Source organism: Cydia splendana, chromosome 3, assembly GCF_910591565.1.
Source record: "Cydia splendana chromosome 3, ilCydSple1.2, whole genome shotgun sequence".
In the NCBI taxonomy this organism is placed as follows: domain Eukaryota; kingdom Metazoa; phylum Arthropoda; class Insecta; order Lepidoptera; family Tortricidae; genus Cydia; species Cydia splendana.
The window spans coordinates 1,187,195-2,340,627 of NC_085962.1; the positions used below are offsets into that span (position 1 = coordinate 1,187,195).

At 38.7% G+C, this 1,153,433-nt stretch overlaps 24 protein-coding genes, 4 long non-coding RNA genes, 2 other non-coding genes and 2 pseudogenes across 39 annotated transcripts; 17 read left to right on the forward strand and 15 right to left on the reverse strand.

Annotated features, from left to right (window-relative positions):
* Positions 1-50,427: 50,427 nt before the first annotated feature.
* Positions 50,428-609,290, reverse strand: LOC134806464 (uncharacterized). The gene is made up of 3 exons (XR_010146529.1): positions 609,240-609,290; positions 57,338-57,624; positions 50,428-50,472 (listed from the first exon to the last, which is right to left on the reverse strand). It is a non-coding gene; the product is annotated as an uncharacterized LOC134806464 (long non-coding RNA).
* Positions 105,150-108,672, forward strand: LOC134806632 (juvenile hormone esterase-like). The gene is made up of 3 exons (XM_063779959.1): positions 105,150-105,288; positions 105,818-107,076; positions 108,479-108,672. The coding sequence occupies exons 1-3, from the start codon at positions 105,154-105,156 to the stop codon at positions 108,666-108,668; spliced, it is 1,584 nt and encodes a 527-aa protein (XP_063636029.1). The 5' UTR covers positions 105,150-105,153; the 3' UTR covers positions 108,669-108,672.
* LOC134806633 (juvenile hormone esterase-like) lies at positions 112,065-118,087 on the forward strand. Its single transcript, XM_063779961.1, has 4 exons — positions 112,065-112,140; positions 113,569-113,711; positions 115,418-116,676; positions 117,991-118,087. Exons 1-4 carry the CDS (start codon positions 112,065-112,067, stop codon positions 118,085-118,087), a joined length of 1,575 nt encoding a protein of 524 aa, XP_063636031.1.
* Positions 127,531-135,794, forward strand: LOC134806634 (acetylcholinesterase-like). Its single transcript, XM_063779962.1, has 4 exons — positions 127,531-127,606; positions 130,010-130,152; positions 131,852-133,110; positions 135,567-135,794. Exons 1-4 carry the CDS (start codon positions 127,531-127,533, stop codon positions 135,754-135,756), a joined length of 1,668 nt encoding a protein of 555 aa, XP_063636032.1. The 3' UTR covers positions 135,757-135,794.
* LOC134806635 (esterase B1-like) lies at positions 139,716-157,907 on the forward strand. The gene is made up of 6 exons (XM_063779963.1): positions 139,716-139,808; positions 140,227-140,436; positions 150,401-150,413; positions 150,805-151,013; positions 151,370-152,628; positions 157,701-157,907. Exons 1-6 carry the CDS (start codon positions 139,716-139,718, stop codon positions 157,888-157,890), a joined length of 1,974 nt encoding a protein of 657 aa, XP_063636033.1. The 3' UTR covers positions 157,891-157,907.
* LOC134806396 (juvenile hormone esterase-like) lies at positions 164,362-306,908 on the reverse strand. 4 transcript variants are annotated; one of them, XM_063779654.1, is made up of 5 exons: positions 180,624-180,718; positions 180,169-180,268; positions 179,076-179,218; positions 165,024-166,285; positions 164,362-164,573 (listed from the first exon to the last, which is right to left on the reverse strand). In XM_063779654.1, the coding sequence occupies exons 2-5, from the start codon at positions 180,251-180,253 to the stop codon at positions 164,378-164,380; spliced, it is 1,686 nt and encodes a 561-aa protein (XP_063635724.1). In that variant the 5' UTR covers positions 180,254-180,268; positions 180,624-180,718; the 3' UTR covers positions 164,362-164,377. The 4 variants fall into 4 exon arrangements, with proteins under 4 accessions (XP_063635724.1, XP_063635725.1, XP_063635726.1 ...); XM_063779655.1 differs by lacking the exon at positions 165,024-166,285 and adding an exon at positions 168,447-169,699; XM_063779652.1 differs by lacking the exons at positions 164,362-164,573; positions 165,024-166,285 and adding exons at positions 167,691-168,098; positions 168,447-169,699.
* LOC134806636 (juvenile hormone esterase-like) lies at positions 186,518-189,362 on the forward strand (annotated as a pseudogene).
* On the forward strand, positions 229,319-229,422 carry LOC134789424 (U6 spliceosomal RNA). Its single transcript, XR_010144063.1, has one exon. It is a non-coding gene; the product is annotated as a U6 spliceosomal RNA (small nuclear RNA).
* Positions 314,107-316,872, forward strand: LOC134806637 (juvenile hormone esterase-like). The gene is made up of 4 exons (XM_063779964.1): positions 314,107-314,191; positions 314,359-314,519; positions 314,968-316,220; positions 316,668-316,872. Exons 1-4 carry the CDS (start codon positions 314,107-314,109, stop codon positions 316,870-316,872), a joined length of 1,704 nt encoding a protein of 567 aa, XP_063636034.1.
* LOC134806638 (juvenile hormone esterase-like) lies at positions 317,834-330,993 on the forward strand. The gene is made up of 7 exons (XM_063779965.1): positions 317,834-317,853; positions 318,298-318,415; positions 318,961-318,989; positions 322,790-323,473; positions 326,290-326,534; positions 328,319-328,448; positions 330,876-330,993. Exons 1-7 carry the CDS (start codon positions 317,834-317,836, stop codon positions 330,991-330,993), a joined length of 1,344 nt encoding a protein of 447 aa, XP_063636035.1.
* LOC134806639 (bile salt-activated lipase-like) lies at positions 334,850-338,024 on the reverse strand. The gene is made up of 3 exons (XM_063779966.1): positions 337,885-338,024; positions 335,886-337,147; positions 334,850-335,039 (listed from the first exon to the last, which is right to left on the reverse strand). The coding sequence occupies exons 1-3, from the start codon at positions 338,017-338,019 to the stop codon at positions 334,850-334,852; spliced, it is 1,587 nt and encodes a 528-aa protein (XP_063636036.1). The 5' UTR covers positions 338,020-338,024.
* Positions 348,124-354,218, reverse strand: LOC134806640 (juvenile hormone esterase-like; annotated as a pseudogene).
* Positions 354,461-367,393, reverse strand: LOC134806641 (juvenile hormone esterase-like). The gene is made up of 2 exons (XM_063779968.1): positions 366,278-367,393; positions 354,461-354,661 (listed from the first exon to the last, which is right to left on the reverse strand). The coding sequence occupies exons 1-2, from the start codon at positions 367,381-367,383 to the stop codon at positions 354,472-354,474; spliced, it is 1,296 nt and encodes a 431-aa protein (XP_063636038.1). The 5' UTR covers positions 367,384-367,393; the 3' UTR covers positions 354,461-354,471.
* On the reverse strand, positions 500,722-504,050 carry LOC134806642 (uncharacterized). The gene has a single exon (XM_063779969.1). It carries the CDS (start codon positions 502,747-502,749, stop codon positions 501,367-501,369), a length of 1,383 nt encoding a protein of 460 aa, XP_063636039.1. The 5' UTR covers positions 502,750-504,050; the 3' UTR covers positions 500,722-501,366.
* A 4,419-nt stretch (positions 609,291-613,709) lies between the features above and the next one.
* On the forward strand, positions 613,710-614,970 carry LOC134806238 (uncharacterized). The gene is made up of 2 exons (XR_010146486.1): positions 613,710-614,057; positions 614,233-614,970. It is a non-coding gene; the product is annotated as an uncharacterized LOC134806238 (long non-coding RNA).
* Positions 614,971-698,819: 83,849 nt separating this feature from the next.
* Positions 698,820-755,512, forward strand: LOC134806444 (fat-like cadherin-related tumor suppressor homolog). Its single transcript, XM_063779724.1, has 51 exons — positions 698,820-698,891; positions 701,600-701,769; positions 704,406-704,628; positions 705,258-707,924; positions 708,248-708,524; positions 708,751-708,857; positions 709,302-709,512; positions 709,847-710,058; positions 710,534-710,797; positions 712,825-713,029; positions 713,485-713,624; positions 714,262-714,521; positions 714,646-714,884; positions 715,170-715,362; positions 715,666-715,885; positions 717,870-718,190; positions 719,166-719,382; positions 719,702-720,009; positions 720,214-720,307; positions 720,730-720,911; positions 721,431-721,598; positions 722,154-722,358; positions 723,683-723,706; positions 725,326-725,480; positions 725,983-726,064; positions 726,517-726,763; positions 727,407-727,764; positions 728,250-728,396; positions 729,011-729,314; positions 730,106-730,347; positions 731,424-731,658; positions 731,960-732,183; positions 732,687-732,987; positions 734,342-734,520; positions 735,839-736,060; positions 737,071-737,296; positions 737,700-739,150; positions 743,083-743,336; positions 743,559-743,650; positions 744,839-745,017; positions 745,339-745,473; positions 745,793-745,915; positions 746,584-746,843; positions 749,919-750,147; positions 750,966-751,119; positions 752,053-752,391; positions 752,774-752,905; positions 753,308-753,465; positions 753,843-754,035; positions 754,743-754,886; positions 755,130-755,512. Exons 2-51 carry the CDS (start codon positions 701,618-701,620, stop codon positions 755,246-755,248), a joined length of 13,773 nt encoding a protein of 4,590 aa, XP_063635794.1. The 5' UTR covers positions 698,820-698,891; positions 701,600-701,617; the 3' UTR covers positions 755,249-755,512.
* A 5,611-nt stretch (positions 755,513-761,123) lies between these two features.
* LOC134806435 (probable U3 small nucleolar RNA-associated protein 11) lies at positions 761,124-764,652 on the forward strand. The gene is made up of 4 exons (XM_063779714.1): positions 761,124-761,441; positions 762,177-762,302; positions 763,386-763,577; positions 764,428-764,652. The coding sequence occupies exons 1-4, from the start codon at positions 761,211-761,213 to the stop codon at positions 764,635-764,637; spliced, it is 759 nt and encodes a 252-aa protein (XP_063635784.1). The 5' UTR covers positions 761,124-761,210; the 3' UTR covers positions 764,638-764,652.
* A 1,085-nt stretch (positions 764,653-765,737) lies between these two features.
* On the reverse strand, positions 765,738-833,761 carry LOC134806391 (neprilysin-4-like). Of its 3 annotated transcripts, none has more exons than XM_063779643.1 (18): positions 833,530-833,761; positions 812,595-812,647; positions 784,660-784,802; positions 778,627-778,756; positions 777,974-778,089; positions 776,607-776,813; positions 773,967-774,139; positions 773,149-773,256; positions 772,632-772,776; positions 771,523-771,737; positions 771,081-771,257; positions 770,580-770,683; positions 770,012-770,070; positions 769,495-769,543; positions 769,308-769,375; positions 768,640-768,773; positions 767,972-768,142; positions 765,738-766,939 (listed from the first exon to the last, which is right to left on the reverse strand). In XM_063779643.1, exons 1-18 carry the CDS (start codon positions 833,539-833,541, stop codon positions 766,763-766,765), a joined length of 2,241 nt encoding a protein of 746 aa, XP_063635713.1. In that variant the 5' UTR covers positions 833,542-833,761; the 3' UTR covers positions 765,738-766,762. The 3 variants fall into 3 exon arrangements, with proteins under 3 accessions (XP_063635713.1, XP_063635712.1, XP_063635714.1); XM_063779642.1 differs by having other exon boundaries at positions 765,739-766,939; positions 773,967-774,143; positions 776,611-776,813; positions 833,530-833,760; XM_063779644.1 differs by lacking the exons at positions 784,660-784,802; positions 812,595-812,647; positions 833,530-833,761 and adding an exon at positions 784,513-784,622 and having other exon boundaries at positions 765,739-766,939; positions 773,967-774,143; positions 776,611-776,813.
* Positions 833,762-840,329: 6,568 nt separating this feature from the next.
* On the reverse strand, positions 840,330-844,860 carry LOC134806239 (uncharacterized). Its single transcript, XR_010146487.1, has 4 exons — positions 844,722-844,860; positions 844,318-844,394; positions 840,878-840,987; positions 840,330-840,474 (listed from the first exon to the last, which is right to left on the reverse strand). It is a non-coding gene; the product is annotated as an uncharacterized LOC134806239 (long non-coding RNA).
* Positions 844,861-845,542: 682 nt separating this feature from the next.
* LOC134806643 (uncharacterized) lies at positions 845,543-876,084 on the forward strand. The gene is made up of 27 exons (XM_063779970.1): positions 845,543-845,702; positions 846,607-846,781; positions 847,282-847,464; positions 847,905-848,150; positions 849,026-849,149; positions 850,006-850,173; positions 854,491-854,613; positions 854,647-854,767; positions 854,803-854,909; positions 854,959-855,079; positions 856,668-856,804; positions 857,480-857,647; positions 859,553-859,662; positions 860,706-860,844; positions 862,503-862,676; positions 862,816-862,825; positions 864,166-864,247; positions 864,392-864,499; positions 864,644-864,751; positions 864,896-865,003; positions 865,148-865,255; positions 865,400-865,507; positions 865,652-865,759; positions 865,898-866,011; positions 867,476-867,636; positions 869,588-869,690; positions 876,002-876,084. Exons 1-27 carry the CDS (start codon positions 845,677-845,679, stop codon positions 876,038-876,040), a joined length of 3,279 nt encoding a protein of 1,092 aa, XP_063636040.1. The 5' UTR covers positions 845,543-845,676; the 3' UTR covers positions 876,041-876,084.
* Positions 876,069-905,255, reverse strand: LOC134806453 (exocyst complex component 7). Its single transcript, XM_063779734.1, has 16 exons — positions 905,053-905,255; positions 904,452-904,617; positions 903,547-903,674; positions 901,481-901,555; positions 901,022-901,139; positions 900,396-900,622; positions 900,002-900,066; positions 899,048-899,148; positions 895,145-895,335; positions 894,417-894,584; positions 889,080-889,218; positions 884,474-884,676; positions 883,044-883,150; positions 877,918-878,011; positions 876,577-876,901; positions 876,069-876,188 (listed from the first exon to the last, which is right to left on the reverse strand). Exons 1-15 carry the CDS (start codon positions 905,098-905,100, stop codon positions 876,683-876,685), a joined length of 2,049 nt encoding a protein of 682 aa, XP_063635804.1. The 5' UTR covers positions 905,101-905,255; the 3' UTR covers positions 876,069-876,188; positions 876,577-876,682.
* A 5,628-nt stretch (positions 905,256-910,883) lies between these two features.
* On the forward strand, positions 910,884-913,184 carry LOC134806443 (protein transport protein Sec61 subunit gamma). Its single transcript, XM_063779723.1, has 3 exons — positions 910,884-911,039; positions 911,125-911,221; positions 912,565-913,184. The coding sequence occupies exons 2-3, from the start codon at positions 911,128-911,130 to the stop codon at positions 912,675-912,677; spliced, it is 207 nt and encodes a 68-aa protein (XP_063635793.1). The 5' UTR covers positions 910,884-911,039; positions 911,125-911,127; the 3' UTR covers positions 912,678-913,184.
* Positions 913,185-914,212: 1,028 nt separating this feature from the next.
* LOC134806240 (glycine N-methyltransferase) lies at positions 914,213-923,203 on the reverse strand. The gene is made up of 6 exons (XM_063779471.1): positions 923,096-923,203; positions 922,076-922,290; positions 918,375-918,502; positions 917,197-917,456; positions 916,110-916,219; positions 914,213-915,443 (listed from the first exon to the last, which is right to left on the reverse strand). The coding sequence occupies exons 2-6, from the start codon at positions 922,279-922,281 to the stop codon at positions 915,278-915,280; spliced, it is 870 nt and encodes a 289-aa protein (XP_063635541.1). The 5' UTR covers positions 922,282-922,290; positions 923,096-923,203; the 3' UTR covers positions 914,213-915,277.
* A 2,225-nt stretch (positions 923,204-925,428) lies between these two features.
* LOC134806644 (serine/arginine repetitive matrix protein 1) lies at positions 925,429-952,904 on the reverse strand. The gene is made up of 15 exons (XM_063779971.1): positions 952,433-952,904; positions 945,457-945,643; positions 942,658-942,851; positions 942,389-942,522; positions 940,540-940,668; positions 938,356-938,459; positions 937,951-938,069; positions 936,944-937,112; positions 935,800-935,988; positions 935,549-935,708; positions 934,024-934,187; positions 931,400-931,536; positions 929,577-929,773; positions 928,840-928,903; positions 925,429-928,056 (listed from the first exon to the last, which is right to left on the reverse strand). The coding sequence occupies exons 1-15, from the start codon at positions 952,748-952,750 to the stop codon at positions 927,478-927,480; spliced, it is 2,844 nt and encodes a 947-aa protein (XP_063636041.1). The 5' UTR covers positions 952,751-952,904; the 3' UTR covers positions 925,429-927,477.
* Positions 952,905-962,436: 9,532 nt separating this feature from the next.
* Positions 962,437-991,172, reverse strand: LOC134806386 (uncharacterized). 2 transcript variants are annotated; one of them, XM_063779635.1, is made up of 18 exons: positions 990,930-991,172; positions 990,362-990,509; positions 989,949-990,054; positions 984,964-985,022; positions 982,450-982,661; positions 981,601-981,699; positions 980,790-980,894; positions 980,615-980,693; positions 980,219-980,436; positions 979,413-979,647; positions 978,912-979,013; positions 978,561-978,704; positions 977,692-977,822; positions 977,217-977,370; positions 976,553-976,666; positions 976,247-976,402; positions 964,744-964,931; positions 962,437-963,175 (listed from the first exon to the last, which is right to left on the reverse strand). In XM_063779635.1, the coding sequence occupies exons 1-18, from the start codon at positions 990,968-990,970 to the stop codon at positions 962,971-962,973; spliced, it is 2,496 nt and encodes an 831-aa protein (XP_063635705.1). In that variant the 5' UTR covers positions 990,971-991,172; the 3' UTR covers positions 962,437-962,970. The 2 variants fall into 2 exon arrangements, with proteins under 2 accessions (XP_063635705.1, XP_063635706.1); XM_063779636.1 differs by having other exon boundaries at positions 963,046-963,175; positions 964,734-964,931.
* Trnad-auc (transfer RNA aspartic acid (anticodon AUC)) lies at positions 963,943-964,015 on the forward strand. Its single transcript has one exon. It is a non-coding gene; the product is annotated as a tRNA-Asp (tRNA).
* A 6,048-nt stretch (positions 991,173-997,220) lies between the features above and the next one.
* Positions 997,221-997,466, reverse strand: LOC134806645 (uncharacterized). The gene has a single exon (XM_063779972.1). The coding sequence runs from the start codon at positions 997,464-997,466 to the stop codon at positions 997,221-997,223; it is 246 nt and encodes an 81-aa protein (XP_063636042.1).
* Positions 997,467-1,004,182: 6,716 nt separating this feature from the next.
* On the forward strand, positions 1,004,183-1,009,794 carry LOC134806426 (uncharacterized). Of its 3 annotated transcripts, XM_063779701.1 has the most exons (4): positions 1,004,183-1,004,604; positions 1,005,515-1,005,650; positions 1,007,328-1,007,969; positions 1,009,351-1,009,794. In XM_063779701.1, the coding sequence occupies exons 1-4, from the start codon at positions 1,004,456-1,004,458 to the stop codon at positions 1,009,414-1,009,416; spliced, it is 993 nt and encodes a 330-aa protein (XP_063635771.1). In that variant the 5' UTR covers positions 1,004,183-1,004,455; the 3' UTR covers positions 1,009,417-1,009,794. The 3 variants fall into 3 exon arrangements, with proteins under 3 accessions (XP_063635771.1, XP_063635770.1, XP_063635772.1); XM_063779700.1 differs by lacking the exon at positions 1,009,351-1,009,794 and having other exon boundaries at positions 1,007,328-1,008,106; XM_063779702.1 differs by lacking the exon at positions 1,009,351-1,009,794 and having other exon boundaries at positions 1,004,463-1,004,596; positions 1,007,328-1,008,105.
* A 671-nt stretch (positions 1,009,795-1,010,465) lies between these two features.
* LOC134806345 (ubiquitin-protein ligase E3A) lies at positions 1,010,466-1,027,581 on the reverse strand. The gene is made up of 17 exons (XM_063779554.1): positions 1,027,373-1,027,581; positions 1,026,919-1,027,129; positions 1,024,082-1,024,209; positions 1,023,337-1,023,467; positions 1,021,428-1,021,517; positions 1,020,821-1,020,910; positions 1,020,430-1,020,548; positions 1,019,694-1,019,910; positions 1,018,199-1,018,368; positions 1,017,307-1,017,472; positions 1,016,021-1,016,155; positions 1,015,076-1,015,278; positions 1,013,683-1,013,864; positions 1,012,556-1,012,724; positions 1,011,968-1,012,135; positions 1,011,270-1,011,425; positions 1,010,466-1,010,851 (listed from the first exon to the last, which is right to left on the reverse strand). Exons 1-17 carry the CDS (start codon positions 1,027,405-1,027,407, stop codon positions 1,010,513-1,010,515), a joined length of 2,709 nt encoding a protein of 902 aa, XP_063635624.1. The 5' UTR covers positions 1,027,408-1,027,581; the 3' UTR covers positions 1,010,466-1,010,512.
* A 1,178-nt stretch (positions 1,027,582-1,028,759) lies between these two features.
* LOC134806439 (retinal rod rhodopsin-sensitive cGMP 3',5'-cyclic phosphodiesterase subunit delta) lies at positions 1,028,760-1,039,432 on the forward strand. The gene is made up of 5 exons (XM_063779718.1): positions 1,028,760-1,028,954; positions 1,031,869-1,031,900; positions 1,034,115-1,034,266; positions 1,037,222-1,037,358; positions 1,039,281-1,039,432. The coding sequence occupies exons 1-5, from the start codon at positions 1,028,884-1,028,886 to the stop codon at positions 1,039,360-1,039,362; spliced, it is 474 nt and encodes a 157-aa protein (XP_063635788.1). The 5' UTR covers positions 1,028,760-1,028,883; the 3' UTR covers positions 1,039,363-1,039,432.
* An 11,680-nt stretch (positions 1,039,433-1,051,112) lies between these two features.
* LOC134806241 (uncharacterized) lies at positions 1,051,113-1,052,424 on the forward strand. Its single transcript, XR_010146488.1, has 2 exons — positions 1,051,113-1,051,485; positions 1,052,194-1,052,424. It is a non-coding gene; the product is annotated as an uncharacterized LOC134806241 (long non-coding RNA).
* Positions 1,052,425-1,118,257: 65,833 nt separating this feature from the next.
* Positions 1,118,258-1,131,820, reverse strand: LOC134806346 (protein sprouty). 2 transcript variants are annotated; one of them, XM_063779555.1, is made up of 2 exons: positions 1,131,605-1,131,820; positions 1,118,258-1,119,333 (listed from the first exon to the last, which is right to left on the reverse strand). In XM_063779555.1, exon 2 carries the CDS (start codon positions 1,119,274-1,119,276, stop codon positions 1,118,653-1,118,655), a length of 624 nt encoding a protein of 207 aa, XP_063635625.1. In that variant the 5' UTR covers positions 1,119,277-1,119,333; positions 1,131,605-1,131,820; the 3' UTR covers positions 1,118,258-1,118,652. The 2 variants fall into 2 exon arrangements, with proteins under 2 accessions (XP_063635625.1, XP_063635626.1); XM_063779556.1 differs by lacking the exon at positions 1,131,605-1,131,820 and adding an exon at positions 1,131,298-1,131,598.
* Positions 1,131,821-1,153,433: the final 21,613 nt, after the last annotated feature.

Genomic DNA, 1,153,433 nt, shown 5'->3' on the forward strand with positions numbered 1-1,153,433 from the left:
TAGTATTTTTACGTGCTCCTTTCAAACTCAAACTTTCCTCAAGTTCCCCAAACTTTCCATACGCGTATAATCGAAGGAAGTTGGAGATAGTTGGCAACTCAAACAAGCCAAAGATTCCCAAACTGCCTATTTGGAATGCCGCGCCGACCTTTGAGGGGAAACCACGTCTTTTGAAATCGAGGAAAACTTTTTATACTATCTATGGTTTAACTTCCGCCCTTGTTAACTTTGGCTCCGATTTCAGCACGGCTACCATGAGTAGTGATGTGCCGAGAGTAAAATACCATTACCGGTATTTTACCATTTGGGAATATTACCAGTAAATTACCATTCTTCCCGGTAATATTCCCAAAAGCGGGTAATATACTCGTACTTTTGACGCTTACGGTATAAATGAATTAATTTAATTTAAAATATGTAGAAATGGCTTAATTATGTCACTAAATAAAAATAAAATAAATAAAATAAATAAAATAAATAAAATAAATAAAATAAATAAAATAAATAAAATAAATAAAATAAATAAAATAAATAAAATAAATAAAATAAATAAAATAAATAAAATAAATAAAATAAATAAAATAAATAAAATAAATAAAATAAATAAAATAAATAAAATAAATAAAATAAATAAAATAAATAAAATAAATAAAATAAATAAAATAAATAAAATAAATAAAATAAATAAAATAAATAAAATAAATAAAATAAATAAAATAAATAAAATAAATAAAATAAATAAAATAAATAAAATAAATAAAATAAATAAAATAAATAAAATAAATAAAATAAATAAAATAAATAAAATAAATAAAATAAATAAAATAAATAAAATAAATATAATAAATAAAATAAATAAAATAAATAAAATAAATAAAATAAATAAAATAAATAAAATAAATAAAATAAATAAAATAAATAAAATAAATAAAATAAATAAAATAAATAAAATAAATAAAATAAATAAAATAAATAAAATAAATAAAATAAATAAAATAAATAAAATAAATAAAATAAATAAAATAAATAAAATAAATAAAATAAATAAAATAAATAAAATAAATAAAATAAATAAAATAAATAAAATAAATAAAATAAATAAAATAAATAAAATAAATAAAATAAATAAAATAAATAAAATAAATAAAATAAATAAAATAAATAAAATAAATAAAATAAATAAAATAAATAAAATAAATAAAATAAATAAAATAAATAAAATAAATAAAATAAATATAAAAAAAAAAAACAAATATACACGCTCAAAATAAGAATATAATTATATCAATTAAGCTATAAAAAATTACCACTTAACGTATAAAAACAATGTCATTGTACTAAACACTACCTACCTACTCATAAAAATGTGATGATTATTATTAAATCAATGATTTTTGCATTTTCGTTTTAGTTTTACTAAAATTCTAGTATTATTCATTGAGTGGTTTAGACTGGAACTGGTTTTGACTATGCCCACTTGCCCAGACAAGGGGAATACTTCCTAGTAATATTGGTAAAATACCGAGTAACATTGGGAAAATTACCAGTAGTTTTGGGAATTTACTAGAAAAGTAAACCTATGTTGATTTTTTGTACTCCGTATGATGCATTTGTTGACAAGGAATGATTTAATGTAAAACAACTTATGTTGACATTTACTTAATTTGAATATTACCGTAAATTACTGATTCTGGGTAATCTTACCGGTAACATTACTGGGTATTTTACCACCTTGGGTATTTTACCGGTAACGGCACATCACTAACCATGAGTTTGCACTTGATATTTATATACGTTTGTCATCTAGACTATTATAGGCCCCCAAAACTCCTAAGGACATATGCGCTGCGTTATTAAGAAGCACTTTTCTCTCTTAACTGCCTTGTCGTACTTATAGCAAGGTACAGTCGCCATCAGATATAATCGGAGCAGGTGCTCAAACATATCTGAACACGCAGTCACGCACTAACAACTCGACAATAGAGGCGTGTTCAGTTATTTGTGAGTCCCTTGGCCGCTCCGATATATCTGATAATGACTGTACGTTCAATTTGAACCTGAATATGAATATGCTGACCAGCAACCTCCTGAGCCTAAATTGTGACAAAACGAAATATGTGTGCTTCTTTAAAACCAGCGCATCGAGTCCACCAAGTAATACTAGTTTAGTACTACACACCCAGGCCCCAATTTCACCACGGTTACAGGTGCGACAATTGTAAAATCACTGTTGCTGACGTCACAGGCATCCATGGGCTACGGTTACCACTTACCATCGGGCGGGCCGTATTCCTGTTTGCCACCATCATTGTATTATTTAAAAAAACTTTATTATATCGGAAAAAAACAGATATTTCTTTTGCGAAGTTTCTGACAATTGTCAAGATTTAGAAGAATTGTAGGTAATTCTTGACAGGTAATGAGTTATATGTCGGAATTTCGTGACAATTGTAGTGTTTCTTGTGACAATTGTCATAAACTTAGCAAGAGAAATATCTGTTTTTTTCCGATATAATAAAGTTTTTTTTAATAAAACAATGATGGTGACAAACAGGAATACGGCCCGCCCGATGGTAAGCGGTAACCGTAGCCCATGGATGCCTGTGACGTCAGCAACAGTGATGTTTTACAATTGTCGCACCTGTCACCGTGGTGAAATTGGAGCCTGCAGTGATCCTGCCGCTGTTGCCCTTTGTTCCGATTGTACCAACTGTCACTCTATTTCACGTGTAGAATCCTTAAAATATTTAGGCGTAATAATTGACGAAAAACTATGTTTCAAGCAACATATTCTCGCGACCTCAAAAAGAGTACGGAAGCTCATATACACGATGAAATTACTGAGAGATGTTGCCGATAGAGAAACCTTAAAACTAGTGTATTTTGCGCTTTGTCAGTCGGTTCTAACATATTGTATCTTGGCGTGGGGGGGCTCAGCATCCTCTTCATTGATAAGTTTAGAGCGCGCTCAGCGGTCAGTCCTTAAACTTATGCTCAAAAAGTCGCCACTTTTTTCAACGGACAGTCTTTTCAGGGAGGCCGGCGTAGTTAGTGTTAGAAAACTCTTTCTGGTAAAAATTGTCACCAGGGCCCACCGTGAGGCCCCGCACTCAGCAGGGCCGGCTGAGTGCGGGATAATTTAAATTATTGAACCTAACTTTAACTTTTCCTTTTATACTAATTCTTAGTTATTTAAATGCCGGTAATATTTTCTTTAAAATTTTCTAATGTCAATTGCATTCTAGGAGCCCAAGTCACAGGCATAGCCTAGTTTGGGATCCACCTGTGTCCATGTGTCTGTAAGATCGTTTTCTTTTGTCAATAAAAATATTCCATTCTATTCTATTCTAAAAATTCTAATACCTGCCCTTAAGCTGCGACCACACCGCTGCTTAAAAAACTGTGACGTTACGGAATCGCAATGACGCATCGTAAGCGTACCGTTTTTTTTGCGTGCCATCCGCACCGCTTATAATACGCTGACGGTGCGGAATCGCAGTGACTTGCCGTAAACTTTACTATTTTACTAGGACATGTAATAAAATCGTGACATTTACATTTACTGCGATTCTGCACCGTCGCGTCGGCGTGTTTTAAGGCTCGGCCACGATATTACGCGACTGGCGACGGTGGCAGCGACAACCATAGATGGAAACGACCGGTCCGATCGCTGTGTTTCGCTCCAACCTAATGGTTATCGCTGCCGCCGTCGCAAGTTTGCTCAATGTCGTGGCCGAGCCCTTAAGCAGCCGTATGAAGAGCATGCGATAAAAACGGTACGCTCACGTCACTGTGCGATTCCTTACCGTCACCGTTTTTAAGCGCACATCATCGGAGGAAGGGTCGGGCCGAAAAGCTATTAAGGCACGGGATGGTCCCTTATCCTGAAACGGCCTTTATCATGTATGGATCCTAGTTCTTCTAACTAGCATTTTTATCCCGGCCTTTGCCAGGGTCCACTTTCGTACTTGCTTTCCTCCACTTTGCGCGATCTTGGGCGTCGTCTCGCGTGAGCCCGTCCATGCGCTCATATCTGCTTTCACGACATCGAGCCAACGCTTTTTTGGTCTGCCTTGGGGTCGAAGGCCGTCAAGGATCCTAGTTATCTGAAATAAATGTATTGTTTAAGCAGCGGCAGCGGTGTGGTCGCACCTTTATCCTGTCATGTCTTACCCGCGTCGGTACGTACATCGTAAAAATAAAGTAGGCATCGTTTAAAAGCGTCGTAAACGCGGCCTTGTATACACCGTCAATCTATTTTGTGACGATCAAATGTCTATATGAGCCCAATTACATTACAGCAATATAAAAGTAAAAAACCGGTCAAGTGCGAGTTCGTTTAATTCACGCATCGGATCCTTACAAACTTTCAATCACTTCATGCAACTATAAACACAAAAGATTTTTGACCAGAAGTATACCAACCTACCTGTGTATAGCTCCATCTATCGGCCAACTAATTTGCGCGACCTAATCTGTATGTACCTATGTAGTTTTTTCAGGGATAAATATCTCGGAGACCGAGCTTTGACCTAGCTAGATCGATTTTTCGCCCCCAACAACCCCTATATAGCAAATTTCATCGTTTGTGTCACTGGCACGTAGGTATAATTACATTAATGGACCTCATAAAAGATCGCCCCTTTAACCCGAAATATCCTTTATACAGAGACAATTGAATAATATAGATCGCTAGAAAATAATACCTAATTAGTTCATCGCTTTTCCCCAACCGCCTTGTCCCAACATTTTAGGGCCACCCCACACTAGCAGCATCTCTCGAGCGTCTAGTAAACTCTACCAGCCCGGCCACGACATTGCACGACCGGCGACGGCGGCGGCGACAACCATAGGTTGGAGCGAGACAGCGATGGGACCTTTCGTTCCCACTTATGGTTGCCGCCGCCGCCGTCGCCGGACGCGCAATGTCGTGGCCGAGCCGTGAGGCTGCTGCTCGACGCAAACCGAACGTTGGCGCAACTGCGCAGCGTCGTTACTTCTTACGTACTAAATTCCTTGCGCTTAACGTCCTTACTTTAGCGGCACTTTCAAAATATCGACAGTCTATCTTTCTACTTGTCTGTGCTATAAGCAAATTCGATACATACATTTAGCCAGATCGTACACATGTAATTGTGAACGCGTATTTTATGACCTAAAACGTATACTTGTAAATATAAAAGAAGCGTCGGGCATTTGAAATCTTATTTATAGCTCGAATTGCTGATACGCTGTAGGAAAGAATAGGGAGTAATATTCTTGCATTGTTCTGCCGCCAGAGTGCAGCACTAGCACAAACCATAAACTATAAACTATGCCGTAAACAATTTTTGCCAAGTTTTCACAGATTATTTGTTACGAATAAATATGACATTGTTGCAACAAGGTGGTTTGTTAATTGGTTATGTAAGTGGCGCCCCCTATGCAAAGTTTATATCAGGTCTAGGTCGTGTCAAAACCATTCGTAAACAATAACAAATTGTTAAAATAGCATCGGCACCCAGGAAACTATAGTATGCCACGCGTTAGTTACTATTAAATAAAACATAAAAGTCTCTAGAGTCTGTACGGAAAGAGAAAAGTAGTGGAATTCAAAGCATTGCGCCCCATACATTCCACGACTCCTCTTTTTCCGCTCTAACTCTATAGGTATGAAGCCGGCGAGGTGTTCAAAATTACCTTGACTCGCTCTTATTTTCTTAATAATAAAGTCGCGTCAAGATCATTTTGGACACCTCGCCCGCTTAGCAACTGACTGACTGTACTCGTTGAACAATTAAACTGTGACAGATACTTCTGAACGCAAACTGTAGAGATATCTCTATTTGGAAAAGTAATCAAAATATTAGCGCGTTCTTTTATACAGATGTAATGCATAATTTTATTATTTTTTATCGTATTTACGGAAACCTACGAACGTGTCTTGCTGATTCAGTCAGTCTCGGTACAAAAAGTACTGAGGTTGACAGAAGTAGCATGCCAAATACGAACGTTTCCGAGAAAATCCGATGGAAAACAATTATGAACTACATCTGTACGCTACTATTGATGCGGACTGTCTATGGTCAAACAAAAGCTAGAATTAAACCTCATCTATATGCGAGAAATTCGGGCAAGACTCCCAATAGGGACAAAGAGAAACTTACTTAATAGAAGCCCCGTGTGAAACTATAAGACCAAGTAAATCTCCAATCAGAGTGTGACCCTGAATTTCGTAGGAGCTTATCACCTAATTTGGGAGAAAATGTTTTTTCTAAATGTAATCGTGCCGGTGAGCAAAATAAATTATCAGTGCGTGACGATAACTAGACAGGAGTTAAAATTCAAGAGCCGAAGTTACAAAACGAAACTAAATCGAGTTTTTTAAAGACAGGCCCGAGAATTTTAAGAACTTATTATGTACCGTTGCACACAAGACAACAGCAGAAGATTTAAGTACCTACATTTTTTAGGCTCGGGTTGTCTAATATTATGTTCTCACTTATGAGGTGAAAATTTGTATGTACAACACGAGATTAACTTTTGAGTTCCTTCCTAGGCTCAAGATTCTAAATTACTCGCTACGCTCGTGAATCTATTATAAAATCTTTCGCTTGCACGGGACTCGAAATAAGCACTCGAAGAAATATCAAACTTTGATCTCTTGTTGTACAAAAAACTACGACTTAGGTAACTATAACTTTAGTTAAATTGCATCCCAACAAGAAATGCTCCGATTTTTTTGTCTCGTACAAAATTGATACAGTTAAGCCATTACACACCTTATTTCCAATCAATAGCGTCTAGAGCTTACGTACCTGTCGGCTTCAATATCTAGCGCCCGTAAGGATCAGGCCATTTTGTACTCTATCACGAGGGAATAGAGTCTAAAGCTTCATCTGTCAGTTTCGGCGTCCTGTCCAGTCGACATACAAGTCACGCGCGTAATGCCATGCTAGGCACGTAGGCGCGTACTGGTCACAGTTGGAAGAACAGCTATAGCAGGGATTTTTTAACAAAGTGTCGTGTTCAGTACGGACCAAAGTAGGCCAAAAAGTCCTGGTACTTCTCCACTGTGATAACAATGACCTGATGATGACAATTCGCCAAAAGTAGGCCAAAAAGACCGGAAAGAAATTATCGATTAGGTATGTGTTCTTACTGAACCGTGCTGGTTTAAAAACGTTTAAGAAAATAACGTTTTATCTGTGGATGTTGCAGAAGTTGACGATTTGGATACATTTTCTAATACTTTTACCATACAAATTAAAAAGTAGAAGGTTTTTACATGCGTAGGTATATGGATAAAGTACGAAAATTTTGGCTTTGAATTCCTTTATTTTATGCTGTCCACAGGACAGTTACATAACCTTATCTCAAAGTTACTACAAAAGTTTTTGACCCTGCTACACCTACCCTTGGTACTATGGTACCTTTGTCACTAGATTATTTCAAAAAACAATCATTACTTAAATAAACAATTAGGAAAAATATTTATTTATTTTTAAATTTGATTCAGACAAAAAGGCTCGTATTACATATACCTTACCTTATGGACTGACATACATTAGCAAGTGCTTCGAGGTAGGGTTAAACATTAGACTACTGTCATTCTGGTTCCCAAGGAATGTTCTATCTGACAGCCAATACGCGTACCGCCAAGGCCGGTCCACTACCGATCTCGTGCGGGAGGTAATCAATTGTGCACTGCGCGCACGCGAGGCAGGCCGTCACGTAGCCATTGTCTGCTGCGACCTCTCACGCGCCTTCGACACCGCCGACCACGCGCTCGTAGCAGACAAACTCGACTACTACGGTGTTCGAGGCCCAGCTCTAAAACTGTTGCTCTCGTTTATGAGCGGGAGGGCACAAGTGGTAGTTGGAGAACGCGGCAGCGTGACATCCTCGGAGCGCCACAACCTAATGGGGGTGCCCCAGGGATCCTGCCTTTCAAACACTCTCTTCAGCATACTACTTAACGACTTACCAGCTACAATTACTGGCGCCGATATTTACATGTACGCCGACGACGTCACTGCGGTAGTGAGTACGCCCACGAAAAATGAGCTTGAAACGGCCCTAAATAACGTTGTTCGGCAGTTAAATGAGTGGTTCAAGGCCAACGGACTGGCGCTTAACAAAAATAAGACCTGTTTTATGACAGTAAAACTCAACGGCCATCCCAGTGAGAACCTACAAGTGTGTGCGGACGATGCCCCTATACAGCACGTGTCCTGCACACGCTTGCTCGGGTTCCACCTCGACAGTGCGCTCACTTGGGAGAGGCACATAGACGAGGTGTGTAATCGACTAGGCCGCGCCTGTTTCGCACTGCGCCGCCTGGCGCGCACCGCCGGGAGGACCACGGTGCGAGAATGCTACTTCGCGACGGTCCACTCCGTGTTGACGTATGGTGTGGAGCTTTGGGCCAGAGCCGCGGACTGGTATCGCGTTTTCTCAATGCAAAAGCGAGCACTCCGCGGTATGGCAGGTAAACCGAACGACGCTCCAGCCCGGGAGCTATTTCTCGAGTTCCAAATTCTACTTCTACCCTGTATACTAATACAGCAAGTAGCAGTGTTTACACACACTAATCGAGATCGGTTCAAACGCAGGGGTACGAACTCTAGATATCCACTGCGTAGTAACAAGCACGGAGACCGGCTAGTAGCAGAGCGACACAAATTAGCAAAGTCGGCTAAGTCGGTTTATTGCTTCGGCCCTTCAGTCTATAATCGATTACCCGATTCCATTAGAAATGCAACTTCCATTGAAGGATTTAAATCTAAACTAAAAAAGTGGCTTCTTGAGAAGATGTTTTACGATTATAGTGAGTTTTTTGACATTCCACTAGTAATTTGATAACTAATACCTACAGGTGTGACATTTGTATATTACTATATAGACTACATTTCTCATTGTTTGAAAATAATTTAGACACCTATATTGCTAATTATAACAATTAATTATATTTATATTTATATAATTTGGATTGTGTTTACAGGTATATGCACATTAATATACTAGACAAATACTAGCACTTATATGATAAAAAATGACATGTAACAATTGTTATCAAGAAATTTTTCATTTTCATTTTCATTTTCATTTCATTTTCATTTTCATTTTCATTTTCATAATTATAAATTTTATAAACTTAAAAACTAAACACTATTTTGGCGACAGAACGGCGTGGCTCCGTTGAATCGGCTGCTCTTGTGTCGGATTCGGCAGTTTGCCCCGGAACCTCCGAAACGACACCTTTCGGCCAGAAGTCGGCGCACTCGATGGTCCCCTGCAGCGGTCGCGTCACGCGCACCACAAAAGAGTTGAAATATGCTACTTTGGCGTTTTCCATCAAAGATTTTCATCTTGACTAGGCCCATGTAATAAAGCTGTCCTAACTAGTCTGTGATAGCCTACCGCCCGAAGCCCTGATTATGATAAGTACTCTAACAAGCCATTATGATGATTTCAGCATGATTTACAATTTAACCTGATATTGAGGCCCGATTATATTCCGACTGCTTCTGCCTGAGGCTGAAAAAAGTGCTGGTAGCCTAGCGGTATGGGCATATGCGACTTGCAATCCGGAGGTCGCGGGTTCAAACCCCGGCTCGTACCAATGAATTTTTCGGAACTTATGTACGAAATATCATTTGATATTTACCAGTCGCTTTTCGGTGAAGGAAAACATCGTGAGGAAACCGGACTAATCCCAATACCTAAGGCCTAGTTTACCCTCTGGGTTGGAAGGTCAGATGGCATAAAACTAGTGTCTATGCCAATTCTTGGGATTAGTTGTCAAGCGGGCCCCAGGCTCCCATGAGCTGTGGCAAAATGCCGGGATAACGCGAGGAAGAAGAAGATTGAGGCCCGATTATATTCCGACTGCTTCTGCCTGTGGCTCTCTCCGCGTTGTTACAGATGCAGTGAGTTAAAGTAGGTAGACTAGGTAGGTACTTCTCCGAACGCAGCTCGCTGACCACTGTGTGGACTGCCGAGGCGTCCGACATGTCATTTTCTACGGGGTAAGTAATATAATATATACCAATTTTTAATATAAAATTCACAAGATATACGCTCACTTTGTATAATTTTGAATAATATAAGGTTTGCATTGTATAAAACCCGAATCGTATAATGTCAAAATAACTAATTTGTTTTTGAATAACATTCAATGTAGATAATTTCATGTTGTATAAAACTTTAATTTCATAAGAATTTTATAGTCGAACGATCAAAAACTACTAAATCTAAGAACATAAATGAATAATAAATTCCGTTGTTATTAAACCATGGACCAATTTCGTTCTGGCGCTTCGCCGGCCGCTGCCGCGGCACCCTCGCTTCGCTCGCTCGGCTCGCGCACTCTTTGTTCGCAGTTCAACCTAACACTCCTCCTCGCTTCGCTCGTCGTCGTACCTAACGGAGACCTGCTTTAGTAAAAAACAACCGGCAGAAGATACTAATTACTTTGTTACACGTATGATCATATACTTTTGAAGGTATTTCTCTCATGTAATTATTATGTTATAATATATATAAGATTGTATTTCAAATATCTTTATTTGTAATAATTCCTATAAGTTATGAATGTTATATAAAAAATAATTAGCCAATACAAACTTTATAATATGTATCAATATATACGAAGTATATTAGAGAATTTGTACCATATATGTTATACCTAAACATATATTTTTTGTTGGTAGCCTTAACGTGTGTTATATGTTGTGAATGATATTAAAATTAAATTATATCAAATGTTGGTATATATTATACGACGGACCCTTTTCTACGAGTATGACGGCTGATCGGTGATCACGTGGTGCTTTCCATAGAAAACGAAGCACCGGAAGCTTCGGCCCCGGCCCCGCCCCGGCGCGGCCCCGGCCCGATCTAGCGTGAATCATCCTTAAACTACCCAGTTTGTCTTTAAGTGCTCCTTTCTAAAGCAATTAACTGCTAATTTATTTTATTCCCGAGCTAATTTGACTCACTTTAAGACTAATCATCAAAATATCCAAACATTTACCTAACCTACTAAGTCCCTGTGTACAATTTTTCGTACATATTCCAAAATCTATTTTAAACTTTTATTGTGTAAGGGTTCCAATACAAAACAATTGCTTCTGGGTATCAGGAGGATAAGGTAACAGTTTTCATATAATAATATAAACCCGGATAACCTGGATTATGATAATTCAACAAGCATTTACGATTTACGGAGATTTCAGCGCATAATTTAGCCTGATATTTAGCCGGAATATATTCGAATAATCATTCGGTACCATTCGATTTGGGCTTACATTCTCAAAACGATGAAATGGAAAGGGTTATTCCACGACAACAACCAGATACGCATCTTTATAGCATCTTCCTGTCACGCACAGCTAAACTGCGAAATGAACTCGGACCGGACCGATACGACCTTAAACGTTCAATAAAGAGCGTGCTCCCATCTTGAAAGCTGACAACGCACGAGTTGTATGTGCTCTGACCTGACTGACTGGACCGAGAAAAGTGGCGCTGTCTTGTGTCGGAGGCCAAGTCTCATTTTGGGTCGCTGAGCTAACGGAGTAAGTAAGTATACCCCATATTCTAGGTTTTTCGATATTTTAAATACGTATAAAATTCGTTTTTTGCTCCAAACTCTTTTATTAGGTAACAATCAAAAAGTCTAAAAAAGTCAAACAAAGCGGCTTAGCAGAGAGGAAAATGGAGAGTTGTACCTATTCATTACTATATTTTGGTGTTACTGATGGTTACACATTATAAGTATACTGTGTGTTACTGACCATGGGGCTTTAAATCCGGGGCTCGATTCTACTCGCTAAACTGAGCTACTTTTACTATGGCACCAACCCCAAAATCCCGAAAAAAATTTTTACTTTTTCATACATTTTGGCTGATCAGATGTCGACGTTTTCTATGGAAAAGCCAAAAAAAATTCCCCGATTTTAGGGTTGGTCCCATAGTAAAAGTAGCTCACTTTAGCGAGTAAAATCAAGCCCTGGATTTAAAGCCCCATGGTCAGACACACCATGTATTATATCATGAATAGGTTTGTTTTGTTATAGCAGAATACTTTTTGTTTGGATTAGTGTAAGATTACAAGAAGGTTATGTTACAGCGAGATATTGTTACGAAAACGTTCATAACGATCTCGTCTATAAATACCAATAGTGCTGTAAACGTTATATCTCGAAAGCCGAGAATCCTGACCAGAACCCCTAGAGCGTTATGTCTATTTTTATATGGGATTTTTAACAGCGCGCCAAGCGGGACGTTTTGAAACCCAAAATCCTATACAAAATTGCAGCCTGAAACCAAACGGTATCTTTATAGTTCAACCGCCATGAAATTCATAGTAGATACAGTGAAAAACGAGTGTAGTAAACTAGTTTTGCGCCAGGTGAGACGAGAGCTATGTTGGTTGCGCTTATCGCACGGAAATTGACGGGTTCTGCGGATATTGTCGACGCGGTGCACCGGCGACGGAACTGCTATCAAGTCTGTACTCTGACGTACGTTACGTGGCAGGTTAGGTTTTAGACAACAAAAGGCGATTCAGGGCGCCGATTTTTGAATTTCGAGCGTTCGATTTCGTCACTCGAAACTTGATGAAAACCAGCGAAATGCTAATTTTTGAAATACGAGCGATAGAAATTGGGAATCGAGTGGTATTGACCACTCGTTTTCAATTCTATTAGTAGAATTTAAATGCCGGGTACTGGAGATATTATTAAACGAAATACACGGAATCGAGCGGTCGAAACGAAATTCAAAAATCGACCCCCTGTTTTGACGACCGGTCTGGCGTAGTGGGTAGTGACCCTGCCTATGAAGCCGATGGTCCCGGGTTCGAATCCTGGTAAGGGCATTTATTTGTATGATGAATTGATGATACAGATATTTGTTCCTGAGTCATGGTTGTTTTCTATGTATTTAAGTATTTATATATTATATATATCGTTGTCTGAGTACCCACAACACAAGCCTTCTTGAGCTTACCGTGGGGCTTAGTCAATTTGTGTAAGAATGTCCCTATAATATTTATTTATTATTTATTATTAATATTAACTATAATATATGTTACGGTTATGACCTTTATTTGATATGACCTTGATGATCGCTCACACTGTTTGGTGCATGCGAAATGAAGTGAAAGCACAGAATAAGTAATAGTACAGAAAGGACACTTCCTACAAAACCGAAGTTTGACAGCGATTCAGGGTCGAATCATGATACCCCTTTCTAACTTGTAGCACTATCCCTTTCGACTACATTTTCGTTTCGTTACACGGTGCGTGTAACGAAACGTTACACTATCAACCTTCATACTATTTCTGGCACCATACAAATTCTAAATTCCCTTTTCAAATTCAAATCCTATTCCAAATTCCATTCAATGATTTTTATTTTCAGTTCAATCACATACTCTGATCGATGAACATCATTTTAATCTAACAGACTGTACTTCCCAAGTTTTCTAAACACGACCGTTTAAGTGTGATTTTTATTAGTGAAACGTAAACGTAATAATTCATAAGTGCGTGCAGTTCAGTATAGTGCTCGTTTTGTAGCCCTGCACACCTTCCAGATATATATCTACATCATCACCAAGGCACATATTGTAAGTTATTTAATTTCTAACCTTCTAAGTGAATTACGAACGTGTTTTTATACATACCTATCTGTTAACACGTAACCTGTATTGTTACAGGTGCCTTTTTATTTAAATAATAAATACCCCTCATCGCTCTGGATCCTGCCTTTTCATTCCCATCATCCCCGTGAGGCTCCTCCATCTGCCCCCTCACATTTAGGGCTGTCAAAATTCAAGTCATTATCTTATCTGTGGTCGTGCAAGCAAAGGAACGTCAAGTTGTGCCAACCCTAAAAATTGCTCGGAGCAATGCTGAGCCGAACGGAGCCGAGTTTGCACGAAGTCGGGAGTGTCTCCCCACTGGTGAAAGTCGTGCGTGAGATGCGCGTCAATCACCAAGAAGGTCGTCAAGGTCGTATCAAAACCAGTAGCAGTGGGGAGACACTCCTGACTTCGGGCAAACTCGGTTCCGTTCGGCTCAGCATTGCTCCGAATAATTAGGGTCGACACAACTTGACGTTCCTTTGCGTGCACGACCACAGATAAGATAATTACTTGAATTTTGACAGCCCTAAATAGCCGAAAGCGATTGTGCCATAAGTTAGAAAGGAACAGCATGATTCGGCCCTGAATCGCTGTCAAACTTCGGTTTTGTAAGAAGTGTCCTTTCTGTACGGTAGTATATAGTACTATACTTATTCTGTGCCAGTAGTAATGCGGCGGCGATGGTCGTTTATTTTATCAAGCAAATTGACAGATGTAGCATATCCGCTTCAAGGCAATAGCAGTAATGTCGCAACAGTAATGCAGCTGCAGTTGTCATCCGAACGTCACCTCTAGACTCTCAATGAATAACTTCATTTTATACAATCTATGAATTTTGAGCTAAAAAGTAACAATGTAAGGAAACTAAATTGTCTCCTTTTAAAAGTAAGTATCCATAAAATGAAAAGGATATTCCTTAATTTTAAATTTAGAACTTAAAACTTTTCCGCGCGGTTACGAAGGTTCCGATGAAAAAGTTCCGGAACTGGAAGTTCCATTATTTTAATAAACAATAAGCGAACTCTAGTAAAAAGTTACAATGTCCGATCGTTCATACAACAGCTGGCCAGGGATTGCGCTCTTTTAGAGTTGTAAAGAGATTTTAACTTCACCTTAGTTGGTACATACTTGGTACTTGTAGGTACCAAAACAGAGTTAAATAATATATAATTTCATATTAAAACATTACACCAATATTACATTAATTATAAAATACATCACATAATTACATTACATTTACACAAGTTACATAACACCAAAAAGAAACACAAGTCAAAAACAAAGCAGTACTGACTGACTGACTACTGAGTCAGTCAAATATCCCACCCCGCGTCATCCCCGGCGCAAAGGTGCCCAAAACGCTCGCCGCATTACCGCGCTGAATCGTGATGGACAACCTCTGCACCAGGAATGACCCGGAGCGGGGATCCAGGCCTCTATCTCGCAAACGGTTCCCAACCTCCTTAAAAAACTCTCTAGCCTCTGAGCACCAACAACCAGCCGTTTCGACCGCCAGAGGCACAAACAAATAGCCGTCCAATTCCGCGTACTTCTCCCGTTTTCTCAGCGCCGCCACCTCAGCAGCTGCCCCTGCTGCCCTCACGGTGCGGCCAATGTGCGATGCAGCAAAAGTGCTGACGCATGTAGCGTCCCAAAGCAAGCACTTTCCTCTCTGCCAAGGCACCAGCGTCAAACCGTCAGGCCTCTTACCATCCGACCGGCTAAGGCCTGGGGGCTCAAGCATGCATGGAACATTCGCGGAAACAAGCGCCCTCCGGACCAGATCGTTAAGAGCGTGATGGCGTGGGAATCTCCCTGCACATCGACCACAACTCAAAGCGTGGTGGCCGTTGCTCTCCACCATAGTACCGCAGATGCATAGGTGAGGAACACACACATCGCAGCCCAGGCGAAGAGCCACCGCCACCCGCATCGAATCGTTGTCAAGGAGGGTGCCCAAATGCGGAGATGGAAGCGCTTGCAACCACGCCCCCGATTCTGGTGCGGACCCCGCCAAAACAAAACTCATTAATATGTCGGGAATTGTGGGCGTATCATACTATCGGCAGCACATCAGAACCTTCAATCGTGGATGACGAGGGCCTTCAATGAAATACGATGTTCAACTCACAATCTTTACTGCACAAGACTCATTACAAATCACAGCACGCGATACGTTTCTTATCTTAAGCAAACCAGTGGATTAGACCCAGGAGCCGCCACAGACGTCATCTCCCCCCGCGTTCGTTCTCATCGTGCTCCTTCTGAAGATTGATTGACAGCATAACTTCAATTGTTCTGGACTTCAATTGTTTTAAGAGCGCACTCTATGACGTCTTGGCGGAACTGCGTCGAACGCCACTCAAGTGTACGTAACACCCTAGTTTGCTCTATTTGTCAAGGTTTGCATGACAAAACGCCTCTTGAAGGCGACAGATAGCACATTTCAGCCATTCTCCGTCAAACAAGTGTTATATAAACTGAATATAAAATTAAAATTACAATTAAAAGCTAAGATAAAAATACCTACTTATCTAAATATTGCGCCCTTGGTAGGGTGCCCATCACGCTGGCAGCCTCCTGCGCTGGATTGCTATGACCAATCTTTGCGCGAGAAATTTTCTCATACACTTTTCGTCGGGTAGTTGCACAAATCTCTGTTTTGACATTTTGCTGGGACATCAGTTAGCCGCGACCACGACCAGTGAAACCTGTGTCGAAACGTCGGTAAATAAATGTACTTAATAAAATAAATTCGCGATAGACCCGTCTAAGTATAAATGTGTGAGTTAAACGAAAATTACCTACCAAGAATGTTTAGAAACAATGAATCATGAATTTGTATTTTAAGTTAATATTCGTAATATTTAAAGGCTTATTATTAACCGGGCAACTAAAATATTAAACAGGCAAATTATATTATTTTATGCCCTGTGTAAGTTACAGGGCATAAAATAATATAATTTGGCTGTGCATTAATATTTTAGCACCAATAAATTTATATTGGCATCAAATTTAAGCATCATATTATTAAAAAACTGGCAGCAAAATCAAGCCACCCAAAAAATTGATAGGGAACTTTAATTGATAGGTTGGCGTCTAAAATAATAAGTTGGCAACTAATATTGTAAAGCGATCATAAAATTTGGTTGTTTATATATTTTGTACATAAACAGAATACCTAAGATAACTATATACATAAGCTTTAAATACTCCATTTTTAAATAATTTTAATTTATACATATGCATACCTAAATAGTACTTTAAATTGTCAAATTTCCTTATCCACAAAACACCACAAATTTATTTACGTATAATACCCTACTATACGTACTAATACCAAAGACATATGTAACTTCGTATAAGACGAATAAAGTCTAAGGAAAACACGTGCCTCGGAATTCAAGTAAAAGTCATTCTCGAATAGATGCCGCACACACCTTTAGCCTATCCTCGGCTAGATGGCGCGACGACACCGTTTCATATTTAACAATTTTAACACATAGATATCAGTGAATGAACATGGATTTATTAATGAAACCTTGCGCATTCAATTAATTGAAACACTTGTTCTGTCCAAACTAAACTACATGGATTTGGTGTATGGCCCACGTCTCCTATCAAAAACAAAACGACTCATACAGAGGGTGCAAAATGCTTGTGCTCGGTACTGCTTCAATATCCCGCCACGAGCCCATGTTACTCCATATTTAAATAAACGGGCGTTTTCAGAAATAAATATTGAAAACCTGATTCTTTCACATCTGGACGTTCTTGGGATCATTCTACTCAGAATCGACAGCATTCTCCATCCCACCATTAAAAAAAGATGTCCCAAAATGTCCATTCCATTACGTCACGTTTTAGTATGAAATAATTTTTCACTTGTATGTGCGTGACGTAGTGGAATGTACAATTTTCATACAAATTTTTGGGACATTTTATTTTATCATCAGAATTGAATATGCTAGTGATTCTGAGTTGAAAGAACCCAAAAACACCGGGATCTGTGAGAATCGGGTTTTCGATATTTATTTCTGAAAACGTCCAAACACAATATTCTTAAAATGCTGCACCGACGCAAGCTTCATCTGGCAGGTCTCCTTTTTGGCGTAGTAAAATACAAATCCCCATCATATCTCTTCGAGAAGTTGTCATGGATGTCCACTCGCAGGTCACTTGGGGCTCGTAATTGCAGTGTACAATTGATGACACCTCGTCATGCGTCGGCGGCTTTCCGTGGGAGCTTTAGGTATGTCGCAACCAAGTGCTGGAACATTATTCCCCCCCCTCTCAGGAACCTAAAAAGTGTAACAAGTTTCAAAACCAAACTCAAAATACTTATACTTCAACACCAGCAGTCACAGGAGGCATTACGGCATGATACGAGTTGCTTTTAATATAATTTTATTTTTTTATTTTTTTTGTTGTTTAGCCGAAAATGTTACATGTTTTACAAACAAATAGTCAACTCAATAATAATGTATACCTGCTTTTTCTGTCCTTTCCTCACGATCACACAATGCGTCTGTACTTGATCTGTACTCTGTATGTATATAGTGCTTGTTGTAATTTATTTCTTCGCTTCGTCCCACATTACAATTGCGCGTGTGGTTATCTTTTTTGTCTTTATGTAGCTATCTTATGTTATTTAATTTAATTCCCTTAGTGTACAGTATAAACTTTCAATTGTGTAAACTTGGCATGATCTCCATGGTCAACTGAGGAACTTTCACATTGACAAAATAAACTTCACCTCTTTAGTTATGTTGTATCAAAGTTGTATTTGAATTTATCACTTTTGCTGTATATATGTTGTCACCGGATATATGTAGTTATAAAAGTTATTTTCATATGAATGAAAGGTAAAAAATATATATATATATATTTATCGCGTTGTACGGCATGGCCATTTTTGTTATTGTCTTGTCAATGTCAAATGTCATTTTCAGCTACTGCCATAGACAGTAGTCAAGATGGCGCCGGTCGCTGCTGCAAAGGCTGCGTTCAGCTTATGATAGGGCCGTGTCGTACGGCTGCGTTCGTGGCCCACAAATGGTCTCGCCGGAAGATCAGCGCTGGCTCTCGGGTCAGTATTATGCTGAGGCGAGCCCATTTCGTGGTAAACTTTAACGCTTTCCAACTTTATTAATATTTGTAGTTTTTAGTTATACTCTTGTATGTAATCTTAGTTTTAAGTTTATCACGAATAAAATGCTTGATTCTGATTCTGATTCTGATTCTGATCAAAATGATATAAGAATAATAAAATCATTTATCCATATATACACATTTTTTGATAACTTTATACGTTTTAATTTTGAGTTTTAGTCGTGTGTCGATAGATGGCAGTAAATTTACAGTGACTACAAAATTTACAATGACAGGACCCCTCTATACTATCTATTATTTTTGCTAATACTTATAGTCGAAATTCCTAATCATGAAACACCTAATTGCCATTATACCATTAGGTCTTTAAATTTTTAATTACTAATTTCAATAGTTACCACTGTGTTCTGCCAGAGTCAAAAGATAGGTGCGACGACAAGCGAAGCGAGGAGGAGCGTGTTAGGTTGACCGTGTAGTGACCAAACAACGTATTTAAAAAGAACTTCATTTTTAAATTAATAGATAGCCGTTTTCTTTTTAAAAATTGTTTCATAAATAGTCTCCAATATAATAATTCAGTTGCCAAATATATATTTGGTACCTGCCTAAAAATAAACAAAAGCTGTAACGGCATTAAAATACAACTCATATTGATATATTTTAAGGCTCCGTTTTAGTTGCCAAACTATTAATTTTAGTACCCATTTCTATTATTTTAAACTACCCAAATTCGATTAATTAGTTGACCTGTTAAATAGTGCCATATTTAAATGATCCAACATTTCTTAGTTATAAAATTCATAATTATTTAAATTTAGAAACGCAGACTTTACTCGTTAGAATTGACAATAGTTCGTTTTTTCAATAATTTCACTAATTAGATAAAATTTTAAACGAATTTTACCTGAAATATAAATTACTAGTAATAAGTTATTTTTAAGTGGAATATATTCAAACCTTTCTACTTTACCTAGAGCGTTTATCAAAGTAGGTACTTTAACAGTTCTTTTTTGTAATTTGTATCATTTTCGTGGTAAAAAAACTTTTGTAAAATAATGTTTACCTCACATTGACGATAATAACGAATGCAAATAAAATTGTCACATAAATAAAACGGAATATCCTGACAAAAGTCCTCCCAGTCCTGTCAAAAAATCAAAAATAATGATATGTCAAAGGATAATCCTGACGTATGACAAATTACATCATTTAGATGTCAAAGTGTAGGTACATGTAGTGTGTAACATATATGATACGCACACTGTCTCACATGTATCCTATCGTATACCCTAGCATAGGCATCATATATCAGAAAAACCTGTACTCCAGACATAAGTGTTTATCTTTACGTCCTACACCACATGGCGACCCTGCCGGCATCGAATTGGCCTCCTTCTTCTTCCTCGCGTTATCCCGGCATTTTGCCACGGCTCATGGGAGCCTGGGGTCCGCTTGACAACTAATCCCATGATTTGACGTAGGCACTAGCTTTTTCGAATTGGCCTCCTATAAAGGAAAAAAGGCGAACAGATATTATAAAAGCATTGTGGCCCTATCTGAAATGGAGACTTCGCGTTTTCCATAAAGATAATAACATGCCTGAATGTCACGGTTCCATTTCCTGATAAATTCACTCCGAAGCCGTCCAAAGCGATCCCGGATTTCAAAAATTCCCATTCAACACAAAACCCCATTAAATCTGAAAGAAAACTTTGAATAAGTCTAAATGAAATTCGAATAATCTCTTTCAATGTCTTCCGGTAAAATAGAATTAGGATTTTTCAATAGGCATTCGAATAGGTATTCTTATGCTTTTCAATATTTCATGTGAGATAAATGGGTATTTACACGATGAAATACACGAAGCGCTGGTGGCCTAGCGGTAAGAGCGTGCGACTTTCAATCCGGAGGTCACGGGTTCAAACCCCGGCTCGTACCAATAAGTTTTTCGGAACTTATGTACGAAATATCATTTGATATTCACCAGTCGCTTTTCGGTGAAGGAAAACATCGTGAGGAAACCGGACTAATCCCAATAAGGTCTAGTTTACCCGCTGGGTTGGAAGGTCAGATGGCAGTCGCCTCCGTAAAAACTAGTGCCTACGCCAATTCTCGGGATTAGTTGCCAAGCGGACCCCAGGCTCCCATGAGCCGTGGCAGAATGCCGGGATAACGCGAGGAAAATGATGATGATGACACGATGCAATACAGGATGTTCGATTAACGTTAAAAAAAACACACATACAGGGTGGAAAGGTGAAGGGTACAAAGTCCCCGGAGAGGGGATTCAATAACGCTATCTGAGCGAAGATCCGGGTTGGTGGGGCCATGAAGTTAGCGGGAGTCCAACTGGAATATAGTTCCGTTGTTGGTAGTGGTAATAAATAAAATAAAAAATAAAAAAGCCTTTATTGCCATGTAACTACATAGTTAATACATAATTAAAGACATGAAATAAATACAATTTAAACAATTAAACAGTTATAATAAGAATTAAATAGTTATAGTTTTTGTGAGTGAGTGTCACATGGCCCCAGTTAGGGTAAAGGCCTCCTCCATCAGTTTCCATTGTTTCCTGTATTGCGCTTTCAAGATCCAGTCTCTACCAGCTTTCTTTTGAATTTCGTCTATCCAGCGTTCTTTTGGCTTCCCTCTGCTTCTCTTACCAGTGGGGCCTATCCACTCGGTTACCCGTTTTGTCCATCTTTGGTCTGTGATTCGCGCTACGTGTCCCGCCCATCGCCATTTTAATTGTAGTGCGTGTTGTCCGGCGTCTATCAGTTTAGTTTTTCTGCGGATAGTTGGTAGTGGTACCTAGTATAATATATTCATCATCATCATCATTTTAGCCTCCTGTCGCCCATTGCTGAGTATAGGCTTCTCTTCGTGGGCTAGTATCATCAATAGTATCATCACTTGTTTCATCTGAAAGTGGCAAACAATCCGTTAATGCCGGCTGTACACACGCGTCGAAATACTCCGAGACAGCCCGAGAACGAGTGTGTACATGCTGCTCCCTTTTCGTCTCGCTCTTCCTTGTCTGGTCTCGCGCTTTTTCGAGTGGATCCGAGCGGTGCCGAGACTCTCGGTGAGAGGATCTCGACGATTGTGTACAGCTGACATAAGATTTTGATCAGTAAAAAATATTCATGATAAGCGCACAAATAAATGCGCGTCTGTAAAAACTGACCTATTTAAATTTCCATTGCGTATAAAAAAGTAACTCCTGGACAGCTTATAATTATGTAAAAGTCAGTTCCCTAAGTCTGGAAACGTACATTCTTCCATTATTTCCTTTTATATAAAGATTTGTTGCTTATATCTTTAAAAAAATCTAAATCAGGCATATCTCATGGCCCTCGCTTGACTTTTATCTCCACATTTCCACTCTTTTGACAACAATAGTGTCTGTCCGACACGTTCATTACATTTAGATGCTATCTCTTTCCAGTGGGGACAACTTCTGACTTCGGGCAAACTCGGCTCCGTTCGGCTCAGCATTGCTCCGATCAATTATTAGGGTTAGCATCACTTGACGTCCTTTTGCGTGCACTACCACAGATAAGATAATCACTTGAATTTTCACAACCCTAAATAGCCGAAAGGGATAGTGCGATACATTACAAAGGGATAGCATGATTCGTCCCTGGATCGCTGTCAAACTTCGGTTTTGTAGGACGTGTCATGTCTGTACTATTATTTATTATGTGCTCTTTCTTACCTCGTTTGACATAACGAGTGGTCAAAGTGACACCATCAGTACACCATACCGTCAAGTTAGTGAGATAACTGGGGACAGATGGGATACAATGTTCCCCAACACGTCACGCTATCGAATAAAATGTACACTAGGGTTACAGGAGAATTTATCAATTTTTAGTGTCAAGTTTTCAACTAGCTAGATTAGAGCCTAGTCGAGAAAACATCATCTGTGAGGAGCTCTTTAAATTTACCAAATTTTATCATATCCTGACGAAAAAAAATCGAAAACCAAATTTAAATCTACCTATTTTGTAGTCGAATTATTTTTCGTTGGTTTTGAATAAAATTTAATAGTAAGATATTACATAGACTGTCACTCTGCTCAGTTTGTTCCTCTGTGACCCAGAGCAAGGGCTACCACAAATGTTTACGACGGCATCGCTACAAAAGATGCAATTAACAGTTTATCGCAACTTGACTCCTTCGCACCCTAAAACCGTTTTTATATAAATTCCAAGCTCTACCTACCGACACTGAGGTCCTTCTACCTACCCTAGACGTTACACTTTGGACGTGATATTTTTAATCCTTAACTACCTACATCCTATTTTTATCACACAACTACTTTCTAATATTTGAAACTATAACTGAAAATCTGATAGTTTTAAAGTGAAAATTATCGTTCAACCTCGCATATTATGCCAAAATGTTTGTAAATTACCTCATAAGTCATACCTACATCCATTTCACAGTAAAATATGAAACCGAATGTTACTCTGCTCCGTTCATTCCTCTGTGTCAAGGGCTGCCACAAATGTTTACGACAGTATCGCTACAAAAGATGCAATTAACGGTTTATCGCCACTCCCTAGCGCCGTGAAACCGTTTTTATATAAATTCCTGGCCCTGAAGGGCTTTCGGTAATATGCAGGAATTTTTGTTGCAAGGGTTTCTTTATAAGCTGTTTTCCACGATTACCACGTTAAAAATGTGAAAACGATAATTTAAGTCACAAAATAATGATTTTCTTAATATTTTCAATACGATTCAAATATCGGTTTGATGTCCGGTGCACATCCGAATTGGGCTGCAAATGACGTCAAAAGAGCTTTAAAACAGCTCCTCGAGAAAGAAATAAAACATCCGTAAGGAATTGTCGAAATACTTTTACTGGAGTTTATTCCACAATTGTACAATTTTACTACATTCCTGCTCAAGTATTTCTTACTTCGTTCCAATCGCGCTCGGAAATTTAATATATAAAAGAGGGACAAGTTAATAATTTAGACTGTCAAACTAAACATCAGAAAATTTAAACCTGGAAATTGAATATCTGGTGTTCGAGCCGAACATCATTGGAGAAACGAAAGCCGCCATACTTCGATGGCTCAGACACGCAGTACGGATGGGTAACGATTGTGCAGTCTGGAAACTTACTCTAGAGTACCAAATGGACGGGAACCGTCGGGACGTTGTGGGTACCGCTGGAGGGAAGAAGTGCGAAAATAAATTATCGAACTCTGCGCATTCGATTGGTCAGAAACGGCTTTGGACAGAAAAGAATGGCGGTATTTGGTGTTCGACGACAAGTTCCATTTTGGGTCATCGTGTCGTAGTCAGTGAACAAATTTTAAATATTTATTTTAACATACATAGGTACTTACTCAATAATACTCATAGACTTGAAACCAGTCACTTGCAGGAACCAGTACGGATATGATGGTCGTTTTTGTCTACGTGACAGCGTGATATAACGTTGTCAGTCACTTTCTATCCCGCGGTGTTAAAAAGTGACAGTTATTTTATCACGTCGATAAAACCATCCATAATACCTACGCCGGCAGAAGATTACAACAAACATCGAAAATCTAAACTTTGTGCTAGAACGATAGATTTGATTTTTAAAGCACTAAAGATTTGATTTATCAAGGAGGCGGCCCTGGATAGAGTCAAATGGAGAGAGCTACGCCGACAAGAGTGAACTCTTAAATTTACGACGACGATAGATTTGTAGTACTAGACTTTTTTTCCTGAAATTAAAGTGAATTGACTAGTCTTTATATTATTCACCACTCTGGTAAGATAAACTCCAGACTGAAGCGACAACGATCGTCGCAACTTTACAGCTCTTGAGGGATTACTATCTGTTCCTTTTTGTGCTAGAAATATTCTATAGAAAAAATCGTAAAATTCTATGAGACATTACATTATCGCGATCATTATTTAGTGTACGATTTTTTTACTGGTATAATTAGACAACAAAGAGTAGAAAAATCAATTGCGCACTTGTGAATTCGTACGTAAGTGTGACAGGGAGGCAACATGTCAAACGTGGTTCGCGGTAGGCCCTTAGTTCATTTTTTTATCCCTTCAAGTGGCGCCACCGAAAACGCGAAAAGTAGTCAAGTGGCGGGGCCCCGGTGGGTGGTCAGCTCAGATTAAGAAAATATTACAAAATAGTCGATTTAAGCTTTTCTATGTTTGAAAGTATATTAAATCACATATTGTTAGAATCAGCGTTATATAGGCTATTTGAATATAGCAATTAGATTATTCTAATGTTTATACATTTGGCCAGACGTGATCAAACTCCGGAAGAATGACAATTTTTCAGCTTCCTTGTTAAAAATGACTACCACCGTAAATCTAATTGATTATTCGAGGTAGGTAATTGCTATTTAATTATCAAAGGAATACTTTTATCTTTAAGATTAAATCAATAAAAAAGACCTAAGATAAAATTTCTTTTACAAAACAACCTCTTAAAAAACGAGACTGACCTCGGACTAGGCGGTCGCTCCCGAATCAATGGTCCTCACCAACAAATTTTATACCAAGTGTTTTTATGTTTCTTATGGTATGCTATCCTTCTCTAACTCGCTACCTAATTTTGGGCGCTAGAAGAGCGTAACTATACTTAAATGCGTTCAATTTCACCTCTAAATACGTCAACACCTCATTAACCACTCACTGGTAGATGACAGTTATTGGTTTTCGCATCAACCATTCACGGGTTGACCGCCACTTGAAGGGATATGGAGTAGCTGTCACGTAAAATGTTTCTCGACATTTTTGTTATAAAAGCTAAGTAATGTAGGTATACGTTTGAACGTCGACGTCGAATATATGTGTACACTTTTACACCTTACTCCTTCGTAATAAACGTGGAAAATGAAACATATTTAAGGCGAATTGTACAATAAAATGAACAAAGGATATCTTGATACTGCATATTTTACAAGCTTGTCAGTATTTTATACCAGTTTTCGTTTGTTTTGGAACAAAGCGATACGTTCATGTTGATATTTCATGCTTTTGTTTGATACGAGTATGACCAATATTTTATGTGTGGTAACACCGACTACATACAGACACAATATAGGCGCAATGTAGTGAGGCCACACAGCTGACCACAGCTGATCAGCTGACAAATAGATAAATTATAATTCTTTTTCACGCTTCAATAATAATTGGCATTCCAATGTAACTCGAGACGACACAATAAAATACAATTAATATTATTATGATTCATTGCGATTTTCCACATGATTGAACTCAAACAAAGGATGTAACTACAGTGAAACCTGGTTAATTGGCACCTGGATAAATGGAAAACCTCAATAATTGCAACCAAAGGTCCGGTCCCGGTCCCTTGAGACCAAAAGGCCTCTATAATTGAAATTTTGGAACCTCTATAATTGCAATTTAGATTTTAGTGCTTTTCGTAATTTTGCCTCTGTAATTGACCACATCGCAACTAAGACCTCTATAATTGACACTGTGCTAAAAAAATCCGTTATTTTTGCTCTTCTTTTTACCTCTATTATTGAAACGAGTCTTACTTATTACCTCTGTAATTGAAATAATGTAGTTGTAGACAGCAGAAACAACATTTTAATAGCAATGATCATTTTATTTATATCTGCACCCAGAATTCAATTTATTTATTGGGTATCTATCACAGCCTGTAGTAGGTGAAATAGTTTTGATTGAATCAAAAACAAAGTATGCTTTTTATATTCTAATAAAACTTTCTTCTTTCTTCAAGGGAATTTTTTAAAACCCAAATGATAAGAAAATAAAGTAGTAATTATTAATTAATGTAGTGTAAAAGTGCAAGTATAGGCAGAAGCAATATTTAGACCAGAAACCCAGAACGTAAGCGTGTAAATCTACTTTTAATGGTTATTTGCACCTCCATAAAAGAAATTTGTCAGAACGAAACCTCTATTAATGAAAACCTCTATAATTGACACAACGATTTTTTGAACCTCGTTAATTGACACGACCTGCTTAAATGAAAAACCTGGTTAATTGACAAAAAATGGCCGGTCCCTTGAGATTGCAATTATCCAGGTTCCACTGTAGTATATAAGGCCAACAGTTTTCTATTAAAGCAATCATTATTTACTTTCTACCCTTCCGCATCATATTTCATGGCGACCCTGCCAGTCGGGCTGCTCGAGGCAGCCCCAGTTTAGACGCCACCCAGTAGCCCAGCCAGCCAACCAGCCCCGCCAACACCGCCTGTGCCCAACAGCAAACACCAGCCAGCAACAGTTTGACGTGTAAAATGCTGTGATTTTACGAGTACTACTATTATTACCTGTATCATTCTAGGTATACTTACCTCCAAAGTTTAGTTTTTGTAATAACCTCCGTTTATTGACCGTTACAAATATATTGATACTTGTTAATTTGTTAAATTTTACAATAACATTTCTAAACACAAAGGTAAGGTACTCATCCTTTAGCATTTAACTCACAAATTTTAGAAAACAAAGTTCCAATACCTCTGTTTTGTTTGATGTTACGTTGTGTTAGAACTTTGCCATGTTCCAGTTTCTATAACAACAACATCTCTGTGTAAAGATCTAAAGTTTTATTTGTTATGACTATTTTTAACCGATGGCGTTGGGAAACTACTTATATTAAAAATACAACACAATACATTTTAAAAACCTAGCGAAGGCCTAATTAGTAGACTTACCAAGCCAAGTTGGCAGCGAATTTGACTAACGCCCCGATTCGAACTTTAAGCTACGTCAAATTATTACGTCTAAATACGATATGGATTAGATATGTCAGTGTCAAAAGTGACGTTTATTAAAAACAACTTCGTCAGAGGGGAAATAGTACGAATGCCGTATCCCTTCCCGGTGTTGCTCGAAGCCTCGAGCAAAGAGAATAGAGTGTATAGAGTCGAATTGTCAAAGTAAATTTATCCAGCCACTGTAAATTTACTGCCATCTTTCGACAGAACATAAAACTGTTAGAAGGCCATTTGGCTTTGATCCTTATTCTTTCATTGATATGTGTTAACTTGGTAAATATTAATATTAACGTCATCTACTCGAGGCCAAAGGCCAAAGGTATGGTGCTATCTTTTCGAGCGATGGCGCCATAACCTTTGACCTAGAGTCGAGTAGATGGCGTTTATTTCAATATTTAACAAGTTAAAACATATCAGTGAAAGAATAAGGATCAAAATCAAATGGCGTTCTAACAGTTTTATGTTCTGGTTAAAGATGGCAGTAAATTTACTGTGGCTACATATTTTACTTTGGCAATCCACCTCTATACACTCTATTCTCTTTGCCTCAAGTAATCAAAGAGGAATTTCTAATGCAGGCTTCAGCTGTCGCAGCAATCACCGTTAATATTCAGATTTAAGTCACGATACTCACAAATGGTTTTAATGATTAATTGGGAGCAATTACTTGGGGACGTATTCGACTTGTTTATATGGGAGATCGTGACATGATTCATTACAGTTACTGTTTTTGAGGTTTGTTAACAGAAACTTGTTGGGTTATTCAATCTGGACAAGAATAAAACTCTGTCACGTTTGAGTTTTTGCTGTCATGCCACCGTGACTGGTACACCTAGTAGTAAAATTCATTCGAGAGCGTGACGAGCGTTTGCGTTTGCGTACACTAGGGGTTCAGCCAGTTCATACAGTTATTTTGTCTAAGAATAGCAATGTCATCAATGTAAAAAGGAGAACGTTGAATTAGGCTCCTGTTAAAACATAACATTACCTTACAACCAAAACCCCCTAAGTCAAATTTCATTCGCGGTCAAAAACCTACTTTCAGTCGTTACAATAAGTCTCAAAATTAAAAGATCACTAGGTCCGACTTGATCTTCTTTTGTTTTGCCATCTTAAATATATATGACAAATGACGATCGTTTATTGCCACCTTATTTATTGTTTTCGCAATTATTTCTTATTCTTATTAATATCTTTGGGGACACCGACAGTTTTGGAATAATAAATCTAATTAAATGCGATTCGTTAAGATTTTAATGACTTTGTCCATCAAACGTTGAGGTTTTTGTGTGTTATAATAACACAATACAAAATTTTTTACTATTTTTTATTTCTAAAATGTAATTGGGCGGGACATGTTGCTAGGCAGAGTGATGGCAGTTGGACTAAAATGTTAACGGAATGGTGACCGCTTTCGGATGAAAAAAGCCCCTGGCACTTTGCAGTCTACGAAAGCGACTACGATCTACGAACGGCGAAATCGTAGCGCTACTCTGCGCTGCTACGGAGTAGCGCTACGCACCGCTCGTGCTGATTGGTGCTCCTAGCCAAGAATACAATTATTTTCGCAAGAATATAATGTATGTGTCCGCGGCCGATCGTAAAATCCGCCCGATCGTAAAGTTCGTACGTAATGTTTTGACTGTAGTCACATTATACCAATAGATACGTTACGTTGCTTCAGATGCCCGAAGCCCCGCATAGCGGGACTTCGTCGATTTAAGGAACGAGACAAGGATTTTCACGTATCTCGATATGTCTGAGGAATTTCATGATCTGGCGGATATTACGATCGGCCGACGACATAATGGAAATAGTCACGTGATTTCTCGTAGCATCTGTCATCATGTTTGTTTTTGTCATTTAGCTGACATTCGTGCAGGCGTCTCGCTCGCACTAATACTTGTGCGGACAAATCTGTATCATTAGGTATCTCGCTCGCACTTATTGATGCGTCGTTCATTGTAATATAAAAAACTAACTAATTGTAAAATCAGATGCAGATTGTATTAGCCGAGTTTTACTGAAACACAAAAAACATAAGTCAATTCCTCTTCCTCGCGTTATCCCGGCATTTTGCCACGGCTCATGGGAGCCTGGGGTCCGCTTGACAACTAATCCCATGATTTGACGAAGGCACTAGTTTTTACGAAAGCGACGGCCATCTGACCTTCCAACCCAGAGGGGAAACTAGGCCTTATCGAGATTAGTCCCGTTTCCTCACGATGTTTTCCTTCACCGAAAAGCAACTGGTAAATATCAAATGATATTTCGTACTTAAGTTCCGAAAAACTCATTGGTACGAGCCGGGGTTTGAACCCGCGATTTCTGGATTGAAAGTCGCACGCTTTTACCGCTAGGCCACCAGCGCTCCTAAAAAACATAAGTCAATTATACTCATTAAACCCTTTTAAATGTCGCAATTGTGACCAAAAAACCTTAAAGATGAAAAAATATGTAAAACAGTTCATTTACCATCATTAACATGTTTAATTGATTTAGGACCTCCATAACTTTGGTAAATGTAAATTAATGGCCTCCGTTCACAGATCACTTACATTAGATGGTGCATGGACGACTCGCTGTCACTAAATAATTAAGTAATAATTCCCATACCACCCCGTTTTGTTACGTCCACGTTTAAGGCTGCGATTCCACTAGAGATGTGCGAGAATGCGTAGCGAGGGATGTGTTTGTTAAGAACCAATTTCTATTGGTTCACGTTAAGCGAGGATACGTAAATAAAGTGATTCAATTGATTCTTACCAAACACATCCCTCGCTACGCAATCACCCATATCTCTGTTGGAAACGCTGCCTAAAGCCTGTGCACAGCGGATGCGTGTGCCCATAAGTGCACGCGCACACGTGAGTTGTATTTGGATATTTGCTGATTACATTATTGTAATACATTATTAACTTTTTAGTTAAAGAGTCACATGAACCTGTCGTCAATATTCCGCTGCCATATAATAAAATTAAGCTCTCATTAAATTTTAAAATCAACATAATTAAATAAATAAATATTATTAGGACATTCTTACACAAATTGACTAAGTCCCACGTTAAGCTCAAGAAGGCTTGTGTTGTGGGTACTCAGATAACGATATAATTATATAATACACATGCCTAAATTGCTTGCTCGATTGTATGGCGACGGCTAGGTTCGATTAACGATTGACTATTATGATCTGGGCAGCAGAGTAAATATTAGTAAAAAATTAGTCCCTGCGTTAACAAAAAGAAGCTGTTATAAAATTAAGAAAAACTAACGGAAAATGATTTTATTGTGTACCGGGGGTATGTGGCGACCCCAAAAGTTTCAAAATGCGCCGTCTATTAGAGGTGATCTACGCCTTCGTTTAACAAAATGAGCCATTTAAGCTTAGTCGGCGGTTTCTTTGAGGCGGTTTTAATATTTATCGCTTCTGGATTTTCAGTGAGCGATGGGGTCAAAGGTTTATTTTAGCTTCATTATATTATACAGTCCGGGGTTAATAGCAATAGGGTAGACCGAGGAAAATTGGTTCATACTAAAAATGTGTTCATATTTAAAATATTTAACCGAGTTTTTAAGGAGCTGATACGTCTGCGAGCGATACTAAGCATTTTATTTCAAGCACGTTTTGACATATGAAGTTGCGCGTGACAAGGTAAGTCGTGTTAGACGTACTGAAAAACACTTCTCACAAATTATCGTGTCATTTCATTTCAAGCACGTTTTGACATATGAAGTCGCGCGTGACAAGGCAAATCGTGTTAGACGTACTGAACAACACTTCTGACAAATGGTTAAATTACAGTCAGCAGAATTTTTCATCGCGTCATGACAGTTATACAGCAAACGCACATCTAATGCTAATGCAACCCTTTATGAAAAACGCCGCGCGTGCCGACACGCCACGTGCTCGAAGCGTTAATATCTCCGCTTACTAGGGTCTCCCCAGATAATTATATCGACGTGGAATCGGCAAAAGCTGATAGGGACAAACTTTATGTCCGCACAATAAGAGCGAAAAAGCCGTCGAAGCGTCGGCAGGCGCCGGCCGATGCGACCCCAGCCGAACGACGACTTACAGGCCTATTCGGATTTCGAGATAATCACAAGATCTTGAAACGATTTAGAGATCAACTAGATCTACATTAGATATCGACTAGATGTTACTTGGATATCTAAGTCATAACTTGTCGAAATCGTTCAAGAGGACCTCCAGAATCGCGGAAACGTCAAATTTGACATATCTATCTTACAAATATCTTTAAATTATCCGTATCGTAACTTGTTGAAGTCTAGTAGAAATCTAATTAATTTTCCGAATCGAGCCGTTATTCGCTAGTATTGCGCAGACATAAAGCTTTTTCCTTTCGGATTTTGCCGATTCCGCGTCGACATATGTAGGGGAACCTTTACGGCCCGATTGGAACTTTAAGATAAGTCAATTATTTGGTCTAGATAGATACGGTATGGATCGGATATGTCAGTGTCAAAAGTGACATTTTGGTTTGAAGAAACGTCACTTTTAACATTGACATATCCGATCTATCCCGTATCTTTAGCAAATTTTTGACGTACCTAGGTATCTTAAAGTTCGAATATAAGTCTTAGGTCCTATGCTAACCACTGTTAATATTCGCCCGTGTTGAATTTACACACTGTATAGTTATGTGCTCTACACATGTAATACTCTCTAGTTGCTAAGCGGGCGAGGTGTTCAAAATGATCTTTACGCGACTTTATTGTTAAGAGAATAAGAGCGTGTCAAGGTAATTTTGAACACCTCACCCGCTTAGCAACTTCTGCTGCTGACTGTACAATTAACAATAGTACACACAAAACCGCGGTATGACCCAGTTTAATTAATTTGTATCAAAGATCCCTGAGGTAAAGGTGCCAATGCCAGATTAACTATTCGGTTTCCAGGTACAGGGCACGATCAAAGTGTCAGCGCTCAAACGGAAGCATAATTACAGAGGTCTATGGAGTTATTCCGATGGGACACAGTGAATCAGGCGTATAAACCAGCCTGCTTATGCCTGACTACCCGTCATTTTCGAACTGTATTAATTAAAGAGTCACTACGGGTAATTTATCTCGCAGGCGAGATACTGTCGCGCCAATCATGTGCTAGCCCGGCTGGTGGTCACAGCAAGGGTTGATTAGTCAGGGTCACTACCTAGGACTAGGTTAGAAGGCTGTCAAACTTTAATATGTCGAATAAGGCTCCTGTCAATTTTCCTGTAGCTGCCCGTACCATCAGTCACTGACAGTGTCAAAAGTGAAATACACGCTAACGTCTAAATCTCGCTCGCACTAGTATGTGAGTGCGAGTGAGATTAAAAAGAATCGGAACACATTGTTCATCGGAAGATCAGCGCTGGAAGTCGCCAGCAACATGCTGAGGTGAGACCATTTCGTGGCACCTTCTCTTTTTTATGTTTCTCGGTTCTGTATAATATTTTATTTTGTATTTGTGCTCACGAATAAATTATTTCTATTATATTCTATGAATAGAAAGTAAGTTACGTTCTTGATGGTGATGTCAGTGTCAGATGTCAGTGCCAAACTGGTGGTAGCCACACTGAACACGGTAAGTGTTTGGAACAGGATGCCAGGCGGTCCCAGCGAGTAGAGGGTTGATTGCTCGAGCCTATGTTTGAATTGATTGTACATTCATGTTATGGGGTCGTTAACCAATGGGTATTACATATAGCTGAATAGTAAATTGTTAGACCATTCAAAGGGTTAAGCTAGATGTATTAGAAATATGTTTGTTACAATACTAATTAACTTACATGCAGAAGCACCACTTAACTACACCACGCAACTTACCACCACGCAACTTACCACTACTTACGTAACTTATCAGAAGTACAAAGCAAAAACTACTTGAATAATAGCCGACTATTTCCGATACGACCTTCAAACAACGCAACGCAAGCTCCTAATGACACTCCTCGGTACGGAGTGAAACATGTCGAGCGTTTTTCGACTTAAAATTCGTGAGTGACCCATTCTTAATATATTTAATACGACTTTCAAACCTTCAAGAAAAAAAGCGTACTTACTCCCATCTTAAATGTCGACAACGCACTTGCAAGCCCTCTGGTGTTGTAGGTGTCCATGAGCGACGGTAATTGCTTAACATCAGGCGATTCGTATACTCGTTTGCTTCCTATATCAGAATAAAGTGAAAAAAACTCGCAGTGCATTTAGGTTGAGCAATCTTATCATCACTATTAAAATCATAACATATTTCAAGATCTGTCCGCTCCTGGTGCATTTAATTATTTTTAATTTTTTGTCAAGTGGTTACATAATTGCGTTCTGTACCGACACTTAGAGCACGAAAATTGGCAGAGAAATATATAGAGCACACCGGAAAACAAAGGCAAAGACCAAGGAAGGTAAGCATTCGGGCAAACTGCCAGCTTAGAACGCCATAAAGACACCTGGGAAAAGGTATATTCACAGGACATAGCCGGATTCAAAAGCATAAAATGCCGCAGTACTTAAATTAAAATGTTCAACGAATTTTTCGGCCATCCAGTAGTAGTAGTACCCCTAGCGTAAGTTACACTGAGAGAAAAGGATAACAAAAACACACTTAGAATTACAAAAATAAACTTAATCCGGGGACAAGGAGAGTCAACTAATAGGAACAAATTGACTTTTGCAATTTCTATTAGTTCTTGCAATTTCTATTATCTGTTTGTTGAAATTAGATTTAGGATTACTGAGCTGTTTGTAGAAATAAATAAACTTTACAGAAATAGTGAAACGTCCATAATTATTACTAAACTTCATTTTTTGCCCCAGTACAGAACTGTTTTTTAATTCCTGGTGATGATTTTTCTCTCAGTGTACATTCGATAGCGCGACGTGACGTAACGTACGCGTTTGCGTTAAGTGTCATTCGGGCAAACTGCCAGCTTAGAATGCCATAAAGACACCTGGGATAAGCTAGACTATATTCACAAGACATAGCCGGATTCAAAAGCATAAAATGCCGCAGTACGTAAATTAAAATGTTCAACGAATTTTTCGGCCATCCAGTAGTAGTAGTACCCCTAGCGTAAGTTACATTCGATAGCGCGACGTGAAGTAACGTACGCGTTTGCGTTAAGTGTCATTCGGGCAAACTGCCAGCTTAGAATGCCATAAAGACACCTGGGATAAGCTAGACTATATTCACAAGACATAGCCGGATTCAAAAGCAAAAAATGCCGCAGTACGTAAATTAAAATGTTCAACGAATTTTTCGGCCATCCAGTAGTAGTAGTACCCCTAGCGTAAGTTACATTCGATAGCGCGACGTGAAGTAACGTACGCGTTTGCGTTAAGTGTCATTCGGGCAAACTGCCAGCTTAGAATGCCATAAATACCTGGGATAAGCTAGACTATATTCACAAGACATAGCCGGATTCAAAAGCAAAAAATGCCGCAGTACGTAAATTAAAATGTTCAACGAATTTTTCGGCCATCCAGTAGTAGTAGTACCCCTAGCGGCTTAGCACGGTCGCGTTTTTATCCCTTGTCACCATGCCTGTCACGTTCTAACAAGTATGTAAGTGCGAAAGGGACGCGCATAGTGATAGTCGATAAAAATGGAACCGTGCTGAGCCCGCTAGTGTATTTCATTTGATAGCGCGACGTGACGTAACGTACGCGTTTGCGTTAAGTGTCATTTTATATGGGACTAGCAACCCGCCCCGGCTTCGCACGGGTTAACAAATTATACAACAGAACCTTCCTCAAGAATCACTCTATCGACAGGTGAAAACGGCATGAAAATCCGTTCAGTAGTTTTTGAGTTTATCGCGAACAAACATACAAACAGACAGACGCGGTGGGGGACTTTGTTTTATAAGGTGATGTGATTTTGAGTTTCCGCAACGTCCCGCTTGGTGCGCTGTTCAAAATCCCGTACAAAAATAGACATAACGTAAACGCGAACGCTCGTCACGTTGTCGAATGAAATTTAAGGGTTCTGTATATAACAGGACCTTAACATTCAATTTACGTTGTCTTTTGCCCAGGTAATCCCTACCGTAGAATCATTACTTGGGGAATTAGAGAAAATGCGACTCTCCATATTACGGAAGCCTGTGTAGATAATGTGTTTACAGCTTAAGGCTGGGCGCATATTGGATACGATTCAGGGAGTAGGGTGACTGCTATATTTATTGGCCACTCTTAATAAATTTGAAAGGAACAAGCCAATTGAAGAGTTATTGTTAAGAGTGGCCAATAACTATAGCAGTCATCCTACACAAACTTAAAATATTAATAAGTTTTTTGACAAAAAATTTGATACTAACTTTTATCCCTGACTGTATTTTCTTCACAGGCAACTAATAAACTTCGAGATATTTCTAATAAACCCAAACACAAATTTAATAACTAGTTTATCACTGAGTTATTTTGGCTAATATGTACATACAATACAATTAAATACATAGAAAACATCAGTAACATCTGAAAAAAATGTTTGTGATAATTATTGCCCTTACCAGGATTCGAACCCGGGACCTCCTGCTGCGTAGGCAGGGCACTACGGACTAGGCTGATGTTCTTACGAGTAAAAGCTTTATCAGACTTAGGTACCGGACCGCCACCTTGGTGCGGTGTAAATTGATTTTTAGTGTGTAAGGTGGTCCGCCGTACATCGCAGCTATAAGTGAGAGCGAGAAAGAGATATTATGACCGGACCAAGGTCACGGTCTGGTACGCCCGTCTGTAACGGCTTTAAACTCGTACGAAAACGTGTTCAATGTGTGACTGGCCTAAGCTCGGTCGCTTATCTGCGACGTTCGAGCGCTTTTTTCATATTTCCCGTAGGAATCCTGTTTTGAATTGTTTCTTTTGTTAGCAGAAATAATGGATGTAATGTTGTTTAAATTCAAGCAGATAACATAATATAAGATTAGAAAGATATACGATAAGATAACCGTTTATTCTATAAAGTTCATAATATGAGTAACAATATTAGTAAATACAAGTTATTACAATATACGTAGTAACAAAAGTTACTATCACAGTCAAGAAGTAAGTACGACATATTTATGTACTTATTTTGATATTTCGGAGTCAGGTACAATCCGTCAATGCTTACTTATAATAGTAGTTTATGTGACTGCTACATAATGAAAGGCATTAAAATACGAGTGTGGGTTTATGAAACGAATGAAATGAGTTTCATAAAAGGATCACACGAGTATTTTAACACGTTCGCGGACGCGGATTGCATAGCATCCGTTTTTGTACTCCTCCTGGTGACGCGCCTGCTATTGCATCCGTTATTCTTTTTAAATTTCTTCGTTGAAATGCTTATCAATCCGCTTAACCACAGTATAATATTATTCACCAACTTTTCCTCTACCAGTCACCAGAGTCAAGTAATGCGTACTGCCATATTACATAGTTTTATCGAAGTTAAAAAATATGCTGTGACGTCTCCAAATTGGCCCCCCTTTCTGTGACGCAGATGCTAAAGCATTCGTCTTTGTATGGCAGCTCCCTTAGTAGCCCAGCAGGTGAGTCTGGGAGTGGACACATGTAATTTGGATGAATTTCGTGCGCGAGAGCGATTTTGACGTATTTTTATAAAATCGCAATTAATGTTTTTCTTACAATTTCTTTAAGTTTTTCATTGTGTTTTAATAAACAAACGTGTTTACTTGCTGTTAATTACACTACAATAAAATTTTGATAACGGTTAATGTGAAAAAGTGAGGCATGAATGTGTATACCTATTATTGAAATAATTACGTTACTAGTCATAGTTTTGGTCATATAATTGTGAATTATAGCCTGTTGGCGCTCGATTATCACCTCCCTTAAGGTAAGCACCTTATGACACGCATTTGTGGTATCATTCTGTGTATATTTCACGCCTTGTATTTGGTACAGATGCATCCGAAAAAGAATATAAAGTTGGGTGAATCATCGCTTGGCAGGAAAAGCGGTGGACGCTTTACGTCTAGAACTTAACGCGGCGGTGCGTTACAGGGAACTTAAAAAGTGTAATGCGGTACATATTGACACTTTTGAGAAGTAGTGTTGGCCTAAAATGCTGCGTATACCTTGGACAGCTAGAAGAACAAACCTCTAATTTTAATAGAGCTCAACATTGCCACTCGGCTCTCTACAACATACTATGAGACCCATGACTGGGCCTTTAGATTAGAGCCGGTCTCCAACGCATAATTTGTAGGTAGTATCACATAATTTGAGGTCTAATGAACAGCGAAAGTGCTTGGGATGGGGCATGTATGAGATCGACTCAATATTACAATGATAAGCAAAGAGGGAACAAAACAGAAGAAGAAAATTGTTTGAAGAGGTCAGCAAATGAGTCTTTAGAGTAAAAATCGCGTCTTTAGGAAGTCAGAAGTCTCAGCCATCAAGTCCATCGAGCACGATGTATGAATGCTATAACATCCGATGTCATATAAGATCCCATCTTGACTACGTCATGTGACAGACATGCTTATGCATCCGAATTGTATAGCATTTGTTGTCACATAGCGTATAAAAAATATACTTCATATTGACGCGGATTGCATAGCATTCGCCTTGCATAGCATTACGCGTCATATACAAATCTAAAAGATATATTTGTAGTGACAGGAATGCTATAACAGTCCCAATATTTCCATACAAAATTTAGGTGTCCAACTGGTGTGACTGAGCGTCCGCGAACGTGTTAATGCCTAATTATGTACAGTTACATACACTGCTTTATCTACACACATATTATAAACTTTCTATGATATATTCACTAACCTCATACTACAGCCGACATTGGGGCACTTTGTTCTCTGGCGGAATTCGCGGATATGAGGTGGCATCTCCTAAATATCTTTAATGCACATTTTACACGAAACTTTTGTTATAGTTACTTTAAAAACAACAAAACACAATTTGTTTACTTACAAAGTAATTAAAATATAAACTGTAGGTACGTTAAATGGCGGCAAATGAAAACTTTTTCACACACGTCACGCATCCGTAGTTTTTTTTTAAACCAGAGACAAACTAGAGACAGGGTCAATTGACATATCGTTCGATATCAACTAGAGTCGGACCAAGAATAGTCTGCAGCGGATTTGATAGCCCACGCAGTGCTAATGTCATTTATACGTCATCATTTCATAGAAGTTTGACATTTAAAATAACACTTCCACTGCGTGGGCTATCAAATCCGCTGCAGACTATTCTTGGTCTGACTCTAACATGCGAGATTTGTCAATATTGTATGCAATTGTCATTTTATTTCGAATAAAACGTCATCTGGACTGATATTAGAATAGGGGTCAAATCAATTGCTTTTTTTTTCAGAGATGTTCGAAATTTGAAATGCATTACCAAATCGATTTTGATATAGTAATGAAGCTATTACCACATTTTCACAGATAAGAAATTTGCTGTAACAAAACAGTTTATCGTAATGTGGGCCATTATTTACGGATTTTGAAGGCGTCATAGAGAGTTTATGATATGAGTGTAGATAAATAATATTATAAGCTAATGTAATGCAACATTATCATTAATAGTTATTTGTTTTACAAGGGGGCAAAGTTGTTGTTTAACCGCTCGTGCTAATATTGATACCCGAGCAAGCGAAAGATTCCAAAATTGAACCACGAGCGTAGCGAGTGGTTCGAAAAATCGAATCTTAAGCGTTGCGAGGGTTTCAAAGCACGAGGGTTAAACAAGATTTGCCCCCGAGTGAAACACAAAATTTTTCACCACACCAATCCGAAGCAAATATTAAATGTAAAATATCAAATAAAATCAAATCCAAATGAATGTTATTAAATATTTATCATCCAAAATTGTCATTTAAAACTCAATTCTACAAGCAAACATAAGAAATCGACTCAAAATTTGCATTTGATTACTTTGCCTCACATGTGAATAAAATGCAACTTTGCTATCAGTTTTTGAAGTGCAAAGTAAGCCTTTCCGAGTTGGTGTGGTGTAAAGTAATATTTGATACCTACATAAACTTTATCACATTCTGCAAAACACTCCAATTCCGCCCTTAAAAGGACTACATACTGACCCAATTAAAACCAGACATAACGTTATACATTTCGCAAATAGACAAAACAAACTCCATATTTACTCACACAACTCCCTTTGCCAAAATACCGATCCTTATTACTACGGAATACGGTAGTAATTTGCGTGTTTTTAAGGATATAAGAGTTTACCAACAGCATTAATTTCTTTTGCTTATTCGGGACGAATTTTGAATTTCGAATTCGACCGTTAATTTATGCGTAATAACCGCGAGTTTCTATTATAACTGTACTTTGTTTGAAATACTAATAAAGATTTATATTTGGAACTCGAATGTTGCCATTTAAATTTTCACCGCGTTTTGTTTTTCAATTATCGTATTGTTTGGATTACGTTTGAAAGACGGGTCGGGTCGGGATTATATGGGTATTTTTAAGTATGGACGGTAGAGGAAGGACAATCTCTTATGGCAGAACTGTTGCAAAAGTGCCCAGCTGTCCGCTATAAAATAATAGTTTCAAATCTCTTCAGAGTAGCGCTAGAGTAGCTAAGAACGTAGGCGTTATTGACGGAGTTTTATCAAATATTCTAAGTATTGTGGCGACGTGGTGGTGCCTATTTAAGGTGATAAGGTTATTCCTTACCTTTACCTTCCATAATTTCAAAGGGATTGTCGATACAGGGGCATGGCACACTGCATCCGATTCGCAGGTCGCGTACCGCTCAAACTTCAGAGCGACGTGCGAATCGGACGTAGTGTGCCATGCCCCATAGGGCTTGGGGCCACTTATATTGCCATTATTTGGGGCCGTTTGCTGCGTCCTGCAACACCGTCGACGCTGCTGTATGTGTCCCGTCTACATTACCTTACGAAGGTCGATGACATCGTAAAGTATGTGAAAACGAAGACCGGATTCATCCTGAGGGTCGCGAAGTTGGAATCTCGACACAATGCGAATTTTTATTCGTTTGTGGTGAGCGTTCCGACTGACCATCTAGCGACCTTCACCAAGGAGGAGTTTTGGTCGAAGGGTGTCAAGTTTCGGCGGTTCCGCGGCCGGCTCCCTGACACTGCGGGGTTGCGTAATGCATCGCAGCCATAATGTGATATGTAGTGTTTAGTTTTTTAAAGTTTAGTTATAAAATATATTTTTATATAATATGTATGCTAGTTTTAAGGTATTTATGTATGGGCCATTAGTTGCCTGAAATAAAGATTTTCATTCATTCATTCATTCATATTATAGATATATGTTACGTCAATGCTCATGCTAACCCAAGTAACACACAAGCAGGATAATAGAGTAAAATTATCATCTTATTCAAATTATGATTGCATAAATTTTGTGTATAAGCGGTGGAAATTACTAAATTCGGAATAAAGAAATATGTGGGCCTAGTGGGGCCTATATACCAATTAATGCTGAATAAATTTTGCATAGTATCGGTTTTGCATTAAAACTGAATATTACTTATTTCTTACACAGTTAGTCGGACATTATTCAGCTTAAAGCATTTGTGGTTACTAAAAGCTGCATAATAGCGGCATTAGCAGCAATTAGCTGTATATATTCTGTGTTGTGAGATATTAAGCAGACAATATTAAGAAAAATGTGATAGTGGCTACTAAATGCTGAAAAGAAGCGTCGGTGGAGACTTTCAACTGTATAAAAGCGGTTGCAGTTTCTGTTTTAATGCTAGTTTTTGAATAAAGGTGGACGCTATCACTGGAAGCTGTAAAGAAATCCAAATCTTATTTGTTATTCAGTAGCTGCATATATGGGTTAATTATCTTCTTCTTCTTCTCGTGTCGATGGTTTCTTTCATATTAAGCGGGACCAGAAGGTAGCGACGCTTAACGCCCTGTCTGTTGCGTCCCGTAGATCTTGCTCGGAACATGTGTGCGGGTTCGCTGGGCAGGACAGCATGTGTATCATCGTTTGGGGAGCCGTGCCACACACGCATAGAGTATCCGAGCCATTCAGGCCGCCCCACCTTACTAAGTTCTCTTTGCTGCGGCCAACTTGGGAACGCAGTCTATTTAAGGCTTTCCAGATGGTTCTTTATGCCCAGCCGGAAGCGTTTCGGCGGGACGGACGTAGTCATCGGGAGGGGCGCGAGTACTTTGCCACTGTGCCAGCCGCTTTTCGGGTGGCGAGACACTGATAGCGGTAGGGTTAATTATGGCTTTTATAGACATAACGTCTGAATAATAAATACTAAAACAACACTTATACTTAAGTTATAGCGATTTTAGTACACATGTACTATCCTTTCTTGCTAAAAGCTGCAAAATGAACGCAATGACAAACGCTATTCAAACTACTGCTTAGTATCAACAAGTGCGCGGTGGAGAGGGTTCCGTAGCTTTATACACGGTCAACGGTGCTACTTGAGCCTGATTGCCTTGAGCTTGTTTTTATTTTATTTTGAACGCATCTTGCGTATTTATTCTTTAATCCAATAATTAAAAAAAAAATCGAGGATTAGTTTTCTTAACAATTCTTTTCGATTGGGGCTATTCATAAATTACGTCATTTCAAATTAGGGGGGGGGGGGGGGTCTGGACATCGGATGATGGTAGCATGACGTAGGAGGAAACGGGGTGATTTGAAGCATGCTTTTTGGATGATGGGTCTAAAATCGTAAAAAATCGATGACGTAATTTATGGACAGCCCCATTGGTTATTTTACGTAAACAATTACTAGCTTCCATCGTAAACACTGTTAACGAACCATTTGCATACCTTACTGCAACGAGATAAGGTTTACCAATGGCCATTTAAGGTTGTTGCTAGTTGGCAAACAAGGTGTCAAATGCTAGTTATTGATATTGTTGCATTAAAAACTTGTAGACTGGACTGGGTATGTGAAAAATAAAATAATCACCTACATTAAAATATAGCGAAATCGGTTCTCCTGTCGATTTTGAACGGACTGTTTTTAGGTTTCAAGTGGGTCTACTCATACCCATCCCACACTATACTCGTACTCATACCTAAACAATACTGCCCATACCAAACTATACTTGTACTCATACCCGTGATATCCGCTACTAATATACCCGCACCTTCGCACCTGTACCATATTCATATTCATACCATACTCGTAACCATACCATACTCATACTATATACATCTTCGTACTCACGTCGTACATCTTTGCGTGTACCTTTACCTACTACATATTTGTCGGAACTGATAACGGAAAAAATAACTGTGTAATCTGCCGTGCCCCCAGATTTATCATATAACTTAAATATTATATCGCGTTTATAATATTAGTAGGAAGTAGTATTGAATATTGCCCGTGTTACATACCTATAATGTTTCTCATCAAACTAGTGAGGATCTATGTGGTTTTTACCATTTGTGTATAGAACCCTAATAGGCTTTAAGGTTGAGAAAACAATTACAATTATACTGATGTTATTCAAAACTTGTTGTTCTAAAACTATTATTATCTAACATGTAGCTTAGTAACGCGAATAATGTGAATGCCTATTCAGAAATTTAGCACATAATAGCTGTAGCAGTAGCTTATATTCAGCACAGTCGGACGCCATTACGGTTGCTCATATTCTAACATCTACAATTAAATAGGAATTTAAAATGAACTGAAAACCCATTTATATTCATTTATAAAACTAGTTTTATCGTAGCATAACTTGTTAAAGTACATTTTTTATCACTAAAACATCTAAACACCGCAAAAAAATTACAAATTTCAAAGTGGAGTACTAAATTTTCTATATTTACTTTCTAAACAGTGCATTATTTACGCGGCGCTTTAAAATTTTAAATAAAATGTATATATATATTTACAGTAAAGTCGCATGCGCAATGAAATTGATGTTATGTAAACATCAAATCAATATAATTATGGAATAGTGAATAGAATCAGGCGTTACTTTGCGGAAATCCATACTAATTAAAACCAAAATATTACTTTGCTAATCCGCGAAAAGATAACGTGCTAGTCAATCAGCGCTAACCCGTTATACTTACTTGCGTATTTTTACAAGCAATTAATATTCCCACCCTCCCACCGCAAAAATAAATACGCAAATAAATATAACAAACCACCACCAAAAGAATAAACCTCGACACGTGTTTCGCCTCTCTACGAGGCATCCTCAGGAGTTGTTGACGGTCTGACGCCCGGCAACGGAATTTCTTGAACGGAATTTTTTGATTCCGTTGCCGGGCGTCAGACCGTCAACAACTCCTGAGGATGCCTCGTAGAGAGGCGAAACACGTGTCGAGGTTTATTCTTTTGGTGGTGGTTTGTTATATTTATTTGCGTATTTATTTTTGCGGTGGGAGGGTGGGAATATTAATTGCATGTAAAAATACGCAAGTAAGTATAACGGGTTAGCGCTGATTGACTAGCACGTTATCTTTTCGCGGATTAGCAAAGTAATATTTTGGTTTTAATTAATATAATTATGGGTAATGTCCTCCTTATTTTGTATTCACTTCAGAAACTACACTTTGACACGAGTTCACAAATTAAAATGGAAGACAAAATCATACACAAATAGCTGAATATATTTTCTGTAACAATGCACTTTTGAACCAAAAGCTGCATAACGTGTGACTAACTGAGTCATTCTATACAAAGCTGGATAACTTTGGTTTAAAAGCGGTATAGAAGCTTTTGACAGCCTCTATACAAGTGTTATTCAGCGATCCAATGTGTGGGCACACACTTATACAGCTATTACATTACTGTTATTCAGTTTTAAGCGGCGTGGGCATGCCCACTTTGCGACCAAACCTTCTGTATAACGTCTGTATTAGCGCTTATACAGAAGATATACAGCTACCTTATTCAGCATTCAGTACGGCATGCTCTATTATTCAAACAATATTCAGCTACTTTTGTGTTACTTGGGAAGTTTCATGTAATTTAAGCATGTCGTTTGAAAGTGAGAGCGTCACATCGATTGTATGGGAGCGGCGTTTTGGGAACGGGTTCGTGTAATACTTAAATACTAAAATCTACGAATACCTCAATTATAATATGAACGACATGAACGTCTTATGTTCTACTAATTCTCAAGCACCACACTGCCCGATTCGAATTTTAAGATAGATCTAGAAACAATATGGATTAGATGTGTCAGTGCCAAAAGTGACGTTTTTGTTTGAAGAAACGTCACATTTGACACTGTCATATCTAATCCATATCGTTTCTAGATTTATTAACCGACGTATCTTAAAGTTCGAATCGGGCCGACACTATTAATTTTCAATACATTATGGTACCTACGCGTATTATATATTGTCGTGTACTATCACAATAGACATGATTGAACTAACATTATACAGGATAATTGCTTTCTGTAAACAGACCCAGACATAATTGATGTGATTGTCTAGAAACAAATACAGGGATTACAATTATTACATACTACCAAAGAGAATAGATAGTATAGAGGGGTCCTGTCATAGTAAATTTCGTAGTAACAGTAAATTTACTGCCATCTATCGACACATGACTAAAACTCAAAATGAAAACGTATAATACTATAGAAAAAATTGATATACATATATGGATAAATGATTTTATTATTTTTATATCATTTTGACCCATGTTCATTTACTGATACCTATGTGTTAAAATTGTTAAATATGAAACGGTGTCGTCACCGCCATCTAGCCGACCATAGGCCAAAGGTGTATGCGCCATCTATCCGAGAATTACTTTTTCTTGATTTCCGAGGCACGTTTTTTTCTTAGACTTTATTCATCTTATACGGAGACATATGTCTTTGATACTACATATACCTGTATTGTATAATGTTGTATTGAAGCGCTGGTGGCCTAGCGGTAAGAGCGTGCGACTTTCAATTCGCAGGTCGTGGGTCCCCGGCTCGTACCAATGAGTTTTTCGGAACTTATACGAAATATCATTTGATATACCAGATGCTTTTCGGTGAACGAAACATCGTGAGGAAACTGGACTAATCCCATTAAGGCCTAGTTTCCCCTCTGGGTTGGAAGGTCAGATGTCGCTTTCGTAAAAACTAGTGGCTACGTCAATTCTTAGGATTAGTTGTCAGGCGGACCCCACACTCCCAAGAGCCGTGGGAATATGCCGAGATAGCGGGAGGAAGAAGAAGATACCTGTATTGTAATACATCTTATTAAAGTTATTACACGCTTAAGAAGTTTGGTCAAATCAATGGTAAAATGTTACATAATATAAATACATAAAGTATTCCTTGAAATTTGCTACAAATCTGCATAAAAATGATACACTTTGTATTTTGGTACTTAGAGTTCTTTAGTAATTTGGGTCCTGAAACTGGAAAAGTTGATATTTTTTTCCAATAGTTTTAGCTTCCTCTATGGCAACTCCTGTTTCTGATATAGACTCGATTTTCAAATTTTGAGTGCCTAATTTGTCCTTATACCAAAATTTTTTTTTGAGGCCTCCGAAGTTCCAACGGTTGCAAGTTCAAGTCTTGCTGGAGGTGTATTTTAACTTTCCTTTACTATAAAAAATTGTTAAGTAGGTTAATGCTCTTTTAAAAATTATAGGTACGTACATACCTACAATATTTAACACTCCCTCTTTTTCGCTACTCTTTTGACCTAAAAAACATGTAAAATATCATACACAATATTTGTAAAAGAAAAACATATTTCCCGCACAATCCCTGATTGCAACACAAAGGATATTGTCACACAAACACAGAATATTGTTTTGAATATTTAAAAATTCAAGTGAATATCCTGCTGTGTATCGTACAAAGGCGGGGCGATTCGGATTTTCAAGTCTCTTATACTGATTTGATATTTATGCCTCAGCAAGATAATAATATTATCAGCGCGTGATGATAACTAGACAGAAATTCGCTGATAAATTTCAGAGGAAAGGCGCGACGCCTTTTCCATACAAACACAGATTTTCATCTCTGGATAACATTAGAGAAAGTATGATTAAGTACACAATTTAATGTATACCTATTGACCATAGCAATACCCCATCGTTAGATTTTTTGATTATTATAAGAGTTATCCATACAAAACATAAAATGCACCTAACCCTTATAATAATAAAAAAACAAAACATCAAACGAAGGCATAGCTGTTGTTGATATACCTCAAATTATGTGTCAGAGAGGAAAAAGGAGACTACGTTGGTAAACGCTATCCCTAAAATACAAAAGTACCTACTTTTTAACATGCATAAATGCATTATGTGAATGCTTTAATTAAAGAATAAAGAAATTGAATTGAATTTAATGCATAGGCATTAAATTATCTATCAGATAATTCAATATCAAATCAAGAACAGATTTTTAAACCTGAACGCCGCTCTTCTGCACCAAATATCACAGCTTTGTCAAATTGTCATTGTTGGCCGCATCCTCAAATTATGGAGCAAGAATAAAGAGTGACCAGAAAGAGGGAGATTGTATACAACTTTTCCATTTGCGTTTATGTGAATGCTCACTTTGATATTTTATTTTGTATTAATATGTAGGTATTTCATTTTTGAAGTGAAAACTTCTTTAGCGGCGCTGAGCACTTTTTGTGATGGGGAAAAAATGTTAAACTCGCGAGAGCGTAAGACGTAACGTCACGTGTGACGGACACTGTTACAATGTCATTGAGTTTTTCTTTTTTGATTTAAATGCCACCTAGTAGGTTTCCCTCAAACTGGTACTAATATAACTCTAGTACTCACAGTGATGTGCTTAGGGGTTTCAAGTAATGCGACGAAATAACGCTAGATGGCGTTAACCTCAATTATACATAGTGCTGCAGACATTTTGCACTAGATGGCGCTGTTATTAATATTTTGAGTTACAATGTCATTGAGTTTTCACTTCTGCCGGCACTCCTGGAGTGCAACCCGTTGTTTTTTTTTTTTGGGACGTACCACATAATAATAATTCAGCCTATATACGTCCCACTGCTGGGCACAGGCCTCCTCTCCACCACATTATTAAAATCTATATATAAATTGTATATTGTAGATGTCAATTACAATGAAAAATCAACCAATTGGAAACGCAATGGACCGGCAATCCAAAGATGTGGGTTCGAGTCCCACGTTGGCCAGAGTTGATCATCGTTGTTTTTTTTATTGTGATTGACATCAGCATATACAATTTGACCGAAGACCTCGCGGCTACCTCGCACAACGTATCAGCATTGCGATACAGCGAGGAAATGCCGCCAGCATCCTTGGTACAATGCCTCAGGGGCCTATTTTAGATTTAAGCTAGTTATTAATTTCGTTTAGTAGTACCACTGTATATATATATTGTATGTAAATAAATGATTTTTAAATTTATAGATTAAGTATATTATTTTGGTATCATATTGGAGTACTTTTTTAACCAAGCAGGTACGTCTGCAAGCGATACTACTTTTTTTTAATTACAGGGAACATGAAAATATTAACCAATTCGGCCAAAACAAAACCATTTTTTTAACATAGAGTGTATTTTTCAATTTATTTTTATTTTAAAAATTGGTTAGAGTCAGACCAAGAAAGGTCTGCAGTGGATTTGATAGGCCACGCAGTGCTAGTGTCATTTATACGTCATAATTTCATAGAAGTTTGACGTTATAAATAACACGTGCACTGCGTGGGCTATCAAATCCGCTGCAGACTTTTGATGGACTGACTTTATTAGAGTTCTGTAGTCAGAAAAAAGTAAGCTTTGCCAATCTAGGTTAGAGATTCCATTCCCTTGCTGTACACCCTACTGCTCGTATTACTTAGGCAGGGCAGGGTCAAGGCGGGAACAGTGCCTCAATGAAAACAGTGGCTCTTTCGCCCAAATATCTCTATACACTGTAGCATCCTTACGTGCAGAATAACCATTGCTCGTTAAATTGAATTTGTTCGATTACTGATTGCTTCTGATGTATTAGCTTAGCAGGGAAGCGAATCATATTGGAATAAGGTTGAGTGAGTCACTGTACCCGGCTATTTTTTCCGAGCCACTGTTGCCTACCTTACCCTGTTTACTTCTAAAAGATAAACATCCCATAAAAACAATAACTGTCCTAAAAACGAACCTATTTCCATTTGTCACCGAAACCTTTTTTTAGAAAAATCTATTTCCCCCTCATTCGTTTCAATCGGACCTAATGACTCAGAATAATAGTCCTTTGTGTCAACCAGATTAGGGGAGGTTGGGCCAAACAGCTTTTTAGGGAAAGGTGGATCTTAAGTAATTACGCTTTGAGGAAGCTCTTCCATTATCGGCGCTCGATATTGGGCAAAGATATGTACGTGGTGAGACTACCCTTGTCATAAAGGCGCTGTTCATCAGATCTGTAGGATGCCAATTCGTACCTTTTTGACAAACGATACCTTTTCAGAAAGGTCTTACAAAGATCTATCCTACTTTACTACGTTTCAGCAGTAGGTAAATATTATCTAAAAAAAAGCGAATGTTATTTCTAACGAAAACCTAAGTCAATTAAAAAATATACCTACATTAGGGTCAATTTTTGAAAAGGGTGTTTTTTTCGACATTTGTATGGTAATTTTTTATTTTTGAAAAATCTGATTTATAATCATCGTTTTAGGAAGGGTTCTTAACAACAAAAAATATACTGTACGAGGCACCTCTGTACTTTTTATAGTTAGCTAGATATGGACGTTTAAAGATCGACATTTGTATGGCAGTTTTTCGACATAGTATGGCAGTATCAACATGTATATGCCACTATTTATTATTTTTGATGCATTTATAAGACTCTGACGATATTTGTATGGCACCTTCTCGACATCTGTATGACACTATGTCGACATTTGTATGCCACAATCGACATTTTTACGGTCAAAATAGCCGTATAAATGTCGCCATACAAATGTCGCGACATGTCGCCAATAATATTTTTTAGCGATATTTCCTACACAATACAACCGATTCATTTATTTATTTAACTATATATTTTAGCATTATATTTGCAACTATTATTATAAAATAAACATTTTTATTTCAACTATGTACCAACGTATTAAGCGTCCATACAAATGTCATTGTAGTCGTACCAAAATATATCGAAAGAGATTCTTACCTGTTTTTAAATAAATTAGACTGTTTCCGCGTCCACATTCGATGTCAATCGATGCCCAACGAACCGCACTATTGCGTCGTAAATTTAATCTAGCCGTTATTCAATAGACAAAGAAGACTATAGGGGGTATATTTAAGTCATAACAAAACAGGTGCCGCGCGGGACAGCGTTAAAAAGGCTTCCCTTTTCCCTTGTGTTATTAAATAACGCATTAATTTATCAATATGATTAAATAAATTCTCTAGAAAATGCTCTTTATAAAAAAACAAAGTTCTTTATAATACGTTGCCTACATCCAAAGTTATGATTTTTTTTATTGCGCTATGCCGCCACTGGGACACGCGAAAAAGCGGCAAATTTCGCCGTTTTTGGAACTTCAAATGCGATTTTGTCAGAAACAAATAATATTTTAGGTACAGTTGTGCATGATTTTTAAAGCTTATAATACATTGAATGAAAATATATACATACCCAGCCTTTTATTCCTATGGACTTCGAGTTTTAGCCGTGGGACAGCGGAAAATGCCTATTTGAAAATTGACCCATTAACTGTTTCAACACTTTCAACACAGACGTTAATCGATCGATCAATCAATTTTAACATAATAAAGAGCGTTTGTGTCTATTTATTGTATCCTATAGCTGCTATAGGATACAATAAGGGTACTTATAGCTAATAGGCACTATGACTGACATCATGTAGACATCGGTTTAATGTCAGCTGGATGTCCAAAATAAGTCATATTTAACAATATTAAAATTTACTATAAGAACATTAGTAAAATGCAGTTTCTAGCGCCAAACAAGCAACGCCTTAAATCCAGATATCCTCTAAAATCATAAATCACTCGTATGGGTTTGATCAAAAAAAAAGAGTTTCATTTCTAAGTATGGGGAACCCCCAAAAGTTATTGTTTTTTTTTTCTATTTTTGTGTGTAAATCTTAATGCGGTTCACAGAATACATCTACTTACCAAGTTTCAACAGTATAGTTCTTATAGTTTCGGAAAAAAGTGGCTGTGACATACACGGACAGACAGACGGACAGACATGACAAATACATAAGGGTTCCGTTTTTTGCCATTTGACTACGGAACCCTAAAAATGAATTGTTAAAAATCTTGGGGTTTAACAATGGCGGGAAAACTAATGATGTTGGCGTATGAATAATGATGTCTATTAAAATATGCGTCCGTGACATTGGGTATATCGATCCCATTGAGTAATGAGTTATTTATATAACTTACGAAAAAGATCGAGGAAATTATTTGATGGCTTTATTGAGATTTGTTTGTGAATAGATGAAAACAAAGTTGCCTTTCCTGTTTACAATATTTGTTTTCTATTGTTTTCTTCTTATATATATATTGTTTTCTTGCATATTTGCGTCCACTGCTGAACATATGCCTCTTTAATGGATTTCCATGTTGTTCTGTATGCGGCGGTTCTATGCCAGGTCGGCCCTGCCGTCTTTCTAATGTCGTCCGACCATCTGGCTCGTGGTTTTCCGTCCCTCCGGCTTCCCAGTCGAGGTCTCCAGAACAGTACTCGCTGGCCCCATCGGTCGTCAACAACAAAAAAATTGTTTTCTTATTAAGTACAAACTGGTACCTACGAAGACAAGTGTCCAATTAAAGTTATAATTTGAAAGTAGTGTTTTTACATTACAAAAAATGTAATCTGTTCTGTAGGTGCTAGGTGCCTCTTGCGAAGAATGAGTTTTTTTACACGACTGCCAAAAAAAGGAGTTGTTTATTGTTTATTCGCAAAAGTTTTCCTTTCGGTATCGTCTTGGGTCGTCCCATTCGTTTTTCGTCAAGTTCTTAAATTAGTCCTATTCTGCTTTCGTCACTCATTCTACATTCGTCACAATCGTCGGTGGCTTTCAATGTAGAATGAGTGACGAAAGCAGAATAGGACTAATTTAAGAACTTGACGAAAAACGAATGGGACGACCCAAGACGATACCTTCCTTTCGTGTTTAAAAAAAAATTGCAAATTTTGAAAAAAAAAAACCTATCGACCTAGTCTTTATTGCCGCTAAAAATTATGGAGAATGGAAAATATTTAGAAATGGATAAACATACTTAACTCTTTTGGTATGGACGAGTAACTATACGTAGTATTCTTCCCTCTTAAAAACACAAATTAAAATGTCTAATAATAAAATAGTTTGTTTTAAACTCTAGTTGTATATGGTGGAATATTTATTATGTATATTTAATTTGTGGCGGACTTGTTGATTTTCGATTCCAATATATCTAATTAAATTTGGAAGCAACTGATGCAATTAGTGAGGGCAAGATTGGAAAAATATTCTCGAATTCAGACAATAATTATTTAAATTTACATTAAGTCACATAATCCATACCCACCGCCAAAAAGCTGATACCATACAATCGAAATTACGCTCTCCTTTTAAAATGGCATACTTACGGCCCGATCGAATTTTAAGATATTATACGTCAAACATTACGTCTAGATACGATATGGATCAGATATATTATGTCAGTGTCAAAAGTGTATTATGAAAAAGTGTTGGGTAGACGTCAGTAATAGCACAGTATTAGGTCATTACCTATGAAATTGGCGTTTTGTACGGAGAATTTCAACGAAACACGAATTTCCATACAATTAATTTTGCGGATATTTTTTTGATGGCTAATTCAAACCAAACAAAATTTTTCCAGTAATTTTTGACACCTTTAAGGTATGTTTTCAATATCTCCATTTCTTGAAAATTGGTACCATTAGAAAAATATAAGTAATTTTAATACTCGAACCGACAGCACATGAAAATACCTATTTTCAAGGCTTAATTCTGAACACTTAACAATAAAAATAACAATTAATTGTATGTAAAATCGTTGTTTATTGAGTGCACTGTAGTTTTATTGTAATTGTGTATGTACTTTTGTAAAAAAAAAAAACTAGGATCAGACTTATATCTATGAACAAAAACGCCAATTTCATAGGTAAGGACCTAATATAATAAAGAGTACTAACGTACAGTATGGACACTCCCTGCCTCCCGTTGAAAGTGCCGCCCACCCGCTCTCGGTTACCTCACAGTTATCGGCTGGCAAGGACGCGACGACGCGGTGCGCAGAGCGGAGGCCACGTAAAATATTCAAATATTTACAAAACCTATCAGATCACACTGAAAACAACACAATATCTATATGAACAAAAAATCATGTTTTCAACTTACGTTATATTTTGGTGGCCTGAATTTCCTTACAAAAATTTTGTTACTTACTTCGTTTATACTGATTCAAAATAGGAAACTATTGTATAAATCGAGCTTAGATACCCACCTTACAACATAATACGATTCTTATTTCTTCCTAATTCGCGCAATGAGTTTTGAGTCATTGAGGTCATCGAACTTGGCAACAAAATGGCGGAAACCCTAGCACGTCTTATCTCACTCACACAAGCATGGTACGCGTTCACCTACACGAGATTAGACTGTGTGCGTAGGAACGCGTTTGTTTCATACATTTGATCGCCAGTGTCCGAGGTGTGGTAATAGTTAGCCGCGACCACGACCAGTGAAACCTGTCGAAACGTCCGTAAATAAAGGTAATAAAATAAATTCACGATAGACCCATCTATAAATGTGAGTTAATAGTGTTCAATACGCGAAAGTAATAAATATATTATTATACCTATAATTTTATGGAATAACTTACCTACTGAGGTTTTCCTTTGCGCTAAGACATGAGGCTCTTCAAGAAGGGGCTATTAAAGGATCGGCAACAATAGGTGTCTCCTCTGATATTGCTTATGTACATGGGCAACAATGACCGCTTCATAACAGGCGGTTCTGCTCGTTTGTTGACTATCACAAAAACCGGGCAAGTGCGAGTCGGGCTCGCGCACGAAGGGGTCCGTACCATAATGCAAAAAACGGCAAAAAAAACGGTCACCCATCCAAGTATTGACCCCGCCCGACGGTGCTTAACTTCGGTCAAAAATCACGTTTGTTGTATGCGAGCCCCACTTAAATATTTATTTTATTCTGTTTTTAGTATTTGTTGTTATAGCGGCAACATAAATACATCATCTGTGAAAATTTCAACTGTCTAGCTATCACGGTTCGTGAGATACAGCCTGGTGACAGACGGACGGACGAACGGACAGCGGAGTCTTAGTAATAGGGTCCCGTTTTACCCTTTGGGTACGGAACCCTAAAAAATACATTGCTCACTGTGGGCATTGAACTAAGTATTATTAATTATGTATAGAACCGCCACAGAGAACCAGTATTTTGCGCCACGAGTTGTTATTTTGACAACAAACCATAGAAGCGGAGCGTAAATCTCGCGACCTAAACGCGTAAGTGCCATGAGTTTTAAGTTACGATTGCAACAATTTCATTGTTTTGTATGGCTTCTCTCAAGGATTGTGGGACTATCGATCGCCATTGCACGGCACAATACTAACAAACAAACATGGTAAACAACACGATTGAACTGAAATCAAACCACATTGCTCGATAATCAAATTGATATCGTTTGTATAAACAAGTTAGAAGTTAGAAATACATCATCATACTTTGGTCAATAAATTATTAATATGTGAAACGTTGAAAAAAATTATACAGATCACCCTACTAGGCGAAGCTTGTACTATGGGTACCTACTTTTTTTTGACAATCCATAACTCCCGCGGGAACAATATGGGCCTTTGTCCTTCAGAACACCTGTGTGACATAAGGTCTTTTTCGGGCAAGTGTGATGAAAAGTTTTTTGAATAAGGGGTAGATCATTTCATCTAAGTAGCCAAATACTTAGATGAAAATGATCTACCCCCGATCTTCCGACGCATTCAACAACTTGATCACCATTCAAGAACCTTTCCACCCCAGCAGCTATCGCTAATCGAAATTGCTTCACAAACAAAAGCGTACGGATACAGAGATATGTCTTTAATAAAGACATCCAATCATTCAAGGTCGCGATCCTCGTTACTGTTATAAATGGCGTCAATTTGTGCGGTATATTAATGTTGAATATAACTTTGATTGAGTTAACAACAACGCTATTAGGTATAAGTGAACTAAGTTTCTGTCTGTGATATTTATTATACGTCAAGATATTTATTATTAAATCAACGATTATAGATAACATATTAAATATAAAATAACTTATTAAAATAAACTAAAACTACAAACAAATTAAAATTAATACTAAAATAAATAAACTTACCTATAAAATAAAAACCTAATTATAAAAAGAATACCCCCTCCAGCAGGTCCGCCTGTGGCATGGTGCCCATTACGCTGGCGTTTCCTCGCTGAACCGCCAGGGCGATTCGTTGTGATATTTAGCTTCGTTATGAATAACGGCCCGATTCGGATTTTGAAATAGACATCTATTAGATATCTTTTAGACATCACCAAGATACGATAACGATATGTTTAAGATCTAACCTGTCAAATTTGACATTTGCGCGATTCTGCCGATACTCTTGAACGATTTCCACAGGATATGACTTAGAGATCCAATTCACATCTAAAAGATATCTTATTCTATCTGACGTAAAAGTGACATTGGTTGCCCGAATTGCGCTGCAAAAGATAACTAGTTGATCTAAACTAAACTATAACGTATCTAGAATGGATCTAGTACGTATCGTCTCTTGTGAATATCTTGAAGTTCGAATACGGCAGTAAGATTACAAGCCAAATACACGCGCGAATGATATTTAATTGACATCATTTAAATATCATTTTAATGACAAAACTTCCGTGAGTTTTAATATATTTAATTTACTGTCTTAACGTACGAATTGGCCTCATACTCTTGAGTAGACGCCAGCACGCCCTGCTTTGTTCAATATCCTTTAATTTTTCTGCATGCGAACGACGCACGCGTAGATATTTCATAATTAGTCTCTATTATTTCCTCGTCTCTGACCAATACAAACAAGAAACAATACATACAGATAAGAATCTATACAGAAGCCAATAAAGTTTAATTAAAGATTGATAAAGTACGGTACGGCCCCTTCTTGAAGGAAATATATTGTTTCTTCGGCTGTTTTCATTTTATAATGAGTTTTAAGAGAAAAAAGCGTTAGCAACCTTGCGATTTTAGACCGGGCCGTGGCCGGGCCGGAGCTTCCGGAGCTTCGTTTTCTTTGGACCGCACCACGTGATCACCGATCAGCCGTCATAGAAAATGACATGTCGGACATCACGGCCGGGCACAGCCCTCCTTAAAACTCCGGTTAAAAGTTTTTAGGAACTTCTTTTTCTTTGTCGGTCCATTCATTACTCAGGATCGTGAATACTTGGGTTTGCAGCTCCTATGATTTGTCTCCATCGGTCTTGATCTCACGATTGCTGGATGGAGTTTGCCTGAGGTGGCCTTCTTAACTTGATCGGATCATCTAGTTGGTGGTGGGCCCTGCGGGCTTTCGTCTTCCGAGCACGATAATTTTCTTTAAACATTCATCACCTCTACGCATATTCTTTAGTGCTAAATTGAGCTTCCAAACTGGCTGAGAGTCAATCCATCAACTGATCATCATCATCATCATCATCATCATCATCATCATCATCATCTCAGCCATAAGACGTCCACTACTGAACATAGGCCTCCCCCTTGGACCTCCATACGTGCTGGTTGGAAGCGACCCGCATCCAGCGTCTTCCGGCGACCTTAACAAGATCGTCTGTCCATCTTGTGGGTGGACGTCCTACGCTGCGCTTGCTAGTCCGTGGTCTCCACTCGAGCACTTTTCGATCAACTGATAAAACCTTCCAATCCAAACAAAACCGATTAAAAGTCTCGTATGACAAAACGATCGGCCTACAAAAAGTTTATATAATACAGTTTCCGGAACTCATGTACGAAATATCATTTGATATTTACCAGTTGCTTTTCGGTGAAGGAAAACATCGTGAGGAAACCGGACTAATCCTAATAAGGCCTAGTTTCCCCTCTGGGTTGGAAGGTCACATGGCAGTTGCTTTCGTAAAAACTAGTGCCTACGTCAATTCTTGGGATTATTTGTCAAGCGGACCCCAAGCTCCCATGAGCCGTGACAAAATACCGGGATAACGCGAGGAAGATGAAGAGACATTTTTGATCTCGATTAGTTACCGGTATAAAAAAAAATCAGTGCGGATATGATGATCGTTCTTGTCTACGTGACAGCGTGATAAAACGGTGTCCGTCACTTTTTATCCCACAGTGTTAAAAGTAACAGTTATTTTATATTTTATGTGCCGTTTTATCACGTTATATTAATAAAGGGGACGGCCGTTTCTCCATACAAACGTAGTCCCCATTTTCCTCTCTGGATATTGACATTGTGGAAAATATTTTTACCTAATTGGATGTATATTAACCATAACTATGCCCCTACGTTTGTCATTTTCCGATTTTTTGATTATGGTAAAAATTAGGAGCAAAACACAGATGTCATTCAATTTTTTAAATGCTCGTAGCTCTTTTAATAATTAAAAATTCGAAATAAATCAAACGTAGAGACATAGCTGTGGTTAATATGCAACAAATTGCGTCAAAATATTTTCAATTAATATTAATATCCAGAGAGGAAAATGAGGACTATGTACGTATGTATGAAAAGGCGATTTCGCGCGGGTCCTCCACTTTCGTCTTAATATTTAATGATATTTTGTTAAAAATGTATTAAAAATGCGGCCAAGTGCTAGTCGGAGTCGCCCATGAAGGGTTCCGTAGCAGCAAGTAACATAATAAAATTGCGGTTTACGATTTATGACGTATTAAAAAAAAACTACTTACTAGGTCTCGTTCAAACAAATTTTCGGTGGAAGTTTGCATGGTAATGTACATCATATATTTTTTTTAGTTTTATCATTCTCTTATTTTAGAAGTTACAAAGGGGGTTGGGGGGAAACACATTTTACCACTTTGGAAGTGTCTCTCGCGCAAACTATTCAGTTTAGAAAAAAATGATATTAGAAACCTCAATATCATTTTTCAAGACCTATCCATAGATACCCCACACGTATGGGTTTGATAAAAAAAAGTTCAGTTCTAATTATGGGGCAACCCCCAAAATGTATTGTTTTTTTTTTCTATTTTTGTGTGAAAATCTTAATGCGGTTCACAGAATACATCTACTTACCAATTTCAACAGTATAGTTCTTATAGTTTCGGAAAAAAGTGGCTGTGTCATACGGACGTACAGACAGACATGACGAATCTATAAGGGTTCCGTTTTTTGCCATTTGGCTACGGAACCCTAAAAATATCCCTCAAAATTATTCACCAACGTATTTTAGGTCGACTTTATACAAGAGATTTTATACAAACCTACACGTTTTTTTTTGTTTTTTTTTTATCAGATTATCGATGTGAAAAATGACAATGAGATGTCATAGTTTTCAATCTAATTTAATTTCTTTTATTCACAATCAAACAAAAACATAATGCGCCACATCATGCTGGCCTCGTCATTGCACACAAATGTAGTCCACACAAACATCCACATGAACTTATTATAGACTAGCGACCCGCTCCGGCTTCGTACGGGTTAACAAATTGTACACAAACCTTTTCGAAGAATCACTCTATCGATAGGTGAAAACCGCATGAAGATCCGCTAAGTAGTTTTTGAGTTTATCGCGAACAAACATACAAACACACAAACGGACAGACGCGGCGGGGGACTTTGTTTTATAAAGTGTAGTGATAGCTATACAGGATGATTCATGAGACGTGAGCAGGACTAATCCTGCACACTCAGTAACTGATAATTGATCGATCACCGTCATATTTAGGAGAAACAACCACACTTTTTCCTATTTTTTAACTTTTTGGTGAGAGCAAATTTAATTCTCAACAATCATGGACACCCTACAGGACCTAATTAATAAACATATAACCTCTTTAACCGCAATGGCATTTTGATTACGAAGAAAATAAACTGTCAAACTTGAGTGAGATACGAGTTTTCAAAAGTAACCAGACCGTGATGACAGTGATGACATTCAATTTGACACAGAATATCGGTAGTTTAGTATTCTAATTTTAGGGTGACCATTGCATGTCGTAAAAAAAATAATAACTTTTTTTTTTCAACACCACTAGAAAATTAACGTTAACCTCACTAATACTGATACGAAACAGTTGCTTATAATTAACGATATGCGCAGTGTTAGTCCTGCTCACGTCTCCTGAATCACTCTGTATATAACACACGCTTACGTTCACACAATAACTTGTACCTATTCCAAATCCCTGACCTATCTAGATTATTATGTTGACCGCTAGCTGAACTGACCTTCCGACTAGTCGGACCAACAAGTCGGGAACAAAGTTCTCCGACTAATGAGGCCATTATGTTGACCGCTAGCTGAACTGACCTTCCGACTAGTCGGACCAACAACTCGGGAACAAAGTTCTCCGACTAATGAGGCCATTCTTTAGACACTGGCTTGGATAATGGCGTCAAAAGTTTTTTGTCGCAAAACTTTTGGCATGACTTCTGGGAGTAACATCATCAACATCATCAGTAATTAAATTAATTATTCACATCGAAATAGGTATTTTTCTTCCCTGCGAAGTGCCAATTTTCTGTTTTCTATTTGCATATTTTTTATTCACGAAAATGAAAATGAACATGATTTCCTGGTGATGTGAAAAGCAGTATCTGTCACATGGCAGCAAAATTATTTGCACCTTGGGCATTAACACTTGAATACCTACCTCACTACGCTCGAGATTAGTACCACTACCACCAGTTTTGACATTGACATATTCACTCACGTCTAGGTAACTTACTTCTATGCATCTCGCTCGTACTCGCATATTAGTGCAAGCGAGACGTATAGAAAAGTAATTTACGGAGACGCGAGCTAATATGTCAATGTCAAAACTGGTGGTAGCTGTAGGTACTGGTCTTTCAGGTCTTAATATAATAGTACATTACTACAGAGGCCGGGACGAAAGGGGTTGCCGGCCGAAGACATATAGACGGCCGAGCGAAGCGAGGCCGGATAGGTCTGAGCGCGGGCAACCCCATTTCCCGCCGAGGTATGTATAGTGCTTTTCTCAAACATGCAATGAAATAAATAAAATAAAAAATCCACGAAACCCAAGTTTTATTTATAGAAAAAACTAAAAGTAAACTACACCCAAAATATAACCAACACGTACCTATATCATTATCACGCGTATGTTTTACACGAGTCGTGTATTTTTACTACCCGTACATTTTCATGTATCTTTGATTTTTTCGCCTTGTATCCGTCTGACTGTCGTTTTCGTCACATAAGTTTAGGTACATAGTCTTTCACGTTGATATCATGTTTCACATACATCGTTGCTTTATGCATTGAGATGGCTTCATAGCTATTTATCAGACCGTCACCAAATAACTAGGGTTCAATATACATCTTCGACCGATAATTCTAAGTTAACTGTCGACTCTGCTTCACGTATGAACCACAGTGGAGTACCGCAGGGCAGCATATTAGGGCCACTCCTATTCTTGCTCTATATAAACGATTTTCCTACCTGTATTAAACACCGCTGCTTTTTGTTTGCAGATGATACAACGATAGTTATTAGAGGTAAAAACGACAATGACCTGAAAGAGAACATAAATTCTACTCTGATTGATGTAGGTGATTGGTTAAATCGGAATGGTCTATGTATGAATGCTTCAAAAACTAAACTAGTTCGATTTGCTACAAGAAATAGTAAAATGATGCCATTAAATATAAAAATGGGCACTGAGCAAATCGAAGAAGTAGCACATACAATTTTCCTAGGCATTGATGTAGACCAGTATTTAAATTGGAAACAACAAATCGACGTAGTTTCCACTAAAATTAATAAATTTATTTATGCCATAAAAAAACTGAAGCGAATGACTTCAGACAAAACTGCGCTACTCGTTTATCATAGCTATGTTGCTTCTGCACTTCGTTATGGAATAGTATTATGGGGTAATGGCACAAATGTAAACCAAGCTTTCATAGCACAAAAAAAATGTGTTAGGGCTATAGCGGGGGTCAAGTGGTCAGAGTCATGTAGGCCGTTGTTTAAACAGTATGGAATCCTGACAGTTCCGAGCTTATACATCTTAGAGATATGTAAATTCGTTAAATGCAATTTAGAATTATTTGATCAGAAATGTAACATTGGAAAGCGCACAGTCACACATAAAGCTTTAGTAGTCCCAAAATGTAAATTAGAAGTGAGTAAGAAAAATTGCTACTACATGGCTGTTCGTATTTATAATGCACTTCCTATGTCATGGACAGAGTTGCCAAACAACAAATTTTTCTCCAAGTTAAGATCCTTTCTCCTAACTGAATGTTTTTACAATATCAATGATTTTTTTCTCAAGATAGAACAATTCTAACGCTTGACATGTGAATGATACCTATCTTATGAATATTGACCTTAATAACAATGTAAATTATAATAATATTTAATTGACATAGTAATTAATAATATAGCTAGTAGGTAATAAACAATAATGTTGCTTTATAATATTATGATTGTAGGGTTGAATAGCTTTTTTTTTTTTTATATTATATGTATTTTGTACCTTAGACATTTTTTAGTTTAATCTTAAGGTTATTTGAACTGTACTATATGTATTTTAGGAATAAGGACATTGTATACCGTAAACCGGTTGATTGTGACACTCTCTAATCAAATAATATTGTAACATCTGTATACTGACATTGCACAATCTGACAATAAATGATTACTTACTTACTTACTTACTTACTTACATGGAGTAAATAAGTATAATTTCTAGTGTTGACGAATTTGTAGTTACATTCATTTAAAATATGCCACAAAACTGTTTCTAATAAACTGTAAGCCATTTTTCTTAGTTTCTCAAATAATAAAATTGCCATAAGCAACCATATACATACTTCGTCTTTGACTTGGCGGCAGAGGCAGCAAGTTATTAAAATCAATTCTGCTTACGCTGCCAATTCCAACACCTACTTACGATTAAAATTAATATTAATTTCATTATTTCGTCGGAACTCATATTAAAGTCAAAAAATCAACAACAATCAAATCATCAATCAATAAATCCAATAAAACAGAATGAATATTTTTCAACTTTACGTCCATAACAATTTAAAAAATATTACTACGCGTGTTTGAGTAGACCTTTTTACCGCTAAAGTTTAGATGAAATATTTTAAATGTTTTTATTTGTGTAGTTAAATTTATAATTTAAAATTATAAAATTATAGAATGTATTATTTATTAAGTTCATGTTAATTTTATACAAATAAAACTGCAAATTATAGCAAACATTGTTTTTTGTTTTTTTTGTTAGTGGCAGAGTGTCATTACGAACCATAAAGCAAATACTGCCTCTAATTTTTTTTTAATGGATGAATGCCACGATGCTGTGTCACAAATATCTGTGAAATGAAAATTAAAAAAGAGGACTTTGCCGGCCTAGGCCTGCAAGATGTGTATGAAATTCCATTAACGACCTTTTGTCCTAGCCGCACCTGAAACGTCATACTTCGCAGCCTATTATAAGGAACATAACATCAATATTTCATTGCATGTTTGAGAAAAGTCAATTAACGCTTCAAAATACCATTGCCGTAATGATTCCATTACACGCCCAATCGCGTTCGAAAATTCCAATCATTGTTACTATGTAGGTAATTCCAATCATTGTTACTGTGTAGGTAATTTCAATCATTGTTACTATGTAGGTAATTTCAATCATTGTTACCTGTGATAAACAAGTGTTATTTGTATTGCATGAAAACACGAGTTTAATTTCGATTACTGTTTCAGCTCCTGGTAGATACCGCATTATAGAGCAATTGATACGGGATAAAAAAATTAAAACTTTCGCGATTTGAACACATATTAAATCATATTTATAACCGGGTCATCATTCGCTTGCCCTTATCCCATTCATTTGGGGTCGGCGCAGCGTCTCTTTTTCTTCCATACCTACCTCTCTCTCGCCCGGAAAAATATCCCGGCCGCGCCGCCGCGTGTTATATTCGCCGGGGAATTTATAACCGGGTCTATCGTGATTTTATTTAACTAGTAAGTAGTTCTTCCCGAACTGAGAACTCGCGGTTCGCCAAAAAGAACAATTGAATGCAGTGCTACGTAGTCGTAGTCGTCAAACTTCGAGCAACACGGAAGGGAGGCGGCATTCGCACTATTTCCCCTCTGCCGAGGTACAAGATTAGCGCGTCAATCTAATCTAGCGCGGGTAATAAAACTAGTTGCACTTGGATTTTTCACTAGACCGAGTCCAGACGCGCGCGTGAACACTGCTGCACAAAAATGCCTGTTTGCTCGGTTTTTTGTTATAAAAAGAGGTCGGGGACATCAAATTTACAAAAAGAAAGTGTTAATTTCACATGTAATATTTTTTTTTACATATCATACGTTTAATTACATTCAAACACAATTATTATATTTTAGTCTCATGTAATTGTTGGATTTATCGATTTTGCTCGCTCAGTACAAATTGCGGATCGGTCGAGCGACAAATCCGACTTCTCATCTCTCAGAATACAATAACATACTTCAACGAAAATGTGTTAGTGTGCGTGTTGTGACACTTGTCACTCGTCCGTACACAAAAAGAGTTCGAGGTTTGCAAGATTTGTCTTTGACGTGTGTCATTTTCTATGTATTTGTGTCGTCATTACAGATTGGATTTTGTATGTACGTGTGTGAGAAGTGCGACTGTGTGCACCTTTCCCCCCGCGAAAAATGGCAGAAAGATTTGTACGGTGAGATATCGCTTGGGCCCCTCCCTTCCGATGTGTCGGAAGCCGGTGTTGCTCGAAGTCGTCAAAGGATCGAAAATCGCGTGCGATTTATTGCAAGATCTGTGTAGCCATTAATTGATAAATTTAAGTCACCATAGAGATTAAAATAAACTGTATCAGTGGTTAGCCGTAATCTTTCTTGTCATTCTTCTTGTTATTTTTTTTTATTTCGTTTTAATCTTGCTAATTTTTTTTAAATCTTAAATTTAAAAACAATATTATAAATGCACTTTAATTTGATACCAAACTCGACCATACTTTCTTGCAATTAAAATGACCAGAATAGTAAGACCCCTCACAAATAGCTTTTTAGCATTTTAAGCTCTTCTGGCTTAATAACCTCTTGATCGAGCCTGCTCAAAATTTAATGACTAAAATATAATGCCCTCAACTATACGTTCACCCAATTTAATTTAAATTAGAACGAATTTACTTAAGTTATTGTGTATCAAACTAAGTATTATCTGATAGTTCAGCTTAAACACATCGAAATGCCGGGACGTGCCCCTAGCCAGCCGTGTGTTCCAAGTTGAATGTAAGAACTTCACTTCGCTTCGCTCGCTCGTTCGATTATATTACTTTTATTTCCGACGTTTCGACACTGATTTAGCTAACCACCACTGGCTCGACCTACGTAAAATAAGATTGGTAATTACCTACGTGTCGAACTTGTTGACCATAGTTGTAAGGACTATAGTTGAGTAGAATATAATATAATAGAAATATTTTTATTCGTGAGCCCAAACACAAAAAAGAAAATTATACAAGCAGAGAAAGATAAAAAAGAAAAGTGCCACGAAATGGTCTCACCTCCTGGACCATCCGGTGAAACAATCACGACGGGTAACATGAATATAAGTTGGATGGTTATAATACGGTAGGTAGGTACATAATGCACCATCTAGTGGACGTAAGCTGTGATGATTATTCCAACAGTAAACACCGCTCTTGCGGTTTATATTGACCACTGCACACTAGATAAAAAGCTCGATTCAAATTGAACAACTTGTTATGACTTTGAATTCATTTTGAGACACCTTGGTGATTCGTGCATGTCACGCACGACTTTCAATACATTTCGCATGCACCGATCAGCATGAGCGATCTTCAAGGTCGTATCAAAATAAGATCACAAACCGTAACAAGTTTTGAAGTCTGAATCAAGCTGTAGTTTATATTGACCGCTGCACACTAGATAAAATCTGGCACACCGCAATATACTGACTATTAAATTATTTAAAATCAGAGCAAACAGAATTTACATTTTTAATTTAATGCGGCCAGGCCCTAGTAGCATTTTCGTTGGGGCCCACGGTGCCAACGGTAGGGAAAACGTTGGGATGAGGTTCGTTCCGTAGCCAACATTAAAATTTGTATTGGCCCACCATCGCATTTACCAACATTCGCTGTGGCACACATGCCCAACAATGGCCCTTTGTGTATTTTGGTACCGTTGGCTAAACAACGATAATATTCGTTGGCCCAATGATGACATATATCGCATTTACCAACATTGGCAGTGGCAGTGATGCCCAACAATGGGCCTTTGTGTATTTTGCTACCGTTCGCTAAACAACGATAACATTCGTTGGCCCAATGACGACAAATATCGCATTTACCAACATTGGCTGTAGCATTGATGCCCAACAATGGGCCTTTGTGTATTTTGGTAACGTTGGCTAATCAACGAAATCATCCGATGGTCCAACGGTGACAAATATCGCATTTACCAACATTTGCTGTGGCACTGATGCCCAACAACGGGCCTTTGTTTATTTTGGTAACGTTGGCTAATCAACGATATCATCCGATGGCCCAATGACGACAAATATCGCATTTACCATCATTGGCTGTAGCATTGATGCCCAACAATGGGCCTTTGTGTATTTTAGTAACGTTGGCTAATCAACGATATCATCCGATGGCCCAATGATGACAGATATCGCATTTGCCAACATTGGCTGTGGCACTGATGCCCAACAATGGGCCTTTGTTTATTTTGGTAACGTTGGCTAATCAACGATATCATCCGATGGCCCAATGACGACAAATAATGCATTTACCAACATTGGCTGTAGCATTGATGCCCAACAATGGGCCTTTGTGTATTTTGGTAACGTTGGCTAATCAACGATATCATCCGATGGTCCAATGATGACAAATATCGCATTTACCAACATTGGCTGTGGCACTGATGCCCAACAATGGGCCTTTGTTTATTTTGGTAACGTTCGCTAATCAACGATATCATCCGATGGCCCAATGACGACAAATATCGCATTTACCAACATTGGCTGTAGCATCGATGCCCAACAATGGGCCTTTGTTTATTTTGATAACGTTGGCTAATCAACGATATCATCCGATGGCCCAATGACAACAAATATCGCATTTACCAACATTGGCTGTAGCATTGTTGCCCAACAATGGGCCTTTGTGTATTTTGGTAACGTTGGCTAATCAACGATATCATCCGATGGCCCAATGATGACAAATATCGCATTTACCAACATTGGCTGTGGTACTGATGCCCAACAATGGGCCTGTGTGTATTTTGGTACCGGTGGCTAAACAACGATAACATTCGTTGGCCCAATGGTGACAAATACCCCATTTACCAACATTGGCTGTGGCACGGATGCCCAACAATGGGCCTTTTTGTATTTTAGTAACGTTGGCTAATCAACGATATCATCCGATGGCCCAATGATGACATATATCGCATTTACCAACATTGGCAGTGGCACTGAAGCCCAACAATGGGCCTTTGTGTATTTTGGTAACGTTGGCTAATCAACGATATCATTCGATGGCCCAGTGAGGACAAATATCGCATTTATAACTATAGCCGGTCAAGCAAGTTTGTCAGTAGAAAAAGTCGCGGAATTCAAATTTTCTATGGGACGATAACCCTTCACGCCTACATTTTTTAAATATGTCGCTCTTTTCTAATGACGGAAATGGCTTGACAGAGTATAACACCATAAACAAATAAATAAATATCACACGAGCATTTTAACAGAGGCCAGGGGCTGCGTGACGTCATCAAAATAGCTACCAGTTGAGTTTGCTTGTGGCGTCACTAGATGGCGTTAGTGTCTCCAAACATCGAAGTTATAGTTATTTTCTCGATTATTCCGGATATAATCATAATATTTTTTTAAAGTAACTTATAAATCTAATAGCTATAACAATAAAATTTATACATTTATTTAAAAAATTGTATTTTATTAACATTTTCTCCATTTAAATCTCAAAAAACATAAATCTCGCTTACGAAGTTTCGAAGTGCGGTTAGTATATATACAAATTAGAGTGTATAGTAAGTGTACTTGCTTCGGCAGTACAAATACTAAAATTGGAACGATACAGAGAAGATAAACAACAACTGCTGCCTACGTCCTTCATGTGAGTATACAACCAATGCCTACCGTAGTGTAATCGGTAATATTTATCAGCAAAGGCCCAACGTCGTATTACACAACCACTTACCTAACGTAGGGTAACTGTAGGACTCGTAAACAAAAGCCCATTACATAATTAGACTGTAGGCCCACTATAATTACACAACTATTAACCTACGGTAGTATTGTAAGAATCCTACACAAGGCCCAACGTTAAAGTTACAATGTTGGCCCTTTGTGGGACAAGCTGTGTTGGGCCTTCAACCTGGTGCACGACTACCTACCGACCTACCTGACTTGCCGTTGGGTAATTGTTGAATTTGCAAACAGAAGCACAACGAAAAAATTGCCCTTTTTTATTTTTATGCAGTTGGCCCTACAGCAAGCCATACGGCCAAATGTAACAATTAACCAACCATCAAACAAATGTGTATAGGCCCAACCACGGCCCAACCAAAACCATCACCGTTGAATAATTGTATGATTTATTTAAATAGGCCCAACGAAAAAAATTACTCTAATGGCCCTCTGTTGGGAATCTTCGGGGGGGCCTTTGTCGAGGGCCCTCCAGCAAATCGTACGGCCAAATGTAACAATTAACCAACCATCAAACAAATGTGTATAGGCCCAACCACGGCCCAACCAATACCACCACCGTTGAATAATTGTATGATTTATTTAAATAGGCCCAACGAAAAAATTACTCTTATGGCCCACTGTTGGGAATCTTCGGGAGGGCCTTTGTCGAGGGCCCTCCAGCAAATCGTACGGCCAAATATAACGGTTGCCCAACTAATACGTAAACAAAGGCCCAACCAAATCCCTACAAGAAAATGCTATTAGGGGGCTGCGTCCCGTTGATAATTGGCTAGGTGACTTTTAATAATTTAAATGGAGATTTATACTATAGGAACATACTACTTTAGGAACATACCTACATACCTTCTCCTTTCCTAGTATTTTTGACTTCGCGGCAGCGATGCAGTAACGCTGGTGCAGCCTAAACGTCATCTTTACAATTAGAATTAAGAAAGTCTACATTTCTTGCATAAATGTTACTTACTGGCGTTGAACAACTTGATTGCTTTACGTTTATCACTATATTGTTACAAGATTTCTCGCAAAATCTTACAAGAAATCGCACCATGTCAATACACCTTAAGACAAATAAGAAAACATCTCAGCACCATGTCCAAAACTACGTGTCCCTAACTCATAATTGCAAGGATCATTACAGCCATTGAAATTCAAACCTTATTGTTGGTGCGTAGGGTTGATTTTGGCTAGACCATGATCGAGAGACACTATGGCCATTAGGCCCATTGAAATTTGAACTGTATTGCAAAAGGAATGAAGTTTATTTTGAGTTGAAGATACGTTGGCTAGTATGAGGGATGGTATGGACGTGTTAATGGTGGCATTAGGCCGAAATCTCGCTTGTTCTTTTGCAGTACATGTCCGTGTAACATTTCTAGTGACATAGTAAAATAATGACAGTACCTACCTATGGGCTTAGGATAAATTTAAAAGTGGAAAGATTACTGTCTAATTTATTCTAAGCTTAATAAGTAGCATTGTACGCAGACGTTTCTGCTTGTTAAAAAATTAAATTAGTACCTATGGGCACAGAATAAATAATAGTACTAGGTAGGTACAGAAGATTCACTCTCTAACAAAACGCGTCTGTTACGATTAGGACAGATATGACCGCTTGGTGGCGCAAGCGCCACGCGCGGCCTATGGCTAGCCACCAAAATTGGTGTGGGACGGATGTACTTGTAGCTACTTGTTGCGACGCGACGAAATCGCGAAGTGAGCCACGCTTGCTATCGGGCCGATTTTTATTCTGTGCTAATTTTTTTCGTCTGAACTTCATAAAAATGATGGATAATAATATATAGAGTTTTCTATTTTGTAGGTACACAAGTTGAGCAATAACATAGTTAAACTTTGCCTTAAAAAATCTACCACACAGTTACGAAAATACCTCTTATATGGTATTTTTGCAACTAGGTAACAGAAAATTCATAATTATTATGTTATTAACTATTGGAAACAGAATTTTTATTTTGCTGTCGGTTTTTTATTTGTCAGATCTAAAACGTTTGAGATAGATAGAGTTGGGTGTGTAATGATCCGTATAACAATTTTTGATATATTTTCAAAAGATATAACAACTTTTGATATAATTTCATGCTGTATAATCACTTAAGCGGTATAATGAACTTTTGATATAACAACAAAATAACTATTTTCATGGGGTATAATGTTTAATCGATATAAAAGCTATTCGATATAACGTTTACTGAATATAAAGAATATTTGTTATAAGTATTCATGGTATAATGTATAAAAATAAGTTGAGGTTATAATAAAAAAAGTCGGTTCTGGCGCTTCGCCGGCCGCTACCGCGGCACGCTCGCTTCGCTCGCTCGGCTCGCGCGCTGTAGGGTCGCAGTTCTACCTAACACTCCTCCTTGCTTCGCTCGTCGTCGTACCTAACTGAGACCTGCCTTAAGTTCGAATACGTAGGTTGTTATAATAGTAGTAAATATTACAAATTATACCAGTACTACATTATGCCAACTGAGCGTCATATCGAACATAATTATATCACATATACGTTATACGCTGTTAATGTTAGATTAGACTTTGTTATATTACAAGTTCATTATACTTGACGATAGTTAGACTCTCTAAGAATATACCATGTATTGTTATAGCAAAAGTGCAATATGTCCCTCAATCGGTATATCGACTAAAAATATATCAAAAGTTGTTATATGGACCGTTACGCACCCAGATAGAGTTCCCTATTTCGTACATAATTAGCGCAATTTCACCGTTTGCCCTAAAAAATATTCCACTGAGCTACGAAAACCTACCTACCTACGGTACCTACCGTATTTTCTTAACATAACGGAAAATTACTTTTTTTTTGGTATTTCGTATTTATTACACTCAGAATGAGGAGCTCTTCAAATCTTCAAACCTAGTCTGACGAAAAAAAAAATCGACAAAAAAATATCCATACAGAGCATTTTACGTTTACCTACTGTTTAAGTGGTGACTTTGGTCGTGACGTGCTTTTTCCTCCACTGAGTCAGCTCGGGACTGGAATCTTGTTCCAAATTAAAATATCCATTTCGCTCGACTGTAACAGTTAAGGATGATTCACGCTAAACCGGGCCGTGCCCGGGCCGAGGCATCCGGCATGTCATTTTCTATGACGGCTGATCGGTGATCACGTGGTGCTTTACATTGAAAATGAAGCGCCGGAAGCTCCAGCCCGGCCCTGGCCCGGTCTAGCGTGAATCATCCGTTAAGAGTCACACGATCCTAGCAATGTGCTAAGAGAAGCATCAAAATAGCAAAGTTCCCATGAAATAATCTCGGTACTTTTTTGAACGTTCATGACTTTCTTACAGTTTCGATTTCTGTTACGCTATTGACGCTTGAAATAGACGCCAATGAGTGAAGTAACTGTCAAATGAAACAGTCGTCAACAGTTAAGAACATTGAGCAATAATCCTTGAACTGTACGGCTACCACCAGTTTTGACATTGACATATTAGGTTCGCCTCTACGTAGATTACTTTCTATAGTTCTCGCTTGCACTCATATGCGAGTACGAGCGAGATGCATAGAAAGTAAATTACTTAGACGTAAGTGAATATGTCAATGTCAAAACTGGTGGTAGTGGTACCTACTATACGGGAATTTTCACGTGGAAACTTGCATGAGAATTTGGGAAATAAGGTCCACTAATGTACAGTTGGGAGTGTTGCTGTGTGTACTAGGTACTGTAGGTACATTTCGGTTACTAATGTTTCAAATATTAAGGTAAAATCCTATGTTAAAATCGGCCTCTAGCCAACGGAAACGCTCTGCAAGTTTCTTATGCAAACAGCTTTGTTGCAAACGCAATAACCGCGACACAACACGTAACACTCAAACGTCGTAAACGACATTTGCCTATACGTCGCTTACGCCCTTTAAGTATAAATATAAGTTCTTAGTGACAAACTTAACAGGATGGTGGACGACCGATTCTCCATACAAACGTAGGCCGCATTTTCCTCCCTGGATATAGTGGATATTGATATTATGGTAAATATTTTTACATAATTTACTGTAAGTAGGTACAAAAGTCAGACCTTTGCCCGAAAAATTAACCGAAGGGCGACTCCGATGGTCTGGACATGTCATGCGCCGAGAATCCGAACACATGACACGTAAGGTGCTAGATATGTTCCCCACGCAATCACGACGAGGAAGACCCCGACTGACATGGCTGGCAACAGTGAAGAGGGATATGGAAGAAGCCCAAATCACACCTGAGACGACCCAGGACCGTGAAGCTTGGCGAAATATAACTAGGAGAGCCGATCCCAAATAATGGGAAAAGGACAAGGAGAAGAAGCAGACTGTACGTAGGTACAGTCGAAAATTTAATTTATGACCCATTTTCTACCTTGTCACAGTTACGCTACGTCTTACGTAGGCGAACAACGCGCGAACGCGGCGCGGCGCGGCGCGGCGCGGCTAAATCAATCCTTTGATGCCCATAGAAGTGTCCTACGTAAGCGATCTCGTTGCGAACGCGGCGCGGCGCGATTTGCACGCGAATGTCGGGCGGCGAGGCGCGGCGCGGCGCGGCGAGACGCGGCACGGAAAAAACAAACCGTTGTTGCATATGGAAGTGTCCTAGGTGAGCGATTTTGACGCGATGGCGAAGCGGCGCGGCGGCGGCGCGGCGCGGCGCGGAACGGGCGCGATCAATCCATTTGATTTTTAGACGCGAATATGACGCGGCTAGAGGCGTATATAGAATTACCGGCTATGATTTGATTAGTCGACTCCCGTTTGATTTCTTTATAGGTTTTCCTGTAATCTATAGGCACAAAACTAAAAAATATTCAAATTCGCGGAAATTAGCATAAAAGACTTACCTCCAGTAGCGTCTATGGCACTTACGACTATTCTGAGTTCGCTGTAATAAACATTCGGCAAAGTAATTAATGTAATTATTTTAATTTTTTTAAGCTAATTGCGAAGTCTAGGTCACATAAATGAGCAACTACTTTCGTTTTTAACCGCCTTAAAAAAAAGGAGGTTCTCAGTTTGACCGGTATGTATTTATGTACGTATGTTTGTCTGTGATTTTGATGCGGTTTTCAGTGGGATTGAGAGTGCGAGTGCGAGTGGGAGAGGGAGTGGGTCCCTGTATTACGTGCGCGGAGCAAGATCAATCGATCGTCATAATGAGACAAAAATAAATAAAACGAAATAAAAAAGTAAAAATATAAATTAATTAATTAAAAAACCGGCCAAGTGCGAGTCAGACTCGCGTTTCTAGGGTTCCGTACATAATTCCGACTCACGCTTGACTTCACATTTCTAATAGGTTTTCCTGTCATCTATAGGTAAAGAACTATTTTGTATATTTTTTTTTTCAAAATTTTAGACCCTGTAGTTTTGGAGATAAATGGTCATTTTTTGGCTATTTTCTTAAATAACTTCGAACCTATGTACTTTAAAATTATAAAAATAACATGTCCATCTTTAGGTCACTAATGTACATATGTGTACCAAATTTCAACTTAATTGGTCCAGTAGTTTCCGAGAAAATAGGCTGTGACAGACGGACAGACAGACAGACGCACGAGTGATCCTATAAGGAGTATAAGGGTTCCGTTGTTTCCTTTTGAGGTCCTTTCAAAAACCCAACCCACTGAAAAGCACAAAATATTTTTTATATACCCAGACCCCACCCCTATCCTTGTCCAGTCCCTATCCCGTCGTAAAGCCAATTTCTGCCAAAACGTAATTAATCTATACTATCCATACTATATATATATTTTTTTTAGTTTATTTATTCACTTTAAATTTTAATACAATTTTTACATGCATGCCACTATTGGAAACCTCTAGGGTTTATGTAATAGTTGGCGAGATCGCGCGGTCCAATCCGCGTTTGCTTAATACTATTATTAATTAATACTTAATACTATTATATTTTTATTACATGCTTAGTTGTGTTTCGGTAAACTTAAATTAATCTATTTGATTACACAAACGGGTCTACCGCGATATAATTTCATTGTTTTTACCTTTAATTCCGACGTTTCAGCTGAGTTGCACCAGCTGTGGTCACGGAAAGACCACAGCTGTCTTTCCGTGACCACAGCTGGTGCAACTCAGCTGAAACGTCGGAATTAAAGGTAAAAACAATGAAATTATATCGCGGTAGACCCGTTTGTGTAATTAAATATGTGTACAAAACGCGAGAGTTTAAAGTGTTAAATTAATCTATGAATATCAAAATCTCTGCTTCTATTTTATACATTAGTCTAGACTTAGGTAGTATTTTTTTAGGATTGGCATACATTTGCCGTGATTTTCAACAATGTTAATGAGATCATACTGTAAATTCTTAGGTAAGGTGTTTAATATATATGGGAGTAGAAATTCAATTACTCTTTTACCGTATACATTGTTACTTTTTGGTGTTGTATATGAGGGTAGATAGTCTAAGGTACGTAAATTACTGGGGCGATTTTTTTTATCTAATGATGGTATGATTTCACACTCCTCTGTTACTAAGGACAAACAAAACCTATCAAAGACGTTAATAACTTTGCAATGTTTAAATAGGCCCTTTTGATCATTTTTATACTTTTCTCTAATTTTATTCAGTTGTTTTCAGAAGTGCCGTTTGTAGATTTGTTCCAAGTAGGTTTTGTATGTCCGCCCGTAGCTTGTGATACCATAGCATATAATTGAGTCGGCGAGTGATAGGTAAAGCATACGTAGTGTATTGTATGGGAGTTTGTATTTGAGCAATGTCAAGTTAGCCATGATGGATCTAAGTTTTGAACATAATGCGATCTATGTGCGGTCCCCAATTGAAGTTATTATCTATAATTAGGCCTAAATAGGTGTGGTGGTTGACAAGTTCGAGCGTTTCGCATTTACAGTTATTGTTAGGGTTATGTAAGCAATAATGTGTGTGTGCTATGATGTTAGGGGCCCGTATTTCTTTAGTGTATGGCGATTTATTTGTGGATAATTTTAGTTTTTTTGCGTTTATTGTGAGACCTACGTCATGAGCCCATGTGCATAGCAAGTCGAAGTTATGTTGCATGATTTTTTGAGCTTCGAGTAAATCATGATGGGATTGATGGGCAGTAAGTAGGCACGTGTCGTCAGCAAATTGGTATACGGAACCCTCGCTAAATATGTTGCACATGTCGTTAACGTAAATCAAGTATTCGGTGGGACTTATGGAGCCCTGCGCCTTATTATATATTTATAATATCAATACTAATATTATAAATATATAATATTATAAAGGCGAAAGTGTGTCTGTCTGTCTGTCTGTCTGTTACCTCTTCACGCTTAAGCCGCTGAACCGATTTAGTTGAAATTTGGTATAGGGATAGTTTGAGTCCCGGGGAAGGACATAGGATAGTTTTTATGTCGGAAATCATCCCTGAAGAGAGTGCAAAGGGGGGTGGAATTGAAAGAGTTAATGAATTGCCTAATAATTGAAGCAAGCAATGCGCGAATTGAATCATTGCTATTAGAATTATCCAGGCGCCATACCTACTTTAGCTGCTGTCACTAATTCCACGCAGACGAAGTCGCGGGCAAAAGCTAGTATAATATTAGAAATGCGAAAGTGTGTCCGTCTGTCTGTCTGTCTGTCTGTCTGTCTGTTACCTCTTCACGCTTAAACCGCTGAACCGATTTTCATGAAATTTGGTATAGAGATAGTTTGAGTCCCGGGGAAGGACATAGGGTAGTTTTTATCCCAGAAATCCCTCTTAAAGGGGGTGAAAAAGGGGGTGGAAGTTTGAATGGGGAATCAACAATTCTTCAACTTCTACTTCTCTAACTTCAACTTCTCCAACTCGAACTTTTCCAACCTTTTCAACGTCGTCAACTTCAACTTCTTCAACTTCTTCAACCTTTTCAACTTCAACTTTAACTTCTCCTACTTCAACTTCTCCTACTTCTTTAACTTCTTCAACTTCATCAACTTCTCTAACTTCAACTTCTCCTACTTCTTCAACTTCTTCAACCTTTTCAACGTCTTCAACTTTAACTTCTACTTATATAACTTCTTCTACCTTTTCAACTTCAACTTCTCCTACTTCTTCAACTTTTTCAACCTTTTCAACTTCTTCAACTTCAACTTCTCCTACTTCAACTTCAACTTCTCCAACTTCCTCAAATTCAACTTCAAGTTCTCCAACTTCCTCAAACTTCGACAACTTCGACAACTCCAACCTTTTCAACTTCAACTTCTCCAACTTCCTCAAATTCAACTTCAACTTCTCCAACTTTTTTTCACCTCACTCACTCACTCACTCTCACTTCTTCTTCTTCTTCTCACTTTTGCACCTTCTTCAACTTCTCCAACTTTTTTTAACTTCTCCAACTTTTTCAACTTCCTCAATTTCTCCAACTTATTTATCTTCCTACTTCATCAATTCATCCAACTTCTTCAAATTCTCCAACTTTTTCAACTTCAACTTCGACTTCTCCAACTTCTTTACCTTCAACTTCTCCAACTTCTTCAACTTCAACTTCTCCCACTTCTTCAACTTCAACATCTCCTACTTCTTCAACTTCAACTTCTCCAACCTTTTCAACTTCTTCAAATTCAACTTCAACTTCTCCAACTCGAACTTAGTCAACTTTTTCAACTTCTTCAACTTCTCCAACTTTAAATTGTCCAACTTCAACTTCTCAAACTTCAACTTCAACTTCTCCAACCTTTTTCAATTTCTTCAACTTCTCTAACTGCAACTTCTCCTACTTCTTCAACTTCAACTTCTTCAACTTCGACTTCTCCAACTTCTTTAACTTCAACTTCTTCAACTTCAACTTCTCCCACTTCTTCAACTTCAACATCTACTTCTTCAACTTCAACTTCCCCAACCTTTCAACTTCTTCAATTTCTCCAACCTTTTCAACTTCTTCAACTTCAACTTCTTCAAATTCAACTTCAACTTCTCCAACTTCAACTTCTCCAACCTATTCAATTTCTTCAACTTCTCTAACTTCAACTTCTCCAACTCGAACTTAGTCAACTTTTTCAACTTCTCAAACTTCTTCAACTTCTCCAACTTTAAATTGTCCAACTTCATTTTCTCAAACTTCAACTTCAACTTCTCCAACCTTTTCAATTTCTTCAACGTCTCTAACTTCAACTTCTCCTACTTCTTCAACTTCAACTTCTTCAACTTCGACTTCTCCAACTTCTTTAACTTCAACTTCTCCCACTTCTTCAACTTCAACATCTCCTACTTCTTCAACTTCAACTTCCCCAACCTTTCAACTTCTTCAATTTCTCCAACCTTTTCAACTTCTTCAACTTCAACTTCTTCAAATTCAACTTCAACTTCTCCAACTTCTCCAACTTCAACTTCTCCAACCTTTTCAATTTCTTCAACTTCTCTAACTTCAACTTCTCCAACTCGAACTTAGTCAACTTTTTCAACTTCTCAAACTTCTTCAACTTCTCCAACTTTAAATTGTCCAACTTCAACTTCTCAAACTTTAAGTTCAACTTCTCAAACTTCAACTTCAACTTCTCCATCCTTTTCAATTTCTTCAACTTCTCTAACTTCAACTTCTCCTACTTCTTCAACTTCAACTTCTTCAACTTCGACTTCTCCAACTTGTTTAACTTCAACTTCTTCAACTTCAACTTCTCCCACTTCTTCAACTTCAACTTCCCCAACCTTTCAACTTCTTCAAGTTCTCCAACCTTTTCAACTTCTTCAACTTCAACTTCTTCAAATTCAACTTCAACTTCTCCAACTTCAACTTCAACTTCTCCAACCTTTTCAATTTCTTCAACTTCTCTAACTTCAACTTCTCCTACTTCTTCAACTTCAATTTCGACTTCTCCAACTTCTTCTACTTCAACTTCAACTTCTCCAAACTTTTCAATATCTTCAACTTCTCTAACTTCAACTTCTACTTCTTCAACATCAACTTCTTCAACTTCTTTAACTTCAACTTCTTCAACTTCAACTTCTCCCACTTCTTCAACTTCAACATCTCCTACTTCTTCAACTTCAACTTCCCCAACCTTTCAACTTCTTCAAGTTCTCCAACCTTTTCAACTTCTTCAACTTCAACTTCTTCAACTTCAACTTCTTCAACTTCAACTTCTTCAAATTCAACTTCAACTTCTCCAACTTCTTCAACTTCTCCATCTTCAACTTCAACTTCTCCCACCTTTTCAACTTCTTCAACTTAAACTTTTCCAACTTCTTCAAATTCGACTACTCCAACCTTTTCAACTTCTTCAACTACAACTTCAACTTCTCCAACTTCTTCAAATTCAACTTCAACTTCTCCAACTCTAACTTTTTCAACTTTTGCACATTCTTCAACTTCTCCAACTTTTTTAACTTCTCCAACTTTTTCAACTTCTTCAACTTCTCCAACTTCTCCAACCTTTTCAACTTCTTCAACTTCAACTTCTCCAACTTCTTCAAATTCAAATTCAACTTTTCCAACTCGAACTTCTTCAACTTTTTCAAATTCTCCAACTTCTCTAACTTTAAATTGTCCAACTTCAACTTCTCCAACTTATTCAACTTTATCAACTTCTCCAACTTCTACAGCTTCTCCAACTTCTTCAACTTCTCGAACCTCCAAGTTGGAGTGGAGGTGGAAGTGATGTTAAGATAGAAAAATATGGTTGTCTGTAAAGTCGGTATACGGACGATAATTTTGCGTGATAACGTCTTATAAGAAAACATTACCATTACATTACGTAACGTTACCATGGAGATCTGTCCACAACGTTACCATGGAGATTTGTCCACAACGTGACACTTTTTCGTGCATGCTACCGGTGTTCATCGATTTATAAGACGTTATCACGTCAAAATTAATAAATAAATAAATAAAAGAAAATAATATCTTAATTTCGTTACAAATAAAGAAAGTTCGCATTTTTGACTAATTGTAATTAGTCATCCATTTTGGGGGCGAAAAGAAGGATGTAATAAAAAGCAGATTTGTTTAAAAATTATGGTACCCAAATTAGGTACTAATTCCACGCAGACGAAGTCGCGGGCAAAAGCTAGTACCTAATAAGCAAATTAATAACCACCCGGGTAATTGTGTACTTAGTTTTTGAAGGCGGTGCCAAATCAAAATCCCAGTAAACCAAAATTTTAGACAACGAAGAACGCTTACTTGCATAACCACATAAAGACATAGTTTACTCATAATTTAAATACGAATTTACTAATAAACCGTGTCTGCGTGCGGCCATGGCGATCGTGGAGTGTCTCCCTAGTCGGACAAGGCCGCCGCGCCGCGCCGCGCCTTCGCCGCGTTCATGTGCGAGTAGGACACACCTATACGTATCAACGTTTTGTTTCTTCCTCGCCGCGCCGCGTGTTCGCCGCGCGTTCGCCGCGCCGCGCCGCGCCGCGCCGCTTCGCGTCTAAATGGCTCATGTGTGAGTAGGACACACCTATACGTATCAACGTTTTGTTTCTTCCTCGCCGCGCCGCGCCGCCGTCGCGAGTTGTTCGCTTACGTAAGACGTAGCGTGAGTATAAGGTCTCTAGCGACTTTCATATTGATTGTCACTGTGACAAGATACGAATTTGGTCATAAATTAAAACTTTTATGCTACGTTTGGCTTATTTCGACGTATTGATTAGGTATTATAATATGGATCGATAACCATATCCACACACATCCTTAAAAGCTCGGAACACAATAAAAATAAAAATTTATCTAAAAAATCAAACAAAGGGTATATATAGATAGATGCGATTAAAATACATGAAAATTGCGTAAAAACATTTTACATAATTTTATTATCCAGGGAGGAAAATTGAGACTATGCTTGTATGGAGCGCGTTAAAAGTGACTTCGTCCCCTTTCGTCTTAAGCGAAAATAAAACGTCGTAAATAACATGAGTAGTCGTGGCGCTTACGCCGTTTTTGCCTGCCGTTACACTCGTAAGTTGCAACTTTTTCAATAAGACGCAAAGTCGGGAAGTTCTTCACTCGCAAATGTTCTTCACTAGTTTTCAAGTATAGCTGAAAACTTTAGAAATCTGCAGCTACATTGATATATGTGGCTTTCCAAGAAAGAAGGGTCCTTATGTAATAAAAATCTGTAATAAAAACGTTATCAGAATTTCTGTTGGAATTTCAGATGGAAACGTCCCTATTACACTTGAAGCATACCTACTTAAGGACCCTTCTGTGACGGAAAGCCACATATTTATGATTGTTTGTCTTTTACCGCCGTGGATGAAATATTCGCATTTTATAGTTTCCCTTAAATCAATTATATTTTAGTGATTATCTTAGCAAGTTTGTATTTTAATTTTAATTTTTTATGTCATTTTTAATTCAAGTGGATATTTAAATTATAATATTTGCAACGGCAAACCTTGAAAGGTTAAAGTTGACTCGATAGAAAAACATGAATTAACCATATTAGTCGAATAGACCCTGTACCTACTGTACTAAGTTGTTAATAAAAATTCAATTCAGATGAACGCTTCTTTTTTTAAAAGTCTGTTACAAATAATATTTTGCTTGTAACAAGCAAACATTAAATTTGTGCTACATCGGGCTTTAAGCGAAAAATTAATTAATCCAACTCAAACGCCATTGTTTTTACAAACAACTCCTTTATACCAAAGACATTTATACAATTTTCAGCTTTATTACAAGTAATTAGAGTCTAAACTTTAAATATTTACGCTTGTTTTTCGCCAACGGATCAGTACGTTGTAAAGGGCTTATACATTTTTAGGCTTAAACGCAAAATTTAGAAAACGTTACCCTTACGTTACTTCGAGTATTGCGTGAAGTGTCGACTCACTAATCGTCTTGAGGTAAGTAAGGAGTGTAAGGACGCATATTGAGGGACCAGCGGACGCTAAGAAGCGGCTAAACAACATATTTTTCAGATCGATAACAGTTGTAAATGTCTCAATATTGACCTTTTTAGGGTTCCGTACCCAAAGGGTAAAACGGTACCCTATTACTAAGACTCCGCTGTCCGTCAGTCCGTCAGTCCGTCAGTCCGTCCGTCCGTCCGTCCGTCCGTCTGTCACCAGGCTGTATCTCACGAACCGTCTGTTAACTAGACAGTTGAAATTTTCACAGATGATGTATTTCTGTTGCCGCTATAACAACAAATACTAAAAACAGAATAAAATAAAGATTTAAGTGGGGCTCCCATACAACAAACGTGATTTTTGACCGAAGTTAAGCAACGTCGGGCGGGGTCAAGTACTTGGATGGGTGACCGTTTTTTGCATTATGTTGCTCCTCTTGGTATGGTACGGAACCCTTCGTGCGCGAGTCCTACTCGCACTTGCCCGGTTTTTTTTTCAAACTACTTGTGTTTTTACACACTTATTTTGCTTCACTGCGTACATACCGATATCTCTTTGTATATGTGGTGCTTCAAATCTTGTAACTTAAATTTGAACCACTTACGGGTGTCTGATTGAGCTGAAATTTCGCATAGGTACTTCCATATTTCCGATGACAATGCAATAATATTCTAACATGGAGCTGATCTGATAATGCAGTCGGAAGGTAGCCAAAGGAACTCTTCGATGGTAAAACATAAACACATTGAGTTTAGGCTCATTTGAAAGGTCTCGAGAAGTACTTGATAGACATGGAAAGGAGAAAAAGTACAATCGGCAATAAAAATGTGTATCAAAAAATATTTTGACGGTTGCTTGTAACTCATCTCGCTCCCCTACCATTTTTTTATTTTTTTATTAGCCTATGTGTGTGTCCCACTGCTGGGCAAACGCCTCCCCTCTCCCTTTCCAGTCCTCCCTGTGCTGAGCAAGATCCCGCCAATCCCGCTGGAATGCATCTAGGTCGTCCCGCCATCTCTTTCTCGGTCTGCCTCTGCCTCGACTACCCTAGGGATGCCAGCTAGTGGCTATTTTGGCCCATCTGTCATCATGCATCCGGCAGACATGTCCAGCCCAGTCCCACTTTAGCCTGGCGGTCTTCACCCCAACATAAACGACTCGGGTTTTGGAGCGAAGCTCTGTGTTCCTCACTCTGTCAGATCTTCGGACACCCAGGATACTTCGCTCCATTGCCCTTTGGCAAACCTTGGGCCGGGATTTCTGCGCCTCAGTTAGTGACCAGGTTTGGGCACCATAAGGTGAGGATGGGCAAGATGCACATGTCGACGAGCTTGCGCTTCAGTGCAATTGGGAGTTTACCCTTCATGAGTTCCTTCATGCCCCCCTACCAATTAAAAAAGATAGAACGTTAAAACACGGCGACGACTCACCGGACCGTGAAATCGCGTGAAGATCTCAGCTCAGTGAGCGCGGTGATTGTGACGCGATCGCATCAAAGGATTACGCTATATCGCGGCACGGCAACTAATTGAATTTTGTTCTCTTGATGAGTTATTATTGATAATCCGTTTATGGGTCCCAGCGCGCAAAAGTTGTTCGCAGAAATCGCGAAGCGTCTGATTGACGTACATAACTGGTGACCGAAGAGCTGGCGGCTACCTCGCACAACGTAGGTATCAGCATTTTCTATCGGTTGCGATACAGCGAGGAAATGCCGCCAGCACCCTTGGTACAATGCCTCAAGGGTCTAGTATAGATTAAAGTTAGTTATTAATTTCTTTTAGTAATACTTACCACTGTATAATCCGTTTGGATAGATAGATCATATTGGTAATTATAGTCGAATGATAAACTTATCTATAATTTTTCTTGGTGCAGTATTGAGCGATTTAAATCCGTTATGACTTTCATATAATTGCTCGCACTTATTGATGCTCGCAAGATGCACTAGCCACTTGCAATCGCCTTGGTCACTGAGTTTTTTTTTTGTATCTGACATCTCACACATTATTTATATTTTCATATTATTAAAAACATTAATTTATATAGACACAACACCAAAGAGTTAATAAGAAGTGATCGAAAAATATAGGGAAGGAAAGTTCCTTCTCCATTTATCATTTAGGTACCTACTACGATATTGTTTTATAACCTGATTATGCATAATAAAGTATAAATCTGTGGCCCTAGTGAAAAAGGGTACAAGTCTCGCGGAGCTTATGTGTAAAAGGGCATAAGTGTTACGTGCAACTTACACCCTTTTACACCAACGCTGTCCACACCATGTGCCCTTTATCACTAAGGCCACAGAAATATAGGGGAGCTTACTCAGAGCGGAGCAGCTACACGTAAAAGCCTTAATTTTACTACCTACTCAATATAAACTTAAGTTCTGCCATATAACAGCGATCTCTCATAATAGCCTCTGTTTAATGGCCCTTAAACCGTAGAGTATTTAACTGCTTACCTCGGTAGTTGCGATCCCGTAATAATCACTACACCCACAGGCCAATTCGGACGTACACTGACGTCAGAATGATATCAGAATCATGTCATTTAGTTACTGTGCGACTCGCCAAATGTACAGAGAAGGGGCCCTTTTTTTCAGACAATATTAGGCTAATATTATTAGTGTGTTGTCATGGTAACCCATACGATATTGACAGTTTGTGGAGTAATAATATTAGCCTAATACCGTTCGAGAAATGGGCCCAAGTACGAGCGGCATAGGATATCATCAGCATAACAAAATCACACAGTGCCCATCCATCTCTGACCTCCTATTATGAATACGCGTTACCCTCAATTTGTTTGCCAATTTTATTTTTTAATAACTCAGGCGGTCACAAAGGGTCCATTATATAAACGTTCTATTTCATAAAAGCGTATGTCCTTATGAGAACTTCTGTAGATAAGCCATTTTTAATTTAGCGGGCTTATAATGAAAAGGGCGTAAGTCGATATGAGTTTAGTAGAGGATAAGACTTTTACTTCTGAAGTAAGGAGATAGTGATGTAACGTGAAAATAAACCCAAACTCGGGAATGTCTCATAAATTTAATATGAGATTATTAAATTCAGTAACAAAGATTTATATAAAACCGACGAAAAGTCGGACTAAAACTAGCGAGGACATTTGCGAAAATATAAACTTTTAGTAACATGAACTGAACTGAACGAACTGTCGCCCGCGGTATTTCAGGACCTAATACGACCTTCAAGCCTTCATGAAAATAGCGTAGATACTCTCATCTAAAGACCGGTAACGCACTTTGCAGGTGTAGCAGGTGCCCATAGGCAACGGACATTGCTTAGCATCGGACGATTCGTCAGCTAGTTTGCTTCTTATGTCATTAGACATGGTTGTAATATGGAAAGGTTGTGAATGAGGTATTCTTCTTCAAGTTCTTTAATGGTCTGCAACATGCATATAAAACCTGCCTACATAACCCACGTTGACATAAGTATTTTTACAAGGAAAAGTTCCTCGAACAATGAATATTCTCGTGTATATTACTGGGAATATTCCTGAAAACAGGACATCACTAGCCAACAAGGGCCGAGGGCTGTTTTCGGCCCATTGTCGGCTAATTGAACCCCGCATTCACAAAAAGAATTTTATCGACAGGCCTCATTGTTGCCAGATCATCCTGAGATAAGGAACCTTCGATTACCTGGTTAGGGAAAAATAAAATGTTACCTTTAGATTTTCCCTTTCTATGAACTTGAAGGCATTATCACAAAACGTTTGACAAAATTGGGTCAAAAAATTTAATTTTCATATCAAAATACTTTAACTGAAGCTTTTGATTCCACGACAAAAATCTCATTTAGGGCCTCCTTTAGGCTCATATATGGTGGAAATATTCGCTATATTGGGTAAGGCCTTGGTAGATCATATGGAAGAGAGCACCAGGCTCGCGATCCGGTGGTCGTGGGTTCAAGTCCCATCTAAGACAGTGTATTTTTCCACTTTTAATTTGAATTACATTCTGCTATCGTGTCCCTCCTGTGGAAGAAAACTTCCAAAACCAATCGTAGCTCTTACAGAATATGTAACTTTCCCAAACATGGATGAGAAAATATCACACTCGGATCTCAAAGTTTTCGATTTCTTTCATTTTCTTTATCGCCAGCAATACGAAAGCTTTGAATAAATGATTGGCAACAATAACATTGTTGGCCTACAACCTTGAAATGGAGAAAAGTGGCGAAACTTGGAGACGTGCCAGGGCCCGAGTTTATTTTACAATAAAAGGGTGATATTCTCGTCGATAACCGAATCTCGTTTAGGTAACGTAATATTATTTCGTGACTGGCTTCGAGCAGCCGAAGATTTTTTGAATACCGCGATAAGTTTTTGATCTTCGCCAGAACTTAACTTCGCTTTTTCGTTTTTGTTTTTGAAGTTGTGATTTGATCTTCGCCATATTACGGATTTTCAGTGATGATATATTACTGGTAATAAGACTTCGACAACAGACATTGAAAGTCATCGTATGCCATCGGTGTAAAAATGAAGAATATATTTTTTTATTATAAACAATTTTACCACATACATAAATGCTAAAAAATATACTCAAAAAAGTGAAAATATATTTTCAGCAGTACGCAAATGTTAATTTCATTCGATAGCGTTTGCGTTAAGTCTCATTTTGTATGGAATTTTGATTTCAAAAAGTCCCGCTTTGCGCGTTGTTCAAAAAGTCCCGCTTCGCGCGTTGTTCAATAAGTCCCGCTTCGCACGTTGTTCAAAAATCCCGCTTCGCGCGTTGTTCAAAATTCCATACAAGATGACACTTAACGCAAACGCGTACGTCACGCCACGCTATCGAATTAGATTTACACTACGGGTACTTTACCTACTTATACTGTACGGCTACCACCAGTTTTGACATTGACAGATACGCTCGCGTCTACGTAAATTACTTTCTATACATCTCGCTTGCACTAATATGCGAGTACGAGCGAGATGCATAGAAAGTATGTTACTTAGACGCGAGCGTATCTGTCAATGTCAAAACTGGTGGTAGTGGTTCGGAATCGCCTGCATTCGCTAAGTCAAATATAATAACAGGCAGGTTGTAAACTTCGGATGTAAATATTGATACTGAGCGCTTCAATAAAGTGTTTGATTGTGGCAACAATAACAATAATATTGACAGTTTGGGGCGGTTTCTTTTGAAACGCCAATTTATTGAAGCTTTTTAGATGAAATGTTTATCACGCTGTAATATTGCCTGCATTGATTATTGATTGCCTTTGCCTGCGCTGTACTTACTGTAACGTTGGTATCTAAGTGTCCACTGAAGCGGGGCGGAGGGGAGATGTGGGTCAACCAATGCTATTGCTCCGCTCCGCTCCGCCTCAGTGGACACTATACTGATAAAACATAATAGATAATAGTGAAATCAAATAAAGAAATAAATATTATAGGACATTATTATACAGATTGACTAAGCCGCACGCGGTAAGCTCCTAAGCTCCTAAGAGTTGAGGTTGATAAAAAAATCATGATGGACTTTAAGATCAGAATTTATTCAGAATCATATTAGTCAAATAATTCATAATATTTAGGTATTCAGCACAAAATGTAGACATCAAAAACAGAACTAAAGTCTGTGATGAACCATTAATCATCGTCGACTATTTAGAATAATCCTAACTAACTAACTAGCTAACTATTTTAAATAATATTAAGTACGGGTAACACCAGTTTGGCACTGGCATAAAAGCCAGCGTGAACGTGCCTAACTTTCTATGCATCTCCCTCGTACTGACTTGTTAGTTCGAGCGAGATGTATAGAGAGTAAATTACATAGACGTTAGCGTATAATAAATATGTCAGTTTTGACACTGTCAGTGACTCATGGTACGGGTACCTACTGGTCGTATCAAAATAACGTCAAAGATCAAAACTATCGGCCCGATTCTAACTTTAAGATACGTCAAAAATTTGCGAAAGATACGATATGGATGAGATATGTCAGTGTCAAACGTGACGTTTTTGTTTGAAGAAACGTCACTTTTGACACTGACATATCCGATCAGTGTCGTAGGTATCTTTAGAAAATTATTGACGTATCTTAAAGTTTGAATCAGGCCGTAAAACATTCAAATCAAAATTCAGCTAGAGTTAGTCCAGGAAAAGTCTGCAGCGGTTTTGATAGCCCACGCAGTGCAAGTTTTATTTATACGTCATAATTTCATTGACGTTAAAAATAACACTTGTACTGCGTGGGCTATTAAAATCGCTGCAGCCTTTTCTTGGTAACTCTACATACTTTGGTCAAAGAGAATTAAGTAGTAGGTATTGTCTTTGCTTTGGTGGGCCTAACACACGCATGACCGAGTTTTTCGAGACTTCGAGACCTAATAGGTTTCCCGGTGATGGACGACCTATACAAAAACGGACAAATGGACTGTCAGTTTAGCCTCTAGTTATTTATTGTACAGACAAGCAGACGGGCGTTGGCCGCGGTGTATGAAATGGTTTATACTTATAGAGAGAATGTTGTAGGTACGTGTTATCGTACAGCAACTAAGTCGCTTGAAAGTACGGGGTTCGTTTGCGTCAAATCCGGGTTCTGATTGTTTGCAGACTTGTTCATGATGTTACCCAATCAATGCGGATTTGACGCAAACGCTAAATGTTTAAAATTACTCTATCTTTGAGCTCTTGTCAAACTTCTATTGTATTATTATTCTAATTCGTTAGAAAGAAACATAAATTGACCATGATTTTCAATGCTCAAGGCTGGAGGCCATCTCACGTTCTAATGAATACCTAATACAGCCTACCTAATCCAATTTAAATTAATCATTACCCCATTTCCAACTTTTCAATCAAATCTAATTTTCCACAACCCGATCTAATCCACACGCGGCCCAAGCCTGTCTCTAATTAATTTTAATGTTCCCTCACACGCCTAATGTGCAAATAAAGGGACCCTTACGGTTAGTACTCGAAGTGCGTGTAGTATTTATTGCCAATTTGGTGAAGCATGGTTGTGGGTATATATTGTACCAATTCCTGGTGAAATATAATTCTTTGGTAAGTTTCAATTATGTATGGTTGACTTTCTAGTTTGATAGCATGTCTTTGAAACTATAGTTAAAATAAACGTTCACACAAACTTATTTTCTTGAGTACACATTGTATAGAGTCCATATACCAACATTACAATAAAGTGTTAGTTTAGTCTAGCAAGGCAATAAAATAACTTTGATATAATATGAAAATTATTGCATTTTTACTTTTGGCAATTATGCTTTTTTATCTTAATTGTACTTTCCATCTTGCCTACCATGTTGCTTGTCTACCGCTGCATTGCTTATGCACTTTTGTATAATGTAGTCAGTAAGGCAAAATGTGTTATTTTTAGGGTTCCGTACTCAAAGGGTAAAAAAGGAATCTTATTACTAAGACTCCACTGTCTGTCTGTCTGTCATCAGGCTGTATCTCATGACACGTGATAGCTAGCCAGTTAAAATTTTCACAAATGATGTATTTCTGTTACCGCTATAACAACAAATACTAAAAAGTACGGAATTCTCGGTTGGCGAGTCAGACTCGCACTTGTCCGGTTTTTTTTATAATATTTTTTTACATTTATTTTTCAAAGGCACATACATAATCAATTTTAAAGTTACTCGCCAAACTGCTTAAAATGCAGTTTATTGGCGAGACAGCGCTCATTTTTACAATTTTATGCACCTACTTAAGTTTCTATCATTCTATGCTTAGAGTTAGACAAGTTAGGCAAGAAAAGTCTGCAGCGATTCTGATAGCCCACGCAGTGCAAGTGTTATTTACACGTCATAATTTCATAGAAATGTGACGTTTAAAATGCCACTTGCACTGCGTGGGCTATCAAAATCGGTGCAGACTTTTCTCGGTCTGGCTCTACCCTAAATTTAACATTAGGTATTCTCAGAAAAATAGACAGTAAACTTTCCTTTTACAAAAATATATACTGTGCCAAAACAACAAATCTAATATTATAAGGTGCGTAGGTATATTGACCATCGACTTGTCGATGATTGAGCAGTGTTTACCTATTTTTGGAAAAATCCTAAGACAACACCACCTTATACGAACGGTTCGCCTCTAACCAGTCTAACCCTCGACGAAATGATAGAAAAACAAGAAATATTCCTTCTCAAAATACGAACACTTATTCAAATACGTTTGATGTACGAATGTTTTCTTAGCGACATTGCCGGCGCCTAACCAAACATGACAGACACACACTACATACGTACATAGACACCGCTTATACCCTCGTCCTGTAGGGCTAAGATGGTCGCCTTTTTATCATCTGTCACCATGCCTGTCACGTTCTAACAAGTATGAAAGTGCGAAAGTGACGCATGACATGACTGGTGATAAAAATGCGGCCATGATATCCGTGCTGCCCACCATACTCAGTTAAAGCCATTGAAATTTAAACCAAATTATTTGGAAAGTAGAGTTGATTTTCCTTTGTTTCACGTTTTAAGTATTTTTTTTTTGTGTAACTTCAACCTATCCAAGCTTTTCATTCATTACTTGTTAAAAATGGAATATGTCCTTTAGGAATCACATTGGGTAGGACGAGGATAGAACGTGAAATTACTTACGACACGATTCAAATAATGTTTATAAAATGTCACAGCGATACGATACTGATCTGTTACGTGTGTCAAAGGTACCTAATACTTTTGGTTGGAAAATGTCACTTTTGACAGTGACAGATCTTTTTTATACCACGTCGGTGGCATACTCGCCTGATGGTAAGCAATCACCGTAGCCTATGGACGCAACTCCAGAGGTGTTACATGCGCGGTGCCGACCCTTACTTATTACGTATGTGAAGTTTCAACTCAACCTAATAATCGGGAAATAAGTCTAATGTATTAGCTTGTAAGATTTGACCCATACATGGCTTGCAAGATAGATAAAAACCGGCCAAGTGCGAGTCGGACTCGCGCACTAAGGGTTCCGTACCATTACGCAAAAAACGGCAAAAAAATCACGTTTGTTGTATGGGAGCACCACTTAAATATTTATTATATTTTGATTTTAGTATTTGTTGTTATAGCGGCAACAGAAATACATCATCTGTGAAAATTTCAACTGTCTAGCTATCACGGTTCTTGACATACTGCCTGGTGACAGACAGACGGACAGACAGACGGACAGACGGACAGACGGACAGACGGACAGACGGACAGACGGACAGACGGACAGACGGACAGACGGACAGACGGACAGACGGACAGACGGACAGACGGACAGACGGACAGACGGACAGACGGACAGACGGACAGACGGACAGACGGACAGACGGACAGACGGACATTGTCATTGTCATTCTTAAAACGTGTTTTCCAAATTATTATACTGGCGTGAGGGCCCGCCGTTCAGCTTTTTGCGTTTTAATATTAAGGCACGAAATAACCCTCCAATATGTGTACACGCACTAGGTTAGTTTGTTCCTTGTATTATAAAATACGATACCTATTTTTTTATGCCCAAAAGTTTAAACAAGTTTTAAGGCTAATTCCAGAAAAGGAAAGCCACTAAATTATATATTCTTTGTAAAACTTCAGACAGAACAAACTGAAAGTATTTTAGTTTGAAGACACTCAAAGGAAAATTGAACAGAATTCCAAGGTTATTTAGCTAACTAAAGTTTTAGGCTAGACATAAGAAACACAATTTGAAGCAAAGCTCAGTGGGCAACCATCTGCCATCTAAACTTCGTAATTAATAATCTTTGAAATGTATTACTGAATATAGTTCAATGCCTATCAGAATCAAACCACTGGCGTTATGGTAGTCATAGAATAAATGTAAAAGTGGAATAATTACTGTCTTGGGCGAGACTTGAACTCACGGCCTCTGGATCGATACTCCAGCGCTCTGCCATCTGAGCCACCAAGACCTCATCCATAGCCAGCAAATCTTCCCACCATATGGGTCAAGGGGACCCTAACATGGTAGGCATGTTTGTTTTTGTTAAATTATTTTTTTATTGGTTTGATTTTCATGGATCACCAACAGTTATAACTATGATAATAACGGCATAAATCAAATAAATAGTGATACATTGCCAATTATAGGACCTCACATATAACAACATTAATATTTAACATTAAGGCCTGTGCACACCGGCTTGCGTGTGCGTGGCGTGCACGTGCGCGTGCGCTAAAAAGTGGAAGCCGCACACGCACACGTCACGCAAGCGGTGTGCCGTCTCTCATAAGGATCTGTATACTACAACGCCACACGCGCACGTGCACGTCACGCACACGCAGCCTATGTGCACAGAAAATTGTGAACAAACATATTGTGTTCTTTTTTACTCAATAAAGATATTTGTAAGTATTAAGGTAAATAACACGCACAATTTTGGCAGAAAGTGACCTGTTTGCATTGGTCTTGAGTGCATTTACATCATAATATTCATAATACATGGTTTTAAAACACGGGCAAGGTTTTTCGCCGCATATTATTAGCACGTCAATTTTCACACATGTTTGAGAAAAGGTATTTTTAAACCGCAACCGCCCGATTCTAACTTTAAGATATGTCAATTAATAGATCTAGAAACGATATGGATTAGATGTGTCAGTGTCAAAAGTGACGCATTTGTTTGAAGAAACGTCATATTTGACACTGACATATCTAATTCATATCGTTTCTAGATCTATTAATTGACGTATCTTAAAGTTCGAATTGGGCCGTTAGTGTGAATTTCATTTAGCGTGACGAGCTTTCGCGTTTTCGAACGAGCGAGCGAAGCGAAGTGAAGTTCTTACATTCGACTTTGAACACACGGCTGGCTAGGGGCACGTCCCGGCATTTCGATGTTTTTAAGCTGAACTATCAGAGGATAGTTTGATACTCAATAACTTAATTAAATGTGTTCTAATTTAAATGAAATTGGGTGAACGTATAGTTGAGGACATTATATTTTAGTCATTAAATTTTGAGCAGGCTCGAACAAGAGGTTATTGAGCTAGAAGAGCTTAAAATGCTAAAAAGCCATTTGTGAGGGGTCTTGCTATTCTGGTCATTTTAATTGCAAGAAAGTATGGTCGAGTTTGTTATCAAATGAAAGTGCTCGGTTTGTTACACATTTATAATATTGTTTTTTTTTTTTTTTTTAAGAATTGTTTCAAAAATGAAGACAATTTTGGAATCCAAGATGGCGGCCATGCACTATGTCATAAAATTCGTCATGGATGTCGTTTTATAGGTTTTGGGGGCGCAGATTACAAAAATGATTTCCATTTTGGATTCCGAAATGGCGGCCATGCACTATGTCATTAAAGTCGTCATGGGTGTCGTTTTATAGGTTTTAGGGGGCGCAGATTTCGAAAATGAAAACCATTTTGTATTCCAAAATGGCGGCCATGCACTATGTCATTAAAGTCGTCATGGGTGTCGTTTTATAGGTTTTAGGAGGCGCAGATTTCGAAAATGATGATTATTTTGGAATCCAAGATGGCGGCCGTGCAGTATGTCATAAAAGTCGTTATGGATGTCGTTTTATAGGTTTTAGGGGGCGCAGATTTCGAATATGATGACCATTGTGGAATCCAAGATGGCGGCCACGCATAATGTCATAAAAGTCGTCATGGGTGTCGTTTTTTAGGTTTTGGGGGGCGCAGATTTCGAATATGATGACCAGTTTGGATTCCAAAATGGCGGCCATGCACTATGTCATAAAAGTCGTTATGGATGTCGTTTTACAGGTTTTAGGGGGCGCAGATTTCGAATATGATAACCATTTTGGAATCCAAGATGGCGGCCAAGCATAATGTCATAAAAGTCGTCATGGATGTCGTTTTATAGGTTTTAGGGGGCGCAGATTTCGAAAATGATGACCATTTTGGATTCCAAAATGGCGGCCATGCACTATGTCATATAAGTCGTCATGGATGTCGTTTTATAGGTTTTAGGGGGCGCAGATTTCGAAAATGATGACTATTTTGGAATCCAAAATGGCAGCCATGCAGTATGTCATAAAAGTCGTCATGGACATCCATGATTATGTTTAAAACGACATCGTTTTATTGGTCATGGTCATCATTTTCGAAATCTTCACACCTGTTTCAAGTAAGGTATAGGTAGATGCATCCTAGTAAGTCAACAACATCTACATTTACAATCGAAATGTACTTGTGATAGTAGTAGTACGAAATGTAATCTGAAAGCAATCAAGTAATATATTCCTGTAATGAGGAATCGACATTGATTCCAATTACTAGTAATTGTAAATTCGTAAACTTGATTCCTGATTCCTCAAATGGAATTGTACTTAGTAATTCGGTATTGTTAGATTACAAAGTAATCTGGGAATTGGTAATCAAATTACAAAGTAATTTCAAGTAATCGTGGAATCAGGAATCAATTACGAAATGCCCATCTCTGACTAAGTAGCACTGCATTCGATTGATCTTTTTGGCAAACCGCGAGTTCACAGTTCGGGGCGAACTACTAGTCGTTATGTCTATTTTTGTATGGGACTTTGCACAGCGCGGCAAGCGGGACGTTTTAGAAACTCAAATTCCCATACAAGATGACACTTAGAAACGCAAACTGTCACGTCATGCTGTCAAATGAAATGTACACTACGGGTACAGAAAAGCAGACGGCTAACCAATACGTAGTTCAACAAATCCAATAAAACATATTATATGACACCTAACAACACAAACACGCGGTGTGTCATCCCATATGTTCCGGGACAAATCGAAAAGAAAACTCTTGAGAGAATCTCATTTATTTGACACGGAGCCGCTTTTGAAAGGAAGTGTAAATTTGTGTTCCGTATTACAAAAACTTTGGTTATATTTTAGGGTTAAGTAGCATTATTCACATTGTTAGATATTTTTTCATTTTTTACCTTGAGTAAGTATTCATATAAACTTTACAGTACTTATATGGTGCTACTTTACCGCACTAGTGCGATAATAAGCTCATTATGGAATTATTTAAAAAAGGGTCATGCACTGTAAATTGTACGATACATGTGCGAAAAGGTAATTCGCAACTCGTGTCCATTTAAAACACTCCCTTTGATCGTTTTCTAATTTATTGCGAACCAATTGCGAATTTTCTTTTATCGCACTTGTATCATACTGTACTATTTTCTACTCCTCTACTGATATTTATAGGTAAATTCATTCATAATAAGTTTGAAGAAAAGTCTATATTGTCTATTTCTCATTACAGCACTTGTGCTTTAAAATCGCTAAAACGATACTGCGATTAACGACTATCAACTACCAACCTAACAAAATTAATTCGGTTTTCAAACTAAGTGCATTGCTGCCAACTTATAAACACTACTTTTTTAATGTCTTTATCGTAACTGTTTAGTATGGAGGGTAGGCGTAAAGAGAAAAATCTCCTCGTATCAAAAAGTGTCCATTATAAAACCTTAAATAGAATATTTGATGAAAAAATTCAAATCATTGACAGCGCGCTTCACTCCGTCAATAACGGCTTCGTTCTTAGCTACTCTAGCGCTACTCTGGAGAGATTTGGAACTATTTTATAGCTGACAGCTGGACACTTTTGCAAATGTTCTTCCATATGAGTTTTCTCCGTACAGACAGCACCAGAAGTTGCTAAGCGGGCCAGGTGTTCACAATGATCTTGACGAGACTTTATTGTTAAGAGAATAAGAGCGTGTCAAGGTAATTTTGAACACCTAGCCCGCTTAGCAACTTCTGCTGCTGACTGTACATCTACCCTCCATACTATTTAGTTTGAAACTGTAATTTCGGAGTAGATGGTTAACCGCAGTTGTATGTGAATATTAATGTACTTAATTACGAATAGTTTTGAGTTGCGAATTATATTTTGGTGTTCGTTGTTATATTACATTTACAACCAAAAACTTGAGTTTCAATGAGTGAAACTTGTTGTATGAGGTAAACCGGAAAGCCTAACTTTCTAACGAAACTCAGAATTAATTATTATTAAAGTAATTTTACGGTTTAAACTCATGTTTTCAGTCACTAGCGCGACATGTTTCGGAGAACCTGTTAGTGTTTACTTGTTTAGTAGGTTAATTATATTATTGTTTCGTTTCATAATTGTTTACTAATTAAATATATGATAGTGGTTGCCCGAAGCGCTGAATATGTCCATTATTTGGTTGAAAATAATAATTTGATTCTTCCCTTAACATATAAACATTCTTACGACAGATGTGCGCCCCCCTAATGATTGTAAGCAAAAGGAAGGTATAAAGAAAACATACTTTCAATAAGTTTTGGGGCTTGTGCACAAATCACGCGAGGTACGATAGCGGGTCACGAAAAAATCACGATAGATCACGTTGGGGAAGGGGGGTGTAAGGAGACCTCACGTAAAATACACGTCTACAGTGAGTGAAACTAAGAAAAAGTACCACATGAGTAGATACTTTTTCTCGGTTTCGTTAAATATAAAATCTTCACTCCGCACTTCAAAATAGCGAGTCTGTTTTACGAAATACTACTTATCTTAAAATTAGGTCGACTAAAAAAAAAACAAAAATACACGTGAGGTTACGAGTATGTTGGGGAGGGGGGGAGTAGCCAAAAACCTCACCAAATATCGCCAAGGGGAGGGGGGATCAAAAAGTAGCCGAAAACACCTCGCGTGATTTGTGCACAGCCCTTTGGTAGCTCAGTTGGTTTAAAGCGATAGGACCGATTTTCCAAATAGCAAGTTCGAGTCAAGTCGATATTTTTTCATTTTTTATTTCGCTCGCTAATTACCTACTGTCTGGATATTCTAGATAAGTGGCGTTTTCTGATTGGGTAGGTACTGTAACTGGGGCAAACGGTTTAATTTCAGTTTTTCTCAACGGGCTTAATGAATATTGAGTCTACGCCACCCTCATTCTATTGGTTTGCGTCAGCCTGGCAGGGCTTGGAACTTTTATAGACTAAGTATATAATATTTAAAACTTTCGCGTTTTGAACACATACTAACTCACATTTATAGAGGGGTTTATCGCGATCATTTTATTACCTTTATTTACCGACGTTTCGACACAGGTTTCACTGGTAGTGGTCGCGGCTAAACTGATGTCCCAGCAAAATTTCAAAACAGATTTGTGCAACTACCCGACGAAAAGTGTATGAAAAAGTTTGGGGTAGACATCACATAGACTATACCTCTCTCGTCATAACATGAGTCATGACAGTTTATCATATTAATAACACGGTAAAAATATATTACTTCAATATTTTATTTTAATTAAGACCAAAAGAGACTTGAAGGATCTGTCATAGGGCCCAACATTCGACGCAAGGGGTATTGAAGTATTGATTCTAAGTTAACTGCCGAAACAGAAACAAAAACTTTGACCTGACACTACCGAAAATACAGTTTTGACACGACCGAAGGATTCAGCAGTTTTTTGGCCGAAACATGAATTTTATGCCGAAACACAAAATTGTTTGGACACAATTATTGTGTCCAAACAATAATTTTTTGCTGTTTGACCGTAAAAAGCAAAACAGATACCTCTTGGCGACCGCCAGCGGGAAAATCTCGTATTACATTATATATTTTATGTTCAATGCTTCCTTATTTATTTTGGGTGTTTGTTTATTTCTGGGACTTATATAACGATTAATTCTGGTGTTTATCCTTCAGAAATAAAAGCCTTAAAATAGATACAGTACCCAACCAATGTTTGGGTTATGACTCGATTCCTAATTATATTCGGTGACATTATTTGTTAAATTATATACGAGTAAGTAGCAAAAAAATTACCCATATTAAATGTATAAACATAGAGACTCTAAGCTCTCTTAGCTTACAGTGTAGCAGTTGAAATAGATCAATAGCATTTTTACAATATAATGCGTTTATTAATGTTGTCACTAAGTAGGTAATCTAAGTATATTATACTACTGTAAATGTAGTAGGTATTGTCTAGTGAAAGACCTTTCAGGTCTACTTACAGATATTATTTATTTAATCTTGAAGTTGCCAGATTTACTACCCTTTTCTAAGGCATGAGGGTGTCAGAGATTAAGCAAAATTGAACCCTATCACTTTGAAATAAAGTTCATAATCAGGTGTGAAATATATTCACTCTGCCTTATAGGCTTAACTTTGATAGAGTCTGGCTAGACTAACGCAAACACGGCTTGGATCAATTAGTGCTATCGACTTATTATGATAATAGCCCTCGAGGGGCTTAAGGATAGAAACACGACAATTGATTAGAGTTTATATAGAATAAGTACTGAGGATATGATATTTGACGACCAGTCTGGCCTAGTGGGTAGTGACCCTGCCTGCGAAGCCGATGGTCCTGGGTTCGAATCCCAGTAAGGGCATTTATTTGTGTGATGAGAACACTTATATTTGTTCCTGAGTCATGGGTGTTTTCTATGTATATAAGTATGTATTTATCTATATAAGTATGTATATCGTCGCCTAGAACCCATAGTACAAGCTTTGCTTAGTTTGGGGCTAGGTTGATCTGTGTAAGATGTCCCCAATATTAATTATTTATTTATTTATTTTATTTTATATACAGGCATTTTCACTTAAAAGTGTGTTTAGGATTGTCGCCTTAAAATAATTTCGCTAGGCAACATTATCGTTAAAAACTTTAAAATAAACTGTACTTCCTCTTCCCCTTCTCGTATCGCGAATGTAACATGTCGAAGCGCATCTCTCTGCGCTAATTATTATTTTCGAATATTATCGTCTCGGTTCATCTAGAAGATTCAATTTCATCTGTAAATTGTGTGTAATACTTGTGGACGGCTGATCAGTTGAGGGTCAAACCGTCAACATATTCGGCATCACATATTTTGGAGCCGCCGAGGTGCTCAAAAATGTCTGAACACACACTCCAGCGCCTTGACAGTAGCACAGAATAAATAATAGTACTACCGTACAGAAAGGAAACTTCCTACAAAACCGAAGTTTGATAGCGGTTCAGGGTCGAATCATCCTGTCCCTTTCCAATATATGGCACTATCCCTTTCGGCTATTTAGGGTTGTCAAAATCCAAGCCATTATTTTATCTGTGGTCGTGCACGCAAAGCTACTTCAAGTTGTGTCAACCCTAATAATTGCTCGGAGCAATGCTGAGCCGAACGGAGCCGAGTTTACCCGAAGGGAGGAGTTTCGCACCCCTGACAATTGAGGCGTGTTCAGATATTTGTGAGCGCCTTGGCCGCTCCGATAGATCTGATGGCGTCTGTATTAAATATGTATGCAATATCCAACCTTATTACCATACGTTAAGCACCACAAACAGGTATAATAAGTCTGTTCAAGTAATACCATCTTGAAACTTCCTCTGTCAGCGAAAAAACTTGTCCAATTACTTAGTCTTACCGACATTCACAAGTGTCCTTCTCGCTCTAACACACGCGTAGCCTAATGAACAAGACAGGGAAGGGAGATAAAAGTTCGGCTTTGTGTGCGGCGACAATGCTCCGTCTTAATCTACTAAAAGTCTTCGCTAATGAAAATCCTGATTTGAGAGAAACTGAGAGAGCACAAGTTTTACCCAACTATGTCTGTATCTTTAGGTATTTAAATAAAAGTAAACAAACAATAATATATGTATATTTTCGGGTAGTTATAACATTTATTGGTTAACCAACCAAATACAAAACCGCCTGGATCAGTCACTGAACGACCTGACTTTACCCTACATTATTTGATCGTGTAATGTTTTCATCTACCTTCAACTGGTTTAACGAGCCATTTGAGGGTAGATTTTGTTTACTTTTATTTAAATACCTAAAGATACAGAGTATAGTGGCAGGAATTGTGATTTAAACAGTCTGGCGAGTCCGGTCTGGCCCAGACGGTAGTAACCCTGCCTGTGAACCCGACGGTCTTGGGTTCGAATCTCGATAAGGGCATTTACATGTTTGCGCGATAAACATTTTATTTATTTATTTAAGTACCCAAGTTGCCATACTAATTGTATAGAAATGTGGATACTTACTTATGTCAAGGAACCCACTGTACAAGCTTTGATTAGTTTGGTGCTACGTTGATCTGTGGAAGATGTCTGATATTTATTTATATTTATTTCTAGACTACAGATTGAACCGACTTTGAAAGAGGAGGTTTGTTCGCCACACTCTTTCGTGGAGTAAAGGATGACTCACGTTAGACCGGGCCGTGTACGGGCCGGAGCTACCGCATCGTTTTCTATGGAAAGCATCACGTGATCGCCTGTCATGTCATAGAAAATTAAACGTTGAAGCTCCGGTCCTGACACGGTCCGGTCTAACGTGAGTCATCCTTAAAGGTGTGACGGCCAACCCTTTCCTAAACTTACCAGTGTTTTATAAAAATAAAGACCAAAAACAAACTACAGAGCATTAAGATACTAGAATAAAACAGAAGTTGATAATTCAAGAACTAAATAAGAGCTATGACAATGCACCAAAACTCCAAGTTTCTACAAGTTAATGTACCTACTTAGACATAAATCTGGAAAGAGCCTTGATCATTTATTAATTATTATATTGTTTGGCATGACCAATTAGTAGGTAGGTCTAGGTGGTAGGTTCGTGGTAAAGTTGATGAAATATAAAGTGAGCCTATCTTGTTCGAGATGTACAGAGTACAATTACAGCAACATCGAAAAATAATACTCTCTCAAGCTCGCTCTCCGTTCATCGTCGCCATTTTGCAGTTATTCAGTCATATTCCAAAGCTGGTGCATTCGCTTCATTACACGCATGGAACAGCTCATCTCAACGCGTTGCGAAGTCCGAAGGCCAGGAGCTTCCGACAGTTGTGGACTTCCTGCAACAATGATTGTATTGTTTAAGAATAAAATAAATGAATGAAATGAAATGAAATGAACTTCCATAAGTGTAAACTGCGAAGGCCACAGGCCGAGCTCCTTGTAGGGCCGAAGGCCCGGGGCGACCGACAGATGCGGGCTTACCGCAGCTTTCCCATGTATCAAATTGCGAAGGCCGAGTTGAGCTTTGCGTAGATGTGAAGGCCGGAAGCGTACGAGAGAGCTGCGCCTCCACGGGAGGCCGAAGGCGGAGCTGCGTGAGGTTACTGCTCAAACACAGTACTACAAAATAGACACTTGTTCGGTGTTTGAGCACTAATTTCCTGCAGCCCGGCCTTCGGCCTCGATTGGCGGCTCTCCAGAACGCTTTGAGCCTTCGCCCTTTGCAATTAACAAACTTACTTTAGGATCACTCGTACATCTGTGTGTCTGTCTGTCCGTCGGTCACAGCCTACTTTTTACTAAACCAAACGAGCAATAAACAGATTGCATTACCTGTAACATTACCCACTGTTCTTAACCACAATACCTATATAATTATATCAAGCGTAGTGCACCCATGCCTAACACTGCAATGTGACTATATTACTTCCGTATACCATTACATAAACTATGACCCGACCACAATAAACGTTGCGCCTAGGACTGAATAATGAGCCTTATTTCGTACGCAACAAGCTTTATTTTAGTAACATTTAATGGGTTTGTCTAAAACACAACGTATTCACATCCAGAACTGAGACATGTGCATTAATCTACTCTCAATGAGCTTGGGATACGTCACAGTTAAAGTATCGCCCGGATTCAGACTACACCAAGTATTAGGGTAACATTCCATTTCTGACCGCAGCTACACTACTAGTACGAACGCGTCGGTGTTATTGTCAATTTCCATAGTAAAATGAAAGGTAGTGCTGCTATCGTTGGAAATGGACCTGAATGTCACCTTTAGTACTACTGTAATGCGGCATCGCCATGGCATGACATCGCAGCATGCATTTCTGCTGCGATGACAAAACCACTTTTTTGCTCTTATCTGGATTGAGAGAAATTAGCTATATCGTAATCTCGCAAGAGGGGTATAGGAGGTGCAAGCACGTAAGTACTACTCGTCCTTAGAGTTGGTGAAAGTTTTTCTAAGGTGGCATAATATTTGATAAATTGGGACGGATTACACCATAACGCACCGCACCTCCCGCCAAAGGAGCAAAGTTCGTTGTCCGTCCGCGAGTTCTGAACACACTGTGGTTTGCCACCGTCTAGCCAGACAACTCAGACGGACCCACACACCAAGGACAGACCAAGGTCGGGCGGTTGGTAGGCTTGTCGGCTGCCGTGTAGCAGGGGCTTAAATATGTAAATTGTAAAGTCCATGTTTGCAGTAGGTATTTTAGTGTGAAATTTATTATTGGCATTTTTTGTCGCTGTGAAATATTGTTAATATAAAACTATTATTTATTGAATTTTTCTGATGTCTACATTGTATGTACTTTGATTTTTAATTTATAATTAATGAATTATGATTGACATATGTATTTTTGACGTGTAATTAATTATCTTTATCAATAAAAATATGAATATGAATGAATATGTTCATCCCCACTTCTTAGACACCAAGAATAAGCGGGCATCTCGCTCGTTGCCATTCCCAGAACGTGCAGAATGTGGAATGACTGAGGTATTTCCTTTGCGCTACGACATGGGATATTTCAAGAAGCGGGTATTTAGGGTTCTCAAGGGTCGGCAACGCTTAAGTGGCTCCTGTGATGTTGCTTATGTCCATGGGCGACGATGACCGCTTCCCATCAGACGGCTCGGCTGCTCGTTTGCTGACTATCACATAAAAAAAACGGTGTGGCCTAGCGGTCCATGGCGTCAGCCGCGATAGCTGAAGACGCCCGTTTGAATCCGACCGCCGCCACTGAACTTCGTCACATTTTCTTTATTAAGTACCTACATCAATTTCAGTTATAATTTCTAGGTATACATTAGTGTGGATACTCAGATAAAAAAAAAAAACAAAATATTTGATAAAATAATGATGTATTCTTGATGAAAATGCCGAGAACTTTGCAATTTATGAAAATTCTCTTTACTCATTGCTATTCATACAGTTGAAATACTGTTCCGTTAAAAAAAATATAACTGTGGCCTACGTGTCCAATATTAATTGCTCTGTAATTTGCAGTTGTCTCCGCTCAATATGGTGTCCATTTTGAATGATGTGATATTGCTTTGTGGGAAATCTGAATCAAGATGTCCGGACATGTCTGTACCTAGCCGCCGCCATACAATCAAAGTGACGTTTCTTCAAACAAAAACGTCACTTTTGACAGTGACATATCCGATCCATATCTTTAGCTAACTAAATAATGTTGTATAGAATTTAATGTTCTGAAATAAAGATATTTTATTTTATTTAGGCCCATTGCACCATCCCACTAACCCGGGGTTAAGCGGTTAAACCGTTAACCTAGTGTCAAATTGTACTGGTGACCCTGGCAACTCCAGGTTTAACCGGTTAACCCCGGATTAGTGGAATGGTGCAAGTGGCCCTTATTTATTTAGCAAATTTTTGACGTATCTCTAAGTTCCAATCAGGCCGCTTGTCTTACTTTGTTGCTAAAATATGTGTAAAATAATGTAAAACAATGACGTAAATATTTTATAGTTTCTAAAGATAAAACACGAGCGTTGAAAATTGAAACAAAAGATATAAGACTTTATAACACTTAAAGTGGGGAAAGTGGCACTTTCTTGGGGGCTTATTCTGAATTTAACAACAGGTGAATTTGATCAGCAGCCCGTTTTTAACTGATTTCGATACGATCTTGATCGCCTTGGTGATTTGCGCGAATCTCACGCGCGACTTTCACTTCATTTCGTATGTACCAGGGGACCGTTTCTCGAAAGCTTGTAACCTGTAATACAAACGGATGTCACTTTTTGACAGCTTTTGTTAGAAAGGGACTTCCGCTTGTATTACAAGTTACAAGCTTTTGAGAAACGGTCCCCTGGTACATACGAAATACGAAATACGAAAAAACGGGCCCCAGAGATAATATAAGAGTAAGCGATCTTCAAGGTCGTATAGAAACCAGTTCAAAGCCATGACAAATTGTTAAATTTGAATCGAGTTTTCTTTTTGTTTCAGACATTATCTGTCAGCTATGAACAGAGAAATTCCTGGATAAAGAAAATAAATCCAGATCAAATTTATAAACTGTTATTACGATTAGAATAAGCCTCCCGGCGAGAGCAAGTGGAAAAGATTAGTTATTGTTTACTTTACAATAGGTTTAGGTTTAGGTCTGGTATCTGGTACCATCAAAGAAGTATATAACTTTACTATGAAAAGAATTAATTGATTACATTGAGTTATTATTACTATAGTATATATAGTCCTCCTCATCGTTTTCGATGACGGCGACCCTAAATAAACATCATGGACGTTGTCTAGCGTGAGCCCTTATGTGGCTGGTCAGGCCGAACTTGGTCTTAAATATTCTTTTGCACGTGTGACAATAAAGTTGCCCAGCTTCGTTGAGTTCGTGTACGCGTAGGAGGGCTTAGGTCTCTCTTTCCGTAATTGGCGTTTTGTGTCTAAGCTTGTGAGGCGGTTATCCTCAAACATTTTGACACCGTTAAGTATGGTAGAACGCCAAGATGACCTTCTTCCAGCAAGCTCCTCCCAATGCTCAGTGTCGATGACGCAAGCGCTCAGATGCCGTTTGAGCACGTCCTTGGTGCTGACCACCGTGCTTCTGCTTGTTATTACCTACTATAGAGAAGCCATTGCAAAACAACGCAATCACAACGCCGCCAACACGTCGTAAGCGCCGTATAGTTCATGGCGCTTACGCGTTTAGGTCGCGAGACTCATGCTCCGCTTCTATGGTTTATTGTCTAAACATCAACTCATGGCGCAAAATACTGGTTCTCTGCGCCGGTTCTATATGTAGTAATAATAGTTCAATGTATTTTGACATTTTGTCTAGAGAACCCTTAATTTATGTTTAAATCGTGATTACAATTAATAATCCTCGAGTCGTGATTTTGTTTCGCGGTTTAATATGCAATTATTTATCAATATCTTATGATGCAAGCAAGTGAAACCACGAACTAGAACTAGACTAAGAGCTAGCTTCGGAAAATGGTACCTAGGTACATGTTAATGAGAGCTGCGAAACTACTGTAGTTAGATTACTACACTGTGACTGTCCTGATTAAAGGAGTCTAACGTAAAATAGTACTTTTATATTGAATTGTTAAACGTTTTTACAAATCAAATAACATACCGAAATTCACACGGATACTACACTATAGTTGTAAGGACAGACAAACCAAAACTTTACTAGGTTAAAGTTGGCTTATATAACACTTTAAACTCTCGCGTTTTGTACACATATTTAATTACACAACTCAGCTGGAACGTCGGAATTGAAGGTAAAAACAATGAAATTATATCGCGGTAGACCCGTTTGTGTAATTAAAGTTGGCTTGATAGAAAATAGAAATAAAAATACAAAAATATGTCTATTTGCATGTTTTATTTGTTTTCAGTTGTATAACCGTTACCTCATATCATAGCAGTATAATATAGCTCTAGAGATATAGCCGAGGACCCTGTGAGCAAACTTTTAAACATAAGTATTTTCAGAGTTATTGAAATAAAAAGCATTAACCCGCGCGACGTCATCTTCCGTCGCAAGTTTCGTGCGGTGTGCCATATTATTTGTTCCTTTCTAATTTCCTGGCTTTACGCAAACTGTCAAGTTTAGTTCATCTGCCATTTTCCGGGTCCAGCTCTCTGTGTGTTGGAGGAACTAGAACTAGTAAGCAAATAACTAGTTTGAGACGCCCGAAGCGAGTACGAGAGAATGAGTTACCAAGAACGCTCAGTTGAAGCAGTAATTGCATTTACTCAGTTATGAAATAAAGTGGAATATCAAAATTAGTTTGGTTAAGCAGAAAATGTCAACAAACGTTATAATGCCTAGAATTAAAGGGAAAAGAAATGCTTGGTGAAAATATTCGCTGGCATTAGAGCGGCGGGCTGGTATCCCGAAGTCGCAAGTTCCAGACAGGGCGTTTATAAAGGGTCCCCAATGTCAGAATACTAATCGTCTACCGTGATGTGCGTTACCCATGCATAATATTACGCGGGTCAGGCGCAAATTTCGTAAGCACCACCGACTTCCAACACCTCGGAACGGAAGAACCCAAGCGTTATATTACCATACAAATCCAGTCTGTAATGACGACACAAATACATAGAAAATGACACACGTCAAAGACAAATCTTGCACACCTCGATCTCTTTTTGTGTGCGGATGAGTCACAACCAAAGAGTAGTTATTATTGAGAGCCTGTTGTGTCCCACTGCTGGGCAAAGGCCTCCCCCCGTTTTTTCCATTCTTCCCGGTTTTGAGCAGTCTTCGGCCATTCTTTTAAAAAGGAGTCTAGCTCGTCTCGCCATCGCCGACGAGGTCTACCAAATCCCCGTTTTGAGCTGGGCTGCCACTCTGTGGTAATCTTGGCCCAAATCTCACTCGGCATACGACAGACATGGCCAGCCCAGTCCCACTTCAGCTTAGCCGCTTTCCGAGTTACATCGATGACTTGTGACAAAGAGTAGTATAATAATAAAATGTCACAACACGCACCGCGCTAGTTAGGGCGAATCACTTTTCGGTGTTGCTCGAAGCATCCGTAAATAACAACTCTCAATTTGTGGAGTTTTTATCTTAAATTTTATAATTTATTATATAATTGTTTGTAAGGAATAAAGTCCAGTCGTCGTGCGTCGGAGCTGACACACATATTTTTTTACTTGTTTATGTAGCTGCCGTTCCTCAACCGACCAACGGAGCGACAACTGACAGCCACAAGTATTCATTACATCTCCATTAAACACTTTACGAGCTATTCCCGGGATGCTATTGGTGATGGAAATCTGTTCATGGCTCACGGGCTATAAGTAGGTACTGACTACATCGTGACGGTCACGGTGAAGATAAAAACCAGCCAAGAGCCAGCAACGAACTCATTTTAACAATTCTCAACAGCAAGGAAGGAATTTGACAGTGGCGGCACCCGTGTCAACATCACAAAAGTACCTAATGCTTTAACAGAAATCCAGTTGACCATGAGAAGCAATACTATCTATTTATACTATTTTCTCAGAAATCACCTGTCAATGTTTATTGAACTTTCGGTTATTAATCCGGTATTTTTATACTATCTACTACAATTATCCCAGGCCGCAATTTCAGGTAAAAAATAAATCTGTCCCACATGTATTTTAAGATCAATTGCGCCATAGTAAATCTATGGCGAACTTGATCTTAGAATAACTGCAGTAAGTGACACTGGAAAACTAATTCAACTGTTTGCCGTATTGTCGTGCAACAAATTTTAAATTCAGACTTAATTTCCCATACGACAGTTACAGCAGAGCTGTTAGTTATCTAACCTACTCACAAAATTTAACGAAGATCGGTTGAGAAAGGCGACCTGTTGAGGCGAACAGCCGGCCAGACATTAAATAATTATTGCCCAAGTTGATACGAGGTTTCAAGCTCATACGGTCAATGATTTAATTAAAGACATACTAATAGCATATCTGCCCTGTGAGTAAACATTGTGTTTTTACAGAACTTACGATGGACCTTAAGTTGCCCAGACCCATAGTGCATACTCCAGTAGGGAGCTATCGGGGGCTTCGGGCCCAGGACGGGAATTACTCTATGTTCCTCGGTATCCCGTATGCGAGAGTTGACCCGGACAACGTTTTTGGTGTGAGTACTGAGAGTTTTAAATTTTTGAATATTCAGTTTCGTTTGGGTGCATATTGTCTCCGGTATTTTTTTCTTAGTACATAATATATTCTTATCTTTCTGGTACGAAACTACTTTCATATTTTCATTTATTGTAACCTAACTTCTTATCAATATATTCCTTTAAACGTAACATAAAAATACTATTTTGGTGTGCAAGTATATGAATAAACACTCCAGAAATCAAAGAGGCAACTCCTTATGAGATATTTGACAATACACCCAAAAGATATTTTATTCATTATTTAGTTATTAATGTAACTTTAGTTTTTTTTCTTTTTCTTGTACCTAATTAATTGACCTGTGTGTAGTTTAGGTTTCAATATTTTTAGATGTGTGTGTTAAACGAATTGAAATTGAAACATAAAGCTATCGTGATTTCACGTAACATTGATTGTTTTTTCTAGTTTTATTTTCAATGTCCAATAACCTCTGCCAATAATAATAATATAATAAGAACGATTACCAAAAAGATATGATAAAATTTTAGCCTCCTATTCCACACAAATTTGAAGGGATATATGAAGCAGTCGACGATACTTCAAGGTGTCCTCAATGTGAAGAATTTTATAACACAATTACTGGGACTCTGGACTGTCTTCACGTCAACATTCACGTACCGAACAGCGCTACTATTGATAATCCCTTGCCTGTTATGATCTACATATTTGGGGGGAAATTCAATTTTGGATTTGCAGACAGATTTATTTATGGACCACGCTTCTTAGTTAGACATGACATCATTTTTATTACTTTCAACTATCGTCTTGGCCCATACGGATTTTTTTGTCTAAACACTTCTAAAGTACCAGGGAATCAAGGTTTAAAAGATCAAGTGCAAGCGCTACGCTGGATAAAAAAAAATATACGATATTTTGGTGGAGACGACTCCAAGATCACTTTAGAGGGAAACAGTGCAGGTTCAGCGTCTGTGGATATACATCTGCACTTTCTACAAGAACCACTTTATAATAGAGTGATTTTACAAAGCGGCGTTACAATACATAGAGTACTTTCAGATCCTGATTTAGATGCTCCTTTGAAATTAGCAAAGCATTTGAATTATACAACGAATGATGTTAACGATGCCTTATCATTTCTAAACAAAATAGACCCACTTAAACTTATTGCTGCAACAAGGGATTCGAGTGTAATTGTTGGACCGTGTATTGAAAAGCATTTTGAGGGTGCTGATAACTATATAACGAAACATCCAGCTTCTTTGAACACAGTTACTCGTAAAGATGTCGATGTTTTAATTGGTATTAATAACGACGAAGCCTATGCGAAAATGACAATAATAGAAAAAGATGAATATGAAAAAACGGACTTCGTGTCTGAGATATTAGGATATTTTTTTGAATTCCAAAATAAAATTAAGCTTTTAGATGAAATGAAAGAGATTGTCCGATTGTTTTATTATGGTGACGATGTTCAACGCGCAGATAATAAGAGACCGGCAATGAATTTATATGCTGATTTTAATTTTTATAGTCCGATATTCAGAACTGTTAGAAAATATTTGGACAGTGATGTAGAAAACATGTATTTCTACATGTTTTCATATTCTGGTGAAAGGGCTTTTGACAAGGACCTACATAAAATATCATATACAAAAGGTGGTGCTGCCCACGCTGATGAGTTGGGATATTTATTTGACATTTCTTACATGAAAAACCGGACGCGTGATGAAGATATGCTTATTGTAGAAAGGATGACCGAACTTTGGACTAATTTTGCTAAATATGGGTGGGTACATTTATTGCTTTCTAGAGTTATTTTTTTTTATTTAAATTTAAACACTTCATTCGAGTAGAATGTTTTATAATTAATATCATTGTACAAAAAAAATGGAGTGTTGGGCTTCTAACGATATGAGAAAACGGGAGACCAGGCCTTGGTGATTTTTTTCTTTTGTATTTAACTAATTTTTAATCAGCAAGCAAAGAATAATAAAACAGCCAAAATCATTTAAAAATTGAACACGGCAAAATTGAGGCACACAAAATTACAAATAAAAAGAAATTAAAGGTGTACTGTAAAATGGGGTGAGTAGGTGCAAAACTGACATTCAAACCTCGATAACATTTTATTTTTACATATGCAAACTGAATGGTGTATATAATAAGTGTTCCGGACGTTTGTATTTTAGTTTTTATTTTATTTTTTTATTTTATTTTGGGTAGTTCCATTTCATAACTTTGACGATAAACAGGAAATCCCTCCTCACCCCGTAGTCCCTCGTATTTGGGTTGAGTTGGGTTTTCATACAAAGGTGATTTTGGAAGATTGTTGGATCGTTTTTTTTTATTATGAGTATTACTACAGCTCCATTTTAAATTTTGTTGTAATTTAGAATACATTCTTTTTGTAGCAGTAGCCTTAAAAGAATAATGTTTAATAATTAAAACAGAGATTAAATAACAAAATAAATAAATTATAAATCTAGCCCTAAATTAGCCTGAGGCATTGTCCCAGGACGCTGGACGCGTTCCCCCTCTGAAATGCCCCCCCCCCCCCCCCCCCCCAATAACCCAACTCTCTCCGCGAACCCTACTCACCCCATTTTACGGTACTGTAACGAAATACATATTGAACATAGTTGCAAAATTTATATTTTATCATACTAATAAACTGGACTTTCATTTCATTTATATATGGCCTGCATACTAGCCCCAAAATGGACAGATTTATTTCAGTAATTCGAACCGCTTCGTATGATATCGATTTTTTTCAAAATCCAAGTAAGAATCATCCAAATAAACCGTATAAGGTTTTTATTCGTACATAGTATTGTACATAACACTGCAAAGTTATTAATATATTTACCTATACAATTTAACGTCCCTCAAAAATCTTGATCAATTTTGATAAAATTATTCAAATGCGGTTATTTAAGAATGGCGAAAATGGGTTGAAGGAATATTTCTTATCAGTATCCATCAGGTATTTAGAAGGGCCAAATAGTAGTTACCGAAGTTGTCGCGGGCCGCACTTTGTTAATATTTATGACTTTATGAGACATTGTCATTTGTCAATATTACATACAAAATAGCCAGGGAGGCTCACGGGCCGCAAGTGAGAGGTTCGCGGGCCGCCTGTTGCCAACCGCTGATTTAGAAGAACACAATTCATCATATCTTTATTTTAGAAATCCAACACCGAAACCTTCTAAGTTGATTCCTCTTCAATGGCCACGCGTAACCCAGGACAAACTGCCATATCTGGAGATAAACACTGAACTACGCTTAGGTTCAAGACCGATGCACGAGCGGATGAGCTTTATAGACCTTCTGTACAAGCACATTGGACATTACCGAAGGTGGATAAGTAAGGACTGAACAATAAAACCGTGTATTCGCAACGAGAAAATATAAAAATAAAACAATAGTTTACTTAGTTTTATTTGAAAGTATCTAATGAAATAAATAAATAAATAATAAATAAATATTATAGGACATTTTTTACACAAATCGACTAAGCCCCACGGTAAGCTCAAGAAGGCTTGTGTTGTGGGTACTCAGACAACGATATATATAATATATAAATACTTAAATACATAGAAAACAACCATGACTCAGGAACAAATATCTGTATCATCATACAAATCCTAATCTAATGAAATCCTTAAAGAGATTGATTTGCAAATGGCTGATAATTTTATAGGTACTTAATTATTTATTAATATCCGAATGACGCAAGCAGTTGTTGAAACGAAACCACGATATAGAACTAGTTATAGCTAGCTTCTGAAAATGGAACATAAAAATAAGAGCTAGTTTTATTGCTTCTCGTTAGATTTTTATAATATCCTTATTAATAGATCCAGCCATCATGCAGATGTTCACTATGAGAAGTCAGAACAACAGTAAGAAAAGTGTCATTCTATGGAACTTGCTAACTATACTTGGTCAAGCAGATCCTGTCAGTAGAAAAAGGCGGCAAATTTGAAAAATGTAGGCGCGAAGGGATATCGTCCCATAGAAAATTTGAATTTCGCGCCTTTTTTTACTGACAAGATTTGCTTGACCGTCTATATGTAAACAAAACTCACTAGTAAATTCATCATTCAGAGACAATTTCAATATGGCGGTTTGTTAGCAACATAGATATAATATACTTAAAGATTACGTCTAAGCGAGCTGTCACTGTAACCACTTTTGTTTAGTGTACGATTAACAATGTGGGACCACCTTGCTGTAGCCATGTCGATAAAGTCATATCGATAAACTATCGGCATTTCTTGCAATTTTAATTTAATTCAAAAGTTTAATGATACCTAAAATGAACAAAAACGCTTTTATTCTTTGTTGTGGTTTATTTATTTATTAAGCTTTGTGTCCCGTGTTTTCTTTTCTTTTGTTTCTTTTCTTTTCCGTTGTTTTATTTAATTACACGGTCCCTTTTTGGGTAAAAGCCTCCTCCATCTTTAGCCATCTACTTCTATCCATGGCGACGCTCATCCATTCTTTTCCTGCCGCCTGTATTATATCGTCTGCCCATCTTTTTCTTTGCCTGCCAACGCTCCTTTTTCCTAGCGGTCCCTGCCATTTGGTTAGGTACTTGTTTGGTCCACCTTTTGTCCTTGTATCTTGCCACATGTCCTGGCCATTTCCATTTTTGTCTCAGGGTGTAATGTAGGGCATCCGTCAGCTTAGTTTTCTTACGAATATCTATTATATTTCTTATTTTCTGTATTCTCCTCAGCTTCAGGATACTTCTCTCCATGGCGTGTTGGCATGATAGGATTTTGTTTTTTACTTTTTCGGTGAACACCCATGTTTGGCTTGCATAGGCTAAGCTAAGGAGTATGCAGGAGTCCATAATGATCTTCTTCATGTTGAGACTGTAGTTTCCTTTACGAATTTCCTTTTGTGCCCAGTATTTTTTCCAACTTATGTTTATTCTTCTGTCTATTTATTTTATGTTACTGTTTGCATCAAAGCAGATTAATTTGCCTAGGTACACATATTCGCTCACATGTTCCAACGGTTTTCCATCAACTGTTATTGTTTTGAGGTTTGTGGAGCTGTTTGTCATGATTTTTGTTTTGGAAGCATTTATGTGCAGACCGACTTTTTTGCTTTCTATCTCTACATTTTTAATAATTTCTTCTAAGCCTGTTGCTGATTCACTGAAAAGTGCTATATCATCTGCAAATCTTAAATGTGTCAGCCTCCTATTCAATATCCATACGCCTTTGTTTTTCCAATCAATGTTTTTGAAGGTATTCTCAAGAACGGCTATGAACAGCTTTGGAGAGAAAGGGTCTCCCTGTCTTACTCCTCTTCCTATAGTGAACTCCTTTCCTTGCATTTCAAGTTTTACTCTACTCGTGCTTTTTAAATAGATATTTTTATAATATATTATTATATTATATATCGATATTTTTCATTTATGTTGTTTTTTTTTTCAGAGCATTCCATATTGATAAGTGTGTTATGCTATCAAATACTTTCGAGTAATCCACAAAAGCTATGAATAGTTGTTTGTTATGTTCATTGAATTTCTCTATTAGCTGTTCTATGATAGTTATGTGATCGGTTGTAGAGTAGTGTGGGCGAAATCCTGCTTGTTCTATTGGCTGGTTTTTATCCATCTCCGGTGATATTCTGCTCAAAATAATAGATGAAAATAGTTTGTAGATTGTAGATAATAGGCTAATGGGCCTGTAATTGCTTATATCTAGCGGATTTCCTTTTTTATAGAGTAGGATTAAGTTTGATTTGCACCACTGTATTGGGACTACCTCTTTTTCCAATACCATGTTAAACAGTTTTTCTAAAAATGTTACTAGAATAGGTACTCCCACTTTTAACGCTTCGTTTGGAAGGTTATCTGGACCAGGGCTCTTTTCCGGTTTTGGCTTCTTGATATGACTCAGTATCTCGGTTTCAGTTATTGGGCTCAATGTATTTGCTGCCATCACATCCTTGCCTGTGGTACACGGTTCCATTTTCTTACATTATTATATCATTATCCATTAGCATTTCAATTATGTTTATGTTTATCGAAGATATTGAAGCTTCAATTAATCGCTATTTCGTTCCGCTGTGTAGCGTTTAACATCATTAAAATCGACTTTTCACATCCCTAAAAGAGCACACATATACGTTTTTACGCACACATACACAAATTGGTTTGCACCTAAAACGGTTACACCTTGATTTGAAGTCCATCTTGTCAACAGTATGGTTCTTTTTTGACAAACGGCATTTTTAAAAGAGCGAGGAGAGAGAAATGATACTAGTTGCTGCGCCGTCAAAGAGAACAGACAACGTTGGGGCCTTGGTTAGCAAGTTCCATAGAATGACACTAAGTAAAATATAATAAAGTAATGCCTGAAATATGTAAAAAGTGCCAACTCAAAGAAAATACTCTCTCTCTCTTCCCGGCCGATTTCGGCCACAGCGACTGCATTATATTATGCCTAGGAGCGGGAACTGAGCTGGTCCGCTCGCTCGTGCACCCTCATGTGACTGCAGTACCCAATCTTCGTCTGCAGTGCTCGTCCACACCGAGGGCATGTCAGGACTCCGTCAACGTAGTGATAGGTGAAGGCTGTAGGTGGTCGGGCCTTTAGAGCATCTCGTTTATTATCAAGGCCTACCCTCCTCCGCTCTTCAAAATCATCATCCTTTAAATGCACCATCCGTCTCGCCTGGCTTCCGCTTGCCGTCCCACAGCTCAGAGTAGAAAATGCGCTTCGCTACCCGACTCTCAGACATCCTCGAAACATGGCCACACCACCGCAGCTGCCGTCGCATAAGATAAACTTCAACTCCAGCAACTTTAGCACGCCGAAGCACTTCAGTATTCCTCACACGATCTGACCAATGGATGCTCATAATGTTGCGGAGACACTTTAAGTGGAAGCGATCTAGTAGGCGTATATGTCTGCGATACAATACCCACGTCTCCGAAGAGTACAATAAATTCGGGAGCACTATGGCCATATACACCGAAACCTTCGTTGCCAGGCTGATGTCATGGGTACGAAAGATTTTGGGCACTAATTTGCCAAATGCTGCAGAGGCTGCACAAAGCGTATTGCTTATCTCCGCGTCAAGATCAATACTCGGAGTCCATTGAACATAAGCAGTCAATTACGCAGGAGATACTATAGTGCAAGGACAGTTGCGCAGCTGCAATTGCACTCCCTCGTCCTTCCTTGTTCTAGTCCAATGGAACGGGAACTGCTACGATCGGGAACAAGTTCAGATGCAGTATCTGGCCGGCAATCGCTCATGACCCCTATTTGCCGCCCTAAGCCATCAACATTGCTTACCAGCCAATATAAGGAAACAACTCAAAATATGCATTTGATTACTTCGCCCCACACGTGAATAAAATGAAAATTTCTCATCAGTTTTTGAACAATCAAGAGCATGGATGTAAGTAAAAAGAGGTAGATATGGTACCAGGCGCACGATCGTGAGCCATCAAATATAGGTTCCGGAACCTATATTTAGTTAGTCGTATGGGTGACGCCAACCTGTCAAGTTGTCAAAATCGTTGGATCAAATTTTAGTTTTGTCAACTATGAACGTCACACGTCTACATAAATAAAAGGTCATTGATCAAGAGAGCCTTTACCAACTACATACAAACAACAAAAAATATTTTTTAACGTTACTGTTAATCTACATCTTTTTTTTTATCGTCTGTCGTGATGTGCGTGATCCATGCATTCACATAAGTACTAGTTAAAACTTAACGGTCATGATCATGATAAGAACCGGCTAAAAGCTAGCAACGAACTCATTCCACAAATAATTTTGACAGTGACAGCACCCGTGCTAACGCCGCCACAGCAACAGAAGCGGATGCACTTGACCATGACAAACAATATTATCTATTTATACTCTATTTTCAGAATATACAAGCTTATTATGTTCTCAGAGACTCCGGTTTTTAGTCTGGTAATTATGTGCTATGTAATAATAATTGCACGGCAGATATCACAATCTTCGGCACCAGGTAAAATATTGTTTTACCTCGCTTATTATTTAAAATCTGACGTGAAAGTAGCATTATAAATAACTAAATAATAATCCTCATATTTCCTGTTGGAATTGACTCTCATGTGATATTAAATAACGTTCATTGGATTTGTAATATTTTACAGTTAATTTATAAGAGTTCGGTCAATGATTTGGCTATATACATTATAGAATTATTTGATTGAAGAAATACCTTGAAGCGTGTCGACGCTGTAAGTAAACTTTGTGTATTTTGCAGAAAATCCATTGGATCCTGAGTTAGCCAGACCAATTGTGCATACTCCAGTAGGCAGCTACCGGGGGCTTTGGGCTCGAGACGGGAATTACTCTATGTTTCTGGGTATCCCGTATGCGAGAGTTGATCCGGATAATGTTTTTGGCGTGAGTATTGAAATTTCTCAATTTATGAATAAACAGATAAATCTAATTTCGGTGCGGGGTCAGGGTGGGGGTTCGGGGTTGGGGTTCAGCGTTTCGTTTCCACAATTTTATTCTTGATGCAATTTTTTTTTAACTTAAATTCTTATCGATCGTTCTAATTAGTTTCCTTTGATACAAATGTCTAATTTTGGTTTCATCGGATGATCAGGACTGGAAGGCGCCAGCATCACATGCTAAAACCATATCGAGACACTTTCTGGATCCTATGTTTTCTTATTCGTATAATATTCTCTTTTTTGTTTGTGCTTACGAATAAATGATTACGATTTCAATTAATTATGGTATGCACTATGCAAGTATAATACCAAGCAGGGCTGTCCCAAACCAAAACCTAGTAAGGGACAAATTTCTCAAAATGACCCACCTAGTAAGTCCTCACCCGATTACAAAGACACCGGCTCAAAAATCGGCTTAAATGACAGAGATTTGGACACCTCCAAACCTAGTAAGTAGCATGTCTAGTGGCGGTTTACCATTGTAACCCAGCAAGTCACATATCCCATTACAAAACCTAGTATGGGACTGAGACATACTAGGTTTTAGTGTGGTATAAGCGCCTTACTAGGTTTTTGAACTGGGAATCATTATGCGGGGGCCGCGCTCGGGGCACCTAGTACCGTCGTGATGTCCTGTCCTGATAGCATAAGAAGCCCTAGGGGTATTACGAATGAAAAGAATAATGGTATACTAACCTTAATCAACCTTATGCCAGAGTCAAGAAGATCATTCTGGAACGATCTTCCAGTAAATAACTCATGGATTGATTTAGTTCATGGTGGTCAGGGTGAGGCCGATTGATTAATAAATAAATTGATTTAGGTAGTTCATAGACAGTGATCAGGGGGTGAAGCCGAATGATTGATAAATAAATAACATTGTCAAAAATTATGCTTGTACGGCATATACGAGTAACATCCATAAAAATGTATGTTTGGTTATTTTAAGTACCATAAAACTAGGGTTTTAAGAGTGACCCAGGAGAGCGTACTATGGCAACGAGTGACAAAAAAAGTTGATTCACCCCACAGCAGCAGCTACGCTTACGCGTTGATTCAGAAATAGATTATTGCGCTAGTTTTCGCCCAGTTCTAGTTTTGGTACGAAATTTGAATATAAACCTACATTGCTGCACAAATTTGGACTTATTTCAATTCTTAATGTCTAAACTAAACAACATGAATCCGTCAAGTGGACGGAAACTAGCGCAATTATCCTATCTATTAAGCAGTTAACACCTATTAAGAGCACTTACTAGGTTTTTGAGCTGGATTATGTAAGACACTTCTATCGGTACTTATATTTTCAAACCTAGTAAGGAGCATAAAACGTGCAAAATATGTAATATATATTGATATATGGATGTTAATACATGCAATGGTTGATAATGTACCTATTTATATTCAAAAAATTACATAAAATTAAGATTTTTTTTGAGGCTGACACTTTTTATGTTTTTACGCTCTCCTGTAAAATTTGGTCTGAAGCAGTTACTAGGTTTTGGTATGGGACAGCCGAATTTAAATATGAATTGTACGTTACGGTGTCGTACGATTCATATTCTTTTCCTGGTTTTGCAACCTCTGAAAATAAATTAATACCTACATATTATAAAGAATGATTACCCAAAAGACATGTTAAAATTTCAGCCTCCTATTCCACACAAATTTGAAGGGATATATGAAGCAGTCGACGATACTTCAAGGTGTCCTCAAATTGAAGAATTTAAAAACACAATTACTGGGACTCTGGACTGTCTTCACGTCAACATTTACGTACCGAACAGCGCTACTATTGATAATCCCTTGCCTGCTATGATCTACATTTTTGGGGGGAAATTTAATTTTGGATTTGCAGGCAGATACATTTATGGACCACGCTTCTTAGTTAGACATGACATCATTTTTATTACTTGCAACTATCGTCTTGGCCCGTACGGATTTCTTTGTTTAAACACTTCTAAAGTGCCAGGGAATCAAGGTTTAAAAGATCAAGTGCAAGCGCTGCGCTGGATAAAAAAAAATATACGATATTTTGGCGGAGACGACTCCAAGATCACTTTAGAGGGAAACAGTGCAGGTTCAACGTCTGTGGATATGCATCAGCATTTTCTACAAGAACCACTTTATAATAGAGTGATTTTACAAAGTGGCGTTTCATTAAATGGAGTAACTGAAGATCCTGATTCAGATGCTCCTTTGAAATTAGCAAAGCAATTGAATTATACAACGAATGATATTAACGATGCCTTATCATTTCTGAACAAAGTAGAGCCACATGAACTTATTGCTGCAACAAGGAATTCGGGTGTAATTGTTGGACCGTGTGCTGAAAAGCATTTTGAGGGTGCTGATAACTATATAACGAAATATCCAGCTTCTGTGAACACAGTTACTCGTAAAGATGTCGATGTTTTAATTGGTATTAATAACGACGAAGGCTATTCGAAAATCACAATAACAGAAAAATATGAATATGAAAAAACGGACTTCGTGTCTGAGATATTAAGACATTATTTTGAATTCAAAAATGAAATTAAGCTTTCAGATGAAATGAAAAACATTGTCCAATTGTTTTATCATGGTGATGATGTTCAACGTGTAGATAATAAGAGACCGGTAATGAATTTATATGCTGATTTTGTTTTTTATAGTCCGATATTCAGAACTGTTAGAAAATATTTGGACAGTGATGTAGAAAACATGTATTTCTACATGTTTTCATATTCTGGTGAAAGGTCTTATAACAAGGACCTATGTAATATATCATATACTAAAGGTGGTGCTTCCCACGCTGATGAGCTGGGATATTTATTTGACATTTCGTACATGAAAGAACGGAAGCGTGATGAAGATATGCTTATTGTAGAAAGGATGACCGAACTTTGGACTAATTTTGCTAAATATGGGTGGGTACATTTATTGCTTTATAGAGTTTTTTTTTTAACTAAAGTTTAAAAACTTAATTCGAGTAGAAAGTTTTATAATTAATTTCATTGTACAAAACAATGAAATCGGAGTGATGGGCTTCTAACGACTAGAAAGAACATTATGCTAAAGTGGATGCTTTATAAATAGCGAATTTTGTGTTGTAATGACACACGTAGACAGAAACACATACAGACAGAAGACATAACTCGAATTTCGAAATTTCGAGTACGTTACCTTGTGCATTCTCCAGTCCAAGTTTCTATGGTCTGTATCTTTACTTTAGGTATTTAAATAAAAGTAAACAAACAATTTGTAAATTTTTGGGCAGTTATAACATTTATTGGTTAACCAACCAAATACAATACCGCTTGGATCTGAAAGACCTGACTTTAACCTACATTATTTGGTCATGTAATATTTTCATCTACCCTCAACTCCACTGGTGTAAGGAGCGATTTGAGTGTAGATTTTATTTACATTTATTTAAATACCTAAAGATATAGAGTACAGTTGTTATGCTCCATTAAATAGTTGTTTGGACAGCGAGTACAGTGTATGGTAGGTATATGGCGTGTGCCACGGACACAGAACACTCTATACCAATCTAAGTCCTGATAACTGTACGGTTACCATCAGTTTGTCACTGACATAAACGCCGTAGAGAACGTAATTTACTTTCTATACATCCCGTTTGCACTAATATGCGAGTGCGAGCGAGATGTATAGAAAGTAAATTACGTTCTCGACGGCGTTTATGTCAGTGACAAACTGATGGTAACCGTACTGGAGTCCACCTTGGTGATTTTTTCTTTTGTATTTAACTATTTTTAATTAGCAAGCAAAGAATAATAAGACAGCCAAAATAATTTAAATATAGCGTACCTACTAGCCCCAGTTCATTTAAGATGATCATTATTTTTACTCCAACTCATTCTTTCTTTTCCTAATCTTAATGATCACCTAATGGTGATTGAAAGATTTATTTTAGTAATTCGAACCGCTTCGTATGATTTTCGGAATTTTTCAAAAATTCAAGTAAGAATATTTAGTAACCACTTTATTTCGACGTAAACATTTGGACATGGAGGAGACAGTAAAAGTTCTAATAAATATTATATAATGTATATAGTTTGAAGGATCTTCGGTATAATTTTCAGTTTTCAGTACAAGATTCCTTCTCCGTCTTCGCATTCGAACGCCTTGATATGTCGTATTGTGCCTCTGACTCTTGATTGACGCTGAATTGACGGCTCTTATTAAAGAGATTTTGACTTTAAGGTTCCGTCACACAGGCGCGTTTTCCGGGCGGAGCGTGAGCTCGGCGTGAGCGTTTTATATGTAAAGGGGTGCGCCTCGCTCACGCGCCGCCCGCAAAACGCGCCTGTATGACGGAGCCTTTAACTTTCAGCTAGAAAATTATTTGTGAATATGCCTTTCCCCGGGGTACCTTTGTTAGGCATAAAGTTTTAAGTCATAATGTATTGTTTATTATATTATCATTAGTCCTAAAGCTGAAACCGTTAACTTTTCAGGATTTTCGTAAGGTTATCCTATGTATAGTTTAGATTAGGTTTGTTTTATGGCAATCTTGAAAAGTTACGCGACTTAGAGCGGTTTCGCACTACGTCCGATCCGAATCCGATCCGAACCCGTGAAAATATGGTCCGTAGTAGCCGTAGAACTATTTCTATGGTAAGTTACGCACTAGATCCCATCTCCGTCATCCGATTTCTTTCCGTCATTCAACGTGTGCGTTGCGTAACTTACCATAGAAATAGTTCTACGGCTACTACGGACCACATATTCACGGGTTCGGATCGGATTCAGATCGGACGTACTGCGAAATCGCTCTTACGCGTTTCTAAACCAAACAAATTATGACCAATGAAAATGTGGACAAACAATACATTATGACTTAAAACTTTTTGGGAAACAATAGCGACCCGCCTTTTCCCATTTATCAATTAATTTTGATGCTGTTTCCTTTAAGAAACTATTAAATTCAGTCCCTAGGGCTACATCGCACACTGGAACCCGCCCATACATTGCTGTGCTCAAAACTACAATAAGTAAAATTAAGCAAAAAAAATACTATTCTACATTCGTAATGTCAAGTAGTGCTTATAATAATAATTATTTACATTATATTTATATTAAAAAATAAAATATTCCTATGATGACGTTACATATTCACCGATAAACATGTTGACAGCTTCCGGGTGAAATATTTTTGAATTAATAATTGGCAGAGGTCGTGTGCAGGTGATGATGGGATCAGAAGAAACCAAGAGCCTATTAAAAACATCTGTCATGTTGTCGAATCTACAAGTTTTACGACTAAATCTCTCTCGATAGTTTTTAAAATCCTTATTCCTCGCTTCCTGGGCCTCTTCACTTAAATTGCCTATTGGGATCAGGTGCTCAGATATTATTGCGACTCCTTGAATAAGGATTTTATGAACAGTAGGTGTCATGCGACACCACCGGTACAGTTTTACATATAACTTTGCTGTCTCTAGACAGTATTTTTTGAATTTACACGTATCGATCTTGTAGCCACTGGAAATTGTTTGTAAAATTATGTAAAAGCGACGTATGAGTTCTTCATCTATTTTAGTAATTTCGGCTGATATTTCGTAGTTTTGGAAAAATTTTCGAGCCACATTACCGTTATTAATATTGCCAAAACCTGGTTTTGGTTGATCTATTATTAAGGAAGTTATTAAGTTATTATTAAGTAAAATTGTATCACTTTTTTCATCTGAAACAGTCGAAATGCATAGAAATAACCTTAAGGTAAAATATTACGCACTAAAACATTGTTTTAGTGAGAAAAAGTTATATTTTCGCTAAAGTAAAAACGCCTGATCAAATAGTCGGAGCAAAAAATTTGGCCCATTTCGAAAACTGGACAACATCTTTTACTTTCGAATAAAGAATCTTAATAACGACAACTTTTTTAGCTATCATGCCTAAAAATTATCAAAAGATGTTGTCCATTATCGGAAATATGACCATTTTTATTAAATTACAATATATGTTACTATTTGTCGGAATACCACAAACCCAAAATTGTTTTAGAACATAAAATACGTAAAACATAATCTACATACCTTGCTCAAGATAAGTCATTGCGGATTTTGAGTTATTCATACCAACTACAATTACTTGAAATAACTATTTTGTTAATCAATACAAATTACCACTGAGATGTGACATATAAAATCCTAGACCTTTGACATAATGCAACTATGTAATGACAACTGATAATGAAGGTATTTTTCTGCAGTGAGGTGCAATATCTCCCTGTTTATGCATATATTTCAATTTGAGTACAAAATACCCACAATTGCAAAGTTGAGTTTTGAGCACTGCAATGTATGGGCGGGTTCCAGTGTGCATCGCATGAAATTACTAGTGGTGTAAAGAATGCTCTAGGTGCTCTGTTGGTCTGTCGTATTAAAGCAGTTGCTGATTAAATTCAAGTTAGATTCATCCGAATAAACCGTATAAATATTTTTTTACATGTCAATTTTACACAGATCGACCTAGTCCCACAGTAAGCTCAATAAGGCTTGTTTTTACTCGTACATAGTATTGTACATAACACAGCAAAGTTATTAATATGTTGTTTACCTACACAATTTGACGTCCCTTAAAAATTCTGATCAATTTTGATAAAATTATTCAAACGCGATTATTTAAGAAAGGCGAAAATGGGTTGTGTACATAATTAGAAGAATAGAATTCGTCATACCTTTGTTCCAGAAATCCAACACCGAAACCGTCAAAATTGATTCCTCTTCAATGGCCACGCGTAACCCAGGATAAACTGCCATATCTGGAGATAAACACTGAACTACGCTTAGGTTCAAGACCGATGCACGAGCGGATGAGCTTTATAGACCTTCTGTACAAGCACATTGGACATTACCGAAGGTGGATAAGTAAGGACTGAACAATAAAACCGTGTATTCGCAACGAGAAAATATACAAATAAAACAATGGTTTACTTAGTTTTATTTGAAAGTATTCTAATGAAATCCTTAAAGAGATTGATTTGCAAGTGGCTGATAATTTTATAGGTACTTAATTATTTAATTTTATTAATATCCGAATGACGCAAGCAGTTGTTGAAACGAAACCACGATATAGAACTAGTTATAGCTAGCTTCTGAAAATTGAACATAAAAATAAGAGCTAGTTTTATTGCTTCTAGTTAGATTTTTATAATATCCTTATTAATAGATCCAGCCATCATGCAGACGTTCACTATGGGAAGTCAGAATAACAGTAAGAAAAGTATCATTCTATGGAACTTGCTAACTATGTAAACAAAACTCACTAGTAAATTCATCATTCAGAGACAATTTCAATATGGCGGTTTGTTAGCAACACTATTTATTCAGAGACCAAACTTTTATATCCGCAACGCAGGCTTCGTCAGGTAAACACAAATTTACAATCAGCTACAGGCATCGTCACAAAAAACTACAGCGATAAAATCCGCAACAGGCTTCGTCAACTCAACTACTCTAAAAATACACATTAATAAGAAAAAAAAAAAAAAAAAAAAAAAAAACCTACAAATAAAATACACCCTCCAACTCACCGCCAGCAGGCAGTGTACCCAACAAGCTGGCCGCATTTCCCCGTTGAATAGCGATGCTAATTCTCTGGGCAAAATACTGGCCAGCCCTTTGGTCACCCGAGGCGTCGACCAAACGCGAGGCCAAATCCTTATATAAGCGCCGGGCGCTGGGCCCCCACGACCCTAACGTCTCCACCCCAAAAGGCTCAAATATGTAGCCACTGCCGAGCATGCTGTACTTGCGCCGTTTGCCATCCTCAGCCGTCGTGGCCGCATGACCAGCACCAGAGCTAGTGCCCGGTAAGTGGGACACGGCAAAAGTGTCTACACACGTTGCGTCCCAAACCAGAGGCCGCCCCATACTCCAGGGCACCAGCGTCATACCGTCGGGCCTCTTGCCGTCATCCCTCGCTAAACCAACAGGCTCCAGAATAGCAGGCACCTTTACGCTGACAAGAGCCCTTCGGATGACATCGTTCAAGCTGGCGTGACGAGGAATCCGACCAGCACTCCTGCTACAAGAGAGGCCATGATGACCCAAGCTGTCTACCATGGAGCCACATTGACAGCGATGCGGGACATTAGTCACCGCCCCCACTCGCAAGCTAGCAGCCAGACGAAAAGTGACGTTATCAAGGAGTGTTCCTATCGACGGAGAAGGTAAGGCTAGTAACCACTGACCAGACTCCCATTCCGCAGCAGCAAGTAACATAGCAACATAGATATAATATACTTAAAGATTACGTCTAAGCGAGCTGTCACTGTAACCACTTTTGTTTAGTGTACGATTAACAATGTGGGACCACCTTGCTGTAGCCATGTCGATAAAGTCATATCGATAAACTATCGACATTTCTTGCAATTTTAATTTTACTTCAAAAGTTTAATGATACCTAAAATGAACAAAAACGCTTTTATTCTTTGTTGTGGTTTATTTATTTATTAAGCTTTGTGTCCCGTGTTTTCTTTTCTTTTGTTTCTTTTCTTTTCCGTTGTTTTATTTAATTACACGGTCCCTTTTTGGGTAAAAGCCTCCTCCATCTTTAGCCATCTACTTCTATCCATGGCGACGCTCATCCATTCTTTTCCTGCCGCCTGTATTATATCGTCTGCCCATCTTTTTCTTTGCCTGCCAACGCTCCTTTTTCCTAGCGGTCCCTGCCATTTGGTTAGGTACTTGTTTGGTCCACCTTTTGTCCTTGTATCTTGCCACATGTCCTGGCCATTTCCATTTTTGTCTCAGGGTGTAATGTAGGGCATCCGTCAGCTTAGTTTTCTTACGAATATCTATTATATTTCTTATTTTCTGTATTCTCCTCAGCTTCAGGATACTTCTCTCCATGGCTTGTTGGCATGATCGGATTTTGTTTTTTACTTTTTCGGTGAACACCCATGTTTGGCTTGCATAGGCTAGGCTAGGGAGTATGCAGGAGTCCATAATGATCTTCTTCATGTTGAGACTAGGGCTTGCAAATATTCGAAACTTTCAGGTATTCGAATATTCGACTTTTTCTGACGACATATTCGAATATTCGAATAATTATTCGAATATTATAAAAAATAAGAAAAAGAACGAGAAATCGGTTTATTATCGTTTTATTCAAAAGCTTATTTCACATATTGCTAAAACTAATGATATTTTGCAGAAATCCACTTAATTGACTAGATTTTATCATCCTACTATGAGATGTCCACATTTATAAAAACAAGTAAAACGCCAAAATAAGACGTATTCAATATTTCTAGATAAAACTTTTATTATAAATGCGCCGTTGAGTGAAATAATATAACTTTAATCATCTAAACCAAACCTAGGTATGTAAGATATTTTTTTTAGTAGGTAATTATTTTCTGATTTAAATTAACTTTGTAGTCACTCAGAGGCCTTAATTAATGGTCGGCTTAATTATATAATATTGGAATATTTAAGGGAAAAAGTTAGTTGACTACTGGATTATTCGTCAGCTAAAGGTGCATAGTTAGATTACCTAGTTGGGCAGGTTTGGTATGATCAAATTTGAGAATTGCGATAAGTGCGGGCAAGGTTTAGTCTTAATAAACAGAATGACCCTTTAACTTAAAACTTATGCACCGTAAAAATAACATACTATTTGATTTCGTTTCCTTTCAAATTGAGTTAGGTTTCACTGTATTCACGAAGTCTATCGAGAGGAATACAGTAAAAATATTATTTTCTTCGTATTTGGGTACCTACCATTACTCATTCACTGTAAATACCCGGAAAACACACAGAAACTGTAACTGCAGCGGATTAAATAGATTTTTATAGTAATAAAAAATATTCGAATATTCGAAACCTGAGCGGCCGAATATTCGAATATCAAAACAGGCCGAATATTCGACAAATTCGAATATTCGAATATTCGAATTGCAAGCCCTAGTTGAGACTGTAGTGTCCTTTACGAATTTCCTTTTGTGCCCAGTATTTTTTCCAACTTATGTTTATTCTTCTGTCTATTTATTTTATGTTACTGTTTGCATCAAAGGAGATTAATTTGCCTAGGTACACATATTCGCTCACATGTTCCAACGGTTTTCCATCAACTGTTATTGTTTTGAGGTTTGTGGAGCTGTTTGTCATGATTTTTGTTTTGGAAGCATTTATGTGCAGACCGACTTTTTTGCTTTCTATCTCTAAATTTTTAATAATTTCTTCTAAGCCTGTTGCTGATTCACTGAAAAGTGCTATATCTACTGCAAATCTTAAATGTGTCAGCCTCCTATTCAATATCCAGACGCCTTTGTTTTTCCAATCAATGTTCTTGAAGGTATTCTCAAGAACGGCTATGAACAGCTTTGGAGAGAAAGGGTCTCCCTGTCTTACTCCTCTTCCTATAGTGAACTCCTTTCCTTACATTTCAAGTTTTACTCTACTCGTGCTTTTTAAATAGATATTTTTATAATATATTATATATTATATATCGATATTCTTCATTTATGTTGTTTTCTTTCAGAGCATTCCAATGGAATGATTCCATATTGATAAGTGTGTTATGCTATCAAATACTTTCGAGTAATCCACAAAAGCTATGAATAGTTGTTTGTTATGTTCTTTGAATTTCTCTATTAGCTGTTCTATGACAGTTATGTGATCGGTTGTAGAGTAGTGTGGGCGAAATCCTGCTTGTTCTATTGGCTGGTTTTTATCAATTTCCGGTGATATTCTGCTCAAAATAATAGATGAAAATAGTTTGTAGATTGTAGATAATAGGCTAATGGGCCTGTAATTGCTTATATCTAGCGGATTTCCTTTTTTATAGAGTAGGATTAAGTTTGATTTGCACCACTGTATTGGGACTACCTCTTTTTCCAATACCATGTTAAACAGTTTTTCTAATAATGTTACTAGAATAGGTGCTCCCACTTTTAACACTTCGTTTGGAAGGTTATCTGGACCAGGGCTCTTTTCCGGTTTTGGCTTCTTGATATGACTCAGTATCTCGCTTTCAGTTATTAGGCTCAATGTATTTGCTGCCATCACATCTTTGCCTGTGGTACACGGTTCCATTTTCTTACATTATTATATCATTATCCATTAGCATTTCAATTATGTTTATGTTTATCGAAGATATTGAAGCTTCAATTAATCGCTATTTCGTTCCGCTGTGTAGCGTTTAACATCATTAAAATCGACTTTTCACATCCCTAAAAGAGCACACATATACATTTTTACGCACACATACACAAATTGGTTCCACCTACAACCGTTAAACCTTGATTTGAAGTCCATCTTGTCAACAGTATGGTTCTTTTTTGACAAACGGCATTTTTAAAAGAACGAGGAGAGAGAAATGATACTAGTTGCTGCGCCGTTAAAGAGAACAGACAACGTTGGGGCCTTGGTTAGCAAGTTCCATAGAATGACACTAAGTAAAATATAATAAAGTAATGCCTGAAATATGTAAAAAGTGCCAACTCAAAGAAAATACTCTCTCTCTCTTCCCGGCCGATTTCGGCCACAGCGACTGCATTATATTATGCCTAGGAGCGGGAACTGAGCTGGTCCGCTCGCTCGTGCACCCTCATGTGACTGCAGTACCCAATCTTCGTCTGCAGTGCTCGTCCACACCGAGGGCATGTCAGGACTCCGTCAACGTAGTGATAGGTGAAGGCTGTAGGTGGTCGGGCCTTTAGAGCATCTCGTCGCTGTGCGTGCAAAAGTCGCCATGTGTTTTTAGCCTACTTTACAGGAGACACAAAAAACTGTTTATTTCGATAATTATTTAACATATACAAATCAATATTTTTATGACAAAAGTATTTGCACTTTTACATATATTACGGAATTATCTGAAATAATAGTTTAGTTTCAATAGAGTGAAAAAATTTTTTTTTCAAAAATATGTTACATAGCGATTTTTGTTTGAGTCGTAAAAACCTCTAAGTGTCTTAACCCGTACATGGCTAGATTTAATTATTAAGGACCTTATACAATTTGTGTGCTTTATCGTCACATGGTTATTTAATAAAATGATGTGGGTGTTCAATAAAACAGAAAAAAAATATTTAAGACGATATAATGGAAATTTTATCACGAATGAATAGTTTACGTATTTTTTTTTATTATAACTACTTATTACTACATATTAATATTTCCTTGCTTGTAGGCAACACAAGTGTCACTGTGGTATTTACGTGGCTTGTAAATTGAAATTTTGTTGTCTTCTAATATTTCTTTAAACTTCTTTCTCCCAACAGCATACAGATAAAGGATTCAAACGACTCTTCTACATATATTCTGGTACTATTTATTATCTGGTACTAGTTATTTATAATTTTCATTTGAAAATACATTAATAATATAATAATGTATTGGTCTGATGTTTACTACTTTTTTTTCATATATTATCTATAAATTTACAATATTAAACACGACACGATATTGCCTAACTGAGTTTTAGCCGAGTTGAAAATAAACAATTGTCTTTAAGATAGCGACCTTGCCTGTGAAGCCGATGGACCTGGGTTCGAACCCCAGTAAGGGCATTTATTTGTGTGTGATGACACAGATATTTTGTTCCTGAGTCATGGCTTGGTCATGGTTGTTTTCTATGTATTTAAGTATTTATATATTATATATATCGTTGTCTGAGTACCAACAACACAAGCCTTCTTGAGCTTACTGTTGGACTTAGTCAATCTGTGTAAGAATGTCCTATAATAGAATATAAAAAAATGTCTTTAAGTAATGCATAAACGCACTACAAGTTCATGTTATAAAGTACATTGCGCTAACTTTATACATTTTTTTTATTAGATATAAATCACATAATATTAATAAAATATAAATACACAATAAAAAATAAATTACCGATATAAATTACATAATATTTTGATCCAAAAGCATCGTTAAACCAGAATGGTTTGTCTCGATACTCCATTACGCAGTACTTAAATAATTAAATATACAATAGGCAACACATATTTATATCTTTTATGTAATTTTCCATTCACTTATACCTTTAAAACTGCCAACAACTTGTAACGAAAACTCACAAAACTCAATTATTTGTACACACACGTAATTTATTTTGCTTGGTGACTTTTCAGTGCCAAATCAAAAATGATACACTTTAAAATGAACATGTTAACGTGTTTAGTATACAACTTGAGGGTAAATAAAAGTACCTATAACATACGGTAGACTGGATACTGGATTGTTATAAGAAAATTCGTAAAACACACGGTCTGGAAACATAGCATCGACTCCAACTAGTACAAAAATTATCGCTATGTGCGAGAAACTACATATCGGGCGCAAGCGCATCTAATAATTTTTCAATAAACTTGTAGAAAATATCGCTATGTGTCAAGAATGACATAGCGTGCGCACGTCTGTAATTGCTGTTCAAATAAGCTAATGTAGTTATGTGATTTATTCCAGTTAGCGATTATAGGAAGAGCATTCATTGTATGGGCATCACATACCTACATTTGTTAAATCCTTAAATATTGAAGTAAGCTCAACGCTGTTTTTGGAGCATATGCGTATAGAAATAAGGTTCAAAATGGCATTAAAACCTAAAAATCGTCAAAAATCACATAGCGACTTTTGTAGGCACAGCGACGATCTCGTTTATTATCAAGGCCTACCCTCCTCCGCTCTTCAAAATCATCAACCTTTAAATGCACGATCCGTCTCGCCTGGCTTCCGCTTGCCGTCCCACAGCTCAGAGTAGAAAATGCGCTTCGCTACCCGACTCTCAGACATCCTCGAAACATGGCCACACCACCCCAGCTGCCGTCGCATAAGATAAACCTCAACTCCAGCAACTTTAGCACGCCGAAGCACTTCAGTATTCCTCACACGATCTGACCAATGGATGCTCATAATGTTGCGGAGACACTTTAAGTGGAAGCGATCTAGTAGGCGTATATGTCTGCGATACAATACCCACGTCTCCGAAGAGTACAATAAATTCGGGAGCACTATGGCCATATACACCGAAATCTTCGTTGTCAGGCTGATGTCATGGGTACGAAAGATTTTGGGCACTAATTTGCCAAATGCTGCAGAGGCTGCACAAAGCCTATTGCTTATCTCCGCGTCAAGATCAATACTCGGAGTCCATTGAACATAAGCAGTCAATTACGCAGGAGATACTATAGTGGAAGGACAGTTGCGCAGCTGCAATTGCACTCCCTCGTCCTTCCTTGTTCTAGTCCAATGGAACGGGAACTGCTACGATCGGGAACAAGTTCAGATGCAGTATCTGGCCGGCAATCGCTCATGACCCCTATTTGCCGCCCTAAGCCATCAACATTGCTTACCAGCCAATATAAGGAAACAACTCAAAATATGCATTTGATTACTTCGCCCCACACGTGGATAAAATGAAAATTTCTCATCAGTTTTTGAACAATCAAGAGAGCCTTTACCAACTACATACAAACAACAAAAAATATTTTTTAACGTTACTGTTAATCCACATCTTTTTTTTATCGTCTGTCGTGATTAGGGCTTGCAATTCGAATATTCGAATATTCGAATTTGTCGAATATTCGGCCTGTTTTGATATTCGAATATTCGGCCGCTCAGGTTTCGAATATTCGAATATTTTTTATTACTATAAAAATCTATTTAATCCGCTGCAGTTACAGTTTCTGTGTGTTTTCCGGGTATTTACAGTGAATGAGTAATGGTAGGTACCCAAATACGAAGAAAATAATATTTTTACTGTATTCCTCTCGATAGACTTCGTGAATACAGTGAAACCTAACTCAATTTGAAAGGAAACGAAATCAAATAGTATGTTATTTTTACGGTGCATAAGTTTTAAGTTAAAGGGTCATTCTGTTTATTAAGACTAAACCTTGCCCGCACTTATCGCAATTCTCAAATTTGATCATACCAAACCTGCCCAACTAGGTAATCTAACTATGCACCTTTAGCTGACGAATAATCCAGTAGTCAACTAACTTTTTCCCTTAAATATTCCAATATTATATAATTAAGCCGACCATTAATTAAGGCCTCTGAGTGACTACAAAGTTAATTTAAATCAGAAAATAATTACCTACTAAAAAAAATATCTTACATACCTAGGTTTGGTTTAGATGATTAAAGTTATATTATTTCACTCAACGGCGCATTTATAATAAAAGTTTTATCTAGAAATATTGAATACGTCTTATTTTGGCGTTTTACTTGTTTTTATAAATGTGGACATCTCATAGTAGGATGATAAAATCTAGTCAATTAAGTGGATTTCTGCAAAATATCATTAGTTTTAGCAATATGTGAAATAAGCTTTTGAATAAAACGATAATAAACCGATTTCTCGTTCTTTTTCTTATTTTTTATAATATTCATCATCAAGAGATATTAAGAGATACTCGTACTAAGTTATTACCGTATTTTGTTTTGACATGAATGGATAAATTGTTGACATAAGATTAATTATTGCAAGACATTTTTTAATTTGTATGTATTAAATAATATTATGTAAATATGAATGACGATCATAATATAAATTCGTGTAGATTAGTCTAGCATAATTTATAATGTAATTTAATATTATGAGAATAAATATCTAAATCTAAATCTAAATCTATTCGAATAATTATTCGAATATTCGAATATGTCGTCAGAAAAAGTCGAATATTCGAATACCTGAAAGTTTCGAATATTTGCAAGCCCTAGTCGTGATGTGCGTGATCCATGCATTCACATAAGTACTAGTTAAAACGTAACGGTCATGATCATGATAAGAACCGGCTAAAAGCTAGCAACGAACTCATTCCACAAATAATTTTGACAGTGACAGCACCCGTGCTAATTGCAGATGCACTTGACCATGACAAACAATATTATCTATTTATACTCTATTTTCAGAATACACAAGCTCATTATGTTCTCAGAGACTCCGGTTTTTAGTCCGGTAATTATGTGCTATGTAATAATAATTGCACGGCAGACATCACAATCTTCGGTACCAGGTAAAATATTGTTTTACCTCGCTTATTATTTAAAATCTGACGTGAAAGTAGCATTATAATAACTAAATAATAATCCTCATATTTCCTGGTGGAATTGACTCTCATGTGATATTAAATAACGTTCATTTGATTTGTAATATTTTACAGTTAGTTTATAAGAGTTCGGTCAATGATTTGGCTAAATACATTATAGAATTATTTGATTGAAGAAATACCTTGAAGCGTGTCGACGCTGTGAGTAAACTTTGTGTATTTTGCAGAAAATCCATTGGATCCTGAGTTAGCCAGACCAATTGTGCATACTCCAGTAGGCAGCTATCGGGGGCTTTGGGCTCGAGACGGGAATTACTCTATGTTTCTGGGTATCCCGTATGCGAGAGTTGATCCGGATAATGTTTTTGGCGTGAGTATTAAAATTTCTCAATTTATGAATAAACAGATAAATCTAATTTCGGTGCGGGGTCAGGGTGGGGGTTCGGGGTTGGGGTTCAGCGTTTCGTTTCCACAATTTTATTCTTGATGCAATTTTTTTTTAACTTAAATTCTTATCGATCGTTCTAATTAGTTTCCTTTGATACAAATGTCTAATTTTGGTTTCATCGGATGATCAGGACTGGAAGGCGCCAGCATCACATGCTAAAACCATATCGAGACACTTTCTGGATCCTATGTTTTCTTATTCGTATAATATTCTCTTTTTTGTTTGTGCTTACGAATAAATGATTACGATTTCAATTAATTATGGTATGCAAGTATAATATCAAGCAGGGCTGTCCCAAACCAAAACCTAGTAAGGGACAAATTTCTCAAAATGACCCACCTAGTAAGTCCTCACCCGATTACAAAGACACCGGCTCAAAAATCGGCTTAAATGACAGAGATTTGGACACCTCCAAACCTAGTAAGTAGCATGTCTAGTGGCGGTTTACCATTGTAACCCAGCAAGTCACATATCCCATTACAAAACCTAGTATGGGACTGAGACATACTAGGTATAAGTGTGGTATAAGCGCCTTACTAGGTTTTTGAACTGGGAATCATTGCGCGGGGGCCGCGCGCGGGGCACCTAGTACCGTCGTGATGTCCTGTCCTGATAGCATAAGAAGCCCTAGAGGTATTACGAATGAAAAGAATAATGGTATACTAACCTTAATCAACCTTATGCCAGAGTCAAGAAGATCATTCTGGAACGATCTTCCAGTAAATAACTCATGGATTGATTTAGTTCATGGTGGTCAGGGTGAGGCCGATTGATTAATAAATAAATTGATTTAGGTAGTTCATAGACGGTGATCAGGGGGTGAAGCTGAATGATTGATAAATAAATAACATTGTCAAAAATTATGCTTGTACGGCATATACGAGTAACATCCATAAAAATGTATGTTTGGTTATTTTAAGTACCATAAAACTAGGGTTTTAAGAGTGACCCAGGAGAACGTACTATGGCAACGAGTGACAAAAAAGTTGATTCACCCCACAGCAGCAGCTACGCTTACGCGTTGATTCAGAAATAGATTATTACGCTAGTTTTCGCCCAACTCTAGTTTTGGTACGAACTTTGAATATAAACCTACATTGCTGTACAAATTTGGACTTATTTCAATTCTTAATGTCTAAACTAAACAACATTAATCCGTCAAGTGGACGGAAACTAGCGCAATTATCCTATCTATTAAGCAGTTAACACCTACTAAGAGCACTTACTAGGTTTTTGAGCTGGATTATGTAAGACACTTCTATCGGTACTTATATTTTCAAACCTAGTAAGGAGCATAAAACGTGCAAAATATGTAATATATATTGATATATGGATGTTAATACATGCAATGGTTGATAATGTACCTATTTACATTCAAAAAATTACATAAAATTAAGATTTTTTTTTGAGGCTGACACTTTTTATGTTTTTACGCTCTCCTGTAAAATTTGGTCTGAAGCAGATACTAGGTTTTGGTATGGGACAGCCGAATTTAAATATGAATCGTACGTCACGGTGTCGTACGATTCATATTTTTTTCCTGGTTTTGCAACCTCTGAAAATAAATTAATACCTACATATTATAAAGAATGATTACCCAAAAGACATGTTAAAATTTCAGCCTCCTATTCCACACAAATTTGAAGGGATATATGAAGCAGTCGACGATACTTCAAGGTGTCCTCAAATTGAAGAAGTTAAAAACACAATTACTGGGACTCTGGACTGCCTTCACATCAACATTTACGTACCGAACAGCGCTACTATTGATAATCCCTTGCCTGCTATGATCTACATTTTTGGGGGGAAATTTAATTTTGGATTTGCAGGCAGATACATTTATGGACCACGCTTCTTAGTTAGACATGACATCATTTTTATTACTTGCAACTATCGTCTTGGCCCGTACGGATTTTTTTGTTTAAACACTTCTAAAGTGCCAGGGAATCAAGGTTTAAAAGATCAAGTGCAAGCGCTGCGCTGGATAAAAAAAAATATACGATATTTTGGCGGAGACGACTCCAAGATCACTTTAGAGGGAAACAGTGCAGGTTCAACGTCTGTGGATATGCATCAGCATTTTCTACAAGAACCACTTTATAATAGAGTGATTTTACAAAGTGGCGTTTCATTAAATGGAGTAACTGAAGATCCTGATTCAGATGCTCCTTTGAAATTAGCAAAGCAATTGAATTATACAACGAATGATATTAACGATGCCTTATCATTTCTGAACAAAGTAGAGCCACATGAACTTATTGCTGCAACAAGGAATTCGGGCGTAATTGTTGGACCGTGTGCTGAAAAGCATTTTGAGGGTGCTGATAACTATATAACGAAATATCCAGCTTCTGTGAACACAGTTACTCGTAAAGATGTCGATGTTTTAATTGGTATTAATAACGACGAAGGCTATTCGAAAATCACAATAACAGAAAAATATGAATATGAAAAAACGGACTTCGTGTCTGAGATATTAAGACATTATTTTGATTTCAAAAATGAAATTAAGCTTTCAGATGAAATGAAAAACATTGTCCAATTGTTTTATCATGGTGATGATTTTCAACGTGCTGATAATAAGAGACCGGTAATGAATTTATATGCTGATTTTAATTTTTATAGTCCGATATTCAGAACTGTTAGAAAATATTTGGACAGTGATGTAGAAAACATGTATTTCTACATGTTTTCATATTCTGGTGAAAGGGCTTTCGACAAGGACCTACATAATATATCATATACTAAAGGTGGTGCTTCCCACGCTGATGAGCTGGGATATTTATTTGACATTTCGTACATGAAAGAACGGAAGCGTGATGAAGATATGCTTATTGTAGAAAGGATGACCGAACTTTGGACTAATTTTGCTAAATATGGGTGGGTACATTTATTGCTTTATAGAGTTTTTTTTTTAACTAAAGTTTAAACACTTCATTCGAGTAGAAAGTTTTATAATTAATTTAATTGTACCAAAACAATGAAATCGGAGTGATGGGCTTCTAACGACTAGAAAGAACATTATGCTAAAGTGGATGCTTTATAAATAGCGAATTTTGTGTTGTAATGACACACGTAGACAGAAACACATACAGACAGAAGACATAACTCGAATTTCGAAATTTCGAGTACGTTACCTTGTGCATTCTCCAGGCCAAGTTTCTATGGTCTGTATCTTTACTTTAGGTATTTAAATAAAAGTAAACAAACAATTTGTAAATTTTTGGGCAGTTATAACATTTATTGGTTAACCAACCAAATACAAAACCGCTTGGATCTGAAAGACCTGACTTTAACCTACATTATTTGGTCATGTAATATTTTCATCTACCCTCAACTCCACTGGTGTAAGGAGCGATTTGAGTGTAGATTTTATTTACATTTATTTAAATACCTAAAGATACACAGTACAGTTGTTATGCTCCATTAAATAGTTGTTTGCATAGTCTAATAAAACATGGTCTTCCATTCCCAGAGTGACACGGGCCTACGTCACAACAACATGGCCGCTATATATAGCGCTATCGCATATTATCATATAGCGCTGTCGCATGATGACGTAGGCCCGTGTCAGTTAGGTGACCTAGAAAAGACGGGAATGGAGTACCAGGCGGAGTATATTATTATACCATGGTTGTTTGGACAGCGAGTACAGTGTATGGTAGGTATATGGCGTGTGCCACGGACACAGAACACTCTATACCAATCTAAGTCCTGATAACTGGAGTCCACCTTGGTGATTTTTTCTTTTGTATTTAACTATTTTTAATTTGCAAGCAAAGAATAATAAGACAGCCAAAATAATTTAAATATAGCGTACCTACTAGCCCCAGTTCATTTAAGATGATCCTTATTTTTACTCCAACTCATTCTTTCTTTTCCTAATCTTCGTATGTGGCCACCCGCAAAATGGTGATTGAAAGATTTATTTTAGTAATTCGAACCGCTTCGTATGATTTTCGGAATTTTTCAAAAATTCAAGTAAGAATATTTAGTAACCACTTTATTTCGACGTAAACAATTGGACATGGAGGAGACAGCAAAAGTTCTAAAAAATATTATATAATGTATATATTTTAAAGGATCTTCGGTATAATTTTCAGTTTTCAGTACAAGATTCCTTCTCCGTCTTCGCATTAGAACGCCTTGATATGTCGTATTGTGCCTCTGACTCTTGATTGACGCTGAATTGACGGCTCTTATTAAAGAGATTTTGACTTTAAGGTTCCGTCACACAGGCGCGTTTTCCGGGCGGAGCGTGAGCTCGGCGTGAGCGTTTTATATGTAAAGGGGTGCGCCTCGCTCACGCGCCGCCCGCAAAACGCGCCTGTATGACGGAGCCTTTAACTTTCAGCTAGAAAATTATTTGTGAATATGCCTTTCCCCGGGGTACCTTTGTTAGGCATAAAGTTTTAAGTCATAATGTATTGTTTATCATATTATCATTAGTCTTAAAGCTGAAACCGTTAACTTTTCAGGATTTTCGTAAGGTTAGGTTATCCTATGTATAGGTTAGATTAGGTTTGTTTTATGGCAATCTTGAAAAGTTACGCGACTTAGAGCGGTTTCGCACTACGTCCGATCCGAATCCGATCCGAACCCGTGAAAATATGGTCCGTAGTAGCCGTAGAACTATTTCTATGGTAAGTTACGCACTAGATCCCATCTCCGTCATCCGATTTCTTTCCGTCATTCAACGTGTGCGTTGCGTAACTTACCATAGAAATAGTTCTACGGCTACTACGGACCACATATTCACGGGTTCGGATCGGATTCAGATCGGACGTAGTGCGAAACCGCTCTTACGCGTTTCTAAACCAAACAAATTATGACCAATGAAAATGTGGACAAACAATACATTATGACTTAAAACTTTTTGGGAAACAATAGAGACCCGCCTTTTCCCATTTATCAATTAATTTTGATGCTGTTTCCTTTAAGAAACTATTAAATTCAGTCCCTAGGGCTCCATCGCATGAAATTACTAGTGGTGTAAAGAAGGCTCTAGGTCCTCTGTTGGTCTGTCGTATTAAAGCAGTTGCTGATGAAATTCAAGTTAGATTCATCCGAATAAACCGTATAAAGATTTTTTTTACATGACAATTTTACACAGATCGTCCTAGTCCCACGGTAAGTTCAATAAGGCTTGTTTTTACTCGTACATAGTATTGTACATAACACAGCAAAGTTATTAATATGTTTACCTACACAATTTGACGTCCCTCAAAAATTCTGATCAATTTTGATAAAATTATTCAAACGCGGTTATTTAAGAATGGCGAAAATGGGTTGTGCACATAATTAGAAGAATACAATTCGTCATACCTTTGTTCCAGAAATCCAACACCGAAACCGTCAAAATTGATTCCTCTTCAATGGCCACGCGTAACCCAGGACAAACTGCCATATTTGGAGATAAACACTGAACTACGCTTAGGTTCAAGACCGATGCACGAGCGGATGAGTTTTCTAGATCTTCTGTACAAGCACATTGGACATTACCAAAGGTGGATAAGTAAGGACTGAACAATAAAACAGTGAATTAGCAACGAGAAAATATACAAATAAAACAATGTTTTACTTAGTTTTCTTTGAAAGTAATGAAATCCTAAAAGACTTTGATTTGCAATTGGCTGGTAGTTTTATAGGTAGTTAATTATTTATTAATATCCGAATGACGCATGCAGTTGAAACCATGATAAAGCACTATTTAGTTATAGGTTATAGCTAGCTTCTGAAAATGGAACATAAAATGAGAGCTAGTTTCGTTGCTTCTAGTTAGATTGTTATAATATCATTATTAATAGATCCAGCCATCATGCAGATGTTCATGGGAGGTCAGAAAACAGTTAGTAAGTAAAAAGTAATAAAGTAGGTAATGCCTGAAATATGTTAAAAGTGCCAACACAAGGAAAATACTAACTGTAAAATACTCGTATCAAACAAAAACAAAGCAAATCAATTCATATTAAATGGTATTGATCATTCATTATTCAAAAGTAAATTTTACCAGCCAACATAAGGAGACAACTCAAAATTTGCAACTGATTACTTTGCCCCACATGTGGATAAAATGCAACTTTCTCATCAGATTTTGAACAATCAAGAGAGCCTTTACCAACTAACTGTTGTGGTGAAATCAGTAACTTAAATAATCATTAACACAGTAAAAACATTTTTCAATAAGCCACATTTTTGTGTTTGACTTGAATAGTTTGGGATCCATATCTTTGAAACGATCAGGTAACCTATTATAAATTGTGATACACATAATAATATAGGCGTTTTTTGCAGTGAGTGGCTAGTTTACATAATATGGCTTAGGCAATCTGTGTTTGTAAATATTTAGGTCTAGTTACGCGGGAACCCACTGAGTATCCGTGAATAGGTATTTATATTTGTGCATGGACGAAAACAGAAACTTCGTAAATATAGAAAATTGGAAAAATAAGAATGTAATGTTTTATAATTATAAAATATGGACGGCATGAATCTCTAGAATGAACTGAAAATATGGCTCTAATGCAGCGCTTTTGGAAAACAAACACATTATGTTTATCAGTGCAGTATCCCCAGATTGTTATGCCATACCTTAAAATTGAATGTACATATCCGTGATATGCTATTATCGCTGCTGAATTGAAACAGTTTGACTCACTCTTCTCAGAGCAAATACAAACCTATTTACTTTGGAACATAATGTATCTACGTGATCTCTCCAGCTAATGATTGTCAATATGATGTTGATGTGCATGCTGTACTTCTTTGGTAGAAATATCGTCATATTAATGTATGAGTAACTGTAGTGAGTTGCCTTTATTAGTATGGAATTGAATGTAGTTAGTTTTGTCTAGGTTTATTTTTAAGTTATTTCTTTCTAACCTTTTAATTGTTAGAGCTAGAGTTTAGTTTAGGTCGATCTATTAATTATTTAGAGATTTAGTTACCGGACAGTATCTGAGTCTCTACACATTGGGTTCTATTAATAATATACATTTTTATCCATTCTAGAGCTGGACCACGTATGCCGTTTTTGTACAATTTTACCAACAAACGCTTATGACATACGTAATGAAAAGCTTTTTTATAAAGTTCAATAGTTGGAAATCGGTACGGTTTTGGGTTCATAGCTTTTGACGCACATTTGTCAACATTTTGCATGAAGAATTATTGTTTAATATACAATATGTGAAGTCAGTATAACCCAATCTGCGACGCCACAATGAATACACGTGGTTTTAATGCTCTGCCGAGTTTTAAGTTGTTCATGCATTTGCGCTTAAGATACTTAAGTGCTTGCTATAAAGTGCTCGTCACGACTGACTATAAAAACCGTCCAAGAGCATTTCAGGCCATGCTCAGTCTAGTAACGTAGTTGCCAGTCCGTCACCAAAGGGAGACTTATACGACAATATGAACATAGCAAGGAATATATTCCCTGACGTTCCGGTTAACGGGACAATATTTTTATACTATCTACTAATAACACAATAATTATCCAAGGCTTCAGTGACAGGTATTTTTCTTCTGTCCAATAATGTCACATCATGTGTTACAGCAGTAACACTAAGGCAAATAGTTCGCTCAAAACTAGTTCAACAGTTTGCTTTATTCTTGCGAAAAAAAAATCTAAATTCAGACTAATTTTTCAATGGCTGTCCCAGCTATAGTTATAAAGGAGAATAGCTGTATAGACATCTCATTTCAATTATATCAAGCAAAAACCATGGTTATAAATCATGGTTACGGTCATGGTTAAAGCAGTTTTGCCCAAGCAGATACGAGCATTCGCAGTCGTACGGTTAATTGATTGAAGACATACTTATACAGCGTTTCTGCCATGTGACTAAACTTTGTGATATTTACAGAACTTACAATGGTCCCTGAGTTACCCAGACCCATATTGCATACTCCAGTAGACAGTTTTCAATGTCTCCAGGCCCAGGACGGGAATTACTCTATGTTCTTGTTTGTTATAGATAGCTTCTGAAAATGGGACATAAAAACCAGAGCTAATGTCGTTGCTTTTAGTTAGATTGTTATAATATCCTTATTAACACATTCAGTGCCAGCGACTCCCTAGGGGAGTTCACTGTTCGTAGGCGCTTTTCGCTACATACGATTTTTCCCGTGTTATCGGCTACGCTCGTAGCGCGTAGCTCGGGCTGGCACTGAATGTGTTAATAGATCCAGCCATCATGCAGATGTTCATTATAGGAGGTCAGAATAACAGTTAGTAAGTAAAAAGTAATGCCTGAAATATGTAAAAAGTGCTAACACAAGGAAAATTCTAACTGTAAAATATCAAACATAAAATTAATTAATTAAAAAATTAAAAACAAGACTGCTGAATTTCAAAGCGAACTGAAAAGCTAAAAATAATGTTGATAATTATATTAGTTACCTACATAACTTTATGAATCTAAATTGGAATGTATTTGTACACTCACGGCCATTCACAGTAAATACAAGGGGTTATGCACATTTATGACCGTGACTGCAGGGTACGTGTGCATTTAATTTCAATTACAGTCGGGGGACCTTGATGTACCTACTGCATTCTCTCATTCAAAAGGTAGTAAGGTATAACTAACATATCAACATTATTTTTAGCTTTTCAGTTCGCTTTAAAATTCAGAAGTCGTATTTTGAATTTTTTAATTATTTTATTTTATTTTACACATTTTAGTGACAAAACGAACTAAAACTATCATTTATAAAGATTACCCGGACATTTGTTTTTCCACAAAGTTCTCTTTATGTGGACTCCTGGGACAGGGACCTTTTTAATTAAGCTCACCGTTCCGGAATACGCCCGGCATCTTTTCCGTGGATAATATGTGGATGTGTTCACGATATGGGACATTTGACATTTTTACATATAGCTTCTTAATAATAATATAATAATAATAATTCAGCCTATATACGTCCCACTGCTGGGCACAGGCCTCCTCTCATGCGCGAAAGGGCTCGGGCTATAGTCCCCACGCTAGCCCAATGCGGATTGGGGACTTCACATACACCTTTGAATTTCTTCGCAGATGTATGCAGGTTTCCTCACGATGTTTTCCTTCACCGAAAAGCTAGTGGTAAATATCAAATTATATTTCGTACATAAGTTCCGAAAAACTCCTTGGTACGAGCCAGGATTTGAGCCCGCGACCTCCGGATTGAAAGTCGGGCGTCATATCCACTCGGCCACCACCGCTTATAGCTTCTTAAAAAGAAGTAGAAGTTTTTAACATGTCCATGAGGGTTTGAAGGTACACAATAAAGACTTCATAACTTTAACTCTCTTTAAAAAAGTTATTGACCCAATGAGTTACCTTCAAATCCTTCGATGCGACTTTATCACGATGCACATGGCCTCCGGCAAAATAGCACGTTGCTGGCAACATATCCAACAACAATCATATGCGTCAGATTGCATTTCACCGTCTACTTACAAATGATGAACTGGCGAATATAGGTACCCGACAGACTAGATGGCCGAGGGCCGAGCTCTGCGTAGGGCCGAACGCCCAAAACGTTCAAGAGAAGCGCGCGTCTACGCGAGGCTAAAGGCCATGCTGCGGGACGTTAGTGATGAAACACAGAACCATTGTACATGTGTCAAAATACGTAGGCTGAAGACCGAGCTCCGCGTAAGGCCGAAGGGCCAGGGCGCGGGGGTCCAGCAATTCCTGCAATTTCTTTAAATGTCTGACCGAGTTCCACGAGTACTAACCTCCCGCAGCTCAGTCTTCAGCCTCGCGTGGAATCGCGCCTTCCCAATTGAGATACTAAGGGATATTGTAGAAAGCGCGTAAGTACCTGACGGACGCTCCGGGGAGCTACGCGGAGTTCGGTCTACGGGCTTCGTATTTAGACACTTGTAACATTGCATTGTTCTGTGTTTAAATACTAAAGGTACTCCTGTCTCGGACGCTTCGGGCTTTCAGCCCTACGCGAAGTTCGGCCTTCATGTTTAGATACTTGTATTATTGTCTATGTCAGGGCTCTCCAAACCCCGGCCCGCGGGCCAAATCCGGCCCGCGAAGAGTTCCAACCCGGCCCGCCGACAGCGGTCCAATCCGGCCCGCGGGAGCCAGGCTCCAAGTGTTCAGCCCTAACAGCAGCAACCAGATACACCCCCCTCCCCCCTGGGGCCGAAATGCTGTGTGCCGTGGCCCGCGCGAAAATTCTGAGGCGCAATATGGCCCTCAGGTAAAAAAGTTTGGAGACCCGGTCTATGTTATGTTATGTTGTTGTTTGAATACTAAAGACGCGCCTTTCTCGGACAATTCGGGCCATTGGCTTTTTTTGCATGGCAAAACTAGGGGAAATTGCAGTAAGCCACCTGTCAAACGATCCAGGCCTTCGACCCTATCCCAGCTCGGATAGGGTCGAAGGCCTGGATCGTTTGACAGGTGGCTTACTGCAATTTCCCCTAGTTTTGCCATGCAAAAAAAGCCAATGGCCCGAATTGTCCGAGAAAGGCGCGTCTTTAGTATTGGGCTGTGCATTTAGACACTTGTTCTATTGTTCTGTGTTTGAACACAACACTCTTGCAGCTCGGGCTTTGGCCTTCACAATTATTAAAATATTACTTATATTACTTAGACCCTCCGCGGAGCTCACATTTCGGCTTTTGAATTTAGTCAAATGTCTACTACTACTAGTTAGGCTAGGAATTAATAAAGGAAGGTTCGAAGGATTCGAGAGAGGCTCGCCTTTAATGTGGTGTTCAGACACAGAAACAATACACTTGTATACAGTCGACCTAAGTTACATGTTAAACATACAGGAGAGAATTTATAACAGCCTGAGCCGTGAAATAAAAGAGGCGGCTTCTTATGAGCTATTTGTTAAAAAGTTGAAAGATTTTTTGATTGACCAGGCTTTTTTCACGGTAAAAGAATTTTATTGTAAATTTAATGTAAAATGAGTCTAGTAATATTTTTTGACATTTGTATTTTTTAATTTTTTGTTAGTTTTATTGACATTTGTATATACCACTATTTTTGACATTGTATATATTATGTACTCTGACATTTGTATATATTCCTTTTTAATTTGTGTGGATTATGTATTTTTAATTTTATTGTGTACCTATTGTATATTTTGACATGTGTTTTTTGACATTAAAGATATTGAATTGAATTGAATTGAATTGAATTGACATAATATGTATAAACATTGTCACATAGATACTTCTAACAATAGGAAATACGGGAAACTCTGCGTAGGGGGCGCCACTACTACAATCCATCACAATCTGGGGGTCTACCTCGAAACAAGAAAATCGAAATTTCGTTAACTAACTTCTCTATCACTCTTGCATATTCGGCAGAACATTGCAGTAATACCCCCTATAAAGGATGACTCACGTTAGACACCGGGCCGTGTCCGGGCCGGAGCTTACGGCGCTTACTTTTCTATGACGTGACAGGTGATCACGTTATGCTTTCCATAGAAAACGATGCGCCGGAAGCTCCGGCCCGGACACGGTCCGGTCTAAGGTGAGTCATCCTTATTAACCTTAATAGGGGGTATTACTGCAATGTTCATTATGAAAATTACTTTAGTACCTACTAAAGTTAAGATGAAATGATCGAAGTTGATAGGTAGGTTTTTTTGCAGGCGGGTTAAGACGAAACGGGAGCTGAGCTAAAAGTCAATTTTGAGATTTCAAGCTGAATATACCCGTCGCTCTGACGGGGCGTGAGAGACTGTATTTGTGTGTGTAATGCACGCACACAGATGCGTACGCTTGCACCCGCGCGCGCCTCATTGCCGACAATTTGCAATGTTATTTTTCGTGCGTTACTGCCACGAGGCGTTCACTTATTACTTACTGTGTTGCGATTGAATTTTTTGACCCGGCTTACGTTTACGGAACTCGATAATCTTTCTACTACTGTGACTTGGCTTTGTTTACTTGACTTTGCTGATCAGCTTATTGTTTTGGACTCCGTGAGTTGTGGTTACCTATTGGACCGCACGCAATTCATCTACCTTTATTCAAGTAAAATAAATAAATAAATAAAAATAAATAAATAAATATTAGGGGACATCTTACACAGATCAAACCTAGCCCCAAACTAAGCAAAGCTTGTACTATGGGTACTAGGCGACGATATACATACTTGTATAGATAAATACATACTTATATACATAGAAAACAACCATGACTCAGCAAGCAAGTAATTAAGCGTAATTAGCCGAAACCTTTATAAGAGTGTAATTCATAAGAAGTACATAAGATATAATTTATGTACTGGTTTGCTGTTAGCTTTTAATTGTATCACTTTACATATATGTTACTCAAATAACTAACACGGTTACACTGTTGTAAGAACATTATTTTTCAGGTAGGCCTTATTATACCTACTATAGGCCTTATTACCTCCTAGTACCTTAGTAGTAGTAGTACTACTACGGAAATTGATTCAAAGAGTCAAGACTGACTTAAGTGGCAGTAGGGTGTAGGGTTTTTTCTAGGCTTAATGAGTTCGCTGAAGCTTATTTTTTATACTTAGCGCACAGAACCACTAGTTTAACAGTATCAGCTCTAACCACATGTCACCATTTTGTCCTTTACGTAACAAACTCAGGGGCCCAGAATATCCGATGTACCTATCAAATCAAGGTTCTGTACCAAATAAGGCCCGGTTATTATAGTTCGTTATTTTTTAGCATTAGAAAGAAGGTAAACAATCATGACGTGTCTTTTTATTAATAATTATTGAAAAACGCTTTCAAAAATTAGTTTATATTACTTATGAAAGCAAAAGAATATAAAAAAGTATATGATTAATACATACATACATACATACATACAATCACGCCTATTTCCCGGAGGGGTAGGCAGAGACCACGGATTTCCACTTGCTACGATCCTGACATACCACTTTCGCTTCCTTCACATTCATAACATTCCTCATACACGCTCGCCGGTTTAGGGTGCTCTTGCTCATTAATATGATTAATACGATTTATAATTCTAACATATTTGCTATGACTTATTTTTCAATGGTAATTTTTAATAAGACATGTCAAAATCTGTTACCTTAATGCAAAAAAAACGAACTTTAAGCGTGCTAACTTTCAAAATTTCATTTTTTATAAGATAGTATAAGTAGATGGGCAAAAATTTTGCGTCCATGTCCACCAGTGAGTAAGTGATTGAGATACCTAAACATTTAACTTTATAATGTAAAATGATATAATTTACTAACCTACTCGTTTAATTTCAGGTAGGTTGAATAAGGAACCAAGTAACCATGGGGAGGAGCAGTATTTACTAACATTTTCTTTTTGGGTCTTCAGAGTGTATCGTTTCCTTTTTTTTGCACATATTACACTTAAATATATATTCTCTGTGTAAACCCTTACGTCTTTCAATGACAAAGGCAAGATCAGCAAATGTACAATTTGTATGATCGTGCCTCATATTTGAGATCACAGAAAATAAATATTTTAAATCCACTATTCTGCGACCTTCTAAAATTTTGTTTTATCATGATTCATGATCAAAAAGCTCGGATTCAATAGTCATATCAAACGTCGATTATGCAGTTGATGATGAGCTTGCATTTTCTACCATTGGTGCTGCAAATGCATCAACCGGTGGCGATAAACTTTGCCCTCTTGTAAAACAAATTACTATTGTGATTGTGTCCAGCAAAAGGCCAAAATTCGGTTTACTTTCCTGTTTAAAATATTACTAATTTATTCAAATTTCAGATTAGGTACATAGGTAACTGTCTGAATATTACAATGCCAGCTGGCAAATTCTATCACATTTGTTTGTTTGGTAGTCATGGTAACATTCACTTACATTGATATCCTTATTAAGATCTGTATCTTATTATCCAGACCTTAAAATATTGCCACCGTTGCCCTTTAAAAAAATACTGTTTAAATAATTGGCTACTCAAACAATGCTTCTATAGTATAAATAATGACTACACAAAAATGGGTAATATTGTATATAATGCACGAAATAAGGCCCGATTCTTAAGCGGGTTTAAATTTTGAGGCCATGTCCGCTAATACTATAGACAAAATATCAAGTTTAATAAACACAAAAAAAAAAACATTGATGGGCCTTATTTTATAATTTAGGCCTTACTTTGTAATTTAAAGTAGAGTTAGGCCAAGAAAAATCTATAGCGATTTTGATAGAACACGCAGTGCAAGTATTATTTCAAACGTCGCTTCTATGAAATTATGACATATAAATAACACTTGCACTGCGTGTGCTATCAAAATTGCTGTAGACTTTTCTTGGTCTGACTCTAAAATATTCTTTATTACACCACAAACATAAAAACAAATTAAAAAAAAACCGGCGAAGTGCAAGTCGGACTCGCACACGAAGGGTTCCGTACCATTATTTATAAAAACGGTCACCCATCCAAGTACTGACCCCGCCCGACGTTGCTTAACTTCGGTCAAAAATCACGTTTATTGTTGTATGGGAGGCCCCACTAAAATTTTTATTTTATCCTGTTTTTAGTATTTGTTGTTATAGCGGCAACAGAAATAAATCATCTGTGAAAATTTCAACTGTCTAGCTATCACGGGTCGTGAGATACAGCCTGGTGACAGACGGACGGACGGACAGCGGAATCTTAGTAATAGGGTCCCGTGTTTTACCCTTTGGGTACGGAACCCTAAAACCGATTTACAATGTAGATAAAGGTAGCAACAGGCGGTCTTATCGCTGTTAGTTCTTATTCTTCGTTTGTTTAGCATTAGAGTGAAGGTGACGTGTCTTTTTTAAGCATGCAATCGTATAATTATTTAGCTTTTTTTGTAATAGTTATGTACTTAGTGGTTAATATTAGTATTTACTATTTTTTTTTTCAATAATGCTTAAAAACGAAGTATAGACATGACAACCAAATATTAACGCCATTGTAGGGCAGGATATACAGAACATGAATCATTTGTACTGTCACGCTCCGTGATTGTTGAGCCATTTAGGGTTCTAGCTAAATTGGACATTCCATAGAGCACGAGTAAGTATGGATGGAACAACCAATTCAGCTAGGACCCTAAATTGCTCGACAATTACGAAGCGTGCCTGTAGGTACCTAAAAATTTTGTTAACCCATTTTAACCATGCAATAAAATATTTTTGATTTTGATTTCTAATTTGAAATATTAGAATCAAAAAGTTCATAATAGATTGTATATCATAACTACAAAAATGTGTTCCCTACTCTCAACCCAAAACCCCTTGTATCTTAGGATCTAGATATTTTCACACAAGACGGTTTATCGATAACTTCTTACATCACTAGATTATCGACATTAAATGTCGACTATTGCCCATTACTTTTCTGGCTGTGTACGTATTTAGAAACTTGACTCCGCCCCTAAAATTAGTGCGATAGGGACAACTGCAGCTGAGGCGAAAAATCCTGCGTAAAAATGACAAAAATCGAGGTTTCGTAGTCCTCTTTTTCCTCCCCCAAAACTTAACCAATCGTAACCAAATTTGGAAATCTAAATGATTATGAAATTATCTGTGTCGGACCGTTTTGCTTTTTTGGCTAATTGATATCAGTTTTGAATACCACGCCTCTCATTGCGGCATAGTCTATTAGGCCATTTTGGTCGTTTTTGAAGGGCTCTAGCGCCTTAAAAAACAAAAATATCAAAAAAAGCAAAACGGTCCGACACAGATATTGACAATATTAATCTGTGTTGAAAAAATCATTGCTCTAGCTTCAAAAACCACGGAGGAAAACGAGGACTACGTTTGTATGGAGGAATGACCACTCCTGTTGGCTCTTAAGTAGGTTTAGTAGGCAAGGATAATTTTATTACAAAAAAATATATAAGAATCCAATAAGCCAGAAATTATTCGAACCCCATCGCTTAAATAGAAGTTCACACGTTTAGATTTCAATAGCGCGATTTAGAACATGTTTGTATTTAGTTCCTATATTTACCTTATACCATGTGATTTGTATATTATATTTTTATGATCAGCGGTAAAAACCCTTTCATTTGATAGCGCACTAAATAAGACAGAAGGATTTATTTTTCTTAGCACATTTTGTGAATCCTTATTCTATCAAAATAAGACTTAAACGCGTATGTTGCATATATATATTTTAAATCGCCTTTCAAAGCTCTTCATTTTGAGGCCCCACTCGATAGGTTTGCAAGATTTTTTTTTCTAAACATCACGCAATATAATTCGCTCCTTGAGAAACACAGTGTCATTAAGCGAAAAACGTGTTTTTTGGGTACAGAGCTTTAAAATTTTCGAAATCTTCAAACGTCTAAAACTGCCGTACTAGAGATAAAAGAAAGAGTTTTTTGCTATATTTTGTTAGATTTTAAACTAATCTTGTGAGTCATTTGAGTAAACTGTGTTTTTTTTGTTTAATTTCTAAGATAATTCAATTAAAAGAAAATTGTAATGTCACTATTCCGTTTAGTTTTGCTTAATGTCACATGACGACTTCGCAATATTGATTCAATTTATGGAACAGTGACACTATATCCAGTTATTTGATATAACTTAACGTTTATTTCAAAGAAAATCATTTTACATGGATGTTAATTAATATTTACTAAAGTAAGCGACTTTCAGTCTTAAAAAATTAGCAAATAAGACTAGTTTTTCTTTAAAACTAGAGTATTCTTAGCTTGTTTTGTTTGGCTATATTTTTACGATCAAAAATTACCAAAGTAAATAAACAAAGGGGAGGATAATAATTGGGGGATGCGATGTAAGGGGCCCGAATGTCATGTAACGGACCCCAGACCAGCCTCTCCTGCACGTGGTCACCCTGTGGAATACCAAACAAGCCTCTGGCGATCCACCAACCCGCACTGAACCAGCATGGTGGGCTTATGGCCCAATCTAATTTGACATGTACGACTCCTCGTTACGGCGCTAAGTACCCTGTAAAAGTGGTGCTAAGAATCCCCGGGCGGAAGATACCCACGTCATCATCATCCTGCTAGGCCTTGTTCTCATTTATTTGGGGTCGGCCTTCCCTGTTCTTTTCCTCCATTCTGCACGATTGAGTGCAACGTCGGCGTCTATATTGAGGTCTTTCAGGTTTCGCTGAACCGTCGTCAGCCAGGTAGCAGGTGGTCTTCGACGTCCTCGCTTCGTCGTTGAAATATCGAGCGCTACCTTAACCATGTAGTCTACAGGACGCCTCTGTACATGACCGTACCACCTCAGACGTTTTTCCGTTAGCTTTTCTGTTATTGGCGCTACTTTGAAACTACCCGGCGGAAGATACCCACACGCTTTGTCGTCAAAAAGAAGTGGCAGGACAACATTGTCGGATTATCAAATTACCCCGGCAAGGTGGCTGTGTTGACGTTAAGCATATCCCAAATCCCAAAGCTATATACCTACCTTAACCGCAATCAAAGCCTACGCATCAACATCTACACATTGCGATGATAAGATTGAAGAGTATTACGAGATTATGACCCTCTAAATAAATCTACTGATGAAAAGCAGGAAACATGGACGATTGTCCTTGGTGAAGTCAGATCAAGCACACATACATAGTCGGACCACATAATATGGCCTTGGCAGCAGAAACGACCGTAGTTCTAGGTCTATTCCATTTGCCTTTGGTCGAAACATGAACGTAGATAAGTAATTCCTTCTTTCTCAAAAAAACTTCAAAGTCGCTGGACCTGGATTTCGCCTGGCGGAATATCACACACGAAATTGACTACTTATATAATAATATTTTCATGTGACAAAAGTTTAATTAGATATTTATTTATGTAGGTATTAGGTACATCAATAGGTTTAAATTTAGTTCCGATCACAGACCCGTGAGAGCAAAAATAAAGTTTAAGACTTAAATCCACCGTAAGCAATTAATTCATAAATAGGCAAAACACCTAAACAGAAACACACTCTTATTTGTAACCACGATCAGCTTAACTTAGAATTACGAAGTAATTTTGACACCTTACAAGAAGAGATACCACAAATACACATTCAGAAGTTCAAATTCAAAATAACAACATTATAAATACTTACTTTAGAAACAGCCAGTAGCAAAATTAAACCAACCCGGAAAAACAACAAAAAACTCACAAGCGACACATTACGTTATTAGAACTAGCTCTTCTGAAGGAGGTACGAATTCTTCATCATCATAAGTATTATCTTTATTAACAGTTTCAACTAAAACAGTAGTATTAACTTTATTAAAATAGCTTTAAACTTTTTTGTCATTTAAGACACATTGAGACATTTTCTACTGTAAGAGAACAATAGTTTTATGGGTAATTAATAGGTAAGTACCTACCTAGTGATAATAATAATTAATGTGTGTTTTGTGTCACCTTGTCAGAAATAAAATTGGAACATAACAGACATCACAAAAATAACTTGCAAATTTTGATGAATGAAAAAGTATCACACAACACATAAATAATATTATATTATAATTAATAAATATGGGAATCTTACACATACCAACCTAGTTCCACAGTTAGATCAATAGGGCTCGTAATGTGGCTATATCTATCTAATTATAAATAGTCGTCTAGTAGGTACACATAATACAACTCTATTATGAACCTTATAGAAAAAATACCACACAGTGACATTAAACAACGAGTGACATTCATTAACCACACCGTTATAAGCGTTCTGTACCAGTTGTAGTGGCTTTAAGCTTAAAACGACATTTTTCACTTAAGCATGCCAACTGTCGCTATGGTAAACTAAGCTAGCATATTGACACTACACAGATAATGACGATCGACCTGCTAAAACTTCTGTCAACTTCTTAAAATCACAATGTCACTTAAAGTAAAAGAACAGTACGTTTTTATTTTTAGTCAGCATTATGGCTTTAAGTTTTAAGCAAAACCGTCATTATAGGTATAATGTCACTTTACTTATTTCAAAACGTTATTCTATTCTATTAAATTCAAAAGTACAAGTGTCCTTAAAGGGAAAAGTACGATATTGCTTTAAATTGAGTTTTGATTTTGATACCATATTATAAGTTTAAAGTGACATAGTACGTATAGATACACTATTTCTTATGTAAATTGACGTACTTACAATTGAATCTCATAGAAAACCGTCACTAAGCAAAAAAATACAATTTACTTCCCTTTAATGACATTGTTCCTATGAGACGGGCACCTATTCCCTCTATTCGCCATAACGACATTAGCGCCCTCTGGCGGTTCTAATAGAGGTAGGGCGATAGGTGTCTTCGTATTGCGTGCGTTACGATCATACGAGCTAGATGGCGTTATTAACTCAAAAACCCCATTTTTTGGATAATGACGTTATGTTTCTCAAGGAGCGAATTATGTTATTATGTATTATGTCCGCCATATTGATTTTATTATGACGTCACATAGCCTATGTTACTCGGGATGACGTAAGTATTCTAATGATATATCATTCATCTAAATCGGTTGAGGCATTCAGAAGTTATGGTGGAATAAAGAAACTCACATACAAGAAACATGAACACTGAAAACAATACTACTCTTTTTTTAGGGCAGTGGTGTAAAAAACAAATCTACTCTTTTTTTTTTGGGCAGTCGTGTAAAAATCAAAGCAAATCAATTGGTAAGCAAACGCATAACATACTGAATGCTATAGGACATTTATCATTCAAAATCATCAATTAAAAGTATAATTATTTTACCAGCCAACATAAGGAGACAAATGAAAATTTTCATTTGATTACTTTTCTCCACATGTGAAAAAATACAACTTTCTCATCACTTTTTGAACAATTATGAGAGCCTTTACCAACTGGTTAAATAAAATTTTTGAATGTTACTGATAATCCACATATTTTTTATTGCCTGCCGTGATGTGTGTGATCTATGCATTAACATACGTAAGTAAAAGTTAGAACTCAACAGTCACGATGATGATAAGAACCGGCCAAAAGCTAACGCCGAACTCATTGCATTAAGGAATTTGACAGTGACAGCACCCGTGCCAACGCCGCAACAGAATTTAGAAATTATTAATGCTAAATTCTTTTCGGCAATAGTAAAGGAGATGCAGTTGACCATGACAAACAACATTCTCTATTTATATTTTATATTTAGAATTCACAAGCTCATTATGGTATCTGAGATTTCGTGTTTTAGTCCGGTATTTGTGTGCTATCTACTAATAATTCCACATCAGTCATTTCAGACTTCGGTACCAGGTAAAATATTTCCTTTATTTATTTTTGATCTTAAAGGAAATAAAGATTATTATTGTATGTATGTATAAGATAAGATAAGATAAACACAAAACAGAAATTTATGGCACAGGAATTGAATTTATTGTTTTACCTCACCAGCTCTTATGCTTCAAAACTGACGAGAAAGTTGCATTATAATTAGCTAAATAATAATCCTTATATTTTCTTATGGAATTAACTATTAAGTGATGATTTCGAATGATTAATATTAAATAACATTCATTTGGATTTTATTTGTAATGTTTTACAGTTAATTTAGAAGAACTCGCCCTCATTTGGTCAATTATTTGACTGAATATATTATTGAATTATTTGATTGAAGACATACCTTAAAGCGTGTCGACGCTGTAAGTAAACTTTGTGTATTTTGCAGAAAATCCATTGGATTTCGAGTTAACCAGACCAATTGTGCATACTCCAGTAGGCAGCTATCGGGGGCTTTGGGCCCAAGACGGGAATTACTCTATGTTTCTGGGTATCCCGTATGCGAAAGTTGACCCGGACAATGTTTTTGGTGTGAGTTTTGAAATTTCTCAATTTATGAATAGTCATAATCGTTTCGTTTTCGCTATTTTCTTCTTATTGCAATTTTTTTCATTTTATTTTCTTTGCTGTAACTTAAATTTCTTATCCTTTGATAAAAATGTCTAATTTCGGTTACATCGGATGATCATTAGATAGACCATTTCTAGGTACTTTTTCCTTCCTGTGTTTTCTGATTTGTATAATATTCTCTTTATTGTTTACGCTTACGAATAAATTATTACGATTTCAATTAATTATGGTATGCAAGTTACCAAGCTGTCGTACGATTCATATGTTTTTTCTGGTTATGCAACCTCTGAAAATATTATTAATTAATACACAATATAAATAATTAAAATTGAGCTAAATTTTAATAATAATTAAAATTTCAGCCTCCTATTCCACACAAATTTGAAGGGATATATGAAACAGTCGACGATACTTCAAGGTGTCCTCAATATGAAGAATTTAAAAACATAATTACTGGGTCATTGAACTGTCTTCACGTCAACATTTACGTACCGAACATCGCTACTATCGATAATCCCTTGCCTGTTATGATCTACATATTTGGTGGGAAATTCGAACACGGATATGCAGGCAGATTCTTATATGGACCACGCTTCTTAGTTAGGCATGACATCATTCTCATTACGTTCAACTATCGCCTTGGCCCATATGGATTTTTTTGTCTAAATACTTCTAAAGTACCAGGAAATCAGGGTTTGAAAGATCAAATACAAGCACTGCGGTGGATTAAAGATAATATACGATATTTTGGCGGAGATGACTCCAAAATCACTGTAGCGGGGCACAGTTCTGGTTCAATGTTGTTGGATTATCATCAGTACTTTCTACAGGAACAGCTTTATAATAGAGTGATTTTGCAAAGTGGCGTTGCATTATCTCACCATTCTGATCCTGATCGAGATGCCCCTATAAAATTAGCAAAACAATTAAATTATTCAACACATGATATTGATGATGCCTTATCGTTTCTAAACAAAGTGGAGCCACATGAACTTATTGCTGCAACCAGGGATTCTGGTGTAATTGTGGGACCGTGTGTTGAAAAGCAATTCGAGAATGCTAATAACTATATAAAGAAATACCCAGCTGATTTGAACACAGTTTCTCGAAGAGATGTCGATGTCTTGATTGGTATTACTAACGACGAAAGCTATGCGTTTGTAACAATGAACATAAAAAATGGTAAATTAGAATGTGAAGACTTCGTCTCTTTAATTTTAGAAGCACATTTTGAATTTAAAAATGAAAGTAAACTTTCAAACGAAATGAATAAGATTGTCCGGTTATTTTATTATGGCGATGATGTTCAGTGTGCAGAAAACAAGAGACCAGAAATTAATGTCCATGCAGATTTTATATTTTACAGTCCGATACTAAGAACTGTTAGAAAATATTTGGAGAGTGGCGTGGACAATACCTACTTCTATATGTTTTCATTTTCTGGTGAAAGGAATTATTGCAAGGATTCCGTTAATGTACCATTTACAATAGGTGGTGCTTTTCACGCAGATGAGCTGGGATATTTATTTGACATATCTTACATGAAAGAGCGTTTGCGTGATGAAGATATGCTAATTGTAGACAGGATGACCGAACTTTGGACTAATTTTGTAAAATATGGGTACGTGTTTTAATTTTTTTTTATGTATGAAAACATCTCAAGTCAATTTTTCTATGATAATTATGCTTCTTTAAATAGTTGTTTAGAAAGCATTTTATACGCAGAATGGAACGTAGACAGCGTAAGTGGAACGTGTCTAGCAAGCGAATGTCGCCTTTGTACAAACACCATGTTTCCGAAGCATACAAAAGAATCGGAAGAACCATGGCTGTGTACACCGACAACTTCGTCTGCAGCTTTAGATCATGCGATCCCCAACACGATGCGTTAACCGACCGAAAGTGGACGCAGCCTTAGCAATCCTAGATGGGATCTCGGAGGCTAGTCTATTATCCTTTCTGATCTGGCTCCCAAGATACTTGAAAGAGGACACTTCGGTTAGGGGTTTCCCTTCTATAGTTAGGTTGGAAGTGTCCGCTTCGCAATTACGGGCTGATTGTTTTAGCACTTGAGTCTTGGATATGCTTATTACTAAACCAAATCTAAGACACGACCTTTGCAGAGCAACCTTGTAGGACTGAAGCGCTTCCATGCTATCGGCCACCATCGGTTTTCGTTTTAGACTTAAATCGAGACAGGTCGAATACACTTCCGTCAGAACGAACGCTAAGTTGTATTTGTCCAGAGCACGCAAGAAGTGAGTCCTCAAGCACTGTGGAGAAATACAACGCAAAAAGAGTTGGAGCCATCACACAACCCTGTTTGACTCCGCTGGTGACTGGAAAATGTGCCGAAAACTCGTTTTCATGCCGAACTGTAGCCATCATCTATTATTTTCATGAAACTGTTTGACTAAGTTAACGAACTTTTCGGGACACCCAGTTTTTTGCAAAACAAGCCAGATATCGCGTTCCCAACACTGAAGTACTTCGTCGTTGCATGATGCCTGGCATGGAGGCGCTCTTGACGAAGGGTCAGCTAAGGTGGTGTGGGCATGTTTGGCGTATGAGTCATTGCAGATTACCGAAAGCCGTTTTCTACTCCCAGCTATCAGCTGGTAAACGGAAGCAAGGTGGGCAGCACCTACGTTACAAGGACGTGCTTAAGCGCCACCTAACTGCATGTGGTACACCACCTTACAAATGGTAGGAGTTTGCTTCTCAGCGGCCAGAATGGCGTTCTCGCGTTAAGATGAGCGTAAAGAACTTTGAAGACGGTCGTCTCATTGACCTTGATGCGAAACGTCAGATACGTAAATCCCGGCCGAAACCCTCCTATAATTATACTTACAATAATTCTGGCCAACTTCTTGCCCCACCTGCGATAGAGTTTTTAAGAGTAAGTTCGGCTTTGCCAGCCATATCAGAGCTCTCGCTTGTAATTAGCTGGGGTCGCCGTTGCCGATTACGGCATGGATAAATATAGAACTCATAATAAATGAATGAAAATGAAAAAGTATCTACTCATGTGGCAGGTATTTTTTCTTAGTTTCGTTCACTGTAGAAAAATACACGTGAGGTCTTCTTGTACCCCTCCTCCCCCAACGTGATCTGTCGTGATTTTTTCGTGACTACAACCCCCTCCCCCCTATCGAACCTCGCGTGATTTGTGCACAAGCCCTTAACAATTAAAAAAAAACATATAAACACATTATAAAAAAACCTAATCTAAGGTCGCCTGCAGAATCTCGCGAACTAAATTGACATGAGTTTGACAAATAAAATGATACCAGGAATAGCAAAGAAAAAATAGTCACTATTAGTATATGTCGATAAAATGATATCGATAATTAAGATATTGCACTTACTACCCATGTGATAATTGTTTAGGGGTCACAAACGATTTCGATTTATATGAGTGTGACGAGAAAAGTGGTTGATTCGATTGTAAGATTGTGACGTTACCGATCAAATCAGGAGGTGCGGATGCGAAATTGACAAATTTCCATAGAAGGTAGGATCCTATAGAAGTGGTATACGCGGGCCTCCGTGAGGGACAAAACATACGCAATGCAACATTATGATTGGTCGAATTTATTTGTTGCCCACCATAATACATACTAAATTTACGGTGGGGGATAAAATAAATGTGAGACTGTGACAAGGACAAACAATAATTTAGCTCTTTCGCTGCTACTCCTACTGAATGATACATAAGAATATCCCGTTCGGTCATTTCCCCCCACCCCTCATGCCAGATCCAGTTATATACTAGATTCATGCAAATTTCAATGTTAGTATGCAGGTTTGGGGGCAAGTTGTTTATGAGAGAGCTCGGTTGTCGCCATAAATCTAAAATTAGTGATTTCATTTTGTACATGTGGCCGGTAGATGAGATTGATCCATAATTATTTAAATCTGACCTAATTGTCAACTTCAATGTCCACTTTAGCGACTGGTCTTTACAATCGAAGCAATAGGGATCACCGAGGCGATTAAATTTTTGCGTCCACACCACACAAATTAAATGAGAAATTAATCACATTATACGAAATATCTCCCCGTCTGGGCTGGACTTATTTGTATTTTGAGCCAAAATCACTGTTTCTATGTTATCTCACCTAACTTGTTACTCTTAAGTTTTCCTAACAAATAAAACAAAATACCTAAATAAAATAAAATTATTATTTAATTACAATATCTTTATCCCAATATCCTTGTCTCTATTACTATAAAATTACAAATACCAAATAACATTTGAAAAATTACTTAAGGATACATTTTAACTGACCGCGCAACAGTAGCGCCCTTAGCGGTGAATTCTCGCGATATTCTCTAATTCACAGTACAGTCTTGGTATTGTTGGATTTCTCCAGGGCGTTCGACTGTATAAATGTTCCACTTTTGCTTTCAAAATTACGATACTATGGTTTTGACGAGAAAACCATACGGTGGTTCCATAGTTATTTTAATGGCCGAAAGCAAAAGTAGTCAAATTGACAAAAAAATATGGTTCTTGCTTGGTGTCTGATCCTATTCTTGTGAAGAGGGGGAGTGCCTCAAGGTTCAATATTGGGGCCTCTTTTATTCATTTTGTACAGCAGCGATATCATCAACTGCATAAAATTCTGTAAATACCATCTTTACGCGGATGATCTGCAGGTTTTTCTATCGTTTGATCCTGGAGAGTTCGCTACCGCTGTTGTAAAGCTAAATGAGGATCTGAAACGACTCTCAGAGTAGTCCTCTGCGAATTGCCTGGTCCTTAATCCTATTAAGTCTAAATATATGGTGCTTGGATCATTAAATCAGACTAATGCCATCATTGCAAAGCAACCAAACATTAGGATTGATGACGTCAAAGTGGATCGCGTCGACGCAGCAAAAAATCTTGGTCTCTTGCTGGATACAAATTTGCGTTTCGAAAAACATGTGGTGGACATTGTTCGAAATTGCTTTTATCGTTTAAAAGTCCTATATATTCAAAATTTTCTTACTATAGCCCTGCGAGTGAGACTATGTGAAGCTCTTGTTTTATCAAAACTTAATTATTGTCTTGCATCTTACGGTTCTTGCCTTCACGCACGGTCATGGCGTCTTATTCAAAGGGTACAGAATGCTTGTGCCAGATTTTGTTTTAAAATACCCCCTCGTACTCATGTCACACCTTTCTTGAACAATGCAGGTATGTTAAAAATGGCTGCTCGCCAAGAGCTTATGTTCGCTTGCCTGCTGTTCGACACAATTCAAACCAAGCAGCCGTCTTATCTCTATAAGAAACTCCTATGGTTTTGAAAAAGTAGTATTCATCACCAAATGAGAGCCTCACGAGCGATAGTGATACAGGTTCCTCAGCACCGGTCTGCCGCTTTTAAAGGGAGTTTTCGGTACCGCGCAACCAAATGTTGGAATAACATACCACCACCAATTCGTCAATTAAAGAGCAAAGCGACTTTCAAAATAAAATATCGACTACAATTTTAAATATCATATGCCTTAAACTCACTCCTGCTCCCTTCTTTTTCTTCTTAAACTACTTTTTACTTTGCCAACCGCACTACTCGGATAGTATGTACCTAATAATTACGAAATTTTTAATACTATAACGTTACAAATGTCCAAAAATACACACACACACACACACACACACACACACACACACACACACACACACACACACACACACACACACACACACACACACACAGATACACTCACACAATAATGTACACGCCACTCACAAATTGCACAGTACTTTTTCTTTTTTTCTTATATTTCTCGTACCAACTGTTTATTAAATAAGCGTTGCATATTTGTATGTAAGGTACTGGCAGAATACCAGCGATGTGGCTTGCCGCATCACAATGCTGAGCCAGCGCCTTTTCTGTGCCATGACACATGGCTTCATAAATTTTTGAATGTACCTAATATTTAGTTAATAGTTTTTAGTAATTAAGTTGTTTTGCATGTTCTTATCTTGTACTTTTTCAATGCCGTGTATGTTGTGGGTATGAATAGAGAAATTATCTATCTATCTATCTATCTAATTCAAACTTTTTTGAAAATATCGATATGAACAGCACTGGCCAAACTGTGGTATCATTTGTGCACATTGACCTGTCAATTTAGTTCGCGAGATTCTGGAGGCAACTTGTAGGGTGCAGCTAGCAGCGGGGCAAGGCCCAAGCCGGTGCCCCGGTGGTCAGGGCCGCAGAGTGAGGAACCGACGTACTATACGCGCCGTGTTCAAAATTACCGCCTTCTGCATCTGACCCTTGATCCAACCACCCAGCGAGAGTCTCTCAAGATGTTGGTCGAGTATCTCCAGACCGTTCACTGAAACGACTCTCGGGACAATGATCGTCGAATCATCATCCCACATGGCGGTTATCTCGTGATTAAGTCTAGGTACTCGTACTTACTGGACTTGACCTTCTCAGCTTTTCCTTCCTTTATTCATATTATTAATAATTATGTTAAAAAGTTGTGAGTTGCGATCTGTATTATTTAATGACCAAAAAATTACGCCTTTATATACGTTAACCAACTTCTCTTAAAATTCTAAGAAATAGTACGCAAATATTATCTAAATTGGCGAAAATCGGTGGATACAGAATACTGTGCTTGTATAGGCAATAGCCTGTCCGTGTTCATAATTTATTTATAAGAAACCAATTCATATTCTCATTTCAGAAATCCAACACCGAAACCGTCAAAGTTGATACCTCTTCAATGGCCACGCGTAACCAAGGACAAACTGCCATATTTGGAGATAAACACTGAACTACGCATAGGATCAAGACCGATGCACGAACGGATGAGCTTTCTGGACCTTCTATACAAACACATTGGAGGTTATCAAAGGTGGATGAGCAAGGACTGAACAATAAAACAAAGAATGAGCAAAAATATGAAGAGGGAAATTTATAAACTATACATAAGAAATTATCCCTGTTTTTTATTTGAATGTACCTAATTAAATCCTGAGATCGTGAGTTTGATTGGCAAATGGCCCGTTTTATAGGTAGTTATTTGTTTATCAATCCGACTGACTCATAAACGGAAAAGTAGAATAAGCGAAGAGGCTAAGCCAACACGAAGAGCCCCTTTTGACACTTAAATAAATGTAAGGGGTACTCCGAGCGGATTGCTGCCCTTGGCCGTGTCATAGGACACACGCACAGGCTTATTGAGAGTTGATGGAATCTCAAATAATCTAGGCTACCTATTGGGTGAAAGTAATGGGCTAAATACTAGGTCATGGAATGTAGAACCGGACGCCTGCCTATAGTTCGTTTTTTTAGCATTAGAAATAAGGTAAACAATCTTGATGTGTATTTTAATTGAAAAACACGTTTTAAAAATAAGTCACAGCAAATAAGTAGCAATTATGAATCTAATATGTAGAGTCAGACCAAGAAAAGTCTGCAGCGGATTTGATAGCCCACGCAGTAAAAGTGTTTTCTCCAATATGCTCGGAAATGTTCACCTTATTGTAGCAAAAATAGTACGCGAAGTTCTTCGTTATTGTCAAACTCTAATTAAAAAAAAATCAAACTATCGCTGTCCTGCTCTAGCGGACGGAAAGTAAAAAAACACTACAGTAATAACTTATAACTGTAGTGATTTTTACTTTTTAAAAATAAAAAATGCAAACAGCCAATTATTATAACCGCGAGCCGCGTCTACACGACCCGATCAGCTATCATTTCCAGCTATAGGATAGAGTGAGATAGTAAGATAAACGACCTTACTTGTCTCGTTCTTACAAGACCGTTGTGCTCGTGTATGATCGTGCGAATACTGCTTAATAAAATCAAAGATTATTTTTTTAAGGATGTCATCGGTGTACAAGATTATATAGTTTGTCAAAGGACTTTCTCATTTCAAACATAGACAGAGAGAATCATACTATCTTTGTCTTACCCTAGTACTAGCACCCAAAAGAAAAGGATGGGTATAGTTTTCCTAGTTCTTAGTGACTGACAAATTAGTTTGATCAACTATTATATTGCACAATTATATTGAATGAACGAATATTGAATGGTACTGAATGGCAGAATAAGTTTGTGCCTTTAACTTTTAAAATTTATTAAAGAGCGAAATAGTTTTTGACATTTTGATGTGAAGGTTCGATTTGAGTGATGATTAAATAATTATTTTACCTTATTTCCTCGCATTGGAGAAAAGCACTATATATGCCTCGACAGGAATAGCAATTCGTGGATTCGTCTTCTTTGTCGGACTCCGCTTCGCGTCGTCCGACAAAATCTAAACTCATCCACGAATTGCCCTTTCCCGGCCTCTGCAATAATTAGGTACTTAATGGCGCAGCGACCCAAAATGAGTCTTGGCCTCCGACACGAGTAGTCGCCCCAGCGATACCTGGGATGTCCGATCGGCCTCCGCCACAATGCAATAATGTACTATATTTTAAATGTAAAACTTCTATGAAATTATGACGTAGTAATAACATTTGCACTGCGTGGGCTATCAAATCGGCTGCAGACTTTTCTTGGTCCGACTCTACGATCATTTATATTCTTCTACTAATTTCTAAAAAGCGTTTGCTAATTAAAAGACAAATGTCAAGATCGCTTACCTTCTTTCTAATGCTCAGAAAACGAACTATAATAATACGTTTTTGGCAAAAAAATCATTTTTGGTACAAGGTTTTATCGCCGACTGTACTTTTTTTTCTATAGGCAACTAATACTCTTCGAGACAATTCTAAAAACCCCAAACACAATTAGGTTTCTTTATTTTATCACAGAGTTCCTATGGCCACCTCCGGTCTCCATCATCAGATCAGCTCGATGACACCATAATATTGCATTGTCACCCGACTTACGTATGTATGCAAAATTTCAGCTCAATCGGAAACCGGGAAGTGGATCAAATTTAACTTGCAAGATTTGATTACACACAGACAGACAGACAGACAGACAACGGTCAGGTGAAACTAAAGAAAAGCTTGTAAAATGGTACACAATTTTTTATCCGGCAGACGGTGATTCGACTCACGCCCACAAGATGGGCCCCCACAGAAAGCGACACCTAGGATGGCTTAAGGGCAACATCAGTGTGAGGGCTGAATGCAGAGAAGTGTCACTGGACTTTAAACATTGATATAGCCAAGTCGCCAAATTAACCGTTTATTACCTATTATTTAAACATTTTATTCTCCCGTGATTAATGTAAACAAACTACTGTCACTGTCAAAGTGACACTTGCAGGCAAGTCAGGGGTTCTCATAGTAAGAGCCTGCGCGCACTGAGATTTAAATTTTTGCGACACGATTTTAAAATGGGGCTGTAATACATATTTTTTTGTCGCATGTGCGCGCACCGACATATAAACACATACGTTGCATTTCTGCGACAAAGTTATCGCACGACAAAAAATCGTAGTGCGCGCTTGGCCTAAAGGCTCACAGAAAAACTTAAAATCAAATGAAAGTAGGTACTTAAGAAATGAATTAACTCAAAACTATTCATTAATGACACGCTATTACATATTTGTAATATTCACGATCGTTTTCGGGACGTTTTAAGATTTACCTCCGACGTTTCGAGGACGGCGTTGTCCCCGTGGTCTCGGAGAAGACTGGCTCAAGTTGACATCAACATCTCCTAGCCGCGCGAGTACGCGCTTTAATATGCGATTAAGTCCCGTTGTGCAGTTTGATAATATAAAAAGATTTGTAATTAATATAGAAAATATGGACAGTGTAAATACCTTGAATGCTGCAATAGTTATTTGTACAACAAGAGATCAAAGTTTGATATTTCTTCGAGTGCTTATTTTGAGTCCCGTGCAAGCGATAGATTCTATAATAGATTCACGAGCGTAGCGAGTGAATCTAATTTAGAATCTTGAGCGTAGTAAGGGATTCAAAAGCGCACGAGATGTAAATAACTTTGATCTCGTGTAGTACACAAAATTTTTCACCCTAAGCAGTGAGAACATACCTAGAGGGACAGAGATAATAGAACCCAAGTATATCGAACTTGTATTATACCCCGCATGTCGAAATGACATTTGACTATAAAGGTCACTTGAATGTCATTTTGTCTCACTCAGTGAGCAAAATTACATTTTGCTCACTTTCATTTTGCTGAATGACTCAGAGAGCAAAATCGCATTTTGCTCACTGTTTTTAAGAAGCAATGTACCCTTGTTCGAGCTGCTGAGGTGAAAAAGTTATTTGTCACCGGCCACACCTTTGTATACATTAATTCCGGGAGAAGAACATTTCAGTTATAGGTAATGGTATTATACAACTGAGCAAATTCTAATGTGTATTGTCTTTTGGAAAACAAAGACCTTCTTCAAATGGTACAGGGACAGCAGTGTTCTTTCGCCAACGGAATACAAGTTGTATTTTATATGCAATTTATGCAGTTTTTACAACCTTTTATTTAACTTGCAATGTTTGGAGGACAATGCAATACTATGGTACCATCGAGCTGAACTGATGATGGACACAGGAGGTGGTCATATGAATGATAGCAACTGTGATAAAACAACGCAACCTTATCGTATATGGGTTTGTTAGATTTGTTTCGTATTAGTGGTCGGTTGAAAGAAAAATTTAATAAAATACATAAATAGTCTGCGATGAAAGTTTGTAGGTATCAAAAATTAAATGTATGTCAAAAAACTTATCAGGATGTAGGTAGGTAAAATAAATAAATAAGTAGGTAGGTACATATAAGCATACATTGAGTTGATTTAAGATTTTATACAGTTCAAAAGTTGGAAATGGGTACGGTTTTGGTTTCATAGCTTTTGACGCACATTTGTCAATATTTTGCATGAAGAATTCTTGTTAAGTATACAAAATGTGAAGTCAATAAACGCATTCTGCGACGCCACAATCAATACACCTGGTTTAAGTCATCTGCCGTGTTTTGCGTCAATCATTCATTTGCGTTTAAGATACCTTAAGTGCTTGCTATAAAATGCTCGTCACGACTGACTATAAAAACTGTCCAAGAACTAGACGTGTGACGTTCATAGTTGACAAAACTAAAATTTGGTCCAACGATTTTGACAACTTGACATGTTGCCGTCACCCATACGACTAACTAAATATTGGTTCCGGAACCTATATTTGATGGCTCACGATCGTGCGCCTGGTACCATATCTACTTCTCTTTTTACTTACATCCATGCCAAGAACATTTCGGACCATGCTCAATCTCAAACCGTAGTTGTGAGTCTGTCACCTAAGGGAGACTTAAAAGACAATATGAATATAATTATAAGTTCGTTTTTTTTAGCATTAGAAATAAGGTAAACAATCTTGACGTGAATTTTAATTGAAATACACATTTTAAAAATAAGTTACGGCAAATATGTAACAATTATGAATCTAATACGATCATTTATATTCTTCTGCTTTCATAAGTAATAGTTACTGATCTTGAAATTGAATTGAATTGTTAATTGAAATACACATTTTAAAAATAAGTTACGGCAAATATGTAACAATTATAAATCTAATACGATCATTTATATTCTTCTGCTTTCATAAGTAATAGTTACTGATCTTTAAAAAGCGTTTTTCAATTAACAGACATTTCAAAATCGCTTACCTTCTTTCAAGTTCTTTCTAATGCTAAAAAAAATGAACTAGGAATATATTCCCTGGCGTTCCATATTTTTATACTATCTACTAATTACACAGCAATCGTCCCAGGCTTCAGTAACAGGTATTTTTCTTCTGTCCAATCACGTGTTACAACATTGACACTAAGGCAAACAGTTCGCTCATAACTAGTTCAACTGTTTGCCTTATTTTTGCGCAAAAAATTCTACATTCAGACTAATTTTTCTATGGCTGTTCCAGCTATAAGTATAATTATCAAAAAGGAGAATAGCTGTATAGACATCTCATTTCAATTAAAGTAAACGAACTAGTGCTCGACATGCTAATGCCCAATAGGTGGCACCTTGCTGTCACCTCTATAGACAATGACTTAAGTTTCAAGATGACATGTACTGGGACCGCGTCGAGCACCAGTACGTTTACCTTATATCAAGCAAAAACCATGGTTATAAGTTATAAATCATAGCTATGGTCATGGTTAAAGCATTTTTGCCTAAGCTGATACGAGCATTTGCAGTCGTACGGTTAATTGATTGAAGACATACTTATACAGCACTAGCTTTTGCCGTCCGTCTTCGTCAGCGTGGAATTATTAATTTAGGTAGGTCTATTATTTTATTCAATCTGTGTTTTGTTGATTCACCAGCACCAGATTGCACCAGCGCCGGTGCTACACCGCGCGGGCGGGACAGTTCCTATTGACAAAGTTTGTTGTGCAGTTGTTGTTAAGTCCTCATACAAAATTCCACCCCTTTAAGGGATGATTTCTGGGATAAAAACTATCCTATGTCCTTCCTCGGGACTCAAACAATCTATATACCATATTTCATCTAAATCGGTTCAGCGGTTTAAGCGTGTAGAGGTAACAGACAGACAGACAGACTTCCTTTTATAATATTAAAAGTATGGATGGATATGGATTTCGGCCCTGTGACTAAACTTTGTGATTTTTGGTTTGACTTTGTTTGATTTATTTTACATTTAATATTTGCTTCGGGTTGGTGTGGTGAAAATTATTTTATGAAATCAATTTGATGCGCCCTCCACCACTTTTTCTTTGGTATATGACATATATGTATTGCTGAACTGATTGTAACTTCTCAATTCTGTGTTTATGTACAGATGTAGTGCATAATTGTTTTCCTTCGTATTTTCACGGAAACGTACGAACGTGTCTTGCTATTTCAGTCAGTCTCGGTACAAAAAGTAATGACGTTGACTGAAGTAGCATGACAAATACAAACGTTTCCGAGAAAATACGAAGGAAAACAATTATGCACTACATCTGTATTTTATTTAATTTTATTTATTAGGAGAACAACAGAGTAAAATGTACATAAGATTCTATTAAAAACTAACTTACATACTAAAACATGCATTTTCCTCCCCAGCAGTTCTCACCGAGATACACAGTTAAATTCAGTTTACAATTATTAATAGATATTTTCTATTGGCACGTACCATTAGTAAAAAACAATCAATTTGTAGTATCTTATATATTAAGGCTATACTTACTTATACCATTAAGGCATTAACTAACAGTCTTCTTTGATTATTCCAAGGATTTGCTATTTAAATTGAATTTTGCTAGTGTTGAAGATATAACACTTTCTTTTGTTGAAGATGTCGACCGAGATGAGACTTTTATTGTATTGTAAGTGTAGGTACATAATTATTATGTTCTTAAAGTACTTATTGCAAAGCTTGGGTACAGTGACAGCTGTCATCTGCATACAATTTTTAATATTTTATTTGTTCATTCCTTGCTTATAGCGCTAGCCCTTAGATAATGTCCAATGTCCCTGTACAGAAGGTCCAGAAAGCTTATCCGCTCGTGCATCGGTCTTGAACATAGGCGTAGTTCAGTGTTTATCTCCAAATATGGCAGTTTGTCCTGGGTTACGCGTGGCCATTGAAGAGGAATCAACTTGGAAGGTTTCGGTGTTGGATTTCTGAAATAAAGATATGAAATTGTTTTATTTTAAATACACTATGGACAAAGAAAAAGTAATTTAAAAAAATCTGTCAATGCAACCAAGACTACTTTTTCCAAAGTTATTTGGGATTTTAAAGGACGTCAACTGGGTAAACAAAAACATATTCACTTTGCAATGTTATTGTAGATATGTTACAAATCATGTATTTATATGTATACGTACTCGTCATCATTCTCTTGTCTTTGTCCCATTCACTTGGGGTCGGCGCAGCATGTCTTTCTCTTCCACACCTCTCTGTCGCCCGTCATGTTATTATTTACTTACGTTCGTTTCACACACAGTTCACTTTTTCCTCTATTCATTCGTAATACCTTTCTCGTCACATGACTTTCATCCCTCCGCATCACATACCCGTACCACGCTAGGGGATTTGCCCTTACTTTTTCTGTATGAAATCATACGTACCCATATTTAGCGAAATTAGTCCAAAGTTCGGTCATCCTGTCCACAATAAGCATATCTTCTTCACGCAACCGCTCCTTCATGAAAGAAACATCAAATAAATATCCCAGCTCGTCTGCGTGAACGGCACCGCCTTCAGTATATGGCACATTCCATAAATCCTTATAGTAATTCCTTTCACCACAAAATGAAAACATATAGAAGTACGTGTTGTTTACGCCACTTTCCAAATATTTTCTAACAGTTCTGAATATCGGACTGTGAAAAAGAAAATCGGCAAATACATTCATTTCCGGTCTCCTATTATCTGCACGTTGAACATCGTCACCATAATAAAACAACCGGACAATCTTTTTTATTTCATTTGAGAGCTTACTTTTATTTCTGAAATCAAAATCATTTTCTAACGTCTTAGACACGTAGTCCTGACTTTCAAATTTATCTTTTTTTATCAAACTTATCATCGCATAGCCTTCGTCGTTAGTAATACCAATTAAAACATCGACATCTCTACGAGTAATTGTGTTCAAATCAGCTGGGTATTTCGTTATATAGTTATTAACATTTTCGAATTGCTTTTCAACACACGGTCCAACAAATACACCAGAATCCCTTGTTGCAGCAATAAGTGTATGTGGCTCCACTTTGTTAAGAAATGATAAAGCATCGTCAATATTATTCGTTGTATATTTCAACTGATTTGCTAATTTTATAGGAGCATATGGATCAGGATCACTGTGAAGTGGACGACTCAATGCAACGCCACTTTGCAAAATAACTCTATTATAAAGTGGTTCCTGCAGAAAGTACTGATGCAAATCCACAGATTGTGCACCTGCACTGTTTCCCGCTATAGTTATTTTGGAGTTGTCTCCGCCAAAATATCGTATACTTTCTTTAATCCAGCGTAATGCTAGTACTTGATCTTTCAAACCCTGATTCCCTGGCAGTTTAGACGTTTTTAGACACATAAATCCGTAAGGGCCAACGCGATAGTTGAAAGTTATAAAAATAACGTCATGTCTGACCAAGAAGCGTGGTCCGTAGACGTATCTGCCTGCAAATCCAAATTTGTAAGCGCCCCCAAATATATGAATCATAACGGGCAAGGGATTATGAATACTGGCGCTGTTCGGTACGTAAATGTTAACGTGGAGGCAGTCCAGTGTCCCAGTTATTGTCTGGTTAAATTCTTCAATTTGAGGACATCTTGAGGTATCATCGACTGCTTCAAATATCCCTTCGAATTTGTGTGGCATAGGAGGCTGAAATGTTAACATGTCCTTTTGGTAATCGCTCTTTATATTTTATATTATATAATTCGAAGAGTTACAATACAGAAAAAGATGAAAGGAGTTTCGTTACAGGAGAAAGGGAGGGGAGCTAGTACCTATTAAAAAGAAAATACCGTTGACAAAATGTGCCCAAACGACGTTCTCTGATTATTTTGAGAAATTTCAGTACTCACACCAAAAACGTTTTTCGGATCAACGCTCGCATACGGCATACCAAGGAACATAGAGTAATTGCCGTCCTGAGCACGAACGCCTCGAAAACTGCCTACTGAAGTATGTACTATAGGTCTGGGCAACTCAGTGTCTATTGGAGGTACTGTAAAAATCACAGTTTAGTATTTAGTAGGTACTCAATCAAATCATTGACCGCATACGAGCAAAGCCTTGTATCAGCTTGGTCAGAAATGATTTCGTATTATATGGTTTATGCTTGAAAATAAAATGAAATCTCTGTCCAGCTGTTCTCCTCTACGGGTCGCATTTCTCAGCCGTTTTTGAGTAGGTTTGATAATTATACTTACAGCCGGAACAGCAATTGGAAAATTAGTCCGATTTTAAATATAGTTGCACGAGAATTACAGTTGAACGAGTTCCAATGTCTGTTACTGTTGCACGTGGTTAAGCAGAAATAAATACCTGTAACTGAGGCCTGGGATAATAGCTGTGCAATTAGTAGGTAATAAAAAAATACCGAACTAGGGACCTCAGGGTACATATTCCTTGCTATGTTCATATTGTCCCTTATACGTCTTCCTATGGTGACGGACTGTCCACTACGGTACTAGACTGAGCATGGTCTAGCTGTATGCTCTTGGACGGTTTTTATTGTCAGTCGTGACCATCAGGCACTTAAGTATCTATTGAATGCACGATAACACTATAAAAAGCACGTGGATTCATTGTGGCGTCGCAGATTGCGTTTTCATATTGACTTCATACTTAGATCATACTTAAAGTTCCTATAATCTCAAAAACTCAAATAACATATGGTTTTATAATTCCTTTCTTAACTGTCTTTGCCAATACCTACCCACCTACAATTTTTTCTTCACGATAGGATCATGCAGCGCCTCGTTTTTCCTCGGGCACTTTTAGTACTTAAGTAATTAGGTATATGAAAATTAGAGCCCTGAGTGATTTTGTACCTAAGTATATGGCGTTTTTGGGGCAACTATTTACATTAATGTTTTCTGGCGTAGGTATACGTGTACATGTAGGATTTTTCTACATGACTCGTATGGATACCTAAGGTTGTCTGAATTTGCTACCTAATATTTATGCGACTTTTATGCTATTAAAAAAAAATACGAAGCAGTATTTTTAATGTATTATCAATATTATCATCATTTAAAAGTCACATCTCTAATTAATTAATGTGCTTTACTTCCAAAAAATGTCTACATAAATTTTACTTCACAGCTACTCGATATAATACATAATGTAAAACTGAACTGTCATAGGGACCATCATACGCCGCGAGAGGTATAGGCAGTTAGTAAGAGCTTAGGCATCATGGTCCCAAAGTTCCAACTGTGATAATTACGTCGAATTTTAACATTGCAATAAAACCAAGATATACATTTTTACAAATTCATTGCAGATTTTATATCGGCCAACGATAACGTCTAATTCTCTGTACAAGAGGTCTAGAAAGCTCATCCGTTGATGCATAGGGCTTGAACCTAGACGTAATTCAGTGCTTATTTCCAAATACGGCAGTTTGTCTTGGGTTACGCACGGCCAGTGGAGAGGAATCAGCTTTGAAGGTTTAGGGCTTGGATTTCTATAACAAAGCAAAAAAAAAAGAATAAGTCCCAAAGAAAAATCAATTTCAGACAAATACAATCGAGTAATTATAAAGGAAAATGTAACGATCGCGAAGAAGCGGTCCCCAGGTTGCCTTTGACATACACATATAAAGTTTATTCTGATAATTTTGGATAGTACCGAATTTAACTCATAATTCTTTTGTAAGAGTCCTATTTCCGAATCACCCGACTTTCGAAAGTATTCCAAAATTACTCGAATGTACATTAAATTACCGATTTACTTGGAGTGCGGCTTTGAACTAAATGCTCTGATGAGATGGCTTTTGCAAATTATATTTACGTTAATGAAGCAAAATACTTACCCATATTTAACAAAATTAGTCCAAAGTTCCGTCATCCTGTCAACAATTAGCATGTCTTCATCACGCAACCGCTCCTTCATGTAAGAAATGTCAAATAAATATCCCAGCTCATCTGCGTGGGCAGCTCCACCTTCTGTATATGATACATTATCTTTATCTTTGGCAAAACTCCTTTCACCGGAATATGAAAATATATATAAATACATATTGTCTACACCACTGTCCAAATATTTTCTAACAGTCCTCAATATCGGACTGTAAAAAGTAAAATCAGCATATAAATTCATATTGGGTCTCCTATTACCTGCGTGTTGAACGTCATTATCGTAATAAAAGTTCCTGATAATCTTTTTTATTTCATCTAGCTTACTTTCATTTTCGAATTCAAAGTCTTTATCCAATAATAAAGACACGAAGTCCTCACTTTCAAATTCCTCTTTTTCCATCGTAGTGACTCCCACGTAACTTTCATCGTTATTAAAACCAATTAAAACATCGACATCTCTTACAATGTTAATATTATTTGGATGTTTTGTTATAAAGTTATCAGCATTATCATATTGCTTTTCAACGCACGGTTCAAAAACTACACCAGAATCTCTGTTTGCAGCTATAAGCTTTTGTGGCTCTATTTTGTTCAGAAACGATAAAGCATCATTAATGTCCTTCGTTGTATAATTCAATTGTTTTGCCAACTTTAAAGGAGCATCTGGATCAGGATCTTTGGATAGTTTTATAGTTAATATAACGCCGCTTTGCAAAATCACTCTATTATATAATGGTTCTTGTAGATATTGCACATGGAAATCCACAGATATTGAGCCTGCACTGTTACCCGCTATAGTAATTTTGGAGTCGTCTCCGCCAAAATATCGTATATTTTTTTTTATCCAACGCAGTGCTAGTACTTGGTCTTTCAATCCCTGATTCCCTGGTACTTTATAAGTGTTCAAACACATAAAACCGTAAGGACCAAGGCGATAGTTGAACGTAATGAAAATAACGTCATGTCTGACTAAGAAGCGTGGTCCGTAAAGGTATCTGCCTGCAAATCCGAATTGGAATTTTCCTCCAAATATTTGAATCATCACAGGTAAGGGGTTATCAATACTGGCGCTGTTTGGTACGTAAATGTTGACGTGAAGGCAATCCAGTGTCCCAGTAATTGTGTGGTTAAACTCTTCAATTTGTGGACACCTTGAAGTATCGTCGACTGCATCAAATATCCCTTTAAATCTGTGCGGAATAGGAGGCTGAAATTGAAACATGTCTATGTAGTAATTTGTTCTTAAGAGCCAACGGGAGTGGTCATTTCTCCATACAAACGTACTCCTCGTTTTCCTCCGTGGTTTTTGAAGCTAGAGCAATGATTTTTTCAACACAGATTAATATTGTCAATATCTGTGTCGGACCGTTTTGCTTTTTTTGATATTTTTGTTTTTTTAAGGCGCTAGAGCCCTTCAAAAATGGCCAACATGGCCTAATTGACTATGCCGCAATGAGAGGCGTGGCATTCAAAACTGATATCAATTAGCCAAAAAAGCAAAACGGTTCGACACAGATAATTTCATAATCATTTAGATTTCCACATTTGGCTACGATTGGTTAAGTTTTGGAGGAGGAAACAGAGGAGTACGAAACCTCGATTTTTGATATTTTTACGCAGGATTTTTCGCCTTGTCCTTATCGCACTACTTTTAGGTGCCGCTTCCGTTAGCAAGACGGGTATATTTACCTAAAATATTTTAAACTCAGCTCCTGTTTAGTCTTAAAATGATATAAGTTTAGGACAAACATAGTAGTAGTGTATAATGGTCTAAGATCCCACATACCTGTATGTGATTGGAAATTCGCCGTATTCCTTCAAAGGGGTTATTCTATGGGTAATTTGCAATGATTTAAGTCCAGTCAACCAGGGGTCAAAACTCATTGGTTTTCAAGTTATTCGAGTTTTTATATTCAAAAGAAGAATTATATATTCGAGAAAATATATAATTTTTCAGTAGTTTATTGGCTATTAGATGAATGCTTTTTTTAATTCCAAATTTGAGTAGTTTTTTCACAATTACCACTTTTTACTCGAAAGGTGGGTTTTTTAAACAAAAAACTAAAAACTCAAATATCTTGAAAACCAATGAGTTTTGACCCCTGGTTGACTGGACTTAAATCATTGCAAATGATCCATAGAATAACCCCTTTGAAGTAATACGGCGAATTTCCAATCACCCTGTATATGGTCGACCTTCACCAAGACGTCTGACCGATGAAACTTATATTTTATAAAAGAAAATATGTTCCAGAACATAAATAAATAGGGTTGCCTAAAGAAATATGGTCAAGGCTATTTTTAATAAATTTTTGTCAAAAATTATTTTTTGTCAGATTTCACCGATTTGTCTGACGAACGAAATAAGTTTCAATGGTAAGGATACAACTTGTACAACATAAATCAACTAGATTGCCTATCTTTTTCCGGTCACTATTATGTGGTTGCCGTTTTTGAAGAGGTGATTTTATATCGATAATTGCACTCATCTGTCTGACGCTTGAATTATACATCAAAATGATGGTAATTTTATTGCAAATACAATGGTATAGGGTTGCCTGCAAAAATCCGGTCACAAATAAGGGTTGCCAGGCTTTTAAATAAAATAAGAAGGGAAGACTTTTAGCGATAACTCATAAAGGGTTTAACTGATCAAGTTTTTTAGGCACTATTTTCATGACATTTTTCATATTTTTTGAACCAATGGTTCAAAAGTTAGAAGGTAAAACCTTTTTTTTTTCTTTCTAAACGATAATTTCCGAAATGATTCACTTTATCAAAAAATGTTGTTTATGGAAGACCCCTCTTTATTTTGAATAACCCCACACTATAAGGTTGAAACGATAAAAAAATGGCTTATTATTAACCGGGCAACTAAAATATTAAACAGGAACTTTCACTGGGCATATAATAATACTAGCTGTGCCCGCGGCTCCGCCCGCGTGGAATTCGGTCTGTGTCAGTAAGCGGCTAATTTCTAATCCTAATTTCTCTGCCTCTCCCCTGGAGGCGGAACTTGAAGTAAAGTTGACAGATGGATATGCTAGAGGACTGTAGTCCAGATAAAATATTTTACAGTTAGGTACCACTAAATAAAACTACACTCCAAAATCAATAGTTTTTTTCGCCCTCATTAAAATTTTACACGTGATTTTAACGACAGAGTAGTAGGTGTATATCGGACGATATAGTAAGGTACACGCGCGCGAGCGAAAGCGAAGCGGCCTGCCTGGCTAGAGCACCACTCACCGTGGTCTTCTTCAGACTCCTGAGGAAGACCGCGTGCCGTTTGTAACATCAATGCGTTGCGAGACTTTCGCGAATGATTCGATTTTTTTCGGGAAGGCATGGAAATGCGTATAAAATGCGAGTCCCAAATCGTTTGACTCCGCAAACGACCAGTGCCAGATTAAGACTGTGCTGCAGCAGTAACGTAGCAACAGAGTAATGCTGCTGCAGTCGCCACCCGAATGCCACCTTTGTCACATCTTAGAAAGTAATTGAAAACGCGAGCGCGAAAATTTTTCGATATAAAAAACGCAATTTGATAGACAGTTGTACATTTTTACTTTTAGTATGGAAATCAGTCACATAATTTTATCACGAAAATTGACAGTGCTGCAGCAGTAACGTAGCAACAAAGTAATGCTGCTGCAGTCGCCACCCGAATGTCACCTTTGTCATATCTTAGAAAGTAATTGAAAACGCGAGCGAAGAGAGCGCGAAAATTTTTCCATATAAAAAACACAATTTGATAGACTATATACTCGTATATATAGTAAAAAAAAAAAAAAAATGATCGTATTAGATTCATAATTGTTACATATTTGCCGTAACTTATTTGATAGACAGTTTTACATTTTTACTTTTAGTCCCAACCAGGCGCGAATCCAGAATTTCATACAGAGAAGGGATGGGACAGTTTTTTATCAGCGTAGCTTCGCATATGGCTCGATATTTAAGAGTCTCAGCGAGGTTGTTTGATGCAAGAGAGGTGAAAAGATGCGAGACAGCAGAGCTTGGAATTGACCAAGTGAATTGAATTGGCGAAGTGTGAGCAAGGCAGAAGGCCCAGCTGCGAAAGAGGAAAGCTTGGATTTGGATCCACGCCCAAGTGTAATTAAGGCAGAAGATCAACTTTGCCGTAAGGCAGAAGGCCTCGCATAAGACCTAACGCCGAACTTCAAAAGAGTGGCTTGAAATCGAATCTATGCATGTAATCACGTCTCTTCTACTGCTCGCTCTTGGGCTTCACTCGAAAGAGCTACTTGATAGGATACTTTTAGTTTTCGGCTTTCACGGGGTCCTTTATAACACTTTGACAGTTAAGTCTCAGGATCGCGGCCAAGGAGCAACTCGGCTTGCCCGACAAATCTGGCGTGCAAGAGAGTAAAATTCGCTTTAAAATCGGTAACCTATGTCGAAAAATCGGCTGGCCGCAAGCCCGAAAGCAAGATTTTTTTCCATGACTTTAAGGGCCTCCGCGTAAGGTCAAATCGAAAGCCTACGTCGGAGATGTTCTTACGTACCCTCACTCTCTTACTTGATCCCTACGACCCTTCGTTATTAGATGGGTAGGTACTTGTATACACGTATAATAGTTTCATGTAGGTACCTATTCCACGACGACTGCAATGCTGATGCAGCCTGCGCGTTTTTTTGCCTACGGTTTTGGTGCCCCCTAGACGTGGTGCCTAAGCAAGTGCTTATTTTGCTTAAAAGGGTTAATCCGGCACTGCAAATGACAGAGGTCAATGTTTTTTTGTCAAAGTACCCACCTTCATGGCCATTATGAAGTGCTGTAGGTATACGTATGAATACGGATTTTATATGGATGCGATATAATTACGATTAGGTATAATTCATGACCGAGAAAATTAATAATTTTAAATAAATATACAATTATACGCGTGTGATATGTGTGTTTATTTTACCACTATGTAACTATGTAAACTCATTTATACTTTTATTGGTTACTTAATGTTTACTCTGTTCCCCAAAAGATGGCACTGTGCAATGAGGGGCAATTAATTTACTGTCGTTTAATTTTGTTGTATTATTAAATCAACATAATTATTCAATTAAATTTGTTGATATCCGTACCCTCTCTTCTAAACTTAGAGTTAATTTGGCAAAATCCTTCCTCGGTGGCTTATTCATGTCAACACGTATTAAATTCAGCGCCATCTGTTAGTTTACCAGGGTACTGTATAGTGGTAGCACATATTTGAAAAAAGTTTGCCCCTCCTTCCTAAGTAGCGCCATAAGATTCAGGGGCAAACTTAAGTCAATCGAGTGTTGTGGCAACCCCCCCCCCCTTTTAGGGGTTGAATTTTTATAGCCTATAACCTGGCCTGGGATGTTCTCGACAGATTAGTAAAGTTTTCATCAAAATCCGTTCAGCCGTTTTCACGTGATGCGCGTTCAAATAAACAGACAAACAGATAAACATATAAACAGACAAAAATTCTAAAAACTGTTGGAACGTGTTCTGTTATCGATTCTAAGTATCCCCAGCCAACTTTTTTTCAAATATCTTCCATGTACAGACTTTCGACCCTCTTCAGCTTTATTATATGTATAAATTATTTAAGACACCTCAACGCACTGCACGCCATAAGAAACTATTTGCTATCCCTTTCTCTCGTACAAAATATTGCTCAAATTCTTATTTCAACCGTTGTCTCAATTATTATAATATAAATGTATCCCACATTGATCTATTTTCGTATAAAACCTGTGAAAGTTTTAAAAAACAAATTATTACTCACTTTAAATTGAAATTATAAACAATAACAAACTGTATATTTAAGTAGGTAACGATAATTAAGGATAAAATAGGTATAATTGAAAATAACTTATGTATATTAGTTAGTATAATTTTATGCACTCATTGATAACTTCCGCTTACTGCTCCTACACTTAGATTAAAAATTGTTTTATTAAGGTAGGGCACTCAAGGTCTATTAACACATATAATATTATTATATAAGTTTTTGTACAAGACTGTTTGTTGCCTAAATAAATGAAAAGAAAAAAAAGAAAAGAAAAGAAATTATGGGCCAAGTTACGAAATGAAACAAGTGTACCTAGGGAAGTGATAGCTCTGTTTAAATATTGGTATTTACATCAAAATAATTTTGTAAGATGGGGTAACACAGTCTCGAGTAACTATAATTTGATGTGTGGGGTGAGACAGGGTGGGCTGTCTTCCCCAAAACTGTTTAATTTGTATGTCAACCAACTCATCGAGGAGCTGAGCAGTACCTATGCCGGATGTCACATTGACGGAGTCGCCGCCAACAATTATAGTTACGCTGATGACATGGTGCTGCTCGGCCCTTCAATCGACTCGATGAGAAGGTTGATAAAAATATGCGAGTCCTATGCTGTGGCCCATGGACTCAGGTATAATGTCAAAAAGAGCGATGTGATGATTTTTAAAGCCGGTAAAAAAAGTTATCCGACGGTACCGCTAGTGGCACTCTACGATGTCCCTTTAAACTTTGTCACTAAGTTCAAGTACCTGGGTCACTGGGTCACTGACGACCTGAGTGATGACATAGATATTGAGCGAGAGCGTAGGTCGTTGGCTGTCCGATGTAACATGTTGGCCCGCAGGTTCGCGAAATGTACTGTACAAGTAAAGACTACACTTTTCAAAGCGTACTGTCAGTCATTCTACACATGCAGCCTGTGGACCAACTATACGCAGAAGGCATACAACGGCCTACGTGTGCAATATAATAACGCGTTCCGGGTGTTGATGGGGTTGCCGCGATTTTGTAGTGCCTCTGGTATGTTTGCCGAGGCACAAATTGACAGCTTTGCGGCGATAATACGCAAGAGGTGCGCTTCACTGATGCGTCGCCTGCGCGGCAGCCCCAACAGCATTCTGAGCGTGTTTATGGAGCGCGAAAACGGCCCCATGCTCAGCCGTTGGCAGAGACTGCATGCAGTTATTGTTTAGTTTTTAGTTTTACTTTAGTCTATTTTTATGTTATACTTACACAAGTAATAAGGTTTTAATGTTCATTAACAATGTATCGACCTTTAGTCTGTAATAAATGATTTTTATTTTTATTTTATTTTTTATTTATTAATATTTTAGCACCAATAAATTTATATTAGCCTCAAATTTAAGCATCATATTATTAAAAAACGGGCAGCAAAATCAAGCCACCCAAAAAAATTATAGGGAACTTGAATTGATAGGTTGGCGTCTAAAATAATAAGTTGGCAACTAATATTGTAAAGCGATCATAAAATTTGGTTGTTTATATATTTTGTACATATACAGAATACCTAAGATACAATAATATATATAAGCTATAAATACTCCATTTTTAAATAATTTAAATTTAAACTAGGTAGGTAGGTATACTTTAAATTGACAAATTTCCTAATCCACAAATTTATTTCCCAATAATACCCTACTATACTTACTATACTTATAGTCGAAATTCCTAATCATGAAACACCTAATGGCCATTATACCGTTAGGTCTTTAAAATTTTAATTACTAATTTCAATAGTTATCACGGTGAGCAAGAGTCAAAAGATAGGTGCGACGACGAGCGAAGCGAGGAGGAGCTTGTTAGGTTGACCGTGTAGTGACCAAACAAAATATTTTAAAAGAACTTCATTTTTAAATTAATAGATAGCCGTAGGCATATATTATGTTCAGCAGTGGACGTCCTCTGGCTGATATGATATGATGAGATAGCCGTTTTCTTTTTAAAATGTGCTTCATAAATAGTCTCCAATATAATAATTCAGTTGCCAAATAAATATTTGGGTCTGCCTAAAAATAAACAAAAGCTAACGGCATTAAAATACAACTACAACGACATCCCATACCATAAGGTTGAAACGAAAAAAAAATCCTTACATACATTTTGTTTCTTTCGAAGCGATTATTTCCTAAAATATTCACAAAATTTTTGTAAAAGCCGACCAACTATACGCAGAAGGCATACAACGGCCTACGTGTGCAATATAATAACGCGTTCCGGGTGTTGATGGGGTTGCCGCGATTTTGTAGTGCCTCTGGTATGTTTGCCGAGGCACAAATTGACAGCTTTGCGGCGATAATACGCAAGAGGTGCGCTTCACTGATGCGTCGCCTGCGCGGCAGCCCCAACAGCATTCTGAGCGTGTTTATGGAGCGCGAAAACGGCCCCATGCTCAGCCGTTGGCAGAGACTGCATGCAGTTATTGTTTAGTTTTTAGTTTTACTTTAGTCTATTTTTATGTTATACTTACACAAGTAATAAGGTTTTAATGTTCATTAACAATGTATCGACCTTTAGTCTGTAATAAATGATTTTTATTTTTATTTTATTTTTTATTTATTAATATTTTAGCACCAATAAATTTATATTAGCCTCAAATTTAAGCATCATATTATTAAAAAACGGGCAGCAAAATCAAGCCACCCAAAAAAATTATAGGGAACTTGAATTGATAGGTTGGCGTCTAAAATAATAAGTTGGCAACTAATATTGTAAAGCGATCATAAAATTTGGTTGTTTATATATTTTGTACATATACAGAATACCTAAGATACAATAATATATATAAGCTATAAATACTCCATTTTTAAATAATTTAAATTTAAACTAGGTAGGTAGGTATACTTTAAATTGACAAATTTCCTAATCCACAAATTTATTTCCCAATAATACCCTACTATACTTACTATACTTATAGTCGAAATTCCTAATCATGAAACACCTAATGGCCATTATACCGTTAGGTCTTTAAAATTTTAATTACTAATTTCAATAGTTATCACGGTGAGCAAGAGTCAAAAGATAGGTGCGACGACGAGCGAAGCGAGGAGGAGCTTGTTAGGTTGACCGTGTAGTGACCAAACAAAATATTTTAAAAGAACTTCATTTTTAAATTAATAGATAGCCGTAGGCATATATTATGTTCAGCAGTGGACGTCCTCTGGCTGATATGATATGATGAGATAGCCGTTTTCTTTTTAAAATGTGCTTCATAAATAGTCTCCAATATAATAATTCAGTTGCCAAATAAATATTTGGGTCTGCCTAAAAATAAACAAAAGCTAACGGCATTAAAATACAACTACAACGACATCCCATACCATAAGGTTGAAACGAAAAAAAAATCCTTACATACATTTTGTTTCTTTCGAAGCGATTATTTCCTAAAATAATCACTTTATCAAAAAAAATTTTTTTAAGAACCTTATTCATTTTAAAACTCATATCAAATGACATCTCTTTAATCCCATAGTGTGACATGTCGTTGGATAGGTCTTTTGAAATAAATACGGCTTTTACAAAAATTTTGTGAATATTTTAGGAAATAATCGCCTCGAAAGAAACAAACTGTATGTAAGGTTTTTTTTTTCCATGTCAACCCTATAATGTTGGATGTCCTTAGATAGGTCTTTTAAAATGAATAGGGGTTTTAGAAGAACATTTATTTGATAAAGTAAATATTTTCGGAAATAATTGCTTCGAAAGAAACAAAATGTGAGTTACAATTTTTTTATCATTTTAACCTTATAGTGTGGGGTGTCGTTGGATAGGCCATTCAAAATAAGTAGGGGTCATTACACAACATTTTTTAATAAAGTGAATCATTTCGGAAATAATCGTTTAGAAAGAAAAGAAAAAGGTTTTTCCTTCTAACTTTTGAACCATTGGTCCAAAAAACATGAAAAAAATCACGAAAATAGTGCCTAAGAAACTCATTCAAATAAAATTGATCAGTTAAGCCGCTTATGAGTTATCGCTAAAAGTCTTCCCTTCTTATTTTATTTAAAAGCCTGGCAACCCTTTTTTGTGACCGGGTTTTCGCAGGCAACTCGATACCATTGTATTTGCAATATAATTACCATCATTTTGATGTATAATTCAAGCGTCAGACAGGTAAGTGCAATTATCGATATAAAATCACCTCTTTAAACACGGCAACCACATAATAGTGACCGGCAAAAGATAGGCAACCTAGTTTATTTATGTTGTACAAGTTGTATACTTTCCATTGAAACTTACTTCGTTCGTCAGACAAATCGGTGAAATCTGACGAAAATTTTTTTTTCTCAAAAATTTATTAATTTAGCCTTGACCATATTTCTTTAGGCAACCCTATTTATTTATGTTCTGGAACATATTTTCTTTCATATTTCCATAGTTTCATCCGTCAGACAGATTGGTGAAGGTCGACTATGTGGGATCTCCTACTATAAATTGTCTAGCTAGATGTTTAAATGGTTGCTATTCTATATCGGAAATTATTGTGTAAGGGGACGAAATCGGGTTATAAGTTAGTGCCCATGTACAAAAAGGGTTAAAGGGAGTGGGGGTAAGGAAAGTGAGCGAGAGATAGGGAATTTATTTCTTTGTGGCCGAAGTCACTGGCAGAGGATTTCATACATTAAAAAAGAAAATCAGTAGAAAATAATTAATATACTTAAAACAATATTATACAGAAAGAAAGGAAAAATTATTATGTTTCAATACAGGAAAATATTAACATTTATTTTCATAACAGGGGATGACGAAACTTAAAAATTTTATAAATGGATAAATTTCAGTACTCACACCAAAAACGTTATCCGGATCAACTCTCGCATACGGGATACCCAGGAACATAGAGTAATTCCCGTCCGGAGCAACAAGGCCTCGAAAACAGCCTAATGGAGTATTCACTATGGGTCTTGACGACTCAAGGCCCAGTAGAGTTTCTGCAAAATATATGTTTTAGTTACAGTGTATACACGGTCGGTTTACCAATGGTGTTTGCACTCAAAATATTTTATTGTATATAGGTCAAGAGTTTTTGAAAATCCAGCGTCTTTTCTGTGGCCATTACAAAAGTTAACAATTTGCATACAGTTTTCTAAGACTCATTGTACACATTTTAATTAAGGATGTAAAACGAAAAAAGTACTAAAATTTTTTTAGTCCATATCGGTGCGCCACCACAAGTTTTTTACAGGTCATGAATTCTAATCATTTACTGATATTATAGCATAGTCGGGCATCGCTCAATACACCAATACAACGTTTGAACGTTCCGTCATTGCGTTGCCAATGGAACCGGCCAACCATCAGTCAGTCTTCAGTCAATCTCGGTGAGGAACATTCTAGGATTGTGCGAGCAGCCCCCTATTTCACCTCGGTGACAGGTGCGACAATTGTCGACATCACTGTTACTGACGTCACAGGCCTCCGGTATATAGACTACGGTAACCGCTTACCATCGGACAGGCGGTGTGCTTGTTTGCCACCAACATATTAATTAAAAAAAAACTGCATTATATCGCCAATAAATAACTACTTATTTTGCGAAGCTAATTACAATTGTCACAAGAAACACGACGATTGTCACGAAATTCCGACACAGAACTCATTTCCTGTCAATAATTACCGAAAATTCTATTACCTACATCGTGTGACAATTGTCATCATCACCATCATCATCATAAACTTCGCAAGTGAAATACTTGTTTTTTGCCGATATAATAAAGTTTTTTTAAGTAATACAATAATGGTGGCAAACAGGAATACGGCCCGCCCGATGGAAGTGGTAACCGTAGCCCATGGATGCCTGTGACGTCAGCAACAGTGACATTTGTCGAATTGTCGCACCTGTCGCCGTGGTGAAATAGGGACCAGAAGTGACAATATTTACCTGATACAGAAGACTGGGTTGACTGCTCTGCAATAGTTAGCAGAAGGAATAAATATACCTGGCTGGCCCTGTCCTCAGAGAACATCGTGATATCTAGCTTCTGAAAAGAGAGAGACATAATAAATCTTGACTTCTTTGCATACTTTATTTACAATATACTTACAACTAAGTGTGGTATTCATATAAACAATTGATGATACCTTGAAACTTGAATGCTAATCATACACAAGATAATCAAGATTTAAACTTCTAATAGGCACCATTATTTAGAAGAAAACTAAACTTTCTTTAGTTTAGAAGTTTGTAGTCTATATTGTCTTTTTTAATTAATTGCTTATTTATTTCTTAGTTTTAAGGTATTTATTAATGGTTGTATTGATTTTGACATTTTAATTTCTGTATTTTTACTTGTGTAATAAATTACTTGATTTCGCTATTGACATCTAAATACTTACACTTAGCACTTGATAACATGTTTTTATTTATAAGTTTACTCTAGTTATAAACTGCTTACTTCAACGAGTACCTAAACTAAAATGAAGAAATCTCGGTATTTAAAAAAGGTGACTTTTAATTACTAACCATAACTGAAAACCACAATCAGTCAAGGTAAATACTTAATGAGAAGAAATTATTACAAATATATTTTGTCACTGTTACGCTACGCTTAATTTATTTTGAGAAAAAATTAGCATAATATTACATTGTTGTATACTTATTTAGATTCTTAGTTCATTATTATCTATTTAAAGCTTTAATAATACCTATTGTGATAGTATTCAATCACATATAAGTAATTCTGAATTCAGTACTTTTAATGACAATCAAATATCATTCCCACTTTAATCATACTTTTGTTTTTTGCCAGGCAATCTTGGGACATTCTAAATTCTTGCAATTCAATCAGGCCTGTGGGTAAAACTTACCAAAAACGATATATCTACTTAATCTACTTAAAATCGTCTATCAAGTTCCAGAGAACCATAAACCAAAACAAAACAGGGAATGTAATAAAGGTAACACGATCAGATTAGATACAGCGGCACGACATCGCCAGTGAAATAAATATCGCACCCGACATCAAAAACTAAATTTCAGAACATGGAAAACTAGTTTAACGAGAACTAGAGTCCGACAAAAATGGACCATATGACATACTACATAAGAAAACATAAATAAGTCTGTCGATATTTGAACAGTATTATGCAAGTTTGGACAGGAAATTTGATGAAGTGACTTCGCTGGTATATATTGAGGAATGCCCCAAAGCAGGCCGCGGTAGCGCTGAAGGTCGAGAAATAAGCAGAGTAGTGTCATTGAGACTGATGTTAGCGGTTAGATTTTTATGGAAAGTTTGCACTTACTATCAATGGTAGGGTGAAGAGAATGTCTTAGATAATTTATTACATGTTTACACCGTATAGTAATTTACATTTTCGGTGGTTAAATATTGACGGCTTAAATCGATCGGGTCCGGACTCGAACCTGACATCAGGCGGATAGAACGTCGTAAAAACTTACGAGCGACTTGCAAAACGAATAACTGATCAAAGACCTTTTATGTGACCTAATCTAGCTTTAGCTTTAGTGTTCAGACAAATCCTCCTTTAGAATTTTAGCTTAACGTTAAAACGGTATCTTATAAAAATCGAGGAAACTGAGAGTTAAAGATCTAAGATCATTTTGGGACCAGGGGGCCTCTTAACACATTCACTGCCCCCGACGCACATGTGCGTTCACCGCCATACAAGTTTGTTCCCAGGCCACGCCCCCTGGCAGTGAATGCGTTAAGCATGAAACTAAAGACGCGTATAATGTCTTATACCTACACAATAACCTAAAGTAAGAAAGAAGTATACTTATTAATGCGCGTGCGATAGAGATAATAAATCGCGGGTTTATATACAATAATATTACAGAAAGTACAAAGGAAAACTTATTTATACACCGTGTTTTTTTTATTTCCGTTAATTTCAAGGGTGCATTCCTGAGCTTGAATCAACTAACTTTCTCAAAGATACCGGTATTCTAATTAACTCCGTTTCAGAGATAATCAATTTTTTTCCTTATAAGGCCACTACGAGTACACCACTTGCCTTAGGGCCTGTTTACATACCTGTTGATTACTTACTATTCATAAACGTTTACTAAAGTTGACAAGCCGATAATAATCGTTTGTCCCTTTCCGACGTATTGGTATGATGGAAAGGGACAAACGATTATTATCGGCTTCTCAACTTTAGTAAACGTTTATGAATAAGGGGGTTAGTGTTTAGTATGAGTTCATACATTTGCTACTAAACATACTTATGGTAACATTCCATTTCTAACCGCAGCTGCACTACCGGTACTGAACGCGTCACTGTCATTGTCAATTTCCATAGTCAAATTGACAGTAGTGCAGCTGTCGTTGGAAATGGAATGTTACCCTTAAGTACTATCTCGGACGATCGATGTTAGAAATGACATTGGTCACAGTTTTCAATTGTTTGGTTGAGTTAAATGTAATGCAAGTGTTACAACAACGCTATACCTATGCAACATTTAATTACCTTTATTAAAAAAAAGCCCCGAAGTAACCGGAATTTAATAAAGAGACTAGGTACCTAACCTACAAAGGATGTCTTTTGTCCCATGCCCTTTCCTACATAAGCTGACTTGTTTCATCGATCAACGTGAATGACACGTGACAAAATATAATATTGTGAGCGTGTGAAGGGTTAAGATTGATCACCAAATTTGGCAGCCACTTGTAATGCAATGTCTTATAAAATTTAGATTCAAACTTCACAGGCGCAGCCTTACTGCTGCGGTATGCGGCGCTACATTGATGATGTAGTATGAATTCGAACGGTTCCTTTAGTAATTTTATTATCCTTCTTCTTTCTTGTTTTTGTCTTCTTTTTTTGAGTCATCCTTTATGCAGACCTTGGCCTTCGGCCTCGCTTACACTAAGCAACAATTTCACCATGGTGACAGGTGCGACAATTGTAAAACATCACTGTTGCTGACGTCACAGGCATCCATGGGCTACGGTTACCGCTTACCATCGGGCGGGCCATATTCCTGTTTGCCACCATCATTGTATTATTAAAAAAAACTTTATTATATCGGAAAAAAAACAGATATTTCTCTTGCTAAGTTTATGACAATTGTCACAAGAAACACTACAATTGTCACGAAATTCCGACATATAACTCATTACCTGTCAAGAATTACCTACCTACAATTCTTCTAAATCTTGACAATTGTCAGAAACTTCGCAAAAGAAATACAGTGGAAACTGGATAAGTGGAATCGCAAGGGACCGGCTGTTTAGTTCCGCTTATCCAGGTTTTCCATTTATCCAGTTTTCCACTAAACCAGGTTCAAATAAAACGTTTTCTCACTTACAGAGGCTCTCGCTAACAGAGGTTGTGGATGCTAGTAATGTCGCTTATAGAGGTCACGTATGATCAAGACTTAAATAATCATCTTTTATTAAATATGTATGTAGATATGTATGTACTACCTGACTTTTAAAAAAGCAATACTGCAAATAATCCACAGTACCTACTCATATACAATTTTCAAAATTACAAAAACAAAATCACTCCTAATACTTATTAATGCAAGAGAAACCAGTATGGTTAAATAAATCAATGTACCGATTGTACTTTAATGCAAAAAAAACTGAGCGAAGTGTGATCTCATAAAAAATACGTAGTGAAAACACGAACCATAATGTTAACGAAACAAACTACCCTCCTTGTGACGGTTTATTAATAATACAAATTTTATAACGCCGAGCTATTCCACTCATAGAGGTTTCGGAGACGGCTGCTTCCAGTTACAGAGGTAAAATTAAGAAATTTTCGAAAAAATATTTCTTATAGAGGTAATTCGTTGCCAAGGTACTGGAACCGAGAACTTGGGTCCACTTAAAGAGGTTTTCCACTAACCCAGGTTCCACTTATCCAGTTTCCACTGTATCTGTTTTTTTTTAGATATAATAAAGATTTTTTAAATAATACAATGATGGTGGCAAACAGGAATACGGCCCGCCCGATGGTAAGTGGTAATCGTAGCCCATGGATGCCTGTGACGTCAGCAACAGTGATTTTACAATTGTCGCACCTGTCACCGATGTGAAATTGGGGCCAGAAGTCAACTTCACTAAGCAATTCAACCGGAATTTCCTCCCGCGGACGCTCCGGCTGTGGAATGAGCTCCCCTGCCGAGGTTTTCCTGAGAACACAGTAAGGGGTTCTTCAAAAATGAGGTGTAGGTATTCAAAAGGTCGGCAATGCGCATGTAACACCTCTTTAGTTGCAGGCGTCCATAGGATACGATACGACTGCTTAGTGCTTAACATCAGGCAGGCCGTATGCTTGTTTGCCAACGATTTAGTATAAAAAACATAATAAATAACGTGCGTTAAAGTTATGCTAATTTTACTTAAATCACGTTATTCGGCAAAACAGTAACAAATTCGTCTTTATAATGCATAATTGGGTAATTCTTATTCTTATGCATTTTTTGTGTAACACGTAAGAATAGCATGTATTTTTGTGAAAATAAGTAAACTCTATATCAATATACTTAGCAATTTACCTCTAGGTTTAGTAGTGCTAGTCAACCTAAATGTATTGTCCTGAGCGTATTAGAAACATGTAAAAAAAAAATTACAAGTGCGAAATGTCACGGACCGTGTAGTGTGACTTCCCCAGATTTTGTGATATTTGATTTTTTTTTTTTAAATATGAAGTGATTTTGCAATAATTTATATCAAATATAAAACACTAATCCTTGTTCTACAACACTGTTTAAAAATTGTATGGATTTATAACGATTTTATATAATTTTAAACAACATACATTTTGTGATTCGTTTTCGCGTCACCACCGCGCGTGGTAATATAAACATGCGGTACTCGGTAGAAAATTATCTTTACTACTGGCAGCCTTATTAAAGTTTTTTTAGAACAGCAACACTGTATTGTTGTCAGGTTTACAAATGGCTGAAGGGAGAAGTTTTGTCGAAAATTATTTATTTGTGTTCATTTGAAAAAACGGTCAACCTTAACGCGTCAACGCCGTGTTAGAGTTTTTAAAGTAAGTTGCAGTTTCATGTTATTGCTTGTAAAATAAGATATACCTCATACATTGCAGATTAAGCTAATTATTTAACATTTGCAAAATCAAAGGAAATGTGCATGTAATATCGAACATGTTCCAAATTATCACGACCGTGGCCTCAAAAACCACGGACTTTTGAGTCCACGTTCGTGACATATAGAAACGTGGTCGTGTCATTCTTAATTCGTTTGATTAATTTAGAGGCACATGCACTTTTCAGAAATACATTTTTATTAGCTACAGATCATTTGCTATTATTGCCCGACTGCCAAAGCAAAAAAATGTTTTTCGCTTGTATGTATGTATGATGTGTATCGAATTCTTCGTCACGATCTACAGCCTTTATAGTTTGACCGATTTCAACGTCTGAGCTGTCATTAGGTTTGTCGTAGTCATAGGAGTAACTTAGGCTATGTTAAAATAACTATATAAATCTAAATAGCCGATTTGGCCACCAAAATGCCGAAATGTCACGACTGAGGGACACTTTGTCACAACCGTGTTTATGTACTCATTTTATTTATCTTTCCTGAGGGTATTAAGCTTGACCATATGAATCAAAAAATTGCTTTTTGTATGTACTTTTGATATATGTAAATAATATGTGAAAAATAAAAACGTTTATGAAAAAAAAACAATTTTGGACACAATTTAAGAATCACCCAATTATTTTCTATACTTACCTTGTCCAATGATAATATTGTTATACATATTTAGTCATGGTAAATAATTGAGTATATATATTTTAATACTTACGTCAATTTCTTAATTTTAGTGTAGTTTGAGACCTCGCCAACAAAGGGATTGTTTGTTGTCAAAATTTTGTAGTAAAAAAAATAATAAAATTAAAAAATGTGAATAATTATTTAACTGCCGTAATAAAGTATAATTCAACGAAAAATTAATTCTAACTATCACCTATTATTTCACTCAACTTTTAATATTTTAAAGTATTGGTAAACTGCTTTTGGTCTGTATATTTCAGATGGAGATTAAAATTCATAGATATACGAAATTTTATTTGAAGTAGTGATCGATATAAATTTAACAGTAATCATAAAGCAGGCCACTGACGAGCCTTCCAATTGGATGCCGTTACAATGGATTCATCCAAATGGACGGCATCCTAATATTAAACATTGTACGTTTTTGACATTCACGGACCGATTTTGGATTGCAGCCACGCTATTTGGACTGTTGGAAGGCTCGTCAGTGGCCACCTTAAGGTCACGATGTTCAATGGAGTCTATGCCACCAAACAGGTGCTATTCTACCTTCTATTAATAAGTGCACAGCAATTATCCCGGGCTTTTGTACCAGGTAATTTATTTTTCTTTTCAGCTATAACAGATATTAGAATAGTAGTTTGTGTTACAAGGGATCAAAATGATATATTTCCGTCAAGGGCGTACATTGAATCCTGAATGAAGCGATGGATTCTTCAATAGAATCCCGAACGTAGTGAGGGATTCTAAAGTAGAATCCTGAGCGTAATGAGGGATTCACGTGTTCACTCCCAAGACGAAATAATTTTGATACCGTGTGACACATACTGCTTTTCACATCAATAATGAGGAAAATAAAAAAATAAATAAATGAGGAAATTATCATGTATCAAAACACTATTTAAGCTAAAAACAATATGTAAAAATGAATAACAATGTGTCCTATAACAGAAAAGTACAACTTTGATCCCTCCTAGCAGGGAAGAAAAGTGCCACTTTGATCCCTCTTAGCGGGGAAGAAAAGTGCCACTTTGATCCCTCCTAGCGGGGAAGAAAAAGCCCTTTTTTCGAATAGGTAATGTGAAAAAAATCTTTGTGAAAAATAGGGCGTCAGGCCGAATACGAAAATTGTTGTGAAAGATGCCACGAGCATTTTTTGACATAAGGATGACGCACGCTAGACCGGGCCGAGGCGTCCGACGTGGCATTTTTTTTATGACTGCTTTATCTTTCAGAAATATTGGGCCCTGAGTGGGCTAGACACATAGTGCATACTCCAGTAGGCAGTTTTCGAGGTCTCCAGGCCCAAGACGGGAATTACTCTATGTTCCTGGGTATCCCGTATGCGAAAGTTGATCCGGACAACGTTTTTGGTGTGAGTACTAAAAAAACTAGATATCTCTTGTCAGTGCTGTGCAGTTTTCTCTTCTCTTATTTCCTTAGTGTAAGAATATTTTTCTATTCCTGGTACGATACTATATCTATATATTCCTTCATTGCACAAAATTAACTTATTATGATCGATTCATCATTTCCTTTTTCTCTCATTTTACATTCCATTAATTTTTTTTCTGGTGGTTTGGCAGTAAAATGGTACTTATATATACTTATATTAAAAAAAATCACATGCAATTTATTATTTTTTACTTGTTTCCTATTTTATGTCCAATATTAAAGATAGACTCGTTACTTTGTATTTAAGATACTTACCTACTAATTTACCATCATATTTCATTCAACCTCTTACGCCTACTTGCACCATTTCACTAGCCCAGGGTTAACCGATTAAACCTTGAGTTACCATGGTTACCAGTACAATTTGACATTAGGTTAAACGTTTAACCACTTAACCCCAGATTAGTGGGATGGTGCAAGTGGGTCTTAGAGAATGAATTCCAGAATAAAGTAACAATAATTTAAACAAACACACTCTGCGGCCCTGACCACCAACCACTGACCGGCGGCAACCTAGGTTAGGTTTGTGTTTATATGTATTTTTTATTGTTTTTTATGTGCTTTTGTATTTTACTTTTATATTCATGTTATAAACAACCTAACTTAAGATGAAAAATATATAAAGAAATTTAATCATACAAAATTTCATGATTATAATATTAAGTTTTAGGTATTATTGAAACAAAATCGTGTTAACATTTCAGACTCCTATATCGGTTAGGTTTGAAGGCATATTTGAAGCAGTCGACGACACCGCAATATGTCCTCAAGAAGAAGAATTTAACAAAACAATTACTGGGAAACTTGAGTTCACATCAACATTTATATACCGAACAGCGCTAGTATTGATAGTCCCTTACCTGTGATGATCCAAATATTTGGAGGTAAATTCCAATTCGGATTTGCAGGCAGATACCTTTGGACCACGCTTCTTAGTCAGACATGACGTTATTTTCATTACTTTCAACTATCGCCTTGGCTCGTATGGATTTTTTTGTCTAAGCAATTCTAAAGTACCAGGGAATCAGGGTTTAAAAGATCAAGTTCAAGCGCTACGCTGGATTAAAGAAAATATACGATATTTTGGCGGAGACAAATCCAAGATCACTTTAGAGGGAAACAGTGCAGGTTCAATGTCTGTGGATTTACATCAGAACTTTCTAAAAGAACCACTTTATAACAGAGTGATTTTACAAAGCGGCATTTCATTAACTTATGGAGTAATTACACGCCCTGATCTGGATGCTCCTTTAAAGTTGGCAAAGCAATTGAATTATACAACAAATGATATTACTGTCGCTTTATCATTTTTGAACAAAGTCATATCATATCATTTTTGAGCCACATGAACTTATTGCTGCAACAAGAGATTCTGGTATGTTTGTTGGACCGTGTGTTGAAAAGAAATTTAAGAATGTTGATAACTATATAACGAAGCATCCAGTTAATATACACAGTGTTAAAGATGTCGATGTTTTAATTGGTTTTACTAATGACGAAGGCTACGTCGGAGTCGTTGTGATGGAAAAAGAGGAATACGAAAGTAAAGACTTCGTGTCTGAGCTTTTAGAAGCTTATTATGATTATAAAAATGAAAGTGTACTTTCAGATGAAATAAAACCAATCGTCCGGCTGTTTTATTATGGCAGTAATTTTAATAATAAGAGACCGGGAGTAAATATATTTTCCGATTTTATAATGTACAATCCGATATTGAGAACTATTAGAAAATATTTGGACAGTGGTATCGAAAGCATGTATTTATATATGTTTTCGTATTCTGGTGAAAGGTCTTTTGATAAGGATAATGAAAAATGTATCATATACAGAAGTTGGTGCTGCCCACGCTGACGAGCTGGGATATTTATTTTACAAAACGCTAAAGGAAAAATTTTAAATACTAATTACATCTTTAATTTTTAGAAACCCAACACCGAAACCTTCAAATTTGATTCCTCTGCAGTGGCCACGCGTATCCCAGGACAAACTGCCATATTTGGAGATAAACACTGAACTACGCCTAGGTTCAAGACCGATGCACGACCGGATGAACTTTCTGGACCTTCTGTACATGCATATAGGACGTTATCATAAGGAGCATTTATGGACTGAGCAATAAGAATTTTTGAAAAGAAAAATATATCGTTATATTTCACATCTTTTTATTTGTAAATAAAGTTTTTTTACTGTTTACAGTCTTACATATCTTTAAGTAATTTAATTTGAATATCTGTATTTATTTAGTGCCCATAAAAATAAAATGTTTTATTTACGAGCGTCATGTCAAAGAAAAATCATTTGTATAGTTTCGAAAACTGTCTGGTTAGTGAGGCCCACTTTATATAAAGGGAATACTTACGGCATACTGAAAATTCCTTACCTGGACTGGCCACTTAGAAAACATAAGTCGTCTCATATATCAGAATCCAGAAACTTTCAGTATATGTACTGGGTGATTTTGGGGTCCTGATCCCGAATATCAATGTATTAAGATGGTCGTACTGAACAAGTGATGTCCTCCCAGACGTATCCGTCGACGGCGACATCCTGACAAATCAAAAAGGGTCTTAACACTCTTAACTATTACGTGCGTGGGCGCGAGCGTGGCTCGCAAATCCAAATTTGGTCTTGAAAGTGCGGCAACACAAAACACAGTAAAGCTGCCCAGACGCGTTGTATGTGTAATTGTAGGAGGGCTTGGGCCGAGTTTTTCGGAGCTGGCGTTTGGCGTCAAGATCTTCAAGTCGGGTGTGTTCGAAGTTATCAAGTCCCGTATTGACAGCAGTTCGCCAGTCCGATCTCCGAGATGCAAGCTCCTCCCACGACTCGCATGATATGCCGGTGGCCAAAATGTGGCGTTTTAAGACATCCCTGTAGCGCAGGTACTGCCCACCAGCCTTGCGTTTACCTGAGGCTAGCTCAGAGTAAAGTACAAGGTGTGCACACCAACGCAATTGGCCTTTTATGAGCAGACATTCCATACCCGGCATGCCCGTCCGGCGAAGAACCTCCGAGTTCGGAACACGATCCTGCCACTTCAACCGCAGTAATGTATTAAATATACCCCTGGGTCCATACGTTTCGTCTACTCCGGGCCTTCAATCCATTAGTTCTTTTTCGCGAATTTGTGGTTGGTCTCATAGGGAAAGTTTAGTCGTCCGTAACAAATATTTGACATTCAGACGGCGCCAAAATAACTCAGTATACATGTACCTATTGTTCTTACACACCCCCTCCCTTCCCCTGCTTTGTTAACGTCTTCATGAATTTAAATGAATTCAGAACATCACTCTGCATATTTAACTTGTCTCGTCTTCAAGGTGACGACAGAGTTCATGTTTACAAAGATTTAACTAGAAATAGTCTATTTGGAATTTCTAGATATAATTATCTAGAAATTCCAAATAGCTTATTATTATTATAGTAGTACCTATTAGTAAATAGTGTAAATTTCATTCGATAGCGTAATGTGACGTACGGTCGTACGCGTTTGCGTTAAGTGTCATTTTGTATGGGATTTTGTTTCCAAAACATCCCGCTTGGCGCGCTGTTCAAAATCCCATACAAAAATAGACAACGCAAACGCGAAGCTCGTCACGCTGTCGAATGAAATATACACTAGGGGTTCTGTAGATACCTATAAAAAGAGTAAACTTGTAAGCCTTCTGGAATGTTCTCGCTGAGAACTTCCCAGATCACGATCGAAACATTCAACGACATCCGATACAGAGGGCCTAACGCGAACCACGTTCGATGTGTTGCCTCCCTGTCACACTTACGTACGAATTTACAAGTGTGACAGGAAGGCATCACGTCGAACGTGGTTCGCGGTAGGCCCTCTGAAAACTAGAGAATTCTAACAATTCGGGGAAGGAGCCCGCCTCTCAAATATGCAGGATAATTGAGCGTTTACCCTTTTTAATACCAAAAGGTCGTATCTTCATAGAACCTCTTTGTAAGTTAAGATATTTTCGAAATAACTGACGCGGTGTTCATTGAATACCAAAAGGTCGTATATCCATAGAATTTATTTGTAACTTAAGACTTTTACGTCATGATGGACGCAGCGTTCAGAGCTAAAATGGCGTATGTCTGTATGAATCTCATTGTATCTTAATAAAAGTGAGCGCTGTATAGCGAAAGCTAGTATTAATGTAGAAGTTTAAAATAATTTGTGCTTGTTCGATTCTGATTATGCCAAATGTGAACTGGAATTTGACGTTTTCAATCGGATTTAAAGTTTGTTTTCTGATAAGTAATGATTATTTGCGACAGTTTTATTTTTAGCGCTTCTTCTATACAAACGTAGTCTCCATTTTCCTCTCTGTTACCTAAATAATAACTGCCGTCGATTCCATAGTGGTTCTTTAAAATGTCGCTCGATCAATGACATTGGAATTCTATGCCATTAGCTGTACCACTACCACCAGTTTTGACATTGACATATTCACTCACGTCTAAGTAATTTACTTTCTATGCATCTCACTCGTACTCGCATATTAGTGCAAGCGAAATGTATAGAAAGTAATTTACGTAGACGCGAGATAATATGTCACCCCATTGGTAGCCGTACTGAAGCACTACCACCAGTTTTAACATTGACATATTCACTCACGTTTAAGTAACTTACTTTCTATGCATCTCGCTCGTACTCGCATATTAGTGCAAGCGAGATGTATAGAAAGTAATTTACGTAGACGCGAGTTAATCTGTCAATGTCAAAACTGGTGGTAGCCGTACTGATCAACTGAGTCGCGCCATCTGGCAAATTCGAAAATATCTTAAAAAAAAACTAGTTTTTAAAGAATACAGAGAGCCTTTACGAAATGTAGGTAGTTAAAAAGTATTTGTATTTTTGGTAAAGTTGAATATAATTAGGATAATCCTAGTTAGAAAGCTGTTTCTAAATACGTAATCACTTGGTTTTGTCAGCGCCCTGGGCGAAGAAATTAGTAAACATTTCATGTTCTACAAAACAAAGCTGAAGAGAAAACAATGTGAACACGAAATGTTTTCCAGCTTCCCATTTATATAGTAAAGATGGGTGCATTACATTTGTTATAATTACTTTTCATATATTATAGTTTGATATATCGTTATTTAGAATAACGTAATAAATGGCATACTACCGTAATACCTAATTAACGGTATACATAATGTTAATGTTGGTATAATGGTCATAAGGTATATTTACTCTTCGTTTAATATACATTGCCATAATTATTACAAAATCTAAAGCATATAATTTGCTATAACAAGAGATATCACATAATTATTTATGTGGCATAATAGTTGCATGACATAAATGGGTTAGGTTAGGTTGGAACTGCGACTCCGCATAAACGAATAACTACCTAACAAAAGGAGGGTTAGGTTAGGTTAGAACTTTGACCCTCCGTAGAATAAAATACTCTAGGAAAAATAGTAGTTTAGGTTAGGTTTGAACTGCGGCCCCGCAGAACGAAAACCGTGTAAAAATTGGTTAGGTTAGGTTAGAACTGCGACCTCCTTAGAATAAAATAGCTAGCAAAAGCAGTAGGGCTGCGTACTAGTTATAAAAAGTATGTAAAACTTTACGTTATCAGTAAATGAAATATGCCAAATATGTTATACAATATATGTATTTATACTTGATAAAATTGTATGAAGTATTACGTTATACAAAAATATAATATAACAAATGTCATTATAAAATATGTATATATACTATTTGCAAATTATATTACATTAGGCATTATATCAATGACAGTTTAGATGAAATCACAATATAATAAAGGAAACGTATAATAAAAATTACATTATAACATACAATAATATATCAAGTGGCGTTATAACAAATGTATGATAGTTTTTTTATAATTATATTAAGCATTACACACCCAGTAAAGATATAATATATATTTCTATTTAACTGGAATTTTAGTTTTGGCTAGGTTTTTGAAGTGAAAACTTCTTTAGCGGCGCTGTGCACTTTTTGTGATGGGGAAAAAATGTTAAACTCGCGACAGGTCACGTGTCTGTAAGACGTAAGATTCGTAAGACGGACACGTGACCAGTACGGTTACCATCCTTTTGTCACTGACATAAACGCCGTCGAGAACGTAATTTACTTTCTATACATCCCGTTTGCACTAATATGCGAGTGCGAGCGAGATGTATAGAAAGTAAATTACGTTCTCGACGGCGTTTATGTCAGTGACAAACTGATGGTAACCGTACTGATCGAAAAACTATTACAATGTCATTGAGTTTTCACTTCTGCTGGCACTCCCGGAGTGCAACCCGTTTTTTATCTTTAATTTTTATACAGGTGACCCAATAAATAGTAAGTTGACGAAAAAATGTTACTGCAGTATCCCCAGTCACACATTTATTCAACACAAAACCATCCCAGTTAAAGCCATGGCCGAATGTTAAAACTGCGAATACTACGAACTAACCAGCGATACTGTCCGGAAATCCGGATTAAACCCGGATAAACCGGATCACGGTTTTCGAGCTTGTTTTTTAGCGTCAATTTCACGGTCGGTGGCGCTACAGAACGGAGGCGGAGTATATGGCACTAAGCGCATTTGAAAATTCATTCGATTCTGTGACTTGTACATTGGGAATAAAGTTTGAAATTGAGTGTGTTTATAAATGGATTTAAGGATATGTCAAGTATATCAGTATTTAGCAGCCATTTTGCATATAATGAGTTTAATGTGGCTTAGGAAGGAAATAAGGAGAAATTGTTTATACTATTGACGTGTAGGTAGGTACCTACCTACAAAGAAAATTAGAATAATTGTTTTAAAACATTTTAAACTCTGTTCGTAGCATTAGTAAAACGAATAGCAAATTTAAGTATATCGGGAAATTTTTGCGAAGTAATAAGATAATCTCAACAACAACGATTAGTACCTACATGACTGGGACACTTTCTTTCTTCTATAAAGATTGATAAAGCTCTGAAATGAAATAACAAAAAAGTTTAAAAGTTAGATGTAAGACTTTAAATAAAATCGTCTATTTCTTAAATATAATTTTCCCTTTACATCTTCATTGGTCAGCTACCTAAGCAGAATATTAACTACAAGCAAAAAATAAGCAATTTCTAGACCCAGACACTTGAAAAGGGTCAAAGAAGCTTCAAAGTTATTTCGAAATAAGATTGAATAGACGAACAGAATACTAATATATCTTTTGAAATATTTGTTTGTAAAAATAAAGGGTTTATCTATTTATGAGCATACTTTTGAAAACATTAATATTATTTTATTTTGTCCAATGGGCCGGAATAAAGCTCTTATAATAAATAATCATTTCGATGGTTCAAAGAGATGGATAAACAGGCTGATTCAAATTTTAAAAATATGAATTTTGTTTGATATTAATCTTTTTCTTAGAATACATATAAATGAAATTTTTGCGAAGTGGCAAAACATCCCTATAACATTATTATACTACTAGCTTTTGCCCGCGACTTCGACTGCGTGGAATTAGTAACAGCAGCTAAAGTAGATTATAGCGCCTGGATAATGCTAATAGCAATCATTCAATTCGCGCATTGCTTACTTCAATTATTAGGCAATTCATTAACTCTTTGAATTCCACCCCCCCCCCCCCCCTGTGCACTCTCTTGAGGGATGATTTCCGACATAAAAACTATTCTATGTCCTTCCCCGGGACTCAAACTATCTCTATACCAAATTTCAACTAAATTGGTTCAGCGGCTTAAGCGTGAAGAGGTAACAGACAGACAGACAGACACACTTTCGCCTTTATAATATTACTAGCTTTTGCCCGCGACTTCGTCTGCGTGGAATAAGTACCAGCAGCTAGAGTAAGTACAGCGCCTGAATAAAATCTAATAGCAATTCGAGCATAATATGTTTAATTGTTTACACCAATTAACAGGCACATCATTAATTTTCTCATTTCCACCCCCCTTTTCACCCTCTTTAGAGATGACTTCTGACATAAACACTATCCTATGTCCTTCCCCAGGACTTAAACTATCTCTTTGCCAAATTTAAACTTAATCCGTTCAGCGGTTTAAGCGTGAAGAGGTAACAGACAGACAGACACACTTTCGCCTTTATAATATTATATATTTATAATAATATTATATATATAGGTATGGACTTGGAATTGGTTGTGCAAGGCTATAGAAAAATGTTTGGCAATGAATTGAGGTTTGAATGTGCATTTGCGGCAGCAATTTAGTCAGCAGTAATATCGCACCGGATTACTACATCAATAATGCTGGTGTAACTAGTCAAACTCCGAACATTACCTTAATGCACTGCGATTAAATCAATATCATATTTTGATAATCTGAACGTTCCTCCTGAAAATAATGTATTAAATTAATTACAAAAATTAGTAATGTTCTCGAAAGCTGGCTTTAAATATTTATATTTCAGTATCAGAGCAATGGTTAGGTGTGCATTAATTTGAAATTAAGAATTAGAATAAGAAATGTTTATTAGCACAAATAATAATTAATAACACAAAATAAAATAACACAAAACTAAAATTCAATTACATTAATATTTGTGCCAAAAAGTCCTCACTCAGCTTCTTGTCACGTTGTGTATCCTAGGACACAACGTGACGCTGATTTTCAGTGAGGCCTGGTAAAAGACTAGCAGCCGTATTCGAACAATGAGATACGTCAAATACTAGATATTGAAACGATATGGATTGGATATGTCAGTGTCAAACAAGTGTCAAACGTGACGTTTTTGTGAACAATGAATAAATAATAATTATAAGGCTATTAAGATGCGCAATTATTTAATGCATTTAATTGAAGTATCACTACACCTTATTGAACAAAGTCCCCCCCCGCGTCTGTTTGTGTGTATTAGCGATAAACTCAAAAACTACTGAACGGATTTTCATGCGGTTTACACCTATCAATAGAGTGATGTTGGTTTAGTTGTATAATTTGTTAAGATTTTGGGTCGCTAGTTTACTATGAGGGTAAATATGTCAATTTTAACCACCATTCAAGAAACATCGAAGGGTTAATTTTGAAAATTGAAAATGTCTGCAAAACCCGAACCCAGACTCGTAGTTTGTTTTTTTAGCATTAGAAATAAGGTAAACAATCTTGATGAGTCTTTTAATTGAAAAACACATTTTAAAAATAAGTAACGGCAAATATGTAACAATTATGAATCTAATACGATCTTTTATAGTATTTTGCTTTCAAGTAATAGTTATTGATTTTTAAAAAGCGTTTTTCAATTAAAAGACATGTCAAGATCGCTTACCTTCTTACAAGTTCTTTCTAATGCTAAAAAAAACGAACTATAGTGTAAATTTCATTCGATAGGGTGACGATGGTTCGCGTTTGCGTTATGTCATATGTCTATTTAAGTAAGTATGGGATTTTGAACAGCGCGCCAAGCGGGACGTTATGGAAACTCAAAATCCCATACATAATGACACTTAACGCAAACGCGTACCTACCTCGTACCTCGTACCACGTCACGCATCTTCTAATTAGGTCACAGTATAGAATTTTATCGAAAAGTCTACATAAATAATGTTCAAAACCACATGTTTGTTATGTACCTAAGTCCTATACTTATACTCCCATAACACAAACTTAAACTTTTATGTCGATTCCCCAAAAAAATATTTACCCACATTGGAATCGTTTGTTTAGGTAAGTTTTTGTAAGAAAACGTTAAGTAGGTAAACATTAGAGCCATCACAAACAGCGACTCTTCACACTTCAGACTTTCGCGAACGTTTTTATGTTATCATTGTTATCAACTTCAATGTACGATTGAATAATTTTACGGTTTAGACTCACTTGATTTTAGGGTTCCGTAACCAAAGTGTAAAAATGGGACCCTAGTAGGTACTAGACTCCGCTGTCCGTCTGTCTGTCTGTCACCACGCTGTATCTCATGAACCGTGATAGCTAAGCAGTTGAAATTTTCACAGATGATGTATTTCTGTTGCCGCTATAACAACAAACACTAAAAACAGATTATAATCAATATTTAAGTGGGGCTCCCATACAACAGTGATTTTTTGCCGTTTTTTGCGTAATGGTACGGAACCCTTCGTGCGCGAGTCCGACTCGCACTTGACCGTTTCGTAGTCACTCGCGCGACATGTTCAACATAATTGCATTTGCGTTATGTCTATTTTTGTATGGGATTTTGAACAGCGCGCCAAGCGGGACGTTGTGGAAACTCAAAATGACACTTAACGCAAACACGTACGTCACGCCACGCCACCGAATGTTTACAATCAAGGAATCAATTTTGGATTACTTAAAGTGAGTACCTACCTATGAATTTGTTATTTATTACATTTTTGAGGGTTTTAAATCAATTTGTTTTTAATTATACCAGCAATAGAACACGTTTCAATATCGTGCCACGGGACTATTAGCCGGAGCCCCAATAAGGCCGATATTCGATACAAAACGCTGTACTCTGCATAATACAGAGTACCTGGTACATAATTACTGATGTATTCCCAAACGGCAGAGTGAGCGCGGCGCACTGGTTCAAAAATAGTTGCTGTTTGTACTAGGGCATGGTATAATAATATACTCCGCCTGGTACTCTCTTCCGACCACGTGACTGACACAAGCCTACGTCATCATGCGACAGCGCTATATAATAGTTTGCAATAGCGCTATACAAAGTGGCAATGTTATTGTGTAGGCTTGTGTCACTCTGAATGGAATGTCGTTCGGCACCCTGTTGAAGGGGTGCGAGTGGCCTCTTCCGCCTTCCGGCTGCGGAGGCTGTCTCGGGTCGCGCCCCACCTTGTGGGGCGGTCGGTCGCTCGTCTTTTTGGGGACGGTTGTGTATCCAGATATGTCACTCTGGGAAGAGAAGACCATGTTTTATTAGACTATGTACTAGGACACCCCGGAGGTGGCCTCCACAAGATGCCTTTCTGTCTTGAGCAACCGTCTTGGTCTCGTTCCAGCTCAGTCTCACGTCTCGCAGTTCGTTCTCTGCGCTCCGTCTCCCGTTCATAATAAGATAAACTGCAAGATAATATAAGATAAGGTATAATAAGATAGACGTGTAAATGAGAACAAGTACAGTCAGCGATAAAAGTATGTCATAATTTTTTTGACAGTAACTTGTTTATTTATTTTTGAATTTTTGTAAGGCGGAAAGCGAGCCCGCAAACGGCCCGTACAGTACACCATGGAGCATAGACATCGGTTACACGCTAATTCTCGCGTTAGTCACCGTCCTTGCAACAATGGAATGATGGACTGAACTGACGCCAGATTTAGCGTGTAACCGATTTATATTGTCGTAATTTTATCAGTCTGTTGTCAGTCTGGACTTTTCGTCTAACCGTGTCCATTTTCCATCGTTCTGGCATCAGTCAAAACTCGAATGGACTGATGGACTGAACTGACGCCTGAATTAGCGTGTAACCGATGTCATACATCGCGGTTTTTGGTGCGGGAATGATTTCGTGTATAACTTTGTTTTTTGTTAAATAATTACCAAACTATGCATTTAAAATAGGTAGTAAGATTCAGATGTCCTTAGAAATGTTAAAATACTATCGTTTTTTGACAGTTTTTACCTATTTTTTGGCTAGTGTAAAACATTCCCGCACCAAAAACCCCGCATGTATGCTCCAGGTGTACTGTACAGGGGCCCACTGATTAACAGTCCGCCGGACGGTATCGGCCTGTCAGTTAGAACAAAAATTAGAAAGTTCCGAACAACTGACAGGCCGATACCGTCCGGCAGACTGTTCATCAGTGGGCTCCTTACGGGTCGTTTGCGGGCTCGCTTTCCGCCTTACAAAAAATTAAAAATAACTAATCAAGTTACTGCCAAAAAAATTATGACATATTTTTATCGCTGACAGTACTTGTTCTCATTTACACGTCTATCTTATTTTCGAGACCTTTCTAATGAGTTTAAACTGGTCGATGTGTTTGTGTTATCCTTTACCTTCCGGCGTACTAATAAGATCAGCTCCAAGTTAGCATATTATTGCATCTGAATTACTGAAGTGCAAACTCAAATGAATCAGATACTAGGAACTGGTTCTAAATAGCAAGATTTCAAGCACACATATAGAGTTAGACTAAGATAAGTCTGCAACGATTTTGATAGAACACGCAAGTGTTACTTAAAAACGCAACCTTCTATGAAATTATGACGTATTAAATAACACTTGTGTTATATTTGTACTTTTATGGATGTAATTAATTAATACACCATTTAATGAAAAACACAAGACCGTTTATTTCACAAAACATAAACTGACAACTCAAACACTGACAGCACTGTCCAAATGGCCATAGACGAGCTATAGCTTTATGTAAACAAGAAGTATTTATTGTTGCCACACTCTTCCCCACTTAGTAAAAATCTATTCTAAAAGCTGACTACATTTTAGTAGCTGATTAGTATGCCGTTTCCAACTTTGCCTCTCCACTTCGACCTCATAAGTTACAACAGGTACAATAACATGGGTAATAACCTTAAACCCATAACCTTCTCCCCCTTCTCCCCGGACAGAAAATTTTTCACTAACATTACTATTTTTCAATGACTGTTGTAAGTATCCTTTATCAATTAAGCCACCTACTAGGTGAGGCCTAAGCAGTGAGAAACGGCACCTCAGCTCCCTGCCAAACATTATACATTGTAGACAAACCTTACAATTTTTAGATATCTCATTAATGTCCTTATCGAAATCTAACCACCAAAAGTAGGAGCGCGCTATCTCCTTCATTCTAGTGACACCTAGATGGGAGGCATGCATCTCTAACATTATTTCATCAGTAAGCGAACAAGGTATAATGACTTGATAACCCCACAACACACAGTCCTGGTCCAAGGTAATTTGGTTTTTTCTAGAATAATAAGAATCATATTCTATTCCTAAATTATTGCTATCAGGCCATGCAACTCTACAGAATTGAATGATGTTACACAATATAATATAGTAAAGACAAAGTTTAAGTACAGAGAGCCATTTTTTTCTAATAATTCTTGGTAATCCATCTTTTACAATATAAAATATTTGTTTTTCTACATTAACAGTTTCATACGGCAAACTTAAGTCTTCCAAAGCACTCAATGGCGTTGAGGTTGATTGGTCAAATTTTGTAGAAATTACATTCTGTTGCTTTATTTCTAAATTTGGAAAATATTGCTCCTTATTAGAACAGGTAATGGTACTTACATCTGGTCCGGTATCAACCTCAAACTCCAACAAATTGCCACTTACTTGGATACTTAACTTTGCTGATGGAATCTTCTCTTGCTCACTAATACAAAACATATCACAGAGCTCTGGTCCCGGAATGTAATTTTTCTGCTCACACTTTTCCTCATTAACAGTTGATTTGTAAGTCGTTACCTCATCAGCCATATCTAAGGTTTTCATCCTCCAATTACCTTTAGTTCGGTAACACATTTTGAAAATGTGACCCTTCATACCACATTCGCTACAGAATTTCCCTCGCAAAGTGCATTCAGCTCTCATGTGCCCCTGTTTTCCGCAACAAAAACAAACTCCAGTGCTTTCTCTTGCCTGTGGTTTGAATTTGGTCTCCTCATGTCGCGGACCATAGCCTTCGTTCCTTTCTACCTTGAACATTTGTGGTTGGGTCTCTTTTTCTTGACTCTTGTAGGTTAAATTATATGCGGTCTCCACAGTTTTTCCAATTTCCAATAATTTTTCCAATGGTAGGTCTGCCTGTTTAAGCAATTCAAACTTCACTGCTTCATACAAAGTGCCATTTAAAAGCCGTTCTTTGAGTTCTTCATTGAGATTTTTAAAATTACAATTTTTAGACAACTTCTTTAGTTCAAGTATGTATTTATCTAAATTTTCGTCTTTTTTCTGGTTTCTCTTTCTGAATTCAGCTTGTTCCAGTGCATAATTTTTAACAGGATGGTAATGTTTCTCTAATTTTTCACAAATTTGCTCATATGTGAGAGCCACTGGTGAGTCTGGAGTGCATATAATTGTAAGAAGTTCGTAGACACTCGCTCCAAGCTTTGTGATAAGAAGTGGTACTTTCTTACTGGCATCAATGTCATTTAAAATGAAGAAACACTCCAGTTGTTCTTTGTATGCATTCCAGTTGCCTCCGGTAAAAACTTCCATGTTCGAAATCAAGTACATCTTATAATTTGCGTGTTTTTCTGTAGTCCAATATCGATATTCCTCTTTCTTTTTTGTTTGGATCCAGGCTTTTTTTCCGGATTTTATAAATCGCCTATTACCGTTTGTCGTTTGTTTTTTTCATAACCTCAAAACTACACACTCGAAATTTAACATTCACTTTTAACTATTTTTTTATGTTATCACACGTTGTTCGTAGTCGCCTCGTCGCCAGATTGTTATATTTGTACTTTTATGGATGTAATTAATTAATACACCATTTAATGAAAAACACAAGACCGTTTATTTCACAAAACATAAACTGACAACTCAAACACTGACAGCACTGTCCAAATGGCCATAGACGAGCTATAGCTTTATGTAAACAAGAAGTATTTATTGTTGCCACAACTTGCACTGCGTGTGTTATCAAAATCTTTGCAGACTTATCTTGGCCTAACTCTATGTATACAAATATTTGAAGTGAAGGTAAATAAAAGAGAGTAGGTAAATACATTTGTCGTTGCATTGGAATCTGGTTTTAACTAATCAAATACCTCTTGTTCCGCGATTGGAATATCGCCACCATCGCGTGCTCACGCCATCTTGGTTCACAATTAGGCCAGCCATAAAACAAGGAAAACACTTTTCAGGTCCCGAAAATGGCTTGCATTTTAAAGCGAAGTAGCCTTTGAAAAGGAGCAAAGTGGACGACTGAGGGCCAAGCATCAACCACATTTAGCGCACCGATCAACGTGATACCTATCATCAACTAAAGAGCTTTGCTCTTGTCGGTGCAGTAATCGCCACTCATTTCTTTCTTATGCCAGTCTTTTAATTTCCTCATAGGACGCATTATTTTTTATTTGGCTGAGACAAGGTAATTTTAGGTCCCCCACCTTCTCTTGTTTTTTCAATCCTGCCTTGCAGGATACCTATATCTGATGTGAATGTTCTCCTAATGAATGCGGCTGCCCGCACGTGGCAGAACTTTACTCACTGTTATACTATACTTACTCTTGTAGCACAGATTACTGCACTTAGACAGAGTAACGGCTTTATACATCGACCGACCAATCGACAAACCAACAGACCGACCGATCGACAGATTGACAGACATACCGACCGACCGATTCACCGAGCGACGAATCGACTGACCGTCTGAGCTGCAATTTTATTATATAATGCATTCACCGTCCAAACGAACTGACACTAATATACCAGAGTTTCCAACTGGTACAACGGGTGTTTGATATTCATATTTACTAAGTACTTGAGTTGCTAACCGCATGCAGAATCTTTGCTTTTGCGCACTAGACGGAGTATAGTAACCGGTCACCATGTACACAGGCACAGAATAAATAATAGTACTAGGTACCAGTAGCGGCGGCTTCATACAACCCGATTCCCACCGGCTTGCCTAAAATTTATTGCTACATATATATCCATAACGAAAACACTACGTATTACTTTGTAATCGATAACACGATTTACTAAAGCTTCACTATTGATTAAATTTCAACTAATCATAGCGGGCGCGCGGGCGACTAAGTTTAAGCTTGAGTATTCATTCATGAGCCACCACACACATACGAAAACTCACGCACACGCTCATAAAGTTCGCTAAAGAAAGTCCGCGTATTTACGCATCAAAATAACACGGTTTTGTATCGAGTTATTCATTTAAATAAAAACCTTAAACGTAACATGATAAGGTTTATATTGGAAAAATGCACGCACACAGTCAAAGTCCGCGAGTGGCGTAAGTGCAGCACCACAAGTACCACAACGGTGTGCTGCTTCATTTGAATTTAAACCTTAAATACAAATAGGTAAGATTTATATTGGAGTGTAATGTTTCACAATTTTGAATCGAGTCGCGTTTGCCGCTCGTGTGGTTAATGTTGCCGTACCAAAACATTGAATTGAATTAATGGGTAATTTTTTTTTGTATTTTGCTATCATTAATACCAAATTTTCAAAAAACTTTAAAAAAAAGAAATTTTATTACAAAATCTAAGAATATTATGGAGTCGCAAGTTTAGTTAAGGTAATTTGATAACGAGGGTTTCTTCAAAGAAAGTACTGTTTATAAATTTGTAGTAATAGGTTTTGGAAGTCCGTAGGTCGTGGGTGAAAATGGAATAATATTATGACAACACTTCCGTTCCGGTTATTGCCAAGATTTGTTGTTATTGTTGTTTTTATTAGAGTTTTATAGGTTTTAATGAGATTTTACTTAGTTGTGTGCATATATTTATATATAAAGACTAAATCAGTGAATTTTTGAGTGTTATTAGTGTTGCGTATTGTTCGTGCAGGTGTTTCAAGGTCAGTCCTTGTTTTTATTAGGTCGATCTGTATGTAACTAATGTAATGGAATCTAAGGTAACTAATTTAAACACCTTCCAAGGATCGTAGCGTCATGAAAATTGGCAGCTGTATGTAGTTCTGCTGACAATACAATAATATCATACTGTCGAACTGATCTGATGATGGAGACAGGAGGTCGCCATAAGAACTCTGTGATGGAACAACGCAACCTAATTGTGTTAGGGGTTTTTAGAATTGTCTCGATGAGTATTAGTTGTCTGTCGTAAGAAAAGTATAGTCAGCGATAAAAGCTTGTACCAAAAATGAAATTTTTGCAAAAAACTTATTAGTTAGGATTGTTAGGAATTTAGGAGTAGGAATCCGCTTTTGTCATACACGACATACACTGTTTATGTGACGTCAGTGATGACAAGTATGGCAAAGGTGGTTATACACTAACTGCAAAAGAACGAACTCAAGGACACACCTAGCGCTTTACTTTACCTTCGCTTATCATGAAAAAATAAGTACATAATGTAGGTGTTTCATTTAGGTGCTTTTTTTTGCTCCGAGTTGTCTAGAGAAAAATTCCACGCGCCGCCACTGCTAGGTACAGAAGGTTCACTCTCTAAAAAAATTCACAGATTTCGTGCCTCACACGACTATCGAGCACATTGGAAATGAATCTACGGAATTCGAAAAAATATTGTCGCTGAGCGACGAGAAAGTCTGGATAAGGAAAAAGTTACAAAATAAAACTACAACGTTGAATGATAATTATTTTATTCTTAGACTAACACAAGTATCCTGGACATAACGCATGTGAATAAACAAATTGCAAAATTTCCACACGCGTATCCAAGTTTGAATAATTGTCGCCGTGGCGCATAAGTATAGGTACATATTTAATTTTTCGATGAATAAGCAGGATATATTAATGTTCAAAGTACAAGAAAATTATTACACGGCAAATCCGTAGTCAACTCGAGAAGTGGTGATCGGCAGCGGCCCATTTGCTGCAAGATATGAAATTTTCTTGACAGCAGTTTGACGCGACGAGAGATGACCATAACAGCGTTTGTGTATGTTGCACCAAACCTGAGTTCCAATAGGTACTACCAGGGTTCAGCATCAGCTATCTTGGGTAATGCTCATCATGACGAATCGGGTGTCCAAAACAGCGTGTGCCTATGTTGCACCAAACCCGAGCTCCACTAGGTACTGCCAGGGTTCAGCATCAGCTATCTGCTAGCAGCCGCCAGCAACATGCTGAAGTGAGACCATTTTTTCTTTTTTATGTTTCTCTGTATAAGACCCTCTCACTCTCCCTCTCCCTCTCCCTCTCCCTCTCCCTCTCCCTCTCCCTCTCCCTCTCCCTCTCCCTCTCCCTCTCCCTCTCCCTCTCCCTCTCCCTCTCCCTCTCCCTCTCCCTCTCCCTCTCCCTCTCCCTCTCCCTCTCCCTCTCCCTCTCCCTCTCCCTCTCCCTCTCCCTCTCCCTCTCCCTCTCCCTCTCCCTCTCCCTCTCCCTCTCCCTCTCCCTCTCCCTCTCCCTCTCCCTCTCCCTCTCCCTCTCCCTCTCCCTCTCCCTCTCCCTCTCCCTCTCCCTCTCCCTCTCCCTCTCCCTCTCCCTCTCCCTCTCCCTCTCCCTCTCCCTCTCCCTCTCCCTCTCCCTCTCCCTCTCCCTCTCCCTCTCCCTCTCCCTCTCCCTCTCCCTCTCCCTCTCCCTCTCCCTCTCCCTCTCCCTCTCCCTCTCCCTCTCCCTCTCCCTCTCCCTCTCCCTCTCCCTCTCCCTCTCCCTCTCCCTCTCCCTCTCCCTCTCCCTCTCCCTCTCCCTCTCCCTCTCCCTCTCCCTCTCCCTCTCCCTCTCCCTCTCCCTCTCCCTCTCCCTCTCCCTCTCCCTCTCCCTCTCCCTCTCCCTCTCCCTCTCCCTCTCCCTCTCCCTCTCCCTCTCCCTCTCCCTCTCCCTCTCCCTCTCCCTCTCCCTCTCCCTCTCCCTCTCCCTCTCCCTCTCCCTCTCCCTCTCCCTCTCCCTCTCCCTCTCCCTCTCCCTCTCCCTCTCCCTCTCCCTCTCCCTCTCCCTCTCCCTCTCCCTCTTGGAAAAAATTGAATTTTATTTTCACTATTTCGACCATAACTTTTTTTGTTTTTGACTTTCTCGAATAATTATTTTTGCACCTTACAGCTCTCGTGATTATGCGTCTTTTGAGCCTATTTTTTAATATCATATCTTCACAACTTTCCGAGATATAAGGGGATCGCACTTTTTCGTGAAATCGGACCGTATACTGGAGCGAACGAAAAGACATTTCCAATGTCAAAACGCGTCTATTGCGACAGACACGACCGCAAGGTGGCGCAAGCGCGAGCAGGCGTCCGTTCCGTAGCGGTGCGCGGCAACTACTACTGCTTGACACTAAAATTGGTGTGGGCCGCATGTACTTGTAGCGACGCGACGAAATCGCAGAGTGAGCCACGCCTGACAAAGGTCGGTATGTAGATTAGTATGACGTCGTCTACTTTCTTACGTTCGCAAGCTCGTTTGTTTCTACATTCATTCATTTATTCGTTCGTTCGCTCACACAAACACGCACATTCTGTTTCTCTCTCTCTTTTGCTCTATTTCTTTCTTTCATTATGTAATTTGGGATTAAATATGTTGTCATGAATAGGCAGCGTGCATGAACTGTAAGAGGCGGAACAGGAGCCGTCAGATTTTTGGCGAGGCGTAAATGTGAAGTTTATGCTTTCAGTAAAGCCCACAAGATGGCAAAACCTACTATGCACAAGAAAACGTACGAGAACTGTAGAGAGCATCACCTGCTTAAGCGTGATGTGTCAATGTACCTGTTTTTGTTTCCGATTCAGGCCACAAGATGGCAGACCCTCCAACGCGCACGGCCCCTATATGTTACTCTGTTTAGTTCACTCCTACGTATGCACCGTTCTAACGAACTGACAGACACTAATATGCCAGAGTTTCCAACTAATATGGCGGGTGTTTGATATTCATGTTTACTTAAGTACTTGTTGCTCGCCGTACTTGCTCGCTTTAGTACTTGTTGCTCGCCGTACTTGCTCGCTTTGCTTTGAGCGTGGATCACTCACACAAGATGTAGCATAAATCTGGCAACCACACTTTAGTAATATGTACATCGCTTTCGTTTTTTCGACACGCATTATCACAAAATAAAACCGGCCAAGTGCGAGTCGGACTCGCATTTCTAGGGTTCCGTACATAAGTCCGACTCACGCTTGACTGCACATTTCTAATAGGTTTTCCTGTCATCTATAGGTAAAGAACTATTTTGTGTATTTTTTTCAAAATTTTAGACCCAGTAGTTTGGGAGAAAAAGGGGGGGGGGGCGGAATTGTAATTTTTTGGATATTTTCTTAATTAACTTCGAACCTATGTATTTTAAAATTATAAAAAAAAACAAGTCCATCTTTGGGTCACTAATTTACATATTATGTGTATTGTGTACCAATTTTCAACTTAATTGGTCCAGTAGTTTCCGAGAAAATAGGCTGTGACAGACGGACAGACAGACGCACGAGTGATCCTATAAGGGTTCCGTTTTTTCCTTTTGAGGTACGGAACCCTAATAATTCAGCCACATCACCTGTGACTTTGAGTAGAAACAGCCCTTTATCACACTTTAAAACAGCCATGTCACCGTGACTTTCTCGAGTCAAATCGGCCCCGACTGAATCAGCAGTTTTCTCGACCAGCGCGCTTGGCCGCCTAATAGCGCGGAGCCAATTAAATTTCTGCTGCAATTGAATTGCGCAATGAAAATGATTGAATTGTCCTATTCGTACGACAGGACATACAGTCATCTGCAAAAATATGTTAATTATGGCTCCTCTACACGTTGGCCCAACCTATTGGTCCAATATGTTGGGACAACGTGTAGAGGGGGTATTGGTGTCGGTTGGCTTATTGCTATCTCATTCTACCGCATGGCTGTGTCCCTTGGATTGGCCGGCGTTGGCCCATCGTGTAGAGGAGCCATTACACAACGAAGGCCGCAAAAATATCTGAGCCGATCTTAATTGGAGACCTATAAGAGCATGTCACATATTTTTGCGGCCTTGGAAGAGTAACATATTAATGCAGGTGACTGTACTTGGCTAGACATGAGTTGGTTGTAAATTATACAGGGTAATTTTATTACGTCTGTCCATACTCTGAGGAGTGAATATGTAGGTCATCATAACTATGATAAATAATGCATAACTATCTACATATTATATACCTAAGATGTTAACAAAACATAACTTACCCTTCTTCAGTCGGCTACAATGGCGAGTTATCGCATTATAAGCATACCTTCTCAGAAAACCACGTAGTCAAAATAAACTAAAAATGTTCAAGCTAAGTACAATTCAAACAAGCTTATCCTTTAAGAATGCATTTCTTAACTGCAGTTCCAAAATGACACAAGCGCCTTTAAAATTCAATGCACATATTTCATTTTGCGCGCTACGGAACTCTGTTATATCCAAAACGGCGTAAGTTGCGTATAAATTGTATTATAGTTGTGACGTTTTGAAAGTAACACCGCTTCGCCGAGCAAAATCACATACGTTTGCGTTTTATGGGTCAGTGTGCCAAAAATCACTCTTGAAACAATTGAGAACATACTTTAAAGTCAAAGGTTAAGGTTGATTTTTGATTGTATGTTATAATTTGACGGAGTTTCAAAAAAGATTGCAGAAACAATGAAATTTGAACTTTAAAAGGGACGTGGTAAGGTATATTTTTATTTGTTTGGTGAGAATGTACGTTGAAGTTTAGAGGGAGGTTTCTTGAAAGTTGAAAAAGGGACGTTTGTGTATTCTGGACGCATCACAATGATCAGAAAACTTTCTATATTTTTTTTTGTACAGCCGCCATCAGATATATCAGAGCGGTCAAGGCGCCCACAAATATCTGAACACGCCTCTATTGTCAAGGCGTTAGAGTGCGTGTTTAGATTTTGTGAACACCTTGGCCGCTCCGATAATAATGTATCCGACGGCGACTGTAGGACAAATTATTCATGAAGAGGACGTTGTTGTGTTTATTATTATTCAATGTGTATTTCAAGTTTTATGATATATTTTTATTTAGATAGAGTTAAAAAAAGGGTAAGTTAACCCAAATCGGTACCTACCACGATTTGAAAGTTGGTAAATATTTATTGGCTTTTAGTGGTGGTGAGCTGTAGACCTCGCCAACCCCCATGGCTCCTTTGATAAATTTCCTAAAATTGTATCGGCAAAAAAAACTGTATAATTAGGTATCTAAACTACTCAACAAACATCACGAGAATCGGTTGAAAAAAAATGCGACCTGTAATCGAGAACATCCGGACAATACGAAATCATTTTCGCCCAAGCGGAAACGAAGACCTTCGCTAATGCTCGGTCAATAATAGTGTTTATCTTATCTTATCTCAGTGTCAGAACCCCCGAATTTATGCATTTTTGTATAAGCAGGAAATGCCATTTTATGTTCAAACCAAAGAATTATGGATTCTAGAAGAGGTGTAGTTTAAAAATCATGATCTTGTGACGACCTAACTAGATGGCAGTATATTGATGCCTTAAGGGGCCCACTGATTAACAGTCCGCCGGACGGTATCGGCCTGTCAGTTAGAACAAAATTTTGTGAGTTCCGAACAACTGACAGGCCGATACCGGCCGGCGGACTGTTAATCAGTGGGCCCCTTTATGTTTTGTGGTAGGCAACCATAGAAGGTAGGATGCTATAGAAGTGCTGTACGCGTGCCTCCGTGACGGACAAGATACGCAATGCGACGCTATGATTGGTCGAATTTATGTGTTGCCCACCATAATACATATTAAATTTACGACGGGGAATAAAAAAAATGTGAGACTGTGACCAGGACAAACAATAATAGCGCTTTCGCTGCTACTCCTACTGAAAGATACATAAGACTATCTCGTTCGGTCATTTCCTCGATCCAGTTATATACTAGATTCATGTAGACAACTGAACAATCAAACGTCAGCTTTTGACAACTTTAGAAAGCTGCACAGCGCCATCTATAAGCCGACAAATTCAAAGCACCGTTTAGTTTAAATCTCTATTTTTTATAGTATATTTTTGTTTTTTTTTGTATACACGTGCGCCCGTTAAGGACAGAATATGCAAGCAATGCGACAAAATTAAAAACAAGTTTTAACATTCCTGACAATGTTGACCAGAAGCAACCTATGTACAGTCGCCATCAGATATATCGGAGCGGCCAAGGTGCTCACAAATATTGGAACACGCCTCTATTGTCAGGGCGTTAGAGCGCGTGTTCAGATATTGTGAACACCTTGGCCGCTCCTATATATCTGATGGCGACTGTACAACCTACTAAATTAACGGCGGGAAATAAAAAAAATGTGAGACTGTGACAAGGACAAACAATAATAATGCTTTCTCTGCTACTCCTACTGAAAGTTCCATAAGAGCATCTCGTTCGGTCATCTCCCGGCTCCACCATTTCATATTTTATACTATTGTATAATAGACCGGGAGATAGTGACACATTTTACTGGGTCATTTGTACCAGTATGGCGGTTCGTCAGGGGTCTAAGCATGTAATGAAGGAAAGAAAATGCTATGACCATAGCGCTGGTACCGGCGGCCCAATCGCGTGGGCGTTAGTCGAACGTGTCGGATAAAATACGAGTGTCGAACGATTTGTACCACAAAAATCCTCGTATTATTCGATAGTCCATAAAAAAGAAGTAGGCGGTAGCGTAATGCCATACTTCCCCGGTGTGACTTACAGCCCGCCATACTGAGGCGAACACGTTAATTAAAAAAAAACAATTCAACCATTTGTACCAAGCTAATTTTTGCACAGGTGATCATCGTCGAGCAGCCATTCATGGACATCACCATGCCATACTTTTCGGATGGTTCCAAATGCCCGCCATACCGCCGCAAGGAAGTTAATTTTTTTTTTTTTGCTAAACGATTTGTACCAGTATTGCATTTAAATTTTTGGAGAGTATTTGATAAAATGTGACCGTTATTATAATTGCCATACTTATAGTAGGGGGAAAAAGTGCTGCCATACTTGAAAAACTTATTTAATCGACACGTTTCAAAAATACGACTATACAATACGTAAAATAATTTTTTACAGCATGACATCATCATATTCTGTTTGATTGGATACAATTATACCTAAAAATAAATTATTCCGGATTATAACTACGGGGCGGACTACTGTGAGACTTAAGCCAAGACTTAAAAAATAAAAAAAAAATTGACGATTTGTACCAGTATGGCATTTGGATTTTTGGAAATTATATGATGCAATGTGACCATTATTATATTTGCCATACTTCTAATAGGGGGAGAAAGGGGCACCATACTTGAAATAAAAAAAAAATATTGTACACATTTGCCACCTCCTACAGGTATGGCATTATGAAATTTCCATTTATGATCACACAGAAAGTCTTGGAAAAAAAATTACAAGGTGGTACAAATCGTTTAGCAATAAAAAAAAAATTAACTCCTTTGCGGCGGTATGGCGGCCATTTGGAACCATCCGAAAAGTATGGCATGGTGATGTCCATGAATGGCTGCTCGACGATGATCACCTGTGCAAAAATTAGCTTGGTACAAATGGTTGAATTGTTTTTTTTTAATTAACGTGTTCGCCTCAGTATGGCGGGCTGTAAGTCACACCGGAGAAGTATGGCATTACGCTACCGCCTACTTCTTTTTTATGGACTATCGAATAATACGAGGATTTTTGTGGTACAAATCGTTCGACACTCGTATTTTATCCGACACGTTCGACTAACGCCCACGCGATTGGGCCGCCGGTACCAGCGCTATGGTCATAGCATTTTCTTTCCTTCATTACATGCTTAGACCCCTGACGAACCGCCATACTGGTACAAATGACCCAGTAAAATGTGTCACTATCTCCCGGTCTATAAGTACATCTATGTTTCAAACATAGTAGCAGTGACGTCACAGAACTCACAGACAATATCCACGTCATATGGCATGTCGTGTCAAATAGAGGCTGCCTCTAAGCTCGTCCTATCAAATAAACAATCAATTTCCTAGCTGAACTGACTGTTACCACCGAATGCCAAAACCTTCTATCTTGACTTCGTTCGTTTTTGAGCGTTAGAAAATATTCCGCAGAAGCATGAGGATATTTGAATAGGTGAGCGTGTTAGGCATCTTTGCGCCTGGGATGACGCGCATGGTCCTAACCTAAGCAAAACAGCAATGAATTAGGGTCTTTTTCCACGCACATTAATACAAAGTAGAAAATGAATCAGTTGGGTCACTTTAATATATTTTTGAGAGTAGGTACCTACCTAGAAACTATTTGTGGCCCTCCAGCAGAGAAGGGTCCTTATAAAGACTTATGCACATGAAGCATAAGGGCGTCCGCTAGATGGCGCGGTTGTACGGAGCGCGTGAGCGGGTTAACGAAAAATAGTATGAGCAACGTTGGTGGCCTAGCGGTAAGAGCATGCGACTTTCAATCCGGAGGTCGCAGGTTCAAACCCCGGCTTGTACCAATGAGTTTTTCGGAACTTATGTACGAAATATCATTTTGTTATTTGCCAGTCGCTTTTGGTGAAGAAAAACATGGAAACCGGACTAATCCCAATAAGGCCTAGTTTCCCGTCTGAGTTGGAAGGTCAGATGGTAGTCGCTTTCGTAAAAACTAATGCTTACGTCAAATCATGGGATTAGTTGTCAAGCGGACCCCAGGCGGGAGATGACAGGCTCATGGGAATGAGCCGTGGTGAAATGCCGGGATAACTCGAGGAAGAAGAAGAAGAAGAAGAAGAAGAAGAAGTATGAGCAACGCTAAGGTAAAGGCACCTATTACCGTGGTAGTTAAGGAACTTTTCAAAAGAGATCCAAAAATTAAGGGTATCAATGCTGTCTAACAGCCAGGAATATTTTTTTTTCATCAGAGCATTTAATGAACTTTCCGTTTCACACGTTTTTGGATTCATTTTCGGTTATTATATGTATTAAAATATTTTTTGAAGCCAAAATTACCAAATCTTCTATTACCGTGGCAAGGGACAGGCTGTGATTCTATTATCGCGAATTGAGCTTTCATTACCGAGGGTACAATTGGCATGATTTTTCTGCACTCGTTAATAGAAACCAAACTCAAAATTCGAAACCTAATACCGAGGGTTAAAACAATAATAACGACGTGGGTTCTGCATATTCTTTTTGTGTCATTAAGTTTAATAATGATACAAAAATAAAAAATAAAACTATAGGAGTATGTTTAAAAATACCAAAAATACAATACCAAACAGTCACTTGGTAATAGATAACTCTTTAAGAGCCTATTACCGACCCATTCGATATTTCTCTGGGTCGGTAATAGATTTCTATACATTCTATCACCGAGGGTAATCTGATCATACCATCGGTAATAGGCTTAATTTGGAGTTTGATTAAACCTAATTCCGACCCATAAAAAGAATAAAACACAGATGGTTTTTCAAATCAAATCAAACACGTATATTACAAGCTTCTTGTAAAGACAAAATCACATAACCGGCAAGTAAATTTTAGGTTTTATCTCAAAATAAAAAAAAGTTGACAGATTAAGGGTTCCCATAGAAACAAGGAAAACGGTGCTGAAGTTTTTCTTAAAAATTAAGGGTTAGTTGAATACTTTCCATACCACGGAAATAGCTCTTTAATAGCGTGAATAGATCAAGATTGGAAGAAATAAAAGAAATTATAAAACTGATAATTTGTACCAAAACTAAAGAGTAAATAACAAAACTACCACTTTTTCTATTACCGTGGCATACCACGGAATTACTTACCACAGTAGTAATTGGCGCCTATCACCGCTGTATTTTATTTTCCATTTTAAACGTATTTACCGGTTATAAACTAAGTTAAAAGTAATTCAAAATCGTGTAGAAAACAATACACAACCTCTTAAAAGGCATTGCACTAGTTTATTTGCCATAACTATTACGTAAAACACTAAGTAAGATTGGAGTGCACTTACCTGTGGCGTCACGCGTCTGTATGGAATAATCGGTTCTTGCGCCGCCGTCGCACAAACTGACGAATCGCGAGTTTTTTGTTACACTTACACAAATTCACACTATTGGGCACGATAGACCAATGAATGAGCTTGTTTTGTGTATGCTTTATTTCTTAGGGAATAGATCTGTTTGCTTGCAAAATGCGTATTTGTAAACACCGCGGTGTTAGACGTCGATTTTGATACCCGCGTTAATAGCCGCCGTTACCTTAACTGGTGCGTGGCGTGCAACGGATTTTACCAGCAGCACCCGCGCACCCGCGCTGATCCAGGTAACGGACGCCCTAAGGGCCCTTTTCTGATGAAAAGCCACATTTACTTAAAAATTTAAGATACATATTCACCTACCTACTTGACTCTCACTCACTGATTTTTTGTTGACGTGATCTGGTCCTGGCAGAATATCAGTGCCTCTCCCATAGGGTGAAGCGTAATACTGAGCCAGAACCCTTTTGTTTTGCTGCGACACACACAGCTTTTCTATTTGTTTGAAACAGTATTTATATGTACTTTTTCTATTTTTGTAAAAATCTGTGTGATTCTTATTTGTGTTTGTATTTATTTTTCTGTTTTTTTCTATTGATTGTTTTTTGTCTATGCCATTTTTATATTTGAATATCCTGTGTGTATTGTCGCAAACAAATAAACAGATTATCTATCTATCTATCTACTTTAAAATTTTACCGCAAAAAACGACGCGCCAATGTCATCAGTATCAGTACCTATTCCTTATCTATTTGTATTTCACTTCTCTATAGTATACCTTCTTCTTACTTTGAAAATAATTCGATCTAAGTATACATTTGAACGCATTTTTCTCGTTTTCAAACTTATAGCCTTTTGCCGTTCGTCGGCAGATTGGACCGAGCAAATATTTGCGATGGACCAGTATTCCATAACAAACCAATCGAGCTAACAATCCTATTCTACGAAGCAACTTCAGTCCTATCTAGCCCAGGCATCTACTTGCCAAGCCAAACGCAACTTTAATTTGTCATGTTTAAGATTCAAATTAGAATGGAGTGGGAGACCTTTTTATTGGCCTATGGGCGGCTAGATGTTGTAACTGACGACAGATGTGAACTAAAAGTTTATGTGATCTTTTTCATACATTGCGTGACTATTTAAGGGGATAGTGAACGAGAACGACCTCTGAAGAGAAATATAGTAAGAATAGATTAAGCCATAGAGAAATATAATAAGAATAGAGTGCTCACTCCAGCATCGAGTGTGGCAACTCACGAAAATTGTATTCAACAACAATTTACAACTAATATTCTCACACAGAGCCACTCATCATCATCATTTATTTAAGAGTTAGACTCTTGTCGTTGGAGCGATTTCCATGCATGTCGGTCCTCTGCCTTCTCCTTGACAGCCTAGTAATAGTTTTCATAGGTAATATTAAATTATGTTAAGATTTTGAAAGCCCCAATACTTCTCCAGTCGAGACACAAATCCTTTGAATAAGGTATCAGGTATGCCTCGGAAATCCCCGGCGACTTCAGCTTAATCTTCGAGCGAAGAAAAATACTGATGCCAAAGTCAGTTCAGAAACTTACAACGTGCAGGTGTAAACTAAGCCTTGCATTATTTGCGACTTTCTCAATCAAAAGGTACCACATTGTCGCTTGCCATGAGGACGCTGTGACAGGTTATTCGTATAAATTAAATTAAATTACATTTATTTAAGACGAACAAAGGATCAATTTCGTTAGTGATATTTTAATCTTACAACTAATGTTAGTAGGTATACACACAAAACTTATTAACTAACTATCTAACTACATATTTACATATTTATTTATTTATTTAAGCACATGTGGAGTGCACCACAGTCGTTCAGGTAGGCCCCATCAAACCTATCTGCAAAAACAAGAAAAAAAAAAAGAATTGTATAAAGATACAAGCAAGTTTCATCTTTATGGTAAGCGACAAAGTCAAAGTGGTACCTTATTCATGAGAACGTCAATATTGATTAAAGTTAGTTAAGGCGACATTCGGATTCAGACTGCAACAGAATCTTGCAATTTCGGAAACTTCTCGTATTTTGGTAAGGGAATCGAAATTATAAAAGTAAGACGTAAGTTTTCCTCGTTTCCTGTGAAATGTCTTGAATTTTTCTAAATTTCTAAAAAAAAAATCGCAACTTGCCTGTATTACGAATGGCTTACATGCTAACATATATTATGGAATGTAACTAGATAGGTACCAGTAGCGGCGGCTTCATACAACCCGATTCCCACCGGCTTGCCTAAAATTTATTGCTACATATATATCCATAACGAAAACACTACGTATTACCTTGTAATCGATAACACGATTTACTAAAGCTTCACTATTGATTAAATTTCAACTAATCATAGCGGGCGCGCGGGCGACTAAGTTTAAGCTTGAGTATTCATTCATGAGCCACCACACACATACGAAAACTCACGCACACGCTCATAAAGTTCGCTAAAGAAAGTCCGCGTATTTACGCATCAAAATAACACGGTTTTGTATCGAGTTATTCATTTAAATAAAAACCTTAAACGTAACACGATAAGGTTTATATTGGAAAAATGCACGCACACAGTCAAAGTCCGCGAGTGGCGTAAGTGCAGCACCACAAGTACCACAACGGTGTGCTGCTTCATTTGAATTTAATCATTCATGGGTAATTGTGTAAGATTTTATAATAAACTTCCAAACCATATTACTGAATTATCTATTAATAAATTTAAGAATTATGTAAAGCGTAAACTTATTTCTAAAGCTTATTATACCACACAAGACTACATGAATGATATTACAACGTGGGATTAATTGTTATTCGAAATGATTATTTATTTATTAGGTACATTTGATTATTGATGAGGAAATGGATATTCCGATGTAATACTATCTACTTCTTTTGTTACTTATGCTTTTTTTTTTGACATTTAGATTTTATTCTAGAAATTCTAGACTAGTATTTTTTTATACAATCTTTTTAATGTTTGACGATCCTTTTGTGAAATTCTTAGTGTTAAATTTGATATGTATAATAATCCAATTTTATTATGGAATAATATTAACATCAATAAATTGCTCTGATAATTAGATTAAGATTAATTACGATTCATAAGAGCTTGTTGCTAGGCCTACATGAATAAAGTATATTTTTGATTTGATTTTTGATTTGATTTAAACCTTAAATACAAATAGGTAAGATTTATATTGGAGTGTAATGTTTCACAATTTTGAATCGAGTCGCGTTTGCCGCTCGTGTGGTTAATGTTGCCGTACCAAAACATTGAATTGAATTAATGGGTATTTTTTTTTTGTATTTTGCTATCATTAATACCAAATTTTCAAAAAACTTTTAAAAAAAGAAATTTTATTACAAAATCTAAGAATATTATGGAGTCGCAAGTTTAGTTAAGGTAATTTGATAACGAGGGTTTCTTCAAAGAAAGTACTGTTTATAAATTTGTAGTAATAGGTTTTGGAAGTCCGTAGGTCGTGGGTGAAAATGGAATAATATTATGACAACACTTCCGTTCCGGTTATTGCCAAGATTTGTTGTTATTGTTGTTTTTATTAGAGTTTTATAGGTTTTAATGAGATTTTACTTAGTTGTGTGCATATATTTATATATAAAAACTAAATCAGTGAATTTTTGAGTGTTATTAGTGTTGCGTATTGTTCGTGCAGGTGTTTCAAGGTCAGTCCTTGTTTTTATTAGGTCGATCTGTATGTAACTAATGTAATGGAATCTAAGGTAACTAATTTAAACACCTTCCAAGGATCGTAGCGTCATGAAAATTGGCAGCTGTATGTAGTTCTGCTGACAATACAATAATATCATACTGTCGAACTGATCTGATGATGGAGACAGGAGGTCGCCATAAGAACTCTGTGATGGAACAACGCAACCTAATTGTGTTAGGGGTTTTTAGAATTGCCTCGATGAGTATTAGTTGTCTGTCGTAAGAAAAGTATAGTCAGCGATAAAAGCTTGTACCAAAAATGAAATTTTTGCAAAAAACTTATTAGTTAGGATTGTTAGGAATTTAGGAGTAGGAATCCGCTTTTGTCATACACGACATACACTGTTTATGTGACGTCAGTGATGACAAGTATGGCAAAGGTGGTTATACACTAACTGCAAAAGAACGAACTCAAGGACACACCTAGCGCTTTACTTTACCTTCGCTTATCATGAAAAAATAAGTACATAATGTAGGTGTTTCATTTAGGTGTTTTTTTTTTGCTCCGAGTTGTCTAGAGAAAGATTCCACGCGCCGCCACTGATAGGTACAGATCAATTTCATTAAACACAATAAGGATGTTTCCTGTAAGTATTTAAAATAAATTATTTCACACCATGTACGAAATAAAGCACCAGTAAAATGTTAGAAATACCTTTTTTTTTTACACATATTTAATTACACAAACGGGTCTACCGCGATATAATTTCATTGTTTTTACCTTTAATTCCGACGTTTCAGCTGAGTTGCACCAGCTGTGGTCTCAGCTGAAACGTCGGAATTAAAGGTAAAAACAATGAAAGTGTTATATTGCAAACCTTTTTTTTTATTGGGAGGAAAATCCGTTATGGATACCTCCGCACCGCAGGGACAGCGCGGAGGTTATGTCGGACTTCCACCAACTAAAAACCTCCCAGCTGTCCTCCTCGGCGCATTTCGGACGGCTCTGGGATCTCCAATGAACGCGCCAGTGCCGTCCTAGCGCTAAGCCCCTTTGTGGGTCCCCTCTTTTTTCAGTCGCAGTCCCTAGCTGCGACCATTTCCGACCTCGAGAACCCCTTTTAGTCGCCTTTTACGACAGGCAGGAGATACTGTAGCCGTATTCTTACGCCCGGGCTACAGGGCGCATGTTAGAAACACCTAGACCGCAGTTATTTTTAAACACAATTTCTATTTAATCAATCCGAAAGAACTATAAAGAGTAGTAAGCGTTCTTAACTGTGACGTCATTGTTCTGTATTTCATAGAGATTCCATGGTGGCTAATCGTTTTGACAGTTCGAAAAAAGAAACTGATTTGACTAAGCAGTCAACAACCCTTTAAGTTAAGTATGCAACTAATAGGTACAAGCAAATGCAAAATCTGGCTACTGATATTACACCCAGGTTGGCGGCTATCGGAATAACAGTACATATAATTACCATTATTATTTATACATACACCATAAACGTCACGACATATTTTTTGTCCCATTTAGGAGTAAATTTGGCACGCATGCTAATAATGGCTGGCATGCCATCAATCTGACTGTTGTATAATATTACAAGCACCTTCAAGAACATACTAAAATCAACTCTGTTAAATTAAGAATAAAGTCGTAAATCATTTGTTGAAAACGTAACGCTCAGCGGCATAAGTGACTGCAATCATGCAAGACTCACTTCTGCAAATTAACTAATTCGAAATTCGACTTAGTCTGGTTGGAAATAAAGTTCAGATTCAAATGGCAGGAAGTGGTCAGGAACGGCAAAGTTGATATGGGCAGTGGGTGATATATCATTTAAGGGACGAGATACATAATACGGCGTCAACGGATCACCTGAATAATATACATTAGTGATATATGTGGTTGTGGGGATTTGTTGATAATGTTACAGATATTGTATAGATTAGGTAATTAGACGTTCTAGCCTAGTCACCTTGCCTACGAAGCAGGAGGTCCCGGCTTCAAATTCAAAATAATATATTCGTATTACGGTGATAAAGAAGCACGCTTCTCGTCTGATGGTAAGCGGTCCCCCTAGCTTATGGACACCTACAACTCCAACGGTATTACAACAACCTGTACCTATACACTCTTTTCTTGAAGATCCATAGACTAGTCGGGAAAACCGGTTTTTCGTTAATGGTCGCAATGAATAATAAATAATTATGGACCGAAATGAAAGTCAAAACCTCTGACATTTTTCTTAGTTCATAGGATATTTTTGGGCCTAAGATGGCCCATCGTTCTTTTTATTATTCTTATTTTAATATCAACTTGCAATTTGGTCTAAGATGGTACTTGTTAACATATAATGAAAATGTGAACCCATTCACACATATAAAAGAATAACATTTTGAAACAAGACAAGCTTAAGAACCGGGCCATCTTAGGCGTACAGATATCGCCGTGTGCCTGCTATACGGCCACAATTCAAAATTTTTAATTTTCTGGATTTAAGGGGTCATCCATTAATTACGTCACACGTTTAGGGGGAGGGAGGGGGTCAAGAAAATGTGACATATTGTGACATGGGGGAGGGGGGAGACACAAACTTTGTGACGTCACTTTAACTTCATCAGTAACCGAAATTTTTTTTTTAATTATTTTATTCGCTGTACATTTAAATAACAAGTTTTTAAAACGATAATCGTTTTTATTCTTTTAATTTTGTTTCCTAAGCAGTTTTGGGTTATAAAATTACTAATATTTATATCGTCAAAAATATTTTGATAAAATATTAATAATACTTAGGTACTAACTTAATTCGATTTGGCGATTTCGTAGAAAAAATGTGACGTCACACTAGGGGGGAGGGGTTTGCCAAATGTGACCAAATGTGACAAGGGGGGGGGGGGGGAGGGGTCAAAAAACGTAGAAATTCGTGTGACGTAATTAATGGATGACCCCTTATTGCAGATTCGTATTCAAAATTGTTCAATTTACGACCTTATTTCGAGAGCCATAGCATAAAAGGTCTTTAAGAGCCTTTTTCTCATAAGTGGCCTTATGGATTTGACCATAAATTGTCAGACGATTCCCTGCAATACAGCCACTTGCCAGTCTGCCGCCTGCTCCCGCGGCGTTCGCACGTGAACCTGACGGCCCTTTTGAGTTGTGGCTATATAGCACACGTTTTAAATGAAGCTTTTGAGTTGCGTCCTAGAAAATAATAATTAGATAATGTTGCTGATTATAAGCTAGTTACACATATTATCGCGTACAGTGATCTTGTTCCTATCAAAGTTGATAAAATAAAGGGATTTTAACTATTTTGATGTTTTTATTTATATTTGCATGGTAACCTTTATCCAATAATTTTGTGTTTAAATTTGGCCGCATCCCAAAATCTTTAAAAAATGTGTCTGCAATACGGCCACAACTCTAAATACCTGTCTTTCGGGCCTTGTGTCTTAAAAAATATACATTTCTTTTAAAAAGTGGCGTGGTCATAAGGAGGGTTATATCATTCCGAGTAAAAAAACCTAATTTTTTAATTCATGGACCTAAAACTAAAGGAGTAAGATCCTATTAAACACCCTGAACTATACTCTCACAACTTTGAGACGCGATTTCTCGAAAAAACGGTTTTTTGAGATGTGGCAGTGTAGCAGGCACACGGCGATATATGCATAATTATTTTCCATCGTAAATTTCACGGAAACGTACGAACGTGTCCTGCCATTTCAGTCAGCCACGCTACAAATAGTACTGAGGTTGACTGAAGTAGCATGCATGACAAATACGAACGTTTCCGAGAAAATACGATGGAAACAGTTATGCCCTACATCTGTAAGTAGGTATTAGTAGGTGTACTAGTAAGTACAGTCGCCATCAGATATATCGGAGCGGCCAAGGTGCTCACAAATATCGGAACACGCCTCTATTGTCAGGGCGTTAGAGCGCGTGTTCAGATATTGTGAACACCTTGGCCGCTCCTATATATCTGATGGCGACTGTACCTTATTAAAAACATATACGTGACGTCACTATACTGTTAGCTCTACACCTTAATGAAGACTTTACAAAAGACAGACGCAAAAGCAAATATAATATCCGTTGTAAAACATTTGGCGCTAAAGAGCGTCCCAGTTACGAGCAGCTGAGATAGCGTCTCGGGTGATATTCTCAAGTAAACCAGCTTTTTGCCTCTTGCGAGTTTGATATATTTTTAAATCGTAAAAAAAAACAAATGGGCATCGTTGGCTGTATAAAATAAAACAACCGCGCGGCTGTATAAAACAATAGTGGCGTATGTACGTAGGTACAGGGGCCTTACCATGATGTCCTTGCAATAACGACATCATGGCAATGCCCCAGGACAAAACAGTGAGATTTACGGCAAATGATAGTGATGGAATTTCCTTCTGGCCCTTCACAGTTGATCCTGACTCACAAATTGATTTAGAACTATTTTTGATGCAAAATTTTGACGGGAGGTAAGGGGGTCAACCCAAAAATTTGTAAAATCAATCTAAGAATCAAAAGGAGCGACTATGCGAAAAGAAATTCCATCATCATCATTTACCGTATAATTGAGTGTAAACCATGGATCACATACCTATATTTTTGCTTTTTACTTCAAGTCGGTAAGTTATAGGAACAGTCCAAGACTCGGCGCGATTTCTACACCTACAGAATACGTAGGTACTCGTGTAACCGTACAGAGTGATTCTTCCGATAGGGCCGAAAAGAGGAGTAGGTAAATCTACCGTTGGATAGTACCTAAGTAGACTTACACTAATTTATTCTATGACTAGTGCTTATATATATTTATTATACATTAGTGATATATATGGTGTATCTAATCTATGGCGATACAACATTTTATCTTAAGTAAAAAACCGGACAAGTGCGAGTCGGACTCGCCCACCGAGGGTTCCGTACTTTTTAGTATTTGTTGTTATAGCGGCAACAGAAATACATCATCTGTGAAAATTTCAACTGTCTAGCTATCACGGTTCGTGAGATACAGCCTGGTGACAGACGGACGGACGGACAGCGGAGTCTTAGTAATAGGGTCCCGTTTTACCCTTTGGGTACGGAACCCTAAAAATTAAATGACCAAAAAATCTGCGTTTTGTAATCATGATGAAATATAGAATCATAGGTAATCAAAAGATTACTAATCATTCAATTTTATAGTATCATACTTATATGCACACTGCACACGTCCTGACATGCTATAAAGTTTTTTTTTATACATTTACTATAAACACTATCTAATTTTTTTCAAATTTTAATAAGTAAGTAATGAAAAGTTTTAGACTATTTACTTCTTCTTCTTCTTTCCCCTAGACCGGTAGTCCCATTTACTTGGGGTCGGCCCTCCTCGTCCGCATCCTCCACTGAACACGATTCCGTGCGGCGTTGGTGTCGATTTGAGCTTCTTTGAGGTCTTTCTCGACCGTCGTCAGCCAAGTGGAGGGTTAGACTATTTACCTTTAACTAAATCAGTGCGTGTGCTAATTCCTGTTTAGTTAAGATCGTCACGCTCTGAAAATATTTTGCTGACCAGGCACATTCCTTTAAATTTCTGATCATGTATACCCTAATAAAGATAAAATGCTAAGATATAACGCGACAAAAACACGTCTCCTAAGATTAATCTAGGCGACGAAGATTTCGCCCCACGTGCTTTGCACGAAAATGAGACTTAAGAAGTCCGGGTCCGGTCCGAGTTGAGTTCTCATCGAACCAAGACCGAATTCCGAAACGCCACCGAGTCCTTGCCAATTCGTCCAAATTCCGAGCCACAAAAGCTCCATTACATAAAAGTCAACTACAGTCGAGCTTCCGAGCAAACTGTCTTTAAAAATTTCACCCTGTATAAGACACAATGGCAAGATATAACGCGACAAAAACGCGCCTTGTAAGATTAATGTGGCCGACTGGAAGATTTCGCCCCGGCGTGCTTTGTACGAAAATGAGAGTTACCGGGGCTTAATTTGGGGTAAAAATGGTGATAAAAGGATGATAAAGTGATAAATCATATATTACACCTGTTAGTACGCGTATGATGGTCGTACAATCGAAAGTTTTAATTTAGCGTCGGTGCGAATAAAAAAATCGTTATGTGTTTTTTTATTTTGGCATATTTTAATTTAACGGGGGATTTTGGGCGGTACTCTGAACTCAGGGTAAGAAGAACATGTTCTCGGAAATATTGAGTTTCAAAGTTATAGGTAGTATACCATTAGGCTTTTTTATACGTAGCTATTTTGAGCACTAGACATATTGACTTTCGAAGTATTGTCATTAGGCTTTTTGAACGTACCTAGTTATTTTATGCACTAGACAAGACATATTGACTTTCAAAGTATTGTTCTTAGGCATTTTGTAAAAAGGAATATTGATTTTCGAAAATGAGATCGTTCGATTAAAAGTGTATTAGGACATGCATCTTTAGGAATTTCGTACATTAGACATTTTGATTTTCGATGTTCTGTCTTTAGGAATTTCGTACTTAGGAAATTAGATTTTAGAAATTATGCTACATGACCTATGTAGGTACATACCACTCATGCAAATCAGTAAACATAAACATGAATACATTATATAACAGTTATATAATATCCATTTCCCAGCATTTACGTAATTCTCTAACCATTAGGTAAAGCACGTAGGTAATTTAAATGTTTTTATCAGCACGTGAATCTGCAGTCTTGGTGAATTAAGCTAATTCCGTTTTAATTTGTAAGCTCATGTATATTTATTATTTTAGATAAGCTGGAATGTTATTCGAATGTACGTTGTGAAATGCTAAAGTAAAATTGTGTTTTATTTTTAAGAAATTTGTCTTATGTTACATGTTGTATAAAAAGCGAATCAAATTAGATACAAAAAAAGCATTTTGAGGAATTAATTCCTAGTAAGCTGGAAATCATTTTAATCCTTTCAATGGTACTTTCTGCGTGTAATCCGAGTTTGCGCAATCCCAGGAGGTGTGCATAAATTCATGCTCTTTTTCAGTTTTTGCTTGTAGCTCGAAAACGGTACGTTATTTGATTCCCATTATTCGATTGGCCCCTTGTAAAACAAATAGGTAACTATTATGTCGTACAAATTATGTCATGTTCCTTTTCATATTGGAGACAATCACATAAAAAAATAATGCATCGTATGAGGAAATTAAAAGACTGGCACAAGAACGAATTGGTTGTCGATTACTCCACCGACAAGAGCAAAGCTCTTAAGTTATGATGATGATGATGATGATACAAATTATGCACATAACTAAATGGTAGACAACAGACTTTCAGACAACCTTACAATGTTTGTATAAGATAGATATGCATATTTATCTTATACAAACATCTCATACAAAAAAAATATCGATTACATGAAATATAAGGTTTCGCAAGCCAAGTAATACGAAATAGATTACTTATCCTTCGCGATTCTCTAGATCAATTTTGCGAGATTAATAAATTTTAGGGCCGATATTAAAATATCTTGCCTACATTACGGTATAAGAGCTAGTGTCCGAATAAAAACTCCCTAAGCAAGAAATAATAAAAACAAACCTTAAAAAAACGGACAAGTGCGAGTTGAACTTACCACCGAGGGTTCCGTACAACTTATTATTATTATTTTTTTAGAAATTGTAATGTAAGAAGATATTACTTGCCAACTTTCATTGTTCTAGGTCAACGGGAAGTACCTTATGAATTTTGGATCCCTTGAGAGTGTCAAAATAATCAAAATATATCTTTTTGTGGCATAAACGGCTGTATATTTTTTTTACGTAAACTTAGAAGGTTGATTTTTACACAGCTTCAAGGAACTGTAGACCTGGGTAATCTGAGTATATGGTTTTAATTTCAACTCGATACCTTCACGCGTCCCCGATATAAAGGGCCTCGACAGACCGACGTCTGTCACGGGCGGACGGACGGACGGACAACAAAGTGATGCAGCATGCGGCCCGCGAACCTCTCGCTTGCGGCGCGCGAGCCCCCCTGGATATTCTGTATCTAGTATTGTCAAACGACAATGTCTGACAATGTCACACATATTAACAAAGTGCGGCCCGCATCAACTTCGTTAACTACAATGTGGCTTTGCTGCTTGGCCTTGGCTGCTAAAAGGTTGCCGACCGCTGCTATAAGGCTTCCGCTTTTTCCTTTTTATTTCATAATGTCCTTTAAAAATGACAGCGTAACTTCGTTCGTATAGCGGCAACTAGATTATCAAATATAGTAAGAAACTAAAAACAAATCTTAATATTCAGTATTATTTTTTCAAATCACCCAAAATGTGGTAAATCTTGTGGATCTAACTCTTTGTGTATGATATTAGTAGGCGTTCCCAAATATGCTGAGCGCGAGGGCGAGATGAGACAAGAGTATACCCGGGTTTTAGCAACCTGCTCAAAATGTTTTTTTTTGGTGTTCCGTACCTGAAAAGGAAAAAACAGAACCCTTATATTATCACTTTGTTGTCCTAATATAAGGGTTCCATTATTTCGTTGGAAAGTATAACGCCCTAGAACAGAAACGTATAACTTTCAGCCCGCTTCACAGATAAACAATGAGCGACTTTCAGAGCATAAGAAACGAAAAATACTAAATGGAACATCTGGTAAATGAATGTACCATGTATAAAGCTAAAGCCTCGTTCACACGATTTATAGACGTGTAAAGTCCGTGCTACACGCACACATGGAGTGCGAACAAAGGTCGCAATTATCTTCTACGCCTCTGTGAGCCGATGGGTAAGAGTTAAAATAAGTAGGTTAGTTTATCTCTAACAAAGGTGTCTTTCCCGGGCCGACACTTTTTTATTTCTTTTCTTTTCACCACACAGGATACCTTGTGTGAGTCTATGTGTTGCGTGCAGCTTATAAAGCGTCATATTAAAGCCTCGTTTACACAATATATTTATAAACGTACAGTAAAAAAAATCCTACACATTTTGTCCTTTGTCACAGTGACAATATTATGAGGTCTCTAGCGACTGTGACAAGGTGCGAAATGGGTCGGAAATTAAATTCTTTGACTATAGGTACAGTCAAGGGCCGTGTTACACACACATAATGAAGTAACATTCATGCATAGAAATTACCTGATTTACTGGGATCCTTACTAAACTGTTTTAATTACATTAAATTGTTTTAAAAAGTCCCCTACAGGTACAAAAATCATGTAGGTATCTAGAGATTCTTTTACGTTGTAGTTAACTGCCTGGGTAGATTTTTTCATTGGTAACATCTTGCTGAAATTTAACCTCCTGAGTCCCCCTTGTCATTATTGCAGTTTTGAATTTGGAACCTTCTATATATTCCATTTTAATTCAAAATTCCATTAAATCCTTTATAAAGGCCTCAGGGACTCAGGACGTTAAAACAAGGTAGGTACCTACTACTTTTTTACCTTCACTCTGTCAATATTGTATATCGAGTTCGTACCATTTCAACCATAATAATATCTCGTTCTAAAGGGCCATTTTCCGTTTGCTAACGGATATGAAATACTATTCTTGCGAAATTATGAAATGGGTTTCGAAAAACCGGGCAAGTGCGAGTCGGACTCGCGCACGAAGGGTTCCGTACCATAATGCAAAAAAAAAGAAAACAAAAAAAAAAGCAAAAAAAAACGGTCACCCATCCAAATACTGACCACTCCCGACGTTGCTTAACTTTGGTCAAAAATCACGTTTGTTGTATGGGAGCCCCATTTAAATCTTTATTTTATTCTGTTTTTAGTATTTGTTGTTATAGCGGCAACAGAAATACATCATCTGTGAAAATTTCAACTGTCTAGCTATCACGGTTCGTGAGATACAGCCTGGTGACAGACGGACGGACGGACGGACGGACGGACAGCGAAGTCTTAGTAATAGGGTCCCGTTTTACCCTTTGGGTACGGAACCCTAAAAACGATTAAGGTACTTATAGTCTGCATCTTTAGGTATTTAAATAAAAGTAAACAAAATCTACCCTCAAATGGCTCCATAAGCCAGTTGAGGGTAGATGAAAATATTACACGATCAAATAATGTAGGTAGGTTAAAGTCAGGTTGTTTAGTGACAGATACATGCGGTTTAGTATTTGGTTGGTTAACCAATAAATATTATAACTACCCGAAAATGTACAAATTATTTGTTTACTATTATTGAAATACCTAAACATACAGAGTATAGTGTGGGATGTGGATCCGGTGTGTACAGGGCTTTTATCCAACCTCTGTATGTATTTTCTAGTTTTATTTGTAGTTAATCAGTTGTCGAATTACCCGATAGATGTCGCTGCGTGGAAAATCCTACTTCGCGCTGTTAAGATTTTTCCGGGAAACATGACCACTGGACGATACTTTATGTATTGTAGACATGCGCAAAATGTATCACTGAAAAGAAAAGATTGATATGCATCTTTCGTACGCCGTGAAGTACTTCACTCTTTTATTTAGTTCACTAGTTCAGTTTAGTTCAGTAGCTCAACAGATCCATCTATATCAAAAGTATTTGTTTCATTTCTCTCATTCATGGATATATTGAGTTGAACGAAGAATTTGATAGATAATTTCATTCAATATGAATCACTCAAGTAAATTAATTTATCTACACACATATCATAAACTCTCTATGATGCCTTCAAAATCCGTAAATAATGGCCCACATTACGATAAACTGTTTTGTTACAGCAAATTTCTTATCTGTGAAAATGTGGTAATAGCTTCATTAAACAACTGTACCGATATTCGAAACCTAAGAATAATATTGAGAATGGCAACATTGTGTTGTCGGTCGTATTGTCCTTTTCTAGCATATACGTCCCTCTCTCTCTCTCACATTCCCACCACAGAGCAGTTGGTTTTGACAGGTGTTTGACAGTTACCGCCAAAACAAATTTCCAAGTCATTGGCTTGCTGTTTTTCCATCTGGAAGGTCGTGAAGCTAAACTGCTGGTGAGTTTTTGAATTTGTACCCCAGTTTAGCTGACTATATTGAAAAACAGTTTCTAACGGCTTTTGCCGTTCGAAATAAATATTTAAATTTAGTTGTCCGTTAAACTATCTAGCAAATAAAAACGATCCGGAATAGTGATGTGCAAGTGTTTTCAAAGGCTGCCTGCGCGCACCGTGCCTATGCCAATGAAAATACTAAAACACATGTTAGAAAACACATCGAAACTGACGTCAAGGCTGGTAAAGCGTGCACGTGTCACCATTATAATTTAATTTTATACCTACATTAAGTCTCTTCAGAGTCTTGTTAGTTTAAATCTTTGTGTGTGTGTATAATAACGGTTGAAATTATAATACTTAAATGGTGATCTGTGGAGGCATACCCTTCAATTTTCAAGTGATTTATGTTTTCGAATACGAAAGGATCGGATAGTTAATACGTGTTACGTAGAACCTACGTATGAAGGTAGAAGCTTATAGACGTGTAGGTTTTATCTGCCCAAGTATCTATCAGCAATTTGTCTTTTTATCCCGTTCCGGGTAAATATAATATTTATTGCAAAATTTATTTTTTGGTAATAAACTTGCTGATAAATAATGTGTACCCGCTTAGGAGTCGACGAAGCCCCGCTTCGCGGGGCTTCTATTTCCGCTCTGAGGGACACAAGGTAACGAACAAACCTACATCGCAAACATTGCATTTATTTTTGTGAAAAAAGTGAGTACTTCGGCAGTACATAAACTTAAATCTGACTAGACATAGAGAGAGATTAGCATGGCTCTGCGCAAGAATGACATGCGAAATCGTGAAGTATTTCACTCTTTATCTACCAACTTATATCTCTCCAACTAGATCTTTGATTTAAATTGGTTAAAATGTAGGTAGGTACCTACTTAAATAAGTAACTTAGCAGGTACTTATTACAGCCTAAAAAGGTTAAGGAAAGAACTCTTGCATGTAGTTGCTATATGTGCTTGTGTTATCTTGGATTTAAATAATTTGATTATTAATTCGATACGTAACTACATACAAGAGGGTCAATTCTTAAGCCTACCTACCTACCTACATAAATAGTACACTTGTAAACGTTTCAAATAAAATCGGAAGCCTGTGATTTGGAAGGGCATTAACGATACGGGAATCTTTAGATTGATTCATTGACGAAGACGCATGGTTTGGTTCATATTGTCAAATTATATTAGTTAACTGTAGAGTTAAAGTTTAGTTTTGGCAAATCTGCGCGTCACCGTGAATGACACTCTCTAAAAGTGCCTGTTAAAGCCTGCTTAAAGCCTTTCACCTTGTCGAGCAAGGAACCCGCAACTAAGGGAATATTACCCACAGGGTATTTGATTTGAATGATATTCTTAAACCTACGTCTGTTATGGTTCCACCTGCGTGAGGTGTGCCTAAGAGAATCTTTTATTCGTTCACAAACTAACGTCATGTTATTTGTGATAAAACCAATATATTATGTACCTATCTAAGCCTGCGCAAGGCTGCCATGTTTTCACCTGCGTAAGGTGTGCCAAAGAATCTTTGATTCGTTCACAAACTGACGTCAAGTTATTGATGATGATATTATAACCTATGTAAGCCTGCGCAAGGCATGTCAGACATATTCACAGAAATATAAATGATATGGTTATAACACAAGCGAGCGAGTAGGCCACAATCAAAAAAAAATAATAAAAAAAAATATATATATATATATATATATATTACAAAGATGAATTTGTAAATATCTCCTCTTAGAGAAAGTAAAAAGGGTTTAAAATAATGTTTTGGGTAAAAATCAGTCGAAATAGGCAAGGCTTCGTTATTAGAGTTTTCATTTCTGTTTACCAATCTATTCTAACGGTCCCGAACACCCTGTTGGCTAAACCCAAAATTGGGCTAATTAACTATGGTAAAAGTGAAAACTACTTACTATTTACAATAACATTTCTAAAATCATAAAAGGTAAAAAATAACCTAAGATTCCAGGCCTATCTCGACTCATTTTTATTTTAAAGATGATAAAATCTTTGCAACCTAATATATAAATAAAATTGTGGTCTGGAGACGCTAAGCCTCATAACTTGGGCGGCATAGATAATACTAAGAAATTTAGTCGCTGAATTTCGACTATAAGCCCAGGCAGAATATTGATAATTAGAATAAGGAGTGCTCAATCCTCCAAGGTCCAGATAATCTGTGGACTCTAATTAAATCAGGCTCGGTAAGCTCACGACACGACAGAGCTTACGATTCCATTCTGAAATAAGCTATGTTTACAATATATATTACTCATAGTGTGAAACAAACAGCCTGCTCAAGGTGTACAAAAGGTCCGTTTAACGGCCCTATGAATATCTAAAAACCTTTGAAGTCTAGGCCTGCTAAGGCAGACTAGAAATAAATATGATCCCAACGTAAGAGCAGCTCACAGTTGCATAAATTATATTTGCCTCGAGAGCACTAGTCTTTCAGTTAACATGTTTACGAGTACCTACTTATGTACACGATATGACCAAGGTTACCTACCTATTTAATTATTATATCCCTGACTGCCATGGTATGGGAAATTATTATGTGCTGACTGCTGGCGGTGCTGCACAAGCATGTTTGAAATAAAATATACAAAACTGGCCTACCGGGCGTTTATGAATTATGTATTTTACACCCTTATGTCTGTATTGTGACCCTGGAAGTTTTAAACCACCTGTATCGTAAGTGCTCCCATGCACGGATTAAGTTTATTATAAACTACCCATGCCCTAACCTCAAGGGCAAGTGCTTCTATGCACGGACCAGATACTGTTACCACTTAATTCACTTATCATGACTTGTCATAGTTTGAAACTACACGTTTAACAAATTTAAGAACGTGGAACGTACCCACTACAAAAGGTTTTTTTTTTTTAAAAACAGTGACTGAATGGTTTGCACGAAAGGTTCTAGCACAACTTCTGGGCGGTCACGCCTAGGGCATGACCCTCTAGTTCTCAATTTATACAAAATTATAGCATTGTGATACTGTTCGCTTGCACAATAAAATAGAGAAACAGGAGCACGCCTTGCGAAAAGGCGAAGCTATTTTGAAACGCCAAACTTTCAAAAATGGATAGAAATATATAAATATGTCTTTGGTGTGGAACATGTACACCCAAACAAATGCAGTCATTTATTATATGTTGGCAAAACTCTGCCAAAGTGTTAGTCTGTCTGTACAGCGTAACCTGAAGGCATCAATGCACATGAATCTCTTGAAACATGGTGGATTAATTAATTTACACCCCGCCTGTGTCTTGCTCTTACCAAATCCACAAGTTAAGGACCTCAACCTATCTAGGTAGTTTCTTGCTCGAGACCTGAAAAAATGTTCACTATAATCTCATGCAGTCAAGTGTCGGAAAACTAGGTCCACACACTTAGCGCTACTGTGAATATATATCTAAAAAGTCTGTGGACTGCCTTCCAGGAAGCGGGATGCTAATAGACTAGCCTATATAGTAGGCCAGAGATATAGTATTCAAAAGCACACTGGTCCAAATCCAGTAATATTATATGTATTTCAAAATATAAAATAATTGACAATTCGGCGTATATTTGATATCAAAAAGTTACAATTATCCTTAGTTCATAAGGAGGATAAGTATACATAAATATCAAATAGATTCGACAAAGTGTTGACTCTAGCATTGGATGGAATAGGTCCCTCTTAAAGGGCCTCTGCGCTGTTGGCTTTGGGCCCACGGGTGCCCGGCAAAAGGTCGGGGACCCCATGGTCCGCACAGTTATTGCAAATAATGTATGATCACTAAATAAACACACAAATTTGCATTTTGGTTAAAAACACATATGCGATGAGCTAAGGTTTCGAATTAAGTACCTTATTCTTAATAATTTACTCACTGGAAAGAGGAAACTGAATATTCAGAATTAAGCAATGCTATGAATGGTTTACATAAATTAAACCACTTTAGCGTTCAGAACCAATCAAGCTTATGCCTACTAGTAGGCACCAGATAAGGTAAACTACTCTTACTGCATATATAGAAATTAATAAGTACACAAATTAGTAAGTAATAATAAGGTCACTTGATGATAGCTAAACATGAATATAAGCAGAATGAGCCTGCACCTTTACAAATATAATTGATAAGGTTCTGTGGCATTTCTATATTAACCATTTGAACGCCAAGAGCACCAAAAAGCGTCATAACTAGGCGTGCCCACATGAGTGTTAGGTATGTTATGGCTTAAGCTCTCAAAGTAACCTTCACAATTTTAAGTAAGGTTTGTTTAGGTACATCAGGTCGCGTTCGCGTTAGTAAAGCGTACAAAGGATTAAATGCATTTTATAGCTATAACCAAGTATATAGCTCACACTGACTCACAGTCATTAAAGGAATTCAGTAATTCCCTATGACATTTTAGTAAGTAGGTACCCAATATTAACTTTGTGGGTAGTGATAGTAAATTATAACGAATATTTATAATATTCGTCTACTTAATCCCGAGGGATTCTGGAAATAAGAAAGGTCTTGTCCTTATAATATTCCTGCAACTGCTTACTATACTAGATAATTATTATCAAATTTGTTAATAATTGGGAGTTATAAATAAAAACTACTCGAGTACTTTATGATTTTATTCTTTTCATACTTGAATTACATCACTCCTTATCACAGATGTTGTATGCTCCTTGAAGAGTAGACTGACTTATCTCATCTTCTTTTACCTAGTTTTCACATACATATAATTAAGTACAGCACCATTGTGGTGACTCATTTTTTCTCTTTGAACATTTATAAGTACATTAAGTACGTATATGAAATGTAAAGTTAGTAACATAATATAATGGTATATCAAATTGTATGCTTTACATAATACCTCTCTCCTCACAGGTGTTAAAATAAAGGGTGTACTACATAATTAATTAAACACTCGTAATATAATAATATTACATATACATAATAAGTACATGTATAATCACATTGGCTTGGCGTCTTCCCACCACCAGGCGATAACAAACACGTCTCAATATTATTCTTAGGTTTCGAATATCGGTACAGTTGTTTAATGACAGCGTTTTACACAAAAATAAAACGCTAATTAAATAACTTACCATATTCGAAACCTAAAGTTTTAATCCTGCCTGGTGTAAATATGTATAATTTTGAGACAATGACTTGGAAATTTGTTTTGGCGGTAACTGTCAAACACCTGTCAAAACCAACTGCTCTGTGGTGGGAATGTGAGAGAGAGAGAGGGACGTATATGCTAGAAAAGGACAATACGACCGACAACACAATGTTGCCATTCTCAATATTATTCTTAGGTTTCGAATATGGTAAGTTATTTAATTAGCGTTTTATTTTTGTGTAAAACGCTGTCATTACTATATCAAAATCGATTTAGTAATGAAATTCAAATTTCGAACCTCTCTGAAAAAAAAAGCAATTTGATTTGACCCCTATTCTAATATCAGTCGAGATGACGTTTTATTCGAAATCAAATGTCAATTGCATACAATATTGACAAATCTCGCTTGTAAGTTGGTATCGGACGATATGGTAATCGACCCCGACTCTAGTTTGTCTCTGAATTAAAAAAAAACTACGGATGCGTGACATGCGTGAAAAAAGTTTTCATTTGCCGCCATTTGACGTACAGTTTATCTTTTAATTAGTTTGTAGTAAAAAATAATTTGTTTTGTTGTTTTTAAAGTAACTATAACAAAAGTTTCGTGTAAAATGTGCGATAAAGATATTTCGGAGACGCCATCTCATATCCGCGAGTTCCGCCAGAGAGGAAAGTGCCCCAATGTCGGTTGTAATATGAGGTTAGTGAATATATCATAGAAAGTTTATAATATGTGTGTAGATAAAGCAGTGTATGTAACTGTACATAATGAGGCATTAAAACACTCGTGTGATACTATTATGAAACTCATTTCATTCGTTTCATAAACCCACACTCGTATTTTAATGCCTTTCATTATGTAGCAGTCACATAAACTACTATTATGAATCGAAGGTTTAGCATGGCGTCCTTGTCACTCTTTAAGCGAATGATCAAGTAAATGAACAGGTTTTTAAACTGAACTGCTAAAGTAAAGAACTAAGTGAATCCGCGCTGAACTAGTGAATGAAAGAGTGACATCAAGTGAAGTACTTCATTTGAATCTTTCATTCGCGAACTACTCATGTCTAATGTATTGCTGTTATAGTAGGTAGCAGTGGCGGCGACTCCATACAACCCGATTCCCACCGGCTTGCCTAACATTTCTTGCTACATATACCAAACTTATTATTCATAACGAAAACACTACGTAGTAGGTACTAAAAGATTAGTAATAGATTTTTCAACCAATCATAGCGGGCGCGCGAAGTGAGCTTCTCGAGTCTAAACTTCACTATTCATTGATGAGCCACCACCACAGATACGAAAATTCACGCACACACGCATAAACTCCGCTATGGTAGTCCGCGTATAAGAGCTCAAAAATAACTCGGTCCTGCGTCGAGTTATTTATTTGAATAGAAACCTTAAATGTAAGGTAATAAGGTTTATATTGGAGTGTGTAGTGTTTTCCACAATTTTTTCTTGCTTCATTTTAAATAAAAACCTTAATTCAAGTGAATAAGGTTTATATTGGAGTGTGTAATTTTCCACAATTTTGTGGAAATTGCTTCATTTGAAAATATAACCCATAATTCAAGGCAATAAGGTTAAAATTGGAGTGTGTAATGTTTTCCACAATTCTTTAATGTTGCCATATAAAACATTAATTGAATGTTAATGTGCAAAATGTTATCGTATTTCGCTGCTATTAATATCATATTTTGTGGAAACCTTGAAAATACAGATAACTTTTATTACTGAGCCCAAGAATCTTATGTAGTTTCAAATTGAGTTATTTATTAACGGAGGTTTCTTCAAATAAAGTCCTATTTCTAGATCTAGCTTTCCCGGTATTCATACGCCATTCCCGGTGTTTTACAAACACTTGTTATTGGAAAATTATATGTGATTTAGTTACTTTTGTGCATAAATTGATATTTAAAACTTACTTAACCAGTGAAATTTAGTTTTGCTAGTATTTTGTGTGTAAGTAAGTGTTGTGTATTGTTCGCAGTGCAGGTGTATTTAAGGTCAGTTCGTGTTTTTTAAGAATAGGTATTTTTACGTAGCCCATTTTGATTGTTGTGTTGTAAATTGATTGCTAAATGAGTCAACACGTTTACCACGCTATCTTTTGAGATTAATTAGTGATGACAAGTACGGCAAAGGTTATATTATATACTACTAGGGGCTACACTAACTAACTGCAACGGTTCGCGTCCAAGGTCACATCTAGCGCAGAAGAAGTAAGTACCTAATGTTAGGTTAGGTAGGTGATTTTTTTTTTGCTACGGGTTACCTAGCAAAAATTCTCACGCGCCGCTACTGGTAGGTAGGTAGTGAGGGTGCTTAAATATTTGGCCCTTTTTTAGGGTTTTCACCCTATGGGTAAGTACGGACCCATAGGGTAAAAACGGGACCCTAAAAACAGTAATTGTATAGAAATATTTAAAGATTTTCTTCCTCAAGATGAAAGTCAAGCCTGTCAAAGTGAACAAAGTCGGGAATAAAGGCATGAGTTATTTCTTTCCATTGTAATGTTGGGAGTTTTTCCTCGTATTACGTTTTTGAATGAAATCATATTCTGGTATTTACATGCATAATAAAAAAGATGTACAAGCGAGCAAATATATCTGACGGAATTTTCTTTGAAGGAAACGGGACAAATTTACACGAAAAATAATTTAATAATATACCTATTTTATATTAAATAGGTATATTAAATGTTCATGGCAAGATGTGCATACAAAATTTAAGCGTATCATTTTAAAATGAGAGCGTCATATTGATTGTATCCTCCTAAGGCCCAGCCATATAAATGAAAAGTCCAGAATTTGCCACTGAAATTTTAACCTTTTGTGCAGGGAATAGAGTTGATTTTGGTTTCGTTTTAAAATTGAACGAAACAAAACAAATGCGACTCTGTTTCAATTGAATATGATTTAAATTTCATCGAACTGAATAAGTTCTATAGATAGGACCTTGGGCCTTAGGAGGGTATGGCAGCGGCTTTTTTGCGGCGGATTCATGTAACTTATAAGTAGCCAATTCCGCCAAAGTTATAAATGGCTGTCTAACTGCGTCCCTTCATATAATGGGCAGGCATTGACACCTTTAATAAAAAACACCTGTCCTTTATTGATAGTGGTCATTTAGTCTAATGGCGGCTATCTATTGACGCCTGTTGATATTTCCAAGTGGACACTGTATATGTGGGAGCGAGACAGCGCTGTGCACGTATGCCGATGTCGCACTCGCATAATGGAGTAGCGCATTAAAGTTGGCTCTACACAGTCGTTTTGATAATATACCTCACAGTAATCTTTGTCTGGAAGATTGGGATTGGGAGACAAAATTAATGTTATAATTTTTAATTTATAATGTATGTTTTGACGATCATGATGAGAAGATAAACATAATTTTGAAGAATGTAGCAAACTTATAGTGTAATTTTCATCTTGAAATAAAGTAATCGAAATCTAAATCTATCGGTTATTAGTACAATCTATTAACTACCTCTAGAATTTTGTACCGTATTTTTAATACGTATCCAAATATTCAAAGACATCGTCTTAAAAAGTTAAATTAAATCATTGGACCAAAATTATTTTCGTTGTCTTGATTTTTTTCCCCAAAAGATGTGACGGAGTGGAGCTTTTTGTATGGGGTGAAATTTAGTTTTTAATTTATCTCAAGAGAATTATAATCTACAGCTAAATAGACATGCAATGGCACACAACTTTTTTTATTGATTTATAAATGACAAAAATCGCACACCGCACGATTGCCCTGTCTCAGGGGCCCACTGGTTAACAGACCGCCGGAAGGTATCGGCCTGTCAGTTGTTCGGAACTGTCAAAATTTTGTTCTGACAGGCTCACAGGCCGATACCGTCCGGCGGACTGTTAATCGGTGGGCCCCTTAGACGGCCTCGTCGAATGAATGATGTTTTATAGACTGTGCCCTACCCTCTGAAGAGTAGATAGTTGTTGCCATACATCTTCACTAAATGGACACTTTCACACTTTAAACACTTTTAAAGCGACTCTCAACTTTTCTCATTTGCCCTGACACTTTAAAAGTGTAAAATAAATAAAGAATGAAAGTTTAGAAGAGGACTTATCACGTAGGGGCCTATTCGGAGTCTAAATATCGCAACTCGATTTGTTATTGACATACGAGTGCATGACACACATTTGAATTACACTATAATTAAAACGACTTGTTAATACATTTAGAATTTAAAAAAATTAAAACTAAAAAAAACAAGGTTATTCCGAAAATGCTTTACATAATTTTGGAAAGAGAGCTGATACTGTTCAAACACACAGACAGACATTGGCGTCAAACATATTTTATAACACCCCTCTTTTTGCGTTGGAAGTTCAAAATAATATAATATATCGGGTGGAACAGAACGAAGGACTTTTACGCAAACGGGGAATTGTTTAGGCTACGTACTTTATTTTTCACTTATTAATCACGTTAATATTTCTAACCGTTTTAGAGTTTTTTTTTTTTTTTTTAGCCTATAGGAGTGTCCCACTGCTGGGCAAAGGCCTCCCCTCTTTCCCGCCATTTGGTCCTATCCGATGCACACTCCCACCACTCTTTACAAAATGTGTCAAGGTCGTCCCGCGTGGTGGGCTTACGGTCCAAACCCCCTCATGAAAATGCACAACTCCCCGTTTTAGAGATACAGTTTGTTAAACATTAGTGCAAAAATCTGTATGTTTCAACCCTAGCAAGTAGATCCTATTGTATGACATGACATGTGTCAATTTAAAATGTAAATATCTTTGTAGGGTTGTCACTGATATAAAAATATTTCATTTTAGTGATTTTGTTTTACTTGTTACTTCAGCTTTACGATTATAATAACTCGATTGTAGATCACTTAGATAACATTATCCTTTCAGCTCAGTCTCTAGAAATGTTCCACCCTGTATATGTAGATATAAGCGGAAATTTTTTAAAGACAATTTTATAAAGATCGATCTAGTCCCATAGTAAGATCTATCAAGCTCCCTCTAATTTGCGGCCGCAATGCAGTCGGCAGTAATGTCGCTCTGTAATACTGCTGCAGTAATGGTGGTGCAGTCTGAATCCGGACGGTACCTTTATCTTGAATATAACATAATAGGCGGTCAAACAAGTCTGTCAGTAGAAAAAGGCGTGAAATTCAAATTTTTTATGGGACGATAACCCCTACAAATCGCCTACATTTTTTTTAATTTGCCGCTCTTTTCTACTGACGGAAATTGCTTGACAGAATAGATATATAACACAGACAAAACATCCTCCAGACTTAGTATAGTCGCGCTACCCCCTCTGCCACGCATACGGTAATTTTACTCCATGTTCGAGTCGAAAATGTCTTTGTGTGACGTCCGTGTCTTTGAACGGACCAATCACGGCACGGTATTTCGCTCACCTCGTCCTGCGCACCCCCGCGTTTTTGGCATCATCGGTTGCATGAAATAATTGCTCTAAACTCGGTCTAGAAGATTCCTAGACAGTCTAGTCTATATAAGTAGTGCTTTTAGCTTGCTTTTCAGTTGCTCTTCGAGGTTGTCATATCCGTTGAATCATCAAATCAAGTTAAGATTTCAAATTTCGAATATACCTCAAGGTGAGTAATAAATAACGGAGACTTACCTCTAATCTTATCTACAAAAGGACGTAAGCGCTTTGATTTTCTAACCAAGTTACTGATTTTTGTTGTAGGTAGATGGTGTTTAAAGATATACTTCCTTTTTGCTTGATGTTTTCCAGGTACCTTGACTTTTCAAGCGTGGTTTTTGTTAGATTTATTTGAGTGGGGTTTTCAAGTCAAGCACAAAATGTAGGCGTAAAACATGTAGATTTACCTACCTACTTAAGTGAGTAATAGTAAAACTAAAAGGCACGAATGGAAAACATCGCGCGGTTGTAGTAGGCTTTTAAAGCTCAGTAGGTTAGAGAGATCGGACCGGTGTTCCGAAAGATCACGAGATCTATTAAATATATACAAATACAAATAATTTATTGAGAAAAGTATAGTACAGTGGTTATTCTTAAAGACTAAGAATTTATATAGAGATATTACAAATGCCTGAACTAGGATTCCCTGTGTTTCAGGCAGCGAAGGACAATATTAATTAATGTTAAATTATTCACTTAATTATGTACCGAGGAGTGTCATCAGGAGCTTGCGTTGACGGTGACGGACCAAAATACATGAGTGACCCGTTCTTAATATATTTAATATGTCTGTGATAGTGACCCGTTCTAAATATTAACGTGATTAATAAGTGAAAAATAAAGTACGTAGCCTAAACAATTCCCCGTTTGCGTAAAAGTCCTTCGTTCTGTTCCACCCGATATATTATATTATTTTGAACTTCCAACGCAAAAAGAGGGGTGTTATAAAATATGTTTGACGCCAATGTCTGTCTGTGTGTTTGAACAGTATCAGCTCTCTTTCCAAAATTATGTAAAGCATTTTCGGAATAACCTTGTTTTTTTTAAATGATGGTGAATTTCCTATTTCTCCTTTGATAAATTTGTATTTACTCATAATTCATATAAAGAATGTCAGTTGATATATATAAAATGTCAAAAGCTATACATGTTCATAATTTTCATAACAAAACCTCCGTGAGACACAGACATATTAAATATATTAAGAACGGGTCATCGGGTGCAGAGGGCTGCGGCCCGCAGTTTGCGCCGGCCCGTCACCGTAAACGCAAGCTCCTGATGATACTCCTCGGTACGGAGTGAAACATGTCGAGCGTTTTTCGACTTAAAATAGGTGAGTGACCCGTTCTTAATATATTGAATATGTTCATTATTCATAAAATGAATGTAAACGGTACGGTACGGTATAATTATGAGATTCTCCGCAGTATTCCACTTTATAGCCCGAACTGTAAATCCCAATACGTTAACTCCGTTTAACCGGACCACGAGTCCGTAAATAAGTTAGCGACTGTTTCGGACGTCTGTCGGCAGTCACATGAGACACTAATCCGATGTCGCACTACATTACTAAACGTTCCTAGGGTACAATTACACATTGTGTTCGAAGACCCCGTTAACTAAGTATTTTGTAATTACAAATGACATGCAGACTTAGCTTAGTCCGACACTAGTTTTATTAAAGCCATGTGCGCGACATGTCTCAGCCTAATCTCTCCATTTTGCAATAAAATACTCACATCCTTAGTAGCTTCACACATTTCTGTTGGAATATCGACCTTACGCTACACAACTCAAGGTACAGGAAAGTCCACAGGCTTGTCTGCGCTGGATCGTAAGCTGTAATCCCCTGTTTAACTTTAGTGAACAAATTAATTTGTCAGTTGAAGCGCGGAACATGGATTATAAGGGAAGTTTCAATTGGACAACAAGCTTACTCTACACGTGTACACTTTACCATATGAAAATATTCACATAAGCGCATATGAAAATACGTTACGTTGAAATCATGTAGAAATAGCAATACATTTGACGCCCCCGCCCCCGCAAATTACGGCAGACTGTTTTGTATAGAAAATGACAGCCATGACGTCTCCAGTTACTAAATGCTAAAAGTACTGAATATGTGTACGAAACACGTGTTTAATTTGAATTAGTATGACGCTTGAAATCACTAAATCAGTCCTGGGTATGTATGATAATAAAAGGTCCTGTTTTTATGTCTATAATAAGGTGTAGCTATATAAGCCAAACAGCGGCCGTACCGAGCAATCTTATGCCAGCTCCATAAGCTCAGCATTTCTTCTAAATTAAGGTTGAAAGTAGGAGCCCCGCACCTTTAAAAAGTCCCCGCCCCACGTTGGGCGCCAAACATTTTTTAGTGTCTACAGGACAGACATTAGTTTTCTGGAACGTTTGAAATTCTTTGCCGTTGATTCTTTTAAGGTTATATTCATGCAGGGCCGAGGCAGGGCCCTCACCTTGAAAAAACCACTGCCCCACGTTGGGCGCCAAACCTTGTTTAGTGTACACAGGAATGACATCAGTTTTCTGAAACGTTTGTCATTCTTTAACGTTGATTCTTTTAAGATTATAATTTATGCAGGGCCGTGGCAGGACCCGCACCTTGAAATAGGCCCTGCCCCATGTTGGGCGCCAAACTTTTTATACTGCCCACAGGAAAGACTTCAGTTTTTTTTATAGGTAACAATTTTATCCAATTCTTGACATTGATTATTTTTAAGATTATAATTAAGTATGAATGAATGAATGAATGAATGAATATTTATTTATTACGTGTAACACATGGACACAATTTTTATTAGTAATGCTTACAAAGTAAGGGGTTAGTAGGTACAGGGTTTTTTAAAACAAAACAACACTGATGGGCGAATGCAATCCCTCACAGTGTAACAAGTAGGGACAGTCAACCCTATCCGCTATCATGCGAAGGATGCTGTTGGGACTGCCACGCACACGGCGCACCAGGGATGCTGCGCGTGCACGCATGGTAGTATAGAAACAATCCACGCGCGCCGCCGCGAACATCCCTGATGCGCTACAGAAACGAGGCAGTCCCATCAACACCCGGAACGCATTATTGTACTGGACCCTAAGGGCCCCATATGCCCGTTGCGTATACGCCGCCCACAGATTGCAGGTGTAGAGGGAAGTGCAAAACGCCTGAAACAAAGTGACCTTCACCTCTTTAGAGCACCTTGCAAATCTGCGGGCGATCATATTCGCCCTGACCGACAGGGCCCTTCGTTCCCTTTCCATGTCCAGGTCGTCTTTGAGGTCGGTCGCGATCACATTATACTCATGCAGAGGCGAGACAGGCCCCGCATCTTGTAAAACCCCTGCCCCACGTTGGGCGTCAAAACCTTTTTAGTGTCCAAAGGAACAACGCTAGTTTTTGTAAACGTTTTTACCCAAATTCTTGAAAATGTTTCTTTTTAAGGTTATTTTCGAGTAGGTCGCCTGTATCGGTCCACTTCATAGAATTCAAATTATTGTGGACCAAAACTTGAAAACGTTGGACAAAATGTGTAAGCGGCTGGTTTGAATGGCGACGCATGGCTCAAATGGAATGGCCAAGTCAGTCAAATATGATTAAAACATTGTGGCCATATTAGCGCAGTGATAACCGTAGCTGAAAGTCGAGTGCATATCGCAGTAAAGGCTAAATGCACTGAATGACTGCGTAATTACTTAATGCTTAAAACCGTCAAGAATATAACTTATGAATTCTGCGAGTGTGTTTAGAAAGAACTTCAACAGTCTGCAGTAAGTTTTAAATTTCAGACTGAGGTTATTTCCTTTTTTACATAGTAAAAAAATGTTTTGAACCTTGGAATAATATTTATTTTAAGATCTTTTCGCATTTTGACATAAGGAAACTCGAAAATGTCTTCGCCCAAGAAATGAAATAATCCAAAACCTACTTGTATCTAATAACAAATTATCAAAAAAAAGGTCAGTTTATACGCAATATGTACCTATATCTAAATAATAACAACCAGTTAAATTTACAATATCTTAGATAAGATAATATATCAGCTGAGACATTTCTGGTTCCTCTTTCATAGCCGTGCACAATTTCATTCATTTCTAATGTAGAATCTGTAGATACTGTAGTTATGCGGTAAGGCCGGTAAGTTACCCGTTATCGCGAACCGGAAAATCCGGCAGGTCAGCACGCGATGCAGGTAAATAACCTATCGGTTAAGGTTACCGCACACAGGTAATGGAATAAGGGCGGGTTGCACCAACCACACTTGACAGACTGATCAACATCACTCAGCATAGAACTATGAAAATTCCCGAAAATATAGCGAACACTTTAACGGTGACAGACGGTTTGGTGCAACCCACCCTTATAATTTATTAGGTCAAACAGATTTTACAAGGAACAAACAACATGATATTCCAAAAGATTTAATGCAGCTGCATTTTCCATCCGAATGTAACAAAAAGACTAAAAAGGTATACTAAAGAAAGAGAAAGTTAAACTTTCTGTAAAGTTATTTAATATTATCAAACTGCACAACGGGACTTAATCGCGTATTTAAGTTTTAAGATTTACCTCCGACGTTTCGAGGACGGCGTTGTCCCCGTGGTCTCGGAGCAGACTGGCTCAAGTTGACATCAACATCTTCTAGCCGCGCGAGTTTTTCGAACTACCCGCACTAATTGTAAGCCCCGCACTGTGTGTAAGTTATTTAATCATTTTAAAACGAGTGTAAAGAAAAACATCGTCTTTTCAGCACCTTGAAAGGAGAGTGCGCTAATTATGACTTGCTTTTCTTTTTAATGTCCAACGGGGCAATGTAGAGCGGAAAATAAAACGGAAAAATTAGTCGTGATGGCAAACTAATTAAGGTTTAACTTGGCTGCAATGGTTATTTAAAAAGAACACCAACTTTTTACTTATTGCGCTTTATTGTAAGCCAAATTTTATCGAAATTCCTTCGTTCAGCCGTTTTAAAATTAAATTAAATATGAGGATAGGAGGTTAGGTATGATCAACTAAGAAGGCCATACGCATATTTCTTCTATTGTAATCCATCCATTTTTTTAAGTTCTTAAATTAAGAAAATATTTCAATATTGGATAGATATGTAAAATTCAAACAAATGCATTATTTTCGCATACCAACGACGTAGTGCCAACATATTTAAACTCCAAAATATAATGCTATAGCGTATTACTGTTTGAACACAACCGTAGTAAACAGTAATTGAAGTTTTTATAATAACTTAATCATTATTATCTTAATCGCACAAGTAATAAAGCAGATCATACAATTAATGAAAACTGGTGTTTTTATATGAACATTAATACATAAAGTGATCCCTATTAATGTTCTGGAGTGTATTAACATAGCTACCAATGTATTTAATATAAACACAGTGCCTTGTATGTATAGTACGAAGGCTTCTGCCTTGGAAGTTATCATTGCATCAACGATAAATACATGCAAATTTGCTTCCAGACCACAGATTACACGCTAGATGGAGCACATAATAACTTCCAACTTGCTCCGTGTTCCTCTCTGCACGCATTATGTATATGTTAAGGTAGTAAATAGTGAATAGTTATAAGTGTTTTTATGTAAGTACTAACATGGGATGTAATTTTTTTTTTAATAATAAGGTCACGCTCGATTCACTTCTTAAAATTCTGTACTTACATCCAAAATTACAATGAATATATACTTACTGCTGTTTTTGAGTCACAAAATTCTGTTCGATGTGGGGCAGTATAAAAAAATATATGAACTAAAGTAGGTAGGTATGGGGGATAGTAAAATAATTAGATCTGAACCCATGAATAAATGTAATTAAGTATAGGTAGGTAATCCAATAAACCAATAAAAACTAAACTTAGGTACCGTACCTATAGAATACAAATGTATGCCAGTTCGATTTCAAAAATGGCTTGAATTATTTGGATGATAAATGTGATAAGAAATTGGTCTTACTAAGTATTTTTAATAGGTACCTGTAAAAAAAAGAAACGTTCAATTTCGCACGTTCAAAAAGCAAAAGCCCTATATTTTTTATCACTGCGACTAAATTAGCTTCCATTTTAATTTACAGGACGGACGACGCTCATCCAGATATTTAAAAGAAAACTACAAAAAGGCATCTATTACTGGTAATCTATACTCCAGGGTCAGCACAGAGCGCAGTAACTTCCGCACACAAAAACCAAACAGCCTCAATTCACCGTCATTCTTCACGCTATTCCAATACTTATATTTACAGTAACAAGGGTGGTAATCGCGTGGGGAGATACGTCGTTTTGATAGTAAATAACATACCACTAAAACGTGATAACTCCACTTCATTTCCCACGCAGTTATCACCTTTATTCCAATAAGAAGAAGTATTAGTATAGCGTGAAGCAGTAAAGGTTGAGGGCCTACCGCGTTCGCAGTTCGCAAATTGCGGGCATCTTTCCCTTTTACTCCAATTAAGGCGTAATTAGAGTGACAGAGAAAGACGCTTGGGAACTTCGGTGTTCGCGGTAGGCCCTGAGTTTAGCATAATGACGTTAGCGTTAATCCAGTCTTTGACATGTAAATCGGGAATGAAGTGACGTCACGGCTGTTGCAGGAGCGTAAGGCTACTTGGATAACACAGGGGTAAAGGTAAACTGGTAATTTAACCTCACTCTGGGAAGGGTTATGGTCATAACCCGGATTTGTAGATGTTTTTTCATTTTCATTTACTGTAAGGATCTCCTGATTCGAAGTAAATAAATAATTAAATTGAGTAGTACGAATTTCAACGGTACCTGTGCTTTATCACTATTATCTCTACACCTTATAAAACAAAGTCCCCCGCCACGTCTGTCTGTTTGTATGTATGTTCGCGATAAACTGAAAAACTACTGAACGGATTTTCATACGGTTTTCACCTATCAAGAGAATGAGTCTTGAGAAAGGTTTAGACGTAGAAAATGTTAAGGTTTTGTGTAGCCCATGCGAAGCCGGGGCGGGTCGCTAGTATTTCATAGTTCAATAGCTTGTATTTGAGCTCGAATCGTATTCAAGTGGAGAACGAAACAGTGGCGTGCGATGTAACGATGTTTTCCGCCTCGGGCCGTGTTCAGACTTAGCGACATGTCAAGCACAATTATTAATAGTAGAAGGAGGAATGATGTCTTAAGGCAAAGATATATGTAACTCCGTATAAGATAAATAAAGTCTAAGAAAAAAACGTGCCTCTGAAATCAATAAAAAATCTTTCTCGAATAGATGGCGCCATACCTTTGGCCTATTCTCGGCTAGATGGCGTTGACGACACCCGTTTGATATTTAACAATTTTAACACATATCAGTGAAAGAACATCAATTATCCACAAATCATTTATCCGTAAACATATTTTGATTAATTTATACATTTTCAATTTTATTTTAAGTTCTAATCGTGTGTCGATAGATGGCAGTAAATGTACCGTGACTACAAAATTTACTTTGGCAATAGCCCTCTATACTATCTATTCTCTTTGCTTAAGGTACGGTTTGGATTCGGACTGCACCAGCGTTCCTGCTACGGTATTAGCGCGACATTACTGCTGACTGAATTGTTGCCGTAAATGTCAAAATCGAGGTTGCTGCCTGGATTGTTTCAGTAAAAGAGATGTTCAGACGTGTAAGACTGACCGTTCCACTGATGTTGACATGAGCGTAGATATGAGCCGTGCGGGAATCAACCAATAGCATTCGTTGTAATCCAGCCGAGCGGAGAAGAGATGTAGATTACAACTTATGTTATTGGTTAATTACCCTACGTTTCCTCTCTAATCCGCTCATCTCCGCTCAATGCAAAGGCAGCATTAGGATGGTGTTAAACTGTGCATTTAACAGCGCCATCTATCTGACCCTGATACAATATATCGAACCTAAGATGGCTTATCGATAATCGATACGCATCCAATAAAGATACATAGTTCGCTATACAGTCCATAGGTCGCGCTGTAATCAAAGGTAATAATAGATTTAGGCTAGTTAATTTAGATGTACATGTCTGACTTTCCCAATATACGACGTACGAAGCACACGCTTTGACTTCAACTCTCTCAAGATCCTCTGACCTCCTCCCACGTGACATCAGATGGTTTGCACAGCATCGTGTCCCTCAATGAGGACGAGTGGTGTAATCAGTGGAATTTTTGCACTGTTTTCCGCTGACCCAGTTCTGCCTAAATTTTGCATCTAAAACTAGGTACGCTAGTGTTTCCACTGAATAATCATTACAAAAGCCGTGTTCAGTTTGAGATTAGTTGCGAGTTGCGAACATGGATGTTGTTTCAGAGCTACATTGTAACTGGGAAACAAATCTAAATATTTTATGAACATACATCTACAATATCTACATACATCTTTTGTTATCACCGACCAAACTCTGTGGGGTGAATATATAGGTCATACTGAACAATTTTTACTATGGATTAAAACCAAAATATTACTTTGCTAATCCGCGAAAAGATAACGTGCTAGTCAATCAGGGGAAGTAGATGAATTGATAGATCTAACAGCGATTTGTATGAAACAAAATTATTTCAGATTTGGGGGACAGTATTATTTGCAAAGTGATGGTTTGGCTATGGGTTCACCACTAAGTCCTTTGATGGCTGATATTTTTATGGACCATTTTGAGAACCAGCATATTGTGGGCAACAATAATATATTATACTATTTTAGATACGTGGATGATTTGATTATTTGTTGGACGGGTAGTATGGGCTTGCTGGATGCATTTATTGCTGAAATTAATGGTAAGCATCCAAAAATTAAGTTTAAAAAGGAACTAGAGCAAGACAACTCATTGAATTTTCTAGATTTAACAATCACTAAAGTAAACAACAGGCATCAGTTCAAAATTTACCGTAAGCCTACACATACCGATACAGTTATCCCGGCTTCTTCCACGCATCCGTGGCAGCATAAGTTGGCTGCTTTTCATTGTTATGTGCATAGAATGTTGACTGTGCCTCTTTCTGATGAACACTATCAGATTGAATTAAATAATATTTATCACTTAGCAGTTTCGAATGGTTACGATAAGTCTGTTGTGGATGGTATCATCAGGAAAAAGCGGAATAGTATGGTCAACACTATGTTGTATGCGGCACGATCCTCTGAACCGATTAAGAAATATAAAGCGAGCATAACTTATGTTGGCAAGTTGTCTGATGCAATTTACAAAATTTTGAAGTCTAACGACATTCCTGTGGCCTTTAAGACAAATAATACTTTGCACTCGAAGCTTTGCAATGGCAAAGATAAGATCGAGAATGGGAAAAAGTCTGGAGTTTATAAGCTTACCTGTGACGATTGCAATAAAGTGTATGTGGGGCAAACGGGCCGTAGTTTCACTACTAGGTATAAAGAGCATGTTGCGTCATATAGACATAACCATCCAGAGAAGTCCAATTTTGCAAAGCACTTATTAGATACAGGTCACACTTTATCTGAGAATCATTCTTTTGATATTTTACATGTTTGCGAAAAGGGATTGCGTTTGGGTGTTCTGGAACAACTGGAAATAATTAGGTACAACAATAGGGGCATGATTCTTAACGAACAATTGAATGTTGCGTCATCGCCGTTATTACGAATTTTTCCATCTCACTCACACTTGCACGGTAGGGGGAGTGGTCAAGGTATAAATATGGCCGACCATTCTAGACAGGTCATTCCGTTGCCGGGCGTCAGACCGTCAACAACTCCTGAGGATGCCTCGTAGAGAGGCGAAACACGTGTCGAGGTTTATTCTTTTGGTGGTGGTTTGTTATATTTATTTGCGTATTTATTTTTGCGGTGGGAGGGTGGGAATATTAATTGCATGTAAAAATACGCAAGTAAGTATAACGGGTTAGCACTGATTGACTAGCACGTTATCTTTTCGCGGATTAGCAAAGTAATATTTTGGTTTTAATTAGTATGGATTTCCGCAAAGTAACGCCTGATTCTATTCACTATTTTACTATGGAGCCAACCCTGAAAAGCTAAAAAAAATTTTTTTTAGTGACTTAATGGTTTTTATAGAACAGCAGATTTTTTGGATTGACTGTTACGGGCTAAGAAGTGTATACTTGGGAAATTGTTTAAACGTGATCGTATTAAGCGAGTTCTAATGTATTTTGTTTTAGTCAAATCTATCTCAAGTCTTGATTTTTTATACCACGTCGGTGGCAATCAAGCGTACGGCCCGCCTGACGGTAAGCAGTCACCGTAGCCTATGGACGCCTGCAACTCCAGAGGTGTTACATGCGCGTTACCGACACCTTTGAAGGTTTGAAGAACCCCATACTGACCCTCGGGAAGACCTCGGAAGGGAGCTCATTCCACAGCAATATTACTGGAATTGTAATTTAATTTCTAGACACTTCATTGAGATCACCGGCACCGTAGAATAGAACACCACTGAATAAAAGATGACCCTAGGGAATCCTGTTGGATCCAACTTTGTAGTGCAATCACCAAGAGACCGAGCTGGTAATTCATCTACAAGAATCACTCCGTAAATATTGCACTACTAAAGAAAGAAATTTCACACATTCTACACAAGGAATTTCGTACGTTGACCCACCTACTATTACTATTACTATTATTAATACAAGAAATAACCTTACGATCTAATTCAGTTCCCTGCAAAACTGTTTACACAGTTTGTCTGCAGGTTCCCATCTTTATCGGAAGAGCGTAATTATATTTCCTACTGTCCCGCTCGCACGGTGTCATTAGCCGCCGCGGGCCGCGGTATCATGAATAATGATATTCATCATAATAGTCCATAAAACAATAAAACATGGTCTTCTCTTCCCAGAGTGACACAAGCCAACGTCACAATAACATTGCCACTTTTAAAGCGCTATCGCATATTTTATCATATAGCGCTGTCGCATGATGACGTAGGCTTGTGTCAGTCACCTGACCACGAAAAGACGAGAAGAGAGTACCAGGCGGAGTATATTAATATACCATGATATTCATGATACGAAATTCCTTGTAGGGTATTAGGGTAACCGAACCCTAAAAACGCGAGTAACTCGTTAAAACATAACATACTTATTTAACGTTTCACTAAACACCAAGCAGTACAGAGAATTTACGCCCAAAACACTGTTTAACACCATGTCGGTATTCAAACGCTATTTGTGTCCAAATAAGCAAAACACATTACCTTTCAATTGATTGCCAACATGCCAGCATATTGCATTTGTGCCGGCCGCGTGCACTACAACTCGCATAACAGCGGTAACTGCAATTGGAAAACTCGTTCAATTATTTGGTGAATCGTCTGCTCTTGTGTCGGATTCAGCAGTTTGCCCCGGAACCTCCGAAACACGATGCACTCGATGGTCCCCTGTAGTTACCACGGCACGCGCACCACATAAGAGTAAATTATGCTGATAACGCAATAATGTCTACCCACATCTAGGGCATGCTCCCGGGAATTCCCGGTTCTCATATTCCCGGGAATTTTATAGTGTCAAAAGAACCGGTACTGAAGACCCGGTACTTCCCGGTTCTCATCATATGACTATTTATTCCCATGTCAATAGTAGTAATGTTTTAGTACTTTTAGCTCGGGATATTATATAACATTTAATAATGGTGCTATGAAACGGGGGACTCAAATAACCCGACAAACTAACCTAGTAAAGTAGACATTCGTGCAGGCAGGCCGTGCCGTCATAGTGCTGAGTGCATCGACTACGCTACGGCCAGGCCGTGTGGCTCGGCCCAGGCGGAGGCAGTGTGCCAGTTAATTTGGTAAAATAGGTTGGAACGCCAATGAAGTGTTTGTTTACAATAAAATAAGTCATTTATTAATTCTTATGCAATTATTTATATGAAAATAAGTCATAACGCTAACACAAACAATTTCTTAAAAGTAATCAAAAGATGCCTTGAGAACCGGGAAGAACCGGGTCTCCCGGTTCCGGTCATGCCCAGAACCGGGAAATGAAATTCTTGGTACCGGGACCGGTACTGCATGCCCTACTCACATCCATTTTGCAATAAGATGTCAACTCAGAAAATTGACGCTTTTAAAGGTAACATTTTATTGAAAAATGTATGTGGGCACATTTTTGCTAAACGCCATCCAGTTGAAGTGCAAGTAGTGGCGCGATCGAAGCTGGTTACCCTCAATGTGTAACCGGTTTTCTGGTGATTAATCAGTTTTATCACTTAGAATGATGCTAGCGAAATCATAAAGTCACAGTATATCCCTGTCTATCAATGTGTGACAAATCACTACACCTTATAAAATAACAAAGTCCCCCGCCGCGCCTGTCTGTTTGTATGTTCGCGACAAACTCTAAAACTACGGAACTGCAGTTTTCACCTATCAATAGAGTGATTCTTGAGGAAGTTTAAGGTGTATAATTTGTTAACCAGTGCGAAAACGGGGCGGGCCGCTAGTTAACAACTAAAAAATACTCGGTTCTCGACAATCGACAAGCCTTAGGTATCTTTACATCAACTCGACTGGCTTCATATTTACAATATACAAAAATTGGAAGTCCATACCTACCCTTAATAATAACTTGAACTTAATAAATATTTCATGTTAACATATTAATTATGTATTTCCATGAAAATGTTTACAAATAACCCTGGTCTTATGTGTGTTGCCATATGAATACAAATTAAATGTATCGGGTCACGAATGTGGCAAGTAACTCGATTCGACTTCTTTAACATACCTAATAATATGTATGTATATTACATTTGTACGGGACGTGGTGAGCATATTAAATGTATTAAGGATGACTCACGTTAGACCGGGCCGTGTCCGGGCCGGAGCTTCCGGCGCATCGTTTTCTATGGAAAGCATCACGTGATCGCCTGTCATGTCATAGAAAAGTCCTGATTTTTTTTAAGTTCATGGCTTGTGACTCTCTCTTCCTTCCTTGCCGTATCCGGCAATGGCGACCCCATCAACAATTCTTATCCGGATTATGAAATGCCCTTATGTGGCTCGCAAAACCAAACTTTGTCTTGAAGATGCGGTCACACGATGCGCAATGGAGTTGTCCAGCCAAGTTGCGGGTGTATGTGTAGGAGGTTGCCTACTCTTCGGCCGAATAACGAATATCTGTTGTACCTTCCGAAAAAGAAAATTTACACAAAAAAATAACCAAAAACTTAGGTATATTTAATATTTAAAATGTATTCTTGGAAAGTAGCTAAATACGAAGGCACGTTTTTGAGCATTTGTTGATTACAAAATATTTTATTTTTATCATGGGTCTGATTTGATTGACTCTATTAATAACTACATTCATTAATTCTGTTCCACATAAACATATAAATCTTAGCAAACGTTGTGCTTTGTTGGCGAACTATTTTCATAATAATTGTGACTCAAAATGTTCGGTCGCCGAATATTCGGTATTCGATCGAGCGCGGGCCGAATATTCGGTATTCAGTATTCGGCCAAATTCACTATTCGGGACATCTCTACTTGTGACACTCTGATGTCACACGTGAAGAGGATACATCACAGCGACACGAAATATCGGGTTACCCGCTTTCGCTGTAATCGCCCGAGTAGGGACGTCTGGGGTCAGTTGGTTCATGGAGCAATTGTACTCTCAAATTATTAGAAAATGGGTCACTTACGTGGGTCAAACAGATCACTGTGTTATGTCTTTCCTGTAGACATACACAAGAGTTAAGGGCTATAAAGGTTAATTTTCTTATTTAACCCTTATCCACGTGAAAAGGTCCTCCTTTTATTTAGAGAACTATGATAAAATCATTGCTTACATGCCCACAAGCTGTTAACTATTGCCCACAGGAGAGAAAAATGTACTGTTCGCGATAACACACTAGTTTTCTCTCCTGTGGGCAATAGTTAACAGCTTGTGGGCATGTAAGTAATGATTTTATCATAGTTCTCTAAATAAAAGGAGGACCTTTTCACGTGGATAAGGGTTAAATAAGAAAATTAACCTTTATAGCCCTTAACTCTTGTGTATGTCTACAGAAAAGACATAACACAGCGATCTGTTTGGCCTACGTAATTCGAGTCGTATTAGAACTCGACACTAAGAATGTATTTGAGAGTTCAGTAATTTAAAAACAGAACCCATATTTTTTTCTTAATAAGTTTAAGTCTCATGTCATGAGATTGTATATTACCTACCTAGTTAAAGTTTGACTATCATACATGTTTTCGTTGGAGAAAATAGGGTGAATTCTTGCTTTTACATGGTGAAATATAAATTATTGGATTTATATTACTTGACAGCCAAACAGTTCAAAGAAATTAATAAATAGATACACTTCATTTAATGCATTATTCTTACTTGCCGCCACTTAGGAATTGTACTTTTTTAATATCATAAAATTTCATCTTTATGATAAAACCAAATAAAAACCATTTCCAAAAATTTTTCGCGTTAAACCTCCAAATACCTTACAGGGCAATTACCTATATCAAAAGTGGTACAATTATCCCCAATCTACCCTACGCATTAGCGGTATTGATTTACCACCGTTACCATTGAAGCCCTCCCCGGGTACATTTACCCTGATAAAAGGGGTCAGATAAGTTGGTTATTTATTCCAAAAGAGATGGATTTCATGAATAATAACTTTGCTGTCGATTTGCTTTGGATAACGATTTTAATGCTTGCGTGCTTCAAATATCATTCAGTACCCCTAGTAAAGGATGAACACTTTATACCGGGCCGTGGCCGGGCCGGAGCTTTCGGAGCTTCGTTTACTATGGAAAGTACCACGTGATCACCGATCAGCCTTCATAGAAAATGACATGTCGGACGCCCCGGCCCAGGCACGGCCCGGCCACTGCCCGGTCTAGCATGAGTCATCCTTAATTCATGGCGCTTACACGTTTAGATCGCGAGATTCACGCTCCGGTTCTATGGTTTGTTGTCAAAACAACAACAACTCATGGCGCAAACTACTGGTTTTCTGTGCCGGTTCTATAATTCAATGTGTACAGGACGGGACGATGATTCCCGTGGAGTCATTTTTAGGGTTCCGTACCCAAAGGGTAAAACGGGACCCTATTAGGGTTCCATACTCAAAGGGTAAAACGGGACCCTATTACTAAGACTCCGCTGTCCGTCCGTCCGTCCGTCTGTCACCAGGCTGTATCTCACGAACCGTGATAGCTAGTCAGTTGAAATTTTCACAGATGATGTATTTCTGTTGCCGCTATAACAACAAATACTAAAAAGTACGGAACCCTCGGTGGGCGAGTCCGACTCGCACTTGTCCGAATTTTTACTAAGACTCCGCTGTCCGTCCGTCCGTCCGTCCGTCCGTGTGTCACCAGGCTGTATCTCACGAACCGTAATAGCTAGTCAGTTGAAATTTTCACAGATGATGTATTTCTGTTGCCGCTATAACAACAAATACTAAAAACAGAATAAAATAAAGATTTAAGTGGGGCTCCCATACAACAAACGTGATTTTTGACCGAAGTTAAGCAACGTCGGGCGGGGTCAGTACTTGGATGGGTGACCGTTTTTATAGATAATGGTACGGAACCCTTCGTGTGCGAGTCTGACTCGCACTTGCCCGGTTTTTACTGTACACTCGTGTGCTGACACGATTAACTAGCTAGTTACTAGTCTTTAGCTGAATCGAAATCCACATACTACATATATAATATATATATATATATATATATATATTATAAAGGCGAAAGTGTGTCTGTCTGTCTGTCTGTTACCTCTTCACGCTTAAACCGCTGAACCGATTTAGTTGAAATTTGGTATAGAGATAGTTTGAGTCCCGGGGAAGGACATAGGAAAGTTTTTATGTCGGAAATCGTCCCTGAAGAAGTGCAAGGGGGGGTGGAATTGAAAGAGTTAATGAATTGCCTAATAATTGAAGTAAGCAATGCGCGAATTGAATGATTGCTATTAGCATTATCCAGGCGCTATACCTACTTTAGCTGCTCTCACTAATTCCATGCAGATGAAGTCGCGGGCAAAAGCTAGTAGATAATAACAATAAACAGGCCAAAGTAAATAATTCCGTAAACGCCCGGATTAAACTCTAAATATCCCGCTGCAGTGTTAAGTAAATAAATAATGATTATAGCCGGTTTTGTTCGTGGCTGGGCGGGACTTTATGGTACAGTCAGAAGTACGGTCAGCATTAGCACAGATTAAATAATAGGACTTGGTACACAAGGTTCACTCTCTACCAAAATGCGTCTACATATTACGTCAGATATGACCGCAAGGTGGCTCAAGGGCGAGCAGGCGTCCTGTCCAACTGCTACTACCTGTTAGACACCAAAACTGGTGTGGCCGCATGTACTTGTAGCCACGCAACGAAATCGCGGAGTGAGCCACGCCTGGCATTAGTAACTGGACATCTAGAGACCTTCACCAAGGAGGAATTTTGGCCGAAGGGTGTCAAATTCCGGCGGTTCCGCGGCCGGCTCCCTGACACTGCGGGGTTGCGAACTGCATCGCTGCCATAATTGTGTGTTTTTAGTTCATTAAGTAACGCTACTGTGATACTGATTATGTAATAGCTACATTATGTAAAACAATAAGTGTAAAAATACTTTGATAGCGACATATGCTTGTTTGAAATGTATTAATAGTGATTACTCGCGTAATTTAAATTTAAAGTTACCGTTAAGGTACCTAATCCCAAATTAAGAATACACAGCATTGCAGCGCGACGTTACTGCCGACTGCTTTGCTGCCGAAATTTTCAGAAATCGGGGCAGCATTTGAGCCTGAGTAGAAAATAACATAAAAAAATCCAAAATTTGAAAAAGAGTGACGGGTACAGTCATCATCATCTCAGCCATAAGACGTCCACTGCTGAACATAGGCCTCCCCCTCGGACCTCCACACGTACCGGTTGGAAGCGACCCGCATCCAGCGTATTCCGGCGACCTTAACAAGGTCGTCTGGTCGTCGTCGCATAGAAGGGTACAGTAATATATAAAAATATTTAGTTATCCAGATAACAGACCTCCCTGCAAACAATTTTCTACGCAAGGGGGGTCAGATATCTCTGCCGAGCTGTACAACTTTAAATAAAATTGCTCACCTAGTTGTTTGAAAAACCGGGCAAGTGCGAGTCGGACTCGCGCACGAAGGGTTCCGTACAATAATGCAAAAAAAAAAAACAAAAAAAAGCAAGAAAAAAACGGTCACCCATCCAAATACTGACCACTCCCGACGTTGCTTAACTTTGGTCAAAAATCACGTTTGTTGTATGGGAGCCCCATTTAAATCTTTATTTTATTCTGTTTTTAGTATTTGTTGTTATAGCGGCAATAGAAATACATCATCTGTGAAAATTTCAACTGTCTAGCTATCACGGTTCGTGAGATACAGCCTGGTGACAGACGGACGGACGGACGGACGGACGGACGGACGGACGGACGGACGGACGGACGGACGGACGGACGGACGGACAGCGAAGTCTTAGTAATAGGGTCCCGTTTTACCCTTTGGGTACGGAACCCTAAAAATTGTATGATGCTATCGCACTTCCTATTAATACTATGGAAATGACCTTGGAGAGTGACCCCCTCACCAGTTATTTGATTTCCATCTATCCATAACTTCATTTATTTCTTTGAGACATATTATTGTGCGTGACAGTTGGAATAATTACAAAGTATTTTCTTTGGTAAGTGGCAGTGGGCGGGGATCATTCGTAAACTAACGATGGGATGTTCGACCCCAGTCTGTCATAAATATTTAATATCTGAGTGACCGAGCTTTGCTCGGAAAACATAAAAAGATCAAAAATGCGCGTTTTCTCAGGGATAAGACCTAGCTAGATCGATTTTTCGCCCCCGAAAACCCCCATATAGCAAATTTCATCGAAATCGTTAGAGCCGTTTCCGAGATTCCCGAAATATATATAGAAACATTTAAATAAATAAACAACAATTGCTCGTTTAAAGGCCTGTGCACACCGGCTTGCGTGTGCGTGACGTGCACGTGCACGTGCGCGTGCGCTAAAATGTTGGAGCCGCACACGCACACGTCACGCAAGCGATGTGCCGTCTCTCATAAGGATCTGTACGGTTACCATCAGTTTGTCACTGACATAAACGCCGTCGAGAACGTAATTTACTTTCTATACATCTCGCTCGCACTCGCATATTAGTGCAAACGGGATGTATAGAAAGTAAATTACGTTCTCGACGGCGTTTATGTCAGTGACAAACTGATGGTAACCGTACTGTATTACTACAACGCCGCACGCGCACGTTCACGTCACGCACACGCAGCCGGTGTGCACAGGGGTCATCCATTAATTACGTCACACGAATTTCAAGGTTATTTTACCCCTCCCCCCCTCCTTGTCACACTTGGTCACATTTGGCAAACCCCTCCCCCCCTGAGTGTGACGTCACATTTTTTCAACGAAATCGCCAAATCGAATTAAGTATTATTATTTTTTTGTCAAAATATTAGTAAATTTATAACCCAAAACTGATTATGAAAAAAAAAAACTAATAAAAACGATTACCGTTCCAAAAACTTGTTTTTGAACTGTACAGTAAATACAATGATTAAAATAAAATTTTGGTTACTGATGAAGTTAAAGTGACTTCACAAAGTTTGTGACTCCCCTCTCCCCCTTGTCACAACATGTCACATTTTCTGGACCCCCTCCCCCCCCTAAACGTGTGATGTAATTAATGGATGACCCCACAGGCCTTAAAGGTATCCGATTACAATTCCTAATTAATTAATTATGTATGTTTGTAAATTTACCCCTCATCAATTTAGAATTGCTTGCGCGAAAACTTTAACTGCCCGTTTCGAACTTTAAGATATAGATGGATTAGATGTGTCAGTATCAAAAGGGACATTTTTGTTTGAAGAAACGTCACATTTGACACTGACATATCTAATCCATATCGTTGCTAGATATATTAATTGACGTATCTTAAAGTTCGAATCGGACCGTATTAAGTATTTTATTAGTGGGGCTTGTTATACCTATGTTTTGGAAGTTCCATAAAGACCCCGAATATATTATTCGATAGGCCTTGTTTTTCGATCACAGATTTATTGGAAAACAGCTATATTCAACGGCTACAAAACTTTTTAAGATTCTCTTAAAAATCCCTCCATTATCATACAGATATTCATGTATTTGTTATGTTATGTCTAGGGAATGCAAATCGGTTATTTTTTGTATGGAAATAACCGCGGTTTCAGTTAATAACCGATAATTTCCATACAAAAAATAACCGAAAATAACCGATTTGCATTCCCTAGTTATGTCTAACATAGACTTATTGGACAAATAGAACTGGCAAATTCTCTATTTTGTTAGTTTCATCTGATTTCTTATATATACTTGGTCAAGCAGATCTTGTCAGTAGAAAAAGGCGCGAAATTCAAATTTTCTATGAGACGATAACCCTTCGCGCTTACATTTTTCAAATTTGCCGCCTTTTTCTACTGACAAGATCTGCTTGACCAAGTATATATATACGTGTATGTATTTATGTATTTTTATATGTTATACACCGTGTTTTTTTTGATTTCCGTTAATTTCAAGGGTGCAAACCTGAGCTTAAATCAAGTAACTTTCCCAAAGACACCGATATTCTAATTAACTCCATTTCGAAGATAATCAATATTTTATTTTTTTCCTATAAGGCCTCTACAAGCTTGTACACTTGCCTTATTTTAAGGCCGGTTTACATATTGATTAGTGTTTAGAATGAGTTCATACATTTGCTACTAAACTTAAGTAAAATCTCGGTCGAATGATGTTCGAATTGACATTGATATGTCACAGATTTCAATTGTTTGGTTTAGTTAAATGTAATGCCCGTGTTACAACAACGCTATATGCTACATTTAATTACTTTTTAATATTATTAATAATAATAATATTATATAATAATAATATTTAGGTTAGGTTTTTTATAATGTGTTTATATATTTTTGTTATGTTTTGTAAGTGTTTTTATATTTTACTTTTATACTCACATTGTAAAACCCTAACCTAAGACCCTAATTGAATAAAGAAAAATAATAATAATATTTTTATAGCAATGTTTGTAATTTGAAAAATAGACATATGTTATATAGACACACGTACACTCACACACAAACAATATATGTATACAGTCGCACACACCTTGCAACCTTGGGTATTGTAAACCCTTGGATATATTCTTAGTTTAGCCGTAGTGAAACAGACCGACTGGAAAGAAAATATGTATATATATATATATATATATATGCTCTGCGTATATCTATATATATATAAAGGGACCAGGCTGAAAATCAGCGCTGGATATATGTATATCACATATCTAGCACAGGCTGAGACTGGTACCCATTGCCTATAACAATGTGAAATTTAAATTAATGTTAATACCTACCTACTATGTTTATTTACGTCGTACTAATTGTAACTTTTCTAGTTGTAAGAATGTAAGATTTCTAGTTGTGGCAATAAACTTTTTTTTATCTTTTATCTTTTATCTTATCTATTTTTTCTGAAAAAAAAAGCAAAAAAAAAATATTATTTTTTTAATTAACTATGCCATTTAGTTTTCTTAAACGTACTTAACCATACCCCGAAGTTAACGGAATTCAATAAAAACACGGTGTATATGTACTCATATATGTAGGTATGTGTTAGTTATATGAGTTGTGTAAAAGTACCTACTTTGTAATTACAACTTGTTGCACCGCCTCCAAGTTATCTGCCTTGCCCGAAGGTTGCCTGGTAGAGAATGCCTTGCAGCATTAAGCCCGCCTTTTGTACGTTTGTATTTTCCTTGTGCAATAAATATTAAATAAATAAATAATAAATTTTATATTGTTATATCAAAAATAACTTATTAAATAGACCAAGTTAGAAGGATCAAAATAGTACTCTTACAATACAATACAACAACACATACAAGAAATTTACTATTTTTTTTTTTTTCAAAAAGTGACCAAGGCCTGCAGTGCCCCAGGCTGGAACCGACGCGTCCTCTGCTATCGCGGCAGGTGTGGTGGTTAAAATGTTTTCTGAAAATAATTTAATTTGTTCTAATACTTCTAATAGTATGTACCTACTACGTAGGTATGTTGAGAATTCACAAACTCCAGTCCAGAATTCCAGTCTTTGTTAAACTAAGTATTACTTTAGAAAGCTTAAGGTCTTGAAACTTAAATAAACAGTTAAAGTCTATTAAATTGAATTGTTTGTCTTAAGTACTATACCTAGTACTTAAAAGACCCTAGAATGGCTTTTGATCTAAGTTTTGAGATTTTGGACTAAGAGCATTTTAATGCTTATTTGAGTAACAGTTGCTAGTTTGACATTGAGTTTGAGTTTTCGCATTGTAAATTTTAAAGGATAGGTTACGATACGGTTAGTTATTACTAAACATATTAGATAAGATAAGAAATATTTATTAGCACAAAAATTAGTTAAAATAGAATTAATGTTTCAGCTACCTTTAATTATTACTTATTAGTAGGTAAGTATTACATATGTGGCTAATGTGGCAATAAGATAAAAAAATAGCAATTTCCTAAATATACCTATGTTATTACTATTTTATTAAAAATTGCACATTTTCCTACAGGTTTTTGTCACTATTTTCTATTAAACGTGACATTTGGATGGCAACTGTAGCTGCATTACTGTTGCGGCATTGCTGTTGCGGCGTTGACGCCGCCGCTGTATCCATCAATTTCCTTGATAAAAACGAGTGACGGATTGAACGTCATAATGGCGGCAGTTAAGCAGGCCACTGACGAGCCTTCCAAATGGATGCTGTTACAATGGATTCATCCAAATGGACGGCATCCTAATATTAAACATTGTACGTTTTTGACATTCACGGACCGATTTTGGATTGCAGCCACGCTATTTGGACTGTTGGAAGGCTCGTCAGTGGCCACCTTAATGCGGAGGGGAATTTCCCTCATTTTATCAAACAAATTTACGGATACAGCGCCAGCCCCAAGGCCGCAGCAGTAATGTCGCAACAGTAAGGCAGCTGCAGTTGCCATCCGAACTTCACCTTGTGGGTCAAACACATTTTAGAAAAAGGTCACTTCTGCGGACAATACAATCAAAGTTAACGACTCTGGTACGTCATAGATATCCCGTTTTTCTTATTTGAGTCTCAAGTACTGAAAAAATGTATCCCGCCTGTAAAGGTGCCGCTTTATGTACCCTTAAATTTGCGATGTCTACAAGGAAAAACGCAAACCAGTTTGCTAAAAGATGTGCATAACCCTTGTTGGAGTTTAGAGTATTATATGAATACGTTTACTCGCCGCCTGCACCATTTTGCCTGTCTCGTCTCTAATCAACCTGATAAAACTTATCTCATGATCTCAGTAAACGCTCTCAAGATTGTCGCGTCGCTGACACGGCTTTTAGCGATATAACGCGATATTGCGCAGCTAACGGCCTGGCCACGACATTGGTCTAAGGCGACCGGCGGCGGCGACCGGCGGTAAGTCGCAAAAACAATAACCCGGCGACGCATAATGCATGCCACGAGCCTTGTCGCCGAGCGGCAACGCGCGCGGCGTGCACCGGGCGACCGGCGGCGGCGGCGAGCGGGGCGGCGCGCGACTCGAACATTTGTATCGGGCAGCGTGGGCGATGCCACGACTTTCGAGCGGCGCGATAGGCCTAAGCGGCGAGACGGATCGCGCGGTGCGATGCGGAACAAAACATTTTGTTTTTTTCTTCGAGCGACATGGACACGGAAGCGTTTATTATTGAAAATTTAAATCTACTTTCGCGTATTTAAGTATGTTGTAACGTCTCCACACTCATTCTCGTGTACTCGTTTTTTTTTGTGGGTGATTTCTATACACAATATATAAAATACTAAACTAGATGTAAATAAATTTGTCGTCCTATATTTAGCCCATGCACCCCTTCTCTTCTGTACAAGATGCTATTGACAAACAATTAAATATATTCTAGGCACTGAAGTGCCACTTTTGAAAATTTTAAATACGTCTACGTCGCAGCCGCTCCTAGTCGCTGCCGCCGCTACTGAAAGTACGTGGCATGCCTGGCGGTCGCTCGCGTTTGCCGCGCCGCCGGCCGCCCCGCCAGTCGCCTTAGACCAATGTCGTGGCCAGGCCGTACTTGGACAAACTTAAACTGCAGCGCGATATAATTCCCGCGCTGTAGGGATGTCACAGATGCGGATGGTCAAAAGTGATATTATAGTGTCATTTACATTAAGAATCTCACGAACCTAGCCGCCGCCATACAATCGTAGTTTTCGTTGCTAAAAATGGTAAAAGAAAGAAATAAGAGCGAGTTTTACACTCAAAACTTCTTCTCACTCTATTTTCTTTGTATAACAATTTTAGCAATATAACACTTTAAACTCTCGCGTTTTGTACACATATTTAATTACACAAACGGGTCTACCGCGATATAATTTCATTGTTTTTACCTTTAATTCCGACGTTTCAGCTGAGTTGCACCAGCTGTGGTCACGGAAAGACTGACGTCCCGACAAATGTCAACAGAGATATTATGTTATTATTATTAGTGGTGTTTTATTAATATCTCTGTTGACATTTGTTGGGACGTCAGTCTTTCCGTGACCACAGCTGGTGCAACTCAGCTGAAACGTCGGAATTAAAGGTAAAAACAATGAAATTATATCGCGGTAGACCCGTTTGTGTAATTAAATTTTAGCAATCATCGATTCATTCTTATCGAGACCTGAGTATTTTGTAAATACTTGAGTCCTTTAAAGAGAATTGAAATTATCTACAAAAGTTTTTTTAAACGCATTGTCTCATTTGTCTCCACATGAAATTCATCATTCAATAACGCTTATTTTTTTTTAGTCTTTATTTAGATTTAAACCTAAGAAAAAATTGACGAAGTTTGACGACCGGTCTGGTCTAGTGGATAGTGACCCTGTCTGCTAAGCCGATGGTCCTGGGTTCGAATCCCAGTAAGGGCATTTATTTGTGTGATGAACACTAATATTTGTTCCTGAGTCATGGTTGTTTTCTATGTATATAAGTATGTATTTATCTATACAAGTATGTATATCGTCGCCTAGTACCCATAGTACAAGCTTTGCTTAGTTTGGGGCTAGGTTTGATCTGTGTAAGATGTCCCCTAATATTTATTTATTTATTTTTATCCGTTGCACTTAAAAGACTTAACCCTTAAACAGGATGTGTATCTATAAGTACCACATAGCAAATGATTTTTTTTGGCGAGCTGAGTAAATACAACGACCGCAAAATGTTATTGCCGTAAAGTCTATTAAGTGGGTGATATCGGAACGTAAAAAAATGACAGGTGTCAAAACAAATTTCTTTGAAAATTTTGTTGTCAAGTTCAAATCGACAACAAATGGCAGTTTTTGTACGTTTTTCCCGCTGTATAAGTTCGCTACGCCCAAAAAAAGTACTGTAAGTAGTTTGTTTTGTATTTTTATGGTAGATTATTAGATTATGTATGTGTAGTAAGTCATAACTTACCTTAGTTATTGTTTTCTGATAAAATTTTCGATCTAAAAGTTTGTGGTTCGTATGAAACCTCTGCCCGTCTGGGGCACGTTCGAGCGGTTTATAAGTGGCCTCTGCCCTGCAGGGAGTTTATATGATATTTAAGGGTAAGATTCATTACTATGAATGAACCCTCATAGTACAAAAGTAATATATTTTCCTTTGGTTTTTAAATTAAATATTTATTCAACGGTCAATCTTACGAGCCACGACATCCATGCGAGCCAAGAAAGTGCTGGCAGTTAGTGCAATTTGTGACGCAAGTGTAAATGTGATGTGCACATGACTTGCCCTTAAAACTACTCTGTATGGCTAACAAGGCAGTGGTCATATAAGGACCACGTAGCACCATTGGTCACGAGCAGTGGGCATATAAAAACCACCGGGTTTTTTTTTATTGAATTAGGGGTAATAAAAAAAATCAAGAAATTACTTTTCTTTTTAAGCTATTACCTACCCGAATCAGTAATCAAAAGTAAAAAATGCGTCAGGCCTGTTTAAGGGCTTAACCCTCAAAGACTCAACTCAGGACTTACACAGGCCTATTCGGATTTCGAGATAATCACAAGATCTTGAGACGATTTAGAGATCAACTAGATCTACATTAGATATCGACTAGATGTGACTTGGATATCTAAGTCATAACTTGTCGAAATCGTTCAAGAGGACCTCCAGAATCGCGGAAACGTCAAATTTGACATATCTATCTTACAAATATCTTTAAATTATCGGTATCGTAACTTGTTGAAGTCTAGTAGAAACCTAATTCATTTTCCGAATCGAGCCGTTAACCGTTGAAAGTTTATTAGCGCAGAGTCTCGTATTAACGGGCCCAGTCTTTCAAATTGAAACTCAAAAGACTCTAGTTTCTATCAACATTATTTCCAACATCCCTAATAATACCCCGCGCGGATGCTCCCGCGAACATCCACCAACACGAGATTATATTTCATTTTGCCGTCAAAGCAAATGGAATTAAATTTTAAACCACAATCACGGTTCCGTGTTCTGAGATAAAACAGTTTTGGGGATAAAATGTGTAGTAATAAATGATTTAAGTACTTAGGAACTTCTTCGTGTAAAAACCTAATATAAATAAGTGTTTAACTTCAAATATATATATATATATATATATATATATATATATATATATATTTATATTTATTTATTTATCAAGCAACATAGCTCTTAAAACCAGTTGCGTTTAAACCCGTGTAGCGCCCTAATATAACACGTGTGATACTAATTCCATACTACTGTCACACTGGGGCGCTCCAGGGGTTAAAACAGTCGCGGTCTACACTAAACGCCCTAGTGTAAATTTCATTCGATAGCGTGACGAGAATTCGCGTTATGTCTATTTATACCTATTATGGGATTTTGAACAGCGCGCCAAGCAGGCGTTATGGAAACTCAAAATCCCATACAAATTGACACTTAACGCAAACACGTCAGAAGTAGACCAAGATAAGTCTGCAGCGATTTTGATAGCACACGCAGTGCAAGTGTTATTTTAATTTAGGGCGCTCCACGGGTTAAACGTCAAAATTTGATGAAATTATGAATGACGTATAAATTTAATAACATTTGTACTGCGTCGAACTTATCTTCGTCTAATTCTAATAAGCACGTGGTTAATAGGAATGATCTAGTTAACACGTCGAATGCCCATCATACAACATATTGTTGCAAAGGAGATATTGATATTTAGTACCTAACACACGTTTGGTACTGAGTCGCTACGACACAAATTGAGTTAGTACGAGTATCACACGTGTGATACTAAGGTGATCCACGACGTGTTCATTCATAACATAACGAACCTAAAAAATAAAGTACTTTCTCTTTCCCTGAATAATCCTTTAATTAATTCAATTTAAACTCAAACATCTATACGTATGTAACTTCAAAGACAATTAACTCATCAAAGACATTGTTGTCACAAGTCAACATCTAATTACGGTAAAGTGAGTCATTACCGTCGTTATAAAACAAATGGCGGCTTCAGAAAACAACAGCTTTCCGAATGCGGCCGGGAAACGGAGACTTGCCGGCTTGAACGCTCGCTTACGATCAATTATTCTGTGGATCGGGAATTCACGAAGATAGGAACAGTGTATTTACATATTGTAGCACCGTATTTGAGATTTTCAAGTACTATTGTGTTCTAGGCTCTGGGTCGCATTCGCAATCCATACTTAGGTATAAATGTACTGTATTTACCACAGTAATTCGTACGATATAATGTATTTCCAACGGCTCGCCAACACAAACATCACGACTGCTCTGCTCGCGGTCTGACATTGACTGACTCCTAACTGTCAGTGACGTCACTATGACATAAGCGCTCGAGACGCTAAAGGTGACAGTCCATTTCCAACCGCAGCTGCACTACTGTTCATTTTACTATGGAAATTGACAGTAACAGCGACGCGTTCAGTACCAGTAGTGCAGCTGCGGTCAGAAATGGAATGTTACCCTAATACACTATAGGTATTTCAAGTACATATTATTGTTTCAAAGTCTTTTGTGGTGACTCGCGAATTTTTAACATCTATACATATAGGTATATAAATATCAATAAGTACCTATTTTACTTGGTCACGTCACGACATCACGCATGAACGGGTCGTCCAATTTCGCTAATTATTATTTTCTTGTGTTTGTTATTGTCAGAAGAAGGTTATGATGAAAGAAAAAAATTATAGATATACTAGGACTATAGGTGAAACGAGTAGGTTATAATGAAAGAAAAAAAATCATAGATAGAGGTGAAACCCGTGAAACGAAGTTCACCGGGTCATCTAGTTGTATATTATATGAATATCGTTGTCTGAGTAGAGTTAGACCAAGAAAAGTCTGCAGCGGTTTTGATAGCCCACGCAGTGCAAGTGTTATTTATACGTCATAATTTCATAGAAGTTTAACCAAAACTTGAGGTTACTACATTGATATAGGTACAATATTATATTTCCTATTGCAATTGGTATGATACCTTTACAAGAAGCTGCATCCACCGATTCGCTACAAAAATAAGCTGCATTCGAAGATTTTCAAAAAAACCGGAAGTCAATCGGTCACGTGTTTCCGGATGTTGGTTTATTGCGGAAATTTATAGTGTTGGCTGAAAATAATTGCTGAAACTGCTGAAAGAACTGTATCAAAAGAAAATGTATTTCGTTATTTTATTTACTCAAAGGCAGAAGCTAGAAAACTCTGTAGAGTAAAACAGTGTTCGCATTGAGCAAATATGAAATACCTACACACACAAACACCACATAATACACACAATGTATTTAATACTAACGTCTCCACCACCGAAAACAATTTCACCCCCTAAAAGGATGATTTCCGGGATAAAAACCAATACATATATCTATCTCCGGGACTCAAACCATCCCTATACTAAAAATAATAAATAAAATAAAAAATAATTTCAGCCTATAGACGTCCCACTGCTGGGCACAGGCCTCCTCTCATGCGCGAGAGGGCTTGGGCTATAGTCCCCACGCTAGCCCAATGCGGATTGGGGGCTTCACATACACCTTTGAATTTCTTCGCAGATGTATGCAGGTTTCCTCACGATGTTTTCCTTCACCGAAGAGCTAGTGGTAAATATCAAATGATATTTCGTACATAAGTTCCGAAAAAACTCATTGGTACGAGCCAGGATTTGAACCCGTGACCTCCGGATCGAAAGTCAAACGTCATGTCCACTCGGCCACCACCGCTTACCCTATACTAAATTTCATCTAGATTGATTTAGCTTTCCATACCATTTGCTCTTGAAAAGTATTAAGTAACAAATTACATTACAATTGTGTTACGACTATCGGCGATCGCAGTTAGTTGGCGAGTTTCACCCTGTATAGTTTTTAAAATTATTCCTATTTTATTTACAAGCTTTTATTTACTTTCCCCTGACCGTTGTCTGTTTGTCGGTCTGTAATCAAATCTTGCAAGTTGAATTTGATCCACTTCCCGGTTTCCGATTGAGCTGAAATTTTGCATGCATGTATAAATCGCATGACAATGCAATATTATGGTACCATCGGGCTGATCTGATGATGGAGACAGGAGGTGGCCATAGGAACTCTGTGATGAAACAACGCAACCTAATTGTGTTAGGGCTTTTTAGAATCGTCTCGATGAGTAGGTATTAGTTGTCTGTCGTAAGAAAAGTACAGTCAGCGATAAAAGCTTGTACCAAAAATGAAATTTTTGCCAATAACTTATTATTATTTCATATAAACGTATCTACACGATGATTTTTAATCGGTGATCATGAGTAGAAAAATATTAATATCGTAACCCAAACAAGGTAAAAAAAAAATATTGCATTTTTGGAATCTCCAAATTTTTCTGCGTCGATAGGTCTAATCCACGGGCCAATACGATGAAAAATGGAGAAAATAGGAACACAAATGTTTCTCGTTTTTCTTGAAATTTACTCAGCAAACACGCAGTAAATAGCAAAAAAACTCAATAATTTAAATCGTTGTATTTACAGTACTTTGAATTCCATACATTTTCTAGTTTTGTCATTTACAACCTCCGTTGTTCTGACGCAAATGTAGGTTACTACGTGTTTGCCGCTCATGAATGTGAATGTCTTGCAGTTACGCTATTTGGCGGGAAATAATGTTTAGTTGAGTAGTGGTTTAACACAAATTCACATACTATTCAAATTTGAGAGACATGTCTTTAACTACGTTTACAAGGATCAAGTAAAACTACCACTTAATAATTACTTCACTGTTGTAGGGCGTAAGGTTTAAACTCCTGTGCCTTATTTCGTTTTAATGCGGCTATCGCGGCCATTACTTGAACGTTTGCGCCGACGCTCAGTGCGCTTCGGGGGGTGAAAGTAAGTCGACGTGTTTGTAATTAAATAAAATATTACGGGGATTTTGGATAAAGTGATTGTTTTTATTTAAGAAAAGTAAGTTTTTTTTTCAATTGTAAGCATGTCCTCCTCCTCGCGTCGGTTTCCTCAATGCTGAGGGTCGTGACCATCTCGTCGAAATAGTTTTGTGCGGACCACTCGGCGCCATACACTTCTATCTGCTGCCTCGTGGAGAGCGTCGTGTACGGTGGTGTCGAGGGTGGTGCGGACCTGGTCAGTCCAACGTATCGGGCTTCTGCCCCTAGGTCTGTTTCCTTCCACTTTGCCAGTGACCACTAATTTTTCGAGATTATCGCTGCTATAAGCATGTAAAATTGCTATATTTACGGTATGTGTATCGATTTTATGGTTTTATGGTACTTAAACAAAATTTCTGGTGAAAGTTTGTTTTGTCTAAAGTCGACTTTTATTTTATAAGAGAATGTAGAAATCACTTTTTTTAATCAAACGACGTTGTTATACTTCGGTAAGATTTTGATCTCCCATTACTTTGTCTTTTCCAAAGTGGACTTCTTATTTTTTAGTTGGTTTTACAATAACATTATAATATTTAATTATGTTCTTGGATATTAAACAAAGGTTATGGGTTTTATTTGGGCTTAAGAATGCTCATATTGATTTTAATAGTTCAAATCATCATAACAAATGTTTTATTTTCGTTTATGAATCCCGGAAACATCTTCACATTTGATAAGTATACATTTGTAATGTCGTGCAATTTACTTTAAGATGCCATTAAAGTAATTTTTAAGGGTGTGGTAAATTTTTTGGCAATACATTTAATGCATTATAAATTGCTTACAAAAAGAAAACAAATACTGTTACAGCATTTTGTTCACCTAAAATGTCTAAACCACAACGTTTAAGACTTTATTACGGATATCTTTTGTCACATTCAGGTGGGTAACTGCATGTTTGCTGTCCATACAAAATTTAAGGAAATGCTATCCCATACATTTGGTACTGGCGTTTACCACGAGTTTGCCCACTGTGTAAAAAATATCAAAACGTAGTAACCCACAAAATCTGAACTTGTAACAACTTGCGGTTAAAATTATTTAAATCAATATTGCATCCAATTTTGAGTAAGTTATGTTCATAAACAAGATAGTTATGATTTTTTTTTCAAAACTCGAAAAGTTTTTCGTCTCTGGTGAACAATTTGGTTTTTGTGGGTTACTATGTGTTTGCTTTCAGGCGTCGCTATATAGTGTTAACGCTCAGTAGCCTATAAAATACCTGCATGTATCTGTCGCAGTCGGATCGTATAATCTGCCGTATTACATTACGGCTAGCCGTTTTCAAAAACAGGGGCGTTTTGAAATGCGGCGGTTCAAAGATTAGCCGGATTGAATGCGGCTGAATGAGAATCCGCCGGAATGTATTCGGCGCCATACGTTCTTCAACACGGCTAGCCGTAATGTATTACAGCGAGTCATTAGCCGCCGCTTTGACAGTTTTTAGTTCCTATTTTTAACACTCGTGGCGCTGCCTGACATAACAACAACAAACTATGAAAAACGCTGGGGTGTCCATCAAATCTGGAGTTCGTCGGACTGTTTCTTTTCAAAAAACATTTCCCTAACAACTTAACTAGACGGAGCCCCGCTTCGCTATTTCTGAGCGGTTTGCCCTTCGGGAATCTGAAGCTATGTACCTAACGAACCTAACCTACCTACCTATTGATTTAGTGAGACGTCCGTGAAAACATTACACTTTGGGGAAAAAAGCGTAGGTAGGTAAGTAGGTTAGGTTCGTTAGGTAGCTTCAGATGCCCGAAGGGCAAACTGCCCAGAAATAGGAGCCCCGCAAAGCGGGGCTCCGTCTATTTAAGTTGTGAAGGAAATGTTTTGGAAAAGAAACACATGTAGTGCGGTGGGACCATGGTAAAAATAAATTAAATTGCAAACATTGTCAAACTCCGGTTACGTAGGCGACCGAAAGAACTGGTCACTCTACAATCTAAATAGTAGTACGATGCGGCTAAACGTTAGGCCGCCTTATTGAAGAACGTATCGCAATGACAATCCGGCTAACCGTCGAACCGCTGCATTTCAAAACGCCCCTGTTTTTGAAAACGGCTAGCCGTAATGAAATACGGCGGATTATACGATCTGACTACGACATACTTATCGACTTATCTCAATAAGTGAAATGTAATATTTCTTTTGAGACAAATGAAATATCTTTAACCCGAAATAGGTACCTAACTTAAGAAGAAAAATAATTATATAAATAATATTATATTAATTTATAATATTTATAGTATTACTTTTATGTATTTTTAAAAAGGGTTATTTATTAAAACAGAGATTAAACAAATGATCATAAGTCTATTTACAATTAGCTACTTGTATTATATTTTATACTTACACTGAGAGCACATAAATGCGATGACCAGAAATAAGCGAAGCATTTTCATTGGACAACCAGTAAACATACAACAATAAAGCTATTGTGATGATTAAATTCAGAATTGAATTATAAATCTAATAACTCAATCAACTTTAACGGAATAATGTTCACTACCAGAAAATGATTTATGAGATAATTATAATTAAATGTGGCACGTGGAAACCTTGTGCTTACATTCTTGTTTGACTTATCACCAAAGACTTGTCACTTAACTGACAATCTTAGCTTCATATAAATAAGGCTCAATCTCATAACTGTTCAAAGAATGGCGCTTAACCCTTAAATCGACAAGGGAAAAAAATCTGAAAACAACTGCGTTGTATCGTTTTTTTGTGTTATTATTGGTTGTTTAGTCTAGAAAAATCATTAAAAAAACCGGACAAGTGCGAGTCGGACTCGCCCATCGAGGGTTCGGTACTTTTTAGAAAAAAAATATTTTACAATAGGAGGTCGAATTGTTTTTCCCCGGCTCGTATGCACGCTTGGCACCGTCTTGTAAAACTTCAAGTTAATTTCCTTAAATTAATTTCGGATATGTTTCGTGCTGCCTCGAACATACGCCGCTGTAGTTCCTCTTGGGACCTTATTGGCTTGGAGTAAAGTTTATCTTTTAAGCATTTTAAGCATTACCAATGAAAAAAAATTAATTGGTTTAGGACCGGGGAACGCGGCGTCCATGCCACTGGTTCCAATCGGCTGATCCATCTGAGAATTTCTGTGTTAGGTGGTCGCGGACATCGCGACCGTAGTGTTCTGGGCAGCCATCTTGCTGTGGTTCCAGCTCCAAGATGGATCGGCCGACTGGAACCAGTGGCATGGTATGGCCTAACGTTCCCCGGACCTAAACCCATATTTTTTTTTATTGAGGATAAATTTAAATTTTAGTCCAAGCCAATAGCGTCCCAAGAGGAACTACGACGGCATGTTCGAGGCAGCACGAAACATATCCGAAATTTATTTCAGAAAATTAACTTGAAGTTTTACAATCCGGTGCCAAGCGTGCATACGAGCCGGGGAAAAACAATTCGAGCTCCTATTATAAAATAAAATTATTTTAATAAATTGATTAAACTTGCAGTGTTTTATTTTCTTTGAACCTTTATCACCTCAATGATATCCTTAAAAAGGGAGATAACCATTTTGCATCTTTCTTTTAGGCATTCGGCAAATACTGAATAGGCGTTTTTTTATTTATGTATCCAGAGTTACATAAATCTTAACATAAATCGTTACTTTTACTAGGTAGCAACGGATTGCAGATTTCCTAGTTTTAACTTATTTTTTATGAGGCTTTCGAAAGATGATAATAATTCCTATTTTATTGCAGGAAGGTAGATGTGTCATACCATTTTTGAATCTACATAACATGCTTAATAGCTTGACATTAATACTAGTATTTTTTTTTTACGACAGATGGTCAAATTCGAAATTAATGTTTCGCTGTGAATTTAATTCAAGATTAAACCAGTACTTTGTTGCATTTTACATTGTTTATCGATAAAATACCTATTCTGTTATCTTAATTAACTATTCGTGATGCCGTACACATAAAAAAACTAACTTTGAGACCTTTCCGAGTGCACACTGGCACTAACATTGTTAAAAACGGTCAAAATTCATGAAAAACCTTAATTTGGCAATAACTCGAAAACCGTGCCACGTTTACAGGGGTCATGTTAAGTTGGTTTGGGTCCTCTTGGCCTGGTCTACCTCCAGTGTCACTATGACGTGTCACTTATGGGACACCCTGTATAAATATCCAAAAAAAAACCGGCCAAGTGCTAATCTGACTCGCGTTTCTAGGGTTCCGTACATAATTCCGACTTACGCTTGACTGCACATTTCTAATAGATTTTCCTGTCATCTGTAGGTAAAGAACTATTTTGTGTATTTTTTTCAAAATTTTAGACCTAGTAGTTTCGGAGATACAGGGGGAATAATAATTTTTTGGCTATTTGTATTTTCTTAAACAACTTCGAACCTATGTATTTTAAAATTATAAAAAAAATATGTCCATCTTTGGGCTACTAATTTACATATGTGTACCAAATTTCCACTTAATTGGTCCAGTAGTTTCCGAGAAAATAGGCTGTGACAAACCGACAGACAGACGCACGAGTGATCCTATAAGGGTTCCCTTTTTTCCTTTTGAGGTACGGAGCCCTAAAAACACCTAAGTTAGGTATTTATACGTAAAAATACAAATCTGTTTATATATTTAACCGAGTAATTCCTCCGTCCAAATTTTTTTTACCAAATAAGTTATTGGCACTTCTTCTGGGATATTTTTTTTGATAATTCATATATTGTTGCAATACGTTACACGAATATGTCCGGTGAAGACGAAAGTTTGAACGGAGCATTTTTCCGTAAAAAAATATTAACGATTTAAGACTTTAGGTATTTACTTAAATACTATTATTATTATTCTTTGGATATATTTTTTTTATAGGGACATTCTTACACAAATGAACTAAGTCTCTAAAGCTTGTGTTGTGGGTACTCAGACAACGATATATATAATATATAAATACTTAAATACATAGAAAACATGACTCAGGAACAAATATCTGTATTATCATACAAATAAATGCCCTTACCAGGATTCGAACCCGGGACCATCGGCTTCATAGGCAGGGTCAGTACCCACTAGGCCAGACCGGTCGTCATTTATACAATACTTTCTATTTATTGTTATAGAGGAATTACTGCGGGATCCACTACCTTTATTTCCTACACTATAGGGCCGGTAGCCGGGGCCGACTGCACGCCAACTGCAACGTCGGCTTGAGTTTCCAAGACATCCCGCTTGGCGCGCTGTTCAAAATCCCATACAAAAATAGACATAACGCAAACGAGAACGCACGTCACGCTATCGAATGAAATTTACACTAGGGGTACTCTGTCTCTTTCTTTAATGCGATGTACCTAAGTATATTCGTCATAGGCCTACACATCGGTAACTCGTGGCATTTAGGTAGCACTTAAAAGATTAGTTTAATTAATTCCTTTTTTTAGTGGTTTCTTTTTCTCTACTCGTATAGGTAGAACATTGTCACATCACTAGTCTGTTAGAAACTGTCAAGTGCCACGAGTTACCGATGTGTGTTCATCACTAATCTTTTAAGTGCTACCTAAATGCCACGAGTTACCGATGTGTAGCTCATAGCCAACCATGCCCATTCGCTTTTTTTAAAGATCTTAAACTTGTAAGAGTCAAAAAGCTCGTTTGCTCGAGAATATCACCCGAGACGCTATCTCAGCGTCTGCTCGTAACTGGGACGCTCTTTAGCGCCAAATGTTTTACAACGGATATTATATTTGCTTTTGCGTCTGTCTTTTGTAAAGTCATGATTAAAGTGTAGAGCTAACAGTATAGTGTCGTCATGTCATGTGTGTGTGTGTCATGTATGTGTATGTCGTCATGTAATATATCTTATACCTATCTTTAAACGAGCAATTCTTGTTTATATGTATAGTTATATATTCCGGGGATCTCGAAAACGGCTCTAACGATTTCGATGAAATTCTGATAAAAATGAAATATGAAAGATCGATCTAGCTAGGTCTTATCCCTGGAAAAACGCGTATTTTTGAGTTTTTTTATTTTTATATATTTTTCGAGCAAACTACCTAATCTATATCAGGAGCAAACTACAAACACATATATCACTAACGTATATTATTCAGGTGATCCGTTGACGTCGTATTATGTATCTCGTCCCTTAAACGATATATCACCCACTGCCCATATCAACTTTGCCGTCCCTGACCACTTCTTGCCATTTGAATCTGAATTTTATTACCAACGGGACAAAGTCGAATTTCGAAGTGGTTAATTTGCAGAATTGAGTCTTGCATGATTGCAGTCACTTATGACCCTGAGCGTTGCGTTTTCAACAAATGATTTACGACTTTATTCTTAATGTAACAGAGTTGATTTTAGCATGTTCTTGAAGGTGCTTGTAATATTATACAACAGTCAGATTGATGGCATGCCAGCCATTATTAGCATGCGTGCCAAATTGAGTCCTAAACGGGACAAATAATATTCCGTGACTTTTATGGTGTGTAATAATGGTAAATATCTGGGAGACCGAGCTTTGCTCGGAGAACATATAGAAACTAATAAATGCGACTAATAGATAAGACCTAGCTAGATCGATTTTTCGCCCCCGAAATCCCCCATATAGCAAATTTCATCGAAATCGTTAGAGCCGTTTCCGAGTTCCCCGAAATATATATGGGTGGAACTGGAACAGCACGAAGGGACTTTTATGCAAACGGGGAATTGTTTAGGCTACATACTTTATTTATCACTTATAAATCACTCTAATATTTCTAACCGTTTTTGAGATACAGTTTGTTATACATTAGTACAAGAATCTGTGTGTTTCAAGATAATGACATGTGTCAATTTAAAATGTAAATAACGTTGTAGGGTTGTCACTGATATAAAAATATTTCTTTTTAATGAATTCGTTTTACTTTTTAATCTAGCTTTACGATTATAATAAGTCGATTGTAGATCACTTAGATATACTATCCCATCAGCTCGGTCCCTAGAAATGTTCCATCCTGTATAAATAAATAAATATAATATATACAAGAATTGCTCGATTAAAGGTATAAAAATATCTGTTTCTCGTTTGTGTTGCGATACCTGCTAATCTGAGTGTCAAAACTGTCAAATCAGTGTCATGAACTCATGATAAAAAGAAATTATTTACTGGTATCAGGTTCATGAGTTATAGCCTGGTGACAGACGGACGGACGGACAGACGGACAGCGGAGTCTTAGTAATAGGGTCCCGATTTACCCTTTGGGTACGGAACCCTAAAAATTAACCAAGTCAAGATAGAAGGTTTTGGCATTCGGTGGTAACAGTCAGTTCAGCTAGGAAATTGATTGTTTATTTGATAGGATGAGCTTAGAGGCAGCCTCTATTTGACACGACATGCCATATGACGTGGATATTGTCTGTGACGTCTCTGCTACTATGTTTGAACCATATATGTACTCTCTAGACTGAGCATAGTCGCGCTACCCCCTCTGCCACGCATACGGTAAATTTACTCCATGTTCGAGTCGAAAGTGTCTTTGTGTGACGTCCGTGAACTCGTTCGTCGTTTGAACGGACCAATCACGGCACGGGATCTCGCTAACCTCGTCCCGCGCACCCCCGCATTTTTGCCAGCATCGGTTGCATGAAATAATTGCACTAAACTCCGTCTAGAGGATTCCTAGTCTATGATGTACTCATACAAATTTTGGGTGTCAGTTTGTAACGGTCCATACAAAATGTATGTGAAAATGCGTTACTAAAATGTAATTTTTTTGGGGACATATTTTTGTTCTTTTTAAATCGATAGTTCTCCTGATTCTGAGTAAATTAACCGAAAAGTTGATGGATTTTCGAAAATGCTCTACGGTGCGATTCGGGAAATGATTTAGAGGTTCACTAGATATGAAATAGTAAAGATATGTGACGTTCCACGGCAAAAGGTACCTTATGGCGGCTGGCGCTTACGCTATTATTAACGCCGCTCCAATATTCAGCCGGGGCAATGCTACCTTTTTCCGTGGAACGTCACATATCTTTACTATTTCATATCTAATGGTATACACCCACTTGCCAGAATTTCATTTGCCATAATAGTCAACAGCCATTATATTGTTTCCCATAATTACATATGCAATACTTATTGTTTACTATATTAGTCACGTGCCAGAAATTTTGTTTCCCATAAAATCAACTTCAATAATATCATTTGTCATCATCATTGTAAGCCATAATTATCACTAGCCATAATATAATTTTTTTACAGAAACCAAATGCTAGCTACTAGAAAAATGGGTTAGGTTAGGTTTGAACTGCGACCCTTACAGAAAAGTAATGCTACTGGAAAAGTGGGTTAGGTTAGGTTTGAACTGCGACCCTTACAGAAAAGAAATGCTACTGGAAAAGTGGGTTAGGTTAGGTTTGAACTGCGACCCATACAGAAAATAAATGCTACTAGAAAAGTAGGTTAGGTTAGGTTTGAACTGTGACCCTTACAGAAAAGAAATGCTATCAGAAAAGTGGGTTAGGTTAGGTTTGAATTGCGACCCTTACAGAAACCAAATGCTACTAGAAAAATGGGTTAGGTTAGGTTTGAACTGCGACCCTTACAGAAAAGAAATACTACTGGAAAAGTGGGTTAGGTGAGGTTAAATATTCTATTAAATAATATTATTACAATTAATAATATGGACAACAACACGTATGGCACTCGTACGTTCTGGAATCTAATAATCGGGTAAACAAAGAGTATGTCACATAATTTTTATGGTAAACAAACAATTCGGGCAAATAAAATTCGGGCAAATGAGTATTATTTTATATAATTTTCGGACAAACAATAGACAACCATATCTAATTCATTTCCCGAATCGCGCCGCTATTACACTGAGATAAGATAAGACAAAACTATTATTGACCAAGCCTTGGCGAAGGTCTCCGGTTCCGCTTGGGCAGAAGGCAGAAATGATTTCGTATGTCCGGATATTCTCGTCTACGGGTCGCATTTTCAACCGATTCTCGTGAAGTTTGGTGGATGTTTTATGGCGATACAGTTTTTGGAAATTTCTCAAAATTGCTGAGTCGTGGGGGTTGGCGAGGTCTACAGCTCACAGAGCCACTAAATGTTTACCAACTTCCAAATTGTGGTAGGTACCGATTTGGGTTAACCTCCCCTATTTTTTCAGAACTACTAAATACAAATATATATCAAAAAACGTATATAAAACTTGAAATACACATTTAATACTAATAAACACAACAACGTCCGCGTCATAGATTCTACAATTACCATCAGATATATCTGAGCGGCCAAGGTGTTCACAAAATCTAAACACGCACTCTAACGCCTTGACAATAGAGGCGTGTTCAGATATTTGTGAGCGCCTTGACCGCTCTGATATATCTGATGGCGACTGTACAACGAAAATATGGAAAGTTTTCTGATCATTGTGATGCGTCCAGAATACACAAACGTCCCTTTTTCAACTTTCAAGAAACCATCCCTCTAAACTTTAACGTACGTTTTCACTAAACAAATAAAAATATACCTTACTACTTACCTTTTAAAGTCCAGATTTCATTGTTTCTACAATCTTTTTTGAGACTCCGTCGAATAATAACATACAATCAAATATCAACCTTAATCTTTCAGCTTAAAGTATATTCTCACTTGTTTCAAGCGTGATTTTTGGCACACTGACCCATAAAACGCGCACGTATGTGATTTTGCTCGGCGACGCGGTTACTTTCAAAACGTCACAACTATAATACAATTTAAACGCAACTTACGCCGTTTTTGAAATAACAGAGTTCCGTAGCGCGCAAAATGAAATATATGTGCATTGAATTTTAAAGTCGCTTGTGTCATTTTGGAGCTGGAGTTAAGAAATGCATTCTTAAAGGATAAGGCTCTGTTTGAATTCTACTTAGCTTGAAAATTTTCAGTTTATTTTGACTACGTGGTTTTCTGAGAAAGTATGCTTATCAAGTTATCGCCTTTGTAGCCGACTGAAAAAGGGTAAGTTATGTTTTGTTAACATCTTATTAAGTTAGGTCTTTGAGTATTTAATAACTGGACACGCCATGGCTGTCATTTAGTATAATACTTATTATTTATCATAGTTATGATGACCTACCATATTCACCCCTCAGAGTATGATCAGACATATCAAAATCAGCTTGTATAAATATTTTACAAGCAACACGTGCTTAGCCGAGTACGTGCAGTCACCTGCAATAATATGTTACTCTTTAAAGGCCGCAAAAATGTGACACGCTCTTATAGCTCTACAAATAAGATCGTGTCAGATATTTTTCCGGCCTTTGTTGTGTAACATATTTTTGCAGGTGACTGTACGTCCTGCCGTACGAATAGGCATTGCGCAATTCAATTGCAGCAGAAATTCAATTGGGCTCCGCGCTATTAAGCGGCCAAGCGCGCTGGTCGAGAAAACTGCTGATTCAGTCGGGGCCGATTTGACTCGAGAAAGTCACAGTGACATGGCTGTGTGGCATTTTAAAGTGTGATAAGAAGCTGATTTGAAACAAAGACACAAGTAATATGGCTGAATTATTTTTTGTGATAATGCGTCAAATTTTAACGTTTCCTGCAGTAATGACAGTAGTGACATTCGACACCATAAAAAAGAAACAAAGAGAGAGAGAGAGAGAAAGAAACAAGAAAGCGATTTATTACTACAGTGTGGTGGCCAGATTTAGGGTCTCCCCAGATATATCGACGCGCATTCGGCAAAAGCCGATAGGAAAAAGCTTTATGTCCACGCAATAAGAGCGAAGAAGTCGTCGTTCTTTTGCCGAATGCGCGTCGATATATCTGGGTAGACCCTTATGCTACATCTTGTGTGAATTTTCTTAAGACCTACTTAAATGGTAGAATACAAAGGGTCGATGTCAATGGACAGCGATCACCTGGGTCATTGGTCTCTATGGGTCTACCACAGGGGTCAATATTGGGGCCTTTCCTGTTCCTTATCTACATAAATGACTTGCCATTCCTTGTTAAGACCCACCATGATATAGTATTGTTTGCAGACGACACCTCACTTATTTTCAAAGTCAAACGACACCAACAAGCTTACAATGATGTAAACAATGCTATTTCAAAAGTAGTAAATTGGTTCAATGTTAATAATTTAATGTTAAATGAGAAAAAGACTAAATGTATTAAGTTTGTCACTAGTAGTAACGTAAGGCATGGGCAAACAAGTGTCATTGTGAAGGATGAGGAATTGGAATTAGTTGATAGTACAGTTTTTCTTGATATAACTTTAGATTCTAAACTCCAGTGGGCTCCCCATATTGCTACTCTTTCGAATAGACTGAGCTCTGCAGCTTTTGTAGTGAGCAAAATCCGTCAGTTAACTGATTTGAAAACAGCTCGATTAGTATATTTTAGTTACTTCCATAGCATTATGGCATACGGTATTTTACTGTGGGGCGGTGCCTCAGAGATAAATACCATTTTTGTTCTGCAGAAGAGGGCTATTCGAGCAATACTCTCGTATAGTCAACTTCCGTCCTTTCGCTCTTAAAACTTACCGAACTAACCTTGGATCTCACGGCACCATACCCAGAATATGTAGGGAACACAACAAGTTATTCAAAGCCTCCCAAGTCGACATCCATCAGTCAAAGTAGTTTTAAGAATTTCTTGTATAAACACGCTATAGTGTAGTATAGTATAATAACGCTAGCTACATGTATGCTTATAAGATCTAATTTAACTATAAGCATGTTATATTACTTTATACTTTAGGTCTTAATTAATTAGATATGTACTAAGAATTAACGCATGTCGTGTTTACCTATAATTGGATAGACACTTATTCATGTACTTATGGCTTTTATCTGTAATTTCTGTAGTGTTGTATCTGTTGGTAAACCTTAAATAAATAAAAAAAAATATATATATACAAAATGAACCATAGAGACTCACTTAGAGATAAATTTAAGGAAATTGACATAATGACAGTGCACTGTCAATACATTTATGAGAATATTCTGTATGTACATAAAAATATTGTAAATTTTAGGAAATATTGTGAAATTCATAATATTAACTAGAAATAAACATAAGCTCGCAGTACCCTTCACTCGGCTCCATAAAATTAAAAAATCATTCACGGGTAACTGTGTAAGATTTTATAATAAACTTCCAAACCATATTACTGAATTATCTATTAATAAATTTAAGAATTATGTAAAGCGTAAACTTATTTCTAAAGCTTATTATACCACACAAGACTACATGAATGATAATACAACGTGGAATTAATAGTTATTCGAAATGATTATTTATTTATTAGGTATATTTGATTATTGATGAGGAAATGGATATTCCGATGTAATACTATCTACTTCTTTTGTTACTTATGCTTTTTTTTTGTCATTTAGATTTTATTCTAGGAATTCTAGACTAGTATTTTTTTATACATTTTTTTTAATGTTTGACGATCCTTTTGTGAAATTCTTAGTGTTAAATTTGATATGTATAATAATCCAATTTTATTATGGAATAATATTAACATCAATAAATTGCTCTGATAATTAGATTAAGATTAATTACGATTCATGAGAGCTTGTTGCTAGGCCTACATGAATAAAGTATATATTGATTTTGTTTTTTTTTTTATTTAAACTTTAAAAACCTCCATCAAAAATTAGGACTACGTTCGTATGGAGAAAATCGTCCAGTTTCCTCTTTCAAAGGTATTATTTCCTCTATAAGGTACGCATTCACTTTAAAACGTAAGCCATTTTCGGTACCAGAAAAGTGTTTTCCTTGTTTTTCCATGTTTGTCTGGCCTAATTGTGAACCGAGATGGAGTGAGCACGCGATGGCGGCATTCCGATCGCGGAACAAGTGGTTGATTACCGGTTTAAAGTTAAAACCAGATTTCAATTCAACGCCATTGACTCACTTTTATTTAGCTTCACTTGAAATATTTGTATACATAGAGTTAGATCAAGATAAGTCTGTGTGTCTGTGTTAAGGTGGATCATTACTAACCTAACGTTAAGACCTGTAACTAACCCTTTTTCTGCAAATAAATATGAATATGAATATATGACTATAAGTCTGAAAGACTTTGATAGCACACACAGTCATAATCATAGATGGTTGAGGTTTTAAATAACACTTGCACTGCGTGTTCAATCACAGTCGTTGCAGACTTATCTTAGTCTAACTCTCTACCCTATATGTGTGCTTGAAATCTTGCTATTTAGAACCGGTTCTTAGTATTACATTCACTGCCGTATTCGAACTTCAAGATATTCACAAGAGACGACACGTACTAGATCCATTCTAGATACGTTATAGTTTAGATTTCAACTAGTTCTCTTTTGCAGCTCAATTCGGGCAACCAGTGTCACTTTTACGTCAGATAGTGTTAGATATCTATTAGATGTGAATTGGATCTCTAAGTCATATCTTGTGGAAATCGTGCAAGAGGACCTCCAGAATCGCGGAAACGTCAAATTTGATATATCTATCTTACAAATATCTTTATATTATCCGTATCGTAACTTGTTGAAGTCTAGTAGAAATCTAATTCATTTTCCGAATCGAGCCGTCAGTTAAGTTTGGAGCACTTCCGTATTTCCGATGGCAATGCAATAATATGCTAACGTGGAGCCGATCCTATAATACGACTGTATAAATTATAGGACCAGCTCCAAGTTAGTAAGGAAACTAAAGAAACTCCTCGATGGAAAAAATAAAAAACACTTCGCGGAGTTTAAACTCATTAATAATAAGTAAGATAGAATAAAAACAAAAGTACAGTCAGCGATTAAAGTGTGTCATAAAAAATTTTTGACTAGTAACTTTTTGTAAATTTTGAATTTTTGTAATGTGGAAAGCGAGGCCGCAAACGGCCCGTACAGTAGGTACATCTGGAGCATACATCGGGGATTTTGGTGCGGGAATCTTTTACACTAGCCAAAAAATAGGTAAAAATTGACAAACAAAACAACGGGTTGCTCTCCGGGAGTGCCGGCAGAAGTGAAACCTCAACGACATTGTAACTCAAAATATTAATAACAGCGCCATCTAGTGCAAAATGTCTGCAGCACTATGTATAATTGAGGTTAACGCCATCTAGCGTTATTTCGTCGCATTACTTGAAACCCCTAAGCACATCACTGAGTAATAGAGTTATATTAATACCAGTTTGAGGGAAACTCACTAGATAGCATTTAAATCAAAAAAGAAAAACACAATGACACTAACAGTGTCCGTCACACGTGACGTCACGCAAGCGCCCTGCACCGCCTAAACGAAACAGCAGGCTCAGGCATACATTTTCGCCGCGCGGTAGAAAGAGAGGGTTACCTCTTACGTCTTACGGTCACGTGACACCTGTTACGAGTTTAACATTTTTTCCGCATCACAAAAAGTGCTCAGCGCCGCTAAAGAAGTTTTCACTTCAAAAAACGATAGTATTTTAACATTTATAAGCAGATCTGAATCTTAATAGATACCTATTTTAAAAAACAAAGTTATACACGAAATCATTCCCGCACTAAAAACCCCGATGTATGACCTGGAGACGGATCGTAGAAAACGAGCTGCGAGCCAGAAGACTGAGCTGGAACGAGACGAAGACGGTTGCTCAAGGCAGAAAGGCGTAGATCTTGTGGAGGCCACCTCCGGGGTGCCCTAGGACAGGCGTGGCTCACTCCGCGATTTCGTCGCTTTGCTACAGGTACATTCGTTCCGATTTTGGTGGCTAGCCATAAGCCGCGCGTGGCGCTGTCGCCACCTAGCGGCCATATCTGTCCTGATCGTAACAGACCCGTTTTGTTAGAGAGTGAGTCTTCTGTACCTAGTACTATATATTTATTCTGTGCCTAGGACAAACAACAACAATTTTTGAACCAGTGCGCCGCGCTCGCTCTGCCGTTTGGGAATACATCAGTAATTATGTACCAGGTACTCTGTATTATGCAGAGTACAGCATTTTGTATCGAATATCGGGCTTATTGGGGCTCCGGCTAATAGTTCCTTGGGACGATATTGAAACGTGTTCTATTGCTGGTATAATTATCAACAAAATTAATTAAAAACCCGTAAAAATCATAAAAATTACATATGTTCATAGGATTGATTGATAGTTGAGATTATTTTTGATAATACACGTACAACATTGATGTTGATAACATAAAAACGTTCGCAGAAAGTCGCCATTTTATTTCTGCCACTTGCGACTACTCCAATGTTTACTTAACGTTTTCTTATAAAAACTTACCTAAATAAACGATTCCAATGGATAGGACAGTCGGTAAATATTTTTCTGGGAATGGACAAAAAAGTTGAAGTTTGTGTTGTGAGAGTAAGTAGGACGTACATAACAAACATGTGGTTTTGGAACCCTTATTATGTAGGCTATCACTCTGGATGGGTGAACTGGGTGTCATTTTGAATGGGATTTGGAGTTTCCAAAAAGTCCCGCTTGGCGTGTGTTCAAAATCCCATACAAAAATAGACATACCGCAAACGCGAACGCTCGTCACGGTATCGAATGAAATTTACACCAGGGGTTCTGGTTTTGTAGACATTATCAAATTCCAAAATTAACCCGCTTTCGGCGTTTCTCGAATTGGTGCATCTTATGTAGTTGAAGTGGATATATTTACCCTCATAGTAAACTAGCGACCCGCCCCGGCTTCGCACGCGTTACACAAAACCTTAACAAATTATACAGCTAAACCTTCCTCAAGAATCACACTATTGATAGGTGGAAAACGCATGAAAATCTAGTATTTGAGTTTATCGCGAACATGCATACATACAAACATACAAACGCGGCGGGGTACTTTGTTTAATAAGATGATATGGCCCCTCTACACGATGGGCCAACGCCGACCAATCCAAGGGACGTATTTATGCGTTAGAGGGAGCAAGTGATATTGCTATCTCATTCTACCGCATGGCTGCGTCCCTTGGATTGGCCGGCGTTGGCCCATCGTGTAGAGGAGCCGCTAGTGATGCTTCAATTAAATGCATCAAATAATTGCACATCTTAATCTCAAATTAATGCACAATGCACATACAATTGCATTGCTCTGATACTGAAATATAAATATTTAAAGCCAGCTATCGAAAACAGTACCGTAATTAATTTGTACATTATTTTCAGGAGCAGGATTCCGATTAAAAAAATATAATATTGATTTAATCGCAGTGCATAAAGGTACCATTCGGATTTTGACTAAAGCCCCTGCTACACGGTCGCCGACAAGCCTTCAGACCGCGTGGCCTTGGTCCGTCCCGGACCGTGTCAGACAGTTGTTTCCAACAAAATTTGACCAAAACTGACCAAGGACAGACCAAGGTCAGACGGTTAGAAGGCTTGTCGGCGACCGTGTAGCAAGGGCTTCAGGTACAAATAGCAACACTCTTTACTGTCCATCGGTGGACTTTATGCCTTTTGTAATAAGGTTTCCGAACTGTCAGTTAACAGTGTGGGCGAAGGTACACCAGCATTATGTAGTAATCCGGTGTGAAATTACTGCTGACTAAATTGCTGCCGTTAATGTCAAAATCGATGTTGCCGCTCGGATTTTCAACATAATATATGTGGCAGCAATGCAGTCTGCAATTCCAAATATTATTCTAATGTTACTCACGGATGTATTGCCACTTCGCAAAAATTGCTTTGATAGGTGTGATAAGAAAAAGATTGAAATTAATATCAAACCAAATTCATATTTTTTTAATTTTAACCAGCATGTTTATCCATCTCTTTGAACCATCGAAATGATAATTTATTATTATAAGAGCTTCTTTCCGACCCATTCGACAAAATAAAAAATATTAATGTTTTCAAAAGTATGTTTAAAAAAAGATAAACCCGTTATTTTTACAAAAAAAAATTCATAAGATTTATTAGTATTCTGTTCGTCTATTTAATCTTATTTCGGAATAACTTTGAAGCTATATTGAAGCTGTGGGAACACTCGATTGACATCATGTGTTTTAACAGAAACACAGAATTGTTCTGATAAGAACAGTTGCGATCGACTGACACTCTGCGATTAAACAGAGAAACAGGACGTGCCCTGACAAGGGCAGTTTTATGTTGCTCTGAGAAGAACATTTTACGTCGCCCTGATAAGGGCAGTTTGCGTGCTCTGAGAAGAGCAGTTTTATATTGTCCTGAGAAGGACAGTTTAATATCCGGAGCCTGCAGCATCCTCGTCGATCTCGTCGTGTCTTCCAATCAGCGAGCGCGTAGCAGCGAAGCGAGGCACGGCGATCCGACGACGCGATGTTTACTCCACGGCAGCCGGCGAGCGAAAGGACTGTCGCCGGCGATCAACTTAGTTTTTTTATTCCAGCGCGGCACGCGCCGCGCCTGCGCAGTGGCACGCGCGCGCTCTCGCTCTGGCACGCGCCCGCGCACCGTATATCTCCATCTCACTCTATTGTAAATACGTCTCTTTCTTGCTTTTCTCAAATTGTGTATAAATACCGTGAGTTTTGTAAATAAATTATCATTCTTGTACATACCAACAAGTGTTTCACTTCTACTACTACAAACCTTCTGATACACCAATAGCCATAGCTTGCTATAGTGGTGACCACCGACACTGGACAAGAAGGATCACAATCAAGAAGATGCATCCCGACGATGAAAAAAAAAAGCGATGCCCCGGAAGAAGTCACCGTCAGCGAAGCATTCAAAATTAAAACGACGTTAGAGGACCTCGCGCTGCTCGCCGACAAAATGTTGGAGCACACGCCAACATCAGCGTCGCACCAAATCGCCGCAGTTTCTACTCCCGCAGTCTTACCACCTTCGCTACCAACACCTCCACCGTCTACGTCAGCTCTCGACGCACAGTACCTCATCGGCAAGATTAGAAGGCTATCGCTCGAAGTCGCCGAGCTACGTTCGAGACCGCGCGAAAACTATAATCAACGCTACAGCCGCTCGCACCGCCGTTTCCCATCGCGCCCACGAAACCAATCGCAAGACCGAAGCCCACGCAGCCGCAGAAGCTCGCCGATGCCGTATTGCCATTACCACCGCCGTTTCGGGATGGACGCTCAGAAATGCGCACAGCCGTGCAGCTTCAAACCGATACCGGCAACACCATCAACAGCGGAAAACTAGACGTAACGCTGGATGCGGCGGAAACCAGCGTTACAACAAGATCTCACCGCCTCTTCGTACGTGACCGAACCAGCAAGCTCGTTTTCTTGGTTGACACGGGAGCCAACATCTCCGTCCTGCCAAGAACACCCGGCACGAAGGCGCAACCCCTACCCTTTCAACTGTACGCCGCCAATAATACAGTTATTCCCACCTACGGCGAGAAGACGCTGGAGCTCGATCTCAACCTACGCAGACCATTCCGGTGGAAGTTCATCATCGCTGCAGTATCGAAGCCAATCATCGGTGCAGACTTCCTGGACTACCACCACATCATAGTCGACATCACCAGGAGACGACTGATCGACGGCAAAACCCTACTATATACGAACGCACAACTCTGTACCGCAAACGTACCTACCGTGCGCAGTATAGACGTGCAACAGTCGTACCACAACATACTTGCCGACTACCCTGGTACAACTCGTCTCACCTCCATGAAGCTCAGCCCGAAACACAACGTCGAGCATTTCATCGAAACAACCGGACCACCACTTCACTGCAGACCACGTCCGATTGCACCGCACCGCTACGAACTCGTGAAGAAAGAATTTGCCAACATGATGGAACAGGGCCTATGCAGACCAAGCAAAAGCCCTTGGGCATCACCTCTTCACGTCGTACCGAAGAAAAATGGCGAATTACGTGTGTGTGGCGGTTACCGACGGCTTAACGCAATTACTAAGCCCGACCGCTACCCAATCCCACGCATACGTGATTTTACCTACCAACTCGCCGGCAAGCAAATATTCTCCACCTTGGACCTCAACCGCGCCTACCAACAACTACCAATAGCAGAGCAAGACGTCGAGAAGAGCGCCATCATAACTCCATTCGGCTTATTCGAGTTTCCAAGAATGTGCCCCGGCCTAAAAAACTGCGGACAGACATTCCAACGCTTCATACATGAAGTACTGCGCGACCTCGACTTCGTGTTCCCGTTCGTTGACGACCTACTTATCGCGTCAGCCGACAAAGCTACGCACGAGAAGCACCTACGCGCCGTACTAAGCAGACTCGAAGACTACGGTATAACTATCAACCCGTCGAAATGCGTATTCGGACAGCCATCGGTCAAGTTCCTGGGCTACGAAGTCAGCAAAGACGGCATACGACCACCTACCGAGAAAGTGCAAGCAATCATCGACTACCCTAAGCCGAAAAACATCGATGAGCTGCGAAGATTCCTCGGCATGCTGAATTTTTACCGCGAAAATATAAAAAACGCCGCGCAAATTCAAGCATCACTCTGCAAATACCTACACAATGCGAAGAAGCGCGACAAGACCGAAATCAGCTGGGACGGCGAAGCTGACGAAGCTTTCGACGCGTGCAAAGCGAGCATCCAAAACGCCGCTTTGCTCGCGCACCCCTCCCACCACGCCCCGCTAGCAATATTTAGCGATGCGAGCGACAGAGCCGCGGGAGCATCGCTAAACCAATTCGTGAACGAAGCTTGGCAACCACTTGGCTACTTTTCTAAAAAGTTCTCCGATGCCCAGACCCGCTACAGCACATTCGACCGTGAACTACTAGCAATATACCTCAGTACGAAGCACTTCCCGAAGATGTTCGAAGGACGTGAACTTATAATTTTCACCGACCACAAGCCGCTCACCTACGCATTCACCAAAACAAGCAATAACAACGAATCACCGCGCCGCACCCGTCAGCTGTTGTATATCAGTGAATTCACTACTGATATACGACACATACCCGGAACGCAAAACGCCGCTGCAGACGCCCTATCTCGCATCGAAGCCATCGCATGTCCATCTCCTATCGACTACGAACAACTAGCAAGAGCGCAAGAGCGAGATAGCGACACCATCCGATCACTCGCACAGCAAGACAACCTATCGATGAAACAAGTCACAATTCCCGGAACTACAGTCAAACTCTACTGCGAAACATCGACGCCGCACTTACGACCTTACGTACCCGAAGAGCATCGCCGTGCCGCTTTCAACGCAGTACACAACATAAGTCATCCTGGAATTAGAACGTCACGCAAACTCGTCGCTCAACGCTACTTTTGGCCCGGATTAAATGCCGATGTAGGCAAATGGGCAAAAGTCTGCGTTCACTGCCAACGTGCGAAAATCCAGCGACACACTGCAAGCCCTATTTCAAGTTTCCCGCCAACTACAAGGTTCGAGCATATACACGTCGACCTTGTAGGACCGCTACCTACTGCCGCCAGCGGACACAGATACCTACTCACTATGATTGACCGCGCAACCAGATGGCCCGAAGCGATACCTTTATGCGAGATCACCGCCGAAGACGTCGCTAAAGCTCTATACGAAGGCTGGATCTCCCGCTTCGGCTGCCCCGCTACCATCACGACCGACCAAGGACGGCAATTCGAGAGTCGAGTATTTGCGTCACTCACCCGCTTACTCGGCATCGAAAGAACCCGAACTACGCCGTACCATGCCCAAGCGAACGGTATGATTGAAAGGTTCCACAGAAGTCTCAAGGCCGCACTCAAGGCCAGGCTACAGAACGACAAGTCATGGATCGACACAATACCTAGCGTTCTACTTGGACTACGAGCCGCACTACGCACAGACACCGGTGTAAGCCCAGCCCTACTCACTTACGGCTGCAGTGTACGACTACCCGGCGAACTGTTACTACCTACGCGCGATGACGTCACCATGGACTCCGACTTCGTGGAAAAACTACGAGCGACCATACACAGCCTAACACCGACAGCAATGATCCCGCATGGCAACAAGAAACCTATCTTCGTGCATCGTGACCTTCAAACCTGCGAACAAGTATTCGTACGAGTTGACGCCGTAAAGAAGCCGCTACAAGCACCTTACGACGGACCCTACCGAGTACTAAAACGCAACGACAAAATATTCACTCTGCAGCTACCTAATCGCCAGATGAATATTTCGATCGACCGCTTAAAACCCGCATTCATCATCGCAGACACCGAGCAAGAAACACCTACGAGTACAACGGACATACCTACAACCTTAACGACCGCAACAAATATACCTACAGCTACGAGTTCAACGAAAACGCCTAACATACCTACAACGACGAGTACAACGATCGCAACGAAAATGCCTACAGCTACAACATCGAACAAAACTTCGCAACCGACTGTACCACCGAGTTTACCGATATCACAACAAAACAACAACAACCAACAACAGAAAAAAGGCATCCTGAAACGAAGAGATGAACCAGACACAACCACGACCACGCAAGTACCTACAAGCACGAGCACAACACGCCGAGGCCGCACTATTCGCCTGCCGGTACGCTTCGCTTGAGGGGGAACCCTGTGGGAACACTCGATTGACATCATGTGTTTTAACAGAAACACAGAATTGTTCTGATAAGAACAGTTGCGATCGACTGACACTCTGCGATTAAACAGAGAAACAGGACGTGCCCTGACAAGGGCAGTTTTATGTTGCTCTGAGAAGAACATTTTACGTCGCCCTGATAAGGGCAGTTTGCGTGCTCTGAGAAGAGCAGTTTTATATTGTCCTGAGAAGGACAGTTTAATATCCGGAGCCTGCAGCATCCTCGTCGATCTCGTCGTGTCTTCTAATCAGCGAGCGCGTAGCAGCGAAGCGAGGCACGGCGATCCGACGACGCGATGTTTACTCCACGGCAGCCGGCGAGCGAAAGGACTGTCTCGTTTGCTCCTTCGGGAGGCATGAGATGCCTTTCCATCCCTTTTGGGGATTTTTGGCGGTCTCTAATCGCCACCCGTAACTACGGGTGGGTCTATTTTGTGCCCTTTTTCTAAGGGCGGGGGCTTCGTGGCCGTAACTAGCCATTTGGCCTGTCATGGCTTTTTTTTTTTTTTTTTTTTTTTCATTTTCTCTGTCTGTCTGTGGCTACTTGGACTGCGGGATCCTTAGCCACTGTCTGGCGTGTCTACTTCTCTCGCCAGTGCTCTAGGGAGCTGGCGTGATCGGCGGCGGTTATCCGGCGGGCGTGTGTGCAGCGGCGCGATGCCCTGTAGGTGTTGGTGTCTGGAGTGGTCGGCGCGCTCGAACATTCTCGACGATAGGTGGCTCACGAAGGCGTCCAGGCTCTGCCATTTCAGGCCTCGCTGAATATCTACGTTTCGCACGTAGCGGGGGGCATTGACTATGGTGCGCAGCGCCGCATTCTCCTGCGCACGCAGTCTTTTCTTGTGTGTTTCAGCCACCAGGGCGTACCATGCGGGAGCTGCGTACGTCAGGCGGGACCGTATATAGGTCTTGTATACCCCCAGCTTCGTGCGACGGGGGAGGCTGCTGCAGAGCACTGGACGGAGCTGGACTCGAGCGCATTTCACGCGCCGGATCACGTCGTCCACGTGGGGCTTCATGGTTAGCCGCCGGTCGAGTGTTACGCCCAGGTACTTGACCTGCGGTAACCATTCGATTTGTTCGCCGTGCAGGCGAAGCGGCGGTGGCAGCTGTTTGGTGTGGCTGGAGATCAGCGCCTGCGTTTTGCCAACGTTCACTGACAACCTCCACCTGGAGAGCCAGTCGGGGAGTGCGTCAAGGGACCTCTGGAGTTTCTTGGCAGCGTGCTTGAGATTGATGGACGCGGCGAAGAGTGCCGCGTCGTCCGCATAGAGGCCCAGCTTGACGTCTCCAACGACCGGGAGGTCGTCAGTGTAGAGGGCGTAACAGGCCGGCGAGAGGACGCTGCCCTGGGGGACGCCCGCGTGGATCGGGTGTTCTTCCGAGACGGCGTTCTCTACTGCTACTCTGAAGCGGCGGTCAGTCAAGAAGGAGGCCACCACCTTGACTATCCGCCTGGGTGCTTCGGTCTTCGACAGTTTGTAGATGAGTCCCTCGTGCCACACTCTGTCGAAGGCCTTCTCCATGTCGAGGCAGACGGTTGCTGTGTACTCCTTCCTGTTCATGGCCGCCGTCATGAAGTGAAGTACTCTTGTGAGCTGCAGGGTCGTTGAGTGGCCATCTCGAAAGCCGAACTGCTCTGGCCTTGGCTCGATGAAGGGCTGGAGCTTGCCCAGCAGGAGCCGCTCGAACACCTTGGAGAGGGTGCTGAGCAGGGTTATTGGTCGGTAGCTCTCCGGTCTTCCTCTGTCCTTTCCGGGTTTCGGCAGCATTATCACCCGACCAAGTTTCCACGGGGTCGGGTAGTGCCCCGAGCGCATGATCCCATTGAACAGGCGCGTCACCGCCACGACGGAACGCAGTGGCAGGTGACTTAGTGCCGCGTTCGGGATCTGGTCGGGGCCCGGGGCTTTCTTGTGTTTGCAGCGACGGAGAGTTCGCTGCACTTGGCCGGGCGTGAAGAAGACCGGGTCGTCTTCTTGTCCCAGTGGCTGCTCGTAGAACCTCTCCAAGTGTTCAGAGACTTCGCGGTGGTGTGCGTGGTCCTGGACTGGGTTGGGCTGGAACTGTCTGCTCAGACACTCGGCGAAGATCTCCGCCCTGTCCTCCGCCTTGTATCTGGGCAGTCCGTTGGCGTCCTTGAGTGGGCGAATCGAGTCTCGCGTCGTGCCGAGTTGACGGCATAGACGGTGGATGGAGGGAACATCACCGTCTATGGACGCGATGTGACTCTCCCAACTCATGGCTGCGTGGTTGCTGAGCTCCTTTTGCACCTTCTTCACGAGCGCGTTGAGCTCCGCTCGAAGGGTAGGGCATCTTGTTGTTTGCCATCTTCTCCTCAGGACGTGCTTGCGCTTAATGAGATCCAGGATCCTTTGTGGCAGGAGAGGGCGTCTCCCGTCACTCCGGATGGTGTGCGCTGCTGTGTTCAGCGCGTCCTGGATGTCGGAGGTGATGGCGGCGGCTGCACTCTCCACTTCCTCTGCTGAAGAGACCGCCAGGGTCTGGGGTTTCCCCTCCATGGCTTCGACGTAAGTCTCCCAGCAGATACGGCGTCTGGGTCTGGTTGTGATGGCTCTCACGGGTAGGTCGTCTAAGGTCAGGAGTACTGGGCGGTGATCCGATGGTAAGTCGGGTAGGGTCTCCTGGCCGATGGCTGCGTTGATGTTTTTATGTACCGCGAAGTCGATCGTGTCTGGCCCGTGCACGACGTCGTAGTGCGTCGGCTCTTCGGGTCCGGACACCCCGAAGTCGTGGTCCACGGCGGCTTGATATATCACGCGGCCCGCTGCGCTCTGCCTCGACGCGTGCCACGCTTGGTGCTTCGCGTTCCAGTCCCCGGCCATGATGATCGGCAAGGGGGGACTGAGAAGCTTCAGCAGGTCTCTCTGCAGTGTGCCGGGTGCTCCTCCCGGCCTGTAGATTGCGTAGAGCCGGAGGTCGTGGCCCGAGACTCTGATGTCGACTCCCAGAGCATAGAGGGAGTCGAGGGGCTGGTATTCCACCGGCTGGTGGACGATGGACCTCCGGACTAGGACTGCGAGGCCCCGGTAAGCTGAGCCATCCTGCCGAAGCTCCTCCTTCCTATATATGACGTAGCCGGGGATCTTTAGTGCGGTTTCGGCGCGCAGGAACGTTTCGGACACCAGCATCACGTCCACGTTCTGCACTGCGACGAAGTTGCGCAGGAGTCCGATCTTCGACCGTAGCCCCTGCGCGTTCCAGTATACAACACGCAGACTATTGAATTTTAGTCCGCGTGTTGAGGGCAGCTGTGAGCGCCTGGGCCACTGTCGCGAGCTGCGCCACGAGGGCGGCGAGGTCGTGAGTGGCGGTGGGCGTGATGTCGGTGTCTGGTGCTGGATCTCTTTGCGGTGGTGGGGCAGTGGAGGTGGAGGATTGGGCTGGCACTGCTGGCGTGGGGGCAGCCTTCTTCTTCTTCTTTTTTGGCTTCTTCTTCTGGGGTCCGGGCTCCTTCGCCTGCTGCGGTCTGTTCATCCCCCTTTGGGTGGGGGGGTTCGCCGACGCCATCAGTGTAGCTGGCGCCGACTCTTCCACCGTGGGCTTGGGGACCGTAGCGTTGGTTGTGGGGCCCGGGCGTGCCGGAGCCGAGAGGGCAGATCTCCCGGCCTTCCACAGGCGGTAGGCTATTTTGTAGGAGGGGCAGTTCCTGTGATTGCCTGGATGGGGCCCCCTGCAGTTTTTACAGGTGGCCTGCTGGTCGCGGGGTCTCGTACACTGGCTGGCCCAGTGCGGTTCAGCGCAGCGTACGCAGGCAAGCTCCCGATGACAGCCGTGTGAAGAGTGGCCGAAGCCCTGGCAACGGTGGCATTGCGGGGGCCCCTTCTTCCCTCGCCACGCCTCCACTCTTATTTTCTTCATGTGGAGAAGCTCCGACACCCCATAGATGCCCGCGTGGTCCCGAGCAGGCCCCGCGAGCTGCACGAAGTATATGCAGCCCGGGCGTCCCGCTCTCGCGTTGATTTGCTTCGCATATTCTACGGGGTGTCCTTGCTTCTCCAGGGCGTTCATTAAATCCAGAATTGGAGTCTTCTCGGGGAGGCCCCTGACGGCCACTTTCATCCGCTTCTCGTCATCCAGCCCGTAAATGTTGAAAAGTGGCTTGATGACGTCTGTGGCCTCCCCTTTTTTCTTGGCTTCTTCAATGGCTGCTGCTGCCGTGTCCTCCAGCTTGGTCAGGTGACGTATCACGAGGCGGTATTCCTCCTCGGTACGGGGCTCAAAGAGCACGCCCTCTCCCTTCGGCGTGGTGAAAGGCGACTCTCCGAGCTCCTCGGCGATATCCTCCAAAACCTTCGGCCAATTTGGTAGAATGTCTGCGACGATGGCGGGGTATTTGGGTTTTTTATTTTTTTTTCTACCCTCGTCATCGACGTCATCGTCGCTGCAAGGCTGCGTACTACTATCGCTCTTTTTAGTAGTGTTGTTATTATTTTTTTGGTTGCTGTTTTTTTTGAGAGTCTCATTTTTTTTTGCAGCCTTGCTGCCGTTGGTTTTGGAGCTCGCTGTTGCTGCGCCCGAGGGGAGGGCGGTGGCGGTTGCGTAGCTGGTACCGGGGGCCGCGGGTCGTTGCGCGGGGGCTCGGGGGGCTGCTGTTGAGGGTCCCGGTGTGGGGGCCATGAAGGGGGCTGAGTCGCTGGTGGCTGGGGCCTCGGTTGGGGGTCGCTCAGGTTGCGGTGGGGCTACGGGTCTGGGCCGAAGTCTCGGGTCCGTGGGCGGCGAGATATTATGGCAGATCCTCTTCGTGTCCTGCCTGGTGGGGGGGCTGCACTCCGGCTTCCTCTTGACCGCCGATAGTTGGAGTAAAGCCGGGTGCTCCCCGAGGAAGCGCAGGAGGGCGACGTCATCTGGGGACAGCTCTACCTCCTCTCCCAGGGCGTGCTCCCGCAGCCTGATGCAGGCCGCGGTCCATGTCTCCATCGCGGGAGACATGTAACCGACTTGCCCCAGGCGGGCTACCAGGATACGGTCATGATCCAGTAGCTCGCGAGGAGAAAGTCGGTCTATCTCTTCCTGCGGGATCGGTGAGAAGGTGCGTCCAGGGGCTGCATCTTCTGACTGCCACGGCTGTGGTGAGCCGTCACGGTCCGTTGTGAGGGCATCCGTGAATTCGGCGAGTTCTTCGTCGGTTTCGGCGGCTGGTGTGGGCTCTGGCATCGGTGGTGTTGGTGCGGGTAGTTGTGGAAACCCGCTTTCCTGACTACCCACATGCCCCGCGGTGGCGGGGGGGTTGGTGTCTGACGGCGGGTTTCGTGTGGGTACTTCGTGAAACTCACGTTTGGAACTACCCACCCTAACCGAGGGGTCGGGGGGGGCCGTGAGTTTCAGCGGTGGGGCTGCGGGTGGTTTTAGAAAACCGTGTTGACGACTACCCACCCGCCCCGGAGGGTTGGGGGGGTGCTTCGGCTTCTCGTCCATGACGCTCGGGCTCAGTCGGTCTTAGTGGGCGGTGCCTGCGCGACGCATTACTGCCGGCCGTAGTCCCAGACAGGGGTCCCTTTTCCAGGTTAGGCCGTTTTAGCGGCGCCTGGAGTAGTTTCCACTGTCTAGGGCGACCAGTAGCGGGTGCAGTGGGCAGCTGGCGTTCCCCTCCGGCGAGGCCGGGTGCGATCCGGCGAAGATTTCTTCGAAGTCCTTGCAGGATGAGCTGGTGCTGGCTTTGGAGGTGCGTCCGAGTGAGGTACCAGGGGCTCTCCGAAAGGACTGTCGCCGGCGATCAACTTAGTTTTATTCCAGCGCGGCACGCGCCGCGCCTGCGCAGTGGCACGCGCGCGCTCTCGCTCTGGCACGCGCCCGCGCACCGTATATCTCCATCTCACTCTATTGTAAATACGTCTCTTTCTTGCTTTTCTCAAATTGTGTATAAATACCGTGAGTTTTGTAAATAAATTATCATTCTTGTACATACCAACAAGTGTTTCACTTCTACTACTACAAACCTTCTGATACACCAATAGCCATAGCTTGCTATAAAGCCTTTTCAAGTGTCTGGGTCTAGAAATTGCTTATATTTTGTTTGTAGTTAATAATTATTCTGTTTAGGTAGCCGACCAATGAAGCTTGATGTAAAGGCAAAATTATATTTAAGAAGTAGGTATCTAGGCGATTTTATTTACAGGCTTACTTCTTACGTTTTTTTTCTTTTTTTAATGTTATTTCTCCTCAGAGCCCTTTCAATCTTCAACGCAGAAAAGTTCTCGAGATTATATTTTATGATTAAGTACCTATATCGTATAAATTATCCAATATAAATCGGCATCCGTTTTTCTAATGCTACAAGGAAGTACCTATAAAATGTCTCAACACAATTATTCTAATTTCCTATGTAGGTACCTACACGTTAATAGTAGAAACAATTTCTCCTTATTTCCTTCCTAAGCCACATTAAACTCATTATACCCAAAATGGCTGCTAAATACTGACATACTTGACATATCCTTAAATCCATTCATAAACACACTCAATTTCAAACTTTATTCTCAATATTGTAAGTCACAGATTCGAATGAATTTTCAAATACGCTTAGCGCCATATACTCCGCCTTCGTTCTGTAGCGCCACCGACCGTGAAATTGACGCCAAAAAACAAGCTCGAAAACCGTGCTCCGGTTTATTCCGGTTTAATCCGGATTTCCGGACAGTATTGCTGGTTAGTTGGTAGTATTCGCAGTTTTAACATTCGGCCATGGGTTTACCTGGGACGGATTTGTGTTGAATAAATGTTGTGTGACTGGTACGCGGTAACTTTTTTCATGAAGTTATTAGATCATTCTGTAACAAAATTAAAGAAACAAAAACCTAAACTAAAACTAAAGTCACAACTCTAAACAATAATACCTTTTTAATATATAAGGTGCTACTTTATTGGTTGCAGATATTTTAACAGATGATACTTTACTTTAAAACAATTAACTTTAAATAGAAATTAAGAATATTTAATGATTTTTTTTTTGTTTTAATTTACAGAAAAAAAATATAAGTAAGGAAAACTGCAAAAGGTTATTAGGATAAAGTGGCCAGACAGTTAGGTGTTAGGTAAAATAGGTAGTAGAATCTGCTCAATGAGATCATATTTAAGGGCATTTTCACTTAATGAACACCTTTAACGGCAGGTTAGCAATCGTTACAAAACTGACGGTCAATGTCAAATACCATACATTTTGCCAGGAATGTTAACGGTTAGACGTTATTGAAACACGACTTAAGAGCCAACGGGAGTGGTCATTTCTCCATACAAACGTACTCCTCGTTTTCCTCCGTGGTTTTTGAAGCTAGAGCAATGATTTTTTCAACACAGACTAATATTGTCAATATCTGTGTCGGACCGTTTTGCTTTTTTTGATTTTTTTGTTTTTTAAGGCGCTAGAGCCCTTCAAAAATGGCCAAAATGGCCTAATTGACTATGCCGCAATGAGAGGCGTGGCATTCAAAACTGATATCAATTAGCCAAAAAAGCAAAACGGTCCGACACAGATAATTTCATAATCATTTAGATTTCCAAATTTGGTTACGATTGATTAAGTTTTGGAGGAGGAAACAGAGGAGTACGAAACCTCGATTTTTGAGATTTTTACGCAGGATTTTTCGCCTTGTCCTTATCGCACTACTTTTAGGTGCCGCTTCCGTTAGCAAGACGGGTATATTTACCTAAAATATTTAAAACTCAGCTCCTGTTTCGTCTTAAGTCGCGCTTTAAAGTACAAGTTAAATGAAAATGCCCTTAATACTCACATTAACAGGGTGTTTTTACGTAGTAAATTAGTTTTTCAGTTTTCTCCAAAAAAAAACTTCTTAAAATCTATAATGTTTCATATTTAAATATGCTCCAGGAACCGAGTACTATCAGCTGTATAAATATCTGCAACTAATAAAGTAGCACCTTATATAAATGGGAAACTGGAAAACATTTTGAGTTCACATTGTTCTCCCTGAAGCGTTGTATTGTAAAACATTAAATGTTTACTAATTTCTTCGCCCACGGCGCTGACAAAACCAAGTGATTGCAAACAAAACAACTAGGATTATCCTTATGAAATTCAAATATAGCAACAATTACAAATACTTTTTAACTACATTTCATAAAGGCTCTCTGTATTCTTTCAAAAATAGTTTTTGACGTGATAACGTCTTATAAATCGATGAACACCTGTAGCATACACGAAAAAGTGTCACGTTGTGGACTGATCTCCGTGGTAACGTTGTGGACAGATCTCCATGGTAACGTTGCTAAGTATGCAATTTTTCATCAATGTTTTCTTAGTTATGACGTTATCACGCAAAATTATCGTCCGTAAACCGACTTTACAGACAACCATATTTTTTTAGAACTTTTCGAATTTGACAGGTAAACGAGATGGCGCTGTACAGCTTCATACACTTTGCGGTAACTCTGATTGTCAAAAGTTGACGTTTGACAACTCAGTGACCGCAAAACATATAGCACAGTAAAGCGCCATCTGTTTTGGACGTCAAACTAAGCGGCACGTTTTTTTCTTAGACTTCGATAATTATATCTAGAAATTCCAAACAGACTCTTTCTAGTTTAATCTTTGTAAACATGAACTCTGTCGTCACCTTGAAGACGAGACAAGGTAAATATGCAGAGTAATGTTCTGAATTCATTTAAATTCATGAAGACGTTAACAAAGCAATTAGGTTGACGTCTGGGGGGTGTGAAGGGGAAAGAGGGAGGGGGTGTGTAAGAACAATAGGTAAGTACATACACTGAGTTATTTTGGCGCCGTCTGAATGTCAAAAAACCGGCCAGGTGCGAGTCGGACTCGCGTTTCAATGGTTCATTATACATTAAGCCCGACTCACGCTTGACTGCACATTTCTAATAGATTTTCCTGTCATCTATAGGCAAAGAACTATTTACTTAGTGTTTTTTTTTTTTCAAAATTTTAGACTCAAAATTTTAGATAGAGATAAAAGTGATGGAACGGTCATTATTTGGCTATTTTCTTAAATAACTTCTAACGTATTTATTTAAAAATAAAAAACAAATACATATAAAATTCACAAAATGAGCTCTTTCATTTGATATATAACACGATATAGTTTGAAAAACTTTATATTTTAACATTCCCATTTACCCCCCCCCCCCCCCCCATAAGTGGCTCCCATGTTTAAAATTCATTTGTTTACATTACATGTCCGTCGTTGGGGCACTAATTTACATGTGTGTACCAAATTTTAACTTAATTGGTCCAGTAGTCTTCGAGAAAATAGGCTGTGACAGACGGACAGACAGACAGACGCACGAGTGGTCCTATAAGGGTTCAATTTTTTCCCTTTTGAGGTACGGAACGCTAAAAATGTGTTACGGCGAACTAAACTTTCCCCAATCATGAGATTAACCACAAAATCGCGAAAAACTAATTCAATGGATAGTTATGTATCGATACCTTGAAGGTCCGAAGTAGAAGAAACGTCCCTGGGTACTATATTTTTTCAAGATATTCATTTAGGTTCCATTGAAAACCTTGTTCAGTATGACCATCTTAATACCATTTTGATATTGGAATCAGGACCCCAAAATCACCCAGGACAGGGTTTCGCGTTCAGTACGAAACAAACGATGGCTAAATGATACTCGTACAGGCCTGTGGTAAGAATAGAATAGAATAAAATAAAAAATATGTATTTGCTTGAATACGTAACAATCAGATCTTAATAATAAAATAGTTGGACTTACAGTATTCAGTCAACTAAACATCAACTAAATTAATTGAAAGCAAAATTAGCGACGGCGATCTTAAAGGTGCCGCTCGTCTTCTTTTCACAAACGACGTGCTATCGCCAGATACTCCCGATACCCTCTCGGCCTTACGATCTAAACATCCCCCGGCTCCTTCAGTACCACACTCGTTTGCCCCACCTACAGCTGACCAGGCCTGCCTCCAAATCGAAGGCAAAGACGTTATTGACGCCATATTTTCTTTCAAAGCCGGTTCGGCGGCCGGCCTGGATGGGATCTCGCCCCAACATTTGAAAGATCTTATTTCTCATTCCGTGGGCGACGCAGGTGAGCAGCTTGTCTGTTCCCTTACTAAATTAATAAATTTTATGTTTTCAGGCAAAATTAACACTAATATCGTCCCGATTCTATACGGGGCAAACCTGATCGCCCTAACCAAAAAGGACGGAGGGGTGAGACCCATTGCGGTGGGGTCAACTTTACGACGTCTGGCTTCAAAAATTGCGGTTAGACACATTAGATCAAAATTACAATCCCTTTTTGAACCAATACAGCTAGGTTTCGGCACGAAAGGTGGGTGCGAGGCAGCCGTCCATGCCCTAAGGACCTACCTTTCACTCGATGATTGCGAAATTGTTGTCAAAATTGACGTTAAAAATGCTTTTAATTCGGTTAGTAGAGACACCTTGCTGACAGAAGTTAAGGACAAAATTCCGGAACTATACAATTACCTTTTCTTTTGCTATTCAGACTCATCTAAATTAATGTACAAGTCACATGAATTATCTTCCGAGGTTGGCTGTCAGCAGGGTGACCCTCTCGGGCCAGCAATTTTTAGTTTGGCTATAAATCCAATTATCAAAAATTTTAAATCAAAATTCAATGTGTGGTACTTAGATGACGGAACCCTAGGAGGTGACGTGAATACTGTACTCTCTGATTTGTCTATTATTAAGAGTAGTTTCGAAAATATTGGTTTAGAACTGAATTTCAGTAAATGCGAACTCTTTATTCAAAAATCTTCTTGTACTTTGACCAACTTACAACCCAAATTTGACGATCTGACTCCCAATATCAAATCAGTAGACAAGTATTCTCTTTGCCTCCTGGGTTCTCCTATATTCGAAGAATCTTTTCCCGATTATATTTCTAACTCCATAACTAAATTCAAAAGTCACACGGATCGCTTACTCGAAATTAGCCCTCATTATGCTCTTGTGATTCTTAAATTCTGCCTTTTTGTCCCTAAATTTACGTATGTGCTCCGCTGTTGTCCTTTCTGGAAACATCAAAATTTATTGTCGCCCATAGATGATTTGATCAAAATTAGTTTAGAGACGATTCTAAACATTCAGCTAAGTGAGCCTTCCTGGTCTCAAGCGTCCCTCCCCATTCGGTTTGGAGGTTTAGGAATTCGCAAAATTTCCAGTGTGGCTTCCCCAGCCTTTTTGGCGTCCACTCATAGCACGTCTGGTCTCATAGGAAATATCTTAAGGGCTTTGCCCACAAACTGTGAGATTGCGGGCTTTGAGGACGCCAAAAATGCTTTTAAAATTGCTTGCCCAGGCAAACAATTTCCAGACAACCCAAATTCACAAAGGAGTTGGGATAATGTTTACTGTGATTTAACTTACAATACTCTCCTAAACAACTGTACAGGTCCAGACCGCGCGAGGCTTTTGGCGGTCGGAGCCCGGGAAGCCGGTTACTGGCTACATGCCCATCCTTCGCCCAATACTGGTACTTTCTTGGATCCGGCCTCCCTTAGACTGGCGACTGGTCTGCGACTCGGGGTTTCGGTGTGTACGCCACACATATGCTCTTGTGGCACGGACGTGGACCGACTGGGACACCACGGATTATCTTGTCAAAAAAGTGCAGGCCGTTTTTCGAGACATGCGTCGCTTAATGACATAGTCCGTCGGTCTCTTGCCACCATCAATGTGCCTGCTCTTCTTGAGCCGACTGGCATTATCAGAGATGATGGCAAGAGGCCCGATGGGGTGTCCTTAGTTCCTTGGAGCTTGGGACGGATGTTGGTGTGGGATGCTACCTGCGTAGACACACTGGCACCGTCCCACCTCCAACGGACTGCTGTAAAAGCGGGCGGAGCGGCGGAAAGCGCCGAAATTCTAAAACGTAACAAATATAAGAGCCTCGGTAGAGAGTACCATTTTGTACCATTTGGTGTTGAAACTCTAGGTCCATGGGGTCCCAGCGCGCATAAGTTGTTTGCAGAAATCGCGAAGCGTCTGGTTGACGTAACTGGTGACCGAAGAGCTGGCGGCTACCTCGCACAACGTATCAGCATTGCGATACAGCGAGGAAATGCCGCCAGCATCCTTGGTACAATGCCTCAAGGGCCTATTTTAGATTTAAGCTAGTTATTAATTTCGTTTAGTAGTACCACTGTATATATATTGTATGTAAATAAATGTTCTGTCAACATCAACATGCAAAATATTTACAAAATCGTACATTAAGGTACCTACTAATTTACTAATTATTAAGTCATGCAATCATTAAAACAATATAGTAATAAAACAATGTCGATGATATTAAAATTTAAAAATAAGAGTAGGTATTATGATAGATTTAGTCAAAAAGTTAATTACATATATCAAATACAAATCAGCAATAGTCATTTTAAACATTACGTTTTAAATTTTAAATCATACTTAACACTATAAAAACAATGTTTATGTAGCCATTCAATCAATTCTACTTTAAATATATTCCCATTCAACATTCTCAGATCTTTAGGGAGGTTATTGAATATTACAAGTTACAACACACAGTACCACTTGCACCATCCAACTAACTCGGGGTTTTGTGATTAAACCGTTAACCCAGTGTCAAATTGCACTGGTAACCATGGTAACTCCAGGTTGAACCGGTTAACCCCGGGTTAGTGAATTGGTGCTAGTGGCGCTAAGTAGAGAGAGCTCCGGGGGAGAGAGTACTCTCTCCAGGCGGGTGTTGTGCCTGACCGAGGTCCACTGAGAAATCTTCAGGAGTTGTATGTATAGTATAGTAACTGACATTCGGAACTAAGCGCCACTTGCACCATTCCACTAATTCGGGGTTAACCGATTAAACCGTCAACCCAGTGTCAAATTGCACTGGTAACCATGGTAACCCCAGGTTTAACCGGTGAACCCCGGGTTAATGGAATGGTGCAACTGGTGCGAGTGGCCCTAAGTATTTTAGATTATTTCTATACAATTATTCATTTTTCCAACAGAGGCATCGTGAAAAATCAGTATGAACTTGAAATGTATTGCCCGTAAAAATGTGGTAAACAATATAAAGAGTATTCGAATGTCACCCTGATTCAAATTTAATAATTTGTTACGGTCTTGAATACCACCGGTCTACGAGTATTATTCCTTTTATATGAAGTGGGCCTCACTAACCAGACAGTTCTCGAAACTAGAAAAATGACTTTTCTTTAGGGGGCATTACGCTCGTCAGTTCATAAAATATTTTATTTATATGGGCACTAAATAAAGGATGATCGACTCAGTCAATAAAAATATGTCGTTATATTTCACGTATCTTTATTTCAAAATAAACTTTAATTTGAATATCTGGATTTAAGGATAACTCACGTTAGACCGGGCCGTGTCCGAGCCGGCGCTTCCAGCGCATCGTTTTCTATGAAAAGCATCACGTGACCGCCTGTCATGTCATAGAAAAGTAAGCTCCGGAAGCTCCGGCCCGGACACGGCCCGGTCTAATGTGTGTCATCCTCAAATCCAGATATTCAAATTAAATTACTTAAAGATTTCTAAGACTAAGCAGTAAACAAAAGTTTATTTTGAAATAAAGACACGTGAAATATAACGACATATTTTTATTTTCTAAAATTCTTATTGCTCAGTCCATAAATGCTCCTTATGATAACGTCCTATATGCATGTACAGAAGGTCTAGAAAGCTCATCCGCTCGTGCATCGGTCTTGAACCTAGGCGTAGTTCAGTGTTTATCTCCAAATATGGCAGTTGGTCCTGGGTTACGCGTGGCCATTGAAGAGGAATCAACTTAGAAGGTTTCGGTGTTGGGTTTCTGGAAAATAGAAGTGTAATTGGTTTTTTAAACTTTTAAAGTAAAATAAAAATATCGTTAAAGGCCTACACGAAGGCTACATACACGATGGGCCTGCCGGGCCCACTAAGATGGTCCAGCGTGTAGAGAGGGTAATGGTGTCGGATGGCTTATAAATGGCCACGGTGTCGGTTTTTCGTCCGCACCTCAAAGGTATTGGGCCAGCGATGGCGAGTATAGGTATTCCATATTGCGTGTTCTCTACCATCGCATGGCCATCTCGCTGGTCCAGCGCTGCGCCATCGTGTAGAGGAGCCATAAGGATGTAGTAAAAAAAGTAGTATAACGCGCTACAGCATTGCATTCGAAAAACTCCATTATTAACAAATATGTAATAACTAAAATACAAGAGTTTACTAGAAAATGACAAAAGGTGACATGGCTGTTGTGTATTAAGTACATAAAATGGACTGGAAAGTGTTACGACAAGTGGTATATATTGACAGACTAAGCGCTACTTGCACTACCCTACTAACCCGGGGTTAACCCGTTAAACCGTTAAACCAGTGTCAAATTGTACTGGTAACCATGGTAAATCCAGGTTTAACCAGTTAACCCTGCGTTAGGGGATGATGCAAGTGACGCTTAATGGCTAAATTTTGTGACATGTCTCTTTTAGTGTTTGTATTGTAATATCACTACAATCCAAAAGTAGGCTTAAGGTAGGTTTTTAGTTTTATACCTTAATATGGGTATAGGTATAGGTAGGTACCCATACCCTACCTTTCTGCTACATTTGCAAATAACATAAAACCCTACTAAACAATTTAATTGTTTTGTACAAAAGAACTGGTTCATAACCAAGATTAACTAAACAAGTCCTCTAATTGAACAGGTATGAGTTTTGCAAGTTATATTTAATGAAATACGCACCCATGTTTAGCAAAATTAGTCCAAAGTTCAGTCATCCTGTCTATAATTAGCATATCTTCATCACGCGTCCGTTCTTTCATGTAAGAAATGTCAAATAAATATCCCAGCTCATCTGCGTGGGCAGCACCACCTTCTGTATATGATATAATGTGTTTATCCTTGACAAAAGACCTTTCACCAGAATACGAAAACATATATACATACATGTTTTCTATACCACTGAACAAATATTTTCTAATAGTTCTTAATATCGGATTGTACATTATAAAATCGGAAGATATATTTACTCCCGGTCTCTTATTACCTGGACGATGAAAATTACGTCCATAATAAAACAGCCGGACGATTCGTTTTATTTTATCTGAAAGTATACTTTCATTTTTAAAATCATAATAAGCTTCTAAAAGCTCAGACACGAAGTCTTTACTTTCGAATTCCTCTTTTTCCATCACAATGACTCGGACGTAGCATTCGTCATTAGTAAAACCAATTAAAACATCGACATCTCTAACACTGTTTATATTAGCTGGATGTTTCGTTATGTAGTTATCAACATTTTTAAATTTCTTTTCAACACACGGCCCAACAATCACACCAGAATCCCTTGTTGCAGCAATAAGTTCATGTGGCTCAACTTTGTTCAAAAACGATAAAGCGTCAGTGATATCATTTGTTGAATAATTCAATTGCTTTGCTAATTTCAAAGGAGCAACTGGATCAGGGCGTGTAATCACTCCATTAGTTAATGAAACGCCGCTTTGTAAAATCACTCTGTTAAAAAATGGTTCATTTAGAAAATTCTGATGCAAATCCACAGACATTGAACCTGCACTATTTCCCATTATAGTTATTTTGAAGTCGTCTCCGCCAAAATATCGTATATTTTCTTTAATCCAGCGTAGCGCTTGCATTTGATCTTTTAAACCCTGATTCCCTGGTACTTTAGAATTGTTTAGACAAAAAAATCCATACGGGCCAAGGCGATAGTTGAAAGTAATGAAAATAACGTCATGTCTGACTAAGAAGCGTGGTCCGTAAAGGTATCTGCCTGCAAATCCGAATTGGAATTTACCTCCAAATATTTGGATCATCACAGGTAAGGGATTATCAATACTAGCGCTGTTCGGTATATAAATGTTGATATGAAGGCAGTCAAGTTTCCCAGTAATTGTTTTGTTAAATTCTTCTTCTTGAGGACATATTGCGGTGTCATCGATTGCTTGAAATATGCCTTCAAATCTAACCGGTATAGGAGTCTGAAATATTGACACGATTTTGCTGCTATAAAACCTACTTAATGTTATAATCGTGAAATTTTGTATGTTTAGATCGGCAGTCGGCAACCTGCGGCCCACGGGCCGCATGCGGCTCGTGAAACTGTCACTTGCGGCCTGCGAGTCTCTCTGGCTATGTAATATTGAGAAACGACAATGTCTGATAAAGTCATAAATATTAACGAAGTGCGGCCCGCGTCAACTTAGTCATCGTTAACTACGCTACTAAAACTACGCAAAAAAAGGTTGCCGACCGCTGGTTTAGATAATTGAAATGATTGTTACTTTATTCTGGAATTCATTCTCTAAGGGGTTGAATGAAATATGATGGTAAATTAGTAGATACCGTTAATACAAAGTAACGAGTCTATCTTTAATATTGGACGTGAAAATGAAAACTAGTAAATTACATGTGAAATTATAAAAGTTTTTTCAAATATTCATATGCCTTTTTTACCAACAAACCACCAGAAAAAAATAATTATGGAATGGTAAATCAGAGAAAAGGGAAATAAAGAATCGATAAAGAAGAATCTGACCCTATTCACGCAAATAAATAATTTATGATAATAATAAGTTAATTTCGTCCAATAGGTAAAGGAAAATACGAGTATACAGATAGTATCGTACCAGGTATAGAAAACTATTCTTACACTAAGGAAATAAGAGAAGAGAAAACTGCACAGCACGGACAAGGGAATATCTAGTTTTTTAGTACTTACACCAAAAACGTTGTCCGGGTCAACTCTCGCATACGGGATACCGAGGAACATAGAATAGTTCCCATCTTGGGCCCGCAGCCCTCGAAAACTGCCTAATGGAGTGTGCACTATGGGTCTAGGCCACTCAGGACCCAATAGCGTTTCTGAAAAATACACGAGGATCAATACAATTTTGTATCCATTTCTTGATTTCTTTCACTCATAAGGGCCCATATAGACGGACTGCAACCCGACTGTATTTTTTATGGAATTCCTTTTAAATTCGATGTCTACGGCAGTCAAAGTGGTGACTGAAAATTGTTACTTTCTTTAAAAGTAGGTACCAGTCGTAGGAAAAGTATTCTATACAACGTTGTATTAAGGATGAGTCACGGTAGAATGATCCGGGTCTGGGCCAAAATGTTAGGTAAAGGATCACTCACTCTAGACCGAGCAGAAGCTTCCGGCGCTTCGTTTTATATGAAAGCACCATGTGACCACCGATCAGCCGTCATAGAAAATGACATGTCGGACGCCTCGGCCCGGGCACGGCCCGGTCTAACGGGAGTCATCCTTAAGTCAAAAAATTATCGTGGCATCTTTCATAACATTTTTCGCATTCGGCCTGACGCCGCTCGCCTCTTTCGACTTATTTTTCACAAAGATTTTCCCAATATCTGTTATATACAGAAAAGAACAATAAATTTACCTGGTACAAAAGCCCGGGATAATTGCTGTGCACTTATTAATAGAAGGTAGAATAGCACCTGTTTGGTGGCATACACTCCATTGAACATCGTGACCACAAGGTCAGTCACAAGATTTCTGTTAAAAATACAGATTATATTTTTTATTTAATGTATTTTTTATATTTAATTATGAATTTTATTTCTGTCTTTTTTATTATTTTCTTTGTATTTCTGTACCCTGATAGCGAACTTATGTCTGAAAAAAAATTATTATTATTTATTTTATTATAGGTAAAACAAGAAAACTTTTAATTCATAGAAAACGCTTTAATATACTTGCCTAAGTATCGCTTGTTTATATTTTGCTTAAAAAAGACTAAGAATTAATAATAACAATTAATGAACCACATACCAATACAACAGCAAAACTGTATGCCAGCAAACTTAATTCGAAATTGAGTGAAATAATATGTGCTAGATTTCTTTTTTATTACACGACTGCCCAAACAAAAAGAGTGTATTGTTTTTTAATTAGAATTTATTACGGCAGTTAGATATGACACTTTGACTTAATTCTTAGTCATATTTTTTTATTTTATAAAATTGTTTACAATAAAATTTTGACAATACAATTCCTATTTTGTCGAGGTCTCAAACTACACTAAAATGAATAAGAAGGTAAGGATTCAAAATAGACATTTAATTATTTACCATGACTAAATATAACAATATTATCATTAGACAAGGTATAGAAAGAATGATGGATTTTAAAGACGAATTTGTTACTGTTTTGCCGAAAAACGTGATTTGAGTAAAATTTGCATAACTTTAACGCACGTTATCGAACGAGCGAGCGAAGCGAACGAAGTTCTTACATTTAACTTTGAACACGCGGCTGACTAGCGGCACATCCCGGCATTTCGATGTTTTTAAGCTGAACTGTCAGAAGATAGTTTGATACTCAATAACTAAAGTAAATTTGTTCTAATTTAAATGAAATTGGGTAAACATGTAGTCGAGGGCATTATATTTTAGTCATTAAATTATGAGCAGGCTCGATCAAGAGGTTATTGAGCTAGAAGAGCTTAGAAGGCCAAAAAACTGTTTGTGAGGGGGCTTGCTATTCTGGTCATTTTATTTGTATCAAATAAAAGTGCTCGGCTTACACTTTTATAATATCGTTTTTAAATTTACCATTTTGAAATAATTAACAAGATAAAAATAAACATAATACTTATAGGTATTTGACATTTGACAGGAAATATTTCGGCTTACCACAGATACAGTTTATTTTAATCTATATGGTGACTTAAATCTATCAGTTAAGGGCTCCACAGACCTTGCAATAAATCCACGCGACAATCTTTTTCTACTATTTTATGTCGCACTATAAGAGTAAGTAGGTGCAACAAAATCGCTCTATATATTTTTTGCCAAACGCGAGTTCTCAGTTCGGGGCGAACTACTAGTTTATTAAGTTTGTTTATACCACGTCGGTGGAAAACAAGCATACGGCCTGCCTGATGTTAAGCAGTCATATCGTAGCCTATGAACGCATGCAACTAAAGAGGTGTTACATGCGCATGATAAAAAAACGTCTGCGAACTAGCTATTAAGCTTAATAGAAACTAATAAAAAGCGGAAAAAGCGATCCGGTGGTCGTGGGTTCAAGTCCCACCCAAAAAAAAAATTTTCTCTTTTTTAATCCTGGAAAAGTATGGACGTTAAGTACGAAGAACCCGCGATTTCTTATCTGACTTATCTCTATCGCACGCGCATATTAATAATATTTTCACCACACCAGCTCGGAAAGGCTTACTTTGCACTTCAAAAACTGATAGCAAAGTTGCATTTTATTCACATGTGAGGCAAAGTAATGAAATGCAAATTTCAGTTGTTTTCTTCTATTAGCCAGTAGAATTGACTTTTAAGTGATGATTATGGATGATAAATATTTAATAACAATCATTTGGATTTAATTTGGTTTTTATTTTGTTTCATATTTTACATTTAATATTTGCTTCGGGTTGGTGTGGTGAAAAATTTTGTGTTTCACTCGGGGGCAAATTTTGTTTAACCCTCGTGCTTTGAAACCTCGCAACGCTCAAGATTCCATTTTTCGAACCCCTTGCTACGCTCGTGGTTCAATTTTGAAATCTTTCGCTTGCCCGGGTATCAATTAGCACAAGCGGTTAAACAACAACTTTGCCCCCATGTAAAACAAGTAACTATTCTTACTTTAGGTTATTGTAGGTATTATACGCGTATTGTGTAGGTATACCTATACAAGATGACTTTGTATTCGTCCTTAGTTTCATACATAATGGTCCCAATGATCTTCGATCTGTAACTCTCAGTTTCCCCGATTTTTATGGCTTATCGTTTTAACATTAAGGGTCCCCAGCAAGCTCGTTTCTCCATAAAGTGTCATTCTATGGAACTTGCTAACTATGTAAACAAACCGCCATATTGAATTTGTCAAAGAATGACAATTTACTATAGACCGACCGCTTAACTGAGTCCTAACTAGGCTTAACTAAGGGTGGGGGGGAAGGTGCGGGCGGCAGTACGGCCTACGCCTGCCGCCCGCACCTTCCCCGCCACCCTTAGGGTAACATTCCATTTCCAACGACAGCTGCACTACTGTCAATTTTACTATGAAATTGACAATGACAGCGACGCGTTCAGTACCGGTAGTGCAGCTGCGGTTAGAAATGGAATGTTACCATTAGTCGTCCCGCCCCGTCGCCCCCGTACCGCGCAGGCGAGGACTGAGTTAAGCGATCGGTCTATAGTGACGTTGTTTACATAGTTAGCAAGTTCCACAGAATAACACTTTACAACCGCAGTTACGCTCTCATTTTAAAACGACTAGCTAGATTGCGCTTAAATTTTGTAATTATAATATGATACGTTGATAAGGAATATCTTGATCTGTTAATAAGTCTATGTAGCTTCAAATACCATAGTTAAAAAATACAGCGAATTTAAGTTTTTCATACAAAACTTGTTCTTGCTCTATTTCTTTTGTTTTATAAACTGGATCTAAATAAACTAATTACGGAACTAGATATATTTACCTCATGGCGTTGTATGTGCAAAGTTTCATTACAATCCAACATGTAGTTTTAAAAAGAGAATGAATCTCCGTTTGTATGGGAAGGTGAAATTCGAGATTCTTAAGCTAAAATTCTAAAGGAGGATAGATGGGATGGGATTTGTATGAACACTATAACTAAAGTTAGATTAGGTCACATAAAAAGTTATTTGATCCATTATTCCTTTTGCAAGTCGCTCGTAAGGTTTTACGACGTTCCATCCGCCGAGTGTCCGGTTCGAGTCCGGACCCGATCGATTTAAGCCGTTAATATTTAAGTATAGTCAAGTTCATAAATATGTATTCTTCACCATAATCCATTGTGTAATAATAAGGTGAAAAAATGTATACTTATGAACTAGACTGTAGGTACGTAGCGTGTAAATTAATATACGGAGTAAATATATAATTATAAATTATCTAAGACATTCCTGTCACCCTACCATTGATAGTAGGAGCAAAGTCTCCATAAAAAACCAACCGCTAACATCAGTCTGAATCTACTCTGCTTACTTCTCGACCTTCAGCGCTAACGCGGCCGGCTTTGGGGTATTCCTAAATATACCAGCGAAGTCACTTCATCAAATTTCCTGTCCGAACTTGCATAATACCTACTGTTCAAATATCGATAGACTTATTTACGTTTTCTTATGTACTATGTTGTATGGTCCATTTTTGTCTGACTCTAGTTCTGCTTAAACTAGTTCTCCATGTCCTGAAATTTGGTTTTTGATATTTATTTCACTGGCGATATCGTGCCGCTGTATCTAATCTGATCGTGTTAACTTTATTACATTTCCAGTTTTGTTTTGTTTTTGTTTATGGCTTTTTAAAACTTGATAGAGGATTTTAAGTTGATTAGATATAGTTTTTGGTAAGTTTTACACACAGATCTGATTGATATGCAAAAAATTAGAATGTACAAGAATTCCGGTCAAACTTCAAAAGCATGACCAAAATTGGAATGATACTACTTCAATGTCATTGAAAGTATTGAATTCTGAATTCATATTAGGGCTCGCGGTCGTGTCCGGGTTTCGTGTACACGTGTTCGGTACCCGTTTCCGAACTACACGTACACGGTTTTCTGACCCGTTCTACACGTGTAGTCGGGTACATGTGTAATTAAGATCCGTGTATCCGGGTACCCGTGTACCCGTGTACACGGCGAAACGGACCTTAAATACACGCGGGCCTAACCCGTCCTTGGCGTGTAGCGGAGATTGAAGTAATGTATAAAGTTTTAAATAAAACAAAGGTTCAGGTTCAGGAGTTGTTGTTCATTGTTTAGCAGTTTTATTTTATCGGATGTTCAATGTGATTGATATGTGTTGTACCCATTTAATTGTTTTTTCACCTCAGCAGCTCGAACAAGGGTACTTTGCTACTTAAAAACAGTGAGCAAAATGCGATTTTGCTAAAGGAAAATATAACATATTCCGTTCGTGATAGTTTCAGTAAGCATAACTATGTACTTTTGTATTAGATAATCATTTAGGTTTACTTTAATTATCAAAAAACTACATCAATTAAGAAAATGAAATACCTATCAATGAAGTCAACGGTTATTAAGATATTGTTAATTTTAATATTATGATTATTAGACAAAGTGTACTTACCTACCTATTATTGACATTACCAATCAATCCAGTAAAACTGCAAAGTAGGTAATTGAATCTTCCTAACCTCCCACATATTCAATCGTATGTCTTCATAGCACGAATCTCCGCTACACGAGAGTGATGGGTCGAACCGGCGGGTAAATAAGATCCGTTCTTTCGGGTATCCGTGTACCCGTGTACACGGGTACCCGTGTAAACGTTTCCGAATCCGGGCGGGTTCGTGTAGTTCGGGTTCTTAAGCCCGGCGGGCTTAAGAACACGGGTACCCGTGTCAGCGTGTAACACGTGTATCGGGAGCTCTAATTCATATGTGATTGCATACTATTACATTAGGTATTATTCAAGTTTTAAATAGATAACAATCAACTAAGAAACTTAATACGTATGGAAGTATGAAATATTATGCAAATTTTTGCTCAAAATAAGTTAACGTAGCGTAACAGTGACAAAATATCTTTGTAAAGTAATAATTTCTTCTCATTAAGTATTTACCTTGACTGATTGTTGTTTTCAGTTATGGTTAATAATGAAATGTCACCTTTTTTAATAACGAGGTTTCTTCAGTTTAGTTTAGCTACTCGTCGAAGTAAGCAGTTTATCATTTTAGAGTAAAATTATAAATAAAAACATGTGATCAAGTGCTAAGTGTAGAGATGGGTCGCGGGTATTTACCCAATTTACCCACCCAGGTAAATACCCGGTAAATACCCATCTACCCGGTATTTACCCGTATCTACCCAAATGGACGGGTAGATTCATTTCTTGTTGCACATGTCGATTTGTGTTAAAGTGGAGATATAAACCGAGTTAATGGTTGTAATTATTATGTGTCATTTAATATGAAATGGTTTAGTGAACCCTGCAGTTGTAACTAAGGAATTTTTAGTACAATTTTAATAAATATTAAAAAAAGGCCGTCTTAAAAGTATTTTATTTAGATTTGAATAAATTATCGTACTTATACGTTGATAATACACATTCGAACTTCGGTCGGCGGGGGGTGTAGTTGGGGGGAGGGGGGAAAAAGTGAACTTTTTCATATTTCTTAGAATCTGTCATTAATATCGAAAAGTGCTGTATGTACAAACTAAAGTAGACAGAATTTCCTACAAAAAAGGTTATATACATTTTTGTCCTAAAACTAACTGTATTTGACTTATGAGCTTCCCAAGTTGTGATAATGCACATTTTTTTTTATTATCATTCATAAGTAGTCTTTATTTTCATCTTTCTCATGTATATTAAAAGCGTTTTAAAACATTTCCGAAAGCCACGGAATGATTTTACACGATATTCATAATTGGACTGATATGTTAAAATCGAACTTCACCTCAGAGCAGCTTTCCCGTAAATAGTTTGAACATACATTTTATGTAACATTATAAAAAATTACTTAAATGAATCTTATTTATACTCACATACCATTAAACACATCAAATTTAGAAGAAAAACGAAAATATCCGCGTATTTACCCGCGGGTAGGTAAATATCGGGTATTTACCGGGTAAATACCCGCTCTCGGGTATTTACCCGGGTAGTTACCCATCTCTAGCTAAGTGTAAGTATTTAGATGTCAATAACGAATCAAGTATGTAATTTATTACACTAGTCAAAAATACAGAAATAAAAATGTTAAAATCAATACAACCATTAATAAATACCTTAAAACTAAGAAATAAATAAGTAATTAATACATAAACAATTAAGTACAAACTAAAAACATCTAAATTATCAATAAAGATGTCAATTAGAAGTGTCTAGATTATCTATACTTGTGTATGATTCGCAATGCATTTTGCGTCAAGTTTGAAGGTATCATAAATTTTTCGTATGAATATCACACTTAATTGTAGGTGTAAATAAAGTATGCAAAAAAAGTCACGATTTATTAAAAATCTCTGTATTATTTTCAGAAGCTAGAAGATCACGATGTTCTCTGAGAATCGGGCCAGTCAGGTGTTTTTGTTCCTTCTACTAACTAGTGCAGAGCAGTCAACACAGTCTTCTGTATCAGGTAAAACTTAGAAAACTGTATGCAAATTGGTACCTTTTGTAATGTCCACAGAAAAGACGCTAGATTTTCACAAACTTTTGACCTATATACAATAAAATATGTTGAGTGCAAACACCATAGGTAAACCGACCGTGTATAAACTGTAACTGAAACATAATTACCTATAGCTATTATATATTTTGCAGAAACTCTACTGGGTCTTGAGTCGTCCAGACCCATAGTGCACACTCCAGTAGGCTGTTTTCGAGGGCTGCGGGCCCAGGACGGGAATTACTTCATGTTCCTGGGTATCCCGTATGCGAGAGTTGATCCGGACAACGTTTTTGGTGTGAGTAGGTGATATTTCTCCTTTTAAGAAATTCTGAAAATTTCTTGTCGATGCAGTTCTTTCTAGACTTTTTTGCGAGTTTCTTCATGAAGTTTATGAAAATAATTGTTCATATTTTCCTGTATTGAAACATAATAATTTTTCTTTTCTTTCTGTAACTTCAAATGAAATAAAATGTATAATAAATATTGTTTTATATTAATATTTTTCCACTGATTTTCTTTTTTAATGTATGATATCCTCTGCTAGTGACTTCGGCCACAAAGAAATAAATTCCCTGGACAATAACTTATAACCCGATTTCGTCCCCTTATACAATAATTTCCGGTAAAGAATAGCAACCATCCAAATACCTAATAGACAATACATTTATACACTACTACTATGTTGGTACTTCACTTTTATAATTTTAAGAACAAATTACTACATAGACATGTTACAATTTCAGCCTTCTACTCCGTACAGATTTAAAAGCATATTTGATGCAGTCGACGATACTTCAAGGTGTCCACAAATTGAAGAGTTTAACCACACAATTACTGGGACACTGGACTGCCTTCATGTCAACATTTACGTACCGACTAGCGCCAGTATTGATAACCCCTTACCTGTGATGGTTCAAATATTTGGAGGAAAATTCCAATTCGGATTTGCAGGCAGATACCTTTACGGACCACGCTTCTTAGTCAGATATGACGTAATTTTCATTACGTTCAACTATCGCCTTGGCCCTTACGGTTTTATGTGTCTGAACACTTATAAAGTACCAGGAAATCAGGGATTAAAAGACCAAGTACTAGCACTACGTTGGATTAAAGAAAATATACGATATTTTGGCGGAGACGACTCAAAAATAACTATAGCGGGTAACAGTGCTGGCTCAATATCTGTGGATTTCCATGTGCACTTTCTACAAGAACCATTGTATAATAGAGTGATTTTGCAAAGCGGCGTTATATTAACTAAAAAACGATTCAAAGATCCTGATCCAGATGCTCCTTTAAAGTTGGCAAAGCAATTGAATTATACAACGAAGGACATTAATGATGCTTTATCGTTTCTGAACAAAATAGAGCCGCAAGAACTTATAGCTGCAAACAGAGATTCTGGTGTAGTCGTTGAACCGTGTGTTGAAAAGCAATATGATAATGCTTATAACTTTATAACAAAAAATCCAAATAATATAAATATTGTAAGAGATATCGATGTTTTAATTGGGTTTAATAACGATGAGAGTTACGTGCGAATCACTACGATGGGAAAAAAGGAATTTGAAAGTGAGGACTTCGTGTCTTTGTTTTTGTATAAAGACTTTGAATTCGAAAATGAAAGAAAGCTAGATCAAATAAAAAAGATTATCAGGAACTTTTATTACGGTGATGACGTTCAACACGCAGGTAATAGCAGACCCAATATGAATTTATCTGCTGATTTTACTTTTTACAGTCCGATATTGAGGACTGTTAGAAAATATTTGGATAGTGGTGTAGACAATATGTATTTATATATGTTTTCATATTCCGGTGAAAGGTGTTTTGCCAAAGATAAAGATAATGTATCACATACAGAAGGTGGCGCTGCCCACGCAGATGAGCTGGGATATTTATTTGACATTTCTTACATGAAGGAGCGGTTGCGTGATGAAGACATGCTAATTGTTGACAGGATGACGGAACTTTGGACTAATTTTGTTAAATACGGGTAAGTATTTTGGTATAAACACTTTAAACTCTCGCGTTTTGTTTTGTACAATTATATCGCGGTAGACCCGTTTGTGTAATTAAATAAGTGTTTTGCTTCATTAACGTAAATATAACTTGCAAATGTCATCTCATCAGAGCATTTAGTTCAAAGCCGCACTCCAAGCAAATCGGTAATTTAATGTACGTTCGAGTAATTTTGGAATACGTTCGAAAGTCGGGTGATTCGGAAATAGAACTCTTACAAAAGAATTTTGAGTTAAATTCGGTATTATTCAAAATTATCAGAATAAACTTCACATGTATTTAGAAGAAAACAATATCAAAGGCTACCGGGACCGCTTCTTCGCGATCCCTACATTTTCCTTTATACTCGTAATTACTCAATTGTGTTGGTCTGAAATTGATTTTTCTTTAAGACTTATTCTTTTTTTTTGCTTTGTTATAGAAATCCAACCCCTAAACATTCAAAGCTGATTCCTCTTCATTGGCCGCGCGTAACCCAGGACAAACTGCCATATTTGGAAATAAACACTGAATTACGTCTAGGTTCAAGCCCTATGCATCAACGGATGAGCTTTCTAGACCTTCTGTACAGAAAATTAGACGTTACCTGCATTGGTCTATACAATGATACAGGGAATGTGCAATGAATGTATAAAAATGTATATCTTGGTTTTATTTCAATGTTGAATTGTCACGGTTGGAACTTTGGGACCATGATACCTTCTTCATCCCCTGTAGCTCTCACTAACTTCCTACTCTCGCGGCGAATGATGGTCCCCCTGACAGTTCAGTTTTACATATTATATGGAGTAGCTGTGAAGTAAAATTTTTGTAGACATTTTTTGGAAGTGAATCACAATATTAATTATTTTATTATCCTAAGGACATGTTTTTGTACGCCAATAGGCAAAACATAGTGATACCAAATTTATAATTTTTGACACCACTGTAACAGTTTTACCTATGTTTTACAAATAAACCCTTTGACTTTGACTTTGACTTTTAGAGATGTGACTTTTAAGTGATGAAAATACGGCAAAAATAATTATTTGTATTTTTTTTAAATAGCAAAAAAATCGCATAAATATTAGCAGATTCAGACTAACTTAGGTATCCAAATTAGTCATGTAAAAAAATTCAACGCCACACGTATACGCCAGAAAACATTGATCAAAATAAATATCCCAAAAACGTCATATAGGTACAAAATCAAATTTTCTACTTTCTACCTAAAAAGTGTCCGAGGAAAAAAGAGGCGTGTAGGTACTTTTCAGGATGATCATATGGTAGAGGAGAATAAATTGTAGGTACATAGGTAGGTATTGACAAAAAGAGTTAAGAAAGGAATTATAAAAGCAAATGTTATAAGAGTTTTGATTGAAGAGTTGAGATTATAGGAACTTTCAGTATGAAGTCAATATGAAAACTGCGACGCCACAATGAATCCACGTGCTTTTTATAGTCTTATCGTTATCGTGTATCCGATAGATACTTAAGCGCCTGATGGTCACGACTGACAATAAAAACCGTCCAAAAGCATTCAGACCATGCCCAGTCTAGTACCGTAGTGGACAGTCCGTCACCATAGGAAGACGTATAAGGGACAATATGAACATAGCAAGGAATATGTACCCTGAGGTCCCTAGTTCGGTATTTTTATATTATCTACTAATTGTACAGCAATTAACCCAGGCCTCAGTTACAGGTATGTTTTTTTTGCTTAACCACGTGCAACAGCAGTGACAGACATTGTAATGCTTGTTCAACTGTTTGCCGTATTCTCGCGCAACAATATTTAAAACTCGGACTAATTTTCCACTTGCTGTTCCTGCTGTAAATATAATTATCCAACCTACGCACAAACGGTTGAGAAATGCGACCTGTAGAGAAGAACAGCTGGACAGACATTCCATTTCATTCATATCAAGGAAAAACCCAATACGAAATCATTTTTGCCCAACCTGATAGAAGGCTTTGCTCGTGTGCGGTCAATGATTTGATTGAGTATTAAATATGTATTAAACTTTGTGATTTTTACAGAACCTCCAATAGGCAGATAGGCACTGACCCAGACCTATAATAGTACATACTCCAGTAAGCAGTTTTCGAGGCGTTCGTGCTCAGGACGGCAATTACTCTATGTTCCTTGGTATCCCGTACGCGAGAATTGATCCGAAAAACGTTTTTGGTGTGAGTACTGAAATTTCTCAAAATAATCAGAGAACGTCGTTTGGGCACATTTTGTCAACGGTATTTTCGTTTTTATAGGTACAAGCTCCCCTCCGTTCCTTTTGTTACGAAACTCCTTTCATCTTTTTCTTTATTTTAAATTAACTTGTTATTGGTATTTTCCTTTACTCGTAACTTGAAAGGACTGCCTTAAAACTACCTAACTACCTATTATAGTCTAAAATCTCTCAACTATGGTCCTTAACTAACTTGAGAATATCCTGGTCTAGTTTCAGTTTATGTAACCATTAGTTTACATAAATTGAAACTAGACCAGGATACTCTCAAGTTAGTTAAGGACCACAATTACCCACTGGAGACCAAAATAGGCACATTATACGGTACGTTTGATGTTCATGTAGGTATATAAATATAAAGATATGATGATTGAACGTGTACAGTTGATTATTTTCCTCTAGTCTTGTTTTAAATGTACGATAAACTCTTCGAATTACATTACATAAAATATAAAGAGCGATTACCAAAAGGACATGTTAACATTTCAGTCTCCTATACCACACAAATTCGAAGGGATATTTTTTTTTTTTTTTTATTATTGAAAATTTAACAGAAAAAATACAATATTTAGTACCTTAATCTAATGTTTCGCCAAACTGTGAGACAGTTTGTTGGCGGTGCGCTCTAAACTAATCTTAAGCTAAATAGGTACACGAATTATTAAGTGACAAGTTAAGTTATCATTAAGAACATATAAATTTACCTATATGTATGTATCCTAAATCTATCTTGCGATAATCTAACATAGTACTAATAGTGACATTTCATAACACGAACATAACAGGAAGAATTCTTATAATATTATAAAAATATATCCTGAAGGACGGTACGGTCGACATTTGTCGGGCATGCCGCCGTCCCGGAGAGTCACTCAGGCATATCATTTCTGGTTGTTCTCATCTTGCTAACGGCGAGTACTTGCACAGACATAATCTCGTAGCCAGGATTATTCACCAGCAACTTGCTCTTCTATACGGCCTTGTGGACCGCGAAGTACCGTACTACAAGTACTTACCTGCGCCTGTTCTCGAGAATGGTCGTGCCACGCTCTATTGGGATCGATCTATCATCACTGACAGAACTATTGTAGCCAATAAGCCTGACATCGTGATAATAGATCGATCGCAACGTCGGGCCGTGCTCGTTGACATCACCATCCCCCATGATGAGAATCTCGTGAAAGCCGAGAAGGACAAGTCCAGTAAGTACCTAGACTTGGCTCACGAGATAACCGCCATGTGGGATGTTGATTCGACGATCATTGTCCCGATAGTCGTTTCAGTGAACGGTCTAATAGCGAAGAGTCTCGACCAACATCTTGAGAGACTCTCGCTAGGTGGTTGGATCAAGGGTCAGATGCAGAAGGCGGTGATCTTGGACACGGCGCGGATAGTCCGCCGGTTCCTCTCTCTGCGGCCCTGACCACCGGTAGCTTGGGCCCTGCCCCGCTGCTGGCGGCACCCTAGGTTAGGTTTTTTATAATGTGTTTATATTAATTTTTATTGTTTTGTAAGTGTTTTTATATTTTACTTTTATATTCATATTATAAATAACCTGACTTAAGATGAGAAATGAATAAAGAAAATAATAATAAAATCATTTATTTCAGGCAAAGCCCATAAAAATGTTAGTATCTGTACAAAGCAAAACTTAAGACTATTGTTAATAAAATACAGAGTCACAAAACACAGACACAACCGGATGAGCATAAATTCATTAAAACAGTCAATAAAATAAATGTAAAAATAAAATTAAATAATTGAATTGTGAATTACAGAAATAAATTAAATTAAAAACATTAAAATAATAACAATAAATGTAAAAAATCGATCGACAATAATAAATAAAAAAATATTAAATAGCAATTATAATAAAAACATGTCATCAATTAAAATTTAAAAATTACCAATTATAATTTACGAATGTCGAATGAAGGCCGATCCATCTTTTAAGCATGGGTGAATCCCACCTGTCGGCAAACACCCTTAGAAGGCTGCTAGGGCTCCCCCGCATCCTTTCTAACAATGAAGCGCAGCGCTTCCTCATGATCGCATGAAAGCCGTCAATCCCCGCCTCCGTAAACATGCCCGAAGCACTGCACCTCCGATGAAGCCCCAGCAACGCCCTAAATGCATTATTATATTGCACCCGGAGTGCGCTGTACGTCCTCTGCGCATAATTGACCCAGAGATTGCAAGAGTAAAAGCACTGGCAGTATGCCCTAAATAGCGTTAGTTTTACTTTTCTAGTACAGCTTGCAAATCTCCGAGCCAACATATTGCAGCGAACAGACAGCGCCCTCCGCTCTCTCTCTATGTCCATATTGTCAGAGAGGTCTTCAGTGACCCAGTGGCCCAGATACTTAAAATGCTTAACCCGGTTTAAATGGGTGCCACACAGAGCAATTGGTGGCACAATCTCGTACGTCTTAGCACCAGCCTTGAAGATTAGGAATTCACTCTTCTTAGCATTGTATCTGAGCCCATGGTCCACTGCATACCTCTCACAGACACCGAGCAAGTTTTGCAATGCGCCGAGAGATGGCGTGAGCAGCACCATGTCGTCTGCATAGCTGATGTTGTTAATACAAACTCCATCAACCGAACAACCGACGTTGGTGCTGCTCAACTCCTCTATCAAACCGTTGATGTACAGGTTGAAAAGCCGGGGAGACGTAAGCCCCCCCTGTCTCACCCCGCACTCCAACCTGTACTCCTCCGAAAGAACACCCTCCCATCTCACACAGTTTCTCTGGTTATGGTACCAATATTTAAGAAGAGAGGTTACCTCTGTCGGCATCCCTGCTACTTCCTCAATCTTGCTCCATAGGACCTTATACGAGACGAGGTCGAAGGCCTTAGATAAGTCCAGGAAACATGCAAAGACTGGCGTTTTTCTAGACGTATAATACTGGACGGTCCGCTTGAGACAGAGGATAGCACTCTCAGTTGAGAGGCCAGGCCTGAAGCCGAATTGGGCATCATGTAGACTTAGGTGCTTGTCCAACTACTGATCAAGCAGAGCGTCCAGTATTTTAGCAATAATGTTAGCCAGGGAGATGGGTCTGTAATTATTAACGTCAGATGGATCTCCGGTTTTGTTTTTGACTATCGGGACAACTACTGTGTACATTAACTCATCCGGTAGGTAACTATGGCTAATACACAGACTATAGAACACAGCCAACACCCTCGGCAGGTGACTTCCCGCATGCTTAAGGTGCTCTACACTTAAGCCGTCACAACCAGGGGATTTTCCTCTTACCATATTTCTAATCACAGAGGACACTTCATTGGCAGAGAATTTAACGGAAATCCCCTCGTTTTGACTTCTCGTTAAGAACACAGGGGTAGTAGGCCCAAGAGGCGACTCCACTTTAAAATTATGTTTGAAGGCGTTGGCTATGTCATACGGGTCATGAATATTATAGCGGCACAAACGCTTTGTTAACACAAGAAAGTAGGTAGCTAGGTTAAATTTTCATATTTGTGTAGTAAAATCTGTTTAAATTTCGACTTCAATCTACCTATGTTCAATTTAGGTGTTTCAAGTAAAAGAGGGTACTCGTTATAAATTTTGGGGATCAAGTATTCTTTTGTTCTTCGACCATAATAGTTTTTTGCTGACGGTTGTGTCAATCTTATTCTCTTAGCAGACCTAGTGTCACGCTTACTTATTCTTGGTATTTTACAATCATCAGTGTAGTAACTATGTAACACATTTAAATATACAACCTTACAATGCACAGGAAGTATCTTACAAGTTGAGAAAAGTGTATCATAATTATGTCTGTGCTTTTTCCTAGTTTTATAACCGACCAAATATTTAATTAATCTTATCTGGAGTAGCTTTATTTTATCTAAATAAGTTTTAAAGGTAAGTCCGTAACAGCTGAGTCCATAGCTTAATAATGCGTCAGCAAGTGCATGGTAAACAATGTGCAAGGTGCGTTTATTAACAATTCGATTTAGGTGGTAAAATTGACCCAAAATAGACCTAAGCCTATTGCATATTTGATTTATGTGAAGTTTGAAATTGAAATGTTTATCTATTAGTAATCCCAGATACTTAAATTCCTCAACTACTTCTAATTTATTACAAGTGCAATTATTTTTATTTTTATGTAAACATTCATATGAATGTCCTACGACATTAATTTCACATGCCTTTACATTTTTGGCTATCTTGTTGTACGGAGAAAATATATGCATACATTTAGTTTTATTTAAATTCAAAATTATTCCATTGTCATGGGCCCATTTAGTAACATTCTCAAAATCCACCTGCACCTTACTCACCATGTCTGCGACGTCCTTGATTTGAAGCAGTCGATGATACCTCAAGATGTCCTCAAATTGAAGAATATAACCAGACAATAACTGGGACACTGGACTGCCTACACGTCAACATTTACGTACCGAACAGCGCCAGTATTCATAATCCCTTGCCCGTTAAGATCCATATATTTGGGGGCACTTACATATTTGGATTTGCAAGCAGATACGTCTACGGACCACGCTTCTTGGTCAGACATGACGTTATTTTCATTACTTTGAACTATCGTCTTGGCCCGTACGGATTTATGTGTCTAAACACTTATATAGTGCCAGGGAATCAGGGTTTGAAAGATCAAGTACAGGCACTACGCTGGATTAAAGAAAATATACGATATTTTGCCGGAGATGACTCCAAAATAACTATAGCGGGAAACAGTGCAGGTGGACAATCTGTGGATTTGCATCAGTACTTTCTGCAGGAACCACTTTATAATAGAGTTATTTTGCAAAGTGGCGTTGCATTGAATCGTCCACTTCATATTAGGGATCCTGAACCATATGCTCCTATAAAATTAGCAAATCTGTTGAATTATACAACAAATAATATTAACGATGCTTTATCATTTCTTAACAAAGTGGAGCCACATGAACTTATTGCTGCAACAAGAGATTCTGGTGTATTTCTTGGACCGTGTGTTGAAAAGCGATTCGAAAATGTTAATAACTAAGGTAAGTACCCCTATTAACGACCCCATTAAAATTGGCATTGATTACCGTGGTATGTACAAAATAGCGTTTAATAAGAAATCTTATTAACTTTCTTTGAATCTAAGAACACAGAAATAAAGCCTTATCTTTTGACTGTCGAATAAGTATAACACTACTACGAAAACATCACGCAAAAAAGTCGAAAATCGTAAACTAGCGCATCAGGAGCGCAAAATTTGGTTGCTCCATACTAACACGCAACACCTCAAGTAAGTAAACGCGTATTCTATTTAGTGATTAGCGTAATAATGGTAAATATTATGAAAAGACTAAGACTTGAAATTGATTCTTAGTTATTATCTTTATGATTCCCAAATACTTTATTTGCGATATTTGCTCGCCAATAGGAAAAAAAATGGAAATTAAAAACCTCGGTGTTAGGTTCCATTTTCTTAGTGTGACACCTAATTTCGAGGTATACCTCGGTAATAACGGAAACGATATTTTAGATTCGAGCGATCTTATATTCATATATAAATGCACATTTCCTTGACTTTTGATGTTATTGAAATATTTAACCACCTATAAAGCTAAAGAGCTATTAACGTGGTATGAAATCCATGCAAGAACTCTTAATTTTGATTACAATTTTAGACACCTTCTCAGACGTTTTCTTAGAAACCCTTATATGAGAAACTCGTTCAAGTATTGATATAAAAACAGAAGTATGGTTATAAAGTTTATTTTAACCATTGTTTTGTAACATTTGGAATCATCCATATTGATCGTTTAAAAAAATACAAGAAAATTATTTATTTTTATTACTCGTAAATGAGTTTTAGAATTATTTGAATTGAACTGATTAACGATGGTTAGAAAAGACATCACTCGGTAATAAGCTGTATGAGAACCTAATACAGACCTTCATGGCTTCGATATTAATAGGTTCTTAAAATACCTAATTAATAATACTTTTGATAGTCTTTTGTATACCAGGTACATAATAAGGGTTCTTAAAATTCAAGGACCGAAGACAGGCTCGAGAATTTTCAGACTTAATTATGTACCTACCGTTGCACACAATATTTTTTCTAAGGCAGCAAACATAAAATGATATACCGGGTGTGGCCTGTAACACGAGCAAATAATTAAAACATAGATTGTACTCCTCAAACGGTGACATTTTTGTTTAACAACTTTTAAAAATTATGAAGTATTTAGAGTCCCTATTTTACATACAAAATAAATATTATCTTCAAAGGACGCCATCGCCACGTCATATCATTGTGATTGACGTTGCTTGTCACGCCTTAAACATAACAAAATTCGCAATACATTGCGTCTTAGAATAAACTTTAAAGTGTATTAAAAATCAAACCACAAGTTATTTTTAAAAGTTGCTGATCAAATGTTGGTCAATATGAGGGATACAGCCTACAGTTTAATTTTTTGCTCGTATTACAGACCACAGGCTATATAAAGTCAAAGTAAATATTGGTTTTTAGATCTTTGCCTAGAAGATAGCATTTTTTTTAATACAACACTTGGCTATTGTGATATTTGTTTTCATATAGACAAAGGACACGGCCCCCTACGCACCGCGCATCAAATGTAGTTGGTTTAGATATCACGCAACTGGCAGTCATTAAATCGACAAATAGAAGTGTTGGAGTAGAAAAATATATTTTATGTTATTTTAATAATAAAAGAGACATACAAACATACAATATTAACATTAACTTACACAGATCTTGTATATTGGGTAGAATATAATTCTGATAGCTTTCTGAACGTTTTGGCGCAACTTGCCCTCCACGTCCGGTTAAAATAATTAAGTACCTATTTATTTAAGGTAGATAATAAATTAAACAAGAATTTCGACGCTCGTAAAGGGTAAGCCACGATGTTTTTAGCGTTAAAGGAACCAACTAATTTATTTAAAATTCATTAATAGTAGTCGTAGGTATTGAATATACCATTTTTATCCATTATTGTCAAATAAATAAGATTTATCATGATTATGGAACTAAAAATGCGACGGGATATCCACCCTCGTAAAAAGGAACCCACATCCGCGGTATTTGGGTAACAGTGGTCCATTACCACGGTAATAGGCGATTTCGACATTTTGGTTTTGATAATTATTTTTTCCTTTATATTTTTCCAAAAAAAGGCCAGAAACTAAAATAATATAAACTTTAATTAACAAACTAACATAAAAAAATATGTCTTGGTCCATACACCGCCGGTTTATGCTTAATTTTTGGCTCTTTTTGGAAAACTTGCTTAACCCCCTCGTTAATAGGGGTACTTACCTTATATAACGAAATACCCAGCTGATTTGAACACTATTACTCGAAGAGATGTCGATGTTTTAATTGGTATTACTAATGACGAATGCTATATGATGATAACTTTGACAAAAAAAGATAAATTTGAAAGTGAGGACTACGTGTCTCAGACGTTAGAAACTTATTTTGATTTCAAATAAGGTTTGGCAAAAATTTCATTTTTGGTACAAGCTTTTATCGCTGACTGTACTTTTCTTACGACAGACAACTAACTCATCGAGACAATTCTAAAAACCTCTAACACAATTAGGTTGCGTTGTTTCATCACAGAGTTCCTATGGCCACCTCCTGTCTCCATCATCAGATCAGCTCGATGGTACCATAATATTGCATTGTCATCCGATTTATACATGCATGCAAAATTTCAGCTCAATCGGAAACCGGGAAGAGGATCAAATTTTACTTGCAAGATTTGATTACAGACCGACAGACAGACAGACAACGGTCAGGTGAAACTAAATAAAAGCTTGTAAAATAAAAGTAAGTTCTCAAATGAAACAAAAATGATTGTCCGGTTGTTTTATTATGGTGACGATGTTCAACGTGAAGATAATAGGAGACAGGAAATTAATGTAGGTGCCGATTTTGTTTTTCACAGGCCGATATTTAGAACTGTTAGAAAATATTTGGAAAGTGGCCTAAACAACACGTACTTCTATATGTTTTCATTTTGTAGTGAAAAGAATTACTATAACCCTTATAGTGTAGTAAATGAAGCAAGTTGTTGTATGGAGACCCATGCATTAATTTCTCAGTCGATGAAATTTTGCTTCGTTATTGTATAGTATGAGCCGAAACTAACATATAAATATCCAAAAAACAAAACACTCTTAAGTTAGGTATTTATACGTAAAAATACAAATCTGTTTATATATTGAACTGAGTAATTCCTCCGTCCAAATTTATTTTAACAAATAAGTTATTTGTATCAGTATGTAATACTAGAAAAAAATCTAAAACTTTTGTCAAACATGAGAATATTTTTTTATGATAATTCCTTTTTTTGTCGCTTATTTTCATCGGAAAATTGCTCTGTCATTTTTTTCTTCTTATATGATCTTAGAATATAATTTGGCGTAGTGGGTAAGAAAATAAAAAAAAAAATGCATACCCAAATTTATGTATTTTAGAACTATTAAAAACTGAGAGTGGAAAATTTCTCAGCCTGATTTCTTTTTAAATATGTACTAAGTAGTCACGTATGCACTTAAATCCAAAATATCCAAAAGAAATATCATACCTTGTACACCCCGCTCCCTACACACTGCTTCCGATATGTTTAGTTTTTAATACGCTCGTTAATTTTTGGATGTTTTTATAGTTGAATAGATAGACTACTGTGAACTTAATTCAGTAAATAAAATGGATAGAGAAATTTTCCACAGCGAGTAAAAAGGCAATTTCTGAAAATAGTACAGTTACATGGTAATTTTTTTAGATTTTCATTTTTTATTGCTGTGCTCACGTCTGTGGGACACCCGCAGCTCATATCTCCCGATGCATGCACCACATGGCCACTCGGGCATCACTGTCCGATGCCGCGAGTCGTTTGAGGAAGGTAATGAGCGAGACAGAACTATATCGCGCTTTACGTACGCCGACATAGCAACAAAAAAAATATTTGGCGGTGTCTGATAGACCGCACATCAGTCGCAGAGGGTTAAGGTAACTTGGGTGCGTAGATTACGAAAAAATATATAAAAAGAATTTAAGTGGGGGGAAAGGGGGGTTTTGCAGTGGGAAATAATTTCCCGTTATCCGTTACGGAATAGCAAATTTTGAATGAAGTGGGAAATAGTTTCCCATTGTCCGATACGTTTACGAACATTTTACTAGTTAGTAGCTCCCCTCGGCTTTGCTTGGAATTCAAGTATAATTTTTTAACGTTATCTTCATAAATCAAAGAAATAAATAAAAGAAATAAATAAACAAAAAGAAGGCACAGATTTTTTTGTGTAACAGACAAACGGGCATATATTTTTATATATGGAAACAAATTAAAATTTAGGTAGAGAACAAACACTGGGAAATAATTTCCCACTTGATAAAACCTACCATTTTTTTTGTAAATCATAAGTTCAGGAACAAACAATGGGAATTTCCCACTTACTAAAACCTTAAAATCTTGGCTAAATCATATCGTTATCACAATTCTTTTCAAACAAAACACAGGGAAAATAAGTCTAGTTTATGATAGTATTCAGTGTATGCACTTACAAGATTTTTTTTCGCACTTAACCTCAAAACTCTAAAAAAATGTTGTTATTGCAAAAAAAATCACGACAACTGACATTGACTTTGACGTATGGTCACAAATGGCTGCCATTAGAAAAATGTTGCCATTTTTCAAATTCAAAATGCTACTAAGTTTTTAAATCTGTATGGTTGGTATCGCTGAGTGCTGCCATTAAAAAGATAAAAAATATTTCGTAAATTAGAATGAAATGGGAAATAATTTCCCGTTATTTGATTAAGGGATAAGTATATATGGAATATGCCATATTCTGAAGGTGGTGCCGTTCACGCTGATGAACTGGGATATTTATTCGATTGTTCTTTCATGAAAGAACGATTGCGTGATGAAGATATGCTTATTGGGGACAGGATGACCGAACTTTGGTCTAATTTCGCTAAATATGGGTACGTATTTATATGTCGGGAATTGTGGGCGTATCATACTATCGGCAGCACATCAGAACCTTCAATCGTGGATGACGAGGGCCTTCAATGAAATACAATGTTCAACTCACAATCTTTACTGCACAAGACTCATTATAAATCACAGCACGCGATACGTTTCTTATCTTAAGCAAACCAGTGGATTTGACCCAGGAACGGCCACCGACGTCATCCTCTCCCGTTCGTTGTCATCGTGCTCCTTCTGAAGATTGATTGACAGCATAACTTCAATTGTTCTGGACTTCAATTGTTTTAACAGCGCACTCTATGACGTCTTGGCGGAACTGCGTCGAACGCCACTCAGGTGTACGTAACACCCTAGTTTGCTCTATTTGTCAAGGTTTGCATGATAAAACGCCTCTTGAAGGCGACAGATGGCACATTTCAGCCATTCTCCGACATATATATAAACATGATTTGTAACGTATTATGTAAATGTAGGTATAGTAATATAAGTATCAAGCTGAGGGACAGGGGGTGCGAGTGCGACCCTCGGTCCGGATCATACCTTGGCCAACAGATCTCATTGGCCATTCAGCGCGGTAACGCTGCCAGCGTAAAGGTTGACTCACGCTAGACCAGACCGTGCACGGGCCGAGGCGCCCGACATGTCATTTTCTATGACGGCTGATCGGTGATCACGTGGTGCTTTCCTTAGAAAACGAAGCTCCGAAAGCTCCGGCTCGGCCACGGCTCGGTCTAACGTGAGTCATCCTTAATGTGGACATTTGAGCAAGGTACGATTCATGACGGTTATTTTGCTGAACTTAGATTATATGAAATGACGAAGCCTGTTGCGGATATCGTCCTTGGTATGTTTGGGACGATTTCATTGCATTTGTAGCCACTGGACGAAGCCTTCGTTGCGGATTTCTTACATTTAACTGGAGTATTTTTAGGGTTCCGTACCCAAAGGGTAAAACGGGACCCTATAACTAAGACTCGGCTGTCCGTCCGTCCGTCCGTCCGTCCGTCCGTCTGTCACCAGGCTGTATCTCACGAACCGTGATAGCTAGACAGTTGAAATTTTCACAGATGATGTATTTCTGTTGCCGCTATGACAACAAATACTAAAAACAGAATAAAACAAAGATTTAAGTGGGGCTCCCATACAACAAACGTGATTTTTGACCGAAGTTAAGCAACGTCGGGCGGGGTCAGTACTTGGATGGGTGACCGTTTTTTTTTGCCGTTTTTTGCATTATGGTACGGAACCCTTCGTGCGCGAGTCCGACTCGCACTTGCCCGGATTTTTACATTCAAATTATTTAAAATATATGGAATTATTTAACAAAAAGGAAGTATTATTAAATACAAGTTTAAAAACTTATTTTTTGTTCGATAAACTCAATAAAGCTATCAAAATTATGCTCGATAAGCCATCGTTTCAGATCGTCTAGCATGGGTTGCTTTCTCGTGCGCGAGTCCATACTTCAAGTCGCGCAAGATGTATGGAGTCGCGCGAGAGTGCGCAACTCATGCTAGCAGGTCAGGTGCGTTTTTAAAATTAAATAATGACGGCACATTCGTTACATGACCCGGCAGTCGGTTGTTTGTACATGGTCAGCCCCATCACGTGGGTTGGTTCAGGGCATTCCGAAACTTAACGTACTACCGTAGATGTCAGCTGCTCTCACGTATTCATTAAGATGGCATCGCACATGGACAGCTATTTGGTATCAATCGCCCCAGAGGCAGCGTGAGTATCCTGAGATTCTTAAAGTGCGGTTTTGCAGACGTACCCGTCCTATCAGCACAATGACTCGGACGGCTCTGTTTTGCATACGGAAGATATGCTCTTATTCGGCAGCGCGACCCCACAGCTCTGCGCTGTATGGGAGGATCGAGTGCACAATAGCATAATAGCATAATCACTTGCCAGGCGTCGAAGTGCTACGCAGGCACCCGCCAGTTTGTTAAGAACTTTGTACTTACTGTACCACCGGAGGCACTTAAGTGATTCAGAATTATTTTAATGAACCTCCTTGTTAAGGATGACTCACGCTAAACCGGGCCGGGCCCGAGCCGAGTTGTCCGACATGGCATTTTTTATGACGGCTGATCGGTGATCATGTGGTACTTTCCATAGAAAACGAAGCGCCGGAAGCTCCGGCCTGGCCCCGGCCCGGTCTAGCGTGAGTCAACTTTTATTCGGTTTTAATTGGTGTTTGTGCAGAATACTTACTATATTCTTTGATGGCAGAGTACAATAGCATTGCAAAGTTAATATGTTTATGTTTACCCAGCTGACAGACGTCGATTAAAATCCCGAACAACTTTATCGCAATATGCTGAGAATGGGTTGACACAGATTTTTTTAATTAGTTTAATTCGTTTTTATTTGTCTATAGTGTATTTAATAGAAAACAATTTATATCTTTATTTCAGAAATCCAACACCAAAACCATCTAAGTTGATTCCTCTTCAATGGCCTCGCGTAACCCAGGACAAACCGCAAAAATTGTATGCAGGTGACAGCTGTCACTCTACCCAAGATTTGCAATAAATACTTTAAGAACATATTAAAGGTTCAGATGTACATATGTTCGTGCAAAATTGTTTTCCTTCGTATTTCCTCGGAAACGTTCGTATTTGTCCTGCTACTTCAATCACCCTCAGTACTTTTTGTACCGAGACTGAATGAAATAGGAAGACACGTTCGTACGTTTCCATAAAAATACGAAGGAAAACAATTATGTACTACATCTGTACCTAAAGACAGAATTGAGAATTCACAATGAGTTCAGCAGTAGATGTCATATATACCAAATGTGGTGGGGGGCGCATCAAATTGATTTCATAAAATGATTTGATGTTGATGTTCTTAGAGTTTTTAACTTTACAGTTAAGTATACAAATCTCGGACAAATAAAATCCGAGAATCTGGCAGGGGTTCATCAGTGTAGGTCAGAGTACTAATCCAGCAAAAAGGTTGTAGAATCACTGAAAACAAACAATTTAATGAGTTTTAAGCTTGGCGACGTTGCTTTTATCGAATACAATTTGAATATATCTAACAATGCCAGGCGTTTTAATAAAGGAATGTAGGGCCAGGGTTACGTTAAACGTATTTACACGGTGTAAAACGTAACACTGGCCGACGCCTGTGATATCTGCATAGATGCCGACACCGCACAAGAACACAGTAGGGTTGTCACAGACTTTTACACAACTGCCCCAGACTTACACTTGACTTACTATAAGACACGCTAGCCCTGTAAGTAGTACCGAGCTACTGACAATAGCGATGTATGCAGCTCGGGTGCGCGCGATCAGTGTTCCTGAATTCGCGGACACCTTAAGAAATCGAATTAAGGTAAAGGTCCTACCTACTGCTAGGTTGCTCATACCATCTATTGTAATGAATTCTCGGGGGAGCCTCACCCCTAGATTTAAAAATAAAAGGCAAGGTCTATAAAACCGTAGTAAGACCTGTTGTGGTCTATGGCGCGGAATGCTGGCCGACTACCAAGCTACAGCTGAGCAGAGTGCATGTGGCGGAAATGCAGATGCTCAGGTGGGCCGCAGGAGTGACCAGAGTTGGGCAAAAATTAACTTGAATAAGAATAAGAATAAAAACAGAAATTTTATTCTTATTCAAATCGATTTGAATTAGAATAATTCTTGCACTAGTTATTTTAGAATATAATTAAGGTGAATAAATCATGTGACTTTTATTTTAAATGCGGAATAAAAAACAGAATAATTATTCTAGAAGTGAGGCTATTCTAACTAAGGTTTTATTCAATTAAAATGTTATTTAGAATTAAGTTAATTTTTGTAGTACAATAGGTTATAATTTGTAAGTTCATTTTCACCCTTCTAATTTAAAGTCACATTGAAGAGTTCCGCTATACGCTATCTAGTTCTATCATCCGATCAGGGTGCTTAGCCAACATGCCAAACTTTGACGCTCCGTAGAGTTGCGCATAATCTCTCTCTATCACTCTTACATATTAGTGCGATACAGAGACAGATAGCGTTTCGTTGTCGTAGCACTCGTAGCGCAAACGATTGGGTGCCTAGCTAAGATGCCAATTTTTGTTTTTAATTTAATAACCAAATCATTAGGTACAATTTAGCTGTTTTTAGCGCTTTCTGTTCTGTCTCTATCACTCTTACATATTAGTGCAATAGAGAGACAGAGATAGGGTTTCGTTGTCGTAGCGCAAACGATTGGCATGTTGGCTACGCACCCAAGGTGCTTAGCAAAGATGAAAATTTTGTTTTTAATTTCATAACCAAATCATTAAGTAAATTTAGCTTTTCTGGGGGCCTAGCCAACATGCCAATCGCTTGTGCTCCGACAACGAAGCACTTTCTGTCTCTATCACTCTTACATATTAGTGCAATAGAGAGACAGAGATAGCGTTTCGTTGTCGTAGCGCAAACGATTGGCATGTTGGCTACGCACCCAAGGTGCTTAGCAAAGATGTCAATTTTGTTTTTAATTTCATAACCAAATTACGTAAATTTAGCTGTTCTGGGGGCCTAGCCAACATGCCAATCTCTTGCGCTCCAACAACGAAGCGCTTTCTGTCTCTATCACTCTTAGGTATATATTAGTGCGATAGAGAGACAGAGAGAGCGCTTCGTTGTCGGAGTGCGAACGATTGGCATAATGGGTAGGGCCCCAGAACACCTAAATTGTATCCAAAGATTTGGTTATTAAATTAAAAACAAAAATTGTCATCTTGGCTAGGCACCTTGGGTTCGTAGTCAATATGCCAATCGTTTGCGCTACGACAACTAAACGCTATCTCTGTCTCTCTATCGCACTAATATGTAAGAGTGATAGACAGAAAGCGCTTCGTTGTTGGAGCGCAAGCGATTGGCATGTTGACTAGGCCCCCAGAACGTTTAAATTTACCTGATTATTTGATTATTAATATAAAAACAAAAATTGACATCTTGGCTAGGCACATTGGGAGCGTAGTCAACGTGCCAAACGTTTGCGCTACGACAACGAAACGCTATCTTTGTCGCTCTAATATGTAAGAGTGATAGAGACAGAAAGCGCTTCGTTGTTGGAGCGCAAGTGATTGGCATGTTGGCTAGGTCTCCAGAACAGCTAAATTTACCTAATGATTTGGTTAATTAATTAAAAACAAAAATTGTCATCTTGGCTAGGTACCTTGGGTTCGTAGCCAATATGCCAATCGTTTGCGCTACGACAACGAAACTCTATCTCTGTCTCTCTATCGCACTAATATGTAAGAGTGATAGAGACAGAAAGCGCTTTGTTGTTGGAGCGCAAGCGATTGGCATGTTGACTAGGCCCCCAGAACGGTTAAATTTACCTGATGATTTGATTATTAAATTAAAAACAAAAATTGGCATCTTGGCTAGGCCCCTAGACCAGCTAAATAGAACCTAATGATTTGGTTAGTAAATTAAAAATAATACGGTTACTGAAACTATGCGTTATGCGACAGTCAATTTGTAGGATTTTATTCCATAAAATAGGTATAAATTAGACAAGAGACTAACTACTATTACATCTACCTAACTATACTTAATTAGTACCTATACGGTACCCGAACTACATTTTTATTCGTGGAATATTATTTCAATTAAAAATCATGATTATATTTATTTGATTAAGAATAAGTTATTCTCATTCAGTTTTTTCTCATACGAATTATTCCCGACCAAAATTATTTGAATATTTTTGACGGGAATAAAATCGAGATGATTTTATTCCTACGAATTCTTATTCAAATAATGATTTTATTCTTGAATGCCCAACACTGGGAGTGACCATGCTCGATAAAGTGCCTAATGTCTACATCCGCGGAAGCTACAAGATCAGGCCACTACAAGACAAAGTCACAGAATCGCGCTTGCGCTGGTACGGCCATGTCATGAGAAGACCAGATGATCACATGACAAAAAGTGCGTTAAGCCTCATATCGGGATCATATCCTCGTGGCAGTGGCAATATCTCAAATAACAATTTAGATCCAGCGACGACCTAGAAACGATATCTCTGGAGAAGGAGGATTAGAAGAGCCGACCCCAATTAGAAACGGGACAAGGCCGGAAGAAGAAGAAGAAGACCATCTATTGTAATGAATTATGTCTAAAAAATTTAAAAGATGACACATGTGTACTGAGACAGTGACGAGCATTCATATTGAGAGAGAACATACCTATTGAGGACAATCTTACACAGATCGACCTAGCCCCAAAGTAAGCAAAGCTTTATATATATATTAATAAAGATATTTTATGATGATGATTATGTGTGTTTCATTGCATGAACCAGTCATCTTCTTCCATTACTTTCAAATAAAACAAAGTAAAAAATTGTATTTGTCTTAAACATATATTTTCTAATTTCTCATTCTCTGTTTCATTGATCACTCCTTACTTATGACTCTTTCGTAATGTCCTATATGCCTGTACAGAAGGTCTAGAAAGCTCATCCGCTCGTGCATCGGTCTTGAACCTAGGCGAAGTTCAGTGTTTATCTCCAAATATGGCAGTTTGTCCTGGGTTACGCGTGGCCATTGAAGAGGAATCAACTTTGATGGTTTCGGTGTTGGATTTCTGGAATAAATAAATACATTATCTGAGGTATTCATTAAATACTTTCTCGAAGCGCTTCGTCCTTTTTTGTGAACCCTCATTACTTGGATTTGGATAATACTAGACAAATAAAATTCTTGAGATATAATATGATGTCAATAGTGGACTTATTAAGCATAACATTTTTCTAATGGTGTGAAAAGAGGGGTGAAATTTTGTATGGAGAATCAATAACCGCTGAACCGATTTAGTTGAAATATTATGGTACCTATGTAAATAGTTTTTGTTATGGGAAAGCTATACCCATAGCTATAGCCCAAAATCACCCCGTAAGGATGAAAAAGGGGTGAAAAAGGGCGTTAGGCGGCAAAAGGAGGTTAAAGATTGTATAGGGAATCAGTAAATAGCAGATTCTATAAAAGATGCCCCCAGATACGTTTTTCAGGATATTTAACGGTAAATCACCACCAACCCCTTAATTTAGCGGATAGAATTGTCATAAGCAACTTACAAACAGAAGTGAAATCCCACCAATAACATTTTTATGTAAAATGTTGCCAAGACGAAATCCTAAGGCTCACACTGTCAAAAAGTTATCAGATCGCTTGTAGAGTCAAGCTTCTAACTCTACAAGCCCTAACGTCACAAACCCTACACCTAAGTCAAAATATGTGACTTTGTCGTTTCGTTACTACAAGAACTATTGTATAATATTGAAAAATGAATGAAAACTGAATGAATATTTCGCCTTACGCCCAAGTGAAGGTAGCGATATCAAGAGTACATTTACAACCAATATTTACTTACTCGAAAGAAGTGCTAACACAGTCTTAAATTATTAAAAAAATTTCGAACCAAAATACGTACCCATATTTAGCGAAATTAGTCCAAAGTTCGGTCATCCTGTCTACAATAAGCATATCTTCATCACGCAACCGTTCTTTCATGTAAGACACATCAAATAAATATCCCAGCTCATCTGCGTGAGCGGCACCACCTTCAGTATATGGCACATTATTTAAATCCTTACGGTAATTCCTTTCACCAACAAATGAAAACGTATAGAAGTACGTGTTGTTTACACCACTTTCCAAATATTTTCTAACAGTTCTGAATATTGGACTGTGAAAAACCAAATCGGCACATACATTCATTTCTGGTCTCCTATTATCTGCACGTTGTAAATCATCACCATAATAAAACAAACGGACAATATTTTGAATTTCATCTGAAAGCTTAATTTCATTTCTAAAATCAAAATAAGTTTCTAAGAGCTCAGACACGTAGTCGGTACTTTCAAATTCATCTTTTTCTATTATGGTTATTATCACATAGGCTTCGTCGTTATTAATACCAATTAAGACATCGGCATCTCTACGAGTAATTGTGTTCAAATCAGCTGGATATTTCGTTATATAGTTATCAGCATTCTCGAATTGCTTTTCAACACACGGTCCAAAAAATACACCAGAATCCCTTGTTGCAGCAATAAGTTCACGTGGCCTTAGTTTATTCAGAAATGATAAAGCTTCGTTAATATCATTCGTTGTATAATTCAATTGCTTTGCTAATTTTATAGGAGCATATGGATCAGAATCTTCGATAAGTGTACGAGATAACGAAACGCCACTTTGCATAATCACTCTATTATAAAGTGGTTCCTGTAGAAAATATTGATGCAAATCCACAGATTCTCCACCTGAACTGTTTCCCGCTATAGTTATTTTGGAGTCGTCTCCGCCAAAATATCGTATATTTTCTTTTATCCAGCGTAATGCTAGTACTTGATCTTTCAAACCCTGATTCCCTGGCAATTTAGACGTTTTAAGACACATGAATCCATAAGGGCCAACGCGATAGTTGAAAGTAATGAAAATAACGTCATGTCTGACCAAGAATCGTGGTCCGTAGACGTATCTGCCTGCAAACCCATATTCGAATATGCCCCCAAATATGTAGATCATAACAGGCAAGGGATTATCAATACTAGCGCTGTACGGTACGTGAATGTTGACGTGAAGACAGTCTAATGTCCCAGTGATTGTGTTGTTGAATTCTTCAACTTGTGGACACCTTGAGGTATCGTCGACGGCTTCAAATATCCCTTCAAATTTGTGTGGAATAGGAGGCTGAAATTTTGAACATTTCATTTTGGTAATGGTCCTTTATATATGAAGTACTTACTTATTACTTATATTATTGGCTAAGGTTGTTCAGTTGTACACTGACAATAAAACTAGGAAAAAACAATGTATTTTTCACCACACCAGCTCGGAAAGGCTTACTTTGCACTTCAAAAAGTGATAGCAAAGTTGCATTTTATTCACATGTGAGGCAATGTAATCAAATGCAAATTTTGAGTTGTTTTCTTATGTTTGCTTTTAGAATTGACTTTTAAATGATGATTTTGGATGATAAATATTTAATAACATTCATTTGGATTTGATTTGGTTTGATATTTTACATTTCATATTTGCTTCGGGTTGGTGTGGTGAAAAATTTTGTGTTTCACTCGGGGGCAAATTTTGTTTAACCCTCGTGCTTTGAAACCCTCGCCACGCTCAAGATTCCATTTTTCGAACCACTCGCTACGCTCGTGGTTTAATTTTGGGATCTTTCGCTTGCTCGGGTATCAATATTAGCTCGAGCGGTTAAACAACAACTTTGCCCCCTTGTAAAACAAATAACGATTACCTACGTGAAATGACGATAGCTTTATATTGATACACTTGCATACCTACTAAAAGTATCGTAAAACAACCTTTTCCTATACTGTAACCTATGGTCGACAAATTAATATCGGAGAAAAAATGCACACCAGCAAGATTTTTCGAATATTTATCAATTGAGATATTTCCATACTCACACCAAAAACATTGTCAGGATCAACTCTTGCATACGGGATACCCAAGAACATGGAGTAATTCCCATCCTGGGCCTGGAGACCTCGAAAACTGCCTACTGGAGTATGCACTATGGGTCTGGGCAACTCAGGGACCATTGTAAGTTCTGTAAAAATCACAAAGTTTAGTCACATGGCAGAATCGCTGTATAAGTATGTCTTCAATCAAATCATTAACCGTACGACTGCGAATGCTCGTATCAGCTTGGGCAAAATTGTTTCGTATATGTAACCACGGATTTTCCTTATATAAATAAAATGAGATGTCTATACAGCTATTCTACTTTACATTTTGGGTTTGATAAGTATACTTATAGCTGGAACAGCAATTGAAAATTTAGTCTGAATTTAGAATTAGTTGCGCAAGAATAAGGCAAACAGTTGAACTAGTTTTCCAATGCCTGTTACTGCTGTTACACGTGATTGAACAGAAGAAAAATACCTGTTACTGAAGCCTGCTGTGCAATTACTAGATAGTATAAAAATAACGGAACGTCAGGGAACATATTCCTTGCTACGTTCATATTGTCGTATAAGTCCGACTATGGTGACGGACTCGCAACTACGGTACGCGATAAGCATGGCCTGAAATGCTCTTGGACGGTTTTTATAGTCAGTCGTGACGAACATTTTATAGCAAGCAAGTATCTTAAGCGCAAATGCATGAATGACGCAAAACACGGCAGACAATTAAATCCACGTGTATTCATTGTGGCGTCGCAGAATGTGTTTACTAACTTCACAATCGCTGAACCGTGTTTCAACACGTAGGTATTTATTATGAGTGCTAATAACAGCCCGTTTCGCAGATGTTCCAACATTCAGCGTTCCCCGCCATCAACACCATTGCCACCGAATACCGGAAAAGAAAAGGCACAACCAACGAGCGTAAAAGACCAGACCAGTCTTGACCCGGTACCAACATCAGAGATTCAGAACTGGATGAGCACCTTAGTGAAATCTGCAGCATTGACGGAAGGCAAATTGAACTCCGACCAAAAACTCAGGATCCACAATCTTTGCCGAAATGTTTCCCACGGTTCCGCAAACATGGCAGTTCTTTACTAAGGCCTTAAAGCAAAGGCATTTGTTATCGACGTATAGATCGGTAATGTTTTTCATACTTAAGTATTTAATGTTCGTATAGAACTATTTTAAGGTAAAGTAATAACAACGTAATAATATAAAAACTTTTTACAAAAAAAAGCAAACCGACTTCAAAAAGGATGAAATAAAATATTATCCTTTTTGAAGTCTATGCGTTACCAACTGATATGTTTGAAGTCGGTGCCAAGCCAAATTTTGAAGCATACCATGATTTTGGTGCGATTCGATAAGGATGTACCTACGTTGGATTGCCTTACACGTTACACGACGACAATGAACGTACTTTCTGTAGGTACAGTCGACGTTAAAAATATGTTTTCACTTTTCGCCTTATTACAAAGGAGTAAGGTGCAAAAGTGTAAATATATCTTTGACGTCGATTGTATCTAAAGCCCCCTCCAGACTATGCGCGTGAATCGCGGGCGAAGCCGCGAACGCGAGTGTGGAGTCGATTTCGCAGGTCTGCGTTCAGGACTCCACACTCGCGTTCGCGGCTTTGCGCCGCGATTCGCGCACGAGTGTGGAGGAGGCTTAAGAACACACCTCAGAACACACGATCAAACCTTCTTGGCGCAGTCTGTACCATGTTTGTCGGCACATTTAGTGGAAATCCAATGCATTTTTTCGTCGTATTTTTTAAAGAGCATTTCTTACTAATGCTCGAACAGTCTATAGCACGCAAGTGTGAGATTGGGACTGAGTAATTTCCCGTCCTTTATCCAGAGGACTACATTTCAAAATATAAAACAATTTAAGAAATTTACCTTCTTGCCAAATTTCACCTAAAGCGGTTCAGTTGTTTAGCCTTGAAAAGGCGACAAAGAGGCAGACAAAATTACTTACACATTTGTAATAGTTATTAGTGCAGTTCTAATGGGATTTATAGCCATAAAGCTGATTATTTTGACTGGTATTGTTACTACTTGGCTTGGCACCGACTTCAAACATATCAGTTGGTAACGCATAGACTTCAAAAAGGATAATATTTTATTTCATCCTTTTTGAAGTCGGTTTGCTTTTTTTTGTAAAAAGTTTTTATTTTTCCATTTTTAGTTTTAACGCATTGTTAAGAGCGCGACGCATGAATGAAAAACAAGATCATGTCTAAATTCGTGTACCTATTACTTTAATAAATATGTATGTAATCAGGAATTTTCTCGAGTCCGTCTGGGAAATTATAATTCCTGTCACTACTACACTAAATCCATCCTCCGCCCCGCCACTGGCCCAATCCCTCAACGCCCCGCGATCACTCAACCTCACAGCGCATCAACCCCTGATCCAGGAACCCCTCGACCCTGAACCAGGAATTTTCTCGAGTCCGTCTGGGAAATTATAATTCCTGTCAACTAAATCCATCCGCCCGCCCCGCCACTGACCCAATCTCTCAGCCCCCCGATCACTCAACCTCACAGCACATCAACCCCTGATCCAGGAACCCCTCGATCCTGAACCAGCAACCCTTCAACCGCCATTCCCCGACCCGTTAATCTCTGACCCCTTAACTCCTAACCCTAACCCCCGATCAGTAGCCTTACCAGCTTACCACGAGTTTGACATTGATATATTCGCTAGCATGTGTGTAACTTACTTCCTATGCATCTCGCTCGTACTAACCTTAGTGTGAGCGAGATGCATAAAAAGTTACATTTAGATGCATAAGACGTTAGCAAATATGTCAATGTCAAACTCGTGGTAAGGCTACAGTTGCAGTACATCAAATTGGTGGTTTTCGGAAGCAAATGCTCGAGTTACTTTAGAAAACCCCGAAATCACTTAACACGTGCCTTTAAAAATTGAGGAGTTCCCTCAATTCCTCATGGATTCCATTATCAGACCAGAACCAAAAATAATACGGAAACACCTTGGAGGTAACTTCTTCCAAACAAAAAAAGAATTACTCAAATCGGATCACAGGTAATCGGTGAACATACTTACATTTAAAGAAATCATCATCATTATCATCAAAATAATCATCATCATCAGGTCTACTTCATCAAATTAGTGGTTTTCGGGAGAAAATGCTCGAGTTGCTTAAGAAAACGCCCAAAACACCATGCATGTGCCTTTAAAAATTGAGGAGTTCCCTCAATTCCTCATGGATCCCATCATCAGAACAGAACCAAATTAAAATGGGACCAACTCGGAGGTAGCTCCTTTCAAACAAAAAAAGAATTACTCAAATCGGACTACGGATGTCGGAGTAATCGGTGAACGTACATAGAAAAAAAAAAAAAAAAATAGCCACAACCGAATACAGAACCTCCTCCTTCTATGAAATTGAAGTCGGTTAAAAATAAAAACGATCGATCTACTTTGTAGACATTATAGACACTGACACAGCACTACTTGGTTACTAAGTGTAAGATAATTCAATACCGTAAAATGGAGTGAGTTAAGTTAAGTAGGGAGAAAAGTGACATTCAAACCTCGATAACATTTTATTTTTAACCGACTTCAATTTCATAGAAGGAGGAGGTTCTGTATTCGGTTGTGGCTATTTTTTTTTTTTTTCTATGTACGTTCACCGATTACTCCGACATCCGTAGTCCGATTTGAGTAATTCTTTTTTTGTTTGAAAGGAGCTACCTCCGAGTTGGTCCCATTTTAATTTGGTTCTGTTCTGATGATGGGATCCATGAGGAATTGAGGGAACTCCTCAATTTTTAAAGGCACATGCATGGTGTTTTGGGCGTTTTCTTAAGCAACTCGAGCACTTTCTCCCGAAAACCACTAATTTGATGAAGTAGACCTGATGATGATGATTATTTTGATGATAATGATGATGATTTCTTTAAATGTAAGTATGTTCACCGATTACTCCGGCACCTGTGATCCGATTTGAGTAATTCTTTTTTTGTTTGGAAGAAGTTACCTCCACGGTATTTCCGTATTATTTTTGGTTCTGGTCTGATGATGGAATCCACGAGGAATTGAGGGAACTCCTCAATTTTTAAAGGCACGTGTTAAGTGATTTCGGGGTTTTCTAAAGTAACTCGAGCATTTGCTTCCGAAAGCCACCAATTTGATGTACTGCAACTGTAGCCTTACCACGAGTTTGACATTGACATATTCGCTAACGTCTTATGCATCTAAATGTAACTTTTTATGCATCTCGCTCACACTAAGGTTCACAGTACGAGCGAGATGCATAGGAAGTAAGTTACACACATGCTAGCGAATATATCAATGTCAAACTCGTGGTAAGCTGGTAAGGCTATTACTGATCGGGGGTTAGGGTTAGGAGTTAAGGGGTCAGGGATTAACGGGTCGGGGAATGGCGGTTGAAGGGTTGCTGGTTCAGGATCGAGGGGTTCCTGGATCAGGGGTTGATGTGCTGTGAGGTTGAGTGATCGGGGGGCTGAGGGATTGGGTCAGTGGCGGGGCGGGCGGATGGATTTAGTTGACAGGAATTATAATTTCCCAGACGGACTCGAGAAAATTCCTGGTTCAGGGTCGAGGGGTTCCTGGATCAGGGGTTGATGCGCTGTGAGGTTGAGTGATCGGGGCGTTGAGGGATTGGGCCAGTGGCGGGGCGGAGGATGGATTTAATGTAGTAGTGACAGGAATTATAATTTCCCACACGGACTCGAGAAAATTCCTGATTACATACATATTTATTAAAGTAATAGGTACACGAATTTAGTGTTAAACATGATCTTGTTTTTCATTCATGCGTCGCGCTCTTAACAATAGCGTTAAAACTAAAAATGGAAAAATAAAAACTTTTTACAAAAAAAAGCAAACCGACTTCAAAAAGGATGAAATAAAATTTTATCCTTTTTGAAGTCTATGCGTTACCAACTGATATGTTTGAAGTCGGTGCCAAGCCAAGTAGTAACAATACCAGTCAAAATAATCAGCTTTATGGCTATAAATCCCATTAGAACTGCACTAATAACTATTACAAATGTGTAAGTAATTTTGTCTGCCTCTTTGTCGCCTTTTCAAGGCTAAACAACTGAACCGCTTTAGGTGAAATTTGGCAAGAAGGTAAATTTCTTAAATTGTTTTATATTTTGAAATGTAGTCCTCTGGATAAGGGACGGGAAATTACTCAGTCCCAATCTCACACTTGCGTGCTGTAGACTGTTCGAGCATTAGTAAGAAAAAATACGACGAAAAAAAATGCATTGGATTTCCACTAATGTGCCGACAAACATGGTACAGACTGCGCCAAGAAGGTTTGATCGTGTGTTCTGAGGTGTGTTCTTAAGCCTCCTCCACACTCGTGCGCGAATCGCGGCGCAAAGCCGCGAACGCGAGTGTGGAGTCCTGAACGCAGACCTGCGAAATCGACTCCACACTCGCGTTCGCGGCTTCGCCCGCGATTCACGCGCATAGTCTGGAGGGGGCTTTAGATACAATCGACGTCAAAGATATATTTACACTTTTGCACCTTACTCCTTTGTAATAAGACGAAAAGTGTAAACATATTTTTAACGTCGACTGTACCTACAGAAAGTACGTTCATTGTCGTCGTGTAAGGCAATCCAACGTAGGTACATCCTTATCGAATCGCACCAAAATCATGGTATGCTTCAAAATTTGGCTTGGCACCGACTTCAAACATATCAGTTGGTAACGCATAGACTTCAAAAAGGATAAAATTTTATTTCATCCTTTTTGAAGTCGGTTTGCTTTTTTTTGTAAAAAGTTTTTATTACATATGTAAACTGAATGGTGTATTTATAATAAATGTCCCGGACATTTGCATTTTAGTTTTTTTTTATGATTTTGGGTAGTTCCATTTCATAACTTTACCGATAAACACAAAATCCCTCCTCACCCCGTAGTACCTCGTAGTTGGGGTGAGATGGGATTTCATACAAAGGTGATTTTGGAACATTGTTGGATCGATTTTTTTTTCTTATGAATATCACTATAGCTCCATTTGTAATACGAATACATTATTTGGGTAGAAGTACCCTTTAAAAACCATCTCACCCCCCCCTGGCATACCTTCTCTCCCCATTTATAACCAAACTCTCTACGCAATACCTACTCACCCCATTTTACGGTACCTATTTATGTCTCTTTGTTCATGATTTTAATTTGTTTTATTGTTCTTTAAATTATCTAGTACATAAATTATCTCTTTGCCTGAGATACAGGATTATATTTCTAGTTCAGGCGCACGTAATGTACGTAAAAATGTAAAAGTTCACGCATAATGTAATATTAGCAATATTTTTTTCTCAATAAATTATTCTTATATTCTTATAGTCTTAATCAAAGAGAATTAAATGACTACGTTTTAAGAGTCGGCACTCTCGAACAAGCCTTGAATCGAATTATGAACGTACATTAATTGTGCCAACACACCAAGTACTGGCTTAAATAACTCGCATCCAGGCCATAATTGTTAAAAAAAAAACCACACCAAATACAGTCATGTCAATACTACCAACACAAAAAAAAACAACGCTAGGGCTCGACACTTCCAGTACCTACTGTTTATCGATATCGATAAATGTGCGATACGTGCTGCTGTATTTACTGTACTACTGTAACAGTACATTATGAGAATCACGTGGATTAATAATAAAAAAAAAACATTATATAAACAATTTTATTTTACATGATAAAAATTAAGTACATAGTTTATTATTCAAGTAGGCATATTACAATAATTATGCTGAATTCACGCGCATTCTTTTTTAATCTGGTCCCTTTTTATTGAAGGCACTGAATGGAGAATGATTTCCACAAATGAACTTGTTTCCATTCGGCTTTTGAATAGGTAAATAAATACGCCAAATCCTCATTTCCTGTTAGCTTTGCCCATAATCGACATCTGAAATAAAGAGATTATCGATAAATTGGTCGTACACTATTCGTGTCTTAGCTTACTTAGTTTTTTACTTAAAAAGACTTCATTCACAAAATATTTTCGTTTTAATCATGGATTGTACACGACTAAAACTAATTCGAACTAATCAAATTAGTAACTGTTAACGACTCAAAGTAAAAAATTAAAATATTGCATACAAACATCAGTTTACCGGCCTGTTCGGATCAAGTGGAAATTTGGCCAAAAATACGTCAGTAGTTAGTCTTCTTACACGCCCACCACAAACTTCACATTCCCTTAAAGATTTGGCCCCCATTTAAATAACAGCTAAAGTTATTTTACCAAAATTACAATAAAAAATAACCACGTATTTCCACTTTCACGACAATTTAAAATGACGTTATTGACGTTTTACTACCGATCATACCAACCTAAAGAAAAGTAAGTATAATACGTCTATGTTAAAAGCAAGTATGGTATGTGCTACCAAAATGCAACAGCAGTCATTTTAAATTCGATAAGATTATTTCTATGCCTCAATGTTGGTAACAAGTACGTTCCTAATTTATCATAATGGGCTGGTCTTAATGATAATGATGGTTATGAAACCTGTGAATTAAATTTACAAGTTATTAAGCCATTATTGAATTTTGAATAAACTTGCCTAGGTACCTAATACCGCCAGCATCCTTGGTACAATGCCTCAAGGGCCTATTTTAGATTTAAGCTAGTTATTAATTTCGTTTAGTAGTACCACTGTATATATATTGTATGTAAATAAATGTTTGTTAAAATTAAATATCTCAATACCCCCTAATAAAATTGATTTTGGGCAAAATTATTTATTACGTAAATAAACAGTTATGTAAATGTAAATAAACATATTGTACACTAAACAAAAATTCTTCATGCAAAATGTTGACAAATGTGCGTCAAAAGCTGTAACGATTTTCAACTTTTGAACTTTATAAAATCTTCAATCAACTCAATGTAAGATTTACCTATGAGGTGTCCTACCTCCAGTGTTAGGTTGACGTGCTATTTATGGATCACCATGTATATCTTTTTTGTAGGAAATGTTATATACAGTTTATTTACGTATCAGATGATAAAAAAGGGACATTTAGCTTTACTCCCATGCACCCTGCGGTACATTTAGTATGTTATATAACACTTTAAACTCTCGCGTTTTGTATCGTGAGGACGGGTACAAATTATCGTCTACTTGGGGACCAGTGATTCAAATGTTGAAACCAGCGGATATATCTTCGGACCAGTGTACGGATACTGTGAGTGTTGCGTGTCGTGCCGTGGACAATAAACATTAAACTTTAACGGGTAGCTGCAATTTCTTTGTCTACCCCGAACATTTTTATAAACTAATTTCGGGTAGTTTAGTGGTGTTTTATTAATATCTCCGTTGACATTTGTTGGGACGTCAGTCTTTCCGTGACCACAGCTGGTGCAACTCAGCTGAAACGTCGGAATTAAAGGTAAAAACAATGAAATTATATCGCGGTAGACCCGTTTGTGTAATTAAATATTTAGTATGTTGTTTAATACACCATTCTCTACAACTAGGTATGCCAATATAATATTCTAACTTTCGCGTTTTGAACACATATTAACTCACAAAATCCACACAAAATTCGCGTTAGACCCGTCTATAAATGTGAGTTAATAGGTATGCCAAAATACGCTTATACACATTATCCTATTTTTCCTTCGTATAGTGGACTAATTTTTTCATAACTTTTCACATCACCTAATCAGAAAATGGATTTTTCTTCCCTGCTAGGAGGGATCAAAGTGGCACTTTTCTGTTCAACGACATTTCATTGCCAGTATAAAATATTAATATAATTAACTATGAACATCGTATGTACAGCCTGGCAATAAAGAGTAGAAATTAAAAAGTGGCAACATTGTAGTGTCAACACTAAGATTTTTTATTTTCCTCATAGTTGATGTGAAAAGCAGTATGTGTCACAGGGTATCAAAATTATTTCGTTTTGGGCGTTAACACTTGAATCCCTCATTACGCTCAGGATTCTACAATAGAATCCCTCACAACGTTCGGGATTCTATTGTAGAATCCATCGCTTCATTCAGGATTCAATGTACGCCCTTGACGGAAATATATCATTTTGATCCCTTGTAACACAAACTACTATTCTTACAGTTAGAGTTAGACCAGGCTCCAATTTCACCACGGTGACAGGTGCGACAATTGTAAAACATCACTGTTGCTGACGTCACAGGCATCCATGGGCTACGGTTACCGCTTACCATCGGGCGGGCCGTATTCCTGTTTGCCACCATCATTGTTTTATTAAAAGAAACTTTATAATATCTGAAAAAAACAGATATTTCTCTTGCTAAGTTTATGACAATTGTCACAAGAAACACTACAATTGTCACGAAATTCCGACATATAACTCATTACCTGTCAAGAATTACCTACAATTCTTCTAAATCTTGACAATTGTCAGAAACTTCGCAAAAGAAATATCTGTTTTTTTCCGATATAATAAAGTTTTTTTAAATAATACAATGATGGTGGCAAACAGGAATACGGCCCGCCCGATGGTAGGTGGTAACCGTAGCCCATGGATGCCTGTGACGTCGGCAACAGTGATTTTACAATTGTCGCACCTGTCACCGTGGTGAAATTGGGGCCTGGTGTTCCAAGGTTTAAGTGGTTCCTGATAGATAGAAAAAGAAAACAAGCACCGCCAAAATTGAGATAGGAAGATGAAATTGTAAAATTCGCAGGGACGAGATGGGTAGGGGTGAGAAAATAAATACTGAGTATTTACTCGATATTTACTTACAAAAATATGAATAACAAACTTAGAGCATTTAGTAACTGGAGACGTGGTGTCTGTCATTTTCTGTACGAATCAGTCTGCCGATTTTTGCGGGGGAGGGGACGTCAAATGTATTGCTATTTCTACATGATTTGTAGCGTAACGCTCAAATAGCCATGTCAGTCCATACAAAAGTTTGCACAATTGTACAAGTTTTTCGGCAGAGGGGTAAGTTCTTAAAGGCGACTCCGGTTATTAAATGCTCTAAGATAATACATTATTATTATTACCTACTCAGCCCCTGCTTAACCTCTTCGCTTATTCTACTTTTCCAGTTCGTAGTTTTACTGCTTGAGTCAGTCGGATATTGATAAACAATTGACTACCTATAAAACCGGCCATTTGCGAATCGAACTCACGATCTCAGGATTTATTTACATTCAAATAAAACAAAGTAAAAATATCTTATTGTTTTTATACTTTGTTCAAGATCTACTTGCTTATTCCCTGTTTGATTGTAGAGTCTTTGCTGATCCACCTTTGGTAATGTCCAATGTGCTTATACAGAAGGTCTAAAAAGCTCATCCGCTCATGCATCGGTCTTGAACCTAGGCGTAGTTCAGTGTTTATCTCCAAATATGGCAGTTTGTCCTTGGTTACGCGTGGCCATTGAAGAGGGATCAACTTAGATGGTTTCGGTGTTGGATTTCTGAAATAAGGATATGAATTTTAATAAAGGTTTTTAATAATATATTATGAACACGGACAGGCTATTGCCTATACAAGGAAAGTATTCTATGTCTACCTATTTTCGCTAATTTAGATAATAGTTGAGCACTATTTTTTAGAATTTTAAAGGACGTTGGTTGACATAGATAAAGACGTAAGTACCTAATTTATTGGTCATGAAATGTTGCAGATCGCAACTCACAACTGTTTAACATATTAATAATATGAATCATAATATATTTAATTACACAAACGGGTCTACCGCGATATAATTTCATTGTTTTTACCTTTAATTCCGACGTTTCAGCTGAGTTTCTGTAATTAAATATGTGTACAAAACGCGAGAGTTTAAAGTGTTACATGAATCATAATATTCAATTACCTATTGCATTTCTTTATAATCCATAAATTCGTAAGAACTTAAAAAAATTCTATTAGCCATTTTTATTTTTGTTTAAAGCTTGGAAGGCTTATTACAGTCTCTATTATAAATTTTCTATTATAAACTATGTAGTGTTAAGTATATTATACAATGGCTGCTATTTAACTGATCACCAGATTTAGTAAAATTTAATACCAAAAAAATCTATTTTACCACCCTAAAATAATGAATGATCACCAAAATTATAACACCATTTTAATGTGAAATGATTACCAATTTTATTACATTTTACTATCCTTTTAAAGGAAATGACACCAAACTAATCATTATTAACCCAAAAATAGTAAATGATTACCAAATTTCAAACCCCATTTTAATGTGAAATGATAACCAAATTTTTACATCTTGCTATCCTATTAAAGAAAATGACACCAAAATAATCATTGTAAACCCAAAAATAGTAAATGACCACCAAACTTAGAACTCCATTTTAATGTAAAATTATAACCAAATTTTTAAATCTTAATATTATATAAAAGCATATGACTCCAAAATAATAATTGTAAACCCAAAATAGTAAATGACCACCAAAATTGTAACCACATTTTAACTAAAAATGTCCAAATATTTAATATAATTATCGTTATCCTATTAAATTAATTAATCCACTTCGTCACCTTTTTCTAGTAGCTTTTTATTTCTGTAACAGTCGCAGTTCTAATCTAACCTAACCCACTTTTCTAGTAGCATTTCGTTTCTGTAAGGGTCGCAGTTCAAACCTAACCTAACCTAACCCACTTTTCTAGTAGCATTTCTTTTCTGCAAGGGTCGCAGTTCAAACCTAACCTAACCTACTTTTCTAGTAGCATTTCTTTTCTGCAAGGTTCGCAGTTCAAACCTAACCTAACCCACTTTTCTAGTAGCATTTCTTTTCTGTAAGGGTCGCAGTTCAAACCTAACCTAACCCACTTTTCTGATAGCAGTTTGGTTCTGTATGGGGCGCAGTTCAAACCTAACCTAACCCACTTTTCTAGTAGCATTTCGTTTCTAGAAGAATGATTATTTTGGAGTCATTTGCTTTAATAGGATTGCAAACCTAACCCACTTTTCTCGTAGCATTTCGTTTCTGTATGGGTCGCAGTTCAAACCTAACCTAACCCATTTTTCTAGTAGCATTTCGTATCTGTGGGTAGCAGTTGAAACTTAACCTAGCCCACTTTTTTAGTAGCATTTCGGTTCTGTGAGGATCGCAGTTCTAACCTAACCTAACCCACTTTTATAGTAGCATTTCGTTTCTGTAAAGGTCGCAGTTCAAACCTAACCTAACCTACTTTTCTAGTACCATTTCGTTTCTGTAAGGGTCGCAGTGCTAACCTAACCCACTTAACTGATAGCAGTTTGACTTACTTTTCTAGTAGCATAACGAAATGCTACTAGAAAAGTAGATTAGGTAAGGTAGGTATGCGGTGCGGGGTACGGGGGGGTTGAGCGGGAGGGGCTAGTAATTTTGGCATCAGTTTACTTTATTTGGTAATATGTATACATTTTTTGGTAATCATAGTGGTTTATTTAGGTGAAAATATCGCATTAATTTGGTCTTCAAGATTTGGTGATCATTAATGATTTTTGGTGATCATTCAATATATTTGGTATTTGAATACAATTTGAAGTGCAGTCGTAATTAAAATGGTGGTACTTTTGTATTTTTTGGCCTTATTTTTTTGGTGTTCAGTAATTTTTTTTGGTAAGCATGATTTTTTTATTTAGGGTACCAAAGTATTTTTTGGTGGTCATTATATTTGTAGCTTTATACAATGCTATAAGTATAGCAAATAAAACCTTACTTGCTTCCTAGACAATTATTTAAAGAAGCATTATCCTAGAAAAATAGACTTGAAATGTTTCCATTACTTAAAAAAATCTTAAGACGTACCCATATTTTACAAAATTAGTCCAAAGTTCGGTCATCCTGTCTACAATTAGCATATCTTCATCACGGAAACGCTCTTTCATGTAAGATATGTCAAATAAATATCCCAGCTCATCTCCGTGAAAAGCACCATCTATTGTAAATGGAATATTCTGGAGATCCTTGATATAATTCCTTTCACCAGCAAATGAAAACATATAGAAGTAGGTATTGTCCATGCCACTCTCCAAATATTTTCTAACAGTTCTTAGTATCGGACTGTGAAATATAAAATCAGCATGGACATTCATTTCCGTTCTCTTGTTTTCTGCACACTGAACATCATCACCATAATAAAATAACCGAACAATCTTATTCATTTCCTTTGAAAGTTTACTTTCGTTTTTAAATTCAAAATAAGTTTCTAAAATCAAAGACACGAAGTCTTCACATTCATACTTACCATTATCTATGTCCATAGTTACTAACGGATAGCTTTCGTCGTTAGTAATACCAATTAAGACATCGACATCTCTACGAGAAACTGTGTTCAAATCAGCAGGGTATTTTGTTATATAGTTATAAGCATTCTCGAATTGCTTTTCAACACACGGTCTAAAAATAACACCAGACTCCCTTGTTGCAGCAATTAGTTCATGCGGCTCCAATTTGTTTAGAAACGATAAAGCATCATCAATATGATGTGTTGAATAATTCAATTGTTTTGCTAATTTTATAGGAGCATCTCGATCAGGATCAGACTCTTCATTAATATCATGAGATAATGCAACTCCACTTTGCAAAATCACTCTATTATAAAGCTGTTCCTGTAGAAAGTACTGATGATAATCCAACGTCACTGAACCAGAACTGTGTCCCGCTACAGTGATTTTGGAGTCTTCTCCGCCAAAATATCGTATATTTTCTTTAATCCACCGCAGTGCTTGTACTTGATCTTTCAAACCCTGATTTCCTGGTACTTTAGAAGTATTAAGACAAAAAAATCCATATGGGCCAAGGCGATAGTTGAACGTAAGTAATGAGAATAATGTCATGCCTAACTAAGAAGCGTGGTCCATATACGTCTGCCTGCATATCCTAATTCGAATTTCCCCCCAAATATGTGGATCATAACAGGCAAGGGATTATCAATACTAGCGCTGTTTGGCACATAAATGTTGACGTGAAGACAGTCCAATGTCCCAGTGATTGTGTTGTTAAATTATTCAACTTGTGGACACTTTGAAGTATCGTCAACTGCTTCATATATCCCTTCAAATTTGTGTGGAATAGGAGGCTGAAATTTTAATATGTCGTTTTGGTATATAATTATTCTTTATATTATGTATTAATTTATTTTCAGAGGTTGCAAAACCAGAAAAAAATATGAATAGTACGACAGCTTTGTTATTATACTTGCATACCAAAATTAATTGAAATAGAAATAATTTATTCGTAAGCACAAACATATAATAGAATATTAATACAAATCAGAAAACATAGGAAGGAGATAGTGCCTCGAAATGGTCTTAGCATAGGATTCTGGGTACTTCCAGTCCTGATAATCCCCAAAATTAGACGTTTATATCAAAGGAAACTTATTAGAACGATCAAAAAGAAAATTAAGTAACAATAAAGAAAAAAGAAAAAAAAATGCATCAAGAAGAAAATAGCGAAAACGAAACGCCGAACACCCACTCCGATTCTGACTTTTCATAAATTGAGAAATTGCTAATCTCACACCAAAAACATTGTCCGGATCAACTCTCGCATACGGAATACCCAGAAACATAGAGTAATTCCCGTCTTGGGCCCAAAGCCCCCGATAGCTGCCTACTGGAGTATGCACAATTGGTCTGGTGAACTCGGGATACAATTGATTTTCTGCAAAATAAACAAAGTTTACTCACAGCGTGGACACGCTTTAAGGTATGGCTTCGATCAAACAATTCAAATAATTGACCGAATGAGGGCGAGTTCTTGTAAATTAACTATAAAACATTACAAACCAAATTAACGTTATATAATATTTATCATTGAAAATCATCACTTAAGAGTCAATTACACCAGCAATTATGAGGATTATTATTTAGCTAATTATAATGATGTTTTCTCGTCAGTTTTTTGGAGAATAAAAGCCTTTACGAGCTGGTGAGGTAACAATATTTTACCTGGTACCGAAGTCTGAGATGACTGCTGTCAGTTATTAGTAGATAGCACATAAATACCGGACTAAAACACGAAATCTCTGAGACCATAATGAGCTTGTGAAATCTAAAAATAAAGTATAAATGGATAATATTGTTTGTCATGGTCAACTGCATCTGCTTTACTATTGCCAAAGAGAATTTAGTATTAATAAATATTAAATTATGTTGCGGCGTTGGCATGGTTGCTGTCACTGTTAGATTCCTTAGTGCAATGAGTTCGGCGTTAGCTTTTGGCCGGTTCTTATCATCATCGTGACTGTTGAGTTCTAACTAGTACTTACATATGTGAATGCATGGATCACGCACATCACGGCAGACGATAAAAAAATATGTGGATTATCAGTAACATTCAAAAATTTAATTTCAAGACACCAGTTGGTTAAGGCTCTCTTGATTGTTCAAAAACTGATGAGAAAGTTGCATTGTATCCACATGTGGGGCAAAGTAATCAAATGCAAATTTGAGTTGTCTCATTATGTTGGCTGTTAAAATTTACTTTTAAATTCATTCAATTCAATTCAATTCATTCAATTTCTTTAATGTCAAAATAACACATGTCAAACAAAATCACAATAGAACTACAAAATATACAACTAACACTAAACACTTAACTACAAAACACTAACACTAAATTAAAAACACATAACCAGATCAAGCAAAGAAAAAGAAAATAGCAATATTAAATAAAAATGTAAAAAAAATGTCATTAAAACTTATACATCACAAATGTCATTATTTACGAAATTATTTAATGTTAAATTTACTGTAGAATTCCTTAACCGTAAAATATGCCTTATCAATTAAATATGCTTTCAACTTCTCAACAAACAGGTCATAAGAAGCCGCCTCTTTAATCTCACGGCTCAGGCTGTTAAAGATTTTAATTCCAACTACCCCCAACGAGTTGGATGTTTTCGCAAGCCTGACAAAGACAGACTTAATGTCCCTATCAGTTCTCCTTTGTTCAGGTCGACGCATAACACATTCACTTTTGTGTTTATACATGTACTTCGATGTATGATGATTTTGAATGATAAATATCCTACAGCGTTCAGTATGCATTGATTTGCTTTGATTTTGTTTGATACTTTACAGTTAGTATTTCCTTGTGTTAGCACTTTTTAATTTTTTTTTGTTAGCCTAGTTTAGTGTCCCACTGCTGGGCAAAGGGCTCCCCTCCTTTCCTCCACTCAACCCTATCGTTTGTACGTTCCCGCCAATCCGGATTAAATGCGTCCAAGTCGTCCCGCCATCTACTTTTTGGTCTGTCTGCATTACTTTTTACATATTTCAGGTATACTTTATTACTTTTTACTTACTAACTGTTATTCTGACCTCCCATAATGAACATCTGCATGATGGCTGGATCGATTAATAAGGATATTATAACAAGCAACGAAACTAGCTCTCATTTTTATGTTCGGTTTTCAGAAGTTAGCTATAACAAGTTCTATATCGTGGTTTCAAGTGCTTGCGTCATTCGAATATTAATAAATAATTTACTAGGTACCTACAACACTACCAGCCATTTGCATTTCAAATAAAACGAAGTAAAACATTGTTTTAATTTATATATTTTCTTGTTGCTAATTAATTCCCTGTTTCATTGTTCAGTCCTTGCTCATCCACCTTTGGTAATGTCCAATGTGCTTATACAGAAGGTCTAAAAAGCTCATCCGCTCGTGCATCGGTCTTGAACCTAGGCGTAGTTCAGTGTTTATCTCCAAATATGGCAGTTTGTCCTTGGTTACGCGTGGCCATTGAAGAGGGATCAACTTAGATGGTTTCGGTGTTGGATTTCTGAAATAAGCATATGAATTGATTGTTCATAAATATATTATGAACACGGACAGGCTAATGACTATACAAGCAAAGTATTCTATGTCTACCCATTTTCGCTAGGTTCCCCTATCTTTGGCATAATTTTTTTTGTAATAATTCTATTGTGCATAATACCTTTAAGCATAATATACTGTTAGCATAAACTCACTTGGTACTGGATTGTTGCGCATACATACTCTACGCATAATTTTTATTGATCGAAGTATCTTTTGGCATAAATTTAATGTCCGAATCGAGACCTGGTATCTGTTTCATTTCGCATAATTTTATTTGTAATAATTTGTTTTTGCATAATTCGCCATTAAGCATAAAGTACTACAAGCATAAAATCTTATGGCATAGAAATGTTTTGCATACTTGCAAGAATCATATATGTTGTAGGCCGAATATTTTTTGGCGGAAATTAATTCGCCAAATTTTTCCCAATTCGCATCTATTATTTTCTCATAATTTCATTTCTGGCAACAGTTTGTTTTCGTGGGGTCGCAGTTCTAACCTAACCTAACCCACTTTTCTGGCAACAGTTTGTTTTCGTGGGGTCGCAGTTCTAACCTAACCTAACCCACTTTTCAGGCAACAGTTTGTTTTCGTGGGGTTCCAGTTCTAACCTAACCTAACCCACTTTTCAGGCAACAGTTTGTTTTCGTGGGGTCGCAGTTCTAACCTAACCTAACCCACTTTTCAGGCAACAGTTCGTTTTCGTGGGGTTCCAGTTCTAACCTAACCTAACCCACTTTTCAGGCAACAGTTTGTTTTCGTGGGGTCGCAGTTCTAACCTAACCTAACCCACTTTTCTGGCAACAGTTCGTTTTCTTGGGGGTCGCAGTTCTATTCTAACCTAACCCACTTTTCAGACAACAGTTCGATTTCTTGGGGGACGCAGTTTTAACCTAACCTAACCCACTTTTCTGGCAACAGTTTGTTTTCGTGGGGTCGCAGTTCTAACCTAACCTAACCCACTTTTCAGGCAACAGTTTGTTTTCGTGGGGTCGCAGTTCTAACCTAACCTAACCCACTTTTCAGGCAACAGTTTGTTTTCGTGGGGTCGCAGTTCTAACCTAACCTAACCCACTTTTCTGGCAACAGTTCGTTTTCTTGGGGGTCGCAGTTCTATTCTAACCTAACCCACTTTTCAGACAACAGTTCGATTTCTTGGGGGACGCAGTTTTAACCTAACCTAACCCACTTTTCTGGCAACAGTTTGTTTTCGTGGGGTCGCAGTTCTAACCTAACCTAACCCACTTTTCAGGCAACAGTTTGTTTTCGTGGGGTCGCAGTTCTAACCTAACCTAACCCACTTTTCAGGCAACAGTTTGTTTTCGTGGGGTCGCAGTTCTAACCTAACCTAACCCACTTTTCAGGCAACAGTTTGTTTTCGTGGGGTCGCAGTTCTAACCTAACCTAACCCACTTTTCAGGCAACAGTTTGTTTTCGTGGGGTCGCAGTTCTAACCTAGCCTAACCCACTTTTCTGGCAACAGTTTGTTTTCGTGGGGTCGCAGTTCTCACCTAACCTAACCCACTTTTCTGGCAACAGTTTGTTTTCGTGGGGTCGTAGTTCTAACCTAACCTAACCCACTTTTCAGGCAACAGTTTGTTTTCGTGGGGTCGCAGTTCTAACCTAACCTAACCCACTTTTCAGGCAACAGTTTGTTTTCGTGGGGTTCCAGTTCTAACCTAACCTAACCCACTTTTCAGGCAACAGTTTGTTTTCGTGGGGTCGCCGTTGTAACCTAACCTAACCCACTTTTCAGGCAACAGTTCGTTTTCGTGGGGTCGCAGTTCTAACCTAACCTAACCCACTTATCTGGCAACAGTTTGTTTTCGTTTGTTTTGTGAGCTAAAAATATGTATACATCCAAAATGCCAATAATATGTTCCCACCCAAAGTTACAATACAATACAAAAATATATTTTTTTTTTACGAATTATAACCGTAGGCAGAGCTTTTAGTTACGGCTCTGCGTTAATGAGTCAGTCAGCTACATATTTAGGTGTTTTATGCATTGTTAAATATAAATTAGACTTGGATTTTATACAATCTGACGCTTTCTTTAATTTTAACATTCGTCGAAAAACATTCTGCCAAATGTAGCTTATGACAGATGGGTTTTAGGTCATACAAGTTATACCAAATAGAAAGAATCTAAATACGTTTTCTTCGATGTAAATATTCGCCTAAATCCTATTATGCTAAACAGATTATGAAAATCACATTTCGGACATTTAAACAAATGCAAAATAAAATTATTCGTATCAAAATTCGGCCATGATAGTAGTAGTCTATTTAAGATTCGGACTTGGAAACATTCGGGCTATTGCATATTATACAAACTGAAGCTTTCTGCAAATTTAACATTCGTCGAAAAATATTTCTGCCAAATAGGTTATGCCAGATGCGTTTCGGGTCACGGAAGTTATGCCAAATAGACGGAACCCTTTTCGCTAATTTAGATAATAGTTGCGCACTATTTTTTTAGAATTTTAAGGAACGTTGGTTGACATAGACAAAAACGTACCTAATTTTATCGGTCATGAAATATTACAGATCACAACTCCCAACTGTTTAACATATTAATAATATGAATAATATTCCATTACCTATTGCATTTCTTTAAAATCATCAATATGTTACGGGTAAAGTTAGAAGGTTGATAAAACTTAAGTTTACCCGGGTATAACTAGTATTAAGGATGACTCACGCTAGACCGGGCCGTGGCCGGGCCGGAGCTTCCGGAGCTTCGTTTTCTATGGAGAGCATCACGTGATCACCGGGGCCCGGACGTGGCACGGTGCGGGCCCGGCCCGGTCATAGCCCTGACGTCCCGGAGGCCCGTGACAACCCGGAGACTCAATTTTTCTCTTCGGGTGGTATTCTACTTGTTTAAGATTTTTCTCCAATATGCATTGCGTCTCACTCTCTCATTAAGCAAAATGTGAGCCGCAAATACACATTGGACCGAGATTGGACAGATGGAATACCACCCTTCACAATATACATGCCCGGCTGTGTCGGAATATATTTGCCAAAATAAGAAGGTTGCAAAACGTCATAAATTTGTTTGTTAAATATGATGGTATAGCTAATTCGTTACTTGGTCGGTTTATATTAGGTACTTGGCGTCATAGCCCTGACGTCACGGAGGCTCCTGACAGCACGGAGACTCAATTTTTCTCTTCGGGTGGTATTCTACTTGTTTAAGATCTTTGTCCAATACGCATTGCGTCTCACTCTCTCATTAAGCAAAATGTTAGACGCAAATACACATTGGACCAAGATTGGACAGATGGAATACGACCCATCACAATATACATGCCCGGCTGTGTTGGAATATATTTGCCAAAATAAGAAGGTTGCAAAACGTCATAAATTTGTTTGTTAAATATGATGGTATAGCTAATTCGTTACTTTGTCGGTTTATATTAGGTACAGGCGTTTTTGATATAATATACGTCAAGATTATATAGGTTGGATAATGTCTTGATTTATTTTGTGAAATATGGAGGTGTTGCTGAAATGTAATTTAGTCGGATTATATTAAATGAGACACCTATTGATGTTACTGCTTGTAAAAATGATACAATAATGAGCATGTAGGTGTATAATGAATATTAAGATACTAGTTTTTTCTCACATTCCCACTTATTACTTAGATACTTTTTATTTCGTACGAAGTTCATAGAAATATATACATATGTCAATAACGTATCTATAGTTAGTCAAACCAAATTTGTCAGTAAATAAGAACAAAAAAAACTATACTCATCCTTTTCTTTTGGGTGCTAGTACTAGTGTAAGACAAAGATAGTATGATTCTCTCTATGTTTGAAATGAGACAGCCCTTTGACAAACTATAAAAACCATTTTTATTCATTCATTTAGAGTTCAACTGATCTTCTATAAATCTGCCTGCACAGAGTACAAACATATATCATATTTCAGTTGAGACCGGCTCCAATTTCACCACGGTGACAGGTGCGACAATTGTAAAACATCACTGTTGCTGACGTCACAGGCATCCATGGGCTACGGTTACCGCTTACCATCGGGCGGGCCGTATTCCTGTTTGCCACCATCATTGTTTTATTAAAAAAAACTTTATTATATCGGAAAAAAACAGATATTTCTCTTGCTAAGTTTATGACAATTGTCACAAGAAACACTACAAACACGAATTTCCGACATATAACTCATTACCTGTCAAGAATTACCTACAATTCTTCTAAATCTTGACAATTGTCAGAAACTACGCAAAAGAAATATCTGTTTTATTCCGATATAATAAAGTTTTTTTTAAATAATACAATGATGGTGGCAAACAGGAATACGGCCCGGCCGATGGTAAGTGGTAACCGTAGCCCATGGATGCCTGTGACGTCAGCAACAGTGATTTTACAATTGTCGCGCCTGTCACCGTGGTGAAATTGGAGCCAGAACTTGGTTATTGTATGTATAGGCTATGTTTAGGCTTTGTGTTTAGTTGTGGTGGTTAGTTTAAGTGTTGCCAGAATGCAGCACTAGCATGTATTGTAAACCATAGAGTAACTTATGGCTTTGCGCCGCGGTTCCCACACGAGTGTGGAGCGGGCTAAACAGGTTTTTGTCAACTTTTCACTATGACATTGATGCATCAAGGTGATTTGTTTACTAACGGCCTGCCGCGAAACGCGATAATCGAATGTTCGTTATCTGCCTCTCCGTCGATATGCAGAGAGGCAGATATCGAGTGATAGAGAGGCAGAAATCGAAATTATTATTTTCGTGTTTCGCAGTAGGTCCTGGGGTTAGTGCTAGTAACGCCCCCTACGCAGAATTTTGCGTAATATTCCCTATTTCCTGCCTAAAATTACCCAAAGGCACTAACTACTGAAATAATACAATAAAACTCTTCGTATATTTTATTCTTCTTAAGTATTTTAATGACTATGGGTGGTATTCCACCATCCTGTCCAATTTCTTTGTCCAATGTCATTGCGTCTCACTCTCTCATTAAGCTTAATATGAGCCTCAATACACATTGGGCAAAGAAATTGAATATAGATGGAATACCATCCTAAGACGTGGAACGCGTCAGTGGGACCGCTAAATATCCCAAATAAAAAAATCATCTATGAGCCTCTCTTTCGCACAAATATATATAAGAGTGATAGAGAGGCAAATAGATTAACTAATGAAGTGGTTCGCGGTTATAGCCCTGACTGTATTGAAGTATCAAACCAGGGCATACTGCATGTGTACCTAACAATATTAAATTACAATTCTGCTAGGTACGGCCATTCCCACCAGTTCCAGAAAATTCCCAGTAGTTCAGTCCTGGGAATTTCCTTACCAAAAGTCTTACTGATAGTAAGATTTCGCGGCTGATACATACATAGAAAACAGCCATGACTCAGGAACAAATATCTGTGTTCATCACACAAATAAATCCCCTTACCGGGATTCGAACCCGGGAGCATCGGCTTCACTAAGGCTTCGGCAGGGTCACTAAGGCCAGACTGGTCGTCAAATGATGATGATGTAGCGAGAGGGGACTCATGCCATTCGAAAGTACATACTCATCAACCTGTTAATAAAAAAACATTGGCTTCCTGCCAGTTATAATATTCCCTTATTATAGTATTCCGTGTTTCCTGTCGTCACCCTGGAACACTCCAAATGCAGCCACTTTTTATGTTCGAACTTTTATGAACATAAAGGTATGGCATGAACAGCATTCATCACGCTACCTAAAAATGTCTATCAAGGACTATTGGGAGTTTTGTTTTACTGGTAAGTCTACTGGGTACAAAGTTCCCAATGGTCTTACTAGTAATTCATGATAGCATAGCATAGCATCTAAACTATCACAAAGTATCAAGCGGGAGGCGATGACTGACGATATTTGCTCCTGGCCCGCGGTCTATAAGGTGGTTCTTCTGTGGAGTATGACACGAATTCCATAGCCTGATCCCTAGGCAGTCTAGGGGTCCTGGTTGCTGCTGCGGACTCTGGAGGTGTTATAAGTTTGGTGTATTTGCCTTGTATTTATTAGAAAACCTAATTTCCCCAATGAGAGTGCAATTGGACGGTCGACACAGTCTTAACAACATTTTGCCATCTTATTGACGTGCATTATTTTTACATATCAAACAGCAAAAAATAAACTATTATTGAATAGGTATTCATAATCTCCTTAGATGTGGCTGCTATAGTCATGATTTGCTGAGTGATCAACTGATCATCTGATCATCGCATTCCGGTTGCAACTTGGTGCCATCGAGGAATGTCCATGGTACATACATGAAAAAAAAATTGTTTATAATACCATTAATTGTATCACAATACCTATTTTAAGTATTTAAAAAAAAAATACTACTTTACATAGCGCTGTTTTTTGGAAATGCTGTAGGTACATACATACATAATATTACAATTTGATTTATTTTCAAAGGATCGTAGACCTAAGTATATAAAACGTTTAAATTTCAACTCGATCCTCCACTCGTTCCCGAGATAAAGGGTCTCGACAGACAGACGGCCCGACGGACGGACGGACGGACGGACGGGCGGACGGACGGACGGACGGACGGACGGACGGACGGGCTGACGGATAGACGGACAGACGGACGGACGGACGGACGGGCAGACGGACAGACAGACGGACGGATCCTTTAAAGGTTCCGTGTTTTCCTTTTGAGGTATGGAACCCTAAAAAATAACTTTTGCTTATATCATAGCGCTCTTTCTTTGGACATACTGTGTATTTATAGTAATATTAAATTTATTTTACTCCTCTTCTTATTTCTCACGTAGTATGCAAGTAGGTACGTACTACTTGCATACGTGAAAGACATCACTATTAAGGTTATACTACTATTATTTCTAGAACCAAAAATTATACTTACATACAGACAAACCTACGTACCTATATACCTATACTTACTAATACCTATTTTAAAAACATGATCCTCCTACTCAAAAGCTGCTCTTTTATAAATGCAATACATGCAAACAAAACTGCTCCAATTAATCGTGTTTTGCTTCAATGTCATGGGTTCATGGGTCCAATATAGATATTTGATCCTTTACAAAAAACTTATCTTCTAGCCTAGCCTATTGGCAGTATTTTCTCGAGTTTTACGCAGTTGATTCAGGAAGTTGCCATACAAGACACAAGACAAAATTTAAGCATTTCGAAAGCGACGTTTCATGGAACACCCCATCTATCTATAGTTAATGCAAATGCTGTATTTGTCAAAGAAAATAAAATCTCTTCACACGATCAGGGTTTCACCCTTAAAAACATGGAAATAATTTGCGTTCGTTTGACTGTTTTGGATACCTAGCTAATGAAATCCTAAAATACAGACAGACAAATACCCTGTGGGAGAAAACAGGATCAATGTATACTAATATGTAGGTATTACAAAGGCGAAAGCAGCAGCAGAAGTAGCTCTGTCGATCTGGTTCCTATGCTGATACAAACGGCGCTATACCATATCATACCAATTAACCAATACCTTGACACGCGGGGTAACACGATACATATACCTGCATTCAACGTGTTCTGGCGTATAAATTCAAATACATTTAGTATCTTTCTACAAATTTAATATCACTATTTTTTCTCTCTTGACATGTTTATGATACTATTCGAAAAACATGACAGCGTCAAATATTTAAAAGTCGTAAAATGTATATAAGTAAAAAGGCATTAAGAAAAGAGTCCACAACATATTATTTATTAGATCTAAGTATTAGAATCTTAGTAATTACAGGCTAAGCCTAAAGTGCCATTGCAATGCAAGCTTACGAATAAATATAAACTAGCGAGGGTTACACAAAACCTTAAAAAATTATACACCGAAACCTTCATACATACACACAAGCAGACAGACGCGGCGGGGGACTTTGTTTTATAAGGTGTAGTGAAATGGAAACGGCTGCATACATACTTATAAGTCACAGGAAATCTGGAATTTACATATTTAAAGTATTATATTGTTATCTTCATCTGCACGGCTTTTTTGTATGAGGGCGTTGAAAGCGCTGGAGTGTTACTTGCGTCCTGGGCGCCCCCGCACTTTTAGTTACATGTAAGGAGCAAAGAGAATATAGTCACTGGTACGGAGTGCCTAAAAAAATATTAAATTATTATACATTTGAACTTCTAAACTAAGTAGTGGCTTACAAACTTACTTTCCAAATTCGTTATCTTATACTTTTTGAGTAAAATAGCTGTGACATATGGACAGACAGACAGACGGACATAATAATATCAATATCCAGTGAGGAAAACGGGAAATATGTTTGTATGGAGAACCGGTCATTCCCTTTCCTCTTAATAGCTTAATATGCTTCGGCACATGATTATACATATTTATTTGTAGGTAAGTACATGCCTATCTTACCTTAAGCAGAGAACCAGACGGTGACTGCTGGATATTGGTTTCTGAAATCTTGTTTTCGTTTTACCAAACGTTGTTTAATTCTGTCGTGAACGGCTTCGAAAAAGTCTTGGGTCGTATGTAAATAAAGCTCTTTACATCATGTTGTGTATTCTCATTTTTCCGAACGTGTCGACCAAAGTGGATGTACGCCCCATTACCTAGAGTATGCAGTAGCCTCTTCATTAGTCATTAAGGCAGCCAGGGCCAATATTTTGATTTTATTATTTCCTTCCATATCCGCTTACTTCCGATCGAACCATTTTTTTCAATCTGATTGACAGTTATTATGACATTTGTCATGAACAGTCAGCCCGGACGTCCCGGTCGGCTCGGATAGTGTTGGGTAGGACTCGAGTCCTTTCAGTCCTCTGCTTGAAGACTACTCAGTTTTTCAGACTCTTATAATTAAGTTAAAACTCGAGTTCTTTTCAACTAGAGAGAGACCCAAGTCTCTCGTAGAGACTTGAGTACTTTTCAGAGGACTCTCGTTTTTTTTACTAAAAATTTCGAAATGCATTGTCTTCATGTATAACTTCTAGATTAGATACATACATAAATCATACACAAACCCTTAATTTCTTTACTGTTATACAGGAAAAACCTATAAAATTGTTCACGGAGTCTTTATTTGGAGGCTCGAGTTCTTTTGAGTTGCTCTTAAAAAAGACTACAATGGACTCGACTCGGGAGAAGTTTTTTAAGCGCAGTCTTGTGAAAACGAGCTGTTCTTGAAATTCAGACTCAAAGGACTCGAGTTTCTACAAACACTAGAGGCTCGGACATTGCTCGGACAGCACTATTGTTAATGTAATAAACTAGTGTCGGGTGGCCCTGACGCCCCGGTCCCGGAACGGCCCGGTCACGGTGGCGCTCCTGACAGCCCCTGTGTCGGCTCGCTCCGGCCCGCCCCGGTCCGGGCACGGCCCGGTCTAGCGTGAGTCATCCTTTACCCAAGCCTTTTGGGTAAGGTCCGAAAATTAACAATATTAATCTGTGTTCGGGGTTTACCCGCACACATCTAGATCTATCCTACACTGGCTGGGTAATGGTGTAAACTTGATTTAATTTTCGGAGTTTACCCAAAAGACTTGGGTAATAGTAGGTATACCCAGGTAAACTTAAGTTTACTTAAATTAAGTATACCCTTATTACGGGTAATGCGAGAATATTGAGTAAACTTAGGTTTACACGGGGTTACTTAGTATTACCCGGTATCGTCTTGGGTCGTCCCATTAGTTTTTTGTCAAGTTCTTTAATTAGTCCTATTCTGCTTTCGCCACGCATTCTAAATTCGTCAAGTTCATCTGTGGTCTTTTTCATATTTGGTTATATTTGGTTGTTTGCCTTTTTCTTATGTCGGCTTATTCCGGTATTCGTCATCATCTTCTTTGGGCATATTAGATGTTAGTCAATTTATTTTTTTGTCTCATTCGTTATTCGTCCTATCGTCTTTGATTATATTGTAATTTCGTATTTTTCTAGTTTAGGCTCTTTTGAAATTTGGACAGATTCTTTATTTGTCCCGTTCAATATTGGTCCCGTTCGATATTGGTCCCATTCGATATTCGTCCCATTCACTCTTCGTCTTGTTTTTTTGTTTTGTTTCCATAAACAATGATCTTTTACTTAAAATAGTAATTGAAAGTACCCTAAACAATACACATGTAGGGGAGATTAGTCCAAAACGGAGACACGGAGCTTACTCCATCGTGCCGTGCCTGGTCATAGACCAGGGCAAGGCAGTATGGCTACTTAGATAGATAGGTTCAGACTGATAAAAGATTTGGTAACTGCTGTCAACCTTCTTGGTAAGTTTGCAACTAAAGTAAAAATGTCTAAAGTAAAACTGTAAAAAATTGGCCCATGAAGGCTGTACTGGTTGGGAACCTGAAGAACTTGGAGCATTTCATTGGTATTACTAAGGGGAAAATCGCGTATAGGATTTGGTATACGCTGTACTCTACCGAATCCTATACGCGATTTTTTCCCGTATACCGTACACCCGTCTTTAGACTAGGCATGGGATAAAACCCTACAAAATAAAGATGTTATTTAACATTTCCCTTAAGTCTCGATTTTACCACATCTTCCCCTATTTGTATTTCCCTATAATCGAAATGAAAAGTAGAGGGGTTTAATTTTGGTGTACCTTTTTAAAGCACTAAAGTGCATGCACATGTGTAATTTTTTAATAAAAATAAGAATAATTAAAAATACAATTGCGATTTCGATTTCGACTTCGATTTCGATTTCGATTTCTATTTCGATTTCGATTTCGATTTCAATTTCAATTTCAATTTATTTTGCCATGTAGATACAGGATACACTTATGTCCGTCAATTATTGCACATTTTTTCCTTAAAACTATTACATACATACTTGATACTAATACAATTATCCCATACATCCTTTTCAACCAATTAATCTGACACTTTATAGTACGATTGTTCTATTAATTTATGTTTGTCAATTTTCTTAAATTTATAATGTGGCAAATTTATTATATGATTAGGATTTTTTTTGTAGAAATGTACTCAACAATCAACAAATATGGCCAAAGATGACAAAGACTACCAGCGAAAGTGACGAATGAAGAATATGATAGAATACAGAATAAGACTAATTAAGAACTTGTCAATAACCGAACGAGACCGACAACGAACGTGGCGAAAAAAAATTGACGAATAATGAATGAGACTGAAAACGAGATAGACTAAGATCGAACATGGCCTAAGAAGATAATGACGAATACCGTAATGAACCGGAATAAGAAAACGGCAAACAACAAATATGACCAAAGATGAGAAAGACCACCGACGATAGTGACGAATGTAGAATGGGTGATGAAAGCAGAATAGGACTAATTTAAGAACTTGGCGAAAAACGAATGGGATGACCCAAGACGATACCAATTACTCAAGCTTTTTGGGTAAAGTCCGAATATGAAATAAAATATAATATGTGTTCGGCGTTTACCCGTATCTACACACCTAGGTCTACCCAACGCTGACTGCTAAGTATGCCATATGCTATAAGTACACTAAAGTAAACCTTATTTGCTTTCTAAACAAATATTTAAAGAATCATACCCTAGAAAAATAGGCTTGAGATGTTTTCATTACTTAAAAAAAATCAATACACGTACCCATATTTTACAAAATTAGTCCAAAGTTCGGTCATCCTGTCTACAATTAGCATATCTTCATCACGGAAACGCTCTTTCATGTAAGATATGTCAAATAAATATCCCAGCTCATCTGCGTGAAAAGCGCCATCTATTGTAAATGGTACATTCAGGCGATCCTTGAAATAATTCCTTTCACCAGCAAATGAAAACATATAGAAGTAGGTATTGTCCACGCCACTCTCCAAATATTTTCTAACAGTTCGTAGTATCGGACTGTGAAATACAAAATCAGCATGGACATTAATTTCCGGTCTCTTGTTTTCTGCACACTGAACATCATCACCATAATAAAATAACCGGACAATGTTATTCATTGCGTTTGAAACTTTACTTTCATTTTTAAAATCAAAATGAGTTTCTAAAATCAAAGACACGAAGTCTTCACATTCAATATTACCATTTTCTATGTCCATAATTACGTACGGATAGCTTTCGTCGTTAGTAATACCAATCAAGACATCGACATCTCTACGAGAAACTGTGTTCAAATCAGCTGGGTATTTTGTTATATAGTTATTAGCATTCGCGAATTGCTTTTCAACACATGGTCTAACAATCAAACTAGAATCCCTTGTTGCAGCAATAAGTTCATGTGGCTCCACTTTGTTTAGAAACGATAAGGCATCATCAATATCATGTGTTGAATAATTCAATTGTTTTGCTAATTTTATAGAAGCATCTCGATCAGGATCAGAATCTTCATAAAGATCATGAGATAATGCAACGCCACTTTGCAAAATCACTCTATTATAAAGCTGTTCCTGTAGAAAGTACTGATGATAATCCAACAACATTGAACCAGAACTGTGTCCCGCTACAGTGATTTTGGAGTCTTCTCCTCCGAAATATCGAATATTATCTTTAATCCACCGAAGTGCTTGTATTTGATCTTTCAAACCCTGATTTCCTGGTACTTTAAAAGTATTTAGACAAAAAAATCCGTATGGGCCAAGGCGATAGTTGAACGTAATGAGAATGATGTCATGCCTAACTAAGAAGCGTGGTCCATATAAGTATCTGCCTGCATATCCGTATTCGAATTTCCCCCCAAATATGTAGATCATAACAGGCAAGGGATTATCGATAGTAGCGCTGTTCGGTACGTATATGTTGACGTGAAGACAGTTCAGTGTCCCAGTAATTATAAAATCTTCACTTTGAGGACACCTTGACGTATCGTCGACTGCATCAAATATTCCTTCAAATTTGTGTGGAATAGGAGGCTGAAATTTTAATATGTCAGTTTGGTAATCATTCTTTATAATAATATTATGTATTAATTTATTTTCAGAGGTTGCAAAACCAGGAAACCGATGTAACTAAAATTAGACATTTGTATTATAGGAAATTAAGTAACAATAAAGAAAAAAGAAATAAATGCATCAAGAAGAAAATAGCGAAAACGAAACGCCGAAATAAACTCCGATTCTGACTATTCATAAATTGATAAATTTCTAAACTCACACCAAAAACATTGTCCGGATCAACTCTCGCATACGGAATACCCAGAAACATAGAGTAATTCCCGTCCTGGGCCCAAAGCCCCCGATAGCTGCCTACTGGAGTATGCACAATTGGTCTGGTTAACTCGGGATCCATTGGATTTTCTTCAAAATAAACAAAGTTTACTTACAGCGTGGACACGCTTTAAGATATGGCTTAAATCAAATAATTCAATAATGTATTCAGTCGAATAAGTAAATAATTACAAACCAAATGAACGCTATATAATATTTATCACTGAAAATCATCACTGAAGAGTCAATTCCACCAGTAAATATGAGGATTATTATTTAGCTAATTATAATGCTGCTTTCTCGTCAGTTTTTGAAGAATAAAAGCCTTTACGAGCTGGTGAGGTAAAACAATATTTTACCTGGTACCGAAGTCTGAGATGACTGCTGTGCATTTATTAGTAGATAGCACATAAATACCGGACTAAAACACGAAATCTCAGAGACCATAATGAGCTTGTGAATTCGAAAAATAAAGTATAAATAGATAATATTGTTTGTCATGGTCAACTGCATCTGCTTTACTATTGCCAAAGAGAATTTAGTATTAATAAATATTAAATTCTGTTGCGGCGTTGGCACGGGTGATGTCACTGTTAGATTCCTTAGTGCAATGAGTTCGGCTTTAGCTTTTGGCCGGTTCTTATCATCATCGTGACTGTTGAGTTCTAGCTAGTACTTACATATGTGAATGCATGGATCACGCACATCACGGCAACGATAAAAAAATATGTGGATTATCAGTAACATTCAAAAATTTAATTTCAAGACACCAGTTGGTTAAGGCTCTCTTGATTGTTCAAAAACTGATGAGAAAGTTGCATTTTTGCCACATGTGGGGCAAAGTAATCAAATGCAAATTTGAGTAGTCTCCTTATGTTGGCTGGTAAAATTTACTTTTAAATGATGATTTCGAAATTGATTTGCTTTAATTTTGTTTGATATTTTACGGTTTGTATTTCCTTGTGTTAGCACTTTTTACTTTTTTTTGTTAGCCTAGTTTAGTGTCCCACTGCTGGGCAAAGGGCTCCCCTCCTTTCCTCCACTCAACCCTATCGTTTGTACGGTCCCGCCAATCTGGACTAAATGCGTCCAAGTCGTCCCGCCATCTCCTTTTTGGTCTGCCTGCATTACCTTTTACATGTTTCAGGCATTACTTTATTAGTTTTTACTTACTAACTTTTATTCCAACTTCCCATAATGAACATCTGCATGATGGCTGGATTGGTTAATAACCTAGGATATTATAACAATCTAACTAGAAGCAACGAAACTAGCTCTCATTTTTATGTTCGATTTTCAGAAGCTATAACAAGTTCTATATCGTGGTTTCAACTGCTTGCGTCATTCGAATATTAATAAATAATTTACTACTTATTTCGAATTGACTTATTTATTCGAATATTAATAAAAACAATACTAAGTACCTATAAAACTACCAGCCATTTGCAATTCAAACTCTTTTAGGATTTCATTACTTTCAAATAAAATGAAGTAAAACATTGTTTTTATTTATATATTTTGATGTTGCTAATTCCCTGTCTCATTGTTCAGCCCTTGCTCATCCACCTTTGGTAATGTCCAATGTGCTTATACAGAAGGACTAAAAAGCTCATCCGCTCGTGCATCGGTCTTGAACATAATTCATAATTCGTTTATTGTCTGTAGAACATGGGTATATACAATGATGGAACATGATTTAATATAGAATCACCATGGTCTTGCCAAAAGGCGTACAAACAGTCAAACTTATTACTACTCTACTACTGCTCCACTAAGTCATGCAAATGCAAATTACAATATTATTTACAAATTTATAATTTAACAGAAGCGGTCTCATATCTAATATTAATTACGGCGATAATGTTAAGATTTGTCACAGAGGTACTCTTGAATGGAGTAGTAGGCTTTTTTTTATAAAAAAGTCATGCTAAATTTTCTTAAAATGTTGTAGATTATTACAGTTTAAGATGGGTTTTGGGAAGTTATTATTATAATTTAGGTGCCTAGGCGTAGTTCAATGTTTATCTCCAAATATGGCAGTTGGTCCTGGGATACGCGTGGGCATTGGAGAGGCATCAACTTAGAAGGTTTCGGTGTTGGATTTCTGAAATAAGAATATGAATTGGTTTCTTATAAATATAGGTATTATGAACACCGACAGGCTATTGCCTATACAAGCAAAGTATTCTATGTCTAAAATGGTTTCGCTAATTTAGATAACAGTTGCGCACTATTTTTATAGAATTTTTAGGGACGTTGGTTGACATAGACAAAGATGTACCTAATTTATTGGTCATGAAATAATACAGATCACAACTCACAACTGTTTAACATAATTAATAATATGAATAATATTCCATCACCTATTGCATTTCTTTATGTAATGTTAGAAGGTTGATTAAACTTAAATTTACCCGGGTATAACTAGTATTACCCAAGCCGTTTGGCTAAGGTCCGAAAATTTAAACAACATTAATCTGTATTCGGGGTTTACCCGTACACATCTAGGTCTATCCAACACTGGCTGGATAATGGTGTAAAAGTTGATTTAATTTTCGGACTTTACCCAAAAGGCTTGGGTAATACTAGGTATAGGTACCAATACATACATATAATCACGCCTATTTTCCGGAGGGGTAGGCAGAGACCACGGATTTCCACTTGCTAGGATCCTGACATACCTCTTTCGCTTCCTTCACTTTCATAACATTCCTCATACACGCTCGTCGGTTTAGGGTGCTCTTGACCTGGCCTTTCTTCAGGATTACCCCGATCTGATCAGAGAAAGTCCGCCGAGGTCTACCCCTTCCAACTCCCACTTCCACTCCATAGGTACCCATGTTACGGGTAATGCTTTACGTGTTACGGGTAATATTGAGTAAACTTAGGATTACACGGGGTTACTTAGTATTACCCATTAAATAAAACTAGAAAAAAAAACAATCAATAGTAGATACGTGAAATCACGATAGCTTTATGTTTATTCATATACTTGCATACCAAAATAATACCTAGAGTCGCACCAAGAAAAGTCTGCAGCGGATTTGATAGCCCACGCAGTGTAAGTGTTATTTATACGTCATAATTTTATAGAAGTTTGACGTTTAAAATGACACTTGCACTGCGTGGGCTATCAAAATCGCTGCAGACTTTTCACGGTCTGACTATATTTTGTTGTTACGTTTAAAGGAAAATATGTATTGATAAGAATTTACGGTACCATAAAGGAAAAGATGTAAGTGTAACACTTTAAACTCTCGCGTTTTGTACACATATTTAATTACACAAACGGGTCTACCGCGATATAATTTCATTGTTTTTACCTTTAATTCCGACGTTTCAGCTGAGTTGCACCAGCTGTAGCTCACGGAAAGACTCAGCTGAAACGTCGGAATTAAAGGTAAAAACAATGAAATTATATAGCGGTAGACCCGTTTGTGTAATTAAATAAAGATGTAAGTGATTTGGTACCAGAAGAATAAGAATATGCACTAAGAAAAAAATTCACAGATTTCGTTCCTCACACGACTATCGAGCACATTGGAAATGAATCTACGGAATTCGAAAAAATATTGTCGCTGAGCGACGAGAAAGTCTGGATAAGGAAAAAGTTACAAAATAAAACTACAACGTTGAATGATAATTATTTTATTCTTAGACTAACACAAGTATCCTGGACATAACGCATGTGAACAAACAAATTGCAAAATTTCCACACGCGTATCGAAGTTTGAATAATTGTCGCCGTGGCGCATAAGTATAGGTACATATTTCATTTTTCGATTAATAAGCAGGATATATTAATGTTCAAAGTACAAGAAAATTATTACACGGCAAATCCGTAGTCAACTCGAGAAGTGGTAGCCACATCGCCGTTATCGTCACTCGCGTCTTGATCGGCAGCGGCCTATTTGCTGCCAGATATGAAATTGTCTTGACAGCAGTTTGACGCGACGAGAGATGACCTTGAGAGATCTTGGGTAATGCTCTACCATGTGATCATCATGACGAATCGGGTCTCCCTCTCCCTCTCCCTCTCCCTCTCCCTCTCCCTCTCCCTCTCCCTCTCCCTCTCCCTCTCCCTCTCCCTCTCCCTCTCCCTCTCCCTCTCCCTCTCCCTCTCCCTCTCCCTCTCCCTCTCCCTCTCCCTCTCCCTCTCCCTCTCCCTCTCCCTCTCCCTCTCCCTCTCCCTCTCCCTCTCCCTCTCCCTCTCCCTCTCCCTCTCCCTCTCCCTCTCCCTCTCCCTCTCCCTCTCCCTCTCCCTCTCCCTCTCCCTCTCCCTCTCCCTCTCCCTCTCCCTCTCCCTCTCCCTCTCCCTCTCCCTCTCCCTCTCCCTCTCCTCTCCCTCTCCCTCTCCCTCTCCCTCTCCCTCTCCCTCTCCCTCTCCCTCTCCCTCTCCCTCTCCCTCTCCCTCTCCCTCTCCCTCTCCCTCTCCCTCTCCCTCTCCCTCTCCCTCTCCCCTCTCCCTCTCCCCTCTCCCTCTCCCTCTCCTCCCCTCTCCCTCTCCCTCTCCCTCTCCCTCTCACCTCTCCCTCTCCCTCTTCCCTCTCCCTCTCCCTCTCCCTCTCCCTCTCCCTCTCCCTCTCCCTCTCCCTCTCCCTCTCCCCTCTCCTCTCCCTCTCCCTCTCCCTCTCCCTCTCCCTCTCCCTCTCCCTCTCCCTCTCCCTCTCCCTCTCCCTCTCCCTCTCCCTCTCCCTCTCCCTCTCCCTCTCCCTCTCCCTCTCCCTCTCCCTCTCCCTCTCCCTCTCCCTCTCCCTCTCCCTCTCCCTCTCCCTCTCCCTCTCCCTCTCCCTCTCCCTCTCCCTCTCCCTCTCCCTCTCCCTCTCCCTCTCCCTCTCCCTCTCCCCTCTCCCCTCTCCCTCTCCCTCTCCCTCTCCCTCTCCCTCTCCCTCTCCCTCTCCCTCTCCCTCTCCCTCTCCCTCTCCCTCTCCCTCTCCCTCTCCCTCTCCCTCTCCCTCTCCCTCTCCTCTCCCTCTCCCTCTCCCTCTCCCTCTCCCTCTCCCTCTCCCTCTCCCTCTCCCTCTCCCTCTCCCTCTCCCTCTCCTCTCCCTCTCCCTCTCCCTCTCCCTCTCCCTCTCCCTCTCCCTCTCCCTCTCCCTCTCCCCTCTCCCTCTCCCTCTCCCTCTCCCTCTCCCTCTCCCTCTCCCTCTCCCTCTCCCTCCCTCTCCCTCCCTCTCCCTCTCCCTCTCCCTCTCCCTCTCCCTCTCCCTCTCCCTCTCCCTCTCCCTCTCCCTCTCCCTCTCCCCTCTCCCTCTCCCTCTCCCTCTCCCTCTCCCTCTCCCTCTCCCTCTCCCTCTTCCTCTTCCTCTTCCTCTATCTCTATCTCTATCTCTATCTCTATTTCTATTTCCACCACCACAATAATGCATAGATTGTCGAATAGTGCGTTATCTACGCCCGTCTCAAACAGGATAGATAGAGTTAGACCAAGAAAAATCTGCAGCGATTTTGAAAGCCCACGCAGTGCAAGTGTTATTCTGCCGTCGTAATCCCGATAATTCACAACAAACACCGATAACGAACTCTGCGAAACATGAAGTCATAAATGTCCTGTGAAAAATGTCGTTCTGACTTTTTGACTATTTTAAGGTTAGGCTACAGGGCAAACCGTTAACCCGATAGTATTTGTTTTAGGCTCAAATTGTAGCTGACTAAATTGTCCAGAGCCGTTTTTCTCAAATTTTTGATATCATTCTTCGTTTCCAAATTATCGAGCACCAAAATCAAAAATTCGGAAAAAATTGAATTTTATTTTCACTATTTCGACCATAACTTTTTTGTTTTTGACTTTCTCGAATAATTATTTTTGCACCTTACAGCTCTCGTGATTATGCGTCTTTTGAGCCTATTTTTTAATATCATATCTTCACAACTTTCCGAGATATAAGGGGATCGCACTTTTTCGTGAAATCGGACCGTATACTGGAGCGAACGAAAAGACATTTCCAATGTCAAAATTCCGGAGACAAAATGCATCCAAACGAGACTAGAGCGAAAAATTGTAGTATTTACTCACACCAAATACGTTGTCCGGATCAACTCTCGTATACGGGATACCGAGGAACATAGAGTAATTCCCGTCCTGGCCCCGAAGCCCCCGATAGCTCTTTACTGGAGTTCATAGGAAAATAAGTCGGAATTTAAAATTTGTTGCGCGACAATACGACAAACCGGCAAACAGTTGAATTAATTTCCAAATGTCTCTTACTGCTATTATATGTGGTTAGACAGAAAAAATATATAAATATTACCTGGTAGTGAAGCCTATAATTGCTGGGCAATTATTAGTATATATAGCATAAATATACCGGATTAACAAACGAAATTTCAATAAACATTGACATGTGATTTCTGAGAATAATATAAATATAAATAAATAGATATTGCTTGTCATGGTCGACTGGATTTCTGGATTTGTTGAAGATGCTTCTTCTGCGATGTTGACACGGGTGCCACCAATTTCCTTCCTGGATATGAGTTTGTTGCTGGCTCTTGGCTGGTTTTTATCTTCATTGTGACCGTTACAATGTACCTGGTACCTGGTTATAGCCTGCGAGCCATGAACAGATTTCCATCACCTATAGCATCCCGGGAGATAACTTGTTGGTTAATGGCAATCTGTAATGAACAATAAACATTCCCTGTCTCGAAGTCGCGACTATTTTCATCAAGCATTTCTTTTCCCTTTAATTCTAGGCATTGTAACGTTTGCAGACATTTTCTGCTTAACAAGACTAATTTTGATATCCCACTTTAATATTGTTTATTTCATAACTGAGTAGATGCTATTACTGTTTCAACTGAGCGTTCTCGGTAACTCTGTCTCTCGTACTCGCTTCGGGCGTCTTAAACTAGTTATTTGCTTACTAGTTATAGTTTCTCCAATACACAGAGAGCTGGACCCGGAAAATGGCAGATGAATTAGAACTTGACAGTTAGCGTAAAGCGGGTGCGCAAGAAACTAGCGACGGGAGATGACGTCGCGCGGGTTTATATCTTTTATCATTGAGATTGAGAGAACTCTGAAGATATACCTACTTATGTTTAAAAGTTTGCCCGTCAGGCCCCTCGGCTATATCTATTTTGTACTATTAGGTTGTTGCATAATTTTTTCCCACTTCAAAATTTTCTTGATATTTTCAGTAGTCTCGGGAATATTCTAGAATAAATCTAGTGTATAGTAGAATGTTCTCGAATCTTTCACGTAGGGTATATAAGCGCGAGCTTGTTACAGGGATTTAGTTAAAATGGAAAAAATGGACCAACAACATCTTCGAGTGATTTACTTATACGAATACCAATTGGGAACCATTTATTGAAGGAGACACAAGTCTAAAAGATATTCCTCATACTGGTCGCCCCGTCACGTTTGACGAAGAAGCATTGCGGCGCGAGCTTGAGTTGCATCCGGATTCCACCACCAGGGATTTAGAGAAAACTCTAAAATATCACTAGGTACAGTACCATACATCGCCATCTGCAGTCGATGGGTTACCGTAAAGGTTTGTCAAGATGGACGCCTCTTGCTTTGACCGATGCTCAACGTGCATTACGTGTCAACATTTGTGCAAGTCTGCTGCTGCGCCTCTAAAGAAAGAGCTTCCTGGAGTCGATCATCACTGGAGACGAGTTCTGGGTCTTGTACGAGAACGTTACATGAAAAGCCTTTTGGATGCCTTCCGATTAACGGCCACCAACACAGCCGAAAAGCAGTCCGCATGGCCAGAAACTTCTCCTGTCAGTTTTCTGGGATTCGCAAAGAAAGTTGTTGTGGGAGTTACTGGACGACCATCAGACTATCAATGCCGAAGCCTACGTGAATCAACAACAGAAGTTGGCGAACGCTGTTAAAGAAAAAAGGCCAAACCGTCTCGAAGTATCATTACTTCATACGGCGAAAATGACCTGTAAATTTCTAGAGGAGCTCGGTTGGACAACAATACCTCACCCACCTTATAGCCCTGATCTAGCACCTTCCGACTATCATCTTTTTCGGGCTTTGAAACAGCATCTACGTAAATAGAAATTCGAAAATTCCGGCGACCTAAAAATAGACCTTGCCAACTTCTTTGTCTCTCAGCTACTTTCATTCTGGGCTAAGGGTATTGAAACCTTGCCTAGCAGTTGGTTACATGTTCTAGATAATGATGGTGATTATATTGTCGATTAATTTTTTAAATAATTAATTGCTACAAAAAAAAAGTTTTATTCCAAAATGGGAAAATAATTATGCAACAACCTAATACAATATACTGCTATGATATGCAGGTAAAGAATATGTTACAACTCAAAAAGTCGGTTAAATAGGCATATTTACGTGTTTTTTTTTTATTTCTATCAAGCCAACTTTAACCTAGTAAAGCTTTCCTTAAAGTCTCCTTACAACTATAGTGTAGTTTCCGTGTTTGTTACATGTTATTTGCCTTTGTAAAACGTTTAACAATTCAATATACCCAAAAGTAACATTTTGCGTTAGCCTCCTTTTAATAAGGACAGTCACAGTGAAGTAAACTAACTATAGTAGTTTCGCAGCTCTCATTAACATGTAGGTACCATTTTCCGAAGCTAGCTCTTAGTCTAGCTCTAAATCGTGGTTTAAGTTCAACTGCTTGCATCATTCAGATATTGATAAATAATTAACTACATGTTAAACCGCGAAACAAACTCACGACTCGAGTATGCTTTATAATCACGATTTAAACATAAATTATGGGTTCTCTAACTATTCGGACTTTACCCAAAAGGCTTGGGTAATACTAGTTATACCCTGGTAAACTTAAATTTAATCAACCTTCTAACATTACCCGTATTGTATTGTAGTTTGGGCGATTTTCCGCAACTCGATGATTTGCGCCTATTTTGCGTGATAGGGGATGGGCTAGTCCTGCCAGCCCAGCTCCTTGAGGAATCCTATCAGACCTTTGATGTTGAGTAGGACCTCGGGGAGGTCTCTCGGGGATCCGAGATGTTTTGCCCTGTGTGGGGCCACTCCGCTGTATTCCAACACCACGTGAGAGGCTGTTTCTTCCTTCTCCATGCATCCACGGCATAGGAGACTGTCTGTGACACCTGTTATAAAAAGATGTTTGTTAAAAAGTCCATGACCTGTTATGACACTGATTACCAATGTTACCATACTCAGTCGAACATTACCCGTAACATATCTAATTATAAGTATTAACAAACGCGACAGTCGATAAAGACCATTCACACACTGTCGCGGAAACGTCGCTCAGGTGTCGCGTAGGGTTGAATGCGTGTCGACGCGTACAGTCGTGACTGTAATGTAATGTTCGTTAAAATCCTTGTTTTATTTATTTAAGAAAAATGTTGGTTAAATATAATATTGAATAATAAGCTGAGGGGTGCCGATCTCGTCGCATAATAATTGATTGTCCTAAAATTATTTTCGCATATTTTTTCTCCAGCTGAAACAAAGAGTATTTTCGAAAATATTTTGCATAGGTTGTGTAGAATAATTTTTCAGAAATGTTATTAGTTTCAGAACAATAACAATTATGCGTAACATTACATTAGGACAATCAATTATCAAATTATCATGCGACCCAATAGAGCCCAGCTGAGCCCTATTTTTTGAAAGTCTTGAAACTGAACACACTGATAATATTTTTACTGATATTTTTTTCAACACGCTTTCTCGTAATTCAGTGTTCATAATTATTCAATATAGTTCATACAAAGGAACTCTTTTGATACGATTACGTTTAATACGATTTCCCGAATAATACGTCTTTAACACTAGTCCATTCAACTATTATATTTCATACAATTGTTCACTTCTAATAATCCCGCTTAAGATATGAACCCCTGGTGTAAATTTCATTCGACATCGTGACGAGCGTTCGCGTTTGCGTTATGTCTATTTTTGTATGGGATTTTGAACATTACTTCTACCATCAGTACGGTTACCATCAGTTTGTCACTGACATTAACGCCGTCGAGAACGTAATTTACTTTCTATACGTCCCGTTTGCACTAATATGCGAGTGCGAGCGAGATGTATAGAAAGTAAATTACGTTCTCGACGGCGTTTATGTCAGTGACAAACTGATGGTAACCGTACAGTTTTGACATTGACATATACGCTCACGTCTACGTAACTTACTTTCTATGCATCTCGCTCGTACTCGCATGTTAGTGCAAGCGAGATGCACAGAAAGTAAATTACGTGGACGTGACCGTTATGTCAATGTCAAAACTGGTGGTAGACGTGTAGGCGCCAAACGGGACGTTTGCCCACAGAATTTTTGAAAATTCGTAGAGCTTTTTTTAGACCGTAATACGCATGGTATAATAATATACTCCGCCTGGTACTCCATTCCCGTCTTTTCTAGGTCACCTAACTGACACGGGCCTGCGTCATCATGCGACAGCGCTATATGATAATATGCGATAGCGCTATATATAGCGGCCATGTTGTTGTGACGTAGGCCCGTGTCACTCTGGGAATGGAAGACCATGTTTTATTAGACTATGGTAATACGGTTTGCCAAAAATATGAATAGTAATCTTGAGGCTATTCTGTAGTGTAGCGGTGGTGGCCGAGTGGATATGACGTCCGACTTTCAATCCGGAGGTCGCGGGTTCAAATCCTGGCTCGTACCAATGAGTTTTTCGGAACTTATGTACGAAATATCATTTGATATTTACCATTTGCGTTTCGGTGAAGGAAAACATCGTGAAGAAACCTGCATACATCCGCGAAGAAATTCAAAAGGTGTATGTCAAGTCCCCAATCCGCATTGGGCCAGCATGGGGACTACAGCCCAAGCCCTCTTGCGAGTGAGAGGAGGCCTGTGCCCAGCAGTGGGACGTATATAGGCTGAATGATGATGATGATTCTGTAGTAACTTCATCGATTCGAAACCTGATTTTTCGACTTTCGCTCGATAGAAAAAAAACACGTAGGTACCTACAGTCGACGTCAAAGATACCTATGTTTACACTTTTGGACCATTCTCCTTTGTAATAAGGTGAAAAATGTAAACATATTATATTTGACGTCAACTGTACAGTGACCACACAGGATTGTTATGCAATTTAGGGTTCTTGCTAAATTGAAAATTCTATAGCGTAAGTATTGAACAACCAATTTAGCTAGGACCCTAAATAGCGTATCAATCGCGGAGCGTTATGGTACCTACATAGATACTAGTGGCTCTGTGAGCTGTAGACCTCGCGAGCAGAGCTTGAAATAACATGGTGCTAAGAGCTTTAAATACACCGTGTTTTTTTTGATTTCCGTTAATTTCAAGGGTGCATTCCTGGGCTTAAATCAAGTAACTTTCTCAAAGACACCGATGTTCTAATTAAGTCCATTTCGGAGATAATCCATAATTTATTTTTTTACTATAAGGCCTCTACAAGCGTGTACACTTGCCTTAGGGCCGGCTTACATATTGATTAGTGTTTAGAATGAGTTCATACATTTGCTACTAAACTTAAGTACAATCTCGGTCGATTGATGTACGAAATGACATTGATATGTCACAGATTTCAATTGTTTGGTTGAGTTAAATGTAATGCCCGTGTTACAACAACGCTATATGCTACATTTAATTACTTTTTAAACAAAAAAAAAAACAAAAAAGAAAACAAAAAAAAATTTTTTTTTTGAAAATTAACTATGCCATTTAGTTCTTATAAACGTACTTAACTATACCCCGAAGTTAACGGAATTCAATAAAAACACGGTGTATAGTAAATTAAAGAAAAACAATACGAAATTGATGTGTAAAAAAATACAAAAAGTTATAATATCCCAGCATACAATTACTGGGGATCGAACCCAGACCCTCTGTGCAAACAGAAAAAGCGAACGTTTACAAACTGAGCCAAATAGTTCTTAGATGGGTTGACGAAATTTAGCTACTCCTTCTCAAATTAAAATTAGTTAAAATTAAATATCTAAATACCGCCTAAACCAGCGATAATTTTTTTCTGCATTTTTTGCTATTAACTCTGTAAACATGTTTCAAAAAGAAAAAAGTCTTATGATATCGATACGACTATTTGTTTAGGCGCCAGGTATCACGACTCCGCCATTTTTAAAAAATTCCAAAAACCGGATTGACAAAAAAAATTTATTTAGTCATAAAATTCGGTCACAAAATTTCACGAGAATCGGTTAAGAATTGCGACCTGTAGAGGAGAACATCCGGACATACGAAAGCAAAATGCCCGAGTCAAAACGTAGACCTTAGCTTCGCTTCGGTCAATAAAACGCACGTAAAAATGTGTAATTTTTTTACACAAAAGCTAAAAATATGAAAATTGCTTCTAAAATTTTTGACGGAACATCGATTCCTTTTTTTGTTATAACTTACAACAAATTAAAATATAATACGTTGGCCACTTAAACTAATAACGCATAGACAGATAGTCCCCATACGGCTAACCTGCCAAAAGTGAAGCCGAAACACGATCGATGTGTGCGTGGGAGGCTCGTGTTTTACGCTCAGCAACACACACACATATACAAAAACGTGTTGCTAGTATATAGATGTCGAATACCGATGGTCCTAAAGGCGGTGGGCGCGTGGGGGTAGTACGATAATGTATTACTTCACAGCTAAACCAGTATGCTGCCATTGCTACCAGTGCATGAAATAAACATTAGGACTCGTTAACCATATTAGTGCCTACTATACTTCAGTACTAAATGTTTAAAAGAACTAATTGCTATTTTTAACTCAAGGGAGCGATATGAAAGTAAAAAGAAACCGTTTAAATCTTTATTCAAGTCAAACTAGGCCGGCTTCAACCCTACATATCTGACCTGAGAAGATTTAGCCCTATATGGGACCGGAAACAAACTCAGAAGGACAAATCTTTTTAAAACAAGTTAAAACAACACATAACACATCATTTCTTTATTTCACAAAAGTAAGCTTCTAATGAAACATAAGAAATCAAAATAACACTTGAAATAAAACTAAATGGTTAAAGAACGCGGGATTCTATAAGCTATCAGAATAATCCTTCAGGTATAAGCCTTCAGGAACGTGGCGAGTTAGGCACGAGGTTGGCTAACGAGTACGTCCGATCTCTAGCGCGGCCCGATCAAGAAGAACTACCAGCGGCGGAGCCTCTCCGCTCCCGCCTCAGTCAAGTTGGCAAACCTGCTCGACCAGTCTACCAACATACCGACAAAAACGCCAACTCGTGCCTACGCTCACTCGAGAGAAACCTCTCGACGTTCCAAAGCCTTCTACCTGTCATCTCAGTTCAACAACACGCCAATAGATGGCGTTACTCTCTACGCAACTTTATTTCAACAATGCGCCAATAGACGGAGTTACTCTCTACACAACTTTATTTATTTTGTTACAACCAAATAACACGTAGCTCAACATTGCTAATCGATTTTATACAGGCGTCTAAAATAATGAACTATAACGCTGCAATACGTCTTTCTGGTGTCAGGGTCCGACATAGATATTTCCCTCAAAGTGGGGATTTAACAATATCCTTAACACTTGGTTATTTTATTAATAATTTGTGTGTAGATTTAATAGCAAAAGCTTTTTATGTTTATTTAAGGATTTTTTGCATTAGAGTCCTTTGTGAAATAAGTTTAAATAAAAAAAAATATCCATTTTAACAATTTTTTATTTAAAATGTGCATGAAATTACTACATAATTTGAAATAAAATTATGAAATAATTAAAAATATTTAATTTTTATATAATTACACAAGGAACTTAAATTAAGCACTTTAATTATTCATTTTAGAATGTAAACGTCATGTCCCATTTTGAGGAAAAAACATTCACTACACTGGCAACATTTATAACAAATGGCGGCTGACGAAACATTGGATTTTTGTAGTTACGATTACGTAAAAATATCACTTTAAACTCTATACTTACGCGTGAAATGTAATGTAAGTCGGTTTGTTTTTATGATATGATGCATTGTGACACCCATTCAATGCACAAACAACCATTTTTCCTGTGTTTTTGATTTTTAAACGGGAGGTGTACACAAACCGACGTGACCTTGAGTACTGCCAGGGCCGATCGAATACGGTGACACCATGGTCTATTATTATACCATGGGTGACACGAGTGCGACGTGACGTCGCACTTGAAATGGCTTTACTGGGGATGTACGAACACTCGATCTATGCCTTATAAATCTATGCGTTGGCCAGAGTTGATCATGGTTGAATTTTTCATTGTGATTGACATCTTTATTTACAATTTATAGATTGTAATAGTTAATATGGTAAGTCACACAATAAAAAAGGAAAAATATATTAACATTTAAAATACAATAGTTGTAGTTTTATTTACTTATAGCTAGGTAATTTATTTTTCAAACTGACATAACTATTTGTGTTTAGCGACATGTATTGTTGCGACTTTCATTTGTCATTCGCGTCGTTTTGTTTTACTTAATTATTTATTAACTGAAGGGCCTGCGTTTTTGCTTTCATTTGTTTTGGCAAATAGGGGTTTTATAAAGAGTGGGTGGAAATGAGAGCGACCCGATTTGACATGTTATAATTATTGTATATGACATCGCTGCTCTACAGCACGCTGATATTATAGTATTTTGTGCAACAGATACCTACATAATACTAAGGGTTCTTAAAATTCAAGGGCCGAAGTTACAAAACGAAACGAAGTTGAGTTTTGTAAAGACAGGCCCGAGAATTTATAGACCAAATTATGTACCGTTGCATACAATATTTTTCTAAAACAGCAGCAAACACCTAAAATTATAAATAAAATCAAAGCAAATAATTGTTTGTAGATTGTTGCCTAGAAGTAAGAAATAATAAAAAAAACAACAGTTTTATAATCGACGCTCAAAAGACGCTACTGTAGGGTGGTCCTAAGTCACGAGTCGTCATCCAAAAGATTCGAATCGGGCCCTCGTTTTATACGTTTGTTGAGTATTGCATTTCTTTTTATGAGAGCGCATTATTTGCGCCCTCCATTATATTTTATTTTCTTATGATGCTTTTGAATTTGATATTCAATTAACTTTAGTTCTTTTATAGCGTATTTTTCTGACAGGTGGTATGGTGAAACATTGCCTTGGAGCCTTTAATGTCAGTTTTATATAACAGTTGTTTAAAAAGGTTTTTAAAAAGAAACGTAATATAATTTCTTCGTATCCGTTTCTCTTCGTCAGTAACTCTTAGTATTAGAAAAATTTAATTAAGATAACAAAGTAGTAAAAATAAAAACCGGACAAGTGCGAGTCGGGCTCGCCCACCGAGGGTTCCGTACTTTTTAGTATTAAATTTGTTGTTATAGCGGCAACAGTTCATCTATCACGGTTCATGAGATACAGCCTGGTGACAGACAGACGGACAGTGGAGTAATAGGGTCCCGTTTTTACCCTTTAGGTACGGAATCCTAAAAAGAAAAAAATATGATTTTGACAATAAAGGAATGATTTTAAAATCTCGTTATTGTACTTTCTTTCTTCAGGCTTACCGCGAACCACAATCGTGTCGACTGATATCAGAAATATGTAAACAAATTTGCACCTTATTTCTTAGTAATAAGGGTTAATGTGTTTACTTATTTTTGACGTCGATAGCTATTGTTCGCAATCTTTATTGAATGGAAGTATATAACTTGCACGTTTTCCTATTATGACGTAGGGGTATATATGGCACTCGCCTGCGGCTCTATTCGGAAAAATTTTAATAATACCTATTAATGATTGGAGATTTTTTTAAGAAATGACTAAAGAAAATAATTGCCTGAAGCAGAATTCGGACCTGCGAAATTCCGGAGGGCCAAAAACGATTACGCTATAATTAAAGGACCCAAAAACTATACTTTAATTCAAAATACTTGTAAAGTTTACGAAACGCGTTATTTTTCTTTAGTACCTATTCAAAAAAATATGCATTTCGTTATTTGTTTTACAAGGGGGCAAAGTTGTTGTTTAACCCCTCGTGCTGATATTGATAGCTGAGCAACCGAATGATACCAAAATTGAATCCACGAGCTTAGCGAGTGATTCGAAAAGTGAAATCTTGAGCGTTGAGAGGATTTCAAGGCACGAGGGTAAATCAAATTTTGCCACCGATTGAAACACAACATTTTTCACCACACCAACGCGAGGCAAATACTAACTGGAAAATATCATACAAAATTAAACCAAATCAAATCCAAATGACCGTTATTAAATATTTACCATTAAAATCATCATTTGAAAGCCAATTTTATGAGCCATAAGGAAACATAATTTTACTTTTCCATACTTGCGGATAGATAAAATGTAACTTTCTCATCAGTTTTTTGAACTATCAAGACAGCTTTTACCAGTTCGTGTGGTGAAAAAGCTTTTTTTATTGTCGGTTTGTAAATAGGAATTAAACTACAAGTCACAGAATTGAAGCCCAGCTTGCCAGCTTTTAACGTTTTAACCAAAGGAAATGCAAAGCGTTTTCCTTTTAAATTCATTCCATTTCTACAATGAAATTGGAACTCATACGACTTAGGTATTGTACGCGCTTAAACAATTGTAGAAAGCTACGCTAACTATGCACTTTTACTTTTCTTTTTCTTTACTAATGCTTTTTTAACGGTATACCTAACCGGTCAGCGGGAGTCCGCTGGATGCGGGTGGCGCAAGACCGGTCATTGTGGCACTCTTTGGGGGAGGCCTATGTCCAGCAGTGGACGTCCTCTGGCTGATATGATGATGATGGTAACCGATCCGATCGTAAAATTCACCAGATCATGAAATTCCTAGGCATATCATGAAACGACGCCGCCTTAATTCAATATGATCAATAAAGTTGGGCCATTTTTAAGAAATATCTTTATAAATATTAATCAAACCATCCACTTAGCTTCAAAATCATTTCAATGACATACGAGTAAAAATTGTACTAATTAATTAATGAATTAATGAATTAATTGTGTAATTCTAGTACAATTTTTTTTTTACACCTCTAAGATACTGACAATAAAGTCGAATAGAATAATAATATATTTTTAGGACATTGGCTTGTAAAGATGTTTGTGTACTCAATCATACGACAATCATCTAAATAGATTCACATTATAGGTTTAGTCATTCAAATCAGGGATGTTGCGAATATCCGCATCCGCATAAAATTGATGCGGAGCTCAATGCGGATGCGGATGTCGAACAAGTCGGTACAGGAACGTGTTAGCGGCGGCGTAAGTGCTAGGTAATTTCGTCATTACCTATAATGAAATCGTCTAGATCCAAAAAAGTTGGCCAAGTTACTATTTATTAATTATAATGCACCTATATTCTTGCTCAAATAGTAAATGTTTCTTTTTTTTTTATAAAAATTACTAAGTAAAATGTAATATGTCACGTTTTTTAAGTACCTAATCTTGAGATCCGCATCCGCATCCGCGGACGTGAGCCTTTAAATATCCGCATCCGCGTCCGCGGATGTCAAAAAATCTGCTGCATCCGCAACATCCCTGATTCAAATAAATCTAGCCATCACGTTCCTATCCACGTGTATCCTACAATATCATTGTTTCAGGCCTCAATACTATATCCCTCTCCCCGCGTCCAATTTATGAGACAACTGCGACAGTTTAAGTCACCTATTGTGTATAGCGAAGCCAAACTCAATTAAATTTACCTTTACCTTGATTAGATCAGGGGTGCGAAACTCCACCCTTCGGGCAAACTCGATCCCGTTCGGCCCAGCATTGCTCCGAACAATTATTAGGGTTGACACAACTTGAAGTCCCTCTGCGTGAACGACCACAGATTATGGCTTGAATTTGACAACCCTAAATAGCCGAAAGGGATAGTGCCATACTTATATTAGAAAGGGGCAGCATAATTCGACCCTGAACCGCTGTCAAACTTCGGTTTTGTAGGAAGTTTCCTTTCTGTACGGTAGTACTATTATCACCGAATGGGCCCTACGGAAGACCAGCGCTGGCTTTATAGCTAGTGTGACGTCCAGGCTCCGTTGTGTACTGGGTGATCAAATGAAACAACTGTTATCACTTGTGCACTCCGCCAGCCACCCGCACGCCATGACACTTCTCCACGGAGTGAAGCTAGCGGGTAGTTGCGTCGTACTGTTTATTGTGTAATCGTCACAGCGAGCATTATGCTGAGTTGGGTCCATTTCGTGATGCATACTTATTGATGTCTTATTTCCTTGCTGTTTGTTGTCTGTACATGTTTTGTGAACGTCACGAATAAATATTAAATATGTCGGACCCTGACACCAGAAAGACGTATTGCAGCGTTATAGTTCATTATTTTAGACGCCTGTATAAAATCGATTAGCAATGTTGAGCTACGTGTTATTTGGTTGTAACAAAATAAATAAAGTTGTGTAGAGAGTAACTCCGTCTATTGGCGCATTGTTGAAATAAAGTTGCGTAGAGAGTAACGCCATCTATTGGCGTGTTGTTGAACTGAGATGACAGGTAGAAGGCTTTGGAACGTCGAGAGGTTTCTCTCGAGTGAGCGTAGGCACGAGTTGGCGTTTTTGTCGGTATGTTGGTAGACTGGTCGAGCAGGTTTGCCAACTTGACTGAGGCGGGAGCGGAGAGGCTCCGCCGCTGGTAGTTCGTCTTGATCGGACCGCGCTAGAGATCGGACGTACTCTTTAGCCAACCTCGTGCCTAACTCGCTACGTTCCTGAAGGTTTATACCTGAAGGATTATTCTGATAGCTTATAGAATCCCGCGTTCTTTAACCATTTAGTTTTATTTCAAGTGTTATTTTGATTTCTTATGTTTCATTAGAAGCTTACTTTTGTGAAATAAAGAAATGATGTGTTATGTGTTGTTTTAACTTGTTTTGAAAAGATTTGTCCTTCTGAGTTTGTTGCCGGTCCCATATAGGGCTAAATCTTCTCAGGTCAGATATGTAGGGTTGAAGCCGGCCTAGTTTGACTTGAATAAAGATTTAAACGGTTTCTTTTTACTTTCATATCGCTCCCTTGAGTTAAAAATAGCAATTAGTTCTTTTAAACATTTAGTACTGAAGTATAGTAGGCACTAGTATGGTTAACGAGTCCTAATGTTTATTTCATGCACTGGTAGCAATGGTAGCATACTGGTTTAGCTGTGAAGTAATACATTATCGTACTACCCCCACGCGCCCACCGCCTTTGAGACCATCACTATTCGACAAATATATTAAAAACAGGTCACTCACGAATTTTAAGTCGAAAAACGCTCGACATGTTTCACTCCGTACCGAGGAGTGACATCAGGAGCTTGCGTTTACGGTGACGGACCGGCGCAGACTGCGGGCCGCAGCTCTCCGCGCCCAATGACTCGGCGCAGGCGCCGGCGGCGGCAGGGGGGGCGAGAAACTACCCTCATTTATGGCATTATTGTCAAATGATGGGTTGCACACAACACTCACTACATCATTCGCTAATGGTTCATCCACACTGTCCACCGACGTAGTACCCAAAACAGTTTTCCAGCTTGCAGGCACTGACCAACCACAATCACGGTTAAAATTCCCGTTCCCGTTTTTAATATATTTAATATGTCTGTGTCTCACGGAAGTTATGTTATTAAAGTCACGAATAAATATCTTTTATCTTTTTTTTTATCTTTATTATTTATTCTGTGATTAGGGCTATGATAAACTTTTATACAGAGAATCTCGATTCTGATTTAACAATTCGTTATGGTTTTGAACTGGTTTTGATACGACTTTAATTTCTCCCAGATACATCAATATTTGCATTTAATCATGCCTTAACACTGAACAAACTAGAGGATTTTGCAAATATTTATATCATTTCATAGACCGTTTTCAGGCTATCCGATATGAAACCTATTAGTTGAACTAATATTGACTGATCTCTAAAATAATGAAACTAATATAAAAGATTAGATGAGGATTACATCAAATAGAGTCCGAGCCCAATAAATTAAATTAAATACCAGTAACGGCGCGTGAGAATTTTTGCTAGGTAACCCGTAGCAAAAAACACGTAGTAAAATAACACCTACCTAACCTAACATTTATTAGGTACTTTTTAGGGTTCCGTACCCAAAGGGTAAAACGGGACCCTATTACTAAGTTTTGATATTCGAAGGTAAAACATGCACTAGATGTGACCTTGGACGCGAACCGTTGCAGTTAGTGTAGGCCCTTGTTAGGTACCTATCATTTCTTATCAGTCAAAGGACTCAAAGGCCCATACCATAGATCCTCCTCCTTGCGTGGTTATCCTCAGTGCTGAGGGTCGTGACCTCCCTTCTGAATCACCTTCTCTCTCACAATTGCTCTCCATCTGGTTCTGTCCTTGGCGGTGTGGCCATGTGGACTGTGGAGTCAAGAGCGGTGCGGATCTGGTCGGACCAACGTATTGGACTGCGTCCACGTCCCGGCCTTTTCCCATCCACTTTGCCGGTCACAAAAAGCTTTTCGAGGCTGCCACCGTCTTTCCTTGCTATATGACCGAAGTGCTCAAGGACTCTGCGTAGACATTCGGATGACAGCCGCGACGAGATCTCGAGTTCTCGCAGTATGGAGACGTTAGTCCGAAATGCTGTCCAGGGGATACGAAGCATCTTTCTCCAGCACCACATCCCGAAAGCGTCAATGCGTTTGCGGTCAGCAGCTTTCAACGTCCCCATATACTATAGATACATACCTTACAAACTAACAACATACAATATTAAAAATATTATATATATAAAAGCTAAAAATAATTTCGACGACTAAGTTTTCTGTTGCATCGCCTATCGCCTGTTCCGGTGTAGGATTCAGCAGATTACCACGGAACCGCCGAAATACCAGACCCTTCGGCCAGAAGTCCGAGCTCGCTATGGTGCCTATAGGGCCACCCCAAACTATGTCGGCGCCTAGTAGCGCTATAGAGCAGTAGCTATAGAGTGGACTAGACGCCGACGCTCGGGAGACGCTAGTGTGGGGTGGCTCTAACTGTCAAAAACCAGAACAATTTTCAATGAAATATCAAACCAAGCAAACTAAAACTTCATGACAGAAGTAAAACAACATTTCTAAAGACAAATCAAACCTTTCAATTACTATCTATCGAAATCACAAACCGTTCTTCACAAAACACTCGACGTGTACTTTGTATTGGCTATGAAGAAAACTCCACTATATCTTGACCCGTGACTTTATAGTAAGACTGAGTAATGGAAGTCCAAGTTTGACCTGGTTATATATTAGATAACAGTTGGCGAGTGGTAGACATAATTTTGCGCTTTTCTAAATTAGGTAAATCTGATTGCCAAACGGCAATATTAAAATATTTTTGCAAACAACAGTCAGTAGGCAAAGGTTTAAACAAAAGTTTCTAATAACTTCGATCACAAGTTCAGCAATTCAATTATAATGTATACCTCCAAGCGACTATTCGGAACCCCTAATGTAAATTTAATTCGATAGTTTCATATAATTACTAGCCTAAATTGCCTTAGAGATGTAAAGGTCTCTAAATGTCAGAAACATTAAACATATAGTTATGATGTACAATAAAAATAAAAATAAAATAAATAAATTGCTGCCAAGTTGGTGCTAAAATTGCAAAAACATGCTGTAAAAAAACCACTTGATACACAATAACAATCATGCCAAGAATCTTATCAGGGGTCTGTTTTCAATTAGACGTAGGCTTATAGGCTCCCAGCTGTTTGGGACCCGCATTGACGGGTTTTACACGGATTACTTGACCTTATTTGTACCTAGATCCTTTAAGGCTTACAGACCTTGCAACAAATGAGCCGTGTACCACAATAGACGCTAACGCTCGGGAGACGCTAGTGTGGGACAGCCCTTAGGTCAAAAAAAATGTGAAACCCTTAACGTGATGAGATCGTTTGAAATAGGCAAATTGCCCTGCTAAGCCAAAGAGCGCTATCTCAAAAGTAAATTCATTGCTAACTTATACTTTAGTTTCTATTACTGAGAATTCCATTTTAATAATCATTTGTTAGGATTCCGTACCCAAAGGGTAAAACGGGACCCTATTACTAAGACTCCGCTGTCCGTCCGTCTGTCACCAGGCTGTATCTCACGAACCGTGATAGCTAGATAGTTGAAATTTTCACAGATGATGTATTTCTATTGCCGCTATAACAACAAATACTAAAAACAGAATAAAATAAAGATTTAAGTGGGGCTCCCATACAACAAACGTGATTTTTGACGCAGCGTCGGGCGGGGTCAGTACTTGGATGGGTGACCGTTTTCTTTTTTGCCGTTTTTTGCATTATGGTACGGAACCATTCGTGCGCGAGTCCGACTCGCACTTGCCCGGTTTTTTTTTTTGAGATAGCGCTTTTCGGCTTAGGAGGGCCGAATAGATAGTTTTTAGTTAGAGAGACTCGATTGGTGAGCGAAGATAGGAAAAATATCACAAAATTTTAGCACGGACTCAAGTGAGCTATGGAGTCGTTATGTGTGTCGAAGTCTGGTCAAAGGTCCCACTTTGTTGCTTACCATAAGGACGAGATTTGCTTGTGCGACGAAGTGGGACTTTTTGCTCGGAAACGACACATAATATAATTATCGATACATGTAGAGTAGATGGAGATACGGTAGAGTAGATGTTTTGAGGACCGGTCTGGCCTAGTGGGTAGTGACCCTGCCTATGAAGCCGATGGTCCCAGGTTCGAATCCTGGTAAGGGCATTTATTTATATGATGATACAGATATTTGTTCCTGAATCATGGTTGTTTTCTATGTATTTAAGTATTTATATACATATTATATATATTGTTGTCTGAGTACCCACAACACAAGCCTTCTTGAGCTTACCGTGTGGCTTAGTCAATTTGTGTAAAACATGTCCTTATAATATTTATTTATTTATTTATATTTATATAAACACTTTACTACCGAGTCCTTCTTTTTTCTGAAAGTACACCAGCAATAGTAGTAATTACCTCAAACGGCAGTAACTAACGAGCGGCAAGTGCCTCAAATAGTTCCGCCCTATCGGTCCACATTGCCCCCTGCCCCACTTTACGCCCCCTCCCCCTGTTTACCTGTGGCCTCCAATTCATTAGGATTAGCATCCCGCTAGCATTTAGGGATGGAACGGTAATTGATTATCTGATAATTGGTTCTGTTGAATAATACGATTATTCTCTACACTGAAAGAAATGTTTGCATAACAGTAACAATAGGGAAGTTTCCTCTACTTAAATTTAATTATTTCACGCCGTGCACGAAATAAAGCACCAGATAATTATTACAAAACATAGACGGCAATTATTTTTATACACAGTTTCAATTTAATAAATCGGATGGAAATATAAAAAGTAGGTGAGTTGACCGTGACGTCACTATAATCGTTTTTATATAAATTCCATATTAGCAAATCGTTTTGACAGTTCTAAAAAAGAAGCTGATTTGACTAGTAGGAGAGTAGCCTATTGTTTATAAACTAGATATCATTCACTAAAGAAAAATTGACCAAGTCCACCGGTGGCCGAGGCGGGAATCGAACCCGCGTCTTCAGCTTACGCCTGACCTGACCACTAGACCACCCCCACTGCGGTACAGTCACCTGCAATAATATGTGACACAACGAAGGCCGCAAAAATATCTGACTCGATCTTATTTGTAGAGCCATAAGAGCGTGTCACATATTTTTGCGGCCTTCGAAGAGTAACATATTATTGCAGGTGACTGAACCCCTCAAAAATTCTCTGGTTTTTAGGACAGACTACAATACAATTCAATAAATAAAAATAAAAATAAAAAAGCTTTTGCAATACAATTAATAGTGGATAATAAAAGTACAGTCGATGATGAAAGCTTGTATTTTTATTTTATAAAAAAAACTAATAACGGGTTTCTGCGGTTTTACCAAATGGGGACAAAAGACCATTTTTATACATTGAGACTTAAATTCCGTTACCGTCATACAAAATGCATGAAAAATGGTAACATAATAGACAAAAGAGCTTGGGATTTTTGAGTAACATATTTTTTACGTATAAATACAAAGTTTTATTTAATACTTATAAATAGTGAATAGAATCAGGCGTTACTTTGCGGAAATCCATATTAATTAAAATCAAAATATTACTTTGCTAATCCGCGAAAAGCAAAGCGGATCGGAAGAGGAGCGGTCTTTTCGCGGATTAGCAAAGTAATATTTTGGTTTTAATTAAAAGTTATAAATTGGTCAATATATTTACAAATTGACATGTCCCATCCCTATTTTATTTACAGATGTAAACATTACACTAGTATTGACATTTCGTGCCGCTGTGCTAATCAATGGATTCCGCAATTTCAAATATTGCTTCCACGCGATATTATGCTATTTCAAAAGTAATAAATTGGTTCAATGTTAATAATTTATTGTTAAATGAGAAAAAGACTACCTAATGTATTAAGTTTGTCACTAGTAGTAACGTAAGATGTGCAAACAAGTGTCATTGTGAAGGATGAGGAACTGGAATTAGTTGATAGTACAGTTTTTCTTGGTATAATTTTAGATTCTAAACTCCAGTGGGGTCCCCATATTGCTACTCTTTCGAATAGACTGAGTTCTGCAGCTTTTGCAGTGAGCAAAATCCGTCAGTTAACTGATGTGAAAACAGCTCGATTAGTATATTTTAGTTACTTCCATAGGATTATGGCATATGTTATTTTACTGTGGGGTGGTGCTTCAGAGATAAATACTATTTTTGTTCTGCAGAAGAGGGCTATTCGAGCAATATACAAAATGAACCATAGAGACTCACTTAGAGATAAATTTAAGGAAATTGACATAATGACAGTGCACTGTCAATACATTTATGAGAATATTCTGTATGTACATAAAAATATTGTAAATTTTAGGAAAAATTGTGAAATTCATAATATTAATACTAGAAATAAACATAAGCTCGCAGTGCCCTTCACTCGGCTCCATAAAATTAAAAAATCATTCATGGGTAATTGTGTAAGATTTTATAATAAACTTCCAAACCATATTACTGAATTATCTATTAATAAATTTAAGAATTATGTAAAGCGTAAAGCTTATTATACCACACAAGACGACATGAATGATAACACAACGTGGGATTAATTGTTATTCGAAATGATTATTTATTTATTAGGTATATTTGATTATTGATGAGGAAATGGATATTCCGATGTATGTAGGTACTTCTTTTGTTAGGTATGTTATTTTTGACATTTAGATTTTATTCTAGAAATTCTAGACTAGTATTTTTTATACATTTTTTCATGTTTGACGATCCTTTTGTGAAATTCTTAGTGTTAAATTTGATCTGTATAATAATCCAATGTCATTATGGAATAATATTAACATCAATAAATTGCTCTGATAATTATTAGATTAAGATTAATTACGATTCATAAGAGCTTGTTGCTAGGCCTACATGAATAAAGTATATTTTGAATTTTGAATTTGAATTTGAATTATCTTTGCGTGTAATTTTGTCCTTTACTACAATTCCGTTTTTGAATAATCAAACCTACTTAGAAACCTATAGGCCAATTCGAGTTTTAGCCATTCGATCTGTTTCCCATATGATAATGATCAGTCAATGTCAAAAGTGACGTTTTTAGTTAAAGAAATGTCACTTTTGATACACAGACACACTTACTGTAATAAATTTCATTCGATATCGTGACGAGCGTTCGCGTTTGCGTTATGTCTATTTTTTATGAGATTTTGAACAGCGCGCCAAGCGGGACGTTTTGGAAACTCAAAATCCCATACAAAATGACACTTAACGCAAACGCGTATCACGTCACGCTATCGAATGAAATTGACACTAGGGGTACCTATAATAGTACAACGATACAAGTGCGAAATTCGCAACGAGTGGCGCTAACTCCCTTCGCTCGTGTTTTAAGTCGGCACGAGTTGTGATTTACCTATTCGCACATGTATCGTACAACGTTTTACAGTACCTATGGCCCTTTCAATTGTCGACATAGTTGCGTAATGTGCTAATTATCGCACTAGTGCGGTAAAGTAGCACCATATGTGCTGTAAAAGAGATTACGCATGATGACTGCAAACTAACTACAAACTAACTACAGGATTGCAAAGTTATCTAACAATAGATAACTACCACAGGAAGGGACGGTAACTTTTGCTTGGCGTGATTACTACGCGGATTCCAAATGGGCACAGATAACTGAATGCTTTGGGAGATATGCCACTCACAAACAAAACACAATGGCACAAGTTTTATAAAGATTTACTTTTTTACGTATTTTACTGTTTTTTTTTTTTAACTATATATTTTATTTCGTTGGATGCATAACTTACATCTGTGCTGAGCACTCTTTCCTATTATAAGATTAGACGAAGATATATGTACTATATAGTATTATACCCACATCATAAGGCTCATTGCGCATATTGTGGAAATAGGTTGATTTGTGTAAAATTGTCCTATAATATTAATTTATCTTATTAACGTGTATTCATTACAATAAATAGTGACGTCACACGATACTTCTCTCCACAACTCCGTAGTAAAAAGAAGCAATCATTTTTATATTTCATAAAAGTAGCTGATTTGACGCGGCAGTCAAATAGCCTATTACATGCTGAAATCACTTTACCCATGCACGCGGCCGGAAATGGATCCAATTTCACTGAGGTCAAAACAAATTGCGTCCGTAGTAAAATTGGATCGTGAGCGACCGCACCATAATAATAAGTTATTATTACTATAGAGAAGCCATACCAGACAATGAAATTATCGCAATCGGAACCTGTACCATGCGACCAAAACGTCGTAAGTGCCGTAAAATTCATGGGATCCGCTTGGCAACTAATCCCGAGAATTGGCGTAGAGGGGAACTAGGTCTTGTTGGGATTACCTAATGTCTAGTTTCCTCACGATGTTTTCCTTCACCGAAAAGCGACTGGTAAATATCAAATGATATTTCGTACATAATTTCAGAAAAACGCTCACGCTCCGCGATTGTTGCGTGATTTAGGGTCCTAGCTAAATTGGTTGTTCAATACTTACGCTATAGAATTTCCAATTTAGCAAGAATCCTAAATGGTATAACAATTCCGTGTGGTGACTGTACGAGCCGGGGTTTGAACCCGCAACCTCCGGTTTTAAAGTCGCACGCTTTTACCGCTAGGCCACATACTTACCAGCGATTCTGCTTGCTTTTGAAATCTCCATAACCATATAATAAAATATGTTTCGGGAGTGGTGTATCTGTTGCGGCTCGTAATCTGTTCACATTAACTCATGACTCAATCGATTGTATACCTTATTACAAAGGAATAAGAACCAAAATCTATATGTTAGATATATTTAAATAGACCCAAAGTTCATTGAATCGTCACATTCGATTATTACCGAAAACCAATTAAACGAGCGGACTATTTTAATATGACGGGACGTTCCGGGCGAGTTTTCATGGGAACTTTTGTTCCATAATTTTCCATTGTCGGCGATATTTAAATGAGGGCGGTATTCCGATTCCATAATTTGTTAAAGCTGTGATTTGATTTAACAATGATATTATGGCTCCTCTACACGATGGCCCAGCGAGATGGCCATGCGATGGTTGAGAGCACGCACTGTGGAATGGGCCACGTGTCGCCCATTCCATAGTGCGTGCGACGAAAAACCGACACCGTGGCCATCCCATCGCCATCCCGCCGCGCCATTAGCCATCCGGCACCACTACCCTGGGCCACACACGCTGGGCCAGTATGACGGCCCATCGTGTAGAGAAGCCATTATACAGTGTGTAAATCCAATATGGGCGAATATTTAAGCGGTGGTTAGCGTAGGACCTAATAAGAAGAAGAAAGAAGAAGAAGAAGAAGTATGTTGGGATAAATTTTGCTTAGAAATACAAAGAAAATTTTAACAATACAAAATAATTCGGACCGCAAAGTAAAGGTTGCTTTACTTTGCGGTCCGAATTATTTTGTATTGTTAAAATTTTCTTTGTATTTCTAAGCAAAATTTATCCCAACACACAAGTTACGAGCTTTCTCTATATCCCGGTCATTGTAGTAATGTACTAATATTAATGTACAAATTAGTAATCTATATCAAAGGCAGCTAAACGTGGCAATGAATTATGTATGAAATCATGCCCTGTGGCAATAAATTAATTAAGTCCGTTGGTGCATTAGCAATTAGCTGCGATTAGTCAACTGAATTATCTACTAATATTGGTGTGAATGAAATACAGGCAAGTCAGGCGTGGCTCACTCCGCGATTTCGTCGCGTCGCTACAAGTACATGAGGACCACACCAATTTAGGTGTCTAGCAGTAGTAGTTGCCGCGCACCGCTACCTTGCGGTCATATAATAATGATTTCTTAGAGAGTGAACCTTCTGTACAGTCACCTGTAATAATATGTTACTCTTCGAAGGCCGCAAAAACTTGTGACACGCTTTTATTACTCTACAAATAAGATCGTGTCAGATATTTTTGCGGCCTTCGTTGTATTACATATTATTGCACGTGATTGTACCTAGTACAGTCAGCTGCAGAGAAAAGGTACCACCGCTACATAGAAGTTTGTATGCAGGGTGGTACCTTTTCTCTGCAGCTGACTGTACTATTATTTATTCTGTGGTCAAGTGTTAAAAATATGGGTGTATACAACTTAATCCAAAATATGTCCCATAGTTCTTAATTCGCTGACAAAAGAGCTATGGGACATATTTTTGAGTATGGTGAGTGCACCTATATTTTTACAGTTGACTGTACCATTAAACACTGAATAACTAGTAGCTGTGAGCTGTAGATCTCATGATAAGCTTAAAAAATACTTCGTTGAGTAATTACCACAGCGAACTCACAATGTAATTGTAAATGTAACTCCTTCAAAAAACTAACTACATACAATAATTATATCTAAATACCGAACCTATTTTTGATGACCGGTCTGGGTTAGTGGGTAGTGACCCTGCCTATAAAACCGATGGTCCCGGGTTCGAATCCTGGTAAGGGCATTTATTTGTATGATGATACAGATATTTGTTCCTGAGTCATGGTTGTTTTCTATGTATTTAAGTATTTATATATTATATGTCGAATACCGATGGTCCTAAAAGCGGTGGGCGCGTGGGGTAGTATCTCGATGTATTACTTCACAGCTAAACCAGTATGCTACCATGCTACCAGTGCATGAAATAAACCTTAGGACTCGTTAACCATACTAGTGCCTACTATACTTCAGTACTAAATGTTTAAAAGAACTAATTGCTACTTTTAACTCAAGGGAGCGATATGAAAGTAAAAAGAAACCGTTTAAATCTTTATTCAAGTCAAACTAGGCCGGCTCCAACCCTACGCCTCTAACATGAGAAGATTTAGCCCTATATGGGACCGGCAACAAACTCAGAGGGACAAATCTTTTCAAAACAAGTTAAAACAACACATAACACATCATTTCTTTATTTCACAAAAGTAAGCTTCTAATGAAACATAAGAAATCAAAATAACACTTGAAATAAAACACTTAGCTAAATGGTTAAAGAACGCGGGATTCTATAAGCTATCAGAATAATCCTTCAGGTATAAACCTTCAGGAACGTAGCGAGTTAGGAACGAGGTTGGCTAACGAGTATGTCCGATCTCTAGCGCGGTCCGATCAAGAAGAACTACCAGCGGCGGAGCCTCTCCGCTCCCGCCTCAGTCAAGTTGGCAAACCTGCTCGACCAGTCTACCAACATACCGACAAAAACGCCAACTCGTGCCTACGCTCACTCGAGAGAAACCTCTCGACGTTCCAAAGCCTTCTACCTGTCATCTCAGTTCAACAACACGCCAATAGGTGGCGTTACTCTCTACGCAACTTTATTTCAACAATGCGCCAATAGACGGCGTTACTCTCTACGCAACTTTATTTATTTCGTTACAACCAAATAATACGTAGCTCAACATTGCTAATCGATTTTATACAGGCGTCTAAAATAATGAACTATAACGCTGCAATACGTCTTTCTGGTGTCAGGTTCCGACATATATATATCGTTGTCTGAGTACCCACAACACAAGCTTTCTTGAGCTTACCGTGGGGCTTAGTCAATATGCGTAAAAATGTCCTATAATATTTATTTATTTATTTAATCTCTAAATTTAACGAGAATTCGTTGAGAAATGTGCCCTGCAGATACCTAAATAAAATAAATAAATATTATGCATACATACGTAACATGTCCATGGGACATTCTTACTAGCCCCACAGTAAGCTTAATAAGGCTTGTGTTGTGTTGTGGGTACAGTCAGCAGCAGAAGTTGCTAAGCGGACGAGGTGTTCAAAATGACCTTGACACACTCTTATTCTCTTAACAATAAAGTCGTGTCAAGATCATTTTGAACACCTGGCCCGCTTAGCTACTTCTGCTGCTGACTGTACTAGATGATAATAGGTACCTAAAAGCAGTCAAACTCGCGAGATATTTTTTTATTCAAATAATAACTCCACGCACGTTCTTATTTGAATGAAAAAATATCTCGACTTATCGGGTTTGACCGCTCACCCCTCGATATACATATAGATAAATACATAGAAAACATCCATAACTCATGCTCATACAAAACAGCCATGTGTCTATAGGTACACCCAGCTACAAAATGGCATAGCCACTTTATAAAATGGCATAGCCACTTTATGAATGAATTCATTAGGAAAAGCATCGATAATTCCGTTTGTTTACACTTTCGTAAAATTTCGCCCCTAAAACCGAAGCCTGGTTGTCTGATAGTCATTCATAAGGTTTCCAAAAGGCGTTATTATCGAACGTTTTTACGCGACGATAACACAAAAGCCTCCATTTCCAAACGCCACGAGTAACCCATAAATCAGCCTAAACCCACTCGTACAAAAAACATATTTGGCGACGCGCGACGCAAGGACGTTCAGCTTATCAAGCGATTGTCACCCTTAATAGTGGTTTTGACTTGTTCTGATAAAAGCTAGCTTATTTCTAGTATCAATCAAGATGACGTTTTATTAATAATGAAATGTTAATTGTAGGGATGTAACGATACATGATTTTGCCGATACGACACCGATTCCGATACGGATATCAATGGCATAGTAGTTAGTTAATAAATCAAATAAATAAGGAACTATATAAGTAGGTACTTAATTTTGAGAAGTGTGAACAACTGAACAAAAAAAATAAAAAAAATCAAAATCAAAGAAAACATTTATTTAGGTAACCATCAAGCAATCAAAGCAAAAGTAAAGTCAATTACTAATTATAGTTCACTTTAGTTAGATTTTTGTAAAGGAAACAAAGTTTATTCAACTTTAGGTAGATTTTTGTTAAGGAAACAAAGTTTATTCAAATTATTATGGCGATGCGGATATATTGGCCTGCCGATGATATTTGCCGATATATCGGTATCGCTATCGTTTCATCCCTAGTTAATTGCAAACATAGCAACTGTCGCAATGACAGTCGTAACATGCGAGCTTATAATAACTAAATTATGTGTGTAAATAGAGCCGTGTAGGTATGTAACTATACTATACATAAGAAGGCATTAAACCCTCGTTTGCTGTTTTAACGAAGCTCGCTTTCAACTCGTTTCATAAAACCACACGTCTCGTATTTTAATGCCTTTCATTACGTAACAGTCACATAAACTACAACTGCCTTGAATTTGGGTCAGCATTTCATTATGATTTTAATACATTGTGGGCCGGGAATATTCTTAAGGTGACGTTTAGACTGCAGCTGGAATACTGCTGCGGCGTTGAGTCGGCTACGTTAGTAACATTATGTGCGTCAACACAGCAAGGCCCGGTACTGGTCAACGCGCTTCGGTAAGCTAGAGTCAGACCAAGATTAGTCTGCAGCGGATTTGATAGCCCACGCAGTGCAAGTGTTATTTTAAACGTCAAACTTCTATGAAATTATGACATAAAATAACACTTGCACTGAGTGGGCTATCCAATCCGCTGCAAACTTTACATGGTGCGACTCTACATTATGTGCGTTAGCACAGCTCGCCCGGTTCGCGTGACTATCGCATGTGAGATCTAACGCACCGCTTTCGGGGGCTCGTGAATGATTTATAGTATGGCGTGTTGTGTTATTGCCAATGCTTCAAAATCTCGAGCATACTGAATGCAATATTACCATATTAATAAATAATAAATATTATAGGACATTTTTTTTTACACAAATTGACTAAGCCCCACGGTAAGCTCAAGAAGGCTTGTGTTGTGGGTACTCAGACAACGATATATATAATATATAAATACTTAAATACATAGAAATACTTAAACAACCATGACTCAGGAACAAATATCTGTATCATCATACAAATAACTGCCCTTACCAGGATTCGTACCCGGGATCATCGGCTTCATAGGCAGGGTCACTACCCGCTAGGCCAGACCGGTCGTCAATATTAACAAGAATGTTGTCCCCTGGTGATAAGAAGAAACCATTTTAAACGAACGAGTACAGAACAAGTATAACGTATTACATGCCGCGACTAGCGGTACTGATATATCCACAACATGACGCTAGATGTCGTCTACGAAAATGCGCGTTTTGGTTACGCCCTGGTCAAGGGAATTTGCGGTCTAGTGTTATTAGTACATTATGGTGTTACGGATCACAATACGCTGAATTTAAATAGCCATATTCTCTCGTGCTTTCAAAATCAATCGGAATACAGGGTGAATGTAAATCAAACACCGTAATGGGAGTTTGAATCAATCGCCGCCGGCTCGGAACTTGAATGCTTACGTCAATGTGTCAAAATAACCACAAAATGGGCACCATTATGTAGTTAATGTTGTTTTGGGTGAAGTACAGTAGAACCTGAATAGCAAGAAGTTTATTATATACGCAAAAAAGTTCGTATTAACGAGGATTTCGTCTTATTCATAAGTGCTTGTTGCTAGGCTTACATGAATAAAGTATATTTGAACTTTGAACTTTATTCGAAGTTCGAGTGATCGAGGTTCCACCAACGACGAGGGTACGAGGTGAAGTAAACAAATATATTGACGTTGATGGCAGACCGACGATGTGATCAAAACCACAGAAATATAGATATGAGCTGTAAAAAAATTACATATTTGTTCATGATTACAATTATACATATATGTCTTTTCATTCGACTCGTGGTCTTAATAGTACTCGAAAGTAAGTGGTGGAATATAAAGATGCCAGAAATGTAACTCCATGAAATTTTTAAACCACTCCGATGTGTGCGTCAATCTAGCATTACCCGGTTGTATAAATCTTTAAAACTGGTGTAACTACCGGTCGTTTTTTCCACAGAATACTGCAATAACTCGTGCATAGTATTTTCCCGCTAAAACGGCCACAAGCGAACCGAATCAATCGGGAATGCATAACCCGGATGTCCGGGATAAATCACGTGCGCAGACATATGTCTAAATAGTCAGCGCATGTGCAGTTAGCAAAGATAGTCTGTGTGGTCTAAAGCACATTTACAAATTTAAAACGATCTGCAAATCCAAAAAGATGACTGTGTAAAGAAGATTCAACTGTGAGAAATGACATATTGTAAGGAAAATACTGTAATGACGTCACAATACGCAGCGTACTACAAATAACCGTTACTCGATAGGAATGTCACTTCTGTTATTATTTATTTGTCATAATCTTTCACTACTGTCAAATCGTTGTTGCTCCCGCCATAACGATGTTTGAGAATAATATAAATAGCTCGGGGTGGCAATGCAACGCAATACACGTTAGCTTGTTTTTCTTGAATTTTTGCGGTAGGTACATTCGGAATTTATTTTCATAAATGTCTGTTATCAAGCTATAAACGTAAACTGTTCCGTTTTAATTTACGGCTTGAATGCTAAGCGAGCGCTCCCTAAATCTCAGTCAAGAACCGGACCCGCTAGCGTGACGTACTTTAAAGGTGCTGTTCGGATTCAGACTACAGCGCGACATTACTGCCGACTGCATTGCTGCAGTTATATGCAACCATTGTAAGAGCGTTTTCACATTGTCCGATCCGATTTCGGATATGTAAGGATCATTATTTATTAATAGCTTATATTTTGATCATTCTTACTTTTATTTATGATTAGCTTATAAAAGAGTATCAATTGACTCATACTTGTCACTGGTTCCCGCCATTTTGAATTGTTATAAAAAGGCCGGTATAGCAGTGACAAGTGGCCAGTTCGAGTACGGACAAGTTAGAGTGAAGACGTCTTGAATATTTGATTGTAAATTGGTTGTTATTATGTTTATAACAAATGAATAAAGTTAAAATATTGGTACAAGTATTAGTTTTCATCATCGACCCGGTAATAACCCAACAATTTCAGAAGTGGGATCTAACAAAAATCGATAGGATTTTTGCCACGCCGCACGAACGTAAGGTTTTCTTTTCTTTTTCGTTTGTATCAGCGAGTAAACTATGTTTACCGGAAAGTGTATTAAATTTTGGTAAGTCATTTCTTTATATATTTTTTTTACTCCCTTTCATTTTAAATAAAATTGGTTTAAGAACCTACCGTCATATCTGTATTAAATATACTGTATATATTATTAACGATCATGATGATGATTTGCCCAATTTTGGTATATGTATGTGTAGAAAGAACGTACGAACGGATGCCAGGTAGTCTCACTTATAATAAAAATATGAAATTTAAAATCTACAGTTGTCATTTAAGCGTTTTTGAATATTACATATGAGTCAGTGAAAATTAGATCGATGTCATTATAATGTTTCTATATTATCAAACTCGATTGTATGATGGTGTACCACATCGATTATTTCAAACTCAGGCTAAGGACTCATTATTTAGTTTTGTTGCGTAGCAAAATAGCATAGTACAACTGTAGTAGCAAACTACAGTAGGATATTGTTTTATGTACATTAAGATTTACGATCTGTTGCACCTTTTGAGGTCAGTTTGCGGTACTAAAATTGTATGAATACACTGGCTTTGTAACCGTGACACCGATGAGTAAACTAAAAATTAAATCTTGCCAATTGAATACCTCTGAAGTAAACCCCTGTTGAGTTTGTATTAGCAATGCCTCTAGTATGAAGTTTTTAAACGCGATTGGCGTCAGTGTATAACGTAATATTGTTACGAATGCATCTAAGATATTGCTTTTATTAAAATGTTGGGCATTATAATATATGACCTTTCGGAACTTCACTTTAAAATCATTCTGGTCACTATGTAAGTTTATACATAATATTGCGATTCCATGCGCACAAGACCGACAAGACGATACATTATTTAAAAGAAAATAACGTGACGATCTAAGTCCAAATTGGAAACCATAATGCAGGGTTACGTTATGTAACTTGTGTACCTAGTGCTATTAGCTATTAACATGGTTTTTTTTAACCTAGTGCTTTTATATCGATATCGGTTTTCATTCAGCGACGCTGCCCAACGCAGCATTACTTATGAAAGCCTCGATGAAGCTAAATTACTAGAACACGTAGTTATAATTATTTTCCCTTCTTGTATGGAAATACAACACCTTTATGACATATCGGATATTAAACGTATTAATAGTATGAATCAGAGTTGGGCACTTATAATTGCAATCTGTGATTAAACTAAAATAAAGCTCAGTCAAATGATTTCATAAGGAATAAAGGAAGTAGCGGTCGTAAAACGAACCTTATTCTAACTTTATCAACTAAAACGTTACTTTGAATAACCATGATAACCATCTGCTCGAATAATTAAAATACTTCCAAAACCATGTCGATGATAAATTCATAAGTGTGTCATGTCGAATTCAAGCTAATTGGTAAACTCATGATAAATTGACAAAATAAGTTGCCGTTATTAAAACTAACGTTACCATTCTCATTTTATTTCATTTAACTAATTTTGCCCAACTCTGGTATGAACATACATCTATATTAAATCTCCATGTTATGGAGCGTATGTCGTTTGTTGAATACACGAGTAGTAACTCGTTAACGAATGTACTTATGTAATATTTTTCTATTGTTTTTCTATTGCACACTCCTCAAGATACGTAACTCGTAACTTTGTGCGCTGAGCATTAAGTATTTTTTGTGTCAATTTACACATACTAGATATCGTGAACTTGCATCTCAATGGATTCAATTTAATAACCTGTCACCTTTTGTTTAGACTGTATGACTGTATGTCATCAAGTCTTAATGTAATCAGTTTTTTATCATAACAACCTTGTAAGGGCCAGTAATTTTGGCACGAGTACTTAATCAATGTATATAAATGTATGTGTGTTACCATGATGATCATGGAGAAATGCGAGGTCGATGGGACATCGATATGCTTAACTATTTGATATAATATTTGATTGCGAGCTACGCATACTTTAAACATTTAGAAACTCATTTACCCTTTTATTTATAGGATGTGAATATTTTGAATGACGTTAAGTCTTGCAAACCACTAATAATCTCCTGTGTTTTATCTGACAGGACAGTATCGTTTGCTACATTTTTATTATTTTTGTTTTTCTGTAATAGTAGTAAATTCAAATCATACTTAGGTACCTAAATGAAAAACAAAGGACCTTAATTGGAATAATAGTGTATTCTGTGGATATCTTTGAAGTTGCGTGTAGTACTGAAAAGTTGTAACTTAAAACTACGCTTATGCGTAATATGTAGAGTCATATGTAGAGTCATATGTAGAGTCATATGTAGAGTCATATGTAGAGTCATATGTAGAGTCATATGTAGAGTCATATGTAGAGTCATATGTAGAGTCATATGTAGAGTCATATGTAGAGTCATATGTAGAGTCATATGTAGAGTCATATGTAGAGTCATATGTAGAGTCATATGTAGAGTCATATGTAGAGTCATATGTAGAGTCATATGTAGAGTCATATGTAGAGTCATATGTAGAGTCATATGTAGAGTCATATGTAGAGTCATATGTAGAGTCATATGTAGAGTCATATGTAGAGTCATATGTAGAGTCATATGTAGAGTCATATGTAGAGTCATATGTAGAGTCATATGTAGAGTCATATGTAGAGTCATATGTAGAGTCATATGTAGGGTCATATGTAGGGTCATATGTAGAGCCATATGTAGAGCCATATGTAGAGCCATATGTAGAGCCATATGTAGAGCCATATGTAGAGCCATAAGTAGAGCCATATGTAGAGCCATAAGTAGAGCCATATGTAGAGCCATATGTAGAGCCATATGTAGAGCCATATGTAGAGCCATATGTAGAGCCATATGTAGAGCCATATGTAGAGCCATATGTAGAGCCATATGTAGAGCCATATGTAGAGCCATATGTAGAGCCATATGTAGAGCCATATGTAGAGCCATATGTAGAGCCATATGTAGAGCCATATGTAGAGCCATATAAAGTAGTTTTCATATAAAGAGTCGATGACGTATGTGCAGACACTAGTATCAGTAGATAAGAAGCGCCATGTTAATCTTGTGGAATCGATGTGTTTGTGTAGGTATACACAATATACAACGCACGTGGATGGACGTGTGAGACTTTAATGCGCGTGGATGAACGTGCGAGACTTAAACGCACGTGGATGAACGTGTGAGACTTGACGCGCGTGGATGAATGCGCTACACTTTTATTCCAACTTTCATAAATATATTTACAACAATTTAAAATAATTAGTCAACCATATATCAGTATAATTTAATCATAAAAACATAATAAACAGTAATAATAAGCAAAGAAAAATTAGTAAAATTTCTACACGTCTATTACTAATATGTTGAGTTCTCATCTGAGTGCAGTTTAGATTAAAACGGTATGAAATATCATATTATGTGTGTTATACACGAGTTGCTAAAATCCTAAGATTGTAATAATACTTTTATATTTACAAAAAAAAAGAGACGAAGGAAATAGATAACGACACTTGATTAATAAAGGAAACAACGATTATCGCTCGTTCGTAAATATAAAATTACATGTAATGGAAATCGATATACGAGTAGATTAATGATGCCCGTTTTCTTAATGTTCAACTTGAACTTGGCTGGGCGCGTGAGCCATAGAGATTAGACATTCATAATGTAAAATATATATAAAACCAATGGTTATTACTGAGGAATATACGGTAAATTCTCTGCAAAAGAAATAAATGTTGTTATGTTTAATTCATAAGTAAAGCTTTTAAATTTACACGGGAACTCATTTCTTCCATTATTTAAACCACCATAGTACAACATCATTATGAACTTTTATATATCAAATAATAATTGATAAGGTGCTTCGCTTTTAATATACTGTCAAACTGTTCAATATTACTTGACAATTAAACATGATTATTATGCTTATGTGAATTTACATATTTTTATATGTATTCTAATACCGTGTTCGATAATCGATAATTCATAAGAAAGTCCCATTTATTTGAATGTCAATTTCAATACAAGTTATAAAGTTACAAAAATTAAATATATAGTTTTTATTTAATTAGGCTTCAGAAAACGGTTCTTAATTTGTCTCACATTAATTATGTACGAATATCTCGATCTAGTAAAATAGTATTATAAATAAGTCTTATTTTCGTTAAACCAGAATAATTTTAATAATAAACATACTCCAAGCATACATACATAATTAGAATTACATGCATTAATTGTCGAATCTGATTTAATTAGTATTATCATTAATTCTTTAGATATGACCGAATAAGGAATTAGGATAACAAATGCACCGTAATACCTATTAGACTTTAGTTTCTGAAAAAAAAAAAAATCACGACTATAGCTGGAAATTAAATATTTGGTATTCAAACTCAACTACAATAATAAACTTGTTGGTTCAGATAAAACCTGTTGAAAAAAAAAAACAAACATAGTATTTCTTAGTCACTTTGTAACATGAATATTATTCGATCTAGATTCGCTAAGAGTATTGTTATAATGACCAAATACTTTTAAAAATAAATCGCAATGTAGATGTTCATCATTCATGTGGAATAATTAATTAACTAGTTTATGTCTGATGTTTAAATCCATTTTATGTGATGAGGAATTTGTTCTTGTAATGAAGTTACGAAGTTCTGTAATAAAATTATTCATTCGTTCATTCAAATTTATAAAACCTAACGGTTACTTAGTTTATGTTCTTATACCTACTTGATGGATCTTTAATGGCTATATTTATGACCTAAGGCGTGTAAGCGGTTCGAATGAGGATTAGTCGGTCGCATTCATATTAAAATATAAAACTTTGACTGTTGATAATAGCAGGTTAATAGAACTACCTCTACAATAAGATATCTTAATAAAAAAAAAATCGTTGGCAACAGGTAACGTTCGAAGTAATATCAAAAGTTTGTGTTAATTTAAATCAACATATTATATCATCAGATAATCAGTAGCCCAAACAAAAAATACATAATATGTCACTTTTATGATTGCATTCATGTCAACTACGGGCTGGGCCCGAAGATATAAAATCAGAACCATGCATTCTTTATAGAGATGTGACACTTATGCCCTATTTTCATTATTAAAACTTATTGCGCAATACACGATATAGTGAATTGTGGACTATTTTATTTACAAATATTATAATAATTAATACAAATTAGGTACAATTTGGTAGCCATGTCGTTTATGTACTAAAATAATTGAAACGTGAAACAATAAATTCATAACATGCTTAAATCGATATAACTATAAAGATTAATGATTAAATAAATCAATGAAATAAAACCACGAGTATTCAATATTAATTTAAAAAAGGAAGTTTTAATTTCATATATCTAAAGAAAGTCTTGAAAGTTTCAGAACGACCCAGGAGCGTCCAGGTGAAAGGGCCAGGGTTTGGTATTCCATTACCACCCAGGAGTGCCCAGGTGAGAGGGTCGGGGTGTGGAATCACTTCCGACCCAGGAGTGCCTAGGTGAGATGGCCAGGGTGATGACATTCCTGTTCCTTAGCAGAACTAAGGTGCTTCTACGCAGAAGTATGATCGTTGACTACACCGCAGAGTCTTCGAATGCTGGCATCATGGCACGCGAAGCTGCGGCTAGTAGCGGCACGAGATCCGGTGCCCCGTGTTGCGCAGCATCAGCGTGGTTGGCGGCATCATCATCGAGGACAGCTTCAGATGTGTCGACGGCACTATCGCAGTGGGCAGAGCTTACGTGGTCGGTGGCACCATTGCAGTTAATGAGAACGTCCGGCGTCGGTTAGGCAGACGGCGCAACCCGCGGTGACGCAACTATCTTCTGTTGGGGAAGTGATCCATGTATAGCGGTTTGAATATTTACGTGCGAAAGTGAATGGTGTTGTGTACGTATATTATATTATATTTCTTGATCATAATTATTGAAATTTAACAAGTGTTAAAGAAAACTTAATAATGCTAGATTGCGTAATCTTACTATTACATAATGAAACATAGTGTACCGTCTATTACGCTTATCGTATGAATTTTCTATTGTTTAATATTTTGTTATATTTCTGCAGGCCGAACTAATTAAATTTATTCGTTTCTATGATGACATATAGTTTCTATAACCTTGATAACAGACTTGTGAAAATTCTTCGAAAACCATAATTTGAACGATTAATAATATTATGTTCTGGTACCGGCCACCTATTTCCTAATTATCATTAATTATCATTTTATTAATGCCTAATAATTAACAATAATACACATTATAATTATAATCTTATTAATAGTATATATCGTGCAATCATGAGTGCACATGAGTATTACGTGTTTGTAATTTTATTTTCTCTTGTTACTTATTATTATTTAATATGCATATTATGTGCATAAATATCATTCACATAGTAATATTGGATCAGTGAATCTTGGTTTGTTTTAATGTATACATTTTGATTCATTATTTTCATAAATTTGTCTTTATTTTTATCATTATTTTTAACTATTTTATATTAAGGTTTGGCGAAGGGTCTCGCCTCGAACAGGATGGCCGAGCTGTAAGGATCATTATTTATTAATAGCTTATATTTTGATCATTCTTACTTTTATTTATGATTAGCTTATAAAAGAGTATCAATTGACTCATACTTGTCACTGGTTCCCGCCATTTTGAATTGTTATAAAAAGGCCGGTATAGCAGTGACAAGTGGCCAGTTCGAGTACGGACAAGTTAGAGTGAAGACGTCTTGAATATTTGATTGTAAATTGGTTGTTATTATGTTTATAACAAATGAATAAAGTTAAAATATTGGTACAAGTATTAGTTTTCATCATCGACCCGGTAATAACCCAACAGATACGACCATAAAGAAGTAAATTAATAAAATAACGCGCCCTTTTAAAATAATTTATAAACTATATTTCTCTTACCCCACATACATATTTACACGTTATATATCTCATATAGGAAACTCGCTCTACGGCGCTGTGACGTTTATACAATAAAAGTGCAATGCGAACTACGTGCAAGTCGACATTCTGTTGTAGTAGTAGTAGTAGTAGTCACTTTATTATACACAACACAGGTTTACATAATATTTACAGAAATAAAGGTACAAAGGCGAACTTATCCCTGTAAGGGATCTCTTCCAGCTAACCGCTGTTGTCAACTGTCATGGCGTGCGGGCGGGTCGCAAGCACCTGACTGGCCAACTGAGTTTTATTTACCACCTTGTAATACAACAGAACCTAGACGTCACAGGCGCGATTCGGCAAATGAATTAGAGATTAACTAGATACGATATAGTAAAGATATGTGACGTCCCACCGAACGGGTAAAGGTACCTTATGGTGGTTGGCGCTTACGCTATTATTAACGTCGCTCCAATATTATTGCGGCGCTATGCGACGTAAGCACCAGCCGCCATAAGGTTCCTTTTGCCTTGGAACGTCACATAACTTTACTACTTCATATCTAGTGAATCTCTAATTCATTTCCCGAATCGCGGCGCCAGCTGCCATAAGGTACCTTTTGCCGTGGAACGTCACATATCTTTACTATTTCATATCTAGTGAATCTCTAATTCATTTCCCGAATCGAGCCGCTAGATGATTCTTTACGCATTCATCGCTGAGCTACGACCGTAGCTACGGTCGTAGCGCTACGACGTAGCCGATGACGACGTAGCCGATGGCATTTTCCCCGTATGTAGCGAAAATGTTTCCTAGAACGTGTCGTGATTAGCGCTGAATGGATCAAAAACGCATCTTAAGCCGGAAACACACTAGAAATCATTCTAATTTTGATCACAGTATTGATATTTACAAGTAATCTTATAGATTTGTATGGCTCTCTTACACTTTGAGACGTCAGTCAGTGCAGAGTTATTTTAGACGGCCTCTATAATAAAAACAAACCTAAATATATTTATAGAAGGTCTCAATAACAAAAACAAACCCACAGATAGGCCAACTTTGAAACTAATTCAGGCCACGTAAATACAAACTAGTTATCTAAGATCTTAGCAGTGCTTTACTTTACTGTTGTTGTTGTAAATCTTACACCTACGTCTACAAGTTAGTTAAAGTTTAATTACACAAACGGGTCTACCGCGATATAATTTCATTGTTTTTACCTTTAACTCCGACGTTTCAGCTGAGTTGCACCAGCTGTGGTCACGGAAAGACAATTATATCGCGGTAGACCCGTTTGTGTAATTAAATATGTGTACAAAACGCGAGAGTTTAAAGTGTTAGTTAAAGTTTGTTCTATCTAGTATTGATATAGATATTTTTATTGATTAGAAATAAATAATTTAATTTTTTTTTATTTTATTAAGGAGTGCATGATACATATTTTAGATGGAGAGGAGAAAGCAACTAATGCTATTGAACCGAGTGCCCCTTAAGACGTAATATTAATTGTCATAATATGAATTCGCATAACAGATTTGGCAACATAATCAGTATCACAACCGACGTTTCGACAAAGGTTTCACTGGTCGTGGTCGCGGCTGACTGAAGTCCCAGCAAAATGTCAAAACAGAGATTTGTGCATAGTATAATAATATACTCCGCCTGGCCCCAATTTCACCACGGTGACAGGTGCGACAATTGTAAAATCACTGTTGCTGACGTCACAGGCATCCATGGGCCACGGTTACCACTTACCATCGGGCGGGCCGTATTCCTGTTTGCCACCATCATTGTATTATTTAAAAAAACTTTATTATATCGGAAAAAAACAGATACTTCTTTTGCGTAGTTTCTGACAATTGTCAAGATTTAGAAGAATTGTAGGTAATTCTTGACAGGTAATGAGTTATATGTCGGAATTTCGTGACAATTGTAGTGTTTCTTGTGACAATTGTCATAAACTTAGCAAGAGAAATATCTGTTTTTTTCCGATATAATAAAGTTTTTTTTAATAAAACAATGATGGTGGCAAACAGGAATACGGCCCGCCCGATGGTAAGCGGTAACCGTAGCCCATGGATGCCTGTGACGTCAGCAACAGTGATGTTTTACAATTGTCGCACCTGTCACCGTGGTGAAATTGGAGCCTGGTACTCTCTTCCGAGACTCGCGAACCACGTGACTGACACAAGCCTACGTCATCATACTGTTCACAGACTATGATGACGTAGGCTTGTGTCAGTCACGTCGTTCGCGCGTTCTCGGAAGAGAGTACCAGGCGGAGTATATTACTCATACTCATAGTCATTCTTTATTGGTAATAGGTAATTACATGTCAGCTTACATAACTAGTACAAAAAACATTAAAAATTAAAATTAAATACATTAGCTACTTGCGTAGATTTCTATTTTTAGGGTTCCGTACCCAAAGGGTAAAACGGGACCCTATTACTAAGACTTCGCTGTCCGTCCGTCCGTCCGTCCGTCCGTCTGTCACCAGGCTGTATCTCACGAACCGTGATAGCTAGACAGTTGAAATTTTCACAGATGATGTATTTCTGTTGCCGCTATAACAACAAATACTAAAAACAGAATAAAATAAAGATTTAAATGGGGCTCCCATACAACAAACGTGATTTTTGACCAAAGTTAAGCAACGTCGGGAGTGGTCAGTATTTGGATGGGTGACCGTTTTTTTTTTTTTGCTTTTTTTTTGTTTTTGTTTTTTTGCATTATGGTACGGAACCCTTCGTGCGCGAGTCCGACTCGCACTTGCCCGGTTTTTATCATTAATATTTCGCAGTCAGAAATTCTTCTATAATATTATTATTTATTATACCGTGGATTTGTGTAACTACTAACTAACTACCCGACGAAAAGTCTATGAAATGATGTTGATGATAGAAATGTCGCGGAGAGAAGCGGCAGGGATTTTTGTTTAAGTACTGATTAACAGACCGCCTGCCGGTATCAGCCTGTCAGTTGTTCGGACTGTCATAATTTTGTTCTAACTGACAGGCCGATACCGTCCGGCGGACTGTTAATCAGTGGGCCCCTTTACAATGCTATGGACCTGTAAGTTGTCTGAAAATAAACGCCTTTTATTTTTATTTTATTTATTTATTTATCTGAACAATTCCACGGAGCACTCCCCGTTTTCAATTAGGATGACTCATGCTAGACTGTGCAGTGCCCGGGCCGAGGCGTCCGACGTGTCATTTTGTATGAGGGCTGATCGGTGATCACCTGGTGCTTTCCATAGAAAAAGAAGCTCCAGAAGCTCCGGCCCGGACAGGGCCCGGTCTAGGGCTTCCAAATACCGGACTTCTTTCAATACCGGTATTAATACCGAAACTGTCTTCATCAATACCGGGATCCCGGGATCCCGGTATTGACTATAAGTAGCTTAAAAAATTTGAGCTTTTTTTTTAAAGGCTCACTTTTACACCAGATATGTATGTCCTTAGCTTAGAATATTAAACAATAATCGCCATCTGCAATAATTATGTCAACTCTCCAGGTTGGCAATCATTTTATCCGCCTTGTTGACTTCACAAGTCACATTTTTAGTTCAACCTAATAATCAGCCAATAAATATTCTTTGGCACCAAAAATTCGTATGCCATTACAATTAATGTCTTTCTACTTTTTGATAAAATTTTAAGAACTAATTATATTTAATTATTATAAAATTATAGGAAAAAAACACTTTTTTCGTGTCTAGTTTGCAGTGAAGAATCTTACAATTAAATGTACGAAATCTAAATATTTGGGTTCGTCTTTGACGTCTCGAGAAACGTGTCCAGGGTTTTCATTTTAAACTAATTAACACAAAAGTTATGGCCAGAAAACCAGTTTAAAGCCTAAAATTGTTCAACTTTGATGCCAAATATCTCGAAGGCAATGAACTTTGAAGTAAATATAGGATACTAAACTGCAAAACGTAATTCAAGACCAAAAAAAGTAGGACAATGTTGCCACTGTAATAATTTGTTTGTAAAATAGTAAATTCCTTTTGATAAATAATCACGCTAAGATAATTTATTTATTAGTAATTTTACTCCTGCGAGTTAAAAAAGTACTTTTATATACTTATTTTTGCATTAATACAAGACGCGCTAGTAAAAAGTGGCAACATTTTCTTACTTTTTTTGGTCTTGAATTACGTTTTGCATATATATTGCTTCAAGCTGTTGTTGTTAATATAATAAGCTACAAAAAACATTAGAAAACTAAGGGATTCAGATCGAAGGTCATTCGCGTGGGGTGGCCCCTTAATATATCCAGAACATCAGAATTCATCACCAAATATTTATCTAACGCATATGCACATATCTTGTTTCAATTAAATGATCTTCTTTAATTAAATTGGCAAGTTATCTTTTGATACAGCCGAATTTGACCATTTTAATAGATTTTAAACGTTATAATAGGCACATTTTCCTTGTTTTTGAAAATACCGGGATCCCGGTATTTCATTAAAAAATACCGGTATTGAAAAATCTGTTTAAACAGACGGGATCCCGGTATTTCGGGATCCCGGGATCCCGGTATTGGAAGCCCTAGCCCGGTCTAAGGTGAGTCATCCTTTAAGTCTCACGGTGGCAAACCTTGTACCGCTTGTACAATGGGCTGTGCTCTGAAGAATTGTTTGACATGATGCCAACGGCTGCTTTCTATCACCGCACCGCTCGCCGTCGGCAGGGTGTTCATCCTCACACCCTAGAACATAAATGGTCGCGTACTGTGCGATTTAAGAGGAATTTCCTCCCGCAGACGCTCCGGCTGTGGAATGAGCTCCCTTCCGAGGTTTTCCCGAGGGGCTACTGTATGAGGTTCTTCAAAAAAGGAGTGTACAGGTTTTTAAAAGGTCGGCAACGCGCATGTAACACCTCTGGAGTTGCAGGCGTCCATAGGCTACAGTGACTGCTTACTATCAGGCGGGCCGTATGCATGTTTGCCACCGATGTGGTATAAAACAAATACAACAGGTTGCACTCCGGGAGCGCCGACAGAAGTGAAAACTCAATGACTAGTCCAAAATGTCTGCAGCACTATGTATAATTGACCCATCCTCCTTTCTATTGAAAAACTTTAGTTCCGAAATTGCTGGTCAGTGAGCTTGTTTAAAATTCGAATAGAAATTGTAAAGTTACCTTGCAGAACTCGCATCTAAATATATTTGGTCATGATATTTTGAGTTTTATTCACCAGTACTAGAGTTCACTTTTATTAGCGATTTCATCAAGATGTAGCATTATTGAAATATATTTGAGTGATATAAAGTTAGAATGTAACTGTGAGATCCTCGTATTTCAACCCGTACAAGATTAGAACCTTTTTCATGTAATGTCATTGAATTTTTCTTTATTGACTTAAATGCCATCTAAATGAGTGGCCATCTAAACGTTACGGTCACGTGTTCGCGTTACGCGTTACGCTGTCTCGAGTTTATCATTTTTTCCCCACCTCAAAAAGTGCCCAGCGCCGCTAAAGAAGTTTTCACTTCAAAAAGACCTTACAACGTGCATGGCCCTATATTTCTACATGTAAATTGTGAGATTGTGTGATGTGAGCGCACTCGAGACGAGGGGTCGTCTCGCAACGTTTGCTGAGCTCTTGACTCGCGACTCGCTGACACGATGCGAGTATCGCATAATATAAGTTGTATTCTTAAAAAACCTTTATCGAAAAAAGAGCCAGCTCAGATATAGTTCAGAATACTATGTGATTTTATACATTTTTACTACGCTACAAATATTATACTTCAATAACTTCAGCACGAGTTTTTATTTCGACAAAGTCGCGGGTTAAGATTCTCTAAGTTTAACAAATTGTCGTTTTTTCAATACAACTTTTTACTGAATTTTCTTCTAGGGTAAAATACAAAAACAAGCTTATATGTATGTATTTATGTATGTGTTCGGGTCAAAACTTGCAAGCTAAATTAGACCCACTTCCCATAACTCGATCTAGCTGAAACATCACATAGGTAGGTACATCTGATGATGGCCACAAGATGTTGGTGCAAGAAGGAACTCTGTGATAAAACAACGCAACCTAATTTGTGTTTGGGTTTATTAAAATTGTCTCGGTGAGTATAAGCTGCCTGTAGAAAGAAAAGTTAGCGAGAAAAGCCTGTATCAAAAATGTTTTATTTGACTAAAATCTTCACTATTTCAGTTATTTTTCTACGGCAAAACGATTTGAAATATTTCCGTGTTTTTATCAGCAAGTACTTGGCGGGCGTTGCGAGACGAAGCCTCGAGTCCCTTGAGTGGAGTGAGGCTCACATGCCAAAATTACGTATTCCTGTCGAGTTCTCAAGTATAACCCTTACATGGAAGAGTATAAACCAAATAGATCTTCGTGGTGGTATGAAAATATAACTTTTTCTTTGTATCTCAGTGCAAAATGCCTTGACGGAATAAGAATAAAGGCGATATTCGGATGGCTGTTTGAAATCCTATAGAAAAATAGACATTTATAACATAACGCATTTACGCAAACGCTCGTCACGCTATCGAATGAGTTTTTACATTACGATACAAGTGCGAAAAGTAGGAACACACAGGTTTTCGCACGTGAATTGTACAACGTTTTACAGTACATATGGCACTTTAAATTGTTTGACACAGGCACGTAATGTCCTTAATTCCGCCCTAGGGCGGTAAAGTAGCACCTTATGTACTGTAAAAATAGTAATTCCGTACGTTTCCACTTAAAGCAGTTACGATAGGCACTTGGTTAACACAACAATGAACCCTAAGCGCAACACTTACACAGAGTAATGATCTCGCAGAGTAACAGTTCAACGGGCTGATGTTTATTTTGTAGTCGATTTTTTTTTAAAGTTGACGTTCTTCTCTATTTTAAGCCATGTCTGTCCAGTCATCGACGTAGAGCTTGCATTTTTTTTATTTAAAGGTGGCCACTGACGAGCCTTCCAACAGTCCAAATAGCGTGGCTGCAATCCAAAATCGGTCCGTGAATGTCAAAAATGTACAATGTTTAATATTAGGATGCCGTCCATTTGGATGAATCCGTTGTAACGGCATCCATTTGGAAGGCTCGTCAGTGGCCTGCTTAGGAGTCCACAGCAAGCGCGGCCGAATTTCACCTTCCCATACAAACGGAGTTTCGTTCTCATTTTAAAACTAAGAGTTGGATTGCAATAAAACTTTGCACATATACAATGACATGATGTATAGCTTCAGCTTATAAAAACTAAAAAGAACAAAAACAAGTTTTGTATGAAAAACATAAATTGGCTGTATTTTTTTAACTATGATATCCGAAGCTACATAAACTAATTACACGCATAGTTATACTTTATCCTTTTGTAAGTACACATTTTCAGAGCAATCTAGCCAGTCGTTTTAAAATGAGAGCGGTATGGAGAACCGAGCTTGCTGCGGACTTTTAAACCTTTATAAGGCATAAGGGTGTCAGAAATTATGCAACATAGAACCCTTCTTCTTCTTCTTCTTCCTCGCGTTATCCCGGCATTTCGCCACGGCTCATGAGAGCCTGGGGTCCGCTTGACAACTAATCCCATGATTTGACGTAGGCACTAGTTTTTACGAAAGCGACTGCCATCTGACCTTCCAACCCAAAGGGGAAACTAGGCCTTATTGGGATTAGTCCGGTTTCCTCACGATGTTTTCCTTCACCGAAAAGCGACTGGTAAATTCAAATGATATTTCGTACATAAGTTCCGAAAAACTCATTGGTACGAGCCGGCAACATAGAACCCTATCACTTTGAAATAAAGTTCAATATCATGTGAGAAATATATTCCCTCATTAAATATATATAGCTCGGAGGTGATCCTCTGTCTGTTCAATACTCTGTGCCTCCACTCAACCCTAGTTCAACTAACAACTGAGCGATCCGCGTTACATTACAAAGCATTTTCTAGTTCATGACACACACCCCCCTCCCTCTCCATCCCCCTACTACACTTACTTACGCCGTTTATTTAGAGGGGGATAACGCAAAATTCTAATCAAACGCAAAATCAAATGTCTAATTTTCATTTATTTTCAGCTGTGTATATTGTTATCCTGCATACTATAGCAGTATAATTTTAGTATGAAATAGTTAGTAATATAGCCGAGAGATTTTACGAACAAAATTTTAAACGCCAGTATATTTTCAGAGTTATTGAGATATTTAAAACGTTAAAACACGCGCAATCGTCAAATCTGCCGTCGCGAGTTTCGCGCGGTGCGCCATATCTTTTCTTCCTTTATAATTTCCGGGCTTTACGCCCATCCAATGGCAGAACTCACGGAACTTAGTAGGTAAATCGGGACACTGTCTCTCACAAACACCGAGGGGTTTTCATACAAAGGTGATTTTGGAAGATTGTTGGGTCGATTTTTTTTTATTATGCGTATTACTATAGCTCCATTTTAAATTGGAATACATTATTTATGTAGCAGTAGCCTTAAAATCCCTTCTCACCCCCCTCTCCAACCTTCTCTCCCCATTCATAACCCACCTCTCCCCGCGAAACCTATTCACCCCGTTTTACGGTAGTCAAGGAATAATATTTGCTACTTCATACTCTGTCAAGTCACAGTGACAAAAATATACGATTCGCGGCTTTCATAAAGTATGAAGTTGCACTAAAATCAAATTCCTTGACTGAACAAGCCGTGACTTGACTCATTTCCGTGTCGTAATAATACTGAAAAAGTGTTTATTTTCTAAGCCTTATTTACTTCGCATCTTGAAGACAACTTCCTTTTCAAATGTTGTCCAACTTCGTTCGACCTCCAGCGTATAATAATAACAATATACATACGTGTCTAGTAAACCTGGACGCTTGAGACAATTCTTTTTACGCCTATTTTTTAGTCCTAGATTCAGCGTGTTTCAGAGCTGTATATTAGTGTCTTGTAAGCAAACCAACTTATGTTTTCATCACCTGCCCGGTTGCATTATCAAACAGCCTTTTGGCTATCAATAAATTAGAGACTATTTTACAAACTTTTATTTATCGTATAACTAGCGACCCGCCCCCCGGCTTCGCACGGGTTAACAAATTATACACCTAAACCTTCCTCAAGAATCACTCTATTGATAGATGGACTGGTTTAGCCCCTACCAAAACAGTAGTTTTTGAATTTATCGCGAACATAACATACACACAAACAGACAGACGCGGCGGGGACTTCGAAGCGGGTATGTATATGCTGGTCAAATCTTACAAGCTAAATATTAAAACGTCTTTTTAATTTTGTCGCATTGCGTACATATATTATGTTCTATCCCTTACGGGCGCGTGCACGGACTGCACGGCACGCGTACGGCCCGTCTATTGTCAGCCTGTAACATCATCGTTCTGTATTTTTTAATTAATGCAGGATAAATAAATAATCAATCAATCAATAAAAATGTTTATTGCAAGCCAAAAATACCCATAGATAATAACATAACAATGTCACATTAAAATTAATGAATGTGGGTTGACACATTTTTGCTAAACAGTATCCTTTTAGGACTACAGTGGAATTGACACTTTTATATTTCTATCGGGGTTTTCTTTAATGTACCTACAGTTTTTCTCGACACAGCCTCTGAAATAGGTATTCCTTATCGAAAGCTGATAATTTTATTTACCTGCTGATTTCCTTTCATGTAAGCAACCCGGCTGAGCTTTAATGGAGTGGAAATAAAAAAATCTAGATACATATAAAATTGGAAACGAAATACAAATAACGTTTGAAGACTTGAAAAGGAATCGACTGAATATTTCGCAGCAGAAAAAATATCTAGTTTTTACTTATATTGTACCTATTAGTCTTATTACTTTACTAGCTTTTGCCCGCGACTTCGTCAGCGTGGAATTATTAATTTAGGTAGGTAGCTATTATTTTATTCAATCTGCGTTTTATTGATTGCCCACACAAACTTCAACCCCCTTTTCACCCCCTTAAAGGGTGATTTCTTGAATGAAAACTACCCTTTGTCCTTCCCTGGGACTCAAACTATCTCTATACCAAATTTCAACTAAATCGTGCACCAGCGCCGGTGCTACACCGCGCGGGCGGGACAGTTCTTATTGACAAAGTTTGTTGTGCAGTTGTTGTTAAGTCTCCATACAAAATTCCACCCCTTTAAGGGATGATTCTGGGATAAAACTCCTATGTCCTTCCTCGGGACTCAAACAATCTCTATACCAAATTTCATCTAAATCGGTTCAGCGGTTTAAGCGTGAAGAGGTAACAGACAGACGGACAGACTTCCTTTTATAATAATAAATAATATTAGTATGGAAGTATGGATTTAATTTATATTAATAGGGAGTATTAAGGATGATTCCCGTTAGACCGGGCCGGAGCTTCCGGTGCATCGTTTTCTATGGAAAGCATCACATGATCGCCTGTCATGTCATAGAAAAGTAAGCGCCAGAAGCTCCGGCACGGACACGGCCTGGTCTAACGTGAGTCATCCTTTACTGGAATGTTCGGCCGTCAGAGTGCAGCACTAGCGCAAACCGTAAACCATAGTAACTTATACTACTATTTATTTTCAGAAACTATCTATTTACTTTCGCTTTTTACAAGGAAAATCAAAATTAGTACCGTCTGTATAGGTATTTAATTGATAAGTCTTCCATTCCGAGAACTTTCGGACCTGCCCCCTAAGTATTTGATATAGCATTCAAGGACGGCATTCCAAGTTTTGTCAATTGATTAGATTACGTTGGACCCCGGGCTGAGTTCAACGACCTTACTGATATCTCTTACAGAATACTAATAACTTATGTATTTAAATACTACAGAATACTAAATAACTTCTTAATTTTCTTAATATTGGGGACATCTTACACAGATCAACCTAGCCCCAAACTAAGCAAAGCTTGTACTATGGGTGCTAGGCGACGATATACATACTTATATAGATAAATACATACTTAGAACTTATGTATTCACTAAACCATTTGTACTCGGCTATGCTTAGTTACTAGTGTAACTTTAGCTTTACGGCCGGATTCGAACTTTAAGATACGTCAGTTAATAGATCTAGAAACGATATGGATTCGATACCTATGTCAGTGTCAAATGTGACGTTTTTTCAAACAAAATACTATTGCGTAGGACACGGACACGGACTCGGACACGGATACGGATATGGACACGGACACGGACACGGACACGGACACGGACACGGACACGGGCAGGGACACGGACACGTACACGTACACGGACACGGACACTGACACGGACACTAAGAACAACATAACATAACATTTATGAGCACACTCAGCGACACCTGCTCACTGCATTGCTGCCACAAATGCGAAAAGTCCGGGTAGCAACTATGATTTTGACATTTGCGGCTGTTTGTTTTCTAAGGCCCTCTTCCAACACATTGGGTTATTAATATAGAGAAGCCAAACTAAACAATGAAATTGTCGTAATCGCATCCTGTACCACGCGACCAAAACGTCGTAAGCGCCATTAAATTCATGGCGCTTACGCGTTTAGGTCGCGAGATTCACGCTCCGCTTCTATGGTTTGTTGTTAAAACAACAACAATTCATGGCGCAAAATACTGGTCCCAGCGGAATACATTTGATAATGAAATTCAGGCACCCAGCAGCCCAAAATACCGTTTCCCAAATTTATAGTCTACCTAGGCCATATATCACCGATATAATTAAATGATTGCAGAGTAATAAGTAACAGATGGACCCCTGGTGGGTCGTGGCGGGTGCCACAGCTGGGGCCCGGTTCAGAATTTACTAATTGTTACTGTTTTGATATGACCTTGATGATCTCTCGCGCTGATTGGTTAAGTCGTGAGGCTCTAATCCAGACAATAAGACGACTATATGTTAATGAATTTTTCACCACACCAGCTCGGAAAGGCTTACTTTGCACTTCAAAAACGGATAGCATATCATCATTTAAAAGTCAATTCTAAGCAAACATAAGAAAACAACTTAAAATTTGCATTTGATTACTTTGCCTCACATGTGAATAAAATGCAACTTATTTTATTCACATGTGAGGCAAAGTAATCAAATGCAAATTTTAAGTTGTTTTCTTATGTTTGCTTAGAATTGACTTTTAAATGATGATTTTGGATGATAAATATTTAATTACATTCATTTGAATTTGATTTGGTTTGATTTTGTTTGATATTTTACATATAATATTTGCTTCGGGTTGGTGTGGTGAAAATTTTTGTGTTTCACTCGGGGGCAAATTTTGTTTAACCCTCGTGCTTTGAAACCCTCGCAACGCTCAAGATTCTATTTTTCGAACCACTTGCTACCCCCGTGGTTCAATTTTGGAATCTTTCACTTGCTCGGGTATCAATATTAGCACGAGCGGCTAAACAACAACTTTGCCTCCTTGTAAAACAAATAACTGTTACCTATATTAGGAGGCGTACAGCCAGGAAATTAGAAAGGAACAAAAGATTTGCCGCGTCGAGCGAAACTTGTGACGGAAGATTTTACGTTCGCACGGGTTTAACGTTTTGTACCGTAAAATGGGGTGAGTAGGGAGAAAACTGACATTCAGGTATGAATAACATAACGAAACATTTTATTTTTACATATGTAAACTGAGTGGTTCCGGACGTTTGTATTTTAGTTTTTTTATGATTTTGGGTAGTTCCATTTCATAACTTTAGCAATAAACACAAAATCCCTCCTCACCCCGTAGTACCTCGTAGTTGGGGTTAGATGGGATTTCATACAAAGGTGATTTTGGAACATTGTTGGATCGATTTTTTTTCTTATGAATATCACTATAGCTCCATTTGTAATACGAATACATTATTTAGGTAGCAGTCGCCTTTAAAACCCATCTCACCCCCCCTGGCATCCATTCTCTCCCCATTCATAACCCAACTCTCCACGCAATCCCTACTCACCCCATTTTACGGTACCTCAATATCTGAGAAAGTATACTTGTGTTGTGTTTAAAATTTTGCTTGTCAAATCCCTCGGCTTCGGCTATATCGGCCTAAATTTAATTCGATAGCGGGAAGTGACGTATGCGTTTGCGTTAAGTGTTATTTTGTAAGGGATTTTGAGTTTCCAATATGTCCCGCTTGGCGCGCTGGTCAAAATCCCATACAAAAATAGACATAATGCAAACGCGAACGCTCGTCGTGCTATCGAATGAAATTTACACTAGGTGTTCATTGCCTATACTCTGTATTTTTAGATATTTAGATAAAAGTAAACAAACAATTTGTACATTTTCGTTAGTTATATATAACATTTGTAGCCGCCGTGCAGGTCAGGATCTCGACGACTCAAATAAAAAGCTTCGATTTGAAGTAAACTATTATAATTTTCCAAGGTTACTGGTTTACAAGGGCTCTTTGACTACACGGTTAGATGTAGAAGTGGTGTGGTGATTGTATGGAGGCTGATGAAAGAGTGATTTGCATAATTTGAAAGTACAAAATGGTGGTTTAGATTTAGGTGCCTCTAATTGGCCGCGATATAGGGTATGTGGAGCGCTCCTATTGGTGCTTTAGAAAAGCTTCCAAATACTAGCCGAGCCCGACGGCTGCGCTTAGCTACTGCATTAGAATTTTATACAAATAAAGAGTTGCGTTCGCAACACATTTAATGACTAACCGACCAAATACAAAACCGCACGGATCCGTCACTGAACAACCAGGCCCCTATTTCACCAACGTAACAGGTCCGACAATTGTCGACATCACTGTTACTTACTTCACAGGCCTCCATAGGCTACGGTAACCGCTTACTATCAGACGGGCGGTGTGGTTGTTTGCCACCAACAAAAAAAGTCCACTATATCGCCAGTTAATAAGTAGTTATTTTGCGAAGCTAATGACAATTCTCACAAGAAATACGACAATTGTCACGAAATTCCGACACAGAACTCATCTGCTGTCAAGAATTACAGAGAGTTCTTTGAAATCTTGTGAAAATTGTCATCATAAACATCGCAAGAGAAATACCTGTTTTTTGCCGATATAATAAGGTTTTTTTAAATAATACAATGATGGGGACAAACAGGAATACGGCCCGCCCTATGGTAAGCGATAACCGTAGCCCATGGATGCCTGTGACGTCAGCAACAATGAGACTTGTCAAATTGTCGGACCTGTCAAGTTGGTGAAATAGGGGCCTGACTAACCTACATTATTTGATCGTGTAATGTTTTCATCTAACCTCAACTGGCTTAGGAGCCATTTAAAGCCGACCACTGAGTAACAGTCCGCCGGACGATATCGGCCGGTCAGTTGTTCGGAACTGTCAAATTTTTGTTCTAACTGACAGGACGACATCGTCCGGCGGATTGTTAGTCAGTGGTCGGCTTAAGGGGTTACTTTATAGAAATACCTATAGATACAGATAGGGTTTGCAATCCGGATCCGAAATGTATGAAATTATCCGGATCTGGATCCGGATCCGCGGATATTCCCATACATTTCGGATCCGTCGTGCAAACCCTAGATACAGACTATACGTAATGTCTGGTTTTGGTTTAGAACAAGACTTTGAGCGGAACTTCTCTGTGATTGCTCCGTCTGTCGTCCACTTCCCTCGTATCTCCAAAACTTTCGGCAACTCGAAAAGTCTAGTGGTGGAACAAGTTGTTGTTTATTCGAGAACCCTCGGAGTTGCAAAGTGAAGGGATAAGAGTAATTTCATCAAAAATATTTTACTTAGGGCCAACTTGCGCCATTCACTAACCCGGGGTTAACCGGTTAAACCTGGAGTTACCATGGTTACCAGTACAATTGGACACTGGGTTAACGGTTTCACCGGTTAACCCCGGGGTAGTGGGATGGTGCAAGTGGCGTTTAAGTAGGTAAAAAACTTCTACTAAACTAGTACCCGACATACCTAGATGTTTCATAATTAATACCAAGTTTCATGTAAATTAAGCATATCGTTTTAAATTGAGACCTTAACCTTAACTTCAATTAAATTTAACCTATGGGAGCGGCCATTTAGCGGCGTGTTCGTGTGACTCTTAAGACGAAAGTGGAGGACCCGCGCGAAATCGCCTTTTCATATAAACGTAGTCCTCATTTTCCTTTCTGGATATTAAAATGTTTGAAAATATTTTGACACAATTTGTTGGATATCAATCATAGCTATGCCCCTATGTTTGATTTTTTTTCGATATTTTAATTATTATAAGAGTTACGGAGCATTTCAAAATTTGTATGAAATCTATTTGTCACTCCTAATTTTTTTTTTACAATAATAAAAAAAAAACGAAAAAAGTCAAACGTGGACATAGCTATGGTTACTTAATATACATCGAATTATATAATAATAGGTATTTTCCATAATGTCAATATCCAGAGAGGAAAATGGGGACTACTTTTGTATGGAGAAGCGACCGTCCCTTTTCCTCTTAAAATAGGTTATATTTTTGTCAGAGTGCCAGATTAGGAGTACCTATGTAATTTTTGCATAGTTCTCATAAATAATAAATTCATTAAAAGTCAAAATTCTTAGGTGCCAAGCGCGACATTCGGAAACATAGATATTTTTTAATGTTACACTTCTGTTGTAAGTTAACTCTGTAAGCGGCTGCAGAAGGGTAAACTTTCTGCCTCGTCTGTTTTGTGCGAGTCTGAGGCAGTTTTGGCGAGGCATTTCTGTGTTGCTTTGGCAAATTCGCCTGTTTGCTGGCTCCATGTCGAGTTTTCGTTTTATTTGAACAGTTTGAAAAAATCGTTGTTGTCGTGCCGATATAGTAACAAGGGGCTTACCGCGAATACCGAAATTCACCGGGATCTTTCTCTTTTACTCCAATGAAGGCGTAATAAGTGTCAGAGAAAGATGCCCGCATATTGCGAACTTCGATTTTCGCGGTTATAGCCCTGGAATAGTCAGCTGTAAAAGTGGCTAAGCTGGTCTGGCCACAACTTTATTTTTAAAAACTGGGCAAGTGCGAGTCGGACTCGCGCACGAAGGGTTCCGTACCATAATGCAAAAAACGGCAAAAAAAAACGGTCACCCATCCAAGTACTTCGCCCTACACCGCCCGACGTTGCTTAACTTCGGTCAATAATCACGTTTGTTGTATGGGAGCCCCACTTAAATCTTTATTTTATTCTGTTTTTAGTATTTGTTGTTATAGCGGCACAACATAAATACATCATCTATGAAAATTTCAACTGTCTAGCTATCACGGTTCGTGAGATACAGCCTGGTGACAGACGGACGGACGGACGGACGGACAGCGGAGTCTTAGTAATAGGGTTATAGTAACTATTTTTGCTGCTGGCTGTAAATGTAGGGGAAGATAGGCACCATTCGGACACTTTTTAGATTTTGATATTCTAAAATCCTAGAAATCAATTGTCCAAATATTTATAGTGCAAAAACACATTACCTGGCGGCTAACTTCATGCACACCTGACTCCAAGACTCGGAACCGGTATTTTCTTCATACAAATAATACCGGTATTATTTCGTTCTTTGGTTTATTATTTCATTTTTAATTGGACAATCTAATAATACGAAGTTGTTCCCTAAATACATGATTCAGGCCTACGTAAAGAGCATAAAATAATTAAAAATATTGGGCTATTTCGGGTTTCTAAAAAAAACCGGTTCCAAGCCTTGCCTGACTCTCGCCAATGGCTGCTTAGGTATACCTACACGCAAAGCTGTCCGTAAGATATACCTATGTTTTCAATACCTAACCTACCTATATCTTAAGCTAGGCCCAGTAATATCGGCCGACCTGCTTGTACAGGCGATCGAATGACTTACAAACAAGGCCTGTGTTATCCCATCACCATGTAAATGAGGGTACAAGTGCGTCACTTGTGTAATGTATAGATATCTAGTCTAAGGCTGCGTTTCCACCGTTAAGAACCAATGGGATAACTACACGCTGACGAAAGAAAACAAATGAATTCTGTTGGTTCTAAACCAACACATCCCTCGCTACTCATCCTCGCACATGTCTGGTGGAAACGCAGCCTTAAACTGGCTTAAGGTGTAATTTTATACGTTACTTCCAATACACAGCCTCCCTGTATCCTGTATCCCCCAAAATACATTTTCAAAGATTTTTAAGTCTGTATATTATGTTCTGTAGGGCTAAGATGGTCGGTTTTTTGTCATCTGTCACCATGCCTGTCACGTTCTAACAAGTATGTAAGTGCGAGAGTGACGCATGGCATGACAAGTGATAATAATGCGACCATGATACCGTGGCTGGTTCAGTTAAATGATTTTAGTTATATACTTGGCTAAGCAAATCTTGTCAGTAGTAAAAGTCGGCCAATTTGAAAATCGCGGGTTAGCAACATTACTTTCGAATAGTTCCAAAATCACGTGTCATCCTGTCATCTGTGTTTTATCTGTGGAATGTGGATCATGAATGACAGCCATCTTGTTTGTTTACATTCTTAATCGTTGCTATTTCAAGAGAAATTTCTGCTGTCAACATTAAATACCAATATATTATATTTAATATCTTATTAGATTATGCATGAACTTAAGCAAAGTCAAGGTGCCTACAATGTGCAATCAGCTCGTTGATCGTAAGTATTTGTAAAATTTGAGGTTATGATAATTACATGTTTTCGTTCGATGTACGGTGTACAATTGTGTCGCTTAACTTCAAACTCGGGTAAATCCATTCGACCCTCACAACAAATATGTAAACGGTTAGATGTAGAAGTGGTGTGGTGATTGTATGGAGGCTGATGAAAGAGTGATTTGCATAATTTGAAAGTACAAAATGGTGGTTTAGATTTAGGTGCCTCTAATTGGCCGCGATATATGTGGAGCGCTCCTATTGGTGCTTTAGAAAAGCTTCCAAATACTAGCCGAGCCCGACGGCTGCGCTTAGCTACTGCATTAGAATTTTATACAAATAAAGAGTTGCGTTCGCAACACATTTAATGACTAACCGACCAAATACAAAACCGCACGGATCCGTCACTGAACAACCAGGCCCCTATTTCACCAACGTAACAGGTCCGACAATTGTCGACATCACTGTTACTTACTTCACAGGCCTCCATAGGCTACGGTAACCGCTTACCATCAGACGGGCGGTGTGGTTGTTTGCCACCAACAAAAAAAGTCCACTATATCGCCAGTTAATAAGTAGTTATTTTGCGAAGCTAATGACAATTCTCACAAGAAATACGACAATTGTCACGAAATTCCGACACAGAACTCATTTGCTGTCAAGAATTACAGAAAGTTCTTTGAAATCTTGTGATAATTGTCATCATTATCATCATAAACATCGCAAGAGAAATACCTGTTTTTTGCCGATATAATAAGGTTTTTTTAATAATACAATGATGGGGACAAACAGGAATACGGCCCGCCCTATGGTAAGCGATAACCGTAGCCCATGGATGCCTGTGACGTCAGCAACAATGAGACTTGTCAAATTGTCGGACCTGTCAAGTTGGTGAAATAGGGGCCTGACTAACCTACATTATTTGATCGTGTAATGTTTTCATCTAACCTCAACTGGCTTAGGAGCCATTTAAAGCCGACCACTGAGTAACAGTCCGCCGGACGATATCGGCCGGTCAGTTGTTCGGAACTGTCAAATTTTTGTTCTAACTGACAGGACGACATCGTCCGGCGGATTGTTAGTCAGTGGTCGGCTTAAGGGGTTACTTTATAGAAATACCTATAGATACAGATAGGGTTTGCAATCCGGATCCGAAATGTATGAAATTATCCGGATCTGGATCCGGATCCGCGGATATTCCCATACATTTCGGATCCGTCGTGCAAACCCTAGATACAGACTATACGTAATGTCTGGTTTTGATTTAGAACATGACTTTGAGCGGAACTTCTCTGTGATTGCTCCGTCTGTCGTCCACTTCCCTCGTATCTCCAAAACTTTCGGCAACTCGAAAAGTCTAGTGGTGGAACAAGTTGTTGTTTATTCGAGAACCCTCGGAGTTGCAAAGTGAAGGGATAAGAGTATTTCATCAAAAATATTTTACTTAGGGCCAACTTGCGCCATTCACTAACCCGGGGTTAACCGGTTAAACCTGGAGTTACCGTGGTTACCAGTACAATTGGACACTGGGTTAACGGTTTCACCGGTTAACCCCGGGGTAGTGGGATGGTGCAAGTGGCGTTTAAGTAGGTAAAAAACTTCTACTAAACTAGTACCCGACATACCTAGATGTTTCATAATTAATACCAAGTTTCATGTAAATTAAGCATATCGTTTTAAATTGAGACCTTAACCTTAACTTCAATTAAATTTAACCTATGGGAGCGGCCATTTAGCGGCGTGTTCGTGTGACTCTTAAGACGAAAGTGGAGGACCCGCGCGAAATCGCCTTTTCATATAAACGTAGTCCTCATTTTCCTTTCTGGATATTAAAATGTTTGAAAATATTTTGACACAATTTGTTTTTTTTTTTTTTTTTTTATGAAATAGGAGGCAAACGAGCAGACGGATCACCTGATGGTAAGCGATTACCGCCGCCCATGGACACCCGCAACACCAGAAGGGTTGCAAGCGCGTTGCCGGCCTTTAAGATGGGAGTACGCTCTTTTCTTGAAGGTTTGTAGGTCGTATCGGTCCGGAAATACCGCTGGCGACAGTTCATTCCACAGTTTGGCTGTGCGAGGCAGGAAGTTTCTGGAGAAACGCACAGTTGAGGACTGCCAACCATCCAAGTGATGAAGATGGTAATGTTGTCGCGTAGGGCGATGGCGAAAAGAAACGGCAGGGATTAATCCGAACAATTCCTCGGAGCACTCCCCGTTATACATGCGATAGAAAATGCAGAGCGAGGCTACATCTCTACGCAGCGCCAAGGAGTCAAGCCGTTCCGAAAGACGCTGGCAGTCAACAATTCGAGCCGCTCTTCGTTGGATGCGGTCCAGAGGGAGAAGCTGGTATTGGGGTGCCCCTGCCCACAGATGAGAGCAGTATTCCATGTGTGGGCGAACCTGCGCCTTATAAAGCTGTAGGCGCTGGGCCGGTGTGAAATACCGTCTCGATCTGTTGAGCACACCGAGCTTCTTGGAGGCTAATTTAGCCTTACCCTCTAGATGACCGCGGAACTGGACTTCACTCGAAATGTCGACACCAAGGATTCCGATACTGGCTGCGGCACTCAGGGGAGTGCTCTCAAAACGAGGTGACGCGACAAACTCTAACTTTTTTGCGGTAAACGCGCAAACCTGTGTCTTGCTAGGGTTAAAACGGACTAAGTTAAGTCGACCCCATTCAGAGACTTCCTTTAGGGAAGTCTCAATTTCAGACACAAGTTTGTTCCGGCTCTCGATGACGTTTTCCCGAGAAATATTGGTGCGGCCGGTGTAAAAGGCATCACCTGTACTATCATCAGCATAACAATGAATGCCGCTGATTTGCAGCATGTCATTGATATGCAGAAGGAATAGCGTGGGTGATAGCACACAGCCTTGGGGGACACCAGCATTCACAGACATGGGTTCTGAGCATTCACCGTCAACTACGACCTTTATGCTTCTGTCTGCTAGAAAGCTACTGACCCATACACATAATTTCTCGGGAAGCCCATAGGATGGTAGCTTCGAAAGAAGTGCTTTGTGCCAAACGCGATCGAAGGCCTTCGCAATATCCAAGCTAACAGCCAATGCTTCACCCTTTGTCTCGATCGCCTGTGCCCAACGATGTGTCAAGTAGACTAGAAGATCACCAGCCGAGCGGCCTCTACGGAAACCGTATTGTCGGTCACTAAGCAACTGGTGATCCTCTAGGTACCGAAGGAGCTGGCAGTTGATAATGGACTCCATTATCTTCGAGAAAAGGGAGGTTATAGCTATTGGCCTGTAGTTGGACGGGTTTGAGCGGTCGCCTTTTTTAGGGATCCGGTGCACCAAAGCTGACTTCCACGAGGTTGGGACTACGCCAGAAGTGTAAGAGAGCCGGAAAAGACGCGTTAAGACCGGTGCCAACTCAGGAGCACACATCTTCAGCACAATCGCAGGGATTCCATCAGGCCCACTCGACTTATGAGTGTCGAGGGAAAGAAGTGCTTTACGCACTGAGCTTTGGTTTAACCGGATATCCGGCATACAGCTCTCGCACCGCGGTATGGTCGGCGGCGCGTATCCCCCGTCATCCAAAGTCGAGTTGGACGCAAAGAGTTTACCCAGAAGGTCGGCTTTGTCTTTTGCGTCGTGGGCCAATGAATCATTTCCCATGTGCAGTGGCGGAAAAGATGGCGTGCAGAAATTTCCCTGGATAGCTTTGGCAAGAGACCAGAACGCACGAGTTCCCGAAGGGAGGCGCTCTAATTTCTCGCCAATTCTACCAATGTGCAGTGACTTTGCTCTGGCAATAACTCTTTTGAAGGACCTGGAGGCAAAGTTATACTCCTTTTTTAATGCGCTAGTCTTTACATCCCGTACTGTCGCTGCATCTACCCAGGCTTGGTAGCACTCTTGCTTTCGGCGAGAGGCCCTTTTGCAGAAGCGACCAAACCAAGGTTGGGATTTGCCACCAACAGGAACCACAGAGGATGGAATGAATAGCTCCATTCCCTGCAGCACAACGTCAGCAACAGAATCAGCAACGACATTGGGATCATCCGGCGTGAAGCAAACCTGCCTCCAAGGGTAGGATGCAAAGAAGGTACGCATCCCGTCCCAATCTGCTGACCTATAGTGCCACACCCGGCGGCTACAAGCAACTCGCCGACGCGGCGGGCACGCGAGTGGCACCGTACTCCGGATCAGGCAATGATCCGACGAACCAAGTGGGGCCTCAACGGAAACATGGTAGTCAACCGGATGAGAGGTCAGCAGAAGGTCCAACAGGGAAGGTTCCTGGCCTTCCACATCTGGGATTCGCGTAGGCGCAGTGACCAATTGTGTTAAGCCATATGCCAGAGCATGGATGTTGGATATCAATCACAGCTATGCCCCTATGTTTGATTTTTTTCGATATTTTAATTATTATAAGAGTTACGGAGCATTTCAAAATTTGTATGAAATCTATTTGTCGCTCCTAATTTTTTTTTTTTACAATAATAAAAAAAAAACGAAAAAAGTCAAACGTGGACATAGCTATGGTTACTTAATATACATCGAATTATATAATAATAGGTATTTTCCATAATGTCAATATCCAGAGAGGAAAATGGGGCCTACTTTTGTATGGAGAAGCGACCGTCCCTTTTCCTCTTAAAATAGGTTAGATTTTTGTCAGAGTGCCAGATTAGGAGTACCTATGTAATTTTTGCATAATTCTCATAAATAATAAATTCATTAAAAGTCAAAATTCTTAGGTGCCAAGCGCGACATTCGGAAACATAGATATTTTTTAATGTTACACTACTGTTGTAAGTTAACTCTGTAAGCGGCTGCAGAAGGGTAAACTTTCTGCCTCGTCTGTTTTGTGCGGGGCCGAGGCAGTTTTTGGCGAGGCATTTCTGTGTTGCTTTGGCAAATTCGCCTGTTTGCTAGGCTCCATGTCGAGTTTTCGTTTTATTTGAACAGTTTGAAAAAATCGTTGTTGTTGTGCCGATATAGTAACAAGGGGCTTACCGCGAATACCGAAATTCGCAAATTACGGGGATTTTTCTCTTTTACTCCAATGAAGGCGTAATAAGTGACAGAGAAAGATGCCCGCATATTGCGAACTTCGATTTTCGCGGTTATAGCCCTGGAATAGTCAGCTGTAAAAGTGGCTAAGCTGGTCTGGCCACAACTTTATTTTTAAAAACTGGGCAAGTGCGAGTCGGACTCGCGCACGAAGGGTTCCGTACCATAATGCAAAAAACGGCAAAAAAAAAACGGTCACCCATCCAAGTACTTCGCCCTACACCGCCCGACGTTGCTTAACTTCGGTCAATAATCACGTTTGTTGTATGGGAGCCCCACTTAAATCTTTATTTTATTCTGTTTTTAGTATTTGTTGTTATAGCGGCACAACATAAATACATCATCTGTGAAAATTTCAACTGTCTAGCTATCACGGTTCGTGAGATACAGCCTGGTGACAGACGGACGGACGGACGGACGGACAGCGGAGTCTTAGTAATAGGGTTATAGTAACTATTTTTGCTGCTGGCTGTAAATGTAAGGGAAGATAGGCACCATCATTCGGACACTTTTTAGATTTTGATATTCTAAAATCCTAGAAATCAATTGTCCAAATATTTATAGTGCAAAAACACATTACCTGGCGGCTAACTTCATGCACACCTCACTCCAAGGCTCGGAACCGGTATTTTCTTCATACAAATAATACCGGTATTATTTCGTTCTTTGGTTTATTATTTCATTTTTAATTGGACAATCTAATAATACGAAGTTGTTCCCTAAATACATGATTCAGGCCTACGTAAAGAGCATAAAATAATTAAAAATATTGGGCTATTTCGGGTTTCTAAAAAAAACCGGTTCCAAGCCTTGCCTGACTCTCGCCAATGGCTGCTTAGGTATACCTACACGCAAAGCTGTCCGTAAGATATACCTATGTTTTCAATACCTAACCTACCTATATCTTAAACTAGGCCCAGCAATATCGGCCGACCTGCTTGTACAGGCGATCGAATGACTTACAAACAAGGCCTGTGTTATCCAATCACCATGTAAATGAGGGTACAAGTGCGTCACTTGTGTAATGTATAGATATCTAGTCTAAGGCTGCGTTTCCACCGTTAAGAACCAATGGGATAACTACACGCTGACGAAAGAAAACAAATGAATTCTGTTGGTTCTAAACCAACACATCCCTCGCTACTCATCCTCGCACATGTCTGGTGGAAACGCAGCCTTAAACTGGCTTAAGGTGTAATTTTATAAGTTACTTCCATTACACAGCCTCCCTGTATCCTGTATCCCCCAAAATACATTTTCAGAGATTTTTAAGTCTGTATATTATGTTCTGTAGGGCTAAGATGGTCGGTTTTTTGTCATCTGTCACCATGCCTGTCACGTTCTAACAAGTATGTAAGTGCGAGAGTGACGCATGGCACGACAAGTGATAATAATGCGACCATGATACCGTGGCTGGTTCAGTTAAATGATTTTAGTTATATACTTGGCTAAGCAAATCTTGTCAGTAGTAAAAGTCGGCCAATTTGAAAATCGCGGGTTAGCAACATTACTTTCGAATAGTTCCAAAATCACGTGTCATCCTGTCATCTGTGTTTTATCTGTGGAATGTGGATCATGAATGACAGCCATCTTGTTTGTTTACATTCTTAATCGTTGCTATTTCAAGAGAAATTTCTGCTGTCAACATTAAATACCAATATATTAAATAAGATTATGCATGAACTTAAGCAAAGTCAAGGTGCCTACAATGTGCAATCAGCTCGTTGATCGTAAGTATTTGTAAAATTTGAGGTTATGATAATTACATGTTTTCGTTCGATGTACGGTGTACAATTGTGTCGCTTAACTTCAAACTCGGGTAAATCCATTCGACCCTCTCAGCAAATATGTACCCTATTACCTTTTCTTAATACCAAAATCGCATAATCTGACAGATGGATTTACCCGAGTTTGAAGTTAAGCGACTCAATTGTACATTGCTGCTTTTCTTAGCGCAATAATACTGCTCTTTGAGTGTTGCCCTACTTCACTTTGCTGTACATTGCTACTGACATACTTTGCTTGAAAGACTATAATTTTAATGTTTTTTTTTTTAATATTTGTGTAAGTAAGAAAAATATTCCTAAAAATTGTGTGCTAACGTATTTTTGGGCCCCTCTGTATTATATTGGATTTGAAACTTGCAAAGTCCAGCTATATTAATGTAGTTCTCTAGTTTGCGAATAAGCTGAGGGCCTACCGCGAACCACGTTCGACGTGTTGCCTCCCTGTCACACTTACGTACGAATTTACGAGTGCGACAGAGAGGCAACACGTCGAACGTGCTTTGCGGTAGGCCCCCTGGACTTAGTGGACACTTGATCATGGTCGTGAAGTTGAGGTGTTCTGTATTTCACAATATGTGGGTGATGGCGTTGAGTTTATAAATTAATTAGTGGAAATGTTAAATGGGTCATTATAGTTCTCTAAATAAAAGGAGGACCTTTTCACGTGGATAAGGGTTAAATAAGAAAATTAACCTTTATAGCCCTTAACTCTTGTGTATGTCTACAGGAAAGACATAACACAGTGATCTGTTTGACCCAAATACTACTTCAAACTTAGTTGTTTGAACATGTTCAATCAGACAACTAAGTCCAGAATAGTATAGTGTATTATACGCTTAGGTACAAGTCATTAAAGGCCTGTGCACACCGGCTGCGTGTGGGTGACGTGCAGCGCTGTAGTATACAGCTTGGCAAAAAAGAGTAGAAATTAAAAAGTGGCAACACTCCCTTCCCTTTCAAACCAATATATATAAGAAAACGGGAGCTGCCAAGCTGTACAGATCCTACGGCACACCGCTTGCGTGACGTGTGCGTGTGCGGCTCCAACGTCACGTACACGCAAGCCGGTGTGCACAGGCCTTAAATATTCACCCTATCATTTTTAATTTAAATAAAAATTAAATTAAATATTTAAAATACATTAAATTGAATCGTCTCGATTTTTAAAGAGTGGCGGCAACAGGAAAAAAAAAACAGTTCTGTACTGGGGGAAAAAATGAAGTTTAGTAATAATTATGGAAGTTTCACTATTTCTGTAAAGTTTATTTATTTCTACAAACAGCTCAGTAATCCTAAATCTAATTTCAACAAACAGATAATAGAAATTGCAAGAACTAATAGAAATTGCAAAAGTCAATTTGTTCCTATTAGTTGACTCTCCTTGTCCCCGGATTAAGTTTTTTTTTTGTAATTCTAAGTGTGTTTTTGTTACACTTTTCTCTCAGTGAAACGGCGCGATTCGGGAAATGAATTAGAGATTAACTAGATACGATATATAGTAAAGATATGTGACGTTCCACATCAAAATATACCTTATGGCGGCTGGCGCTTACGTCGCATAAGCGCCGCAATAATATTGGAGCGGCGTTAATAATAGCGTAAGCGCCAACCGCCATAAGGTACCTTTACCCATGAGACGTCACATGATCTTTACTATTTTATATCTAATGAATCTCTAATTCATTTCCCGAATCGAGCCGAAAGGCGGCGCAACATAAATGTAGCTGCAGTTGAAATCCGAACGTCACCTTAATAGTGCGGTACTAGGATCTACTAACATATCATATCAATAACAGATTTTTAGTTCGAATAACACTCAAGATAATGACGCAAGGTTTGGTAAGTCAACGTGTCAGAAAATTGGTAAAATTACTGTGAAATTGTGCCACAAATGAAACCGCCTTTTGATGGTTGAATCATTAGAGAAAACTAGAGAATATAAATTAGAATGTTTAGTCTAATTGCTTAGCTCTCGTTTCTAGCTACGATTAAGGTCTCGAGAGGAAAATAGGTCAGAGTTGTTTAATTATTCTCTTGTTTATGAATGCTATAACTGTTTGGATTGTTAGTGTCCTTTAGCATTTATTAATACTAAACTAGGGAGGGAAGCAGTGGGACACTTACTTAGGCTAACAAAAAAAAACCGGGCAAGTGCGAGTCGGACTCGCGCACGAAGGTTTCCGTACCATAATGCAAAAAAATACGGTCACCCATCCAAGTACTGACCCCGCCCGACGTTGCTTAGCATCGGTCATAAATCACGTTTGTTGTATGGGAGCCCCACTGAAATCTTTATTTTATTCTGTTTTTAGTATTTGTTGTTATAGCGGCAACAAAAATACATCATCTGTGAAAATTTCAACTGTCTAGCTATCACGGTTCGTGGGATACAGCCTGGTGAGACGGACGGGCGAACGGACGGACGGACAGCGGAGTCTTAGTAATAGGGTCCCGTTTTACCCTTTGGGTACGGAACCCTAAAAACAACGGGTTGCACTCCGGGAGTGCCGGCAGAAGTGAAAACTCAATGACAGTCTTACGTCTTACGGTCACGTGACACCTGTTACGAGTTTAACATTTTTTCCCATCACAAAAAGTGCACAGCGCCGCTAAAGAAGTTTTCCTTTCAAAAAAACTTACTTATGTCTATAATAAAATATTCTTACATCTACAAGTTTTAAGTGTCTCCCTATTCGAAAATATTATTGACTAGGGAGCCACCCCGGCTTCGCACGGGTTAACAAATAACCCTATCCATAGGTGAAAACCGCATGAAAATCCGTCCAGTAGTTTATCGCGAATATACATACACACAGACAGACACGGCGGGAAACTTTGTTTTATAAGGTGTAGTGATTTCATTGGTTTTTCAATTTAAAAACCTCAATGTTTGTTGGATAATACTCGTACTTAAGTAAATCTTACAAAAAGAAATCAGTTCAACAAAATTTAATTTTTTTTTTGGTCATTACTTTCTGCTCCGCTAAGAAAGGTTTCTTTGGAATTCGGAATGGCCTCTGCCACAAGAGGGCTTGATCAAGTTTCCTTTGGCGCCATTCATTTATTACGCAAGACGATAAATTAAATTAAAATTAAATTATATCTTTTATTTTCAGGCAACAACCAGGCAAACCAACAAACCAAGGCCTTACCAATGATAGATACATACCTTACAAACCAACATACATATGATACAAAGATTTATTTGTTCAACATAGGTAGGTAAGTTACAAGAATAAAAAAATTTAGAAGCACTTACGTAATACCACAAAAATGGGCAAAATTAAGATTATACTTTGAAAAAGCGTCGACTGATGAAAATTTTATGTAAAGATGAATGATAAAGGAAACCATAAAAAAAAATTCACAGATTTCGTGCCTCACACGACTATCGAGCACATTGGAAATGAATCTACGGAATTCGAAAAAATATTGTCGCTGAGCAACGAGAAAGTCTGGATAAGGAAAAAGTTACAAAATAAAACTACAACGTTAGTAGAAACTATTCCCCGATTCTGGCCCCACCTCTCAGTGGTCGCCGATCCTGACCCCAGGGCCGATCCACCGCCCCCGGTGAACCTAAAAAAAAAAAAAAAAAAAAAAAAAAAAAAAAAAAAAAAAAAACAATTACCCCCCCATTTGAATTGATTGCGCTAGGTCTCAGCAGTGCCCGGCGCCTCCTTCAGGTACTTACGAAATACGCTAATTAAACAATACACCTTGCTCACCACGGTAACAATAGGCTTATCGACCCTTTTCTATTGTTCGATCTCGACTCGGGCGCGTTATTGTGTTACCGAGAATACTACCTGGACCCTTCACCCACCGACGTCTTCATTCATGCCTTCTTTATGTGTGTATTATACTGTAGGTGTTTGTGATAGGTATTAGCGATAGGTATTTGCAATAGGTATTAGCGATAGGTATTTGCAAAAGGTACTTATTTGCGATGCATTATCTTATTATCTTACAACCTCTTGGAGCTATTTCGATTTATAAGGAATACAGTTCTAACCTAACCTAACCTAATTAGATTTTACACAAGTAATCCGTCGGTAGCCTAAACTAACCTAAACCTTCTTTTACCAAACCTAACTTGACCAAACCTAACTAAAATCAACCTAACTTCTCATTTCAAACTAACCTGATTTCACCTAGTCTTCGTTCAAGTTATGTTTTAACCTAAATACCTAAACTTACCTATCCAAACTAAAGCATCCTACATATCGTATACATACTTACCTATATTGTGCATATTGTATTGTGTTATTTTATTTAGTTTTACCTATTTCTAACTCATTATTTTTGTCTGCGATAAATGCAATTCAACCTAATGTAGCCTTTTTTTATTCTTAAACTATTCTATCTTCTTAAACTTAGTATGTAAGTATGTCTCATTATCTAATACTATATATTTACTATACATTTTTTATGTTCTTTGTAACACGATAGAAAGTAAACTCGTAGCTACTTGTTTCTTTGTATTATTAAAATAATAACGAGGCGTGTGAGGCATTTCTTGTGCACTTGTTTTCATTGTTATAACAGCTTAATTGCTTTATTGATAGACGTGTATTATATTTTATGCTGACAATGGATTATTATGTGGATATAATTTGGGTTTGAGTACAGGGAGCGTCTGTTTAGATGAACTTGTTGAGACATGTTACTTTGTATGATTTTAAAAAAATAACGAGACGCGTCAACTGGTTTCAACATGATTTAGTCTAATACGTCGGCATTTCTTGTGTGTTGGTATTCATTGTTATAACAGCATAATTGCTTTATTGGTAGACATCTATTATATTTTATACTGACAATGGATTTATTGTTTCCTATTATGCTTTTGAATTTCGGTTTTAGTAAAGAGAGCGTCTGTATTAGATGAACCTGTTGAGACATGATTTGAACGATACTGTATCCTGCTCACTATCACAGTATAAAAGCCGAAGAGAAATGGCTTTGAGTAAGTATTACTGTCGTGGCAGTCCTCTGTATCAGAGCTCCTTGTATCTACTGCAGTATATAGAAATATAGTGTTAATTCAACAGTGAAGTGTTTAAGTGTTTATAGAAAGACCCAACAATGGATGTAAGTATGTCTTTTATTACCGTAACTTACTTTGTTTTGTTTTCACTTGTGTTCTTTGTGTTTTAATTATCAAGATTGTAGACAGTGTGTAAATTATTGTTTTATATTGTTTCAGTTCACTGAAAATACTTTCAAGAACTATTACTACCCGGATGATAATAAAGACGAATCAAGCGATGAAGAGGGTACGCTTGGTCTCAAAGTTAAACAAGCCATCGCAAAGAAACGTTCAGGAAACAATATCGATAGCTTCTTTGAACGACCTAAAAAGCAGTCTAAAGTTGTGAAACGGTCTTCAAATGTGAGCAAAAGTTCACCAGACGGTGTTGCAAACTTGTCATCCGGACAAGACGACGGGGCCTATGCATCACATTTGATTAAAATCGAGATATATGATATGCATAAAATCAAAAACGTCCCACCCATGGAACACTGGAAGCATGCGGACTTCAGATTGAAATATTTTGCGTTGGAAGACGATTTGGAGCTACAAAATACGCGAAATATTATTTATAACATAACAAAGCAATTAGCTTCTAAGGACAGTAGTGTGAAATATTTTATAGATAATAAGAAACAGTGATAGTTATAATTATTAATGATAGTAGTAGCTTAATGATTGTGTTAACGTATTTCTCATTTTTTACCTCTCCTTAAGTACATTTTCCATGTAACAGATTATTTTTATTGTATCACATTACAACAAGTTTTAATTTAATACTTCTCATTTGTAAAGATTACAGTCCCCACTCTTAGAAATCTTATACCTGTAGTCAACTATTTAAATGAAAGAAAGCACTGTATGATTTCTCATTTCATAATGGACTCTTTGAGTTGTGATGTCTACGATCTTGAACTTATCAGACTCTGTGAAGAAATAGAAGAAAATGAAGATCTATGCGAGGCTGCCCGTCTTGTGAGCCAACTACATCGAGAGGCGTAAGTAAAAGTATTCCTGTTCATACATGTTTATAACTCTTAACCAGTACCTGTTTAACAAAGGATGGGTTCCTCCTAACTTGTTGTGACCAGAACTTATTGTTAGGATAAACGTGGGGTGGGAGAGTGCTGGTTATATAAGCGGGGTATCTCGAGTTCATATCATTCAGTGTTTTGGTGCCGTGCTTGTACTGTGATATCCTTTTCCTTATTATCATATAATGGTGTTTACTTACTATCATATTGGTCTCACTTTGCCTCGTGATAAGATTGAGGAATTAAGTAAAGAATTTATTTTAGCATATTTTCATAGAAATATAAGAATGTGGTATATATCAAACAAATTACCTCACTCGTTACTGGAAGATTCTGATATTATACCGTATTATACACCATGTGATGGGCATATCAAAAATTCCAAGGGGAATACTCAGTCATCAGATGTGATTGATGGAGTTTTGATGATGCGGGCCTATTGTCAGCAGTGTCGAAAAGACTTACGTTAGTATATACAACCAACCGTTTTAGTAATTATTTTTATTTTATCTGACATTAAGATATTTATGTTTATTATGTATTGTTATAGATCTTCTCAAATAGGACGGGGAGTAAAAAGGACAGCTGCAGTTTTGGAGACCGAAGAATTCTTGGTGAAGAAAAACCGTTCAGCAGCTGCTGAACCTGTAGCATCAACATCATCCGAACCAGTTCCCGATGTCATTGTGAGTACAAATAATAATCATGAAATTGAATGTTCTGTGTGTAATAAGTTTGTTTCTAAAAGATATTTTAAAAATCATTTAAATAGTAATCTTCACAAAAATAATGTTTTAAGGGCTGACATTGAATGGGTTAATGTTCAGTTAATTGAAAATGCTTTTAAGAATAGGGTGGCCACTTACAGAATACTATTAAATGAAAATGTTCACCAACCATTTACTCCCGAATCCATTTTACTAGGAAATAAAGAGAAAATCTTTGCATTATTGGATCGTTCCCTCACTGATCACCATGCTTTAAAAGTAAACTTTATTTTGAATGCGGATTTTACTCAAGAGAGCAAACAAGTAAATAATACATTTGATTTCCAATTATGTAACAATGTAGTTGATGTTAGCAGCGACAAAGATGATATTTTCGAGTCAGTTGTTAAAGATATATTAACAAAATTATTTAACTTTGAGAGAAAAGACAGTGGATGGAGTTTAGTAAAATTTAACTATCTAGATGTCAATGTAAACAAATTTAATCCATTGCGTGGTTCTTCCTATATCGAATTACCACGTGATATTCAGAACAGAAAAGCAGTTATTAATGTAAAAAATAATGATCATGAATGTTTTAGATGGGCTGTATTGTCAGGCTTGTATCCACCTACAAGTCATCGTTCAAACACTGCGAAATCGTATATAGCGCATAAAAATAAATTAAATTTTAGAAATTTAACTTTCCCACTTAAGGTTGGAGATATTCAGAAATTTGAAAAAATGAATGATATAAGTATAAACGTTTTTGGTCTTGAATACAATTCGAAAAGTAAAAAACATGACGTAGTAGGCCCATTACACTTAACAAAGTGCAAAAAAGCTACCCACTTGAATTTATTGTACATATCCAAAGACAGTAAGGGGCATTATTGCTATATCAAAAATTTATCTAGGTTAGTATCTAAACAATTATCAAATACACAGCATGCTGCACATATTTGTGATGGTTGTTTGTCGAACTTTACAACTCGCGACAATTTAATAAATCATCAAAGAAACGATTGTTTCCATGTTTGTACACATTTACCTTCAGAACAGGATAAAAAGAAAAACTGGTTCAATGAAAACGTTTCCTCCAATATACTTACTTTCGATAATTATGAACGTAAATTAAGGGTACCTTTTGTTATTTATGCTGATTTCGAGGCCTTTCTAAACCCGATTCAAACAGGTACAATTAATCCTACTACATCCTCAACAACAAATGTACAAAAACATGAGGTATATAGTTTTGGATACTACATTAAATGTTCTTATAATGATAAATTGTCAGTGTACAGAACATATAAAGGCAAAAATTGCACCCAGGAATTTATGAAGTATATGGAACAAGACTTAAAGGCTATTTGTAGGAGAAATACTTTTGTAAAAACTCCATTGGCTTTATCTAATGCAAATAATGTGCATATTGCTCAGAGTAGTACATGTTATATTTGTGATAAAAATTTAAACGAGGATTCAGTCATTTCCTATAATTACCATACTGGTCTTTATGAAGGAGTGGCACATAAATTTTGTTCTGAAAAATACAGGGCACCTAATTTTGTACCTGTATTTTTCCATAATTTGTGTAACTATGATAGTCATTTTATAGTGCATGGGCTTGGTTTGGCGGAAGGCGACATTGAACTGATTCCAGAGAACAAAGAGAAATACATTTCATTTTCTAAGAGCTTACAAATAAATAATCGCACAATTAAATTGAGATTTGTCGATTCACTTAAATTTATGTCCAGTAGTCTTGACAAATTGGCAAAAAACTTGTTGCCTGAACAATTTCACGAATTAAAATTGAATTTTTCATGCGAGGAGGATTTTAAACGCTTATTACGAAAGGGTGTCTATCCCTATGAACACATGTCATCATACGATTCTTTAAACTTAACAGCTCTTCCCTCTAAAGATGATTTCTTTAGTTCCTTGTCTGATAGTCACATCTCAGAAGAGGATTATGATCACGCAAAAGATGTTTGGTCTCATTTTCAATGCAAAAATATGGGTGATTATTCTGATTTATATTTAAAAACTGATGTTCTATTACTAACTGATATATTTGAAAATTTTAGAAACCTTTGTCTTAAGACGTATGGATTAGACCCCGCTCATTATTATACTGCTCCGGGATTAAGTTGGGATGCAATGTTAAGAACTACAAAAATAAAACTAGAACTCCTAACTGATATCGATAAAATAGCTTTTATATCAAAAAATATTCGAGGTGGCATATCACAATGTAGTAATAGATACGCGAAGGCTAATAATATTTTTTTGGAAGATTATAATCAAAATATCCCATCGTCATTTCTTATGTACTTTGATGCAAATAACCTTTACGGGTGGGCTATGTCTCAATGTCTTCCTACCGGTAAATTTGAATGGGTAAATACAGATACTGACTTTAATATATCTGATGACGCTGATCATGGCTTAATTTTAGAAGTTGATCTCGAATACCCTAACGAGTTGCATGACTCTCATTCAGATTTGCCATTTTGTCCTGAAAACGTTTGTTTGGGTAATTCCAAAGAAAAAAAATTAATTCCTAATTTAAATAAAAAAACGAATTATGTCATTCATTATAGAAATCTAAAACAGTGTTTGAAGAATGGTTTGAAATTGAGTAAAATCCATCGCATTCTTAAATTTCAGCAGTCTATGTGGTTAAAAAGTTACATAGATTTGAACACCCACATGCGATCACAGGCATCATCCGATTTTGAAAAAGATTTCTTTAAACTAATGAATAATTCAGTGTTCGGTAAAACCATGGAAAATGTTGCAAAACGCGTAAATGTCAAATTATTAAATCACTGGGAAAATCGAGGAAAAACGCAGGGGGTTCAATCTTTGATAGCGAAACCTGAGTTCCATAGTTTATCCATATTCTCTGAGAATTTAGTGGCCGTTCAATTGAATAAAACTAAAATATTTTATAATAAACCGATTTATCTGGGATTTTGCGTATTAGATATATCGAAAACTTTGATGTATGACTTTCACTACAGCTACATGAAAACCAAATATCCAGACAACCTTAAGCTTCTTTATACAGATACTGATAGCTTAGTATATCAAATTTTCACGGAAAATTATTACGCAGATATAAAATCAGATCTTAATTTATATTTTGATACATCTGACTATCCTCCTAACAATAAATATGATTTGCCGTTAATAAATAAAAAGCGATTAGGGTTTTTCAAAGATGAAAATAATGGTAGAATTTTAAAAGAGTTCGTAGGTCTGAGATCTAAAATGTATACCTTAGATGTTGAAAAATATGACGAGAATGATGAGAAAACTGAAAAATACGGTGTTTTATCAAAAGCCAAAGGAGTCAATAAATGTGTTACAAAAAAATTTACTCTTGACAATTACAAAACGTGTTTATTTAATAAAAATTTGCAACGCGCTCAAATGCTAAGATTTAAGTCTATAAAACATATAATATTCACTCAAAAAATAAATAAAATATCATTATCGCATGAAGATACAAAACGGCACTTATTAGAAAACTCTTCTGACACTCTAGCGTGGGGTCATTATAAAATACCGCAATAATGAAAAAGTTTCAAAGTTGTAATATAATCACACAGAACATTCGAATTCCAAATTATTGTTTGTACATTGTATATTTTTAAGGTATTACTTGTAAACATGTAAAAAAATGTATGAATTTTATTTTATTGTATCTTTTAAGGTATTTTTGTAAATATGTAACAAAAAAATAATGTTAAAAGTGTGATCATAAATAATAAAAAAAAAATTACGTAATCATTTTGTTTTGTTTTTTTGTCTACTATATCTGAGTTGTTTAAATAGTAATCATCTTTCTGAATATTACCATTTAAAGTCCATCCGTTAACATATCAACACTCACCCACACACATACACACATAGACATAGATTACGATATTTAATAATGATTCACTTTTATCATCCTTTCACCACCATTGTCGCAGGTCCTAGTGGGTGTGGTAAAACGCAATTTGTTACAAACTTTTTGAATAACTCCAAAGAGATATGTAATGTTGAATTTGATGAAATTATTTGGTGTTATGATGAAATGCAACCTCTCTACAATCTGGAAAATATAAATTATAGTCAAGGAATACCAGATTTTTCAATGTTTGATGGGAAGAAACCTAAACTTCTTATTATAGATGATTTGATGAGAGAATCGGATGGACGAATCGTTGACATTTTTACGAAAGGTAGTCATCATAGAAACTTAAGTGTTTTTTATATTACACAAAACGTATTTCATCAAGGTAGAGGTCAACGTGATATTTCATTGAATACAAGCTACATTGTATTTTTTAAAAATCCCAGGGATAAAACTCAAATACGCTACCTGTCACGACAAGTTTACCCAGAAAACTCAAAGTTTGTGGACGAAGCCTACAAAGATGCTACAAAGGAGGCTCATGGTTACCTCATGATTGACCTGAAACAAAATACAAATGACATATGCCGTTTTAAAACAAAAATATTTCCGTTTGATGGGCATTGCACAGTGTATGTACCTAAAAAGGGGTTTAAATATGATAAAAATCACCATATTTCAGTCAGTTCTACATGATGCATGCAAGAGTAAACACATATAAACATTTACTTGAAGCATTGCAGTTGCTTAAACCCAAATATCGTACTGCATTACTTAAATCTTGTGACGATGAAGAGATCAACATTATTTGTGAGTGCATTTATAACGTCCTAAATGGGAAAATTCCATTAGAAAAAAAAGAAAAGACGAAACTAAAAAAATATAAAGATATTTTAAGAAAATTAGTTTCGAAAGGGAAACATAAAATAAGAAAAACTGTTATAGTTCAAAAAGGAGGTGCATTTCTACCTATTATTTTAGGTGCAGTTTTAAGTGCTTTAGTGAACTCTTTATCATAAACAAAATGGAAAACACAAAAAAAATGTTATTAGTTGAATCAGATTTTATTGAAAGGCTGAAACGGAATGAGAGTCCACCCGAAAATTCCTCATCTCGGCTAGATGGAGAGATGCAAAAAATCCTTAAAAGTAAAATGAATGATCGCGAAAAGTGGACGTTATATTCTCAAGCATTACAAAGATTTCTACGTTTTATTGAAACAGATCGAAAACCGTTTAGAATACCCATCGTGATGGAGGGGGTAGATCAAGTCATCAACGAAAGTAATGATATTATAAAAACAAAAGTGAACAAAAAGGAGGAGATTGAAAATAATGAGTCAGTTACAGATAATGTAACTGAAGCAGCCACACCGTCATCGTTTAATACACCACCTGGCGAAATAAATCAAGAACTAATGCCAATTAGTCCGTCAAAAATTATAAACATATTACCTAAATCTTATGAAAAAAAAGCTCGAACGTTGTTAGATTACATTGTTTCAAGTAAACCGAAAATTTGGTGGAAACAGACTGGTGAAGTTGTTATAAATAACCAAACCATTCAAAATAGTAATATTACTGATTTGGTAAGCGACACCGTTAGATGTCTTAAACGTCCTAAGCCAATTGGATGGGAAGTGTTTGCTTTACTTTTAAAAGATATCGAAGTTCCTAGGTCATGCATAGGTAATCCTACAAATTTAGCATTTATTAATGGTACTCCTTTGATTGAACCCTTTACCCCCTCCACATCTGTGAAGACGAGAGCCTCAACAGATAAAGATAATAACACTTCTACGCCTCTTGCTTCACGGGAGCAAAAGCGATCCGGAAAGAAAATAGAGTGGGAAAGATGGACTCCTTATTAGATATTAACAGAATCTATTATGACGTCTCTAATCCAGCTGGCTATAGCAGTTTAAATAATTTATCAAAGGAAATGAAAGGTCAAATGAACAAAGAGGAAGTGAAAAAATGGTTACAATCTCAAGATACGCACACGCTGCATAAACCTATTCATAGACGATTTACTAGAAATAAATACATTCTCTCGAACTTTAATGAACTTTGGCAAGCTGATTTAAGTGATATGAGTACTTATAGTCAATATAATGATGGGTACAAATATATTCTTTGTGTTATTGATGTGTTCAGTAAATATGCTTTTGCAAGAGTCATGAAGAAGAAGGATTCAGCAACTGTTAAACAATGTTTTGAAAGCATATTTACTGAAGCCAACTCTGTTCCCCGTCACATCCAATCTGATAAAGGTACAGAATTTGTTTCAAAGGCGGTTAGAGATTACTTTAAGAGCAAAAATATTAATTATTATACCACTAATAACCCCGACATTAAAGCAAGTATAGTAGAAAGATTTCAAAGAACACTTAAAATGAAAATGTGGCGTTACTTCACTCATAAGAATACATATAACTACACAAATATATTACAAGATCTTCTACATTCTTACAACCATAGCTATCATTCTAGCATTAAAATGCGCCCAGTTGATGTTAGCTCTAATAATATTATGACTGTTTGGTGTAATTTATATGATCGCAAAAAAGATAGGCAAATTTCATTAGAAACTAAAAAACTAAATGTAGGTGATCATGTTAGAATCACTAAATATAAGCATGTGTTTCAAAAAGGTTATGAAAGTAATTGGAGTGATGAAATATTTATTATTGATTCGATTATTAACAGATCGCCACGAGTTGTTTATACAATAAAGGATTTAGAAGGTGAACCCATCATTGGTACATTTTATTCTAAAGAATTACAAAAGGTAACTTACCTCCCCTCCAACGAGTATAAAATTGATAAAATAATACGCTCGCGTCGAGTTGCTGGCAGAAAGGAAATACTAGTTAAGTGGCAAGGTTATCCTAATAAATTTAATTCTTGGATACCTGAATCAAACTTAAAGAAAATATGAGTGAAAATAGTTTTTATCTAACTTTGTTAAGTAATAGTTCATCAGATTACTACACGGATAACACGACTGCACATTTCTTAACTAAATTACCAAAGACCATTAAATTGGATGGAGAATGGGTAGTTGGGTTGGTGGAATTTCAATATCCTTGTTCCATGTATAATGTTCAAGAGCACGAAAACATCATTTATTTAAAGAAAAAGGTGTTATCACCCACCGATAAAACTACAAAAATAGTAGATATAAAAACTCATATACCAGCCACTACATATGATAATATAGATCATTTTCTTCAAGCGTTTAATGAAAACCCACAGTTAAAAAATAACGTAAAATTTCGATATGATGGATTAACAAAACTGGTTGGAATAGCAACAACAAATAAAGAAATAACATCTATCATTACAACTCCGATACTAAGTCTGCAATTGGGTTTTAAACCGAAAACAAATTTAAAACAAAATACATTAGGAAAAAGCCCTGCAAATTTATATTTAGGTTTACCATCTCAAATATTTGTTTATACTGATATAATACACCCACAAGTAGTCGGAGATGTTATTACTTCATTACTCAGAATAATACCTTTAGATCCAACTAAGTTCATTTATGGAGCTTATAAAACTCACATCTTCTCACCCGCTCATTATGTACCAGTTTTACGAAGAGAGTTCGATACCATTGAAATAGATATAAGAACAACGACTGGTGTCAGAGTACCATTTCAATTTGGATCTTCTTGCGTGAAGCTACACTTTCAACGAGTAAAATGATTTACAACAGATCGTCAGTCTCTTGTCCTTACGAACATTATTATTCACACCAAGCCGGCTCTGGGATAGGTATTGTCTATAAGGGAGTACCATATCAACGAGGACATGGTATAGGCAGTTTTTTGGGTGGACTATTTAGATCAGTGCTCCCTTTGTTATCTAGCGGTTTAAAAACCATTGGAAAAGAAACCTTAGGGGCAGGGGTTGGTTTGTTAACTGATATGGTAAATTCTCGTCCTATGGATAGTTCCATTCGATCACGATTTAAGGAAGCGAGCGCTAACCTAAAAAGAAAGGCTGATGAAAAAATTGATTCTCTCATGTCAGGATCTGGGTATAAAATGTCGAATAAAAGAAGAGAACCGCTCATTACTCGAAAAGCATCGCGACGAAGAGGAAGTAGAAATAATAATAAAAATAACGATATATTTTCAAGTTAAATAATGTCATTTCTACACAGTCATTCATGTGAATGTGCAAAATCTGAATTAGATATATTTGCCCTTCCATCAACTCAAACAAGTATTGAAAGCGGACATTGGATTCATTACAAACCAATTTCATCTTTAAGTGATGATGGCCCCATTGAATTTCAAGTACCTGGATCAGGAGATGACTACATTGATCTATCACACACAATGTTACATATTACTGCTAAAGTATTGAATCAAGATGGGACAAAATTAAAAGCAGATGCCGGAGTTGGACCCACCAATAACTGGCTACATTCCCTTTTCAACCAACTTGATGTATATTTAAATCAAAAACTCATATCACCCCCAAACAATACATATGCTTACCGTGCTTATATGGAAAATCTTCTCAACTATGGACCGGCAGCCAAAAAAACCCATCTTACTTGTGGGTTATGGTATGAGGATACCCCAGGTTTTATGGATACCGTTGATGCCAACAACAAAGGATTTCAGAAAAGACTAGAATTTATCAAAGAGAGTAAGGAAGTGGAAATGATTGGACATTTGCATGGCGATATATTTAACCAAGAGAAATTCTTGATAAATGGTGTTGAATTGCGTATTAAGTTAGTCCGATCAAAAGAATCATTTAATTTAATTTGTCATCAAGATAAAAAACTTAAAGTACAAATAACAGATGCTAGTCTCATTGTTAGAAGAACAAAAATCAATCCTAGCGTTTTGTTAGCCCATCAAAAAGTATTGGCAACAACGACTGCGAAGTACCCCATTACGAGAGCAGAAGTTAAGGTTCTCACAATACCAACAGGGGTCCAGGGTAAAACATTGGATAATATATTTCTCGGACAAATTCCTAAACGCTGTATTATTGGATTTGTATCAAATTCAGGTTTTAATGGAAATTTAGCTTTGAATCCATTTAATTTTCAAAATTATAATATGAATTCATTTAGCTTGTTTGTAGATGGTCATGAAATTCCTTCTAAAACATTACAACCGTCATTTAGTTCTGGTTTAATAGCGGCGGCATATCACACCTTATTTTCTGGAACTGGTATTCATTTTCACAACGAAGGTAATGGAATAAGTAGAACAGATTATGGTGGAGGATATTGTTTGTTATGTTTTGATTTAACCCCTGATTTATCTGCTAGTTCAACTTCACACTGGAATCTTGTTAGACATGGAAGTGTTCGGATAGAAGTACGCTTTGATTCGGCTCTAACTAGCACCATTAATTGTATCGTGTATGCAGAATTTGACAACATTATTGAAATAAACAAAAACCGTGATGTATCTGTAGATTATAATAGTTGAAAAACATAATTATATAAATACAATGTTTTCTTTCGTTTACTTTATTTTGTTGTAGTCATTGTTTGCAGCATCATCAAGACATAAATTGTTATTAATTAAGTAATTATGGATACTAATGAGATTCAATTTTGTATGAAGAAATTAAACCCACTTTTTGAATCAAATGTTTTTGCTGCTAACAAAATACCTATTTGGGTCGATCTACCTGTCTTTATTGTTAGTAATTTGGACCCTGACACGAAACCAGGCTCCCACTGGGTTGCCATACACATTGATGTTACTGGTATAGGAGAATATTTTGATTCCTTCGGACGGAAACCTTCAGGTTACCATAACTTATTTTTAAAAAGAAACACCAGACAGTGGTTTTATAACAATAAACCTCTTCAAAACCATTTTACTTCAGTTTGTGGTGAATATTGTCTAGTTTATTTGTATTTTAAATATCATGGAAAAACTATGACAGATATGCTAAGTTTGTTTTCTGATAATTCTGTATGTAATGACCTTATATTAAGGAATATGTTTAAAACATTTTTTGTGAAATAAAATAATACATGTACTTAAATAAGATTTTTTATTTTTTCATATAACACAAAGACCTTTTAAACCACACATTTTTTTTTAAATTTTATTATTTACAAAATATTTCTTAACATTCTTTGTTACTTAAAAAACGAGACGACACAAAAAAATCTGTTACATGGAAAATGTACTTAAGGAGAGGTAAAAAATGAGAAATACGTTAACACAATCATTAAGCTACTACTATCATTAATAATTATAACTATCACTGTTTCTTATTATCTATAAAATATTTCACACTACTGTCCTTAGAAGCTAATTGCTTTGTTATGTTATAAATAATATTTCGCGTATTTTGTAGCTCCAAATCGTCTTCCAACGCAAAATATTTCAATCTGAAGTCCGCATGCTTCCAGTGTTCCATGGGTGGGACGTTTTTGATTTTATGCATATCATATATCTCGATTTTAATCAAATGTGATGCATAGGCCCCGTCGTCTTGTCCGGATGACAAGTTTGCAACACCGTCTGGTGAACTTTTGCTCACATTTGAAGACCGTTTCACAACTTTAGACTGCTTTTTAGGTCGTTCAAAGAAGCTATCGATATTGTTTCCTGAACGTTTCTTTGCGATGGCTTGTTTAACTTTGAGACCAAGCGTACCCTCTTCATCGCTTGATTCGTCTTTATTATCATCCGGGTAGTAATAGTTCTTGAAAGTATTTTCAGTGAACTGAAACAATATAAAACAATAATTTACACACTGTCTACAATCTTGATAATTAAAACACAAAGAACACAAGTGAAAACAAAACAAAGTAAGTTACGGTAATAAAAGACATACTTACATCCATTGTTGGGTCTTTCTATAAACACTTAAACACTTCACTGTTGAATTAACACTATATTTCTATATACTGCAGTAGATACAAGGAGCTCTGATACAGAGGACTGCCACGACAGTAATACTTACTCAAAGCCATTTCTCTTCGGCTTTTATACTGTGATAGTGAGCAGGATACAGTATCGTTCAAATCATGTCTCAACAGGTTCATCTAATACAGACGCTCTCTTTACTAAAACCGAAATTCAAAAGCATAATAGGAAACAATAAATCCATTGTCAGTATAAAATATAATAGATGTCTACCAATAAAGCAATTATGCTGTTATAACAATGAATACCAACACACAAGAAATGCCGACGTATTAGACTAAATCATGTTGAAACCAGTTGACGCGTCTCGTTATTTTTTTAAAATCATACAAAGTAACATGTCTCAACAAGTTCATCTAAACAGACGCTCCCTGTACTCAAACCCAAATTATATCCACATAATAATCCATTGTCAGCATAAAATATAATACACGTCTATCAATAAAGCAATTAAGCTGTTATAACAATGAAAACAAGTGCACAAGAAATGCCTCACACGCCTCGTTATTATTTTAATAATACAAAGAAACAAGTAGCTACGAGTTTACTTTCTATCGTGTTACAAAGAACATAAAAAATGTATAGTAAATATATAGTATTAGATAATGAGACATACTTACATACTAAGTTTAAGAAGATAGAATAGTTTAAGAATAAAAAAAGGCTACATTAGGTTGAATTGCATTTATCGCAGACAAAAATAATGAGTTAGAAATAGGTAAAACTAAATAAAATAACACAATACAATATGCACAATATAGGTAAGTATGTATACGATATGTAGGATGCTTTAGTTTGGATAGGTAAGTTTAGGTATTTAGGTTAAAACATAACTTGAACGAAGACTAGGTGAAATCAGGTTAGTTTGAAATGAGAAGTTAGGTTGATTTTAGTTAGGTTTGGTCAAGTTAGGTTTGGTAAAAGAAGGTTTAGGTTAGTTTAGGCTACCGACGGATTACTTGTGTAAAATCTAATTAGGTTAGGTTAGGTTAGAACTGTATTCCTTATAAATCGAAATAGCTCCAAGAGGTTGTAAGATAATAAGATAATGCATCGCAAATAAGTACCTTTTGCAAATACCTATCGCTAATACCTATTGCAAATACCTATCGCTAATACCTATCACAAACACCTACAGTATAATACACACATAAAGAAGGCATGAATGAAGACGTCGGTGGGTGAAGGGTCCAGGTAGTATTCTCGGTAACACAATAACGCGCCCGAGTCGAGATCGAACAATAGAAAAGGGTCGATAAGCCTATTGTTACCGTGGTGAGCAAGGTGTATTGTTTAATTAGCGTATTTCGTAAGTACCTGAAGGAGGCGCCGGGCACTGCTGAGACCTAGCGCAATCAATTCAAATGGGGGGCTAATTGTTTTTTTTTTTTTTTTTTTTTTTTTTTTTTTTTTTTTTTTTTTTTTAGGTTCACCGGGGGCGGTGGATCGGCCCTGGGGTCAGGATCGGCGACCACTGAGAGGTGGGGCCAGAATCGGGGAATAGTTTCTACTAACGTTGAATGATAATTATTTTATTCTTAGATTAACACAAGTATCCTGGACATAACGCATGTGAACAAACAAATTGCAAAATTTCCACACGCGTATCGAAGTTTGAATAATTGTCGCCGTGGCGCATAAGTATAGGTACATATTTCATTTTTCGATTAATAAGCAGGATATATTAATGTTCAAAGTACAAGAAAATTATTACACGGCAACTCCGTAGTCAACTCGAGAAGTGGTAGCCACATCGCCGTTATCGTCACTCGAGTCTTGATCGGCAGCGGCCCATTTGCTGCAAGATATGAAATTTTCTTGACAGCAGTTTGACGCGACGAGAGATGACCATAACAGCGTTTGTCTATGTTGCACCAAACCTGAGTTCCATTAGGTACTACCAGGGTTCAGCATCAGCTATCTTGGGTAATGCTCTACCATGTGATCATCATGACGAATCGGATGTTCAAAACAGCGCGTGCCTATGTTGCACCAAACCTGAGTTCCGCTAGGTACAACCAGGGTTCAGCATCAGCTCTACCTTGGGTACTACTCTCCTAAGTGCTCATCAAGACGAGTCGGATGACCAAAACAGCGTGTGCCTATGTTGCAACAAACCTAAGTTCCTTTAGGTAAGTACAGCCACGGTTCAGCATCAGCTCTATCTTGGGTACTACTCTCCTAAGTGCTCATCGAGACGAGTCCGATGACCAAAACAGCGTGTGCTTATGTTGTAGTAAACCCGAGCTCCACTAGGTACTGCCAGGGTTCAGCATCAGCTATCTGCTAGCAGCCGCCAGCAACATGCTGAGGTGAGACCATTTCGTGGCACTTTTTCTTTTTTATGTTTCTCTGTATAAGTTTTTATTTTGTGTTTGTGCTCACGAATAAAATTATTTATATTTCTATTTCTATCTCTACCCTTTACCTCTACCTCTACCTCTACCTCTACCTCTACCTCTACCTCTACCTCTACCTCTCTCTACCCCTACCTCTATTTCTACCTCTACTTCTACCTCTACCTCTACCTCTACCTCTACCTCTAATTCTATTTCCACCACCACAAGAATGCATAGATTGTCGAATAGCGCGTTATCTACGCCCGTCTCAAAGAGGATAGATAGAGTTAGACCAAGAAAAATCTGCAGCGATTTTGATAGCCCACGCAGTGCAAGTGTTATTCTGCCGTCATAATCCCGATAATTCACAACACACACCGATAACGAACTCTGCGAAACATGAAGTCATAAATGTCATGTGAAAAATGTCGTTCTGACTTTTTGACTATTTTAAGGTTAGGCTACAGGGCAAACCCTTAACCCGATCGTCTTTGTTTTAGGCTCAAATTGTAGCTGACTAAATTGTCCAGAGCCGTTTTTCTCAAATTTTTGATATCATTCTTCGTTTCCAAATTATCGAGCACCAAAATCAAAAATTCAGAAAAAATTGAATTTTATTTTCACTATTTCGACAATAACTTTTTTCGTTTTAGACTTTCTCGAATAATTATTTTTGCACCTTACAGCTCTCGTGATTATGCGTCTTTTGAGCCTATTTTTTAATATCATATCTTCACAACTTTCCGAGATATAAGGGGATCGCACTTTTTCGTGAAATCGGACCCTATACTGGAGCGAACGAAAAGACATTTCCAATGTCAAAATGTTAACTTTAGTACCTAGTACCTAGTTTCTTTGAAAAATAAACATAAAACAAATCAAACGTGTATTAATTTTTCCTTTACATTCTTAAACAGGGGGAGGTCAGCCTATTCTTATTTTTACTTACATAGGGCGGGAGGAGGACGTCTGGCAAAATCGTCTTACGTAATAAATGAATGGCGCCTTTAGTACAATTATGGCATCTATTTGAGTTCATAACTTTCCAATATTATGCTTGGGGCCAGATATCTCGCCAAAATAACACACATTTGTACACACGGAGGGTCATTAATGAAACACGAGCCCTGGTAGTGTGCCAGCGCGCGGTCCCGGGTTCGAATCCCATTTGCATTTAACAGTACCGCATGAAATATTAATAGGCTAGTTGCATAAAAAGACGGGAAAAGGATTATTTCGCTACAAGGGGCTTTATTCGGACTCGCATTATTAAAATTAGATTGCACGGCAACCGTTGCTAGAAGGGCGTGGTGGAGCGTCAGATACCTATAACCCATAATTATCTGTTTTATATCCCGGATATTAATGAGATGGATGTTTCGGAGGTTCCGGGGCAAACTACCGAATCCGACACAAGCACAGCCGATTCAGCGGAGCCACGCCGTTTTGTCGCATAAATAGTGTTTAGTTTTTAAGTTTATAAAATATAAAATATATATTATTGAGGTCCTTAGGTCAGGATTAAAACATCACACACATTTTATACAAATATATTTTCTGATACTCCTTAAACTATATTACACAATAACATACATCCAACAATCTGTAATATAAATAGCCATCGAGCTCTTTCGAGAGATCCGTCTCATTCCAAGGCTCGCAACAGAATGCCCCACTCAGGTACTCGCTTGTGTTTTTAAAGCCAGCTGTTCCCGCCAATCTACCCCCGCAGTCGATCCGTTGGACAAGTCACGTGACAGTCCACGTGACTTGTCCAAAGTGTCAATTGACCGTCTCTTAGTGAATAAACATAATTACTTGCCGAGTTTAATCTGTAAATTGTTAAAACAATATAGATATGAATTCTCAAAATATATAATTACCTTACAGCTCGGCCATCCTACACATAGCGAGTCCCTTCGCTATTATTTGTAAACAGAAAAAAAATATATATATCTAAAAACAAAATGGTGACATAATAATTAAACAAGTTTTGTTATTTACTGTCATACACTTATTCGCTAAAATAATATAAATTATACTATCAACCAAAATCTTTACATGTCTATTTTAATTCCTTAAACACCTCAAGAAGTTACAATACAATCAAATACAATGGCAAAGTGATTTAGGTATGATTTGTTCCCTCATTGTTTGTTACAAAACTAACAGTAGGACAATCTAGTGGATAATTCAACATAACAGACAATAATATGATTCCTCAAGACTTTATATGTACATATATATTATCTAGCAACTATCATCGACATCCTCATCTTAATCTCCGATTTCTAATTCTCATGTAAATATCATTAATCGCTGAATTTTATCTATGGCCACGACAGCCTCATATTACTTTCATCGGTGTGTCCTCTATAAGGAATCTATCGTTAGGTAAGACTTTTAGTATAGGTATGGTAAGGACCCTGATATTTTTTTCGAAGCTTCTGAGATTTACCATCATGAGGGACTTGTCTGGCCATACGTACCAAGTCACCTTCGCTATAAACCGTCGACGGCTTTCTGTGATCATTGAAGATAAAACTGAACCAGGTTTACCTTCTGACCTGCTAATAATATTGGAGCCGGATAATCATCATCTCTGTTGTATTTGTACCTATATCCAAGATCCTTGAGGCTATTAGAGAAACAATCCTTATATTGAAATTATACCTTGATCAATTCAGCACGTTGATGTCTTTATTTGCTGTGTCGTTTTTAATACTCACGCAGCCGTCGCTAAGCATGTGTCTAGAGTCCTGTGAGGTTTTTATAAGTGTTCGCATTATTAACTTACCCTTCTGAATGCACGTCGTGTCTGCCGAAACATTATACACCAATAAAGTAGTGCGCTGGTTCGTAACCTAATACATACCACGAAAGACATAGTATTCTTCTTCCTCGGGACCCCTCCATGACCCGCTGACGCCACATACTGTCATCTGATAGAGTGTTTGCTGTAACTAATATTGATGTCACTGCTTTACCTTCAATGTTGGTGTCCTTCTCCACCAAAAAAAGATTTACTTTGTTAAGTTAGGTCCTACGCCATTAAAAAGTGGTAAGTCAAGCTGACAGTCGATCTGAGGTCCTAAACTGGCGGTCCTACTTAACATTAAGAACCTATTTAGTAACATTGTTTTTGTCAGCAGCCTGAGGATTGTCCTTACTATCTGTGATTTTATTCTTATAGCAGTTAGAAGCCTGATGCCCTATCTTATTACAAGTCGTACAAGTCAATAAAGGGTTGTTACATTTGAAGCTCGGGTGGCCAATCTCGTTGCAATTAAAACACCGTATATTTTAATTACTAGAACCCGCTTTACTAGTTTCTGAAGGACGGTTATCGGCAAATGGGATCTCAGATTCGTTATTATTATTTTTCTTGAAGGATGCTGCATTATTGTTGTCACGGGGTTGGCCAACTTTTATAGTCCTAAAATATTTAAGAACTTCCTCAGGTTCCTTAAACTGAGCCGCTTGAGCACTGACTTTGACAGTGCGATCCTCTATACCGTTAAGAAGGCAGTCGACTGCATGTTTGTTGTAGATCTTACAGCGGTTGAGCAAGTTGACTTTCGCGTAATAGTAGTGCTCAAACGACTCGCCGTATTTAACTTTCTTAGCTAACATTTCCGTTAATAGTTCAGCATAGTCCTCCCGATAAGGAAATGATTCTATTAACTTCTGTTTCCATTCAGTCCAAGTGAATAACAACGTGGATAAGCCCTGGTACCATGTTTTAGCTAGACCAGTCAGCTTGGGTAACGAATAGTGGATTATTTCTTTATCCTCCCATCCATAAATTTGTGCACACTCTTCCACTTTCGTTAGCCAAGTGAGAATGGTCTGCTCCTTCGAACTCGGATCAAATTCAGGCACTACATTTGTGTTAAAAGTTAATTTGGGCTTATCCGAACGTTTGAAATTATCAAGAATGCTCAAAAATTTGTCTAACATAATATTAGGATCAGATCCCTTACTTCTCTTTCCTCGAGTCCTTCTGGCAGGCAGTACCGGTGATCCTCCAGGTTCAGATGATCCAGATGACGAATAACTCTTCCTCCTTGTCCTCCTGTTCCTCCTCCTCCTCCTGTACTCTTCCTCGCTGTCATAGTCACTTGGTCGATGCCGCGAGCGACTCCTCCTTTGTGTCATATTTTGTCCATGTGCTATCTGCTCTGTCCTCGAGCCTGACGCACTTCCATCCAATCCATTACCCTTTCCCTTGCCCTTATCCACGGGCATTCCATCCTGAAATCTATGTGACAGTCCTTCCCCTCGACTGTTCACATAGCCTCCATCCTTATCCATTCCAATCCTTTCCTCACGAGGACTTGGCTCTTTCCTCGAGCCAGCCTCGCTATTCATATTATGCGCGGTAATCTGAAACTTACAACGTAAGCTTAGAATCCCATAAAAGTAGGAAAAAAAAAAGAAGATGCAGCCAAAAAAAACACGCTATCGCTAATTAATTTTTAGATCACTTTTAAGTAAAGTAAATAAAGCATAGAAGTATAATTTATTTTTAAAATAAATGTTTATAATTTTTTTTAATCATCCATTTGATGGTAATTAATAATTATGCATGTCATTTTGAGGCACATGAAACTACAGTGAAATAAATCAGATAGGTACTTGGCATGTAATAGAATCACCCTTCAATAAAAACGATTTAAATACGGTGTTTACAAGCTCTGTTAGATACAGAGTAACTAAAGTGTAAGATTACCTATTTTAAGTAAAAGAGAGAGGGAAAAGGAAAAAACCATCAATAGAATATTAAAAAGGAAAGAAAATAACTTTGCTTTTCCAATAATCGTTCAATAAGATCAACCTTTAAAGTAATAGTTTAATAACATGTGCCATCGTCAAAACCTTTCCAGCGTTTACATTTAATTAAGTTGTACTCACGTCCTACTCTTATATTTCCATAGTTTCACTAGATTATTTGTCAGAAGTATTCAAAATGTACTTACGTTTTTTTTTGTTTCGAGCGGTGAGCGTAGAAAGGCAAGTTTTAGCCTTATTTTATCCCACTTCTGACCTATTGAGGTCCTTAGGTCAGGATTAAAACATCACACACATTTTATACAAATATATTTTCTGATACTCCTTAAACTATATTACACAATAACATACATCCAACAATCTGTAATATAAATAGCCATCGAGCTCTTTCGAGAGATCCGTCTCATTCCAAGGCTCGCAACAGAATGCCCCACTCAGGTACTCGCTTGTGTTTTTAAAGCCAGCTGTTCCCGCCAATCTACCCCCGCAGTCGATCCGTTGGACAAGTCACGTGACAGTCCACGTGACTTGTCCAAAGTGTCAATTGACCGTCTCTTAGTGAATAAACATAATTACTTGCCGAGTTTAATCTGTAAATTGTTAAAACAATATAGATATGAATTCTCAAAATATATAATTACCTTACAATATGTATGTTAGTCTGTAAGGTGCCTTGTTGCCTGACTTAAAATTTTAAATAAATAAATTAATTAATTAATTAATTGATAGTTCTATTGGCTAATTGACAATCCATCTATCCTGCTTTTGTAACGATAGGTATTTGTACAAAAATGACAGATCGGTTGGCCATTTTGGGCACTGTCATTTGACAGGGTTGAACATTCTCGAAAAAATCAAATCGTTGTTTTAGGACGATTTGAAATTTTAGTTTTTACCCTTTTTTCCGTATTTTTCAGTTTTATTTTGAAAGAAACAAAACTTTTTAAACTATAACGACAGCGTCAAAGTCAGTAGACATTTTCACCAACGATCGCCAGCCAGCATTGAGATAACAAAACACACGACTAAGTAGTGTGTAGTTACCTCTATGGATTAAATATAAATGGAAAAATTCACAAGTTCTTTTCAAAGTGCGTTTTTTTCCGTTTATATCCGACTTTTTTGTTTTTTTTCGGAAAAATATATAAAATAAGTGACATTGTTTTTTTCCGAATAAAACTTAAAAAAACATAGCTTTTAGAAAAACACGGGAATTTTTCCGGATTTTTCAACCCTACATTTGAGTGTGTCATAAAAACAAGAATTGATAATCTGGAGCTTAATTGACATGCATTTTTAAGATCCGTATCGTATCAAATCGTAATATTATTAGACCCATTTTGATTTTGAGGTTTTGAAGTGTCTCAAGCATATTCAATGAAATTTCTTTATATTTTTACAGCTCTGAATTAAGGCCAAGTTTTGCAAGTATAATTTGTTTCCAACTAGGATTTTATAGAGTCGACCGTGTACTTGCGTTGTAACATTGCATCTTACGTAACATTTCTGAGAATATTATTATAATGACGATTGCATTTATTCTGTAAGAACAGTATTATACCCTCTTATTGTGGCTCTTAAGATAAAAGATAAAAAATAGTTTATTCAAGTAGGCATATTACAATGCGCTTATGAACGTCAAATAAACCTTTACCGGCTCCAACCGTACACCTCTGCCCCGAGAAGATTTAAATCCCCCCTCAATTGGAGGAGGGTATCCCAATATGGGACCGGCAACAAACTCGGCGGGACACATCTTTTCAAAACAATATTACATCTTATAATTAACATGCATTACGAGTAATTAGGAAAAATACAATTTAAATTACTATAGAATTCATGCAATTATACTCAGTGAGTACATAACTTTATACAAATACGTAGCTCTTTCAGAAAACATCAAATTTATAAATAGAAGGGAAGTATATTTCAAACAGCTGGGGTACGGTGATAGATGTCATTTCCGTAATATTTTGCGAGATTTTGTGTTTTATGGTTATAAATTGTATAGCTTTGACATCTGTCACTGTGCTGTTTGAAAAATACCATATTAAATAAATTAACGGCTTGTTATTTTTAGCTCGTACTAAAATACGGGGCCGGGCTGGAGCTGCCGGCGCTTCGTTTTCTATGGAAAACCGTCAGCGATCAGCCGTCATAGAAAATGACATGTCTGACGCCTCGGCCCGGACCCGGCCCGGTCTAGTATGAGTCATCCTTTATTCCTTCAAAAAGATGTCTGTATAAACTGAAAAATCGGTATGGTACAGAATCTAAATACCTCTATGAGACGTGTCGTTAAGCGAGTCGATCAAAGGTTTACATAATGGCCACGACCACTCTATCAAGAAGAAGACAGAATCTATGTACCTATATATAATCTATGTACGTATATGTCGAACTCGAAACATACCGAAAGAAATAACAAATAAAAACACTACAAAAACTGCACTATTAAATAAATAAATAAATATTTTAGGACATTTTTACACAAATTGACTAAGCCCCACGGTAAGCTCAAGAAGGCTTGTAGTATTATTAGTCAACACTGGCATACAGAGCTGAAGTTTGCGGTGTATGGTATCATACGGCGGGGTTGATCGGCGATCGTTCGGCGCGTAGCCAACGGCCGTACCGACAGCAGTTGAAGTAAAAAAAAAATCAACGCCCAGATAATTAGCCTGGCCATCCAAAAAGGTAACGCTACTTGCATTTTTGTAGTTTTAAAAACAATGTGTACTTTTTATTTTACCACTTTGTCGCCATGATTGATTTATGTTATGTATTTATGCCAAATTCCAGCTTTCTAGTACTAATGATCACGGAGAAAAGCCGCAGACTGACAGACATGGCGAAATTATAAGGGTTCCAAGTTGACTACGGAACCCTAAAAATAAGGCTATACTTTTTGAAGTCGGTTTAAAACTGCAGTATTATTAGTCAACACTAATAGCATACAGAGCTGAAGTTTGCGGCGTATGGTATCATACGGCGGGGTTGATCGGCGATCGTTCGGCGCGTAGCCAACGGCCGTACCGACAGCAGTTGAAGTAAAAAAAAATCAACGCCCAGATAATTAGCCTGGCCATCCAAAAAGGTAACGCTACTGGCCTATTTTGTATGTAGTTTAAAAAACAATGTGTAGTTTTTATTTCACCACTTTGTCGCCATGATTGATTTATGTATTTTGCCAAATTGCAGCTTTGTGACACTAACGATCACGGAGCAAAGCCGCGGACGGACAGACAGACATGGCGAAATTATAAGGGTTCCAAGTTGACTACCGAACCCTAAAAACAAAGCTATACTGTTTGAAGTCGGTTTAAAACTGCAGTATTATTAGTCAACACTAGCATACAGAGCTTAAGTTTGCGGCGTATGGTATCATACGGCGGGGTTGATCGGCGATCGTTCGGCGCGTAGCCAACGGCCGTACAGACAGCAGCTGAAGTAAAAAAAAATATATCAATGCCCAAATAACAAGCCTGGCCATCCAAAAAGGTAACGCTACTGGCCTATTTTGTATGTAGTTTAAAAAACAATGTGTAGTTTTTATTTCACCACTTTGTCGCCATGATTGATTTATGTATTTTTGCCAAATTGCAGCTTTCTAGCACTAACGATTACGGAGCAAAGCCGCGGACGGACAGACAGACATGGCGAAATTATAAGGGTTCCAAGTTGACTACGCGGAACCCTAAAAACAAAGCTATACTTTTTGAAGTCGGTTTAAAACTGCAGTATTATTAGTCAACACTAGCATACAAGGCTGAAGTTTGCGGCGTATGGTATCATACGGCGGGTTGATCGGCGATCGTTCGGCGCGTAGCCAACGGCCGTACCGACAGCAGCTGAAGTAAAAAAAAATATATCAATGCCCAGATAACAAGCCTGGCCATCCAAAAAGGTAACGCTACTGGCCTATTTTGTATGTAGTTTATAAAACAATGTGTAGTTTTTATTTCACCACTTTGTCGCCATGATTGATTTATGTATTTTTGCCAAATTGCAGCTTTCTAGCACTAACGATCACGGAGCAAAGCCGCGGACGGACAGACAGCACATGGCGAAATTATAAGGGTTCCAAGTTGACTACGGAACCCTAAAAACAAAGCTATACTGTTTGAAGTCGGTTTAAAACTGCAGTATTATTAGTCAACACTAGCATACAGAGCTGAAGTTTGCGGCGTATGGTAGGTATCATACGGCGGGGTTGATCGGCGATCGTTCGGCGCGTAGCCAACGGCCGTACAGACAGCAGCTGAAGCAAAAAAAAATTAAAAGTTTAGGTATTATATACATTTAACAATATTGTAAATCATGAACTTGTGTCCTAAGTTAGGAAACCTTGTGTTCCATGACCCAGATTCGCCAAACCAATTTTATAAATCTACATATCTGCACCAATTGTACAGAGTTTATTGAAACTTGCAGATACCTATGCCTTATTGTTATTTAAAAGTAAAAAGAAAATACAAAATATTAAAATAAAAAATGGCTTTACAAAAAAATCTGTTTTGCTATAATTTTATGATCATCATCAGCAGTTAGTAAATTACTCTTTTAGTTACTTCGTGGTCTTAACATCATATCCTGATCTGATAAAAATGGGGCCAATAGTGAAATATGAAAGTAAAATATACGTACGTAAGATTGTCCCCAAATATTTTTTACTATTTATTTATTATTTACAAAATGTGTCAAGCTCGTCCCGCCATCTCCGTTTTGGTCTTCCTCTGCCCGTGGTGGGAGTGTGCATCGGATAGGACCAAATGGCGGGAAAGAGGGGAGGCCTTTGCCCAGCAGTGGGACACTCTTATAGGCTAATAAAAAAAAATAAAAAAAAATATATTATTTATAATATGCGTCTGCTGACCATACCATAACGGCTCAGCGTTGCATAACGCCTTACATAATAATACGGCTACACTTAGCAACTAAACGATCGAGGCACGAATAAATCCGGCTACTGAACTAAAACACAAAGGCTCTATTTTGTACGTAACCCATTTAACATTTTTTTACCGTTTCGCTTCAGAAGCTAGTAATCAGAAGCGGTAGCACGGTCGCATTTTTATCACCTGTCGTGCCATGCATCACTTTCGCACTTACATATTTGTTAGAACGTGACAGTCATGGTGAGTTGGTGACAAATGATAAAGAGCCGACCATCTTAGCCCTACAGGGTTTCTTAGCGGTCGGCAACGCATAATAAGTGGTATAATATCGCAACTGCGAAACCTGTTTGCCATTTAGTGAGTAAATATCGTGAAATGACAAGGGGAATTGAAATTATAATGTAAAAAAAAAACAATGTACCATAAATATATATTATTTTAAAAACACAGTCAAAAATTTAAATTAAAAACTAAAGTTAAAAACTAAAATTAAAACTAAGCCTAAAAATAAAACTATAAATAGAAAATTTGCCCCAAATCGCCGTCTATTGGCAGCGTGCCCAGAAGGCTGGCAGCATTGCCACGTTGTATGGCAATGCTGATCCGCTGCGCTAGATATGACCCAGCCCTCTGGTCACGCGTCAACTCGACTAACCTGCGGCTACATTCGTTGAAAACCCTGTGGGCGCTTTCCCCCCAAGGCATAAATTGTTTCATTGTCTTGTAAATCCTGAATTCAACATTGTACAAAAAACTTAGGTGACCCTGACTTTTCCAATTTTTCCTAATCAGATTCATGATGAATGGGTATTGGGTAAGTTGATCTACTTAAGTTGATCACCAAGAAAGATTCAACTTACTAGAGCTTGTTTTAATATTCTAGAATCGTCAATCAATGTTTGCCATTTTCTTTTGACCAAAGGCATTTTTTTTAAACCCTTGATAATGGCATCCTATAGAAGCCATTGGATTAGGTTAGGTTAGATTGGTGACCTTATAAAAATTCCAATTAGAAAAAACACGTTCGGTCAAATTAAATATTGGCAAATGTAACATCTAAAATTAGCAACTAAACGATAACTCACGTTAGACCGGGCCGTGTCCGGGCCGGAGCTTCCAGCGCTTACTTTTCTATGACATGACAGGTGATCACTTGATGCTTTCCATGGTATAATAATATACTCCGCCTGGTACTCTCTTCCCGTCTTTTCGTGGTCACGTGACTGACACAAGCCTACGTCATCATGCGACAGCGCTATATGATAATATGCGATAGGCTATATAAAGTGGCAATGTTATTGTGACGTAGGCTTGTGTCACTCTGGGAAGAGAAAACCATGTTTTATTAGACTATGGATGCTTTCCATAGAAAACCGGCCCGGCTCCGGCCCGGACACGGCCCGGTCTAGCGTGAGTCATTCTTAAACGATCGAGGCGCGAATAAATCTAACTAGGTACTGAAACACATCATCATTGGCCTTTGCGTCTATTGCAGACGATTTATGGTGTAACATACATTACACCGCCTGGGACGGAATTAAGGAAATGCAGGCCCCAATTTCACCACGGTGACAGGTGCGACAATTGTAAAATCACTGTTGCTGACGTAACAGGCATCCATGGGCCACGGTTACCACTTACCATCGGGCGGGCCGTATTCCTGTTTGCCACCATCATTGTATTATTTAAAAAAACTTTATTATATCGGAAAAAAACAGATATTTCTTTTGCGAAGTTTCTGCATGACAATTGTCAAGATTTAGAAGAATTGTAGGTAATTCTTGAATCTTGACAGGTAATGAGTTATATGTCGGAATTTCGTGACAATTGTAGTGTTTCTTGTGACAATTGTCATAAACTTAGCAAGAGAAATATCTGTTTTTTTCCGATATAATAAAGTTTTTTTTAATAAAACAATGATGGTGGCAAACAGGAATACGGCCCGCCCGATGGTAAGCGGTAACCGTGGCCCATGGATGCCTGTGACGTCAGCAACAGTGATCTTTTACAATTGTCGCACCTGTCACCGTGGTGAAATTGGAGCCTGGGATTCCCAGCACCTGCATTACCCTCTCGGCTTCACTGTCTTATCCCACAGGAAAGGCCAGCCAATACGTGTGGAGACAGGTCGGCTGCAGGAATCTGCCGCTTATTTCAGGTTGGACCCTACTCGCGCCTTACGGAAACTCCATTCCGGGTTTTATTTTGGAGTATCCTTCTCCTAGATGGATTGCAAACCAATGCTAAGAGGACCATCTCCCCTGTGACGAAATAGCTTCTTACTTCGTTTGTGGACTTAGTCGCCTCGTACGACACCCTATCCTATGTAAGGGTGTTCCTGAAACACAAAGGATGTCAATATTTTAGTTTTTTTACACACTGACCTCATTTGAAGCAGTGTATGCGGTAATAAAGGTAATAATACAACAAGGGTAGAAATTAACCCATTTCGTTATCCGAGGCAATTTATCGGCCTGTACAACTAATATACATTTCATTCGATAGCGTTTGTGTTAAGTGTTATTTTGTATGGGATTTTGAGTTTGCTTAACGTCCCGCTTGGCGCGCTGTTCAAATCCCATACAAAAACAGACATAACGCAAACGCGAACATTCGTCACGCTATCGAATGAAATTTACACTAGGAGTTCTGAGAGTAAGCATTTAAAATGATGGCGTAACTGGGATTGTATGCCGGCGGCTAGATTCTTGTGACTCTTGATTTAAATTTCAAACTATAAGTATTGCAACACAGCAAGGAAATGCAGCCAGCATCTGGGCATTTCCATTTCAAGTTGTACCAAAAATGTTTGTGTTAGAATTGGGGATTTTTATATTATTTCTACTCAGAATCACGAGCTTTTACCATTTTTACTGAGAAAAAAAGTGTCCCCATAATTTTTAATATCCCCATAATATCATACTTATAATACGTTAACCTCAGACTAACTGCCGTATTCGAACTTCAAGATATTCACAAGAGACGACACGTACTAGATCCATTCTAGATACGTTATAGTTTAGATATCAACTAGTTCTCTTTTGCAGCGCAATTCGGGGAACCAATGTCACTTTTACGTTAGATAGAGTAAGATATTTATTAGATGTGAATTGGATCTCTAAGTCATATCCTGTGGAAATCGTTCAACAGTATTTCCAGAATCGCGCAAATGACAAATTTGACAGGTTAGATCTTAAACATATCGTTATCGTATCTTGGTGATGTCTAAAAAATGTTTTTTTTTTTTTTTTTTTTTTTTTTTTTTTTTATTGTTAAACAGTACAATTTTTACATAAAAGAAATGTCTGGCGGAACCCAAACTAGGCTGAGCCTGTATCATGGGCCCCTGGAGTGCAAAATAAGTTTGACAATAAGATTATTATGCTAGATATACTTACACTTAACAAAGAGCATTAACTATACAATTTATAAAGTAATAGTAATAGGTTAAAAAAATAAACCCGCATGCAACTTGTATGAGCGTGTGCATGTGTGTGTGTGTGTGTGTGTGTGTGTGTGTGTGTGTGTGTGTGTGTGTGTGTGTGTGTGTGTGTGTGTGTGTGTGTGTGTGTGTGTGTGTGTGTGTGTCTAATAGATGTCTATTTCAAAATCCGAATCGGGCCCTAAATCCCTATTAGTTGGCTCTATCTATGAAGTTGCGAGAAGTTCGGCGTCAAGCCAGACGCCAAATGGTAAAACAGTGTAAGGCGTAAAAGTAACTTTTGAGAAATCAGATTTGAACGATTTTTAATTTTTGAAACTTTAGAGATATAAACATTAGAAGACTTATCGCTAAAAAGCTAATAACACAATATCCGATCAGAAAAGCGTCATTCAAGTCAAGTCACTAAATAAAATCCTCAAGATTGCTAATTAAATTTTTGGCGACCGTATTAAAAAAGCGTAAAAAGCGGTACGATTTCTCAAAAACTCCGCTCTCTGAACTTACGGTACCTTAAACATAGAGTACAAATCGCGTTGTTTTATATACTACATTAATGCTACATTACGATACAGGTGCTACAATAATCACAGTACGTAAGTACATCGAAATTTTAAGGGCCATATGTACTGTAAAACGTTGTACGATACACGTGCGAATAGGTAATTCGCAACTCGTGTCGATTTAAAACCCTCCCTTCGGTCGTGTTTAAATTTATTGCCACTCGTTGCGAATTCCTACTTTTCGCACGTGTATCGTAAATAACCATAAAGTGATGTGTGTAGGTCACGCAGCTACATCACGCTATAATAGAAGCAATACACCGGCTAATAATATACCTTATTTAATGGTAATAAGAGTTACAAATGGTCAGTGATTTGAACGTAAATGTGTAAGGTGGCCACGGCGACTGACGAGCCTTCCAACATTTCAAATAGCGTGGCTGCAATCCAAAATCGGTCCGTGAATGTCAAAAACGTACAATGTTTAATATTAGGATGCCGTCTATTTGGATGAATCCATTGTAACGGCATCCATTTGGAAGGCTCGTCAGTGGCCTGCTTTACCTACATTCCCTTAATAAATGATCGTCGCCGGTTGTCTAATAAATGTCAAAAATATCACGTTAGGGTTTGCTAATTGGTATGTTAATTAAATTAGGTTTGTTTGCTTAATAGGTTTTACTCCACTGAGTGTAATATCTGAGGTTTTTTAAAGGCTGGCGCGGATTTATTTGAGATTTTATTTAAATTTGTTGAGCGTTAAACGAATCACTCACGTATTTTTATGTCGAAAATTACTCGTTCATTTATTTAAGTTTTCTCAGAAAATTTTTTTTAAGTATTTTTTTAATTAATAATTAAATTAAAATAATATCAGCCTATATACGTCCCACTGCTGGGCACAGGCCTCCTCTCAAGCACGAGAAGGCCTGGGCTATAGTCCCCACGCTAGCCCAATGCGGATTGAGGACTTCACAACCACCTTTGAATTTCTTCGCAGATGTATGCAGGTTTCCTCACGATGTTTTCCTTCACCGAAAAGCTAGTGGTAAATATAAAATGATATTTCGAACGTAAGTTTCGCTAAACTCAACACAAAACAAAGACTTTCAATCCGGAGGTCGCGGGTTCAAGTCCTAGCTCGTACCAATTTTTAAATTATCCCTCAGAAATGTTAACTTACTTTTTACCTCCGATCTTCTCATCGTGTGATAAAATCAGTTCTTTTTTAGGGTTCCGTACCCAAAGGGTAAAACGGGACCCTATTACTAAGACTTCGCTGTCCGTCCGTCCGTCCGTCCGTCTGTCACCAGGCTGTATCTCACGAACCGTGATAGCTAGACAGTTGAAATTTTCACAGATGATGTATTTCTGTTGCCGCTATAACAACAAATACTAAAAACAGAATAAAATAAAGATTTAAATGGGGCTCCCATACAACAAACGTGATTTTTGACCAAAGTTAAGCAACGTCGGGAGTGGTCAGTACTTGGATGGGTGACCGTTTTTTTTTGCTTTTTTTTTGTTTTTTTTTTTTGCATTATGGTACGGAACCCTTCGTGCGCGAGTCCGACTCGCACTTGCCCGGTTTTTTTATGTCCCTACATTAAAGTAATAAGTGACACATAAGCTCACTCAGATGAAACGACGCGTTAAGACGAAACAGGAGCTGAGTTTTAAATATTTTAGGTAAATATACCCGTCTCGCTAACGGAAGCGGCACCTAAAAGTAGTGCGATAAGGACAAGGCGAAAAATCCTGCGTAAAAATCTCATAAATCGAGGTTTCGTACTCCTCTGTTTCCTCCTCCAAAACTTAACCAATAGTAACCAAATTTGTAAATCTAAATGATTATGAAATTATCTGTGTCGGACCGTTTTGCTTTTTTGGCTAATTGATATCAGTTTTGAATGCCACGCCTCTCATTGCGGCATAGTCAATTAGGCCATTTTGGCCATTTTTGAAGGGCTCTAGCGCCTAAAAAACGCGTTAAAAAACAAAAATATCAAAAAAAGCAAAACGGTCCGACACAGATATTGACAATATTAATCTGTGTTGAAAAAATCATTGCTCTAGCTTCAAAAACCACGGAGGAAAACGAGGAGTACGTTTGTATGAAGAAATGACCACTCCCGTTGGCTCTTAAACCGGCGAACGATCGGTGGACTATTAACTGCCTATAGCTTAATAAAACATCAATAAGTACCCCATTAAAGTATAAAACGAGAAGAAAAGCAAGAAAAAAGTATTAAAACGTCCAGTGATCAACTCCTAGTGTAAATTTCATTCGATAGCGTAACGTGTGTTCGCGTTTGCGTTATCTCTGTTTTTGTATGGGATTTTGAATAGCACGCTAAGCAGGACGTTTTGGAAAGTTAAAATCCCATACAAAATGACACTTAACTCAAACGCGTACGTCACGTCACACGTCAAATTTACACTATGGGTACCGGATTTTTACAAGCTTTTATTTAGTTTCACCTGACCGTTGTCTGTCTGTGTGTAATCAAATCTTGCAAGTTAAATTTGATCCACTTCCCGGTTTCCGATTGAGCTGAAATTTTGCATGCATGTATAAATCGCATGACAATGCAATATTATGGTACCATCGAGCTGATCTGATGATGGAGACAGGAGTTGGCCATAGGAAATCTGTGATGAAACAACGCAACCTAATTGTGTTAGGGGTTTTTAGAATTGTCTCGATGAGTATTAGTTGTCTGTCAAAAGAAAAGTACAGTCAGCGATAAAAGCTTCTACCAAAAATGAAATTTTTGCCAAAAACTTATTTATGGATATGATCTGTCATTTCCTGATTAAAGAAACAGATAGTAAAAGTATACACACCTTTCTTACAAAATCACGCTGCAATTCAGACTGACAAAGGTCACTAGACAACCTTAATGTTCCTAGAAATAACCTAGACTTTCCGGCAGAGCGCCTTGATTGGCACAAAAGGCAAAGGTCGGGGCAATTCACCTTCACTTCGTTACTTCAGTGACTTCAATCTGACCTTTGTGTTAATATTTTTATTATGAAATTTTCAAACATTTAAGTAAATAGAGTAATGTACTAAAAACTGAGGACCATTTGCACCAGCAATATTTAGCGGACCGATCTCGTTTAGCGAAAGATTTAACGGTGACAGACGGTTTTGTATAACTGATCCTAAAATCTACCCATTTTGACATTGGAAATGTCTTTTCGTTCGCTCCAGTATACGGTACGATTTCACGAAAAAGTGCGATCCCCTTATATCTCGGAAAGTTGTGAAGATATGATATTAAAAAATAGGCTCAAAAGACGCATAATCACAAGAGCTGTAAGGTGCAAAAATAATTATTCGAGAAAGTCAAAAACAAAAAAAGTTATGGTCGAAATAGTGAAAATAAAATTCAATTTTTTCCGAATTTTTGATTTTGGTGCTCGATAATTTGGAAACGAAGAATGATATCAAAAATTTGAGAAAAACGGCTCTGGACAATTTAGTAAGCTACAATTTGAGCCTAAAACAAAGACGATCGGGTTAAGGGTTTGCCCTGTAGCCTAACCTTAAAATAGTCAAAAAGTCAGAACGACATTTTTCACAGGACATTTATGACTTCATGTTTCGCAGAGTTCGTTATCGGTGTTTGTTGTGAATTATCGGGATTATGACGGCAGAATAACACTTGCACTGCGTGGGCTTTCAAAATCGCTGCAGATTTTTCTTGGTCTAACTCTATCTATCCTGTTTGAGACGGGCGTAGATAACGCACTATTCGACAATCTATGCATTCTTGTGGTGGTGGAAATAGAAATAGAGATAGAGGCAGGGGAGAGGGAGAGGGAGAGGGAGAGGGAGAGGGAGAGGGAGAGGGAGAGGGAGAGGGAGAGGGAGAGGGAGAGGGAGAGGGAGAGGGAGAGGGAGAGGGAGAGGGAGAGGGAGAGGGAGAGGGAGAGGGAGAGGGAGAGGGAGAGGGAGAGGGAGAGGGAGAGGGAGAGGGAGAGGGAGAGGGAGAGGGAGAGGGAGAGGGAGAGGGAGAGGGAGAGGGAGAGGGAGAGGGAGAGGGAGAGGGAGAGGGAGAGGGAGAGGGAGAGGGAGAGGGAGAGGGAGAGGGAGAGGGAGAGGGAGAGGGAGAGGGAGAGGGAGAGGGAGAGGGAGAGGGAGAGGGAGAGGGAGAGGGAGAGGGAGAGGGAGAGGGAGAGGGAGAGGGAGAGGGAGAGGGAGAGGGAGAGGGAGAGGGAGAGGGAGAGGGAGAGGGAGAGGGAGAGGGAGAGGGAGAGGGAGAGGGAGAGGGAGAGGGAGAGGGAGAGGGAGAGGGAGAGGGAGAGGGAGAGGGAGAGGGAGAGGGAGAGGGAGAGGGAGAGGGAGAGGGAGAGGGAGAGGGAGAGGGAGAGGGAGAGGGAGAGGGAGAGGGAGAGGGAGAGGGAGAGGGAGAGGGAGAGGGAGAGGGAGAGGGAGAGGGAGAGGGAGAGGGAGAGGGAGAGGGAGAGGGAGAGGGAGAGGGAGAGGGAGAGGGAGAGGGAGAGGGAGAGGGAGAGGGAGAGGGAGAGGGAGAGGGAGAGGGAGAGGGAGAGGGAGAGGGAGAGGGAGAGGGAGAGGGAGAGGGAGAGGGAGAGGGAGAGGGAGAGGGAGAGGGAGAGGGAGAGGGAGAGGGAGAGGGAGAGGGAGAGGGAGAGGGAGAGGGAGAGGGAGAGGGAGAGGGAGAGGGAGAGGGAGAGGGAGAGGGAGAGGGAGAGGGAGAGGGAGAGGGAGAGGGAGAGGGAGAGGGAGAGGGAGAGGGAGAGGGAGAGGGAGAGGGAGAGGGAGAGGGAGAGGGAGAGGGAGAGGGAGAGGGAGAGGGAGAGGGAGAGGGAGAGGGAGAAAATAAAAACTTATACAGAGAAACATAAAAAAGAAAAAGTGCCACGAAATGGTCGCACCTCAGCATGTTGCTGGCGACTGCTAGCAGATAGCTGATGCTGAACCCTGGCAGTACCTAGTGGAGCTCGGGTTTAATACAACATAAACACACGCTGTTTTGGTCATCGGACTCGTCTCGATGAGCACTTAGGAGAGTAGTACCTGTGGTAGTACCCAAGATAGAGCTGATGCTGAACCCTGGTTGTACCTAGCGGAACTCAGGTTTGGTGCAACATAGGCACACGCTGTTTTGGACACCCGATTCGTCATGATGAGCATTACCCAAGATAGCTGATGCTGAACCCTGGTAGTACCTATTGGAACTCAGGTTTGGTGCAACATAGACAAACGCTGTTATGGTCATCTCTCGTCGCGTCAAACTGCTGTCAAGAAAATTTCATATCTTGCAGCAAATGGGCCGCTGGCGCCGCTGCCGATCACCACTTCTCGAGTTGACTACGGATTTGCCGTGTAATAATTTTCTTGTACTTTGAACATTAATATATCCTGCTTATTAATCGAAAAATAAAATATGTACCTATACTTATGCGCCACGGCGACAATTATTCAAACTTGGATACGCGTGTGGAAATTTTGCAATTTGTTTGTTCACATGCGTTATGTCCAGGATACTTGTGTGAGTCTAAGAATAAAATAATTATCATTCAACGTTGTAGTTTTATTTTGTAACTTTTTCCTTATCCAGACTTTCTCGTCGCTCAGCGACAATATTTTTTCGAATTCCGTAGATTCATTTCCAATGTGCTCGATAGTCGTGTGAGGCACGAAATCTGTGAATTTTTTTACCTTCCATCAAAAAACCTTGGGCATTTTTGACCAAGCTCAAATGAATCACTAATGCTCCGTCAACGATAGATTTAACTTTTTTTTCATTTAAGTATAACGGCCCCTGCGAGATATTTAGCTAAACCAAATAGAATAGAGTGTATAGAGACGAATTGTCAAAGTAATTTATGTAGCCACTGTAAATTTACTGCCATCTTTCGACAGAACATAAAACTGTTAGAACGTCATTTGACTTTGATCCTCATTCTTTCACTGATGCCTATGTGTTAACTAATTAAATACGGACTACTGTAAAAGCGGGCGGAGCGGCGGAAAGCGCCGAAATTCTAAAACGTAACAAATATAAGAGCCTCGGCAGAGAGTACCATTTTGTACCATTTGGAGTTGAAACTCTAGGTCCATGGGGTCCCAGCGCGCATAAGTTGTTCGCAGAAATCGCGAAGCGTCTGGTTGACGTAACTGGTGACCGAAGAGCTGGCGGCTACCTCGCACAACGTATCAGCATTGCGATACAGCGAGGAAATGCCGCCAGCATCCTTGGTACAATGCCTCAAGGGCCTATTTTAGATTTAAGCTAGTTATTAATTTAGTTTAGTAGTACCACTGTATATATACTTGGTCAAGCAGATCTTGTCAGTAGAAAAAGGCGGCAAATTTGAAAAATGTAGGCGCGTAGGGATATCGTCTCATAGAAAATTTGAATTTCGCGCCTTTTTCTACTGACAAGATTTGCTTGACCGTCTATATATTGTATGTAAATAAATGATTTATCAACCTATTCTAAAAAAAAAAAAATAAAAAAAAAAAATAAAAAAAAAAAATATTAATATGAACGAGGTCCTACTCAACATCAAAGGTTTGATAGGATTCCTCGAGGAGCTGGGCTGGCAGGACTAGCCCACCCCCTATCACGCAAAATAGGCGCAGGACGTCGAGTTGCGGAAAATCAACTACAATACAATTAATATTAACGCCATCTACTCGACTATAAGCCAAAAGTATGGTGCAATCTTTTCGAGCGATGGCACCATAACCTTCAACCTACTCTCGAGTAGATGGCGTTAATATATTTAACAAGTTAACACATATCACTGAAAGAATGATGATCAGAGTCAAATGGTGTTCTAACAGTTTTAATCGTCTGTCGAAAGATGGCAGTAAATGTACTGTAGCTACATAATTTACCATGACTTACGGTTCGATTCGGGAAATGAATTAGAGATTCACTAGATATGAAATAGTAAAGATATGTGACGTTCCACGGCAAAAGGTACCTTATGGCGGCTGGCGCCGCGATTCGGGAAATCTTAATATAATAATAATATCTGTACTATATCGTATCTAGTTAATTTCTAATTAATTTCCCGAATCGCGCCGAGTCTCTCTATTTCAAATGCTCTTTGGCTAAACATTTTAAAATACTTCATGAAACCCGTTTAATATTTACTCCATGTAGTAAGTGGGACACCGAGGCCGGCGGCGCCACACGCGGCGTCAATTAAATTCCAGTTCCATCCAATTAATAAATAAAAATGCTGGAATTATGTGCACTGACTACGAGGATAGTGATAGAGGCCGTCTACGCTAACTTTGCACTGATTTAAACAGAGCAAAGTGAGGGGTGTCATTAACCCGTGGAGCGCCCTAGTACTACACGTGTGATACTAACTCGATTTCGGTCGTAGCGACCTAGTATCAGACGTGTGTTACTACAAATCAATATGGGTCACGGTTCGACGGGTTAAAAACGTTATATTTCCGTAGAAATTTGACATTAATTGTCATTGCGAATGCTATCTTGGTCTGATTCCATTCTAGATACGGGTATAATCTAGAGTCGGAGTTTAGAGTCGGTGGTTTTGGGACGAAAACTGACGATTCTAAACTGCTAGTGTGTAGACGCAGAGGTGGCAGCAGGCTATTAAATTTCCGGCAGGCAATAATCGCTTCATGTGTGTAGGACCAGAGACTGCAGACGGACTGGTAATGGGTGGGACCCTTAACACAGGAACAAATACTCGTGATGAACACACAAATAAATGCCCTTGCCAGGATTTGAACCCGGGACGTCCTGCTTCGTAGGCAGGGGAACCGACCAGGCTAAAAGGTCGTACATAAAGAACCGGACTTGTGCGAGTCGGACTCGCCCGTCAAGGGTTCCGTACCTTTTAGTATTTGTTGTTATAGCGGCAACACACTTACTCACACTCACTTATTGTCCTATGTCCCCTAGGTGGGGCAGAGGGCGTCCACAGTGCGCCGCCATCTGGATCGGTCTTGAGCTTCGTGCTTGAGTTCGCTCCAAGTCTTCCCGATAGCCTTCGCCTCTGCAACAATAGTCCGGCGCCAGGTCTGTTTTGGGCGGCAACGTTTCCTCTTTCCTTGGGGATTCCAGTCGAGGGCTTGCCTCGGTATGTGGTCAGGATCCCTTCGGAGTGTATGCCCAATCCAACTCCATTTCCGGCGCTTGATCTGCTGGTCGATCGGGGTCTCATTGCAGCATCTCCACAGGTTGGCATTAGAAATAGCGGCAACAGAAATACATAATCTGTGAAAATTTCAATAGTCTATCTATCACGGTTCATGAGATACAGCGACAGACAGACAGACGCACAGTGGAATCTTAGTAATAGGGTCCCGTTTTACCCTTTGGGTATCAATTCAGAGCCTCCTTTTTCAATATATTAAAGTCGGTTAATTTAAAGCCTTCTGAATCTGTCTACCTATACGTACGATCGTTGCTTTGAGCTGCCGGCCGGCTGTTCCGGAGTTCGGATTCCGGACACGAGGCTAAATCCTTTGTGACAGTCCGGAAAACACCGGTACTGACTCTTTGTGAAGCGTTTGTAGGTACAGTCAGTTACAAAGACGTTTGACATGCATTGAAGTTTGTATGCAGAGAGTATTTGTGCAGTGTTTAACCAAGGTTACCTACTTATTGTCGGTTGTCAATAAGGCGATATTTTCACAAAGCTTTAATTTGAAATCAACCTTATCGACAACCGAAAATGTGGTACCTTTTAAATGAAAACCAGAGGTGGAGTCTCGCTCCGGAGGCCGTGAGTTTAAGTCACACTAAAGACAGTAATTTTTCCACTTTTAAAATGTATTCTACTAAACTTAATAACATCGTACGCAGACTTTTTTACTTGTTAAAAATGTAATTGATAAATGGTCTGATCGGAAGATCAGCGCTGGAAATTGCCAGCAACATGCTGAGATGAGGCCATTTCGTGACACTTTCTCCATTTTATGTTTTTCTGTTTTGTCTAATTGTCTCTTTTGTGTTTGTGCTTACGAATATATTATTTACATTTTAGGATTCATTTCAAGAAAATAATGTGAACATTTCTTGTCGGAAATGGAGTCCTATTAGTAAAGGATCGCTATCGACAAGATTAATTGCTAACATCGTAATAGAATCGTGACCTAGCCTGTGATATAGACTGATAAAATCTAGATCTGCCTCGGACAACCCGTCACACGCACGGGTCCATTTGAACTATCGTTGTATCTGTAATTGGAAACGTTCCGTGACGGCTGTTTGATTGAGGTTAGAATCTACGCAGTAGATTTAAGTGTACAACTAAACTATGGGCCCGATTCGGATTTTGAAATAGACATCTATTAGACATCTTTTAGACATCACCAAGATACGATAACAATATGTTTATGATCTAACCTGTCAAATATGACATTTGAGCGATTCTGGAGACACTCTTGAACGATTTCCTCAGGATATGACTTAGAGATCAAATTCACATCTAATAGATATCTTACTCTATCTAACGTAAAAGTGACATTGGTTGCCCGAATTGCGCTGCAAAAGAGAACTAGTTGATATCTAAACTATAACGTATCTAGAATGGATCTAGTACGTGTCGTCTCTTGTGAATATCTTGAAGTTAGAATACGGCAGTATGCACTAGGTAACTGCTATGCCTTGCGCATGCATCGTTACATTCGTTAGTGACTGTCGACGGCTTTGTGGTCGAACAAAGTAGAAAAAGTGGCCAAACGAAGTCGTTGCATAACTGGATAACTGGGTTGTGAATGTGACAGTACGTAAGGTATGTTGGGGTAATACCGGACGAACTTGGGACTAATTGGGAGACCTCGCGAAATGTTTTTTTTTTTCTTGATCTCAGTACGGGGGAGCTTCTAGAAATATGGTGCAAATCGTTAAATAATAACTGTAGTTTAGGCCTGAATATTGGCAACCTTCAATGTTCAACGGTTTCAGTTTTATACGAGTGTAAAGATGACACATATTTTTTTTCGAGGGTAACGATGTATTTGTCGTCACGGGGAAACATCGGATGGCGAAAAAAAACCGCTTCTAATGCTCAGATAATAAGGTATCCAAAAGAGTACATCCGATGTTTAACCTCCTCCAACGTATATGAATTTCAGCCACGTATAACTAGAAACTTAAAAGTTCTCATCAAATGTTTAAATTTTTGTATTTTTGCATGCGATCTTGACCCATATACGAAAATTTGGGAAATCTGTGGCTCTCAAAGTGTGATATGTCAATAAAAACAATTTCCTAAGTAATACATTCGTACATAATAGCTACGTACAGTCACCATCAGATATATGGGAGCGGCCAAGGTGTTCACAATATCAGAACACGCGCTCTAACGCCTTAACAATAGAAGCGTGTTCAGATATTTGTGAGCGCCTTGATCGCTCCGATATATCTGATGGCGACTGTACACTGCTAAAATCTCTTCCTTTTCAATTACCGTCCTCAAATAAAAATAAAGGAACGAAATAATTACGATAAAAACAGAGTTATTGCAGTCATAAAAATTCAAAGTTTGACAGTCACTGCTGTATTTTAAATGGGTAAAGGTCGGATTGTTGCTATCCGATCTTTACCTGCAAGGGTAAAGATCGGAAATCGGTCTACAGCAGTCCTAGGTCTGTTTTGATTGGATTGATTTAAAGATAAACCTTCAAAACGAAATTTGACATCAACTGAATCACAAAAACAACCACAGTTTTATCACAATACACGACATAAATTACAGGGCGAAGACCGGATGGCCAGAAAAATTACAGAAATTACCTTGCTCTATTTAAAGGCGCGTAGCACACATCCGACATCACTGAGCGGCGGAGGGACACTGTGCACTGGTGTCCGAAGCGCAATGAAATAGCGTCTTGCACAATGTTGTCAAAATTAAGAAATAAAGCCTATTTTGGCGGAAATGAATTTCCTACGTTCTTCCCCCTCATCCGATATTATCCCAACATACCTTACCGTCTAGTTAGGGCTGCCTTCCGTCCGGGTTTCCCCGCATTTGTCCTAGTTTGGAGGCCGTCTGGGGGGTTTTCAAAAAGTGTCCCTTTTAATTTGAGGAAACACCTTATTGAATTTAATTATAGTGTACAAAGTAGGTAAAAATCGTATAAATTCACGTCCGGGGAAAAATGCGATTTACGCAAAATGGCCGGGTTTTTTTAAGGTTTTAGAGATGGCAGCCCTACGTCTAGTACCCCTAATTAAATTTTATTCGATAGCATGACGTGACGTACGCGTTTGCGTTATGTCTCATTTTGTATGGGATTTTGAGTTTCCAAAACGTCCCGCTTGGCGGGCTGTTCGAAATCCCATACAAAATGGAACTTAACGCAAACGCGTACGTCCGTCACGCTATCGAATTAAATTTACACTAGAGGTTCTGTAAACTCTACTTTGAATCTTTATTTTAATTAAACTTAATGTTTATTTTAATTTTTTTATTGTTTTATGACCTAGCTATGTGTATATTATTATTTCTGATCTCTGTATTGTTGTGACCTCTGTGTTTTAAAAATTGTATTTGCATGCATTTGTATGTTTTTTTGATGCAAATAAATGATTGAAATTGAAATTGAAATTGAAATCGCGGGGAATTATACGCTCTGTACGGGAATTAAGTCGTATAATTAGTATAATTACTATGAACTGTGGCTTTTGGAAAAAATATACTTACAAAATTGGTCTTGTCCCAGGGCTCGGAAACAAATACATATAAGGTAAAGGCACCTATTACCGTGGTAGTTAAGGAACTTTTCAAAAGAGATCCAAAAATTAAGGGTATCAATGCTGTCTAGCAGCCAGGAATATTTTTTTTTCATCAGAGCATTTAATGAACTCTCCGTTTCACACGTTTTTGGATTCATTTTGGGTTATTATATGTATTAAAATATTTTTTGAAGCCAAAATGACCAAATCTTCTATTACCGTGGCAAGGGACAGGCTGTGATTCTATTACCGCGAATTGAGCTTTCATTACCGAGGGTACAATTGGCATGATTTTTCTACACTCGTTAATAGAAACCAAACTCAAAATTCGAAACCTAATACCGAGGGTTAAAACGATAATAACGACGTGGGTTCTGTATATTATTTTTGTGTCATTAAGTTTAATAATGACACAAAAATAAAAAATAAAACTACAGGAGTATGTTTAAAAATACCAAAAATACAATACCAAATAGTCACTCGGTAATAGTTAACTCTTTAATAGCCTATTACCAGCCTATTACCGACCCATTCGATGTTTCTATGGGTCGGTAATAGATTTCTATACATTCTATCACCGATGGTAATCTGATCATACCATCGGTAATAGGCTTAATTTGGAGTTTGATTAAACCTAATTCCGACCCATAAAAAGAATAAAACACAGATGGTTTTTCAAATCAAATCAAACACGTATATTACAAGCTTCTTATAAAGACAAAATCACATAACCGGCAAGTAAATTTTAGGTTTTATCTCAAAATAAAAAAAAGTTGACAGATTAAGGGTTCCCATAGAAACAAGGAAATCGGTGCTGAAGTTTTTGTTAAAAATTAAGGGTTAGTTGAATACTTTCCATACCACGGAAATAGCTCTTTAATAGCGTGAATAGATCAAGATTGGAATAAATAATAGAAATTATAAAACTGATAATTTGTACCAAAACTAAAGAGTAAATAACAAAACTACCACTTTTTCTATTACCGTGGCATACCACGGAATTACTTACCACAGAAGTAATTGGCGCCTATCACCGCTGTATTTTATTTTCCATTTTAAACGTATTTCCCGGTCAAAAACTAAGTTAAAAGTAATTCAAAATCGTGTAGAAAACAATACACAACCTCTTAAAAGGCATTGCACTAGTTTATTTGCCATAACTATTACGTAAAACACTAAGTAAGATTGGAGTGCACTTACCTGTGGCGTCACGCGTTTGTATGGAATAACCGGTTCTTGCGCCGCCGTCGCACAAACTGACGAATCGCGACTTTTTTGTTACAATCACACAAATGCATACTAATGGGCACGATAGACCAATGAATGAGCTTGTTTTGTGTATGCTTTATTTCTTAGGGAATAGATCTGTTTGCTTGCAAAATGCGTATTTGTAAACACCGCGGTGTTAGACGTCGATTTTGATACCCGCGTTAATAGCCGCCGTTACCTTACATAGTTTATTCACAAAAATACATTATAAACCATTTACTGGTTCCGTACCCAAAGAGTAAACACGTGACCCTATTACCGTCCGTCCGTCGTCTGTCTATCACCAGGCCCGTATCTCATGAACCGTGATAGCTAGACAGCTGAAATTTTCACAGATGATGTATTTCTGTTGCCGCTATAACAACAAATACAAAAACAGAATAAAATAAAGATTTAAGTGGGGCTCCCATACAACAAACATGATTTTTGACCGAAGTTAAGCAACGTCGGGCGGGGTCAGTACTTGGATGGGTGACCGTTTTTATTTGCCGTTTTTTGCATTATGGTACGGAACCCTTCGTGCGCGAGTCCGATTCGCACCTACCCGGTTTTTTTTTAATAATTATACCGTAAACACATAACGACCTACTTAAAATCCCATAAATTAGTTGAAGCACCAGGGTTAAATACAATATCATCCGCCATTTGTCTTACCAAGTTTAGAAACAAGTACCTAGTTAAAGGATCTGTCAGAGTGGAAAGCGTAGGGTAACTCTAACGTACTTGAACAGAGTTGAATTTGCATTAGTCATTTTTATGACATAGAAAGCAAACGAGCATATGAATCATAATGGTAAGCGATTATCGTTGCCCATGGACACCCGCAACACCAAAGGGGCTGTAAGTACGTTGCCAACCTTTAAGTTGGAAGTAGGCACTTTTCTTGAAGGTTTGAAGGTCGCATCGGTGTCTTGTGAAAATATTTTATTAGGAGCAATTGGCAACTGTTTTGGAGCTGAAAGCATGCGTGTGCACATCATTTCAGAAAAGCTGAAGATATTTTAGAACTTTACTATACGCACACAATAGAGTTACGAATTTTCTCGAATGTAAAGAAAAATACTTTATTACTAAAGAAGTAAGATAGGTACAAAATTGTTAACACTGCTTTGACATCGATACAATTTGGTTCAATATTAACTGCTCGTGATATAGTAGAGAACCTACACCGTATGTACTTACCTACGTATGAAGTTTACATTCGAATTGTAACTGGAGCAACGTTAATATTACAACATTACTGCTGGGCCGTTGACGCGGGTGATATCACTGTCAAGTTTCTTAATAGATTGCCTTCATGGTATTACCGCAAAGCTGTCGCGATTATAAAGTTTAGTTCGTCACTCGTTTTATTAAGGAGGTTGACAGTAATAAGACAAGCCAGGAACGAGGCCAGAGGCCTGTGATGCTCAGCAGTCGGCGACAGAAGGCTAAAATGATGATGATGACTCTTGCAAAGTCAGCTATCATGCCGTTCCTAATTTTCTGTATCTGTAGATGCCCTACTTCTTTCCCCACACTCTGACAATAGGCGCAGCACTGCAGCGCCTTGATGTTAGCGCAAATGTGTTTTTAATCTACCCCTCCCTCCCCCTTTCACCCCCTCTTTCCGCGCTTTACGGCTAATGTATCAGGATTCCTGGTTTTCGTGAAGGATTGTGGATTGATAGGGGCTGGAGATAAACGGTTTTTTGTTAACTCGATCGGATTATTGGGAACAAGAATAGAATGTATAAGTAATAAAAACATTTATTGATGGATTTTGGAGGAGGCAGGATTTTGTTTGTTATTAAAGGTGACGTTCGGTTTCAGACAGCAGTACTGCTGCATTGCAGCGCGACATTACTGCCGACTGCTTTACTGCCGCTAAAATAAATAGCCGAGGGATATGACGAGCAAATTTCAATCGAATGTATATTTTCAGAGTAATTGAGATAAAAGTTTAAAACCCGCGTAACGGATATATTATTATCTTCGTGCGTTGCGCCATATTTTTTGTCCTTCTAATTTCCTACGCCCCTTTTTAATTGTATGGAGGATTGACATCAATCCTATCTATCTAATAATACCTTTAAGCGAGCAATTCTTGTTTATTTATATATATAATATATTTCGGCATCTCGGAAACGGCTCTAACGATTTCGATGAAATTTGCTATATGGGGGTTTTCGAGGGCGATAAATCAATCTAGCTAGGTCTTATCTCTGGGAAAACACGCATTTTTAAGTTTTTATATGTTTTTCGAGCATAGCTCGGTCTCCCAGATATTAATTATAAATGATGGAGTTATAGTCCGACTAGAAACAGTAGAAAATTTTTGAGGGCGCCACTTTCTACGTAACTGTCACATTTTTGACGGGAAATGCTTAAACATGGCAACAATTTAGTATGATTTTTTATAGTTCCATTTTATTTCTACTATTTTATGTCGCACTATAGTTGATAGTTCCAAATGCCAAAGGGTCATTATGGAGAAACGTATATTAATTTTGACATTTGCGGTAGTAATGCAGTTAGCTGCAATGTAGCGCTGCATTACTGCTACAGTCATCATCATCATCATCATTATATCAGCCAGAGGAGGTCCAATGCTGGACATAGGCCTCCCCCAAAGAGTGCCACACTGACCGGTCTTGCGCCACCCGCATCCAGCGGACTCCCGCGACCTTTACCAGGTCATCAGTCCACCTTGTGGGGGGTCTACCCACGCTGCGCCTTCCGGTACATGGTCACCACTCGAGAACCTTTCCGCCCCTTACATTACTGCTACAGTAATGATGATACGTATGCCACCGAGGGGAGGTGGCTATTGAGCGACTTGTGGTCCAGGGAAAGGTTGAGGGTACCAGGCCACGAGGAAGATCGCCTATGAGGTGGACCGACCAGATAAAAGCGGCAGTAAATGGCTCATCATCACTACATGAATGCACGAGGAAGGCGGTCATCAGAGAAGAGTGGCGACGTGTTGTGAAGCTTGCCACCAACACCTGAAGTGATGAACACGACCACTCTGTCAAAGTGATATTGACGAAGAAGAAGAATGCTGATAATTTGATAAAGTCCCGAACGGTACCTTAAGGAGAACCGACATTAATCTTATAAATGATGAAGATAGTTGAGTTCCAAGTGGAATATTGGCAACTATTCGCTTCCTTCGCCTTTCGCGATACCGCAAATTGGTTAACGACACAAACTTTGCACAAGTTCGCTGCTATTCCAATCAGGGTAGCACTGAAAGTTTTTAGAACTATTAACGAATTTCTGTAGTGTTTCACGATCTTATTGTGAATTTCTTATTTTTAAGTTTGACATCTCTATAATAACTCAATCATCAATAATATTTGCATGAGACGATTTAAAGTAGTTGATACTATAGTATTTGTCAAACTCGATGGGTAGGATGACTTTGAGATTCGAGATTTGGCGTTTTTAGGTTATAAATTATGGATATGACACCTGTCATTTTAACCATCGAGTTTAAAAATACTTTAGGCCTATTTATACAAAATAATATTTTGACTTGAACTTCAGCTTCAACATCTTGCCATAGAAATAAGTAGTCATAAATGGACAAAGATATTCAAATTTATTTAGGACCATAGTTGAAAGCTTTTAGACTATAGTTGGGTAGTTTTACGATACTAAAATCATAGCCCTTCTCTCCGTCGTAGGGTTTATGTTGACAGCAATCCATCGCGCCCGTCGCGATACCACAAATTGGATAACGACACAAACTTTATACAAGTTTGCTGCTATTCCAGTGGCGGACGTGATTGAGGGTAACGCTGAAAGTTTCCTGAACTACAAAATCAGTACTACTTAATTAGGAAATTTATTGCGTTTTTGTTTCTTTTACTAGCCGCTGAGACATCAAAAACTTGCAAAGAAAAATAAAGGTAAAAAGAAAATGAAAAAACCGGCCAAGTGCGAGTCGGACTCGCGCACGAAGGGTTCCGTACCATTACGCAAAAAATGGCAAAAAAATCACGTTTGTTGTATGGGAGCCCCACTTATTATAAATGAATAAATAAATAAATATTCTTTATTTGCTTAAAATATGGTACAATGAGTTGGTAAGGATAACATAAATATATCTGTGCTTAAACATATTTTGCTAGTTTAGCATGCAAATGTAGTTTACACTTAAACTAAACTTAACTAAATACCTATTTAACTTCTACTCAATATTATCTAACATGCAAAACAGGTCATCTGCAGTGTAAAGCATCTTAGTTTTTAGCCAACGATAAAGTTGTGCTTTAAATGAAATAAGAGGGAGATGCTTAAGACGAAACAGGAGCTGAGTTTTAAATATTTTAGGTAAATATACCCGTCTCGCTAACGGAAGCGGCACCTACAAGTAGTGCGATAAGGACAAGGCGAAAAATCCTGCGTAAAAATCTCAAAAATCGAGGTTTCGTACTCCTCTGTTTCCTCCTCCAAAACTTAACCAATCGTAACCAAATTTGGAAATCAAAATGATTATGAAATTATCTGTGTCGGACCGTTTTGCTTTTTTGGCTAATAGATATCAGTTTTGAATGCCACGCCTCTCATTGCGGCATAGTCAATTAGGCCATTTTGGCCATTTTAAAACGGCTCTAGCGCCTTAAAAAACAAAAATATCAAAAAAGCAAAACGGTCCGACACAGATATTGACAATATTAATCTTTGTTGAAAAAATCATTGCTCTAGCTTCAAAAACCACGGAGGAAAACGAGGAGTACGTTTGTATGGAGAAATGACCACTCCCGTTGGCTCTTAACATTATCAGGAAGAGCATTAAATATTCGTATACACATATAATAACTACTTTTCATGAAAAGGGAAGTATTTGGAACAAAATCAATTACACGTCTGTTTGGGTTCCTTGTGTTTCTATGATATACATCTTTAGCTTTTTTGAACAGATGTGGGTATTTTTTTACAAAAACAGCTGCTTCAAAAATATACATACCTACATGGTAATGTCAGAATTTCATTCTTTGCAAATAAATAATTATATAAATAATTACTTTATTTTGTTTTTAGTGTTTGTTGTTATAGCGGCAACAGAAATACATCATATGTGAAAATTTTAACTGTCTAGCTATCGCGGTGCATGAGTTACAGCATGGTGAAAGACAGACGGACGGACAGACGGACAGACGGACAGACGGACAGATGGACAGACGGACAGACGGACAGACGGACAGACGGAGTCTTAGTAATAGGGTTCCGTTTTTACCCTATGGGTACGGAACCCTAAAAAGTGCGTTCTTCAATCATACTTTGTTACGGATATCGACATAATATATCCGTTACTAAACCGTTCGAGTCTGCTCTGCATTATGAACATAGAAACTTGTTTACGCCCGGACAACTCCGGATTGATCCCCAATACCCCGATTCACTAATTACTTAGTTTTACGAGCCTCGGCTTGTAATTTATACAGGATGGGGCTGGAGTTGGGGACTTGAGTGTAATTGATTACAACGGGTACCTTACTTTTACGATCTGTGTGAAGATGTGTGGGTCTTTTGAGTGGGTTGAGTCGAGGCTATTGGTTTTGTATGTATAACTCCTACGGGCTTTAATTTTTTGTATTACATTTTCTATCAATGAAAACATGGATAATATGTTACTTTTAATTTTAGGTTACTTTTTATTGTAAGTTTATACTTATGTTTCATCACTAAACACTTGTTGTTAACGTTCCCTTCATTTGTAGTGATGACTTGTTGGTAATACATCTTGATTTACATTATGGATGTACCGACTAGTCGCCGACTAGTCGGGAAAGCCGACTATCCGGCCACATTTGTAGTCGGCGACTAGTCGGCAAAAATGGCCGATTAGTCGGCACTTTATTAGTGAAAGAAAAACAGAAAAAAAAGAAATCAACAGTCAATATTTACCATATGTTTTATGTCTATTTTACCAAAATACCTATTCAGGGTGCATACTAAAACTTTTTTTCATATAATTGACCGTTTGATCGTTATCGTAATATGTTGGTGGGCTGGTGTTTTCCTCTACAGGTCAATCTCAACTGATTCTCGTGTAATTTCATGGCCAAGTTCTATAGTTAAATGATTTTATTATTATTCAGTTTTTGTTTTTTTTTAATGGTGGAGCCAAGGGAAACTATTAATGTTATTGCAAAATTTAGAGATTTATAAACAGGGCACGTTGCTCGTAAAGACGCTGACCACAGGGGAAAGGTTCTTAACTGGCGACTACGTACGGGAAATAGAGCCTTGGAAATACCCCCTACAAGTTGTACTGACGGTCTGCTCAGGATCGCAAAATAAAAAAGCAGACATTAAATAAGAAAGACAGAAATTGAACGAGGATTTTTGTGATAAGTCTTTGAACCTGTAGAGAACACCTTTTAGCCAAGCTAATATGATGAATAACGCAACCAAAATTATTGTTTTTCACCTGAACGTCCTGAACTTATACGAAACTAATGATCTGGCCGACTAGCCGACTAGTCGGCCGACTAATCGGCCATTCGAGCGCCGATTAGTGTTGATTCGGAAGGAGTGGCGCCCTCTGCTCTAAGCAACATAAAAACTAGTTTGATGTATTCAAAAGGCACTGAAACACACAGTAATACAGTACGTAGCGGCCCCCTTTTTTAAATACCTGTCGTAAAATTTAAATAATCACGATTAATTAGCAGTGGCGCTAGTGTGCACGTTGATGGGCTCTTAAAGTCAGGTCGTTCAGTGACTGTTCCAGGCGGTTTTGTATTTGGTCGGGTAACCAATAAATGTTATAACTACCCGAAAATGTACAAATTATTTGTTTACTTTTATTTCAATATCTAAAGATATAGAGTATAGGCTAGGTAACAACCAAGTCTAGAGTTCTAGACAAAGCACAAACTGTGTCACGCTGCGGAAGCGGTAGATTGCAGACTCCGTTATTTCCTGTTCGAGTCCCGCGAGAATATTATAGGGCCGGTTATTGGCTTTGTGCTCGATAGTGGCGCCCGCTGGCGGTTATAATAAACCTATAAGTACTACCAATGTCAATATAATAGTTTAAGTTAAGGTTCCATTCGGATGACGACTGCAACAATGTTATTGTAGCGTTGATGCAGGCATTGTCACTAGCAATTTTCTGTATAAAATTGTCTTTATAATTTCCATAATTTTGATACCCGGGCGAACAACTTTTTGATCGACACAAATATGATTTCTTGGTAACTCCAGAGACATTTTGGGTAACGCAAGAGACACTCAGAATTGTCGGTAAAAAGTTGATTCGCCCACCAACTTTAGCCATTGGAGAAGTCATTGCTCATTTTCTATTATTTAACTACATTATACGAACCCCTTATCTGCTCTTGCCCCGCGTGTACCTCCAGCAGGCTTCATGGAACCCCGCCGAGTGTGGTCCGCTCTTAACCGCCTAAGAATAGGAGTTGGTAATTGCGGCCACCACTGGTACAAATGGGGCTGGAGCTCCTCTCCTGCCTGTAACTGCGGGCACCCAGATCAGACCATCAAACCACATTATGCTGGAATGCCCCTTTACTAGATACACAGGCCATGTAGACGATTTTAGACCCTGTCAGAAGAAGCAGTCGCGTGCCTGGGAAGGGCGAAATTCTAACATATTTTTTTTTCCTTTTTATATGTAATCCAGTAACATGTACATATATATGCCATACGGTAAATAATAATAAATAACTAAAATAAAAATAATAAAATTCAACATATGTCATCATCCCTATGCTATATATTACTGATACTATGTTAGCGTACTCCCAACTCCAGCGAGGGGAACAGCCAAGTCAGCATAATTTATCGGTCAAGGTTAAAAAAGGGGCGACAGGGGACATGAAATGTCTGTTGGAAGTTTCAAAGTCAAAGTCAAAGTCGTTTGTTACCGTGATGGGGCTGACGTTTGAAAGGATTTAACGACATTTCGTAATATGACGACAGCTGTTACATTGTGGTCAGTTTTCTGTTAGATGTTACTATGCACCGGCTAAATGTCAGCTTTGATGTTAGAAATAGCGGGTTCTCTGTTCCTAGGCGCTTTACGTTAAAAAGTGATTTTTTTTAAATACGTACAGATGAAGTGCATAATTGTTTTCCATCGTATTTTCTAGGAAACGTTCGTATTTGTCAAGCTTTTTCAGTCAACCTCAGTATTTTTTGTACCGAGATTGACTGAATCAGCAAACACGTTCGTACGTTTCCGTGAAAATACGATAAAAATGAACTACATTCAGTACAATTTTATACAGCTTTTGTGTTTATGACGGCCATAATACATTTTTTTTTATTGGAATTCAGGACAACAACAGCCGTAAATATACAACTTACAAAGTATTATTACATAATATAAGGCCAATAACAGTTATCCGTTGGTTGACAAATAATATACAGATATATTATTAAAAACAAAGTAATATCTGGTAATGTTTAAAGTGAAAGTGTGCAAGCCACATAGGAAACAGTAAGTGATTGATGGATCGATACATTATTAATATGGAAAGTGAAGAGGTAGGTACCCATTTTGCATGAACTTGATAGGTAAATGTCTTAACATTATTAATTGTTATAATTTAGAATGCTCTTGTAAATAATTTAAGTAATTGAAGTGATTACTCCTTTACCCAAAGATCACTATTTTGCGCTCCTGTAAAAAGTAACTGTTATATATTTACTATATAACATTTTTAACATAAATTATTACTAGTGGCTCTGTGAGCTGTAGACCTCGCGAGCAGAGCTTGAAATAACATGGTGCTAAGAGCTTTAAATACACCGTGTTTTTTTTTGATTTCCGTTAATTTCAAGGGTGCATTCCTGAGCTTAAATCAAGTAACTTTCTCAAAGACACCGATGTTCTAATTAAGTCCATTTCGGAGATAATCCATAATTTATTTTTTTACTATAAGGCCTCTACAAGCGTGTACACTTGCCTTAGGGCCGGCTTACATATTGATTAGTGTTTAGAATGAGTTCATACATTTGCTACTAAACTTAAGTACAATCTCGGTCGATTGATGTACGAAATGACATTGATATGTCACAGATTTCAATTGTTTGGTTGAGTTAAATGTAATGCCCGTGTTACAACAACGCTATATGCTACATTTAATTACTTTTTAAACAAAAAAAAAAAACAAAACAGAAAACAAAAAAAATTTTTTTTTTTGAAAATTAACTATGCCATTTAGTTATTATAAACGTACTAAACTATACCCCGAAGTTAACGGAATTCAATAAAAACACGGTGTATAAGGCCAATAACAGTTATCCGTTGGTTGACAAATAATATACAGATATATTATTAAAAACAAAGTAATATCTGGTAATGTTTAAAGTGAAAGTGTGCAAGCCACATAGGAAACAGTAAGTGATTGATGGATCGATACATGATTAATATGCAAAGTGAAAGAGGTAGGTACCCATTTTGCATGAACTTGATAGGTAAATGTCTTAACATTATTAATTGTTATAATTTAGAATGCTCTTGTAAATAATTTAAGTAATTGAAGTGATTACTCCTTTACCCAAAGATCACTATTTTGCGCTCCTGTAAAAAGTAACTGTTATATATTTACTATATAACATTTTTAACATAAATTATTACTAGTGGCTCTGTGAGCTGTAGACCTCGCGAGCAGAGCTTGAAATAACATGGTGCTAAGAGCTTTAAATACACCGTGTTTTTTTTTGATTTCCGTTAATTTCAAGGGTGCATTCCTGAGCTTAAATCAAGTAACTTTCTCAAAGACACCGATGTTCTAATTAAGTCCATTTCGGAGATAATCCATAATTTATTTTTTTACTATAAGGCCTCTACAAGCGTGTACACTTGCCTTAGGGCCGGCTTACATATTGATTAGTGTTTAGAATGAGTTCATACATTTGCTACTAAACTTAAGTACAATCTCGGTCGATTGATGTACGAAATGACATTGATATGTCACAGATTTCAATTGTTTGGTTGAGTTAAATGTAATGCCCGTGTTACAACAACGCTATATGCTACATTTAATTACTTTTTAAACAAAAAAAAAAAACAAAACAGAAAACAAAAAAAAATTTTTTTTTTGAAAATTAACTATGCCATTTAGTTATTATAAACGTACTAAACTATACCCCGAAGTTAACGGAATTCAATAAAAACACGGTGTATAAGGCCAATAACAGTTATCCGTTGGTTGACAAATAATATACAGATATATTATTAAAAACAAAGTAATATCTGGTAATGTTTAAAGTGAAAGTGTGCAAGCCACATAGGAAACAGTAAGTGATTGATGGATCGATACATGATTAATATGCAAAGTGAAAGAGGTAGGTACCCATTTTGCATGAACTTGATAGGTAAATGTCTTAACATTATTAATTGTAATAATTTAGAATGCACTTGTAAATAATTTAAGTAATTTAAGTGATTACTCCTTTACCCAAAGATCACTATTTTGCGCTCCTGTAAAAAGTAACTGTTATATATTTACTATATAACATTTTTAACATAAATTATTATTATAGCCAATGATGAGAACCCCTATAGTAGGACACTGAATAACTATCATACTTTATCTCTTTTTTTAAGCAATATATCTAATACATCTTTTTTAAATTTATTTTTAGGGCCATTAAAAGGATCCGTTGAGTCAAACACTTGATTATAAAGATGGGGAATGCGAGATAGTACGGCATTTGCGCCGTAGTTAGTGGAGTGCAGTGGGACTTGAAAGAGGGTGGTACGGCGTTTAGGAACCCGAAATGATAAACCAGACAATAGCTCAGGGCAATCAAGACGGTTTCGAACTATATCAAAGAGGAGGTTCATGTCTGCTAATTTGCGTCTGTTTTCAAGTGTAAGAAGATTGTATTCCTTGCAGCTTTCAGAGTACGAAGCATATGAGTTATTAAATTTGTAATTTAAATGGTTAATAAACTTTTTCTGGATTCGTTCTATACGGTCTTTGTGGGTGGCGTAGCAGACTGACCAAACAGGGGAAGCATACTCAAGAACGCAGCGTACATATGCATAATAAATTATTTTTAAACTTAATAAACTACGGAATGGTTTGCAGGTCCTCATTAAAAAGCCAAGGTTACGATAGGATTTGTTTACTATTAAGTCAACGTGGCTTCTCATAGTCATTTGGGCGTCAAGCATCACCCCCAGATCACGCACTACATCGACTCTCTGGACTGCAATACCGTTAAAATTATAGGAAAAATTGATAGGTCTCTTTTTGCGAGTAAGACTGATACATTGACTGATGCTGATTGTAATCCTATTTTCTGAGTAATATTTCAGATTGGTAAGGTCTCTTTGCAAGAGCTCACAATCCGCTAGTGATTTAACACGCATGTATACTTTTTTGTCATCAGCGTACAAAGGTGGTGCGCATTTGTGAAACAGGAGGCTATAGTAGTAAATGACACCCAAATCCCACAAGTAGACACTGTAAAATACCTAGGATACCAAATTGATTCTGGACTAACTTGGGCCCCGCACATACAATCCACCTGCGACAGACTAGCCTCAGCCTGTTTTGCGCTGTCCCGAATAGCACCTAGTCTATCTATTGAGAACTTAAAGACCGCCTATTACGGATATTTCCATGCAATACTTTCTCAAGGTGTTGATCTTTGGGGCACAGCTGCTGATCGCGATAGACTGCTTAGAATGCAGAAACGCGCCCTTCGCATTATTGATGGCAAACCCGTTGACTATCCTGCACAATCTCTGTTCATAAAGCACAAAATATTAACGCTGCCGTGTATATATATACTGACCGCGTGTATGTATGCCAGAACAAATATCCACTTGTATAAATCCAGTGGTTCTACCCGCAGTCGCCCTGCCCGCAAGTTGCCTATTTTGCTCGCTCCTAAATGCCGGCTCGCGAAATCACGAAAGTCACTAAATATCATGGGACCAACTCTCTATAACTCAGTACCGACTTATATAAAGGAGTCGAAAAGTGACCCAATATTTAACAAAAAGCTAAAATTGTTACTCATTGAAAGAGCTTACTACTCAATTGACGAATTCATAGAGTCTATGCGTAACGATCATTGATTTGTATTTATTATTGTTAATAACATTTGCATGATTAATTTATTATTGTTAATAATATTTTTAATTATAAGAACCGAATGACTTGTAAAATGTACCTTTTTACCAATAAAAAATCTGTATCTGTATCTGTATATCAAATATGTACGCGTTATAGAAAAGAGGGCCAAGATGAGAGCCCTGGGGCACGCCAGATGATATTGCAATATAGTCAGACCTGAAACCATCCAGAACAACAGCTTGTGAACGATTTATGAGATATGATTGAATCCACCGGAGTAAGTCACCATGTATTCCAAGCGTCTGTAGTTTGGAGAGCAGGATGGTATGATCTACACGGTCGAAAGCTTTTTCGTTACATACGACATCTATTTTGTTATATGTCTGTGTCTTGTTTTCTAAAACTGAAAGCCTAACATAGATCTGTCACAGTCCACCTGCACTGCGGAGGCTTGCCGTGAAATATGCACTCTGCAGTGCGAATGATGCACCCTACATATTTTTAGTAGGTATTTTTACCTGGATGCAGCATTACATTCAAAATCTGATTTTGATTTCTTATTTACAAATACATGCCCTTACCAGTAGGCCAAGCACATGATTGGCGCGACAGTATCTCGCGGCGAGATAGACTACCGGTCTTTTTCTATGTTAACAAAAGATGGACGGGTAGTCTATCTCGCCGCGAGATACTGTCGCGCCAATCATGTGCTAGCCCAGCAGGATTTGAAACCGGGACCTCCTGTTACGCCTAGTGTAAATTTCATTCGATATCGTGACGTGACGTACGCATTTGCGTTAAGTGTCATTTTGTATGGGATCTTGAGTTTACAAAACGTCCCGTTTGGCGCGCTGTTCAAAATCCCATACAAAAATAGACATAGCGAAAACGCGAACGCTCTACGCTGTCGAATGAAATTTACACTAGAGGTTCTGAAGCTTTCTTATTACAGACCGAGGTTTGTGTACTAACCGACTAGCCTAGGAGCAGTACCGTCTTTACCATAAGGGCACACGGGGCCCATGCCCAGGGCCCCCATCCTCAGGGGGCCCCGAAGGACAGACAGTAACAGTATAGTTGATTACCCATAATAAATATTTAGAAGTTCATAGTAAAAAAATGTTAGCTTAATTCGCTTTCTTTACTTTACAAAAGGGCCCCCTAGCATAGTTTAAGACGGCCCTGCCTAGGAGACTTCCAAATGAAATGGATCTGGACTATAATACCTGCTATAATGTATCTTTAGGTATTTAAATAAAAGTAAACAAACATCTTTTTTACATTTTCGGGTAGTTATAACTTTTATTGGTTAACCAACCAATTACAAAACCGCCTGGATCTGTCACTGAACGACCTGACTTTAACCTGCATTATTTGGTCATGTAATGTTTTCATCTACCCTCAACTGGCTTAAAGGGGCCCACTGATTAACAGTCCGCCGGACGGTATCGGCCTGTCAGTTGTTCGGAACTGTCAAAATTTTGTTCTAACTGACAGGCCGATACCGTCCGGTGGACTGTTAATCAGTGGGCCCCTTAAGCCATTTAAGGGTAGATTTTGTTTACTTTTATTTAAATACCTAAAGATACAGAGTATAGTGGCAGAACTGGTTAAATAAACTGACTACGTGAACACAAAATTGTTCCCTATGGCTCTATGTAATTACACAATTATGGCAACATTAATAAAAACCGGGCAAGTGCGAGTCGGACTCGCGCACGAAGGGTTCCGTACCATAATGCAAAAAAAAAAATCAAAAAAAAAGCAAAAAAAAAAAACGGTCACCCATCCAAATACTGGTCAGTATTTGGATGGGTGACCGTTTTTTTTTTCTCTCCCGACGTTGCTTAACTTTGGTCAAAAATCACGTTTGTTGTATGGGAGCCCCATTTAAATCTTTATTTTATTCTGTTTTTAGTATTTGTTGTTATAGCGGCAACAGAAATACATCATCTGTGAAAATTTCAACTGTCTAGCTATCACGGTTCGTGAGATACAGCCTGGTGACAGACGGACGGACGGACGGACGGACGGACGGACAGCGAAGTCTTAGTAATAGGGTCCCGTTTTACCCTTTGGGTACGGAACCCTAAAAAGCAGAGAGCATTCCGTTCGCGCACTGGTGGCTGCAGGTTTAAATATCACAAAACGTCTAGACATGCTACGTGCACGCTAAGGGACACAGATTACGTAATGTATACCAGATACGTCGCTTTTGCGGATACTATACTTGGTCAAGCAAATCTTGTCAGTAGCAAAAGGCGGCAAATTTGAAAAATCGCGGGTTAGCAACACTGTTTTCGAATAATTCTAATATCGCGTGTCATCTGTATTTTATCTGTGGAATGTGGATCGTGAATGACAGCCATCATGTTTGTTTACATTCTGAATCATTGTTATTTTAAGAAAAAAATCTTCTGTCACCATTAAATACCTACCAATATATTAAATAAGATTGCGCATGAACTTAAGCAGAGGTGCCTACAATGTACAATCATGCTCGTTAATCGTAAATATTTGTAAAATTTGAGGTTATGATAATTACACGTTTAGGTTCAATGTGTGACGTTTAGCGTCGCATGAAGTAGGTAGATTGCAAAATGAGACGAAAGAAAACTAACCAGAGTAAATTTTACGAAATATAATTTTAAAAAAATAAAAAAAAACTAGAGGAAAGACAAGGTCGTGGATCTTTTCTGAGCTGGCAATTAACAGTGGTGAAACGAGTCCTTGATAGGGGTCACTTCCCTGCACTACGTCGCAGAACGTCGAACTTGGAGGTGGCCGTCTTCCAAAAAAAAGGGTTCCGGATCCAGCACGGGAACCTTCCGGAACGAAGCGGAGCATGCGAATTCAGGTTGGTAGGTTCCGACTCCAACCCCAGACTTGGTCCCTGGAATTCCGGTAAAAATGGCCATTTCAAGAAAAGTCCAATTTTGTACAAGTGACTGCGACATCCGGATTTTAGGCCAAATTAATGCGCTAATGAGAAAGTAGGCTGGTGTAGTGAACCCCAAAGAATTAAATGGTGATCAATGATGTGGCAGTCACAAGTAGAATCATCATTTTAAATTTAAAACAAAGAAGAAAGTGAAGTTAAATTTACTAAATGTACTTCTACAACTAAAAGCTTTATTAATGCATGTCAACTACAATTTGGCATGTAATTTTATACATTTAAATTAGAATTAAGCCTAACTTTGATTATAATCTACAAGATTTTTATAAAGTGGGTAGACTCATATTTCCAGAAGGTTCGAGAAGCTTGTTATTTCCAGCGTTATTTTTATAGGAAAATTACAGTTAATAAGCAGATAGTGATAGCCAAATGTACCCAGAAAGAACTAAATGAAAATGTGATGGCAAGAAGAAAATGATTCCTTAATTTACTACTATGAAAGTTACCTTTCTCTTAAAACTACAAAATATTCAAAACACTCACCCTATTTGGGGAAATACTGGAACTTAACACATTTAATATTAGAATAAATTTTACACCATATTAAAAATTTGTCACATCATGACTGTAAAATTGTATCTTTGAATTTAGTCGATTTGACCTCTCGCTGTCAAAGCCGTGGTAGCAATGTCTCGGACGCGTATGTGTCTCATTAGCTGGCCGGTTCACATCGCTTATCGCGAGCCGGGTGACGTAGTCCTTTGTATTCGCATCTAGTTTTACCTAATAGCAAATGCAGTCGTCAATTCTGTTTGTTCGTAGATTTATTTTGTATATATTAGTTTTCAAGGTTTTTGTGTATATTTTTTTAGATAATAAGTATGAAATGTGTATTATAGTAGTTTATAGTTATATTTAGGTTTAAGTTTATTTCTTATTTTGTAGAATTTTAATTGGAAATAACGGTAAACCGTTACATACCCCTCTTTTTAGGTTAGGGTTTTTGCTAGGAAAACCCGCTATTTCTGTTGTCTACTCAATAGATACACTAGTCATCATTCAGGCTTCAATCTCAACATACACCTCCTCTTCATACATGCATCACACAGCCAAATAAGCAATAAACATTTCTATATATGTTTTTGCGTCCTAGCAGATTGAGTATTATACTTACGATTGTATAAATACTCTCATGTATTTATTAATGGTTCTTAAATATATTAATCACTAACCTCAGTGGTCTAGATCATACTACAGGCTGTTTAGAAGACCTGATAGCCTACTGATAGGCCTGAAATTCACAAACCGGTAGAGGTTTACAAAGTATAAATAATCTAATCTAACAGTTAGTGTATTTAGAGTATGTGCCAGCGCTTATACGTCAGTTTCATGAGGCTAGTGAATAAATTTAGACAGTTAATGTAGAAATCGTACATAGGGGACTACTTAATCATATTAAACTTTGTAGTTGGTGATCTTAAAATCTTTAACATGCCAGTTACCTATATTCCTCCCTTGCATGTCTTCTAGTTCGTATACTAAATTAGACTTTTTAGCAACGATCTTACATGGACAATACTTCGGTGCAAATTTCTTCGCAAACATGTTGTTTTTGTCGCTAAGGTAGAACGTTTTTTTCCAAATAGTATCGCCAACTTTAAAATCATGATCTTTACGGCGTAGGTTATAGTGTTCGCTATTCCTAGTATGGGCTTGCACTAGAGAAGATTGAACCTTATCAAAAAATTTCCGCAAATGACCTAGATTCTCTGCATATTCATCTCTAGGAGTAAATATTATGTCGTCATCTAGTTCTGGGTCAATATAGTGTAAACCGCTAGTGACCAATTCCCGTCCATGAACGAGAAACGCGGGGGTGTATTTTGTTACCTCATTACTGGATGTGTTCATAGCGAATTGAATTTTAGGTAGATTGCAGTCCCAGAACCTATGGTCGTTTTCAATGTAGGATGATACTGCTGTAATAATCACTTTGTTGTATCGTTCTACTGTGTTCACTTGCGGAGTATATTTAGGCGTAAATCTTACGTTAGGGGCATTGTAGTCATTAAACAATTTCTTTAACACGTTACTTGTGAACTGCTTTCCATTGTCCATAAGAACAGTACTAGGCACGCCGTGAACTAGGAAAACTTTTTCCTCGATTAACTTAGCTATTATCTCGGAGGTTGCGCGACGAATGGGAAATAATAAACAGTACTTCGAGAAACAGCATGTCACAACAAATATAAAAGTGTTCTGTTTTCTCGATGGGGGTAGGGGACCTATGAGATCCATGCTTAACATTTGAAAAGGGCGTGAGCAGTCTTTAGGACGGCCCATAATGCCTAGAGTAGCATGAGTAGCATGCTTGTGAGCACAGCAAATATCACAATTAGAAACAACTTTAACTACATCGCGATGCATGTCCTGCCAGAAGTAGTTTAAAGAAAGCCGTTTATGTGTTTTATATATGCCAAAGTGGCCAGTGGTAGGTTCTGAATGATTTTTACTAATAATGTCGAGTCTAAATTCGAGGGGAATGACTTCTTTCCACTCGAACTCTCGAGTTAAAGGGTTTAGACTTTTTTTAAACCTAAATAGTCTGCCGTTAGTTACTTTGTAATTTAAAAATGAAGTAGGAGTGTTTTGGCAACCGTTGTAAATATTTAGATACCACGAGTCGCTTGTAGAATAAAACATGTCAGGACTAGTTGGGATCTCATCAATCTCGGCAATAGCAACAGAACGGGAGAGACTGTCTGGTACTACATTTTCTGAGCCACGACGATGCTTGATCTCAAAGTTGAATGAGGACATACGAACTCCCCAACGGGCTAAACGACCCGTGGGATTATTTAGATTTAGAAACCACTTAAGTGACGAGTGATCGGTATACACGACGAACTTTTTGCCGTTCTCCAAGTAGCACCTCCAGTGTTCAATCGCTGTAAGTACTGCAAGTGCCTCTCGTTCTGTTGCGCTGTAGTTACGCTCTTGGTTAGAGAGAGACTTACTCATGTACGCTATAACCTTCTCTTGATTGTCTATGACCTGTGTCAGGACCGCACCCACGCCGTAATCGCTCGCATCTGTATGCACTTGGAACGGCTGCGTATAATCCGGGCACGACAATATAGGAGAAGATACTAAGGCTTCCTTTAGCGTACGGAAGGCGACTTCAGCATAGCGATTGCAAATCCGTGAACATTTTTCAAATCCGGATTTTCGGATTTTGGTTTGACTGAAATCCGAAGTTCGGATTCAATCCGGATTTTAAGAAAGGAATACGTGGCATAAAGGCAAAGTGAAACAAACAATCAAATTAAGTTGTTTTTATTAAAAATAAAAAACAGAATGCGTACACTGCTACGCCAATAACAAAATCTTTAAAAAACAATAAAAACAAAATACATACGTACACTCCCAAGTAACAAAAGGTTCTATAACTAAGGCATTTTATCACCAAACAGTGATATAGTAGGCCTATAATGGTAACCATTGTGACTGCTTGTACTATAAAGGTTTTTAACAAAGCGTTATGTTTCTATAAGATTAAAGACCTTTTAAGTACTATAATTTAGCTCTTAGAACGCTTATAGGATCATACAAAAGAATCTTTAAAGTGCTGCACTGTAATAGATATGCAAAAAGCGATTATGGTACTATTTAATACTATAGACGACTTTACTGATGCTTTTATGTACCTATTTTGCACTAATAATGCGTCAAAGTAACTTTTATAGTATGTACTTAGTATTGTAGCAGTATCGTAAACACTATTAGAGGATCAATCTGCACTATAAAAGGACTTTGCACGACCATTACGTAACGTTTTAAAAGCTCTCTTAACATCGCTATAAGGCTAGAAGAGTTCTCTAAAAGTCATGAAAGTTTTTCTATAGTGCTATATAGTACCATAAAAGTTACCTGGTACGTTGCTAAATAACTTAAATCGTAACTTAAAAAATGGCTGCTGTTTTCTGCCATAATGGCACATTAGCGGCACGGCTGGAGCCTATGTGTACTATAGCAGCCACAGTTGGAACAAGTCCTTATTTTATTAATTTTAATTTAATTAAAACATGAAAATTATGAGAGCGCATTGTCAAATTTGAAAGCAGCATAATGATTCTATCGATACAATTATTTTCGCATGTACAATGTACCGGCATAGTAACGGTCCACAAATGCTTTTTAGTACTTACATCCTTTTTAGTACCTAAATACAAATGTCACTTTAAGAAACAATGGCGAATGATCTTATTTAATATTTTAGGCAGCCACGACGCAAGTATGATAAAAAAGATCACTGGAATCGTTTACGGTGCAAAATAGCACTATAAAGATGTTTCATTGGTTACTTTTATAATTCCAAATTGCGACATAAACGTTGCAGACAGCACTATTTTAGTACTAAAGAGCGTTTCTCGTCACTTTTACATTTCAACATTAGAGCTGATTTATCACCGTGAGAGCCTTTATGTAATGTTTATAGAATAAATCAGTGATAAAACTAGGGCCTATCTGGGGTTTTGTAAACGTTTATAACACCATTATAGTGCTAATCATGAACACTAATTAGCACGCTCCAAAACGTTCTCAGGACTTTTATAGTACCAAATTTTGTTACTTGGGCTGCTACGCCAATAAAAAAAGCGGACGCGGGGCAAGCATACAGGTGCGAGCGAGTGCGCGACGCGCAATGCCCGGCTGGCAATAGCACTCCCGCGTTACCGCTTCATGTGCACCGCTTTTTATTTCGCATTAGCATTAATTTTGAGCAAATTAGTACTGGTGGGAAAAAATCCGAAAAACCGGTTTTTTCTTTTCAAAATCCGAATTTTAAAACGGATTTTCAAACGCTCCGAAATCCGGATTTTTGAACTTCGAATAATCCGGATTGCAATCACTACTTCAGCATCGGTAGACCAGTTAAAAGGGGGTGAGTTTTTAGCTTGTGAAGTAAGTTTATTTAGAGGTGCAGCTATAGAACTGAAATTTGGAATAAAACGGCGATACCATGATGCCGTTCCAATAAACCGACGAACTTCCTTGCGATTAGTAGGAGTTGGATAGTTAATGATTGCCTCAATCTTTTCTGGGTTCGGTTGTAGTCCATTTCCATCTACTACATATCCTAAATAACTCAGTCTATTTCTGAAGAATTGACACTTTTGGTAACCAATGGTTAAGTTTGCCATTTTAAGTTTCTCTAGAACTCTAACTAATAGGGAGATATGTTCTTCAAAGGTCGATGAGACAATGATAATGTCGTCGATGTAGACAAAGACTTTATGCTCAAAATCAGGCCCATAGAACAACATATCAACCAGTCGTTGTTGCGTCGCTGGAGCATTGGTTAAGCCAAAGGGCATAGAAACAAACTGAAAGGTACCACGCGAAGGAATATAAAACGCCGTTTTACACCGGTCTTCTTCCTTAATAGGAATTTGCCAAAAACTCTTTGACAAGTCTAAACTAGAGAGATATTTAGCGTCACGCAGATTGTCGAGTATCTCAGAAATGTATGGAATACTGTAAGCATCCTTGATGGTAACTGCATTCAATTTACGGCTATCTAAGCAGAATCTCATTTCGCCATTTTTTTTAGGTGTCAACAGAACAGGGGACGACCAAGGGCTCTCGCAAGGTTCTACCACGTTTTCACGCAACATTTCATCAAGCTGAGTGTTTAGTATTCTTTGTTTTTCAGGAGACATTCTGTAGTATCTTTGTCGAACAGGAACAGCATTACCGGTATCTATATTGCGAGCAATTAGAGAAGTGCGGCCTAGACCACGTTCTTCATATGAAATGTTACGAAACTGCGCAGTGATATGATCAGCCGTAACTTTTTGCTCAGGCGAAAGATGATCATAGTCACATAAGTGTGTAGGTTGAGGGTCTAGTGATAGAGAGGCTAATTTATCAACATCCCTAGGTAAAATTACGGAATCTAGTTTTTTAGGAAACAATTCGAAAATTCTCCAGAAGTCCATGCCTAATATCAAGGAGTTTTCGACTTCTGGTACGACGTAGGCCTTCAAGATGTGGGTTTGATCTAAGAACGAGACAGGCAGATTGATCATACCAATATTGTTTAGTCTATGCCTGCCAGCTGCGAATAAATTTATCGTATCCGTACTGTTGAGCTTGAAACCCGCATCCAAGAAAACTTTATGATAGTTATTACCTAGAATTGTATAACCACTACCCGTATCTAACAAACCATGGATAGTTTTACCATTAATCTGAACTGAGACATACGGTCTGTTATGTATATTATCTGAATCGTGGATTGCAGTGACTGAATAGCAAGTGAAAAATTTAGATATGAAGTTGAGCCAAGATTTCCACTCTGAATCACTAAAGTTTTCACTAGATTTTTTAGAAAGATTATGTACACTACAATCCACTGAATTTAGTTTTTTGCATCTTTAGGATTACAGGATTTACAATCAGGATAGCGTACACCTTTATTACCACATTTAAAACAGATAGGGAAGTGTGGCTGTTTGCATTCTTTCAAAGAGTGTGTATCAGTGCGACACCTAGGACAGTACTTACGCGAGTTACTAGCAGTGTTGACATTTTTTGTACTGTTTGCTGTCGCTTGTACAGCATTAGTAGTAGTAGGCTTTTCCTCTGTAGTTTTAGATTTGTTGTAGTTGTAAGAGCTCGAGTAGTTAGGATATTTGTTTTGATTATAGTAGTTTTTCTGTTTTTCATTTGAATTTGTATTTTGGTAGTTTTTATTTGTGTAGTAGATATTATTTTTATGATATTTAGTGTAGGCAAATTCTGGGGCTAGAGTCTCAGAAGTCACCCTAGGCGGTTCATGAAACAAGGATAAGCGTGACTGAATGTCCTCATAGTTTGTGCAAAGGGTTTTTAATGTCTTTAGGTCCTTGATCTCAGGTGAAGCGGCTAGGGTGCTGGCATAACATGGCCGGATGTTATGTAAGATAATTTCGAGTTTTTCTTCCTCAGACAACGGTTTAACCAATCGCGAAAACATGCCATGCATAATAGACAAGTAAATAGAAATGTTTTCTTGTTCCCCTTGCGTACGATATTTTATTTCATTAGTCAGGCGATAGTCGTAATTCTTTAGACTAAAGTCTTTTTTTAATAGGACGACGACATCGTCCCAGCTTTGAAAACTTTCTTTATTGCAACGGAACCAATGTAATGCGTCATCAGTGAAAATCTCGTAGGCAAACCTCAATACACGATCCTTTGATATATTCCTAACCTCTACGAATTCTTCAACTCTTTGAATGAAAGAAAAAACGCAGGCTTTTCCAGAGTACTTTAGTTTTGCCAAGTCAGAAGTCAGGTTACGATCACAGTGGAGTACCGCCGTAGCTTCAGGTTCCAAAACTGAGACTGCATTTGCATTTGAGGTTGATGCCGGCCTCAACGTCGTAATTTCTTTGTATTGGTTGTTAAAGGTAGTGCAATAATTTTTGTGCTGGTCAACTAACGTGGCACTAACGTTTGAGATACGCCTTAATCTGTGATATATGTGGTGTAGTAGATTTTCGGTACGCAAGAACAGGGTCTTATCAAATTTAGATTTGAGGGATGCTAGCATCGTTTGGGATTTTGTTAGACTGTCTTTAACAGCATCAAGGTCAACCGCAGGCTCTAAATGTGATTCCAAAATGTCCTCAGGAGGTATGGCCAATTTTACTATCTGGCTTCGGAGGTCCTGCACCGAACCAGTTGAACCACCTCTAAGGATCACCTCATATTCAAGCTCAGCTTTTTGTAGTGACAAATATTTAATTGGGTACGACATGTTTAAATCTTAACGTAAAAAGTGTGTGTTTTGATTACAATTGATTAAAAAGCAGTTAGGTTTAGTTGCTAAGTAAGTGGAATGTGAGATACGATAGAATTTTAAAATTATTTTAAATCGGAATAAGTGAAGTGTAGTGTTTTTTTTTTTTTTTTTTTAAACAAGAATTTTGCTATAACTATATGAAGTGAGAAACTGACAACCACGTACCAAACAACTGCTCAAATCAGACTTAAAAACTAGATGAATTACAAGTGCTAATATTAGAAAGCCACCAACACCAATGAAAACCAAGAGGAGAAAAAGGCCAAGGACTTGCTTCAATAATGCACAGCTCAGAAATAACCAGTATGGGCGCCAATGTGACGTTTAGCGTCGCATGAAGTAGGTAGATTGCAAAATGAGACGAAAGAAAACTAACCAGAGTAAATTTTACGAAATATAATTTTAAAAAAATAAAAAAAACTAAAGGAAAGACAAGGTCGTGGATCTTTTCTGAGCTGGCAATTAACAGTGGTGAAACGAGTCCTTGATAGGGGTCACTTCCCTGCACTACGTCGCAGAACGTCGAACTTGGAGGTGGCCGTCTTCCAAAAAAAAGGGTTCCGGATCCAGCACGGGAACCTTCCGGAACGAAGCGGAGCATGCGAATTCAGGTTGGTAGGTTCCGACTCCAACCCCAGACTTGGTCCCTGGAATTCCGGTAAAAATGGCCATTTCAAGAAAAGTCCAATTTTGTACAAGTGACTGCGACATCCGGATTTTAGGCCAAATTAATGCGCTAATGAGAAAGTAGGCTGGTGTAGTGAACCCCAAAGAATTAAATGGTGATCAATGATGTGGCAGTCACAAGTAGAATCATCATTTTAAATTTAAAACAAAGAAGAAAGTGAAGTTAAATTTACTAAATGTACTTCTACAACTAAAAGCTTTATTAATGCATGTCAACTACAATTTGGCATGTAATTTTATACATTTAAATTAGAATTAAGCCTAACTTTGATTATAATCTACAAGATTTTTATAAAGTGGGTAGACTCATATTTCCAGAAGGTTCGAGAAGCTTGTTATTTCCAGCGTTATTTTTATAGGAAAATTACAGTTAATAAGCAGATAGTGATAGCCAAATGTACCCAGAAAGAACTAAATGAAAATGTGATGGCAAGAAGAAAATGATTCCTTAATTTACTACTATGAAAGTTACCTTTCTCTTAAAACTACAAAATATTCAAAACACTCACCCTATTTGGGGAAATACTGGAACTTAACACATTTAATATTAGAATAAATTTTACACCATATTAAAAATTTGTCACATCATGACTGTAAAATTGTATCTTTGAATTTAGTCGATTTGACCTCTCGCTGTCAAAGCCGTGGTAGCAATGTCTCGGACGCGTATGTGTCTCATTAGCTGGCCGGTTCACATCGCTTATCGCGAGCCGGGGGACGTAGTCCTTTGTATTCGCATCTAGTTTTACCTAATAGCAAATGCAGTCGTCAATTCTGTTTGTTCGTAGATTTATTTTGTATATATTAGTTTTCAAGGTTTTATGTGTATATTTTTTTAGATAATAAGTATGAAATGTGTATTATAGTAGTTTATAGTTATATTTAGGTTTAAGTTTATTTCTTATTTTGTAGAATTTTAATTGGAAATAACGGTAAACCGTTACAAATGTACATTGCTGTTTTTCTTAGCGCAATACTGCTCTTTGAGTGTCGCCCTACTTCACTTTGCTGTACATTGCTACTGACATACTTTTCTTGACAGACTATATTAGTAGGTCCAATCAAATCGGGTAAAGTAAGGACGCTAACTACGCCCCTGGCTCAGCGACCCGAAGTGGAACTCGGCCTCCGACTCTAGATTTCGTCATTCGTTCCTGTTCTGTGCGATCCGACGCCGCTTGGATATCACACAGGTCTTTCTGGACCTGGAAGAACGCTAAGCACAAATAATTTTGTACATTGACACTCCATTTTCTATCTCTATCACAACCACATAATTATAACTGCTGTCCTGGCTACAATGCCGGCGGTCAATGCCACTGCGAGCGATAGAGAAATGGCGTGGCAATTTGAGCGTTTCTTTTATTTTTTGCCATTTTTATATATTGTGACCTTTTTTGCCACTTTTGTGTTACTTCTACTCAGAATCACGAGCTCTTTCGATCCTAATGGGATAATAAAATGTCCCAGAGTTTTTTTCCTATTGTATTACCAGTTCCCCATACACTTTGTATGGCGGTAACAAAAAGGAAAGTTTTAAAAATGTATGGAAATTTTAGGACACTTTTTTTCTCCTATAAGGATGAAAAGAGCTCGCGATCCTGACTAGAAATAACACAAAAGTGGCAAAAAAGGTCACAATATATAAAATGGCAAAAAAATAAAAGAAACGCTCATTTACAACATTCATTTCTTTCAGTGGAGTGTCTGCTAAGCACATGTAATCTGCGAAGAGCGTCCACTCGCTAAGTGCAACTTAGCTCTAGTGTAAGAAATGTGTGCGACGCGTTTTATATTATACGTCATAATGAGCGTGGCGTAACGTGCGAGCAGGACATAGCTATACGTACATAGCTGTCTCGCTCAGCCGTGATAATAGCGTAAAGTTTCATATCGTAAAGTGCCTTTGGAGCGGTTCCAACGCCCTTCCACTGTAATTAAGGGAGTATACGTGTGGTTGTGCGTTCGGGTGTATTCCCATTTGTCTCCGCCGTGCATAGATGGGAATAGGCCCTTATCATAAATTATTCCCGTTTGTCCCCGCCTCGTGTATGGCGGCGGTTACGTGGGTCGGGGAAAATGGGAATACATCTGGTTCGGCATAAACTGAGTAAAAAAAATCGAGTGTCGGTAATCTGAGAGATGAATGTTTAGCTCACATCGAATTTTACTTTGGAGTTTGGAGCCAACCCTGTCTATGTTAAGAAAAAAAAGGTAATTTCATACTTGATATTTTTATGGAACCGCAAACACGTATGGTTTTTGGTGGGATGCAAATAGGGTATTTGACTACTAGTCAAATCAGTTTCTTTTTTCGAGCTGTCAAAACGATTTGCTACTATGGAATTAATGTGAAACACTAGCATATGACGACACAATCAAATTAGGTTCCTTCTCCTAATAGTTTTATACTGGTTTTAAAATAGAAATAGTGTTTAAAAATTACTGCTGTCTACGTTTCTCTATTAATGTTCTGGTGCTTTATTTCATGCATGGTATAAAATAATTTATTTTAAATACAGTCAAAATACCCATGGGACTATTATAAATTAGGTTTCACCTTATGCAAAATTTACTCGTTGCCAGGAATAGTATAATTTATTATTTAGGTTACCATACAATACCTTCTTGAACTTATTTGCGCCATAATATTTAACTATACACGTCTTAGTATTCTTTCGTCTATATAAATAAAGTGTTCCCATAAACCAGCCATTTCATCGATGTCTCCATTACTTCTCTAATGAGTTTCTGCCGAAGAACCAGCCAAATGACCCTTCGCGATGTTTCTAAAACGCGTTACTTGAACCTGGGTCATTAGACAGCTTTATTTCAACCAATAAAATAACCCGAGAAAGCTTCGACTTTTTTTTACGATAATGATTACCTCTTTCCACGCAGTGAGGTATCGCTGGCAAATTGTAAAATCTTGCTATTTTAATGTAATTTATGTAATCTTTATGACAAAATCACCTACATACTCGAAGTTTTTTTTTTCTTTTTTATTCTTTCTTTTTTCACTGTTATTCACTTCTGTAAGTATATACAATTTATACACCTGACCCAATTGTATCCCATGCAAAGTTGCGATAAAATCCATAGCTCAAATTAATTATTTATTTTAGGTTGTATGATAATATAGCAGCATCCATAGACTACGAAAACCACTAAGCGTTGCTTGTTAGTCTCCATAAGCTACGGTGGCCAAAATAGAGACAACAACTGTCTAAAAATTGAATTTAGCGCGGAGCAAGTACTAGGCCTCATGAGTTACGAGAAGGTGTCGTTGACCAGCCCTACGGGCGCGGGGCGCGGCAGCCGGGGCGCGTACCAGTATGAAGGTATCGCGGCTGTTCGCGTATCTTAGCTGTATACTTTTGGTTTGGTTTGTTTGTATGATTCTACTAGTTTAAAGTATTATTTTTGTTGACTAGTAGAAAAAGTATTGTATACAATAGTGATATAATCAAGCTTTTCAATCTCATACCTTACTTAGGCAACTCAGCAAGCTTCGTTGCCTAAACACGGTACTCGACTGAAAAACTCTCTATTATATCACGATTGTATAAAATACTATAGTAATATAGTAGTATTAGTAGTAAAATATATACTTATCATAGTATGATAAGTATTTATTTTACTACTCCTTCAGATTTGACACTAAAGTACAATATACCTAATTAAATAGTACAAAAAATAATAATTTAGCAGTGGCGCAGTCAGTAGGATCTGAGTCCTAAAATAGAACTACAATACCAACTTGTTCAAAGTGCTAAATAAGCTCATTCCATTCTATTACTTCTTAAGATCACTCATAAAATAAACTGCAATCATAACATCCTAATAGCCAATCGTAACGAGGTATCATTTGAACCACTTTGCTAAATCACCTACTGCCCGATTCGAACTTTAAGATACGTCAATTAACAGATCTAGAAACGATATGGATTAGATGTGTCAGTGTCAAAAGTGACGTTTTTGTTTGAAGAAACGTTTGACACTGACATATCTAATCCATATCGTTTCTAGATCTATCAATTGACGTATCTTAAAGTTCGAATCGGGCCGCTAATTGCAGCGCGAGACTGAAAGTACTTAACCCTTTGAACGGCACGCCTATCGTGCGCGGCGCGTCATTATGAACCTTGTCATTATGCACGAAGGTTGATATTTGGCTGTCGCACGCGTTAGTTGACGTATTTAGCAGTGAAACGGTTAAATCTGTGAGCGAAACGGGACGCGCTGTACCGTCATCGTCAAAGATATGTTTAAGTACAGTTTTGAACCTCACTTTTTTGTAATAAGTAAAGATTGTAAACTTTTGTATAAATTTCAGCAGATAATTACGGTTCCTGCGACACATATATAAAGACGGACAATCCACTACGACTACGACTTTCCATCCCCGGTAAAGAGGCAGAGGTTAACCGAAAACAAGATGGAAGGACGTAGTGCTGAAAGATATGATTGTGTGCAAAGTATCCGAAAACGATGTCAAGGATAGGGCGAAGTGGAAGCGAAAAACACGGAAAGCTGACCCCATCACCATGTGGGATATATAGCTCGGAAGACAGAGAGAGACAGACGGACCACGGAGGCTTATTAACAAGGTTTCATTTGTCACCCTTTGACCACGGAACCCCGAAAAATTATGGTTCACCCAAGATAGCATCGGGACAACGTATTAAAATAAAACATTTCAGCTCCTTTTCCTTAACAAAAACTGTCATGGCCGTCTTAGATTGCTTGCGAGGCCGTTTCGAAACCAATAAAACCTAACAGCATATGTACAACATATGAAATACGTGACAATGCGAACGTTTTACGACTAATAAATAGCGGAGACACAGTCGTGCCTTGTTTTAGAACGTGCGCGGCCAAAGTGCCGGCAATTGGAACACTTTTATGAAGATCCTTAGGGAGTTGTCAATTTTGCGACAAACTTGACTGAGTGACCTACAAACCTTGATATCCCTCTGGTGTTGCAGGTATCCAGGTGTCCATGGTCTGAGGTTTTTCTTCCATTTTGATCTAGACACGCGGTAGCGTGTCCAGCCAAGTTCAAAGAAAAATGAACTGGCGACGCAGCAACCGTGTGTAATATTACACGAACCATTTCGAGCTACTTTTGACCCCTTCACAACTATAAACTAATTTAACCTAGTACACACATTAAATTTGGCACGTTTATTCAATCCCCTTAGTTTGTCTAGAATACAAAATTTCAAAAAGGTACCTCAAACAGTTATTTGATAAATTAACGTTTCAAAACTGGCATTTTTGTGACTGACTTATAGATCAAAAACCAAACCCACTTTCAGATGACTCGCTGCTAAGTTCCTAGCTCCAATTTCGTACCCGTACCAAAACAACAACATTTTAAACAACATTTTAAATTAGAATCGATCCCCAAGTATTTGTATTCAAGTTTCCTAGCACTAAACGCTCGGTATAGAAAATACGAGGTGTAAATCCATCCGATATTTCCTATACAAGGGGAAAGTTTCCAGCTGCACTACTGTTGTGAGTTCGGAACTTTCTGGCGAGCGTGTAACACCGCCTTACCTATTTACAGATACATACCAGTAAAGTACATTTTATACTGAGGCAACCGGATGGTAAACGTCCGTCCGGGCGTCCCAGATATAGTATGAATTACCTGAGAATTTTTCGGCTCGGGCTAGAGCTCTCTTCTAAATTTGAAATTCAATTTAATTTACAATAAGTAATACCTAATAAGTTAGCACATTAATAACGACTCACGTTAGACCGGGCCGTGTACGGGCCGGAGTTTCCGGCGCTTACTTTTCTATGACATGACAGGTGACCACGTGATGCTTTCCATAGAAAACGATGTGCTGGAAGCTCCGGCCCGGATACGGCCCGGTCTAACTTGAGTCATCCTTTATAGTACGATATTAAAAATGACACTATTGGCTTGTGCCAATACGTTAGGTACGTGTAATAATAATAAGCGCTAAACACGGTGAATATCCGAGCTGGTAAATCCCCCTACATTCCAATATAACCGCCAAGTTTCCAGCTCCACTTCCGTTGTGAGTTCACAACTTTCTTTAACGCGTTTGCACACTGTTTGTAGATCCATATCTGTTCTCTTCCGATTGTGTCTGTCTCCACTATTAACTGACAGATCGTAAACCTTATTACAAGAGGCATAAGGTCTACCGAAGAACAGTTAAGTGTTGGTATTTGTAGATATAAATCGACCCTCAGTCGTATAAATGTTAAATTCAGATTACGACCGCAGCGGCTTCAAAACCTAAAGCCGCGTAAAGCTACCTGACGCGAATGCGCGAATACGTTTTGGTATTTGTGGCAGCAATGTCGCGGCGCATTATTGCAGCAGCAATGCTGGTATAGTCTTAATTTAAGGCTGGTTTTAGTGTCACGCGGACCGTCCGTGCGGATCGCTCCGCACCGGACCAATATGTATTAAGTTCAGGGAGCGCTATAGAGTAAAGCTGAAGGGTCCGCGCGGACAGCTTTCTAATAGGCTGGTTTTAGTGTCACGCGGACCGTCCGTGCGGATGGCTCCGCACCGCCAAATTGTATGAGATAGCTGTCCGCGTGGACGGGCGTCCGCGCGGATCCGTCAGCTTTAAGGCCGAGCCACACCGGCTGCGTGTGCAGCACGTGTGCGTCGACGTAAGCGTAGACGTGCGCAGCACCCCTGTCACACCGGGTGACGCGCACGTCACGCAGCGCACGCCACGCAGTGTGCTGTACACGTCACGCAAGCGCACGCTGCAGCTCGGTCATGCGTGCAGTAAAATAAAATACACTCCTGCGACAGTACATCATGTTATTATACTGTTACTTATACTAAAATAAATGGTATTCTATTCTATTATACTCCGGTTGCAAATGGAAGCAGCTCACAGAATGCCGACATTGCAATTAGAGGAAAAAAATGTCTCTTATTTGAATCGAGATAATTCAGAGTACATAATATTATTATTAAGTTCACAATACAACAACCTTGTTTTCCAATAGTATTATTAGTACCTAACATCGATTTGTTCCCACAGGCCAAATTTTTATAAGACGTATTTTTTTGGAATCTTTGTGCTATATGTTGTAAATATACATTCGTATTGACGAATATATTAATTAGTTTTTCTTTTATCACTGAATCCATATTAAAAACCAGCACGCGCACCGGCCGAGTTGTAAATAAATACAAGCGAGCTGCGCGTGTACACGCACAGCACCTATGCAGCACCGAGCTGTGCGTGTCCGAACCTGCTCGGTTCGCCCTCTCATAGGGAACGCAGTTAAACACAACGTCATCACTGCACGCAACGAAGCGACGTTGCCGCTCCGGTGCGTGGACGCGTGCACGCAGCACGCAGCCGGTTTGTCTCGTCGGAGCTGCGTTGCGTGCAAGTCACGCGTACGCGCACGTCACGCACACGTCACGCAAGCGGTGTGTCCTCTCGTATGAGTTTTCGTATTATACAACGCATCGGGACGCGTACGTGCACGTGCACGTCTACGCATACGCATCCGGTGTGGCTTGGCCTTTACTCTATAACGCTCCCTGAACTTAATACATATTGGTCCGGTACGGAGCGATCCGCACGGACGGTCCGCGTGACACTAAAACCAGTCTAAACGGTGCCTAAGGATAACATTCCATTTCTGACCGCAGCTGCACTACTTATACTGAACGCGTCGCTGTTACTGTCAATTTCCATAGTAAAATTGACAGCAGTGCAGCTGCGGTTGGAAATGGACTGTCACCTAGCAATAGGTAAACGCGGTGAATATCCGAGCTGATAAATCCCCTACATTCCAACATAACCGCCAGTTCCTAGCTCCACTTAAGTATGGCTATCACCAGTTTGGCACTGACATAAACGCTATCGAGAATGAAACTTACTGTCTATGCATCTCGGTCGTACTCGCATATTAGTGCGAGCGAGGTGTATGCAAAGTAAATTACGTAGACCTTAGCGTATGTGTCAGTTTTGACACTGTCAGTGACTCATGGTACGGGTACAAAGTTAGTATATTTTGCTTGGGGTATATAAAATTTAAATTTAGAGTTAGAGTCAGACCAAGAATAGTCTGCAGCGGATTTGATAGCCCACACAGTGCAAGTGTTATTTTAAACGTCAAACTTCTATGAAATTATGACGTATAAATGACACTTACACTGCGTGGGCTATCAAATGCGCTGCAGACTTTTTTTGGCCCGACTCTATCTGTCAATCGATGTGCTTTTATTCCTATATCTGTCACCCATGTCAAAAGAATCTGAATATCACTTTCACATACTAGATAGGACCTGTAACATATCGAATAACTGCAACATTTCAGCGCATCGGAAAAGTATTAGGTTCCGTACAAACTAGGACGGAGACTGGTAACTAATACACATACGGACTAAGAGCCAGTAACAGATTTTCATTGAAAAATTCAATCTTACGGGGCATTCCAATTCCCGGGTTCGAATCCTGGTAATGTCATTAATTTGTGTGTTCATCACAAATATTTGTTCCAGTGTTATGGATGTTTTCTATGTATATAAGATTTATATAAATTAAATATATCGTCGTCTAGTACAAGACAAGCCTTATTGAGCTTACTGTGGGACTAGGTCGATCTGTGTAAAATTGTCCAATAATATTTATTTATTTATTATTTATTCCACAAAAAGATATTCTCTTTCGACAGCTGCCTTAATAACCTGCAGAAATCTGTATTAGGAACACAGTGTGTAAATACAATACGGGCGATAATTTAAACCAGATACCTATAGAATTTATTCGTGTAATCATTAAGTAGTTTTTTTTAGGTTACAGTTGATTATGACCCTGTAGGTAATTGTTTAGCAGCAATGTAGGTACTTCAAACATTACGAGACATAACATGACATGACGTTACCAGAGAGGCTACCGCCAAAACCGAAATTCGCAAATTGCGGGGATCTTTCTCTTTTACTCCAATGAAGGCGTAATTAGAGTGACAGAGAAAAATGCCCGCAATTTGCAAACTTCGATTTTCGCGGTTATAGCCCTGATACGAGCTTTTTTATAGTAACTGCCAACAAGCGTTGACAGTTACTTTAAAAAGCTCGTATCGCGTAACTTGTGTTGTTTTACATTGCGGGCCGAATTATTTTGTATGGTTAATAATTTTATTCTATTTCTAAGCAAAATTTATCTCATTATACTTCTTAGGACCTATGTTAACCACCGTTGCTTCTTAGCTTTATCAGAAGTGTTAAAAAATAGCGTTACGTACCCGACACTTCTCTGAAATAGGAATCTTGAGCCTTGTGAGACTTTCAAGGCTCGTGCTCGTGGTTAAACAAACTTTGCTACTAAGTGAAACACAAAATTAGCCTCATGCATGAAGTTTATATTTGGACGAAATATTTTTAATTCGGATGTTGGTTGCCGTCATATCATGTTACAAATGCATTTCTGTTATTAAATTATCATTTGTTTGCTTGTTGACCAAAAAATTATAATCCATTTTAATTGCTTAAAATAATAAATAAAAAGTACAAAAATTTGTCCGTGAATAGCTTTTTTTTTCACAATCCATAACTCCCGCGGGAATAATATGGGCCTTTGTCCTTCAGTACACCTGCATGAAATAAGGTCTTTTTCGAGCAAGTGTGATGAAAAATACGTACCGACATTCTGAAGCTGTTATCGACAATACGATTTCTACGACAAAGTGTCTGACGGAAACGTACCTAGCTCGTGGACTATTGGATATGATGCGAAAGATTCAATTAGGTACACTCGCGCGGATGCTGGTGGAGTCAATGCTTATTGGATGGCAACGGACCAAACGCGTTTTGAGGTTATATGGGCCGTGTACGGGATGAACTTATCGGGGCCGAATTTTATTTTGTTGCCGTATTTTTTCTTCTCAGATTTCGATAAAATTTTGTAAATAGATCTTAGAGGTCTCTATTCTGTACCTACGTGATAAGCGCAATTTCACCAATTCTCCTAAAAAATCTTTCACCGAGTTACGAAAACATGTGATATCTATTTTCGTAAATATTGCATGTAGCTACTAAAAGTGGCTATCATCAAATGTATGATTACTAAGTGATAAATACATACATATATACAGAAAAAACCTCCGTGACTCAGGAACTAACATGTGTGTTCATCACACAAATGAATGCCCTTACCTGGATTCGAAACCGAGACCATCAGATTCACAGGCAGGTTCACCAGCTACCCACTAAGCCAGACCGGTCGTCTGCAAGTCCGTTACGTAAGCACATATAAAATTCCCGCCATTCTATATTTTTGAAAGCTCTACACAAACTCGAAGTACAGTAAGCAGCAGAAGTTGCTAAGCGGGCGAGGTGTTCAAAATTACCTTGACACGCTCTTATTCTCTTAACAATAAAGTCGCGTCAAGATCATTTTGAACACCTCGCCCGCTTAGCAACTTCTGCCGCTGACTGTACTTACATATAATTTATTGACCGCTCGCTGTTCAAAGCTTACTGCCCGATTCAAACTTTAAGATACGTCAATTAATAGATTTAGAAACGATATGGATTAGATGTGTCAGTGTCAAAAGTGACGTTTTTGTTTGAAGAAACGTCACATTTGACACTGACATATCTAATCCATATCTTTTCTAGATCTATTAATTGACGTATCTTAAAGTTCGAATCGGGCCGTTAGTGTACATTATTATTTTTATATCTCCCAAACGGGAAATAGTCTCGCGGCAATATAAATCAAACAACTTCCTTGGAAGAGGAAACATTTCTTTCTCATTGTTATTTATAGGTGAGGAATACGGAGAGCTTACTAATAATGGGGTTGGCCCGTGGCCGGTCGAAGTAGGTATTGTAAATATGGCACCAGCATGGATTTTACCTGTCAATACATACATAGCAATGCTTAAAAACCGGTCAAGTGCGAGTCGGACTCGCGCACGAAGGGTTTCCTACCATTACGCAAAAAACACATACATTTGAAGGCCAACCGCCTCTTATTTCTATCATGTCTATGTTTGTATCTTTAGGCATTTAAATAAAAGTAAACAAAATCTACCCTCAAATGGCTCCTTAAGCCAGTTGACGATAGATGAAAACATTACATGATCAAATAATGTAGGTTAATATCAGGTCGTTCAATGACTGAACCAGGCGGTTTTGTATTTGGTTGGTTAACCAATAAATGTTATAATATAACTACCTGAAAAGGTACAAATTGTTTGTTTACTTTCATTTAAATACCTAATTCGCATCTGGTAAGCATCTAAATTCTCTGCATCTAGTGATAGGCTACGAGACTCATTGAGAGCAGTGTAGCAGCCAAGGTTGATTACTCTTTAGCACCACCATTATTTTCCAAGAGTGCCCATCTACTCGATATACTGGAGGCCCCCCGGAAGACCTGATAAAACTGAACGACGAAGCTATCAAGTGGATTAATTCTCTGGAGTTAGATTTATGATTTCTCTGTATCTGTAAATATAATATAATGCCATACGATTAAATAAAAATTTAAATACCTAAAGATACAGAATATAGCTTCTTAACATTAGGTACCTACATTTTGCTCGCAGAGAGCCTATTAATAACAAAGTTACAAACTATCTTCCATAACACCATATATTACGTATGTGTATCTCCTCTAATCGTACTTGTATTATACTTTCTCTGTTACTTTTGCGGTTGTAGAAAGTTTTCAATACACAATTGTATTTTCCTGGATTTTGTCGTCATAGTTTTCTGTCCTCAGTGTTTAACACTTGGCCAAGGCGCAAACATATAAATAAATAATATTGATAGAATGATACTTTACGTTTAAGGTCAACAAGTTAGTAAGATTTTCATACAAAACGAAATGCGAATTATAAACCAAAAATTTCGAAAAAGTTCTCATGTTTATCCGCGCAAATGAACTTTAGTAAGATTGACTAAGACATGGTTGAAAAAAAATCCTACATAAGTAATTCAAAAAGCTGCAATATCTTTGAGAGGTATAAAAATTTAACTGCAAGACACTAAAACAATTTTTGAAGTGAAAACTTCTTTAGTGGCGCTGTGCACTTTTTGTGATGGAGAAAAAATGTTAAACTCGCGACAGCGTAAGACGTAAGACGCTTCGTAAGACGGACACGTGACCTGATCGAAAAACTGTTACAATGTCATTGAGTTTACACTTCTGCCGGCACTCCCGGAGTGCAACCCGTTGTTTTTTTTCTAAATCTCTATTTTGACTAAGGTACCATAGTAAAGGTACGTATGAAATAAAGGTAACAAAATAAATTAGCGATAAACCCGCTAAAATTATGTTTTCACCACACCAACTGGTAAAGGCTCTCTTGATTGTTCAAAAACGGATGGGAAAGTTGCATTTTATCCACAGGTGGGGCAAAGTAATCTGATGCAAATGTTAAATTTTCAAAAAATAATTACGGGGTCACAATTAAGTGTAACTTTAAAAAAAACTACTTAATTATTGATTACATGGATAAATTCTATATCTTGTTTAATTTATTGCCCATTTTGGATTTACACACTGTAAGCGCTGGTGGCCTAGCGGTAAGAGCGTGCGACTTTCAATCCGGAGGTCGCGGGTTCAAACCCCGGCTCGTATCAATGAGTTTTTCGGAACTTATGTACGAAATGTCATTTAATATTTACCAGCTGCTTTTCGGTAAATGAAAACATCGTGACGAAACCGGACTAATCCCAATTAGGCCTAGTTTCCCCTCTGGGTTGGAAGGTCAGATGACAGTCGCTTTCGTAAAAACTAGTGCTTACGTCAATTCTTGGGATTAGTTGTCAAGCGGACCCCCAGGCTCCCATGAGCCGTGGCAAAAATGCCGGGTTAACGCGAGGAAGAAGAAGATTGGATTTACACACTGTATAAATAATGCACCCTAACAATATACTGCAACAGGTCTGTATCTTGTCCCGGTGAGTTCCCGGAATCTTCGCTAGTTTAGTTAGTTTAGAATAACAAGGATATTATTAGTTCAAAGCCGAATAGACTAAGAGCCAGCTTCGGAAAATGGTAATTAGTGTGCCATACGGGTTTGAGCGAAGTTTCGGTTTCGGTATCAGCAGGTTCATGTTTCGGCCGATGGTTGGGTTTCGGACAAAAAACTGCCGAAACTGTATTTTCAAACTGTCCGTCCGAAGTTTCGGTATCGGTTTGGCATACCTACTAATCATGTTTTGGCCGAAGGTTCAGTTTTAGATGAAACCAAACCAAAACTACTTACTTACTTACTTGGCGCGATGACCCAAAATGAGTCTTGGCCTCCAACACAAGAGCACGGCATTTGACTCCGTCCTGCGCGGATTTACGCCAGTTTTCGCTGACGCCGAGGTCCCGGAGATCTGCCTCCACTCGATCCGCCCACCGATACTTAGGACGACCTACAGGACCCAAAGCAAAACTGATCCTTCATTTTCGGCAAAAAACTTGTTTTCGGTCGGATACTAAGTAATACAGGTAAGTACCATTTTCCGGGGCTAGCTCTCCGTCTAGTACGCAAAAAAAGATGAAACGTTACGGACATCAATGGACTTATTTCGGTTACCATTACCATTGATATTTCTTTAATTTTTCTTGTTTACGGATGCTTATTGAGGACGGGATGAAAGTGAAGATAGATCACACTGATAGTTGTTTAGTCCGCTAGCTGGCGCGGGTGCAAAGGTTTTTGTTATTTCAGCTTTCGCTTTAAAATGAGAGCGTCGATTGTATAGGAACGGCTTTTTGGCGGCGGGTTCATGCGACTCTTAAAAGACAGACCAGTCTTAGACATTTCTGAAACTGATTTCTACTGTGGATGACTCTTCTCTTCAAAAGGCCGAACCCTACTATACGTAATAAAATTGACAGTGGAAATCGACTGCTGTCAAATTGATTCTACGGTGAGTACACTTTTTTTCTTCTATTAGGATAGAAAGAGCTCGTGATTTCAGAATCATGTGATTTCTACTCAGGTAGAAATAACATAAAATTTCACAAATTTTAAAAAAAAGTGTAGGGGACAACTTAAAATAAAATGGCCCATTTAAACATATAAAATACAGCGTGTGATGTTCACACCATAAACAATACTTATAAGGCACGCGCTGTCGGCCACGGAAATGAGCGATCGACTAGATGCCACATTAAACAGTGACGAGCGTTTTTATTATAAGCGGTTATTGTAATCGGCGATGAGCAGTTTTACATTGTCGACGCTGATTTGCTTTTACGCCAAATTAGAAACTTAACTACCCTTACTTAATATCATCATCATCATCATTTCAGCCTATATACGTCCCACTGCTGGGCACAGGCCTCCTCTCATGCGCGAGAGGGCTTGGGCTATAGTCCCCACGCTAGCCCAATGCGGATTGGGGACTTCACATACACCTTTGAATTTCTTCGCAGATGTATGCAGGTTTCCTCACGATGTTTTCCTTCACCGAAAAGCTAGTGGTAAACATCAAATGATATTTCGTACATAAGTTCCGAAAAACTCATTGGTACGAGCCAGGATTTGAACCCGCGACCTCCGGATTGAAAGTCGGACGTCATATCCACTCGGCCACCACCGCACCCTTAATATCATAGACGGTTATTATACTTACGAGAGCCAGCGATTTGGCAAACTAATTTGTCAGTAGAAAAAGGAGGCCAATTCAAAACATGTAGGCGCATAGGTTTGATCGTTAATGGTTATTTTGATATTCATTATTCACGTTTTACAGCAATACGGTATGTATGTTTATCGTTTACATATTGATTAGTGTTTAGGATGAGTTTATACAATTGTTACTAGTAGTACGAGTACTATTTTGGACGATCGATATACAAAATTTCATTGATATGTCAAGCATTGTTTTCAATTGTTTAGTGGATTTAAATACATATAATGTCCATGTTACAACAACGCTATTGACTATTTTTTACGAAAAAAAAATTAACTATGCTGTTCAGTCAGCCATACCACGAAGTTAACGGAGTTTAGAAAAAACACCTTGTATGTATGGTACTTACTAGTTTTCGTTTCAAAAAAAATTTCTATAAAGAAAATAGGGCGAATGGAACATTTTTCTATGTAACACTCCTACTCGCACTAATTTCTTGGAATTATAATATCAATTAGTACAAGGTTTTAGATTATTTAATTATTTTATTAAATTAAATTATTTTCAGAAAATAATTTAATTTGTAATTATTTCAAGTAGAAACACTACTATATAAATTATAAACTGAAATAAATGTCATATACTAAGAAAAAGTTACCAAGGCGGGAATCGAATCACTGGAAACGAGCCTGATAGGCCTTGGTCACTATTTCTTAGTAGGTATATGACATTTATTTCAGTTTATAAGTTTATAATAAAAATCCCGTTTATGAATTCCACGTTTACAAGCAACTTATTATGGGGGGGGGGAGGGGGCACTACCCTGGTGGGGGGCACCGCCCCCCATTCAGCCATTAGTGTTAACGATGTGTTGTCAATGACTCGCGCTTTCCGAAACAAGCATTGTAAGCTTTCGGTGTGTGAAAGTCGTTAGTGTATTACCAATATTTACTGTCGTAGTTTGGGGTTGTCCTAGTGTTTTCATTCGGTAGCGTGACCATAGAGAAAAAAATATATAGATTGCTTACTCCATATATCAGTTTTGGTACCAAAAATACTAATATTTTCATAGTCGACATCTAGCATCGAGTAGCGGAATTATCAGCACTGCTAAGTAGCAGTAGTAGTACTGTCAAGTGACAACAGATGTAGCACCGACCGGAAAGTCTAATGCTCAACAACATAAGACTTTGTGACAAGTGAGCACTCTATGTATTTTTTTCTCTATGGTATGAGGTACCTTTAAGGTCGTATCAAAACCGTCTCAAAACCATATCAAGTTGTGATATCTGAATCGTGTTGTCACATTTATACTGGGTTTTGGGTACAAATTATGGCAATAATCCTGTAATTTAACAACCAAAGATCAAACCCAGCGGGCTTAGCAAGGTTATATCATATTGCGCGTGGAATCTACTGTCGTCTTTTAACGATAGTCGTATTTTTATCGTTTTGCTGAACATGGTTACGGGCTACGATAAGAATACCACGTCGATATCGTATAAAGTTATCCACTATCATTCGTAAGTGACCACGATTGTCTATGCGTAGAGTTTATGAAAAATCCATTTAATGCCTGGCTTTATTAAAATGTCGGACGTGTGTCGGACGATGTTTGAAAACGAATAGTTAGTTTTATTACTACACTTCCAAATTAAAAAATGTTTAAATGAGTGACAGCTTTATACAAATTGACTTACATTATAACATGCACGGATAATCGTGTTTTCTCAACTGACAATTCACTTGACATTGACAAGCATCGCGTACGCGCATGATTCAGTGAATTTAGTGAAAATACAAACCAAGTCGAAGAAAAATACTGATTTGCTGTGTAAACTAAAGGAAATGCCACCCAAAATGTAAGTTTCTCTAATTTATTTATAGAAAAAGTTATAGTTCGTTTGATCATTAACTGGTTTTGTCATGAATATGTTTAATTTCAGTCGATGCTTCGGCGCACAAGAAAATGCTAGCCAAATATATAACTCAGCATCCCCTGTTCGCCTACACCTACAGGGAGATTCATGAGCCTCTCGGAACCCAGAGATACAAAATGCAATGCTGCACAGTGCACACAAGTTCTAAGATCTAGAAGAAAGGATTGAAGATGTAAGTACACCTTTCTTAAACTAAAATCATGAAAAGTTTCTGGTGCCTTTTAATATTATTGACACTTAATATCTATTTCTTCTCATTCTATCTATTATGTTCTACTAAGTGACAAAAGTTTGTTAAAAACCTGTTCTATCACTACTATAATTGCAGGAAGTTGATTTGGCAAAAATGATGTGTAAAAGTTACACTACAACACTACCTATGCATACATTTATTCACACTGCATAAAAAGTGCATACTTAAGGGTTCTAACAAATATTAAAATCTTTGAAACCCGTAGACCTCACTTTAAAAACTTATATATTTTTTACTCTGTTTGTATATTCTAGAAGCTGGTTTTGTAGCAAGAATAAAAGTTTATTGAAAAAGAAAAAGACACACTTTATGCCATAAATCTAAGACATAAAGATAAAATATTATTAATAAGTATTTAGTTTTTATGCCCGTTCCGGATGTCCCGCTCACTTAAACTTTAAGTCCTTCCTCTTCATAACCGTTTTATGTATGATTGTTTTGCCGTTCAGGCAACCTATCTATGGAATGCACTCCCTCTACCTGTAAGACAAGCCCCAAGAAAATTTGTTTTTTGAGTAGTCATGCTCGGTAGTTATCTGCTAAATGTCTCGTCTAGTGTCTATCATCCCATTTACATATTAGTACATTTATTTTTATAACATATATGTATGTTTATGTTAGTATGTATATCTAAGATATACCTACTGCATTTGCTTTTTGATTGGTTTTTGCACCAACCTTTAGTGTTTATATGTGACGTCCCACGGGTAAAGGTACCTTATGGCGGCTGGCGCTTACGTCGCATAGCGCCGCAATAATATTGGAGCGGCGTTAATAGTTAATAGCGTAAGCCGTGGTGGTGTACCTTTTGCCGTGGAACGTCACATATTTGTTTCTATGGTTGACTAGTAGGTGATAGATAATGCCTTTTGGCATTAAGTTCGCCATTTTTACGTAATTCTATATTTTTGTGCAATGAAGTTTATAAATTAAATAAATAAAGTAGCCATACCCACAAGTAACTTACAAATTCCCTGCAAGAGTTATTCAATACAAATAAATTGTATTAGTACCTATTCTACTAAGATTATAAAATAATATAATACCTACTCGTACAATATTCTTACTTATAACATGTAGGTAATATAGGAATACTAGGAACAGTTATGTTAGCACTAAAGCTGGCCATATACATTTGACAGCTAAGTTTGACCCACTTCCCGATTTCCGATTGAGCTGAAATTTTGCATACATAACAATATGTAAATCGGATGACAATTGCAATATTATGATGACATGGAGCTGATCTGATGATGGAGACATGAGGTGGCCATGGGAACACTGTGATAAAACAACGCAAACTAATTGTGCTTGGTGTTGTTAGAATGGACTCATGGAGTATTAGTTGCCTGTTGAAAGAAAAGTACAGTCAGCGATAAAAGCTTGTACCAAAAATTTTATTTTTGCCAAAAACTTATTTATATTGTTAGGGCTTGGGAGTAGAAGCTGGTTTCTTTACTGCTGGCAGCTGGAATATTTTTTTTGTGTTTGGTAAAGTGGTTTATTGTACCTATACCTGACTATGGGAATGATTTTAGCAGCCTATGTATGTGTGTGGGTATGTTTGTGTCGTATATTACCCTAGCATAGAATATCTGAGATACATTTTGATAAATAAGGTGTTCGTTGGTTTGTTTTTATGACGCAAGTGGTACAGAACTACACTTGATACATAATACAACTTTAATAACGGATAAATAATTACTAGAACAAAATTCAATTTATTTTCAATCGATAATTTGGACAACTGTAACAAAAAAATCCCCCTGGCTTAAAAACGAGAGCTTTCTAAAAGTGACATTAATTTCACATAATTTGCCAATGAACCGCTGTAAGTACTAGCCTGCGCCTGACCTCATCTAATATAAATATTTGTTTCTGTTTCAGTCATAACATATTGGAGGCTTGAAAGTGCACATACCCATAGATTGGACGTTAAGCTCAACGAGACCATGCGATGCATCTCAGGCACTATCCGATCTACAACCGCCACTGGCTGCCGGCATTGAGTCACATTGCCCCTTGTAACTAGACGCACTAGCTGATCTAGTTAACATAAATAATGATTGACACAGCTGATCAATCGATAATATTTTCATAAACTTTAAAACCTCAATTATTATGTACAAATGTTAATTAAAATAAATACATGTAAGTAACTATAATGTATGCATTCAGTAAATTAATTTTAAATAAAAACAAAACATTCTCACGAGAAATCCGAAACAACAAACAAAAAACTTAACAGAGTCAAGTTTCGTAGTGGGCCATTAATCAGAAAAAGTGATTCGCTGAAACCAAAGAGAATGGAATGTGTATAGAGAATGACTGTCGGTGAATTTTGTAGTCGCGAAGGTTATGCTGCCATCTGTTGACGCAGTATTGAAACTAAAGATGAAAATGTATAAAAATATCCATAAAACTTATATATTTACATATAGACATAAATGATTTTTATTAATTTTGGATCGTCATGTGCTTTGATCCGTGTTTTTTTACATTGATGTGAGTTAGAATTGTTTAATATCAAGGGAGTGGCGCCATCTGTTAGAGAGTAACTTTGTCTTGATTTCCGAAGCAAGGGGTTTCTTTTGACTTTGCTTGTCTTATGGGAATCACATCTCTTTGCCAAAACTACTCAAGATTGGTACTCGAGTTTAAAGGAAATAAATAACAAAGATCTTATATTGAAGTGCGCCTAACGCGTCAAATGCGTCAAACGCGTTTCGTTAATGTCTTTTATGGTTATAAATACCCCCACGCCAAGCTGGGAACTGGTTATTCTATTTTTGTCCGTCGGATTGTCACGATCTCTGGCTCGCCCGTAGACGTTAAAACAAAGGTGTTATTTTGACGATTGGATGTTTGACTTTACGTAGCTACTATGCTGCTTTTTGTCAGACTGTTCAATTGTTAGTTCAGTGTAAATACTTACGTGTGTTTTGGTGTTTTTTGTGTTTTAGAGCCAGATTAGTGTCTGATTGCACGGTCAATCAACCGGAAACGCCTAACTTAGCGGTGATAAACAGGCTTTTCCGGGAATCCAGTAGAGTGTTAGGTCCAGGTCGCGAGAGGGGCCTGGCGTCAACCTTTTTACCTACACAGGTGACGATTATACCTCTTACGTTCTCTTCAAGGTCTGACAGAGGGATGTGAGGATCTCACGTGTGGATCATTAGGAGTAATCTTTACTCACTGAAATCTGTTGGTAATTGAAGAAGCGTGGTCTTGTTATATATATTTATATATTCACATTTTATATTTGGAATAGGGCGCCTTATTCGTCAGTACCCTTGGCTACGGCCTACACTGCGGAGGGAGGCAATCACACAGACACTAGGGTTTGCAATACCTCGGTTTTGTCGGCCGAACGTTTACAGCTTAAATTAGGGTCCCTCTTACACACACTCCTCCCTGTAAAGATAGAGGTTCGCCTCTAGATTTACACATTAGAATAGGGACATTGGGGTAGAGTTAGGGTAGAGTCATTATTTGGGAGTTAGGGTTATTTATTATTTCTTTCTTTATTATTATTTATTCTCTCACATATATTTTGGTTACACACAGTGTTAAAATCATTAGAGTGTTAACTGTTTTAAAATACAGAATAAAATTAAAGTCTAGTTTCAGTAGCATATGGATGGGTTACTGAGGCTCGTACATTAGATATGATTTAAAGGTAATACATTATTATATTGGGTGAGATAGGGGAACAAAGTTATTTGAGGACATACTAAATAATTTTGTTATAGGGAGCTAGTGACAGGCGAAGCAGTTCACTAGTGACAATTTGAGCTTTTCTATATCGAGGTAACTAAGGGTATTTAAATCATGTTTAATAGACGATTGCTTCAGTATTCCATACATTTATAGTAAGAATATCCAGATGAGTTTCTTGGCGTTTCTTCTTGTCTGAAAATAGGTTCCGAAACGCAGATAAAAGTAAATATTACATAGTGCTTAGAAATACCTATTAAAAACAAAACAAAATAAAATAGGTATTATTTAGTTTAGAGACCCGACTTCATCCGAGGCGTGACAGTAGATAAAGTATGTTTGTACGTACTAATATTTGCATCATTTACATATAAATATTTTCCTTTAGCTAGCTAGGTTAGCGAATGGATATAAAAGGAAAATATAATTACAAACAACAAGGGCTTATACTACTGTTCATGGTAACTGGTCACGGTAGGGCTCGGTAGGAGATAAAATCTAAAAAATATAATTTATTATTTATTCTTCATATGATTTTGTTTTTCATACGATAGTGTTATAATATATAAATTACAGTAGCAATATTTACAATTACATAGGGTATTTTAGGGGTTATATTTTGAATCCAAATCTAATCAGTCTGCACATAAAAGACGATGGGTACTAAGGTTCACAATGTATTAATTTCACTAGACGATCACATGGCCAAATTAATCTATTTTTCTTAATTTATAATCAATTCTGGTTGAGTTCTATTAAAGTAGAATAGTTAGTAGAGGGTTAAGGTACATTTTTGGTGCCGTAGTGACCAGGATTATATATATAAATAGTTCGTTTCATAAAGTAGCCTCTTTGGCTACATTTTTGCTGCCGTAAGAAAACTGGAATGTGAGTTGATTTGATTTGGATTTAATTAAATATAAAATAAAATATTTCTATATACTAGTATCTAACTACAATATCAATTTCTCCTCCTCGTGGCTTCATTGTATTGACGTAGCTTGCGGGTTAGGGATTTACGTCACCTGAAACAAGCATAAAAATACATTAGTATAAATAGACAAATAAAACTAGCTAAAAATACAATGCGTTATACGAGTCCAAAAGAAAATAGGGGGCGATAGTTAAATTTTAACAATCAAATATAGGCATATTTGTATATGTACGGACATATACATATATGTATTAAAACTAAACTATCAACACAGTGTAGAAAACCAGTGAAAGTTAAGTGTTTAAATAAGTGATAAATAAGTGTTATTTTATAAAAATAAAAATAAGTGTTAAATAAGTTTGTTAAAAACAGTGACAAAAAGTGAGTTAATTAATTAAAAATCTATTAAAATGGAGAGGTCTACAAGACAGCGAAAGGTCGCAGCTAAATCTACACGTCAAAGCATACAACAAACTACGCCGTCAATCAAGAGAAGTACTGTTGAGCGGGTAAATCAAAAGGCACGAGTAGCTCGTAGAAGCATAAAGAAGAAACCAGATGTTAGACGTGGATTGTTCTATCATTTGCTAAAACAGACCGAACAGAAAATGACAGCAGGGCTTAGTCAACTACGAAACGAGCTTGCAACGGCAATTAGTCCTGTACAAGTGGAAACTATAGAGACTGCAGATACTACATCGGAGCAACTCATGGAAGAGACAGAGCATATTGAACCAGTTTCAGGCAGTGAAAAGGAGCTCTCTACTGAAGAGAAGAAAACAATCATATACAATATTAAAAACACTAATATGGAACGTCCCAAGTTCGGCAAAACTAAATCGCATCCAGTGACATTTCTAGAAGACCTAGAAATGTATCTTAAAAGGGTCGTATCTGATGGAAATGAAATAGAATCGGTTCTCGAATGTTTAGAGGGAACAGTTCGTGATTGGGCCAGATTGTATAAAGACAGGTGGACCAGTGTAGCAGATTTCAAAGCCGACTTTCTCAAATCCTACTGGGGGACACATGAACAAAATGAATTACGCAGGAATATTGTTCACGGAGTTTGGGATAAAACAAAAGTAAATAGTATGCATGATTATTTTGTGCAAATGGTTGGACAAGCAAAAATGTTGACATATGTTATCTCTAAGAATCAATTAGTTACTGATATAATGAGGCACTTTCCTCGTTATATACAACAAGCGTTTGCGTCATCAAAAATTATTACTATCTTTGAAGCTGCCGAGTTTCTACGCGCGATGGACGACGTAAACAAACAAGAGCCGCGAGCAGTACCATCAACGTCCGGGGTCTCGAAACCATCCAATCAGACTATGAGAAAAAACCAGACACAATATCAAAATTGGCGGAAACCAGAAGCAACGACAGCTGTTATAGAGCAAGAAATAGTTATCGACGATTCGGAAAACTAATATCTGCTGATAAAAACGTCCCCGGGTCAGCTACAGAAACAGATGATAGGGTCAAAATTCTAAAAATGATGTATAGAATGAATTGGTTGCCAGGCCAATTGTTAGGAAAAAATAATAATGGGTTGCGAGCGCCGATAGAACTAGAAATAGTCAATGGTGAACAAGGAGTGGGATTAGGTTACAGTAATTTAGAAAAGATCCAGTTAATAGGGTTACATGATTTAATTAACGTTTTAAAATTAAAAAGTGAATTGGTAGAATTTGATGTAGATGATGAATTTATCGCGTCCGTGTTTGAGGAAGAAAAAGAAATTCCGGAATCAAGTTCGTTTAAGAGTGAAGTAATTATACGTATGCGAGACTTTCTTATAAGAGCTTTGCTAGATACAGGTAGCGATGTGACGGCTATGTCTGAGGAATTTTGGGAGGTTGTAAAAAATAAATATCCTGAAATTCCAGTAATGCCGATCAAGCCTTTTAATATCAAATCAGCGTCAGGGCACAAAAGTAAAGACATTAAAATTACAGCATTACTACCTATCGGTATAAATGATTTACAGATGGAAATCGGATTTGTAGTAATACCTAATCTAAGTTTTCCAGTGATATTAGGATTTGACTGGACCTAAGAAAAGAGAAATGTGGAGTCAATGTCGAATATAAAGGTGAAACTACTTGGATACCGTTTCATGATCGATATAATGGATGGCAAGATCAATGCAGTATAGAGTCGTCAAATCAATCTCAAACGCAAGTGACATGTAAAGTCGGAATACCGTTAGTAGAAAGTGAGAAAAAAGCTTTACATTCGGTATTGACAAAACATAAAACATTATTTGATTCAAAATTAGGCAGGGCTAATTGCTATCAACATGTGATAAAAATGGAATCACGCGCACCTGTAGTAAAGAGAACGTACCCCGTGCCATATGCGTATCGCGAGAAAATAGAATTAAAATTACGCGAATTAGAAGAACAGGGAATTATTAGTCGTTCACAAACTGAATACTGTAGTCCGTTAACATTTACATTAAAGAAAGACGGAACAATAAGAGTCTTATTAGATGCGCGTGAAATCAATAAGAACATGATATCTGAAACCGAAAAACCAACTTTACAATTGGACGTATTAAACTCATTTCACGGAGCGAAATTTATAAGCGTAATTGATTTGAATAATGCGTACTTTCAAATACCACTATCGGAAGAAAGTAAAAAATATACACGTTTCAGTTTTAATGGGAAATCTTACGTGTATAACGTGTTGCCGCAAGGACTCAAAACATCTGTGGGAAGTTTTAGTCGTGCTATGGATTGCATACTTGGTCATGACGTTCGCGAATTTTGTGTCAATTACTTGGACGATTTAGCCATAATTACTACCGGTACCTTGCAACAACATTTGGAACACTTAGATATAGTGTTGGGAAAATTAGGAAAAGCGGGCCTAACTTGCAATTTAGAAAAATGCAAATTTCTATGTAAAGAGGTGCACATGCTAGGATATATAGTATCAGTAGATGGAATAAAAACCGATCCGGATAAAATTAAAGCGATACAGGAATTTCCAGCTCCAAGAAAAATAAAACAATTAAGAGCTTTCTTGGGACTGTGTAACTTTTATAGAAGATTTATCCCTAATTATAGCGAAAATGTACAATCATTGTGTCATTTATTGAAAAAAGGAGTGACGTGGCAGTGGGGTGTCAATGAACAAAAAGCTTTTGAGACAATAAAAAGGACTTTCGTAGATGTTATTCAATTACAACATCCTGATTTAAGCAAACCTTATTATTTGCAAACAGATTCCTCAGGTATCGGCTTATCAGGTATACTTTATCAACTTGATGATAATGGGGAAATGAGAGTTCTTGGGTTTCATAGTAAATCTCTAAGAGGGGCTCAATTAAATTATTCGACGACTGAAAAAGAATTTTATGCCGTTATTAACTGTTTAGAAAAGTTCGAAACTTATTTGAGAGGTTCAAAGGTTATTATTCAAACGGATCATAAGGCTTTACTATTTGTCAAAAATTGGAAATTATATAATGCGCGAGTAATACGTTGGATCAATTACTTAGAGCAGTTTAAATATGAAATTGAACACATAAAAGGCAAAGATAATATAGGAGCGGATGTGTTATCTAGATACCCACCTCAAACTGATCTTTTGCAGGAAGATAAAGTACGGCTGCCCGAGATTCTTTATACTGAAACAGAAATAAATAAAGAATTGATAAGTAAATTAAAAAAGGTTAAAGAATTACAAAAACAAGATCCCGAAATTGACGAAATAATTCAAGGTCTAGAAAATGGTGATATTAGTGATAGAATCGGTCGAATAATTCAAAGATGCTCATTACAGGATGGTGTATTGTACTTCACACCCGATAATAGTCCAAATAAAGTTATATTTTTGCCAAGAATGTTAGTATCGGATATAATAAAACAAATACACTTAGAAATGGGTCATCAAGGGGCTTACAAGGTCATAAAATACATAAAAGATAGATTTTATTGGAGGGGTATTACGCAAGATGTTAAAAAACTAATAAGAACTTGTCATACTTGTCAAATGGTGAAAAATGATAATATCAAATACGTAGGACCGTGTAAGTCAATAGTGAGTAATGATATCGGAGATTTAGTCATGGCGGATCTTTATGGGCCTTTACCGTCAGGACAGTTCGGAATGAGCTATATTTTGGTAGTGCAAGATTCATTTAGTAAATTCATCAAACTATTTGCGTTACGGAAGGCTACAGCGTTATCTGTGGTAGTTAGTATGAAAAAATTCTTTAAAATCATTCAACCAAAAGCAATTTTAACAGATAATGGTTCGCAGTTTATTAGTGATCAATGGAGGCGTTTTATGAAAGAAAAGGGGGTCAAAACTATATATACAACAGTTAGAAATCCTCGTCCAAATACTACAGAACGCGTGAATAGACAACTTGGAGTATTATTCAGGACTTACTGTGAAAAACGACATCAAAGTTGGGTGAAAATGTTACCAAAGATAGAAACTCTATATAATAATACGTTTCATGATAGTACAGGGTTCACTCCATGTGAAATAATGTATGGTCAGCCTACGCAATTAACATTTGATAAGGAAATTATTAGTCATATAAAGAAAAACATAGCGGACATTAGGCAAAAGGTTAGAGAAAATTTAAAGAAAGCAGCTGAGATAAGGCAGGCAAAGTTTAATCAAAATTATAGACTGATTCAATTTCAAATAGGGGATTGGGTTAAAATAAAAAAGTTAAATAAATCAAATGCTCAGCAAAAGATAACAAAAAAGTTCGAAGCAATTTATGAGGGACCTTATGTAATTGCAGCAATTCCTTATCCAAACGTATATATTTTAATAGATCCATATACAAATATATACCGAGGTAAATACAATACAATACATTTGTCAAGATATTATAAAGGCGAATTGAGTAAAAATAGCTGATCCGGTGAACGTTGTGTAATGTTTAACTGACATTTGTTAATGACTGTATTTTTATTGTTATGTTAATTAGATAAACAGAACTAATTGTTATGTTTTAATGTTGATAAAAAGGTTTGACTAGAAAATAACTGTTAAAAAATATTAAAAAGTAAAAAAAAAAATAGGTTAAATATTATAAGGATAGATGTATTAGACATTGAGTAATATTTTTGAATTTTTCTAATATATAACATAGAGATTAATGACGTGTTTAAATGTACTTACCAAGTTTAGAATAGTAGCACGGAAGTTCTATTAAGGCGAGTCGAGTGCGAAGGCGCTGAATGTTGTATTGTAGCTGAAATCATTAAGAATTTTATTTTTAATTATGAAAAAAAAAATGTATACATAAGCATTATTGTTATAAAGGTTTTTAATAAAAAAAAATGTCTAATTAGAATAAATAATTTTTGGAACTACGTAATATTGTTATAGAGATTTTTAATAGCTATTAAGAAAAAAACAAAGTGTCAAATTAGAATAAAAAATTTTTAGAAATAAAGAAAAAAAAATTTAAAAATAAGTAGGTAGGTTAGAATAGGGTCTTCCATCCACATCCGGCATAACAGTAGTCCGTATGTGTGAAAGTAACACTATTCACATATACAAGTCGCTTCATTCATATACACGTAGAATAGGCAACTAACTTTGGTTTTGATTTTGTAATAACTTTGATTTTGTGTAATGGTAATTATCATAAAAAAGAAATATGTTAATTTACAATAACCCTTTAAGCATGCATATTAAAGGGTTGGGCTACCTAATGTTACCCGAAGGCACAAATAGCGGTAGTGGATTTTCACAAAAAAAAATATATTTTTTATTATTATTATAAAAAAATAATTAATAAAAATATATAATCAAAATATCTTATAAATAAAAGAGAGATGAAAAGTAAATATCTTGAATTCATTAAATCATTTTGAAAAATATATTAATTATAAATACATAGTATCGTTTTTGGTATGTTAATAATAAGTAAGCATTTTAATTACCTTAAAATAAAATGAAGGAACAGCATTCAGCGACACTCGGTCTTTTGTCATGTGGAACATCTGGAAAACGGGAAGTACTCAGTTTAGACAGAGAACATAGATGTTTTGTAATTATTTTGGTAGACATAAATTTCAGTAGATGAAAATTATCAATAACATATTAAATAAGACATACATTTATATTACTTTTAATAAAAAAAAAGTTGGCGTAAAAAAAAATTCATTAGAAAATAATTACAGTAAATGTTTGATTATTGCGATATAGTTCATTATAATTATTTTATTTAAATAAAATTGAAAAATGTTAGGTTAGGTAAAAACTTACTTAGAAAATGTTGTCTCATAATTAGGAAGACTAATTACATATAATCATCTTACACGAACGCCTTACGTATCCTGAAATCATATTATGTAAAAATTTAAAAATCTTAAAATCAAAACAATAGTTCTAAAAATAGCTGAAAGACATCGTGAGACGCATTCAGCCACTTATAAAAGATCGGGAAAAAAAAAAGGTTAGCAGGTATTCCTTTAACTGTGTGTGACGACGCTTTCTTATCATGTTAGTGTAAACAAAGTTTTTAAACGAGAAAAATAATATGGAGTAAACTAAAGAGTTCAATTTACCAATCATATTTATACGTTATGAGTAAATAAAATGGCAATAGAATAATATAACAGATTAAATGTTAAGCATAAATTAGCATTACGTACCACCAATTATGTTCTACCAAGTTGACATTCCTAGAAAAACATTGTTCTTTAGATTAAAACAAAAATGTATGATAGTAGAAAGAACCGAGTATTACTTACATAAAATGTTGAATCAAATAGGATCACCCACGTCGTCTAACAGTCCGGACTCATTTATGAGGGCCTGAAAAATAATAATCAAATAAACATTATTAAGTTTCTATGGAATCTGAAAGTAAAATAAATATACTTCAAATTAAAACAACTTACGTTGAAATCCAGCGGAGGTTCTTCGTTTTCAACTACTTGCTCCGGGATATCAAAGAGTATGTTTTGCAGGCTTGGTGAGGGCTGTAGAATAAATAAACATAGTTGGATGCAATAGGCGTGTTTATACATCAATGACATTATTGATTTGTTGATCATGCTTGCTTCGGTATCAGTAGCGGCGTGGTGTGGAGACCCCGGAGCTGCTTGAATTATTTGTATAACGTATCTGAATCGTTGTCCGTTGGCGACTAGTTTTTCCTATAACAAAAAAAATGTTTTTGTTTTAGCGTTAAACAGTATTGTAATAAAAATTAACAGATTATTAAAAAAAAATATTTCTCAAAATATTCATATAATATAATAATGATGTAAATAGTTATATAATTATTTAATATAAATATAATTAAATAAATGTATACAAACAAAATTATATACCCTTAATCTGCGGAGACGGTCCTTGAAATTCCTGATTTTCTTGTTAAGCATTTTAAAATTATAGTGAGGTTCGTCTTTCATACACAGTATTAAAAGATCTAGACGGGCAAGTTCGGTTAGAAATTCATCACCATGATATAAATTATTGATGTCCCAAATTATTGGGAATTGCAATATCTTGTAGTCAATTTCTTTAAGTCGCATTTTTGAATAGTGTACACTTCACAAACACAAGTTAACACTTCAAATGAGGGTTTTTCGTTGCGTATAACAAATTGACAATTTGTAACCTATGGTTTATCCCAGGGGGCGCCACTGTGGACGCCAAAGACAAAGCAAGCAAAGCAAGGGGAGTACTTATAGTATTCACTGATGTTGCCAGCAAACAAATTAATTGAAATATAATAATTTAAAATATTTTAAACTTGGATTTAAGTAAATATCAATATTCACTGTCATAAAAACATGTTGAAGTCATAAAATTTAGAAAGTTGGATTTGAAGTCATCGGTCGTATAAACAAAGAACCGTTTAAAACAATAGAATTACACAGAAGGGTCATATTGAATGCACATGTTGGAGTTTGAAACAAAAAATCAGCCAACGGCTCGAAGGGATCTTTACCTGCTGTTGAAATGCGTGGTGTTTTGAGTACAAAGTTAGAGATAAAGTGTTATTTAATTAATTTAGATAGTAAAAATACACAAGTATCGAATAAATATATCATGAATAGTGATTTAGATTGAATACTGATTATTCAGCAAAGGTGGTTGACTAGGTAGAATGCCCAATAGTTGCAAATATTTTTGGCAAGTCTAGTATTTATAGTGTAAATGTACAAAGAATTAACATGTTTAGAAATAGGTTATATAAAATATTAATACAATGGTATTTTTGAATATTAAATAAATACTTTAACATAAAATTTGTTACATTATCATCAAATATAATAACTATTTATTAAAAACATGAAATTCAATATTTATCTTACTCTGCATATCAAGAGAACAAAAATATATTTGGGGTTAATACTTTAAAAATAATACTATATAATAAATAGTTCACGCGAGAGTTAGCGATAAAATAATACATGTGGTATATACATAATGCAGATACATTGGCATAAATATACAAAATTAACGAGTTCAGTTGTATACATAAATGATTAGATAAAATATAGAAATAAAAAGTAAGAAATACATTCAAACTTACCAATTATTTGTTCAACAACAAAATTCACTATAGCACTACACTTCACAATAACACCCAATTGCACTACATCGGGTAAAATTCAAAACTGTTCAATGACAACGAACAGATAGACGCGCGATGCATCTCTCCATTATCATTTTCGAGGCGCATCTTTGCGGGGTTGCCATAATAAAATAATGAGTTATTGTATTGCCATTGTAAGATGTAATAACGCAACGTTAACTAACATGGTATTAACGTTATTTCAACTGAATTTTTTAACTTCAATATAAATAGTTTTGCAAATACAATTTTTTGGTATTGTTTATAATAAATAGGAGGGAGCTTGGGGTTATGTCAGAAATATTGTTTTTTCATAAAAAAAAATTAAGTTTCATTTGATGCATTTTATTTTGATTGCAAATCATTGACGTTGGCTATCTGTGGAAATAGCCTAGTAAGAATTGAATGAACTGGCAATTGAAAGGCAATGAAAGATTATTAACTTATTTAATTATAACAATAGATTGATGGATATCTGGAGATTTTGCAAGCAGTGTGTGACATTTTGTATTTTTGTATGAATGATTTTTACGGTTAGGCAAATGTCAGATTGCAATCAACCTGGATTTGTTGGTATTTTGTTGCTAATAATACACAAAATAGTCAACAAATTCTTATCAGTAGGCTAAAATCGTATGACGATTCGACCCATTTCAAAGGGTAGTTTTTGTTGACTATACACTCCACAAGAAGCTAAGCCCATGACTAATTACACACCTCATCGTGAATAAGATCTTTGATATCAAAACACGATGATGATATGTCAACGAACATGCATTATCACATTATTATATGCGAAAGAGTTATTGGTGCATTATTTTTAAATATATTTTATAGAGCTTTTTGAGATATGGTTTTATATTTTATTATTTATTAAATATAAAGATGTATTAAAATGTCTACAAGTAAGACTTATTTTCATATGTTATAATGGTGAAGTGTTTATAGTACTGTAGGTAGTTATAAAATATTTTTTTTTATATTATTATTTTTTATTTTCATGTATAAATATTTTTATTAGGATCTATTTACAAACATTACATAGTAGTTTTGATTTAAACCTATGTTATGTTTGTGAAGGTAATATTTTGATACAAGTATCAGGATATTATCATGGTATTTTAGGTTTCTTTAACACTTTATTGTTAATATGGGAGTAAGTTTGAAGTCAAATATCTTGTTCATGTATGTGACATTTTCCAAGAAAACTTGATTGGGAGGGATGATTTGGTAATGGAATTCGGATTGGATTTTGATTAATGGAGAATGAGTATCCCAGTACTTATACCAAATGTTTTTTCTACTTTGTGAAGGGAGGTTTTATTGATTCATTTATTAACCGGACAATGTGGTTAAGTCGCCGGATAGAAAGATCCATAGACTAGGATGAAACCATAAAATCGAGCTACTAGAGTTTATTGGATTCACGACCCAATACCCTAGACTGGTAGGGAAATCGTGACGAAAAGATAATCATAATACATTATTAAAATTCAATGATCTGAGTTTTATATCTAATCAATCACAATCAATGAGTATTGGTTTAAACACACATCATACACCACACGTTTAGTATACAAGGGGGACAAAAAGGGATAATACCAACAAATTAAGGATATAATTTTCATTTTTATTCGAATAGGTTTCGAGAATTCTACATGTATGTGTATGCACATACATTGCAAATTCTCGAGGGGGCGACTGTAACTAGACGCACTAGCTGATCTAGTTAACATAAATAATGATTGACACAGCTGATCAATCGATAATATTTTCATAAACTTTAAAACCTCAATTATTATGTACAAATGTTAATTAAAATAAATACATGTAAGTAACTATAATGTATGCATTCAGTAAATTAATTTTAAATAAAAACAAAACATTCTCACGAGAAATCCGAAACAACAAACAAAAAACTTAACAGAGTCAAGTTTCGTAGTGGGCCATTAATCAGAAAAAGTGATTCGCTGAAACCAAAGAGAATGGAATGTGTATAGAGAATGACTGTCGGTGAATTTTGTAGTCGCGAAGGTTATGCTGCCATCTGTTGACGCAGTATTGAAACTAAAGATGAAAATGTATAAAAATATCCATAAAACTTATATATTTACATATAGACATAAATGATTTTTATTAATTTTGGATCGTCATGTGCTTTGATCCGTGTTTTTTTACATTGATGTGAGTTAGAATTGTTTAATATCAAGGGAGTGGCGCCATCTGTTAGAGAGTAACTTTGTCTTGATTTCCGAAGCAAGGGGTTTCTTTTGACTTTGCTTGTCTTATGGGAATCACATCTCTTTGCCAAAACTACTCAAGATTGGTACTCGAGTTTAAAGGAAATAAATAACAAAGATCTTATATTGAAGTGCGCCTAACGCGTCAAATGCGTCAAACGCGTTTCGTTAATGTCTTTTATGGTTATAAATACCCCCACGCCAAGCTGGGAACTGGTTATTCTATTTTTGTCCGTCGGATTGTCACGATCTCTGGCTCGCCCGTAGACGTTAAAACAAAGGTGTTATTTTGACGATTGGATGTTTGACTTTACGTAGCTACTATGCTGCTTTTTGTCAGACTGTTCAATTGTTAGTTCAGTGTAAATACTTACGTGTGTTTTGGTGTTTTTTGTGTTTTAGAGCCAGATTAGTGTCTGATTGCACGGTCAATCAACCGGAAACGCCTAACCTAGCGGTGATAAACAGGCTTTTCCGGGAATCCAGTAGAGTGTTAGGTCCAGGTCGCGAGAGGGGCCTGGCGTCAACCTTTTTACCTACACAGGTGACGATTATACCTCTTACGTTCTCTTCAAGGTCTGACAGAGGGATGTGAGGATCTCACGTGTGGATCATTAGGAGTAATCTTTACTCACTGAAATCTGTTGGTAATTGAAGAAGCGTGGTCTTGTTATATATATTTATATATTCACATTTTATATTTGGAATAGGGCGCCTTATTCGTCAGTACCCTTGGCTACGGCCTACACTGCGGAGGGAGGCAATCACACAGACACTAGGGTTTGCAATACCTCGGTTTTGTCGGCCGAACGTTTACAGCTTAAATTAGGGTCCCTCTTACACACACTCCTCCCTGTAAAGATAGAGGTTCGCCTCTAGATTTACACATTAGAATAGGGACATTGGGGTAGAGTTAGGGTAGAGTCATTATTTGGGAGTTAGGGTTATTTATTATTTCTTTCTTTATTATTATTTATTCTCTCACATATATTTTGGTTACACACAGTGTTAAAATCATTAGAGTGTTAACTGTTTTAAAATACAGAATAAAATTAAAGTCTAGTTTCAGTAGCATATGGATGGGTTACTGAGGCTCGTACATTAGATATGATTTAAAGGTAATACATTATTATATTGGGTGAGATAGGGGAACAAAGTTATTTGAGGACATACTAAATAATTTTGTTATAGGGAGCTAGTGACAGGCGAAGCAGTTCACTAGTGACAATTTGAGCTTTTCTATATCGGGGTAACTAAGGGTATTTAAATCATGTTTAATAGACGATTGCTTCAGTATTCCATACATTTATAGTAAGAATATCCAGATGAGTTTCTTGGCGTTTCTTCTTGTCTGAAAATAGGTTCCGAAACGCAGATAAAAGTAAATATTACATAGTGCTTAGAAATACCTATTAAAAACAAAACAAAATAAAATAGGTATTATTTAGTTTAGAGACCCGACTTCATCCGAGGCGTGACAGTAGATAAAGTATGTTTGTACGTACTAATATTTGCATCATTTACATATAAATATTTTCCTTTAGCTAGCTAGGTTAGCGAATGGATATAAAAGGAAAATATAATTACAAACAACAAGGGCTTATACTACTGTTCATGGTAACTGGTCACGGTAGGGCTCGGTAGGAGATAAAATCTAAAAAATATAATTTATTATTTATTCTTCATATGATTTTGTTTTTCATACGATAGTGTTATAATATATAAATTACAGTAGCAATATTTACAATTACATAGGGTATTTTAGGGGTTATATTTTGAATCCAAATCTAATCAGTCTGCACATAAAAGACGATGGGTACTAAGGTTCACAATGTATTAATTTCACTAGACGATCACATGGCCAAATTAATCTATTTTTCTTAATTTATAATCAATTCTGGTTGAGTTCTATTAAAGTAGAATAGTTAGTAGAGGGTTAAGGTACACCCTCCTCACATCCGACGACTCAAGGCGTTGAAGAGGGAGGCTGAGAATATAACGAATAACCCCACAATGCCTGTCCACGAGGAATTCTGCCGCCCGACTGCCCGCCGACCCTGTGCTACAGCTGGGAGCCTGAGCAGCTTTAATATTTCGGATAGGTGGATAGCGGAATGGTCAGCTTCGGCAGCTCGGAGTTGCTGTATATCTGACCCAACTAAAAAACCAAAAGGGTTTGACCTTCCTCGGAAAATCTGGTGCCGCCTGAGAACCGGACATGGCCGCTGCAATTCAGCCACACAAATGGAGATAGACGGCTTTCCCACTTTGCGAATGCAGAATGCAGACCACTTAGCATATCTTCCAACGCTGCCCACTCCACTCCTCCTCCACTCCTGGGCCTGTTGAGGACCTGAAGACCGTGACACCTGACTTGGTTGCTTGGCTTGGCAACCTCAAGGCTACACTCTGAATGCCCTCATCAGTTTATGATATGAAATGAAATCACTTTATTGGAGCATTCCACGAGCTGTCCCGTACAAACGCATTTTATTTTGCTGTGTTGCGACTTTTTTTTTCGCCATTTAAAGCAAGCGATTAATTTTCCGTGCATGTTTGACCATTTGTCATAGAAAAGGAAACTCTTATACCTGCAAATCTCCAGAAAATCTGCATTTCTACGGGACAAACGGTAGACAATTGCATGGAATGCTCCATTGCCAAAACATGATAAGTTGATGGTAGAAAAAATATTAGGAATACAAACTATATACCTACATATAAATTCTATGTTAAGTATGTACTAAGTTATTCTAGGTTAAGTACTAACTTATTGTCTACTCTATACATAGGTAATTACATTTAGCAAGACATGTTGGCCGTGGGTACCAAGCTCAGCATGTGCTAGACTGGCGTCCAGCGCTGGTTTTCAGTTTGGCCCCTTTTTGTTGGAGGTCTGAGAGGAATGTTGATCTTTTCTGCGCCGTTAAGCATTCTATTTATATTGGAAACGAAACTTATAGATGAGCAGTTATGAAATAGCAATAATACAATAATATGGATATCAAATAAAAGCTAGTGAGAAGACCATTCCAAAAATATATATATGTGTCATACCTATCCACAAATAAAACAACAAACAACCTTTTCAGCTCATTAGTATTATCATTAAGCGTTTTACAACGTAAGTTAGGCCGTCGAATCAGACAGAATGGTAAGGGCCCCCGCTCAGTGGCGAAACTGGGGGGGGGGGGGGGGGGTTGGAGGGAGCACGTGCCCCGGGCGCCGTCCAAGGGGGGGCGCCAAAATGGGCTAAAGACTACCTCTCCGCCTTGCCAAAGGCAGCAGGGAAACTTTTGTCAGTCGTATTTACCACCACTGTGAAGTGTGAAATGCGGATGGTAATCTGACGATCTTTTAGGAACTCTTTTTGCATCGAACTCGACCTTGAAAGACGACGGTAGCGCCCTACCGCCCACCATCCCGTAGTGTGAATACTCTATGCCAGAAACTTCTATCAAGCAGAGGGATATTCGGCGGGAGTTGCTATGCTTTCGTTTTATAAGGCGAGCGGGCCAAGTGCTTCAGAGTTGTGTCCAGTGTTGGCGCGTCTTACGTTAGGGGTCTCCTGTCGAAGTTACCATCTTATGGACTGTCCAATAGACTACCTATTATGCAAGTGGATCGCTAGCCCTTTGTCCGGCAGGCGCATATGAGCCGTAGTTGACGGAACCTGCTTCAATAGCTGCTGCTGCATATCTGTGACATGTTGTCTATCGACGACATTCATCGATATGTGGACTACTGAGGCTTCCTATACACTATACAGGATGGCTAAAAAATAACTACATTCCCGTTGCCAGGGAGGTTTTGGGATTATACTGAGTAACTTTTGCTACGGGACCAACCTCGAAATCGCGAAAAAAATAGTTTACCCTCCCATAGAAATTGGACCAGCCAAAATGTATGAAACAGCCAAATTTTTTTTCGCGACTTAGGGGTTGGTCCCATTTCGTTTCGGAGAGGGGGGGGGGAGGCGCAAATTTGGTGCCTGCCCCGGGCGCCATATGACGTTCCTGGTACAAAAGCTGTTCATACTTCATAGTAATCCAGCGATAAAGCTGCTGGCATGATGGGCACTTTCACACCGGGTACGGCAGCCAATGCCAATGATTTGTTTGTACACCTACATTTAATGTGTAAATAAACTTTGTTTAATTTTTTGGCAATAGTTGTTTTATTTACCCATTTATAATATTCTCTCTAGCACAGAGCCGAAATTGTTAACTTATCTATAGAGTTTAGTAAACAAAAAAGACTTGACAACACCACAAGTGACGAGAATTGTTATTCTTGTATCTACCTAAATGGAATTTAACATAGTTTTTAATATTCAACATTAGTTATTGGCGTATTGAGTCTGACCGCAGTTATAGTCACTAAAGTAGACTTATTAGCATAATAGAGCATTTAGGAATATTCTTATTTGACCTTTTCACCGCCAGACTCACTAGACGCGTCTTTTCATACAAACGTAGTCCACATTTTTCTCTCTGGATAATAACATTAAATATTTTGATACAATTTGTTGTATATCATATCAACATCAACTACAGCCATGCCCCTACGTTTGTTCTTTTTTTTTAATTATTATAAGAGTTAGAAGGGCGATTCTCAGAGATGACCTTCGGTGCCTGACTTCGGTGCCAAATTTTTTTTTTAACTTATTTGATATGCGACTTTATTTCCTAAAATCTAGCCTTAATATAAAAAATATTGGTACTGGAGGCCTCCATTAGAACCTTATAGTTTTAAAGATATTTGAAATTTAAAAAACACCGAAATCATGTGCAGCACTGAAATCAATTGGCGTCACCGAATTCAATAATGCATACACAAAAATCACATTTCATTTTTATATCTCAATTATATTACATTTTAATCATATTTTTCATTCTTATTTGATCATAAGCGATGTAACAAGGCTACTGATCTCGAAAGCTTACATAAATTTAATAGATATAGACCCAAGATTTTAAAATAACCTTGTTACGGCTTGTAAAACAACATGTCTAGAAGATATCCCATACTATTTGACTGTCCTCATATAATAGGGCGATGCATGGTCCTGAAACGAGTTTTAGACATGTCGACCACAAATTCGCACATTAGTGCCATGAAGGAGAAGATGTTTGTTTCACACAATCCGACCGCACACGCATCAAAAAGAAACTTAATTATGTTAGCTACACCCGATACACAAGAAATTTTTGAGTGGTGTTCAATGCTTGTAAAATATTTAATGCACTTATAAAGCAATATGATGCAATACGGAAAACAAGTATTTTTGAATAACAGAGTTTTAAAGCGTGAACTCCATCAATTTAAAACTATTTGAAGTGGTCGACTAATGCTTGAAGATTTACCTATTAATTATGATCTCCAGCACCCTCAAACACATGAGCTAAATTGTAACTCCTATATTTAGACATAAAGACATAAGACATTGAGGAGTGTTAAAACATTTGCTATGTTCAATTTGTGTCTATGGCTATCCTTTAGAAATATTGATCAGTAAGGTACGCTCAGTGCATTTGAAGCGATCTCGACATTTGACGGCCACTTTATTTTTAATCCCTTGTTCTGAACATCCTGTCCCTTGGGTGCACCTTGCATAGTACTTACAAATACAAGTTATTTTAAAAGAAGTGGGATCCAATTGACTGCATTCATTTAACATGGCTGACACGTGTAAAAGCTATCGAGGTGTAGGGCCTCAGGTGATACAGAGGACAATTAACATAATATTACTTCATTGGTTTGAAGAGAATATCAAGACAGAGAAAGAAACATTGGGTCTACAAGTTTCAACACACGTCTGGTTTAAAAAACTACTCATAGTAGACTAGTGATTTTTTGTACCTATTATGGCTTAATTTACTTACAAACATAATTTTACGTTTATACAACGTATCTTGCACTTTTTAGGTGTGATGAATTAGTACAACAAACTAGTTTGCAAAGCAGGATTTGAATTCAGTGATCACTTTTTTGATATCGGTGGTCAAAAAATCCACCGAAACCAAGGAAATCAACACCAGCGATGTCAAAATTAATCGCTTTTCAGCAATTACAGAAATAGTATGAGTGATACAGAGGAGATGTAATAATGATGGATTTACGTACTTTTGAGGATTTCTTAATCACTTGCATAACGATAAATGCACTAAAACTTTCGGAGTAAATTGCACCACCGATCTCAAAAAAAACATAGAACCAAACCCACCGAAGGACTGGGAAACCTTTAAAAAATCACTTTAATATACTGTGACTGTACCTCTACTTTATTCAATGGTTAAGGCACAACTAAAGCATACTATGTTTGAGACACTGAGTTCCTGGTTTACAACTTTGAAGGAGTACCGACATGTTTTGCAAATTACACCGAAATCAGGCACTAGCCCGGGACACATCGTAAATTTGGTTTTATGCAATGAGTTGAGCAAACACATTATTGTGATATAAAGAATATGATAAGTTAACTAATACCTTATGCGTGAATAACCATAATAACTCCGATCTAATGCCCCATCTTGAGTAATAATTTTTTGTTTCATAAAATCTGGGTGCGGGACACTTCCACCGAACATCATTTTTGGCATTTGAATTTTATTTTCTTGTATTATATAAATAATAAATAAATAATTTGATAGTGTCCCGGACAGAATATAGGCTGAAGATCATGCCTAAATTAATTCAGATTTATTGAACAGTAAATTCAATCATTTATTGCCCCGGACACGTTAAAATGGCCCTCCTGAGAAATGCCCAGAAGCATTTAAAAATTTGTATGTAATCTGTCTTCCTCTCCTAATTTTTACAATAATCAAAAATTCGAACGTAGGGGCATAGCTATATGGTTAATATACATTAAATTATGTAAAAATATTTTCCATAATGTCAATATCCAGAGAGGAAAATGAGGACTACGTTTGTATGGTGAAGCGGAAGCGGCCATCTCCCTTTCCTCTTAAGTAAGAACGTGCCTAAAATGTTTTTATTACCTATGCTTTCATTGTACTATACTGCATATGAGTCGGATTTTACATTTAGAAGCTATAATATCACAAATTTTGTACGCATAAGGCTAAAATGAAAAATAAGAATAAGTGACACCTACATTGAAGCATGCGTTCTGTGTGAAGATTATCCGTCTTGAATGTTTACTAGTCTCTACTTGTATAGAAATATAGGTAAATTAGGTAGGTATTTGTGTGATAGTAAAACATAGTAATAGGCGAAATATGTATTTATTAAGCTTATTAAGAGCCGGTTTTGTGCATGCTTGCATGCTTAGGAAGTTTTTTAGGAGCGTCTTCTCTAATTTTTCCCTTGATCCACGAGAAGTTTTCTGGAAGAAAAAGAAGGAAATAAGTAAAAGTAGGTTCATGTGGCAGCGATGGAGTAAGTATTTTCACATGAGTGCAGTCTAGTGCACTCAAGATATATACTAAACAATCGCCAGGAATAATATCCATTAAACAAGGCAGCACATTAGAACTAGGTGCCTTAGTTAAACCTAATAAGTATTGCATTCCCAGATTATATATCCCAGAGATAACTACTTATCATACATAACTATCAAACAATGGGTAGGTACATATCTCAATGCATAATACAGCCGCACTCATACTTATTCAAAAAAGGAAAAGTTACTAAGACAGTCCTTGTGGAAAGTCACAGTTTTTTATGTCTAATACTTAATTCAGTGCTCAAAAGAACTTACCTTCTGTTTACAGCATCTACAAACTGCTCGAGGTTCAGGCCTACAGTAGTGTGGCCAATCCAGTCAGTAGTGCTCCAATGGACAAGTCATGATCTTGACTAGTCCCACGTTGGTAGTTAATTGCCATCAGCTAGCAGGTGTAACTGTTACACACCAGCAGCTGCTGCTGCTGCTGCTGGTGTAGGTGTGCTGCTGGTGTGGTGTATACTGTTAGAACCTAAAACAAATAAGTACCTAATTACAGTACCGGCCAATAATATATCACCTCCATGCTTTTACGGTATAACTTTTTTTTATATTTGTGAGTGACTTCCACAGCTTTAGGTAGTTTAGTAGTATTCCTTGTCCAGTGATGAGAAAAATTGGTCTATGTAATGATTTTTTCATAGAGGTTTTTTGTTTTAATGTATGGTCAACTTCATTATTTTTAAAGAGCTTTTTTAGTAATATGCTGAGTCTCTTATTGTAGTTCACAGTATTTCAGTATTCATAATATCTTATACCTTTAAACGAGCAATTCTTGTATATTTATTTATTTATATGTATATATATTTCGGGGATATCGGAAACGGCTCCAACGATTTCGATGAAATTTGCTATATGGGGGTTTTCGGGGGCGAAAAATCAATCTAGCTAGGTCTCATCTCTGGAAAAACATGCATATTTATATAAAATGACTAGTAAAATATGAAATCTACAAACTAACCTACTACAAGTTCATACAAAAACACACAAAGGTGATATGTTATTGACCGGTACTGTAAATCTAATTTTGTCAAGTAGATTTTCCCCCTGGAGGTTAGGATATGAATGTTGAAGTAAATAGTAGCTTAAGTAACCTCTGTTAGTAGGTTAGTAGCATAAGTAAGAGATTGTACAACAGATATCTTAACATACTAACTTTTACATATAATAATGAGGCCGGTACCTAGTATTGAAGAGTTTAGTAGCATTGTCATTAAGACGTCTGTTTTACATAGAATCAATGATTTCAAATATAATAGGGTCTATGCATAGAATACATATTAACTTTATAAGAAACACTGCAATTTTATAGCTTTACCTTTGAGATGTTTTGGTAGGTAACCCATCACCGTTTTGAAGCTCGGCGTTAAATTCGGCACATAAGTAAATGCACTGCACACTCCTTACGCACTCTGTAAATATGCCGAAACTCTTCGTCCGTCATATCAAATGGGCTGCAAGTGTTTCTTAAAGCTGTTTACGATATTTTTCTTCAACAGCAGCCGCGAGTAGGAATAATAAAATCTGACTTCCCTGCGAAGAAAATATTGACAATATTATATAAGCGGAACATTGTAACTAATAACTCTCAATATAATCATAGAAAAACTGATATTTACCTGTAATTTATACCTTAAAATATGATTATTCACTACTTTTGCTTTCACGACAAGGCTTATCGTCATCTAAGAAGCACGTAGTTAAAATTAACTAAGTTGAACTGTCAAAATGGGACAATCTGTCAAATTATCCACATCTTATCCAACGACCATGTTATGCAAATTGTCTTCTATCATCTACCGCTGTCAAATGTGGATAACTCCATATATCGTCTGCAACCATAGTATGGATGATAAAACCGACGATAACGGCCGTTTTATCCACACCTATTGCGTGATAACTACCTTGTCGTACAACCTTGCTAAGCCCGCAGATTTGCTTTTATCGCTGTTGCAAATTAATTCAAATCACTCCATTCTCGACCTTATAAGTATGAGGATGAAGTTTAATTTCGATAAAACTATACCCGTATCTATTTATGAATGTCTTTATTAGTCTTGTCGTAAACTGCAGAATGCAATCAAATGCATGTCAAAAAAAAAACTTTCTGTCCCTTTTTAACTTTAAGGTGTGAGAGAGACAGGGTAAGGTTTGGGTGTTATAGTTGTAATGAGAACGGATGTCGTGTTTTCCATTTTTTATAGCTGGAAGTTTTCATTAGAACTTGCAGTTATTATTTTTTGATATTTATACTCCTTGTTTGTTATTTGGGCATTTTCTCTTAAAAAGTGTACATACCATCTACTTTTTTGTTTCGAAAAACCATACATTTTTGGGTTATTTCAACTCAGTGTCACGAAGACTCGATTTAATAAGAAAAACAAGTAGCCCAAAAAATAACAATTATGTGACGCATTTGACGCACGTCAAAATTGTCAAAATTCATACAAGTAGGTACTGACACCCGCAATTTGTATGAAAAACTGGGGGGACACTTCTTTCTTCGTTTCAATCAATAGTACAAGCCAAGTGATTCTGAGTCGAAATAACCCAAAAGTTGTTAGTTTTTCGACAAAAAGGTCCCAATTGACCTGATACGAAAGCTGCCTTTTATACTTTCATCAAAATTCTATTTTTAACAAGCATTTATTAGGTCGACCTGTATGTAACTAACATGTAATGGAATCTAAGGTAACTAATTTAACCATCTTCCAAGGATCGTATCGTCATGAAAATTGGCAGCTGTATGTAGTTCTGATGACAATACAATAATATGGTACTGTCGAACTGATCTGATGATGGAGACAGGATAAACAAGCTTTTATTAGGTTGACCTGTATGTAACTAACATGTAATGGAATCTAAGGTAACTAATTTAACCATCTTCCAAGGATCGTAGCGTCATGAAAATTGGCAGCTGTATGTAGTTCTGATGACAATACAATAATATGGTACTGTCGAACTGATCTGATGATGGAGACAGGATAAACAAGCTTTTATTAGGTCGACCTGTATGTAACTAACATGTAATGGAATCTAAGGTAACTAATTTAACCATCTTCCAAGGATCGTAGCGTCATGAAAATTGGCAGCTGTATGTAGTTCTGATGACAATACAATAATATGGTACTGTCGAACTGATCTGATGATGGAGACAGGATAAACAAGCTTTTATTAGGTCGACCTGTATGTAACTAACATGTAATGGAATCTAAGGTAACTAATTTAACCATCTTCCAAGGATCGTAGCGTCATGAAAATTGGCAGCTGTATGTAGTTCTGATGACAATACAATAATATGGTACTGTCGAACTGATCTGATGATGGAGACAGGAGGTGGCCATAGGAACTCCGTGATGAAAGAACGCAACCTAATTGTGTTTGGGGTTTTTAGAATTGTCTCGATGAGTATTAGTTGTCTGTCGTAAGAAAAGTACAGTCAGCGATGAAATTTTTGCCAAAAACTTATTTACGTACAAGACCTTGAGCTACCACTAGACTATTTAATTACACAAACGGGTCTACCGCGATATAATGTCATTGTTTATTATGTTTATTATTTTCGTTGTTTCCGTGACCACAGCTGGTGCAACTCAGCTGAAACGTCGGAATTAAAGGTAAAAACAATGAAATTATATCGCGGTAGACCCGTTTGTGTAATTAAATATGTGTACAAAACGCGAGAGTTTAAAGTGTTATACCACTAGACTAGTATACCTATGTGAAAAGCATCGACACAGGATCTCCCTAGCTATAGCTATAAGATAACCTATAGATTGACCTCTGGAAATCGTATAAAATCTTAAAGCATTTAATAACTGGAGTCGCCTTTAACATAGTCTAATAAAACATGGTCTTCTATTCCCAGAGTGACACAGGCCTACGTCACAACAACATGGCCGCAATATATAGCGCTATCGCATATTATCATATAGCGCTGTCGCATGATGACGTAGGCTTGTGTCAGTTAGGTGACCTAGAAAAGACGGGAATGAAGTACCAGGCGGAGTATATTATTATACCATGGCCATTAAGAGCTTACCCCTCTGCCGAAAAACTTGCACAATTGTACAAACTTTTGTATGGACTGACATGACTATTTGTACGTTACGTACAAATCATGTAGAAATAGCAATACATTTGACGTCCCCTCCCCCGCAAAAATCGGCAGACTGTTTCGTATAGAAAATGACAGCCATGACGTCTCCAGCTACTAAATGCTCTAAGGGTAAAATACCACCCATGATGTAGGTAACAAAACCTTTTAATATTGAGTATTATTGTGTGGTATCTTTAGTTAAAGTTTTCAAAGAATAACGACTAGCCACAGAGTAATACTACAACATTCTTGGGTACAGTAGTTACAGACTATTTTAGAACGGAAGCCGAGACCATTACAAACAGAAACCACATACTTACTTGCTCAGTAACGTTGCTGCCACAGACATATTAGTAAATACTTAGCAACTTTTACAATGCGACCAACCCCGATACCGTGAAAAAATTTGGTTGTTTCTTACATTGTGGCTGGTCTGATGTTGATATCTTGTACAGGAGGGTAATTTTTTTTCGCGATTTCGGAGTTGCTCAATATGACCTATATGTATATTCACTCCGTGGCGTAAATTATTGCAGGTGACTAAAAAAACCGGCCAAGTGCGAGTCGGACTCCGTTCCGTACTTTTTAGTATTAGTTGCTATAGAGGCAACAAAAATACATCATCTGTGAAAATTTCAACCGTCTAGCTGTCACTGTTCATGAGATACGGGCTGTATCTGGTAACAGACAGACAGACGGACGGACAGGGGAGTCTTCGTAATATATAGGGTCCCGTTTTTACCCTTTGGGTACGGAACCCTAAAAACACCTAAAATTGCTCACACTAGTTGTTTCATTCGAAATGAAGTGAAACTCGAGTCGTAGGTAAGATCAATCAATCAATCAATAAATCATTTATTGCACCATGGTAAAAACAAGAGGTGTTACAACATTTATACAAGTACCTCATGGACCCTAAAAGGGTATGACAAACATTTCCTTAAACTAAGATTTATAATTATTTACCGTAAAACGGGGTAACTAGGTTTCACGGGGAGAGGTGGGTTATGAATGGGGAGAAGGTTTGAGAGGGGGGTGAGAAGGGATTTTAAGGCTACTGCTACAAAAATAATGTATTCCAATTTAAAATGGAGCTATACGCATAATAAAAAAAAATCGATCCAACAATCTTCCAAAATCACCTTTGTATGAAAACCCCTCTCACCCCAAATACGAGGCACTACGGGGTGAGGTGGGTTTTCCTCTTTATCGTCAAAGTTATGAAATGGACAGTGATCGGAATAGGCAGAGCATAATTACCTACACTTGGTAGAACATAGATGAAAAGTGGAGACTTCCTTACGACAAAAATTTTTTTGTGGGACTAAAGTCCCGGGAACTTACCGAATAATTAATAATGTTCTGAATAGTACAAAAAACAATGCAAACTGCTTCAATACAATAAATAGGCATAAAATAAAACAACCAATATATAAACGGATTCTTCTATATTTATTTTTAATAAACTCTCTTTATGTACAAAGTTATTATTATTTTATTAAGTCTAAATATAAATAACATTGCAACTCAATCTACAAATACAAAATTATTATATTGATTTAAACTAATACCATTTTCACACATACCTATTATTAAATGAAAACGGGACTTAATCGCGTAACACTTATATTTAATATTTGGCCCAAGGTTTCGGATGTCACATTACGTCCGTGGTCAGAGGCATACGGGTAGGGAGTTGTGTCAACATTTTCTAGCTATACGAGTTTTTGGAACTACCCACACTTGATTTCCATTAGTTACTTTTATGCTAGGGTAAGTGCTACGCGATTAAGTCCCGTTTTCATTTAATTTACAAAATTATTTCTCGTCACTATCAGAATCACATTCATTCATTTCAGTGCTATTATTATTCTCCTGGAGATGATTGAAATATATTACTATAATTTTTTCCATATTTTCAATTTTCAGTCTATTTCTTTTCACGCTTAAAATCCATTTGTATGTAGAAAATGACCGTTCAACGTCTACAGATGTGAGTGGTGCAAAATTATAAATCAAATCATCATCTGCGTCGATCCCTTGAACAATTCTCTCACTTTTTTCTCTAACTATGTCATAGTCAGGATTGCGTTCTATAACTTTCTCTAATTTATTTTCTATTATTTCGTTCGACGACCAGTTCAAAACACATCTAACGTTGTCAATAATATCAAAATATTCTGCTAGCGATAATTTAGACTCTTGTAATTTTGTAAGTGCTACTTGAATTATTCTATAGTTTTCGTGAATAAAATTTAGTTGGGATTGAATATTTTCTTTCCTCATCGCGGCTTTTGCTTTTCTTATAGATATTGCTTCATTGCTATTAAGGTTACCTACAACATCCGATATTTGTTGAAAATTTTCCGCATAATACGACGTTGCCTTTAGCCATGTACCCCATCTAGTAATTACTGGTTGCGGAGGTAGCGGTAAGTTAGGGTACATATCCTGAAGTAGTCTTACTCTATTAGGTGATTTTAAAAATATCTTTTTTACATTGGCTACTAAATCATCAACGTTTTCGTATTGAGAGCGTATTTGTTCCGCGACTCTGTTAAGGGCATGTGCTAAGCAAGTTACGTGCAACATATTCGGAAAATCGATTTTCAACAAACGTCCGGCTCGTAACATATATGCCACGCTGTCAGAGCATAACATCAGCACATTGTTACATTTTTCTTCAAATGATTCTCCCCACATTTCTTTTAATGATTCAATTACAAAATTTGCTACTGTTTCCCCGTTTACCTTTTGTAGCACTTTGCATGCAATTAAATACGGTCGAGTCGCTACATTTTTTATTAAAGGCATCGCTAATAAGTGAACCACATATCTTCCCAAAAAATCGGTTGTTTCGTCAAGAGATATCCACACCTTATTGTTTCATATTGTGTCGTATACATGTTTCAATCGATCTTTATAAAATTCATCTAGATACTTTTTTCGTAATATTGATTCAGATGGGACTTTCTTTTTTACGCATACACAACAATCACTGTAGCAAACATATTTGCCAAAAAAAGATTGGAATGCAGCATTATTAACTTGCGACCAAGGGATGTTACACAAAATTAAAAAATTTACTAAGTCGAAGTAAAATTCTTTCTCAGGATTTTGTCGCCTGCCTTGATGTATGGCTCCATTGATGTGCCGATCAACGTTGCATTTCTTCGTGGCTTTCAAAGAGGTCTCGCATTTGGTGCAAAATATGACACCACTTGCTTCGTCATATACAAGTTCCGGATTATTAACAATCCAACTAGTGACTAGTTCGGGTCTCACTTTGTTCGCCATGTTGACAACAAAAATTATATAATTTATTCCGAAGTGTACCTGAAATAAATTAAACGAAGTTAACAATGAGCTTTAAATATTTCAGAATGAAGGGTAAGGGTTTCCCCAAACCTATCGACGCGGAATCGGCTCTAGCCGACCAAAAACCGCTCGTTAGTATGAAGACACTTACGCGTCGTCGTCGCGGAACGCATGCGTACGCATGTTCATACTAACGAGCGATTTTTGGTCGGCAGTATGCACAAAACATATTTGTACAAATATCAAAAATATTTGAGGCGCGCATAATCGAAGAGCTGAACTTTGTGTAGCAAAGCTGCAAATTCCTATCAAAATCAACACGTGCAAACTTGCAAATAACACAACCCCATTTTAAGGTACAAACTTCAAACTCCGTGTACAGTTTACAACCGTTTTCTCAAATTTAGTTGTAGTCTGGCAAGTACACACCAGTGTTTTTCGCATATATTTATGATTTAAATCGTTACAAGCTTACACGTGTCTATTTATGTAGGTACCGTACGGTAAGTATAATGTATGTAGGTTCGTGACCATATATTGCAACCTTTATTTTCTTACTTTCGATTATACACACAGAGAAAAGGATAAAAATGTTAATTAATAAATACATTATCTTACCTTGAAACTTGGTAGTTTTGCAGTATCCGTGGTGTTTTCAATATCCAGTAATCGCCAAATCCAATCAAAGCAAAATCGGTGTCCGAGTTCAGGCCGTATGTAATCAAGTATAGCAGGCGAAATTCCAGTAAACAAGCAAATGTCAAATATCCAAAAAACACAGTATCTACACTTCCGTACGTACTCGACAAGGGATAGTAAGAAACTGATGTCAACTTTCTATTTAATGCATAAAAAGGGTTGCAGGTAACAGCGATAAGTGATAACGACATCTGATTTATCTTTTAGACGTTAACAATGGAAAGTACAATTAACATAGTAGATAGTAATATTGTTATTTCTATCTCTTTCACTTAAACACAGCTGGTATTGGCGTAAAAGAGACGGACAAGTTTGAAATAATATAAATACAATAATGTTATATTATCACTCGTAAACTAGTACAAACTTGTAGTGTTGTGGTTACTATTTAATTTTAAGTACATTGGGGATACATTATGACATTTTATTTATTTTACTGATTTTTAAATCCGGGAAGTCCCGGAAAAAAATGTTATCGCAAGGAAGTCTCCACTTCATGACTTTGTTCTACCAAGTGTAGGTAATTATGCTCTGCCTATTCCGATCACTGGAAATGGAACTACCCAAAATAAAATAAAAACTAAAATACAAACGTCCGGAACACTTAAGTATTATATACACCATTCAGTTTTCATATGTAAAAATAAAATGTTATCGAGGTTTGAATTTCAGTTTTGACCCTACTCACCCCATTTTACGGTACATATGTATTAATTATTTTAAGATGCACGCCAATCACCAATACGATCGTCAATGTCGTATCAAAACCAGCAAAACCATAACAAGTTGTTAAATCTGTATCGGACCCGTGCACATGCGATGTCTATTTATAAATATGTCTGTTATCATTTAGGCTACGACCACACACAGTACAGATCAAACGTACCAGTTAACGAACCCTTTATACAAATTCCTAAACAATTAATTGGCAAAACCCATATTCAGTAATTGGCTTGTCAGGAGCAGGGACACAGATTACTTGAAACTCAAAGACCGCCTAGTTTGTTGCCGGTCCCGTATTGGGATACCGTCCTCCAATTGAGGGGACTTAAATCTTCTCGAGGCAGAGGTGTAGGGTTGGAGCCGGTGTAGCTTTATTTGACGTTCATAAGCGCATTGTAATATGCCTACTTGAATAATAAACTATCTTATCTTATATTTATCTAGATACGCCACTCTGTAATCCTAGTGTAAATTTTCTGAATTATGGATTCTGAATTAGAGTCTCCAGCAAGCTCGGTTCTCCATACAAATGTAGTTCCACTCTCATTTTAAAACGGCTAGCCAGATTGCTCTGAAAATTTGTACTTGCAATAAGTATATCTAGTCCTGTAATTAATTGTCATGTCATTGTATGTGCAAAGTTTCATTACAATCCAACACGTAGTTTTAAAATGAGAACGAAACTCCGTTTGTATGGGAAGGTGAAATTCGGTCGAGCTTGCTGGGGACTATCGTACAAAACTATGTTTTGTACAGTCACCTGCAATAATATGTTACACAACGAAGGCCGCAATAATATCTGACACGATCTTATTTGTAGAGCCATAAGAGCGTGTCACATATTTTTGCGGCCTTCGAAGAGTAACATATTATTGCAGGTGACTGTACTATTTAATGTCTGTTGTGCAATAAAGATAAAATAAATACAATGGTTAGTCCGGTCACAACCAAAGGGGATACATTCAGTTATTGGGTAGAATGGGGCAAATTGGCGTCTTTGAGGTTCAAACTCCCGTGGGTGTCTCGGGGCGAGTCGGTGTGGCACAACTGCATTACAACATGTAGGTATGTGTGCAATTAAATTGTGGAATAATTGGATTGCCTTAAGGTACTAGTTAGACCAAGATAAGTCTACAGCGATTTTGATAGCACTCCCAATGCAAGTGTTATTTTAAACGTCAAACTTCTATGAAATTATGACGTATAAATAACAAATAGTGGCAACAAAAATACATCATCTGTGAAAATGTCAACTGTCTATCACGACGGTTCATGAGATACAGCCTGGTGACGGACAGACAGACGGACAGTAGAGTCTTAGTAATAGGATCCCGTTTTTACCCTTTGGGTACGGAACCCTAAAAAGCGAGATTTTCGAGTGCAAATTTTGAAATAAATAAACATACTAACGCACCCGTAACGTAGACCCGTTTGTGTAATTAAATATGCATGCTAACGCAGTTTCTAATTTCTCCTGCTTTCCACAAATGCTGGCTCAATTAAAAGTTCGTCGACCCCGCAATTTCATAAACAGGAACAGGAAGTTGTGTAATGCTGGTAAAGAATGCCCGCAGCTTGATGTGTCGGGGGTTCGATTCCCAACGAACCAGTTTAACGCTCGATTCAACCAGTATAGCAGTTCCTTCAAAAACGTCATTTTATCACGATATTTATATTAAATTTGACATTGCCTGTAGTGTCGCAAATGTCAAAAATATGGCCGGCAACATTGATGATTGATGTTGCATGTCCCGATAATATAACCCTTTTTGAAGAAAATGCTATACTGGTTGAATCGAGCGTTACCGAGTCCGCCTTGGGAATCGAACCCTGACACATGAAGCTGCTGCCATTCTATACTAGCGGCCATATTTTTGGCAGTAACGTCTGCCGACAGTATTGCTACTGCAAATGTCAAAATCAATGTTGCCGGCCATATTTTTGACATTTGCGACAGCAATGCAATCGGCGGTAATGTCGCGCGGCAGTAATCTGGTGCAGTCCGAATCCCAACAGTCGCCTTTATGAATAGTGGTCACTATTAAGGATGACTCTCACTAGACTGGGCCGGGGCCAGGCCGGAGCTTCCGGCGCTTCGTTTTCTATGGAAAACACCACGTGATTACCGATCAGCCGTCATATAAAACGACATGTCGGACACCCCGGCCCGGTCTAGCCTAAGTCATCCTTTACACTGGTCGTGTAAGAACCCGACTCGCGGGTTAGTAAGAAAACACGTCGCACTAATGGTTGCAAGTTTGAAATACGCCCCAACTTTCAGGGGACTCGTAAAATAAATCCAAGTTTATATTCGTGTACTGTTGGGAGCTTTTTACATCAACTGATTTTATAATTAGGAAAACAGAAAAAGAATGAACTCGATTAGACTTCCTTTGATATTGCAGGAAATAGATACGATCTTTTTACGACCAGACTCCACTGTTCGTCTGTCTGTCTGTCACCAGGCTGTATCTCATGAACCGTGATAGCTACTTAGACAGTTGAAATTTTCACAGATGAAGTATTTCTGTTGCCGCTATAAAAACAAATACTAAAAAGTACGGAACCCTCGGTGGGCGAGTCCGACTCGCACTTGTCCGGTTTTTTTTTAAAAAGCAAATGATACCATTTTTATCTGGAGCACCGTGCACAAGCGTCCATAGACTCCTGTTACCAACTTCCATTAGATACTACCCGATTCGAACTTTAAGATACGTCAATTAATAGATCTAGAAACGATATGGATTAGATGTGTCAGTGTCAAAGGCGATATTTTTGTTTGAAGAAACGTCACATTTAACACTGACATATCTAATCCATATCGTTTCTAGATCTATTAATTGACGTATCTTAAAGTTCGAATAGGGCCGACAGTCTGTATGGTTGTTAGCCACTGGTATAAATAGAGCCAGCGCCCTTCGGTGACCGGCGCTATTTCCATCCCGGGAGATTGCATTCCGTAAATATAACCCCCCTCCTCCCCCCTAACGTGGGTAGTGACGTCCCGCGTCACTGATATAAGTACAGTCACCTGCAATAATATGTTACACAACGAAGGCCGCAAAAATATCTGACACGATCTTATATGTAGAGCCATAACAGCGTGTCACATATTTTTGCGGCCTTCGTTGTGTAACATATTATTGCAAGTTGCAAATATTTTAACAGATGATACATTACTTTAAATCAATTAACTTTAAATAGAAATTAAGAATATTTAATAAAAAAAAATTGTTTTAATTTACCGAACAAAAAATTAAATTTCATTATGGTTCGGTGGGAAAGCTTATTGGGATGAAGTGGCCAGACAGGTGTTAGGTGAAAGAGGTACTAGAATCTGTTCAATGAGTTCACATTTAATAATCACATTAACAGGGTGTTGTTACGTAGCAATTTTGTTTTTCAGTTTCCTCCAAAAAAACATCGTAAAAGCTATGTTTCATACTTAAATATACTCCAGGAACCGAGTACTATCAGCTGTATCTTCTTGGTCGCATCCATCATGACTGATGATCGTGGTTGGTGGGTTTTGTTCGGGCACGAACACACTCTCGCCATCGATTCCGGTCCATCGCTTTCCTCACCACGTCATAGAATTTCTGAGATGGTTCCTCGCCTTTGAGTTGGTCATTCCATCGTGCTGGTGAACGGCCCCGTGACCTTTTGCCATCAGTTTTACCAACAACGATTAACCTTTCCAAACTTTTGTCTCCCCTTCTCATTATATGGCCAAAGTAACTTAGGAAGCGTTGTTCACAGATCAGCTGCACTATCAGCTGTATATCTGCAACGAATAAGGTAGCACCTTACATAAATTGGAAATTTCGCTCTTGCCCTTGCGTTACCTGTACAGTCACCTGCAATAATATATTACACAACAAAGGCCGCAAAAATATCTGACACGATCTTATTTGTAGAGTCATAAGAGCGTGTCACATATTTTTGCGGCCTTCGAAGAGTGACATATTATTGCAGGTGACTGCACCCCTAGTGTAAATTTCATTCGACAGCGTGACGTGACGTACGCGTTTGCGTTAAGTGTCATTTTGTATGGGATTTTGAGTTTCCAAAACGTCCCGCTTGGCGCGCTGTTCAAAATCCCATACAAAAATAGACATAACGCAAACGCAAACGCTCGTCACGCTATCGAATGAAATTTACACTAGGGGTTCTGTTCTGTGCGAATTATTTTGTACTTTGTAAAGTAATTCAGAATCGCCCTACAAAGTGATCCACTTTGATTGCTCTTGAATGTAATGTGAGTAATATTCGTAAGACATTCACAAGTAGGGATTCCGGTCCGGCGGATCCGGTAATCCGGCCGGATCCGGCACTTTTTAGGAGCTACCAGATCCGGACCGGATCCGGGAAAATAGAAAAAAAGACCGCACGCAGCACCCATTGCGCGTTTCAGATGAGATAAAAGTGACGGATAGAAGAAAGAAGTTAAACAGAATAAAGAACGAAAGAAAAAATCCAAATTTAGTAAAATAAGAAGATATTTAATATGACGATGATTGAGAACAGAAGAGGATTTCGTCTTCTTTCATGTTGGTGGCACGAATCGGCACGATACGACGATTACTTAAATAATTAGAAGTCAAAATTCAAGGATGGAGATGCCATGGAAGGCATTTGTAACGACCGGTCTGGCCTAGTGAGTAGTGACCATTCAGTGACCCTGCCTATGAAGCCGATGGTCCTGGGTTTGAATACCGGTAAGGGCATTTATTTGTGTGATGAACACAGATATTTGTTCCTGAGTTATGGGTGTTTTCTACGTATATAAGCATGTATTTATCAATATACTGTACGCATATATATCGTCGCCTAGTAGTACTACCTAGAGCTAGCTAGTACCCATATTACAAGCTTTGCTTGGTTTGGGGCTACGAGTAGGTCGATCTGTATAAAATTGTCCCCAAATATTTATTCATGAATTATTTATTTATTTATTTGTGATTTAGGCTATAAAACTATTTTCACGGATAAAAAATGAAAGCAAGATAATATTGGAGCGCATTTCATACAATTTTGGTTAAAAGTAAAATATCTTGTTACTAGAATGGATGTCAGCGTTACAAATTATTCCATCAAAGAACAGTTACGAAAACTTGTCATTTCAAGGAGTTCCATTTCCCATCCCATAATTATCCCATTAACAGGCTTTGGAATCTAATCAAATTTATATTTTTATTGTAACGTATAAATTTGAGCAGAATGTGAATGATTAAATATAATAAAATTAATAAATGACTTAGATTTCAAATTTTATTTCTACATTGAGATTGACTATGTGACACTTTTTAATACTTAGTTTTATTTTATTGTTAAAAAGTTATTTCTTATTAACTTCAAATTGTTATTTTATGAATACATTTGTAAAAATACCCTTTTTTTCTCATATAACGCATAAAACTTGAAAAATATGTCATTTAATTAACTTTAATATCCTTATACCTAACCGGATCCGATCCGGCCGGGTCCGGCTGGATTGAGGCCAAAATCCAGCCGGATCCGGTTTGCAATCCCTATTCACAAGTAATCAGGCGCGAATAATATACGCAGACGGTTAGCTATTCACAAAGCTTGCATATTGTCCAATGTTGCGCGACAACTACTCTGGTGTGGGCCGCATGTACTTGTAGCGACGCGACGAAATCGCGGAGTGAGCCACGCCTGTCTCTACTTGTTTATTATATTTAACGACCGTATTCGAACAATGAGATACGTCAAATACTAGATATTGAAACGATATGGATTGGATATGTCAGTGTCAAACAAGCGTCAAAAGTGACATTTTTGTTTGAAGAAACGTCAATTTTGACACTTGTTTGACACTGACATATCCAATCCATATCGTTTCAATATCTAGTATTTGACGTATCTCATTGTTCGAATACGGCTGACAGTTACATTACGCTGCTTTATTTACACACATTATTAGCTCTGTAATGCGGAACAAATTAGCGTTCAGAAACCGCATGTTACGACTGCCATTGCATTATTTACGTTGTTTTCAATTTGACATTTAAACGAAAGCTGAAACGTAGACCTTCGCATTCGCTTGGTCATTTAATTTGCACTTAAGATTTCATAAAATGATCACATGTGTCACTCATTACCAGAATGTATCGTATTCTGTACAATTTATTCCCCTATAACCGCGACCACATAGCCTGCAGGTATTATTGCTAAAATCTAGGGTTCTAATTATGCTAGAGAGCTAAGCCTAGCTTACATGTAAGAACAGAACGTTTTGTGAAGGCAGTTTACTCGCTGGCAGTATATTTTCAATTCAAGCGAGGTGGCGATAAGTGTATTGGACGGGTAAAGGTTAGCACACACTTATTTTTTTTATTAGTAGCCTATTTTAGTAGGCAAAACTTCCACAGTAGCGGCAAAGAGAATTAATTGGTAGCGGGCTTAAGATGGTTGACTCGTCATTATATATTCGATTCGGCTAGGTGGGGAGCGAAGGAACATAACAGGTTAAAATGAGTATGAAAAAGTAATCCAATCGAAATAAACTAAATTATTTTCAACCGAAAAAAGGAAGTAAATTAATTCATATCTAAATTAAATTATTACTAATTTGACAAATTAAATACCAAGTGATAGATAGGTTTTTTCACGTGTTTTTGCAAAAGTTTGCGGAAGAAATAACACTGGGACCCTGGTATTCGTATTTTTGCATCATTCATCACCATGGAATGAAGCTACGCCAAACTGAAGCAAAAGTGCCATTCTATGGAACTTGCTAACTATGTAAACAAAAGTCACTAGTAAATTCATCATTCAGAGACAATTTCAATATGGCGGTTTGTTCACATAGCAAGTTCCATAGAATGACACTTTACAATGATTTGTCAATACTTATTCAGTTTTGGAGATGGACGCGAAAAAAATTGAGAGTAAGTATGCCATAAGGCCTCCAACGCCCGCCCACCTGGGAGAGCATACACCTGCCACGTGTGTGGACGCGGGCTCCTCTCTCGCATAGGACTATACAGCCACGAACGCAAGTGTCATCACCAGGATGCTGCTTAAAACATCTAAAACCGATGAAGAGGCCTATTATTATGTCATATTCAGAATTTGATATCAAATTTACATTAAGCTGGCATATTACAAAGTATAATGTGATATGGACAAGTGTGCGTCAACCTTAAGGGCGTGTTGATGTGTCAGCCACTTAGCTAGATTGCGGCCTTAATGTTTAATATGATACCTAAATATAATAGACTAGTTTTTTCATAGTCTCTCGGACTTGTTTCCCGTGATATGTGGATTAAATGTCTGTATCAGACCAACTATAAGTACAAAAGAGAAGTAGAGTCGGACCATGCTAAGTTTTCATGCCAAGTGCTAAGTCAAGTATGGAGCTTATATAGGGATAAGTGTGGATGTTCGGTTGTCAACTACAGGGGCATTACTGTTGCGGCATCAACGACGCCTCTGTACTTATAGTCTGTATATGTCATTTCCCTTGATAAAATGAGTGACGGATTGAACGTCAGTCATTTTATTAAAAATCAAGACTTAGGTCGGACTAGGCGGTCGCTCCCGAATGAATGGTCCTTTCCAACAACTTTTATACCAAGTGTTTTTGTGTTTCTTACGGTATGATATCCTTGTCTAACTCGCTACCTAATTTTGGGCGCAAGAAGAGCGTAACTATAGGTACTTAAATGCGTTCAATTTCACCTCTAAATACGGCAATACCTCATTAACCATTCACTGGTGGCCGACAGTTTACTGCTTTTCGATCCGACCATTAACGGGTTGGCCGCCACTTGAAGGGTTAAGGAAATTGACTGATCCAGCGGTGACAACAACGCAGCAGTAACAACGCTGCAGTTGACATTCAAATGTCACATTTACATAAACTTTCATCAAAGATAATTTAGACTAGAGGAATATTGTCAAAGTAAATTATGTAGTCAGTACATTTACTGCCATCTTTCGACACAAATGATTAACACTTTTAGAACGCCATTTGCCATTTTTGTTGTCTATTTTTGTTTTGGATTATGAACAGCGCGCCAAGCCAGCGAAACTTCAAATCCCATACAAAATGACACTTAACGCAAACGCACGTCACGTCACTCACGTCACGCTATCGAATAATATTTACAATATAAGGTTACAGTCACTTTACATTTACTTAAACTTTAATTTTTAATAAGATGTGAAATGACAGGTGTCACAACTGAGTGAACTTTATATCTGAGGGAGTGAAGATTGTAGAAGAGTGAACATATTTACACATGGTTTTCGTTTATTACCTTAAATATAACTTTATGTCGCGAGCTTTATTAACTTGTCATAGTCGCAGCGACTAGTGATGGGAGAGTTACAAAAGTTTAAACAGTATTTAAGGTGGTGGTACTGGTCAGTACATTGTCATCTTGAAACTTAAGTCATTGTCAATAGAGGTGACAGCAGGGTGACAGTAGGGTGTAGTAATGCAGTCGGCAGCATTACTGCAGCAGTATTGCAGTTGGCAGCATTGCTGCAGCAGTACTGCAGCGTGACATTACTGCCTAATCCATTGCTGCCGCAAATGTCATAATCGATAATGCAGCCCGGATTTATGAAATTTGCTGCAGCTATGTCGGTCCGCAATACTGCACTAGTGCAGTCTGAATTCGAACGGTACCTTAAACTTCATAGTATTGAGATTAGAGCCCACTGTGTCCCACTGCTGGGCAAAGGCCTCCCCCCTCTTCTTCCACTCGTCTCTGTTTAGTGCTATATCTGACCAGCCTCTCAAGAAGGAGTCCAAGTTATCCAGCCATCGCCGACGGGGCCTGCCGGCTCTCCGGCTAGACCGTGGGGCTCCCACTACGGTAGTACTATTAGTTATTCTGTGCTCCCACTTTGTGGTTAACTTGGCCCACACGTCGTCCGGCATTCCGGCACAGCCTAGTCCCATTTTAACTTAGCCGCTTTCCGAGCTACGTCTATTATTCGAGTCTTAGAGCGCAGCGTGGTGTTTCGGACTCGATCCCTTAATTTTACATAAATCATAAATCATAAATCATAAATCATTTATTTTTCGTGATAAACTTAGTGTACATACAAAAGAAAAATTAAATGCTTAATACAAACATAATGACAAATTGTTTACCACGAAATGGGTTCGCCTCAGCATAATGCTGACCCGAAAGTCGGCGCTGGTCTTCCGGCGAGTCCATTTTGGTGGGCCACGAACGCAGCTGTACGGCACGGCCTCGTAGAACTGAACGCAACCACTTGCGGCTGCCAGCGCCATCTGGCCTACGGGTGTGACAAATGACAGATAACCTAAAAGGCAATGCCATACAGACAGGGTGCTAACAATAACAATTGAGAATACTAGAACATTTCAAGCATAAAACACATGGAATAACTGTGAAAACATTACAAATATTAAGATACAAACAAAAAACATAAATAAATAAGACTACATACGTGATTAACGTTTAAAAAGTTACCAAACACACTGTTTACTCTGTTTACTTTACCAAAGTGAGAAGTGAAGGAGTGATCAAAAAATATCTTACCTAACATAAAAGATAGATAAAACACACGCGCAATTGTGTTAACATACAGCGAAAAAGAAAGGATATGACAGCAAAACTATACATACAGACGCATTGGGTTACTTACAGTGAGGAAAGGACATAAAAACAGGTATTTACTTTTATACAATTGCTACACCTAATATAATGCTGCGTTCCATAGCTTAAACTTCACTTTTTAAAATAAAACTTTTGTGTAAATTTATATCCTAATTCCACAACACTATGGCGCTGCACGAGTTGACGCAGTGACATCATGTCACGTCGGCGCTCGTAAAAATAAATTAACCGATGCTGTGTGTCGTGTCGGCTCCTAATTTTACTACTAATCATGGCGATGAGTCGCACGAGCGCTGCCTACCACTAGATGGCGCAGTAAAGTAGTTACTTAATTTGACATGTTTTTACTTTAATTAAAAACAATATCAGAATGATGTACCTATTTATTAAGTATGTTACGGGCAAAGATAATTTGAAATAGAGAGTTACTGTCATGGTAAATTATGTAGCTACAGTACATTTACTGCCATCTTTCGACAGACGATTACTGTTAGAACGCCATTTGACTTTGATCATTATTCTTTCACTTATATGTGTTAAGTTGTTAAATATTAAATATTAACGCCATCTACTTGAGAGTAGGCTGCGCCGTACCTTTGGCCTATAGTCGAATAGATGGCATTAATATTAATATTTAATAAGTTAACACATATCAGTGAAAGAATAAGGATCAAAGTCAAATGGCGTTCTAACAGTTTTATGTTCTGTCGAAAGATGGCAGTAAATTTACAGTGGCTACATAATTGACATTGACAATCCGTCTCTATGTTACACCAAAAAGAATAGATAGTATAGAGGGCTCCTGTCATTGTAAATTTTGTAGTCACTGTAAATTTACTGCCATCTATCGACCCACGACTAAAACTCAAAATGAAAACGTATAAAGTTATCAAAAAATGTATATATATGGATAAAATGATTTTGTTATTTTTATATCATTTTGATCCATGTTCATTCACTGATATATATGTGTTAAAATTGTTAAATATGAAACGGTGTTGTCACGCCATCTAGCCGAGGATAGGCTAAAGGTGTGTGCGCCATCTATTCGAGAATGACTTTTACTTGAAATCTGAGGCACGTTTTTTCCTTAAACTTTATTCGTCTTATACGAAGTTACATATGTCTTTGGTTACACTCTATTCTCCTTGGCTATGGGTAATGTTAGAATGTTAGTTAAACTCAAGTTTACCCTGGTATAACTAGTATTACCCGAGCCTTTTGGGTAAAGTCCAAAAATTAAAACAACATTAATCTTATTCGGCTTTTACCCGTACACATCTAGGTTTACCCAACACTGGCTGGGTAATGTTAGATGTTGCATCATCAATTCTAACATTATTCTCCCAGTGTTGGGTAGACCTAGATGTGTACGGGTAAACGCCGACGAACTACAAATTAAAGTTGATTTTAGTTTCGGGCTTTACCCGAAGGCTTGGGTAATACTAGGTATAGTTAAGTATTTAACACTCGCATTACATCGGCGTGTCCTTTAACCCGTGAAGTGCCAGTCTTACTCACTTAGGAATTATAATAATATATCCACAATGCAGGATCTTATAGGCGTAATCTACGACCACACGGACTCGGGTGTTTTTTCCATTTACATTTACGTTTCCAGGAATTATTTTTATGTCCTCGCATGAAGAGAGTTCCACATTTTGTTGGATTTTATATATAAATGCGGGATAAATATTCTCGGTATATTCTCGTAGAGATAAACAAATTGACAGTAAAGCTTAAATGAAGTATTTATTTTCACCTTTGCAAAACTGAAAACACATTTGTTTACAAACAAATTAAGCCAGCTATTTTTGGGTATTTTTTTGCTGTTTTAATCAAAAAGTTATATTTATTTACATTAATTAAATACAGCAAGATATACAAAAATGTAAACAAGCCAATTTGCATGAATACTTCTGTTGATATTGAAGAAGTTTAACAAAGTATATGTATTTTGTTAACATAATGTCTTTTCCATCACGGAACAATGGGGTTCCGGACCTTTGGGAGGCGTGCGCGGAGCCGAAGCCAACACGTAGAGGCCCTTTTGACACTTCAATGAAATGTAAGAGTTAGCCGAGCGGATGTTGCCCTTGCCCGTGTCATGGGATGCACCCAGAGGCTGCACCCAGAGGATGCACCCACCAGGGTGTAAGGACTAATTGAGAGTAGATGGAATATTAAATATTAAATGGCTTTGGGTGAAACCGTTGAACTAATGTACTTGTTACTTATTATGAACTAATCCCTATTACTTATCCAAATGGTAGCTTTTATATTAGTTCCGTTCTTGTTGAATGGGAATACAGTTCCAAAGAGACGGAAATCGAAAGTTTAGGAACAAAGTTCCGGGAACAGGCCCAGTGAAAGGCATCGTTAATATAATCACTTCGTAATAGTTCATAGTGTGTTTACCGTCTATACATATGTCACGTGTGTACACAGGGGCCCATTGCTCGAACGGTATAAAGGTGGCCACTGACGAGCCTTCCAACAGTCCAAATAGCGTGGCTGCAATCCAAAATCGGTCCGTGAATGTCAATGAACAATGTTTAATATTAGGATGCCGTCCATTTGGATGAATCCATTGTAACGGCATCCATTTGGAAGGCTCGTCAGTGGCCTGCTTTAGAGTCTAATACCGTATAATAATAGTATTATTTCACCTTTAAATCTGTGCGTGCGGAATGCAATAAATAGTGAGCATGGCGGGAAACAACGAAAAAGGCCGTATAACGACCTCAATGAGGTGGGGAGACACTCCTGACTTCGGGCAAACTCGGCTCAGTTCGGCTCAGCATTGCTCCGAGCAATTATTAGGGTTGGCATCACTTGACATCCTTTTGCGTGCACGACCACAGATAAGATAATCACTTGCATTTTGACAACCCTAAATAAGCGAAAGGGATAATACCATACATTAGAAAGGGATAGCATGATTCGTCCCTGAATCGCTGTCAAACTTCGGTTTTGTAGGAAGTGTCCTTTCTGTACGGTAGTACTATGTATTACCTATTTATTCTGTGCCACGACTGCTCTGACAAGAGTATCCGACTAGAAGAAGAAGAAGATTATTAGATTAGTTCACGAACTGTCAAGTCGTATACCCATACGCCTAGCATGGCAATACACTAATACCGTTCGAGAAATGGGCCCCAGATTACTAACTATTATATTACTAGAATATTATTGGAATTATTATTCTCTTTATTCATTTCTCATCTTAAGTTAGGTTATTTATAATATGAATATAAAAGTAAAATATAAAAACACTTACAAAACAATAAAAATGAATATAAACACATTATAAAAAACCTAACCTAGGGTGCCGCCAGCAGCGGGGCAAGGCAAGGCCCAAGCTACCGGTGGTTAGGGCTGCAGAGAGAGGAACCGGCGGACTATCCGCGCCGTGTCCAAGATCACCGCCTTCTGCATCTGACCCTTGATCCAACCAACCACCTAGCGAGAGTATCTCAAGATGTTGGTCGAGACTCTTCGCTATTAGACCATTCACTGAAACGACTATCGGGACAATGATCGTCGAATCAACAATCAATCGAATTATTATATTATTAGAAGAACGGCATATATAATTTTGTTGAGTCACCATTAGAAATAAAAACAACTTAGGTACACCCCTGAAATTAGAAACCTTTACCTTCGAAATATACCTGTTTAACCCTAGATACTACAATAGTTCACGCACACTAACACATTTTCGTTGAAGTATGTTATTGTATTCTGAGAGATGAGAAGTCGGATTTGTCGCTCGACCGATCCGCAATTTGTACTGAGCGAACAAAATCGATAAATCCAACAATTCCATGAGACTAAAATATAATAATTGTGTTTGAATGTAATTAAACGTATGATATGTAAAAAAAAATATTACATGTGAAATGTAACACTTTCTTTTTGTAAATTTGATGTCCCCGACCTCTTTTTATAACAAAAAACCGAGCAAACAGGCATTTTTGTGCAGCAGTGTTCACGCGCGCATCTGGACTCGGTCTAGTGAAAAATTCAAGTGCAACTAGTTTTATTACCCGCGCTAGATTAGATTGACGCGCTAATCTTGTACCTCGGCAGAGGGGAAATAGTGCGAAAACCGCCTCCCTTCCGTGTTGCTCGAAGATTTAAGAAGAAGAAGAAGAAGAAGAAAGACATTTATTGTAAAAACCTTCTACATATATTTAAGATTATTATAATGTAATGTTTACTGAAGTACAGTCAACAACACTCCCAGCTGTACATCGGTGGACCTTATTCCTTTTCTAATAAGGTCCACCGATGTACAGCTGGGAGTATTGTTGACTGGCTGTTGTATTTATAAATGTAACAGAAAATGTTTTTTTACTTTTAGTCTTATCCTACACAATCAGCAGACTGTACAGTCGACGTCAATGTTTACATTTTTCGCCTTATTACAAGGGAGTACGGTGCAAAGTGTAAACATAATCTTTGACGTCGACTGTACTAAACTTTGCTTTAGCATTGCTATGAGAAGCGCCTGGTTACTTTTGAATTTATTAAGAATTACACTACCCGACTATTTTGCTCAGACTATTTCGCTCTCAAAGGGAAAATAAATCTAATTTAAACAGTTGTGAAATTATTTTAGTAGTCTGGGATGTTCGGTTGTTCTTTGGTATTCGGTCTGCTCGAATATTCTTCCCAGTATTCTATATTTAAGTACTCCATTTTATAATATGGTGTTAACTTCACTAGAACCACATTTAGTTTGAAATATTTTATTTTATATGCAGCTGCATCGTAAAAGCTTTCTGATAATTAACAGCGTGCTATCGATGTATGGTAATTTCTGACTAACATGTAAGTGATCGAAATGTACATGTGGTATAGCAACTTACATTAAACAAATAAATATAAATATTGTATAAAAACTTATAAACTAAAAGTATCTAACTATTCTAAATTAATAAAAATAAAACATCCCTAAACCTAAACTACAATAAAAAATCACCCCTCGGCAAGGGGGCTATTCATAAATTACGTCATTTCAAATTAGGGGGGGGGGTCTGGACATCGGATGACGGTAGCATGAAGTAGGAGGAAATGGGGTCATTTGAAGCATGATTTTGGATGATTATAGGGGGGGGGGTCAAAAATCGTCAAAAATCGATGACGTAATTTATGGACAGCCCCAAGGTCCCGTAGACGCTGGCAGCATTACCACGCTGAATTGCAATGCTTATGCGCTGTGCGAGGAAGCTGCCAGCCCTACGGTCCCCAGTCACTATCACATCACTAAATGTAAGTCTAAACTAAATGTAGGTACATTTACCTTCACTAGGGGTCTAGTGTAAAATTCATTCGATAGCTTGACGTGACGTACACGTTTGCGTTGAGTGTCATTCTGTATGGAATTTTGAGTTTCCAAAACGTCCCGCTTGTTCAAAATCCCATACCAAAATAGACAACGCAAACGCGGACACTCGTCGCGCTACGAATGAAATTTACACTAGGGGTTCTGATGGACACTCCGTGTCCGTGTCGATGGACATATCACAATAACACTAAGTGCAAACCGGCACGTTCTCGCGAGATTTACGATATTTTTAACATACCTACAGTTACACACTTTACTACATCACATGATTCTCATGTATGTTTAAAGTTATGAAAGTAATGGGCAGCAGATTAACAACATAATTATGTAGGTATATTGATAGAAATTGATATAGGTACCTACTATTTTCACGTTAAAACCGTGAGAATTTGAAGTACTTAAATAACATTATATTATGTATGAATGATTTTATTTCAAGAATCAATATCTGGGAGTCCGAGCTTTGCTCGGAAAATATATAAAAACTCAAAAATGCGCGTTTTCGCAGAGATAAAACCTAGCTAGATCGATTTTTCGCCCCCGTAAACCCCCATATAGGAAATTTCATCGAAATCGTTAAAGCCGTTTCCGAGATCCCTGAAATATATAGGTATATGTATATATAGAAATAAATAAATATATACTTATACAAGAATTGCTCGTTTAAAGGTTTAAGATAAATAGCTGTATCAGAAGCCCCTCTTTGTAGAACTTGTAGTTCTAATTTCAGAACATAAAATATTTTTTTAAATAATTTTCAATTCAATTTTAGAAGTTCTCGGTAGGCTTTCTGACATGAATCGTGATAAACGTTCTCTTTTATCTACATTTAGACCGTGTCCAATTGGAGGTGACCGAAACGTGACCGTCCAATTCCCGAATACCGTGAATTGGGAACATGCATAAAATAAAAATCGTGAAATTAATTCTATCTCGTCGAACACATCGCTCTATTAGATTAAATTTGAAAGCACAGACTTTCATGTCGTTCCGTGTGTACCTATTGAGCGTTTAATTTTTTTTTTTCTCAGATTCTAATAGGTAATAAAGATAGGAATAGGAAATCGCTTCTAAACCGACCTTTTGTCTGTTGTTGCTTAGTTTACAGTATTGTTATTGATTTGTAAACAATAAGAAATATAGACAGGTATTTGTATAGTAAGTAGGTAACTCCGTAACTCCGTAGACGAACTAAAGTCACCGACATAGCCCACCGGATTAGCAAGCTGAAGTGGCAATGGGCAGGCCACATTGCACGCAGAGATGGCCAATGGGGTCGATAAGTGCTCGAGTGGAGACCACGGAGTAGCAAGCGCAGCGTAGGACGTCCACCCACAAGATGGACAGACGACCTTGTTAAGGCCGCCGGAAGACGCTGGATGTGGGTCGCTTCCAACCGGTACGTATGGAGGTCCAAGGGGGAGGCCTATGTTCAGCAGTGGACGTCTTATGGCTGAGATGATGATGATGATGATGAAGTAGGTAACGCTTCTTTAAAGCATGACATATATATGTCATGTTCTACAGACCGCCAAAAATAAGAATTGTCAACTACCTAAGAAATGTAACTGTCCACGAGTTAAAAATAATATTATTGCAATATATTGAATGATTGCAAGTTCCCTATTGACCTTGGGATTTCAAAGTCAGCTGCGATGCGCCGGCGACGCGTCGAGGTAATGGCGCGTGACAGACGTCGCACCGCCGTACACTGCGTTTTCAACAAACTAAAAACTCAATTCACACATATTAAAATTCATTCCAGTCAGTTCAACGGTTTAATAACGAATAGGTAATAGAACGTGCAGAATGTGGCATGAGTTACAGCTTGCTGGCAAAAAAGAGTAGAAATTAAAAAGTGGCAACACTGTAGTGTCGTCCCGTTTTCTTATATAAATTGGTTTGAAAGGGACGACACTACAGTGTTGCCACTTTTTAATTTATACTCTTTTATGCCAAGCTGTACCTCCTGAGGTAAATTCCTTTGCGCCACGACAGGGATCATCAAGAAGCGGGTATTCAGGGCTGTCGAGGGTCGGCAATACTAAGATCCGATCCAATCCGATAGACTCCGATTAGGGTCCGATGTCCATGGGCGGCCGGGTGACCAGTTCCCATGAGGCGGCTCGTCTGCTCGTTTGCACAGACGTAATCACATAAAAAAAGACAGACAAACAGTTACTTTCGCATTTTTTTGACCGAAGGTCTCCGTTTCAGCTCGGGAACAAATGCTTTCGTATGTTCGGATGTTCTCCTTTATAGGTCACAATTCTCAACCGATTCTCGTGAAATTTTGTGAGCCGGCTTGCATATTTTTCAAAATGGCGGAGCCACACTATTCAGTTTTGCTTTAAGGATGACTCACGTTAGACCGGGCCATGTCCGGGCCGGAGCTTCCGGCGCATCGTTTTCTATGGAAAGCATCACGTGACCGCCTGTCATGTCATAGAAAAGTAAGCTTCGGAAGCTCCGACCCGGACACGCGGTCTAACGTGAGTCATCCTTTAAACACGCAAGGTCTAAAGCTCGCAGAGCCAATAGTAATATTAGAAGGGATAAAAACTGGAGCAGATTATAATGATCAAAAGATTCAAAAGTAGCTGGAAAGCGCGTCGACGCCATTTTATCCGGAAATAGATGCGCTCGCGCCGCCCACCGATCTGTAGCTGTCGCGTTAACGCTACACAGGTGTAGTGCAGCACGCATTCGTTGCAACTCCAAAACAACGAGGCCGTTCACCTTTTTGTTTTGACGCGGGGCGGGGGCGTTAACATTATTTCAAAGAACTGGAATAACTAGAATACTTCTATACAACTATACTAGAGACTTCTATACAAGTCTGACTAGAGCGCAAGACCAAGTGCGAGTTGGACTCGCGCACGAAGGATTCCGTACCATTACGCAAAAAACGGCAAAATCACGTTTGTTGTATGGGAGTCACACTTAAATATTTATTTTATTCTGTTTTTAGTAGGTATTTGTAGTTGTAGCAACAGAAATACATAATCTGTGAAAATTTGAACTGTCACGGTTCATGAGATACAGCCTGGTGAGAGACAGACAGACGGACAGTGGAGTCTTTGTAATAGGGTCCCATTTTTACCCTTTGGGTACGGAACCCTAAAAATGACCCCACGGGAATTGTGCGAGCGACTCAATTGTACAGCGCGCAGCTTGAAAACGGCAAAAATGGTAATGCTGCTTATAATGCCGGCCATGACCAAGCCCTCCACCACTACGCCGACCGCCGCTGCAGTCACTATAGGCTACGGTGACTACTTACCATCAGGTGGGACGTATGCATCTTTGCCACCGACGTAGTATATAAAAAAACACTCCGGTATCGCCTTGAGACGCATTTTTGGCATGATAACTTCATGTTCAAAAGCGCTGGTGGCCTAAGGAAGCGCTGGCGGCCTAGCGGCAAGAGCGTGCGATTTCCGGAGGTCGCGGGTTCAAACCCCGGCTCGTACCAATGAGTTTTTCGGAACTTATTATGTACGAATTATCATTTTATATTTACCAGTCGCTTTTCGGTGATGGAAAACATCGCTAGGAAACCGGACTAATCCCAATAAGGCCTAGTATAACCCTCTGGGTCGGTAGGTAAGATGGCAGTCGCATTCGTCAAAACTAGTGCCTACGCCAATTCTTAGGATTAGTTGCCAAGCGGACCCCAGTCTCCCATGAGCCGTGGCAAAATGCCGGGACGACGCGAGGAAGGTGATGATGATGAGTATTTCCATTGGATGGTGTTGCCCGTAGCCGGGAGTACGAATTAACCTCGTCTGACCTCCGACTAATTGGACATTTTTCCTAGAATAATTGGGACATTTTGTCTACTGTATCATTTCCTGTCCAATCAGGACAGCATCCAAAAATAACTACAGGTGACCCAATAGGGAATATTACGCAAAACTCTGCGTAGAGGGCGTCACTAGGCCAATCACATGGCCTACCGTGAAACACAACAATCGAAAGTTCAGTTTCTGCCTGTGTATCACTCTTGCCTATTCGATCGATAGAGAGCCAGATAAAGAAATTTCGATTTTCGCGTTTCGTAAACAAAACGCCTTGATGCATCAATGTCATAGTGAAAACTTGACAAAAAACTGTTTAAGGCCTAGTATGTTTAAGTTACTCTATGGTTTGTTTACTAAACAAATTAGTGCTGCACTCTGGCGGCAGAACAAACAAACAAACAAACAAAATTTACTTTATTCATGTAGGCCTAGCAACAAGCTCTTATGAATCGTAATTAATCTTAATCTAATTATCAGAGCAATTTATTGATGTTAGTATTATTCCATAATAAAATTGGATTATTATACATATCAAATTTAACACTAAAAATTTCACAAAAGGATCGTCAAACATTAAAAAGATTGTATAAAAAAATACTAGTCTAGAATTTCTAGAATAAAATCTAAATGTCAAAAAAAAAAGCATAAGTAACAAAAGAAGTAGATAGTATTACATCGGAATATCCATTTCCTCATCAATAATCAAATATACCTAATAAATAAATAATCATTTCGAATAACAATTAATCCCACGTTGTAATATCATTCATGTAGTCTTGTGTGGTATAATAAGCTTTAGAAATAAGTTTACGCTTTACATAATTCTTAAATTTATTAATAGATAATTCAGTAATATGGTTTGGAAGTTTATTATAAAATCTTACACAATTACCCATGAATGATTTTTTAATTTTATGGAGCCGAGTGAAGGGCACTGCGAGCTTATGTTTATTTCTAGTATTAATATTATGAATTTCACAATTTTTCCTAAAATTTACAATATTTTTATGTACATACAGAATATTCTCATAAATGTATTGACAGTGCACTGTCATTATGTCAATTTTCTTAAATTTATCTCTAAGTGAGTCTCTATGGTTCATTTTGTATATTGCTCGAATAGCCCTCTTCTGCAGAACAAAAATGGTATTTATCTCTGAAGCACCGCCCCACAGTAAAATACCATATGCCATAATGCTATGGAAGTAACTAAAATATACTAATCGAGCTGTTTTCACATCAGTTAACTGACGGATTTTGCTCACTGCAAAAGCTGCAGAGCTCAGTCTATTCGAAAGAGTAGCAATATGGGGACCCCACTGGAGTTTAGAATCTAAAGTTATACCAAGAAAAACTGTACTATCAACTAATTCCAATTCCTCATCCTTCACAATGACACTTGTTTGTACATGCCTTACGTTACTACTAGTGACAAACTTAATACATTTAGTATTTTTCTCATTTAACAGGAAATTATTAACATTGAACCAATTTACTACTTTTGAAATAGCATTGTTTACATCATTGTAAGCTTGTTGCTGACGTTTGACTTTGAAAATAAGTGAGGTGTCGTCTGCAAACAATACTATATCATGGTGGGTCTTAAGTTTAACAAGGAATGGCAAGTCATTTATGTAGATAAGGAACAGGAAAGGCCCCAATATTGACCCCTGTGGTACACCCATAGAGACCAATGACCCAGGTGATCGCTGTCCATTCACATCGACCCTTTGTATTCTACCATTTAAGTAGGACTTAAGTAAATTCAGTGCCGATCCTCTAACTCCGTAATAATGAAGTTTCCTGATTAATGTTTCATGACAAACACAGTCGAAGGCCTTAGATAAATCACAGAAGACACCTAAAGAATCTCGTGACTCCTCCCAGGCATCGAAAATATGCTTAATTAGCTCAACACCAGCATCGGTTGTTGAGCGACCCCGTGTAAAACCAAACTGCTTATTATGCATCAAATTATTAACGTTAAAATGTCGTACTAATAAGGAAAGAACTAATTTTTCAAAAATCTTGCTAAATGTTGGTAGCACAGATATCGGTCTAAAGTTAGTGGGGTCAGAGCTGCTACCAGATTTAAATAAAGGAATTACTTTACTATGTTTCATTAGATCAGGAAACTCGCCGCAATCAACACTGTTGTTAAATATAACTACCAAGTCAGGCGCTACAATTTCTACTAAGGATTTGACAGCATGGACAGAGACTCCCCAGAGGTCATTTTTTTTTTTGACATTAATTGATTTCAACGCCTTTATTACATCTGAGGTACAAACATGTTCAAAATAAACATTGCAATGATACTCCCTACTTGATTGTTTTTTAGTGTGCATAGTTGGTCATTTAACGAACTTTTGACCAACTCTTGACAAAAATTCAAAAAAAAATTTGTTTCCTAGTCCCATGTATTTTTCAGAGAAACTATTAAATTTACTAAATATTAAATTTACAACTACATACTACGATCCTGCATCGTAAGCCCACTTGTTTCCACTCTCGAACAGAACCCCTAGTGTAAATTTCATTCGATAGCGTGTCGAGCGTTCGCGTTTGCGTTATGGGACTCTATTTTGGGGTCTATTTTTGTATGGGATTTTGCCGCGCCATCGGGATGTTTTGGAAACTCAAAATCCTATACAAAATGACACTTAACGCAAACGCGTATGTCACGTCACGCTTTCGAATGAAATTTACACTAGCGGTAATTTATGGGTAACGTATGTGATTTTGATTTAACATTTTTTCTACAATAAACCCTACACAGGTGCACATATATCGAGCGCTTACAATATCAAATTACAAGTGAATCAGTGCGAAGCCCTTGCAATGCCGCTCCCTACTGATGTGAGCCGTATGGTTTTCTATGATGGATATTGATACGACAATGGATATTGGAAGGTTTCCGGATCAGGAAGTCATTAATCGTACACTATTATCGCTTCAAGTTTTTTTTATCCATGCGAATATTATAAAGGCGAAAGTGTGTCTGTCTGTCACGTCTGTTACCTCTTCACGCTTAAGCCGCTGAACCGATTTAGTTGAAATTTGGTATAGAGATAGTTTGAGTCCCGGGGAAGGACATAGTTTTTATGTCGGAAATCATCCCTGAAGAGAGTGCAAAGGGGGGTGGAATTGAATAGATAATGGTTAGAGTTAATGATTGCCTAATAATTGAAGTAAGCAATGCGCGAATTGAATGATTGCTACTAGCATTATCCAGGCGCTATACCTACTTTAGCTGCATGCTGTCACTAATTCCACGCAGACGAAGTCGCTGGCAAAAGCCAGTAAAATAGTAGTTTTGTTGAAATGAAAGTATAATTGTTTATAATTATCGTTCCTGTTCACAAAATTTCACGAAAATCAGACATGGCACCTATAGAAGAGAACTGGACAGTCGGATATATGAAAGTAATTGAACCGTTTCGCGTTCGCTCTCTTAAGTATCATCCGATTCTGGGCTATAACCGCGAAAGTCCAAGTTCGTCAATTGCGGGCATTTTTCTCCGTCACTCTAATTACGTCCTAATGAGAGTAAAAGAGAAAGATCCCCCCAATTTGCGAATTTCGTTAAGGTTACGTTACGTTACGCTGCGTTGAAATGTTCAAGTAAATTTTTAAAACAGGAAACCTTTTGTACGAGTAATGTGCACAAATACCATCACACTGGATTAGGTACGTCAGCATATTCCGTGCCGAATTCATGTTGCATCTCTTTCCTTAACATCACAAAAGAGAGTGACGTCAGCTTATCCGATCCGTCCGAATATTAAATCCGGAAGTCCTGCACGTCAGGGATTTGTGAGTCAGGGGTCAGTTGGGATGCGACCTTCGGCTTAGCCGGTGCAAGCCTGCGATTTACAATGCTGAAAGCTAAGCTAAAGATTTATTTCCATAGCCCGATTTTTCGGGGGCATAAACGTATAAAACGTACCTGCTAGGGTGACTGCTACAGTTATAAGCCACTAAATAGTAATTGGCCACTGCTAACAAATCGGAAAGAAACAAGCCAATAGAAGATTTATTGTTAAGAGACTTAAGAGTGACCAATTACTATGTAGTGGCCAATAAGTACAGCAATCACCCTACCAGTCCTATACTCCGTTTTTTTAGCATTTAGTCTGTATCTGTCACTTTCCTTGATAAAATGACTGAATGCGCCGCTTGCTGTTAAATAAAATGTAAGTTTTCCTTTTTAAAGTCTATATTTTGCGGATATAAGAAAAACTGATAATAGTTTTTGATAATACTGTCTATAGTTTACTAAGATACAGGATGTCCAGTCAGCGACACAAGATTTAAAAAAAAAACTTTGGATACTTGAGTCGCTTAACTTCAAACTCGGGTAAATCCATCTGTCAGATTATGCAATTTTGGTACTAAAACTACGGAACCCTAAAAAGGTAATAGGTCGAATGGATTTACCCGAGTTTGAAGTTAAGCGACACAAAAACTTGTCTCCACCACTTTAATTTAATTGACACCTGGACATATTGGAAATGCTTACAAATGAATGCCCACGCTGTAATTTTGCACGTATAATATAATGTTATGAGGTGTCAGTGTTTCACTTTCACGACATTTAGCGTTTCTCAACCGATCGATCGTATGCGCTTGCGGCTCGCCCACCACAATACTAAAATATGGAAAATGAAAGTACCTACATATGTTGATACATAGGTCTGCAGTGGAGAAGTTAGGCAAGATCTAGAAAGACAGGAGAATAACCAAAGCAACAAAGGTTCGATTGATGAAGTGCCTTGTCTTTCCTATACTTCTTTACGGAGCTGAAACCTGGTCACTAAGGCTACAAGACCGCCGGAAAATTGATGCCCTTGAGATGTGGTGCTGGAGACGCATGTTACGAATCCCTTGGACAGATTTTCGATCCAATGTATCCATTTTAATGCAATGAGGCTGTGAGAAAGAAATTCGAAGACGCGCACAGATGGCAAAAGGCGCCATGAGCAAATTGAACACAATTTGGCGGAACAGAAATGTCTCCAATGACATCAAGATGAGACTTGTGCGGTCTTTAGTGTTTTCAATTTTTCTCTACGGCTCGGAGTCCTGGTCAATACGGGCAATAGACAGGAAAAGAATTGAGGCACTTGAGATGTGGTGTTGGAGGAGAATGTTGCGCATACCGTGGAAAGCAAAACGAACCAACAAATCCATTCTCAACCAACTCAGGATCAAATCCAGACTATCCACAATCTGTTACCAACGAGTCCTGAGCTATTTTGGACATATTGCTCGAAGGCAGCCAGATAACCTAGAGAAACTGGTTGTTGTTGGAAAAGTGGATGGCAAGAGGCCGAGAGGACGGTCACCCACCCGTTGGTCCGATCAAGTAAGGAACATTACAGGACTTACTGTCACTACTGCCCTTAGACAAGCCGAAGACAGGGTGAAATGGAAGCAGCTCGTCGAGGCCTCGGTGAAGGCATTTCAAGACAGGCACGACCTTCAGTAATGAAGAACACGAAGAAGAAGAAGAAAAAGTATCCATTTTAAAAGAACTTAGGATAAGAGAACGGCTTTCGTCGACTGTGCAATTACGAATTCTTAAGTTCTTCGGCCATGTATCCAGAAATGTAGACTCATTGGAAAGGCTGGTAGTACAGGGCCAGATCGAAGGGAAAAGATCCAGAGAAAGATCTCCTACGCGATGGACCGACCTTTTAAAAATAATGACGAAGTCATCCGTAGTCGAGTACACTCGCAACGCCATCAACCGTCAGAAATGGAGAGACATCGCAAGAGAAAGTTTGAAGTCCACCAACATAACCGGAAATGAAGACCAGCCATGTGCGTCATCCAAACAGCCACGACCACTCTGACAACTAAAGAGTGCACGACTGAGAAGAAGAAGAGACATATGTTGATGCCAAAATAGAGTCCGCCAATATAGTGCACTATTTCTTAGGAATTCGCAGTTAACATTATGGGTAACCCACTGCAGCTGGCATCAAAAACGATCGGAAAAACGGGCGTCTTATCTGTGGACATTCCAAAAGAGTTAATCTGGACAATATATCTGTAACAAAAATAGTAGAGATCCGTTTAAGGGCATATTCGGTATCGTTTTCTTAGGAAAAAGTAAAACAAAAACATTTTTAACGCGAAATAAAAATTTTTTAAGGGGCAGGTCGTCTAAGTCGACCAACCCTCCACAAAGGCCGAAAATTTTTCGCGTCAAAAAACAAACTTTGTTACACCCTGCATACCTTTCTACTTCTTAAAATTTGTATGATAACAATCTTAAAAAAAAGGAATACAAATCGTCAATGTTATCAGAAAAGGTCTCCGACTCTATGTGCATGGCGAGATTTCTGAGTAAAATCATTGCGAATGTCACAAACGGCTTCGAAACTACGAGGGGATAGTAAATCAATGAAAATGTTGCGATCAAAGGCGATCCTGTAAATTGATTTGGATCAGCGGTGACGAGTGTCGGCCGCAAAAATCACTCTAGCGAATAAAACCATCACGAGTTACATTGCTGGCTAGTTTATCACATAATAACATTGAACTATTATTAGTAACGTATAAAACCGGCACAGAGAACCAGTATTTTGCGCCATGAGTTTTTGTTTTGACAACAAACCATAGAAGCGGAGCATGAGTCTCGCGACCTAAACGCGTAAGCGCCATGAATTTTGCGGCGCTTACGACGCTTTGTTCACGTGGTACAGGTTACGATTGTGACAATTTCATTGTTTGGTATGATTAAGGCTTTTCTATAGTAGGTAATTATATATCAATGCAGAATAAAGGCTTATCTAAGCGGCGCGCGAACTAGCATGCCATTTTAGTTAGGTATATTGCGGAAATGCGGACTATTGAGGTTACATCCCATTCAGCCGACCGATAGGTTAAAGGTACCATTCGGATTAAGACTGCACCAGCGTTATTGTTGCAGTATTACGGCGCAATGTTGCCGACTGCATTACTGCCGTAAATGTCAAAATCGATATCGCTCGAATCGATTATTGAGATTTGCGGCAGCAAATGCTGGCGCAGTCCAAATCCAACTGTACCTTAATAATCACATTATGACATAGCCGCGAATACCTTCGTAGGAGATCTCTATTTGCAACTCACATTTTGGTTAGTGAGGGAGTGAGACGCAATGAACTAAGATATTGAACAGGTCGAATACCGACAGGAAGGGATTAAGGCGGCGGTCGGCAACCTACGGCCCGCGGGCCGCATGCGGCTCGTGAAACTGTCACTTGCTGGCTGCGAGCCTCTCTGGCTATATAATATTGAGAAACGACAATGTCTGATAAAGTCATAAATATTAACAAAGTGCGGCTCGCGTCAACTTACTCATCGTTAACTTACTACTAAAACTACGCAAAAAAAGGTTGCCGACCGCTGGATTAAGGGATTATGAAGCGCTGAAGCAAGCTCGTTAGCGAAAACCTCACTAGACGATCAACTCTCGACCATTTTAGCTAGACCCCGACGTCTGTAATAACTGTGTGTGACGAGAGATCATTCTTATAGTGGTCTATTCTGGGCCTAAGTCGACAAAAAGAAACAATTGACATTTCTGAAAAACGTCGGATTTATAAAAGAAATAATCTTGTGAAATCTCTTGTTAAGGTTTTATTCTATTCGCTTACGCGGAAATATTGCCTTGTGATAATAAACTTGATGTTGTAAGTGATTCATCATAGTATTAAGTAGCAGTAAGTAGGTACGCGGGAAACACCACCCTCCGCTTGCGGGCTCAGCACGGTTCCATTTTTATCGACTATCACTATGCGCGTCCCTTTCGCACTTACATACTTGTTAGAACGTGACAGGCATGGTGACAAGGGATAAAAACGCGACCGTGCTAAGCCGCCTGGTGTTATCACCAACAACAGGAATTCGATTACAATTCAATAATAAAAGAAAATTAAACGTTGCACGAAAATTGCCAATTTGGTCGGTACGCGAAACAACGAAGCCCTATCGACCGATCAGCTGCCACGGAACAGACGGTTCTTGCTGCATTGTACTATTTGTACAACAAATGTAAAATTTTGCCAGTCGAGGGGCAAAAAGTTGCCGAAATAAATAGGAATTTTTTATGTGTCAAAATGTATGAAAATAGTTTCCCGCTGCTGGCTTCAAAAGTTGCTATATTTGAGCACGATAAAAAAATTAAGTTCAGTACGTTTCTTAGAACACCCAAGGCCCTATCGACCCTTCAGCTGGGGCAAAAATTTACGATCCTCACTACTTTAGGTACAAGATATTTAATTATTTAACTTGTTACTTTACCAGAAATTTTAGAAGATGCCAGAGTAAAAGCGAAAAATTGGCAAAATGAATAGTAGGGTGCCTGCTATAGTTATTGGCTACTACATAGTAATTGGCCACTTAACAATAAGGCTTCAATTGACTTGTTTCTTTCTAAATTATTAGGAGTGGCCAATTACTATGTAGTGGACAATAACTATAGCAGTCACCCAATAGTAAATACATAATTAAAAGTAATACGTTTCTTAAATGTGCCAAAAAGTTACGAAATGGCTTCAAAAAGTTGCTAAATTTAGCAACACAAAAGCTCGATCGACCAGATGGGGCCACAGACGGGCGCACTCCACTCAAATAAAGATAAAAAAGTTTTCATGGCGGTACGCACCTTGTAACCACCCTTTTACATTGTAATTTGGTGTAAAATTACTTCCCATTCTTCTATTTTTAACCGACTTCAATTTCATAGAAGGAGAAGGTTCTGTATTCGGTTGTGGCTTTTTTTTTTTTTTTTTTTTTTTTCTATGTACGTTCACCGATTACTCCGACATCCGTAGTCCGATTTGAGTAATTCTTTTTTTGTTTGAAAGGAGCTACCTCCGAGTTGGTCCCATTTTAATTTGGTTCTGTTCTGATGATGGGATCCATGAGGAATTGAGGGAACTCCTCAATTTTTAAAGGCACATGCATGGTGTTTTGGGCGTTTTCTTAAGCAACTCGAGCACTTTCTCCCGAAAACCACTAATTTGATGAAGTAGACCTGATGATGATGATTATTTTGATGATAATGATTTCTTTAAATGTAAGTATGTTCACCGATTACTCCGGCACCTGTGATCCGATTTGAGTAATTCTTTTTTTGTTTGGAAGAAGTTACCTCCACGGTGTTTCCGTATTATTTTTGGTTCTGGTCTGATGATGGAATCCATGAGGAATTGAGGGAACTCCTCAATTTTTAAAGGCACGTGTTAAGTGATTTCGGGGTTTTCTAAAGTAACTCGAGCATTTGCTTCCGAAAACCACCAATTTGATGTACTGCAACTGTAGCCTTACCACGAGTTTGACATTGACATATTCGCTAACGTCTTATGCATCTAAATGTAACTTTTTATGCATCTCGCTCACACTAAGGTTAGTACGAGCGAGATGCATAGGAAGTAAGTTACACACATGCTAGCGAATATATCAATGTCAAACTCGTGGTAAGCTGGTAAGGCTATTACTGATCGGGGGTTAGGGTTAGGAGTTAAGGGGTCAGAGATTAACGGGTCGGGGAATGGCGGTTGAAGGGTTGCTGGTTCAGGATCGAGGGGTTCCTGGATCAGGGGTTGATGTGCTGTGAGGTTGAGTGATCGGGGGGCTGAGGGATTGGGTCAGTGGCGGGGCGGGCGGATGGATTTAGTTGACAGGAATTATAATTTCCCAGACGGACTCGAGAAAATTCCTGGTTCAGGGTCGAGGGGTTCCTGGATCAGGGGTTGATGCGCTGTGAGGTTGAGTGATCGGGGCGTTGAGGGATTGGGCCAGTGGCGGGGCGGAGGATGGATTTAGTGTAGTAGTGACAGGAATTATAATTTCCCAGACGGACTCGAGAAAATTCCTGATTACATACATATTTATTAAAGTAATAGGTACACGAATTTAGTGTTAAACATGATCTTGTTTTTCATTCATGCGTCGCGCTCTTAACAATGCGTTAAAACTAAAAATGGAAAAATAAAAACTTTTTACAAAAAAAAGCAAACCGACTTCAAAAAGGATGAAATAAAATTTTATCCTTTTTGAAGTCTATGCGTTACCAACTGATATGTTTGAAGTCGGTGCCAAGCCAAGTAGTAACAATACCAGTCAAAATAATCAGCTTTATGGCTATAAATCCCATTAGAACTGCACTAATAACTATTACAAATGTGTAAGTAATTTTGTCTGCCTCTTTGTCGCCTTTTCAAGGCTAAACAACTGAACCGCTTTAGGTGAAATTTGGCAAGAAGGTAAATTTCTTAAATTGTTTTATATTTTGAAATGTAGTCCTCTGGATAAGGGACGGGGAATTACTCAGTCCCAATCTCACACTTGCGTGCTATAGACTGTTCGAGCATTAGTAAGAAATGCTCTTTAAAAAATACGACGAAAAAAAATGCATTGGATTTCCACTAATGTGCCGACAAACATGGTACAGACTGCGCCAAGAAGGTTTGATCGTGTGTTCTGAGGTGTGTTCTTAAGCCTCCTCCACACTCGTGCGCGAATCGCGGCGCAAAGCCGCGAACGCGAGTGTGGAGTCCTGAACGCAGACCTGCGAAATCGACTCCACACTCGCGTTCGCGGCTTCGCCCGCGATTCACGCGCATAGTCTGGAGGGGGCTTTAGATACAATCGACGTCAAAGATATATTTACACTTTTGCACCTTACTCCTTTGTAATAAGGCGAAAAGTGTAAACATATTTTTAACGTCGACTGTACCTACAGAAAGTACGTTCATTGTCGTCGTGTAAGGCAATCCAACGTAGGTACATCCTTATCGAATCGCACCAAAATCATGGTATGCTTCAAAATTTGGCTTGGCACCGACTTCAAACATATCAGTTGGTAACGCATAGACTTCAAAAAGGATAAAATTTTATTTCATCCTTTTTGAAGTCGGTTTGCTTTTTTTTGTAAAAAGTTTTTATTTGAATTTAGGGTTTCGAAACGAATTTAGGTACAGTTTAAATCAAAACTTGTACCAGTTAACTAAGGATTGTCAAATTGCCAGTATTCAAAAATGCGAGTAGGCTTCAAGGGCTCTAGTTAATAAAAAAAAACCGGGCAAGTGCGAGTCGGGCTCGCGCACGAAGGGTTCCGTACCATAATGCAAAAAACGGCAAAAAAAAACGGTCACCCATCCAAGTACTGACCCCGCCCGACGTTGCTTAACTTCGGTCAAAAATCACGTTTGTTGTATGGGAGCCCCACTTAAATCTTTATTTTATTCTGTTTTTAGTATTTGTTGTTATAGCGGCAACAGAAATACATCATCTGTGAAAATTTCAACTGTCTAGCTATCACGGTTCGTGAGATACAGCCTGGTGACAGACGGACGGACGGACGGACTCTAAGTCTTAGTAATAGGGTCCCGTTTTACCCTTTGGGTACGGAACCCTAAAAACCGGACAAGTGCGAGTCGGATTTGCCCACCGAAGGTTCCGTACAAATTAACTTTTTGGTATTTGTTGTTATACTCGTAACGGCAACAGAAATACATCATCTGTGAAAATTTCAACTGCCTAGCTATCACGGTCATGACATACAGCCTGGTGACAGACAAACAGACAGTCGGACAGCGGAGTCTTAGTAATAGGGTTCCGTTTTTACTCTTTGGGTACGGAACCCTAAAAATGGGAGTAAGCTTCAAGGTCTAGTCAATAAAAATTAAGTTAAACACACTTTTCTTAATTCGGTATTACTAGCATGTTGTAGCTCTGACAAGAGTGTACGACTAAGGAGCATGTTTAAAATATTCTACGGAAGAGTGATTTTGAGTAATAGGAGACGTAGGTATAATAATGTCAGGACAGGCCAGGGGTCACTGACCGGAACTGGTATAGCCCGATCCGATTATCGGCCGATCCGATTTCGATTATGCGCACACGCCGCCGAAGCGGCATTCTGCATTCGAATTATGAATAATATAATATGGATTGATTTGATATAAATCTCAGTTCATGTCGCGCGCACTTATTATGGGTGTTTTTAACTCTTAATAAAGTGAATAAAGTTGACCATACCCAACGTAGCAGAATAATAATTGACTGCTTACCACCAGGAGGGCCTTATGCATCCGCGTGGTATTAAAAAGAAGAAAACGAAACGTTTTTCCATACATTAGGACCTACATATATCTTAGCGTTTCGTTTCGCTTTTTGCGAACGATGATCGATTGCCATCTTGGCTAGCCCACCAGGACTTTCGAAATCACGAATGCAATTATCAGTGTCAAAATATATATACAGTGGTACTACTAAACGAAATTAATAACTATCTTAAATCTAAAATAGGCCCTTGAGGCATTGTACCAAGGATGCTGGCGGCATTTCCTCGCTGTATCGCAATGCTGATACGTTGTGCGAGGTAGCCGCCAGCTCTTCGGTCACCAGTTACGTCAACCAGACGCTTCGCGATTTCTGCGAACAACTTATGCACGCTGGGACCCCATGGACCTAGAGTTTCAACTCCAAATGGTACAAAATGGTACTCTCTACCGAGGCTCTTATATTTGTTACGTTTTAGAATTTCGGCGCTTTCCGCCGCTCCGCCCGCTTTTACAGTAGTCCGTTGAAGGTGGGACGGTGCCAGTGTCAGTGTCATACATTTGATCTCGAAGTTTTCTTGTAGATTAGACCAACTCTTTAAAAATGAGTTGAATAAACATGCACTGCGACTAATATCATATCAGCATCAAATCTTCTTCTTCTTCTCCTGAGCCTATTTCCCATGTCTCTTGGGGTCGGCCCTCCTAGTCCGTAAACGCCACTCTGGGCGTTTCTGTGTTATCTCTGACACAGAAACGCCCAGATACTAACTACATAAATACTTTTATTAATAACACATAATCTAAACATAAAATTAAAGTAGAAATGCCACTCAAAGTATCATAAATATCGCTGATAAAGACGGCGCCGAAACGTCAACACGGTAATCTGATGTTTGCATACCTGTGTATATATTTGGCTGAATATTTCTGCTAAGTAGTTAAGTATAATATGCCTGTCGGCGTTGTGAGTCAACGTAATTATCGTTGAAAAAAAATACCGTAGCTGTATAGAAAACAGAAATGCTATTAAAAAAATACGTTCTTTGAGAATTATTGAAGCTTACAGAGAGTATTTTTGGAAAGTTAATCCAAGGCCTTAAGTGGGTGGGATGTTTGAAAACGGGACTGTATTTATTTACGTAATTTACAACATTAATTAGTTAGTCTTAGATGTTCAACTGTCACTAACTATCATGGTTCATGAGATACAGCCTGGTGACAGACAGACGGACAGACGGACAGTGGAGCTTAGTAATAGGGTCCCGTTTTTACCCTTTGGGTACGGCACCCTAAAAATGGGCTTGGCCGGTATTTACCATAAAGTTAATCTTTCCTTCTGTTAGTGATAAGACCATATTACGACATAACAGCTTCCGCCGTTTGGCTGTTTGCCGAACACTCGTCTCTTTATCGAAGACGGTATCGTATCGCGTCGTTATCACGTCGCCACCGATTAATGAACGATTGCCGAATATGGTTGTTTGCGTTTAATGTTCGGACGTGGGCCTGGCCTAGTTTTGAAAGAGGAGACAAGTAGACAACTAAGTGTTAGAGGTGACCGGTGACCGCAGAGCTCGCAGTTTCCTCACTCAAAGAGAAACTGCGCCAGCATCTACGACACCATGCCACAGGGGTATATTCACACGAGAACACGCGCGCACGTCACGCGACAGTACGTTAACCCCGAAACGTTCCTACGCTAGTAACTGCCGCTAAGCCGCCTGCTGTGTCCAAGCCTAAGCAGCGGCCGAAGAAAGGGGTGCAGAGCCTTCGTGATCCTGTTCACAAGGACCAATCACAGCCGACTCTAAGGGAGTCGCGATGTGACGAGGACGGTTTCAAGAAGGTGGAGAAGAGAAGAAAACCGGCTCGTCAGAATCAGTGTGGTAGGTACCGCACCGACTGGACCGAACCATTTGCTGTGTCCTGCAACACCGTCGACGCTGCTGTATGTGTCCCGTCTACATTACCTTACGAAGGTCGATGACATCGTAAAGTATGTGAAAACGAAGACCGGATTCATTCTGAGGGTCGCGAAGTAGGAATCTCGACACAATGCGAATTTTAATTCGTTTGTGGTGAGCGTTCCGACTGACCATCTAGCGACCTTCACCAAGGAGGAGTTTTGGCCTAAGGGTGTCAAGTTTCGGCGGTTCCGCGGCCGGCTCCCTGACACTGCGGGGTTGCGTAATGCATCGCAGCCATAATGTGATATGTAGTGTTTAGTATTTTAAAGTTTAGTTATAAAATATATTTTTATATAATATGTATGCTAGTTTTAAGGTATTTATGTATGGGCCATTAGTTGCCTGAAATAAAGATTCGAAAGATCTTATTTTAAGATTAGTATTTTTTATTTTTAGATTTAACTTCTAAGTTTAAAAGTTTAGTATGGATAACTATGGTGTTGAAGTTGTGACAAATAAATAACTATTAGTACAGGGGTTATAGGTAAATACAGGAGAAAAGATTTTAGATCGCGGGGCAGATTTCAGTCAATCGGGAGGCGATGACTGAATTATATTCCTTAACTCACCAACGAGCGGCAGCTGACGTGAACTAGGGTTCATTATACATCGCAATTAACCACTTTCAAGTTATCGCCCGGGATGCGATGACTGACGAAATTTGCGCCTGGTCCGTGGTCTATTAGGTTCAAGGTGCAGGAGCTTAGTTTCATTCAATGTTTGAGAGTGACTAGGGCAATTGGCCACTCCTAACACATCAGAAAGAAACAAGCCAATTGAAGCCTTATTGTTAAGAGTGGCTAATTACTATGTAGTGGCCAATCACTGTGTAGTGGCCAATTACTTTGTAGTGACCAATTACTATGTAGTGGCCAATTACTCTGTAATGGACAATAACCATAGCAGTCACCCTACCGCCTCCAAACTTTTATCCAGGTCTTGGTCTAACTCTAGTTGAACCAAACACTCTCTGGCGGGTAGGTGTGACAGAGAGCACATTACATATTCGCGGGCAGTGTTTGACTATTATACTATTTTTCGATAACACGATAACCGCACCAGATTACCGCGAAAACTGAAATTCGCAAATTGCGGGGATCTTTCTCTTTTACTCCAATGAAGGCGTAATAAGACTGACAGAGAAAAATGCCCGCCATAAAAGACATCATACAAGCTGAAATAACTGTCGCTTATTCTTCAAACATACAAATTGGTATGAAACATCCGTCCTCCCCAATTCGTATTTACAGACCTGTCGAGACGTTTTACAAATCGTGAAGCAAGACCTCGCGTCACACCGTGTCGAATCCGCTGCGTCAAATATCAAAACTTAAAAATAATAAATGTTTTATTGCCACAACTACCAAATAAAAAAGATAATACACGAGAGAAAAAACAAAATACACTTATTCACAAAGACATTAAATATATAAAAGTTTGTGGTATAGACAATGGGTACCAATCTCAGCTTTTTGCTAGATATAAAGATATACATATACCCAGCGCTGATTTTCAGACAGGTCCCTTTTTGACAGTTGACTTTTTGACAGTTAAATTTAGTAATTGGAGACGTCATGGCTGTCATTTTCTGTACGAAACAGTCTGCCGATTTTTGCGGGGGAGGGGACGTCAAATGTATTGCTATTTCTACATGATTTGTACGTAACGTACAAATAGCCATGTCAGTCCATCAAAAGTTTGCACAATTATGCAAGTTTTTCGGCAGAGGGGTAAGCTCTTAAATGCGACTCCAGTTATTAAATGCTCTAAGTGTCAGTAATCAGTAATCAGTAATCAGTGTATTTATTGCTTTCATAGGTTATACAGGTTGGTACATTGTATTGGTTCAGCTATGAAACCCTGTAGGGCACTGCAATATAACTTAAATCTAACTTAATAACTATTGCTTAAGGCTATCTCTAATACATTTTTTTTAAAATAACCATACGATCATGCATCATATTATATTCATATATATATACATCTTTTAAACAGTTACAATTTTTTTTTTTTTTTAAGTTGCGATATCTAAACTAAACTACTATATTAAATACTATTACTATAATTAACTATCTAAGAACTCTTGCACTGAGTAATAAATATTTAGTTATTTTTCTGTTAAATAGAGTATCTTTTTCTTCGTCTCTAATTGTTTTTGGAAGCTTACAAAAGGGCGACGAAAATTGGAATGATGTCAAGTATTGAATTCAGAAATGAGTAGATTGTGACACAAGGGAGCAAAGTGACATATTTAGGTACGGCGAGGTCGTACATTGAATCCTAAACGAAGTAAAGGATTCTAACACCCAAGGTGTAAATAATTTTGCTACCATGTATCTCATACTGCTTTTCACATCACCCGTGAAGAAATTATTATGTTTCTAAATATAAATTTGCCCAAAAAAAATTGTACGCAAAAAAGAAAACAAATGTAGGTACATTACATAGTATGTAAACACTTTATTGTACATTTGTTTTCTTTGTTTGTACATACTGGTACATACATACCTACATACATACATTGCCTATAGTAACCATGTACCTACTATATAAGTACCATTCACTTTTCATATTCGGCACCACGGTTCAGCTCGGTGTATAAAGCCCCCTCCATACTCAGCTGTCAGTGTGGAGCTGGGTTAAAGGTGTCAGCTGCGAAATGTCACCGCGATATTTGTGTGGGTGAGTCATATGCGCTTTGCCGATCGCCTGAGTTTATCCAGGTCGGACGCATCTAAGTATACCTACATATACGCGATGCTGGAGTCTTATAGAGAAGAAAATTGGGTTGGAATTGCGGGCAGAAACTGGTAATCTTATATATTTAAGCAGCAATTCTTGTATATACCTAGACTATACAGGATGGCTAAAAAATAAGTACATTCCCGTTGCCAGGGAGGTTTTAGACTGGGCAACTGCTGCTGCTGGTTTTGGGTTGGGGTACTGAGCAATTTTTGCTATGGGATCAACCCCGAAATCGCGAAAAAAACTTATCCTCCCATAGAAAATGTATGAAACAGCCAAATTTTTTTTCGCGATTTCGAGGTTGGTCCCATAGTAAAAGTTGCTCAGTATAATCCCAAAAGCTCCCTGGCAACGGGAATGCACTTATTTTTTAGCCATCCTGTATAGAGTTAGACCAAGACCAGTCTGCAACGATTTTGATACCACACGCAGTGCAAGAATTATTTATACGTCATAATTTCATATAAGTTTGTAGTTTGAAATAACACTTGCACTGCGGGTGCTATTATCAAATCGTTGCAGACTTCTGTTCCAACTCTACCTATATATATTTATATAATTTGGGGAGCTCGCAAACGGCTCTTAACTTTGTTATATATGGGTTTTCGGGGGCGAAAAATCGATCTAGGTCTTACCAGTGGGAAAACGCGCATTTTTGAGTTTTTATGTTTTCCGATCTAAGCTCGGTCTCCCGGATATTTATACTTATATTTGAGACAATTCATATGAATAATTTTAAATTTCATTAATCTTTGTACAGTCAAGTATTAAATATCGACACGGTTAAAGCTCCAAAAATATGTGTTCACGAGCATATACTCCATACATTAATGTAGTGTGTCTGTATTTCTGGCACTTGATCGTCCATATTATTTATTTAGAAATTTAATTCAGGCAACAAGGCGGCCATATTACAAATACCTTACATACATATGTATTTTATAAACTTAAAACTAAATACTATTTAGTCGACAAAACGGCGTGGCTCCGTTGCATCGGCTGCTCTTGTGTCGGATTCGGCAGTTTGCCCTGGAACCTCCGAAACACGACACCTTTCGGCCAGAAGACGGCGCACTCGATGGTCCCCTGCAGCGGTCGTGGCACGCGCACCACAAGAGTTGAAGTGTACGTAGTGGAGCGATCGAAGCTGGAACACCCTCAGCGTGTAGCCGCTCTTCTGGTGTACATACTCCACCACTTCAGCAGCCGTGGCGGTATTATGCAGGCGCGATACGTACAGCGCCTTACTCGGTGTAGCAATCCGCAAGCCAGAATTATCCGGTTCGGCGGTACCACACACCACACCACCACATTGGGTATTAACCACAATAATAATTAATGTTAATACCTTGACTGTTTACTTTTGTTCCTTTGATAAAGTATATTTGCAAGTTACTAAAGATCTAGGTTTACATTCAGCACGCATACTTACTTAGTAACTAGGGAGAAAGTTTTCTGAAGATAACAATGTTATAAGTTTCTTTTTCTACTAAAAGTTACCAATTTTTCTCTGACTTTGTTCAAGTTACACGTCTAAAGCTAAGATAATAGGTATTCACTAGGGACTAGGACTAGGTTTACCTACTGTAAAATAGATAAAATAAATGCGATAATATGCCGCGTCCAAGCCACAGTAATGTCGCAACAGGGCTAGAACCGCGAAAATCGAAGTTCGCAAATTGCGGGCATTTTTCTCTGTCACTCTTGTTACGCCTTCATTGGAGTAAAAGAGAAAGATCCCCGCAATTTGCGAATTTCGGTTTTCGCGGTAGCCGCTCAGTAATGCAGCTGCAGTTGCCACCCGAACGCTTAGACCATTTTCACATTGTCCGATCCGTTATCAGACGTAGGATCCTACATCCACAATGTCGGGCCACGGCGTGAACTTGCATCGCCGACGCGCACAGCGCATACTGTAGATTTAATAAATAAATAAATAAATACAAATCAAATTACCTACACCATTCCCGTAGCAAACTATTTTGTATATGCAGGCTTTATACCCATACGCAACAGGCCAGACGAATATTGGAAATAGTTTACATTTGCCAATTAAGGAATTGACCGGTCAGACGATAAAAGGTAGTTTAATTCCAAACAAAATACAAACAACATAAAACATTAATGAATGTATGTTTTTGTTTTACTTATTTTGCACAAATAATTTATGAGCGAAATTATTCAAAGATATACTTACTGATTTAAAATTTCACGACTTCACGGTACTATTCGGTCGCGTATACCTACTCGTCGTCTTTTTAAGAGACCATGGGGACAATGTCGAAGATTTTCGACTTAATTTTGGACCACAGTTGGAAGCTTTTAGGCTTATTTTTAGGGTGATTTTACGATGTTATTCAATAAGGTTCACAAATCGTTAACAATATGTGCAACGAGACATATTCCATTGCCTTGCGACGCCATGCACGCAGCTCGTAATAGGAGTAAATTGGAATTCCTCAGACAATTGGGCAGCTGGCGCCGGCCAGAGTGCATGCCGTATTCTGATTGGCTGTGAGAGTGCTAGCGATAGATCCAGTCTGTGTAGACCCCAAGAAATCTATCGGTAATAGGTGGGTTCGCTTACCTCAAACTCGGGTAAATCCATTCGACCCTCTCAGCAAACATCTACCCCATTACCTTTTCTTAATGCCACAATCGCATGATCTGACAGATGGATTTAACCGAGTTTAAAGTTAAGCGACACAGTTATCTTATTGGTATTGCTGCTCTTGTGGTACCCCGGTGATGAACAGGGGTTTAACGAGCTTATTGCAATTTTTAGCGTCGAGATTGATGACTGTGACTGCTGTCATAATCTTATTTTATTTGGTATTACCACATAATTCCCTGGTTCCACATCACGCGGAAACGTAGGTAAGTAATACCTATTAGTAGTAGTAGTAATCACTCACAACACAGGTTTACATAAAATGTACAGAAATAAAGGTACAAAGGCGAACTTATCCCTATCAGGGATCTCTTCCATTCCAGCTAACCTTCATGAATCATGAAGTATATGAGGTGAGACCTATTATATCGGTTCTTTGAGACTATGACTCGCCCTTGCCCGGACAGCAATAACTGGTCCCTATTAGAACGTCTCTAGTTACAACTGTTACGATGATTGCTCTCCAGCTGACTTATGACGTGATACAAGACACAAACAAGTGTTTGTTAATACTACACGTCGATTTCTAACCCCGTTTCATCATCATTATTCTTAAGAGCCTGGCTCTTGTCGGCGGAGTAATCGCCATTCCGTTCTTCTCTCTGCCACTGTTTTGAGCTCCTGATACGTCACTACGTTGATTTTCTCTTTGGCCTGGTCCAAATACTCAGGTCTCGGTCACCCCCTGCCTCTCTGTTTGTCTATTCTGCATTCAATTAGAGTTTATGTAAGTATCGTGACGTATCAGATGCCCCAACATGTTTCCTCTTCTAACCCCGTTTCTTCTTCTTCTTAGTTTGCGTCTTCATTGCTGAAGGTCGTGTCTAGTTTGAAGAGTTTCCTGCGCGATGTACCATGCTTTTCCAAGTGTTCCTGTCCTCGGCGGTCTTAATAGCTTCAGGTATTGGCAAGCCGGTGATTGTTTTTATGCCCCGTTTAGGTCTCGAGATTCACGCTCCTCATCTATAGTTTGTTAACGTAAAGAGAGACCGAAGCCCTCTTATACCCCATTTCATATACCATGGCGGGATTCTACTAGAGACGGTCATTAGGCGTAAATAATACCAAAACTAATAATAATAATAAAAAGGCCACGATTACCACGTCTGCCTATGAATAGACGCAATCTAGCGCTAATGGGAGCCCTAAACGCTTTACTAGAGCCATATTTACGGACTAGTAAAGATTTAGATGATACGCACTCGATCATGTACTGCGGAGCCATCGCGGCGTGCCGTGTTGCTCGCGTCAAGTTTCCGGACGCTGAACGTGCACCTAGGACCGCCGGAGGTGTCCCTGCATGGCAAGCGCGGATCGAGCGACGTATCAGCTCGTTTAGGACTCTCATCGCAAAGCTGATCTGCTTCAGGGGGGGCAACAATCGCCCCCGAGTAATGCGCTTTGTGAACCAGGCGTTCGCGGGGACGGATATCAGGCCCCGCGACTACATGGCCAATGTCACAGAGCGCATCGACTTTCTAAAACAGAAAGTCTATGCATGGGCAAACCGTATTCGCCGCTACAGAGAGCGTGTGGATCGATTTCAGCAGAATCGCCTTTTTCAAAGTGACCAAAGGAAGGTGTACCGAAGGTGGGAGGAAACCAACCTTCGTACGCCCGACACGCAGCCGCCGGATGCTACTGCCATGACCAACTTCTGGCGTAGCATCTGGTCGGTGCCTGTCGGACACACCGAGGGGAGTTGGATGAGTGTTGTCGAGCGTGAGTGCGAGTCCATCGAACCTATGGGGGCAGTCACCATCAGCCCCGATGACGTCAGTTGTGCCATCCGCACGGCTCAGAACTGGAAAAGTCCTGGGCCGGATGGATTGCACAACTTCTGGCTAAAGTGGTTCCGATGCTCGCACTCGCGCTTGGCAGCACAATTTCAACAAGCCCTCGAGCTTGGTTCTCTCCCACCTTCCTTAACAACTGGTGTCACCTTCCTGCTCTATAAGTCCGGTAGTACCACGGAAGCGAAGAACTACAGACCCATCACATGCTTGCCTACACTCTACAAGCTCCTTACATCCATTTTGAGAGCAAAAATCAACGCGCACATTGTCGCAAACAACATTCTGGCTTCCGCTCAAAATGGATGTAGGGTTGGGTCCCGTGGTACTAAAGAGCTCCTCCTCATAGACATGACCATTTGCCAACAAATCCGGCGGAACAGGGGTGCCCTCTCGGCCGCTTGGATTGACTACAAGAAGGCCTATGATTCGGTGCCTCATTCATGGTTGGGGAGGGTCTTAGAGCTGTATAAAGTTGATGCAGCTTTGAGAGCCTTCCTAAGCGCGTGTATGAGACAGTGGACCACAGTCCTTCGTCAACCAGGAGGCCGGGATGACCGCCCTGGCCCGCAGGATTTTATAAGGATTGAGCGAGGAATTTTTCAGGGCGACAGTCTGAGTCCCCTGTGGTTCTGCCTAGCTTTGAATCCCCTCAGCACCCTGCTGAAGGATTTGGGACTAGGTTGCCGGCTTCGGAGAGAGGGTGAAGTCATTTCTCACCTTCTGTACATGGATGACCTCAAATTATTTGCACCGAATAGCCAAGACTTGTTGGAGCTACTGAAAACCACCGAAGTCTTCAGTAGTGCCATCCACATGGAGTTTGGTGTCGATAAATGTGCGGTTATGCATGTACAGCGGGGGAGGGTTGTAAATTCAACAAATTTACAACTTTCTGAGACAATGTCTTTCAGATCTATCTCTGAATCAGAAACCTATAAATACCTTGGTATGTCACAGTCGTTGGGTATTGAGGACGAGGGTATTAGGCGGTCGGTGAAGGAGCGCTTTTTCAGTCGGCTCACAAAAGTCCTTAACAGTCTTTTGTCAGGAGGCAACAAAGTGCGCGCCTTCAACGCCTGGGTAATGCCCCTACTCACATACTCCTTTGGCATACTCAGGTGGACTCAGACCGAGCTGGACGCCCTGGATCGGAGGGTCCGATCACTGCTCACCACACATCGCATGCTACACCCACGCTCGTCAGTTATGAGATTGTACATCCCACGGAAGTGTGGAGGCCGAGGCTTCCTAAACGCCAAGGATCTCCACAACCGCGAGGTGTACAATCTCAGGAATTATTTCCTTAACAACGAGTGTGGGATGCATCGTGATGTGGTGGCAGTAGACAGGAACCTCACGCCGCTCTCCTTGGCAAACGAGAACTGGCGCAAACCTGTGGTACTAAGTACTGCGGATCGCAAGGCGGCATGGGAGAGTAAGGTGCTACACGGGCGGTTCTACAAGGCCCTCACGGGACCCGATGTGGACCTGCTCGCGTCGGTGAACTGGTTACGATTCGGGGACCTCTTCGGAGAAACCGAGGGTTTTGCCTGTGCAATTGCGGACGAAGTGATGATGACGAACAACTATCGGAAATATATCCTGAAGGACGGTACGGTCGACATTTGTCGGGCATGCCGCCGTCCCGGAGAGTCACTCAGGCATATCATTTCCGGTTGTTCTCATCTTGCTAACGGCGAGTACTTGCACAGACATAATCTCGTAGCCAGAATTATTCACCAGCAACTTGCTCTTCTATATGGCCTTGTGGACCGCGAAGTACCGTACTACAAGTACTTACCTGCGCCTGTTCTCGAGAATGGTCATGCCACGCTCTATTGGGATCGATCTATCATCACAGACAGGACTATTGTAGCCAATAAGCCTGACATTGTGATAATAGATCGATCGCAACGTCGGGCCATGCTCGTTGACATCACCATCCCCCATGATGAGAATCTCGTGAAGGCCGAGAAGGACAAGTCCAGTAAGTACCTAGACTTGGCTCATGAGATAACCGCCATGTGGGATGTTGATTCGACGATCATTGTCCCGATAGTCGTTTCAGTGAACGGTCTAATAGCGAAGAGTCTCGACCAACATCTTGAGAGACTCTCGCTAGGTGGTTGGATCAAGGGTCAGATGCAGAAGGCGGTGATCTTGGACACGGCGCGGATAGTCCGCCGGTTCCTCTCTCTGCAGCCCTGACCACCGGTAGCTTGGGCCTTGCCCCGCTGCTGGCGGCACCCTAGGTTAGGTTTTTTATAATGTGTTTATATGTATTTTTTATCGTTTTGTAAGTGTTTTTATATTTTACTTTTATATTCATATTATAAAAACCCTAACTTAAGACGAAAAATAAATAAAGAGAAACATAATAAAAATAATAAAGGCGTAGGGATGTGACGACCCCATCGCCCGCTGGTTTTACCAGTGCAATCAGTCAACGCAGGGCAGCTTGTGGCGAGCTGTTGGGGATTAGCGACCTTACGTACCCGAGTGCTCCTGGAGAGTTCTGTTACCCGCAAGGAGGGTGGGTGGGACAGGATTCTCTGCCTCTGGCTTGCCTTAGCCGGCCGGCCAGAGTGGAGTCGTTAGAGCTATAAGCTCCAGGGGTGGAAGTGAAATATGCATAAGACGCGAGTTGGCACAGTGGCTGTTAACAGCCACTGGGTAGAAAGCGGCGCACACCTCTCGACACCCCTGAGCCGCTCACACCGGTGTTGCCCTTGAGCCATCCTAGATGTCGCTTTTTGTGGGGGCCCATCTTGTGAGGGCGAGTCACCGTCTGCCGGAAATAAAATTGCATACCGTTTTATTAGGCAGGCGTCCGGTTTTTTACCCCATAGGTCAGTTCTTAGTCCATCGCTTTCACCCAATAACCTAGTTCATTTTAGATTCAATCAACTCTCAATAGTCCTTACACCCTGGCGGGTGCTGCCTCTGCGTGCGTCCCATGACACGGGCAAGGGCAGCCTCCGCTCGGTGTACCCCTTACATTTCATTAAAGTGTCAAAAGGGCCTCTACGTGTTGGCTTCGGCTCCGCGCACGCCTCCCAAAGGTCCGGAACACCATTGTTCCGTGATGGGAAAGACAAACAATAATAATAATGATGTGGTGGCAGTAGACAGGAACCTCACGCCGCTCTCCTTGGCAAACGAGAACTGGCGCAAACCTGTGGTACTAAGTACTGCGGGTCGCAAGGCGGCATGGGAGAGTAAGGTGCTACACGGGCGGTTCTACAAGGCCCTCACGGGACCCGATGTGGACCTGCTCGCGTCGGTGAACTGGTTACGATTCGGGGACCTCTTCGGAGAAACCGAGGGTTTTGCCTGTGCAATTGCGGACGAAGTGATGATGACGAACAACTATCGGAAATATATCCTGAAGGACGGTACGGTCGACATTTGTCGGGCATGCCGCCGTCCCGGAGAGTCACTCAGGCATATTATCTCCGGTTGTTCTCATCTTGCTAACGGCGAGTACTTGCACAGACATAACCTCGTAGCCAGAATTATTCACCAGCAGCTTGCCCTCCTATACGGCCTTGTGGACCGCGAAGTGCCGTACTACAAGTACTCACCTGCGCCAGTTCTCGAAAATGGTCGTGCCACGCTCTATTGGGATCGATCTATCATCACTGACAGGACTATTGTTGCCAATAAGCCTGACATCGTGCTGATAGATCGATCGCAGCGCCGGACCGTGCTCGTCGACGTCACCATCCCCCATGATGAGAATCTCGTGAAGGCCGAGAAGGACAAGTCCAGCAAGTACCTAGACTTAGCCCACGAGATAACCGCTATGTGGGATGTTGACTCGACGATCATTGTTCCTATAGTCGTGTCAGCGAACGGTCTCATAGCGAAGAGTCTCGACCAACACCTAGAGAGACTCTCGCTGGGTGGTTGGATCAAGGGTCAGATGCAGAAGGCGGTAATTTTGGACACGGCGCGTATAGTACGTCGATTCCTCACTCTGCGGCCCTGACCACCGGCAGCTTGGACCCTGTCCCGCTGCCGGCGGCACCCTAGGTTAGGTTTTTTATAATGTGTTTATATATTTTTGTTATGTTTTGTAAGTGTTTTTATATTTTACTTTTATACTCACATTGTAAAACCCTAACCTAAGACCCTAATTGAATAAAGAGAATAATAATACTAAGGCGTAGGGATGTGACGACCCCATCGCCCGCTGGTTTTACCAGTGCAATCAGTCAACGCAGGGCAGCTTGTGGCGAGCTGTTGGGGATTAGCGACCTCACGTACCCGAGTGCTCCTGGAGAGTTCTGTTACCCGCAAGGAGGGTGGGTGGGACAGGATTCTCTGCCTCTGGCTTGCCTTAGCCGGCCGGCCAGAGTGGAGTCGTTAGAGCTATAAGCTCCAGGGGTGGAAGTGAAATATGCATAAGACGCGAGTTGGCACAGTGGCTGTTAACAGCCACTGGGTAGAAAGCGGCGCACACCTCTCGACACCCCTGAGCCGCTCACACCGGTGTTGCCCTTGAGCCATCCTAGATGTCGCTTTTTGTGGGGGCCCATCTTGTGAGGGCGAGTCACCGTCTGCCGGAAATAAAATTGCATACCATTTTATTAGGCAGGCGTCCGGTTTTTTACCCCATAGGTCAGTTCTTAGTCCATCGCTTTCACCCAATAACCTAGTTCATTTTAGATTCAATCAACTCTCAATAGTCCTTACACCCTGGCGGGTGCTGCCTCTGCGTGCGTCCCATGACACGGGCAAGGGCAGCCTCCGCTCGGTGTACCCCTTACATTTCATTAAAGTGTCAAAAGGGCCTCTACGTGTTGGCTTCGGCTCCGCGCACGCCTCCCAAAGGTCCGGAACACCATTGTTCCGTGATGGGAAAGACATAATAATAATACAATAATAGTGATAACAAAAGATACCCGGCATACTTTGTTTGTGACGTGCACACTGCACATGCACGCTGACTTTGAAGAGCAGAGCTTTAAAAGCATTTGTTAAACAATAGATCAACATTATGGTTAGGGAAATTACTAAAACAATAGTTATTTGTTTTACAAGGGGGCAAAGTTGTTGTTTAACCGCCCGTGTACGGAATGCAAATCGGTTATTTTCGGTTATTTTTTGTATGGAAATTATCGGTTATTAACCGAAACCGCGGTTATTTCCATACAAAAAATAACCGATTTGCATTCCCTACGCCCGTGCTAATATGGATACCCAAGCAAGCGAAAGATTCCAAAATTGCATCTTGAGCGTTGCGAGGGTTTCAAAGCACGAAGGTTAAACAAAATTTGCCCCCGAGTGAAACACAAAATTTTTCACCACACCAACCCGAACAAAATATTAACTGTAAGATATCAAACAAAAACAAACCAAATCAAATCCAAATGAATGTTATTAAATAGGTATTTATCATTCAAAACCATCATTTAAAAGTCAATTCTACCAGCAAACATAACAAAACCACTCAAAATTTGTATTTGATTACTTTGCCGCACATGTGAATAAAATGTAACTTTGCTATCAGTTTTTGAACAATCCAGAGAGCCTTTAGGTACCAGTTGGTGTGGTGAAAAATTGAAAATTTGTTTTTCTCTATTCGGTCAGCATGTTGCAACATGACTCATCTTGAGCAAGGTACCCCAGCAATAAAACAGCAAGGGAGCAGATTATCCAATTCCGAGCAACCCCGGGGGATCATAAACGCCATAAATTCCTACACAAAACATCCCCGACCCTTCACAGTAGCTGTTAGGTGGGAAAACACCCTTAAGGCGGGTTGTACTTACATGTATTCTTATTTATTGGAAAGTTTGTATTCTCGTTTTAGCGGTTCGTCAGTTTTTTTAATGATATAGATAGGAGGCGAACAAACAGAATCGTTTGATGTTGGTAAGCACCATAAGAGTTCCTTCTTACCTTTTTGGTACGCCCTAAATACGTACACGTAATTTTAGAAGCAACACATAATTACACATATACTTACCTACCTACACACGAGCGATAAATGCAAGTCATGTCAAAATGAGATTAATTTGCAAGTTCGAATGCCCCAGGACTTAATTACTCCCCAAGACGTAGTAGGTACCTATTAAAAGACGTGCCACTAGATCAATTACACTAGATCAAGTAATTGCTCGCTCGTGGTCGTGATCGGCGTGATCCCATTTAAGGTGTCCCGCATGGATGGCTTTAAGGTGACAGTCCATTTCCAACGACAGCAGCACTACCATTCATTTTACTATGGAAATTGACAGTGCAGCTGCGGTCAGAAATGGAATGTTACCCTTATCCACGTGACAAAATAGCGCGATTGAAAGTGACGGATACCGTTTTATCACGCTGTCACGTAGACAAGAACGACCATTATCCGTACTGGGGACCAAGCTAAGACGACAATTGCGCATCGACAATCGCCAAACGAAAAAAAATGCATCGGGATGATATGAAAAGTCGCGAGACTATTGTCATGTATTAGGTAAGTTTCGATCGGCGTTTTCTATCAACGATTGTTATCTTGACTAGTCCCCCAGGTCTCTATTATTCCCTAAGACGTATTTAAAGACGTGCCACTGGCTCATTACGCTCGGCTAGTAAATGCTCGCTCGTGGTCGTTGTCAATTATTGGCGTGGTCCCATTTAAGGCGTCCGTGCTGCATCTGTCTCGTGACATAGACCATACAAATTACTTATTCTTGGAGTAATTCCGAAACAGTATCCGTAGTCTATGGACGCCTGCAACTCCAGAGGTGTTACAAATGTTACAATGCGCGTTATCGACCCTCACTGCACCCTCGTTGAGCTCTGGCAACCTTACTCACCGACAGGAAACACAACACTAAGAGGGGTCTAGTGTTATTTGGTTGCGGTTTTCTGTAAGGTGGTAGATCTGGAATGACATTCGCTGTGCCCTACCATAATTGAGTAACTCTCTTTTAGACGTAGTTTAAGGACATGCCCGAGTCCACATCACTTATATGGAACGTCAAAAATGTATTGAAATATTCGTCTATATATTTCCATCGCTCTGGCCTTATATAATTTAGTTCAGATTTTAAACAACCAAATGCTATAAGCAGCGGAAGCGACGACCTCATAATCTCTCGTTCGTGACATTTTGAGGCACAAAACAGGACAATCAAATATAGCGCTCAAATATCTTAATACCCTGTAATGCCATGACAATAGCGAGAATCGCATTTTGAGCGAGAATCGAAAGCATTTTGTTTGCTTCATTATTCTACAAATAGAAACAAAATTAATTTCATTAATTGTTTAATTAAGCCTTATCACGTGGCTCTTTCGTGTGTAATTTGGAAATTCTGGCGAGAAAATGACCGAAAAGGAAAACTCAGTTCTTATGTTATTGTCAAAAAAAATTACGAACTGTGAAATTTATAACATACAGTATTTATACAGGCATGTATATTTGTCCACTTTGGCCGTCATATGTAGTGCATACAATTGTGTTTCATCGTATTTTCTCGGAAACGTTCGTATTTGTCATGCTACTTCAGTTAACCTCAGTACTTTTTGTACCGAGACTGACTGAAATAGCGAGACACGTTCGTACGTTTCCGTGAAAATACGATAGAAAATAATTATGGACTACAACTGTATGGTCATACTAAGCTGTCAGATACTTATTATCTGGTGTGTATTGGCCTTTAAGGTTGACTCCCGTTAGACCGGGCCGTGTCCGGGCCGGAGCTTCCGGCGCTTACTTTTCCATGACATGACAGGCGATCACGTGATGCTTTCCATAGAAAACGATGCGCCGCAAGCTCCTGCCCGGACACGGCCTGGCCCCAATTTCACCACGGTGACAGGTGAGACAATTGTAAAATCACTGTTGCTGACGTCACAGGCATCCATGGGCTACGGTTACCACTTACCATCGGGCGGGCCGTATTCCTGTTTGCCACCATCATTGTATTATTTAAAAAAACTTTATTATATCGGAAAAAAAACAGATATTTCTTTTGCGAAGTTTCTGACAATTGTCAAGATTTAGAAGAATTGTAGGTAATTCTTGACAGGTAATGAGTTATATGTCGGAATTTCGTGACAATTGTAGTGTTTTTGTGACAATTGTCATAAACTTAGCAAGAGAAATATCTGTTTTTTTCCGATATAATAAAGTTTTTTTTAATAAAACAATGATGGTGGCAAACAGGAATACGGCCCGCCCGATGGTAAGCGGTAACCGTAGCCCATGGATGCCTGTGACGTCAGCAACAGTGATGTTTTACAATTGTCGCACCTGTCACCGTGGTGAAATTGGAGCCTGGTCTAACGTGAGTCATCCTTTACTCGTAGTTGCGTTAGATAACAGGCGACAGAATATTAGTATAGGGAGAGGGGAATAAATTAAATAACGAGAGTCGACAACTTTCCAATTAGAAACACATCGTCGTATCATGCACACTACACCATACATCCTCAATATTCGATAGGGTTCGATTCCACTTAGTTTTGTCTTGTTATGACTCATGATATAAAATCATGTATTAACGTACAAGATTTATACAGTGGTACTACCAAAGAGAATGGAGTGTAATAGAGGCTGATTATCGAAGTAAATTATGTAACCACTGTAAATGTACTACCATCTTTCGACAGAAGATTAACACTGTTAGAACGCCATTTGACTTTGATCCTTATTCTTTCACTGATATGTGTTAACTTGTTCAATATTAATATTAACGCCATCTACTCGACCGACACTTGGCCAAAGGAATGGTGCAATCTTTTCGAGCGATGGCGCCATAACCTTTAGCCTACGCTCGAGTAGATGGCGTTAATATTAGTATTTAACAAGTTAACACATATCAGTGAAAGAATAATGATCAAAGTCAAATGGCGTTCTAACAGTTATAATCTTCTGTCGATAGATGGCAGTAAATGTACTGTATATAGCTCTCTATTTCAAATTCTCTTTGGGTACTACTAAACGAAATTATAAATTACTCATGATTATGACGGAATCGAGGCAATGTCAAATGATTGCTATTTGGATTACTGTTTATTAAGAAACCCCCAATTGTCACACACGCGACGACATCATTGAAACAGGCGAGAAAATATGAACCACAGCTGTAATGTTGCCACAGTAATGACGACGTCACCTTTAATGTTCACTGGCTTTTTAAAACCATCAACTTTTGGGTTATTTAGACTCAAAATCACGAGTACTATTGAATGAGACAAAGAAAAAAAGTGTCCCCAGTGTTTCACACAAATTTTGGGTGTCTGTTTTGTAACGGTCCATACAAAATGTACCTGAAAATGCATGTTACAAAACTGAAATATTTTTTGGGACACATTTTTTTTCTCTTTAAATTGATCCGCGTGATTCTGAGTACAAATAACCCAAAAGTTGATGGATTTTCGATAAAAAGTACCTAAATGGTACACTTTTAAGTGAAAATGCCCACTACAAGTGACTATATTGTATACCTCTAAATATACTGCTGTATAACCGACTCTGTATGAACCCCTAGTGTAAATTTCATTCGATAGCGTGACGTTGTCTATTTTTGTATGGAATTATGAACAGCGCGCCAAGCGGGAAATTTTGGAAACTCAAAATCCCATACAAAATGACACTTAACGCAAACGCGTACTTCACGTCACGCTATCGAATGAAATTTACACTGGGTACTGTACGAGTTATCTATCTTTCTATGTTGGTTCGTTTGTAAGCTTCGCTCGCAACCACGTACTTAACCCGTTTTGTGCCGCTAAACGAGCGAGCGTGTCAGGCGGGCGGCATGAAAATCTGCCGTGGTAAGAAGTTATCATAGTTAATTATAATTACGGAGTAAATATTTAAAGGATTTGCAAACTACTGATTATTTAGTAATTTAATATTTTGATTCTCCCAATTTTTAGCATGTGTTCCCGATTCCCGACGAAGTGAAAATTGTCCGGACAAACAGCTTCACGTTATAAAACAATAATTTCAAGTTCCGAACTCGTCGAGCGTAGTGCCAATAATGTAAAATATCGTTGATTTAAATACTATTATAGTTAAATATTTTTTTTTTTCCCGACTTAAGTCCTAAAATCCCGAAAAATTTATATTTTTTCCCGATAATAGCGCCTTTCGGTCGTGCAAAGTAAGAGTCATGAGAACAGGCTGCAAAAAGCCGCTAAAAAGTGCGAAACACGTGAAACTTGCTAAAAGTCGATGTCGAAAAATATGACATAATTCAGTATCGTTATATAATTTTTAAAGAGCTATCAAAAAGACTAATCGACTTCACTGGTGACAGTGGTGACCGAAGAGCTCGCAAATTTCTCGCACAACGTTTTAGCATCGCAATACAGCGGGGAAATGCTGCCAGCGCCCTCGGCACCATGCTAAAGGGGCCCAATTTCTTAGATGTAGTAGAAGTATTTTAATTTTATTGTTTCTAGATCTATTAATTGACATATCTTAAAGTTCGAATCGGGCAGTGGTACGTTTTTGCCCCCGAAAAACCGGGCCATGTTACATCGCATAAAATCTGAATGGCGCTTCTTTTCTGTAGAGTTCCGCGTAAAACGCTCATATTTCATGCTAAGTCACGGCTAAAGGGGGGTTCGTCGCGGGACCCTTGACTTGAGATTACTACTGTACACTAGGGCCCGATTTGACATTTAAAATATGATATCACCTATAAACAGGAGAATTTTATTATAGGCGTGTAATTTTGTGACGAAATTTCGTAGGATATTTTCGTATTTAGTAGGATCGTCACTAGCTAGCCCGACCTGGGGCCCGTTTCTCAAAAGCTTGTAACTTGTAATAGAAGCGGATGTCACTTTTTGACAGCTTTTGTTAGAAAGGGACTTCCACTTGTATTACAAGTTACAAGCTTTTGAGAAACGGACCCCTGAGAACTGTGCAGTGTACAAGCACTTGGCCATTACCATTGATGAAATTGGACCCTCCGAATTCGGAGGTGATTTATTTTATAGACAAGTAATTCACAAAACAAAATACCAAAAATCAGTATTTCTAGGCCTCCGGTTAGTGAACATTGATATATGAACAATACATTTACCACAGATCATACATTTACCTACCTACTCTACCCCACCACGCATAGGTTCCCTTCATTTAAAAAAAAACATTGAAAAACATTCAAATTTCTACTCAGTAGTTTTTTTGATATATTTCTTTATTAGTAAAATGTATACTTCTATATTTAATATATTAAAACCCGCGCACATAAAGTTACTCGCGTACATACCGCGAACCACGGTCGACATGTTGCCTCGCTGTCGCACTTGAAAATTCGTACAGTTAAAACGCTCTAACGCGAGCTACAGGTCAAATTAAACTAGAGGTTGGCTCACTGACCATTAAATTTATTTATAAATAGGCATATCTACTGGATGGAGGGTGCATCACTTGCTCTTAAGGGTTCTAAACAACCCTCCGCATTTCCTATTTTGAAGTTCTTTTGTCCGAATTTCAACCCTATTTCCTAGCGAATGGTTTTGGAGTGACTCCATTAATGAGATTGGGGCTTCTATTGTCAAGGACGCATTATAGTGCTGATCCTTCCTACATTGCACCACGATTGCACCAGATGGAATGTTGTTAGAGGCCGTCTAATCTAACTTTACAACGACTTGACTTGAACAGAACAGAGTGAAAATATTCAAAATAGCAACGAATCGAACAGAACAAAGTCAGTGAAAATATTCAAAATGGCGGAATAAGAGTCTGCATGCAAGCTCGGTTCTCCATATAGACGTAGTTTCGTTCTCATTTTAAAACGACTAGCTAGATTTCTCTGAAACTTTGTACTTACAATAGGATAAGGTATATCTATGCCTGTAATTAGTTCATGTATCTTCAGATACCATAGTTAAAAAAATAGAGCGAATTTAAGTTTTTCATACCAAACTTGTTTTGCTCTATTTCGCTTGTTTTATAAACTGGAGCTATAGAAACTAATTACAGGACTAGATATACCCCATGTCATTGTATGTGCAAAGTTTCATTACAATGGGGACGCGGGTCTACGGGCGGTACATTTTATAGAGGTTTTGCTATTTTAGGGTTCCGTACCCAAAGGGTAAAAACGGGACCCTACTACTAAGACTCCGCTGTCCGTCCGTCCGTCCGTCTGTCTGTCACCAGGCTGTATATCATGAACCGTGATAGCTAGGCAGTTGAAATTTTCACAGATGATGTATTTCTGTTGCCGCTATAACAACAAATACTAAAAAGTACGGAACCCTCGGTGGGCGAGTCCGACTCGCACTTAGCCGGTTTTTTTTTTAATACGAGGGTACAAGAATTGCATTGAGGGAGAAATGGTTTACACACAAATACCACGTCCTCGGCCATTTCTCGACGATTGGATATGGATTTATGGAACAATCGGGGGGTCCCTCGAGGGGCTTACAAGATTCATTGCAATGTTGATCCCTCACTGATGGCGTCCCGTTAATCGAATTTTGGAAATGTGCAAGTCATTAATATCTAATGGCTACCTATTGAAATGAGAATGGGGAAAGAAACTGTCAATTCGATTAGCATATTTAGAACTTCCGCGTTTTGAAGACATATATTACTGAATCGCAATGAAAAAGGGATTGAGATAGCTGTCAATCCATATTGATTTAGACGTAAGTGTATGGAAATCTGTTATTTCTAATCCCTTTCTGATCGCGGCATGATAATATATTAACTCACATGTGTAGTGGGTGGTTTTCCAAACTTTTCCATAAATTTTTCGTCGGGTAGTGGCACAAATCTCTGTTTTGACATTTTGCTGGGACATCAGTTAGCCGCGACCACGACCAGTGAAACCTGTGTCGCAACGTCGGTAAATAAAGGTACATAATTAAATAAATTTTTGCGTTTGACCCGTCCAATAAATGTGAGTAAATATGTCAATTTGATTGATTTTATAATAATAGCGCAAAACCTGTTTCATCAGATTTCTTCAGAGGATTTTCATTTTGTATTTATGAGCGTTGTGAAAATTTAGATTCCACTAGCGACCCGCCCCGGCTTCGCACGGGTAGTTCAACTAATTTACACAAAACCTTTACAAATTATACACCTAAACCTTCCTCAAGAATCACTCTATTGATAGGTGAAAACCGCGTGAAAATCATTTCAGTAGTTTTTGAGTTTATCGCGAACATACAGACAGACGCGGCGGGGGGTAAAATTGTTTTATAAGGTGTAGTGATCAATTTGATTTCATAAGCACAGTGAACATTTTGATTCCATTTTCTTAATAGCCCTTTTACACTCTGGATGTCGCTTCAGTCCCATAGCACGGGCAAAGACAACATCCGCTCGGTGTAGTCGCCATCAGATATATCGGAGCGGCCAAGGTACTCAAAAATATCTGAGCACACACTCTAACGCCTTGACGAAAGAGGCGTGTTCGGATATTTATGAGCATTTTGACCGCTCCGACCCCCGAAGTGAAAGGGGTAGGTACAGTCACCAGCGATAATATGTTACACAACGAAGGCCGCCAAAATATCTGACACGATCTTATTTGTAGAGCCATATGAGCGCCTCACATATTTTTGCGGCCTTCGAAGAGTAACATATTATTGCAGGTGACTGTACCTACCCCTTACACTTCATTAGGTCATCCATTAATTACGTCACACGAATTTCTAGGTTTTTTTACCCCTCCCCCCCTCCTTGTCACACATGGTCACATTTGGCAAACCCCTCCCCCCTGGTGTGACGTTACATTTCTTCAACGAAATCGGCAAATATTTATATACTTAATATTTTATCAAAATATTTTTGACAAAAGAAATATTAGTTATTTTATAACCCAAAACTGATTAAGAAATCAAATTAAACGAATAAAAACGATTATCGTTTCAAAACCTTGTTATTTAAATGATAATTAGCGTATAAAATAATTTAAATACATCTTCGGTTACTGATGAAGTTAAAGTGACGTCACAAAGTTTATGACTCCCCCCTCCCCCTTGTCACAACATGTCACATTTTCTTGACCCCTCCCTTCCCCTAATCGTGTGATGTAATTAATGGATGACCCCTAAAGTCTCGAAAGTGACACTGCGTGTACCCGAAAGAAACCTTAATGCTAAAAAAACTTCATTGCCCCCAAAACTGTAAGGGCCGATACAGACGGACTGCAACCTAACTGCAATTTGTATGGAAACTGTGCAGTCGGCGTGCGGTTCACATATAAAATGCAGTCGGGTTGCAGTCTGTATGTACCGGCCCTAATAAGATTAGCTTAAAAAAAATAGAGCCTTCGTTAGTAGTCAGAGTTAGGGGCTATTCATAAATTACGTCATTTCAATAATAGGGTGGGGGGTCTGGACATCGGATGATGGTAGCATGACGTAGGAGGAGACGGGGTCATTCGAAGCATGATTTTTGGATGATTTTAGGGGGGGGGGGGGTCAAAAATCGATGACGTAATTTATGTACAGCCCGTATAGTATAAAATATGCCCACTTGCACCATCCAAATACCCCGAGGTTAAGCGGTTAAACCGTTAACCTAGTGTCAAATTGATGGGTAACTCCAGGTTTAACCGGTTAATCCCAGGTTAGTTGAATGGTGCAAGTGGGCCTAAGGCCTAAGTCAGTCGAGTAAACATGAATAGAGAAAGGTGAATGAACTTGAATGAATGATTTCAGTTAACGATTAATAGGAGCCGCCTATTTAACCGATGTGAATATAAACAGCTGTTAAATTGATTTTGTATTAGGTACCTACTTACTTTATGTAGGTAAGGTTTACTCGGGTAATTCCGAATGCCGAAAACCGTCGGATAATTCCGAAAAGAGACTTTTATTATGATGGAATTAAGGGTGATTTTCATCTGAATTTCGGAATTATCCGACATTCGGTAATACCCGAATACACCTTATATATAAATAGGTAAGTATGTAATAAAAAAAACAATATGTTAATGACACAATAACTATTTAAGTACATAACAATGTATGTTATACATTGTTGTAGATTTTTACAATGTAATTGTAAGTAATTTAATTTACTGCGATGATATTAAACTTATTCCCTGCTCCCATCACTATTATCTATTAGGTAGTATTAGTGATTGGAGCAATTAGTATTAGGCATCATCACTATTACCTGGTACTAGTGATGTACTAAAATCGATGATTACCGCAAAATATTGGTTTCGGTAATCCTTGTCAAATCCATTTTATTTCTTAGCTTAGCTTTTTCATTTATCTTGTAATTGAATTAACTGAAAACAAAATCTCCTAAAACACGATTTATAAAGATTAACTACGTTAGGTACTTACCGTCTTCGTTAAAACTGACCAAATGAAATTTGCCGATCAAATCAACTTCCCGTTAAGTTACCTTGCTCTATCGAATTACCTATGTTCAAAGTTTGTATTAAGTTACTTCGATTCTCTTATTAAACGCCCACTGAGAGTTCGAGAGTTTGTTAAACAGCATCTCTGCGCCCACATGACCAACTTTAGTAATTACGAGCCAATTATTCATGTGCATTTCAAAATTATCATTCCATGCGCTCGCTCTAAAGCGCAGCTACATGCGTGCGAGCGTGGCGCAAAGATACTAAATTCGGCTTTGAATACGGCCCTTTCGTCAAAGGTCACTGCAACTGCAATCTGACTTTCACAAGGAGCGAGTCCCGCGCCTAACGACTCGACGCGATATGAGAGCAAGCAAGTTTATAGGCCAGGCCGCGGAGAGAGCGCTCCCCGCGCCCCGCCGCCCGCGGCCGGCTCAGTCTACCCCTAGCCGTGGAAGAGAGTGCACGTCGCTTTACGACAAATCCCCGCGCGCCCCGCTACGTACGTTCGCGACACCAGGATTTAAGTGAAGCCTAGTGTAGTGTCCTGTGAATGGATGTAGTGTTGTGCAGCGGTGTGTTTGTGATTCAGTGAGTGAATGTGGTATATGACCGTAATACCATTGGGATTGTTCGAAACAGGTGAGCTAACCGCTAAGCCCCAAGTTAAGATCAAGTGCTTAGTACGATAGGATCGTGAAGTTATGTATGGGATAAATATTAAATGATGCCATTAAACGCCAGGCGTGCCCTCAGGACCCTTCTCAGACGCGACTTGGAATTCATAATGACCCACACAGGCTCGACCAAGTATCAAGTTTTATTTTAGTTTGCCGGTTCAGCTATACATATAGGACTTGGTAGTATATCAGGGATCCTCTCCCCTTAATATGAATTACCCTATAGTTATAGTAGGTCTCTAGCCCCCTATGTGCCTAAATTACTATGAATCTATGAATAATCCGGTTACTTGCGTATCGAATTCGTTGAACTTGCTTCGGGAAGTTGTTATTTTTATTTAGCTACATGTTTTTGTATTGTTTTTATGTAAAAATATAGGTATAGCGTAATGTGTTTGGAGGAGACCTTTACCTGTGAATACGGGATACTTGAATAATTTATAAAAAAACAAATACGAAAAAAATTACGATTCAAGAAATACGAAGCTTTTATTTTTAATTGTATCAATAGTGTAATGTGTAGTAGGTACCTAAATTAATCACCTGTTTCAGTTGAATTCTTAATGTGCTCTATAAACTACTTATATCGATCGATCAAACTAAGATTCCATAATTCATACATTTAAAATAATAATAACAGGTCTGTCAGTTAAGCTAACTTACAAATAGAAATAGGTAGGATGCCATTTAAAATAGGTATCCTTTCGAACTTAATTATCTTGTTAATCACAATTGATATCGACTAGGTACCTAAAAACGAATTCATTCATTCATTTTAAATACGTCAAAAATTAGTTTCAACAATTGCAGCACAACACTATAAAATAAAAAAATGCATATTTCGGTAACTATCGATTGAATCACAGCACTTGGAAATGAAGCACTGGCAAGAATTTGTCAATATTCTTTTTTTTTAACTGCCATTTAACATCAATGACAATGAATGAATGATAAGTGATAACATTACATGTAAAGCATCATAATAATTGACATTACACTCGTAAGCAAAGTTAAATCAAATATCAGACAAATGTCCATAAATACAATGTCGTAAAGACCATACTATGGGGTATTATTACAAAAAGCGGCCAAGTGCGAGTCGAACTCGCCCATGAAGGGTTCCGTAGCAGCAAGTAACATAATAAAATTGCGGTTTACGATTTATGACGTATTAAAAAAAACTACTTACTAGATCTCGTTCAAAACAATAAGGGTTCCGTGTTTTGCCATTTGGCTACGGAACCCTAATGACTAAGCCCCACTTTAATTTGTGAGTACTTAGGCAACGACATATAAATATTTACCTACAAGTACATAGGTACAGTCACCTGCAATTATATGTGACTGTACAACGAAGGCCGCATAAATATCTGACACGATCTTATTCGTAGAGCCATAAGAGCGTGTCACATATTTTTGCGGCCTTCGAAGAGTAACATATTATTGCAGGTGATTGTACTTAAATACATAGAAAAGGCACGTATTTAACCGGTCAACTAATTAATCGAATTAGAGTAGCTTAAAAAAAACCGGGCAAGTGCGAGTCGGACTCGCGCACCAAGGGTTCCGTACCATAATGCAAAAAAAAAAAACGAAAAAAAAACGGTCACCCATCCAAGTACTGACTACGCCCGACGTTGCTTAACTTTGGTCAAAAATCACGTTTGTTGTATGGGAGCCCCATTTAAATCTTTATTTTATTCTGTTTTTAGTATTTGTTGTCATAGCGGCAACAGAAATACATCATCTGTGAAAATTTCAACTGTCTAGCTATCACGGTTCGAGAGATACAGCCTGGTGACAGACAGACGGACGGACAGCGAAGTCTTAGTAATAGGGTCCCGTTTTACCCTTTGGGTACGGAACCCTAAAAATGGAGTAAGTATTTAAAGTTTATGTATATAGGTATCTTAGGTATTCTGTACATGTACACAATAAACAATCAAATTTTATGATCGCTTTACAATATTAGTTGCCAACTTATTATATAAGACGCCAGTCTATCAATTCAAGTTCCCTATAATTTTTCTAGGTGGCTTGTTTTTACTGCCAGTTTTTTTAGTAATATGATGCTTAAATTTGAGGCTAATATAAATTTATTGGGGCTAAAATATTAATGCACAACCAAATTATATTATTATATGCCCAGTGAAAGTTCCTGTTTAATATTTTAGTTGCCCGGTTAATAATAAGCCCATAGAAAACACCATGACTCAGGAACAAATATCGATACTCTAATTACTCTAATATACACACACTAGGTACCTACCTACCTCGAGTAGGTAATTATTATTATATATTTTAAGAACTTAAAATATATAATAATAATTACCTACTTCTTCTAAAAATCATTCCCCAAAAGTGTGAAGTGCCCCTGTACCGGTACCGCCCTGCGCTCAGCATAGTTAATGCCCGGTGCTACATCGATCCGAATCGAGAAACGAGCTCGTGAAGTGTAAACTGTTTTTCATCACACTCGCTCAGTAAATGTGGAATTGCACGCAGGTTTAGCGGGAGTTATAGAAAAAGCGTTCTCCCTATAGAGTTATGAAGTTTCTAGTGGCATAATTGACAGTTTTTTGTCTTTGTACCTAATTTTTGTATCGCAAGTGTGATGAAAAACATTGTGTGTATCTCGGGCCGTAATAATATTGCAAACTCGAGTCTATAAATCGCTCCGGCAAGCCGACGCGATTTAACTTACTCTCGTTTGCAATATTCAACTTACGCCCCATGTTGCACAATGTACTATTATATCCCATATATACAGTGTGGAAAAAATTAATGGGCCCTGGATACTTTGCCTGCAACTAACATGTGTTAAAGGCTCTTGAATTCCTGATGCGCTTTTTCGGAAAGTATCAGTTGTAGCAGGGATGTTGCGAATATTCGCATCCGCATCGACAACCGCGGAACATCCGCAGTTCCGCATTATTTTCAACATCCGCATCCGCAAAAAATCGATGCGGAGCTTCTGCGGATGCGGATGTTAGTCGGTACAGGAACGTCTTAGCGGCGGCGTAAGTGCTAGGTATTCCGTCATTACCTATAACGAAATCGTCTAGATCCAGAAAAGTCGGCCAAGTTACTATTTATTAAATATATAACGCACCTATATTCTTGCTCAAATACTAAACGTTTCGTTATTTTAATAAAATTTTTTTTACTAAAAATGTAATATTGACGTTTTTTAAGTACCTAATCTTGACATCCGCATCCGCGGATGTGAGCCTTTAAATATCCGCATCTGCATCCGCGTCCGCTGTCATGTCAAAAAATCTGCATACGCAACATCCCTGGGTTGTACAACACTATTTTAGAAATAAATAAAAAAACTGGTCAAACGAGAGTTAACGTGCCTTTGGCATCAAAAATGCAATGTCCCGGCACTGCCCTTAGAATAGTTACTTAATGTCCGGTGCTACATCGATCCGCAACGAGAAAAAAACTGCCGTATTCGAACTTCAAGATATTCACAACAGACGACAAGTACTAGATCCATTCTAGATACGTTATAGTTTAGATATCAACTAGTTCTCTTTTGCAGCGCAATTCGGGTAACCAATGTCACTTTTACGTTAGATAGAGTAAGATATCTATTAGATGTGAATTGGATCTCTAAGTCATAATTATCCTGTGGAAATCGTTCAACAGTATCTCCAGAATCGCGCAAATGTCAAATTTGACAGGTTAGATCTTAAACATATTGTTATCGTATCTTGGTGATGTCTAAAAGATGTCTAATAGATGTTCAAGGTCGTGAACTGTCGATTTTAGGGCTCCCATTTACTTACCCTGTTTATGGTCTGTTTTTAGGGTTCCGTACCCATAGGGTAAAAACGGGACCCTATTACTAAGACTCCGCTGTCCGTCTGTCCGTCCGTCTGTCTGTCACCGGGCTGTACCTAACTCATGAACCGTGATAGCTAGACAGTTGAAATTTTCACAGTTGATGTATTTCTGTTGCCGCTATAACAAAAACAAAAAAGTACGGAACCCTCGGTGGCAGAGTCCGACTCGCACTTTTCCGGTTTTTATTGTTAGGTACCTACCTGCCAATGGGGTTGGTGACAGACAGACAGACGGACGGACAGACGGACAGCGGACTCTTAGTAATAGGGTCCCGTTTCTACCCTTTAGGTACGGAATCCTAATAAGCTCACTACTCTTTTAGGATATTGTCCAATATTTTTGTGTTAAAACATTTTTTGTACCTACTCCTTTAGTCATTGAATCTTTTCATTTGAGACTTGGGAATTTTGTTCCATCCTATTGAGACTTTTCTTTGAAGTCAGTTTTTATTTTCTTCTATTGATGAAAGTGTCTTATTTTATTAGCTCCTTCGTATTTTACTTGTTTCTGAGAAAAAGATTGAAGGAATCGGGGAAAAGGTAAAAGAGTGAAGGTACCTTTTTTCATATTTTTGCTCATATCTCGAATATCTGTACGAATAGCATTATAATTACTTCGGACAAAAGTTTGAACATACAATTTCCTACAAATTTGGTCCGTTTATTTTTACTCTGCGATCAATACTTTAGGAGCTACAGGCTACAGGGAGTTACCTATTTGGTTGTAAGTATAAATACTTAAAGAGATAGCCAAGAAAATAGGTTATACCATTTCGAGAGCAAAGAAACTAGTCTAGCTGTATGGTTATAAAATATGTATCTATATACACACATCTCCTTAAACCGTAGTACGCTATTTTCTGATTCAATACTACCATTCTCATCAAATATGTACTAGTACTACGAGGCCACACTAGTCACGTTCGGCACGAACTAAAATTCATTTAAACTTCTGTACTACCACATATGTGTCGTTTCCAAGCAAAAAGACTCACTTTGTCGCTTGCCATAAGAACGCTTTGACAGGTTATTCGTATAAAGATAGGGTAATGTGTCCTAATATCGCACCTAAGCGTTTTTCTGACTTTAACCGCTAATGATGTCGGTATCAGTCGTACTAAGTACTTAAAGTGGTGTTTTTATAATGTAAAATTTAATTAGCAATCGTATAATTCCATTGAAATCACCATAAAAACAGACGTTTATTTTTAGGGTTCCGTACCCAAAGGGTAAAACAGGACCCTATTACTAAGACTCCGCTGTCCGTCCGTCCGTCCGTCCGTCTGTCCGTCTGTCACCAGGCTGTATCTCACGAACCGTGATAGATGATGTATTTCTGTTGCCGCTATAACAACAAATACTAAAAACAGAATAAAATAAAGATTTAAGTGGGGCTCCCATACAACAAACGTGATTTTTGACCGAAGTTAAGCAACGTCGGGCGGGGTCAGTACTTGGATGGGTGACCATTTTTTTTTGGCGTTTTTTGCATTATGGCACGGAACCCCTCGTGCGCGAGTCCGACTCGCACTTGCCCGGTTTTTTATGATTCATTTTCTGAAGTGAGTTCGAAATGCTCTAATATCAACTACTTTTTTAAATCCAGCCACCGCATGCCTTAATACCTACAAGCAAATCTCGTCCTTAATGGTAAGTGACAAAGTGGGATCTTTGACTAGATTTCGACACATAAGTAAACTCGTATCTTACAAGTTTTTTAACAATTCTTACCAAAAACGTTAAATTACTACATTTAGAAAACTTCTAATACAGCACCTCTAGCACATCTTGCATCCGCGACTTAGACCGCGACTCGAGTCGACATTCCCGCGGCTGTCAAATCTGTCGATTTCCGTAGCACAACTTGTACCCGCGACTGCAACAGCCGCGTAGAGAACTCAAAGTCGCGGCGCGACTCATCAGTGTTCCCCGATGGAATCAAAGTCTAAACATAAATGCTATTTACATGTGACAACACTGAATCGGAAACAGGGTTGCGCTATTTCATTCGTTCTTTGGTGGTAAAAAATCTAGTTTATTGTCGATGGTTAAGTTTTTCCTGTCAAAGTCAAGGAACTTTCAAATTTTGTCAACATTTAATTACGAGAAAAAATATGAAAAAAATGTAAGTAATAGAGCCTTATATACTAAATTTTGATAATATTCCTTAAAATATATAATATATAGTTTATTAATTTCTGCTTTTAAATAAAATATTTTTGTAAATAACTATAATTAATGGAATTGCTATTATTGGTGTGGTTCTCATATTCCTGTTGTAAATTGTGTTTTTTTTTCAGAATAAGTCCAGCATTATCCTAGACACGATTGATATCCCAGCACCCAAAGGAAAATATTGTTAACAGGAATGTGCCAACGGGACCCGAAGTGGAGAGTCAGGAAAAGAAACACACTAGGCAAGCTTGTAGGTTTCAAACGCGGAGCTGTCCGTTTCTAAAGTCACTAAGATGTGAGAAGCGCTTTAGCTTTAAGAACACCACCGAGGAAGTGAACTATTATAATAACCATAATGGTTATGGCGTACCTATCTATAGTTCATTTTTTTTTAGCATTAGAAATAAGGTAAACAATCTTGATGTGTCTTTTAATTGAAAAACACATTTTAAAAATAAGTTACAGCAAATATGTAACAATTATGAATCTAATACGATCATTTATATTTTTCTGCTTTCATAAGCAAATATTGTGCCAATAATGGATGGCATGTGTGTGTACTGTGTAACTGTTTATGATTTGACAAATTGATATGAAAAGCTTATTTCATAGTCCTCGATGAAGTCACGACCATATTTTATTTTTTTGTTTACAAACCAATTTTCTTTCCAGGGTGATATTTAATTGTCCTACGCCGCATGTCGAATAAAAAGGAAGAGAGAAAATACTTTTCAAGGGTAATAAAGAAGATTCTTACAATTTCTCTATTGTGGTTCTAGATGTTAATAATATATTAGGTTTAATAATAAGAAGTCGAATATTGCAAGAATATATAAGGCAAAGCAATATACTATTAATTTAAATATATCTTTTTTTTTTCACTCCTGTATTTTTTACCTGAAATTAAACAAACATAAAGTAGGTAGGTACCTACAACTCCTAGAAGCCATGATTAGCTCCCCAAGGCCCACTTCATACCTAATGCTGACAGCAACGTATCATAGCATGATCGTATCAGGCCCTGTCAAACATGAAGTGAAACATCTAGAACGCGGGTATGATCTAGAGGAGTTTCAATATGGTAGACCATATGATAACCGTACCTATGCTACGCAGACTATGACATGAGCGTAACGACTCCTTCAAAATATTGTTGGTCGGGTCGGTCCAGTCACGTCACGGTATGGTGTTGGCAGGGGACGGAATGGTTTAGTGGGTGATGACTGATAATATTTCATACAAAGCATGATTTTGAGCCGGACATGATCCTGTTACAGCCACGTATTACATCATTATGTTACAGTACGATGCAGCGGGCACAGGCCACATGTAGGTATGTTTTGTTGAAGTCGAGGAAGGTTCCAAACGGTACCTAAATAGTAAGAGATTGTTGAAATTAGACATCTAACCGTGATCCTAAATACTACTACTAAGACTATGGCTTACTTAATAAGTTGGATAGTTTGTTTTGAACATTTGTACCTACCCACCTCATCGGCTTCGTTTATGTACAAGCAAGCGGGCTCCGTTGTTAGGTTGATGAAAGTTTTGTGTAAGGAAGTCTTAGGATTACTTTTACAAACTTACGAACCTGAATTGAAATTTAAAAAATCCTACATATGTACCTATTTACTTAATTGAGTACCTACAAGCTAGCTGTTTGAAATTAAAGTTGTAAGCATGATGGGTGTGTTGTGGTACTTGTAGGTATCACCGTGCATAATCGATATAAGAGTGCGTAAAGCGCATTTAGTGATTATTCCATACTTCCTTATCCCTTAGGGCAATAAGTAATTATACAAATTATATTATTACATAATATATGAAACTTGTTTTTAAGTTATATATAATTATCATGAGTTCAGTTAAAAAAGTACAAGCAAACCACCCGCGAGAGCGAGGCGCGTTATAAAGTCGCGTAGACTTCAACTCGCGGATTGACATAAAGCCGAGAGAATATTTTGTCTCAAAATAGGCAGTTGTGCTACGGATTTTAGTTCAAAGTCGCGATCGTTGTCATTTTCTGACAGTGACACCTGATCGCGAGATTGTCGCGGCTCTCGCGCGTGAGTTGTGCTGCCAACACGCGACAAGCCGCCAAGTCGCGCCGACCTGTCTCTTCTCGCGCCTGTCGCGGCCAGTTGTGCTAGAGGTGCTGTAATTTACTTACTGTATTGATTTTGAATGGTATTCAAAAACATTCCAAATCACATAAACGCACCATATCGACTTCGAGTACTTCGATCCAATCAATTCAAAATAATTGGGGTCGGCCTTCACAATAGCGAACAATTGTAAAAACCCAGCCCCTATTTTAAACAACGCCATTGTTACTGGTTCTGTACTGAACAAACCGATCCCGAACAGCTGACTGGGTATTTTTATATTGTTAAGCATTGTTAAATATGAAACTTTCTTGTAATATAAATTGTTTGAGACCAGCCAAATTATATCCAAAGCTAACGAAAAAAATATTTACAACTAAATAAAAACCGGTCAAGTGCGAGTCGGACTCGTGCACGAAGGGTTCCGTACCATTACGCAAATACCGGCCAAGTGCGAGTTCGACTCGCGTTCAGGGGTTCCGTAATACATTACCCAGTTCTTAAAAATGTATGTTTTATGTGGAATGGAATGTCTTTAAAAAACCCGTAGGGGTCGGATCAAAACCTAAGTAATTAAGTCCGACTCACGCTTGACTGCACATTTCTAATAAGTTTGCCTGTCATCTAAAACAGGCAAAGAACTATTTTGTGTATTTTTTTCAAAATTTTAGACCCAGTAGTTTCGGATGATAAATTGGGGGGGAATGGCCGGACAGACAGACAGACGCACGAGTGATCCTATAAGGGTTCCGTTTTTTCCTTTTGAGGCACGGAACCCTAACAACCAACAGGCCCTAACAACCCAAATAATACCGTGACAATGTAAGCTTATAAATAACTTGTAGATAACAGTTTCGTGAACTGGTATCCCTAAATCTGGAGATATGGCGGGGCGAATATCGGCCGTATAATAAAACGTTTTGTATTGAGCCGCCGTTTCAGATACGCCATTTTTCATGCTTCATTCTGTCGTACAAATAAATAATCGAGTGAAAGAGCGGCACTGTAGTTAGTGTATGGAAAATATGCTAGAATGAGTATGTACTTTCATTCATTCTTATTTATATAAGTCAAATGTGGCGTTCCGCCAGTAAAGGTATCTTAGGGTAACATTCCATTTCTAACCGCAGCTGCACTACTACAAATGAATGGTAGTGCTGCTGTCGTTGGAAATGGACTGTCACCTTTATGACGGTTGACGCTTACGTCGCGTAGCACCTTATAAGTATTGGAGCGTCGTTAAGGTACCTTTACCCATGGAACGTCACAAATAAATATATCAAAAAATACAACCTTTAATAAATATACCTACCTCAAAACCTCACTGAAAAAATATCCCATTTGTAAAGTGTCCAATGTTGCCTGGAAGAGATCGCTCTTTAGCGATAAGACCGCCGGTTGTCTACCATAGTTTAATTAATTGCAAAGAATACTTATTTGTATTGTAAAGTGACAGTACAACTATATAAAATTGCCCAAAAATGGCTTAATTAAGGTTGCCAGTACCTTCTATGCCAACATTTCCCAAACGGTCGCGTGCGATGTTTGAGTGGGCCCTGAAACATAAGACGTCATCCGACCGATCGGGTTAACAGCCAGTACCAGGCGTGGCTCACTCCGCGATTTCGTCGCTTTGCACAGGTAGACAAGTACATCCGTCCCACACCAAATTTGGTGGCTTGCCATAAGCCGCGCATGGCGCTGTCGCCCCTAGCGGTCATATCTGTCCTGATCGTAACAGACCCGTTTTGTTAGAGAGTGAGTCTTCTTTACCTAGTACTATTATTTATTCTGTGCCAGTACTAAATAATATTTTATGCTCCCTATTTAAGACTGTCAAAAGGTGAGTCCCGAATTTGGCAGTTTTTGTTAGGTGGGTAGGACCCCAGTCAACATTGGGAACCACTGTTCTATGCTTTACTGAGTGAATTCCGAATAGATAGGCGCATGAATTACTGCTTCGTCGGTTTTCCGGCCTTGTGCATCTGCATCGTGTGCATGTGCAGTGTGTGCAATTTGCTTGTGGTTTTGATAAGTAGCCAGCACTGTTCTGATTGCTTAGCAAGATCTAGAACATCAAAATAAGGTAGTTAAAGTTAAAATACTATACTTAGGTACTGAAGGTTCACTCTCTAACAAAACGCGTCTGTTACAACAGATATGACCGCTAGGTGGCGCAAGCGCGAGCAGGCTCCGTAGCGGTGCGCTGCAACTACTACTGCTAGACACCAAAATTGGTGTGGGCCGCATGTACTTGTAGCGACGCGACGAAATCGCGGAGTGAGCCACGCCTGACGGTACAGCCATTTCTTCGCTTATTCGAAACCAAGCTTTTAAGTATTTTGACTCACCCTGGCTTGGGAAGCAAAGACAACTGAAACGGCTCGGACGTTGCCAAATCCGTATATCCCATAAACTAGCATAAAACTGCAATCATGCAAACGAATATATAAAATCGAAATTACCCTTAAAACTTACGTGATTCAACAGAACTTTTGCCATACGGATGGTAACTGGAGCAAAACTAATGCCTACAGCATTGACTACTGAAACCTACATTTAATTTGAAACCAGAGAATTCGACGTGTTGCATCCTTGTCAAATTTACGTACCAATTTACAAGTGCGGCAGAGAGGCAACACTGTACACTAATAGGGGTCCAGATGATAATATCTTCTTAGTTCTTACCAAGTAGAGTATCTAGCGCCACTTGCACCATCCCACTAGCCCGGGGTTAACAGGTTAAACCGTTAACCCCAGTATCAAATTGTACTGGTAACCTTGGTAACTCTAGGTAACCGGGTAACCCCGGGTCAGTGGGATGGTGCTTAGTGTATTAAATGTGTGGTGGGGGGGTTAGCGTCGAATATGAAATAAATTCACGCAACAAAGCAACTTGTGCTGCTGACTGTAGGTAGTGTAGGTACATGTTTCATTCTCACCTCAAAAACAATTACCTAAAACAAGGAAACACCAACACCTCAGACGATATAGGTCCCTTCGGGCCTTATAATTGATTAGATCCTACTTAATCGAGCAACGTAATTTCTTGTAAGGCCCTCGGGCCGCTTTTCACTTCACGAGATGTCCAATCGAGGATAATGGTGTACGTATGTGTGAATTGACGTGTGTCCGAGCCTCGCTATTCACTGGATATAGGGGATATTATGTCCAGTATAAATGGACCCTTTAAGCAAAGAGAATTTGAAATAGAGAGTCACTGTCATGGTAAATTATGTAGGCTGAAGGCATAGACTAGGAATCCTCTAGACCGAGTTTAGAGCAATTATTTGATGCAACCGATGCTGCCAAAAATGCGGGGGTGCGCGGGACGAGGTGAGCGAGATCCCGTGCCGTGATTGGTCCGTTCAAACGACGAACGAGTTCACGGACGTCACACAAAGACACTTTCGACTCGAACATGGAGTAAATTTACCGTATGCGTGGCAGAGGGGGTAGCGCGACTATGCTCAGTCTGGAGGATGTTTTGTCTGTGGCTGAAGGTTATATGTTTTCATGCTAATTGTACTGTACTGTAAACTACACTCCTCTGTTCTCTTCTATCATCTTTTTACTCCTTCTGTCTCTTTCTCGCTCCTTTCATACTTGGCAGTGTCGCGGCCTGAAGTACTACTCATACCACAAACTCCCACAAACCATCATACCAGTAGAATCCCACTCATACCACAAACTGTAAAGGCTTGGCCACACACAGAGCGCGACGCAGCGCCGCGTCCGCGCCGCGTGATGCCGACGCGAAGCCTGGTCAAACAGGGCGCGCGCCGATCGCGCCGGCCTCACGCTCTCAACACGCCCTCAAGGCGCGCGTGAACGCGGCGCGGCCGCGCGGGAACGCGGCGCACCGCTCGCTGCCTTTACGTCCGATCCTACTGACGTGACCTTGCGCGACGCGGCGGGCCGCCGCGTTCGCTCGGCGCAGCGCTGCGCACGCGCCGCGCGGACGCAATGGGCCGCGCGGCGCGGGGCGCGACAGAAGCGGGGCGTGATACCGGCGGGACGCAGTCTGTTTGACGTCGGTAACCTGTTAGCATGTGCCGCGGTCGCGCGGCGTGGACGCGGCGCTGCGTCGCGCTCTGTATGTGGCCAAGCCTTTACTGGCCCCAGGCGCGGCCAAACAGTGTAAGCCATGTTAAAAAAAAAAAATTATAAACTGGTCGTGTGTATGTGCCAAAGAAAAGGTTTCATGAACTTGGCTGTCAACCGGTGATTTCGGTCTAATCCTTCGTCTTGGCAGATTCAATTTCACACCTGGGCCGGGTTGTCAATTAACCCGGAACCCCACTGGTATTAACTAGTAACATACCCGGGTATGTTACGTATCCGGATACAACGATGAAATAATATATAATTACATAGTCTGACAAGCCATTTCCGCCAGTAGAAAAAAACAGCTTTAAAAAATGTAGGCGCGAAGGGTTATCATCCCATAGACAATTTGAATTTCGTGCCTTTTTCTACTGACAAAGTAGTTTGAGGCGGAATTATTATTTCCATAGAAAATCCACTTTTCCTGGGACTCAATATATCTCCCGTGTAGTTCCTTCAGGTTTACAAACAGCATTTATAAACCAGCTCATATAGGATTCCAATGTATTTCGTAATTAAACCTTAAACCACCCAAACGCGTGCGTAGCGCGATTTCACACGCTATTTATACGAAACCGAATGAATTTAAGCTGAAATTACACTAGCAATCAAGCTCTGTGTTTTCGAATAGGTGTATTATTCATAAAGCTAGCGATCACATGAGTCGAACGCTCCTATGAAAATCATATGGACATGACATGACGCGACTTTTCGTTTGCACCTCTCACCCCGATACATTTAAGGCGCCCACTGATTAACAGTCCGCCGGACGGTATCGGCCTGTAAGTTAGAACAAAATTTTGACAGTTCCGAACAAACTAACAGGCCGATACCGGCCGGTGAACTGTTAATCAGTGGGCCCCTTCATAAACTCAACAATTTGGTTCCGTAAACTCAGGTAACTTTAGTCCAAAACTTAGAACTATGGTCCAAATTCAAGTTCCAGTAAAATATGTATAAGTATTTTTCAAATTATGCTAAGTATCTAATATAGAATTATTAAAAACCGGCCAAGTGCGAGTCAGATCGCGCACGAAGGGTTCCGTACCATTACGCAAAAAACGGCAAAAGATAACGTTTGTTGTATGGGAGCCCCACCAAATATTTATTTTATTTTATTTTTAGTATTTGTTGTTATAGCGGCAACAGAAATACATCATCTGTGAAAATTTCAACTGTCTAGCTATCACAGTTCATGAGTTACAGCCTGGTGACAGACAGACGGACAGCGAAGTCTTAGTAATAGGGTCCCATTTTTACCCTTTGGGTACGGACCATAAAAAAATAGGTATTCCAGGGTGGCAGATGCTCCGCATTTTGGCGTACTTTAAGTTAATATTAACGTTGGTTGGCGTGACTTTTCTACTCGCCTGCTCTAAACTTTCGGAATAACATAGCATAGTTACATCAGCGACAATTTGCTACCATTGTCTCGTGCGTGGTGTGTTACCTGCCTATCCTTTATACACCTATCGTGTATACAGAGTGTTTTAAGCCCTCACTCCTGGTGAAAATAGAGGGTGTTTTTCAACCCTAAGCACAGATTAAGTATATAATTATAGTTCTCCCTTAGCCATATTTTGCTAGGTAAATCTATATAGGCCATACTAGAGCTACCGAAGCTTACCAGATGCGTGAGAATTTTTCCGTTATTTTATTTTATTTACACGCTTAAGGGCCAACCCACATCTAGCGTCTTTCGAGCGTCGGCGTCTCGTCGGCGTCTACAACTCTATGGCCCAACGTCGACGCGACGTCGACGCAACTGCGCAGCGACGTTATTTTCCATAGCGCTGACCGACGCCGACGCTCGAAAGACGCCAGATGTGGGGTGGCCCTTAGAGAGGCGCTAGGCGCGTGGCCCGAAGCAATGATTTTGTCAAATTTTCCTTTTATTGAATATTTTTAGTATCGTTAGTGTTCTACTAGTTTATTTGGTGTACTTAGCAGTTAGCACTATATATAAAAGATTTGAAACTTTTATTAACTGCAAAATTCGTAACTTAGACAGTTCCATACAGGATGATAACTAAAGTCACCATATTTAATGTTAATCGGTCCGTCAAATGCAATTCATTCCCTCCCTTGAAAACTTTCACAATCAATCGTCAACTTCGTAACAGCTGTTCTTCGCAACGTCATTGACATTATCAATCAATACTTATTTATAGCTCAAAGGTTTCAAACGTACTTGGTTATATGTAAGTAACGTGTTAATTGACAGAGCGTTAGCGAAGGTCGTCGTTCCAGCTTGGGCAAAAATGCTTTCATATGTCCGGATGTTCTCCTCTTATAGATCTACAGGTCGCAATTCTCGGCCGATTCTCGTGAAATTTTGTGAGCAGATTCGATTGGAACGCTAGTGTGCGTAAAGCATCATATACCCAAAGGTATCATACTACATTCATTGAATGCTGGCTATAATTAGTTTGTCTTCCCCAGTTAGTATGATTCACGAGTTTCACGGCAGTTTAAATTAAATTATTCGATGATAATTAATAACAACGCTTACGCTTATCGTACTTTAAGAAATATAATAATGTTTAGCGCTCATATAGGGAGTGTGGCTAAAGAAAACCTTGTAAAAAGTGAGAAACACCATTCACAAGGCCCTAAAGCCTCTAAGTACCTGTTCTCGTAATAAAACTCTCAAAAGTTGCAAAAAACGCGGTAACGAGGTTCCGGCCCTGCCAGGTACTCCAGGTAGCAAACTTGCCATTTGTAGGATAGAAATAATGACTGCCTTCCCGGCTACCTACCTGGGACAAGTGGGCACGTTTATTTTTACTACACGGAGGTGTTGTCTCCCTGTCACACTTACGTACTGATTTACAAGTGCGACACAGAGGCAACACGTCGAACGTGGTTACCCCTCAGAACCCCTAGTGTAAGTACATTTCAGTACAGCTCGTAAAGACTCTCTTTGTTCTTCAAAAACGGATGAGCAAAAGAGTATTAGGTAATTTGATGCCTTTGAGTTGTTTCCTCATAATTGGGTGTTGGCATTTACTTTATAGTAATGATTTGAAAAACAGAGTTAGACCAAGCTATGTCCGCAGCGATGATTTATGGATTATGGCTAAACTTGGTTGCCCGAGAAATGGCGTCACTTATTTTATCAAGAAAATTCACAGATACAGCCGTGGGTTCAAAGAGTAGTATTAGTATATGTCTTACCATAGAAAATATAGTAAGAATAGACTGATCACTCCATACATCAGTTTTGGTACCAAAACTACTATTATTTTCGCAGTCGACATCTAGCATCGAGTAGCGGAATTACTTATCAGTACCGCTGCTTCATACTTAGGATTCTCTACTGTTAGAACTACCCGAAAATGTACTTTTATTTAAATACCCACCTAATAAAGATACAGAGTATAGGTGTACTAAAACTGATGCATGGAGTGAGCACTCTATGTATTTTTGAAGTGAAAGCTTCTTTAGCGGCGCTGTGCACTTTTTGAGGTGGGGAAAAGATGATAAACTCGAGACAGCGTAAGGCGTCTCTCCTCTCTTTCTACCGCACGGCGAAAATGTATGCGATGCGAATGTGAGCCTGCTGTTTCATGTAGGCGTCGCAGGGCGCTTACGTGACTTATGTTATGTGTGACGGACAATGTCATTGTTTTTTTATTTAAATGCCATCTAGTGAGTTTCCTTCAAACTGGTATTAATATAACGGTAGTACCAGTAGTATGTGATGTGCTTAGGGATTTCAAGTAATGCGACGATACAACGCTAGATGGCGTTAACCTCAATTATACATAGTGCTGCAGACATTTTGCACTATATGGCCCTGTTATTAATATTTTGAGTTACAATGCCGTTGGGTTTTCACTTCTGCCGGCACTCCCGGAGTGCAACCCATTGTTTTTTTTCTCTATGGTCATTCTTACGTACCGAATGTCGATAATCTGGTTTGCTTAAGCGTTCGATTGGCATTTGACATATCATTGGGGCAGCTTTCAACCGCCAACGATTTATGGCCAAACTTGGTCGCCGGAAAAATGGCGTAGGATAAGTAAATAACTGCGATACTGATATGATTTATAGTTCCCCTATCAGAATGTTGTGACACGGATAAAGAACGCTCTTTAGAATCCAATCCACAGACATAATTATTTCGTTTGAAATGGTAATATAGCAATCATTTTGACATTAGGGGAAAGTGAGGTGGAACCGGGACGCTAAGGGAAATGTTGAATACAAAACATATTTGTAAAAAACTTTATCTACACACATATCATAAACTCTCTATGATGCCTTCAAAATCCGTAAATAATGGCTCACATTACGATAAACTATTTTGTTACAGCAAATTTCTTATCTGTGAAAATGTGGTAATAGCTTCATTACTATATCAAAATCGATTTGGTAATCCATTCAAATTTCGAACATCTCTGAAAAAAAAAGCAAATTGATTTGACCCCTATTCTAATATCAGTCGAGATGACGTTTTATTCGAAATCAAATGACAATTGCATACAATATTGACAAATCTCGCATGTAAGTTGGTATCGGACGATATGGTAATCGACCCCGACTCTAGTTTGTCTTTGAATTAAAATAAAACTACGGATGCGTGACGTGCGTGAAAAAAGTTTTCATTATTTGCCGCCATTTGACGCACAGTTTATCTTTTAAGTAATTAGTTTGTAAGTAAAAAATAATTTGTTTGTTGTTTTTAAAGTAACTATAACAAAAGTTTCGTGTAAAATGTGCGATAAAGATATTTCGGAGACGCCATCTCATATCCGCGAGTTCCGCCAGAGAGCAAAGTGCCCCAATGTCGGCTGTAATATGAGGTTAGTGAATATATCATAGAAAGTTTATAATATGTGTGTAGATAAAGCAGTGTATGTAACTGTACATAATTAGGCATTAAAACACTCGTGTGATACTATTATGAAACTCATTTCATTCGTTTCATAAACCCACTCTCGTATTTTAATGCCTTTCATTATGTAGCAGTCACATAAACTACTATTACTAGTCTCTGTTTAATTTACTTAATTAACAACATACTTAATTAGTGAGATCACTATTTACATTATCACACGTGGAAAAAGCAATCAACTTTTAAATCTCTATTTCTGGTTTTATCCCATGCCTGGTCCGAAACCGGGTATAGGTACTAACCTTATACCCGATTTTGCCCCTGACTAAAAATAGCAATATCAGCTTCGAATCGTTCGTGAATATGAAGATGCGTATGCTTTCAGCTTTCCGAGCATAGGCCTCTCTTTTAGTACGCCACTTGCCCATAATGCCGCATAATGCGGATGTCGACCAAGTCGGTAACAGGAACATATTAGCGCCGGCGGCGTAAGTGCTATAGGTGATTTCGTCATTCTTCTTCTTCTTCTTCTTCTCAGCATATTTGCGTCCACTCCTGAACATATGCCTCTTTCATGGATTTCCATGTTGTTCTGTATGCGGCGGTTCTATGCCAGGCCGGCCCTGCCGTCTTTCTAATGTCGTCCGACCATCTGGCTCGTGGTTTTCCGTTCGTCATTATATATAACGAAATCGTCTAGATCTCGAAAAGTCGGCCAAGTTACTGTTTATTAAATAAAACGCACCTATATTCTTGCTGAAATACTAAACGTTTCGTTTTTTTTTTAATAAAAATTGCTAAAAATGTAATATTTGACGTTTTTTAAGTACCAAATCTTGACATCCGCATCCGCGGATGTGAGACTTTAAATATCCGCATCCGCTTCCGCGGATGTCAAAAAATCTGCATCCGCAACACAACATCCCTAGTTCACTCAACGAGCCAACGGACACCAGGCGCTTCTTTCATCCGAAAGCGGCCACCATCCTGTTAACATTTTAGTCCACCTGCCATCACTCTGCCTAGCAACACACACCTACATACGTATATGTATCTATGAACCATCAGTGGCCCTAAACCACCTAAACGAAACGTTACAAAACTGTAGCACGTATAAATAAGTAACTTAGTCCCATTCCCCGAAGGCCCCTAATGAGTGTAATTGTCCCCTATTATCCCTCTTGAATTATGTATGCCCTTCGTACCCAATTCTTGATGTTTATTTTCACGGGTTTCTTATTTGTGTGTTTGTAGATGTCTTCGAGTTGTTTATCTCGCTATATTTACGTACTTTATAATAAAATACGTTGACAAAGCATAGTAACAGCTCGGCCACGACATTGCGCTACCGGCGGCAGCGCGGCAACCATTGGTTGGAGCGAGACACAGCGATCGGACCTTTCGTTTCCACCTAATGGTTGCCGCCGCCGTCGCCGGCAGTCGCGCAATGTCGTGGCCAAGCCGTTGCGGCATCCTAGCTTAGTCGGTACTGAGTGACCCTGCCTATGAAGCCTATGAAGGTCCCGGGTTCGAATCCCGGTCAGGGCATTTATTTGTGTGTAATATGTGTATTGTGTTTTCCATGTATCTAATTAACATTTGATGCAGTTGGCAGCAATGCTGCGCCGCAATACTGCAGCAGTAACGCTGGTGTTGTCTGAATCTGAATGCTAACTTTAGAAATTGTCAAAATAAAACGTTGAATTGCGTCCCTAGGTAACGATTCCTTCGTGAATTTGGGAGAAATTCTTTTTCTCTGAACAAAATAGGAAGAAATATCCTTTGACATTCCAAATCCTGCGTATATTCCCGTTGCATATCGAGTTCGGGAGATTTACGGCCCAATTCGAACCTTAAGATACGTCAGTTCATTCATTAATTCATTCATTCTTTTAAAATTATGGCTTCAGCCCATTGGGGCTATTTCGCCAGTGTCAAGGTCGTAGTAGCAGGGTAAAACGATTGAAATTGTACGGTTAGTAGAAGACAGTGTACGGTGATTTAGCTCTTGTAAAGCGATAGCGGACTTTACAAGAAACACGTGGACAACCGGCCGTTGACTCCAAAATGATGGTTAAACGTGCTTCAAGATTAATTCTCCATTCACTGCACACTACCACATTAGTTTACTGTATAATAGGCTATCGATATTACATTTTAAACAATATTAATGAGCAAAAACAAAGCAATTGATCACGACGCGTGACCATCAAGATGGCGCTCGAACCGGAAGTCCCGTCAATGAATAGATCTAGAAACGATATGGATTAGATATGTCAGTGTCAAATGTGACATTTCTTCAAACAAAAACGTCACTTTTGACACTGACACATCTAATCCATATCGTTTCTAGATCTATTAATTGACGTATCTTAAAGTTCGAATAGGACAGTTACAACCTGCGAAACCAGGAGATTTATTCAGAATAATAATTTCTTGGATAAATATGATCCATTACAAATTGATAACAAGAAATTAAGGATTTAGTAATGGGTAGCTAGACTTTTAGGACTAAAACTGGTTTATACAGGTTGGCTAAAAAATAACAGGTTTTGGGATTATACTGAGCAACTTTTACTATAGGACCAACCCCGCAATCTTGTATATTATTTATTTAATTACTTAACATATTATAATATAAATCAGCTTCATACAGCTAAAAGTCATCAGCCAGTCAGTAGTAGACCATCATCAGCAGACCATAATAACTTCTTACCAACCTTCTCATGGAAACGGTAAGACTTACAGTTTATTAGATATATTAAAAAAGGTCACCCAAGTATTTTGAGTTGAAGATTGCTCGACATGTTTCGCTCCAATACGAGGAGCCTCTTCAACGGATTTGATGTCTAAAGAATTTTACCCAAGATCTAGAGTTCAAGTTACATTGGGGTCCAAAAATTCGATACAACCGATGGGAATACACTTCCACACTGGAAATAATAAAGGTTAATGACCCCGTCTCCTTGACAGAAGCCGAGTTATAGCGCTTGAAGGATAGCAGAGAGCAGAGAGGCATTTTAAGCAAATAAACTTTTAGACCAAAACTTCACGTTTCTGGCGTTACCAAAAATGTCTCTGGCGTTACCAAGATATCAATAGCTCGAGAGCAGACAGGCATTTTAAGCAAATAAACTTTTAGACCAACACTTCACGTTTCAGGCGTTACCAAAAATGTCTCTGGCGTTACCAAGATCACGTATAAATTTAATATTTATCTAAATTTTTGGTCCATCAGAGAGCCAATCTTGCGGCCAAGTAAAAAGCCTTGAGGCCAAGTTAAAATGGCGCCCGGAATTCTAAATATGATAATGAGAATACACTTCCATAATAAAGGTTAATGACTCGTCTTCGTCTCCTTGACATAAAACGAGGAAATAGAAGATAAGGCATTTTGATACAGATTACATTTAAAATAAAAATAACCCTAAAACAGTAATGAGTGAACCGATTTTGATAAAGTATATCTAAGAACAACCGCTAAAAAGATTAAGTACCGTCAACTTCTATGAAATTATGACGTTTAAATAACACTTGCACAGTCTGGGCTATCAAAATCGCTGACAACTTAGCTTGGTCAACTCTATTCTGCAGATACCGCACTGTTAAGACACACAAATTAGTATGTTAGTGTGGAATTTTTACAAGTTTCATTTTATTTAATTTCTACTAAAGCTAGACCAAGAAAAGTCTGCAGTGATTTTGATAGCCCACGCAGTGCAAATGTTATTTATACGTCATTATTTCATAGAAGTTTGACGTTTAAAATAACACTTGCACTGCGTGGGCTATCAAAATCTTGGTCTAACTCTATTTTCCTATAAGGTCTATCTATTGTCCTATAAGGTAAAATCATTTATTTACATACAATATATATAAATGGTAGTACTAAACGATTGTCCTATAGTCATTATTTATATTTTAAGTATGCCTTCTATACCATTATGTACTCTGTGATCTCGCTGACGAGAGCAAACAGGCATTTTAAGGCCAATTTATAAAGCGAGCCCGTCCGCCTCGCGCTAAATAACTAATGAGTCCAACTCCCCCCCGGTCCCGCTTTTGCCCCCCTTCCTCTCACGCACCTGCGGCAAGATCGTTTCGCAATCTTAACGCGGTCAATACTGTATTAAGATAAATCAAATTTAATACCGTAAATTGTGCATTGATACTTTGCGACGAAATTCGAAATTTAACTTAAATTTTAAATTATTACTAGCGACCCGCCCCGGCTTCGCACGGGTTACAAATTATACACCTACACCTTCCTCAAATATCACTCTATCGATAGGTGAAAACCGCATGAAAATCCGTTCAGTAGTTTTTGAGTTTATCGCGAACATACAAACACATAAACAGACAGACGCGGCGGGGGCTTTGTTTTATAAGGTGTAGTGATATTGTGTTAGGTATGTCGATATAAAGTAGATCATAATTCCTTAATTATGGCTTAACATGACCTTTCATGTTGTATTTTGACGACCGGTCTGGCCTAGTGGGTAGTGACCCTGCCTGTGAAGCCGATGGTCCTGGGTTCGAATCCCAGTAAGGGCATTTATTTGTGTGATGACACAGATATTTGTTCCTGAGTCATGGTTGTTTTCTATGTATTTAAGTACATATTTATATATTATATATATCGTTGTCCGAGTACCCACAACACAAGCCTTCTTGATCTTACTATGGGACTTAGTCAATCTGTGTAAGAATGTCCTATAATATTTATATTATTTATATTAACGCTATGGTTTTCATATGTGGTTTTCCACCACAGAAGGGTGATAAGGACCTCTTTATTTGAAATTCCAACTGAAATTCTGATAGAATGGTCCTTATTGCAAATGAAGCATAAGGATCCTTCTCTGATGGAAAGCGACAATTATGGTTTTCATAATTATATGAAAACTGTTGGAGCACAATTAACCAATGGGGAGTGGGGAGCAAATTAGGCACATTTTACGGAAAACTCTTTCTGAAAAGTGCGTGCAAAAATGTCACAAGCGACCAATTGCAATAAATGTACCTAATCTGCGTAATGGCTGTGAATTTTAAGGTAAGTTAAGAAACGCTTTATGCTTAAAAACAAACAGAAGAGAAAATATACACAAAAGAAAAACAAGAAGGAAGCGTATATTTATTTATTTATCGATTACTGTCTAACGACTCTAAAGTCTAATCAATATATTTAGGGGTCATCCATTAATTACGTCACACGTTTAGGGGGAGGGAGGGGTCAAGAAAATGTGACATGTTGTGACATGGGGGAGGGGGGAGTCACAAACATTGTGACGTCACTTTAACTTCATCAGTAACCGAAAATTAATTTATATTTATTTATTCGCTGTACAGTTAAATAATGAGTTTTTGGAAGTAATTTTCGTTCCCTATTGGTTTTGTGTTATAAAATTACTAATATTTCTTTTACCAATAATATTTTTTTATTCAAAAAATAATGCCGAGTTAACAAAATTGCCTAAAATGTGACGTCACACCAGGTGGGGAGGGATTTGCAAAATGTGCCCAAGTATGACAAGGAGGGGGGGAGGGGACAAAAAACCTAGAAATTCGTGTGACGTAATTAATGGATGATCCCTTATACCGATCTTTTAAATGCATAGAATTGATATCAAACATCCACAGATAGTGGTACCAATACCAATCAAACTGTTAATGAGAAATTATTTGACAGTTAACAGATGTCATCGAGACTACACCGCTCGGCGCTACATAACTAATGAGTCCAACTCCCCCTCTGTCCCGCTTTAACCCCCCTTCCTCTCACGCACCTGCTCACGGCTACAGATCCTTTCGAAAGCTTTATGTGGCCATCGATTGTGTAAGCTTGTTGCAATTTTAATTTATGAAGTATTAAACTGTGTGCACTTAAAAAGTATGATTGTCGCTGACGTCGCTGTAAGTCAAGGACTCTTTTCTTTAAAAGGAATTTCCATCTGCTAACTTCCATACAATACGGCTTTTCGGAAATTATGTACGATAGGACATAATTTCCGAAAATTCTTCTTCACCAAAAAGCGAGTACTAAATATCATTTGATATTTAGTACTCGCTTTTTGGTGAAGGAAAACCAGGAATAAACCGTACTAATCCCAATAAGGCCTAGTTTCCACTCTGGGTTGGAAGATGGCAGTCGCTTTCGTAAATACTAGTGCCTATGCCAGTTCTTGGGATTAGTTGCCACCGGCTGGTGGAGAAAAGCCGGGACAAACGTGAGGAGGATGATTCAAATTCTAAATTATTTATTTCATGTGATTTACTTACACACATGTTATAAATGAAATGAATGAATGAACTATTTACCATACAACCTCTGATGTAAACATTTTATTACTAAACACTGACATTATTTTACTAAACACCAACTCTCACCAAGTTTAAGTTTCACACCAACAACACAAGTTGTTAATGAAATCAGCGCGGAAACTACATTCCAACTATTCCAAACATAAGGGACTCCATACTATAACCCGCGTGCTTATGCTTCGATTAAACGTTTGAATTATTCATTGGGGTTGTTTCTTATCCAGCCTCGTCTAAATATGTGACGTTCCACTGATAAAGGTGGTGGTTGGCGTTTAGGCTATTATTAACGACGCTCCAATACAAATGCGGCGCTACGCGACGTAAGGGACCATAAGGTCCTTTACCCGTGGAACGTCACATATAACCTGGCCGACCCTCTACTAACGCCATCTAGTAGGCACAACGAGCTGCAACAGTGCTTATGCTTACCTTACCCACTTTACCCACATGGATTCCATTCATAAAGTACCCTTTTGCAGCTGCGTGTACAATACGTACATGACTTATACTAAGTACCGGCCAGAGGTCATGTTACCCGGAAAAATCTTAACAGCGCGAAGTAGGTTTTTTCACGCACGGTACAGTGACATCTAGCGGATAATTCAGCAACAGCTTACTGCCTCCCGTGTGCATTATGCTTGGCGCACTGGTCTGTGGCTTGGACTAAACGTTTGAATTATTAATTGAAGCTGTTTCTTTCTAGCTGCGTCTAAATTTCACCTCGCCGACCATCCACTAACGCCATCTAGAGTGAAAAGTGAAGCAACAAAAATAACATTATTTTAAATCAAATTTCTATAAAAAAAAGTACCTACTGTATGTAATTGCATGAATTCTATAGTCTTAGTTAATTAAAAACTTTTTTCCTTTCTGATTTACTCGTAATGCATGTTATGCCGCCGAGTCTGTTGCCGGTCCCATATTGGGATACCCTCCTCCAATTGAGGATGAGGGAAATTTAAAAATAGTGATATGTCTTTGTAAAACGTCACAAACAAGTATATTTAATGATTTCTAGCTTGTATTTGTGTCGACGCAAACTTGTACGTTTACAGGATTACTTAGGCTCTGTTGACCCAGGCTTTGACCGAAGCCCTATGTGTAAGCAAACTAGCCATCGCAGCTGACCGGGCCCATATCACTATCTCTCTCACTCCACGTACGCCCGCGCGAGTGTGAATGAGAAATTCTACGCCGCATGGTTTGCGGCGTAACCATAGTTGAACCTTATCTCTTTACAATAAGAGTTACAAATGGTCGATTATTAGTGGACGTTTGTGTATGCACAAAGGTAACCGGGAACCGGTTGGCTACAGGTGGAGTTTAGGTTATTCCCTTGCTGATTCACTAAACAACTGTTATTGCATTCCTTTTGTCATTTCCCATTCCTGTACGGATATGCTGCACGGATATTATGGTCGTGTATGTCTACGTGACAGCGTGATAAAAACAGTGTCCGTCCCTTTCAATCACGTGGTGTTAAAAAGTGACACTTATTTTATCACATGGATAAATGATTGGGTTGTGTTCTAATGTATCAGGAAGACAAACAAATTATAGCCAGCCTTATAAGAATGTACTATTACGTACTAAGTATGTTATATTGAACTTCAACAAGTTTTTCAACGGTTAAATTTTGTCGAAGTTCATCTAGCCATAACATGAATATGGTGCGTCATATCAAAAACATGAATATAACCTTTTTTGTTAAGAATTTAATAGGAATTATTTCTTTCATTGACACTTTTTTCCTATATTATATACTTTCCCCAAAAAAAGAAAAAAACTGTGAACCGGGACATGTTTCATGCAAAAAGGGGGGGTTGCGGCAGGGGGAGGGAAGGGGACGCTAGCGTGGGTAAAGCACCATACCCAAAGGTATCATACTACATACTACATTCATAAAAGGCTGGCTATAATTAGTTTTTCAAAAAACACAATTTGACCGAATCAAATGCCATCCATAATAGGATGCCCTTGACAGCGTGGTAATGACAGTGTATGTCTCTGTCACGTCGCGTAAAAATTAAGTGATACTTATTTTGTCACGTGGATAAAGCTTTCCATAATACACATGCTGTACGAATATGACAGTCGCATTGCAGTCATTGCACTTTAAAAACGGTTCACTTCTCATAAGAAGCGAGCGCCGGCGATTGTACATCAAACTTATCTTTCCCTATTTCGGACTATGGTTAATACATCATCATCATTCGCTTGCCCTTATTGTCCTTTGGAGTCGACGCAGCATGTCTTTTTCTTCCATACCTCTCTATCGCCCGTCATCTCATCATTCACTCGCGTTCGTTTCATATCATCTCTCACACAGTCCATCCACCTTTTCCTCGGTTTTCCTCTCCCGTTACTTCCTTCCACATTCATTCGTAATACCTTTCTTCACATGACTTTCATTTCATCCCTCCGCATCACATGCCCGTACCACTCTACATATAGCGTTTCGTACAAAACTGTGTTAGTCTCGTTGATAAAACTATAGAAGATCTACTGGCGGAGTGGAATTAAACTTCCCGTTATACTAAATCTCCTATAATTAATAAATAAATACAATAACATTCAAATGACACGGAAAAATCAGCGATTGTTTCTGAATGTCATGCTTCAGCTTAAAACTCGTTGAACCGTAGACGTGTGGCCAAAAAGGCCAGTCCGCTACAAAACAATGAAATGGCGACAATTCCAACATGACGACATCATGACGATGATAAAATTGCAAGTGGCCCTTACATTTTTATGTCTATACACAACATCGTGGATTCTCTACATATACAGAATGTATTGTCGCAGTCTCTTTAGAACTACGTTTTAATCTAATATTATATTTAGAAATGTTTTTGTATTTGTATATCTCGACCACTCTCTTGCAACCAATCAGAAGCCAGAACACACTCGCTAATAATCCCGTTTAGAAAGTGGAGCAAGGCGTGTTCGCAGGGCTCCTACACAAGATTTATGAGAGCAGATGAAAGGGCCAGTATATTGTGAAGTTTTGTAGGTACAATCGCCTACGCTCGCGGTGTACCACCCTTAGGGTGATACTCGTTTGAACGTATTTGAACGCCTGTAGCCAGGTAGCCGCTCGGTTGCAAGGATTAAGGCAATTTTTTAGGGTTCCGTACCCAAAGGGTAAAACGGGACCCTATTACTAAGACTCCGCTGTCCGTCCGTCCGTCCGTCCGTCCGTCTGTCACCAGGCTGTATCTCACGAACCGTGATAGTTGAAATTTTCACAGATGATGTATTTCTGTTGCCGCTATAACAACAAATACTAAAAAGTACGGAACCCTCGGTGGGCGAGTCCGACCCGCACTTGTCCGGTTTTTTTTCTGAACTGGAACACCGCGAGCGCAGGGGATTGTACATCAAACTTATCTTTCCCTATTTCGGACTATGGTTAATAGATCATCATCATTCGCTTGCCCTTATTGTCCTTTGGGGTCGGCGCAGCATGTCTTTTTCTTCCATACCTCTCTCTCGCCCGTCATCTCATCATTCACTCGCGTTCGTTTCATATCATCTCTCACACAGTCCATCCACCTTTTCCTCGGTTTTCCTCTCCCGTTACATCCCTCCACATTCATTCATAATACCTTGCGATTCGCTCTTACTATGGTTTATACATAGAATCCGCATAAAATCCGTTTAGAAAGCCGATGGCGTAATTGCAGGGCTCCAACAGACAAGACAGCTGCGCGGATCAAAGGCCCATAGACTTCCCGTATTCTGCAGAGGGGTAATGAAGCCGAATTCCTAATTCTTTCGGATCAACGAACTAAAATAACTTCATAGGCAGAGTCAAAAATGACCCCACGGGATTTGTGACCCGAGTGACTCAAGTTTACTGCGCGCAACTTGACTACGTTTTATTTTAGTCAACTTTTTTTAATAGGTAGTGGGATATGTGTTAGGATGAGGTTAGGATAATTCAAAGTCGCGGGTAGGATGTCGTATTTTCTCGGAAACGTTCGTATTTGTCAGGCTACTTCAGTCAACCTCAGTACTTTTTGTACCGCAACCGGCTGAAATAGCAAGACACGTTCGTACGTTTCCGTGAAAATACGATGGAAAATAATTATGCACTAGGGGAGGTAGGGGACCATTGGGCAGTCGGGAGGCTCGGGCACCCCCTTGTAAATCAGTACTTATTACAAGGGGGTGCCCGAGACTCCGGACTGCCCAATGGTCCCCTACCTACCTCCCTTTTACATCTGTACATGGAATCCGCATAACCCGTTTAGAAAGTCGATGTCGTAATTGCAGGGCTCCAACAGACAATACAGCTGCGGATCAAAGGCCCATAAATTTCCCGCATTCTGCAGAGGGTTAATGAAGCCGAATTCCGAATTCTTTCGGGCAGACGGTTAGCCAACGAGGTGAGGTTTATAAACAGATTTAGATGGAAGATGGGTAATTTATTTGGAAACAAATGCTCACAACTTCATCGCGTATACTTAAGCTTTAATTTTATATTAAATGCTGGTGGCCTAGCGGTAAGAACATTGAATAACTGGAGTCGCCATTAAGAGCCTTACCCCTCTGCCGAAAAACTTGCACAATTGTGCAAACTTACGTACAAATCATGTAGAAATAGCAATACATTTGACGTCCCCTCCCCCGCAAAAATCGGCAGACAGTTTCGTACAGAAAACGACAGCTATACGTCTCCAGTTACTAAATACCAGCCTAGCGCTAAGAGCCTGTGACTGTCAATCCGGAGGTCGAGGGTTCCAACCCCGGCTCGTACCAATGAGTTTTTCGGAACTTATGTACGAAATATCATTTGATATTTATATTTACCAGTCGCTTTTCGGTGAAGGAAAACATCGTGAGGAAACCGGACTAATCCCCGACCCCTGCACTACTAGACTTAATATGTCGACCGGGATATGGACCGTGATTAACTTTTGTATTGCTATCGAGCTCCTGATATTTCGACGCAGTTACATGCATCTTGTTCACGGGTAGGGTTTGCAATCCGGATCCGAAATGTATGAAATTATCCGGATCTGGATCCGGATCCGCGGATATTCCCATACATTTCGGATCCGTCGTGCAAACCCTATTCGCGGGTAACTGAATATAGCGGCAATGCCGGCAATACAAAAGGTAATCACGGTCCATATCGCCATCGATATAAGTCTACCTAGGGCCCGTTTCTCAAAGGCTTGTAACTTGTAATATAAGTGGAAGTCCCTTTCTAACAAAAGCTGTCAAAAAGTGACAACAAGTTACAAGCTTTTGAGAAACGGGCTACTCCTTCTAGTATAAGTTTTAACCAAAGGGGTCTAACTGTCAAATCCGACTCAAGACTTTAGTGTTTAAGTTGACGGTAACTTACAGAGTTTTTGTCATTGTTACCTGATTTTTAGGGTTCCGTACCCAAAGGGTAAAACGGGACCCTATTACTAAGACTCCGCTGTCCATCCGTCCGTCCGTCTGTCACCAGGCTGTATCTCACGAACCGTGATAGCTAAACAGTTGAAATTTTCACAGATGATGTATTTCTGTTGCTGCTATAACAACAAATACTAAAAACAGAATAAAATAAAGATTTAAGTGGGGCTCCCATACAACAAACGTGATTTTTGACCGAAGTTGAGCAACGTCGGGCGGGGTCAGTACTGGGATGGGTGACCGTTTTTATAGATAATGGTACGGAACCCTTCGTGTGCGAGTCCGACTCGCACTTGTCCGGTTTTTTTTTTTCAAAATACAGTTAGGTTGAATTGAAATGAAACATACGTGCTTTGGACACTCTTTTGTAAATCTACTTATTAGCACTATTACACAGCGTACGGGATGCGTTCTATAAACCATCGCCCACACTGTTAACTGACAGTTCGTAAACCTTATTACAAAAGGCATAAGCTCCACATTTGGAGAGTGTTGCTGTTTGTACGAGTAACTATTTAAGATGTCCCCTCTAATTCCACTAAACGATATAAAATGGAAACGAATCTTCGGCAAATATTTAATCCTAGACTATTAACATCTGTTAGTGTTTCCGTTACAATACAAACAACAAATTTATGAGAATCCGATAGTTTGTTTATGATGCACATTTTGAGCATTTCCGGAGTATGAGTGGTGGTGGAGTCACGGACTTTTTGTTGAGCCATTTAAGGTCTCTACCCATTAAATCATACCATGACCGTACTATGAACGTATTAGGCAGGGTTTACTTTACACCATCGAGACAAACTAAGTTGGAACTCTAAATGGCTCAACAATTAAAGTCGTGACTGTACTGTAGGTACTGTTATTTGCTTTTAATTTGAGTGTCCCAGTGGATAGCCGGCCACATCATAAGGTCTTCTAAAAGGCGAATAAAAATATGGCATTCGTCAAAAGATTTGGCACCAAATAGTGTGGTTGGTCCCAAAACATCAGATTTCGAATCTAGTAAACATATTTACCCTGACTTTATGTTACTATTAAGCAAATACAATGTTGCTTTAAGTATACCCTTTAAGTCCCGATGTCCTTTTAAAAGGAATCAATTCGAATTTTGAACTGTAATGGAATAAAAGAAGGTTCACAATTCAGGAACAATGACTCTTGGACTTCAGAGGATACTATGTATACACCGAAAAAAATAATTTTTTACAATACTACCAGAACGTATAGTAATTAAAAATATAGTTATACCTACTAAAATCCGGTAGTAATAACAAAAAATGTTGTATCGTGTAAAACTTGTTTTTTAAACATCACTGTTTAATTCTAGTTAAATGCAATTTAGTACTGCTTACAATTTCGTTGTATATGTAAAGATGCAAGTGTTGTCAATATTAAACGTTTGTCTCGTTTAATATATGCATCGTAACACTAACTATTGATATGTAAAAATAAAGATACGAGTGTACACGTTACAAGTTATTATGTTGTGGTTACTATAATGCATTGTAGTCTGAACGAATCAAACAGTTGTGCCAACACCACGGTGTATGCGCGGGTGGCGGGGGGCGGAGAAAGGAATTGCGCAATTCACAGAACGGCAGCCATTACGCCAGCGTCTTACGTTCCGGCCGGTCGATGTTTTATTTACGTAGATCCTGTCCATAATTTTATTGTAAACTAGTACAAGTGTATAGTATAAGTGCGTGTTGTTTGCGTGTTGCTGACACAGTGAAATGTGCGGGCTCCGATTAAGGAAAAGTCCTCCCGCACCGATGTGGATAAGGAGGGATTCAAACTGGTGGAAAGGAAACGCAAGGCGCGCAGGGCGCCTCGTAAAACTCTGTGTGGCACTGCGGAGCCGGTTAATTCTGGCCTACGAGTTGCGACACCGAGTAAGGCGCTCTACGTGTCTCGCCTGCATTACTCCGCCGGGGCCGACGAAGTGGTGGAGTACGTCCGCCGGAAGACTGGCTACACGCTGAGGGTGCACCAGCTACAGTCGCGTCACTATGTGCACTTCAGTTCATTTGTAGTGCGCGTGCCGCGGCCTCTGCAGGACACCATCGCAAGCGCGGACGTCTGGCCGAAGGGTGTGGTGTTTCGGCGGTTCCGGGGCAACCTGCCGAATCCTACGCCGAGTCAGACGACGCTACGGAGCCACGCTGTTACGTCGTCGCCCAAATCCAATGTTTAATTTGTATGTCATTTTTGTGTCTATTGTTTTCTTTGTGGAGACAAAATGTTTTTTTCTTTTGTAGTGTCACAGTGCCTTGGTTTTACTGTAATGCTGTGTTACTTATTTGATCAATAAAATAAAAAAAAATAAGTGTGTAAAACTTGTCTGTATTTACTAGAAGAGCAGTGTACTGGTTATATATTGTTCACGTAACCAGAACCCACTGTGCTGAAGGGACTTCTAAACGGGCCATATGTTCACTGCAATATGTGGCCGGCAACTATTAGTGTCCCTCTCTAACATGTGAGTAAGAGGACACCAATAGTTGCCGGCCACATATTGCAGTGAACATATGGCTCGCTTAGAAGCCCCATTAGCACAGTGCGTTCTGGTAACGTGAACAATATAAAACCAGTACACCGCACAAATCGTTCAGTTACATATACTGAATACCTTGTTATAACAACAGGACAGGAACGTATATGTTACTGTATTATTTAGTAACCATTAACAGACCGGCTAGTTGGGTTTACTAAAAGTCTTATACCCACTACTATACACTTCATAGAATTAACAAATTTAATTTAACAAGAATGGTCTGGTTATGTTTACAAAGTGTCCTGTCGTCACATATACAACAAGACAATATAGTACAGCTAACCAGATTCTGGTTACCAGTACCAGGTTTTTTTTTCAGTGTAGTCAGTGCAGCGAGCCAAGCCACTCGCGGCGAGCGCTCATCCTTCCCTCGGCTGTAATTTCTTTGCGAATCTCTTATATTACAAGTACATGGCAAACGCATCTGAAGTACAAATTAGTCGACAACTTTATGTATCCGGTGAGCAATCTAACTCGTAGGTTGGGAAAGTGTGTGGTCTGTCGCAATCCGCCTACATGGCCGGTGGTCGCGGGCGGCCCATTTAGATACCAATCGGATCTAATAGTCAAACGATTCGACCAAGCCGTATATGTGTTCACTTAGACCATATTGCCTATGTAATAAAGGTTATGATTTATGACTGGACATCCAAATAGTTGTGTAATCGCGGATGAGTTGTCTTCGAATTCAGTGTAGGCTGTAGGCTGTGCAGTGTCAAACGATTCGACCAAGCCGTATAGTTCACTCACTTGATTTAAACCCTCATGCCTATGTAATAAGGGCGATGACTGGACATAAATAATTGTGCAATCGCGGATGAGTTGTCTTCGAATTCAGTGTAGGCTGTAGGCTGTACAATCTGGATCCAAATCTTGTCCAAAATCCAACGGCTGAACGTGCTGGTAATTTCATACAATTTGGAACTGATTCTGAGGTGGAAGTGATACGTAGGACGTGATTTCAACTTTTGAGGTCCGTATCAACTTCTCTTTTTATGAAAGCTGCCTTAAGCCTTAGAGCCACCCCACACTAGCTCTCCCCGACGCTCGTGCGTCTATAGTCAACTCTAAGAGTGACATTCCATTTCCAACTGCAGCTGCTGCAATACTGGTTCATTTTACTATGGAAATTGACAATGACAGCGACGCGTTCAGTACTGGTAGTGCAGCTGCGGTTAGAAATGGAATGTTACCATAAGGCTGATGCTCGACGCTTCGTCGCAACGTTGGCGCAACTGGTCGGCGACGCCATTTACCATAGCGCTGACTAGACGTCGACACTCAGAACGTATATTGAACGTACGAAAGTACCTATATTGTGTCCGGTCGAAGTATCGGTTTCAGCATAGAAATCATGTTTCGGCCCAAGGCTAGGTTTCGGCCGAAACTAGAGCGAAACCGAAACATTGGTTTGGGATTCATCAAAAAATCTGGTTTCGGTCGGACATGGACAATTGGACACTACATAATAAATTCCTATGTACCTATACCGCTCTTTTTTTGGAGCGCCAATATTTGAAATGTTTAAATCAGATATTGATTTCTTATTACTTCAATACATCAGTACGAGCAAGATCCTCTTCAAATAATACGCAGGTTGTCTGTAGAATAGATTTCCAAACTTTAGGTAATTGCATCTGGTTCAACGGAGCCGAGCTAAAATGACACCGGCATACGAAACACGTTTCCAGCCCGCATAACTGCATTCGTTAATATGTAGCCACTTTTCTCCTTATGTCGATGGAGTAAGGTGTATTTTTCTATACATATTTATGAGCATCCAAGTTCAACTTTATCCCTCGGAGTTTGTAAACATAGATATAATCATGGCGGTGCGTGTACGCAACGCCGAACGCGCAGTGTTGCTAGTATTTGGTGAAAACCGTAATTTTCCTAATTTATTTAAGTCTTGCGTAAGTAGAGCTTTTCTTACAAGCACTTTTTTTAAAGCTATCATACGAATACTCGATCCAGTGTGCAGTTCTCGAGAACATTCTCTGGTTTGTATAGGGAGTTCTCGCTTAGAATATTCCCCATAGTAAACAGAGAACGGCACAACTCTAGGTTCTCCCCATTTCTTACTAGGCCTACTAGGGAAACATAAGCACCTAAATGACATCGCATTCTGATCAATTAACGTAGTTGCTAAGGCAATTACAGCTGGCATTTTTGTAATTTTTTCTATAGAATTTTGCATTCTAGTCTGGCAACACCAGCAAGCAGCTGTCGACCCTCCCCTCCCCTCCCCCCCACCCCTTCCCTCGCCCCGCGGCGCTGGCGCATACCTGCGTCTGCGTCCCTTCACCGGCACTTGTAAACAAACAAAAGAACACGACGGTACTATTACAAACGCTTACACATTCGAATGCTTAATGAAACCAGTTTAAATGCTGGTTATGATTGGGAATAGTTGTGAGGGGAGCCAGGTCATAGTTTATTTTGGTGGATTGGACTTTACGTTTTGCAGGCATTGGGAATGTTTAAAATTAGGCACCGGTCGCTAATGCTTTTCACCGGTGTAGGCCGTATAGGTGTATAAGGGGCAGTTCCATCAAGCCGTCTGTCATCGTAAAAAACGTTCGCTAAAATTTATTGTACGGGGAATAGAGTTAGACCAAGAAAAGACTGCAACGATTTAGTGTAACAGTCTCCGTCAGATCTTTAGCAGACATGTCGGCGGCTAATTCCCGCCATTCATGTCAATTTACGAAACATTACAAACAAACATCTGCCAGGCGCCTTTTTCACCAAGGTAACAATTATAGCTATCGGTACGACAACCAAACATTTTGTGTCTCTCTCTGTCACTCTTCCACATTAGTGCATGCGACAAGGACAGTTGCGTTTCGATCGCTACGAAGCGTAAGCGATTGGCATGTTGGCTACGCGGCCAGGCACTCTTTATTCCCTATTTACCGACTGTTCCGCGTGACGCCCGCAGCTCTCTTGGCTCTCTGGGGCAAAAAAAGTTAATTGGTTCACTATAAGAACAGTAAAACTCGACCAATAACTGGTATCTGCCATAAAAAGGCTGGATTCGTAATTATTCCTTGGATTCTGGTTTCGGTTCAGCATGGTTATCTGTTTTAGGCACTTTTATCAGGGGTACGAAACTCCTGACTTCGGGCAAACTCAGCTCCATTCGGCTCAGCATTGCTCCGAGCAATTAGGGTTGACACAACTTGACGTCCCTCTGCGTGCAGGACCACAGATAAGATAATGGCTTGAATTGTGACAACCCTAAATAGCCGAAAGGGATAGTGCCATATATTAGAAAGGGGCAGCATGATTCGACCCTGAACCGCTGTCAAACTTCGGTTTTGTAGGAAGTTTCCTATCTGTACGGTAATACAATTACTTTTCTGTGCTTTTATGAAAAATCGTCATAACTTCTTAACCTCCTAAGACACTGCGTACAATTTTTTTTAAGTACATGTTATTCCACAATCTATTTTGAACTTTCAACTTAATACTGTGAACTTAATCTATTGCAATAAGGTGAAAATATGTAGGTATACATATTTATGAATTCGACTGTACAAATTGCTGTAGGTCAGATTAACATGCTAGTTAATTCATTAACACTGATTGAGTAATCTATCTAGTCTAGGCTACCTAATACAGGATTCAAAGCTATTAATGCCATGTGTGACTCACGCCGTGCGGTAACCTGACCGAATGTGTCCGATTTCGATTACTCGAAACACGTGCTGATTTCACAATCGGATCGGATATTTAGTAATTAACACTTCCTGTTTTGTATGTATGTCTGAGTCAGTAAATAGGTACGGTCAAATAGTAGGTGGACTGGGATACTTGTATAGTCACCTGCAATAATATGTTACTCTTCGAAGGCCGCAAAAATATGTGACACGCTCTTATGACTCTACAAATAAGATCGTGTCAGATATTTTTGCGGCCTTTGTGTAACATATTATTGCAGGTGACTGTACCAACAGGAGGCAGAAATTAACCCTTTTTTGGGGGCCGTAACCAAAGGGTAAAACGGGACCTTATTACTAAGACTCCACTGTCCGTCTGTCTGTCACCAGGCTGTATCTCATGAGCCGTGATAGCTAGACAGTCGAAATATTCACAGATGATGTATTTCTGTTGCCGCTATAGCAACAAATACTAAAAAGTTCGGAACCCTCGGTGGGCGAGTCCGACTCGCACTTGTCCGGTTTTTCAAAATTTAATTTAATTCCAGTCTAGTCAAAGGTCCCTTTGTCGCTTACCATAAGGACGAGATTTGCTTGTATCTTTATAACCTGTCAAAGCGTCTTTATGGCAAGCGATAATGTGGGACTTTTTGCTAGGAAACAACACATACCTTACCTACCTAAAAGCAGCAGAAGTTGCTAGGCGGGCGAGGTGTTCAAAATACCTCTTAACAATGAAGTCGCGTCAAGATCATTTTGAACACATGGCCCGCTTAGCAACTATTGCTGCTGACTGTACAGGCCATATAACTACTAGTTGTGAAAAGCGTTGAGGTAGATGTATTGGTCAAGCGTAGCCGCAGACGCAGGCAGGGGTCGATAACCGCTGACATCACTTAAGTATGCAGATAAACTTATAGCGAGCGTTTCATGAAGTTATCTATGTTTAGAATACATTCTCTGATGTAAACATACGTATATGTGACGTCCCACGGGTAATGGTACCTTATGGCGGTTGGCGCTTACGCCATTATTAACGCCGCTCCAATACTATTGCGCTGCGACGTAAGCGCCAGCCATCATAAGGTACCTTTTCCGTGGAGAGTCACATATGTATTCAAAGCACATTACATTATCGTAACCATTTTAGCCTAAATTCTATTGACAGTCAATACCTGTTAAATAATTTCTGTTTCTTCCTGTGTATGTTGTATCTTGTATCTACCTTGTGTTATATTTTTCTTGTAATGAAATATTTGTAAGCGTTTCTCGGCGCATTGGTATTTTTACTGTAATGCCGTGTAAACATAATTGTATTAAATAAATAAATAAATAAATACCTAGTGACTTGTGTAAATAATGGTCCTGGATTTGAATCCTGTCCAATACAGTCGCCATCATCAGCTACCTGATATCGTAGCGGCCAAAGTGATTGATAATATCTGAACATGTATTTCTAACATTTAATTCATAGTCCGGAAACACTTATAGTATTTTTCAAACTAGGGTACGCTGATAGATGAGTGCGGCTGTCGTGAATTAACACTCTCGTTTTAATGTAAATGACTTTTAATTTTTATTGTTCCATACTGACCCATGTTCTTTCACTGATATGTGTTAAAATTGTTAATTATCAAACGGTGTCGTTAACGCCATCTAGCCGAGAATAGGCCATCTATTCGAGAATGACTTTTTCTTGATTTCCGAGGCACGTTTTTTTCTTAGACTTTATTTATCTTATACGGAGTTACATATATCTTTGCTTTTAGTAATGCAAGAATAAAATCTTCAGCTTTAAATAGAAATGTTATTCCGAGAAACGTACTCGAAAGGACAAAAAGGTCGACGTGAATGTTTCATTCGTACCTTGGGATTAAAAAAGAAATGTACCACCGTACACAACTTTACATTACCGTACAAGTTAACTAACAATACGTAAACCTTATCGTAAAGATATATATAGGGTCCAAATATGGTCAGTTAAGTTTGTAAAGTTCCTGTGTAATGTTTTGACGGTAGTCACATTAAACCAATAGATAGGCAGGATAGGTTTGTTAGGTAGCTTCAGATGCCCGAAGGGCAAACCGCCCAGAAATAGGAGCCCCGCCAGCGGGGCTTCGTCCGACCCAGGGAACGAGAAAATGGTTTTCACGTTTCACGATATGCTTAGGAGTTTCACGATCTGCCGGATCTTACGACGGCCGCCGATATTAATACTACCGTTCATCAATTATTTTGATAAAATTAGTATAGGACTGAACGTCACAATTCCGGCAGTAATGCGGCGGCGAACGTCACTCATTTTGAAATGAAACAGCAACACAGCGACCTTATGCCTTGTGTAATAAGGTTTATGAACTGTCAGTTAACAATGTGGGCGATGGTACAGTCACGAGCTTTAATTTGGGACCCATTTCCATTAAATGTTTGAAATATGATGCGGAAGGGTAGAAAGTAAGTAACACCACAATAGTCGGGTAAATAATGAACACTTTAATAGAAAACTGTTGGCCTTATATACTAGTTACATCCTTTGTTTGAGTTCAATCATGTGGAAAATCGCAATGAATCATAATAATATTAATTGTATTTTATTGTGTCGTCTCGAGTTATATTGGAATGCCAATTATTATTGAAGCGTGAAAAAGAATTATAATTTATCTATTTGTCAGCTGATCAGCTGTGGTCAGCTGTGTGGCCTCACTACATGTTGTTAGAACATTCGTAATGCTAAGTATAAGGTTGAAACTTCAGTTCGATAGTGTTGAAATGTCAAATTAAGACATTTAAAAGTCATAGCGAATCGACCCTTGAAATGATAACCTCTTTGCAAAAAGTTATCACTCCGGTTTTATAATCTGTTTAAAGTGACATTTTCAAAAATATTATTTCACAAATTGACGTAATTGAGTGGTTGCCCCTAGAAACGTAAACGTAAGTAAATGTCGATGGTAGGTAAACATTATGATGTATGTCAATGAATTATGACACTGCGTTAAAATATTAGCTCTAAATAGCGTCAGTTTGCTACACGATATTCAACCTTAAAAGGGTCGAAAAGTGCTCGAGTGGAGACCACGGACTAGCAAGCGCAGCGTAGGATGTCCACCCACAAGATGGACAGACGATCTTGTTAAGGTCACGTATGGAGGTCCAAGGGGGAGGCCTATGTTCAGCAGTGGACGTCTTATGGCTGAGATGATGATGATGATGATGATGATTCAACCTTATGTGGGTCCCAAATTAAAGCTCGTGACTGTACCTGCAACAGTAATGTCTCATTGTAGACGACGACTATACGGTTACTCTGGTTGTCAAAAGCTGAAGTTTGACAATTCAGTTAACAGCGTCATCTACTTCAGCTGAAAAACACACGACACGATTTTCTTGAACAGCAAACAATCAATAAGTTAAGTAACTGTTTGGTAGGTAGGTAGACCTAAAAAAGAAATACGCTGCCTCATGCTATATCGAAGTAGCGTAAATTGAATTTAACTGTATTGTTGTATATTCCAATGTTATTTGCTAACGGAATTGTATTATTGCGTTGTCATCGGATACGTTAAAGTTGCTAAGGTTTGTTCGGCCGATGAAAGCGGGTGAAAATCGAAGTAATATACTCGTGTCGATTTAAAACATGTTTTTTTTTTGTATCGTAACAGTACATTACGATACAAGTGCGAAAAAATAGGAAATTCGCAACGAGTGGGGATAAATTCGACTCGAGTTGCGAATTACCTATTCGCACATGTATCGTACAACGTTTTACATTACATAATGGCCCTTTAACTTTTCGACATAGTTACGTATAAATGTGCTTATTATAGCACAGGGGCCACAGGGTGTCATAATGGACCACCAGATTTACTGTGTGACTCTTATGTCATTGAAATACGGTGTATGAATGGTCAGTCTTCACTGAACAAAACCAGACCACTCCTGATTTACAAGGATTAATAGCGTGCTGAAAAACGTTGACCTAATTTTTACATTGCGTCATGTTTTGCACGGATTGAGGTGGGATTTATTTTAGAGTACATGATAAAAACATACCGAATTTAGAACGGAACGGTTTTTTTTAGTCTGGTAAAATTAAGTTTATGTACTTGTTAGGGTTCTGTACCCAAAGGGTAAACTAAAAACTGGGCAAGTGCGAGTCGGACTCGCACACGAAGGGTTCCGTACCATTATCTATAAAAACGGTCACCCATCCAAGTACTGACCCCGCCCGACGTTGCTTAACTTCGGTCAAAAATCACGTTTGTTGTACGGGAGCCCCACTTAAATCTTTATTATATTCTGTTTTTAGTATTTGTTGTTATAGCGGCAACAGAAATACATCATCTGTGAAAATTTCAGCTGTCTAGCTATCACAGATCACGAGATACAGCCTGGTGACAGACGGACGGACAGCGGAGTCTTAGTAATAGGGTTCCCGTTATACCCTTTGGGTACGGAACCCTAAAAACGGGACCTATAAATATCTGTCGTAATTAGGGTTTGCAATCCGGATCCGAAATATATGAAATTATCCGGATCTGGATCCGGATCCGCGGATATTCCCATACATTTCGGATCCGTCGTGCAAACCCTAGTCGTAATAGACGCGTTTTGTTAGAGAGTGAACCTTCTGTACGTAGTACTATTAAATACTATTATTTATTCTGTACCTTTACATATTGGCTCGCACATAATTCGAATACAGTAACGTAAAATCAAGATATTATTTTTAAATTTCGAATATGCCACAAGGTAACGAGCCCGCAGCTCCCTTTGTCAACGAACGTATTGTTGCAGCCAAGTACTGGGCTACTCGACCGGCTACTTGCCTCTTCACTCGCATTGTGTTGGGCATTGCCTTGAGTACAACTGTATACCTTAGGTACCTATATGAACCCATAAAAAACGTTATCCTCTAGCTGCCCACACATAAAAACTTGCCAAGACATTTTTTTTATTCTACGTCGGTGGCAAGTTGGCAACAAGCATACAGCCCGCCTGACAGTAAGCACCAGTGGCGGCGCGTCCATAAAAGCCAATTCCCACCGGCTTGCCTGTTTTTGGGCGTTTGAGCAGAGTTGCAAAGGAAATATGTAAGTCAAATTAGCCCGGCTTGCCTAAATGCCTATGGATATGTTCGTTGCCGACCTTAACAATCCGCACCCTCGTTGAGCCCTAGCAACCTTACTCACCTATGAACGCAACACCACATGAGTAGGGTCTATTGTTATATGGCTGCGGTTCCTTGTAAATTTGAAAGTAGAATGGAATGACCGAATTCTGTCTTGACTTGAGACATACTAACATTAAACTAATTGTGCGTGCGTGCGTGCGTGCGTGCGTGTGTGCGTACGTTCGCGTGCGCGTGCGTGTGTGTGTTCTCACTGTTCACGTGTACGGCCGTCAGGAACGCTGCTCGCACTGTTAGTGCTTAAGAAAGGAGACCTAGGCTCTACGAAACATGTCGCGCGACTGACTAAAGAGTCTAAAAACACGTGAGTTTCAACAGTAAAATTAGTTTAATATTAGAATGGAATGTTTATCCTTTTTAAAGGCAGCTAGAGATTAGGGTAGACCGAGAAAATCGGATCAGATTAAAAATCTGTTGATATTTAAACTATTTCTTACGACTGACGTCGCAGGCTAAGAGAAGAAACGTATGGTGAAATTTTAGTGTGCTCAATCAATGCAATATTTCAGATATCAACGGATTTTTCACCGTGATCCGATTCGCCCTGCGATCCGATTCGCCTCGGCTTACCCTATTTCATAAAAAACAAGATTTATAAAACCTCTCATGTGTTTACTGCAACGATCGATCGCCCACCTAAGAGAAATGTATTTGTGATCCAATTTATGTTTGGTTATTCATCCGTATCCGATATCCGATATACGTACGAATACGTAACGGAACACGAATAACCGTAATTGGAAGGGAAAATGTTTTGTGATGCATCTCCGATTCTCCGTGTTGCTCGTTCGATATACATATGTAAGAATGAGTATTCTGACCAGAATAACAAGAATGCTGTGCGTGGAAATGCTATGAACTTTAAGCACGACCAAAGAGAATAGATAGTATAGAGGGGTCCTGTCATAGTCAATTTTGTAGTCACAGTAAATTTACTGCCATCTATCGACACACGACTAAAACTCAAAATGAAAACGTATAATATTAACAAAAAAATGTATATATATGGATAAATGATTTTATTATTTTTATATCATTTTGACCCATGTTCATTCACTGATATATATGTGTTAAAATTATTAAATATGAAACGGTGTCGTCACGCCATCTAGCCGAGCATAGGCTAAAGGTGTGTGCGCCATCTATCCGAGAATGACTTTTTCTTGATATCCTAGGCACGTTTTTTCCTTAGACTTTATTCATCTTATACGAAGTTACATATGTCTTTGGCACGACGTTAGTAATGTCTAGGAATATTAGTTTGTAATTCTGGATGTTCTTATCTTCGCCACGCCACCATGCGTTTAACCGTAATTGAAGTGTCATGACGTCGCAAATCTTAGCCAAAAGATCCTCTCAATTATTATAAATCAAGCCATTTTTTACAGTATCCAGAAGTTATTTCGCAATTCTTGATGTTGAAAACGTATCAACTAAGTATTTTCATTACCCTAACGCGTTTCTTTCTGCGTTTCTTTGGCACATTACGAGTAGAAAGTATAATAGCGCTCAGTCATCAACATAACCTATCTTATCTTTAGATATATAAATAAAAGTAAACAAATAATGGTCTACACTTCTATAGTATGGGGTTCTTCAAAAAACGAGAGTACAGGTTTTTAAAGGGACGGCAACGCGCATGTAACACCTCTGGAGTTGCAGACGTCTATAGGCTACAGTGACTGCTTACCATCAGGCGGGCCGTACGCTTGTTTGCCACCGACGTAGTACAAAAAAAGAAGTGGTACTTACTTACTTACTGCTGTGGCGCAACGACCCGAAGTGGATCTTGGCCTCCGACACCAAAGACCGCCATGCTACTCTGTCCAAAGCCGTTTCTGTCCAGTCGACGGCGCCGAGTTCGCTAAGGTCTTTCTGTACTTCGTCTCTCCAGCGGGACCTAGGGCGTCCAGACGGCCTTCGGCCACTTGGTACTCCAGAGTACGCCCTCCAGACTGCGCGATCTTCCCCCATCCGGACTACGTGCCCAAGCCATCGGAGTCTAGCGGCTTTCGATTCAAAATCAAAATCAAATTCGGCTTTCGAAGTGGTGCAATCAAAATATTCAAAATCGCAGATTTATTAGAGATTTTCGGTGAGTTTTCACTGAACTGAACTGCATGTAGGTAATAAACATCGGACACTAGAACCTGCAAAGTGGAACCTTTTACTACTTCGTCACAGTTTCACTGTTCTAATGCGTTTCTTTCCACATTTCCTCACATACGAAGTGTAAATGCGCAGTCATCAACATAGTTTTCGCCTAATGCGTTCTGTGCTTGACAGAGACGGAGTCACACTTTAGTTTTTGTTCTCACCCCCTCTTTACCCCCCTGTTAAAACGAACGTATTCAGCGGTTGAGCTCTACGGCCAAAAAATATTACCGAAGTCAATACAGAATTGCCTTACGTTCGGATTAGGGTCATTCTTAAAAAATCTCATTCCCCTGGCCATACCTCATTTTTAGGATTCCGTACCCAAAGGGTAAAAACGGGACCCTATTACTACAACTCCGCTGTCCGTCTGTCCGTCCGTCTGTCTGTCGGTTTTTGGTGACTGTGTAACTCGTGCCAAGTTCCATCTACAACCAAAACAGGAATGTCTTGGGAATTTGCGAATAGGTATACCCAGGGGAATGAGAGTAGAATGACCCATGGTTTTCGGTGGGGGACTGGTTTCAATATGACAGTTTTTCATACTACATCTTCGAGCAACACCGGCTTCCGACACATCGGAAGGGAGGGGCCCAAGCGATATCTCACCGTACAAATCTTTCTGCCATTTTTCGCGGGGGGAAAGGTGCACACAGTCGCACTTCTCACACACTTCAATACAAAATACAATCTGTAATGGCGACACAAATATGTACATAGAAAATGACACACGTCAAAGACAAATCTTGCAAACCTCGATCTCTTTTTGTGTACGGACGAGTGACAAGTGTCACAACACGCACACTAACACATTTTCGTTGAAGTATGTTATTGTATTCTGAGAGATGAGATGTCGGATTTGTCGCCCGACCGATCCGCAATTTGTACTGAGACTAAAATATAATAATTGTGTTTGAATGTAATTAAACGTATGATATGTAAAAAAAAAAATACATGTGAAATGTAACACTTTCTTTTTGTAAATTTGATGTCCCCGACCTCTTTTTATAACAAAAAACCGAGCAAACAGGCATTTTTGTGCAGCAGTGTTCACGCGCGCGTCTGGACTCGGTCTAGTGAAAAATCCAAGTGCAACTAGTTTTATTACCCGCGCTAGACTAATCTAAATTGACGCGCTAATCTTGTACCTCGGCAGAGGGGAAATAGTGCGAATGCCGCCTCCCTTCCGTGTTGCTCGAAGTACTACATAGTAAAAAACCGGCCAAGTGCGAGTCGGACTCGCGCACGAAGGGTTATGTACCATTACGCAAAAAACGGCAAAAAAAATCACGTTTGTTGTACGGGAGCCCCATTTAAATATTCATTTTATTCTGTTTTTAGTATTTGTTGTTATAGGCAACAGAAATACATCATCTGTGAAATTTTCAACTACCTAGCTACCAAGGTTCATGAGATATAGCCTGCTGACAGACAGACGGACAGCGGAGTCTTAGTAATGGGGTCCCGTTTTTAACCTTTGGGCACGGAACCCTATAAACGGTTTCAGCTTTACAATAATGAAAAGCATCAGAATTATAAACGCCGAACCCCACTCAAAAAAATGGCTCCACCGAAAGAAATGAATACTTAATTCAATTAGATCCATTCTAATTAGTTCAGAGCAGGCAATTATGCCGAGACTTTTGATTAAATTAAAGGTAACCTGAGACTTATTAGGAGGTTTTCTTCATTAACTCGACGTGACGATCTGATAGGACCTTATTCGGATACAATTTTCATATCGTTTAGAGTTGGGCTGAATAGATTTACCGAATACGAATATTTTCGGCCGAATGTTCGGTTCAAATTTTACTGAACTGAATTTTATATGTCAAAGGTATGTTCGAGAATAAGGCCCCTGATGAATAATCGCCGCGACTTATAGCCAGACTCGCGAAAATGTGGCCATATTTTACAACGAGTGTCTGCGCCAGATAAACGTGTTTAAACTTGTCTGTCGTGACGTTTACTCGGTGATATCAGTCCTCGGTCCTCAATGTAAAGATGAATTCATTGTTGCCAGATGGCCACAAAAGTCACATTTTTTATATAATCGGTTAAGTGCCACTTCATACGATTATTATTAAAAGAAAGCTAAAACATTTGTCAAATAAAAGATAAGTCACATTTACGAAATAGCTAGAGTTAGACAAAGAAAAGTCTGCAGAGATATTAACAGCACACGCAGTGCCAGTGTTATTTATACGTCATAATTTCATTGAAGTTTGACGTTTAAAATAACATGCACTGAGTGTGCTGTCAAAATCTCTGCAGACTTTTTTTGGTTTAACTCTACTTACGCGTATGTCCTTTTCATTTCACTCGGGTAGACACTGTCAATTACGATTACCATGATAAAAGTGTTAAAAATAACAATGCCAATGCAATTTGTTTTGTATACATAGATAACACAGACAAAACAAAGGTATCGTTACCACAAACAGCAATGTTTTATATCAGTCTTTTAACGATAAACATTTCAAAGCAAGCCCGGCTTAACCCAGATTATAAACAAACAAACGTAACAGAGGGCCTACCGCGAGGGCCTTTCGACGTGTTGCCTCCCTGTCACACTTATGTACGTATTTACAAGTGCGACAAGGCAACACGTCGAACATGGTTCGCGGTAGGCCCCCAGAGTCAGGCTCCGCTTGGGTTATCTATACTTTCATCTTCATTCGTATGCAAAAGCAAAAGGTCTAGTTTGGTTGTCCATAAGAGCGATTTTAAGTTACATCTTTATGCCAGTAGGGCCTTATTGACAGCTAAAGAAAGAAAGGCCTTTGGCTTTATTCCTATCAATCACAGCTTGCTAGGGATTCTGAAAGCTGACAGACTTCTGTTCATTTTAACCAGTAGTAGATATAACATATACATTTCTATGTACACGAATAGTTGTCATAATACAACTCATACGATATGTGTAATCGACAACGTCCATAAATACCTAGGTATAGTAGGTATTATTCTGTCTCATTCAGTATTAGGTCATTAGGTTAACTAGTTGTTGCGTTTAATCTGCTTAGATTATTAGAAAATATACTTATACCATAATTACTTCACAAATAAAGGTAAGTCGAAGATTACTCTTTGATTGCTTGATTGGTTGTCTGCGTATGTCTGCCAAAGCCTACTCCCGTTGAAGCTCCTCTTAAATCACTTAAAATAGTTAAAATACGTAAGTGACCCGTTTTAACCCGTTATGACCCGTTTTAACCCGTTTTGACCCGTAATATGTTTAGACATACTCGTATTCTTTCGAACTAAAACGTATTGTGTACAACAAACGCGTTGTCACACCGTAAAACCATTCCGATATCGGTCGGCACCATATTCCTTATCTGTTCTAGTTTCTTAAAACAATCAATGGATGCCGAGCGTTATGAATGGCGATATTGAATAGAAAGCCGCCTACGGTAAATGAATAATAACGCAGTTATATACCTATTATTTACCTCAGTCGAGCTTCAAATAAAAAGTATAGGCACGTAGCGCTTTCATAGATGGACTGATTTATAGCGTTATCTAGTTGAAGGATCTAGTTAAAGTCAGCGTTCAAGATTGAACATCAACATTTATAACGCCGACCTATTAGCCTAGTCGGTAGTGACTCTACTTATGAAACATATATTATAGTCCCGGGTTCGAATCCTGTAAGGGCATTTTGGGTTCTCTTGAAGGTAACCTAAAAGCTGTTTCAAAAAACACACCGTTTCAACTACACCGGCTATTTTTGTCGACCATTGTTATCACGGTCGCATTTTTATCACCTGTCATGCGATGCGTCACTTTCGCACTTACATATTTGTTAGAACGTGGCAGGCATGGTGTCAAATGATAAAGAGCCAACCATATTAGCCCTACAGTGCGGATATGATGGTCGTTCTTGTCTACGCAACGGAAAAAACGGTATCCGTCACTTTATTTCTATCCCGCGGTGTTAAAAATTGGCAGTTATTCTATCACGTGTATAAAACCATCCATAATACGCCGGTAGGGCCTTGTTTCACAAAGGTGATAATTGTCACCTGAGAATGATGTAATTGCTGGATCAACAACTAATTATGGGATGACGCTACGTAGTGTCCTTACTAAAATTGGCTGAAATTGGCTGATTGAGCGGCCGTTTTATAGTGTCGAGGAATATTTGACCTCAAAATATTTATAATGAATACCAAATAATGTTAATAATAAAATAACAATAGCAGTTAAATAATGTCACAATAATTGACTTGTTAGTTTACTTAATTCTCCTTTTTTTTCTCAAATGTATGAATCTTGTATACTTATTTATAAATCTACCTTTAATGTAGTTTAGTCATGTAAGCCTGACCTGTAATCTATATTATCAATAAAATATGAGTATGAGTATGAGTATGAGTACTTATAGACCCGGAAATAACGACAAATAGTGGTGTTTGGTGAAATAGGCGCCATGACTGACTGACTGATTCTAATCTGACCAGACTATTAAGTAGATACCAATATTACCAACCCTGTTGTCCGGCCCGTCCGGCGTGCGGTCCGGCCGTATAATTGGTTCCGTCACTATCACTGCCTAAGTCGACTGGGCATTGAAATAGAATTAGCCAACGAGGGTACAGATGTGCATAATTGTTTTCCATCGTATTCGTATTTGTCATGCTACTTCAGTCAACCACAGTATTTTTTGTACCGAGACTGACTGAAATAGCGAGACACGTTCGTACGTTTCCGTGAAAATACGAAGGAAAATAATTATGCACTACATCAGTACCTACAGTAGATCCAGCTAATGAGGCATTGTTTGCGAATTTGACTAATTATGTACCTCATTACTCATTAGGTACCTAAAAACATGTCCTTGGTTCACAAACGTGACAATTGTCACTTGACAATGATGTGATTGCTGGTTCAACAAGTAAACATAAGTTTAATCATGGTATAATAATATACTCCGCCTGGTACTCCATTCCCGTCTTTTCTAGGTCACCTAACTGACACGGGCCTACGTCATCATGCGACAGCGCTATATGATAATATGCGATAGCGCTATATATAGCGGCCATGTTGTTGTGACGTAGGCCCGTGTCACTCTGGGAATGGAAGACCATGTTTTATTAGACTATGAGTTTAATAATATAGACTGTGCGGAAAGAGAAACGAATCGTGGACTGTATGGGGCCCAATACATTCCCCGACTCTTCTCTTTCCGAACAGACTCTATTATAATATAACACTAATAACACACTTACACTTATACACCACAATTTTCTTTACACTTTCTATAACACACTTACACTTATTTATTCTATTATAATGTTGTTGATAATAAGAAATTAAATATAGTGAATAACATTATGATTAAAACTATACTTTACCTACAAAATAAAATTAAAATCGGACTAAACTTAAAATAACATGGATTGATTATCAATTCATTTGTCCAAGTTAGGTAGAAATATCTGTGTGTAAAATTAAATACTTATCAATTTATTATATTTGTTACAGGTAAATACTGCTGTTTGATCCGTCCGTCCGGTCCGCGGTCGCTGGGTAATTGGATGACACTATAAGTCAACTGAGGCCCATTTCTCGAACGATATTAGACTAATATTATTAGTGTGTTGCTATGGAAACTCATACGATTTGACAGTTCGTGGACTAATAATATTAGTCTAATATCTTTCGAGAAATAGGCGAAGAGACGATGACAATGTGGTTCGTAAGGCGCTGGAATTGCCTGAAATAAAACGCGGTAGAGGGCGCCCGCCCGGCACCTGGTGGACAAACGTGACCCGAAGAATAAAGCATGCCAAGCTAGACATAAAGACAATCCAGGACAGAAGAAGTGCCTGGCGTAAATTAATTAGGAGAGCCGACCCCACCAAAAGTGGGAAAAGGGAAAGAAAAAGCCGAAGATCTTTCGAGAAATGGGCAGATGTGAAAAGGGGTATTACTAGGCTCTGCCAATCTACTGACAATTTTGTTTCAACCCCATGCATGCAGCAGTGCTGTAGGAGAGGACAATATGATTTGGACAACGTTTTTAAAAAAGTATTCTTAAACATTACTATTATGGTTCCCATTACTGGGTCATTTTATGTTCACGTGTAAAATTTATTAGAATAAACAAAATGGTTGTGTGGAACAAGACGAACTACTTAATTTTCATCGGGGCTAGTACTTACATAGCGCTTTTTCGCTCGCACACCAGAGCGGCGTGCGGCTGCATCAGTGTGTTAACCATATATATTTTAAACATTGACGTATATATCTCAGGACTGGCCTTACGGGCAATAAGAATGGGGCATGAATGGGACCAGTACAGCGTAGTGACATAGCTACAACGCGATTGGTTGATGAGTTCGCATCACGCACGCGATTGGTTGATGAGCTCTCATCACGGGCGGGATTGGTCGCAACTAGTTGCGTTAGGCTGCACGATTGACTCGAATTCGTGAGTGACACCGCTGATCTAGTACCATTCTTAGTGCCCGTAAGGCCTGTCCTTAGATATAATACGTCAATGCTTTTGAATATGTAATTACGTATATAGATATACAAATACAGTATGCGGTGGATGCGGCGACCGCGAGCACCGCTTATCCGAACCAATTAATGTTGCGGTCGGAACTCATTTAACGGCGGGGAAACTGATTAAATTTAATATGGAAGGTGTTCAAAAATATAGTGGCTATTATTTTATAATTACTAGCTGTTTATTATTCTTAATAGTTGGTAATTATAAGAAAATCGTTATAATTTTTTTCTAACATCTTATTATTGATTATTAGAAGTATTAGAACAAATTACGTTATTTTCAGTCAATATTTTAATTTGTTTTTATTTCAGGTAGAAACACTACTAGGAATATAAATTATAAACTGAAATAAATGTCATATACTAAAAAAAAGTGACCAAGGCCTATTTTAGTTTATTACTTATTATTGAATTCGTCTGCGTGAAATGATGACCTCAATCTGTCTCCAGACCAAATTTCTTCTAAATCGGTTCAGCGGTTTAAGCGTGGGGAGGTAACAGACAGACAGAATGACTTTGGCATTTATAATACGAGTATTACGTTGTTGAAGACATGGTATAATAATATACTCCGCCTGGTACTCCATTCCCGTCTTTTCTAGGTCACCTAACTGACACGGGCCTACGTCATCATGCGACAGCGCTATATGATAATATGCGATAGCGCTATATATAGCGGCCATGTTGTTGTGACGTAGGCCCGTGTCACTCTGGGAATGGAAGACCATGTTTTATTAGACTATGGTTGAAGATATAACCTTGAAATTTGAAACGTAGGTACCGATATAGGTTCCTTCCTTATAAAGGATTTTTCAGGAAATAAAACATATGCATGTTCGACAAGTACCTACGCAGATTAATTTATATACTGTCACATTATTTTCTAAGTTGAGAAGTTACTAAGTAACAAGGTTTTTAAAATAACCTTCCAACGCGGAAAACCGGTACCAAGCCCTTCCTATCCTAACCATATTATACCATATATGTTCTAACGATGTAATAGAGCTAGACCCAATAAAACGAGTCCCTTACCATGTTGACCTTACCAATTGTGATCAAACTCGATAGCGACCGCATGAATGTAAAAAATTTCAGATTTAATCAAAAATCATTTGTTGTCAAGCAACAAAAAAAACAACAAAAAAAAGATTCAGTCATACCTTACAGATTCATCATCATCATCATCATCTCAGCCATAAGACGTCCACTGCTGAACATAGGCCTCCCCCTTGGACCTCCATACGTGCCGGTTGGAAGCGACCCGCATCCAGCGTCTTCCGGCGACCTTAACAAGATCGTCTGTCCATCTTGTGGGTTGACGTCCTACGCCTTACAGATTAACATACAATAATTATAATCTAATCTAAAACACTAAAAATCGTTTTGGAGACAACAGTTTTTTACTGCGTGACCAGGACCACGCATGAGCTATGCGCTATGCTAAATCGAATCGAAATTGCGGGCTTTCTCTGTCACTCTTATTACGCCTTCATTGGAGTAAAGGAGAAAGATCTCCGTAATTTGCGAATTTCGATATTCGCAGTAGTAAGTGCCCGAAATGGCGCGATCGCAGCTGGAACACCGTCAGCTCGTAACGGACAACTTGCGAACATGTTCCAACATGGTCTGTCGTAGCGGAAACATACTGGTGCGATACGTAATGCCTCCTCTACCAGTGTTGCCAACTTGGCATAAATGATGCCAGATCTGGCATATATTCAGTCGCTTTGGCACCAAAATTTTCCATTTAGCATCTGGCATATTTTTTAGCATAATTTAGTCTAAACAAAATTTGCACCAACTTGGCAGCAACAATATGCGCCATCGCCTTATGTGGTTCATAATATCATATGAATTTTGACTTTTGTAGGCGGATGGACGTCGACGGACTATATAGTATATGTATAATTTTTTTTAATGGCAAATAAATTCAGTTAAATTGACCTCTGATTTTTTCGTGGATTGACATATTTGAGTTCCGTTTTGCAGATTTGATTAGACAATTGTATCAGGTTGGGCGAAAATTATCCCATCTGCACTGGCCTTCACTGATCTTGTAGGTACTTAAATAAATTTAGCCAAATCTCTGTTTTGCTATTTTGCTGGGATGGGACAGCAGTCGGCATATTAGTCCTAGCAGAGGTACGTACGGTGTTTTATACTGAATATTTTTAGACACCATATTATTTTAAGTGTCTATTTTCAAGTGACATTTTAGCATTTTTTTTAGCATAAATCAAAAATCTTTGGCATAATTTTGGCATAATCTAGACATTAGTCCAGCATTTTTTCAAAATACGAGTTGGCAACACTGTCCTCTACACTATCGGCGATGATCGGTGATCGTTGATAGTATCATCGTCTATCATCCTGCAAGCATCCACATGATCACCTGTACAACGCAACCACCCGGCGATTAAAAAAAACCGGGCAAGTGCGAGTCAGACTCGCGCACGAAGGGTTCCGTACCATAATGCTAAAAACGGCAAAAAAAAACGGTCACCCATCCAAGTACTGACCCCACCCGACGTTGCTTAACTTCGGTCAAAAATCACGTTTGTTGTATGGGATCTTTATTTTATTCTGTTTTTAGTATTTGTTGTTATAGCGGCAACAGAAATACATCATCTGTGAAAATTTCAACTGTCTAGCTATCACGGTTCGTGAGACACAGCCTGGTGACAGACGAACGGACGGACGGACGGACGGACGGAGGGACGGACGGACGGACGGACGGACAGGGGAGTCTTAGTAATAGGGTCCCATTTTACCCTTTGGGTACGGAACCCTAAAAAGGACTCACTGGTTTTTCGTCGCCTTAAGGATGACTCACGGTAGACCGGGCCGTGTCCGGGCCGGAGCTTCCGGCGCTTACTTTTCTATGACATGACAGGTGATCACGTGATGCTTTCCATAGAAAACGATGCGTCGGAAGCTCCGGCCCGGACATGGCCCGGTCTAACGTGAGTCATCCGGCGTTTTGTAGGCGTTCGTATTTTGAAAACAACTCATGCCTCATGGTAAGGGTTGCCTATTATTAAAGTTACACATGAGGTAGTTACAAAGTTACAAACTCGTTTCCAGCATAGCGTGACCACTGCACGTAACAACCTAACTATGTCCATAGGCCCTCGTCTGGTCACTTTTGAAATATATTAAACGGATTGTTGTGTAGTCAGCAGCAGAAATCAGCGGGCGAAGTTAATCTGAGAATCGTTCAACTTAAACTGAAATATAAAGATTACCCTGCAGTAAAAAAATTATGATTATTACTTATTACTTAAATAGCCGCAATTGCACCCCCAAAGAGCCGCATGCAGCTCCCTAGCCGCGGTTGGCGACCTCAGATGGACTAATGACTAATAAAACTTAATCTTATCAGAGTGGCCTAGAATGCTGTTATCAGGATTGCGTTATCTAGTGTCATTAACACTTCATTCTTCACCTTATACATTCAAATGTAGTACACAACGACATGAGATTGAGTTCTTTTTTCGCTGCTTTTCCTCTGCGTTTATTTGCGATGGGGTTGGCAACTATCAGATGTTTATAGATGGCGCCGCCAACATTGAATTTACCTGTCTCTAATAGTTTTGTTCTATGAGATTTGGCTTAAAAGGCTAGTATCCAGGATAAAAAATTTGCCTGAAAATGGCACAATTAAGGGACTTCATATTCAAGAACACCTTGGTCCCGAGTCGAGTTTAGAACTCCCAATTCCAAGGCACGTAAATACAAAATAAATTAAGTGTTCTTTATTGAGCACACTAGACAGGACGAGGCTGTACTCGTAACAAGTTGTAAAGTATATTGCGCCGGCGCCGAGCTACCGCGGAAGCTGTGAAACAATAGGACGATTATGATGACGACGAATTTTATTAGTTGCGCTTGCGTTGACTCGAGAGTCACCGGGGCGACGAGAGCAAAACACTACCGAATAACAGTGTTACCTGCTTCTTTAGCACATTTCCGTTATAGTTTTGCTACATTTGTCCACGTATTTTAGCACCCGATTGACTAATCACACTGCATTGTAAATTTGTTAGTGGGAACATAACATGACGCGGTTAACGTAAACAAATGAATTTAACGACAACCAAATGCACAAAAATGGTGAACGTTAAAATCGAGTCGTGAGTCATTTCAGTCTCCGTTCGCTGTATGTGATGAACTGATGAATATGGTCACGGACAAATGAGCAGAGATGACGTCATACAGGAGTGTATTCACGCTCCAGTTGCCTCAAGTGCCGACTGACATACTCACGCCGTCAATGTATTGTCAGTTACTAAGGAGTTAGGAACGATATATCTAGTCTCCGTTCGTTATATGATGAACTGATGAATATGGTCACGGACAAATGAGCAGAGATGACGTCATACAGGAGTGTATTCACGCTCCAGTTGCCTCAAGTGCCGACTGACATACTCACGCCGTCAATGTATTGTCAGTTACTAAGGAGTTAGGAACGATATATCTAGTCTCCGTTCGTTATATGATGAACTGATGAATATGGTCACGGACAAATGAGCAGAGATGACGTCATACAGGAGTGTATTCACGCTCCAGTTGCCTAAGTGCCGACTGACATACTCACGCCGTCAATGTATTGTCAGTTACTAAGGAGTTAGGAACGATATATCTAGTCTCCGTTCGTTATATGATGAACTGATGAATTTGGTCACGGACAAATGAGCAGAGATGACGTCATACAGGAGTGTATTCACGCTCCAGTTGCCTCAAGTGCCTACTGATATACTGACGCCGTCAATGTACATATTGTCAGTTACTAAGGCGTTGGGAACAATATTGTCAAAGAGTTATTGATTGAAAAGGTGGTGTAAAGTCTAAGAGAAAATCGTGCTCCAATGTTTGACTGCTAATATGACGCTTTATGTTTGGTAGATAACTGAATTGTCATCTGTTAAAATTTAACAACCAAAATTAGTAGTACATACTACCATTTAATTCTATAAGAACCCATAGTCGCAGGTAAAACATATTTTTGAAGATATTTATAAGTTACATTCACTAGAATCGCTAGAGTACCGGTAAAAAAAAACTGATAACAACGTTAATGTTAAATAAGCTAATTCATGAAATCACCTTAATTCATAAAATAAAGTATTAACTGTAGGTAAGCCAGGGGTCAGAAGACTTTTTAAAAGAGCCACCCGTAAAATAGATTATAAAATAATAAAAAATTAAAATGTGAATTTTGAACGGCTTAAAGAGCCGCGATTGTACTTACCTTGTAAAGGACGTAAAGCCACGGTTTACTGACCCCTGTCGTAGATATACTAATGTATATTACCTACATACCTAGGTCATTAGATTCATCAGAGAAGCACAAACAAACAACACGCAACGGTAATTAAAGTCGCGTTATTTTTCAACGGAGCCATAAAGAATTGAACATTCTTCAACCTCGTCGTTAGGTCGTTGCTATAGTATATACATATTAATCCATGTATATAAATATTGTACATATGTGGTGGAAAAGTACTAACAAATCTTTAGTTGCCAACGTTTTTATTTTGCACCAGTTTACGCTTCTTATTAATGTTTATGTGTATCCTCAAATACTTATCGTTTATTTTAATCATTTCAGGTAAATATCGAAGGTGACTGACTAGTAAAAACTTTTGGTTTTGAAAGCCCTGAAGAAAAACGAACAAGAGAACTTCGGTCCAGTTTTACGACGAAAACTTATACCACTATGTACAAGTAAGACCTGTGTCCTGACCTGTGACATAAGCATCATTACTTTAATATCTACTGGCACGAGTAGCCCGAAAGAGACCTAGCGACACATCCTTACTATATGTATGCAAAACTACTCACTCAAACCTATAAATCTAAGGTCCAGCCCAACCGAAATCACAAGTGTCCGCAATGTCCGTTGTTTGCGGACCGTGACTGTCCACCCTTGTCACCCCCTGATGTCAACCGCTTCCCCCCGAACCGTGACAATACGAGACAAGGGACAGTTCACTTGACTGACAGTTTGAATGAAGTCCCGATTCCCCTTTCGCCGTGGCAAAGTTATTTGACATCTTTTGATAAGTTTAAGTAATTTGTTGAAAGGTGACAGGTGACATCTGACCTCTAAATATTTGTGATTTGTATATAGATTAGCGACCCGCCCCGATTTCGCACGGGTTTACAACAAATTATACACTTAAACCTTGCTGAGGAATCACTCTATCGATAGGTGAACGCATGAAAATCCGTTCAGTAGTTTTTGAGTTTATCGCGAACATACATACACACAAACAGACAGACGCGGCGGGGGACTTTAGTTTCATAAAGTGTAGTGATATATAATCTCACATTCTGACATTTCTGACTCGATATATCGATCGAGCTAAAGGAAGTTACGGCCAACTAAAACTAGGGGTGCACTTTTCAATTTTGTAAGTTCCATGGCTGTTAGGCGATATCTTGAGAACGTGGTTCAAATAAATATATTTAAGTCCGAACATAACATGAGCTAAAAACTCTTGAGTGTTAATTTTTTGGGCGACTTCAAGAGCCGCATATATTGTAACTGTAAAGAGCCGCGGCTCATGAGCCACAGCTTGCCTAGCCCTGGCTTAGGAACACTCTGTCACTACATGTAAGAATGTCAAACATCTTGCGCGGAATTACAATATTCACACCATGCGTGCATTACAGTCACCTGCAATAATTTGTCACTCTTCGAAGGCCGCAAAAATATGTGACACGCTCTTAGGGCTCTACAAATAAGATCGTGTGAATCGTGTCAGATATTTTTGCGGCCCTCGTTGTGTAACATACTATTGCAGGTTGTACAGTTAAGTTGGTCGCACAATACGCGTGGGGTCATTTTTGAGCTCTAGTCAGATTTCTATAGTTATCTAGTTCGTTGGCCTAATAAAATAAATGACAACATAATAGATTACCTACATCGTTTTTAAAAGGTTTTTAACATATTTTTTTCCGAAAGCTTTTTTACTTAGTGTGGAGTGTAGACTGTAGCTTTTCGTGATGGGGGTTCGTTGGGAGAAGCGTAGAAACTCGCCGCTGGAACGCGCTGGCCGCTGTGCTGTCTCGAAGTCCGCTATACCTCCATTTACCGGTATATGTGTTGTGTGAAATGAAAACACATATATTTGATTTATTCACTTGGAGAGTGTTCAGGCTGGTATGAGTGAAGCTCTCTTGATGTCTCTGATATCTCTGAATAAGCCACGAAACGGCTCTGCCTTATATAGTAAAACACAAGGCCGTTTGGTACCTTCTTCAACTAGTGGGTGTATCATGCAGAGTCAGTAATGTATATTTTTGCCAATCTCGTTAATTATAAGCACGTATGAAAGGAGCACGAATCCTAGACTTATAAATAGGTACAATATTAAGCACGTATGAAAGGAGCATGAATCCTAGACTTATAACTAGATATAAAACATTCCACGCAATTCATTTGACATAATATACGAGCACAAAGTAAAACATGATATACAAAAGTAAAAATAGTAACCTAAACGTAGAGACTAATTAAACACATACATGAACCCTAATAGCTATTTACGACAGTCTCCCCCACGTGTGTCAACACCGTCTTCATGCGCGGAGTAAATGGGGATAAGTCTAGAAACTGGGCGGCGGACGTCACCTGCGCGTGTGCGAACAATGGCCACTCTCACATGACCATCTGGGCCAGGAAATAGCTGGGCGATTACGCCTCTGGGCCACGTTCCTCGTGGCATGGAGCTATCCGCAATGATGACTACGTCACCTTCATGCAGTTTTCTCACGTTTTGGTGAGCACCGGGCCTGGGGAGGAGGCTGGGTCGGTATTCCCGCTGCCAGCGCCTCCAAAATTGGTCGGCTAGCGTTTGCGCTGTTTTCCACGAAGAGAGCGACATAATTGCGTCTGTGAAGACACCCAGTGGCGACATGGCACTTGATCGACCGATTAGAAAGTGATTCGGCGTCAGGGCTTCGATGTCTAAATCTGGATTCACTGGTGTCAGCGGTCTGGAATTGACTATGTGCTCTGATTCTAGCAGTAAAGTATGTAGAACTTCTTCGTGGGGTGCTCTTTCTTTCAACTCGTTGATGACGATCGCGTGGTTGCCGTGACTGTAGAGTGCATGAAAATGCTGTACTAATAACTTGACGAAATCCTCTTTTGCATGTAAAACAGGCATGTGCGTGTTTTTATCGATTCTAGCATTTAGAACGATGATTCCGTTTTTGTCAAGTTGTACAGCGATTTTGTATAGCCGAGATTTCTTCAGGAGTGGCCGCCCAGTTTCCAGAAGCTTGATTTCCTCCGGAAATGCAGCATGTTGACTCCGTCGGATTAGTAATATCTCTGCTAAATCTAAATGCCCCTTATTTATCTCTATGTCTGTTTTCTTAGCGAACAATGCGGCTTTGAAAACCTCGGCGGCAACCAGAATACTAGCGGTGGCGCGAACTAATCGTACGTTATTAATAATGAACGATCGCCACGCGGGTGGGAGTGAGACGGGTATAGGCGAGTCCCAATCGATCCCTGTCCACCAAACGAAACGTAACGTATCGCGATCTTGCTCAATTATTTCGATCTGTAAAGACTCTAACAGGTCGGGGCCAGCCAACAGCGCGCTGTTAAACGAACGTCTGTAAGCTGTGGCTGCCGTGTCCCAAACTAATCGCGTTTTCCCGCTTTGCGGCTGAAAAGTTGGGAAGTGCGCCAGAGGCCACGTCCGGGGTGCCTCGGGGGGCGGTGGCGAGTCCATTTTCTCCGCGTAACCTTTGTGGAGCAAGTTGTTCATATGCTTTGCATATTCGGCTTTAAGTTTCGCATCGCGGTCTAGCTTTCGTTCTAGACTGTACAGCCGTTTCAATGCTTGCGCTCGGTTATCGGGGAGTTTCTCGTCATCTGACCGCCAAAGTAAGCCCGAGCGATACCTTTGCTCCCCCGGTATCTTCTCGCAGGTGGCTTCTAACAAATCTAGCGCACGTTGGCCGGGGTCGGCCCGAGGTACCTTCTGCGAAACGCCTAATGATTCTGTCTCAGAATGTCGTTTCGCAAGTTGTAAGGCCTCGTCTTCCGCGGTATTAGGCTTTGCGTGCCCAACAAATTGTACCGCAGGTGCGATGCTGTCCGCAGTTTCGTGTATCGTCAAAGCCATTGCCGCGCCTTCGTCAAATAGCGCGAGGGTTTGGACGGTACCTAACGGTTCCGACACCTCTTCAGGAATGACTTTGAGACACGTCTGCGGCAGCCTAACATTGAGTACTGCAGGTGCCGCCGGGACACTATTACCGTTCGCGGATGCGGCCGCGCTTAATCCGTGTAATAGTTTATTATGTCCGGCTTCGCACTGACTCATGCCACACGCGACATATTTACATTTAAAACGCGCACGGTGACTCGCGCCTAAACATCTATAGCACAATCTAGTACCCTTCACCAAGTCCCATCGCTCAGATATAGTCGCGGCTAGAAATTTCGAACACTCGCTAACTTTGTGTTCTTTGCCGTTCTTACATATGGCGCACGCATCGCGCGAGACAGAGACAGACGATATCTCCCGCTGGGGCTTAGCTCCGGTTGACGCTGGCTTTTTTAAATTACCATCGCGGCGCTTTACTTGAGCTATAGTTGATTTACTAGTACGCGATCTATTTCCCGTATCACGTGTGTATGATTCGCGGGAATCTGATTCCGAATCCGAACTATAGTCGCGAAGGGACGCGGGGGCGCGGGACCTAGCGAGAGCGTGGCTCGATCGACTGGGCTCGCGCACAGAGGAAACCGCGTTTCGTCCATTTCGCGATCTATCATACGTATCACGGTAGAACGCGGGGTCGCGAGACCTAGAGAGAGCTTGGCTCGATCTTTTGGGTTCGCGCGCAGAGGAAACCGCGCTCACTGCATTCCGTGATCCGTTAGACGTATCACGCGTGTACGTTTCGTGGCAATCTGCCTCCGAATCAGTACTAACGTCGCGAGAGTACGCGGGGGCGCCGGACCCAGCGAGAGCGTTGCTCAATCGACTGGGTTCGCGCACAGCGTTTACCGCGTTTCGCGATCTATTAGACGTATCACGCGTGTACGTTTCGTGGTAATCTGACTCCGAATCCGAACTAACGTCGCGAGAGTACGCGGGGGCGCCGGACCCAGCGAGAGCGTTGCTCAATCGACTGGGTTCGCGCACAGCGTTTACCGCGTTTCGCGATCTATTAGACGTATCACGGTAGAACGCGGGGGGACGAGACCCAGAGAGAGCTTGGCTCGATCTTCTCGGTTCGTGCACAAAGGAAACCGCATTCACTGCATTCCGTGATCGGTTAGACGGCTTATATCGGTTTATGCGCTTGGCCGCAGTACTAATTTCGTTAAGAAACTCGGAAATTGCTACTAACCCGGGTGTTTCTACGTTAGACTGCCTGTATTTGGCCCAGTCATAGCGCACTATCAGATTCAATTTATCCACGATTTTATTCACGAGCTCAGGCGCGTGCAAGTATTTCTCTTGACGCAAGGATCTAATGGTGGCGACGGCATTCGCTACATGCGCGGCGAATGAGGCTATATTCGAATTGTCTTCGGATAAACGCGGCATGCGTTTAACATTATGAATTTCCGTAAGAACAATCTCCTCAGGGTCGCCGAACTGCCGTTCCAGCGCTTCCATTATCTCGTACGGATCCTGAACTGTGTACATTATTGATTTTACGGCCGTCCGAGCTTCGCCCTTAAGTGCGCGCCTAATCCGACTGACGTTATTGACGGCACTAAACATGGGCGACGTATCTTCGAACTCTGCCCTAAATGATATCCACTCGGTGATATCTCCGCCGAATGCAGGTAATTCCGGCGGTTTATGGTACATTGGCGCGTAGGTACCGTGCGGTACCTCTAAAATGCGCGGGGGCGGTCTGCTAGCCCGGTCGGCGGCTGCACGCGGCGGCGGCTGCGCGGTCTTTTTCGGCGGCGGGAATTTAACGTTTTCTTTCGCGACCTCGTGCTGTAACCTAGCTTGTCGTTCTACCCAACTTCTAGTACGTTCTTCGACGGTCGCGTCACTGCTGCCGACAGACTGCGCCTTCAGTGGCGCAACCTGCGGCCGCAAATTTGCAGTGACGGACCCTGCCTTAGAAGCTTCGACGGTCGCGTCACTGCCGCCGCGAGACTGCGCCTTCAATTGCGCAACCTGCAGCCGTAAATTGGCAGTGTCGGACTCGGTCTTAGCAACGGCTAGACGGGCTTTATGAACCTCGAGCTCGGCCATTAGCACGGACAATTTATTGTCGCGTTCCCTAACCGATTTGCGATTCTTTAATTCGCGATTAGACGGCGCCCGCGACGGCGGCGGCGGCGCATCGGTGTCTTTATTCACTAGCGTATTCGACCTACTACGATTTACTACGGTGGCGTCTAACATCTCCGAGTGTACCGACTCGGTTCCACCGGTAGCATTCGGGTTGCCACTGGTGCCCATGCTCCACGTATTAGTCTCGTTGGACGTAGTCTTACCAGACGAGGGGGTAGGGGTATCCATGTTCGGTGCGGGCGCAGGTGGGCCCTTGGTGCGTGGTCGTAGGCTCCTTGCTTCCTTTTCGGACATCTTTCTGGCTGGAACCACTTCACTTAACACACGCGGGGGGTCCCTAACTTGACCTGCCTATGCCTATGACTGACCGTTGCCGTGCGCAACGTCAGTGCCCTAAGCGTGGATCCCTCGTGGCACTGAATCTCCCGCAATGGCAAAGTGCTATGCCTAGAACGTTCGAAAGCAGTGTGTGGGCATCAACCATGTGACACTTGCAACGAAAGTTGCCAGGACACGTGAGCGGAGATGATTCTACGACGCTGCACGGTCCGTCCGGCAAGCCGGTAAATGGGTTACGGAAAAGGTATAGGGTTTGGGTCTAAACCGAAGCGAACTTCTAGGCTCAGCGCGTCCTTTATTCTTTCTTGCCGTCTGAGTCAAGCAACGTTCGCTTAAAACTCAGCGCGTACTTGTTTCTTTCTTGCTGTCTGAGTTAAGCAATGTCGCTTGAAACTCAGCGCGTACGTTTTTCTATCTTCATCCGGCTTCAAAAGGACCAAACTGTGGAGTGTAGACTGTAGCTTTTCGTGATGGGGGTTCGTTGGGAGAAGCGTAGAAACTCGCCGCTGGAACGCGCTGGCCGCTGTGCTGTCTCGAAGTCCGCTATACCTCCATTTACCGGTATATGTGTTGTGTGAAATGAAAACACATATATTTGATTTATTCACTTGGAGAGTGTTCAGGCTGGTATGAGTGAAGCTCTCTTGATGTCTCTGATATCTCTGAATAAGCCACGAAACGGCTCTGCCTTATATAGTAAAACACAAGGCCGTTTGGTACCTTCTTCAACTAGTGGGTGTATCATGCAGAGTCAGTAATGTATATTTTTGCCAATCTCGTTAATTATAAGCACGTATGAAAGGAGCACGAATCCTAGACTTATAAATAGGTACAATATTAAGCACGTATGAAAGGAGCATGAATCCTAGACTTATAACTAGATATAAAACATTCCACGCAATTCATTTGACATAATATACGAGCACAAAGTAAAACATGATATACAAAAGTAAAAATAGTAACCTAAACGTAGAGACTAATTAAACACATACATGAACCCTAATAGCTATTTACGACACTTAGGTTATCGGCAACAATTCCAACACGCTGATTTATATAGGTAGGTATTTGGGTTTTTGTATGGCGTGCGAGTGGGCAGCCTTCAAAGAGCATTGACCTATAGCCGGTTGGCATTTATTTCAACACCATTATAAGTACGACTGTCGGTTACAAGTATTTCTTATAGAGACAGAGCTCTTGCTTACTTGGTTATACGAATACAATCGAGTAACCATTATTAGTCTGACTTTTGGTTACAAGATTCTGATATAGAGATAGAGGTCATCTAAAATGGTTTAGCGAGTGATGAAAATGGTGCAGTATAAAAACAACATGATCTGCTGTAATAACAAAACCTTAGTTTAATTATTAATGCAGTTTCTACAATGTTTTAAAGTTTATTTTGTAACGTGGAATATTAACTTAGTCTTAGTACTCGCTGTTCTGGATAAAAATATACAGGGCGGTAAATGAAGGATTATAACGATGTAAAATGTTAGGTATCTGGATTCGCCCTAGTTTCGGCGGTTTTTACGCCATTTTTTAGAAATATTTTTTACGACTCCGTTTTGTGTTGAAATTATTTTTTCATTGCACTTTTGCCACTCTAGTCTAGTTTATCAAAGTGCAGCCAACCTATTTGAATGAATGAACGTGTTTATTTTTTTTGAGTGATGTAAGTATGTCATGATTCATGTATCTAATAGTTAAAGCGACAAGCCAATAGTACTATATTGGCCTAGGACAGGGTTCGGCCAACTTTTGAGAAAAAGAGCCAACCGCAGTAGAAATCTAGAAATCACTTGTTTTAGGAACCTCAAAGAGCCCCAAACGTTGTTTTCCTTGGTTTAGACACTTCAAGTGTTAATATTTTGAGTGACGTGAAGAGCCGCAATTGTACCTCTAAAGAGCCGCATGAGGCTCGCGAGCCGCGGTTTGCCGACCCCTGGCCTGTTGCTGAAAACCCGCATCACCCTCGCGCTTATTGGTGCGCATATCCGTATCATATCATGTTCGGATCACATCGATAGCAAATCAATATTTTAAATTTCGAACAGGCCTAAAGGCAATCAGTGTTCAGTGTGTTCACTGTTCAATACCAAATACCAATCTGTACTCGCAGGAAACGATTCGATATGAATTTAATATTACGACTAGCGAACCGGGTATCGGATCAGATTTGATGGCAAATTCATGATAAGTAGGTGAACCGAGATTTGATTCAGAAATCACCTTTACCATGATTACTGTTACTAGAGTTAGAGCATGGTGAGTGGTTCGTTGTAATAATTAGGTATACCTAATACCTGCTGTGGAATGAGCTCCCTTCCGAGGTTTTCCCGAGGGTCTACAGTATGGGGTTCTTCAAAAAAGGAGTGTACAGGTTTTTAAAAGGTCGGCAACGCGCATGTAACACCTCTGGAGTTGCAGGCGTCCATAGGCCACGGTGACTGCTTACCATCAGGCGGGCCGTATGCTTGTTTGCCACCGATGTGGTATAAAAGGTAGCGAATGCAATCTCGATCTCGCAATTTCCAGATCTTGCGAGATCTCACACGAATTTTCGAGATTCAATCTCGTTGACAGGAAATCTCGATTTAAGCAATCTCGGTCGAGATCTCGATTAATATTTTCGAGATCTCGAACGAGATTGAAAGATTGCTCCCTGTGAATTACTTTGTTTTGAGTAATCTTTTTGACCTTACATTCGTGTTGTTCAGGCAGTGCTATTGTATGAGGCCGGCTTTAGCTGACGATAAAATCACTATGGCGCGCTCTGTGCGGAAAAATCGGACGAATTTAACGTACCCAGTCACAATTATTTATGATTTTTGCTCGCTTACCCTAATCTTTTTTTGTAAGTTGCTGACTGCTTTTCAAAAATATCAACTGAGCATGTAGTTGCCTCTGCTTACAATTTTGTAAAGTTAAAAATAATTAATAGCACTTTTTCATAATTACATGCAAATAGAGCAACATACATATTATTTGTTTTTTTTTTTAATAAAAATAGTTTTGTATTAAATGATGATTAATTTGTTGATCTTCAAAATAAAACATGACATACTCTAAATAAGTAGTAGGTATATACGGAATTCTTAGAGATGTTTGCTTAAAATAACACATTTTTAATTACTTTGTCAAATCTCGATCTCGTCGAGATTAATCTCGATCTCGAAAGTGTGACGGTCGAGATCTCGAAACACCCTATCTAGATTCAGATTTGTCGTGCGAGATCTCGAATCGCCAATCTTGGTGCGGGATTGCATTGCCTACCTATAGGTAACATTAGTGTAAATCAAATTGAAGAGGGTGTATTATTAACTGAGCTTTAGATTTGAGCAAAAAGAATAGATAGTATAGAGGGGTCCTGTCATTGTAAATTTTGTAGTCACTGTAAATTTACTGCCATCTATCGACACACGACTAAAACTCAAAATGAAAACGTATAAAGTTATCAAAAAATGTATATATATGGATAAATGATTTTATTATTTTTATATCATTTTGATCCATGTTCCTTCATTAATATCTATGTGTTAAAATTGTTAAATATGAAACGGTGTCGTCACGCCATCTAGCCGAGGATAGGCTAAAGGTGTGTGCGCCATCTATTCGAGAATGACTTTTGCTTCAATTCCGAGGCACGTTTTTTCCTTAGACTTTATTCGTCTTATACGAAGTTAGATATGTCTTTGGTTTGAGAGAACTACTTTTTCACATAATAGATCTAGTTTTAGTAACAAATTGATGTTTTAGAAAATCGCTAAAATTATAAATGTTTAAATGTTTTTGCAATTTAAACCAGAAACTAACCTCGTTTTCTCGCCCTCGCTCGCCGCTCGCCTGGATATTACTTTCCTAACTTCCACGCATAAATTATACGAGCTATTAGCGACCCTACAGAAAGTTCCACTTGTATTTATTGAAGCTGGTGACATTACTCATAGCAAAGCGCTAATAAAATTAATCTTACCAGCCCGGGAGACCCAGGCAAAACTCGCAAATGAAGATTTTTGTGAAAGGCCCGCTTACATAATCAGTATAATCACCTCTCAAAATATTGCTAAGGAATCAAAAAACCACCCCTTTATAAAACAGACTCGAGAAATCGAACTCTACACTACGAACTATCGCAGCTCTCAGAATTCAATGAGTTAGAGATAACGAAAGAACTATATTATTTCACCGAAGTAATCGAGCGGGCGATGAAGTGTGCTGTAATGGCTGTGCCCCTAGTGTAAAGGTTCCGTCACACAGGCGCGTTTTCCGGGGGCGTGAGCGTTTTACATGTAAAAGCGGCGCGCCCCGCCGCCCGCAAAACGCGCCTGTGTGACGGAGCCTTAAATTTCATTCCATAGCGTGACGTGACTTACGCGTTTGCGTTGTGTCATTTTGTAAGGGATTTTGAGTTTCCAAAACGCCCCGCTTAGCGTGCTGTTCAAAATCCCATACAAAATGAGACTAAACGCAAACGCGAACGCTCGTCATATTAGTAGGTAGGGGAGCCCAAGAGGGGATTTTTGTGTTTACTCGAGCGCGTCAGATTAAGATATGAGTGATATCTTGGTACCCCGTGTAGTCTACCTTTACCCCTTCAAGCCATCTATGTTGAGCCCTTGGTTGGTGGGGGGCTGGTGGGGGGTTCAACAAATTGTTAAGCAGATTGTGGATTTGGTCATATTAGTCCAAATTAACGCTATAATTGTGCTATTACTAAATCTGATAATTATTTGCACGCATTTCCTTAATCTGACGGTTACAATGTAAAAATTAGGCGTCAAACTTGTGTTCGTCAGATTAAGAAAATGCCTACAAATAAGTGTTATATTTAATAATCAAACGAACTTACCTGTGAAGTTTGATTACAATTATACGAGTATCCAAATCCAAGACAACAAAGTCCCGCCCCCCAACCCCGAAAATAAAAATAAAATAGTCTCCGTGCATAACACAAAAAGATGACAAGGACGGCATGATTCCATGTACTGCTGCTCAGTAAATTATATTGTTGTCTTGGATTTGGATAGGAAGTATAATAAATAATAGAAAAAATATAGCATTAACGTGGACAAAAACGACCAAACCCACAAACTGCTTAACGATTTTTTAACCCTCCACCAACCTTCCGAAATTTAAAAAAAATTGTAGACGCTTTCCGGCTCCCTGAAAAAAAAACTTTATATAACTTTGTTTCTTCTTATCATCTAATATTTCGATTCCAATAGGCCTGTACGAGTCATCGAGCATCGTCGGCTCCCCAACTATCACGCTATCGAATGAAATTTACACTAGGCTAGGGGTTCTGGAATAGTTCTCAATATTGACAAAATGTTACCTAATTTATAATTCCAATGAGAAGGTAATAACGAACAATCGGTCTCATGAAAACAATTTGAAAATACTCATCTATCTAACCGATCGTCCCATTGAGCGAAGATTTTTTCCCGCCATTCAGCTCTATCAACCGCAGTGCCAATGAAAGAAAAACTATCCCATTTCTATTTTATTTCGCGGAGCAATCTAGCGGCGACGAAGCGTAGTGGAAATGGTGTCTCAGTGAATGTTTACCAAGAGCCCCCGCGAGCTGTATTGCCAGAGTACTAAAATTAGCAGCTTTTGAAGCACAATTATATGCCAATTTTAGCAACTTTTTTTGAACATCAAAAAACGTTGTTCCTAAGCACAGCATGTATTTGCTACTAGTGTGTCTTAGGGTGGTATTCCACCTGTCCAATTTCTTGGTCCAATGTGTATTTGCGTCTCACATTTCGCTTAGTGAGAGATTGAGACGCAAAATGCACATTGGACCAAGAAATAGCACAGGTGAAATACCAATCTTAAGGCTTCGTCACACAGGCGCGTTTTCCGGGTGGGCCGTGAGCGGGGCGCGCCGCTTTTACATATAAAACGCTCACGCCCCGCCCGGAAAACACGCCTGTGTGACGGAACCTTTAAAAGAAGAAGAAGAAGAAGTCTCGTTTCTATTTTATTTCGCCACTCTAGCGGCGACGAAGCGTGTTCAAAATGTTGTCTCAGTGACCGAGTGTTTTGTGTTTACTGTGTACCGAACTACCAGATTGGACCGCGAGCTTTATTGCCAATTGCTAGATTAGCTACTTAGGTACAAATTTAGCAACTTTTGAAGCCCAGATATGCCATTTGTCAATACTATTCCATACATTTTAGCATCGTAAAATGTCAAACCTAATAAATTATACAATGTACTTGTCTTGAGTCTTTTACATTTGCGCAGCAATGTAGTCGGTAGTACCTCGCGCCGCGATACTGCAGCAGTATCGCTGGCGCAGTCTGAATCTGAATGATACCTTTAGACGGACTATTAAAGCTGCAGCCGGCCTAGCCAAGGTTACAATCGCTATCGCTTCGACAACGAAAAGCATTATGTCTCTCTATCACTCTTCCATATTAGTGCGACAGTGACAGTTGCGTTTCGATCGCTACGGAGCGTAAGCGATCGGCATCTTGGCTACGCGGCCTGGTCTACTTTGTTGCAGGTCCCATGTTGGGATACCCTCCTCCAATTGAGGGGGGACTTAAATCTTCTCGAGGCAGAGGTGTAGGGTTGGAGCCGGTGAAACTTTATTTGACGTTCATAAGCACATTGTAATATGCCTACTTGAATTATTTAATCATAATAAACTGTTTTTATCTCATTATCTTACTGATTTTCTACTTTGAATCTGGCAACCCTGCGTTGTTAAGAGGGGGAGGCGAGGTCCTTGAGGCGACGAGGCAAAAACGCCGAAGCGCTGCCGTTTATTGGTCTATTGATATCCGACACTGGCTTAGAGCGGCTTTCGAGCTTTGAATCTGATCTTGATTCGATGTTTTTCGTGGTGTCTCGTGCTACATTTATTGACATAAGTACTGCGAGTAAACTGTACATTTTTTATAGTTTGAATAAAGCTTCTGAACCACAGTTGATACACGCACCGTTTTTCTTTAGAGTTAGACCAAGAAAAGCCTGCAGCGATTTTGATAGACCACGCAGTGCAGGTTGTTATTTTAAACGTCAAACTTGTATCAAATTATGACGTATAAATAACACTTACATTGCGTGGGATATCAAAATCGCTGCAGACTTTTCTTGGTCTAACTCTATGTCCTTTTTAAAAAATAACTTTTTCATCACACTTGCTCACAAAAGATCTTATTTTGACCTGAAGGACAAAAGCCTATATTAAACCCGCGGGAGTTATGGATTGTGAAAAAAAAGCTATAACTCCCGAAGGAGTTTGGACCTCTAACTACCTACAATCATTATGAACCCGAAGGTCTAGTTATACTAGTTATCTTAACCAAGGAACAATCTAGTGCAAAATGTATATAAAACTCGTTGGACCGCATTCCTTGCACTTAGCCGCTTGCGAGCGAGCTATAAGGTCACATTCCTGCGGGACTAAGCTTTGTCTGGATCTTTATCCAGACTGGACAAGTCTGTACTTGTCCTGGTTCAAATTTGGCCCGGCTGCACACAGACCAATTCGAGTTTTAGTTATTCGATTGCTGTCGATTGCATTGCTGCCGCAAATGTATATGTGTTGTAATTACTAACATCTCACTTTACTATTTTAAATAACTTATATTTGTCGTTTGTCGCTTATCAGACAGGGTCATATAAGCCACGGAGCGTGCCTCCAGTTAGATGTTGGAAGGCGAACCTCAACGACACCGGTTAGAGTGTCGAGGCTAACTTGGATGTCAAATACCGCTCGCTCATTCCCAAACTACATGTGTTTTAATTATTAATCTCACTTTACATTTTTTTTAATACGTTTCTATGTAGTTCTCTTATTACCATAAAACATCTGTCAGTTTGTGGCTCATCAGTTTACAAGACCACGGAGCGTGCCTCCAATTAGCGAGACGTTGGAGGGCGAGACGACGAGAACGGTTAGAGTGTCGAGGCTAACGTCAAGTGACGTGCTCGTTCCCGAAATATCACATGTTTTAATTATCTATGTAGTTCTCGCCCTAAGTACCCAGATTTACCAAAATTGTAAATACTTATGTAAATAAACAGACAGCAATATATAAAGTGTAGGTATGTACCTAGTTCAAACTACGGAACCAATTCCAAAAAAAACAGCTGTTCCATTCAAAAACACCTTAACAGCTTCACAACAGCATCGGATCTATTCGACTCGATGCAGGCAATATGGTTTTTGCGATGTTAACTAATTGCCGCAGCGAACGTACTGCGATACTTAAAAATCCTAAAACCTGGTTAATAGTTATAAACAACGCTCGTACTCCATCGCTTAATATAGGTACTTATCAAATAAGCCACTGAATTCAAAAACAAAATTCACTGATCAATGATAGGCCTTATCTCCTTCAAATAAGGTTTACGAACAGTCAGTCTGTGTCAACGTTAAGGTACATATTAGGTACATAAGTCAATGGGCACTCATCAAGTCATCAATGTATGGTGTATATGTCGGCGGCTGATTGTAAGTTCAGGCAGATCGTAATGTTCCTGTGTAATGTTTTGACGGTAGTCACATTAAAGTATTAAACCAATAGATAGGATAGGTTCGTTCCCTAGTAGCATTTTCGTTGGGGCCCACGGTGCCAACGGTAGGGAAAACGTTGGGATGAGGTTCGTTCCGTAGCCAACATTAATTTTGTATTGGCCCACCATCGCATTTACCAACATTCGCTGTGGCACAGATGCCCAACAATGGGCCTTTGTGTATTTTGGTACCGTTGGCTAAACAACGATAATATTCGTTGGCCCAATGATGACATATATCGCATTTACCAACATTGGCAGTGGCAGTGATGCCCAACAATGGGCCTTTGTGTATTTTGCTACCGTTCGCTAAACAACGATAACATTCGTTGGCCCAATGGTGACGAATACCGCATTTACCAACATTGGCTGTGGCACGGATGCCCAACAATGGGCCTTTGTTTATTTTGGTAACGTTGGCTAATCGACGATATCATCCGATGGCCCAATGACGACAAATATCGCATTTACCAACATTGGCTGTAGCATTGATGCCCAACAATGGGCCTTTGTGTATTTTGGTAACGTTGGCTACTCAACGATATCATCCGATGGCCCAATGATGACAAAAATCGCATTTACCAACATTGGCTGTGGCACTGATGCCCAACAATGGGCCTTTGTTTATTTTGGTAACGTTGGCTCATCAACGATATCATCCGATGGCCCAATGATGACAAATATCGCATTTACCAACATTGACTGTGGCACTGATGCCCAACAATGGGCCTTTGTTTATTTTGGTAACGTTGGCTAATCAACGATATCATACGATGGCCCAATGACGACAAATATCGCATTTACCAACATTGGCTGTAGCATTGAGGCCTAACAATGGGCCTTTGTGTATTTTGCTACCGTTCGCTAAACAACGACAACATTCGTTGGCCCAATGGTGACGAATACCGCATTTACCAACATTGGCTGTGGCACGGATGCCCAACAATGGGCCTTTCTGTATTTTGGTATGGTTGGCTAGTCAAAGATATCATCCGATGGCCCAATGATGACAAATATCGTATTTACCAACATTGGCTGGGGCACTGACGCCTAACAATGGGCCTTTGTGTATTTTGGTACCGGTGGCTAATCAACGATATCATCCGATGGCCCAATGATGACAAATATCGCATTTACCAACATTGACTGTGGCACTGATGCCCAACAATGGGCCTTTGTGTATTTTGGTAACGTTGGCTAATCAACGATATCATACGATGGCCCAATGAACACAAATATCGCATTTACCAACATTGGCTGTAGCATTGAGGCCTAACAATGGGCCTTTGTGTATTTTGCTACCGTTCGCTAAACAACGATAACATTCGTTGGCCCAATGGTGACGAATACCGCATTTACCAACATTGGCTGTGGCACGGATGCCCAACAATGGGCCTTTGTGTATTTTGGTAACGTTGGCTAGTCAAAGATATCATCCGATGGCCCAATGATGACAAATATCGTATTTACCAACATTGGCTGTGGCACTGACGCCTAACAATGGGCCTTTGTGTAATTTGTTACCGGTGGCTAAACAACGATAACATTCGTTGGCCCAGTGAGCACAAATATCGCATTTACCAACATTGGCTGTGGTACCGATGCCCAACAATACCAGTTGAGTTTGCTTGTGGCGTCACTAGATGGCGTTACTGTCTCCAAACATCGAAGTTATAGTTATTTTCTCGATTATTCCGGATATAATCATAATATTTTTTTAAAGTAACTTATAAATCTAATAGCTATAACTATAAAATTTATACATAAATTTAAAAAATTGTATTTTACCAACATTTTCTCAATTTAAATCTCAAAAAACATAAATCTCGCTTACGAAGTTTCGAAGTGCGGTTAGTATATCTACAAATTAGAGTGTATAGTAAGTGTACTTGCTTCGGCAGTACATATACTAAAATTGGAACGATACAGAGAAGATTAACAACAACTGCTGCCTAGCCTTAAGGCTTTCATGTGGATACAACCAATGCCTACCGTAGTGTAATTGTAATATTTATCAGCAAAGGCCCAACGTCGTATTACACAACCACTTACTTAACGTAGGGTAACTGTAGGACTCGTAAACAAAAGCCCATTACATAATTAGACTGTAGGCACACTATAAATTACACAACTATTTACCTACGGTAGTATTGTAAGAATCCTACACAGGGCCCAACGTTAAAGTTACAATGTTGGCCCTTTGTGGGACAAGCTGTGTTGGGCCTTCAACCTGGTGCACGACTACCTACCGACCTACCTGACTTGCCGTTGGGTAATTGTTGAATTTGCAAACAGAAGCACAACGAAAAAATGGCCCTTTTTTAGTTTTTTGCAGTTGGCCCTACAGCAAGCCATACGGCCAAATGTAACAATTAACCAACCATCAAACAAATGTGTATAGGCCCAACCACGGCCCAACCAAAACCACCACCGTTGAATAATTGTATGATTTATTTAAATAGGCCCAACGAAAAAATTACTCTAATGGCCCTCTGTTGGGAATCTTCGGGAGGGCCTTTGTCGAGGGCCCTCCAGCAAATCGTACGGCCAAATGTAACAATTAACCAACCATCAAACAAATGTGTATAGGCCCAACCACGGCCCAACCAAAACCACCACCGTTGAATAATTGTATGATTTATTTAAATAGGCCCAACGAAAAAATTACTCTTATGGCCCTCTGTTGGGAATTTTCGGGAGGGCCTTTGTCGAGGGCCCTCCAGCAAATCGTACGGCCAAATATAACGGTTGCCCAACTAATACGTAAACAAAGGCCCAACAAAATCCCTACAAGAAAATGCTATTAGGGTTAGGTTGCTTCAGATGCTCGAAGGGCGAACTGTTCAGAAATAGAGGCCCCGCTGTGCGGGGCTCCGTCGATCCAGGGAATGAGACAAAGATATTCACGTTTCACGATATGCCTAGGAGTTTTACGATCTGCTGATCTTACGATCGGCCGCCAACATATACAACGCATGATGGTTAATGTTAATCTAATATTGTTTTATTAGTTAAATAAAGCCAGCTGCGGTATGACGTAATAATGCTTTGCTGCCTTTGTGTGTAAACCCTTACTCATACAACTGACGATAAAACTATAATTGTGGTTTTTATCAACGATTGTAACAAAGAAGCATTCGATAACGTACGCATAACAAGCCTTAGTGACTTGGCGTATGGCCTCAATCGATCATGTTTTTGTGCGGATAAAAATTAAATGCCACTTAATGTGACTTATGACAGCCATGCGCGGTATATTTTTATTAGAATTATGTTTACGAATTCACAGTTCTATCTTACAGGTTACTGCACCAATTGCACAAAATTTAAAATATCTATTTAACTTAGAAATTACTGAATTTTTTTTTTTCGTATGGCTTTTGTGTACTCTACTTCAGAGATTTACAGTTTTTAAGTACTGTACCGCTTCTGTGGTTAAGGTGGTAAAATCCTCCACTTGCCCATGGTATTTGGTTAAGGGACAGTCAAATACCGTGTGGTGTACGGTCTGCTCGGCTGCTCCACACCGACATACTGGTGATTCGCACCAGTTCCATTTGTGCCACAAATAAGCACAGTTTCCAACTCCCGTCCTTATTACTGAAATGAGAGCAAAAGTCGTACGTTTTCCCAAAGCGCCGACAATTTATTATACTGAATAGTTATTGTAACCTGTACCGGCGTACTTACCTATACGTTTCTTCGTCAAACATTGCTTTTATTTTATGATTTCAAGTATCTTCTTATTAATTCCATGTTACATTAGTTTACCCAAATTCTGATCGCCTGCGATCGCGTTGCCGTACGTGATTAACTCACAAATAAATCGTGTTTAATCTAAGCAAATCACGGCGAGTATTCTGGGCGCGGTGACTCAGGCTCAGCGGGGTTAAGCAAGCCACGCGTGTCACTGTTTGCTTTATGTTATCCGTCTAATCCAGAGCTACGTGCCCAATACCGTTTACAATAGTTTACATATGTATACTTCAAATACCTACAACTTACATAGTTCTGTTTTTATACACGTTGGCCATAAAATAAGTGCATTCCGTTGCCAGGGAGGTTTTGGGATCATACTGAGCAACTTTTACTATGAGACCAACCCCGAAATCGCGAAAAAAATTTTACCCTTCCATAGAAAATGGACCAGCCAAAATGTATGAAACGGCCAAATTTTTTTTCGCGATTTCGGGGTTGTTCCCATATTAGTAAAAGCTGCTCAGTATAATCCCAAAATCTCCCTGGCAATGGGAATGCACTTATTTTTTGACCAACCTGTATAATATGGTCAAATTACTACCCAGCGTCGGACTAAAATAACTGTGCATGGCATGCATTTGCATTTGCAATGACAAGGTTCAATGTCATCGTTAAGGGGTTCATACTCATGGTACGATTAATCGCTTCGATCGATCTGACGAGAATCGTGACGATCGGTCGTTTCCAAAATGCCAGTCAACACACGGAGGAATTGGTCGTTATTCATTACTATCGATGCGCGATCGAGGGATGCAGCGCTCATACACGAAGTAATTGGTCGTTATGATCGATGCGTGATCGAGGTATGCAAAGCGTGCGGCGCCTGTGTCAAGAATAAGACAAAAATCAAATCTTTGATCGCAATGAGCCATACAATGTCGATTCATCGTTACGATATTCATGATTGCACGGGTTTTGCGATTTCCGATATCGTTTTCGATTAAGTAAATCGTTGACGATATTGACATACCTACACTATCGATCCGTCGTTTCTATCGGTCTGTAATTATGGATTGTAAAGATGAATCGTACAGTCGCCATCAGATATATCGGAGCGGCCAAGGTGCTCACAAATATCGGAACACGCCTCTATTGTCAGGGCGTTAGAGCGCGTGTTCAGATATTGTGAACACCTTGGCCGCTCCTATATATCTGATGGCGACTGTACCATGAGTGAACCTCACTTAGCTATATATTTGGAGCCTATCTGTTATTTTATTTTAAACCACAATACTGCAACAGTAACACTGCTGCAGTATTACTGCCGCAGCGTAGGACGTCCACCCATGCACAAGATGGACGGACGACCTTGTTAAGGCCGCCGGAGGACGCTGGATGCGGGTCGCTTCCAACCGGTACGAATGGAGGTCCAAGGGGGAGGCCTATGGTCAGCAGTGGACGTCTTATGGCTGAGATGATGATGATGATGAACACTGCTGCGGCCGCAATCCGAATGCCACCTTAAGCCACACGTGTAGTAAAGTTTGCTTACAAATCTGCCCTATCTGGGGCACCCTACGTTATCCTCAATCCATTTACATTACCTCATTAGACATCGAGCTCGATATACATGAACATGTTAAACATGTCTGAGCGTTTCTTTTATTTTTTGCCATTTTTATATATTGTGACATTTTTTGCCACTTTTGTGTTATTTCTACTCAGAATTAGGAGCTCTTTCGATCCTAATGGGATTTCCCCGTATATGTACTTTGTATGGCGGTAACAAAAAGGAAAGTTTGAAAAATGTATGGAAATTTTAGGACACTTTTTTTCTCCTATAAGAATGAAAAGAGCTCGCGATCCTGACTAGAAATAACACAAAAGTGGCAAAAAAGGTCACATTATATAAAAATGGCAAAAAAAAAATTAAAGAAATGCTCGCCTAATGTACATACATATATGTAGTCTTATTAAGAATCTATTTTCTTCATGATACAGGAGGCAAATGGCAGAATAGCCTGATGGCAATGGCAAGTAATTTCAAGCAATATTCCGAGAAAAAATATTGTCCTCATTAACTTTTGAAATATTTAATTGCGCCTCTTATTTAAAACCTCAAAATATTATAATTAATCGTAGCTAGCCTCATAGGGTAAGTGCATACGAGTACCTAATTACCGCGAATTACCCACTGTTCGCGGAACCTTTATTCTGGATAATACGAATAGGTAGTGAGTCGGGAGTCAAGAGGAAAATGGACAACTGCTTCTCCACACAAACGTAGTCCCCATTCTCCTCTCCCGAGACTGTCCGACTATAGATCATTTTTATTCATTTCCATTAACCAGACAGTCAACAATAAAGACCTTTTAATACACGCGACTCACACACACATACAGCCTCATAGAGGGTTAAGTGCATGCGAGTATTAGAGCGTTTTCACATTGTCCGATCCGATATCGGATGTAGGATCTGACATCCGCGTAGTCAGGCCGCGGGGGCGCGCCCGGGGCCGTCTTTAGCGGTCACGCACACAAACAAACATTATCGGTCAGTATCGGTCCGACAGCTGACGGGGGCTCCGACATGGCTGAATTTATCGGAAGCGCCATTCCGATGTCGGATGTCGGAAGGCGCCTATGAGAAAAACAGCTGCAGGAGAGTGCCATTCGCATTAATTCCGTCTTTTTTGCGTTATTTATCGTTTCTTAATAATAATGAATTATTAAATGCATAAATAAATACAGAGAAAAACACATATCTTATATTTTACTGCCTTCCGACATCCGATATCGGATCGGACAGTGTGAAAACGCTCTCGAGTAATTATCTCAATAGGACCATAACTACCCCTAATTCGCTGTTCGCGAAACCTCCATTCTAGATAATAGAGTCGGGATTGAGCGGAGTTAAGCCGGGCTTTAAATGTGAAATAAGTTTCGTTTAGAGCACATTTTAACGTTAAATCTGCTCTATTTTGGACCAGCTTTACAATATGCTATGTAATATTAAAACGAGTGAGAAAACTATAGATATATATGGACTGTTTTATACTTAATGTAATTTAAAAACCGGACAAGTGCGAGTCGGAGACCGCCCACCGAGGGTTCCGTACTTTTTAGTATTTGTTGTTATAACGATTCGTGAGATACAGCCTGGTGACAGACGGACGGACGGACAGCGGAGTCTTAGTAATAGGTCCCGTTTTACCCTTTGGGTACGGAACCCTAAAAATGATAATACTACTAGCTTTTGCCCGCGACTTCGTCTGCGTGGAATTAGTGACAGCAGCTAAAGTAGGTATAGCGCCTGGATAATGCTAATAGCAATCATTCAATTCTCGCATTGCTTAGGTACTTCAATTATTAGGCAATTCATTAACCCTTTCAATTTCACCCCCCTTTGCACTCTCTTCAGGGATGATTTCCGACATAAAAACTATCCTATTCTTTATTCTTTATTCTTTATTCAAACACTATGTATAAGTTTACAGCTCCAGCCAAGGCACTTATACTGTTAATTAGGTACATATGTTGTCAGTATCAGTCAGTATCATAAAATTAGTAGGTACACTTATTGTATTACACACTTATCTTTATAATTGAACATACATATATGTCCTTCCCCGGGACTCAAACTATCTCTAATACCAAATTTCAACTAAATCGGTTCAGCGGCTTAAGCGTGAAGAGGTAACAGACAGACAGACACACTTTCGCCTTTATAATATTGGTATGGATTACTTATTCTGTGCTATAGTACGTTAAGTTACACGCAGAGACATTTTTCAATATTGTTATTTAATTAATCACTAGCACCGGTAATACGTTTCGCCCCCTAAAAACTTTTTTTTTAATTTATTATTTAGCAGGACCTTAAATACCCTTGTATACATCGGCCCTATCATGTCCGTTTCTTATATCTCCATAAATTATGTCATTTACATCTATATAAGTGGTCATTTAAAATAAAAATAATTATAATCCGCAGGGCAGCTTGTGGCGAGCTGTTGGGGAGTAACGACCCCACGGACCCGAGTGCTCCCGAGAGTCGGTCAGGGTCTCCGTCTCCGGCGTGTCTTCGTCGGTCGGAGTGGACCCCAAGGGGACCCGCAGGACTCTCAGCTCTGGCTTGCCTTCATTGGCCGTCCAGAGAGGAGTCGCTAGAGCTATATGCTCCAGGGGTGGAAGTAAAAGATGCATAAGACGCGAGTTGGCACAGTGGCTGGTAACAGCCACTGGGTAGAAAGCGGCGCACGGGCAGTTTCAGGAGCCCATCTAGTGCGCGGCAAGTCACCACCTGCCTCGATAACGTGTACTAACATTGTTATGGCAGGTGTCCGTACGTCTTTGTAATAACCCAGTCTCATAGTCCACCCAAACTTCAATCCATAGACCGGTATACTGTTCTCTTTTTCTACAATAGTCCCAATGCCTGCTGAGACCGGTTCATGGGTGTCTATTGTTGCACCTGTGAACGGGTTCCAGCAGGCGTTCTACATGACATAAAAGCTCTCCAAGGGGCCTCTACGTGTTGGATCTGTGTCCCCACGCAAGCCTATCAAAAAACCGGGATTATAGGCCCGTGATATCCAAGGAGATACAATAGTTATTTGTACAACAAGAGATCAAAGTTTGATATTTCTTCGAGTGCTTATTTTGAGTCCCGTGCAAGCGAAAGATTCTATAATAGAATTTAGAATCTTGAGCGTAGTAAGGGATTCAAAAGCGCACGAGATGTAAATAACTTTGATCTCGTGTAGTACACAAAATTTTTCACCCTAAGCAGTGAGAACATACCTAGAGGGACAGAGATAATAGAACCCAAGTATATCGAACTTGTATTAGACCCCGCATGTTGAAATGACTATAAAGGTCACTGACACAATCAGTGAGCAAAATGCGATTTTGCTCACTGAGTGAGACAAAATGACTCAGTGAGCAAAATCGCATTTTGCTCACTGTTTTTAAGAAGCAAAGTACCCTTGTTCGAGCTGCTGAGGTGAAAATAATTATAATCTATTTGTTGAGTATAACTTCGGCTAATCTATATGCCATTTGTGCCGTGTCCGATATTGGGTTGCTAAGGATGTGTATAAAGGCACCGATGTCATATGGCATTAGATTGGCCGACTAATCATAATCATAATCATAATCATTTATTTGCGATAAGAAAGGTTATATACAAGTTGTTTCTGTAGAATTATACATTTTCAAGTCTCATCTTTCTTAACTGACTATGCAGCATGCAAATTTTAGTGTAATATATACCTAACTTAACCTACTTAAACTAGTTTTCTACAAATTAAATATGAACAACAATAGAAATAAAAATAATGTCAATACTGTCAAATATGAAATAATAATATATCATGTATGTATCTCAAACAAAACCACTTCAATTAACATAATTTAACTAGATTGTTGATTAACAAGGTATTCATTAATATAATAAAATGTCGAAGACAGCAGCCATTGAAAAAGTGCTCTTTTAAATTTACTATTAGGCAATTCTCTGATATTGTTCGGTAGCTTATTAAATAAATTGACACACATCGCAAAAAGGGGTCATCCATTAATTACGTCACACGAATTTCAAGGTTTTTTGACCCCTCCCCCCCTCCTTGTCACATTTGGCAAACCCCTCCCCCCCTGGTGTGACGTCACATTTTTTCAACGGAATCGGCAAATCGAATTAAGTATTATTAATTTTTTGTCAAAATATTAGTAAATTTATAACCCAAAACTGATTATGAAAAAAAATAAACTAATAAAAACGATTATCGTTCCAAAAACTTGTTTTTGAACTGTACAGTAAATAAATTGATTAAAATAAAATTTTGGTTACTGATGAAGATAAAGTGACGTCACAAAGTTTGTGACTCCCCTCTCCCCCTTGTCACAACATGTCACATTTTCCTGACCCCCTCCCCCCCCCCTAAACGTGTGATGTAATTAATGGATGACCCCAAACCTAAAAACCTTTGTTACTTACTACATTGTTACATCTGGCTATTACTATTGTGCTAAATAAATACAGATACGAGTTAGGGTTAGGGTAACATTCCATTTATGACCGCAGCTGCACTACTAGTACGGACGCGTCGGTGTTATTGTCAATTTCCATAGTAAAATAAATGGTAGTGCTGCTGTCGTTGGAATTGGTTTGTCACCTTAAGCCTCTTTTGTCAAGGTACCAAAAGTAGAACTAGATAGAAGACGAGTTAAATATTGATAGCTATTATTCTATTTAATTACCTAATCACGCATAAGTAACTACATACGTGTTTGAAATAGTAAATATATGGGCCCGATTCGGATTTTGAAATAGATAACTATTAGATATCTTTTAGACATCACCAAGATACGATAATGATATTTTTAAGATCTAACCTGTCAAATTTGACATTTGCGCGATTCTGGAGATAATCTTGAACGATTTCCACAGGATATGACTTAGAGATCCAATTCACATCTAATAGATATCTTACTCTATCTAACGTAAAAGTGACATTGGTTGCCCGAATTGCGCTGCAAAAGAGAACTAGTTGATATCTAAACTATAAATCTAGAATGGATCTAGTACGTGTCGTCTCTTGCGAATATCTTGAAGTTCGAATACGGCAGTATACCTCGCTTTTAAATACCAAGGCCAATAGACCGGTCTCAACGCAAAAAACCCATAAAGAAGTACACTTGGGCAATATTAAAGGAAGCGAAGTACCAAAATAGTATTCCTGCAAAAATACACATAAAAAAGTACACTCAGCCAATATTAAAGAGAACAAAGTGCGCAAATAGAATTACCTACGCGAGAGCAAGCGTCAAAGCGGAGTGTACCTTTGACAATGATGTAATAATGTCGGCTGACTGTACTGAAGTGTAGGGTGGAGCGGAGCATTTTTTTAGTAACCGTTTCTTTTGACGTACCGGCGAATTCGAATTCTATTATTTCTATTCACCTACACACAGAATTCATTTTAGTATAAGGTGATGGCTAGTTATTGCAGGCTGGCCAGTTATTGAAACCTTATATACTAAAATGAATTCTGTTTATAGGTGAATAGAATTCATTTTTAGTTTAGGGTGGCCAGTTATTGATCAGTAACTGGCGGATTACCCTATTACCTGCCTACTTAAAAACCGGGCAAGTGCGAGTCGGACTCGCGCACGAAGGGTTCCGTACCATAATGCAAAAAAAAAAAAACAAAAAAAAACAAAAAAAAAACGGTCACCCATCCAAATACTGACCACTCCCGACGTTGCTTAACTTTGGTCCAAAATCACGTTTGTTGTATGGGAGCCCCATTTAAATCTTCTGACAGACGGACGGACGGACGGACGGACGGACAGCGAAGTCTTAGTAATAGGGTCCCGTTTTACCCTTTGGGTACGGAACCCTAAAAACTGTTTTCGAAAAGTATTTGAAAGAAAAATAAACGTTTACATATTAATGTTTCACGGGATCACGGGCACTCGCTGCTATCCTATCCGTCTCTACTCTACCGATCGAAATTTTTGTACGTCCAGTAACTAGAGTTTAATTGGCCACTAATAGTAGCTATGGGGTCGTCCAGAAATCATGTGATCATATTTGGCCTATTTTTGACCCCCCTTCCCCTTGGTGATTTTAAATGAGTAAATACGTATATAAAATAGAGCGGATTATTTGATCAAATTAAATTTTTGAGTAATATTGTTGTTTTTGTCTTCTCCGCTTTTGTCCGCTTTGAAAAAGAAATTACACGTGATGTCTATGAATGACGTCTCTGACCCCCTCTCCCCCATCGTCATCGTTCGTGATATTTTTCTTACCCCCCCTCTAAACGATCACATGATTTCTGGACGACCCCTATCAGTAACACTGACCAATCGTATACCTTAAGCTTTACCAATAAGGTTTAAAGTCGGTTAACTGTTGACGATGGCACGAGCACAGTCCAGTTTTTGTGCTAGCTAATGAATGACGTCATGTGAGTCACGATTCAAGACACAACTGAACAATATTAAACTTTATTGCCACTTAATAAGGTCGTATTTTGAGTACCTACTTGTCTTCAGTTGCAAGTACAGTCGCCATCAGATATATCGGAGCGGCCAAAGTACTCACAAATATCTGAACACTCTAAATATGTGATATTGTTAAGGCGTTAGAGTGCGCGTTCAGATATTTTTGAGCTCCTCAGCCGTTTCGATATATCTAATGGCGACTGTACCATCATCAACACTTCTAACAGTTCTAACTTAAACCTTATTTGCAAGCATGTAAGGTTCATATCTGGTCAAACAAGTATTGTTGTTAGTATGAATATGTGTGGCGACGCCGCGATAAGAAGCTTTAATAGATAATATTTTTTAATACAGTTGCTCACAAAGTGCTACTTTACGTAGCTGTTTAGCGTGCGGAAAGTTGGTTATGTCGAACTAGTGCTTTTTACTTTTCCAATTTTTTTAAATTTATACTTGTTCCAATTCACGACTACTTATTGATGAGTGTTAATATTAGTTTCCTTTAAACGTCGTAATCAGCATAAAAACCTACTGTTAATGTAAGAATATGAAAAATATACATATTTCATATTTTAATACTTACCTCTTCATCATTATAACACGTTTATTTTTTAATATTGAATATTGAAAATTCCGTTCTTAATAAGGTGTCTGAATGGAACGGAATAGCTGCCAAACGCCCATAGATATAATATACTTAAAGACGACGTCTAAGCGAGCTGTCACTGTTACCACTTTTGTTTAGTGTACGATTAACAATGTTTTACTTATTTTTTCGCAACTGTATTAAAAAACGTCGTTCGATACACGTGCGGAAATGTCATTCTTCACTCGTCCCGAGTCTTCCCACTCGCCTGCGGCTCGTGGCAAGATATCTCGGTACTCGTGAAGTAATGACATACCTTCCGCACTAGCATCGAAATGTACTATTTTAATACAGTTGCTCAAAAAGTGCTACTTTACGTAGCTGTTTAGCGTGCGGAAAGTTGGTTATCTCGAACTAGTGCTTTTTACTTTTCCAATTTTTTTAAATTTATACTTGTTCCAATTCACGACTACTTATTGATGAGTGTTAATATTAGTTTCCTTTAAACGTCGTAATCAGCAGAAAAACCTACTGTTAATGTAAGAATGTGAAAAATATACATATTTCATATTTTAATACTTACCTCTTCATCATTATAACACGTTTATTTTTTAATATTGAATATTGGAAATTCCGTTCTTAATAAGTTGTCTGAATGGAACGGAATAGCTGCCAAACGCCCATAGATATAATATACTTAAAGACGACGTCTAAGCGAGCTGTCACTGTTACCACTTTGGTTTAGTCACAGAATAATTAATAGTACTACCGTACAGAAAGGAAACTTCCTACAAAAACGAAGTTTGACAGCGGTTCAGGGTCGAATCGTGCTATCCCTTTCTAATATATGGCACTATCCCTTTCGGCTATTTAGGGTTGTCAAAAATCAAGTGATTATCTTATCTGTGGTCGTGCACGCAAAAGGAAGTCAAGTGGTGCCAACCCTAATAATTGCTCGGAGCAATGCTGAGCCGAGCGGAGCCGAGTTTGACCGAAGTCAGGAGTTTCGCACCCCTGGTTTAGTGTACGATTAACAATATTTTACTTATTTTTTCGCAACTGTATTAAAAAATGTCGTTCGATACACGTGCGGAAATGTCATTCTTCACTCGTCCCGAGTCTTGCCACTCGCCTGCGGCTCGTGCCAAGATATCTCGGTACTCGTGAAGTAATGACATACCTTCCGCACTAGCATCGAAATGTACTATTATGACATATTGCTTAAGAGAAGTTTAGTTACCGATAACGGCAATTAGGCGTTAAATGGACCATAAAATGGTTAGAATCATACCAAGCTAAGTTAGCAGCGATTTTGATAGCATAGATTGTGCAAGGGTTAAGTAAACGTCTTAATTACATAGAAGTTTGACGTTTAAAGTAACACTACCACAGGCATGACAAATGGAGGAACATGCATAAAAAACCGGACAAATGCGAGTCGGACTCGCCCACCGAGGGTTCCGTACTTTTTAGTATTTGTTGATAGCGGCAACAGAAATACATAAATTTCAACTGTCTAGCTATCACGGTTCGTGAGATACAGCCTGGTGACAGACGGACGGACGGACGGACAGCGGAGTCTTAGTAATAGGGTCCCGTTTTACCCTTTGGGTACGGAACCCTAAAAATTACTATTAAATTTAAAATTTAAGAAACCCCCTACGTTATATGCCAACAAAGTCCATTTTATGCTAAAAATGTCTTACATCATTTTACAAAAGAGCTGATACTCTTCAAACTGCTGAATCGAATACTATAAAACACAACTAAGAACCACCGCAATAAAAACTAGCTTTCATGTAAAAATATCGCATCGAAATCGGTCCATCCGTTGGAGAACTACGATGCCACAGACAGACAGACATTGGCGACAAACATACACATATAACACCCCTCTTTTTGCGTCGGGGGTTAAAAACCAAGTCAAACAAAATGACAATTTTTGAAGTCGGCTAAAATTCTAAAATCACAACTCACTTACCAAAGGCGACCGTTAATTATTCTTAAACGTTATTTATGGAACGCAACTGAAGTGGGAGGAACGTGAGACCATATGTTTTTCGTCAGTTGGGGATGCACCATTAAATCGTGTGACAGGTGGTGATTGGTGGATCTGATCTTGTTTCAATACGGGACTTTCGTGCTTCAAATAAGCAAGTTTTACAGATATACAGATACATACACATAGAATTATACAGATATTTATTTATTTATTTTTTTAGGCGGGATAATTTGGACTCCTTCTTGAGAGGCTGGCCAGATATAGCACTAAACAGAGACGAGTGGAAGAAGAGGGGGGAGGCCTTTGCCCAGCAGTGGGACACAGTGGGCTCTGAATAATAATAATACATATATCCGTACCCAAAGGGTAAAAACGGGACCCCTATTACTATAAGACTCCGCTGTCCGTCTGTCTTTGATAGTAATAGGGGTGTGATAAATGATGTATTTCTGTTGCCGCTATAACAACAAATACTAAAAAGTACGGAACCCTCGGTGGGCGAGTCCGACTCTGTTTTAACTAACCTCGGTCTCCCCTACCTATGTACAGATGTAGTGGAGGTATAATTGTTTTCCATCGTATTTTCTCGGAAACATTCGTATTTGTCATGCTACTTCAGTTAACCTGTACTTTTTGTACCGAGACTGACTGAAATGGCAAGACACGTTCGTACGTTTCCGTGAAAATACGATGGAAAATAATTATGCACTACATCTGTAATCTGTACGATAGGCGGCTATTCTCTTTCTCAACAGTTATTATTTATAGATTAAAGACAAATATGTGACGTTATCTATGAAAAGGGACCTTATTGTCGATTATTAACGATGCTCCGATATAAATAGGTACAATGCCGCGCGACGTTGGGCGGCGTAAGCGCCATCGACAATAAGGTCCCTTTTCATAGATAATGCCCCATATGCAGTCGGGCGGCATGTCTTTCATCAAATTTAACCCTATGTCAAGCTACATGCAATAGGGTAGTCTCAAGCCAAAACCAAAACGTAGTAAGTCTTCAAACGCCACACACGGGTATAACGTTTGTATATTGCGTAATACTTCGTCACACGCACTGCATTCCAAAGTTTCCAAACTTGCACGTGTGACCCCACTCGAACGTTTAACTTTAGATACCGAGGTACGTGGTGAAATATTTGGGCTATGTTTATGTTTAAACTTGAATTCGTTCAAAAGTCAAAACTACAGGAGAAATACCTCGCTACTCTCGGGATTTTATTATAGAATCCTTCGCTACGTTTAGTATTCAATGTACGCCCTCGCCGTAAATGTAATTTTGCTCCCTTGTGACACAATCTACTATTTTGTTGTTTGGTCAGTAAATAATTCCAGCCTTACCCAAAATTCATTTCGTGAAATACCTACGCGGGAAATTTTGCATTCATCTGTACGTACCCCTATATAGTTTATATTTCGTTCCATAGCGTAACGTGACGTACGCGTTTTGTATGAGATTTTGAGTTTCCAAAACTTCACGCTAGGCACGCTGTTCAAAATCCCATACAAAATAAACATAACGCAAACGCTCGTCATGCTTTCGAATGAAATTTACACTAGGGTTTCTGACGTTTCGAAGATCAAAAACATACATAAGTCAAGTAAGTAGTTAAGCATTTAATTCCTGTAAGAGTTTGTATTCAATATTCAGTACAAATAATCGGATAAAACCCAGTTTCATCCCGTAAATTCTTTTAAAAGTAGCTTGAAAGCAAAAGCCCGTCCATTTCGGTGCTATTTGACACCGCGGAGCGAAAATGTGCAATGTTTCTAGCACCTACCTCGTATCGTATCTGATCTCCATATTCACGAGAACGTTGTTTCGTTTTGCTATTCTCATATCTTTATCGTGGCCAGTATTACAGACCACTACTGTTTGCCAATAAAATATTACCAATTCAATAAATATAAATTTGAATAGAATGGCGGAACTTGGAAAAATTGATAACTGACACTTTTCTGTACATTTCTGGGTCGGTACGAAACAACGACATATAGCCACAATTTTTAGTTGTTGGACCAGCAATCTACGGGATTGTCAATGTAAGGCGTACCAGCGTGGTGAAAAGGGGCTTGGTAACACCAAATTTCCCGACAGTTTTATGACAAAATAAAGAAATATCGTACTAAGTATTTGGCGGCAAACAGCCATTGTAACCATCCTGTGGATCCAGCATTAAATGTGTTATTGTTTATGCCCATTTGCTGAGGTTTTTCTTCAAGAGTCTATACTCTATAGAGTCTATAGGTTTTCCAAAATGGCATTTATCCCAATTTTCAGGATTAGGTCGCCAAAACGTATCCCGGGTTCCCTCAAAATACAACCGGAAAAACGCTAAGATCTTTATCACCTCTATACTGGACGCCCGATGTGAACATTTGCACGCGATAGTATGAACATTTGCTATTTCTATTTCCATCCTGGAACAAAAGATCTTAAGTCTATAAGACCGTTCAAGGAGATACGACGTTTTGACTGCTTTTCCTCTCCCGAACCAAAAGGTGTTATATCCACGAGACCTCTATGGATATAGGACGTTTTTCTCGACTGCTCCAGTCGTTTCAAAAGGTCTTATCGTCTTTGAGACTGGTATGGAGATACGACGTTGCTAATGTTGCTATCTCCGATCGTAAGCTGCACTCAACCTCTCTGTAATCTAATCTTGCTGGCTTTTCCACGGGATCACGGCAACTTAACAGTACAGCTCGAAAAGTCTTCGTGCCAACATTCGTGTACGGTCGCCATCAGATATATCGGTGCGGCCAAGGTGGTCACAAATATCTGAACACGCCTATATTGTCAAGGCGTTAGAGCGCTTGTTCAGATATTGTGAATACCTTGGCCGCTCCGATATATCTGATGGCGAGTGGCAAGGAGAAATTTTGTTTCACCGAAGTACGGTCACCGACTTTGAATCTTGTAGAAGTACCTACCTAAACTACCGGCTTAGATGTTGATATTTGGACTGCCTATATTAAGATTAAGCAACACAGTAGGGTGTTTCATTTTTCCGAATTTTCGATTTTCATCTGACTTTGCTCGAATTCTTGTTCTAACTGATAAAAAAAATTATACGTTAAAAAAAATTAAAATCGGTCAACATTTAGAGGTTGCACAACATCAACAACAAAGATTTTTCAAATAACCAACGACTCTACATCGGAGGGTAGAAAATGGTTTAAGCGGCTACCATCAAAGTGGAGAGTAGAGTGATACTGAACCTTCTAAATATAAATATATTTTAAAATTAGTGGGAAACTTGGATTTTGGTTACTCGATAAATGTTCTTAAGATTATTCAGTTTTTCCACCTGTTTCCAAAGGAAAAGTGCTTTTATCGTATTTTCGACGCAAAATTTAGTTTTGTCATTAGATTTTAGTATCAGTTCATTATATTTTGTCATTTTAGAACATATATAGTTCATTTTCACGCAATGTATGGGGTTCTCACTCTACCTTTTCAACTTGTGCAACCTCTAAACGTTATTCGATTCTTTAGAAAATTGAAATAGATAGTTTTTAGGGTAGGGAGACTCCATTGGTGAGCAAAGTCAGGAAAAATATTACAACTTTTTTTTCTCCATACAAAAGTGAATCACCCTACAACACAGTCTAGTTAACTAGTCTGGTAAACTATGTCTTAGACCGGACTTCACACACACAGATGGTTCAAAATCTTGCATGCAATTTTCATTAGAGTTAGACCAAGATAATTCTGCAACAATTTTGATAGCACACGCAGTGCAAGCGTTATTTATACGTCCTAATTTCATAGAAGTTTAACGTTTAATATAACACTTGCACTGCGTGTGCTATCAAAATCGTTGCAGACTTGTCCAGGTCCAACTCTACATTGCATTGCGGTTTGCGGTATTTGGTCGATCGACTGAATTGTACTTTGTTAGAAAGTTAGAAGCAATGTATCGAATATTGTATATGTAAGTTCTTGAAACATCTAAACGGGGCTTTATAGGTATAGAACAGGGATGTTGCGAATATTCGCATCCGCATCCGCGGAACTTCCGCATTATTTTCAACATCCGCATCCGCATAAAATTGATGCGGAACTTATGCGGATGCGGATGTCGAGCAAGTCGGTACAGGAACGTCTTAGCGGCGGCGTAAGTGCTAGGTAATTCCGTCATTACCTATAACGAAATCGTCTAGATCCAGAAAAGTCGGCCAAGTTACTGTTTATTAAATATATCGCACCTATATTCTTACTGAAATACTAAACGTTCCGTTTTTTTTTAATAAAAATTACTAGAAGCGTAATATTTGACGTTTTTTTACGTACCTAATCTTGATGTGAGCCTTTAAATATCCGCATCCGCGGATGTCAAATAATCTGCAACATCCCTGGTATAGAACTAGGTCAAACCCAAAATCCAGGGCACTCAATTAATCCTATACACCGTCAAAGACATGACACCTATTCCACCACGTCCAAGGCTTTGACAATTCAGGTGTTCCGAACTTGTTGGCGAGCTATCAAAGACTTCTTCTCTGTTTCTGGATACATGGCCGAAGAACTTAAGAATTCGTAATTGCACAGTCGACGAAAGCCGCTCTCTTATCCTAAGTTCTTTTAAAATGCATATCAAAGACTAGCAATTGGCAATTTGTACCTAAGCCTTGATGCCGACCTGCGCATTTAGTAACTGGAGACGCCTTGGCTGACATTTTCTGTACAAAATAGTCTGCCGATTTTTGCGGGGGAGGGGCATGTTAAATGTATGGCTATTTGTACATGATTTATACGTAACGTACAAATAGCCATGTCAGATAAACGTCAATCCATACAAAAGTTTGTACAATTGTGCAAAGTTTTCGGCAGAGGGGTAAGCTCTTAAAGGTGACTCCGAAGTTGCTGACATACGAGCGGTTTCATACTGTCCGATCCGATATCGGATGACGGATGATCCTCGGAGAAAGCTGCTAGTGAGTGACCTATGGCATCAAGTCCTTTTTTGGTTTAAGGTTACGTTTTGAACAATAAACATTAAAATGTCAATAAAAAGTCGATAAGTTTAGATTTACTATTAATAATTGTGATATATTTTTATGATGTGACGTGTAAAATTATTATTTTATAAATAAATAAATTGAATTGAATAAGAAAACTTGTTTGTTAGACAAGGAAATCTAGATTTTAGGCATAAAACGCAAATTGGCAATTCACCAAACGGTGTCAAACTGACATATTCGCTAACGTCTGCGTAACTTACTTTCTACATCTCGCTCGCGCTAATATGCCAGTACGAGCGAGATGCACAGAAAGCAAGTTACGCTCACGCTAGCGAATATGTCAGTGTCAAACGGTGGTAGCCGTACAGGTGTCTGTAAACTTGTTGGCTGGATTTAATCGATAGCTATCAAGGCTTGTTCTACATTTTGGGTGTATTGTGCTTGCTATTTCGTGTCTGTCAAAGCCTCGACTCTAATTAAACGGCACAGAACACGTGTCTAGCTTCTGGTATGTACTGGCGGTATATTGGTACCGTTTGGTCATTGTCTGAAAGGGCTTTTAGGTATTAGACACGCTCGAGTATGTTTTTGGTGCAGCGGCCGTAGCACGGTCGCATTTTTATCGCTTGTCACCATGCCTGTCACGTTCTAACTATAGTTGGTCAAGCAGATCTTGTCAGTAGAAAAAGGCGGCAAATTTGAAAAATGTAGGCGCGAAGGGATATCGTCTCATAGAAAATTTGAATTTCGCGCCTTTTTCTACTGACAAGATTTGCTTGACCATCTATAGTATGTAAGTGCGAAAGTGACTGGCATAGTGACAAGCGATAAAAATACTTACTCCACAGCGCTCTATAGCAAGCTATAGCACTCGATACATCACTAGAATTCTGTAGTGATGTATCTTTTAAATAGCAAATTTACGTATCGTTTTTAAGAACGGATAGTTCGTGAAATATAACTGTGGTTATTTTATTTATCGAACGAGCGAGCGAAGCGAACGAAGTTCTTACATTCGACTTGGGACACGCGGCTGGCTAGGGGCACGTCCCGGCATTTCGATGTTTTTAAGCTGAACTATCAGAGGATAGTTTGATACTCAAGAACTTAAGTAAATTTGTTCTAATTTAAATTAAATTGGGTAAACGTATAGTTGAGGGCATTATATTTTAGTCATTAAATTATGAGCAGGCTCGATCAAGGGGTTATTGAGCTAGAAGAGCTTAGAAGGCTAAAAAGCTATTTGTGAGGGGTCTTGCCATTCTGGTCATCTTTTTGCAAGAAAGTATGGTCGAGTTTGGTATCAAATAAAAGTGCTCGGCTTGCACTTTTATAATATGGTTTTTAAATTTACCATTTTGAAATAATTATCAAGATAAAAAAAACATAATATAGGTATTTGACAGGAAATATTTTGGCTTACCACAGATACAGTATCAGTTAAGGGCTCCACAGACCTTGTAATATATCCACGCGATTTTTGATCCATTGCCGCCTATAGTGGGACATAAAATAGTAGAAATAAAATAAAATGGAACTCTAAAATTTCCATACTATAGTCGGTCAAACAAGTTTGTCAGTAGAAAAAGGCACGATATTCAAATTTTCTATGGGACGATAACCCTTCGCGCCTACATTTTTTAGCCGCTTTTTTCTACTGACGGAAATGGCTTGACAGACTATAAATTGTTGCCATGTGTAAGCATTTTACGTCAAAAATGTGACAGCTACGTAGAAAGTGGCGCCCTCAATTATTAACCGACTTGCAAATCTCAAAAGGAGATTCGATTGTGTTTTTTTTAATATTTGTTACTCCATATCTCTAAAGTATAATGATGCCCAACTTACTAGCCCCTCCCGCTCAAACCCCCGTACACCGCACCGCACGCGTTGTTAAGTGGGTTAGGTTAGGTTTGAACTGCGATCCTCATGCACAGAACCGAAAAAAAGTGGGTTAGGTTAGGTTAGAACTGCGAGCCTTACAGAAATGAAATGCTACTAGAAAAGTGGTTTTGGTTAGGTTCGAACTGCAATCCTCACAGAATCGAACTGCTATCAGAGAAGTGGGTTCGTGAGGCTAAAATTGCGACCCTTACAGAAACGAAATGCTACCTACTAGAAAAGTGGGTGGATTAACCTCCTTTTCTACATAGTGCACCATCTATGTACAATAGTCTTTCACCGGCCCCCATAGAAGTCGGTTTATTTTTCGTGAAAATTATTTTCTACTATTTTATGACGAACTATACGAGTAAGTAGGTGCAACAAAGTCAATCGCTCTATATAATTTTTGGCAAACCGCGAGTTCTCAGTTCGGGGCGAACTACTAGTATGTGTACAAAACGCGAGAGTTTAAAGTGTTATGACTTATGTTATTTTATTTGTTTGTTTCAGAAGCCATGCGCGTGCGGTGAGCGTCCGCGCCTGCGCGTTCCGCGCGACTACTTTATGAGGTAAATATTCATAGTAATTTACTACCATCGAACTAGAATAATTTTACTTACTATAAGAAGCCTGATTAGAGCTCAACCTCTATCCCACTTGTGAATTCATACGTAAGTGCGACAGGGAGGCAAAACTTCGTTAGCGGTTCGCAGCAGGCCCTCAGGGCACGGTTTGATAAATATTGTATTGCGATAAGGCTAGGTTCACACGGAGTCAATTTTTCCTGGATTTTATCGAATACCGTAGTTACTGCAAAATTTGTATGGCAACTTTCAAAATCGTTCACATGGCGTCTATGCCGTATGCCGTATAGCCGAATAGACGCCATGTAAACGGTTTTGGAGAAGGATAAGAGCGAGAATACTTGTATAAGTAGCTGTAGTATATATATACCACAACACAAGCCTTATTGAGCTTACTGTGGGATTTAGTCAATTTGTGTTATAGGTCCTATAATATTTATTTATTTATTTATTGTTTAAGCTCCTCAGCCCTTTTTAATTAAGTAAACTAATGGGAATCGTCTTTTATATGGTCTCCCTGAATATTATTTTTAATATATTATATTACTCATGTTTCTTTGTAAATGTCTATGTTTCTTTGTAAACTTATCAGATAAAAATGATACAGTCATAATTGTTCGATTACATATTATCTTCATACCTGTTAGTGTTGTCATCTTGTTATTAATAAGCGGAAAATCGTTATCAATGTTTGTGATAACGTAGCATTGATATTGATAATACATATAAGGAAAGGCGCGACAGGAAAATAGGTGAAGTAAACAAAAATATCCTTATAATACACGTATTATGAGTGCGAAAGTTTGTGTCGTCCAGTGTGTAGGTACCTAGAAGGCCAGAGCACATCGGCTGCGTGTGCGTGACGTGCGCGTGCGTTAAAATGTTAGAGCTCACACGCACACGTCACGCAAGCGGTGTGCCGTCTCTCACAAGGAGCTGTATACTACAATGCACACGTGCGCGAACACGCCTACGCACACGCAGCCGGTGTGCACATGCCTTTAGATGTTTGGTTGGATGTTAGGTCGTTTGATGCTCGGTCGGGCCAAAACTACTTTACGGATTTGGATGAGATTTAATCAACTTATATTCTGAAATAGAACATTTAATAACTATACCTATTTGTTCCGAAATTAATTACTAAGCGCCACTTGCACCATCCCACTAAACCCGAGGTTAACCGGTTAAACCGTTAACCCAGTGTCAAGTTGTTCTGGTAACCATGGTAACTCCATATTTAACTGGTTAACCCCGGGTTAGTAAATGGTGCAAGTGGCTCTAAGGGGTTCAATTGGGGGTTAAAAGTTATCACGCTATGAGAAATTGAGTAAGTAAAGAAAGAAAGTATGTGCATCTCACAACTCTTTACATCAGAAAGTGTATTTTAGTTTTGCATCGCTCGTAGTTAGTTTATCCACAGCGGTACTTATATCGCGTTGTCATTGTAATCGCGCGGCGCCGGTGGCATTGTGTCGCGTCGCGTCGCGTCGCGTTATTACGACAAGACAATGTGGCCCCTTTTCATGCGTCTCGGAGATGAGTACAGTCGGACAAACAAGTACAGTGTACTCTATATAGCGACACTCAAGGGACCGGCTACGTTTTGACGTTATAGAGACTTTTCGCAAAAAATAATTAAATGTCGATGTTATATAGGGAGTGAAACGTTATATCGAGTCACGTTATATGGAGTTAATACTGTATTTCTATAGGTATTATAAATGTATCACCTAACTAAACACTAGTGCCTGTTACAATTCTTTGAATTGGGTTAAACTCTAGGCTCGTTACGATGCAAATGATAAAGCGATACAATTATAAGGAAGTGTAGCTGGGAAACATATTTATCTTTTGCTGCAATTAAGGCATAATTAGAGTGACAGAGAAAGATGTCAGTTGTTTGGAGCTGTCAAACTGAAAGGCCGATATCGTCCGGCGAACTGGTAATCTGTGGGCCCCTTATGAAAAATAGGTAGGTATTAATTCAATGAGATTTTTGAAGTGAAGACTTCTTTAGCGGCGCTGAGCACTTTTTGAGGTGGGGAAAAAATGATATAAAACTCGAGACAGCGTAAGGCGTAACGCGTAACCCTCTCTTTCTACCGCGCGAAAATGTATGCCTGAGCCTGCTGTTTCGTTTTTATTCACCAAAGAACTTTAGTCATAACGTATTAATCAGGTCAATTATTTAAAACTGGACTTTTATATTAAGCAATAAAGCTCAATGTTCTAATCTTGTACGGGCTGAAATACGAGGATCTCACAGTTACATTGTAACTTTATAGCACTCAAATATAATTCAATAAAGCTAAATCTTGATGAAATCGCTAATAAAAGTGAACTCTAGTACTGGTGAATAAAACTCAAAACATCATGACATATTTAGATGCGAGGTCTGCAAGGTAACTTTACAATTTCTATTCGAATTTTAAACAATTAACGCTACAAATTTGAATTTAGAATTTTAATCAAGGTCATTGACAAGCAATTTCGGAACTAAAGTTTTTCAATAGAAAGGAGGATGGGTCAATTATACATATAGTGCTGCAGACATTTTGGACTAGTCATTGAGTTTTCACTTCTGTCGGCACTCCCGGAGTGCAACCCGTTGTTTTTTTTTGTGTGGACCGTGAACAGCAAAATAAGGCCCTACATTGATGAATCAGATTGTACAGAAACTTTTTTATTTTCAGAGTGTGCGAAGGAGCGCCATGTGGGGAGCGCGCGCGTGGCTCGTGCTCGCGGCCGTCGCGTGGAGCGCGCGCGCCGGCCCCGGCCCGCCCGCGCCCGCCTCCGCGACCGCTCGTGCGCCCGCGCTCGCCTTCGCCCATGCGCTGTACAACCTCAGCATACCGGAGAACAGGTTAGTGTGCCACGAGACTTACTACTACCAACCAAAACACAGCAGCATCAGGAAGATGACGAAATAGCGGAGGAACCGCACCCCCGACCTCCTATCCCTATCCCCACCTAATAAAAGAAAAAAGACAAAAAAAAAAGAGGCACCCGTTCGAGACCACCACGCTGGACTCGCGGGGCCCTGAAACACATAATCCTTCTACCCCTCCGCAGTCCAGATCCCCCGATGGACTGCAAAAACAATTGCCTTCCCACCTTCGCGGGAAGATAATCGCCGCTGAAAGAGGCCACGCCTCAAACAGCCTTCCCCCATGCCAACACAGGACATGGAGACGTACAACGAGAGAGAGGTTAGTGTGTTCCTCCGATCCAATACATCTCCAAATTTCAGTCGAGTACGAAACCTCGTTTTTTGAGATTTTCACACAAGATTATTCGCCTAATCTGGCGTTGTCCTTATTGCACTAGTTTTAGGAGCCGCTTCCGTTAACGTGACGGATATATTCACCTAAAATATTATAATCTGAGCTCCCGTCTTAACTTGCAATTTAAGTGGAAACCGGAAGGACCTCCTTTCAAACTCCTTTTAGAATAAAATGAGTCTCAGGTATGTAGGTTAGCTTCAAAGCTTGTTCTTAAAGAGCTCAAGCTTTTAGGCCTTGAAGCTCTTTCATACAGCGAGCCTTAAATCAAACATAAAGCGTCAAAAGCTTAACAGTGTAAAAAAGGGGCTTGAAGGCGTGTAAAAGCTAGCTTTCTTACACCTTAGCCCTAAGTGTGCTGCCACCTAAATTAGCTCTAGTTTACACAATTCTTAAAGCCACTTGAGTGAAAGGTGAAAACGTTCTTAAGTTGTATTTATATTTATATACAGATGTAGTGCATTAGTAGATTGTTAACCAAGGGTTGAAAGGCACCCATTTCTGTCGAGGTAGTTTGGCGCTCGAACGCAGTGAGAGCGCCAATAGTCCGAGACGGAAATGGTGCCTTTCACCCGAGTTAAACACTCTACTTTTCATATCGAATGCGAGGAAACCAAACAAGACAAGGCAATTTCGCAAAATCAGCAATTGAAGTACCTAATAGACCTACGGCCATGATTTTTTTCATTAGGACTTACTTGCAATCGGAGACTTTACAAGTGTAAAGAATAATAACCCCTAGCGAAAATCATTTAGATTGCAATATTTACGAAAATACACATTTTTTAACAAACTGCAGTAATTTTAAAATGGTTTGTACATTATAGTATGAAAATCAGCGGGATTGCCTCTTACTTTTTAATTTTATACTTTTTCGTTCTAAAAGCCGCAACAGGTTACCGGACCGCACCGCGACCTTGGTGCACCGCACCACGTAATAACATAATAAAAGTATTTTAAATATTAAATAACTATTTCATTAATAATATAACAAAATTTTTATCTTGTATTTTATTTTATTTTCATGAATATAGTGCTAAATAACTTTAAAAACCAATTTAATATCGTACAAAGGTTTAACTGTGGCTGTATAAGATGTTACCTTTGCTCATTTACGCAAGTGTAAGGTTTAAAAAAATATTTTTGGTGTATTCCTGTTGGTTCCCGCCTTACGAAATCGAGTAAATAGAATTCAACGAAAGAAACAAGAAAAAATTGTTTTTAACAATTTACTTACATCATTTTTTATAAAAAAAGGATCAACGTGGGATTAGTAAAATTAAACAATTACCAATTGTTCCAAGCGAGGAAATAAAGACACTATTTTTCCATTTTGTTTCCACCCAGTTGTTCGTGGGACGGGGACGCAGAGGAGTACACTACTTTTCTGCGCTAGAGCATAAACGTATCACTTTCTGCGCACCTTTTAGAACAACAACGACCCACTTTCAGAGCATGAGATATGAAAAATTATTTTCCATCGTATTTTCACGGAAACGTACGAACGTGTCTTGCTATTTCAGTCAGTCGGTACGTGCTGACGTTGACTGAAGTAGCATGACAAATACGAACATTTCCGAGAAAATACGATGGAAAACAATTATGCACTACATTTGTAGGCCAACTTAGCCCATTCAAATAAATCCTTATCATTCCACCTTGCTTCATTTGAAGTCTACCCAATAAGTTTCCATGTCTAGTGCATATTAATTACAATAAAGCTTTTTATTCTTACGTTATGGGTTCAGGTCGTTCACGGGCCTTTCGAGCCCGTTCATTTATATAATCGTTTGTGTGTAGACGTTATTGGCCTAGTACGGCAGGTTGCCCGATAAGGCCAGCAACTGCAGGCGGACTTGTAATCTGTGGGCCCCTTTGTATTTATTTAGGTATACGCAGTTACAGATCCAAAACGTACTTATAAATGTATACCGTTACATCAGCATTATAGGTGCTGCTGCAGTAATGCGGCGCAACACTGCCGACATCCGGGCAGCAATAACGATTTCGACATTTGCGGCAGCAATGCAGTCGGCAGCAGTAATTCTGGGGTAGTCTGCATCCGACGGGTACGTTAACTGAAAATGTTTTGTAGACGCTGCTGGAACTCATTCGTCAGTCCGTTCTAGGAGACGTTCGGGTTATTTAAAATAACTTATTTTCGGTAAGGTGGACAATTTTATTATAATAATATTAAAATTTTGTTTTAATTCCCCAGCGCTCCAAGAACAGCGGCGCTCCCGCCACCCGCCTCGCCTCCGCTCGGCGTCCGACTCCCGTCCGGCGCGCACGTCCGTTTCCGGATCCGGCACGGCGACAAGGACAAGTTCTTCAAGGCGGAGGAACGCGCTGTGGGAGACTTCGCGTTCTGCTTCATCAGGACGAGAGCGGGGCACGCTGACGTGCTTAATAGGGAGCGGAAAGACTTTTATAAACTCGAAGTAAGTCCGTCCCAAGTATTTAAGTCAGTCACATTGTTCCAATACCTACGGACGTCCGTATCGGATCCGGCACGGCGGTAATGACAAGTTTTTAATAGGGAGCGGAAAGACTTTTTTAAACTCGAAGTAAGTCCCTTTGAAGTCATTCGAGTCCGTTGTGTGTCCTCTAGCAGGGATAACGATCGATGAGGCCAGCGAGTACTGTCTGGAGACCTCGCCTGGGAAGCCGAAATGACGGAAAACCATGAGCCAGATGGTCTGACGACATTAAAAAGACGGCAGGGGTGACCTGGCATAGAACAACATGGAAATCCATGAAAGGGAATCCATGTTCAGCAGTGGACCCGAATATGCTGAGAAGAAGAAGAATTCGTGTCCGACGCGGACATGCTTTTCGGATCCGGCTAATGACCTGAATAGTAGTAGCAAGTAGTAGTAGATAAATAAATAAATATTATTGTGTGACATCTACATTTGTCCTTTAGCATGGCAAAACTTTAAATCATTGCATTTAAACGGTCGAAAGTGCTGTACAATAATTTCTATACATATAATGCTTGTCGGATTAGGAATTACATTTTATATCTTTTTGAACTTACTGAGATTAATAGAATTTTCCATTGTTTCAGATTCGTGCGACCGCTCAACTGCCTTCCGGAAAGCAGTTAGAAGCGGATACGATCGTAGCCATCACCATCACCGACGTGAACGACCTGAGTCCACTCTTCTACCCCACAGAGTACGACGTTCTGGTCCCAGAGGACACGCCAGCACACGCCAGCGTCGCCAGAGTATCAGCCGAAGACGCCGACTTAGGATTAAATGGGGAAATTTATTACAGTATCGAAGAGAATACTGATCAGTTCGCAGTACATCCTACTAGTGGTGTGGTGACTATTACAAGGGCGTTATCAGCGTCCGAACGCGCTCGACATGAACTTACAGTCTTAGCGCGTGATCGACAGTCTTTACTAGTGCGTGGTGATGAAGCAACGGCAGCACGCGCTTCGTTAGTTGTACGAGTAGCGCGAGCGAACCTCCACGCGCCCGAACTACGCGCTCGGCGTTTACCTGAACTTGTTGAGAACTCCTCAGCAGAAGTCTACGCTATCGTTGCTGTAACGGATCGCGATTCCGGCGAACACGGACGGATCGCGTCAGTGGAAATCGTTGGGGGTGACCCTGATGGACATTTTCGTGTTCGCCCTTCAGCGCAGCCTGGAGAGTGGGATGTGCTAGCTCATGCTTTATTAGACCGTGAGCGGACGCCAAGAGGTTACAATTTAACTTTACGTGCTAAGGATGCTGGTCGTCCTCCGCGCTCTTCCTACTTAACTTTACCTGTAACTATAACGGATGCCAATGACAACGCTCCGGTATTCAGTCGGGAATTATATGAATGTACAGTTTCAGAAACAGCACCTCCAGACACGCCCGTAATAAGGCTAAAAGTATCTGATCGAGATGAGGGACGCAACGCGCGAGTATACATAGAAATAGTAGGTGGGAATGAAGGTGGAGAGTTCAGGATTAATCCTGATACAGGAGTTTTATATACAGCGAAAGAGTTAGACGCAGAGCTTCGAGCGCTTCACACGCTAACAGTAGCTGCTGTAGACCACGGAAATGCTGGCACGAGGAAACAAAGCTCCGCTAAGGTCCAAGTGGCAGTTCTAGATGCGAACGATAACGACCCTGTCTTCGAGCAGGATGAACTAGATGTCGCTGTGCCTGAGAACGGCCCTGCAGGCGCTGTGGTAGCGAGAGTGACCGCCAGAGACGCAGATTCCGGAGAAAACGCCTATATTTCGTACAGCTTAGCTAATTTACAGCCTGTACCATTTGACGTGGACCACTTTTCTGGTGCAGTGCGCACCGCTAGAGTATTAGACTATGAGAGCATGCGACGCGATTATATGTTAAGAGTGCGCGCTAGCGACTGGGGTCTGCCGTATCGGCGGCAAGCAGAATTAAGACTTCGTGTAAGGCTGCTTGATGTGAACGATAATAGGCCACAATTCGAAAGAGTGGATTGCGTTGGTTATTTACCACGTCGCCTATCAGCCGGTGCCGAGATTGTGACACTATCGGCTATTGACTTCGACGCTGGAGATGTCGTATCATACCGTATCGTCGGCGGGAACGACGACAACTGTTTCGCATTAGATTCTGGCACAGGTGTGTTGAGTTTAGCTTGTGATCTAGCATCAGTACGCGCTGATAGCCGAGTCCTTAATGTAACTGCTACTGACGGGACACATTTTGCGGATCCAACGTCACTTGTTCTCCATCTGACAGGAGCAGGGGCCGGGCCAGCGTCAGGTGCTTTAGAATGCCGTGACACTGGCGTAGCGCGACGTCTAACCGAACTACTAGCGGCTGCAGAACGTAGCAACGCACCTTTAGACGCTGATGAATTCCCGCTAGCACCCTCACGATATGGCGAGAATCTACACGCACCTGAATTTATAGATTTCCCTGTGGAAGTTAAAGTGAATGAATCAGTAGCGCTTGGAACGACGCTAGTGCGACTAACAGCTAGGGATAGAGACCTTGGATACAACGGGCTTTTAACATTCGGAATTTCTGGTGGTGATGCGGATTCCGCCTTTAGAATAGAACCTGACACGGGCGAGCTGCAAGTTATTGGTTATTTAGACCGTGAGCGTGAAAGCGAATACTACCTAAATGTATCCGTCTGGGATAGCGGGAAACCACGCCGTTCCGCATCCCGTTTACTACCAGTCACAGTTCTAGATGTCAACGATAATGCTCCTCGCTTCGAAAAAACTTTAGCGTCTTTTAGAGTGACAGAGAACGCGATTAATGGTACAGCGATTTTCCGTGCCAACGCAACCGATCGCGACGCAGGTGAATTCGCAAAGATCACGTATAGTTTGGCGGGCGGTGCTGATGGTGAATTCTGCGTAGAGCGCGATACAGGAATGCTACGCGTTTGTGCAGCTTTAGACAGAGAAAGAAGAGCGTTATACGAACTTACCCTTCGAGCAACAGACGGTGGTGGTCGCTCAGCGGACGCATTAGTCCGAGTAGCGGTAGATGATGTCAACGACTGCCCGCCTCATTTCGGCATCTCATCCTACTCCGCTCGCATACCTGAGGATGTACCTCGTGGTACATTAGTTGCAGTGCTGGATGCGTTTGATCCGGACCTGGGTGCCGGTGGCCAGGTCACGTACTCGCTGCCAGATCAGGGTGATGACGCTGTGTTCGTTGTGGATGAACGCTCGGGTGTGCTGAGGACAAACAAACGACTCGATTTTGAGGAGAAGCAGGTTAGTTCTACTCAATGTTACTTATAAAACGTAGTGACATGACGTAATTCATATTAACAAGTTTATCGTTAAATATAACGATATGCCTTTAGTCACGCGCGATATTGCGTCCAAAATGACAATCAAAATTCAATTCTAAGTTACAAACCTTAACGTTGTTTTTTGTCTAGAGTTAAAAATCGAGCTAAGTACTCCTTTCTACTTAACAAAGTGACACGATGTCAGTGAAGCTAGTTCTTTTAAGACGTCAAGCAATGTAGTGAGACTAGTGAGCTAAAAAGTGCATAAAATGTATGTGGTTTTTACAGAATTTGTGTTTCCAGGTGTACGGCGTAACAGTTCGCGCGACCGACGGCGGGCAACCCGCGCTCTGGTCCGAGGCCACCCTCATCGTTGAAGTATTAGACGTGGATGAAAACGCTCATGCTCCAACATTCGCTGAACGCGTTCTGACCGGATCTGTCCGAGAAGACGCACCTATCGGGACTAAAGCGTTGCATGCTTTAGCTACGGATGCTGACCCACCAGGGAGAGATTCAAGACTGGCTTACTACATCGTTGGAGGATCTGGGATGGCGCATTTCTCTATAGATGATACTGGTACGTATATAGAAGTAGAAGATTCTGTAAGGTGTAGGCCTCCCTATTGGCTTATATTATACAGCCATGAAAAACGTTGAACTGAACCTACCAGTGTCACTTATGAAACTTGTTGTTCTAAAAATGCTAGGAAGCTCATTTTTGATCTCAAGTTTTGTGATATTTCATGATTTGGAACAAATGTTTTATCATAGGATATAACAACACAGTTCCGTTCTGTTTATAGGAGTAATCCGAACGCTGTCCCCTCTGGACCGTGAGAACATACCGCACTACTGGCTGACGGTGTGCGCTCAAGATCACGGACTCGTCCCGCAACATACCTGCGTTGAGGTAAGTCTCTTTATTCCTTTTAGTTGACCTTTTGTTATCTCTGAGAGAGCTCTCAAAGATTTGTTATCAACTGACACAGCTGGAAAGGGTCTCATAAACTTGTGTTAAGTGGGGCAGCTTAGAAAAATGTCCTCCTTTACTTTCAAAGTTGTAGATTCGCCGTTTACCATCAAGGGATATTTGCCACCGTCATCAAAAATATGTATCTAGAGTATCTAGAGCAGTGGTGGGCAAAGTACGGCCCGTGAAAGGATTTTATCCAGCTCGCCGCGGTCCTTCGAAAAAATGTGTAATATGATCATACTGACCGTGATATAATAAAAATGCATTTGTGCTGTAAATCTGGCCTTCCTCTGAAATTCCTTCAAGTTTCGACCCGCCATGAGAGAAGTTTGCCCACCACTGATCTAGAGGTTTACTATATGGATATAAATTGTATTACAGGTCTACATCGAAGTGGAAAACGTCAACGACATGGCGCCGTGGCCGGAACGCGCATCGTACTCCTCATCCGTACCCGAACACTGCGTCGCCGGTACAAGAGTAACCGTTGTACACGCTGACGATGCCGATGATACGCCAACTCCATCTAATATAACGTATACGATCGTCGCTGGCAATCCGGATGGGCTGTTCTCTATTGATGAACATACAGGTATGGATTTAGACACATTCCGATAGGAACATGACTCAGTTTTAAGTTGACATTCGGTTCACGACTGCAGTTTCTGGTGCATCATTGAGGCGGCGAGAAATGGGCGATATCATTGTAAATATCAATCAAATTTGCCGTAGTTGAACATCATACATCATTCTGCCTGCTATGTGAGATACTGTTAACGGAAGGATAATTCGTCATCCAACTGAATATCGATAAATTCTTATTTAATTTCATTGGGATTGTGAAGAAATATCCTCTGGCCCAAAAGAATGCATTTTTTCTAAAATCTAATCAAATGTGGTATTAATTTAAGCTTTGTTTTTCGCAGGCGAGATCGTAACGACCGGCCGCACGCTAGACCGTGAAGCGACCCCCCGGCACGCGCTAGAAGTCTCCTGTTCAGACGGAGAGCTTGCAACCACCGTCCGTGTTTTGGTCACGTTATTGGATGTGAACGACCATGCACCGGCGTTTACGCAGCGTTTCTACGAGATCAGAGTACCAGCGGCTGCCGCTATGCAGGCTGATCAAGCTGAAGAGGTAGGATTGAATAATCAATTGTAGAACCTGTACGTTTGAAGGTCCGTTCTGTACCCTGATGAAGTAAAAGTTTGCTGGAAACAACCGCCCGCTCACTAGTTGCTAAACGTGAACGACCATGCACCGGCGTTTACTGAGCGCTTTTATTTTTTTATATCAGGGTACCGGTGGCTGATAAGGCGGATGAGCTAATCTGATAATGTTACTATATAACTTTGTAGGTTAAAAAGTTTACTGTAACCTGCAGTAATGGTCAAGCAAATTAAACATATAGATGAAGTGATAATAGAAAGTCAAATTAAAACAATACTGCTACTGCCTCAACGCTAATAGTCGAAAGCTTTCAAACTTGCCTTTTACTAGTAAGAGATGTAAGATTTACTAGTAGCAAAAATTTCTATCCCTTCATCTAAGCAAAATTAAAGTAGTCGGAACTTTCAATTCTTAAATTAATTGGCTATTTTTTCTAAATCAGGGTGAAGGCAGCAGTGCCGAATGGGACAGCGACGACGAGGACGACGGATCCGGCGCGCGTCCGGCGTGGGACGAGGACAACGAACCAACCGGCGCCTATGTCGCTACCGTCGCTGCACTGGACGACGACTTCGGCGCCAATGGCACTATTAGATACAGCTGGCGGGCGAGGGGAGCGGCGCGCGGGGTGTTGAGAGTACAGGCGAAGTCTGGAAAGATCTTCGTTACTAGGGCGTTGAGGAGACATGACGCTTTTGACATTACGGTGAGCTGATTTTTCTGTATTTTATTTGTAGCTAGGAGTTGCCTTTAAATCTTGAACGAGGATAGATTCCACTGGCATTTACGTCGCTACAGTAGCAGCTATGGACGATGATTACGGTGCCAATGGCACTGTTAGATATATGTAGTTGGAGTTGAAGCTTCAAACTTTTTTTCTTCTTTCTTGAAATTTTGCTCTCCCGCGGTTCCGAAATACTGGAATATCGAATCCTTGAACGAATACTTATATCAAGAACGTAGCTGCGCTGGACTATAAATCAAACACTAATTTATACACAGCTGGCGATTGCGGTACAGATTTTACTTACACTTTTTAGACTAGATTTTGGTTTGATGTCATAGCGATACTTAATTCTTTCTTATAGGGGTAATTCTTATTCTTATGCATTTTTTGTGTAACACGTAAGAATAGCATGTATTTTTGTGAAAATAAATAAACTCTATATCAATATACTTAGCAATTTACCTCTAGTTTTAGGTCAAGCTAAAAGTATTGCCCTAAGAGTATTAGAAACATATTAAAAAAAAATTACAAGTGCGAAATGTCACGGACTGTGTAGTGTGACTTCCCCAGATTTTGTGATATATGATTTTTTTTTGAAAAAGTATGATGTGATTTTACAATAATTTATATCAAATATAAAACACTAATCCTTGTTCTACAACACTGTTTAAAAATTGTATGGATTTATAACGATTTTATATAATTTTATATAACATACATTTTGTGATTAGTTTTCGCGTCACCACCGCGCGTGGTAATATAAACATGCGGTACTCGGTAGAAAAGTATCTTTACTACTGGCAGTCTTATTAAAGTTTTTTTAGAACAGCAACACTGTGTTGTTGTCAGGTTTACAAATGGCTGAAGGGAGAAGTTTTGTCGAAAATTAATTATTTGTGTTCATTTGAAAAAACGGTCAACCTTAACGCGTCACCGCCGTGTGATGGTTTTAAAAGTAAGTTGCAGTTTCACGTTATTGTTTGTAATATAAGATATACCTGAAACATTGCAGATTAAGCTAATTATTTAACATTTGTAAAATCAAAGGAAATGTTCATGTAATATCGAACATGTTCCAAATTATCACGACCGTGGCCTCAAAAATCTGTCACCGCCACGGACTTTTGAGTCCACGTTCGTGACATATAGACACGTGGTCATGTCATTCTTAATTCGTTTGATTAATTTAGAGGCACATGCACTTTTCAGAAATGCATTTTTATTAGCTACAGATCATTTGCTATTATTGCCCGACTGCCAAAGCAAAAAAAAAATGTTTTTCGCTTGTATGTATGTATGATGTGTATCCAATTCTTTGTCACCCTCTACAGCTTTTATAGTTTGACGGATTTCAATGTCTGAGTTGTCATTAGGTTTGTCGTAGTCATAGGAGTGACTTAGGCTATGTTAAAATAACTATATAAATCAAAATAGCCGAGTTGGCCACCAAAATGCCGAAATGTCACTGAGGGACACTTTGTCACAACCGTGTTTATGTACTCATTTTATTTACCTTTCCTGAGGGTATTAAGCTTGACCATATGAATCAAAAAATTGCTTTTTGTATGTACTTTTGTTATATGTAATAAAATGTGAAAAATAAAAACGTTTATGAAAAAAAAAATTTTTTTGGACACCATTTAAGAATCACCCATAGGTATTTTAGATTTTAACCATACTACGTACGCATGTCGTAATTGCTTAAATTGTAGGATGGACAGTTGCCATCAGATATATCGGAGAGGCCGAGGTGTTCAAAAATATCTGAACACGCACTCTAACGCCTTGACAATAAAGGCGTGTAAGATATTTGTGAACGCCTTGTCCGCTCTAATATATCTGATGACTGTCCATGGAAATTGCTCTATAGATAGGACAAGAGCCCAGACCATTTGATTGGGTCGGTTGATTTAACTTCCTAACTATTGCTCCATTCGGTTTAACAGGTTTTTTTTATAGACAGAAGTATATATCACAAAAAGTTCACGATATACATTTTTCTACAGGTCCGCGCATGTGACGGCGGATCCCCAGCTCGCTGCGGCGTGGCCCGTGTATCTGTCCGCGGAGCCCCACGAGGCGGGGGCGGAGCACCCGTACTCTCAGCCCCATCTCCCCTGCAGGTCGCGGAGTTGGACGCCCCTGGCTTCCTGTTGCATGTGCTACAGGCTACGGATCCGGATGGCGACCGGGTTTATTACGATATTGTTGGTAAGTTTCCGGATGTTTTGGTTCAGCTTATGTAAATCTATATTTTAAGGTCAATTTAAATGGCACTATTATTGTTGTTTACATGACAAACAGAAAATCCATGTTGCTTGACCTGGGCATATGGTCATTTTGGATAGGTAATCTTTGGCGCCTACTCTATAAATTTGGGATGAACTATATATGGATTCGTCATTTGAAGCGAGAGCTGTAAGTAGGTATTATGCCTAAGGCGCCTCTACACTGCGGGGAACGCAACTCTCTTATACTTGGTACCTGTTTATAATTATAAACTACCGCCATTTTTTTCGTGTGAGGCGTTTTATCAGCACCTGAATAGACATTTTCAAAATTTCACTTTTATTTCTAACTTTCTTATGGTGATATAAATAACAAACAGGTTTGATGACGATTCAATTGAAGCCATGTAATATGTAAATTATGCCTGTTTTCCACAGATGGCGACGAATGGACCGAGTTCCTAGTGGGCCGCGAGGATGGTTCGCTGGTTCTAACGAAACGATTATTACATGAACGACGCGATCGTTATGCACTCACAGTATCTGCTAGCGATGGGACTAACACTGCTACAGTCATTGTAAGTACTGATCAGAGATCGGGTACGAGTATGTATGTCTCGCTACACTCGCTGGTTCTAGGGAAACGATTTATACACGAACGACGCGATCGTTATGCACTCACAGTATCTGCTAGCGATGGGACTAACACTGCTACAGTCATTGTAAGTACTGATCAGAGATCGGGTACGAGTAGGTATGTCCCGCTACACTCGCTGGTTCTAGCGAAACGATTATTAGTTATTACACGAACGACGCGATCGTTATGCACTCACAGTATCTGCTAGCGATGGGACTAACACTGCCACAGTTATTGTAAGTACTGTTTTATTGTCACTACTATTATGCCAAATAAACCCTCATCCTATAGGAACAGTGGTCCATTCGTTTTAACAACTCGGTTACAGAATTGAATCATGTTTGATTCATCTTTCTAACTGTCCCCTTTTTGCGTATCTATAGGATCTATCAACGGACTCCCATTGCCATGGTCATCCGTTTAAAATTAATACTCAAGCGGCAGATGTCTCCATTTGCCACCTCTACAATAATTCACTATTGTATTCTAAAGTAGTGCTCTTGCACTTCACATGTCGTATTGGTATAGGTATTGGTATACCTATTTACCAACAGCTGATACATATACTTTATTCTCAGGTAAACATCACAGTAATCAACGACGCGAACGAAGCAGGCGTCTCTTTCTCTCGCGAAGAATACACCGTCGACGTCTCCGAATCCGCACGTGCAGGGGAGGCGCTAGCTGCACTACGTGCTCATACGGGGGAAAGAGAAAACGAGGAGGAGGGAGAGAGACTGTTATATGGGTTACATGCTGCGCGGGCGCCAGCTTCAGCGAGGCTGTTCCGTGTACATGAGTTGACGGGAGTTTTGGAACTGGCTCAACCATTAGACAGGTAAGAGAATCTTACTTGTGTATTGTCAGCGTCTTAAGGGTGCGCCGATGTCACCTTGGCTTTAGCCCTAGATTATCAAAGTTCAGTTAAAGCAATTGAGCTAATTTCCTTTAAAAATCCTCAGAGAAACAGCCCACATTCACGAGCTAACCGTCTGGGCGCGCGACCAGGCCCCTCGCGCGTCTCGCGCGTTCGCCCGCGTCACAATACGAGTACATGATGATGATGAACACGCCCCGGAATGGCGGAGACGATTGGCGGAGGCGAGATTACCGAGGAATGCTGCTATTGGGACGCTTGTAGCGGCGCTGAGGGCAGCTGATAGAGATGCTGGTGATGCGGCAAGGATAGAATATTCACTAGGTAAGTTGTTTTCAAGAGCAACAGGCTAAATATATTGATAATGGTCTCATTTTATACTGTTTTTGTGAGGATCAAATGTCTATATGTCATGTTTAGTTACTTTTGCTGCTGACTTGAGAATGAGCTCACAAAATATACATTCTCTCATACTCTCAGAGAATCTCTATCTCTACATATTCTCAGAGAATGACCGCTGACTGTTATTCTGATTACGTTAAAAAAATCTTCTGTATCAAACGGCATGATTCATTTTTTGAGCATTGTTAACATTTCCATTACTTCCAGCGGGCGGCGACGCGGGCCTCTTCACCGTGGACCCCTCGCTCGGCGACGTGTACCTGTCCGCCGCGCTGCCCGCGCCGCCCGCGCCGCGCGAGTACACGCTGGGCGTGCGCGCCGCCAACCCGCCGCCGCACGCGCGCGCCGCCACGCTGCCGCTGCACATCACCATCGTCGAGCCCGACGTGGCGCCCCCACAGTACGATCCTACATTTTCTCATACCACAAAATTGTATTATTAATCTCGCAAAATTGTATCGTAATGACATCTGTCAGCGTACCCATCGAATTTGAAAAATACTACAATAAAATGTTAAAATTTGGTGCCGTGACCAGGATATTCAAATGCTTTTTCTTATTATCAATCTTTAGTTGTAAAATATTCAGTGGTGCTTTATCTCTTTGTACACCCAGCTGCAGAATTTCATAATGACTGTATGTATCTGTAATGAATAGGTGACATTTTACTGGTCTTTGAATTAATTAACGTTTTTTGTTTTAGGTTGGCAACAGATTCATACGTATTCGAAGTAGCCGAGAATGAACCTCCCGGCGTAGTCCTAGGCGCCATCGAAGCCCGCGGCGCAGCCCTACGATACTCCCTACAAGGCGGCGAGGGACGCTTCGCCTTAAACCCGGCCGCTGGGCTATTGGCCACTGCTGCAGAGTTAGATTACGAAGAGACAAGCTTCTACAACCTCACTGTTACAGTGTTCGCAATGGTATGTTTTTTCACTTTTACAATACACTCGGCGTCACGGAAATCACACACCCACCGATTTTTGTTTTAAGCGAATATAGCTCTTATCATATGTATTATACCCTCACAATATATACATCATTTAAAAGCACAATTAATAAGCATTAAAACATGAGTAAAGCATTTTTGGGAAAAATAATAATAATCACGAAATTACGGCGTTCTGAAAGAACACCTACAATACGCGTTGTAAGGGTCGCTAGTTGCGTTACCTTGGATAGGTTTAAAAGGGGGGGTAAAAGTGGAATATGGGTCATTCGGTATCCAGAGTTCACAGAGGTCACACCGGAACAGCTGGAGAAAGAAAACACCCCAAGAAAATGGATACCACGGAAGCAGAAGCAGCTCAAGCAGTAGCCCTGGTGGAATCAGGAATGACGCAGTCTGCGGTTGCTCGGCAACTCAACATAAGCCGTTTCCGAGTTCTCCGAGCAGTTCATCGATTCCAGAGGACTAGAAGCTTCACCAGGAAGCCTGGATCCGGAGGACAACGCTGCACTTCCGAAAGAGACGACCGCTTTATTGTGTCGACGTCTTTGCGGAACCGTTTCTCCAACGCTGTCCAGCTGCAGCAACAGCTGCAAGCAGTTCGGAGAACGGTGGTGAGTGTCTCTACAGTAAGAAGAAGGTTGCGGGAGAAGAAGATCATGCCCCATAGAGCGGCTACGGGTCCCAAATTGACGGCAGAGCATCGGCGAGTCAGACGTGAGTTTGCTCGCGAACACAAGGATTGGACGGTCGACCAATGGAAGGCTGTCCTCTTCTCCGATGAGACCAGGGTGTGCCTGTTCTGCAACGATAGGCGCAGAAAAGTGTACAGGAGGCAAGGGGAACATTATTCACAGGCCTGTCTTGAAGAAACCGTCGGATACGGAGGAGGATCCTGCATGTTCTGGGGTGGCATTTCCCTCGCCGGCAAAACCGAGCTCGTTTGTGTTTCCCGCACTGGTGGTGGTCGAGGCCAGGGATCCATGACTGCTCATCGGTACATCACAGAGATCCTGGAGGACCATGTGGTTCCATACGCCGAATTTGTCGGTCCTGGATTCACATTCATGCAGGATAACGCCCGCTCCCACACAGCGTTGATTGTTCGGGACTACCTTGATCAGGTTGGGATCACCGTCATGCAGTGGCCAGCAAGGAGTCCGGACCTGAATCCCATAGAGCACCTTTGGGATCAGCTAAAACGGAAGGTGCGGTCACGTAATCCTGCACCTGCGACCCTGGAACAGCTTCGAGATGCCGTCATTGAAGAGTGGGATGCTATTCCTCAAGAATACGTCGTGTCTCTCGTGAGGTCCATGAAGGCTCGCATGGAGGCAGTCATTAAGGCCAGAGGAGGCAACACTAGGTTTTAAGTTTAGTTTTAGGCATTTGTATTCCGATATTTGTTGATTTTATTGTGTTTTAATTTGTTGATTTTTTTGCATGAATATACGATTTTTATTTCTTATTAAAAAAGGTGCCTTTTTTTTACTCTTTAGTAACTATTGCATTGTTTTTAAATGAAGGGTTAAATTCTCTTTAAAATGATCCCACACACTCATACTTTACCTTCAACAACATAAGGTTAACGGCTTGAAACAAAAATCCGTGGGTGTGCGATTTCCGTGACGCCGAGTGTATTTGCAATGATATGTTTCTTACTACGGACGCCGACGCCGCAAGGTCGTTTTCTGGCTGGCAAATTTAAATCCCTGGTACTCAAGGGCTTAAAAGCGCTCAAAAATTACGCTGGTATTCATGGGCTTACTGCTCGGCCACGACATTACGCTACTGGTGACGGCGGCAATGACAGCCATAGGTGGGAACGAAAGGTCCGATCGCTATGTCTCGCTCCAACCTATGGTTATCGCTGCCGCCGTCGAAAGTCGCGCCGTTAAAAGGGCTTTAAAAAAATCTGATAGCTTAAACCATTCCATAATATGTTTTCTTTTATACAGGGTGGAGGCTCAGCAATCGCCCACGTCGCCGTACACGTTCTGGACCGCAACGAATTCCCGCCCGTCCTCATCTCCCGGCGCTATCACGGACGCGTGTCGGAGTCGGCGTCGCGCGGCGCGTTGGTCTCGCGCGCCGCCGCCGACGCGCCGCTCGTGCTCGCGAGCGCCGACGCGGACTCCCCGGCGCACCAGCAGAGGGCGTTTGAGATACTACAGCCGGCCGCGGCGGCGCTGTTTGCAGTCCACCCGACGACGGGCGCGCTGCTTATTAGAGCGCCTTTGGATTATGAAACGGCGAAGAGGCACGAATTCACTGTTAAGGTAAATGTAAAATAAAATTTTCACCTCAGCAGCTCGAACAAGGGTACTTTGCTTCTTAAAAACAGTGAGCAAAATGCGATTTTGCTCACTGAGTCATTTTGTCTCACTCAGTGAACAAAATCGCATTTTGCTCACTAAGTGTGTCTCACTCAGTGAGCAAAATCGCATTTTGCTCACTGAGTGAGACAAAATGACATTCAAGTGACCTTTATAGTCAAATGTCATTTCAACAAGTTCGATATGTGGGTTCTATTATCTCTGTCCCTTTAGGTATGTTCTCACTGCTTAGGGTGAAAAGTTTTGTGTACTACACGAGATCAAAGTTATTTACATCTCGTGCGCTTTTGAATCCCTTACTACGCTCAAGATTCTAAATTAGATTCACTCGCTACGCTCGTGAATCTATTATAGAATCTTTCGCTTGCACGGGACTCAAAATAAGCACTCGAAGAAATATCAAACTTTGATCTCTTGTTGTACAAATAACTATTTCAGTATTTTTATCCTCTAAAATTAATCCCATCAAAAACATTACATGTAAAAAGGTGCAAGTCTCGCAATGCTTCTACTACAAAAAAGTTTTGAGGTGTAATGTGAAACCAAGTCGGTTATTTTAATCCAGTGCCAGGGGGTGTTAAAACAGTATCAATAAGATATCCTCTAATGACCTGTGGCAATGGAAAAATTAATGATGCGACCTGTGTGTCATCCACTCATCATCTTACTTATATAGGCGTCGACAGGAAATGACTGGGGTGAATGACACATAGTTACACAAATTACAAATTGCAAAAAACGGTAGTGAATGTAATTTCGGTCATGTCGCTATCGGTACGAAAAATATAGCAATTATACATCTCACATAATGTACTTTAATATAAAGTTAATTTTAATATCACCGATACAAAATTCGCTTAGCACTAATTGTGATAGTCCATATTTTGCCGACAAATTAACGTGTTAAATTGACATCAGGTGATGGACATGGGCTCACCGCGCCTCCCGTCCGACAGCACGGCCACAGTGATCGTAGACGTCGAAGACGTTAACGACTGCGCTCCGGTATTCGAACGATCTTCGTACGACGCAACCGTATTGCTTCCGACGGCGGCCGGTGTTTTGGTACAAGCGTTGAAGGCTACGGATGCGGATCTGCCGGCAAATGGGACGCTGAAATATGATATTATTGAAGGTATTATTTGCTTTTAGTTGGTGATATGCTCATAATTTACGGCATGACTTCATATAGGGCACATTAATGCATTAGAAAGAAAAAAAATCTAACACATAACTAAACCCTTGTAAAGTATACACAATGTCCCTATTCTATGTGAAATATTCCCTCCAAACCTTCAAAAAAGCTAGAATGCTATAAATAAGTTTGAATGCATTAACATAGACGGCTCGCGGCATGGATGCACGTCCAGAATACAGCATACGACGTTGTGTTTAAGAATATCCTCCGACATTACTAACCTATTTCTATTTCTCATTATTTGTTATATTTACAGGCGACGCAGCCGGCGCGTTCACCGTCTCCCCAACCGGCTTAGTAACCGTATCCCAACCCGACTTACTTCCGGACCTCGCCCGTCTCCGCGTCCGTGCGTCGGACGGCCGCTGGTCCGGCACGGCACGGCTAACCGTACGCGCGCATCCGGCAGAACCAGCCGGATTAGCGTTCGCTCAGCCGGAGTATTACGGGGCTGTAGCGGAGAATAGTACGAGGCCGGCAACGGTGGCGGTACTGTCCGTGCTCGGAGCGGCACTCAATGAACACGTTGAGTTCTCTATACTGAACCCAGTTGAGGGATTTGAGGTGAGTTATTTGTAACCACTAACCAACTATTAAGGCCCTATCTTGCTGTATAAGATGGGCCTTCATAAGATGGACCCTAAGTCCAATCAGCTAACAACAGTTTGTGTAATTTGACACTTTAGCTTGTTATATAGAAAGAGACAAAATTTAATACAAGTTTACAAAGTTTTATGAATAAGAAAATTATATTGCATTTTATTCTAGATCGGCGTAACATCGGGAGCCGTACGCAGCACAGGGTTGGCGCTTGATCGAGAAGAACGCGACTCTTATGTGCTTCTCATACAATCTCGAAGTGGTATGTAATAAAAAGTGTAAAGTTTACAATACGGTTATAAAAACACTGCTGTACAGAATTGAAACAGCGGGAAACGCGCAATGTCATTGTCAAATTCCTTGACAAAGTCAGCGACGAAGTTGAACGACAGGTACTCAATAATCTATGTAAACATATCAAGGAAATTGACAGAGATATCGCGTGTTTTGTTAAAAACGGCATTGTTATTACATTTTAAGTATTCGGAAGATATTAATCTGGTGCTATGTGTTATGAAGTTCGTGAGGCTTTCTTGGATGAGATTAGCTCAGGACCAGAATAAATGGCGTACACGAGAGGACTATACTCAGTAGTGGGAGATAGGAGGCTACACTGATGAAGATGTGTTTAAGTTTCATTTAAATTGATTTGTTTTCAATAATGCTATAATTTTGTATTTGTAGGTACCGGCGCAGACGCCCGCATAGCCCTAGCCCGTCTCGCCGTATCCGTGACGGACGTAAATGACAACTGCCCCGTGTTCGTCGGCCGCCCGTACGCCGCCGCCGTGCCGGCCGGCGCCGAGCCGCAAGCCCCCGTGTTCACCGTCCGCGCCGATGATAGAGATGCCAATGACAACGGCGAGGTACTCTACTATCTCTGTCTTACTCTAGCTGCTATCTCCGTCTCACTACAACTGCCTCGTCATGCTCGTCCGTACGCTGCCGCCGTGCCGGCCGGCGCCGAGCCGCAAGCCCCCGTGTTCACCGTTCGTGCTGACGATAGAGACGCTAATGACAACGGCGAGGTACTCTGCCACTATCACTGTCTTACTCTAGCTCCTATCTGCGTCTCACTACAACACACAGCCGATATGGACCGAGCAGTGGATGAGAAGTTGAGAACGGTGAGGTTGTCGAAGTACGGACGTCCGAGCCGTGGACGTGACGTAACCGACAATATCCCGTGTTGAATGAGCTATCGGTAATGTGGTAATTTTAGTCCAAGGTGCCTAAAGATACAAATTTTTGATGCCGTAGGCTCAACCAGAGGTACGCTTTCTATGTTTTGGCTCAAACACAAATTTCTTAAATCGGTATTTCTGATATAATTTTAAGTCAAGAGAAATTATTATCCAGTATATTAAACAGCATATTATTTTCAGGTCCGATACGAGATGAAACGCGGTCACGGCGAACTCTTCCGCGTAGACCGTAGAACTGGCCAAGTCACTCTGAAACAGACCCTCGACGCTCACGCTTCAGTCTATGAGCTGGTCATAGCTGCCTTCGACGGAGGCTCACCACCTTGCGGGGCTGAAGCCACACTTACGGTAACAAAACATTTTAGTAGACCTTTTATGTTAGACCCTGGACCATGCTTCCGTTCAAGACCATTGTTGCTTCCGATGGAGGCACGCTGGTGGTTCGTAAAATAGAATCTTGAGCGTTGCGAGGGTTTCAAAGCACGAGGGTTAAAAAAAATTTGCCCCCGAGTGAAACATAAAATTTTTCACCACACTAACCCGAAGCAAATATTAAATGTAAAATATCAAACAAAATCAAACCAAATCAAATCCAAATGAATGTTATCAAATATTTATCATCCAAAATCATCATTTAACAGTCAATTCTACCAGCAAACATAAGAAAACAACTCAAAATTTGCATTTGATTACTTTGCTTCACATGTGAATAAAATGCAACTTTGCTATCAGTTTTTGAAGTGCAAAAGTAAGCCATTCCGAGCTGATGTGGTGAAAAATCTGTTCTCTCTCTGTGGAAACAAAGAACACTTTGGTTCCACATCTTTACAATATGGCACCTGTTTCAGCAACATAAATAATTGGCTCGTGATATTATTATAACACGTATGATTGTGCCCTCAGGTGCGCGTGTGGGCGGGCGGCGCGGCGCCGCGCTGGGACGCCGCGCACTCCGCGCGGGAGGCTCGCGAGGACGCCCCGCCCGGCGCCGCGCTGGCGGGCCCGCTCGTCGCTCGCTCGCCGCTGCAGCGTCCGCTTATATACTCGCTCGTTGATCCGCCTACAGATACTTCTGGAGCGCCGCTGTTTGAAATACACTTCGACACAGGTAGGTACTTTAATGTCTAAAGCCTCACGTATTACTGTGCTACGTCCGAGTTCGAGGCCCCACTGGGCGTTCCGCTAGCGGGCCTGCTCATTGCTCGCTCCCCGCTACAACGCCCTAAAGACGCTTCTGGAAGTTCTGGAGCATCACTGTTTGAAATACTTCGACACAGGTACATATGTCCACTTAGCCTGAACGTCTTAAAATAAGCCCTTACAGAAGACTACCAGGAGTGCGTTCCGCTAATATATTCGCTCATTGACTCGCTTTTGGATTCTTTGGAACCTCCGCTCTTTGAAATACACTTCGACCCAGGTACGAGATCTTAATAGATTTTACAGTACATATGGTGATACTTTACCGTCCTAGGGCCATATGTACCTACTGCAAGACGTTGTACAATACTCGTACGAAAAGGTATTTCGCAAGCAGTGTCGATTTAAAACAGGTCGTCAGTCGTGTTTCAATTTGTCGCCACTCGTTGCGAATTTAGTACTTTTCGCACTTGTATCTTAATATACTATTTTGCCTCGACAAGGGAGCCTAGGACTTATTACTACGTCTGAGAAAGCTCCACCGGACGTCCTTCAAATGACGCAAAAGTTTTTTTTTATAAAAGCGATTAAGCTAATGAGATTTGAAAAGAACAGGGAAATGCATGTATTGAGCGACTAAACAGGTTCTTAATAAGTCAGTCGCTACTCTCATATTAACTTAAGTTAACATTGAATATGAAAACCTTAATTTATAAACTTAACACGGTAAAAACGGGTGTTTTTTTGACAATCGCATGACAACCAGAACAGTTATTTCAATTGGAATCAATAGATAATATGTATATTAAAACTCGCATGTGAAATAGATATTGGGGATCGGGAAGAACACAGGGCGACATACTTTGCGTATCTATGCACCTAAATGGTAAATAAAATGGTGGACGTTTAGTCAAACAACTGAGGATAGCGGCGCCGTCATATAGCGACCGACACAAAATACTACTCATCCATATTTAGCCGTATTATTTTGTATGGAGACGGCTGCTATATGACGGCGCTATCCTAGGAAAACAGAGCTTTGCGCCCAATCGCATGCAGCGGGGCGGGGAGAGTAGCGTTCGTGTCAAAAATCAAACACATTCAAACGTCATACGAGCGTCCTGATGGCCGCTTGCCGCCTCGTTGCCCGCTCCGCTGGACGCTCGCCATTCAGACCGCACAACCAACCGTTTTACTAGCAGACCATTTTAGACCTTATGTCCAAATAAATAAGGTGCATAGATTCGTAACAAGGCAGTAGAGCGCCACTAACCGTTGGTTTTGTCCCACAGCACCCGACAGAGGCAATAACCCATGTGAGTACTATCCTACCCTTCCCACCCCCGCCATTGTCATCCAATTTTTATCACATCTGTATTCTAGTCCTCACAGGATCATATGATGTCATGCTTCTCACGCCTCACTAACAGTCCGCATGTTAAATGTCGTTCTTGGTGTTAGTCACACACACATCTTGTCATCTCTCACCTTTCAGCCTCATTTAATATCGAAGAAATAGAATAGGTGTAAAGTCTAAGAAAAATTCGTGACTCCAAGTTTGAAAGTCGCATAATGTCCGTACATTACGTCCTTGTGGCCTACCTTGGCCGTATAGCGACATCTATTTCAACTGTCAAATTCGAGGCATAATTATTTCTTATACTTGAACATCTTCTATAGTTCGTTTTTTTTAGTATTAGTGTAGCGTACAAAGCCCAGCGTGGCTTGAATATGCTCTTGGGCCAACAAAGATGTAGACGACAAAGGCTTAATCCCCTCATGGGCCACCAAAAATGTAACGTACAAAGCCCAGCGTAGCTTGAATCAGCTCATGGGCCAACAAAATGCAGTCGACATTTGGAATAAAGGTAAACAATCTTGACGTGTCTTTTTATTGAAAAACACTTTTAAAAAATAAGTCACGGCCATTATGTAACAATTATGAATCAAATACGAGTATATACATTCTTTTGCTTTCATAAGTAATAGTAACTGATTTAAAAGTGTTTTTCAATTAAAAGACACATCAAGATCGCTTAGTTTTTTCTAATGCTAAAAAAACGAACTATAATAAATTCTTTACTCGGTGTTAAACAAGTTTAATGTTGTTTTATCTCCTTGTTTTCCTACACCTAAGTACTTCATTCTTGGCATTTTCAGCAATATTCAATACCTCGACTCACGCATTGCCTATGCCGGTTGCGCTTATCATTGTTCCACGTCGACACTGTTAACTGACAATTAAACCTTACTTCGAAGATATAAGGTTTACTTTTGGTTAGTTAAGAGTGTTACAAGTAGCTTACCATTCGCCGCTCCGCTAAACTAATGCGGATGAGGCTGCGTTTCCTCCAGAGATGTACGAGCATGGGCACAAGGTCTCTAACAAAACTCGTCTATTACGACAGTTCCGTAGCGGTGCGCGGCAACTACTAAGACTAGACACCAAAATTGGTGTGACCTGCATGTACTTGTAGCGACGCGACGAAATCGCGGAGTGAGCCACGCCTGGCACGGGTAGCGAGGGATGTGTTTGTTAAGAACCAATTGAATCACTTCTCTAGTGGACTATATTACCTATACATATTAATTGGTTCTTAGCAAACACATCGCTCGCTATGCATCCACACAAACCTCTAGTGGAAACGCAGTTGAAAGGTTTACGATTAAAGTTTAGCGGAACGGCGGATGACATTTATTGATGTGCTGAAGGAAAATTTCCAAACCTGAATTATTTTTCACATTATACAAGTTCTCACATTTTTTATACCTATGGAAATTATCCATTTTTAGAGTAGAAATTTCCTTTAATTCCAGAATTTTTTGAGAATTTTTCCAAAGTTTTGGAAATTTTCCCCAGCTTGCACATCTATATTTTCCGTCCCACCTTTTTCATACACACAGTTAATAATATTCTACACGTTTTTTTACACAGGTTCGCTAGTCCCGGCTCTACCACTGGACTACGAGCAAACCCGGGAGCTGGAGCTAGTGGTCCGGGCCACAGATGGCGTGACGGGGGCATCAGCGGACGCTTTAGTGACATTACACATAATAGATGTCAATGATTGCCCGCCGGAGTTATCGCAGGTATATGGTTTTCTCGGGAACAATATTATAGTCTTGCCAACCAATTACGTCAGTAGAAAAAGACTGCTAATTTGTAACATCATCAAGTTTTTTATAGTTTTTAATCTTTGTGTCAGAACCGCCTAGAGTTCGTCTAAGCTTACATTGCACCGTTTTTGGCCAGAACAAAGTAAGGTAGGTATTGTCATTAAACGTCATATTTTTAAACAAATTTGACATAGCAAATGTCACGCAGAGTTATGACAGCTTGGTCCAACTCTATCGTGAAACAAACTTAGTATAAATATAATTAATTTTAGTATAAGGTGGCCAGTTATTGAAAGTTGGCCAGTTATTGAACCCTTATACTAAAATGAATCCTGTTTATAGATGAATAGAATTCATTTTTAGTTTAAGGCGGCCAGTTACTAAAAGTCGTCAGTTACTGGTGAATTACCCTACTATATTACTAAAATTGGAAGAAGACTGACCACATTTACATATTGATATAATTCTATTTCAGGACTTGTATGATGTGGAGGTTAGCGAGGCAGCGGCCGTTGGGACGACCATCATTACCTTCCACGCCAGGGACAATGACACCGGTAACCACCTACTTATAATTCTATTTCTTGCTCCATGGTACATTTTTGCGTAGTATTTACATATTTATTATGGTATCACATGGACCCTGAAAAGGGTGTAGCAAATACAAAAAATGCTATTACTAGTTCATAGGCAAAAATGGCCGCCATTTGATAATTTCAACTCAATGGCCCGATTCAATGCTAATTTAAACTTTCACGATTTTGACACAATATTATCTTAGAGGTGATTTTCAAATCAATTTATATGCCGTTAAGCACCTTTTTAGCAAAAATTCATTGATTGTGTAATGTACGGCTACCACCAGTTTTGACATTGACGTATTCGCTCACGTCACTCATGTACTTTCTATACATCTCGCTTGCACTAATATGCGAGTACGAAACGTTTAACCTCGCCTATTACCTAATCACCTATATGATATGACTAACCTAATGTATTCTATTTCCAGGTGTAAACGGCGAGATAACCTACTCGCTCTCCGGCGAGAACTCGTCTCTCGCTCTCTTCTCTCTCGACGCCACCACCGGAGCATTAGTACTAGCAGCCCCATTGGACGCTGAAACTAGCGCTGAGCATCGTCTACTAGTGACAGCGAAGGATGGAGGCAGACCGGCGTTGGCGGATACAGCGCATTTGAGACTGCGAGTCAAGGATGTAAACGACGCGCCGCCGAGACTAGAACGACCAGTTGTCAGGTAACTCCTCTCTCGCTGTCCTCTCTTGACTGCATCACCGGCGCTTTAGTACTAGCAGCCCCATTGGACGCTGAAACTAGCGCTGAGCATCGTCTACTAGTGACAGCGAAGGATGGCGGCAGACCGGCGTTGGCGGATACAGCGCATTTGAGACTGCGAGTCAAGGATGTAAATGACGCTCCGCCGAGACTAGAACGACCAGTTGTCAGGTAACTCCTCTCTCGCTGTCCTCTCTTGACTCCATCACCGGCGCTTTAATACTAGCAGCCCCATTGGACGCTGAAACTAGCGCTGAGCATCGTCTACTAGTCACAGCGAAGGATGGTGGCAGACCAGCTTTGGCAGATATAGGACATTTAAGATAAGACATAGGACAGAAGAGATAAGACATTTAAGAGATTTTAGAGAGATTTTTAAGAGATAGGACATTTGAGATAGGAGATTTAAGTGAAGGATATTAATGATGCGCCTGGGCGGCCTGAGGTACTCGTACCCCATTTAAAAATCCATTCTGTAGGTGAATGAAATCGCTTTACCTTAGGTTTACCTCTAGTTATCTTTGCTTTAGGTATACGCTATAGTAAGGTACTTTCTAAAAATGAACCATATTACAGCGTCTAATCATCATTATTTTTGTCCCCAGCGCCCTAGTAAGCGAAGAGGCCGCCCGCGGCACCGTGCTGGCGCGCGTGGCGGCCTGGGACCGCGACGCCGGCGACGCCGCGCGCCTGCGCTACGCCGCCGTCGACGCCCCGCCCACCCCCTTACTCTCCGTCGGCGACACCACCGGCCTGGTCACGCTGTCTGCACCTAGAGGATGGCCTAAAGACTCCTCGAGATCGCTAAATGTTTCTGTCTCTGATGGGGCTCACGCGGCGTTCGCGAGGGTGAAGCTTACTGTGGTGCCAGCGAATAGGCATGCGCCGAGATTCCCTCATTTAGTATATGAAGCGAGGGTTATGGAGAATCTTCCACCGCCTGTTCTATTGACTACTGTAAAGGTTAGTTTAATTTTAAACGGTATTATTAGTACCCATTCTGTACATACAAACTCAACTTTCTATTCAAAGATAAGGTTATTTCGTTGAGGCGCAAATTGTGAACTAGCATGGTGCTTGACGCTACACTTACGGCTCGTCCACGACATTGCCCGACTGGCGGTGGCAGCGGCGGCAATCATAGGTTGGAGCGAGACACAGCGTTCGACACCTTTCGTTCCCGTCTATTGTTGCGGCCGCTGGTCGCGCAAACTCATAGCCAGGCCGTCATTTTGCTAGCTCAAGAGCTGGATTCAGCTACTTTCCATAGAATCACTCTGTAGAAACAGTTGAGAATAACATCGTGAAATCATTCAAGATCATATTTCGGGCCTAATAGAACTAAACCTCCAGCGGCTTAGACGGAACGTCCAGTTTGACGGGAAGCAACACTATGTTCTCATTAGACTCCCTGAGTGATCCTAAGATTAAACAATATTTTATTCTAGGCCGATGACGAAGATGGCGGCGAGTACGGCACGGTGACCTACTCCATCGACTCGGCTTTACTCCGAGAAACGTTCTCATTGGACGCTGCCACTGGCGCCTTGACTACGCGAGTGGCTTTAGATCGCGAAGCCAAAGCTGAGTGGGAGGTAATTTTACACTGAACTTAATAAGAGCAGGTTTGACGGCGACGAGTACGGCACGGTGACCTATTCCATCGATTCGGCGTTGCTCCGAGAAACGTTCTCATTGGACGCTGCTACCGGCGCCTTGACTACGCGAGTGGCTTTAGATCGCGAGGCCAAAGCTGAGTGGGAGGTAACTACACACTGAACTTAATAAGAGCAGGTTTGACGGCGACGAGTACGGCACGGTGACCTATTCCATTGATTCGGCGTTGCTCCGAGAAACGTTCTCATTGGACGCTGCTACCGGCGCCTTGACTACGCGAGTGGCTTATCGCGAGGTTAAAGCTGAGTGGGAGGTAACTACACACTGAACTTAATAAGAGCAGGCTTGACAGCGACGAGTACGGCACGGTGACCTATTCCATCGATTCGGCGTTGCTCCGAGAAACGTTCTCATTGGACGCTGCCACCGGTGCTTTGACTACGCGAGTGGCTTTAGATCGCGAAGCCAAAGCTGAGTGGGAGGTAACTACACAATGAACTTGATACTCACATAGAAAATTTGATTTTCGCGCCTTTTTACTGACACACTCTGCTTGCCAGGATTACGTTCTAAATATCTCTTAATTCCCCAGGTACCAGTGGCAGCGCGCGACGGAGGCGGCCGCATCCGCCACACCACCGTCCGCGTCCGCGTGCTCGACGCCAACGACCACGCCCCAGAGTTCCCCCTCCGCGAATACCGCGCCTCCGCCCCTTACAACCTACAGCCACACAAGCCGTTCCTGACTTTGACTGCGCATGACGCGGATATTGGAGAACATGCGAAGATAAAATATGAGTTGTATGATGGGGAGTTAAATTCGGATGCGTCAGGGCTGTTTGAGATAGATGCGGTTACTGGCGCTTTGGCTTTTGCGAAGAATGCCTCTGCTTTCGGTAAGTTTCTTTTTTTAATTTGTCAATTTTAGCTCAGGGCCGTCTTAAACTATGCTGGGGCCCTTGGGCACATAATAATTTGGGGCCCTTTTGGAAAGTAAAGAAAGCAAAATTGAACTAACATTTTTCTACTATATCCTTCTATTTATTATGGGTATACAAATATACTGTTACTGTCTTACCTCGGGGCCCCCTGAGGATGGGGGCCCTGGGCACGGGCCCCGTGTGCCCTTATGGTAAAGACGGTACTGTTCACGCTACTTTATACATGTTTTCTTAAAATAATGAAAATATTTTAGAAATCGCACCTATCCGAAGTCAGCCAGCTGGCGTAAAAAGTTGTATTTATTGAAATTTAAACAAATTACGCATTTTCAAATACATATTTGGCGTTAAAATGTATGATTTTAAATCGTAGGTACTTAAATAGTGTGTTTCTACTGCGGGTATGGTCTGTAAAGGAGATAGCGGTATTTTCCAGTAATGGAGCTGGAGTGGAAACTCGAGTCTTGCAAGTTTACACATTTTAAAATTAATTAGGAGGTTTAAAGGGGCCCACTGATTAACAGTCCGCCGGACGGTATCGGTCTGTCAGTTGTTCGGAACTGTCAAAATTTTGTTCTAACTGACAGGCCGATACCGTCCGGCGGACTGTTAATCAGTGGGCCCCTTTAAAACATTAGGTAAATTAAGATCAGGATTGTTCACTGATAAGTCTAGGATGCTTTAAATGTACCCAAATATCTTTTTTTTAAATCCTAAATTCACCTTTCCCAAATTGTCTTTTGCAGCGTCCCGCTCAGTAGTAGTGTGGGCCCGGGCCCGCGACGGCGGCAACCGCGCCGGGTCCGCCGGCGTCGCCGTCTACGTGCTCGGCCCAGGAGAAAGGGCCCCAAGGGTCCAGCCACCACCGCCAGCCCTGTTCTTGAGGGAAGACGCAGCCCCAGGAACCTTGCTGGCGGAGTTAAGGGCGGATCCGACGGAGCCTATCCCAAGATATAGACTGGCGCCGGTTAACTATGGAAAAGACCAGGTAATTCTTTCTTTTAGGCGATGTCGTATATACTTAGGGCCAGTTGCACCAACCACAATCGACGGACTGATAATTCTGACCAACGTCACACAGCAGAAAATCAATGTAACTTCAAACACCATAAAATTTAGTACACGTTACGACAATGACAGACGAGTTGGTGCAACCGACCCTTAGACTATTCCCTCTAGCGTCTTCCTACGTCCTTGGACCTGGGGAACGGGCTCAAAAGGTCCAGCAAGATCAGCCACAACCTCCAGATCTGTTCCTTAGGGAAGATACAGCTCCAGAAACATTGCTGGCGGAGTTGAGGACTGATCCGACTGAGTTGATAACGAGATATCGGCTGGCGCCGGTTAACTATGGAAAAGTTCAGGTAACTCTTTCTTTTCGGCCTTGTCTTATTTTAGACAGACTGCTCTAGCGTCTTCCTACGTCCTTGGACCTAGCGGGGCACAGGGGTCCAGCGACCACCTCCAGACCTGCTCCTTAGAGAGGATGCAGCTTGAAGACTGATTTGACTGAGCCGATACCGAGATATCGACTAACGCCTACAAACTGCTATGTAGTTTGGCAGATAAATAGCAATAAAGACTGTAACTTCCCTTTTTTAGAGTAAATAAATTAAAAAACTGTGGAAACATCAGGTAATTTCTTGACTGGATGGCTGCAATTAGTAGATAGAGACTCACCCAATCCTGAAGGTGAAACTGGCTGATTCTTAATATTCTTCTTCTTCCTCGCGTTATCCCGGCATTTTGCCACGGCTCATGGAAGCCTGGGGTTTGCTCTTGACAACTAATCCCAAGAATTGACGTAGGCACTAATTTTTACGGAAGCGACTGCCATCTAACCTTCCAATTGGGATTAGCCCGGTTTCCTCATGATGTTTTCCTTCACTGAAAAGCGAGTGTTAAATATCAACTGATATTTCGTACATAAGTTCCGAAAAACTCATTGGTACGAGCCGGGGTTTGAACCCGCGACCTCCGGATTGAAAGTCGCACGCTCTTACCGCTAGGCCACCAGCGCTTCTTGATTCTTCATATTATTAACACAATATTTTGATTCCCCAGTTCGCCCTGGACGAGCAAGGTCGCCTAGTCCTCTCGGCGCCCCTGGACCGCGAGTCAGCACGAGAACTCCCCATCGGGATCCTCTGCGAAGGCCCAGGGTCTCCAGCCCCGGCCACCTTACTACTGACTACTTTACACGTGCTGGATGTCAATGAGCATGCGCCTACATTCCACTCGCAGCCCTACGTCGTCCATTTGGCTGAAAACACGCCACCTCATTCGACGGTCGTCAGATGTGAGTTCTTTATCAAAGACAGTTATCATGGTCTTTAGGTACTTAGTATTATGGCCGCTTGAAAAGCAGAGATATTTTCCGAAAGCAAGATATTCTATGTAAGTCTAGTAGCTAATATCAAAGAGAATTTGAAATAGATGAATATTGTCAAAGTAAATTATAGTCAGTACATTTACTGCCATCTTTCGACACAAATGATTAACACTTTGTATTTGATGATTGCCTGTTGACAGAAAAGTAGGTATAGTAAAAAATGTAATGTTTAACAAAAAACATTTCTAATGAATGTTTCTCTCCACAGTAATGGCGACAGACCCAGATGCCGGCTCTAATGGCGAGGTCCAATTCTCCCTCGGCGAAGGCGGAGACTCAGCCCTATTCGCCGTAGACGCCCGCACCGGCTGGGTGACGACCCGCGCCCCTCTGGATCGAGAAACCAAAGCGGAGTTACGAGTGCCGCTAATAGCGAGTGATCAAGCTCCTCAGAAACGTTCTAGTCGTGGCACTCTCGTCGTGCGACTACAGGTATATATACAGCTCTCTTATCCTCATCTTAATAATACAGCCCCTCAGCTGTGGAAAGTAGTTGACATCAAAATTTCACCTTTATTTTTGTATTGCTGTATAGTTTCAACACTGCTCGGCCCGAGGGGCCTTACAGCCTGAGGGGTGAAGATAACATGTTCATGTTCTTTTATTAGTCCGACACAGAGGAGAGAGGATAGATATTTCAACTTTAATTGGAAGTAGTTTAGCGATGTCATTCAAATGAATTACTTTTATTCTAAACTATAAACTATTTTATTATCATTTAAACCTCAGCTTTAAGTAGTAATTTTTCACGTCATCATATTTCAACTACAAGCAAAAGAGCCCTCTCAAAATTCAGATCATACTACGTGAATTTAAGTTCATATGGTGCAACTATTGGTATTGGTGTACTGTTCAACTATTGTTCTTTAGGCTGCCCTTTATTTAATAACTAAGTGTTATCTCGAAATCCCTGTGTATAACTGTTCTATTTCCAGGACTACAACGACTGTCCACCCCGCTTCGAGCCGGCCACATACTCCGCGTCCGTACCCGAAGATGCCGCGGCCGGCACCGTAGTCGCTAAACTAACCATCACCGACGCCGACGCTACCACTTCCCCGCTCGCCTTCCTTGTGGCCTCTGGGGACCCGCGAGCGAGGTTCCAGTTGAGGCCGTCGGGAGAGTTACTGGTTGCGAGGCCGTTGGATAGAGAGTTGGAGGAAAGTTACGAGCTGAGTGTTATAGCGACCGATGGGAAGTTTGATGCGCGAGCGACTGTTCAAGTTACTGTGACTGGTGTGTATTTATACGTATCTATATTACTTTATTTCAATAAACTTGTGGTCGTCAGTAAACCGGCGAAAATGAGTAATTATGTCATAATGTAAGGTATGTTGGGGTAATATCGGATGCGGGAGAAGAACGTAGGAAATTCATTTCCGCCAAAATAGGCTTTATTTCTTAATTTTGACAACAATGTGCAAGACGCTATTTCATTGCGCTTCGGACACCAAGTTTCCCTCCGCCGCTCAGTGATATAGGATGTGTTCTACGCGCCTTTAAAGGGAGCAAGGTAATTTTGGTCATTTTTCTGGCCATCCGATCTTCGCCCTGTAATTTATGTCGAGTATTGTGATAAAACTGTGGTTGTTTTTGAGATTCAGTTGATGTCAAATTTCGTTTTGAAGGTTTATCTTTAAATTAATCCAATCAAAACAGACCTAGGACTGCTGTAGACCGATTTCCGATCTTTACCCTTGCAGGTAAAGATCGGATAGCAACAATCCGACCTTTACCCATTTAAAATTCAGCAGTGATTGTCAAACTTTGTTTTTTTATGACTGCAATAACTCTGTTTTTATCGTAATTATTTCGTTCCTTTATTTTTATTCGAGGACGGTAATTCAAAAGGAAGATATATTAGCAGTGTACGTTGCTATATATGTATGAATGTATTACTTAGGAAATTGTTTCTATTGACATATCACACTTTGAGAGCCACAGATTTACCAAATTTTCGTATATGGGTCAAGATCGGATGCAAAAATGCAAAGTTTTAAACATTTGAGGAGAACTTTTAAGTTTCCAGCTATTCGTGGCTGAAATTCATATACGTTGGAGGAGGTTAAACATCGGATATACTCTTTTAGATACCTTATTATCTGAGCATTAGAACCGGTTTTTTTTCGCCATCCGATGTTCCCCCGGGATGACAAATTCATCGTTACCCTCGAATAAAAATATGTCTCATCTTTACACTCGTATAAAACTGAAACCGTTGAACATTGAAGGTTGCCAATATTCAGGCTTAAAGTTCGGTTATTATTTAACGATTTGCACCATATTTCTAGAAGCTGACACGTACTGAGCTCGAGAAAAAAAAATATTTCGCGAGGTCTCCCAATTAGTCCCAAATCCGTCCGGTATTACCCCAACATACCTCATACTGCGAGGGATGGTTTTTGGCACCTTTTTTTTACTTTTAAATCAATGAATACACCTTTTTTCGTTTTTTGAGTTGGCCTCTTATATTTATTTATTATCATCCATATTTTGTTCTGATGGACTTTGAAAACATACCGTATATCTGTGGATAAGAAAGACTAATGTTTTAATTAAATAATGCATAAAAATGTTGTCACCTTACAAGATGTCAACGACAACCCGCCCTACTGCGTGAGGCACCGCTACCGCGCATCGCTGCCAGAAAACGCGGCGGTCGGAACGCGCGTCGCCGCGCTGGAAACGACCGACGCTGATCTGCCGCCGCACGACGCACTGAGATACTTCCTGGAGGGCGAGGCTAACGAGGACTTTACCATCGACAAGGTAGCGTGCCATTTGTTCAATTTAGAAAATGTTTTTTCACCTCAGCAGCTCGAACAAGGGTACTTTGCTTCCTAAAAACAGTGAGCAAAATGCGATTTTGCTCACTAAGTAATTTTGTCTCACTCAGTGAGCAAAATCGCATTTTGCTCACTGAGTGAGACAAAATGTCATTCAAGTGATCATTATAGTCAAATGTCATTTCAACATGCGGGGTCTAATACAAGTTCGATATACTTGGGTTCTATTATCTCTGTCCCTCTAGGTATGTTCTCACTGCTTAAGGTGAAAAATTTTGTGTACTACACGAGATCAAAGTTATTTACATCTCGTGCGCTTTTGAATCCCTTACTACGCTCAAGATTCTAAATTAGATTATTATTATTATAGAATCTTTCGCTTGCACGGGACTCAAAATAAGCACTCGAAGAAATATCAAACTTTGATCTCTTGTTGTACAAATAACTATTTCACCACACCAGCTCGGAAAGGCTTACTTTGCACTTCAAAAACGGATAGCAAAGTTGCACTTTACTATCAGTAATTCACATGTGAGGCAAAGTAATCAAATGCAAATTTTGAGTTGTTTTCTTATGTTTGCTGGTAGAATTGACTTTAAAATGATGATTTTGGATGATAAATATTGTTTTCTTATGTTTGCTGGTAGAATTGACTTTAAAATTATGATTTTGGATGATAAATATTTAATAACATTCATTTGAATTTGATTTGAATTTGATTTGGTTTGATTTTGTTTGATATTTTACATTTAATATTTGCTTTGGGTTGGTGTGGTGAAAAATTTTGTGTTTCACTCGGGGGCAAATTTTTGTTTAACCCTCGTGCTTTGAAATCCTCGCAACGCTCAAGATTCCATTTTCAATTTTGGAATCTTTCGCTTGCTCGGGTATTAATATTAGCACGAGCGGTTAAACAAGAACTTTGCCCCCTTGTACAACAAATAACTATTATTATGTTCAAAGGATCAGTAGGGCTAAGATGGTCGGCTCTTTATCATTTGTCACCATGCCTGTCACGTTCTAACAAATATGTAAGTGCGAAAGTGACGCATGGCATGACATGTGATAAAAATGCGACCAATTCGACCATGATACCGCTGCAGGTGCAGAATAGCAATCCATAGCTAACGTTTGTTGTACATAAACGATTGCCTTTATGATTAAGTACCTACGAATTGCTTAAAAGTTCAAATATAGTATTTATTTGCACTGGTATAAGGGATGGGTTTTTTTACAATCAAATATCAAACCGCACTTTCTTAATATTAGCTACAAAATTTAACCAATCTTCTTGTCCACAGGAAACAGGCGAAGTGCGCGTAGCGCGCGCACTCGACCGCGAAACGCGCTCATCCTACGCTCTCGCCATGCACGCGCAAGACCGAGCGCGGGCGGCGTGGCGGTGCGCGTCGGAGTTGCTTGTTACTCTGACGGATGTGAATGACAATGCTCCGAGATTCTCTGCGGAACTGTATTCTGTTACTCTGCCGGAGGATGCAGAGTTGGGTACTCTAGTCGCAAAGGTAACTCTTTCTTAATTTTATAAAACGCGCTTCCTATGCGCTCGCCATGCACGCGCAAGACCGAGCGCGGGCGGCGTGGCGGTGCGCGTCGGAGTTGCTTGTTACTCTGACAGATGTGAATGACAATGCTCCGAGGTTCTCGGCTGAGCTGTATTCTGTTACTCTGCCGGAGGATGCGGAGTTGGGTACTCTAGTCGCAAAGGTAACTCTTTCTTAATTTTATAAAACGCGCTTCCTATGCGCTCGCCATGCACGCGCAAGACCGAGCGCGGGCGGCGTGGCGGTGCGCGTCGGAGTTGCTTGTTACTCTGACAGATGTGAATGACAATGCTCCGAGGTTCTCGGCTGAGCTGTATTCTGTTACTCTGCCGGAGGATGCGGAGTTGGGTACTCTGGTCGCTAAGGTAAAGTCTCTTATATAACATTGTTTCCTTAATAATGAGGTCAAAAGGGCAATATTCAATATGAATGACGCTGTAGTAAGAGTGTTCCAAGTAACAGGTGGGATATCGCGAATTTAAATACCAGATCTAGAATATAAAAAAGTTTTAATTTCTTATTCGTGGAGTTACCAACTGGAAACATTGAGAAAACGAGCGTCAGAGTTACTTTATTACTGAGTGTGAATATTGTTGGTGCTGAGACGTCAGTTGTACATTTACAGCAGCAGAAGTTGCTAAGCGGGCGAGCTGTTCAAAGTTACCTTGACGCGTTCTTATTCCCTTAAAAATAAAGTCGCGTCAAGATCATTTTGAACACCTCGCCCGCTTAGAAACAATTACAATAATTCATCGAGAAAACCAATTCACGATAGACCTGTCACATCATCATCATCATCATCACCATATCAGCCCTTTATCGCCCACTGCTGAGCATAGGCCTCTCTTCTAGTACGCCCCTTGATCTGTCATATATTAGTTAGTATGTTTCCAAGTCTGTTATGTATGGTGGGACGTTGAACTGCTCCGAATTTCTTTATCCTTGACATTCCAATCCCTATTTTCTTACAGGTTCACGCCACAGACCCCGATCTAGGCTCCAACCGGCTCATCACCTACTCATTCGTGGAAGAAGAGGGCGGCGACGGCGGCGTATTCTCTCTTTCACCGGACAGCGGCGTCCTTACGCTACGAGCGCCGCTTGACAGAGAAGCTGCCGCGTCGCATCGAGTGTTACTGAGGGCTACTGATGGGGGAACCCCGCCTAAGTCTTCTACGGCTGCTTTGCGACTGACAGGTATGTGTAAGGTGGTTAACAGTGAGCCAACGGTACACATAGAATCAGTGTGATAATTTGAAGATCCGACGTAGTGCTATGATCAAATTCATGCTTTGTGTAATTCATAGTACGCACCTTTCAATCTTTTAAATACTCTCTCTTCTGTTATATTTGTGGACTAAGTGACATAAAATTTTAATGGCGTTATTCATAAACGCTTTTCAAGTCTAATAATAAGCCCTTGTTGGTCTTTATCGGTCATTTTGACATTTGTGTTTGTTAGAAATGGAACAAAATAACAAAAGTTTGCCAAGTTTTATGAATAAGGGAGTATGTATAAGAAAGAAGATACCCCTGCCCCACATTTAGACACACATATTCGATGGTGATTTCAATTCTCACACGATTAATTTCTCCCCAGTTGCCGACGTCAACGACAACCCTCCAGAGTTCGAGTTCCGCGAGTACCGCGCCGCCGCGCCCGAGCTGGACGCCCCCGGCGCGGAGCTGCTGCGCGTGCGCGCCACCTCGCGAGACGCCGGAGTCAACGCCGAAGTCTCCTACTCTCTAGTAGCTGGGGATGATCGCGAGGATTTCACTATAGATCGTGCATCGGGAGCGGTCAGCATAGCGCGACCGCTTGACTACGAAAGGCGACGAGCTTATTTACTAACAATACAAGCTCTAGACGGCGGCTCACCGCCGCTAGGCGATCTTGCAACTTTGAATATCTCTGTTATAGACGCTAATGACAACGCTCCTGTATTCGCTCAAGCGTCTTATAACGCTCGCGTGCGTGAAGATGCCGCTATAAATACAAGGATACTACAGCTAATAGCTGATGATGCTGATGATGGCGCTAATGGGAGAGTCACTTATACAATCGTAAGGGGTGACCGTGATGGGCGATTCAGTATTGACGAAGACACTGGCTATATTTCTGTAGCTGCGCCTTTAGATCGAGAAACTGTTTCAACGTATTCGCTCGAAGTTCGCGCGAGGGATAGAGGATTACCAGCGCTTGAAGCTTCCGTACGAGTCGCAGTTGAAGTGTTAGATGCTAACGATAACCCGCCTCTATTCGAACGAGCTAACTACTCCGTAGTGGTGCAAGAAGATAGACCATTAGGACATGCATTGTTGAAACTAGGAGTGACAGATGCAGATGCGGCACCTAACGCAATGCCGTATACATTTGATTTCCAAGCGGGCAATGAAGCGGGCGCGTTTAGATTAGAACAGGATGGTACTTTACGAACCGCTGCACGCTTCAACCATCGCATTAAAGAACGCTACGCGTTACAAGTCCGTGTATTTGATAATGGCGCACCGCCTTTATATTCCGACGCATGGATACACGTACGAGTTATAGAAGAATCTCAATACCCGCCTGTAGTAACACCTTTAGAAATCCAAGTGAATTCATACTTAGACGAATTCCCTGGTGGAGTACTTGGTCGAGTAGTAGCTTCAGACAGAGACGCTTACGATACTTTAACATACGCTATAGCAGCTCCAAAGCCTCCGCTTGGTCTTTTTGAGATTGATGCGACAGATGGTACGCTTCGAGCGGCACCGCGTCTAGATGTAGGCGAATACAAACTGAATGTGACAGTTGCGGATGGAAAATTCATATCCCACGCGACCGTTCGAGTAACAGTTCTTCTAGTATCAGATGCGTTACTAGCTCAAGCGGTAGTAGTGCGTTTCCGAGCCGTTAGTGCGGAGGACTTTGTGTTGAGTCACAGGAAGGGGTTTATACGTGCAGTGCGTGAGGCGGCGGACTGTGAGCCGGGGGACGTGGTGTTGTTGGGCGCGCAGCCTGAAGGCGAGACGGAGGATTGGGAGGAAGGGACGAGAGCGAGACGGCAGGTTAGTCCACTCTGGATCTATATCTGAATCCCTAAAATCTTTTCTCCTATCTTTGCATTCCCTAATATTGTTTGTCATAATGATCAGATGTCCTAACGCGCGTATTCCCTAATTTTGGTTTCCCTATTATCGAATGGGCGATTTTTTTTGTCCTAATATCTTTTTCCCTAATGACACTTTCCATATTGAGTATTTATCCTAATGTTATGTAGCATAATTATTTTTTTGCCTAATTATTGTTAGGCCTAAAAATTATATATCCTAACCATCATGTTACCTAATTTCACTTAGCCTATCGTTGCTTGACCTAACACTCGTATGCCCTAATTTTGATTTCCCTATTGCGTTTCGTTTTTACAATGGTCGCAGTTCTAACCTAACCTAACCCACTTTTGTGACAGCAGTTCGTTTTTGCGAGGATCACAGTTCTAACCTAACCTAACCCACTTTTGTGGCAACATTTCGTTTTTACAATGGTCGCAGTTCTAACCTAACCTAACCCACTTTTGTGGCAGCAGTTCGTTTTTGCGAGGGTCACGGTTCTAACCTAACCTAACCCACTTTTGTGGCAACAGTTCGTTACCATTCATTATGGAAAGTAATTGTTATGATAATTGATCAATAGGAAAAGTAACTGTTATGACGATTGATCATTAGGGTAATAGCCATTAGGTCAAAACAGTTAGAACATGTTATTTTATGCCAAACATTGTTAGGGATTTCGAAGAATATGGTAAAAAACCGGCCAAGTGCGAGTCGGACTCGCGTTCCAAGGGTTCCGTATATTACACAATTTTTAACAATCAGTGCCGGATTAAGATATGTTGATGCCCTAAGGATTTCTAGGTGCCCCCTCTCCCTCGGGTCATCAAGATTACATTGATTTTTTGGTAAATTGAGAGAAGTTCATTGCCGCGTTACAGCTGAGAATGGAAATCAGTCACATCATTTTATCACGAAAATTGACAGTGCCGCAGCAGTAATGTTGCAACAGAGTACCTAATGCTGTTGCAGTCGCCACCCGAATGTCACCTTTATCATAGCTTAGAAAGTAATAGAAACGCGAGCGAAGCGAGCGCGGAAATTTTTCTATATAAAAACGCAATATGATAGACAGTTGTACATTTTTACTTTTAGTATGGAAATCAGTCACATCATTTTATCACGGAAGTGGACAGTACTGCAGCAGTAACGTTGCAACAGAGTAATGTTGCTGCAGTCGCCACCCGAATGTCACCTTTATCATACCTTATAAAGTAATTGAAAACGCGAGCGAAGCGAGCGCGAAAATTTTTCGATATAAAAACGCAATTTTAGTTATAGTCCCAACCAGGCGCGAATCCAGGATTTCATACAGAGAAGGGATGGGACAGTTTTCTATCAGCCTAGCTTCGCATAGGGCTCGATATTTAAGGGTCTCAGCTAGGTTGTTTTCATGCATAAAATATGCAAGAAAGCAGAGAGCTTGGAATTGAATTGGCGAAGTGTGAGAAAGGCAGTAGGCCCAGCTGCGAAAGAGGAAAGCTTGGATTTGGATCCCCGCCCAAGTGTAATTAAGGCAAAAGATCAACTTTGCCGTAAGGCAGAAGGCCTCGCATAAGACCTAACGCCAAACCGCAAAAGAGTGGGTTGAAATCGAATCTATGCATGTAATCACGACTCTTCTACTGCTACCGATTGTTTCCCAAAGAATTACGCGCCATTATTTTTGCAAATTAGCTTTTGGACAGCTAAAAAAATCGTGTGGTAAAAACGATGTTTCTGTCCCTAATTTTAAAATTTGTTCAACTTTTTCAACCTGGCATTTAGGTGCCCCCCCTGAACGTGATGCCGTAAGCACGTGCTTGTTTTGCTTATTGGTTACAAAGTCTTTATTAATTCAACCATTAAAGTCGACGAGTACAAAAAACTTTGAGCTAGCTCTCAATTTAACATATTTTTTAAACATTATTTTTAATTTGACCTTACAATTACTCGTAAGTAGGTAAGACCGTTAAATATTTAAAATGATTATCTTATCAGAAAATTATCACCAATTACTCTAAGAAAACTACTACTCTAAGTAATCCGGCACTGTTAACAATGTATTTTTTATGTGAAACGTGAGTGAAATCTCTTTAAAAAATCCGTAGGGGTCGGATCAAAAACTGTAATTAAGTGCGACTCACGCTTGACTGTACATTTCTAATAGGTTTTCCTGTCATCTATAGGTATAGACCTATTTTATGTATTTTTTTAAAAATTTAAGACTTAGTAGTTTCGGAGATAAGGGGGGGGGAATGGTCATTTTTTGCCTATTTTCTTGAATAACTTTTAAACTGTTTGTTTGAAAATTATAAAAAAAATATATTTGAGATCCTTACAATAAGCTCTTTCATTTGATATGTAACATGATATAGTTTGAAAAATTAATTTTTTTAATTTTTTCATTTACCCCCCAAAAGTGGCCCCCATGTTTAAAATTCATTTGTTTACGTTACATGTCCGTATTTGGGTCACAAACTTACATATGTGTACCAAATTTCAACTTGATTGGTCCAGTAGTTCCGGAGAAAATCGGCTGTGACAGACGGACAGACAGACAGACAGACAGACAGACAGACAGACAGACAGACAGACGCACGAGTGATCCTATAAGGGTTCCGTTTTTTCCTTTTGAGGTACGGAACCCTAAAAACATTAGGGATCTTGATAGTTATGGTACAAATGCTTAGGGCAAATGAGTCTTAGGCCAACCATTACATTATGGAAAATAATCGTTATGACAATTGATCGTTAGGGCATGTGCCCATTAGGACAAACCAGTTAGGGCAAGTGACTTTAGGACAAACGTTGTTAGGGATTCAGAATGACACCCGTCCACACTAATAAATTCTACTTGTACAGTCGCCACACGAGATTGTTATGCCATTTAGGGTTCTTGCTAAATTGGAAATTCTATAGCGTTATTATCAAAGAGAAAAATAGTATAGAGGGCTCCTGTCATAGTAAATTTTGTAGTCACAGTAAATTTACTGCCATCTATCGACACACGACTAAAACTCAAAATGAAAACGTATAAAATTATCAAAGAAATGTATATATATGGATAAATGATTTTATTATTTTTATATCATTTTGACCCATGTTCATTCACTGATATCTATGTGTTAAAATTGTTAAATATCAAACGATATCGTCACGCCATCTAGCCGAGAATAGGCTAAAGGTGTGTGCGCCATCTATCCGAGAATGACTTTTTCTTGATTTCCGAGGCACGTTTTTTCCTTAGACTTTATTCATCTTATACGAAGTTACATATGTCTTTGGTTATTATTAAACAACCAACTTAGATGGGACCCTAAATGGCGTAACAATCGCGTAGTGTGATGGACACATACCTAATGTTTACATTTTCGCAGATGAAAATTCATTAGCATTTATATTTTAGCATCTAATTAAGTGCTTTAGAAAAGAATATTAGAAAAAAAATTGCAGCAAATTATACACTAATTACATCTAATAAAATAATGCTCCTTGTCTATATAGTTTATGCATTTTCATAATTATAAGAAACCATCCTAAGAATTCACTCATTGCGATGTCTTGATGATATGTTGGTACTGGTATTACTTAATTGAAAAGTGAAAAGGTAGTAGGTAGGTAGGTAGGGGGTAGGTAGGTAGTTCGCCTTTGTACTTCTTACTAATTGTATGTTATTTTTAATATGTCTTTTTGTACAATAAAGAGTTTACTACTACTACTACTAAAAGGAAGGGTTGTCAATGTTATTATTTATGCATGTTTGGATAGATATCTAAAGCACACGCAGTGCAAGTGTTATTTTAAAGGTGAAACTTCTATGAAATTATGACGTATAAATAACACTTGCACTGCGTATCAAAATCGTTGCAAACTTTTTTTTAGTCTAACTTTATATTTGTATTACCCAGGTGGCCCGCGACCTCGACGTAGCCCTCGCCGTCCGCGCGAACGGCGGGTGGCTAGCCGCCGACGCGCTCCGCCGCCGCTTGCACGCGCACCTCGAACGCTTAGAAGAACGTGCACGACTGGTCGTTGAAGAACTCGTGCGAGCCGCGTGCGGCGGATGCGTGCACGGCGCGTGCGCGGAGCGGGTAGAGCTGAGAGCGGAACGGTCTAGAGCGGTTATGAGCGATGTCTTCGCTTTAGTGGCGCCACCTTTGAGGTTAGTCGTGTTTTTTACACTTGATGGATGTTATAGTTGACTTAACTGTGGTAAAATGAATACCTATATCAATTCAATTATTTAAATGTGTCAGAATACACTAAAAATCAAAGCTGATCGTTTTTTGTGCGCATATCTATTATAGGATAGCCTATAATAGATGAAAAGTTTTACTATAAGGCGTCTAAGAAATGTTCCTTAAATAACCTTTATTGTTTTTAGGTTGCGCGGGTCTTGTGCCTGTGAGCCAGGCTGGGCGGGGCCGCGATGCGAACACGAAGCTGAATGCAGCGGGGTAGAGTGTGCGGCCGCTGGTAAGTGTTATTATAAACCTACTGACTAGAGCCATAGGGTTGATCCTTGTGTGTGAGCCGCTAACGCCGAGTGCAGCGAGGAGGAGTGTGCTGCCGCTGGGAAGTGTAATAATGAACCTACTGACTAGAGCCATAGGGTTGATCCTTGTGTGTGAGCCGCTAACGCCGAGTGCAGCGAGGAGGAGTGTGCTGCCGCTGGGAAGTGTAATAATGAACCTACTGACTAGAGCCATAGGGTTGATCCTTGTGTGTGAGCCGCTAACGCCGAGTGCAGCGAGGAGGAGTGTGCTGCCGCTGGGAAGTGTAATAATGAACCTACTGACTAGATCCATAGGGTTGATCCTTGTGTGTGAGTCGCTAACGCCGAGTGCAGCGAGGAGGAGTGTGCGGCCGCTGGTAAGCGTAATTATAAACCTAATGACAAGATCCACAGGGTTGATCCTTGTGTGTGAGTCGCTAACGCCGAGTGCAGCGAGGAGGAGTGTGCGGCCGCTGGTAAGCGTAATTATAAACCTAATGACTAGATCCACAGGGTTGATCCTTGTGTGTGAGTCGCTAACGCCGAGTGCAGCGAGGAGGCGGGTGCGGCCGCTGGTAAGTGTAATTATAAACCTGACTAGAGCCATAGGGTTGATCCTTGTGTGTGAGCCCGGCTGACTAGGTTTAGGCTTTGTATCTGACTAGGGCCATACGGTTGATAATTGTGTTAACGCATTTCTTGTCGGCTTCTTCTGTGAAAACATGGCCATGTCATCCCTCGCAACGTATTTACTAGAAATTTGAATACAAAGAAATTAAAGCGAGTACAAGTTTCACACACGAAGCTTTAATATTTAAAACGTAAATAATTAAGCTGGCCGTCTCGCTTGTACTCGAGGTCTGTAATTTTATTTACAGCTCATTAGAATCGGCCCCACAATAAAAAACTCTATTACAGGTGTAAATTGTGATTTTCCTTGTATATGTAGATTAAGCCTTTTATTTTTTATTGAATACTTTGACTATATGTATTACTTGTACAAAACCAAAACTTCAGCGTAGGAAGATGTTTAAGCTATTCAAAATTGGAATTGTTTCAACTGACTCCACGAGACAGGCTTGGCCTTATGTGGCGATAATAGGTTACGTAAACCATATGTATTATTTCTGGTAAATAAACTTTTTTTATTTTTTTATTTTATTTATTAGGTCCTCGAGTCCTTCAACTAGCGGGAGACGGATACGCGTGGCTGCGCGTCGAGCGCGGCGCGGTAGCGGGCGAGCGTATACCAGAAGACGAGCTAGCGTTAACGCTGCGTTTCCGCACTAGACGCGCCGCCGGTACGCTGCTCTGGCTGGCCGGGAAGGTCGACTACGCTATACTTGAGGCAGGTTCTAAGATTCTAAGATAGGTAAGGTAGATATGCATATCTACCTCACGCTGCAGCGTTAGTTACTCAATGTAAAGGACGATCTAGCGTTAACGCTGTGTTTTCGCTGCGACGCGCCGCCTGCACGCTGCTATGGCATTGGAAGGTGGACTTCGGATTGCCATACCGATATGTCAGAATTATTTAAAACCATAACTGACCACTAGAATTAAGCTAAAAGCGTTCATGTACAAAAGTTGTTGATGACCAGTGACAACGTTTATTTTAAAATCTACCTTTGATCTAGTAACAGTTCCTAATAATTTAGTACGTTCACAGGTGGTGGAAGGCTTCGTGCAGTTCCGCATGGAGCTCGGCTCCGGGCCCGTGTCCGTGCGCTCAGCGGTGCCCGTGGCGGACGGCGAGTGGCACGAGATACGCCTGGAGCGACGGGGAGCTGGCGCCAGGCTCACGGTAACTAACTAACTAACTAATATGCTATATGTGAGATCCTATAATTGGCTCTGTATCTCTATGTATGTCGTTATTAACATAGTTATAGCTGTTGGTTCTCCATTTTACCAACTCACTTTTTATTATTATTGGGAGCCTATATTACGTATCGTTTTCTAGATTCTCGGGGGTACGTATTTTGAAAATTATGACCATTTTTAATCCAAGATGGCTGATCTTTTTCTAAATATCGTCATAACAGGGGCCTGGACAATTTAATTAATATTAGTAAGTATATGTGTACCAATTTACGTTATTTATTTTATTTTTGTTGTGTCAGGTGGACCGTCGCGCAGTCCGCGGCGCCGCGCCTCCCCCAGCTGCGTTACTGGACGCACGCGCAGATCGCCTGCTACTCGGAGCGGCTTTAGCTCGACACGCGCACGCACTAGCACCTGAACAGGTACACTATAACACTTTTTCATTGATGGCTTTGTAGACCTGCCGAGCCACTATACCATTTTGGAATATTTCCAAATAATCCAATGAAACTTCATCCATCACCATCGCGGTCCGGTTTTACTTGAGTTTTTTAACACTTTCGCAACCGGGCAAAAAACGGCGCACTACCTCAGAAGCCGGTCGTCTATATCTGCGTACAAAACAACCCGCTGGGCGGGTTGTCCGGCATCTGAGCAAACATTACGAGTGCCTACCAGGCGGGTTCTCGGTAGTCAAAGTGTTAAATAAGCAAATGTAATGTATAGGTCGCCATTTGGTGACCCTCTGAGCTAAACTACAACACTTCTTCATGAAGCTTAGATGCTGTAATAGCTGTAATAGTAAAAAATCGAATCAAAGTGAATTTCATGTGTCAAAATGTGAATGGTCAATTCATCGGCTACCTATACTTTATTTATCTTCTACGAAATTTTTAATTAGATACTAAAGTTTACTCTTGCAAACCATCTTTCTTAAAAAGAAAAGAGCAAAATTGGGAGATCAATCATTCGCGCCTACATTTTTCAAATTTTCCGCGTTTTTCTACTGAAAAACTTAAGCCAGGTTTGTCTAGAACTCTAGAGTATAAGTATCAATATACAGACTAAATTAACCCTATGTTTCATTCAGGTGACCCGCGGTTTCGTCGGCTGCATCACCGACGTGACCCTCGGCGGCACGCTGGTCCCTCTCGAAGAGGGTGCCGGCGCCGAGGAAGCCGCTGGGCCTCGAGTCCAACTCGTCAGGCGGGTGCGGGCGCGGCTCGCTTCCGCTTGCGCTCCGCTAGCGCCGCCTACGGCGTGCTCCGGGTACCCGTGTCTCAATGGCGGGACGTGTCATGAGCTGGCTAACTTGTTGGAAGAGGGGGCGGAAGGTGAAGAGGGATATAGGTACGTTTTAAAAGTTAATTCATGCTGTTAATTCATCCGGGCCGTGGCCGGACCGGAGCTTCCGGAGCTTCGTTTTCTATGGAAAGCACCACGTGATCACCGCTCAGCCGCACACTGGAACCCGCCCATACATTGCTGTGCTCAAAACTACAAAAAGTAAAATCAAGCAAAAAAAGTACCATTCTGCATTCGTAATGTCAAGTAGTGCTTATAATAATTATTATTTACATTATATTTGTATAAAAAAAATATTCCTATGATAAAGGTACATATTCATCGATAAACATATCGACAGCTTCCGGGTGAAATATTTTTGTATTCATAATTGGCAGAGGTCGTATGCTGGTGATGAGGGGATCAGAGGAAACCAAGAGCCTATTAAAAACATCCGTCATGTTGTCGATTCTGGAAGTTTTACGACTAAATCTCTCTCGATAGTTTTTAAAATCCTTATTCCTCGCTTCCTGGGCCTCTTCACTTAAATTGCCTATTGGAATCAGGTGCTCAGATATTATTGCGTCTCCATGAATAAGGATTTTATGAACAGTAGGTGTCATACGACACCACGGGTACAGGTCTACATATAACTTTGCTGTCTCTAGACAGTATGTCTTGAATTTACACGTATCGATTTTGTAGCCACTGGAAATCGTTTGTAAAATTATGTAAAAGCGACGTATGAGTTCTTCATCTATTTTAGTTATTTTGGCTGATATTAGATAGTTTTGGAAAAATTTTCGAGCCACATTACCATTATTAGTATTGCCAAAACCTGGTTTTGGTTGATCTATTATTAAGGAAAGTTTTTCCTTAAACTCTGTCTGGATCCTTTTTTTATTTTGATCAACTTTTGGTTTGTGCATTTTGTTTACACTCCAAGATCGTATCTCTAATTTATATGCCATGTGTAACAAAGCTTCGAAAAGTCGGATCCAAGCATGTAAAACAGATATACCAAATGCTAAATATTCTTTTCTCAGAGGTTTCTGTAGTACTTTTTTCAAGTCATTAAATTCACCGGAAGTAGCTTCGCATAAAAAACATTTCAAAGTAGATTTAGTATCTGACAATGCGTTACAGACCTTTCCATCTACCATTGTGAAATAAAGTTTGTGTTGAATTGAATATATTTTATCTTTTAGTTGCACATTTGTTTTTATTAAACTACTTTTTTGACGTTCTATCTGATCTCTAACTGTTTTTGAATGATCCGTTGTCTCTTTTTTATACTGTAGTTTTATAGGTCTGCAGAAGCGAGGGGAAGAGGGTCGCGGATTGTTCCAAATAACTATGTTTTTGTCTTCTTCATCCATTGTTAATCGTACAGGAACCAAAGAAGCGAGAAACATGTATTTATCGTCACATTCTTCAGTAACAAATTTCTGCATGTATTGCGTGCGACTTGAAGAGCCATCAAAGCCCCATTTGTAGTGCATGGTAAATTGGCATTCTGGATTGAATGATGTGATAACATCCTCTTGAACTTGTAACAGACGAGAAGTTGTATGATCCAATAAGGACTGCAATGGCACTTCTGCTTCAATGTCTGTACATGTCACATTTTCTGGGTAGCATTGGTTTTTTTCCTTCTTCACCATTTTATAGGATGGGAACACATCAGGGGCATAATTTTTTATTATATTGTATTGTTTCTTTGATAGTTGAGCTTCCATCATCAAAGACAAAGCTTGTACAGGTGTCACTAGGTGTTTGTTTTTATTATCATTTTCCGAAATTTCCTTTGGTGTTATTACCTGCTGTACATGTTTGGCTTCTAATAACTTCCGCTCCGCCCTTAATTTCATTTGTGCAGCATATGTTAACATGTCAGCGGAATAACTGCTGCGTAAAACTGCTGTTTTTCTGCGTTTTGAGCCATCACTGGATTCCACAAAATCTTTTTGAGGTCTCCCTCCTTTTTGTTGTTCTGGTTTTGAAAAATGCAGTTTAAATCGGCATTCACCGCTGAGCCATGTCTTCTCTTTTTCTAAGAATGTTTTTTTATAGCTGTTAGACTTGGCCCACTTTATATTGAATTGAGTCTTAAAATTACGTGCCTCTATGATGATTTTGTGTTTTAGATGATCAGGACAGTTGGTTTTAAGCATTAAAAATTTATAAAGGTCTTCAAATTTGTTTTTCATTGTTTTGTATTTACTTTTAAATATCGTGTTGCACAATTCTCGTCGTTGAAGTAAAATTGAATCGCTTTTCTCATCTGAAACCGTCGAAATGAATAGAAGTAACCTTAGGGTAAAATATTACGCACTAAATCATTGTTTTAGTGCGAAAAAGTTACATTTTCGCTACAGTAAAAACGCCTGATCAAATAGCCAGAGCAAAAAATTTCGTCCGTTTTCGAAAAATGGACAACATCTTTTGCTTTCGAATAAAGAATAATAATAACGACCACTTTTTTAGCTATCGTGCCTAAAAAGTATCAAAAGATGTTTTCCATTATAGGAATTAAGACCATTTTTATTAAATTACAATATAAGTTATTATTGTCCAAATATCACAAACACAAAAGTGTTTTTAGAATATAAAATACGTAAAACGTAATCAACATACCTTGCTCAAGATGAGACATTGCGGATTTTGAGTTATTATTCCTGCTATAACTTGAAACAAGTCTATTTAATAATCGATGCTAATTACCACTGAACGTGACATATGAAATCTTAGACCTTTGACATAATGCAACTACGTAATGACAACTGATAATGAAGGTATTTTGCTGCAATGAGGTACAATACTTCCCTGGTCATACATATATTTCAATTTCAGTACAAAATACCCATAATTGCTAAGTTGAGTTTTAAACACAGCAATGTATGGGCGGGTTCCAGTGTGAGCCGTCATAGAAAATGACATGTCGGACGCCCCGGCCCGGGCACGCCCCGGTCTAGCATGAGTCATCCTTTAGTCAGGCGGGTGCAGGAGAGTTGCATCCGCTTGCGATCCGCTAGCCCCGCCTACGGCGTGTTCTGGGTTCTGGGTACCCGTGTCTCAGTGGCGGGATGACGTAATATATATTCTTCTACGGTTAAAAATAACATGTGTTTTTTCTCATAGGTGTACGTGCCACGCGCGCTTCTTAGGCCGGCGTTGCGAAGTAGACGGAGACCCATGCGCGGCCCAACCTTGCCTACACGGGGGAGTGTGCAGCGCGGCGCCGGCAGGCTCGGCTCTCCCCTTCTTGTGCGCGTGCGGCGCGGGGCTGAGAGGGGCAAGATGCGAGCTGGGGAGGTGGTGCGGGGCGGAGGGGGCGCCGGTGTGCCAGCACGGAGGGGCGTGTGAAGAGGTTTGATTATTTGTACCTTTTACAAGCTATAGTGTCAGACTTTCAAAGCACAAACAATCCTAGCAGGGTCGCCATGTGATGTTTGGCGTATTGAACAACTGCTTATAATCATTCAGACTAAAATTATTTCCACATAAATTACAAACATATCCGACGACCGGTCTGGCCTAGTGGGTAGTGACCCTGCCTATGAAGTCGATGGTCCCGGGTTCGAATCCTGGTAAGGGCATTTATTTGTATGATGATGCAGATATTTGTTCCTGAGTCATGGTTGTTTTCTATGTATTTAAGTATTTATATATTATATATATCGTTGTCTGAGTACCCACAACACAAGCTTTCTTGAGCTTACCGTGGGGCTTAGTCAATTTGCGTAAAAATGTCCTATAATATTTATTATTTATTTATTTATTTATTATTATATCTTTATTATCAAACTACACAACGGGACTTAATCGCGTATTTAAATTTTAAGATTTAAGGTGTTAGATATCTTTATTGTTTTAAACAAATTAGGACTGTGAAAGTTGATTGTTGAGAAAATAAGAGCAGCAATTAATATTACAATTCCACCGACAAGAGAACAGCTCTTAAATATAAAGAAGAAGAGTTAATATTGAACACCGCACCTGTTTAGCAACTTCTGACGTATGTACATAACATCTCCACATTTCATAGGTAATTGCACTCAAATATAAACAAATACTTTTTTTTTTAGTTTTTGCCTTTTCTTTGCATTCTTGATGATAAGTATATTATCTTTCTTGTAAATTATAATTATTTAGAACGTATAAATTCTAACTATGACCTATTTCCAGGGCGAATGGGGTCCATCTTGCCGCTGCCTGGGCTACTACGGTCCCCGCTGCGAGTACGACGCCGACGAGTGTGCCGGCGAGCCGTGCCTTAACGGGGCCACGTGCCTTAACGAACCGGGCTCGTTCAGATGCCTATGCCCTCCGGATAAGACTGGTATGTACTTAACTACGCTGGAATTATGACCCTGTGGTGCATAAACGTACTAACGGGCCCTTCTTCTTCTTCTTCGTTACACTCTTGACAGAGTGGTCATAGCCATTATGTAGACTTTTGAGCGACTCGTTTAACGACACGTCGCCATTCCTCTCGTAGAGCTGCTTTCCGTGAGCATTCGCTTATTGTGGCCGACACACTGACTTTGATTTGGTCGGTCCATCTCATTGGCGATCTTCCTCCAGCCCTGTCACCTCCCACTCTTCCCTGTATAACTAGACGTTCTATGGATGTTCCGTCTCGCCGAGACACGTGTCCAAAGAAGTCGAGGATCCGAATTTTGACCGTAGGAAGCAACCGCTCTTTAATGCCAAGCTCCTCGAGAATTGACGCGTTGGTCCGGAACTCAGTCTATGATATACCCAGCATTCGTCTCCAGCACCACATCTCTAATGCTTCCACTTTCTGTTCTGTTCTTCGGATGCCCTTAGTGTCCATGTCTCAGCAGCATAGAGAAAAATGGGAAATATAAGGGTTCTGACAAGCCTGGTTTTAGTGGTCCTTGTAATGTGCCGGTTCCTCCCTTAACGGGCCCTTAATTCCTGTGAAACATGCCTCAAGGAGCACCAGGCTTGTCCCGACGTCTGTCCTGCAAATACATTCCATATGGAATTCATACATGAATTGGCCATGCACTTTTGCATCTGTACATACTGTACGTACGTTAGTGCTGCCATTTTTTGCTTTATTGTTATTTTTTGAACCATTAAGAGCCGATACAGGCGGACAGCAACCCGGCTGCAACTTGTATGAGAAGTTCACGCCGACGTTGCAATTGGCGTGCACTTCCTATACAAATTTCAGTCGGGTTGCTGTCCGTGTATCGGCCCTAACATTCAATAAAATGTATTATAATCTATGATCTTTCCACAGGCATGAACTGCGGAAACCCTCTCTACTCCGACGCCGTAATGGCTGGCGGCATCGGCGCGACCAACACACGCTCTTTACGCGACGCGTGGCGCTGGGCCGTCGAATCAAAATGGCCGCTCGCCGCCGCCGCAGCCGCGTTACTACTGTTACTACTGCTAGCGTTACTACCACTGGCGTTGCTAAGGAGAAGGACGAGTCATCGTAGCGCGGAGAGCGCGCCGCTGAATAGCGCTAAAGCGCCGCCGAGGACAAAAATGTCTAATTTAGCGGCGGCGCGGCCGGCGTCTTGCGCTAGTGCTACTGCTACGCTTAATAATTTGGATACACTCCGGTCTTACGGTAAGTGTTTACTACTTACTACCTTACCCTACTTACTACTTGTCTACTCTGAGAAGGGTAGATCTAAGAGGGATATGAACTGAAGTAACCATGGACCACTCTGTAATATGATACTGACGCGGTCTGTAGATTTACTACTAAATACTGTACCGATCGCTTGTAAATATAAAAAGATGCACTGTGTTGACGGCTCAAGAGTTATGCAGGCCTCTCTCTGTCACATATCTAAATCCAAACCACGGAATTTGAGGAGAAAAATATTTAAAATTAAATAAAAGGATGAGTAGAAACTAGTAATAAAACAATTTTATTGGCTAAAGTTCTCAAACTCCAAGAACTATAAAATTTTAAAATAGTATTTAAAAAAAAGTTTTTTGTACAGGTTCCGCAGGCGACGAGCTGGAAGGGCTACCGCCGGACATAAGGAGGAACCTCAACGTCGAGCCGGCAGAACGCAAGCCGTGGTCGGAGCAGATGCATTTACACTCCTTCGTCGACAATAAGATTTATAACGGTAAGTAACTATGTAGGTAATAGACTGCGCTATTAATCCGCTGATTCATTAAACTTAGCAAAACTCAGTTTAATTATGTCTCTTTCTAGCAACACATGTCTTTATGATTTTATGATTTGGTTGTACATACAAGATATTTCTGGAAAATTTCTTTTAACCCGCATATACATCAATGTGGTTCAGTGAAGGGAGCGGACTGAAAACCAGCGCTGATTTGTAATGAAATGGCTGACGCAGCGTATGCTGAGTCCGTTCCTTTTGCCGCACATGCCAATTATATTTATAATTTTACTATTTTTTTGTAACCTGTCTGTTTTTTGTTTGGCAATGAATGGTTTCTTATTCTTAAATGAAAAAATAAAATCTTTCAACAATTTTTTACCGTCTTCATTTCGTTCACAGATCTAAAAGGCTGTAAGAACCGCCTCCGCGCTACTTCCCCCGTGAGCGCGCGCCGCCTGCCGGCGTTGACCGGCGACGGCGCCGGCGCGCTAGTCGGCGGGTACCACTGGGACTGCTCCGACTGGTGCGGCGGGCAGGGCTTGCCTGGTATCTCTGAGGTGGGTGTTATAATGTTAGGAACAATTGAACCTGAATATTTTAAGTAAAGCGTTAAGTAGCCCAAACCTAAATGGCATACTCTTAAAGTCGAGTAAATTTGTTGTCACCGCATTACTGACAATTTGTAGGTAGTTTTCAGGTTTACAGTGCAGGAGGTTTAGCACAGGGGCGCCGCGACAGTATCTCGCCCCCGAGGTAGACTACCCGTCCCTCTCTAATTAATAAAGTTAAAAAAGGTGGTCTGTCTCGTGGGCGAGTCACGGTCTTGTGCTTGGTCAAGCCCGCAGATTGTGGAAGACGGCGAATAAACGATTTCCAAATCAAAGAATCTTTATTTCTGCTTCTTTATTAACTTGTTCAATTTTGTAACCCTCAGGTGGCCGGGTCGGAGCGGCCGGACTCGTCCGAGCCGAGCCCCCCCTCCCTGCCCTCGCTGCCCTCCCCCCCCTTGCCCCGGCGCGGCGCCCGCGCCCCCGCCGCGCCGCACCCCCCGCCGCCCGCGCCCTTCGACACGGACTCTGCGCCGGACGACCTGGACATGGATCACGATCCCCACCAGTTTACTGATGGTAAGTGTTTCTATCTCTCTCTAACTATCTATCTGATTCTCGGTCGCTCTCTTCACTGCCTTAACCCCCCGCCGCCCGCCGTGACCCGCACCAGTTTACTGATGGTAAGTGTTTCTAACTCTCTCTAACTATCTGATTCTCGCTCGCTACCCTCGCTGCCTTCACCCCCCGCCGCCCGCGACCCGCACCAGTTTACTGAGGGCCTCCCGCTAACCACGTTCGACGTCTCCCTGTCACACTTACGTACGAATTTACAAGCGCGACAGAGAGGCAACACGTTGAACGTGGTTTGCGGACTTCGCGGTAGGCCCTCTGATGGTAAGTGTTTCTATCTCTCTCTAACTACATAATATCTATCTTGCGACATCCAACTGACTCGGCACTTGGGAATCTACCGCGAACCGTGAAAAATATATCTATCTCATTCTAAATACAACAGAGATGAAGAAACGCTTATGCAAAATTATAAACACAAGTAAGTTACCGCATTGTTACCATTCTCTCGCTTATTTTATTTTCCCCGCTTATCTTATACAACTATATACAACTTATACAATTTCTTCGTCCAATGTGTATTGCGTCTCACATTTTGCTTAATGAGAGAATGAGACGCAATGACATTAGACGTCGAAATTGGACAGGTGGACTACCACCAGATACAATTTCATTTTTATTTTGCATATTTTTTTTTTTATTTCATTTCACAGCCTCGTCATACCTACTCCATCCAGACACGTATCTACCGCCATGCGCAGACGATACAACGGAGGCACAACCCTCCCCGGTCTCCCCTCGGCGTGAAACGAGAGTGCGTCGAGATCCGGACGCCGCTAGCCTCATTACCATGCTCGGTAAGTTTACCCACTTCACATTTACCACAACAGAGATGACATCTTCCCCTTTCCCCCCTCGTGGTGACATTTCGTAGTTGCTGACGCGCAATATAGGTAACAAATGAAATAAGCTAATAAAAAGAACGTTTTAAAAATATATATATATCATATCCACAAGTTTACCTAACTAAAAAGTCTGATTCATTATTTTTAAGCAGTCGGGTTTTTTTGTTTTTATAATAATTGACATGTTTGTTACAGAGGAGCGCCACTCACTGCTCGGCGGCGGCTCGTGCTCGGACATGTCGGCGCACCTGTGCGAGATAGAGGAGAGCGACGACGAGGCGCCGCCGCCGCCCGCGCGGCACACCGACGTGTGACGCCGGCCGCGCGGCCTCTAGCCGCTGACTGACTAGTGTACACACGCCTTTATTCACACACCAAGCCCGTAAGCGGGACGGAACGAGGCATGCCGCGCGAGGCAGCTCGGTGCGTGTGCCTCGCCTGGAACGTAGTGAGCGCGCGTGCGAGGCATCTACGCAATGCAGAGTTGCGGTAATTTCCTCGCGAGCCAACTCGTTTCGTTTGTATGTCTTTTAAGAGCGTTTTCACATTGTCCGATCCGATATCGGATGTAGGATCCTACATTCACAATGTCAGGCCGCGGGGTGTACACACAGCAACACTCCTGACTATACATCAGTGGACCTTATTACAAAAGGCATAAGGTCCACCGATGTACAGTTAACAGTGTGGGCGACTGTACCTACTGGATGTGGGGTGACGTCTTTGGGAAATACAGATGTTAGAGAGTGACCTGTGGCATGAAGTTCGCCTTTTCTAGGTTAACATATTTTTGCCAGTCAGATTTCTTAAATAAATAAATACAGAAAAAACATATGTTATAAATCGTCGTTGAGAATGCCAAATACGGTATGTGCGCGATTTTAATCAAATTAATTAATACCTTATGTATTTTGTTGCTAGGTAACTATTTGTCAATCAAAAATCGTGCACATAACGGATTTGGCATTCTCAACGACGAAATTTTACTTCCGTGTGTCCGATATTCGATATCAAGTCCGACAATGTCGAAACGCTCTTATACTTATAAAGACTGTGTGTGTAATTGATGCGTTGAGGCTTGTAAGTTTATGAATATCAGCATTAGATTTTGGCCTCCGGTGGACTTTTGCTGCGTACAGTCTCAGATTGTGTAGGAAGACTGTGTAAATATGATGCTGTACGCAGCGTCAACGGGACATCGCCTTATTACACCTGCCTGAACTTAGTCGTAGGACTGTAGAACTACATGTAAAAGCCATATTCAAACGTTTTACCGTTATTATTCTCACAAAGATATTGCCACAGTCGAGTTTACACAAAACGACCAGCCTCGCAAAGAAATAGCCGCGCTAAAGTAACGCAAGCGACAAGATGCCTCGTGAGGCATTTTACAAACCGAGGTGCTTTGCGCGGCAATTTCCTCGCGAGGCGGCTCGTTTTATGTCGACCCGCGTAAGAATGTGAAACAACTAATTTATGTTGACTCAGGATTAGTGCCATATTTTGTTTACACAAGTTAATGCTAAGCATAATTTTATAACAATATTTTCTGTTGGGAATAATAATGAAAAGCTGCCGTACCTAATTTTAATAAAGACACATTATAATAAGAAACTCCTCACAATATTTACAATACTCTACCTAACTAAATTCAGTAAGGTGTAATAAGGGCATTTTGCTCTTCGGGTGAAGACGTCTTTTTGCACTGACTACATAAGAAACGTCGTAAGTCGTATAGATTTTAAGTTTGAGATCCACTACAACTGACCTTGGAACTAAAGTATTTGCCACGGGAGCTTAACTTCGAAATACAGTAGGCACTCGGTAATCCGGCGCGCTCTGTAATCCGGCAATTAGTGACACAGGTGACCTGTAATATAATCCGGCAGTTTAATAGCCGAACGCCGGATTACAGAGAGGTTTCATTAGGTACAATTTTTTCTGTATAAAGCTGGTATTTCCGATAGAAATTCAATAATCCGGCAGTTCCAACTATCCGGCATAGGGGAAAATTTCAGGTGCCGGATTACCGGACGCCTACCTACAGTAATGCCATTGTTTTCTTTTTACGGCTGCTAAAATAACTATGTATTCCTTTTAACTTTTTAAGACTGGGAGTGATATTTATTTACATTATTTTTTATAGCAACTTATATCTAGAATAGTAATTAATGTACCTATTAATTTAATGGCAGCTTATTATCTGTTGTACTAACTTAAGTTTAGACTATTACTATTGTATTCTTAGCACACAAAAGATCAAAAATCACTTAACCACCGAAGGCCCGAGTTCCTACCTATAGTACTAATTCAGTTCAATGAAATTTAAATCATATTCGATTGGAACAGAGTTGCTTTTGCTTTGTTTCGTTCAGTTTTTAGACAACGCAAAATCAACTCTATTTCCTACACTAAAGGTTCAAATTTCTGTGGCAAATTTTGCATTTACATTTACATGTATTTCTGGGCCTTAGGAGGCTATGAATCACAGAAGCCGCCGCCATACAATCGTAGTTACACTCTCATTAAAAAGACTTGCTGCAAACTTGGATGGATGTTCAAGTAAAATATATTTATGTCTGGTACTATGGCCCACACTGTTAACTGACAGTTCGTAAACCTTATTACAATAGGCATAAGGTCCACCGATGGACATAGTGATCCAAAAGACTCGAGCCGTGTTAGCTCTTTTTTTAGGGCTCGCCTCATCTCTTGACGCCTAAAAGGCTAAAAGCCTTTTTCATTTCATTAGTAAAATAGGCTTTTAGCCTTTTAGGCGTCAAGAGATGAGACGAGCCCTAAAGAAGGCTCACAGGGCTCGAGTCTTTTGGATCACTAGATGGACAGTATAGAGTGTTGCTGTTTCTACTAGTTTTCGTTGTTACGAATTGTAATACGAAGGAAATAAAGCGAGTAAACTTTTTACATACAAAACTTCTACACTCTCTATTTTATTTGCTAATTTTTAGCAACAAAAACTAACACCAGACCACAGAATAAATAATAGTACAGAAGATTCACTCTCTAACAAAACGCGTCTGTTACGATCAGGACAGATATGGCCGCTAGGTGGCGACAGCGCCACGCGCGGCTTTGGCTAGCCACCAAAATTGGTGTGGAACGGATGTACTTTTAGCTACCTGTAGCAAAGCGACGAAATCGCGGAGTGAGCCACGCCTGACCAGACGTAGATATATCCCTATATCTTATAAAACAAAGTCCCCTGCCAGTGTTGGCCGAACTTTAATTGCAATTAACCATTATAAATTGAACCGTAAACCGTAACGGACCGTTACAGTTTACGGTTCAATTTATAATGGTTAATTGCATGAACGTTTCCGCCAACACTGTCCCCCGCCGCGTCTGTCTGTTTGTGTGTTTGTTCGCATTAAACTCAAAAACGACTGAACGGATTTTCATGCGGTTTTCACCTATCGATAGAGTGATTCTTAAGGAAGGTTTAAGTGTATAATATAATTTGTTAACCCGTGCGAAGCCGGGGCGGCTCGCTAGTTACTATTCATGCCAAGTTTCATGTTATTTCAGATTGTACTTTTAAAATGCGAGCTTAACTTCGAATGTGAGACTCCTCATAAGGCCCAGCCATACAAATGAAAAACCTAAAATTTGCCACTGAAGTTTGAACCTATAGTACAGAGAATAGAGTTTATTTTTATTTGTTTGAAAATTTAGCGAAACAAAAGAAATGCAACTCTGTTCCTATTGAATAAGGTTTAAATTTCATCAAACTGTAGAAATACTATAGGTAGCACCGTGGGCCTTAGGAGGTTAAAACTCGACTGTACATTGTGTATCCATTGTGTCAGTGCAGAAAGCACCTTATTCTAAGCTAGCATAAGACTTATTACCGTTTTAAATATTTTTACGGAACCGTTTTGTATTACGAGTAAACTATACATTTTAGAATCAAATAGACTTCCGTTGAATGTTACGTTAAAACATTTACGACCGTTCCTGAGTGTATAAACAATTAAACATATTTAAGTATATTATTGTAAGATATGTATTATGTACACGGAGCGTGTGTGTGTGATGTACATGTGTGAGTGCGTGTGTGTGCACGCTGTAATTAACTGTAAATATAATTATGAGTCCTAAAAAATCGTATCCCGTCTTTTTTAGAACTTGGAATTTAAGTTATTCATCATAATTACGAGTTTTTCGATCCTAATGGAAGAAAATCATGTTCTAATATTGATATAGGTACCTATTATTGTTTTCGTACGTCCATTTCTATTTCTGTATGACCGGTAAGATCGACGGAGAAATACTACCGGGGAAAAAGGCACTCTTGAGTTGCGTGAAATCACTGATAGACATAGACAAGTCTGCAACAATTTTGTTAGCAGACGCAGTGCAAGTGATATTGATACGTCATAATTTCACAGATATTTGACGTTTAAAATAACACTTGGACTGTGCTATCTAAATCATTGCAGACTTATCTTGGTCTAACTCTATCGTCATATCTAATGTTCGTCTTACCCAGTGCAATTCGAACAATATTTTGATCCTTATTGCTCATATTAGATTCGAAAGAGGTTATTATATTGATTAAAATGAAAAGGATGAAAAAAGATATTCCAAACTCTAAAAATGTGGGAGAGTAATACGATTTTTAGAGCGACAAAAATAAGTACGACTTCTTGTCTGTAACGTATGTTGAATTTTATAAGAAAACATGAAGTTGCGCACGATATAAGACTTATCGATGGCTCGCTATTTACGTGATAGCGATATTGAAATGGTGCTCTCAGTATAGTTTCATATCATAACTCTAAAACTATGCATTTATTGAACATTCTTCTTCTAGGCTAGCGAATTTAACTTAAGGAATCTATTTTTATATGTATGAAGGAACAAGTGGGACAACGCCCCTCTAAGGGGGCACAGCCCTCTGAAGGGGCACAGCCCTCTGAAGGGGCACCGCCCTCTGAAGGGGCAAAGCCCCACCGCGTACAACACTGTACAACTCGACTATTTATTATTTAATGTATTTCGTTGAATAAGTTTTGACACGACTAATAAACTGAATGAACAATTTACCTTGTTTTTTTAAGAGAAAATAGTTATAGGCACCTACCTAAAAATATTAAGGTGAACTAAACTAGGAGCACTACCTACTGTAGCAAAATGCCTTTTCACATCACCTATTCGGCCTTTTCTGCCCCGCTAGGAGGAATCAAAGTGGCACTTTTCCTCCCTGCTAGGAGGGATCAAAGTTGTACTTTTCTGTTCTAGGACACATATTTTTTCATTTTTACATACAATTTGTTTAGCTTAAATAGTGTTTTGATACATGATAATTCCCTCATAGTTGATGTGAAAAGCAGTGTGTCACACGGTATCAACATTATTTCGTCTTGGGCGTTAACACTCGAATCCCTCATTACGCTCAGGATTCTACTTTAGATTCTATTGTAGAATCCATCGCTTGATTCAGGATTCAATGTAAATATATCATTTTGATCCCTTGTAACACAAACTCCTATTGCAGCGTTGCAGTTGCATAAATGTTGCTAAGGTATGCACAAAGAGAATATGTAGGTATAACCACTATAATATATTTTTGGCAATTCGAGACACGGTATCGTATTTTTGCATTTCAAATGTTGCTAACGATACTCTGATATTTCGTGAAACAGAAAAAGACCCTTGCATGAGTCTTCGGGTCCGACGTCGTACCGAAGACGGCTTCAATCGCAAGGCCATGCGGCAGGAGGCATGTAATAAGACCTTAAGTTTAAGGGGCTATTCATAAATTACGTCATTTCAAATTAGGGGGGGGGGGGGTCTGGACATCGGATGATGGTAGCATGACGTAGGAGGAAACGGGGTCATTCGAAGCATGATTTTTGGATGATTTTAGGGGGGGGGGGGTCGAAAATCGACAAAAATCGATGACGTAATTTATGGACAGCACCTTATATTCGTTCTATAAAACATAGTATAAAGAAAAAAGGATTATTTGGGTACATCGACTTGAGCATATTTAATTTCAGCCCAAATAAGGGCGCTTTTTACAAGTATTAACTTGTGTATAATGCTTATGCACCGTGTGTACAACTAACAGCTGAGCGAGTTTTGCTATTATTTTTGTACAATCCGGACCGTAGAGGGAGAGACTGACAGTGACGTTTTAGCGTTGCGTTTGACATTGACAGTTGAAATTGTCAACTCCACGCCACTCACGTGTATCGTGCTGTTTATTTTCCATAATTTGGATTTGCATTTAAAAATAATACACTAATTAACATGTCATCTTGGAAAAAGGCCGCTAAGGCCCACCAGAAGACCCACAGGGAGCGCCATCAGCCGGAGGCTAGGAAGCACCTAGGTTTACTCGAGAAGAAAACTGACTACAAGAAGCGTGCTAAAGATTATCAAGACAAGGGCAAAACACTTAAATTGCTCCGAAAAAGTACGTTGGATAAGAATCCTGATGAGTTCTACTTTCATATGATCAACTCTAGGGTCAAAAATGGGGTATGTAATTGAAATTGTGACAAGTTTCAAGAGGTTATTTACGTGATATTTTTGTATTCTATGGAGTTATTGCTGCTGTTTCTTAGTACAGTTACTTTAAAACCTATAATACAACCTAAATAATAGTCAATAATAAATTCCTGACATAATATATTAATAACAATTGTAGTTTGTAGTTGAAACCCTGGGGCCGTGGGGACCTCTGTCTCTATAAGAAGTTAAAAAAGTTAGTCTTTGGGTGACCAGAGGGCTGGCCTATACTTCTCTCATTGGCTCAGCATTGATATCCAAAAGTGCCCTTTTGCAGCACTAGGCGCCCAATGCGGCCAGCGGTTTGGGCACCTTACCAAGCAATTATGACTTAGGGCAATATTACATTTATTATTATTATTTTTCTACAAGATTTCTCTTTCTCAGCCTAAGCTGGTAATTAATATTATCTACGGGCCGGAGCCAAGTAGATGATATGTGCAATCAGGTTAGATTATTTTTTTTTTATTATTATTTCGTTTTAGACAGGCAGCTGATGCTGGTGCGTCTAAATCATAGTTCACTTAGCACGATTTCACTGTTTAGATAGTTTATCCAGTCTATTTTTAAATTGATTCACGCTTGTAGAGTTCACAACTTCAGAGGGTACAATTTATAAGTATTTAATTTAGGTACATGACTTATTATGTTTCATTCACTTGTGTTTTGTTGCATAAATGTAGTAATGAACATAATGTTTTGTAGGAGCACCATGAGTTGGTAAAGGAAGAGGAACACTCGGCCGAGCAGGAAAAACTGATGCAGAGTCAAGATGTCAAGTACATCAACATGAAACGTGTCATGGAGAGCCGCAGGATTGCCCGCTTGCAGGTAAGTCTTCTTAAACAATGTCTACATTCAATGTGGAGAAAACCATCTATAAAGAAACCAGACCAGTGCGAGTCAGACTTGTCCAACGAGGGTTCCGTACTTTTTAGTATTTGTTGTTATAGCGTTTGTGAGATACAGCCTGGTGACAGCCAACCAGACAGACAGACGGACAGAGGAGTCTTAGTAAAATACCATCGACAAGTTCTGTCGTCGCTTTAACTCTTGCATTTGTTCACATACTCTAGTTACAGAAGGTTGGTAGAGCAGAAGGAGTGAAGCTCTACCTTTCTGATTGTGTCCGAGTGACTTATGTGTATTCAGTATGTGTTAAATATGAGAGTTCTTGCCCTAGGATGGTCTTCCCTGCATTAGATTTTATTTTATCCGCCCACATTGAGCTTATGCCTTTGTCATTTGGTCATTTGTTTCATACCTTTACTTAATTGACTTAAAGGGTGGTTTTTGGACCAGCTTATAATGTCACTTACAAGAGAAAGTGATATTATGTGGTGTGGTGGTTGGTGGGGGTCCCTTTGTTTCCCATAAAGTTTTAAGTCATAATGTATTGTTTGTCATATTATCGTTAGTCATAAAACTGAAACCGTTAACTTTTCAGAATTTTCGTAAGGTTATTCTATAGATAGGTTAGGTTAGGTTAGGTTTGTTTTATGGCAATCCTGAAAAGTTACGCGTTTCTGAGAAAAACCAATTATGATTAACGAAAATTCAGACAAACAATACATTATGACTTAAAACTATTTGGGAAACAATAGAGACCCGGTGGGGTGTGGTGGTGGTTACTAGTAAGAACTAGTAACTTTACTCACAGTTGAAGTAAAATGAATCCCAACAAAAACATAAATGTGAAATGAAAGCCAAGTTCAATACTAAGAATAATGTGTCGTTGTTGACTCGCTCAAAGGAATTGAGATCTATATGGTTGCCAAGTTCTGTGCTGTGTAGAAAATCCTGCAATTATTAAGGATTTGACTTGGCTAGACTTGGTGTCTAGATGACAAATGTTTGTCCACATATTTATTTTTGTTGGTGTTTACTTAAATGTTAAAAACTTTGCACTTTCAGTCCGAGCTCCACATGACCGACATAGCCGAGGCCACAAACAACACGCACACATTCTTCGTAGAGTCCGACGAGGAGAAAGACTTCGACTTGGCGAAGCGGCTGGATACACACCCCGCGCTGCTTGGTCGTAAGACCAACCGGCCCCGGCTGGCGGACTTGGATAAAATACAACTCCCTGATGTGGATGAGGAGGTATGTCATGGTATACTTATACTTAGGGTTACCAGACGTCAGGAATTTTCTTGACATATCAGGAATTTTGGCCATTTGTCAGGAATGCGGCCGGAATACGAAAATGTCAGGAATTTAAGTGAACTAACAGACTTTTTTTTATTATGTACCTAAAAAGGTACATTATTCAAACTTACTTGCATAAATCCAAAACAAATCAAATTTAAACAATGTATCAAGCATAGATATCGCTTACGGCTAGATCCTCCCCCCGTCGTTGATATGAGCGTCAGGAAAAAAAATTGCTAATCAGGAATTTTGTCAGGTAAATCCAAATTTGGATCTGGTAACCCTAGGTATACTCATAACAATTTAGAATTTTTTGTTACAATTCCTCAAAGATTAAATAATTTTACGGTTTAGAAAACCCACACACTCGTTTTTTAAAAAAAAAAACCGTAAATTACCTTAACCATAAAATTATTTAATGTTAGTATGTCTCACAACTCACAACAGCTTAAATTCGATTTATTGCTCAAAGATTTACTATAAATTGTATCTTTAGGTATTTAAATAAAAGTAAACAAACAATTTGTAAAGTTTCGGGTAGTTCTAACATTTATTGGTTAACCAACCAAATACAAAACCGCCTGGATCTGTCACTGAACGACCTGACTTTAACCTACATTATTTGATCACGTAATGTTTTCATCTACCCTGAACTGGCTTAAGGAGCCATCTGAGGGTCGATTTGTTTCTTGGATCTTGAGAAGAGATTGTTTACTTTTAAATACCTTAAGATACAGAGTATAGAACAATCAATCTGATTATATCGGCGTTCCTTGCAATACAAGAGCAAAAAATTTTTCAGACAATTGTGAAACTAAAGAAAAACAAAGAAAAAGTATATAAGGAGCTGTCCAAAAGAATAGACAGAGAGAAAGAGCTGACAGTAATCCAGCAGAAAATGGAAATCAAGAAACACGTGCAAGGGGCCGGCAAAGTGAAGCCCAAGCGGGTCAAGAAGGGATCCAAGCAGAGAGCCCCGGTGTATGAGTTTACGTATGTGAGGAAGAAATAAAACTGTATGTACGAACATTGTCTTTATTTTTTAATAAATAGTAATTGTCATTCAAATGCATGGTATTTGTTTATTATAAATAATATAAGTACCGTAAAACCCAACTATAGTCCAACACTACAACTAATAAATAATAGTACTAGGTAAAGAAGGTTCACTCTAATAAAACGCGTCTATTACGACAGATATGACCGCAAGGTGGCACAAGAGCGAGGAGGCGTCCGTTCCGTAGCGGTGCGCGGCAACTACTACTGCTAGACACCAAAATTGGTGTGGGCCGCTTGTACTTGTAGCGACATCGCGAAGTGAACCACCTGTTACCGTTAACAATATTATTTTTAGTATTTTCTGGGTGTTTCATAAATGAAACTATGTTGCATAAGTTGCGTAACTATGAAGTAATTTAAATACATAGTTTGAATATTTTTGACGATAGTTGGGTCGACATACGGTAGTTTAGTAAAAAGGACCCACACGCGTCTTTGTATAGTTTGGACACTTTTCACTAACTTCTTTAATAATACTGAATTTGGTTAAGGCCTATTTGACCAATATATTATATCCATGTCAAATCAAATGTCTTTTGATTCGAATTCATTACAGCATTTACAGCGAGCAAATATCCTTAACTCCTTGACCGCTAAAGCTTGACGCGCGCGGCCACAGCCCAATATCGACCTTCGTGCATTCCGACAAGGTTCAGAATCACGTGCCGCGCACGATAGACTTGACGTTAAAAGAGTTAAAGTCAAGTTCAAAAAGATCTACTACATTTTTGAACTCGTTGCAGCTATGAATATTAATTACTTTTTGTTTAATATCTCTTACCCACAAATTATCTCCATAAACACTTTCCCTAAAATATCAAATATGTAGGTACGTCCAATGTAGATATAATCTCATTTTAAAAATATTTCCAGCCTTAGTATTTATGCCAATCTAAATCTTAAAACTATTGGTTCTTATAAAACATTATCACATTCATATGTTCTATAATTTCTACATTAAATCAATACATTCGTTCAGGACACCCCGCATATAGTCTAGTCCTGTCTTGGCCGATACACAGAGTAAAAAAATGGAAATTGAAATAGTAGGAGTTAGTGTCCGAACGGGTTTTTTGCCGAAAACGAAACGATAGGTTTGGGTTTGCTCTAGTTTCGGCCGTAACCGAACCTTTATGCCCACGGCGAAACCGAAATTCCGGTCGAACACGACTCCAAAAATACAGTTTTGACGCGAATGAAAGGTTCAGCAGTATTTTGGACGAAACCAAAACATGTCAATGTCGAATTTAATAATCGATCTTATTCACAACGGAAAAATAATGTTTTTTTGCCTGTAAACCTCACAAATGATTGATATTTTGCATGAATCTAGTATATAAATGACCGAACGGGACAGTCTTATGTATCTTTCAGTAGGAGTAGCAGCGAACGCGCTATTATTGTTTGTCGTTGTCACAGTCTCACATTTTTTTATTCCCCACCGTAAATTTAGTATGGATTATGGTGGACAACAAATAAATTCGATCTACCTACGTAAGCTATGTTTTGTCCCTCACGGAGGCACGTCTTTAGGATCCTACCATCTATGATATTTTGTAACGTACGCTGCGTATCAAATTCTTTCTTGAGTAACTAAACTTACTCGGAGTTCGGCCAAGATTACATAGGCAACTGCCAACTTTCATAATAAAACTAAAATAACCTAAAATAAGTACAAATGACTTCAACCTACATAACTAGGTATACGCGTCTTAGCTTAAGGCGGTAACTTCCCGGTAACTTACGAATAATAAACGAAAGTTTAGTAAATGGATACAGTTCATAAAGTCGTTGCGGCTTATTTGCCAGATTTAGACAAGGGATTTCTGGATTATTGTCAGCAGCATAAGTAATAGTTATGATAAATATTTTATGTATCATATCATTATATACAGCATGTGCCTTCGGAAAGTTTTCAAAATTACGAAAACGTCTCGTATTTTTGTGTTTCCTGTAAATTTCCGAGAATTTTTACAACTTTTTGAAAACGTTCGCCGATTTTATGCATAAGCGTAGAGCACTGGATCTATTTCACTAAACCACGCCCCATTGGTCCCATTTGGCACCACATCACAGTTTCACCACAGCACACACTTATGTTCTGGGTTCATAGGTGACCCTAGCGGACACTGCCAGGCGTCCGCGAATTCTTTAGAGTTACTCAAAGTCCCTATCACTCGTATCTTGTTGGGGCTGTGCACTCCTTCCACCATTTTGGATTTTAGGGCGCCTGTTGTAGAGTTCCCGCACCAGATCTGTAAAAAAATGGTTTTATTAATATAAGTTAACTTAAAAAACAGAAAAAAAGTTATGTATATGCCGGCATGGTTCGGCCTACGAGGAGATGGCGGGACGACCTGGACGCATTTCTCAGCAACTGGACGGATGCTGCAGTTATCGGGAAGATTGGAAGTCTAGTTGGGAGGCCTTTGCCTAGCAGCGCGACACTTTATAGGCTAATTAAAAAAAAAGGTAACTTATTAAACGTCGAATAGTTTTCAATTGTTCTATTTTGTCCCTCCCTGTCGTCTCTGCAATCATTCTTACTTTAAGGCTCAGTTTCATTCGTCGATACCACATGCGGGGTCGAACGGGGGATTTCAATAACAAACCCTAAAGAGCTGCTCAGATTTATAATGCGGCAGACCAGGCTTAGACCTCTAAGTCCTTACCTGGGCAAAGCCCAGAAGAAATATTTTCAGGTACTGCGGTATTTAGACCATGCAGGCTGTCTCGTCATGAGGTAGATTCCCTATACGTGAATAGAGCAGTATTAAGTCTAGTTCTTAAGCTGTGCAAACCCTAAGCGCCACTTGCATCATCTCACTAACCCAAGGTTAACCGGTTAAACCGCTAACCCAGTGTCAAATTGTGCTGGTAACCATGGTAGCTCCAGTCTATATCAGTGGAGGCCTTGAAAGGCGGTCCTCACCTGTGCAAACCCTAAAAAGAAGACCTGGCTCCAATTTCACCACGGTGACAGGTGCGACAATTGTAAAACATCACTGTTGCTGACGTCACAGGCATCCATGGGCTACGGTTACCGCTTATCATCGGGCGGGCCGTATTCCTGTTTGCCACCATCATTGTTTTATTAAAAAAAACTTTATTATATCGGAAATAAACAGATATTTCTCTTGCTAAGTTTATGACAATTGTCACAAGAAACACTACAATTGTCACGAAATTCCGACATATAACTCATTACCTGTCAAGAATTACCTACAATGCTGGTTCCCTCTTGGTGAACATTTAATAAAGTGTAGTCCTTGAAGGACAGTCCCTACCTGTGCAAACCCTAAGAAGAACAGCTGTTCAGGTTTATATTGCGGTAGTCCTGGCAGGGTATCCCTTCTTGCCGCTGGTTCCCTTTTAGTGAAGAGTTGGTAGGCGTGGAGCGCGGCGCGGAGGCCGCCGTTGTCTGCGATGTTCTCGCCTTGAGTGTTGAAGCCGTGCACCTGAAATTAAATGAAATTATTTTAATTACTAGCTTTTGGGTAGCTTATTTTTTATCCAATCTGCTGTTTATCGATTTCCCATACAAACATCAACCCCTCTTTTCACCCCCTTATAGGATGATTTCTGGGATAAAAACTACCCTATGTCCTTTCCCAGGACTCAATCTATCTCTATCCCAAATTTCAACTAAATGAAAAAAAATGCAATTTGTGACGCCTGTCATTAAGGTAAAATAATGATGAAGAATGAAACAACTGTAGTGTGTGTGTGTACTACACCTTACCCACAAACACACACGCATAGGTAGGTATACGCTATAGTATTCAAGGCCATGTACGTGATATTTAATAAATTATACGTCTAAACTCGAACCTAGCTATTTTCTTTAACGCTCAACCTCACATGGCGACCCTGCCAGTGCGGTTGCGCTACACTGGCGGCGCGCTGCGCCTGACAGAGGAAAAAGTTGTTCGTGACGACTAAAGAAAATAATTACCGTATAGTTAGGCAGCTGGGGCAGATGATACTTGCTGTACTGGTCAATGATGCAGGACACTCGTCCGTGGTAGTGCTCCAGGGTTGCCGCAGACCACCACTGCTTCAGGTTGCCCATTTCGTCATAACGTCGGCCTGCAATGTCAACCGTCAGTAGTACAACGATAGTTCTAATGTGTTGTATTGTAGAATAATATAATTATGTATCGTGCGAAAACTGCGCATAATTTTAAAACTAAAAGTGCTACCAACTTTATTTAAAAAGGTACTGAGAAAGAATTTAACAAGAAATACATTGTTCATCAGCGATTTTGTCGTACCTTAAATCGCAAATATAGAAAATTATGAAAAACTGCAATCTAAACATCCAAATTCTGGTAGAACATTCGACATTCGAACATTCGATGGTGTCCACTTTTTAGGCACGTGTAACAATTGTTGCCGGATAGGACCAGGCCTACTTTATAGTTATAGATGTAGTGCATAATTGTTTTCCATCGTATTTTCTCGGAAACGTTCGTGTTTGTCATGCTAGTTCAGTCAATGTCAGTACTATTTGTACCGAGACTGACTGAAATAACAAGATACGTTCGTACGTTTCCGTGAAAATACTTATGCACTATATCTGGTTCTACCCTTATTATGAGACAATTTATGTTGGACCCATACCTTGATCATCAAAGCCGTGTGTCACTTCGTGGCCCATAATTGCACCGATCGATCCGTAGTTGATAGCCCTAAAAATAATTATACATTTTAAATAAGGGATACTTCTTTCACATCAAGGTTCTTTAAATAATGGATGCCCAGGAGGGGCTGGAGGAACGGTTTACTAAGTAATTTCCGTTTTACTTACTCGATTCCATTGCCATAGAAAGGTGGCTGTAATATTCCAGCAGGGAACGCTGAAACGAAATTAAAATGTATAATTTTTTTTATAAAACTTATAATATTGTCAATTACACATGCACACATATTGTGATTTAACAAACAATTTTCCAAAAAAAAATTGTCAACGTCATGTCAACGTAGTTTTGGATTCTCGAGGCGAGAATAGTTAGTAGTGTTTTTAGGGTTCCGTACCCAAAGGGTAAAAACGGGACCCTATTACTAAGACTCCACTGTTCGTCTGTCTATCTGTCTGTCCGTCTGTCTGTCTGTCCGTCTGTCTGTCTGTCTGTCATCGGGCTGTATCTCATGATATCGTTGATGATGTATTTCTGTTGCCGCTATAACAACAAATACTAAAAAGTACGGTACGGAACCCTATGTGGGCGAGTCCGACTCGCACTTGTCCGGTTTTTTTTCTTTATTTCATAAATTGTCATTTCGTTGTTTAGTTGGTACATGGTAATAGCTTCAAGGTAACTTACTGACTGAGTTGAGAGTCGCCGAGTAAAAAGCGTTGACCGTTGTAGCTGTAGCGACCCATCTGCAAAAACAACTTGTTACTTTTTTGCGAAATAAATTCGAACGCGTGGAGTTTTGATCCGCAGAGCTAAACCGACTCTGTTACTCTGTGTGTAGTTGTTGTTGTTGTGTGTCGGTGTGTTAGGAATCTAAAGAGAAGTAGTGAAGGGGCGAACTAGGGAGGGGGACAAGTTGGTACCGCCGAAGGCATAGATGAGGGGAAGAGGGGCACATTGTACCTATGTAAAATTTTAACTCTTGGGGCAGCCGCCCCCCTTTACTCCTCGCCCGTCTACGCCCTTGGAAGTAGCACTTACGTTTACATTTCTAACTCTTGAATTGGGTACACATTCGTGTGAGTGGTGAGGCGAGGCGAACGCGAATGTGTGAATCTAGATAAAATCCACCCGTTTGCTTGAACAGGAACACCATTTTCTTTCTCTCATGGCAAAACTATTTTCAATGTAGCAATGGCGTGGCAAACACACCTACTCTTTTGACTAACTGGAGCCTACATAACTTGCTTTATACCTGTCTCTGTCGGGTGTCTCTCGCAGTGATTCTAAGGATTTCTTGACGGCAGCTCTCGTCAGTTTCAGGTAGGTCTCAAACAGGTTGTCTGGTACCACTTCCGCCTAAAAATATATTCACAGTTTAATTAGGTTTAGGTACTTATTACACAAATTCAAGAAAATTGGGGTAGTATAAAAAAGTGCGCGGCGGGTGTTTTAACCAAACGAGCGAGCGAAGAGAAGTGAAGTTTTCTTGGAACACACGGCTGGCTAGGGTCCCGTCCCGGCATTTCGATGTTCTTAAACCGAACTATCAGAGGGATTAGTTTCACCTGCGCCATCACCAACACTTTGTTCTATTTAATTCAGTTCAACTTAGACGGACTCTGCTCGCTTCCAAAAATTCCCTACTATCCATTCGTCCTTCTCAATCATCTACGGGCTGTGCATCTTGTATGTGCTCGCCAATTACGAGTCGATCGTCTATTAAATGACTTAAATAACGGTTCTTGGTACTCACATGTTTGTAGTGTTTGTCTAGCTGCTCGTGTGTGAGTAACCAGGCAGGGAAGCCCACGAAGTTCCTTATGGCGCTGAGCTTGTTGAGAGTCTTCAATCGGGTGGTGGAGTCCATCCAGTCCAGCTCCTTGACGGCCGCGGCGAACGCGGAGCGCACGTCTTCTACCATCTCTATGGCCTGGAACACATCGAATTGTTTAATAATCATAAAAGAAAATTCCCTGACAAGTTTTTTGGAGTAAATCCCTATTCTGAGTATACTCAGCTGATTATATGCACCATATGGATATGGCACTTTCAAAGGCTCTGTGTAGGTTGCACTTGAAGCCAAACAGTCCTCATTCCAAAGTCTGAATCTCTAAAGTTTTTGACGTATCTATTACTTTGAAGGTTTTTCTTGCAAATATAGGTTTACGACCTTGGTTACTAAAATGTAGTCTTACCTTTTGTCTAGAAGTCTGATCGAAATGCCTCTTCACATACAGATAGCTCAACGCCACTCCAAAGTTCGCGTTGACATTAGCTGTACAGCTCTTCCACCTTGGTGTTCTCTGCTGCAGCCCGAACACAGCTTTGCTGAACGCGAAACCAAGGTCACGAAAGGCGGTGAGGGTCATCGGGGCCACGGAGGAGAAGACGCTCCACCAGAGGAAACGTTCTGAAATCATTAAATGTTTTTATTGGAGGCATGCCAGAAAAGTGTGTGTACGTTGTGTGTACGTGACGTTATTTTTTTAACACTTCTGATAAAGCTAAGAAGCCGATTTTGCCATAGCTTTAAATTCAACGGTATATAAAACCATTAGTACCTACCTACCTACAGATTTCTGCAAGTTAGCTGGTGACGTGAAAAAATATACCAATTTAGTTAACAAGGCAACAGTCTATCAGATAAGATTTAATTCAAGCACCCTCTTCAATTTACTTAATTAATATTTGAAAATATAGCTTATTTAAAATTAATTGCCACCAAAACATTCAATTCATGGTAAATAAATAAATACACATGTAACATCAATACACACTAGTCATATGACCTTTCAGGTCAGCACCGCTCCTGAATTGAGATAGGCATCAGCAAACAGTGCATAACGAGATCATGTTAAAGCGTTCAACACAATGCACCATTGACAAATGCCTATACAAATATGATTTGATCACAGTAGATTAGGTAATTTCATTTGCATTGTGCAATTATTACAGATGCGTATTTTAAAACAAATTAGGTCATATTCCTAAGCTGATGGCATAGCGGTATGTCGAACAGTTTCCAAACTGAGGGTCCTAGGTTCAAACTCCGGCTCGTACCTACCAATGAGTTCCATGGAACATAAATATGAAATTTTCATATTAATTATTATTATTTATTTTATCCTGTTTAACCCTAACCTACCCCGATCGTTTAGCCAACGCGACGAGATTAAGGGAGTATAATAAATAGGTTTATAAAGGGTCGGCAACGCGTATGTCTGCAATTGCTTACGCATGCGCAAAAGTCGCAAAACCTATGCTTACTTGCCGACCAACATGAATCATGATATAAAATACTTACCAATGACAACAGGTTTGGTCTCCGTCAGCAGCACGGCCAGTTTCTGCAGATACGGCAGGTCCATGACGATGACCCGGTCAGCGTCCTGGTCTAACACCACGCTTGTGTTGGAGAAGACCAGCTCGAGGTACTTCTCCCAATTGTGCTGGAAACAGTGATTAGTATTGAACAGCAGCTTTAACTTTAATGCAGTTCAGTAGGTCCTACTACTCACCTATGTGTTTGGATGGAAAGATGAAAGTCATGTGACGCGAAAGGTATTAGGAATAAATATGGAGGCGTGTAAATGAAAGGAAAAGCAAGGTAAAGGTGGGAGGACTATGTGAGAGACGATTTGAAAAGAAAACGGGTGTATGTTGAGATGACGAACGGCAGAGAGGTATGGAGGAAAAAGACATGCTGGACCGACCCCAAGTGATGGAAAAAGGGCAAGCGAATGATGAAATTTACATGGAATTTGACAAACATTTTTTTTAATTTGGAATATTATTCAAAGACATAATACTGAAGAACCTACATCCTTCCACTGCGCCGGGCCGCCCGAGGACCCCTGGACGAGCTGCTTCACGCTGACCTCGTGGAACAAGTGTGTGCCGCTCCTTCGGACCTCTATTGGCGTCATAATCTGAAATTACAATGGTTATTCAGAGACAATCTTGTATGGACGGTTAGACAACATTGAGGTCAATATGGGGAAGACCATCTAAAGGTTCCTCTCTTCCGTCGCTTCTAACTCTTGCGTTTGTATTACACATACATACTCTACTTACAGAAGGTCGGTAGAGCAGAAGGGGCGAAGCTCTTGCTTCCTAATTGTTTCTGAGCTGAATACGTGTTCAATACGAGAGTTCTTGCGCTATGAAGCTCTTCCCAACCAAAAATTTTATATGCTGGTCTTCCCCACTTTGATCTTATCTTGTCTATCTTTATTTTTTTTTTACCAAACAATATACGTAGAAGGTAGAAATGAACTAGGCGTGATACCTACGTGAAAATCTTTAACAGTGGGTGTCATCTTAAACCAACCAACACTTCACAGTCATAAAATTACAAAACCTAAGTGTGGGCTATGTGGGTTGGTAAATGCGTACCTATATTTCTACGATTAATAATGCTGATGTGGTACTGTTCTAGCAGCTTGACAAAAACAAACACAAACAATAACTTGCCACTGGCATTTTGGCAAATATGTACCTTAGCTAAACTTTTGCTGAAAGCCACGATATCGTCAGCGAACTCGGTCGCGTTTGTAGGCGGGTCAGCTACGGAAATCATCTCTGTCATGTAAATGTGGTATTGTTCCAACTCGCGGCCGAACTGCTCAGGAACACTAACCTTGGCTAAACTCTTGCTGAAAGCCACGATGTCGTCAGCGAAGTCCGTCGCGTTGGTAGACGGGTCAGCTATGGAGATCATATCCTTGATGTAAGTGTGGTATTGTTCCAACTCGTGTGCGAACTGCTCGGGGGCTAGGAGATAGCGCTCGCTGAAGCCTGGAGATACTTGCTCTACCTGAAATCACATTTTAAAGAAATGAACTAAGGTATTGTTGTTGCAGTTAAATATGGGGTCAATAGAACCACTCCCACATTCTCTTTGACTCCCTATTACATAACCATGGGCGGTAGGACATTCAAACAAACTAAATAAATGAGGTTTAGTAATATAGGTGTAAAATTGTTACAGGCCATCAAACATAAATTGTTTCAATTGTCCCCAGTCTACCCTACCTATTGCTGTTATCATTCATAGACAAAAGAATATTTCGTGTAGGTAAAGGTGATGTTCGGATACTTATGGACTGAGGTGTGTAAGGATTATTTAGAGTCTGTGCGGAAATTAAGAGAAGAATCGTAGAATGTATGGGGCCCAATACATTTCTATTGCTCGACATGCTAATGCCCAATAGATGACACCTTTCTGTCACCTCTATTGACACTGACTTAAGTTTCAAGATGACATGTACTGGGACCGCGTCGAGCACCAGTACGTTTACCTTACAGATGTCACCGTTTATAGCTTATGTTACTTTAAATTTTTGAGCTCCCCCAAAACTATGAGTTTGATCATTGTTTTATAAAAGATCTTCCTCGATTGATTTACCTACAAGGAACATTTCCAAAAAGGAAAAAAATAATCTAAGCTAGTGTTTTCCCAGACCCCCATTATCCTTATCAAACTCGCCGATCGGAAATATTATTCTGCAACTACAATATATTTTTCACATCACCTAATCAGAAAATGGATTTTTCTTCCCTGCTAGGAGGGATCAAAGTGGCACTTTTCTGTTCAACGACATTTCATTGCCAGTATAAAATATTAATATAATTAACTATGAACATCGTACGTACAGCCTGGCAAAAAAGAGTAGAAATTAAAAAGTGGCAACACTGTAGTGTCAACACTAAGATTTTTTTATTTTCCTCATAGTTGGTGTGAAAAGCAGTATGTGTTACACGGTATCAAAATTATTTCGTCTTGGGCGTTAACACTTGAATCCCTCATTACGCTCAGGATTCTACTTTAGAATCCCTCACTACGTTCGGGATTCTATTGTAGAATCCATCGCTTCATTCAGGATTCAATGTACGCCCTTGTCGGAAATATATCATTTTGATCCCTTGTAACACAAACTACTATTTCCGCTGCGGATGAAACAATACGCTGAGATATACAGCCTGTGGCCTGTAATACGAGCAAAAAATTAAACTGTAGGCTGTACTCCTCATTCTAACCAACATTTGTTCAGCAACTTTTAAAAATAACTTGTGGTTTGATTTTCAATACACTTTAAAGTTTATTCTAAGACGCAATGTATTGCGAATTTTATTATGTTTAAGGCGTGACAAGCAACGTCAATCACAATGATATGGCGCGGCGATGGCGTCCATTGAAGATAATATTTATTTTGTATGAAAAATAGGGACTCTAAATACTTCATAATTTTTAAAAGCTGTTGAACAAAAGTGTCACCGTTTGAGGAGTATAATCTATGTTTTAATTATTTGCTCGTGTTACAGGCCACACCCGGTATAAACAATTGAGTCATCTGTAAGATTAATTAAAAGTGGGTTATTCCACAAATCCACAGTAAAAAACTTTAGCCTTAGCCACGTTCAAAATTTCATTTCAATTAATGTAAATTTACCTACGTAGGATAAAAAATCAAATATTATCTTTGTTCTTATAAGACATTAGGTAACAAGACATGCTATAGGTAACTTCAAAACGGGTTTAAGTATCTGAAATTATCTTGATAGTGATCTTTATCAGAAGATATTTCGTAACGTGTAGTGAACCTATACGGAGAGTACTCCGTCATGCCAATTTCACATACTATACGGATAGAGATTAATTAATTTAAGCCAATAAAAACGTTTAGTGACCAATAATTTGCAACTTTTTTTAATAGCGGGGAACCGTGTAATATATATAGTATATTTATGGAGAAGTGTGTTAACTATAGATGGTCAAGCAAATCTTGTCAGTAGAAAAAGGCGCGAAATTCAAATTTTCTATGGGACGATATCAAATTTGCACATTACATTTTTCAAATTTGCGGCCTTTTTCTACTGACAAGATCTGCTTGACCCAGTGATACGATAAGTGTCAGTCTTGAAGACAGTTTTTTGAAGTCAAAAATGCACTAAAAGCTTCGTCTATATCTATATAATATATCGTCGCTGAGTATCTGATGGTTCTGTTAACAACGTTACTTTTCTAAATTAAACTTTCGTAAGACATATTTTAGACTGTTTAGACGACAACGGTTTCACTCACTTGAATTTTTAGTCGCTATTGGCGACATGTTTCGGGCCGTTCGGGGGTCCTTCCTCGGGCTCGAGTGCTCGCGGCGGCTGCACTTCGTGCACTGAGCGCCAATAGCGACTATAAATTCAATTGAGTGAAACCGTTGTCCTCTAAACGTTACTTTTATCAAAGAGTTCCTTTTCAATTAAAGTGGCTTAGCTTGACTCACCACGACTCGGTTCCTGCTGGTATTCCTGACATCCTCAGCCACCTGCACGCTCAGCAATACACTGAGACCCAAGTCTCTTCTCCCCTGACCCGCCACTAACTCCCAGCTGAAATTAGCGGAGGCTTCGCTCGGCGGACGCGGCGGGAGGGTTAACCCTTCTAGAATCTTCTGAATTGGTTTAATTCCTTCTGCTTCAAGTTTATCTGGGGATGACATTGTAACATTAGTAGCTTCCGCCTTTAAAATCGGGACTTTCAACGGAGGTTGAATTTCAATAGGTATTTCCCTGTCCGAGCTCTATATACCTACTATCATATCATTTGAAGAACCGTAAAACCACCTAACACTAGTCAAGTACTAGAACTATGGCCCACAAATAGGAATCAATTATCTTTTTGGTTTTGTCGTTTTGTCAGAGTTTTTTTCTTCCATAAGGTCATGTTGGGTAAGACACACATTTTTTTTTGCTCGGGGCAAGACAAACAGTATGACGATTCCCTACAAGGGTTTGTCTTGCCCCGGTGTTAGTTTTACCCCATCTTACTGCAATAGAACTGCAATTCTTAGAACAGCAATATTGAAACAATAGTCACACCTGAGCGGAAATATTCAAGTTAATTTTGGGAGCTTATTGTATACGGAATATGGTTTGTTTCAAATTGGTAGCAGCCCCCATGCTCCATTGGAGTCACGATCCTCCAAAGCGCAAGACCGATTAAAAAGAAAGGTTATGTCTTTAAGCACCTACCTCAACTCATGTTTGCAAATCATATCACAAATGACTCAAATTAAAGGATGACTCACGTTAGATCGGCCCGGAGCCGTACCGTCCTCCTAGCGCAAGGTATCCTTAAATAGGCAAGAGATGGATAACAAACCTAACGGTAACTATAGGTAAGTATATCATAGTACCGTAAAATGGGGTGAGTAGGTGCAAAACTGACATTCAAACCTCGATAACATTTTATTTTTACATATGCAAACTGAATGGTGTATATAATAAGTGTTCCGGACGTTTGTATTTTAGTTTTTATTTTATTTTGGGTAGTTCCATTTCATAACTTTTACGATAAACAGGAAATCCCACCTCACCCCGTAGTCCCTCGTATTTGGGGTGAGTTGGGTTTTCATACAAAGGTGATTTTGGAAGATTGTTGGACCGATTTTTTTTATTATGAGTATTACTATATAGCTCCATTTTAAATTGGAATACATTATATTTGTAGCAGTAGCCTTAAAATCCCATTTCACCCCCCTTTCATCCCTTCTCTCCCCATACATAACCCAACTCTCCCCGCGAACCCTACTCACCCCATTTTACGGTAGAAGACCAGAGTTACAATAAATATATCTAAGCACTCACCAATATTAATGCAAGTTCTGTATAACGTCTTGGCTTTAAGGACGCTCTGTGGCAGGCTAGGGTCGTCTTCCATCTCCAGTAGATCTCGCAGATCTGCCACTAGTCGCTCTCGTAATCTGAAAAACAGAGCTTTATGATATGAACACCATAAAAGAAAGCGAAACCGACTCAGAATAACATAAAATATTATCCCTTTTATAAAAAAAAGCGCTGGTGGCCTAGCGGTAAGAGCGTGCGACTTTCAATCCGGAGGTCGCGGGTTCAAACCCCGGCTCGTACCAATGAGTTTTTCGGAATTTATGTACGAATTATCAAATCTTATTAAGCGTTACACTAATATCGAACCGAATGCCAACCCTGGTGCGGTTTGATGTAAAAGAAAGCTGTCCATTGGTTGCTTGGCGGTATTATTTACCTAAAATATTTGGCTTGGATGTGATTTGAAATACACGCGTCGTTGAAGAGTTCAGTTCTGGTTTTCACCAGCAGTTCCAATTCTCCAAATGGAAACTTATTTGAATGCAAAAGCTTGATTTGGTGATGAAAATACAAATATCGCTATATGTGTACCTAATAGATTAGAGGAGTTCCCACAATTCCTCATGGATCCCCTCATCATGCGGATCAAAAAGTGGTGGATTAAAGGAGCCTACCTCGCAAGCTGGTCCCAGGACGTCGCCCATTCCGGCACAGGGTTCTGCTTGATCCAGCCTCCGCATGCGAACTCGTAGAAGTCCGTGCAGGGGTCCGCGTCTTTGTTGAGCGCTGCGATCACGCGGGATGCTGGGGACAGAGGTAACGATCAATTTTGACCCCCGGGATAAAAGGCCATATCTAGGGTTCACTGCAATGTGCCTCTGTTAAATTAAAACATAAAAGCTCAAAAATGTGCGTTTTCTCAGAGATAAGAATTAGCTAGATCGATTTTTCGCCTCCGAAAACCCGCATATAGCAAATTTCATCGAAATCGTTAGAGCCGTTTCCGGGATCCCCGAAATATATACCTACTAGATGAAAACCCGGCTTCGCTCGGGTAAAATAAATAATAGTAATAGGTAATACTCATTTTGAATTAAGTAATTATTTACTTTTAGACTTCATACCTTCATCAAGGCGGTTACAAACCTATCTCATCTCAGAAAACTTTAAATCCGTAACATACAATCATAACTCGAAAAATTTACTATTCCGATATATCTAAAAACAAATATGTAATTAAAAAAACCTAATCCGCTTTTCTGGTAGCAGTTCGGTTCTGTAAGGGTCGCAGTTCTAACCTAACTTACTTCTGGTTGCAGTTTGGTTCTATAAGGATCACAGTTCTAACCTGACCCACTTTTCTGGTCGCAGATCGGTTCTGTGAAAGCCGCATTTATAACCTAGCCCACTTTCCAATCTCAAAAGAGGGAACCCTTTTGTACCTACCCTTCATGGCACTAAAGTGAAAGTAAGGAAATTATCACTACTATTTCATTCTTTAATATTAATGCCTATCTGTTAATATTAAATTCGTTTACAAAAAAAAAACTGACTAAGTGCGAGTCGGACTCACCCATCAAGAACGGAACACTTTTTAATATTTGTTGTTATAGCGGCAACAGAAATACATCATGTGTGAAAATTTCAACTGTCTAGCTATCACGGTTCATGAGATACAGCCTGGTGACAGAGGGACAGTGGAGTAAACTGAAATAAAGGTTCCGTCACACCGGCGCGATTTCAGAGCCGGGCCTGAGCGTTTTATATGAAAAACCGGGCAAGTGCTCGCGCACGAAGGGTTCCATACTTTTTAGTATTTGTTGTTATAGCGGTAACAGAAATACATCATCTGTGAAAATTTCAACTGCCTAGGCCTATCACGGTTCATGAGATACAGCCTGGTGACAGACAGACAGACAGACGGACAATGAAGTAAAACTTAAATAAATGTCATATACCTACTAAGAAAAACCGGCCAAGTGCGAGTCGGAATCGCTAATAGGTTCCCGTTTTTTAGTTACCCTTCAGGTACGGAACCCTAGTATGAGTGTAATAGATTTGTAACCGGTCAGCAATGTGAGTCCCTTGGAGAAGCAGAGGTCTAGTCTAAACCCCCACTTACCATCGGCATTAACAGCCTTGTATTCTTGTTTGCCACCAACATGTCATATTAAAACATATTAATAAAAATTTACTCGGTCAGCAATGTGAGTCCCTTGGAGAAGCAGAGGTCTAGTCTAAACTCCCACTTACCATCGGCATTAACAGCCTTGTATGCTTGTTTGCCACCAACATGTCATATTAAAACATATTAATAAAAATTTACTCATTTCATCAGTCATATCCAGCCTAGCATTGCATTGGCCCCGCTTAAATATTTCTTTAATTTGTTTTTAGTATTTGTTGTTATAGCGGCAACAGAAATACATCATTTGTGAAAATTGAAACTGTCTAGTTAATCTAGTTATCACGGTTCATGAGATCTTGAGATACATCCTGGTGACAGACAGACGGACAGCAGAGTCTTAATATTTAATAGGGTCCCGTTTTTACCCTATGGGTACGCAACCCTAAAAAGTGACCAAGGCCTCCAGTGCCCTAGGCTGGTATCAAAGCAGCGTCCTCTGCTATTGCAGCAGGTGCCTGTGCCATTCTGCCACCGGGCCACCCACGGCGGCATAGGTCGAATTTTTCCAAGTATACTTATGCACTACTTACTGAAGGCTTATGGAGCCTCGCCATCCCTAAGCCTAAATTAAATATTTTCTGGAAATAATTTGTTTTGATCTAATAACATATTGGAGTCCTCGTAATAGGGGTCCCGTTTTTACCCTTTGGCTACAGAACCCTAAAAATCAACCTTGTTTTGGTACTATGTACTACGCTTCACTATGACTCTGAAATTTTAGCAGGTATTAATATTTTTTTTGTTGTCACCTGTCAAATTAGAATAGAATAGAATAGCCTTTATTGACCAAAAAATTAAATTTCAGCACATATTACATTTAAATAAATTCACATTTCATTTATATCAATTAGTTTCAATATTTTTTCCTTAGTAACTTTATTAAATAATTTTTATGTCATTGCTTTTTAATAATTATTTCAGTCTGCCTTCTTGGCATAGGCCTCCCCAGCTCTCTCCACAGCTCTCTATCCCTTGCCGTCCCTATCCAATTAGGTCCCGCATGCTTCTTTATGTCATCCAACCACCTCATTATTGGTCTCCCTTCTCTCCTTTTTCCATCTCTAGGATACCATTCCGCTTCCTCTCTATCCCACTTATCTTTACCTTCCCTTGCCATATGTCCAGCCCAACCTGTTGCAGTCAAAAGTGTGAACTGGCCAAAGAACTTTTAACCGACAAAAACAGACAAAACTGCTTTTGACTGAGCATGTTGGTCAAAAGTAGTTTTACCTGAAAATCATACCTATTTCTGGCAGCAGTTTCGTTTTTAGGGCGTAGCAAAAAAAAAATAACCCTAACCTACCTATCTCTGGGAACAGTTTCGTTTTTTGGGCGTAGCAAAAAAATAACCCTAACCTACCTATCTCTGCGAGTACTTTTGACTGATAGTAACAGTCACAACACAATTACTATTAACCAATGATTTTCAGGTAAAACTACTTTTGACCAACATGCTCAGTCAAAAGCAGTTTTGCCTGTTTTTGTCGGTTAAAAGTTCTTTTGACCAGTTCACACTTTTGACTGCGACATATATACTATCTATATATCTTATTATATTTAATCTTATATTCAACTTACATTGACTCCGGAGATAACTTATTAGCTTTATGCAGTTGACTTTCCAATTCACCGATACACCTCAAATTTGATTCATAGTCTAAAGCACAGTTATTAAATATGTCCACAATACACTGTAGCTTTTTGCACTGTTTCACACTGGCAATGTACTTAATTAGAGTGAGTTACAGTCAGCTGGCACTTAACTCAAAGTTTCTTTGAACAACGTCATTTTCATCTCGCTCACTTATTAGTTTATCACAGCTGCTTCAAGGTTGCTTTCACTTGCATTTCCAGGTAGCTAGTAGTGTCTTGACATGTAAGAATATTTGGAATCATTCTGAAATATTAAAATACAACTGAGAGACCGATGTTTATACTAAACACAATACACCCATGGAACGCTTTGAAGTTCAAATCTCGTTACGTTACGATGGCGTTTGCACTTTGCATTATGTTCGGTGACTATTTTTTATTGTTAACACACACAATACACTATTTAACAGGTTTTTATCACGTCTGGAGTACCGGATAAAGTATTTTCGAATAACAGCCGTCGTTGACGTCTAGGCAGTGTTGCTATCGTCTTAAAAGCCGTAACAGACTATCGCACGTTCTGGCTTAAAAACAAATTTATGTAATAATTATACCGGTATACATATCCATATGAAACGAAACTTAATGCAAATAATAACCATTATACATACCGGAAAGTCATCAAATAAACAGTAATATTCGTCTTGCTTTTTATTAAAAAAAAAACGACCAACCTAACTTGTAAGCATGTTTGCAGTTTCTAAACGCAACGCATAGCTGTCAAATGTCAACCAACAAATTGAGCCTTTAGTATTGTTTGTCGAATTTTTTTCACTTTTAAATGCAAAATACGCGACAATACGAATTTTGCGGATATATGTTCTCGATTCAAAAGTGATATTTTTTCAAGCTCTTTCGATTGAGCATAATTTATTTTGGTTTTTCCGTCAAAGCGGCTCGCGTTTATTAATATAGATATAAATAAACAAGAATTTATCGTTTAAAGGTATTAGATAGAAAGAAAGAAACTACATTTATTTACGGAATAAAGATAAGTATTTAATATAATTTTGCTGAATAATATTATATATATACTAGGTACCTCTCGCGTCGAATTGTGGTCCATATTAATTAAAGTTAATTTTTATATGGAATAGTATAGGTACTAGCTGTCACGTAAAACATTTGTAGACAGTTTTTGGAAGATTATCACTTAAATTTTTTATAAATGTAATATTTAAAAATGCAACGAAAAAAAATTGGTAAATAACAAAAGATTTTTGCTGTGTTGTTTACTTATTTACCTACTTCAAGTAATGTACGTCTATGTAGTAGACCATTCTATCGATACTCAACTAAAAGTTTTCTATTGTAAAATTACAATAAAAGTGTTTTAAAATTATTATTATTGAGATTACCTATTTTTTAGATTATTATTCTTTAATTGATGTTGTGTTGCGACGATCTTTTTGTGAATGCATTTTATTTTGACATGTAAAATATCATGTACTTACATATTCAATGAAAAATAAATGAATCTAATATATTCTAATTTAATCTACCTATTTAATTACGTAGGTAGTATTTAAAAAATATTACTTATGCATACAGTAGATATTACTACGTAGATACTTAGGGACCTAAGTGTTACATGGATTCATTTACATAATAAGAACGGCGTAACAATTTTGATTCATCCTCTAGATGTAGTAATATATTCTACCACGTGGCACCTATATCTATACTATATGCATATTTACATTAAATTCCGACCTTGCTGTATTAAAATCCTTCTATAATTGATGTAATTGTATCATTTTCCCGCGAAAATGGCGCAGTTTCTCTATGCGTGTGGATTTAATATGAGAATTAAAATAATTATAAACTAGTTCAAAGTGCGATGGTTGGATGGCATGCCTCAGTATTAAACTATGTTGGTGATGACACAAGTATATGCATTTATCTCATCATTTCGCTTTAAAAGGAATCGTTTATTCAAATTAAAGGAAATCGATGCGTAGGTATGAAAAAAACGCATAAATAAATATTATTACGTCAGAATTAATTGTGGAACTGTCACTATTATGCCGGCGGGGTATTTTAATGGATTTTTAATTTGTTATTCTTGTGATAATTTATCTGTTTTATATGCGGGCAGTTTTCTTAATTATTCAGATGCGTTGTATGATGATATGACCAGTGGGTCATACACATTTTATTGTATGGTAAACTAGTTTACGTCTTTTCTGTAGACATCGCAAAGCTAAGAGGATTAAAAGCTAATATTTACGTTATATTTTTATATTACGCTAATATTTTTTCAGTATTTGAGACTCAAATTAAAAGAACGTACGTGCTATAAAAGTGTGGAACGTTAACTTTCATTCTTTTGTCCACAGCAGGGACCTTGTACTGAAAAAATGCCGTATTGTTGCGTTAACTCAGCCTATTTAGGTAGGTACTTATTCTTTCCTATCCCTAATTCCCTACTAAGTATTTAACTTTAATGAAATTTACATTGATTTCAATCGCTGAGGTAGCCGCCAGCTCTTCGGTCACCAGTTACGTCAACCAGACGCTTTGCGATTTCTGAACCAAGGTCTAGAGCTCCAGTAATGCCCACAAGGCCTACGGCGGTGTACATTACGAGGATGATCAGGAACTCCTAGGGCCCCGATTAAGACTGATGAGTACCGTAGGTAGGTACTGTGGGTTCTTTGACCCACCTATAATGTCTCCCAGGTCTGTCCCCTGGGTGTTTGATATGCGAGCATAGTACCGGTCCCAACGCACTCTGCGCTGACACAAGGCATAGGGCTCCAGTGCTCCGTCAGAACTAAGACAGCGGTGTAAACTGCGAGGGCTATCAGGAAGACACCCAGGGCCCAGATTAGGGTCCCTATAGTTATTCTAGTTTGGTACTTACCGGTCCCAACACATTCCTCACTGACGCAAGGCCTAGGGCTCCAGTGCTCCGTAAGCACTAACACAGCCGTGTACACTGCGAGGGTGATCAGGGATACTCCTAGGGCTCCGATTAGGACCGATGAGCACCGTACTGTGCGTTCTCTGAAACAAATATATTTCAATTCAATAAAAAATAACAGTCTTTCCTAGTAAAAAAAACACCTAGAATTCGTCTGGGTTAATAACTGTCAAATGTTCATGTTATTTCTCAGAATGTCGTTATAAAAATGAGAGCGTTAAGGACATTGAGTAATATTAAGTAAAGAAAAAGTGGTAACTCCATACATCAGTTTTCTAACCAAAAGGCGCGTTATTTCGTAGTCGACATCTAGCGTCATGTAGCGGAATTTATCAGTACTGCTAGTTGACAATAGATGTCTCGGCGAACGAAAACTTGTTACTTGTCTTGTTGAGTTACCACTCTTTCTCTACTTATATAGAGGGGCCCACTGGTTACCAGTCCGCCGGACGATATCGGCCTGTCAGTTAAACGCAAAATTTGACAGCTCCGAACAACTGACAGGCTGATATCGTCCGGCGAACTGATAATCTGTGGGCCCCTTTACTCTATGGTTAAGAATGACTAAAGGGGCCCACTGATTAATAGTCCGCTGGACAGTATCGGCCTATGAGTTGTTCGGAACTGTCAAAATTTTGTTCTAACTGACAGGCCGATACCGTCCGGCGGACTGTTAATCAGTGGGCCCCTTAACGCTATTAGAAGGGGCCGAGGCGTCCGACACTTCGTTTTCTATGACAGGTGACCGGTGATCACGTGATGCTTTCTATATAGATTATGCAGACTATTGTAGACTCAGTCCGGACCCGGGCCGTTCTAACGTGAATCATCCTTATCTGTGATTGTATGGCGGCGCGGCGGCTAGCTTTGTGTGAGTGTGACTCTTGATATCAAAGGTATTTCAGCATGTTGGTAGGTAGAGGTACCTTGTATTTTATAAATCCTTTATGCTTGCTTTGACCGCAAATGTTCGTAGAATTTTCGCAAATTATCGTGCGCTAACGAATATCTTCACTCGCGAATCTCCGACAGTCATCGAGCGACTCACTCTTCCAAAAACAGCGACTCAATAGAATTCCCGGAGGCGCATTCTGATTCCAATAACGGGTTATGAATTTGATATGGATATTGTCTATCAGATTCAAAAGTGACATTTCTTCAAACAGATACGTCACTTTTGACGTGTCAAGCAATGACAGATATCCATAACAAATCCAGATCAAAATTCATAATTTTCCAATCAGAATAAGCCTCGCGGTCGCATTCGGTACGACCAGCGACCGCTAACGGCAGAAAGTGATTGTTATCTATATCGTTAGCACAGAATAAAGTACAGAGGGACCACTACATTTAAAGCGATTCGTGATTTTTTTTTTTATATTATAGGACATTCTTACACAGATTGACTAAGTCCCACGGTAAGCTCAGGCTTGTGTTGTGGGTACTAGACGACGATATAATAATATACACATATAGAAATACTTATATACATAGAAAACATCCATTACTCAGGAGCAAATATTTGATGAACACACAAATAAATGCCCTTACCAGGATTCGAATCCGGGACCTCCTGCTTCGTAGGCAGGGTCACTACCGCGACTATTGCAGAAGCCAAAGGAACGTTCCGGTGAGACCATACATCTTTAGGCTATTTTAGGCTAGGAGGTCGTATAGGTAAAGCATTGTTTATTTATTTTTATTTAGATACAAGGCCCATATTACAAATACCTTACAGACTAACATACATATATTATGCACTTTATAAACTTAAAACTAAACACTATTTAGTCGACAAAACGGCTTGGCTCCGTTGCATCGGCTGCTCTTGTGTCGAATTCGGCAGTTTGCCCCGGAACCCACGACACCTTTCGGCCAGAATATAAGTTTAAAACGGAGCCGCTGCGATGACCTGCGCTGTGTTGTGTTGGCGCTCGCGCACGTGAGTAACGGTGCGCGCACGCATGCAGCGCACGTCCGAGTTCATGGGAGAGTGACAAACGGCCGGTGTTGCCAGAATACCCCGCTTTCCCGATATTTGAGGGTAAATCATCGTGGGCATGGATCAAAAACGATCGGGAAAACTGGCGTCTTTATAAAATATATAATAGGGCAACCTATATAAAATAGGGCATATTGGCATTAATTGCCAAAAGTCGCTTATTACACGAATTATTTCCCCTGATTGGTGAGCTAATATATGCTATATTTCCATTTCCTTCGTTTGGTGGCCTACATGTGAAATTTCTCAATATACCTACATGTAGGTACGTATTTACTAACGTATAGATAAATAAACCTTACCCTAATACCGTCTCTACATAGGTCTCCTTTTAGATTATAGTAGTCCATAGCAAAGACATATGTAACTTCGTATAAGACGAATAAAGTCTAAGGAAAAAACGTGCCTCGGAATTCAAGCAAAAGTCATTCTCGAATAGATGGCGCACACACCTTTAGCCTATCCTCGGCTAGATGGCGTGACGACACCGTTTCATATTTAACAATTTTAACACATAGATATCAGTGAATGAACATGGATCAAAATGATATAAAAATAATAAAATCATTTATCCATATATATACATTTTTTGATAACTTTATACGTTTTCATTTTGAGTTTTAGTCGTGTGTCGATAGATGGCAGTAAATTTACAGTGACTACAACATTTACAATGACAGGACCCCTCTATACTATCTATTCTTTTTGTCCATAGTAATCTAAACTAGATGTGGAAGTGAAACTACCACTAGGTAATCTATAGTCGCATGTTATTATTTTGCACTCTTAGTCCAGTCATTTCATGGGCCGATAGGCCGCTAGTATGGCAAATTGAAAAAAAAAACTTTAAATATCTATAGTTCGTTTTTTTAGCATTAGAAAAAAGGTAAACAATCTTTACGTGTCTATTTATTGAAAAACGCTTTTGAAAAATAAATCACGGCAAATATGTAACAAATAGGGATGTACCGACTAGTCACCGACTAGTCGGGAAAGCCGACTATCCGGCCACATTTGTAGTCGGCGATTAGTCGGCGACTAGTCGGCAAAAATGGTCGTGTTACTAACAATTATGAATCGTGCACGATTATTTACATTATTTTGCTTTCATAAGTAATAGTTACTGATTTTTAAAAAGGGGGTTTTCAATTAAAAGACACGTCAAGATCGCGTAGTCTTTTTCTAATGCTAAAAAACGAACTATAGTACATATGACAAATTGAAAAAAAAAAACTTTAAATATCTATAAGCAACTATTTATTTTAGTGTAATGGATAGATACGAGTATGCGTTTTGACATAGTAATATGCCTACCAGCACTTATTTACATGTAAAAATGTATAACAATTTTTTTTTACCTAAGATTTTTATGAAAATATATTTTTGTTTTTAGGTCGCTTAAAACCTTTAGATATTACTGTATCTTTCTAGCAAATCAAGGCGTGTTTCATTCTTTATATCTACGGATTTAGTGGTTTTACAAATATACATTTTCTTTCGTTGCGCTTTTATTACTGACTGGTGACAAAATATCACATAGTTTAAAAAAAATCGATCTGATTATGTTTTAACCAACTTCCAGGGGCCGATTTTTGAATTTCGATCGTTCGATTTCGTCACTCGAAAATCGGTGGAAAACGGCGACATGCTAATTTTTTAAATACGAGCGATCAAAATTTGGAATCTAGTGGTATTGACCACTCGATTTCAATTCTATTAGTAGAATTTAAACGCCTAGTAGTGGAGATATCATTTAACGAAATACACGAAATCGAGTGGTCGAATTTCAAAAATCGGCCCCCAGGTAGAATGATTGTAGAATCCGTGCTTATACTGGAAAGCGTAAATTATACGGTGAAAGTGAAAAAAATTTAGGAATATTTTCCAACTTAAATATTTTTTACAAAATGTCATTAAAACTTTAATCATTTAACTAAAGTCAAACTTTCTTCAAATTAGTCTAATTTAGATTTGACACAGAAATGCAAACATTTGTTAAAATTAATAAAATTATCAACAATATACGCTGCAGTCAACATTTTTGTCAACGTATTTTTGTGTTAAGTACCAGGCGGCGTAGCACGGTCGCGTTTTTATCCCTTGTCACCATGCCTGTCATGTTCTAACAAGTATGTAAGTGCGAAAGGGACGCGCATAGTGATAGACGATAAAAATGGAACCGTGCTGCGCCCACAGGTATGTAGTATGTAGTTACAATAAAAAAAAACTTTTTTTTTGCGCAACCGTATCTCACTGGGCTACATGTCGTTACCGGAAACAGTACGACGGTCAATGTCCCAAGAGAAATCATGCTGCCTAGGCTTTATCTTTATGAATAGTAGGCGCGTTATGTAACTTCCTAACAATCCTAACTATACTGACATTGTATCGTGAGCGTAGTATGAGGTACTTGAGGTATTTATTGTAGTCAGCAAAACGATTAGCTAGGCACCCCTGTATACAAATATGTATGCAGGAGTGCTAAGCTAATAATACTTTTGATTACATACATTGGGTAACTGTGCTCCAACAGTTTTTATACAGGGTGGCTAAAAAGAACTACATTCCCGTTGCCAGGGCTTACTATGGGACTAACCCCAAAATCGCGAAAAAAAATATTGGCTGTTTCGTACATTTTGGCTGGTCCATTTTCCATGAGAGGGTATTTTTTTTTTCGCGATTAGGGGTTGGCCTCATAACAAAAGTTGCTCAGTATAACCCAAAAATCTCCGTGGCAACGGGATTACAGTTGACGGGATATCACAACCTTATTAAGGTATTTAGGTTTAAAATGTATTAACTACCTTAGTATTAATACAAATTGTTGAAATCCGCTTGCATTTTGTATACAAACCGCAATTTCACTGTTCTGCTAATGTCGTTTCCATTATTGCGTTGACAAAAGGTTGACAACATACGAACCAGCCGACCGCCGAACTCTCACATGGTACTGTATAGTGTATGTATATCATAGATTATTTTGCTTATATTCCGCACTAGCGTCTGCCCGCGACTTTGAATGATAATGATTGATAGAAACTACCCTGTCTCCATACCAAATCTCATTCAAATCGGTTCAGCGGTTTAAGAGCCAACGGGAGTGGTCATTTCTCCATACAAACGTACTCCTCGTTTTCCTCCGTGGTTTTTGAAGCTAGAGCAATGATTTTTTCAACACAGATTAATATTGTCAATATCTGTGTCGGACCGTTTTGCTTTTTTTGATATTTTTGTTTTTTAAGGCGCTAGAGCCCTTCAAAAATGGCCAAAATGGCCTAATTGACTATGCCGCAATGAGAGGCGTGGCATTCAAAACTGATATCAATTAGCCAAAAAAGCAAAACGTTCCGACACAGATAATTTCATAATCATTTAGATTTCCAAATTTGGTAACGATTGGTTAAGTTTTGGAGGAGGAAACAGAGGAGTACGAAACCTCGATTTTTGAGATTTTTACGCAGGATTTTTCGCCTCGTCCTTATCGCACTACTTTTAGGTGCCGCTTTCGTTAGCGAGACGGCTATATTTACCTAAAATATTTAAAACTCAGCTCCTGTTTCGTCGTGTGAAAATATTAGTAGGGATTATCGTACGTTAGCCTTTGGTTTTACAGAAATATGTGTAGAATTTTCGATTAAAATACAATATTTTGGGATACACGTATTAGGTACTTTTACTAAGGATAATACGTATAAGTACAGCCTGTTTCAATTGGTTGTGCTAACGCGCCAAAAGTACCTATCTGCCATCCTGGAATACGTTTCCAAATATACATATATACCTATATCTTTACAGCTCCCGTTCTGTCACAGTCTAACTGCTCATGTAAAGATATAAGGGGCTGTCCATAAATTACGTCATCGATTTTTGACGATTTTGGACCCCCCCCCCCCCCTATAATCATCCAAAAATCATGCTTCAAATGACCCCATTTCCTCCTACTTCATGCTACCGTCATCCAATGACTTAATTTTTGAATAGCCCCTAAGCTCTTAAGTCCGTAAGCTCTTAAGTTATATTAGAGAAAAGTTTTGAAAAATGTTTTGACGCGTACGCATGCGCTATTACATACATACGCTACTTTTGATTTTGATTACACCTACTTCATCTAGCGTATAAGTAATCTATGACATGTGTGTATGTGCATATTATTGTATGGTGAACGACGCACGACACAGTTCATACAATGGATATTCGCCACACTTTCCAAGAGCCTCGTTAGTGAGTGACATCTCAATAAGGCTTTTTAAAATTCGAACGTATTTGTGTCTAAACTTTTTTGGCAAATCAATCCACTTTGTTACGAAAAAACAACCTTAAAAAAATTGAATATGAGTCGGACTCGCGCTCGAAGGGTTCTGTACCATTACGCAAAAAAATCATGTTTGTTAAGGATTAGGTACGAGTAGTTAATCCCGTTATAGTGCGACATAAAATATCAAAAATATGACAGTTACGTGGGAAGTGGCGCCCTCAATAATTTTCTAACAATTTCTTGTCAAACTATAGGTACAGTCGACGTCAAAGATATGTTTACACTTTTGCATCTTTTAGCACAATATACCCTCACGTACTGTTTAACATATAATAATAAACCAATTACTTAACCGTTAATACAATACGTGTGATGCAATATAACTATCGATTACCGGCGAAAGTGACAACCCTATTAGGGGACTATTACGACGAGTAATTTTGACGTTTTCTAAACTGTATTACGTCGACATAAGGTCTATGGGTGGTTATGAATTTACAAATACAGTGAAGTGAACCCTATTCGGGTGTATTACGAAGTGATTTTTAATGCTTCATGAACTTTATTGCGTCGACTTAAGGTCTATGGGTGGTCATGAATTTAAAGTGGTTGAAAAACGTGCGCGCGATTATAGCGGGGATATCCGGTGTCGGATATGGACTTGGAACTAGCGGATCTAGGTTCGAAGCCCGGAGCACACTGAATTGTTTAACCATTTAACCATTTGTAACGGGTTTGAACTGGTTTTGATATGACCTTGAAGATCAAGTACGCTGATTGGTGCATTAGTATTAGTACTACGATAGTGTCGGTGTCTTCACTAGAAAATTCTTAAATTATATTAATGTGTGTTTGACGAATGAATAATGGCATTTTTGTATATTTTATGTATATTTGTGTAAGTTTAAGTTTGACATCCTCTCCTCTGTTGCATTTAATTTAATTTATGTGTAATGTTTGTTGATTTAACCTGACCTTATCTGATTGTTTTTGTTTTGTTTTAATGTTTTAATCTTTAGACTATGTTTGATTCTGATGTATGTATTGTCCCTACCGCATAAGCGTTTTGGCATCCTTAGCTGTAGGTTTTTGCATGTAACTGAAATAAAGAAATTAGGAATCGAAGGCACAGCCCCCAATATGGCATTCAGCCACGATTAAAAATTGTGTAAAAATATTTTAAACGACTTTTAAATTAAATATTTTACAGGGTGCTACTTTCCCACACGAGTGCGAGAATAAGCACTTTCCGTGCCTGTCGAAATTGAAAGGGCCATATGGACCTACTGTAAAACGTACGATACACGTGCGAATAGGTAATTCGCAACTCGTGTCGATTTCAAACACTCCCTTCGGTCGTGTTTAAATTTATCACTATTTAAACATAAACAAAAATATTAAAGTAACGGTTCGATCATGCAACGATGCGTTCGTCAAGCATTGAGAACAAAAATCTGACAATGACCCTACGCATTGTCTACAACAAGGAAATGTACATAATACCCACCCTTGGACTCCCGTTTCGAAACAAAACGACGTATCTCTATAGAGTTTCATGGTGACATATGACCTTTTGTTTTGCGATAGTGATGCGTCGAAGAATGCGTATAAGCTAATTAGCGGTGAGACCATGAATCAAAGATTATGGAATAATAATTAGGTACTTGCCCTTTATGGCGTTGGTTATGTCTAGTTAGGTACAATTTCCCTTTCAACCAACACCATTAAGGATGACTCACGCTAGATCGGGCCGGGGCCGGGTCGGGGCCGGGCCGGAGCTTCCGGCGCTTCGTTTTCTATGGAAAGCACCACGTGATCACCGATCAGCCGTCATAGAAAATGACATGTCGGACGCCTCGGCCCAGGCTCGGCGCGGTCTAACGTGAGTCATCCTTTACTCTATGGTACCTTCTACAGATTTAATTTTTTCTTAAAAATAAATTTGTTTTCTTCATTTCTAATCAGCTCACGTTCATTTTAGAGGCAATAAATAAGTAGATATTGGTAGATATTCTGTAAGTAAGTACATTTTTAGCCATCCATCAACGGGCAGGAAAGGAATGTGACAAAGATATTTTTTTTTATTGCAAAATGTCCATCCACTGTTTAAGGGAACCTCGACACGAAAGAACAAAAAGAATGTCATTACAACATCGATGGTTCTCGCGCCGTTGTATGAGGCCTGTCTGTCTTCTTTATTTATACTAGAATTTGGTCTTGGCTAAAAAAGTCCATCCATCTTACCAACACGGCAACTCATAAGGAAGCGTAACCGCATCATAAAATTGTTTTATGCACATATTTCACCAAAATCCATGACCACCCAGAAGTTATTCATGAAGGAAGTACGGGAAAGGACATCGCGACAACAAATTATGCCTTTCCGTCACAGAAAGGTCCTTATGCTTCAAGTGCAATAAGGACCTTTTTATCTGGAATTCCAGCAAAAATTCTGATAGGAATGGTCCTTATTGCACTCGAAGCATAAAGACATCTCGACAAAGAACAAATTATGTGTTGTGACGAATCGATTATGCGATTATTCATCGGAGCTTTCTTTGAGGGCTTTGTGAAGATGATAATTAATGATTGGTGCCAAGGGCTGGCTGGCTTTGTCTCTGGGTTTTTTATTAATGAAGAGTCACACCAACTCACCGCTCCCATACCCACTTGATGCGCTTGTAAAATGATGACCGATCAAACGGACGCAATAATGATAATTTTCGGCGCTAGTATGCGCATTTGGACGCATGTTTTTAAATTTCTAATGCTTGAATATCACCATAAATCTAAAATTGGTAATTTTATTGTATAGCTACATGTGGTCGCTAGATGGGACTGACGCCAATACAATGTTTTTTTGTGATCTGATCATCCCATCGGGATGGGCCTTTACGCTTTCATTTCAAAGCGATATGCTTAAATACCATGAAATTTGGCATGAACATTGACGTAACATATATCTATGTCTGGTACAGTCAGCAGCAGAAGTTGCTAAGCAGGTCAAGTGTTCAAAATTATCTAAACGCGACTTTCTTGTTAATAGAATAAGAGCGTGTCAAGGTAATTTTGAACACCTCGCCCGCTTAGCAACTTCTGCTGCTGACTGTACTAATATTCGTTTAAAATTTCGAAACTTCCACATGGGAAAATATTGAAAACTTCAAATTATTTATATGGTGAACGAAATTTTCCATTTCCAAAATGAAAGTTTCCTTTATTTCCTGTGATAATTTCCTGAAATTTCCGAGTACTTTTCAAAATTTTTGGAAACTTTCCGTAACTTGCACATCTGGGTGCTTAGCTAAGATGCCAATCGCTTACGGTAGAGCTACTAGAGCTCTGACTCTACCTACCTGAGCATACCAAATATTCCAAAATTGAACCAAAACAAACTTTACCACCGACCACCGAGTGAAACACAAAAGTTCCCACTAACGCGAGGAAAATACTACTTACTCGTACTTACTCGTAACTGTAACGCTATTAAATATCTATTATTCAAAATTCTAATTTAAAAGTTAATCCTTCCAGCCAAATCCAAAAAAAGAAACAGCTCAAAATTTGCATCAAACTACTTTACCACTCTTGTGGATAAAATGCAACTTTCACATCAGTTTTTGAAGAATATGGGCGATTGTGCACTACAATGAATTTTACTGTCCGGCAGTCTGAGTTTTCATGGTCCGATATGGCATGAAAAAAACGGATGATTGGCTTGTGCACTTGTCCGTCCGTCTTTTTACTTGCAGGTGCGGCGCAGTGGCATGAGACACACACCCCCCCTAGCCCGCCCCCCCGCCCGGCCAAGTCATGAATAATACTAATTCCAGACGCAGTGCACAAGCATAAACACGTTTTTCATAGCTGTCATCTCGGACCGGAAAAAAACGGTCCGGAATGCGGAAAAGTAAATTGTTGGACGGTAAAATTACGTGTAGTGCACAAGCTACTATATACATTTAATGGCGTGCCATATCGGACCGTAAAAACTCGGACTGCCGGACAGTAAAATTCATTGTAGTGCACAATCGCCCTAAATAGAGCCTTTACGAGCGGTGTGGTGAAAATAACTATTCTCTCTTCAAATAGGGTATTTGACTACTAGTCAAATCAGTTTCTTTTTTTGGAACTGACTTTTCGAACGATTTTGTTCCTATGGAATTTATATGAAACACTAGCATGTGACGTCACAATCAAATAACCTACAAAAAATTAAAAATATAAAGTGTGTCTAAAAATAACTGCTGTCCACGTTTTCCTATTAATATTTTGGTGCTTTATTTCACGCATGGTGTAAAATAATTTATTATAAATACAGTCAAATACCCTATTGACTCATCATAAGTAACGGAACTCTAAGCGTCGAATGTAGGAGGTATTTAGAGAATAGAGATGTCTTTAATCTAAGCTAACATTTATTACCGTCAAACCAAAACACGGAAAAACAATATAATAATAATATTATATGCACACAATACCGCATCTCCTGGCAGATTGTCTCGCGCCAGGAAATAGGAAATTACTAAAATAATGGTGAATGGAATGTCTGGTTTACGTCGGCTTTATTATGAAGAAGAAATGCGAGGTGTACTCATCGTGAATGTGGTGCTAAGTAACTAGTGTAACTACTGTTACTACCGATGTAATTGACCGAGCGTTAGCGAAGGTCTTTGTTTCAGCTTCGGCAACATTGCATCAACCACAATAAACGAGACTGATGAAAGGATGACTCACGCTAGACCGGACCGGGGCCGGGCCGGAGCCTCCGGCGCTTCGTTTTCTATGGAAAGCACCACTTGATCACCGAACAGCCATCAGTGTTGGCCGAAACGTTAATTGCAATTAACCATTAACCATTATAAATTGAACCGTAAACCGTAACGGACGGTTACAGTTTACGGTTCAATTTATAATGGGTAATGGCCAAAAATGGTTAATTGCAACGGCCAACACTGACAGCCATTATAGAAAGTGACATGTCGGACGCCTCGGCCCGGGCCCGGACCAGTGAACAATTACATTTTAAAAGAAACTCTTCTACTCATTCATATGTACAACCTTTTTGATTTGTAGGTTTTATTTTATTCCCGATTTTTTTCATACATATAAGCAGTACCTACTCTGATGTGAACACATCGTGCCATGAGTCACTCACTGACCAGGTTGAACGGCCTCGGGTCAACCTCGGTTAATTTCTTTTTGAAGTCCCATCGTCCCTTGCGCGTATTTATGGAGCCGTAAAAAAGGCACACCAAATATTCCGCTTGAAGTTGTTTAGGGTTCTGTAGCACGCTTCGAGGAGTCGCACTATTTTCCCTCTCGCAAACCAATTTGTCAGTTGAAAAAGAAGGCTTTTAAAAAAGTCTAGCCGCGAAGGTAATTTGAATTTCGAACCTTTATAAATATAGGTTCTGTTCTGACAAATTGGTCGGCAGATGTGCGGAAATTTTCCAAAAAGTCGGTAAAGATCTCGGAAATTTTAGGAAATTTCACAGGAAACAAAGGAAACTTTCATTTTGAATATGGGGCTATTCATAAATTACGTCATTTCAAATTAGGGGGGGGGGGTCTGGACATCGGATGACGGTAGCATGAAGTAGGAGGAAATGGGGTCATTTGAAGCATGATTTTTGGATGATTATAGGGGGGGGGGGGTCCAAAATCGTCAAAAATCGATGACGTAATTTATGGACAGCCCCTATGGAAAATTTCGATTCCAACACAAAAATAGAAATTTTCGAAATGTTTTCATCTGGAAATTTGTCGAAAGAAAAAAATATGGAAGGGCTCGAATATTTCGGCATTCCATTTCATTAATAGCAGTATCTCCCGCGGGCCAGGAAGCTGAACTTTCCCGCCTGGCGGGTGGTAAATCAAGCCAGTAATAAACAGGTAACCATTCTTCAATCAACTTTTAGTTTATAACGATATTTATATTTGACTCGAATGCCGCTTTTCGCATGCTCTGTTATCTTGTTTTAAAATAATGGTCAATCATTGTAGCATAAAAACTATTGGTGCCTGAAATTGTGACTGTTTTGACATAGTAAAGTGTACTTTAAGGGCCGTCTGTTGCAAGTTTCTTTTATTTATGATAATTATGATACAGAAGACAAACGAGCCGACGAATCGCTTGCCGGCATTCAAGGTGGGAGTAGGTAGGTAAGCTCTTTTCTTGAAGGTTTGAAGGTCCGGTCCGGAAATACCGCGTGCGAATGTTCAGTTGTTTAGCTGTGCGAGACAGAAAGTCACAATTAGATATATCTAGCAGATGGCAAACAAGCACACAGTTCGCCTAATGGTAAGAAGTAAACAGCCAATGGACGCTCGCAACTCTCACAAAGCGTATTGCCGACCCTTAAAATCCTTTTTGACGAAAAAATCACGTAAAAATACCTAAATAATAAATCTACGGAACCCTTACACACGTACTACAATGACTGGTTTACTTAATATTCAAAGTTTTCCTAAGGTATTTCTTTTTTTTTTTCTAAAAAACAAGCGAAGCCTCGGACGTGTGTCGCATCTAAAACGAGATAGTTTTGCAAAACAAAAATATATTTTATTTTTAAGTTAACGATGACAGTTTTTTGTAACGTACTATTAAACAAACATTTCTTGACCTTCCTCAAGAAGGTCGTCTATTAAAATAATGAATATGTTTACTAGCTTCGTCTATTTTTTGTTTAACATTTATTGCGGAGTTCACTGACCTCAAACTCCCCCGATGATTCATTGATTATGTATACCGGGTGTGGCCTGTAACACGAGCAAATAATTAAACTGTAGGCTGTACTTATACTCTTCAAACTGACCAACATTTGTTCAGCGATTTTTAAAAATTATAGAGACTTTAGACTTCGCATTTTTCATACGAATTAGAAATATTATCTTCGATGTGCTTCGATGTACGCTGTCATCAGTGTCATTGACGTTGCTTGTTACGCTTTAAGCATGACAAAATTCGCAATACCTACCTACATTGCGTTGCGTCTTAGAATAAACTTTAAGGTGTGCTACAAATCAAAATACAAGCTTTTGGTTTTTTTTTAAATCGCTGAACAAATATTGGTCAATTTGAGGAGTACAACCTACAGTTTAATTTTCTGCTCGAGTTACAGGCCATACCCGGTATGTTACCGTGAAAGCCCATTTTTTTAAGCACTAAATTTCAATCTTTTAACTTTCTTAAGCACTCGTTTTTGCCAAAAAAATTTCGCCATCACCGTCGCCGTTATAGGTATGCTGTTCTAGCTAGAGCACAACCTCCCCTTTCCTCTTCCCAACTCCATCTAGCTTCTAGTGGTTAGTTGGGGTTTCTAAAACCCCTGACGCCCCCCCACGATCACGACAAAGGACCAATAATCCTATGAAGTCAAGGGAAATCCTGACTTATGGTAACCCTAATTATGATAACAAAAGCTGTAAAAAAAAAATGTGACAATTGAATTTCGAATTACACCTTACCTTACCTTACCTTACTACTACTACCTTAATTTTTCGCACACGTGCGGAGCGGAATTACAAATAAGTAAGTATGTCTCGTTTTTGACACTTCTTTCTTTGTCTATATTAAAAAACCTAACTAGTACAAACCACTTAGCACGATGTAGGTACATTATATGCATTGTACGTCCGTCTGTTTCATCGTTTTTATCTCGTGTTGCTAAACTGTCTAACGATCCGGAACTGATTGAGTTACGTACTCTATTTCAGAGTGCAATGAGTAATTGAGTATAGTATGTTAGCTCACTATTATATCACGTTGCATGTACAATTGTACATAATAGACATAATTGCACTAATAAAAGTGTTTATGATGTGTTATGGTTATAAACATAATGGGCTTGCATAAAATTTCATTTTTTGCACCTGTAACTTATACTTTTTTACGCCTTGTTGACAGCTATGAATGTGTATGAGTGCCTAGTACTTAATTAAGGACCTGTCTTCTTTTTGATGTTGCCCGAATTTATTCTTCCTTTTGTTTTAAATCTACGACATAAATTTAATACAAACAATATTCACACCTAAACGAAGATATTCTTTTTGAAAGAATTGGGTAATTTATATTATTATTTTAATGGTGACATTTCATTCGAGTCAGTTTTGGACCATAGTTGGAAGCTTTGGACTATAGTTCGGGGGTTTTACGGCAAAGTGAATGTGGAGAAGACCGTCTGTCAGGTTAGACCGTCTACAAGCTCTTTCGTCACTTGTAACTCTTGTGTTGTACAGTCAGCAGCAGAAGTTGCTAAGCGGGCGAAGTGTTAAAAATTACCTTGACACGCTCTTGCTCTCTTAAGAATAAAGTCGCGTCAAGATCATTTTGAACACCTGGCCCGCTTAGCAACTTCTGCTGCTGACTGTACCATCACGCTCCACGATTGTTGCGCCATTTCCCTAACTAAATTGGTTTGTCAATACTTACGCTATAGAATTTCCAATTTAGCATGAACCCTAAATGGCATAACAACAAGGGGTATTTACCCTAGGGCCAACCGGTCCATGGCATGGCATATGCCGCCCCAGGCGGATTGCATTTTGTTTTTCTTCCTTGAGTTCTGGGGCGGCGAAACGTGCCAATGCCCGGGGCGCCAAATTTCAAAATACGCCCCTGCATAACAATCCCTTGTGTTGACTGCACACTCCACTTACAGAAGGTCGGTAGAGCTAGACCAGAAGGAGCGAAGCTCTTCCTTTCTGCCTTTGTCTGCGCAAAGTTCGTATACAAATATGAGAGTTCTTACCCTACGACGGTCTTCCCTTGACCTTAGTGAATTTTGGTGTTTTTACATCAGTATATCAATAGGTTCGATCTCCAACCAAATAACTCTCGTAAGTTTCATAGCTCTAAATTATCTCTTTAGGAATGGTAAACACGACCTCTTTCTGTGTATTTAAAGAATAACTACTACTCATTAAGCCCAACCGTTATAGCTGCATCTAATAAAACGTTAAAACTAGTTTCAGGCGCGTTGTATACATTGTCTCGCTCGTTCTAAATCCGCTATTGACTTTACGGTAAACTTTAACAAAGGATAGTTCATGCCTTTTGTAATGTGTACACGTAGTGTTGTACACTTTTATTTATATTTCATTGTAGGAGTTCTGAGCTCCATTACCTATACTAAATATTCACAATATTCATAAGGTCTATCTGTGTCTCTATTACCTCTTCACGCTTAAAGTCTGAGGGGTGAATATGTAGGTCATATTGAATAACTTTTACTATGGAGCCAACCCCGAAATCGCGGAAAAAAATCTGCTGTTCCATACAAAACATTGACATGATTCGTCGAAATGTATGAAGCCCGCTCGTGGAGTTGATTTCGTAGGTATTAGGTCTGCGGTCTGACGCCCGGCAACCAAAAAAAAGTCCGTTGCCGGGCGTCAGACCGTCAACATCTCCAGAAGATACCTCGTAGAGAGGCGAAACACGTGTCGAGTATTTGTTCTTTTGGTGGTGGTTGGTTCTATTTATTTGCGTATTTATTTTTGCGGTGGGAGGGTGGGAACATTAATTAATTACACGTAAAAAATACGCAAGTAAGTACAACGGGGTTAGCACTGATTGACTAGCACGTAAACTTTTCGCGGATTAGCAAAGTAAGCATCCCGAATAAAATAAAATAATATTTTCGTTTTAATTAATATGGATTTCCGCAAAGTAAAGCCTGATTCTATTCATTAATTTATATCTTCTATTCTACTTATACATTTTTAGCAGACAAAGTCGCGCGAAGATGCCAGTGACACTTATAATTCTAATCAATTGTAAACAATATCTAGTTCCGTCAGTGGGGAGACACTCCTCCTTTCGGGCATACTCGGGTCCGTTCGGCTCAGCCTTGCTCCGAGCAATTATTAGGGTTGGCACCACTTGACGTCCTTTTGCGTGCACGACCACAGATAAGATAATGACTTGAATGTTGACAACCCTAAACTCTGTGGTTCCGTAAGGTTTTTCCTTCAACCCAAGGAAATGTGTCGTGTGAACTGTTTTATGGCCATTGTCTTGCAATAAATAATCGGTGAGCACTGATATCATAATATGTGTTACCTAGTTTCAATCACTACACCTTATAAATCAACTAGCGACCCGCCCCGGCTTTGCAAGGGTTAACGAATTGAAATTATACACCTCAACCTTCCTCAAGAATCACTCTATTGATAGGTGAAAACCGCATGAAAATCCGTTCAGTAGTTTTTGAGTTTATGTCGAACAAACATATCGTCGACTCAGGGAACGAGACAAAGATATTCACTTTTCACGATATGCCTAGGAATTTCACGATCTGCCTGATCTTACGATCGGCCGCCGATTAAACAAAGGTTTGTTAGAGGTTGCCAAGTTTTATGAATAAGGGATTGTTAATTTGTTACGTTGATCGCCATTTGCCAATACCGTAAATGAGCGTTTTTTTTATTTTTTTGCCACTTTTATATACTTATTGTGCCCTTTTTTGCCACTTTAGTGTTATTTCTACTCAGAATCACGAGCTCTTTCGATCCTAATGGGATAAAAAAATGTCCCAGAGTTTTATTCCTATTGTGTTACCCATATACTTTGTATCGCGGTAACAAAAAGGAAAATATGAAAAATGTATGGAAATTTTAGGACACTTTTTTTCTCCTATAAATGAAAAGGGCTCGCGATCCTGACTAGAAATAATACAAAAGTGGCAAAAAAGGTCACAAGAAATAAAATGGCAAAAAATAAAAGAAACGCTCAAATAAGTATCACATAACCACATAAGATTGGCGATATCACGAGCTGAAAAAAACATTGCGGAATCACGCCCTTGTTGTGTTTAAAACAGATATAATCATAACAGCATCGCTTTAAATGGCGGAACATAAACATAAGTATACGACTTATTAAAAAATAATACACGTGATAATGGGTCATTGCGGATCCTACACTAATTAGGTCGTATAATGTTGTTTTCATACGACAGAGGTTTATCAAAATTATTCAAGCAATTATAATGAGTTTTGCAACGTAAGTGCAATGGAATTATGATTTTGCTTTGACGTAAATAAGTAAAAAAAGGCCCAAACTGTACCCGTTAATTAGGTAACATTGTACCTAAGTCATAGAAGGTAGGATCGTATAGTAGTGGTATACGCGTGCCTCCGTGAGGGACAAAACATACGCAAATGCGACACTGTGATTGGTCGAATTCATTTGTTGCCCACCATTATCCATACTGATAAAAAGGTGGGGAACAAATAAAATGTGAGATTGTGACAAGGGCAAACAATAATAGCTCTTTCGCTGCTACTCCTACTGAAAGATACATAAGACTATCCCGTTCTGTCAGTTACCCCCACCACTCATGCCAGATCCAGGTATATCCTAGATTCATGACCTAAGTATTTTGTTGATAGTTCGGGTATACAGGGTCACTTCAATTTGGTAAGGTGGTGGTACTAGTGCTCGACATGCTAATGCCCAGTAGATGACACCCTGCTGTCATCTCTATTGAAATGACTTAAGTTTCAAGATGACATGTACTGGGACCACGTCGGGCACCAGTACCACCAACTTAATACAAAATCAATGCTTTACACACATCTTCCCTAAACTAAGCCCCTTAATTATACTGGGTCAAGCAGATCTTGTCAGTAGAAAAAGGCGGCAAATTTGAAAAATGTAGGCGCGAAAGGATATCGTCCCATAGAAAATTTTAATTTCGCGTCTTTTTCTACTGACAAGATTTGCTTGACCAACTATAAGTCTCAATTTATGCTTTAAATAAATGCCCTTTCGCGCATGAGAGGAGGACTGTGCCCAGCAGTGGGACGTATATAGGCTGAATTATTTATTTATTTAATAAAGAAAAATCATTATTAATTAATTAATTATTATTTTCAAGTTATAATGTAGCCTATTTTTTTAGGCTTCACATGGTTATCCTAACGTTAATTAACAAAGAAGTTTAAAGAATTTCAAATCAACACTTTCCTCTTTGGTTAACTATAAATCACCTGCCAGTTACACGAGAGTCACCCTGTATAGGTACTAAATGATACGCATTTACATTAAAATAGGTATACACGTGTATAACAATGAGATATTTTAATTCTTACAGAAATTGCTGTCATTTATGTGTAATGAACTTGTCAAAATGTATGTTTTATTACTCTCGATTCATCTCCATGAGAAAATATAAAAATCAGAGATCACGTCACAAAACACGCCTTGGCCCACTTCATAAAGCTGGGGTTACATTGCCTGTCCTTTTAGTAAAAAAAATTGACTTAAAAGTCTCTTCGGTTACCGCAATAGCTACTCATGCCCTTTCATTACAGCCCCGTTCATTACGAACACACAAGGGTTCCAACTAGGGTTGCCAACTTTTTTTTGGTGGAATATAGTATTTTCCAGAATAAGCCATCAAAAATATAGTACATTTCAAAAAAATATAGTACTTTTAGATAAAATACTAAACATGAGTGTAAAATACGTTTAATCGGAAATATAGTATTTTAGCGTACTATATATTTTTCCAAAAGTATATAGTACAGAGAGCCAAAATATAGTACAATACTATATAATATAGTACGGTTGGCAACCCTAGTTCCAACCGTCCGTTTACATAGTTTTTTTATTTCATGTTATAGACTTTTTAGAAATCCTGTCGCATATAGGTAGGTACTTAATTATGTCATACATTAGTTGCAAATTTATGGTGTAGTTTTTAACGTGCAATAAAGAAATCTAAATATAAATAATAATAGATCACTGTAGGTACATACCCGTGTGTACATACGTACAGACAATAAATGAATTGTGACGTTCTCAATCAAAAGGTATACCACTATGTCGCTTACCATAAAAACGAAATTTGCTTATATCTTTATACGAATAACCTGTCAGAGCATCCTTATGGTAGTAGACAAAGTGGTATCTTTTGATTGAGAACGTCACAATTGTGAATTATTATAAAAAAATATTATGGGACATTATTACACAAATTGACTAAGCCCTATTTGTCAGTAAGGATTGATTGATTGATAATGGTGATTTTAATGGTCATGTGTCATATAATGATTTATTCTCACGCAGTGTGGATGTGGACTTGTGGAGCCAGCATAGCCCGGCCATTATACGGCCGCTCTGCAGATTCACTTGCACCGTTGCGTAACGACGGGACCGTGAAATCTGGCTGGTTGTTTCTTTATACACTACATCGGTGGCAAACAAGCATACGGTCTGTCTAACGGTAAGCGGTCCCTGAAATTCCTCTTAAACGTGTTAAAATGTGAATGTAACACCTATGTACCGTGTCTTATGAAAAAAAAAACAACGGGTTGCACTCCGGGAGTGCCGACAGAAGTGAAAACTTAATGACTAATAGTCCAAAATGTTTGCAGCACTATGCATAATTGACCCATCCTCCTTTCTATTGAAAAACTTTAGTTCCGAAATTGCTGGCCAGTGAGCTTAAATTTGTAGCGTTAATTGTTTAAAATTCGAATAGAAATTGTAAAGTTACCTTGCAGACCTCGCATCTAAATATATTCGGTCATGATATTTTGACTTTTATTCACCAGTACTAGAGTTCACTTTTATTAGCGATTTCATCAAGATGTAGCTTTATTGAATTATATTGGAGTGATATAAAGTTAGAATGTAACTGTGAGATCCTCGATCGTATTTCAGCCCGTACAAGATTAGAACATTGAGCTTTATTGCTTTATATAAAAGTCCAGTTTTAAATAATTGACCTGATTATGATACGTTATGACTAAAGTTCTTTGGTGAATAACATTGTCCGTCACACATGACGTCAGCGCGTTACGCTGTCTCGAGTTTATCATTTTTTCCCCACCTCAAAAAGTGCTCAGCGTTGCTAAAGAAGTTTTCACTTCAAAAAGATGTTCGAAATTTGAATGTCATTAATATTAAATCGATATCGAACGTCGATTAAGAGGAAAGGGGATGGCCGCTTCTCCATAGAAACGTAGTCCACATTTTCCTCTCTGGATATTGACATTATGGAAAATGTTTTGACATAGTTTGATGTATATTAAGGCGTGCTTTTCCCGTACGAGCTAAGCGAACCAGTTTTTTGAATCCATCGGAAATATAAGAAACAATGTTTTAAAATTGTGAAAAAAATATATCTTATACTTAAGGATCTGGCAGATATGTTTTGGATCTCAAAAACATGATTAGATAAACTTTGCTCGATAGAAAAAAATTCCAAAGTTACGCCTTTTTTTAACAATAAATCAATCTCAGAGCTACAATACAAACTTTTTTGACTTGTTTTTTACATAAATGTATAGGTAATAAGATAATCTAGATGATTTGGATCACTTTGTCTCGGTAACATCATTAAAATAATTTCTATGTTTCAATACCTACTAAATCCGCAAACGCCATCACTCGCGAACGCACTTACGCCCTCTTCAGTCGCGCGGCAGCGCTTGTAGAGGACGGACCTGCGTCAGTATGTTCCGCGCGGTCACGTGATTCTACCATTTACAAACAATGGGAAACAAAGCATATGAAAAGTAAGAAAAAGGCACTAAGTGCTATAAAAACACACTTTCTGATAACAGAAGCATCTAATACTTTACGAGGTGCTTGAAAGCGCCTAGCTTTCCTACATCAACAGTTAAAATATTTCAGTATTTTCACTAGGTCAGCAACCAATTTCAATGTAGGTAAATAATATTATATTCCTAGATAATACGCGATACGCGATTAAGTCCCGTTGTGCAGTTTGATAATATAATTGTGAGTATGTAAGTATGATATATTTACAGTATCTCACCTTTACTTATATACCTACGTCCGATCTGCAAAATGATTATATTCCTTCGTGCTCTTTGACTCCTTTGAAAATCAGAAATTATTTATTTGGATTGATACAGTATGGGGATGTTACAATATATGTATAGTGTTACGCTTTTAGTATGAGGGTGCCGAAGGCGCCCGGCTTTGGATCGCATGCAACGCGCCACGCCCGTCAAGCGTGCAAATTCATCATCATAATCATAAAGTTAAATAAATATAAAATGTCAAATTGAAATAATTGAAAAAATTACCCTAATAGGCATATCGCAATACAATTATTTAAGAACTAAATACATATCACTAATTTTAATATTTGACCACGGTCGACATGAATTAAATATAATTGAGAGTTCAAAGTGCCTACAGGCAGTTCATCTTGCGCTTGGTTGTATTAGTCTTGTTCGAGAAACTGAACACGGTGAAAAATAGAGATAATACTCCTAAAAATACGTGTGATACCTCATTAGATTCGTCATAATGCCTAGAAAAATGCATTCGAAGCGTGTAGTAGCACACACAAAATATCAAAAGTTATAAGCAAAAAAAGGGGGAAAAAGTAGAGATCTTTAATTTCCCCAATATCTCAAAAAGTATTCATATTACGGTGCGAAATGGGTGGGGGGTGCTCGACCAAATGTCATAGAGGGCCCCAAGACAAAACAAACTGCATTTAAAATTTTTCAAAATGGCCGACTTTATTTTTTATTTTTTTCAAGTTGGTCCGAGCGCGCTGAGATTTGGCATGGCAAAAGATAGAGGCCTCTAGAATCCTATGAAAATATTTTTTTTTCGAAAAAATCTAAGATGGCGGAAATAATGGTCATTTTAATTTTGTATGGCAACTTTTAAACGGTGCGAGATGGGTGGGGGGTGCTCGACCAAATGTCATAGAGGGCCCCAAGACAAAACAAACTGAATTTAAAAATTTTCAAACAGGCCGACTTTTTTTTTAATTTTTTTCAAGTTGGTCCGAGCGCGCTGAGATTTGACATGCGGCGAGCTTGGAGGCCCAAAATTACCATGTGAAAAAAATTTTTTGGAAAATCCAAAATGGCGGCGGACACGGGCCAAATTCAAATTTCCAAGTAGGTTAGGCGAGCCCGAAGGGCGAGCTTCAGGCAGGGAGGCCAAAGGCCGACCCCAGTGGATGGCCGAAGGCCCGGAGCCTCCACCCCGACTCCCAAAACGCGAGGCCGAAGGCCGAGCTGCGTGAATGCAGTTCCTCCAAACGTCCTACAAAGTCAACTTTCTTGATAAGCGGAGCCGGCGGGCCGAAGGCCCGACGGCGAAGCGTCAAGGCTCGCGAAGGCCGAAGGCCGAGCTCCGCGTTGGGCCGAAGGCCCGAAGCGTCACACGTGAGGAGGAAGTTGGAGCTGAAACACGACCCAATAGGAAAAGTTACGATTTCCCAAGCACGCGAGGCCGAAGGCCGAGCTGCGGGAATGAAGTTCTCGCATGCGGATCTTTTCTTTCTATCAAAAGTACAACTTTATTTATTTCTCCCTTTGGAAAACAAACTACTACACAACAATACCAACAGCAGGAATGGACTGCTACCAACAATGTGGGTTAGGTTAGGTTAGAACTGCGACCCTCACAAGAGCAGACTGCTACCAGAAAAGTGGGTTAGGTTAGGTTAGAAATGCGACCCTCACAGAAACGGACTGCTACCAGAAAAGTGGGTTAGGTTAGGTTAGAACTGCGACCCTCACAGGAACGGACTGCTACCAGAAAAGTGGGTTAGGTCAGGTTAGAAATGCGACCCTCACAGAAACGGACTGCTACCAGAAAAGTGGGTTAGGTTAGGTTAGAACTGCGACCCTCACAGGAACGGACTGCTACCAGAAAAGTGGGTTAGGTTAGGTTAGAACTGAGAACCCGACAGAAACGGACTGCTACCAGAAAAGTCGGTTAGGTTAATAGTTACAACAGCACAAACAACAGCAACAACAACACGTCAACAACAGCACCAACAGCAAACAACACGCGTACCGCGGGGCCCTCGGGCCCCGCGCACAGGGCAAAATCTAGTTAATATTATTAAAGAGGAGGATATTTCCAATACAACATTATATACTTGCAGGACTGTATCTCCATTATTTATACTTTTTATTCAACGCTGAACACAGTCCTCCACGCCTCATTTTCGGCGTGAAAAAGCGATTAGGGGCCCTCGGGCCCCGCGCACGGGGCAAAATCTAGTTAATATTATTAAAGAGGAGGATATTTCCAATACAACATTATATACTTGCAGGACTGTATCTCCATTATTTAAACTTTTTATTCAACGCTGAACACAGTCCTCCACGCCTCATTTTCGGCGTGAAAAAGCGATTACGTAACATTCAATATAATTTTAAAGGTGTATAAAAAAAAAAATAAAAAAAAAACATTTAGTAAACTTTACTAAATCAGATTATTTGTGAAGGGTGCGGAATACGGGGTGTGATTACAGAGAGTTCAAAATAAGGCGGGTATAAGACAATTTTTTTTAATATTTTGTGTTATTCAGTCAGTTACGTGGTCTTTCACTATCGGCCTCATCTGAGAATTCAACGTCGCTCAACGAGCTATGGAGAGGGCTATGCTCGGAGTTTCTCTGCGTGATCAAATCAGACATGAGGAGATCCGTAGACGAACTAAAGTCACCGACATATACTGTGTATGACATATATATACGTTATTTGACATCTGTCACTCACAACAGCAATACAACGTAAAATGTCTCGCACATCGAAATCACAAAGGAAAACAATTGCACTACGAACGTTTACGTTCTACGTCTTTTTTTTAATTTTATGGCTAGCCGGACACCACCTTTATGAATCGGTAGTCGTCTAAGTAAATCGATATGAATTTTTCATTTTTCTTTTAATAAAAATAAGGAAAAGGTGGATAATCAACTGTAAATATGGATATATTTATCGTCACCTAACAGACATCAAATTTGACACAGAAATAACATAAATAAACTTTAAAATAGATCCCCAGTTCGTTTAGATTTTGACGATGGGTGCGTCCTACTCGGTCGGTGTATTAAATGCCTTGCGCGAAAACCATATAATTCTAGCTTTATTTAAATCGCAAATAAAAATTCATTATACGTCACAATTCGATACCTCAGTCTACGTGCCATCCAATCGTAATCGCTTGCTGTGACTATCGATTTGGGTTAGTTACATCTCTATACAGGATGACCAGTAATTAATGGACAACCTTCTAACCATCGACAGGGCAGCTTAGGCTGGTCCAGAAAATGCACTTATAGGTCTAGTAAAAGTTTCGTGGTTTTCGAGATAATCGCACTTTTGTCTTTTTTACTAGTTAGCACCATACTTCACTTTAAACACCATCTAGGCCATATCTTTATTTGTAGAAATGTAAATAGCATGTGTGATACCATTTTAGAATCAGTATTAGATAAACTATTTTTAAGAAAGTTGGCCACTCTGTTCTCCATACATTTTTTTTTCACCACAAGCGACCAGACTTCTTGAAAATGTTATATATATATATATATATATATATATATATATATATATATATATATATATATATATATATATATATATATATATATATGTATATATATTGTTAAGGCCGTCGGAAGACGCTGGATGCGGGTCGCTTCCGACCGGAATGGAGGGGAAGGCCTATGTTCAGCAGTGGACGTCTTATGGCTGAGATGATGATGATGAGTCAGTTACAACTTAATTAAAAAAAAATGTATATAATGTACTTAATAAAATGTAGGTACCATCGGTGCGCGAGTTTGACTCGCACTTAATTGAATTATTTTCTTGAAAACATTGTTTCGTTAAAATTGTGTGATCATTAAAATAGGTATAAAGTCGATAGGTATTGTAAACAATAATTTATTAAGTTAGGCAACAAAAGTATTGGAAATTGTGATAATGAGACCCACCAAAAACATTTTCATGTAAAATGTTGCCAAGAAGAAACCATCAGGCTTGCACTGACAAAAAGTTATCAGAAATTTACTTTGAAACTGTTTTTTTTTTTGTTTTTAGAGCTTATAAATAAGTACTACTGATCAGTAACAACGTTTTAATTTCACGGCAGCGTTATTGAGTTAAAGGAATCTGTAAAGTAAAATTATTGATTAAGGTTAATAACCTTTATAAATAGAACCCTTAATTGACCGTCTCCTTTAAAATTGTTACTTTCCTTTAGGTACTTTAACTCGAACACGCTGCCATGAAATTAAAACGTTCTTTACTGATCAATAATAAGTACACATGTCTATATAAAAATAATAATTATACATGAAATGATCAGAAATACGTAATGCAAAAAATACATACGTACATATACAATAAAAACTCTAAAACGTGACCATTTCCCGGTCTAGTTAAAATACTGCCATCATAAGATCATTATACTGTGACCCGTCTGCTATGTTTACCGTGCGCGACGCGCGCTCACGATCTCGGCGAGCGGGTCGCGGGACGCGCGGGCGGGGCTTCACGGTTTGCCGCGCACCTCACCCCCTCAGATTCGTTGATGAGTCGAATCATATCGCCTTAAGTAAACCATAGCTATGCCCCGATGTTTGACTTTATTAGATTTTTTGATTGTAAAAATTAGGAGCGAAAAACAGATTTTATACAAAGTTTTAAACCCATAGTTTAAGTTTTAAATGCTCCTTACTTTTATAGTAATTAAAAATTCGAAAAAAAAACAAACGTAGGGGCATAGCTGTGGTTGATATTCAACAAATTAGGTATGTCAAAATATTTTCAATAATGTTAATATCCAGAGAGGAAAATGAGGACATTTGAAGGAAAGGCGATTCCGCGCGGCTCCTGCACTTTCGTCTTAATTTGTTGTTTGCTTGCTATTAATTGACATTTATTCATTTCGAATAAAACGTTACTTATAAAAATGAAAGCCAAATCAAATTTGTTGTTTTTCAGAGTTGTTCAAAACTGGAATGTAGGTAATTATAAAGTCGATATTGATGTAATAATTATGCAATAATAACCTTTCCACGGTGAAGAAATTAGTTCTAATTTCTAACAAAATAGCTTAGCTATAATATGCTGGCCGTAATTTGCGGTTTTTGAACCCAACAGGTTTATAATATGTGTGTAAATAAAGATATTTCCTAACAATGGAACCTAACAGAAACGTGTTAAACTAAGTTTAGGTCTATCTGGGTTTATCGCTAGGAACATAGTCGTGGTAAGAAGTGACAATGAGTTACATCTGTGAGTCTATTGTTGTACTCATCTTTATTGTACTTCGTTTATTAGGGTTCCGTACCCAAAGGGTAAAACGGGACCCTATTACTAAGACTTCGCTGTCCGTCCGTCCGTCCGTCCGTCCGTCCGTCCGTCCGTCCGTCCGTCCGTCCGTCCGTCCGTCCGTCCGTCCGTCCGTCCGTCTGTCACCAGGCTGTATCTCACGAACCGTGATAGCTAGACAGTTGAAATTTTCACAGATGATGTATTTCTGTTGCCGCTATAACAACAAATACTAAAAACAGAATAAAATAAAGATTTAAATGGGGCTCCCATACAACAAACGTGATTTTTGACCAAAGTTAAGCAACGTCGGGAGTGGTCAGTATTCGGATGGGTGACCGTTTTTTTTTTTGCTTTTTTTTTTGTTTTTTTTTTTGCATTATGGTACGGAACCCTTCGTGCGCGAGTCCGACTCGCACTTGCCCGGTTTTCTTATTACTCGTAAGTCGTAAACGTCAGGTGCCCATAAGGGTGATAGCTCACTGTAAGTTAATGTCAAAAAAAACAACGGGTTGCACTCCGAGAGAAGTGAAAATTCAACGACATTGTAACTCAAAATATTAATAACAGCGCCATCTAGTGCAAAATTTCTGCAGCACTATGTATAATTGAGGTTAACGCCATCTAGCGTTATTTCGTCGCATTACTTGAAACCCCTAAGCACATCACTGTGAGTACTACAGTTATATTAATACCAGTTTGAGGGAAACTCACTAGATGGCATTTAAATCAAAAAAGAAAAACACAATGACATTGTCCGTCACGCAAGCGCCCTGCGCCGGCGCCGCCTAAACGAAACAGCAGGCTCAGGCATACGTTTTCGCCGAGCGGTAGAAAGAGAGGGTTACGTCTTACGTCTTACGCTGTCTCGAGTTTAACATTGTTTCCCCACCTCAAAAACGCACAGCGCCGCTAAAGAAGTTTTCACTTCAAAAATTTACATCTGTAATACTAGACGGCGGACCAGGAGCATATATCGTCAGTCATCGCCTCCCGGCTGATACTGTGTCAGATGATAGTTTAGATGCTATCATGAATTAAAAAAATAGTCAGCCGGTTGTATCGCGATGGAAAGACCGTCAGAGCTGTTTCCCACTGACGTTCCAGTTTTTTTGCGGGTACGGTTTTTTGCAGGATTCAGTTTTCTGTATCCCGCAAACAGAATCCTCGTGTGAAAGTTACTATATTAGCACTTATACCCACTACTAAAACGGAATCCTGCAAAAAACCGTACCCGCAAAAAACTGGACGTCAGCGGGAAACAGCTCTCAGTTGAAGACATGAACATGTAAATTTTTTTTTTCAATCATTGCCTCCCTGATCTCCCTATTGATTTTGTGTCAATAAAGTGTAAAGGGTTGCCGTACCATCGCCCACACTGTTAACTGTACATCGGTGGGCCTTATGCCTTTTGTAATAAGGCCCACCCTTATACAGTTAGGAGTGTTGCTGTTTGTACGTCACTTTCCGCTCTGTCTTGTAGCTATAGACAGGAGCGACCATCAAAGCCCTCTAGAAAATTTGTAAACTTACAGTTTCTCAGCCAGTTTGGCCGCCGCCGGCGCCTCAGCGTCCACATCTTTGATCTGAAACAGTAACACTTAAGTTAGATTTGGGACCGTTTGTTTAGAGTTGTAAAATGTTTTTTTCAATCTGGATATTTTTAAGTTATTTCTACTTAGAATCAGGAGCTCTTTATTCTAATTAGAGAGAAGACGACCCCAAGATTTTAATTTTCATTCCGTTACCTAATTTTATATTTCGTCTAGAAAAAAAATATTAATGGTGGGTACGCTTTTCTTCCTGGTTTTATTGGTTGAAAAACTTTGACTGTATTTGTGTCAATAATTAATACATGTAAGTTTATAGTGCCTTAGGTTAATCAGTGTTAATTCGTGAGTTTATAAAAAAATAACTGAATTCGACAACCTACACATGCGCAGGCGGGGAATCCATGGGTCGGGGTGTCTTTGATCACTTATACGTGGTGAAATTGAATAAAATATTAAAGTAACACCATGCATTATTTTGGCAGGTTACAATTTTTTAATGTATTTTTTTTTTCAATAGTTATATGATAAATTGGTAACGTTTGAGTCAGTGGACTGTAGAGGATGTAGAATTATAAGTTTGTATGTAGGAGTTGATCTTCGGAACTGCTCATCTGATTTCAAACATTCTTTTACCCGGTTTTATTGTATGGAATTAACTTTCTGGGTGGAAATTGGCTATATTTTATCTTGCAGCTTTGCTTTAGGTTTTTTATTATACGTGCGTGAGGCCACCAGCCCACCAGGGTATTAATTCCACAATAAATAAATATGCATTGTTTTTTTAGAAACAATGCCAGAAATTACAAAAAAAATACCGGAAGAACCAAGAAGAACAACTCAATGATGCACTCGTAAACATAGTGGCGGGCACAAAATCTATATTCGTGCCGCATCGAAAGCATACAATATTTTTTATAGAACTTTATAAAATAAATATAAAGGCAACATATCAAAAACCCGGGTGCACAGACCAAATTTACTGAAACGGAAAAGCTTGCAATTCAAAAATCTGTTGCTAAGTGCGATGATAAGTTAAATTCCTACGTTATTTATAGTAAATAATCTAATAAGCGCTTAAAGTTATTAATTTGTATCATTTGGTATGTTATCAAAGTAACCCTAACACCTTAAAAATATATATAAGTAACTGATAAAGTACTGAACCGATTTTTATTTTTTTTTTATTTTTTACGGGCTTTTTAGCGGGCCTACTTTAGATTGTCAGCAAAAAAATTTGTGGTTTCAAAGTACATTCTCAATATAACTTTGATCGCGTTGTTTTAATTTATGTCTGAAAAAATTATAAGCCCTAATTTTTATTTATTTGGCAGGCTGAAAGAAGAGAAAAAACCGATTATTATATTTTTATTTCATATTTTTACGTGTATAAGGATCGTCAAAAAATGGTGCCAAACTCTAAAATTGATCAAAGTAACTCAGTTTTACGGAACTTGTGTTTAAAAATAACTCCTATCTGTGTTTTTCTAATAATTATCTGGTGCTTTATTTCATGCATGGTGTAAAATAATGTATTTTAAATACAGTATAATACCCTATTATGAGACACTTTTTTCTCCTATTAGGATCGGAAGAGCTCGTGATTCTGAGATTTCTGAGTAGAAATATTATAAAAAATTTCAAATTAGTTTTACATACAAAACTTCTACTCGCTCTAATTTTTAGGGTTCCGTACCCAAAGGGTAAAAACGGGACCCTAGTATTAAGACTCCACTGTCCGTCTGTTCGTCTATCTGTCACCAGGCTGTCTCATGAACCGTGATAGCTACAGATGAGATTTTCACAGATTATGTGTTTCTGTTGCCGCTATAACAACAAATACTAAAAAGTACGGAACCCTTGGTGGGCGAGGGCGAAAGTCCGACTCGCACTTGTCCGGTTTTTTAAGAAAATTAACAGTGATAGCGCCCGAGGTTCCGTTGCAGCAGTAATGTTGCAACAGTAATGCAGCTACCATCAGAATGTCACTTTAAGCCGACTTTGATGTTTTGTGCAAGTTGCAACCGAAGCTGAATCTCTCCGCCGCGCCGTCCTTGACCGGCGCCTGCGCTGCGTCGTCCCGCTACATTAGTTCCGACTGACCGCTAATTAATTGTGATACTAGATTACAAACAAATTAGAACGGTTTAAAGTTAATGAAACTTACCATTAAAAAAATTATGAATAATTTGTTAAAAAAATGGTTAGCCGGTTTACGGACGATAATTTTGTGTGATATGATTGACGTCATAAGAAAACGTGGCCGTAACGTTACCATATAATACCGAGGTCCCTACTTATACTTAGATAAAAATAGCAATTATTATTTTAGTGGAGAAAAGCAAGTAGGGAAGGGGACCCTGGCAAAGGCCGGGATAACGCTAGGTAGAAGTAGAGTTTGCCCTTGCAAATATAGGTACTTAGTGTGAATTATTTTAATACTTGAGAATTTTAATGTAAAAACTGAAAACTACAATTTTGCATTAGAACCCTTTTTAGAGATTTGCCTCTTAGTTTGCTCGGTTTCCCAGATAAATTATGAAGATAATGTACCGTTAACTACGACAACAACAACTTTGTACGGATAGACGGATACTAACACTTTATTGCTTATTTGTATTTACCCGTATTTACAACAATTTACTTACTTTACAAAGTAGATCCTATTGAATGACACGACAATGTGTCAATTTAAAATGTTACCTTTTACAAGGGGAGGCCTATGTTCAGCAGTGGACGTCTTATGGCTGAGATGATGATGATGATGCCTTACTTTACAACTTAGTTGCAAAGTAAAGACGTCATAATTAGCTAGTGCCACAGCAAATTAACATCGACTTTGCTCATCCTTGCTTGAGATAAGGTATCGGCTTACCATGTTAGTTTAGTTAGAGGATGCATAGTGAAACGGTAGATTATACAGGGTGGAACATTTCTAGGGACTGAGCTGAAAGGATAGTGTTATCTAAAATGATCTACAATCGAGTTATTATAATCGTAAAACTGGATTAAAAAGTAAAACGAAATCATTAAAATGAATTATTTTTATATCAGTGACAACACTGACAACCCTATACAAAGTTATTTACATTTGAAATTGACATATGTCATGTCATTAATAGAATCTTCTTGCTAGGGTTGAAACATACACATTTTTGCACTAATGTTTAACAAACTCTATCTCAAAAACGGTTAGAAATATTAACGTGATTAATAAGTGTAAAATAAAGTACAAAAAAATATATTTATATATATTTCATTCATATATTTTTCGACGACGCGATTCACATTTTTTTAAATGGTACATAGTTTCCTTTGCTTTATTATATTAATTCGTCTTAACCTAAATTAAACGCTATCAATCTAATTAAACACATTTACAGATAAACAATGTATAAGTAGTATTTCTTAATTTACCATCGCCTACACTGTTAACTGTACAATTGTACTACATCGGTGGACTTTATGCCTTTTGTAATAAGGTCCACCGAAGTACACTTAGGAGTGTCGCTATTTGTACAACAAGGAATCAATCTTTACGTAAAAACATAAAACAAAACAAGTAAAGAAGTAATTTGAAAGTGAAATAAGTGTGCAATATTTTTACTCTACTTGCGCCACCGATCGGATTTGCAAGTTTTGCAACACGGTGGCCTAATCCAAGTAATTAGTGATGAAAATCTCTTCAGCATCTATTTAGAGTCCGTCTACACAATCTACAGTGCAAGTGCCATTATAAAGAACGTATTTTCATAGAAATTTGACATTTGTGATGTCATTGTCACACATTATAATCGCAAATACCATGCAGAGTTGGCTTGGTTTGACTTTATTCGTTTCAATTTCACTACAAAATAGTATTTACGTACAAATGGTTGACTTTATGTCTCAATGAGTTTTGTACCAATAAACAATAGGACCAAAATTTACGGTAACATAATTTTTCACTATTTTCTTGTAGTTATTGAGAAAACAACACAATAGATACTTATTGACAGTTTTGTATAAAAATAGTAATGAATGATTATCATTAATGTTTGATAGACTTAATATCATTCGTTCTGAAGTTATTTCTTATCAAACCTTAGGTAAGTATGGTTCTAATACAGTATTATCTTTAAATAATGGCATAGTATTCTATATGATTTCATTATTGTAAGTTATGCATTGTCATCTATTTCAATAGTTCGTAATTTATATGTCCCTTACCTCGTTGTCATTATGATATGACCTATCTTTACAATATGGCCTTTACTACATACGTAAGGGCAGGTGAGGATAAAATAAACATTAGGTATACAGATACATTTGTAATTTGTACTCTCTTTGTCTCGAACGTCTCTAACGAAGTGCAATTCTCTGTATATAAAAAAAATGTAAGTAAATACCTTATATCAATAATTTTTATAAAAATATCAACAATTAAAATTCGTCCATTACGACAAGTGTACAAAGGAAAGAAGTGACACAAAAACTTAGGTCGTAGGTACAAATAGGACAATCACCGCGCCGCCTCAAAAACAAATTTTATTTCTACTTTATCAGAATACGATACTGGTTATGCCATTAAACGGATCACAATTATTTTTGTTACTCCTGGCGGCGTATTCCGATTTATAAACAGGTTATGATTTTGATCTGGATTTGTTATGGATATGATCTGTCAGTATCAGAAGTGAAATTTCTTTAGCTAGAAACGTCACTTTCATAACAAATCCAGATCAAATTCCTAACCTGTTATTGCAAACAGAATAGGCCTCTTTATATGTCTTGTATCGATATCGACAAGGCTTGCCTAAGATGAGAGTGCGTTTTTTCCGTTGTGCGGTGAGAACAGTAAATGTGCATTATTCGTGTATTATCGGCTGTCATTATGTAACGTTCCATTTACACCGGCGCTATCGCTAAGGTTGTCCACTAACAGTTATTAGTTTATTTATATATTATTTGAGTCGTCCTTTACTATACTCATAATAAATGAATTTGAATTGAATGGTGATCTTATCGTGACATCAAAATCTTAAACTTATAACGATTCTAAAATTGTATTGCTATTAATTTAAATTTTATTGCACTAAATATATAAAAATATTGAACAAATGGAGGACTATTCTTCATATGATATATTAGGTAGGTACTTATAATAAAAATAGCTCGAACTAACAACACATAAAACTAAAATCAAATCGAAGTCTTGGTAAACACAATTACTCCATCCAAGCCAGTAATAGACGATGAGAATCGTCATAATAGTCCGTTAATTGAGAGAATGATCTTGTTTACAGTTTTTATCTGCAATTAAAAGATCGCTGGAGATAACTACGGCGTAATGTCGCGGGGAAGAACTTTAGTTACATTGGGCTTGATAGAAATATTCTTGCTAGAAAAACTTTAACTAATCGCTCAAAATTCATTAGGTACATTGATCATTACCATGTAATTTATGAATGTATGCTTGGTGGTCTTGGTGTTTTTGTATCTACAATGACGGTGTTGACGTTGGCAAATAAAATAGGTAATGGTTCTCTTATGGTAAACATGTAACGTAGCTTAGCCTATGAACCTCTGCAAATCCATAGGTGTAATGAGCTCACGAGCGCACTGCCAATTTTTTTATAGGTATAAACAATTCACTGTTTACAGCTTCCGTCACGGTTAACGCCATTTTTTGCTAAAAAACACTATACAAGAACGAATCATTAATTAAAGCATTTGCAATTGCCAACCCTAAATATGCCCCAATTTGCACAACAGACTTTTTGCCTTTTACAATAACGATATGTCGCAAAAGTGCCTTTGTGGTTTTTAGTGCATTTTTATATTTTTTATTCAATTATCTTAATACGAAACACAAATGTGATTGAGTATGAGTAGGCGTAAGTGACACCTATAACCAATTAGGTACTTACACCGCGTAAAGATATTTTTTTTGCTACACGGATTCAGGTTTAATTCAGGAGCTTTGCTATAGGCTATGGGGCTGTCCATAAATTACGTCATCGATTTTTGACGATTTTTGACCCCCCCCCCCCCCTATAATCATCCAAAAATCATGCTTCAAATGACCCCATTTCCTCCTACTTCATGCTACCGTCATCCGATGTCCAGACCCCCCCCCCCCCTAATTTGAAATGACGTAATTTATGAATAGCCCCTATACCTAACTGGAACGGGACAAATCATCTGAGGTACTTACTCTTTTTTTTAATATTACATATTTAATATGACGTCATAATGTAGAATTGCAGTGAATCCACTTAGTATTAATATGAGCTTTGGTAATTTTAAGCGCCTTTGTCTGTAGCTGCCATACTTACACGTAATGTCATCGACAAAAGTGGTCGTTCTGGCGCATGCACCACGTTAAGATAAGATAACATAACCTGCACCAACAGTTTCCTCCACACCGTCTAATACGGATACGAACCAGAAATGCAAATATCGGATAGTATCCGTGACGGCAATTAGATCTACTAGCTTCTTTAATCTTTATACTCATACTTTACTTTATTACACCCGCCTGCAACCCCCGAGGTTTCACAATAAAGTTACTCAATATGACCTATATAGGTACTCAATTACTTTACTCGCAAAATTTGGCTAAAGGTTGAAAAAAGACCCACCTCGCAAACGCGTTGCTATAATAAAACGACGGGTTTAATGTACTTACCTACATTAAATTGCGAAAAAAATCTATAATGTTAATATCCAGAGAGGTAAAAGGGACTACGTTTGTATGGAGAAGCGGTCACGGGATTTCGTCCCCTTTCCTCATGAGGAATAAATGCATATCCCTCGAGTCACTCTCAACCTTACCTATGACACTACGTACGGTCAAGAAATTTAATTTCATGACAATTTCGTGCCTTGTTACAATAACAATTGTATGAGGTCCCCAGCGACTTTCATACTGATTAATTGTCACTGTGACAAGGTATGATATGGTACGGAAATTAAATACTTTGACTGTACCTTCAATGTAAGTTGTGTTGATATAAATACGAACCAGAAATGCAGATGCATCCGTAATGACAGCAATTAAGAGCTACATAAAACATGGCGAATGTATTATTCAAGCTACGTCTTCATTCCCTGGGAAGTGTCGCTTTGCTAATGACTGTGATTCAAATAACACGTCTTCAGACGCATTATGTACACAAATTATAGACTCGCGACACATCTGACTATTGTAGATCTTATGGCTTTGATATAAGGTTGAAGAAAGGTGAATAAATTCTGTAAATAATTAAATAAATTATAGATGTACGCACGACGCATGAACGAAAATGCAGGGCGACGAATGAATGTTTATGAGGCGTGAATGAGTTTGTAATAGTGATCACTTTTAAGGTTTTATTATTCATATTAGGTGTTTTTAACCAAGCTAACTCTGAATGGCATTTTCAATGATAAAATGTCATAATTAATGTCAAATTTGACGTGGATAATGATACTCCCTTACTCCCCCTTAGGTACTTTATCCTGTTCAAATTCAAATCGGTGCAAAGCTGGCATAAACGGACTACAAAATGAATTTCGAACTGTTGGGGAGATTATTTTAGATCGAAGGGTGAAATTTAGAATCGTAGATTAAGAGATATTTTTTTAATAAAATTTATAATTACACAACTTGGAGATTTCTTTTCTAATATGATTTCAGTTAAAGAAAAACACTATCTATGTGTTAGTACGACTTCATTTTTTAAAAGTGCCTACCTACTTTATAATATTCACATTTTTATGGTTACATCGCCTGAAGTAAAGGACAATTTAAATTAATTAACAACCAATTATTTCTATTTACATTCAAGATATAGGATACGTATGTTGCGTGAGCATCGAACTGCGTAAATACCCCTCTGAAAAAACTCAACTAAGTACCTTCATTGAATCATTAGACAATAGACTAAAGCGGTCGTGGGAAATAGAAACACGGTTGCCCGCACGTGCTTTTCTCTATACCGATTTACGTTAAAAAGTAAAACGACGTAGGTAAGGGATATAGAAAAATGTCCCTTGCGCCATTTGAGCCGAAGATCGATATTTTCAGTAGTAATTTTTTCAAGTATGTTAATGGTGGTTATTTATGTGTTTATATTCGTTGTAAATGAATATGAGTAGGTAAGTAAATTTCAGTTTAAAAGCCAATAAATAAGAAGCTACTTCGTCTTAAAGATGAAAAAAATGTGTATTATTATAACTTCCCATACAGGCGTTATGTTATATGGATAACAATATGATTGCATCTCCATATAGACATAAGTAGGTACGAGCTAATATTTTTAGTCGTATTATACATAAAGTTTATATTAGCCTCTGTCTGTGAGTTCGCTGAAATGAATGAATGAATTTACTTTATAATCATAATAATCATAATCATTGCAGGGCAGCTTGTGGCGAGCTGTTGGGGAGTAACGACCCCACGGACCCGAGTGCTCCCGAGAGTCGGTCAGGGTCTCCGTCTCCGACGTGTCTTCGTCGGTCGGAGTGGACCCCAAGGGGACCCGCAGGACTCTCAGCTCTGGCTTGCCTTCATTGGCCGTCCAGAGAGGAGTCGCTAGAGCTATATGCTCCAGGGCTGGAAGTGAAACATGCATAAGACGCGAGTTGGCACAGTGGCTGGTAACAGCCACTGGGTAGAAAGCGGCGCACACCTCTCGACACCCCTGAGCCGCTCACACCGGTGTTGCTCCTGGTCGTCTTTACGACGGCAGTTTCAGGGGCCCATCTAGTCAGCGGCGAGTCACCGCCTGCCTCGATGACGGTGTTAACATTGTTATGGCAGGTGTCCGGACCTCTTTTACAATAGCCCAGTCTCATTGTCCACCCAGACATCAATCCATAGACCGGCATACTGTTCACTTTTTCTACAATAGTCCCAATGCCTGCTGAGACCGGTTCATGGGTGTCTATTGTTGCGCCTGTGAACGGGTTCCAGCAGGCGTTCTACATGACATTAAAACTCTCCAAAGGGCCTCTACGTGTTGGATCTATATCCCCACGCAAGCCTATCAAAAGATCGGGATTTATAGGCCCGTGATATCTAAGGAGATAATCATTTCATATAGTACTTATTATTAATCTCTTTATTCAATTAGGGTCTTAGGTTAGGGTTTTACAATGTGAGTATAAAAGTAAAATATAAAAACACTTACAAAACATAACAAAAATATATAAACACATTATTATTAATATTATTATATAGGCTTACTTGCAAAATGCAATAGATTTCTATTCACTGTCCCAATCGAGCCTACAAATTACGTTTGATCATACAATTGTTAAAATATTCCCATAGAAAGCCACTTATGTTGTATTATATATTTGCATAACAAAAGCAACTTTTTTTTAACAAAAAAACAGCGAATGACGTAACTCCTGTTCCTTTTTGATTTGGCAACTATCTAATAATTATGTTATATAACAAAATATAATATTTCGTTCGGATTAACGTAAAGGGCTCGCTTTCGTTGGTTAACCAATATTGCGCTTAACTTGAACTTGAGATTTCTTTTGGAAAACCAGGCGTTTCACCTGCGGTCGGGTGCAGTGAACCGATTAAACGGTTTAAACGCTTACCAATATTTTTTTAGAGTATATGTAGGAACCCATTTTTAGTACTGATTTCGTAGTCAATAAGGAACCACTATGGACCCGGGTATGATTAAATACACGGGTCAAAAACTTATTTAGTATACAGTTTATGCAAATTTCGATTTATTGACATGTTTAAACCTACTTCTTTAAATCTGTATGAAGAAAAACTTAGAAAATGTATATCTAATTCGTTAGCTTTTGTAATGTCCACAGAAAAGACGCCGGGTTTCCCGAAGTTTTTACCCAGTTCGTTTTCCGTCCACCCATCCGTCAGCGGCTTAGTTAAAAGGCTCTTAATTATACTCTAGGTACCTGATTATAATCTAACAACTGTAATTTAGTGAAGAGTGACGTCTGCAATGAATGAGCAACTTGTAGATTATATTTAATAAAGTACAGTTCACAAACTAAATGTACATGTCATGATCTTAAGAATAATGCCTATAACCCTTCCGTGGTTATTTCCATAGTAAACAAATCTATAATCTCGCCAGGAATCTTGGCTGCGTCACGACAAAGTTCCTCGGTATTTTTGCGGTTAGGTCTTTAGATAAGTATTTACCTACCTTTAGCACGAACGTTACGAACAATATACATTGTGACTGTGATTGCTCACGAAATAGAAACCTACTTATACCTTGGTATAGGTCTATCAGTGGCGGAGCAAACGCATCCATAGAACTCGATTACCGCAGGTTGGCCTAGTTTGAAACAATAAAATTGAGCATCTCTTTCGCAGGTCTCATAGAAAAAACTTGCTACATTAGCAATGGCATTTTTCATTGGGACATTAGAGTGCTTTTATGTTCAAATATTGTACACTTACGTATGAAATTATATTTACAAAAATGGTGAAGAAACTAATATTTATAAGATAACGTAAGCGACATTGTCCTTTACGTCAATCAAGCATTAATTACATCACATCCTAATTAGAAGTATCGTATGTACCTAATCGTAAGATAAATATTAGCTAAACTAAACTAAATCGGTCGATCCACTTTGAATATAAATGATAACATTTCTTTATGCACAAACAAATATACAGTCAGGGTCACGGGTCAAGAATGAACGTCCAACGTGTAAAAAACAGCTAAATTATAATATTCTGAAATTTTAGAGTTTTTTTTTTTTTTAACTTAGAATTATAAAAAAAGGATTAGTCTAAAATAAAACTATTAGAATCTAGATTATTTTCACCCCACACATTGTAATAAACTGCCGATTAAAAAAAGTTCATTGAATTCGACACCAGTTCCTAGGAAGTCGAAGTAACAATAGTCTCCGGCGCAGCGGAGTGTCACCGACGTAACTCTTGTGCAACTAATATGCCATTATCTGTGCAGGCTGTGCATTCTATTAGCTGCGCGAGCGCAAGGCTAATGAGGTTATAGGCCCGCAGATTATAAATGGTTCCAACTGCCGGGACCCCAAAAAACTGTGTCTGTGGTTTATATTTTGTTTTTTTCAATGTTATGTCTGACCATACTCTGAGGGGTGAATATGTAGGTTATACTGAATTCGCCATTCACGGAATGTCCAAAATGTATGAGACAGCAGATTATTTTTATGCATTTTCAGGTTTCGGCACGGGTCCTCGCATTTGGCCGCAATATTAGAGTTAGACCAAGTGTTATTTTAAACGTCAAACTTCTATAAAATTATTGCAGACTTCCTTTGGTCTAACTAGATATATATTAGAATATGTACATCCTTTTCAATATCGTTGACATTTAGCTATTCCAATATAATCGTGTCGATAAACTCAGCGGGTTAGTACCGGCCGAGGATGAGTCAAGGCGTGCCTGCAGGGTTGGCACCATACCATTGTATAAATATTAAATCCCATGTAAAGTAGCTCTGACAGCCGCTAAGCTTAAATGGGACTGGGCAGGACACATCTGCCATATGCCAAACGACTTGTGGGCTAAGAAAACTACAGAGTGGACACCTCAGCAGCAGCAGGGCAGACCTCGAAGGAGATGGCGGCAAGATCTTGATGTCTTTCGGAAAGATTGGCCTAATATTGCCATAGAACGAGACACGTGGAAGAAAGAGAGGGAGGCCTTTGCCCAGCAGTGGGACACAACAAGCTATTTAAATAAATACTAATATTATTAATAGGCTATTCTTACACAAATTGACTAAGCCCATTATGTAAACCGAAATAAATTTTCCTGAAGTACAATAAAAATACCTAGGTACCTCCTAGTAAATTGATAATTTGGCAAACGATGATAACATTTGGTAAAAAATGGCTTTCAGAGGACTTTCTACTAAAATATTTCACTTCGGAAATACCTAGTAGCTAGACGTTTAAAAACACTTCGTAGTGTGTAATGGCTCCTCTACACGATAGCCCAGTGCTGAACCAGCGAAATGGCCATGCGATGGTTGAGAGCACGCACTATGGAATGGGATGGGCCACGTGTAGATACGTACGCACCATCGCTGGCCCACTACCTTTGATGTGCGGACGAAAAACCGACACCGTGGCCATCCCATCGCCATCCTGCCGCGCCATAAGCCATCCGATACCACTACCCTCTCAAACGAACCGCCTAAACGGCCAACCGCTAGTGCGTAAGTGCGTTAAGGTGGGCCAGCGTGTAGAGGAGCCATAAAAGAATGTGGCGAGTCGGCAACCCTACGAAATGTGGCAATCATGGGAGGATGTGCGAGCGCATCAGTTATGCAAGGACGCGAGCTTTTACCGACAAGCCTATTGCTTTTACTGCTAGGTATGCCAATTTTGGTTTGAAGTGACAACCCTAATGAATGAGGCAACCATAGAATGTATCAGGGGGCTTAACAAAGATGACAATGATTGAGAGAAAACGCTAGAATCGAAACATCAATATAGTTTGTCAAAGGACTGTCTCATTTCAATCATAGACAGAGAGAATCAAACTATCTTTGTCTTACACTTAGTACTAGCACCGATAAGAAAATGATGAGTATAGTTTTCCTGGGTCTTACTGACCGACAAATTGGTTTGACCAACTATAAATAGTACAGTCGAAAGTTTTAATTTATGACCCATTTTGTACCTTGTCACAGTGACAATAGTATGAGGTTTCTTAGACTTTCATATTGTTTGTCACAGTGACAAGGCACATGGGTCATAAATTAATATTTTCTACCGTACCTTATGGAAATAGTCACGAGACTTGTCGTATCATCTGTCATTCCGATATAATTCTTCTTTTCATTTGGCATTTGTCGACCAACGTAGGTAGAGTTAGACCAAGAAAAGTCTGCAGCGGATTTGATAGCCCACGCAGTGCAAGTGTTATTTTAAACGTCAAACTTCTATGAAATTATGACTTAAATAACACTTGCACTGCGTGGACTATCGCATCCGCTGCAGACTTTTCTTGGTCCGACACTACTACCGGTTCCGTTTTATCCCTTGAGGTACGGAACCCTAAAACGACAGTGATCGAGTCATGCTACAGTGTGTATTGTATAATATAATAATGTGGTAGAGAGAGAGACTAGAGCCGTTAGGCTCGATTCGGAAAATGAATTAGATATTAACTAGATACGATATAGTAAAGCTATGTGACGTTCCACCGCAAAAGGTACCGTATGGCGGCTGGCGCCGCGATTCGGCAAATGAATTAGAGATTCACTAGATATGAAATAGTAAAGATATGTGACGTTCCACGGCAAAAGGTACCTTATGGCGGCTGGCGCTTACGACGCATAGCGCCGCAATAATATTGGAGCGACGTAAATAATAGCGTAAGCGCCAACCGCCATAAGGTACCTTTACCCGTGGGACGTCACATATCTTTACTATATCGTATCTAGTTAATCTCTAATTCATTTCCCGAATCGCGCCGTAAGGGCCTGAGGCTATCATTATACGATATTATTTCCGCCAAAGCTTTCAATTACGTTTAGACAAATACAGCATAGTAAATTTCTTCGAACAACGGTGGCGAGCTATAGAATATTATACATACACATAACTAGTGGCTCGTGACCGGTAGAACTCGCGATAAGCTTAAAAAAAGTAAAATTAAAAAATACTTGAGACATTATTATATGCGGCGCATGTCCTTTATGCAAAATTGCCACCAGTGGCGGATTTGCTAAGGCGAAAGATTTTAGGGGCGGCAAATTGTGACAAAAAATTCAACAAGAAATAACTTAAAATGTACTAGTCAATATGATGGGTGCTGAGAAAGGGGCGGCTACAGGGCCTGGGGCCTAGAGCGGCAAAGACTGCAAATCCGCCACTGATTGCCACCATTTTCAATATTTTCCAAAAAAACGAGACGGCAGAAAAAAATGTATGTAACGTTCTATCGAATGAAAATTTCACGAGAATCGGTTGAGAATTGCTACCTGAAACCCAAAGCTGACATGCAGACCTTCGTTAAAGCTCGGTCGATTGCAAATTTCGAATCTAGCCCGAAGTGGCCAGTTTCCATTTATCCTTGATGTTTACTGAACCTTAGAAGTTTTGTGTTTAAGCCAAAGTCCGCCATAATCCGCATTACCTACAAGTATTACAACATTCTGGTTGCAAAAGGGGAATGTACCTCCCGATGCATAATGACTAACTGTAACTGTAATTTAAACATTTCAATCAGAGCTATCCGATGTTATAATTTGCCCATGAATTCGTCTTAGCTTGGTAATCGAGCTTCAGAGGCCGAACCTATTAAGTTTTTGACCTCCCATTTTTAGCGAGCTGTCAAATTTTGCTAGGTACCTACTAGTAAAAAAATAATCAATGGTCTGTATTATGCACCTGACTCGGGCACCTGACGTTGAAAGCCAAAATACATATATTTGGACAATAAAGTCTCCGTTTAGGCTACCTGTCCGCAGGCGGTGCGGAAAGCTATATAGGGTGGCCAAATAATAAGTGCATTCCCGTTGCCAGGGAGGTTTTGGGATTATACTGAGCAACTTTTACTATGGGACCAACCCCGACATCGCGAAAAAAAATTTGGCGGTATTTTAAATTTTTTTTCGCGTTTTCGGGGTTGGTCCCATAATAAAAGTTGCTCAGTATAATCCCAAAACCTCCGGGGCAACGGGAATGCACTTATTATTTGGCCACCCTGTATAGTTGAGTAGTTTTAATATTCATTACGGTAGCGAGTGTTATCAAAATAAGATCAAATTGACACCAATTCTATTAAGTTCAAATCTTCGAATTGGCCTCAAGATCGTGTCACGCGACAATGAACAATGGACGAACGTACAGTTACATTGATCTCATATATATATATTCAATTGTCCAGACGCGGTGACAAATATCGCTTACGGTTTCTTTTGACACACATGACATGACTTGCAGTTGTCATTGTCGGTGCGATGATAAGCTCGGAAAATATTTGAATAAGATGATCGCTCCGCTTTTTTAGGGTTCCGTACCCAAAGGGTAAAAACGGGACCCTATTATTTACCTATTACTGACTCCACTGTCCGTCTGTCTGTCACCAGGCTGTATCTCATGAACAGTGATAGCTAGGCAGTTGAAATTTTCACAAATGATGTATTTCTGTTGCCGCTATAACAACAAATACTAAAAACAGTAATATAATAAATATTTAAGTGGGACTCGCAAACCACAAACGTGATTTTTTTGCCGGTTTTTGCGTAATGGTACGGAACCCTTCGTGCACGAATCCACCTCGCACTTAGTCGGATTTTTTTTTAATCTGCCCACGCCAAAACTGATTGTTATCGACCGACGACCGCGCTTCTTAATAAATTCCTGGGATTTAAGACTTGGGATGAAAGACCTAAAAGGATGACTCACGTTAGACCGGGCCGTGTCCGGGCCGGAGCTTCGTTTTCTATGGAAAGCATCACGTGATCACCGGTCGTCTGTCATAGAAAAGTAAGCGCCGGAAGCCCTGGCCCGGACCCGGCCCGTTCTAACCTGAGTCATCCTTAAGACGGAATATATCGGCATTACTTTGATAAAAACTCGTATCTTATTTTGTCAATCAAAGGAAAAAGTGGTAAGTATCTTATGGTGGTATCCACTCAACCGTCCGGCCCGCGAGACTGTTTTCCTGTCAACCGTCCGGGTTTTTTTAGCGACGCACGCCCCGCGCAGCGCATTCACAACTTTCTACAAAAATTATAACTACACTGCCATCTAAATTTTTTTAGAGCTAACTATTTTGTTAGGCTACGTTGTCCCATCAAGAGAATTAGGAAATAATGCCGAAATATTCCGTTAGATGGCTCTGAAATCAATTCTTTCTTCCACCCCTTTGGATAGTAAGGTTCCCGCGGACGGTTAAGAGCATATTTTTTTCGGATACTATGCTATCGTCGGACGGTCAAGTGGGTATGGGATGTACCAAATTACCAATACAACGTTACAAAAAATATACTGCCTTTCAACTTTGTAGCAGTGTGAGATACGAGATTTTTAAAGTAGTGCCGAAAAGGTATAGACGAAGGCTCTTAGTATGTACATTTTTGACAAAAAACGGTCCATATGTCTGACACGTATCACTGACAGCTATCCCTTCTTCATGAATAAAATAAATATACTCCGCCCGCAATTTTGAATATTACCTAAGGGGCTGTCGATAAATTACGTCATCGATTTTTGACGATTTTGGACCCCCCCCCATCCCCCTATAATCATCCAAAAATCATGCATCAAATGACCCCATTTCCTCCTACTTCATGCTACCGTCATCCAATGTCCAGACCCCCCCCCCCCCCCTAAATTGAAATGACGTAATTTATGAATAGCCCCTAATACATAATATCTCGGTATTAAAAAAAGTTGTGATTAATTACCAATCACAATCACATTTTGAATATATAAAATAAAATAATCGTAATTAACATCGTGCGCGTGATTACAATATTTGACGTTGTCAAGCCGCATGCAATAGAGTTAGTGCACTGCCTTATGGGAATATAGTTCAGATTCGGAAACCGCTACCAACTTTTAGTATGTTGTTGGGCATGGCATTGGGTCTCCAAAACTGCCGGGAGACAGCGGCGCCGGCCATCTACTTCAGCGGAATGATGTCATCAAAATGGCTCCCGCCTCGTTGCGAATAAGTTGGGTCGCTTGCAGCACAATACACGTGGGGTAATTTCTGACCTCTAGTCACACTTCTCTAGTTATTCTACATCGTTGATTACAATTTTCCGATAGATACGTCATTATTAAATTGCACAACAGGACTCGGAGGGGAATCGCCGTTATGCAATTTAATAATGTTTAAAAATCGTGAAAGTTTAAATCAGTGAGGATACGTCATGTCGCAACTGTCGGAAAAGCACGTCAGTCTTAACGACTCGGCCTTAATCGGAGCACATTAAAACGGGACACCAAAGGATGTAACGGACTCTGACAGGGCTTGGGACAAAAGAAGCGGAACTATAACCTTGTAGCGCGCGACCAAGCTAACTCTGCAGGGACTGCCGTCACAAGTTGTCGTAGTGGCTAAATGAACGTCAAAGTTCCATGAGTGTTAAAATTTGCTTAGCAGAGGAAGTCACCGCACATACAAGGGTACAGTCACGATCTCAAACATCTTTACAAGCCATCGTAAATTCATCGTAATTCCAAAAATATTTGTTTTATATTTCATTTACAATCAGCAAGATACGATAACGATATGTTTAAGATCTAACCTGTCAAATACTTATGACATTTGCGCGATTCTGGAGATACTACTCTTGAACGATTCTGGAGATACTCTTGAATAGATATCTTACGCTATCTAACGTAAAAGTGACATTGTTTGCCCGAATTGCGCTGCAAAAGAGAACTAGTTGATATCTAAACTATAACGTATCTAGAATGGATCTAGTACGTGTCGTCTCTTGTGAATATCTTGAAGTTCGAATACGGCAGTATGACACTGAAAATAAGTTCGCGTAAATATATTTATGCAACGTTGGCTTGTAAAGATGTTTCTGAACCACATTCTGAACTCAACCGGACATTAGTGTTTTTTATGTACAGTCAAAGTAATTTGATGTACTTAAAGTGACAAAGTAAATTTTGACTTAGTTCTTCGTGTTAGCTGGTAGGTACGTATAATTGATTTTGACATATAAATATTTAATAGCGTTCATTCGGATTATATTTGTAATGTTCTACAGTTAACATTTTACTCGCGTTGGTAAATTTCGTTATGGAAACACAGGCATTATACAATAGTATCGTTTTATTCGATAAAACAAAGTATGTATGTACTGCAAACTTTTTCCTTATCCCATGTAGGTAATTATAATGCATATCCATCGATCAACATCAGACATCAGCAGATAGGATCGGTTGCTGGCACCTAGGGTTGCCAACTTTTTTTTGGTGAAATATAGTATTTTCCAGAATAAGGCATCAAAAATATAGTACATTTCAAAAAAATATAGTACTTTTAGATAAAATACGAAACATGAGTGTAATATACGTTTAATCGGAAATATAGTATTTTAGCGTACTATATATTTTTCCAAAAGTATATAGTACAGAGCTGTGGAGCAAGAGCTGGGTGTATTGGGGATGGGGTGGGAGGAGGCTACCCAAGCTGCCCAGGACCGGAGTCTGTGGAAGAAAAAGATTCGAGCCCTACACCCCAGCAGGGGGTAACAGGATGGAAAGAAGAAGAAGATATAGTACAGAGAGCCAAAATATAGTACAATACTATATAATATAGTACGGTTGGCAACCCTACTGGCACCCAAAACCTTATTTGTCAGTTCGATGAACTGGAGCGTTCGACTTTTTTAACGATAACTCGTGACATGACTATAAGTAGGTATGTCTTTTGTTCAACTGTCAAATATTTAATCGAATCGAAATGTACAGAAGTACCTATTACCTAGGAACATTTATTTAGAGTGAATGTTTTATGAGGTACATTCTAAAATAATATGAACATTCACTTCAAATCAGTTAGTTTTCGTTGCTAGAAATTGTACCCTAGGCCCCAATAGAGTAAATATTTCTCTCTGTATGGATATGATGGTCGTTTTTGTCTGCGTGACAGCGTGATAAAACGGTGTTCGTCACTTTCTTTCCCGCGGAGTGAAAAAGTGACAGTTATTTTATCACGTGGATAAAGTCATCCATAATACGATGACTAACATTTTTTTGCAGTGGCGTAGCGTGAACTAATCTAGCCGTGGGCGAAGTCGTAGCTACGAGGCCTTTCTTTCAATGTGTATTCCCAAGGTAATAAAAAGGGTTGGCTTCCGCGAGGCCCCCTTAAGTGCGAGGCCGTGGGCGAGGGCCCATTTCGCCCACGCCTATATTCCACGGCTTTTTTTCAGCGGGTTCATGCGACTCTTAACACTGAATAATCATGACAACTTTTATCTGTTTTGTATGACCTATAAGCTAATTGGGTAGGTACCTCTAGTATCACAGAATAAATAATACCTACTACTATTAGGTACAGAAGGTTCACTCTCTAACAAAACGCGTGTATTACGACAGATATGACCGCAAGGTGGCGGTAGCGCGAGCAGACGTCCGTTCCGTAGTGGTGCGCGGCAACTACTACTGACACCAAAATTGGTGTGGGCCGCATGTACTTGTAGCGACGCGACGAAATCGCGGAGTGAGCCACACGTATTGGGCCCCATACATTCCACGACTTCTCTTTCCGCACAGACTAGTAGATTATTAATTCGTTTTTCATGTTTCGTTCAAGTGACATAACCATCAATGAAGAGTACAATATGTTTATGATATGATATAACAATAACCGTCAGTGACAATGGCCTTCTTTAATAACTGCGTGATTGAATTTTACTTGTTATCATTACAGCCCTGTTGAAACTGGTTGCATTATAAACAGGCCCCTGTCAAAAATATTGTTTTTGTAGGTACTTTGGTTTTACTTATATAAAATACGCTAACAAAGAATTTTTAGGCAAATAAAATAAGAATACTTACCTTTTAGAATTATGTAGTGTAAAAATAAATTTACTTACGTTTGCGGGCGTGTAGATATTTAACCCTTCGTATGCCTAAGCACTGATCAGTGAAAAAAATGGCTAAGTATTTTCACTGCTAAACTTGGAATTTTATGTAACAAATATATATTATTGACAAGAGTTAAATTATTCTAACCTGGCGCCTTGGTACGAGGAGGGCCGACCCCATGCAAATAAAGGGACATGGCAAAGAAGAAGAAGAGTTAAATTATAAGTAGCTAATGTCAACTCAAGTTTTAGCTAGCTTCAATAGCTATAATAATATAGCTATATAATCTGGCAAGCCAACTTTGTTAGTACAAAAGGCGCGAAATATAACATTCATGTAGGAGATGGACCAATCTCGCCTACATTTTTCAAATTTGCCGCCTTTTCTACTGACAAAGTTAGCTTGCCAGAGTATATCAAATATCTCGAGGTCCAATATTACTGGTTAAACTGAGCCGATATACTCGTTGTACATAGGCAATAACATATCTGATATTAAAATACAATAGAATTCAGTGGCTGCATCCTCGTTTATTAAGGATAGAGGTCGTAATATTTAGTAAAAACAGCGGTCACAGTTGGTTGATGATGATGAGAATCATTGCCGTATCATGCTTCCGACACCAAGGCTTAAGACCTTGCAACAAATGCGCGATTTGAGATAATTTGCTGGCGAAGTAGGAGCGACGAATTCTATCGATCAACGAAATGCTGCAATGTATTGCAAATCGCATGCGATTATCGGCAACGTTTGGAGAGAGAGAATAAACGGTTCAAGGTATCTATAAAATTATTTGAGTGCTATAATTTATTTACCTAATTAAAACACTACCGACTTTCAGTCTTTTCTTAATTGCTTAGGCAATCAACCCTTTATAGGGCTCAATCTGTATTGTGGAACAATAATTACCACATCATCTTTTTGTACTTTTTTCTCTTGTGTATTTTTTTTAGGATTTTGAAACAGGTAGCAATAAAGCTTGAATGGTGTTTTTATGTTAATTTAAAATAATACAAGTATACTTGGTCAAGCAGATCTTGTCAGTAGGAAACGGCGGCAAATTTGTAAAATGTAGGCGCGAAGGGATATCGTCTCATATAAAATTTGAATTTCGCGCCTTTTTCTACTGACAAGATTTGCTTGACCGTCATTCCTGAACCGTAAAACGTTGCCATATCGTGTGTTGCAGTCGAATTTTGACGTGAACTAAATTAATTATAATATAAACTTATATAGCCCCCGAATTTTTATAGGTAAAATAAATAATAACTTAATTAATTTTAATTTTAGTTTTAATTTTACTTTTTAATTTTAGATACTGTACCCTAATATGTAATAAAAATAACTTAATTAATTTTAATTGCATATAAATCCCACGTACCTTATATTTCATTTTTCAAAACAAAAGTCTACACACGCACAAAACTCTAACTCACTTTGCAAACTTAAAGAAAAAAAAAACAAAAAAAAACTTTTAAAAAATATCGTAAGTGAAGATCGCGCGCGAAATTGCCGCGCATGCGTACGGCTGCGGCGGCGGGTGTAATGGCGTTTGACAGCGGCGCTCGCGAGTTTTGCTTCCCGCCAACTGCGTACATCGACCTGCCTGCACCTTCACCTTCTAGCCAAACAAATCAACTATGACTCGCCGGCTGCTGAAATCGCCGTTGTTGTTTTGAAAGCTCTGCGTTGTAGATTTCGCCAACTCTTATGGGTCCATCATCATTTATAAAAAAAATCGATGATATCTGGCCTGCTCACCAGAGGGGCTACCACAAAAACCGAAATTCGCATATTGCGGGGATCTTTATCTTTTACTCCAATCAAGGCGTAATAAAGAGTGGTAGAGAAAGATGCCCGCAATTTGCGAACTTTGATTTTCTCGGTTATAGCCCTGTGAAATGCGAGTAGGTACCCTTACCGTGAGTTTGACATATTCGCTAGCGAACGCGTTTTAAACTATCTCACGATGCACTGCTGAGTTAAATATGTAACGCATTCGCTTTCGAATGTCAGTGCATACTCGTGGTACTGTAGACGAGAACATCCGGACATAAAGCTTGTATACCTACCTACTAAACAAATATCCCCGAGCTGAAACGGAGACCTTCACTTTCGCTCGGGCATTTATGATCTTCGTTTGTCCAATGGTCCAACTTACCGCACTAATAGACGAGTACAAGGACTTATGCACTGAGATAAATATGAAATTCTTATCTTTTTTATTAAATCTAAAAGCTATAGAATGTTGTTACATTTGCAATCGGAAAATTTATGATCTAGATTCCGTCAATCATAATCTGAAAACACCTTCTAAATGTTGTAAATAAGTTACACTGTAATGAAGTGAAGAATACCTACATACTTACGAGAAGAGATATCATTTACGTTAAGCTACCGGAGACTATTCTCATCATCACGTATAGCGCTAATTAGAATACGCTTAATGAATGACGCAAATCCACACGTGTACACTTCCACAAGTTCTCTTTGTAGTCATCTCGATTTAAAAGACCTGAGATACCCGTTAATATATTTAAAACCTTTTTTATTGCCGCCTTGTATTTTCGATAAATTTGTCCTTTAAACATAATAGTTGCGATTTAGTGAAGAAATGCGGCCAGCATCCTTTGGACTATGTCCCAGAGGCCCTCTTTAGATATGGATTTTTAGTTTTGTACATATAGATGGTCAAGCAAATCTTGTCAGTAGAAAAAGGCGCGAAATAGGGGATATTACTGCAATGTTCTGCCGCCAGAGTGCAGCTCTACCGACTCAGTAAATTCATAGACTAACTTATACATACTGTGCCTTAAACTGTTTTTTGACAAGTTTTCAGACATTAAAATATGACATTGATGCATCAAGGCGGTTTGTTAACAAGGGCCTACCGGTAAACGCGAAAATCGAAATTTAGTTATTTGCCTCTTTATTGCTCGAATATGCAAGAGTGATAGAGAGATTAGATAACGAAATTTCGATTTTCTTGTTTCGCGGTAGGCCATGTGATTGACGTGTCGTGTGATGTGTCAATGTGGTTTGTTTACTGTATGTGCCACAAAGGTGCCATCTACGCAGAGCTTTGCCTAATATTCCCTATTAAAATTTTCTATGGGACGATATCCCTTCGCTCCTACATTTTTCAAATTTGCCGCCTTTTTCTACTGACAAGATCTGCTTGACCAGCTATAGAAGGTAGGATCGTATAGAAGTGGTATACGCGTGCCTCCGTGAGGGACAAAACATACGCAAATGCGACACTATGATTGGTCGAATTCATTTGTTGCCCACCATTATCCATACAAAAAAAAAAGGTGGGGAACAATTAAAATGTGAGACTGTGACAAGGACAAACAATAATAGCTCTTTCGCTGCTACTCCTACTGAAAGATACATAAGACTATCCCGTTCTGTCAGTCACCCCCACCCACGGACCTGGAGAGTAATAAGTTCATGCCCCCACCACTCATGCCAGATCCAGTTATATCCTAGATTCATGGTTTTGTAGGTAGTTTTAATTTTAGGTTACTTGAGTCGCTTAACTTCAAACTCGGGTAAATCCATCTGTCAGATTATGCGATTTTGGTATGAAGTAGAGGTAATAAGGGTAGAAATTTGCTGAGAGGGTCGAATGGATTTACCCGCGTTTGATATTAAGCGACACACTTATTATTGTAAGTTTGTTGTTTAAATAAATCTATTCAGCCTCAAAGCTTGGAGGTTTAGACAATATCAAAACAGACATACATAAATTCACAACTGAGTCCGCAGCAATCTCGGCCGAATTTCACAGGCCCATACAAATGGAGTTTCGCCATAGATTCGCTCTCCAGAATTTTATAACTACTAGTCGTTGTAAAATGAGAGCATAACTGCGTTTGTACGGAGAACCGAGCTTGCTGCGGACTCTTAAGCATAAAACTCGAAAGAATAAAAACAAATTGGATAAGTACGCTATCCCCTTACCATCATGCGGGCCGTACGCCTGTTAGCCATAGTCGTAGCAAATTAAAAGCAACGATCTCAAAAGCAATGAGACACTTGACAAATTCATAAATTTCATTTGAATTAAGCTAAAACAGTGAAAACGCCTCTTTCACGAGTTCACGACCTTCAACGTTAGCCAATGTTCGATAAATATGGCTACGTCTCTGCTCTACAAGTTCGGTTACTGTAAGATAGTAACGCTTTCTTAATTCTAACTCAGATCGAATCAATGGGGTTGGCAACTGTCAAAGGTTTGCATAGATGGCGCCATCATAGCTTGCCCCTTTTTTTGGGCTTAAAGGACTGGCATCCAGGGTATTAAAAAAACAAAAATTTGACACAATTCTAGGGATTGAGAGGGCAAGCTATGATGGCGCCATCTGCTAAAAACTTCCACCGGCCAACCCCATTGCTGAAATAAGTGAGTAATCCAAAGACATTATAAGGACAGGATAGAGTACGGATATGTCTCAGATCATAGAATATATCTATGCGATATGCACACCCTACGACCTACGTCAGTATTTAGTGTTTCTCAAACTGAGGGTCGCGACCCCCAGGGGGTCGCGAAGCCTCTGCCAGCCTTAAATCATAATAGCCTAATATTAGGTCCTTACCTATGAAATTGGCGTTTTTGTTCATAGATATAAGTCTGATCCTAGTTTTTTTTTTTTTACAAAAGTACATACACAATTACAATAAAACTACAGTGCACTCAATAAACAACGATTTTACATACAATTAATTGTTATTTTTTATTGTTAAGTGTTCAGAATTAAGCCTTGAAAATAGGTCTTTTCATGTGCTGTCGGTTCGAGTATTAAAATTACTTATATTTTTCTAATGGTACCAATTTTCAAGAAATGGAGATATTGAAAACATACCTTAAAGGTGTCAAAAATTACTGGAAAAATTTTGTTTGGTTTGAATTAGCCATTAAAAAAATATCCGCAAAATTAATTGTATGGAAATTCGTGTTTCGTTGAAATTCTCCGAACAAAACGCCAATTTCATAGGTAATGACCTAATACATAGGCGAAACATTTTGTTCGTACTAAGGGGATCGGGTCATGAAAACGTTTGAAAAACACTGCCTTACGTAGGGCAGAGTATCCAGACATATATATAAAGTAGATAACGCAAACACACTCCTAATAGTAGTCACTGTATTAGTTTATCTCATACATATATGTATAGACGTTCGATTACCATGAGACCATGACGAGATAAAACACAAAAATACTTTTATACCCAGTAAATAGGTGTTTTATTAAAATTATAAAAAAATATACAACTTGTTAAGTTGACCCAGTAAAGGTTAAAACAAATAACAGACTAAAATTAAATTTTTAAAAATATGCATAGATATCTAAACCCTGGTCAGGTACCTTTTTATTTCAGAGGCTGTGTTGTACGCACAGCACGAGACTATTAAATAATTATGACTTTCAAATCTTCGTACAAAGTCGTATCCTAAATTGTAAAATTAACAGTCTTTATTGTTTATAATTATGTCTCTACTACTGCTCTCTCGCTCTAGCAATGCACATCCAAATCGCCGAACGAAAGCCAATATATGTACATAAAAAATATTCAATATATTAATACCTAGACCTACCTAAGTATATTGAGACAATTCAGTCAAGTTATCCCTAAGATTACTGCATAGACCATATGCATATTAGTGCATATACATAACAAAATCTAAGAGACAGACATGCAGACAGACCAAAATCTTATATTACGTAATACATAACTGAATTCACTAGTAGGTACTAATATTATACAGAAACAGGGATATCTTCTTTTCTATATCTTCTAAATAAAATAACTAAAAAGAAATACATCAAGGCAACACTAGTAGTATATTTGGCACATTTTTATTAAGTATTTATCACACAGATACGGTTTCCGCTCGCTCCGCCGGTGTGCGAGTGAGACAACGCTATGCATGTCCATAGTCATGTCCCACTCGCACTAAGGAACCCGCATCGATATGATAGCCGCTTTACGCCAGCTAAACTATTACTAATTTACTTAGTTTTCTAAAATAAGCCAATCTGTGTAGCATTATCTGTTTTTCTAGACCAAGTCTGCAACGATTTTGATAGGACACGCAGTGCATGTGTTATTTATACGTCATAATTTTATAAAAGTTTGACATTTAAAATAACACTTGCACTGCGTGTGCTAACAAAATCGTTGCAGACTTGTCTTGGTTTAACTCTACCTATCTAAATAATATATATATCGGTTTGAACCTACTTATCAAAAAACACAACAAAACTAAGCCGGCTTACGGTGGGTTTTCATATGCTGCGTTAATAGACTTCTAGTAGCACCCCTGTAAGTGCAAAAGTCGCAGCCGTACGGCTTTTGACCAGAGTGCCTGAGCATTAGATGCGTCTTTAGAGAACTTGACTGAGTACTCTTGTAGTCACAGATGTTACACTCGAAGGGTTTCTGACCAGTGTGTGTTCTCTTGTGACTTTGTAAATTACTGCTTTGGGCAAAGGCGGCGCTACACTGGTCACACTTGAACGGTTTATCTCCAGTGTGTGTTCTCTTGTGACTTTGTAAACCACAGCTTTGGGTAAAGGCGGCATTACACTGTACACACTTGAACGGTTTCTCTCCAGTGTGTGTTCTCTTGTGACTTTGTAAATTACTGTTTTGGGCAAAGGTGGCGCTACACTGCCCGCATTTGAATGGCCGCTCACCACTATGAGTCCTCAGATGTTTCTGTAAATCTGTTTTCTTACTAGTTGCATACTCACATTCAGAGCAAGTGAAGTACTTCACGCCATGCCGGCTCTTCCCATGCTCCAGTAGAAGCAGTCGAGTATCAAATGTGCTACTGCATTTTTTACACGTAAGTTCCTTCCTTGTGCTTAGGGTTTCAGCCTTTTTCAGTGCAATATAAGACTGCAGGTGTTTCTCTAAGTCTGACTTTACATCGAATGTTTTGCCACACTGGTCACGTTTGTAGTTATTCGCATTCGATATCGTTCTGTTAAAGGATCCATCTACAGCAGGTTTTGTAGGAGGAATCTCTTGTACATCCATGCTCATTGGTAATTCCGCTTGTGACGAAGAAGGCTCTATTTGTTTTTCGACTTGGCTACCTTTTGTGACACTATCTTTTATCTGGGTTTCGTTCTTCTCTTCATTACGCGTTTTACGTTTGTTTTTCTTCGCGGGTTCTTTTTCGGTGACAAGTTTAGCTTGATCCGAACTAACATCCTTAATTTCCGTTTCTTTATTCTTTGCATTACGCGTTTTACGTTTGTTTGTCTTCGCGGGTTCTTTTTCGGTGACAAGTTTAGCTTGATCCGAACTAACATCCTTAATTTCCGTTTCTTTATTCTTTGCATTACGCGTTTTACGTTTGTTTGTCTTCGCGGGTTCTTTTTCGGTGACAAGTTTAGCTTGATCCGAACTAACATCCTTAATTTCCGTTTCTTTATTCTTTGCATTACGCGTTTTACGTTTGTTTGTCTTCGCGGGTTCTTTTTCGGTGACAAGTTTAGCTTGATCCGAACTAACATCCTTAATTTCCGTTTCTTTATTCTTTGCATTACGCGTTTTACGTTTGTTTGTCTTCGCGGGTTCTTTTTTAGTGTCAAGTTTAGCTTGTCCTGAACTGTCATCTTTAATATCTGTTTCGTTCTTCTTTTCATTAGACGTTTTTCCTTTGTTTATTTTCTCTGGTTCCTTTTTGGCACCAAGTCCAGCTTGACCTGAAATGAAAAAACAGACATCAATTATTTGAGTTTGTCTCCCCATTACACGTGAGTATTTTATCTATATGTATTGACATAAATAAGCATTATTGTTAGTGTCTCACAGTATTCGCAGTCGCAGGGCTTGGTGTAGCGGCGCAGGTCGACGCCGAGCCGGTTGGCGAACTCGCTGCCGTAGAACACCAGCAGCTCCGTGAAGCGCGGCACGATCTTCACCGTCCTGGAGGGGAATATATCATTTCAAAAAGAGAATATACTGTGTTAATATTATGCGTCATAGCAATACCGCTTTATGTGCTTGACTTCTAAGTTCTCAATTCGTTGGAATCTTTGGTGAAGTAGAACTCGTGATTAAGACCAAAAATGAAGGCATTCTGTTGTGTGAAGTTGGTTTTGTTGTTATAGTTATTTGACATTTTGCTGAATAAAGACTATATTTCGAGCACTCGCCTGTAGTAGAGCTCGCCCTGGTACTGGAAGGCGACCAGGTTCTGCTCGGAGTAGCGCCGCGCGCAGTTCACGTATCGCATCCAGTTGGAGTTGTTGCCGTCGCTCGCGTCCACCACGTGGCTCGGCTTGTTGTTGCGGTCGTACAGCTACAAGACGAATAGGTATAGGAATGTTATTTATAAAATAGGTGCAGAGGTGCCATCGAATCTCCTCGATAGATCGAGTTTGATTCTGGTCTTTCGCAGTTCAGAAAAAGACGTATTAGTTTAGCTTCTAACATATTTTTAGACCAAGGATAAGCTCAGAAATGTTGTTTTGATAGCAAGACGAAGGACCTTTAAACATGCCATGTACTAGTAGGTACTAATAGTTGACATTATGGGCTAGCGGCTATAGGGTAGGGTAGTGGTGGCAGGTAACCTCTGTACATAGGTGATTGAATTATTTTGACTTCAACTGTTTTGTCAAAGTCAACTGTTTTTCTTCAGATATTCTTGCAGTTATTTTAGATTATAGTAAATGTACCTAGTATAGATGATGAATACTAACCTGCCATTCGTATCCGGAGTCGAGCGCGGTCTTGAGGCGGCGGCCGCGGTAGGGCCCGAAGCGCACGCCGCTGGGCAGCGTCAGCGTGCTGAACACGCCTATTCCCGCCCCTGACATACAACGACTATTGGTATACTTGGAGTTTTAGCATAGATATTATCAACGACATATACTTACTTTATAGTTTCCACATAGTACAGTCAACAGCAAAATAGCGATTAGCTAAGGAGAGCTTGACATAACACCAGACGTTAAGACAGAAAGAGCATACGCAGATCATTTTTAACACTTCGTTCGCTCAGCAACTTTTGCTGCCAATTGTACTACTTTCCGAAGGTATCTATCTACAATCGACAAAAGATACCTAATTCATTTAAAAATAATGACATGATTATTTACTTTTATTGCTAAAAGTTATGTACGCAATTAGTTTGAAATCCAATTTGAATCTGAATTCGGAATTCTGAATCTCTAAATTTGGATCTTTTGATCTGGTTTGAATCTGTAGGTAATCACTAATACAAATACTTTAAATCTAGCTAAGTATACAATATACAAAGGAAACATTGTATTGTAAGGAAACAATATACAAAGTACCTACTTAACTAGGTTTATTCCCACTAGTTACTACCCAGTTGTTACCAGTGATCAAAAAATTCCCAGTAGTTACCACTGGGAACAACTTGGTGGTAACTAGTGGGAATAACTCACTTAACTACAGTAATGGAATATGTAGCTAAATGATAAACCTAACCAACCTAACAAACTAAAGATCTACCATAAACATAATACATAATAGGTCGGTAAATCGAGCTGCAAAATTGCATGGACACATTATTGAATGAATTCACTCATAAAGTCGCCGTGCAATTTTGCGGCTGGGTGATGTACCATGTACCTACCTACTAGTACCTACAAACATGGCTCGGGCAGCAAGAAATATAACTTCAGTATAGGTACGTACACAATCCAATCCAATCGTGAGGAAACCAGCATACATCCGAGAAAAAAATCAAAGGTGTATGTGAAGTCCCCAACCCACACTGGGCCATACATACCCAAATGAGATTTATTTTTCTTGACCAATCAACTGAGATGTAAGTCTAAAGTTCAACGCATCTGTAACTACCTATAGATACTCTACCTATATCAACAGCTAAATACATTAATGATCTAATCATCGTCTGGGAAACCTGGGATATCTGAGTAGGCAAGATGCAGGAAGATTCTGGGGACGGTGAGCGCGGCGCGCGGCACGAACGCGGGGAGCCGCGTCACGGCGGGCACCTGACACATGCACACGGTACTAACTAGGTAATGTCAGGCAACATTCGCATCTCCAGCAATGGATAACATTGTTAAAGCCAAACAAATTGTAAGACGGACTCGTGATTCTAGGCTTCTGTAGTAATAGGTCTCTGTTTACGTCACTACACCAGCTCATAAAAGCTTTCTTTAAGTATTCGTCAAAAACTGATGAGATTTTGCATTTTATCCACAAGATTGAGAAAGTAATTAGGTGATTTTTGTTTTTGTCTATAGCAACGTTTGTTTAACCCTCGTACCTTGAAACCCTCGCAACGCTCAAGATTCCACTATTCGAAACACTCGCTACGCTCGTGGTTCAATTATGGAATCTTTCACTAACTTGGGAATCGATAACAGCACTCTTTGTAGGTATATAATTTAAGTATAATATTTTAATTTTACAAACCCTATGTAATATGTTAGGTGTTATAAGTAAAAGTAATACTAGCCTCCTAAGGCCCAGCCATACAAATGAAAAATCCAGAATATGCCACTGAAATTTGAACCTTTAGTGCAGGGAATACAGTTGATTTAGGTTTTGTTTGAAAATTGAACGAAACAAATGCGACTCTATTCCAATTGAATATGATTTAAATTTCATCGAACTGAATAAGTACTATAGGTAGGACTTTGGGCCTTAGGAGGATATAACAAAGAGAAGTTCAGTTTTGGGATTAAGAACTATTTTTCATAACAAAATAATTTTCTATTAATTAAGTTATTCATGAATTTACAATGTTTATAATTTACCATGCTGATAGCAGACACTCCCAGTCTTGAATTACTACAACTATTGTTTAAAATACTTGTATTATAATTTTCAATGGAAACTTTAACACATTCACTGCCAGCAACGTATACGTTATCTTAGGCAAAGAGAATAGATAGTATAGAGGGGTCCTCTCATAGTAAATTTTGTAGTCACAGTAATCTATCGACACAGGACTAAAACTCAAAATGTAAACGTATAAAATAATCAAAAAAAATTATATATATTGATAAATGATTTTATTATTTTTATATCATTTTGACCCATGTTCATTCACTGATATCTATGTGTTAAAATTGTTAAATATGAAACGGTGTCGTCACGCCATCTAGCCGAGCATAGGCCAAAGGTGTGTGCGCCATCTATCCGAGAATGACTTTTTCTTGATTTCCGAGGCACGTTTTTTCCTTAGACTTTATTCATCTTATACGAAGTTACATATATCTTTGGTTATAGGTCATGCAAAATCACGCCCCCTGGCAGAGAATGTGTTAATTTATTTCGATAAATTCATGCATCACATTCAGAAAATAAAAGTTCTGGCAGTTCCTCAAGTTCTTAAGTAATATATAATAATATAAATAACAAACCAACAATTTTAGTTTATTTGCACTCATCATGTGTAGGTACTTTCAACAACATTCTTCATTTATACCCATACTTGCATGCAGCTGATGCAGCACAGACAACATTTTTAAAGCATCAGACTGGATATAGTGTTTCAAGCCAATGGTCCTGGGTTTGAATCCCAGTAAGAGCATTTATTTGTGTGATGACACAGATATTTAAGTATTTATATATTATATAGGTATATCGTTGTCTGAGTACCCACAACACAAGCCTTCTTGAGCTTACTGTGGGACTTTGTGAACCTGTGTAAGAATGTCCTCTATAATATTTATTTATTAGATACATAGTTACTTACTCCTTAAATCCTAGACACAATTTTATCTAAGAATGCTGTTAGAATATATCAGGTTTTAAGGATTTTAACATACACTAGAATAATATTATTATACACATAAGTTTATTTTCTATGTTGTAGAGCAGCAAAGATAGAGATTTTTATAAAAATAATGAAAAATTAATAATTCCTAATTTATTTATGGAATATATTCCAGTGTTAAAACACTGAAAACAAGCGGAAATGGAAGCCTATCACATATCATGTTATTACCTAAGTATACTTAATATTCAAAATAATTAAGATTACTAAACCAATTAAATCAAAATAACAATGGTTAGTAATTCAAGGTCTTACAAATTGTACATAATATTATGTAATATATTAGATACACTAATAGCAGATGGGACACTGCTGATAAGATTTAATAAATACATATGTATTTTAAAAAGAACTTACCTTGTCATCGGGTATAACGAGTAACGGGCCATGTATTGCACAGTACTCATACACATAGTCCCGGCACTCAGAGCAGTCTGTAACAATATATACTCTAGTTGCAAAATCCAATTATATTAATAGGATACCTAGATAAATAGTAGGTCTCATATAACTTATTACAAAACCTCATAACTAAGATAATAAGAGTTTTTGCTTTGTATCCTTTAGATTTGAAATCAATAAGCATCTAATTTTATACACTACCTGAATAATGTCTTACAATTGGTAAATAGTTCTTTCACACTATAACAACAATATTTAGTGAAGTAAATATTTAATAAGAATCTTAACCTATAAAACAATTTTAACATTGTCAACTAAATACCTAAGTACTTACTAAAAATTTCACGGCATTTACTTACAAATGAACTCGTCGAAGGGAGGCTCCTCTGGCTCGTAGTAGCAGACCCGAGCCCTCTTTCTGAGATTGAAACCGCTCATCTTCCAGAACAACATGGAAAAAGTAGAAATCGGCTAGTTATAACAATTTGCTCGCTGAACTATTTATTCGTTACCTACAAAACCTTAGTAACACAATTTTGTTCAAAAATATTTACTTTAAATGTAGTGTAAAGATACGACAAACAGTAAAAATACAAAAGCTACATCAGCAATGCTCGTCAGATTACGTATGATTCAATATTAAAAATTGGGTGGATTAGGCAATCTCTCTGACTGAATTCTAATAATGTAATTACGGATAGTAAATTTAACGTATTACCTTTGTTGTGTAACAAGTTTCTTTTTCTATAATTTAGATCTTAAAATTTCAAATCAACTCTCGATGTGGTTCAACGCGGTTATAAAAGAGGAAAGAACTTCCCGCCACTTTGTAACGAAAAAAAACATGTTTCCCGCCAATACAACCTTTCCAAAGAGTCCAAAATGTACCTTTGACAACATCTAAAATAACGTGGCGCATATAGTTAGCTGGAGCAAGTAAATATTGAGCCATCCTTTATATATTCTCCTATATAATATAAACCCAATCCAAATCAGGAAATATACCAAGCACGTGAGGTTTCTATTTTATTCTCACAAATCTCACAATGCGCAAGTGTGTTATATGCTCCGTGGGCAAGCAAGTGTGTCTTTGGTCATCAAAGAGTATATAGAGAAAAGAGGCTCGTAAATGGCTGTCAGTGTCACTGTCAGTTTGTCATATGTTTGTACTTGTGTAGCGCTGTGGCTGTATATTTTTGTTGATTTGATTTGTGAGGCTCGATAATTGTGTTTTGTGAGTTCAACTAATGCAAAACAATCACAAGAAACAAGTGTTACTAAAATAAATTACTAACTATAGTAAATTTACTAATTATGGAACACATACGACAGTATGACTGGTAAGTCTTATGATTGATATTATACATCAATGTGTTTTACCCGTTTATTTGTGAATGGAAAGAAATATGTGTATAATAAGTTATAAATTGGGTATCCAGCATTTAAAAAAAATAGCAAATAATAGAATAATCTATGAGAATAATTATAAGCATACACAACTGCATAACCTCTCTCTCTCTAGTGCATATTAGAGATGCGCAAAACGCTTCACTGAGTTGAAATAGTTATTTGTTTTTCAAGGGGGCAAAGTTGTTGTTTAACCGCTCGTACTAATATTGAACCACGAGCGTAGCGAGTGGTTCGAATAATGGAATCTTGAGCGTTGCGAGCGTTTCAAAGCACTAGGGTTAAACAAAATTTGCCCCCAAGTGAAACACAAAATTTTTCACCACACCAACCCGAAGCAAATATTAAATGTAATATATCAAACATAATCAAATTCAAATGAATGTTATTAAATATTTATCATCCAAAATCATCATTTGAAAATCAATTCTACGGGCAAACATAAGAAACTCAAAATTTGCATTTGATTACTTTGCCTCACATGTGAATTATTGATAGCAAAGTGCAAATTTGCCTTCTCGAGCTGGTGTGGTGAAAAGATTAATTCATGTCTTTTGCTCATGGTGATATGTATCACTCATTTGAATCGTGAGTGGGAAACAGCGAGCAACACTGAGATAGATGAGTTACTGAGCGAAATGAGCGAGTTTAATCTGCACTGAGTTGAAGAGTGAGTGAGTTCAGTCAAATGATACAGTTCATTTAAATCACTCACTTGTGAAGGACACATGTCTAGTGCATATAATTATAATTTTCTATGGGGCCCTAACCATTAAAAACAAATGTACCTATGTACCTATAGTTTTTTGATTCACAATTACTATCTTGTGTCTTCAGGTGCACATTTCTGCCAGACACTCCATATTTTGTCACAGAATCAGAGCTGGACAACTGTGTTACAGAGAAGATATTACGGAACAAGTTCTCTAACCCACTGATCTCCAGCGACTCTGAGGAAGAAGGGCAGGCTCCAAAGATTGACTGGAATCTTGTATTTAAAAAAAGAAATAATGTAAGTACCAGAAGTCCCAGAACTACCACACAGTGACACCGGAGGTAGGTCAACGGAGGTAGGGCCTCATGAGTTGACCTACCTCCAGTGTCACTGTGTGGTAGTTCTGGGACACCCTGTCTTCTTCTTCTTCTAGTTGTTAGGGGCTATATAAGGCTCCAAAGCCTATGTATCACTGACCATCCCTGATCTATTGTGATCGCCACCTACTACAACTCTCGATCCAAACCTGTAACTTCAAACAGCTGCAGGATCTTTTTTTTATCTCGAGAGACTTTAACTCCTCCGGGCGCAATATGTGTCCACCCAGGATTAAGTCACGAGTACGCACGCACCCTGTACAATGTGATGTGCATCAGAACATTCTGCAAATAGGGAAATTATTTGGTTTAAGAAAATTATTTTAAATGAGTGTAACTTTGATTGTATTGGAGCAGCTTTTAGGTGACGGGTTCATGTAACTTACATGTAAATTTTAATGAATCTTTTGTTATATCCAGGAGCAGAATGTCCACCGCATCTTCGTGCCGGGGCTCCGCCCCCCGCCGGCCTACACGCGGCTGTCTGCGCTGTCGTCACACCAGCACCACCTTGGGCTGAAAGTGTTATGTGCGCTCAACCCGGGCATACTGGAGGATGAGTTCATGGCTAAACCAAATAAGTTTGATATGCAAGCTTTGGAGGTTTGTTTTACATATATTTAAGATGGTTATATTTTTAGGGTTTCATAGCCAAAATGGCGAAAACGTAATCCTTACAGTTTCGTCATGTTTGTCTGCCCGTCCGTCCATCTGTCTGTCTACTCGGAAACTATTACTACTACTACTCGGAAACTATTACATATATTTTAATGAGATTTAAAATGAAATTTGAAATTGAAATACAAACTTATATTTTAGGGGGAATTGCACTCCATACATGTAACTAAAAGTGACTTTATAAATAATTTGTTTGCTTAGAGTGTTGTGCATTAAAGTTGCTTAGAGTATTATTTGATTTAGTGAATACTTTTGGCAATAATCACTCAACAAATTAAAAAATATTGTCCCTCACTCGCGGCACAATACCCAGTCATATTTAAGCTCAAGTCAGACTATAAGTTATTCTAATTCGTTGATTACAGGCAATACAAGAAACATTACAAAAAGAGCAAAAGGAATACATAGACTGGGCTAAGAGTCTCTGGACCAACGGCCAATGCATCAGAGCGCTCCGGCCCAAACCTCTAATAGAGTCCGTATATGAGGCGGAGTTCAAAGTGAGAGCCAATCAGATGAAGGGGTACCCGAAGATGTTTGAGCTGGTGGCGCAGATACCCATGGAGCCGGCCGGGGAGTATGATATGGTGATGCAGAAGGAGCTTATTGGAGTAAGTAGAGTTTTTTTTTTCATTATAACCCTTCATGGCAGGAACCGGCTCTCAGACAATTACGTCAAATAAATTTAAAATTTGAATAGTTAGAATAAACTCAAAAATGACATAGGCCACTTGAAGAGATAAAGTAGTACATTTTATATGCAACAAACAAATGAGCGTTCCATACAATAATCTGGATAGGAAATATCCTATGAAATACTGCCCGTATTGCGTATTTAAAACAGAGTAATAGATCTATTTGATTTCGGACATCTAAAAAAATCTCATGTTAAGATTTTATACTAAGCTAAGGGGCTGTCCATAAATTACGTCATCGATTTTTGACGATTTTGGACCCCCCCCCCCCCTATAATCATCCAAAAATCATGCTTCAAATGACCCCATTTCCTCCTACTTCATGCTACCGTCATCCGATGTCCAGACCCCCCATCCTAATTTGAAATGACGTAATTTATGAATAGCCCCTAAGTGCTCAAGTATGCCGCTCCTGTAAATTGTCACAGCCAAGTCTGTGCAAACTTAGCGTGGTTGGAGTATGATACATATATATATATTTTTTTTATTATATCATTTATTTCAGAATTAATAAGTTATTCCATATATGTACACTTAAATAAAACTTAAACTCTATATACATTTACAACTAAATATACTTAAAAACTAGGTTAACCCTTAATATTAACCCTTTATTCATAAAACTTGGCAATCTCTTACAAACCTTTGTTAAATTTTGCCTCTTTCTACAAAGGCAGAAATGTCAAAAATCAACGGTTTGTTATATTCGACAAACGTTTATGAGTAACGCCTTTAATGTTCAAGGCAGATATATAGGTCTGAACTGTGATACTAATTTCCCAACCTTCCAGGTAAACCCGTCGGAGCTACTGAAAGTTGAGAAACCGGTGAACATTCGCAGCCGACTGTCGGTGATGCGGCCCAGCGCCGTCCCCGAGCCCTGCGAGCAGCACCCTGTCCGCTTCATACTGCCAAGTAAGACAACATATAACATACACATATCTGACATGTACCCCCTTCTCCTCAAACATATCGCTGCCCCAATATTACAGGGTTCTATGTTTCACTTTTATCGAACTGAAATTTGAACAAAGTCGAATTTCAACTATCTTGAAAATGTAACATAGGGGCTGTCCATAAATTACGTCATCGTTTTTTGACGATTTTTGACTCCCCCCCCTAAAATCATCCAAAAATCATGCTTCGAATGACCCCGTTTCCTCCTACGACATGCTACCGTCATCCGATGACCAGACCCCCCCCCCCTAATTTGAAATGACGTAATTTATGAATAGCCCCATAGAGCCCTGTAATATTGGGGCAGCGATATCCTACCCGCAGCTTTAAATATTAGCCAATACACAATTTCCCGCTATTAAAAATAAATAGACTGCGGGCCAAGAACAGGTTTCCATGACCAATAGCATCTCGTAAAGTAGTTAAGGGCGATTTGTAATGAACCCTCGTGGATGTCAGCTGCCGCTCTATTGGTGGGTTGAGGAACAGCAGCAACCCAAACACTTAAAAATGAATAAATATATAATTATCGCGATTGAAACTTTGTCAGGAGATAGTTAAGATGCTATTGTGAATTAAAAAATCGACAGCCGGGTGGAAAAACCGTCAGCTGGTCGCATGAACATGTAAAAAATACCGGTCTTATCTATAAACATGAAACTTTGCTACATTCATTGAATAAGGCGTTCATTATTAGCAACGCCATGGACTAACCTACTTCATGAATATGGAGGATGGTTGCACCAGCTACTAAATATTGCTGACTGTACCTACGCATATTTTTAAATGCTTGACCGTTATCGTATTATTTCAGACGAGAAAAGCATCTCCGTTCTCCCTGTGACAGAAGTGTACCGGACCCTAGCAGAATACGCGATAGACAACGGAGCCCTATTTGTCGCTAGTGAGGGTGCGCTGCGCTGTATGGCCGAGCGGCGAGCGTGGGCACTACCTGTGTCCGTCTATAGCGTTACTCAGCCTGGTAGGTGGTATATAATAGACATACACACAAAAATACACTTCGCTGCATGAGTCACATTTTATACACGTTGAAGAGGCACATGTATCAAATACGATACACGCATAAGACGACTGCAAGGTCATCTCTAGTAGAGTACGCGGAGACTTATTTCTAGCTAGTGAGGAAGCGCTGCGCTGAATGGCCGAGCGACGAGCATTGACACTGTCACTGCCTTTGTCTGTCTGTGAGTCACATCTGAGTCACATTTTATACACATGTATGACAAGAGACATGATACACATGTATCACATAAGATACACATATATCACATAAGATACACATGTATCACATATGATACTCAAGTAATACAAGTGACAAACACCTACAATTTTGCACGAGAACATATTTTCCAATTTATTCAAGTAGATTAAAACCTCTATACTCTATAGCAAGATTGATTACCTCTAGCGTAGATTTAGATTAATAGATATAGGGATATTAGGGATATTAAGGCAAACAATATATTGTTGATTAATTTCATTGACACCTAAAGTAGATGGCGACTTACGTTCGGTTGTGCGTTTTATTATTTTTCTGTCTATGGCTCTATGGGGCTATTCATAAATTACGTCATTTCAAATTAGGGGGGGGGGGTCTGGACATCGGATGACGGTAGCATGAAGTAGGAGGAAATGGGGTCATTTGAAGCATGATTTTTGGATGATTATAGGGGGGGGGGGGGGTGTCAAAAATCGATGACGTAATTTATGGACAGCCCCTATGCTTCAAGTTAGCTAACAACTTTCTAGACATTAGATAAAGCGGTTTTGGCTTATTAGAAATTCAAAAGTTATTGGTTAAACTGAGCAAAGTATGAATCAACAACTTATTTTCTAAAATGAGCTAACCACGCTTCGCTCAGTAAAAAGACTAAAAAGTGCACTTTATTTAATTTTCCATAGGGTGGTATTCCACCTAACCAATTTCTTTGTCCAATGTGTATTGCATCTCACATTTTGCTTTAATGAGAGAGTGAGACGCACTGAGATTGGACAGTTGGAATACCACCCTTAGCTAAAACCACATCGCAATCGGTCTATCCGATTTAACCCTGGACAGACGGTTGAAATGCTTTTTAAAGTCAACCCTTTGACCTCCATGCATGTCTCAAATAACTAGCGATAAAAAATATATTAATTCTCCTAAATACCTAGCACTAACAACTTAATATTTATAAAATACTTTGGCACATAAATTATGGCGGTTAAATGGTTGATACAAATGCAGTGAATATTCTAATTTTAAATAAATAAAAAATGAGGTTGCAATCAAGTGTACAGTGCGACATAAAATAAAATAGAACCATATTTAAGCATTTTGCGTCAAAAATGTGACAGTTACGTGAAAGTGGCGCCCTCATTTATTTTCTAATATTTTTATGTCGCACTGTACAAAAAATCCGGTGGTTATATCTAAAGTCGTGTAGCCAATCGTAAAAATAAAATAAATTCGAATAAAAATAAAACAATTATTCACTTCATTTGTAGTCTAGTATTAGTCTAGATATTTTGGCATTTCACGCTACCAGGAAAGCGATACTGGCTAAGATATAGTAAGCTTACACTTTCATTATTTTCAATATTGCAAAAATGTAAAGTTGTGTAAAGTAAGAACGATAAATCACGAAGAATTTCGTACATTGACCCTCCATCGCACTGCCGGCGGTCAATGCCACTGTGCGAGCGGGACGACAGCGTAATTATTACGCGCATAAGATAGATTCGAAATGGCGTGTCAATGTACGACATTCTACGCACTTGCAGTTGTAGTGCATAAATATTTTCCATCGTATTTTCTCGGAAACGTTCGCATTTTGTCATGCTAGTTCAGGCAACCTCAGTAATTTTTGTACCGATATTAACTGAATAAGTTTATGGCAAAAATTTCATTTTTGGTACAAGCTTTTATCGCTGACTGTACTTTTCTTACGACAGACAACTAATACTCATCGAGACAATTCTAAAAACCCCAAACACAATTAGGTTGCGTTGTTTCATCACAGAGTTCCTATGGCCACCTCCTGTCTCCATCATCAGATCAGCTCGATGGTAACATAATATTGCATTGGCATCCGATTTATACATGCATGCAAAATTTCAGCTCAATCGGAAACCGGGAAGTGGAACAAATTTAACTTGCAAGATTTGATTACAGAACGACAGACAACGGGACAGGTAAAACTAAATAAAAATTGTAAAAAGCAAGACACGTTCGTACGTTTCCGTGAAAATACAATGGAAAATTATCATCTGCCACACGGTAAACTGACAATCCGTAATCTTATTGCAAAGACATAAGATTCAATGATGGTCAATTGTGTACTGATAGTACAGTACAACAAAGGTACAAAGAAGAAGCGAAGTCGTTTATCTATTGCTAGGCAGGCAACCCCTGTTCCGGCTTAGGTATGTAAACTATGAAATGTTTAGTGTAGATTAGAGCATGAAAAGTCAAGCTTAGTAGAGAACTTTGTAGCTTTTAGGAACTTTCTGAAGCTTAGAATATTTGTTTAGTAGTGCAAAATATTGTAGCCGCAAAATTCATAGCTGAAATGTTTAGAGAAATGTAACTTTAGATTATAAAACAAAGTAGTAGGTACTTACTCTTTATGTACTTATATATGGTATGTGTTTGTATGTTGTACAGTCATCTGCAGACGGATCGCTTCGTTTGATATAATTATTGAAAGTCATAATGTAATGATTGTCAGATAATCATTAGGTAGTCATAATTCTGTAACCGTTAAATTTTCAGGATTTTCGTAAGGTTTATCCTATACACCGTGTTTTTTTTTTATTTCCGGTAATTTCAAGGGTGCATTCCTGAGCTTAAATCAAGTAACTTTCTCAAAGACACCGATAATCTAATTAACTCCATTTCGGAGATAATCAATAATTTATTTTTTTCCTATAAGGCCCCTACAAGCGTGTACACTTGCCTTAGGGCCGGTTTACATAATGATTAGTGTTTAGAATGACTTCATACATTTGCTACTAAACTTAAGTACAATCTCGGTCGATCGATGTTCGAAATGACATTGATATGTCACAGATTTAAATTGTTTAGTTGATTTAAATATAATGCCCGTGTTACAACAACGCTACATGCTATATTTAATTGCTTTTTAAACTAAAATGTTTAAAAAAAAAACGATTTTTTTTTAAATTAACTATGCCCTTTAGTTCTCTTAAACATACTTAACCATACGCCGAAGTTAACGGAATTCAATAAAAACACGGTGTAGATAGGTTAGGTTTGTTTTATGGCAATCCTGAAAAGTTACGCGTTTCTGAGAAAAACCAAATTATGATTAACGAATATGCGAAGAAACTACATATGACTCAAAACGTTATAGGAAACAATAGAGACCCATCTGCAGAAATGCCTGACCCTTTCATGTCATGTGGCATAATGAACTATGTATATGTATAGATGGTCAAGCAAATCTTGTCAGTAGAAAAAGGCGCGAAATTCAAATTTTCTATGGGACGATATCCTTTCGCGCCTACATATTTCAAATTTGCCGCCTTTTTCTACTGACAAGATCTGCTTGACCCAGTTATATGTACGCAGAGGTTCATAATATTTCTGTTCTCATTCAGACAGAAAACTGTCTGTGCGTTAGCAAAATATGTGTATTGTGTGTTTATAAAAGAAATGTGTGTATTGTGTGTCCATAAGCGAAATTTGCGTATTATTTGTGCATAAGAGAAATATGTGTGTCTTATAAATATGTATCTTAATGATCGAGACAGATTTAAGCTGTAAAGCTTTTACATGTGTTTTTTTTATCTTCAGTCTTCCGGGAAATCTTGACAGTACAGCTATATTAGTTAGAGTTCTATGGAAATTGCTATAACAATATTTTACGATTTTTCTAAATCATAGATTTGAATTAATTGAGCTTCCAAAACTAACCTATACTATTATTAGCGACCCGCCCGGCTTCGCACGGGTTACATAAAATGTTAACAAATTATACACCGAAACCATCCTCAAGACTCACTCTATTGATTGCTGAAAATCGCATGGAAATTCGTGCAGTAATTTCTGAGTTTATCGCGAACGTTCGCGCTACCTATACCTATATTATTGTGATACTATGATATTGTGTGTTTATTAATAATATTCATTCGTGAGCTATTGGTGTTTTCTATGTATTTAATTAAGTAATTCTATCATCGTCGTCAAGTACCCACAAGCCTTATTGAACTTGCTGTGGTACTAGATCGATTTATATAAGACTGTCCGATAATATTTATGCTCATAACATTGCAGGCCCCTCGCCAGAGAACGTGAACGTGACCGTGCTGGGCAGCGAGTTCCTGAACAAGCAGGAGAACGTGATGAGGCGCACGTTCAGGGCGCTCAGGCACCTGCTCGAGGTGGCTCTAGTGCCGTGAGTACACTGTTGTTAGTATTGTTACAATGCAGGCCCCTCGCCAGAGAACGTGAACGTGACCGTGCTGGGCAGCGAGTTCCTGAACAAGCAGGAGAACGTGATGAGGCGCACGTTCAGGGCGCTCAGGCACCTGCTCGAGGTGGCTCTAGTGCCGTGAGTACACTGTTGTTAGTATTGTTACAATGCAGGCCCCTCGCCAGAGAACGTGAACGTGACCGTGCTGGGCAGCGAGTTCCTGAACAAGCAGGAGAACGTGATGAGGCGCACGTTCAGGGCGCTCAGGCACCTGCTCGAGGTGGCTCTAGTGCCGTGAGTACACTGTTGTTAGTATTGTTACAATGCAGGCCCCTCGCCAGAGAACGTGAACGTGACCGTGCTGGGCAGCGAGTTCCTGAACAAGCAGGAGAACGTGATGAGGCGCACGTTCAGGGCGCTCAGGCACCTGCTCGAGGTGGCTCTAGTGCCGTGAGTACACTGTTGTTAGTATTGTTACAATGCAGGCCCCTCGCCAGAGAACGTGAACGTGACCGTGCTGGGCAGCGAGTTCCTGAACAAGCAGGAGAACGTGATGAGGCGCACGTTCAGGGCGCTCAGGCACCTGCTCGAGGTCGCTCTAGTGCCGTAAGTATACTATTGTTAGTATTGTTACATTGCTGGTCCCTCGCCAGAGAACGTGAACGTGACCGTGTTGGGCAGCGAGTTCCTGAACATGCAGGAGAACGTTTTGTCTATGTGATATAGTTTTATATTACTTACCTATTTACTCTTGAGTTCATCATCTAAACGGAAAAAAGTGGCCACTATTTGCTGTTTAGGTGATGAAGCAAAAAATAAGTAAAGTAAAACTTACACATTAGGACATGAAACAATCATCATCATCCATTTTTATTATTATTTCATTGCATGTTTGAGAAGCACTATACATACCTCGGCGGGAAATATGGGGTTGCCCGCCTCAGACCTATCCGGCCTCGCTTCGCTCGGCCGTCTATATGTCTTCGGCCGGCAACCCCTTTTTTCTCGGCCTCTGTAGTAATGTACTATTACTGAATTATACAGACATAAATTGATTTTAGGTAGCCTTACCCCCTTATTCATAAACGCGCTACAAGCCTCAACTAGCTAATAATCGTTTGTCTTTATCTGTCATTTTGACTTATGTATTTGTAAGAAAGGGATTAAACATAATTTAACTAACCCCCTAAGGCCCAAGGTCCTACCTATAGTACTTATTGAGTTCAATGAAATTTAAATCATATTCGATTGGAACAGAGTTGCTTTTGCTTTGTTTCGTTCAGTTTTTGAACAATGCAAGATCAACTCTATTTCCTACACTAAAGGTTCCAATTTCTGTGGCAAATATTGCATTTTTCATTTGTATGGCTGGGCCTTAGGAGGCTAAATCAGGCCCGTAAAGTTTTATGAATAAGGGGGTTAAGCAGTAGAACTATAAATTAATAGTACATTATTGTCGAGGCTCGGAAGTAGCTACTTGCAGGCTGAGGATTCGTTTTAAACGGACGACCTTGGGAGTCCGTTTAATTGAATCCGAAGCCAGCAAGTAGCCTTCCAGCCGAGTCATATATAGTGCTTTTCTCAAAAATGGTGCAAGAAATATAAATATCATAGAAATATTTTACAAAAGCAACTTTCTTACGTATATATTTTCACAGAAAAAAGTAGAAACAATTGAAAAAATTAGCTTTGCCGCCTTTTTATTTTTTTAATAAAAAAATAGAAGTGTATTTTTTTGCCGAAAATACGCCAACCTATTTGAGACAGCTAAATAGTCGCGGTACTAATCATCTGTTTGGCTGTTTAATGGGCCTGTGCCTTCATTTGATATGGCCATTTCAACTTTTAAAAAGTTTGGAACTCGAGAAATAATGGAATTTGTATGCAACATTGCAGTCCCAAAATCGAGACTGCAATGTTTTTAACTTTTTAATTTTTGACTGACCATAAACTACGCACTTCGCAACCTATTTTTTAAACGGCAAAGTCGACTTTGCCGTCCATTTTTGAGAAAAATACATTTTACTGATTGTACCAGGGCGTCAGAACTAGCCAAGAGGTCGCAAGACTCGCAAGCGCCAGAAGAGGAAATTGTACCTGAAACTACCTCGTCGCACGAGCTCGCGTGGCCGGACGACACGAGCGACGAGGAAGACAACCTGTTCATAGATTTCGGTAAGTTTACAAGTATGTATGTACAGTCGCCATCAGATATATCGGAGCGGCCAAGGTGCTCACAAATATCGGAACACGCCTCTATTGTCAGGGCGTTAGAGCGCGTGTTCAGATATTGTGAACACCTTGGCCGCTCCTATATATCTGATGGCGACTGTACCAGGCAGTCAGAACTAACCAAGAGGTCGCAAGCGCCAGAAGAGGAAATAGTACCTGAAACTACCTCGTCGCACGAGCTCGCGTGGCCGGACGACACGAGTGATGAAGAAGACAACCTGTTCATAGATTTCGGTAACTAGGGTAATTGCGCTAGTTCCGTTCATACTCTAGTTTTCGTCCACTTGACGAAATAGCAAATAATATGTTTCATTTTTAATTTGCTACTTGCGAAATATCATTTTTATGTATGGTCTGTATCTTTAGGTATTTAAATAAAAGTAAACACGTACATTTTCGGATAGTAATAACGCCTAATAACATTTATTGGCTAATCAACCAAATACAAAACCGCCTGTCTCAGTCAATGAACGATCTGACTTTAACCTACATTATTAAATTTGACCATGTTTTCATCTACCCTCAACTGGGGGTAGATTTTATTTAAACACCTAAAGATACAAAGCTATAGATAGACAAACTTTACATATCACACTAACATGTCTTTTTTATTTATAGATGAACCCTCGACGAAAGAAAGAGACACAGATACACCCAGCAAAAATACAGACGTGCAGACAGAGATGGAAGTAGACAAATGTACGCCACAGAAAGAGACGAAGAATGCGACAAACGTTAACAGAAGTTTTACTGAAGGCTTCGGCGTTTATAAATGTACATGTCAAGGTAAATTTCATGCTTTTTTTTCCTATATTACTTATTGTTTTAAGTGTCTTATAGGTACAGACAGCAGCAGAAATTGCTAAGCGGGCGAGGTGTTCAAAATTACCTTGACACGCTCTTATTCTCTTAACAATAAAGTCGCGTTAAGATCATTTTGAACACCTGGCCCGCTTAGCAACTTCTGCTGCTGACTGTACATGTTATAGTCTAGCAAGCCTACTTTGTTAGTGGAAAAAACATGAAATACACAATTTGTATTGGACAACTACTCACCCCGCCTACATTTTTAAAATTTGCCGCCTTTTTCACTGATAATACTGGCTTTCCAGACTATACATATATTTTAAATTTCATAAGTTAGTCTGTTAGCGCGTAATTTAGTAATATCTTGAAATGATTATTGCGATTATTACAATAAAATAACCAGAAATACTATTCATTTACTCTGCTTATCGACTATAAACTGAAAAGGATGTCTGTAACAGTTTTGAATGATTCACGGTTAGTTTCACTAGACTTATAAAACTTATATCGACAGGGATATGAACCATGATTACCTATTGCATTGTTTTCACGCTCCCGATATTTCGACGCAGTTAAAGTCTGACAACAGTTTATTTAACCCTGAGATAGTGTCGCTGCAAACAGCTTACGTATGGCAATAATGTGCGTACGTCATGTATAGTCGGGGTAGTGGGCATTGGCTTCATGTTGATACTCGTATAATGTCAAAACATTGCTTACAGAGAATTCGGTTATTTCAATTTACCTATTCGTCAAAATCTGATTCTAAATATTCAATATTTATATATTCTTCGTTTTCTGACTCTGACGAAGTCTGATTTGATGTCCTTATAATATTTATTTAAACAACTAACCAGTTCAATAAAACCGCACTATAAAATGTCAATACCGGTCATGTCAACAACCAACTTTAAAACATTGTTTATTGGAATGCTATGTAATCCTTCGTCTTTTTTAAGTTGTAAGTATTTGATTGCATTCACTACAATTTTTTTCGCATCTTTGGTAATTTTTTTTGGCATTTTTGTAATAAAACCGTTTATATTTGAATATATTCGTAGATATTTTCCATTTGTTTACATCGGTGACATTCGATGACATCCAACGTTCGTTGTCAAAGAGTACTTGTTGCCAGTAAAAGAAATTAGTACCATTGAAAATCCGCAAAATGGCGAGGGTCAAATAAACTGTTGTCAGGCTTTACATACATCTTGTTCACGGGTAACTGAAGATAGCGGGTGGGTGTCAAAGTTGTGTAGACCGCGCTCGGTGTAAATATCGGGAGCTCGAAAACAATACAATAGGTAATCACGGTTCATATCCCGGTAGATATAAGTCTAGGGAAAAGGATGTCATTTACGAAAGAAAAATATAAATAGTTATTTGTACAACAAGAGATCAAAGTTTGATATTTCTTCGAGTGCTTATTTTGAGTCCCGTGCAAGCGAAAGATTCTATAATAGATTCACGAGCGTAGCGAGTGAATCTAATTTAGAATCTTGAGCGTAGTAAGGGATTCAAAAGCGCACGAGATGTAAATAACTTTGATCTCGTGTAGTACACAAAATTTTTCACCTTAAGCAGTGAGAACATACCTAGAGGGACAGAGATAATAGAACCCAAGTATATCGAACTTGTATTAATAGACCCCGCATGTTGAAATGACATTTGACTATAAAGGTCACTTGAATGTCATTTTGTCTCACTCAGTGAGCAAAATCGCATTTTGCTCACCGAGTGAGACACACTCAGTGAGCAAAATGCGATTTTGCTCACCGAGTGAGACAAAATGACTCAGTGAGCAAAATCGCATTTTGCTCACTGTTTTTAAGAAGCAAAGTACCCTTGTTCGAGCTGCTGAGGTGAAAATGAACTTGTTTACAGATTCATTATTCGAGCGGCCGCCGCCGCGTTCGTTCAGAAAGTGGCGGTTCAGAAAGAAGTCCACTTCGGAAAGTTTCGATGTCATCGTGCACTGCGCGCACAAATTCAAAGTGAGTTGGGTTCACTTACCTACTTTATTTACATTTTACGAGAGTTTTACTAATTTGAGAGACCATACACTAGCATCTTTTAAGCGTCGGCGTCTATACTGCAAAACGTAATTCAAGACCAAATAAAAAACCGGACAAGTGCGAGTCGGACTCGCGCACTAAGGGTTCCGTAACATAATGCAAAAAACGGCAAAAAAACGGTCACCCATCCAAGTACTGACCCCGCCCGACGTTGCTTAACTTCGGTCAAAAATCACGTTTGTTGTATGGGAGCCCCACTTAAATCTTTATTTTATTCTGTTTTTAGTATTTGTTGTTATAGCGGCAACAGAAATACATCATCTGTGAAAATTTCAACTGTCTAGCTATCACGGTTCGTGAGATACAGCCTGGTGACTGACGGACGGACGGACAGTGGAGTCTTAGTAATAGGGTCCCGTTTTACCCTTTGTGTACGGAACCCTAAAAAAGTAAGAAAATGTTGCCACTTTTTACTAGCGCGTCTTGTATTTATGTAAAAATAAGTAAATAAACTTACTTTTTTTAAATCGTAGTAGTAAAATTACTAATAAATAAATTATCTTAGCGTGATTATTTATCAACAGGAATTTACTATCTTACAAACAAATGATTGCAGTGGCAACATTTTCTTACTCTTTTTGGTCTTGAATTACGTTGTGCAGTATAGTCAACTCTATGGAAAATGGCGTCGCGGCGAAGTTGCGCCAACGTTGTGTCGAGCAGCAGCCATAGAGTTGACTAGACGCCGACGCTAGGGAGACGCTAGTGTGGGGTAGCCCTTTATAGTGGCTTCCATTTGTAGTTGTAGCAATAATTTTAGTATAGTCTGTAATGTAAAAGGAAAGTTTGTCTTTTATTTGTGGCTTTCCAATACGGAAGGGTCCCTATACTTCAAGTGTAATAAGGTCCTTTTTATCTGAAATCCCAACAGAAATTCTGATAGAAAGGGCTTTATTGCACATGAAGCATAAGGACCCTTCTGTGTGGAAAGCCACATTTTACTAATACCAGGGATATTTCAGGGATCGGCTGGTGAAATCCTATTAGAGCCTGTACCGGAATACCAGGCGGACATGGGCGCGAGTAAGCAGTCCGAAGACAGGATCACGAGTGTTGCCCTCTCGCTCGCACTCAGGGACATCGACACCAGCGTACTCAATGGTAAGTGTAACGAATAATGCAGGGCACAGGTTATTCAAACTTACTTATATCTAATATTGATTTGTAATTTTGTACTAGGAGAAAAATAATTCCAAATTACATTTTTTATTTTCTATTACGGTTACACGCAAAAAAAAAGTTAAATTACAAATTTTGAAATTACTTTAGGTGCAGTAATCCAGTATTACAAGTGCTCATAAAAAAGTACATACTATATTCTTTATTCAGGCAAACACTGAGTATAAGTTTACAGCTATATAGCCAAGACACTTGTCTTATAGTGTTAATACATATGTAGTCAGTATCATAAAATTAGTACACTTGTATTACACACATTATACACTTTTCGAACTATCTCTAGAATTAAACATACATATTATGTATTACTAAGTTACATTACAGTTACAGTTACAAAAAAAATAGAGTACCATAGAGGGGAGAGTAGAGTGTTAAACGTCAAACTTCTATGAAATTATAAGGTTAAATAACACTTGCACAATCTATGCTATAGAAATCGCTGCAGAGTTGGTCTAACTTTAAGTAGATTCGGAACAATAGGCCTGATGACAAATTTTGAAAACCCTTTTAATATCGTCGGTACACTTGTATTCGTTCCGAAAAACACTATATTTCAGTTATACTGTCATTATATGTTTTATTATAGCTAGTTTAAACTTCGCGCGAAAACGCCTCGCATGCCATTTGTGACGTCATCATTTAGTTGGTGGTAGGGTGGTAGATATTGTTTACATACTTACAGTTACGAATTTCCCTTGAATCCGAATGATATTGTTAATTCAGCACCATATATTACGATTAGGGATGATAAATACATTACAAAAATTTATCACAATAACTCATTTTACACAAAAACTCTCACACGGTTGCAGTTTAAGATGAATTATTTAGATACATGCAAATTTTGAGTGAAAATCACCGAACGCCGGTTTTACTTTTTAATTTTTCATTTTTTCTAGTTACGACAGCCAACATGGCAATGATAGTTCCATTCAGCCAAATAATTAAAAATGTTTGTTGTTGAAATATCGTATTATTTAGCATTTAATTAAGTAATAACAAATAGATATCTACTTTATATCGTGTAATAATATTTTTTGGACGTAATAAATGTTTAGTGGCGAAATAACATTTTTTTTGCACCTTTCGAACTCTTTGGTGCCCACGTATAGATTTCGGTCAATGAGGTTGTCTATGTTGCTCTAAGAAATATGTTATGGATTGATGACGTCACTGTTTGGAACGTTTCTGATTGGCGTTTCAGTAAAAATGGCCGATTGGAGAATTTTGCACTTTTATTTTATTGAATATATTAATAATCCTTCAGTTTATACTGAGATTGGGATCATATTAACATATATGTTTCGTTGAAACCATTATTTCCATGATTCTTTGTTACTTGCAACAGGCCTATTGAGATACCTTTTTCTCTAAAGGGGCCCACTGATTACCAGTTCGCCGGACGATATCAGCCTGTCAGTTAAACGCAAAATTTGACAGCTCCGAACAACAGACAGGCTGATATCGTCCGGCCAACTGGTAATCTGTGGGCCCCTTCAGCTACTCGTCTCCTAACTGCTTTAAATTGTTGTTGGTAAAATGGCACTTAGACATAATAATTTGTATATTTAATTGTACAGTGAGACTAGACGCTGAATCTGGCGATATCATCACAACGGAAGAGTTTACCCGCGCTAAATTCTACTCTGAACACGGCGACCGCAGCCACCACGTGGCCGGCGTGGTACACTCGGCGCTGAGCCAGCTGCAAGGGCTCGTGCCGGGACACTACGTCATGCACCACGAGGTACACAGTTAGCCACAGTTGTACTCTGAACACGGCGACCGCAGCCACCACGTGGCCGGCGTGGTACACTCGGCGCTGAGCCAGCTGCAAGGGCTCGTGCCGGGACGCGAATTTACAAAAGCTATACTATTTCAGTCACGACTCAGATTCTAATAGGTGAGCTTTTGTTTATGCATATTACTTGACAATATCTATACCGTTTCGGTAAAAAGTAGTCACTGAAATGGATTAGCTTTTTGCATACATATTTTCAAATATTATTCACGCCAAAACCTAGTCGAGTTTAGTAAGTTCAGGGCTTCAGGCACGTTTGAATGTGATATCTAAATTTTAATAATACTTATTTACTCAAATGGTTTAGATTTTGTTGCGATATATTTAAACATTAATGCTCTCACAATACCTAGTCGAGCGGAGTCTCGGCGTCATTATTCAATATTATTCATCGAGTATTATTTGTACGACACTAAAGTTCACTGAATATTGATTTCAACAATTATTTTTTTACTAAATTACTTTTCACCTAGTATTCATGTAAATTGCCAAAAAAGTAGTTTAGGTTAGTTTGATCTGCAACCTCCAAGAAAACGAAATGTTGCTGGAAAAGTGGGTTAGGTTAGGTTAGAACTGCAACCCCCAGGAAAATGAACTGTTGCCAGAAAAGTCGTTCTATGTAAAACAAAGTCGGTTCGCTGTTTGGTCGCAGTTCACCTAACACGCTCTTCCTCGCTTCGCTCGTCGTCGCACCTATATTGACTCAGTGAACTCTGTCAAATGACTAGACGATATCGTATTAATAAATATCTAGCAAGTTGAATGATTTGACGAAAGAAATGTACTCCAAACGTTGTACACATAGTAATAATCTACTTAACAATAATTCTATAAAGTAAAACGTTGTCATGATGAAAATTTGGTGAATGTTGGTTGGTTGAAGTAAATCATCTGCGAAAAGTTGTCTGGCAAGTGAAATTCGGACAATAAAACTTCGGAGAAAAGGCAGAACACCGTAGTAAATCTTGGTCCTTAAATAAATCATCTATTTCGTTATGTACCAATGTATTATAAAATACAGTCGACTTATAATTGTATTACGATTTCACATTAAACATGTCCTAATAAGAAATCTCAACTGATATAGTTCTTAAATGAAAAAAAAATTAGGCATTTTTAAGTAATTAGCACGAACGGTAATTAATACAATACAATCGGAGTCATTACTAAAATATTATTCAAGTTTAGATCGCAACAAACTAGCATTTGTAGCAACAATATCCATATTAATTTAGCCAACAAAGTCTATACGATTTCAGTAAATTTCTGTACTGTAATGGATTAGGGTTTGGTCAAGTTTTGTCCAAACAAAAGCTAATCCAGTTCAGTTCGCATCTGGACCTTATCAGTATAGGCTTTGTAAATTCGCTGCCGGGACACTACGTCATGCACCACGAGGTACACAGTTAGCCACAGTTGTACTCTGAACACGGCGACCGCAGCCACCACGTGGCCGGCGTGGTACACTCGGCGCTGAGCCAGCTGCAAGGGCTCGTGCCGGGACACTACGTCATGCACCACGAGGTACACAGTTAGCCACAGTTGTACTCTGAACACGGCGACCGCAGCCACCACGTGGCCGGCGTGGTACACTCGGCGCTGAGCCAGCTGCAAGGGCTCGTGCCGGGACACTACGTCATGCACCACGAGGTACACAGTTAGCCACAGTTGTACTCTGAACACGGCGACCGCAGCCACCACGTGGCCGGCGTGGTACACTCGGCGCTGAGCCAGCTGCAAGGGCTCGTGCCGGGACACTACGTCATGCACCACGAGGTACACAGTTAGCCACAGTTGTACTCTGAACACGGCGACCGCAGCCACCACGTGGCCGGCGTGGTACACTCGGCGCTGAGCCAGCTGCAAGGGCTCGTGCCGGGACACTACGTCATGCACCACGAGGTACACAGTTAGCCACAGTTGTACTCTGAACACGGCGACCGCAGCCACCACGTGGCCGGCGTGGTGCACTCGGCGCTGAGCCAGTTGCAAGGGCTCGTGCCGGGACACTACGTCATGCATCACGAGGTACACAGTTAGCCACAGTTGTACTCTGAACACGGCGACCGCAGCCACCACGTGGCCGGCGTGGTACACTCTGCGCTGAGCCAGTTGCAAGGGCTCGTGCCGGGACACTACGTCATGCATCACGAGGTACACAGTTAGCCACAGTTGTACTCTGAACACGGCGACCGCAGCCACCACGTGGCCGGCGTGGTACACTCGGCGCTGAGCCAGTTGCAAGGGCTCGTGCCGGGACACTACGTCATGCACCACGAGGTACACAGTTAGCCACAGTTGTACTCTGAACACGGCGACCGCAGCCACCACGTGGCCGGCGTGGTACACTCGGCGCTGAGCCAGCTGCAAGGGCTCGTGCCGGGACACTACGTCATGCATCACGAGGTACACAGTTAGCCACAGTTGTACTCTGAACACGGCGACCGCAGCCACCACGTGGCCGGCGTGGTACACTCGGCGCTGAGCCAGCTGCAAGGGCTCGTGCCGGGACACTACGTCATGCACCACGAGGTACACAGTTAGCCACAGTTGTACTCTGAACACGGCGACCGCAGCCACCACGTGGCCGGCGTGGTGCACTCGGCGCTGAGCCAGCTGCAAGGGCTCGTGCCGGGACACTACGTCATGCACCACGAGGTACACAGTTAGCCACAGTTGTACTCTGAACACGGCGACCGCAGCCACCACGTGGCCGGCGTGGTACACTCGGCGCTGAGCCAGCTGCGAGGGCTCGTGCCGGGACACAACGTCATGCACCACGAGGTACACAGGTAGCCACAGTTGTACTCTGAACACGGCGACCGCAGCCACCACGTGGCCGGCGTGGTGCACTCGGCGCTGAGCCAGCTGCAAGGGCTCGTGCCGGGACACTACATCATGCACCACGAGGTACACAGTTAGCCACAGTTGTACTCTGAACACGGCGACCGCAGCCACCACGTGGCCGGCGTGGTGCACTCGGCGCTGAGCCAGCTGCAAGGGCTCGTGCCGGGACACTACGTCATGCACCACGAGGTACACAGTTAGCCACAGTTGTACTCTGAACACGGCGACCGCAGCCACCACGTGGCCGGCGTGGTACACTCGGCGCTGAGCCAGCTGCAAGGGCTCGTGCCGGGACAGTACGTCATGCACCACGAGGTACACAGTTAGCCACAATTGTACTCTGAACACGGCGACCGCAGCCACCACGTGGCCGGCGTGGTACACTCGGCGCTGAGCCAGCTGCAAGGGCTCGTGCCGGGACACTACGTCATGCACCACGAGGTATGGGACATAAATAGAGAGTTTAAATGACACACACACAGAACACGTATTTGTTTTTAAATTTACAATACCATCTAAACTATCACATATTTAATTACACAAACGGGTCTATCGCGATATAAAACAATGAAATTATATCGCGGTAGAGCCGTTTGTGTAATTAAATATGTGTACAAAACGCGAGAGTTTAAAGTGTTACATCTAAACTATCATCAACAAACAAAAAAAGTTATTTTTGTTACGTGTATGGTGGCGGCAGTTCCTTAACCCAACGGAGCGGCAGCTCACGTTCACGAGGGTTTATTACACATCGGCCTTAATCATTTTACGAGTTATCACCCGCGATGCTATTGGACATGGAAATCTGTTCCTAGCTCGCGGGCTATAACTAGTTAAGTGACGCATATAGGCGTAACCAAAACAACGTAAACGTAGTACAGTTATAGTGGGCCCCGCTCAAACGGTATCACCAGGCTAGGGGTCGCGGGGTTGGATAACGGCCGGCGGCGAAAAAGCTGGCCCACACTGGACACACAGCCGTCCCCAAAAAGACGTGCGATCGACCGCCCCACAAGGTGGGGCGCGACCGGATACAGCCTCCGCAGCCGGAAGGCGGAAGAGGCCACTCGCACCCCTTCAAAAGGGTGCCGAATGACAACACATCATCAGTTATAGTGCATAATTGGTTTCCATCGTACTTTCTCGGAAACGTTCGTATTTGTCATGCTACTTTAGTCAACCTCCGTACTTTTTGTATCAAGACTGACTGGAATAACAAGACACGTTCGTACGTTTCCGTGAAACTATGATGGAAAATAATTGTATGTATTTTGAAACCTTTTTTTTTAAGATATTTAAAAGGCCAGGTCAAGAGCGCCCTAAACCGGCGAGTGTGTATGAGGAATGTTATGAAAGTGAAGGAAGTGAAAGAGGTATGTCAGGATCGTAGCAAGTGGAAATCCGTGGTCTCTGCCTACCCCTCCGGGAACTAGGCGTGATTATATGTATGCATGTATATTGGGTCCTTACCTATGAAATTGGCGTTTTTGTTCATAGATATAAGTCTGATCCTAGTTTTTTTTTTTTTTACAAAAGTACATACACAATTACAATAAAACTACAGTGCACTCAATAAACAACGATTTTACATACAATTAATTGTTATTTTTTATTGTTAAGTGTTCAGAATTAAGCCTTGAAAATAGGTCTTTTCATGTGCTGTCGGTTCGAGTATTAAAATTACTTATATTTTTCTAATGGTACCAATTTTCAAGAAATGGAGATATTGAAAACATACCTTAAAGGTGTCAAAAATTACTGGAAAAATTTTGTTTGGTTTGAATTAGCCATCAAAAAATATCCGCAAAATTAATTGTATGGAAATTCGTGTTTCGTTGAAATTCTCCGAACAAAACGCCAATTTCATAGGTAATGGCCTAATATTTATAATCTTTTTTGTTTCAGCCAAATCACGGTCTCAACGCATTACTCTACGCCCCTCGCAACACGGGAAAAGAGCAACAACTAAAACTAGAGTTCGACAGCACACAACCCGCGGAGGCCGACGAGGCCAAAACTGTGAAGACCCCGCCGCAGCTGATCCCGGCCTTATTACCGTGGCATAAGTACGTATTTGACTGTTATTGCTAAGACCCATGGTATAATAATATACTCCGCCTGGTACTCCATTCCGAGATTCGCGTATGACCTAACTGACACGCACCTACGTCATCATGCTGTTTACAGGTTCTCAAACTTTGAAATGTGGGAGAATTTTAACCAACGGTGAAAATTATTTTAACGGCATTAATTTTAAGTTATTCATGTAGAAACATAGTAAAATAAAACAAATCTAATGTATTAAATTAAACTTTATTTATCTATACAAGACAAACGTTTAAAAAACTAATTCACAGTTACACATTAATTACCAAGCTTACGACGTGAAAAGTTTGGAAAACACTGCGACTGCTGACACTGAGCGAGAAGGAAATAACAATTAACACGCGTTCGACAAGGATGACGGTCAGGGCATGAAGTTATCTAGATCCGAATTGTCAAATGTCCACAGAGCTATCCTGTGTTGCCAGTAGTATAAACAGAATTACCCGAAAGTCTGAAATTTCTTTCGTGAATCGGAAGATATTGCTAACGAGTAATTAAAAAAGACGTGTTATTGTAAAATTTAAGCTAAAATACATATAAATGAAAATTATAAAATTATAAAGAAATATTTTAACTTATTAACCATAGGTATAATGTACCCATGTAACATGTTATGTTGAAATAAAGTGGCAATGTTATTGTGACGTAATCGCGTGTCACTCTGGGAATGGAAGACCATGTTTTATTAGACCATGCTAAGACCAACTTAATGCATTACTCTACGCCCCTCGCAACACGGGAAAACAGCAACAACTAAAACTAGAGTTCGACAGCACACAACCGGCGGAGGCCGACGAGGCCAAAACTGTGAAGACCCCGCCGCAGCTGATCCCGGCCTTATTACCGTGGCAAATGTATGTGTTTACTTTGAATATTAACACTAAGTCTATGGCTCTGTCTGGTCTTACTACCGTGGCATACGTACGTGTTTAATTTGAATATTATTACTATACTCTGTATCTTTAGGTACTTATATAAAAGTAAACAAATTATTTGTACATTTTCGGGTAGTTATAACATTTATTGATTAACCAACCAAATACAAAACCACCTGGATCTGTCACTGAACGACCTGACTTTAACCTACATTATTTGATCATGTAATGTTTTCATCTACCCTCAACTGACTTATGAAGCCATTTGAGGGTAGATTTTGGTTACTCTTTTTTAAATACCTAAAGATACAGACTATAGAGTTAGACCAAGAAAAGTCTGCAGAGATTTTCATAGCCCACGCAGTGCAAGTGTTATTTTAAACGTCAAACTTCTACGACGAATGACGTATAAATCACACTTGCACTTCGTGTGCTATCAAAACCGCTGCAGACTTTTCTTGGTCTAATTCTAAGTCTATGGCTCTGTCTGGTCTTACTACCGTCATAAGTACGTGTTAACTTTGAATATTATTACTAAGTCTATGACTCTGTCTGGTCTTATTACCGTGGCATACTGTGGTGTGGACGTGCCTTGCTTCGGGCGAGGCACGTCTCCACAGACCGAGCTGCTTCGCGCGGCAATATTCTCGCGAGGCGGCTCGTCGTGTGAACCCGCCTATTGCAATAGGGAATATTACGCAAAACTCTGCGTAGGGGGCGCCACTACCACTATCCTTCACAATCTGGGGGTTTACCGCGAAACAAGAAAATAGAAATTTCGTTATCTAACCTCTATCACTCTTGCATATTCGAGCGATAAAGAGGCAGTTAACTAAATTTCGTTTTCGCGTTTCTCGGTAGGCCCTTGTTAACAAACCGCCTTGATGCATCAATGTCATATTTTATTGTCTGTGAAAACTTGTCAAAAAACAGTTCCAAGGCACAGTATGCATAAGGCATAAGTTACTCTATGGTTTACTAGCTAGCTTAGTGCTGCACTCTGGCGGCAGAACATTGCAGTTTATATTTGTTGTAGGTTCCGTAAGATCCTGCCGTGCACGTTCACGCACTACCCGAACCAGCTGGCCAAGCCCAAGAAGCAGCCGCCGCGGAAGAAGACGCCTCCGCGGGCGCTCAAGGTCAGTTATACACGAGCTCATCTACATCTGGCGTGCTTCCACTTAGCTCTTGGTTCATATTCATGGTTAACCCGTGGCGCGCCCTAGTATCACGCGTGTGATACTAACTCAATTTGGGTCGTAGCCACTCAGTATCAGACGTGTTACTAGAGATCAATATGGGTCAAATCGCTTTGCATCAATTGGTTGTATGATGATTCGACGGGTAAAAAGGTTTCTTGCGGAGGCATTTCGTTAATATCGATAATAAGGTAATGTTCGGTCATATATTATATGTAAATCATTATATTCCTTGAATTGCTATGATCAAACCCAGTAAAATGGTCTAAATTTACTAGGCGTTAAAGTTATTTTTTTTAAACCTCCACTTAAGCTGTTAATACGTGATTAAAGTACTTCAATGCTGTTTATACTTGTATGGACACTAATTTTAACATTTGCACAAATAATAACATCTCATTCTGTATAAGTGTTACTTGCGTCGTTTGTCACGCTAAAGTGGAATCATGCCAGATTATGAAATAACCACATAAATATGTATTTACCCCTCCTTTACTTCTAATCAAACAAAAAAATATATCCTTAAAAAGGTATTTAAAATAAAATTCACTTGTGTGTTTACTTTTTCCACTTATTGGGGCGCGTATTTAAAACCTTTAGAATTTATTATAGAGGATTATGGCGGCACTTCCTCACAGTCCGTACAGAGTAAGCTCAATTTATACAACGTGTATTTTGAATACAACCTCAAATTGAATCCAGGAGTATGTTTCAGTACAATCAAAAAGAATAGATAGTATAGAGGGGTCCTGTCATTGTAAATTTTGTAGTCACAGTAAATTTACTGCCATCTATCGACACACGACTAAAACTCAAAATGAAAACGTATAAAGTTATCAAAAAATGTATATATATGGATAAATGATTTTATTATTTTTATATCATTTTGATCCATGTTCATTCAACTAATATCTATGTGTTAAAATTGTTAAATATGAAACGGTGTCGTCACGCCATCTAGCCGAGGATAGGCTAAAGGTGTGTGCGCCATCTATTCGAGAATGACTTTTGCTTCAATTCCGAGGCACGTTTTTTCCTTAGACTTTATTCGTCTTATACGAAGATAGATATGTCTTTGGTACAATGATAAGATTTTTTAAAATTACCCTTATAGTGCAATCACTTTTGATTTATTTCAGGGCGGCATTATATTGCGTACAGTGACTTGTGACAGTTGTGATGTCGCGTCGGTAAGTGCGACGCTTTGAATAAAAACAAAGTAATGATACATTGCATGCTCAATTATTTTTAATGGAAGAATATAAGTTACTTTATTTGGTTGTATAGAAAATACACGCTATAAATCAATTATATTTATCAGTTCATGGTTTTCAAAAGTGCCCTAATAAGGATAAAGTAAATATACCCGCTAGAGGGGCCTCGATTCGGTCTGTCTGTCCCAAAGGGAACTACGCGGGAACTCTAGTTTAAAATGGGAGTGAGTTCGGATACCCCTGGATATTGTTTAAGCGGTAATAAATAAAAAGTAATAAAAGCGGGTTTTTTTTTATTTCCAAAAATATTTTTTATGGCCATATTACCCTATAAAACGTAAAAAATTCAATAAAAACTACAGTTTAGCGCAGTGGTGGGCAAATTTTCTTCATGGGGGGCCAGAAAGTTTAGGAAATTTAAGTGGAGGGCCAGAATTGTAGCCAATTTTTGTTTTGATTTGTGATAATCGTGAGCCAATGCCATATAGCCCGTATACTAATTATTTCATAGGACCGGCGGCGGGCCGGATAAAATCCATTCGCGGGCCGCAGATGGCCCGCGGGCCGTACTTTGCCCACCACTGATTTAGCGTTATCGCCTTAAAAACTGGCAACACTGATACGTATTCCTATACCATATAGAAGAGGCACTGTCCAAGTTATTGTCTATATTTACGCTACAAGAAGCAATATTCATGAGTATCCGAACATATACAAGAAAGGGGTCACTTATGGCAACTACAATATTTTGAGGGTTTCGAAGATAGTGTCACAAAGATAAACAAATTCTAATATTTAACTTGCTTAAAACTCACAATGGGGGATCGACCCCTATGACTGAAAGATTTATTCATACAAGGTGGGCTATCGTAGCACGAACTTATTTGGCGTTAGATTATTAAGCCAAAAAAACTACATACAGCTAAATAATTTGAACAAATTTTGAAGTATTTATTTACCCAAATTTTTACTAAAATGGGATGTGTTTAATATGAACACCTTTGTAAGCAAAATAACTTGTAAAGTTTAGAAATCGTTATTAAATTAGTATCAAATTTTATACAGTAATAAATTAGGCCTAAGGCCAATGTTTAATGCATTCAATTATTTTGCTACTATGCAGTACGTTATAATCAACTAGCTATTTTTAATTATGACACAAATATTGTGGCACTATCTCGAAGTAGTCTGTTAACTTGTCTGTCAAATGTCTGGACGTAAGTGTGAAAACCCACCATAATAGCCTGCGATACGGCCGTACATATCAATAGCAGCGTCAAGGTAAACCGAAGGACCCAGGCACACCGACATGGAATATTCACATGTATGTTTGTTTGTTTTATATATTTGATAGAACGAGGAGAAACGCGGACGGCAGAAAAAGGTACCTATAGTGTCTCGCGAGTCGGGTCGCGTGATGACTCGCTAGGCGGGTCCCTAGGAGACACGCGAAATGGGATCTACGGACGTAAAGTATTCCAGCGAGGCAGTCGCACTCGTTTCTACGGGCGTTTTTTCACCGCGGGTTTAACGTGGCGATGATAAAAAGTACACGATACTACAACTTTGTGACCAATCTTAGGTTAGGTAGCTATTAAGGGAGCGCACTAAGGATGACATACTTTTGGTTGGACATGAGAATTTTCCGATGCTGAATGTTTTCACTCCAACGGCCCAAAAAAGTTCACCTGTTAACTCCACTTACATAATACATATACCCATCCTAATGATGAAATTAATTCACATAGGCCACTCACGGTTAGATGTCAATTGCTTACACAAAATATTTATTTTGTTCTTAAAAATAACTTATTGGTCAAGCAGATCTTGTCAGTAGAAAAAGGCGGCAAATTTTAAAAATGTAGGCGCGAAGGGATATCATATCATAGAAAATTTGAATTTCACGCCTTTTTCTACTGACAAGATTTGCTTGACCGTCTCTAGTTAAAATGGCAAAAATTGTCTTGTTACATATACACACATTTTGTTATTTAAAGAACCTTCAGGAATACGTAGCCTGATGGGTTATAGAGGCCCACGGTGTATAATCACATTTTCGTAAACGTAATCTACACTTAATTCTCGATTCGAAATCCATAACGACGACTAAAAATACTAATTATCATACATAACGCTAAATAGCTCTTTCTAACAAGCAGATTCTGGTATTTCAAATATTTTTAGTGCATAAGGTCGGATTTCAGGAGTTTATGTATTTCGCCTTTTTAAATAGTACCTATAAACAGTACTAAAGTTTCCTTTTATCCAGAATAGAAGGTTTTTTACCTTCTATTCTGGATAAAAGCCTTGCTCAAGTAAATGTAAATGGTATTTCCAGCCCCTATAGTTCATGAAATAATGGCTAACAAAAGTGCCAATTTTGTGTTGGCTCTACTGAAAAGTGAGTTTTTCCTCGAAGAAACCGAAGCGAGGCTTGTTCAAATGGATTTAAAACTTGAAACAGCTATTTTTTTACGGGATTTTAAACTTGAAACACCTAATTTTTTACTGCATTTTAAACTTGAAACATCCAAGTTTTTACTGGATTTTAAACTTGAAACACCTAATTTTATACTGCATTTTAAACTTGAAACACCCAAGTTTTTACTGGATTTTAAACTTGAAACACCCAATTTTTTACTGGATTTTAAACTTGAAACACCCATATTTTTACTGGATATTAAACTTGAAACACCTAATATGTTGTCACAATACGTTTTATAATACGCGCGGTGAAAAAACGCCCATACTAACGAGACGACCATGTACCCGACTGGGTACTCAAACAATTGGAAACTTGTCTGCTGCGGGCCCGGGTTCAATTCCCGGTAAGGGCAAACATCGTGACGTGCACGACTGTTTGTACCGGTGCCTTGGATGGTTTATATCTATTTATGTATTTATTTATAAAATATTTTGACAACTAAATGTGCATAATTATCAGCACACGTTTCAGAGTCAGAGTGGTATAACGGTAAATCGATTAAGTATTCATTAGATAAAAGTCTTTTAAAATAACTACAAATTCAAAAATCTATTCTAGCCTAGTCAGTAGTAAAACTACCTAAACTGCAAAACGTAATTCAAGACCAAAAAAAGTAAGACAATGTTGCCAGTGCAATAATTTGTTTGTAAAATAGTAAATTCCTTTTGATAAATAATCACGCTGAGATAATTTATTTATTAGTAATTTTACTCCTACGATTTAAAAAAAGTACTTTTATTAACTTATTTTTACATAAATACAAGACGCGCTAGTAAAAAGTGGCAACATTTTCTTACTTTTTTTGGTCTTGAATTACGTTTTGCAGTATACGATGCTAGAGATCCTGGGTTCGAATCCCGATTGAGGACATTTACTTGTGTTTATCATGAATATTTTTTCTTTAGTTATGGATGTTTTCAAAAGTATTTCTGTATGTCGTGGCCAGATTTTAATAACAAAACTTCCGTGAGACACAGACATATTAAATATATTAAAAACGGGTCACTCACGTATTTTAAGTCGAAAAACGCTCGACATGTTTCACTCCGTACCGAGGAGTGTCATCAGGAGCTTGCGTTTACGGTGACGGACCGGCGCAGACTGCATACGTGAGTGACCCGTTTTTAATATATTTAATATGTCGTGTCCAGATCTTAAAATTGATCATTTCATGATGTGGCAATCATTTCTTGAAATGATCGGTTGGCTACATGAAAAATTCAAACCTAACCTAACCATATCATTAAGTGATCAATTCTTTATGCTATTATTAGCATTTTATGAAATGATAAAATCCTATGATCTGACCATGACATAAGTACCTATATACCGGGTGTGGCCTGTAACACGAGCAAAAAATTTAAACATAGATTGTACTCCTCAAACCGTGACACTTTTGTTCAACAACTTTTAATAATTATGAAGTATTTAGACTCCCTATTTTTCATACAATATAAATATTATCTTCAATGGACGCCATCGCCATGCCATATCATTGTGATTGACGTTGCTTGTCACGCCTTAAACATAACAAAATTCGCAATACATTGCGTCTTAGAATAAACTTTGAAGTGTATTAAAAATCAAACCACAAGTTATTTTTAAAAGTCGCTGAACAAATGTTGGTCAGTATGAGGAGTACAGCCTACAGTTTAATTTTTTGCTCATGTTACAGGCCACACCCGGTATAAAGTCGTTTGGTACCCGTACCACAAGCTTTATTAACTTTACCGTGGATCTGGCTCGATTTGGTTTTGTCCCAAATTTCCCGTAATATTTAAGATTAATATACCTACTTTTACCTATTAACATTCCTACTTTTTAAAGACTAAGAAGGAGTTTCTCAATTCGTTACTTTATTTTTAATACATGTTCCCGATTTCTCGACGACGCGACGGCTGGCCCGATTTGAAACTTTCTCTTTTTGTTGAAGCTAAAGTCTAAGAAAAAAGTCGTGCCCCCGAATGTGACAGCTAAAGAACTAATGTTTTCTGATAACTGAATTGTCAAATATTTTGGCATCCAGAGTTCCAAATATAGTGCATAATTGTTTTTTTCCATCGTATTTTCTCGGAAACGTTCGTATTTGTCATGCTACACTTGCTACAGTCAACCACAGTACTTTTTGTACCGAGACTGACTGAAATAGCAAGACACGTTCGTACGTTTCCGTGAAAATACGACGGAAAATAATTATGCATAAATTTTTAGAACGAAAATGTTAGCTGGGAAGAGCGGGGTCTCCTGTAACAGGTATATTATACTTACTAGGAGACTCCATTAACTGTATTGTTAAAACGAAACCTTTACCTAAATAAATAATTTTTCTTTTTTTTTTATGTAGTCTGAAGCTACCTACATTAAGGCTGTCAAATTCGAAGCACGAATTCGACTCGGATTTTACACTTACACATTGGATACAATTTTTGTCAAAAGCATTAATAAAACTCTTGGCCCCAACTTCTCGTTTTCTATTTTCTTTTTAAGATTAAACGGGAAATATCATGTCCTTTTTAAAATTATCATGTATTATGTAATGGTATTTGTTACAGTGGCCTAAGAAGCGTGGGGGTCTCAAGAAAGCCGAGTGAAATGAAGATGAATGAAAATAAATACTAATTAACATGTTAAATAAGGCGTTTTATTTATTTGTTCAATATAATTGGAATAAATATTGTGGAATACTGTAAGTGTTGCCTAAGCGGTTTCGTCGAAATATCCGTCCAGCTGAGTCGCAATCTGAAAATAAATAAGGTGTTTAGAAGTCTTATTTATACATATTAACTTATTTTGACTATTTATTAATACCGAAAACATAATTAATAACAAAATAATAAAAAAGTGAATCCTAAATATATTTTTTATTATTAGATTCAATCGTCCATTTGTCGGAAAAATGTAAGCAAGTGAGGAAGGAAAACAAGATATTACATAAAACTTGGTGTACGGCGGTAGTATAGTCTCCTAGTAACACAGAAGTGTGTACTGTATAGTTACCTGTACGGGAGAGTACTTGACGTATTTGTCCGGATTCTTCGAGAACGGCAGGGAACCGTAGGTGTCATAAAACTTGGTTTACGGCGGTAGTCTCGTATAGCCTCTCCTAGTAACACAGAAGTATAGTTACCTGTACGGGAGAGTACTTGACGTATTTGTCCGGATTCTTCGAGAACGGCAGGGAACCGTAGGTGTCATAAAACTTGGTTTACGGCGGTAGTCTCGTATAGCCTCTCCTAGTAACACAGAAGTATAGTTACCTGTACGGGAGAGTACTTGACGTATTTGTCCGGATTCTTCGAGAACGGCAGAGAACCGTAGGTGTCATAGAACTTGGTGTACGGCGGCAGTATAGTCTCCTTATTGTCTCGCTTGAGCGCCTCCCGTAGTTCGGGGTCGGGCACGCTGTAGCTGCGCTGCGCTTTGGTGCACTCCTCCCATTCACGGTTGAAAGACTGGAATACAAAGTATTTTTACAGAAAAAGCATTACAGATGTAGTGCATAACTATTTTACATCGTATTTTCACGGAAACGTACGAACGTGTCTTGCTATTTCAGTCAGTCTCGACACAAAGAGTACCGAGGTTGACTGAAGTAGCATGACAAATAGGTACGAACGTTTCCGAGAAAATACGATGGAAAATAATTATGCACTACATCTGTAACCCCTAGTTATATGTGCACATTACATTTGTTTTGACAGGTTTTGATTTTTAGGCGGCTAGAACAAGTACCTATAGGCAAAGACATATGTAACTTCGTATAAGACGAATGAAGTCTAAGGAAAAAACGTGCCTCGGAATTCAAGCAAAAGTCATTCTCGAATAGATGGCGCACACACCTTTAGCCTATCCTCGGCTAGATGGCGTGACGACACCGTTTCATATTTAACAATTTTAACACATAGATATCAGTGAATGAACATGGATCAAAATGATATAAAAAAAATAAAATCATTTATCCATATATATATATATACATTTTTTGATAACTTTATACGTTTTTATTTTGAGTTTTAGTCGTGTGTCGATAGATGGCAGTAAATTTACAGTGACTACAAAATTTACAATGACAGGACCCCTCTATACTATCTATTCTTTTTGCTATAGGTATACATTCGCCGTCAGATTTAACGGAGCGCACAAGGTGCTCGAGTCTTGGCTTTCGGAAACTCTCGGTAAAACTCGTTGTCAAACGTGAAAGAGATAGCAATACTTACTCGTTCTATCTCGCTTCGATACTTTCAATTTAACCGGTTAATTTCGTGCCACAAAAACGGAAGGCGAACAAATTTGGCATAAATCAGTATCTCAATAGAAAAGTTCTTTAACCGGTAACCGCAAACGGAAACGAAACCCTTTTCGTTCCCGGGTGAATGAACGAAACCGGTTAGTAAAACGGTTTCCGAGCCCTGTTTCTAACACTGTCTGGGCAGCTTGTTCTAACTGCAAACGTGACAATACGACTTACCGCAAACTTGTCCTTGAGAATCTGTCGGTCGCGGTCACGCAGCTTGGCCGGCGGCGCCTCTTCCAACACCGTGTGGGCCAACAGCTTGTTCCAACTGCAAACGTAATGTATAAGAATGAGATTCAGCCGAACAAAAACGGACAAGCCCGTTTATAAGCGAGCCCTTATTTTATTAACTAGCGACCCGCCCCGGCTTCGCACGGGTTACGCAAAACCTTAACAAATTATACACCTAAAACTTCCTCAAGAATCACTCTATTGATAGGTGAAAACCGCGTGAAAATCCGTTCAGTAGTTTTTGAGTTTATCGCGAACATCGCGAACACAAACAGACTGACGCGGCGGGGGACTTTGATTTCATAACGTGTAGCGATAGCATTAGGAAACACTGCATAAAGGAAACAATACCTTTTGTTTAACAGATCAGGGGTTTGAGCTCAAGAAATCACCTCAGAAAATTCCACCTTTCTTTCCATCAATTTGTAGAGTCCATCTAAGATTCTAAGAGCCGGTACGCACTGTCGATTGGTCGCCGGCGACTCAGTCGGCGGCGACTGTGACTTACTATAGTTTGTATAGGGGTTTACGCACTTATACCCTGTATCTTTAAGTATTTAAATAAAAGTAAACAAATTCTACAACACAACATGAAAACATTACATGATCAAATAATGTAGGTTAGAGTCAGGTCGTTCAGTGACTGATCCAGGCGGTTTTGTATTTGGTTGGTTAACCAATAAATGTTATAACTACCCGAAAAAGTACAAATTGTTTGTTTACTTTTATTTAAATACCTAAAGATATAGACTATAGTCCCCGGACGCCCGGACGACTCGTAGTGGCGACGCACAAGCGACTGCTGGTCGCCGGCGACCACTAGGAACACGTGATTCAAATGGAAGCGTTCCCACTGCGAGCAACTGTCGAGCCGACCATGGTATAATAATATACTCCGCCTGGTACTCCATTCCCGTCTTTTCTAGGTCACCTAACTGACACGGGCCTACGTCATCATGCGACAGCGCTATATGATAATATGCGATAGTGCTATATATAGCGGCCATGTTGTTGTGACGTAGGCCCGTGTCACTCTGGGAATGGAAGACCATGTTTTATTAGACTATGGAGCCGACTAATCTGCATCCGTCTCTCTCTCTCGAACATTGTTGTAAAGAACACAACATGTTTTAGTGCTGCTTGTGCTCGGCTTGGTCTCCTGGCCCTAGTTGCCGGTCGCCGAGAGACAGAGTCGCCGGCGACTAGTCGACAGTGCGTTACGGCTCTAAACTAACACTACAATGACATGTTTACCATTATAGTCATAATGGCTAGAGGTAGATATCTACATAATTATACTGAATTACATATCCCCCAACATTGAATGACACTAGGGTTATTAAAAACCGGGCAAGTGCGAGTCGGACTCGCGCACGAAGGGTTCCGTACCATAATGCAAAAAAAAAAACGAAAAAAAAGCAACAAAAAAACGGTCACCCATCCAAGTACTGACCACTCCCGACGTTGCTTAACTTTGGTCAAAAATCACGTTTGTTGTATGGGAGCCCCATTTAAATCTTTATTTTATTCTGTTTTTAGTATTTGTTGTTATAGCGGCAACAGAAATACATCATCTGTGAAAATTTCAACTGTCTAGCTATCACGGTTCGTGAGATACAGCCTGGTGACAGACGGACGGACGGACGGACGGACGGACGGACAGCGAAGTCTTAGTAATAGGGTCCCGTTTTACCCTTTGGGTACGGAACCCTAAAAACTATTCAAGTGCACATTATTGACATTATATTTCGGGATCATTTCAATGTTTCCTATAAATTAGTACAATTTAAGTGATTATATTCCATTTCATAACCAGAGTTCGGACAATTTATCGCAAAAATAAATATGGTATGGATGGAACATGATAATTTTTTTTTTAACAATTTTGAACGAGTATAATCTGGAAATTTTATATAATATGAGTTTAATAAATCTTGTCCTATTTTGAGATATAAATGATTTTTGATGGTTTTGCGATGATTTGTCTGATCACTGTTCATAACTCATCAAATACGCATCATTATTTAGTCGTCATTTGCAATATCTAATAACTCAATCACATTTACTTGCCCGTTATTTTTTATATTATTTTATTCATATACGGTACACGTTACACTACACCTAAAATGTTAATATACGTGGTATTAATATTTTTAGCGCGCTTCGAACCAAGTTCATCCCAGCGTGTAAGGGTTGATATTTTAAACATTACAAAATGCAGTAAACCAGTGCTACCATACGCATCCTACACTCCTTTCAACATTACTATAGAAACATACTACAATGACCAAAAGGGAAGACGGTTACTAAGAGGCAATGTGCGAGTTTTTGAACGATTTGACGATCACGACATAAGCGCAGAGTTCCGATTGAGGAGCGCACAAATTAACAACAAATGGCTTATTAATATGAAACACCTAAAATGCCACAATTTTATGTCTAGAGTACTTTGCTACACTTTCGGGATACCTTTTTTGAAATCATGTTCTTTGAGCAAGGGATTCTATCCATTAAAGGAAGTGGATATAGATATGATTGATAAAAAGTTTTTCGCCATGGTGATAAGGAAGCGGTCAGGGATATATGTGGTTGAAGTCGAAATTCATAATGATAAGTTTGCATTTCAATGTTTTACTGTATATTACGAGCTGTGCTAAAATACAGAGTGAATAAATTATCTTGTTTTACTGTATATTACGAGCTGTGCTAAAATACAGAGTGGATAAATTATCTTGTTTTACTGTATATTACGAGTTGGGTTAAAATATAGCGTGAATAAATTATCTTGTTTTACTGTATATTACGAGCTGTGCTAAAATATAGAGTGGATAAATTATCTTGTTTTACTGTATATTACGAGTTGGGTTAAAATATAGCGTGAATAAATTATCTTGTTTTACTGTATATTACGAGCTGTGCTAAAATACAGAGTGAATAAATGATATATTTTGAAGTAAATGTATCAATACCTTTTACCTAGGTACTCCAGCACTTCAATATCTCAATAAAATTAGTGACAGCAGTGCTCAAATGTGACGTCCCACGGTCAAAGGTACCTTATGGCGGGTATGGAGTTATGCATACCCCAGTAATCTACAATAGATAAGCTATCGATAACACAAAAGATCAACCTTCTAGGTTGCGTAGTTACAGAGATATGATTTTTTGAAAATAATGTTGTGAAATGAGCAACTTTACGATAGAGAAGTTTTAAGTTTAGCCGCCTAAAAAACTATGTTCCTGCAGTAAGTTACATAGTTGACTACAAATAATAATACCTTATATATCTGAGATTTAAAAAATATTGCGACTTGTTCTGTAATGCAAATAGAAACTTTTGATATCGACTGATTTATGTGTATACTAACCAATCTCTTGAAAATAAAGTTTTATTTCATTTTCACGATTGATTGCAATGAGCTCTCAAGATTTAAATTTTATCTATTAGAAAACGACACTGACAGACAGTTTAAGCAAAAAACAATACCGATTTATAGGTGAAAATGTATTTTCTGACTTTTTCATATAAAATCACAAAATTGAATATTTTTACTTTTAATGTGACACACAATCAATTTTTCTGAGCACATATGAAAGAAATTCTGTCATTCAAATGAAATAAATCCTAAAACCCCAACTAAATACTATATTTAACCCCTTATGCCACTTTAAACTTACATAACAATAACAGTATTTGCTCCATACATTTACGAAAAGGTACCTTATGGAAATAAATCTAATAATACATCACTACAAAATATCAATCATATTACAGTTTATCTTTTATGAATAGAAAATATTAATTTACATTAAACTGCCCCAAATTTAATTAGTTCTTCGTCATAATAATCTTAAAAAAGACCAATAATTTGTATGTAATGAAAAGGTACCTTGTGATTAAGTTACATGATGAGGCATGATGATGATGATGGAACAGTTAGGATAAACTAATAATATTTTGGGGTTAACCTGGTATAAATCGTCTATTTCTTATCAATAATATATTTCGGTTGCTATTGAAGATAAGCGGCATTGAGGTTCAATGACCTCAGATATTCCATAAGGTAATGCGTCGGGTATTGGCATTTTTCAGCAAACCAATGGCTGATTTACTGCATGCGACCAAACCAAATGAAGATTATTCTAGTTAAGAAAGACTTGACGAGAGTAACTTTGGTATAATAGCAGGCTACTTGGATTTGTGATGTCGGTCTATGTACGGTTATAATATTTGCGAGGCGCTCCAACCAGAACTGAAATTATCAAATTAGTTTTGCAGAATGCTAATACAGTTCTCTACCAAACTTCTTTTCCCGTATTGACTAGTTTTTTTGGGAATTTTCAATCTTTTTTCCATAAGGTACCTTTTCTACTAAACTCTGAGACGACATTACTAGGCTTATAACTAACTTATAACAAAAATAAAAACAGGTAAACAAACGTTACGCATTAAGGTTTCAGATCACACAATAAAAAAAAATTGAGCATTTTTTCACCTCTTTACAAAACATTTCATATCTCCGAAACTAGAAACCCTCATAAGGTACCTTTTCCCGTGGAACGTCACAAATAATAAACTTTTTAGTAAATCATCCAGTATTCTAAAATGGTAAGCAAGTAACAAACACTTCCAACTTTATTGTACATATTCGCATATAAATGCTCGCTGTATTGGGTAAGGTATTGGTAGCTCAGATGGATCAGCACTGGGCTAGCGATCCAGTGGTCGTGGGTTCAAGCCCCACCCAAGACAGTGAATTTTTCCACTCTTAATTTGTTTCTTAGCTAAATTAATAAACCACAAAGTGAATTGGCAGCATTAATTTATTACCCATTGTCACATCGTAGACGCAATCTATCACTACACCTTATAAAAAAGTCACCCGTCGGTTTGTTTGTATGTATGTTCTGGATAAACTCAAAAAATACTGAACGGATTTTCATGCTGTTTTCACCTATCATTAGAGTGATTCTTGAGGAAGGTTTAGGTGTATAATTTGTTAAGGTTTTGTGTAACCCGTGCGAAGCCGGGGCGGGTCGCTAGTACATATCTAAACACAGGTACCTACCTCTGCAGGTAGTTGTTCTTGTACTCGTGTATCATGTCGCGGTAGGTAGCCTCGCAGTCTGGTTCTACCGTCATTAGGACCTCAACTAATCCACTGCGCTGCAAGCCCTACGACATACAAACATTATAAGTAGGTGTAAACATATAAGGGGGGGCAAAAATTCAAAAGTTTAGTTACTAGATCAAGTGGGGTATCATTTGAAAGAGCTTAAGTGAAGTTGCGCAAGCACTTTGCGCACGTAGAAGTGAGCGACCAATAAGCCTACTAATTTAACTTCCAACAGTAAATAAATACCTGGAGTAAGTATAGAGTGTTGTTCAGCCGAAAGATCGCTTTCAGGGCGTCAGGATACCGCTCGCTTTTATAACGCATCATTAGGTTGAGTTGCCTGAGTACTTTGCGCACTTAGCCATCATGAAATGTCATATATCGGTCAATTGAGCAACGAAATAGTCTACTGGGGACAGTTATTGACGTTAATAAGTACCTGGAGTAAGTAGAGTATGTTGTTAGGCAGAAATATCGCCTTCTGAGCGTCAGGATACCGCTCGCTTTTATAACGCATCATTAGGTTGAGTTGCCTGAGTACTTTGCGCACTTAGCCATCATGAAATGTCATATATCGGTCAATTGAGCAACGAAATAGTCTACTGGGGACAGTTATTGACGTTAATAAGTACCTGGAGTAAGTAGAGTATGTTGTTAGGCAGAAATATCGCCTTCTGAGCGTCAGGATACCGCTCGCTTTTATAACGCATCATTAGGTTGAGTTGCCTGAGTACTTTGCGCACTTAGCCATCATGAAATGTCATATATCGGTCAATTGAGCAACCAAATAGTCTACTGGGGACAGTTATTGACGTTAATAAGTACCTGGAGTAAGTAGAGTATGTTGTTAGGCAGAAATATCGCCTTCAGAGCGTCAGGATACCGCTCGCTTTTATAACGCAGTATTAGGTTGAGTTGCCTGAGTACTTTACGCATTTAGCCATCATGAAATGTCATATATCGGTCAATTGAGCAACCAAATAGTCTACTGGGGACAGTTATTGACGTTAATAAGTACCTGGAGTAAGTAGAGTATGTTGTTAGGCAGAAATATCGCCTTCAGAGCGTCAGGATACCGCTCGCTTTTATAACGCAGCATTAGGTTGAGTTGTCAAAGTACTTTGCACATATAGACGCCAAGAAACGTCATAATAGCGGAAGTTTGAGCGACCAATGAGTATTAGGTTCACTTATATCCATTTACATATGTAGTGCATAATTATATTCCATCGTATTTTAATGGAAACGTACGAACGTGTCTTGTTATTTCAGCCAGTCTCGGAACCAAAAGTACTGAGGTCGACCGAAGTAGCATGACAAATACGAACGCTTCCGAGAAAATACGATGGAAAACAATAATGCTATACATCTGTAAAATGTACCTGCAATAAGTATAGTGTGTTGTTCAGTAGAAATATAGCCTTCAGAGCGTCAGGATATTGCTCGCTCTTGTTGCGCAGCACGAGGTTGAGCTGCGCGAGCACCTTGCGCACGTAGAGGCCGAGCAACGCCGCGCCCCGGTCCGGCGCACCGGGCAATGCAGCGGCAGCACGCGCGTACGCCGGGTCCGTGGCCAGCGCCGGACCTGACGGAGACGGAGTGCTGTTAAGCCTTTCTTACAGTTGACAACTAGTCACATCTGGGTTGCCACGTATAAGAGAAAACATAATATAATATGCTAGGCTTAGGAATAAAGCAAAAATGAAAAAAAAAACACTGGTTCGGCTCGGCTGGCTCAAATGCGCTTTAATAAGGACACGTCTAACGACATCTACCGTAAGCGTAAGCTGTGATCGTAAGCGAGAATTGTTAAAACAATGTTAAACTAGTAGTTGCTATTATTAAGTCGCTTAAAAACTCGAACAGTGTAGGACATGACGGAATTTGTACCAAAGTCATTAAATATGTATCGGACATTATCGCATCGCCTTTAAGTCACATAATAAATCTTAGCATAGCATCAGGCGTCTATCCAGATAAATTAAAAATAACTATTACTAGTGGCTCTGTGAGCTGTAGACCTCGCGATAACATGGTGCTAAGAGCTTTAAATACACCGTGTTTTTTTTGATTTCCGTTAATTTCAAGGGTGCATTCCTGAGCTTAAATCAAGTAACTTTCTCAAAGACACCGATGTTCTAATTAAGTCCATTTCGGAGATAATCCATAATTTATTTTTTTACTATAAGGCCTCTACAAGCGTGTACACTTGCCTTAGGGCCGGCTTGCATATTGATTAGTGTTTAGAATGAGTTCATACATTTGCTACTAAACTTAAGTACAATCTCGGTCGATTGATGTACGAAATGACATTGATATGTCACAGATTTCAATTGTTTGGTTGAGTTAAATGTAATGCCCGTGTTACAACAACGCTATATGCTACATTTAATTACTTTTTAAACAAAAAAAAAAACAAAAAAGAAAACAAAAAAAATTTTTTTTTTGAAAATTAACTATGCCATTTAGTTCTTATAAACGTACTTAACTATACCCCGAAGTTAACGGAATTCAATAAAAACACGGTGTATAGTCAATTAAAGAAAAACAATACGAAATTTATGTGTAAAAAAATACAAAAAGTTATAATATCCCAGCATACAATTACTGGGGATCGAACCCAGACCCTCTGTGCAAACAGAAAAAGCGAACGTTTACAAACTGAGCCAAATAGTTCTTAGATGGGTTGACGAAATTTAGCTACTCCTTCTGAAATTAAAATTAGTTAAAATTAAATATCTAAATACCGCCTAAACCAGCGATAATTTTTTTCTGCATTTTTTGCTATTAACTCTGTAAACATGTTTCAAAAAGAAAAAAGTCTTATGATATCGATACGACTATTTGTTTAGGCGCCAGGTATCACGACCCCGCCATTTTTAAAAATGTCCAAAAACCGGATTGACAAAAAAATTTTATTTAGTCATAAAATTCGGTCACAAAATTTCACGAGAATCGGTTAAGAATTGCGACCTGTAGAGGAGAACATCCGGACATACGAAAGCAAAATGCCCGAGTCAAAACGTAGACCTTCGCTTCGCTTCGGTCAATTAAGCCACTGCATAAAAGAGATGATAAGACTAATATGGCGAATTATAGGCCCATCGCTCTTGTCTCCATATTCTCTAAGATTTTTGAGAAAGTCATTTACGAAACCCTATACACTTTTCTAGAGAAACATAAACTACTAGCACCTGAGCAGAAGGGATTTCGCAGGCATACGTCCATAAATATGGCAGTATATGACCTTCTGCATCCGGTTATTAATGCTATGGACAACCGGAGGCAAATATGCGCCATATTTATGGATATGAAAAAAGCATTCGACTATGTTGACCATACTATCCTTTTGAGAAAGCTTAGCTGCTATGGCATACGTGGAAATGTGTTTGACCTCATAGAGTCGTTCTTAAGTAACAGGGAACAGTACACCCAACTAACACAGCTAGACTTAAATAAAAAAATACAGGAAACTTATACATCTACAAAACGTAATACTGTATATGGAGTCCCCCAGGGCAGCGTTTTAGGGCCACTTCTATTCCTCCTTTACATTAATGATCTCCCGCGGCATATCAAATACCCGATGGTCCTTTTCGCAGACGACAGTATAGTAGTTATTGAAAGTCAGAACACCGATAGTTATGAACACGAAATTAACAATACTTTACGTAATATCATTGAGTGGCTTGAAAGTAATAACTTACTGATTAACTTAAACAAAACTAAAATTATCCATTTCAATCAACGATCACCAATTAGATCCATTAATTGCGATTATCAAGGATCTTTAATTGAAGCGGTGAATGATACTAAATTCTTAGGACTTCAAATCGACAGTAGGCTGGCATGGAGGTCTCACACCGAAGCCATTTGTAAAAAGTTAAATCAATTTACTTATGCCTTATATAAGCTTACCAAGCAGGCAAGTCTAGAGACTGTCATGACAGCATACCACGGTTTTGTGGCATCGACCTTACGCTACGGCATCATGTATTGGGGGAACTCTACCAACAGAAAAGCTGTATTTATAGCTCAAAAGAAATGTGTAAAAGCAATTCGTGGACTCAAGCGAGAAAACAGCTGTGAGCCACATTTTAAGGAACTACAAATATTAACGTTTCCATGCCTTTACATACTTGAAACTGCAGTCTTCGTCAAGTCAAACTTAACCTTATTTAGAACGGTCTCAGATGTTTTTCCTAGAAGTACCAGGTATGGTAAAAACTTATTTACAGAATGCGCAAACACCGCGCTAAAACGCAAAAGCGTATTTTGTTCAGCGAGCAAAATCAATAATAAATTGCCAGATAGAATTAAATCATTGCCAATCCAACAATTTAAGAAACAGCTGAAGAAATTACTTATTGACAAATGTTTTTATTCAATCTCAGATTTCTTAACATGCGAAACATTATCTTAGGTAATTCAAAATGAATACCTTGACATGTATAATTTAATTTTAATATTTTTAATGTATTGAAATGTTTCAATTTTATGTAAGGAATGATTTTATTGTTATTATTTAAGATTGGCAATATTATTAATTAATTAATTTTTAATTGTAATTTTTAATGTTTTTATTTTTACTATTTGTTTGTATTTGTTAGCTAAGTTATTTTATTATATAAATTATCCTAAGGACATGTTTTTGTACGCCAATAGGCAAAACATAGTGATACCAAATTTATAATTTTTGACACCACTGTAACAGTTTTACCTATGTTTTACAAATAAACACTTTGACTTCGCCCCGAACTGAGAACTCGCGGCTCGCTAAAAACTATATAGTGTAGATTCATAGACATCTATTTTATTTTCGACACGATTTAATAAAAAATGTTAAATTCAAGATGGCTGATACGCCTATTTCCTCGCGTACCCACCACAATTGACCAGACAACAATCCACCTACCCTACCAATGTATCTACACTATGGCCACTCATATTTTCTTGCAAAGGAGTTGACCAGAATCGCAAGACCCCTCACAAATAGCTTTTGGGCCCTTTAGACTATTCTAGGTCCATAACGCCGTGATCGAGCCTGCTCATAATTTAATGACTAAAATATAATGCCCTCAACTACATGTTTACCTAATATAATTTAAATTAGAATACATTTACTTAAGTTATTGCGTATCAAACTATCCTCTGATAAAGTCTATTTCAATAGAACTTGCTAACTATGTAAACAAACCGCCATATTGAAATTGTCTCTGAATGATGAATTTACTAGTGATGGGCAAGACTCCTACTTACTACTTTACTAATGTCAAACCATATCGAATAATAAAATGCCAAAAGTAAAAAACAAGTAGTTACTTATTTTTAATTTGTTTAATCACGATCAGAAGACAAATTAGTACTTAAGCATGATGTATTGATGTATTTTATAACCGCGGTGGTAGGTACAGAGCGTGGGTTGGGTAGTGTGTAGAGGGTTTATATCACAAACTTTAGTCACAACACTACCCATCATAGACAATTGTAGAATTTAAAAGAAACAAAACCGTCATTCCATCAGGTCCTAATAACCTAACTTATGAACCCATTTTAAACTTTTAATTAAATATCCAAGATACAGTTATATATTTATGTATTTTACGGAACGGACCGTTTCATTAGTGTATATGTGTATGGTTTCAATGGTGTTTGATGAGGTGGTGTGAAAATTCAAAGAGAAACAGTGATAAAACAAAGTTACTTTGTTTGTTTACATAGTTAGCAAGTTCTATTGAAATAGACTTTAGATCAGCTTAAAAACATCAAAATGCCGGGACGTGCCCCTAGCCAGCCGAATGTTTCATGTCGAATGTAAGAACTTCACTTCGCTTCGCTCGCTCGTTCGACTAATAGGTACCGCAGTACCGCTTCTCTATACAAACGTAACGAAATCTCGTGTCTCAATAGTCTTCATTCCAAGCGGACACACGTTCCATTTCGGAGGTGGCGCCATCTCTCGACAGATTGGTGTACAACAAGCATCACCTATGGTCTGCAGATGTCGCGCCAGCGTGTGGCAGTGCGCGAGCGCGGCGACGGCGAGCTGGTGCACCGTGCCGTCCACGGCGCCCGCGAACGTGTCGCTGCGGAGACCCGACACCCACTCTTCTAGTGACTTGAGGCACTGAGGGACAACAAAAAAACTGTCAGTCTAAGGCCCACTTGCACCATTCCACTAACCCGGAGTTAAGCAGTAAACCTAGTGTCAAATTGTACTGGTTACCATAGTAACTCCAGGTTTAACCGGTTAACCCCGGGTTAGTGGGATGGTGCAAGTGGCCCTAAGAAATGTACCCGTAAATTGGAAGAGAGTTGTAATGGCAAACGCTTTGCTGTTACAAATTCAGTGACTCGGTGCAGAGTTAGCTTAGATGGGTTGCGGTTCGTGTCGTCACGAAAATTTGCATTATCACTCATAGCGCTGTTTAGGAATTTTACTACATTTAACAGCGCCATCTAGCTCGTAATTTGGAAACTAAATAAGGACTTTATAGTTTATTAAACTCATTATCCCAAAATAATTTTACAGGTCGTTAGACCATTTGGCAATGGGGTTGGGTTGGCCGGTGCAAGTTTTTAGCAGATGGCGCCATCATAGCTTGCCCTAAAATTGACAAATTTTTGTTTTTTTAATACCCTGGATGCCAGCCCTTTAAGCCAAATCTCATAGAAAAAGGGGCAAGCTATGATGGCGCCATCTATGCAAACCTCTGACAGTTGCCAACCCCATTGAATAAGGGTACCATTAAGCTTCAACATGCAACACATGGCGCAAACATCCACACATACATCTTCTTCTACGACATAAATGCGTCCGTTATGCGTGTTATTTGGGATTTGACGTTAACATCATTATATTGTGATGGCACGTGGGTCGTCGTGAGCGGAGGTCGGAGAATCTTGAGGGAGTTGGAGCCAAATAACGTGTGTTTCTTATGAAGTATATTGGAAAAGTGAAATGAGTACATCAAAATTCGCTAACCGAGTAATTATTGATTACAGCGCCACCTATGGACTGCCTATGGAATTACGTACCATTAACCCATTCAGGGCCAGCGACTCAGCATATGGGTCATGCTGAAACAGTTCCGCAGGGCCAGTGACTCACATGTGAGTCTTGAATAAATTGTGATTTAAACTTAAACGAAACGTAATTTGATGTAATAACGTAAGTATCATATAAGCTAACAACCATTTCTATAAGGTATATTAGGTAAAAAAATTATAAACACGTATTTTTTAATGAAAACAGGGTCTAGAATATTCAAGTTTGGTTTACTATCTGTGCAATATAGTAAATATACTGAAATTCTAGATTCATATGCGATGCAAGCAAACAGAAAAATCCATATTTAAAAAATACTTAAAATATATATATTTCAGAAGTTATTGACATGGCTCAAGGTATGGGTCACCGTGGCCTGGCGCTACTTGTAAAAACTACTAATGTTTCCGTAGCAGGCTAAAATAAACTTTATTGGCTGGTTTTAAAGCTTATTTCATGTTGAAGCTGTTTGATATTGTACCATTTTACAACCGATTACTGTTTGGATGATGGTAAGCCACATTTTGTAGGAACCAAACCGTAGTATAATAATATTTTGTTTTGTATGGGGGGGTAAGGCAACTAGGATTTTCTCCCACTGTACTTTTATGTCATAATATTTGGTGATCGTTGTATTGTATGTTAGGCAATTACCAACTAACAATGATGTTAAGGTTCATTTTTTTTCGTTTTTAATATACGAGTAAAACAAGGCGGTTGAAACAGTCATCACTAACTAATACGAGTATGTATTGTATTACAAATAGTTTTTGACAAATATTTACAAGTTCTTTAAAATATCGTGGTTTCTACGGCAGATTAGAAAGTCCTTCCTTCTTCCTTCTTCCTCGCGTTATCCCGGCATTTTGCCACGGCTCATGGGAGCCTGGGGTCCGCTTAACAACTAATCCCAAGAATTGACGAAGGCACTAGTTTTTACGAAAGCGACTGCCATCTGACCTTTCAACCCAGAGGGGAAGCTAAGCCTTATTGGGATTAGTCCGGTTTCCTCACGATGTTTTCCTTCACCGAAAAGCAACTGGTAAATATCAATGACATTTCGTACATAAGTTCCGAAAAACTCATTGGTACGAGCCGGGGTTTGAACCCGCGACCTCCGGATTGAAAGTCGCACGCTCTTACCGCTAGGCCACCAGCGCTTCTTCGCAGATTAGAAAGTAAGCACTATAATACATTTTAAGTTCTCTATTGTTACTAATATAATGGCATTTACCAAAACAAAGATAAATGACCGACCAGGTGTAAGCTTATCGGACACACTTGGACAATAAACAAGGAATGCATCCGAGCAGCAGCGGCGCGGCGGTATTATCTTTCATGTGGTATTTGTCAGAAGAGTTCAAGAAGTGATTCATCCCATCCCCCCTATTAGAGATGTATTTTGGAGTAACATGGGAAATATTATTTAGTCACGATTTATTCGTGGGCGACTTTATACTCCTGTGCTGTTTAGTGATTTCGTATTTTGTGACCATGAGTATGGATTACCGGAATTTGAACCCGCCTAACCAAACTGCAATAATTAGTTTTTTTTATAGGCACAGAAAAACGGTGGTTAGTAAAAATATTGCATAATGCTGTTCAACTGGCCGGCTTCATAAGCGGCGATTTATTTACCGTGCGCGCCAGGCTCGAGACCCATAAGCTGAGTCATACGTTTTAGCTAAAAACGGTTTGTATGGTGGCCCGGCGTATTGTGTACGCTCAGCGGTTCGTGGCCATGAATGGGTTAATGGATGCATGTAATATTGATTATCGATAAGCCATAAAAAGGGTCAGATAGATGGCGCTGTTAACTTCGTTCGCTAGTCATATATATTGTTTCGGTCGGTACAGCGATTATTTAGTAACAATGTAAGGGGCTGTCCATAAATTACGTCATCGATTTTTGGCGATTTTTGACCCCCCCCCCCCCCCCCCCCCCTATAATCATCCAAAAATCATGCTTCAAATGACCCCATTTCCTCCTACTTCATGCTACCGTCATCCGATGTCCAGACCCCCCCCCCCTAATTTGAAATGACGTAATTTATGAATAGCCCCTAACTCACGTGCATGTGACAGTTGTTGACGATGCTGGTGTAGACGGTGGGCTCGGCAGGCGCGAGCGCGCGCGCCACGTCGGGCTGCAGGCGCTGCAGGCGCGCGAGCAGCGCCCAGCACGCGGACGCGCCGCACGGTACAGCAGTATAACTCACGTGCATGTGACAGTTGTTGACGATGCTGGTGTAGACGGCGGGCTCGGCAGGCGCGAGCGCGCGCGCCACGTCGGGCTGCAGGCGCTGCAGGCGCGCGAGCAGCGCCCAGCACGCGGACGCGCCGCACGGTACAGCAGTATAACTCACGTGCATGTGACAGTTGTTGACGATGCTGGTGTAGACGGCGGGCTCGGCAGGCGCGAGCGCGCGCGCCACGTCGGGCTGCAGGCGCTGCAGGCGCGCGAGCAGCGCCCAGCACGCGGACGCGCCGCACGGTACAGCAGTATAACTCACGTGCATGTGACAGTTGTTGACGATGCTGGTGTAGACGGTGGGCTCGGCAGGCGCGAGCGCGCGCGCCACGTCGGGCTGCAGGCGCTGCAGGCGCGCGAGCAGCGCCCAGCACGCGGACGCGCCGCACGGTACAGCAGTATAACTCACGTGCATGTGACAGTTGTTGACGATGCTGGTGTAGACGGTGGGCTCGGCAGGCGCGAGCGCGCGCGCCACGTCGGGCTGCAGGCGCTGCAGGCGCGCGAGCAGCGCCCAGCACGCGGACGCGCCGCACGGTACAGCAGTATAACTCACGTGCATGTGACAGTTGTTGACGATGCTGGTGTAGACGGTGGGCTCGGCAGGCGCGAGCGCGCGCGCCACGTCGGGCTGCAGGCGCTGCAGGCGCGCGAGCAGCGCCCAGCACGCGGACGCGCCGCACGGTACAGCAGTATAACTCACGTGCATGTGACAGTTGTTGACGATGCTGGTGTAGACGGTGGGCTCGGCAGGCGCGAGCGCGCGCGCCACGTCGGGCTGCAGGCGCTGCAGGCGCGCGAGCAGCGCCCAGCACGCGGACGCGCCGCACGGTACAGCAGTATAACTCACGTGCATGTGACAGTTGTTGACGATGCTGGTGTAGACGGTGGGCTCGGCAGGCGCGAGCGCGCGCGCCACGTCGGGCTGCAGGCGCTGCAGGCGCGCGAGCAGCGCCCAGCACGCGGACGCGCCGCACGGTACAGCAGTATAACTCACGTGCATGTGACAGTTGTTGACGATGCTGGTGTAGACGGTGGGCTCGGCAGGCGCGAGCGCGCGCGCCACGTCGGGCTGCAGGCGCTGCAGGCGCGCGAGCAGCGCCCAGCACGCGGACGCGCCGCACGGTACAGCAGTATAACTCACGTGCATGTGACAGTTGTTGACGATGCTGGTGTAGACGGTGGGCTCGGCAGGCGCGAGCGCGCGCGCCACGTCGGGCTGCAGGCGCTGCAGGCGCGCGAGCAGCGCCCAGCACGCGGACGCGCCGCACGGTACAGCAGTATAACTCACGTGCATGTGACAGTTGTTGACGATGCTGGTGTAGACGGTGGGCTCGGCAGGCGCGAGCGCGCGCGCCACGTCGGGCTGCAGGCGCTGCAGGCGCGCGAGCAGCGCCCAGCACGCGGACGCGCCGCACGGTACAGCAGTATAACTCACGTGCATGTGACAGTTGTTGACGATGCTGGTGTAGACGGTGGGCTCGGCAGGCGCGAGCGCGCGCGCCACGTCGGGCTGCAGGCGCTGCAGGCGCGCGAGCAGCGCCCAGCACGCGGACGCGCCGCACGGTACAGCAGTATAACTCACGTGCATGTGACAGTTGTTGACGATGCTGGTGTAGACGGTGGGCTCGGCAGGCGCGAGCGCGCGCGCCACGTCGGGCTGCAGGCGCTGCAGGCGCGCGAGCAGCGCCCAGCACGCGGACGCGCCGCACGGTACAGCAGTATAACTCACGTGCATGTGACAGTTGTTGACGATGCTGGTGTAGACGGTGGGCTCGGCAGGCGCGAGCGCGCGCGCCACGTCGGGCTGCAGGCGCTGCAGGCGCGCGAGCAGCGCCCAGCACGCGGACGCGCCGCACGGTACAGCAGTATAACTCACGTGCATGTGACAGTTGTTGACGATGCTGGTGTAGACGGTGGGCTCGGCAGGCGCGAGCGCGCGCGCCACGTCGGGCTGCAGGCGCTGCAGGCGCGCGAGCAGCGCCCAGCACGCGGACGCGCCGCACGGTACAGCAGTATAACTCACGTGCATGTGACAGTTGTTGACGATGCTGGTGTAGACGGTGGGCTCGGCAGGCGAGAGCGCGCGCGCCACGTCGGGCTGCAGGCGCTGCAGGCGCGCGAGCAGCGCCCAGCACGCGGACGCGCCGCATGAGCTGCGTGCGCATGCGCGTCGGCTACGCTGGCAGGCGCGCTAAAAGAAATACAGTAAAAAACTATTCCTTAAAATTATTTCTTTTTTTTTTCATATAAAATTTGCGGCCAAGACTCAGTAGTTTATACTGTAAAAAAGTTAGCGGCAAAAATCAAAACCCTATGCTCTGATTTTACTAACATAACACCTTTTTAGGATTAGAAAAAGGCTACGCGATCTTGACGTGTCTTTCAATTGAAAACGCTTTTTAAAAATCAGTAACTATTACTTATGAAATGTAAGTAATCGTATATGATTCATAAATTTTTTTTTTTTTGTTTTATTGAGAAATGTTACATGATACAATGATAAATGTTACATATTTGACGTAACTTATTTTTCAAAAGAGTTTTTCAATAAAAAGACACGTCAAGGTTGTTTACGTTTTTTCTAATGCCAAAAAACGAACTACTTAGGAATATTTTTTTAAATTAAATATAGATTATATTATATAAATTATAGCTAACACTAGTTTGTATTGTACAGTGAGCTACGAAAATGGAGGAATTATTAATGAATTCATTGATAAAGTCGCCATGCACTTTTGCGGCTGATGGTACCTCAACATCCTGATGCAACGTGGCGAAACAATCGTGTAGAATCTGTGCGAGTAATGGTGGCAAACGAGGCAATGGCACAAGTCCCAGGAGAGTACGCTGTTCATGCCGCGCGAGCTTAGCCAGGGCAGCCGCCACGGAGCCCGCTAACATCGCTTCCCATTCCTCTAGAGCTTCGTAAGACTCTTCAGTGTCTGAAATTACGTGGTAGTCGTTTTTGAGGTTTTCAACATTTCTTTAATGCTATGTCGGTGACAAAGAAGGAAATTTACCCTATACTAAATATTTTGCAAAGAATTATTTATTGTAATATTGTAAAATGATGTCTCCGAATCTAACAGTTCAAGTACATAGCATTGTACGGCGCCATATGATATCACTGATCATGATATCACGATGGTAGGTGTCTCTCCTAAAATACATAAACAAACCAAACTTGCCCGCTCTAGGGTTGCTATCGATTTCCAATCAGTGAGATCAGAACTGATAGCCGTCGACTGGAGCCCTGTCCTGCAAAGCTGCAGCCTTCCCGAAGCCATAGAATTGTTTTCCACTAAAGTCTCTACTGCGGTATCTAATAATTCAAAAGTCTTAAGATTAAGCTGGTCTAAACATGTCCTTCAGCCTTGGATGACCCCCGGGTTGCTTAAATGTTCCAAGCTCAGAGATAAGCTTCAAATGGATTCGCGTGGAGACCCTACTAATATGTCCAAAAAGATAATCTACACTCGCTATAGGAACTTCTACAGAACCCTTCTTAGGAAACTTAAGTCTGATCATGATCGTAATGAACTAGCACAAAATATAAATGTCCCTAAAAAGTTGTGGAACTCCATAAGGCGTATTACACACAACACTCCCCCTTCCAAATCAGCTGATAATTTACTTCACTCTAAACCTTCCCCTTTAGAGTCCCTTGATGGATGTGACATCCATTTTTCAACTGTCGGTTCAAAACTTGCAGAGGCAATATTGCTAAAACTAAATGACACTCAGAATAACTTAGCTGCAAATGTAATTACTGCCAATTTTAATAATGCCTCAGGTTCCTTTAGTGTCGAACCGACAGATCCGACCGAAGTCGTAGCTCTTATTAACAGGCTTGACCCGAACAGTGCCCCTGGTCATGACGGAGTGAATAATACTCTCTTGAGAGCTATCGGCGATATCATATCTCTCCCACTGTCGGCTATATTTAATCTCAGTTTCTCTTTGGGTTCATTTCCTCAGGAATGGAAAACTGCCGTCGTAATCCCTATACATAAAGGCGGGCCTACTGATACGCCAAATAACTATCGCCCCATATCCCTTCTCGGGGCTTACTCCAAATTACTTGAACGCCTTATGAACAAGCGACTCGTTCAGTTTCTGGAGAAGAACCACCTCCTGTCAGAACATCAATTTGGCTTTCGCCGAGGCAAGTCTACGGAGGACGCTGTTAAACTACTGACAGATACCGTCACTTCTCACCTAGACGAAGGTAGAGGTTGCATCGGCGTCTTCCTCGACTTGGCGAAAGCCTTTGACACTGTGTCGATTCCTATTCTGCTCCGTAAACTTGAGGGCTTTGGCATTCGTGGAATACCCCTAAATTGGTTCTCTAGCTACTTGACGGACAGAAGCCAACGTGTCAAAATAGCAAACTTAACCAGTTCCTCCAAACCTGTGTCTTTTGGCGTACCGCAAGGTAGCATTCTCGGCCCTATGCTCTTCACTGCGTATGTTAACGATATTCTCACTCTGGAACTGAAGAACAGCGAAGTCTTGTGCTACGCTGACGATACAGCCATTTTGTTCTATGGCGACTCTTGGCAGGACGCGCAAGATGCGGCTGTTTTAGGGTTACAACGTCTGTCAAAGTGGTTAAATCTAAACCTTCTTACTCTCAACACTGATAAATCTAAATTCATAGCCTTTCACAAAACAGCGGCATCCAGCCCACCATCCTTCCTGTCACATTTGAAAGTCCACTGCCACACTTGCATAGTCCCGCCGAACCCTCAATCTTCCGCCTGTTCCTGTAACTGCATAAAAAGAACCAACACACTCAAATATTTAGGCGTAATTATTGATGAAAACCTTAATTTTAAAAACCATGTCTCGACGACCACTGGTAGAGTTCGTAAACTCATCTACACTTTTAAACTTTTACGTGAATCTGCTTCTGGTCAGATACTTAAAGCTGTTTACTTAGCCCTCTGTCAATCTATTTTAAACTATTGTATACTTGCCTGGGGAGGCTCTGGTAAATCGTTCATGATAATTTTGGAGCGCGCACAAAGAGCGGTTCTAAAGGTCTGTTTGGGGCGTCCCCGTCGTTATCCAACAGCTGAACTCTTCAAAGAAGCCCAAGTCCTGAGTGTTCGCAAATTGTTTTTGCTACGTGCTATCTTATATACTCATATTATGGCCAGTCGTCTGCCGGATCATCACTCGCTCACTTCAAGTAGAATTTACAGTATCCCTAAACCTCGTGTTCTCACTTCCTTTGCGCAGCGCTTCTCGGCATTTCTCTTCCCGCACATTTACAATAAAGTAGTTAAAACTTGTGACATTAGGCACTGTAACGTATATGAGGCAAAGAATCGTATACTAAACCTGCTAAAGTCTTGGAACTACGAGGAATCAGAAGAAATTCTGAATCCTTCCCAATTGACTCCTTACTCCACGTACTCATAGGATTACCTCTTCATTCCTCTTCGAGTTCAGTTTCAGTTTTTCATAACGCTCGAACACACTTAAATCTAACAAACTTTTACATTCATTACATTCTTAGATTTTCATTCACACACTTCCCACTCCCTTCTCACAACAAGCTTACAAACACACTAGTTCACATCCTCTTTCTTTCCTAATTCCTATTCTTATGTTTAATATAATTATAATTTTTTATCACTGGTAACTCGTGATGATCATGACCCCCGCGATACAGGCCATGCCTAGTGCGGGGTTCACTGTAACGTGCTTGTTAAACTTTTACTGTCAATAAAAATATTGTTATTGTTATATTTTTTGTTGCAGCCTAATAGGGAATATTACTCTCAGCAGAAACTCTGCGTAGGGGGCGCCACTACCAGAATCCATCACAATCTGAGGGTCTACCGCAGAACAGCAAAATCAAAATTTCGTTTATAACCTCTTTATCCCTCTTGCATATTGGAGCGATAAAGAGGCAGATAACTTAATTTAAACTTTTTTAGCTGTGAAACTCGGAGGCCCTATTATTTTTAAGGAGCCCACTGATTAAGTCCGCCGGACGGTATCGGCCTGTCAGTTGTTCGGAACTGTCAAAATTTTGTTCTAACTGACAGGCCGATACCGTCCGGTGGACTGTTAATCAGTGGGCCCCTTTAGACTACACATTTTATAATCAATCAATCTTTGCTATGGCATTACACGACCGAAAATTAAGATATAACACTTCTCTAGACAACATCTCTTCATCAAAAACACAAACTCCCTTATTCATAAATGCGCTACAAACCTCAATTAGCTAATAATCGTTTGTCTTTATTTGTCACTTTGACTTATGTATTAGTAAGAAAGGGATAAAACATAATTTAACTAAATCAGGCCCGTAAAGTTTTATGTATATGGGGGTAAGAATTAACGCCTAAAACCGATTAAAAAGTACTTTTATAACTAAGGGGCTGTCCATAAATTACGTCATCTATTTTTGACGATTTTTGACCCTTCCCCTCCCCTAAAATCATCCAAAAATCATGCTTCGAATGACCCCGTTATTATGAATAGCCCCTAACACGGGACATAATCGCGTAAAACTTACGGTACGTCACGTTCGAAACGTCAAGCCATAAATAAATGTAAGTTTTACGCGATTAAGTCCCGTGTGAGTAAAAATCTTGTTAGTTTAAATCGATTAAAAAGTATCATGAAAACACTCACAAGCCTCGCTGACGGAGCGCCGGGGTCCTAACGCAAGCCCGGTAGAATTCTCGAGGGTCTGAGAAGCCTTCTGGATTATTTTGTTCGCTCGCTTCTCTATACTGTAATACAAAATAAGTTAGGTTACATACAGTCAAGTGTAAAAATATGGGTGGACAAAGCATACTCAAAAATATTCACTATGGGGCTGTCCATAAATTACGTCATCGTTTTTAGACGATTTTACCCCCCCCCCCTAAAATCATCCAAAAATCATGCTTCGAATGACCCCGTTTCCTCCTACGACATGCTACCGTCATCCGATGTCCAGACCCCCCCCCCCTTAATTTGAAATGACGTAATTTATGAATAGCCCCTATGGTCAAAGACATATGTAACTTCGTATAAGATGAATAAAGTCTAAGGAAAAAACGTGCCTCGGAAATCAAGAAAAAGTCATTCTCGAATAGATGGCGCACACACCTTTGGCCTATGCTCGGCTAGATGGCGTGACGACACCGTTTCATATTTAACAATTTTAACACATAGATATTAGGGAATGAACATGGGTCAAAACGATATAAAAATAATAAAATCATTTATCCATATATATACATTTTTTTGATAATTTTATACGTTTTCATTTTGAGTTTTAGTCGTGTGTCGATAGATGGCAGTAAATTTACTGTGACTACAAAATTTACTATGACAGGAGCCCTCTATACTATCTATTCTCTTTGCTATGGTATAAGCTAAGCTATAAGATTAAGGGGTATCGTCTTGGGTCGTCCCATTCGTTTATCGTCAAGTTCTTAAATTAGTCCTATTCTGCTTTCGTCACGCATTCTACATTGAAAGCCACCGACGATTGTGACGAATGTAGAATGGGTGACGAAAGCAGAATAGGACTAATTTAAGAACTTGACGAAAAACGAATGGGACGACCCAAGACGATACCGATTAAGGAATACTAACACTTTTTGTATCTTGCTTGTTTTTTTAGTAGTGCTGTCAGAACGATGCAGTAGGTTTTTAGCTCTCTGGAACAAACACATATAGGGTAAATCGACAAATACTGGCCACTGTTCAGTAACTGGCCACCCTGCAATAACTATAGCCACCTTATACTAAAATGAATTCTGTTTATAGGTGCATAGAATTCGTTCTTACTTTAGGATGGCCAGTTATTAACCGGTGGCCAGTAATGAATTAAATAAAGGGATCACAAAAAACGTTATTGCGTAGATATTTTTGAAAATTAACAATAACTAAGGTAGTGGAGCCATCTAGTGAATAAATGAGTAAGTAACTTATCCCACAATGACTAAAGATAACGATTACGCCATCTAGCGACAAAACCGTCACTTACCATGATAGGATCGTGTGGCACCGAACGCGCTTTCAAGTGATCTTTAAACGCGTTCAACGCCTGTCTCGCGGCCGGAGCCCTGGCAGTGAGCAGCGCCTGCACGGGCGGGCGGCCGGCGGCGCTGAGCCACGCCGCGGCCGCGCGGAGCGTGTCCGCGGCCTGCGCCTGCGCGGCGCCGCACGAGCTCGGCCCCGACCCGGACACGCTCACGCTGTCTACGCTCGAGTCTGGTCATAACAAACACATTTTACAACAACGAAATAAGGGTCTCCAGTACTCCATTCTCTAGACTCCTTAACGACTTACGGATCAAAAAAAGACCAAATCATAGAGGACCTCTTGACTCACCGGTTACCTTGATTATTCTAAAAAAATATTGAAACCAACTTGTTTTGACAAGTTCTACGCAAGGTATGGCAACTTGTCAAAAAACTATGCAAAGCCGAACTCTATTTCATGATTTATGTGTAAAAATATGAGTGCACTCATCATACTCAAAAATATAACCCATAGCTCGTCAGCGAATTATGAACTACGGGACATACTCGTATTTTTGAGTAAGTTATATGCACCCATATTTTTACACTTGACTGTACCACTGTCTATAAATCGTTGTTTTAAAGTACCTTCTTCCAAAGCGATCATGTCCATCAGGGTGGTCGGTGACAGCGGCCGCGTGTGCCGGTTCAGCAGCTCTTCAAAAGCGGTCTCCAGTTTCAATACACCTGTATTGTACAGCTGATTCTACGGGAAACAAGTTTCACAAGTTTTAAAACTGGTTTACTTTTGCAGTATACCTGCCAAGAATCTAATACAATTATTACACAATGCTAATGATAACTCTAGCCTCCTAATACATTTCAAATATATTCAATTGGAATAGAGTTACCGCAAAATATATGGAGCTTTACAGCGCCATCCCATCTCGTTTACTGGTCAAATTCGAAGCACGAAATAGTCTTAGATTTTACGCATCTTATTCAATCAATGTACCTACCTTTTTCATTGGTAAATTTCGGATACTTCATTTGTTTGGGTGGGTTTTAAAGCTATTTTTTTGCTGTTAACTCCATGACAATACTTACAATGTTTTCTAGTTCGACACTCTGCGGGTTATTCTTGTTGAAATAATTCTGAGCTTCCGCCAACTTATCTAATGCCTGAAATTGAAAAGCAATATTAGCATAAAAAATGAAAGAGATTGAATTACCTGAATCCATCTATATTTTATTAGAAAACCACGGGTGACTGCCATCTGACCTTCAAACCCAGATAGGAATAAGATTTCATTGGAATAAACGTTCCTTTATGTTTTTGTACATCGAAAAGCGATTGGTAAACATCACAAAATATACTTCATACTGACTGTCGTTTAGAATACTGAATGAAGGAAGGAGTAAGGCTCGGAAACCGGTTAAATTTCTAAACAGTTATCGTGTACAGTCAACGGTAAAAATATGGGTGTACAAATCATCTCATAAATATGTCCCATAACTCTTATGTCAGTGAATAAAGAACTATGGGACATATTTTTGAATAAGTTGTCTACACCCATATTTTTACCGTTGACTGTACTCGACGCAAGACCTTCTAATTTCAGTTACGCTCGTAAAACTGATGTTTTTAAACCGGTTTCTAGGAGAACATTTTCATAAAGTTCTTGTCAGATTAACCAGATTAGAACAATAAAAACCGGTTTCTTCCTATGTCTTTATTTACGCGGCACACCACCAGGGCGGCCCGGCGGTTAAGTCGCCGGTTTATTAAAGTTACAATAGTTGTAGTCAGGGTTGGGCAAAATACTGGCTTCCACGTATTTCAAATACAAATTACAAAATACATTTTTAAAAGTATTTGAAATACCAAATACAAATTACTTTGGTGACGGGTATTTGAAATACAAAATACAAATTACAGTGTTTAAAATAATGTATTTCAAATACAAAATACAAAATACCTTTCAATTTTTTTGTTTAATTATTTAGTTTTTTTAACGAATATCCTTTCCTAAAAACTTATAGGGTCATTGCGCTAGTTTTCGTCCACTTGACGAAATTTGAATATAAACCTACATTGCTGCACAAATTTGGACTGATTTCAATCCTTAATGTCGAAACAATATATATATCTGTCTACATATCAAAATTATGGACCAGACCAGGACTGGTCCATAAATTCAAAGTCGCTCAGCGAGCTATGGAAAGGGCTATGCTCGGAGTCTCTCTGAGGGATTGTATTCGAAATGAAGTTATCCGTCAGAGAACTAAAGTCGTCACATAGCCCACCGGATTAGCAAGCTGAAGTGGCAGTGGGCCGGTCATATTAGCCGTAGAACCGATAACCGTTGGGGTAGACGAGTTCTCGAGTGGAGACCGCGCATCGGCAAACGTAGCGTAGGACGCCCTCAGACTAGATGGAGCGATGACCTTCGCAAGGCGGCTGGCAAGAGCTGGTTCAGACTTCAGAGTTGCCGCAAATCGTGCTCAATGGCGTGCAATAGGAGAGGCCTATGTCCAGCAGTGGACGAGAGTAGCCTGATGATGATGATGATGATGATATCAAAATTATATTTCGCAAGTAGTAAATTAAAAATGAAATATATTATTTGCTAATCCGTCAAGTAGTCTAAAACTAGAGCATGGACGGAAACTACTGCAATGACCCTATACCCTGGCTGTTGACGAAAAGTTCCGCGCAGAATAGCTCGCGCATTGTATTTGCCCTCGTACAAGTCGTACATTATATTTAAATAAACGTTCCATTTTAGGATTATAGAATTTAATAAAATGTATTTTGTAGAAATGTATTTTGATGCTTGAAGTATTTGAAATACAAAATACAAAATACATGTGAGTGCAGTATTTGAAATACCAAATACAAAATACTTTTCCAGGTAGTATTTGAAATACAAATACAAAATACAAAAATGTATTTCAAATACGTATTTCAAATACATGTAATTGAAATACTGCCCAACCCTGGTTGTAGTACTTAAAATGTTCGCGTTCTTATAAAAGTTCGGAGGAAAACCGAAATAAACCGGTATTTTATAAACCGGTTCCGAGCCTTGGGAAGGTGTAACATTATGTAAAACACAATGTCACACCTTTATATAATTATAACAAGGCCAGTGGTAGACTAATTGAAATACCTCTAAGTAAATGTTGAGCGTGTCAGTGCTGGATGTATGCGGACCAGCCTGTACAAGGTCTGCCAGTTCTCGGGACACCATGTAGTAGTTGATCACATGGTCCAAGGCTTTCACTGTGCGTTCCATGTCTGCAACGATGAGGTGGATTAAGGGACCTCCCAACTATAGTCCAGTACTGCAACTATGGTCCACAAGTTCAATAATTAATTAAGTATCAATACTAATGCTTGTTTTACTTAAGTATGTATGAGTGTTTATTTCTATTTGTCATTAAAGTCACAAGATATTAGAGTTAAATTTGGACCTTAGTTGGGAGCTTTTGGACTATAGTTGGGAGGTTTTACAGCTTTGGAAGAGTTCAGGAAAAATATAAAATGGGGTATGAAAGTTTCAGCTTTATCACACAGAAATAAGCAGTGGCGGATTTGCAAAATTGATAGGCCCCAGGCCCTATAGTAACTACTAGCCGCCCCTTTCTCAGCACCCATCATATAGACTGCCGCCCTAGGCCCAGGCCTACTGTGCCTTAGGGCAAATCTGCCACTGGAAATAAGAGTGTTTCTATTATTGGAAACACGATTTAATTAATAATAAAAGTGTGCTAACTACTAACCAGTTAGTGAAACTTGAAAATGATTTCTTGCTATGAAATTAGCAGTGTAACAAACAAAGGTGACATAACAATAAAATCCTCCCTGATTTTAATATAATTGTAAGGTTTTATCTTATTTTTAGGGTTCCGTACCTCAAAGGGAAAAAACGGAACCCTTATAGGATCACTCGTGCGTCTAACTAAACAAATGAATGTTGGGGCCACTTTTGGGGGGTAAATGGGGTAAACATTTTGACAATAGGTACTTAAAACATGTAATGTGTCAGTCTCAAGAAAGTTTGTGATGACATACTGTGGTGTATCTGCTGCAGGCGCGCCGTGTCACCATACAGCGGCAACACCGCAGTCTCCAGCTGCTGCAGACGCTGCTCGCAAGCTCCCAGCACGTTGCACACGTCCCCGGCCAATGCCGAGCTGCGGCTAGCTGCCGCCTTCAGCTCCGCCATGTTGCTCATCTCCTGAAGATGTTCATATTGTAATATGTACAAATTATCATTTCATATTCCTGTAACTTGCCTCTGCCCGCGACTTATCAACGTAGATGTCATTAAATGTATTTACACCTTTATTTAAAAATAAAACGTTTCTTAGTGCAGTTCTAAAATTTTGACGTATAAATGTTTTAAATTACAACCTTCCTTCAACGGTTTAGGCTATGCGTTGCCTGTCAGTATCTAAGTAACGGAACTGTTTCATATAATTATAAAGATAGAAGTGCTGTATATAAATATGTTTTTTATACGCCCACTTTGCACTCGTAAACAATTTCAAGATAAAATAAACTCTACAATTGTGCAGTGCAGTTCGTTGGAGATAGTTAGAGCAAAGTATTTAAAATGTAAGAGAGTAATTAAAGTAGAAAATCAAGTGGGGAAATGTAAGTGAAAACAAACCTTCTTGAGTTTCATTTCAATCTCGAATTTCTTTTCTATCGCGTACATGATTAGGAATTACGAGCTATTATATTGTGTGTAGCACCATATACAACTGTAAGCTTAAACTTAGTATGTTATTGGCTCTATGAACTAGTTGATAACAAATAAAAATGATTATTTTATAATTATACAAAATATTTTCACTTTTGTGACTGACTTTTCCCTAGTTTTGACATTCAGTTGACACTGACAGTGATAGTTAACAAACTTTCCAAACATCGCACGACTTTTTGAGCTATTAATAAAATAAAATAAAATTATTAACATCGATCTAAAAACTATACAACTTATAAAATAAAGTATGCATTATTCATGATATTTTCATCAGGACATAATTTACTTTCAATACTTATTTCTGCTATTTTGATATTTAATATGTAGCATAACGTGGCTGGGTGGGTGGCTTATTCATCTGCAGTCATTGCCACTGTCATTAAAAAAAAACAAGATAGTGATGTGTAGACCACTAACATTTTATGAATTTACACGATTTGTACATTAATCGATATAAAAATATTTTTGATTGTATTCATTTTTATAACACGTGCTATCGCTAAAACAATATCTTTAATACAAAATCAATATCTTTAATATAATCTCAATAACTCATCTCGAAACAGAATATGTAATAGTAATAAGTACAGAATTCTCACTATCTATTGTTTAAACAAAACAATTTTTAACAGATTTGTTTTCGTTAACATGTTTTTAAAAATCTGCCCGAACGAAGACGGGATACCTTAATATGACACAGCAGAAAATTGCAATTAAATATGGACTACTCTAAGCTATAGATGGTCAAGCAAATCTTGTCAGTAGAAAAAGGCGCGAAATTCAAATTTTCTATGAGATAGAGAGAGATATCCCTTCGCGCCTACATTTTTCAAATTTGCCGCCTTTTTCTAGTGACAAGATCTGCTTGACCAAGTATAATTATTTATACGGTTTAACTCACGTAATATACTATCCTGTGGAATCTACCAATCAACCAATGTGTCATAGTGATGAATTAATGATGCTTAACAAAGCAATGGCTTAAAATTTCCAATTTTGTCAATCAGATTTCTCAATTAATTTTCTAGCAGTAGTAAGGCTTAGCACAGACCGGGACCCGTGAGAAAGACTATCCGTCTTTTTCAAATTGTATTAATTAGAGAGGGACGGGTAGTCCACATCTCGGGACTGACACTGTCGTGGCGCTCCTGTGCTAAGCATTGACGTATAAAATCTCAGGACTGGCCTTACGGGCAATAAGAATAGGGCCAGTACAGCGATGTGACACCGCTACAACGCGATTGGTTGATGAGTTCGCATCACGCACGCATTGGTCGCAACTAGCTGCGTTAGGCTGCGCGATTGGCTCGAATTGGTGAGTCACACCGCTGAACTGGTACCATTTTAGTGCCCGTAAGGCCAGTCCATAGATATAATACGTCAATGGTGCTAAGACCATTTTCAATTATTTATTGTTAAAATTTTCAGTACCTTTTCAGTACTTTCAGTAACTGATATCGATTTTTAACCGACTTCAAAAAAAAAAGGAGGTTCTCAGTTTGACCCGTATGTATGTATGTATGTAAGTATGTCTGTATGTATGTATGTATGTATATTTGTTCGCGATTATCTCGCGTTTGGATGAACCGATTTTGATGCGGTTTTCAGAAAAGTGTTTGTCATGCCGGCTACATACGTAACGATAAATCGTTGCGATAAAACTGTGCAGTCCGACTGTGCAGATAAATCGAACCGTGTGTATGACAAATCGTTACGATAAATCGTTGATCGGTGGCAGTTGCAAATTATATCAGAAAAATCGTTGTCGAAGCGAACTGCACAGTTTTATCGTTGCGTGTGGATGGCGACCGTTCATTTCGGCAGTACTTCACGTCGCTCGCTTGTGTGCGCACGTGGGTTACCTATTATTCAAGTAAGTACATTAATGAAAAAAATAAACTTTAGAATTTGGAAAGTAAAGAAAGTGAATTAAACTAACATTTATTATGTGTAATCAAATATATATACTGTTACTGTCTATCCTTCGGGGCCCCCTGAGGAACGGGGCCCTGTGTGCACGGGCCCCGTGTGCCCTTATGGTCAAGACGGTACTGCATTTAGTGCCAGTGACCCGATAGTAGGGTTCTCTGTTCGTAGTCGCTGTTTTTACAAGCTTTTATTTAGTTTCACCTGACTGTTGTCTGTCTGTTTGTCGGTCTGTAATCAAATCTAGCAAGTTAAATTTGATCCACTTCCCGGTTTCCGATTGAGCTGATTTTTTTTTGTATTTGCATTGTATTTGTAATTTGCATGTATAAATCGGATGACAATCCAATATTATGGCACCATTGAGCTGATCTGAGGATGGAGACAGGAGGTGGCCATAGGAACTCTGTGATAAAACAATGCAACCTAATAGTGTTAGGGGTTTTTATAATTGTCTTGATGAGTATTAGTTGTCTGTTGTAAGAAAAGTACAGTCAGCAATAAAAGCTTGTACCAAAAATGAAATTTTTGGCAAAAACTTATTTATGTACTTACGGGATTTTTCATGTTTTCCTACGCTCATACTATAATTTTATTTAATCGTATGGCTTTACCTACATTATACATCTGTATAATAGAGAAATCATAAATCTAACTCCAAAGCAGTGCCATTGTGGATGACATGTTGTTTCTGATGAGCTTTGCGGAGAACTGACGATCGGCTCCGATATCGGAGGCGTGTGGAGGCACTAGGAACGTTCGATTTATCGCACAGTCGGACTGCACAGTTTTATCGCAACGATTTATCGTTACGTATGTAGCCGGCATTACATTCTGGAGAAGGTTTTAGTATACACAGATCTGAGCTGATGCTGAACCCTGGATGTACCTAGTGGAACTCAGGTTTGGTGCAACATAGGCCCACGCTGTTTTGGTCATCAGACGCGTCTTGATGAGCACTTGGAAGATCAGTACCCAAGATAGAGCTGATGCTGAACCCTGGCTGTACCTAGTGGAACTCAGGTTTGGTGCAATATAGGCCCACGCTGTTTTGGTCATCCGACGCGTCTTGATGAGCACTTGGAAAAGCAGTACCTAAGATAGAGCTGATGCTGAACCCTGGCTGTACCTAGTGGAACTCAGGTTTGGTGCAACATAGGCCCACGCTGTTTTGGTCATCCGACGCATCTTGATGAGCACTTGGAAAAGCAGTACCCAAGATAGAGCTGATCAGCTGATGCTGAACCCTGGCTGTACTTAGTGGAACTCAGGTTTGGTGCAACATAGGCACACGCTGTTTTGGTCATCCGACGCGCGTTGAAGAAGACTTGGGAGAGCAGTACCCAAGATAGAGCTGATGCTGAACCCTGTATGTACCTAGTGGAACTCAGGTTTGGTGCAACACGGGCCCACGCTGTTTTGGTCATCAGACGCATCTTGATGAGCACTTGGAAGAGCAGTACCCAAGATAGAGCTGATGCTGAACCCTGGCTGTACCTAGTGGAACTCAGGTTTGGTGCAACATAGGCCCACGCTGTTTTAGTCATCCGACACGCCTTGATGAGCACTTGGGAGAGTAGTACCCAAGATAGAGCTGATGCTGAACCCAGGCTGTACCTAGTGGAACTCAGGTTTGGTGCAACATAGGCCCACGCTATTTTGATCATCCGTCACATCTTGATGAGAACCTAGGAGAGCAGTACCCAAGATAGAGCTGATGCTGAACCCTGGTTGCACCTAGTGGAACTCAGGTTTGGTGCAACATATATACACTCTGTTTTTAGTCATCCGACACGCTTGATGAGCACTTGGGAGAGCAGTACCCAAGATAGAGCTGATGCTGAACCCTGGCTGTACCTAGTGGAATTCAGGTTTGGTGCAATATAGGCACACTTTGTTTTGGTTAACCGACTTGTTGTCGTGTGCCTATGTTGCAGAGTTCCACTAGGTGGGTCAATCAACTTTTTTCTAACCGCCCTTAAAAAAAGAAGGTTCTCAGTTTGATCCGTATGTTTGTATGTATGTATGTTTGTTCGTGATTATCTCGCGTTTAACTGAACCGATTTTGATGCGGTTTTCAGAAAAGTGTTACATTCTGGAAAAGGTTTTAGTGTACAGTACATGGATGGTTTGAAAAACTAATTGGACCCGGTAGGTGGCGATGCTATCGGTATACCTACCAACAAATTTAAGTTGATGAAACCGATTTGGATAAAATAGTGGGAGTGGGAGTGGGAGTCGGAATCGGACTGGGGCTGGAAGTGGGAGTGGGAGCAATATGCATACAAATCGTTTAGCACCGAAACGTCATATCATGTTTTGTCGCGATTATCATCGAGTTAGACCATCACCAACATTAGTAGGTAATTACTAGCCCAAAATGGAAAAGATAGCAAACTAGTATTTTAGCCCAAAACCTAGAATAAATGGAGTACTTACCTATCACTAAAAAGTAATAAATAAAATAAAATAAACAAAAAAAATTAAAAATAAATCAAAAGAAAACTAAAACAAAATAACTTAATACTAAATCACACTAAAACTAAATGGAGAGCCTAACAAACTAGTATTTTAGCCCAAAACCAAAAATAAATGAAGTACCTATCACTAAAAAGTAAAAAATAAAAAAATAAATAAAAAAAGATTTTTTTTTTTAAATAAACAAAAAGAAAACCAAAATAAAATAACTTAATATAATTTCTTTTAAAAAAAACGGAACCGCTTCCAAAAAACCAACCCACTGAAAAGCACAAAATAATTTTTATATGGCACCCCTATAAGTGTCCAGTCCCTATCCTGTCGTAAAGCAAATTTCTGCCAAAAAGTAATTAATACCTAATAATAAGAAAATTAATAATCATCCGGGTAATTACTTAGTTTTTAAAGGCGGTGCCAAACCTACAAAAACATTATTTGCTGCCAATCAGAAAAAAATACGAGTATGTAGTATTAGGTCATTACCTATGAAATTGGCGTTTTGTTCGGAGAATTTCAACGAAACACGAATTTCCATACAATTAATTTTGCGGATATTTTTTTGATGGCTAATTCAAACCAAACAAAATTTTTCCAGTAATTTTTGACACCTTTAAGGTATGTTTTCAATATCTCCATTTCTTGAAAATTGGTACCATTAGAAAAATATAAGTAATTTTAATACTCGAACCGACAGCACATGAAAAGACCTATTTTCAAGGCTTAATTCTGAACACTTAACAATAAAAAATAACAATTAATTGTATGTAAAATCGTTGTTTATTGAGTGCACTGTAGTTTTATTGTAATTGTGTATGTACTTTTGTAAAAAAAAAAAAACTAGGATCAGACTTATATCTATGAACAAAAACGCCAATTTCATAGGTAAGGACCCAATATATACCTAGAAGAACTAAATTAATGAGTAAACTAAGTATGTCTTTATAATGCAAGTAAGTGCAGATGCAGAGTTCTTCGTTGTCTAAAATATCGGTTCTCTAAAATTTTGGTGTGTCACCGACTTCAAAAAGTAAGTCATTACCCGGATGATTATTAATTTTCTTATTATTAGGTATTAATTACTTTTTGGCAGAAATTTGCTTTACGACGGGATAGGGACTGGACACGTATAGGGGTGCCATATAAAAATTATTTTGTGATTTTCAGTGGGTTGGTTTTTTGAAGGCGGTTCCCTTTTTTTTAAAAAGAAATTATTTGACTTTTAATTCATGCCAAATATCTATTACTTATTAAAATAATATATATTAAATGTAACGATCGATAGTTGAAGACAATCGATAACGATCAACTAAACTGTCATGTCGTCGCATCACTAATTCTGGTGACGTGCGTGAAACTTCTCGATACGTGGCTGGTTGACGTCTAGTGTTTCGCTACGTTCTCTCACTCAAGCTTGCATTTACCTCAGGAATTGGGTGCTTCAACGCAGTTTTCTAACTAGAATTCTGTTAAATCTAATTACTCAATAAGTAAGTTTCTATTTAAAAGTGATATTATCTCAGTGACCGTTCTCCTAAGTGTAAACATTTTCTAAATTGGTGTACTAATTTTCAGAAAATGGATCAGATCGCTAAATTCGTGGAGCCTGGCAAGCAGTTCGCTAAGGATTCTCTCAGACTGGTCAGGAGATGCACGAAGCCCGACAGGAAAGGTACGTGTCATGATATTCATGTTATTTTCTGCCATAGAAGGTAGATTGGAAAGTAAGACATGTAACTGTAAAATGCAACACAACACACAACGGCTGTGGAATAGACTACGCTGCCAATTTCGAAAGAAAGCGCGTTAAAGTCAAAGATGGGCAAAGATTATTCACAAACAAGTATAAATTTGGCATTTTTCCATAATAATTGTAAATAATACTTAGTCAAAATTAGTATTTATATAGGTAGTATTCATTAATTGTACATGTATTTGTCAATGTAACTAGGTACAGTCGCCATCAGATATATCGGAGCGTCCGAGGTGCTCAAAAATATCTGAACACGCACTCTAACGCCTTGACAATAGAGGCCTGTTCAGATATTTGTGAGCGCCTTATCCGCCCCGATATATCTGATGGCGACTGTACGAGAGAAGTATGTATGAGAGTTATTTATTTCGCATATTTTTTGGCATAAAACTTACAAGAATAATAGGTACCTAGCTATAGTTTGTGTAATATCTTGATCCAATTTCATGATTGTTTGTATAGCTAGCCATACACGTACGGATTTACCCGCCGGATCTGCCTGAAAGATGTATCTGACGGGCACATCCCGAACGTTGGTTTTTAGCACGGACAAATCTGTGTCTATTTCTCGCCACACATTGACGGATGTGCCCGTCAGACACATCTTTCAGGCAGATCCAGCAGGCAAATCCGTATGTGTATGGCTAGCTTATTACTTAGTGTTATTGCGCATTCTCCCATGATTCAGCCACACAATTATGGAACTATAATAGTTCTATATCTCTTATTGCCAATACCAAAGACTTAGTAATTTAAAGAATTGCAAAGATGTTAAGTTGGGCAATAGATTGTAACCGTAAATATAATGTGTAAAGTTAAAGTCAATTTTGGTCTCATAATGTGCTGTAACTAAGGGTACAGCCCAATATCAACTTACATGCATTACGACAAGGTTCACAATGCTGCGCCACACATGATAGCCGTGGCGTTCAAAGGTTTAATGCTTGAACACAGAGGGCCTACCGCAAACCACGCTCGACGTGTTGCTTCCCTGTCACATTTAAGTATGAATTTACAAGTACAACAGAGAGGCAAACGTCAAACGTGGTTCACGGTAGGCCATCAGACTCTGTTGTTGTGTTGCAGCCAATAAAAATTCCTTGTATTGATGGTAATTTCTATTAACATTTCTGTTATGTATAGACAATGAGGGTAGGTTTTGACATTTGTGTACAAAGTGGGGTACTTGTGAAAAGGCAGTCTGTCAATGCGAACCTGGACCCCTAAACGAGTTATATTAATTTCATATTTTCTCTTTCCAGAATTCCAAAAGATTGCCATCGCGACAGCCATCGGTTTCTGCATCATGGGTTTCATCGGTTTCTTCGTGAAGCTCATACATATCCCCATCAACAACATTATTGTTGGATCATAAACTCCTAGTTTTAGTTTAGACGTAATTCTCATTCGGAGGTGGACGGGACTTACTCCAGGTGTAAAAGTGAGGCCAAGGGAGAGCTGCAGCATTATATACAATGTTTGGTATGCCCCTCCTCCCCTCCGCTAGGCTTTCAGCGAAATGAACTTGCCCCACGGTTTATCTCAGTGATGTTGTGAACGCGCTCTCAATGTGTCCGTTTTCGTAACGCTCGCTTACTACTAAATGAGCGCTTTTCGCGAGCGGTGTGCGCCAAATGTGGATGCACCTTAAAAATCATGTTTATTGTCGTGTTTTACACCATAAAATACAAATTATTTGAAATCATAAACATTACATAATCATCTACATTAAACTAAATTGGTAAATTTTTAATTATAAATGAATGTCAATTAGACTAAGTTCTGTCCACCTCCACTCTTACATTAAGGCCCGGACACTAAGTTAAAGCATCCCATTATTTTCATTTTATATTTTAAATTGAATGAATAAATTATTCAACTTCTTATAATGGCTTTCACTTATATGAGTTCACTTAAAGAAGTCTTGTATTGTATATGTATGTATGTACCTATAAGTCATAGGAGTTATCTCTTTAACAGATTGTAGTAGGATTGTAAGGTCTAGGAAAGAATTGTATAGGGACCGTGCGCGTTGGAGGGTCTGCCATCTTGTGGCTTGAATCGGAAACATATGTGCACATGTACATTGTCAATGCAAGTGCTACCATCTACCGTTCTCGTTGGTACGTTTCCTTGTGCATAGTAGGTTCTGCCATACATCGGAAGCATAAACTATCTGACGGCTCCTATAGTGCCTCCTATAGTTCACGCACGCCCCGTCTCGAATAAGTGACGCGCTGTACGTGATTCATTTTCACCACGTCGTGCGTTGGCGTCGCTTTTTATCTCAGCCCCCACCACCAACTTCGCACATCACTACACCTTATAAAACAAAGTCCCCCGTCGCGTCTGTCTGTTTGTGTGTATACAATACAATACAATACAAATACTCTTTATTGCACACCTCAATAAAAGAAGACAATACAGAAGAAAACAGAAATACAAGCAGAGGTAAACAACAGGCGGTCTTATCGCTAAAAAGCGATCTCTTCCAGACAACCTTTGGTTAGCGGAAATTAATAAATGTACATATGTCAGTAGGTGTTGCAAATGCAATGAAAGAAACCTATCACTAAATACATCGAGAACAGACAAATTACCATGCAAATAAAAATACATATACATACTTTATATACATACATAAATAAAATATATATGTATATATGTATGTTCGCGATAAACTCAAAAACTACTGAACGGATTTTCACGTGGTTTTCATATATCAATAGAGTGATTCTTGAGGAAGGTTTAGGTGTATAATTTGTTAAGGTTTTGTGTAACCCGTGCGGAGCCGGGGCGGGTCGCTAGTAGCCAATAAAACTTCGTACAAAAGTAGGAAATTGGATTGGACAAGCAAACTGTCATTTTAACGGGATATTACTAATGGAAAGGTTTTAATGAATGGGCATATTGAAAACAAAACAACTTTATTATATTAAATAAAAACAATACATTTAACAATCTAAATTAAACGAGTCCAATTCAGATTATTGAGATAATATTATAAAATGTATTTTAAACCTGTATAAAATAGGACTTTGTACCTACATCAATTTAACAAGTACAACAACCAAATAAGTCACAAAAAATAAAAATAACTATGTTGTTATTAATTGAATCGTTTTGAATGTCGCAAAACGACATAAAAGTAATCAGATAAATAAAATTACTTACACAATATAATATTTACTGATCCAATCAAAACGTAGATTAGAACAGACAACTCATTGTCTGCAGTGTTACTTTTGCCACAGGGACTTTTGTAACTTGGGTAACTGAAAAAAACATTCTGGTAATGAAAGCCAGAAACAAGTAAGGTTCAATAATTGTGAAATAATTTTTCTAAGATATTGTCTGATGTGTTACCCAAGTAAATATTGTTGGTTCCAATTAACACATTCACTGCCAGCGACCCGCTATAGGCGGGTTCTCGATTCGTAGGCGCTTTTCGCTACACACGGTTTTCTCGTATATCGGTTACGCTCGTAGCTCGCGCTGGCACTGAATGTGTTAACACATTCACTGCCAAGAACATGTGTGTTTGATTTGTGCTGGAAACGGGGCGCCCGGCACCGAAAGTGTTAAGTTACTCTACTTATATTGAAACACAACAAACTTGTCAATAGAAAAATGCGCAAAATTCAAATTTTCTATGGGAGGACAAACCTTTGCGCCTACATTTTTTTAACCCTTTACCAGGCTGACATTTCAAAAATGATAATCGAATGTCAGTCTCTCATCGAAAATAGAACACATTTTTGAAGTGCCGTATGTGGACTATGTGGGAACCGTTGCCGTGTGGGTTCCCTTAGCCTAGTACCTAAAGCACAGAATAACTAATAGTACTACCGTACAGAAAATTCACTCCTTCACAAAATTCAGGTATAAAACGTAAAGGGTTAAATTTGCCACCCTTTTCTACTGACAAAGTCGTTGTGCCAGAGAACAGTTATCTTATACATTACAAAAACTTTATTATTGTGATTTTTTAATAACGTGTATGTAGAACCCAGGTACGGGTACTTCGGACAGAGGTTTGAAGTCGGCGTATAAGCTGTGCGTGTTGCCGGGGCCGAACGCGCCCTTCAGTATTTGCGTGAACTTTTCTAGTTTGTGCGGGTAGTAGCAGAGGCGGAAGTCGCTGAAAATAAAACGGAAATTTTAATTAGTGACAAACGTTGGTGACCTTTTTTGGCAATAGGGGTTTATTTGCGTTGGAACTATTAGCCTTCTTGTAAAATAAAAAAGAAGCTATTTCCCACAGTGGGACGAACATTGGCTGATGATGATGATAGCATAGTCAAATATACCTACCTAATACACACAGAAAGACAAAAGTAATATTCTCTTCGATTTATAACCAGTGATCGGACAAATCATCGCAAAACCATCAAAAATCATTTATATCTCAAAATAGGACAAGATTTAGGTATTAAACTCATATTATGTACACAGTATCTTTATAAAATTTCCAGATTATACTCAAAAACTGCAGTTCAAACGTGTTAAAAAAATTGTATCATGTTCCATACCATATTTATTTTTGCGATAAATTGTCCGAACTCTGTTTATAACTGTATCCCAAATGTAACGAGCCTATTTCCTGGTTGTGACTTAAATAGGTCGTATATCACGCGATACCAGTCCCATCAGATCGATTATGTATGCGTATGGATGCGTACTTTTTGGCTGTACCAAAAATGCGCACAATTAGGTAAGTATTTAGCCAAAGATTTAAATATTATTAATATTCATACATCAAAACCTAAATCTATGTAATCCAGCGAATTGCAAGCTTGGAGCTTACCTTCGGTCCTCTCCGCCTTGGGAGCCCCCAATGCAGTAGTCCAGGGTGACTAGCTGCGGCTTGCCCCCCACCACCAGCACTGACGTTTTGATGTCTACTGGGTACTTGCACTGAAAAGCATGAATTTGACCGTTAGGGACAAAGATTTTATGTGTTCATTCGTATACGTAAATTATGTAAGTATACCTACTGAGAGCCGATAATAGTTAATACTTTATTCATTACAACTTATCACGGTTTTATATTAGTTTAGATCAAGGGTTTATAAGGTTAAAGACGTGTACTCGAAACGATGCGATTAATTGACAGTAGTGTCAGTAGTTAGGAGTCTAAACTTTAAGCCTAGAAGGAATATAATTCCCACAATGATTTTGAACTTTATTTCTAAGTGATAGGGTTCAATTTAACGAGATTTCTGACACTCTTATGCCCGTTAAGGGCTCCCTAAAAAGTAAATAAATTTTGCTAGTAGTTTCTATTTAGATTGATCACTATTTCAAGTTTGCACATGGCTCATTGTGACGTAAGAATAAAACACTAAATAAGAAGCTCTGACTCAGAAATTATCGATATGTTATGTCACAGGGTGATTATATTTTTTAACAGTGCCCCACATAAGGCACTTGTCCCACAGCCGACGATGAGCGATAAGCGAGTAGAACGATAAACTAGAAACGAATGGGCGAGCGGCGGGAAGCGAGTGTTAGCTCCAATAGTTTTGTCGCTCGGCTATAGGCGAGTGTTCGAGTGCGACGGGCTATTACTCGCGTCACTCGCTCGGGCGGTGCAGCGTAGCGGAACACGCAGACTGATTGGTCTCGCAACTTGAGATCTAACTACGAAGCGAGCATCGCCGAGCGAGTACCGCTGAGCTAGTTTTATCTTATCGCGGCGACAAACTAGTAGAGCGAGTGTTCTCGCCGGCAGTGTGAACAGCCAGCGATGAACTATTAATATATGTGTCGCTTTTACTAACACAGGATCCTAATCTTTTGTTCGTTTCTTGGGCGAGAAAATCGCCGATAGTTAATCGCTTACTCGCTCTTGGTGGGACAAGTGCCTAAAAAAGGTGCATTAACCTACTTACATTATAATAAATAGAATGTCCCGGCGTGGCCCCGCTATCGATCATAGCGTCATAATTCCTATGGTCAATGAACAGCAGTCCCCCCGGCTTGAGACACTTCGCGAAGTTCTCTAACGCTCGCTTCTGGACGCGCTGGTCGCCGTATTCGTCCAGTAAGTGGGCGAACGAGTTGCCGAGACAGATGACGGCGTCGAATGAGGCCCCGGGGAGGAAGGCCTGCACGTCTGAGTGGAGAGTCTCCCAGTTGGCTTCTTCGATTACTGGAAATATAAAGTAGTTAGATTGAGAACTAGCCGGGCATTTTCACTTAACTGTGCACCTTTAACGGCCGGTTAGCAATCGTTACAAAACTGACGGTATGTCAAATCCCATACATTTTGTCAGGAATGTAACGGTTAGACGTTACTGAAACACGACTTAAGTCGCGCTTTAAAGTACCTACAAGTTAAATGAAAATGCCCAGCCAGCACCACGCTACGGAACATATGTTGTCGGTAACGCAGGAGACCAAGTTAGTAAACCAATATGATATTTCAGGTCTTGCCAGTGGGTCAAATTTTACAGTAACAAAATGTACTTAGGATTTGTAAAAAATATATATATTTACAAAATAATTCAGGGGACAAAAAATGAGTGGAGTTCGAAAATTGATTGGCCTACGTCACATTTCAATTTGTAACATTCGGTATTATACTACATATATCTAACCTACATAACCAACCTACATAGTCTACCTACTCTACAATTCTACAGTGAATATAGAGTTCAATTACAATCACATGGGTGCGGCCATAGGGTAAAAGTGGGATAAATGTCTCAGTTTTAGCGATTTGTGCAGGCGCTAGGTCTATTATTTTTATTTTTATGTAAGTTTTTTCGATGAAAACTTAGCTTTACTAAACCATGACTAAAATTTGTTTAGGTATTTATTTTATTCATATTTTATAAATAAATAAAACAAAAAGGTTATTCAGGTATCAACCCATTACCTACATTACAATAATAGACTAAAATTAAAACTAAAAACGCTAAAACGCTGACACTAGTAAGCGCCACTTGCACCATCCCCCCAACCCGTGGTTAATCGGTTAACTCCGTTAAACCGGTTAATAACCCCGAGATAGTGTGATGGTTCAAGTGGCGCTAAAGGGTTAGGGTTAAACAAAGTATATACATACTCCACTTATCGAACCTGGGGTCCTTTCTCTTCTCCCAGCGCGCCTTGAGCGCGTGCTTCAACATCTTGTCGGAGGCGTCCACGGAGACCACCTCGAAGCCCTCGTTCACGAGCATCATTGAGTCAATCCTGAAACCATAAATCATATATTGCGAACCATGGTACGTACAGGGCCGTCCTAAACTATGCTGGGGCCCATGGGCACATACAAATTTGGGGCCCTTTTCGAAAGTAAACAAAAGAGAATTAAACTAACATGTTTCTACTATGATCTTCTATTTATTATGGGTAATCATATATAGGTACTGTTACTGTCTGTCCTTCGGGGCCCCCTGAGGATGGGGGCCTGTGCACGCGCGGGCCCCGTGTGCCCTTATGGTAAAGACCGACGGCACTGGGTACGTCAGGTAGTTGTTAAATTTAAATTATAGGAACACATGGCACCCTAAAGAGAGTATTGCAAAATATTCTTAAATCTAGTCAGAACTAAAGTTTATAAACCAACACAAGTTTACAACTAGTGGCTCTGTGAGCTGTAGACCTCGCGAGCATATAAAACAATACGAAAAGTGTAAAAAAAATACAAAAAGTTATATCCCAGCATATGGCTACGCCATGATGGTTCTTACTTAAGGTGACGAAATTTAGCTACTCATTCTCAAGTAAAAACTAAATATCTTATTACCTCCAATACCAGCAAAAAAAAAATTCTGAATTTTTGGCCATTTAATCTGTAAACATGTCTCAAAAAGAATACACTCTTATGATACCGATACGACTATTTGTTTAAGCGCGAGCTGTCACAACTTTTCCATTTAAAAAAAATTCCAAAAACCGGCTCGACAATTTTTTTTTATCGAATCATAGAATTCGGTTACAAAATTTCACGAGAATCGGTTAAGAATTGCGACCCGTAGAGGAGAACATCCGGACATACAAAAGCAAAACGCCCGAGTCAAAACGTAGACCTTCGCTTCGCTTCGGTCAATAACTCTACATTGTCAGACCAAGCTAAGCTGGCAGCGATTTTGATAGCCCAGACTGTGAAGTGTTATTTTAAATGACAAACTTCTATGAAATGATGATGTTTAAATAACACTTGCACACTCTGGGCTATGAAAATCTGGGCTAAAAAAATGTTGGCAGCAACATATCTTGGTGTGACTCTACCTATATGCTTTTAAATCCATTTCTTAGTAGGTACCTATTGTTTTACCTCTACAGAGTGGCCTGAAATACGTTGATATTTTTAGGGTTCCGTACCTCAAAAGGAAAAAACGGAACCCTTATAGGACCACTCGTGCGTCTGTCTGTCTGTCTGTCTGTCCGTCTGTCACAGCCCATTTTCTCCAAAGTACTGGACCAATTAAGTTGAAACACACATATGTAAATTCGTGACCCAAAGACGAACATCTTACGTAAACAAATGAATTTTAAACGTGGAGGCCACTTTTGGGGGGTAAATGAGAAAATTGAAAAATAATGTTTTTTAAACTATATCGTGCTACATATCAAATGAAAGAGCTCAGTTTCAATATCACAAATATTTTTTTTTGTAATTTTAAAATAAATAGTTTAGAAGGTATTTAAGAAAATAGCCAAAAAATGACCATGACCCCCGGCCCTTTATCTCCAAAACTACTGGGGCAAAATTTTTGAAAAAAATATACAAAATAGTTATTTACCTATAGATGACAGGAAAAAGGAAAACCTATTAGAAATATGCCGTCAAGCGTGAGTCGGGCTAATTACTTAGTTTTTGGTCCGACCCCTACGGGTTTTTTAAAGGCAATGTACTCGCGTTTCACATATAAAAATACATAGTTCAAAATTGTGTAATGTATGGAATCCTTGGAACGCGAGTCCGACTCGCACTTGGCCGGTTTTTTTACAACGGTATATACCTATTGTTGATAATTTGAACAAACTTTTCCGTTTGTGTAAAGTCATACATTGTGTATACTCCATATTAAATTTTTGAAGATTTCTTTTAGTTGAATGATGTATTTATTTGCGCGTCCAGCACATGACTGAGTACATCATGCAACTACTTACCACAAAAAGGCATACTGTCTGATGTATTTAATTATTTTAAAGCCATGGTTTTGATGAGTGACTCAGGAGACAACCATGGTAACCTGCATGCGCCTACACTATACGCTCTAACGACTTTAATTTAACAGACCGTACCTATACGCTCATTTGTCATCGCGATAAACAGACGTGAAATCTATAATATAATTTACGTCATCTTTTCTATAAAATATGGGGTATTATCTATGAACTGAACTATTGTCGATGGCGCTTACGCCGCACACCGTTGCGCGGCATTGTATTTATATCGTAGCATCGTTAATAATGGCGTAAGCGCCATCGACAATAAGGTCCCTTTGGGGTCATCCATTAATTACATCACACTTTTAGGGGGAGGGAGGGGGTCAAGAAAATGTGACATATTGTGACATGGGGGAGGGGGACACACAAACTTTGTGACGTCACTTTAACTTCATCACTAACCGAAAATTTATTTAAATTATTTTATTCGCTGTACATTTAAATAACAAGTTTTTAAAACGATAATCGTTTTTATTCGTTTAATTTTCTTTCCTAAGCAGTTTTGGGTTATAAAATTACTAATATTTATAAAAATATTTTGATAAAATATTAATAATACGTAGGTACTTACTTAATTCGATTTGGCGATTTCGTAGAAAAAATGTGACGTCACACTAGGGGGGAGGGGTTTGCCAAATGTAACCAAGTGTGACAAGGAGGGGGGGAGGTGTCAAAAAACCTAGAAATTCGTGTGACGTAATTAATGGATGACCCCTTTTCATAGATAACGTCACATATACGAAAAGCAATCATGTACTTATGTTATGATGAATAATCCTTGACCTATTGATGTGATCCGAGGGTTATTATGTATTTACATCATATTAATTAATAATATTATTTGTGAAGTTTTATCTCTTGTTATTAACATTTTGGATCGACCGTCTATCTTATTGCCATGCTGACGCTTGTTATCTAGGAATAGCTCTACCCACGAACTTGGATGCAAATAAATATCTCTGTATTTTACCTAGGTAGGTACCTACCTAATTCTCTATATTTCACTATATACATTAATAGGTATATACCTTAACATGCAGCCTTCTGATCTATGGACTGATCGGAAATAGTGTGTTAGATATGATTATTAATAAAACATTCAAAAAATAATCGACTCAGCGAAGACTTGACCGTCCATCAATATACCTTACAAAGGCTGTGGCGACCTCAGGCGGCTAGTATGTGATAGGTAGAGGGCGAGGCGCGCCCTGAATTTCGGGCTTCGCCTGATCTTTTGGCAAGTACCTACATCGAAAGTGACGTCCTCAGAAAGTGACCTACATCGAAAATTACGTAAAGAAAAAAAAATCGAAAATTAAGTCCTCAAAAAGTGACCTACCTCGAGACTTGTTTAAGATTGATTGTGACCATATGTATGCTCAAAAATCTACTCCGCCTAAAAGGGTTTGAAATATACTCATACCTAAAAGTCAACCTCTCAGTCATCACTCATCAGAGGGCCTACCGCGAACCACGTTCGACGTGTTGCCTCCCTGTCACACTTACGTACCAATTTACAAGTGTAACAGAGAGGCAACACGTCGAACGTTGTTCGGGGTAGGCCGTCTGATCAGTAATCGGACTTACCCAGTGCCGCATGCGGCGTCCAATATTTTCTTGCATCCTTTGGCTCGCAGCAGCCCTATCAAGAAGTCCTTATAGTTTTGGGTCCTCTGGTTGCTGTCCCCCACGAACTTCTTCCAGACCCTGGCCGCCTTGCCGTCGGCGTACTGATCCATCACACCCTCGGAGGGGATTCCCTCCGAGCGGGGGTGGAATACCTTGTCGGCCATTGTTGATCCCTGAAAGAGACAATTTTTTTAAAGAGGTTGTTGCCGAATTTTTTGCATAGTGGGTGGCGCGGGCGGGGTATAATGATGTGCCGTACAAATACTACCAAAATTGTGAAACCACATTTAACAATTTTAAAAACTTCTCATATTTTCGAGAACTTTTCAAACTTTTTTTAAACTTTACGTAACTTACAGTGGTGGGGTAAGGTGTGAAAAAACGGGCTGTCAATCATTATGAAATGAGGAGCCTTTTCAACAGGGCTTATTTCTATATCAACACCATACAAAAAAAGCCCTTATCAAAATACACTCCTCAAATACTTTCGCGCGCAATGTACCTAAATATTAAACTGCTAAATATTATAGTCGTCATAACTCATAATTTCTAACGAAACTATGCTCGTCTCTATGGGTTTAAAATACAATGTTTATACCTATTGCTATCTCTTCCGGCTCTATTCTGATAATATAAATATGCCTACGAATAAGTAGGTATAGGTAGGTACCTAATTTTGCTCTTACTTATCAGCTCAATCAGTTTGCTATTCAAGTTTCATTCCAACATTTCCGCAAGTCACTTTTGTTTTAGTTAACTATTAAATAAAATTTTATAACATTACGACTGGTACAAGTCCCAAACTAACTTATTAAATTTTAACTCACCAGAGACCACCAAAACCTCTCAAACAATCAGTTTATCTCATTACACTTAAATTTTCACTAAACCAATGTTGGTTAAACAATTTTGGTTTAAGTTAAATAAAAATATATATTTCTAAAATTCACTCGCCACGCGAAATTTTTTAACACTTACCGTATGAATCGTATGATGCAATATCAGTCAACTGACGCCGTCACCTCGGGACTGCCGCGGCCACAATGAGATGCCTGTGCTCGGTTCAAAGTTGTTTTTCTTGCGTGCTGCATAGACGCGTTTCCCGTGGCTTTGCTTATAAAAAATAATCTGTAAGGAGATTACGCATAGATTTTAGTATTTAAAAAAAATATAGGTCCCGTCTAATTATTTGACACCTAAAAAGGTACAAGTAGAAAGATTTTCATTTTTTTAATAAATTAATCTCTTTTAAAAATACCTATCGATCGTATTGACTTGGTTTTGAACCACCTTACGAACAAAATTTTTACACATCGAACAGACAAACAATACTCGTAGTAAGTATTAGCTAAACATACGAGTAGATGACTTGCAAGTTGAGTTTTTATCATCACAAGTTTCCTCACTTCATCAGTTTGCAACGTTTGCAATCAATCAGTATGAGTTGTTTACTTAAAGTGACGTAGGCAAGTTCCTCTAAAGGCCCTCCAAAAATGGTTACATGACTCTACTCTACCTTACAGAACCTAGTATAAATTTCATTCGATAGCGTGACGTGATGTACACGTTTGCGTTGTCATTTTGGATGGGGTTTTTAAGTTCCCAAAACGTCTCGATTGGCGCGCTGTTCAAAATCCCATACAAAAATAGACCTAACCCAAACGTGTACGTCACGTCACCCTATCGAATGAAATTTACAGAGTTCTTTACATAAAGTGACGTAGGCAAGTTTATATAAAGTAAGGCCCTCCAAAAATGGTTACCTTAGAGATGTGCAAGTTAGGGAAACTTTATAAAAAGTTGACGGAAATTTCAGAAAAAAATCACGGGAAATAAAACTGTGTGAAGTTTCCGAAATTTTTCTAAATGGGAATTTCGCAGGTTTTGAAACTTCCCGACGGAACATCAGTAGGTAGGTACCTACCTGTACCTACTCGGAGTAGGTGGAGTAGGCTACTCCAGCTATATTCAGGAGCCTATGAGATAGTAAGCAAAATTTAAGATGGGTAGGTATTTTAAATCAAGAGTTATGGTTCTAAATCGAAAACATTACTTTACACAAATCCGTGGAGCCAGTGAAACGGTGAAGTATGAAGAATAATTAAATGAAGTTTAGTTAGTCTATCTATGTTATTATTATTATCTATGATTAATTTTTATCACTTGAGTACAGGGCTATAACCGCGAAAATCGAAGTTCGTCAATTGCGGGCATTTTTCTCCGCCACTCTAATTACGGTTTAATGAGAGTAAAAGAGAAAGATCCCCGCAATTTGCGAATTTCGGTTTTCGCGGTAGGCCCCCTGACGCCATCAAATATATCGGAGCGGCCGAGCCGTGGTCAGATATTTGTATGGCGACCGTACCCATCTAAATCATATGCCACAAACTCGAATGGTAGTGGCATATTCCTTCGATCGCCATAGTCGGCCATAGCACATAGGTTAGAAAATAGAATGAACCTTAACACATTGTAATAAAGTCCACTATTGTGTTTTGTAAAAAAAGACGTAGACGTGACGTTCTAGTTTCGCCGCGTCTACGCGTTGATGAAGACTCACGGCAAAGAGTAAAAATGCAAAATGTGAATACCCATTTAGCGTTGAAGGTATTTTCCTGTATCATAATGAGCACCTACTTGTAATGCCGTATACAGTGTGTTGTTAGCAGTTATACGTGTAATCAACTTTCAGTTAATATCCAGTACAACTGAGCCGTGACAACAGTTTTCTTGGCTATCGCTACGCACTGTATCACGTCTAATCAAATGAAACGAACAATCTTATATTTGCCACCAAGCTACACCCTAATTCTTCGTAATAGAGTTCACTTTCCAACTGTTTTTGCTGTAGGTAACTTTTCCCGATTGTTGTTGGAACGTGCGATTCTCTATGAACTGCTGATAATATATGCTAAATGAGATAAAAAACCGGTAGCAGCCGGTTTTATTTTATAAGTTATGCCCATGTAGGCTTATTTAGTTTTGCTTAATTGAACAATACGGAAATTGGGTGCAAACAAGAATGAAAATAATACTATAGGATTTTCTTAAAAGCTGGAGCTTCGCCTCCAGAGTTAAAAAGATTAAAGTCTGGGCGAATCAACTTTAAAACCGTAACAGACTACCGCACCAAGGTCGCGGTGCGGTAGTCTGTTAGGGCTATTAGACGGACACGAATGTCCACATTTAATTGTCTGTTTCATACATTTTGCCTGATCAGATGTTAATGTTTTCAACGGGGGAGCCAATTTTTTTTAGCGATTTCCAGGTTGGTCTCAATGCTACTGTATATGGTGAAATAAAACGAGTAGTTTCGATAATGACGATATTAATATCACAAATACAAAAATACAGTCAAATTATTTTTACATACATTATATATGACAACTTAGACAACGCACAATTACTTATATTACGACTGCATATACAGAATAGCCTGTACTCGTAAAAAAAATCAGTGCAGTCAGAGTAACGGCAAAACATTTTTTAGCGCCACTTGCACCATCCCACTGACCCGGGGTTAAGCGGTTAAACCGTTAACGCAGTGTCAAATTGTACTGTTAACCATGGTAACTCCAGGTTTAACCGGTTAACCCCGGGTTAGTGAATGGTGCAAGTGGCCCTTAGAAGACTATTTGTATCTTTATCTACATAAATATCATAAACCCTCTAGGATACGTTCTTTCGAGCGCTCGATTTCGTCACTCGAAAGTTTGTGGAAAACGGCGAATTGATAATTTTGAAATACGAGCGATAGATATTGGGAATCGAGTGGTATTGGCCACTTGGTTTCAATTCTATTAGTAGAATTTAAATGCCTAGTAGGGGAGATATTTTGCATAAAATGGAAATTGTATGACCCTACTTCGCGTATGGGTCAACATTAAACTAAATAGGTTGTAAAATAATGGCTTAATACACTTTCGATTTTTTTCAATTTTAAAATATTCAAAACTTTATACTTTTGATTTGATACGTTAAAAAAACTCGCTTTGTTAACTACTGAAGTCACAATGTAAAGGTTTTCTTTGAATTATTTATAGATACATATAGTTATTTTAAACTACGATGCAAAGTGATCTAAAATAAAAGTGGAATGATTTAATGATATCAAATTCAATCAGATTGACAAGTTCATGATTAAATTAGTAATAAGTTTCAATTAATTGAAACTGTTTTAGTTTTTTTTTAACTATTTTGCGTCTTTGATACAAAATTATACATTTAATTCTTAGTTTTAAAAGCCATGTATTCTGTTGTACTTGGGTACTCAGTTTGTCAATCTTAAAAAAACCGGACAAGTGCGAGTCGGACTCGCCCACCGAGGGTTCCGTACTTTTTAGTATTTGTTGTTATAGCGGCAACAGAAATACATCATCTGTGAAAATTTCAACTGTCTAGCTATCACGGTTCGTGAGATACAGCCTGGTGATTGACGGACGGACGGACGGACAGCGGAGTCTTAGTAATAGGGTCCCGTTTTACCCTTTGGGTACGGAACCCTAAAAAGAGCAATTTTATTACATATTACATTTTATTCCTTCGAGTCCCAGGACCGACCTTAACCATTCGTAGACTAAAGATCGGTTTTCCTAGGATAGCGGTGCCGTCATATAGCGGCCGTCTCCATACTAAATAATACGGCTAAATATGGAAGTCGTAGTATTTGTATGGAGACGCCTGCTATAGGAAACCAGAGCATTATGTAAAATTTTGGCTGTTCAAAAGCAAAACAGTAACATAATATTGACGTGATGCTTGTTGAATGTAGGGATGCATTAATGACTTGATCAGTGTTAAAGCAAAGGTCAAAGGTTTTGTGGATTCAAAGTCAGAATTTAAAATGATCTATATATCTTCGTATTTTAGTTACAAAATACGTCCATTCTTAGGTCTTTATCACGCTGGCGATGAGCGCGCAGCCAGTTCTTTATACGCAGCGAAATAGTTGTGCGCTCGCGGTGGACTCGTTGCGCGCTCGCCTGCAAACCGCCGTGATAAGGCCCTTACATGGCGACCTTGCCAGCTTTTTAAATCTTAAGTGCTTACAGTTCAAAAATGACAATCGAATGTCAGTCTTACATTCCAGAACACATATAACTTATTGATTATTAAATACTAGCTTCTGCCCGTGACTTCGTCTACGTGGTATGATGATGATTGATAAAAACTATCCTATGTCCTTCCTCGGGCCTCCAACTATCTCCGTACCAAACTTGTTCCGAGTTACTTTCGCTTTCAAATTAATAATTAGTAAGGATTTGTTTGAGTGCTTTTTCAAGGGATTTACCACATGGTAAATCCCTTGATAAGGGTTGAATCGTTCTGTAAATATACATATTTGTAAAATAGATTTTCATCTACATCCCAGCGACGTCGCCCGCATCGATGCCCAACATAGCCAAGTCATCCAATTCTTCTTTCTTCTTTGCCACGCTTCCGTTTTCTTCTTTCGGCTTCTCTGCTGGCTTCCGACTCTGTTGATTCTGTTGAGGTTGTGTCTGATTCTGCGGCTTATTTTGATTCTGGTTATGCTGGTTGATAGGTTTATTATTATGCTGTTTATTCATAGGTCTCTTATTCTGCTGTCTTGGTTTCGGGCTGGGTACTAGGGGAACATGAGTGTCATATAGCTGCGGTCTAGGAGGAAAAAGATTAGGGTTGAGGGGTGGGGGGTTCATGTCGAAGCCCATCATCATGCCTGGGGGCATTTGCGGGGGCATGAGGCCTAGTGGGGGGAAGGGGGGCATGACGCCGCCGAGGGGGCCGAAGGGCATGGCGGCGGCGAAGAGTTCCTGTTGCGCTTGGAGGGCGTCCGCTTGTTTCTTCACTTCGGAGGGGAAGATGATGTCCAGAGCATCTTGGAAGTCCTTGGAGAGGTTGCTTGGAGTAGGGGGCGGTGGTGTTCTGTAACAATCATGTAAGGTAAGACCGGTATACTGTCAAGAAGGGAGTGTTTTTGCAAATTAGTGGGGAAAGTAAATGCCGTGAATACAACTTTTGTCTCAGGTGATGCCGCATGGCACAATTGTTAATGTTCCAATGCTACCCAAGAGAACTCTTGCCTACTCGCTAAAAAAGTGGCAAAGACGGCTTCATCCTTCGAGCAACACCGGCTTCCGACACATCGGAAGGGAGGGGCCCAAGCGATATCTCACCGTACAAATCTTTCTGCCATTTTTCGCGGGGGGAAAGGTGCACACAGTCGCACTTCTCACACACTTACATACAAAATCCAATCTGTAATGACGACACAAATACATAGAAAATGACACACGTCAAAGACAAATCTTGCAAACCTCGATCTCTTTTTGTGTACGGACGAGTGACAATTGTCACAACACGCACACTAACACATTTTCGTTGAAGTATGTTATTGTATTCTGAGAGACGAGAAGTCGGATTTGTCGCTCGACCGATCCGCAATTTGTACTAAGCGAGCAAAATCGATAAATCCAACTATTACATGAGACTAAAATATAATAATTGTGTTTGAATGTAATTAAACGTATGATATGTAAAAAAAATATTACATGTGAAATGTAACACTTTCTTTTTGTAAATTTGATGTCCCCGACCTCTTTTTATAACAATAAACCGAGCAAACAGGCATTTTTGTGCAGCAGTGTTCACGCGCGCGTCTGGACTCGGTCTAGTGAAAAATCCAAGTGCAACTAGTTTTATTACCCGCGCTAGATTAGATTGACGCGCTAATCTTGTACCTCGGCAGAGGGGAAATTGTGCGAATGCCGCCTCCCTTCCGTGTTGCTCGAAGGCTTCATCCGTCTATTTGTAGCTATAAGGTCAAGTTTGGCGTTATTTTTCAAAATATATTTGTTTTGTTCGGTTTATTTAGTCGTAGGTAATTATTATTTGGAGCATGTATTCTCAAGCCGATGCTGTCAGAATAATGGAGTAGTTAAAATATTAATTTCAAATGATATATAAAATTTTGTAGGAAATTTAGTGTAGTGTATTTAGTGTACCTATGATTTTAGTTATGATATGTAATTGCGGTAAGTCGTGGCAGGGGCGGCATCATAGCCGATGGCCTTAGACTCCGACCGATAATTTTGAATCGATTTAACAGTGACAGTCACAATAATTACAGACAAGTGTCATGTTCGACGTAGCATTTGCCATGCGATTTTAATTTATATACGTATTACAAACTTGGTTATTTTTCGTTTTTTTTTTCTATCGGTCATTTTTAATTATGTATTTGTAAAAAAGGGATAAAACGTAAATTAATTAATTGAGGTTTGTAAAGTTTTATGAATAAGAGGGTAAGAGAGAATCCACATCAGTGTCTCCCTTCACGGCTGCCCGCTTGACGCAAACGTTGGTGTAATTGCGTTGCGACACCATTTTTTATAGCGTTAACTAGACGCCGCGCTCGGTCTCGGGTTCGCGCAGGTTATCTTCCCCTTAAACGAACTAAAGATATGATATGACTCACGGCAGCAGCGCGGCAGGCTGCGGCGGCGGCGGCGCGGGCTGGGGCTGGGGGGCGGCGGGCGGCGGCGGGAGGGGGAGGGGGAGCGGCTGCGGGAGGAAGGCCACGGGCGCGCCCAGCGACGTGGGCAGCGCCACGGCGGGCGGACCGATCTCCTGCTGGATCTGCGCGCGGGCTATCTTCTCTTTAAACTCCAACACCTGCAACCATATACACGCATCAGATGATTTGCGGGGCTAGCGCATGATTGGCGCGACAGTCTCTCGCCCGCGAGATCCCCGTCCCTTCATTTATACAGTTAGAAAAAGACCCGTAGTCTATCTCGCGAGAGAGATACTATCGCGCCCCTCCTGTGCTAGCCGTAAGCCTTTTGTGCTAGACGAGCTTCGGTTAAAATTATCAAGTGCCCCATACTCCAGATTCGGGGTCATCCATTAATTACATCACACGTTTAGGGGGAGGGAGGGGGTCAACAAAATGTGACATGTGACAACATGTCAATGTGGGGGAGTCATAAACTTTGTAACGTCACTTTAACTTCATCAGTAACGGAAAATGTATTTAAATTATTTTATACGCTAATTATCATTTAAATAACAAGGTTTTGAAACGATAATCGTTTTTATTCGTTTAATTTTATTTTCACCTCAGCAGCTCGAACAAGGGTACTTTGCTTCTTAAAAACAGTGAGCAAAATGCGATTTTGCTCACTGAGTCATTTTGTCTCACTCAGTGACCAAAATCTTGCTCACTGAGTGAGACAAAATGACATTCAAGTGACCTTTATAGTCAAATGTCATTTCAACATGCGGGGTCTAATACAAGTTCGATACTTGGGTTCTATTACCTCTGTCCCTCTAGGTATGTTCTCACTGATTAGGGTGAAAAATTTTGTGTACTACACGAGATCAAAGTTATTTACATCTCGTGCGCTTTTGAATCCCTTACTACGCTCAAGATTCTAAATTAGATTCACTCGCTACGCTCGTGAATCTATTATAGAATCTTTCGCTTGCACGGGACTCAAAATAAGCACTCGAAGAAATATCAAACTTTGATCTCTTGTTGTACAAATAACTATTCTTAATCAGTTTTCGGATATAAACTTACTAATATTTCTTTTGACAAAAATATTTAGATTAAATATTAAATAAATATTTGCCGATTTCGTTTAAGAAATGTGACGTCACACCAGGGGGGAGGGGTTTGCCAAATGTGACCAAGTGTGACAAGGAGGGGGGGAGGGGTAAAAAAACCTAGAAATTCGTGTGACGTAATTAATGGATGACCCCTTCTTATTTTACTTAACTTGTAATATTTACATGTGACAAACCAATTTTGTATTTAAAAAATCTTAATCTTAATCGTATTTGTGTAAAAAATGTCCTATAATATTTATTTATTTATTAATCTTTAAATTCGTGTGATGTAATAATTGGATGACCCCTAACAATGAAGATTGGCCATAACAACACTGTAATAAAACAAACTCATCAATATTATGCGAGACGTGGGTGACGTCATCTCCAAGCTTAAATGGAGTTGGGCGGGACATGTTGCTAGGCAGAGTGATGGCAGGTGGACCAAAATGTTGACGGATTGGTGGCCGCTTTCGGATGAAAGAAGCGCCTGGCGTCCATTAGCTCGTTGGGTGGATGACATTTGGAAAATGGCGGGGCACTTTTGGATGAGACTAGCCCAGGACCGGGATACGTGGCGTACACGAAGAGAAACCTATGCTCAGCAGTGGGCGACTGAAGGCTAGAATGATGATTAAATTTTATAGAACAGCACAGTTTTAAAACTGCTGACTTGAAATACTATACCTTCTTTTGTATTTCTGCGTCCATCTCGTCTCTTCTCTTCTTGGTAGCTTCCTCTTCTTCCTTCTTTTTTACCTCTTCTTTCTTCTGTTCCTCAGTTTTGGTAGTTTTGCTCAAGTTTTTGTACACGGGCATTTTACCTGACAATTAATAATCGTAATTTAAGGCAATTTCTAGTTATTTCACACTCTCTGCATGTATTCAATTACTTGAAAATAGAAATGTGAAGTATTTTGTTTACTTTAATAAGGCACTTTTTTAGTTTTTTGTGGTCGTATCCAATATTGGATAGAGCAACGTGGAAATGATTTAGGGTCGCTTGCACCAAACTATTCGTATCGTTAATGAGTTCGCTAAATATTTATGTATGGAAAGTTTCATAGTAAAGCGCCGGGGCGCGCCGGCTGACGTTGATCAGTCTGTCAAATGTGGTTGGTGCAACTGGCCCTTAGGGGTCATCCATTAATTACGTCACACGTTTAGGGGGAGGGTGGGTTCAAGAAAATGTGACATGTTGTGACATGGGGGAGGGGGGAGTCACAAACATTGTGACGTCACTTTAACTTCATCAGTAACCGAAAAATAATTTATATTTTTTTATTCGCTGTACAGTTAAATAATGAGTTATTGGAAGTAATTTTCGTTCCTAATTGGTTTTGTGTTATAAAATTACTAATATTTCTTTTACCAAAAATATTTTTTCATTAAAAAAAATAATGCCGAGTTACTATTACCGATTTCGTTTAAAACAAAATTGCCTAAAATGTGACGTCACACCAGGTGGGGAGGGATTTGCAAAATGGGACCAAGTGTGACAAGGAGGAGGGGGGAGAGGTCAAAAAACCTAGAAATTCGTGTGACGTAATTAATGGATGATCCCTTAGGATCGGTTGTACCAAACTGTTTGTCATCGTTAAAGAGTCCACTACATTTTATTGTATGGAAAGTTTCATAGTAAACCGTCGCGGTGCGCCGGGTAGGGTTGAAAATTCTCAAAAAAATCAAATCATTTTTTTTCCAGGACCTTTTGAAATTTTCGTTTCTTTCCGTATTTTTCAGTTTTTTTTGGAAAAAATGTTTTTTTTTTTTTTAAATTAACGACACCGTCAAAGTCAATAGAAATTTTCACAAACGATCGCCGGCCAGCATTTAGATAACAAAACACATCACTAAGAAGGCGTAGTTACCTAAACTATGGATTAAATATAAATGGAAAAATTCGCAAGTTCTTTTCAAAGTGCGTTTTTTTCATTTATTTTAGATTTTTATGTTTCTTTCGGAAAAATATATATAAACTAAGTGACATTGTTTTCTTCCGAATAAAACTTAAAAAACATGGCTTTTAGAAAAAAACGGGAATTTTTCCGGGTTTTCTCAACCCTAGCGCCGGGTAACGTTGATCAGTCTGTCGAGTGCGGATGGTGCAACTGGCCCTTAACACGTTCACGGACGCTCAGTCACACCAGTTGGACACCTACATTTTGTATGGAAATATTGGGACTGTTATAGCATTCCTGTCACTACAAATATATCTTTTAGGTTTGTATATGACGCGTAATGCTATGCAAGGCGAATGCTATGCAATCCGCGTCAATATGAAGTATATTTTTTATACGCTATGTGACAACAAATGCTCTACAATTCGGATGCATAAGCATGTCTGTCACATGACGTAGTCAAAATGGGATCTTATATGACATCGCATGTTATAGCATTCATACATCGTGTTCGATGGACTTGATGGCTGAGACTTCTGACTTCCTAAAGGCGCGATTTTTGCTCTAAAGACTCATTCACCTCTTCAAACATTTTTCTACTTCTGTTTTGTTCTCTCTTTGCTTATCATTGTAATATATGAGTCCATCTCATACATGCCCCATCCCAAGCACGTTCGCTATTCATTCCACCTAAAATTATGTGATACTACCTACACATTATACACAGAATGAAACCACAAATGCGTGTCATAAGGTGCTTACCTTGTGAGAGGTGATCATCGAGCGCCAACAGGCTATAATTCACAGTTATATGACCAAAACTATGACTAGTAACGTAATTATTTGAATAATAGGTTTAGGTATACACATTCATGCCTCACTTTTTCACATTAACCGTTATCAAAATTTGACTGTAGTGTAATTAACAGCAAGTAAATAAGTTAGTTTATTAAAACACAATGAAACACTTAAAGAAATTGTAAGAAAAACATTAATTACGATTTTATAAAAATCCGTCAAAATCGCTACCGCGCACGAAATTCACACAAATTACATGTGTCCACTCCCAGACGCACATGCCGGGCTACTAAGGGAGCTGCCATACAAAGACGAATGCTATAGCATATCCGTCACAGAAAGGGGGGGGGGGCAATTTGGAGACGTCACAGGATAATTTTTGACTTCGATAATATGACAGTAGGCATTATTTGACTCTGGTGACTGGTAGAGGAAAAGTTGGTGAATAATATTATACTGTGGTTAAGCGGATTCATAAGCATTTCAACGCAGAAATTTAAAACGAATAACGGATGCTATAGCATACGCGTCACCAGGAGTGCAAAAACGGATGCTATGAAATCCGCGTCCGCGAACGTGTTAATAGGTTAAAATGTGTGTCGTGGCGCTCACCGATGAAGGGCATCTTCCTGATCTCCGGCTTCCGGGCGCCGCCCGGGCTGCGGCCGCGGGACCCGGAGCGGCGCTCGCGGCCCCGGGACTCCCCGCGCTCGCGGCCCCGGGACTCCCCGCGCTCCCGGGACGAACGCGAGCGGGACCCGCGCCGCTCCGCCTCCCTGCGAGAGAAACACTATACTTTATGACTCGGTCACGACATTGCGCGACCGGCGGCGGCAACTATAGGTGGGAACGAAAGGTCCGATCGCTTCGCTCGATCGTCTCGCTCCAACCTATGATTACCGACGCCGGCGTAATGTCGGGGCCGAGCCGTCACACTTATCGATACGGAGGCGATTTAGTGACAGATGTTCAAACGTGTTCTATATTCTGAGTACGAGTAAATTTAAAAATAACACCAATGACGACAACTCGACATTAAACCGTTTCAAATCCTAATGAATTTATAGATGATTTTCAAAACCTCTACAAAATGTACACTCGACGTCATACGCCATTTTTCGTTTTATTATTTGAACAATATTCGAGTAGAATCTAATTATGACCATATTCTTTATTTATTACTTTTATGCCTTTACTGACAATGTGACACTCAAACAATTAATACAATAAGGGCCACTTGCACCATACCACTAACCCGTGGTTAACCGGTTAAACCTGGAGTTACCATGGTTACCAATACAATTTGACACTTGGTTAACGGTTTAACCGGTTAACCCAGGGTTAGTGGGACGGTGCAAGTGGCCCTAAGATAGATAAGGAGTCCCTTGTGTCCCGGACGGCCGCATCCCGGTTCCGTGTCATCCGGTTCTTCAGTGAGTCCAGAACCTGGCGGTTGCTCTCGTTAAATCTGTTAATAAATCTGAACTAACTTCTTTCTAGAAGCGCCTCTGTCCCGACTGTCTCTGGGGTCCCTAGGGTCCCTGGAGTCCCTTGTGTCCCGGTCGGCCACATCCCGGTTCCTGGTCATTCGGCTCTTCAGTGAGTCCAGAAGCTGGCGGTTGCTCTCGTTAAATCTGATAATAAAACTGAACTAACCTCTTTCTAGAAGCGCCTCTGTCCCGACTATTCTCTGGAGTCCCTAGGATCCCTGGAGTCTCTTGTGTCCCGGACGGCCGCGTCCCGATTCCTACTGACCAGGCTCTTCAGTGAATCCAGAACCTGGCGGTTGCTCTCGTTAAATCTGATCATAAAACTGAACTAACCTCTTTCTAGAAGCGCCTCGGCCCCTACTGCCTCTGGGGTCCCTGGAGTCCCTTGTGTCCCGGACGGGCGCGTCCCGGTTCCTGGTCATCCGGCTCTTCAGTGAGTCCAGAAGCTGGCGGTTGCTCTCGTTAAATCTGATAATAAAACTGAACTAACCTCTTTATCGAAGCACCTCTGTCCCTGCTGTCTCTGGGGTCCCTGGAGTCCCTTGTGTCCCGGACGGCCACATCCCGGTTCCTGGTCATCCGGCTCTTCAGTGAGTCCAGAAGCTGGCGGTTGCTCTCGTTAAATCTGATAATAAAACTGAACTAACCTCTTTCTAGAAGCGCCTCTGTCCCTACTGTCTCTGGTGTCCCTGGAGTCCCTTGTGTCCCGGACGGGCGCGTCCCGGTTCCTGGTCATCCGGCTCTTTAGTGAGTCCAGAAGCTGGCGGTCACTCTCGTTCAAACGGGCTTCAGCATTCGCAAGCCACTCTTTAAATACAAGTAAATCAAGTTATTGTTCGTCAACTACATATACATATTGTTCCAATTTACACCATCATGAAATTCATGAATAGCTTACTTTTTTTCTTCTTCTTAGCCACAGTGTCGCTCTCGGAGCTGCTTGAGGAGCTGGACGAGCTGCTGCTGGAGCTCTTCCCCTTCTTCTTCTTGCTCTTCTTCTTCTTTTCCTTCTTCTTCTTCTTTTGCTTCTCTTCTTTGATTTCGGGCGGCGGTTGCGGGCTGTCCTTACGTTTTGTGTGGAAACCGTCTGTGTAATGAAAAAGTATTTTTGTCAATAATTACATTTTTGATACAAGCTTCTATCGCTGCCTGTACGAGTTCCTTATGGTCATCTCCTATGTCCATCATCAGATCAGCTTGATGGTACCATAATGTTGCATTGTAAGATCGGTATCTTACATGTAAGTACGTGAAGTTTTAGCTGAATCGAATAATGGGAAGTGGATCTAATTTAACTGTCAAGATTTGAACCGAACAAACATACATACATACAAGCATTGCAAGTTAAATAAAAGCTTGTAATTATATGTTGGTGATTGCTTGTATAAAATTTCTCAAATTTTATTCTAGTAGGGAAATAATTCAAAATTGTTCTACAATGATTCTATTACATAATAAGACTATATTTAGACTAAGATAGACTTTATGACAATTGCGATAAGGTTGGAAATCGAATGGACTGACACATTCATCGGACTGGACCATCACTAAACCTCTTTGTGGGTCATGTCCGCCTGGTAGTTTACTAATTTACTATTTTTCCTCAATGACTACTAAAGTACAGATAACACGCGAGGTTCGGTAGGGGGTAGGGGGTAGGGGGGGGGGGGGGGGTCACGATAAAATCACGATAGATCACGTTGGCACGTTGGTATTTTTCTACAGTTCAGAAAAAAAACGTACCACATGAGTAGATACTTTTTCTCGGTTTCGTTAAACATAAATCTTCACTTTGCACTTCAAAATAGCGAGTCTATTTAACGAAAATATAAAAATAAACAAGATTTTCTATATACAATACTATTTATCTTAAAATGAGGTCGAATGAAAACATTTCAAAAAAATACACGTGAGGTTGTGTGGGGGATGGGGGGTAGCCAAAAACCTCACCAAATATCACCAAGGGGGAGGGAGGTCAAAAAGTAGCCGAAAACACCTCGCGTGATTTGTGCACAACCCCTTGGTGTTGTTAGTGTTATTACCTTTGTTGAATGTGATGGTGTGCGCGGCGTATCTGCTCGCTGCGGCTGCGGCTTGCTGGGCGGCCTTCGCGGGGTCTTCCTTCACCTTGGAGCCGCGCGCCTTTTCGAACGCCTTCTGACGGTCCGACATCCAGTCGGTCTCCCAGTGCGGGTTCTGTTCTACGAAGTTCTGCAAAACAATCGTACTTATAGTTCGTTTTTTAGCATTAGAAAGAAGGTAAGCGATCTTGACATGTCTTTTTATTAAAAATCACCGTTGAACATAAGTCACAGCAAATATGTTAGAATAAATCATATACGATCTTTTACATTCTTTTGCTTTCAAAAGTAATATGAACTATTTTATTAAAGCGTTTTTCAATATTTTTTTAAATAAAAAGACACTTCAAGATTGTTTAATGCAAAAAAACGAACTATAATAACGGCGTTCTAGCCTAGTCGGTAGCAACCCTGCGGTAGCGACTGATTCCGGGTTCGAATCCTGGTAAGAGCATTTATTTGTGTGTTTATCACAGAGTTGTATTCATTCTAGCCTTTTATTGAATGATATTAATGGCATTTAGCCTTTTGAACGCCAAGAACACCTAAAGGCGTCGTAACTAGTCGTACCCACAGCGCCATGGACAACTAAGTGTTATGGGGCTGTCCATAAATTACGTCATCGATTTATGACGATTTTTGACCCCCCCTCCCCCCTAAAATCATCAAAAAATCATGCTTCGAATGACTCCATTTCCTCCTACGTCATGCTACCATCATCCGATGTCTAGATCCCCCCCCCCCCCCCCTAATTTGAAATGACGTAATTTATGAATAGCCCCCATGGCGTACGCTGTCAAAGTTACCTTCACACTTTCAAGTACGGTTTACTTGAAAGTACAGTTCCTTGGCGTGTATGTGACATTTTTGTTCATGATGATAGGGTTCAAAGGGTTTTTTTAAACATGTCGTGAACTTTATTATTTACAAAACGTAAATAAGTGAACATGTTGTAATACGTAACTTACGGTATAGTTCTTGGAATGCACGATAGACTTGAGATGCGCAGAAGCGCAGTGCAGGTCGCCGATGAACTGGTCGCACAGCTTGCAGTACCACGCCGTCGACGGCACGAAGAATTGTAAGCCTTTAAACAAACAACATAAGGTTCATAATGGCGTACATATTTTATGGCATGAATATTTTTTTTTATTTCCGATTATGTAATTATAAAATTTCGGTCGCATTACCAAATTATACAACCGAAATTAAAATGTAAGCGAAGTTCCCGCAAATATAGCTAGTCTTTGTGATAGCAACGTCAAAAAGACATATTAACTCACATTTATAGACGGGTCTAACGCGAATTTTATTCAATTACCTTTATTTACCGACGTGGTTTGCCAGACTATAGTTTATAAAGTAATGTGTACCTCTGATAGGTGTCCGCTTGGTGGGCGCCGATGGGAAGCTGGGAAACCCCTCGTTGGCCGTCGTCACGCTGTGCCACGGGGCTTCCATGTGCGCTGCCGCCATTCTGCAAACAATCATTATTACCATAATTTTAAGTCGATGCAACCCTTGTAGAATCAACCCAAGATCCACAGACTTTGTAGAGACCGTGTGGAAGTTCTAAAACACGCACACAGACATACATGTTAGATGCGGCCTACCTGAACCACTGTGGTGCAATCCACATGTGTTTAGATAAATAAAATAAATATGTAGTTGGTTAATAAGTTTGTGTGTGTACCTACTAACATTAGTTGTAAGATTAAAATGTGTCACTAACGAAATTGATCCTTTGTTGGTCTTGAATAAATTTAATTTAATTCAAAACTCTTACATATTATAAGTTCAGTTGGAATTTAGTTTATTTGAGCACTTAGAAATACCTGCATAAACAAATAAATCTGCACCAACATGACGGAGGTATTCTGCTTTTTTCCAGTTTATCCCTAATAAAATAAGATTATAAATGCGAACGTATTAAAATCTGACTTTTCTATTACGGAATCACCGTCTTCTACTTAGGCGAAATGACGGGCAAAAGTTAGTTATGTATATATTATACATAGGTATGTATATATTAACGCAAAAATAGATCTAATCTTTTTTTTCTCAAGTTTTGTCTTCCTGTTCCCCTTGCTGATTTAAGCAAGGTTTTCCTAATATCAAATTATCTATGCCTTAGTCTAGACTAAAATAAGTCGACAACCTACTTCTGATGAGCCGGCGAGTGTAGATGGTTCAAGTAATCCTTGGCCGTAGGTGGGAACTCATTGCAAACACGACACCAATGCATCTCCGGGTCGTAGTACACATAGTTGAACTTGTTCGTTGGTCTGTGGGTAGATGGGGGATGGGGACAACTTACTTCTGATGAGCCGGCGAGTGTAGATGGTTCAAGTAATCCTTGGCCGTAGGTGGGAACTCATTGCAAACACGACACCAATGCATCTCCGGGTCGTAGTACACATAGTTGAACTTGTTCGTTGGTCTGTGGGTAGATGGGGGATGGGGACAACTTACTTCTGATGAGCCGGCGAGTGTAGATGGTTCAAGTAATCCTTGGCCGTAGGTGGGAACTCATTGCAAACACGACACCAATGCATCTCCGGGTCATAGTACACATAGTTGAACTTGTTCGTTGGTCTGTGGGTAGATGGGGGATGGGGACAACTTACTTCTGATGAGCCGGCGAGTGTAGATGGTTCAAGTAATCCTTGGCCGTAGGTGGGAACTCATTGCACACGCGACACCAATGCATCTCCGGGTCGTAGTACACATAGTTGAACTTGTTCGTTGGTCTGTGGGTAGATGGGGGATGGGGACAACTTACTTCTGATGAGCCGGCGAGTGTAGATGGTTCAAGTAATCCTTGGCCGTAGGTGGGAACTCATTGCAAACACGACACCAATGCATCTCCGGGTCGTAGTACACATAGTTGAACTTGTTCGTTGGTCTGTGGGTAGATGGGGGATGGGGACAACTTACTTCTGATGAGCCGGCGAGTGTAGATGGTTCAAGTAATCCTTGGCCGTAGGTGGGAACTCATTGCAAACACGACACCAATGCATCTCCGGGTCGTAGTACACATAGTTGAACTTGTTCGTTGGTCTGTGGGTAGATGGGGGATGGGGCCAACTTACTTCTGATGAGCCGGCGAGTGTAGATGGTTCAAGTAATCCTTGGCCGTAGGTGGGAACTCATTGCAAACACGACACCAATGCATCTCCGGGTCGTAGTACACATAGTTGAACTTGTTCGTTGGTCTGTGGGTAGATGGGGGATGGGGACAACTTACTTCTGATGAGCCGGCGAGTGTAGATGGTTCAAGTAATCCTTGGCCGTAGGTGGGAACTCATTGCAAACACGACACCAATGCATCTCCGGGTCGTAGTACACATAGTTGAACTTGTTCGTTGGTCTGTGGGTAGATGGGGGATGGGGACAACTTACTTCTGATGAGCCGGCGAGTGTAGATGGTTCAAGTAATCCTTGGCCGTAGGTGGGAACTCATTGCAAACACGACACCAATGCATCTCCGGGTCGTAGTACACATAGTTGAACTTGTTCGTTGGTCTGTGGGTAGATGGGGGATGGGGACAACTTACTTCTGATGAGCCGGCGAGTGTAGATGGTTCAAGTAATCCTTGGCCGTAGGTGGGAACTCGTTGCACACGCGACACCAATGCATCTCCGGGTCGTAGTACACATAGTTGAATTTCTTGTTCGTTGGCGACCTGTGGGCAGATGGGGGGTTAGCATAGGTCAAGTGATGTTATATCTGAAACATATTAAAATTGGCCATCGAATGGTAATTTTAGTATCTAGGATATAAAAACAAAAGAAATATGCTGCGAAATTAGCAATTTCAATAGATAGCGCTTTCAGTCATATATGGTTGTCTGAGCCTTTAAATTGGAAAGGGTAGCATGGGGCTTGTATTAACGAAATGGACTAAGGACACAAAGACAGCACTTAGTACTTTTAGACCTCTAGCGAAATCTGTAACTACATAATGTTTTCAACATTTGGATGATGTAAAATTGCTATTTTCACAGTACGTACCGTAATAAATATTGTCTTAAATTAGCTTAACTAGCAAGCACCAAACAGCAGTATTAAGAAAATCGATAGGAACAATCTAGTCGCAATGTCGCTAGTTTTTTTTAAATATTTCAGTGTCCAAAGGGATAGTGACGTCAGAAAAAATAGGAACTATTTCATCAAACAAATCCAAACCCCGACGGGCCCGAAACATGTCGCCAATAGCGACTAAAAATTCAAGTGAGTGAAACCGTTGTCGTATCAACAATTTAAAATATGCCTCACAAAAGTTTAATATCGAAAAAATCTTTCTTCGAATTAAAGAAACGGTTATGAATATATACCGGCTTATTTGAACGATCATTGACGCTTGTAAATGAATGTGAGGCGATAAAAGTCCTACATATAGGGTATAAAAAGCAGAACTAAATCGTCCCAGGAAATCATTAATTAGCGCACTACCTAAATATAACAAAATCAGTCGATTAGCGCGCGATTTTGAGTTTCCGTGTCCAGTGAGTCCTGAACACACATTATTCCGACCCGGTTGCTAGTAAAAAAAATAATCTTCCTGAAGAAAAGCAAAATTATATAAGCAGTTAGGTGACAACTTTTTGGTTATTTCACTTGAAGTATTTAAGCTCCCATGTAGGTTTTATTACAAAAACAAATAATTATGGTCTGCTTGTTATTTTTTTCCTTTTACCGCCTTTGATGTGTTTAAAACACTTTTCTTTTGATGTGGCAATCCGTAGGTATACATTTTTTTCCTAAATATTACATTACCGTGTCTGTGTTTAATTTTGATTAAACATGAATAAGATAACCACTGTAAAACGCAAAAACAAGGTAAAGAAAACAAAGCAATTTTGCACATTATTATTTATTTCAGTTTAATTGCAATTTTTGTCCATCAATTCACGTGAAGATTCACATCAGTCACTATGAAAAAATATCTTAATTTAAGTTACACAATAATACACATAAAATACATAATATATAATACTAAACGATTTATGTTATTATAATATTCTGCACACAGCAATGTAATAAAAGCTACAATATTTCTTATAAATAACCAAACAAATCATACCAAAATCCTCAAGTTACATGTCCATTCCTTGTGCTATCTTCAAGTCAATCTTCTTCAAACTTCAAACTGTGAAAGCAATCGAAGTATCCCGAAAGCCTCTCTCATTCCTGCTTTGGGATATATTTCATCTAATTTACAAATAATCTTAAGTCTTGTTTAACTAAAATTTAAAGGCATTAGATATCAAAGCATGTTCAGAAATATCTCTCACCGTTAAAGTTTGGTGTGTATATTTCTAATCAAGCTTTACGTGCAAAATTAATAAATAAGAGAAATTTCAGCTCAACAAGACAAATAGAAACATGTAACATATGGCACACCTGGATTTCCTTTTATTCTTGAGGTCGGGGCTGGAGTCCCCGGAGTCCAGGGCCGCCTCAGCTTCCTCTCCGATGATGCCGTTCAGCATGTCCACCACATTGTTGATGGTCTTCAGCTTGTTCTGAATCTCCAACTAGACAAATGCAAGCATAAATGCAACGGATTCCCAGTTGTGTACGTAAGGCAAGCAAAGCTACACAACTAAGAGTCACAGTAAAATGTTAAAAAATATTATATATATATGTTCACTTAAATATTCTGTTCAAACCTGTAGTTTGGTATTCTCCTTTAAAAACCGTTTAGTGTCCGGCGAGGGCGATCGTTTCGGGTCGCCGCGGAGTTCGTTGCGCTGGTCTTTAAGCGTTTCGAGTTCCTTTTTCAATATTCCCGCCTTTTTCATGTATTCCTCGCGCTGCTTGGACAGTGCTGCCTTCTGGTGGCGCATTTCCGACTCAATCGCCGCTGCGTGAGAAAGAGCACTGTAAGCTGATTGGTTAGTTTGAAAAAGTGTGACGTCACGTAACTTGTAAGTCACGCGATTGGCTAAATGCAAGTGAGTTTTTTTTATATAGCGAATACATTCAAATTGACAGATTACATGTTATGTGAGGTCACATTCAAAATAGCAAAATATAAAGATACTTATGTACAATTCGTAATGGTGGAAAAAAAGCATCATTTCTGACTGATTTTTGCAAGAGATACCGCCAAAGGCTCTAATCAAATAATAAGCGATAATATCAGAACCTGTATTAGACTTATTTGTTTTAAGCAGTCAAAGAATCACCAAAATCAACATGACGATGAAATCAAGATGTTGTTGACAGTCCTAAATATATTTTCCTGAAAACATTTATCACCACATAAAACACACATTCTTATCAATGTAAATATTATGAAATAATATTAGTCACATTCGAAAATTTGATATAAATAAAATAGTACCTAAATAAATATTATAATTATATTGATTCCCTGTGATGGTCAGCTTCTTTCTTCAAGTTCAGAACTATGTTTCTTTTCTTTATTTTTCTTCTATTGTCATCATCATCATAGCTCTGCCAGCTCATTGATAAGTTCAACTATTTTGTGATATAGATATTCTGGTAATTTTGTTAATTTCAAATATGCATTTTACAATATAAAAGGGAATTAGGTCATAAGAATGATGATTTGTTAGAAAATACCCAGCATGCAATAGATTAGATTTGAACATCTCGCCCTCGCGCTCGCATGATGATTCAATATCAACAATAATAGTCATGCAATATAATGGTTCCATTGCCAATATAGACTTCAATAACCAACATAACAACAATAAACTTTGTACAGATAAAACCATTTGTTATGAGTGTATAAAACCAGTATAAAATGGCATAGCAATTTAATCTTTTGGTCAATATTATATTATATATGGGCCTTACTGTATAGTATAAGTAAAATTATCAGTCATTTTTCATTGAATCAATGGTATTAGAAAATAGATTTGAATTTGTTTCATTTTACAACCGACCGACCAAAACAAAATCAACTCTGCTCCAATAATGATTTAAATTTCATTGGAGGTTGGATTCAGACTAGTTAAGAGTTAGACCAAAAAAAGTCTGCAGCGATTTTGATAGCCCATGTTACCACATTATTTTAAACGTCAAACTTCTATGAATAACACTTGCACTGTGTGGGCTATCTAAATCGCTGCAAACTTTTCTTATACTCTATGTTAAATATACTAGCTCAGATGGGTCTAACTACACATGGTTGACTGATATTTCCTTTTCCTCTTAACACTAAATATAGTATTTTTATGTACTGTATAAGACTATCCAAAAATCCTTGAAAAATTACCTAAATTGAGCATAAACATACCTGGGGACTTAAAGCACAATCTTACCATAACTTCAAAAAACACTTATTTTTATGCCATGCATTTATTTTTGCATCAAACATCACTGAATATACATTATATGGAATTTTTGTGGTTTGGTTGGAAAATAACTTAAATCCACTACTAAGAAATATACATGGTGGCTAAAAATAAGTGCATTCCCGTTGCCAGGGAGGTTTTGGGATTATATCGAGCAACTTTTACTATGGGACCAACACCGAAATGGCGAAAAAAAATGTACCCTCCCATAGAAAATAGACCAGCCAAAATGTATGAAACAGCCAAATTTTTCTTCGCGTTTTCGGAGTTTGCCCATAGTATAAGTTGCTCAGTATAATCCCAAAACCTTCCTGGCAACGGCAATGTAGTTATTTTTAGCCACCCTGTATAAGAGAATGGGCAAAAAGGATAGAGTCAGATCAAGCTAACTGTGCAAGGCATTTACAATGACAAAGTCTGGCAACGTCACCATAAATGTAAAAAATCTATGAAAATAGGATGTTTATAAACACTTTCCCCCTTTGTTCTATTCAAGTCAGTGCACAGTTAGCTTAGACAGACTTTAAGATGTGCCTTTCCCCAATCTCATAGGTATAAGTAGTAGAGTTCCTCAAGATTTATGTATAATATCATTTCATATTTCTCCAGTGTCTCTTTAGTGAAGGAGGAACGTCATGAGGAAACCACAGAGTAACCCCAACCTAAATGATTAGGTTGCAATACAGACCTTATGCTCCATAACTAAACAAAAGCAAAAAAGCTTGAACAATGCTTCGTAGAAGAAAACCAGCTCATTTCAATTTACTAACTGCTGGTGGCTACTGGAGGTAAAATTTATATTTCAGGTCTCGTTTTGCTTTGGATATGTATTCTTTTTTATCAATTTAGTAAGCTTTTTGTAATTGTGTATATTTAAAAAAATATGGGTCACTATAACATATTAATTCTACTTTAGACATTTGTTCTAAAATTAACTTTCAAATGGTACAAAGCCATTTGAAGAAAAACAACAAATTTTAAAGAAATATGCCTCTTGGGAGCATAACAGGAAAGTGAGTGAGTGTTGAGCTGCAAAAATATCTATACTCTGTTTCATTAATAAAAAATTTGTGTCAAGATATTTTTTGTTGCCGTAACTTAATATATTCTAATGTAAAAGCTGAAAAAAGAAATGCATCATACCTTCTTTCTTGATCTGATCTTCAACATTAAATTGTGGAAGTGCTGTTGGTGGCGGCGGCAGTGACAGCTGGTTCCAGTTGCCAATCTCCGGTGGGTGCGGGGTCGGAGGCACCGCCGCAACGGGAGGGAAGTCATCGTAGATGCCGGAGTAGGAAGGTGGCGGGTAGTTGCTGAATGAAGGATTTGACTGGAACAAGTGATTCACTTTAAATTTCAGTCTTAATTCATAGCAACACAGGATTGCAAAGAGAGGTGTAAGTTCTTAAAGTATACCTACTTTTTAGGTAGTACTTTAGGGGGTAGGGAGTACTTTTTAGGGTTCCGTACCCAAAGGGTAAAACGGGACCCTATTACTAAGACTTCGCTGTCCGTCCGTCCGTCTGTCACCAGGCTGTATCTCACGAACCGTGATAGCTAGACAGTTGAAATTTTCACAGATGATGTATTTCTGTTGCCGCTATAACAACAAATACTAAAAACAGAATAAAATAAAGATTTAAATGGGGCTCCCATACAACAAACGTGATTTTTGACCAAAGTTAAGCAACGTCGGGAGTGGTCAGTACTTGGATGGGTGACCGGTTTTTTTTTTGCTTTTTTTTTCGTTTTTTTTTATTATTTAATTGATTTATTTACATCGATACAGCTTGAATAAAGAATAACGTTCGTAAGCGACATCAGTAGGAAAGTAGTCGATTCAGCAACTATAGGCCTTTTGGATTAGAAAGGAAACGTTCCAAATAAACGACCGTTTTTTAGGGTTCCGTACCCAAAGGGTAAAACGGGACCCTATTACTAAGACTTCGCTGTCCGTCCGTCCGTCCGTCCGTCCGTCCGTCCGTCCGTCCGTCTGTCTGTCACCAGGCTGTATCTCACGAACCGTGATAGCTAGACAGTTGAAATTTTCACAGATGATGTATTTCTGTTGCCGCTATAACAACAAATACTAAAAACAGAATAAAATAAAGATTTAAGTAGGGCTCCCAAACAAGGGGCCGGTATATGAGGTTTTCGATTTAGATCTCACTTTGTAACCATAATTCGTTCAATAAATGTTTAATAATTGCATTAAATTACACGTAAATTTGTTCACGAAGAAACCGAGTACCGACTCTTCATGCCATTATATTTTTAATTTGCTGTTATTCTCTACAATTACAGTCGAATTTAAGTATTATGTTCCTTCAAAACTCGCTTAAAATGAAAAAAGTTTAAAGACTCATCTTTAGTTATGTTATGTATACCTATGTATCAAATGTTTTATAAATTACCTATAAAAAGCAATGTTTTATTTCGATTAGGTCTACATTTTGTGCATATTGCATATCTGAAGTATTTTCGTACTAAACTTGAAACTTTCGTTGAAACTAAATAAAATAGTTATTCCAAATGTACAGTCGCCTGCAATTTATGTTACACAACGAAGGCCGCAAAAATATCTGACACGATCTCATTTGTAGAACCATAAGACCATGTCACATATTTTTGCGGCCTTCGAAGAGTAGGTACCGTCATTATCACCAACTTTGCCCGCTTTTTTTTTAAAAACGAATTTCTCAAAAAACTTCACATCTAATGACTTTTTTTGCTCAGCACGTCCATTGTGATCAAACGCATCAGTTTATTTGAAAAAAAAAATATTTTTTATCGTGTTTTTACCCATTTTTTTGCGTTTTAGAGGGCGGGCATAACAATATCCAGGGTTTTTGCCAACATTGCCCACGTCAATTTGGTATTCAAATACAGCTCGTATGATGATGATGTCTAAGGATCGCTTAAAGGTTTTGGGCAATCCTACCATTCCCTGTTAATAACTTAGCACATAAGTGTAAAAACTTTTAAATAAATTTGCTGGGCAATGTTGCCTACCCGTTTTTGCCCATTTCCAAATAAGGCTCGCCTAAGCATTTTACAAAGGCTAGGGTTGTCACTTTTGAGAAAATCTGTTACAATAGTTTAATAATATGTTTTTTGTTGTGTTTTTCATTCGTTAACGGGATAAAACACCTAAATAAAGGATAATAAGACAAATAAATACAGTATATATTTATAAACTTATTTTAGTGTACAAACATAACCTTCTTTTACTTGCGAAGTTGGGTAAACTAGATGAAAGTGACAACCCTAATCCGTTTTTGGTGGTGGGCAATGTTGGTATGGATGCCAAATTACCGGATTACTTTGCCCACCGCTAAAACTTTTGTGTATTTAGGCCTTTTTAGTTTAAATCTCAATAGACATAATCTATGCTTCATGTGTTATAACTCAAACCCGGAAATATTTGTCAAAGGGTTCTCAATTTTTTCTACTTGCATTCATTATTTATAAATTTTTTGCCCGCCGAAATATTCCCTATATTAGGCAACTCGCTCAAACTCAAAATTCCCAAGTCAAGTTATGCACAAGTTTGGTATATAGTTTTGTCAGAAATATAACCTATTTTCTACTAAAAATAGCAGGGTGGCCATAACTATTATATTTTTTTCTACATTAACGAATTTGTTTAAAATTGTCGTTTTGGGCAAAGTTTCCCTGGAGGCAAAGTTGGCGCTAATGACGTAACATATTATTGCAGGTGACTGTAGATAAATGTTTCGGTGATTTTGAGATTATTTTCCAGGTTAGTTTACTAACAATCAAGTTATGCAGATACCGATTTCGTGAACGTATAAGTAGTTTAGTACTGCTATTGTTTAGCGATACCGATTATTTTTGAAGGTAAAACTGTACCGGTTGAAATATAAAGATATTAAAATTACAGCAGGGACAACCATTTTTTATAGGTGTACCTAAACCATCATTGGCCGAGCGTTAGCAAAGGTTTCCGTTTCAGCTTGGGCAAAAATGCTTTTGTATGTTCTCCTTTGCAGATCACATTTCTCAACTGATTCTCGTGAAAATTTGTAAGCAGGTTCGATAGAACTATTCTGTTTCGCTTTATCCGCCAAAATGGAATTGCCACCCTGCTGAAACTTTATTTATTTAAATTCCTATTGAATGGATTTTGCATCTGACTTAATGACATCTTGTTTTATTCGCTTTAATTGTACAAAACGCGTATCTCGACAAAGCAATATTAGGTAATAAAACAGTCAACAATCAAATGAATTAAATAGGTACGTCACGTGTGACATGAACAGACAAGGAAAGCAAGATTAAATGCATTGTTTCTCTTTCATCTTTCAATGGAACGCTTTTACCCTCAAAGGAGGCTAGTGGTCAATACTAAACTAAAAGTCCCATCTTAAAAAAACGTGATGGGTCACTGACCTGTCCCAGTAAAGTGAGGTAGTGTGCGTGAAGTGCGCTTGTGTGTGAAATTGGGTAAATTGACAGAATCTGAAATTTTACCCACCGCTACCGTCGCCTTAAGCAACGTCGGGCGCGGTCAGTACTTGGATGGGTGACCGTTTTTATAGATAATGGTACGGAACCCTTCGTTTGCGAGTCCGACTCGCACTTGGCCAGTTTATTTTTTATTTTTATTAGGGAGTTCTACTGGGCAATTTTTGCAAGAAATAACAATAAGTCTGATATGGAAATAGATTCAACTGTACAAGTCAGGGTTTTTTAAAGAGGGGTCCTCAGCATGTTTATCAGGGGTCTGCAGTACGTCAGTTACCTACTGTAAGCATACTTATTAGGAAATCTTGTAGTAAACTAGACAAGACCTAAGTGTAATGAAACTTAAAATAAAAGTAAATTTTAAAACATAAATAAGGGTTTTTATTATTTTCTTAAAACATTTTTTTACGAAGATCTTTTAACTTTACCAAACTACCAACTAGCAGCATGCTATTCAAGAAAAAATAAGAGACGTGGTGGCGCCTGTATTCTCGTAAAATCAGGTATTCAATACAAAGTAATACCAGGCATTGAAAAACTGTCATTAGAAGAAAACTTCGAATGCTGTGCCATTGAATTACTCCAACATAAAACTATAATTGTTTGTGTATACAGAATCCCAAGTAGAAACAATTTTAATACTTTCTATGAAAAACTAGACATAATACTGCGTAAAATATAAAATAATTTGGACAAGAATATAATAATCTGTGGTGATTTCAATATTGATATATTAAATAGAAATAATGTAACACTGGAATTTGAATCCTTTCTATATAGCTACAATTTAAAATTAGAAATCAGACAACCAACGAGATTAATCAGTAACACATGTATAGATAATTTTGCCCATAATCTTAAACGAGGACATAAAAGCTATGTACTTGACCTTGGACTCTCTGATCATACAGCTCAAGTGCTCAAAATACCTATTAAAAAATCGTGTACATTAACATATTGGAGAGTTCAAAAATATGATTACTCAAGGGAAAACATAAAAAAGTTTAGAAATTACTTATCGTGTTTGTCTTTTTCTGATATCTACAATACGTGTGATCCAAATATAGCATACGAGTCATTCTTAGAAACCTTTCGTTTACTATACAGTCTTTGCTTTCCTAAGAAAATAATAACTATTCAAACGAATAAAAAAATTAAGTGGATTTCTCGTGGCATTAAAGTGTGTAGCAAAAAACAGAGAGCTTTACTGTGGCAATACAGATATTCACCCTCTGAAAATAATAAAATACGCTTAAAAAACTACACGCGCCAATATCGAAAAATTATTAGGTTAACTCAAAAAGCTCAAAATAATTACAAAATAAATGCGTCTAATAATAAAGCAAGGACTACATGGCAAATCATAAACAACAGTAAAATTAATTTACCAAAAGAAAGCATTACAAAAATTAAGCAAGACAGTAAAATTGTAACAGATCCTTCAGAAATAGCTAATGCACTCAATGATTACTTTATACACAGGCCTAACAGCTCTACACAAAATGAACAAGCACAAACAAAAATAGATTTAAACCCTCAATCCATGTTTATGACTCCAACATCAGCACAGGAAGTTAGATTAATCATACGATCATTAAAAAACACAAAGAGCGTTGGTTATGACAACATTAATACAAACGTCATAAAATGTGTTAGTGATATACTTGACAAACATTTAAGTTACATTATTAACTTATCAATTAGTGCTGGCATTTATCCGAATAGTCTAAAAAAGACCGTTATTAAACCATTATATAAAAAAGGCGATAAAGAAAATCCACAAAATTATAGACCAATAGCCCTTATCCCGATATTTGCAAAAATATTTGAAAAAATAATATATCAAAAATTATATGACTTCTTTGATAAATTCAACATTCTATGCAAGGAACAGAAAGGTTTCAGAAAGAATATCACTATAAACATGGCAATATATGACCTATTAAAAATTGTAATAGAAAATGTAGATAAGCGAACACCTGTTTGTGCAGTGTTTACTGACATGACCAAAGCGTTCGATTATGTTGATCACAAGTTATTGCTCTACAAATTAAATAGATATGGAATAAGAAGTAATGTCTTAGATCTCATAGAATCTTATCTCAAAAATCGCCCTCAATATACGGAAATATCTAGAATATGTAAAAATAGTAAATTCGAAAAAATATATGTTTCTGAAGAATTAAATATGCAATATGGCGTCCCTCAAGGCAGCGTACTTGGCCCCCTCCTTTTCTTAGTGTACATAAATGACTTCCCGAGTAAAGTTCATCATCCAATGATCATGTTTGCTGATGATAGTACCTCAATTGTAAGTTTTAACGAGAATGTTAACTATGAACAAGATATAAATTCAGTTTTAAATGAAATGATAAGATGGCTCAATAACAATAATTTAATTATTAATTTAAACAAAACCAATATCATGCACTTTCACCAACGAAAAACGGTTCTTAATATAAATATTAAATATGATAATAATACAATAGAGAGAGTAGCTATAACAAAATTTTTAGGGCTTATGATTGATGATCAACTCACATGGAAAAACCATATAGAATATATATGTAAAAAAATAAACAAATCAGCATTTGCACTACAAAAACTTGCAAAAGTAGTCGATAATAATGCACTAATAACTGCATATCATGGCCTTGTAGCCTCTATATTACGATATGGTGTTATTTTTTGGGGGAACTCAGTCAATAGAGAAGCTGTTTTCAAAGCCCAAAAAAGATGCGTACGGGCCATTTGTGGAATCAATATGAGGGATAGCTGTGTTCCATTCTTTAGATCTTTTAAAATCCTAACGTTTCCAGCACTATACATATATGAACTAGCAAATTTTATAAAAAACAATTCACACCTATTCAAATTGATATCTCAACAACGCAAGCTTCCTCTACGTGTACAATATCTTAACAACATCTGCAATAATCAACACAACACAGCTTTCTTAGGTAAGAGTATACTAGGTATGGCTCCAAAAATTTTCAATAAAATCCCAAACTATATAAAGTGCCTGAAACCTGACCAGTTTAAAATACAACTAAAAACATACTTAATTAACAAATGCTATTACTCAGTAAGTGAATTTCTTGCAGACACCTGAAACAATTATAACTTGTCTATTTTAGTAAACAACCTGTATAATAGTAGTTTAAGTTATTTAGTTTTTGATTGTAATTGTGTGATTTCAGAAATTTTATTATTTTATTTGGAAGTTAAACAATATAATATTCTATTCTCAATGTTTATTGCCGTAATATTACTAATAGACATAGCTATTGTTTAAATGTAATAATTTATGGTAAACATACTCGTAATGAGTCACCATTATTTTTAAGTTTAATATTTGTACGCCAATAGGCAAAACACAGAGCTCTATTTATTATTTTATATATAAGACCTTAACTGTACCTGTGTTCCACAAATAAATTTTTACTTTACTTTACTTTACTTACTTTACTTTACTTTAAATGTTTTCATCAAGTGAATCCTTTCTTTTCTATTTATGTGTTTTAAAATTTTGTCTAATAACTGTGTTGTTAAAACAAGAAGAATGCATGTTTTGCATTCTTGTTTATAAGACAAGTGTAAGTATTCCTTTGGTAAACAATGAATTCCTTACCTCCGATTGTTGGAAGGACGGCGGCGGGGGCGCAAAGCCAGAGTCTGGGAACTGATTCGGCTCCCACAATTCACTCGGTTCAGGCAGCTTGGAGATCTCACTCAAAATGTTCTCATCTAGGTCCTTGTCGGGTTTCATCCTTGGGGAGCGGCTACGCCGCTTCTCATCCCTCAGAGGGCTGCGGCTTCGCTTCGGAATTGGATGCCGGTATTCACGATCACGATTTCGTTCTCGGGGATCACGATCCCGGTCTCTATCCCAATCCCGGTTGTAATAACCCTTCCTAGGGTCTCGAGACTCTCGAGGATCACGCGACATGTTTCACAAATAAAAGCACGCACTAAATACTACAGTTAATTATAGCTCTCTCTACACTAGGTACTAATATTAACACTTAAGTTATGAGTTCATTTTCCTTCACGTAAAATAAAGTTGCTTTTATTGAGTTTTAACAAAAGTCAAAGTAGCCTATAAATGCGTCGCGAACGTCGCGAACCGACGCCATTTATATTTGTAATATTTATACACGGACCTAGAGAGTAAACCGGACAGTGTACATTAGCCAAAAAGTGTGTCCACATGAGAAGTCAAGGTGGGCCGTTGCATCTCTTTCTAATTAGGGTGACCATAAGTCATATGTATGTGGGATATTAGGATAACATTGAATAAATAGTTTGGCCAGGATCTTTTCTTATTCGTGCATATAGTTATATTAGTTATAAAATATCATACTGTCTTTTCGCTGTACTAGTATTATGGCCTAAAAAGGGATGGATATAGTTTTTTTTTCTCCTCTGTACAACGCTTCACACAACCTTAGGTACTTAATTTAGTTGTTCTAAAAACTGTCATTAATAGGCGTAGATGCTGGACCACGAACATGGTCGATCCTCAGGAAGGTGGTCCGCCGTAACGTCTGTCAAGAATACAGGTATGAGTGAGAGAGATAGAGAGACAAATATGCTGACAGAACCAGAGGGTCTACCGCGAACCGCGTTCGACGTGTCGCCCCTCTGTCACACTTACGTACGAAAGCGCTACAAAGAGGCAATACGTCGAAAGCGGCTCGGGGTAGGCTCTCAGGACACCCCCACTATCCTGAGAGCTTTTTACAGTCTTTGCCACGTTAGGTCCCAGGCCCTTCATAGCAAGCACTAGCCGCCCCTTTCTCAGCACCCATCATATAGACTGCCGCTTAAAATATCTGGCCACCCTAGGCCCGGGCCTACTCGGCCTTAGGGCAAATCCGCCACTGCCACAGGGTCGCGTGGGACCGCTACGCCCGTTTGCCATAGTTTTTAACTAGGACGACGCTTGTCACTGGAGCATAGACACCGAAGTTTGCATCGTTTGACGAGCATCTTTCTCTGTCTCTGTAATTACTCCTTTATAGGAGTAAAAGAGAAAGATGCCCGCAATTTGCGAACCTCGGTGTTCACGGTGGTAGGCCATCTGTGCGAAAAGAGAAGAGTCGTGAAATGTAAAAAAACTAGTGATGTGCCGTTCCCAGTACATTTTCCAAAGAGGGTAAATTCTCAGTAACGTTTCTGGTATCGTCCCAAAAGTCAGTAAATTACCATAAAGTTCTATTTTTCTTTTATTATCAAATGTGTTTTTTATTATTATAACAATGTATAAATGTGTCTGTAATGTTTAAGGACTTTGGATTTCAATTTTGGCAATTATTTATCCTGTATTAGCTCTCATTTCACCAATTTAAACATGCCGAAATAAATACATACCTATTCATATAAACTTACTTTTAAGTACGTAATAAGAATTGTGTAACACTGATTCTCATCGTGCCGACATCATGGTCACCCTAATGAGTTTGACAATGTTGACTTGTATTTTTATCGCAAAATGTAATAATTGTGGCTTCCTTGTGAAACACTATTCCACAATTAGAAATTCTTTCACTCCTACAACCTTTAACGCAACATTTATTCACCATTTTTAAGAAATTTTTCATTCAAGTGTTTTGATAACATGTCATCACACGTTAGGGATACCATTTAATATTCAAAGTTACTACAATGTCTACCATATCAAAATTAATGTTTTTTTTTGTTGTGCACATGCTTGGTTAAATCAGTTAATAATATTGACATCATAATTATTTACAAATTTCTTAAAAGACAGAACCTTACTCTAAATATAGCACTTAAATAATATAAGAAGGTATTTCATTTCAGTAGTATATTGATATAAATACTACCACAATGGTATATTTTTAACATTGGCAACATGTGCGAGTGAGACACCGCGACCCACCTTTGCTATCTCAAGTGGACCGTTTTCTCTAGTCTGGTAAGAACGTCTTTCTGACTCGGTGATAAGGTTAAATTTAGTATGGCAAAAAAAGTGACAGTTCACTCCATCTTATAACTTCATGATCTCAAGTGGACCGTTTTCTCTAGTCTGGTAAGAACGTCTTTCTGACTCGGTGATAAGGTTAAATTTAGTATGGCAAAAAAAGTGACAGTTCACTCCATCTTATAACTTCATGGTATCCACCAATTCGGACCGGTAAAAGTCACTTGTCAAAATTCCACATAACCATAGACAAAAATAATTTGTTTTAAAGGCCGTAACACACTATCGCACCGCACCAAGGTCATTGTGCGACGCACCCATAAGTAAGAGCGAAAAAGCGATATCTCTTTCTCGCTCTTACTTATGGGATGGGATAGTGTGTTACAGCCTTAAAGGTCTCAACAAAAGCCCAAAGCCCACTACACACTCGTGCGCGAATCGCGACGCGAAGGCGCGAACGCAAGTGTAGAGTCGATTTTCAGATCTACGAACTCTACTCCACACTCGCGTTCGCGGCTTCGCGCACGAGTGTGGAGCGGGAACAGAGTGGACACCTTGCATTCAAGTTTCCCAAATTCCGGTAATCTTATCAGGAAACCGTGTCTGAGGCCGGCCTAATAGAGTCTGGCTAAAGCCCCCCATCTATAACTATCTATTCTTTTTGGAATAATGTTTGATGAATGAAATGAAGAACGTTGGATATTGAAGTCCTAGACTAGTCAATTATAAAGATTGTTAATCTCTATTTATAAAAGTCACATTCACATAGGTTCATCGTGGTTATTTATAGATGGCGCCAATTAATTTAAGCATAGAAGTATAAATACAACGCCATCTAGTAACATATGTGACACTTAATACATACATTGATTTTTTTTTAATAAAATTTGCCTTTTCGGCGAAATGTAATGTGAAAAGTTGTACGAGAGAAGACTTGCAGCGCTTCGAGCAACACGGAAGGGAGGCGGCATTCGCACTATTTCCCCTCTGCCGAGGTACAAGATTAGCGCGTCAATCTAATCTAGCGCGGGTAATAAAACTAGTTGCACTTGGATTTTTCACTAGACCGAGTCCAGACGCGCGCGTGAACACTGCTGCACAAAAATGCCTGTTTGCTCGGTTTTTTGTTATAAAAAGAGGTCGGGGACATCAAATTTACAAAAAGAAAGTGTTACATTTCACATGTAATATTTTTTTACATATCATACGTTTAATTACATTCAAACACAATTATTATATTTTAGTCTCATGTAATTGTTGGATTTATCGATTTTGCTCGCTCAGTACAAATTGCGGATCGGTCGAGCGACAAATCCGACTTCTCATCTCTCAGAATACAATAACATACTTCAACGAAAATGTGTTAGTGTGCGTGTTGTGACACTTGTCACTCGTCCGTACACAAAAAGAGATCGAGGTTTGCAAGATTTGTCTTTGACGTGTGTCATTTTCTATGTATTTGTGTCGACATTACAGATTGGATTTTGTATGTAAGTGTGTGAGAAGTGCGACTGTGTGCACCTTTCCCCCCGCGAAAAATGGCAGAACGCATAGTCTAATAAAACATGGTCTTCCATTCCCAGAGTGACACGGGGCTACGTCACAACAACATGGCCGCTATATATAGCGCTATCGCATATTATCATATAGCGCTGTCGCATGATGACGTAAGCCCGTGTCAGTTAGGTGACCTAGAAAAGACGGGAATGGAGTACCAGGCGGAGTATATTATTATACCATGGCAGAACGATTTGTACGGTGAGATATCGCTTGGGCCCCTCCCTTTCGATGTGTCGGAAGCCGGTGTTGCTCGAAGTTGCAGCGTCTCTAGCTCTCTAGGTACATTCAATCGAGAACCGACAACATTTTCATAACAGAGGGGCTACCGCGAAAACCGAAATTCGCAAATTGCGGGGATCTTACTCTTTTACTCCAATGAAGGCGTAATTAGAGTGACAGAGAAAAATGCCCACAATTGACGATTTTCGGTATTGGCGGTAGCCCTACTGAGCTTAAGATCGGTTTTCCTAGGATAGCGGTATTAACGGTGCCGTCATATAGCGGCCGTCTCCATACTAAATAATACGGCTAAATATGGATGTCGTAGTATCTGTATGGAGACGGCCGCTATACCGGGTGTGGCCTGTAACACGAGCAAATAATAAAAACATAGATTGTACTCCTCAGACGGTGACACTTTTGTTCAACAACTTTTAAAAATTATGAATTATTTAGACTCCCTATTTTTCATACAAAATAAATATTATCTTCAATGGACGCCATCGCCACGCCATATCATTGTGATTGACGTTGCTTGTTACGCCTTAAACATAACAAAATTCGCAATACATTGCGTCTTAGAATAAACTTTAAAGTGTATTAAAAATCAAACCACAACTTATTTTTAAAAGTCGCTGAACAAATGTTGGTCAGTATGAGGAGTACAGCCTACAGTTTAATTTTTTGCTCTTATTACAGGCCACACCCGGTATGACGGCAGAGCTATCCTAGGAAACCAGAGCATTAAGATGTCACTACGCAACACTTAAATGTAATGTAATTAATTTAAAATGCTTTCTGCATTGAATAAAGCTTTAGGAAAGGGTTAGCATGAGAAGAGAAGCATGTAGGTAATACAATTTTGTGCTGTCTGATTTAGGTAACCTAACCCTTTAAGTGCCACTATAATGCGCCATTGAAAACCTTGGGTTAGTGACCATGCACGTCAGTGACTTCTTTGATGGTCAAAGGGTTAAGGAAACCAAATAGCTCCTTGAAAACCATTAGTGTCGTTGTAGTTACATAGTTAAAAATTGGAAGCCTACTTACATACGTGGCGGACCTGTGCCGTCTCGCCCTTGACCGAATCTATTTAATTTTGAGAATGTTGCTGCCAAAGATGCGAATGTTGGCTGACATTACCTAGTACCCCTAATAGTACCGTGTGCATGTGTCAGGTGCCCGCCGTGACGGGGCTCCCCGCGTTCGTGCCGCGCGCCGCGCTCACCGTCCCCAGAATCTTCCTGCATCTTGCCTACTCAGATATCCCAGGTTTCCCAGACAATGATTAGATCATTATATACTTTAGCTGTTGATATAGAGTATCTAGGTAGTTACAGATGCGTTGAACTTTAGACTCGCGTCTCATTTGATTGGTCAAGAATTTCAAGAAAAGTAGGTAAATTTTACTTGGGTAGGTATAGGTACCTACGGTAGATATGGGTAGGTACGTACTTACGTAGTTATTGTAGATATGACCAACTCGGCAGTAAGAATGCCTAATATGCGTGGTCCGAATCTACTCTAGTGGGTTCGGCTGGCCGACATGTGTTTAGCATAACATAATGAAAAGTAAAATCAAAAGCATACCAATTGTGTACGTACTGAAGTTAAGGCAGGGACACACTTATCCCACGTACGCAACGTTATGCAATGCATTATGACATCTGATCCCTGAAATTTGTATGCTTAGAAACATACTTGTCATGCGTTGCGTTGCGTATGACAAACAAGTATGTTTCTAAGCGTACAAATTTCAGGGTTCAGATGTCATAATGCATTGCATACGTTGCGTACGTGGGATAAGTGTGTCCCTAGCTTTATATTTCTTGGTGATTTCTTGCTGCCCGAGCCAGGTAGGTAGGTACTAGTACCTGGTACATCACCCAGTCGCAAAATTGCACGGCGACATTATGAGTGAATTCATTCAATAATGTGTCCATGCAATTTTACAGCTCGATGTACCGACCTACTATAATATATGATTATGGTAGATCTTTAGCTTTGGTAGGTTGGTTAATTTTATGATTTAGCAGCAGATTCCATTACTGTAGTTAGGTACTTTGTCTGTACAGAGACATCTGAGGACTCATAGTGGCGAGCGGCCATTCAAATGCGGGCAGTGTAGCGCCGCATTTGCCGATAGCAGTACTTTACAAAAGCACAAGAGAACACACACTGGAGATAAACCGTTCAAATGTGGACAGTGTAATGCCGCCTTTGCCGTAAGCAGTACTTTACAAAAGCACAAGAGAACACACACTGGAGATAAACCGTTCAAATGTGGACAGTATAATGCCGCCTTTGCCGTAAGCATTACTTTACAAAAGCACAAGAGAACACACACTGGAGATAAACCGTTCAAATGTGGACAGTGTAATGCCGCCTTTGCCGTAAGCAGTACTTTACAAAAGCACAAGAGAACACACACTGGAGATAAACCGTTCAAATGTGGACAGTGTAATGCCGCCTTTGCCGCAAGCAGTAATTTACAAATTCACAAGAGAACACACACTGGAGATAAACCGTTTAAGTGTGGACAGTGTAATGCCGCCTTTACCCGAAGCGGTCATTTACAAAGTCACAAGAGAACACACACTGGTCAGAAACCCTTCGAGTGCAATATCTGTGACTACAAGGCAACTACGTCAGGTAACCTAAAGGATCATCTAATGCGCAGGCACTCTGGTCGAAAGCCGTACGGCCGCGACTTGTGCACTTACAGGGGTGCTACTAGAAGTAATTTAACACAGCATATGAAAACCCACCGTAAGCCGGCTTAGTTTTGTGGTATAATTTGGTCTAATCCAAAGACATTATTTTCTAGCTACCATTTTTTATATATATGATTGGATTTTTTTTTTAGAGAAGATTAGCTAGCGTAACGCGGCTATCACGCCGGTGCGGGTCAGTATGAGGAGTACAGCCTACAGTTTAATTTTTTGCTCTTATTACAGGCCACACCCGGTATGACGGCAGAGCTATCCTAGGAAACCAGAGCATTAAGATGTCACTACGCAACACTTAAATGTAATGTAATTAATTTAAAATGCTTTCTGCATTGAATAAAGCTTTAGGAAAGGGTTAGCATGAGAAGAGAAGCATGTAGGTAATACAATTTTGTGCTGTCTGATTTAGGTAACCTAACCCTTTAAGTGCCACTATAATGCGCCATTGAAAACCTTGGGATTTTTTTTTTAGAGAAGATTAGCTAGCGTAACGCGGCTATCACGCCGGTGCGGGTTCCGCAGTGCGAGTGGGACACGGCTATGGCCATGCATTGCGTTTTTCTCACTCACAGATTGGCGGAGCGAGCGGAAACCGTATCGGTGTGATAACCGCTTAATAATGTGGCAAATGCTAGAGTTCGACCAAGAAAAGTCTGTAACGATTTTGATAGCACACGCAGTGCAAGTGTTATTTTAAACGTCATTGCTATAAAAATCGTTGCAGACTTATCTTGGTCTAACTCTACTAGCGTTGCCTCGCTGTGTTTATTTAGTTATTTTGTTTTAGTAGATATCCCTGTTACTGTATTATTATATTCCTTCTAGTCTATCTTTTATTTATGCCATATACATGATGATGGGTTTCTTTCGGCTATTTGCCAGTGCGTTGCTAAGAGCGAGAGCAATTATAGAGACATGTACACTGCTAATCTTTACAATAATCCACGTTCCTGACCGCCTGCCACGGGAACCGGACGGGTTAATATCATAGATATTAAAGTAGACTGCTCTCTGGCTTCCAAAAAACGTGCCAAACACAAAGATTTATTTTTCCTGAATGGCAAGAAAGGACAAGCGGCCTTACCGCGACAAATGAAAATCGAAATTTCTTTATCCGCCTCTCTGTCACTCTTGGATATTCGAGGTCTTCCTCGAGCCTCTCGCTTAGCACGTTTTTCTCCTTCCTCCTTAGCAGGCGAAATTAAACTTTAACCTAATAGAAATAGGGTACATTTTATTTCTAAACTTCTTTGTCACTATTTCTTCCTTGTGTATAAAAATTCTTGGTAAAATAAAATGAAAATGAAACAATTTGGTTTTGTTGTTCATTTATTGTCTTCATAAAACTTGTGGTAAATACTAAAATATTCAGAATATTATTCGACTAGACATTCTAAATGATTTTACATCTAAATATTTTTTTTGTAGGAACTTGTACCTCTTACTTAGTAATAATCAAAGAGAATAAAGTGTATAGAGGCGGATTGTCAAAGTAAATTATGTAGCCACTGTAAATTTACTGCCATCTTTCGACAGAAGATTAACACTGTTAGAACGCCATTTGACTTTGATCCTTATTCTTTCACTGATATGTGTTAACTTGTTAAATATTAATATTAACGCCATCTACACGAGCGTAGGGTATATCATAAATTTAGACGAATTAAGAGTTAATATTAATGGCATTTAAAAATAACCTATCATTAGTTATCTACATACATAAAAAAGAGGACGCTTTTAAGAATAGATTTTTAGAAGCCTCACTGATAATAATTTTGACAAAGATTTAAGGGGCCCACTGATTAACAGTCCGCCGGACGGTATCGGCCTGTCAGTTGTTCGGAACTGTCAAAATTTTGTTCTAACTGACAGGCCGATACCGTCCGGCGGACTGTTAATCAGTGGGCCCCTTTAAAATGATGACTAAAATTTATGATTTTTTAGGGTTCCGTACCTCAAAAAGAAGAAACGGAACCCTTGTAGGATCACTTTGCGTTTGTCTGTCTGTCAAGACCCTTTCTCTCGGGAACGAGTGGAGGTAGGTATCGAGTTGAAATTTAAATCCATATAGGTACTCAGGACTACGGTCCCTTGAAGCTGTGAAAAACTCAAGCTTCTAAGTTACTCGTAATGTAAAAAAAAGCTACGGCCGTTTATGCCGCAAGAAACGTAGGTATACTGGGTCAAGCAGATCTTGTCAGTAGAAAAGGGCGGCGAATTTGAAAAATGTAGGCGCGAAAGGATATCGTCCCATAGAAAATTTGAAATTCGCGCCTTTTTCTACTGGCAAGATTTGCTTGACCATCTATATATTTCGACACTCCAAATTGATAGGATAATTCCCTTTGTCGTCTAGAACTATGGAATTTAGCAAGTAATATCGTCTTACGCTACAAATATAGAAAAAAATAAGAAAACTGTAAATTTGTAAAAAATAAAAATATAGTTAAATTTGTTCGGAACCCTCGGTGAGCGAGTCCGACTCGCACCTACTCGCACCTGGCCGGTTTTTTGTAAAGGTACTGCTACGGCCGGCCCCCTAAACGGTGTATCGTAACAAACTAGAAAAATCATAAAAAGACGCTATGTACCTTTATACTATCTTTTTTAGGGTTCCGTACCCAAAGGGTAAAAACGGGACCCTATTACTAAGACTCCGCTGTCCGTCCGTCCGTCCGTCCGTCTGTCACCAGGCCCCAATTTCACCACGGTGACAGGTGCGACAATTGTAAAATCACTGTTGCTGACGTCACAGGCATCCATGGGCTACGGTTACCACTTACCATCGGGCGGGCCGTATTCCTGTTTGCCACCATCATTGTATTATTTAAAAAAACTTTATTATATCGGAAAAAGACAGATATTTCTTTTGCGAAGTTTCTGACAATTGTCAAGATTTAGAAGAATTGTAGGTAATTCTTGACAGGTAATGAGTTATATGTCGGAATTTCGTGACAATTGTAGTGTTTCTTGTGACAATTGTCATAAACTTAGCAAGAGAAATAACTGTTTTTTTCCGATATAATAAAGCTTTTTTTAATAAAACAATGATGGTGGCAAACAGGAATACGGCCCGCCCGATGGTAAGCGGTAACCGTAGCCCATGGATGCCTGTGACGTCAGCAACAGTGTAGTTTTACAATTGTCGCACCTGTCACCGTGGTGAAATTGGAGCCTGGCTGTATCTCGTGATCTGTGATAGCTAGACAGCTGAAATTTTCACAGATGATGTATTTCTGTTGCCGCTATAACAACAAATACTAAAAACAGAATAAAATAAAGATTTAAGTGGGGCTCCCATACAACAAACGTGATTTTTGACCGAAGTTAAGCAACGTCGGGCGGGGTCAGTACTTGGATGGGTGACCGTTTTTATAGATAATGGTACGGAACCCTTCGTGTGCGAGTCCGACTCGCACTTAGCTAGGTATAAATGGAATAAAAAAATCCGGCCGAGACCCGAACGCGAAACACGCAAATCAAAATCTTGTTATCTATCTCTCTATCACTCGATACGTAAGAGCGATACAGAGGCAGAATACGAAATTTAGATTTTCGGATTTCGCGGGCTTTCGAACTTACGAATATTTCTTGTTGATATGTTTATATCTTGCTCGAGCGGTACGCACGGACGTGTGATGTCAATATGAAATCTAAAGTTCGAATCAGCCGCTTGGCACTTGCCAGTACTACCTGTTCTTGACCTAACAAAAACTAAAAATCAAACATATTCTGATACGTATTCTTGTGCGTGAGGAGAGTGCGGGGAGGTGCGTCGAGCGAGTCGAGGGACTCCTGCGACCAGCGGCGCAGGCGCACGTCGTGCACCACGAGCGGGAAGGGGCGCCGGCACGGCGGCGGCGGCCGGGGGTTCAAAGCGTCCGCCGACATGCGCCGGTCGCGGTAGCCCGGGTATAACCTGAAAGGTGAAAGGCGAATATGTAAAGCACGCTAATCGCGTAGAATTTTGTACATTGACCCTCCTCATCCCTATCTCTATCGCACGCCTGTAATTAGGTATATTGCTGTTCCGCCCATGTGGAGCAGGCGGTCAATGCCACCGTGTGAGCGGGAAGCCAATAAAATTTATTATGCGCGTGCGGTAGAGATAGTAAATACCTACTGGGTTAATATATGACATTCTTCGTATTTAGCGTCCATACTTTAGCGAATAACTTGTATATAATTTTAATTTTTAACAAGCAGAAACGTCTGCGAACGATGTTATTAAGCTTAGAATAAATTTAAAAGTGGAAAAATTACTGTCTTGGGTCTGACTTGAACTCACGGCCTCTGGATTGATACTCCAGCGATCTGCCATCTGAGCCACCAAGACCTCACCATGACCTGGCTATGGATGAGGTCTTGGTGGCTCAGATGGTAGATCGCTGGACATAGCCAGCAAATCTTTCCACCATATTATAGGTCAAGGGGACCATAGCGACATCTACCGCAAGAGTGTTACACTTCTTAAACGGCTACCGGAGTTCCAAGTCATATTGGAAATTCACCAGTTACGATGTGCTACCCATACTAATTTTAATTTTTAACAAGCAGAAACGTCTGCGAACGATGATATTAAGCTTAGAATAAATTTAAAAGTGGAAAAAAACGCTCTTGCGGTAGATGTCGCTATGGTCCCCTTGACCTATAATATGGTGGAAAGATTTGCTGGCTATGGATGAGGTCTTGGTGGCTCAGATGGCAGAGCGCTGGAGTATCAATCCAGAGGCCGTGAGTTCAAGTCTCACCCAAGACAGTAATTTTTCCACTTTTAAATTTATTCTAAGCTTAACTTGTATATAGATGAACACCGTTGTCTTTGGACCACACATATTTTATTTTGGTTAGCCTGGAAAAAGGGTACACGATGAAAGAATACCAACGGATCGATCCACCATCAGAGCGGCAGCTGACATGTCGCTAAACGACTTGAAGAGTGGGAAGCCTGGGCAGACTTTAGTCATCAACCCATAAAGTTGCGAGAACTCGCGCTTCTAATATGGACTGGGACCTCGAAAATGTAGAAATGGGTCAAACAGATCACTGTGTTATGTCTTTCCTGTAGACATACACAAAAGTTAGAAAAATGTGCTGTTCGCTATAACACGCTAGTTTTCTCTCCTGTGGGCAATAGTTAACAGCTTGTGGGCATGTAAGCAATGATTTTATCATAGTTCTCTAAATAAAAGGAGGACCTTTTCACGTGGATAAGGGTTAAACAAGAAAATTAACCTTTATAGTCCTTAACTCTTGTGTATGTCTACAGGAAAGACATAACACAGTGATCTGTTTGACCCAAATAGAAGCCTCGTTTAGCTTCTTGTACAAGTTTATATTAGCATTATTGAAAATATTTTGACGCAATTCGATGCAACTATCAATATCCAGGGAGAAAAATAAGGACTAAGTTTGTATCGTATTAATCTGACGTGGAACAGGTCTCTCGTGCGTGTACGTTAGCGTGGCAGGGGCACCTGTGTTCACCTGTGCCTGGCGTCGCACGCGCAGAGCGCGGAGCCGGCGGCGGCGGCGGCCTGGCGGCGCTCGTGGCGCGCGCACACGGGCCCGGCGAGCGGCGCCGCCGCGTGCGCGCCCGGCGCCGCCCCGCTCGCGCTGTTGCGCCGCGACGACCGTGACAGCGACGCGTACGTCGGGGCGTTGATTCGGTCCACCTGAACCATACATTTACTATTGAGATTATGCCTTTCAAAAACACCTTTATATGTACACAGCTTTATCTTTGATTAATAAGTTATCTATGGCTAGCTGTCAATATATACTCTGTCATTCCGATCTGTGCTCTCACCGTGAAGCCATCTTTAATTAAGTAATTTTGTGTTGTCCTCTTATATCCTAAGTTATCTAAATAATCAGCAGTATATTTTCTTTTATTATCTGACGGAAGATTATGTGTGCTTTATATATGAAATATAAAGCTGCATCAATTTGGAGGACACGACTTTCATTTCTCCGCCCTCAACGCATCCCTGGGTGGATTTCAGCACAAAAAATTTCACCATACAAAAAATTATTTTTTTTCAATGTTTAATTTAACACGATTCTAGCTGGGTAAAGTAATGGGAGGTTGTATATTGAGGATATGTATGGTATTTATACAATCACTTGTGGCTTATATTTGAAGTTATCGCTTTCGGAAAATAAAAACGCAAGATGGTGATGACAACCATGGTATGGTAATGACTCTTTTATAGACGGTAATGACACTGCATGTACGGTAATGACGATTTGGGAACTAATTTACATATGTATTAAAAACGTATTAAAAAAACAAAAACTTTTTTTAATTGTAAGACTTTAGAACTTTAATAAACATTACAAATAACATGTTTTTGAACATAAGACTAGCTACATAAATTATTTTTAGAAAATTATAAAAAATACATTTTATTCATATAAATAAATATATAACAAGTATTTTTATTGTATAATTTTAAATAATTTATGTTCCGAAATAGGCAATTTATGTATTCATTTATTTTTTTGGGTCTTTTCAATGTTAAATCATATTAACAATATTGTACTCTTATTATCAGTTTAAACCCGCATCTTATTTTATCTACTGCATAACTTGGTATTTATGTCATATTATAAAATTACTGGCTTACCAATGAGCTTAATTTTTATGATATATTACTTTTTTTGATAGTTTGATTCATTGCACAAGTTTGTATTTTTGTTGTTTTATTAATTAACTTTAAAAATAGCTATAATGATTTAAATCCATATATATGTTGTTTAATAGCTAAACATTAATATATAATCAGTGTTTTATAAGTTGCAAGACCCCTACTTGTAATGCATGTCATAAGTTACAAAATGTTAGGTATTGGGTCCGGTGACTACCCAATGGTATAATTATTAATTGCTGTAATTATATACATCAATGAATATAATATTATCAAAAAACATAAGGCCATTACGATAGTGAGCCAGTACCGTAGCCTATGGTCGCTTAAAACTTAATATATGTTGCTTGTTTAAATACTTTGTTTTAACACGACTAACATGCAATTACAGACTCTAAGTTGCACGGTTTACATTATTAGATTATAAAAAAAAAACATTTGTATGTTCTAAGTTCTAAATGACCTAAATTTTGCCTACTTCAGTCAAAATGTGAAATAAAAACTAAGCATCCTCTAGTGTGAAAAAAATAGTTATATCTTCTTCTACATTTATTCTACATTTATAAGGTAGACATTATATAGTGTTAGAAGACATAGAGAACGTTTTTCAAACATACAGCTTAATTTCATAATGAATTATAGCAAAATAACTAGAAAAGTTTCTGAGAACCGTCATTACCATACACATGAAATCATCACCGGTCGTCATTTTTTCCCGGTGATGACGGGTATGGTGTTGACGATTTGAGAGTTTCTTGTTTTTATTTCTAGAATACGAATAATAGTAGTTAATGTCTATGCTACACAATAAACTTCATGTAGTTTGCCATTCATTTCAGTAATTATTTCTAATATATAATTTGTAACTTTTTTAAACCAAAGCATAACGGTGATGATGCTCTGTTGTGACAAACTACGTTTTACAAATTTGTTCGTAATATTTCTCACGATTCAGTGATGTGACTTTATAGTGAAATCATTTTTGGCATTCTATACTAAAGTGAAAAATAGGGCAAGGACCTTTGGCGGTATTTCGTTGTTCATACACCGAGATAAGCTCACATTGACATTACCATGACGGTGTTGACGAATATTCGTGACAAAATTTTAAATATTTTTAAATGTACTTTCTCGGTGAAGGAATTATTGTGTGACGTTTAGCGTCGCATGAAGTAGGTAGATTGCAAAATGAGACGAAAGAAAACTAACCAGAGTAAATTTTACGAAATATAATTTAAAAAAAATAAAAAAACTAAAGGAAAGACAAGGTCGTGGATCTTTTCTGAGCTGGCAATTAACAGTGGTGAAACGAGTCCTTGATAGGGGTCACTTCCCTGCACTACGTCGCAGAACGTCGAACTTGGAGGTGGCCGTCTTCAAAAAAAAGGGTTCCGGATCCAGCACGGGAACCTTCCGGAACGAAGCGGAGCATGCGAATTCAGGTTGGTAGGTTCCGACTCCAACCCCAGACTTGGTCCCTGGAATTCCGGTAAAAATGGCCATTTCAAGAAAAGTCCAATTTTGTACAAGTGACTGCGACCTCCGGATTTTAGGCCAAATTAATGCGCTAATGAGAAAGTAGGCTGGTGTAGTGAACCCCAAAGAATTAAAAGGTGATCAATGATGTGGCAGTCACAAGTAGAATCATCATTTTAAATTTAAAACAAAGAAGAAAGTGAAGTTAAATTTACTAAATGTACTTCTACAACTAAAAGCTTTATTAATGCATGTCAACTACAATTTGGCATGTCATTTTATACATTTAAATTAGAATTAAGCCTAACTTTGATTATAATCTACAAGATTTTTATAAAGTGGGTAGACTCATATTTCCAGAAGGTTCGAGAAGCTTGTTATTTCCAGCGTTATTTTTATAGGAAAATTACAGTTAATAAGCAGATAGTGATAGCCAAATGTACCCAGAAAGAACTAAATGAAAATGTGATGGCAAGAAGAAAATGATTCCTTAATTTACTACTATGAAAGTTACCTTTCTCTTAAAACTACAAAATATTCAAAACACTCACCCTATTTGGGGAAATACTGGAACTTAACACATTTAATATTAGAATAAATTTTACACCATATTAAAAATTTGTCACATCATGACTGTAAAATTGTATCTTTGAATTTAGTCGATTTGACCTCTCGCTGTCAAAGCCGTGGTAGCAATGTCTCGGACGCGTATGTGTCTCATTAGCTGGCCGGTTCACATCGCTTATCGCGAGCCGGGTGACGTAGTCCTTTGTATTCGCATCTAGTTTTACCTAATAGCAAATGCAGTCGTCAATTCTGTTTGTTCGTAGATTTGTTTTGTATATATTAGTTTTCAAGGTTTTTGTGTATATTTTTTTTGGTAATAAGTATGAAATGTGTATTATAGTAGTTTATAGTTATATTTAGGTTTAAGTTTATTTCTTATTTTGTAGAATTTTAATTGGAAATAACGGTAAACCGTTACATACCCCTCTTTTTAGGTTAGGGTTTTTGCTAGGAAAACCCGCTATTTCTGTTGTCTACTCAATAGATACACTAGTCATCATTCAGGCTTCAATCTCAACATACACCTCCTCTTCATACATGCATCACACAGCCAAATAAGCAATAAACATTTCTATATATGTTTTTGCGTCCTAGCAGATTGAGTATTATACTTACGATTGTATAATTACTCTCATGTATTTATTAATGGTTCTTGAATATATTAATCACTAACCTCAGTGGTCTAGATCATACTACAGGCTGTTTAGAAGACCTGATAGCCTACTGATAGGCCTGAAATTCACAAACCGGTAGAGGTTTACAAAGTATAAATAATCTAATCTAACAGTTAGTGTATTTAGAGTATGTGCCAGCGCTTATACGTCAGTTTCATGAGGCTAGTGAATAAATTTAGACAGTTAATGTAGAAATCGTACATAGGGGACTACTTAATCATATTAAACTTTGTAGTTGGTGATCTTAAAATCTTTAACATGCCAGTTACCTATATTCCTCCCTTGCATGTCTTCTAGTTCGTATACTAAATTAGACTTTTTAGCAACGATCTTACATGGACAATACTTCGGTGCAAGTTTCTTCGCAAACATGTTGTTTTTGTCGCTAAGGTAGAACGTTTTTTTCCAAATAGTATCGCCAACTTTAAAATCATGATCTTTACGGCGTAGGTTATAGTGTTCGCTATTCCTAGTATGGGCTTGCACTAGAGAAGATTGAACCTTATCAAAAAATTTCCGCAAATGACCTAGATTCTCTGCATATTCATCTCTAGGAGTAAATATTATGTCGTCATCTAGTTCTGGGTCAATATAGTGTAAACCGCTAGTGACCAATTCCCGTCCATGAACGAGAAACGCGGGGGTGTATTTTGTTACCTCATTACTGGATGTGTTCATAGCGAATTGAATTTTAGGTAGATTGCAGTCCCAGAACCTATGGTCGTTTTCAATGTAGGATGATACTGCTGTAATAATCACTTTGTTGTATCGTTCTACTGTGTTCACTTGCGGAGTATATTTAGGCGTAAATCTTACGTTAGGGACATTGTAGTCATTAAACAATTTCTTTAACACGTTACTTGTGAACTGCTTTCCATTGTCCATAAGAACAGTACTAGGCACGCCGTGAACTAGGAAAACTTGTTCCTCGATTAACTTAGCTATTATCTCGGAGGTTGCGCGACGAATGGGAAATAATAAACAGTACTTCGAGAAACAGCATGTCACAACAAATATAAAAGTGTTCTGTTTTCTCGATGGGGGTAGGGGACCTATGAGATCCATGCTTAACATTTGAAAAGGGCGTGAGCAGTCTTTAGGACGGCCCATAATGCCTAGAGTAGCATGAGTAGCATGCTTGTGAGCACAGCAAATATCACAATTAGAAACAAATTTAACTACATCGCGATGCATGTCCTGCCAGAAGTAGTTTAAAGAAAGCCGTTTATGTGTTTTATATATGCCAAAGTGGCCAGCGGTAGGTTCTGAATGATTTTTACTAATAATGTCGAGTCTAAATTCGAGGGGAATGACTTCTTTCCACTCGAACTCTCGAGTTAAAGGATTTAGACTTTTTTTAAACCTAAATAGTCTGCCGTTAGTTACTTTGTAATTTAAAAATGAAGTAGGAGTGTTTTGGCAACCGTTGTAAATATTTAGATACCACGAGTCGCTTGTAGAATAAAACATGTCAGGACTAGTTGGGATCTCATCAATCTCGGCAATAGCAACAGAACGGGAGAGACTGTCTGGTACTACATTTTCTGAGCCACGACGATGCTTGATCTCAAAGTTGAATGAGGACATACGAACTCCCCAACGGGCTAAACGACCCGTGGGATTATTTAGATTTAGAAACCACTTAAGTGACGAGTGATCAATATACACGACGAACTTTTTGCCGTTCTCCAAGTAGCACCTCCAGTGTTCAATCGCTGTAAGTACTGCAAGTGCCTCTCGTTCTGTTGCGCTGTAGTTACGCTCTTGGTTAGAGAGAGACTTACTCATGTACGCTATAACCTTCTCTTGATTGTCTATGACCTGTGTCAGGACCGCACCCACGCCGTAATCGCTCGCATCTGTATGCACTTGGAACGGCTGCGTATAATCCGGGCACGACAATATAGGAGAAGATACTAAGGCTTCCTTTAGCGTACGGAAGGCGACTTCAGCATCGGTAGACCAGTTAAAAGGGGGTGAGTTTTTAGCTTGTGAAGTAAGTTTATTTAGAGGTGCAGCTATAGAACTGAAATTTGGAATAAAACGGCGATACCATGATGCCGTTCCAATAAACCGACGAACTTCCTTGCGATTAGTAGGAGTTGGATAGTTAATGATTGCCTCAATCTTTTCTGGGTTCGGTTGTAGTCCATTTCCATCTACTACATATCCTAAATAACTCAGTCTATTTCTGAAGAATTGACACTTTTGGTAACCAATGGTTAAGTTTGCCATTTTAAGTTTCTCTAGAACTCTAACTAATAGGGAGATATGTTCTTCAAAGGTCGATGAGACAATGATAATGTCGTCGATGTAGACAAAGACTTTATGCTCAAAATCAGGCCCATAGAACAACATATCAACCAGTCGTTGTTGCGTCGCTGGAGCATTGGTTAAGCCAAAGGGCATAGAAACAAACTGAAAGGTACCACGCGAAGGAATATAAAACGCCGTTTTACACCGGTCTTCTTCCTTAATAGGAATTTGCCAAAAACTCTTTGACAAGTCTAAACTAGAGAGATATTTAGCGTCACGCAGATTGTCGAGTATCTCAGAAATGTATGGAATACTGTAAGCATCCTTGATGGTAACTGCATTCAATTTACGGCTATCTAAGCAGAATCTCATTTCGCCATTTTTTTTAGGTGTCAACAAAACAGGGGACGACCAAGGGCTCTCGCAAGGTTCTACCACGTTTTCACGCAACATTTCATCAAGCTGAGTGTTTAGTATTCTTTGTTTTTCAGGAGACATTCTGTAGTATCTTTGTCGAACAGGAACAGCATTACCGGTATCTATATTGTGAGCAATTAGAGAAGTGCGGCCTAGACCACGTTCTTCATATGAAATGTTACGAAACTGCGCAGTGATATGATCAGCCGTAACTTTTTGCTCAGGCGAAAGATGATCATAGTCACATAAGTGTGTAGGTTGAGGGTCTAGTGATAGAGAGGCTAATTTATCAACATCCCTAGGTAAAATTACGGAATCTAGTTTTTTAGGAAACAATTCGAAAATTCTCCAGAAGTCCATGCCTAATATCAAGGAGTTTTCGACTTCTGGTACGACGTAGGCCTTCAAGATGTGGGTTTGATCTAAGAACGAGACAGGCAGATTGATCATACCAATATTGTTTAGTCTATGCCTGCCAGCTGCGAATAAATTTATCGTATCCGTACTGTTGAGCTTGAAACCCGCATCCAAGAAAACTTTATGATAGTTATTACCTAGAATTGTATAACCACTACCCGTATCTAACAAACCATGGATAGTTTTACCATTAATCTGAACTGAGACATACGGTCTGTTATGTATATTATCTGAATCGTGGATTGCAGTGACTGAATAGCAAGTGAAAAATTTAGATATGAAGTTGAGCCAAGATTTCCACTCTGAATCACTAAAGTTTTCACTAGATTTTTTAGAAAGATTATGTACACTACAATCCACTGAATTTAGTTTTTTGCATCTTTAGGATTACAGGATTTACAATCAGGATAGCGTACACCTTTATTACCACATTTAAAACAGATAGGGAAGTGTGGCTGTTTGCATTCTTTCAAAGAGTGTGTATCAGTGCGACACCTAGGACAGTACTTACGCGAGTTACTAGCAGTGTTGACATTTTTTGTACTGTTTGCTGTCGCTTGTACAGCATTAGTAGTAGTAGCCTTTTCCTCTGTAGTTTTAGATTTGTTGTAGTTGTAAGAGCTCGAGTAGTTAGGATATTTGTTTTGATTATAGTAGTTTTTCTGTTTTTCATTTGAATTTGTATTTTGGTAGTTTTTATTTGTGTAGTAGATATTATTTTTATGATATTTAGTGTAGGCAAATTCTGGGGCTAGAGTCTCAGAAGTCACCCTAGGCGGTTCATGAAACAAGGATAAGCGTGACTGAATGTCCTCATAGTTTGTGCAAAGGGTTTTTAATGTCTTTAGGTCCTTGATCTCAGGTGAAGCGGCTAGGGTGCTGGCATAACATGGCCGGATGTTATGTAAGATAATTTCGAGTTTTTCTTCCTCAGACAACGGTTTAACCAATCGCGAAAACATGCCATGCATAATAGACAAGTAAATAGAAATGTTTTCTTGTTCCCCTTGCGTACGATATTTTATTTCATTAGTCAGGCGATAGTCGTAATTCTTTGGACTAAAGTCTTTTTTTAATAGGACGACGACATCGTCCCAGCTTTGAAAACTTTCTTTATTGCAACGGAACCAATGTAATGCGTCATCAGTGAAAATCTCGTAGGCAAACTTCAATACACGATCCTTTGATATATTCCTAACCTCTACGAATTCTTCAACTCTTTGAATGAAAGAAAAAACGCAGGCTTTTCCAGAGTACTTTAGTTTTGCCAAGTCAGAAGTCAGGTTACGATCACAGTGGAGTACCGCCGTAGCTTCAGGTTCCAAAACTGAGACTGCATTTGCATTTGAGGTTGATGCCGGCCTCAACGTCGTAATTTCTTTGTATTGGTTGTTAAAGGTAGTGCAATAATTTTTGTGCTGGTCAACTAACGTGGCACTAACGTTTGAGATACGCCTTAATCTGTGATATATGTGGTGTAGTAGATTTTCGGTACGCAAGAACAGGGTCTTATCAAATTTAGATTTGAGGGATGCTAGCATCGTTTGGGATTTTGTTAGACTGTCTTTAACAGCATCAAGGTCAACCGCAGGCTCTAAATGTGATTCCAAAATGTCCTCAGGAGGTATGGCCAATTTTACTATCTGGCTTCGGAGGTCCTGCACCGAACCAGTTGAACCACCTCTAAGGATCACCTCATATACAAGCTCAGCTTTTTGTAGTGACAAATATTTAATTGGGTACGACATGTTTAAATCTTAACGTAAAAAGTGTGTGTTTTGATTACAATTGATTAAAAAGCAGTTAGGTTTAGTTGCTAAGTAAGTGGAATGTGAGATACGATAGAATTTTAAAATTATTTTATATCGGAATAAGTGAAGTGTAGTGTTTTTTTTTTTTTTTTTTTTTAAACAAGAATTTTGCTATAACTATATGAAGTGAGAAACTGACAACCACGTACCAAACAACTGCTCAAATCAGACTTAAAAACTAGATGAATTACAAGTGCTAATATTAGAAAGCCACCAACACCAATGAAAACCAAGAGGAGAAAAAGGCCAAGGACTTGCTTCAATAATGCACAGCTCAGAAATAACCAGTATGGGCGCCAATGTGACGTTTAGCGTCGCATGAAGTAGGTAGATTGCAAAATGAGACGAAAGAAAACTAACCAGAGTAAATTTTACGAAATATAATTTAAAAAAAATAAAAAAACTAAAGGAAAGACAAGGTCGTGGATCTTTTCTGAGCTGGCAATTAACAGTGGTGAAACGAGTCCTTGATAGGGGTCACTTCCCTGCACTACGTCGCAGAACGTCGAACTTGGAGGTGGCCGTCTTCAAAAAAAAGGGTTCCGGATCCAGCACGGGAACCTTCCGGAACGAAGCGGAGCATGCGAATTCAGGTTGGTAGGTTCCGACTCCAACCCCAGACTTGGTCCCTGGAATTCCGGTAAAAATGGCCATTTCAAGAAAAGTCCAATTTTGTACAAGTGACTGCGACGTCCGGATTTTAGGCCAAATTAATGCGCTAATGAGAAAGTAGGCTGGTGTAGTGAACCCCAAAGAATTAAAAGGTGATCAATGATGTGGCAGTCACAAGTAGAATCATCATTTTAAATTTAAAACAAAGAAGAAAGTGAAGTTAAATTTACTAAATGTACTTCTACAACTAAAAGCTTTATTAATGCATGTCAACTACAATTTGGCATGTCATTTTATACATTTAAATTAGAATTAAGCCTAACTTTGATTATAATCTACAAGATTTTTATAAAGTGGGTAGACTCATATTTCCAGAAGGTTCGAGAAGCTTGTTATTTCCAGCGTTATTTTTATAGGAAAATTACAGTTAATAAGCAGATAGTGATAGCCAAATGTACCCAGAAAGAACTAAATGAAAATGTGATGGCAAGAAGAAAATGATTCCTTAATTTACTACTATGAAAGTTACCTTTCTCTTAAAACTACAAAATATTCAAAACACTCACCCTATTTGGGGAAATACTGGTACTTAACACATTTAATATTAGAATAAATTTTACACCATATTAAAAATTTGTCACATCATGACTGTAAAATTGTATCTTTGAATTTAGTCGATTTGACCTCTCGCTGTCAAAGCCGTGGTAGCAATGTCTCGGACGCGTATGTGTCTCATTAGCTGGCCGGTTCACATCGCTTATCGCGAGCCGGGTGACGTAGTCCTTTGTATTCGCATCTAGTTTTACCTAATAGCAAATGCAGTCGTCAATTCTGTTTGTTCGTAGATTTATTTTGTATATATTAGTTTTCAAGGTTTTTGTGTATATTTTTTTTGGTAATAAGTATGAAATGTGTATTATAGTAGTTTATAGTTATATTTAGGTTTAAGTTTATTTCTTATTTTGTAGAATTTTAATTGGAAATAACGGTAAACCGTTACAATTGCATATTTTTTCATGTGTTAAACAACAACATGGAAAAGATATAAGTAAAAGAAAAATCGCAATCGTACGATAGGTATGCTATAATTTTCACTGCAAACAAAAAGGTTCAGATTTTTCCGGTCGACGGTGATGATTTTAGACACTTAAAACATTTTATATAAAAAAAACTATTAAGTTATTGGAGATGGTAATTGAAGGAACATGAAGATAATAGTTCTTAAAAACATATAAAAAAGTTGCATCTCGCACAACCTACTAGTTTTTTTTATAAAGACCGAACCATAAGTTTTCGCTGGATTTTGAAATCCACCCCCCTGCCTAAGATTGGCAAGAACCTCGGAATCCTCTAGCACCCAGAGTGCAATATTTACAAAAGCCGTTTACATGCTAACTTCTCTTAGCGACCTACGATCCTAATACTAGTACAAATAACCTTCAATTAAATTTTTTGTTTGCTTTCGTTCAATTTTAAAACAGAAAAAATTCAATGCCATTTTGTAATAAGACAAGACATTTTGTATCATAGATTAAAATTGGACTGCCAAATTTAAAGAGCAACCCCACACTAGCGTCTCCCGAACGTCATCTAGTCAGCTCGCCGCAACGTTAACGCAACTGCGCAGCGACACTATTTTCAATGGCGCTGACTACACGCCGACGCTCAAAAGACTCCACTGTAGGGGGCTCTAAGGGCTCTCAAATCAGCGTCAGTGTCTAGTCAACTCTATGGCTGCTACTAGATGTTGACGCTACGGCTCAGCGACGCCATTTTCTATAGGTAGCGCTGTCTATAGTCTGTATCTTTAGGTATTTAAATAAAAGTAAACAAAATCTACCCTCAAATGGCTCCTTAAGCCAGTTGAGGGTAGATGAAAACATTACATGATCAAATAATGTAGGTTGAAGTCAGGTCGTTCAGTGACTGACCCAGGCGGTTTTGTATTTGGTCGGTTAACCAATAAATGTTATAACTACCCAAAAATGTACAACTTATTTGTTTACTTTTATTTAAATACCTAAAGATACGACTATAGACATGGGGACGCTCAAAAGACTCTACTATGGGCCCTATGAGGGGCTTTGATAGTTTCTGTAAAACAAGTCACCTCAAAAGTCCCCGCCTTCCCGCGGCGCCTCTTCGTGGCACCCGTATCCGTGGCCTTCTTGCGCCGTGTCGGCGCCGCCGCTGGCGTCGCCGCTCCGAACAGCCCGCGCTCCTCCGCCACTTGGATCATGAACTTGGCGTCTAGCCGGGTGATCTCCTGTGTGACTGATGATTTATGTAAAACCCCTTCCACGTGACCAATTAAATCTAACACTTGTCTAATTTTAATTTCTTGTAGGCTGGAATGCAATTTTAATGCACCGACACAACAATGTCTATTATACCTATACATTATCTCACTACCTACCTTCCTCTGAATGAGTCCGAGGTAGCATCCGTCTCTGTCTAAAATATAGTTTATGTCTAAACCGTTCCCAAGGTTCGGCAGCGTCTGGATTTCGAACAAATCGCAGTTTGGCACCTGAAACCAAAACAATAGAAAATTAACAGTAATTAAGCATGATAACAAAGAATAAGTAATAGTACTACCGTACAGAAAGGAAACTTCCTGCAAAACCGAAGTTTGACAGCGATTCAGGGACGAATCATGCTGTCCCTTTCTAATGTATGGCAGAATCTCTTCCGGCCATTTAGGGTTGTCAAAATTCAAGTCATTATCTTATCTGTGGTCGAGCACGCAAAGGGGCGTCAAGTTGTGCGGACCCTAATTGCTCGGAATAATGCTGAGTCGAACGGAGCTGAGAATGTCCGAAAGGATCAGTTTCCCCACCCTGGTGATTTGCAAATTGTCCTGGTTCAGAGAGCCCACCTTTCCCCTGCTTACAGCAGTCTAGGTACGCTAAAGATATATTTAGACAGGCCGGAGTTAAATTCGATTTTCGGTCATACGGTGTCACAATACTCAAAATCACCAGAACTCTATTATCAATACCAGAAAGTGCAGGTTCTCTAACCTGATCTGATCTTCAGAAACTTAAAAAAAAAAGACATTCAATATTAAAACAACGTACATAAACATCCGGATTGTCATCGTTGGGGTCCCGCGGTACGTTCGTTACGGGTGTTTCCGGGACGGGCCGGACCTTGCTGGTTGTACCCGGACGCGTGTCCGGCTCGGACCGGTCCGTTTGCTTTCTGAGAACGCTGACGGTAGCCGGTCTGGAACTGAACATACATTTATATAATTCATCATTATGTTGCTCTGGAAAGAGTGTTTAAGATTATTTATCTGTGCCAAATTCTAGGTGCAATCCGTACTTAGGGACAAATGGCGCGTTGTTAGAAAAGCGGTATGCGATCCTTCCTGTAATAGGGATAGGTAAGTGAACTTGTGATTTAATGTAAACTTCCTATTTTTTTTGCTACACCTTCTTCAGGGTCCATGTACATATATGTATTAAATACCTTTAAATAAATAAAGATCTCTATCTCTACATACTTAGAGCCTATCGTTAGCCATGCACTGTGTACACTTTTATAATATACCTGTTAGTACAAGCAGTCGCCGGTCGAGACTTGCTGGCCACAGAGTAATCTCTGTCAGTGGGCACTACCGCGTTATCCAGCGAAGAGGACGATGTTGTGCTCGCTACCTCGGTGATGTCTTTCTTGGGACTCTGTAGGAATAAATAATACACATACTCATAAATAGGTTAAGTGAATAGACACTCAGGTAAGGTAACAATATGCTTAGTTTTTTTCGCCGTGCTCTATTAACCTATATTCGATCCCACCAAAAACATTTTCATGTAAAATGTTGCCAAGACGAGACCATATCGCTCGCACTGTAAAATTATCAGATCTCATGTAGAGCCAATCTTCTTACTCTAAACGCCGTAACTCTACAAGCCCTAACTTTTCAAACTCTACATAAAAATGTGTGGTTTCGTTACTAGAAGAACTATACCGGGTGTGGCCTGTAAATTACAGGCCACACCAATACGAGCAAATAATTAAACTGTATTAGGCTGCACTCCTGATACTGACCAACATTTGTTCAGCGACTTTTAAAAATATAACTTGTTTTTGATTTTTAATAGATACACTTTAAAGTCTATTCTAAGACTCAATATGTATTATATAAATTTGTTATGTTTAAGACGTGACAAGCAACGCGACGTCAATCACAATGATATGGCGTCCATATAGAAGATATTTTTTTCAAGGTGTAGAGTTTGTGACGTTAGGGCATATATAATGGCTCTACATGAGATCTAATACCTTTTTGACTTGATACAGTGCCCTCATATGGTCTTGTCTTGTGTTTTGGGTGGGGTCGAATATTATTCCTCGATTGCTTCCCTTGTTACCTGAGCTTGCTTCTCGGCCTCGAAAGCCAACAATTCAATACTTACAGAAATGTGATGGTCTTTATGTTTCTTCTTGAGCAGCACGTGTCTCTCGCGGGCGAGGCGGTTGGCCTCGGCGACGGCCCGTGTGACTTGAGCTTGGTTTTCGGCCTCGAGAGCTGAGTGGGTCTCGTACAGAATCAACTGGATCTGGAAATGTCATGAAACATTCATGTAGAAAGAATTTAAGGGTTGTCTTATGTAAACTGACTTCCAAAATAAATACGTAGGTCTCTCTCAACTACAAATGACTTCATATAAAAAGTTTTAACACAATAATTTGACATTAATGAGGACATTACCACACTTAGTCATTGAAAATTCCATACAGAGTTAGCTTGGTCTGATTCTAATTACCTGAGGCTTTGATAACAGTGTCTTGAGGGTCTTCTTCTGCTCCTCAAGTATAAATTGAACTCGTTCTCTACCTTTAGCGTCTATTTCAGATTCTGTAAGAATCTGCGGATATGAAAATAATAATATTAATCGAGTGTCTACCGTAAACTTGCTCGACATTGACTATATCATACCAAATGTCTACTTGAAAAAAGATTCACTATTAAAAGCTGGTACAGGTACTCATTGAGCAACTGCCGAATGAATTTAATGCAAATTGCAATGCAAATGATAATTATTTTATAGCAACCAGGTACGTTTTGAGAAGGAACTGAAAGCTATTCTAATGAGCATAAAATGACATTCTGTACGCCTATTATGTATCGAGGGGCATCGAGTAAGGTGGACACCATACAAAACAATACTGATACTGTTGCGGCGCTCCTGTGTTAGCCTCCTGGCCACGCAGACTGAAGCACTATTATATTAATATAATATTAATATTATATAGTATATAGGTACCTCCAGCATAGCCAAGTCGCCTCCTCTTCCACACACAAGATCAATAGGATCCGTGACAGCAGAGTAAGAATTAGGCGGTGTGGCCAGCACAGCTACCACGCCATCGAGGGCGCTGGTCACAACTGGAGTATCGCAGTACACCTCATCACTGATGACGCAGACTGGAGCGCTGGATTGAGGGGCTTCGGAGGCCTCGATGCCTAGGTCTCTGAGGGCGCCGACGTAACTGGATACCCTTGAGGAAAGGGCATTATCAATATTTTCTAAATATGTAGGTACGTATATAACATCCAACTGAAAAAGTAAATCAGACATAAGTTAGCGGACAAAGACAGCGGTTCGTCGCATGGTACCTAAGGATAGCAGAAAAAAGTGCGAGTGGAATTACTTCACCAAGTTGGTATAATTTTATTTTTAACCCTGTATTCGACTAGGTACAAAATATTAGACAAACGTACCTCCTTTTATGTATATTAAGGAGTCATAAACTCACTGCTTTCCCTATTTTGTGTAAATTAAGGGCAGTAAAAACAAAGAAGTTTTACTGAAAGACAATTTATGTCTGGCCTAGCAAAACATGGCAGCCATAAAAGGGCCCTTATAGCAACAAACTTGTAGGTATACATCCAGCCCCAAACACGGCGAGCTTTCCGAACTGGCCAACACGGCTCACAATACCCCAGTTGAGCAGCTATAAGTACGTCGAGCAACGGGGGGAGGATGCGTGGGTCTGAGCGACCACGCCGCGGAGGCGACTTGAGTCTGGCCAGACGATAGTTGTAGACTGAAAGGGCATAGCTACAAACTTGTCTCCAGCCCCGAACACGACGAGTTTGCCAAGCTGTGGGGTAGCGGGCGCGGCGGGTGCACTGGCCTTCAGCACCGCCCCTAGCTCCCGCAGCTGAGCCGCTAAATACGCCGAGCTACGTGGGGAGGATGCGTGGGTCTGGGCGACTACGCCGCGGAGGCTGTTCGCGCGCAGCGCTCGGCAGAGTGTTGAGGCGCCTTCGCAGAATTCACGCTCCTGGAGACAGAATACTTTAGTAACTAAGTAGGGACACTTTGGCCCATGATCGTTTGAGACGGAGGCATGCATTGGAAGCAAACTATTAAGATCTAGGGTGAACGAAACTCAGCTGTCAGCTGTTAGCAAACATAGATTTAAATAAATAGGGTAGTGGAATAAGAAAACATGCAATCACCTGCAACACGATGATTCCATCTTTGACCAGATCCAGCTGTCCGATGGTTTTATCAGCTGGAGGGCGCAGTGTGATAAACCTGGTAAATAAACAGTACTCTATGGTAAGAAAGATCATTATCCTTCACTTGCCCCTTTCGATTCAGCAAGAAAAATTGTTAGAAAAGCTACCAAACCTTGGGCAGACGCGATCGAATCTGTACTCTCCTGCGCATAGCTGTCGTGATCCACTGTACGAGTAGCCCAGCTCGTGGAGTTTCATCACAAGATTCGCTACTTTCCTGAAACCAATACGATAGACTGAAATAGATGTCATATACCGGGTGTGGCCTGTAACATGAGCAAATAATTAACACATAGATTGTACTCCTCAAACGGTGACAGTTTTGTTCAACAACTTTTAAAAATTATGAAGTATTTAGATTCCCTATTTTTCATACAAAATAAATATTATCTTCAATGGACGCCATCGCCACGCCATATCATTGTGATTGACGTTGCTTGTCACGCCTTAAACATAACAAAATTTGTATTGCGTCTTAGAATAAACTTTAAAGTGTATTAAAAATCAAACCCCAAGTTATTTTTAAAAGTCGCTGAACAAATGTTGGTCAGTATGAGGAGTACAGCATACTGTTTAATTTTTTGCTCATATTACAGGCCACACCCGGTATTAAGAAAGTGACTATTAAGCTCTATCCAGTGAAGGCTGGATCCGAACTGCGGTCTTTAGCTATCGCGGCTAGCTCCCTGAACCCCTAGGCTATCTCGCCACGGTGGAATCTGTCCCAAATTCTCGACTAAAAGCTATCTTAGAAAGACTAGGCGTCTTTACTTATTTAAATAATAGAAATTGAAACTGGTTTTAATTTAACTGGTTGGACAGAATAGGATACGCCCCAGATGCTATCCAAATGAAGCATTCCATGAGCGGCACAAACGCATATAATTTATATTTGATAATCTTCTAATTATTGTTGTACGTACGTGGCTTTAAAAGTATTGACCCATCCAGTGACAGATTCTTTATTCACGCAAGTCGCCAAAGGTTCGTCCCTCAGGTGTGGTGGCAGAAGATCTCTTAATCTGAAACAATAGAACAGTGGTGGGCAAAGTACGGCCCGCGGGCCAGCTCCGGCCCGCGAATGGATTTTATCCGGCCCGCCGCCGGTCCTATGAAATAATTAGTATATGGGCTATATGGCATTGGCCCACGATTATCACAAATCAAAATAAATTTTGGCTACAATTCTGGCCCTCCACTTAAATTTCCTAAACTTTCTGGCCCCCCATGAAGAAAGTTTGCCCATCACTGCAATAGAACCTCCATTATCCGAACTATAGTTGCGTCGAATAATGGCCCCTATAACAGTCCAATTTTATATGTAGCTGTCACGTAAAATATTAAATATGTAGCCATTTTATGGAGGTTAAACGCATTCATTAATTTAGAAATGTAACAATTAATATTATCTTTGGTTACCTCGAGAGTTACTCATGAAATAAAACTATTGAAACGGAATATCGCGTATATTGAATTCGTATAAAATCTCGTGCTAAACGGGTGACTGAGGAAAAACTACACTGCGCGTGATGTAGTATGAATTCAATATACGCGATATAATCCTTTTAACTTCATGTGTAACAATTAAATTATTAAAATACGATATTAAACATAATATTTCTTCAACTATTTTAACTAACCGCGCGTTCGGCCTCGCCTCTGGGCCTCGCGCCCCAGCACCGACGGGTCAGCTCCACGAAAAACAGCCAGACTGTTGTCCAGTCTAAGAAAGTTAAATTTAAGAATTTATTAGAATAAAGAGTTGAACTTACGAGAAAGCCCTATTCTTAATCCGTATCCTGGCTATAGCGGCAGCGAAGTGCACTCGTTGCTCCCACACAGTATTCTCAATGTCCTGGTACGGTGAGCCCGCCTCTTTCAAAAGCCTCACCGCGCGTTCGGCCTCGCCTCTGGGCCTCGCGCCCCAGCGCCGACGGGTCAGCTCCATGAGAAATAGCCAGACTGTGTGATGATTGTCGCCGTACTGTATAATATTTGTTTATTTAGTTTGATTAGGTAATAAAAAACTTATAAAACGATAAAGGTACACGTTACCTTCTATTTAATAAACAATTGAATAAGACATCTTTCAAATACCTAAACTAAGTAAATAAATAGGTAAGTACCTTTTATTTCTTAAGTTTATAATTTAAACATAAACAAGTTTTTGAATTTCCAAACCAAATACTAATGCAACCAATAAACCATCCGATACTTGGATGTAAGCCAGTTCCAAAAACTTATTGGAAAACCGACCAAGTGTGAGTCGGGCACGCGCACGCAGGGTTCCGTACCATTACGCAAAAAACGGCAAATAAATCACGTTTGTTGCCCCACTTAAATATTTATTTCATTTTGTTTTAAGTATTTGTTGTTATAGCGGCAACAGAAATACATCATCTGTGAAAATTTCAACTGTCAAACAGTCGACAGACAAACGGACAGTGGAGTCTTAGTAATAGGGTCCCGTTTTTTATCCTTTGGAGAACCCTAAAAATTAAGCAGCCGCAAAAGTGAATTTACTTTCACAAATAGCCCAGTTTAAAAGTAGGGCGCCTCCCATAATATTTTCACTCGAATCAGGCGATAAATCTAAACATTAATCGGGGCCACTTTACCTGCCTTTAACATAAATAGCTTGTCATAAATATAGAGTCATTTTCGTGAGCGTCCTTATAGAAAAGAAACGGTTCCCGGACATGCGAGCTAATGCGAGTTAGATGGGACGAATTTTATTGTAACCTTTTGCTCAGAGACTAGTATTAAATGAAGATAGGTAGTCATAGTCAGTATATAAATGTGCGTATACTGTAGGTACATATATGTAAAGTTGCCCAAAGTTTCCAAAAAAGTTCCAGGAAATTCAAGGAAAATTCTCAGAAGATATAGCAAACTTTCATTTAGGAAAACTCGGAAATTTTTCATGTGAAAAATTCGCTAAGTATTTTGGAGACATTTCGACGGCACAACAGTACCTAAATGTTCGGTTTTGATCATGGTGATCGGACTTGAGTGTTCCAACTTCCATCGTAACGTCCAAACAATTTTCTATTCTGCTTTTTAACCCCATTGATATACTGCACTAAAACAATATAAGTATAATATACTGCGTATATTGGCTACATTTTTACCTGAGTCCCAAAAAGGAAGAACGGTTATCATATAAAAACAAAAAAACCGTCCTCACGTTATTACGTTTTGTTGTTAGAATGGCGTCAAATAAATAAGCTATCAAATCAAGTCTTATACTATGCTTTGATTGTTAACAGTTGTTGTTGTTTGTTGTTGTTGTTGTCGTTGTTGTTATTGTTGTTGTGTTTATTGTATGTGTATGTGTTGATTAGTTAGGTATTTAACTGTTAAATAGCGATAATTTTAAGCGGAGATTAACAAATATTGGATTGAGAATTCACTAAAGTACTTTCTTTTCACCCCACACGTGTGGCGCCATCTTTAACAATATCGAGGCATGCATGTTGTATGTATATTGCCTGTCTTCATGAGCAACTTTGTCTCTGATCCAGATAAACTGACGTTATTACGTTTGATAACGACGTTTAAATGCAACCTTGATAACGCTAACTCGCGCAAGTTCAATGTGAAATGTATTTGTTGTGTATATACAGGGCGTCCCACGGCTATGCCACATGGAGGGAATGTATTTTTAATTCAAAATTAATCAATTTAATTTATCAAATGCTCAAATTGAGTCCCATTCTGTTGAATACAAAGTCGCACTCTTTTGATTATTTCGCTAAATTTCACATCAAATGTTAAAATTCATGGTCTTCCTTATATTTCCGACACTATGTTATTTAGCAAAAAATAATCCTTATGAAGCCTTTCGATCGGTATGATAAAGCTACAGGGTAATTTTTTTTCTCGTGTAGCGTGTTCAATTCCCGGTTCAACCATGTAATTATTTAAAAATCTATATGCAGTTTAAATTGTTTTTTTTAAATTTAAATAATGTCTTCTTGTAAAATGTTCCATCTACAATATTCAGGCTACTTTCCCTCCATGTGGCATAGCCGTGGGACGCCCTTTAGAAATACAAAAGGGTCTTGGTACCTACCTACTCTTTACCTATTGCACACCTCAATACAGAAAACAATACAATTAATACAAAAACTTATAAAACAATGCAATGAATACAGTAACCCAAGTAGAGGTAAACAATAGGCGGGCTTATAGTTAAAAAGCGTCTTTTAGACAACCTTTAGGTAGCTGAAATTTAATAAATGTATGTCATGGCAGAGTTAGGTGTTCCTGTAAAATAATATTACCTGTGGGAAGTCGCCGAAAAAGTCGATGTCTTCTATAGCTTGTTCTAATATGGACTTATCTGTAACAACCATGATAAGTATTAATCATTATAAACTGCAATAGATGACATTAAATAAAACCGGATAAGTGCGAGTCGTATAGATTTAACTTATATATATTTTTTATTTTTTACAGATTTATAGTTTTTTTCCCTGTACTTGCAGTGTTAGAGCGTGTTCACATTGTCCGATCCGATATCGGATGTCGGAAGGAAGTAAAATGTAAGATATATGTGTTTCTAATAATAATATTTCTGATTTCTCTTGCATTAAATAAATCATTATTAACAACAGCTGTCAGATATTTGTTAGTGCGTATATGTAGGCATATAATGCTTGTTGTAGTGTACGTGACAGCTAAAGACGGCGCCCGCCGGCGCGCCCCCGCGGCCTGAGGGGCTACCGCGAAAACCGAAATTCGCAAATTGCGGGGATCTTACTCTTTTACTCCAATGAAGGTGTAATTAGAGTGACAGAGAAAAATGCCCGCAATTGACGATTTTCGGTATTGGCGGTAGCCCTACTGACTACGCGGATATAGGATCCTACATCCGATATCGGATCGGATAATGTGAAAACGCTCTTATAGGTACGATATTACTTGCGAAATTTCATAGTAGTCAACGGGAAATAAAATCAAGTTCATGACAAATCTCTAGGTATCACATGACACGGCATTGAGGAGTGTTTTTTTCCGAAACAGCTTATTTTTGTACGGTTTCATAGAGAAATACGCCCTTTTGAAAAGAACTCGCCTCATATGCAATACGAGTAAAAATCGGTTTTCTTTCATCGATAACATTATTTATAAGCCTTCGTTTCTCGAACCATGCAACATCTGGCCTTGGTTTTTATTGACAATACTATATAGAAAAGTAAAAGACACGAATGGCAAATAAAAATAGCTTTTTACGTTTGTAATAAAAATGTCTAATAGAGACTTGGAGCGCAGGAATAAAGATGAACATCTTGTACAGAACAGGGAATTGTATCTATTCACCAAATTTTATCGATATCTGATGAAAAAAACGACGATAAAATATAAATCGTTCCATTTTCGTACTGCAAGACTGCATGGTAGGTACAAAATATATATTTTTTTTTACAATAATAATGTGATATTTATTTGATGGATAAACAAGAATAATCATAATAATACAGAATGTACCTACATTTTTGGACACGCCTATTGTCAAGGTGCTAGAGTTTGGTTAAGATATGGTTCAGATATTTGTGAGCACCTTCGCCGCTCCGATATACCTGATGGCGAATTCTGAACATTTTGTACCTACCAGTCTTGCAGTATAGGTCAGGCAACGAATGCTCAAAAAAGTTGTTGAGGCAAATGCTAGGAATATAATTTTTGACTCCGTAACTTTGTTTGGACTAGTTAGGAGGTGAACATATTTCGGTTTTTCACTTATATCTTGGAAACTTTGCGTCTTAACGACATGACTACTTATACAAACCGAAAGCTGATTAAATTTGCTACAAGTTTAATTAAGTCACGTTTTTCGATATTTTGAATAGTTTTTAAGATATCCGCCCTTGAAAGTTTATTTAGGGCTCTCAATTTTATCTTGATTGATATTCTACATCAGTGAAGCTGAAAAATTTGGCTGTTTCATACATTTTAGAGGGTAACTTTTTTTTTCTCGATTTCGGGATTGCACCATAGTAAAAGCTCAGTATAATCCCAAAACCTCCGTGGCAACGAGAATGCACTTATTTTTTGGCGACCGTGTAGGTATAGCGGCATACAGCGCTAAAGGTAGGTATATAATATCATATCATAGGCGTAATCCGACGCTACTTTGAAACTTAGTTCCCCAAGCCAGTTTATTGCAGTTATAATACAAATGGGTTCCTCCGCGATGAGCTGATAAAAGTTAAATAACATTCTGAGTCTGAAACGTCGTCTACATCTATATACACCAATGCCTATACAATACAGGATGGAACATTTCTAGAGACTGAGCCGAAAGGATAGTGTTATCTAAATTCTAAGTGATCTACAATGGAACATTTCAAGAGACATTGACACATGTCAGGTCATTCATAGGATCTATTTCCTAGGGTTGAAACATACAGGCTTTTGCACTAATGTGTAACAAATTGTATCTCAAAAACGGTTAGAAATATTAACGTGATTGATAAGTGTAAAATAAAGTATGTAGCCTAAACAATTCCCCGTTTGCATAAAAGTCCCTCGTTCTGTTCCACCCGATATGTAACTCCGTATACTGACGGAAAGTGTTGTCTAAACTGATTGAAAATTCATACACCTTAATACAATGACATAAGGTCTACCCACGACCAGTTAAGAGGGGGTGTAAAGTAATTATAATAAAAGGAAACAAAAAGATATAGTGCTAGGCGTGGCTCACTCCGCGATTTCGTCGCTTTGCAACAGGTAGCTAGAAGTATATCCGTTCCACACCAATTTTGGTGGCTAGCCATTAGCCGCGCGTGGCGCTGTCGCCACCTAGCGGCCATATCTGTCCTGATCGTAACAGACGCGTTTTGATAGAGAGTGAGTCTTCTGTACAGTACTATTATTTATTCTGTGATAGCGCGCAAAACTTGGGACGGGAGATATGGATATTTTATTTCAATTACTCTGAAATGCAGGGTAACGATATACATGAAAATAAATGAAATTTAGACATGTTTTCGTGGTTTTTTTTCTATAGAGTCTTTTAACTTTTAAGGTTTTGGTTGGAGTCTAGTTTTCGTGTGATTTTATCATGTCATTCTATATTAAAACGTGTAAAAATAGTATAAAAACTTCGACATTGCGTTAGCCCCCTCTTAAATAAGTGTTGCTGTTAATACACAGTTGCGAAGGTTGGCGTGACGTTATTTACCGCCAGGTGCCAACTTTACCGCGATGACACTTTGATATTCGAAAAACAATCTTTCTAACTTTCGTGCAAAATGGCTAGAAAAAGAAATGTTAGCTCATTTCTTTTATTAAGTGTCTAGGGGCATTCAAGAACTTCCAAACGGGATATATGTACATAATTTGCCTGATTCCAAAATACTTAGTAAAATAAATATATAATTAGTAGTAAAAATTAATAACGATGTGTAAATTAATAAGAGTTTTCTTTTTATCTGACTGATCGAATTCTCTCTTGATCTTGAATTTTACCTATCCAAGTTGAAAAACCACGCTGAATAGAGTTAGACCAAGATAAGTCTGCAATGATTTTCATAGCACACGCAGTGCAAGTGTTATTTAAAAATGTCAAACCTCTATGAAACTATGACGCATAGCATAAATAACACTTGCACTGCGTGTGCTCTCAAATTCGTTGCAGACTTATCTTGGTCTAACTCTAATTGTGTCAAGGGTATTGTGTGTGCGTTTTTATAGCACTCGCTTTATTTCCAAATAACGACTCTAAACGTGCCTTTTATTGTTCGGTAAGTAATAATATTTTAACTGATAAACTCATGAATCGAGGCCCGTTTTCCACAATGGATGTAAAGCAGGCCACTGACGAGCCTTCCAAATGGATGCCGTTACAATGGATTCATCCAAATGGACGGCATCCTAATATTAAACATTGTACGTTTTTGACATCCACGGACCGATTTTGGATTGCAGCCACGCTATTTGGACTGTTGGAAGGCTCGTCAGTGGCCACCTTAAGAAATATGGGGCACTGTCAAGGTAAAAATAATGCTGATGAAAATATGTTTTGCATCGATTTCTTGAACAACGTATATCATAATATAGTGAATTGGTACAAGTTAAAACCTAACAAGATTATTTTTGGCCCGGAGATAGTGGCGCTTCTAGTTCTAACAGCTTCTATATGGCAATTAAGTGTACGTACGTCACGTAAATAAACTGTCAGTCGCTTTTCGGTGAAGGATAACATCGTGAGGAAACCGGACTAATCCCAACAAGGCCTAGTTTCCCCTCTGGGTTGTAAGGTCAGATAGCAGTCACTTTCGTAAAAACTAGTGCCTACGCCAATCCTCGACATTTGTTGCCAAGCGGACCCAAGGCTCCTATGAGCCGTGGCAAAATCCTGGGATAACGCGAGGAAGATGATGAGTCAAATAAATAGGGAATATTAGGCAAAGCTCTGCGTAGGTGGCACCTTTGTGGCACATACAGTAAACAAACCACATTGACACATGACACGTCACGTCAATCACATGGCCTACCGCGAAACAGGAAAATCGAAATTTCGTTATCTAATCTCTCTATCAGATCACTCTTGCATATTCGAGCGATAAAGAGGCAAATAACTAAATTTCGATTTTCACGTTTACCGGTAGACCCTTTGTTAACAAACCGCCTTGATGCATCAATGTCATATTTTATTGTCTGTGAATGAAAACTTGTCAAAAAACAGTTTAAGGCACAGTATGTATAAGTTAGTCTATGAATTTACTGAGTCGGTAGTGCTGCACTCTGGCGGCAGAACATAGCAGTAATATCCCCTATTGTCAGCATCAGATAACAACCTTCCCAGCTGTTACCAGTAGTAACAACAACAACCTAGTGGTCTTCTTCTTGGTCGCATCCATCATGACTGATGATCGTGGTTGGTGGGTTTTGTTCGGGCACGAACACACTCTCGCCATCGATTCCGGTCCATCGCTTTCCTCACCACGTCATAGAATTTCTGAGATGGTTCCTCGCCTTTGAGTTGATCAGTCCATCGTGCTGGTGAACGGCCCCGTGACCTTTTGCCATCAGTATTACCAACAACGATTAACCTTTCCAAACTTTCGTCTCCCCTTCTCATTATATGGCCAAAGTAACTTAGGAAGCGTTGTTCACAGATTGTGGACAATCGCACTTTCACGTCGAGTTCCAACAGTATGGAGTGATTCGTGCGCTTAGCTGTCCATGGTATTCTCAGCATACGCCTCCAACACCACATCTCAAACCTAGTGGTAACGTAACGTAAAGTTATACTTACACCGAAACACGTCGTAGATGAGAGAGTAGACGCATCGCATTTGCTGTTCATCAGCGAAGTCTACCTTCTTCGGGGGCTTCGAGAGCAGGTGGGCTGCTTTCAGAACCTGTCGGACGGAAACGATCACGAATTATATTATATTGAAATAAAACTATGTATACGAATACGGGTAGCCGGACTGAGTCGGGGGCGTGAGGCACAGGTCAGGAGCGGATGGCGACGTCTCACGAAGGCCCTCTGTTCCAATGGGGTACCATTGGATGACAACACACACACACACACAAACAAACGAATACGAGTGGTATTCAGACTATCCGTACTATAATGATTATAAATCCGAAAGTAACTCAGTTACCTGATTTCAATGATAGATAGTACGAGGCCAGGAAATGACAGGATAGTTTTCACCTGACCTGAGCAATGTCCCAGGCGTATCCAGGGGGTGACCGCACGGCAACTGGCGGGGGTGCGTTGGGGTTTTTAATGGACACCACGAGTCGCCATGGGGCCCACTCTTCGACTAAGTCTTCGGGGGGCTTCCGGGTTTTTTCCGCTTCATTTCTGTAAAAAATAGCAGGTTATTAATGGCAAATACCAACCGAATGTAGAAGTGTTTAGGTATATTTAAAAGGAAAAAAAACCAGCCAAGTGCGAGTCGGACTTCCGTACGGAAGGGTTCCGTACCATTACGCAAAAAAAGGCAAAAACATCACGTAGGATATGGAGGTATGCACATCCCAGTAATCTACAATAAATAACTTATCAAGTTATCAATTACTCAAAAAATCAACCTCCTAAGTTGTGTAGTTACGGAGATATTATTATATGAAAATAATGTTGTATATTTTTGAGACTTTCATTTGACGTATTTCCTTATACCGTTCCTATCATTATCATTGAAGACATACCCGCATGTCAATCTTTATGTTTTTACTTCGAAACGTCCCAAAAGTTATACTAAATATAAAATAATAAACTTACTCGACTGAAATCAAATTTTCACCAGGTAAATCTTCCTCCATTTATTATTTATTTTTTGTTAGCCATGCTTAATAAAACTGCACAAGCAATCCACAAACAATATGCGATTATTACCTAATCAAGATGTTTCCATTTTAGTAAGTAAATGGTATTAAAATAGTAGCCGTTTCTTAAAGAGAAAAAAGCGCGGATAGAAAATATTGAGTGTGAAGTTTTTTTATATATTTTGATTGAAAAATGTTATTTGAAGTTTTGTGACATTTTACTTTCTGACAGTTAAATTGTCCATATTACGTTTCCAGCCAGATTTAAAAATGTCAGGTAGAAAAAAAAGTTAGACCAAGAAAAGTCTGCAGAGATTTGACAGCACACGTTTTAACCCTTCACCGCCTACGGAGCGATATATGGAGGATATGATATTCAACCCTATTGACAGCTATTAAAGTTCAAATTTAACCATATATTTTTTATTACATGCATTAAGGGGTTAAGGTCTTGAAAATGATGTGTGCACATTTATTTTTAACACATTCACTGCCAGAAACCCGGTAAGCGGGTTTTCTGTTCGTAGGCGCTTTTCGCTACAAAGCGTAGAACCTCGCCTACGCTAGTAGCGCGTAGCGCGCGCTGGCAGTGAATACTGGAAGCCTACCGCGAAATCGAATGAAGGCGTAATTAAGAGTGACAGAGAAAGATGCCCGCAATTTGCTAATTTCGGTTTTCGCGGTAGCCCCCCTGTACGGAATCAGTTGAGCGTTTCTTTTATTTTTTGCCATTTTTATATATTGGCACTTTTTTGCCACTTTTGTGTTATTTCTAGTCAGGGATTCAGGAGTTAGCTTTGCTTAGACGGACTAGAGCTTATTTTAAGTTCGTGAATTGCTAGAAACCTTAGAAAATAGGTTAATCGTAGTACCGATAATAGCATTGAGATGCAACATGCAAACTACCTATTTCCGACGCCTCACACGTAATAGCTTACCTAAGTACTTCATGTGTCGCCATCAGATATATCGGAGCGGGCAAGGTGCTCACAAATATATGAACAAAGCCTCTATTATCAAGGCGTTAAAGTGCATGCTTAGATATTTTTGAGCACCTCTGCCGCTCCGATATGTCTGATGGCGTCTAAACACTATCTGAGTGCGAAGAATCGAGTCATGTTTTTATGAACTCTATTGCGTTGGTAATAAAGATTGTTTTCAGCGTGGAATGTTGTGTGAATAATCTGAAATCAATTCGGTATTGTAATATATAGCGAGTAATTTAATTCAATGGGTGTTTGTCACATCATATCATCAATTTTGTAAGCTATTATATCTACATCAAAGAGAATTTAGATTCAAATGTATAAAACAGTCAACATTTTTTTCACGATTTCGGTGTTGGTCCCATAGTAAAAGTTGCTCAATATAATCCCAAAACCTCCCTGGCAACGGGAATGCAGTTAGTTTTTAGCCACCGTGTAATAAAAGATTTAAAAAATAGCTTGCAACATATACAGGGTGATCAATCCAAATGGGTCAGTAATGTCAGTATGGAGAAGTCAGAAACTATGAGAGATAGCGAAATCTGTTCTTAGGAACCATGGCGTCGATTTAAGATTTAATAATAATGGCATTAATTTTTTTTAAATCTGTTATACATAACCGGTAATCGAACCTGGTCGAAGTCTCTGTAAACAATTATAGGTATAAATTCTGCAAGTTTTTTCGTTGTTATCGTTGAAAGTTATTAAGTGTTCCATTTTCAAATTTATAATTGGCACGCCCGCTGAACAAATGCGTTCTAAGTTTAAATAATATCGATGCAGATATTAGATATGCCTAGTGGTCTATCCAGATAAATGATTCATAATGATGACCGATTCATATTAATTAATGACAACATTTTGGCATTTCAGTCTAATGTTGACACAAGATTTCATAGCAAAATTTGGTCCTTATACTTTCAGGATCAATTATACAAACAAACCCTAGTAGCATTTTCGTTGGGGCCTACGGTGCCAACGGTAGGGAAAACGTTGGGATGAGGTTCGTTCCGTAGCCAACATTAATTTTGTATTGGCCCACCATCGCATTTACCAACATTCGCTGTGGCACAGATGCCCAACAATGGGCCTTTGTATATTTTGGTACCGTTGGCTAAACAACGATAATATTCGTTGGCCCAATGATGACATATATCGCATTTACCAACATTGGCAGTGGCAGTGATGCCCAACAATGGGCCTTTGTGTATTTTGGTAACGTTGGCTAATCGACGATATCATCCGATGGCCCAATGACGACAAATATCGCATTTACCAACATTGGCTGTAGCATTGATGCCCAACAATGGGCCTTTGTGTATTTTGGTAACGTTGGCTAATCAACGATATCATCCGATGGCCCAATGATGAAAAAATCGCATTTACCCACATTGGCTGTGGCACTGATACCCAACAATGGGCCTTTGTTTATTTTGGTAACGTTGGCTAATCGACGATATCATCCGATGGCCCAATGACGACAAATATCGCATTTACCAACATTGGCTGTAGCATTGATGCCCAACAATGGGCCTTTGTGTATTTTGGTAACGTTGGCTAATCAACGATATCATCCGATGGCCCAATGATGAAAAAATCGCATTTACCAACATTGGCTGTGGCACTGATGCCCAACAATGGGCCTTTGTTTATTTTGGTAACGTTGGCTAATCAACGATATCATCCGATGGCCCAATGACGACAAATATCACATTTACCAACATTGGCTGTAGCATTGATGCCCAACAACGGGCCTTTGTTTATTGTGGTAACGTTGGCTAATCAACGATATCATCCGATGGCCCAATGACGACAAATATCGCATTTACCAACATTGACTGTAGCATTGATGCCCAACAATGGGCCTTTGTGTATTTTGGTAACGTTGGCTAATCAACGATATCATCCGATGGCCCAATGATGACAAATATCGCATTTACCAACATTGACTGTGGCACTGATACCCAACAATGGGCCTTTGTTTATTTTGGTAACGTTGGCTAATCAACGATATCATACGATGGCCCAATGACGACAAATATCGCATTTACCAACATTGGCTGTAGCATTGAGGCCCAACAATGGGCCTTTGTGTATTTTGCTACCGTTCGCTAAACAACGATAACATTCGTTGGCCCAATGGTGACGAATACCGCATTTACCAACATTGGCTGTGGCACGGATGCCCAACAATGGGCCTTTGTGTATTTTGGTAACGTTGGCTAGTCAAAGATATCATCCGATGGCCCAATGATGACAAATATCGTATTTACCAACATTGGCTGTGGCACTGACGCCTAACAATGGGCCTTTGTGTATTTTGGTACCGGTGGCTAAACAACGATAACATTCGTTGGCTCAGTGAGCACAAATATCGCATTTACCAACATTGGCTGTGGTACTGATGCCCAACAATACCAGTTGAGTTTGCTTGTGGCGTCACTAGATGGCGTTACTGTCTCCAAACATCGAAGTTATAGTTATTTTCTCGATTATTCCGGATATAATCATAATATTTTTTTACAGTAACTTATAAATCTAATAGCTATAACTATAAAATTTATACATAAATTTAAAAAAATGTATTTTACCAACATTTTCTCAATTTAAATCTCAAAAAACATAAATCTCGCTTACGAAGTTTCGAAGTGCGGTTAGTATATATACAAATTAGAGTGTATAGTAAGTGTACTTGCTTCGGCAGTACATATACTAAAATTGGAACGATACAGAGAAGATTAACAACAACTGCTGCCTAGCCTAGGGCCTTCATGTGGAAACAACCAATGCCTACCGTAGTGTAATTGTAATATTTATCAGCAAAGGCCCAACGTCGTATTACACAACCACTTACTTAACGTAGGGTAACTGTAGGACTCGTAAACAAAAGCCCATTACATAATTAGACTGTAGGCACACTATAAATTACACAACTATTTACCTACGGTAGTATTGTAAGAATCCTACACAAGGCCCAACGTTAAAGTTACAATGTTGGCCCTTTGTGGGACAAGCTGTGTTGAGCCTTCAACCTGGTGCACGACTACCTACCGACCTACCTGACTTGCCGTTGGGTAATTGTTGAGTTTGCAAACAGAAACACAACGAAAAAATTGCCCTTTTTTATTTTTTTGCAGTTGGCCCTACAGCAAGCCATACGGCCAAATGTAACAATTAACCAACCATCAAACAAATGTGTATAGGCCCAACCACGGCCCAACCAAAACCACCACCGTTGAATAATTGTATGATTTATTTAAATAGGCCCAACGAAAAAATTACTCTAATGGCCCTCTGTTGGGAATCTTCGGGAGGGCCCTCCAGCAAATCGTACGGCCAAATGTAACAATTAACCAACCATCAAACAAATGTGTATAGGCCCAACCACGGCCCAACCAAAACCACCACCGTTGAATAATTGTATGATTTATTTAAATAGGCCCAACGAAAAAATTACTCTTATGGCCCTCTGTTGGGAATCTTCGGGAGGGCCTTTGTCGAGGGCCCTCCAGCAAATCGTACGGCCAAATATAACGGTTGCCCAACTAATACGTAAACAAAGGCCCAACAAAATCCCTACAAGAAAATGCTATTAGGGAATACTACACGCGATTACATAAAGAATATTGACCAGGTTCGATTCCCGGTTATGTATGAGAGTTAAAAAAAAGTTTGAGTGCCATTATTATTAAATCTAAAATCTCACGCCATGGTTCCTAAGAACAGATTTCGCTATCTCTCATAGTTTCTGACTTCTCCATTCTGACCCATTTGGATTGATCATCCTGTATATATATCTTTATGAAATAAACAGTGTGCGCGATAGTACAAATATACGTATGTAGGTAATAAAATAATCTAGATTTCAACCAAGATAAGTCTGCAGCGATTTTAATAGCCCAGACTGTGCAATCCTTATTTAAAAATTCAAACTTCTATGAAATCATGACTTATAAATAACACTTGCACTGTATGTGCTGTCAAAATCGTTGCAGAGTTATCTAGGTCTAACTAAAGTCTCTCTATGGTTGGCACATAATACATAGAGTTAGACCAAGAAAAGTCTGCAGCGAGTTTGATAGCCCACGCAGTGCAAGTGTTATTTATACGTCATAATTTCATAGAAGTTTGACGTTTAAAATAACATTTGCACTGCGTGGGGCTATCAAAAACGCTGCAGACTTTTCTCGGTCTGACTCTATGTACTTGTACCTATATTATTATCATGTACCTATTTTATTTTTGTATCAATATTAAGCTTACCTTCCCCGCCGTAGGGTTTGGCGGAGATGTTCGGTAAGACCTTTAGCGGGTCAGGGCCACACATGTCGGCACACATTGTTATGTAGGGGAAGTCGGCAAATTACCTCGTTTGTAGGCATTATCTGATCAGGGTTTTGATTGTTATGGGGTTTCAGTATTTTCCAAAGTTTAGTTTTTTTGGGAGGCATGCAAACGAAAACTTACAATTTTTTTAATGACATGAGAGGGAAATGGGAATACGAATTGTCTGGTGGTAAGCGATTACCGGCACCCTTGGACACCCGCAACACTAGAGTCAGACCAAAAAAAGTCTGCAGTGGATTTGATAGCTCACGCAGTGCACGTGTTATTTTAAACGTCAAAATTCAATGACATTATGCCGTATACGTTCGTATACGTCCGTCCGTCCGTGACGCTATCAAATCCGCTGCAGACTTTCCTTGGTCCCACTCTAGAGGGGCACCTAGTGCGTTGCCGGCCGTTTGTGCAAAGCTTCTGTTAAAAATAAATAGATTTTGTTCATATGTTTTACTTTTTTAGGATTCCGCACCCAAAGAGTAAATCGGGACCCTATTACAAAAGGGGCCCACTGATTAACAGTCCGCCGGACGGTATCGGCCTGTCAGTTAGAACAAAATTTTGACAGTACCGAACAACTGACAGGCCGATATCGTCCGGCGGACTGTTAATCAGTGGGCCCCTTTAGACTCGTCTGTCTGTATGGCACCAGGCTGTATCTCATGAACCGTGATAGCTAGGCAGTTGAAATTTTGTGTATTTTTAATGTATTTTTGTTGCCGCTATAACAACAAATACTAAAAACAATAAAATAATAATTTAATTGGGGCTCCCATATAACAACTGTGATTTTATTTGCCGTTTTTGCGTAACCCTTACCAACGGAACCCTTTGTGCGCGAGTCCGACTCGAACTCGGCCGGTTTTTTAACACGTTTAAAAATTGGAAACCTGCCCTATATGCACAGAAATGTAAAACCCTCACAATACGGTCTCCAACTCTAGACCCTTCTGCATTGCCACCAGCAGGAAGTACTGCTGCAGCCGCCACTCCTTGTCGCTCGGCAGCACGAGCCTCTCCGCTTCACTGGTGTCTCCATCCTGCCTCGCTGCCTCCTCCTCAAGCAGCAATTCCGCCAGGAGACGGGGGTATACTTGGAAGATGTCTCCTTCGCCGAGCTCGTTGAGGGCGACCCAGAGAGTGTTTGGATCGTATTTGCCTGGCATTGTGACATGATCACGTTCCTTTCAGGTGTTAGGATGGGAGCGATGTCAAAACATTTCCTTTTATTTTATTTATAATTCCTGATTCTTTTTGTAATGTAATTTGTCTGTTTTGCGTACATGATAAAAAGTCTATTTTTTTATCCATTAGTATGAATATTACCTATACGCGATTAGTTTTAAGTGGGCGGAAAATCGATGGTCTCCTTTTAACATATTTCTAAAAGTAAAATTTAAATGTTGTATACCATGTTTTTAAATGTTTTTAGGGACAAAAGTATGTCCCTAAGTACGAGTATTGCCGCTTTCGGAAACAGTTAAAAATAAAAAATAAAAATAATTTTTGGTTACTTCCCTAAATGTGTTTTCACGCATATTCTTTTGACGGTGAAATACTGTACTTACCTACTTATTGCGTTTTATGTAATAATATTTGCTTTTAAATCAATTTTTATATAAAATGTAATGAATCGAATGGTATCCTTATTCTTTCATTTTGGTAATTATAAATTTATACTTATATTTGAAACTTTGAATTCTTGTATTTTTTATCATTTCCATAAGTAGGCATATCTTTATTGTGATAAATTTACTATAACTAGATTTTGTAATTCAAGTCAATATGTGTCACCGTCCCAAGTACATAATATATGTATACTCAAAAAATTATAAAATGTAAGTTAGGGTAACTATTTTTCTTATTTATCAAAATTCCTGGCACTAAGTAGAAATACTCCACCTATTCTATTTTTTTAAATAAATTTCTACACGTTTTATACAAACACTTTATAATAAAACGCGATTTCTTGAAACAAGTTTCTTCATAAAATCGCTCATATTTCCTAGCAAATTGCCGTTCGCACGTAAACCACTGGGGCTCTTTATCACATAACTATGCTGAAAATCGGCAAAGTTTTTACGCGTTGAAGTTACGCGGTTGACTCGCGGGTGGGAACTGACTCGGTTAAAGCGAATTTGGCATTCGCAGGGCTATTGGTGAACCGTTAACAACTTGTTGCTTTTCGAGCTGTGGTTAAAAAATAAAACTACGTGATGCGGAGGTATTTTCTTGGAATGATTGGCAAACTCTTCGGTTGAGTATTGCGCCAATTATGTGAATGTTTTTAGTGTGATGGGCCCCGCGGGCGTTTAGTGTGGGAGACCAGGGATGTAACGGATGTGGTTTTATCGGAACCGAAAACGGAAACAGATGTTTTCAATTTAGTTTAACGGAACCGAAAACGGAACCGAAAACGGAAACGGAACCGTAAACGGAAACGGAACCGAAAACGGAACCGGAACCAGAATCGGAGCCTGACTTTTTAACGATGTAGTCGTTTTCCCCTTTCTAGAATAAACCTTCAGACAAAGTTTACACTTAGCCGTGTCCCCACTTACTTCATCAAAATAGTTCCAAATCGAACTTGATTTCGGCTTCATTGTGCGTTTTTTTACACACTAACATTCACCACACACACTACACACAGTCAGTAGTCAGTACACAACAGAACACATACGATTTTAATTTTAATAACACGAATAAAACAAAGTATACAAACAAACAACAAATTAGCGTAGCACGTGGCAAGCGGGGCGATGAGCGAATGACTGGTATGAACCTGTTTGTTTTTGATGTACGCCGCCGCCGCACGAAGCATTGACATCCGTTATAACTTCCGTTTCAAACATAACGGAACCGGAACAGAAACGGATGTGTAATACCAAACGGATGTTCCGCCTTAACGGAAACGGAACCGGAGCTCCGTAACATCCCTGTGGGAGACCGCGTGAAGCGCGCTTTGATTTTAAGGCTTTGCCTGAATTTTAAGCGTGCATTCGCGCCCTCTGAATCGCCCGACCTTTCTAGTGTGATGGGTGCTGCAGTACCTACAGCTGCAGCGTCCGGTACGAGAGAGCTCGCGAAGTAGCCCTATACATAGATAGTCCTGTATTGGTCCTGTAGCGCTGGCTATATTTTGAGCCCTGACTTAAAGTAATATTAAAGTCAATTATTTTTTCGCTTACGAATACTGTTTTAAGATGTTAATTAAGCTCACATTTTGTTTTGTGTCACAGATATTATTTGCTTCTTAAGTAATTTAATAATTTGTGGTAATTATTTTTATTTTGAATTATTTTGGAGAAAAGAATATTCGAGAGAAAACATGTAACTGTGTCGCATTTAGGATAGTTTTTTTAATGTGAAAACATAGTTTGTGTCAATTACGTCCATTGCAATCGGATACTATGTCATACTATTCAAAATGACTCGAAAAATAATTAAAGTTAAAAAAAATTGCTGACGTGGCATTTAATCGTGTCAATATGTACATTACATGTTTTTGTGTCTTATTAAGGCATAGCTTCATAAGATTTGTGATAATTTTGTTCTAACAGGCTATTACCATAACAAAAGAATATTAAAGTTACTAGAGTTCACATCTTATTAATATAAAAGGCGGGATTAATAAGAAATATGAATTTGTGTCAGTTTCATCCATTGCATAAACAGATAATACAAAAATAATGTTTGCGTTCATACGACGCTAGCGGGGCGGGCTCGGCGAGCACGGCGCGACCTTGGCGTGGCGGCGGCGGGTAAGGGCAAAGAGTAGTATTAATATATATGAGGGTAAGGGCCTCTCTCTAAAAACCACACGTTGCGTACGCAACGCATGTTTACTTCGCCTGCGCGCCAAATTACCGCAACTTATGCAAAGTTATACTACTACAAAGAGAACTTATAGATATTGTACAATGTCAACATTTACCAAAAGAACTGTAAGTAAGTACATCTTATTGCGAGAATTAAGGTCTGTTTATATCTATACACATTGAGAATGTGAAATTCCTCTTTGACGTTCGTTACGTAATGTTGATTAACAAATATGCGACAGATCCATCCTGAGGGCCTACCGCGAACATCGCAATTCGCAAATTGCGGACATCTTTCTCTGTCACTTTTATTACGTCTAATTGGAGTAAAAGAGAAAGAGTCCGCAATTTGCAAACTTCAGTGTTCACGGTCACGCATCATATATTTGTGACAGTGACAGGGAAAAGGTACCACTTTAGTAAAATTTGGTTATTAATACCGTGACTTGACTAATAAATTTTAATATAAACATATAAATTTTTTTTCTTTATAAATAGCATAAACCAGTCTTTCCATACTTAACATAAATTATGCACATTATTTTTTTAATGTTTTTTTTTGCTCTTATAATTTTTTTATAATAGGTATTATTAATTGTGTAATTAATAATACCTATTTTAAAAAAATGCTACGTACAAAAAAATTGAGGTTATTTAATGCCTGTTTATTCTGATGTTTTGAATTTATTTACCTTAAATGATAATTACCAACACGTATGATAGTTCAAGCTTCTTGGATAATAATTACCTTTGGGTTCAATTGGCGTAAAGGACATTTTGGCGAAAATGAGTTATATCCACTACCGTAGGCTCAAAGGGCTTAACTGACAAAACGCGATTTTTCAGGAGAGCCAAAAAACAGTGTAGGCGTAAACTTAATAACATGAATTTTTTGTGGCAGATACATGATGTTTATAAGAAAAAAAATATTAAAAATAAAAGCGGTGGATGAATTTGACACACATTTGTTTGAATAACATATTATAATATCCCTTGAAGTACAACACTTCACTTACCGACTATAATTGTATTTTAGGCATTTTAGGTTCACTATTAGGTATTTATTAAATGTCATTATACCCGTGGATGAAAATGACACAAAATGCGTGTGTACGTCGGAAGCCACTTTGCTTTTACAGGGAAACAAAGAATTTCATCTAGAATATTTTTTTTACCGAATGCTGTTTAAAAAAAGAAATACCTAAATTTCTACGCTACGATAGCACGATGTAGAACATTCCAAATTCGAAAATCATCTGGCTGTTTTCGAATGGTACCTACTTCGTAATTAATTTTTTAAGAGATAAAAAGACGAAAAATCAACTTCATTTGTTAATTAAACGTCTCAGGTCACTTTTAGCTTAAGCTAAAGGGAAGAAAGAAATAGTAGATTGTTAAACAAGGGATGAAATGATGCCTTTCACCTGAGTTAAACACTCTACTTTTCATTTCCAATACATACGCGGAAAGTAAAATGCATGTGTTTTAAAAAAAAACATGACTAAGTACAAAGGTCTAGCAGGCTAAGCGAACAAGAAGTGCCCCCAACGACGATTTGGTCGTTCTTTCAGGTGGTGTACTGGCAGGTCCTAAGAACACTCTATGCTTAATATCAGTCCTCGATCTTCTTTTGTTTTCGAGTTATTCAGGATAATGTATAATAATTAGCGTATCATTGAAAGTGTCATATTTCATATTTTGTAAACTGTTCAAGTTAGATTAACCAAACAAAATTATATTTGACAACAATAAAATAGACTACAAAATTAATATGTTTAACCTGCATCATGTCCTTATACTTACTTCATTATAAAATAAAAATAAAACATTTTATATTCTTCTAATTTTTTTTATACTTTTCGCGGAGGTACACCTACAAAAAAAATATGCATGAGTAGCCACTAATACCCACTACATACACATATAAAAATATTTGCATAAATCTTCGTGCGTCATGTCAAAAAAAACATTATCGAACAAGGTCTCGGAAACGGCTCAAACGATTTGAGTTTTTTATGTTTTCCGAGCAAAGCTCGTTTTCCCAGATATTAGGTTTATCGAACGAGCGAGCAAAGCGAAGCGAAGTTCTTACATTCGAGTTTCGACTTTGAACACGCGGCTGGCTAGCGGCACGTCCCGACATTTCGATGTTTTTAAGCTGAACTGTCAGAAGATAGTTTGATACTCAATAACTTAAGTAAATTTGTTGTAATTTAAATGAAATTGGGTAGACGTGTAGTCGAGGCCATAATATTTTAGTCATTAAATTATGAGCAGGCCCGATCAGGGGGTTATTGAGCTAGAAGAGCTTAGAAGGCCAAAAAGCTGTTTGTGAGAGGTCTTGCTATTCTGGACATTTTTTTGCAAGAAACATGGTCGAGTTTAGAATCAAATGAAAGTGCTCGACTTACACTTTTATAATATCGTTTTTAAATTTACCATTTTGAAATAATTAGCAAGATAAAAAAAAAATAGAATAAACATAATATATGTATTTGACATTTGACAGGAAATATTTCGGCTTAGCACAGATACAGTTTATTTTAATCTCTCTGGTGGTGACTTAAATCCAGGGGAGGGACAGCCGTATACGAAGCCCTTTATTCGAAAAAATAGCGCCATCTATATTACTTAACGCTAAACTTGTAAATGGCGCTTCAAAATTGATGCAAAAAAGCAAATCTTGTCAGTAGAAAAAGGCGCGAAACTCAAATTTTGTATGAGACCATATCCCTTCGCGCCTAGATTTTTTCTACTGACAAGATCTGCTTGGCCAACTATATTATACATACTACTCTTTGCTTAAATCTATCAGTTAAGGGGTCCACAGACCTTGCAATAAATCCACGCGATCTTTGATCCATTGCCGCCTATAGAGCGACCTACATACTAACTTATCTTCACACTGCACTGGTACTTTATTTATATATGCTAGTAACTACTTGTTCGATAATGTTTTTTTTTGACATGACACACGAAGATTTATGCAAATATTTTTATATGTGTATGTAGTGGGTGTTAGTGGCTACTCATCAAAGAATCTACTCATGCATATTTTTTTGTAGGTGTACCTCCCCGAAAAGTATAAAAAAATGAGAAGAAAAATAAAATGTTTTTTTTATTTTTATAATGAAGTATATATAAGGACATGATGCAGGTTAAATATATCCATTTTGTAGTCTATTTTACTGTTGTCAAATATAATTTTGTTTGGTTAATCTAACTTGAACAGTTTACAAAATATGACACTTTCAATGATACACTGATTATTTTACATTATCCAGAATAACTCGAAAACAAAAGAAGATCGAGGACTGATATTAAGCATAGAGTGTTCTTAGGACCTGCCAGTACACCACCTGAAAGAACGACCAAATCGTCTTTGGGGGCACTTCTTGTTCGCTTAGCCTGCTAGACCCTTTTTTGAGGGTACTTTCAATTAACAATTTAGACAAAAGGATCGTTATTTATGGAATGGGGAGTCAAATATCAGAATGGAAATTGTATAACAAATCCATTTATAATTTTATACCCAAATTTCAATTGCTTATCGTAAAAAAATTAGTAAAATCGTACTTAGAACCTAAAATGCTCTAGTGCAGAAACGTATCATTTTCTGCACACCTTTTAGAACAACATTGACCCTCTTTCAGAGCCTGAGAAATGAAAAAACCTTTTCTTTATTTGACATTATTACGTAACCTGTATTCTTTGTCCGTACCTAACCAACTACCTAAAATGTACGACTAGAATTAGCTTACTTCATCTGCAGCGGTTGTAGGCAGCTAATTTGTTAACGAGGTCGGCAATTCTAACTTCGATTTATTACCTACTATTGTAGTGAAGTAAATGGTTAAACCTAAAATCTTACGGCTAACTCCAACTGTTATATTTCTTTGGAGCTACACAGCAAAACATTGTCCCTACATTATACCTATTACTCTTTGTTACCTACTCAATACTTTTTTGTACCAAACTTATTTCAAAATGTTTAAACTTATTTTTAGTCAAAAACATAGGCATCAACGTCAATCTGTCAACCTTCAATACAATATGTCAAAATAACATCAACAAATAAATGTCACTTCATCCAATAAATAAATAACATCATGCTAACAAAAATACATGCTTTTGCTAAACTAAAATGATATTAATTACATTGTCATTTATGACGGGCGTGCCCGAATCAAAACTCCTGCCGCTACCTTGGCAAGAGTAGGTACCTACATCATTTTCTTGCTAATAATCTAAATCCATGTTGATACCTATTCCCTACCTCTGACTAGCAAAGGCCCGAGGTGTCATTTCTCAAATATAATAATTTCCAAACACCTAAAATGAGCATGAGCACACAGTCGAGCCACAGTAAGGACAGTTATGCTCAACGCAGAGAGTTGTTTAAGAACATATGGGATACAGCGGTGAAATTGGATGAAAAGGATAAGGAACCTGAACATCCTAATGTGGCCAAACCTAAGGTGATTAAGTAAGTCCCGCCACAATCATGTACCTTAGTCTAAGCATGTACATGTACCTATCTTACTAGTTAGTGGCTCTGTGAGCTGTAGACACCGCGAGACCAAACCCTATACTCTGTACCTTTTGGTACTTCAATAAATGTAAACAAATAATTTGTACATTTTCGGGTAGTTATAACATTTATTGATTAACCAACCAAATACAAAACCACCTGAATCTGTCACTAAACGACCTGACTTTAACCTACATTAATTGATAATGTAATGTTTTCATCTACCCTCAACTGGCTTAAGAAGCCATTTGAGGGTAGATTTTGTTGACTCTTTTTTAAATGCCTAAGATACAGACTATAGTGTTGTTAGGAACGCGTTTATTTTGAGTCTAAATTTGGGGAACTCGACTCGTTTATAAACACGAGACTGGGCGGTAAAACTATAGAATAGATCCGCACGAATGTAAGAATTTAGGCAGATATAGCAGATGGGGTTTATATTCCATCCCTCCACACAACCCTACCCACAAAAGCATGTGGCTCTATAGCCAACACAACTGGGCTAAAAATTACTAAAAAACCTTCCAAGCCACGAGTCGAGTACAGTATTTTTTAAGCGCAATAACTCAAATAAAAACAATTTTGTAGCTTTTATCAAATACTAGTATCAAATACTAGTTTTAGGGTATGCCAATAACAGTAACATGTCGGGTAGATCTATAAATTCTATAATAAACTCAGTTAGTGCGCAGTTTGCGTTTTACTTTCCATTGGCGCAGTCAGTAGGATCCGTAAAAAGTAAGCATTATTTTATGGTATCTCTATCGCATGAATGTAATGCATTAATATATTTCTTTTTCCCTCACCTCAAGTATCTGCTTTACTAAGTAGAAACGGACTCCCCATTGTTTATTTTATTTGTCAGAACCTTAAGGCTGAGTAACGAGGGCATAAACATAGCCAAGACTAAGAGACAACGCATCAAGAACCTGAGGATCGTCTGCAACCGGCTGCTGGACATTTGCAACAAGCAGGAGTCAGAGGAAAGCTTGTATGATCGGGTCAGCATTTTCAATAACATCCTCCCACCCCATCCCTATACTCTCTATCTTTAGGTATTTAAATAAAAGTAAACAAACAATTTATACATTTTCGGGTAGTTATAACATTTATTGGTTAACCAACCAAATACAAAACCGCCTGGATCTGTCACTAAACGACCTGATTTTAACCTACATTATTTGATCGTGTAATGTTTTCATCTACCTTTAACTGGCTTAACGAGCCATTTGAGGGTAGATTTTGTTTACTTTTATTTAAATACCTAAAGATACAGGGTATAAGTGGCAATGCGCCTTTAGTTCGTATTATAGTTCGTTTTTTTAGCATTAGAAAAAAGGTAAACAATCTTGACGTGTCTTTTTATTGAAAAACACATTCGAAAAATGAGTCACGGCAAATATGTAACAATTATGAATCATATACGATTATTTACATTCTTTTGCTTTCAGCGTTTTTCAATTATAAGACACTTCAAAATCGCATAGTATTTTTCTAATGCTAAAAAAAAGGAACTATAATAGACCCAGGTCTTGCTCCACAGAACAGCACCAAGTAAGGACTACCAATTGTAAGTTTGTTGGGCATCTTCCAGATCAGGGCAACTTTGGATTCGTCAGTGTCAGATTTCCTGAGGATATGCCCAATCCGGATCCATTTGTTTGTCATAACTATTGAAAGTCATAATGTAATGATTGTCAGATTATCATTACTTCATTAATAATAATTCTGAAACCGTTAACTTTTCACCTTCGATAACTCCGTATCGGTTAGTATCTCCTTAAGGTAGGTTACGAGTATCTACGTATGGGTGCACATGCTTGCACGGTTATTGTCAATGCATAAGTGAGCGTTTATGATCCAGCTAGGCCAAAATATATGAAGACATGCAGTACCGTTTTTATGGTTGATGAAGTAGAACTGCTTATGAAGATTATAAAGCAAAATACCTTATAAGTTTTTGACAAAAAATCATTTTTGGTACAAGCTTTTATAGCTGACTGTACTTTTCTTACGACAGACAGACATACATACATACATATAATAACGCCTTTTTCCCGGAGGGGTAGGCAGAGACCACGGATTTCCACTTGCTACGATCCTGACATATCTCTTTCGCTTCCTTTACGACAGACAACTATTCTAAAAACCCCTAACACAATTAGGTTGCGTTGTTTCATCACAGAGTTCCTATGGCCACCTCCCGTCTCCATCATCAGATCAGCTCGATGGTACCATAATATTGCATTGTCATCCGATTTATACATGCATGCAAAATTTCTGCTCAATCGGAAACCGGGAAGTGGATCAAATTTAACTTGCAAGATTTGATTACAGACAGACAAGACAACGGGACAGGTGAAACTAAATAAAAGCTTGTAAAAACCGGCCAAGTGCAAGTCGGACTCGCCCACCGAGGGTCCTTTTAGTATTTATTGTTATATAACAGAAATACATCATCTGTGAAAATTTCAATTGTCTAGCTCCTGAGATACAGCCTGGTGACAGACAGACGGACGGTGTAGTCTTAGTAATAGGGTCCCGTTTTTACCCTTTGGGTATACACGGAACCCTAAAAAAGCCCTAATGATTATAATATATAGAGTAAATTGTATTGGTCTTGGCGATCTTATGATGCTACGAGTATGTAGGACCTAATTGTTTTCTTTTCGCACCAGATCACCGCTGCCCGCCGCGATTCCTGCGTAACCTCAACAATGTACGTCCATCAACGAAAGCGTATTAAAAAACGTCAAAAGTCAAAAAGGAAAAAGAAGATCGAACATACTTACGAACTAGCACAACTACCACAAGTCGATGTTCAAGAAGACACCGACGAAGAAGGCCCTTCTACGCACCGGGGGACGAAACCTGTTAGAGATTTGAGTCCTCTGAGAATCGAGAGAGCAATGCTCGTTCAGCGGTTTGTTAAAGAACGGCAAAATTTAAAAAAGCTTGAAAATGCACCGACGCCGCGCGTAAATGACACCCCGAGAAGGGTATCTAGTCCTAAACAGAAAAAAGATACTGATACTGTTCAACAAGAAACGACTTCTCTTGACATCGACGACGGCCATTTTACGCACCGGGGTACGAAATCCCTTAGAGATTTGGATTCTCCGAGAATAGAGGGAACAAACCCCATTCAGCGGTTTGAAAACGAAGGACAAAATTTAGAAAAGATTTCTACACCTCAGCCTGTTGAATCCGATGAAAAACTCGGAGACGCCCGTTGCAAAGAAGTTAAGAAAACACAAAACAGAAGAAAATCATTAGCGACCCCGTCACCGCCGCCGCGCGTAAATGGCACCTCGAGAAGGGTATCTACTCCTAAACATAAAAAAACCGGTCAAGTGCGAGTCGGACACGCGTTCCAAGGGTACATAAGTCCGACTCACGCTTGACTGCACATTTCTAACAGGTTTTCCTGTCATCTATAGGTAAAGTACTATTTTGTGAATTTTTTCAAAATTTTAGACCCAGTAGTTTCAGAGATAAAGGGGGGGGGGGGGGGGGAATGGACGGACAGACAGACAGACGCACGATCCTATAAGGGTTCCGTTTTTTCCTTTTGAGGTACGGAACCCTAAAAATGAAAACAAAAATGTCGCGTCCATAATTCCCTGTGATCTCTCAGGGAGCTCTTAAATGTAAATCTAATCCATTTACTACTCGTATGCGTGTCGTGTTATTATTAGTGTTGGTTGGTCGAATCCTTTGAATACTCTGCTTTAACCGTGTCAAACACAAATGCTGTCACTCGGACGCCACGTCACCGAAGTGTCAAAACTGAAATTGAACTTTATGCATATGCGCGTAGGTCTATGTTGCTCTGTGGTCTGTGACGGATTAATCCGTCTTTGGCGTTGGACCTGCGGTTCGGATATATCCCTCGTTGGCACAGAATAGTAATTTCTCCACACGAGCTGGTAAAAGGCTCTCTTGGTTGTTCAAAAACTGATGAGAAATGAGCATTTTATACACAGCTGTGAAATTCGGCCGAACTTGCTGTGGACTCTTTAATCAGTCTTCAATCAGAGTCATTGATTTAAATAGAAGAAAAAGAGCCTCTCTGGGAGTTCAACAGGGGTTCAGAGTTCCGACCGAAGCTCGATTTCGGCATAAAAATCACATTTCGGCCGAAGGTTCGGTTTCGGCCGAAACTAATAGCAGAACCAAGGTTTTTTTTAACCAACTTCGGTTAAAAAAACTGGCCAAGTGCGAGTCGGACTCGCGCACGTAGGGTTCCGTACCATTACGCAAAAAATCACGTTTGTTGTATGGGAGCCCAACTTAAATATTTATTAGGTATATTCTGTTTTTAGTATTTATTGTTATAGCGGCAACAGAAATACATCATCTGTGAAAATTTCAACTGCCTAGCTATCACGGTTCATGAGATACAGCCTGGTGACAGACAGACGGACGGACAGCGGAGTCTTAGTAATAGGATCCCTTTTTTTGCCCTTTGGGTATGGAACCCTAAAAAACGGTTTCGGTCGGACACTAAAAATAAACAATTAATTTGTAACTCCATTTTGGACTTCACGGGCCTATAAATCCCGGTCTTTTGATAGGCGAGCGTGGGGATATAGATCCAACACGTAGAGGCCCCTTGGAGAGCTTTAATGCCATGTAGAACGCCTGCTGGAACCCGTTCATAGGCGCAACAATTAATTTTATTGTTATTTGTTATTACAGAAGTCACCGCGTCCCCGTAAGTGGTGCCCCATTGGGACTATTAACTTGAACGAGAACTGGAAATAAAACAGTGACGGCTGCAAATTGGCCAAAAGTGTTTCGTAATTAACCCTTTTCCAGGCTAATTACGACCTACAAGGTTTCCCAAAAAAAATCTAAATATATTTCAATGATCCATTTGAATACAAGTCACATTTCCCGAAAATGCAATCTAGTTTGAACACTTTGAACCTTAAATCGGAATGCTAAAGTTGAAATTCTGTTGGCGCGTATGTGGTCGATAAATCGTACTATGCCTGGTATTCCACCTGTCCAATGTCATTGCGTCTCACCCTTTCATTAAGGAAAATGTGAGACGCAATACACATTGGACAAAGAAATTGCATAGGTGGAATACAATCCTAAGTTACATTTTTACAGTGAGAAATAAATATATTTTTCTTCTTTGGAGCATTTAATTTTAAGAATTAAGCATGTCATTGTCAACTCGGACCCATACAGATCTCAATTCTTTTGCCGGCGAAATCAACAACGACGCATATTCTTAAAAATCGAACTCTGCTCTCATTAACAAGCTTTTATTAGGTCGACCTGTATGTAACTATGTAATGGAATCTAAGGTAACTAATTTAACCATCTTCCAAGGATCGTAGCATCATGAAAATTGGCAGCTGTATGTGGTCTGATGACAATACAATAATATGTAACTGTCGAACTGATCTGATGATGGAGACAGGATAAACAAGCTTTTATTAGGTCGACCTGTATGTAACTATGTAATGGAATCTAAGGTAACTAATTTAACCATCTTCCAAGGATCGTAGCATCATGAAAATTGGCAGCTGTATGTGGTCTGATGACAATACAATAATATGTAACTGTCGAACTGATCTGATGATGGAGACAGGAGGTGGCCATAGGAACTCCGTGATGAAACAACGCAACCTAATTGTGTTAGGGGTTTTTAGAATTGTCTCGATGAGTAAAATTAGTTGTCTGTCGTAAGAAAAGTACAGTCAGCGATAAAAGCTTGTACCAAAAATATTTTTTTTGCCAAAAACATTCTGTTTTTGACGGGATTGAAATACAACTTAATGCAAATAAAAAGCTACATATATAAATAAAACAAACTTTAATCAATATAAAGACGCATTATAATACACTAGAGCATCCCGAATCCTTTCGAATAGCTGATAGCCTTCATGAGTCTGTCTTCGAGTTTATCTCTACTCTCGTACTCGGGCAGCAGCAACACGTTGAAGCAGGTGTGCGCGGTGGGCAGGCGGTCGCAGTCGGGGCCGTTCCTGGCTATCACGAGCTTTAGATGGCTTAGGCCACCGACCGGCACCCGGTCCGAGCCGGTCGTGAACTGTAGCAGTTTTCTCTTGTCGTCGAGAGAGAGGCTGTGCACTATGCTCCAGAAGTCTTTGATTGTTTGGGACTCGGAAGTGTAGCCGGCGTCGTATTCTGTAGATTTTTCTAATTCGTTGAAGTCGAAGTTCTGGAAAAGAGGATTGTTTTTAGAATTGTGTGAAAAGTCATAAAATCTAGTGCTTCAGTATTTTTGATTGGTTTGCATAAATACAAATATCCAATTAGAGGATAAATATAGATAAAGACAAAGCAATTGGGGAATTGAATCTGTTCACTAGATGTTGGATAAATTTCATTTAAATCTTATCTTCCTCGCGTTGTTCCGGCATTTTGCCACGGCTCATGGGAGTTTTTAAATTTCATTGAAATATTCCTTCTGTTTTGTAAAAATTGTCGATTTTGTCGCTAATATTACATTTCTCAAAAGATTAAATGTTAGGCAAAGTCACCTAATAAGATTTTGGCGTAGCGCGAGAACAGTTAGCTGCCCTCGGCAGGTACCCCATTAAAAAAAACTGTATTATATAGGGTGTAGTATAGTCCACCTTGCTCCCGCAGACCAGGGTCTCCACCTCCTCGGGGCGGAACAGCGCCGCCAGCGGACTCTCGTCCGTCACCATCACGAACCCGCGCCGGAACGCCTTGAACTGACTCTCCACTGACTTGTTCAGCAGAAAGTCCGCGTACAGATCTACGAATTCCTGAAATTAATTTAAAAAGATATATTAACTGACTCTTGGGTGATCCATTAAATACATCACACAAATATTAGATTTTTTTAGACGACCCCCCCTCCCACGTTATCATACTTATTCATAGGAAAAAGGTCGTTAACGCGTACTGTCAGATTTGGCATGACCCCCCTTCCCCCTATTGCTGTGAATATGTGGATGAACCCTAATAAGTCCCGTCGACAATTTAGTACTTGTAGAAACGTAGTTTTTAACATTTAGTCATGTAGAGACTTGGCTATGAATTACGGATGTAGTGCATAATGGTTTGCCATCATATTTTCTCAGATTTATTAAAAATAAATGAAATGAAAAGATACCACTATGTCGCTTACTATAAGGATGGAATTAGCTTGTATCTTTAAACGAATAACCTGTCAGAGCGTCCTTATGGCATACGACAATGTGATACTTTTTGCTTGAAAACGACACATTTAACTGACAAATCGTAAATCTTATTGAAATGAGATAAAGCCCACAAATGGTCAATATATATAATGCTTCCCTCATACCTTTTTGTTCCCCTGCGTGACGAAGATATTATCAGCGTCTTCTTTAAGATCGTGGAATATGACATTGCCGAAAACGTCGCGGTGGCATATCCTGAAGGTCTGGTAGTACACTTCTTCTAAGTCGTCGTCGTTGTATTCCAGCATGTCTTTTAGGCCGGAGTATAATATCTGAAACAGATTGATTAATGAAGTACCTAAATCATTTATTGCATAAAAAGTGACATTGATATAGTTTTTTACAAATAATTACATATTTACAAAGAAAGTAACTATTAGTCAAACCCGTTCGTTATCGCTTCCGGTGCAAAAATGCCCATGATGCTCACGGCATTACACCGCTGGATGGCTATGGACAACCTCTGCACCCGAAACGATTCGGAGCGGGGATCCTTTCCCTTTTGCCTAATTGATTAATTGATGATTTACATTTCGGAACCCAAGTTAATTTTATCCCGACGATATTTATCTACATATATAGGATGTCCCTTAAACCAACACCAAGATTTAAAGGGCTTATAGAACAGCTGATGGGCTACAAGATTAAGCAAACTCTGGTATGGAACCCTGAAAATAATAAAGTACACTTACAGGATTCCAGTCAGCCAGATCTTCAAATGAGCCTTTCTTGCCCATCAGTTTTCGATACACGACCATGGGGAAGTTGACTGGTAGTATCACATTGTTGTATATGGCTAGACCCAGCACTATACCGATCAGGGTAAACTGGGCTTCCGTCTCGAAGGATAGCGGGTTGAACCTGTAACCATGATGAAAAGGGAATCATTAATGAATATTTCAGAGCAAATTCTAAAATAAAGTACGGTACAGTGTAGTGTATAATGCTTTCCATCGTATTTTCTCAGAAACGTATTTGTCATGCTACTTCAGTCAACCTCAATACTTTTTGTACCGAGACTGGCTGAAATAGCAAGACACGTTCGTACGTTTCCGTGAAAATGTGATGGAAAATAATTATGTATTACATCTGTACGGGTCTCCAGAATTATTTTTATAACTGTTCCCCGATTCCGCAAAGGTGTACAATCTCAGTGTACAAGAAAAAAAAGTAGTGTGTGTGTATCAAGGGGGCTGGATCGATTTAAAAACAATTAAAAATATACATATATTATGTTTGTTTTTAATCTTGACCTTTGGTCCCATCATCATAGCGTCATAATCTGTGAGGATCCTGATGAAAAATTGAGGAAGTCATCAAATATAATAGGTATAAATATAGTTTTTATAACTCGTGCATTTGGTTAACTGGAATCTGATGAAGAATTGTTCAAGGTCAATTGTCCCGCTGCTGCGTGAACATTCCAGTCGGATTGAAGATCTCCTCAACGATGACTTGGAACAACTCCTTGTTGGTGCCTTCCAAGTGATCAGGATCTGATGATGACCTACTGGTAATTAAGGTCTTACCACACAGTTCCATTGTCCCGCTGCTGTGTGAACATTCCATAATCAGGGTTGAAGATCTCCTCAACAATGAGTTGGAAGAATTCTTTGCTGACGCCTTCCAGATGCTCAGGATCTGATGATGGTCTACTGGTGTTTGAGGTCTTACCACACAGTTCCATTGTCCTGCTGCTACGTGAACATTCCATAATCAGGGTTGAAGATCTCCTTGACAGTGAGTTGGAAGAATTCTTTGCTGACGCCTTTCAGCTGCTCAGGATCTAATGATGACATACTGGTAATTAAGGTCTTACCACACTGTTCCATTGTCCCGCTGCTGCGTGAACATTCCATAGTCGGGGTTGAAGATCTCCTCGACGATGAGTTGGAAGAATTCTTTGCTGACGCCGCCCTCGTCCAAGCCCTGCTCGCCCTCGAACTCCACAACTAGTTGCTTCTTGAAGTCCAGGACTCGCTCCATCGCCACCATCTCCAACTGAAACACAAAAAATTAAGTTATTAATAAAATTAAGTTTTTGGCAAAACAATCATTTTTGGTCCAAGCCAAGACAATTTAGTATAAAGGCATATTGGCAAAGTAAACTTTGTAGTCACAGTAAATTTACTGACATCTATCAACACAGGATTAAAACTTTTAGAACGCCATTTTAATTGCATGTAAAAAATACGCAAGTAAATACTTACTTAACGTTAGCACTGATTGACTAGCACGTTATCTTTTCGCGGATTAGCAAAGTATAGGTGAACCAGGATCTATTGAGGGTGCGCCATGTTACGGAAATTTGTTGGTACTAATTTCTAGCAATGGCAACAATTTTAATAATAGACAACATCTACCCTCTATGATAGTTGTCAATATTGACAATGTAAACATTGCTTTGTCTAGTTTCGTGTGAATTATTATTAGACTGCAATAATCATGCCGAAAGTTTTAGATTTTACAGAGAAAAAGTTGTAAATAGTGTATATAGTTATTTATTGAAAAAAAAACGTGCGGGAGAGAAATTTCTTCTATTAGAAAACATAACGAAATTAGCACCTGAATTGACGGGTAAGTTTCAAACTTATGGACAAATGTCACTATAGTCAGGTCGTCACGATTTGGTTGATGTCTTGTAATAATTTGATTTGTGTATTAGGTGTATCGCATGCATCGGCATCACGGATTGCTAGCGAAGGGCGTAAGGGCGGAATTAAACGACCAAACCTAAAAAAAAGAAAACAAAAAAAGAAAATAGATTTGGGTGATTTTGATTTATGTGTCATACGTCGTAAAACTCACGAATTTTATAGCGTAAAAAGCGAAGAAATATCCAAACATCAAACTTCGCACTTATTAAAGTTGTCGGAATAAAACAAAAATCATCTGCCAATTTCCATTGTCCCCACTATACAAATTGTTGCTATATAAAATTCAAAACGAGCGCCCTCTTGACAATACTCCCAAAGTTCTGGTTTACCTATAATATTTTGGTTTTAATTTCCATGTTCATTCACTGGTAATGTGTTAAAATTCTTAAATATTAAACGGCGTCGCCATCTAGTCGAGTATAGGCCAAAGTTATGGAACCATCTTTTCGAGCATAAATTCTTGATTTTCGGAGGCACGTTTTTTTCCTAGACTATTTATCTTATACGGAGTTATATATCTTTGGTATGAGAAATGAAAAAAGCGCTTATACTAACCTCAACCAACGCGTCGTCTATGATATGCGTCCTTCGCACTTTAAGTCTTAGATACGGCATGGGCGGCGCCGCGCCGACCACGGCGTGCAGGAGCGACACGCGCCGCTCCGAGTACATCCGGATCCGGTTCTCGTAGTAGAGCCCGAGGGACTTCGTCGCGGCCGTCAGGATGAACGGGTATTTTAGGAAGGCGAATTTTTTACCTGGAACGTAATGAAAGCATTTTTAGGGTTCCGTACCCAAGGGTAAAAACGGGACCCTATTACTAATACTTCGCTGTCAGTCTGTCACCAGGCTCATGAACATGATAGGCAGTTGAAATTTTCACAGATGACATATTTCTGTTGCCACTATAACAACAAATACTAAAAGCAGAATAACATAAATATTTAAGTGGGGCTCCCATACAACAAACGTGATTTTTTTTGCAGTTTTTTGCGTAATGGTACGGAACCCTTCGTGCGCGAGTCCGACTCGCACGGCCGGTTTTTTTTTGCATAGTCCAAGAACCTTAACTCGCAACTTACCTTGCGCACCCTCTAGCAACGGCTGTATGGAAACACTTTATTAATTAAATGTCAACAACTGTCAATTTTTCGGAGGGTTCATCTATTTTATTTTGTACATATTTACTAGGCCCCGTGCATGAACTATAGGGGGCTGCATAGGAGCCGCCAGATTTTTGGCGCGAGGCGTAAATGTGTGCACGTATGCTTCAGATATAGCCCACAAGATGGCAGAACCTACTATGCACAAGGAAACGTACCGACGAAAACGGTAGGTGGTAACACTTTGGCAATATACATGTGCACATATGTTTCCGATTCAGGCCAAAAGATGGCAGACCCTCCAACGCGCACGGTCCCTATAATCGTTTGAAAGAGTAAACTCCAGTCGTGCGTCGGAGCTGACTCAGCTAACACACATTATATTTATTGAACTCACCATTACTAATCTCTGTCCTATAATTAGCGTAGTCCTTATCCATTTCTATAGTATCACTGAGGGGCTCGTTGTAGAACTCCTCGAATGGCAGGACGGGCTTCCTAGCGTCTAATACATATACACCTAATTCAATTCCTGGAACAAGAAAACAATATGGATATATGAAGAAATGGTTTAAGGTAGATTGTGGTTTATCTAGGATAAATCTAAATTGTCAAAAAATCTCATATACTAATCCACTGCCAACACTTTTCTATCCTCCCGAGTCTCAGAGGCCCTTATATATTTAATTTTTAACTTTTTTTTTCAAATTCCAAAAATAAAACTATATTATCTTCTGGGACTTAGCGTGACGTCATGTTTATATGGCTTGCGTACAACTCAGGCATTTCAAGACATTTCCTATAGCTATAGAAGAAAGAGAAAGCATAATTAGAAAGCTGATTAACTACGAATATGTTTGACGCGCCGCCACTGGGGGTGGAGGTGGTCTAAAGCGTCCCCTGGTGGATCTACTTGAAGACATCGATATGTCTGTCTCACTCACTCTCCTACCTAGTTGGTACGTGTGCTGATGGTTTGAGCCTTAACACTGGCTTCCGACACGTCGGAAGGGAGGAGCCCAAGCGATATTTTACCGTACAAATCGATCTGCCGTTTTTTGCGCTTTTATAGAATTGTTGATGTATTATTCAATATATTAAAAACGGGTCACTCACGTATTTTAAGTCGAAAAACGCTCGACATGTTTCACTCCGTACCGAGGTCGTTTTTAATATATTTAATATTTCTGTGTCTCACGGAAGTTTTGTTATTAAAATTGTTGATGTATTGTTATTATTTTATTTTTGCTTGTATTTAAATTCAATGTTGACGTGTAAAAGTGCCCTTGTGGCCTATTTGCTGAATAAATGTTGAAGTTGAAGTTGATGTGCGGGGGGAAACGTGCTCATAGTCGCACTTCTCACTCACTACATACAAAATCCAATCTGTAATGACGACACACATAGGAAATGACACACGTCAAAGACAAATCTTGCACACCTCGATCTCTTTATTTAGTACGGATGAGTCGCAACACGCACTGCGCTAGTTGTGTGCATGCACAGTTGATCTTGTACCTCGGCAGAGGGGAAATAGTGCGGATGCCGACTCCCTTCCGTGTTGCTCAAAGGTTCGAGCTCTTGATGGACGTTAGGGGGTAGAGGTGGTCTAAAACATCTCCTAGGGGGTCTGTCTAGTCGTGGGTCAAAGCTCCATGCCTGTCTCATTCACTATACTCGCACCTAGTGGGTCTGTGTGCTGGTGGTTTTTGCTCTTGATGGACGTGAGGGGGTAGAGGTGGTCTAAGGCGTCCCCTAGTGGATCTAGTTGTTGAGGAACAGAGACAGGTTCCTCGCGGAGTGAGCTGGACTCCATGACACCGCCGATCATGTTCGCGTAGTAGACTATCTGCAATCAAATAAACGATATTTATTATTAGTACATAATAGAATTAAATTTTGTGTCTAAAAATAATTCAATTTTGAACTTTACAGCATTGAAATAAGGTACCTTCATGAGTTTTGGCCATAGTGACGCTCATACATAATGTGAGTAGCTACTGTACACAAACAGTACATACATAATGTGAGTAGCTACTGTACATAAACCTTACGCTGTTGTAATAAGGTACATTAAACTTTCGAAAATTTTTGATTGATACCGGTGCATCAATCCATGTTCAATAGTAGAAGTGCCTCAAATTCAATTCAATAATAGAGTAATGACTTAGCATAATAGGAAGTGCTGTCACGGTCGCCATGTAAGGCCATACGTATGACCAATTTTGAACTTTAAGCGATTGAAATAAGGTACCTTCATGAGTTTCGTGGCCATGGTGATGCTCTCATTGTCTTGCACTTGCAAGCTTCTGGTGTAGATTATAGAGGTGATATACAGCGTGATATCCTATGGTATACAGATTTAAACCTTACGCTGTCGACATAGGGTACTTTTTACTTTCGCAAAATTTTCGTTGATACCGGTGCATCAATATCAATCCATATTCAATAGTACAAGTGTCTCGAAAAAAAAAATTAGAGTAATGACGTAGCCTAATAGGAAGCGGTGTCACGGTCGCCATGTAAGGCCATACGCATGACCAATTTTGAACCTTAAGCGATTGAAATAAGGTACCTTCATGAGTTTCGTGGCCATAGTGACGCTCTCATCGTCCTGCACCTGGAAGTTTCTTGTGTAGTTGGTAGAGATTATACGTAGAGTGATGAGTTGCTGTAGAGTTTCCAGTATGTGGCGCAGACTCTCCTTGCAGTGCTGCGCCCACATTCGCGCCAGTTTCGCTTGTGCTGTAAAATATGCATGATATTAGGAAATCTAATGCGTAATGGTATGGAACCCTTCGTGCGCGAGTCCGATTCGCACTTGGCCGGTTTTAATTTTTTGTTTTGACCACATCTTATTGAAGTTTTAGTTACATTTTCGACTTAAATGGAGTTTTCTTTTGACAGACGCATACAGGGTGTAATCGTTAAGTATAGCCATGCGATAATTCCGTAAATATTACAGATATCAGAAAACTTCTAATTGATATCGAAAGTGCGTTACCCAATGAGTAAAATTACATTAATAACTTTTTTTTAATAAGAGCAGAAATATCCCATACATTAACTTCAAACCCTCCCATACAATTAGTACGACGACTCACCCCTCAAAGAACGTCGGTGTCGTAAGAGATAAAACTGCTTGAGATTCATTATTTGCGATAATAAACTGTAATAAACCTGCTTTGCCCTGCGTCGTCTAGCGAGAGTTGTGCCCAGAAATGTGGTACGGTCATGTTACTTTGCCACTGTACACTCGCTCCTACAATACGGTGCAGAGTGCAGAGCTGTGGGGCCGCGCTGCCGAATGGGAGCGTGTCTTTCGCATGCAAAAGAGAGCCGTCCGAGCGATTGTGCAGGTGGGTCAAAGCACCTCCGCAAGACCTTACTTTAAGGATCTTCGGATACTTACTCTGCCCTCCCTTGTGATAGTTGTGATATTCCAAGTGGCCACATACGTGCGATGTCACCTTGACGAATACTCAAGTGGAGCGGATATCCATGGGCGAAACCTACGAAACGCCCGAAAACTCGTGGGCGTCAAGCATAAACTGGCGAAATCCGAAAAAGTTACACATGTAATGGGTCCGGCAGTTTACAACCGTCTGCCACCACACGTCACAGAAGTGCCGTCACTAAACAATTTTAAATACAGGTTAAAACGATGGCTTATCGAGAACACTTTTTACAGTTAAGCAGATATTGTAAATTAAGTAATTAGGTACCTAATGTAACTGTAGGTATATGTACTTTTATTTCGACTTGACATTGTATTTTATTATGCTAATTTTAATTAACTTAATTGTTATTTTTTTTTTTAATTTTTAATGTTTATATGAAAAACGACATGTAATATGAATTATTATGAATATACGAATATGAATATAATAAAATAATAAAACTACCGTTTATAAAATAATATATCTTTTAAACTTTAAGTTTTCTGATATCTGTTATATTTACGGAATTATCGTCTGGATACACTTAACGATTACACCCTGTATATCGCAAGCCGCAGTTTGCCGACCTACTGGTTTGATTTTTTTTAAATATTTTTTTTCTACTCTTACTTTTGACAGGCAGATGTTTGGCCGCATGGCACAACGCAGGCAACGCTATCTCCAGGTAGTCACTGCACCCAAGATCGGGCACCTCGAAGGCGATCACGAAGCAATTGACGATGTCTTCTTCACTCATCTTCTTCGTTATTCGCAGGTCTATTTCCATGTTCTCAGCGAGGGTGGTCAGGGCGGTCACTAGAGCTGAACTGTAGTATTCTGATGGCACCTTTATAATGAAAAAGACAGACAAGTGAAAATAGAGATGCTGCGCGGACCTCTACTCAATGGGACAAGGGTTAAGACAATGATAAAGGCGTGTCCAGACGGGGACAAATTTTCGCCAGTCTGATTAAATTGTCCGATCAAATCAGGCCGTGATCAAACGCCAATTTGGCTCGCCGAATTCGACCGCCGATTATGACCAATTTTACTGATAAAATGGGGTGCGGACGCAAGAATACCAATTTGTGACGCTAGTATTCGTGTTTGGGGGGATTTCTTTAATTTAGAGCGGTCAAATATCACCATAAATTTAAAATTGGTGATTTGATCACCAGCTGGTTTGATCGGACAATTTAATCAGATTGGCGAAAAAAATTTCTCGCCCTTAATGTTAGAAGATCCAAATAAAAGTGCGATAGAGTGGCCAGAATCTTGACAACGATAACAATTTTGTCAATTCGGCTTCAATCCACTTCTTCATGAAAACGAGGTATAGTTTAGAAAAAAAAAGGGATCCACTCACTTTCGCTAGGTACTGGAAGGCGCGGCGGCAGGACGCCACGTCGAGCCCGGGGCCCTCCAGGCTGTCCACGTCCTTGTCCGGGTCACTCGACGAGCACATGGCTTTTGTTTCTTTGTTTCCTGGAGATAAATTATTAAAATAATAATAAATAAATATTTGGGACAATGATCTAAAGTCGTATAAAACTGTAGTTTCGAATAGATCTGTGTACAGATGTAGTGCATAATTATTTTCCATCGTATTTTAACGAAAACGTACGAACGTTTCTTGCTATTTAAGTCAGTCTCGGTAAAAAAAGTACTGAGGTTGACTGAAGTAGCATGACAAATACGAACGTTTCCGAGATAATACGATGGAAAACAATTATGGTCTACATCTGTAAGTCACCTACCTTTATTATTTCCTTCCCCATTACTACTGTCGGCATGTGGTTTCCCCTGGAAACACCGAGCTAGTATGGCTGGCTGTGTGAATGCTTCTCCTACAATAAATAAAAAATCAATTTTATTTAATATATTTAAATAAAATTGATCAACAAACAAAACCTGACACTTGCGAGTCGGACTCGCCCACCGAGGGTTCCGTACTTTTTATTATTTGTTGTTATAGCGGCAAAAGATATACATCATCTGTGAAAATTTCATTTTCACGGTTATGAGATACAGCCTGGTGACAGTCAGACAGACGGACGGACAGTGGAGTCTTAATAATAGGGTCCCGTTTTTACCCATTTGGGTACGGAACCCTAAAAAGACCATTCCTAAACCTAATTTTAATTTTGAACAAGCAGAAATGTCTGCGAACGATGCTATTAACCCATAATATGGTGGAAGATTTGCTGACTATGGTGAGGTCTTGGTGGCTCAGATGGCAGAGCGCTGGAGTATCGATCCAAAGGCCGTAAGTTCAAGTCACACCCAAGACAGTAATTTTTCCACTTTTAAATTCATTCCTTAACCTTACTGCAAGGACATAAGGTCTATATTTAGTAACGTTACCTAGTGCCCTGATGAGAGGCTCAGGCGCTTTGGTTTCCAAACACTCGTCACACAACTTGTATATATGCTCCTCTGTCAATGGTGCACCATCTAAAAAAAACAATTGTTAGTTTAAAACATGTTAAAACTTACAATAAATTAAAAATTAAAAACATGATATTCGCGGTCCCGAGCACACACATATATCTAACTCACGCTCAGAGAGAGAGAGAACAGGAACCTACAGGCCCTTAGAATGTACCTGACAAGGACAGGATCAGCTCATCCAGCATGTCTATCAACCATTTCGCACTTTTACCCATGATCACTGGTATCACTATGACGATTGACTGTTTTAAACTCGATATAAAGGATTGTAAGGTAATTAGACCCATTAGTTAATAAGATGAATTTAGTAATTACCTAATTAGGTCTTTGCATTTAATGGGTTTTCAGTATGTATTTTATTAATTAGATATTAGTAGCCAGTTAATGAGAGTTTTGGTGATTACCTAATTACTTAACCCTTTTGTAAGTACCTAACAAAATAGTAAATTACCAAACCAAATTTATTAAATGAAATGCTCCGCTCGAGTCAAAGCAGAACCTTAAAAGCGTTTCATGACGAAAAGTAAACTAGGCTGTCAAAATTTAGCAGTAACCAGAACAAAATAATTTCGATTTAGTCATTGCTGTGAGTAGTTTTGAACTAGTTTACAATAGTATTTGGTCACAGTATAATAAATAGTACTAACGTACAGTATGGACACTCCCTGCCTCCCGTTGAAAGTGCCGCCCACCCGCTCTCGGTTACCTCACAGTTACCGGCTGGCAAGGACGCGACGACGCGGTGCGCAGAGCGGAGGCCACGTAAAATATTCAAATATTAAACTAATATTTACAAAACCTATCAGATAACACTGAAAACAACAAAATATCTATATGAACAAAAAATCATGTTTTCAACTTACGTAATATTTTTGTGGCCTGAATTTCCTTACAAAAATGTTGTTACTTCGTTTAAACTGTAGGCTTGTGCCTGCTCGGTCACTACAGAGAGCGCTCCGCTCTCGGTCAATCGGTCAAACGAACTAGTTCGGTCTTTTAGTTCCTTTAGTTCAGTTCGGTCTTTGAGAGCTGGGAATGTATGAATCGATTTTACAGTAGTTTTTTCCTAAATCTTTGGCAACTGAATTACGATTCAAGTTGTACGATACTATATGACGATTAAACATCAAAAAGCTAGACATAATAAAATGATATAAAAAATATTTGATTATTCTTCATACTTTTCAGGTTTAGGACTGTTTGTCACTCTTTTATCTCGTTCGCACTCGTGCCAGCGTCATTGTGAACCATTTCGTTCAGTCTATTTTCTGTTTCACTCATGTCAAGCGCTCACCAATCCCACTGAACTAAAGGACCTAAAGACCGATTAAGAGCGTACAAAAAGATTTAGTTCCTTTCGGTCCTTGATGGGATTTCATTCTTAACAGTTCTTAGTTCATGACCGACACAAGCCTATTAAACTGATTCAAAATAGGAAACTATTGTATAAATCGAGCTTAGATACCCCCCTTACAGCATAATACGATTCTTATTTCTTCCTAATACGCACTATGAGTTTTGAGTCATTGAGGTCATCGAACTTGACAACAAAATGGCGGGAACCCTAGCAAGTCTTATCTCACTCACACAAGCAAGGTACGCGTTCACCTACACGTGCTTAGACTGTGTGCGTAGGAACGAGTTTGTTTCATACATTTGATAGCCAGTGTCCGAGGTGTGATTTGGTGGTACTCACTACTCACTGTGCAACTCATCTTACAAGTTTTAATATTAAGAAAGCACCAATGAGGCTGACATGTTCACCTAGAGTGTCCAAAGCCTCTATAAAACTCAGATAAAAATAAGTTTTAATATTACTCACTGCTGTGACTAGTTTTGAACTCGTCCTGTTTGTGACTAGTTTCCTGTCGGGAGCTCGTGGCGCTCGAGCTGGGTAGCTCGGACTTCTCGTCGTGGCTCCGCTTCTCTTTCTCTGTGCATGCTGATGAAGGGCTAGAAACAATTAAGAAATAAGTAAGGAATAGTAATCGTCCATAGAAGAAATACCTATATTATATAAGTTACTTACAATAAAATATGTCCGTTATAATTTATCACCTAATTATAAGCATCTAACGTGTACGTAAGCTAATAATGGTCATTGATGTTATTTTAGTTTTAGAAATTATGTTTTTAGGTATTTATGTTTTAAATAAATAGTTAGCTTGTTATTTGTTGTTAACCCATACTCTAAATCATAATTAGATTCCAAAAAAAGTAAGACAATGTACCACTTTTTACTAGCGCGTCTTGTATTTATGTAAAAATAAGTAAATAAAAGGACTTTTTTAAATCGTAGGAGTAAAATTACCAATAAATAAATTATCTTAGCGTATTTATTTATAAAAAGGAATTTACTATTTTACAAACAAATTATTGCAGTGGCAACAGTAAAAGAAAAAAAAGACCACACACAATGATATACTTGCATAAAATTGACAGATATATTACGTATTTTATGATATGAAGGGCAATATTTCATAGATAAATCGCCCTTGCATTGTCTGCCATATTATTTTTTACGCTTAAAACTAATTTTGGTGTAATATGAAGAATATTTGTATTACCTGGTGGAGTCACAAGGGCTTGTCTCAGTGCGAGGCACTTTGTTGGGCAGGGTGTCACATAGCCGCGCCTCCTTATAGAACAACTTGATGGCCTCCGCTGCAGCTTCATTTGGTGTCAGATTTCGGGCCTGCCAAATATTTTCAGCTTTTAGTATAAAAACAACTAGCTGAGTAGAAACAATTAAAAAATATATATGTCATTTTTCATCTGTCTGAAGTAAGAAAACACCATACTTTTTGGAACTTAAAAGATTTACTAATGCATACAGTAAAATTTTGCTTATATTATACAAAATAGGGAACTCTTAATGTGTATCAACCAGTGGCGTGCACTTCATAAAGGCAAAAAGGCACTGCCTACCCTACTATAATTCCGATGTCTATCCTCTTAAACTACTTAATTTAATTTATACCTGATAGTACTATCAGTAATCGATGGTGTACTGCCATCTCGCCGAAATATTTTTCGCCTAATTTCACTTCCCAACCAACTTATTGCAGTACTTTTAGTTGGCAAACCAATGCTTAGCATATTATTATTTAGCATAATTTTTATTTGAACACAATTTTATTTAGCAGATGTTCATTTTACCACGATTTATTTAGAAAAATAGTTACTAAGCAAATGTTTTATTATACCTAACTATTTATTGTTAAATAACGTTTGCCCAAATTGAAATTTCGCATACTTTTTATTGGATCACAACTATATTTAGCATTTTTTTTATGACCCGTGAAACGAAACTGCTCCCAGAGATAGGTAGGTTATGGTTTTTTTTTTTATGACCCTAAAAACGAAATTGCTCCCAGAGATAGGTAGGTTATGGTTATTTTTTTTATGACCCGTAAAACGAAACTGCTCCCAGAGATAGGTAGGTTAGGGTTATTTTTTTTTTGATGACCCTAAATACGAAACTGCTCCCAGAGATAGGTCGGTTAGGGTTATTTTTTTTGGTGACCCTAAAAACGAATCTGCTCCCAGAGATAGGTAGGTTAGGGTTATTTTTTTTGATGACCCTAAAAACGAATCTGCTCCCAGAGATAGGTAGGTTAGGGTTATTTTTTTTTGGTGACCCTAAAAACGAATCTGCTCCCAGAGATAGGTAGGTTAGGGTAATTTTTTTTATGACCCGTAAAACGAGACTGCTCCCAGAGATAGGTCGGTAAGGGTTATTTTTTTTATGACCCTAAAAACGAAACTGCTCCCAGGGATAGGTAGGTTATTCACAATATTAGGCGAAAAATAATTTATGCCTATCAATACATTCGACATAACAATAAAAGATATTTTGAAACATGACCAACTAAATATTTTGCCATACAATAATATTGTAAATAATCATTTGCGACATGTTATATATGCGAAACATTGGTCTGCCATCTGATAGTTTTGCCAAATGATACTATGGGAAAAATAGTTTGGGTAGTGATAATTTGCCATACAATTTTCGGCCACATATTAGTAAACCGTAATCGATATAACTTAAAACATTCTAAAAATTAATAAGCGCTCCATCTACCGGTTAAGCTTTGTCATCAAGTCATCATCTATAATAATTCTACGCGACAAAGTTTACACCACGCGGCACTAGCGCCGCTACGTGCCTTGCACGGCAAAGACAGAAAACATTTCCGTCTAAATCTTTCTATGTGTGCCTCCCCGTGAGTCGTCGTTACGCGGTTACAGTGTAGTGGACCTTCCTATAAGTACGAGCACACAATTATACAAGTAACGCACACATTTAGACGCAATAGGCAGTGTCTTTCGTACCAAACATAAACGAATGACGCCCGAAAGTTTCCGAATAGTTCCGATGTTTACGTGACTATTTTAAAAAGTAGCATTTGCTATGGTAATTTAGTGCAAAAACGAGACTATTTTTTTATTCGTTTACAGTATTTGGTTAAGTTTATTTACATTTTTTATTCGGTCGCCATTGTTTGTTTGTTTTGGTGAGTTTATGAGATAACAGTTAACAGTTGCCGGAAATTATAAAGTGCGATTAGTGAAAAAATGGATAATTTTATCTGTGAAAGTTGTGGGTGTGGGTGTGGGTGTGTGTGTGTGCAAACTATTAAAAATGATGCGTTTTCGAAGCTTTCGTTTAGCCAAAAAAAGAAGCAATTGAAAAGACTTGACAACAAAATGAAAACCATCACGCAATTTTTTTGGTGAGTTAGTAGCTCTCATTTTTTAAGGTTCCGTACCCAAAGTAAAACGGGACTCTATTACTAAGACTCTGCTGTCCTTCCGTCCGTCCGTCTGTCATCAGGCTGTATCTCACGAACCGTGATAGCTAGACAGTTGAAATTTTCACAGATGTATTTCTGTTGCCGCTATAACAACAAACACTAAAAACAGAATAAAATAAAGATTTAAGTGGGGCTCCCATACAACAAACGTGATTTTTGACCGAAGTTAAGCAACGTAGGGCGGGGTCAGTACTTGGATGGGTGACCGTTTTTTTTTGCCTTTTTTTGCATTATGGTACGGAACCCTTTGTGCGCGAGTCCGACTCGCACTTGCCCGGTTTTCTGATATAATTTTGCCTACCCAGTCCCAAATCTCTGTGCACGCTACTGGTATCAACCAAATTTTATGATTCTGCCAAAAAAAAAAATACAATAAAATAAAAATCTGCCCAAATAAAATAGAGGTTAAGAAATTATCGGAAGCAATAATTTAAGCATTAATTTAGATTTAACATTTCATGGTTAAGCAGAAAAGTTGCAGATTCATCCTGATCTTTGTTTACACATGGGAGCAACATCTTTTGTTATGGAACTAAAATAAAAATCTATAAATACACCCTGTAAAGGTCGCTGTACACAGTTACCTCCCCACTAGACGCACAGTACTGGTTGTCACAGTTTGGGTTCCCGCAGCCATCCAACAGCTGGTAGAAGTATCTCTCGATCAACTGTTTCGCAGCAGCTCGCTTCATAATGTCCTCACCACAGTTTGAGTTTTTCTCCGCACATATACCTGAATTAGAGCAACTTTCGGTTGGGGCTGTGTTACTATTTGACGATGACGCTTCGTTCCCCCTGAGAAAAAAAAACATATGATATAACACCCACCACACCGGCCATTACACGCATTTAAGAACAAAAACAAAAATGAAAATAGCAAGTAATGCTTCAACATAACCTTGTCTCAACTGCGCATGATGCTAGCTGTTTATAAATAGAAATATAAGCGCGTTTACGGAAAAAATCTTCTTATAATAAACTTCTAAATAAATTAGTACACAAACTTCAACACAAGGCAGCAGCGAATTACATATTTACCTTGAAGCTTCGTCAGTTTCGCTTTTTGAGTTCATAGAAGTTAATTCTTTCAGTTGATAAATATATTTCACTGGGCACACATAAATGCAATAAAATGGACTGGTACATTCGACAATTATTGCGTTTATATTGTTGTACAAAACAATAACCACACAAAAAATCCCACCAGTTTGTTCTACTCTATTCTGCGATCTGTCATTCTGTCAACCATTTTGAACAATTCTGAATCCTGCTCCATTCCAAGTGTGGGATGATATTCACAAAATTTGATTTTAATTTCACTAGTTTATATGAAGCAGCCATTTTTTTTAAGAAAAATTATTATTAATTGAAGACTGCTGCAAGAGATTAATTTTGAGAATACTAAATTCAAAGATAATTGTAAATTAGCACCTAATTATTCTATGTCTTGCTGTGTATAATGGAACGTAAAAGAACGTAAACGTTTCACAAGCCTTAAAAAACGTTTTATTTCGCTATACGACATGATATAACGCTTAACGAACATTGATTTGTTATCCTCAAACGTGTCTAGTACAGATAACGAAAGTTATACGAATCGAGTAGATAATCACTGCGTTTCATTGTTCATTTTATGGCGACATCTATTGTTGTGAGATACGAAATTTAAAATTATTCGTACCACATTGATACAAAGTAACGCAGCATACAGCAACATTGGCAGCGTGCAACGTAACATAAAACCAAAGAGAAGGTCGCAAATAACTAATTAATTCAAACTCCGGCAAGAATCGTTTGTCAGTGAAGCATACTCAGAGATAATCAATCATACTGTCTTTCTCTTATGCTAGTATTGTAAATTGTATCTCCAAAAAGTCAGTAGGTATAGTTTTTAGGGTTCCGTACCCAAAAGGTAAAACGGGACCCTATTACCAAGACTTCGCTGTCCGTCCGTCCGTCCGTCTGTCTGTCACCAGGCTGTATCTCACGAACCGTGATAGCTAGACAGTTAAAATTTTCACAGATGATGAATTCTGTTGCCGCTATAACAACAAATACTAAAAACCGAATAAAATAAAGATTTAAATGGGGCTCCCATACAACAAACGTGATTTTTGACCAAAGTTAAGCAACGTCGGGCGTGGTCAGTACTTGGATGGGTGACCGTTTTTTTTTGCTATTTCTTTTCCATTTTTTTTTTCATTATGGTACGGAACCCTTCGTGCGCGAGTCCGACTCGCACTTGCCCGGTTTTTTTTTTATTCTTCCGTTACAGTCTGTCCGCTTTTGTAAGATCAAGTGCGCCATAATAAATCTCTGGCGAACTTTAAGATGAATTTAAGTAGCAAAAACCAGATGTCGCCTCTGTAGGGACAAATTAAGCTTTCCGTATCTGTGATAAATCCGTCACCACTAATCTGTCAAAATTGTCAAAAAATGTCACCAATGTTGTGAAATATAAACTTATACAATTATTCCACAATTACAAGAAATCGATAGATATTTAAGCTTATTAAATCGCAAACGGGCAGTATTTCGGATTAATAAAGATGACGGAGGTATTGCCAGCGGAGGAGGCGCGACAGGACCGAGTGGAAACCATTATGAAAGGCTTTCAAGTGTATCCTTTTAATATATCAATATGGTATATCATATATTTTATGTGAAGTTACTAATAAATACTTATTCTAGTATTAGGTAAATTTAAATTTTATGTTATCTACAGGGTGATTTAATAAGCGAGTGATTATACCACTTTCTTAGTTGAAAAATATTGAATGAAACTTTGTTGTTCATGTGGTATTTTTCTGATTAAAATGAATGAACAAAGTGACACGTTTCATCAACTTAATCCATACTATATTATTAAAACTAAAAGAAAGAGAGGCAGACAGATACTAAGGTGGGAAGATGATATAAAGAAGGTTGCTGGACCAGCTTGGAGTAGGGAAGCGCGGGAGAGAGAGCGCTGGAAGGTTTTAGAGGAGGCCTATGTCACAGTACAAGAACAGTAGTGAATCTTCATAGAAATGAGCCGCTGCCGGCTTGAATGTGTGCGTGCGCGCCGGGCGCCCTGTACGCACGCGCTGCCACGCACACATTAGCATAATATACGGGGGAATACGGTGGCGGCAGTGTGGGCTGTACCGCGACTGTGATCGCGCGCATTCGAGTACGCTGCCCGCCCGCTCGCATTCGTCTGCTCTGACAGTAGGCCTTAATTTTTTTGATCATGACTTCGAACAGAGACAATAGTATAAGTAAGGTACGAGATTCAAAAGCTTGATTATATCACTATTGTATACAATACTTTTTCTACGAATCAACAAAAATAATACTTTAAACTAGTAGAATCATACAAACGAACCAAACCAAAAGTATACAGTTAATTGTAAGATACGCGAGCAACCGCGATACCATCATACTGGTACGCGCCTCGGCCGCCCGGCGCGTTAGTCAACGACACCTTCTCGTAACTCATGAGGCCCTGGTACTTGCTCCGCGCTAAATTAAATTTTTAGACAGTTGTTTTCTCGATTTTTGCCACCGTAAGCCTATGGAGACTAATAAGCAACACTAAGTGGTTTTCGTAGTCTATGGATGTTGCTATATTAAGGGTATCACATGCGCGTTTCTGACTTATGAACCAATTGTTTCTACTATACAAACTAAAATTAATAATTAATTTGAGCTATGGTTTTATTTCGTCCTCTTGACCGCGGCGAGCTGTGATTGGTCAATTTCATTATAGTTGACTAAACTGTATCGAAATGAATATTATAGTTGAGTTGGGAGCTCATACATTTAAAATACCCATTTGCGGTTTGGTATAAGAAATGTTAATTCAAAAATTACAGTCGACGAGTAGAAAAAAAAATTTTAGTGTCTCAATAACGACTCCTCAAACCCGGACTTGTCATTCTTCATAATACCTACTTGCCCATGCTTCCCTAAAACCTTTTTACTAAAGTTATACGTAAGGATGAGAATTTACTTTACTTTAACCGCTAACAATAAAGCGTTCCGAACATGCAGAAACCGGAGGATTTTTTTTCTGTATTGAATTTATAATTTTTTTAATAAATGCCATTTCCTAATGTAAATATTTAAAAAGCGTTTTATTTATACTTAATTTATGAATTGATAGAACATTTCATTATATTATAATAAATAGAAACGTAGTGCTACTCATAATACGCAAATAATATTTAACTAAAAATAAAAGTGACAACCCTAAGCGCCAACGCAAGAGTAGGCAAATAACTTGCCGAGCGGCCTTAGATTCACTACTGTTCTTAGTGTACTGTGCCTATGTGGACAAGCTAGAAATAATTAAAAATAGAGGAAATAAAATAAAACATGTAACTACACATAATATCTAGCAATAAAGGCTATCTTTATCTTTATATTATTATTATTAATATTATAAATGAGAAAGTGTGCCTGTCTGTCTGTCTGTCTGTTACCTCTTCACGCTTAAACCGCTGAACCGATTTAGTTGAAATTTGGCATAGAGATAATTTGAGTCACGGGGAAGGACATAGGATAGATTTTATGTTGGGAATCATCCCTGAAGAGAGTGAAAAGGGGTGGTGGAATTGAGAAAGTTAATGAATTGCCTGATCACTGATTGAAACTTAGGCTCAAATTGAATGATTGCTATTACACTTTATTCAGGCGCTATGCTTACACTAGGGGGCATCCATTAATTACGTCACACGTTTAGGGGGAGGGAGGGGTCAAGAAAATGTGACATGTTGTGACATGGGGGAGGGGGGAGTCACAAACATTGTGACGTCACTTTAACTTCATCAGTAACCGAAAATTAATTTATATTTTTTTATTCGCTGTACAGTTAAATAATGAGTTTTTGGAAGTAATTTTCGTTCCTAATTGGTTTTGTGTTATAAAATTACTAATATTTCTTTTACCAATAATATTTTTTTATTAAAAAAATAATGCCGAGTTAACAAAATTGCCTAAAATGTGACTTCACACCAGGGAGGGATTTGCAAAATGTGATCAAGTGTGACAAGGACGGGGGGAGGGGTCAAAAAACCTAGAAATTCGTGTGACGTAATTAATGGATGATCCCTAGCTGGTGTTACTGATTCCACGCAGACAAAGTTTCGGGCAAAACCTAGTAGTATTATAAATCATCATTTAATACTATTAAATGTATTCTAATATATGATTTTATAATAAAGGGAACTTTGTTTTATAATATAACTAACTTTGTTTTATAAAGTGACCCGCCCCGGCTTCGCACAGGTTAGCAGTTAGTAATGTTCATGCTTAGCGTCCATACTTCAGCAGGAAAACACTGGGGACCCATATGAACCCACATGAATTTGCGCTGTATAAAATTTGCTCTGTATAAAATTTGCTCTGTATAAAATTTGCTCTGTATAAAATTTGCTCTGTATAAAATTTGCTCTGTATAAAATTTGCTCTGTATAAAATTTGCTCTGTATAAAATTTGCTCTGTATAAAATTTGCTCTGTATAAAATTTCTTTAACAAGTGTTACAACAGTAACTGGATGAATCTCCGTGACGCAGACTCAGGTATGTGTATTATTTATCATTCTCTATAGATATTTTATTTATTTAACCTTTATTGCACAAAAGGAAACCTTACAGTACAAAAGGCGGACTTAATGCCATGAGGCATTCTCTACCAGTCAACCTTTAGGCAAAGCAGAGAGATTGTAGGCGGTGCTACTTTAACATTTACAACAACAACAAATAATATAATAACATACCATACATACATATAAAATATACATATTTATATTACTAATGATTATTTTGCCTTTATGTAATAAAATTTTCATTAAGTTTCATTAAGCCTGGAGTCCGCTTGACAACTAATCCCAAGAATTGACATAGGCACAAATTTTTACGAAAGCGACTGCCATCTGATCTTTCAACCCAGAGGAGAAACTATGCCTTACTGGGATTAGTCCGGTTTCTTCACGATGTTTTCCTTCACCGAAAAGCAACTGGTAAATATCAAATGATATTGTACATAAGTACCGAAAAACTCATTGGTACGAGCCGGGATTTGAACCCGCGACCTCTGGATTGAAAGTCGCATATTTGTAGGGAATGGTTTTTTAAACAACATACAATACTTTTGGGTGGAATTTTGATCCTACTAAAACTATACAGAATAATTTTTGCAAAATATTTTTGTCATGGGCCACCGTTTAAGAGTTATTTAGGAATAAGGAATAACTAACAAAAGGGGCTTTATACCCCCTATCTATTTTAGCTTCACCCCCATCTTTGGGTGAACTATTATTTTCATTGATTACATTATAAATAGCTTTGCCAACAATAACCGTTAGAACTTCCCACTGGCTTCTAAATTATTACTTAGCGTCCAACATCAATTTAGAATTTAATATGTCAATTGTCAAGGTCGTTTATTCTTGTACTACTAAGTGTAAAACTATATTACTTTTTTTAATAGTTTTTTATTCAGTAAAAAAATATTCAAATTGATTTATCGACTTCGAGCAACACCGGCTTCCGACACATCGGAAGGGAGGGGCCCAAGCGATATCTCACCGTACAAATCATTCTGCCATTTTTCGCGGGGGGAAAGGTGCACACAGTCGCACTTCTCACACACTTACATACAAAATCCAATCTGTAATGACGACACAAATACATAGAAAATGACACACGTCAAAGACAAATCTTGCAAACCTCGGTCTCTTTTTGTGTACGGACGAGTGACAAGTGTCACAACGCGCACACTAACACATTTTCGTTGAAGCATGTTATTGTATTCTGAGAGATGAGAAGTCGGATTTGTCGCTCGACCGATCCGCAATTTGTACTGAGCGAGCAAAATCGATAAATCCAACAATTACATGAGACTAAAATGTAATAATTGTGTTTGAATGTAATTAAACGTATGATATGTAAAAAAAAAATATTACATGTGAAATGTAACACTTTCTTTTTGTAAATTTGTTGTCCCCGACCTCTTTTTATAACAAAAAACCGAGCAAACAGGCATTTTTGTGCAGCAGTGTTCACGCGCGCGTCTGGACTCGGTCTAGTGAAAAATCCAAGTGCAACTAGTTTTATTACCCGCGCTAGATTAGATTGACGCGCTAATCTTGTACCTCGGCAGAGGGGAAATAGTGCGAATGCCGCCTCCCTTCCGTGTTGCTCGAAGTTTATCGATTCTTTTAAACAAAAAAAATCACTAAGTATGAGCGGCACAAATTCTCCCCCTCCCCCCCCCCCCACGCGAGCACTCGCGTTTCACGCATGGTCTAATAAAACATGGTCTTCTATTCCCAGAGTGACACAGGGCTACGTCACAATAACATGGCCGCTATATATAGCGCTATCGCATATTATCATATAGCGCTGTCGCATGATGACGTAGGCTTGTGTCAGTTAGGTGACCTAGAAAAGACGGGAATAGAGTACCAGGCGGAGTATATTATTATACCATGGTTTCACGGAAAGGCGCTACAGGGTTAACTTTTTGACTGCAAAGATGTAACCAACGACCAACGCCATAGTAACTTACTTACTAACTTGGCTGGCTCAATGATTCTTGGCCTCCAACACAAGAGCACGCCACTTTGCTCGATCCAGAGCGGTATCACGCCAGCTTTCGCCGACGCCGAGCTCACGGAGATCTGCCTCCACTCTATCTAGGAACTACTTAAAATCAAATGTAAAAATTTAATTTTTAAACTACTACAGCTAAAAAAAAACTAAAATAACATTTGTATTTACAACAATTTTCAGGGAAAATAATGTGGCAGTACAACGAGGACATGTCAAACCCAAATGTGGAGCACGAGGCCAGGGTGCCGAAGCGTATCTTGAAGTGCAGGGTGGTCTCGCGCGAGATGAACTTCAGCTCCGTTGAGGCTTTGGAGAGGTTCCGGTTAGAACAGGTTTGTTACATTACAACGACCAGCTCCAAGGTACAGAACAGGGGCCGATTGCATAACAAACTACAACTAATATTACAAGCGGAACTCCTTTTCTAATTTGACTTATTAAATAAGGAGTTCCGCTTGTAATATTAGTTGTAGTTTGTTATGCAATCGACCCCAGGGGTCGGCAAACTCACCAATAGAAATCACAAGTTTTAGGCATGCTTCAATGAAATCAAAGTGGTAACAAACAACTCTTAAGGGGCTACCCCACGCCAATGACCTTCGATCTGAATCCCATAGTTTTCTAATGTTTTTTGTAGCTTATTATATTAACAGCAACGGCTTTAAGCAATATAGTATCCCATATTTACTACAAAGTTCATTGTCTTCGAGATATTTGGCATCAAAGTTGAACAATTTTAGGCTAAAAAACTGGTTTTCTGGCCATAACTTTTGTGTTAATTAGTTTAAAATAAAACCCTGGACACGTTTTTCGAGACGTCAAAGACGAACCCAAATATGTAGATTTCGTACATGTAAGATCCTTTACTGCAAACTAGATACGAAAAAAGTGTTTTTTTAGACAATGTTTAAAAAAATCATAAAAAAATTAGTATTCATTTTTTTCAAAATCCGGTGGACAAAACCGGAGATAAAGGATTGAAAAACCTATAACCGTTTGTCTTATAATTATATCTGTACTGCAAAAAAAGGAGAGTCGATTCAAAACTAGTCCAAAATCGATGAAAACCTCAGGTAGCCCCTTAAGTGTTAATAGTTTGAAAGGCTTGAAGAGCCGCAATATCACCTTCAAAGAGTCGAATTGCCGACCACTGGTATAGTCCTGATACTCTGTATCTTTAGGTATTTAAATAAAAGTAAACAAAATCTACCTTCAAATGGCTCCTTAACCCAGTTGAGGGTAGATGAAAACATTACATGATCAAATAATGTAGGTTAAAGTCTGGTCGTTCAGTGACTGATCCAGGCGGTTTTGTAAATGGTCGGTCAACCAATAAATGTTATAACTACCCGAAAATGTACAAGATTATAAATTGTTTGTTTACTTTTATTTAACCTTTTCGACGCCGTGTCAAATACATAAGCTGTCACTCGGACGCCACGTCACCGAAGTGTCAAAACTGAAATGGAACTTTATGCATATGCGCGTAGGTCTATGTTGCTCTGTGGTCTGTGACCGATTAATCGGCTTTGGCGTTGAACCTCAGGTGCGGATATATCGGTCATTGTCGTCTAAAAGGTTAAATACCTAAAGATACAGACTAACTTTAACCTACATTATTTGATCGTGCAATGTTTTCATCTACCCTCAACTGGCTTAAGGAGCCATTTTAGGGTAGATTTTGTTTACTTTTATTTAAATACCTAAAGATACTGAGTGTAGTCCTGCCTGTAAATTACTTCAATAACATTTAATTCCTCAAGTACACTCAAGTTCATAAACATATTTTACAAGCCAACTTTCCCTCGCCTCTAAGCAAAGAGAAATTGAAATAGAAAGTTACTGTCGTGGTAAATTATGTAGCTACAGTACATTTACTGCCATCTTTCGACAGAAGATTAAAATTGTTAGAACGCCATTTGACTTTGATCATTATTCTTCCACTGAGATATGAAATAAGGATCAAAGTTCAATGGCGTTCTAACAGTTTTAATCTTCTGTCGAAAGATGGCAGTAAATTTACAGTGGCTACATAATTTACTTTGACAATCCGCCTCTATACACTCTATTCTCCTTGCCTCTAAGTAAGGTTGTGTAAATATATTTTTGGAACATCGTGCATCGGCTTGTAGAGGTGTTTGTGTACTCGAACATACCAATCATAGACAAATGTCAAAAACCAAGGAGTATTTTGCTTCTTATGTTCATTTTGAATGCATTGATTGGCGACTTAACTGCAAAAAAGCGTACTGGCGAGGGCGCCAAAGTTATTTAATAAGTTACCAGAATCATGGCAAACGGCATCAATATATAAATTTAAGTCCTTATTATTTAAATGTTTACTAGATAAATGTTATTATAGTGTAACCAAAGAGAATAAAGTCTATAGAGACGGATTGTCAAAGTAAATTATGTAGCCACTGTAAACTTACTGCCATCTTTCGACAGAACATAAAACTGTTAGAACGCCATTTGACTTTGATCCTTATTCTTTAAGTGATATGTGTTAACGTATTAAATATTAATATTCACGCCATCTACTCGACTATAGGCCAAAGGTATGGTTCCATGTTTTCGAGCGATGGCGCCACAACCTTCAGCCTATGCTCGAGTAGATGGCGTGAATATTAATATTTAAAAAGTTAAGACATATCAGTTAAAGAATAAGGATCAAAGTCAAATGGCGTTCAAACAGGTTTAATCTTCTGTCGAAAGATGGCAGTAAATGAACTGTAGCTACATAATTTACCATGACAGTAACTCTCTTCTTCAAATCCTCTTTGGTGTAACTGATTATTTTAATGATATTGACATATGCCAAAATAATGAATTGTAATTTTATTGGTTGGTTTTGGGTTAGCACTGATTGACTAGCACGTTATCTTTTCGCGGATTAGCAAAGTAATATTTTGGTTTTAATTAGTATGGATTTCCGCAAAGTAACGCCTGATTCTATTCAGTAATTTTAATCTATTAGCATAATTATTTCCTAGCATAGTTACAACATGAACATTTGACAATTTTTATTTTATTTTTTGTATAAGTACATGAATTGTCTCACTAAATTATATTTGCATATGCCAATCTAATGAGATTGGTAAATTATGGGTAATGACCCATGTAAATAATGTAAAAAAAAAGTATATAGTTAGATAATAAGAAATTATTTCGTACGCCAAAAGGCACATCATGGCTGTTCCTTAGAATAATAAGTTATCACCTATTTATGTACCTGTGATGAATGAATAAAGTATTGAATTGAATTAATAAAGTCTGTATATTTCCAGAAAGTGCTATTCAAAGGGCGATGCCTGGAGGAGTGGTTCTTCGAGTTCGGCTACGTGATCCCCAACTCGACCAACACGTGGCAGTCCGTCATAGAGTCCGCGCCCGAGTCGCAGATGATGCCCGCCAACGTGCTCAAGTAAGCTTTTTAGGGTTCCGTACCCAAAGGGTAAAACGGGACCCTATTACTAAGACTTCGCTGTCCGTCCGTCCGTCCGTCCGTCCGTCCGTCCGTCTGTCACCAGGCTGTATCTCACGAACCGTGATAGCTAGACAGTTGAAATTTTCACAGATGATGTGTTTCTGTTGCCGCTATAACAACAAATACTAAAAACAGAATAAAATAAAGATTTAAATGGGGCTCCCATACAACAAACGTGATTTTTGACCAAAGTTAAGCAACGTCGGGAGTGGTCAGTACTTGGATGGGTGACCGTTTTTTTTTGCTTTCTTTTTTGTTTTTTTTTTTTATACGGTACGGAACCCTTCGTGCGCGAGTCCGACTCGCACTTGCCCGATTTTTTTATTTCTTTTTTTATAATCTGTGCACAGATAATACATGCTCGGTAACGCAGTTGAGGTAAGTTCAAGTAGATTTTTATATTATTCCATCTTCAGTTTAAGGTCAGTATATCTATACATACAGAGTGGATTTTGTATGATGTTTAAGTTTAACAGGTAAAGGAGCATTTTTAATATGGCCAGTACTAAGTCGGTCCATAAATTCTGTCACAAAGGTTTTTACTAAAAATGTTATAGATACATTTCCCTTAATTATTCACATACATACATGGTTTAAAAGCTTATTTTATGATACACTACTTACTATATATTTCAACGTAATTTATCGTCTCAGTTTTGCATAATTTTATATAATATTTGAAAAAAAAAAATCATGGGGTGTTTTACCCCAAAAATACGCGCTCTGTTCAATGTATTTTGATCCATATCTATTAATTTATATTTTTTTAATGGTTGAATCTTACATTAATATAAAAGCTAGGTCTTTAAAATTTATTTAGATATATAATACAAGTGTATTGGACTGCTAAATTACTACTGTACACGTTTTACCAAATGTACTCGTTGTATGGCAATCAAAAATAAGCGTGTTACTGGAAAGTGTCCTTTGAAAGGGTATTAGTAGAATTGCAGACTGGTCGGATAACTAAATGCTGGTGACAAAGTAAAGTTATAATAAAGTAGGTTCATACAAATAAAGAATTAAAAATATTTAATAAATTTATACTCCCTTTTGTGACGTATAATTTTGCACAAACCTGCCGCGTGATCGCGTCTAAAGACAATCACAATGTAACCAGGAATAAATTAAAGTCACGATATAAGTTTTAAATTAATTATAATACGTTTTGATCAGTAGTAAACAAGCTTTCAAATCATGGGTATATTATTTTATTAAAACCTTCGTATTACATTTTATCAGCCAATACCTTTGTGACAGGTCTTATGGACCGACTACGTATATACAGAATGAATTTTTGAATGAATCAATGTATACAGGGTGACTATTTAAATGGGTCTGTAATTCTGTATGTACGATTTTTAAATTAATGACTTTATTATAGTCAATTTGTGTATGGACTAATGTCCTATACCTAATATTTATTTAAAGTACATATGGTACTTTCCGTGCGTATGTCAAAAGTTTAAGGGGCCTTGTGTACTGTAAAATGTTGTACGATACACGTGCGAATAGGTAATTGGCAACTCGTGTCGATTTAAAACATTAATTTATTGGCACTCGTTTTGAATTTCCTCTTTTCCGCACTTACTCGTATTATTTAACATGAAGTATACTATTATTTAACATTTCTTCAATTCTTTTTTAAAATACGCCGAGCCAAAGCGACTTAGGCTTAGACTGCCATAGGGATCATTCGACGCGTTAGGTACATTTCGGGGTAAACTATTTTTATTTTTATGTTTAACTTTCTTTGTTGTTTCTTTACTTGTGTATGTTATAGTTTATCACGAATAAATGAGATGAGATGAGATGAGAGGTATAATGAAACTATGCTTTAACCATGTTTTTTTTTCCAGTGGCAACGTGGTGATAGAGACGAAATTCTTCGATGGTGATCTCCTGCTCACCACGTCTAGAGTGCGTCTGTTCTACGTTTAGGTGCATTTACTATTAATAGTTGTAATTTGCATTTATTTATTGTTCGTTAATAAAATTTATTTTTACTGTATTTAGAACTATTTGGACTCTTAAATGTTGTACAGTGAACTGCAAAATAGGGTATTTGACTACTAGTCAAATCAGTTACTTTTTTCGAACTGTCAAAACGATTTCGTACTATGGAATTTATATGAAACACTGGCATGTGACGTCACAATCAAATTACCTACTCTTTATAGTTTTATACGGGTTTTAAAATATAAATTGTGTCTAAAAACAACTGCTGTCCACGTTTCTCTATTAATCTTCTGGTGCTTTATTTCATGCATGGTGTAAAGTAATTTATTTTAAATACAGTCAAATACCCTATTGTCGCCATGTACTTTTACGGCTGATGGTACAGTCGACGTCAAAGATGTGTTTACACTTTTCGCGTTATGTGTAAGGTGCAAAAGTGTAAACATAACTTTGACGTCGACTGTACTTAAGTATTTCTAGTTTTTTTATAGGGTTCCGTAAAAAAGAGGCTACCCCACTAGAGGCCGTCTAAGGTAACTCTGCACCGACTTAGAACAAAATGAGGGAATGTCATTAACCTTTTGGACGCCAATGACCGATATATCCGCTCCGCAGGTTCAACGCCAAAGATTAATCGGTCACAGACCACAGAGCAACATAGATCTACGTGCATTAATGCATAAAGTTCAATTTCAGTTTTGACACTTGGGTGACGTGGCGTCTGTGTTTGACACGGCGTCGAAAAGGTTAACATTATAAATGCCAGATTTTCATAGAAATTTGGGATTAATGATAACAATGGCCACATTTTGTTTTTGCAAAGCCTATAATAGTCCACCATTTGTACTTATTTTTATTATGCAATAAAGCATAAATTAATGAATAAATAAATAGTACCTAAATCATATAAATCTCAAACTAGATGTGCTACTTTTTTATAACCGTAAAATTATGCAAGAACTGCCTCCCTGAAAAATTATTTTCGTTTATCGTATAATGAGTTTCGTTTTATCATTTTGGTCTTCTTAGACCTAAAAATATAGGTATATGTACTAAATTACATCAAAGCCTCTCATTTTACATCGGGTATTAAAAAGATACGAAATCTTATTGTTAACCACTAAAATTTTATTTTTTTAATGTCCGGTCCCGTCATACATAAATAGGTATGATAAGTTTTAATTAGGCTGCTGTCTCACTGGCGGCGAGCAGCGAAATGCGAGTTACTTCGCCTGATTTCTCTACGTAGGTACTTGCCAGCAGAGTGAACACTGAAGATCGACAAATGTGTATTTTACACACGGAATATGCATCTACAAGTACGTTTCTTGCGCATAAAATATTCGCTATAGTTCGGTCGCGTTATGCGATAAAATCGTCATTATCTGCCACGCCAGCCTAGCGATGCTCGGAACCAACCAAATCGTTCCCAATTAGAAAGAATGCCTTCAACTGGTCACTGTAAACTTGACTTTCCAATTATAGTTCCTTTTTTCACCATTAGAAAAAAACTTACGCGATCTTGACGTGTACCTATTTTAATTGAAAAACGCTTTTAAAAATCAGTAACTATTACTTAAGAAAGTAAAATAATCGTATATGATTCATAATTGTTACATATTTGCCGTGACTTCTCGCCGCCGGTAGGATGGCTGCCTTAGTTATAAGTATTATATTGTATTTCACTTAGTAAGTTAGGTCGTGGTGCACTTTAGATATAAGTAGGTATTGTAAATGTATCCAATGTTCAATAATTTGCATTTAAAACAACCGTTTTTCCTGTAAATGTAATTACCATAGAGTAATATAAGTAAAGAAAGAGTGGTAAACATCGTTTTCTTACCAAAACGCTCGTTATTTCGTAGTCGACATCTAGCGTCAAGTAGCGGAATTTATCAGTACCTGTAGCTAGTTGAGAATAGACGTCTCGGCGAACGAAAACTCTAATGCTCAACAATTTTCAGTTAATATTATAACCGGATTAACAGGAAATCTATTTTCAACCCCTTCTGCTTATAATATTAGTTGTAAATTGTTTTAGTAGTAAATTTTTCGTCAGTAGCTACACTTGTGACATCTGGTGTCAAGTAGGGGTACTGATAGTTCCACTACTTGACGTTAGATGTCGACTACGAAATAACGCGCGTTTTGGTAAGAAAACTGATGCATGGAGTTACCACTCTTTCTTTACTTATATTACTCTATAGTCTATGGTATTACTTAACTATAGTTGGTCAAACGAATTTATCAGTAAATAAGAACAAAAAAACTGTACTCATCCTTTTCTTTTGGGGGCTAGTACTAGTGTAAGACAAAGATAGTATGATTATCTCCGACTATGTTTGTAATGAGACAGTCCTTTGACAAACTATATTACCTAAACCCCGTTATCAATGTTGCAGTTTATTGAAATTATGGGTTGGCTAAAATACGTACCCGAAATCCGCTTTTAGAATATATGCCTAAAAAAAGTGTGAGACGCAATGCACATTGGACAGATCTTGTACAAGTGTAATACCACCCTTAGCAGTGTTAAACTGACATATTCGCTAACTTCTGCGTAACTTACTTTCTATACATCTCGCTCGCACTAATATGTGAGTATGAGTTATTCCTTCCTTTTTAGGTAATTATTAAATTATTATACAATACAGGGATGGAATGTAAATTAGTTTTTGTCCTATACTATTAAACGAGGAATATATCTGTATATGTATGTATTTATACTCAAAAAAGTTCTAAAAAAAATGCCAAGGATTTCAAAACAATCGAAACGCCTGTTGGTTTTTTACGAGCAAGTTTGACGAAGTTTATATTTGTCATTCAGCCAGATATACCCTGATATGCTATTCCCTGATACTGAATTGATAGTATGATTGCCCAATCTATTATCTATAGATTTTTAATAACAGACACTACTTATACCTATTTTAGGGGTCAAGTTTAATGTCAGATGGGAACAATTTGCTTTTCCCATATACTAGTAATCGCTTCAAGTTTTATTGATACCTATAGGAACTAGGGCTCGAAACCGGTTTTTTTAAAACCCGAAATAGCCCAATATTTTTAATTCTATTATGCTCTTTACGTAGGACTGTATCATGTATTTAGGTAACAACTTAGTATTATTAGATTGTCGCATTAAAAATGAAATAGGTAATAAACCAAAGAACGAAAAAGAACTTAATAATACCGGTATTTTTTGCATGAAGAAAATACCGGTTCCGAGCCTTGATAGGAACTGTACCCTACCTGTCATTAAATTTGCCCCCCTAAATCCGATGTCTGAGGGCATACCGCGACCCTCTAGTTATATAAATACCTACAAAACCAGATAGAGTCGTCTATTCAGCTCAATTAAATTTAAATCATATTCGATTGGAAGGTCAGATGGCAGTCGCTTTCGTAAAAACTAGTGCCTACGCCAATTCTTGGGATTAGTTGTCAAGCGGACCCCAGGTTCCCATGAGCCGTGGCAAAAGTGCCGGGACAACGCGAGGAAGAAGAAGAAAATTCGATTGGAACAGAGTCGCTTTTGCTTTGTTTCGTTCAGTTTTTGAACAACGCAAGATCAACTCTATTTCCTACATTGTAGGTTCAAATTTCTGTGGTAAATTTTGCATTTTTCATTTGTATGGCATTAGGAGGCTAGGATAAATTGGGTAGTAAATTGGGCAATCGATCTGTCAGTTTAGGTACTATCTGGGATATAGAAACACAATCTAAAGTATTCAATTAATTAAATAAATAACACATATGCACGAGTGTACCTACTGTACCTAATGCATTTAATGAAGAATGGTTAATTTGCTTTGAATCAAAGTCAAAAATGCAATTGTGAGATTATGCACTACCAAATGTTTTAAAAGTGATTAAATAATAAATGAATTTCATTAAAATTTGTTTTATTCGTAAATGCTATACCTACACTTATCATCATATGAGTCGTTTATCCCCGATCCCCGAAATATATAAATACTAGCTGTTGCCCGCGACTTTGTCTGCGTGGAATCAGTAACACTAAAGTATAGCGTCTGGATAAAGTGTAATAGCAATAATTCAATTTGATAAGCTATTTATTAACTCACAATTCCACTCCTCTTTTCATTCGTTCAGCGGTTTAAGCGTGAAGAGGTAACAGACAGACACACTTTCGCATTTATAATATTAGTATGGACACAGAATAAATAATAGTAGGTACTAGGTACAGAAGACTCACTCTCTAACAAAACGCGTCTGTTACGATCAGGACAGATATGGCCGCTAGGTAGCGACAGCGCCACGCGCGGCTTATGGCTAGCCACCAAAATTGGTGTGGAACGGATGTACTTTTAGCTACCTGTAGCAAAGCGACAAAATCGCGGAGTGAGCCACGCCTGGTATGGATACAAGAAATGCTCGTTTAAAGGTATACTCCGTCGCTGTAAAGGCATGTAAAGACTTTGACGACCGGTCTGGCCTAGTGGGTAGTGACCCTGCCTGTGAAGCCGATGGTCCTGGGTTCGAATCCCGGTAAGGGCATTTATTTGTGTGATGAACACAGATATTTGTTCCTGAGTCATGGGTGTTTTCTATGTATTTAAATAAGTAGGTATTTATAAACATGTATTATATATATCGTTGTTTAAGTACCCACAACGGGTCTTGTTTCCCAAATAGTTTTAAGTCATAATGTATTGTTTGTCATATTATCGTTAGTAATAAAACTGAAACCGTTAACTTTTCAGGATTTTGGTAAGGTTATTTTATAGATAGGTTAGGTTTGTTTTATGGCAATCCTGAAAAGTTACGCGTTTCTAAGAAAAACCATTTATGGGAAACAAAGGGACCCCACCCACAACACAAGCCTTATTGATGTTACTGTGGGACTTAGTCAATTTGTGTAATAATGTCCTATAATATTTATTATTTATAAAGACGCGACGCGACACCCATACGGTTTGTTTTCTTTCGGGCAGTTCTATCAAACGCATTACACAGCACACATATAATTAGATAATTTATATTATTTATATGCGTCGGCGCACCGCTTTGAATAGCAATGCGCTTCCTCCGTACGAAGAACCGAGGTTCCAGTGAAACAGGATGTGCGCGTGCGCGGTTCCTATGTTGTATCGATGTTGCCAGCTAAGAATTTAAAAGTTGCTAGAAAAGAAAAGTCCCTATACATTTAGCAAGTTACCTACTTATTAAAATGTACCTACAGTCACCTGCAATAATAATAATAAAGTTTGTCAAGCAGAATCTTGTCAGTAGAAAAAGGCGGCAAATTTGAAAAATGTAGGCGCGAAGGGATATCGAGTCATAGAAAATTAGAATTTCGCGCCTTTTTCTACTGACAAGATTTGCTTGACCGTCTATAATTATATTAAAGTATCGGACACGATCTTACTAGTAGAGCCATAAGGGCGTGTTACATATTTTTGCGGCCTTCGAAGAGTAATATAATATGTACCTATATTATTGCAGGTGACTGTACAGACCCGTTTTTTTTCTTCTAAACTGCAGTAGGTGTTTTGTGCCTGCTAAAAATGCAATTACTTATAGTTTGGCCCAGGACTGTCATTTCAAACATAGACAGAGAGAATCATACTGTCCTTGTCTTACGCTAGAACTAGCACCCAAAAGAAAGGGACGAGTAGGTATAGGTTAGCAAAGCATTCTGTAGCTGTGCCCTGTTTATCACAAGCTTGTAACTTGTAATACAAGTGGTAGTCTCTTTCTAACAAAAGCTGTCAAAAAGGGATTTCCACTTGTATTACAAGTTACAAGCTTTGATAAACGGCACTGGTGTAGTCTTACTCCGAACGGTAGCTTTAGCCCCCATACGCACGACAGCTTTTTCAACGCGCGTTAAAAAAGCGCTTGAATCTGTCCGCACTCTAATTTCGACTTAACGTCCAAGGCTTAAAGTCGAAAATCCAACAACGCTTGATAAAAAGCGCCACCGCTGTCGTGTGAATAAATACACACGTATCCATTTGTGTCATTCAAACGCTTTTTTAACGCGCGTTGAAAAAGCTGTCGTGCGAATGGGGGCTTAGGCCATTTTATTTCTGCTGAACGCCACACTATTTCTAGAGTCTGTTCGGAAAGAGAAGAGTCGTTTAATGTATAGGGCCCCATACATTCCACGACTTTTCTTTCCGCAGACTCTAATAGGGAGTATTACTGCAATGTTCTGCTGCCAGAGTGCAGCACTAATTTGTTTAGTAAACCATAGAGTAACTTATACATACTAGGCCTTGAACAGTTTTTTGACAACTTTTCACTATGACATTGATGCATCAAGGCGGTTTGTTTACAGCAAAGAGCATATAATCACTACGTTTTAGTTTACAGGTGGCCTACCGCGAAACGCGAAAATCGAAATTTCTTTATCTGCCTCTCCATCGATCGAATAGGCAAGAGTGATAGAGAGGCACAGAAACCGAACTCTCGATTGTCGTGTTTCACGGTAGGCCATGTGATTGACCTAGTGACGCCCTCTACGCAGAGTTTTATGTAATATTCCCTATTGGGTTGAATTTTATTTTTTCAGTACTAAGAAGAACATTTTCGGTACTAAGAAGTGTCCGTTGGAATCTAATATATGTATGAGATTGTAAGAAATATGATTAAATTTATCGTAGGTACTATATAGCATCCCTATCGAATCATAGGCCAATTTCGGCACGATCCTTTCACGAAACAAAAGAAATCTTACTTTCTTTTAATGAAGATTGAAATCCCATTGACCCAGAGTGTACCTCCTAATATACATTGGGCGGCAGAGGTTGTATACCGAGTTCCAGTGGCCAAACAATATATTACGATACGATGACATTCAGATAAGTAAGTTTTTGATAGTAAGGTCGCCGCTATCGGTTACCAGCCACCAATTACATATTGTAATAGTGTGATAAGGAGGATATTCCTGTAGGTACCTAGCTTGCTCTGTGAGCCGAGCGTGGAACGAGTCTAAAGAGAGGACGCTCACCAGCACGAGGAGTCTCGTACACTGACCAGCTTGCTTCTATCTCTATTGCACCCGCATACTCATGGTCTAATAAAACATGGTCTTCTATTCCCAGAGTGACACGGGCCTACGTCATCATGCTGTTTTGTTCAGTTAGGTCATACGCGAATCTCGGAATAGAGTACCAGGCGGAGTATATTATTATACCATGCGCATACTTATTTATTTTATTTAGACTGTTCGAGAAACTGAAAACGGTGAAAAATAGAGATAGTACTCCTAAAAATTCGTGTGATACCTCATTAGATTCGTCATGATACCTAGAAAAATGTATTCGAAGCGTGTATTAGCACACAAAAAATATAAAAAGTTATAAACAAAAAAAGCGGGAAAAAAGTAGATATTTTTTATTTCCCCAATATCTCAAAATATAATTAATATTTAAGAAACCAAAATTAATATTATAAAAGAGGAGGATATTTTCAATCAAAAATTCCATACTTGCAGAACGGTATCTCCATTATTTATACTTTTTATTCAACGCTGAACACAGCCCTCCGCGCCTCATTTTCGAGAAACGAGCGCGGCGTGAAAAACGGAACATTAAATATAATAAAATACTTTTACAGTACATATGGTGCGTGCGATGTCAAAAGTTTAAAGCGCCATAGGTACTGTAAAACGTTGTACGATACACGTGCGAATAGGTAATTCGCAACTCTTGTCGATTTAAAACACTCCCTTCGGTCGTGTTTTAATTTATCGCCACTCGTTTCGAATTTCCTCTTTTCCGCACTTGTATCGTAAATAACTATCACAGTACATATGGTCCTATTTTCCCGCACTAGTGCGTAAAATAGCACTTTTCGTGTGTATGTCGAAAGTTTAAAGGGCCATATGTACTGTAAAACGTACGATACACGTGCGAAAAGGTAATTTGAATTTCCTCTTTTCCGCACTTGTATCGTAAATAACTATTTTAAACTGCTGCCAGTTTATATTGCTACGAATTCTGGATCTCGGTGTAATCCCGTAGCCGCCAAGGCGAACACCACTGCTGTGCTCACAGCCTTCCAGCCACGTATTGAGGGTCTGCCGCAAACCACGATCGACGTGTTGCCTCCCTGTCACACTTAACTTACATACGAAAAAACAAGTGCGACAGAGTGCAACACGTCGAACGTGGTTAGCGGTAGCCTCTCAGTTCGCCAAGGCGTTCGACTCATTGGTAAACTATTGAATGAGTATTGAATACACCCAAGCTACTGAATTGTGTCAATAATAGGTTTGTAATGTATTTATAAAGTATGTAGGTATGTTGTATTTCGGTATGGGTTTAGGTACCACCACAGACTTAAGACTTAAGTGGTATCCAGACGGGACTGATCAAATCGGTCGATTAGGTCAGAAATGAAATTGGCGTCAATCTCCAATTTTAGATTTATGGTGATATTAGAGCCCTCTAAATTGAAAAAAATGCCCCAGAACGAAAATACTGGCCTCACAAATTGGTATTCTTGCGTCCGGACCTCATTTTATCGGTAATGTCGGTCATTATCGGCGGTTGAATTCGGCGAGCCAAATAGGTATTTGCGTCCGCACCTCCTGATTCGATAGGGCAATTGAATCAGATTGGCGAAAAATTGACTAATCTGGATACGTCTTTAAGAGTCACAGGAACCTAGGTGCCGCGATACAATCGAAGTTGGGCTGTCATAATATAATAAAAAAAAACGATTCTGAAATAAATAAATTTGTCTTTCAGTGCCAAAAAATACTATTCTGAAATCCTCGCAGCGCTCACGATTCTATTTATCGAACCACTCGCTACGCTCTTGGTTCAATTTTTGGATCTTTCGCTTGCTCGGGTATCAATATTAGCACGAGAGGTTAAACAACAACTTTGCCCCCTTGTAAAACAAATAACTACTTATTGCATTTTTAAAGCTTAATGAACCTTATTACAAGGTTTATCAGAGCCACTTGTGCTAGCGCTGTAGAACCGTGCTAGGCAAGAGTCAAGCTAAGCTAACTCTGCAGCGTGTTTAATCAAAAATCAATGAAATTATGACGTTTAAAATAACACTTCCACACTGCTATCAAACATAATATGTTGCAGAGTTAGCTTAGCATGACTCTATATCAGCGTGTTTTAGCTTTAATTGTCCAAGAAAACGTTCCGGCTGTTATGGCCGATCCAGTTTTTACAGCTACCCTCAGTAACGCATCGCTGGGTTTGTCACGACCGCAGGCCGGGTGATATTTCAAATCATTGGTCATGAGGTTCGATGATCCTGTTTCTGACTGGAGTTGGGTTTAGAAAATTATAGAATGATATGTTGATCATCTCGAACGATGCTATACTCTGTATCTTTAGGTATTTAAATAAAAGTAAACAAACAAGTTGTATATTTTCGGGTAGTTAGGTATAACATTTCAAAACCACCTGGATCTGTCACTGAACGACCTGACTTTAACCTACCTACATTACTTATTTGATCATGTAATGTTTTCATCTACCCTCAACTAGCTTAAGGAGCCATTTGAGGGTAGATTTTGTTTACTTTTATTTAAATACCTAAAGATACAGAGTATGTTGGGTCTTTGCAGCCTAAACTATGGAAATACCGTATTTCTTAGCGAATTTACAGTACTTCGTCTGATACTTAGACGCTAAGTTAGTATTGAACCTCATGACAATGTTCAGGAAGTTAAAAAAATGCATGGACACATTATGCATAATGTTATTCGCTAAGAAATACGGTATTTCCAGAGTTTAGTTTAAATATGGAATTCATAAAGGGGCCATACACTATGTATGGGAGCGCTATAGGTACTTGACTGTCGTAATTAAGCGTCCTAGTCCAAAATACTAAAGATGTTTGATTTCAACGTTTATACGACACTTATACATATACTCCTGTGGGCTCAGCACGGTTCCATTTTTAGGGTTCCGTACCCAAAGGGTAAAACGGGACCCTATTACTAAGACTTCGCTGTCCGTCCGTCCGTCCGTCCGTCCGTCCGTCCGTCCGTCTGTCACCAGGCTGTATCTCACGAACCGTGATAGCTAGACAGTTGAAATTTTCACAGATGATGTATTTCTGTTGCCGCTATAACAACAAATACTAAAAACAGAATAAAATAAAGATTTAAATGGGGCTCCCATACAACAAACGTGATTTTTGACCAAAGTTAAGCAACGTCGGGAGTGGTCAGTACTTGGATGGGTGACCGTTTTTTTTTTTTGCTTTTTTTTCGTTTTTTTTTTTTTGCATTATGGTACGGAACCCTTCGTGCGCGAGTCCGACTCGCACTTGCCCGGTTTTTTATCGTCTATCACTATGCGCGTCCCTTTCGCACTTACTTACTTGTTAGAACGTGACAGGCATGGTGACAAGGGATAAAAACGCGACCGTGCTACGCCGCCTGATTATTCTAACCTTACCCTACCTACCTATCATGCTTCAGTTGATTGAGTTTTATGTTGCATTTTTAATGCACTGTACATCTCAATAAAATAAAACATTATAGGTTTTTTTTTAACAGGTAAAATACATTTATTTAACGAAAATAATATAAACTTAATACTTAAGTACCTTATAAAATAAAATAACTACCTAAAACTAAACCTAACAAAAAAATAAAAATCCCTAAAACCTACCTTCTAATCCTAGGCCCCTCGGCAAGGTGCCCATCGCGCAGGCAGCATTCCCACGCTGTATAGCGATGGAAATCCTTTGTGCGAGAAAGCTGCCTGCGCGAGGGTCCCCTGTTGCCTCCCTTAACCGCTTACCAAGCTCCTTAAGGAGCCCACGCGCTCCTCTACCCCACGGTCCGAGTGTCTCGGCGCCAAAAGCTACGAACTCGTAGTTGGCGCCGAGACAGCTGTATTTATACGCCTTAGCCCGCTCTCGGGCGTCCGCCGCTGCCCCGGCATTTCTGCTGGTTGCTTGAATGTAGGACGCTGCCAACGTGTCGGCGCAGGTAGCGTCCCACACCAGCGCGCGGCCCATTCTCCATGGGATTAACGACATCCCGTCCGGGCGCTTGCCATCGTCCCGCGCGATCCGGGGCTCCAGAGCTGCGGGGACGCCGGCACTGACAAGAGCCCTTCTAAGGATGTCGTTGAGGGCAGCGTGGCGAGACAGGCGGCCGGCGCCCGAGGAGCAGGAAAGGCCGTGGTGACCAAGCCGGTCCACTTGGGCCCCACAAGAAGCACAAGTGTGGTCTGTGCATACCTCGATTCCGAGCCGGAGACCAACGGCTATGCGCAAGGTACCGGGGTCAATTAGAGTACTCGCGTTGGGCGAGGGATAGGCGTGAAGCCGGTGACCCGATTCCGGTTTGGACACGGTTAAGAGCCTCGCGAGGTCTTTGCCTGAAGACGTTGCCACGAGAGAGTTCAGGGTGGCAACGGAGGCTATTGTGTCCCATGCTCGTTGTTGTGTGGGTTTAGGTGGCAAGCTTGGGCTCGGTCCAGCCAGCCAAGCATTCGTGGCCTCATCCAAACACGCGATCTCGCAGTTTGTAGCCGTGGAGGCTTTAAGGATTTTACCTGCGAGATCGGACGTGCTATGGATGGAGGACAGGAATCAAAGCGACATCTGAAATATTTCGAGTTCCCAAGCCGCCAAACCTTACCGGTAAACAGGCCTGGGTCCAAGCCTGCTGCTAAAATGAACGTTAAGAACGGTCTCAATTTGGCATTTTAGAATGGAGTCTATGGTGTTCATTATAGTGGGGAATTTCCAAATGGGAGAGCATCGCAGTAGATAGGTAAATTTAGGAAGAAGCAAACAAAATTTAAAGATAAATAGAGCACAGTGACTATTGATTTTGGTTAGGCGGTCCGAATGATTTGTGAATGTTGTAATTGACTTATTGATTAGAGGTGGAATGGCCTCGTCAAAGATAGGCGATCCCAACAGGTGCAGGCTGTCTTTGGGGGTAATTTTGATATTTGGGGCGACGTTATTGAAGTTTTGGGTGATTTGCGATACAGTGAGCGGGTCCGCCCTGTCGGAGATGTATAGTTCACATTTATTATAATTTAATTCAAGGCCAATATCCCGGAACTGATTTTTAATTTTGACTAGATCAGCCAAGACGGTCTGCGAATCTCCACCTATTGTCCCATCGTCGAGGTATAGGGTTGTAAAAAAACGGTTTTTTTCTTCTGACTTGAAAAAAACCATGAAAAAAAACCGTGAAAAAAAACCGTTTTTTTTTCTGGATTACGTTTTTTTTCAAAAGTATGAAAACTCAAAATTTGCAAGGCAGTTAATACTTTTATACGGTTGTTTTTCTTGTTTTAGACTTTATGTTAACCATTAAACCAATTTAATTGAACAACTTTGATTAATAACAACATAAATGAAATCTGTAGTGGTAGTTATCGCAATTTACTGTTGGCAACACCAACGCCTCTCGTCGCCGCATCGGGGAATTCAGGGATTCCCCAAAAATTACTTAGTTTTAAGTTACTTATATAAATAAATCACGAAAAACCGTTATTGTGGCATATTTTTGTTCAACTGAAAAAAAACCTAATTTAGAAAAAAAACCATGGTGCCAGGTTTTTTCTCTGAATACTTATCTACTTGTCAATAAACATATCTATTCTATACAAATTCTAAGACGAATTGAGTAATGATTACTCAATCTTACATTTATTTGCGTGGCTCTATGGCTCTATGTATCTCACGAAAAACAGTTATTGTAGCATATTTTTGTTCATCTGAAAAAAAACCTAATTTAGAAAAAAAACCATGGTGCCAGGTTTTTTTTCATGTTTTTTTTTCCAAAATTAAAAAAAAAACATTTGGTTTTTTTCTATTTGCAACCCTATCGAGGTACCACACGTTTAATTTTGAATTTAGATTGTGTATTATCGAATTTATAGCCAAACTAAATACTGCTGGCCCAAGAGGGTCACCCTGCTGACAACCTACGGCCGAAAGGATCTCATTGTTTTTGTAAATTAATTTTGAGGGAGAGTGGTAACACTGTAGAAGAAAATTGTAGATTTCCGGAACATGAATTTTTATTTCGTTCAGCAGGGTGTCCCTATTTACGGAATTGAAGGCGTTCTTAACGTCCATCTTTAACAGTACCTCACACATGTCACCCTGAATAAAAGTTCGTACGGCATGAACCGCTGCCTCGCAACAGTCGCAACCTCCGCGGGTACCAAAACCGACCTGTACGGGTTCAAAAAGTTTTTGTAATTTAGAGCGCGTTCGCCGAACACAGACTTTTGCAGCTAAACGTCGGAAAGTCGAGCCTATATAGCAATAGGGCGCACCCCCGCATCCTTCTTTGTAAGTGCAATAAGATTGGCCCCATAGATGACCGATGTCACAACCTGGCAAACATCTCCTAACAGCATTAGGTTAACCAATTTTGTGATGCTTGCGGTCAGATGTTCTCCAGCCACACCTGTACAATGACTGGTGAGGTCTATGAGGTGCTGTGGGGAGATGCCGGCCGGACGCCGATCCTCTAGGGAAGGACGCTAGAGCTGCCATCACGGCATCCTCTGTGGCGTGCAGACAGGCTGAAGCGTCCGACGGAGGATCTACAAAGGCAGGGGATGAAGGGCAAGGGGGGTGTTTGGCTTGCAGCGCGGCCGCGGTCTCCGGAGTATCGGGTGCGAGAGTATCGTTGGAGAAAAGGAGTCGCGAGGCTCCCTTCAGATCCCCGTCATGTAGCTTCTCTTCGACTTTTCTAAATAAATCATATTCCTCGCTTTGAGATCGGGATGACCTTGTCGCTGTAGGCAAACAGGGGGCTAGGATGTTATTTTTAATTTTTCTAGTAAGGGAAATATTGTCATGGTCATCATTGGACACATGCAGAATTTTAAAGGAAAATTTTAGTAGGTTTTGCCAAGACTCAAGGTTATTGTTATGCACACAATTGTCTACTGCTGTGGTCAGTGCCTCAGCCACTGCGGACCTAGCACCACGTGGTATTCGTTTAACTAATGGTGATGATTCTTTAAGCTGTCCGAGAAGAGTCTGAAGCGGAATAGCAGGGTACGATGATGGCGTTGTTGAGTTGTTGTTTCGAGAACTCGGAAGGGAGGAAACAGGGCATATGCGGGCGTGGTGGATACGTGATTGGTGTATATGGAGGCCCTTTTCTGTTGTAAAACTTCTGTTGCATACACAGCATTCCATAATAAGTAACAGTATAGCTAAAAAGTATCACAATCAATTATGATATAGTGTAACTATATAAATTACCTTAAAAAAGAAGCTAAGCACTAGACTAAAAATAGATCACGATTGCACGATATCAAATAAAAGTTATTTTGAAGAAAACGTAGAAAAAATTGCATTAAATTGGTAAATATTTTCGATTCGATGACGTTGTCAGACGTCAAATCGACTAGGAGCGCCCCCAGCGCCCTTCGTGGGCGTCGCAGGCCCACGTTGCGGTCTCCGCAGAGACGACATTTCAATGCAGCTTGTCTATTGCGATCAGCGTGGATGAATCGCAGGCGATTTTGTTTATTTGTTCATTTTAATAAAAGATATACATTACAGTAAAATATCAACGATGTGTTTCGTTGCCATGGTTGGACGTTTTTTTGTGACCTATCTATAGGAATGGTATTAACAATTGATTAAATGTAGAGGCAAACCACAGCTGCCCTATTGCAAAAAGACAATTTATAGGTAACGGATCCGAGAAAGTTAATACACAAACACAATCTGTAAAAGAACGGATCCGAGAAAGTTAGACATACAATCTATAAAAGAGTAAGCGTACTGACTTGTACATAAATAGTAAAATTATAGAAATTGTAAATAATCCAGATTCATTCAATTTTTAGGAATGAACGGGAGACGACGCCACACGTACTAGAACGCCGGCCGGACGCACGAATGCGGTATTTTTAGGAATGTTGATTGCTCACTTCCTGTTTCCCGTGTTGCGTCTGCGCTGCCCTTACTACTATCAACATCAACTACTATTTAGCGACGTGTTTAATATGATTGATAATATGTTGACCCTTTTTAAGTTCATCAACTACATTTACAGACTTATTAAGTAGATAGGTACCTTTTAAAGTCTGTATCTTTAGGTATTTAAATAAAAGTAAACAAACAATTTGTAAATTTTCGGGTAGTTATAAGGTTATGACATTTATTGGTTAACCGACCAATTACAAAACCGTCTGGATCAGTCACTAAACGACCTAAGTTTAACCTACATGATTTGATCGTGTAATGTTTTCATCTACCCTCAACTGGCTTAAGGAGCCATTTGAGGGTAGATTTTGTTTACTTTTATTTAAATACCTAAAGATATAGAGGTTATCCCACGTTTTCGAAGTAAATCTTTGATACTTTTGGTGTCAAAAACAACTTTAACAAAAAATAGTCATGTAAATTCAAAATATCTACCTACCTACTAAAAAAGTTCTACGGGTGAACATTGGCTATTGTATAGCCTGACAAGATTCTATTTGACTATCGCCATGTTGCGGATTTTCAGTGTTGCTTAATTTTAGGTATTTGGGCACTCTAGTTTTGTGGTCGGGTCGGATGATTTCTTGAAACGCAGACTCTTAGCGCGCTTAGGAGGTTCAGTTAGTTTTGTGCATTCCTTGGTGTATCCCGATATGATCCGCAGTGACTGCACGTGGGTTCGGCTTCCCTGCAGTTCTTGGCAGAGTGTCCGTACTGGTTACATTTATAACATCTTGTCAAGAGACTGTAATCTCGTGCAGGGCAGGAAGTCCAGTTGATAAATACGCGCTATATATAGGGTGACAGTATGAAAAAAATAGTTCCAGTGAAATTCCGTAACATGGCGCGTGATCATATATTCCTGGTCAGGCTTTATCTACATATTTGGCGCAATCTAATCAGAGCCTTTCATGAACCAAATAAAGTAGTATTTCTATTGTTTAATATTGCTTTTTCAAACAAACGAGTGTCATCCCAATTTACTTATACAAATAAGGTTCAAATTAAAAATGGGACAGTTTTGGTATGGTGGGCCTTGCGGGGTAAATCGCTCCAATGTCAAATTAGTTCTGTTCGGGCTAGAAATCGTAGCATCCGGGATCCGGGACCCTCGACACGAGCACGAACAGAGAAAGTGCGCCCGCGCCGCGCAGTTGAGAATGCCATCGCTAGCCGAGCGCACGCCTTCGATAATTTATTTAAACTTTATTGCACAAATTTCCAAAAAGAGTACACACGTCGAACTTATCGCATTAAAGTCAAACATTTCTGTGAGATGTGCCTATAAGATTTGAACCGTTCTGTCAATATCCTCATGGATCCGCATCAGAAGAGGATTTGACAATAATGGGACTAACTTGAAACTATACAGGGTGGCTAAAAAATAATTGCATTCCCGTTGCCAGGGAGGTTTTGGGATTATACTGAGCAACTTTTACTATGGGACCAACCCTTAATCGCGAAAAAAAAGACCAGCCAATATGTATGAAACAGCCAAATTTTTTATCGCGACGTCGGGGTTGGTCCCATAGTAAAAGTTGCTCATTGTAATCCCAAAAACTCCCTGGCAACGGGAATGCACGTATATTTTAGCCACATGTATATAGGTACTTATTGCGAACATAAAGTCAAGTTTAGTGATTATTTCATTTGTTTCGATAGTCACGAAGGAATATGATCGTAGCAGTCATAGCTGGATCGCTCGCCACTCGGGAACAGCCGGGGTTCATTGCCCCACGACGTCACGATACGTCACGGCTAGAAAAATAGGATACCGGGCCGGTTATGAGGCCTATAGGTCCACTTTAGAGAGAAGTTATTAAAGTTTGTCGGGTTATTACGGGACGGTGTATTAGCTAAAACGCCGCCGTGTTGACATGTTATAAAAGTTGCTAAAGAAATAGGTTTTTTGTGATAAATTTCATTTTTAGGGTTCCGTACCCAAAAGATAAAACGGGACCCTATTACTAAGACTTCGCTGTCCGTCCGTCCGTCCGTCCGTCTGTCTGTCACCAGGCTGTATCTCACGAACCGTGATAGCTAGACAGTTGAAATTTTCACAGATGATGTATTTCTGTTGCCGCTATAACAACAAATACTAAAAACAGAATAAAATAAAGATTTAAATAGGGCTCCCGGGGCAAACGTGATTTTTGACCAAAGTTAAGCAACGTCGGGCGTGGTCAGTACTTGGATGGGTGACCGTATTTTTTTTTTTCCCGTTTTTTTTATTATGGTACGGAACCCTTCGTGCGCGAGTCCGACTCGCACTTGCCCGGTTTTTTATACAAGCTTTTATCGCTGACTATACTTTCCTTTCAACAGACAACTAACATGTAGTCATTGATACAACTTTTTAACTCTGACAAACCCAAAGGCCATTAAATTCAGTTGCGTTGTATTGTCACAGAGTTCCTATGGCCAGCTCCTGTGTCCATCATCAAATCAGCTAGATGGTACCATATAATATTGGATTAATTGTCCTCTATATGAGTGGTATTCTATCTGTCCAATATCTTGGTCCAATGTCATTGCGTCTCACTCTTTCAGCAAAATGTGACAAAATACACATTGGACAGTTGAAATACCACCCTATATGAAGTTTCATCTCAATCGAATAATGGAAAGTGGGTCGAATCTTTGCAAGAATTGACACGAACGTACAATATACAAGTTCAGCGATTAAAATTTGTAAAAAAGTTGCCAACTGGCAACTTCAAGGCGCTAAATAGCTTCAAAAGTTGCTAAAGCTAGCACATGCGCTTAGTAGCGCTGGGGTCAAAGACCTGCGACGTCACGATGGGACGTCACCGCTAGAAAAATAGGATACCGGGAATGGGCCGGTCGTGGGGCCCTTGAGGTGTTGCTAGCAGTGCAGGTTGCATTTGTTACTTACGACAGGCGTGGCTCACTCCGCGATTTCGTCGCTTTGCTACAGGTAGCTAAAAGTACATCCGTTCCACACCAATTTTGGTGACTAGCCATAAGCCGCGTGTGGCGCTGTCGCCACCTAGCGGCCATATCTGTCCTGATCGTAACAGATGCGTTTTGTTAGAGAGTGAGTCTTCTGTCACAGATTAATAAATAGTTACTACGTAACTTCTGTACCTAGTACATACTATTATTGACCGGAGCGTAGCGAAGGTCTACGTTTCGACTGGAGCATTTTGCTTTCGTATGTCCGGATGTTCTCCTCTACAGGTCGTAATTCTTAACCGAATCTCGTGAAATTTTGTGACTGGATTCTATGTCTAAATAAAAATTTTTTGTCCGTCCGGTTTTTTGATTTTTTTTTAAATGGCGGAGTTGTGATAGCTCGCGCCTAAACAAATAGTGGTATCGGTACTATACGAGTGTTTTCTTTTTGAGATATGTTTATAGATTAAATGGCCAAAAATTCAGAAAATTTATTTCGCTGGTTTCGAAGGTATGGAGATATTTAATTTTAACTAATTTTAATTTGAGAAGGAGTAGCTAAATTTCGTCAACCTATCTAAGAACTATTTGGCTCAGTTTGTAAACGTTCGCTTTTTCTGTTTGCACAGAGGGTCTGGGTTCGATCCTCAGTAATTGTATGCTGGGATATTATTATAACTTTTTGTATTTTTTTACACATACATTTCGTATTGTTTTTTTTTAATTTACTATATTTAAAGCTCTTATAGTACCATGTTATTTAAAGCTCTGCTCGCGAGGTCTACAGCTCACAGAGCCACTAGTTTATTCTGTGCTTACGATACGTTCGTTAAGCTGAGGTTATTGAAATAGTAGTCCAAGTTACCGTCAAAATACATATATGTTTTAGGGTTCCGTACACAAAGGGTAAAAACGGGACCCTATTACTAAGACTCCGCTGTCCGTCTGTTCGTCCGTCTGTCTGTCACCAGGCTGTATCTCATGAACCGTGATAGGTAGACAGTTGAAATTTTCACAGATTGATGTATTTCTGTTGCCGTTATAGCAACAAATACTAAAAACAAAATAAAAAAGGTACTTAAATATTTAAGTGGGGCTCCCATAAAACAAACGTAATTTTTTGTCGTTTTTGCGTAATGGTACGGAACCCTTCGTGCGCGAGTCCGACTCGCACTTGGCCGGTTTTTAATACAGTGAAACCTGGATAAGTGAGACTTCAAGGGACGAGCAGATTTGTCTCACTTAAAGAGGTATTCCACTTACCCAGGCTCTCAGTTAGCCAGGTACAAATAAATTTCTGTCTCATTTACAGAGGGCCCCATTAATAGAGGTGAGAATAGAGGATGGATTTCAGTTATAGAGGTGGTTAATAAGGTACAGTGAAACCTGGATAAGTGAGACTTCAAGGGACGAGCAGATTTGTCTCACTTAAAGAGGTATTCCACTTACCCAGGCTCTCAGTTAGCCAGGTACAAATAAATTTCTGTCTCATTTACAGAGGGTTCCATTAATAGAGGTAAAAATAGAGTATATTTCAGTTATAGGGGTGGTTAATCAGGTATTTTGTAATTATCTTTAAAAATAAATAAGGTAAAATAATCCTTGTCCCTAAATATTTTTTAAGTCTGTTTAAATATTTCTTTGAATTTATTTTGAATGATTCTCCAAGGGATAGATATTTTAAAATTAAATTAAATTTGATACGGGCTTCATTGCGTCTTAGAAATTTAATAAATGAAAATTTGTTTATTCGTGTTACTTATCAAGATTTCAGCTTTCGTTTCGATACTCGTATTTTAAACTACATAAAAAACTAAATCAAACTTGAAGTCGTTTAGGCACAATTAAGCAAATGCGGAATTTGTGGATAGACTAAGAGTTAGTAAGAAGACGGAAATTGATTAATAAAGTCCAAGTTAGAGAGGTCATAGATTGACGTTATCTCAGATACAGAGGTCAATTCCTATAAAATTCTAAAAAACAAATTTGGAAGATGTAATCTTATAAATATAGTCTCAGTAAAAGAGGTAAAATACACTCTCTGTCTCAATTATAGAGGTAAATGTGACTATAAAATCACAACAACTAATCCCAGTTACAGAGGTTCGTTTTATCTCACTAACAGAGGTAATTCAGTGCTAAAGTGTCGGGACCGCACCATGAGTCCCAGCTATAGAGGTTTCTCACTTATACAGGTCCCACTTAACCAGGTTTCACTGTATTTTGTAATTATCTTTAAAAATAAATAAGGTAAAATAATCCTTGTCCCTAAATATTTTTTAAGTCTGTTAATTATTTCTTTAAATTTATTTTGAATAATTTTATCTTCAAATGATAGTTTTTTTTTTCAATTAGATTTGATACGGACTTCATTGCCTCTTAGAAAATTATTAACTGAAAATGTGTTTATTCGTGTTACTTATCAAGATTTCAGCTTTCGTTTTGATAGTTTTAACTACATAAAGTACCTAACTAAATGAAACTTGAAGTCTTTTAGACACAATTAAGCAAATGCGGAATTTATGGATAGACTAAGAGTTACTTAGTAAGAATACGGAAACTGATCAATAGAGTCCAAGTTAGAGAGGTCATAGACCGACTTTATCTCAGATACACAGGCCAATTCTTATAAAATTCTATAAAAAATAATCTCTAAAAAATCTTATAAATATAGTCTCAGTAAAAGAGGTAAAATATACTCTCTGTCTCAATTATAGAGGTAAATCTGACTATAAATCACAACGACTAATCTCAGTTATAGAGGTTCATTTTATCTCACTAACAGAGGTAATTCAGTGCTAAAGTGCCGGGACCGCACCATGAGTCCCAGCTATAGAGGTTTCTCACTTATCCAGGTCCCACTTAACCAGGTTTCACTGTACCTATATACTTTTATTGCCATTTAGCGAAGGTCTCCGTTTCAGCTTTGAGAAAAATGTTTTCGTATGTCCGGATTTTCGTGAAATTTTGTGAGCAGATTCAAGAAATACATAGTTTTTTTTTGTCGATTCAGGTTTCGAAAATTTTACAAAATGGCGGAGACTTGGGGGTACGCGAGGTCTACAGCTCACAGCCACTATAGTTATTAGTTCTGTCACCATACATTAAGACGAAACAGGAGCTGAGTTTTAAATATTTTAGGTAAATATACCCGTCTCGCTAACGGAAGCGGCACCTAAAAGTAGTGCGACAAGGACAAGGCGAAAAATCCTGCGTAAAAATCTCAAAAATCGAGGTTTCGTACTCCTCTGTTTCCTCCTCCAAAACTTAACCAATCGTAACCAAATTTGGAAATCTAAATGATTATGAAATTATCTGTGTCGGACCGTTTTGCTTTTTTGGCTAATTGATATCAGTTTTGAATACCACGCCTCTCATTGCGGCATAGTCAATTAGGCCATTTTGGCCATTTTTGAAGTGCTCTAGCGCCTTAAAAGACAAAAATATCAAAAAAAACAAAACGGTCCGACACAGATATTGACAATATTAATCTGTGTTGAAAAAATCATTGCTCTAGCTTTAAAAACCACGGAGGAAAACGAGGAGTACGTTTGTATGGAGAAATGACCACTCCTGTTGGCTCTTAAGCACCATCCGCATACTTTAACTTTTATTTACCTATTTCAATCGTCTAAAGACGGACCAAGCTAACTCTGCATGCCTGAGTGTGGCAATGTCATCATTAATGTCGAACATCTATAAAAATATGACGTTTATAATTAATGACACAGCCTCACTTTGTTTTATTCAAGTCAGTGCAGAGTTCGCTTAGGCGGACTACTAGAATGTGCGGCGGCTAGGCTCATTTTGACTCTTAGCGCCACTTGCACCATCCCACTAACCCGGGGTTAACCGGTTAAACCTGGAGTTACCATGGTTACCAGTACAATTTGACACTGGGTTAACGGTTTAATCGCTTTTACCATACCTTGCACCATCCCACTTACCCGGGGTTAACCGCGATTAAACCGTAAACCCAGTGTCAAATTGTACTGGTAACCATGGTAACTCCAGGTTTAACCGGTTAACCCCTATGATATTTTATATGGTTAACCCCGGGTTGGTGGTGCATGGTGCATGTCTGTTAAAGATTGTCATCAACGTCATCAATTCATAATTCTTATTATTAATCCTTGTCCAGGGCCGTCTTAAACTATGCTGGGGCCCTTGCATGGGCACATAAGAATTTGGGGCCCTTTTGGAAAGTAAAGAAAGCGAATTAAACTAACATTTTTGTACTATGATCTCCTTTTTATTATAAAATGAAAATAAAATTGGTAAAATAAGCCTTTAGGGCTCTCTAAACCCCGGCCCGCGAAGCGTTCCAATCCGGCCCGCCGACAGCGTTCCAATCCGGCCCGCGGGAGCCAGGCTCCAGGGGTCAGCCCTAACAGCAGCAACCAGATACACCCCCCCCCTCCGTCCCTCTGATGAACAGTCGCCAGAAGTTGCTAAGCGGGCCAGGTGTTATTTCTCCCTATCTCTTGCAGGTCTAATCCATCCTGGGCCGGCCACTTTTTTGAGGTCATCTTCCCACCGTTTCCATTGGCCACCCTGGTTCCTTTCACAGCCTCTTAAGTACCATTCTGTTATCTTCCTGGTCCATTTATCAGTTTTTTCTCTTATCATATGTCCTGCGTCCTGCCCACTTCCATTTTAGTGTTTTACATATTTTGTTCGCATCTTTGAATTTGGTTACCTTTAATTTTGTTTAGTTCTATTTTATCTTTTCTTTTTACTCCAATTAGACTTCTCTCTATAATATTTTGGCATACTTTAATTTTGTTACTTAATTTTTCAGTTAGTGCCCATGTTTGGCACCCGTATGTTAAACACGGTAGGATGCATGTGTTAAAGACTTTCCTCTTTTCCTTTATTGGCATGTCTTGGTCTTTCATTTCTTCGCTAAGTGACCAAAACCTTTTCCGAGTGTTGGCAATTCTTCTATCCTGTCCTTGTCCTTAAGGGGCTACCCCACGCCAATGACCTTCAATCTGAATACCTTAGTTTTCTAATGTTTTTTGTAGCTTATGATTAGTTATTATACCTACTTATTATACTAACAGTGACGGTTTTAAGCAATATAGTATCCCATATTTACTTCAAAGTTCATTGTCTTTGAGATATTTGGCATCAAAGTTGAACAATTTTAGGCTAAAACTGGTTTACTGGCCATAACTTTTGTGTTAATTAGTTTAAAATTAAAACGCTTGACACGTTTTTCGAGACGTCAAAGACGAACCCAAATATGTAGATTTCGTTCATGTAAGATCCTTCACTGAAACTGTATACGAAAAAAGTGTTTTTTTAGGCAATGCTTAAAAAATTCTTAAAAATATGTCTTAATTTTTTTCAAAATCTGGTGGGTAAACCGGAGATAAAAGATTGAAACACCGATACTTAACCGTTTGTCTTATAATTCTGTGTAGTGCAAACGCAGAGTGCAAATAAAAGAGATACGATTCAAAACTTGTCAAAAATCGATGAAAACCTCGGGTAGTCCCTTAATTATTAGTTCTGTCACTGACCATACATTGACTATTCGTTAACCATCCGCACATCCTTTACCTTGTATATGTCGTAGTCAGATCGTATAATCCGCCGTATTACATTACGGCTAGCCGTTTTCAAAAACAGGGGCGTTTTGAAATGCGGCGGTTCGACGATTAGCCGGATTGTCATTGCGATACGTTCTTCAATAAGGCGGCCTACGTTTAGCCGCATCGTACTACTATTTTAGATTGTAGAGTGACCAGTTCTTTCGGTCGCCTACGTATAAACCGGAGTTTGACAATGTTTGCAATTTAATTTATTTTTACCATGGTCCCACCGCACTACATGTGTTTCTTTTCCAAACCATTTCCTTCACAACTTAAATAGACGGAGCCCCGCAAGCGGGGCTCCTATTTCTGGGCGGTTTGCCCTTCGGGCATCTGAAGCTACCTAACGAACCTAACCTACTTACCTACCTACGCTTTTTTCCCCAAAATGTAATGTTTTCATGGACGTCTCACTAAATCAATAGGCAGGTAGGTTAGGTTCGTTAAGTAGCTTCAGATGCCCGAAGGGCAAACCGCTCAGAAATAGGGGCCCCGCGAAGCGGGGCTCCGTCTAGTTAAGTTGCGAAAGAAATGTTTTTTGAAAAGAAACAGTCCGACGAACTCCAGATTTGATGGACACCCCAGCGTTTGTCAGGCAGCGCCACGGGTGTTAAAAATGGGAACTAAAAACTGTCAAAGCGGCGGCTAATGACTCGCTGTATTACATTACGGCTAGCTGTGTTGAAGAACGTATGGCGCCGAATACATTCCGGCGGATTCTCATTCAGCCGCATTCAATCCGGCTAATCGTTAAACCGCCGCATTTCAAAACGGCCCTGTTTTTGAAAACGGCTAGCTGTAATGTAATACGGCCGATTATACGATCCGACTGCGACATATATACCAATCGTAATTATTATCGGCTGTTCCGAGAACAGGAACAATCGGTCAATAAAAAAGTTTGCCTACAAACAATTGACTGTGGGTCGACTTTATGTCATTGTATTAAAGTTCAAGATTGGTAAATTACTTGTTGTACCTACTTCGTGATCTCCGCAAGGTACTATATATGTAGTATGTACTATAGGGTGTTTCACATTTGTATGGGAAAAAAAATATTGTGATATTTTTTCTGACTTCGCTCGGTTTCCGGGTCCAGCTTATCTTAAAAGCATATATACCAAATTTTAAGTGAATCGGACATTGTTTAGAGGTTGCGCTGGATGAACAGATACAAAAAAAGTCACAAAAAAGTAATGTACCTCAATATTATTACGAAATAGAACAATACAGTAGTTGAAACTTATTTGAAAGTAAAACTAAACTTAAAACACAATAGTGTTTACATGCATCCATAACAAAATAAGTAATCATTTAGCTACATAAGCTGAAACCTCTTCTTTTGTTCGCTTAGTAACGCATTTTCTGTGATGCTCGACGACTCTCAGCAAGAACTGTTTTTGCCCTTCATCTTTGACAGAGTCATTAAACTTTTTTATTAAAGCTATACCCCTCTCTGCAGTATCGTTGACTACTTTCAGACTATCGACCAAGTCTATGGTGTTAGGGCTACAATAATGGCTTACATTTTGAACACCATATAATTCGAAGAACGACCTTGTTTTGGTAGTAACAAAATCACCAAGAGATTTTTCTTCCAATTTCAGACACTTACCATCCAACCTTTTCATTTCGTTTTTATTTGCTGGTTTATTTAAATTCATGAACATCTTCTGTTTTTCATCTTTTTCGTTTCATATTAGCCGTTTCTGTATTTTTGCATTTATTTTTGCCAAATTTTGGTACTCCTTATACAGTTTTTGTATGCCGGCTCGAATATTTACCTCCGTCTTAACAGGGAAATTGGCCCTCTTCCACACTTCTTGCAGTTTAATACTTGTACAATTAGCAGCTTCTGAAAGTGTATCTTTATTTTCTATGTGATGGTACAAAAATCCAACAAAACTTGTTCCTTAGAAGGAAGTCGAGCGCCCAAAAAATTATCTCAAGGAGCCTTGTCAAGTAACCACGTCTATTACTCATTTTTAAATTAAAAACTTGCTTCAATATAAAAACTACTTATTCAAATCACTTTAACACCACCTACTACAAAAAGTTACATAAGTTTTGTTTCTACCCTCTACTGCACCTATATTAACTTCTATAGACAAAAGTTGCCACAGAGCGCAACCTGTAAATATTGTCCGATTTCCCTGATTTTTGGTATATGGGCTCTGTATAGGTGTAGAACCAAGAAGAAAAGCGAAGTCAAAGAAAAATAAACAATTTGGAAAAATGAAACACCCTAATGTACTATACTAAGTAGGTACCTACCTTTATATGATGTTGATGTATGCCATATTTTTTTATCAAGCGGAATACGTCTGTATATATACGATACTACAAATTTTTTAATTAAAGGCAAATAATTAATTGCCCGACGCGGTGAATTATTTAGTTTTTCTTTAGGTATCGTAAAATCAGGTAACTAATATAGTCCTATATAGACTATGGTCCAGTTTTTAAGGTTCCGTACCCAAAGGGTAAAAACGGGACCCTCTTACTAAGACTCCGCAGTCCATATATCCGTCTGTCTGTCTGTCACCAGGCTGTATCTCATGAACCGTGATAGTTAGGCAGTTGAAATTTTCACAGATGATGTATTTCTGTTGCTGCTACAACAACAAATACTAAAAGCAGAATAAAATAAATATTTAAGTGGGGCTCCCATACAAAAAATTAAAGTGCTATGCTGCAGGTCGATTGATAATGATTTTTGTGCGTTTTTAAACAAATATGATCTCCCATTACGCATAGTATTCCTACTAATCTTTGTTCACTCGCTTCGCTCGGTTCATAAACCCACACTTGTATTTTAATGGCTTTCATTAGGTAGCAGGCACATTAAACTACTTTTTATTTTGATACGTTATCTTATGCTTGATGCTCACTGTTACCATCCATTGACGTATACCTATATCTCAGGAGTGGCCTTACGGGCAATAAGTATGGGGCAAGTTCGCATCACGCGCGCGATTGGTCGCAATTAGTTGCGTTAGGCTGCACGATTGGCTCGAATTCGTGAGTGACACCGCTGTTACTAGTACAATTTTTAGTGCCCGTAAGGCCAGTCCTTAGATATAATACGTCAATGGTACTATCCTATGAGAAACAGGTACTTACTTTATCTGTTTTTGGGCCAGCCAAGGCTCAATCAATATCGATCCTAAGGTTGCATCATTAAATATGAAATCGGTTATCATGCCATTATCGATTCATCGCGCGGCCGGCCGCCATGTTTCGTCCGACTTCCGGCCGGCGCGTGCGCATGCATGCTAATTTACCAGGACACCATGTACTAGTGTACGTCCGCGACTTCGTTCGAAGAACTTCGTTAGAAGACTCACTCTCTAACAAAACGCGTCTGTTACGATCACAGATATGGCCGCTAGGTGGCGACAGCGCCACGCGCAGCTTATGGCTAGCCACCAAAATTGGTGTGGAACGGATGTACTTTTAGCTACCTGTAGCAAAGCGACGAAATCGCGGAGTGAGCCACGCCTGGTTCAGGAGAAAGCGCACACACAAGCTGAAAATCAATCTTTAGCTTCACTGAGTTGAAAAAATTGATTCATATCTTTCGCTCGCGGTGATATATATCACTCATTTCGCTCACTTCGCTCAGTGGATCTGTAGATCTCTGTAGACAGACAGACGGACGTTGGAGTCCCGTTTTTACCCTTTGGGTACGGAACCCTAAAAATAATTGAAAATAAAAAAGGAAGTGCCTAACTAAGGAGCAGCTTTCAAAAACCTGCTCGGATTGGCTGTACAAAATTGAATTCGTCAGCCACCTGTTTTTAAAAAGTTGTAGATTACTGCTCACCAGATCCCACATCCGGCGTTGCAATCCAACGAGCGAGCGAAGCAAAGTTCTTACATTAAAATTCACCTGGCTGCATTTCGAAGTTTTTGATTTTTGTTAGTTGTCCCGCGATAACTTTATATTAGTAGATAAGGTACCTTAGTATAGATTGTTGTGAGTAAAATGCTAGTTGAGGCTATTATGCTTTTAGTTTTTAAGGTTCGTAGCCCAAATGGCAAAAACGGAGCCATTATAGCCGTCTGTCGGAACGTGTCTGCTGTCCGCGTGTGACAAACAACTTTGAGATTTCTAAAAATGTTATCTGATTGAATACTTTTGAACATGATCGCCTCGAAAGTCAAAAATAATTGTCCCCCCTTCCCCCTCGAAGTTTTGAACTGAGCGAACAAAAAATTAAAAAAAAAGGAAATAGTCTAATCAAAGTCATCAATACTTTACACGAAAATTGTATTTAACATAATCGGTTAAGCCACTATTGCCGCTATTAATGTGTTTTTCCAAAAAACTTCTCTTTTTGTGCAAATGGTGTAAAACCCTTGCGTCAACTTCTTTGAGGATGTAACCAAACGGAGACGCCATGTCTGTAATTTTCGGTACAAAATAGTCTGGCGATTTTTGCGGGGGAGGGGCACGTCAAATGTATACGTAATAAAAATAGCCATGTCAGATAAACGTCAGTCCATACAATGTGTATGGCCATTGGCCGCCTATTTTCGACGGTTAATGGCTACTCCGTTTGGTTATATCCTCTAATGGCTCCTCTACACGATGGGCCAACGCCGGCCACTCCAAGGGACGCATTTATGCGTTAGAGGGAGCAAGTGATATTGCTATCTCATTCTACCGCATTGCTGCGTCCCTTGGAGTTGCCGGCGTTGGCCCATCGTGTAGAGGAGCCATAAGGTCAACCTCGACGACCCACCTAATCATTCTAAGAAACTACTAGCGAGTAGTGATCTGTGATCACCAGGTGATCACCCCTTGCTGCTTATAAAACTCAATCACACATGTATAACTGTTGGTGCAAACTAAACTTAACTGCTAAACAATAAGGGTTAGTATTGCACGAACTATAAATATCAGTTGTGACATTATAGTTTTGGTACAATTGGTTTAAAATCGTGAGAGACACTTTAGGAAGGGTTTTTTTACACGAGTCTACAACGAGAGGGGCTAAGAGTCTCACGAACCTTCCGCTAAAACGCCGCTCCCATACAATCGTACTTACGCTCTCATTTTAAAACGGCATGCTTAAGTTACATGGAACTTGGTAGGAGGTTTAAAGCTATTAGATTATAGTGCTGTAATATAACCTGGCCCCAATTTCACCACGGCTACAATTGTCAGTGACATATGTCGAGCGACAATTGTCAAGCGCATTTTATAAAATATTTTCTATAGAAATACTTACAAACATGACAGGCATTTTTCTACAATTGTATGTATTACAATTATGTTGTGAAACAAGAATTATTTTTTCTAGTCGACATATTTGTAGAATTGTCGGTGAATCTTGACAGGAAATGAGTTATATGTCGGAATTTCGTGACAATTGTCGTGTTTCTTGTGACAATTGTCATAAACTGAGCAAGAGAAATATCAGTCTTTTTCCGATATAATAAAGTTTTTTTAAATAATAAAATGATGGTGGCAAACAGGAATACGGCCCGCCCGATGGTAAGCGGTAACCGTAGCCCATGGATGCCTGTGACTTCAGCAACAGTGATGTTTCACAATTGTCGCACCTGTCACCGTGGTGAAATTGAGGCCTGACCAAGTAAATCTCAATGGCCAAAGTTACCTTCCATAGGGCTAAAGTAACGTGACTTTACTGTAGAACCTAAATGTTGCATATCTTACATACTTACCTATAAGTATGTAAGCTCTTGCAGTGCCTACTTATGGTACAGTCGCCATCAGATATATCGGAGCGGACAAGGTGCTCACAAATATCTGAACACGCATCTATTGTCAAGGCGTTAAAGTGCGCGTTCAGATATTTTGAACACCTCGGCCGCTCCGATATATCTGATGACGACTGCGCCGTCAGTGACACAAATGACTGTCTATTTGTAAACCTTATTCCAACGTAATAAAGTGTAGAATGTGTCAGTTTCTTAGCTGTTAGTGCTTGAGAGATATCTAGACAGCTCGACTGCACCGAACTCATAACTCATCTCTATACGCGATAATATTCATTCAACTTTGATTACTGCGGCAATATGATGAAATGGTTAAAGACCTACTTTATGGGTAGGGGAGACCGAGGTGAGTTTTGACAGAGGAGAGTTGTGACACTGTCTATTTTTTTGAATCTAATGACTGTTAGCGAGCTCGCAACAGTGTGCGTTTGTTAGCTCGTAACTTGAACTAACAAACGCGCGCTATTGCGACCTTGTTTTTAGTTAATAGATTCCAAAAAATCAACGATGTCACAACTCTCCTCTGTCACAACTCACCTCGGTCTCCCCTAGGTATCTAGGTATAGGTAGCAATGCACCAAGGAGAAGTTTCCAAAGTTCCTAAATTTTCCATACGGAATGTTCTCAGAACTTAAATTTTACGAACCATAAAAATTATTCAGGAAGTCGCTGGACACCGCCGTTATCAATTATTATAACTGACTGTCTTATTTACGAGTTTATCAAAATAATACTATTTAATAATTTTTTGATAATTCTCATAGGGAATGTTCTCATTGGAAATTTAATTTAAATTCTCGTGTAAGTTTCCGGAAATTCCCGAGAATGTTACTGAATTTTTGAAAATGTTCTGCAACTTGTACATTGCTAGGTATAGGTCGCCGCCTGCAAGAAAGCCTTGACCCGCGCTCCGGGTTTATCCTGGTGCAAAGGCTGTCCATCGCAATTCAACGCGGTACGCAGCGAGTGTGATGGGCATCTTTGCGCCGGGGGTAGCGCGGGGAGGCCTCTTTTCGTAGTTTTTATATTCCTTGTTTTATTTTATATATATTTAGCATTATTCACAGTTATTTAGTTATATTTCTTAGTTCATAAGTTATTTATTTGTCTTTTTACTGTCTTTTTCAATCAAATAAATTATTGATTGTCACTTTATTGGTCATATTCATATAGGTAGGGGAGACCGAGGTGAGTTTTGACAGAGGAGAGTTGTGACATGGTTGATTTTTTGGAATTTATTAACTAAAAACTAGGTCGCAATATCTAACAATAGCTCAAGTTACGAGCTAACAAACGCACACTGTTGCGAGCTCGCTAACAGTCATTAGATTCCAAAAAATCGACGATGTCACAACTCTCCTCTGTCAAAACCATAGAATTAGATAACAAAGAACAACTGTCAATCTTCAAAAGTGTGACCAAAAATGAAATGCAAGTGTGTGCGTAAATTGTCTATGTGAGATCAAAAATAGTGATGTCATGTTACAACATATTAATAATCTGTCGATGTTTGATTGCTTTATCGACTACTTTTTCAAATGTGTTATTTTAAACGCTAAAATTCTACGACATTATGACGTATAAGGGTAAATTTTTGAAGAGGATGTTTTTTCGACATTTGTATGGCAATTTTTTATTTTTGGAAAATCAGATTTATAATCATCGCTTTAGAAAGGGTTTTTAACAACAAAAATATACTGTACGAGGCACCACTCTACTTTTTATAGTTAGCTAGATATGGATGTTTAAATATCGACATTTGCACTATTTAGCCATTTGTAAGGCGTTTTTGACATGTATATAGCATTTTTCGACATTGTATGGCAGTATCAACATTTTATGGCACTATTTATTGTTTTTGTGGCATTTGTAAGACACTGACAACATTTGTATGGCACCTTTTCGACATTTGTATGGCAGTATATCGACATTTGTATACCACAATCGACATTTATATGGTCAAAATAGCCGTACAAATGTTGCCAATAATATTTTTTTGCGATTCCCTTTCGCACACTTCAGCTGTCTGTCAAGCGCGAGAGGATGGTAGGTCTATGGTCAAAACTCACCTCGGTCTCCCCTACAGTCGCCATCAGATATATCGGTGCACTCTGAAATTTTCAACGTCATAGGGAGCTTTGTCCGCTTACCGTCAAGCAGACTGTACACTTGTTTACAAGTTTGCAACCGTGGTGTAAAAATCATGATTGATCATTAGTTCCGTTCCGTCAGTGGGGAGACACTCCTCACTTCGGTCGAACTCGGCTCCGTTCGGTTCAGCATTGCTCCGAGCAATTATTAGGGTTGGCACCACTTGACTTCATTTTGCGTGCACGACCACAGATAAGATAATCACTTGAATTTTGACAGCCCTAAATAGCCGAAAGGGATAGTGCCATATATTAGAAAGGGATAGCATGATACGATCCTGAACCGCTGTCAAACTTCGGGTTTGTAGGAAGTGTCCTTTCTGTACGGTAGTACTATTATTTATTCTGTGGTTCTGTATTCTTTTTGGCATAGACAATAAATTCAGTTTTGGTCAGTTGTACAGTCAACATCTGCAATAAAATATAAGTTACACAACGAAGGCCGCAAAAATATCTGGCACGATCTTATATGTAGTGCCATATAAGTGCGTGTCACATATTTTTGCGGCCTTCGAAGAGTAACAAATTAATGCAGGTGACTGTACCTATTGTTTGTTTCTGACTAATATATTAGTACTACAATGGGATACCTACCCATAGTACGTCATCAGCAGAAGTTGCTAAGCGGGCGAGGTGTTCAAAATTACCTTGACACGCTCTTATTCTCTTAACAATAAAGTCGCGTCTAGATCCTTTTGATCACCTGGCCCGTTTAGCAACTTCTGCTGCGGACTGTGCTCATATTGAACGTTTTGTGACTATTGATTGATGTATTGTTTGTGTTAAAAATGAGGAAGTTATTAAAAAAGTTGTATTTTAATGTACAATGTGGTCAGAATCTCATGAACCGTGTATCCAGTAACTTTGTCGAATTTTATAACATGGCTCTTTTGCGTCAAATCCGGTAGTTCTGATTTTTTGCAGACTTATTTATGATGTTGGCCCAATGAATAATCCAAGTTTGTGACCTCGAGCGCCGAACGCAAGTTTGTCAAAAATCGAAAAAACCGCGAAAATTTTGGTTCTCTTTTAGATTTAGGCGAAAGCCTAAAAGACTAGTTTTTGATAGTACCTTCTCAAGACGTTTTTAAAGTACTAAATTTGATACAATATTTGCTGTATTAATAGACAGTTGAATTTTTCACAGATTATGTATTTATGTTGCCGCTATAACAACAAATACTAAAACGTACGGAACACTTGGTGCGCGAGTCCGACTCGCACTTGTCCGGTGTTTTTTTCAATACAAACTTTCAGACAGTATTAACCTTTTGGACGCCAATGACCGACATATACGCACCGCAGGTTTAACGCCAAAGACTGATTAATCGGTCAATCGGTCACAGACCACAGAGCAACATAGACCTACGTGCATATGCACATATGCATAAAGTTCAGTTTCAGTTTTGACACTTCGGTGACGTCGTGGTTGTCGCTGCCGCCGTCAAAAGTCGCTCAATGTCGTGGCCGAGCAGTCAAGCTCACAGTTATATGGTCCAGCGTGGGTGCGCATGTGCTTAGTAAACGTTGGGAACGTAAAGGCAGCACCCCACAGCGCAGAGGAAACGACATGTGCTTCCCGAAAACGGGCCGGTGGACTGTGTGGACATGCCTTTATAGTTTACTAGCGACCCGCCCCGGCTTCGCACGGGTTACGAAAAATCGATCTAGCTAGGTCTTATCTTCTTAGGTTTTATGTGTTTTCCGAGCAAAGCTCGGTCTTCCAGATATGCTTACATTACATTACACGAAACATGGCATGAAACGTTTATGTAGGTATATCTGTCAAAAAGGAAATATAGCGAGTAGAAATTTTGTACCGTAAAACAGGGTGAGTAGGTTTCGCGGGGAGAGGTGGGTTATGAATGGGGAGAGAAGGTTTGAGAGGGGGGTGAGAAGGGATTTTAAGGCTAATGCTACAAAAATAATGTATTCCAATTTAAAATGGAGCTATAGTAATACGCATAATAAAAAAAATCGATCCAACAATCTTCCAAAATCACCTTTGTATGAAAACCCCTCTCACCCCAAATACGAGGCACTACGGGGTGAGGTGGGTTTTCCTCTTTATCGTCAAAGTTATGAAATGGAACTACCCAAAATAAAATAAAAACTAAAATACAAACGTCCAGAACACTTATTATATACACCATTCAGTTTTCATATGTAAAAATAAAATGTTATCGAGGTTTGAATTTCAGTTTTGACTCTACTCACCCCATTTTACGGTATGTAAAGCTTCTAAGAGTTCCGACGCCGCTGGTTTTAATATAACCAACATATGTTCCTAAAGGCATGTCCTCATCTCCTGTCCCCACTCGCACCTGCCACATTCCATCCCCAGGACAAAAACCCACCCGACAACAATTCGACCATCGCCCTCTCTATCCCTCCCGTATAGCGAGACAAAGATGGAGGTTGAGTTTGAATTTCGATCGCGGTTTAAATACAGAACGATGGAAGCGACAAAGATGAGGTTTGAGAAATCTCCCTTGGGTTAGGAATAGGGTACTTTTCCTACTAGTCAAATCAGTTACTTTTTTAAAACTGTCAAAACGATTTGCTAATATGGAATTTATATAAACACTAGCTTTTGCCCGCGGCTTCGCACGCGCAGGAGAGTTTTTTTAATAATCTATGTACTTTAATGGTTTTAGGTATTTTGAATGTAAACAAACCGTTTAAGATGATAATTATTTTAAAAACGATGTTTGTGTACTGTTCAATTATTAGAAGGTATTTGTAATCTTATAATTTTGTAGCTCAAAAAATTTGCTTTAAGGGATTGCATTCTCAAAAGACTGGATCACGTGTGGCTGTAAATCAGCGTGTATGTTACAACCGTCTACGCTATCTTCGTAATTAGCATTCCCCACCAGGGGCCATAGTTCACGTCGGCTACGTTATATTTTAATTTTGATCCCATTTTTGTAATTTTTGTAATTAGCGTCCCACAAAACCATGGAAATGATACCCATATTTATATTTTGAAATTTCAACCCCATTGCACCCCCACCAGGGGATGATTGATTGTTCACTTCGGCTACGTTAATTTTAATTTTGATGCCATTTTTGTTATTAGCGTCTCAAAATACAATGAAAACGATACCCATATTGATATTTTGAGATATCAACCCTATTGGGGACTTTTCCCCCTCTTAGGGGTTTAATTTTCAAAAAACCTGAAACACGTGTTTACTCATTTATCTTTAGGAATACTCCTGTGAAATTTGGAATAAAATAGTGTAACTAATCCCACAAAACCATGGAAATGATACCCATATTGATATTTTGAAATTTCAACCCCATTGCACCCCCACCAGGGGATGATTGTTCACTTCGGCTACGTTAATTTTAATTTTGATGCCATTTTTGTTATTAGCGTCTGAAAATACTATGAAAACGATACCCATATTGATATTTTTAGATATCAACCCTATTGGGGACTTTTCCCCCTCTTAGGGGTTCAATTTTCAAAAAACCTGAAACACGTGTTTACTTATTTATCTTTAGGAATACTCCTGTGAAATTTGGAATAAAATAGTCTACCTAATCTTGTTTCCCCATACAAACTTTGGACCCCCATTTTACTCCTTTAGGGGATGAATTTTGAAAAATCCTTTCTTAGTGCACCCCTAGACCTTATAAGGAATCTAGTTGCCAAATTTGGACTTTCTAGTCCCAGCGGTTTGGGCTGTGCGTTGATTTAAGTCAGTCAGTCAGTCAGGTCTTTCACGTTTATATATTTAGATTACATCGTGACTCACCTACTTTTTATATTTCTATCCGATTTATGAAATAGAACTTGTGTTTAAAAACAACTGCTATCTGTGTTTTTCTAATAATTATCTGGTGCTTTATTTCATGCATGGTGTAAAATAATTTATTATAAATACAGTATAATACCCTATGGTCGTGATTTCGTATTGGGATGTTTGAATTCTTTTTTCAAACTGTCGAAACGGTTTTTGGATGCCAGTATTTTTAAGCCATGCCATATGCCATAATCAATTTTATCACATGGCAGCCCTAAGAGCGCGCGTTTTCACATTGTCCGATCCGATATCGGATGTCGGAAGGAAGTAAAATGTAAGTTATATGTGTTTCTCTGTATTTATTTATGCAGTTAATAAATGATTATTACTAAAAAGATACAAATAACGCAAGAAAGGCGGACTTAATGCCAATGGCAGTCTCCTGCAGCTGTTTTTGTCATAGGCGCCTTCCGACATCCGATATCGGAAAGGCGCTTCCGATAAATTCAGCCATGTCGGAGCCTCCCGTCAGGTGTCGGACCGATAATATTTGTTTGTGTGCGTATGTGTATAGTTGAATTATCGAGAAGATGGAATTGCATTTGTAGTGGTTGTATGCTGATAGTACAAGAAAATAGAAAATTCAAATATAGAATGCCTGTAAACAAACAATACTACTACATATGCAATTCCACGCTCTCGATGATTCAACTATACGCATAATGCTTGTTGTAAATGTTGTAATGAGCATGAGCGCTAAAGACGGCGCCTCAAACTCGGGACAACAAGTACCTAGAATACCTATATTTTCTTATGCCGGGGCCACACGAAAAGGGCCACTACACACTAGCGTCTTTTGAGCGTCGGCGCCTAGTCAACGCCATGGAAAATGGCATCTCCGTGCAGTTGCGCCAACGTTGCGTCAATCAGCAGCCATAGGGTTGGCTAGACGCCTCCCGAGCGCGCTAGTGTGCATGGGTTAGGGCGTCTGCTAGCGTGACGCTAGAGTGCACGGAACGGGTCATTGTAGGTAAAATCCGTCGCACCTGTCTAATTTGTCTCACATTTTGCTTAATGAGAGAGTGAGATGCGATGACATTGGACCAAGATATTGGACAGATGGTTGCGCCACCTAGCGGACGCCCTTAGACGTCACATTTCTCCCACAGTCAATAACTCGTTGTTTTTAAGTTATTCAACCTTCGGTCTCATATTTCAGTCCTTGTTGGAAAATAAAGAAAATCTCCGGCCAAGTGCGAGTCAGACTCGCGCACGAAGGGTTCCGTACCATTACGCAAAAAACGGCAAATAAAACACGTTTGTTGTAACTCCCACTTAAATATTAATTTTAATTTATTTTAATATTTGTTGTTATAGCGACAACAGAAATACATCATCTGTGAAAATTTCAACTGCCTAAGCTGTCACAGTTTATGAGATACAGCCTGGCGACAGACAGACGGACAGACGGACAGCGGAGTCTTTAGTAATAGGGTCCCGTTATTACCCTTTGGGTACGGAACCCTAAAAACTGTAGTCAGTCCCAAAAGGAGTCGTCCATTAATTACATCACACAAAATTTTTTAGAACCCTCCCCCCCTTGGTACACTTTTCATAGGAAAAAGATAGGTCGTCAATACGTAGGTACTGTCACACTTGGCATGACCCCCCCCCCCTCTTTAATATGTGGATGAGCCCTAAGGTGACATTCGGATGTCGACTGCAGCTGCGACAACCACCCTTATGCGCATAGAGATAAGGACCTTTATTCTCTGATGGAAAGGTTCTGATAGTTTCGTTAAAGTTGTGCTAGGTACCTACCTACCTACATGAAGCAAAAGGACCCTTCTCTAATGGAAAGCCACAAACGGTCGCATTTTTTCTAAAACTTCACATTTCTACTCCAGTCAATAACTCTTTGTTTTTAAGTTACTCAACCTTCAGTCTCATATTTCAGTCCTTGGTGCAAAATAAAGCAAATCTTCTGAAGGCCGGGCTATTGTTGTTCGCACGCGCTGCCAGCGATTCTCAATCATTCACACGGATTTTAAATAATAAATAAAGTTCTTGTCAATTTCATTTTACAAGATTTTGTCGCTGACTGTACTTTTCTTTCAACAGGCAACTGATATCGAGACAATTCTAACAAACCCAAACACAATTAGCTTTCTCGCGCAAAGGATTGCCATCGCTATACAGCGCGGGAATGCTGCCTGCGCGATGGGCACCTTGCCGAGGGGCCTAGGCTTTGAAGGTAGGTTTTAGGGATTTTTATTTTTTTCTGTTAGGTTTAGTTTTAGTTATTTTATTTTATAAGGTACATACTTAAGGTTTAAGTTTATATTATTTACGTTAAATAAATTTTATTATATTATTAGTTTGCGTTGTTTGATCACAGAGTTCCTATGTCCACCTGTGTCCATCATCAGATTAGCTCGATGGTGCCATAATATTGCATTGTCAATAACACTTTGTTTTTATGTTTGTTCAGTATCATGTTTCATTCGTTTGTGGAAAATAATGCAAATCCTCTGCCAGCGCTCCTCAATCTTTCACATGGAATGGAGTAAAACAAAACCGTACTTATTACCGTAACGTAGCCGACCCGAATATAATAGGTGAGACCAAAGCGCATCGTCTCCGCTGGCTTGGCCACCTCGAAAGGATAGGTGAAGATCGGGCAGCCAGGCCTACTTGGGTCGACCAACTGGACGCCGTCCTGTTGGTCATCCTAAATACCGTTGAGCAGATAGAGTGGAGGCAGGTCTCCGTCAGCTCCCGTTCTGGACCGAGCAAAGTGGCGTACTCTTGTGTTGGAGGCCAAGACTCATTTTGGGTCATTGCGCCAAGTAAGTAAGTATTACCGTAGTCACTCCCTAAGATAGTTATATACATTTTTATAAGTTCATCCGTTGCGTGAAGGAACAAACATCTAGACACACACATTCACATTTATAATTTTAGTTGGTGCAGAAACTTTGCTTTTCAAGTTTTCATCCCTAGGGCGCAAGGTGAACGTGATTTGAAATTGAGCTTATTTCGAATCACGTGCTACCAAAATCACTTGTTATAAAATAAAACTCACTTTGCTCTCTAGGGACGAAAAGCAAAGTTTCAGCACCAGCGGCAAACGTTATATAACGAGGGTGAACGACCGCGCCGCAACCTTTAAGGTCGACGCATATTTACCATGCAGGCTTTAGCGCCACAGATGTGGGAATGTAAGAGATATGCCATCAACACAAAACAGTTATATTTGCCCTTTAAAATGTCAGTTAGAAGCAAGATATTTGATTGACCCTCTGATTGTATTTTTTCATAACCGCACTATTAGGGTATTTGACTACTAGTCAAATCAGTTACTTTTTTCGAACTGTCGAAACGATTTTGCTACTATGGAATTTATATGAAACACTAGCATGTGACGTCACAAACAAATCAAATTACCTACTATTTCCAGTTCTCTACGGTTGTTAAAATATAAATTGTGTCTAAATATAACTGCTGTCCGTTTCTCTATTAATCTTCTGGAGCTTTATTTCATGCATGTTGTAAAATAATTTATTTTAAATACAGTCAAATACCCTATAATAGAAGAATGTACTAACCCAAGCAAAATCAAACCAGGCTTGATTAAACACACTAAGTATAAGCCATTCTCGGATAGATGGCGCACACACCTTTGGCCTATGGTCGGCTAGATGGCGTTGACGACACCGTTTCATATTTAACAATTTTAACACATAGGTCTCAGTGAATGAACATGGGTCAAAATGATATAAAAATAATGAAATCATTTATCTGACGGAGGCACGGGCGACGGCAGTGGGCATAGTACCTCAATGTAATTACTTCACAGCTAAATTAGTATGCTACCAGTGCATGAAATAAGCATTCGAACTCGTTAACCATACTAGCGCCTACTATATCTCTCAGTACTAAATGATAAAAAGAATCAATTACTATTCCGATGCTAACTGATTTGTTGTAAAATAAAAGATCACATCCTTTCAAAACAACACATCCTTTCTTTATTTCACTAAAGTAAGCTTCTAATGAAACATAAGAAATCAAAATAACACTTGGAATAAAACTTTATAAAACACTTAGGTAAATGGATAACGAACGTTGAATTCTATAAGCTTTCAGAATAATCCTTCAGGTATAAGCCTTCAGGAACGTGGCGAGTTAGGCACGAGGTTGGCTAACGAGTACGTCCGATCTCTAGCGCGGTCCGATCCAGAAGAACACCAGCGGCGGAGCCTCGCTGCTCCAGTGCTCCCGCCTCAACGTCAAGTTGGTCAACCTGCTTGACCAGTCTACCAACATAACGACAAAAATGCCAATTCGTGCCTACGTTCACCCAAGAGAAACCTCTTGACGTTCCAAAGCCTTCCACCTGTCATCTTAGTTCAACAACACGCCAATAGATGGCGTTACTCTCTACGTTATGAATTTCGTTACAACTTCCAAACAGCAAACATTGCTAGTAGCCAAATATTGCTAATAAATTGTATACAGGCGTCTAAAACTATGAACTGTCACGCTGCAATACGTCCTTCTGGAGTCACGTCCTGACATATCCATATATATAACTTTTTTCGATAGTTTTATACGTTTTCATTTTGAGTTTTAGTCGTATGTCGATAGATGGCAGTAAATTTATTTATTTATTTTTATTTATTTTTATTTTTATTTATTCAGAACACATACAGTCATATAAGATACATATGTTAGAGGTGCGTAATACGCACATAAATCTTAATACTAAAAAATTTACTGTGACTACAACATTTACTATGACAGGACCCCTCTATACTATCTATTCTCTTTGCTATAGGGGTATAGCGTATTTGACTGTATTTAAAATAAATTATTTTACACCATGCAAGAAATAAAGCACCAGAAGATTAATAGAGAAACGTATGCAGAAGTTATTTTTAGAGACAATTTCTATTTTAGAACCCGTATAAAACTATAAAGAGTAGGTAATTTGATTGTCACGTCACATGCTAGTGTTTCATATAAATTCCGTAGTAGCAAAATCGTTTTGACAGTTCTAAAAAAGAAACTGATTTGACTAGTAGTCAAATACCCTATTGTTTTTAATATTTTTTGCCTATTTCTCTACAGCTAACTGTTATTGATTATGTTACTCGCATAACTCGCAGCATCTAATCTACTCGTAGCATATCTCTTGTATTGTGATATGTGATATCTATCACTCATATTTACCTCGCAGCAAGGCTTTGACTAACACTTATGCAGACGGAGCGGCTTCAAACTTCAAACATTTGCTGTTGATTTGTTTAAGTATATTGATATGTTACTCGCAGCGGATCTAACCCACTCGTAGCGTATCTCTCGTATTATGTTATCTGTGGACTGTGGCTTATATTTACCTCACAGCAAGGCTTTGAGTAACACCCAGACGGAGTGGCATTTGAAATTTAAAAATCTGTTATTCATTCAAATTTATTGTTCATGATTCAATATTATTTAATGTAATACAAGCCTACCCCGAGGTTTTGGGTGCAGGAATGATTTAATGATTTTAATTTATAACTTTGTTTATTGTAAAATAGGTTCTAAACCTTACATAACTAAATAAATAATTTAGCTATTTTAGCCTATATAGGGTCATTGCGTCAGTTCACCGTCCTGTGCCTGTTTCCATCCACTTGGCGTAGTTGCTGCAAAGAATTACGTATCATTTAAGAGCCCATCAACGTGCACACTAGCGCCACTGCTAAATAATCGTGATTATTTCAATTTAACGACAGGTATCTAAAAAAGGGGGCCGCTACGTACTGTATTGTGTATTTAAGTACCTTTTGAATACATCAAACTAGTTTTTATGTTGCTGGATTGACAAAACAAAAACGGCCGTTTTAACTTTCGACGCATAGATTGACGAATCCAGGAACATAAAAACTATAGATGGTCAAGCAAATCTTGTCAGTAGAAAAGGGCGCGAAATTCAAATTTTCTATGGGACGATATCCCTTCGCGCCTAGATTTTTCAAATTTGCCGCCTTTTTCTACTGACAAGATCTGCTTGACCAGCTATAGTTTGATGTAAGTATTCAAAAGGTACTTAAATACAAAATACAGGACGTAGCAGCCCCCTTTTTAAAAAATCTTTCGTTAAATTTCAATAATCACGATTATTTAGCAGTAGCGCTAGTCTGCACGTTGATGGGCTCTTAAATATACATCAGTACGGTTACCATCAGTTTGTCACTGACATAAACGCCGTCGAGAACGTAATTTACTTTCTATACATCCCGTTTGCACTAATATGCGAGTGCGAGCGAGATGTATAGAAAGTAAATTACGTTCTCGACGGCGTTTATGTCAGTGACAAACTGATGGTAACCGTACAGGTATACGTATACCTACCTATATTCAATTATACGCAATTATGTAGCAACTACGCCAACTGCGCATTAAAAATAGGTCTCTCTTTAAAAATATTACAATTAGGATTCTCAACACATAATATAAAGCTAAATACACACTGGCATAGAGAAATAACTAGTTCTGTGGAGAAATATTTTTCTCTATGACTGTATGGCCAGCAAGCGCTTGTGAATAACACTTTACTTTTATTATTTCTAATCTCAATCTCTCAGACCGGCCGTAAGACACGTATTGCAAAACCATGAATGGACAAAATCTTCCATTCATTCATTCATTCATTCATTGCTTCCTTCCGCTCCCTTTAGTTAAACCGGAAGGAACTTTGCCTACTTTAAGTCCCTTTTTTGCCGCATTTTCGACCCGCTGTCATCACTTACTACACAAGATAAACTAGCATTACATATTATTATAAATATATCATAAAACTAAAAACACACAATAGGGTATTTGAATACTAGTCAAATCAGTTTCTTTTTTCGAACTGTCAAAACGATTTTGCTACTATGGAATTTATATGAAACACTAGCATGTGACGTCACGATCAAATTACCTACTCTTTATAGTTTTATACGGATTTTAAAATATAAATTTTCTCTAAAAATAACTGCTGTCTACGTTTCTCTATTAATCTTCTGGTGCTTTATTTCTTGCATGGTGTAAAATAATTTATTTAAAATGCAGTCAAATACCCTATTATTGCAATGCAGTTCGCAACCCCGCAGTGTCAGGGAGCCGTGTAATGTTGTAGGTATTGACTTGTAAAATAGCACTACTTGCAGTTTTTTTAACTATGTTTTTTTTAGACATAGATATAACTAGGGTTGCAAATAGAAAAAAAACCAAATGTTTTTTTTTCAAATTTATGAAAAAAAAACATGAAAAAAAACCTGGCACCATGGTTTTTTTTTCTAAATTAGGTTTTTTTTTCAGATTAACAAAAATATGCCACAATAACGGTTTTTCGTGATTTATTTATATAAGTAACTTAAAACCAAGTAATTTTTGGGGAATCCCTGAATTCCCTGATGCGGCAACGAGAGGCGTTGGTGTTGCCAACAGTAAATTGCGATAACTACCACCACAGATTTCATTTATGTTGTTATTAATCAAAGTTGTTAAATTAAATTGGTTTAATGGTTAACATAAAGTCTAAAACAAGTAAAACAACCGTATAAAAGTATTAACTGCCTGGCAAATTTTGAGTTTTCATACTTTTGAAAAAAAAACGTACTCCAGAAAAAAAAGGGTTTTTTTTCATGTTTTTTTTTCAAGTCAGAAAAAAAACCGTTTTTTTACAACCCTAGATATAACATTCGCCATTCTTATTTCAAAAGTAGTTCAGCTGCAAGGACACGTACGGCGAAATTCACACAAAAACCAACTTCCTTCCGGCCCTTCCGCTCTTTTGTGAAGCGGAAGGAACTGCGCCTAATTTTAAGTCGTTTCTTGTTTTCATTTGTCATTTTCGTCCTTTTGAAAACACGGTTATTACTTCCGCTGTGTTAATTTTACGACTCTGCTTTATTTTTAATTTTTGAATGGGCAATTGGGCAGAGGGTTGTTAAAGAATCGTTTTTTTGTCTGTCGCGCAAACGAAATAGCTTAGAAGTATTTATATCGCCTAGTACCCATAGCCGACAAGGTCAGCCTAAGAGGAGATGGCGGGACGTACTGGACACATTTCTCAGCAACTGGTCAGATGCTGCACTTAATTGGGAGGATTGGAAGTCTAGGGGGGAGGCCTTTGCCCAGCAGTGGGACACCTTGACACCTTATAGGCTCGTTAAAAAAAAAATAGATACCCATAGTACTATTAGCTTTGCTTAGTTTGATCTGTGTAAGATTGTCCCCAAATATGTAGGTACATCAGTCTCCTGCAATAATATGTTACTCTTCGAAGGCCACAAAAATATGTGACACACTCTTTATGGCTCTACAAATACGATCGTGTCAGATATTTTTGCAGCCTTCATTGTGTAACATATTATTGCAGGTGACTGTACATGTACATATTTTATTATCTAATAGACACTACAGACTACACACCAAAGACCAAGTAACACCAGTCTTACAACAGCTGAGACATTCGGTACGTGAGCGTCGGGCATGCGCGGGGCTTAGCGCGGGGGGTGAGGGGTGGGGGAGGGGGGCTTCCGGTGCAGCGTGGGAACGCTCCCACCTCTGATTAAACGCTTAATTAATAAGTTGCTTCAATGGGGCTACTGTAAGTGAGACTGTTTCCCGTGGTCAGCTATCACTGTATATACCGAAGCCCTTGCTATTTAAGCTATATTGATTGACCTATATGCTAACCTTGCTCCTTGTCTTGACAAAGAGTGGAAGTGCCACAATAAACGTATTAAGACGTTAGATTGGAAGTAAATCGAAATGAACCCACCAAATCTCCATTCAAATTGTTATTTCATGTTTAACACAATTCATTGTGGGGTTGGTTGAGATGGTTCCCGTTTGCAAAATTACGTCCATTTCTAAATATATAGGTATCTTTCCCAGGTTCAAAAATATCGACAATGAAAAAAATCTATAGAATACAGATGTAGTGCATAATTGTTTTCCATCGTATTTTCTCGGAAACGTTCGTATTTGTCATGCTACTTCAGTCAACCTCAGCACTTTTTGTTCCGAGACTGACTGAAATAGCAAGACACGTTCGTATGTTTCCGTAAAAATACGATGGAAAATAATTATGCACTACATTTGTAAGTACCTACTATACAGCGGTAAGGACGGGTCTCTATTGTTTCCCAAAAAGTTTTAAGTTATAACGTATTGTTTGTCCGCATTTTCGTTAGTCATAATTTGTTTTTCTCAGAAATGCGTAAGATTTCAGGATTGCCATAAAACAAACCTAACCTAACCTAATCTATCTTTAAGATAACCTTACGAGAATCCTGAAAAATTAACGGTTTCAGAATTATGATTGACCTTTTCGACGCCGTGTCAAACACAAAAGCTGTCACGCGGACGCCACGGCACCGAAGTGTCAAAACTGAAATTGAACTTTATGCATATGCACGTAGGTTTATCTTTCTCTGTGGTCTGTGACCGATTAATCAGTCTTTGGCGTTGAAACTGTGGTGCGGATATATCATTGGCGGTCATTGGCGTCCAAAAGGTTAATGATAATAATTATAACAAACAATACATTATGACTTAAAACTTAATGTCAAATAAAGGGACCCCTGTAAGTACACATCATACACATGTCGTATATAGCGACATGCTCACTTACCAAACCATTGTACCCACACCTGGCGGCAGATGTTTTCATTCAGTTAATTTTTATCAATCGCTCTTCCATTCGTTCATTCATGCCCTTTTTTCGTACGACATATGTTCGGGGTAAAAACTTGAGTTACCTGTGAACGCTGTGCCAAAGATTTGGGTTTTGAATTTTGAGAGAGATTTTGTTTATGGTTTTTAGATTTTAAAGTGATGATTCTAGGAGTACCTATTACACGTTTCGAATACATTTGTCTAGACATCATTCCGAATTCAATGAGGTATCACACCTATTTTTAGAAGTAGTATCTCTATTTTTCACCATTTTGAATTTTTGGACCAGACGGGTATTTGACTACTAGTCAAATCAGTATCCTTTTTTCGAACTGTCAAAACTATTTTTCTACTATGGAATTTAAATGAAACACTAGCATGTGAGGTCACAAATGTCACAATAAAATCACCTCCTCTTTATAGTTTTATTTAAAATAGAAATTGAGTCTAAAAATAACTGCTGTCTACGTTTCTCTAACAATCTTCTGGTGCTTTTTTCACGCATGGTGTAAAATAATTTATTTAAAATACAGTCAAATACCCTATTAAGACGGTTTGGCAATAAACGTTCAAAACAAATACCGAGAACATTTCATGGAAAGTTTGAAATGTTTGACAATGTACATTATTGTACATATTTAAAATAAATTATTGTACACCATGCATGAAATAAAGCACCAGATAATTATTAGAAAAACACAGATAGGAGTTATTTTTAAACACAAGTTCTATTTAATAAATCGGATAGAAATATAAAAAGTAGGTGAGTTGACCGTGGCGTCACGATGTAAGTATAATGTTTCATATAAATTCCATATTAGCAAATCGTTTTGACAGTTCTAAAAAAAGTTACTGATTTGACTAGTAGGAATATACCCTATTCTCTTTTTAGCACATTGCTAGGACAAAGTCCTCATAACAATAGTCCTTCATTAGCCTATTTAGTATTTACCCTCATTTCAATGCAATCGTCTTTTCACTCATTATAATTATCACACTCGCCCATTCATAATTTCCTACTACCATACTACGCTACTTGCATCATTACACCATTGACTTAAGGTTAGTTTTCGCTTGACTCGGATGTATACTTTCTCCCTTACACTGTGTTATGCGAATACGTAGTGTTCTCTCTGTCACACCTACCTGCGGCTGGTAGGTGTGAGTGTGACAGATTATTTTGGGATAAATAATAAACGTCGTATAATACTCTATTTTGAATAGAACTAATTAATACTAAAGTAAAAGCCCCTCAATAAGATTCTGAAAGGGTCACGAAAAATATCTTGCAAAAGCATGCGGGAAAGGCGTAGAAAATTTAATCAGGTTTTAACGTGAAATGACAATTTGTGTTCCATTTTAACTTATGATAGCTACCGTAAAGTGTGCCTAATTTGCTCTAAAATTCGAAATTTAAAATTATTTATTATATTGTAATGTTGAAATATATCCTCATCCTGCCCATACTCAGTTTACGCCATTGAAATTTAACCTAGATTATTTGGAAAATAGAGTTGATTTTCCTTTGGGTCACGTTTTCCTATTCAGGCTTTTTATTCATAACTTGCTAAAAATGGAATATGTCCTTTAAAAATCACAATGGGCAGGACGAGGATAACATGCCGATATAAAGTAGACCATCACTACTATAGGGTAATTGACAACTAGTCAAATCAGCTTCTTTTTTCGAACTGTCAAAACGATTGTGCTTCTATGGAATTTATATGAAACACTAGCATGTGACGTCACAATCAAATTACGTACTCTTTATAGTGTTCTACGGTTTTTAAAATAGAAATTGTGTCTAAAAATAACTGCTGTCTACGTTTCTCTATTAATCTTCTGGTGCTTTATTTCATGCATGGTGTAAAATAATTTATTATAAATACAGTCAAATGCCCTATTATGTTGTAACACTTGAATGATGTTGTGATATATTTAGTTATGTATAAAAATTATAGTGCACAATTTTATTACTCAGTGGGGAGAAACATAGGCACATTACATTTATAACATTCAATAGGGTATTATACTGTATTTAAAATAAATTATTTTACACCATGCATGAAATAAAGCACCAGATAATTATAAGAAAAACACAGATAGGAGTTATTTTTAAACACACGTTCTAATTATAAATCGGATAGAAATATAAAAAGTAGGTGATTTGACCGTGACGTCACGATGTAATGTTTCATATAAATTCCATATTAATTAGCAAATCGTTTTGACAGTTCCAAAAAATTTACTGATTTGACTAGTATTCAAATACCCTATTGCACGCAGAAGGCAAGCCGCCAATAGGCAGGTGAAACCAAATACAAGTACATTTTTTACAGCGACAAAATGCAACTGCACCGGAAGCATAAAGAGGAAATAATAATTGATTGCTCGCATCCGCCGGAAGTGACGCCACCGCCATACGCGCCGGAAGTCGCCCCTTTCCTTCCCTTACGTTTCGTTCATTCATTCCGTTCGGTCGGCGTGGGAATTTAAACTGTCAAGATGTGACGTCATCTCATTGAAGACGTATATTTTAAATAATATAATACTTATGTACCTATAATAAGTATGTACATACCTACATAAAATTTAAACTTTTTTTAAACGAGGTTAATGATTACAAAATTACCAAAAAACATCATATTGATTTGAAAAGTTATAGCCTCCTAAGGCCCAAGGTCCTCTTCAGTTTGATGAAATTTAAATCCTATTCAATTGGAACAGAGTCGCTTTTCCTTTGTTTCGTTCAATTTTCCAACAACGCAAAATCAATTCTATTCCCTACACTATAGGTTCTAATTTCAATGGCAAATTTTGGATTTTTCATTTGTATGGCTTTTCATTTGGAGGCTATTCTGTACATGTTTTTGCAAGTAACATTTTTAAGATTAAAATAATTTTCATTTTAACGCAATAGGTAGGTAAGGTTGTAGGTTACCTTTACAATTTTATTTTTATTTTCAATTTTTAAACGGGCAGGATTGAGAAACTTAAATTAATTTAATTATTTCTCGATAGAAAACACACCTATTAAAATTAAAATATTCATTTAAATCTTGTTTTTACTTTCCGAATATTAAAATTGCCCAACTTAGTATGGTTGGTCAAGCAAATCTTGTCAGTAGAAAAAGGCGGCAAATTTAAAAAATGTAAGCGCGAAGGGTTATCGTATCATAGAAAATTTGAATTTCGCGCCTTTTTCTACTGACAAGATTTGCTTGACTAGCTATTAGTAAGTAAGTGGAATATCCACCCGATTTTTATAGTGAAATCGGCACCTTCACACTCAAACCATGAATGAATCGCGACATCTGCCATGAGTACATTCATAAAAAATAACTACTAGCCAATACTATTCAAACTAGTAAATCGCGCTTTTCCATTTATTAAAACGCAACCTTGTTTCAAGCAAATTAAAGTTTACTTTCCGAATTCCGCCAGTGAAATTATACGAAGTTGCGAAAGTAACTATTCGAAATGTTCTATATTTAAAAACGTGACAACAGCATGTTTTTAAAAAGGTAGCGAGCGACCTTTTAGGATGCCATTCGGCCGGGCGTTCAGGGCTATTGTACACGCGACCAATATAAGCGCTTTCTCACTGTAGGTATAGTTTCAACGAATCACGGTTCAATTTACACTAGTTTCTTACGAGAGTGAAGTAAGTGAGCAATGGGAATAAGAACACAGGAAGTGAATGAAGCGAGGGAGGGTATTTTTATATGCTAGAGCGACTTTCTCATGCTATTTTACCGCGGGATTTAACCGTCTCAATAGAAAAACGGCTTAAGTCCTTAGGAATTGTGGGTACTTTATGCCGTTGCGTAATAGAGTAACGCTCATTCATAATCGCCTTGAAGTTTGAACTAGAACGGTGAATGAAACGAAATGTGGTTGTTAACGAGCGTTTACAATTACAACTCGCATAATTATTTCATTTACGTGTTCGTAATTGAGTCGCTTTAAACAGTTTTGTTAGAATTGTAAGTTGGCTGACATGTGTCTTTACTCAGTCAGTACATGTGCAATAGATAATAATATTGTTGCGTTTAAAATATTTATAGCTTTTAGTTAAATGCATATCTTACAGAGCCCAGAGTCGTTTTTGCAGTTTTGAATTAAAAAAAATTTTTAGTTTCGTAAAGGCAGGATTCCACCAGTGTACGGCACAGTGCGGCGGCACAAGCATATTCATTCAGTACAAAAATGCTTGTACAGTCAACAACAGAGCTATGAATACAGGCAAAGTGTCAAAAATATGTATACAGTACTTTATTGCCTGTACATTAAGGTCGTGTATACATATTTTTGGCACTTTGCCTGTATTCATAGCTCTGTGGTTGACTGTACCTACTACACACTTGCGTTGCTTGTGCGTGCGTGGTCAATTTTAACTTGTCTTTTAAAAGGACATTGGGATTTAGAAGACTATGTACCTACTCCGACCATATTTACTTCATGTTACTTTAATTTTAATCTCAAAAGTAGTTAAGTAAAAAGCTGGCAAGCCGACTTTGTCAGTAAAAAAAGGCACTTGCCAGAAAATATAATATATATATTGCAAATAACATAATTAATAAAACGGCGCTGGTGGCCTAGCGGTAAGAGCGTGCGACTTGCAATCTGGAGGTCGCGGGTTCAAACCCCAGCTCGTACCAATGAGTTTTTCGGAACTTATGTACGAAATATCATTTGAAATTTACCAATCGCTTTCCGGTGAAGGAAAACATCGTGTGGAAACTGGACTAATCCCAATAAGGCCTAGTTTACCCTCTGGATTGGAAGGTCAGATGGCAGTCACTTTCGTAAATACTAGTGCCTATGCCAATTCTTGGGATTAGTTGTCAAGCGGACCCCAGGCTCCCATGAGCCGTGGCAAAATGCCGAGACAACGCGAGGAAGAAGAAACTTTTAAAAACATCTGCGAAAATCCGTTATACTATAAGACTATAACAAACACCCTATTCACCACCATTCGATTCAGCTTGTACCACGCCATGCGAAAAACGAACTAACAACATATCGTTTCCATACATACTTAATACACTTTTCCTTTGACCTCCCACTTTCACAATGAATTGTTTCGCTTGCAGCCTGACTCGCGAATGTTCGCTGTCCCGCTCACACTCCTGCCTTCGGGTGTAGAGTGACAAGGACAGAAAGAACGGAAGTTGAATAAGAACGTCGGGGTTCGTTCATTGATGTTTCCGTCGTGAATGGGCATTATAATATAAGTATTACGCGGTCACATATTTCCTGTTTGTGTGTTGGTTGTTGGTAGTTGTATTTTTTAAATGACGTTGTGATGTTAGATAATAGATTCAAATAGGCATTTGTTTTACGAGGGGAAAAAGTTGGCGTGTGCTTTCGTGCCTAGTATTGATACCCGAGCAAGCGAAATATTCCGAAATGGAATCTTGAGCGTTGCGAATTACCAGGGTTTGTTTAACCAAACTTTGCCACCGAGTGAAACATATCCCAACAAAAACATAAAATGTGAAATTAGAGCCGAGTTCAATATTAAGAATATGTGTCGTTGTTGACTCGCCAACAAAAGAATTGAGATCTATATGGGTACCAAGTTCTGTGTTGTGTATAAAATCCTGAAATTATAAAGGATTTGTCTTGGCTAGTTTTTACCAACAAACCAAATTTTAGAAAAGTAGCCTATACGTATTAGGTTTATACCTAATAGTCTACCTTGATGCCAAATATCAAGTTTCTAAGTCACCTAGAAGTGGGTTAGGTTTTTGGTCTATAAGTATTTTTTTTTCCATCGTAATATCAATAATTTCCAATTTTCAGATTTTTTCCTCTATATACACCTAATAATCTACCTTGATGCCAAATATCAAGTTTCTAACTGATCTAGAAGTGGGTTAGGTTTTTGGTCAATAAGTATTAATTATTTTTCTTCCATCGAAATATCAATAATTTCCAGTTTTCAGATTTTTCCCTCTATATACACCTAATAGTCTACCTTGATGCCAAATATCAAGTTTCTAAGTGATCTAGAAGTGGGTTAGGTGTTTGGTCTATAAGTATTAATTATTTTTTTCCATCGAAATATCAATAATACCTATCCATTTTCAGATTTTTCCCTCTATATAAACCTAATAGTCTACCTTGATGCCAAATATCAAGTTTCTAAGTGATCTAGAAGTGGGTTAGGTTTTTGGTCTATAAGTATTAATTATTTTTCTTCCATCGAAATATCAATAATTTCCAGTTTTCAGATTTTTCCTACACCTAATAGTCTACCTTGATGCCAAATATCAAGTTTCTAAGTGATCTAGAAGTGGGTTAGGTGTTTGGTCTATAAGTATTAATTTTTTTTTTCCATCGAAATATCAATAATATCCTTTTTCAGATTTTTCCCTCTATATACACCTAATAGTCTACCTTGATGCCAAATATCAAGTTTTTCTAAGTGATCTAGAAGTGGGTTAGGTTTTTGGTCTACAAGTATTAATTTTTTTTCCATCGAAATATCAATAATTTCCAGTTTTCAGATTTTCCCCTCTATATACACCTAATAATCTACCTTGATGCCAAATATCAAGTTTCTAACTGATCTAGAAGTGGGTTAGGTTTTTGGTCAATAAGTATTAATTATTTTTCTTCCATCGAAATATCAATAATTTCCAGTTTTCAGATTTCTGAAACTTCCCTTGATGCCAAATTTCAAGTTTCTAGGTCATCTGGAAGTGGGCTAGGTTTATGATCTATATGTCAGTCAGTCACAAAAATGCCGGTTATAAAACGTTAATTTATCAATAACTGTTTGAGCTACGTTTATGAAATTTTGTATTTTGGACAAGCTAAGGGGCTTGAATGCAAGTGCCAAATTTCATTAGTGTAGGTTAAGTAGGTTTCAAGTTGTGAAGGGGTCAAAAGTAGCTCGAAATGGTTCGTGTAATATTACACACGGTTGCTGCGTCGCCAGTTCCTTTTTCTTTGAACTTGGCTGGACAGGCTACCGCGTGTCTAGATCACCACACCAACGCGAGGAAAATACTAACTGTACGAATTTATATTATGATTGTCGAAAATAATATCTACACCGGGATTATTCCCACTAGTTACCACCGAGTTGTTACCAGTGGTAACTACTGGGAAAAATAATTCCCAGTAGTTACTGGGATTTGTAACCTTAATGTCAGTGTCATAAAGGCGTGAAAATATATTTTTGGAATGCTGGCTTGTAAATAATGTACAGTTAGTAAAGACCGTATTGTTAAGTATAGGGACAGATTAAACCTGGTCTAACTGTTGGCATGTGTATTATTTTGTATTACTATGTTCTAAGAGTTTGATCTGAGGGTATTTTTAAGCTATATCTGATTTAAAAAGGTTTGACATTTTTTTTTATTTTAGGGACTTTATGATGCTTTTAATACCGTATATCAAATACAGTCCGGACTTCGACTCTTTGGTACGATTTAAAGTAACAACAGGTTAATAGGCTGCCAAAACATGTTATCTAAGTGTCCTATTCATGACTTTTCAATTGAGCAGCTGCGGAATAAATGTGGTGAATTTTTATTTTTACATAAATACGATTTTTCACCCCACGTTTTGGAATTCCTTCAATTTCTGATGCAAGCGTAATGACGGAGACAGCTAGAAGAATAAGCTTAAAACCAAAGCCTAACGGACATTCATGGCGTTGATCCATCGCTAGAGCGGGTCGATAGAAACACTCCATGATAGTTATATTAGATGTCAAAGTCATAGCTGTCGTAAGTAGCATGCCATATTCTCTAAAAGGCCACCATGCACAGATCCTAAACTTTTTTTTTTACGAAACGAAATGCTTAGACTATGTCCAGATGTTTCGCTATACGAATCATGTGTAATTGCTGTTTACATAGTACGATTTTTTTTGTGTGATATTGTCTTGTTCGCAAACCGCAAATTTTCTTGTAGTATTTGTCAGCATTCGTAATTGTTACTCGAGAGGATTGGGTAAATTTTGTCCAAACCATATGCTTTACGTCGAGGTCCCAGGACGAAATGTGTTCCTTATTAAAGCACTAATTAAACACATGTGTAATTTTGTAATAAAAATATAATACCAAAAAAAACGGCTAAGTAAAGTTGTCCCTAGAATTAACGATACATATGTAGGTACATTCTTTTTGTTATCTTTCTTCCTTGTTTTCTTTTAAAATGTAAAGAATCAATTTAATAATCGTAGATACCTTTAAAGGATTTAATTTAATTTAATCGATTAAGAATAAATTAAGAAATATTATTTAATTTCAAATTATATCGAAATCGAAAATCGTTAAATCTGCCCTTACGAAAACCCAATAATTGTTATTGTTAGGTATTAGTTTAGTTAGTGGCTCCCTCACTTAGGGTTGCCATACGTCCAGATTTGTCCGGACATGTCCGGATTTTTGACCCTTTGTCCGGATTGCGGCCGGACTTGGCATGTGTCCGGATTTTTAGGAATGAACTTATAAAAAAAAATGCGCGCTCGGGGAGGGGGCTACGGGATCGGGCGAAGGGAAAGGGAAAAGTAGATCCAGGATACAGTACACCGCAGAGAGCAGCGCGCCGCCGGGGCGTCGTTCAAGTTACGCCAAATCTCTGCTACAAGAAATGTCCGGATTTTTAGGGTGATGTCTGGATTTTTATCAGGGCATTTAATTCTTCCATATGGCAACCCTACCCTCACTTATCTAAACCATGAGCTTATTAAGATAAATAAGACCTCGACCTTGAACGACCTTGGTCTGAACCCTCCGCCAAAATCACTAGCAGGCCAATTCGAACGTACACTCCGATATCAATTCGTCTGATATCAACACATCTTAGCGCCACTTGCACCGTCCCACTAATCCGAGGTTAACCGGTTAAACCGTTAATCCAGTGTCAAATTGTACTGGTAACCATGGTAACTCCAGATTTAACCGGTTAACCTTGGGTTAGTGGAATGGTGCAAGTGGCCCTTGCTGATATCATTCAGTTATCGTTTATCGTGCATTTTGCTCGTTGTCCGTACAAAGTACTTATTGGTGCGGACAAGAGTGGCGAGACGCCCGATAACTAAATAAATAAAATAAAAATAAAAATAGCCTTTATTTCTACTATTACCTTACAATCTAATATTTAGTTACTTTATCCTTAAACAGTTTTAATTACTTATACATATTATTTAATGAAACTAAACTTTAACAATTATTTATAATAGTAGTCGCCTCTGTGGCGTAGGCCTCCACCATGCATCTCCAGATATCTCTATCGCAGGCCTTTTGCATCCCGTTATCGCCAACTGTTTCGTTATATGGGATATATATCCATCTTTTCCTCGGATGTCCTTTCTTACTACATAAAGACACCATTCTGTCAGCCGTTTGGTCCACCTATTATCCTCCATCCTACATATGTGGCCTGCCCATTGCCACTTAAGCCGCCGAGCTTTTTTCTTCGTATCCTCTACTTTGGTAACTTCGCCTTATTTTGTAATTTCTTACTCCATCTGAGACAGATAACTAAATAACAGGAATCAAATATCATTCTGATGTCAGTGTAAGTACGTTCGAATTGGCCTGACTATCGTAAATAACTTGTGACGTCAGCAACGTTCATTGAATCACCCTCCCCCGTTTCTAGATAATCACCCCCCTCCCTGTTACGTCATTGTCTGCATATAGTTGGAGTAATTTTGGCCGGTCGTTGCTTTTCGGTAGAGTGTCGTCGTTTTTCGGTGTTTTATGTTAAACGAAGCAATATATGTATTTAGTATAATGTGCAACGTGGAGGGTAATATATTATTTTATGTGCTGGTGTGGTCACAGCACGAAAAGGCTCTTTTTATTCCTCAAAAACTGATGACGAAGTCAAGGTTGCATTTTATCCGCAAGAGTGCAAAGTACTACATAATCTAAGTGTAAGTTTCGAATTGTTTTATTGATGTTGGTTGGTAGAATGAATTATGAATGATATATATTTAATATTGTGTAAAAAATGTCCTATAATATTTATTTATTTTTACCTAATACATACTTTCCTCGCGTTGATGTTGTGGTAAATTGTGTATTTCACACGGGAGCAAACTTTGTTTATCCCTCGTGCCCTGAAACTACGCTCAAGATTCCACTTTTCGAACCACTCACTACGCTTGTGGTTGGATTTTGTACGAGGAGTTAAACAAGAAATTTGCCCCCTTAAGTATATAACAAATAAATATTTCATCCATGTAACCCATTCAGTAATTATTCGCGTAGTTATATAAAATAACCTAAAAACTTGATATCGCTTAGACGTCACGTCATTGTACTTTGTAACTCAATTTCCTGTAAACAACAAACGTAAAACACAACAGTCAAATTACGCTACGTAGATATTACCTCAGCGGCACAAATATTGTGAATGAACAACATGGCCGCGGCGAATGGGAGCGGATACCCGCGGTTACTCACTTCCTGTTTCCTGCGGGGCCGAGCGGCCGACCTGATTGTCCATTCACCAAAAATCTCCCAACCAGAACCTACCACCAGTATAACGTGAGCCGTATCTTAATATAAACTATACGACAAGCGGTTACGCGTTATACTGGTAAATTCTATGGTGTGAGTTGACGAGCGTTTGTGAAGATGGCCCGAGCAATGTACGAAGTTAGCCGAGCGCGGCCGAAGGTGCCCGATGCGCGACACGACTCACTGAACAGCGTTCGTTGGGAGTTTTGATGATGGGAGCGCGCTTTGATGCTACTTTAGGAGGAAGAATTTTATGTTAGTTCAATATATAGTTCTCTGTATTAAGTTTTTGATAAAAAGAAAGCTACTTCATCAAAAAGAAAACTATAATTATAGGCTGGGAAATACTAGGAAGAACATTATGTACCTATGTACAAATTAAATCCTAGTGAACGCTATTTTAAATATTTATGATTCGAAATCATCACAAAAAAGTCAATTCTACCAGCTAACATAAGGAAACACCTACCTACAGTTAGTACATTACATATTGTTGTACTTATAAGTTTTTTTAGAGTAAAGTTCCTTTAAACAGTTTATACTATTTAAAGTATGTAAGTACCTATGTATAAGCTGTGTAATATACAAGTGAAATTACAACAACGTGTCCCAAAATAAGATATTCTATTTTAAACACTCATGCATGACTCTGAAATTCATTTTGGCTTGGTTTGATAAACTTGACCTTGTGCCCTTTTGGCTACATTTCGTCGTCCTAAAAAAAGGACAATGGGTTTTACAATTAAGTACTTATATCTGTGCGCAGTAGGTACTTAGGTAGTAGGTAGGTATTCTTTGAGTAAATAGGGAGTATTACAGCAATGTTCTGCCGCCAGAGTGCAGCACTAGCGGCTAGCGCCTCTAGTAAACCATAGACTAACTTATACATACTGTGCCTTAACTGTTTTTTGACAAGTTTTCACAGACAGTTAAATATGACATTGATCCATAAAGGCGGTTTGTTAACAAGGGCTACCATTGGGAAATGGCGAAAATCGAAATTTAGTTACCTATCAGCCTCTTTATCGGTCAAATATGCAAGAGTGATTAGAGAGGTTAGATAACAAAATTTCGATTTTCTTGTTTCGCGGTAGACCCCCAGATTGTGAAGGATTGTGGTAGTGGCGCCCCCTACGCAGAGTTTCGCGTAATATTCCCTATTGCGTAACCACAATCTGATCGTAAACCCGATAACCGTAATAGATTTGGAGTAGGTACAGAATACAAACCCAGTGTGACAGTGGGTGTCCCCCTTTTCCTACTTCCACCCCTTCATTCACGAACTTGGCTCCGCGTTTGCATAATCGCAAATACTGTAACCTCTTACTTAACTTTTGATACGCTAATGTGAACCTTATTTTGCGTTGTGTAAGGTTGAAAAGAGTATGTAGTAAATAAAGTTGGCTTGGTTGATAGAATTGCTGCGACATCGAAGTCGAAGGGATAGCCCAAGAGCCCAACAAATATCGAATTATATTGATAACTTTTGAGGTCCATAACATTCATATCATATGCCATATATACTATGTATATAAGATTGCGTGCCAAATATCAAAAGGGGCTGTCCATAAATTACGTCATCGATTTTTGACGATTTTTGACCCCCCCCCCCCCCCTATAATCATCCAAAAATCATGCTTCAAATGACCCCATTTCCTCCTACTTCATGATACCGTCATCCGATGTCCAGACCCCCCCCCCCTAATTTGAAATGACGTAATTTATGAATAGCCCCAAAGTAAGATGAATATATGTAATGTAATACCCGTTATTCAATAAGTGCTTGTTACTAGGCCTATATGAATAAAGTATACTTGAACTTTGAATATTGTCAAGATAAGTGTCATTGGAAATAGAAATGTATTGAAGGTATTGAATTCAGAAATAATATTGTACTTTAGTGGCTCCCAAAGTTGACTGGGCTCCGACCCACCTAACAAAAACTGCCAAATTATTCTTAATCTGACATAAACTACTACTTACTACTGACACACAAGTCGCGCAGTATGCTGTCCCGCCGCACACCTCGCTGGCTCCACAGAAAATCAGCGCCGTTGGCAACGCTTAGTCGTGCCAACTGCATCACTGAGTGGAGACCATCTCAGCCTCACATCTTTATCTTTAATATGTCTCTTTGTGTTTTGTATACTTCTTGTTTCACATTTTATTTTACTTTTTGTTATGCATTTTGTAATGGAATGATGTGTTGCCTGAATAAATATTTTTCTATTCTATTCTATTCAAATTCGGAACCCATCTCTTGGCCGTCTTAAAAAGGGGGCCATAAAATATTATTGGTAACGCTCAGGTGGCCTAGTAGTTCCACTCAATATTCTCAATATTCGCTCGCGCGACACTCGCGAAGTCGTGACTCACAGTTTGGGAAATACTGTTGTAATTGCGTAAATTATTCGCTTTTGTAACAGTACCCAGTACCGTCTTTACCATAAGGGCACACGGGGCCCGGTCCAGGGCCCCCATCCTCAGGGAGCCCCAAAGGACAGACAGTAACAGTATATTTGATTATTCATAATAAATAGAAGATTATAGCAGAAAAATGTTAGTTAAAATTCGCTTTCATTACTTTCTAAAAGGGCCCCAAATTCTTATGTGCCCAAGGGCCCCAGCATAGTTTAAGACGGCCCTGACACCCTGACAGTACAGATATAATATTTAAAGCCCACTATACTCCTAAATACACATGTTTTCGTGTTTTTTTTTTCATCAAGCCAACTTTAATCTTGTAAGTTTTTGGTTACTTACACTCATCCCTTGCAAATATGTATACCGGGTGTGGCCTGTAACACGAGCAAATAATTAAAACATAGATTGTACTCCTCAAACGGTGACACTTTTGTTCAACAACTTTTAAAAATTATGAAGTATTTTGACTCCCTATTTTTATTTATTTATTTATTTAATCTTTATTGCACAAAAGAAAACCTTATAGTACAAAAGGCGGACTTAATGCCATAAGGCATTCTCTACCAGTCAACCTTAAGGCTAAGCAGAGCAGTGCTACAATTACAACAGCAAAAACAATCAATAAATTACGAATAACATACAAAATAAATATTATCTTCAATGGACGCCATCGCCACGCCATATCAGTGTGATTGACATTGCTTGTCAATGTCACGCCTTAAACATAACAAAATTCGCAATACATTGCGTCTTAGAATAAACTTTAAAGTGTATTAAAAATCAAACCACAAGTTATTTTTAAAAGTCGCTGAACAAATGTTGGTCAGTATGAGGAGTACAGCCTACAGTTTAATTTTTTGCTCATATTACAGGGGGCCGATTTTTGAATTTCGATCGCTCGAATTTGAGTATTTCGTTCAATAATACCTCTACTACTAGGCATTTAAATTCTACTAATAGAATTGAAATCGAGTGGTCAATACCACTAGATTCCAAATTTCTATCGCTCGTATTTCAAAAATTAGCATTTCGCTGTTTTCCACCGATTTTCGAGTGATGAAATCGAGCGATCGAAATTCAAAAATCGGCCCCCAGGCCACACCCGGTATTCTAGTTTCCATTAATTATTTTTATTAATCTATCACGACAATTGCATTGGCCCCATCATAAGAGGTTTACTGTTAGGTACTACCCTTGACGCAAACTTCGTACTAGACTGAATTGCGTAGTCAAGGGGGTGAGGTAGGGCGTGGGTGGAGGTGGAGACGGGTGCGTGGGCATGAATGAACGCGCGTCACTAAATTGTTGGTCGTCGAATAGTGAAGAATCGAGTCTACATACATACTACATATATATGTATATCTACTACACTACAGTATTAACACTGTCAGTACCTACTTCCCCATTTTCAATACAAAATAAACACACCTAGCGTCATCTTGGCAATTAATGTATTTATGGATGTGGTGTTCTGTTGTTTCAGTCAGGGGGCGGCAAACCGCTATACCTTTTAGCTAACTAAAAATTCATATCTACTCTGTTTCAGACAGATTTAATCACTCTTTGATGTTAGCTAGCTTTTCTTCTAAAAAGTTTTCTGTGTACAGGGACAGTATGATAGTATTTTATTATGTTGTCCCTGTCACACGATGTTATATAACATTTAATAACGGTCAATGTGGGAGCACCATAAACCTTATCTAAAAGCCATAAGACCTAGTTGTTATGTTTGAGAGAACGGACGCGCGTCCGGCGACACGGACCGTCCGGCGACGGACGTCCGCTCCCTGATTACTGAGGAATGCGAGCGAGCTAACAACCTAAGTGACTATTTTTAGGCCTTATGGTGTTGAGTTAAGGTTCATGTTCGGTCAATCCGCTTCCCCATCATACGAGCGAGCGCTAACAATTCAAGTGACTATTGTTAGCCTTTATTGTGTAGCGTTAAGGTTCATGTTAGGTCAATCCGCTTCCCCATTATACAGGAGTATAAACAGCATACGCCACTGACTTTTGATAGGTCTTCTGACGCTGTAATAAAGCTCATGAATGTTCATTGATAGTCAATGTACGTTGTGACGTCACTCGCTGTGAAAACACGTATTGAGTGTAAAACAGTTTTTAAAATACAAGAACAGGAGGAAATTGTTTTTTTTTTATGAAAAAAATTAAAACCTGGTAAAGGCCCTCTTGATTGTTTAAAAACTGATAGCAAAGTTGCATTTTATTCACATGTGAGGCAAAGTAAACAAATGCGAACTTTGAGTTGTTTTCTTATGTTTGCTAGTAGAATTGACTTTTAAATGATAATTTTGAACGATATATTATATTTAATAATTTGGATTTGATTTTGTTTGATATCTTACAGTTAATATTTTCTTCATGTTGGATGTGGAGAAAAATTTGGTGTTTCAGTCGGGGGCTAATTTTGTTTAATCCTCGTGCTTTGAAACCCCACAACGCTCAAGATTCCATTTTTCGAACCACTCGCTATTTATATTTGCACGAGCGGTTAAACAACAACTTTGCCTCCATGTAAAACAAAAAACTATTTCACCATTCATGACCATGAACGATTGGCTTTGGCATGTTGGATCAAAGAGTTAAATAAGTATAATAGGTAATAGGTACTACGTACCCAGTTCAAAACTTAGAACTATATTCCCCTACAGCCTCCTAAGACCCAGAGTCATTTTTGCAGTTTTGAATTTGGAACCTTCTTTTAATCCATTATAGTTCAGAATTCGATTTTAATTTGTTCTTTTAAAAGGAACTCGGGTTTAGGAGGATATATAGAAGAACGCAAACAAGTAGCCGCTTCAAACTTCAAAATACACGTCTTAAAATACCTGCTACCTCATGCCTCAGAAGATTTATCAAGATTTATCTATTTTATGAACAAGTGGCGTTAATAAAACGCCGGGACCCTAGGTCAGGCAGGATGGACGACTGACAGTGAAATACGTTCCGGGCGATCCTCAGACTACAACAGACAACAAAAAATCGAAAATCGTTATCTGCCTCTCTATCGCGCGTATATTCGATCGACAGAGAGGCAGATAACGTTTTTCGATATAGGGGGTAGGCCCTCACTGCCCTCAGGCGCGATCCGTCTTCGCAGGTCAACTGTCAAAATTGTTTGTTTTTTTAAACCGACACTTGGATCGATCATGTTCTTATCTGTGCTCGATTTTTTAAAGACGTATTTTATAGTGCATATTTTATGTAGAGTCGGACTAAGGATACAAATTATGTAGAAAGCATAAAAGGAAATGCAAATTCCATGCAGAGTTTGGCAAACCCACTTTGCCACTAGTGGTGCGAATTTTTTAAAAAATTTCTATGTGAGGACAACGCCTTTTTCTACTGACGGAAATTGCTTGCTAAACTCTGCATGAAAATTTGCATTTTCTTTTATGCTTTCTAATAGGGTATTTGACTGTATTTAAAATAAATTATTTTACACCATGCATGAAATAAAGCACCAGAAGATTAATAGAAAAACGTGGACAGCAGTTATTTTTTGACACAATTTCTATTTTTAAACCCGTAGAAAACTATAAAGACTAGGTAATTTGAATGTGACGTCACACGCTAGTGTTTCATATAAATTCCATAGTAGCAAAATCGTTTTGACAGTTCGAAAAAAGAAACTGATTTGACAAGTAGTCAAATACCCTATTGTATTATTTATAGCATCTTTATAGGTACAAAATCAATGGTTTTTATTATTATTATAAACTGTTCGGCGATTGGCCCTAGTCACACCTGATGGAAAGTGAAGATGGAGCCTAAGATAGAGCTCTGCACCGCACCAAACATCATCATCAAACGTCAACATTTATTCAGCAAATAGGCCACAAGGGCACTTTTACACGTCATCATTGAATTTACATACAAGCAAAAATAATAACATCAACAATTTTATAAAATAAAACTAACAATTCAATCTAACGTATTACAATTACTAAGAGATGTATATGGTATCTTAATGTCGAATTACATAAAAAATACAGATACAAAACACAAAAAACCTCTATAATATTTAGAGGTGTAAATGTCTCTAGGTGTCAGAACTATAAGATTATATAGTTTATCAAGTTATCCTTAGAGATGTATAGGGTCTCCAAGAGTCAATATCCTGTATAATTAATACATTCATTAAGAGAAAAGAAACATACGAGAGCAGAATGAGGCGTCTCACTGTAATTAATTAATAAAAATAAAGTTACTAAGTATAATAGCTTGTGTTAGCTTAAACAGACCAGTCTCCACAAACAGCACCCGTTCACGAGTATGACGCGTATCTCAGCCATCGCCTCCCTCAACCTTCATTCGGGAAAGTGGCGACCCGATCAACGACGCCACCGTAAGCAAAGACTTTTAAGCGAGCATGACATGTTCAAGCTACCGGTCTATATTAATATTAAAATAGTAATAACATGTAGCTGCAAGACACGGCATTTTGTGCTCGTATGTTACATAAAAAGACAGTATAGCTTCACATAATTACTAGCCTAAGTTGACTTAGAGATGTAAAGGTCTCTAAGTGTCAGAAACATTAAAAATATAGGTATGTACAATCAAAAATAAAAATAAAATATATAAATAAATGCTTAGAGATGTATAAGGTCTCCAAGTGTCCAAAACTAAAATTAAATTAAACAATTTAATCAAGCGAGAACATCATTGTCTCATGTGTCAATTCTACTGGACACTAACATATTTAATTCACAATGTAAAAAAAAAAAACAATATTTATTTAGCTCTTATTATACTAATGAAATCAAGCTACCTACCGGCTTAAAGGCATCTCTATCGTTTATAAAATCATTTACAGTGTAGTACACCTTACTTAACACGACTTAAATTTGTGAAGTGGTAAATTCACTACATCAGTGGGGACTTTGTTATAAAAACGTGTACAGTTCCCGACGAAAGACGTACTAACCTTACGGAGGCGGTGGGCGGGCACAGCAAGCTTATGTTTGTTTCTAGTGTTATAGTTATGGATATCACTGTTAACCTTGAATTCGTGGATGTTTTTCCGAACATACATAATATTCTCTAGTATGTATTGAGATGCAACGGTATTGAATGTTAACTTCTTTGAATTTCTCTCTTAGGGATACTCGAGCGCCCAGTCCATAGATGCAACGTACAGCTCGTTTTTGCAGCACAAATATTGTCTGAATGTCTGCCGCTTTTCCCCACAACAGAATTCCATACGACATAACACTATGGAAGTAACTAAAAGTATACCAGTCTGGCCGTCTCTACGTTTGTTAGCTGTTTGATTCTCCTCACTGCATAGGCTGCTGAACTAAGTTTTCCGGCTAGAGTGCCTATATGTGCATGCCATTGCAGTTTAGAGTCTAGAGTGACTCCCAGGAAAACAGTTCGATCTTCAAATTCCAGCGTATCACCTTTTATTTTAATCTTGCTGTTATTTACCTGCTTGACGTTAGGTAGCGTATTAAACTTGATGCATTTGGTTTTCTTGGCGTTCAAAAGCAAATTGTTTTCCGTTTCAGTTTCCGTTTCACCGATTCAGTAATAGCCTATTCACTTTTGCTTTAAAGAGACCCCTGGAAAGCTAAGTCGGGCCCTGGAGGGAAACTACCTTAAATCCTTAAGTTGGCTCATTTTACTTAAAGGAGACATTCCTTTATTTTTAAAAAGAGACAAAACTGCATTCAAAGATTTTTCATTTTTTCTTCAATTTGGCTTGTCTAAAAAAATCTTGAGTATTTGATTTTATGGATATTTTGTATGACAGACGATAGGGTGATTCACTTTTGTATGGAGAAAAAAAAGTTGTAATATTTTTTCTGACTTTGCTCACTAATGGAATCTCCCCACACTAAAAACTATCTATTTCAATTTTCAAAAGAATCGAATAACGTTTAGAGGTTGCACAAGTTGAAAAGGTAGAGTGAGAACCCCATACATTGCGTGAAAATGAACTATGTTCTAAAATGACAAAATATAATGAACTGATACTAAAATCGAATGAGAAAACTGAATTTTGCGTCTAAAACACGATAAAAGCACTTTTCCTTTGGAAACAGGTGGAAAAACTGAAAAATCTTAATTAGAACATTTATCGAGTAACCAAAATCCAAGTTTACTACTCATTTTAAAATTTATTTATATGTAGAAGGTTCAGTATCACACTACTCTCCGCTTTGATGGTAGCCGCTAAAACCATTTTCTACCCTCCGATGTAGAGTCGTTGGTTATTTGAAAAATCTTTGTTGATGTTGCGCAACCTCTAAATGTTGACCGATTTTAATTTTTTTTAACGTATAATATTTTTTTATCAGTTAGAACAAGAATTCGAGCAAAGTCAGATGAAAATCGAAAATTCGGAAAAATGAAACACCCTAACAGACGAGTGTAAGACCTAATGTTTCTTGGAGAAATGTTATCATTAACATTAACTGTATCGACTAGTAAAATAAAATAGCGAAATTTTATTTTTTGGAATTTTTAGTCGGTTCGAGTCCCGGGCGAGGCAAGCGAGTTTTAGAAAATGTTTGAATGCAGTTTTATTTCTTTTAAAAAATAAAGGAATGTCTCCTTTAAGTAAAATGAGCCAGCTTAAGGATTTAAGGTAGTTTCCCTCCAGGGCCCGACTTATCTTTCCACACTGTATATTTCTCAGGGAATAGGTACCACAGAACAAATTGTATTCCGTGGGGAATACAGATGGCGGGATTTAATATAAGTACTTGTACTTTTTATACATTGCTTAATAATATACTTGGACATTATGCAGTAAAATGAGTGGTATGAAAGCGCTCGCCGCGGTCAGCGGTCAAGCGTTACCCAACCGCGTTATCAGGCGTTTGAACCGCCGCTTCCTGCGCGACCCGCGCTATCGCGGCGTTGGCCCCTTTTTCTGACCCCACCATTGTCTGAGGGCCTGCCGTGAAAAACGAAAATAGTCGTTAAAGTTAGACCAAGAAAAGATCAGCAACGATTTTGATAGCATACGCAGTGCGTTATCTACCTATACGTTATAGTTTCATAGACAGATGGATAAGTAGTATATCCAGGGATGTTGCGGATGTAGATTTCCTGACATCCGCGGATGCGGATGCGGATATTTAAAGCCTCACATCCGCGGATGTCAAGATTTGGTACTTAAAAAACGTCAAATATTACATTTTTAGCATTTTTTGTTTAAAAAAAACGAAACGTTTAGTATTTGAGCAAGAATATAGGTGCCTTTTATTTAATAAACAGTTACTTGGCCGACTTTTCGGGATCTAGACGATTTCGTTATATATAATGACGATATTATCTAGCAGTTACGCCGCCGGCGCCGCCGCTAATACGTTCCTGTTGCCGACTTGTTGCGAATGCTCCGCATCGATTTTATGCGGATGCGGATGTTGAAAATAATGCGGATGTTCCGCGGATGCGAATATTCGCATCATCCCTGGTAGCATCAACCAGACTCTTATACAGTTACAAAGAGATCCGTTTGAAAATATTACAATAACTATAGATTTATTCTCTCGTAACACAAAAGACGTCATCACAAAAAAACAATCAGAAATTGTATTGAATAATTCGTTACAAAATATCTTATGCAATGTTGTTCCATGCATTTTAGAGCATTTGTAGCTCGCAGGGGGCATTAAAATTCAGATTTCTGACGTCACACAAACACTCTCCTGACGAAAGCAGAAGGCATTGTCCTGATTAGAAAAGGAATATACGATAGTGACTATGACTTTTTTTAGCATATTTGAGTGTAAGGTAAGATGACGGTAGAGAAACGTGGGCGGGGAAGGAAGGCCCCGGCTGAGATGGCGAGACTACTCTGACACCTTCTTTTACAACTGGCCCGAAGAAGAAATCGGGATATGATATTAGGGGTTAGGGGTTTATTAATATTACTTTCTAATGCGTTTCAGGATCCTTTCTACTGAAAGACAGACAAAGTTAATTAATTACCGCTATACTTTTGAGGTTAGAAAAATATCAAACATAATAAACGGGGTATTATATTATATGTATATGTACTTATAATGAATAAAGATAATAATTTAATTGGTATTGACTTTTTCACTATTTAAGATCTAAATAGTAATATATTAATTATGCTGTAATTTCATTATGATTATTTATGGGAGTGCATTGCACAAGCGCTCCTTAGGGCAAGCCGCGCCTGTTATATAGTACTATATATACCTACCTATTAAATATATAACTTGTTTTTCTGTGACAAGTACCTCAGGTAAAAATTCTTGACGTCAACATCACAAACATCAGAGCCAATCGATTCATTCATGCGACATCTCTCCATCTATCATGATGCAGTCTATATCTATATACATAAGAGATGCAGCTTCCACTTGGCTCTGACGTCATGATATAGTGTAGGAATTTTATTCCACTCATTTTCATACAAATCAGATCATGCTTGCGATTATCAATTCAATTCAATTATTTATTTACTTCAAGATAACAGAGTTCCCATTGTGTTAGTATTACATATTATAAGTTTATAAGGCTTAAAAACTATGTTAATACTTAAAAGTTATATTAGACTTCATTGATTTAATGAAACTTATGATTATGGGACAACAAACGTGATCAGCAATCATCCTTAGAATGCTATAATTATGAATTATGAGGTTATTTCAGAATTTGCTTATTTATAGGTTTTTGGTTTCGGGGCGAGATTCGGTTAAAGACATTTATTATTTCTCATAAGAAAATACATTTCATTACACGAGAAATATGTATAACTAATACAGTATGTATCTTTAGGTAGGTATTTAAATAAAAGCAAACAAACAATTTATACATTTCCGGGTAGTTATAACATTTATTGGTTAACCGACCCAAATACAAAACCGCCTGGATCAGTCACTGAACGACCCGACTTTAACCTACATTATTTGATCGTGTAATGTTTTCATCTACCCTCAACTGGTTGGGAGCCATTTGAGGGTAGATTTTGTTTACTTTTATTTAAATACCTAAAGATATAGAGTGTAACTTTATACCTACTAACTATTAATTTTATAAGTATTCTTCTTCTCAGTCGTGCACTCTTGTCAGAGTGGTCGTGGCTGTTTGGATGACGCACATGGCTGGTCTTCATTTCCGGTTATGTTGGTGGAGTTATAAGTATACAAACAGATTAGTAATATGTAACTATTAAATTATAATTTAAAAAAAAAACCTACGCAGTGTGCCTAAAAATCCATTTCATATTACCAAAAACACCTTACATCTTTTTAGAAAAGAGCTGATACTCTTCTAACTGTTGGATCGATTTTTATCAAACATAGCTAAGAACCACCACAAGGAAACTAGCTTTCACGTAAAAAAACCGCATCGATATCGGTCCATCCGTTTGAGAGCTACGATGCCACAGACAGACATTGGCGTCAAATGTATAACACCCCCCTTTTTGCATCGAGGGTAAAAATACAAGCCCACATAAGTTCAATACGTAAGTATAAATAACAGTACTTACCTTACTTTTTGGATTTGCCTGAGTGTTTCTTCCATTTTTAGAAATATCTTGAATAATAATAATTGAATAATAGTCACAAACGAAGATAGGTACCTAATTATTCGTGTTAATTTTGGAATAGTTGGAGGTTTTGAACTGTAGTTGGGTTGTACGGGGATCCTTTAATGGCCTTGGTTTGGTATGCTCTCCCATGGCAATTTAGCACAAAATATGGTTTTGGTCAACTAAAAAAAAACTTAACCTAATACCTTCACCGTTTCACAGACAATTACAAAAAATCCTGAGATAAACTTAACGCCAGCTAGAGTTAGACCAAGAAAAGTCTGCAGTGATTTTGACAGCACACGCAGTGCACGTGTTATTTTTAAGTCATAATCTCATAGAAGTTTGACGTTTACAATAACACCTGCACTGCGTGTGCTGTCAAAATCTCTGCAGACTTTTCTTGGTCTAACTCTGCAAAAATTCTCAAAATCACAGCGCTAAAAACTGAAAATAGTCAAAACATTTACGAGTAGGTACATCACACGTTTGATCACGACGAGCGATGTTATTTTGTTTATGAGAGCATTGAGAAGTATTGAGAGATTGTGAGCATATATATTTTTTTTCTCTCGCCTGGTTGAGGGTTGCCAGTTGTTAGGATTTTTTTGAGATGTTAGGTTTTACTTTGGTATCATATCGCAACTTCGAAATATGTTTACCCGATGTTTCATTTGACCAAACGTGTTTTTCAAAAACCGTAAATTTTTCTAAACTTTTGTAGAGTCCGTTGGGTTAGGTTGTTGATCCTTGGATCAATGGATTAAAAAATGCGTATTTTTAGCAGAGAGCAGAGAGCCTACCGTGAACATCATAAATCGAAATTTCGTTAGGGTTAGACCAAGCTAAATAGGCAGCGATTTTGATAGCCCCGGACTGTGCAAGTGTTTTTTTAAACGTCAAACTTCTATAAAATTATGACGTTGGGTTTCTTCGCTTATTAGTACATTAAGTACCTACTTAAAACATTTCTTTTTAAATTAGAAAAATATATAGTATATAAAAAAAAAGTCTCCTATTTTCCGAACCTTAAAAGTAAGCTCTCGGCAACCCCAGTGCTCCGTTATCGCATGTACAAATTGCTTTGCAGCAACACCACTACGGCCGTAAGGTCACTGAGAGATAAAACGGTGCTAAGTCTGTAGTGGCATTTCTACTGGCGGACTCTACAGAAAATATTCATTGATTGTACATACCTAGACCCCTATTCGACGAGCGACGTTTGACGTATCGTGTTGATCTCTCGTTGATGTGGGAAAAATCATAAGTTCTCGAATACGTACAATGTCAAAATTTGACATTAGCAATCCACAGTTAGGTGACAACCAAACCGAACCGAACCACCCCGAGTTGAGAGTTGAGGTTTGGTTGTATCAAATGATATATCAAATACTTACCTACACAGTTGATCGAATCAACACTTGATAGAATCAACATGTAATAAAATCAACTGTTGACGTGGATGCGAAATCTGACAGTTGTACATGTCGAATTTGGCCCTAGTCAAACCCTGTCAGCAATTCATCGAAAATCAGGGTTGGCAACCCTAACTTGCAGCGTGCCGAAAGTTGACGCTTTCCGCACGGAGAAGAACCTTGCACATAGGGCACAGCAACCTTATAATGAAATAACAAACGTACCTACGAGCCTTACTACTATAGTTTATATAAAATTACTTGATACTGAATTATGAACAGCAATAATTTTGTTTTCTCATATGTATTTTACCCATTTTTTACCCTTAAGTCCCCGTCCAGTGACACAGGCTCCGTCGCGACATTCCGATCCCGTGACACATGGCTGTCTGCGTCACATTCCTGGACATTCGAGAAAGTGTAACCTGAGTCACATCGCCCATCTTAATAGGTGCTTAGGTAAGTACTATCTCGGCCAGTTCGAACTTCTATATCTATTACTACAGACAAAGACATATGTAACTTCGTATAAGACGAATAAAGTCTAAGGAAAAAACGTGCCTCGGAATTCAAGCAAAAGTCATTCTCGAATAGATGGCGCACACACCTTTAGCCTATCCTCGGCTAGATGGCGTGACGACACCGTTTCATATTTAACAATTTTAACACATAGATATCAGTGAATGAACATGGATCAAAATGATATAAAAATAATAAAATCATTTATCCATATATATACATTTTTTGATAACTTTATACGTTTTCATTTTGAGTTTTAGTCGTGTGTCGATAGATGGCAGTAAATTTACAGTGACTACAACATTTACAATGACAGGACCCCTCTATACTATCTATTCTTTTTGCTACAGATCTACAAAATGTAAAATATTGCCTGTCATATCATAAGTGATAATTTAAACATTCGGCAATGGCCAAACTAACCTACTGCATATTTGTACTATGTTACCCCTAGTGTACAGTCACCTGCAATAATATGTGCCTCTTCGAAGGCCGCAAAAATATGTGACACGCTCTTATGGCTCTACAAACAAGATCGTGTCAGATATTTTTGCGGCCTTCGTTGTGTAACATATTATCGCTGGTGACTGTACATTTCATTCGATAGCGTGACGCGACGTACGCTTGCTTGCTTAAGTTTCATTTTGAATGGGATATTGAGTTTCCAAAATATCCCGCACGGCGCGCTGTTTAAAATCCCATACAAAATACAAAACTTACAATAGGGGTGCTGACCATAACCAAATACCAATTTGCTACATAGAAGGTACGATCCTATAGAAGTGGTATACGCGTGCCTCCGTGAGGGACAAAACATACGCAATGCGACACTATGATTGGTCGAATTTATTTGTTGCCCGCACCATAATCCATACTAAACGGTGGGGAACAAATAAACCTTTGGTCCGTTTTCATAACTATGGTTTTCGTAACTGGCTGCCAAAGAAGATTTATTTTTCCTGTTTCATAATTAATTATCAAACAAGAATTCACTTTCTGCTTTCGTAATCGAGTATTTTTTCTTCGTTCGTAATTAATTATCAAAACGTATTACTTTTTCTTTTTTCATAATTGGACATTTTCGTGTGATACACTTAGTACCTTTTCGTGTAAAACGACACAAAATAACTACCGGGCACTGCGTTGAGATTATTGCTCCATTTATGTCCTTTGGTCCGTTTTCATAACTATGGTTTTCGTAACTGGCTGCCAAAGAAGATAAATTTTTCCTATTTCATAATTAATTATCAAACAAGAATTTACTTTCTGGTTTTGTAATCGAGTTTCGTAACTGGTTATGAAATAAGATTTTTTTTTCTGTTTTCGCCTGGATTAGCTACGAAATATGAATTATTTTTCGCTGCTTCGTAATTAGTTATCAGACAAGAATTTATTACTCTTTTAGTAATCGAGTTTCGTTATTAACTTCGATATATTTTTTGGAAGTTAAGTTCCCCTTTTGTTGCCAATTTACCCTGTGAGTGACTGACTGGGTAAATTGACTACAAAAGAGAAGAGAGCAACATGCAGGCTCTTTCTGTACCAATTTTGATAAAAAAAAAACTTAGATACAATAAAAGTACCTAAGTACATAGATATCCCTACAGTAAATTAGAGAAAATAAAAATACGAATATTGTAAATCATCTACTTTAATTTTCTAGATTTGTATAGATACAAAAGCTTGTTAAAACAGAGTAAGTACCCTTAGTAACAGTAAAATAAAAGAAAAATATGACCTAACTTCCTTTAACAAAAAATATAATTTTCACTTCGTAATAATTCTTCTTAGTCTAATCTAATACATAAATGGAGCAATAATCTCAACGCAGTGCCCGGTAGTTATTTTGTGTCGTTTTACACGAAAAGGTACTAAGTGTATCACACGAAAATGTCCAATTATGAAAAAAGAAAAAGTAATACGTTTTGATAATTAATTACGAACGAAGAAAAAATACTCGATTACGAAAGCAGAAAGTGAATTCTTGTTTGATAATTAATTATGAAACAGGAAAAATAAATCTTCTTTGGCAGCCAGTTACGAAAACCATAGTTATGAAAACGGACCAAAGGATTTATGTATTAGATTAGACTAAGAAGAATTATTACGAAGTGAAAATTATATTTTTTGTTAAAGGAAGTTAGGTCATATTTTTCTTTTATTTTACTGTTACTAAGGGTACTTACTCTGTTTTAACAAGCTTTTGTATCTATACAAATCTAGAAAATTAAAATAGATGATTTACAATATTCGTATTTTTATTTTCTCTAATTTACTGTAGGGATATCTATGTACTTAGGTACTTTTATTGTATCTAAGTTTTTTTTTTATCAAAATTGGTACAGAAAGAGCCTGCATGTTGCTCTCTTCTCTTTTGTAGTCAATTTACCCAGTCAGTCACTCACAGGGTAAATTGGCAACAAAAGGGGAACTTAACTTCCAAAAAATATATCGAAGTTAATAACGAAACTCGATTACTAAAAGAGTAATAAATTCTTGTCTGATAACTAATTACGAAGCAGCGAAAAATAATTCATATTTTGTAGCTAATCCAGGCGAAAACAGAAAAAAAAATCTTATTTCATAACCAGTTACGAAACTCGATTACAAAACCAGAAAGTAAATTCTTGTTTGATAATTAATTATGAAATAGGAAAAATTTATCTTCTTTGGCAGCCAGTTACGAAAACCATAGTTATGAAAACGGACCAAAGGCAAATAAAATGTGAGACTGTGACAAGGACAAACAATAAATCGATGGTCCGGAATTATTGAGACTAGCGACCCGCCCCCGGGCACCGGCTTCGCATGGGCTACACAAAACTTTAACAAATTATACACCTAAACTCCACAAGAATCACTCTATTGATAGGTGAAAACCGCATGAAAATCCGTTCAGTAGTTTTTGAGTTTATCACGAACACACAGACACAAAACAGACACAAAACAGACAGACGCGGCGGGTGACTTTGTTTTAGAGTCTGTGCGGAAAGAGAAGAGTCGTGAAATGTAGGGGAGACCATACATTCTACGACTCTTCTCTTTCCGCACAGACCCTGTAAGGTGTAGTGACAGTGTTAAAAGAATATCGAATATTATATTGATACGATATTTTCCGTTTCTGAACGCGCTAGAGCGTCGAATGGACCGAAATACATTTCACCACTTAATACATTGTAATGAATTACGCCTCCCTGCCAAACCAGCGGTACACGGTACACGTCTGCCGGCTGGTTGAGTCAGACGAAAATTCCGGGGAGTGGCCAAGAAGATTCTATGTATTTGGACCGATGTGATGGTCGTTTTTTTACTAGTGTTCGATCGAAGCTTCGATCGAAGATCGGGGGGGGCAAAATCGTCAAAAATCGATGACGTAATTTATGGACAGCCCCCAAGGTTCGGTTAAAAGTGAGTGAGTTTTATATCTCAGATACTAAAACGAAATAAACTATCTAATACTTCAACTCTTGGGGTGTGCGCGCCACGACTGCTGCAGGGGACCGTAGACTGTAGAGTGCGCCGACTTCTGGCCGAATCAAACCGTCATAAATATCTGAACACGCACTCTAAAGCCTCCTCCACACTCGTGCGCGAATCGCGGCGCAAAGCCGCGAACGCGAGTGTGGAGTCCTGAACGCAGACCTGCGAAATCGACTCGCGTTCGCGGCTTCGCCCGCGATTCACGCGCATAGTCTGGAGGGGGCTTATCGCCTTGACAATAAGTCCTCTCCACACTCCTACGCGAATCGCGGCGCGAAGCCGCGATCTGCAAAATCGACTTCACATTCGCGTTCGCGGCTTCGCGCCGCGATTCGCGCACGAGTGTGGAGCGGGCTATAGAGGCGTGTTGAGATATTTGTGAGCACCGTGGCCGCTCCGATGTATCTGACGGCGACTGTACGTATAACAGAAGGTCTGGCCCGCTACAAACAGTGCACCAATAACCAATATCCTTTTATCTCGTCATCCGGCCGTCACGGCAGCCTGTCAACATCTGTTGTCCCAATTTAACGGTATCTGTGGTGCTGTTCGTCAAACTAGATAGCGCTTACTACTGGACCATTGTAAAATGACCTGAGGGCCTAGCCAAGGTGACAATCGTTAAAAAAAACCTCAGTCGAAACTTATAATAATGCCTGGAAATTGTCATGTGACTTTTCGTAGTATCAGCAATTTTTCTTTTCGTTTGTCGATTGTACGTTCTTGTTTTGCAGTCTAAAGTGGTATCAAAACGTAGTGATTATATTTTCTTTGGTGGTATCCAGACGGGACTGATCAAATCGGTCAATTTGATCAGAAATGAAATTGGCGTCAATCACACCAATTTTAGATTTATGGTGATATTAAGCCCCCTCCACACTCGTGCGCGAATCGCGACGCGAAGCTGCCAACGCGAGTGTGGCGTCGATGTTCGCAGCCAGCGAAATCGACTCCATACTCGCGTTCGCGGCTTCGCCCGCGATTCACGCGCATAGTCTGTAGGGGGCTTTAAAATACTGGCGTCACAAATTTTATCGGCAATATCGGTCATTATCGGCGGTTGAATTCGGCGAGCCAAATTGGCGTTTGCGTCCGCACGTCCTGATTCGATCGGGCAATTTAATCAGATTGGCGAAAAATTTACTAATCTGGATACGCCTTACAGGAGTTATTAAATAACATGTGTTGAAAAATTAAATGAAAATGAAAATATTTATGCCAGTTCGCCAGTTTCTCTCTTGCGCATTCGAGCAATATAGGTAAAAGTACCTACATGAGTAATCGAATTCTATTTCAATCTGTTTCCGATATGATACCTACTGATCTGTCAGTGTTAAAAGTGACATTTCTTCAACCAAAAACGTCACATTTGAAATTGACAGCACAGTATCATCGGAAACAGATCGAATAAATAAACTTCGAATAGGTACGCCTGTTAAGCCGACCACTGACTAACAGTCCGCCGGACGATATCGGCCGGTCAGTTGTTCGGAACTGTCAAATTTTTGTTCTAACTGACAGGCCGATATCGTCCGGCGGCCTGTTAGTCAGTGGTCGGCTTAAAGAGACAGGTACAGAAATTTCGATTTTCGCGGTAGAGCCCATAGTCTAATAAAACATGGTCTTCCATTCCCAGAGTGACACGGGGCTACGTCACAACAACATGGCCGCTATATATAGCGCTATCGCATATTATCATATAGCGCTGTCGCATGATGACGTAAGCCCGTGTCAGTTAGGTGACCTAGAAAAGACGGGAATGGAGTACCAGGCGGAGTATATTATTATACCATGGTAGAGCCCATGAGTCTTCGCTAGGCTATCGGAATAGCATTTCAGTACAGAGTGTACAGAGTGCCTTACACTATAAAGTACACTTGTGTTTCTCTTTATAGACTGTAGTTTACGTGTGCTCTTAAAGTTTCAGTTGTTCGTTTAGAATGTTTGTATCATCAATATTCAACATCCTCATAGATTTTTTTCTAATATAAAAGTCAATTACTCATAATAAATGTATTAAAGTCTATCTAAGCTAAGTTTGTACCGACTTGAACAGAACAAAGTAGGTGTACAAATTTGGTACAAATAATCTCAAAAATATGTCCCATAACTCTTATGTCAGTGAATTAAGAACTATGGGACATATTTTTGAGTAAGTTGTCTACGCCCATATTTTTACAGTTGACTGTATAAGGGTTTATCTTTTTAGATTATTACCTATTAGAGTCTGTGCGGAAAGAGAAGAGTCGTGGAATGTATGGGGGCCCAATACATTCCACGGCTCTTCTCCTTTCGAACAGACTCTAACGTAATATTTTCCCGAGTCGCGTAGAGTCCGGTCGAGCTTCCATAATGAATGAATTTCGCCCTTTTCTACTTTTCTAGAGTCTTACCAAGCTATAGCCTGTCCTACAACTTTGCCAGTAGAAAAAGGCACGAAATTCAAATTTTCTATATGACCATAACCCTTCGCGCCTACATTTTTTTTCATTTGCCGCTTTTTTCTTCTGACGGAAATGGGAAATAGCTTGACCAGGGGTGCGAAACTCCTGACTTCGGCCAAACTCGGCTCCGCTCGGCTCAGCATTGCTCCGAGCAATTATTAGGGTTGGCACCACTTGACTTCCTCTTGCGTGCACGACCACAGATAAGATAATCACTTGATTTTTGACAACCCTAAATTGCCGAAAGGGATAGTGCCATATATTAGAAAGGGATAGCATGATTCGACCCTGAACCGCTGTCAAACTTCGGTTTTGTAGGCAGTTTCCTTTCTGTACGGTAGTACTATTATTTATTCTGTGGCTTGACGGACTATAACTCTGCATGGCATTTGCAATGTCAAAGTGTGGCCATGTCATCATTAGTATCAAATTTCTATGAAAGTATTTCACACTTCCTCATTTTGTTTTGTTCAAGTCAGTGCAATGTTAGCTTAGACAGTACTACATCTTTGACACAATTAACCTACTGTACATCAACCTTATTACATTGATATAAGAACTACGAATAATCAGCTAACTATCATAGTACAGGTAACCACTGAACACTAACTAATTATAAACCGTAACACAATGGCATAAAGTCTAAAACCACTCAGTTACGTAGCAAAGGAAATGTCGGGCCGCGGTCGCTTCCTTTGGCGTCAGCATCCGGGATGCTTCTCTATAACGTTGAACGTTTTGTATATTTATCTTTGTCGCTCGATGCAAGAGGGACAGAGAGGCAAGTAGCCAAAAGTTCGAGGTAGCCGGTAGCCCTACGAATTCCTATGTCAAATGACCGGTACGGTTACGGTATAAGTATATTTTCATATACATGTAGTATATTTTCTTCGCCGGTACTTACTTATAGGCGATCAATTGATCATAGGCGGCTTGATGTTGTCGGACTGTAAAGGCTCCTCTTCACGTTGGGCCAACGCCAACGCCAACGAGGGACGCATTTATGCGTTAGAGGGAGCAAGTGATATTGCTATCTCATTCTACCGCATGGCTGCGTCCCTCGTTGGCGTTGGCCCAACGTGAAGAGGAGCCTTAAGAAAGTATACGCGGTTCCGGCATATACATACTATGGACTCCAGGGATGTCACCTGCACATTGCCGACCTAGCCAACATGACAATAGTAGGTATCTACTCGGCTTTTTGAATTTCAACATACGACAAAAATTGAATTGCTAATACCAAAATACCACCAACATCAAAAATTGTTTTCTGCCTCTATCAATCAGTTCACTCAAATATACAACGATCTTCGGTTTCTTGATGTTCGCGGTATAGTCGCACCAATAAAAGTCTGCAGCGGATTTGATAGCCCATGCAGTGTAAGTGTTATTTATACGTCATAATTTCATAGAAGTTTGACGTTTAAAATGACACTTGCACTGCGTGGGCTATCAAAATCGCTGCAGACTTTTTACGGTCTAACTCCCTTTGACCATATGTACTCTGGCAAGCTATTTCCGTCAGTAGAAAAAAGCGACATACCTATTTGAAAAAAGTAGGCGCGAGCAGTAGTTCACTCACAAAAAATTAAATGTCGCGCCCTTTTCTACTGACAAAGTTATTTTGCCAGAATAGCTACATATACTATCGCAAACCCAATATGTCAGTAGAAAAAGCGCGAAATTCAAATTTAGTGTAGAAGACCGATCCTTCGCACCTACATTTTTCAAATTTGCCACTATTTTTCTGACGGAAATGGCTTGACAGACTATAATAACTTGAGTATTTTTTTTACCAGGACTTTTTATTCTGTACCTGGTAACCCTATTCGTGCCTGTAAAGTGTAAAGGAAGCGCAGCCCGCAGCCGCAACTTCCTTCGGCGTCATCCGGGAAGCATGGCTGATTCCTGTTTCCTCCTTCCTTCTGACTCTGACTCACCCGTTACCAAATAGAATAGACAAATGTTTGGAATTGTTACTATGGATGGCTCCTTGAACGCACCTGTTTCTGGACTATTATTTATAGATGGTCAAGCAAATCTTGTCAGTAGAAAAAGGCGCGAAATTCAAATTTTCTATGAGACGATATCCCATCGCGCCTACATTTTTCAAATTTGCCGCCTTTTTCGACTGACAAGATTTGCTTGACCATTTATAATCAGAAAAAAACAACTTCCCATATCAAATATCAATCTTTACATATTTACTTTTGAATGTACCCTAAAACAGTCAAATTTGACGTTTAGTTTCGTTCATTCGTTTTCGAGATCATGGATTTGATTTGCTGTTTTTGAATTAAAACAATCCTTTTTAATCGTGTTTTGTGTCATTAATAAATAGTCAATTGCCGTGATTACTCGGTGGCGCTGCTGCTAGTGCTAAAACAAAGTGAGTACCTAGAGTTTATTGTTTGAAACTGCCTCAAAACTTTTATTATAGAAATATGAGGATATTTTCATAGGAATCTGATGTTAATGATGACATTGCCACACTTTGTCAAATGCAAATGTCTTGCAGAGTTAGCTCGGTCTGACTAGAATTAGAAAATAAAGAAAATGCTTATTATGAAATTTGTACAAGTTATTTTAAGATTTGCTATAATGGTTCTGAGTGTTGAAGCAATTTTTTTCTCTATATTTTGATTGCTAGTTGCAACATTGACTAAATTGTATAGGCATATGTACCTAGTAGTGCTAAATATTGCTAGTTATTTAAAACTTATGGAAGTATAAACTTATTGCTTATTTTATTTATTCTGAGGTCCTTTTGCTATGACTTTAAATATAAATAATAATCAAACATTTTTATAAGCCAATGTTACAAATATTTTCACAAGTCTATTGTCAGTGTCTTAGAGTAGTGTAAATATACTTTTGGAATGTTGGCTTGTATAGATATTTGTCAACTGGACTGTAGACCTCTGTCCAAAAAATATCAACAAACATAGACAATAGTTAATAACTGTTTAAGCATGTCAGCAAATCATCACATTTATTCCATGTTTGATGTCACATTATGTAGGCATGATGTAATCATAAGTTTAGGATATTAAGCACCATTGCTATAGCTAGAAATAAATTTCCCACTTAGTTAATACACTGGCTAAATATATTCGCTCTAAGCTTATGGCATTAGGAGTATTTCCAGGCTGATACAACCTTCAAAAAAAGAGTGTACTCCCATCTTAAAGGCCGACAACCGTGCAACAGCAAAGTGCTTGCAAGTGCAGGTGTCCATGGGTGACGATGATGTCTTACCATTAGATTAGGCCATTTGTCTGCTTGTTTGCATTGAAAAAAAATATGTTTTTAATCATTGGGCCTAGACTGTAGTTCTCTTATGTATATTGTGTGTCTATACTTTTGTATGTTTTTTTTCATTAGTATTCTAGCAATGGCATTAACATGCTGATATTGTTTTTGCATTAAATGTAGTTAGTATTGGCCAGGTTTATTGGTATGATTGTACAATGTGGCTACATCTGCCGTCGGCTTGCATTGGTGCGGACCTATTGTCTCATTGTTTGATCACTTCATGCATAATTTGTAAACATTTTGCATGCTATCTGATCAAAGCTTTGCTCTATGGACATTTATTAGATAAGTTATATAGGTACTTTTAGTTTTTGGCTTGTTTCCAGGCAAAAGTATATGTGGCGTTTGGCCAGTGCCTCTTAGACAGAAAATTTCCAGTATCAATCAGACGAAGGAACAGAAAAACAAACATAATGTAGTAAACATTCGTATTTATAATATAATGTTGTCGTTTTATTTACAAATAAATACAAATTCAGTTAATAAATAAATGGTAAATTATCTACATCTTAATAAGTATGTTTTATATCTCATTTCTTAATCTTCTCTGAATTCATCTCGAATCCAAAATACTAACGTTAACGTTTTCTTATGACACGTCACGGTCTCAAGAAAATTTGAGACTTTCGGCGTTCGGGCGACACGTTCACGTACATTCACACTATACAACTATATTTACAAGGTACTCGTAGACGATTCACTCCGCGGGGCGCTCGTCCGGCGCGCCCCGCGCACTCACACAGGCACTAGAGTCCTCCCCGGCCGCGCGTCATAAATATTTGTACACGGCCGGCCGGGCGGCGCGCGGACTAGATAATACTGGAGGGCCGGACCGGCGGCTCCGGGCAGCGGCAGCCCGCCCTGCGGCAGCGCGCGTACGTGGCCGCTCCCGCCGCCGCCAGCCCTCGCAGCGGCCAGTACAGCCACAGGCACGGCAGCGGCAGCGACAGCAGCCCCACGCACGCCAGCCGCGGCCCGCACGCGCACGGCGAGCCCGCCTCGTCCTCCCCGCTCCCGCAGTGGTAGAACAGCGCCTTCACGCAGCACATGCACGACGCGTAGTCCACGCACGCCTCGGCGCTGCACAGGCAGCTGCCGCACAGCCAGCGCGACGGCAGCGGCCGCGGCCGCGCGCACTGCTCGCAGCGGCAGCGGCCGCAGCGCTCGCACACGATGGAGTCGGGCGCGAGCGCGCGCCGCTTGTCGACGGCGGCGGGCTGCGCCGTCACCGGCTTGAGCGGCATGGCGGCGCGGTGCTGGTGCTGGTGCTGGTGCGGCCGGCACGGCGCCTCCACGTAGGCGTTGCGCTCGCGCTCGGCGTCGGGCCGCGGGCGCAGCAGCGACACGGCGGGGCGCGCGGCCGGCGGCCGGTGCACGCGCGCCGCCGGCTTGGGCGGCCGGGGCGGCGCCGCCGGCCCGCCATACTCGTCCATCGAGTCCGGCTAACGGCTCTCCGGGCCGTCGCCTTCCTGTTCCCTCATCGTCCCCACCTAACGGACAAAACGAAAACACCGTTAGCTACATATACTGTGAAATACAGATCGTTCCCGTCTAGCTCGCTCTGAAGAATGTAAGTACATATGCACGCGAGTGAATTTTCAGAGCGAACTAAAGTTCTGGTTGAATCTGATACTGACATCACTTATCAACTAGATCATCGCTCATACTCATACATTCCCTTTCATTCAATCAATTGAAGGCATATAGCACGCGATCAATCTCCTAATGACGTGGCTCTTAATGAATGAAGTGCGTGGGCGTGACACGTACCTACTCCTATCAACTAAAACTATTCCGAGAAAAGTTGTTGATCTAATGATAGATATGACCTTTTAAACGACAAATTAAATGCACTATTATTAGCTTTCTAATTACAAACGATGCCGTACTTTGAAACTATTAGTGTAACAAGATCTCATTGGAATAAGTAGTGAAATAAACATCATTTCTTGGATTTTATTGCTACTTTACGCTAATGTACGAGTACACTATTAACAGCTACAACAAGTACAATTAATGCTGAACTAAATTAAGGCCAAATATCATCCTCTATCAGTCAACCATGAGATCAATTAGAAACCCGTGAATAGTGACAGGCCTAACTGATTTTAACATGCATATTTTAGATACTAGCGACCCGGCTTCACACGGTTTGCATCTAGGTTTTGATTGATTGGTACACGATGGGCCAGCGCTGGCCACTCCAAGGGACGCAGCCATGCGGTAGAATGAGATAGCAATATCACTTGCTCTCTCTAACGCATAAATGCGTCCCTTGGAGTGGCCGGCGCTGGCCCATCGTGTAGAGGAGCCATAAGATTGCAATTTCTGGATCCTTGGTGCGCGTTATCGAATCTTATTAGACGGATTAGACTTAAAAACACATTTTACTGCATGACCATACAGTCGATCCTAATAAGTCCCGATGTCCTTTTGAGAGGACACAATAAAATCGAATTTTGAACTGTTCTATAATGGAATAAAAGGTTCCTAATTCAAAACTGCAAAAATGACTTGGGCCTTAGGAGGAAAACTCTACCAATCAAAACCTTATACTCGTACATGCAAGGTTCCGCAGAAATCTTGGGACTTCGGAGATATTGTGCCTATTATGGTTCATGAACTAAAGATGGTCAAGCAAATCTTGTCAGTAGAAAAAGGCGCGAAATTGAAATTTTCTGTGGGACGATATCCTTTCGCGCCTACATTTAACAAATTTGCCGCGTTTTTCTACTGACAAGATCTGCTTGACCCAGTATAATAATATGTGTACCGCTCAAGAAATGGGCATCAAATGTATGTTCATTGTACAGTAGGGCATGATAATTAATACAAATATATAGCTGGACAAGCAAATCTTGTCAGTAAAAAAAGGCGTGAAATTCAAATTTTCTATGGGACGATATCCCTTCGTGCCTACATTTTTCAAATTTGCCGCCTTTTTCTACTGACAAGATCTGCTTGACCAGCTATAGGTATACATATTAATACACCAAAAAATTACTCTTTATGTTTTGACATTAGCGTAAGTTTACTTTTAAAAAAAATTGTGTGTGTGGGGGGGGGTATGACACGATTTAAGCCGATAAAAAATTCTTTCTTTCCTTTCTTAGAGCGTTTTCAAATTGTGAAATATGTGTTTCTGTGTAATATTTATTAAATCATTATTACTAAAATAACGATAGACAACACAAAAAAGGCGGACTTTAGCCAATGGCACTCTCCTGCAGCTGTTTTTGTCACAGGCGCCTTCCGACATCCGATATCAGAAAAACGCTTCCGATAAATTCTGCCATGTCGGCGCCCCCCGTCAGCTAGATAATATATGTTTGTGTGCGAAATATGTGTAGGCATAATGCTTGTTGTAGTGTGCGTGACCGCTAAAGACGCGCGCCCCCGCGGCCTGACTACGCGGATGTAGGATCCTACATCGGATATCGGATCGGACAATGTGAAAACGCTCTTACCATACAGTAGTAGATACTATTAAACCTGCGGTGTAAGAACCTTAGGGGCTATTCATAAATTACGTCATTTCAAATTAGGGGGGGGGGGGGGGGGGTCTGGACATCGGATGACGGTAGCATGAAGTAGGAGGAAATGGGGTCATTTGAAGCATGATTTTTGGATGATTATAGGGGAGGGGGGGTCAAAAATCGTCAAAAATCGATGACGTAATTTATGGACAGCCCCTTATGACATTTTCAGTATTATTTGTTTCGTACGACATCATGGTTTTAGGCTTCTTAGGGCGACGGTTAAAGAGCTTTCTTTATTTTAGTCAAATCATTATACAGACGTAGTGCATAATTATTTTCCATTGTATTTTCACGGAAACGTACGAACGTGTCTTGCTATTTCAGTCAGTCTCTATACAAAAAGTACTGAGGTTGACTGAAGTGGCATGCAAAATACGAACGTTTCCGAGAAAATACGATACGATGGAAAATAATTGTTTTTTATTCACACAGATTACAACTTAATTTTAAATTGAAATACGTAGAAGTCATAAAATAGCGAAACAGTGACCATGCCCTACTTTTGGCATCGAACCAAAGCCTACTGCGAAAATTGAAATTTCGTTAGCTGCCTCTCTATCGCTCAAATATGCAAGAGTGATAGAGAGAGGAGATAACAAAATTTCGTTTTATGCGGTATTCCCTCAGGTTTATATGGGCACCGTGAGTCTGCGACATTGCGCCGCCGCCATAGCCGTAGTTTAATAACTTCATTATCTTCCGTCATTCTTTCCGTCATTTCTGATTCCATCATATCAATTCACAGTCAGTAGTGATGTCATTTCTAGTGTCATTACTTTGACATAACTCCAATACTGAAGGAAGATATTTAAATAAACTTCATTACTTGCCGTCATTCCTTCATGACAAACCCTCCACTATCACTAAAAATAAAAATGTCATTCCTTCAAAGTAATGTCATTATTCATGATAGTGTCCGGCCCATATAACAGACATTTATGTACCGTATTCCCGTCCAATAAATCCAAATTAAGCCCTATTTTCCAATGGCTGTATGAAAGGGTTGCCATACGTCAGGATTTTCCCTGACATGTCAGGATTTTTGGTCCTTTGTCAGGATTGCGGAGGGACTTGGCGAGTGTCAGGGTTTTTTAAACATCAACTAACCACTATAGAAGCTAGCTTAAAGTTTGGAGTTGAGCAGAGAAAAGGAAGGTCAAGCTCGAGTTAAGCGCAAGAGAAGCACTGGTGGCCTAGCGGTAAGAGCGTGCGACTTTCAATCCGGAGGTCGCGGGTTCAAACCCCGGCTCATCGTACCAATGAGTTTTTCGGAACTTATATGTACGTAATATTATTGATATTTACTAGTCGCTTTTCGGTGAAGGAAAACATCGTGAGGAAACCGGACTAATCCCAATAATGGCCTAGTTTCCACTTTGTGTTGGAAGGTCAGATGGTAGTCTCGTAAAAACTGGTGCCTACCCCAATTCTTGGGATTAGTTGCCAAGAACTGGGGTCCGCCAGGCTCCCATGAGCCCTGGCAAAAAGCCGGGTTAAGAGGAAGATGATGACAGTTCTAGGTGGGACATACATATAAATATGATATTTGACATATAACTTGGTATTTAGCGTTTAGGCATCATTAGGGTTAATTATTTTGTATATTAGATATAGAATTACATTTATTAGGCTAATATGTTAAACTGATACTGGTCTAACGAAATATTTTCCTGTAATATTGCTCTTAATACTATTAGATTTGTCATTAAATATATATAGCCTTGTAAGGCCAACTGTCCTACACAAAGTATTAAAAAAAAAAGTATTTTTTAATCTAATTTAAACCATTTTCAGTTGGAAAAGATTCCTATGTTACGTTCGTTTTCAAAACAAATGAAATTCTTCAATATTTCCTTCATTAAATCAAACCAAATCAAATTTAACAAGCAATTTTTTAGGGTTCCGTACCCAAAGGGTAAAAACGGGCCCCTATTACTAAGACTGTCCGTCTGTCACCAGGATGTATCTCATGAACCGTGATAGCTAGGCAGCTGAAATTTTCACAGATAATGTATTTCTGTTCCCGCTATAACAACAAACACTAAAAACAGGATATAATAAATAGTTAAGTGGGGCTCCCATACAACAAACGTGAATTTTTGCCGTTTTTTGCTTAATGGTACGGAACTCTTCGTCCGACTCGCACTTGGCCGATTTTATTTATATGGTGGGCGTTAGAAGACAAAACAAGGTGGTTAAATCCAATCCAAGACCAAATAAGTATTCAAGTAAATAGGGTATCGTCTTGGGTCGTCCCATTCGTTTTTCGTCAAGTTCTTAAATTAGTCCTATTCTGCTTTCGTCACTCATTCTACATTCGTCACAATCGTCGGTGGCTTTCAATGTAGAATGGGTGACGAAAGCAGAATAGGACTAATTTAAGAACTTGACGAAAAACGAATGGGACGACCCAAGATTTGGAATAAGACGAACATATTTGGAAAAGTATGAGAATCTCTTGCACGTGTTCTTCTTTTTTTATCCCTTCTAAGACATCAAGAAAAAAAAATACAGGTTCGCTTTTTATTGTAATATTATAAGATATTATAATCTAAAAGCCTAAATACAAAACCTTTTCGCGTGCCTGTAATACTTATAATAATAATATCCAAAGCAAGCCTATCAAAAGACCGGCATTTATAGGCCCGTGAAATCCGAAATGGCGTTACAAATAATAATATTAAATTTAAGAGCCCATCAACGTGCACACTAGCGCCACTGCTAAATAATTGTGATTATTTATATTTAACGAAAGATACTTAAAAAAGGGGGCCGCTACGTACTGTATTTTGTACTTATAAGCACCTTTTGAATACATCAGACTAGTTTTTATGTTGCTGGATTCGTCGATCTCTGAACTCAAAACAAAAACGGCCGTTTTAGCTTTGGACGCATAGATTGACGAATCCAGCAACATAAAAAATAGTTTGATGTATTCAAAAGATACTTAAATACACAATACAGTACGTAGCGGCCCCCTTTTTTTAAATACCTGTCGTTAAATTCAAATAATCACGATTATTTAGCAGTGGCGCTCAAAACCTATTCGCGTATACCTGCAGACATACCTGTAATACTTTTTCGCATATTCAATTTAAGTGAGTCTATAATAGTAATCTAAAGTTTTATATTCGACCGTTTTCGCATCATTGAATGTTAAGCGAGATAAACATTATCTGCGAATTAAAACGATATAAAAATAGAGAATGACCATGAAAAACACGTGCTGAATGACAATTAAACGTATTGTATTTACGTTGTAAAGTATGGCCCTGGCCGTATAACAGTAACCATGGATGGACCTTAATATGTTTACAATAAGGTTTAACAACAGTTAACATTAGTCGATGAAACATTGCTTGAACTTTGGATAGTGGCGTGTTTCCATTTTCGTCTGTCTAATTTAGCGAGAGCGATAAGGATGGAGATACATCTTCAATCACTATGTTCGTGGTATTGCCCTATCCTCCTAAGGCCCAGCCATACAAATGAATAATCCTAAATTTGTCACTGTAATTTGAACCCAAAGTGTAGGATATAGAGCTGATATTGCGTTATTTAAAAATTGAACGAAACAAAGCAAAAGCGACTCTTTTCCAATTGAATATGATTTAAATATCATCGAAATGAAGAAATACTATTGGTAGGACCTTGGGCCTTAGGAGGCTATGGCATTAAACGTGCTACAAGATTGATTGTATTAATCTGTCATTTTCACTTAGTATCTATTTGAAAGAAAGGGATAAAACATAAATTAACTAATTTAAGGCCTGTAAAGTTTATGAATAAGGGGGGTAGTATATGTATCGCGTTCGTATTGACCCCACCATACAAAAAAAAACAACGGGTTGCACTCCGGGAATGCAGACAGAAGTGAAAACTCAATGACTAGTCCAAAATGACTGCAGCACTATGTATAATTGAATTAATTGACCCATCCTCCTTTCTATTTAAAAACTTTAGTTCCGAAATTGCTGGCCAGTGAGCTTAAAATTGTAGCGTTAATTGTTTAAAATTCGAATAGAAATTATAAAGTTCCCTTGCTAGATGCGAGGTCTATCTAAATATATTTGGTCATGATATTTTGAGTTTTATTCACCAGTACTAGAGTTCACTTTTAGTAGCGATTTCATCAAGATGTAGCTTTATTGAATTATATTGGAGTGATATAAAGTTATGTAACTGTGAGATCCTCGTATTTCAGCCCGTGCAAGATTAGAACATTGAGCTTTATTGCTTAATATAAAAGTCCAGTTTTAAATAATTGACCTGATTATGATACGTTAATTATGACTAAAGTTCTTTGGTGAATAATATTGTCCGTAACACATGACCTCAGCGTTACGTTACGCGTCTGAATCGAGTTTTTCATTTTTTCCCCCACCTCAAAAAGTGCTCAGCGCCGCTAAAGAAGTTTTCACTTCAAAAACTGGCAGTCGAATTGATAAATAGTGAAGGAAACATGATATGATTGGATTTCTTGTTTTGAAATCGGACGAAACAAAAGAAATGCGACTGTGTTCCAATTGGTTTAATTAAATATAAGTAATTAGTACTCCAGGTAGGACTGAGGGCCTCTAGTGTTGTGTTCTTCATTTTTGGAATGGTTTGGAAATTTTATGTTTTGTATCCTTTGTTCAAGTCGTTTGGAAATATTAGAAAGTCCAACATATAGCAAGGCTATTTTGTTTGGCTATACATTTCCGGAGGATACTAAACAACATCTGGTTTGAGTAAAATGTTGGTATTCAGCAAGGTCGTTGAGAATGTCATTCGTCTTAATCAAAGATTGTTCGTTACATCATTAGGCTTGCCTAATCAACATATGGAGACACTAAACAAATGAGCGTGGCTTTTTTTTTAAAAAGTGGATACACAGTTTGGTCGACACAGTGACCAGCGACTGCTTTTGGTCTGAAGAGATTGGTGTCGTGGCCGAAGAGATTGGTGTCGATGAGCGTGGCGTCGCGTCGCTTACGATACAAACTTAATGTCTATCGCAGTTAATTCCTACGAATTTATCGTTTAACTGCAACCATGTTTTCTATATAAGGTTAGTGCGGTGTATTCTTTAAGAGCCCATCAACGTGCACATTAGCGCCACTGCTAATTAATCGTGAATACAGTGGCGCTAGTGTACACGTTGATGGGCTCTGAAGTATAGCGTATGCGGTATTGAAAAAATCCAGCAAAACTGTTTTGAACAGCAGTGATCTTGTGACCAGTCGATCTGTGGTATGTTTCGCTTTTCCGGGTTCCGTACGCAAAGGGTAAAAACAGGCCATTATTACTAAGACTCCGCTGTCTGTCTGTCCGTCCGCCTGTCTGTCACCAGGCGGCATCAGTATCTACAGATAGCTAGGCAATTGAAATTTTCACAGATGATGTATTTCTGTTGCCGCTATAACAACAAATATTAAAAAACAGAATATAATAAATATTTAAGTGGGGCTCCCATACAACAAACGCGGTTTGCCGTTTTTTGCGTAATGGTACGGAACCCTTCGTGCGCGAGTCCGACTCGCACTTGGCCGGTTTTTTTATACGATATTTGTGCTCCTCATTATATCAGTTTAAAAAATGTCTATTGCCGCATAAAAACCCGATAACCCTTGTCCCTTTTATCCAGGACTCCCGCAGCCTTTAGATATCGGATAGTTTTCCCATACTTAGTCGATATTGTATCTTTCAGTTATATTTATAGCGAAAATAATCAGTCAATGTGTCCATATAAATCTAAAGACATTGTGTTATTTGATCTCCCACTGATTGGAGTAATGCAAACACTACACTGTAATAAGATATTATGAGTATTATGACACTTCTGACACAAATGAAATGATAGTAAAAGGAAACTTTTCGAGAATAATTCAGGTTCAATATGGGTGTTAGTTGTCCTTTTAAATGTCTAGTAGTTCTGTATCGTGTAATATAATTCTTATAAGAGTACACTACACTATATAATAATATTTTGGTGTCAGGGTTTGTGAAAGTAAAACCCATGGGAGGTAGGTATTTAAAAAAACTACTACCATACACATGTCTATGTTTTTGTATAGAATCGAAGACTTTCCCTGTCCAAACTATCTCCTGAATTCCACTTCACTAAAATGATTTAAAATTGTATCCACATGGATTCCAGGCTTCGTATAAAATAAACCTAAGCAGGGATTGCAAGACAACATTGAGGTTTAGAGCTTAAGTTCTCATCATCTTAGTTCGGGACAAGGTCGATCTGTGTAAGAGTATCCCCAAATCCTCCTCCTCCTTGCTTCGTTCTCCTCAGTGCTGAGGGTCGGTCGTGACCTCCTAGTGGAGCACATGATTCGGGATTGCAGATTTCCAGCCTATCCGATCCCTTGCGACAGTTGCGACTTCTAAGACATCATGGATCATAAATGAGATGATGATGATGATGATGGATCTTCATGGATAGCGATTTGCTAACCTGGTCGGACCATCGCATTGGACTGCGGCCCCTTCCCTTTCCTTCCACCGAACCTGTGACCATTAGCTTTTCCAGCTATTAGCTTATCCCCAAATAAATATCTTAAAAGAGCTATGAGCTGATTAAGCCCACCATGTGTTTATATCATACCTTACGAGCTCTGACGTTTTGGTTTAAATACTTGCTGTGCCAAATCATACACAAAATCAACCCTCCTAGCGTGTTGCTTTGGAAGCAAATACAAAGTCTTAACTTTCTTTATACGTTCTATGAAATTAATTATTGTTTTACTTTCTTGGTCTCCTTTTACCTAGCTTTCCATTCCTACTACTGCTTCTATTACACAGGAAATTGTCTGTCGTATGAAAGTGCTTATCATGCTTCCTCTTTCATTAAGATTATCTAGTAATTATGTAAGAGTTTGATAATGAATTAGAGTGTGGCTTAAAATACCTGTCCAGTTAAAAAAACGAATAGAGGGATATCTAGATCAAGCCAACCAAGAAAATCAAAAACAACCTTTTTTATCCATCACATTGAAAATCGTTGTTATTCGTACATTTTTAAAAACAAAAATTTTACAAGGTAGGTCTCCATTGCTTTTAATAATGTTTATGAACTACTAAATCCACCTCAATTTAGCATCACTTATTGTTACAAATCAGGCCAAGTACAGGTCCATTCATAAGAGCTGGAAATCGTTGTATAGAATCCTGTTGTGCAACCGGAATTCTCTTTCAAACGAAATGAGTTGAAATTAGACTCTTTAACAACCTAGCAATATTTTCATACGCGTTCAGCAGTAGGTTCTTATTAATTCCTAAACATATATTAAAAAGCGTAATATGAGAACCGGTAATACTGACTAAAGCATCTCGATATTGGTCAAGCACATGTAGGGTTGCCTATGAAATCTTTTAATTTTATTAAGCACTTGGTTTTTGTCAAGAAAATATTATAATTAATAAATAAATAAAATAAATAAATAATATCCTTTCCTCTGCTGAATTCCAAACGTTTAGCTAGCCTCTAATGGTTAGTTCAGGTTTCTAATAAACCCTGAGACTCGCCTAAGTCCCTCCGCAATCCTGACAAAATCCAAAAATGTAACATGTCAGGGCAAATCCCGACCTTAAGCACATGTCAACAGCAATTATGTTGCCGGTTTAGGATTTGGAATTATAACTTGTATCTTAAACAATATTTAATGACATTGAATGATGATTCATTTCACTGCGATAATTTGAGTTTATTGACCATTTGTGACCAATAGCTGCTGTAGTCATTATGTCTATCGTAATGTCGATTTAGTTGGCGTAGTAATTTGTGTCACGTGTGGCGGCGGGATGTCGGGCCATCCATACATTTTGCTAACAGAACTGAGCAACTACATTACAGCAAAAGGACAAGTAACAGTGACATCTGTTCTTGATATTAGGTATCAGTAATCGGTCGCTGTTGTGGTTTGGGCTTATTATTATTTATAACTATTATAAGCACAGCTTTTACACGAAGCCATGTACTAAGCCTATCCCACATTGACATGATTTAAACGAAGTACCAACCACCCAACTGTAGTTCAAAAGCTCTTAACTATGGCCCATAGTCTATGGCCCAAAATTAACTCTAATACCTTCTTTTTTTTTACAATTATGGCCTGGATGCGAGTCCTTTAAGCCAGCGGTCGGCAACCTTTTAGCAGCCAAGGGCCACATAGTAGTTTTTAACGCGGGTCGCACTTTGTTAATATTTATGACTTTATTAGACATTGTCGTTTGTCAATATGTATTACATACAAAATAGCCAGGGAGGCTCGCGGGCCGCAAGTGATAGGTTCACGGGCCGCAGGTTTTAGGGTTTAGGCTTAAAGGACTCGCATCCAGGCCATAAGCCATCAACTAGGCTTGATTATTATTTGAATGTCGTAGTCCTATGGCAAAATATTATTATAAGTGGAAGAAAACACTCAAACAAAACCAGGAAATTGGTGTTACTGTTTATACTTAATTAATACGTATTGATGAACTAAACTGAGGTAGTAACTTGGCCTTAGGGCAAATCCGCCACTGCTAGTACTGGATTATCCTTGGTGGTTTTAAGGTAATTTTACTGATGCAGCCACTCTGTTGAAATAGAACGATATCAAATTTAATGGCTTTAACTTTTGGCTCAGTGGATTGTCTTGGTCATTGGCCTCTTGTAAATAAGATAACAAGAAATTTTGACCGCCAACGAGATGTAGTTATTTAGCTTATGTATTTTATGTTTAACCGTACGAGATGACACTTTAGGTAGTAATCTAAACTCCGGTCCTGATGTCTGTTAACCTTTTATATGTGGTGGTCAAAAAGAGTTGACTAAAATTGGGCCAGGTTCCTTATCAAACACAGACAAGAGGTTAAATAATACATTTGATCATCTATCAGTCTAGTTAGCGCAGAGTAGATTGGTACAGTACAATCAAACAATTTGAATTCGGGATCACATTGAAATGATGACATAGTTACTGATATGCCGATATAAATTTGGAGAAAATTCGGAAACTTGTCATATTTTTATGTGGAGATCGAAAATTTCCGTTTCTCATATAACAGTTTACCTAATTTCCTATGAAATTTCCAAGAACATTTCGGACATTCCGCATCTGACCTGTAGTCACAGTGGCATGACGTGATCCCTCACAGCTTGCATATCAGTTGTCCATGTGGCAATACATTAAGCTGACTTAAGTGGTTCAAAAATCAAGTCAAGTTGCTCTGTTGTGTTCTATTGACACGAAATTTAATTTAGTGGCCATATCATTTGCCAGTGTCGTTGTGTAATCAAATCTTCAATGAATATCTACGTTGTTTTGTCTAAATTTAAAACTATCTGCGAGTCCGTTAAAGATATTAACAGCAATAACAGGCATCATTGTTTACTATTCTTTATCGCTATAACTTTGAATTTAATGTTCAGTTATAAAGTTATCGTTGAAATTCGCCCACCACTGTTAAAAATAATTATTGTAAATTTGGTTACGGATTTGAGAACAAAATCTAGACCAGCTGATTCATAAATGAACTCTCAGCATGTTTGTTTACATTCTCACGGTAATTAATGTGTCTGGTGTCAAGGAAACTAGTGATATCTACGTGTTCCGATAAACTTACTAGAAATCATTGAAACGAACGTGGCGAGAGGCGTCTGTATGTACGTTTTGAGGGCTCGGATAGTTGATATCCGTAATGATGGTACGTGAAGTATAGTAGAGAAGGTTCTCGGAGCGAGCGGGCGCACGTGCGTAGCGGTCGGACGGCGACCGAGCGGGCCTAGCGACGCTACTAGTCATTCATGCCACTTTGATTCCATCGCATTCCGAGGAATCACTTCCTACGCGCTACGTGACGAAAACTGTCGCCGTCAACCGCCTCGTAGCGACTGTGACCGGTGGGCGATCCCACGTCATTATTGCCTTATGTACTTACAAAACGGACGTTCCACGGTCACACATCTCCTACACACATCGCACAAGGGCACTCGGGCCTCCAGCCCCACACACAACACTTGGCGGTCGGACGATCCTGCCACGCCTGGGCCGCGCCGTAACAACCACTGACACACTCAAATACGGCTCAACCACCGAATTTCGGTCGCGCAAATCCACAGGAAGGTTCGTAAGACCGGCGCGGCCCGGAGCGGCAGGCACCTGGCGCGGGAGGGGCGGCCCACGCACCGGCCTCGATTCTCGTCCGCCCGCCGCGCGGTTATCACTGCAATATGGCCGCTACTCACTTCCTCGGTGAAGTTCTTCGTTGATTTCTACTCCTGATCTCGATGACGGCGTTTTTTGTTACCGTTCCGAACTCGTGCGGGTTCACTGCACTTATTCTTATACACATTTTAATGGAAAACCGGGAGCGCTAGCGCTACGCTCCGACGAAACGACCGTTCCGTTCGCTGGCACATTCCGCACTGGCGTCGGGCGCGGGCGCGGCGCGGCGGGAGAGGCCGCGCCGCCCCGCCGCGCCGCCGCCGCCGCCCGCGCACAGCCTTTTTATGAATGGAAGGCGGCCATACTGAATGAACCGCGTACACGGAGCGGTTGGCCGCTATTTTCGCGGGCGAGCGGCGTCGGGGGTGCGAGGGGGGAGGCCGGAAGCGGGCTGCGAGCGCGAGCGGTGCCAAATTTTGCGGCGCGGGCGGCGGCAGCGGATGTGCTCGTTTACCGAGCTTCCGGCGAGATCCCCCCGCGCAGCCGCATCCGGGAATTGGGTTTCCGGTCGGCGAGAGTCGCGCCACCGAGATACCGCCCACTTTCGTCCTGCATCGGCCGTGCGCACGTTTGAGAATCTAGATATTTTTCATGCTACCTTTCGAGCGCCTGCTTTCTATTAGAGGCGGCCGAATACAGGCGAACAAAGCATATTAAAGTTTCTAACCTCTAATAAACGCGTTGGCACAAATCGCGTATTTTTATCTCCATTCACTTGTGTTTGGCGTGGGGCGTCGTCGGCGGCGGTTATCGCGCGTTTTTGCAAGGTTGCAGCGACAATGAGGTGTTGTGCACGTCTCTGTGTCAAGGACGGCGATAACCGCCACGTCTGTCAACCGACCCATTAGCACTACCACAGAGCACTACACACCCAAATTCTTGTGAACGTAACGCTTAAGGGTAATAAGAACTTCGACTTGGTTGATAACAATATCATACACAGTGCTAAAGATGCCAATATTGTTATTTCTTTAAATATAACCACCACATCCTCGCCATCAGATCATACTACACAGATTAAAACTTTAGCGATTTTTACACCGCGATTAGATCGTAGTATGTATGTAGTTTCAAGACACTCGATAGTTACTTTATCATTCGTTTTAAGATAAAAGTAACTTTTAGTATCCATTTTTACATAAAACATGCGTAGATATGCATTTAATTTGTGAATTTTAGAGGTTACTTTGGGGTTATAGTTTATGGTGAACTTATTTAGTTACTTTATTGACTTGACGTAAATAAATATACAGTTGTAATTCTATTTAGTCTGAACGGTTTCATTCAAGAGTTTTACTTTGTTATTAGGTCATAGTTTATCAGAGCTTGAAGTAAACACAGTCGCAATGCTTATTACTACTGCTAAATTAAGCTACCAACATCATAAAATTATAGCGTGATGAACTCCAGTCCTATTTATGAGAAGATGCATTTATTTTCATGGAAAGCCCATAAGCCATAAGCTTTGTTTATCTTCTTTTTCTTTAAAATTTATGATGATTTCACTTATGACAAGAGCATGCTCGCGAAGTGAGGTGACTAAAGAACGGTTAAACGCGATTCAATATTAATACTTTATTAGTTGTACACTTCCACGTTAGCTCATTACATACCAATAAACAAATATTCTCGAGACAAATTCGCCATTTTGAAGTTCGACCGGAAATCAGCTTTGTTTTTATATCACAGAAAATATTATGGTAAATTTAATGACGCGCATTGGCGTTATTTTTGTTAAAGTAGGTACAAAGTTACTATGAGTACTTACTACTTACTTAGGTGCTTCAAACACCTATTTTTAGTATGCACAATTACAAAATCCCATCATCAAATATCATTTCCGGAGTGAGCAAAACGGAAATATTAGAGAACATTAATTTGAATGGACCCAGCAGCCTATGGGAAAACTGACGATGAGAACATCTTGTAAAATACACTTTTAAGTACGTTGGCGCTTAAGCCGTTATTAACCGAACTTTAATACAAACGCGACGGTTCACGACATAACTGCCAATGTGACTTAGCTTCGTTTTTACAAGGATATAAAAAATAATTTATTCACAAAGTTAGAACAAAAGTTGGCCGGCAGCTGAATGGAAGGAATACACCATCAACATTGACAGTCCGTGAACCTTATCACGAAGACATAAGAACTACCTTTAGTCAGTCAATGTTAATACAGTGCCTACAAAAAAGTTCTACCTGACCATACCCATTCGTAACTGCTATTGTTAGGACGCAGACATTACATCGAGCCGTTCAGATCCTGTCCCATTTTTGGACGCTATTCTGTCATTCGATAATTCGGCCATTCTGAGAAATGATGCTGCGAGGTTGATTGAGTTGATTCTAATTACCATAGTCGTTTTTAGGGTTCCGTACCCAAAGGGTAAAAAGTGTAAAATCGGGACCCATTACTAAGACTCCACTGTCCGTCTGGCCGTCTGTCTGTCACCAGGCTGTATCTCATGAACTGTGATAGCTAGACAGTTGCAATTTTCGCAGATGATGTATTTCTGTTGCCGTTATAACAACAAATACTAAAAAGTAGGGAACCCTCGGTGGGCGACTCCGACTTGCACTTGTTTATGGAGTCATGACAATACGCTGCGGTGTTTTTTCCCATTGGCCAAGAAAAGGGTCAAACATTATGGTCTTGATAATGTAACTAGTGGACAATTTTGGTTAGACATTCTCTGACATAATGCGCGACGTGCGAGTGCGACCATATCTTAGACGTTTATTAAATGTAATTCAGTAATTATTTTTTTCCGTGAACACTTAGAACGTGTCAATTTGAAGATTATTAACCGTGCTTTTAAATGACACCACATTAATTAGCTAATAATTTTACACAAACTAGAATCGCTCGCATACGATACACGATACTTATACGAAGTGGCGCGTTTTAGGCGAATATTTTGTAGACAAGATTTTATTTGGGCTTCGCTATATTGCGGATTTTCGGTGGTAGTACATTATTTTACTGGCAAGGAGACTCTTTGACAGCCAACAGCGTTAGGACTGGTCCACGAAAAGTTTAGGTAAATGGGATAAATTTTGGAGCGCTTATATACTCTATTCCGGTCTACGGCAACCACATAGGATTGCCAGATCGAAAGGCGCTATTATCGGGAAACAATATCAATTTTTCGGGATTTTGGGAAAAAAAAATACATTCAAATTAAAGTAATTGTATTAAAAACAACGATATTTTGCATTATTGGGACTACGTCAGCTGGCTCGCTCGACGACAGTTCGGAACTTGAAATTATTCTTTTATAACGTGAAGCTGTTTTTCGGGACAATTTTCACTTTGTCGGGAATCGGGAACACATGCTAAAAATCGGGAGAATCCCGCCAAATCCCGACCATCTGGCAACCCTACAACCACACGATTTATCGTGTATCGTGTTCTCGTTAGGAGAAATAACAGAACACCTAGTGTAAATTTCATTCGATAACGTGATTGTCGTACGCGTTTGCGTTAAGTCTCTTTTTGTATGGGATTATGAACAGCGCGCCAAGCGGGACGTTTTGGTAACTCAAAATCTCATACAAAATGACACTTAACGCAAACGCGTACATCATGCTCATGTCACGCTATCGAATCAAATTTACACTAGGGATATAGTAAAGGAAATATCAGAATTTTTAGGGTGATGTCCGGACTTTTGTCAATATATTTAATTTCTTTATATAGCCGCCCTATTTAACATAAGTCTATAACTCTATACTTATATATACATCGCTTAGCATGAACTATAGTAGCAGTATCACAAAGTAATAATTCATGCACTTTGATAAATAAGTATGTACATTTGTTCCGGCCGATAAGTGTTCGGGCGCCGCTGGGTCTGCGTGATTTTTCCAAATTGCTCAAACCTGAATGATTTCTGCTATTTCTGATTAATGCTTTTTCGTTTATTGTTATTCTTTTAATTATTTGTAATTGGTCATACTAGCCGATTTTTATTTTGTTATCGTGTTTTTCCCGTCAGATTTCGATAAAATTTCAAATTCAAATTCAAATTCAATTTCTTTAATGTCAAAATAACACATGACAACAACATTTGGTGAAAAGGTAAGTTCCCTATTCTGTACAATCCGTATGTCCTAAAAAAATTTCCCTAAGTTACAAAAACGTATGGAAGTTTCGTAACTCAACGGAAACTTACATTTTTTTGTCCCCAACTAGGCTTTCGTGTTTATTCCGTCCAAAACATATCCACCAAATTATATCGAATTCTGTTGGAAAAACACTACAAGAAATACGGCAATATAAAAATTATGTATGTTGTATTGTGTGTTATTATTAGGGTTCCGTACCTCAAAAGGAAAAAACGGAACCCTTATAGGAACACTCGTGTGTCTGGCTGTCCGTATGTCACAGCCTATTTTCCCCGAAACTACTGAACCAATTAAGTTGAAATTTGGTACACATATGTAAGTCTGTGACCCGAAGACGGACATGTAACGTAAATAAATGAATTTTAAACATAGGGGCCAATTTTGGGGGGTAAATGAGACAATTAAAAAACAAAGTTTTGGAAACTATATCGTATTATACCTATATCAAATGAAAGAGCTCATTGTGAGAATCTCAAATACCTAGGTATGATTTAGTTTAGAAGTAATTTAAGAAAATGGGCAAAAAATTACCATTCCCCCCCTTTATCTCCGAAACTACTGGGCCTAAAATGAAAAAAAAATACACGATATTAGGTCTTTATCTATAGATCACAGGAAAACCTATTAGAAGTGTGCGTGAGTCGGACTTAATTACTTGGTTTTTGATCCGACCCTTACGGGTTTTTTTTTAAGACATTTCACTCACGTTTCACATCAAAAAATACATTTAAAAAAACAACGGGTTGCACTCCGGGAGTGCCGACAGAAGTGAAAACTCAATGACTAGTCCACAATGTCTGCAGCACTATGTATAATTGACCCATCCTCCTTTCTATTGAAAAACTTTAGTTCCGAAATTGCTGGCCAGTGAGCTTAAAGTAGCGTTAATTGTTTGAAATTCGAATAGAAATTGTAAAGTTACCTTGCAGACCTCGCGTCTAAATATATTTGGTCAGGGGTCCCTTTGTTTCCCATAAAGTTTTAAGTCATAATGTATTGTTTGTCATATTATCGTCAGTCATAAAACTGAAACCGTTAACTTTTCAGGATTTTCGTAAGGTTATTTTATAGATAGGTTAGGTTAGGTTTGTTTTATGGCAATCCTGAAAAGTTACGCGTTTCTGAAAAAACCAATTATGACTAACGAAAATTCGGACAAACAATACATTATGACTTAAAACTATTTGGGAAACAATAGAGACCCATTTGGTCATGATATTTTGAGTTTTATTCACCAGTACTAGAGTTCACTTTTATTAGCGATTTCATCAAGATGTAGCTTTATTGAATTATATTGGAGTGATATGAAGTTATGTAACTGTGAGATCCTCGTATTTCAGCACGTACAAGATTAGAACATTGAGCTTTATTGCTTAATATAAAAGTTTTAAATAATTGACCTGATTATGATACGTTATGACTAAAGTTCTTTGGTGAATAACATTGTCCGTGACACATGACGTCAGCGTTACGTTACGCGTTACGCTGAATCGAGTTTATCATTTTTTTCCCACCTCAAAAAGTGCTCAGCGCCGCTAAAGAAGTTTTCAATTCAAAAATTGTGTAATGTAAAGAACCCTTGGAACGCGAGTCAGACTCGCACTTGGCCGTTTTTTATAATATGTTGTGCTGTGCAATTTCACAGTACACGTGTCGAATAAAGAAAAAGTTTAAGTTATCGGTCCAAATCGCAGAAAGTGGGACGATGTACCCTGACGTCTGTTTTGACTACCGTCATGGTTTTATCGCTATCAACAATGGAAGTAGTACAAAAATAACATACGAGATCAGTTTAATCTGTAAATATTGTCTGTCTGTCTGTGCGGGTCAACATACACTATCAGGACAGAGAAGGTAAATGAACATTGTTAGAGGAAGCAATTAGTGAGATAATAGGGATGTTGACATGAATCGCGAATAAGTATATAGGTATACTGTACATTTTATGTTTTTACCGTAGCAGGGAATATTAGAATGCTGAAAATCATATTTTGCAAGTGTAAATATACTAAATATGCATAACAAATTAATTAAAAATAATCAAAAATATTTAAAATAATGCCCAATATCACGTGACTGCAAACGCCAATCGGATCGCGTTACGACACGGCCCATGAAAGTCCCACAGACAAGTCGTCAAACAAATTGGAGCGTTTAGGCTCGAACTTTAAACACTAAACTAATTAAGCTCTATTTTGTATTTAAAATTAATGAATAAAAAAACGAACGGGTTGCACTCAGGGAGTGCCGGCAGAAGTGAAAAAAGTTAATACCAGTTAGAGTGAAACTCACTAGATGGCATTTAAATCAATAAAGAAAAACTCAATGACATTACATGTCTTTCGGTGACGTAATCTCACGCGAGTTTAACAATTTTTTCCCCACCTCAAAAAGTGCACAGCGCCGCTAAAGAAGTTTTCACTTCAAAAATTTAAATATATATTATTTTTTTGTAATAATTACGTGTCTATCTATACAAAGTTTTGTACGGAACACTAAAAAATGAATACAGTTCTAAAAAAATTGTCAACATCCCTATTATGTAGAGTCAATTGAAAGTCGTTTAAGACGATAGTGAACGACCGTTTCTCCATGCCTTTTATAAAAAATTATAAAAACGCTAGTTGGCCCTATTCATTTTTCTGTTACGGGCCACCCCCCACTAGCGTCTCTAGAGCGTCGGCGTCTAGTCAGTGCTATGGAAACCCATACAACCATTTCCAGTCGCCGTTACGACGCGGTGTTGACACATCTTGTGTCGACACCGTCTGTTTCGGTCACAATTCCAGTCGCAGAGTCGTCGCCGTGTCGACACAGTTACCAGAAATGGGGAAGGGTCGACACATGACACAAAGTGACATAAAGTGTGGTCGCCGTGTGCACACATTGTTTCGGGTTTGCGACTACTTTATGCCAAAATCATTCGTTCATTCGTTCATTTTGTTCCTGTCAAATGGAAACTGTCAGATGGAAAAATACTTAAATAAAAATAAGTGACATTAATACGCCATCTCTTAAACGGATTACAAGACGTAATTATATATTGTTTGCATTTATATTACAATATGACTTAAATTATTATGGGGAATTAAACTGCTCGAGTGATTTGATAAACTAAGTGTAATATAATCAACGCGCCACCCCATTGTTTTAGTTTAGCCGGAAATGAAATTGTTTACTTCTCAGTGCCTGTGTTCATAACTATATTATTTGAAGCATTTTTAGTACTTCGATGCGTATACTATACTTAAATAACAGAAATAACGCTTTACATACTACGAAACTTGTTAATTATGATGTATAAATATGGTTCAAGGCTGAGAAATATTGCAGTCACAAATGTTTCGACTTTGTGTCGACTCTGTGTTGACACATGACACGCGCTGTCAAAAGTAATAACAAAGTTACTGGTATGTTACTGGATTTGCAAAATGGCTCCTTGTGTTGATTTGTTTTCAGATATTCTCAAAGTGTAAAAATGCCGTGGTCAGGGATGGGCATTAATCGATTTACTGTTTATTCGACTAATTAATGGAATAAAAAAAGTTAATTCTCAAATTTTAATCGCGATTAGTTTAGTCGACCTAACATAGATTGAAATTGAATTAATCTGAATATTAATCGAATAAATTATCGATTAAATCTCGATTGAAAGTTGACAGGGGGCCATTTTTGTACGTAAAAATAATAGAAATGTCTTGCATGCAGATGGTAGCAAAACACTTTGTCATAAAAGTCGAGATGGGTGTCGATATATAGGTTTTAGGGAGTGCCGATTTCGAAAATAATGACCATTTTGGAATCCGAAATGGCGGCCATGCACTGTGTCATAAAAGTCGTCATGGATGTCGTTTTATACGTTTTAGGGGGCCCCAATTTTGAAAAAGATGACCATTTTGGAATCCAAAATGGCGGCCATGCACTATGCCATAAAAGTCGTCATGGGTGTCGTTTTATAGGTTTTAGGGGGCGCAGATTTCGAAAATGATAACCATTTTGGATTCCAAGATGGCGGCCATGCACTATGTCATAAAAGTCGTCATGGATGTCGTTTTATAGGTTTTAGGGGGCCCCGATTTAGAAAATGATGACCATTTTGAAATCCAAAATGGCGGCCATGCACTATGTCATAAAAGTCGTCATGGGTGTCGTTTTATAGGTTTTGGGGGGCGCAGATTTAGAAAATGATAACCATTTTGTATTCCAAAATGGCGGCCATGCACTATGTCATAAAAGTCGTCATGGGTGTCGTTTTATAGGTTTTAGGGGGCGCAGATTTCGAAAATGATGACCATTTTGGATTCCAAGATGGCGGCCATGCACTATGTCATAAAAGTCGTCATGTATGTCGTTTTATAGGTTTTAGGGGGCCCCGCTTTCGAAAATGATGACCATTTTGGAATCCAAAATGGCGGCCATGCACTGTCATAAAAGTCGTCATGGGTGTCGTTTTATAGGTTTTGGGGGGCGCAGATTTCGAAAATGATGACTATTTTGGATTCCACTTTTATGACAAAATACGTAGCCGCCATCTTGGATTATAAAATGATCATCGTTTTCGAATTCTGCACTCCCTAAAACCTATAAATCGACATCCGTGACGACGCAAGTTATCTTTATTTTCAGATCTAACAAATTGCTACAGAATACAAAGGACAAAAAAGAAGCGAGGAGGTAATGAAACAAGCAAAAATACAGATGATTCCTCGACGCAATTGGGTGATTCTTAAATTGTGTCCAGATTTTTTTTGTCATAAAAGTTTATATTTTTCACATATTACTAAATCTATGGCAAAAGTTATAATATTGCAATGGATTCCATCGCATGTAGGTATAAGTGGCAATGAGACAGCTGATGCATTAGCAAAACAGGCATGCAGCGATGGCATTGAATTTCACTTGAAACATTATATGGGGGCAATAATGACTGTTTACATTTAGTCAAATTAAAGTGTCGCGAATTGTGGAAGGAATATTTCGACGAGAGATCTAGGGACAAAGGTATTTGGTATAAGACAATACAGCCACAACCCTTTAATTCTCCTTGGATTGATAATAGTGTGTTGTGTAGGCAGGATCTAGTTTTATTATTGAGATTGCGCTCTGGACACATTCCATTGAATAAGTTCGCCTACCTCATGCGTAAAGTGAATTCGGAATTATGCACCTTATGTAATCGCGTCGAGGATGTGTATCATATTTTAATGGAGTGTGTCCGAAATGAGCGACTTAGAAGACAGATATTTCATGACAATGACAGTTCCATTGGGTTATGTAATACCTACCTTTCGAACCCCATGTCTGAGGTTGTTGAAAAGGTACTAAATATTGTTAAGTGCGGTCTGAGGGACAGAAATGTGTGATGTAATTAAACTAGATGTAGCTATTTACTTTCTTTTAACTTTGTTAATTAAGTCTGTTTTTTATGGGCTGACATATTCGTTCAATCGAAAAAGCCCCTTAATAAAGGAAAAAAAAAAAAAGTTCCGTGACATTTCGACCTTGTAATTTTTTAAGTAAATGTTTTTGTTTATCTATGAGGATCTCACTAGAATAGTATAATCAAGGTATGTTTATATTTGATGAATGAAATAGTAACGCAAAAAAAAAATATATTTGTGTCTTATATTCCTGCCGAAGACTTTTATTTTACCTTTTCCTTCTACACAAGTTTGGCCAAGTAATAAGAATTTAGGGCACTCAATTTTATTTTGACTTCTACAACAGTAAAGCTACGAGGCCATGTTTTGGTATCGTTTTCGTATAAATTCGCAGTACCAAATTTAGTTAAGGTATCACATTGACACCATTCCGAAGTAAAAACATATAAACTTATTAAAATACTTTCTTTTAAACTCCTCTCCACGCTTAAACTGCTGAACAGTTTTAATTTAAATTTGGTACACATATATTTTGAGTCCCGAGACAAGATATAATAAGTTATCTCAAAAATCACCCTTTAAAGGTGTGAAATGAGGTGTAGGGGGGAATTCAGAATTGACTTCTTGAAGTTAATACTGTTTAAGTTTAGGTTTGAAGTCATGTTTTTTCATCATTTTTAACTAAATCAAAGATGTAGACCATCCCAAATTTCATATAAATCGGTTCAGCGGTTATTGATTTCCCGTACAAATTTCCACGCCACTTTTCACACCTTCAAAAGATGATTTTGGTTATAAGATCTATCATATGTCCTGTTCCGGGACGCAAACTATTTCTATACCAAATTTCAACGAAATCGGTTCAGCGGTTAAGCGTCAAGAAGAGTTTCAAAAAAACCGGCCGAGTGCGAGTCGGACTCGCGTATTAAGGGTTCCGTACATTAAGTCCGACTCGCGCTTGACTGCACATTTCTAATAGGTTTTCCTGTCATCTATAGGTAAAGAACTATTTTGTGTATTCAGACGGACATACATACAGACGCACGAGTGATCCTATAAGGGTTCCGTTTTTTCCTTTTGAGGTACGGAACCCTAAAAAGATTTATTTTTATTTTGTGGAATGGTGTCAATGTGATATCTTAAATGGATTCAGCACCCCAGATTTATACGAAAACGATACCAAACACGGCCTAGCACCTTCACTGATATAGATATATCAAGATAAAATTGAGAGCCCTAAATAAACTTTCAAGAGCGGATATCTCAAAAACTATTCAACATATCGAAAAAATTGACGAAATAAACTTGTAACAAATTAAATTAACTTTCATTTTGTATAAGTGGCCATGTCACTGAGATGCATAGTTTCTGAGATATAATCGAAAAACGGGAAAATGGGACCTTCAAAGCCCCCTCTCTCCCCCCCGCTCAAGGGCTACGGCCGGGGACTTTTGATATGTTCACCTCCTAACTTGTCAAACCGAGTTACGGAGTCAAAAATTGTGTTCCGAGCATTTCCCTCTACAACTTTTGGAGCATTCGTTGCCTGACCTAAGTAGCTTATTGAATTTCTTTAAAAACTTTTCTGTAAAAGGTTGACGGGTGTTGGGTGTTTATATGGTTTCGGTCGATTATTATCATTTGCATTGCCCATGATGACTTACTAGAATTACGAGCACACGAGACACTAATAGTAGTTTGACAAACCTTGGTTTTCAAGAGGTATTTTATATTGACATTTGCTGTCACAAATTTGCTGTCAGATTTAGTCGCAAACCGCACGCAAAGTGCACACAAATGTGTCGACACCTTGTTACGGAAAAGTGTAGACACGGCGACGACACTTTGTTTCGAAACAATTCTAGACACATTGTGTGGACTCTGTTACGACACATCTGACATTTAGTTACCACTTTGTGATTCTGCGACTGGAATGGTTATATGGGAAATAGCGCCGCTGCGCAGTTGCGCCGACATTGCTTCGAGGAGCAGCCATAGAGTTGACTAAAGTGTCATTCTATGCAACTTGCTAACTATGTAAACAAACCGCCATATGTGAATGACACTTTAGACGCCGACGCTCGGGAGACGCTATATACGGTGTAACATGAGGAAACCGAATAATTTTAACAGCGTATTCCTGATCATATTCAGAGACAAAAATGTCCTATAAACTTTTTTGAAATTCGCCTAGTTTCAGACTTAATACCATTTTAAAAAAATCCAGTTTTTATTGACATAGTGCAAAACGCCTTTTTTATGGCGCGGACGTAGTCTAAATATCCTTATTGATAGATGTCAAAAAGTGACAAGTAACACTTTGCAAAAACTAAGCTTTACGAAAAAAAAGTAAAAGTCCTTTTTAAGTGACATGTTTACCAATAAAATTTACTTTTTATGTACAAATACATTCAAAAAATTGAAAAAAAAAAACAAAAAGAAATTGTTTTTGGCGAAATTGACCTAAACACATATTACATTTTTTCCTTCTTTTGACCTCAGAAATGCGTGTTTAAAATCTTTCGGTTTCCTCGTGAACACCATGTAGTGTGGGGTGGCAAGCAAAACTCGGGACATTCCACAAAAAGGTCTATATTGTCGGGAACGTGACGCATATGGCAGCTACCTTAATAATCTGTATTATACATACATATACCGTTGAATTTAAAGCTAAGGTATCAAAGGTTATCATGGAAATATCGGCTTCTTAGAATTATCAGAAGCGTTTACAAAAATTGAGTCACTTAAAGTTGTGACTTGTGCCATCCACGAAGGCGCTTCCCACTTTTCCTAATGTCGATTCTCGCTTTTATTTCAATTGTGCAACCTTTTAGCTGTGTAGGTACTGTAGGTAGTAGTTCTATCTTTACCTACCTATCATCATCATATCCGCCTTTTATCGCCCACTGCTGAGCATAGGCCTCTCTTCGAGTACGCCACTTATCCCGGTCCTGAGCCAATCTCATCCAGAAGTGACCCGCAATCTTCCGGATGTTGTCCACCCAACGAGCCAACGGACGCCAGGCACTCCTTTTGGTCCGTAAGCGGCCACTATTCCGTTAACATTTTGCCATCACTCTGCCTGGCAACATGTCCCGCCCTGCTCCATTTAAGTTTAGCAATGACGTATCCTACGTCTTGCACTTTGGTGCGGCGTCGAATCTCGACATTCCTCACTCGGTCTTGAAGTTTGATGCCGAGCATGGCGCGCTCCATGGCACACTCGTAGCTGATTATTGTGTATCTAGACAGTACTGCTACACTGCTAAAAGGTTGCACACTTGAATTATAAGTAATGTGTGATAAGGGAAATTTGTAGACTGAACGTAGATATAGTGACAAAAATTGAGAAAGGTATGTTGAGATGGTTTCGACACGTGGAAAGAATGAGTGAAAGAAGCTAACAAAGAGTGTATAAAGGAGAAGTAGAAGCGGGAGTTGGAAGGGGTAGACCTCGGCGGACTTCCTCTGAGGGAAATCCTGAAGAAAGGCCAGGTCAAATGCACCTTAAACCGGCGAGCGTGTATGAGGAATGTTATGAATGTGAAGGAAGCGAAAGAGGTGTCATGATCGTAGCAAGTGGAAATCCGTGGTCTCTTCCTACCCCTTCGGGAAATAAGCGTGATTAAATGTATGTATGTATGTATAGAAGAGTGGGGCGCGTCTTCGTGGATGGCATAAACTATACCCGACACTTCTCTGGAATACCCATCTAGATTTAATTTTCGAATTCCATTGAATTAACGAAGTTGACGGCAATGCGATGCCAATACAGGAAACAATATGAGTAAACAATGGGTCGCCTTAATGGAGTCTAAAATTGACACCCGTAGTGACACCGCATTGTGTGGTTCATGGAAATTGGATAACCGCCTCGAGATTTCTCGAATACCAAGAAATCTTAAGGTTTCTTATAAGACGTCAAGTTTATTTCTAGTAGATCTTATCTTTCTAGAAGTCACCTCAAAGTAGGCATAGGACGGATTGCTGGGTGCCACAAAATCATCGAACTGAGGCCTATACTCACCGCAATACCAACTGGCGACTGAGGCCATAATGCTATCTCCTTTACCCTTGTAAAGACCAACCAAGAGTGAAAGAGATGGCATTGTGATTTCAGTCGCCAGTTGGTATTGCGGCTTCTATAGGCAACATGACAATAGTTGATAGACTCTGCATGGCATTTGCAATGACAAAGTGGCCATGTCGTCATTATATAAATGTGTCAATTATGTCAAATGTGTCTTTATGAAAATATGACGTTTAACTAAAATGACACTTTGTTCCGTTCTAGTCGGTGCAAAGTTAATCTAGTCGGACTCTGTTCTTCATAAAGATAGGCATACAAAAACAGCGGTCCATATGCTTAGTAATTCTTAACTCTCTACTCAACTAATGTTATTTTATAGTCTGTGCGGAAAGAGAAGACTCGTAAAATGTATGGGACCCAATACATTCCACGACTCCTCTTTCCGAACAGACTCTAGTAGGTAGGTACTAAGTGTATTAACCTCTTTTCTCCAAGAAACCATGTCACTTCAATTCATATAGACCCATTTCCATTGATCCGTAGTGTAGTGTGGTATAAATCGGTGTTATTCTATAAGTAATTACTGTTGGAAGAATCTCGCGGCGACCGGCGTGATAATCGCCCACTCGATAGAAATCAGGTTTCATTTGTTATTCTGGAGGCGGAGGCGGCCCGATCGGGCGCAACCACTAGATCTAGCATAAAGGGGCCCACTGATTAACACTCCGTCGGACGGTATCGGCCTGTCAGTTGTTCGGAACTGTCAAAATTTTGTTCTAACTGACAGGCCGATACCGTCCGGCGGACTGTTAATCAGTAGGCCCCTTAAAAGCTGTAACAAACTGGCGTACCGGACAGGTCAAAATATCTCTTTCTCAAAATTTCTTTGGAGCCATAAGCCCTTCTAATATATTGACATAATTAAATAACTAATTATGTTCATATTATTTACTACCATGATTTCCAGAAATATTCATCGTCAGATACTTATATGTATATTTAACTCACGCCGATCTATAGATATTAGGCACGCGTTTCAATAATTATTAAATGAAATGCGAGTGGGACCCTAGTTTGATGCGACTGCCGTGTATTGGGCTTCTTAATGCAGCCAAATTTGATCATTTTAATGGATATAGAGGGTTCATACTGCACACTTCTCATGTTTTTCAAAATACCAGTATTGAAAAAAGGCCATAAAAAACGGGATCCCGAAATACCGGGTATTGGAAGCCTTATATCTCTATGCGCGTGCACATAATTTTATATTGCTGTCCAGCCCATTCTCAACAAATCCATGCTATTTTGGACATATTGCTCGAAGACCGCCAGATAACCTAGATAAACTGTTGTTGTTGGGAAAGTGGATGGATGGCAGGAGGCCGAGAGGACGGTCACCCACCCGTTGGTCCGATCAAATAAGGAACATAACAGGATTTACTGTCACTACTGCCCTTAGACAAGCCGAAGACAGGGTGAAATGGAAGCAGCTCGTCGAGGCCTCGGTGAAGGCATTTCAAGACAGGCACGACCTTCAGTAATGAAGAACACGAAGAAGAAGAAGAAGTCCAGCCCATGATGCCGGTTGTCAATATCACTGTGCGTGCTTCGTGCTTAGATCACTATTATAATCGTAGGCAGGGTCACTACCGAGTACCGACTATGCTAGGAGGCCGTTATAATCTTAAACTTGACAAGGGTCTAATATTTAAAACTTCCGCGTTTTGAACACATATTAACTCACATTTATAGACGGGTCTAACGCGAAATGTATTCAATTACCTTTATTTACCGACGTTTCGACACAGGTTTCACTGGTCGTGGTCGCGGCTAACTGATGTCCCAGCAAAATGTCAAAACAGAGATTTGTGCAACTACCCGACGAAAAGTTTATGGAAAAGTTTGGGGTAGACATCACATTTTCAAACCACCCTTGCTACACGGTCGCCGACAAGACAAAGCCTTCTAACCGTCTGACCTTGGTCTGTCCTTGGTCAGTTTTGGTCAAATTTTGTTGGAAACAACTGTCTACACGGTCCGGGACAGACCAAGGCCACGCGGTCTGAAGGCTTGTCGGCGACCGTGTAGCAAGGGCTTAAATGTGAGTTAATATGTTGACAAGGGTCTATCGTGAGGTAGTCTGTGGGTGCCACTCCGAGGCGGAAGCGTGGTTCGCTTTCCATCCGCTGTCGCGGCACCTACTCGTGGCCATTTAAAGTCGATCCAATACTAAATAAACTTATATTACCCACGTATAGCCTTCACTTCACTTATATTTTTATCTGGAAAGCAGTTCTTTGAATTTATATACAGGCTGGAAAGATAAGTCGGGCCCTGGAGGGAAACTACCTTAAATCCTTAAGCTGGTTCATTTTACTTAAAAGAGACATTCCTTTATTTTTAAAAGGAAACAAAACTGCATTCAAAGTATTTTTAAATTTTTATTCAATTTGGCTTGTCTAAAAAAATCTTGAGTACTAAATATTAGACTTTATGGATATTTTGTACGACAGACGAGTGTAAGACCTAATGTTTCTTGGAGAAATGTTATCATTAACATTAACTGTATCGACTAGTTGAATAAAATTGCGAGTTTTTATTTTTTGGAACTTTTTGTCGGTTCGAGTCCCGGGCGAGGCAAGGGAGTTTTAGAAAATCTTTGAATGCAGTTTTGTTTCTTTTTTAAAATAAAGGAATGTGTCCTTTAAGTAAAATGAGCCAGCTTAAGGATTTAAGGTAGTTTCCCTCCAGGGCCCGACTTATCTTTCCACACTGTATATTTACTCGTAGCTTCTGCCTCCGCTACGTCTGCGTGAAATGATGATGATTGATAAAAAGTATAAAAACCGGCCAAGTGCGAGTCGGACTCGCGCACGAAGGGTTTCGTACCATTACGCAAAAAACGGCAAAAAAATCACGTTTGTTGTATGGGAGCCCCATTTGTTATAGCGGCAACAGTAATAAATCATCTGTGAAAATTTCAACTGTCTAGCTATCACAGTCCGTGACAGACAGACGGATAGCGGAGTCTTAGTAATAGGGTCCCGTTTTTACCCTTTGGATACGGAATCCTAATAAAAAGAAAACTTTATAGAATTTTTTGGTAGCATCAGCGTCAAATGTATAGAAAACGGACACGGTAAAAGTTACAACATACAAATTAAATTTGTGCTCAAATATGTACAACGCACTGCGGGATTTGACAAGCGGAGCGAAATGAAAAGTGGCTTCTATTACACCATACATACTGTGAAAGGTTAGTTCAAATTATGTAAAAGTCGAAATAAAGTCTTACATACAAACGTTCTACTCGTAGTAGGTAACGAAGTAGATATTTACTTAGCTTTTAGGGTGGTATTCCATCTCTCCAATGTGTATTTTGTCTCACATTTCGCTTAATGAGAGAGTGACGAGCTGACGAGACGCAATGACATTGGACCAAGAAATTGGACAGACCACCCTTAGTTGGAAATAGATTTGGCCGCCAACACTGCAAACATTGATCGTGATATTGTACCTAAATCATACAGTGAACCATGATTGAACTTCATCTTTTGACCGCGTAATCATCTTCCAAGAACTCGTCAGCTGATTGACAATTAGTAGAAGCAAATAATTCATTTCTTCGGCAAAGCTACCGAACGTATCTGTATTACGAAATAACTTGTCTTACGGGGTGATAAATAGTATTGTTTTGAACATTAATTATCTTTCGCAAGCGATAACGGCTCGTTTAACGAAGAGTACCTAAATCGTTTGATAATTGTACTCCAAATACCTACTGGTTACGACGAAAAAGAATACCGGATGTTTGTTCAGATAAGAGACTGAATGAGCCTCAGTCCGTCGCGTCTTCGCCACTAATAAATGCGTGTACCTATATTATGTTCTTTTTCATTTTAAAAGAGTTTAACAAGTTTTTTTGCAAACGAGCAGACGAATCGCCCGATAGTAAGCAATTACCGACGCTCATGGATACCTGCAACGCCAGAGGGGTTGCAAGTTGCGTTCTCTGTAATAAATAAATTCTTTCATTTATTTAAGATAGTACACTCTTTAGTTGAAGTTTTGGAGGTCGTGTCGTGTCGACCGTAGGGTCTACCCTATTAGATTTTCGACATGACAACAGCAGATATCTACAAACATCTCTTTTTAGACTACCCATCTTGGAAATATCAGCAGTTACGCAGTCCTCATTAAAAAAAGACAGTTTTGTGATCTCGTGTTGGCCTAGGTTAAGATCATTCGTATGTCACATGTACCGATATCAGTCATAATACACATGAAATCACTCTGCGATATATACTCTAGTACCTTTTATTTTTATTTATTTTATTTATTGAACAATAAGCTAATTAAAGTACATTATTATTACAAGACCCATCGTGGGCAAAACCTTGAGGAGGTTTGTATGCCGATGGGGAGTTCGAGAAAATAACATGACAATATACATATCTATCTTATACTAATTAAGATTCTTAATATATGTAACTAAAGTCGTTATATTGTAACAAGTGCGTCTTAATTACTTTTTTTATATTTTTCCCGTTTACATATTTTACTCTAGTATCTTCTGGCAAATCATTTAATATTTTAGGCAATATATATGTATACAATCTAGTGCCATAAATGTTCTTATATTTGGGTAAACAATATTTGTTTTGGCTCTGTAAACTTCTTAGTTTTGTACATCTTATATATTCTTTTAGTTTAGTAACATGGTGATATTCTTCAGTTAGTATGGCTAGTTTACATTTATTTTGAACTGGGAGTATATTACAGTATTTGAAAAGTTGTGCGTAGTCGGTTTCGTGTTTCTTTTTTATATGCTTAGGTACAATTGTCTTCAGTAGTCTTATCTGTAGGTTATATATTTTTTCTATATATGTTTTAAAGGTTCTACCATATGTACTTAGAGCGTAACCGATCACAGAGTCAGCCAGGGCTAAGTACAGCATACGCAAGGTTTTGTACGGTAATTTGTACCTTAGGGTTGACATTTTACTTAAAATTGCTCTTAATTTATCGCACACATAATTAATATGAGGTCCCCAGTTGAATCTATGGTCGATTATGAGCCCAAGATACATGTGTTCTGTGACTACTTCGATTTTATCACAGTTACACTTTGTGATATTATATTGGTGCAAGCAGCTATGTTGGTGTGCAAACACAGTAATGTCATGAGTGGTTTTATTGTGAGCCGAACGAATATGCATTATTTTCGTCTTTTGCGCGTTAATTACTAAACCGACGTCGTGCGCCCATTTGCAAAGGGTGTTGAAGTTAGATTGCATTGTGCGCTCGGCGGCCGCTATGTCGCGGTCGGCTGTGATAATGCATGTGTCGTCCGCGAACTGATAGACAGAGCCCTCGGTTATTATGTTGCACATATCATTAACATACAGCAAGTACTCAGTTGGGCCGATTATGGATCCTTGTGCCGTGCCTTTTTCGGTTTTTATTTCGTCACTGTATGTGTTGTTTATCTTTACTCGTGTGTGTCTATTTTTGTGATAGTTTTTCAGCAAGTTAACTAAAGGGCCCTGTATACCGCTCTGCTCTAGTTTGCAATACAACGTTTCATAATCTAACATTTCAAAAGCTTTGCTAAAATCAATGAAAACAACGAGCACATGCCTTTTTTCATGCATGTGCTCGTTGATTTCATTGTTAAAGTCACAAAGTAGCTGAGAGGTACTTCGGTTTTTTTGAAAACCGTATTGTTTACTGTTTATTATATTGTTTTGATTCAAAAAGTTACTGATTTCGTTACCGAGGTATCTCTCAACTATCTTATCGATACACGACAATATAGTAATAGGTCTATAGTTGTTATAGTCTTTATGCGCTCCTTTTTTGTAAATAGGGCGTATTATACCAGTTTTGAGTTGTTCGGGGTATATAGATGTGGCAAGGCAGGTATTAATTAAGTGAGTAAGAATTGGTGCAATGTTAAGACAATTTTTTTTTAATGTCTATGACTCGAATTTTATCAAACCCCGGGCTTTTTCTATCGTTTAAACTTTTGATTATTTTAGAAATATTGTCACATGTCGCTTTTTTAACCCTCATTGCCACATCTGCGGCCCCGGCAAACCCCGTATGGTCGAGAATTTGTATTTTACATGGGACTGATACCTATATGACAGTAGTAGAAAGCACATGACAAAAATCACGTATAGTCCGATCTAGGTATGAAGCGAAAGTCAAGTACCTACCTAAAGAGTTTAATCAAGCATACATGTTTAAAAACAATTTGTTGATAAAAAGCATTTAACCTTTCGTATGCTCCTATATAAAAATTGCCATTTATATAGCAATCATGACAAGTTCATGTTTAAGTTGAATATATGTGGAGCATATCTGCTCCTAAAGCATACCAAAGGTTAAGTAAAATACATCAGTCTTTGGTAAACAATAGTCAAAAGCGGATTTAGAAGAGTTGTTTTAAGGGGATCCAGAAGCGGAAATGGCATTGGATTGGGCATATCCTCAGGAACCCTGACAGCCACCTATCCAAAGTGGCCCTTTCCAGCCCGGCTAAAGGAAACATGGTCGCCCTAGGCGCCGCACCGTGAAGCAAGAGTTGGGGATGGGGTCCAAAATGCCCAGGACCGGAGTCATGTGAAAGAATGTGATTCCAGCCAACCCCAACAGAAGGTAACAGGATTTAAAAAAAAATATGAATGGGGTTAAGTACTCATGGCCACAGATGGCCACAGACTAGCCGAGGCGTAGACGTGGCCTACGATGGAGCGAGCTCGCCCAGAAGGTGCCTGTTCACTCTTGATTTGAAGGTTGCCGGGTTATATGAGCACGGAAATATACTTAGACGCTGGCAAGGAATTCCATTCCTTGGCAGTGCGCATAAGGAAAGAAGAAGCAAAGCGCTTCGTGCGAATTGGTATCTACCAAGTAAGGATGGAAACCGGCCGTGCGTCTAAAAGTCCGATGAAAAGAATAAGAAGTTTACAAACAGTTTTGGACAAAAACAGGATAAGGACGAAAACAAATGGAGAAAGATCGTGAGAGAGAAAGTGATTCAAAAGGGAGGTCACGACCCTCAATATTGAGGAATACGACGCAAGGAGAGTTTTAGATATTTTGATATGCGTAATCTTTTTTTTAATGATATTAGAGGCAAACTAGCAGACGAATCGCCTGATGATAAGCGTAATCATATATGTAGCGCCAGACCACAGTTTTTAAGCTGAAACTGATACGAGACGTAGGTATTTATATGTAGACTTATATAACTATTAAGATAAATGACCGCCCAAGTAGCACAGATTAGCTGTATAGCAGCCGCATAATGAAGTACGAATACGCTTGAAGCTGGAATATAAAAGCTGCATAAGAGCTGTATAAGCGTCTTTTCAGCTTTTATAACTCTTAAATGGGCACAAATTAGGCAGCCTTAAGTTCACATAGCTACTTAAGAGCGTTGTAGCAGCAATTTAACGGAATTATAAGGGGTAACAGAAGTTATAAGAGGTGTATATTGGCTGGGTAAGAGACCACCAGTTACCCTTTATTCAGCTAATATGTCACATGTGCGCCCTAATACCGGGAAAGATTGACGTTGGGCTGAATAAAAGATAATTAATAACATACTTTTACACCTCTGCCTTAAAAATCAGCTATTATATTTAGTATAGTGACGACGAACGCAGAGGTGAATATATTTATATTGAAGCAAAAACGTTAAGCGCAACGACACCATAAGTCATTTTGTTAAAGTGTTTAGTTAAATGTTTGTACATGATCTTTTATATATTAATGCGAGAAATATGTTTGGGAATGCAAGTTTATTGACATTATATATATGTATTATCTAAGAAAATTTCAGTGCGCCACGAAAATAATCAGTATTTATTTAAATTAATTATATAAATAAGCTATGTGTAAAAACTATTTCAGTGGTTTGGACAGAATTATGAGATAAAAAGTTAATAATACGTTATAGGAAGTACTAAACTAATGATTTAGGTTTAGAACTCATGCACAGAACCTTATTGTTACCCTTAAAAGTTGGAAAAGTAATTTCAATTTTGTAGGTTATATACAATAAAATGGCGATCAATGTTAAAAAGCAACGTGAACCGTTAATATTCTAATATGCAGCATACGACTGTTATATATCTGATAAAGATACTTAAGTGAACCACTATAAAGTCCAAGTCGTTATTTCGATACACTAGTGAACCTCTAAACAGTTATAAGGCATCTTGTGAACGTTTAAACAGCCGCTATGCAGACAGTCCCAATGCTAGTATAATAGGCTGCTTAGCGGTAATATGTTCA

Excerpts from the sequence above, each read along its gene's own strand:
- LOC134806439 (XM_063779718.1), top strand. The coding sequence starts at position 1,028,884 with ATGACGGAGGTATTGCCAGCGGAGGAGGCGCGACAGGACCGAGTGGAA. Across the intron at positions 1,028,955-1,031,868 it reads ATTATGAAAGGCTTTCAAGT|TAACTGGATGAATCTCCGTG; the intron begins GTATCCTTTTAA and ends GTGTTACAACAG. Across the intron at positions 1,031,901-1,034,114 it reads TCTCCGTGACGCAGACTCAG|GGAAAATAATGTGGCAGTAC; the intron begins GTATGTGTATTA and ends AACAATTTTCAG.
- LOC134806638 (XM_063779965.1), top strand. The coding sequence starts at position 317,834 with ATGAACATAGCAAGGAATAT. Across the intron at positions 318,990-322,789 it reads CCACACAAATTCGAAGGGAT|ATTTGAAGCAGTCGATGATA; the intron begins ATTTTTTTTTTT and ends GCGACGTCCTTG. Across the intron at positions 328,449-330,875 it reads TCTAATTTCGCTAAATATGG|AAATCCAACACCAAAACCAT; the intron begins GTACGTATTTAT and ends TCTTTATTTCAG.
- LOC134806645 (XM_063779972.1), bottom strand. The coding sequence starts at position 997,466 with ATGCCAGGCAAATACGATCCAAACACTCTCTGGGTCGCCCTCAACGAG.
- LOC134806453 (XM_063779734.1), bottom strand. The coding sequence starts at position 905,100 with ATGTACGCGATAGAAAAGAAATTCGAGATTGAAATGAAACTCAAGAAG. Across the intron at positions 900,623-901,021 it reads CATGATCGCTTTGGAAGAAG|ACTCGAGCGTAGACAGCGTG; the intron begins GTACTTTAAAAC and ends TGTTATGACCAG. Across the intron at positions 894,585-895,144 it reads CGTTGCATCAGGATGTTGAG|CGCGCCTGCCAGCGTAGCCG; the intron begins GTACCATCAGCC and ends TATTTCTTTTAG.
- LOC134806642 (XM_063779969.1), bottom strand. The coding sequence starts at position 502,749 with ATGTCGTACCCAATTAAATATTTGTCACTACAAAAAGCTGAGCTTGAA.
- LOC134806396 (XM_063779652.1), bottom strand. The coding sequence starts at position 180,253 with ATGTTCTCTGAGGACAGGGCCAGCCAGGTATATTTATTCCTTCTGCTA. Across the intron at positions 179,219-180,168 it reads AACCCAGTCTTCTGTATCAG|AAACTCTACTGGGCCTTGAG; the intron begins GTAAATATTGTC and ends TATATTTTGCAG. Across the intron at positions 169,700-179,075 it reads ATCCGGATAACGTTTTTGGT|CCTCCTATTCCGCACAGATT; the intron begins GTGAGTACTGAA and ends TTTCAATTTCAG.
- LOC134806644 (XM_063779971.1), bottom strand. The coding sequence starts at position 952,750 with ATGTCGCGTGATCCTCGAGAGTCTCGAGACCCTAGGAAGGGTTATTAC. Across the intron at positions 942,523-942,657 it reads AGGAGAATACCAAACTACAG|TTGGAGATTCAGAACAAGCT; the intron begins GTTTGAACAGAA and ends GCATTTGTCTAG. Across the intron at positions 934,188-935,548 it reads AGAGGCGCTTCTAGAAAGAG|GGAGGCGGAGCGGCGCGGGT; the intron begins GTTAGTTCAGTT and ends TTTCTCTCGCAG.
- LOC134806635 (XM_063779963.1), top strand. The coding sequence starts at position 139,716 with ATGGCCGAGGGCCGAGCTCTGCGTAGGGCCGAACGCCCAAAACGTTCA. Across the intron at positions 139,809-140,226 it reads TAAAGGCCATGCTGCGGGAC|GGCTCTCCAAACCCCGGCCC; the intron begins GTTAGTGATGAA and ends TGTCTATGTCAG. Across the intron at positions 151,014-151,369 it reads TGAATAGTCATAATCGTTTC|CCTCCTATTCCACACAAATT; the intron begins GTTTTCGCTATT and ends TTAAAATTTCAG.
- LOC134806632 (XM_063779959.1), top strand. The coding sequence starts at position 105,154 with ATGGACCTTAAGTTGCCCAGACCCATAGTGCATACTCCAGTAGGGAGC. Across the intron at positions 105,289-105,817 it reads ACCCGGACAACGTTTTTGGT|CCTCCTATTCCACACAAATT; the intron begins GTGAGTACTGAG and ends ATAAAATTTTAG. Across the intron at positions 107,077-108,478 it reads ACTAATTTTGCTAAATATGG|AAATCCAACACCGAAACCTT; the intron begins GTGGGTACATTT and ends TCTTTATTTTAG.
- LOC134806386 (XM_063779635.1), bottom strand. The coding sequence starts at position 990,970 with ATGGAGGAAGATTTACCTGGTGAAAATTTGATTTCAGTCGA. Across the intron at positions 977,823-978,560 it reads ATAAAGACCATCACATTTCT|AGTCCCAAGAAAGACATCAC; the intron begins GTAAGTATTGAA and ends TTATTCCTACAG. Across the intron at positions 976,667-977,216 it reads ATGACAATCCGGATGTTTAT|GTGCCAAACTGCGATTTGTT; the intron begins GTACGTTGTTTT and ends TTTTGGTTTCAG.
- LOC134806634 (XM_063779962.1), top strand. The coding sequence starts at position 127,531 with ATGGCCACACCACCCCAGCTGCCGTCGCATAAGATAAACCTCAACTCC. Across the intron at positions 127,607-130,009 it reads TAGCACGCCGAAGCACTTCA|AAAATCCATTGGATCCTGAG; the intron begins GTATTCCTCACA and ends TGTATTTTGCAG. Across the intron at positions 133,111-135,566 it reads ACTAATTTTGCTAAATATGG|AAATCCAACACCGAAACCGT; the intron begins GTGGGTACATTT and ends CCTTTGTTCCAG.
- LOC134806444 (XM_063779724.1), top strand. The coding sequence starts at position 701,618 with ATGTGGGGAGCGCGCGCGTGGCTCGTGCTCGCGGCCGTCGCGTGGAGC. Across the intron at positions 734,521-735,838 it reads AGGACTTTACCATCGACAAG|GAAACAGGCGAAGTGCGCGT; the intron begins GTAGCGTGCCAT and ends TCTTGTCCACAG. Across the intron at positions 750,148-750,965 it reads ACGGAGGGGCGTGTGAAGAG|GGCGAATGGGGTCCATCTTG; the intron begins GTTTGATTATTT and ends ACCTATTTCCAG.
- LOC134806240 (XM_063779471.1), bottom strand. The coding sequence starts at position 922,281 with ATGGCCGACAAGGTATTCCACCCCCGCTCGGAGGGAATCCCCTCCGAG. Across the intron at positions 918,503-922,075 it reads GACGCCGCATGCGGCACTGG|GATTGACTCAATGATGCTCG; the intron begins GTAAGTCCGATT and ends TTATGGTTTCAG. Across the intron at positions 915,444-916,109 it reads CAAGGCGGAGAGGACCGAAG|CGACTTCCGCCTCTGCTACT; the intron begins GTAAGCTCCAAG and ends TTTTATTTTCAG.
- LOC134806435 (XM_063779714.1), top strand. The coding sequence starts at position 761,211 with ATGTCATCTTGGAAAAAGGCCGCTAAGGCCCACCAGAAGACCCACAGG. Across the intron at positions 761,442-762,176 it reads ACTCTAGGGTCAAAAATGGG|GAGCACCATGAGTTGGTAAA; the intron begins GTATGTAATTGA and ends AATGTTTTGTAG. Across the intron at positions 763,578-764,427 it reads TCCCTGATGTGGATGAGGAG|ACAATTGTGAAACTAAAGAA; the intron begins GTATGTCATGGT and ends AAAATTTTTCAG.
- LOC134806633 (XM_063779961.1), top strand. The coding sequence starts at position 112,065 with ATGGCCACACCACCGCAGCTGCCGTCGCATAAGATAAACTTCAACTCC. Across the intron at positions 112,141-113,568 it reads TAGCACGCCGAAGCACTTCA|AAAATCCATTGGATCCTGAG; the intron begins GTATTCCTCACA and ends TGTATTTTGCAG. Across the intron at positions 113,712-115,417 it reads ATCCGGATAATGTTTTTGGC|CCTCCTATTCCACACAAATT; the intron begins GTGAGTATTGAA and ends TTAAAATTTCAG.
- LOC134806643 (XM_063779970.1), top strand. The coding sequence starts at position 845,677 with ATGGAACACATACGACAGTATGACTG. Across the intron at positions 864,752-864,895 it reads ACTACGTCATGCATCACGAG|TTGTACTCTGAACACGGCGA; the intron begins GTACACAGTTAG and ends AGTTAGCCACAG. Across the intron at positions 865,004-865,147 it reads ACTACGTCATGCACCACGAG|TTGTACTCTGAACACGGCGA; the intron begins GTACACAGTTAG and ends AGTTAGCCACAG.
- LOC134806637 (XM_063779964.1), top strand. The coding sequence starts at position 314,107 with ATGTTCTCTGAGAATCGGGCCAGTCAGGTGTTTTTGTTCCTTCTACTA. Across the intron at positions 314,520-314,967 it reads ATCCGGACAACGTTTTTGGT|CCTTCTACTCCGTACAGATT; the intron begins GTGAGTAGGTGA and ends TTACAATTTCAG. Across the intron at positions 316,221-316,667 it reads ACTAATTTTGTTAAATACGG|AAATCCAACCCCTAAACATT; the intron begins GTAAGTATTTTG and ends GCTTTGTTATAG.
- LOC134806391 (XM_063779643.1), bottom strand. Across the intron at positions 769,544-770,011 it reads GGCGACTCTCAACTCAGTCA|CGTTCCCTGCTGGAATATTA; the intron begins GTAAGTTACCTT and ends ATTTCGTTTCAG. Across the intron at positions 768,143-768,639 it reads CCCAGCTGCCTAACTATACG|GTGCACGGCTTCAACACTCA; the intron begins GTAATTATTTTC and ends ATTTAATTTCAG.
- LOC134806426 (XM_063779700.1), top strand. The coding sequence starts at position 1,004,456 with ATGAGCATGAGCACACAGTCGAGCCACAGTAAGGACAGTTATGCTCAA. Across the intron at positions 1,004,605-1,005,514 it reads GCCAAACCTAAGGTGATTAA|AACCTTAAGGCTGAGTAACG; the intron begins GTAAGTCCCGCC and ends TTTATTTGTCAG. Across the intron at positions 1,005,651-1,007,327 it reads AGGAAAGCTTGTATGATCGG|ATCACCGCTGCCCGCCGCGA; the intron begins GTCAGCATTTTC and ends TTTTCGCACCAG.
- LOC134806345 (XM_063779554.1), bottom strand. The coding sequence starts at position 1,027,407 with ATGAACTCAAAAAGCGAAACTGACGAAGCTTCAAG. Across the intron at positions 1,020,911-1,021,427 it reads GCCTCTCATCAGGGCACTAG|GAGAAGCATTCACACAGCCA; the intron begins GTAACGTTACTA and ends TATTTATTGTAG. Across the intron at positions 1,015,279-1,016,020 it reads TAGGACAGAGATTAGTAATG|GTAAAAAATTCGCCTTCCTA; the intron begins GTGAGTTCAATA and ends ATTACGTTCCAG.
- LOC134806346 (XM_063779555.1), bottom strand. The coding sequence starts at position 1,119,276 with ATGGACGAGTATGGCGGGCCGGCGGCGCCGCCCCGGCCGCCCAAGCCG.
- LOC134806443 (XM_063779723.1), top strand. The coding sequence starts at position 911,128 with ATGGATCAGATCGCTAAATTCGTGGAGCCTGGCAAGCAGTTCGCTAAG. Across the intron at positions 911,222-912,564 it reads CACGAAGCCCGACAGGAAAG|AATTCCAAAAGATTGCCATC; the intron begins GTACGTGTCATG and ends TTCTCTTTCCAG.
- LOC134806639 (XM_063779966.1), bottom strand. The coding sequence starts at position 338,019 with ATGGTCCCTGAGTTGCCCAGACCCATAGTGCATACTCCAGTAGGCAGT. Across the intron at positions 337,148-337,884 it reads ATCCTGACAATGTTTTTGGT|CCTCCTATTCCACACAAATT; the intron begins GTGAGTATGGAA and ends TCAAAATTTCAG. Across the intron at positions 335,040-335,885 it reads ACTAATTTCGCTAAATATGG|AAATCCAACACCGAAACCAT; the intron begins GTACGTATTTTG and ends TATTTATTCCAG.
- LOC134806641 (XM_063779968.1), bottom strand. The coding sequence starts at position 367,383 with ATGATCTACATATTTGGGGGGAAATTCGAATACGGATATGCAGGCAGA. Across the intron at positions 354,662-366,277 it reads ACTAATTTTGTAAAATATGG|AAATCCAACACCGAAACCAT; the intron begins GTACGTGTATTG and ends TGCTTATTTCAG.